This window comes from Gopherus evgoodei, chromosome 23 (genome assembly GCF_007399415.2).
Source record: "Gopherus evgoodei ecotype Sinaloan lineage chromosome 23, rGopEvg1_v1.p, whole genome shotgun sequence".
In the NCBI taxonomy this organism is placed as follows: domain Eukaryota; kingdom Metazoa; phylum Chordata; order Testudines; family Testudinidae; genus Gopherus; species Gopherus evgoodei.
The window spans coordinates 8,615,917-9,623,339 of record NC_044344.1 but is presented as its reverse complement, the minus strand read 5'-3'; the positions used below and the strand labels follow the sequence as shown (position 1 = coordinate 9,623,339).

Genomic DNA, 1,007,423 nt, shown 5'->3' with positions numbered 1-1,007,423 from the left:
TCCTGAGTGTGATGGATGCACTTGCTTTTGATCTGCATAGCTCTTGGAAGTCTGGAACCATTGGAGAAAGATAAAGTCTCGGGTCCAGTTCAGAATTGAGTCTGATTCTGTATTTCGTTTTCAGATGTGCATATGAGGAAAATACTTTCTCGCATAAGTATGTTGTTGAAAACCGTAACAACTATAGTAGCTTTTTCTGCCAGCAGGGGATACTCGTTTTCTAAACTCATCCAAAAGTTGATCAATGACAGACTGCTGAAACTCCTTTTCAGTTCATAATCACAGGAGATCTCAATCAATTTCTTTTTCCTCAGTGCTCAATATCTGCGTTGAGAAAGTAGTATGAAAGGGGTTGCGAATCCATTCATCATCGCCTGACATAGCTGGAAAGTATTGCCTAAATGTAGTGCAAAGTCCTTTTTAGGTGTCCACATGTATTGGTTTTAGTGTACTGATCCAACAGAAGTTTATGTTCTGCCGGGAATTTATGGTCACAGGGCTTGGGCTGCTGGCCCCCGCACCCAAGGTCCCTAGGGATGGCTCTGTCCACCATTACAGAATTTTTTTCTGAGAACCCCTTGATACATTTCATGAACCCCAGTTTGGAAACCACTGGCTTAAACAGATGGCAGGCAAAGAAAAAGATGCAGAACTGTTTGCAGGCACTCTTCCTACAAGAGGCCTTGTCAGCTGAGTTCTTGTGTTCCATCCAGGACCCAAAGAGGCCATCTTTCACTTATTTCCAACCCATCTTTAGTTCCTAAAAATCCTAGCCAAGTGCCTAAATTGACACTGGTTTCTGGATCCAGGGCCAAAATGAATAAGATCCATACCTCTGTTAGAACAGAGGATCCATTCAACTCCTCTTCCACTGGTTTTGAATGATCTTCATACATCTAAGGGTCCACTCCTAAGACTCTTAGAAGGAGAAGCAGGATGAAGCTCCAGCTGTGATGGATCCATTGTATTACTTGGGTAAGCAGGGCCAACCAGCTCTTAAGCATCCTTCTGGAGCCCTGAAATGCCAAGGTCAGTTTCTACTGGAACTGTTTTCTCCTCAGGTACACTGAGGTTTAATAAGTTTGTTTATGGAAGGGATCTGCAACCTTTCAGAAGTGCTGTGCCGAATCTTCATTTATTCACTCTAATTTAAGGTTTCACATGGCAGTAATACATTTTAACATTTTTAGAAGGTCTCTTTCTATAAGTCTATAATATAACTAAACTATTGTTGTATGTAAAGTAAATAAGGGTTTTAAAATGTTTTAAGAGGCTTCATTTAAAATTAAATTAAAATCCAGAGGGCCCCTCCCACCACCCAGACTGGTGGCCAGGCCCCGGGCAGTGTGAGTGCCACTGAAAATCAGTTTGCATGCCATCTTTGGCATGTGTGCCATAGGTTGCCTACCCCTGGTTTATGGTGTAACTTTTGCCTATGCTAGTGGGGTTTTTTTTTTCTTGTCCCTGGTTTTCATTGACATCAAGACCTGTGTCCTCTGGCAGCGTGAAAGAGCCTTAAAATGTTTGTAGATTATATTTATGCTAGCACTCACTTAAAGGGCTTTTCACAGTGCTGGAGCAGCATAGAGGGATCTCATTGTAAATGAGAATTGGGCCTAGTTTAGGTTTATATGACCATCTGTGCATGTTATCTCATCTTGCTGTCATTTGTGAAGTGCATTTGCTGACCTGGAATCTGGGCAATGCAGTGTTGCCAACTCTTGTGACTTTATTATGAATCTTGTCATATTTGATATTTTACTTAAAGCCTCAACTCCTGGAGAGGTGAGAATCTCAGCTTTCTTTTATTTATTTTAAGCATGCTTCTAGCTGCCCATGATTACAGAGAAAAGCTTAAAAATAACAGAAGTACTTGTGGCACCTTAGAGATTAACAAATTTATTTGAGCATAAGCTTTCTTGGTCTACAACCCACTTCATCGGGTGCATAGAATGGAACATATAGGGTATGGCTACATTTGGAATTTGGCAGCGCTTTGAAGTGTGAGTGTAGTCGGAGTGGCAGCGCTGGGAGAGAGCTCTCCCAGAGCTGCATGTAAACCACATCCTTTACGGGTGTGGCGTGCAGCGCTGCTGCCCTGATTACACTGACGCTTTACAGCGCTGTATCTTGCAGCGCTCAAGGGGGTGTTTTTTCACACCCCAGTTGCAGCGCTGTAAAGTGTGAGTGTAGCCAAGGCCATAGTAAGGATAGAGAGAGAGAGAGACACACACACACACACACAGCTACAGAGAACATGAAAAGTTGGGAGTTGCTCTACCAACTCTAAGAGGCTAATTAAGAGAGAACTTTTGTAGTGATAATCAAGATGGTCCATTTCTGACAGTTTGACAATAAGGTTTGAGGATACTTAACATGGAGGAAATAGATTCAATGTGTGTAATGGCTCAGCCGTTCCCAGTCTCTCTTCAAGCCTAAATTGATGGTATCTAGTTTGCATATTAATTCAAGTTCAGCAGTTTGTTGAAGTCTGTTTTTTCAAGCTTTTCTGTTGCAAAATTGCCACCTTTCAGTCTGTTACTGAGTGACCAGAGAGGTTGAAATGTTCTCCTACTGGTTTTTGAATGTTATGATTCCTGATGTCAGATTTGTGTCCGTTCAATGTGTGTTTGAATCTATTTCCCCATGTTAAGTATCCTCACACCTTTTTGTCAAACTGTCTCAAATGGCCTATCTTGATTATCACTAAAGTTATTTGTTCTCCTGCTGATAATAGCTCATCTTAATTAATTAGCCTCTTAGAGTGGGCAACTCCCAGCTTTTCATGTTCTCTGTATGTGTATATCTATCTCCTCACTACATGTTCCAGTATATGCATCCGATGAAGTGGGCTGTAGCCAATGAAAGCTTATGCTCAAATAAATGTTCTTTTTGCAGATACAGACTAACACGGCTGCTACTCTGAAGCTTGAAAATGTGACTGGAGTGTACCTTGAACACTCAAAAAAAAGAATTCAGTTAACCAAAGCCCAAAGCAATACCTTTTAAAAACAAAAAAAAACCCACGATGTTTAAGCCAATCATCACTTTTGAGAGGTCTCAATCTATAACTCTTGAACATTTGGGGACTGCTGTAATGTCACTGATTCTGAAAGGCTCCATTAGTCTCTGAACCCAGAGGTGTGTTTCTCAGTAGTGTGAATGTGCTTGACTTACGGGTAAGTAACCTTCATTTGTCTGTTAAATTTCATTAAGTGCTAATAACTTAATCAAAATCACTGACTTAATTGCAACTGTTGGATCAAGGCATCAAAGGGGGTAGGTGGTTTTTTTGTTTTTTTGTTAAACTAAAGCCAAAAATGTGTGTGTTTAGTGTAAATGCATGACAATTAGCAGGAATGCACGGTGCATCTGGAGGAACACCAGGACTCTGACTCCTAGAGATGGACTAGTAATTATCTCCTGTCTGTAACTCTCTTTCTAAGCAAAGCATGTAATTTTACAAAGTTTGCTGTAAACTATATTTTACACTGAAAACCACAACAGTGCATTACACTTTCAGAAACATGGTGTTTTACTGAGGTCCTTTTTATGGGTGGTTGTTTTTTTTTTTTATAGCCTTTGTTCTTTCTGGGTTCTGCTATGCAGGTTGTTTGCTTTGTGAGGGTTAAATCGTGGCCTTGCCACAATCCCCAAGCAAGGGGCAGCACTCTGTTGTGCTGACATTGTGATCAATTCCTGCTCTGCTACAATCTGCTGCTTGGTCTTTTGCCAGCTACAAAGGGGAAATACCTGTCCCAGGCCTATATGGGTAGCTATGTGGGGGGTTGGGATGCTGAATCTTGACTCACTTCCTTCTACTAACCTGCACTGACAGGAGAAATGTAGTGGCCCTGCCGTGCCTGGCTGAGATGATTTAGTTGGGGTTGGTCCTGCTTTGAGCAGTGGGTTGGACTAGATGACCTCCTGAGGTCTCTTCCAACCCTGAGATCTATGAGTTTATGCCTGCACCACTACCTGTGGCACATGTAATAAGGCAGTCCAGGATTTGAGCCTAATGGAAGGTCATATTAATGTCAATGTAGTAATCTAAAGGCTTAGTTGTGGTTTTTTAATGCTAAAGTTTGTGTATCATCATGTACCTTTTTAATAGCTGCCCTTGTTGCTATATTCTGATTGCTGGTAGATGCAGTATAACAAATGGATGTTGCTTTAAGATTAAAAGTCCCTCAGTCCAAATACATTGAGGACAAGCAAGTATCAACTTTACTGCTTTTCAGGATGATGGCTTGGTCCTCTGAAATCCCTGTGAGGAATGAAAGGTTCTGGCTATCAGTAAACGTTGTTTGGTGTTTTATACTGGAGACAAATATTTTCTGTGGGAGGGTTACATGAGCAGTCTTGACTCTGGACCTTGTATATTAACTGCTTGTTAATGGGCAGTATTATTTTTTTACCCTCATGTATTATAAATGTGCATCAGTCAGTGAGTGGAAAAAGGTGTGTAAAAACAAGTAAGCAGGATACTCCATAGTTGTTCTAGGTGTGACATTTTGTCCAAATCAATTCTTCTCCAATTTAGGCCAGCAGTAAACATTGCATTATCTTCCTTATGAGCAGGAATTGGCATTACTGTTTGGTTCCGCGCCCCCCCCCCCATTAAATACTGAGGTGAGTTTGTTTGTTTTTCCACTGATGTCCTCCATGTCACAAGTACCTAGTGAGGAGGACTGCACACACCTCTGTCTGTAGCCTATACACAAAGTTCCTTCAGTGGCTGCGGAAAGGGATGTCACTAGGGTGACCAGATTAGATGAAGAAAATATTGGGACACATAGAGGTCTGCCGACAAAGCAAAAACAAACCCCAGTGCTGCTGGTGGAGCGAAATATCAGGACAAATTATGTCCTGACCGAAGATCAGTTGGGATGCAGGACAACCACCCAAATATCAGGATGGTCCCGATTTTATCGGGATGTCTGGTCACCCTAGTCACTAAAGACACATGCCAATTCCATAATGCACTGAGCAAAATCCTTCTACCACCACCTCACTTTAGAACATCCTGGGAAACTAGAGATCTTGTATGGTACCCGCACAGACTTCCAGCGTTGCACTGTAGCAAAACCACTGGAGTTGGTTGGTTTTATATGTGGACAGTGCATGATTACTAATTAATTTAATTAGTATACTTTTATTGAATGAATTGCCAACCAGTGACACAGAGCTTAGCAACTGAAGTATTTGTTTTAGAGTGTGTATTTGTTTTAGAGTGAGGACGTATTGAAATCTGGTTGCTGCAATTATTAGACTGATAGTGGAAGGAGCTGCCTCATCTGAAGATTCTGACCCTGACTATGACAAAGTAAAATAGTCACAACTTTGTAACCCACTCGCACGTCGGTAAAATAGTATGCTTAGGGGGTGCGCATACTTAATTTAAGTGACTTACCTTGCATACCTAATTTTTGGGGGGGGCAGGGAGGAGGGGGATGGTGATGGTATCTTTAAAGACCAGGCAAACACATCTTATCCATTTGATCAGATTTAGTTAGTAATTATTCTGTGTTGCCTCCTGCTTCTCCCTCTTGCCCCCCCCCCCCGAACAATTCAGTAAGAAAATTGCTGGAACATCACTAAGATGGGGGCTTATCTTACCCTTGCTGCAGACAATACAATTTACCATGTACTTCAATGGGAGTAGGATTGGATGCTCAGTATTTTTGGTATATATATTAGTATCTCAGGAAAGGTTCTAGGTAGGGGCAACATGAGTACAAACACAATCTGGGGATATAAAGAAGTTTGAGTTTACTTTCTAGACCATGTTAAAGGAGTCTGAAATTCTTCCCTCTCCCCCAAAAAAAATGTGCAGGCTCACTCATTTCCATGCACAGAAACCTGCAAATAGACCATTATGTGCATCTGTCCCCAAAGAACACATGTATTTACCCCCATGTGTGGGGCTACAGAGGAGCAGGGAGTGTGTGTGTGTGTGTGTGTGTGTCCCCCAGACGCCACATTTGTCTTTCCCATTGCTCTCCTTTGGCTGCCCATTCTCTTCCTTCTCTCCGGTCATGAACCCCAGATGCATAGAGGATACTGTGCAGGGTCTGGCAGAGGGGAGATGGAGGTTGAACCTCTCTTCTACTTTCCATTCATGGTGGCTCGCTACCTAGGTTGGCTGTCAACCGAGCTTCACTGAAGCAATGTACTCCTCCTGGCAGCTCATCAAACACCATTCTGGCTGAGTACAACTGAGGGACTTCACAGTGAAAACTGGAGGGTGGTGGGGAGACGATTGATACTCTAACATGGAAAGGAGGCTTCAGCCCTGCAGATGCAGGGACCTCTGTATTGAGGAATGGGCCTTCTGTGCCTGTAGGCCCTGCTCTTCTCTCTGCCAGCACAGCAGTGGGTTGCCAGTGGATGCTACCTCTTAACCTTTGCTCTGCTCTCTTTCCTGGAGGAGGAGGAGGAGAACAGAGGTTTGCAACCGGATCCTGTTTCTATCAGCATTAAATTCCATCTCAGAGCCAGTGTTAATTCTGCAAACTGGTAATCCTAGGGCATGTGCATAGGGCAGGCTGGGAAGCACCGTATGCAAGCTGCGCAACCTCATCACCACAGGCTCCTAGGAAAAAAAGGAGCATGCCACTGGGGCATCATTTCTTCCACTTGCCCTGTGTCTTGCTGCTGGGCATTTGTCCCATTATTTATTTTTATTTGTCCCTCTCTGGAGTACATGGTGTAAGTCAGCTCTTCTCAAACTGTGGGTAGGGATCCCATTTTGATGGGGTCACCAGGGCTAGCTTAGACTTGCTGGGGTTCAGGGCCCAAGCTAAAGTCTGAGGGATTCAGCCCTGGGCAAGGTTCAGGTTACAGGCCCCCTGGCTGGGGCTGAAGTCCTTGGGCTTTGGTTTTGACCCCTTCCCCACCTGGGTTGGTGGGGTTTTGGCTTTGGCCTCCCCACGCGGGGTGATGGGACTCAGGCGGGCTCAGGCTTTGGTCCTCCCTCCTGGGGTCGTGTAGTAATTTGTGTTGTCAAAGGGGGTTGCAGTGTAATGAAGTTTGAAAACCCCTGGTGTAAGTACTAATTGCCTGGGACACATTGTAATGTGTATTAATTTTGTAGTATGTAATCACCACAAACTTTGTTGTGGAGCACGTAGAGTTGCTACACACAAACCACTGAACACCACATGCTGTCTACTCCTCCACTTGAAAGCACGTTTTACTGTGACCACAGCTATGGTACAATACACATAGCAACCCCACCTCTACCCCCTTTTTGCCCTTCTGCATATGCCCCTTTACCAGATTATATTTCCCCCCAACACAAGTCATGGATACTTGGTGCAGTGGTTAACTGTGTTGAGAAACTGAAGTTTACAAAAGGGTTGTGCACAGAAATGTAGTTCTTCAAGTGATAGCTCCATCTTTTGCAGTCACAACAGAGTTGTAAAACGTCCACTCTCCTTTACCAGTCTACCTGATATTGCTGACATAACTATGCCTTTTCTTCAGCTTCCTGTTTGCTTACGATCTTCCCTAATGGCATGAGTACTGGAAGCAAGTCAGCTGTGTCCACAAAAATCTTATTTTACCTAGGGTCTCAAGTAATTGTACTCTTTTTAAACTTCTCCTTCTCATCCAGTGGATGCTACCTTTAGCTTGATAACTAAAAGTATGCACAATTTAACTCAACTGCTGTCAGTCTTTCCTGTGTGAAAGTGAGAGTTGGACATTTAAATGACACAAGAGTTGATCATATGTAGCACTTCAGCACCATAGGGCAGATGTGCAGTTTCAGCTTTTGACAACACCCAAATGTTTGGAAATTGATCCTTTTTTTGCAACCTGTATCCTTTTCTTCATCACATCTGTCTGATGCTATTGTCCTCCCTAAATAGGGGAACCTGTTCACTTGTTCCACCACTTGAGGGTCAAGGTATAAGTAGTGCCTACTTTGACTGTCACTGTGTTGACTTTTGTCTTCCTAATGTTGATTGTCATTCCATATTTCTTGCTGATGTTGTCCACAGCAACAAGCCTGGTCTGAAGTTCTTCCCTAGTCAATGTGATGTAAACTAGGTCATTGGCATATGTTATGTTCTTGATATGTATGCCCTGACTGGTGTCTTTAAACCCTCCTTTATTATACTTTTTACATATATATTAAATAGTTGCAGAGAGAGAATGCAATCTTGATGTACACCTTTCTTGATGCTGCAATACTCATACTTCACACTGCTGCTTTTGTCCCTAGTCCAGTCTTATGGTATATCTTGAGTCAATATTACATATTCTCGAAGAATGTATTGTTGTGTTAGATTTTTTTTTCATAACTTACAAAGCACACACAGAATTCTCTTTCCACTTGTATCACATGCTTACATAAGATCCTCAGGGTAAAGATTTCCTCCCTCATGCCTACTTCTGGGTGGAAACCAAGCTGACTTCAGCTAAATCTTGTCTCAAGATGTTGATGTATCTGAGTGCCAACAATTTTCAACAAAACTTTGTGTGGGGCTTATTAGGCTTATAGTTTTGATGTCATTCACATTCTCTAGCAATAATATTTTTTACTCTACAAAAGGTTAACATTCTGTGTGTGTGTGTGTGTATTCAATTAAAACGTTTTAGCTAATAAATGGTGTGTGTTTTGGTTTTTTTTTAATTGTCATTCAGGAGTTAGAGGCAGGGCTCATAATTCAAGGGGTACGTCTACACTACGAAATTAGGTTGATTTAATAGAAGTCTATTCATTTTTTTTTTAGAAATCAATTTGATAGTTGATTTGTGTGTCCCTGCTAAACGCATTAAATCAGCAGTGTGCATCCACAGTACTGAGGCTAGCGTCGACTTTCGGAGCACTGCACTGTGGTAGCTATCCCACAGTTCCCGCAGTTTCTGCTGCCCACTGGAATTCTGGGTTGAGCTCCTAATGCCTGATGGGGCAAAAACATTGTCACGGGTGATTCTGGGTACATGTCGTCAGGCCCCCCTCCCTCCTTGAAACAACGGCAAAAAATCGTTTCTCACCTCTTTTCCTGGGTTACCCGTGCAGAGGACATACCACAGCAAGCATGGAGCCCGCTCAGCTCACTGTCACTGTGTCTCCTGGGTGCTGCTGGCAGACGCGGTACTGCAGTGCTACACAGCAGCATCCCCTTGTCTTGCCTTGTGGACGGCAGATGATGCAATAAGACTGCTAGCCGTCGTCGTCGTCCCATGGGTGCTCCTGGTCGACCTCGGTTAGGTTGGCTGGAGGCGCGTGGGCACACATGGGTGCTCCTGGCTGACCTCGGTGACGTCAGTCGGGAGTGCCTGGACAAAAATGGGAATGACTCCAGGTCATTCTCTTCTTTAAGTTTTCTCTAATTGAGATTCAGTCCTGCCTGGAATATCATGCCAGCTGGAGGCTTCTGCTCTCCCAGTCAGCAGCACCAGCAGTTGCACCTACCCCTTGCTCCCATGGCTCATGAAGCCTGGACAGCAGTTCAACTATAGGCTGAGCAACTGCATAATGGTGGTAGAATGTGCCTTTGGACATTTTAAAAGGTTGGTGGCGCAGTTTACTGACTCAGTTAGACCTCAGCGAAACCAATATTCCCATTGTTATTACTGCTTGCTGTGTGCTCCACACTACCTGTGAGAGTAAGAGGAAGACATTTATGGTGGGATGGGAGGTTGAGGCAAATTGCCTGGCCGATGATTAGGCGCAGCCAGACACCAGGGCGGTTAGAAGAGCACAGCAGGGCGTGCTGTGCATCAGAGAAGCTTTGAAAACCAGTTTCATGAACGGCCAGGCTACAGTGTGAAAGTTCTGTTTTGTTTCTCCTTGATGAAAACCCACCCCCTTGGTTCACTCTACTTCGGCTGGCTTACAGGGCTCTCCCCTCCCCTCCCCCCTTTATCTCTGCTTGCAGAGGCAATAAAGTCATTGTTTCAAATTCATGCATTCTTCATTAATTCATCACACAAATGGGGAGATGGTAGCCCCGGAGGGGTGGGGGAGAAGGGAAGCCCAGGGGTGGGTTAGTTGTAGGCGCACCCCCTAGAATGGCATGCAGCTCACCATAGAAGCAGCATGTCTGGGACTCTGACCCGGAGCGGCCGTTTGCCTCTCTGGTTCTTTGGTAGGCTTCATGCAGCACTGCTGCAGGTCCCTGTTATAACCTCTGTCCTTCATGCCCTTGGAGATTTTTTTTTTCCAAATATTCCAACACTTCATCTTTTGGAATGGAGTTTGGATAGCACAGATTCATCTCCCTATACAGTGATCAGATGCACTACCTCTCATTTGGTCCATGCCGGAGTTCTTTTGCGATTCTTGGTCTCCATGGTCACCTCTGCTGATCAGCGTGCTACACTGACCAAACAGAAAATTAAATTCAAAAGTTCGCGGTGCTTTTCCTGTCTACCTGGCCAGTGCATCTGAGTTGAGAGTACTGTCCAGAGCAGTCACAATGGAGCACTCTGGGATAGCTCCTGGAGGCCAATACTGTCAAATTTCATCCACACTGCCCCAAATTCGACCCAGCAGGGTCTATTTCAGCGCTAATCTCCTCATCAGGGAGGAGTACAGAAATCTATTTTAAGAGCCCTTTAAGTTGACAAAAATGGCTTTGTTGTATGGACGGGCACAGGGTTAAATAGATCTAATGCTGCTAAATTTGACCTAAGCTCATAGTTTTGACCAGGGCAAAGTTAGCATCTCTAGGGCCTCTAGTTAAGGCTGCTGTTAAGGTCCTCACTGCTGTAGGATAACATGATGAAAAGCATAGCTCCTGACAGAAGATTTTGTGTGTGCACAGCCTGCATCCATCATGCTTGCTTAAGCCCAGCCTGCATCAATTATACCATCAATCAGGTTTGTATGCATAGCACATAAACTTCTATTCTAATGTGAATCACAGCTAAAAATGACCCCAAAGCCTGTATGTCTGCCTGTCAATCTCTTTATTTATAATAATACCAACCTACCTGTTGCAACAGGCCTAGTCAGGTCCCTCTTTTTCTATTCAGTGTTGTGTAAAGAAACAATCCTTTCTGTAAAACATTGGTCAACAATGGAAAAGGAGGACTGCCAAAGACAAACTTCAGCCAGAATGCAAGTACAACCTTTCAAAAACTTTATGAAAAAGGCAGGGAGGGACCCACACAGAAAATTCAAAGAGTGTGATAGCTAACCGTGTGTGAAATTTCACACTGGCCACCTACTTTTGAGAAATAAAATGGACATAACATTGCTGGTAAGCATAAGACTACAACACTAACTATGGAGTGACTGATAGACCCCTCCGTAATATGGTTTAAAAAGCAAAACAAGTCTACCAGCCATATGTTAACTTTGGCGCAATATGTACTGTGATTAAAATACATCACAGTGCTGTATGTATCAAGTTCAAGTTCCTCATTCCAGCCTTCAAGGCTCTACACAACTCCACCCTCTACATATCTTCCCCAACTCCCTAAACTTAGCTCAGTTCTTTGTACTGACACCTTCCTTTCTCTCCTTGGGCCACCATGGTTTTGTGCTTGCTTTTATGCTGTCCCATATGCTTGGAAATAGCCTTCCAAGTAGAGTTCACAAAGGCTTCGCCTCTCCTTTTTTAAAAAATGGATGCATTCCAGCCAGAAACACCACACCCTGCTCCATGTGTGCTCTATATTGCACCCCCCTGGTGCCATTAGTCAGATCTTTGGAGCAGGCTTATTTGTTCAGCACACTTTCCCCTTATACACTGCTCTGTACACCTAAACCACTATATAAACAATGGAAATAAACAGGGTACAAGCCCTAGTGGAGAGAGTCATTTCATGAAGGTCTGCTTTTGAGCTCTTGCTTTGCGGGGTGTGCGTGTGTGTATGTATATAATATAGTCCATTGTGCAAGTGTTTGATTATACCATTTCTCATCTGAGTTTCGGCCTTGGGACTCTTCTAGCTTACACCAAGAGCAGGGCAGAGCTCTGTGCGGTGCCAGAATACAGTAGAACCTCAGTTATGAACACCTTGGGAATGGTGATTTGTTCGTAACTCTGAACAAAATACTATGTCCGTTTTATCAAAAGCTTACAACTGAACATTGCCTTAATACGGTGTTGAAACTTTACTATGCAGAAGAAAAATGCTGCTTTCTTTTTTTCTTCAGTAGTTTACATTTTAATACAATACAGTATTGTGTTCGCTTTTTAATTTTTTTGTGTCTCTGCTGCCATAGACGCCAACTCCTGTGGGTGCTCCAGGGCTGGAGCACCCACGGGGGAAAAATTGGTGGATGCTTTGCACCCACCGGCAGCTCCCTGCCCTGCCTTGCCACCCCAGCTCGCCTCCGCCTCCTCCCCTGAGCATGCCACTGCATCCTGCTTCTCTCTCCTCCCTCCCAGCACTTGCACTGCTAAACAGCTGTTTCACATGGCAAGCCGGGGAGGGGAGGAATGTGGCACGCTTGAGGGAGGAGGTGGGGCCGGGGTGGGGATTTGGGGGGGGGGGATCCAATAGGGGCAGAGTTGGGGCCGGGGGGGGGGTGCCTGAGTACCCACTGGCACAAAAAAAAGAAGTTAGTGCCCGTGTCTGCTGCTGTTTGTGTACTTTTGGTTCCAAATGAGATGTCAGTTTGTAATGCTGATGTTCTACTGTATGTCCAATGCAAAGGCTGCATAAAGTCTATTTTCCTCTTTGTCCCCATCTCTGCAGAAATGGCATAACTGAAAATCAAGCTCAGAGAATGAGTGGTACTGGGCCAACAACATACTCGGTGTGATGGGTGTAGCTGGTCTTATACACCCTCTCTCTCCTCCTCCCTCCCCTCCAGGAAAAGAGCAGTGAAGGTGGGTCCTCCAGGGCTGCCTAGAAAGCTGCACAGAAGTAGCCAATCGGAGCCCAGCAGGATCAGATAAAAGGAGCTGCAGGGCCTTAGCATGTCAGGTCCTTGGTGGGACCAGAGAGGTGAGGAAGAGAGCTTCATTCTGGCCAAAGGAGCTTGATGGGTGTCATTTACTGGATCTAGGGGAGACAGGACCTGAAACTCTAAGTGTGGTCTAGTGAGTACAGCAGGTTTTGTGATCCATCTGATCCAGAGAGGCTGAAATAGCACTTTGCCATCTTTTATAATGCAATCTACAAAGAATCATCCCACTCCCTACTAATCAGCACAGGACAGGCAGTGAGTGCAGAAGGCAGTGGGTGGAAGCAGTGGGAGAATGGGCCTAAGATCACAAAATAGAGATGTCTTGGGTCTCTCCATGGTAACCCAGGGAGTTTGCCATGCAATAAATAAGTATTGCTCTGTGTTTTTATTTTGCATTATATTTTAATAATACCCCAAGGCAATGCAGAGCATACTGATATAACCACGTTTTAGATGAGGGAACCCAGGCAGAGAATATACTTAGCACGCTGTGTGGTGAGGGAAAACAGTCAAAATTCCATTCATGGTAAGAATACCCTTATCATGATGTCTGTATTTTTCCTGTGTGTGTCACAGAAAGAAGACAATGGAATGTACCATCATAAAGTCCTCAGATGAATCCTGACCCACTGAAATCAATGAAAGCTTTTGCCATTGACTTCACTGGGGCCAAGATTTCACCCCTGGCAATTTCTTTTATAAGTTATTTGCAACATGCAGTGGCTGACTCTAAACACAGACAATGCCTTGTGAAAACTCGGGATTCCCAGTTGTCAGGGCATGTGACCAGGACCGGCGCCAGCCATTTCGCCACCCCCCGCGCTGATCCCGCAGCTCCGGTGGAGCTGCTGCAGTCATTCCTGCGGAGGGACCATTGGTCCATGGCTCTGGTGGAGCTGCTGCAGGCATGCCTGCGGGCGGTCCACCGGAGCTGCGTGAGCAGCCAACCCTCCGCAGGCATGACTGCGGCAGCTCCACCGGAGACGCGGACCCTCCGCAGGCATGCCTACAGCAGGTCAACCGGAGCCGCCTGCCCCCCCCCCGGCAAAATGCCGCCCCCCCCGAATAATCCTGGCGCCGTAGGTGATTGCCTAGGCTGCCTAAATGGTAGCGCCCGCCCTGCATGTGACAGAGGAGTAAAGAGATGGTTGGAAGCCCAAACTAGGTTGAGCCAAGTCATTCTGCTGCAGACCCTCAAGGCTGAAGTCTCAGTCAATATGTATGTCTGATGGCTGACACTGGGGATTGAATAGAGGATTTCTAATGCTAAACGCATGAGTTTCTACAGCTGAAGCTAAACCTCCAGGCTTTGTAGCTGGGTCCTGCAACAGACTCAGTCTGTGAATTGGGCACAGAAGGGAATATGTGAAATGCCATGCGTTACATATATTCACATTGACTGATTGGTAACCAGGGAGGCAACTTATACAAGCTCCAAAATGGCTTAAACAGCACCATGCTAATACACCTGCAAAGTGTGTAGCAGAGAGTGCTACACTCTACTTTATCACCATTCAGGCATTTCTGTTTACACAGATGCATTCCCCCTGTTCCTGGACTGCTCTCCTGAGCAGTTCACAGAGCAATCCACCTCCCTTTCCTCTGCAAGGGCTGGGGTAGCCAGGCTGCAAGTAGATGAGTGTTTCCCTAACTCTATAAGACGGTACTTTTTTCCTGTTTTGTGCAGGACTTGAGGTGTCCTGGTCCCCGCTTCTATCCCCATCTCTGCCATTGGCTTGATCTATGAACTTCTCTGTTGCTCTGTGTCATGGAGGTGGCAGTATTTCACAGGCTCATGTTATAAAGAATCTTGAGCGCCTCCAATAGAAGGCACTAAAAGTGTGAAGTATTATTCATCTATACTTTAGCAGAGCAGGTTTTGCATACACACTTTTTGAGGGGGAGCAGGGGAGGTTGTGGTTCTCTAATTCTAAGAAGATCCTTGTTTTAATTCAGTGTAGTCCCTCACACACAAGACCCTGATGGTTGCCCCTGCCCTTCCAGCTGAGGCTTGAATGAGACTAGCAAACCTGTTAATGCCACTCCTGACTCAGCAGGATAAATGACTGGAGGCAGTACTGTATTTATGCTGACTACACAGAATTTTCTGCTTCTGGGGTTGAATTCCTTTTTTCATTATCCAGTGACATCGTATTGTTATACAATTATAGGAACTACGCCCAATCCTACCTGCATCTGCTATTATTGTCTGGTCTTTTAGCTACATGTTAACAATCACTTTGGGTGACCAGATGTCCCAATTTTATAGGGACAGTCCCAATATTTGGGGCTTTGTCTTATGTAAACACCTATTATCCCCCACCCCGTCCCAATTTTTCACACTTGCTGTCTGGTCACCCGGCAATCACTTCTCCTGTAGCAGGGAAGGAAAAAATGGTGGTGCTCAAATGTGGAATTTACTGTTTGGCTCCTGCTAGTTATGGTGCAAATCCCCACAGCTTTAATCCTTACTTGTTCCAGAAGGATCTGGTCTAGCTCACTCCTCGCTCTAAGCAGAAACATATTAACTTCACAAGGTGACTATGATGTGAAACATTGTGCTAAGGCCACCAATTAGTGTAGAGAACAGATGGGATTCATCTGTATGTTCAGATATGACATACTAAGCCAGAGGTTCTCAAACTAGGGGTTGGGACCCCTCAGGGAGTTGCAAGATTATTACACAGGGGGTCATGAGCTGTCAGCCTCCACCCCAAAGCCCGCTTTGCCTCCAGCATTTATAATGGTGTTAAATATATTTAAAAGTGTTTTTAATTTATAAGGGGGGTCGTGCTCAGAGGCTTGCTGTGTGAAAGGGGTCATCAGTACAAAAGTTTAAGAACTACTGTACTAAGCCCTACAGATTTGTTTTGGCACTTTTATAGCTCTTTTCTGAACTGAAAAAAGTGAGTATTTTTAATTAAGGAATAAAGTGGATACTGTCCTGATAAGACATAGCTAGGGAAGGTCATTTAATATAGAACAATAATGGATACTTTGCAAGAATTACTTCTTATTAGAGACTTTTGAAAGACAAGAATTAAATTAATAGTTGTGTGTCACTTTCATTAGTGCTTTTGACAGTTGGTATTCTTTTTCTTTCAGGGCAACATGGTTGCTAGGGCTTTTATAGTGAATAACTCTTTTTGTGTTCAGTTCAAGGCTGAGTATAATTACTTTATAATTTTCGTTCATGAGGCCTTTTTAGACAGTTCTTCCAGGGGGGAAAAAAGAGCTCATCAGCTGCAAACTACTCTCATTCAGCTGCCCTTCAGAGGGATGTCACTGCAAAGGGTGCTCTTTGTTTTTCCTCATCACTCGCACATGGTGTATTTTTCAGGATCCAGCTACTGTCCAGCACAGTGAATGGATGTGGGCTTGACGTCGTTAAAAGCTGGCATTCATTGGTTCTGACAAGTGAAGTCCCCAGTCAAGGTACATGTCTCGTTTAACAGCATAATAATCCATGTAATAATAATCATGGAAAGAAAGACCCTGGGCATACTGTGCAGTTGTTAAAGCTGATACCCCCAGACCCCCATGAATCATAAGGATGATCAAACAAACTTACTCCCGCATGTCAACATAGTTACTCTTGCATGTCATTCCAGTAAACTTCCTCAAATTAATTACTTCACCTTTCTATGGCACCTGTGATCTAAGGAGCTCAAAACATTTTAAAAACACTAAGCCCTACAGTCTGGGAGATATACAAGTACAATTGTACCCAAATAGTTTTATGCCTACACAGTTGTGTAATTTGAGGCACAGAGAGGTTAAGTGACTTGCCTGTGGTGTCTCAGTGGGTTAGTACCAGAGCCAACAATAACATCCAGGAGGCGGACTCTGTCTTGCACTAATCAGTAGGCCAAATTGTCTCACCAAATGTCTTCTGATTTTTGCTTCTTTTTTTTTTTTCCCCTTAGGCTATTTTTATATGATAGTTAAATCCTACCTCTGTCTATCTGGCACATTCCACTCTCCTTACTATTTAACTCCTTCCAGGAATACAGTTAAATATGTCCTGTGCACCTTGCTTTGTTGCTTGACTGCTGGTTTCAATTTGATACTGCAGACATTTGTCCTTACTAATTATATATGTGTGCAAAGTGTCAGAAAATCTGAACATTTAAAAAAAGCTGGTTTTGTGGAAGCTCTGAGAGTGTACCCTTGAAATGTGATTGCTGACTAACTGGTTATGATCAGTATCTTTATCTGTTTAAAAGCTGGCTCTTAGAATTCCAGGCTTCCTTTATTTCAGGTCTAGAAAGTGTTTCTCTCTTGTTTAACAATGTTGTTTAAGCTGTGCCTCTAACCTGGGATGCATCACTTATGTATGGTCTCCATGGCAACTATGCATTGGTATGGGAATTCCTTTTATGGCTGATTTCCGAATCCAGGATGGCCGGAACTGGAGACTGCAGACTGTTACCTAGCAACCTGTTTCTATGCTGTGGTAACTAGGAAATGCAGCCAATGCAAAGTGTTTTTTAATAGAGCCTCTCATCATGGTCATATGTTCCATTCTGTCAACTTTGTCTTTTTTAGTATTAAATAATTAGTATGTGATAACACTGCAGAAAGCCTGCTGTTTGGCTTTTATTGTCTCTGCCTCTTCTCACGATCGTTTGGTGCAGTGAGGAAAGGAAAGCAGATACAACAGTCCATATATTTAAAAAAAATGAGAATGTTCTATTCACCCTGTGATGCCTACCCATAATTAAAATGATGCCATCTGCAGAGTGTGAAAAGAAACTCAGGTTTGCAGCTGATCACACTTGGTGTTTCAGGGTAAGCCTTCTGAGATGCAGGTGTCCATGCCCATTTAACTGACTTGCCTAATTCCTGCTCTGGTCCTGACTCCCTCTGTGGTCTTATTCTCCCTCAAGTATCAGAGGGGTAGTCGTGTTAGTCTGGATCTGTAAAAGCAGCAGCGAGTCCTGTGGCACCTTATAGACTGACAGACATATTGGAGCATGAGCTTTCGTGGGTGAATACCCACTTCGTTGGATTCATTCTCCCTCAGTTTACTCACCTTTACAGCAGAAATTAGTTTAACCTTTCCTACAAAGTGGGGGACATGCATTAATACTAGTAAACAATTTTGAAGGCATATGCTGGAATAAAAACATTGTTTTTACTAAATTTTTATACTACAGTCATGTCATCATAATAAGTGCTGTACAAATACATACAAAGATGTAGTCCATCTCCCTGAGAGCTTACAATCCATGACCTTGATTCAGGGAAACAATATCTACTCAGGAATTTGGGATTAATTTTAAGCAAACGAGTACTCCACTGAAGCTCACAGTGCTTAACATTAACTTTGCTGCATCAGACCCTTGTAGGTAGAAGCCAGTGAGTTGAGGCAACAGGATGTAGTTGGGGGCAATTCATGCAGATATCTCTAGTATATCCCCTGAAGTCTGTGGGTTAAGGAGGTAGAAGCTCAGCTACTTTGGAGTGTGGAGAAGTGTCGTACACAACATACTGTCATACATAGAGGCATAAGCAGGACATTTTGAGTAGGAACTTGTCAGACTGACTCTGCTTGAAAATTTTTAATGAATTTTCTCATCCTTTTAGAGAGTCTGAAATCAACAGTAGAAGAGGTAGCAGCCTGCCAGCCTCTCGTCTTGAGCCAAGCCCAAACATCAGCAAGAGAGCTGACTGCATGCTGTGCTTATCCTCCTTTCTACATGGAATAATATGTTCCTTCTCATTACGTGCACCCCCGACACAACACGAGAGAGAAGGACCAATAAATGTTTTGTGACTCAGTATGTCACAGGAGTGAGAAAACAGATGCTTAGCAGGAAGTGGGTTTTTTTTTGTTTGTTTTGTTTTTTTGAAAGAGAACCTATAAAACAAAACATAAGGGGAGAGGGCTCAGTTAGGCTCCTTGCAAGGCTGAGCCACACTGGAGAGCTGAAAAGGACTCTCTGTTCCAGAGTATCACTAGAGGCATTGCGCCTTTCAAAGGCATAATGCCTTGTGGCTCATGAGAGGAGCAAGTTGGCAAGCTGTCATTTCTACGTCTGTGTACAAACTGTATCTAGCATTCTCCCAGATGTAGAGGGAGAAAGGGGGACCCAGGCCTCTAACTTCCTCTGGATTTGCCCCTTTCTGGGGCTGTTAGCACTATTCGTAGCCAGCCCCACCCCTATCGTGCATTCCAATATCTGTCTCCAGCACTGGTGTGCAGGAAAGAGCACCTGGCATTCACCCCCAGTACATGTGTGAAGAGGCAGGAACACAGTTTATTTCAAGCCATTTGAGGAGACTCAATATTTATTCAGTTGAGTCATTAAGCATGGTGTGCTGTCACAAGGTCCCCTTGCTGTGGTTGGCGCCTCCTCCTGGCTGCTCTTGGGAATAGTTCTCTTCCAGGTCTGATTCTCCCCTGTTGTCCTCTCTTGCTCTAGGAGCTGCAGCTTTCTTTTCGTCATTCAGCTCTCTCACCAAGTTCTTATGTGGTTTCATCTTCTGAGATATGGAGTCTCAATGGACCTGCTGTCCGGGCAGTGCCATTCTGTCAATGGCTGGTAGGGGAACCCAGGCCTGGTCATAACTCCAGGTTCCAACCCAGAGACCTCACAAGTCACAAAGTCTACTCAGTCCCCAGCCTTGCTGCTCTCTCCCTGGGCTGCTTTCTACTCTGTCTCCCACAGACATTCTTCTCCATCCTTCACTCTTCTGGGTACGCCCTTCCCTGAGGGACTAGGTCTCTGGGATCATTCCTTCCTTCCCTCTCTAATGCACAGATGGTGGCTGTAGATGTCCTTACCGCAGCCATTTCTGTTGCCAACTTCCTGGCTTTATTTTTTTTCCAGTGGCCCTCAGCAAATTCACTTGCCCATTCACATTTTAAAACAAGCTATGGCTGTGACAAATCTGAGCGCTTATTAGGTCTGACCTCTGCTTCAGGAGGGGCAGGAGCCTTTCTCCTGTGGCCCTCTGAAGCACATCAGGCAGTAGAGAGGTAGCCATTCTTTCCCTAGCTCTCTATGGACTGCTAGAGAGCAGGATAAATATTCTGGCTAGTAACAGGTTAGAGGCTTTGTCAAGAGTTGCTCTTTACATCACTAATACCTTTTGCCTAAGTATCTGAGAGCACACTACACACAACTAATTAAGCTTTAGCTCTTCCCTTCCCTGTGAGGCAGGTATTATGCCCATTTTCCCAATGAAGAAAACGAGGCATAGAAAAGTCCAGTGATGCACACAGTCAGTGACAGATCCAGAAATAGAACCCAGAATTCCTAACTTCCTGTCTGCCTCCCTCTAATGTATTTTCCTATGTTGATTTCCAAAATGCACGGGAAACATATTGAGCATGGTGATAAAAATTTGGGATAGACAAGATGTTTGCTATGAGTCAACAACTCTCATTTTCAAAGAAACATAGGATTTGCTATTGGGGTCATCTATCCTGGTATACTGTAGAATAAGATTGGGGGACAAAAACATGCATCTGCTCTGTTGTATAATGTACATGGATAAAATTCTTCCTGACCCTCTCAGTAATAATCTTGTATTTATAAAGCAGAGATTCATTTATACACGTTGGGCTGAACAGCTACAAATACTTTTGGTCATGAGGTTTTCTGTTCCCTTTTGAAATCAAGAGTGTTTGGTTTTGGTTTTGGGTTTTTTTTTTCCCCTGTAAGAGTCCAGTTCGCAGACAGCAATACTGTGAACTGGAGAGTTTTGTTAAGAGCTTGTCCCATATCCAGCTTTCCAAAACACAGGAGGTGAATTCCTGGCCTCTGCCATTGACTTCAGTGGGAACAGGAGGGATTTTGCTCATAAATCTTACCTTGGTACTGAAGCCTGAGGATTCATTTGGATACATAATCACCAATGGTGTAACTTGACAGCTCTCTAGACTTCAGTGGGGGTACACTGGTTTATACCAGCTGAGAATCTGACCCTTCATGTCTTACACTATTTTTTTTTTTTTTAAAGAACATGTCACATCGGTCCACAGTGATATTTAGCAATACCAATCCTTGTAGAAATAACAAACTTTACATCAACACTAATTTTACTTCACATAGTTGTATGTCATCATTAGCATAAGATGACATTAACAAATGGCCCATATGCTTTTGTTTAATATTTTCTGTGATGTCGTGCTATGAATATGCAATGTCCTTTGGGAATGCTTATTGTCAACTTCTGTTGTGAAAATACTTCTATTTAGTGATTTTTTTAAGTTGTGAAAATGGATCTTGTTCTTCATTACTATGCAGACTTCATTGCCTTAGAAATAACTGACCATAGTTATCTTCACTGGGTGTCTATATCCCAACCTTAATTGAAGCAAACATGATTCTACAGATCTCCTCATGGAGGCCTTCATACAATTTCAGCCCAGTAAATATGCTGTCAACTGTAACTTGTTCTTTTAGTCTTTTGGAGTGGTTGTTAGGTGAGGGGCTAACATTTCAGAAGATAACAATTTTCTGTTTATCCACAGTCCAGATACTGGCTCAGTGGATATTTACTGCTCATGAATGACCATTCCTGTCAGACCAACCTAAAGTCTATCCTTTTCTGTACTTTCAGGAGGATTCTGCCTATATTACGTTTTAAAGATGTTTTAAAAAAAAATAGTGTGGCAGTGAATTAAAGGATAAATTCACATTCTTAGGTTGCATTTTAAATATGTGATCACAGTAAGCTAGGGATTCAGCCTTCAAGTACTAACATGACAGATGGCTACATCTTGATTATGCTATCCTGCCATCTATTTTAGTCCTATTGGATCAGATGAAAAACAGTGAGACTAACATTTGTCTTTACATTCTTCAAGAAGATTGTCACTACATAAATTGCATTTTCATGCCTAAATATCCAGCATTGGTTGGATTCTAGGAACAGGAAACAAGACAGCAGATGACAGAAAGTGACTGGGAGACAGACTGACACCGCTTTGCTGGTAAAAGTCCATAGTAACTGGGATGAAGCATAAACTGAAGCAATGGACCATTCAGAATGGTGCCATCTGGTTTAATGGTGTGATGAGATATGAAGACCATGCCTGTGCAGTAAGCGTTATCCAATTTAAAAGCAGACACCCTCTTTGTGTGTGATCTGAAGCACTGTCATAGGATGAGATGGAACAAGGTGAATTTGATTCCCAAACTGTGACAACCTTTTGTTACAGCCTAGTTGCAATCTTGTGGCCTGCTGCAATATGCGGAGTGCACTCAACTGCCACTCACAGGATCAGACCCCTGGTATTTTATCGCCATATCTGCTCTAATTCCTGCATGTGTATGAACAGACAAAGCTTACGTATTCAAACAAATTCTGCGTTGCAATGATCCTCTGGATGTTAGATGCAATGTTATTTATGATTCTCGCTATGTTTACTATATGAGTTTAATGCTAGGTGAATGAGGCCTAGCATCATTGTATTTACACATCAATTAGTGAAAGAATCCTCAGAGACAAGATTCTGTCCCTCATGCACATGGAGTAGTAAGAGCCAGATTTTCAGAAGCCCTAAGCGCACACAATCGGGGCCAGATATCAGAGCTCAGCACATCAGGTGCACATTGGGGATTGAGTTATTCTGAAAAACTGTCCCTACATATCACACTATGAGCTGCTTGGGTGCTGAGCACCTTTGGAAAAATCTGACCTGAATTTACTATGCAAATCATCCCATTCGTTTAAATAGATCTGTGTGCACAATAAGGTGCTCCTCTGTATGAGGAGGGCTGGATTATACCATCCTTGAATTTTGGGAGAAGTCACTCATTTGACTAAGCTAGGTTTACAATCCCTACTCCCTTTGTGTGATTGTCATCCCCCTTTGGGTAAATCTGAATGTAATCCAACATATGTAGGAATCTCTACTTGGAGGAATGCTGATTTAATGAATATTGAGTGAGAGAAACGTGGCAACGCTACATTAAAGGCCAAGACGTATAGGGAGTAAGTGACTGAAAATTAGAGCCCTTCATCTAAGAAAACCAGGACAAATATTTGTGGTGGTTTCATAGAAGATTTCTTTTCTCTGTGGTTTAGACAGGCTTTCCTCAGACATGAACAAATCACAGGAAGATAAAAATACTCCTAGCTACTCTTCATGTTAGCCCATATTTATACACTGAATGTCAGGCACAGAAAAGATTTATGATCCATTGTTTTTCAAGGATGCTACTTTCTCTACAGATGTTTACAGGTTGTTTTTGGAAAGATTCTCAGTTTACAAACTGCCCACTGAATTTCCTTTTTTTCTTTAATTCCAGGTTACTCAGTTCACAAATATTACACAAAACTAGGGTTAGTGGCCTGTGTTAGAGAACCCGGTGCTTGAACATCTACATGGATTCTGAATCCTAGGTTAAGAACTGTCTAACCTGGGCTCAGATCTGGGGGTCTGGCATCCACACTGCAGCACAAAGACCTGAGTCAAACCAACCATATCTCAGATTCCCTAGCACCCTCCTGAAATGTGATTTGCTTTAGCCCTTTGCCCATGGTGCACTGTGGGAAAACTTTACTGCCCACCCTGCATGTTACAGGAAGTTTGAACAGCCGGCCAATATAGCCTGCCGAACAACAAGGAACTAATATGGCCATCAGCATGTTTAGGCTCAAAATTAAGTGAAGGTTTCTAACCATCAGAGGAGTGAAGTTCTGAAACAGCATTCCAAGGGAAGCAGCAGGGGCAAGAAACCTAACTGACTTCAAGACTGAGCTTAATAAGGTTATGGAGGGGATGGTATGACGGGCTGCCTACGATGGCCTGTGGCCCATCGGCAACTGCCAGTAACAAAAATACCTAATGGAGACAGGTCACTAGGCGGGTAGGTATCTGAGTTACTACTGAGATTTCTTTCCCAGGTATCTGCCTGGTGGGTCTTGTCCACATGCTCAGGTTCTAATTTATCGCCATATTTGGGGTTGGGAAGGAATTTTCCCCCTAGGTCAGATTAGAAGAGACCCTCGGGGTTGAGGGGGGGCGCCTTCCTCTGCAGCATAGGGCATGGGTCACTTGCAAGTTTAAAGTGTAAATGGTTGATTCTCTGTAACTTGAAATCTTTAAACCATGATTTCAGGACTTCAGTAACTCACCCAGAGGTTAGGGAGTGGGTGGGTGAGATTGTGTGGCCTGCAATGTTCAGGAGGTCAGACTAGATGATCATGATGGTCCCTTCTGACCTTTAAAGTCTATTAGTCTTCTGACTGTCACTTGTGCTTCTGCATGTACTTAATGCACAATTAAGCAAGAAAAGAATTGCCTCATTTAAATTTTGTTGTTGTGTTGTTTATTTCCATTTCTGAAGAGAGTTCACAGTTTGAATGATAGCAATCTGAATATTTGTAATAAGATAATTAAGGCACTCTATTGTGAAGCCCTTTACTCACCTTAGGCTACTGATGTAAGTATGGCTGTACGACTGGACCATTATAGTGGTAGTGGTAGCAACCTCTAAATTAAGTTGCTTAAGGCTGTTATAAAAATGCCCAACTCTTTTTATTTGAAGAATTCTAGAGACTCCATTCTTTGGAGCAGGAGCCTGAAATTCAGCAGTGAAATAGTCCTGAGCCCAGTGAAAATCCAGTCAGATTTGTTAAATTATAATTTATTATGAAAATAAAAATCTTTAAAAATTGCCATTTCCCATCTGTTTTGCTCAGCAGTGCTATTGCTGCTAAAATCCCTCATCAGCATTGCACATGCACAGCCGAACCTCTGGACATCCTCATGGCAAATCCCAAAGAGGGATGTGGCCTCTTTGCAAATCGAGTTCCACACAGCTCGAGCTCTACCAAGGAGCTTAAGGTGGTCTGACTGTATAGTCAATTTATGTCCATCACTGGCAATCTTTTTGTGCCACCTGGCTTTTGGTGCCCACGTGATCAACGGCTCCATAGTGGCTTTCCCCTAGTACAGATGCTTTGGAATTTGTTGTCTTCCATTCTTATACTATGTCCGTACCAGGAAAGCCACTGAAAACAAAACCAGTGCTGACGGAAGTGGCGGCTGGATTCGGCTCTGAATATCCTTATTTTTGATCTTATCCTGGCACCTGACATGGAACTGCTGACAGAGACAACAAGAATCAAAAATATCAATGCATTGATCTTCAGTCTTCTCCAGTGTCCACATTTCTTCTATGCAACACAGTTGGTAGAACTGTGGTTCTATAGATCTGCAGCTTCGTAGCAAGCTTGAAATCATGATGTCCCCATAGAAGTCGCTGAAGGACCCGAAACATGGTGGCAGCTGCTGCTGTACATGCATCCACATCTTTTGAGCATCCTCCAGCAATGTCTATGACAACACACTCCAAATATTTGACAGCTGCCACTTGCTCAGTGTCTGGACAGGACAGGTTAATACTGAGCTGATTGTAATCTGGAGCTGGAATCTGTTTGCTTGTTCGGTAATGGCCAGGGACTTAGTTTTATGTGGATTAATAGCTGAACCTCTGTACAGGACACAGGCAAAATATCCTTCTACCCCTCTTGCTTAGGGAAAGAGTACTGGGCTGAAAAGCAGGAGACCATGAGTTCTAGGCTTCTTCTACTGAATGCTATTAATAATTCTGTGCCCATCACAGCTCTTGAAATTAAGCAAGGCCTCAGACCCTACTGAGAAGTTACACAAGCTAGGAATAGAATACAAACTTCTAATATGGCAGACCCACATCTGTTAGCCACACTGCCTCTTGAAAAGCACCTACAAAATCTTTGTTTGATCCTGTTGTCTGTAAAATGCATATACTATCTACTGGTACTCATCCTCCTCAGTTAGCTGGCACACAGAGTAGAACAACCTACTCCTGAGACCTGTTGTTTTTAGTCCTTTCACTCAAGTGGCAGGGGATTGTGCTGAATGTCCATGGTTCAGTCTAGAGTTGGTCAGAAAATGGGATTATTTTTTCTCTGTGGAAGCTTCCCCTAGAAAAATCCTTTTGATCTTTTCAATTGATCTTTTTTACTATTTTTCATAAATTTTTAAACCAAATTTTTTATTTTGATTTTACTTCAAACATCAGTTGTTGGTTTGTTTTTTTTAATCATCTTCTCTTCCTCCCCCCACTGAAGACAACTGAAAGTAGTATTTTCAGGCTAAGTGTGTGGGGTTGTTTTTTTTTCCTCCTCCAAAAATGAAATTGTTCCTTTCTCTCTGAAAGTGTTCCAAAGCTTGCAGTGTTCTAAACTTGTAGTGTTTTCCAAATGGCAAAAGTTAGAAAATGGTAAGAAAGGGGAAGTTTTTAAAAAAACAATAAAAAAACCATTTTTCAAATAAAATTTTGAAAAAAAATTGAAAGGTTGAAAAGTTTCCTTGATTTTTACCATTTTCCCATGAAAAATGTCAGTTTAAACAAAACCTTCTTAGTTTCTAGCCACATATATAAAATCAGCAAAATTTTTCTTATCCAGCTCTAGTTCAGACTCTGAAGCATGAGACGAATAAGGTGTAAAATTGTAACTTTTTTTTTAAATACACCCTAGGAAATTATATATTTTAAAGGGGAAAATATTTATTAAAGCTGCAAAATTAAGCACTTGAAATCAAGAAATGACAGAATTAAGGTTGCCCATGTAATTGTATTCCCCATATCTGCACACACCCTCTTTTTCTTGGACCTAATTCTCTCTTGCTTGGTATCTTCTGTAGTTATTAACTCTGCTGTAAATGAGTGCAAAATGGTACTGTTCTAAACTGGGAACATTTTACTCAGTCTGCAATAATGCAAATAACGAAGGTGCAGCGGGAACAGAGAACTGGGACCCATGTGTTCTGATTAACACATTTGCCTGCCATTTGTCTGTTTACACGGTTCTGTCAGAGACTCTAGCAGTAGAGCTAAGTTGCGTTCAGTGAAGCCATAGCAGACATGGCTAAATTACTGGTGTTAAGAACCTTTGGCATTTTTACAATAGTGAATGTATTTGTCATGAACACTTAATAAAAATAGCAGCTGGAAGGCCATTTGGAAGCAAGGAGGAAGAGGGACATTAATTACATTTGAATAAAATTGTTAGCTACAAGGCAAAAATTATATTAGACTGGCAACTCCTACCCTTGAAACTGTCCCAATAACTCCGTCACACTCATCTGTTTGGCTCTTTGTTCCAGAAACTACTGATTTTAATACTGATACTTTCCTGATGGAGTCAATACAGGGCTCAGGATAATGAACAGTGAGCTGTTGGCTGATCCCCCAGTAGGCTTATCCTTTATTCTCTGAACAGAGAGTGAAAGCAAAGGGGAGAATACTCATAAAACGATTCATTTTATTATAAACAAACAAACAGTCACAGGAGCTGTTGGTGGCTTTGACAGCTAATTTCAGATTCAAAGGCAAGTTAATTTCCTCCACCTTCACCTCTAGGTGTCACTGCAGTGGATTAAATTAATTGTAGAAAGAACATAATGGTAAACCAAACAACTGCTGAATAAACGAGCTCTGTTGAAACCATGCTGGCTCAATAAATACCTATTTAATGGCACCCACAGGAAAATAGTCTTGTCAATACTAGTTATTCTCCAGTATTGTAAATAAGATTTGTCTAACAGTATACTATCAGCATCCATCAGATTTTTCTGTAGCTTGTGGATTTTCCTTTTAATAGGAAAGGAACATAATGAGGAAAAAACTGCAAGAGTTGTTTTAAAAAATCTTCATGGTTTTATGCCTGTTAACATGCATAAGTTTTTTTGCAATTTAGGGAAAGTGGCCCTAAATTCTAAAGCTTGCTTGTGGAGGGGGGGAGGGAACCTAGCTTATAAATAGGTTACATATCACAGAACACCTACACACTGTACAACAGCTGTATTAAAAGCTAATTAACTATTTAGAACAAATCTACAGCCAGATATTCAAGAAATCTGGCACAGATGGAAACAGCAACGACAGTCAAACTACTCCATTAAGGGCTTGTATTCACTACTAGGGTAAGTTGACCTAAGGGTACATCTTCACTACCCGCCGTATCGGCAGGTAGCAATCGATTGCTCGGGGATTGAGATATCGCGTCTCATCTAGACGCGATATATCGATCCCTGAACACGCTTATATCGATTCCGTAACTCCAACCCGAATGGAGTTGCGGAATCGACAGGGGGAGCTGCGGACATCGATCCCACGCCGTGAGGACGGTGAGTAATTTGATCTTGGATACTTCAACTTCAGCTACGTTATTCACATAGCTGAAGTTGCGTATCTAAGATCGATTTTCCCCCATAGTGTAGACCCCCCTAAGTTACGCTCCTCCAGCTATGTGAATAAGGTAGCTGGAGTCGACTTAGCTTAGGTCAATTTACCCTGGTGTCTTCACTGCACTGCATCACCAGAAGACGCTCTCTGGTCGGCTTGCCTTACTCTTCTCGGGGAGCTGGAGTACTGGAGAACACTCTAGTGTTGATTTAGCAGGTTTTCACTAGACCTGCTAAATTGACATCCGCTGCATTAATTGCAGCAGCGTTGATCTCCCTGGTGGTGGTGAAGACAAGCTATATGTCAAAAAGGACAGTTCCTCACATGATTCTTAGGGCATGTCTATGCTGCCCTGCAGCTTGGATTATGTTAATGTGAACTAAGAACCTGTTAGTTCACACCCACAGTTTCTACATGGGGGAGTTACAGCAAAGCCCTCTGGTGCACACTGCTGTTCGCGCCCTTGTAGATCAAACTGCAGGGCAGTGTAGATATGCCCTGTGATTCATAACTTGAAATCCTGACCCTGCTGAAATCAACAGGTGTTTTCCCCATTTATTTCAGTGGGGCCAAGATTTCATACATTTTTTTTTCAATAGAGCCAGAATAAATTTGAGGATTATCTCTAGCATGTCATGTGACCTCCTGCAAAACACAGGCTATATATATTTCATCTGTGAGACAGACACATAGGGAGAAAAAGATGCAAAAGCAACAGGGAAAAGAGGGTTCAGATGGACTCCCATTTCAGTGGTTACCCAACTTATTTTAACTTTTTCCTATGCTGAGGACAAAGAGATGGTTATAGTATGCCAGTCTAATTTGGCCAGAGCTGTAAAAGTTCAGAAAAAAGTTAATTTAAAAATAAAAATAAGGATTTGGATGTTATCACTCTGTTCTTTGCTATAATATAAATTATTTTCAAAACTCAGAAGTATATTTTGTTATGACTTTTACAATGCTTAGCAGTTTTTATTGGCCCACAAACAAGGGAACAGTGTAAAGGGATGGGATTGTATACGTGCGCGTGCAACCTCCCTCTCTCTGTGGCAAATCTTGTGGCTGCGTATTCCTTGTCCAATGCTCAACCTTAAGATTTTTTTCCAACTATAGCTTGTTGCTGTAGTTTCTCTTCCTAGATGAGATAATTTTAAAGTTTTTTTCAGTATTAGTGTGTTAATTAGTATTTCTCTATTAGAATGTGGGATGGAATGGTAGAACTTTTACATTTATGCCCTTGTCTATTTATTATAATACTACTTTATTTGTGGACTCCCAAAGAGTGTTTAGAGAATGAGTTACCCAGATATATTTGTTAATGTTTATTTTCTTTGTCATGTATTTATGAAGTTAAATAAATATAAAGGTAGATACTGGTAAGATTTTTTTTTTAAGCTTTACAGAAAAACTTTGTCGGCCTTGCAACATTTTGTTGTTGGATGTCCAATGGTTGTCAATCCAAAACACTGGATTATTTTCCTTGAGCTAGGCTTAAACCTTCCTACACAAGAGATTTTCAGGTCAAATATTTTTTCTTCAGCCTCTTGTAATCTTCAGGAGAGAGAGAGAACTTTTGTGCTTCATTTAGAGAAGAGACAGAATCTTACAATTTTTTTTGCTGTAACAATTGTTAAGTCCACACTCCACTGACAGCTTGCTTTAGATCAAGCATGCCTGTCTTCTTGCCTGGACTATTGGCAGTGGTGGTAGCTCCAGGTCTAGGTGCTATTCTAATAAATATAATAGATAATAGCTGAAGGGGCCTCTCCAGTATGAGTCCTAGGTGGTATTTTTAGTTTCCTAGGCACTTACCTCTCTTTCCTAATGGAGATTTAATTACTGTCTTTTTTTGTGTCCCATAGTAGAAGGCCACTAAGTTCTACCCCGGAACCTCACTCCATCTGTATTCTCCCAAGAACTCATTGTCACCTTCAATTTGATAACCAGTCCCCCACTAATTCACTTTTTCTGATCTTCCTTTTTATGATACCATATCTTACTGCTACTGAACCCTTTGAAGTTGGTGGTCCCTCTTTGCTAAAATTTCTCACCTTTGGTTGCACTGTCATTCTTCTTCACCCGGACCCTTGTCAAGAGCAGAAATGTTGCAGCTATTATTCTTAACTTACACCACAAACATACTTTTTTGTTCTCCAATATCTCCCTTGCTCTGCAAATTTATCACCACAAGCTCTGGAACACTGTCAGAGTGAACCAATCATTTGCCAATCAAAAAAACTCTTCCTGCTGAAATCCTTTTTCCTCGGGTAAGTAGAACTGGACAAAGAGTCTGCTAGGAAGGTACTTAAAACATGACCCCAAATCTTACAGTGGGGTGGTGCAACAAGATCACCTAGTTGTCTTCACTTTGTTCCACAGAAGAATGCAAATGATCCCCATCTTGTACAAGAGGGTATACAGCAACATCCCGTTCACAGAAGGTGATGCTTGCCATAGGAAAGTGTTCTTCCCTGACACCAGAGGTGCGTTGAACTGCTTTTTTTAATGCTTGAAAACAGATGGTATCATCAGGTTCCAGCCTTCTGCTGAACCATCTATTTTCTTTAACATGCATGAAAGCAGTCATTTTTATTCCCCCAACACTTATGTTATTGCTCTGTATTCTATTGGACAAACACCAGCTCCTCCTACTCTCCACCTCCATCGATTTTGGAGTATCAATATTGAGTTGCCTAACAGGGTAGCAGTTACTAACCAGCATACAGACTTCTCTCAGTTAACTGAACAAGCAGTTACCTGACCTCTCACAACTATAGACACCTTTTTGGTTTATAATTATGCTGTAAATTGTTCCAAAGTGTGTTCCGGACTCATGTCATTCCCATAACAACTATAATGCAATCTTTAAGCGAGATCAGAGCAGTACTAGCAGCACACCAGATTTTAAAAGCAGGCTTCTGAAGCTGATAGTTTCATCTTAATTTTAACATTTGCACTATTTTGAACTGCTTTGATTGCTGTAATTTACTTGGATCATCAGGACAATTCTCTGTTGGGCATAAGTGTCTAGAATAAAGATGTGTGGAGCTGCTTGAAAACAATTTGAATACTGGGTACAGTATATTTGGGCACTTTGGCATCTCCCCAGCACTGAAGATATTTTAGCACTTGCTTATTTTTTAGTCTGTGTTCAGATATATTTTTCCTAAAAAAGCTTTACCATTAAAATGTGTTATGGAAAAAAACATAAGGGAAGAACTAGGATGGACAAAGGTATTTGCACGAGCCATCAGGCTCAAGTGATGAGATTGAGCCCAGGACTTTAATCTACTGTGGAACACTGAGGCAGTGAATACATAAACTGAGAACAAAACAGTGAAAACTCTATATCAGATTACCCACTCCCAGAGGAAAGACTCACAAGGCCAAGACAACTCAGCAAAGCACCACTTGTGGAGTTTGCTTGGAAGCATCCCCTCTGGTAAGGCGTGGGAGGGCCTTGTGGGAGTTTGCAGGTGGTGAGGTTTCTCTAATGTAGGGGATCGCTGGCTGGAGTAGCTGTTGTGCAAGGACAAAGGACTCTCTCCAATATGGAACAGAGAGTCCTGTGGCACCTTTAAGACTAACAGATGTATTGGAGCATAAGCTTTCATGGGTGAATGCCCACTTCATCAGGGTATTCACTCATGAAAGCTTATGCTCCAATACATCTGTTAGTCTTAAAGGTGCCACAGGACTCGGATTTTATAGATCCAGACTAACATGGTTATCCCTCTGATACTCTCTAATATGGGACAGCATACACATGATGGAAGAGCTATACTGCCATTGCCTGAGGACCACTGTAGCTGCTCTGAAGCAGCTATGGAGGGGACTGTGCAGGAAATAAGGAAGCTCCCAAAGTGCAGAGGTTTGAGCATTGGCCTACTAAACCTAGGGTTGTGAGTTAAATCCTTGAGGGGGCCATTTAGGGATCTGGGGCAAAAATCTGTCTGGGGATTGGTCCTGCTTTCAGCAGGAGGTTGGACTAGATGATCTCCTGAGGTCCCTTCCAACCCTGATATTCTGTGATTCAGGAGGAATGCAAAAGAACAGCATGTATTAGTCAAATGAGGTTTTTGGTCAAGACATCCCTAATCTTGCAAAAATTGCCATGAAGTTTGTAGTAGTCCCAATTAGTCAAGACCAATTTTTGTGGTTTTCAGTTTCCACAAAAATGTCGCACCTTTAACTGCGTAAGAACAATATCTGAAGCCTCATAAAGGTGTTTTTTTTTTTTCTGACTAAAAAGGAAGACTGCTATCTAATGAATTATCCATGTTTCCTCCAGCCCCAAAACTTTCCCTGAAAAGCTCCCAATAATTGATCAAGTACTAGTCTAGCCTGACCCTATTTAGTTTGCGAGAGCTCTTGGGATCATAGCACAGGCAGAATGGCTGCAGACCTGTAAGTGTACAAGCATGGTGGTTAATATTCAATGACTGTACTGGGTATTAATGTGTGCATTTTGTAGATTCAGTGCCAAACCATCCTGTGGTGTGGTGCTGTCAAATGACAACTGTATTAATGGCAACAGTAAGCACTGAATAAGAACAGTATTGATGACACTGCCTTTGGATAGAACTGAGAAATAAATACAATTTAAATTCAAACATTTTGATAATAGGCAAAGACCACTCCCTCTTTTGTAATAAGAAAATCTTTAGCATATAGCTGATTTTGCAAGCCATGGTGTTATACAAGAGTACAAGTACACACCTATTTAACAGTACCAGTTGGGTTAATTAGGAAAAAGATACACTTTAGTTCAATGCCTTTTAAAAATGGAATAAACAACATTCTTTATTCCCTTGGCGGGGGTGGGGAGAATAAAGTGCAGATCCTGCCAGCTGGTCTGTAATATGAGTGTTTTACACGGTGTATTTTCACAGCTGTCTTATCAGTTTCCTAAAATGAATCAGGGTGGAGTGCATAGTTTAGGAATGCCATGAAAAGTGGATTGGGAGATTTGCTGTGGCTTAATGATGATGTCTTCCTGGCATAGTGTAGCCAAGCAAGGAGATCTTTGGGAGAGAGGAACAGTGCCTTTGAAACATTCTCACACAAAACTGGGTAACAGATTTAAAGTCTGGATTGAAGTATGCATCTAATCACATGGAAAAATTATTGTGGATTCTTCTATGAAATTTTACTCTTAACAGTGGTTTCCAAAAACAATGTACTTCCTTCTACCCTGCTGCAAGGTTCAGTTCTGCGAGGTGCCATGTGTCTCTCATTCTCATTGATTTCAATGGGAATTGAGGGATTACAAGACTTTGCAGGTGGTGCGCAGCAATTTGTGAGTTTGGCCACGTAATATGTTTTGTTATTTTTAAGCCTTGCTTATTTAGAACATAATTTAAAGGCCAGACCTGTGGCAAAACTCCCATTGACTTCAGTGGGTTCGAGATTAGTCTCCAAAATATGGATACAGGGAAAATAGCCTTTCAGTACTGTTGTTTGCAGTAAGAGTGATTGTGCTGTTTCTGCTTCCGACAAGACTCCACAATTTGCCTGGGGAGTGCTGCTGCTCAGTTAATGAAGATAATTATTCAGACGACTGTCCTTGTCTTGTGCTTTGGATTTTGATTCAGGCAAGAAATAAAGAAAATCTGTATTGATTTTATTATAGGATTTGAAGGAGAGACATACTCTGTTGGTAAAGAGTTTGACATGTTCTCTTCACACTTATAGTTCATGAAATATACAGGGCTATTTCAACAGTTGCACTAAACACCATTTATTCCATCATAGCTAGGAGTTATACTGTATTTGGCAGAAATAAATTGAAAGAAGTAGTAGTAGTAGTACAATATTGGTTGTAAGGTTATTCTTACCATTAAACAACTGTATGCTAAGGTCAGCGTGCAGTTCTCATCAATGGCACAATAGGAGAGTGGTTTCACACCACGGTTGGAGTCCGGCAAGGCTGCCTTCTTTCGCCCACACTGTCCAACATCTACTTGGAGCACATAATGACTGACGCCCTAGAAGATCACAGATGCACAGTCAGCATTGGGGGGGTGAACAATCTCAAATCATCGGTTCGCTGATGACATAGATGGTCTGGCAGACAGCGAAGATGAACTTGCCAACCTTGTGAAACAATTGGATAAAACCTCTACAAAATATGATATGGAAATCGGTGCAGAGAAAACCAAGCTGACGACAGACACGTGATGAGATCAGCTCACATATCACTGTCAGTGGACAAGAGCTGGAGACAGTGAAACAGTTCAGGTATTTGGGGCAATCATCACTGATGAAGGATCCAAGGCAGAAATTTGAGCAAGAACTGCAGAAACAGCAGTGGCAAAGCTAAAGCGAATTTGGAGGAATAAGAACATCTCTCTAGAATCCAAACTGAAACTGCTGCATGCATTGGTCATCTCCATTTTTCTGAATGCATGTGAGAATGGACCCTTATGGCAGGACATGAATGGAAAATACAGGTAGTAGAGATGAGATACTTCTATAAGATCCTGAGTATCTCCTACTTTGACCATGTCACGAATGAAGAGGTCTGCAACATCATCACCCAATGCACTGAGTCATATGAATACCTTCTGATGACTGTGAAGAAGCACAAGCTGAAGTAGTACAGCCATGTAACGAGATCTGACCTATCCAAGATCATCCTCCAAGGGACAGTACAGGGGAAGAGAAGAAAAGGTAGACAGAAGAAGAGGTGGATGGACAACATAAAAGAATGGACTTTGCAGAGACTTTGCAGAGACTCAAGCACTAACACACACGTGTTGGGGTGGAGACAATTGGTTGGTTGCTCATCAATGAGGTTGCCCCAAAGACCAATGTGGTTATGGAGGGTGGGGAGGGTGGTGGTGGTGGTGATGAAAATGCTTTGGTTCATTCAATATCATATCATCCTTTTGTGAAAATGGCTTCAACCAGCCACACTTCTAAAATACAGTTTTATAAGACAGACTTTCGTCTTATTAAACTTTTGAACAGTGAACTTTAAATGTCTTGTCTTCCCTTTATTAGGTATTGAAATGGTCCTAGTTACTATGGTATCTGATGCCTCACAAGCTTTAATGTATTTAGCTTCAACATTTTCATAAGGTAGGGAAATGCTGTTATCCACATTTTACAGATTTGGAACTGAGGAACAAAGAGAACAAGGTCACGTGGGAAGCCTATGATGGAACAGGGAGTTAAACGTGGGCATCTGAGTCCATAGCTAAAACCCTAAACTCTTACTTAATTATTCGCCATCTTTATTTCATTAATTTGTAAAATGTGTATAGTCTTAAGAATTCATGGTACAGGATGATCGTAAAACATTTGTTATATTTAGATATTACTAGATCATAAAAATCTTGCACCTTGTTTGCTTATTTGTGCTCAGAGTGGATTCTGATTTGGTAGTCTCTTACACTCATTTTGTACAGGGATAAGTTATTACGTTAGGTACAGAGCACTGGAGAATCAGGCCCATTGTGTCTTTTGATATTTCAGAATTTTGTATTCTGTAGAGGCCTCCTATTCAGCTACTAGCCAGGCCCTTACTGGTTTAGCTTCTGAGAGGACATCAGATCACAATCCAAGAAATTTGGTTGCAGTTGGTAGAAAGATTTGTGTTTATTTGGGGAGGAGAGAGCCTGGCTTTACATAGTGTACATAGATATGATGTAGCTATTGATATGACCTGTTCAACAGCGACCTTACCAATTTCTGGTTTAGAAATTACTTTGTTTCTGAATAAACATAAAGGTTTACTAAGACTACCCAAAGCTGCATATTTGTATGTATTAAATGGACAAATGTATCTTTTGCAACTTAGATCACCATATTTGAGAAGAATCTAGGTGCTGTAGAAAGTGATGTTGGTAACTCAGCAGATGTAGTGATTACCAGTAAAATCTCTTTAGTGGCCATCTGCAGTAATTAAACACGGTATCTATACCAAGTACAAAGAATATTGTGACTAGGTCCATAACACTAATAAAGCAAAAGGCACAATTATAAAGAAGTTTGTGATCCCTTTATGTAATCCTCTTCCATCTCTGTTAGTGCTGAAAGAATACCCCAGTGTGATGCTGGAGGTGCCTTATTTCAGATGAGATGATGTTATCTTGATCACGTGTAATCATTAAACTCCCATGGTACCTTTTTCAAGAGTAAAGGTATTAAACCTGGTGTTCCTGCCAAATTTTGATCTTCATAAATACATTCTATCGCTCTAAATTCCCCTGCCTCTTAATTAGATACATTCTTCTTCCTTTTTTTAACTTATTCAATAATGGGAGCTTTGTTAAAGGACTATGAAATTTCACCCTGGGGCTAATACATATCTCTGTTTTTTCTATCTAATCTATCCATAAAGAGAGAACATCAGAGAGAGTTATGCACCACTTTGAGGTGGGGAGTAAGGGTTAAATAGCTGTGGGATATAATTATCCTACATAAAAATATTATCTGTCTCCTGCTACCAAAACAAACATTAGATTACATTACATGATATCCTTTATCATACCCAGTCATTCATTGCACTATTATTCTTGCTGGCAATCCTTTGAGAACCAAAGTGGGACCTTTTTTCTGGAGGACCTCTTGCTGTGGAATTCAGACCCTATGGAGGGTGCCCAGAGCCTCAGATTACTGACCTCCAGAGTGCAGTGCAAGGACAATCTTTTGACCAAATATTTGCTTTAACTTGGGTTAAAACTGGTGGTGGTGGTGGTGTTTTCTCTCCATCTACTGGGCAATGGAAATGGGAGTAGCTACAATATCCGCACGAGGAAATAAGGAAACAGATCAACAGAGCCAGACGTGTACCTAGAAGCCTCCTACTGCAAGACAAACCCAAGAAAGAAACCAACAGGACTCCACTGGCCATCACATACAGTCCCCAGCTAAAACCCCTCCAACGCATCATCAGGGATCTACAACCCATCCTGGACAACGATCCCACACTTTCACAGGCCTTGGGTGGCAGGCCAGTCCTCACCCACAGGCAACCTGCCAACCTGAAACATATTCTCACCAGTAACTGCACACCGCACCATAGTAACTCTAACTCAGGAACCAATCCATGCAACAAACCTCGATGCCAACTCTGCCCACATATCTACACCAGCAACACCATCACAGGACCTAACCAGATCAGCTATACCATCACCGGTTCATTCACCTGCACGTCCACCAATGTAATATATGCCAGCAATGCCCCTCTGCTATGTACATCGGCCAAACTGGACAGTCGCTACAGAAAAGGATAAACGGACACAAATCAGATATTAGGAATGGCAATATTCAAAAACCTGTAGGAGAGCACTTCAACCTCCCTGGCCACACTATAGCAGACCTTAAGGTGGCCATCCTACAGCAAAAAAACTTCAGGACCAGACTTCAAAGAGAAACTGTTGACCTTCAGTTCATCTGCAAATTTGACACCATCAGCTCAGGATTAAACAAAGAGTGTGAATGGCTTGCCAACTACAAAACCAGTTTCTCCTCCCTTGGTTTTCACACCTCAACTGCTAGGACAGGGCCTCATCCTCCCTGATTGAACCTACCTCATTATCTCTAGCTTGCCTGCATATATATACCTGCTCCTGGAAATTTCCACTACATGCATCTGACGAAGTAGGTATTCACCCACGAAAGCTCATGCTCCAAAATGTCTGTTAGTCTGTAAGGTGCTACAGGATTCTTTGCTGCTTTTACAGATCCAGACTAACACAGCTACCCCTCTGATACTTGCTTTATATTGTGGACATGATTGCTTGATGTTGAATATATTGATAGGGTAGCACTGTTGCACATAATCTCCCAAATTCTTTTTCTTAGTGTGCAAATAAGTTTTTAGTCTCTGGTTATACAAGGATTTGGGGAGATAAAGCTGTGGAAGCAGAAGTTTGCTCTCTTCTCAGAGTAGAATCAATTCTTGAAGCAGAGTTGCTGTCTGGGAACCAGATTACCAGATATTAGTGCTGGGCTGAGATTCCTGAAGGAAGGTATTGCTTTGTATGCTAGCTGATCATCTTGTTCCAGAACTGGTGAATGTGTTAAATCTAGTTACACTGAGAATTTACCTAGCTTCCATGTCGCTGATTTCTCCTCCAGTGGAAAGATAACGTGCAAGGCCCCAGCATCTGCTCCCGCTTAGCAGAGGGGCAATCCTGTTGTCAGAGAGTGCTGTTGGAATAAGGGACACACTATGCCAGTTTATTTGCATAATTAATCTTGAAATTATTTGCATTATTTATTTAGATATATACAAAAATAAAGAGGCACCTGTCCAAGGCTCCAGGATAATTAAACAGCTTGCAGAATAAAAATCCCGCCCCCTTTACAAATATAATTCCAGCTATTGTCCTTTGTCTTGTACATTAGACTGCAAGCTTTGGGACAGGGATTGTCGTCTTATCCTGGGGTAGTATAGGACCTGGCACAATGGGGTCCTGGTCTGTGACTGAGACTTCTGGGTGCTATGATAATACAAATAATTAATAATAATAATTTCTCTAAAAACCCACTTCCACAGCAGTCTCCACAAATAGATGCACCTTGCAGGTCATCAGACCTGGGCCATTTTGAACTGGTGGAGGTGGGAGGGAAGTTCATATCCTGGTATTTAAGAATACATTGTTAAATAATATTAGAATTGATCTGAAATTTTCTTCCTTAAATGTTTACTAGGACTGGACTGTATCTTTCTTAACTGGGTAGATATGGGAGGTAAAATCTATATATTTTCTTACATGTTTCAACTACTCACACTTCCTAGAGTCAAATATGGAGGGATGTTCCTATGGCATACGTCAAAAAAACCCCCACACATTATTCTTTGTATCTTGATGTAAGGATTTCAGATTTCTAAGAAACAACATCCTTCCTCCCTCTTCTATCAGAATGAGATAGAGAATGATGCTGCAGATCCCCAGTTCCGTCCCCCTTGTCCTGTCACTCTTTATCCAGAATGGAATAGCTTCAACAGCAGAGGCTGACTGAACCCCACAGCAGATCCCCTAGCTCAGTGCAGAGGAGACATGTTGTGGGGCATGCGCATCCCTCCCTGATTTGCTGCTTGGCTTGTACTGAGCATGGTCACACAGACTGAACTGCCTCAATAACACTGCTGAAGCCAGCTGCCCTCACTCTGCTCCCCCCACACTATCGGCAGGCATGGCTCATCTCCGGCTGAGTGGTTAGAATACTTTTTGGAGAGGTAGGACTTGAACAAGAGTCTCTGTTTTCCCCCCATTTGCAGCGATAAGGGAATTGAACCCGAGTCTCTAAAGTTACAAGGTGGACAACACCACCTCCTCCAATTACATTTTGAATGGGGGACTGGATCCAATAAGTAGACCTTGCATATGACTTAAGTGGCTGAACTTCTATTTTTCCCCTCATTAGTGGATCATTCTGGAGCTCAGGCAGTAGATAGGCATTTGAACACATAAAGGGAGGCAGCAGTGTGCATGCCCAAGGGCTGAAACACAGGTGCCTAGGGAAATTTTTCTTTGAAAAGTTAGGCATTGAGTGAATTTAGGCTCCTACAGAATTCCGTAGGAGTTTTGTGGATTGCAGTGGAGCCAAAATTGGGACTTAGATGCAGAAGTCTTGGGTTATGTGCCTAGGTCTGAAATTTAGGTGCCTATAGAGATGTCTACGATTCATAGATTCATAGACTCTAGGACTGGAAGGGACCTTGAGAGGTCATCGAGCCCAGTCCCTTGCCCTCATGGCAGGACCAAATACTGTCTAGACCATCCCTGATAGACATTTATCTAACCTACTCTTAAATAGCTCCAGAGATGGAGATTCCACAACCTCCCTAGGCAATTTATTCTAGTGTTTAATTACCCTGACAGGAACTTTTTCCTAATGTCCAACCTAAATCTCCCTTGCTGCAGTTTAAGCCCATTGCTTCTTGTTCTATCATTAGAGGCTAAGGTGAACAAGTTTTCTCCCTCCTCCTGATGACACCCTTTTAGATACCTGAAAACTGCTATCATGTCCCCTCTCAGTCTTCTCTTTTCCAGACTAAATAAACCCAATTCTTTCAGCCTTCCTTCATAGGTCACGTTCTCAAGACCTTTAATCATTCTTGTTGCTCTTCTCTGGACCCTCTCCAATTTCTTCACATCTTTCTTGAAATGCGGTGCCCAGAACTGGACACACTACTCTAGTTGAGGCCTAACCAGCACAGAGTAGAGCGAAAGAATGACTTCTCGAGTCTTATTTACAACACATCTGTTAATGCATCCCAGAATCACGTTTGCTTTCCCCCCCCCCCCCAGCGGTATCACACTGACTCACATTTAGCTTGTGGTCCAGTATGACTCCTAGATCTCTTTCTGACATACTCCTTCCTAGACAGTCTCTTCCCATTCTGTATGTGTGAAACTGATTGTTCCTTCCTAAGTGGAGTACTTTGCATTTCTCTTTATTGAACTTCATCTGGTTTACCTCAGACCATTTCTCCAATTTGTCCAGATCATTTTTAATTTTGACCCTGTCCTCCAAAGCAGTTGCAATCCTTCCCCATTTTGGTATCATCCGCAAACTTAATAAGCATACTTTCTATGCCAACATCTAAGTTGTTGATGAAGACATTGAACAGAGCCGGTCCCAAAACAGACCCCTGCGGAACCCCCCTTGTTATACCTTTCTGGCAGGACTGGGAGCCATTAATAACTACTCTTTGAGTACGGTTATCCAGCCAGTTATGCACCCACCTTATAGTTACCCAATCTAAATTGTATTTGCCTAGTTTATCGATAAGGATATCATGCGAGACCGTATCAAATGCCTTACTAAAGTCTAGGTATACCACATCCACTGCTTCTCCCTTATCCCCAAGGCTCGTTATCCTATCAAAGAAAGCTATCAGATTGGTTTGACATGATTTATTTTTTACAAATCCATGCTGGCTATTCCCTGTCACCTTACCACCTTCAAGTGTTTGCAGACGATTTCTTTAATTACTTGCTCCATTATCTTCCCTGGCACAGAAGTTAAACTAACTGGTCTGTAGTTTCCTGGGTTGTTTTTATTTCCCTTTTTATAGATGGGCACTATATTTGCCCTTTTCCAGTCTTCTGGAATCTCTCCCATTGCCCATGACTTTCCAAAGATAATAGCTAGAGGCTCAGATACCTCCTCTATTAACTCCTTGAGTATTCTAGGATGCATTTCATCAGGCCCTGGTGACTTGCAGGCATCTAACTTTTCTAAGTGATTTTTAACTTGCTCTTTTTAAATTTTATCTTCTAAACCTACCCCCTTCCCGTAAGCATTCACTATGTTAGACATTCCTTCAGACTTCTCAGTGAAGACCGAAACAAAGAAGTCATTAAGCATCTCTGCCATTTCCAAGTTTCCTGTTACTGTTTCTCCCTTCTCACTGAGCAGTGGGCCTACCCTGTCCTTGGTCTTCCTCTTGCTTCTAATGTATTGATAAAAAGTATTCTTGCTTCCCTTTATTCCCATAGCTAGTTTGAGCTCATTTTGTGCCTTTGCCTTTCTAATACAGTAGACTAATTACAGCAGTATCAACAGAAGGGGTTTTCCTGTCCTGTAGGTAATCCCCTCTTTGAGAGATGGTAGTTACATTGATGGAAGAAGTCTTCTGTTGACCTAGCTGTGTTTACAATAGGCACTGGTGTAGTCCTAAACTGCAGCCTCTCCCTGCCAGCCTGTTGTCCTAACCTTGTCCCCTATGCTGTGTGTGTAGGGGGGTGGGGGAGGCGGCGCACAGTAGCGAACTAGAACTGGAATGCTTAGGTCGGACTACCTATGGTGCTCAGGGTGCAATTTTTTTCATTGCTCTGAGTAATGTAGCTAGGTTGAGCTAATTTTTAAGAGCAAACCTGCCGGTCTCTTTCTGGATCCCACTCAATGCCCTTACTGTCATCCCTGCCCCATGTTCCAGCTCTGCAGTGGGAGTAGGAGCTGGCCTGAAGCAACAGGGCCTCCCTTTCTTACGCAATATCGATGTCTCAAAACATGCTTTACTTTTTTTCAGAAAAAATATGGGTAGCTGTCTAAAGCAATTAACACCACATCTGAGAATATTTTCTTGTAGGTGGAAGTTTTATTACTCCTAAACACTATAACTGCAATAGTATGCAAAGTGTGTGTTTGCCATGCAAGTATACCTTATAAGGGAAAAAGGGAATAATTCTGGTTACTTATTCACTTTTAATATATGTGAACTCAAAAGACTAATGTGACATGAGAGACAATTATATAGAAATAATTACAGAATGCACTTTTGCTGTAGAATTAAACAAAAGGATTTTTGGAAGATTTCCCTTATGTTTTTAAAAAGTGCTGCTGCTGTGTTGTTTTAAATTATTATTATTAGTCAATGAAAGAAATCACCCAGTCAGGAGGCAAAATCCAGGGACTTGAATGCATGTGCGCCCAATCTGATAGCTCCTTTTCCAGAAATAGGAGGAGGTGAGCTCTAATGCTACCAGCCAGAAGTTCTCATGTACTAAATAATAAAACTGGTGTAGCTAAACTTTGTTTTTCCCAGTTTCAAACTAACTGGGATTGCTTCTACTGTAATTATCTTTTGTGCAAATAATTCAGCTTAGAATTGCAGTTCACCCTGTTGCTTAATTTATTTGGTCATTAACTTGGCACCAGAAACAGATGTGATGTGACGCTCTTAACCTTTCTGCAGTCAGATGGAGGCAAGTAATCTGCACCTAGAAGCTTTGACAAGACATCCCAAGAGAGTGTAGTACACTTACAATTAATTTAATTAAGGGGAACACGTTTTATGCTGGGACTAGAAAGAAGGCTTTACTGATAAATAAGATTAAACTTTTTTGATTAATTATTTTTAGAGAGTCCTGGTCAGATGAAAAATCCAATAAAACTGTTCTTTCTTCAGTTAATATATTAGTATTATACCCTAGAGAACTTTTAGAAATCTATAAAAGCAGCAAAGAGTCCTGTGGCACCTTATAGACTAGCAGATGTATTGGAGCATGAGCTTTCCTGGGTGAATACCCACTTCACCGGATGCATGTAGACTTTTTAAAACGTAGTTTACTTTTCACTAGTTATACTCCTTTAGCAGTTGCAGTTCACTCAGCTTGGCCAATAAAATAATGCAAATTAACTCTTTGGATTTTATGATATGGCTTATTCTTTGCAGCATTTTGGTTACAATATTTTGCTAAGTGTTTTAATTAGACCTTGAAAATAATTTGATGTCATTGCTTTGTTATAGCTTGTTTTACAAAACCTAAACCTAGGGACAGCTGTGAACAGTGAGCATCCCTCCTACATTTTAAAGAATGGAAGTTATTGGATAAAGTCTTTAATAAAAATAACAGGCACCAGATAAAATGTGATGTCTTCACAATAGGATAGTTGTCTTATATAAAACAAGTAGCATCCTATATATGGTAAACAGAAGGTTCTACTTACAGTGAGCTGTACATAATTAATTGAAGTTATAGCTGTATTTCCCCTGCCTAACTGTACCACCACTGAAAAATTCCTTCGTTCGTTCCTAGTTTTTTTTAAAAATCAGCGTTTAAACTGAAAAAAAGCTTTAACGCTTTCTGTCCTCTTGGAGGAGCTGAAGGACATAGAAGCTTTTTGGAGCTCTAGCCCCAGAACCAGAATTCACCCAAAAACTCTTGTGTGCAGGTCCTGCCTCTATAAAATCCCTCTCCTCTGCTGGAGCCGGAGTCTTCCCCCTCAGTCACATCCTTCCCTTTTGTTGGTTCAATAGCAGTTATTTTTTGACAGTAGCATTTGCAGCTCTGAACAATGCATGGTAGGAAAAATGCATCAGATACATCCTAAATGCATTCCCTACAACACACGCTGCGTAGTCCCCCCACCTTGCAGACAACACGTTCTACGTGCGTAACGCATTACACACACACACACAAATTATAAATCCTTTGGCGAGAGAAAGGAGTAAAAATGCAATGCAGTAACACAGGCAAACGTGGGTTTCATGCTAGAGAAGTCTAGTACCCCAAATTCTTCATAAAAGAAAATCTCCCACGTGGGAACTGTCTCCAACGATCTACCCCCTCCTTGCTGGAAGTTTTCCTGCCGATTTAACATGAACATCACAAACATTGCAGGGCTACGACCAGACGGACTTCAGATGAGAGGAGTACACAGAGCGGGCAGCGAGCTCCCCTCTTGCATGTCTTCTGGGCTTCTTCAACCCAGCCCCCAACTCAGAGACACAGACCGTGGTACTTGCAGTAATTACAGGGGTAATTAATATATAATAAGTAATTAAAAATTCGCTCCCTCCCCGTGATGAATACAGGACAGAGATAGAAACCAGGCGCAAAGGCAACGCACGGGGGGAGGTGGAGGACGACCTGTTTTGCATAACCCCGCCCTTCGTGAAGAATTACTCGTCCCCCCTGCCCGCTATGCGGGGTGCCAGGGAGGAGCATCGATTTGCATAGACCCTCCCCGGGTGAATAATTAACCAGACCCCTCCTGGTCGGCGCGCGGCTCACCTCCAGTGCATTACACACAGACAGAGGCCGGGAGAGCGCGTGCGCCCCCGCTCGCGCAAGGGCGGGAGGGAGGCGTAGCTTGAGTTTCTTTCCTCACTCCCCCCGAGACTCCCCCTCCCCAAGCCGAGTGCGCGAGCCCAGAAGGGAGACGGCGCTCGCTCGCGCGCGACTTGGGAGCGACTTGGCTGCGCGGACGCGCGCCGGGCGGGCGCGAGGCCAGAGGCGCGAGGCGCACAGGGGCTGCTGCTCCCTCCCTTGGGACACCCCGCGCGCGCGCGCCCGCCCGTCCCCTCGCGCTCCGCGGGGAGCAGATCCGGAGGAGGGGGGAGCCTTGGGGTGTTTTATAATTTTTTTTGGGGGGGAGGGGGGCTGAGGTAACCGCCGCGGTGGCGCGCGAGAGCCGCTGAGGGGGCAAGAACAGCCACCCTGTCCCCGCCCCGGCAGGGAAGGCTCCCGGGGGCCAGAGGGGATGTGGTGAGAGGGAGGCGCCCGGATTCGGAGGGCAGCTTCGCATCGGAGCCCGCGCTCCGCCGCCCCAGGTAAGGGCAGCGACTCCTGAGGGGGAGGCGCTGGGGCCAGGCGGGAGGAGGGGGTGTGTGGGGGGATTAGGCGGTGTGTGTCGATGGGAGGGGGGGGGAGAGGTGTGCGGGGATGGGCGCTGGCGTGTGGGAGGCGGGAGGGGTGCGGGGATTTGGCGGCGTAGCCATGTGGGGGGTGTCGCGATATTTCGTGACATATCGGGGTCTGTGTGGCGATAGTGGTATCGATTGGAAATCGCGTCAGTCACCCCCTCCCCCATGGATGGGTGGGAGGTTGGCGGGGCGCCCAGCGTATCTGAGGGGGACCGGCTCAGCAGCGCAGAGATCCCCGGACTGAGCCTGGGCCAGTCGGGCCGGGGGTGCATTGATAATTGGGGTGAAATTATGTTGACAAGGGCCGCATTGTTCGCACCTATGGGAGTGACGCTACTGGCGACCAGATCCATCCGTGAGCCGCGTTCATGGGGGTGGGTAAATGGTACACACACACACACGGAGTTGTAGTAATAGGGACTGGTTCAAAAATACCTTAATAGTGTGGTATTGACAGCGAATTGATCACATGAGGGCTAGGATCCCTTCTGCCAATATAAAGAGGGACTGTCAATTGCATAGATATTGCACCTCTTGTATGGAGACTGGCTCAATATAATGTAAGGACCAGTAGTGTCAGTAGTGTCAAATAGATGGCTACTGGATCAGTGATATCAATTTGTAATACGGTGACCAGATGTCCGGGTTTTATAGGGACAGTCCTGATTTTGGGTCTTTTTCTTATATAGGCACCTATTAAGCCCAATTTTTCACATTTGCTGTCTGGTCACCCTAATTTGCAATAAATAATTTGAAGCTCACAGTAATAATTTGTGGTTATTTATATATTTAAGTACTGTAATAAATGCTAGGCTAATAAGATTAATTTACTAAAATGATATCAATAAAAACCATGTTTTTCAATTAAAAGATCAAGTAAATGTCCTTAAAACAACAGATTGAATGGGTATAAGGTAGGTCTTAAATGATATAGTATACTTTTATATGTATAATAATAAGATAGATCTTAAATGAGATATTTTTATATATATAATATTTTATATTTTAAAAGCTAATAGGTTTAACTATAATGATGCAATGAGACAAACCTCCCCTTAAGCAGTGTGGAAAAATAAAGACAAAGGGGAAAAAAGTGGCTGTCAGAACATGATGTATTTTATTTCCAGAGACTTTGCTGCTGCAGAGAGAATTCACATGAAAGAAACACACACAAAAAAGCTGTTACTTGTGTGCTATGCAAGGAAAACAAGGGTTAAATATCTTCCCTTCCTACCCTTCCCATAGTGTGAATAAAGATAAAAAATATGGAGCAAATTGAAAAATACAGCAGAATTTTATTTATTACAGGTGTTCTTGGGTTGATTGTTGGAGGCTAAAATGTAAAAAGAAATGAGATATGAGACAGACAGTTTCTATTACATGTATGTTTTACCAGGGAAAGAGAGGGTCTCACACCCATTTCTGAGTGGAAGTTCAGGAAGAAATGTAATATGGTAAACCAGCTGTGAGGGAACTGTATGTTTGTGTCTTTTTAAAAAAGTGAAAATAACTAATATAAGGAAAATGAAACAAAATATGCTGACCAAATATTTTTGATCTGGTGGAATTCAGTAATAGGAGCTGAAATGGTTAATTAATACTCTTTGGGAATCGGAACATAGATTTGTGTCTGTTAAGTGTATTGTAGCAAGGATGAAATTGGGTGAGGGGGAGAACAACAACATGGAAAGATGTCCATAGAATCCTGCTTGCAGCATTTCCCAGGTGGAGCTTGGAACGATGGATCTGAAGCACTAGCGTTTAGATGAAAAATGAAAGGAAAACCATAAACCTTCACAAAAAAAAAAACTCCTAATGTGAAAATGTAAAGACAAGCGAATAAAGTGTGTGCGTTTTGCCAAGAACATCTGTTTTTAAGAAAATTGCTAGTTTATATTCACACTTGAATTTCTTAATGGAGTGACAAAGACTGTGTGTGTGTATAAAATGAAATGTAAGATTTATAAGCAAGTCAATTATAAAGCTATTTTATATTGGTTGTTGTGGTTTGGCGTAATCAGGATCCCATTATATGTCAAATTTTGGGCTTGTGACTGAGGGTTTCTGGAAAGAATGGAGTCGTAATGCCTGAGTAAAGGGTCCTTGAGCTATCTTATTTGCTGTAGATAGGGTATCTTGGGGAGTGGTGACTAGCACACTATGCAGTAGTCTACTCTTTATTGCTTCTCCTAAAAGAGCCTCAGTAAATAGTACTGCATTTGCTTCTCTTACTACCAGACACCAAAGGCAACATATACACAAGAAGCTATACACACTCCCAAAACTTGCCATCCACGCCCCACGTAGAGCTCAGAGGAGTGCTGTATGTAGCCTGCTCTGATTTAGTGTATGTGCAAGGAAGGCTAGAATTTTGCCTGTAAAAATTTAATTTATTATTACTACTTGCCTGTACAGTGCTATATATGAAAGTGAAGTTGAATTAATATAGTGCCTAGAAAATAAATTTAATATCTTTAGTGATTGCTTGGCTTTCCCTCTATAGCCATTCCTATCTGCCTTTTTGCCTTCCATATTTTGCATTTGCTACCACTAGAACTCATGACATAGTCTTTTGAAGTGATTGGTGTACTGTGAATCAGGTTACCATGGATCTCATACTTCTGTAAATGATTATTAAACACATCCAATTAGAGTCTTTTAAAGTTTCAGATTACTAGGAAATAAGTGTGATTAGCTTTTGAATAATGAGCTATACACATTACTATGGCTAACGGTCCATCAATGTGTCCACTATATTCAATGAAGTTTTTCTAAAGTAAGGTCTCTAGTCTACAAAAACTTACAAACATACTTCATGTTGTGCATGCTAGTATGTCCACTGAAGTCAATGGGGCAACTTGTGTGTTTAAAGCAGCAGTTTTCCACCTTTGGCGTGGACCCCTGGGGGTCTGCAGACTATGTCTAAGTTTTCCAAAGGGGTCTGCACATGCATCTGAAATTTTTTTAGGGGTCTGCAAATGAAAAAAAGTTGAAAACCACTGGTTTAAAGTTGCAAAGAGTCCTGTGGCACCTTATAGACTAACAGACGTCTTGGAGCACGAGCTTTCGTGGGTGAATACCCACTTCGTCAGATGCATGTAGTGGAAATTTCCAGGGGCAGGTATATATATGCAGGCAAGCTAGAGATAATGAGGTAGTTCAATCAGGGAGGATGAGGCCCTGTTCTAGCAGTTGAGGTGTGAAAACCAAGGGAGGAGAAACTGGTTCTGTAATTGGCAAGCCATTCACAGTCTTTGTTTAATCCTGAGCTGATGGCGTCAAATATACCTGCCCTGGAAATTTCCACTACATGCATGTGACGAAGTGGGTATTCACCCACGAAAGCTCATGCTCCAAAACATCTGTTAGTCTATAAGGTGCCACAGGACTCTTTGCTGCTTTTACAGATCCAGACTAACACGGCTACCCCTCTGATACTTGATTTAAAGTTAAGCTTGTGCATGCAGGTTTGGATCCTAAGTGAACAATAAAAACATGCTCCATGTGGAATATTGTTGTGCTTGCCATCAGTCTACTTCAGCAGCTAACTTTTTAGTTTTAAACAACTTTGGGTCTTCTGCAGAGTTCTGTGTCTTCAGATCCTTCTTTGTGTGCCTATTATTTTAATAGTTTTGTTTAATTTGTGTAGATTTAATAATTTTTTAAATTTCAGAGTATTTTCTATATTGGTGGCAATAATAGCATTTTCATGTAATTTAAAATAGAAACAATGGGAAAAATCCCTTTCATATGACCTGCAATAAAAGAATAATATTTCTGCCTTCTTTTATTTCTTTATACAGTATAATGAAAGCCTGATTTTTTTTAAAGTTGTCTATATTCCTGCTTATGTTTTTTATTAGAAAAATTAGGTCTTGAATTCCCTGTTTTGCTTTCTTGAGGAACAGGAGAACTAATGGTTAGTTCATGAGTAAGTAAGCTTCCTATCTAGTCTAGTTTTTTTTTTTTTAAATCAGCCACCTGCTTTTAAATCCCTCCAATGTACCTTTTCTGTTTTTTGTTAAACATCATAACAATGCAGAAAAGGATGTAAATGTTTTTTTTTCTTTTGCAAAACAGGTTTTAGGTTTAAATTTTCAGAGTAATACAGGTGGCGTTAGCTCTGTGACTTCTGATAACATCAATGATAGCTGTGTGGTGAAATCCATTTCTAAAGCTTTGAAAATGTATCCTACAGTATCTCCTTAATGTATGCGGTAACTGCCTTTCCATAAGTGTGTATTGCTTATGCTCAGCGCAGTATCCGGAATGCTCAAACTCCACAGTGTTACTGATACAATGGTTTATAACCATATGATAAAATTTATCATTATTCCTGAGATTATGTCCCACCATCTTTTGATGTTTTTATTTAAAAAAAAAAAAAAGGAATGTACAAAAACCTTCTTTATAAGTGCTATTTAAGGGTCTAAGACAGGAGTCGGCAACCTTTCAGAAGTGGTGTGCCGAGTCTTCGTTTATTCACTCTAATTTAAGGTTTTGTGTGCCAGTGATACATTTTAACCTTTTTAGAAGGTCTCTTTCTAGAAGCCTATAATATATAACTAAACTATTGTTGAATGTAAAGTAAATAAGGTTTCAAAATGTTTGTTGGATTGGGGCTTTAAAAAATAGATTGTGAAGCTGTAGCATATTATGAACTTGTTAGAGCTTGTTGTAAAAAGTTTGTAAAATAATCACATCATATGGAGCTGTCCTGGTCTTTTTCCTTTTGTGATCTTCTAATAAAATTTGTTTTTTTTTTTTTTTGTTAAAAAAATCAGCCACTTTAAATATTAAATATACATTAGATTCATTAGAAGGAAGTGGGAGAAATGAGAGGACCCAGGTGCTTGTGCAGAAGCCGATTGAATTCAGTGGGGCTCCATGTGTGTGCATTCTTACACAGTGATCTGATTTTAAGACCAGGATCGTATGTCTCGATTTTGTTGATTACTTTTGGGGGGTCTTCTATGCCCCCAAAAAAAAAAAATTCTGTGCACAGTATTTTAAAATACTGCATATTTTATTTGTCAAAATAACACAACATACCAATGCAAGATTCAATTATTTTGGTAATGTATTTCAAAATACCTATCAGCAAGTATGTCTGTAACAATAGAAACAACAAAAAAATTCAGGAAATGTTTTTTGACAAACAGATGCCTTACTAGTCATATTACTACAGAACCTTGAGTAATAATTCATTTAAACTACAATACAGAAATGTATTTCCTGCACTCCCCAGAAGCAGTGCAAAGGCTTGGGCGGGATCAGGTATAATGGAGAAGCTGCGGAAAAGGGAAGTAATTGCTGTGAAGGAGCCTGGATGTGATCTTGGTGGGTTACTGGGTGTAGGTGGCAGAAGTATGGAAGAGGTTTTTTGGGGGTGGGAGGGATTGTTTTGGAGTCTCCCCCATGCAGACCTTGGCTGACCCCTAGCCTCTCCCCCTTTCAGTCAGTTGGGCACATCTGCCCCTTTTCCCTATGTGTCCTTGCATCTCCACTCAACCACCTCTTCCCCTGTCCTCATTGGTCGCTGTACCCCTACTCAGCCACACCTCCTCCTCTGTCCGCCCCCCACTAGCCCTTTTGAACCCCAGTCTATGACCCCCAGCAGCCTCATGTGCCCTACATTGGCCCTCCATCTGTATCCCATGTCACATCCTCTGGCCTCCTGGCAGGGTGCTGTGAGGAACGCAGCCTCTTCTCTTCCCTATCCACAGCTGGGACTACTTCCACCCAGGAATGGTGGCTCTCTATTTTGGTGCCACAGCAGCCCCTGGTGAGTAAAAGGGGTATAACTGCAGCATTTCTCTAGCTGAATGTATTTTCTGCGGAGAAAAAAACATTTCTGTACGGGACATGAACTCTGTGCATGTGCAGTAGTACAGAATTCTCCCAGGAGTAATTGGTTCATAAGCCAGAGGAGACTCCAACTTGCTCTTCTAGAGCTATATTAGACATATAATTCTACTGGAAGAACAAAGCTGGTTTCACTGGGTTTTGTGACAAATTTCTGTGTTAAAGTGATACTCTGAAGTTTTTTTTTTTTTAAATGAAGAGATCTTCAGTTTTTTAAAACTCTTGCTTGCACTAGAAGACTTAAAGTTTAAAATACTTCTCTAGCTACTTTGGCTTTCTATTTGGCCAGCATTTATTATTGCATGTTTCCAGTACAACTTGAAATAAACATGTTTCTTTTTATGCTGGTAGACAAACAAGCACATAATCTGAGTACAGTGTGTTTTTAAAATCAAATTTTAATTTATAAGTCTTTAAGAAAACAGACTGCATAGTCTTGCACACTCTCATCAATAATGGTATAAAAATAAAATAAATATGTCTAACTTGGAAGCCTCTTGATTTTTGTGCCACGTTTGAGAGAGTGCATAATTTCAGTGGAATCAATATTCCACTCATAGGAATATATTTGACTACTATAGATTGAGCTACTATAGTATTTGTTAGTTTATGCTGTACATAAAGCAAGCCTTTATTTAAAATCTGCCACCACAGTAAGACATTTGATATAAAAAAAAGATATTTTGGCTCTTGAAGAGAGAGGGATTTCCTGCCAGATAGGCTGTATTTTGGCCCTTAAACATTTGACAATGCTTCCCCTCCTTCTTCTCTTTCCCTGCTGTTTGTTAGCAAGGCTCTGAAAATTCAGAGCCATCATTTACCAAATAAGCAGCAACCGCAAGCAGTGATTTGTAGGTCCTGGTCTTGCCTAGATGTACACATCTATGTAAGTTTTAAGCACATGAGTAATCCTGTTGAGTTCAGTGGGACTACTCGTGTGCATTTTGGGACCTTAGTTCTGAATAGGAATGGTATTGTATGAGCTAGTGGCTGGGGGAATTATGTAAGTAGTATACTTTCTCAAATTGATAGAAGTAATGCAAAAATATGAAATGAATCATGCTTGTTGACGTTCTTGTTATTACTGTCCAGTAGTTGTCACTTAGTCACTGTTTATAGGGCGAACACATTTTTGGCTGAAAGATTGTGGTTTAGAGTAGACTAGTGTTATTGTGGTGTCAGTCTGAAGTTAAAATTGAGAGTCAATGTTGAATTGAAAGGGCGTTTTATAGTACAATCCTATATTCATAATTTCTAAGATTCGGAGTAATTTGTTACACACTGCTATTCTGTTAATATGTAATAAGGAATAATTAGATAAGATGGCAGAAATCCAAAATGAGGGTCCAATCCTGCAAGCCCTGATTTATGTGAATAATCCTTATTTTGCACCACAACTAGTCCCATTGTTGTAAACTAATTTCACAGAAACTATCAAAGAACCATTTGATTAGGATTTTTGATTACACTGTGGTGGGCCATTAAAACTAGCTCTATTAGCGCTTTCTGTTGATGCCACTTTATAACTGCAGGAGCAAACAAACAATGTGTATCTTCTATTGGAATTGTCCTCCAAGTGAGTGGAAGAATGGAGACAAACTCCCTTCCTACTCTAACTTCAAGTTCTTTAGATCTGAAAGGAGGAATAGGAATGGCATCCAAAGTCTGTGGACTCTGCCCCAGTGGAAGACAGATTTATGAAAACTCTGTGATCTGAACTTTATGGAGTATTTCTTCCTCCCAGATTGCCTTCCCCAAATGTTTCTGTGAAAGGAGGCAGTATGGTCCTCAGTCATTAGTGAGAATTTGTGAGTTTTGGTTGTACACTAGCACTTCTGCAACTTCAGCATTTGCTATGAAGTTTTTATGTTGAGGTATGTAGCTTACCCAAAGCATTCTGGTGAATGGTTGGTCAAAAGAATCTGTCATGTTTATCCGTAGAAGAAGAGAGTCCCAGGCTTCTGCTGCAGTGTGGGTGAACTGCACAGATACTCCAGCCTGTAGAGGTCTAGGGACCTGGAACAGGACAGGACAAAAGGAGTTTTCTCCAATAGCTCAGTTCAGGATCACAGAAAAAATCCTTGTGGAATTTCAAGGACGAAAAGTGTTACTTTTTAAAACTGAACTTCAGTATATCGCGAGAGGGATGCTTCAGACCACAGAAACACCCTGTACATAGCCGGGTTAATTGCAGTGAAAGAAGTACAAAGACAATGGTAAGTTAAAAATCACAGCTGTTTCTCTGCTTCCCCCCTCCCTCCCAGTTGTGGAACAACTTGGGTTGCCAGTTCAATGTTTTCAGGCAGCCTTTTACATTATTGAGTGGGTTCAGAGTGGTGTAGTTACAGGGATGGCATTGTAAGATGATTATTTTTTAATAAACAGGAATGCCTGAGCAAAAATGTGCACTTTTCCAGTAAAAATTCACTTTTAAATCCCCTTTTTACTGTTTGCATTTCCCAGTCTCTATTTTCAGTTCCACATGGGGGAGGGTGTGGGGATGCCAAGGTGCTGGCATGCATCTGCCATTGGTGGAAACTTGTTGCTACCCAGGGCTTGTAATAACTTTTTGCATTGGTTCATAGAACAGAAGTCCTTCCCACTCCTATATTAATAAACATTACATTGGAGCCAGAAACTTATCAGACTCTGGAGTGGCTTCTGCCTTTTCCATTTTTGCTGCTATTTCCACAGTGAGCCATTCCTCAGGGGTGTCATCCAAAAGCTCCTCAGAGTACAGCCTCAGGACATGCTGCAGTTGCTTCTCTGCGACCCAAGTCATAGAATTATCATCATGCCAAACCAGCTTGATTTCCTTCTTTGACAAGATAGCTGATTTGGTGGATGGGGGAATGTGGTGGATACCTGAACTTCAGCAATGCTTTTGACACAGTTCTACATGACATTCCGGAGAAATGCAGGCTTGACAGAACTATCATTAAGTGAATACACAATTGGTTAAACAACTGAAAACAAAGAGTAACTATACTTCTACCTTGATATAACTCTGTCCTTGGGAGCCAAAAAATCTTATTGTGTTATAGGTGAAACCGTGGTATATGGAACTTGCTTTGATCCACCGGAGTGTGCAACCGTGCCCCCCTGGAGCACTCTTTACCACATTATATCCAAATTTGTGTAATATCGGGTTGCATTATATCAAGGTAGAGGTGTATTACTGGAATGATGTTGGATTGGAGGGAGGTCTCAAGAGGGGTTCCACAGGGATCTGTTCTCAGTGTGGGGGTGGTTAACATAGAATCACAGAACTGGAAGGGATGTTGAGAGGTCATCTAGTCCAGTCCTCTACACTCATGGCAGGACTAATTATCTAGACCATTCCTTACAGGTGTTTGTCTAACCTGCTCTTAAAAGTCTCTAATGATGGAGATTCCACAACTTCGCTAGACAATTTATTCCAGTGCTTAACCACCCTGACAGGAAGTTTTTCCTAATGTCCAACCTGAACCTTCCTGGCTGCATTTTAAGCCCATTGCTTCTTGTCCTATCAGAGGTTAAGAAAAACAATTTTTCTTCCTCCTCCTTGTTACAACCTTTTACATACTAGAAAACTGTTATCATGTTACCCCTAAGTCTTCTCTTTTCCAGACTAAAGAAATCCAATTTTTTCAATCTTTCCTCATAGGTCATGTTTTCTAGACCTTTAGTCATTTTTGTTGCTCTTCTCTGGACTCTCTCCAATTTGTTCACCTCTTTCCTGAAAGTGCCGCCTGGAACTGGACACAATACTCCAGTTGAGGCCTAATCAGCGCAGAGTAGAATGGAAGAATTACTTCTCGTGTCTTCCTTACAACACTCCTACCAAGACATCTCAGAATGATGTTTGCTTTTTTTCCAACAGTATTACACTACTGACTCATATTTAGCTTGTAGTCCACTATGACCCCTAGATCTCTTTTCGCAGTACTCCTTCCTAGGCAGTCATTTTGTATGTGTGCAACTGATTGTTCCTTCCTAAGTGGAGTACTTTGCATTTGTCCTTATTGAATTTCAGCCTATTTACGTCAGAGCATTTCTCCAGCTTGTCCAGATCATTTTGAATTTTAATCCTATCCTCCAAAGCACTTGCAACCCCTTCCAGCTTAGTATCATCCGCAAACTTTATAAGTGTATTCTGTATGCCATTCTCTGACTCACTGATGGAGATATTGAACAGAACTGGACCCAGAACTGATCCCTGCGGGACCCCACTCATTATGCCCTTCCAGCATGACTGTGAACCACTGATAACTGCTCTCTGGGAGTGGTTTTCCGACCAGTTTTGCACCCACCTTATAGTAACTCTATCTAGGTTGAATTTCCCTTGTTTATTTATGAGAAGGTCATACAAGACAGTATCAAAAGCTTTACTAAAGTCAAGATATACCATGTCTACTGCTTTCCCCCTGTCCATGTGCTTGTAACCCTGTCAAAGAAAGCTATCAGGTTGGTTTGACATGATTTGTTTTTTGACAAATCCATGCTGACTGTTACATATCACCTTATATCTTCCAGATCAGTGGTTCCCAAACTTGTTTCGCTGCTTGTGCAGGGAAAGCCCCTGGTGGACCAGGCCGGTTTGTTTACCTGCCGCGTCCACAGGTTTGGATGATCGCGGCTCCCAGTAGCCTCAGTTCACTGCTCAAGGCCAATGGGAGCTTCTGGAAGTGGCGGCCAATACGTCCCTCAGCTCACGTGCTTCCAGCAGCTCCCACTGGTCTGGAGCAGTGAACCGCCGCCACTGGGAGCCACAATCAGCTGAACCTGCGGACGTGGCAGGTAAACAAACCAGCCTGGCCCACCAGGGCTTTCCCTGCCCAAGCAGTGGAACAAGTTTGGGAACTACCATTCTAGATGTTTGCAGATTGATTGCTTAATTATTTGCCCCATTATCTTTCAGGGTACACAAGCTGAGCTGACTGGTCTGTAATTCCCTGGGTTGTTCTTATTTCCCTTTTTATAGGTGGGCACTAAATTTGCCCTTTTCCAGTCTTCTGGAATCTCTCCATTCTTCCTTGACTTCTCAAAGATAGTAGCTAATGCTCAGATATCTCCTCAGTCAGCTCCTTGAGTATTCTAGGATGCATTTCATCAGGCCCTGGTGACTTGAAGACATCTAATTTTCCAAAGAATTTTTAATTTGTTCTTTCCCTTTTTTAACCTCTTCTGAGCCTACCTCATTTTCACTGGCATTCACTATGTTAGATGTCCAACCTTCTTGGTGAAAACCGAAATGAAGTAATTAAGCACTTTTGCCATTTCCACATTTTCTGTTATTCCCTCCTCCTCTCTGCCCCCCCCCATTGAGTAATGAGCCTAACCTGTCCTCGGTTTTCCTCTTGCTTCTAAGAATGTTGTTACCCTTTGTCTCTAGCTAGTTTGATCTTGCTTTGTGCCTTGGCCTTTCTAATTTTGTCCCTACATACTTGTGTTATTTGTTTTTATTCATCCTTTGTAATTTGACCTAGTTTCCACTCTTTGTGGGACTTTTTTTTGATTTTTAGATAATTGAAGATCTCCTGATTAAGCCAGGGTGGTCTCTTGCCATACTTCCTGTCTTTCCTACGGAGTGGGATAGTTTCCTCTTGTGCCCTTAATGATGTCTCCTTGAAAAACTGCCAACTGTCTTCTGTTGTTTTTCCCCTTAGACTTTCTTCCCATGGGATCTTACCTACTAGCTCCGAGTTTACTAAAATCTGTCGCCTTGAAATCCATTGTCTTTATTTTGCTGTTCTCCCTCCTGCCATTCCTTAGAATCATGAACTCCTATAATTTCATGATCACTTTCACCCAAGCTGCCTTCCACTTTAAATTCTTAGCCAGTTCCTTCCTATTTGTCAATATCAAATCTAAAACAGCCTCTCCCCTGGTAGTTTTTGCCACCTTCTGAAATAAAAAATTGTCTCCAATACATTCCAAGAATATGTTGGATAATCTGTGCTCTGCTGTGTTATTTTCCCAACAGATGTCTAGGTAGCTGAAGTTCCCCATCACCATTGTTTGGATGATTTTGTTAGCTGTTTAAAAAAAGCCTCATCCATCTCTTCTTCCTGGTTAGGTGTTCTGTAGTAGACCCCTACCATGACATCACCCTTGTTTTTTACCCCTTTTATCCTTACCCAGAGACTTTCAACAAGTCTGTCTCCTATTTCCTCTCAATCAAAGTCCAAGTGTATACATTTTTATTATATAAAGCAACACTTCCTCCCTTTTTTCCCTGCCGGTCCTTCCTGAGCAAGCTGTGCCCTTCTATACTAACATTCCAGTCGTGTATTATCCAATCAGGTCTCTGTGATGCCAGCTACGTCATAATTATGTTTATTTACTAGCATTTTGAGTTCTTCCTGCTTATTCCCCCTAATTCTTGCATTACTATACAGACATCTAAGATACTGATTTGATTTCCCCACCCCCTAGTTCTGTCTTGTCACCCTTTTATCCCTGCTATAACAGCCCATGCTCCTCCCAAATTCCAAACCTTCTCCCAGGTCTCCATGTTCTTGACTTGCATGTGGGCTTTGGTCACCTGCCCCCTTTGAAACTAGTTTAAAGCGCTCCTCACTAGATTAGTCAGTCTGTATCCAAATATGCTCTTTCACCTTCCTTGATAGGTGGACCCTATCTCTGCTTATCAGTCCTTCTTCCTGGAACAGCATCTCATGGTCAAGGAAGCTGAAGCCCTCCTGGCGACACCATTGTTGCAGCCAGGCATTCACCTCTAGGAATTGCTTAAATGACTTAGATATGTTTTCTATATCTACATCCATCAAGTTTTCAGATGGCCCCAAGCTTTGGGACGGGGGGAGAGGTTGCCAATACTTTGGAGGGTAGAGCTAAAATTCAGAGGAATCTTGATAAATTGGAGAGCTGCAGTTTTAGGTTGCATTAACAGAGGCATAGCATGCAAGTCACGGGAGGTGGTAGAACTGCTCTAGTCAGTGCTAGTTAGGCCTCAGCTGGAGTACTGTGTCCAGGTTTTGTCACCAGTGTATAGAAAGGATGAAGAAAAACTGGAAAGGATCCAGAGGCGAGCAACAAAGATGATCAAAGGGATGGAATGCAAGCCATATGAGCAAAGGCTGAAGGAAATGGGTATGTTTAGTTTGGAAAAGAGGAGAGTAAGGAGAGATATGATAGCGGTCTTCAGATACTTAAAAGGCTGCCATAAAAAAGATAGAAAAAAGATGTTCTCTTTTGCCACAGAGGGCAGGACAAGAAATAGTGGGTTCAAACTCCAGCATAGCAGATTTAGATTAAATCTCAGGAAAAACTTCCTAACTGTCAGAACAGTAGGACAGTGGAACATAGGTAGTTGTGGAAACTTCTTCACTGGAGGTTTTCAAAAGGAGTCTGGATAGCCATCTATCTTGGCCGGTTTGGACACAATAGATCCTGCATCTTGGCAGGAGGTTAGACTAGATGACCCTTGCAGTCCCTTCTAACGTTATGTTTCTGTGAAAAATGAACAGCTGCCATATGAGGAGAGATTCAAAAGACTCGGTCTGTTCAGCTTGGAAAAGAGACAACTAAGAGGGATATGATAGAGGTCTACAAAATCATGACAGGTGTGGAGAAGTGAATAAGGATGTGTTATTTACCCCTTCATGTAACACAAGAATTGGGGTCATCTCATGAAATTAATAGGCAGCACGTTTAAAATGAACAAAAAGTACTTCACACAATGCCTCATCTGCCTGTGGAACTTGTTGTCAGAGGATGCTGTGAAGGCCAAAAGTATAACTGGGTTAAAAAAAGATCATGGAGGATAGGTGTGTCAGTGTCTGTTAGCCAAGACGGTCAGGGATGCAACCCCATGCTCTGGTTGTCCCTTAGCCTCAGAGTGCTAGATGCTAGGGCTGGACAAGGTGGGATGGATCACTTAATAACTGCCCTGTTCTGTTCCTGCCCTTGGAAGCATCTGGCATTGGCTATTGTCCGAAAACAGAATCCTGGGCTAGATGGACCATTGGTCTCACCAAATGTGGCCATTCTTGTGTTCTTACGCTTTCCCTAAATCAGCAGGTGGTAAATTCTGTCCCACTTATGTGGTGTAGCAGACCCTTGTGCTTCTGACTGCCAGTACCTTTTCTGTGTAGCTGTTGCAGAAGAAATGGTTCTCCAAGAGGGGTTTAAATGAGAAGATGATACAGGTCTGTTGCATCTTACGTGCATTTAACATGCTTGATTTCAGCTTTGCACGGTCTGGAGAAAGAAGGAAAAAAAAAAGGGCGATTCCACTAGCATGAGACGTGAATCTGCTGTTCCCAGTAAAATATTTTTTTCGGGGGACTTGAGAGCAACAGCATGTCTTTAGGTCTGTGATAAGGTTCTCCCTTATAATAACCCTGGAGGATTGGCCAAAAAAAAAAGTTTAAATAGTGTGTCTCCCCCAGAGTGAGTGTGAGATGGGAGAAGCGAATCTGCTGTTCCCACTACAATACTCAGTCTCCCTGTGCCTCTCATACTGTGCGCATCTCGCCGCGCTGAGTGAGACTCTACTGTGCCTGTACTGTTTAAAGAGACAGTATATATTTTTTGTACTGTATAACATGGCCCCTAAACGCAAGGCACCTCCTTCATCTGGTGCTCAACCGAAGAAACAGCGACGTGTTCCAACGCTGGAGGAAAAACTGGCTGTGTTGGACTTATTGAGAGATGGTATGTCCATCACCAACGTGGTGCGTAAATACTGCCGCAACGAATCTAGCATCAAGATTCGAGAGATACAAATTTGTCAAGCCATGGCATCAAGTGTTCCATAACTGCTAAGGTGGTGAGCCAAGTGTGTAATAAGATTTTAGTGAAGACTGGAAAGACATTAAACTTATGGCTGGAAGACATGAACCGTAAACATATGCCTATCAATTGCAACATGTTGCGAGAAAAGGCTCTTAGCACCTATGCTCTGCTCAAACCTCCTGCCAAAGAGGGACAGCCTTCTGATAAGAAGGAATTCAAAGCCAGCCAAGGTTGGTGTAATAGTTTTAGGAACCTCTTCAACCTCAAAAATGTGCAGACTGCTGGTGAAGCTGCATCTGCCAATGAGGACACAGCAAAAGCCTACCCAGAACAATTAAAAAATCATAGAGGAAACGGGCAATCTTCCAGAACAAGTTTCTAATGATGACGAGACTGGGCTCTTCTGGAAAAAAATGCCCACCCACACTTACATTTCGAAATCATAAAGACAAGTCCCTGGCTTCAAAGCATCTAAAGGCTGTGTTGCTTTGTGGCAATGCGGCTGGACGTTTAATAAAGCTGGGCTTTCTCTACAGGGCTGCAAATCCCCGTGCCCTAAAAGGCAAGAACAAAAATCTCCTGCCTGAGTTCTGGCAATCAAATAAAAAGGCTTGGGTGATGGCAGCATTATTTCTGGATTGGTTCCACAAGTGTTTCATTCTGGAGGTCAAGCAGTACCTTAGAGTCAAGTCCTTTTTCTTCAAAGTGTTGCTGATCGTAGACAATGCTCTTGGCCAGCCTGCGGCACTCTGGTTTGGGCATAACAACTCTGAAGTAGTCTTTCTCCCTCCCAATACCACCTCCAACCTCTCGACCAAGGCGTCATTAGCTGTTTCAAGGCCACGTACACGAGGCTTACATTCTCACAGATCCTTACCACTATGGATGCTGATCCCAATGTTAATGTGATGGAGTGTTGGAAGTCCTTCAACATTGCTGATTGCATCACTTATATTAAACAGGCAATGGATGCAATCAAGCCTGAAACAATCAATGCATGTTGGTGAAACCTATAGGAAGACTCTGTGAGTGATTTTAAGGGTTTCCTGACCATTTATAAAGAAGTGCATCTCATTGTTCAGGTGGCCAGGCAAGTCGGTGATGATGGCTTCGTCGACATCCTCAAGGAAGAAATTGAGGAATTAATTGAGGGCCATAGAGAAACATTGACTAACGAAGAGTTAGAGGAACTGATAAAATTGTCTACAGAAGCCGAAGATGATGTTGAATCGGAAGAGCCAGCAACTTGGAATCTTCATAAATTTTCTGAAGTGTTCCAAGCAGCGAAACACTTGAATGATTTAATTTATGAATATCGTCCCTCTATGGAACGAAGCTTCAAAATCACACGTAGTATTATGGATGATTTGAGACCATACCAAGAAATGTTTGAGGAGCTTAAGAGAAAACAGCGACAGTTGCCAATCACTATGTTTTTAAGGAAAAAACAACCAGCAGCAGCAGAGCCTACACAGTCAGCTTCTCGAGCTGAACCAGAACCAACCACTTTGTCTACGACTCGCTCTCTGTCACCCAAGCCTGGCCCATCATCTCCTGGATAGACATCAAGCCCTGACAACTCAATAATTGTGTTGTCAGGGGAAGAGGAAGACTAATCATTGGAGTGTGAACAGTACAAGACTAGCAAGAATATCCAGGATGACTGGTGACTGTTTGGGTTTACAGTACTGTACTGTACTGTACTGTTTTCATTTTTATTCTTCAGTCTCTCTGTTATGTTATTAAAAATACTGTAAAATTATATTTTGCATATGTAGTCTTTATTATATACTGTACTGTATACAATACATAGTACTGTACAGGGTTGTATAAATAAAATTGTACTTTATGGGTGATTTAAGGGATTTTCAAGGGTCATTTTGACTATACACGGTTTTCGCTTTATGCGCTGATCGCGGAACATAACCCCAGCGTAAGATGCGACAGACCTGTAGTGGATTTGTGGACCAGCTGAGGAACAGCTTTCCATTTCAGGAAATAATATTGGGACTAAAGCATGGCGATGGCATGAGAGGAATAGATAGGACATCAAATCTTCTGGCATTTGTGGGGGCATGTCATGATTAGAGTCAAGCATGGGGAAGTGGGGCGGGGCAGACTTACAATGAGAGTTCATGACTGTAGCTGGAAGCTTGAACTTGATTTGTTAGAGAAGGGACAGGCAGTGGAGGGAGGGTGGGGTGAGATGTGATCATCTTCCTTGTCAGTCATTCTGATCTTAGTGATTGCATTTTGAATGGACTGGATGGGTATTAGGGATACAAGCGAGCAGAAGGTTACAGTAATCAAGATGGGAAATTTAGTTGTGTGGACAGAGAAATTGTTAAAAATCTTTATGTAACAAGAAACAATAAGAAGTGGATCTGATATGGATGTATGAGGCAAAGGAGGTATCGTTAACTCCAGCACCAGAAGCCTGAGTTACAGCGAGGATGGTGGCTGTGTTGACATTGGCAGCGAACGTGAGAAACATTTGGGAGGAAAATAAAGTGTTCGGTTTTTACCACGTTGAATTCAAATAGTGAAATTTCCAAAAGGATATGTTGGAGATGCAGCCTGAGATATGGAATTGGATGGAGGGAGACAGCTCCAGAACAGGGAGAGTTCATGTTTTTGTTGTGGCAGTATCCTTTATTGAAAACAAGGTGAAGAGTTTTTATTGCTTGTGTTCTGGATTCACTTAAAACAGAGGAGACCTGGTCATTGCAACCACATGTATAAAACGTTTGCTACTAAAAGCAGGGCATGAGTTTTTATTTTTATATATATTTGCTTCTTTGTATTTAATATATGGGTAGACTTACAGTAGTAATGATTTTGCATCAATGGAAATTCTTGTTCTTTAAGTACCACACATGTATTGGAATTTCCAGCCAGTTCTCTTCAGAGAATTATTTTAATTTAGGGTATTTGGAATTGCATCAAACTTTAAGCTCATTCTGTTAGTTGATGCTATTTATGGTAGCTACTTCTCAAAGCATCCTCCTTATTTTTGTTGTCCAGAATGTATTGGGTTGTGGTTTGTTATTTGTGCAGCAAGTCTCAACATCTGAAAAATCATTTTTGAATTCTTTGTTCTGCAAGCTTGGTAAAAGTAGTTGGGATGCTCCTTATTTTTCCAGTATCAGAGGGGTAGCTGTGTTAGTCTGGATCTGTAAAAGCAGCAAAGAATCCTGTGGCACCTTATAGACAAACAGACATTTTGGAGCATGAGCTTTCGTGGGGTGAATACCCACTTCGTCAGATGCATTCACCCACGAAAGCTCATGCTCCAAAATGTCTGTTAGTCTATAAGGTGCCACAGGATTCTTTGCTGCTCTTATTTTTCCAGTTTATAGTCTAACTGATAGATAATTAAATTGTTAATTCGCCGCATATTTATTGTAGGACACCATTCTCTTGAAAGTGATATAATTATCAAAATGTGCATTAATCTTTATTAACTCACAACTTTTAGTTCCATTGCAGTAGGCTATAAGCCTTGTGGTATGCCTTTCCTGTTCATATTTCCAATTTATTAAATTGAGGTCTAATGCAATTTTTAATATCTTTCATTTAGAATATTCTTATGATCAGAGAGGAATAGTAATATTAGAAAATTGGGAGGCCTTCTCTCCATAGTTCTGATTTAATAGAGTATACGTTTATTTATTTTTTTCTCCTGTTCAGTGAGGCAGACATGCCCCCTCCTAATATAAGTCTTTCATTAAGATGTCCAAGTCTACTATCTTAGTTTTCAAAACATGGTCTGGTTTGAGAAACCTAGCTTCAAATAGTTATTAGTCTAAAGGTATGTTTACATTAAAAATGCTACTGCCACAGCACTGTAGTATAGACACTTAATAGATATTCTTCCATTGCTGTAGTAAATACACCTCTGCAAGAGAGGTTACGTATTACAAGAATTCGTCTGTCAACCTAGCAGTGTCCAGCCAGGGTTTAGATTGGCTTAATTAAGTTGCATAGAATTTGAAATTTTTCTCAGCCCATAGCAATGTAGTTATGATGACCTAACTTTGTATTGTAGACCAGCTCTGAGATATGTAGTCTCACCTTTGGAGTACTAGAGAGTGATGGAGCTTTTTTGTCTTCAGGAGTGGGAATTTATTACAACTGATGCCCTTAGAGTAGGGAAAATTACTTGGCTGTAATTGTTGTTCTTTGAAGGTTTAAGTTGTAATAGTCACACTTGCCCAGCCACTTCCTCTGCAGAGATGGGGATAAATGTTTGCTTTTGTTAATGCTATATATCTTGTGTTTGAGAGGAAAAAGAACACACCATGCTGATAGCAGTTAGCGGAGATAGACTATGCCATCTGCCTATGTGTGGGTAGTAATTGCCCCTAAAACTCTAATGCTGTAGGAGTTTTTATCAGTTGTATGTTGGGATCACAATGATGATCAACGTACAATTGCAGAGAACAAGAACCCAGGTAAGTAGTTTTCTCAACTCTTGAATATTTTTAGGAACACCAGGACATATGGTTAATAATATGAAAAATAAAGGACATTTTAAAGTGAATGTGAGTGAAAGAGACTGGAGGATAAACGAAGCAAGTTTTCACTTATCCAAGATGCCTGCTGGAACTGTTTCTAAAATATTTTATGAACTTTGGCAATAGTTTTCTAATGCAAATCTTATTTATTTCACACAACATCGAAATTGAGGAAGTATTGCAAGGAAGACAAAAATGGTTATTTCTACTTTTATATACTTATATTTGGAAAGATATTTAACTGTTCTAAATTACAGAGACTATTATATCTTGGATAACAAGAAGTATGTTTATTAAGGGTTCAGTGTGACACTTTAATTTAAATCCAAGCAAGGGGCAGCTCACTGTTACAGGTTACAATCTCCTTTCTGGTCCCCTATGACTCCAGGGAGGGCATATGCTGTAATAAGTTTATACCCCAGTTCAGGGTATGCTTAGCAATGCACTGGCATAGCTAAGGATCCACCCCTCCCCACCTACCTAGCTGAGTATGAGGAAGAATATAGGAGCCCTGTGAAGCCTGGAAACATCTTCCCCCACATCCACTGTATGCTTGTACAGCGTGCAGGATGGGCCACAACATGTCCCTAAATAAGTATAATTAAAATTATACTATTAACTTAAACTCACGTAAAAATGAAAAATTGGATGTTAAAAAATTCACAAATTGGCAAGAGGAACTTCAGGGCAATTACAGAGCTTGACACTACTTGAAATGTAGTCAATTTTAAAAATGAGTTAAAAATAATGTCAGCACTATACGTGCCCTGTAGTTCCCCTTGCCAATTTTTTTTGTTTTGTTTCAGTCACATTTTCTGTTTTTATTTAAATAGGTTAAAAATAACAGGTGGGAAGTATGAACTTCTGCCTCTTGCTGCCTGTTACCAATCTTTGAATTATGTAATTACGTTTTACATTTTAAATAATATTTTCCCTCCACTGTTACTATGTGAAAGAACTGTTAAATGGAACAGTCTCCAAAGTGCTGTTATAGGGACTATTATATCTTGGATAACAAGAAGTTATAAACAAAGCAAACAAACTGAAAAAATAAAGAACTGGTTTTGTTTCTCTAGTCTTTCAATTACAGGAATGTTAGGTGTTATTTGTAACAAAAGTAGGTAAACAGAATTTCAGACAAAAGTTTCATTATTAAATTAAATTGACAGTGCCCTTTTAAAAACATTTACCAATTTTTTTAGATATTCCAGTGATCTGTGATGATGTATCTTCATAATCGTGCATAATACTAGTGTCCTTCAGAGAGAGATTTCATCTTTCTTGATTCTTCTCAGTAAGGATGTCTAATCTGGTATAATTTGAGACTCAAGGTGCAAAGTATGAAGCATGATCCTTCTTTGGCAGTGCATATGCAATCAGTAGATTACCAGATTGACCATCTCTTTCGTTACTTCAAATCACAAAAAAAATTGACAACAACAAAAAAAGTAAATGTTGACTTCATAGGTTGACATTGGCAATAATCTTGTTTAATTAAAATAGCCTTTACTTTCCTGAATCTCTTGAGAACACTTTTGTTTTCTCATTAGTAACGTTTAAAAAGAGAATGTAGCTGTAGAATTGAAAGTACATTGATGGTGTATTATAAGAGTTTGATGGCAAGCAGGGATTAGAAAGTATTTCTGTATATCTGATTAATGTTTTTTTTTCAGATAATTAATGCTTTTGAATAGCTAACTTTAAAATATTGTTCATAATGAACATTTGAAAGAAGATGGGGGGGTCTTGTGTTGAAATCTAAGCATCTACTAATTATTTGCTATAAAGATTACACTGGTCTACAATTTTTGAGAAGTCATCTGCTTCAGAGATAAAATGTGCTATTTATTATGTATTTTGATGTGCTGAATTCAAATATGACAATTAAAACAACTGATTGGCTACTGTTTCTAAGATATTTTAGTTTTTACATTTTATGTCTATGTATATTGTGTAGATAGTAGAGTTTTAATCATAAATTGTAAACCTAGGTCGTTTCATGTGTTTATGGTTGCTTTACATGATAATATTTCACCTGTCCTGTTTATGTAACACTTTAAAAATCAGCAAAAGGGTTATATAAATAAAATTTATTATGAAACAAAAGGCAAAAAACTATTATGTACATAGTTTAGTCCTATTCAGTGTCTACTTGGCACTTCTTAGCTTGTCTCTTGTATTCATTAAATGGAGCGTCTCTTGTCACTGTCCAGCAATAGTCTGCAAGCATTGATGGGCTCCATTTGCCCTGATAGCCTGCCAGGAGATTCCACTGCTGTAGTCTGGAGCCCAGCAGCTCTGCCTTACTCTTGGGTAGTTCCAAATCCCTGACAAAGTCATTCAGTTCACCTTGTGTTATGAGGTGTGGTTCAGAGGAGGAGGATGGGAGAAAATGTGGGTCCTGTGACACTGATGGTTCAGGACCAGAAGTTTCATCCTCTTCCTCGTCCTCATCTGACTCAAGTGAGAATGATTCTGGTGCATCAGGAACCGACAGTCCTTCTCCGTGGGGTACTGGGCGTATAGCTGATGGAATGTTTGGATAATGCACGGTTCACTTTTTCTTCTTTGACACACCTTTCCCAACTGGAGGCACCATGCAGAAGTAACAATTGCTGGTATGATCTGTTGGCTCTCTCCAAATCATTGGCACTGCAAAAGGCATAGATTTTCTTTTCCTGTTCAACCACTGGCGAAGATTTGTTGCACAAGTGTTGCAGCATATGTGTGAGGCCCACCTCTTGTCCTGATCTCCAATTTTGCAGCCAAAATAAAGGTGATAAGCTTTCTTAACCATAGTGGTTATACTGCGCTTTTGTGATGCAAAGGTCACTTCACCACAAACATAGCAGAAGTTATCTGCACTGTTCACACAAGTACGAGGCATCTCTGCTCACTTTGGCTAAACAGAAATGTGTCCCTTTGCAAAATCAAACACTGACAAATAAGACAGCACGACACTGTATGATTTCTAGAGCTGATATAGGGCAATTTGTTCAGCAGAGTGATGTAAGCTTCGTTATGATTGCATCATCCATGACTTCTAGGAATAACATGATGCAATTCATATCATGTATGAAGCAATACCAGCTTCAGATTGCATCATTCATTGTTTTGCCTAAAAAGCAAGTACTGTCCAAACCCAGTCATAGATTTATTCATAGATCCAGTCAAAGATGTATTTTAGTCATTTCTGGTTTAAATTGAGATCCCTTCCCTTTTTAACTCACTTATCCTCCGCCATTCCCAAGTCAAGGGTCGTATATACTGACCCAATAGCATATCTTGAAAACTAGGGCCAATCAACAATTTTAAGCATCATTTTCATTCTCAGTGACCCAGAATTAGTAAAGTTGGACTACATTTATTTCAGAAGCATTTTGGCTGTAGAGCAGTGTTATTGTGAACAGGGGAGAAATTGTAACAGTTGTATGATTTTGCTGCATACACACTTGGATGCTTCGACTCATTGAGAAAATTTATATTTATGACACTCTAGGCGCAGATTTAGTGTCCTGCTCTTTTGCTACTAGAGTTAGTGGGAAAAGCTCTAAGGACTTCATGCCCATTCTCACTTTTGCTGTAAACTAAAGACTTGATCCTGGAAATGCTTATGCACTTACTTATCAGGTAGCAACTAACAGCAGAGTTTCTATTGGAGTTTATAGGTGCAAGTTTGAGGATGAGTTTTATCCTTTCTTTTTCTCTAGGAGTAGAAACTAGAGGGAGAAGATGATGACTGTAGAGGGAGTGCTAGAAATGACCTGAACAAGAAAGTAGATGAAGATGGTCTGATTTGGAAGTTGCAAAAATGTTAATGGAATATGTAAAAGTTGTTACTTTCAAGATTTTTTTTTCTCATCTCACTTTTTTGAAATATCTCTAGCAAAAAAGAAATGATGCAGATTGTTGCTATTCCTAGATATATTACTAATGAAACTGAGATTCCAGGAATACCCTTTTAAATTAAGTCTTTGCCATAAGTTGGATTAAAATTTACTTTTAACTCAACTGCAATTATGTGTACCATTTTCAAGATGATGGATTGATTTATGTCTGATTATATTTAATGTTTTAAATTGTTGTAGTATTATACTTCATTTTTCTTTCTGACAACTTGTCTTCCCTCCCTTCCACTGCCCCAAGTCTTGCTGTGTTCCAAGGAACCCCTGTCCTAGACTCATTCTTCCTCCCATTGCCTTTAGCCTTCTAAGCACCAAGTCCTCAGAGCTCCTGCTCCTCAGCACATTCTGTTGACCCTACTGCTCAGCCCTTCTGTGACCCCAGCTCTCCACAACATATGCTCTCCAGATTCGTTTCTTGAGATTGCTTCCCTTCCCTACCCCATCTCCCCACTCCCGGCTTGCTCTGTGGCATCTCCCATCCCCTCCCTTACAATGGTGACTTCAGACCCTGTTGTATCAGCAGATTGGCACATCTGACTCTTTGGATTTCTATGCATTCTTCCTTAATATTGCTAAGATCACTGCTAAAGTTTTGCTCGAGTGTGTTTGAAGTTGGGGTGCAAATTACTTTTTTGTATCTGTTAGAGGTGTAAGTGAAATCCTTATGGAGTGTTTTAGTGTATTATTGATTATGTTTATAGGCAATGTGAAAATGGCAAGGAATGCAGGAAATTTTCCTTCTTGAATTGTGTTTTGAAGGTTTAAGGTTTTTTTTTTTTTGGGGGGGGGAGTGTTTTGATGCAACCTTAATTTGTTAATTACAGTGCACAATACAAAGTATACAGTGCTCTTTTGCGGCCCTCAACCTCTTTGGTTCTAGCGCAGAGAATGTTGCCAGCACTGCCATTAGTAACAGTTAAGGGAGAATCTGACTGCCTTGTCTCCAGTGCCGGGGTACACTCTTCATCGGTGCTTAGACGTTCTTTGACATTGGTTCCAACTGCACCTTCTACTTTGGCTTTGGTACCGGGGCCTTTCTCATTCCAGGTGTCGATGCTGGGCTATGTATTTCCTCATGAGGAGCCTACTTTGATACTGGATTTAGAATTGAGACCTTCTCTTTCTCGAGAGACATTTACAATACCACCACTGGTAACCACCTTAATTCTGTCCTGGTAGGAGATGGGCAGACTGGTCTGTCCAGTAACCCCACCTGACTGGTCGCCTCCTATGCCAACTGATTATTCGGAGGGCTCCTCTGGGTCTCAGTCAGGCTTGCTTAGCTCCTCTCCGTCCCTACTGAGTCACACAAAGTCCAGCAAATCATTCAGACCACCTTGAGAAGGGGACCTTTGGTACTGGTCACATAGCAAGGAGAAGTCATGGTGGCCTAAGACATTTTGGCCTCTGATGCCCTAATGACCTATGTGGAACCCGTGTGGGGGCTTATAGGAGAAGGTCACCAGAACTGTCCATATCAAAGCCTTGTGTACTGGACAAGCAACTAGAAAGCTTTCCCTACGAATAACCAGCCTATGATGAGCCATTGTTGGAGGAATGAGCTCTGTCTCAGGAGACTGCTTCATTGCCAGTCGTTTTATCCTCCCTCTCCCCAGAAGACTCAGTGGTCCCAGGAAGATTTTTATATCCTATCAGGATTTGCTTATCCTCACCAGTCCCAGGAAGATTTTATATCCTGTCAGGATTTGCTTAGAAGAATAGTCTCTGTGGTCGCTATACAAGCAGAGTTTTTATAGAAGAATACCCAAAAGCTGTTGTATGCAGTGTTGTTGTAGTCGTATTGGACTAACTTCTGTTGGTGAGAGAGACAAGCGTGTGTCTCTCACCAACAGAAGTTAGTCTAATAGAAGATATTACCTCAGTCACCTTGTCTTACAAGCTTTTGGACATTCTTCAAGGTGCAATCTTGGGAAAGACAGCCCTCCCAAATGAGGCACTTTCATTGCCAGCGAAAACCTTATGGAATACACTGGCTTTGTTGGCTGTCATTGCCAAATGCACTGAAAAACTCTGCCATGTGCCTTCTCAGGGATTCAAGTGTTTTTATTCTCATCTGATGCCAAATTCCCTGATAGTGATGGCTACCAATGAGAGGTTAAGGCAAAGGAGTTTTAAGTCAGCCCCCAAAGAAACAATGGAAAAACTGGACTTGTGGGTGGAAAGATTTATTCTACCTCATTTCTCCAAATAGCTGATCAGCAGGCACAGTTAGCTAGGTTTGATTTTCTTCACTGTTAGGCTTTGTCAAAATTTACAGAAACTCCCTAAGGACTCTGGGGAAGAATTCAGAGCCTTTTTGGTGAAGGGTTCTCTGGTTATGATGTCTGTTCACTCTGCTTGGGTGTTGCAGATGGTTCCTCTAGGAATATGGCCTTTGCAGTCATAATGAGAAGAGAATCATGGCTACATAATTCTGGAATGGTCCCTGACGTACAAAAGACTATAGGAGATTTTTCCTTTGATGTGCATTTTCTAATTTCGGATAAAACTGACAAAACATTGCATTCATTTAAAGACTCCCGAGCTGCCCCCTGCTCATTAGGAATTTATGCCCCAGTGTCCAAAAGAAGACACAGCTCTGCATACCCAGTACTCTAAGAAGTACTATACACATCCTTTCTACCCACCCGGACAAGTTCATATGTCGAAAAGGAGGTATAGACCTCCGAGAAGAAGATCCTCTAGCTCGGACTCTAATCAGCAAGCACGTTTTCAGAAATCTGCAGGAAAATCTGCAAGGGCAGAAACCTGGACAAGTGGCTCCTCAGTATTCCTCCTTCCCTGCTGCTTTTCAGGAACCCATCTCTTGAGCTTCTGCTAGTTTAGTTCAAGAGATCCAGATGATATACTCCCTAGAGGGTGTGGAAGAAGGTCCTTTACAGTTTCTCCAATACTACGTTCCCCCTACTGTTACTTACACCTTCTTGTCAACTGTCTGAAATAGGCCACTTTCATTACCACTTTAAAAGTATTTTTCCTCCCTTGGTATCCTACTGTTAATTGACTGACCTCACACTTGGTAAGGCAGTTCACATCTTTTCATGTATTTATACCTGCACCTGTATTTTCCACTCCATGCATCTGATGGAAGTGGGTTCCAGCCCATGAAAGCTTATGCCCAAATAAATTTGTTAGTCTGTAAGGTGCCACAAGGACTCCTTGTTGTTTTTGCAGCCCCAGCAGTTGACTTCCCCACTCCAAATTGGTTTGCAACCAACCGGTAGCAGTCTGGAGTTGCCAGCTTCCACACAGCTATTGCCACATGCTTCTCTACTGAGAAGGCAGCTCTCATTCTGGTGTCCTTGTGCTGCAGGGCTGAGGCGAGCTCCGCACACAGTTTCAGGGAGGTAGCTTTCCGCATCCAAAAGTTCTGTAGCTAGTGTTGAGGCATGGGAAGGGGTCAGGGGTGCAGAGTCTGGGCGGTGCTTACCTCAAGCAGCTCCCAGAAGCAGCGGCATGTCCCCCCTCCATCTTCTGAATGGAGACAGACTCTTATAAAGGGGTGGCATGTCTGGGTCTTTGGGAATTCAGCAGTGGGTTCCTCAGTTCCTCTCTTCCTCTTTGAGCTGCCACCAAAGAGGAAGAGAGGGAGTGAAGGACCCACCACTGAACTGCTGCCGAAGAATGGAGCGATGCGATTGAGCTGCCACTGAAGTGTCGCCGATTGGCTTCCCTCCCCCCACCTCGCTGCTTGGGGCAGCAGAAAACCTGGAGCTGGCCCTGCCATTAATGAGGAGTCTTTTCAACATCTTTCCTTAAAGACAATATTTCTTATTGCCGTTACCTCAGCAAAGAGGGTTAGTGAGCTGGAGGCTTTGATGGTCAGTCCACTAAAGACAGTGGTCTACGGATCTAAACTGGTGATCAGAACCCACTCTAGCTTTATTCCAAAATGTAGTATTTGACTTCTGCTTTTCAGAGAGAATTTCTCTCCTTATGCTCTTTCCTTGACCCTGTTCCCATCCTTCACTTTAAGAGAGCCCTGTGCTTTTAATCTAGAAAAGGAAACCTTTTAGAAAAATAAAACAGTCTAGTTTATGGAGAAAGATGCCAGGGAGAACCTCAAGCCAGAGACTTTCTGAGTGGATTAAGAACTGAATAAAACTGTTACAAAGTAATTAGTGGCAGTGTTTACAGGGTTAAAAGCCAAATCCACTAGAACCAGTGGTGTCTCCATGGCTTGTTTTAAGCACATCCCAATAGTGGAGATCTGTAGTGTAGCAACTTGAAGTTGTATGCATACCTTCACCAAGTATTCTTCTTTGGGTTTAGTGTCACTCTCCGTTGCCTAATTTTGGAGAGTGGTGGTGCAGTCCATGTTTTGCTAAGATCTCTTCGTCCACTGTCCATTTGTGGGGGTGCATTTCTTACCACTGTATTTGCTAACAAGTAGGAATATATACAGGCCCTCTAAGAAGAAAAAGAGGTTCTTTGAGAGTTGCCTCCATGCACTCCTTCACTCTTAGCTTCCTGTCCACTTTGAAGTCCTACATGTCCTCCTCAGCAGGTTCAGAAAAGTAAGCTGAGGCAATTGGTTAAATGCACACCCTTTATATAGACTAGGCCAGGGGTTCTTGGGACAAATTTTTTGGTGGCCTTAGAATGCGGCCACCAGCAAGAATTGGTGGCTGCTCTCACACTTTTTCCTAAAATACTTAATTAGCTTTAGGAAAACCAAATAAATATGCAACTCTTCAGACTAACTATCAGCCTCAGAAAGACAGAAGTTCTTCATCAACCTGCACCTGGATCAAATGCTTCTGTCCCGAGTATCTCCATTGATGGCACTCATCTTAAAGTAGTGGAGAACTTTAAATACCTGGGTAGTGTCATAGCCAATGATGGATCACTGGATAATGAGATCAACGCACAAATATCCAAAACAAGCCAGGCACTTGGCTGTCTGCTTGTCTAAGTTTTAAACCACCACATCATCTGGATGTCAACAAAACTGCTTGTGTACAGAGCTGTTGTTCTCTCATCTCTTTTGTACAGGTGCGAAACATGGACACTATATAGGTGTCATATCCAAGCAGCTTGAAGCATTCCACATACGCTGCCTCCGCAACTTCATGAAGATCCACTGGCGAGACAAAGTGCTCAATCTCGAGGTCCTCAAGAGAGCCCAGATGACAAGCATCGAAATGATGATCATGAAGTCACAGCTACGTTGGACTGGTCATGTCAGCCGCATGGATGCCAACAGAATCCCCCGCCAGCTTCTGTATGGTGAGTTCTCTCAGGGCATCCGGCATATAGGTCGTCCATGGAAACGTTACAAGGACACCATCAAAGCCAATCTGCAGTACAGCAGTATCAAACCTAGAGACCTTAAAGACCCTGCCGGCGACAGAACACAGTGGCGTGCAGCAGTTAGAAATACCTGCATCGCCTTTGAGGAAGGCCGCTGCTGGTGTCTACAAGGGGCACGCGAACGACGTCACAGCATCAGCAGCGCACAATCCACTGACCGCGAACTTCCCATGCACCATCTGCAGCAAAATGTGCACCTCTAGAATTGGCTTGTACAGTCATCAGAGGGCACACCATGAGACCAACAACAGATGATCTGCACAGATTTGTCATCATTGGATCAATGGACTACCAAGGAGATACATGTCCAAATCATTGTAATTTATTTATTGATAGCTAGTAAGTCTGTTGTGAAAAGTGATATTAACAAACATACAAGTATCACTTTTTGCAGCAGACTTACTCAGTTTGGCAAGCTTGGGGACAAATTAAGCCCTGGATGGAGGGTCGGGGGAGGCAGTGGAGGCCAGGGGAGATGGGAGTTAGGAGAGGTAGCAGGGGGCAGGGGCCTGAAGTTGCCAGAGCCTGAAGCTTCACGGCTGGAGGATGGGGTCCAGGGACGGAGTCCGAAGCCATGTGTCCAGAATCTAGGGCCTGCTGTTGTACAGCCATAGTCTGGGCCTGGAGCTCAAAGCGCCATGTCCAGAGCCTGTCGCCCCATTACTCCAGGGCTGAAGCCCAAAGCCTGAGCCCCACTGCCCCTGGGAAGACAAGGAGCTCATAGGTTGCCTACTCCTACAGCATTGTGCCCTAGGTGACTCCAGAGGGGGGCAGGGCTCAATCCCTGCTGGTAGCCCCAGCAACCAAAGCAGTGCATCCAGGAACAACAGGGAGGAGGAGGAGGCACTACTTTGCTCTCCCCCCCATCACAGCCCATGGCCACACGAAAAGCCCCTGATGGCTGCATGCGGCCACAGTGGCAGCATTTCAGAAATGCTAGACTAGGCTGTCTGACATAATACACTGTGTAAGGGTACTCATGCACTCCGCCTATGGACATGACTTTGAAAGAGGGTTCCACATGTCCACTGGTAGGAGGTTCTATTCTGCAAGTGTGACTGGACATGGGTGACTCTTGAAGTACAGTTTTTGTTAGGTAATCTCTCTTCTTAATATATTAACAAAGTTATTGTAGACTTTTTTTTTTTGTAATAAACAAGGGTCAACATTTTCAAAAGTAGGAGCTGAAATTTAGGATCCTGAGTCCATATTTAGGCACTTAAAGGAGGCAGGGTTTTCAAAAGTGACTAAATATTTTAGGAATACAAGTCCCACTGATTTCAAACTATAAACTCTGACAGAATAGCAGGCCATAGACTAGACCAAACAGTATTCTTAACTTTTCCCCTGATTTGTCCTGGTATGGTCATGGAATGCCCACTTATAGGACTTACCTCTCAACCTGCTCCGGAACTGCAGCTTCTGCAGGCCTGGTCTTGGGAGCTTTCTTGCCTTCCCTTCTTGCATCTTCCTCATCATCTGATGAGGCCCTGGTGCCAGAAGCATCTTCTTTGGTACTGGATGGCTTTAATGTGTGACTATCATGCCAAGTAGCACCTGCAGTCATTGCTCAGATCAGTGCATTCACCACCTGGACAAATTTGTATGCCTTCTGGATGGAGTGTTACCTCAACTCATCCACCAACCCAGAGATTACAGTGTGTGAAGGGGATTTTGACACACCAAAGCCAAGGTTCATGGTTTCAAGTTCAGCATGCTTAAACGTGAGAGACACCATCCCAAGAAAGCCATACTCCAGTTACCCTTTCCTAAGGAACACAAAACATGGCTAGCCTTAAGCAAAAACAGTTGGAGGAGCAATGTGTTGTTAAAGGCAGCCAGCCAGTCCCCAGCTCAACCCTCCCATGCTATCCATAGCACTCTACTGGGGTAACATCCAAAAGCAATGCATCACTGATGAATTTAGCTTCACAAAACTTTTTTGGCTAAAATTTGAATTGCTTCAGGTTTGTACATACCTAGTATCTATCCTTCTTCGAGAGTTTTCTAAACCAGGAGATGCATGCTGTGCTGGCCATTTATTTACTATTTTAAATAAAGCATGGAACACCTATGTTGTAGTTTTCTGCCTTATTTTATAAATTAAATACCCAATATTTAATAGGAAGTAGAACACATTAAAAGATATCATTTCAAGCCCTGAGAACAAAAAAGGAGCATAAAAAACATAATCAGTTTTAAAATTACATTAATAAAACAGAATTTGAGGTGTGAAATCTATTAAAGCCAGGTAATTTGGTTTAAAGTTCCCGTGGCAACTTTAATTCTTTCATCTTGTACATACTATGTACATGTTATGATGAGATTTTTGTGTTCACAAGACTGGGAAAAAATGCCATACTCTTCAACAAAAATTTATTTTACAGAGCAGTACTGTTAAAATAGCTAGGCAAAAGATAAATCTAATTACTTGAGTAATCGAAGCGCACGTACTGTGTTTAAGAGTGGTGTTGCCTCCAAGAGTAAGAAAGGCAATTTGCTATTTATTTATTGCTTTCCCAATATAGCAGAAAAGCAGGGGCAGGATCAGTTTTCTTATTAGTTATCAGGATCTTATTTGAAGATCAGAATTGCAATATTTACATGTCTACCTCAAATCCTGAAACAATTTAAGTCAGGATTGTCACAATGAGGACTCTGAGGCCTGGTCTACACTACAAAGTTAGGTTGACATAAGCTGAGTTAAGTTAATTTAATAATGTATATGTCTACGCTACCGAGTCCCTTCTGCCGACCTAAAGGGTCTGTAAAGTCGACTTCTGCACTGCACCTCTGCGAGAAGTGTAGCGCTTGATTTGACAACCACTGGTTGACATAGGGATAGTGTAGATGCTGCGTTGTGTAATTCAGATGAATTGGCTTCCAGGAGGTGTCTCACAGTGCTCTGCTGTGACTGCTCTGGAGAGCACTTTCAACTCCAAGGCATGTCAGCCAGGTACACAGGAAACAGCTGTCCCCTGTTAAAGCCCTGGGAATTTTTGAGTTTTTATTTCTTGTTTGATCAGAGTGGAGAGCTCTTTAGCACAGCTGATCATGGATGCTCAAGACTGCAAATGTGCTCCAGCATGGAATACACAGGAGGTGCTGGATCTTATTGCTTTATGGGTAGATGAGTCTGTGCAGGCAGAGCTTCAATTCAGCAGAAGAAATGCTAACATCTGTGCCAAAGTTGCGTGGGGCATGGGGAAGAAGGGCTACACCAGGGACACACAGCAGTGCCGCGTGAAAATAAAGGAACTTTGGCAAGCATACCAGAAGACAAGGGAAACGAACAGTTGCTCTGGTTCTGAGCCACAGACATGCTGCTTCTATGAGGACCTGCGTGCGATTCTTAGTGGTGACCCCACCATTATCCCAAAATACTCTGTGGATAGCTCCCAGGAGCCCCAGGCAACCTCGAGCAACAACAAGGAGGACATTGTTAATGATGATGAGGAGAATGTGAGGCAGGCAAGTGGAAGATCTGTTTTCCCCAACAGCCAAGAACTTTTTTCAACTCTGGAGGCCATCCTCTCACAGGACCAATTGTTGGCAGAGTATGATGCTGGGGAAGGCACCTGTGTTGAGTACACATTTCCAATCAAATTGTAGGGGTTACATGCTGTTATTTTTAATGTTGAATCTGAACAAAAAAAAAAGTATAGTGGTTATTGGTTGCTACTTCAGCTACGCAGAGGGTGCTCTCCAAAAAAGACTGTTTATGTGCATGGGAATAGCTCTGGAATCCTCCATGGAGATCTCAAGGAAGCCTCCATGGAGGTACTTGGCAATACTTTGCAGAAGGCTTCTGGGAAGGGCTGCCTTATTTCATCCACCATGGTAGGACGCTGTTCTGCGCCACTCCAGTATTAACTCTTCTGGCATCATTGCAGCACACAACATTGTCACATAAGGGCCAGGTCTTCACCCACATGCTTACAACATCTGCTCCCTTTCCACCTCAGGAGACTGATATTGCATATGGTCACCTAGGGGAAACGGGTGAACTTTTAAATGCTAGTCCTTAAACTGTAAGCAATTCGACAAGCAATCTGCCCCGTTTGATGAATTCTGGGTCACAGAACCACTCTTTCCTGAGCATGCCCTGGTTGGAAGGGATCACTGCGTATTGCAACCAACCTGTTTGTCTCCCTTTCCCCCCAACCCAGTGCTGCTTTTGTAACAATCAAACTATGTGCGGGGATTTAAACTGATGCCTGTCCTCAAGCATTATCTGGGTTGCTTGGGGGAGGGTGGCTTTTCTGAGGTTGGAACCACTGATCAGAAGGATGTTTTCACAAAAGCTGTAGCAGAAGACCTCTTGCCCATGCCTCATGGCCTTGCTCACCGTGGCTGGAGCAGCAAACTGACTTTTGCAGTAGCCAGCGGTTGTGATTACGTTGTGGCTTGCAGGGAAGTGCATTGAGGGGTGGTTCTTTTATAAAAAGAATTAACCTTGCTCTGGAAACAATGTATGTGCACTGTCAATGCTACCTTTGTGCTTTGTATTATTTGCAGCTGAAACTTTGTCTGCTGGCACATCCTCCACACCAGGACAGTCCTCCATGCCAGAACAGACACTTTCCCAGATTAGACGATGGAAAAAGAAGACTTGGGAGGACATGTTCAGTGAGTTAATGCGTGCCTTCTAGAGTGACAGGACAGAGCTCAGAGCATGGAGGATTGCACTGTCTGACAGCCTGAACAAGGACAGCGAGGAGAGGAGAGCATGCAGGGAACATGAACGTGACACGCAGGACAAGATGGTGCAGATTATGAGGGAGCAAACAGACATGTTGAGGTGTCTGGTTGAAGTTCAAGAAAGGCAGCTGGATGCTAGAGTCCCTCTGAAGCCTATGCTGAACCTGCTGCCATCGTCACCAAGTTCCACATCCTTCTCCTCCGCCAGATGTCTTAGGATGAGGGCAGTGGGGGGAGTCCGTCTCTCTTGCACTAAACTCCAGGGAAAGGTACAAGGACCAGAAGGTGCCCATTCCCACACCTTTGATCATAATTGCAATGCAATTGTAAGCATGCTGTCCTGGTTTCCTTCCCCCCCCCCCGTTTTAACCTGGGACAAAAGGGCTGATATCTTACTTTTGTTTGTTGTCTCTATGTGTTTGTAAGCATAATAAAACTTAATGGATTGAGTAGAAAAGGCTCTTTATTCATTCAGCACACTGTGGGTATTTGGGGTAGAGTTTACAGGGGGGAAAATGCAATGAAGGGGACCGCTTGGTAAGGAACAACACACATAAGTGTAACATTACTGTTGGTAATTACTCATGGAGACATAGAGCCCCTCAGTGTGCTCTTCTTATTGCCCTGGTGATCTGGCTGCTCAACATTGGCTGCCAGGCGGTCTGCCTCAACCCCACACCCCGCCGAAAACTTTTCTCCCTCTGTTTCACATATATTATGGAGCACACAGCATGCAGCAAGAACAATGCTTTCACAATTGCTTTCACTGAGGTCTAACCTAGTAAGCAAACAACTCCAGCGGCCTTTAAACGTCCAAAGGCACATTCCACCACCATTCTGCACTTGCTCAGCCTATGGTTGAACTGCTGTCCAGGCTGCCTGTGTATGGCTTCATGAGCCATGGGAGCAAGGTTTGGCTGGGTCTCCCAGGATCATGACTGGCATTTCAACATCACCAATGTGTTTTTGCAGTCTGGAAAGAAAGTCCCTGCTTGCAGCTTTCTGAACAAACCGGAGTTTCTAAAGGTGCACGCATTATGCACCTTTCCCCCCCATTCCATGTTGATGTTGGTGAAATAGCCCTTGTGATCCACCAGCATTTGCATCACCATTGAGAAGTACTTCTTTCTGTTTATGTACTCTTTAGCAAGGTGCTCTGGTGCCAAGATAGGGATATGCGTTCCCCCTCTATTGCCCCACTGCAGTTAGGGAACCCCATCGTGGCAAAACCATCCACTATGTCCTGCACGTTGCCCAAAGTCACTATCCTTCTTAGCAGAAGTCTAATGATTGTCCTGGCAACTTGGATCACAATAGATCCCATGGTAGATGTACCCTTTTTCTGAATTTATTCTCCACTGTCTGGTAACTGTCTGGCGTTGTAAGGTTCCACAGAGCTATCACCACTCCCTTCTCAACTGTCAGAGCAGCTCTCATTTTACTATAGCTGCACATCAGGGCTGGGGAAAGCTCTTCACACCGTTCCATGAAAGTGGCTGTATGCATCTGAAAGTTCTGCAGTCACCGCTCATCATCCCATAGCCGCATAACTATGTGGTCCCACCAATCGCTGTTTGTTTCCTGGGCCCAGAAGCGGTGTTCCACCATGTCAAAGTGATGTGTGACTCTGGCCAGCATCTGTGAATTGCTCTAGTTCATGGCTTCCATCAGGGCTGCTTGTGGAGCATCACATTGTTCCGTGCAGCGTCTCCTGCTTTGGCTGAGTAAATACTGCAGGATAAGGCATGAGATGTTTGTAATGCTCATAACAACATTGTGCAGCTGAGCGGGGTCCGTGCCTGCCATGCTGTGGTGTCTGCACGAGTAACCCAGGCTTAGGAAAAAAAGTGCTTAGGTGCGAAAAAGGCTTGGTTTCTTAGCCTCTCATGATTCACTTACCTCCCTTCCTCCCTGAAATCAATGGCAAACATCATGTTCCCAAAACCACCTGCGCAAATGCTTTGGTCTCACGAGGCATTGCAAGCCCAACCCAAAATTCCACTCTGCTGCAAGCACTGTGGGATATCTACCTTCAAAAAAATGTTAACTGTCATACTTTATGAGTGGTAACCTGTGAAGTGTCACATTTGTATAGTAGTATATGGCCTTATATTGTCTAGACTGCAGCCACTAGAGGGTGATGTGATTTCATGAGCTTGAGTAGGTCTGACTTTCCACAGAGTAGGGGGCAACATAGCTATACAGAGAAGAGGCATACAACTATGTTGTTATATTGATGTTAATGTCATTTTATTTATTTATTGTACACAGATATGAAATTCAATACAATCTTATTGATACTAAGATAAGATTACCTGTGGAGATTCTGTAAATTATAAGATTTCTTATTTTCTCTGGTAGTCTCAAAATAAATAAGTTCTCAAAATGTTTGACATGATAACTAGCAGTGACAGATTGCACATGCTGAGGTATAACACCTTTTTAATCCCAAATCTGGTATGATAGAAGTTAACTGGAGGTAAAATATTGGATTCCACTTAACATTTCAAGGATGTTTTTGTTTTGTTTGTCAGCTAAATATCTAATATAAATGGGAAATGTACAGAGTAATTAAGAATGTGAGGTAGAATACAATAGACTTATTTTTTAAAAATTCCGTAATGAGTGAGTACATAAATATTTTGCAGAAAGAGTTTTCTAACTAATTTTCGAATTGTTGATATTGTTTAGATGGAAACATTTGTTTTAAAATATACTTAAGATGTTTTAGTTGACTTCCATACAAGCAGAATTTGGGCTTTCCAGTCATAACACTATAAATGTCAGAGAGTTTATTCCTATAGATGATTAAATCATTAAGCTTATTTTATCACTTTCTAATTGGATATGCTGCAGTTAGACTGTAAATCAAATGACTGACTATTTATGGTAAATTGGGAAGCTTATTTAGTTGCTGTTTAGAACCACTAATAGAACAATGTGTATTTTATATTATTAAAGTTCTGGCAGCAGTATGGGGAATACCATGAGTCTTTCTGTGCCTTCAAGCAAACTGTTAATCAGTACACCAAGATGCAAAATTAGAAGAAAAAAGGAACTGTATCTCAAGTTCCTCCCTTCTACCTTGATCTTTTAAATTTTTGGAGAATAATTTAAATGTTAACACTAGATCCAGATGAAGCATGGGTAGGTGCTATATAAGTTACCCAAACAGTACTGCATATACCCTTCAGTCCTCATTTGCAACAGGCTTCACTATCCAGAACTGAGATTTTTCAAACTGTTCTGTTAGTTATTCTGAATTGCTTTGTGTGGCTTTTTAAAAATGACACAATCACTAGAGGTGCATTTGGTCCACCAAACCTATTTTGCTAGTGAGTTAAGCAATAATTTGTGAAATAATTTGATCACACGTCCCCAGATGCTAGAGGGTAACACATCAACTTGACTGCATCATGTAACCAATTAGGAGTCTTAATTCTGCTTTTGTAGCTGAATAACAAGACGTCCCAGGAGCTTGCATTTGAGTTCTAGTTCTCACGAAGGTATTGCATTGCTTGCTTTTTTCTGTTTAAGTGTTTTTCTAGTATCTTCAAGAAGATAACTTCTATCTGGCCTTGATTTTCACTCCCCACCTCCAGAAAAAGTGGTTCTTCAAGTGGTTGCAGTTACTCATTCCACTGTAGCTGTGCTCATGTGCCTTGTGTAAAATTGTCAGAGATTTTTTTCCTGCAGCAGTACCAGTCGGGGAGACATGAGTGCCCTCTGCTCCCTCATGCCAAATGCACGTAGGTATAAAGGATGGAACTGTCATCAATCCCTCTCAGTTCCTCCTGATCATGATGGTTGTAGGAGCTGCTATCCTTGCATTTACAAGTCCTACCCTTTTTTGTTCTGTTAGTTTTAGGCTAGTTTAGAGTTTTTGTACATAGTTTAACTATAAAAGTAAGTTTAGATAAGTGTTTAGGAGTCTGGATTTGCCAGTTCCTGTTTGGGTACCAGTACCAGACTCATGCCTCATTCTCCTGGCTTCAAGTCCTATCACTCATGTAACAAATCTATGCCAGTGAGTGACCTGTGCTCCAATTGCTGTAGGTGTCGGGAAACTCATGTGAGTGACAAACGTCACATTGTAGAGGGTTCAAACTCCATTCAAAGAAAGATAGTTACCCCTGGGGGGAATTCTGTGCCAAAAAATTAAAAATCCTCTGCACAATATTTTACAATTCTGAATATTTTGTCAAAATAACACTATAAAATCATGCCATTTTCAATTATTTTGGTAGTTTATTTCAAAATACCTGTCAGCAGATATGTCTGTATCAGTAAATACAACAAAAAAGATTCAGGAAATGTGTTTTGACAAATAGATTCCTTACAGGGCATATTAATACAGAACTTTGAGTAATAATTAATTTAACTACAATATGAAATGTATTTCCTGCACCCCTCAGAAGCAGTGCAAAAGCTTGGAGGAGTCAGGCATAATGGAAGAGCTAAGGGAAAGGGAAGTAATTGCTGTGAAGGAGCCTGGATGTGAACTTGGAGAGTTGTTGAGGGTGTGTGGGAGAAGTATGGAACGGGTTTTTTTGGGGTTAGGGAGGGATAGTTAGGGAGCCTCCCCCATGCAGACCTTGGCTGACCCCCTAGCCTCTCTCATTCAGTCAGGTACAACTGTCTCTGTCCCAATGTGTTCCTGCACCCTGTCCCCACGTGTCTGTGTACCCCCACTCAGCCACACCCTCCCTCTCTTCCATGTGTCCCTGCACTCCCTCCCCCAACCCCATGTGTCCCTGCAGTCCCACTCAGCCACCTCTCCTCCCTCCATCCCCATGTGTCCCTGCACCCCCACTCCCATTCAACCCGTGCCCCAGTCTGTCTCCTCCTACTGGCCGTTCTGAACCCCGGTCTGTGACTTCCACAGCAATTCTATTTGCCCTATGCTGTTCATCTCCCTATATCCTGTGCCTCCTAACCTGTCCCCATGGGTAGGGCACAGTGAGGAATGCAGCCTCTTCTCTTCCCTATCCATAGCTGGGGCTGCTCCCGCCCAGGAGCGGCAGCTCTGTGTTCTGGTGCCACAGCAGACCCTGATGGGCGCAAGGCATAACTGCAGCACTTCAATGCCAAAATATATTTTCTGTGGAGAAAAAAAATTATGTACAGGACATGAATTTTGCATATGTGCAGTGGTGTAGACAGTGCAGCCAGACTCAAGAATCTGCACATGGAATATATCCTTTTCCTATCATTGGAGCCTTGCTGCTTGGAATAGGTACCAAGTAGACCCATAGCTGTTAGAAGGGCTCCCCTTGATCTGACTGAGAGGCAAATCTTCATTGCCTGTACTGAAGAAAAGGCAACATATGTCTTGTAAAGACTCAATACCGGTCTTTGAAATCTTCCTTGAGAACACAGAGTGGAGGCAAGGACATGGAGGAGCTCTCAAAAAGGCTCTCACAGGCACAATCCTTAAGTTAAGAGGGATCGCTGACTTGAGCTTTGGATGGGCCTGTTGGGACTGATTCTTGAAGAGCTGACACAGCTTTTGGTACCTCAGAGGCAAGAGCCTTTTTCAGTGCCATCTATGCCTGAATCTTATGAGGCAGTTCAGAAATTGTTAAACCTGTTGGTACCAGTTTCCCCAGCTATTTAGGACTCCCAGTACTGGGGTATAGTGTACACAGTTCTGGCTCCAGCTCTGACACACTGTTAAGTTCTAGTGGCAGCTATAGTTAGTGCACCTCTCAAAAGGGTTCCATGTAGAGGGAAGCCAGCAACCGTTTTCAGGCTCTGTACACAGGTACTATGGTGGAGAATGGTTTAGAAGAGTCATCTGAGGTAATGGATCAGAAGGATACCCAATCAAACAGAAGTCATTGGTTGCATTGTCCTAGGGATGGGGGTTCCATGACCATCATTCCCAAGAGGAGGAGACTTATTGTGGGCATAGGAACAAACCATCCCGATGCACAGAAAGAATAGTAAATATGGCAGGCGACAAACCTGGCTTAACAGAGAAATCTTCGGTGAGCTTAAACACAAAAAGGAAGCTTATAAGAAGTGGAAACTTGGACAGATGACTAGGGAGGAATATAAAAATATTGCTCGGGCATGCAGGGATGTAATCAGGAAGGCCAAAGCACAATTGGAATTGCAGCTAGCAAGGGATGTGAAGGGTAACGAGAAGGGTTTCTACAGCTATGTTAGCAACAAGAAGGTGGTCAGGAAAAGTGTGGGACCTTACTGAATGGGGGAAGCATCCTAGTGACATGATGTGGAAAAAGCTGAAGTACTCAATGCTTTTTTTGCCTCGGTTTTCATAGCCATGGTCAGCTCCCAGACTGCTGCACTGGACAGCACAGTATGGGAAGGAGGTAACCAGTCCTCAGTGGTGAAGGAACCTGGTTAAGAACTGTTTAGAAAAGCTAGACATGCACAAGTCCATGTGGCTGGATGCAGTGCTACTGAGGGTGCTGAGAGAGTTGGATGATGTGATTGCAGAACCATTGGCCATTATTTTTGAAAACTCGTGGGGATTGTGGGAGGTCCTGGATGATTGGAAAAAGGGAAATATAGTGCCCATCTTTAAAAAAGTGAAGAAGGAGAATCTGGGGAACTACAGACCCGTCAGTCTCACCTCAGTCCCTGGACAAATCCTGGAGCAGGTCCTCAAGGAATCCATTTTGAAGCACTTGGAGGAGAGGAAAGTGATCAGGAACAGTCAATATGGATTCACCAAGGGCAAGTCATGCCTTACCAACCAGATTGCCTTCTGTGATGGCTCTGTGGATGAGGGGAAAGCAGTGGATGTGTTATTCCTTGACGTTAGCAAAGCTTTTGATATGATCTCCCACGGTACTCTTGCCAGCAAGTTATAGTAGTATGGGCTGGATGAATGGACTATAAGGTGGATAGGAAACTTGCTAGATTGTCGGGCTCAACGGGTAGTGATCAATGGCTCCATGTCTTGTTGGCAGCCCGTATCAAGTTGAGTGCCCCAGGGGTCGGTCCTGGGGCCGGTTTTGTTCAACACCTTCATTAATGATCTGGTTGATGAGATGGATTGCACACTCAGCAAATTCATGGATGACACTAAGATGTGGGGAGAGGTAGGAACACTGAGGGTAGGAATTAGGGTCCAGAGTGACCTAGACAAATTGGAGGATTGGGCCCAAAGAAATCTGATGAGATTCAACAAGGACAAGTGTAGAGTCCTGCACTTAGGATGGAAGAATCCCATGCCCTGTTTCAGGCTGGGGCCTGACTGGCTAAGCGGCAGTTCTGCAGAAAAGGACCTGGAGATTACAGTGGATAAGAAGCTGGATATGAGTCAACAGTGTGCCCTTGTTGCCAGGAAGGCTAACGGCATATTGGGCTTCATTAAAAGGAGAATTGCCAGTGGATCGAGGGAAGTGATTATTCCCCTCTATTTGGCACTGGTGAGGTCACATTGGAGTACTGCGTCCAGTTTTGGGCCCCCCGCTGCAGAAAGGATGTGGACAAATTGGAGAGAGCCCAGCGGAGGGCAACGAAAATGATTAGGGGACTGTGGCACATGTCTTAGGAGGAGAGGGAGAGGAGGAGGGAAATGGGCTTGTTTAGTCTGCAGAAAAGAAGAGTGAAGGGGGATTTGATAGCAGGGGGATTCCAGAGAGGATGGAGCTAGGTTCTCAATGGTGGCAGATGATAGAACAAGGAGCAATGGTATCAAATTGCAAAGGGGGAGGTCTAAGTTGGATATTAGGAAAAACTATTTCACTAGGAGGGTGGTGAAGTCCTGGAATGGGTTACCTCAGGAGGTGTTGGAATCTCCATCCTTAGAGGTTTTTAAGGCCCGACTTGACAAAGCCCTGGCTGGGATGATTTTGTTGGGAATTTGGTCCTGCTTTGAACAGGGGGTTGGACTAGACTTCCTGAGGTCTCTTCTAACTCTAATCTTCTATGATTCTATGAATGATCTTGCTAGTACCTCCATCTCTAAGCTCAGAACCAATGTCTGTGGTACCCATAGTGTCAGTTCCCCTTTGCTCAGGTGAAATAGAGTCTTCATCAGAATGTGAGGTCAACTGTTATGCATCTGGGAATGGGTAGGTTCAGCAGGTCTTATGGAGTGCTTGCCCACTGTGGTATCAGCCACAACTTCAGCATTCCAGGAACCAATGGCCTGGACATAACTGGGTTCCTTCTACATATCAGTGACCCTTTGGGAATCCTTGGGGCTTCCCTTTACAGCCTAGAGCATCTCTGCTCCCTTCCTGTGATTCTACTACAGTTAGGTGGCAGGAGCACGTACTACAGGGTCACCGTCTGCACACCTTGGTACCAGAACTGGTACTATGCATAGGGAACTTCTTTGTCACCTGATAAGAGTCTGCTTCTTCCCCTCCTGATGATTATAGAGCTGCTCATGACTTGTTGAAGAGGGTGGCTGCATCTGTGGATATCCAACCAAAAGAAATATAGGAAAAGTCACAAAACATGGACGTTTTAGCCTTGGTGGGAACCTCTAGAGTAGCTTTTCCTATTAATGTGACTATCCTGCAGTCTGTCAGGGTACCATGGGAGACCCTGTCTTCCCTGTCTCCTACTGCATAAAGAGTATAGAGAAGATATTATGTCTCTTTGCAGGGATTCCAATGTTTTTTATGGCCACACTTCTCCTATCTTCCTAGTAGTCTCTCCTGTTAATGAAAAAGAGGGGTAGGGACAACGGGCCTCAACACTGAAGGGAAAGAAAGCTAATGAAGTGGACCTCTTGTGAAGGAAGCTTTATTCCACAGTGTGTCTACAGCTTAGAATTACAAACAAGAAGGCTCTCCTGTGTTGGTACATTTTAGACTGAGAGAGAAAGTCTTGACATTCAAGTACAGGCTTCTGGACAAGGGAAAGCAGAAGTTCACTGCTATGGTTGAGGAAACCAAGTTCGTTGTCAGAACAGCCTTGCAGGCAAGTCAGGATGTGGCAGACTCTACAGCTTGAGCTATGGCTTTTGCTATCAATATGTGGCATTTCTCTTGGATGCAGTTGGTCAGGTCTTCCCCCAAAGGTTCAACAAATTATCCAAGACCTCCCATTTGAAGGCCACTCACTCTTTTCTGAAAAGACCGATGGGAGGCTACATAGTCTTAAGGATTCAAGGGTGACCTTAAGTTTCTGGGATTTTAAATACCATCAACAAAAAGAAAGCTGTTCCACCTAAAGAAGTCTCAACGGTTTCTGCCTTTCATGCCTCATATCCAGGACCTAGCCTGAAAGAGGGGCAGACGTCACAAGAGGTGTTGTCCTCCTCTTCTGCAGTTGTCAGTCCATTTAGGCAAACTGGGTCCTCTGAACAAATATTTTGACCCATTAGTTGAGAGTAGAGTACTATAATTCTCCACCCCACTATTTACCAGCTGCCTGTCCCACATTCTAAGGGCTTGGTCTTGCATCACATCACATGGATCAGTAGGTCCTAAGCATGGTGGAACACCTTTCAGTTAGTTTCTATCTTTCCTTCCCACCCCCTTACCCATCCCTCTTCAGGGACCAGTCTGACAAGAACACGCTCTTTCAGGAGGTCCAGTCTCTTCATAGAGGATGCTCTCGTGTTGCTCAGGAGAAGGGATTTTATGCCTGATATTTCCTAATTCTGAAAATGAAGGAAGGTCCCAGGCCTATTTTAGTTCTAAGACAGCTAAACAAGTTCCTAAAGAAAACAAAATTCTGGATGGTCCCTGTAGCTTCTGTTATCCCTTCCTAGATCTCGGGGCCTGTTATGCTGCCCTTGTCTTAAAGGATGCTTATTTTCACATGGCAGTTCACAAGAGACACTGAAAATTCGTCAGGATCATGGTCAATGGATCCAACTACCAATTCACAGTGCTGCCCTTTGGCCTGTCAGCAGCTCCTTGCATGTTCACAAAGTGCACGGCTGTGGTAGCGGGATTCCTGCGAAAGTCAAGAGTCCATGTAGTCCCTTACCTAGATGAATCGCTAGTAAGAGGTTGGTCCAGGTCTCAGGTACTGTCCAGAATGGTCACTATACAGTCCATCTTCGACGTGTTGGGGCGCCTAATCAGTATGGAGTAATCTACTCTGACTCCAGTACAGAGAATATAATTTATTGGAGCAGTCCTGGACTCTGCAGAGGCCAAGATTTTCCTGCTGGGGTTGAAATTCCAAACATTATGAGTCATTGCTCTAGATCTAAAAGCACATGCTCTACAAAACTCCCTCAGGCTTCTAGGGCACATGACGGCGTGCATTTATGTGGTGCAGCATACCAGGCTGCACTTCAGGCACCTACAAGGTTGGCTAACCTTGGTGTATTCACCAGCCTGTCGTCATATGAACATAGTGGTTCAGGTACCTACCCATGTCTTGTCCTCCCAAACTTGGTGGATAAAGCCCTCTGATCTTTGCATGGGAGTCCCCTTTGCTCCTCCACAACAGATACTCACCCTAGTCACAGATGCATCGGGTCTAGGATGGGGAAGTCACTTAAGTCCCTTTCAGACACAACATTTTGATCTATCCAAGATCTAAAGCTCCATATAAATGTCAGCACTCTGGGCCATCTGTTTGGCTTGCATGGCGTTCCTTCTGCATATCAGTGGGGCAGAATTTGTTGATGCTCACAGAAAACGCAGCAGCTATGTTCTATGTAAACAAAGAAGGGGGGAGCCCAGTCAACAAAGTTATGCTAAGAAGCGATTCTGCTTTGGAATTTCTGCATCACCAGTTCCATCAATCTGAAAGCTGCTTACCTTTCAGGGATTGAGAATGTTCTGGCAGAGCACCGAAGAAGGTCATTTACAAGTCACCACAAGTGGCCTCTTCGTCTAGATGTGTCTGAGTCCATTTTGCAGTTGTGGGGAACATACCAAGTGGATCTGTTTGCAACAAGAGCAGTCAAAAACGTCATTTTTTTGTTTATTTTGTTCCCCAGTGGGCCACAGCCTGGGTTCACAGCCATTAACAAATGCATTCCTATCTGTATGACTTCCCTCCAATTCTGCTTTTGCCCATAGTCTTGTCCAAAGTCAAACAAGATTGTCAGTGTTGGTTCTCAACATTACTAGCCCACTTTGTCAGATCTCCACTATCACTCCTGTGGGATGCAGATATAATCTCCCAGGATCCCAACTGTCTCCTTCCTCTAAACCTCCATCTGACAGTGTGGAGCTTCCGGTCTGACATCCTTTGAAGGAGGTTGTGCTACGGGAGTGCAGAAAGTTCTTTTAAATAGTAGAAAGCCTTCAAGTAGGACTACTTACCTTGTTAATTGGAAGAGATTCTTCATTTGGTCCAGAGAGGAAGGTATTTCCCCAGCTTAAGCTCCTATTTGGCATATGTTGGACTATCTCTTGTTTCTGAAACAACAGGGGTTAGCTGTCGGTACTGTCAGAGTCCATCTAGTCACAATCTCAGGTTTCCACCGTCCCATGGATAATTGCTTGCTTTTTCCAATCCTATGTTCGTTAGATTTCTGAAGGGTTTTAACAGATTATATCTTTAGGTACACAGCTTGGTTCCCGTGTGGAACTTAAATTTAGTTCTAGTGAAGTTGAGGAGTCCCCCTTTTGAGCCACTGGCAACCTGTTCTCTGTTGAATCTTTCTATGAAGGTGGCTTTTTTGATTACTATTACCTCAGCTAGGAGAGTAGGGGAACTGTAAGCCTTAGTATCACAATCTCCTAATACGATCTTCTTTAGAGACATGGTTTACCTTTGACCTCACCTGAAGTTCCTGACTACAGTTGCAACTGTTCGTTGTGGTTTTGGACAGAATGACAGGCCATCCGATGGCTACCCAAAGGATCTCTGCCTGGATTTCCAGATGTATACTACCGTTAGGCTGATATCGCACCTCTAGTTAGAGTGTTGACACATTCAACTGGATTTCAGGGCGCTTCCGAGGCCTTTCTGGTACACGTACCCAACTTGGACATTTGCAAGGCAGCAACCAGGTCATCAATCCAGACGTCTCTCATCCATCTAGAGATTATGCCAGTTTTGCACGTGTGGTCCTACAGTCCCTGTTCAAGTAAGCTCCAAGCCAGGCTCCAGTTTGAAATGCTTGTGAGTCACCTTCATTGGACTGGATATGTGCAATCACTTGAAGAATAAGAAATGGTTACTAACTTGTTTCTGTAACTATTGTTCTTCAAGATCTGTTGCATGTGTCCATTCTAGGAGCCTGCTTCCTCCCCCTCGCTGTAGTAGCCTTTGTGATAGAAGGAACTGAGGAGAGCTGGTGGCAGCTCTGCCCTTTACATCTGCCTGCAGTAGTGTGAGGCAGGAAAGGAAATAGCTATGGAAAAGAATGAAGGTTAACTATTTAAAAATAAAACAAAACCAAAACACCTGCTTAGTAGTTTTGTATTTCTCATAAGCCTCATCAAGCACATCTCTTACATAGCTTTGGCCTGTGGGGCTTAAAGGCCTTTCACAATTTAGGGCGTCTCTACACTACAGGGATAAGTCGACCTAAATTACGCTACTCCATCTACGTGAATAACGTAGCTGGAGTCGACGTAACTTAGGTTAACTTACCCTGGTGTCATCACTATGCTGCGTCTATGGGAGATGCTCTCCAGTTGACTTCTCTTACTCTTTTCTGACAGCTGGAGTACCGGGGTTGACCGGAGAGTGCTCTGCTATTACTTTAGCAGGTCTTCGCTAGACTCGCTAAATCAATTACTGCTGCATTGATTGCAGCAGCGTTGATCTCCCAGTAGTGGAGACCAGTCCTTAACCTTGCCCTACCGGCTTGATTTTGTAATTTACAGTGAATGCTGACTGCCATATTTGTTCCACTAACAATTCCATCCTTTCCCATTCATCAGTCAATTTACACTTTCTCCTATGTAGCACTTTATACAGTGATTTAATTAGACTTATAATGACATAATAGTGACTATCAAGCAGCATAAACATAGTCTTATATATGTAACATGTTCATCATTAATTCAAACGTGCCTGCCAGTTGTATGTCGTCTGTAAGGTGAAAATTTTGTCATGTTATTTTTAGTAAAAGTCATGGGCAGGTTATGGGCAATAAACACAAATTCATGGAAGACCATGACCTCTCTGTGACTTTTATTAAAAATAATGGTAGGGGGTGGGCTGTGTGGAAGTACAGAGGGATGACTGGAACTCAGGCGGGGGTGTGGTGGTGGAAGAGAGCCCGAACCCCCAGCCGCAGCCCAAATGGCTTGGAACTCCAGGGTCCTCCAATTGCCCAAGGCGGCTGACAGCTGGGGGGGTCCCCCCCTGCTTGCTGCAGCTTGGCGCTCCGCGCCTCCCCCCCCCGGTAGTGGCCTGGAGCCCCACCTCCTCACAGCGGCTGATGGCTCTGGGGGCTGCCCACTGCAGCTGATGGCTCTAGGGGCTGCCCTCTGCGGCTAATGGCTCTGGCCTTGTTACCCTGTGACTGAAGCGGAAAATGTCATGGAAATCTCTGAAAGTCATAGAATCAGTGATTTCTGTGACATAATCTTATCCTTAGTCATCTGGATAAACTAAAGAGCTTAACTCTAGATCACTCGATGTTACGCCCTCCAACTTATCTACCATTCTGAATGTCCAGTTTAAGAAAAAGATGAAAAGCAATGGTGATTTCATGCCCTCTTGTCCTACACCAAACTTTGGCTTGGTCCTCTTACTTAATTTTCCACCAAGTCTTAGAGCACTTCAGGAGTCTTCGTGCATAACTTTTATAATAGCATTTATTGTATCTGGAACTCCGTATGATTTTACTACTCCCCATAATGCTTCCCTCCAAACCAAATTAAATGCCTTCATGAAGTCGATGAAAACACCAAAAGGTTGTATCTTGGAGGAAGTATGATAGATAAAGTGTTGAAATGCTGCTGCAGTAAAGTCATAGAAAAAGTAAAATTTTGTGTACATAGGTCAGTGCTGATGGTCCCATCAAGGATGAGGTTTAAAAGGATATATGCTTTAGCTACAAGTGCTGCACAGCAGTTGATGAAATTATGGACTGATAACATTACGTTTGCTACCAAAATGAAAACTTATCAAACAAGTATATTAACTGTATTATTACTCTATGATCTGCCAGCAGCTGCATTGAATAAAACAAGCATCAGAAAGTTGGAGGCAGTAGAGATGAGAGTTCTTTGGAAGATGGTGGGTGTAAAGTGGATTCATTTAAAGACAAATGAAGATGTTAAGAGAGTAGGATATGAAATCAGGATATGGGATTGGCTGAAATCTAAAAGATTACGATTGTGAGGACGCTGTAAAAGACAGATGATAGAATACTAAAGAAAAGCAAATTCAAACCTAGATGCTGACCACTGACTTGATTGTGGGACATTTTACACAGGGACATGAACAGGCTGGGCTTAGTGGCAGAAGCAGCTAGGGACAGAAGTGAATAGTGACATGGTAACTGCTTCCTAGGTCTATAGAGATGCTTTGGGATGAGGAGAAGAACATATATTAACTCAACCAACTATGGATCACAGTAGTAGAAAAAAACACTTTTGTGCTGTTTAGATTATTAGCCCTACAGGGGGAAGACTGTGTTTGAATGGCACCCAGGACAATGTGGTCCCAGTCCTGTTTGTGACATTTGGGAGCTTATGGAATATTAATGATTAATAATTTTGGTTAACTGTTTTTGCAACCTCACCTTCTCCCAGCACACATCCTCATCACTTAGTTCCAGTTATCCGGGCAGCTAATGAAGCCTTACAGAGCCCTTTGGGGATTTAAAAATACCTTTTGGCGTTGAGAGGTGTAGCAAAAGTGGCAACTATGAAAGTAAATGATTACGTTTTAAGATACCATTTACAATTGGAGTCCTAAAATGTCTGTTTTCAAAATAATTTGATGTAAAGTTGTTACTTATCGGGGTGGGTTTGTCTATTAGTGAATACAGAGACATCATTTTGAATGTTTGCTGCACTTCACAGATGAGAGAGATCTAATCGCGTACTCTGCAGGTACTGGAAAATAATCTTTTACAATAAGTCTCTAAGAGTATTGTCAGCTTTGGTCACATTCTTCCCCAATTCAGACTGTCAATGATGGATTTAATTTAAAGTAGCATTAGTTACGAGCATCTGTTACTTGCAGAACATATTATACACTCTGATACATAGGTGTAAGATTTTAGCACCTACAAGAATATTTTTGTCTGGTGTTCCCTGTTTCATATTTCATATTTCATAATATTCCTGTTTCAAAAGGAGACTAATGCCCACCACCTCACAGAATAAAGACTTTAACACTGCAGTTGTAGGCAACTAATGAAAGAAGGTACAAGATTAGAATTAAATCATACCTGGATTAATGAATATTTCTACCGCAGCAACTGCCCTGAATTTCTAAATCTAGATGCAGCTTAATATATTTTTATTGATTTAATTAAATGTAAACCACAAAATTTACAGGATATGCAACATGGCTGAGTTAACAGTAGCTTAGAATCCTCAAAGCATTGGTCTGCTCTGAAGGGCAGTTCTGAAGATTGGAGATTGTGTTCTTTTTTTAACTTGTCGAATTGCTAGATCTGGAAACTCAACCTTGGAACTGGAAGTAAAGTGAGGTCCGTTCCTTCTTGCACATTACCGAGAATAAAGGTTTTGCAGGACAGATTATGTCCTTGGTTTATAGCTGTACAACCTCATTGTCTTCCATGGCATTTCAGAGGTGTAACTAGTTTGTCTTGATATTAGAAAGTATTAAACGGTTTCTGTTGATTTGAGTCCAGCTTTTACACTCTTACTTATGTCTTACTTATGTCGGCTTTGCAGAAATAACAAGAATAAATGGCTCTGTGCACTGTTATTGTAGCTGTGTTGGTCCCAGGATATTAGAGAGACAAGGTGGGTGAGGTATTATTATCTTGTATTGGACCAACTTCTGTTACTGAAAGAGGCAAGCTTACACAGAGGTCTTCTTCAGGTCTTCAGAAAAGCTCTGTGTAAGACTGAAAGCTTGTCTCTCTCAGTAACAGAAGTTGGTTCAATACAATATATTACCTCACCCACCTTGTCTCAAGAATAAATAGTAGTAAGAACTTACTTTAGTCAGCAGCTCATCATATTTATTCTTAGTACTATGGGAGCTGGTACCCAAAGACCTCTGTCACCCCCCATGCCGTATGAAGAACTTTACAAATTAAGACAAGATCCAACATGTGGGTGTAGCAGATGGTGAAGAGGCTGAGGCAGGGGAAAAGGAGGGAACAATAAAGGAATAAAAGTTTACGTTGATAAACTGTGCAAAGTTTGCAGATGACATTTAAAAACAGCACTAACTAATCAGTCAAAACCTTACTTAGGAAATCTTTTCTTTGTTTGCCTTTGAGTCCTATTTGGTTTATAATACTGACAAAACCAAGTTTTAGATCTGGCCAACACTGAAAAGCTAATAGAGCTGTGGGAGAGCAAGCTGAATTCTGTTCTACTTCCCACATTAACAGAATTATTAGATATATTCAGTTTGCAGAACCTTTATTCGCAGAGAGAATCCGCCTTGGCTTTAAAAACCCAGGTAGTATTTGCAGAACTGGCAATTTGAAAAAACATCATTTGAATTTGTAAACTTTGAAAATGTGTTCTAGGGTGACTGAAGAAGAAGCCTGGAACAATGATGTCATTTTTATGAATAGCCTTGCACTTGAAAATAACTTTTTTCATGTCCCTGATTCAGCTCCATCAGTTAATTGTTGAACATACCAAGAACTGCAAGCAACTGGGACGTGGGTGTATATGATTCAGTAGAGAAACATAACCATTTGGAAAGCTGCAGAAAGTAATTATAGTCTTGGAAGGGACTAATTAAAAATAGCAGTTTGTTTTGTTCATGTATTTCCCCCTATATACCACTGTGCAGAACTTCACCTTCCTATTGCGTGATCAATAACACTGATATATTAGTTTCTGAATTTGTATTGGTGAGGATATATGAAGAAGGATACAGTCTGGGTTTTTAGTTATGAGATTGAGCATGCAGCACTGGCAGTCAGAAGAATCTTAATTTTGTAGGTCAGATAAGCATAATTATTTTGAAAGTTATTGATGGAAAATACACTTGGAGTATAAGATATTCTTTCTGCAGCGATTTTTATTACCCTAAACACATACCAAAACCATATTTACTGATAGTTGTAAAATGTGAATTATTTTTCTGCTTAGAGTTATTTTGTTCTTTTGAGGAAATATTACATAGGACTAAATTTATCTGCAGAACATTTTCAAGGTTTATTACTTATGTAGCTAAATATACAAACAGATGTACTTTGTATGCTTGCTGTTTACTCGTTTTTAACTCTTCAAGATGTTATGGTCTGTTATATGATTTTCCTTTTAGTGTACTTGTGTGATAACCTAATTGTTACTGTTAGTTTTATTTTACACTTTGATTTTGATTTTAAAATATTACATGCTAGATCTATAATGATTATAGTATAACCCATCAATATTTAGTTTTAAAAAATCAAGTCTGTTTATAGAAGCATACGAAAGCACACAATTTTGCGTATTTCCCTCCATGTATTTTTATCTTCAAGTCTATTGCTGCCAAAATATGTGGAAAGAAGAATTAGAATCCAAGTATTAAAGTGACCAAATAGATTGTTTGATGTGTTAAAACATATTTTTATTTTTGCGGAGGTTATATCTACTAAGTTTCCACCTAGAAAAAAATATTACTCCTGTCCCTCGCCAAGCCCCCATGGAGTTCCCCTGATTTTTCCTTTTACAGCTCCTACCATCATGTCATGCTCTTCAAAGGACTGAGGTAAACTTATTTGATGACACGATTTTTTTTACTTTATGAAGCACTTTCTTCCTTTGTCCTATAAACAAATGAGAAGGCGATTCACTCGCCAGTAAAAGGCATACAACGTATGAGTGAGTTTAGTATATGTATATATGCTCAGCTAAGAGGTAAACAGATTTGTTCATATTAGTAATCAGGAAAATGTCATTTGATATCATTTTGTCAATATGGAATGCAATTTTAATATTACTTGGTTTTCATAAACTGTTAGCATTGCAATACCCCAGTTACAACTGTGAAAACAAATGTTAGGATTAGAGATAGGTAACTATATAGATAAAAGATATTACCTCACCCACCTTGTTTGTTCACTCCCTCACTTCTGTCATGTCTAAGTTCTAGATTGTAAATTCTTTGGGGAACGGAACCTTGTCTTACTAGTTCTGGGAGTCATCTAAGGGCTTATCTGTGCCGGGATGTTACTATGCCACAAGCAAGTGTATTAATTTTCTGCTCACTAACTTCTCCACATTGACTCCCCCTTTGTGAAAGGAAGAGGAAATCAGATTTTAATTTTCCATTGTTGTACAGATCTGTACCTGATCATGGAAAGTGAGTTACAAGTCAGAGTATCAGGATACAGCTTAATGGGACAGACCCTCAAATGGTGTAAATCAGCATAGCTCCATTGATGCTAGGCTAATGGACACCAGATGAGGATTTGTCCCCAAATCCCCTATGTACTAGTCTGTCTTTAAGAGCTGAGTTAGGAACTTTTGGTTTCTCTTTTTTTTTCTAACTTAAAACAATAGTGCTTAGGGTAACTGCAGTGTGCGCTTTAGGCAGCCCTAGTAAAACAGTCCTTTGTTATTTATTGTATTGATTGTTTATGATGACCCAGGAAGAACTAGAGCCGGAATAGTCCAGTGTTTGGAGCTCCTGCTACACTTGTTGTGCATCCATCACACTGCTAGACTATCTAGAAGCTGGTTTTCCACAGCAATCAGTGTGACTCCCGTCAGTGGGGTTGTCACTAGTACCAGGTTTACAGTGATGCCACTGTCGATGTGTCAGCATTCAGAAGGGGCCTCGATGCCTGGACTGCCCTGCCCCAGGGCCCTGGCCCCATTTGGTCTCTTCCTCCTGAAGTCCCTCCCCTTGCTTCCTCCTCTCAGCCCCCTCCCTCCTGTGCGAGCGGCAGCAGGGGCCTCAGGAGGAAGAGGCTGTGTGGGGGTGTGGGGCCTCAGGGGAAGAGGCTAAGCGGGGGTGGGGCCACTGTCCCACAAAAGATTAATCCAGCTCTGGTGGTCACACTATTTTAAGTTGACCAGTGCTTCTGATTTGGTCTCCACCAATGCACTGAAAAGGGCCTTTGTCACTGAAAATGCAGATGATGTATATTAAATTTTGTATGAAAGCTGTTTCTCCTTGAAAATGTGGCTTCAAAAGGGGAAAGGAAATAAGTATTTATGTGAAAAAATGTGACTATCAAACTTGCATTTGTATATTTGTGGTTTTTGTTTTCATACTGACATTCAAAAAATTCCAGCTGGAAACTGAATTCTTAATCCATGGCTAAATGTGTTGAATGGCCATCTTCATTTGCTTAAATGGTTTTTAACAGCTAAACAGGCAACTAAAATCTTTCTAATCAAGTTCAGCAAAATGCTGTGCTTTTCAGTATCAGTGTTAGCTTGAGCCAGAACCAGCCGGAGCTTTCCTATTCAGATACTATATGCAATTTTTGTCCTAGCATTGAATTGATTTCTAATTTCATGAGAGTATTAGTAGAGCTTCCATATTGATGGAAGATTTCTTTTAAACATGCCATGTTCACCAGATCTCCTGTCTTTGTTTCTTGAGCTTTTAACATGAGACAGGTGGGACCCCCTGCGGGTTTTTTGGACCTTTTCTGCTACAGGTAGGTGCATTAACAAACATCCCAACTGGTTGTTATATAGTCCATCAGAAAAACATCCTGCCTTGTTCTTACTCTTGGTACGTTTGACAGTCTGCCAGCTTCAGTCCTGACACCTTATATACTTTATTCCTCTTCTTTTGGCTCTTCCCTACTAAAATATAATTTGTCACTTAAGTTTATTTCCATTGATGCACCAAATTATGTTATCTGGGCCTTTAATAATGTGTAATACACACAGTTTTTTCTGTAGCTTGTAGTGTTTCTGAGAAAATCCGTGCCTTCTCAGTGCAGCCAGTGTTCTGACCTTTAATGGAATCCCTTCTAGCTGCATATAGGGCACTGTTTCCAAAAAAGTGACACTGTTCTGTGCTTCATTCAATGATATTGCATTGATGAATTTTGCCAGTCTTTTGAAACTATTGTGTTGTGTTTCCTAATTACTTGTAAAGCATTATGATGTCTTGCTATATGTGGATCTAACCTTTTATGTGTCCAGCTTTTAACTAAAAGGTAGCAAATGCTGCCTAAACAGTTCTTAATAGTTAAATCTCAAAGATTTGTATGTGGCAGTAACTAGTATGAAACAATTAAATATTAAATATCAAGCTGGAAGGGCATATTAAGTGGGGTCCTGCCTGTCTCTATTCTGGGTCCAGTTCTGTTCAGTATCTTCATCAATGAATTAGATAATGGCATAGAGAGTACACTTATAAAGTTTGTGGACGATACCAAGTGGGGAGGGGTTGCCAGTATTTTGGAGGATAGGATTAAAATTCAAAATGATCTGGACAAACTGGGGAAATGGTCTCAAGTAAATAGGATGAAATTCAATAAAGACAAATGCAAAGTACTCCACTCAGGAAAGAACAATCAGTTGCACGTATACAAAATAGGAAATGACTGCCTAGGAAGGAGACAGTAGTATCTCAGAGTTACAAACACCTCTGGAGTGGAGGTTGTTCGTAACTCTGAAATGTTCGTAGTTCCGAACAAAATGTTATGGTTGTTCTTTCAAAAGTTTACAACTGAACATTGACTTAGTACAGCTTTGAAACTTTACTATGCAGAAAAAAAACGCTGCTTGTAACCATCTTAATTTAAATGAAACAAGCACAGAAACAGTTTCCTTGCTCTGTCAAATCTTTTTTTAAACTTTCTCCATTTTTTTAATAGTTTATATTTAATACAGTACTGTGCTGTATAGTATTTGCTTTTTTTTTTTTTGGTCATCTCTGCTGCCTGATAGTGTATTTCCAGTTCTCTGGTATTTGTATCTCTGAGGTTCTACTGTACTGTAGAAAGGGATCTGGGGGTCATAGTGGATCACAAGCTGAGTATGAGTCAACAGTGTAACACTGTTGCAAAAAAAGCAAACCTCTTTCTGGAGTGTATTAGCAGGAATGTTGTAAGCAATACATGAGAAGTAATTCTGCTCTACTCTGTGCCGGTTAGGCCCTAGCTGGAGTATTGTGTGCAATTCTGAGCGTCACATTTCCAGAAAGATATGGACAAATTGAAGAAAGTCCAGAGAAGTGCAACAAAAATGATTTAACGGTCTAGAAAATATGACCTATGAGAGATGATTGAAAAAATTGGGTATGTTTAATCTGGAAAAGAGAAGACTGAGAGGGCACATGAAAAATGTTTTCAAGTACATAAAAGGTTATTACAAGCAGGAGGGAGAAAAATTGTTCTCGTTAACCTCTGAGGATAGGACAAGAAACAATGGGCTTAAATTGCACCAAGAGCGATGTAGGTTGGACATTAGGAAAAACTTTGTATCATGGTAGTTAAGCACTGGAATAAAGTACCTAGGAAGGTTGTGGAATCTCCATCATTGGAGATTTTTAAGAGCAGGTTAGACAAACACCTGTCAGGGATAGTCTAGATAATACTTAGGCTATGTCTGCACTGGCAACTGAACAACAAAACTTTTGTCTTTCAGAGGAGTTAAAAAAAAATACGCTCCTCCCCCGAAAGACAAAAGATTTGCTTGCAACGAGCACTGGTGTGAACGGCGCTTTGTCAGCATGAGAGCCGACAAACAGCAGCTACACTGCATGCCTTTTAGCTAAAAGCTTAATAGTGTAGACATAGCCTGAGTTCTGCCATGAGTGCAAGGACTGGACTAGATTACCTCTCAATTTCCCTTCCAGTCCTGTGGTTCTATGATTGCCATCTGTTAATTATTAAAATGAGAAAGCATGGACCCAGTACTAAACTTGCTACCAATAAAGGTAATCATTTGAGTACTTTCATATATAAAATGAACTTGAAATTGAGCAAATTTTTTATACCACTCTGGTCATATATTATATTTGCTGGCAACAGAAAATGCCTTAAATGAAGTCCTGTAAGAGGGGACTTAGCGGAAAGTTTAATGTAAAATTGTCCCTCACTGCAATGTGCTCAGTACTGTTTTGCCTATGCCTCTTCTCTTTTCAGTGTTATATGAAGTCAGTTTATGAAGTCATACAGTATAGTTTTGATTGTGCACATAGAGTGACTTAGTTCATAACTCCTTGCAGTTTGTTTGGTCGTTGAATGCCAGAATGCCATATGTTTAACGTATTTCTGACCATCATGTAGATACTTCACTAGGAGTGACCTAATGAATGGCCTTAAATACAGGGAGATGTTCCTGCTGATAGAGTTCTTGTTTGGAATAAACCTTTAACAGAAAGGTCTCTACTTTTTCCAAGTCTCTGCTGGAATAGGAACGTTTCTTTTAAAAGTTTATTCCAAACAAGAACTCTTATCAGCAAGAACATCTCCCTGTATTTAAGCCCATTCATTAGGTCACTGCCGCTATGATAATGTGCATCTGCCTTGCATGTAAAGAAATGCTGTTACAATGTAAACGTGGAGAGGGTGGTCATGGAGAAGTGGAAAAGTAAGGATGTGTAAGAAGAATGAATTAATTTGACATGCACTGTTAGTTGTACAGTGCAAATAGCAACAAAGAGTTCTGTGGCACATTATAGACTAACAGAAGTATTGGAGCATAAGTTTTCATGGGTGAATACCACTTCATCAGAGGCATGGGTATTCACCCACAAAAGCTTATGCTCCAATACTTCTGTTAGTCTATAAGGTGCCACAGGACACTCTGTCGCTTTTTACAGACCCAGACTAACATGGCTACCACTCTGATACAGTGCAAATAATGATCACTGCAGCAGTGTAAGTGTAGACATGCCCTCCTGGTGTTTGGGCTACTGTTCTCCTTGTCCTCTTTGATTTGCCCTTTGCCAGATCCTCTCAGGCTGGAAACAAACTGTCACAGACACAACTCAGTGGTTTCTCTCTCTGGTTGTCAAAAACAAGCACAAAATCTTTAAACTTATATTAAACTGGGCCCAGCTCAGGCCCTTCTTTTTGAGGGGTCTATTCTCTTCTGATTCAGCTACCACTCCTAGGCTTTACTGGCTGGAGAACTCCGCTTTCTGCCTCTGGCTTCCAAACTCCTCTGCTCTGAGTCTGTTCTACAGGAGGCTTTCTCACTCACTGCAGTTTCCTGAGCTTCCTGTTGCCCTTTCTAGGGAAGCACATCATTTAACCCAGGTGTGCGTCTTTACTAATCAGGGTTGACTTGTCCCAGGCCTTCCAGCTGCCACCCAGGGAGGTTGCTGTAAAATAAATTTCTTCTACTACTAAAGCATATATTTTGCTTGCAATGGTGATTGGTAGCCAGCTTAGCAGATCAAAAATGAAGGGAAATGACATAAAATGTCACTTAAATCCCTTTCTTCAGTAATACTATGATTTCAACTCTAAAAGATTATCTGTGTTGTCATTAGCCGTGCTAATGAAAACCATAGTCTAGTGAAGTGGAGAGCTGATAATTTCTTTGAAGTCTGGATAGTGTTTGTTAATTTCTACCTCTTCCTCTTTTCTCCTCCAGTTTACTCAAAGAACCTATTCTTTGGCACATTAAAATCTGAAAATTATTCATATGCTGGGGGTCAAGAGTTGCTTGAAACCCAATGTGAATACAGAACACATCTGAGGGTTTGGGTATCTATGGGGATACACATCTTTAAACCAGCTTGTCCATTGGATTGTTGCTGTGGTTCCAAGCAAATACAGAGAACTGTCCTCTGTATAATCAAATAAATTCAAGAGAATTGTTTATGCTACTTCTGTGTGGTTGATTTAAAAAAAAAATCCTCTTTTTTTATCACTGTTTTTTCAGCATCTATGTTGCTGCAATCTTTGGTGTCATGTCACTTGTTTCTATGCTTACCACACATTAGGTTATAGACATTTTATTAGTGCAGTCATGTTCATAAAATATAGTGAAAGCAGTCATCATGTTCCTTTTCTCTGTAGCCTTGAGTACTAAATTGCAGAGCTGTAACTAGGTCATCTGGAGACACTAGAAAGGAGTCTGTTAGGTATAATGCAGTAGAAATAGGACTTGAAAAAAATAACGTGCTACAACCAGCATAAATACTTCTGTTTTAATACAGAGTCCTTCTGTTGCAGGTTTGTTCCTAGCTCTCTTCCCCTCATCCTATTCCTGCACATCACTTGCTTTTGTTGTCTCTCTCTAACTCTGTTCTTTTTTTTTCTCTTTCTCCCTCACAGTTCCTTCTTCCTTTATCGGGATTCCTCCCTTCTCTTCTTCCCTGTGTTCTTTCTCCCTTCCCTACCAGTTTCTCCCCTTGGTTTGCTCTCTCCAATTTCCTATCGGTAACTTCCCACCTGAATGCATAAACATCTGCCAGCATGGGACATTTGGTAGGATCCACTGGCACCTCTGTGCAGCCTGTGTGTTCCTGAGGGAGCAGAGAAGAGACACTCCGGAGGGATAGTGAAGAAAGCATGAAAAGAAACTGAGAGGGTGGTTTAGAAGCAGTCTGTCTCTTCCCCCCAGCTCAGTACCTGGTTTGGAAGCATTTCTTCACTAAGGGGTGAATGAGCGTCTCCCCTCACTCTGTGCTCTTCCCCTTTCTTTTTGCCATCCTTTCATTCCGCTTTGCTCACCTTTGTCCTGAAGTTCAATCTGAAACAGTTCTTAGATTCTCTTAGGTTTTTCACCACCAGTACCGTAAAACAGGTGGTGCCGAGGTTGGTAATCTCCACTGCACCACAAGCTGAGAATCTTAGATTTCATGGTATTTCATTTGCTTATTCTATAATATGTTTGCTGTAATCATAATAATTAGTTTCATGACTCAGTATGTGGTCTGAAAGTTTCATATGCATTCCTGCAGAAATCCAGAATAATGTCACTTTGGTTTTCTTTGCCCCAACCTACATTTTAAAAAAGTAGATACAGAGGAGTAAGCATAAAATGATTGTAGAATATTACATTATATTACTGTTATGATTTTCATATAGTGCTTTCCTTCTGAGCAGGCAGAGTACTTGCTTCACTCAAGCGTGGAACACATACTTTCTGAGGTAGTGTCATCCATTGCCTTTATTCCTGTGGTTGTTCTTTTAATGGCATTTGGAAATAACAATGACCTAGAGCTCAGTTTAAGTTTGCTCTCCCAAACTAGTCAGTTCCTAGGATTTTCTTCTAATCTCTTTCCCGGAGCCTAATTTCATAACGGCAACATAAAGGTTTTACAGACAAAATCGCAAAATTAAAGAAATACAGCTGCATTTAGATGCCAACTGCAATTTAATCTGACTGCATTGCCTGTCATTATTTTAAGGGGTGCGTGTGTGTATATATATATATCTAAAACAACAAACAGTATTTCAAACTATATGAGTAGTCAATAAAAGAGGAATTGAAGATGCTACATACGTGCAGTGCAGCTGAGTTAAGTTTCCAACAGAAATGTTAAATTTTGTATTTCCTGACCTTGTTATTAACTTACTTAACTTTGCATTTTTTTTTCTTAAGAATGGGGATGAGTGGGTGTAAATTCTGTGTTTAGTAGTCCCAGCTAGCCCTTCCAGTTCACAGCTCATTGACGGGAATGTGATGGGGTTGCAGTGAATTTTGCTAATGACTTCAGGACTTGGCCATTTGTTGACTGGAAGACTTTCTCTGCAGGACTAGGTTAAGTAAGTAATAGAATGTCTGTTTACATTGTGACTTCTATATATTTGCATACAAGGAAAAAGAAGACACTTAATTTTTAAAATGTAAAGCTTAGACTCTGTGGTATGTTGAGTTAAGCCCCAGAATCATAGCGAACACTTTAAACTATAGAATCCTAACTTTATTTTCATGATCTGATTTTCTCCTGTTTTTTATATTAGTTACATTGACAACTTAAAAATATCCAGCTTCTGTCTGAATTTTTTTTACCCAAGATAGAGAAAAATATTTTTTCTCCACTATTTTCAGTTTATTTTATGTTTGACAGTAGTTTCTATAATCATTTTTGCTGTTTCTCGTACATAGTCAAATTCAGTGAGGGTCTGTCTTTTACATAGTAACAGGCTGAGGAGGGGATAGCATAGTTTTAAAATCCCCAAGGGGCAGTTGTAGTACCTGAAACTATTTAAAAAATGTTTTAAATTAAATTCCAATTGATGTTCCATATTTCTGAGATAGTTATAATTTGTTTTTGCTTTATCACAATAAACATATACTATTACGTACATTGTTTGATCAAAGATTAACGAAGTTAGATCTGGTGTGGTTCAGCATGACACACTATAGACTCCAAAAGGAATATTAATGTTTTTATCAATTATAAATTAATAGCTCTGAGTATGTCATCACTGTTCTACAGACAGGTTTTTATGCTGCTCATCAAATATATTTTTGAATAGTTTTTTAAACTCTTTTTTAACTACATTAAGTGTCTTGGTAAGAAGATTCTTTTCTTCTTTGAGTGCTGTGTATTCCTCTGTGGGTACACGTGTGCTCCATGTGCCTGAGACTGGAGAAGTTTTGTGTGTGTCTGTTGGTCTGCTCCTGTACTCCTGCTCTCCTTGTGCTCTGCATGGAGGGGATAAGGGGCAAGGTGGACTGACTACCTCTTCAGTTACTTCTTACCAGCACATAGCCTGAGTTAGAACCTCCAGGATCTGCAGCTTCTCCTTTTTGTTCGGCTTCCTTGTTTTAAAACCTGTAAAACCAGAGTTTGTCAGCTTCTATTCTTAGTGCAGTTAGTGTTTATACTTTCATTAGTATAGTTAGATGTTAATTAGATCAGGGAAACCCCTTTGGCTTCCAGTGCAGGAATTAGATTATGCCCAGAATACTGGGCTTTAAAAACTGTGTTTCCTGTCCCCACTTCTTCTCTGTCAGACACAACCACCAGCACTGTCTATATTTCCTTAGGTAAGCACGTATCTCTGCCAGATGCAGTATCTATTACGCCTTCCCTAGCCAGATCTGTCAGGTGTGGGAATTCTGACTCAAAACCCACCTAATGGAAAAGACCAGGCTGGGGGACCTCTCTTGTACATCAGTCAGAGTCATCAAGGAGCACACCTCCTAATATGAGTCCTGACTCAGGAGTGAGGGAGCTTATGCCTATGTATCATCTGTCAGGGTGTTGTCAGGACAGCAGGGAATGCTCTAAGCACAAGAGCGGATCCCCCTCTAAATCTATTCCAAAGAGGACGGATCCTTCTTTGACTTCATCCAAGTTGAGCAAGTCTTCATGCTCAGCCCCTAAAGATTTATGATGACCTAAATGTGAGTGCCATGGTAGGACCAACATACACATAGGACCAGTGCTTCACTGGTACTGCCCTGTGCACTGGTAACAGTAAAAACAATGAGGAGTCCTTGTGGCACCTTAGAGACTAACACATTTGTTTGGGCATAAGCTTTTGTGGGCTAGAACCCACTTCATCTGTGAGAGTGAGGGATTGTCCTTCAGGATAGGTTGTAGATCCTTGATGATGACTTCTTGATACCCTTCGGGCTCTGTCAGTCTGTTTCTTCACTTCAAAAGCGCCGATCCTTCAGACAGAGACAAACACCTACAGAATTTCTATCAGGCGTTCTTAAAACTGTGGTACCCACCTGGTGAAGTGAAGAAACAGCTTAACAGAGCCAGAATGGTACCGAGAAGTCACCTACTACAAGACAGGCCCAACAAAGAAAGTAACAGAACGCCACTAGCTGTCACCTACAGCCCCCAACTAATACCTCTCCAGCGCATCATCAAGGATCTACAGCCTGTACTGAAGGATGATCCCTCATTCTCACAGACCTTGGGAGACAGACCAGTCCTTGCCTACAGACTGCCCCCCAACCTGAAGCAAATACTCACCAGCAACTACACACTGCACAACAAAAACATCAACCCAGGAACCAAACACTTCTACAAACCTCGGTGCCAACTCTGTCCACATATCTATTCTAAGGGACACCATCATAGGACCTAACCACATCAGCCACACCATCAGGGGCTCGTTCACCTGCACATCTACCAACGTGATATATGCCATCATGTGCCAGCAGTGCCGCTCTGCCATGTACATTGGCCAAACCGGATAGTCTCTATGCAAAAGAAGAAATGGACACAAATCTGACATCAGGAATCATAAAATTCAAAAACCAGTAGAAGAACACTTTAATCTCTCTGGTCACTCAATAACAGACCTAAAAGTAACAATTCTTCAACAAAAAAATTTCAATAACAGGATCCAACTGTGAAGCTGCAGAATTGGAATTAATTTGCAAACCGGATACCATCAGATTAGGCCTGAATAAAGACTGGGAGTGGTTGGATTATTACAAAACCTAAATGTAATTTCTCCAGTACTAATTTCTCCCTACTGTTACTCACACCTTCTTGTCAACTGTTTGAAATGGGCCACTCTCTTACCACTTCGAAAGTTATTTTTCCTCCCTTGGTATCCTGCTGTTAATTGATTTATCTCATTAGACTGACTTCACACTTGATAAAGCAACCCCCATCCTTTCATGTATTTATACCTGCTCCTCTATTTTTCACTTCATGCATCCGATGAAGTGGGTTATAGCCCACGAAAGCTTATGCCCAAATAGATTTGTTAGTCTCTAAGGTGCCACAAGGACTCCTTGTTGTTTTTGGTGATACAGACTAACATGGATACCACTCTGAAACTCTCCCAGTGTTATTGAACAGGTGGAGAGATCGAGAACAGCTAGTATGGCCGAAGAGTACCTGTTGAAATCCTCAGCCGTTGGTGGTACCACCAGAACCCTGTACGCATCTCCCAAGGTCAAAGCCTTCCTACGTTGTCTCTGTTGGTACAGACAGATAGAAATCCATGCACTCCAGGAAGAGAGGAGAGCACCTTTTTGTTCTCCTGGATCCCCAGTCTGCCCTGATTTCAGGATCATCCCTCGCCAGGGAGATTTTGACCTCACCAAGAAAAACAGGTTATGGAAGAAGTGTACCCACTCCATCCTGTATATTAGCTGTTAATTTCGTTTGATGGAACTGATGGCATTGCCAACTGAGTTGGATCTAACTTTCTCATCATCGAAGGAATCAGATCTACCAGAGGAACTGTTATTGCTTCCTCTAAGGGAGATCATTCCAGACAGGAGATCAGGAGCTTTCTGGAACCAGGCATGCCCCTGCCCAGGATTGATGATACCTTATGCCTTGGGGACCTCTGCAGTCTGCCTTTCACCCTTCCTACTGGGGCCCATGGGACCCATATGCACAATGTACATGGTCTGTGAGTGATCTAATAGGTAGTCATACCACCCCACCCCTCCAAGGATGCCATGCAGGGGAAGAGGAAGTCCTGTCCTTCCCAGCCCAGCTGTGACTAGCGGCTGAGCCTGGCGCAGGGTAGGAACCATCAGCTTTGATATACGCTTTGATTTCAGTTACAACCCAGAATACAATATATATGAAAATGTAGAAGAACATCCAAATATTTAATACATTTCAGTTGGTATTCTATTGTTTAACAGTGTGATTAAAATTGTGATTTTTTTTTTAGTTAATCACGTGAGTTTACAGCAATTAATTGACAGCCCTTCTTTAATTTGTTCTTTGCTATCTTCTTATGAAGTAATAAACTGCAAAGATTATTTTATTTAGCTGTTTTTGCATATTTTTTAATAATAAGCTTTGGAGTAGTTTTGTTTGCACATTTTAATGAGGTGTAATGAGCCTATTCTTACTTCTGTAGTTAATAGATATGAGAAGCTTAACAGATGGGTTAAGTGCTGAAGTTGCCCTAAAACAATAATTAAGTTGTTTTTTCTGAGAACACCCAAATGCATAATGTTGCCAGAAGCCTGTGTGTGGTTAGTTTATTCTCCACAGGTGGTGGTAACATGTTAAGGGTAAAGACAAACAAAGCAAGAAGTTATTGAACACTTATTTGTAAACAGAAATGAAAACTTACAAGTGCTTGTAGGGTTTTCAGGTAAAGATATTGTTATGCAATATTTATGTGAAATTAAAGAAATAACCAAACAGACCTTTCCAAGATCAGAAAGTCATAAGAACGGCCATATTGGGTCAGGCCAAAGGTCCATCTAGCCCAGTATCCTGTCTTCTGACAGTGGCCAATTCTAGATGCCCCAGAGGGAATGAATGGAACAAGTAGTCATCAAGTGATCCATCCCCTTTTGCCCATACCCAGCTTCTGGCGAACAGAGGCTAGGGACACCATCCCTGCCCATCCTGGCTAATAGCCATGGATGGGCCTATCCTCCATGAACTTATCTAGTTCTTTTTTGAACCCTGTTATAGTCTTGGCCTTTACAACATTCTCTGGCAAGGTGTTCCACAGGTTGACTGTGTTGTGTGAAGAAATACTTCCTTGTGTTTGTTTTAAACCTGCTGCCTATTAATTTCATTTGGTGATCCCTTGTATGTGTGTTATGAGAAGGAGTAAATAACACGACCTTATTTACTTTCTCCACACCATCATGATTTTATAGACTTTTATCATATCTCCCTCTAGTTGTTTCTTTTCCAAGCTGAGAAGTCCCAATCTTATTAATTTCTCCTCATATGGAAGCTGTTCCATACCCCTTATAATTTTTGTTGCCCTTTTCTGAACCTTTTCCAATTCCAATATATATTTTTTTGAGATGGGATGACCACATCTGATTGCAGTATTCAAGATATGGGTGTACCATGGATTTATATAGAGGCAATATGATATTGTCAGTCTTATTATTTCTCCCTTTCTTAATGTTTCCTAATATTCTGTTTGCTTTTTTGACCGCTGCTGCCCATTGAGTGGATGTTTTCAGAGAACTGTCCACAATGACTCCAAGATCTCTTTCTTGAGTGGTAACAGCTAATTTAGACCCCATCATTTTATATGTATAGTTGGGATTATGCTTTCCAATGTGCATTACTTTGCATTTATCAACATTGAATTTCATCTGCCATTTTGTTGCCCAGTCACCTAGTTTTGAGAGTTCCTTTTGTAGCACTTCACAGTCTGCCTGGGACTTAACTATCTTGAGTAGTTTTGTATCATCTGCAGATTTTGCCACCTCACTGCTTACCCTTTTTTCCAGGCCATTTATGAATATGTTGAATAGTATTGGTCCCAATACAGGACCCTGAGGGACACCACTGTTTACCTCTCTCCATTCTGAAAACCGATTCTTTATTCCTACCCTTTGTTTCCTATCTTTTAACCAGTTACCAGTCCATAAGAGGAATTTCCCTGTTATCCCATGACAGCTTTCTTTGCTTAGTAGCTTTGGTAAGGGACCTTGTCGAAGGCTTTCTGAAAATCTAAGTACACTATATCCACTGAATCCCTTTGTCCACATGCTTGTTGACCCCCTCAAAGAATTCTAGTAGATTGGAGAAGCATGATTTTCCTTTACAAAAACCATGTTGACTATTCTCCAACAAATTATGTTCATCTATGTGTCTGACAATTTTGTTCTTTACTGTAATTTCAACCAGTTTGCCCGGTACTGAAGTCAGGCTTACCGGCCTGTGATTGCCAGGATCACCTCTGGAGCCCTTTTAAAAAATTGGTGTCACATTAGCTATCCTCTAGTGATTTGGTACAGAAGCTGATTTAAATGATCTTTGAATATACCATTTTTTTTGCATACAAATGTGAATATTGAAGGATGGTTAGATTTATCAAATTCTTAGAGCTGCACTTGGTCACATTGAGATTCCTCCTACTGACTGAATTTAAATGAAAATGCCACCTCAAAGATATTTAGATCTATTTTAAAAACTGCTGACTATCTATAATCCCAACAGAGATGTGATAATACTGAATTCTGTAGTATGCCAGGAGTCCACCTGATTGCGGTGTTACACAGTTCTTTCCTTCATTTCACTGGAATAATAAATCTGCAAGATATCTTTAGGTAAAAACAATTGATTCTGTTTCGTCATACTATTATGCTAAGTTATTTAAAAAAACCCATTTAAAAATAATAGAATTAAACCTAAGCCTGTACTGCTAAATATTTTTTGTTGAAAGTTACACTATTTTCTGTGAAACTGTTAACTTTAAACTTATGCATTGAATGGAGTTTTTCATTTGTTCTTTAAACTGTTTCCATTGTTCCTTTAAATAGAATGTTTATGCACTTTTTGAAGTTGATTTTTTTTAAGAGGCAGTGAAATTGTAAAAGCAGCAAAGAATCCTGTGGCACCTTATAGACTAACAGATGTTTTGGAGCATGAGCTTTCGTGGGTGAATACCCACTTCCTCAGATGCATGTAATGGAAATATCCAGGGGCAGGTATATATATGTGTGCTAGCAAGCAAGCTAGAGATAACGAGGTCAGTTCAATCAGGGAGGATGAGGCCCTGTTCTAGCAGTTGAGGTGTGAAAACCAAGAGAGGAGAAACTGGTTCTGTAATTGGCAAGCCATTCACAGTCTTTGTTCAATCCTGAGCTGATGGTGTCAAATTTGAAGATGAACTGGAGCTCAGCAGTTTCTCTTTGAAGTCTGGTCCTGAAGTTTTTTTGCTGCAGGATGGCCACCTTAAGGTCTGCTGTAGTGTGGCCAGGGAGGTTGAAGTGCTCTCCTACAGGTTTTTGTATATTGCCATTCCTAATGTCTGATTTGTGTCCATTTATCCTTTTCCGTAGAGACTGTCCAGTTTGGCCGATGTGAAATTGTAGTAATATATATATATAGATAGATAGATAATATGAAGGTTTTGTTATTAATTGAACTTTAATTGAACTTTATTTGAAAACTTATATAAATATATCACCTGCCAGGATTCTCACTTCTGGGTGCTAGCTATTTAGAGCAAGACTGGCTGACATCCCTCAGCTCTTAAAGAAATTTGAATCTTGAGGGTCGCTGTATTGAGCCAGGCTCTTGTACGGGTAGTTGAACTCTGTCTCCTTGAAGGTATAAATAGTTCCTTCTGAACACTTCAATCAGTTCCCTCTTTACTGTGTTTGCCAAAGGACCTTTCTCTTTGTTGCATTTCTATTTAAACTTCTGCTCTTCCATAAACTGTCTTATGAGTTAAAAGAGCTCTAGCGCCTATTGTTATCAAGCCTCTTGGTAGACTGTATACTGGCACCTGCTCTATATTATCTGTACAGGAAAGCTGTTTAAAAAAAATACACCTCATCCTCAATATAATGCTGTCCTCGGAAGCCAAAAAATCTTACCATGTTATAAGTGAAACCGCGTTATATCGAACTTGCTTTGATCCACCTGAGTGCGCAGCCCCCCGCCCCGAGCACTGCTTTACCATGTTATATACAAGTTCGTATTATATCGGGTCGCGTTATGTCGGGCTTGAGGTGTATCTATATATCACTACTGTGGCCTCGTCTGATGCCAAATACCATGCCTGTTATGGTGGAAAAAGACATTGCCTCTGCTGGAGAAGGTCTGGTCATACCTTTCCCCATTTGGTACAAAAGTTGCCCAAGACAGCTGACTTGGAATTAAATATTGTTAAATAATCTGCAAGAGCTTTGATTGAAAGGTACCTCAGCCAAGAATCCTCATCTAATTAAATTGACATGCCTTTGCCCTATTTTTCACCAACTGGGGAAGGTGTGGTAGAAGCTCACATAGATACACCCCAGTCTTGAAGGCAGTCAAGGAAAGGTATATCCTTTCAGGGAACTCCACAAGTTATATCTTCCATTTTACCTAGAAGATTTTGGTGGTAGAGATAGTTACAGTTAGAGCTACTGACACTCATCGGTCACACTCATTGTACTGTACTCCAGAATCTTGAGGTAGAGATTCATTCATATTATGAGTTTATCAGTTAACATCTGTGTACTGCCAGGCCTTCATGGAAAAGTCTCAAATAAAGCTTTGGCAGAAGATCCTCCATAATGGTTGATTCTCTTCCCCAAGAGAAATGAAAAGGATCTGCAGTAGCGTAGATGTAGGGTCGCATTAGAGACTGGTCAGATGATGGTGATGGCTGCAAACTCTGGCAGATGCTCATAGGTCTACTAGGCTGCAGACATCTGAGTTTCATGAAGAGGTCATTGAAAGCATGAGTATTTGCCTTATACTAGGAATACTTATGCCGGGAATAAGTGGAGGCTTCATTAGAGAAGGGAAAGGAGAAAAAGAACACTATATTCTTCTTCTCTACCTTGTTGCAAATAGACAAAGACAATCTATCACCCAACCCAGGATCCCTTTCCCTGAAAGGATAGCAATGCATAGACATAGTGTTTCTGAGAAGTTGGCTTGTATCCTTCTGACATCTTAGCAGGAGCACCTAAAATACCACAGGAGTCAAATTTGCAGTATGGTGAAGTCATGTTCCGTAAGCAACATTTCGTTTGTCCTGACTAAATGTGATTGACTATCTTGTTTACCTGGCTAAATTTAAATCCAATTTAAGATTAATTGCATAAAAGTGTGTTTGATAGCCATTGTGGTCTGTTATGATATAGTCAAAGGTAGATTACTATCTTTGTAGCCCCTTTTTGCCATGTTTGCGAGGGACGTGACACTTTGTAGACCTGCTTTTGTTCTTTGCTAGGATGTTCATAGATCCACACACTAGGTTTCTAGTCTGGCAACACTTAGGAGACCTGTCTGTCATGTGAAGAGGGATGGGACTGCCCCCTTAGGAGCCTGTTAGATCAGCTCAACCTCTTCAGGTAGAGGAAGGCTAAAACAGATTTTGTAAAAACAAAATGTTTTACCTAATCAGAAACTGTTTCCTTCCACCCCACAAATTTTTGGGTTTTGTTCTGACTCAAAATCCTTTGCAAACTATAATTTCTGTCCTTTGCACAGCTCTAGTCTTCAATATAGTTCGCTCTTGATACTCTGTGGAGTTCACAAATCCACCAAGAAACAGAAAAATGTATCCTTCTGTTTCCTCATCCAAGAAAGATCTGGAGGAGATAGAGATGTGTTTAATTTCAAACATCTGAGCAAATTTATCAGAAAAAAGTTCACAACGAAAACCTTGAAATCTATTTTGGCAGTTGTCTCCAAGGCAGAATTTCTTAATAGCCCTTAAATAAAGTTATCTGCATATACCAATTTGGCCGTCATATTGCTGATTTCTTTATTTCTGTTATAGGTCTTAGGGTTTCTAGTACTTTTTACTACCTTTTGGACTAGTTTCAGCCACAAGAATCTTTAAAAAGCGCTAGAAGCACTCAGACAGAGGGTTTTGTTTGTACCCTATTTTTGATGCCTTGCTGATATGAGCTATCTCAACGGACAACAGTACAGCTGATGTGCACCTCACCATTTAGATTCTTCAGTCCTTTGGGTTTGTTATCAACAGGGACAGAAGTCAGGGGATGCCAACACAGTCCATCATATACTTAAATAGTGTCTGGTATTGTTTTTTTACCAACACAAGGTGTTTTTTGTCTCCAGAGGGGCAAATCAGATTGAAAGAGGCACTATGCAGTGTTTTCAGAACCTACAGATAATCAGTCCAATCTCTTTCTGAGTTGTTAGGGCTGATGGTATACATTGCATGAGATCACTAGTGTTTCTTGGTGTTTCTTCAACAGAACATCTTACCCCATTTGTCCATTACCATCCAAAGTTATCAGGTCCTCTTGTTGGTGAATGGAGCTGGGCTGATTCTCAGAAGGTTCCCAATCTATGAGCTAGGAAGATCAGTGATGATGATAGATGTCAGCCTGGAAGGGATGAGGAGAAAGACAGCATCAGTTAACTAGAATTGAGAGCAAGTCATTTTGTCCTATGGGCCTATATCTCATCTCAGGGAAAGGAGAATATCCTTATAATTATAGACAATGCATCATTCACTACCTGTATCAGCAACCAGGTGACCATCAGATCATTATCCCTTCAGAAGGAAGTTGCCCTTCTAATCTTTTAGAAGTGTCTCATGACTGTATGCTCTATACATAAAAGGAAAGCACCACATAGCAGACTGGTTAAACAACTTTGTAATCGATAACACTGAATGGCTTCTTTATTCAGGAGTGTTGTAAGCAAAGTAATTCTTCCCATCTATTCTGTGCTGACTAGACCTCAACGGAAGTATTGTGTCCAGTTCTGGGTGCCACATTTCAGGTAAGATGTGGAGAAATTGGAGAAAGTCCAGAGAAGAGCAACCAAAATGATTAAAGGTCTAGAAAACATGACCTATGAGGGAAGATCAAAAAAATTGGGTTTGTTTAGTCTGGTGAAGACAAGACTGAGAGGGGATGTGATGACTGTTTTCAAGTATATGAAAAGTTGTTACTAGGAGGAGGGAGAAAACTTGTTCTCCTTAACCTGTGAGGATAGGATAAGAAGCAATGGGCTTAAATTGCAGTAAGGGTCGTTTAGGTTGGACAGTAGGAAAAACTTGCTAACTGTCAGGGTAGTTAAGCACTGGAATAAATTGCCTAGAGAGATTGTGGAATCTCCATCATTGGAGATTGAGAGCAGGTTAGGCAAACTCCTGCCAGGGATAGTCTAGATAATACTTAGTCCCACCGTGAATGCGGCGGATTGGATTAGAAGACCTCTTGAGGTCCCTTCCAGTTACTCGACTCTGTAATTCTGTAAAAACAAGGAGTCCGGTGGCACCTTAAAGACTAACAGATTTATTTGAGCATAAGCTTTCGTGGGTAAAAAACCTCACTTCTTCAGATGCAGCTACCCCCTGATACTTGTAATTCTATGCATCAGCAGCCCAGATACTAGAATCTCTTCAATGAACCTTTTTATGAGTTTCTCAGTAGTCACTCTCAAAGGTCAAGTAGCTGTGCTTTGCAGTATCCTTCACACCACATCAGAAGTAGTTTGATGTCTTATGCAGATATCAGTAGATTCTTTAGAGCAGATGCTTTATCAAACTCTGTCAAGACTGAGAAACATCAACCTTGGGAGCTCAGTCTTGTCCTAGATATATTCACCTCTCTTCTCCTTTTGAGTCATCTTTGAGAAATCAGTATTTTTCCGCACCATTAGAATAGTATGTCTGTAACTTGGTCTTCTGTTCATGCTTTCACAAAGTCTTGCAAGTGGATATTAGCAGACATGGCACAGATCCGTCCTCCCTGGGTTATATATTTTTTTCTTTTTTAAGTCCCTCTTTGTGTTTATACCCTAGAAGAGACAATTTTTCCTCTATATTGTTCTTTCTACATTTCGTTCCTTTTGGCCGAATAATGATTTGCTAGTATTCCATCTCCCTTGGCTATGAATAACATCTTGATAGGACCTTAATAGGATAGCCCCTCCTGTCTGCCTGTGATGAACATGTCTGGTTCTGCCTCTTAGTAACTGACATGGTGAAAACCTAGTGTGTGGTTCTGTGGACACCCCCCCAGAAGAAGGGATTTTTTCAGGTGAATATCTAGATGTTTTCCCATTTCAAACCCCCCCCCATTTTGTGGATATTAATGTGGTCCCGACAAAGCTGTTGAAAGCTTCTTTTTGATTGCACAGCTCCTGTGAGCTTGAGCTTCTTAAATGGAAGTTCATTTTCCTGGTGGCAGTGACTTTATCTTAAAGGGCTGGTCTACACTGGGGGGAGAGGGTATCGATTTAAGATACGCAACTTCAGCTACGTGAATAGCATAGTTGAAGTATCTTAGATCGATTTACCTAGGATCCTCACAGCGCGAGATCGACATCTGCGGCTCCCTGTGTCGACTTCACTACTGCTGCTCGCTCCGGTGGAGTTCCGAGTTGACGGGAGTGTGTTCAGGGATTGATATAGCGCGTCTAGATGAGACGCACTATATTGATCCCTGAAAAATCGATCGCTACCTGCCCATACGGCGGGTAATCTGGACATATCCAAAGAATGAGTGAACTTCAGGTTCTAAGGATAAGATGGTGTCAGATTCATTTGAAATTCTTCTCCAAGGTGGGACAGAGTTTCATCTCAGTGAACCCTACTGTTTCATGCATCCCAATAACTCCCTTCTTTATAGACTGGATGTCAGAAGTTGCTTTGTTTTCTGTTGGAATGGACTAAATGCTTAGCAAACCCACCCTTTTTTCCCCTTGTGACACCAATTCACTGAGCAGTACATTTTCCAATAGGATGAAGTGCCTTTCCTATTGTTGTGAACTAGCTGGCCTGAAACAGAGGATCTTGTCAAGGTACTGCACCTGCTCCTATTGAAGTCAATGACAAAACTCTCAGTGGCTTCAGTGGGATCATGGTTGGTCCCAAAGTGACAGATGTGACTATCATTTGTTTTTATAGTGTCATGATACTTGCTGTTTTTAGTTCTTTTCTAACCATTTGCTGATCCCATTAAGTGTAGGAGAATTACAGCATGTCTTCCAAGCATAATATGACGGGAGGGGAAATTATTGTTTTTCTCTGAACATATTTAACACATTCTACCACTAGATTGGTATATTTTGACATACAGCACATATTATGGTGAGTACATCACCCAAAACAACTGATTTGAAATCAGTTAAAGATAATTGAATGTGTATGCAGTGGGGAGGAACTGTACGTGTGGGTGTGCACACAGCAATGAAGTAGATTGTTTTCATAATGATAAAGTTTCTGAAATTCTCTGTATTTAATTAATTTGGTACATGGAGACTATGCAGTTCTTGTTTACAATGATCACCATTTGAAAAGTGAATGTTTAAACTCACAATACAGTGGAGCTGCTAGGTGCTTAGTGCTTTTGAAAATTGGCCTAAGTGCCTAAATATGACCTTAAGCGCCTTATGTTAGGCTTCTACTTCTGAAAACTCTCGATTTATAAATGTTATCATTGGAAGCTTTATATATTGGGTGGATAATGTTTTTAGAATGCTACTGTTGAACATTATATGTATAGTTCAAGTCTAAAGTCTGGTTAGTCAAAATGTAGAGCACTTGGCAAGTTCTCCTGTACTGTATCCAATGGGCAAAATAACATTTGTTCCCAGAAAGCATTCTGCTTTTTTCAGATTTATTCCTTTTATATGAGAGTTCTTACTACTTTGGGTTCAATTATATTTATATTGTGATTTGAGGAGTATCCTAATTCTTTTCCTGTTTTAGAGGTTCTTCTTCGAGTGCTTGCTCAAGTCCATTCCATGTGCTCATGACACATCACACTGTTGCCAGAGATTTTCCCGTCAGTGGTATCTGTCGGGCCAGTTCTTGCACTGGTATAAGGTGTACTGCCAGTCATGCATCCTCTCATTTCCTTCTTACCGCACATGTCGGTTGCTGGAATGACTCCTTGCTTCAGCAAGGGTCCTTCTCAGTATCTTTTTGGACTCTGTTCCATAGTTAAAGTATAGTTTTAGTGTCTAGATATTGTAGTTATCATTAGTGTAAATAGATAGTCCCTGTCATCAACGGACTGTCTTCACCCCAAGGGGTGGGCATGCCTTGGTCCACAGGCTTCAAACCTTGTGTCTCCTGTAGCAAACCTATGCCCATGAGCGACTTGCACACCAGCTGCTTGAAGTGCTTGGGAGAAACTCAGATGAGGGACAAATGTCAGATTTGTCGGGACTTTACACCCACACTGAAAAGGACAGAGGAATAAGACTGAAGGCTATTCTAATGGAAACCACTCTCAGACCAGCATCAGAGCCAAGCCACTTGGATTCTGCGCAGATCATTTCGGTGTTGGCATGAAGTTCTCCGTTGGCATCATGCTGTTCCCAGCACGGTTCACCATCTCTGATGCTACAGAAGAAACACAAAAAGCAGTGCACTGACAGAGGGCGCTGTCAGTGCAGAAAAAGGGACAAGCATGTGGAAAGCAGCATGGTGCGACCGGTACATGGCCACTCCTCCACACCTGGGCCCACAGTAGCACCGTCGACTCCACCCAGAGCATTGAGTCCGGTGCAGGAGCCTTTGCCGACACCCAAGAGCAACCACAGCACCAACGGTCTGTCACTTCAACCCCAGAGGCCTTTGCAGTGGGCTAGCGATTCACCATCACTTCTGGTTCCTCTGACTCCAATAGGGCAGCTGCCAGCTCCAGTGACTGGGAGCAGGAAGTAGTAGGGAGCATCGATCCCTTTCCTGGCACTGAGCTGCCCTGGCATCTTCTAAGGGTAAGTCGGTCCTGATTCCATCTTCGTGATCATCTCCAGTCCACTGCTGGTCCCCAAACCCCTGGCACTGTATGGAGACAAAGTGCGTACTGCTCCACTGTGGTCACTGAGGGAAGACTCTTCATCGGAGTCTGAAAGGGAACCTTCATGCAGCCTATGTGCCACTGAACCTCGGTGTGGGTTCCCCCATCCCCCCGCCAGCACCTGGCCAACAGGCCAGTGACCTATGCAGTGCCCATACTGGAATCCTTGGGAGTTTCCCCTGGTACCAAGGTCACCCTACCTCTGATCTTATTCAGTGGTTTTGGAGAGGTGGACTACTGCCTGTTTCTGCTTGGCACCAGACCCCAACTCCGGTACTGATGTTCAGGATGTGGCTCCCATGGATGTCACTGAGAAAGAGAAAGGAGCCCCTCCTCTGGTGCAGGCTACCTCCTCTTCCCCAGATGAAGCCATATTGGGTCCCAGTAGCTCATTTCCGCAGGACGACTTCAGGGCCCATCAGGACCTTCTGAAGCTAACCTGGGGCTGGAAATTGAGGAGTGTAAGGAAACATACCACAGCTTTATTGACATTCTTGCTTCAACAACTCCCTCCAAAGTGTCCTTACCTATTAATGAGTCTGTAATAGGTCTAGTCAAGGCCCTGTGGCAACTCCTTCTCTGCTCCCCACCTCAAAGTGAGCAGAAAAGAAATATGTGCCGCAAGTGGGTTTGAGTACCTATACTCTGACGTCCCCCTTCCCAGGGTTCTTGGTTGTGTTGGCAGCCAACAAGAGGGACAAGCAGGGGCCAGATGAGCGCGACCCCAAACAAAAAGACACACTCCCCAAACCTCTTGACCTGTTTGGGAAAAAGGTTTATTCAGTGGCTAGCTTTCAACTGCATACGTCTAACCAGCAAGTTTTGCTGGGGAGATATGATTACAGTCTGTGGGACTCAGTGGCCAAGTGTAAAGACGCTCTGCCTCACGATTCAAGGCAAGAATTCAGTGCTCTCTTGGAGGAGAGTAAGAATGTGGCCAGGACCTCTCTCCAGGCAGCTCTCGATGACAATGACCTCTGCTGTCACCAGGAGGTGTTGTACTTGGCTCCAGTCCTTGGGACTTCTTCATGAGGTCTAACAATCTCCTCACTGTTTTCGAAGCAGACAGACGTAATGGCCTGAAGGGCTCAATGGTCACTCTCAGGTCTTTGGGCCTCTACACTCCATTGGGTTCTAGAAAACACTTCAGGCCCCAGTAACCACCTTGTTTCTTAGTGCCACCTCTAAGACAGGGGCCTTATAAAAGGAAACAGAGAGGTTACAGGTGTCAGCTGCTCCCGTCCTCCTCAACTGCCCAACCTGGGACTCATAGGTACTCCCATGGGCCCAAGCAGGCTTTTAAAATGTGCTCTTGAAGGCACTATACCAGTTCCCCCTTATGATCTTGCCCCTCTTTAATTTTGGACCGTGTGTCCCACTTCATCCCACTGTGGTTCTGCATTACATCAAACCACTGGGTGCTAAGTACAGTGACAATTGGCTATACCCTTCAGTTTTTATCCACGCCACCCTCCCACTCCCCTTCCTTCTTCTGGGACCCTTCTCATGAGCAACTCCTCGCCCAGAAGGTGCAGTCCCTCCTATGAATGGAGGCTTTGGAGGTGGTTCTTCTTCAAGTACTTGCTCATGTTGATTTAGTTGTAGGTATGTGTGCGCACGTGTGCGCGGCCATCTGACACTTTTGCCTTAGCGGCACCTATAGGGCCAGCTGTGGCGCCGTCTGAAGTGCCGTGCTCATGGCGTGGTATATCAGATGCTGCCAGCCCTGCGCCCTCTCAGTTCCTTCTTACCACCCGTGGTGGTCAGTTGGAGTGCCTCTGTCTCTTGCTTCGCAAGCAGTAAGCGGTTTCTCGTCTAGCTTAGACTTGTGCTTTACCTGTAAATAGGTTGATCGTTGTTAGTTAGTTATTAAGTACTCGTTAAGTGTTGTTAGATAGTGTCCCAATGGGGACTTTGCCCCTGGCAGGGCATGTCCCTGTCTCCAGATGGCCTGGGAAATGGCCATTTCAGCTGTCTATCAGTGGTCATGTGGCGCAGTTCCTGGCTCCAGACCGCTGGCCTGTCCCAGAAGATGCAGGCCTCTATCTCGGACCTCCTGTTTGATGATGTCGGCCTGTTTTCTGACCAAACAGATACGCATCTGCATGGCCTGAGGGATACCTTGGCGACCTTCCACTCCCTGGGGATGCACACTCCTCAGACATCCAGGCAGCCGTTCCGGCCTCTTCCTCCACCTAGAGAGTGGCAGCCTGGACAGGGGCCTGCGAGAAAAAGGGACACCGGGTTTAACCACCGCCGCCATTCGTTGTCCCGATCTGCTGCATAACCTGGCCTGGCGAAACACTAGCGGGGCCAGAAGCACTCATTTTGAGGGTGCGCTCGGACGCGACGCAGCAGCCAACTGTCTGGATCCTTCCTGCCCTTTCCTCAACCACTTTTTCCCCTACCACTCAGCCTCGTCGCGGGTTTTGTCAGACTGTTGGGTCCTGGACGTAGTGGGTCGTGGCTACACTCTCAAATTTTTGGCCGTCCCTCCTTCTCGCCACCCTGCTTCTCCATCCTTTTTCAGGACCCTTCTCACGAGCAACTCCTCGTTCAGGAGATCGAGAATCTCCTAGGCCTGGGGGCTATGAAGGAAGTTCCTTGGGATATGCACAAAAGAGGATTCTACTCCTGCTACTTCATAATCTCAAAGGCAAACAGTCATTCTGGACCTGTGGGACCTCAACAAATCTCTCATGAAGTTGAAGTTCCACATGGTACCCCTGACCGCCATCATCCCTTCCCTGGATCCAGGGGACTGGATCACTCTCAACTTAAGACACTTACTTTCAAGTCTCCATATTCCCAGGACACAGACATTTCCTGTGTTTCATAATGGCGGGGTACCATTTCCGGTTTACAGCGTTACCCTTTGGCTTGTCCTCGGCCCCCAAGGTGTTCACAAAATGCATGACATTGGTGGCAGCTCATCTGAGGCATTGAGGGGTCCAGATCTTCCCTTATCTTGACTATTGGCTCATCGAGGGCAGGTCTCCGGAGCAGGTCCAGAGGAGCCTCGATCTGGTGCACTCCACCTGCAGCGATCTGGGTCTCCTGATAAACACAGAAGAATCCATGTTAACACTGGTTCAACGTATAGAGTTCATCAGAGTGGTTCTCGTCTCCACACGGGCCAGGACCTTCCTACTGGAAGCACGCTTTCAGGCTATGTCAGACTCGATCAGCCACATAACGAGTCAACCGCTCACCACGGCCCACATGTGCCTGCATCTGATGGGCCACATGCGCCTACTTGGTGAGTCGTGCCCAGCTTCATCTGAGGCCTCTGCAAATGTGGTTGGCCTCAGTTTACGTTCCAAGCAGGCACCCCCTGGGCTAAGTGGTCACAGTGCCGAGCCACGTCCTCTCATCTCTGGATTGGTGGTGGGATTCCAAGTCGGGGCTTCAGGGTGTCCCCTTCGCAACCAGTCATCCACTCTCTCCTTGCTTCTCAGACGTGTTGGTTCTGGGCTAGGGTGCCCATCTGGGCAAGCTCAACACCCAAGGCCATTGGCTACAACATGACCTAGCTCTTCATATCAGTATTAAGGAGTTCAGGGTGGTTTGCCTGGCATGCCAGGATTTCTTTCCTCACCTGGAGGATAAGGTGGTGCAGGTCCTGACGGACAATACTGCCTCAGTGTTCTACATCAAGAGGTTGGGTGGTGCCAGGTCTTAGGCCCTCTGTTGGGAAGCGCTCAGCCACTGGGACTTTTGTATGCGACATGCCATTCATTTGGTGGCCACCCACCTGCCTGGAGCCAAGAACATCCTGGCGGATCGCCTCAGCAGAACGTTCTCATCTCGCCACGAATTGTCGTTCCCTCCAGAGATGGTCACCTAGTTTTCCGCAGTTGGGTAACTCTCAAGGTGGACCTGTTCGCGTCCAGACAGAACGCCACGTGTTCTGTTCTCTGCTGGCCAGGGACAAGGGCTCCCTGTGGGATGCCTTCCTGATTCCATGGTTGGGAGCGCTGATGTACGTCTTCCTGCTGGTGCCGTTAATCCACAGAGTCCTGCTCAAGGTGAAGCAAGACAGAGCTACCGTCATGCTCTTAGTCCTGGCATGGCCCTGTCAGCACTGGTTTGCCATGCTCCTGAGTCTTTTGGCAGCCACACTGTTGCAGCTGCTTCTTCGGCCGGATCTGCTGTCCCAGAACCACAGGAATCTGGTGCATCTGAACTTTCGGCACTACACTTGACGGCCTGGTTTCTGCATGGCTGATCAGGGAAGAGTGGCAGTGTTCCACAGGTGTCCAGCAGGTTCTGCTAGGCAGCAGGAAACCCTCCACCAGGGCTACCTACATGGCTAAGTGGAAGCGGTTCATGTGTTGGGCCTTGGAGCGCTGCATCTGGGCGGAAGAGGCCCCCCCCCGCAAGACATCCTGGACTATTTGCTGCACCTTAAGCTCCAGGGCCTGTCGCAGTTCTCCGTCATGGTGCACCTGGTGGCCATTTCAGCTTTCTGTCCTCCATTTCACAGCAGGTTGGTCTTCACCCATCCCATGATGGGGCACAGTTTCTGAAAGGTCTAGAGCACCTTTTATCCGCATGTCCAGGACCCAGTCCCTCCTTGGGACCTGAACTTTTTGCTGCCCAGGGTGAGGCCCCCCCAACCCATTTGAGCCTCTGGCTTCCTGCTCCCTTCTGCTTCTCTCTTGGAAGGTCTCCTTTTTGGTCACTTTAAATTTGGCCTGTAGGGCAGGAGTGGCCAACCTGAGCCTGAGAAGGAGCCAGAATTTACCAATGTGCATTGCCAAGGAACCACAGTAACATGTCAGCAGCCCTCTGTCAGCTCCGCCATCCCCAGTGTCTCCCACCTGCCAGAAGCCCCACTGTTCAGCACCTAACCTTCCATCCCTGCACCTCCCACCTGCCGCGATTGGCTGTTTTGTGATGTGCAGAAGGCTTGCGGGGCTGGGGGAGGGAGGAGGAGCAAGGGTGCTGCAGGCTCAGGGGGAGAGGCGGGGCCTTGAGGGAAGGAGTAGAGTGGTGCCAGGGCCTGGGGCAGAGCCAGGAGTTGAACAGTGAGCACCCTGTAGCACATTGGAAAGTTGGCGCCTGTAGCTCCAGCCCTAGAATTGTAGCCTATGCAGGGAGCCACGTATTAACCTCTGAAGAGCTGCATGTGGCTCTGGAGCCACAGGTTGGCCGCTCCTGCTGTAGGGTGTCCGAGATCAGGGTGCTCATGTCAGAGTTGCCTTATACAATCTTCTACAAGTACAAGGTCCAGCTGAGTCTGCACCTGGCTTTTCTGCCCAAGGTTATCTCCCAGTTCCATACTGGTCAGGACATATATCTACCAATCTTGTGCCCAAAGCCTCATACTACAGATGAGGAATGCAAGCTGCATACTCTGGATGTCCAGCGGGCACTGGCCTTCTACATAGAGAGGACGAAGTCATTCCGTAGGTCTACACAACTGTTCCTTGCTGTCACGGACCAGATGAAGGGTTGCGCAGTGTCTACCTAGAGAATCTCATCCTGGATTATGGCCTGCATCTGCCACTGCTATGAGCTGGTGAAGGTGACCCCACCGGCGATTGTGACGGGTCACTCGATGGCAACCTTCCTAGCTCAGGTGCCTATCCAGGAAATCTGCCACGCTGTGACCTGGTCATCCGTCCACACATTTGCTTCACACTATGCACTGACCCAGCAAACTTGGGCTGATGCTGGTTTCAGCAGAGCAGTACTCCAATCTGCAAGACTGTGAACTCTGAGCACACCTCCAGGGATTCTGCTTGTGAATCACTTACAATGGAATTGAGATGAGCAAGCACTTGAAGAAAAAATGGTTACCTGTCTTTTGTAACTGTCGTTCTTCGAGATGTGTTGCTCATGTACATTCCATTGCCCACTCTTCTGCCCTCTGTCGGAGTTGTTGACAAGAAGGAACCGAGAGGGTGCAGAGCCAGCGGCACCTGATATACCGCGCCATGAACACAGTACTCCAGAGGGCACCACAGCTGGCCATTCGGGTACCACTAAGGCAAAAGTCTCCGACGGTCAGGCACGTGAGCACGCACACCTACAGTGGAATGGACATGAGCAACACATCTTGAAAAATAACAGTTATGAAAGGTAGGTAACCATTTTTTCCTCAAGATTTGAGAGGGAAGGAGTTTTACTCCTATTAATTCCTAATTCCAAAGGCTTAGAGGGGCCTCTGGCCCATTCTGGACCTTTGTTGCCTCAACTGATATCTCAAGAAACAGAGGTTTTGCATGGTCTCCCTGGCCTCCATCGTTCCCTCCCTGGATCCAGGGGACTGGTACACCACCCTCAACTTAAAGGATGCCTACTTTCGTATTTCTATCTTCCATGTCCACAGAAGATTTCTTAAATTTATTGTGATCCAATACCACTACTAATTCACCCCCCAGGTTTTCACAAAGTGCGTGGTGGTAGTAGTGGCCTTCCTCAGATAGCGAGGCATTCAGGTGTACTTGTACCTTGACAACTGGCTGATCAAGGGTCTGTTAGAGGCTTATGTACAGAACATCATCAGCATAGTCCAAGCCACCTTATGAGTGCTGGGCCTGTGGATAAACAAGCAAGACTCATCTTTTATTCCAGTTCAGAGAACAGAATTTATTGGGGCAGTGCTTGACTTGACCCAGACCAGAGCCTTCCTTCCGGAAACCCAATTCCAGACTATGCTGGACCTGATGTCCAAGGTCACGATCCACCCAATTACTACAACCCAAGTTTGCTCAAGCTACTGGGGCACATGACCGTGTGCGCTTACATGTTATGGCATGCAAGACTGCATCTCAGGCCCCTTCAGATGTAACTAGTGTCAGTGTACTCCCCGAACAGACACCACTTGGACTCGGTGCTCATTGTTCCATCCATGGCCCTCACCTCCCTGATCTGGTGGAAGGACCCAAGGTTGGTAATGATGGGAGTAATCTTTGTTGCCCCATACCTGTCAGTGTCTCTAGTCTCGGATGCATCAAACCTAGGTTGGGGAGCCCACCTCGACAGCCTCAGGACTTAGGACCTCTGGCAAGGTCTCAGGCAAGGTGGCGCAAGTCCCAGTAGACAGTATCGCAGCCATGATCTATATCAAGAAGCAGGGAGGAGCTCAATTCTCTGCCCTATCTCAGGAGGCCATCTGTCTGTGGGACTTTTGCGTGAAGCACTCTGTCCATCTCGAGGCATCACATCTTCCAGGAGTCCAGAATGCTCTGGTGGGTCACCTCAGCAGATCATTTTCCTCTCACCATGAGTGATCCCTTCACCCAGAGGTCACCAGCTTCATCTTCCAAAAGTGGGGTTCTCCCCAGGTAGACCTGTTTGTGACCAAACTGAACAGGAAGTGCTACTAGGTTTGCTTGTTGTGCGGGCACAGCCTGGGCTCCCTCTCCAGAGCTTTCCTGCTTCCATGACAGGATTCCTGCTCTACGCTTTCCCTCTCGTCCCTCTGGTTCACAAGATCCTCCTGAAAATCATGTAGGACAAGGCGAGAGTTGTTCTTATAGCCCTGGCATGGCCATGTCAAGATTGGTTTGTCATGCTGCTGGATCTTTCAGTAGCAACCCCACTCCTGCTTCCACTCTGTCCAGGCCTGATCTCATAAAAACCAAGGCTAGTTGCTACAACTGAACCTTGCCTCCCTTCACCTAACTGCTGAACCCAGAGCAACAGGCCTGTTCGGAGCAAGTTCAACATGTCTTGCTAGGTAGTAGGAAGCTGTCCACTAGTGCTACGTACCTGTCCAAATGGAAGCGCTTCTCAATATTGGTATCACATTGAGATCTGTCTTCAATTCAGTCTCCCTCCACACTATTTTGGACTACTTGCCCCATTTGAAGCATCATGGTCTGGCCCTGTATCTATCAAGGTGTATTTGGCAGAAGTCGTGCCTTTCCACCCGCCAGCGAAAGGCAGGTCTATGTTCTCTCACAAGATGACTTTCTGGTTCCTCAAAGGACAGGATAGACTCGATCTTCAGGTCTGCAAGCTGATCCCTCTATGGGAATTAAACCTGGTTCTGTCAAGGCTCATGGGCCCTCCCTTCGGACTGCTAACATCATGCCCCCTCTTTCTCCTCTCTTGGAAAGTCCCCTTCCTGGTGGTCATCACCTCAGTCAGAAAGGCTTCTGAAATCAGGGCCCTTATGCCAGAACAACCATACATGGTATTCTTCAAGGAGAAGGTCCAACTGCACTCTCATCCAGCTTTCCTGCCAAAAGTGGTTTCACAATTCCATAGCAACCAGGCTATTTTCCTTCCAGTCTTCTTCCTGAAGCCTTACAAGAACTCTGAGGAGCAGTGACTGCACTCACTGGATGTTAGGCATGCCCTTGCCTTCTATATAGAAGGGACTAAACACTTTTGCAAATCAACACAGCTCTTTGTAGCAGTAGTAGAAAAGATGAAAGGACTTCCAGTATCAACCCACTGGATCTCATCCTGGATAACCGCCTGTGTTCAGGCTTGCTGTGAGCAGGAGAATGTCACACCTCTGACCATGCTACCCACTCACTCTACAAGAGCCCAAGCATCTTCAGTGGCACTGCTTGCACAAGTCCCAATCCAAGACATCTTCAGGGCAACAACTTTGTCTTCGGTGCATATCTTTGCATCCCACTGTGCCATCACCCAACAGGCTTGACATGATGCTGGGTTCAGAAGAGCTGTATATCTGTGAACTCTGAGCCCACCTCCTGAGGTACTGCTTGTGAATCACCTAATGTGGAATGGACATGAGAAGCACTCAAAGATAAAATGGTTACTGACCTTCCGTTACTGTTGTTCTTTGAGATGCGTTGCTTCTGTCCATTCCATGACCCACTCTCCTACCTTTCTGTTGAACTTGACTGGCAAGAAGGAACTGAGAGGGTTTGTGGCCAGTGGCGCCCTTTATACGATGCATAAGTGTGCGGCACCAGAGGCGGGTGCTAGAGCTGTCCCGACAGATACCACTGAGGGAATAATCTCCGGCAACAGCACACACAGCATGCACACATCTAATGGGGAATGGACATGAGCAACACATCTCGAAGAACAACAGTTACGGAAGGTCAGTAACCATTTTTTATACAACAATCACTAAATAGCACATCCTATTTAAAAGGGAACTCATGAAATTTAGACTTGGAATTATGTCTGTAGTACTAGATTGTTTCCTACATAAATTTTCACAGAAGTTATAGTTGTGATTTTAATCTGATTTCAGAATGCCATCCAAACTTAAGCAAGTTGTCAGATGAGTATCAGCTGCTGTAAGTGACAGACAAAATTAGAAGATGAATCTCATTGTAAAAGGAAATTCCGTATACATGAGGCCACTTCAGACATTTCTCACCAGGGCAACTGGTTGAGTAGCCTGTTTAGTTCAGTGATGAAGTGGCATGGCTTTCAGAGACAGATGGTCATCATAATTAATGCCTTTGTACTTTATGTTCTCTTAATAGAAGAAAAAATAAGTTGTTGATCCCTCTGAGAAAATTTGGTCACACTGTAAAGATCATTGTACAATATACAATCTATACTAAATTTGTGTTGGAGATTTCAAACTAAGCAAATTAAATTAGTCTTGCAATATTGCCATGAAATTTCAATTTAAATACAAAATCTGTTTGGTTAGCTTTACCATCATAAGACATCACCTTAAGGGGAGTAGAATTATGGCGTTCTTATTAATTTAACCTTATCTGGCATCCTGATGACTTTAAATTATGCACAATATTGATGTCTGCTATGTTGTTGTAGCCGTGTTCATCCCAGGATATGACAGAGACAAGGTGGGTTGGGTAATATCTTTTATTGAACCAACTTCTGTTGGTGAAAGAGAGAAGTTTTTGAGCTTACACTCTTGTGAAGAAGAACTCTGTGTAAGCTCAAAAGCTTGTCTCGTTCACCAACAGAAATTGGTCTAATAAAATATATTTTATTATCCACTTTATATCTTGCACTATATTGCTGACCATCTACCTAGAAAAATAGAATAGATGGTACTTTATGAATCAACAGCTTGATTTTACAGCTGTGGTGAGTCCAAAAGCCACTGGGTTCACAGCACCTCTGAAAATCTGGTTTATGTTGTTTCTCTTCAGTCCATTTATTAAAACTCAACCAAGTGCTTCATCTGATGATGGTCAAGGAATAAGCAACTTGTAATATTCTCTGTGGAGCAACTTAGCACAAGCCTCTGCCATCATGTTACATGAACTTAAGAAAATTCCAAAGGCAACATTAGAGCTTGTTCTCAGCTCAAGAAGCTAAAGTAATTAAAAAAAAATAAAAAAATAAATAGCTGAAAATCTGAAATTAATGTGAGAAAGATTGGGCAACCAACCCATGGGCAATGAGGACCCCTAAAATCTGACATTTAGCAAGATGAAATATGTACTTATTTATCTTAATTTAATGAAATGGGTAGTGATCTGGGTTCCTATTGAATAAATTAAGATAGAATATTCTAAAAAGTTGTTCTCCATGACCACTAAAGGTAGGACAAGAAATAATAGGCTCAATCTGCATCAAGGGAAATTTAGGTTAGATAGCGGGGAAAAGTTTCTAATGGCAAGGAATGTTAAGCATTAGACTAGGTGTCTAGGGAAGGTTTTGAAATCCTCATCACTGGAGGCTTTTAAAAACAGGCTAGATAGCCTTAGCACAGAGGGCTTGACTAGATGACTAGAGTTCCCTTCCAGCCCTACATTTTTATGATTTTATATAGAATAAAATAATCACACAGCACAATATCATATTAATGGCTGGTCATCCAACCTTAAAACATAAATAAAATAGCTCTTAGCAAGTACAATAAGAAATCAATAACACACACAATAAATCCCACCAACCCTGAATCCAGCTCATCTCTAAAATCCTGGGATTTGAACTCTGGTGGCCTGGAATGGCTGAAAAGTGATAGAGGGGGAATGAATTCCAAAGTCAAAGACCAATCCCAAAGAATACAGGTGGCTTCCTGTCTTTTACATCAAGGGAGCTCTAGTTCAAGTGCCTCTGCTCATCTGAATTATGACACAATGGTTTGTGGAGAAAGGTGATATCTCTGGTAGCTGAGACCTAATCGTTAAAGGTTTTTATAGGTTTGAAAACACCTTGAGTTCTGTCTAGAAATCTGCTGACTGCCAGCACAGGTCATGGAGCACTGTTTTATAATTTCAAAGTATGATGCCATACACCGTTTCCCTTTTTAAAATAATGAAACAAGTGTGTTCCCATTAATTCATTTGACAGACCATACTGCTCTGTGATGTGAGTAGTCACGGAAATTTTATCTCTGAAATAAAAGGATTTGTTTTCTGGATATTATTCTGTCCAAAAGGTCTCATACACAGTAAAAAATCTTACAAATCATCAAAATATATACATAGGAATTAACGTATTGGATCTGACCTTGTGGTCCCTTTAGGACAGTATCTTACTTCAAAAGTGGCCAGCATGAGATACTTCATAGGAATGTACAACAAAATATGTAATAGGAGGTTTAGGGATAATCTGCTCCCCAGTAAAATCTCATTGTAATCCATAACAATTAGATTTTGGTTTAAACCCTAAAGCATGGAAGTTTTAGATCCCTTTCAGAATGTTTTTGTCAGCATTAGCTGTTATAACTCTAGATAGTTTTGTCATCCATATAAATATCCAATCCTTTGAACCTGTTAAATTCTCCCCTGCAAAATATCATGTGGCAATGAGTTCTGTCATCTAATTATACTTCTGGATATTTTTCAAGGGGCAACACTGGGAAAGTGGCCCTTCCAATTAATATCAGAGGGGTAGCTGTGTTAGTCTGGATCTGTAAAAGCAGCAAAGAATCCTGTGGCACCTTATAGACTAACAGATGTTTTGGAGCATGAGCTTTCATGGGTGAATAGCCACTTGGTCAGAAGCATGTAGTGGAAATTTCTAGGGGCAAGTATATATATGCAAGCAAGCTAGAGATAATGAGGTTAGTTCAATCAGGGAGGATGAGGCCCTGTTCTAGCAGTTGAGATGTGAAAACCAAGGGAGGAGAACCTGGTTTTGTAATTGGCAAGCCATTCACAGTCTTTGTTTAATCCTGAGCTGATGGTGTCAAATTGCAGATGAACTGAAGCTTAGCAATTCCTCTTTGAAGTCTGGTTCTGAAGTTTTTTTGCTGCAGGATGGCCACCTTAAGGTCTGCTATAGTGTGGCCAGGGAGATTGAAGTGTTCTCCTACAGGTTTTTGAATATTGCCATTCCTAATATCTGATTTGTGTCCATTTATCCTTTTCCGTAGCGACTGTCCAGTTTGGCCGATGTACATAGCAGAGGGGCATTGCTGGCATATGATGGCGTATATTACATTGGTGGACGTGCAGGTGAATGAACCGGTGATGGTGTGACTGATCTTGTTAGATCCTGTGATGGTGTCGCTGGTGTAGATATGTGAGCAGAGTTGGCATCGAGGTTTGTTGCATGGATTGGTTCCTGAGCTAGAGTTACTATGATGCAGTGTGCAGTTACTGGTGAGAATATGTTTCAGGGTGGCAGGTTACCTGTGGGTGAGGACTGGCCTGCCACCCAAGGCTTGTGAAAGTGTGGGATCATTGTCCAGGATGGGTTGTAGATCCCTGACGATGCGTTGGAGGGGTTTTAGCTGGGGACTGTATGTGATGGCCAGTGGAGTCCTGTTGTTTTTTTTCTTGGGTTTGTCTTGCAGTAGGAGGCTTCTGGGTACATGTCTGGCTCTGTTGATCTGTTTCCTTATTTCCTCGTACGAGTATTGTAGTTTTGAGAATTCTTGGTGGAGATTTTGTAGGTGTTGGTCTCTGTCTGAGGGGTTAGAGCAGATGCGGTTGTACCTCAGTGCTTGGCTGTAGACAATGGTTCGTGTGATGTGCCCGGGATGGAAGCTGGAGGCATGAAGGTAGGCATAGCGGTCGGTAGGTTTTCGGTATAGAGTGGTGTTAATATGCCCATCACTTATTTGCACCGTTGTGTCTAGGAAGTGGACCTCCCGTGTACATTGGTCCAGGCTGAGGTTGATGGTGGGATGGAAGCTGTTGAAATCGTGGTGGAATTTTTCCAGAGTCTCCTTCCCATGGGTCCAGATGATGAAGATGTCATCAATGTAGCGTAGGTAGAGAAAGGGCGTGAGTGGACGAGAGCTGAGGAAGCATTGTTCCAGGTCGGCCATAAAAATATTGGCATATTGTGGGGCCATGCGGGTGCCCATAGCGGTGCCACTGATCTAGAGATAAATTTGATGACAATATATGAAATAGTTGTGTGTGAGAATAAAGGCACAGAGCTCAGCAGCCAGTTGTGCTGTGGCATCATCAGGAATACTGTTCCTGACAGCTTGTATTCCATCTGTGTGGGATGTTTGTGTAGAGAGCCTCTACATCCATGGTGGCTAGGATGGTGTTTTCTGGAAGGTCACCAATGCATTGTAGTTTCCTCAGGAAATCAATGGTGTCACGGAGGTAGCTGGGAGTGCTGGTGGCATAGGGTCTGAGTAGAGAGTCCACATATCCAGACAGTCCTTCAGTGAGAGTGCCAATGCCCGAGATGATGGGGCATCCAGGATTTCCGGGTTTGTGGATCTTGGGTAGTAGATAGAATAACCCTGGTCGGGGCTCTAAGGGTATGTTGATTTGTTCTGGTGTTAGTGTAGGAAATGTCATGAGTAGATGGTGCAGTTTCTTAGTGTATTCCTCAGTGGGATCTGAGGGAAGTGACCTGTAGAATTTGGTATTGGAGAGTTGTCTGGCGGCCTCCTTTTGGTAGGTTTTCACACCTCAACTGCTAGAACAGGGCCTCATCTTCCCTGATTGAACTAACCTCATTATCTCAAGCTTGCTTGCATATATATACCTGCCCCTGGAAATTTCCACTACATGCATCTGATGAAGTGGCTATTCACCCATGAAAGCACATGCTCCAAAATGTCTGTTAGTCTATAAGGTGCCGCAGGATTCTTTGCTGCTTCCAATTAATGAGGCCCTTTTGGAACTAGTGAAGACCCTGTAGAATACTCCAGCTTTGTTGGCTCCCACAGCTCTGTGCGCAGACAAGCACTACTGTGTTTCTGCCCAGAGATTTGAGTGTTTTCATTCTTATGCAGCCATGAATTCTCTGGTGTTTATGACTGCGAATGAGAGAGTGAGGCAAGGGATATTCAACTCAGCCACCAGATAAAGAGGGATCAAAAGAAGTGACATGTTGGATAGAATGATTTAGTCCACTTCATCTGTTCAAATGTGTATAGCTAATCAGCAAGCACCATTTGTTAAGTATAATTTTTTTAATTGGGAGTCTGTCAAAATTTATGGATATGCTTCCTCGAGACACAAGGTAATAGTTTAAGGCTATTTTGGCAGAGGGCTGTTCGATAGCAAAAACATCTCATCAGTTGGTGTTGGATGTTGTAGAAGTTTCCTCTCGAGTTATTGCCTCTGTAATAATGAGAATAGCCTTGTGGCTGCATAATTCTGGTATTGTGCCCAGTATACAACAGGCTATAGAGGACCTTCCCTTTGATGGTCCTTTTCTATTATCAAATAAAACTGATGAGACGTTACATTTCTTCAGAGACCATGGATGGCTGTTCCTTAGAGGTCTCTGTATCCTAAGAGATGACAGCATAGACCTCCAAATCCTCAGTACTCCCAACTGTTCTGTAGACAGCCTGTCTATCCACTCAGGCAATTTGATTTTTGGAAAAAGAATAGACCTCAGAGAAGGAGGTCTAGCTCTGGCTCCAATCAGGAGGCTCGTACCCAGCTATCTGTGGGGAAACCTCCCTTTTGGCTGTTCCCATGAGGATAACAGTTCAGTCACTTGCAGTTTGGTGTCTATTTCCCCTATTTGGGAACAGACTATCCCACTCTTTAGATGCTTGGGAGGCCATAAAGGACAGGTAAGTCCTATGTGTACCGTGAGATGGAAATATTAAATTCTTCTCTACTCCCTCGCTTCCCACTCTCCTGCCTTCACCATTTTCAGGGACCTGTCTCGTGCTTATTGAAGAAATTTGGACTCTTCTCTCCTTAGGAGCTGTAAAAGGAGTTCCTGTGCAGTTTCAAGGAAGAGGTTTTTACATGAGGTATTTTCTAATTCCCAAATCCAAGGGCAGCCTGGATGCATTTTGGACACCTCAGAATTTCAACAAGTTCATCAAATATGTGAGATTCTGTATGGTTTCTCTGGCATCAATCCTTCCATCCCAGGATCATGACAACTGGCTTATTGCCCTTAAACTTCAGGACACTTCATGTCAGGGTGCTCCCAAACCACAAGAAGTTTCTCAGATTTGTGTTAGGGGACCATCATTATCAGTACACAGTACTTCCTTTTGGACTATCATCAGCACCTCACATATTCAAATCACAAAAATTCTAATTGACATGAATTGGCTTCTTCATTGGTGGCCAAAGTGAGAATGAGCATGGACACTGACACTACTCTCTTCTCCTAGAGATGATCTCTCAAGGTCATGGTTGATGCACATGGGTGAGCCAGTGATCTATTTTTTGGATGGTGAACTCTTGTCTCTAGGGCTACGCCATTTTTCATGAGCCATAATTTTCCACTTAAGATAAAAACCATGTGTATGTGTTTGTATTTATATAGAGACGAAAGTGCATTTTTCTGAAATTGCACATTTGAATGAACCATTGAAGTCCATTTTTCCCTCCTTTCATTGGAAATACTTCTTTATAATTTTATTTTATTTTATTTTTTAAAGAAAATTCTATGGGCTCTTGGAGGAATCACTCATCCTGACATTTTTTGCTAATGAGGGGGTTCACTAATTATTTTTTCTTGCAAGTCTACTTAAAATTAATATATTTTGTGAAGAAAAAGAAAGAGCTGAAGGGAATGATGATTTTAAGTTGTAATTTTAAAGTTCTTTTCTTTCCTTAATTTGGAGATGGGTTTTTTTGGTGTTTTTATTTAGTAGTAATACTTTGGGGAAGTGTGTGTCTTATTTCTTTTTTTCCTTTACTCAGCATAGTACAGTATGTGAAGAATATATTAGATTCTTTAAAGAAAATAATACCAAGATACTTGAATTACATTGCTGCATGGTGGCTATGCTTAGACTATTCTAAATGAGCTCTGGCCTCCACTAACAAAGGTGCCTGTGTGTGTATATCCACCTGATAGCACAGTTGGTTCCAAACTAAGGCCCCACTCCTGAAATTTTCTCCTTGTGGTCAGACTCTCTTTTTTTTCCATTCAGATCCTTGGGGCTCAAGGCCTTGCCTGCACTGGAATTTTGTTTGTTTGTTTAATATAAGCTAAGGCAGTGTTTCTCAAATGTGGCCACTGTGGCCGCATGTGGCCTCCAGGGGCTTTTCTTGTGGCCACAGCCGTCTAGGTGATGATTGTGGGCGGGAGCAGGGGGAGGAAGGACAGCAGCAATCCCTCCCTTGGGGCCTCCAACACGGTTTGAGCCTTGTGCCCTCTGCAGACACAAACACTGGAGGAGCAAGCAGCCAGTGAGTTCCCTACCTTCCCAGGAATGGTGGAGTCAGGCTTCAGCCCTGTGGTGGCAGCCGGCAGGCTCCATCTCCAGGCACTGGGGTCTGTCTCCGGGCTTTGGGCTCTGTTCCCTGCTGCACAGTGGTGGGCTTCAGCCCCTGTCCATGTGGCAGTGGGCTCTGGCCCTGGGCTCATCCGTAGAGCATTGCCCCAGCCCCCACTGCTTCCCCCAGGCCCCCATTCATTACCCCCTATCACCGTGTCCCTGCCCGCCTCACCATTCAGGGCTTAATTTGGATCCTGGCATGCCAAGGCTGAGCAAGTCTGCTGTGAAAAGTGATATTTGTATGTTTGTTAGCCTTAGTCTGCTGTGAAAAGTGATGTTATGTCTACACTAGCATTTTTGTTGAACGGGATGTGAACAAAACACCCCCGACAGACAAAAGTTTCACAGAAGCGCTGATGTGGGCAGCAGTATGTTGGCGGGAGACACTCTCCTGCCAACAAAGCTGCTGCCGCTCATTGGCGGTGGTTTAATTATGCCAGCAGGAGAGCTTCTCCCGCCGGCATAGAGCAGCTACACAGGAGACCTTACTGCGGCACAGCTGCAGTGGTACAACTCTGCTGTTGTAAGGTCTGTAGTGTAGACATAGCCTTAGTAGCTAGCTGGGAGGCTGTGAAAAGTAATATTAACATACAAATACTACTTTTTTCACAGCAGCAGACTTACTAGCCAGCAAGTCTTTATTTAAAATAAAATAAAATAAAATAAAAAGGGAGAGGGGGCAACCAAAAAAGCAAAAGAAAAAACAACAAAGACAAGCAGGTATAAAGCACCTTATTTGTGTTTCTAGTCTGTTTAGGTCCAGTAAAAAATAGAAACAACTGTACATAATTTTTATTATTGCAAAAAACCCTACATAAATAAATTACAATGATTTGGAAATGTAAATGTGCATATTTATTCATTTTTCCTAAAATTAAGTAAGTATTTTAGGAAAAATTGTCAGAGCGGCCATCAGCAAGAGTTGGTGACCACACTCTGAGGCCACCAAAAAATTTGTTATGAGACCCCTGGAGCTAAGATGTGAATTTAAAGAATGTCGCCAGGAAGTTATACAGAAATAATTATATGGATATAACTGGTAAAAATTTTCCATGTAGACAAGGTTTAAGTTTGCTTCCTCTTTTGAAGAAACAATATATTGGTGTAAGGGACTGATATCTGGACCAGCTGATGAAAGAGGTGAGAAGGTGAAACTTCTCCCTGGAGCAGGATTTCCCTGTGAAGAATCTCAGAGCAGCTCCAGTGAGACCGTATGATTACTACGAGACGGGTAAACACAGAGGCTGAGTACAGCGCCGCCTGCAGCTCAGCACCTGACACTGACACAATGGGAAATTCACGTTGAGGCCCCCACCCCTGCTGGGCAGCCCCCTCCCCTCCTGTCCCGAGAGCCCCTTGCTGGCAGCCGACACCTGAGGATCGGGGGGGCACGGACAAGCCTCATCTCAGCTGCTGCTCTTCCCAGAACCAGCTGCACAATCCCTCTTAGCACCTTCTTCAGCCAACGCCTCCCTGTTCGCTCTGGAAACATCCCATCTGCTCTCCCATCTCTCAGCCTCCGGACCAGCCACGTGATCCCAGCTGTCTGTCACGCGCGGGGACCGATGGCTGCAGTGGGGACTCCTGGGGTTTGCTGCCCATCCTGCCTGGAGCAGCAGGTTCAGTGTAAAACAAAATAATAAAACCCCACCTCTTTGTTTAAAAAAAACGAAACAAAACTGGTTTTACTAACTGATCTCATATGGGTATGCAGGTTTTTTCAGTGATAGCTTAAATGTAAATAACCATATTTAATGGATAGTGTGGAGTAAGTATGAGAATACATTTTCACCTTCTGATGATTAGGCATTGTAAATATAACAATAACTATATTACAGATTTAAGTAGAAGTCAAAAACTGGCAGAAAGGGGAACAACTTGTCAGATGATAGTGAGTAAAGAGAAGAGCTGAAATTTAAAAGTAGGAGATCCATGGAAATATCCTGGCAGATAAAATTGGAAATGTGCAATAATGGAACGAAGAGGGAGATGGGCAGAGTTTTAGTGTTCATGTTAGACTAACGTGAATAGAGAATTTAAGATGAGATTGGAAAGTGGCATGGTACCACAAAAGAAAAAGTAGAAACTTGGCACAGATGGGCCTTTGAGTGACTCCTAACTGAGATAAGAAAGGCTAAGGCTGGAGGAGCAGAGTGAGAAGGTAGATAGAAGATCAGTGAAAGATGGCAGAGTAAACGTATGTAGAACTCTGAAAACAAGAGTTGGGTTGTTGTTTTTTTAAATTGGATTTGGAGACTTATGGGGAGCCGTTTTAAGCAGTCAAAGAATTTGGGCTGCTGTCTTCTACCTAACTAGACTAAGAAGATTTCTTGGAAAAACGGAACCAGAAATGGGGCCTGACTTTTGTTCAGTGACCAGAAAATGTCTTGATATGCTATGAATTGGAAAAACACGCAGGCTTTAGGATATTAGCATGTATTTGAATCATGCCTTGTAACTTGGTAGCATGGTTCAGATTGTAAAACAGCGTGACTGATTTTTTAAAAAATCGAGAAGAAGGGGTAGAGAGGGAATTTGTTTGTTTGTTTGTTTAATATTCTGTCAGCAAACTTGTTGAGATCTAAATTATGAAATGTTATAAGTCTCATACCATTAATTAAAGTGCAGAATCTACAAGTGTAATTAGAGTATTATAGACATTTAAGGAATAAAAAGCATTTTAGCAATGTGCAGATTTTATTGACAGCTCACTAAGAGCTGCTGCATTCACATAAAGATTTGTAATGTAATTTTGAGTGGATGGAAGTTCACTGTTTAGACACTCACTGCAGAGAACATTCATGAACTACACTCTGAATACAGATGAAATATCGTCAAGCAAATTATGGGTAGTCAACACATTTATGTCTGAAGTATAAACTATAGATAAACTAGTACTGTAAAGTACAAAATAGAAAATGTATTATTACATTATGCGATATTAAGCAGACCAATGACAGTAAGCTGCTGAAATATTTTAAAAGAAATATATCTTTAGTTATCCAAAAAATAGTACAAATTGTTAAGCTTTTCAGTTATCAAGTTGTGAAGCATCCACCACCTTAAAGAAGAAATCTGTCTTTCCTCTATCTTATAGCTATTTTTTAAGGTACCACCTATTACCTTACTGTCTAAGTGGTGACGAACAGTTATGAAGAAGACATAAAGAGGCTTAAAGGTGCTTTCTTTTTGGGACTGTGTGGATTTTTTATGGAGGTGATTGATAAGGAAAGCCTTTCTTGGTCTAAACCTGGTTAGATTTGGGTGCAGTCTGGTCTCCTTCAATTTTAGATGTTTGTTACAAATGCTTTGAGCACAGCATTTGAAAGTCTTAACCTGGATTTCTCCAGTTGTATCATTCCTGTGGAGAGCAAATGTCTTGGAGGGTCGTGAATGACCAGACAATTCTGGAGATACTTCAAGAAAAATACTATTGTATGTTGCTGTTTTAGCTATAGTATGTAAATTCTCTTAAATTGTTTTGGAAATATATATTGTTACTTTAACATTTAATTACAATAACAAAATACTGTATTTTAAAATGGCAAACTATTTCATATAATTTATATACAAACATTTCCCCCCAGTATTATTGGTGATCATTTATTTTTAAAAAATCAATGAGCAGTCCGGTGGCACCTTAAAGACTAACAAATTTATTTGGGCATAAGCTTTCATGGGTAAAAACTCTGCTTCCGTGGCCAGAAGTGGGTTTTTTACCCACGAAAGCTTATGCCCAAATTTGTTAGTATTTAAGATGCCACCGGACTCCTCATTGATTTTGTGGCTACCCTTCTGATTTATTTTTAAGTTATAGAATCTGTCTCCTAGTAATCATAAAAGTCAGGAACTAGAAGCACTGGCTGGAGACAAGCAGAGTATGGTTTGAAACTATACAAAGTTTCTCCCATAACTCTTTTTACGAACCTGACTGCATACTGATCTCAAGTACTTATTATTATTATAGCCCTCTGTTTAACACTGCCAAACTGTAGGTTTTGAGATGCAGATAAAACTAAGAAAATAAGATGACACTATCAAACTCAATTTCTCTGTTATTTGCTGCCAGTCATCAATATATTTTTCATGAAGTGCAACTTTCTCTATATTGCCTGGAAGTTACTCAAACCTTCCAGCCAAATAAAGTTCAGCAAAGAATTAGAGCTTGTTGATTTTCTGTATTCTTTACTTGTAGTCATGCAGACTAATAATATCCTATTATGAATATATGTTGCAGGTGTTTTTTTGGTTTTGGTTTTTGTTTTAAATCAACCATCTAATAGAATAAAATATGTCACATAAGGGGTTTGCTGTAAAATAAAGGTAACCAAATGTAGTCAGTTTTTCTTTATGAAAAGCTGATTTGAGAACCTCTTCTCTTCTTTCCCTGAAAATTAGAGAGAACTGTTGTTAGAATTAAATTGATTCTGCATCTAATGTTTTAGTTCAGACTAAGTGTGCCAAGAGAAGCAAACCCCACATACTGTTTCTGTTTCCCTGAGTTAAGAGATCCCTGGATCATATCAGCATGAATTATACATTAAAATTACTACAAATATTGCTACTTTTTATGACATTCAGTAATACATAGCAGTGTCTAAGAAGATGATATAGCACAGTATGTGGTTTTTTCCAGAGTATTACCAATTTTCTTTTAAAATTATTTCTGGTGAAAGGTTTTAGATTGGAAAGATTTGACTGCTGTTTGTGTGTATATGTGTCCACAAAATAGTGTAACCTTAACTCTGAATTTCCTGGATTTTTCAGGTGCTAGGTTTTGGGCTAACTACAACATTGCTGCAATGTTTATTCCTTCTGAAGTTACTGAAATGTATTGTCATCTTTAATTCCATTTTAACATAGTTTTTAAAAAAGATTAAAAAATTTATCTATGAACACTAAACAAGAAACTAAAAGAGATGGCTGTCGTGATATTTCTAAAGATTTGAATATATTATCAACCTTAAATAATTTTTAAAAATGTAAAGGAAGAATCATGGTTACATCAAAGCCAGAGTATATCAGCTAATTGCGCTCGCCTTAGAGCTGTTTTGCATCACAAAGAAAATCAAAGCCAATGAGATGTACTGGTCAATCTGGCCGTTAATTTGCAATAGTTTTAGGCTTGGTTTACTTTGTCAGTTTATGTCACTATAACTAAGTCATTCAGGGATGTGGAAAATCCACACCTCTGAGCGATACATTTATCCCAACCCAGGGAGGTGGAATACCTATGCCAACAGAAGGTGGTCTCCCATCAGAATAGGTAGTGTCTTTACTAAGTGCTGTAGCACTGTAAGTGTAGACAACCCCTTAGTTCAGTGGTTCTCAAACTTTTTTTTTCTGCAGACCCCTTGAAAATTGCTGAGGGTCTCAGCAGACTACTTAATGATCTTTCCAAATGTAGTTTGTACCGTTAGCTAACTATTGTAAAGCCGTTTGGATAAAGCACTATATAAAAAAACCTTAATAATAGTAAAAGTTTTTTTGTTCTACGAATAAAAGCACACAACTCATATTTTAATATCAGTAGTCTTACCTTTCTAATGCAATGGATGTGCCCTCTCTCCCCCGCCACAGCAGTCCTGGACCTGGGGATGAGGGGAGTCTCTCCTCCGTCCCCCACCGCGGCAGCCCCTGAGCTGCGGCTGGGAAGGAGCGGGGGATCTCTCCCCCACCACAGCAGCCACACAGTTGAAGGTGGGCTGGAGGGCCATATTTCCCCAGCAACCAAAGCCCTGGAGCTGTGGAAAGTTGCCTTTTTCTCTGGCCACCGCAGCCATGCACATCTGAAATTCCACCCACCCCCTCTTTTCACTCTATTGCCTCCTCCCACCTACCCCTCTATTCCCCCCAAGGCCATCACCTCATCTTACATGTGCGTCTTCTCCAGGGTCCAGGCACATAATTAATGGAGCCACACCTACGTGGCTCCACTAATTGGGTGGCCTTTCATTCAGTTGTGTGCGTTGCCCAGGCTAGCATCTTAGAGGGAACTATCAGTGGACTACCTGAATGGAGCTTGCGGACAACTGGTGGTCCATGGACCACAGTTTGAGAACCTCTGCCTTAGGGTTTGTCATCACTGATACAAAGGTGGGTTTTTTACAGTGAGATAATTAACATGCAATAATTTTCTCACTTGGAAATCCTAAGTGGAGAGAAGGCACTTGTAGGTTTTACTGTGAGGGTAGTGAGGTGAGGTCAGCATTCTATCTTCTGTGCATGACTGACCCCACTTAGTTGTCTTGCTGGAAATGTAATGTGCCTTGTCTCTACTGTTTTTGCAGAGAGACATCTAATGAGCAGTAAATATGCAGCTTTTTTTAATCAGTGAAGATGTAGCTGTACTGGTTTAGAGGACAGTGTTAATGAGGCTGGTGGTATGTGAAGGGGGCAGGGAGGACTCAGGCTCTGAGTCCCAGTGTGTCTGTGCTTTGAGCTCCCTCAGCACTACTGCCTCAGTTCCCCTAGTAGTGTTTCCTCAATGCACAGTGAACCAGGGCAGCAGTGACTTGGCAAGCCTTTCAAGTGCTGATGCACAAGCTGGCATGTAGCCATAGGCTATTTAATGAGTAATGACAGTGGAGACGGCTAATCTATCAGTGAGAATACTTGACATACGCCCAGTTTCCCTCATACTGCTGAGTAATTTCAACCAATAGAATTGTTGCATGAAAATTAGCTTTAGAGAAAGGACGGAGTTTGGTTGAGTAACTCTGATGTCACAATAGCCCCTCTTAATTTACCTTTACTTGCGACCAAAGCCTGACTGTTCCTGATATAAGCATAAATTAGATACAATTTTAATACTTAGTTTAACTATAACTTAATTTCTTCAAACATTGCATATGCACAAGATTTCAGTTAATTTTATTTTCATTGAAAGTTTGAAGTGTCTGCATTATTCCATTATTGAGATAATTCAGGATAAATAATAGATGGACACAGAAGGCTAATTTCTTAAAGGACATAGTTTTATTTAATTTTAATGCATAAATTGATCAAAGGATTTACTTGTAAAGCCTCAGAAAATGTGTTCTGTATTCTGAGATAAGTGCTGCTAATTAGGAGAGGATGTGCTGTATTTTTTATAGTGTTAGTTCCTTCTTCCCCTGGGGAAAGGCTAGGGACCCTGAGTGGCGGGGTGGATGCAGACGAAAGTAAGTTCTGGGTTTGATGGGTTGGAACTGGAGTTGGAGAAATCAGGCACAAGGCGATCACTTATAGGATGAAGAACAAATTAGCTTTTAATGATTGCAGCTGTCTGGGGCCTCTGAACGAGTCCTGGAACTAGCTTCAAAACAAAAGGAAAGGGGCTACTCACCCACAATTACAACTGTCGCCTTACTCCATTAAATGTAATCAAGCTTTCCGAGATCTTGTTATCCTGCAGCCTTTCTCTCATGGTTACCACCACTAACGGTCATAGCTGCCTTTCTACCCTTCTGGCCGCATAGAGCTAGCAATTAAAAAGCCCTTTCATTTGGCCAATCAAGGCCAAGGCCCATGGAGGTGGAAACATCTATGACTCTGACTGCCATTAAGTCTGCCATTCCTTGTGTCTGCTGTGGGCCTTTCTATGTACAAGCTAGATGACTTCCTGCAGACTTTGTCTCCTTTCCCCAGGGGTCAGGCTTATTATTGTATAGAGGAAAGAGATTGTATCCCTGCTCTAAGTCCAAAACTCTTTGATTTCTGATACGCACTGAGACATCTTGTAGTAGTCATAGTTGCATTAGTTTGAATGCGATACAAGGAGTCTTCGGACTTACGACGCAATTCGTTCCTCTGAATTGCGTTGTAAGTCGAAATGTTGTAAGTCAAAACCTCTTTTCCCATAGGAATCAATGATATGAAGGGAGGATAGGTTCCTGAACCAAGACTTGATACACTATTTTCACCACAATAACCCAGATTTTTATACTAAATTAATTATAGATGACTAATGTTGCAATATCAATGTATTTACTGTACACTGTATTTTGTAAACAGCGTTCAAGTAAACACACAAACTCACATATGCTGCTCAGAATGCTGGAAACACAGGCTCAGAAAGCCAGGGAGAATGGCACACAAGCTAAGCCTCAGTCAATCACTGTTCAAGCTTTCTGATTGGCTGGATCCGGAAGCCAATTAAAAATAAGCAGCAACTCTACCCGGCAAAAAGCTACCCTGGTCCCTCGAAGCCAATCAGAAGCGACTCCTTCCAGCTCTATACCAGTATAATGCAACCAGGAAGTGATTTCAAGCAAACTTTATGCATGTCAAGTGTCGTAAGAACGAAACAAGCGTTGCAGGGGCAAAACAGGTAGTCGGTTGAAAAGTGTTTTAAGTAGCATCTGATGACTCCCTGTATATAGTTGAGAGTCACTGGCATATTGTTGGCAGGTGAGCCCATGGTAGCTCTGTGTCTCTCCTAGTGGTCTCAGGTAGATACTGAGGAGAAGAGGGGATAGTATAGAGCATTATGGGATACCACAGGTGAGGATCTTTATAGAGGAGGAATAGTTACCCATAAGCACTATGGGTTTTGCTGAAGAGGAATGATAGGAACAGCTTCGGTGCTGGGCCATCAGTTTCTGGTGTGTCATGTAGGCAGGTTAGCAGTATCTAGTGGTCTAATGTGTCAAAAGGTGCAGAGCGGTCCAGCACCATAATCGTGGAGATCCTGTCATTGGCTATAAGAAGTGGTTATCTTTTGATGCACCTGTAGCTCTCTCTGTTCTGTGCCCTGGTTTGAACTCTGACTGTGAGGTATCCAGGAAGTTGGCTGCTGTCACATGTTGGAGTTTAGTGGTTATGACTTGCTCAGTTATTTTACCCAAGAATAGGAGGTTGGAGATGGGAAGGTGCTTGGTAACTTCAGAAGTGTTAAGGCAGAATAACTCTCCAAATGTATGGAATGTATGACTGTCAGATGTGCCAAAATTTTGGTGCAAGAGCATCTGAGAGATTCCTGTTAAGGTTTTGCACTGAAGTGTGAGTTTGATGAAGCTGGGGTATGTATTGCTTCTCGATATCTGTTGGAGGTGGAAATGAAAGCCTTATGTAGTGTTGGAATGTGTTATTGCCAGTGTTGTAGGTATTGTGACAGTGGCAAGGAATGCAGGAGACTTGTCCCTTAACTTCTTTCCACGCTTTTCAGTTTTTGAGTTGGTGAATGTGTCCTGATACAACCCTGTCACTTAATTAATTTTAGTTTGTTTATACCTTTCGTCTTCCTTTCAACTTTTTTGTTCTAAACAGCAGCAGGTATATCAATGAAGCCTTCTGCGATAATGTCCCAGTAGATGCCAAGAAGCAGGATTCTGCACACATCACAGTACAAATATATGTGATAAAACATCTTTCCATAGACTTTATACTATTCTTCGAAATACAGTACAGTATTTATAAGTGACCTTTTCAAAGATACCAGGTGATGTGGACTGATGAACTAATTAAACAGCTACTGTACATACTTGATACAGGAACCAAAACTAAATCCTGAAATTTTGACTCTGTTTTAACTCCGCCTTCAGTGAGAGTTGTGCTTGAATAAAAACTAAGTAAAGCCTTCAGGACTTAACCCAAAAAGCTTAGTAGTGCACAGAAAAAAAAATACGAGTAGTTGCAAAAAATGGTATAAAGTGCTTTCTTTTTAAATATTACACCGTAGTGTATATATTGAAAGAAACACTACATTATACTTTTTCGTAGTTCTTCACATGAAAATCATTGAGGGTGAAAAAAGTTCTCCAAGTGGCCAAAATTAATTTTGATCAGTTAAAGATTTACAGCTATGGAATTTTAATGGTGAGGAGAACTAAGAGGTGATAGCTGATATATTAATACCCTGTAGAAAGCTGTCAGCTGTTCATGTGGTGATATTATTGTGACTTTATATACCCTTTCTTCAGTGGGGTTTAATTTTGAATTCCAAAAATGTGAGATGTAATTGGCCAGATAATTAAATGGAATGTTTTGAGGGTCTTAGTACTAAATGTTGTTGTTTTTGTGTCTTGCAGGATTTTTGGCACATGGAGGAAGGCGATCATCACTTAGAAATTTAACTCAATTTCACATTTCAAGGTAGGAGGTCCCCCACTTCCCCCTTCTTATTTATTAAATCAGTGAGACTGTTCCTTCAAGTAAAATGGAAATCCTGTATTTTTTTCATGTTCATGTCTGTACTATTCTTTTATTAATCAAGAGGTGTAATACAGTAGTTGATACATTCTTCCTTTATCAGTGTTATAGTTCTTCTGACCTGATGGATTTGGAAAAGTGGCATGAAACAATCTTCCTTATTAATGTTTGAGTTTTATTTGTGTTATTTCTTAGAGATAAGTGACATAAAATTTGAGTTAAATAAAAATATAATCATGCAGAGTTCTAAACTCTTCCTCTGGTTTTAAATATCAACATGCTTGTTTTTAGTTACTGATTAATATAATGTAAGATTAATTTTACGATAAAAGTTGCACAGAAGTGGTATAATACTTTACTATCTATACTAAAAGCTTCATCCAGTTTGTGCTGCCTCCATAGCAGCAGGCAGCCCAGACACATCTCCCTGTTGCAGAGCTTTTCTGAGAAAAATTCCAAACCTTATTACAGAATACTAGACTAATAGCTTGGTTTAAAAATTCGTTAATTCCCAGCCGTGTCTCCGGGCTGCATTTGATGTTTTGGAGAGAGTTTCCTCTCAGTTCTGCTTTCTTTTCTGAGGTGTTTTCAGTGACTGATCCCCCTGAAGGCTTCAGAGAGACATAGGATGAGAAAAGTCAAGAGGCAAAATGGAAGATCTGGGTTCAGTGGGGATCTCAGCTGACTGTGTATGGGGGAAAAGGACTCTTTCACAACCCAGTCCGGGTGGGATTACATCAACCCACCCTTCCCAGGGTAGGAAAAAAGCCTGTCAGGATGGAGAGACCATCTGGACAGTGCAAGAAGAAGGTTTGGCAGTATGTAAGGGGCCTTCAGATATAGCTCCTTTCCCCTGTTGCCACCTCTATAAAAGGCCTGCTCACCCCCGCCCCCGCCCCAGATCCGTTCTTGTATCCTGGGCTGAGACCAAAGTATAGCACGATCAAAAGGAACCCTGACAATGTTATTGGTCCATTAGAAGGTGGAAATGGTAGAATCATGAATAATAATTCAGAAGAGGAAGAAGCGTTTAATAAATATTTGTGTTCAGTATTTATGACAAAGCCAGATGATGTATTCAAATCATGTGGTGGTGGTGATGATGATGATGATGAAATATTCCCCACTTTTCAAACAGTGACATATATTAGATAGCAGCTATTAAATCAGAAGGTCTGGATAATTTGCATTCAAAAGTTTTAAAAGATCTGGTCAAACTGCTCTCTGGATTGTTAATGTTGATTTTTAATACCTCTGAGTAAGTTCCAGAGTACTGGAAGAAAGTTAATGTCGTGCCAGTATTTGAAAAGGGTAAATGGGATGATCCAAATACTTATAGGCCTATTCAACCTGACATTGATCCTGGGCAAAATAATGGAACAGCTGATACAGGACTCAATTAATAAAGAATTAAAGGAGGGTGATATAATTAATACTGTTCAACATGGGTTTTGGAAAATAGGTCTTGTCAAAATAACTTGGTATCATTTGGATGAGACTATGGGTTTGGATGAGAAGGTAAGAGTGTTAGTGTAATATACTTAGAATTCTGCAAGGCAGTTAACTTAGTACCACATGACATTTTCATTAAATATCTAGTATCAAAATCAACTTGGCACATATTAAGTGGTTTAAAAATGTCTAACTAATAAGTCTCAAAATGTAATTAATTGAGAATCCTAATTGAGTGGATGTGTTTCTCATGGTGCCTCACAAGGATCTGTTCCTTATGCTATTTAATATTTTTATCCATGACCTGGAAGAAAACATAAAATCATTATTGCTGAAGTTTGCAGGTGACACAAATATTGGGGAAGTGGTAAATAATGAAGCGTACAGGTAATTGATAGAGTAATCTGGATTGCTTAGTGAACTGGGCATCGTCCAACAATATTTCAGTATGGTCAAATGTACATGTATAAATCTAGGAACAAAGAATGTAGGGTATGTTTACAGGATGAGAGACTATCCTGGGAAGCAGAGAGTCTGAAAAAGACTTGGACTTTCTGGTGAATAATCTGCTGAACATGAATTCCCAAAGCAATGCTGTAGCTAAATAGGCTAATGCTATCCTCAGGTGTTTAAATGGGAGAATATTCAGTAGGAGGAGAGAGGTTGTATTTGGCACTGGTACGACCACTACTGGAATACTGTGTCCAGTTCTGGTGTCCCTACTTCATAGAGGATGTTGATAAATTGGAGAGTTTCAGAGAAAAGGTTTGGGAAATGTGCCTTATAGTGGTAGATTCAAGGAGCTCAATCTTTTAAGCTTATTAGAGAAGAAGATTAAGTGGTGGCTTGGTCTTTAAGTACCTACGTGGGGAACAGAAATTACATAATATTATTAATTATTTGAATTATGGTACCACTTAGGAGCCCTAGTCATGGACTGGGACCACATTGTCATAGGCACTGTACAAACACAAAACAAGATGATGGTTCCTTCCCTGCCCTAACAAACTTACAGTAACAAGATGGCTGAAAGTTGAAGCTAGACAAATTCACGTTAGAAAGAAGACACAGATTTTAAACACTGAGGGTAATTAATTATTGGAACAACTTACTAAGAGGTATGGGAAATTCTTCATCATTAGAAAACTTTATGCTTTTCTAAAATATGTTCTCTATTTCAATCTTTGCGGTTGGACTTGGAGCAGGAATTAATTCAGAAAAGTCCTATACAGAAGGATAGACTAGATGATCACAGTGGTCCTTCTGTCCTTAAAATGTATAACTCCTGTGCATCTCTGCGGAAACAGACCCATCTGTCCCATGTGGATACGATGCAATAGAGAAGGTTATAGCTTCTGGGCAGCCTGTTGGGACAGTCTGTACCCCTGTGCTCACCCCTTGTACAAAATCTATCAATCTTGTAAAAAGTGCAGTGTGAGGTATCATTTGAAAACTCATAATTTGCTAAGCATTATTGTCCTGGTAAAATATATGTGGCAACATTGTATGTAAAGTTAAGATTCTACTGTATGATATTACTAAGACATGTTCCAAATCTGGAGAGTGCTCACAAATGACAAAAGGCTAGCTGACGCCTCAGTCAGATGTCAACAAAATCAAATGGACCATTATCCAGTAAGTGACTGTTCTTTGGCAGGAAGGAAGATGTGGGTGAAAAATCTACATCTTGACAAAGAAACAGCTTGGGGTTCCCATCCACACAGACTTTGAATTCTGATCCTCAGCTGGAGATGATTTTCAAAGAAGGGAAAGAACTATAAGAAGGGAGAGCAGATGCCACAAATTATCTCTCCCTTTCTCTCTACTTCTGGCATCGATGACACTTGAAGAACAAAGGAAGCAGCACTGGACTGGGGGAGGGCCCCACGGCATCCCGGGTTTGGTGGGACTGCAGCTGGGGCCAGATGCCCCAGCCTTGTGGCGTCCCGGGCTTGGTGGGGCTGCCCTGCAGTGTCCTGGGGTTGGCAGGGTCCACTTTCCCCAGCCCTGCGGTATCCCGGGCTTGGCGGGGCCCGCACGCCTTAGCCTTGTGGCTTTCACCGGAGGCTGCATCTGGGGCTGCGTGCCCCCCTTGCGGCTTCCCAGGACCATGTCCTTCCCCTTCCCAGGGCTGTGCACCCTTGTCTCACAGTTGGGCCTGCTCTGCAGCCAGGGCTGTGTCCCCCTTGTGACTGCGACCCCCACAACAGCCGCTGGAGTTGGGGCTGTGTCCCCACCCCCCATGTAATGGACAAGTAATGGGCTCCTTGGTTTTTTGTTTATTGCCAGTGACCTGTTTGTGACTTTTACTACAAATAACCGTGAAAAAATCTTAGCCTTATTCATGTTTACCAATTGCTGGTGCATGCAGTTTTCCCTGTCATATCTGGAATTAAACATACCCCACAAGTCCATCCCATCCTTCAATCAGCATCATGTCCCTACTTAAAATAATCTAGGAAATTAACATACAGAAGTTTTCATTGTGAAGCAGAGTCACTACAAACAGAACATACCTGTCTTAAACCCAGAAAAATAAGGGAATTAAATATGCTCTAAGGGGATCAGTCTTCCATCAACCCCTTTACCAAACTTTTCTCAGCACAAAATACTATTATACCAAAAGTCCACAAATAGTAATGTTAGTAGAAGGTAGTTTGGTAAAGGGCTATGTGGAGAAGAGAAGGTTCTTCGAGTAGATTTAAGGTTGAAGTGCATGATCTGTGGTGCATAGTAACTGTGTTAATGGTAAGGTATATGTCTGTGGGTAAGGAGAAAAGGTTGCTTAACTTGTCATTTGCTTCCTCTTGTGAGCTTGGGTCAGGTATGTTATATTTCTAGCAACCCTAATTGCTTCACAAAGAAGTTTGTGTATCTGAAGTAGGTTGTGTTAAGGGGAGAGTATTTTAATGCAGGCTACATTGATATTAATATGAGATTTTTAGGAAAAAACATTTAACCATTCCACAGTGCAATGTGTAGTATGTGTCTAAATGTGAATGTACAGTTCATTTCTATGGAATAGTTTTTCTTCATATGTAATTGGATAAATTGCAATTTAATAATTTATCAGTTAGGGAGACTATATCCAAGTGGATGTATCCCTGGCTTGGAGTGCTGGCCTCATTCCAGTACCAACACCTGCTATTTTTCATGCATACGTTGTTGTCAATTGAACACTTTAACAGACCAATTGCTGTCCAAGTTATGATGTCATACTTTTTTTTTTACAGAAGTTAAGTGGTGAAAGAAACTGCATACCCTTTGCCCATTCATGCCGTAGGGAGATAAATGTGGAATAAATAAGCAGATTCATTGGTATGCTAAGGTAAATGGACTTTAATTCTTGGGCTGAGAGAAGCAAAACGTATTGTGAAGGCACAGGACATTCTTCCAGAAAGTGTTAGAGAGTCTGACAGTATTAGGAATTTAAAATCCTTTACTAGCTAGTATGCTCCATTGTTGACCCAAACAGCAACTATTGACCTTCTCACCAAAACAGTGCTATAGAATGAAACATGATATTTCTTATTTTCATGTTTTTAGCTATTATTTAGGACAATGAAATATAGTGAGCCTATATTTAAACTGTCAGAAGACAAATGGATGAAATTGATGACATTACATATTTCTGGCTTTTCTTACTTCTTATTTTTATCATTGATTCTAACAAAGGGAAAATACTTGATGCTCTATGTGGAGATCAAAAGTGCCCCTTATAAATTCACCAAGTCACTAATCTGGAAATGGAAACCAGGTTGTGCAGAACAGTAAACCCTTGTTTAAAATTAAATACTCTTAATTTCTAGATCAATATATTTTCTCTCATTTAAAAAATGATTAGAGCTCTGATTTTTGACCCTCTTCTAGTCCATGATTACCTTCTCCCATCGCTGCCTCTGCTCTAGTACAGCATCTTAACATTAGTTTACAGTGTATTTTTTGCTAATGTAAGCCCCAACATCTCGGTAACAAATAATTTAAATGACTGGAGAGGAAAACTCTTTTCAGAATGACACTTTCATACTAAGTAACATAAAGGCCATATAGGAGTTTATACTCAGCAGCAGGTAAACTTGTGTGAGTGTGGTGGTAGAGATGGATGTGTGTTTGGGAATATGTGTGACCATTAAGTTTCAGTATAAAGGAAAAGCAGCTTTCTACTTATCAATCCAAATTGGTGGATGTGATATGGTGAATATGCTTCTGTCACTTCAGTGGGTATTTCCTAATCTCTATTCTGCTGCACACACGCATGGCTATACCACAGTCTTTGGAATGTAATGAATCATAGAATCATAGAATATCAAGGTTGGAATGGACCTCAAGAGGTCATCTAGTCCAACCCCCTGCTCAGAGCAGGACCAATTCCCAACTAAATCATCCTAGCCAGAGCTTTGTCAAGCCTGACCTTAAAAACCTCTAAGGAAGGAGATTCTACCACCTCTCTAGGTAACCAATTCCAGTGCTTCACCACGCTCTGAGTGAAAAAGTTTTTCCTAATATCCAACCTAGACCTCCCCCACTGTAATGTGAGACCATTACTCCTTATTCTGTCATCGGGTACCACCGAGAGCAGTCTAGATCCATCCTCTTTGGAACCCCCTTTCAGGTAGTTGAAAGCAGCTATCAAATCCCCCCTCATCCTTCTCTTCTGCAGACTAAACAATCCCAGTTCCCTCAGCCTCTCCTAATAAGTCATGTGTTCCAGCCCCCTAATCATTTTTGTTGTCCTCCTCTGGACTCTTTCCAATTTTTCCCCATCCTTCGTGCAGCGTGGGGCCCAAAACTGGACACAGTACTCCAGATGAGGCCTCACCAATGTTGAATAGAGGAGAGTGATCACATCCCTCGATCTGCTGGCAATGTCCCTACTTATACAGCCCAAAATGCCATTAGCCTTCTTGGCAACAAGGGCACACCGTTGACTCATATCAAGCTTCTTGTCCACTGTAACCCCTAGGTCCTTTTCTGCAGAACTGCTTCCTAGCCATTCGGTCTCTAGTCTGTAACAGTGCATGGGATTCTTCTGTCCTAAGTGCAGGACTCTGCACTTGTCCTTGTTGAACCTCATCAGGTTTCTTTTGGCCCAGTCCTCTAATTTGTCTAGGACCCTCTGTATCCTATCCCTACCCTCCAGCGTATCTACCACTCCTCCAAGTTTAGTGTCATCTGCAAACTTGCTGAGAGTGCAGTCCAGCCATCCTCCAGATCATTAATGAAGATATTGAACAAAACCGGCCCCAGGACCAACCCTTGGGTCACCCCACTTGAAACCGGCTGCCAACTAGACATGGAGCCGTTGATCACTACCCGTTGAGCCTGACTATCTAGCCAGCTTTCTATCCACCTCATAGTCCAATCATCCAGCCCATACTTCTTTAACTTGCTGGCAAGAATACTGTGGGAGACCGTGTCAAAAGCTTTGCTAAAGTCAAGGAATAACACATCCACTGCTTTCTCCTCATCCACAGAGCCAGTTATCTCCTCATAGAAGGCAATTAGGTTAGTCAGGCATGACTTGCCCTTGGTGAATCCATGCTGACTGTTCCTGGTCACTTTCCTCTAAGTGCTTCAGAATTGATTCCTTGAGGACCTGCTCCATGATTTTTCCGGGGACTGAGGTGAGGCTGACTGGCCTGTAGTTCCCCGGATCCTCCTTCCTTTTTTTAAAGATGGGCACTACATTAGCCTTTTTCCAGTCATCCGGGACCTCCCCCATTCACCATGAGTTTTCAGAGATAATGGCCAATGGCTCTGCAATCACATCCGCCAACTCCTTTAGCACCCTCGGATGCAGCGCATCTGGCCCCATGGACTTATGCTCGTCAAGCACTGAGTACATTAGCTTTTTCCACATCCTCTGTCACTAGGTTGCCTCCCTCATTCAGTAAGGGGCCCACACTTTCCTTGACTTCCTTCTTGTTGCTAACATACCTGAAGAAACCCTTCTTGTTACTCTTAACATCTCTTGCTAGCTGCCACTCCAAGTGTGATTTGGCCTTCCTGATTTCAGTCTTGCATGCCTGAGCAATATTTTTATACTCCTCTCTGGTCATTTGTCCAAGCTTCCACTTCTTGTAAGCTTCTTTTTTATGTTTAAGATCAGCAAGGATTACACTGTTAAGCCAAGCTGGTCGCCTGCCATATTTGCTATTCTTCCTACACATCGGGATGTTTTTTTCCTGCAACCTCAGTAAGGATTCTTTAAAATACAGCCAGCTCTCCTGGACTCCCTTCCCCCTCATGTTATTTTCCCGGGGGATCCTGCCCATCAGCTCCCTGAGGGAGTCAGAGTCTGCTTTTCTGAAGTCCAGGGTCTGTATTCTGCTGCTCTCCTTTCTTCCTTGTGTCAAGATCCTGAACTTAACCATCTCATGGTCACTGCCTCCCAGGTTCTCATCCACTTTTGCTTCACCTACTAACTCTTCTCTGTTTGTGAGCAGCAGGTCAAGAAGAGCCCTGCCCCTAGTTGGTTCCTCCAGCACTTGGACCAGGAAATTGTCCCCTACACTTTCCAAAAACTTCCTGGATGAAGTAGAAGCCGTTCTGTTTTTCTGGAGACTTTGTGTGTGATTGTTGTTAAGGGAGTTTTTTTGCCTTCAATATGATGTCCACCTTGCCTATACTCACCAGCCAGTAGCCTGCCTGCATTATTGGAGTTCAGTACATTCGCTCATCAAGAAGTTGTATACACCATAGAAGAGTCTCGACCAAAGACTTGTGAATCCGACTCATACCATTCCTGGCTTGTGAAAGAGAGTCGTGAGTGACTGGTGCCATGCATGATGAAACAGCCAACGTTCATTCAGGGAAGGAATCTTCCCTTCACTTTTCCGACATGCAATAGTCCGCCCAGTGCTTAAGAAACCCATTCCGAATATATCCGTCTAGCCAACTACTGTCCAGTTCCTAGGAAGCTCATAGAGAAGCTAGCCAAGACCAACTTCATATAATTGAAGTTTATATTCTACACCTGACACAATCTGGATTTAGGCCAGGACTTGGAACTGAACCTGCTTTAGTAGCAATGATGGAAGATCTCCTGCTGTCACTGGATAGAGGCGAACGTCCATGTTAATCACCCTAGATCACTCTGCAGCATTCAACACCTATTGATCACAAAATATTGCTGTCTTGCTTAAGAGATTTAGCAGGGATCCAGGGTTATGTGCTATAATGGTTTGAGTGCTTCCTGAGGGACACAACCAACAAGTCATTTTGGGAAACTGTTCCTCCATTACTAGGCCCCTTGTGGAGTCCCACAAGGATCATTTCTCTCTCTCTGGTCCTGTTGAATATCTACATGTGGTCATAGCTGGACTGGTCAGGGACTTCAGATGACAGGGACTCCTGTGCCAGCAATATGCGGATGACAGGATAGTTCTACCTGTCATTCACTACATATGACTATACCACTGCCACCAAGGTGGCCTAGTTCTTGGACAAGATCAACTCATAGAAGAACAACATCTGATGGAAGATGAACCCAAGCAAGACTGATTATATGAGGGGAGGGGCACCAGAAAGGATTCTGAAGAGTTTGAAGTCATATTTCAGTCTCATTTGATTGAAGGTATGGTCCCACAATTGTTAGTTCAGTTTGCAGCTTAATTAACTTTCATCTGTGCCCTAATCTCTCCCCAAAGCAGGTTCCAAGTATTCAGCAGCATTCACTGTATCAGGCAAAATAGAGGGTTTACATCATATTGAAGTAGCTGCAGCGCACACCTCCTTACTAAACATCTTAAAGGCACCTTATCTATTTTGAACATTAGGAGAGACAAGGTGTGAACTTTGTGGAATTCCACAACAGTGCCCTTAGTGAAGAAAGCAACTGCTCCACACCACCCTCTAGGAGCACTATGCAAGGAGAGAACAGAGCTACCCATGAGAACTGTAGGTATCAGTGAGTAATTATAAGATCCAGGAAACTCTTAGATTAGTATAGAGAAATGAAGGAGGTGTCTCAAGAAATTTTTTGATGGCCTCAGAGTACGGCCACCAACTCTTGCTAGTGGCTGCTCTGACAATTTTTCCTAAAACATTCAATTCACTTTAGGAAAAACAAATACATATATACATATACATGTCCAAGTCAATGTAATTTATTTATGTAGGTTTTTATTGCAGGCTCGAAAATAAAAATAATGTGCAGTTGTCTCTATTCTTTAATGGAGCTAAACAGAAAAGAAACAAATAATGTGCTTTGCATGTTCATGTCTTTTTTGTTATTGTTTCTTTGGGGGTTTTTTTGTTGCTTTTTTGAAACACTTGCTAGCTAGTAAGCTTCTGTGAAAAGTGATATTTGCATATTTGTTAACACTGCTTTGCGCCCCCTAATTACCACCAAGGAGGCTGTGGCTGCATGAAAAGCCCCTAGTGGCCACATGTGGCCATGGTGGCTGCATTTGAGAAACTCTTGTTAAAGCATAGACCATTCTTGTTAGCCCAGAGCCCAACCAACCTGTAGTGAACCCTGTTGTTCTGACTCTGTGTCCCTCTCAGTCTGTCCTCCTTGATCACTTGCCAGGTGAGAGCTCCAGACTCCTTCCAGCAGCCAACTCCAATCCCCCCCATCTTACAGCTTCCCAGTTCTTTGTTCTCGAGATGGGGTCTTTGCTCAACTTCCCTGCTGATAGGTGGGGAAATCCATCTCCCTCTGAGTTGTTGGTTATTAGTATTGTTGGTGATTGTATTTTCCATTGTCTTTTCAGATTTTCTATTGATATGCGTTGACCTTGATCATTCCTTTTTAATGACTCATTCAGTCTCAGACAGCTAGGCATCATTCATACCTGGATATCTTAGCCTGCCTTGAGAGCAAACAAGTCTCTCTCCTCCTCCTCCCCCACCCAGTAACAATGCAACACAGAGGGGAAACTGAGACCCGTGTAAGGGGCCACAAAACTATTAAAGAAAATTACCACTCTGTTGCAGTGTTGAAGAAGCCCACGACTTGTACAGTACTCACGAGGAAGTAGATATAAGGATGCATCTGCATCCTGTATGTGCCAGTATGATATCAAAGGAACCATAGTAATTAGGTCACCTGGTACAGATGATATGGTCCTTGCTATTCGCTCCTGGCCAGAAATGGAGCACATAATGTGGATTGAAACAGGAAGTATTGCCAACTTAACTGACAAACATCGCTTCATACATGGGAGTGCAGTTTGTGCCACATTCACACCTGACTTCTGCAACATGCTTTCTGCTGTATGTGCTTTAACAGGATGTGACTCTGTCATCTCTAACTGGTATTGGGGAAATAAAAATTGCTGTTTAATGCCGCAGAACACTTACTGCTTACGTGATCATGACAAACTGGGAGAGTGTGATGGACAAACTGCAATTTTTGTAGCAAGGAAGTTGGTAGCAGTGCTGTATGATCAGAATGAGAAAGAAAAGGAGACCCACAGAGCTCTGAACTGCTTGCACCACAATCTAACCATCCAAACGGACAAGCCACTGCCCAACTGCAATCTTGTGAGGACAGTTTTGAAAAACATTATCAGAAGAGCATCTTGGCAAGGAAAGATTTGGATGTCTTCACGCATAGGTAAACCTGTTGGATCACCATTGCAGCATGGATTGAAAAATGTGGATGATGAACTACTTTCTGTATTCTTCAAGGGCCAAATGGCATCTGAGCCTCTACAAGATCATATTTGTGCTTGTACCAGTAGAGGTCACTGCACAATCAACTATTATATAGTCAAAACCATGTCTCTTGCACAAAGTGTGTACATGCCAAGACAATGAAGACTCTGGTAACCCACACACTCTAGACGGAGATCATAATGATTAACAAGATGATGATGATGTTGATTAGAAAGATCACCATTATTGTTACATTTCAGTGGTACCTGTATAAATGTATTACTAGATTTTGTTTTACCCTTTAGATTGTTGATATTGTGCTTTTGAGGTCACAAAGAAATCCAATATTAGGTCTTGAAATAATACAGAGTCATTAGACTATATGAATGCAGCTATTTCAAGGTGGTCATTGTAATGTGTTGATGGTGTCATTGTTTCTCCCCATTTCTAATGGCACCACTTGACAGCTCCATATCATATCTAATTTTAAAATAGACATAATAAACTTTCAAATGGTGTGTGTGTGTGAAGAGGGTATATTAAGTCTACCACATTGGTGCTGTCGGCTATAAGGCTTGAGTTTCTGTAGAAGGGCAGCCATGGAGGTAACTGTGGGCTATACTGAACTTTAAAAGTAAGTATTTGAGAAAGTGGTCATTTAAAAAGTAAACAGGAATGTCAGGAAATCTGTATGTCAGAGTAGTGAACATCTGGAAGAAAGCCAGTGGCACAAAATATAAAAGATTTTAAGAGACAACTTCATTTTTTTTGGAAAAAGAGAGGCGATTTAAGGCTGCAGAGATAAAGCAAAGAGAAAAGCTGAAAAAAATTAAAAGCGATAAGCTTTGGTGGACCATTTGGCCTTTTGTTGTGATCAAGCTGTGTGTCATGTTTTAAAAAATATGTATATGGTGGCATTGGGTAGGGCTTATCATAGGATATCTCATGAACATTTCAGTTTAGGATGTAGTACTCCAAAGTAAGATGAGGCTTACACACTGAATGAGATTGCTGATAAGAAGAGGTATCTTGAAGGCAACATAAATTGTTTGTTCAAATACTGAAATGTGTCACACTACATATTTAGAGTTGGAGCCTGTAGGTTGAGAGGTGGTTGGAGGGAAGGGAAGGGGAAGGAAGGACTAAGACAAGTTGGCTATCCTTTGGTTTCAGGAAGTCAGCATTTTCCATCTTTTCCTTCAGTTGCTCACCCCAAGAGCTATGTTTTATTCTCAGAGAAGGATTACTTTGTCACTTCATTTTGTTAAAGCTAAAAATATTTTCTTAACACTTATGTGTCTAGAATGGATCATTCTAAGAGCAGTTAACAACAGTTATGCAGCATTAAGCAAAATTTATTGAATAGGGATGTTCAGCCAGTGTAATAACCACTGATCTGGCTGATCATCTTCATGAGTACTTTTGTACTGTCTTTTACCTGGTAGATTTTATTTCTCCAGAAATTAGATTTAAAATAAATGTTTTAAATACAGAAAGCTACATGGTGTGTTAAGCCTCCCTCCCCCTTTATATCAGTGTATTTACGTAATTTGATAAAGTACTTAAATTTCATAATGTGTTTATTTGATTAATATCAGTTTTCTCAGAAAATTTGTTTTACAAAGAGATGTATGTAAATAGTATATGTTGATTTCAGAGTGATTTAAAATACATAATTTTCCTGCATACCTTTCACCTTTGGTTTAAAGATATGGGCCAAATCCCTGGCTGGTGTAAATCAATGTATCTCCATTGAAGACATTGTAGTTATGTCCCAAGATCAGGGGGAGGGGGTCAGAAAGATGCCAATAACCCACCTTTGCTCCCCCTTGGCTCCTGCACTAAGATGGACTTGACCAGACCTCGAGGATCAGAGCCCAGACATGCAGAAATATTTTAAACACCAAAACATGCAGAACATTGTAGTTATACAAATTGGGACTATACCAGCTGAGGGTCTGACCCATTGTTTCATTATGGGTTGGATTACAGTATGTACTCATCTCGCGACCTTCTTTTTCTTGTGTTTTAAAAATGAGTGAATGATGTTTAACTAGTTCAGTTGGCATAGGATGTATTGTAATGACTTAAAGTGAGAAAGTAAACATACATCTCTACCTCGATATAATGCTGTCCTCGGGAGCCAAAAAATCTTACCGCGTTATATCGAACTTGATTTGACCCACCTGGAGCGATGCTTTACCGCGTTATATCCGAATTCGTGTTATAATGGGTGGTGTTATAAATGGTAGAGGTATACAATGGTCTGTAGATCCCAAAACATGGAACTTGATTTCAATCTCAGTTAATGTACACTGTTCTAAATTAGGAGTAACTCCACTGGATTTATACCAGTGAACAGTAACTGAAATAAGAATCTGGTTTAGGCCTCCTACAGCAATTATAATCAGCCCTTTTGTACATCTGTAGTAGTTTACTTTACTGTCCTGTTCAATGTATCGCTGTGTATATATGTTTGAGATAGTAAGACTGTTGTGAGAATCATGACTAAATTTCCTGTTGTTGACATATTTAAAATGTCAATGCTAACATTGAATTTATGTACAGTTTTGGCATGGAATTTCACTTACTAAAAATAAAGTTCATCCAAAGAACATTCAAAATTTGCAACTCATAGAACCCAGCAGAGAGGTTGCCAGCGTACTCCAGTGAAACACCTTCATACTTTTCAAATTCAACTGAGGTGCTTGGCAACTTGAATTGCTCTGAAGGCAATGGAAATAGTTTGTGTGTCACACTAGTTAGCCTGTTCATTATGATTATACACACTTGTTGCACCTTTCATCAAAGAATCTGGAAGACTGTGGTTAAGACTGTGGTTAAGACAGCAGACGGGGATTCAGAAAACCTGGGTTAAATTCCTGCTTCTTCCAAGATTTTCTTTCTGACCTTGGGCAAATCGTCTGAACTTTCTACCTCAGCTCACATACGTAAAATTGGGTTAATGCTCCCTTTCCTCCCACCTTGTATCTGTTATATACATTAAGGTCTCAATATTGCAATGCGTTGTGCATGGGTGGGTCTCTGTACCTGTTATTTCAGTGGATCTCTGGCTGCACATAAGAGATTGTAGGATCAGGATCTTGGATTGTCAGGTCTTCTGAGAAGAACTATTTCTTACTATATGTTTGTACATTTCCTAAAACAATGGATCCATATTTCATTTGGAGACTATAGGTGCTACTGCAATGTAAGTAATTATTAAAATTTTAAAAAGTACTTACAAACATTAATGAATTAAGCCTCACAAGATTCCTTTCAAGCAAGTAAGTACTGTTAAGATACCATAATTCCCTTTTTGTTTTGAGCTCATAGTGTGTTTCATATTAACACCTAGCAGTACCATAGTCCAGGTAATTTTGTCTTTGACCACAGAGAGGAGCACACCTCTTTATAGGAGAATGTGCATTTTTGCTCAGGTCCAGCTCTTGGCCTGTTCTTTTGATGTTTGTGTCCAAAGCCATATTCTAATGCATTTTAGGGAGTTTCTAGATTATAGCAGGGCTACAAGATATGACTTCTTATACGATAAGCTTCTTAAAAAATTATATACTTTTAAAATATTTTAAAGATGTGATTCCTACTTTTAGATCTTTAATCCTCCTGTATTTTTTTTCAAGCTATAATAAAAAGTTCTTGGCTCCCCCCATGTCCTGCATTGCACACAATCAACACAACTTGCTTTTTCCATTCTCAGAGTTCCTGAATGTTTCACCTCTAAATTCTATTTTATTTTGTTGCACTGCATGGATTAGTGAGAGTTTCGACTATATCCTTTAGACTTTCAAGTTGTTCCAATCTCATGTTGTAGGCAAAAGGGGTTGCAGTATGCAAGACAAAACATTTAATTCCAAGAGGCTACTGTTACCATAAAATTTATGAAGCTTCAGAGATGTGCATTCTAACCTGATACTGCCAGTACGGTAAACCAACCTCATCGTGGTTACTCTGCCATTGTTTAAATTTGTTACGTTGGTCAAAGTATCAAGTATAGGAAGAGTGCTCAAAAAAGGTGGTAGTGAACATATTTTGTAGCGATAAGCTACTAGGCCTCATGTAATTAGGTAGTCTCCCTTAACGTTTGCTTGGTTTTGAACGCAGTTTTAAACATAAAAGAGTGTAGGCTAAATTTTTGAATAATTTATATGAGCATGGAAAGTTTCAATCTGGCAGCTGTTGAAAGCACGTTCTATATACTTGTATACATTATAGATGGCATTCATAAATGCTTGAATACACTTGGTTTAAACTATTCATGGGCTGTATTTTTCCTTTTCTTTCACTGTTGAGTTTGTATGTTATATTTTGGGATAATTAGAATGATAAATCCATAATTTATTTAAAAAGGTTTTGTTACTTGTTTATCATTGCCATTGCTGTGCTCTTTTAAAACAGTCTGCTAATTGTGTTTGGCTAGATTGCCTGTTAATTACAAAATTTAGTTAAATATTTATATCTGAATACTACCTCAAAACTAGCAGACAAATACATGCCGTACTAGAATACATGTTAAAATTTCTGATGATTGTGGCTGAGGTGGAAAATGTTATTTCCTCCAAAATAAGCTAACATCTGGTCTAATAATTTATTTTTTTTTAACTTTCAGGCTTATTTGTTTTGAAATTCAAATGTCTACTATGTTTCCTTTCCCCTCCTGGAAATGTTATGTCTAGTGTTTACTTATAAATAGTGTCTCCTTTACAAAATGAGAATTTGTGCACTCAGTGTCACCATGAGTTATTCAGAACAAATATAATAAAGAGGGAAGTTTGATTAAAAATCCAAACTAAAGGTGGCTTTTAAGAGTTACCTATGGTGAAAAAAAAATCATATTAAACCAGTAGCCTTCCAAAACTCTGCTTTTGGTTGCCTATTAACAGCTTATGATAACTGGTCTACTTACCTAATGAAGCAAATAATAATTTGACTTATAGCATTCAGTTCCGTGAGTTGTCCTGTGGTTTCACTAGTGTAAACTATATATCTGAGCCACCTGTAACCTTATCTAAGTACATTCTAGACTTAAAATAAGTCATATGTTCTTCTTTGAGTGCTTGCTCATATCCATTCCAGTTTGGTGTGCGCGCGCTGCGTGCATGTTCGTTGGAAGATTTTTACCCTAGCAACACTCGGTGGGTCGGCTGGGCGCCCCCTGGAGTGGCACTGCCATGGCGCCGGATATATACTCCTGCCAACCCAACTGCCTCTCAGTTCCTTCTTACCGCCCATGTCGGTCGTTGGAACAATGGAGTGCGGTTTTACTGACCTCCACCTCCCCAGCTACTCGTAGTTCTCTAGTTATTTTGTTGTGTATATAGTTCAAAGTTATATAGTTATAGTTAATTTTTATTGTTAATAGTTAGAGTATTTTTAAGAGGGGTTTGGGGATTAGTCCCTTCCCCGCACCTGGTGCCTGGGCCCTTGCCCGGTTCACTGGGTTTCAAACCTGGCATCATAAACCGATGCCGACAGGAGATCCACATGACTCTTGCCTTAAGTGCCTCGGGGAATCTCACCTGACAGATAAGTGTCACATTTGCTAGGCTTTTAAGCCGAGAACAAAAAAGGAGCGAGACTTTTGGCTAAAGTAGCACCTCATGGAGGCGGCTCTTACCCCTCCGCCTTGGGCACGGAGCGCTGGTCAATTGGTGGGCAGAAGCGCCTCCTCGGCACCAGACTGCACCGGTACTGCCAAGGCCTCTCGGCACTGGCCATCGCGGACACCGAAGTCGACTCGGCACCGCTCCCTCTCCCCGAGGTAGAGAAAGCCTAAGACTCCTGCTGCTTCCGTGCCACCTGCACCACAGCCAGAGAGCTCGTCTAAGTCGGATCGCCCGGCACTGACGATGTCGGCACCATTGATTCCAGTTCCACAAGGGCCATCGAGTCCGGTGCCTGTCAGCTCCCCAGCATGAGTTGTGGTTGAGCTTACTCTTTCATTTACGCCGGAGACATTCTCAATGGCGAGGGATCTGATTGCTATGACAGAGTCGACGCTGCCTCAACCCCCGGCACCGCCAGAGCGGGTAATACAGTCTATAGGCAAGCCTTTGTCGGCACAGCAGAGTGGCACCGTTCATGATCACAGTCTCGCAGGCGTTCCAGGTCCCGTTGGCGCTCCCTCTCCCGACGCCACTCGCAGTCCCGGTGCCGTTCTTCTCCTCGGTACTGGTCGCACTCGCGGCACCGGTCGGTATCCCGTTCGCCGGCCTGCTACTCTCGGCACCGTTCCAGCTCCCGGCACTGCTCCAGGCACCGTGACTCCCGTAGCTGCTCCCGACGTCGAGCCTCAAAATCTCGGTCGACCTCCTGGCACCACTCCGGTCGCAGGTCCCGATCTCGTTCCCGGTACCAGTATGCCTCCCGGTACCAGTCCCTGGTGCCAAGTAGAACAAGGTCTGCTAGAGATAGAGACTCTGCCTAGGGCTTTTCAGCACCTCCATGGCCATCCAGACACGCATCAGTGTCGTCCCACGCAGACAGCTCTTATGCTCAGGACCGCGATTCTGATGTGCCCACCAGAGTCTTCCAAGAGACCAGGACCAAGGACCCCATCAGTGATCTTTCTGGGCACCTTGGGCATACCACCAGGCCCAAGTGTACCAGTAGTTCCATCCTGCTCTGTCTCATCAGAGCACCGAGTGCCAGAGGTGACGGTTAGCCATCCCCCTCCGACTGCTGCGGAGAAAGCCCCAGTTCACCCACCGGACTCCCAGGTTCCACTGGAGCAGGAGGTCACCCAAGAGCAACAAGCCACACAGGACCCGCTCGTCGCTGGCCTCTCCTCTTCCTCTTCTCCAGATGAGGCAGTGGCAGGAACATCCTCCTCGGGCCCTCCTCCAATTGACCTGAGAGCCCATCAGGACCTCCTAAGGAGGGTAGCACTCAATATGAACCTCCAGGCAGAGGAGGTCCCGGAGGTAGCGGACCCGGTAGTGGACATTCTATCGATGGATGCCCGCACTAGAGTGGCCCTGCCATTTATTCGGACCATCCAGGCAAATGCTGATACTATATGGCAGTCTCCAGCCTCTATCCCTCCTGCGGCCAAGGGAGTCGAGCGTAAATATATGATGCCCTCTAAAGGGTACGAGTACTTGTATATGCCCATCCTCCTCCCTGCTCACTAGTCATCCAGTCCGTTAATGAGAGGGAACGCCATGGCCAGCAGGCACCAGCCCCGAAATCGAAGGAGGCTAGGCGAATGGACCTACTCGGCCGCAAGGTGTACTCGGCAGGGGCCATACAGCTCCGGGTGGCAAATCAACAAGCCTTGCTTAGCCGCTATAATTATAACACCTGGGTGGCGGTGGGTAAGTTTACGGAGCTTCTCCCTCAAGACTCCTGCCAAGAGTTCGCTGCCCTCTTGGAGGAAGGGAAAAAGGTGGCCAGAAGTTCCCTCCAGGCCTCGTTGGATGCAGCAGACTCAGCAGCCAGGACTCTGGCTCAGGTGTTGCCATGAGGCGCATCTTATGGCTTCAGGTGTCAGACCTCCCACCGGAGCTGCAGTATACCATTCAGGACTTGCCATTTGATGGTAAAGGCCTCTTCTCGGAAAAGACTGACCCCAGGCTGCAAATCCTGAAGGACAACAGGGTCATAATGTGCTCTCTCGGCATGCATACACCGGTGACCCAACGCAGGCCTTTCCGTCCCCAGCCTCACCGCCCATATTCTCTGCCTAGACAAAGACAGGACTTTGGCAGGCAGCATGGCCGAGGTGTTCGCAGACGACCATCAGGACCCCAAGGGGGCCAAAATCAAGGTCTCTCGAAACCACCACCGGGATCAAAGACGAACTTTTGAAGGTGCGCCCGAGGGCGGCATACCAATTACAGGCCAGGATCCCTCTCCTCTCTCCTCCAACCATCTCTCCTACTTCCTCCCGGCGTGGTCCCAGTTAACTTCAGATCGCTAGGTCCTACGCACGGTGGAGTATGGGTACCACCTCCAATTTATTTTAGCCCCACCCTCCAACCCTGTCCCTCTTCAGGGACCCCTCTCATGAGCAATTCCTCTTACAAGAGGTGCAGACGCTCCTCACCATAGGAGCTATAGAGGAGGTACCGATGGATGAAAGGGGCAAGGGGTTTTACTCCCGTTATTTCCTAATCCCCAAGTCGAAGGGAGGTCTCGGACCTATTCTAGACCTGCGAGGACTCAACCAGTTTATGATGAAGTTGAAGTTCCGCATGGTATCCCTGGGGACCATTATCCCGTCCTTGGATCCTGGAGACTGGTATGCCGCCCTCGATGTGATGGACATGTACTTTCACATCACCATCTTTCCTCCGCACAGGAGATACCTGCGCTTTGTAGCTAACTGTCAGCAATTCCAGTTTACGGTCCTGCCGTTTGGCCTTTCTGCAGCCCCAGGAGTATTTACAAAGTGTATGGCCGTAGTTGCCGCCTACCTCCGCCGACATCGGATACACGTTTTTCTGTATCTGGACGATTGGCTCATCTGAGGGACCTCTGAGACACAAGTCACTCAGCATGTGGGCATTGTCAAGGACCTGTTCACATGCTTAGGCCTGATGATCAATATAGAAAAATCCACTCTGGTTCCCACGTAGAGGTTAGACTTCATTGGAGCTATCCTGGACTCCAATCTAGCCAGAGCCTGCTTACCACAGCCACGGTTTCAGGCGATGGCAGTAATCATCTGAGGTCTACAGAATTTCCCGACGACCTCGGCTTGCTCTTGTCTCAGTCTCGTGGGTCACATGGCTGCCTGCACATTTGTAACCAAACATGCCAGGCTCCGCCTCAGTCCTCTCCAAGTTTGGCTCAACTCGGTATACCACCCGGGCAGGGATCCAATAGACACGATAGTCACCATTTGCCTGAGCACCCTAGGCTCCCTAGAATGGTGGCTAACTCCCTCCCTGGTGTGTGCAGGGATGCCGTTCCATCCGCCCCAACCCTCAATGTCCCTGACGACAGATGCATCATCTCTCGGCTGGGGTGCTCACCTCGGTCACCTTCGTATTCAAGGCCTTTGGTCATCTCAAAAGCTGGCATTACACATAAATGTCCGAGAACTGAGAGCAGTCCGCCTGGCGTGCCAGGCGTTCCAGCAACAGTTGCGAGGCCGTTGTGTCTCAGTGTTTACAGACAACACAACGGCTATGTACTACATAAACAAACAGGGAGGGACACGGTCCTCCCCCCTTTGTCAGGAGGCCATCCAACTCTGGGACTTTTGCATAGCCCACTCGATAGATCTGGTAGCGTCCTTTCTCCCAGGTGTTCGGAACACTCTGGGGGATCAACTCAGCAGGTCTTTCCTGTCTCACGAGTGGTCGATCTGCCCGGACGTTATTCATTCTGTTTTCCAGAAGTGGGGATTTCCCCACATAGACCTGTTCGCTTCCCGCGAGAACAGGAAATGCCAGATGTTCTGCTCCTTCCAAGGTCTCTCCCCGGGTTCGATCTCGGACGCTTTCCTGCTGCCGTGGAAGAGCCAGCTCCTTTATGCCTTTCCACCGTTCCCTCTGGTTCACAAGGTCCTGCTGAAGCTCCGCAGGGACAGAGCGCGCATCATCATGATCGCTCCAGTGTGGCCCAGGCAGCACTGGTACACCACGTTGTTCGACCTGTCGATAGCCAACCCAATTGCCCTGCCACTCCACCCAGACCTCATAACTCAGAAGCATGGCAGGCTTCGCCACCCGGACCAGCAGGCTCTTCACCTCATGGCGTGGCTGTTGCGTGGCTAAACCAGTCAGAGTTACGTTGCTCTGAATTAGTACGACAAGTTCTCCTGGGTAGCAGGAAGCCTTCCACCCGGTCAACGTATCTGGCCAAGTGGAAGCGTTTCTCCCGCTGGTGCAAAACGCTTAATCTTACTCCCACAGAGGTCTCGATCCCCTCTATTTTGGATTACCTCTGGTCTCTCAAACAGCAGGGCCTAGCAGTATCATCACTGAGGGTACACTTGGCAGCCATCTCTACTTTCCACCCAGGCGAAGGTGGTCATTCCGTGTTCTCACACCCTATGGTTTCGAGGCTCCTTAAGGGCTTGGAGCGCTTATACCCTCAAGTGCGCCGCCCAGCCCCGACCTGGGACCTCAACCTGGTTTTAACCAGACTTATGTCTCCACCATTCGAGCCGTTAGCAACCTGCTTGCTACTATATCTGTCTTGGAAGACAGCTTTCCTCGTAGCCATTACATTGGCCAGATGAGTCTCCGACCTTAGGGCTCTTATGGTGGATCCGCCGTATGCTGTGTTCCACAAGGACAAGGTGCAGTTGTGACCACATCCTGCATTCCTTCCTAAGGTGGTTTTGGCCTTTCATGTTAACCAGGACATCTTTCTCCCAGTCTTCTTCCCGAAGCCACACTCAACGTGACGGGAGCAACAATTGCTTTCCCTGGACGTCCATAGAGTGCTCGCATTTTATATTGAGCGGACAAAACCATTTTGTAAAATGCCCCAACTCTTTGTCACGGTAGCAGACTGAATGAAAGGCCTACCTGTTTCCTCTCAGAGGATCTCATCTTGGGTGTCGACGTGCATCTGCACTTGTTATGATTTGGCTCATATTTCCCCAAGCCACATCACGCGCATTCTACCAGAGCTCAGGCTTCATCTGCCGCCTTCCTGGCTTGTATACCTGTCTAGGATATATGTCGCGCAGCTACCTGGTCCTCGGTCCACACCTTTGCTCCGCATTATGCTCTGGTTCAACAGTCTAGAGATGATGCAGCCTTTGGCTCAGCAGTTTTGCATTCTGCCACATCTGACTCCCACCCCACCGCCTAGGTAAGGGTTGGGAATCACCTAACTGGAATGGATATGAGCAATCACTCGAAGAAGAAAAGACAGTTACTCACCTTTGTAATTATTGTTCTTTGAGATGTGTTGCTCATATCTATTCCAAACCCGCCCTCCTTCCCCACTGTCGGAGTAGCCGGCAAGAAGGAACTGAGGGGCAGTTGGGTCGGCAGGGGTATATATCCGGCGCCATGGCGACGCCACTCCAGGGGGCACCCAGCCGACCCACCAAGTGTTGCTAGGGTAAAAATCTTCCCACGAACGTGCACGCGCAAACCTAACTGGAATGGATATGAGCAACACATCTTGAAGAACAACAGTTACAAAGGGGAATACCCGTCTTTCATCATAGGTATAATAGAAAATGTTACTGTTTTACTATTTCAAAAATACTGTTTGTTGATGTTGGGAAAGAGAAAATGGACACTTGTAAGCAGTTTTATTGCTGAGTATAACCAACAAGCTGCTAGTGGTTGTAAGGCTGGGAGGTCTAAAATAAGTGAGTCCTTTTTATTTTGAGAACATAATGCACAACTGCTAACTGATGGTGTCTTAGTTAGGTCTGGAACAAAGTTAGAGTTCTGCACTAACTTGTGGGAGAACGAAGTTTAATTCAGGCACGGTTATTTTGTTGGAGCAGTTTACTTTGCATATTGCTGAGTCACTCCAGGGCAGGTCTCAGTGATCAAAATATTCAATTAAAAAAAAATTTTTTTTCCAGTATAAAGGATCAATAACTTTTCTACCAGCTCTTTAAAGAACAAAACCAAAAAAATCTATTAATTGTTTTTAATTAAATGTATAGGCCCAGTAAAAAGCTTGAGAAAACAAATAGATCTATCTTATGCTGTGTGATAAAGCATACGAAATTCAAAATAAATCCAAACCTTTGGAGACTGCTGCATCTTGTGAATCACCCGAATTTGGTATGCTTTATCACACAGCGTAAGACAGACCTATTTGTTTGCTCAAGCTTTTTACTGGGCCTATATATTTAATTAAAAACAATTAATAGATTTTTTTGGTTTTGTTCTTTAAAAAGCTGGTAGAAAAGTTATTGATCTTTTAAATTAAAAAAAGTTTACAATTTAAATTTAATTTATAAAAACATGCTGCCACAACCTGAGGAGAGTATAACCCCAGGAACGAGCAGCAAGAATTACATAAAGGACATATAATTTATGATGAGAGTGGGAGTGAGCACAAACTAGATCACAAAATTGATAAGCAAATAGCTTGTGCTGTATTTACAGCTAGCACAACCATCTTATATATTGAACTTTTACAAGTTAAGAAAGCTGAAATGCTTCCATCAGACTGTACTGTTCTATCAAGGATCACAGTTTGAAATCAGTTACATTAGACATAGATCTCATATAGAAGATGCTTTTTCAAATATCTCTCCATACCTCTAGATGCTTCCTTCAATCTGCCGTCTTGCTTTGCATCTTATCAGGATTGAGCCTAAGCAACTTTTTACACATTTGCTTCCTTATGTCTCTCAGGTATTGAAGAGCATGCAGAACACAAAACCTGGATTAGACTAAACAGAGATGTAGACCTAAGCGCCATCTGTCCATGTACGAGTGATGCTGCAGGCCAAAATATTACCCCAGACCTCATATTGTTGTCCCAGTTATGGGGAAAACTGCGTCTCTGAACTCTTTCTGGTTTCTGTTGAGTATAATCCGTTAAGTCGCAGGCCGCAGGCCTCTACCTTTGCTGGGCTGACATCACATTATACTCTCACTTTAGACTGGGTTCTTTGTATCAGCCGTACCCAGTGGCGAATACAGGAACCAGACAGCTTTCTTAAACCAAAGTATTGTTTAATCTTAATAGCAAGAATAAAGCAAAACATTAGAGAAAAATATTTTCAAACAACAAAAGGTCTACACAGATGTCTGTCTTACACAGAAGTTTATCATCCCTAAGCAAGCCTCCCTTATTTAGTCACCCAAAGTAGTTACATTGTCTCTCTCAAGTGTGTCTTTCCCCTGCTTGACAGAGTGCCCTTTTAAATCAGCCCTTTTAAATCCCTGTATTCATAAACTTGGACCCTGCTGTTCAAAACCAGTTGGGTGAGCTCCACATGGAGTCAGAGGTAGAACATCAAAGAGAATGGCTTTTGCACTGTCTCTCAAATGTTGGCAGATGGGTGGGAATCTCGAGCCATTGGCCTGTTTCCAGCTTTTTTCCATGGCTATCTATTAAGTTTAACCAACATATTTATATTATCTTCAAAGTATACAGAAAATTCTTTACTGTGAGAGAAATGTTTTTCTTAATAATGTTACTCATCCTAACCCCCATGGATGTCATCTCCCTATACATCAACATTCCTCACAGTGGTGGCATCTCTGCCTGCTTCAAATATCTGAGACAATGGACAACATTCAGATATCCACCCCATATATATTGCCCAACTCATCCATTTCATCCTTCCCCCATAAAAATTATACATTAAACAATAAACATTTCGTCCAAAGCATGGGAACAGCCATGGATTCTAGGATGGTTCCCCAATATGCTAGCCTCTTTTGGGGCCACCTTGAGGAAGTACTTTGGGACAAATGCACCACAAAACCAATGATATAAATGAGATACATCAATGATATTTTCATCCTCTGGCCACATCATGATACATGATACATCAATGATATTTTCATCCTCTAGCTTTCTACTACAACTTCAATATCCATCACCGACCCATCAAACCTTTTCTAGAACACTCCCACACCAGCATTAACTTCCTGGACACCACAGTCCACTTCAGCAACAGAGCCCTACAGGCAGAACTATATACAAGAAACTCACAGACCATCACACTTACCTTCACAACTCCAGTGACCAACCCAAATACACCAAGAAATCTGTTCTCTACAAGCAGGCATTCACATACCACAGAATATGCTCTGAGAAGAAAGTCTGGGATTCTCACATTAACACATTTAAAACTGCCTGCACCAAACAAGGACACTCCGCCTTTGCATCATGGAATGGGCTTCCCAAATACCCCAAGAGAACTTGCTTCAATGTGGGGGAAAATCCTCCAACTGTACACCCCTACTACTCCACACTGGAACCCATATGGGATATCATCAAACAATTCCATCCTATACTCAATGGGGACCACATTCTGAAATAAATCTTTCCCAGATACCCTCTCTTGGCCTTCAAACAACCCCTCAACCTCACTAAGCTCATCATCAGAAGCAATGTCCCCACAGATCAGGACATACCAACTCAAAGCAGCACCAGACTCTGCCATGATAACAGATGCAAAACCTGCAGACATATATCCATTGCTACCAGGGGTCGGCACCACCATGTTGCATGACAGTTGACAAAATTACCGTACTTAGTGACGGACACTGGGGGGCGGGTTATGTCATTCAGTCATTCAGTTTTTTGAAAAATTACCATGGACCTCAAAATTTTTATCACGGACACGTTTCTGACCCTCTGATTGCTGCAATGATCAATACCTCCCAAAACATATCTTTTGAGATCCATGGATCCTACATATGCCAATCACAACATGTGGTGTACCTCATCCGATACACCTGAATGCCCCAATAACAACTGTGTGGGTGAAACCAGAGAATCACTATGCTCTGAAATGCACTCTCACAGAGAAATGATAAAAGACAAAACCCTATGTCACCTGTGGGCGAATACTTTATTCACAAAACAATCACTCCATATCTGACCTCTTAGTCTTAGTCATCAAAGGAAGCCTGCACAACACTTTCAGAAGACGAGCCTGGGAGCTCTGGATTTATGGCTTTTTACAACAATATGTATCCCACTAACTCCCCTTTCTGTCCTCTGACTACAGAGATATTAACAGGCCACTTCACCTCGAATGTGTTAACTACTTATGCAAAACAATCTGTATACTTTGTATTTAGCTGTGACACTCTTGAATACCTTTCCCAGATCTGAAGAAGAGCTCTGTGTAACTTAAAAACATGTTTCTTTCCTGACCTGAAGTTGGTTCATTAAAAGACTTACTTTCACTCTCCTTGTCACTCTTATTAAGGTATGTCAAGTCAATGAATTCCTCGCCACTGTAAGTAGTTCTGCTGGACAACACTTATCTGATTCTACTAAACAGGAAAAGGATAAGTTCTCTGCCACAGTACAAGAACATAAAAAATTATCAATAGTCTAATTGATTGATTGACTTAGCATGAGCTTTCTGCCATCAGCATTCTAGTAGCCGTCTTTGTCATTTCATCAGTCACTATCCCTTTGTAAGGGATAAGCAGCAAAGCGTCCTGTGGCACCTTATAGACTAACAGACGTATTGGAGCATGAGCTTTTGTGGGTGAATATTCATGCTCCTGTGCATCTGTTAGTCTATAAGGTGCCACAGGACTCTTTGCTGCTTTTACAGATCCAGACTAACACGGCTACCCTTCTGATACTTTGTAAGGCATAGTAATAGATCATGCTGCTGCTGTGAGAGGTTCATGCCAGTTTCAATGTTTTTGTATTATAAATTGTCATAATATTCTTCTAAGTCATTGGCTGAATGGTTCAGTAGCAAAAGCAGCATAATCTTTAAGCCATCTTGAATCAAGTCAGGTTAATAAGTTTCCAGCACTGTGGACAGATCTTTCACCTGAACTGGAATGAGGATTGGCCCTGAACTTAATCTAGAGAAAATGATTATATAGTTATAATTAGGGTGTTATTTCACATGTCCAGATTCCATCCTCTTGCCAAAGATAAACTCTAAATGTTATGACTGTTACAAAGAATGCCTCTCTTTGCTCAGTGGCGGCCTGAACTGAATAGTTCTGAAGAAAACTTCTCTTTTGCCTGGAAGAACAATAGCTGTGACATGGGGTCACAATCATTGAAGGCAGTAAAACAAAGGAAATGACAGTGAACTTGTGACAGCTTTAAGGATATGAAGGACACTGGGGGATAAAGGAATGGGCTAAGAGTAAAATGATAGCTTTTACTGCTTTATACCATGAAAAATGCTGAGTCAAGCAATAGTGTAAGTTAGAAGTAAGATACATACATAGGAACAAAAATCTAACAGGTTAGCCATAGTTCTGTGTGATCTTACATAATGATTTTATAATGTAAGTTTTTAATGTTTTGGTAGCTTTTCTAGCTATAAATATTTGTTTGGAAAGGTGAGAAGTGAATAGAAAGAACACCTGAGATAGAACTTGAATAGTATAATATATGGAGATACACCTATCTCATAGAGCTGAAATGGACCCTGAAAGGTCATTGAGTCCAGCCCCTTGACCTCACTAACAGAACCAAATACTGATTTTGCCCCAGATCCCTAAGTGGCCCCCTCAAGGATTGAGTTAACAACCCTGGGTTTCGCAGGCCAGTGCTCAAGCCAGTAAGCGATCCCTACCCCCCGTATTTGAATAAAGTGGAACCAATCACTTACTGCATCATAGTTCATGTAGGAATTTTGAACGTGCCCACTGAGATGAATAATTTTCTTTTCAGAAACTTCTTGTGGCACAGACATAGGGATAAAACTGCTTCATAGAAAAATGCTCCTACTTCAGTATAAATTATCATTTGAAGGAGCAATTTCTGAGAATTTGAAGTATCTATTAAGTTCTTTAAAATAAAAATGAAATGTTTGAACCAATTAAAATAATACAAAACAAAAACTCTAATCCTGACTACAGAATTACTCTCTCTCAATGTGAGATTAATTGGCAAATGTCTCTATTGTAGCTGAACTGATTGGTACAATTAGTTGATTAATTAGTATAACACAGATTTTAGTGGACGCATACAAAAATAATGTACAGCACTGACTAGCTACCTTGAAGGTTTCAGAAGTGATAATTACTCCTTATTTAAGGGGAGGAGAGGAAATAACAGTCGTTGAACAAAGCTCTGTTGCTAGAGTAATTTAGCTTCCCAATGACTTAATTGCAGAACGAGTTTCATTTATATATTATGAAAATTTAGGAAAGCTTTCATTTCAGATACATGTAAAAAATGTAATTGTTGGAGCGGTGGTCTTTAATCTTTGCAGGCTATAAGCCACACTTTTTATTTTCTGTCAATGTGTCTGTGAGAAAGATGCATAATTTAAGCAGTATTGCTATAATGTGTGTAATACATTCTGATGATTCATTGACTTAATATTTGTTTTTAAGTTATAGGAAAGAATAAGCAAAGCACCAAATGTATTTTTTATGTAATAAAGTATTTTTCATCTATGTGAATGTCTCCTTGCTCTCCCCACTCCACTTCAGCATCAGATGCAACATAGGCACAGCAGAAATTATTCTAGTGTTGCTATTTGATGGTGGGTTTTGAGCTACAAGAATTTGTTCGAGAGAACCACAAGTTGTAGCTTTCTAAATTGGTATTTAATGATGGAATTACTCTTGACCCATACTCTGTTGTTTTTCTGAAGATCTAAAATTAAACAAATAGTTGGGGGAATGACTTTAGCATGAACAGCAAGAGGAAAAAAACATTTAAAAAGGTATCTGCACAGCTGTGATTGGGATAATGTTGATACCAATTTTAGTTGTATGAGGTGTGGTAACTTAGCTGTCAAGTTAAGTCTGATTTTCTAACTACAGCCTTTGGTAACCTAATGCTATATACTACTCATCCCAGTTTCCTAGTAATCAGACATCTTTCACTGGATTTGATAGCTAGTATAAATTGTAAAAGTAATGTTTTTACTTATAAGACCAGTTTCCTTCAGCAGTCAAATATTTATTTAAAAAAAATTGGAAATATTTGGTTTCTTAAGATTTAAAAATTAATTTACTCATTGCTAATACAGTTAGTTGTTGGGGGATTACAGTAACAGTAATTTAGGAGAGAAAGCATAGATCTGTGATCTCTACTACACTAGCCTAATTTATGGTGCATTCTAGATAATTGTTGTGATATTAGCTCAGATCTCAACAGATGATAGCCCTCATTCAATAGATGAACACAGTGTGTACAACTCAATATAGTTGACAGACTTCATCAAGGAGCAGTTGAGACTATTGTATCAGGAATATTAGATTATTTCCTACTTATAAATTGAGTAGTCTATGTAGGCAAGGAATATGTGGGAATTTAATCTTTATTAGTTCAGAAATGTTCCTGTTCTATTGATAAATAAGAACTTAATTTTCCTATACTCCTTTCAAGAGAGTAATAAGTGTTTTCCCTTTTCAAGAAAGAGGTTAGGGGACTAAGATCAGTTTTAATTTCTTTAAATGCCAAATGTTAATGTGTTCCTTCCAAAATTTCACTTTGTCTGATTCTCTCCCTCCCCAAGTGTGCACACAAGTTCTTACCCCTGCATCTCATACTTGCAACCTCTCCCCAAGTTTTCACCTGCCTCCTGAACTCTGTCATGTTCTCTGACACACACATATCCTAGTTTCTTCTTCAAGTGGCTTTGCGTATTCCCACTTATAGGTAATGTGCCAACTAGTGCTGTCTAATGGTAGAACCTTCTCCAAGTATCAGAGGGGTAGCCTTGTTAGTCTGGATCTGTAAAAGCAGCAAAGAATCCTGTGGCACCTTATAGACTAACAGAGGTTTTGGAGCATGTGCTTTCATGGGTGAATACTGACTTCGTCGGATGCATGTAGTGGAAATTTCCAGGGGCAGGTATATATATATATATGCAAGCAAGAAGCAAGCTAGAGATAATGAGATTAGTTCACTTCTCCAGGTAGTGTCTGTTGGAGAGCATGGGCACGCCTTCCCCTCAGCATTCACAGACATTCTGAGGGCTAGGCTATTTAAGGGGGCACTGCACTCTTTACTGTCTCAGTTCCTTCCAACTGCAAATACCAAACAGAAGTGAACCACTCCAGTCCTTCAGATCCGGAGTTTTCTCCTACCCCTTAGTTTAGGATAGTATGTTGTTCTTAGCTTTAAGTGTTAGTATTGTTAGTGTGTTGAGTAGTTTATAACAAGTTAACATAGATTTTGGATTAGGTGCTATGAGATGATGGAACCAAAGAAGAAGAAAGTGGGCTTCAGGAGACATGCTTCCTGCCCAGTGATCTTCTGCATCATATGACCACGTGAGGTGTCTTAAGTGCCTTGAAGAGGATCACTCCTTCTGGGTGTTCCATCTGTTGGACCTTCCAATCCAAAGCATATAAAAGGAGACAGAACAGGCTGCTGGTGCATCTGCTTAAGGAAGCTCTTGTTGCTAGACTTTTTGGTTCCAGGAGGTCTTAGTGTGCAGATCCAAAAAGGCCTGTTTCTGCTTCGATTGCACCATTGATTGAGGCTAAGGTGCATAAGATAGCCCAGTGGCTCACAGCCCAGGATTCCCACTGGTGCTGCACAGCGGGAGAGGGTAGGCAGGCAGCGGCGCGTGGCCCAGGACCCTCGCTGGTGCTGGGGGGAGGGCAGTGGTGCACGGTCTGAGACCCCTACTGGTTCTGGGTGGGGAAGAGGTTGGTGGGGATGGCAGGCTCCCTACCCGGCTCTGGGTGTCCCTGCAGCGCCTAGGTGACAGAGGGGCCAGGGGACTCCGTGCGCTGCTCCAACCACTAGCATCAGCTGTGCAGCTCCCATTGGCTGGGAACGGCAGACAATGGGAGCCGTTGGGGTGGGGCCTGTGGGCCTGGGCAGTGCGTGGAGCCTGCTGGCCCCTCCCACACACCAAACTGCTGCTGCTGGCTGTTGCAGAAGTCACGGAGGTCACGGAAAGTCACAGAATCAGTGACTTCCATGACCTCTGTGACAGACTCTCAACCTTACCAATCAATAATGTCCTGCTATCAGTTTCATCTTTGGAAAAAGATGGGCACATTACCCTTTATGTCTCTAGTTTGATCTCATTTTGTGCCTTGGCCTTTCTGATTTTGTCCCTACATACTTATGTTGTTTGTTTATATTCATCCTTTGTAATTTGACCTAGTTTCCACTTTTTGTAGGACTCTCTTCTTTTGATTTTTAGATCATTGAAGATCTCCTGCTTAAGCCAGGGTGGTCTCTTGCCATACTTCCTATCTTTCCTACGCCATGCAATAGTTTGCTCTTGTGCCCTTAATAATGTCTCTTTGAAACACTGCCAACCATCTTCAATTGTTTTTTCCCTTAGACTTGCTTCCCATGGGATCTTACCTACCAGCTCCCTGAGTCTGCTAAAGTCTGCCTTGAAATCCATTGTCTTTATTTTGCTGTTCTCCCTCCTACCATTCCTTAGAATTATGAACTCTATCATTTCATGATCACTTTCACCCAAGCTGCCTTCCATTTTCAGATTCTCAACCAGTTCTTCCCTATTTGCCAAAATTAAATCTAGACCAGCCTCTCCCCTAATAGCTTTCTCCACCTTCTGAAATAAAAAATTGAATTCAATACATTTCAAGAACTTGTTGGATAATCTATGTCCTGCTATGTTGTTTCCTAACAGATGTCTGTTAATAGAAATAATAGAAAAGGGTTATGCAACACAGTTTGAAACACTACCTACTTTCAATTCCCGTATCCTTTCCTTTTCAGGGAACCATATCATAAAGTTGTTCTGCCAGAAGTTCAGAAGTTGCTTCTGAAATTTCCAAAGATCTGTGGGTTCAAGGCTTTTATTCAAGTTATTTCCTGGTGCAGATTAAAAAGGTTGAACACATTCATCTGAAAGTTCCATTTTTGAATGTTAACCCTAGCCTCCCTCATTCCCTGGATGGGTTTGAAACTCTCAAGTTAAAAGATGCATATTTATATTCAACCAAATCACTGGCGGTCCCTCCATTTTATGGTGGGACAAAAATATTTTCAGTACAAGGTCCTGCTGTTTGGCCTTTGTACAATACCATGATTCGTTACAAAGTGCCTTTCTGCAATAGTGGCGCATCTTGGAAAATGGTATGTTGGTTTACCCGTAATTAGATAACTGGCTGCTAATGTCACCTCTGTGCAAGGATCTGCTGACATATTGAGTTTATAGCTTCCCTTCTTAAAGATTTAGGAATGCTTCTAAATGTTAGAAAGTCATTTCTCTGTCCAACCAAGCAAATGCTCTTTATAGACTATACAGGACTCGGTGACAGGAAGGACTTTTCTTCTAGAGGAAAGATTTCTAAAGATAGATTTCTAAAATGATTCCAAGTTTGTTGTCATTCTAAACACATAGACCCAACCTCATCTTCCCTTCCTTTGATTTTACACTTCATTTTGGACCTCAAGAGGACAAAACTCTCACTCAGCTCCCTTAAGGTACATCTTGTGGCAGAAATGGCTTTTCACTGTCAGGTAGACAGATACTCGGTGTTTGCTCACCCGCTGACGCATAGATTCCTTTAGGGCATTGGAATCTCTTCCTGCATGTGAGACCACCAGCTCCAGCCTGGGATCTTAATCTAGTTCTCTGGGCTTTGACTAGACCTCCCTTTGAGTCCATGGCAACTTGCTGTCTCTTACACCTGTCCATGAAGACAGCATTTCTAATTGCCATCACCTCAGCTAGGCTCATAGGAGAAATAGTGGCCCTGATTGCACACCCACCATTCATGGTCTTTTTTAAAGACAAAGTAACTCTAAGGCCATATCTTAAGCTTCTCCCTGTTTTCTCTGCGCTTTCTATATGAATCAGCAGATCCAGCTCCCTGTTTTTTTCCCAAAACCACATTGTGACAGCAGGGAGACGATTCTGCATATGATAGTTGGTAGAAAAACACTAGCATTCTGCTTGGACAGGACTAAGCACTTTAGGAAATCTCCTAAGCTCTTCCTTTTGTTCACAGAAAGATCCAGGGGCTCTGTGATTTTGGCTCAAGGACTATCCAAATGGGTCTCCAGTTGCATTAATCACTGTTATCAAGAGCGCAACCTGCTGCCTCCATCCAGAGACCATGTGCACTCCACACAGTCAATTTCTACCTCAGTCACACTCCTTCTCGCTATCTCAGAAATCTGTAGGGCAGCGACTTGGGCCTCTGCCCACACTTTTACAGAACATTATGCAATCACTGGCAATTCAGCCTCCGACGCCATCTTTGACTCCAGAGTGGAGTCTGTTACTACAGAGAATACTATGAAGTCCCAGCCTCCCATGGTGGGTACTGCTCAGGAGTCACCTACAGTGGAGCACCCATAGGGACACTACTCAAAGAAGAGGAAGTTACTCACCTTGTGCAGTATTGATGATTCTTTGAAATGTGTGTCCCTATGGGTGCTCCACAACCAGTCCTCCTCCCGCTCTACTTTGGAGTTCTCCATAGGGCTCTGTAGCAGAGAAGGCACTGGGGCAGGATGGGGAGGTTCGCCAGTGTAGTGCTAGATAGCCTCGAGGCAGACCATGAGAGGGAGAGCACATGTCTGGTCTCAACGGACGCTGCTACCAAAAATCTCTGATTAGAGGCACGGGGCTCACATACACTTCCAGTGGAGCACCAATAAGGAAACACATCTCGAAGATCCATCTTACTGCACAAGGTGAGTAACTTCCTCTTTTTATTCAGCTCTGCTGTGTGCCAAAGCAATTGGTTCATGAGATTGGTGCATACTACGTAACAGCTATCTGGTCGCTCTGCATTTAGTAGGGGAGTAGCGTGCGGCAGAACAACTCAGCAGGGACAGTTCTTAGATACTGTGTGATGCAAGAGACCCTATCCTATTGGGGTCAGCCTGTTGTGTACCTGTTTGCAACCAGTTCAGCAAAAAGTGTCGTTTCCCCCCCCCCCCCCCCCCAAGAATGGACAGTCAGACCATTTTAGCTGCTTTCTTAATGCATGCAGGAGAAGGCCATCTATATGCCTTTTGCTTTTTCTATTAATTCAGAAGTTGGTGAAGAAGATAAGACAGGAGAAAGCACAGTTGATTCTGAATATATGGACTTTTGTATGGACCCATTTCAGCTATTGGAAGGAGTCTATAAACTACTCCCCTTGTCTGTGGACCTTTGTGCCTTGTGAGCTGTGTGGTGTGGTGACCGCCCAAGAGTGATTGAAATGCCACACAGTTGATTAGCAGAGCCATTTACATCCAGCTGACAGCGTGTATTCAGTTGCCTCTCCCCCCACTGCTTTGCAGCCATGTTGCTCTTCTCCTCTGCCTTGGAGCCCCTGCTGCTCCTGGGGTCCTCCTGCTGGCTGGGCAGTGCTGGGAGAAGGAGGGGTGCTGATCTCAGGGTTTTCCCCTTCCCCTGCACCCCATCAGGGGAGATGGGACAGCCTTGCTAAGGACTCTGAGCAGGAGAAGGTCTGAGGTCTGAACTCATGGTCTTAGAGACTTCCCTAGCACACACAATTTCTCTCTCTCACACACACACACACACACACACACACACAGAGTCTGTGTGTGGTTCTGAACTCTCACACAGAGTCTGTGTGTGGTTCTAGACGCTCGCACACGCGCACACACACACACACACAGACACACACAGCCTGTGTAGTTCGAGATTCACACACACAGTCTGTGTGGTATCTTTTAAAAAATATATATTATAAGGTTTTTTGTTTTTACTGGTGACGCGTATCCGCACATACCTCGGTGCACATAACAAAATGTATTCCATACATGGATAGAGAAAATTAGAGGGAACATTGCTCTGGACCTGTTGTTAGAGCAGCATTGCACAAGTCTTCATCTAGATCTCCAGTTTCTCCATGTGATGGTCTGGGTTATTGGAATCTGACAGTGTATCCCAAGTCTGATGGGGTTATGTAATTTCTCTCCAAGAGTTAATTTAAAAGCTCTGTTTGCTTATGTCATAATTGATGATAGATTGTTACTTGTGCATGGTACAATTAAAAGGTTTCCAAAGGGTTTATCTAGCATTTATCCTGTTGTAAAAGACCTGGTTTGAGCATGTGATCTTAATTTGGTTTTATCTGTGCTTATGAAGCTGCCTTTTGAACCCTTGGCAGAGTTCTCGTTATTTTATTTATCTATTATGACTGTGTTTGTTGTTGCTATAACATTGGCGAGAAGAGTGAGCAAATTGCATGCATTTGATGGCACACCCACCGTTTACTGTTTTTCATAAAGATAAGGTGGTTGTTAGACCTAATCCCAGGTTTTTATAGAAAAGAATATCTGAGTTTCACATCAATCCCACAGTAAATTTGCCACTGATTTTTCCAAAGCCACATACTAATAAAGGGGAATCTAAGAGTACGTCCAGACTACCCGCCAGTTCGATAAGTAGCGATCAATTTATCGTGATATCATCTAGATGCGATATATCGATCCCCGAACACGCTCCCCGTTGACTCCGGAACTCCACCACAGTGAGCGGCGGTAGCGGAGTCGACGGGGGAGCCGCAGCAAAGATCTTGCGCTGTGAGGACGGGACGTAAATTGAAATAAGATATGTCAACTTCAGCTATGGTATTCTTGTAGCTGAAGTGTTCCCCTGCCCCGCCTCCCATGTAGACCAGGCCTAGATCATGTACTTTAGATGTTGTAAGGGTTTTAGCTTATTATTGAAATAGAACTGCAGATTTTAAGATGTCTTCTAGGTTATTTGTTTCTTATTCTAGAAATCCAATGGGTTATGATATATCTTCTCCAGATGCATAAAACAATGAATCCTTGAGTGTTACATCCTGTGCCTACTGCTCATTCTGCTGGGAGAATGGCAGCATATTTTGCTTGTCTTAAACATGTTTCTGTTGGGGAAATCTGTAAGGTTGCTTGGAAGTTAGTGGCTACATTTATGCTTTGGATTTGACTTCTAGACTGAATGCTCCTTTTGGTAGAGCTGCAGTTCAATCATTATTTAATTAGCACTCTTCCTACCTTTTGTGTTTCCAGCACTGCTTAACAAACTTACCCATAAGAAGGAATATGCAGAGATACTCAAAATAAAAATTGTTTGTTTACTTATGCTGGAATTCTTTGAGATGACCCTGCATATTCTTGTTTATGGGTAGTTTCTCAAGCTTACCGCCTACCTTCCCCTCTTTCTCAATGTGCTATCTTCATTTCTCTGGGTCAGCAATGAAAGGAACTGAGGTGCAGCATCCCCCTTTATACAACCTTGCTCCTAGAACATTCATGAATGCTGAGGAGAGAGGTATGAGGGGGTGCATGTGTGGCCCAACAGACACTGCTTGGAAAACATTCCATCTTAGGCTGCACTGGTCAGCACCTACCTGTAGGTGTGAATATGGAGAGTCATCTCAAAGGTCTTGCTTCAAGGTTGTAACCTTCATTTAATCTTCACTGATGTGTACATTTGGTGCTGAGGATAATTTTTGTAAATAAATATTTAGGATCAATGGTAACTTTTGCTATTTTTTTCATGACTGAAAGTTTATTTACTGGCAGATACTGAAGAATTGTAGAACTGGAAGGGACCTAAAGAGGTCATCTAGTCAGTCCCCTGCCCTCATGGCAGAACTAAGTATTATCTAGACCATTCCTGACACGTAATTATCTAACCTGCTCTTAAAAATCTCTAATGATGGAGATTCCACAGTCTCCCTAAGCAGTATTTGACCACCCTGACAGGACGTTTTTCCTAATCAACCTAAACCGCCCTGGCTGCAACTTAAGCCCATTGTTTCTTGTCCTATCCTCAGAGGTTAAGAGAACAATTTTTCTCCCTCCTCCTTGTAACAACCTTTTATTTACTTGAAAACATTTATCGCGTCCCCTCTCAGTCTTCTCTTCCCCAGACTAAACAAACCCAGTTTTTTCAATCTTCCCTCATTGGTCATGTTTTCTAAACCTTTTTTATTTTTGTTGTCTTTTTCTGGACTTTCTCCAGTCTGTCCACATCTTTCCTTAAATGTGACACCCAGAACTGGACACAATACTCCAGTTGAGGCCTAATCAGTGCAGAGTAGAGCGGAAGTATTACTTCTCATGTCTTGCTTACAACACTCCTGTTAATACATCCCAGAATGATGTTCACTTTTTTTGGAACAGTGTTGTAGTGTTAACTCATTTAGCTTGTGATCCACTATGACCTTCAGGTCCCTTTCTGTAGTACTCCTTCCTAGGCAGTCATTTCCCATTTTGTATGTGCACAACTGATTATTTCTTTCTAAGTGGAGTACTTTGCATCTGTCCTTATTGAATTTCATCCTGTTTACTTCAGACCATTTCTCCAGTTTGTCCAGATCATTTTGAATTTTAATCCTATCTTCCAAAGCCCTTGCCACCCCTCCCAGCTTGGCATTGTCCATGAATTTTATAAGTGCATTCTCTATGCTGTTATCCAAATCGTTGATGAAGATCTTGAACAGAACCAGAGCCACAACCGATCCCTGCAGGACGCTACTCAGTATGCCCTTCCAGCTTGACTGTGATTGACTGGATAAATGTGACAGCTTCTGGGAATAAATTTTGTCTTGGTAGGTAAGGTACAATAGAAACTACTTCTGCCTAAAAAGGACGAGTTAATAAAACTCTTCAAATTGTATCTTACATGTGTATATAATACATAGAATGAAAACATTTTGCTTAAGAATTTTTTCATATCTATAGTTCTGTTTTCTTATGTTTACACACTGAAGACTACAGTGACTCAAAAGAATACGTTAAAATGCTGTTCTGCTCTGGAAAAAGTACCATGTAAAAGCAGTACCTTCTTACTCAACATTCACTGCCCGTGTTTAGTGAGGGTCAAATCTACTTACTGTAGTGACCAAAATATATGTTTACTACTACTTACTGCTATAAACCGTACACAGCCAACACAGTTTTGGGAAAGGGAGAGCTGGATTCTAATTGAGCTTGCACAGCTGCAAGAGAATTCTTAGGTAGCTTTGAAATGAAGAGCCAGATTCTTTCCTCCTTTACACCAATGAAATCCTATTGAAACCTTTAGGGTTGTACTTCCGTAAATGAGGACAGAATTTGGCTTGCAGTATCTTATTGGTTATGGTATCTGAGGCAAAAAGAACTCAAGTTGACTTTTAAGATCCTTGTCTGAATTTGCCAGGCAGGCAGTTAGAAAAAAAACTCTTTTCCTTTCTTCGGTATTAGAGGCCATGCTGGATGCCTCAGTATAGTTTCCCCTAACAGCAGATGGAGATGAACTATTGAGCTTTCTTGATGATGTCAACCCTTGCATATAAGTGACTCCTTGACCTTAGTTTCTGCCTTTAGCAGATGCAACATCTGTAACTGCCTGAGGAGAGAGACCTGAACAAGGAGAGATTTATAATAGGCCCTCAGTGGTCTATAGTGATTTCTAGCTCCATGTACTGTGCGCTAGCCTTTGCAGCACGACAGATTGCAATGACAGTCTGCAAACTCTCAGTGCAGAAGGAACAATGAAATAGGCCTGAGAGATACGGGAGGATTCAGGGCCGGTGCAACCATTTAGGCGAACTAGGCGGTTGCCTAGGGCGCCAAAAAGCGGCGCCCTCAAAAAAATTTTTAAATGGTTGCAGCCGCTGCTGCTGGAGAGGCAGTCTGAGCTGCCCGCGGCAGCAGCTACCTACAGCAGGCAGCCCAGGGCACCCCCGGGGTAAGCGCGCAGCCACGGCAGCCCGGCAGCCCAGGACGCCCTCCGGGGTCAGGGCGCCGGCTCGGCAGCCCGGGGTGCCCCCGGGGTCAGGGTGGCAGTCTGGCAGCCCAGGGCGCCCCCTGGATCAGCGTGCCGCCGAGGCAGCCCGGCACGCCTCTGGGATCAGTGCGCCGCCGCGGCAGGCCGGCAGCCCAGGGCGCCCCCGTCAGGGAGCTGCCGCGACAGCCCGGGACACCCCCGGGGTTAGCGCGCCGCCCCGGGGCGCCCACGGGGTCAGGATGCAGCCGCGGCAGCCCAGGGCGCCCCCAGGGTCAAGGTGGCGGCGCGGCAGCCCAGGGTGCCCCCCGGGGTCAGGGTGGCAGCCCGGCAGCCCAGGGTGCCCCCCGGGTCAGGGAGCCACTGCGGCAGCCCGGCAGCGCAGGACGCCCCCGGGGTCAGGACGCAGCCACGGCAGCCCGGGGCGCCCCCGGAGTCAGGATGCAGCTGCGGCAGCCCAGGGCGCCCCTGGGGTCAGGGAGCCACTGGCAGCCCAGCAGCCCAGGGCGCCCCCGGGGTCAGGGAGCTGCTGTGGCAGCCCGGCAGCCCAGGGCGCCCCCAGGGTCAGGGCGCCGGCACGGCAGCCCAGGGCGCCCCCGGGGTCAGGGCGCCGGCGCGGCAGCCCAGCAGCCCAGGGCGCCCCCAGGGTCAGCGTGCCGCGGCGGCAGCACAGAGGTTCGGGCTGACGGTGGCTGTGCTGACCCAGGGGAATCCCTGAGCTGCAGGCAGAGACTCAGAATCCCTCTCCCTCCCAGAGCAGGGGCTCCAGCCTCTGCAATTTTTCTTGTTGCCCGGCGGGGGCTGGCCAGAGCTGCGCAGCTCTGCTTAGGGCACGTGGCAGGGGCCCTGCGACAGCGACGCAACACCAGGGCTTCGCTTCTGGAGGAAAGCCGCAGCTGCCCCCTGGCTCAGCCTCCACGTCAGCCCCAGCGAGGGGCACAGAGAAGAAAAGAGCCTCAGCAGTGGTCTGGTGGAGCGAAGGAAGAAAGAGGACCCTAGCGCTCATGCATTGGGCAAAGTAAGCAAGTGCCTCCCCATGGGTCAGCCTCACATGCCTGTGCTCCTGCCCCCTTGGTCCTTAGCTGGTCCCTGCTCCTGCTCCCCTTGTGCCTGGACAGCTGGAGAGAACAGCAGCCTGCAGAGCTGAGCTGCCCCAGTGCTCCCAGGCACCCCCTGACCCCATCCCCCCCATAGCCCTGACCCCCAGCTTCGAGCCTAGTCCTTCTGAGCTGGAAACCCCCTTGACCTCATCCCCCCACAGCCCTTACCCCTAGCTCCGAGCCCAGTCCCTCTGAGCTGGAAACCGCCTGACCCCATCACCCCAACAGCCCTGACCCCCAGCTCTGAGCCCAGCCCCTCTGAGCTGGACACTCCCCTGACCCTATCTCCACACATCCCTGAGCCCAGCCCCTGTGAGCTAGGCACCCCTGAACCCAGAGCTCAGCTCCCCACCCAGCCGTGGGCAACAACAGCACCACCCCCAGGCAACAACAGCCCATTCGTACCAACTATCACAATCACCCAGCAACTGCCCATTATGTAATTGCAAATGTATACATACCATTACAGCTTTTAATGTTTTTAAATAATGTATTTAGTTTATTTTCAAATTATTACAAATTAATTTTTGAATGTATTTCACTAGTTATTTTTTACATTTCCTAATACATGTTACTATAGTATTGCAAATGTTTTATGGAAGGGGCCCCCGATTTTGCTTTGCCCAAGCCCCCCTGAGTCCTCTGGGCGGCCCTGTCTGAGTTTTAAGCCCTGCTGTTGTGTTTTGCCTGCAACAGGCACGCCTAAGCCTGTGAGTGACCCCCATAGCAGCTGCCTGAAGAAGTGCTTGGGGGAATCATGCAGAAGGAGCGTGATATTTGTTTGAGTTCTCTCCTCATGGAGGCTGTGCTCCACTTGGTGCAGGACAACAGTCTCAGCAGGACTCTAGGCCCAGCACCTTGCCTCAGTTTGTAGATTTGTAGTGCACCCATCACCGGGCTCAGTCTGGCACCGCTACCCCTCACCAGTGCCCAAGAAGCAGTCAAAAAAGTTGGATGGACTGGTTAGGTTAGTTGTCATGCTGTTGCTTGGCCAGTGTAGAGACCACTGAATGCATAGTATTCCTCTATGATATTCTGTCCTGAGCAAAATTGGCATGTTATGAGGTAGTTGCCTGTGAGGGACAGGTGTCTGTTTATGTATCCAGCCATCATGTCTTAGGTCTTCTGCGGGGGGAGCTTCTCCATCCTACTTTCATTGGTGACATCTGTGATGCTCTGGTATACATCTATGAAGACAATACTCTGACAGGATCATCTGGCAATACATCACGAGTTGATGCAAAGGCTCTTACAAAAGCCATTTCTAGTTTCAAGTTTCTTGTTTCTCTTGTTTTGTGGTATGACATATTGTTTGAGATCAACATAACTAGCAAACAACTTCAGGCAAAAGAATTTGATATATGTGATGCCATTAATCAACTTGGAGAAACCAAGAAGTTTCTTGTGGGCCGCAGAAGTGACGTAGCCTTTGAGAAAACATTGGTAGATGCAGGTGAACCAGATCCAATCCGTATTAGAAAGAAGAGGAAGCAGTTCACATATGAAGCAGATGACGAACCTATTTATGATCCGAAAGAAAAATTCAAAGTGAACTTTTACTTTGCAGTCATTGACACAGCAATACATTCGGTTGAAGAAAGATTCACATTGATGCAGCAAATTAGTTCAGTATTTGGCTTCATATATGATGTTTAGAGTTTGCAGAATAAAACACCAAAGCAAATTATGGAACATTGCTTGAATCTGGAGAAAGCTTTGCAACATGGTGAATCCAAGGATATTGATGCCTTTGACTTGTGCAGTGAATTGCAAGCTATTGCAAGACGAGTCCAAAGGAGTTCATCACCCCAAGATGTATTGAACTTCATATGGGAAAATAAGCTGACAGATAGTGTACCTAACACAGTTATTGCTCTTCGCATCCTCTTGACTCTCCCAGTTTCTGTGGCCAGTGGTGAGCAAAGCTTCTTGAAGCTCAAGTTGATAAAAACATATATGCGAACATCAATGTTGCAACAAAGACTTGTTGGGCTATCTGCCTTGTCAATAGAACATGACATTTCTCACAACATTAACTTGGAGGAACTTGTTTCTAAATTTGCTAAACTTAAAGCGCGGAAACATAAATTCTAAATTATAACATGTTACTCTGTGACCGTGTATTGTGTATAATGTATGTGATTTGGGGGGGGGGAGGGGCGCAAGATGGAATTTTCGCCTAGGGCACAAAATATCCTTGCACCGGCCCTGGGAGGATTGTTATACACTCAGCATTGTGCAGCAGAATTACCTAGCCTCCAGCATTTGGTGTGGTTTTTGGTACCTAATCTGCTTCCTTGGTTTCTCTAACCTTATCTGGACAGCTGCCATTATGTATTGGGCTGATGCCTGAAACTTCCTGCCAACCAATCAGCACTTTCCCTCTCCTCAGTTGCTCTTCATTCAGAGGGTGAGGGGAAGGAACTGAATAACTGGCAGTGGAAGAAAGGGAATTTGCAGCAATTGCTTCAGCAGCAGTAGCATGCTTGCAGCCAGACTAAGTGAGGAGAAGAGGTTTCAGGGTCTGGGTGTGGGGAAGGAAGAAAAGCTGAATTGGGAAGGCAGCTGAATAGTTCATGTATGCAGGGTGAGTTGTGACAATTTGGGGAATGTCTGTATGGCATATGAATTCTATGTGACTTTATGAACTCTCCATTTGTATCTGTACCAAGCTGCAAACTCCATTTTGAACATGCAGCCTTTTCTCTGTTGTTTTTTCACCACCATGTTGGATCAAAATTCAAACAGTGGCAAAGACCTAACAGAGAGTTGTTAAATCTTGATGGTTCTCCATCCGGAAAGGAAGCATCCTAGATAAAAGGCTGGCTTCTACCTTGGAGAGCTGGTTTGTCAGGAGAAAAGTCACCTGCCAGTGAAGTCACTTGGTAGTGGAAGGTTATAAGGGATAGGAATGGCTTTACTTGGGTGTCTCTGGCCATTGTTTACCAGTTTAAAATGAGGGGAGCAGTTGCAGGAACCAGATGAGGTGTGGATGGATGGAGACTGCTTACCTGAATATAGATGGTTCCCCAGGGACTCCAAAAGGATAGGCATGATAGAGTGAAGTCTGTGAAGAGGGGAAGATTCAGCATGTTTGTTGTTTTCTAAATTAACTGTGTGTATATGTGTATCATGTGTTAGATTTCTGGTCAAAGTATATCTGTTATATGCTGCATCTACCACACTGCATAAACCAGAAGGCTCATACCTTTGGGTGGAGTTAGAAGAGAAGATATTTTTAAAATATTGTGGAATCTGAAGAGTCAGCACTGGTTCCAGGTGCTAGGCAGCTGGGCCACTTGGTCGCAGCTCTCAGAACTGGTTGCTGGACAGGGAGTACACACTCTGAGAGTGTGCGTAGGCACTCCACGACTGGAACAGTGTTTGGATTGTAGTCAAACTCCTGACTCTTAAAGCACGGGGATCCAGAGGCTGAATTCCCTTCATGGTAATATGGTGAGTGGCCAATTGGGGATGTTCGACCCGATCTGTGACAATATATTCCTGGACTGGGGAGGGAAATATGCTGGATAGGGACACTGACAGATGTTTGAATATGTCATATACGTTTTCCCCCCCCTCAGGAGGAGAAGGGGGCCTGGAGAAGGTGCACTGGAGGAGAAGGGATTTGGAGTAGGGTATGGTAGTGGTTGCTGCAAGAGGTCAAGAAATGGAAATGGGAACAAGCGTAATAGCATAGTAGCAGTGTGGAGTTAGGAGGTAAGGATACAAATGTAAGAGGAAGCACATATTAGCACACGTAGCAGTCCTAGTGCAAGCCTAGAGAGTGGAGCTGGAGGGGAAGAGGTTACAGTGGGGTAACAGAGGGATAAATGTGGGGGTGTAATAGCTGGAAGGTAAATATGTTCATGGGGTCTCAGAGATGGGAGCAGAAGGGAAGAATTAGGAGAGGATCAGCCTTCAGGGAAGAGAGTGAGGAACACCTGAATGTGCCGGAAAGTGAATGGACCTGTTGCCTGCCTCCAAAGATCTGTAAATGAAAAATATTCATTTATCTTTAGACTGCATATGCAAATTATGGTCTTTCTTTCAAGTTCTATGAATATTATTACCTTGGCTTTTTTATGTCCTTTTTGTGGTCGATCTCGTGTACTACTTCAAGTAATTGTCCCTATGAATGTGCCACACCAGGGATGTGTGCGTGCCTGTGCATTTTTGATCAGAGGTTTTTGTCATTAGTGCCCTTGGGTCTATGCTTATGCCATACAATCCCTCATGCTCCTGTACAAGAGCATATAGGGAGGGCATGCCGCTGCTCCAGTTCCTTTTCAACTACTTGTGGCTTGAAACAGAGTGTTATGGGTCTGTTAGCTAGCTAAGTAGCTTTTAAATTATTTTACTCTTTATTTTATCATATTAAATATTTATTTTTGTTTGGCATTGGCTTGTGCCTTCAGGGAGTTCCCCCTCCCACTTTTTACAATTAGGACCACTGTCACCCTTGGCCCCTGTCTGTTTTCAGCCTTTCCTACCCTAGGCTTCAAACCCTGTGTCATAAACAGATAGTTAAGGGTTAATGTCTCTTTTACCTGTAAAGGGTTAACAAACAGTGACCTGCAACACCTGACCTGAGGACCAATCAGGAGACAAAATACTTTCAAATCTCGGTCGAGGGAAGCCTTTGTTTGTGTTTTTTGGGTTTTGCTTAGTTCTCTCTGGACTCTGAGAGTGACCATGCGTACCTACAGGCTCTCTAATCTTCTATTCCAATGTTGTAAGTATAAAGGTAGAAAGGCGGTATAGTCTTTTTATTTGTTTTCCTTTATGTGCAAATGTGTATTTGGCTGGAAGTATTTTAAATTGTATTTCTATTGGAGGAGGCTATTTCTCCAATTTCTTAAGCTGACAGACCCTGTAACTTTTTACCATCTAAATTGCAGAGATAGGCCTTTTACTTTTTTCTTTCTTTTCATTAAAAGTTTTGCTTTTAAGACCTGTCTGATTTTTTTCCCTTGTGGAGGCTCAAGGGAATTGAGTCTGTACTTAACAGGGAAGGAGAAGGGAGGGGAAGGGTGGAATCCCTTTGTTTTAGATTCACGAAGCATGAGTCTGTCTCTCTCTCCAGGAGACCTAATTTCTCTGTGTTGTGATTCAAGGGGTTTGGATCACAGTAATCTTCCAGGGTAACCCAGGGAGGGGATGGCTGACAAAGGCAATGGTGAGGAAAGGGGTTTACTTTCCTTGTGTTAAGTTCCAGGGGGTCTGGGTCTTGGGGGTACCCAGGGAAGGTTTTGGGGGGATCAGAGTGTATCAGGCACTCGAATTCCTGATTGGTGGCAGCTTATCAGATCTAAGCAGGTAATTAAGCTTAGGGGAATTCATGCTAGTACCCATATTTTGGACGCTAAGGTTCAGAATTGGGAAAGATACTATGACACCCTGCCAGATGTGTCACAGGTCCTTTCCCATCAGTGGTGGACACTCCTGCTGCCTCGGAGAGTCTCCTTTCCTGTTCACATGTAGTATCTGCTCTGGCTTCAAGAGTATATCCAGGAAACTAAGGAGAAGAGAAGCTGAAACTGTTCCTTATGGATCACTCCTTGAGGCCTGCAGGGTCCAATTCTCTCCCTTGTGCATTGGCCTCTGTTGCTCAGAATGCTCCAGTGACTTCTTCAGCTCTGGGGTGATTCGTCAGCCCAGGCAGGTGAGTCATAGCCTGACCAAGAATTCCAAAAGCTACAAAATATGTTTTGCATATTCTTTTTTATTTAACTGATAAATATATACATATTTAAAGACAAATTGTGATTTAATGTAAATCTCACAACTTTCTCTCTCCAGTAGCAAAATGCAATGCCAGAAAGTTCTAAGAATGTAGAACTTGGTATAACTTACCACTCCCAGGATTCACTGTATAAGGGTGTTCCTGTGGTAAACACTGCTTGGTGAGGCCATGGTAGGATTGTAGCAGTTGAGCCTGGGGTGCAGGAGGCTTTCATGGGGCAGGGATGGTGCCTGCATGCCCTCTCCCCTGATTTCCTCATCCCTGGGGCAGGCCTCATGTGTGTGTGCAAGCTCCAGCTTTCTGGTCTACCTGCTTCATCTTCCTTATAAATAAAGTAAGCTTTTAATAGCTATTAAATTATACATTGTGTGGGAATGGAAGTAACTATTTTGAGATTTGTGCCTTCCTGTCAAAGAAAATCACCATCCACCATTGCTCCAGTAAGTGAAGAGCCTGGGTCACCTTTGGACTCTTCAAAGTCCTCTAAGACAAAAAGACTTCATTCCTCTGAGAAATCCCAGAAGAAGGGGAATGTCACTCTTAATACCAGGGAGTAATGAGATCTCGCATCTTTTTATGGATATTGCTAAGGCTTCTACCTCTATTGGTACTGAGTTGCTGGTACCATCAAAAAAGACTCCAAGTACACTGTGTACTGAGAAGTCTCTCTGCAACCAGCTGTGTCTGGCACCATCAGTTGATACCCAGATTGTAGGCCTCCAAACACAAGGGTTCCTTGAAGAAATTGTCCTGGGCCCCTACTACGGTACCATGTTTCTCAGCTCATGGCCACAAAGAGTGTACAGTGTGTTCATCTGTATCGTCTCTGTTATGGATCAATGTACTTCATACTGAGGAACAGTGCCCAGGTTCACGAGGATCTCCAAGTCATGGAAGAGCTTGAATTCCTTTTGCTGAGGGGTACCAAGAAGGATTACCTGCTGGTGCTGACATATCCTCTGAAGTTGGCATAGCTTTGGAACAACTACATCTGCATGCACGGGCTTGACCTTCAGTACTGACACAGCCTCTGGAACTGATATCTAGCACTCCTTCTCTGGATATGGAAGATGACTTTCTTGGATGCACAAATCTCTGTCTGGGATTCCACCATCTTCCCATTCCAACCTTCTTCACTTGAAGTATTTCCCAAAGATGAAACCTCAGGAACTAGTTAGCAACTGCCCCTTCAGCCTTGGCAGGAACACCCTGGTGTTCCACTCCTTTATGCCCCACCACAGTGGGCTTTTTGGAACCCTTGAGCCCCTTATAGTGATGAATTCTGCAGAATGCCCTCATGGAAAGAGGACCCGCCAAGATCAACATCCACCAGCACCTTGAGATCTTCTTCCCCATAAGGACCCTCCAGAAAAACAGAAGTTAAGCGTAGTGGTGGAAGCTCTAACATCTAACAAATCCTCCTCACCAGAGAAGGTACTTATGCCTCTCCATCATCCCACATGGGTGACTTTAAGGCCTTTCAAGACATAATGAAAAGAATAGGAGAGGCCTTGCAGATCCCTTTGGCAGAAAACAAGAACATCATGACTCCCTAGTGAATGTTTTACATACCACTCCTCAATACAAGATTTCCTTGCCCATTAATGATGTTTTACTAGCACCGGCCTGTATGAATGGCCAATATCAGTGACCATCCCACCCAAATGCAAAATAACTGATTAAAAAAAAATTTACACCAGCTAAGGGGTCAACAGACCTTTTCTCCCATCTCCCCTAACTCTTTGGTTGTCAGTGCTGTCAACAAAAGAAATAGGCAGTATCAATCCAGATTGACCTCCTGCCCTCTGCGGCAAGCACCTGGACCTCTTTGGCTGCAAGAGCTATTAGTTGCAACCCTGAATTGTAGAGAGAGCAAAGATCAGTCCTTGATGGCAAAAATGACGTTACAAATTACAGCAATTTTGTACATGTTATTGATCATTTGCCTCATGACCAGAAGTAGTTTCAAGCTCTCATTACAGAAGGCCATATGGTTGCAAAGGCTTCCCTTCAGGCTTTCCTCGATGAGGTGGACACAGCTTCATGTTCTGTAGCAAGTAGTGCTAAAGTAATGCATTGAGCCTCATGGCTGAATCCTCTGGCCTTCCCAGGAAGGTACAAATTTCCTTTGAAGGGCCTAAGCTCTTCATTGTTGAAGGAGAATCCCTGCACTCACTCAGTGACTATAGGATGACTGTGATGTTTCAACATATACATGCCTATGACAAAAAGAAAATACAGCAAACTGCAGACAGCATAACTGTCTTGCCCATTTGAGTACCAAACCTCCCTGAGATTAACAGAACCACCTAGAAAGATGTTCAGATTCCACAAAAAGGCACTGTCATATAGAGTGACCTCTCAGTTGACAACCTCTTCCAAGTGACTATTTTTTGACATATTGGTTGAAGGTCACAAATCACCCCTTATTATGGATCTTATGCTGCATCAGTCCACTCTCCATCTGCCATATAGAGACCACCTGGAGCTCATCCCTCAGACTGATGGATCTTAGAAGTTGTCTTGATGGGCCATTCCATCCAGTTCAGGGCCATCCCCCTTCCCCATCCCTATTCAGTGATCCTTCTCATGAGGGGCTCCTAAGGCAGGAAGTACAATCTCTCCTGCTCCTGGAGATGATCAAACCCATTTCCTTGAATCTCATCGGGAAAGAGTTCTGTTCCAAGTATTTCCTTCCCCCCCCGGCAAAAAAAAAAAAAAAAGGATGATGGAGACCAATTCTGAATCTCAGGGCTCTGAACAATTTTATTTTTACACAGTGATTCAGGATGGTAATCTGAATCACTGTGTAAGAATAAAGCAGCAGTAATTTTATCCGTAGATCCTGGGGACTGGTTTGTTGTCCTTGACCTCCAGAATGCATACTTTCATATAGCCATGCACTCATCTTACAGGTGCTTCCTATGATTCATCGTGTGCAAGGACCACTGCCAACATTTTTTTCTACTCTTTGGCCTCTTAACTGACCCAAGAGTCTTCACAAAGGTCCTTTCCATCATCCAGTCCCATTTTCGTCAGGCGGAATAATCATCTTTTCCTGACTGGACTGGTCATTTCTTCCTCAAGGTCCGGTTGGTAACTAACAAGGCCCTAATCTCTTCCTCTTCTTTAGGCCTTCATCTCAGTGCAGAAAAGTATACTTTAACACCTGTGGAATACATAGACTTCATTGGAGCCACTCTAGGCTCCACAACTGCCAGCACATACCTGTCTGCAGAGAGGTTCACCACAATTTCCAGCCTCATTTCCACACTACAGTACAGCGCACAAGCCACAACAAAGGCTTGTAGCTATACCTCAAAGTATCCTTGACTCCCACAACTGGTGGAAGGAACCTGAAAAGGTTTTGTGTGGGAATTCCATTCTTGTCCCTGCCTTCCCTCCCAATGTCATCATCACAGACACCTCCCTAGTAGGTTGAGTGATCCATCTCCAGGGCTTCACAATTGAAGGCAAATGGACTCCTGAGGAGTCGTCACTCCATGTCATCATTCTTAAAACTTCATTCAATTCAATAGGTTTGCTATCACTTCCTACCCAACATCAGAGGTCTTTCAGTCAGAGTAATCATCAACAGAGCAACGGTGTATTCTGTTTACCCCCAAAGAGGATCAAGATGCAAACCCTTAGGCACAGAGTTGGTAATGCTATGGAATTGTGCATATTCCACCATATAGACATTGTCTACCATGGCTGCAAAATGTTATAGCAGGCTTCCTGAGCAGACATTTCTATCAGGACTAGGAATGTGAGCTGAGTGGTTCAGTCTTTCAGGAGATCTGTTTCATCTGGAGTTCACTGGAGATAGATCTGTTTGCGATGCTGTCCAGCACAAAGTACTGGTGAGACTGTGCCCTCTCCTCAAGTAGAAGTAACTGACTGGGAAACATCCTCCTGACTCCTTGACCTTGTGTCCTGCAATTCAGTTATCTTCCTACGCTGTTGCTCCTCAAGGATCTGTACAAGCTGAAATAAGATAGAGCTGTGACCATTTTAGAGCGACATCATGAGCAAGGTAGATATTGTTCCCAGACCTGATTCTCCCCTCTCTATGTCTGCCTCTTAGCCTTCCTCTGACAGCAGGAATTCTTTGAGGATTGGGCATCATAGCCTAACCCCCAACCTCTCATCACTGCATCTCAAGGCCTGGGTCCTCGATAGGTCTTGGGCATAGAGCAAGTTTGTTCAGATAGTGCTGCTGAATAGAATCATAGATTATTCGGGTTGGAAGGGACCTCAGGAGATCATCTAGTCCAACCCCCTGCTCAAAGCAGGACCAATCCCCAAATGGCCCCCTCAAGGATTGAACTTACAACCCTGGGTTTAGCAGGCCAATGCTCAAACCACTGAGCTAGTAGGAAACTCTCCAGAAGTGGAAAAGTGGAAGTGTTTCCAAGCCTGGTGTACCCATATTGCCTTCTGAGTGTGTTCACACACTGTTGAATATTTATTATATTTAAACACGCGAGTTTGTCTCTGAGCTCTGTTAAGGTTCACCTAGCTTCCATTACAACCTTTTACTCAGCACTTGAAGGATTTTCAGTTTCATCTACCCTATAACTGTGTGATTCATTAATGGTTTGTCTAATTTGTTCCTCATGGAAGAGAGCCTGCTCTGCCTTGGGACTTTAGTTTGGTTCTCCATGCCTTGAGAAAACCCCCATTCTCATCCATGGGGAACTGTTTGTTTCTTCATTTATCCTTCAAAACCTTGTTCACTACAGCCATCACATCACCCAGATGGGTAGGGGAACCAGGAGCACCGATGACTGATCCGTCAGACATGGTGCTCTATAGCAGTAAGATGACTTTACATCCTGATCCTCAATTCCTGCCTAAAGTGTTGTTGGATTTTCATATCAATGAGAACATTCAGTTGACAATGTTTTACCCCAGGCCTCGCTCTTATGAGAGAGGAAGTCAATCTTCATACTCTGATTGGAAGAAGAGCTCTTGCCTTCTACCTCAGTAGGACCAAACCCTTCACTGTTTCCTCCAGTCTCTTTGTCTCTTAAATGGAGAGAATGAAGGGACACCCAATTTCCACTCAAAGCCTGTTGAAGTGGGTTTCAGGATGCATGTTGGCATGTCTGTAAAGCTTCTGGAAATACATCTGCCACGGGTGAGTGCCCGTTCCACTAGAGCTAAGTCCTCTCTTATAGCCATCCACCTCTATTGCCCTACTTAAAAACTTACCCATCACAGACATTTGCAGGGCATCCGGTCATCAATGCACACATTTTCCCAGTATTATGCTATATTGCATGCTTTGAGAGTAAATATGACCTTTTGTAAAGCTGGTATCTGATCTGTACAGAACTCATCTGCTCTGTAATTGAGGGACTGCTTAGAAATTTCCTGACATGGAGCACCCATAGGGAAAATAACTTGAAGGAGAAGTTACTTACCTGTACAGTAACTGGAGTTACTGAGAAGTTTTGTACCTCTGGGTGCTCCGCTACCTGTCCTTCTCCTCTTCTGCTCCAGAGTTATTGCCTCTGAGCTTCATGGTTGAAAGGAACTGGACCAGCGATGGGTCCTGTTCTCCCTGTGTGCCCTTGAACTGGAGCATGAGGGCATGTAGGGCACAGATGCAGATCCATGGGCGCTGCTGACAAAAATCTCTGATCAAAAGTGCACGGGTGTATGCAGTTTCCCATCGGAGGGACAAAATTTCTTGAACTCCAGTTACTGTACAGGTTAGTACCTATCCTTCAGCTGCTTCACCAGCCCCATGGAAATTCAGCTAGCTTTTGAGCTCACATTCAATGAGTCAAGAGTGCAACATAAATTGCTCCTGTGGAAACTCCAGCACCATGTTGCTAGGCTTTTATTTACATTCAAAATAGGCACCTACACATGGTTCCTCCATCTGTAGAGACCACAGAGGGGAAAGATTTACTTAAAAAAAAAAAAAGGATAGAGAACTTCTGTTACCTGTCTCCTGCTGCCACTCTTGTCTTTTCCTTTAGTCCAGTTGAGCAGTTGAGACTCGAAAATTGCGGTAAGATGTTACTTTGGTATAAATGAACTATGTATAAAAGACTGCTGCCTATTTTAAGAATCACCTAGATCAAAACACTTTGAGACTTTTTTAAAGCTGAACCATTAAGACTTTTTATTGGGGGAGGAGGGGAGATTTTTCTGCTCCCATACATGATACAAAAGAAAAAGGAGATGTAATTAATAGTGCTTCCTGTTATAAAGTCAATGAATTCCCTCTTTCCAACCTCTGGTCATTCAAGAGGGATAAGGCATGTGTAGGCATTGTCACTGCTCTCCACTAGGGAGGAGCAGATTGTACAATGTAATGAATACAAGAAAAATGGTACGGTAACATTTTTTATTAAAGTACATGACGAAGATTCTCAGCTCAGTATCTAATTATTTTTATTTTTAATGAAGGCAGTCGATAATTTCTGTAATAGAGAGAGCCAGAAATAGATTTCCTTAATCCAATGTGCAGCTGTCTTCACAAGTCCCCCTTATTCCTCCCTAGCAATGAGCTCTCATATATATCATGAGTTGTTAAAATGGTCTCCCTTTTTTCCTGCTGGCGCTAACAAGTGGCATCAAATTAATTATGTACTCAGTTAAGCCTCTATATCATAAAAATAAATGGTGGATGGGTATTTATGCAAGATTTAACTTTAAAGCAAACCTCATTAATTTCATTACATGTTTTCAATATTATCAGACAAGTATAGCTGATAGGGGAAAAAAGGAAATAAGAATAGTACATGTTATTCACAGTTGGCATTTTAGTTAGTCTCCAATATTTGTCTTAAATTGTAATAAGTTGTATTTTGTGTGACTATTAAGCCATTGATCTTAAATACAACACGAGTTAAAAATTTTGCATTACTTTTTAGTAATAATTGTGTCTGTGATCATTTATAAGTAAATGAGAGATTGTGGCAGAGCAGAAACTTCAGGATAACTCACTGGTTTGACTTCTAAACCAATGCACTCCCATGAACTTGAAACCTTGTTTGTTGGTGAGTCACTGTGGATTAGGTGGTTGAGGACTCAAGTTACTGTGTCTTCAGTGGAGACCTACATTTCTTGTCCATTCGCACTGCCTTGGTCCCTGGTTATGGAATACCAGCTCAGTGTTGGCCCAGGTTGCTTGGCCTTCTATTTTCAATTATATGGGAATACCGGTACAGAGAATTGGGAAAGAAAGGGATTGAAGAAGGGTGCAAATGTTGGTTCAGTAAGAGAAAGTATTGATGAAAATCCTACAATCCTTGTATCAACTTGCTAAATTGATATATTGGCATTGGTAAATGCTGAATTGATAGTTGTATATATTGTAATTAAGAAAGCAGAAATTGAACAATCTACTTATTCCAAAAATGTCTGATCAACAAGTCGGAGTTTAGATACTACAGTGATGGGGCTCTACAAATCTGATTTTACAGTTTACATGATATACTATATCCTTTTAATGTGTAACACACAAAACTGAGGAACTTCTCAGTTGATGATGGAGTGGCTTAATGAACTGAGTACAGGACTGGGACCCATGAAATTCGGTCAAATCTTGGTGATCAGTTGGCAAGTCTGTTCTTTTGATTATTAATTCTGAGTAATTTTATTTAAATGAATCGAATTACTTTAGATTAACATGAGTATAAATCAGAGCAGAATTTTGGCCTGTTTCATCACCTGCAAATTGCAGATAAAACTTAAATGTCTCAGGTTATGAGGATTAATGGTTGGATAATGCTTTGAAAATATAAGGGGCTATGTGAAGTAAGTGCTGAGTATTACTATTAACTAGATATGATCAGAAAAAAGAATCCAAATCACATGAAGACTTGTCTACTCCTACTGCATTATTCAAAATCTACTTTTTGTAATGTACCATACTTCTGTAGATTGTTATAAAATCATCAATTTTTTCCTTGGGCACTGCTGAGGTAGGCGCATATACTTGTACTATTGTAACTGTACCGACTTTGATTCTGAATCTCACTTTCAATTTATGAGGAAATAATGGGTTAAATGCCATTAGAGTGTTTCGCCTTTGGCTTTAGCACCAATGCAGTTCCATCCTGGTGTCTACCGTTTTCTCTTTCTAATGTCAATATCCTATATTCATCATGGTAGAATTCTTCTTTGCCTTCCCATATTGTTTCCCATAGATTGATGATTTGCCACTCACATCTTTCAGTTTGTGCATCATTACCACAAGTGCTCCAGCCTAGTATAAAGTTCTTGTGTTCCATGTTCCAATATAATCATACCTTTTGAGTTTATCACATGATTTCCTGTTCTATGTGTTGCTTGTTCCATTCACACATTTTTCATTCACACCGTGGTTTCTAGCATATAATGTGGTCCTTGTTTATCCAGATGAAGACCAACCTGGCATACTTTTCTTTCTCTTTGCATTCTTCATTCAGTTTTTATGATCCAATATTTGCCAAGTGTTCAACAATGATTCCCTGACTTTGTGGTTGAACAGTAAATTGTAGTCTGTCTGCAGCACCGGTCTAAGGTCTCCACTATCTTGCTACAGCACTGTTTCTACTAGTTTTGTACTTCAAATGTTGTTTTTGTTGGTTTTGCCCTAGGACACTGTGCAGTTGGAGAAGCAGACCTGTCCTTTCCCAAACAGTTATCATTGCTAGCAAGAAGCTGACCTAATGGTTTAGGACAGTTGTAAGAGTGAGACAAGGATGCGCATTAGCAACAGACTTGTTCAAATTGTACTAGAAGTAGTAATGACCAGGAATCTACTTTTCCATGATAAAAAACAAACAATATTCTCTGATTAAAAAAAACATAAAAATCTGCATTTTTCCATGATTAAAGTAAAACCCTGAAGTTTAGTTTCCTTAGCCAGAATATATATATGTATCAGTTGAACACAGCATTTTATTGTTAAACAGTAGAACCCAGTTTATCTGAGCCTCCATTATCCAGCTATCTTTATTAACAAAATGGGAGCTGACAACCTGAGCCCTGGGCCAGAAAAGTGGGGTTCTACTGTATGTTTTTATTTAAGAGAACAAAACAAAACCAGCAACCCTAAAGATTCTCTCTAAAAAGGGAAATTCTGCATTTTTCCATGATGGATTTCTAGGATCCTTGGTAATGACTGTACCACTGAGAAGAAACTGGAGGAGTCATGTTATGTGGTAGGACAGCGCATGACCTCAGATTCTCAGATGATATTGACATCACAGCATTCACCAAAGTGGATTTACAGAGAATGACTGACAAGATAGTTTGGTGAAGCAGAACATTTGGATTGAGGATAAGCACAGAGGAGACAAAAATTATGGGAATTGGAAGACAAGAAAAGTAAAGATTATACTCTGACAACCAGAACAAGCTGAAAAATGTGTGTACCTTGGAGGCCTAGATTGAAGAATGGGGATTGTGAAGATGACCTAAAAAGAAGAATTGACTAGCAGTTACTTCATTTGGAAAATGTTGCAAGACAGGAATGTTAAAGACATTTTGATAAAAATAAAAATCAGCATATCTGAGACAACTGTCACGCTTATGCTACTGTATAGGTCAGAATGCTGGAAGGGAATACTGGCTGAGGGGAATATTGAAAATTTCAAGACAGCAGAAAATAAAAAAATGAAAAGATAAGAAAATGGCTAGGACGTGAAATAATGCTGTTACAGAAGATTCAAGAAAGACTACAGTGATGGTTTGAACATGAGTCAAGAATGGCCCTGGAAAGGATACCATACATGATGATACATATTAGAATTTAAGGAACTACAAATAGAGAGAGACTGAGGATATGTTGGATAGATATGGTGAAGAATGACATGGAACAAAAATATTTACAGATGAAAAAGTTGTGAAGCTGGTGAAAGACAGAAAGTAGCAGAAAGACTTCATTTGGCCCCATCATTGCTCTTGAGTTAATGGTCAAGACTCAAAGGAGAAGAAGACCGTATTTCTTAGTCCAACATATGAGTGTTAGCCATTGAATAACCTGTGATTGATTAGAGGAGAAACGCTGATAACAAAAGCTGCAGAAGAACAGTTCATATTGAAATTGACGTGGTTTTGGAAAAGCTTCATAATAATTGCACTGAACATAGACAGTGGTTAAATCTAAAACATTGTTGACCCCTTAGTGATGTCTAGACAAAAAATAAAATAGAGCTATGAAGCAGTGATCTTCAGTTTTTCCAAATGGAAAAACACAGGGAATATGTAGATGAGGGGAAAATCCACTACCATTAATTGGTATTTGCAGTTTGATTCACATTATGCCTGATATGGTATAAATAGATTTTTAATTTGAAACTTGCAGAAAAGGCATTCAAATTCTGTTTCAGAGAAGATGTATAGAGGAAAGCAAGGGGATACAGGCAGGAAATCCATTCAGACAAATACCTGTCTGTCCATCTAATATCTAATAGAATGAACTGCAACAGATAGATCAAGAATTATACAAAATAAACCTTGAAAAATTGTTGTCGCCCGCCACACTTTTCTGAAAACATGAATGTGCTATTGGCCACAAAAAGATTGGGGACCACTGGTTTAGGGGTTGTCTAAGTGCTATGTATCATTAAAAGAAACATCTATGTTTTAGTAGACTGTCATTTGAATTCAGGTACTGATAAAAATGTGTCATATGAAAACTTGAAAAAACATAATACATTTAAGTTTTTTTTAACAAGCTTCATAAAGAAAAGTTTCGCAGTGTAAAGAAAGTATATGTGGAAAGTATACGTTCTTATATTCAGCATCATATACTTATTTTCATGCTAGCACAGTATTTTGCTCTGGAGAGTTGTATGACAGTTGTAAAATTAATTTACTCAACTGACCTTTTAAAAGGATTGTTAATTATAGTGTTTATGGGCCTAATATTCACTTGGCGTAAATTGGCATCACTCATTGAGTTAACTGGAAATATGGTGATTTACACTAGATAAATATCTGGGTTCAGATGTTCAAATGTACCTTTTAAAGACAAAACTTTTATCTTTATTTTCAACTTGAGATTTCCCTTCAGTTGAGATTCTTGGTACAGTGTATAGTTTGTTTTTTTTAAAGGGAAGAGAAAACAGTCTGCTCTGTTAAACATATGTGTTCTATGAAAAATTTAGGCTGAAAACCTCCACTCACCAGCACAAGAGATAATTATGAACAAAAGGACAAATCAGCATCATACCTCCTTACTCATGTTCAAAACTTTGTGTGCCCAGGATATTTGTGTTGAAGAAGGATAGATCAAAAGAGAAAGCTACATGGATTCTTGTTATGTGTAAGATTAACATTCAGTGTACAAGTAAATAAAAATGCAACCTAGCTTGGTAAGAAACATGCATTGTTGTCTTGAAATAAATTAGCTTGTGGTTTTCATTGGAAGGAGGGAGCTTTTAGTCTACTAAGACTATCAGTGTGCTGATGATGTCATTGCATTCATTTATTATCCAGCTGTTCAGAGCTTGTCTTGTATCTGCATTGTCAGAAAGATTAGCTAACTTACTGGCAGATAAGTCTATTTGAACTAACAAAAAGACCATCCTCCTCATAGTAATTCTTCCTTTAGCATATAATAATTGCATTTCTTTAAAATTACCACTGTGTATCACAACTAGATTGGAAATTAAGCCATGAGTCAGCATTTACATTATTTTAGTCATTTAACTGAGTGACTATTTCTGCTGTATCTCATACTGATATGTTTTCTGAAGCTCTTCTCTAGCTTTCAGGCTTACTGATGAGTCCTAATTCATGGATTTTTGAGTCTCTGCTGCTTAGATGTCCTCTACGCCTTTTCTGCTCTGTGCAGGCAGTGTTTCTTTCCTCCACAGAAGTATTTCAGACTTTGCTTCTCAACAGCATATGAGCCAACATTATAGTTAAGGTTCAAAAACACTGTGTCTGTTTTAGGAGCAATATGAACTTAAATCTTTTCATAAGACAATTGTTCATCTATGTTACTACAACACCTCAGATTTGTAAAGAGAGGTGGCAGAAGTTTGTGATTCATTGGGTTCTTTCTCCCTGCGTCAGGCTCAGTCATGTGGATTAAAAGATTTTGCTTACAGAAGTGTATTTCTAGCCAGTCAAGAGGGGATAACGCCAGCAACTAAGCAGGAACAGACTTCAGCATCTCTTCAGACTTCAATTCATGTTGCTGAAGATTCAGCAGCAGCCATCCAGATGACTGTAGAAACTGAGATAAATACAAAATAATTATTAGTAAAGTTTGCAGGGGTCTCAGATCCAGTTGGGCACTCCCTGCTGGCCACCCATCAGATTGCTTCAAAGGGAACCTAAGCCTCTGGACTTCTGGGTCTCCACATTGTTTAAGCCTCCCTTGGTTTCAGCAGGCTGCAGCACTGTTTCTTCATTTGTCCTCTCCCAGACACTTACTCTGTCTGCTACCCCTTCATGGAAATAGAGCTCCTCAGCCCACCAGCAATGTCCCCCGAGGTACCCTGATTAGTTAAACACATAGAATCAGAGGACTGGAAGGGACCTTGAGATGTCATCTAGTCCGGTTCCCTGCTTCATGGCAGGACTAAGTGTTATCTAGACCATTCTTGACAGGTGCTTGTCTAACCTGCTCTGAAAAATCTCCAATGATGGAGATTCCACAGCCTCCCTAGGCAATTTATTCCAGTGCTTAACCACCCTGACAGTTACAAGTTTTTCCTAATGTCCAACCTAAACCTCCCTTGCTGCAATTTAAGCCCATTGCTTCTTGTCCTATCCTCAGAAGTTAAGAACAATTTTTCTCTGTCCTCCTTGTAACAACCTTTTATGTACTTGAAAACTTATTATCATATTCCGTCTCAGTCACCTCTTTTCCAGAGTAAACAAACCCAGTTTTTTCAGTCTTCCCTCATAGGTCATGTTTTCTAGACCTTTAATCATTGTTGTTGCTCTTCTCTGGACTCTCTCCAGTTTGTCCACATCTTTCCTGAAATGTGGCGGCCGGAACTGGACACAGTACTCCAGTTGAAGCCTAATCAGCACAGAGTAGAATGGAAATATTACTTGTCATGTCTTGATTAGAACACTCCTGCTAATACATCCCAGAATGATGTTGGCTTTTTTTTTTTTTGCAACAGTGTTATACTATTGACTCATATTTAGCTTGTGGTCCTCTATGACCCTCAGATCCCTTTCCGCAGTACTCCTTTCTAGGCAGTCATTTCCCATTTTGTATTTGCGCAACTGATTGTTATTCCTAAATGGAGTACTTTACACTTGTCCTTACTGAATTTCACCCTGTACACATCCTTTCCCTGAATCCCACTGAAAGATGTGAGTCTTCTGGTTGGCAGTTTAACTCTGTCCCAAAGCTTGTGGTAATTTTGCACAGAGAAATACTTACTTTGTCATATAGAGTACAGGAGAGTACAGATCATACAAAATAATAAAATCTACACCTATTTCCCTACCTTCACTCCAGGACATTATTTGGGCAGAAGTCAGGGTCCAATCTGGGGTTGTCCAGGTCCTTCTGGCTCCAATGTACGACTTGTGGACCGAAACACAGAGCCATCTTCTCCCAGGGCAGCTTACTTCCTTTGCCCTTAACCAGACTGACCTCTTTCTTCCTTTTGCCCAAGGCTTTCCTTTCCCTATGTGACTCTTTATTTAAATCATTCCCTGATTACCTGGCTTTCTTTGTTCTGTCTTTTGGTAACATTCCACTGCTTCACAAAAACCACTCTCTTCAGATGGAGAAGGAAGTATCTTTTCCTCTGTGAAAAGTAACTCTTTTGCCTAACTTTTGTGTGGTCAAAGCATCGTTATTAACTTGAAGTGTTCCCCATTGTACACCTTCTGGAGTGTACCTGCTGTGGGTCCTGTCCACAATGGTGGATATACAGATATAGGCTTTCCATGATGTACCATTTTTATGATTACTTCAGAATAACTTTGCAATAGCAATCAGAATTCATAAGTTATATAGACAGAGCCCCCAAATTATCACATCCTGTGACACAAAAATTGAAGTGCCAAACCTCGATGCCTACTCTGCCCACTTATCTACACCAGCAACACCATTGGACCTAACCAGATCAGCCACACCATCACCGGTTCATTCACCTGCATGTCCACCAATGTAATATATGCCAGCAATGCCCCTCTGCTATGTACATCGGTCAAACTGGACAGTCCCTACAGAAAAGGATAAATGGACACATAAGATATTAGGAATGGCAATATACAAAAACCTGTAGGAGAACACTTCAACCTCACTGGATACATAATAGAAGATTTAAAGGTAGCCATCCTGCAGCAAAAAAACTTCAGGACTAGACTTCAAAGAGAAACTGCTGAGCTCCAGTTCATCTGCAAATTTGACACCATCAGCTCAGGATTAAACAAAGACTGTGAATGGCTAGCCAACTACAAAAGCAGTTTCTCCTCCCTTGGTTTTCACAGCTCAGCTACTAGAAGAGGGCCTCATTCTCCCTGATTGAACTAACCTCGTTATCTCTAGCCTGCTTTTTGCTTGCATATATATACCTGCCCCTGGAAATTTCCACTACATGCATCCGGCGAAGTGGGTATTCACCCACGTAAGCTCATGCTCCAATACCAATACATCTGTTAGTCTATAAGGTGCCCAGGACTCTTTGTGCAAAAATTGAAGTGGTAGATAATGACAAGGTTACATGAACTCTACAGAGTGATCTAGATTGGTTGGTAGACTGGGATGTCTTTGGCAAAACGTCAGTTTTAATACATCCAAATGAAGCAGGACTAGGAACAAAGAACAAGAAACATTAGGATGGGGACTGTGTACGAGAAAGCAGTAACTCTGAAAAGGACTTAAGGGCCATGGTGGATAACCAGCTGAACATGAATTCACCAGTGCGGTGCTAGGACTAAGAAGGCAAGTGATCCGTGCATGTAAATACAGGGAAATATTGAATAGGAGTAGGGAACTGGTGGTATATCTACATATAGTATTGTGACCATTACTGGAATGCTATGTCCAATTTTGGTGGACAGAACATTACAGTGTGAATCCATCTTTTTAAAGGGATGAATTGGAAACAGTACAGGAAAAAACAGCATGAATGAATCAAAGAAAATCTGCATTGCAGTGAAAAAGTAAAGTAGCTCAATCTGTTTAGCTTATTAAAGAGAAGGGGCAAGAGGTGACTTGATCATGATGTACTATTGCCTTGATATCTAATACAAGGCATAATGCATAAGAAGATCCAATGGCTAGAAGCTGAAACGAGGAAAAGTCAAACTGGAAATAAGGCACATATTTTTAATGATAATGGTAATTAGCCATTGGGACAACTTAACAAGTGATGTGCTGAATTTTCCTTTTAAATTAAGACTGAATTTCTTTCTAAAAGTTATGCTTTAGCTCAGCCATAATTTATTACCTTGATGCAGGGATTGCTGTATGGCTTGTGTTACACAGGAGCTTGGGGTTAGACTATAATATCGATGAATCTGTGAGGTGAGCAGTTAAACTGAGCCAGTGTTTTGCTTTACATTGGTTCAGTCTCATCTTTTCTTAGGAAAGACACACACACAGATTGAGGCTATGTCTACACTAGCACTTACGTTGACAAAACTTTTGTCGCTCGGGTGTGGGAAAAAACAGCCCTCGAGCGACATAAATTTTGCTGGTATAAGTGCTCATATGCACGGCGCTATGTCAGTGCGAGACGCTTTCCCACCTACATAGCTACTGCCGCTTATTGAGCTGGTTTTATTATGTTGACAGCAGAACTCTCTCCTCTCGGCATAACGCAGCTATACGTGTGATCTTATGGTGACACAGCTCTATTGGTACAGCTGTGCTGCTGTAAGCTTGTAACTGTAGACATGCCTGCAAGTTAAAGAAAGATGGACTGGATGAATGAACTATAAAGTGGATAGAAAGTTGGCTAGATTGGGGGCTCAACGGGTAGTGATCAATGGCTCGATGTCTGGCTGGCAGCCAGTATCAAGCGGAGTGCCCCAGGGGTCGGTCCTGGGGCCGGTTTTGTTCAACACCTTTATTAATGATTTGGATGATGGGATTAATTGCACCCTCAGCAAGTTCGCAGATGACACTAAACTGCGGGGAGAGGTAGATATGCTGGAGGGTAGGGATAGGGTCCAGAGTGACCTAGACAAATTAGAGGATTGGGCCAAAAGGAATCTGATGAGATTCAACAAGGATAAGTGTAGAGTCCTGCACTTAGGACAGAAGAATCCCATGCACTGCTACAGGCTGTGGACTGACTGGCTAAGCAGCAGTTCTGCAGAAAAGGACCTGGGAATTACAGTGGATGAGAAGCTGGGTATGAGTCAGCAGTGTGCCATTGTTGCCAAGAAGGCCAACGGTATATTATATATAGGTGCATTGCCAGCAGATCGAGGGAAGTGGTTATTCCCCTCTATTCGGCACTGGTGAAGCCACACCTGGAGTATTGCGTCCAGTTTTGGTCTCCCCCGCTACAGAAAGGATGTGGAGAAATTGGAGAGAGTCCAGCGGAGGGCAACTAAAATGATTAGGTGGCACATGAGTGCACATGACTTACGAGGAGAAGCCGAGGGAACTGGGGTTATTTAGTCTGCAGAAGAGAAGAGTGAGAGGGGATTTCATAGCAGTCTTCAACTTCCTGAAGTGGGGGTTCCAAAGAGGATGGAACTGGGCTGTTCTCAGTGGTGGCAGATGACAGAACAAGGAGCAATGGTCTCAAGTTGCAGTGGGGGAGGTCTAGGTTGGATATTAAGAAACACTATTTCACTAGGAGGGTGGTGAAGCACTGGAATGGGTACCCTAGGGAGGTGGTGGACTCTCCATCCTTAGAGGTTTTTAAGGCCTAGCTTGACAAAGCCCTGGCTGGGATGATTTAGTTGGGGTTGGTCCTGCTTTGAGTAGGGGATCGACCTAGATGACCTCCTGAGGTCTCTTCCAACCCTAATATTCTATGATTCTATGGTCTAATTGTTTGTATAGACAAGCCCTCCATGCCTGTTTCCCATTTACACAAAGGCCCAGTGTAAAGAGGCCTTGGCGTGGACATAAATTATCTTTGCTCCCACTTTAAGTCTCATTTATGGCGCTGCTAGCACGTTGTAGAGGGCTCTCCATATAAATGAGAATCAGACTCCAGTGTTGTTCTTCGCGTGATTGCACATTACATTTCAGGTGTGTGAGTGCACAGTGCACTGTTGTTGGGAATTTTCCCCTCACTGATATCTGTTGGGATGGTGCATGTCCCCTCTGCTACCTAGCACTGCTATGTGATACTATAAAGGCCAGAGCAGCCCCCTCAGTTCCTTTTTACTGCCTAATATGGTTGTTGGAGGATCTATCTTGCTGCAGCAGGTTTTACTTGTTTTACATTTGTGTATAGTGTCTGGAGAGTTTAGTAGTGAGTTTCCTTTATTGGGGGTCTTTTTTGTGCTCTGCTGTCCCTGCCATTTGGGTTCCAGTACCTAGTGCCAGGGCATGCCTTGGTCCCCAGGCTTCAAGCCCTGGAATGCCTGCAAGAAGTCAATGCCAGTTAGTGACCCACACTCCAGGCGCCTGAAGTGTCTAGGAAAGGCTCTTGTCAAAGACAGGAGCCAAATTGCACAGTTCTGTGTACAAGGGGAGCAGGTGGGAAAGAGGGGGAGAGCAAAGCATCTACTGGCTGGAATACTATGATTCATTGAGGTTCAGAGCTCCATTCCTTTCATGTATAACAGACTTGTTCTGTTTTTGGCAGACATATCTGATGAGGTTTTCATAAATAAATTAGGAAAAAAACAGTCAGCCCTACTTCAGAGAGAATCAGCTTCTCTTTTTTTGGATAGATCAAAGTTTCCTGTATGCACTGCCCATCAAGGGAGAGATGAACACCAAGGTTTACATGGCAGAAATTGGATTAAACAGAATGGAACCTAAATCCAGAAGTGGCTTCATTCATTGTAAGTCAGTTTGCTGGACCGGTGGTTGATAGCTTTGGATCTGGAAAGAGCAGTAAAGAACCTTGGAGGTCTCCAGGTATCTGGATCTTAAATGCAAGGTGATGAGTATGGTCTCTTGAAGAGTTGGGCTAGATCTCTGTTGTATGAGTTTCCACTTCTACACAAGACCGTGCAATGATAGGAAAAAAGAGCAGTACATACGGAGGACTCCTAAGCTCTCTATGGTAATACAAATAACTAATAGTAATAGAAGAGCGTTAGTGATACTGTTTATGCCATTGTGTCTGAGGAGACTATGGTTCTAAGGCTGATTAACCTTGCACTGGACTCTCCAATATCCCTTCCTCATACAGAAGGATAGCAATTGGAAAAAAAAAAATTCCTCCATCCAAGACTAGATAGTTTCAGAATAGATATTTGGATGATGTGCTTATCACGCTCATGGACTCTAGAAAGAAGGCAACAAATAAAATTTATTTTACTGTCTGATTTGAAGTCCATAGTTAAACTATTATGTTAAAAAGGTGAAACATGGTCTTGAGTTTCTCCATAGGGACTTAATTCGGTGTATAAGAGTGTTTAAGTAAAAAAGTTGTCTGTATTATAATGTTCTAAGCATATTTAAGGAAAGATGATTTTGTACAAATTGTAACACTGAATGCTGTCTCAGGACAACTTATCCTGATTCCAGACTCATAAGATCATAAAGCACAACCTTGGAATCTTATTCTGGTTGTTACAACATTGCCTCAATTGAACCCCTGTGACACACGTAATTATACTTCAGTCTATTAAAGTAGACTTCCCAATAGCTGCTATCTCCAGAGAGATTTTTGAATTTGAGAGCTTTTGCTCTGTAAAGTGATGAGTCATTCCTGAACTAGAGCCTGATTAAGCCACATGTGCTGGTGAGTCATTCCTGTGCTAGTTCCAGCCAATCCACAAGCCAGGAGCTGGTCTGGTGATACTCATGTCAGGTATAAAGCCTCATAGGAGAAACAGCAGCATAGCCTGCTCAGTGTTACTTCATGGTTTGGAACTCTCCCCTTCCTGATAGTAGTAATAGACTCCACAAGCCTTAGCCTTGCTCTTTCTCTGGCCTTGTTCCAACCCCACTCTGGACTCCTGATTCCAGCTCTGACCCCTGGCTCTGTGCACTAGGCCCAACTGCTATGGCTCCAACCACTTGGCCAGACCGTCCCCATCATGGTTTATGACACTCTCAAACTCAGTATTGTATTTTTAACTCAAACAGGAAGTCCTATCAATTGTCGTAGCATTCATCCCTAAAGTAAATTGAAGAAATATTCTTTTTTCTGTCATCCATCAAACCCTAGCCTTTAGGAGTTCTGACAATCTCAGGGCAGAGGAGTTAGTTCTCTTGTGATCATAGAAATGTGAGGCTGGAAAGGACCTCAAGAGGTCATCTAGTCCATTTCCCTGCTCTGGCCAACTTTACCAACAGCATCTCTAACAGGTGTTTGTCTAGCTTGTACTTAAAAATTTCCAAGTATGGGGATTCCACAGCCTCCCTTGGTGTAACATACTCCAGTATCTTAACTATTATTATAGTTAAAAAGTATATCCTCATATCTAACCTAAATCTCCCTTGCTGCAGATTAAATAGATTATTTCTTGCCCTACTTTTAGTGGTCATGGAGAACAGTTGATTACTGTGCTCTTTATAACAGCTCTTAACATATTTGAAGAGTGTTATCAGGTGCCTTATAGTCGTTGTTTCTCCAGAGTAAACGTGCCGAGTTTCTTTAACCTTTCTTCATAGATCACGTTCTCTCCCTGCCCCACCTTTATTTTTATTGCTTTTCTTTAGGTTCTCTCCAATTTGTCCACATCTTTCTTAAAGTGTGACTTCCCAAACTGGTCACACATCTCTGGCTGAGGCCTAACCAATGGCGGTCAATTACCTCCTGTGTTTTCTATATAACACTCCTGCCAATACATCCCAGAATGACATTAGCCTGTTTTGCAACTGCATCACATTGCTGGCTCATATTCAGCTTGTGATCCACTATAATCCCCAGATCCTTTTCTAAAGTACTACTGCCTAGCTAGTTATTCCTGCAGGCACCGCCCACCCTCCCCCTGCATGGTTCCTGGCCAATGGGAACTGTGAAGCCAACACTCTGGGTGGAGGCAGCCCACAGAGCTGCCTGGCCACGCCTCCGCCTAGCAGTTGAACGAGGGGGATGTCGCTGCTTCCGGGGAGTGCCCCAGGTAAGCACTTCCCAGAGCCCACCTCACCCTATCCCATGCCCCTGCCCCCTCCCACACCCAAACTCTGGTGCTGCTTGGTGAGGGGAAGCACAGGAATGCAGGGGACCGAGACTGCCCCAGCAGCAGCCAGAGTGCCTGGCGCAGGGGCTGCCTGAGTTGCCCTTGAGCCAGGTGCACCAGTCGCTGCAGAAGTCACGGAGGCCATGGAAAGTAACGGAATCTGTGACCTCCGTGACAAACTCGCAGCCTTATCCATAATTAAAAGATGATCCTGCTTTCTTTCCTGAAAATACACTGCTATGAAAATCCCATTGTAACAGATCTAGCACACAGAAAAATAACAGGAAAATTTATCCAATCTTTCCTGAAATTTCCATTCTTTGAGTAATAAGACCCACAGATTTTGCCAACCCTGGGGACAAATGGATCATCCAGACTGATGATGGAATTTGATATCCAAAGATTTGGAATTATTTCATTAAGGGAAAATTATCTCATTGCTCTGCAGTAGTAGAAATTGTGTGCTTTTTCTTCAAAGTATAGTTAACAGAAACTCTAATTTAGGAGAGTAGGATGGAATTATCCTTGTGGAAGTTATCTGAATTTAAGAGAATTTGATTTGGTGGACCATTCACCTGCTGTCCGTGATTGACAGTTTAGTTCTGCCCCCAAAGTGCAAGGCGACCGAAGTAACACTGTAATGGTTCTGTGGACTTTGTTACTCAAAGAAAATAAATGTTCAGGAAAGCATGGATAAATATTACTGTTCCTGTCTTTTGATGAGAATTTGTGTTGAAGAGATTGATTTCTCCCACTTCCAGCAGACAAAAATAAAATTTGACTCATTTGCTGCTTAACTGCTCTGTGACACTTCAACTTTATTAGAACTTGAAGTGCTGCTCCATGCTTATCCTAAATGACTTCAAATATGTGTATTATCTAAGAAAGTTCAGCCAAGAATTCCATGTCAATACAATTGTTTTAGTCACTGCCACAGTGTAACTCTTAGGAAGTCTTTCTTGGAAAGCTGAATCTAAAAAGATGTGTTCTCTGTCCTTTTTCTCCTACCATAGACAGAATCTTTATAAAAACTGCCCAGAATGTTGTTTAATTTGACATCAAGCCCAGAGGTCTGCTTGTATCCAAAACAAATTGTATGTCAAAGTTGTTTTCTTCTTACATTTTCTGTTTTCATTGTAATTTGAGAGTCAAATTAGAGCTCAAGCAATTTGACTTGTATCAGCGAAGAGTGGCAAGCCTCAAGTCACTTCTACCTGTTGAGATTAGTGAAACCGCCACTAAAAATCCATTAAATACATGTACAAAACATTTTTCTGACTTCACGTTGTAGTATGAAAAAAGAGTTGTGAAAAGTTTGTCATCTTTCTATCTTTTATCAAGGATACCACTGTCTCTGATTGTTGATGTGTTATTGCTATTATCAGTAATATACTTTGTTACTATAAATGTTTTTTGATATAGGATTGCAACATGTACACACTTCTTATCTAAGTTAAGCATTCCTTTTCTTTTATTAACACATCTCTCCAGCACTCTAATCTCTACTCCACATATGAGAATATTTATCTTTAGAGGAATTGAAGTTTTCTACCTGTAACTGATGTTAACTGAAGGTGACAGCCATAACTCTTTGATTAATTTCATCTGAACAGCTGGGTAGTATGACATTTTTAAAGCATTGTATTTAAAAAGTAATTGATAGATGGAGGCTTTGATGCAGTGACCTTGTACTCAGAATGTGTCATCATTTGTAAAAGTAAATTTTGTAAATTGCTTCTCTGGAACAATTTTTTTTTAAATTTTTTGTTATTACAGTAGTGCCAAGGGGCCAACCAAGAATGAGGTCCCATTGTACAGTAACTCCTTGCTTAACGTTGTAGTTATGTTCCTGAAAAATGTGACTTCAAGCAAAACAATGTTAACCGAATCCAATTTCCCCATAAGAATTAATGTAAATAGGCGGGGCTAGGTTCCAGGGAAATCTTTTTCACCAGACAAAAGACTACATATATTGCGCCTTTAAGTATGCTGACCCCACTCTAAATACACTGCCTTTTTAATCAGATCAGCAAGTTGAGACAGCAGCTCCTGCCAGCAAGCTCCCTCGGTCCTGCAGGGCCGCCCAAAGGCGGGGGGAGGGCAAGAGAGGCAATTTGCCTTGGGCCCCACAGGGGCCCCCACGAGAGTTTTTTGGGGCCCCTGGAGCCAGGGCACTTCACTCAATTCGGGGGTCCCGGAAAACTCTCGCGGGGCCCAGGCCCCTGGAACTTCTTCCACTCCGGGTGTTCGGCGGTGGGGGGGTCCTTCTGTCCCGGGGCAGAAGGACCCCCCCACTGCCAAATTACTGCCAAAGCGGGACCTGCTGCCGAAGTAACGAGTCTTCGGCGGTAATTCAGCGGCGGAGGGGCCCCGCCGTATGTTTTTGGCGCACTTTGGCTGCGGGTCCCGGAGAGGAAGGACCCTCTGCCACCGAATTACGCCGAAGCAGGGGCTCCCCACTGCCGAAGACCCCAGGTCCCCTGAATCCTCTGGGCGGCCCTGCCGTCCAGAGCCCTGTCGTGTCCCCCTCTGCTCTTTGGAAATGGGGTACCCTGACATTAGCCTCCCCCCACACACAGCAAGCAGGGGGTTCCGGAGAGCAGTTCCAAGGCAGAGGACAGGAGCAGCATATGGCAGTGGGGAGAGGGACAGCTGAACTGCCAGCAATTGATAGCCCGCTGGGCGGCTGCAGCACAGGGAACTTAGGGGAGTGGGGAACTGATAGAGGGGCTGCCAGTCCACCTTGGTTCCAAGCCCCCACCAGCTAGCTCCAACAGCTACTCTTCCTGCGATCAATGGACAAAGCAAGCGGCTGTCAAACGACGTTATAAGGGAGCATTGCACAACTTTAAACGAGCATGTTCTCTAATTGATCAGCAACGTAACAACTAAACATTAACCGGGACAACTTTAAGTGAGAGGTTACTGTACTGGGTACTGCACAAATATAAAATGAGAGAGTCCTACCCCAAAGTGCTTACCGTCTAAATAGACTAGGTAGATAAAGGCTATGGAGAAAAGGCTATAACGCAGAAAAAACAGGATGGTTTTAAAATACGTTAGTGCTACTATTTCTTTTTTAAATGTTCTGAATGTGGTTTAGTGAGGAGTGGATTAGCTCGGCGGAAAAAACAAGGAAGAGTGAGAGGACATAGCAGGAATATGCTAATGAGAAGGAGGAAAGGAAGGAGTGAGGCTGAGGTGAAGAGACTGAGGGAAAAGGGCAGACTGGAAACTATAGGAAACAGTCTTGTGACATAGTCAGCATCTGATAGTTAGTCCCTGCTTACGTGCAGATGATCTGCTGGCTTCATTCTCTGGCTGTCTTCACACTTCAGTTTTTTTCCCCTTGGCCAGGTGTCACAAGGATCTTAGTGGCCTCAAAGGGGTTTATGCATCTCCCTTGCACAGTTCTGGGTCCAAAGGGAGCTGGTGGGGAAGGGGAAGCCTTGGCTCTCCTCCTACCCCCAGTGCTGCAGTACTTGGTTTAAACTGTTTCTGCTTCTAATTAGTACACTAATTAAATACTTGGAAGAAATTAAACTGCTTCTGCTTCTAATTAGTATATTAATTGAATACTCCGAAGGATAGTTACTCTCTATTCCTACCCCCTGGTTCCATAGTGCTGTTCGGAGACACAGACAAGGCATTCCCTCCTCCAAAATAAAAGCCTTGAAAGTGAGTGAATGCAGAAAGATGGAAATCTTCCACCTTTGTTTTTGGATGTCAGTTTATGTGGACGTGGACATTCTAAACAGTGGACCAATGAACTTAGTCTGAAATATGTTATGAGGTGGTGATATATAATTATATTTTACAAATATTTAACTAACCAAGGTTAAAACTCTACTGAATGAATATATATATATATATATATATATATATATATATATATATATATATATATATATATATATATATATATATATATATATATATATATATATATATAAAAACGTAATGGTTTTACTGGGATAACTGTTAGAGGAAAAATCTGCAGATTTCACTGAGTATAGAAATTCTGTATATATACTGCTCCACTGTGAATTATTGTACCCACGTTTGTGTGCTCTCATCACAACAAAAATAATGATGGGGTGGAGAGGAAATTGGTCTAACATGGATTCTTCTTTTTGTGATATGTGGAAGTCTTTGGAACTTGATTTTCAGAAGTGTTCAGCATCTGCAGTTCTCATTCACTTCCTAGTGTTCACAAAAAGAACAGGAGTACTTGTGGCACCTTAGAGACTAACAAATTCATTTCAGCATGAGCTTTCGTGAGCTACAGCTCACTTCTTCGGATGCATAGAATGGAACACACAGACAGGAGATATTTATACATACAGAGAACATGGTGGAAGTATGCATACCAACAGGAAGAGTCTAATCAATTGAGATGAGCTATTATCAGCAGGAGAAAAAAAAACTTTTGAAGTGATAATTAAGATGACCCATAGAAGGCGTGAGGAGAACTTAACATGGGGAAATAGATTCAATTAGTGTAATGACCCAACCATTCCCAGTCTCTGTTTAAGCCTGAGTTAATTGTATCTAATTTGCATATTAATTCGAGTTCAGCAGTCTCTCTTTGGAGTCTGTTTTTGAAGCTTTTTGTTGCAGAAGTGCCACCTTCAAGTCTGGTTCCTAGTGTTCAGTATCTCTGAAAATGGGGCCCTGAGTTTTTAGAAAGAGATGTACAATGCTCCAGTACATGTGGAGTCTAAAACTGAAGAGGCAAAGTGGACAATGGTTACAGCAGGGGTCTGGGAGTAATAACTTGGCTTTTATTCTTGGCTGTGTAGTTAGTCATTCTAAGCAGTTTCGTCATTGTCAAACTTGTGCCTCAGTTTACCCATCTGTACAACAGGAATAACACTTCCCAACTTCTCTGGGATGTTGCGATGCTTAATAAAAATGTGTAAACCATCTTTTATAATGCAGATTTTTTTTTAAACTATTTCAGTATTGGAGAATCTGAGAATTGCGTATTTTTCTCTGTGATTCTGTTATTTTGGTGTATATGAGAACCAAATTATTTATTCCTCTTCAAGTGCTTGCTCATGTCGATTCCATGTTTGGTGTGTACGCGCCCATATACACAGCTACCGTACATTTCCCTCCCTAGAGAGTTCCTTTGAGGGGATCAACAAGTATGTGGACCAAGGGGATCCAGTGGATATAGTGTACTTAGATTTTCAGAAAGCCTTTGACATAGTCCTTCATCAAAGGCTCTTAAACAAAATAAGCTGCCACAGGATAAGAGGGAAGGTGCTCTCATGGATTGGTAACTGGTTAAAAGATAGGAAAGAAAGGGTAGGTATAAATAGTCAGTTTTCAGAATGGAGAGAGGTAAATAGTGGTGTCCCCCCGGGGTCTGTTCTGGGACCAATACTATTCAACATATTCATAAATGATCTGGAAAAAGGGGTAAACAGTGAGGTGGCAAAAATTGCAGGTAATATAAAACTACTCAAGATAGTTAAGGCCCAAGCAGGCTGCAAATGCTACAAAAGGACCTCTCAAAACTGGGTGACTGGGTGACAAAATGGCAGATGAAATTTAATGTTGATAAATGCAAAGTAATGCACATTGGAAAGCATAATCACAACTATACATATAAAACGATGGGGTTTAAATTAGCTGTTACCACTCAAGAAAGAGATCTTGGAGTCATTGTGGATAGTTCTGAAAACATACAATCAGTGTGCAGCGGCAGTCAAAAAGACGAACAGAATGCTGCGAATAATTTAGAAAAGGACAGATAATAGGACAGAAAATATCATGTTGCCTCTATATAAATCCATGGTACACCCACACCTTGTACTGTGTGCAGATGTGGTTGCCTCATCCCAAAAAAGATATGTTTGAATTGAAAAAGGTTCAGAAAAGGGCAACCAAAATGATCAGGGGTATGGAACAGCTTCTGTATGAGGAGAGATTAATAAGACTGGGACTTTTCAGCTTGGAAAAGAGATGGCTAAGGGGAGATATGATTGAGGTCTATAAAATCATGATGAAAGTAGATAAGGAAGTGTTTACTACTATTCATAACAAGAACTAGGGGTCACCAAATGAAATTAATAGGCAGCTGGTTTAAAACAAATAAAAGGAAGTATTTCCTCACACAGCACACAGTCAAACTGTGGAACTCCTGGCCAGAGGATGTGAAGGTGAAGACTATAACAGGGTTCACAAAAAACTAGATAAATTCATGGAGGATAGGTCCATCAATGGCTATTAGCCAGGATGGGCAGGAATGCTGTCCCTAGCCTCTTGTTTGCCAGAAGCTGGGAATGAGCGACAGGGGATGGATCATTTGGTTATCTGTTCTGTTCATTCTCTCGGGCACTGGCCACTGTCAGAAGACAGGTTACTGGGCTAGATGGACCCTTGGTCTGACTCAGTAGGACCATTCTTGCGTTCTTTTGTTCCTCTCACAGAACCAGGGCCATGTGCTTCCCCCGAACCTAGCGTCCCTTCATCTGACAGCATGGCTTCTGTGTGGCTGAATGCTGAGGAACATCCCTGCTTGGCACAAGTCTAGCACATCCTGCTGGGTAACAGGAAGCCCTCTACCAATCGGCCTACTTGGCCAAGTGGAAACGCTCAGATCAGGAGGTTTTCTGCTCCAGGTCCTTGCTTCAATCCATCTTGGACTACCTGCTTCACATCAAACTCCAAGGCTTGGCCCTTTTTTCAGTTAAGATGCATTTGGTAGCTATCTCGGCCCTTCATCCTCTGATCCAGGGCATCCTCTGATCTGATCTTCTCTCAGGAAATGACACTCGGGTTCCTGAAAGGCTTGGAGAAGCTCTACCGTCAGGTCCGTGACCCAGTCCCTAGTTAAATCTGGTTCTCCCTTGGCTCATGGATCCCTGCTTCGAGCCATTGGCATCCTTCTCCCTGCTGTTCCTCTCATGGAAGGTCACCTTCTTGGTAGCAATCCCTTCAGCCCGATGAATCTCCAAGATCAGAACATTGAAGTCAGAATGCCCTTACCTGGTTTTATGTAAGGATAAGGTCCTGCTGTGCCCCCATCTGGCCTTCTTACCAAAGGTGGCGTCACAATTCCACTATAATCAGGACATCTTCCTCCTGGTCTTCTTTCCGAAGCCCCACAAGTCTAATGAGGAATGCGGGCTGCACTTTTTAGATGTTAGATGGACCTTAGCTTTCTACATTGAAAGGATTAAACTCTTCCATAAGTTGACTCAGCTCTTCATTGTGCTAGAAGACAGGATGAAGGGCTTACTGTTTTTCTCTCAGAGGATCTCCTCGTGGATATTGGCCTGCATCAAATTCTGCTATGAGCAAGTATGAGTGTCAGCTCTTACTATCATGACTGCCTATTCCACCAGAACATAGGCTTCTTCAGCAGCCTTTCTCGCATATGTACTGATTCAAGATATCTGCAGAGCTGCCACCTGGACTTCAGTTTATACCTTTGCGTCCCACTATGCCATCACCCAGCAGGCCCGGGACAATGCCAGCTTCGTCAAAGCAGTGTTGCAAGCAGTACGACCATGACCTCTGAGCTCAACCCTATTGCTTGTGAGTCACCTAACATGGAATCGACATGAGCAAGAACTTGAGGAAGAAAAAACAGTTACTTATCTTTCATAACTGTTGTTTTTTGAGATGTGTTGCTCATGTCCATTCCATGACCTGTCCTCCTTCCCTGCTGCCAGAGTTGATGGCAAGTGGGAACTCAGAGAGTGCTGGGCTAGCGTCACATCATATACTGACTCGCGAGCATGGGGCTCCAGAGGGTGCCAGAGTCAGCCCTATGGATACCACTGGGGGAAAAATGTCAGGCAGCCCTGCATGTGGGCGCGCAAACACCTAATATGGAATGGACATGAGCAACATATCTTGAAGAACAACAGTTAAGAAAGGTAAGTATCCATTTTATCTCAATGCTTAATCCAAAGTAGGGTCACATGGATGGTGCTTTTGCTATTCAGCCAAAGGAGAAAAAGGAATGAGAACTTTCTTCATTCTCTCATCAAGGTTGCATATAAAAGCACAATGACAAACGCTATTCTGTGTTTAGTTAGGCAACTCCTTGTCAAAATTGTTTATTGATATATTTCTATCTTTATAGCTATATCTATGGATATGTGTTAAACTGGATATCTTGCTTTCTTTTGTTGTACAGCATAATGAACAGAAATATTGTTTACATCTTGCCTGTGTTTGTAGTCTTCTGTATTAACTTATTAATAAAATTAGATCTGTTTTTCTGAGGGTAGAAGTGATTGGCTAACAGACAGAGCTGTTCAAGCCAATACTATTAGGCCATGGCAGCACATAAAACAGTAAAAATATTTAAGTCTCTTCTAGTCCACAATTTTATGGATAACCTGCCCCAGCAATTGGAACAAAATCTTGTTGGATCCTGGTGTAGCATGGGAGCTGCTAGAGTGGGCCTCGCAACTGCTTGACTGGATGAGACTCCATTCTTCCTCAGCATACTCCCCTGAAGACTTGCTCTCTATCAGATGGAGATTAAGCTGGTGGGACAGGGAGATGGCAGTAACTATTGAGGGAAAAAGTCCTCAGCAGGCTTGTCTGATGTACAAAATGTTGTGTTCAAACATAGTTGTGAAGTTATCTTAACTGACATCATGCTAATGATGACCGAGTGCTCAGTGTAAAGCAGTGCAAATCACATGCAGCATCATGTCAGATAATAGTGATTAAACCTTGGTTCCTGCAGGTTTTGCCTGCTATTAGCGTGCACAGTGTTCCATGTGACATTTCTTGGTCTGCACTGATCCGAGTGTCCGGGCACCATAGTGTCAGGTAATTCAACTCTTCATAATCATATTTAAAAACAATAACATTTTATAACATAGACAAGCCCAGAGGGAGCTACTGAGAAAACATTTGCCTCTGAGCATAAAGGCAAAAGACTAGAGCAATGTTAGTGGAGTTCACAAGGTGTCTATAGTCTACTGACTGAGACACTGCACTAGTCAAAAAAGAGGAGTCTCTTTCCTGCCTCAGAAGCTTGAGAAAAGCATTTTCTAAGCCTGATACTGCAGTGGATTCCAGTGATAGGAAAATCAGTAATGGTCTGAATATGTATTTCAGGAAGCATGGCTCTTTTGTTATTAGAAGGTGGTTGGAGCTGCCCATTGCTTTGTGCTGAGCTACCTGCTTGGTTTTATATATGAAGTGTCTAATAATACTAAAGGATGTCTTTGGTGCATAAAGTTCTTACATTTGTTTTATCTCCTTGACATTTACTTGAAGTTGCCTTGATGTATTTGCTGAATTGTTTGAGCTTCTGTCTGCTGTAGAACTTGTTTTGGTCTTTGTGCTTCATACTTGTTTCAGTTGAGGTATGGCTACCAGGCCATTGCTTTGCAAAAAGAGGATCTAAATGTAATCATGGGTAATATTTTTATATATATATAAAAATGAAACCAGTGATATGGTTGAGCCAAGTAAGCTGGAACTGGTTACAAAAAAGAAACTCACAAATGCAGCATAGTTAAATATTTAAAATAGAGCCTGATTCTAGTATCGCTCCACTGACTTCAGAGAAGATACTCCTGATCTACATTAGTATAAATGAGGGGCGAATCGTATGCAAAAGGTTGCAAATGGATATCTCATTGCCTGACTCGCTGGAAATTACAAACTTCGAAGATACAATAGAACCTCGGAGTTACGAACTGACCAGTCAACCACAACTGAAATGGGAAGTATGCAATCAGGCAGCAGCAGAGACCAAAAAAAAAGAAAAAAGAAAAGGCAAATACAGTACACAACTATGTTAAACATAAACTACAGTACTAAAAAATTAAAGGGAAAACAGCATTTTTGTTCTGCATAGTAAAATTTCAAAGCTGCATTAATTCAACGTTCAGTTGCAAACTTTTGAAAGAACAACCGTAATGTTTTGTTCAGAGTTATGAACATCCTCCATTTCTGAGGTGTTCATAACTCAGAGGTACTACTGTAACATATATAGGAATACCTTAGAATTCTTGTCCCATCTGACTTATTCATAGCAGACTATCTAGCATCCATTGTGGCATGTTATTAACTCTGATGACTGGCAGAACTGATTCTTTCTCTTCTTCATTCTAGATTAATCCTTCTGTGCTCTGTGACATCAACTTTTATTTATATTGGCTTCTCACTGACTAATTTCTTCCTTGTGATAAAGTGATGCTGAATCATTGTGGGCTTTGACATTCTTCACAAACAGGTTGGGGAGGTGGGGTGGTCAAAAATTACTGCATTAGTGCTGAGCAAATTGTTTTGATTAAAATGAGAACCAACTTGAAACGTCATTCTACAGCTGAACTGACCAAATGAATGTTTTGTGTGCCAACAATGTGGTCAGCGCTGTACAAGACTCAAAGGAAGAAACAGACTTCCCTAAGGATTTAGTAATCTAAATTGATAAAAAACACAAAATGGACTGGCAGATCCAGGGGATGGCTTTATCTTGGGGTTGTGGGAGTTTTCTTGTTTTGTTTAGGTTTTTTAAAAAGCTTAGATGAGAACTCCCTCAGCATCTAATCTCATTACAGTGTCTTGTTTCTCTTCTTGCTTTCCTATCCAGATTGGCATAGTCTCAACTATTCTCATGGGATGTAAAATATTTAATTTTAGTGAAGTGCTTCCGTTTTAGTTAGTAATTGGTGACCAAGCTTTGTGGTTTAGTAGTTAGAGTAAAAGATAGGGAGTCTTGAGGATTCTACTCTAGGTTCTTAATGCAGTTTACCTATTTATTTAGTCTGACCTTGATCATCTCACTTCACTTCATTCTGCCTCATTTAAAACTAGCTTGAAAATGGGATAGAAAAGCACTTTGCTGAGAAAAAGGTGAGGTATTTGCACATTCCTTGATAAATAAATTACACACAATAATCATCTCCAGTATAACTGGTATATTGCCCACTGCTGCCTCTTTCTCAAGAGGTAGAGAGGTCCAATTGGGATCTGCCTGCCCTCAAATACTACTTGTTACTTGCTTTGCAATCACACTGCAGAAAGATGCCACCATGGGTAGCATGACTGTGTGAACCTCTCACTAATCTGCCAGTGGTACCCTTAGAGGGAGGCAAGGAGATGTCTTAGAAATTTCATATTTTTGGAGCCATAAAATAATTGGGTTCCTGGTAGTACAGTATTAGTGCAAACATATTCCCTCATAAATGTTATATTTAAAAGATGTTCTTTTAGTATAAGAGTTTAAGAAAAAACAGTAATATCAAAATCGATGAATAATCTTATCTCAAAAAATACTGTTATATCTGCTTGATGGAATAATCTGTTAAGTCTTCCTATAACACATCCCTTTTTACAATATCTTTTTTCAGCAGGCGAGCATTTATATAGCAGGTTGGCCTCTTTAGCTGCAAATCTGTACAAAAGCAGTTGAAGAGTTAATATTAATTTCAGATACAACGAAGTCTCAGTTGGTGGTGTAAACACGCAATCAGTGGACGGAGAAATTTATTGCCTTCTAGTTTTCTGGCACAAAGCCCAGATAAGTATATTTGGATTAGTGGACCAAGAAACCTTTTTGCTAGTGACCTCTATGAGACACTCTTTCAGCTGCACTGTGTGCATAATGATACAGCATTACATGTTTTATCAGCCTAAATCTTTTGACTAGTACTTCATTTCTGCGTGATTAATCTATTTGGGATTATTACTCCTATAATATGCTCAAGTATCACCTTGATTTCTTCTGCCTTCTGTTTACCTGTAGTTTAGACTTGTAAATTATTTTTTACTCTTCCTAATACTTCGGAGATTGTGTATGTGAGTATCTTGTAATGAAATGTACTATTTATTAAAAGGAACAGTCTTATTGATACCATATTGAAATCAGAGGAAGACTGTGCAAAGCCCAGAGCTTTGCTTTTTGTATAGTAAACTAGAGCAGGGGTTCTCAACGTTTTTCTTTCTGAGGCCCCCTCAACATGCTATAAAAACTCCATAGCCCACCTGTGCCACAACAGTACAGCCTCGGCCCCGTTTCCAGCCCCAGACCTGCCCCCAGGTGTGACCCAGCCTTAGGCCTCTTACCCTTGTCCATGCCCCCATCGTCCCCACCGGTTTATCTTCATATAAAAGCCAGGACCAGCTTTAGGGGGTAGCAAGCTGGAGACCGCCTAGGGCCCCATGAAGCTACATTGCTTCAGCCCCGGGTGGCAGGGCTCAGGACCCCAGGCTTCAGCCCCATGCAGTGGGGATTTGGCTTTCTGCATTGGTCCCCAGCAAGTCTAATGCCGGTCCTGCTTGGTGGACTCCCTGAAACCTGCTCGCAGCTTCCAAGGAGGCCCCAGACCCCTGATTGAGAACCACTGAACTAGAGCATGACAACAGTCTATAGAAAATAACACAGAACTCTTATTTAGGACTGTTGTGTATGTGGCCAAGCTGGTAAGTTTAAGATCTTAAATTTTCTTGCCAAATAAGAAGCTTTGAATAATGAATGATTGTCTGAAAACTTGTTCTTAAATGGTGTATTATTTATTTTGGGGTTAGAGGGGAAGCCTAAACAAAGCTTTTTTCAGTTCTAATGTAGTTATATAGGATATCAGAAATAATGTAGTATGACGTTAATGACCCTCAAACACATAGCAAGTGCATATACTGTACTCTGTTTAAAACCAAAATAAAAAAATATTCCTATGGTCATATGGGGAAGGTACTTAAAAGTCAGGAAATGCTAAAGTTATGGTCACCCACACAAGTTTAACTCCCTTGTGAGTATGTATTTTTATTGTTGTCTCTAATTAAATGATAATATTTCTCCAGTAATAGAATAGAGCATATTACAATGACTTTTGACAACTTTAGATGCACCTATATAGCATTTTGAATTCTGTATACTGCTCTGCATGTATTTGAAAAAAGTTAGTCACTTTATGATCACATAACTGGGGGAAGAGATAGCTCAGTGGTTTGAGCATTGGCCTGCTAAACTCAGGGTTGTGAGGTCAACCCATGAGGGGACCATTTAGGGAACAGGGTTTTTTGTTTTTTTTTAATTTTATTTATTAACTGTCTGGGGATTTGTTCTCATTTGAGCCGGGGGTTGAACTAGATGATGTCCTGAGGTCCCTTCCACCCCTGATATTTTATGAACCGAAGACTATATTAATGTATATTCCCAGAATGGATCAAGTTAAGTTGCAAGTATATCCATAATTTTGATATTTCCTGACCTTTGAGTTGTTTACTATTATTTTAATCTAGTTTTTAAAATGAATTGCCTACTCTGAAGCACCTTATGAAGTCCGGAAAAGGGAGCTGTGCGGTTTTTCCATACAAGACACATAGACCAGTGGTCCCCAAGCATCTCACAGTCACACCCACACACACCCTTACCCCTGTCTGTGCCCCCTCCCGGTAGCTGGTGAGAGGGAGGGGGGCGTGGACAGGGGTAAGAGGACCATGGCTGGGACACACCTGGGGGGCAGGTTTGGGGCTGGGAATGGGACTGAGGCTTGCTGGGGGCAGAAGAGGAGCTGCAGATGGGGGCTGAGGCTGAGGACATGGCTGGGGCTGGGAGTGAAGCTGCAGCTGGGGGCCAAGTGTGTGGATGAGGCTGGGGCTGAGATGGGAGTGGAGCCAAGGTTGGGAGGGTAAGTCTGGGGTTGGGGCTAGGAGTAGAGCTGGGGGCAGAGCGGGGCTGGGTGACACTCCCTCCCTGCCCCCTGTTTGGGCTGGCCCTGGTCCCACCATGCCCCCCCCCCAAACATTTGGGGCATTCCCCACAGTTTGAGGACCTTTGACATAAACGGAGGAAAAGATACTGATTACTGTATTAACATTAGCTAAATTAATGTTTTCTGAGTTTGGAGTCTTCTGTTTTTTCTTTTATACATTTAACGACTATGTCAACTTACCGAAATATATGATATTTAACTGCCCCTGAAGCTAAAGACATTACCTTGTAGTTTGTAGGTCAGTGTCAGCAAGACTGACAGATCTTCTGAGCAGTGCCATGGTCCCTGGAAGGTTCAGCCTCAGTAGTACTGTCAGCTGGAGACTTGTCATACTCTTCCCAACCCATAGAAACAGAGCTGGATAATAATTCGGCTTAACTATTCAACATGGGCACTGGTAGTGAACAGTGTTGAAGAAATTCTGTATTCTACTGAAAATAGTCAGTCTGAATGAATAAAGGTATTTGAAATGTTAGATTTTATGTTTAGCAATTTATATTTTATGGGAATATAGAAAGTCTTAATGTTTTATGTTCCATTTTTTTGCTGTCAGCGTAGTTTCTGAAGTTTTTATCTTTAGCTCCTCTTACTGTTTTTCCAAAATGTTTTTAGGTTGACAAATCAAAACATATATTCATATGCCAAACCATACCTTTCTTTTGTTTTACACAGATTTTGGGGTGCACAGAGCAGAATAGTGCAGCCATGTTTCGCAACAGTCTCAAGATGCTTCTGACAGGTGGGAAATCAAACCGCAAAAACAGGTCCAGTGGTAAGTAAATGAAGACTCCTCCTCATACAGTAACTCCTCACTTAAAGTCGTCCTGGTTAAAGTTGTTTCATTGTTATGTTGCTGATCAGTTAGGGAACATGCTCGTTTAAAGTTGTGCAATGCTCCCTAGTAACATCGTTCGGCAGCCGCCTGCTTTGTCCATTGATTGCAGGAAGAGCAGCCCATTGGAGCTAGCTGGTGGGGGCTTGGAACCAGGGTGTACCGTCAGCCCCCCATCAGCTCCCCGCTCTCCTAAGTTCCCTGTGCAGCATCCGCCCGGCAGTTCAGCTGTCCATTCCCCCACTGCCATGTGCTGCTCCTGTCCTCTGCCTTGGAACTGCTCTCTGGAGCCTCCTGCTTGCTGTGCGGGGTGGGAGATGTGGGTTAATGTCAGGATGTCCCCCGCCCCCCGCTCCTGCACCCCACCTACTTCAGCACCATGGGGGTGGGGTCACGACAGGGCTCAGGATGGAGGGAGCTTCCTGGCAGCAGCAGCTGCTGTCACAACTTGCTGATCTGATTAAAAAGGCAATGCACTTAGAGTGGGATCAGCCTACTTAAAGGAGTAATGTGCTTCTCTCTCTCACACGCGCGCGCACACACGCGCACACACTCTGTGTGTCTCTGCCTCTATCTCCCATGCTGTCTCCCCTCCCTCCATTCATGCTGCCTTGTAGAGTGTGAGGCTACATTAAAATCAATGGTTTAACCCTTGAGGGCTCAGCCAATTGCTAGTTCGTCATTTAGCAGTAAGGCATTCCCTGGGAAATATCCCACCCTCTGACTTCACCACCTCAACCGAGCTTTACAATCATCATAGCTGTGTACAGTATTAAATTGTTTGTTTAAAACTTATACTTGCTCGCACTCTTTCTCAAAACTTGTCTGCTGAAAAAAGAGTTCCCTGGAATCTAACCCCCCTATTTACATTAATTTTTATTGGGAAATTGGATTAGCTTAATATTGTTTCACTTAAAGTTGCATTTTTCAGGAACATAACTACAACGTTAAGTGAGGAGTTACTGTACATACCTTTTTATCTATATCTTTGATTAAAAGTTACGCTGAATTTTAAGTCCTATTAAATTTTGCTCTTAATGATTATTTTTACTGCCATATGTGTACTGTATGTGTGTTTTTAATTGAAGTATGACCCAACATGGTCTTCTAGACTCAACATCATTATAGATTATTAAAGTGCTTCTTTTTCTTACTTTATTGTGAGCAAGACTATGATTCATTTTAGAAAAAGGCATAAGCACCATATAGACACAAAAATAGTTATTAAATTGGAAAATAAGACAGAGAAAAGCAAGTCATTATATGTAAAAAGAATCCAGACTCCTATGCTAATCTAACATTAAAATTCAAGTTTCAGATTTTAATCATGTAAATTAAGTACATTTAGAGTTAAGTTTTTCCCAAGAAAAATGAATTTGTGACACCGCTTTACAATGAGATCTTTTGTGTATGAACGTGCTTACATAAAACATGTGCAATAATATATAACGCCACTCATGCTTATGGAAAAAACTGAAGTGTGATTATGTAATGAAAGGCAATGTTGCAGAAGAGCAGCTAGAACTGGAAGATGTGCCTACTCATTCTGATGCACACAAGATATGTGTATTCTATAAAGTCTTCTTTTGGGAGGGACTTCTATTCAAGTGTTTACCAGACTTGACTTTGCCTACCTTTAGAAATCTAATTAGATATCTGCTCGTGTCAGTATGTCTACTTGATAATGAGTGGTGGTGATCTGTTTATTGAAGCTTCAGGAAATGAGATGATAGTGGCAGAAGTCAAACCCAGGTCTCATTGTAAAACATAGCAGAACCTTACTTCTACAGCTGACAAATATATATAAAATATGGCAATATACATATCACATCTCAGAAAAGCGTAAAATCTTGAACACCAGTGAGCTTCAGATAGTCATCAGTTTAAATTCTAAATATTTCCAAACCTATTTTATTTTTAAAATTAGAGAAGATCAGGCTATTAAGATTATGTTACGGTGGAATGATAGTGACACCATATTTGAGGCTGCAACAGAATTTTAATTTGGACGGGAGCTCCCTTTATTTCTGAGAAATGTTGTAAAAGTGGTGAAAATAAAAAAAAAAATTTAGACTGTATATTTGAATTTTTCATGTTGGATTGGTGCAGATTTGGTTCATACACACAGAACACTGTATTTTCTACAATGCTGTTGATTGACTTTCATTTCCATCTTCAACTGATATTGAAGAGCACTGTGTTGTACAATTTTATCAAACTCACATTAACAAAATCCTTAACAGCTGTCTCATTCTATTTAATCTACTGATCAGCACATCTGTCAGTCTCTTTGCATTTGGGAAGTTATTTAGCCGTAATGTTGCTGAGGTTGCTGTTAAAGTTTTGTATTAAAATGTGAGTTTGATGCAGTTAGGGTATGTGTTGCTCTTTAATATCTGTTGGAGATGGAAATGAAAGTGTTACAGAATTTTGAAGTATGTTATTGACAGTATTGTAGGCAATAGGAATGTGGCAGGGATTTAAGGATATTTTTTTCTTTAACATTTTATTTCCATGTGTTAAGTTTTTGGTGAATGAAATATAGCCTTCTGTCACCTTAACTGTCATTAAACAAAGTTTGTGCTTGTTAATAACTACTTACAAGTAATGTTACCTTGAGAAATATTGGTATCTTATGTACTGTACTGCAGCACACTCGTTTGTTTGTCTCTGTGTAACTTGATCAATATGATAAATGGAATTGATATCTGGAGGTATTCAGTAATTAAATGGAGAAAAATGTAAATGTTTCCTGTTTACATTGTACTCTATATGCGGTTAATATTTATAATCTTCAGAAAGAAAGACAGGATCCCCCAGATATTAAATCTTGGTTTATAATGTATTTGTTGGGTGAAATTACCATTAATCCTTAGTTTGACATGTGTTCAGCTCCAGTAGTGAACAGTGTAATTGAGAATTTACTCAAAAATCAATGTGGAAAGGACTAAGGTGTATAGACTGGTTTCTTAACAGAGAAAACAGAGTTTTAAAATTAAAATTTACACCCTGATTCCTTGCAATGAGTAAGCCATCAAAGTCTCTGCTTTTTACACTGCAGTCTTTCCACCACCTCCTACGGATGTGTTTACAGTAAATATTAACCCACACTTTTTGGCTAGGTTTGATCTATGAGAGATGTTGTGCGTGTCTTTTCTATCTGTGAAGAAGAAATTTGGAAAATATTACTATACATTTTTATTATAGTCTACTGAACTTTTATAGCTTACCAATTTAAATATAGATTTTCATTTTATAGAGAGAGACACTATGTGTATTTGCAGGAAGACCATAGCAAGTGGTAGAGGAATGGGATGGGCACTCAGTAAGGTGAAGAAATAAGGGGGAACATGCACTTTTAAGGATCAAGGAGCCTTTAACTGTCATGTTCCTTTTTTGTCTCTTTGAGACGAGAGTACATTGATGATGCTGTTTGGTGCTGTCCAAGTCAGAGCAGCTGACTTGTGAAGCTCTTCCACTTCATCCAGGCTCAGGCTTAGCACCTAGCTACAATCTATACACTAAAATAATTTGGAATTTCCCCTTTGTAGTGGAGGAGGAGGACAGGCAGACTAGATAGACAAGAAATTTACTAGAAGTTAAGAGAGTAACCAGTTTTCTCAATAAACTAATTTCTGCAGCCCTGAAAAGCCTTTGTAAGCCAAAAGGGTAAATTCATCTGCCAATTCTATGGCTCTTAAATTGTAGAATCCATGGTGCCTTACCCATATTTCTGAAATCAGCATCTGAGATTGTACATGATAGCAAATCTTGTGGGCTGAAACATGACCCGTATCTTGCAAGTCTTTGTTGAAACCTCTTTCATAGCTACTTTCAGCAACTTTCTTCTATATTTCTTTCTGGTATTTTTTTGTTGCTGTAACTTTTGAATAGATGGATTGTGGAGCTGTTAAACCATCATGAAGGAACTCTTTATGCACTTCTAGACAGACAGAGCAGACTTGAATTCCAGTGTTACTTAATCAACATTAAACTCCTGATTTTGATTGCAGTCAGGACTTCTTTTTAGCATTTACTGTTCATTATCCTCATCTATAGAAAAGAAACACATTAATTGTCAGAAATGCTTTGAATTTCATATAATGACTAACACATTCAGAAGATATGATAGCCCAGGCATGTCAAGCTCATTCAGTGAAAAGGGGTCTCTTCTATTTTGAAGTTTATTCAGCCGGGCATACCTCCCTCACTCCATAGCCAAACTCCGAATAATTTCACATGGAGGTTTGCAAAAATAATATAATATGCCTGTATAATATCGAAACTTTTAGTTATTAATTTAGTACCTTGTTGTTCCATTTAATATCACTCGGTAAGGGGGAAAAAGCTCACCTTTAGGAGCATGGCTAGTTCTGTTTTTGTTTCTCTTCCTTCCCCATTTTCCATTCACTATTTGCAGTGGTTGCCGGTACCCTACTTCCCACATGCTTAACTCCCAATTTCTTTTCCATTCATCTGCTCAAATCATCCAGAACTAAATAACTAGTGTCGTCATTGGGCATTAAAGTTGACACTAGATGCGTCTACCCTGCATGCTTCTTTCAGTGCCATAAAGTGTACATACCCACGTAGCTCTCCAACACAGGTATAAATAGCAGTGTAGACACTAAGGCATGGCTTAGGTGAGTAAAGTAAAGATACGTCTGAAAATGTCTTTCTACTCACCCAAGCCTTGCCTACCTGTCTTACCCTGCTATTTTTAGCAGTGCAGTGTCCCACTACCTCCTTCTGCTGAGTCGTTTCCCCACCACATGAAGACTCTGGCAGCAGGAAAAGGCTCTGGCAGGGAGGAGGCAGCAGGAAAAGTTTCTGAAAGCTCTCTGCTGCTGGAGTCCTTCTCCTACCGCAGTGAACAACTCTGGGTGCAGGGAAAGGCTTTGCCAAACCCCTACTGCTGGAGACCTTCCTCCTCAGCGGGGAGGTGCTGAAGCCTTTTCCTGCTGCCCTCCCTCCCCCAAACACACCAGAGCCTTTAATTGACAAGTATAGCAACACACCAAAGTGTGACCGTCGTCAGAGATATGTAGTGTAGACATACCCTCAGAGTCATCAGTCTGCTGACTCAGGAAGACAGCACAGTTTATGCTCTGTTCACTTGCAATGGTGAGGGCTAGAAATGTACTTTATAAAAATGAAATACAATCTGAGTATGTAGTATGGGCCACATGTTTAATACTCCTGAGATAAGAGAGACAAGGTGGGAGAGGTAATTTTTTTTTTAATTATTATTGTTGTCTGGCATTGTTGTGAGTTTAAGCTCCTAGGCTCGTCTTTTGAAAATGTTGTGCAGTGTCCTTTGAGGACAAGGGCTGAGCGGTCAGATATGGAATGGTCGTACTGTTAGAAGTGTTTGCCCAGAAGTGATATGGTGTTTTTGTCTTTTATCAGTTTTCTGTGTGACTTCATTTGAGAGGATAGAGATTGTTTAGTTTCACCCACGTAGTTGTTCAAAACTATCACTCCATGTCTGCCCTCTCAGTCCTCATCCTCAAAGAAAGCCTGCACTACATCTTCAAAAAGATGAGCCTGGGATCTTAAAATTCATACCTCTGCTAGACACCAAAAATCCTGGACTCAGTAGAGATGCTGGATTTATGTATCAATTCAGTAATCTGTAACCTACTGTCTTTCCTTTGTCCAGTGACTGCAGAGCTGTTAATGCCCTACTTCATTTTCAGTGGTGCCTTGCAATATATTTTAATTCCTTACGCTTAGGCTGACCATATTTCCCAAATGGAAAATGGGAGACTGCATGGGGCTAGTCACAGCCCTTCCCCTGTGCCTGGCTGACCCAAGCCCTCCTCCCCACCTGGGGCTGGTGTCGCTGTTCCCTTGAGCCCTGCCTGCCCGAGCTCTGCCTTCCCCACCTGCACAGGGCCAGTGTCACCGCACACCCCCTATCCTGCACATTCTTCCACACCCCACTTTTTGACAAAAGTGAACATTTGTCCCAATTGCTCTTGCCAACTGATCAAATTGACAAGAGCAAATGCCCACTTTTGCCAAAAAAAGACAGGTCTGTCAGGACGGGGCTTAAAAAAGGGACTGTCTGGCCAAGATGGGACATGTGGTCACCCTACTTATGCTTAACAATCTTGTATTTAGCTATGACACTCTGATTATCTTTCTCAGACCTGAGGAGAAATTCTGTGGAGCTTGAAAGCTGGTCTCTTTCACCAACAGAATTTGATCCAATAAAAGACATCACCTCACCCACTTTGTGTCTCTTATATCCTGGAACCAAAGGCTACAACAACATTGCAAACTCTTGAAATAGTCAGTTTATATATAAGGATATGAGACCAAAAGAAACCAAGGAGAAAAGATGCTGAACAATGCTGTTCCGTTTCCTATTTGTGTGAAGGAAAAGAATGTTTGTTGCAAGTTGTATAAATACTACAGAATGGAAGAGGAACATTACACTTCCTACAGAAGCTTTGGAACGATATACGGTATTATTGCGCACACAGTCTTTTCCCTGGGGAGAGGATAAGAGAACAAATGTGACAGATGTTAGTCACATTGCTTAGTGCACTACTGGAAGTTGTTCTGATACTGCAGTGATGAGCATGGTATATGAATCCATATAGAATCGAATGGATCTCTCTCTTTCTCTATCTCTATTTTTTTTTTTTTTAGTTGAAATAATATTTGGATAGTTTAGTTTCTCTCACATAAAGAGATAAAAAATAGCTTCTCCCCTCCCCTTATTGTCTTTGTTTATGCTGTTTGTTTTTTAATGATGACGGCTTGCTACATCCTTAAGACAGTTGACCACATTGTCAGGCAAATTTTCTTCCAGGTCAATTTTTAGACATCAGCAATTCATTTAGAACCTTGTTTATGGCCAATGTACCAATTTGCTTTGGTAGTTTCCAAAGTGAGTGTCCTGTTGTTGACGTTACTATATTAATTCTTAAATTTCATATGTATACTGCAGTGAGGTATTTATACTGTACTACTGTGGTGAATGGCTCTTGCTTAATGGTATCCAGTGTACCTGGAACCTGAGAGGTTGATTGTCATTCAGAGTTTTATGACATTAAAGTTCTTTGTCAAGATACTTTGCAGTCTGTTGTTGCAGGAATGGATTATATGGGCACCTGTCCATATTAATATATGTGTAGACTTTGAGGCAGTTTCATAAAATGAAGTAATGTGGAGTATTAAATGTATTTTTAGAGGCCCATGGAACTATATATCCCTTTGCATTCATGTTCCTGGTCCTCCTGAAAATTGAATAGTAGACAAGTAAACATGTATTGTGCTTTTCACATCAAGGCCAGGTCTTGATTGATTTGATATTGATCTCTAATGTTAAAATATTCCCTTTCATTCATCTTTTCAATCTTGTAGTGTGGATGTATAACCTTCCAAATATGGACATTTTTTAATTTTACAAAATGCGAATGAGAGGTTACAGTTCTGAAGTATTTCAGAGTAGCAGCCGTGTTAGTCTGTATCCGCAAAAAGAAAGGAGTACTTGTGACACCTTAGAGACTAACACATTTATTTGAGCATAAGCTTTCGTGGGCTACAGCCCACTTCTTCGGATGTAAAATTTTTTTATTTGGCTTGTTTTTTCCAGGCAGATGGGGACTGACAAGAGAAGGAAAATATCTTGCTCATTAAATATACGACCAGATTTATGAATAGGTGTAATTTGTAATAGTACACATCAGCTGTACTATATTGATTTAATACTACATGTTTCAAATCTGCCTCTGATGAAATAAGTTTCATTGGAAACTACTGATTGGCTGCTTGGAGAAGGATGAAAACAAGAGACTGTGAAGAGGATCAGTGTCCTAATGTAAAGTGTAACTACACTGGAAAATAAAATATATTTCAAATGCTGAACGTTGGCCTATCAAACTGTCACATGATATATGAATTCATCGCTGATTCTGTATCTTAATAAATATATTTAATTCTGATTCTTTGCCATGCAAGTAAGAAAAAAAAATCAATAAATCTTTCAAGCTGTTTTCTTTGTAAAGAATAATTTAGGAGCTTGGTATTGGGTTATTTACTAACTTTTAATTTCTGGTGAAATTAAATATGATGGGCTAAATCAATAAAGAAAGTAGTTTGGTTTCAGTCTAATGTAATACGAAAAGGAATTTGTCACCCTGTCAGATTACTAGATAGTTAACCATAATCCCTTGATGATGAAAACTGAAAGTAAAAATCCCAAAAAGTAACCAGCCACAAAGTATTTTCCCCAGAAGTACAATAAATATTCAAAGAATGTTACTTTCATGACATTGTCATATTGCTTGTTTCTGTTTTGGTGGAGGTATACTGTCCAAACAAAATCTGTTGTCCGAGTCGACCAACATTAATTCTTGACAGAATTCTGCAGAGATGAGGTTATTTGCCTGCACAAACATCTGTTATAAAAAACAACAGATTCTTATTTAAATTACCTCATATTAAAATTATTTGAAATTGTTTGTTAAATATGCAGTTATTACAACTAATAAACTATGATGCTTCATTATTTAGACATCACAGCTGTATGCGGATTGTAAGAGTATTTCTTTACTAATTTAGCTCAACATTTTAAAATTTAACAGGAATATGATGTTCGTTGACTTCTTGCTTGTACTGTAATATTTGTCATTTCTAAAACAAACTTCTCAGTTTCATTTCAACATTTATTGTACAACTCTTAATTTGGGCATGAACTTATCTTCCATTAATATTGTTTCTTCATTAAAAAATGAACTAATAATTTGACATTATCGTGGATTTCTGTTCAAGAACCCAGAGCTCTACAATGGCATACTAGTTGGAAATGAAGAAAAAGGAATTTAACAGAATTGTGTAGGTGTGAAACTTGAATAGGGTTTGCCCTCGCTGGTGTAATCAAGCCCTCATTTGCTTGAATGCTAAAACTAATGAAAGTTTTGAAGGGACAATATTTGGAATATAAAAATAAAGTGTTTAAGGTAGTATTATGTCTCCCCAAATATTATTTTGCTGTTAATCTCATTCTAGTTGAATGTTGTTATAGTTTAAAGAGGGCAGCTTCAAGAACATTAAAAACTGGAGTAATATATTAGGAAGAATTGGGCTGTGTTACAGGACTTGAAACTGGTAGTGAGGATCTGATAGTTTAGCAATGAAAGAACAGTCCTTCAATCAGCAAGTTTTTCTACTCTATTTAATTTTTGTGGTTTTTGAGTGTTTTTGTTATAATGAGGAGAGCAAAAATAAGAAAAAATAGAACAGCCCCGCCGCCCACCATCTGGATTTCAGGCTTTCATTTCTCAGCGGCCTTCACTATTATTAAGTAGAAGTTTTATGGTCTCCTGTATCCTCTAGCTTTTATATTACACCCCCCTGTAAACTTGAGTGAAGCCTAAACAGGAGTCCATGATGGCTGTGGAATCCTTTAAGGAAGAGGAGAGCAGGAGGAGACCTGTGGGAAAGACTCACCAGAGAGGCCAGTGGCTGCAATGTGATTGGCAGAGCACCTTGAGTCAGGGGGAAGTGGAAACCTGGACCCTTAAAACACAAGTGAATTGGAGGCCCCAAGAGGGACAGGTTTGATCCTGAATGGTCAAAGGAGATTGCTTCATAAATCGATATAACATGACCTGAGATAGCACGAATTTGGATATAATGCGGTAAAGCAGCGCTCCAGGGGGACGGGGCTCCACTTTCTGATGGATCAGAGCAAGTTCGATATAACGCGGTTTCACCTATAACGCGGTAACATTTTTTGGCTCCCGAGGACAGTGTTATATCAGGGTAGAGGTGTACTCCATTGATTAGATCCCAAGAAGGGGGAATGTTTCTTTGAGTACTTTAGGCTGTAGCTTAGTTATTGGGAGATTAAGGAGGGAACTGAGGGCAGGGTACCTGCAGGTCAATACCATGCCACAAGGAGGCATTTTCCGGAATGGCGCCCTGCAACAACAGCCCATAATATTTTTGACAAAGATGCATAATGTATTTTGGATTTCTTGAATACAAATCCTTCTGTATGTAAGTTAAAGAGTAAGCATTTCAAACGTGGTTAAAAGTATTGTGGCTTTTTTCATGTGGGATCTCAATGAACACATTGGCCTTTGAAATGATAATTCTTTGCAGTCTCCCTTATATGAAGTAACTATAGTCAGCAAACTAGGTCAGTAAAGTCAAGCTAAAAATGTCTATGTGTTGTGATGTGGTCTTGGTAATTCTGGCTGATTAGAAATACACTAGTAGTTGTAGCATTATAGCCTTCTCATTATTCCTCTCTTCCAAAAAGGGCTGAGCAATAATTTTAAAGAAATGTGGTTTCAATTTGTTTTGACTCAGCTTTTGTTGTTTTTTTCTGTTATGTTTTATGGTACTGTGGTTCACAAACACATATAATTCAGAATATTTCTAAAAAAGGAACATCAGTTGCATAAATATGTATTTATAGTTATATACAATGCCATTGCTTAAAAAGTTAAGTACTATTGCAACACTGAACACTGGATTTTGCTGGTTCCTGTGGTTATCTTTTGATTGGTGCTTTCAAAACAGTGTTGGTGAGATTTTAGCAGTGGTTTGTATACAATAAAATTATGTGTGTGTGTGTGTCTGTTGGTGTTTAATATTTCTTTTCCTGTCTTGTGGGTCACAGAAGTTCTTGTGCAGTAGAAACAATGCTGTCAACATCTTTTATAGCTATACCTGGTAAGGTATTTTATAGCTTCCACAATATTTTAGTTTGGACATATTTTTTCTGCAGTAAACTGTTCTTCCACTATGACTAACAATCTTCTAATCTTTAAATATGGAATGTGACTCTGTTATTGGCTTTGAGTATAGTTAGAGTTGTAAGCAGATGGTAAAGAACAAAGTATTCTTTTTATTTTAAAAAACACAAGAAAAATGAGTTACAAAGTTATTTCTGAGACAGTCTAAGGAATGTTAATGTAAACTCCTCATATTTGGTTCCATTTTATGTCAGATTCATATCTATATTTTACTATATCCTCTTTGAAACCTGGCAGTACTTTCTCCCCCCCACCCTTTTTAAAATGGGTTGGATATACAACTTAGTGAGCACTTTTAAAATACATTTTTATTCTTCCTTTTCTCTTCTTTGGAGATAAAATTAAAACCAGATGTGTAATTCAAATAATTATGGATTAAACAGCCAGAGTAACTCAGATCTCAAAGAATCTACATATCTGCTTAAACAACTGCACAAGTAGCATGGTGATTGATAGTGATATAAGTGTATCACAATATCTTTTGTGAGGAGTAGAAGTACTATATGCAGTTGAATCTTGGATACAGTCTGTAGTTTTGATGGACAGCCATTTTTTTTTACCATATCCAATTCACCAGTCCTGGAACTGCTGGGGATTCCAGTCCACAGCTGATATGACAGAGGCAGGTCATTAGATACTTGTATCTTGTACAGTCAGATTTCTAGCCTATAGAGGCAAGGGACACCTCAGCTTACTTCCAGTTCACTACTTCTACAGCTTTGCTGCTGCAGCAGTGCATGCCACTTCTCTCTCTTTCTGTCTCAGGCCTTTTGCCAGGCCCCTTTTCTTCTCCCATTTCTGGACCCATGATGATTTGTACTTCTCTAACTGCCCTCATACTGTTTCCTTACCTGACTGTTCTGCAGAGTGCTGATCTTTGAGTATAAAAGTGTGTCTTCCTGGCACTTATAGCACTTACTTTTTGTACATAGAACAAATTTTCTGTGAATTTACAAGTAAATCCATTAATTAGCTTATGAGTTAAAATGAATTTTATAATGGATCCTTCAAGAAATCTTCAAAAAATTTCACATCTGGCATCAGAACTGTTTTGGTCCTTGATGATCTTAATAACAGACTTTTCAAACTTACCTTCTAGTTAGAGTGCACAGAGATTTTATTCAAAGGATAAATTTCTCTCTGTATTTATTTATTTTAGAATTAATAGTCATTTTTTGCCTTTTAATCTTAACTGAAAGTTTCTGCAGCAGAGGTGGAAGAATAATGTTCTGCCACAGAGAATACTGTTATGGGTTAGAAATAACTGCCACCTAATATCAAGGATAAATATAAAGAAGACACTGCAAAGAAGTGTCTGAAACAATAACAGTAGCACCCAAAGCACAAGCATGTGAAAAAGCTTGAGTAAAAGCCATATACCCTTTAGAACAAATGGTTTCAAATGCAGGGGCTAGAGCTTGGATTGGTGGAACTGGGTTTGTCTGTGTGTATATGAGAAAAGGAGTAGAAAGAGGCAGAAGGTGCAGAAAATCGAATATGATTTTAACAATCAGTTAAATCCAGTCTTGGGCCGGAACACCTTAATAGTAACCCTGGGGTTACTGTATTTTATAACAGACTTAGTTAGAGGATCTAATTGTGTATGTATATGAAATTTGTCTCAAATATCAAAGGTCAATATGGAATTCCAAGTATTTTAACTCCCCAGTATTATTGTAATTGTATCTATAGAGTGCTCATATATTACAGAAACACTCTATAAAGATTGTCTCCATTGGATGACAGGTTGTATTTAATATTCTGAACCTTCAGAATAGTTGTGCAAAGACTTTGCCTCATTGAAAATAGTCGTCTTGGCTCATAAACCTGTACTTTTAGGTGGGATATTTTTATGAAACTGTTCTGAGTTTTAATGTTTCAGATTGGCTTGGAGATCCCTCAGTATGCACTGTTATCTCTGAACAGTCAAATCACAATACCAATCATTTTCTTTCCCTGACTGTAGTATAACATTTTTCATATAAAGTGTTACAAGGTACATCTATGCTGCAATAAAACACTCATGGATGGCCCATGTCCCCTGCCTCATGCTCATGGGACTCAGGCTATGGGACTATAAAATCTCAGTGTAACTGTCCGTGCTCAAGCTGGAAGTGGGGAAGGTCACTAACACGGGCCAGACATGGGTGTTTTATTGCAGTGTAGACCCACAATGGCTGAAAGGAACAGCTGACTAGAGCACGTAGAACTCGTGTCTATAGTTTGATTTCATGTGGTAATGAGCATTAAGAGAAAACGAGGGGTAATTAATGATATGTTTACAGGTCTCTGTGTAAATAACTGTAAGCATTCACAGGAATTGTTACTTAATTGAGAAGAATGGAAGGTAGCATATTTGGGAGATAAGCAAGAGTTGGAATGAGCTAGATGATTTGTGGTGAATCAGTACAGATTTTCATTCATTTTACTCTGCAAACAGACACCATATATCTATGAAAATTTTATAGGAACTAATTTGCTGTACCCAATGTGTAAATTTTACTGATGAATCCTTTAATTTCCACTCAGATCTTTGTGTGTGGTTCACTGAGCCCCTTTTGCAAACCAAACAATTGAATATACTGGAGGCCTGATCTTGAGAAATTTTGAAGTACCCTTAATTCTTGATTAACGTAGTTTAGTTCTTCTAGAAGTACACACGTTTTTGTTAGTGCAGGGGTAGCTGCCAATAAGACGCTAAGAGGGAACACTGGGCCTTGTGATGCACGTGAGCCTTGTATTGTTTGTTACAGCTATTTAAAACTGGGAGCTTTAGTAGCAGGTTGTGCATTTGTTCCTAATTATGGAGCCTACAGGAAACCACATATAGGGCTTCCTTTCTCTTTGGGTACGTCTACATTGAAGTGTAAACTCAGGGTTCAAACTCGGGCTCAAGCATAACTCCCAATTCCATCTACACACAAATGGTGCTTACCCAGGGTTTGGTCCCAGGGACCTCATGGAAGTGGAGGGTGGGAGTCTGAGTCCAGTCAGGACCCGGGATTCAAGCCCTATTGCTTTGCAGCATAGAGGCAGCGTAGAGACAGCCCCAATGGATTCATGCTCTGGGAGTCTGCTATAAGCATTCCACAGTCCACTTTGTACCGAGAATAAAGGGTTAGAGTGACCATATTTTGGGAGCGTGCTAGGAAGTCTGGGATATAGGTGGTTGGACTCGTGCCTACATAATGTAATGTAGGTTCTGGAGCCTCAGTTTGTGTTCCAGTGTCCAACAGTTCCTAACCTGGGGTTACAAATGAGTGTATATACTCAAGCCCTAAGTTAACAAACCCAGGGTCTGCTAACGTGAGTTCTCCTGGGATGACATTGCAGTGTAGACATACCCTTAGGCACAGCAGCAAATAGGAGAGATGCAGGATAAAGGGAGAGTTTGAGAGGGGCCTCTCTGTACCACCAGGTAGAAAACCTGAGAGGGTGACTCATGTAAGGAGCAGGAACCAGCTGGGAGGAAGCGTCAGCTGGGGAGTCCTTTGATGCTCTGGAAGGAAGACTGTAAGGAATGTGACTAGTGGTCATGAAGGCTACTAAAGGGGAAAGGTTTGTCCTCTGCCCACCTACTTGGTGGAAGCTAGGAAAGCCTCAGGTGATTAGTATTTTGAGTTTATTGGATCCTGGCTTTCATCTTCTGTTGTTTCAATAAAACCAACCCTGTAAATAAGAGTCTTTGGGAGTTTAATTCTGTCTTCCCACTAGAATTGAGCATTCCCAATTACTTTCTCCCTCCTTGTTTCTTTCAAACAGACAAAAACCAAGTACCAATGGAAATGGAAGGACTGAATGAGGGGAGGATCCAGACCTCTCAAACGTACTGGATTTTGTAGGTACTTCTGCATTTTGCGTGAATGAGGCATCCGAAGAAGTGGGCTGTAGCCCATGAAAGCTTATGCTCAAATAAATGTGTTAGTCTCTAAGGTGCCACAAGTACTCCTGTTCTTTTTGCGGATAAAGACTAACACGGCTGCTACTCTGAAACTGGACAGGTAGGCAGTGTAATGCACACAATATTATAGGCAGAGCTGGCAGCACAGCCTCTTGTTAAGGTTGTGTAACACTTCCCATTATACAACCCTGTTTTTAGTTGCTTATCACTGTGCAAACTTTACCTTTGGGCTGAAATTTTCCATGCTGTACGTCCCTTAAAGGATGAATTTCTTTGGAAAACTGTACTGCTATTTCTGACAAAGCTAGGGAAAAAACACATTCTTTTGCACATATTAAAAAAAAAAAGGTTACGTTTTCTTTGAAAAGCTCTAGTGGCTTTGGAACAGGGGCTTGAAATTTGGCAGCAATGGCGTTTGTGTCAAGCATATGCCCTTTGCCATATCCATGAAACTCTGCCCAAATTTAGTCAAGCTATAAGCCTTTGAAAAATCACAGAGCACACATGCTAAATAGATTGTAGCAGGTAAATTCCCTGAAGATTCCTTTTGTACTTGGGCATGCTCTAGCCTGGGGCTGAGCAGTATTTTTCCTGCAGTTGGAGCTCTGGGCTGCTGCACGCTGTGCTGGGTCCAGCCATCTAAACTGAAAGCAGGGAGCCTTCCTTTCCTGTGCTTGCAATGACTCCCCTGCTTCTCTCAAGCATCATGGAGGAGGAGGCTGCCTGATTTGAATGTAGAGGGGACAAGACTTGGACCTGTGAGTGGGGTGGGGATTAGCGTGGGATAAGTAGAATAGAAGGGAATGGGGATGTGGAAACTGGGATTTAGAGGCTGGCAGGTGAGGAGAGAAGGAAACTAGGATTGGAAATTATAGTTAGGGTTGGTGGAGCCTGAGACAGGGTGGGCAAAGAAATTGGGAGAGGAGATTGGGACTTGGAGCAGGGGAGGGAAATAGGGTGAGGGAGGCTGGCGGCCAGTAGGTTGGAGAAAAACTGAGAATGGTTGTAGAGACTGGGACTGGCGGGACAAAGAGCCTGGGACTGAGCAGCAGTGTGGTGAGTGGAAGGAAAGGTGAGGGGGCAGGGAGACAGATCCATTGAGGAGCCAGGTGCAGGGGAGAACTTGGGTGGGGAGTACTAAAATTGCCCAAGAGATTGGGAACGGGCAGTGGTTACAGGGGAGGGCATAGGCACTGACTTCCCCTCTTTCCCCGGGCACTTGACCCCCAGCTCCGCCCCCATTCCACCCCTTCCCTGAGGCCCCGCCTCTTCGCACCCTTTCCCTGCCCTCATTCCAACCCCTTCCCCAAAGTCCCCGCTCCAACTGCGCCCCCTCACTGCCAATATTCCAACTTCCCAAAATCCCAGCCCTGCCTCTTCCCCGCCTCCTCCCAGAGCATGCTGATGCTATTGTTTGGCGGTGGCCGGGTGGGAAATACTGGGAGGTAGGTGGAGGCGCGGGGACACGGCACACTTGGGAGGAGATGGGGCAGGGGGTGAGTGGAGCTTGGCTGCCAGTGGGTGCAGCCCCAGAGTACCCACAGAGTCGGCACCTATGGGGGAGGTGAGAAAAGGATGTGGAGGAAGGGAGACAGATCTGATGAGGAGGCAAGAGGAGGGGAGCTGGGACTAACTGTGCAAGGACACTGTTACTGGAAGTGGAGGACAGGAGACTGCCACTGAGATTAGAAGTCTGAGAATATGGAGATCAGGACAGGCTATGTGGGAAAAATCTGCCAATCTGACTTGGAGGAAAATTCCTTTCCAATCTAAATGTCTGTTGGTTAGACCCTGAGCATGTTGGTAAGACCCACCAGCCAAATACTTGGGAAAGAATTCCCTGTAGTAACTCAGAGCACTCTCCTTCTAGTATTCTATCTCTAACCATTGGAGAAATTTGCTAATAGCAGTCATGGATTGGCCATATTTCACGAAAAGCAATTTTATCATACCATCACCTCTATAGACTTATCACGCTCAGTGATGAAATAGGTTAGGTTTTTTGCCCCCACTGCTCCGCTTGGAAGGCTGTTCCAGAACATCAGTCCTCCGATGGTTAGAAACTAGGGCTGTCAATTAATCGCAGTTAACTCACGCGATTAACAAAAAAAAATCATGATTAAAAAATTAATCATGATTAATCGCTGCTTTAATCACACTGTTACACAATAGAATACTAATTGAAATTTATTAAATAAAATATTTTGGATGTTTTTCTACTTTTTCAAATATATTGATTTCAATTACAACATAGAACACAAAGTGTACAATGCTCACTTTATCTTAGTATTTTTAGTATACATATTTGCACTGTAAAATGTTATATGAAAGAAATAGTATTTTTCAGTTCACCTCATATGAGTACTATAATGCGTTCTCTTTATCCTGAAAGTGCAACTTACAAATGTAGTTTTTTTGTTATATAACTGTACTCAAAACCAAAACAATGTAAAACTTTAGAGCCTACAAGTCCACTCAGTCCTACTTCTTGTTCAGCAAGTCATTAAGACAAACAAGTTTGTTTACATTTATGGGAGATAATACTGGCCATTTCTTATTTACAATGTCACCTGAAAGTGAGAACTGGTATTTGCATGATACTTTTGTAGATGGCATTGCAAGGTATTTATGTGCCAGATATGCTAGACATTCATATGCCTCTTCATGCTTTGGCCACAATTCGAGAGGACATGCTTCCATGCCGATGACACTCGTTAAAAAAATATGTTAATTAAGTTGGTGACTGAACTCCTTGGGGGAGAATTGTATGTCTCCTGCTCTATTTTACCCGCATTCTGCCATACATTTCATATTATAGCAATCTCAGATGATGACTCAGCACATGTTCTTTGTTTTAAGAACACTTTCACTGCAGATTTGACAAGCACAAAGTTACTAAGGTGAAATTTCTAAAGATAGCTAAAGCACTTGGCCCAAGGTTTAAGAATCTGAGATGTCTTCCAAAATCTGAGAGGGATGTGGTGTGGAGCATGCTTTCAGAAGTCTTAAAAGAGCAACACTCTACAGAACCCAAACCACCAAAAAAGAAAATTAACCTTTTGGCTGGTGGCATATGACTCAGATGATGAAAATGAACATGCGTCAGTCCATACTGCTTTAGATCGTTATTGAGCAGAACCCGTCATCAGCATGGACACGTCCTCTGGAATGATGGTTTAAGCCTGAAGGGACATATGAATATTTAGCACATCTATCACGTAAATATTTTGTGGTGCTGGCTACAACAATGCCACATGAATGCCTGTTCTGACTTTCAGGTGACATTGTAAACAAAAAGCAGGCAGCATTATTTCCCGCAAATGTGAACACATTTGTTTGTCCCAGTGATTGGCTGAACATGAAGTAGGACTGAAGTGCTAAAGTTTTACAGTGTTTTTGTTTTTGAATGCAGTTATTTTTGTATATGAACTTACAAATTAGCTTTAGAATTAAAGTAGAATTAACTTTCATGATAAAGAGATTGCATTACAGTACTTGTAATGGGGGAATTAAAAAATACTATTTCTTTTATCATTTTTGCAGTGCAAATATTTGTAATAAAAAATAAATATAAAGTGAGCACTGTACAGTATGTATTCTGTGTTGTAATTGAAATAATATATTTGAAAACATTAAAAATAATTAAATAAATGGCATTGTATTGCACGATTAATCTAGATTGATTTTTTTAATTGTGTGATTGTGATTGTTTTAACAGCTCTATTAGAAACCTTTGTCTAATTTCAAGCCTAAACTAATCGGTGGCCAGTTTATATTTATTTGTTCTGGTGCCAACTTTGGCCCTTAACTTAAATAACTCCTCTGCTTCCCTGGTGTTGATCCCCCTGTTGTATCAGTAGACAGTAATCATATCTCCCCTTAGCCTTTATTTTGTTAGGTTAAACAAGCCAATCTCCTTAAATCTTCTCTTGTAAAGTAGGTTTTCTATTCCTTTGATCATCCTAGCAGCCCTTCTCTGCAGTGTTGAATTCATCTTTCTTAAGCATGAGAGACCAGAATTGCATACAGTAGTCCAGATGAGGTCTCACCATTGTCTTGTATTATGGTACTAACGCTTCCCTATCTCTACTGGCAATACCTTGCCTGATGCATCATAGGATGGCATTAGCCTTTTTTCATGACCACATCACTTTAGGGCTTGTAGATCTTGGTGTATTGGTTTATCCTCCTCTGTTGCTTCCAACTATATGTCCCCAGCTTATACCAAAATTCTTGTTGTTTGTCCTTAAGTGCATGGCCTTGCACTTTGCACTGTAAAATTTCATCCCATTTCTACTACTCCAGATTTCTTGGTAATCCAGATCTTGTATGATATTTCAGTCCTCCTCCATATTAGCAATACTTCCTAATTTTGTGTCATCTACAAAATTTATTAGTCCCACTTTTTGTGCTAAAATCATTAATGAAAATGTTAATTAAATAAGATTGGTCCCAGGACTGATCATTGAGAAACTCTAGCAGTAACATCTTTACAGCCAGTTTACCTTTCAGCATGACCTGTTATAGTCTTCCCTTTAACCAGTTCCTTACCCCCTTTGAATTGTCATGTCAATCCCCATCTTCTCCAATTTAACTAATTTCCCATATAGAACTGTATGAGATCCTTCACTGAAATCATGATCGATTAGACCTACTGCATTTACTTTGTCTAGAAAAATGGTTATCTTCTCAGGTTGGTCAGGCATGATCCACCTTTTGTAAAATCATGTTACACCATTTAACTCCTTAAGTACTCTTTCTTTCAAAATTTGTTCTAAGACATTGCATACAACTGAGGTCAAATTAATGGGCCTCTAGTTTCCCAGACCACTTCCTCTCCCTCCTCCCTTTCTTAAATATTGGTACCATATTTGCAATTCTCCAGATATAGGTTATGACTCCAAGTTTATGGATTTATTAAAAAATCCTTGCTACTGGGATTGTGATTTCAGGTGAGCACTGTTTGTCCTATTATTGAATGATATAGGGATAGCGTGGAAAACTAATATATATGGTCAGACTAAAATTAAAATTAAAAACTGTATCATAATGCATATGCACAAATGAACTAAAGTTAATTCTTGCTTTTCCTAAATTTTGAGTGCTTGACTTTACAACTTGAATAATGGTCTTTTAGTATAGTTTTTTATTTTTATATGTTCTACAAACATGTATAAAATGTTTGTAGAAACTAATTATATTTTATGTTTTACTATGAAGAACCAGTAGAGGGAGTACAAGTTTCCTAACACTCAAGTACTTGGGGTCATGCTAATATTGGTGATGCTGGTATGCAAAGGAGAAGGTAAAGTGACATTTTTGCTTTGTATGATCACTTCTTATTCCTAAAATGTGTTGTTAATCTGATGTGCCACAAGAAATGCAGAGGAAAATAAATACGTTTCCTTGAAAACAGGCTATTACAAACAATTGAGGGGATTTAATAAGAGCAACTATGTTCCCTTTCAGATCATATCAAGGAGACTTAGTGCTTCTTTTAACCCATTCATAAAACATTTGTTTTTAAAAGTGAAAATTTGTCAGTTGAGAGAGGTTTATATCTCTGATTTTACCGATGAAGCAGCTGAATACAATCAATAAAAGCACAAATTACACAATGGCTGATGTTTAGCTTTATTTTTTGGCATAATCTTGGTTTTTATTCTTGTGTAATAAACAAACTTTGATTTTTTAATCTGAAACCATGTTTTCAAGAAAATGATGTCTATCATAATCCATGCTGTTAAAATGGTTAATCATTCTTTTGTCAGAGCTACTGAGTAAACATTGTTGTTTATAGCTGTAGAACTTGTAATTAAGGAGTAAAACTAAATGACAGTGTCTGTCTGAATAAATAAATACGATTATTATCCTATTTTTAAATTAAAGTATAACTATTGAGCCTTTTTCCAGTTTTTTAACTGAATTTGCTTAACGTGTAATGCAAGGCATATTTTCTTCTGAGCTTGATATGCAGCAGAAGCAAGGCTTGCTTTAAAATATCTGTAGATTAATTCAAATACTGCATTAGGCTTTGTACTTATGTGAGTTTTGAATGCTGAAACTGTTAGGCTGCATCCAACTTCTGCCTACAAGGAACATATATTGATAGATGCCAGTCACAGAAAGCCTGGGGTAATTTCCCTTAGTAATTAGTTAACTTGTGAACTTTCATATCACATGGCTTAGCATCATGTCAGTTAGGTTTTCCAAACAATGAATGAAATTGACAGATATGAAGTGGTTCTAGATTTAACAAATGTACATCTAAGTTTTGTTCTTATCTTATTTCTTTTATGTGGGAGTACAGCATTGCTGTGTACTTGAGAAGGATCTATGAACTCACCTCCTTAAATTTGCTGTTTTTCACAAGTCTCAGTGGTGTTTCCAGGTTTCTTACTGAGTATATGATAGTATAAAGAAATCTGTAGTACCAGAAGAGACTCACAAAGAAGGTTTATACTTCACAGCCTTATTCTGAAAAAGCCTCTCAATTGCATATGTGAAAAAAACTTTTTGGTGTTAATTTTTTCCTGTAATTCAAGCCTTTGGCCTCTCTAGCTTTCACATGCATTAAATATGTCCTTCCAGAACCAATAATTAGGAGAGATCCCATTAAATGTTATTACACAAACTATATTCAGTAGCTTATCATAGATACGTTCATACTAACTAAAATATAGATGCTTTTAGTACGTTATTATTTTCTTGAAGAAATAGCCAGGGGAGTAATTAGAGACCATAAATCATTTAGTGCCTTGTGGAGGATGTAGGACTAATCTGTAATTTGAGTGCTGTGTGTGACCTGCTTTTTGGGATAGTTACTGTATGGCTTTATTGGTTTATTGGAATGTTCACTGTATGTATATGTTGGTTTAGTTTAATAGCAGGGCTGTTAGGAAACTAGAAAGAAGGCACTATAATAGCTTCAGATAAGTAACCTCCTGGTAACCGTGGGTGAGTATCATTAAGAGGCAATGCCTGGGCTATTAGCTGGGGAGAAGCTTGTTCCAGGTTCCAGCCAGAGTTTCAAGACTTGTTCATCCAAGGCTGGGAGCCAAAAGAGCAAAAGAACACTGAGGCTGTGTCTACACTACCGTGGTAAATCGACGTAGCACATGTAGTCGACATACCTTAGGTATAATTACCGTGGGGTCTACGCAGTGGGGGGTCGATGGGAGAAAATTTCCCTTCGACTTACCTTACTCTTCTCATCAGGGGTAGAGTACAGGGGCTGACTGGAGAACGACCTGCCGTAAATTTGGCGGGTCTTTATTAGACCCGCTAAATTGACTGCCAGTGGATCGATCTCAGAGCGTCAATCTCTGCTGTAGTGTAGATCTGCCCTAGCGTTTAAAAAGTTGCTCTTTAGAGATTGGGGAGGTTGTTATCAAGATACTGAGACTGACCAAGCGAGAGGCTCTGCTAGAAGCAAAACTAAGCTGGCCCACTAACACAGGATGGTAGGGCCTAGGGTAAGTAGAAATGCATATAGCCCTTTAATTGTTTTAAAACCCTTTTTCTCTTATGGTATGCATTGTTCCTGCTGGTAAGATCAAACAGTAGGAAGGTTTGAGAGAGCTGTCTGGTCACCGGTATTATCCACTGGTCACAAGCTTCTGGAGGGACGTTTGCAGGTGCTGAACAGCTAGCTAGGCCTGCTGAGTAGTTACAGTTAGTGGATAGAATACTGCACCCCAGGGCCTGGTTTAAGAGTGGGAGAATCACAGGATTACACCCCGGGATAGGTGAAGAGAAGAGGTCCAGTGGTGCATTCACTGAAACTTGGAAGAGGGGACAGAGATGCAGCTAGCCTTGTAATTCAGACATTCTGCTTGGTAGATCATGTTTTACTTTTTCCTATAATCTGAATTTAAAATCTAGGCTCTGTAAATAAAAACACAACCACCCTCTCCCCCCAAATCCTTCTAATGAAAAACTATTTTTCCCATTAAAGTCGTTTTGTCTCTTTCCTATAACTTAAGCCTGCCTTTACTGCTCATGGCCGAATAGTAAGTAAGGCTTCTGGTACATCCACAACTACCTTTCCCTATATTCCTTCACTGTCCCTTCTCCTTTTTCTTCCCTGTGGATAGAAACTTATCTTGTCTGATAGAATTAAAAGAGCATTTTTTTCAACGTATTGCTGTTCCATTTGTGAACTAATAAGGGGAATACTTAGTCCATACTTAGCCCAATTATGGGCTTTCTTGACAAGCTGCCGGGAACACAACTGCTGCTTCTATTTACCATAAAATGGAGTTCTCTTTCCTCCTCTACCCAGATGAGCAGCCTATTTTCTCTTGGCCAGTGGGAAATTTTTTGTTTTTTACTCAAGTCTAGGAGAGTTATATACTCCCACGAGTTGGAGGTTAGCGCTCAGTCTGCCCTGAACCCCAAAATGGCATTTTTACATTCAGGCTGTCCCTTTAGCAGAAGACTGGAGGGAGGCAGTAAGAAGGAGTTACCCAAGACAGTCCTGGGAGAAGGACAAATCCCAGGCAGACTACCTGAAGGTAGACTGAGAATAAGGATCCAGTCCATAGAGAACCACATGCGGGTCAGCAGCTCAGGTAGAAGCTCGTCCTCCAGGAAGAGTTAGGAGGATTAGCACTCTGTGGTAGAGTAGGGTGGAAGGGTGGCCTAGGAGAGGGTGGATGGACCTATTATGTTTCTTTTGGAACTGTTTAAGTTTAACTGCCTGGAAGTGCCAAGAAAAGGAGAGGCACAAGGAGGTGCTGAAGAAGCCAACCCTGTTACAGGCCAGTAGGACCGCTACGAAAAGGAAGTGCACAGCTCTCCTGTCTAAATGGAGACTTATGTGTTTTTCTCAGCAGAAAAGGAGGGGCATTAGTTCAAAGTTCGGAGTTTACATTCTTAGTAGTAGCAGCTTCCCAACCTGTAGCAGCAGCTACAGTAGATGTTGCTGCCGATGACTTTAAAAGCCTCATGAGTACCAAAGAAAGAGGATTCCATAGCTGGCTGCTCAGTGGGCAAGTCCCACAAGCACCTCTTCAAATAGCTCCAGCATTGTCAGGAACCTCTGGTCCTGCATTTAGTGGTACTGGAATGTTGGTTGCATCAGAAAGTGCTTTGCTGTATCTAGGAGGTGTCATATCTCCAGGAATTGTGACCACTTTGTTAGCTGATATTCGTAACATGGACTGTCTCTCCCCAGAATGTCTTTATTTGCAGCAGTATTCAATATCTTACATAACAAAGAGAACATGAAGAATGTAAGACAAAAGCAGTCCATGGCTAAACAAGTATTAAAAATCTTGCAGTGAAATAAAAGTAGTTTTATCTGGAACATTTTGGTTTTTTTTATAATTTTCATTATAAAAGCTGTGCAAACTAAAATGGAGATTAAATGCTGCCCTTTCAGTTTTCTGACAAGTTGTCACTGCTGACCTACTGGCCTCAGAGTTGTATATTTGTAAATATGTTTTGCAGTTTGTGCCTGATGAGAAGTGCTTCTAGTCATGTGAACTTTCAGACTGGGGTGCTGTCAAAATGTGTCCTTTTTCATCCCTTCAAACACGTGGCCTGATCCTGAGAGGTGCTGAGCACCTGCAGTTTGTGTTTAACTGAATTACACGTACTCAAGATCTCCCCAGCTCATTCCCACAGTTTGCATTTTTATAGACTTTTAATAAACAAAGCAAAACAAAAGGAACAACACAACTTCCTCTTTGGCCGTATCAGATGAGAGTGTGTTCTTCCCTTTCTGTGTACCTCTGAATGTCATGAAATTAGGCAGATGGAAGGATCACTAATTATTGGATAAGATATGGTAGAAGTACTGCGAAGTTATTCTTTATTCCCAGTTCTATTGTTAGGCCTTAAAAATGCAACATAAGTCCTCTCATCTGATTATTTCATCTTGTTTTCATATTTAAGCTTCTAAACTTAGTGGTAAAACTCTTAGATGACACCTCCCAGAGCTGCAGCTGCACAGGAGAGAAGTTGAGTAGATTGTGACTTTATTAAATTCAGTTTCAATATATTTGACTTTTTAACTTTCCAGTCACTTCATTTTCACTGTCCATCTCTAGACCTTTGTCTGTTTCTTTTCAACAGTCTTTAAGGGATGACTACAACTGAACATATTCAAGAGGAGGGCATATCATTGATTTATATTAAGGGCATAATATTTGTTGTAATATTGTTTGCAGATATAAGGTAGAATATGAAAAACTGACTTCAGACAACACAATCATACCAAATTTAGCTTCCCTGTGCTCTCACTATGTCCAGCTCCATCCTCAGATGTATTATGCTAATCACTGTCTGTCTTGAAAATACCTGATTGTGGTTACATGTGTATATATATATATGGTGAGGGAAGGGTCAGTGGTAGTGACTTTGTTCTGCAGTTTTCCCATCTGTTGTAGATGATTCTGGCAGATGTCTGTAGACCTGTTTTTATAACTACTATATTCTGGAGTTTTATACAGAATAATATCAAACAAATGTGTATTTCATTTAGTAGTTGCTTCAAGAAGTTCTGAAAGCTGAACTTTTGAAGGCATGTGCTTTCCCTACCCGTGCTGAACTAATATACACAAGTTATGATGAATCTGAACCAAGGCAAATTCTATTAAAATTTAGAGAAATTAACTAAAATAAGACAATTATTAAAGCAGATTCCTGTAGCACACTCTATAATTAAGCCTTGGAATGGACATGGAGTCTTCATTAAGGATTCATAGTTTTGCTGGGTTTGGGAAGGAAGTTAAACATTTTGAAGCAGTTAAAAATCATTTCTGAGCGGCTTAGTGGCATTTAATGAGATTTTTTGCAGAGTTCGGTTTTGCCTGGTGACATTACTGATTATAAATGTCTCTAAAACACATACAGTATAAATCTAAGAAAAAGTTGCTTTAGCATCAGGAATAGGGAACTACAAACACAGAAGTATTTGGACACTGTAATTTTGGTTCTCTGTTACTTTGGCTGTATCCTGCAATCTCTTAAATATTCGTTCATTCTGTTTCTATCTGTGCTTTTAATAGAAATAAATACTAGGGCTGTCAAGCGATTAAAAAAATTAATCGCTTTGTTAAACAATGATAGAATACAATTTATTTTAAATATTTTTGGATGTTTACTACATTTTCAAATATATTCATTTCCTTTACAACACAGAATACAAAGTGTGCAGTGCTCACTTTATATTTATTTTTTATTACAAATATTTATACTGTAAAAAACAAAAAAAGTATTTTTCAATTCATCTCATACAACTACTATAGTGCAATCTCTTTTATCATATAAGTTGAACTTACAAATGTAGAATTGTGTACAAAAAGACCTGCATTCAAAAATAAAACAATGGAAAACTTTAGAACCTAGAAGTCCACTCAGTCCTTCTTCTTGATCAGCCAATCACTCAGACAAACAAGGTTGGTTACAATTTGCAGGAGATAATGCTGCCTGCTTCTTGTTTACAATGTCACCTGAAAGTGAGAACAGGCATTCACATGGCACTCTTGTAGCTGACACTTACGTAAGATATTTACGTGCCAGATATGCAAAAAATTCATATGTCCCTTTATGCTTCAGCCACCATTCCAGAGGATGTACTTCCATGCTGATGATGGGTTCTGCTTAAAACCATCCAAAGCAGTGTGAACTGATGCATGTTCATTTTCATCATCTGAGTCAGATGCCACCAGCAGAAGGTTCAATTTCTGTTTCGGTGGTTTGGGATCTGTAGTTTCCGCATCAGAGTGTTGTTCTTTTAAGACTCTAAAAGTGTGATCCACACCTCGCCTCTCTCAGATTTTGAACGGCACTTCAGATTCGTAAAACTTTGGTCAAGTGCTGTAGCTATTTTTAGAAATCTCACATTGGTACTGAGACAAATCTCTGTCCTTGTCTCTGTGGGTCCCACGTTTCCTAGCAGATTTTGCTGGCCTCAGAGGCTCACTTTGACCCTCCATGTAGCCTTTCTCTCTCTAGAGGCAAGAGTCACAGCCTACTGAGCCATTTTCATCATAAGCCAGCAACTATCCCCCCTTGCACAGTCTCTGTTGTTTCCCAGTCTCAGTGATTAGTTGCGGGGGGGGGGGGGAGGGGCAGGAAGGAGGAGCACAGGCCCACCCTCTACTCCAGCCCAGGGACCCTAATACTATCAGCTGTGGTAGCTGACCTTTTAGAAACAGGACACATACAATTCCCTGGGCTACTTTCCCACAGCAGCCCCCACTTCCTCAAGCTCCACTTCACCCTTACGTCAAGGCCTCTTTCCTTGTACTTGATATAGTGTGTATTCCTCAGTCTCTCCAACAGCACAACTTCTTTCCACAACTCCTGACATGCATGCCCACCTGACTAACTGGGAGATTTTTAACTAGTTTCAGCCAGTCCGATTGGCTTCAGGTATCCCAATCAACCTAGCTGTCTCCACTGCTTTCTGGAAGTATCTTAATTGGCCTCAGGTGTCTTGATTAACCTAGAGCAACCGCCATTTGGTTACCATGGTAACAGGGATTTGTTTAGCCTGGGACTAATATGCCTGTTTCTCACTAATTTCCTATAGCCATCTGGCCTTGCCCTGTCACAGTACCTTCTTTACGTTTTGTCAAATCTGCTGTGAAAGTGTTCTTAAAATGAACAAGTGCTGGGTCACCATCTGAGACTGCTATAACATGAAATATATGCAAAATGCGGGTAAAACAGAGCAGGAGACAAACAATTCTCTTCCTCAAGGAGTACAGTCACAAATTTAATTGACACTTTTTTTAACGAGCATCATCAGCAAGGAAGCATGTCCTCTGGTGGCTGAAGTATGGAAGGGGCATACTAATGTTTAGTATTTGGTATGTAAATATCTTGCAACACCGGCTACAAAAGTGCCATGTGAACACCTGTTCTTGCTTTCAGGTAACATTGTAAATAAGAAGCAGGCAGCAGCATGTCCCATAAATGTAAACAAATTTGTTTGATTTAGCGATTGCCAGAATAAGATGTAGGACTGAGTGGACTTGTAGGCTCTAAAGTTCTACATGGTTTTGTTTTTGAGTGCAGTCATGTAACCAAAAAAAAAATCTGCATTTATAAGTTACACTTTCACGATAAAGAGATTGCACTTTAGTACTTATATGAGGTGAATTTATTTATCATTTTTACAGTGCAAATATTTGTAATAAATAATATAAAGTGAGCACTATCACTTTGTATTCTGTGTTGTAATTGAAATCAATATTGAAAATGTAGAAAAACATCCCAAAATAGTTAATAAATTTCAGTTGGTATTCTATTCTTATAAGTGCAATTAATCACGATTACATTTTTTAAATCACGATTAATTTTTTTGAGTTAATCGTGTGAGTTAACTGTGAGTAATTGACAGCCCTAATAAATACATTACAGGGGAAGCGTTACTCTTCAGTATCTAAAGGTGAGACATATGGTTCTCCTTTAAGTGATTATGCACATATAGCTTCCACTGCTGTCATATGTATGCTCAATACACTCCAATCAGAGACTTTTGCCAGCAGTACCACTAGGTGGTGCATACACCCTATATCTCCTGATTATCTCAGTTGATGGCGTAAAAAGGGTGTGTCTATCACCTCCCTTTCAGTACCTTCTCACTGCTGGACAAGAGTTGGAGCTCCCGGTAGCATTTGCTCCAGTTAGCCAATGTTTCACAATTCCTATACTGTACATAGTTATAGATAGTATTTAGTTTAGTATAGTTAATGTAGTTATACTATTTAGAATAGGCATCTGGTGTTTTTATTATGAAAAAGTCTCCAGGATTCAAGCAGTGTACAATGTGATTTTCTCCGTTATGGATAGGCACAAGAGCTGCTTGATTTGCCTTGGTGAAGGCAGAGGGAGCGGGGCCTATGGAAGGGACAAATGCACTATTTTTACCTCTTCCCTGCCAGGACCAACCCCCTACCCCAGAGATTTCCACTTCAAAGTTCACCTTATGAAAGAGCTGCCATGTTCCATGTTGGAACCAAGCCCCAAACATAAGGTAGCAGATTCATAGGTGACAAGGATCACCCCTCTGGCTGCCTTTTAAAGTCTAGTGAGAAATGTCACCCTTTACCCTCACAATCAGCCTCTTCAAGGTGTGCTAAGTATTTCATTGCTGACAAGTGCTCAGAGGCTTGGTCTTTTGCTTAAAAGACTTCCAGTAAATCTGGTACCAGTTCATGACACCACAAATCTAGACACCCACTGGCTCTGTCTGAGGCTGCTCTGTCACATCAAGACCAGCGTCTTAACCCTTACTGTGTCCCTCCTCATCATTCCAGCCAGTTGGATCTATCTTGGCACTGATAAACTGAATGCTTCATTATTTTGGTGCCCTCTACTCCACAGGCCTGCATGTCAGCAAGGGGTCTTCTATCTCTTCCCCTACCAGACTCTCCTTTGCTACAACCAGCTCTGCTTAAGGCAACTCTGGTGTTATCGGCTGAAGAAACCTACGTTTCTTCTTTGGACTATGAAAGGGAGGAACCTGTATCACTTTTGAAGACTTTTAAATTGCCTTATAGACCTCCTACTAGGGTTAGGGACCAGGACTGGTTTTCTTATAAAGAGGCTCCAGCATGGTGTACCCCACTGTGGATAACTTCAGACAATGCAATATTCTCCATGAGTGCTCTTGGGGTGCTCCAAGGCATTCTAGATCTCCATCACAGTCACATTCTAGGAGGAAGTCTTTTTTCCCCCATTGCAAGAAAACTCTACCAGGGTTCCTGCAACCATCCCTATATCCACTGGACTGGGCCCTATGGAGGAAGGTAAAATAATGGCAGAAACCCCTGGATGTTCCCATCCACATTTCATCATCATCATCTCCATATGAAGCTGTCATTCTGAAGATGTTGGCTTTTCCTTCGCAGAGGACTTCAAGGTCTTCCAGGACCTCACAAAGAGGGCGTTGCTTCTCTAGGAGTGCAGGTGGAACTTACGCAAGAAAAACCAACAGCCTTCTTGATATTTTACAGATTGCTGTTCTGGGTTGCTCTTCCTATCAGTGAAGCCTTACTGGAGCTGGGGAAAACCTTCTTGTGGATCCTGGCTTCTATACAATATACAGCCAAATATGTGGGCAGATAATATCAACTCCCTCAGCGTGATTTTGATTATTTTTTTACTCACTCCGTTCCCTATTCCTTGGTGGTCATGGCAGCTAATGAGTGTGCCTGTCATTCCATCCTAAAGCCAGTCCCAAAGACAAGGAACTTAAGAGACGGGATTTATATGGCCGAAAGGCTTGTTCCACTGCTACTCTTCAAATGAGAATGCCTCACTATCAGGCTCCCTTGTCTGACTGTCTTTTTCCTCAACCCATTTTTTGTGTTTATGAGGTGTGTGTGTGTGTGTGTGTGTGTGTGTGTGTGTGTGTGTGTGTGTGTGTGTGAGAAAGTTAGCTGAGTTGAGCAACAAAATAAATAGAAAACTAGAGAAAAATATATTGGCTAATTTTCAAACTGTCAAATAGAAGAGATGGACAGACAATAACCTGAATCTAGTTCTTACAGCTGTTACTTCACCTAGCTAAAAAAAAAAAAGTTGAAATAAGAAGAGAAATCACTTATGTTATTCTCTACTAGAATGTCCAGTTAATATTAAACTGAAAAGTAATGTTTTATCCGGTAACTGATTGGTTAACTGCCCAAATAAAACTAACAGTGCCTCTAGAGGCTTTTGTATTATTTAGTATGAGAATGAAAGCCGGTTTTTGAAATTGATAACTTCAATGTTATTTGCCCCCAAACAAATATTAAAATTCATTTTTCTTGTACAATATATGTATTGTTTTCCATTTGAAAACAGTTATTTTTTCTTCGAGTGATTGCTCATATCCATTCCAGGTAGGTGTGCGCGCCGTGCGTGCACGTTTGTCGGAAACTTTTTTACCCTAGCAACTCCAGTGGGCCGGCAGGTTGCCCCCTAGAGTGGCGCCACTATAGCACTTGATATATACCCCTGCCGGCCCGCCTGCTCCTCAGTTCCTTCTTACCGCCGTGTCGGTTGCTGGAACTGTGGAGTGCGGCTTGCTGTCCTCCATGTCCCTAGCTCTCCTTTGTATTAGCAGTTCTAGTTGTAAATTGTTTCATAAAGAACCTTAAAGACAATAGGGTCATCATACGGTCTTTGGAAATGCATACACCTGCGACGCAGCGCAGGCCCTTCCGACAGCAGAACCAACAGCAGCAGCGTCAGCCGTATCCTCAGTTCCGCCCGTGGCAGGACCTTAATAGGCGCCACGGCAGGAACAGTAGGCGCAGACAGTCGGGTGGCCAAGCGGGGCAAAACCAAGGCTCCACCAAGGCCCCACCCGGACCCAAGCCTTCATTTTGAAGGTGTGCCCGAGGGCGCAGTACCAGTTTCCCCTTCGGATCCTTCCCCGCAGTTTTCCAACAGTCTTTCGTTTTTCCTCCAGGCGTGGACCCAAATAACATCGGACCGTTGGGTTTTGCGCACTGTACAGGCCGGTTACCGCCTGCAGTTTTCATCGCCCCCCCCCCACCCCCACCCTCGTCCCTCTTCAGAGACCCCTCTCACGAGCAATTCCTTCATCAGGAGGTGCAGACGCTCCTCGACAAGGGAGCCATAGAGGAGGTTCCAGAGAGCGAGAAGGGCAAGGGGTTTTATTCCTGCTACTTTCTAATCCCCAAGTCCAAGGGGGGCCTCAGGCCTATCCTCGACCTGCGGGAACTCAACAAGTATATGGTGAAGTTGAAGTTCCGTATGGTATCCCTTGGGACCATCATCCCATCCCTGGATCCTGGAGACTGGTACGCCGCACTCGACATGCAGGATGCTTATTTCCATATCGCCATATTTCCACAGCACAGGCGTTTCCTTCGCTTTGTGGTCGACCGCCAGCATTATCAATTTGCGGTCCTCCAGTTTGGCCTCTCTACGGCCCCGAGGATGTTCACGAAATGCATGGCAGTCGTCATCGCATATCTTCGGCGTGATTGCATTCACGTGTTCCCCTACCTCGACGACTGGCTGGTCTGGGGCACATCGGAGCTGCAGGTCTGCGACCATGTCCGCAGGATCAGCAGCCTCTTTGCTGCAGTAGGGCTCGTGATCAACGTGGACAAGTCTACTCTGCTCCCCACGCAGAGGATAGAGTTCATCGGGGCTGTTCTGGACTCTACCCTGGCCAGGGCCTTGCTACCCTTGCCCAGGTTCCAGTCGTTATTGGCCATCATTCTGCGCTTGCAGGCGGCCCCGCTGACTTCTGTAAGAACATGTCTGGCCCTCCTGGGCCATATGGCGGCCTGTACGTTCGTGACAGCGTATGCTCGACTCCGCATGAGGCCTCTTCAATCTTGGCTCATTGCGCAGTATCGGCCGGCCAGACATTCGTTGGACACAGTTGTCACCATCCCCCAACGGGTTCTGGACTCCCTTCGGTGGTGGCTGAATCAGTCCGTAGTCTGTGCAGGGCTCCCGTTCCATCCACCCCAACCCTCGGCATCCCTGACGATGGACGCCTCAGATCTGGGCTGGGGGGCGCACAGCGGCGCTCGGAGGACTCGGGGCCTGTGATTCGCTCAGGAGCTGGACCTCCACATCAACATATGGGAGTTGAGAGCGGTCCGTCTTGCTTGTCAAGCGTTCGTCCATTACCTTCAAGGTCCTTGTGTCGCGGTGTTTACCGACAACACGACGACCATGTTCTATATCAACAAGCAGGGCGGCACCAGGTCCTTTCCCCTATGTCACGAGGCGATGCGGCTCTGGGAATTTTGTATAGCCCATGCCATTCACCTTTTGGCCTCCTATCTCCCGGGAGTACGAAACACTCTAGCAGATCGACTGAGCAGGTCCTTCTGCTCACACGAGTGGTCCCTCCGCCCGGATGTTGCCCTCTCACTCTTCCAGAGGTGGAGTCGTCCCCGGATGGACCTCTTCGCATCCAGGGAGAACAGGAAATGTCAGACATTCTGCTCCTTTCAGGGTCGGGAGCCCGGGTCAGTAGCGGATGCCTTCCTTATCCCATGGGCGACCCATCTGTTTTACGCGTTCCCGCCCTTTCCACTGGTGCACAGGGTCCTCCTCAAGGTGCGCAGGGACAGAGCTCGCGTGATTCTGATAGCTCCAGCGTGGGCCAGGCGACATTGGTACCCCATGTTGCTGGACCTCTCAGTAGCCAAACCAGTTGCCCTGCCCCTTCATCTGGACCTGATCACCCAGGACCACGGCAGGCTCTGTCACCCGGACCTTCGGTCTCTGCACCTTACGGCATGGCTCCTGCGTGGTTGACCGGCTCCGAGTTACGCTGCTCTACCCCGGTTCGGGAGGTTCTCCTGGGCAGTAGGAAGCCTTCCTCCAGGGCTACTTACTCAGCTAAGTGGAAGCGTTTCTCCTGTTGGTGTTCGGAAAAGGGTCTTCTCCCTACGGAGGTTCCCATCGCCATGATTCTGGACTACATCTGGTCCCTCAAGGCCCAGGGTCTGGCGATATCGTCCCTTCGTGTTCACCTAGCAGCTATCTCCACGTTTCATCCCGGGGGGGACGGCCGTTCCGTCTTCTCACACCCTATGGTGGCGAGGTTCCTGAAGGGGCTGGAACGTCTCTATCCACAGATCCGCCCTCCTGCCCCTTCATGGGATCTCAACCTGGTTCTGACTTGGCTCATGGGCCCTCCATTTGAGCCGTTAGCGACTTGCTCCCTGCTCTACCTCTCCTGGAAGACCGCCTTCCTAGTGGCCATCACCTCAGCTAGGCGGGTGTCGGAACTCCGGGCCCTCACAGTAGATCCCCCGTATACGGTCTTCCATAAAGACAAGGTGCAGCTGAGACCACACCCTGCCTTTCTACCCAAGGTGGTCTCAGCTTTTCATATTAACCAGGAGATCTTCTTCCCCGTCTTTTTCCCAAAGCCCCATTCGTCCCGCAGGGAGCAACAACTCCACTCGCTAGATGTCCATCGGGCGCTAGCGTTTTATGTGGACAGGACCAAACCGTTCCGCAAATCCCCCCAGCTCTTCGTGGCTGTAGCAGACCGGGTCAAGGGACTTCCGATTTCCTCGCAGAGGATATCTTCCTGGGTAACCTCCTGTATCAGGACCTGTTATGACCTGGCCCACGTTCCTGCGGGCCGTGTGACTGCACACCCTACCAGGGCACAGGCGTCATCGCTGGCTTTCCTTGCCTGCGTGCCGATCCAAGACATTTGTAGGGCGGCGACTTGGTCATCGGTCCACACATTCGCTTCCCATTACGCCCTGGTCCAGCAGTCCAGAGATGATGCGGCCTTTGGCTCTGCAGTGCTCCATGCCGCGACTTCTCACTCCGACCCCACCGCCTAGGTAAGGCTTGGGATTCACCTACCTGGAATGGATATGAGCAATCACTCGAAGAAGAAAAGATGGTTACTCACCTTTGTAACTGTTGTTCTTCGAGATGTGTTGCTCATATCCATTCCACACCCGCTCTCCTTCCCCACTGTCGGAGTAGCCGGCAAGAAGGAACTGAGGAGCGGGCGGGCCGGCAGGGGTATATATTAAGTGCCATAGTGGCGCCACTCTAGGGGGCGACCTGCCGGCCCACTGGAGTTGCTAGGGTAAAAAAGTTTCCGGCAAACGTGCACGCACAGCGCGCACACCTACCTGGAATGGATATGAGCAACACAGCTCGAAGAACTACAGTTACAAAGGTGAGTAACCGTCTTTTAGTGACAGATCAAAGTGCAGGAAAAGCAAAACACTTAGTTACAAAGAGCAAACAGAAGAGATGGATGTATTGGGTAACGTTTTCTGAAACATCTCTTCTCCTGTTGCTCCCCACCCTTACCTGTCATGCTCTGCAGTGACTACACAACGTCTGTCCTCTCCCATTATTTCTCACCTGGGTCCCTGAACACTGCCCATTCTTCTTGGCTTGTAACGCCATTTATCGCCTTCTCCTGTGTTTGCCTTCAGTACTTATTTTCACACTGCTCCCTACACCTGGAATGATATCCCTCTTCTTGTGAGTCGAGTATCCTCACTTCCTTCTGAACTGAACTAACAACCTTCTTTTTGCCTTGCTTTCCACCACAAATTTCTACTTTTCTACCATTTACCCCTCCCCTCATGAGCTACCCCCATTTGTTTAAAAAGTACCAGGGTTTATGATTTGCTTGATGACTTAGATTGCTTTATTTTGTTTATTTTTATTCATTCCTTCCCTACTTGCTTTGCTTCCTCTAATGCACTAGAGTGCATCAGAGTTAGCTTGCAAATTCTTTAAGTCAGGGATTATGTAATTATTAAAATTTCTAGCACACACAATGAAAAACTATGGTATAAATATTTAATTTTTTTTCAGCTATACCACTTTTAAATTTCATTTGATAGGAAGCTAGCTTGTGTATTTTATTACACAAGAATTGTTTCAATATTTATAAACAAACTGTATCTCAACATATAGATGTGAAGTCGTTAGTGATCAATGGCTCGATGTCTATTTGGCAGCCGGTATCAAGCAGAGTGCCTCTTGTAGGTGCTTGTATCAGATACCACCCTATACCAGAAACCTACTAAGTGCTGTACTTACCTGCATGCCTCCATCTTCCATCCAGGACACACCACACGATCCATTGTCTACAGCCAATCTCTAAGATACAACTGCATTTGCTCCAATCCCTTAGACAGAGACAAGCACCTACAAGATCTCTATCAAGCATTCTTAAAACTGCAATACCCACCTGCTGAAGTGAAAAAACAGATTAACAGAGCCAGAAGAGTACCCAGAAGTCACCTACTACAGGACAGGGCCAACAAAGAAAATAACAGAACACCAATAGCTGTCACCTTAAGCCCCCAACTAAAACCTCTTCAGCGCATCATCAAACATCTGCAACCTACCCTGAAAGATGATCCCTCACTCTCACAGATCTTGGGAGACAGATCTGTCCTCGCTTACAGACAGCCCCCCAACCTGAAGCAAATACTCACCAGCAACCACACACCACAGAACAAAAACACTAACCCAGGAACCTATCCTTGCAACGAAGCCCGATGCCAACTCTGTCTAAATATCTAATCAAGTGACATCATCATAGGACCTAATCACATCCGCCATGCCATCCCGGGCTTGTTCACCTGCGCATCTACCAATGTGCTATATGCCATCGTGTGCCAGCAATGCCCCTCTGTCGTGTACATTGGCCAAACCAGACAGTCTCTATGCAAAAGAATAAATGGACACAAATCTGACATCAGGAATCATAACATTCAAAAACCAGTAGGAGAACACTTCAACCTCTCTGGTCACTCAGTAAGAGACTTAAAGGTGGCAATCTTGCAACAGAAAAGCTTCAGAAACAGACTCCAACAAGAAATTGCTGAACTTGAATTAATATGCAAACCAGATACCATCAATTTAGGCTTGACTAGAGATTGGGAATGGCTGAGCACACACATTGAATCTATTTCCCCATATTAAGTATCCTCACGCCTTCTTGTCAGGGAGAAGGATAGCTCAGTGCTTTAAGCATTGGCCTTCTAAATCCAGGATTGTGAGTTTAATCCTTGAGGGGGCCATTTAGGGATCTCAGGGAAAAATCTGTCTGGGGATTGGTTCTGCTTTGGCAGGGGGTTGGTCTAGATGATCTCCTGAGGGCCCTTCCAACCCTCACATTCTGTGATTATCACTACAGAAGTTTTTTTTCTCCTGCTGATAATTTCTTATCTTAATTAATTAGTCACTTAGAGTTGGTAGGTCAACTCCCACTTTTTCATGTTCTGTGTCTGTGTATATATATCTCCTTACTATACGTTCCATTCTATGCATCCAATGAAGTGAGCTGTAGCGCACGAAATCTTATTCTCAAATAAATTTGTTAGTCTCTAAAGTGCCACACGTACTCCTGTTCTTTTTGATTTTACAGGGACAGGCCTGATTTTTGGTTCTTTTTCTTAAATAGGATCCTATTACCCCCCCGCCCCGTCCCAATTTTTCACGTTGACTGTCTGGTGACCCTAACCGCTACAGGCTGGGGACCAACTGGCTGAGCAGCAGTTCTGCAGAAAAGGGCCTGGGGATTACAGTGGATGAGAAGCTGTATATTAGTCAGCAGTGTGCCCTTGTTGCCAAGAAGGCTAATGGCATATTGGGCTGTATTAGTAGGAGCATTGCCAGCAGATCGAGGGAAGTGATTATTCACCTCTATTTGGCACTGGTGAGGCCACACCTGGAGTATTGCGTCCAGTTATGGTCCCCCGACTACAGAAGGTATGTGGATAAATTGGAGAGAGTCCAGCAGAGGGCAACGGAAATGATTAGGGGGCTGGGGCACACGACTTACGAGGAGAGGCTAAGGGAACTGGAGTTATTTAGTCTGCAGAAGAGAAGAGTGAGGGGGGATTTGATAGCAGCCTTCAACTACCTGAAAGGGGGTTCCAAAGAGGACACAGCTAGGCTGTTCCCAGAGGTGGCAGATGACAGAACAAGAAGCAATGGTCTCAAGTTTCAGTGGGGGAGGTCTAGGTTGGATATTAGGAAACACTGTTTCACTAGGAGGGTGGTGAAGCACTGGAATGGGTTCCCTAGGGAGATGGTGGAATCTCCCTCCTTAGAGGTTTTTAAGTCCCAGCTTGACAAAGCCCTGGCTGGGGTGATTTAATTGGGGTTGGTCCTGCTTTGAGCAGGGGATTGGACTAGAAGACCTCCTGAGGTCTCTTCCAACCCTACTATTCAATGATTCTGTTATTAGAATGTCACAATTTTCCACATTTACGAAGTTTGTAATAACCACAGTTAAAAGGTAAAACTGATTTAAAAAGTAACTTTTCATGTTATTCGTTAATCAAGTGGGCACAATCAGTTGTGACAAATAAACATTGAGGACTCAGGGACAGATCTGGAAAGGTGTTTAGGCACTTAAAGACGCAGATAAGTGCCTAGTGAAATTTCCAAAAGTGCTTAAGCACCAAATGGGACTCAGACACCTAACCTGCTTAGGCACTTTTGAAAATCCCACTAAGTGCTTATCTGCATCTTTAGATGGCTAAATATCTTTGAAAATCTGGTTCTTGTTCTAGCTCACATTAAAGTCAGTGGCTGTCTTTCTGTTGACTTTGAGAGTTAGATCAGGCCCTGATGATAATAGAAAATAGAAGGGGCATCTTATTCTCTTCTAGATGAAGAATGACAGCTATTGATACCCTCATAGACTAATAAATCCATATCTATTCTACAAAATGTTCACAGTTGGTTTTTGACAGAAAGTTTTACAAAGAATAGCAGTTTAGAAATGGTTAATATGAGCTTTTAATTTAAAAACAGAGACTGTGTCTGTTAGTATTTTGTAGCAACAGTTGGCAACAGTAATGATTTATCACAGTTTTTATTCCAAATGTCTCTTTATTGGATACTGTGCATGACAGAAATCCAAGCTGCTGGACTTTATCCAACTTTTACAACAGAGAGGATGAATAACGTAATAGCTCAGGGTCTGAGAGCCCTATTAATCTCCTGTGAATGGAAGCTCTTTAGAGCTTTGAAAAGGAGAAACCAGAAAGGGGAAAGAGACTAGTTTAAGGACTCTGTTTGGCTAGGTACTAGCCATCTTTCTGGCTCATGCTGCTGCTGATGCTGTTGTATTTACATTGGCATGTGCTGTGAATAACATTATGTAACAAGAGAAAGGGAGGCCCGAGCAGCAGTGTTAGTCAAGGAAACAACAGAATAACATAAGAAGATCAAGAAAGTGCCCCTGCATTTTACTTGTTTGATGATAAAAAAAACTTTATGGATGAATTCCATGTGCAAGAGGTAAAGTACTGATTCTCTCAGAGATTTCTGTAAAACATTAATGTGTGTTTCATCGAGGACTTGTTTAAGGATTTGATTATCAAACTCTGCTTCTTTGTATTTATGTTTTAATTTAGGGTACGTCTACACTACGGGATTAGTCCGATTTTACATAAACCGGTTTTGTAAAACAGATTGTATAAAGTCGAGTACACGCGGGCACACTAAGCACATTAATTCGGCAGTGTGCGTCCATGGTCCAAGGCTAGCGTCGATTTCTGGAGTGTTGCACTGTCGGTAGCTATTCTGTAGCTATCCCATAGTTCCCACAGTTCCCCCCCCCTGGAATTCTGGGTTTAGATCCCAGTCCCTGTCATTTCTTCCTCTGGGAAAACAACGGCAGACAATCATTTCGCGCCCTTTTTCCCTGGATTGCCCTGGTAGATGCCATAGCACGGCAACCATGGAGCCCGTTCAGCTTTTTTTTTTACTGTCACCATATGTGTACTGGATGCCACTGACAGAGGCATTATTGCAGCGCTACACAGCAGCATTCGTTCACTTTTGCATGATAGCAGAGACGGTTATTAGTCGTTCTGTACTGCCTGGTGCCATTGTAAATTGGCAATAAGATGATGGTTATCTGTCATTCTGTACTGTCTGCTGCTATCATGGGTGCCCCTGGCTGAGGTCGGCCGGGCGCTCAAAGGCAAAACTGGGAATGACTCCCTGAGTCAATCCCTTCTTTATGGTTTCTAAAAATAGTCAGTCCTGCCTAGAATATGGGGCAAGTGTACTAGAGAACCAGTGTATCAGAGAGCACAGCTGCTCCATGTCAGATCCTGCAGAAATGACGAGCTGCATGCCATTCACGGGGATTGTGCCTGCAACAACCCCACCCGTTGCTTCCCTCCTCCCCAACCTTCCTGGGCTACCGTGGCAGTGTCCCCCACATTTGTGTCATGAAATTATAAAGAATGCAGGAATAAGAAACAGTGGCTTGTTAGTGAGATAAAATGAGGGGGAGGCAGCCTCCCGCTGCTATGACAGTCCAGGCAGAACATTAAGCGGTGCAGGGGAGAGGAGCCCAGCATCCCGCTGCTATGATAGTCCAGGCAGTACAGAATCTTTTCTTTACACATGAAAGGGAGGGGGCTGATGGAGCTCAGCCCCCAGTTGCTATGATGAGGACGGTTACCAGCCGTTCTGTCCCATCTACTGGGAATGACCAGGAATCATTCCTATTTCTGCCCAGGCGCCCCCAGCCAGCCTCACCTGGGGCCAGCCAGGAGCACTCACGGGCTGATGGTGACGACAGCTAGCAATCATATTGTACCGTCTGCCACCGGGGAGGAGAGAAGAGCGGATACTGCTCTTCACTGCTGCAGTATCGCGTCTACCACCAGCATTCAGTAGTTTAGTAATGACTATTTTAGATTTTGTGTCATATGAGCTATAACTGAGAAGACATATTCATGGAAATATGTGAATCTATTCTACCATTCATGTGAATGAGTCACTCCTGCTAGGACTAAGCATGTAAATTTAATGATTGATTGAATGCACCAAATACCAGGAGAGGTATGGGCTACTCAATACATTATTAACTTAAGATTTACCACTTTTTCTTTTTTAATACAATATACACAACTGACATGGATCACTGGTGCCTAATATTTTTGCGATCTTGATGTGGTCACAATCAGGATTCTTTGTTGTTAATATTGAACAGTTTTCCAAAGTTTGGTTTCAAATAAATTCTCATAGATAATGTGCCTGGGATAGCAAACATTTATTAAACCTTTTAGAAACCAATAGAATGTATTTTAAATACAAAGAAAAAATGAAAGTCCCATCTGTGACAGATATGACAATATCCTGTAATATCTTAGTTAAACCTTGGTGAATTAAGTATTTTAGGAGTTCATTGTATTAAAAGTGAAAATGTTTTGTGTTATTATGGGATTGTATATAACTTCTATAAGGAGAAGGCATGGCTAATGTAAATCCTATGATGTGTTATGCACTTCAAAAAACTTGTTGAAACATTGTGCTCGATAAAGTAGGGGGATTCCCAGGAAACACTTGGAAGGAGGAGAACGCAAATGACCCACTTCTGGATCCATCCCTTGAAGCTATGGCTTGGGCAGAAACCCACTGTATGGTTGTTTCCTATTCATGGTGGCTTCAAAGATTCAGATAGGTTAAAAGAGTGACTCTAAGGCCATGGCTACACTGGCGCTTTACAGCGCTGCAACTTTCTCACTCAGGGGTGTGAAAAAAACACCCCCCTGAGCGTTGCAAGATACAGCGCTGTAAAGCTAAACCCCATGAGGATGTGGAGTACGTGCAGCGCTGGGAGAGCTCTCTCCCAGCGCTGGTGCTGCAACTACAATCACACTTCAAAGTGCTGCCGTGGCAGCGCTCCTGCGGCAGCGCTTTGAAGTTTCGAGTGTAGCCATACCCTCAGAGCCATGAATCTGCCGAGCTGAAACTCCATTGAGCTTGTGACCATAGGAAAAATCCCTGCACAAGGTTTGAAGGACTTATCACCAACTACAGCCCTTGTTGGAGTCAAGGGGTGATCTCTGGTAAGCTTATTAGCATGTATGTAAGTTCTTTCACTGTTTTTAATACATTTTCTCTGTAATACTCTTCTTACATTAAGAATAAAAGTGCTGGCTTCGAAAGAATTCTGGTTAATTTTAACTGTATGCAATTAAACTGTCTACTGTCTCTGAGTAGAGAAGTAAAGCAGACCTGTTTAGGCTGTCTGTCTTTTGCTTGGGATGTCACAGTATAGTCTTGAAATACTGCAGTCAGGAAAGAGAGAGAAACATGTGTTTCCATCCAAGAGAGGCAATGATTGAGGAGTCCGAAGCCTTGCTTGACCATAGTGGGGGAATACAGGTGCAGTTGTCCTGAACTATGACACTGTATTATCTGTATATTCCAAACTCATGCAAGTACATCAGCATAGCATGTGTTAGAGCATGGCATGGAGCAAGAGCTAGTGATGGTTTCGGAACAAGTCACTTATTAATGAGGTGATTTTGGAAATAATAGTACAACATTTTGTTTTAAAGTAAGTCTCATTCTAAATTTTTATATGTCATTTAGCAATACTAGAAGTAAGTCACATTTAATTTAGTCACATTTATTTCCATTCTCGCATGCATGTTCTCTGTATGTGTAGTATAAATGTTAAAAATCACAAATGACGTTCCTTGGGAAGGCACTGTCTCTCAGCCTGTATTTGTAAAGCTCTTTGCACGATGAAGTCCTGATTTTGATAGGAGCTTCTGGAAGGTAATACAGTTTAAATGTAAAACAATTATAAACATGTGAAAGCACATGAAACATCCAGTACGCTAAAAAAGTATTCCCAACCCAGACAGACTAAACTCCACCAAAGCCCGCTGAAAATAAACTCAACCCTATCATCCCACACAACTTCCAGATAACCCCTCCTCTTCAGAAAAAAGCTTGGGAGAACAGATGAAGTTTACATAGTGGCCTCAAGGTCCCCAAGTTGCAGCCCTGAAGGACCAAAGAGGGAAGTGAATTCCAAAGCCAGATACCTCTTGTTGAAAATACTCTGCTGCCAGCTTCTTCCCATTCAAAGACCCCCTCCAATTTGATATACCATAATATGGAAACTGCAGCAATATGAGGAAACAAAAAGTTACGGTTATATTAAAATAATATTTTTAAATAGTAATGAATGTTCCTTGTCTTCATCAGCAAACCCATAATCCAATAGGACATTTTTCTGTTGAATTTTGAAAATGTACTGTTAAATGTTAAAAATGTGTAAAGAACTACAGAAATAATTTTCTCAGTGTTTAAAGTCAGAAAATAAAGCTAATTCTTGGTCTCTGATCAAGAATGTGTGTAGTAGAGGAGAGTTTGTGGACACCATTAAAGACTGCTTCTTGGAGCAGCTTGTCCTGGAACAACCAAGTGGAGAGCCAATTCTTGGCTTAGTTCTGGCCCAAGAGATGAATATATCTGAACCTCTCAGTAACAGCAACCATAATGTGATTAATTTTAACATCCTTATGGGGGAACATTCCAAAGAAGTCCATCACAGTAGCACTAAACTTCAACAAGGGGAACTACACAAAAATGAGGAGGCTAGTTAAATGGAAATTAAAAGGCATCCTTTAGAAACTGGCAGTCAAATCCTACTGAGGAAAATAGAAAGGAGCATAAACTCTGATAAGTCAAGTGTAAAAATATATTTAGACAGGCCACAAAAAGAATCTGAAGAGCAATTAGCAAAAGATACAAAAATGAATAGCAATTTTTTTAAAAGTTCATCACAGGCAGGAAGCAGGGCCACTGGACAATCGAGGTGCTAAAGAAGCACATAAGAGAGATAAGGCGTTTGCGGAGAAGCTAAATGAATTCTTTGCATCAGTCTTCACTGCAGAGGATGTGAGGGAGATTCCCATACCTGAGCCCATCTTTTAGGTGACAAATCTGAGGCACTGTCCCAGATTGATGTGTCAGTAGAGGAGGTTTTGGAAAGCACTGATAAATTATACAGTAATAAATCACTAGGACCAGATGGTTTCACCCAAGAATTCTGAATGAACTCAAACAAGAAATTGCAGAACAGTGGTATGTAACCTATTGCTTACATCAGCCTCTGTATCAGATGACTTGAGGATAGTTAATGTAATGCTGATTTTTTAAAAAAGGCTCCAGAGGTGATCCTGTAAGCCTAACTTCATACAGACAAACTGGTTGTAAAATATAGAATAGTGAAGAACAGAATTATTACATACATAGATGAACACAGTGTGTTGGGGAAGAGTCAACATGGCTTTTGTAAATGGAAATTATGCCCCACCAATCTCTTAGAATTCTTTAGAGGATGTCAAAAAGGATGTGGACAAGGATGATCCAGTTGATACAGTGTACTTGGACTTTCAAAAGGCCTTTGAAAACGTCCTTCATCAAAGGCTGTTAAGGAAACTAAGCAGTCATCGGATAAAAGGGAAGCTCTTCTCGTAGGTCAGTAATTTCCTGGTTAAAAGATAGGAAACAAAGGATAGGAATAAATAGTTTTCACAGAGAGGTAAATAGTGGGGTCCGCCAAGGATCTGTAGTGAGACCAGTTCTGTTCAAAGTACTCATAAATAATCTGGAAAAGGGGGTAAACAGTGAGGTGACAAAGTTGGCAGATGATAAAAAATTAGTCAAGATAGTTAAGCACAAAATTGGCTTGGAAGAGTTACAAAGAGATCTCACTAAACTGGGTGACTGGGCAAGAAAATGGCAGATGAGATTCCGTGTTGATAAATGCAGAATAGCACACATGGGAAAATATAGTCACTCGTATACATACAAAATGATGGTGACTAAATTAACTGTAACCACTCAAGAAAGAGATTTTTGGAGGCATCCTTGACAGTTCTATGAAAACGTCTGCTTAGTGTGCAATGGCAGTCGATAAACTTAACAGAAAGTTATAAACCATTAGGAAGGGGATTGAAAACAAGACAGAAAATATAAAGCCACTGTATAAATCCACAGTATGCCCACACCTTGAATACTGCATGGAGTTCTGGTTGCCCCATCTCAAAAAAGATACGTTTGAATTGAAGAAAGTGCAGAGAAGGCAATAAAAATGATGGAGGTTATGGAACAGCTTCGATGTGAGGAGAGATTGAAAAGACTGGGACTGTGCAGCTTAGGAAAGAGACGACTAAGAGGGTTTGTGATAGAGGTTTAAAAATTATGAATGTGTGGAGAAAGTGAATTGGGAAGTGTTATTTATCCCTCCACATAACACAAGAACTAGGGTTCACCCAATGAAATTAATAGGCAACAGGTTTAAAACAAACATAAAGAGTACTATTTCACACAATGCACTATCAACCTGTGGAACTTGTTGCCAGGAGACATTGTGAAGGCCAAAAGTATAACTGGGTTCAAAAAAAGAATTGGATGAGTTCATGGCGGATAGGCCCATCAATGGCTATTAACCAAGATGGTCAGGGCCTCAAACCCCATGCTGTGGGTATCCCTAAATCTCTGACTGCTAGAAGCCCTGTTCTGTTCATTCCCTCTGTAAAATCTGGCACTTGCCACTGTCCAAAGGCAGGATACTGGGCTAGCTGGATGATTGGTTTGACCCAGTACGGCCATTCTTATGCTTGTATTGGCTGACTTTCTTGGAAGCAACACACTAAAAAGGAGTCTTGAGTAGATGGGTAGTGTTTTGTGAATTAGTTTGGAAAGGATGTTCCATGAAAAGGGGACAAGATGGAAGAAATCACATATATTTCCATGGGAGAAACAAAGTGTGCTGTGAAGCTTAATATTTATTATTCCAAACTTTTTGCTTAGTGGCCTCCCACCATGACTTTTTACTCTTTTGCGTGTGATTCTGAATAGTGCCGCAAAGGATTTTGTATGCCAAGTTTCAAGCATATTCCTCCTATTGTTTAATTCCTTTTGACTTTCTGTTAAAGGGACACTGTCTAGAATGGTTAAACCAAAAATCTTCTCTACAAGAGTATCGTGGATTACGTGTTCCTGCATAGTATGTTAGTTTTTTCCCCCTCTTTCTGTCTAATTATTTGAATACTGCGAATAGGTAATATTATAAAGCTTAAAGGTTAACTGCTGTTACAGAATGTGTTGGACCTTTAGAGGCACGCTTATGGCTTGGCACAACCTTAGTCAAGCAAACAGGTGTTCTGGGGCTCACAGGTCCCAGGAATCATGTGATTATAGACGATAAGAGGAACCTGCTGGCAAGCAGAAAACGGTATATTGAAAGCACATCCTCTTCCCCAGTGTGGAGAGGGACCTGGTTGAGGAGCCTGTGTTTCAGCATCTTCTTTGGGAGTCTTACCAGTGACCCCATGTGTAAGTAAGAGGATGGTAATGCTATCCCATCAGAGGAGAAGGCAGGGAAGGATCCTAAGAGGGGTTGTGGCAAGAATCGTGTGAGAGAACCACAAAGCAAGCTTTAGAGGTAGGAGATTAAGAAACTCTGAGGCAAGGGTAAAATTTTGGCTGACTATTTGTAGGTCCTGGCCTAAGTGTGTGTGGCTACTCATGTTCTTGAAGTTAAGTACATGCTGAAATGCTTTGCTTGATTAAGACCAGAGTGCTTAGTTCTTTGCAGAATCAAGCCCATATAGCCTGATCCAAATCCCTCTGAAATAAATGGAAATGTTCCCATTGACTTCAATAGGCTTTGGATCAGGCCCATAGTTCCACATGAGTGAAATGAAATATGTATAATGAAACTCATCCTCAGGTTTGGTGAGAAACAAAGTCGGGGTCAATATTTTCTGTGATCAGTAAAAAGAGAAGCCCTTATTATGAAATTATTTTTAATGGAGGTTTAACATCAAAGGTATTGCACACTTTCATTAGCATTAGAACCAGCATTTTTGCAAATGCCCTTCAGAGTTAGAAATCACAGTATACTCGTTAGGTGAAAATGATGAATCAGAACCACGTTGAGGTTTAGCTCTAAATTTCTAATAGTGTGAAAAATAGCACACAGCACATGGGACTTAGGAGAGAAATAATTGAGGATGCTTTAAGAGTATATTGGGATATCTACCTTTGAAGGGGCATGTTTATATCAGACAAATCTTTGTAATAGAAGGTTTAACTAGGCTCTAATGAAGCATTAGGGGTGGGAGGACGGGGAAAACGTATGTGAGAGGAGAAAGCACTTCCTGGTAAAGTGGTTAGTTGGTCAAATAAATGTATTAAGTAGAGCTAATGTTATACCAATTATTCAAGGTCTTTGAAAGGATAAAATGATCGAGCTGCCCCACTTTGAGTAACGTCGTAACAATACCACTATCATTGTAGGCTTTATTCCAGGTATCTAAAAGCTCCATGGCTAAACAGTTAAACGCCAAGATATGCAAATAGAACTTGGGGCTAACATTGTCTACCAAGGGAACTATATAAAAAAGCCCAGTTCTTCTTCGAGTGATTGCTCATATCCATTCCAGGTAGGTGTACACGCCGTGCGTGCACGTCTGCCGGAAACTTTTTACCCTAGCAACTCCAGTGGGCCAGCAGGTCGCCCCCTAGAGTGGCGCCAGTATGGCACCAGATATATACCCCTGCCGGCCCGCCCGCTCCTCAGTTCCTTCTTACCGCCGTGTCAGTTGCTGGAACTTTGGAGTGCGGCTTGCTGACCTCCACATCCCTAGCTCTCCTGTTCATCGTTTGACTTGTAAATAATTCTTAGTTAAGTAGTAGATAGTCTTTTAGTATAGAAATAGTTAGTTAGAATCTTGTAAATAGTTATCGAACGTTGCCTGCGGGTGGGCCGTTGCCCTCCCTGGCACCCGGCACCGGGCCCATGCCTGGCTCGCCGGGTTTCAAGCAGTGCTTGGCGTGCAAGAAGCCGATGCCCACGAGCGATCCTCACGACGCGTGCCTTAAGTGCCTAGGGGAATCGCACATTAGCGACAAGTGCTGCATTTGCAAGGCGTTTAAGCCTCGCACTAAAAAGGAGAGAGACCAAAGACTCTGCGCTCTCCTTATGGAAGCGGCTCTGTCTCCGGCACCGGCGGCGCAGGCAGCCAGTTCTACTCCGGCACCGGACCATGCCGGCACCGGCAAGACTCGCCGGCACCGACCATCTCCGGCACCGGGAGCAGATCTACGTCCCTCGGCGTCTGCGACACCATCAAGGCAGGCCCGAGTAGACCGCCTGGCACCTACCTTAGCCGCGGTACCGCCTGCAGGACTGCTGTCGACTCTGGGCCCGGAAGGTCCGTCAAGTCCAGCCCCACCTAACTCCCCTATAAGATCAGAGGTCGAACTAAGGGTCCCGTCGACGCCGGAGACTTTGCCTCGGCTCAGGACTTAATTGCACTAACGGCATCTCAGCCTCAGCCGGCACCCCCGGGACGCATAACTTCCAGGGGCAAGCCAATGCTTCGAGCGCTGTCTCCCGAGTCCTGGCACCGATCACCCTGGAGGCGCGAACACTCACGCTCGGGGAGCCGCTCGGAGTCTCGGCACCGGTCGCCCAGACGGTACCGGTCGTACTCGCGGCACCAATCATCACCCGCACGGTCCCGGTCGGGCTCATCTCGCCGCCAGCACCAAGACTCCAGGAGCCGTTCACCTCGGCATTCGGCCCCACGGTTGACCTCCCGGCACCGAACCGGTGGCAGGTCCCAAACCCGGTCGACCTCCCGGCACCGCGCTGGTGGTAGGTCCCGGTCTCCGCTGCCGTCCCGGCACCGTGTTCTCAGAAGGTCGCGGTCCCGCTCCCGGCACCGACATCGCTCCCGATCCCGGTAGGATTCTCGGCACAGATCATCACGCCGTTCTCGGTCCCGATCCCGGTACCGATGTGGGTCGCGGCACTGAGCCTCGGCACCGAGGGGAGCGTCAGTCACGGCGCATAGAGCTGCATACCAACCAAGCTCAGCGCCCCCCTGGCCTTCTAGGGAGCCGTCAGTCTCCTCCCACACTGACAGTGCCTATGCCATGGCACAGGACAGGCACGCGGCCTTGTTCCAAGACCCTCCACCACAAGAACGAGGGCCTCCACAGTGGGGGTTTTGGACCCCATGGGCATACTCTCAGGCCCAGGGTCCGCAACACATTACCCCCCACCCTGTGGCGGAGCGCAGACCACCGGAGGCGACGGTGTCTAGACCCCCTCACTCCCCGGAAACAGACGGTACTCACCGGGACCCAGAGCTCCCTCCAGAAACGGAGGTGCAGCCCCTCACGGAACCCCCCGTGGACACTTTGTTGCCGGGGGTCTCCTCGTCCTCGTCTCCGGATGACGCAGTGGCGGGTACCTCGTCCTCCAGTCCCCCCCCCACTGGATTTGAGGGCACACCAAGACCTCCTCCGCCGAGTGGCACAGAACCTGAACTTGCAGGCGGAGGAGGTGTCGGAAATTGAGGACCCGGTGGTGAGCATCCTTTCAGCCGATGCGCCCACCAGAGTGGCCCTACCCTTCATAAAAATGATCCAGACTAATGCCACTAACATCTGGCAGTCACCGGCCTCCATTCCTCTGACCGCTCGAGGGGTGGAGCGAAAGTACATGGCCCCCTCAAAGGGCTATGAATGCTTATATGTTCACCCGACCCCCTGCTCGTTGGTGGTCCAGTCAGTGAACGATAGGGAGCGCCACGGGCAAGAGGCCCCAGCGCCCAAGTGGAAGGAGGCGAGGCGGATGGACCTCCTGGGCCGCAAGGTCTATTCGGCGGGGGCGCTGGAGCTCCGGGTATCAAACCAACAGGCCCTCCTCAGCCGCTACTCCTTCAATTCCTGGGTAGCGGCGGGGAAGTTTGCGGAGCTCTTGCCCCAGGATGCACGCCAGGAATTTTCCACCATCCTGGACGAGGGTAAGAAAGTAGCAAGAACATCGCTACAGGCCTCCCTTGATGCTGCCGACTCGGCCGCTCGGACCCTAGCTTCGGGGCTCACGATGCGCCGGATCTGTTGGCTGCAGGTCTCTGGCCTTCCGCCGGAGCTCCAGCACACAATCCAGGACCTCCCCTTCGAAGGCCAGGGCCTGTTTTCTGATAAAACAGACCCTAGACTGAAAGATCTTAAAGATAACAGTGTCATAATAAGGTCGCTGGGCATGCATATGCCGGCGACACAACGCAGGCCATTCTGGCAGCAAAACCAGCAGCAGCGGCGGCCATACCCTCAGTTCCGCCCGCGGCAGGACCCTTCGAGGCGCCGAGGCAGGAACAACCGCCGCAGGCAGTCTGGTGGGCAAACGGGGCAGAACCAAGGCTCCACCAAGGCCCCTCCAGGGCCTAAGCCTTCATTTTGAAGGTGCGCCCGAGGGCGCAGTACCAGTTTCCCCTCCGGATCCTTCCCCGCAGTTTTCCAACCGCCTTTCCTTTTTCCTCCCGGCGTGGACCCAAATAACGTCGGACCGTTGGGTCTTGCGTACGGTGCAGGCCGGTTATCGCCTGCAGTTTTCTTCACCCCCACCCTCCCACCCACCATCCCTGTCCCTCTTCAGGGACCCCTCTCACGAGCAATTCCTCCGTCAGGAAGTGCACGCGCTCCTTGCCAAGGGAGCCATAGAGGCGGTTCTGGAAAACGAGAAGGGCAAGGGGTTTTATTCCCGTTACTTTCTAATCCCCAAATCCAAGGGCGGCCTCAGGCCCATCCTCGACCTGCGGGAACTCAACAAGTATATCGTGAAGTTGAAGTTCCGCATGGTATCCCTTGGAACCATCATCCCATCCCTGGATCCCGGAGACTGGTACGCCGCCCTCGATATGCAGGACGCCTACTTTCACATCTCTATTGCCCCCCAACACAGGCGTTTCCTCCGCTTTGTGGCCGACCGCCAACATTACCAATTTGCGGTCCTTCCGTTTGGCCTCTCTACGGCCCCGAGAGTGTTTACAAAATGCATTGGAGTCGTCGTCGCACACCTTCGACGTTGCCGCATCCACGTCTTCCCCTACTTGGACGACTGGCTGATCCGAGGCACGTCGGAACTGCAGGTCCGCGACCATGTCGCCAGGATCAGCACCCTCTTTGCGGCCTTGGGCCTCGTAATCAATGTGGACAAGTCTACTCTACTCCCCACGCAGCGGATAGAGTTTATTGGGGCCGTTCTAGACTCTGCCCTGGCCAGGGCCTTGTTACGCTTGCCCAGGTTCCAGTCATTGTCGGACATCATTCTACGGTTGCGAGCGGCCCCGCTGACCTCAATACGAACATGTCTGGCCTTTCTAGGCCACATGGCAGCCTGCACGTTTGTAACGGCATATGCCCGACTCCGCATGAGACCTCTTCAATCATGGCTCATTGCGCAGTATCGGCTGGCCAGACAGTCGTTGGACACGGTCATCACCGTCCCTCAGAGGGTGCTGGACTCTCTTCACTGGTGGCTGGACCAATCCGTAGTCTGTGCGGGGCTCCCGTTCCATCCGCTCCAACCTTTGGCATCCCTGACCACGGACGCCTCCGATCTGGCCTGGGGGGCTCACTGCGGCACCCAGAGAACTCAGGGCTTGTGGACACCACAAGAGATCAACCTCCATATCAACGTATGAGAGTTGAGAGCGGTCCGCCTTGCTTGTCAAGCGTTTGTCCATCTCCTTCAAGGTCATTGTGTCGCAGTGTTCACCGACAACACGACGACCATGTTTTACATCAACAAGCAGGGCGGCACCAGGTCCTCTCCCCTCTGTCTCGAGGCTATATGTCTCTGGGAGTTTTGCATAGCCCATTCGATTCACCTTTCCGCCTCCTATCTCCCGGGAGTGCGGAACACCCTAGCAGATCGGCTGAGCAGATCCTTCCGTTCGCACGAGTGGTCCCTCCGTCCGGACGTCGCCCTCTCACTCTTCCAGAGGTGGGGTCGTCCCCGCATGGACCTCTTCGCGTCCAGGGTGAACAGGAAGTGTCGAACATTCTGTTCCTTCCAGGGTCGGGAGCCAGGGTCTCTAGCGGATGCATTCCTGATCCCATGGACAGCCCACCTATGTTATGCTTTCCCGCCCATTCCGCTGATTCACAGAGTTCTCATCAAGGTGCGCAGAGACAGAGCCCAGGTGATTCTCATAGCTCCAGCATGGGCCAGACAGCACTGGTACCCCATGTTGCTGGACCTCTCAGTAGCCAACCCAGTGACCCTGCCCCTTCATCGGGACCTGATCAGTCAGGACTACGGCAGGCTCTGTCACCTGGACCTTCCGTCTCTACACCTTACGGCATGGCTCCTGCGTGGTTGACAGACTCCGAGTTGCGATGTTCCACCCCGGTTCGCAAGGTTCTCATGGGCAGCAGAAAGCCTTCCACCAGAGCGACTTACACAGCTAAGTGGAAGCGTTTCTCCTGCTGGTGTTCAGAGAAAGCTCTTTGCCCTATGGAGACTCCCGTCACCACTCTTTTGGACTACATCTGGTTCCTTAAGACCCAAGGTCTGGCATTGTCGTCCCTCCGAGTCCACCTAGCCGCCATCTCCGAGTTTCATCCTGGAATGGATGGATGTTCTGTCTTCTCTCACCCTATGGTGGCGAGATTCCTGAAGGGGCTGGAGCGGCTTTAACCACAAATTCGCCCTCCGGCCCCTTCATGGGACCTCAACCTGGTCCAGACTCGGCTCATGGGCCCTCCATTCGAGCCATTAGCTACTTGCTCCCTGCTCTACCTCTCATGGAAGACCGCCTTCCTTGTGGCCATTGCCTCAGCTAGACGAGTGTCAGAGCTGAGGGCCCTCACGGTGGACCCACCGTATACCGTCTTCCATAGAGACAAGGTACAGCTGAGGCCTCACCCTGCCTTTCTTCCCAAGGTGGTCTCAGCTTTCCATGTAAACCAAGAGATTTTCCTCCCAGTCTTCTTCCCCAAGCCCCATTCGTCCCGCAGGGAGCAGCAGCTCCACTCGCTAGATGTCCGACGGGCACTGGCATTTTATGTGGACAGGACCAAACCCTTCCGCAAGTCCCCTCAGTTATTTGTGGCAGTAGCGGACCGGGTCAAGGGGCTGCCGATTTCCTCCCAAAGGTTATCTTCATGGGTTATCTCCTGCATCAGGACCTGCTACGACCTGGCCCAAGTTCCGACGGGCCGTGTGACTGCTCACTCCACCAGAGCACAGGCATCATCGCTGGCTTTCCTCGCCCGCGTGCCAATACAAGAGATCTGTAGGGCGGCGACCTGGTCATCGGTCCATACATTCGCTTCCCATTACGCCCTGGTCCAGCAGTCCAGAGATGATGCGGCCTTTGGTTCTGCAGTGCTCCAGGCTGCAACTTCTCACTCTGACCCCACCGCCTAGGTAAGGCTTGGGAATCACCTACCTGGAATGGATATGAGCAATCACTCGAAGAAGAAAAGACGGTTACTCACCTTTGTAACTGTTGTTCTTCGAGATGTGTTGCTCATATCCATTCCACACCCGCCCTCCTTCCCCACTGTCGGAGTAGCCGGCAAGAAGGAACTGAGGAGCGGGCGGGCCGGCAGGGGTATATATCTGGTGCCATACTGGCGCCACTCTAGGGGGCGACCTGCCGGCCCACTGGAGTTGCTAGGGTAAAAAGTTTCTGGCAGACGTGCACGCGCGGTGCGCACACCTAACTGGAATGGATATGAGCAACACAGCTCGAAGAACAACAGTTACAAAGGTGAGTAACCGTCTTTTCTTTGGCATAGTCTACCTTCAGTCACCTCATCAACATTTAATAGAAATACATCATATATTTTAAAAGAGGCAAATAAACCTTAGTCCTACAGAATAGAGGAAGGGGAGAGAGAGAGAGAGAGATGGTGTTGCATTCAGCTTATTAAATTTGTATGGCACTAAGACACCAAGGTAATCAGGGCCGCTGAGAGCAGGTTCGGGCTTCAGTGAAAAAGTTTTTTTGGGTCCCCCAGCAAGGGCGGACCAGCTAAACAGAGCTGGGGAAGCCAGGCCTCAGGCTTCCTTCCGGACCACCAGGCCCTGATAATTTGTACTGGCTCCCACCCCCCCCCCCATCGGCCCTGAAGGTAATGGATGCATTATAAGAACCTAACAATAGAACTCTTAGCTGAACTCCAGTTTTTACACCTGCAAATGTTATTCCTTGGAAGCTTTTGAATAATTTTAGTTAACGTTATCTAGCCAATTTTGAGTTCTCAAAAATGCAAGCTTTACTTTTACTTTAGAAGGATTCAGAACTGCAACTGTAGTTTGATCTCTGAATGCTCTTCTCCTACCTAGCAAGTCTCTGCTGTGGGAGTGTTAGTGTGGGCTAAAATCCAGGACATTTCTCTTAAATTTTGTTTCTCTTTCCCTACCTGCTGCTAAAATTCTGTTTCCCCTATCTGCTGTTGTAGCAATAATTGTATTTCCTGTTTTGTTTGAGAGATGTCCCATTGGCAGGAGTTTGAGGGGTAAAATTTTCAAAAGCATCTAAGTGGGTTAGGCTCATAAATCCTGTTGACTTTAAATGGCATTTAGGTTTCTAAGTAACTTGGGCATTTTTGAAAATGTTACCTGTAATATTTAACATCTCATCTTGAATTTCAAAATTTTATATGGGGCGACTCTGTTGCTTTAAGGCCGTTGAAGAATTTTTCATTGCAGTAACCATCCCATGGGTATTGGTATAGACTTGTATTTTCTATCATTTCTATCTATTTCTCTGAACCTGCAGTATATTTAGCAAATACTGATTGAAATCCCTTCTACTCACTGCAAATGCTTTGCTACTCCTTTAGGTTGCTGCCACACCTTGGTTTCATGACCATTCAGGGTTTTATTTTTGTGTAGATGGTCTCAAGTGTACCTTCCAAATTAGACATTTTTAGCTGAAGTCCTTTTGTTTTCCTATGTAGTCACTGTGAGAGTGATGCAGTGGTGGAAAAGAGCAAGAACTGGATTACTGAGATTTAGGCATGTTTTTTGGATTCCCTTTGATTTTGGCTGACCTTTGGTAGGATTTCTTGGCACTGGGACCCAGGCATAATATACATAGTTGCTGCTGAGCTTCGAAACTTGTTCTTACTTAGGTTACTGGGTCTTGGTTTTGCAACAAAGCCATCCTCATTACTGCTCTGATAGGCAAGATGAAGAGAAATCAGTATCCAGGATTTTCTGTCTCCTTTGCTCCTGCCTTTAGATTCCTGCCTCGCTCAACAACATGCAGGAAAATGGCCCTTGTGGCTCTGGCTGGCACCATTTGTCTCTTGACCAGAGGAAGCTAATGAAAAAGAAAAAAGAGAAAAAGAAACAGAAACCACCACCTGAATTGTACCTTGCACAGTAATACTTTTCCATGGGGCCTGTAGGGTTTTCTTCGGTTCTCACTGACAGAAACCTCCACTAACTCACTGTAGCAAAGCAGTGGCTGAAGCTCTTTCAGAATCTGTGATATACAAAACCTTTAAGTGGGAGAGAAGCCCTCCTGCAAGGGCAGAGTCTTTTGCAAAGCAGCAGCTAAACACTGCATCTCTTAGGGAGGCATTCAAGACTGAGGTGATTATTACTGGGGGTGCAAAAGACAAAACCAGCATGTTTCCCCTACCCAAAGTAGAGCAAAGCTCACCCATATTAAAGGAGGTTCTCCACAAAATAGCCTGGCTCTCAGAGGAAGAGATACTTCAAGAATTCCATGAGGTAAAGATTCTTAACTATCAACCCCATACCCTTTTTCCCATGATGCTTCAGTGGATCAGTAAGTTCATCCTGCCTGCTAACTCTTACCAGGAGACTTCCTCTGTTTCCAGACATCTGTTTGGAGTGAATACAAATCTTCCTCTTAGTAAAAAGACCTTTCAGTCACTGCTTCTACCCTTGCCCTCTTGAGTTTTTGTGACCTGTCTGATGGTCTACAGCTCAGAAGAGGGAGATATGTCCCGTGACTCTGAATCTGAGAGGCACCCTATGCACGCCCGCCAGGCTGTCTCAAGTGAATTAGGAATACTTCCTGGGGTAAGGGTTTTTTTGTGGTATTCCCTCCAAGTGCATCCCCCACCTTCTAACAATCAATGAGACCGTCTCTCCTGAGGTTATTTTTGTGTGTTGTTTTTTGTCTTTGTTTTCCCCTAAATCTGCTCAGGGACAATATATGCTCCCACAAGACTTTAGGAGCAAGTGACTCTTCTCCCCTGGAGTGGATTCCATGGTTACGGCTTCCTCAAAAAAAGACAAGCATTACTGTGGATTCTAACATCAGCTTACAGGTTCCCTAAGTGTGAAAAAGGGAGTTGTTCATCTTTCTTCAAAGTTAATTATTTGCTGGCTGGGTGAGCTGCAAGAGTTACAATTAAAGACCATGGCATGTCTATTTTCCTTTCATCTGTGAGAGTTTACTAGGACTTTCTATTATGCCTTTAGCACAACTATTTTTTAACCATCAGCTAGGGCTCTACAAATATGACACTTTATATATAAAATGACATAATATGCTTTGAAAAGTCATATTATGATCAGTAAATGGCTTGCATATACATAGAATGTGATCATGTAATTTAAAGACTCACAAAATGCACGCTCACAAGTGGGCTGAATGAATCATAGAATGTCAGGGTTGGAGGGGACCTCAGGAGGTCATCTAGTCCAACCTGCTGCTTGAAGCAAGATCAGTCCCCAGACAGATTTTTGTCCTAGATCCCTAAATGGCCCCCTCAAGGATTGAACTTACAGCTCTGAGTTTAGCAGGCCAATGCTCAAACCACTGATCTATCTGTCCCCCCCAACCGGTGCCCCCGGAAGACAGGGAATCCTGATACCTCTCCCTTTAATACAGGGGGCACCTGAAAGACAGGGAATCCTGCCCCCACCATCACTGATACCTCTCCCAAGACTTCCCCTTTAATACATTTACCCCTCTAAGGGAATCACTGGGCCTGCCCCAGCCCCCCAGGCAGCATGAGGTTGGTGCAGGACTCGAATCAGGCTCTCCCAAGCCCCCCAGGCTCATGCTCTAACTACAGGGCCATTCTAGCGCTCTTCCTGCACAATTCCTGGCAATTCCTAATGTTTGATTGACTCACTTTGTAACCTTTTAACATAGTAATTATTTTAACATAGGTTTTTTTTAATGGAATTTTCTAGGGTTTTTTTAAAAAGCAGATTGGAAAAACACTTCTATTATGTGGAACAGTGTTGCCCCTCACATGGTTCGTTAACATATTAGGATCTTGAGATGCGCAGCACAGACCTCTACCACTTGAGGTGTGTAACTGCTAGGTGTAGTAGGCTGCTAAGCCTTGTGTGGACCAGACACTAGAAAGGGATGAGACACACACTTTGCCAGTGGACTTCGTAGCTATTTGCTAGGCAGCAGAGGCGTGTTAAGACTTGAAAATTCTGGGTTCTATTCCAAGATATGAAGAGGAGTGTGAGCTCATGGTTACCAGCCTTACTGCCTTGTCACCCAGCTCCTGTCCAGTTTTCTCCACAGCACTCTATTCCCTACTCTGCTGCTGGCCTCTTCTCTTCTCTTTGGCTTCTGGCCATCTTTCCCTTTCACTAGCTCCTAGAATGGTTTCCTGCATTTCAGCTTCACTTTCTCTCTAACTTTTGTTTTAGAGTCTTTTCATCAAAATTAGAATGTGATGGATTGAACTACATCTCTTAGATCTCTTTCCATTCCCCTTCCAACTGACCTTAAAAATTACAGATATGTTGAAGGAAATCAGTCTACTTTGTTAATGCTTGAGAGACAAGGTGGGTGAGGTAATACCTTTAATTGGATTTAATGCTTGGTAATTTTACCACCTTTCACTTTTCCTAGTGGAGATCAAATCTGTCTGTCTGAAGGGATTTTTAGATACAAAATGTGGATTCATGTTGTTTTAATGATTATAAAACCAGTATGAAAAAGGATGGAAATTAATTTAATCTCTTAAAATGGGCTCCTATAATTCCGTTAGCATAAATCACTATTTTAAACTTAAAAACAATGAGGAGTCCTTGTGGCATCTTAGAGACTAACACATTTATTTGGGTACAAGCTAATAATGGAATTGACCTCATTAGCACTGATCTCCTACTTGGTAAGGCAACTCCCATCTTTTCACGTGCTGTATATTTATACCTGCTTACTGTATTTTCCACTCCATGCATCTGATGAAGTGGGTTATATCCCACGAAAGCTTATACCCAAATAAATGTGTTAGTCTCTAAGTTGCCACAAGGACTCCTCATTGTTTTCACTGATACAGGCTAACACAGCTACCCCTCTGAAACCTGTTTTAAACTTGATGACCACTGCAGTTGTAAAGGCATAATGCCAGTTTTAGTTAAACACAGAGGTCAGTAAGTTTCCTGGTGGTCAAGGTTTTTCTGAATTTAAGATTTGAAGAGTTCTAGGTGATTAAAATAAACTGAGTTCAAGAGCGTATCAGAAAAATTCACAGATAAATGAGGAAGGTAGCCCAATTAGGACATGCCATAGCCTTCAACTGTAACTCTTTAACTTAAGTAGTCAGAATATCCTCTAGAACTCAGGAATCAGGTTATACATAACCAGAAAAGGGATACTTATGTGTATGATATGTCAGGTACATTATATGTTTAGAATTTTGTGACCAGGATATGCCTTGTCATGGCCTCAATTCTTTCTTTCCTTATCGATAAACTAGGCAAATACAATTTAGATGGGGCTACTATAAGGTGGGTGCATAACTGGCTGGATAACGTACTCAGAGAGTAGTTATTAATGGCTCCAATCCTGCTGGAAAGGTATAACAAGGGTTCTGCAGGCGTCTGTTTTGAGACCGGCTCTGTTCAATATCTTCATCAATGACGTAGATATTGGCATAGAAGTACGCTTATTAAGTTTGCAGACGATACCAAACAGGGAGGGACTGCAGCTGCTTTGGAGGACAGGGTCAAAATTCAAAATGATCTGGACAAATTGGAGAAATGGTCTGAGGTAAACTGGATGAAGTTCAATAAAGACAAATGCAAAGTGCTCCACTTAGGAAGGAACAATCAGTTTCACACATACAGAATGGGAAGAGACTGTCTAGGAAGGAGTATGGCAGAAAGAGATCTAGGGATCATAGTGGACCACAAGCTAAATATGAATCAACAGTGTGATACGTTGCAAAAAAAGCAACATGATTCTGAGATGCATTAACAAGTGTGTTGTAAACAAGACACGAGAAGTCATTCTTCCGCTCTACTCTGCGCTGGTTAGGCCTCAACTGGAGTAGTGTGTCCAGTTCTGGGCACTGCATTTCAAGAAAGATGTGGAGAAATTGGAGAGGGTCCAGAGAAGAGCAACAAGAATGATTAAAGGTCTTGAGAACATGACCTATGAGGAAGGCTGAAAGAATTGGGTTTATTAGTTGGAAAAGAGAAGACTGAGAGGGGACATGAAAGCAGTTTTCAGGTATCTAAAAGGGTGTCATCAGGAGGAGGGAGAAAACTTGTTCACCTTAGCCTCTAATGATAGAACAAGAAGCAATGGGTTTAAACTACAGCAAGGGAGATTTAGGTTGCACATTAGGAAAAAGTTCCTAACTGTCAGAGTAGTTAAACACTGGAATAAATTGCCTAGGGAGGTTGTGGAATCTCCATCTCTGGAGATAAAAATTTAAGAGTAGGTTAGATAAATGTCTATCAGGGATGGTTTAGACAGTATTTGGTCCTGCCATGAGGGCAGGGGACTGGACTCGATGACCTCTCGAGGTCTCTTCCAGTCCTAGAGTCTATGAATCTAAAAAAGACTTTTCAGAGGTTAGAAAAGACCGAATCAGATGCAACCATTTTTTCATGGGGTTTGCATGTGTAGTGAATGCTTGTACTTTTAGAAGATTTCATTTGTTACCCATTCCACTTGGCTGTCACCACTTAACTTTTATACATATAATTCTGTATGTTTTAATGAATATATTTTTACTAGAAAAATGATGTAAGGTGGCATAATATTGATTAATTAAATTGGTTAATGGCTGGGTATGATTCTTTTGTTTGGGTATTTTTCAACAAATGTTTGAGTGCAAGGTACTAAATGCTTCTAGAGAGAGATGGTCAATTGTAATTTTTTGACGCTATGTACAGTTTTTGTTTGGATGGGTATTTGCTGTAGGCAATATTTCTGTAACTAAGAAATGTTTCCAGTTAGAGAGACTTAAGCATTGAGCAGACTTAACTGGATATGCAGAAAAAGAAAAATGGCATCACTACTAACAGTATTTTTCAGGATATAACTATGTATGTTAGTTTTACACGTTCTGTTTAAACAATCTGTGAGAGTGCCATCTGGTGCCAACAACAAATTTATCGAAGAAAAAGTAAATGTAAATTTTACAATTGCTGTGGACTAGAAATTTCCTAACTACATATTTCAGAAAATTGCCATTTAATTTCAAACCACATTAAATATGAACTTAATAACAAATGTTTTATACGTGCAGTCTCAGATCGCTTTATGCTATGGCCAGCATGAGTAACATGTCTGTGTTTGTGCATGCTGGTTTCTCTTTGGATTCTTTTGGTCTGACCCAGGTGGTGTGAGCTTTCGTGGTAAACAAAACTGACTTATTGGCTGGAAATAGAACTTCATGAGTTGTAAGCACGACCATATGGATGAAAATTTACCTCCTGCAATTTTAGCAAATTTCTGTGAATACATCTAAACATTCCTCTGTTCCACCTGTACAAGATAATATTTCAGAGTGTTGTAACTTGTCTTTAAATAGTATTAGGCTACCACTGACCATCCTGATTTTGCATATCCACTCTCTTTTCTTAGAGAAAAGGTACCGTGTTTATGTAATGTCTGGATTGGTGGACTGGTTTAGCCTTAAGCTTTTCCTGCACTGATGATTTTGGGTTTAGCTGCTGATGTTTGAAAAGGAAAATGAAACACTACAATGATTCAGCAGTGGAGGTGATCCTATGCTATCATTTGCTGTAATACTATGCTCCCAAGTGGCAAGGTATGAATGTCAATCTCTCTGCAATCTGCTTGGATTTTACTAATAGGAATTTTAAGTCTATACTCTTTTTTTTTTCTTTTTTTCTTTTTTGCCCATTTGATTTTAGATTACAGGACTCGATGTCATGAAGCAAAATCGTAGCTCTGTGCAGATTTTACTGGGGACTATTGCCTGACACAATCTCTTCAGATATTCTGTGTTGGGCAGAGTCCTTTATGCTTAGCAGTAGGTTTCAAAGTTTGTGTTTCTCAGTCTCTGTAGCTCAAAATAATGGGAAAAATTCTAAGCCGTGCCTCCTGAATGGCACTGCACAGCAGATGCAGGACAGGGTCGAAAGTAAAGGTAGCCATCTTTTTTTTGCCTGGATTCTGTTGCAGGGGCCAAGACATCTCCCTGGCATAAATTAAAGCAACCCTGGGAGGGGCTCATCGTTTCCTCCTGGCTGCCTGTGGGCTGCACTGTAACCCAGAATCACTATGGCACTGAACACTCTGAGCATGCCCACTCCAGCTCCTGCCCGTGACATGTCCAGTATGTTGTGACCTGCAAAGAGGAGGCAGCATAGGTATATTCAGGCCATGTCTACACTTACCAGAGATCGAAGCTGCTGTGATCGATGTAGCAGGGGTCGATCTAATGGGTCTGGTGAAGATCCGCTAAATCGACGGCAAAGCACTCTCCGGTTGACTCTAGTATTCCATTGGAACGAGAAGAGTAAGGTAAATTGATGGGAGAGTGTTTCCCATTGATGCAGCGCAGTGGACACCGCAGTAAGTCGACCTAAGCTACGTTGACTCCAGTAACGTTGTTCACATAGCTGGAGTAATGTAACTTAGGTTGACTTACCATGGTAGTGTAGACAAGTCCTTACATTAGTCCAGTGCTGCTTCTGTGTCAGTGGAATCCTCCCTCCCCCTCCCCAGCCGATTATGGCTTTTTTTTTGTTTAGCTCTTATACAACTCACTATATAGGGGTGAGATGAAGGGAAAGAATCAGCCCCAGCAAGTGAAGTACATAATTTTAATTATCCAGTGTTTTGCTCTGGGTGAGACATGAAGGATCATGAGCTTACAGTTTGATATTAGATGCTGTGAGGAAACTGGATTTTACAGAGCCTTTTCTTCAAGGCAGCTGCAAATCTCTGCCTCTACAGTTACATTTCTGTGTTCCCATGAATCCTGAATTAATACTCTGTGTTATTTCAGGCCTTGGTGATCATGTTATCGCAGGTTTCTCGCATTAAAATCAGATCATCCCTAACTGGTATTTCCTTGTGGAAATGACCAGTATTCTGTGCCATATAGCAGATGCAGTTTTTTTCCCAAACGATCAATGATAATTTCCATCAATGTGACTTGCTAGGGATCTTAGCTGAATCTATTAGTTCTGTCATTTTCTTGTCTGTCACAGGTAAACAGGACATGAATAAATGAACTTTTACTTCACGTGTCTTCACTCCCCCTCCAGACATGATGTGTTTGAGCTGTCAGTGGGTATTACACTCTTTCCTGACTTGGATTTAAACACTGTATTGTAATTTGTGGAGTTGCAGTTTCATTCATAGTAACTTTGGTAGTTTTAATTTTCCTTATGCTTGCCTCCAAAAGACATACAGCAATGTGGCTTGGCTACCATATGCATAGTGATGAAGTAATTGAGTACTCTGATTATTTTTATTGCTGTAAGGGGTCTTTTAGCGGTACAAATTTAACAAAGTAAGCAAACATCTTTATATTTTTTCTAGCTCATCAGGATTCTCTGGTAGCTGAAAATCAGTAATTAAGGTTACTTTTGTAGAGTTCAGCTTGATACCTTCAATTAAGAGAATGTGACCACAATTCGGTTACTCTGATAATGCAATTTTGGATTTAATTTTGGAGCTCCTTTTACCTAGATTTCTGGAGCATGGAACATAGGGTGGCCTGTTCTTATATTGTAGATCTAGACATCAGTGTGTCATCTACAATGGCTGTGCAATGTCTTAAAGCCTGGCAAAAGTTTTGTTTACTTTCTTTTCAAACACTTATTGTTGTGAATGAGTACATGTGAATCTCTGTCGTATTAAACATGGCTACCAGTGAACTTTCTTTGTCTAATTTGATCTGCGAGTTTTCAGTCTGGCAACCTGTCCATTGAAAAACTGGTCATCAGCTGATTTGCTTGCTAAATTATCAGTCTATTGTTACACTGTAGCAGTCATGAGCAGTCTATTATATTGGATCATTATGTGCTTAAAACACATAATAGGTGCCTGTTAATGGAACAATAGTTTTTATAAATTAATATGAATAAATGTAAGAATCAGCTAATGCTTTCTCATTTGTCTTGTTCAAATCTTGTAGATCAAAGCATAGTTTACTCCTGCGGGAATTCTGCGTCACTGTGCATGCACAGACTTCATGTCCCCTGCAGTTTTCTTTGCTTTCCCACAGAAAAATTACTTCTGACGGGGAAGCAAAGGGAAGCCTCAAGAGTGGTCACACACCCTTCCCTGGCAGCTCAAGTCGGTCGGTCTGGGCATCTGGAACAGCCAGTAGAGATGTAAATCACCATGGGGGGTGTGGGTGGGCTGGGTGGTCGTGCGTGTGAGAGAGAGAGACATTCTGTCCCTCTTGCCTGTTGTTGCAGCATGCTCAGCATGGAGGGGCAGGGCTTTGGGGTGTTTCTGAGCAGGTAGGCGTGGGGCAACCTCTGTTCCCTCAGGCAGAGCAGAACGTAGCAGTCTGCCTCCATAGTGATTGTTACCATTGTCTTTGTGAATCCCCCAGGAGAATCATCCCCCCACCCCCAGTGTAGACCAGGCCTTATTATAAGGACAGTCTAACTTATAAATGCTTATGGTGCTTTAGTGATTAGAACTGATCTAAATATTTGGACTGAAAACATTTCCTATCAAAATATGCTCCATGAACTGTTTGCTACTGACCTGTCTGGAGATGGTCAGTAGCCAGTATAAATTGTGAGTTTGATTCACCAGCCTTCACTTGCTCTTCAGTTGCCTATGATGTAACACTGAGCATATGGCTGCATATATTTGTTGACTAATAACTAGAAATAAAGGGTCAAACCTAGCTACATTATATCCTTTAGACAAAGGAGGTTTGGGGAAGTCCTCTAATGCTTCCCACTCTCATTCTCCATCCATTGCATTGTAGTTTAAATAAATTACCAAAATGATTGAAACCAGCTTGATTATATTGTGTTATTTTGGCAAATAAAATGTGCAGAATTTTGCAGAATTTTAAAATACTGTGCATAAAATTTTTAATTTATTGGAGCAGAATTTTTGGTGCAGAATTCCTCCAGGAATAATAGGTGCACTGTTTTGTTAGCAATAGCTTTGTGTCTGTGAAACTTGTTTCAACATTGGACAGGGTTTTTTGCATCAATTGCATGTTAGAATTTAACTAAGCTTTTTGCTTTGCATTTCAAGTTTTGCATTGGGTTAGTGAATGGTAATTACATGATATTATTTTTGGTTCTTTGGCTGAGTCTCATCTCCTGTGCTCAGAAATGTTAAAACAAAGTCGCGTGACTCAGTTTCTCTAGAAGCATAGATTGCAGTATGTTTTCTACTCTCCCTGTGTCCTATTAACTATGAATACAAATAAATCAACGTTCATCAACCGAGTCTGTCAGATTCTGGCAGGCAGTGGTTTAGTACGTTTTATGTTCTTATCATTGTCCCAGTTTGTAGAAATTGTACTATTATTGGATATTTCTCCCCATACTGTATTGGACTGTTGCTTTATTAGAAAATCAATAGGTCTGTATTTCTGGCACAAGCTTGCATTGCCTTAAGCTAGTAGACTACCTTCTGGAATTCTGCAAGTTATATTATTTCCAGGGAATTCATTCCGTTTTTTATCTGAGCCTCACATTATAAAGAGCAGGGTCCCTTCCATGAGAGAGACCTGTTAATGGAACCTAGGCATCTGGGTGCTGACATTAGGGACAACTATTCATTGATGATATGGAGCTATAGCCAGACTTCTGTGTTCTCCGGGCCCCAAGGCCACATTTAATTTCTAAGCAAATAGGTATGTTTGTTTGTCCCTGTGCCTAAGGGGTAAAGTAATCCCAAAATGTTATACATTAAACTTTCTACTCTACCATAAAATAGTGAGCCATATCCACAGACTTCTGCCCCATCTTCTCTGATCCTTCACCTTTAACCACAATATGAAATTTGTTTCTGTAAAGGGTGTGTAAATATTTTTTGTTCCCCTTACACTCTTCTGTTGGATTACAATCTCCAAAAGAACATTTGAAAAGATTGTTGATATCTTATTTCTCCTTGAAGTGAAAATGAAATAGAAAATGACATGTTGAAGCCCTTTCAAATGCATTCCTCCCTCCCTGTTAGCTACTGCTTGCATAATTTCTGTTAAAATAACAAAAAATGATTCAAATATCAATGACTTTGAAAAGATGTGGTCAGTTCCTGTGAGAAATTTCTTACAAATATTGTGAACCAAAATGGAAGAATCTGACACTGACTCCTCCTGTGGTTTTGGGCAAGTCCCTTAATCTTTTTGTGCCTCAGTTTCCTGTGCTATGAAATTAGGATAATACTTCCCATCATGGAAATACAGAATCAGAGGTTTAGAAGGGAGCGCAAGAGTCATTTAGTGTCTGTCCCCTGCCATGATTCAGGATTTGTTGTGTCTAAACCACTCAGGACAGATAGCTATCGTCACAGAGATGTTTTGAGGATTAATTAACAAACATTTATGAAATATTTTGAAGATTAATATTGCTACATGAGTGCAAAATATTTTTGTCTGAGCTATCTCCTTCCCTGTGGCCACTACCTAATGCCATCTTGTACGTTTGTAGTCCCCCGAAGTTATTTGATAGTGCTTTAAATTGTGGCAATCTTGTATTCTGTGTGTGAGGTATCTATATGTGTCATCCCAATATACCAGTGACCCAGCATAGGCACTAATTTGGTTCTTCAGTATTTTTTTAATTTTTTTTGGTAAGGGAGCTATTGTGAAATAAATAACTACATTTTCTATTGCAGGTTAAACTCTCGTATCAAGGTAAATTGCAATCTAATGGATTGAGTACTGGGTTGGGCATGAAGGGACCTAACGTCTGTTCTCATTTCCGTGGCTTTTCCCCTGTCTGATGTTGGAAGTCATTATTTATTGTTATTTGTGTTACCATAGTGCTTATGAGCCCTAGTTGTAGACTGGAAGCCCACTGTGCTTGGCACGGTACAAACAGAACAAAAAGTACAGTCTCTTCCCCCAAGGAGCTTACAGTCTAATTGTAGGGCAAGAGACAACAGATGGAGAGAGACAGGTTGGGGAGTACAAATAAACAATGAGACAGCATTTGTGAGCTTGACAGGCAGTGGTCTGTGCATATGCCAGCCTAATGATTGTCAAGTTTTTTGTAGGCATCACAGCACAGGAGAGTTTTGAGAATGGATTGAGAGAAGGACCATGAGGTAGCTTTCCTGATGTTTATGAGAAGAGCCTCACAAAAATGTGGGGCAGCGTTGGAGAAAGCACAGAAGTGCTTGTTTGAAAAATTAGCTTCTGCTGCCTTAGTTTCCTCATCTGTGGGAGTGTGTCTGTGTGTGTTTTGGGGATAACACATTTGTAAAATGCTTTCAGATTCATGAATAAAAAGTGCTATATACATGTTAATATAATTTTTCACTCTAGATCCTCCATTCTTCATTTCATTCCATCTTCTCCCTCCACAAAAAAACAAACAAACAAAGCACCCCAATAAGACTTATTTTATAAATAAAGCATGTAATTATGTTTGGAAAAAAAATTGTGTAAGCATATACATAAACCACTTACACAAACACACACATGCGTGCAAAACGCTTGTATATGTAACATGTACCAGTGGTATTTTTTCTTGAAAGATTGGGGCCTAGACTATGATCTCTTTGAATAAGGTATTTTTTCTTACTATGTACAGTGCCGAGCACAAAGAGGCTCTGATCTCAGTTGGGGCTTCTTCATGCTGCCATAATAGAAATAATAAATGATCACAAATATACCTAAGTGGGGACAAATGACTTTTTTTTCTGGTAATGTTTATTCTCCCTGCATTCATTCATTTGCCACTGTTTGCTTTTCTTGTTCATTGTGTCTTGTTGGAAATATAAATTATAAGCTTTTAGGGACAGAGACCTTATTCTTTTTAACTGAACACTAAGTCACCTACCTGCACACTTCTGAATATTGTAAATGATGATAAACAATAATACTGTCTTATCCAGGATTTCCTCTATTCAGCCCAAGTCGTATTAAATTTTGGGGTAAGTCCGTAAGATAGAAATACTATTTTTCTTAGCTATAGCAGGTGTCAGATTTTACATTTTTTGAGATGTAATGTGGTCCTGTACATACATCTGCATGCAAAATGAATTGTGTTACCTTTATCTCAGCCACACTAGAACTTTGTATTGAAAAAATCAGAATTCTACTTAATTTATTTTCCTAGCAGGACTTTAATTGTTGAAATATATCCATAAGACAAGTTAATTACAGTAAGTTACTAATGAGTATATTTTAGTGAATAGATGAGAAGTAGTAGTAGTCTAGCGGAAAAGAAACAATATGGGACTTCTTAAAAGGTGGCAAGAGGCACTAAGTGTGGCAGTTACTGAGCTGACAATATTTAGATTAATTTGTAAGTTAACTTTCTCCTGCAATTTAAAAAAAAACAGCAAAAGAACCTCCTTGATTCTCTGCTAACAGCTTGAGTGACCTTCCTTTGCTAAAGGTATGATAAATGGGTGGATTTAGGTTTGTTTATAATTGGCTGCTGTCATGTATGCCAAATTCCTGTTTTTTCCTTCACTAATTAGAATGTCTGCATATTGCAAACAGTGGTGCCTTCTCTCCTAGGCAGATGGCTTGCTCTATAGGGAACTTTAGTATAGAGAACATGCAAAAGTACCAAATAACTGTTCAGTCACCTGATTCAGATTATTACTTATACTGCACGTGTGTGTGTGTATATATATGAAATATTAAAAATATTAAATATGGAAAAACTGTTTAAAATTTGTTTTTTTTAAATGCTAGTAATTAAGACCAGCAAAGTGAGAGAGAATAATGTTAATATGCCATAGAATTATTTGCATGGTAGGATTTATTCTGTTTGAAATTCTCATTTTCCATTTGAGTCTAGCCTTCCTAATGTACTTGGATTTAAGCAATTGGAGTTTATATTAAGCTGCTTAATATGAAAGTTGTCCCTAAGTCAAGATTCTTGCATGAACATTTTGAGCAGGCCATAGGTTAATGAAAAGTGAAAGTAGAGCACAGACATGCTGCTGAGGAAGCATTAAGTTGCTCTCTGCAGCTGAAGTGTTTTACGTAGGCACCTGTGGGCTTCATTGCATTCAATATACAGACTGCAGTATGAGGCAGGCACTGACTCTGCTGACTCCAGTACACTCCTTCGCTGTTGTTCTGCCTGTTTCTTGCTGTCCAGAAGACAGACAAAATGGTGCAGTGTGTTCTGGGTTTAGAAAAAAATAATCTTCAACATGATCCAGAGGTGAGTTTGTAACATTGAGTGGGAGAGGAGATTATGTTAGCAAGATTAAGGGAGTGGATGGAAATCAGGATGTATTATGTTTTCCTGTATGTTTCAGAATGCATTTGTAGGCATTTGTATAGTGATATGTAATGTATGGATACATACAGATTGTGTGTGGAGATTTAAAAATATACAGTATATATACAGTATATATATGTGTGTGTGTCCATGTGCCTCCATGTTTATGTTAAAATATTTATAACATTTTTAAAGAAACATTTAGTTTTATTTTAATACTAAGGATGTGTAATCTGAATAATTTGTAAGCAAATGTATGTTTTTTCTTTTTTTAACTGTCACAACTTCTCCCAGTTTCTCTTTTTGTTATTGTTTTATGATATTATAGAGCTTTAGTAGAGGATTCTGAGCTGACTTCAAAAATCAGAGGAATGAACACTGGAGTTGACACTTCATCTTTTATTGATGACTGTAAAACACTGTTAAGTTCGCATTGCAAATAACTAGACTTTAAATTATTACCTTTTTTAAAAAGTCAAATGTTTGTAACAATCGGCCATATTGCACACAATGAGGGAGAGGATAAGGAATTGGGACAAGAGTCATAAAGAAACCAAGGACACAAATGCGAACATTTAAAAAAAAATGTCTCTTACATTATGATCTTCATTTATATCTTTCTTATTTTTAAGCCTGTATAAAAGCATAGACAGTTAAGTCAATCAGAATAATGTTAATGAGAAAAACATAATTGCAACAAAAATTGTAGTTTCAATACAATCTGATCAGAGTAGATCTTATATTATACATTATAATCTCATTATTGTTATGTTGCTGGAGATTTATCACTTTTCAGTTTTTAAAAATATATCTAGATTTCTCTTTAGTTTTTGATGTCTGAAATACATGTGTTAACATACTGCTGATTCACAAGGTTTGGTCATGGGATGCTGCTGATTTTAGAGTGTAGAGAAGGGGCTGGATTCACCAGCCACAGCTGGGTGTGCATTTGACAGTTTGGGCTGAAATACATTAATAGTGTAGTTCCCCCTCCCGCTCCCCTCAGAAAAATCATTCACAGAGTAACATTTTCAGCAGTGGTGCATTATCATGGGGGAGGGAGGATAGAGGGCAAGAGGACATGTTAGTGTTTAAAATTAGGGAGCCCCTTGTCTTCAAATTAAGGGAGAATACCATGCTTGTACACTTCAACAAATAGAAAAAGCTAAGCATGTAAATAAAGTACACAGACATCTGTGTTGTTATTGCTTAGCTCTTTGGGCATGTTTGTGCTTGTATGTTTTTAGAAATTCAATTATGATATGACTTTGTAATGAAAATTCTGTTTTTGTTGGGTGAGAAAATAGTATCTAACCAGGCAGTTGAAATACTGTATTTTAAGGGATAAAATTATGTTTGTTTATTTTATTTTCAGGCATTTTAACATTTTACTTCCATTTTTCTGTTTGTTTCATTTGTTTATTAATGCACTCTTCTGTTTTGTGCTTTTATAGTACATGCACAATCCCCACCCCCTCTTTATTATACCAGAAAAACGTAGCTCAAGGCACAAGGAACATCAGTCTTGATGTAATAGTACTGTGTACTTCATACTTGATATGTTTTGTAACATTTTCTGGGAAGAAGGTGCACATCCCCATTTTCCTCTTATGCCTAAATCACCTCGTATTGCTCTTCACAGATGCCACTCTCTCATAACTGACATGAAATTCAGAACAATGTATAAGACCTATAGATGCCAAAAAAGAGTAACAGAATGCTTCAGTATATACTCTAGGGAGTACAAAAGGGATCTACTATACCATATTCTACCTCTTCATGTCTCTGGAATGTTACATAACTCTGACGGAGCTTTGCAGATGAAACAAAGGAATCTGACTGGCTTTTTTACAAGGTACAGCACTAGTGAGACTCATTCAACCTATGTGCTCCCACATCAGCGTGGAGAAATGATAAGAGTAGAAACATTCTGAAGTGAATATTTTTGTTACATTAATGGCGGCTGTTAGATATTTCCTTTGGATTGTTATTTCTTCCAGCCAGTCGTTATTCTGTAACCGATAAGTGATCTGTAATTTGCTTGTTAATGCGTAACTGCAACTTACCACAACATTCTAACCGGTGCTTACTTTGTGCCAGGGCTGAGCTATGGCATGTCTGGGTTTGGCAGTTAATAGCCCAGGCACCTCTGGGCTTCGTGCGTCAGCTATGAAAGTAAAAAAATAGTTTGAGCCCCGGCGTCTCTTTCCTTATAAATTAAGCATTGATGCTAACATACTTTACGGTGGCTGATTATACTAGATAAATGATTTCTTCTTACAGATATGTTTAAAACAAAGGTAAAGGTTTTTAAATCTCCCTTAAGAGGAAAAGTTTACATTTTGTTTAATGAAAATAAAGAGAATCACAGCTTCTTCAGATTTTGGAAATATGACATGGTGAAGAGCTTTACATTGAGGACAGAAGATTACTTGAAAAAAGCATTGGCCACCAGCCTCAAAAGTATCTTAATTTAACTGTAGAAGCATGTCATGTTGGACTTAGGGACACTTTCTATGAGAAAACATAATTGGCATTCAAACAGCAGGGTGTTGCAGTCAAAACAGGTGGAGAATTGTTTTCTGTCTAATGCTTATTAGGGACACCCTCCAGAAAGGAGAATAATGCATGCTCGCCTTTACATATTTATTATTCATGGATAGCTGCTCTAGTGAAATACAGTTATAATTACTTAACCAAATGTATGCCTTCTTCCCTTTTAATTTAAAATATTGAAAAGGTTAGCTATACTCTGAAACTATGTACTGAGTGCATTCTTCTGTTTGAAACCACAGTAGTTCAACCTTTGTTCTATTGCAGTTGAGAGGCTACAGTGAATATGTGAAAATATTGTAGGTATATTAGTGGTGAAGATTTAAAAAGAAAACATAAGAAATCTTGCTGAGTCAAGGCTGGTAAAGCAGAACCAGAAAAAAAAACGGAAAAATCAGGTAGCAGCGGCATATGTACAGATATATTCCCCATGATAAAAATCAGCCATGACTGGTACAGTCTGCTTCTGAGCTGATTTTTCTAAATTATCTGATATGCTAATAGAGAGGCTGGGGGGAGACAGCTGGTTGCTAGTGTTACATGCTGAAAACAAAATGGCTGGTGGATATTAGTGCTGCAAATTGCAGATGAGGAGCTGGCTGCAGTTAAGATTTTTTTTAATTGAAAGGGAATTAAACTAAATACAATTATTTGGCTAGCTGTTGGGCCAGATGTTATTGAGATAGCAGAAAGGAAAACAATTTTTATTAAAGAAAATATACAAACAAATCTTCAATTGCTCCTTAAAAACAAAGTTTTTTTTATTAAGAATTAAATGCTAGATAAATGTTCAGCTATGCAGCTAGGGACTGCTATTAGTGTTTCTTGAGGGAATTTTGTTAAAAATAGTTGACCCAGACTTTATCGGTACTGCTCTCTTTGCAAATGTACAGCATGTAGTATGTAATTCTTTAAAGCAAATACTTCAGTGCTTTTTAAAAAAAAAACAAGTTGATGCACACAAAAGCCCTGTCAATCACAAAGTGTTTTATGTGTTGCAAGAAAAGCTGTTTGGATCAGGAGATAGATTTCAGTTTCAAGCTTCCCAATGATTTCATTTGTTAAGGAGGAAGGGAGGGCTCTAGGAAATAGATAGGGTATTTTTAGTTATAGGTCAGGTTGTGTCTATGGGCTTGCACACATTGGTTTGTCTTCCTCCTGAACAGTGCTCCAATGAAAGGAAAGTTTCTGTGACATTTGGAATATCTGTTTTCACTTTGGAGAATTTACCTTTCTGCCACTGTGAACCAGATAATTAAAAAAGTTTGACTGTGACCGAAAGTGATTTCCATTTGATAGCTATTTAATGGCCTGCTGTATTGGAACTGAATTGATAATCTTCATCTAGATTCTAATGGAGAATTTCAGCCTCACAGAAATACCACTGCAGTTGGTACTAACTGGCCCCTTTCTTGAAGCTCTCTCTTATTGGTAGAAGTGTTCCTTCTATGTCAAGTAAGGTATGCTGTTTGGCAATTTGCAGTGCTGCTACCTATGGTATGCAGTGGCTGTTCTATGAATACGTAAAAGATGTTGGTCTTCATGTCTATTACTCTTGTGCCTTCACAAATGCTAAATTCACTACAAAAGGATTTAAGTGCTGCAGTATTTGCACATATTGCATTTTCTTGTCCCCTTCCCTTTCAAGAAAAATAAGTATAACGTTCCCTAAGAAAAAACAAGATTGGCAGAGAATCATAAATGAGTTTGCAAAAGATCTGATATCCCACTCTTAAATCTTTACCGGCCATGGAATTGTAATTTTAAGGCTGACTTGGTCATCTGTTCCATTGCTTTCAGAACATAAACTGAGGTGAAATATTTTCATTTAAATTTATTTTGTCAAGCTATAGCATCTTTGATGTTATAAAGTAGGTGGCAGTCTGTTCAGGTAAATGTTACACCATTTCATAGCATGAGTTCTATTGCACATAATGTGACTTGTTTGGATGGTGCTGCAGACATTAGTCCTGTTAATTCAGCAGGAAACATATTTACATCAAAATTGTCTATGCACATATACAAATTCTTCATTTGTAAATATTAATTTCATTAGGATAAAATAAGAGGCATATGTGTTAAACAAGAGGCAGAGCTTGGGCCAAGATTTCTGAAACTGGGCCTATTAGTTTTAATGGAGCAACAAGATGAGCCATATCACTGCCCTATCACAGGCTGTACACTGAGCATGCTAAGGCCCTAATGCTGCAAAACAGTACTCATGAGAGTAATCCTTACTGACATTATCAGTTCCTCTGACCTCAGTGCAACTACTTGCATGAGTAAGGATTACTTGCATGAGCAAGGTTTTGAAGAACTTGGACGAAGCTGTGGGCCTGATTTCTTCATAGTTATTCCACTGTCGTCAATGCAGTATGCTAAAGGGGTATGCTAAATTTGTTGATGCTAAAGGATTCAGTGGACTTAATTTCAATTGGTTTATGAGAGTTGTGGTTTTGTTTGGGGAAATAAAAGTTACAGATCATAGCTTACTATTTAAATTGATATGATGTTTTAGACAGAGTACTACTAGAACAATAATTATGACCTTAGAATTCACTTAGACCAGTTGATTTCCTTATTTGCACTGATCAAAAATCATTGTTCCTTGTTGGTATATACAACATTCCTCAAACTTTATTTAAATATTAACTAGACATTTTTAACTTGAAACACACTATGAAAACTTTTAACATCTATATTAACAATCTAAAGGATACTGATTTATGGTTTAAAATTCATTAATATTTATAAAGCTGTTACTTTAGATTAACTTTGTTTCCCTATGATGACATATATGCATCCACGCTCTTGGCAGATGCCTTTTACAGTCAAATAATAGGTTTAATTATAACAGGTTATTTAATCAGAGAGTTATTGCTGAAATAGGGTGCCTCTTGTTCCAAGTGCTGTTAGGTCAGATAAGTAGATTCTAAGATTATAATGATTTCACATGCTGTGTAAGAGTAAATCAAGCATAAATCATCTTTAAAATAATTGCAGCCAATTATTAAGAGATCTTGCAAGTTTATTGCTGCTTTGGTTATGCTGCAGGTGGTTATGCAATAATTGATCAGAAAATGTCAGGACAAGGGACCTGCACAGTAGATACCCTGCATTTTCAAATTATATTAGATATTATTCTGAAAGAATGTATTGATGGGAAGACTTATATCTGTCAATGCTTTCTGCATTAAAGACCAAATATATATAATCTTACTGCAGAGATGCAAAGATTATCTCAGATTAACACAGAAAGCTTGTGGGACCATTTCAAAATAATGAAATCAGTTTTGTCTTGAAGCTTGATAACAGTACTCAGTTTAGTGGCTTCTCTAATACTTATTTAGTGTGTGATATGATGGTGACAGCACATAGTGCTGTCTGTATGAAATGAAAAAAATAGCTGCACAATGTCAATATAAAGTGACAAAGAGTCCTTTGGCATCTTATAGACTAACAGACGTATTGGAGCATAAGCTTTCGTGGGTGAATACCCATTTTGTCAGGCTTTATTTATAAAGTATTAAAATGTCATAAAATAGTTAACTTTTTATGTGAGCAATGTTATCACTTTTTTCTTTGATGCAGATAAATTTGATGCAGGTTGACCCTCTATAAAGTTACACCTTCCTAATGTAGGTTTTACCACTGAGAATTGGCCCTGTAGTTCCCCCCCTTTTCAGATGGGTTTGGGATGTGCCACATCCTCAAAAGCATCGACAAAGCAGTGTCCTCTGATACTCTGCACATTTGTTCATGTGAACCCACATTTGGTGCAAGAATATTTTATATAAAGGACTGTCCCGCTGCCACCCTCACTTCTGTTCCTGCTACCATAGGTTGCATTTTGCTGAACCATCACTGCGTACTACTCTTTTCTGTTTTTATAGTTTGTAGATTGTGTGTGGTTTCAGGGGACAAATAAGTAATTTAGTTTCAATAGTTAATCTTTAGAATAGGTAGGTCTGTGCTATTGAATGATTCCATGCTAGCTGTAGTTAGAGTGACCAGATGTCCTGATTTTATAGGGACAGTACCGATATTTCGGAGCTTTTTTTTAATATGGGCTCCTATTACCCCCCACCCCTGTCCCAATATTTCACACTTGCTATCTGGTCACCCTAGCTGTAGTCTGTGTCACTGCCTGATTCCAAGCTGTTCCTTGTCCATTCCATTCTCTGTTATAAAGCCAATTTTCCTCATTGTAGTCCTGCATTAAAAAAAAAATCAAGATTAAAATAATGTGCAGTTTGTCGCAATAAAATGTCCCCAGTGGATGAACACACCTGAAGCTTTAAGTAGGTAGGAGAAGGGTGCCTGTTATATCGCATGGACCAGAGTATTGGAAGAAGGGGTGATTGCGTTTTGGATTCTTTGATCTAATCCTAGATGTAAGTGCAAATTTATGTTTCCTTGGATCCCATATGTTGTCTCGATTCCAGTTTGGGAAACAGTGACCAGTGCTTTACTCTTTACCCTGAGTTCTTACTTAGTATCTTCAGGTTCTAGGAGAGTAGGATTACCTCTAAACTGTCCTGCCTCCAGTCTACAAGCTCGGATTTAAGAGTATCCAGAGTCAGCCTTTGTGCCATTTGGGCTGGAATTAGAGGTTCATCTATCTGGTTGGCTTTTGAATCCATGTCTCCTGTGATAGAGCCAGGCCAGTTGGGAACAACAGAGTAGTAGAAGGGAGATATACTGGCCACTGGATAAGCAGTTTTCTGTTCTCTGAGTGACCAGAGCAGGGGCTGCTCCAGGCTAATGAGAACACCTGACCCCAATTAACCTCCTAAGAGTCAGGTGAGGCTGTTAAGCACCTGACCCTCTGATGCTGTAAAAGGGCTCACTCCAGTTAGGCCAAAGACAGCCAGAGAGCCAGAGGAGAGGAAGTGCGTGCGTGCAAGCAAGGAACTGGGAGCAAGAGGCGTGCAAGAAGCTGAGAGTGAGTAGGCATACTGCTGGAGGACTGAGAGGTGCAAGCGTTATCAGACATCAGGATGAAGGTCTGATGGTGAGGACAAAGAAGGTGTTGGGAGGAGGTCATGGGGAAGTATTGTTGCGCAACTGTACCAGGAGGCACTTTAGACAGCTGCAGTCCACAGGGCCCTGGGATGGAACCTGGAGTAGAGGGTGGGCCCAGGTTCCTCCCAAACCTTCGAACTCCTGATCAAACACAGGAGGAATTGACCTGGACTGTGGCTTCTACCAGAGGGGAAGGTCTCTAGGCTGTTTCCCAACCCACGGGGTGAATCTGTGAGGTGGGCAAATCTGCCAATAAGCGCAGGACCCACCATGGTAGAGGAGGAACTTTGTCACACTCCCCTCAAGGCTTCTGGGGCTCGTGGCCTCCTGCATATATGTGATTGCATTTAACATATCTGCAGTCTTGGTAAATAGCAATTACAATACATACGTGATTATGCATCACTAAGTTCAAGAATCCCTCTCCTGATGGATTGTATTTTCCCATGTCCTCAAGGGAGTCATGTTTTCCAGTCTCTGTCTGCAGTGGTAGGAATGGATGTTGCACACCTGGCCTGGGCAGCATCTCTGGATAATCTTTAGAGTAATGTTATGTTATGGTAGCTCCAGCAGTCATTGCTTTCTAGTTTGTTACCAGACTGATGGCATTAACAATTGTGCTCAAAAGAATGTGAAGGTAATGAAGAAAATACAGTTGGAAAAGTCAAGTGTAGGTGATTATCTTCCTTTCTTATCATTTCACTTAGTTGTGGGAGAAGCAACTAAACTATCCAGCATAGTTGTAAGGCAGTGTTATCAGTTTATCATAAGTACAAAGAGTGCTTAGGCATGGCAGGGTAAGGAATATGAACGAACTGCACATTTTCAGAATAGAAATGTTGTGCATAGCTATTATAACTTTTTCTTTTATGATGGGGGAAAAAAGGAGAGGGAAGGATGGCTTAAAATGTTTCCGTTGTAGAAGTGCTTTAGTGGCTCATAAAATACTACTTTTTCATTGTCTCAATTGCTGTTTAATGACCTAAATATCTGCATTGCCAAACTGGGTTATTTAAAATGTGTTGATTTGTATAGTTTTCTCAAGAGGATGTGCAAGATGAGCAGTGACTCAGCATGTGTACTCAACAGAGATGTTACATGATCAGAATATGCTACTGCGGTATGGTGGAAAAATGAATATAGTTTATTTTATGTCATGCACTGCTGTTGTCCATTTTGCCTTGATACGTTTATTTACCTTTTTTTAAAAGTTGTTTGTGAATAGTGTGTTTTGGAACTGTACAGACACAAGAAAAGGCATTGTCCATGCCCCCAAAGAACTCATCATCTAAATTAAATTACTAGTTCAGACAGGTAATACACAGTTTTAAGGTTGTTTGAGTTCTGCATATTTTGCAGTTAAAGTGTGATTGAGGAAGGATTAAGAGGAGGAAAGGGAGGCCATTTGATGCAAAGGGAACAAGAGGCAGTTCCAGGTGTAAGGAAAAGCATGGAAGATGGCGTGACAATTGCAGTGGGCAAAGAATGTAAAGTGGCTGGTTAGGAAGGAGGTGCATACTGTAGGCAGTGAGAAGGATAGTAGGAGGAAATAAGCACAAAGATGTAGGCAGAGACACAGTTTTATGCAGGGCCTTTAAGAGTCTTCTTTAGATTAATAAGAAAGCAGTGAAATTATGAAAAATCTTTTCCCAGGCACTCAGTGGGATCTGCATACATACCTCCAGCTCAACATTATCTGCATCAGTTCAAATATAACTTTTTTCTAAAGCTTGGAAAGTGGTAAAACAGCTTTCTTCCCTCTAAACTTGAAGTGATTCTAAAATTTTAATACATTTAAAAATCATAGAATCATAGACTCATGGGACTGGAGGGGACCTTGAGAAGTCATTTAGTCCAGTCCCTTGAACTCAAGGCAGGACTAAGTATTATCTAGACCATCCCCGGCAGGTGTTTATCTAACCTGCTCCATAAGACGGCCGCTGCTGGCACCCACCGCCCCAGTACTGAGGTGAATGTCTCGAAGTTGCCGGCCTCCACCACGGCACTACCAGTGCCTCTGATGGAGACGGCACCGGTGACTGCTTTTGCCTTGGCACCACTTCTGAAGACCTCTGGAACCACAGTGCCAGCACCAGTGACATCAGCACCCATGCAGCCCTCTGCACCGACGGCGCAAATAACACCGCTTCCCACAGCACTCACACCATCAGTGCTGTGTCTTTTCCTGCACCATAGGGATTTGTTTGTCTCATCCACTCCACAAGTCTCTTCTCTTTGGTACTGATGTTTCCCCGAGACTATTGGTTCCACATCAGCATCTGTCTCCAATTCCATTGTGATTTTCCAGTGATGAGAACGATTACGCTGAAGAGATATTCTCCCCTCGCCACTCTTCCACGATCAGAACACCCATGACCACTTCGTCACCCAGGTCTCGATCATCCTATGACCATAACATCCCTCCCTGGTATGGACACCCATGGCTGGGACCTCCCATGTCCTATCCAGGCCAGTGGCCTTATTGGAGACTTGGGGGTCATATAGAAGACGCCAACGCCAAAGCAGACACCCTAGTCTTCATAGGGAAGCATCAGAATCCCCACCTCCACCCTCACATAGAATGGAGGAGGACATACAGGAAGACCCTGTGGCAGAGCAGGCAGTAGATACTGCCCCAGACACCTTGCCACCCATGAATTCCTCCCTTTGTCCTGATGAGGCTATAATGTCTCCACCACTGACAATAGGGGGGGATTTTTCCCAGTTTCAGGACCTGTTTAAAAGAGTGGCCGATGAACTTAAGATTGCCCTTGAGGAGGTGTCAGAAACTCAGAATTAGTTAACCGACATCTTACATACTTCCTCCTCCTCTAAGATAACATTGCTCATCAACGCTGCTATCATGAACCTGGCAAAAACAGCTTTGCAAACACCAGCCACAATTCCACTTACCTGTAAAAGGGCTGATTGAAAATACTACATCTCCCCTAAGGGATCCGAATTCTTATTTACACATCGAGCTCCTAATTTGCTGGTGGTAGAGGCAGCCAACCAAAAGGGCAAGCAACAACATTTCAGATCCACTCCTTTGGACAAGGAAAGCAAGAGGTTAGACCCCTTTGGACGAAAAGTCTATGCTTCCTCTGCACTCCAACTCAGAGTGTCCAATTATTTGGCTCTACTGGCTAAGTATGACCACAAAAACTACGCTAAGTTTAACAATTTTGTTGACATTCCAGAAGCAAAGAGACAGTTCAAATTATTAGTCTCCGAAGGCCATACCATCGCCTACATGATGCTGCAAGCTTGACTAGATGCTGCCGACTCTGCAGCCAGATCCACTGCCACAGTCGTAGTCAACGCTCCCGCCCTGTCCGTCTTCAGGGACCCCTCTCACAAACTTTGTTGTGCCAAGAAGTAGAACATCTCCTCCAATTGGGTGCAGTGGTGTTGGTCCCCGAACAACACAGGAAAAGCGGTTTTACTCCCACTACTTTTTAAAACAGAAGAAAAGCGGGGTGGTGGTTACCCATCCTCAACCTCAGGTGACTAAACAAGTTCGAAAAGATGCAACGGTCACTCTAATAACTATCATACCAACGCTGGAACAGGGGAACTGGTTTTCAATCCTTGACCTCCAAGATGCTTATTTTCATGTGATGATATACTCCACTCACAGGCGGTTTCTCAGATTTACGTTAGGCACAGACCACTGTCAATACAAGGTGCTACCCTTCAGCATGTCAACAGCACCTCTTATCTTTTCCAAGATCCTTGCAGTGGCAACGGTTCATCTGAGGAAGCAAGGAGTTATTATATTCCCTTACCTGGACGATTGTCTCCTCAAGGCTCATACTCAATTCGAAGCCATTCACTCTCCGCAAATGCCAGTAAACTGCTTCCATAGCCTCAGCCTATAAATAAGCACAAGGAAATCAACAATAAAACCTACCCAACAGCTGGTATTCATCAGCGCCTATCTTGACTCCATGACAACGAAGGCATCCCTCCCATGGGACAGATTTGACTTCATACAAACAATCATGGCCACAGTGTGCAGCAGCCCATGAACCACGGCCCATGAATACCTACAACTTCTGGGCCACATGGCGGCATAGGAATCAGTAGGAAGCTATCACATGCTCCATTTATATAGACAAGAGGAAGAGATTCACGATATGGTGCACCACAAAACAAGCATACACTGCTTTTGCTCTTCTCCCAATGATACAAGACTATCTCCTATAACTCAGAGTAGTTGGGCCTTTCTGTCAGCTCACTGAAGGTCCACCTAGTGGCAATCACTGCCTTCCATCAAAAGACTGATGACACCGCCATCTTCGCTCACCCTGTCACCAAATGATTCCTAAAAGGCATCCAAGCCCTCTATCCAGAAGTGAGGCCACCTACTATTCCTTGAGACTTAAATCTTGTGTTCACTCTCCTAATTTGTCAACCATTTGAACCTTGGCAACTTGCTCCTTCTTACACCTGTCCATGAAAGTATCCTTTCTCATTGCCATCACATCTACGAGACGTGTAGGGGAGATGGGGCACTTATGTCTGAACCCCCGTATACCATCTTTCTTAAGGACAAAGTTACAGTGGCACCTGTCCCAAATTCTTTTCCAAGTGGCACTCATCCTTCCACATTAGCAAACCACTGCAGCTCCCAACTTTCTTCCCCAAGCCACATGCGAACTTGTTTGAGGCGACCATGCACATGCTGGATATTAGAAGAGCTTCGCATTTTATCAGGACAGAACAAAACCATTTCAGGCTACTTCTAAACTCTTTGTATCCATAGCAGAACGATCCAAGGGAGTGCCCATATCCACACATTCTCTAAATGGATATGTGGCTGTATTCTACTATGCTATCATCTAAGGGTCGTTCAGCCTCCAACAGCCATCAGAGCGCATTCTACAAGGTCCATCTCCACTTCCACAGCATTACTAAACAATGTCCCATTGACAGACATTTGCAAGGTTGTTACCTGGGCATCTGAACACACTTTTGCCAAACTTTACACCATCACGCAAGGCCCTAAAACAGATACTCAACTTGGCTGAGCGATACTTTCCGCTACTTTATTTTCTACTCCGAAGCCTCAACCATCTTAAAAGGCACTGCTTTACAGTCACCTGAAGTGGAGCACTCACAGGGACATCTCTTGAAGAAGAAGAGAAGGTTACTCACCTTATGCAGTAACTGAAGTTCTTCAAGATAGTTACAAACAATAATTATAAGCAAGTCTTAGTATACAACATTTAGTGATGCACAAAAAGTTCTCCATATATACAATTATATCAATGTAACAGTTACCACATTTGTATTTTAGAGATTTTTAAGTAAAACAATGAGAAATATGCAGAAGAACAGATTAATTGTTCATTGCAAGATCCAGGTTTACAATCTCCATTCCTGTATGTGTGCCACTAATATTAATTTTGGAGCTCAAAGGTTATGTAGTTATTAAGATGCTGACCTGGTCGTTACTGCATAGTTAAAATTGAATTTTGTTCTGCACTTCAAACAAGGATTCAATCTCTGTTTTCTGTGAAAAATACAATATATCTTCCCCAAAATTTCAGCACTCTCTTTTCAAAGAATGAATATTATGAGAATTCACAAGTAAATCCTTTAATTAGAGCAAAAAATAAATTAAAAGCTGGATTCTTAAAAACTTTGCATCTGGATTGGACATTTCTTTGTACTGAATCATCTTAACAATAGACTAATACAGAAATGTCAAACTTTCCATACTGTAAATATTAATTTAAATCTTGTGCATTGGTTATGTTTGAAGAAATGTTGCGGATTAGATTTGCCAATATGCTTTGGTTGCTTTGTGCTGTTTTGGCAAAGAAAAACATTTGTAAACCCAACTTAAATGGCTGGTGTCTTTGGCTGCTTTGATGTATTGGTTAATTTGACCATAATTTTTTTTAAATATGATTTAAGTTTGATAGTACATAGCTTCAGTTAGAAATATCACATGGTAGCATTCTCTTTGCATTTCTTGTTTAGTGCTCATGTATGAAATTGAGGGCTGTCAAGCAAATAAAAAATTAATCATGATTAATCTTGAGATAAAAAGTAATCACAGTTAAGCACAAGATTAAAAAAAATTAATCACAGTTTTAATCACAGTGTTAAACAGTGATTAAGCTCCTTTTACTGAGCTAGGTAAGCTCCCTTCAGCTGCATGAGCCCTTGTTTGCAAGGGAGGGTGGATTTTACATTAGGCACTCCACATGTGCGTTAATGTTATTTTCAGTTAATTGCAGGCATTAACTGAGATTAATGTATAGCCTTAATAAAATTCTTTAAAATTATAGAAATTCCCAGGCAAAAATTATATTAAGAGGGAGTGAAAGTTGAGTGTTTGTGTCAGTGATTTAAGGGTAAGAGGAAGAAAGAGATGATATAATTATCGCAGAACCATTATTAGCTGAGGAAATTCAGAGTTAAGGTTAAACTGAAAAAAAAAATCAAAATACATTACATAAGAAATGCACAGTTAAGCCACTCAAATAGCCTTAACTCTGCCCTGTAATGATTTCATAAAGGGGGATATGCAAAAAATCCCGCCAGGCTAATATGCCTTAAGAATCAAATTAATCTGATCTGACATCACAGACACTGAAATGCGTTAATCATAATAATGTTGTTACTGCAGTACTACAGGGCAGAGTTAAGTTGTTTTAGGAGCCTGAACTGTGCATTTCTCACCTCAACTTGTTTTGCTTTTTTTTCAGAAGTGTAATCTCAACTTAATTTTTGGTTTTGGGATAAATACAACATGTCAGTAATGTGTTTTACCCTAAATTACTGATACTCTCAAGCTTAACTCCATTTTAACACAGTTTTTATCTGCAAATTAAAAAGGGTACTGGTTAGAGTACTACAGTAATTGAGGTTAAGGGTTTACCAAGACTGTCAGACATCAATATTTGATGCATTTCAATATTTAAACGCCTGGGTAAGATAATTTAAGAACCATTGGAGGTTATAAAATTATTTCTAGACAGTTTATAGTGTATCATATCCAACCAGTGTGAATTATAATGTTTTTGAATAAATGTGTTGTCGAGATATGTTCTGTATTCATTCTTTGTTTAAAACATCACAATGATTACACACTAGACATCGATAGCCAGAAGTTTATATTTTAATATTAATGGATTTAACATTTAACTGTTTAATTGCCAAATATATTTAATATTTTTTAATATACATGTGTTGTTATCAAGTTACTTTTTAAACTTGCTTTCTACCCTATAGACAAATGTATGCTATACTTGTGTGCTATACATTGTCCATAAGAAAGATCATCTTTTTTATGCTTGCCCACACAAATGTATATTAAAGGAACATTAAGGTTGCAAACTCAAGTGTTCAAAAGGTAGCAAATTCCAAAATTAGGGGAGTTTTGTCCATTCTTCATATACCTCCCCTTGGGCATATGAGTTATGATACCATCTTTAATTACATGATCACATACTATTTTTTCCACAGGATCCTGGTCTCATTCAGTGCAAGGATGGACAGTACTCACTGAAGAAGTAGCTATTTAAAAATTTGTTTTCTCTTCATTGTGCAATATGTGGCCCTAGACCATATTAACTGTACATTATCCAAATACTGCACTTAATTTCCTAATAGGGTTTTCTGAGTCTCTCATCATTATAGTAACTGAGCGCTTCACAAACTTTAATTATTTTCAGAACCACCTGTGAGGCAAGATAGTATGTATCCTCAGCTGTAAAATGGGGATAAATGAATTAGGACAGAAGTGTCCACTAATTTTGGATGTCCAATTTGAGACCTGATTTTTTCAGAGTACTAACATTATATGTTCAAAGAAATCTCCTGTTGACTTCAGTTGTAGTTGTGAGTGCTCAGCACTCCTGTAAATTAGACCCCAGGGTCTCAAGTTGGGCAGCCAGAAATTGAGGAACACATTGTTAGTGACCACCTTGAAAAATATTGCTTAAGTGACTTCCCTAGTACCACACAGAAACTTTTTGGGAGAGGTTAATTAAACACTGTATCATAACTTATATGCCCAAGAGGGTCCAGCGAAGGTTGCAAGGAAACCTTAAATACTGGCATTTCCTAATGTTTGATTGCTTGACTTTGCAACTGTAATATTTTAACAGTTTTGTTGTATAATTTCCTAGTTTTTAGAAAAACAAACTTGAAAAAAAGAAATTTAATCTTGTGGCATCATATTGACGCCCACATGGTTCATCAGCAGGTTTGAAATCCTTTAAATCGCTGGACAACCTGCGGGCCGCATGTGGCCCATCAGGGTAATCTACTGGCAGGCCATCAGACCGTTTGTTTACATTTGCACAGCCACCCTCAGCTCCCAGTGATGCTGGTTCACCGTTCGGAACTGATAGAACTAGTATGTTAGCCTCCAGCATTTGCAGAGATGGTCTGGCAGAGCTTTGGTAGACCTGAGCTGGAGTATGCACAGTTGTCCTATGGAGATGACACCTGCATAATCCAGTTGCGTGTCAGAGTTGTGAGAGGCTACAACAATCTGAATGAGGACAGAATCTGCTGAGTTTTCAAGTATATAGTTCTAACAGTTTTTTTCAAAGACTTATAAATATGACCAAATTTGGGTGGATTTTCATAGAAAGTGAAAAAGGCAAGTCCCTGACACAAAGTAACCCCATTGCCAAATTTCAGTTCCCAGCTGCAAAGCATGGAGGCACTGACTAAAGCTTCTCAACTAAAAGTTTCTGAGAATTTAACATAGGTAAACCATCCTATTTTTCATGAAGCTTGTTTTTTAAAAAAACCTCTGCTGAAACACTTTTGCTGAAACTGTCCAAAAACATGAGCCTGAGGCAGACCCCTGGCAGGGAAAATTTCAGCCCAAGCAGCTTAAGTATGGCAAAGTTAAAAGCAACTGAAAACAGGATCTTATAAAGGGGAAATATCAGGAAACTTTAACTATGGGCTGTACTACCAGCTCTACCTATAATAATAGACAAATAAAAGTGAAATTGAAACTTGGTCTGGCAGAACTTTGTTTCTTTAATTACCTGTGAATGGATTTATTGAAATACTATGTATGAAAGATTAAGTGATTTTAAAGTTTTGGTTCTGTCTACTGGACACAGTTCAACTGCAAGAATGGACAAAAATAAACTATCATGGCCATTTCTGTAAACATAGTTAAACATTTAATTTTGATAACTATATAAAATACAGAAACTACTCCATTGGAGAATTGTTTATAAGGAAATTAGTATTTTTAACAGATAGAATGTTTACATGCTTTTGAAATCATTTCCCCTATATATAAAATGTTTGTCAAAACACTCTTACATTTAGAAATAGGAATTCAAAATGCATTTTCCAAAAAGCGAGAAATTTCACTCAAAACCTGCATCAGTTAGGAGTTAATGTTGCTGAACTCCATTATTAAGAACAAGCATTCAAATATCGAAATCTTGTTCTAAAATTCTTTCTCAAAGACTGAAACAAGAAGAACTACTGATTGCTGACAAGGGGTGTCAGCAATAGTTTCAGCGGAAGAAAGTTGCAGTTTAAACCAGGTCAGAAGCGTAACTCCCTGCTGGCAGTGTTTTTCACTATAAATGCCTTGATTTTACAATTAACTTGCATACAGGCACACCACTTCACCCATTCAGAGTCCTGTTTTCTTCAGTAAATAGGATGATTTTTTTTTTTTTTTAGTCAGACCACTAAGGCATCTCCTTGCAGGATTAAGGCCTCATTACTAAGGAAACAGATTATTCGCTTATCATTCAGATTATTATATTCTTATACTTGAAAAAAAGGTTTGTAGATTTTTCTTTATATATTGCTCTTTAAAACTTTGAAAAGTTTTTTTGCCTTTTGGAGATGGATGTAAAATGTAACCATTAAATGTGATCAGTTAAAAACAAATTGTACAATCTTCTCTTTTACAGAGGTACAATGTGTTGATCTGATTCAGTGTGGGGCTTGACACTTCGCTTATCCCTTTTTAAAAGCTGCATTATCACCTTTTTAATTTAGGTCTGACTACTGATGCTTGCTACATTTGCAATTAACGAGTAACTTGCCGGAATTCCTGCTATTAGTCATTAGCAGTGACACATAGTTACACCATGGGAACCAAAACATTTCTTGTGAAGCAAAGGTTTTGTTAGAATATAGATAACTTTGTATCTGTGGAATGAATTTTGGTTGCCTAAGGCTAATACAGATTATAACCTCACCATATGACAGTTTATTTTCCTGTTTCTGTTTTGTATATGTCTGTTTTTGTGAAAACCTGCAGATTTCCATCTGCTTTACAATCCTACCTTTGTAAGACATTTCCTTATTGGCTTGATTCTAAAAGAGATAAGAGGTAGTGGTAGATGGCCAAGAAATTGAATACATTTTTGTGGTGTTGCAATTTGTGGTTGCAAACTTAAACTTAATAAGAAAGAGAAATGGGCTCCCAGTAGGGACACTGGACCTTGGAGTATATTTAACAATAGAACGATTTCCATTTGACAGCTCAAAGGAAAATAATCTTTTTATACTTTTTATCAAGACAGTTCAGTGTTAACATTATAATGAATACAAAGCTTTTTTCCTTAAGTTCCTAGGTTGAAGATAACACTATACTACTAAGTGTATTCTGCCTTTATAGTTTCTTCTTCAAAGCTTTTTGTGCAGCTCAAAATTATAAAAACGGTAGGAGAAAATTAGGTTGGTAGACTCAGAATTTGATCTACTGGGTTTTTTGTTATTTTGTTTTGTTTTTGTTTGTTTTCTCCTTTTGGTTTGCAGAGTTAGTGTAATTTCTTTAATTCCTTTGGAGGGTGTTTTTTTCTTCCAGGAAATGCTTCAGTGCTCTCTTTTTCTGGAAAGGGGAAATTCCAGTAGATCTTCATTCATGAGTAACCTTATAATAGCAAGCCAGTAATAATAATTGTAATAAATCTAAGAAAATGCATTTTAATTTTAAACAGCTGGATTTTTATCAATATTCAAAATATCTTGGTGGTGGTTGAAAATAACATATCATCTGAATGATCAGGAGATGATTAAAACTACTAGTGTTCCAGTGGCTGCTGGGCCAGTAAATGAGCAAAATAAAAACCATACAAGTATCTGAATATACATTAGAATTCTGTAGAAAAGTGGTTGGTAAACTATGTTCTGTTTTATATTCCCTTTCCAACACTGTTTTTCTCCCTTTTGTGGTAGGATTGAATCAGAGCCTAGAATTTGTCAGTAGACTACCAGTCTAGACGCTACAACTTCAGTTTTCCCAAGAGATATAAAGGTGACTTTGCTTCACCTTTAATTTCAAAACACTCTAATGAATGGTGTGGGATTTTTGTCAAGCTATTTTTCCCACTTTGAACTTTAGCGTCCAAAAAGTGGGGACCTGCATGTACTCTTCTAAGCTTAATTCCTAGCTTAGATCTGATAGTGCCGCCACCAGCCAAAATATAGTGTTTGGCACACTTTCTGTTCCCCCAAAAATCTTCCCTGGGAAACCCAAGACCCAAACCCCTTGGGTCTTAAAACAAGGAGAAATAAACCATCCCCCCATATTTCTCCCTCCCAGACTTTCCCCTCCCTGGGCTACCCTGAGAGACTACACTGATCCAAACTCCTTGGATCTTAAAACAGAGAGGAATTAACCTTCCCCCCTCCTTTCCCCCCACCAATCCCTGGTGAGTTCAGACCCAATCCCCTTGGGTCTTAAACAAGGGGAAAAAATCAATCAGGTTCTTAAAAAAGAAAGCTTTTAATTAAAGAAAGAAAAAAGTAAAAATTGTCTCTATAAAGTTAGGATGGAAAATGTTTACAGGGTATTCAGCTCATATAGACTAGAGGGACTTCCCCCCCCTTAGCCTGAAATTCAAGTTACAGCAAACAGAGGTAAAAATACTTCCAGCAAAATACACATTCACAAGTTAATAAAACAAATATAAGACTAATCCACCTTTTCTAGCTAATACTTACTATTTTGAACATGAGAGACTGTTTCAGAAAGATTGGGGAAACCTGGGGTGCACGTCTTGTCCCTCTTAGCCCCAAGAGCAAACAACGAACAAAACAAACAGCACAAACAAAGACTTCCCTCCACAAAGATCTGAAAGTATCTTGTCCCCCCATTGGTCCTCTGGTCAGATATCAGCCAGGTTCACTGAGCTTCTTAACCCTTTGCAGGTAAAAGAGACATTAACCCGTAACCATCTGTTTATGACAGTCATATTTTGTTCTGCTTGCTCTGAGAAGGAAACATTAGCTTGCATAAAGCCTCAGCAGCTTGTTGCCTTTGGATAGGCTGGTAATATATAAACCAAGGTTGTGGTGTTGACATCCGTATTCAGAAAGCTACTTAGTCACTTGCTCTTGGTGTTTTTGGCTCTCTTTCACTGCGGACCCCGCCGGTACTGCTAAGGCCTTTCGGCACCGGTCATCGCCGGCATCGAAGTCGACTCGGCACCGCTCCCTCCCTCCGAGGTCGAGAGAGCCTACAATTCCTGCTGGTGCCTGATGGCTCCCCGGCACGCGCCGTGGTTGAGCCCCCTGCTCCTGCTGCTTCTGTGCCACCTGCATCGCAGCCAGAGAGCTCGTCTAAGTCGGATCGTCCGGCACCGACACCTGCTGAGGCACCAACGACGTCGGCACCGTCGATTCCAGTCCCACAAGGGTCGTCGAATCCGATGCCTGACGGCTCCCCGGCACACGCCGGGGTTGAACTTACTGCTCCTGCTGCTTCCATGCCAATGGCACCGCAGCCAGAGAGCTCGTCTAAGTCGGATCGCCCGGCACCGGCACCTGCTGAGGCACCGACGACGTCGGCACCGTCGATCCTGGTCCCACAAGGGCCGTCGAATCCTGTGCCTGACGGCTCCCCGGCACGCGCCGTGGTTGAGCTTACTGCTCCTGCTGCTTCCGTGCCAACTGCACCGCAGCCAGAGAGCTCATCTAAGTTGGATCGCTCGGCACCAACACCTGCTGAGGCACCGATGATCCCGGTCCCACAAGGGCCGTTGAGTCCGGTGCCTGACGGCTCCCTGGCACGCGCCGTGGTTGAGCTTACTGCTCCTGCTGCTTCCGTGCCAACTGCACCGCAGCCAGAGAGCTCGTCTAAGTTGGATCGCCCGGCACTGACACCTACCGAGGCTCTGACGACCTCGGTACCGTCGATCCCGGTACCACGAGGGCCGTCGAATCCGGTGCCTGACAGCTCCTCAGTATGCACTGTGGTCGAGCCTGCTGTTCCCTCCACGCCAGAGACATTACCAACGGCGAGGGATCTCATTGCCATGACAGAGTCGGTGCTGCCTGACCCCGGCACCGCCGGTGCAGGTAATACAGTCTCTTGCCAAGCCTCCCTTCATATGACCGTCCTCTGTCGGCACAGCAGAGCGGCACCGTTCTTGGTCACGGTCCCACAGACGCTCCAGGTCCCGTCGGCACACCCGACACCACTTGCAGTCCCGGTGCTGTTTTCCTCCTCGGTACTGGTCGCACTCGCTGAAACGGTCGGTATCCTGTTCACCGACCCGCTACTGTCGGCACCGTTCCGCCTCCCGGCACCGCGACAGGTACCGTGACTCCTGTCGCCTCTCCCGACCTCGAGCCTTGAGATCTCGGTTGACCTCCCGGCACCGTTCTGGTTGCAGGTCTGGATCTCGTTCCAGGTACCGGTACGCCTCCCGGTACCGGTCCCCGGTGCCGAGTTGGGCAAGGTCCGATAGAGTCAGAGACTCTGCCCATGCCTTTTTTTTTAGTACCTCCATGGCCATCCAGACACGCATCCGTGTCATCCCACGTGCGCAGATCTTATGCTCAGGACCATGATTCTGATACACCCTCCGACAACCTGAGGTGGAGGAGGGTCCGGAGGTAGAGGACCCGGTATGGTGCCCTCTAAAGGGTTACGACTACTCGTCTGTCCATCCTCCTCTCTGCTCACTAGTCGTTCAGTCCATTAAGGAGAGGGAATGGCATGGCCAGCAGGCGCCAGCCCCGAAATCGAAGGAGGCTCAGCGAATGAACCTACTTGGCCGCCAGGTGTACTCTGCAGAGGCCCTGCAGCTCTGGGTGGCAAAGCAACAAGCCTTGCTTAGCTGCTATAATTATAGCACCTGGGTGATGGTAGTTTAGTTTATGGAGTTTCTCCCTCAAAACTCCCGCCAAGAGTTCTCTGCCATCTTGGAGGATGGGGAAAAAGGTACCCAGAGTGTCCCTCTAGGCCTTGTTGGACTCAGCAGACTCAGCAGCCAGGACTCTGGCCTTGGGCGTTGCCATGAGGTGCATCTCATGGCTTCAGGTTTCAAACCTCCGGCCGGAGCTGCAGTATGCCATTCAGGACTTACCCTTTGTTGGCAAAGGCCTCTTCGCGGCAAAGAGCCCCAGACTGCGAAGCCTGATGGACAACAGGTTCTAATGCACTCTCTCAGCATGCATATGCCAGCGACCAAACGCAGGCCATACTCTGTGCCTAGCCAGAGACAGGACTTTGGCAAACAGCGAGGCCAAGGTGGTCGCAGACAAACGTCAGGACCCCTAAAAAGCCAAGGTCAGGGTCCCTCGCAATTACCACTGGGACCAAAGATGAACCTTCCAAGGTGCGCCTGAGGGCGGTGTACCAGTCACAGGCCGGGATCCCAATTCCGCTTTCTCCTGGCATGGCCCCAGTTAATTTCATATCGCTGGGTCCTGCGCACGGTGGAGCATGGATACCACCTCTAATTTGTTCCAACCCTGTCCCCCTTCAGGGACCCCTCTCACGAGCATTTCCTTGTACAAGAGGTGCAGATGCCGACGGACGAAAGGGGCAAGGGGTTTTACTCCCGTTATGCCCTAGTCCCCCACTCGAACGGAGGTCTCAGACCTTCCTAGTCCTGCGCGGTCTCAATCAGTTTAGGATAAAGTTGGAGTTCCGCATGGTATCCCTGGGAACCATTATCCCATCCTTGCCTCCTGGGGACTGCTATGCCGCGCTCGATATGAAGGACGCGTACTTTCACATCGCCATCTTCCCTCCGCACAGGAGATACCTCCGCTTTCTAGCCAACCGTCAGTACTTCTGGTTTACGGTCCTGCTGTTTGGCCTTTCTACAGCCCCACGGGTATTGTCCAAGTGTATGGCCATAGTCGCCGACCATCGCTGATGTCAGATATGCGTTTTTCCATATCTGGACAATTCGCTTATCCAAGGAGACTCCGAGACACAAACCACTCAGCACGTGGTCGTCGTCACGGTCTTATTCACAGGTCTAGGCCTGATGATTACTATAGAGCAATCCACTCTGGTTCCCACGCAGAGGTTGGACTTCCTAGGGGCTATCCTGGTCTCCGATCTAGCCGGAGCCTGCTTACCACAGCCGCGGTTTTAGGCGATGGCAACAATCATCCGAGGTCTGCAGACTTTCCCAACGACCTCGGCTCTCACTTGTCTCAGTCTCCTGGGTCCATGGCTGCCCGCAAGTTTGTAACCAAACACGCCAAGCTCCACCTCCGTCCTCTCCAAGTCCGGCTCACCTCGGCATACCGCCCAGACAGGGAGCCAATGGTCATGGTAGTCACCGTTCCCTCGAGCACCTTAGGCTCCCTAGAGTGGTGGCTATCTCCCTCCCTGGTGTGGGCAGGGATGCGGTTCCATCCGCCCCAGCCCTCACTGCCCCTGACGACAGACGCGTCATCTCTCTGCTCAAGTGCTCATGGTCACCTCCGAGCTTAAGGCCTTTGGTCTTCTCGGGAGCTGGCATTCCACATCAATGCCCCAAAAATGAGAGTAGTCCGTCTGGCATGCCAGGGGTTCCAGCAGCAGCTGCAAGGCCATGGTATCTCAGTGTTTACAGCCAACACAACGGCCATGTGCTTCATAAATAACCAGGGAGGGACATGGTCCTCCCCCTTTTGTCAGGAGGCCATCCATCTCTGGGACTTTTGCATGGCCCAATCGATGGAGCTGGTGGCGTCCTTTCTTCCAGGCGTTCGGAACGCCTTGGCGCTTTGACTCAGCAGGTCTTTCCTGTCTTACGAATGGTCACTCTGCCCCATGTGAGGCATTCTGTTTTCCAGAAGTGGAGATTTTTCCTCACATAGACCTGTTCTCTCACCGCGAGAGCAGAAAATGCCAGATGTTCTGCTCCTTCCAAGGTCTCTCCTCGAGATCGATCTTGGACGCATTCCTGATGCCGTGGAAAGGCCAACTCCTTTATGCCTTCCCACTGTTCCCGCTGGTTCATTAGGTCCTGCTCAAACTCCGCAGGGGCAGAGCGCACATCATCATGATCACTCCAGCGTGGTCCAGGCAGCACTGATACAACACGTTGCTCGACCTGTCAATAACCAACCCAATTACCCTGCCACCCCACCCAGACCTCATCACTCAGGGCCACGACAGGCTTCGTCACCCAGACCTGCAGCCTCTTCGCCTCATGGTGTGGCTGCTGCATAACTGAGCCGGGGTGGCAGGAAGCCTTCCACCTGGTCAACGTACCTGGCTGAGTGGAAGCGTTTCTTCTACAGGTGCGATACGCTCGATCTTGCTCCTACTGAGGTCTCGATCCTCTCTATTTGGCCTGCCTCTGGCCTTCAGCGGCAGGACCTGGCGGTGTTATCGCTGAGGGTACACTTGGCAGCCATCTCTACCTTCCAGCCAGGCTAAGGTGGACGTTCCGTGTTCTCACACTCTATGGGTTCGAGGTCCCTCAAGGGCTTGGAGCGCTTGCACCCTCGGGTACGCCGCCCAGCCCCAACCTGGGACCTCAACCTAGTTTTAACCAGACTTATGTCTCCCCCATTCGAGCCGTTCGCGACCGGCCCTCTGCTATACCTGTCTTGGACAACAACTTTCCTCGTAGCTGTTACATCGGCCAGACGAGTCTCCAAGCTCAGAGCTCTTACAGTGGTTCTGCCGTACACTAGGTTTCACAAAGACAAGGTGCAGTTACGACCACACCCGGCTTTCCTCCCTAAGGTGGTTTCGGCCTTTCGTGTTACCCACAGCTCAACGCAATGGGCGCAACAATTGCGCTCCCTGGACGTCTGTAGAGCACTCGCATTTATATTGCACTGACAGAACCATTTCATAAGGTGCCCCAGCTCTGTCACGGTAGCGGACCAAAGGGAAGGCTTGCTTGTTTTCCTCTCAGAGGATCTCATCTTGGATGATGGCGTACATCCACACTTGTTATGATTTGGCTCATATTTCCCCAAGCCACATCACCATGCATTCTACCAGGGCTCAGGCTTCATCTGCTGCCTTCCTGGCTCATGTACCAATCCAGGAAATATGTCGCGCAGCTACCTGGTCCTCGGTCCACACCTTTGCTTCGCATTATGCTCTGGTTCAACAGTCTAGAGATGATGCAGCCTTTGGCTCAGCAGTTTTGCATTTTGCCACATCTCACTCCGACCCCACCGCCTAGGTAAGGGTTGGGAATCACCTAACTGGAATGGATATGAGCAATCACTCGAAGAAGAAAAGACGGTTACTCACCTTTGTAACTGTTGTTCTTCAAGATGTGTTGCTCATATCCATTCCAAACCCGCCCTCCTTCCCCACTGTCGGAGTAGCCGGCAAGAAGGAACTGAGGGGCGGTTGGGTCGGCAGGGGTATATATTCGGCGCCACTCCAGGGGGCGCCCAGCCGATCCACCGAGTGTTGCTAGGGTAAAAATCTTCCGACGAACGTGCACGCGGTGCGCGCACACCTAACTGGAATGGATATGAGCAACACATCTCGAAGAACAACAGTTACAAAGGTGAGTAACTGTCTTTTCATAGAGACAGGCAGCGTCTTCCAAGAGTTCATTCTGATGGGCGGTTAAAGAGCAATCTGCCAGTTCTGACCGTGCAATCTTTTTCTTCTCCAGTTTTTGCAAACCATCTGTCCCTCTTCCATTGTTCTTGGACCCAGATCACAACAGATTGGTGGGCTCTAAGCACAGTGGATGTGGGATACATGCTCCAATTTGTTTCTCTTTCACCCCATCCCATTCCTTTTCCCTGTGTCTCTCCAGGGACCTCTCTCATAAGACAATGTTACTGCAAGAGATGCAATCACTTCTTGTAGGAGCTGTAGAAGAGGTCCCTCCTTTGTTCAGGGGAAAAGGCTTTTACTCCCAACACTTCCTGATCCTCAAAACAAAAGGAGTTCTCAGGCCTATTTTAAATCTAAGGGATTTAAACAAGTTCCTGAAAAAAATAAAAATTCTGCATGGTAATTTTAGCTACCATTATTTCTTCCTTGGAGCCAGGGGACTGGTGTGCTGCTCTCAATTTAAAGGATGCTTATTTTCATGTGGCAATTCATCAGAGCCACAAAATATTTTTGCGATTCACTGTCAGTGGTCACCATCATCAGTCACAGTGCTCCCCTTTGGTCTTGGCTGTCCCATTTATTTATAAAGTATGTGGTGGTGGTAGAAGCATTCCTCCAGAAGTCAGAGATCTATGTTTTTTACTTACCTGGACAACTGGCTGATAAGAGATTGATCCAGATTTCAGGTGTTGTCCTACATAAACATAATCCGATCCAGCTTCAGTGTGCCTGGCCTGCTGATTAACACAGACATGTCAGTCCTGTCTGCAGTACAGGAAATAGTATGTTTTGGAATGGTTCTGGACTTGACAATGGCTGGGGCTTTACTATCTCAGGCAAGGTTTCATGCAGTGCAAAATCTCATTCTAGACTTAAAGGCTTATCCCATCACCACGGAGGGAGACGTTTTAGGCTGCTAGCGCGTGTGGCAGCATCCATGTATGTAATCCAGTATACCAGGTTGCATTTCATACTCTTTTAAGGTTGGTTGGCCGAGGTTTATTCATCAAGATGGTACCGTATATACATGTTAGGGCATGTACCAAATTTTCCTTTCCTCCCTAGATTGGCGGACAGACCTGACCAATGTCTGCAAAGAGTTCCTTCACTCCACCTTTTCAATCTCTTACTTTTGACATGGACATTTTGGACATGGTGTAGGGCTCACCTGGGACCCCTGCAGACCCGAGGTCTCTGGTCTACCCAATATCGCAATCTACACATAAAAATCAGGGAAATGAGAGCTACCTGATTAGTTTGCATCCCATTCCTGCCTCACATTAGTTTCAGGTGTATGTTGGAGCTCACCGACAATGATGGTCATGTTTTATGTAATCAAACAGAGGATCCCAGTCCGCACTACTCTGCCAGGAAGCAATTCTGCTCTGAGACTTCTGCATCAGCAGCTCTATACTTCAGAAAGTGGTCTACCACCCAGGGTCTCAGAATACACTGGCAGATCACCTGAGCAGGTTATCAGTCACCACTACTGACAAAGCAAGGTCCATTTTCCAGCTCTGGGGAACACCCCAAATGGATCTGTTTGCAACAGATGACAACAGAAAATGTCACCAGTTTTGCTACTGGGCGGGCCAAAGTCTGAATTAATTAATAGATGCTTTTCTTCTGTTGTGTTTAGAGGTTCTGCTGTATGCTTTCCTCCAAACTCCCTTCTGCCTAGAGTTCTATGCAAAGTCAAGCAGGACAAGGCCCACCTCATGCTAGTTGCTCTGCATGGCACTATCAGCATTGTTTTTCACAACTCTTGGACCTCTCAATCTGTCCCCCACTGTCACTCCTACTTCATGTAGACTTGATTTTACAGAATTGTGGCTGTCTCCTTCACCCGACAGCCTGGAGGCTTCACGGTTAATATCAATGGAGGAATCCTGCTCTAAAGAAGCTCAGGATGTGCTGCGGAATAGTAGAAAACTATCAACTAGAACTATTTGCCTGGCTAAATGGAAGAGATTTTCCATCTGTGCAGACTGAAAGAGGTTTCCCCTGTTCTTGTCAGCATATACTGGACTGTCTTCTGGTCCTGAAACATCAAGGATTGGTGATTAGCTCAATCAGAGTACACTTAGCCTACTGGTTATATGGGCATTTCATCCGTCTGTCAAAAACAACTCTCTCTTTTCCACCTGATGACGGTAAAAAATTTTTTAATGGTTTGGACAGACTGTTTCTGCAGTACAGAATGTCATACCACCATGGAGTCTGAATCTAGTCTTAACAAAGCTAATGGGGCTCTCCTTTGAGCCGCTAGTGACATGTCCTCAATTATCTGTTCTCAATGAACCTTTTAGTGAAAGTAGTATTTTTACATTGGCCAGGAGAGTGGGGGGGTTGAGGACTCTAGTATCGATCCTACATATAGTTTTCTGTGTGGACAAAGTCTATCTTCATCTTCATGCAAAGTTACTTACAAAAGTAGTCTCCACTTTTCATACTAACCAAGCAGTTTTCTTCCTGACCTTCCTCCCAAAGCTTCATGGTCATAAGGAGAGGAGAGACTGCACAGTCTGGACATTGGAAGAGCTTTAGCGTTTTATCTGGAATGGACTAAACTTTTCAGATCTTTGTCTCAATTGTTTATTGGATTTGTGGACAGAAGGAAGAGCAGTCCTGTTTCCATGTAAAGAATATTGTCATGGATATCCAGTTGTATTCACCCATGTCACCACTTGAATAATGTGAAGCCGCCGGATAGCGTATTGGGTTATTTAACTAAATTCCAAGCAACCTCTGTGGGTTTTCTGGCTAACATTTCCATATTGGACATTTGCAAAGTGGCAACAGGGTCATTATGTCATATGTTTGCTTCTCACTACATTATCTCTTAGCAATATAGAGACAATGCTAAATTTGGACATGTCCTCCAATCCCTGTTCAGATAGACCCCAAACCTACCTCCTGTTGGGAGTGCTTGTGAGTCATCTACAGTGGAATGGACACATGCAACCGCTCAAAGTAATGGTTACTAACTTTTCCTTAGCTGTTATTCTTCATGATGTGTTGCACATGTTGATTCCATGACTCATGCTCCTTTCCCTCTTTATCAGTGTCTTTTGGTAGGAAGGAACTGAGGGGAGTCGGGGACAGGTCCTCCCTTTATGCCTGCACATTGTGTGTGAGGCACCAGAGAGCACTTGTGCCGCTCCAGTGGGTACCATTAGGAGAAGAACTCTCTAACAACTTTGCACTGGAGCACATGCATAGCTACAGTGGAATGGACTTTTGCAACACATCTCGAAGAGCAACAGTTACAGATAGGTTAGTAAACATTTCTTTTGCGGTCTCCAGGGGACACCTGTTTGAATGTTTGTCAGATTGCTTTGTTACACGCTGAAAGCCCTGCTGCTTTCAGTTCACACAGTCTAGCAACGTTTGATCAATTTAAGTTCAGATGATAATACAGCCACATGGTGTTCTCTACGCGTGTTAATGAAACGTCACTTGAAGTCGTCTACAAGATGAAAACAAAGATTTGGTTTACTGGTGTTTCATAACCTGTTTCCAGATTAATGATTTGACTAGCAGAAATAATTGTACTGGTTTAGTTAAAATGATATAGCTATACAACTGTAAAGCACTGTATGGACAATCTTATTTGGTATAAGAGGGCCTGGTTTTGGTTTAGCTTAATCCCTTTCCCAAGCGATATAAACTAAACTGAAAAAAGGCCCTCTTATAGCGGAATAAGATAGTCTGCACAGGAGATTATAGCAGTATAACTATATCAATTTAAATTCACCCATTAGTTTAGAGTAGTGTCACTTTCCCTTATTGAAAGCCCACCTTCCCTTCCGTTCCCTTCCATTCCCTTTCCCCTCCCCTCAGAGCTTCCTTTCTATCTCAGAGACTAACTAACAAATGTGTTAGTCTCTAAGGTACCACAAGTACTCCTCCGTCTTTTTGCTGATACAGACTAACACGGCTACTAATCTGAAACTTTTCTATCTCAAAATGCCAGGAACTCACTCTCTCTTTTTCAAATATTTCTTCAAAACTCATCAAAAAATAGTGGCACCCATTATCAAATTTTCTTTTAAGTGTTCTAAGACAGAGAGTACGTTGTAAATGGTACCAAAAGAGAAACGGAAAAAAAGGAAGTATAAAAAATGGTATTGTAGGGTCCTGAGTTCTTTCCTTCTTGTACGTTATCAATAGTAGTAATGTTTTGCAGGCCAAGTAACGCTCTCAGTGGCAAAAATACAGTCTCATTGCTCTGGTGTTGTACAGGTCTAATTATTGTCCTGGTATTTCTGTTGATGCAGAAGAAGGGATTGAATCTAGTTCTGACACTGAAGTAAGCATCTGAGACTGAATAATTCAAGGAGTAGATTTCAGAATCAGAAGATGCTGTTTTTACAAAATCACTGTTCAGAGTAGAAATGCAATTCAGCAAATGATATTATTTTCTATTCACGTTTTTTGAGAGAGATCTTAGCCATGGCACAATATACTGTATATGATATTTAAGTTGATGCCAGGGATTCTATAGCTATGACCAGGTGATTGCTTTCTTTAGAAATCAAAATAAATGTAATTTTGAATTGTATGTTCCCTTTACAGTATCAGGCTTCAGTCTATAAGAATGAGGGTGCACTGGAAAACAAAGAATTATTTACTTGTAAATAATGTTATCTTGAGATTTATAACTGTAAGAGATCCCTCTTCCATTCACTTCTTCTCAGAGCTGAGGTTTCTCTAAGCTTTTTGTCACATATTTTCAAATCTGTATTTCCACTCAGAAGGCTGGCAGTACTAGGAGGCAGTCCACTGGAAAGGTATTATGCAGCGCCCCCTGCAGGAGTTAATTGCTCAGAAATGTAAGTTACTTCAGTTCCTCTTCCATGCCTGGTAATCAAGAGCAGTCCTAAAACTAGTGATTTCTTGTTGCAACTATGTGCCCCTTCAGAGAACAATTATTGCAGGTAATTACATATTTTTAAGGGAAGTACAAAAACAGATTTCTACACAAAAATGAAACAGATTTTAAATAGCCAGAGAAAAGTCTAATTCATGTATATTGAATATGAAATCTGGGACTTAATGTTTACTTGGTTTTATTTTTCTCTCTATGTGTATTAATTGTTTGCTCAAGCTTCTATTGTGCTGTATGTTGTTTCAAAAAGGAGTCAAGTACTGTATGTGAGGGAGACTTCCCTATATTTCTGTTCATTTATGCATTGTACAGTGGTTTAAGCATAATGAGGTCAGTTGTAACTTGGCATGGTTATAATTAAAGGTGTTATGCTATAACTAGTCTGTTACATTTAAATCCTGGAATCTCGAGTTCTGGCAGGAAGTAGTTCATTCACATACTGGCAAGTGGCAATTGAGAGGAGAAGCCAAGGTCACCTCTCTCTCTCTCTCTCTCTGATTCTCATACCTGCCATATCACTTGCTTTCATCAGTATAGTTATAGTTTAATGTAATTTTTTTTTAAAAAACCCTAAAGGCTAGAGACCATTTTGCATGTACTCCTCTAGCTGCAGTTTCCTGAAGGACAAACAATAATGAATACAGCCTAGGTATACATTCTACACCCTAAAGCGAATGAGGTAATCACTCTTATGCAAATAGCTTAAGTTGCCTGACAGCAGAACATCTTCTGTTTTGTCCATAAATGTAGATGTAGGGATTAAGTGTGGGAGGTCTTATCTGTACAGAACTGAATTGTCTCTCAGGCAAGCAGTTAGACCACGTCACTACAGTAATGCAATTGGATTACTGAACATGTACACTTTATAAGCCATTTAACTCCATTAAAGAGAGTTGGGTTTTTTCTCTCATTTTTTAGGATAGCAGCAACTTTATCATTATTTGAGCTTATACCACTATTACTCTATTTACCTGAGGTTTTGCCCAAATTCTTGTTATGAATGTCTGCAAAGGTGACAAAATGGGTAAGTTTTACATTTTAAGGGCAAGAAAGGTGATGCATTTAAGTACTATATTTTACTATATGAGATATTTTAGTTTTGATTGCTTAACTTTTACTCCAATTCAGTGGGGCACAGCCAGTGAACTATTAACAGGCAGAATTGGGGGTTTTTGTGAACTTCTTTTATTTAAAAGAAAAGCATATCAAAGATTGTACAGTGACAAAAGAAACGAAACAGTAGAGAGATACCGGGTTCTTTGAAGAGCGAATATTCTAAAAGTAAAGCATATGCCATAACATTAGAAATAATATTACCTCAGCAACACAGTAGCTAGCTCTTTTTTGCAGTTGCTATTAACTGGCCAACTGAAATTTTTTCCATTGGGTCTTAGTTGTCTGTCTTTATTTACTCTGAACATTGTTTGCATTTGTTTCAGTCTCATGAGGGATTACACAGGATGGCCTGCCTCATGGGTGGGTAGATAGCATTGCATGTTACTATGCAGGAAAGCATCGTTCAGCTATGCAGGAATCATTCTCTTTTGTTGGTTTGGAGGAGAGGTGGTTTGCGGAAATATTTTTGGGGCACAAAGTATTCTGTCCTCAACTATTAATTGCTCCTTGTAAATGATAGTTCACAAAGGGCCTTCAATCCAGAAGGAGCTGAAGCATGATTTTACATCCATACTGTCTTGCTCATGTGTGCCATGCATATATATGTATATATTATAAAATATATGCTAATTATAATATGACTTTACTGGTCACTGAAATGAAACACTCACAGGCTTTCTTTTCCTCCCTCAACCATCCGAGCCCATTTGTTTTGTTTTGTCTTATTGCCATATTATATTTAAGTGCCTAATGGTGGAACTTTATGATCTGGGGAGTTCAGAGATGTAACAGCTGAGCTGAGGTGCTCCAAGGTATCCTATCTGCACAGGGCTTGCAGAACTCCATGTGATCATGTAATGTAATGAGCTCCTAAGGTCCACTTAGGTCAGGTTTTTCTCTGTGTTCTCATTTAGAACCTGTTCAGGACATCATACTGTTAATAATGGCTGTGAACTTTCAGTAAGGTCTCCAATGGTGAATTAATATTTATAAAATTTGCAACCCATTTGGAGAGCAGTAGTATTGTTGGAAAGTATGAGTGGCTAATTTATGAGTAGTTACTTTGTTTTTCTGTAGAGAATGTAAGCTTTCAAATGTTTGTGGTCTTCTGGTCTCATTCAAATTTGATGTTTGAATCAAAATCAAGATAACTGCAAGGTCCTGAAAAAAAAATTCAGTTTTTCCAACTCAGTTGTAATGTAACAGCTATAGTAACTGAAATAACAGATTATTTTTAAACATACATATATAATATCTGGGGGTGCTTTGAGTTTTTCAAATCTTTTTGGTCATATTTTTGGGTTGCAAAACCAAAATCAGGGTGTTCAAATATAGGTTTCACTGGAGAGGGGAATGAGATTTAGATAAATGTTCCCATTTTTGCCCATCTTTACTTTAAGAAGGTAACAAAGTAGACTAATACAGCAGAGGGGTAAAAATACTGAGAAATAGACATGTTTAGTTTCCTGTTTTCTACCTCTGGCTTTTTGATGATTTACCGAGAGAAAATCATTTGCATATATTAAGATATATTTTGCCTGTATTTCATTTTGTTAAATTTTGGGTCAAATTTGGTGCTTATGAAAGTGAAATATTAATTGGAATTTTTCATAATCAAGCATAATGTGTGCAAATGCTGTGAAAATTTTCCCACACAGTTCTTCCATTGTACCTCAAACCTTCTCTGCAGCACCCTGGGTATTCCAGTCTTATGAAACATCTCTTGAACAGAAGCAGACAATCATGCAAAAACCATCACAAACTTTGTCAATGTGAGGAAATAAGAAATAAGATTTGTTTTCACTTGTGACCTACTCTGAATATGAACTCTAATTTCCAAAGGCTACCTCCCACCTGCTACCTATAACGGTTTTTATGTGCCGTCTCGGATGTTCATATATTAACTAATTGTTTAAATTTACCAATAAGCCAGTTAGCTCAAATTTGATTAGTGTTAAATGTTTTGTTGTCTGTAACTTATACCATAGTTTAATTTCTGCAAAATATTTACTATTTAAAAAGGATGCATATGTGAGGAAGATTTCAGAAACATCTTGCCCCTGGGTCTCTGAAAAAGGTAATATAAAGTTGATTTAGGACTTCTGATAGCCAACAAAAATTAATATTTGCTGAGTTCTGGTGTAACGTCTGCTGCTTGTAGAATATGCCGTGCCCATGTGTGTTTCATGATTTTTATGTAATTAGTATCTGTGTGTCTCTATGCTTTTCAATAGCTGTCTCTACAAGAGAACTAAAGTGAGAACTTAGTCATAATACGTTCAATCAACACAACAGGTGTTTCATTGTAGACTTCTATTACCAAACTAAGTGCAAGTCTTTATAAATAGAATTATTTTAAAACTAATAGGTTTCTCCATAATTATAATTGTAGCAATAATTATTAAAGGGTAATTACTTTATATAATCTTATGCAAAATTTGGTCTCATTAAGTTAAATGCTGAACAGTCTACATATTAAACTGCCAAATAAAATAAAGATAAGTGTAAACAAAAATTTCAGCACATAGCTCACACCTAATTAAATTGGAAGACAAGCATGAGAGTAAATGTGATGGTCAGTTATGGAGTGACAAAGGCAGAAGAAAGAGATGAAAAGTTCCTGTGATGTCTGGTCCGTGCTCATAATTTTACCAGTTTAATTAAAGGTTACACTAGTTTAACTAAAGGTGTGATTTAAAACCAGCTTAGTTAAACTGCTGAAGCTTTCTGTGTGGATACTCTTAATTTATATTGATTTAATAGATTCCAAGGGCAGAAGGGACCACACTGATCATCTAGTGCAGTGGTTCTCAAACTTTTGTACTGGTGACCCCCCTAATAAATTAAAGAACTATTTTTTGTATATTTAACACAACTATAAATGCTGGAGGCAAAGTGTGGCTTGGGGTGGAGGCTAATAGCTCGTGACCCCCCATGTAATAACCTTGGCAACCCTCTGAGGAGTCCTGACCCCTAGTTTGAGAACCCCTGATCTCGTCTTACCTCTTAATAACACAGGCTATAGAGTTTCTCCAAAATCATTGGTGTCTGAACTAGAGCGTGTCTTTTTAAAAAAAAAATCCAAATTTGATTTAAAAATTTCCAGTGATGGAGAATCAACCACAAAACTTGATAAATTCTTCCAGTGATTAATTACCCTAACTGTTGAAAATTTGTGTCTATTTCTCCATCTCAATTTGTCCATTTTCAACTTCCAACCATTGGATCTTGTTATACTTTTATCCGCTAGAGTGTAGCACCCCTTATTAAAGTCACCCCTTAACCTTCTATTCCATTTAATAGATTGAGCTTCTTGAATTTCTGAATATAAATCATGGTTTCTAATCCTTCAATATTTTTGTGGCTCTTCTCTCTAATTTATCAACATCATTTTGAATTGTGGGCACCAGAGCAAGAAACAGTATTCCAGTAGTGGTTGCAACAGTATCAAATACAGAGGTAATTTAAATGTGGTTTATATTGGTTTTGCTAGTTGGTAAATTTCCTGGTGCAAGATAAACTGATAGTTTTATCTTTGCAGTGTTGTTGTAGCCGCATTGGTCCCAGAATATTAGAGCAACAAGGTGGGTGAGGCAATATCTTTTATTGGACCAACTTTTCTTGGTGAAAGATACAAGATTTTGAGCTCCATGTAGGGGCTAAACTATTCTGGTATAAAACACCTTTAATCTGGTTTAACTGTGTCTGTGCTAGAGTTGTACTGGTATAATTATTTCAGTGAAAAATCACACCCATAACTGAAATAGTTTTACCAGTACAAATGTCATGACCCATTGGCCTCAAACCTGGGTTTACCAGAACAGCCGTGCTTCAACCCTCCACTTGGCAGCCTGCTGATAACTACTGACCCAGGAACTGTGATGCCCAGCCCCAGTTTGAGGCTTTGCCCCTAGTGTCTTATTGGTGGAGTCCCAGAGCAGCCAACTGGCCCTACTTAAAACAGGAACAGGAAGCTGTGCGAACAACTGGGATCCACACTGCTCTGGACTGTGGTTTCTGTTCCTGATCTCCTGGCTTGAGTTCCTGGTGTCCCGATCTGGCTTGGCGCCTGACCTCTGAGTTGTGGTTCTGATATCCAGTTTCTTTCCTGCCTCTGCCCTCTGGTATCCTGACCTAGCTGACTGTCAATTCCTGAGGATGGGCTCCAGCTCTGACCATTGGGTATGGTTGCCCAGGACCACTAGCTAAGTGCTAGGCACTAGAGTTTGTTGAAATGCTAGATCTTCAGCAGTAGCCTCTTCTCCAGGGCAGAGAGAATATTTTTTTCATTTTCAATTTATTTGACTAGTTCAGTAACTAGTTCATTCAAAGTTACGAAACCAAATGGGAGTTGAAAAGGCAGGAAAGCTTGTGTTCACATTCCAATCTGTGGAATCTAAAAATTAGATGTGAAAGAGTGATATCCACCAGTTCTAAAATCTTGAAGGACAGGAGGACATGAGGAGTAAGATGGTGCCACGGAGACAACTCAGCCCCTCCTTCCACAAGGAAGAGGAGATACTCTGTGTGGCATGTCTGCAGAGGATTGTCCTGAGCCAAGTTGTGCTTCCGTAGCTCGCCGGGTATGTCTTCTCTGCCAGTTAACCTCAGTTCTTACCTGGGTTTTAGCCTGTCTCTCTCATCCACACAGAAAAACCTCTGACCTAGGTTTGGATGCCTGGGCTATCTTACTCAACTGAGGGGTTGGGTAGAATCTGAGCTCTGCTTTCACTCTTGCTGGAATCCACACACTTTGCAGTGAGGACACAGGCAAAATCACTCAAGTTCCGATAGTCCTCCATTGCCCTTCCCACAGTTCCTCCCAAAGGCAGACAAGTTCTCCCCCAATTTACTGGGCCAGAATTCTAGAGCATCTCAGCACAAAAAAACATGGATCATGTCTCCAGACACGTACAGGTGAGTGCAGAAACAGTGAGGATACAGTAATGAGTGTATGACTTTCTGGCTATGGCACAGTATGGATACTCTTCTACCTATAATAGGCTAATCTAGGTGCTAATCACCCAAATTAGCTGTGCAGTGAAGATACAATCTCAGGCCACATCTACACAGGAAAGTTCAGTTGACACAAATTATGTCAATATACGCCTGCCAACTTTTATATATCACATGCATATTTGAATGCTTGTCTTGGCGCTGCACTTACTGACCATGAGTTCTTGTGTCAATGTAAAACATGGCGCACTTAGAAATAGGATCACGGAGCAGATCTACACAGTGGATCGTCACATCTGGGCCCGAGATTGGACTGATTGGTGGGATTGCAATATAATGCATGTTTGGGATGACAGGCAGTGACTGCAACACTTTCAGATATTAAAGGCAAGGTTCCTGGTTCTGTGTGCTGAGCTTGCTCCAGACCTCTAGCACAAGAACAGCAAAATGAGAGGTGCATTGACAATAGGGAAATGGGTGGTGATCACACCCTGGAAGCTTGCAATATCAGACCTCTTTTCGTCAGAGGGCAATCTGTTTGCAATTGGAAATTTGACAGCATAGACTGTTATCACCCAAGTGTGTAAGGCATGTAAGTAGTTCCTGCTACACAGGATTGTTAGTCTGGGTAATGTACAGGAAATAGCAGATGGATTTGCAATAGTGGGGTTCCCAAACTGTGGTGGTGTGATTGATGGAGCCCATATCCCTATTCTGCCACTAACTCACCTTGCCACCGAGTACATCAACAGAAAGGGATACTTTTCCGTAGTTATGTGAGCACTGATGAATCGTGAGGGCGCTTCCTTGTTGCTAATGTGGGCTAGTCAGGAAAGGTGAATGACAAAAATGTAATGTAGAAATGCCAATAGTGATTCTGAGGGATACACCTTACCCTTTGCTCCCCTGGCTCATGATGCTGTATACCGGCCAGTTGGACAGCACCAAAGAAAAAATCACTTACCAGCTCAGAAGATGCAGAATTGGCTGTTGAATGTGCTTTTGGTAGATTGAAGGGACAGTGGCAGTGTTTACTCACCATATTGGATGTCAGTGAGGCAAACATCACATTGGCTATAGCATAATATCTGAGAGGCAAAGGGGGGAAAGCTACCGCCAGAGTGGAGGGGCAAGATGGATAGGCTGTCTGCTGAACAGCCAGATACGAGGGCTATTAAAAGAGGCAACTAAGGAGTTATACAGCTGAGGGAGGCCTTACAAGACCATTTTAACAGTCAGCCACAGTAGTGCTGTCTGATGCTTTTATGAAATAGTGTCTCGTGTGTACAGAGATTAAATATGGGTGGGTTATTGCTTCCCACTATGAATTCTGTAATGCTTGGTGTAAACTAATAAAAATACTCTGAGTTATCAGAAATAGAACTTTATTGTGTGCAAAGAAAACAGCAACAAAATTAAAGTGTAAACAGACACAAGTTTAAAAACCTTTCATCAACACTGCAACAGGGTGAATGCCCAGGCTTATGGAGAAGAAGAGAAGGTCGAGCACTCCCTTCCGGTACCTACTGTCCACCCCATAATGTTCTCCTTTTTTCAGAGGGAGAAGTAAAAACTTTTAACCCAGGACAATTGCTTGCATCAACAGAATCTAGAAGGCGTCCCTGCTGTCATCTTTGAAGGCCCAAGCCACTATTGCACCAAGAATCTGCCTAAGCAAATCGTTTGTGGGTCCTACTTCCCTCTCTGTGATCGGCAGGGCTCTTTCACTAGGAGATTTCAAAAAGTCATTTCCTTCCTCTCCTTCCTCCTGTAAGCAGATGCCTTTTAGGTGAGGGAATATGATTCTGAGATAGATTGTGTTGCACCCTGCCATTCTCTCTTCAGAAGCACCCATATATGATTTCCCCCCCCCACCCCTTCCCCTCTAGGAGTGGCTGTATGTCTCCTATGACCTAAACTCAAAGATTTTCCTTGTGGAATCTCAAGTGGAGGAAGATGAGATGGGGATACCCATTTTCTTAAAGGTGAGGAGATAGGCCTTTGGACAAGTCCCTCCCTTCTAAAAGTTATGTTGGGATGTGCTCCTCCAGATGCAGCCTTTTAATCTCTTAGTGAGAATTCTCCTAAAAATGTTACAAGCTAGACTTCAAAATTCTAGGATCTCTGGACATGTTGATCTAAATCTGCAGTGGCTTCTTAGTTAAAATCCTTGGACCGCCCATTCAACATCCATGTCTCTCTGTGGGATCCCCTGAACTGCAAGGTGAAAGCCATAGCAATCTTTGCCTGCTACATTTTCGAGCCACACATCCGAGTGTTTTTCTTCGATTCAGGCTGGTAAGGCGGTATGTAAAACTTTCCCAAATTGGCCATCCACAAGTCTTTCGTCTATTCTGTTGCCGTAAATATTCATTCTGATACGACCTATCATGCCTTTCACTTAGAAGGCTGCACCATCAGTCTCTCTGTTGTGGGACAAAGGATCCATCCATCAGGAATCAGGACATTTGTTTGATTCCTTACCTAGTCTTGCACAAAGCAGGTCTCAGAGACACAGTAGTAAAAATGCAAGTGGCTTGTCTGTGCTAGATGACAATGAGGTTGCATTTGTGGTACTGCAAAAATTGAGTAACTTCTCAAAAATGCTTATGAAGAAACGGTTGAAGTGCTCCAGTATCTGAGACATGTCCACTCTCTTCCAGAAGGTAATGATCTTGTCAAAAATGTTGTTGTTAGAATTGGGCCTGAAAAATTGTATTGCCATAGCTACATCAGTCAAGGATGTGAAAATATCACACTCCTTGCTGGCTTAGCTATAAGCTGACAAAACCCCCAGGGTAGATGCAGCTATGCTGACAGAAGAGGTCTTTGTCTAAGGCTATGGGGCTGTGCTCACATAATCCAGCTGTGCTGTTACAGTCTCTATAGTCTAGACCAGAGATCGGCAACCTTTGGCACGTGGCTTGCCAGGGTAAGCATCCTGATGGGCCAGGCTGGTTTGTTTACCTGCTGCACCAGCAGGTTCGGCCAATCGTGGCTCCCACTGGCCGCAGTTCGCTGCTCCAGGCCAGTGGGGGCATCAGAAACTGGTGTGGGCCGAGGGATGTGCTAGCTGCCGCTTCCCAAAGTCCCCATTGGCCTGGGATGGCGAACTGCAGCCAGTGGGAGCTGTGATCGGCCGAACCTGCGGATGCGGCAGGTAAACAAACTGGCCCGGCCTGCCAGGGTGCTTACCCTGGCAGGCCACGTGCCAAAGATTGCCAACCCCTGGACTTAGACATACCCTGAGTTTGGTCATTTTAAAGAGATAAGGTTGTCTGTCTGGAGAGGAAACAAATATGGCAAGTATTTCAAATGACTGATAGCCCTGCATTGTCTGGGTGCATCTCTTAATTCTAATTCTTGCTTCAGACATGGAAGGTCATCCTATCTTTTAGAATGTTTAATGTGTTTTTTCTCTTGTTGCTTATATTTTTCAGGTAATTTTTCTTAACACTTTTTACAGCACACAGAGTTTGTTCATGGTTCATTAACTCTTTTACCTGCATTCAAACCACGTGATCTCTTCTACTGTTGCTTCCTTGTGAAGCTTTCTGACATTGTAAGATTTCATCTGACCTTGCTACATCATTTCTTGTTTTGAATTTTGCGCCATCTTCCTGCTGTTAGCCTTCAAGCACATGCCTCTGTAACAGTCCATTCAAGGTAAGCATAAGGAATTGAGAGATAAAACAAGGCATTAGATCGGTTTTGCTGGTTTTTAAAGAAAGAAATATTTGCAGGATTTTTAACAGTGCAAACTGTTGTATTTTCCTCATTAAAAATAATTTTCTATTAGATTTTTATAAAGAAAGGAATATGGGTGTGTACTTTTTGAGCGATCTTGTCTGCATGATAGTGCTGCTGCTTCAATATTGTGCAGTAATCTAACATTCTGATTTTCTGAGCCTGATTTGACTGCCTGTTTGATGGTAGATGAGCCAAATAGAAAACATGTGGTCTTGTGAAATGTTTCAGAAATTATTAAATTATCTACCCTTAGCAAAGGTAGTTTTTACGTTGTCTGCAGAATAATAGAGACATATAACTTAACATTGTTGTATATATTAGTAGCATTGTCTGGTCACAGGTAAACCTGTGTTTTCTTTAGATGCCAGACTGGTTATGTTGATCCATGTTACGTCACTTATTTGCTTTAGTATAATGCCTTATCACTATTTGAATAAAATTCAGTGAAGAAACATCTTATTTTAAGATATTCTGGGTCAGGCATATTAGGAGGTTTTCACTGAATGTCTTTACTATGCAGAGCTTTCTTTTGCATGGTTAGCTTTATGTAGCAGAAATCTATTGGAGTGGTGATTAGTGAAAAGTAATATGTTCTTTTTTTAAACAAATTTTAGAAAAAAAATGTTTAGGTTAAAAAGAATTAATTCCAGCAGTTTTTCTTCTCTCTCTCTTTTATTTTTTATTCTCTTTTTTGGGGTGCATGTTTCTCTTTCCTCACAATCATAATGGAGAGGGGCATCTGCTTTTACCTTCCCTTGCCACTGATTTGATTCATAGTCCCATCTTAAGTGGCAAAAATGTTTTAAGCTATCATGTGTAATACAGTGGTACTAGATTAATGGCATCTCCTTGCTGATACAGTGGGAATCTGTACAGACCAGAGTCTCAGTAATTGTATACATTGAAAAGATTTATCTACAGTCTCTGTCTAGTAGTTTGTGATGTGATATATGAAAACCAAAAGGTAAACTAAATTGATTGGGTTACACAGTGACAAATCATTGGGTTGTTCTGTTGCCCAGGTATTGAGTGGCCTCACCTACTGCACTCTTCTGTGGCATTGGTGCACTTTTGATCATAGTGAAGAGAGTAATGACCTATTAATATATTACTATCCCTCGCTAATGTTTCACATTCAGACCCCTTTTTTATCCAACTTCTAACAGAGGTGGTGGGGAGTGGTATTGTACAAACACTAATAGACATTCTCTTCACCAAAGTTTACAATCTGCTGCAGAGCACCGTGATGAGTTTGCAACATGGAAGCTGGAACTGGGACCTGCCAAACTCATCTCATATGGGGCTGCCAAAAGTCCAGTAGTCATTTCCATCTATTTGTGAGTGAGTAGGGAATGTTTGGGTATTAAGATCCCTGGTTTCTATTCTTAGCTCTGGGAGAAGAGTATGGTCTAGTGGTTATTCCATTTATCTTTGTGGCAGCTGTTCTCACACTTTAGCAATCCAAGGACACCTAATTTGATTTAAAATATTTTGGGGACCCCCAACTGCCTGCTCAGCCCCAGGCCCTGCCCCCATGCCACCCCTTCACCAAGGCCACCCCGTCCCTCCATCCCCCCCCTCCATCACTCACTCTCCCCCACCCTTACTCACTGTCACCAGGCTGGGGCAGGGGGTTGGGTGCAGGAGGGAGTGCGGGCCTTGGGCGGGAGTTTGGGTACAGGAGTGGGTGTGGGGTGCGGGCTCTAGGAGGGAGTTTGGGTGCAGGGTGCGGCCTCTGGGCTGGGGCGTGGGAGCAGGTGCAGGCTCCAGTGGGGCAGCGCTTATCTTGGGCAGCTCCTGAAAGCAACCAGCACATCTCTCTGGCAGCAGCCCCTTGGCTGGGGATAGCATGGGGAAGGAGGTCTCCACGTGCTGCCCCTGCCCTCAGGCACTGCCCCTGAAGCTCCCATTGGCCACAGATCCTGGCCAAGGCAAGAGCAGTGTGCGGAGATCCCCGTCCCCAGCAGGGGCCACAGGGACATGCTGGCTGCTTTCAGGAGTGGTGCAAAGCCAGGGAACCTGCCTTAGCCTTGCTGTGCCACCAGACTTTTAGCTCCTAAAATCTCACGGTTTGGCTTCAGTAGCCACCAGGAGATAGCGGGAGGGAGAGGAGTTGATCAGTGGGTGTCGCAGACCCTCTGGAGTACCTTTGTAGACCTCCAGGGGTCTGTAAACCAAAGTTTGAGAAACACTACTTTATGACATAGCCAAGTGTAACTGTGCCCTGGTTAGGTCATCCGTTGGGATTGAACATGAGACTTCTGGATTTAGAAGTATGAACCTTTACCACTTGAGCTAAAGAACTAGATCTCTCTGCAGGAAGACAGTAGAACACTTATAAACCTCTATATGTGATCTGAATGATAGTCATCTCCCATGAGGTAGCAGTTAGGTCTGGCTTGTTAATAATAAGTAGCAGCAAATGAAAGCGCTGAGACTGACATTCATCATCTCTTAAGCTAGAGCCCATTGTTTGGGTGGGACTTGCTCTCTCACAACTCACATGAAAGCAGGAGCTTTTTTTTTGCTAGAGCTCCTGTAGTAATGGCCAAAATTGCATTGCTTATGATAAATTTCTCAACGTTAGCAACACTGATAAAGAACAAAGGCAGCCAACCAGGATGCAGGAGAAAATAGGAGGCAAATGAGGTCTTGTGCCCAGGGGAGATCAACAATGGGAAGAGCAATGCAGGGATCTTGCAAGGTTTTAGAAGGAGTTGCAGAGACTGATTTATAGGGAGCAAAATTAATTTATTTTTCAGAGGAGGAATGGCTTGGACAGAGCCCCCATCCCTTGAGATCTCCCTTCCCTCCACAAATCCACAGCACAGGATTCTTAGTGGAGGTCCCTCTACTGTGGAATTTGCTGTCCTTCTGTGGTCCAACAAAGCCTTATCATTTAGCCGGCAGGGCAGAGGATAAGATTAGCTCAGACTTTTACTTGAGGGAATAAGTGTGGGATTAAATTTATTTGAGGTGTGGGAACTTTTTGCTGACATCAATAAATATAATATTTTTCAGGCCTCTAGAGAGTAATTGTGAATTTATATAATGTTTTCATTATAAGTAAATTTTAAAAATCATTATCCACGCGTTATCGTAATCATGAAGAACAATGGAAGTTCAGTTAAGAGATCATTTTAAATTATTTATTATGAAAATTAGATGTCAGGGTATGTCATCAGCTCCAGGGAGAAGAGCTCCTTAGTCTCCGACACAGCAAGGTGAAGGCATGTCACAGGGTCATAATTATTTTGTTTGAAATATACCGTAAGTATTCTTTTAACCAAATGAGTAGGATACTTATTTCTCTTTGTGGTAACAGGAGTTACTTTACTAAAAAAGGAGCTTTTCTCACATGACCACTGACTCAAGGAACCAGCAGGCAGAGAGGGAGTATTTTTGCACCTGTGTCTCTAAAGCAGTCACACCACAAGTTTCAGTTACCATTTCATTTAAATTTCTTTTTCTGTCAAGAAAGCTGGCTTAAACTTTTTAAAGATCCTGGGGAGTAAAAACTCTATGATTTTATGATATCATCTCTTCAGTACACACATTCATTAAACTAATGTTAAAGTATACTTGCTTTGCTAGCGGGAGGATAATCTCTGTGATAAGATTTGCTATAGGTGAGTTAAAAATCCTAATGTTTTTACATTGTAGTTTGTAAAAATTTCCCAAGGTGTTTGCATTGTTTTCCTTTGAGAGAGTGATATAAAATGTCAGTTAATGATTTAAGTAAAACCAAATTAAAATCTTCCAGATAACATCAAAGAACAGTCCACAGTGGTATAACTTGGGACCTATCAGTATTGCCAAGCTTGAGATAAAAAATCCTGATGATTGGCCCAAAAATCAGAGGCTTGCAAGGCCTCTGCATTCTGAAGTCCAGAAAGAGAAGTCTTTGCTGTCTCACAGTGAACTTGCTGGTTATTACCTTGAAATTGATTATTTGTAATCTCTCTCTCTTCTCATTAAAAATAAATCAGTTTGGGACTTCTATCCTCCACAGCATAAATTACCTCTTCTTCTTCGAGTGATTGCTCATATCCATTCCAGTTAGGTGTACGCGCCGCGCGTGCACATTCGTCGGAAAACTTTTACCCTAGCCACTCAGTGGGCCGGCAGGTCGCCCCCTAGAGTGGCGCCACCATGGCGCTCCATACATACTCCTGCCGGCCCACCCGCTCCTCAGTTCCTTCTTACCGCCCGTGTCGGTCGTTGGAACAGTGGAGCGCGGCTTAGCTGACCTCCACTTCCCTAGCTACTCGTTTTCTCGTATATAATTATGCAGTTATAACACTTTTATATATATATATTTGTATGGTTATACGTTTTTCCTTTGCTAACATGGTTAGTTTAGTTAGCGGGGTTCAGGAAGTAGCCCTTCCATGAGCCCAGTGCCGGAGCCATGCATGGCTCACCAGATTTTCAAAAGGGGCCCGGCTTACCAGAAGCCGCGGCCGAAGAGAGATCTACATGACTCCTGTTTGAAGAATCACACTTGACAGATAAGTGCCCCATTTGCAAGGCTTTTAAGCCGAGAACAAAAAGGTGCGGGACTTTCACTTGCCCCTCCACCTTGGGCGCGGAGCGATGTTCAAGCGGCGGGCAGAAGCGCCTCCTCGGCACCGGACCCCGCCGGTACCACCAAGGCCTTCCGGCACCGACCGTCGCCGGCACCGATGTCGACTCGGCACCGTTCCCTTCTTCCGAGGTCGAGAGAGTCTACGATTCCTGCTGGTGCCTGGCGGCTCCCCGGCACGCGCCGTGGTTGAGCCCCCTGCTCCCGCTACTTCCGTGCCACCTGCATCGCAGCCAGAGAGCTCGCCTCAGTTGCGTTATCCGGCCTGCAGAGGCACCGATGACTTCGGCTCCGTCGATTCCAGTCCCCCAGGACCAGGGAATCCGGTGCCTGGCAGCTCCCCGGCTCGCGCCGTGATAGAGCTTACTGCTCCTGCTGCTTCTGTGTCAGCTGCACCACAGCTAGACAGCTCGTCTAAGATGGCTCGCCCGGCGCCGACGACGTCGGCACCGTCGATCCCGGTCCCACGAGGGCCGTAGAATCCGGTGCCTGACGGCTCCCCGGCACGCGCCGTGGTTGAGCGTATTGCTCCTGCTGCTTCCGTGCCAGCGGCACCGCAGCCAGAGAGCTCGTCTAAGATGGCTCGCCCGGCGCCGACGACGTCGGCACCGTCGATCCCGGTCCCACGAGGGCCGTAGAATCCGGTGCCTGACGGCTCCCCGGCACGCGCCGTGGTTGAGCGTATTGCTCCTGCTGCTTCCGTGCCAGCGGCACCGCAGCCAGAGAGCTCGTCTAGTCGGATCGCCATGCGCTGACACCTACTACGGCACCGATGACGTCGTCACCGTCGATCCCGGTCCCATAAGGGCCGTAGAATCCGGTGCCTGACGGCTCCCCGGCACGCGCCGTGGTTGAGCGTATTGCTCCTGCTGCTTCCGTGCCAGCGGCACCGCAGCCAGAGAGCTCGTCTAGTCGGATCGCCCGGCGCCGACGCCTGCTACGGCACCGATGACGTCGTCACCGTCGATCCCGGTCCCACAAGGGCCGTGGAATCCGGTGCCTGACGGCTCCCCGGCACGCGCCGTGGTTGAGCGTTTGCTCCGGCTGCTTCCGTGCCAACGGCACCGCAGCCTGAGGGCTCGTCTACGTCGGATCGCCCGGCACCGACACCTGCTGCGGCACCGATGGCGTCGGCACCGTCGATCCCGGTCCCACACGGGCCGTAGAATCCGGTGCCTGACGGCTCCCCGGCACGCGCCGTGGTTGAGCGTATTGCTCCGGCTGCTTCCGTGCCAACGGCACCGCAGCCAGAGCTCGTCTACGTTGGATCGCCCGGCACCGACACCTGCTGCGGCACCGATGACGTCGGCACCGTCGATCCCGGTCCCGCAAGGGCCATAGTATCCGGTGCCTGACGGCTCCCCGGCACGCGCCGTGGTTGAGCGTATTGCTCCGGCTGCTTCCGTGCCAACGGCACCGCAGCCAGAGCTCGTCTACGTCGGATCGCCCGGCACCGACACCTGCTGCGGCACCGATGACGTCGGCACCGTCGATCCCGGTCCCGCAAGGGCCATAGTATCCGGTGCCTGACAGCTCCCCGGCGCGCGCCGTGGTCGAGCTACTTCTCCGGCTGCTTCCGTGCCCACGGCACCGCGGCCAGAGGGCTAGTCTAAGTCGGATCGCCCGGCACCGACACCTGCTTCGGCACCGTCGATCCCGGTCCCGCAAGGGCCGTAGAATCCGGTGTCCGACGGCTCCCCGGCACGCGCCGTGGTTGAGCGTATTACTCCCGCTGCTTCAGTGCTGACGGCACCCCAGCCAGATGGCTTATCTAACTCGGTTCTCCCGGCACCGGCACCTACCGAAGCTCTGATGACCTCGGTACCATGGATCCCGGCCCCACGAGGGCCGTCGAATCCGGTGCCTGACAGCTCCCCAGTACGCACTGTGGTTGAGCCTGCTGTTCCCTGCGCGCCGGAGATGTTACCAACGGCGAGGGCTCTCAGTGCCATGACGGAGTCAGTGCTGCCTGACCCGGGCACCGCCGGTACGGGTAATACAGTCTCTTCAAGGGACTGTCCCCTGTCAGTACAGCAGAGCGGCACCGTCTATGATCACGGTCCCGCAGACGCGCCAAGTCCTGTCGGCACACCGGACACCACTGGCAGTCCCGGTACTGTTTTCCTCGGTACGGGTCACACTCACTGCACCGGTCGGTATCCCGTTCGCCGACCCGCTATCGGCACCGTTCCGACATCTGGCACCGGGGCAGGTACCTTGACTCCTGTAGCTCTTCTCCGAGCCTCGAGATCTCGGTCGACCTCCCGACACCGTTCTGGTTGCGGGTCTGGATCTCGTTCCAGGTACCGATACGCCTCCCGATGCCGGTCCCCGGTGCCAAGTTGGGCACGGTCCGAGTGAGTCAGGGACTCGGCCCGTGCCCTCTTTTAGTACCTCCATGGCCGTCCGGACACGCATCCGTGTCACCCCATATGCGCGGATTTTATGCTCAGGACCACGATCCTGATATCATGGCCAGCGGGCGCCAGCCCCGAAGCGGAAAGAGCCTTGGCGAATGCAAGGTGTACTCTGCAGGGGCCCTGCACCTCTGGGGTGCGAAGCAACAAGCCTTGCTTAGCTGCGATACTTATAGCACCTGGGTGGAGGAGTTTCTCCCTCGAACCTCCCACCTAGAGTTCGCTGCCGTCTTGGAGGACGGGGGAAAGGATTTACCCTTTGTTGGTAAAGGCATCTTCGCGGCAGAGACAGCCCCAGACTGCGAAGCCTGCTGGACAATAGGGTCCTAATGCGTCTCAGCATGTATACGCCTGCGACCAAACGCAGGCCTTTATGGCCCCAGCCGCCATACTCTGTGCCTAGCCAGAGGCAGAACTCTGGAAAACGGCAAGGCCAAGGTGGTCGCAGACAAACGTCAGGCCCCCTAAAAAGCCAAAGTCGAGGTCCCTCGCAATTACCACTGGGACCAAAGACGGACCTTCCAAGGTTCACCGGAGGGCGGTGTACCAGTCGCAGGACGGGATCCTGATCCCGCTTTCTCCTGGCATGGCCCCAGTTACTTTTAGGTCGCTGGGTCCTGCGCACGATGGAGCATAGGTACCACCTTAAAATTGCTCCAGCCCTGTCCCCCTTCAGCGGACAAAAGGGGCTAGCGGTTTTACTCCCGTTATGCCCTAGTCCCCCACTCGACCACAGGTCAGACCTTCCTGGTCCTGCATGGACTCAACCGGTTTGGGATAAGGTTGAAGTTCTGCATGGTATCCCTGGGAACCATTATTCCATCCTTGCCTCCGGGGGGCTACTATGCCGCCCTGGATAGGAAGGACGCGTACTTTTGCAATGCCATCTTCCCTCCGCATGGGAGATGCCTCCGCTTTATAGCCAGCGGTGAATACTCCCGGTTTACGGCCATAGTCGCCGCCTACCGTAGCTATGTCGGATATGCGTTTTTCCGTATTGGGACGATTCGCTTATCCGAGGAGACTCTGACACACAACCCACTCAGCCGTGGGCATCGTCACGGTCTTATTCACAGATCAAGGCCTGATGATTACTATAGAGCAATCCACTCTGGTTCCCACGCAGAGGTTGGGCTTCCTAGGGGCTATCTTGGTCTCCTACCTAGCCGGAGCCTGCTTATCGCAACTGCGGTTTTAGGCGATGGCATCAATCATCTGAGGTCTGAAGGCTTTCCCAACGACCTCAGCTCGTTCTTGTCTCAGTCTCCTGGGTCCATGGTTGCCCGCAAGTTTGTAACCAAACACGCCAAGCTCCGCCTCCGTCCTCTCCAAGTCTGGCCCACCTCGGCGTACCGCTTGGACAGGGAGCCAATGGTCATGGTAGTCACCGTTCCCTCGAACGCCTTAGGCTCCCTAGAGTGGTGGCTAACCCCCTCCTTGGTGTGGACAGGATGCGGTTTCATCCGCCCCAGCCCTCACTGCCCCTGACGGCGGACGCATCATCTCTCTGCTCGAGTGCTCATGGTCACCTCCGAGCTTAAGGCCTTCGGTCTTCTAGAGAGCTGGCATTCCTCATTAATGCCCCAAAAATCAGAGTAGTCCGCCTGGCGTGCCAGGGGTTCCAGCGGCAGCTGCGAGGCCGTTGTATCTCGGTGTTTACAGCCAACACAATGGCCAGGTGCTTCATAAGCATTCAGGGGGGACATAGTCCTCCCCCCTTTTTTGTCAGGAGGCCATCCATTTCCGGGTCTTTTGCATGGCCCGCTCGATGGAGCTGGCGACGTCCTTTCTCCCAGGCGTTCGGAACGTCTTATCTCTTTGACTCAGCAGGTCTTTCCTGTCTTACGAGTCATCACTCTGCCCCATGTGAGGCGTCCCGCTTTCCGGAAGTGGAAATGGTTCCTCACACAGACCTGTTCGCTCACCGCGAGTGCAGGAAATGCCAGGTGTCCTGCTCCTTCCAAGGTCTCTCCTCGGAATCGATCTTGGACGCATTCCTGATACCGTGGAACGGCCAACTGCATTATGCCTTCCCGCTGTTCCCACTGGTTCGTTACGTCCTGCTCAAATTCCGCAGGGGCGGAGCGTGCGTCATCATGATCACTCCAGAGTGGTCCAGGCAGCACTGACATACCACGTTGCTCGGCCTGTCAGCCCAGACCTCATCACTCAGGGCAATGACAGGCTTCGTCACTCGGACCTGCAGCCTCTTCGCCTCACGGTGGCTCCTGCGTACCTGAGTTGGGGTGACAGGCAGCCTTCCACCTGGTCAACGTACCGAGCCAGGTGGAAGCGTTTCCTTTACAGCTGCAGTACGCTCGATCTTGCTCCTGCTGAGGTCTCGATCCCCTCTTTCTGGCCTGCCTCTGGCCTTTAGCGGCAGGATCTGGCGGTATCATCGCTGAGGATACGCTCAGCAGCCGTCCCTACCTTCCAGCAGGCTAAGATGGACGTTCAGTGTCCCACGCTCTATGGGTTCGAGGTCCCTCAAGGGCTTGGAGCGCTTGCACCCTCGGGTGCGCCGCCCAGCCCCGCCCTGGGGCCTCAACCTAGTCTTGGCCAGACGGGTCTCTGAGGTCAGAGCTCTTACGAAGGTTCCACAAAGACAAGGTGCAGTTGTGACCGCACCCGGCTTTCCTCCCTAAGGTGTTTTGGCCTTTCATGTTACCCACAGCTCAACGCAATGGGCATAACCTTTGCACTCCTTGGACATCTGTGGAGTGCTCGCATTATCTTGTGCTGACAGAATCATTTCCTAAGGTGCCCCAGCTCTGCCCCGGTAGCGGGCCAAAGGGAGGGCTTGCTTGTTTTCCTCTCAGAGGATCTCATCTTGGGTGATGGCGGACATCCCCACTTGTTCTGATTTGGCTCATATTTCACCAAGCCACATCACCGTGCATTCTACCAGGGCTCAGGCTTCATCTGCCGCCTTGCTGGCTCGTGTTTCTACCCACGAGACCTGTCGCGAAGCTCCATTGGTCCTCGGTCCTTACCTTTGCTTCGCAGTATGCCCTGGTTCAGCAGTCAAGGGAGGCTGTAGCCTCTGGCTCGGCAGTTTTATTCTGCCATATTTCACTCCGACCCCACCGCCTTTGTAAGGCTTGGGATTCACCTAACTGGAATGGATATGAGCAATCACTCGAAGAAGAAAAGACGGTTACTCACCTTTGTAACTGTTGTTCTTCGAGATGTGTTGCTCATATCCATTCCGCACCCGCCCTCCTTCCCCACTGTCGGAGTAGCCGGCAAGAAGGAACTGAGGAGCGGGTGGGCCGGCAGGAGTATGTATGGAGCGCCATGGTGGCGCCACTCTAGGGGGCGACCTGCCGGCCCACTGAGTGGCTAGGGTAAAAGTTTTCCGACGAATGTGCACGCGCGGCGCGTACACCTAACTGGAATGGATATGAGCAACACATCTCGAAGAACAACAGTTACAAAGGTGAGTAACCGTCTTTTTCCATCACAAATATTATTTGATATATTTTCATAACTGAATCTATTCAAATTGATTCTATTGATGTTGGCTTCCATTTAGCCTACATTTGAGATATAGTGAAGATGATTAGTGGGTGAAATTTGAATAGGGTAGAACATTCCATTTTTTGAGTTAACAGGGGTCCCAAAAATCTGAAAACGGGTCTAAATTTCAAAAAGGAAGTATTTCTGAAGTGTATGTAATTTCACTGCAGAAATTACATACACTTTTAAATAAAAAATAATTCTAGAAAATTAATTCCCTTTTGAAGGATGATTCTGCCAAATTTGGAGATGGAATTCACTACTAGGTTAGATATTAGAAAACTCGCTATTTCACTAGGAGGGTGGTTACCTAGGGAGGTGGTGGAATCTCCATCCTTAGAGGTTTTTAAGGTCTGGCTTGACAAAGCCCCAGCTGGGATGATTTAGTTGGTGTTGGTCCTGCTTTGAGTAGGGGGTTGGACTAGATGACCTCCTGAGGTCTCTTCCAACCCTAATGTTCTATAATTCTATGATTCTATGACTACAGTGTAAAACAGCAGCTTTTAATTCTGCTTTAAATGGAAATTGCAACACAATCTTAACTCTGGAGATGCTACCATAATATAATGCAAACTGAAATATAATGCAAGCTGGAATTCTTGTACAAGTTTATGTATAGGAAGTAATATATATATGTATTCCAAGGTTGCATCAAGTTTGCCCAGAAAAGTTTGACTAAAAACTAATGAATCAATATTCTTCATTCTGTCACATACTCCCTCTGTCCCCATGTGCTTATGTTTTTCTCCATCCTCTCTTTCAAATGCCCCTTCTTTAAGTTCAACTGGGGTATAATACTGTCTAAAGGAGTGGTTCTAAACCACGGTACACCTATCTTTGGGGGTATGCAGAGGTCTCCTGGGAGGTACATCAACTCATCTAGATATTTGCCCGGTTTTACAACAGACTACATAAAACGCACTAGCGAAGTCACTAAGAACTAAAATTTCAAGCAATAACTTGCTTATACTGCTCTATATACTAAACAGTGAAATGTAAGTACAATATTAATATTCCAATTGATTTATTTTATAATTATATGGTAAAAATGAGAAAGTAAGCAATTTTTCAGTAATAGTGTGCTGGGACACTTTTGTATTTTTATGTCTGATTTTATAAGCAAGTAGTTTTTCAGTGAGGTGAAACTTGGGGATACACAAGGCAAATCAGACTCCTGAAATGGGTACAGAAATCTGGAAAGGTTGAGAGCCACTGTTCTAAAGGCATAGTACTCAGGCATTCTTCAGCTTTATAAAATGGGTAACAGTTAAAAGAGGCAACTGATTGGTTGACAGAGGTTTTGCCGCTTCTGGTTGATTTGTGCTGTTTCAGATAATGCCCCTGTAATAGCAGGCAAATCTTTTACAGAGATAGTGTACTTTGCTACAGACTTTAGGAGACTGTTAGATCCTAAAGTCATCTAGTACTGTTTAAAAAAGGAGACTTGCAGTATTGTTCTAAAAAGAATATAATACTATTAATTTAAATAAGACATATGCTGTGCCCTGAAGAATCTATGAATAAGACAAGACAGACAAATAAAAGACAACACAGGTGAACTGTTCAAGAGATATTTTAACAGCTGATTAAGTTCAAACATCTCTGCTGTTAGCATTTTTTCTCCTGCTCCTGTTTCCTTTTGAACAGTTATTGAATTGGTAAAAATGAGGCAACGCCTTCAAAATAATCACTTTCCAAAAATACAAATCTACAATTATTTTAAAGTTGACCTACAAAGGAAAACAAATTGTTTATATCCTTTTTGTGTTGCTCTGTGATTTATTAAGAAGGCCTGAAAGTCTTCTTTTAAAAAACAAAACCCAGATTGTTTCTGTTTGTTTCTTATCACAGTAGCATCAGGAATAATGAGATTTTTCTTCCCTGTTTTTGTTGGAAGTCTCCTCGAAGGACTAAAGATCTGGTGATGGGGCTTTCTTAGCTTTCAGTTAAAGGAACAGGAGATGTTGAACCTTACACAATGAGAGTATTTGTCCCAATCATGTAATTAATTTTGTGTATCATGGCACAATGATAACTACATACTCTTAGATTGCACAGTATTGTACCGTGTTATTAACGTTGACTATACAATTCGTGTCCTGTGAGTTGTCATCTCTATGGATTTTTGTTCTAGATATAGTATATCCTGCTAGTCTGGAGTCACACATTATAGCAAGAAGTAAATAAAGGCAGGTATATCATTAAAGTTAGCTTGGACATGCGTACAGCTGGCATGCAAGATAATAAAAATGCACAGTGTATATATATGTATGTATCACTTTTCCTTTGCAGTATCATTCTGTTGGAGAGAATTTCTTATATGGTTAATTCTTGGTTTTAAATCCTGGCCTGATTCCTGTTTGTAAGGGTTTTTATTGACCATTAATTTTTGAGTGGCGGAGTAGTACTTTGTAATTGAATCTTCAAAGTTATTTATTCATTTTTCCCAGTTACACTAAACCTGTTTTTATTTTTTACTACATAACTGCTTTTAACAATTTGACATATTTTGACAGTCAAAGGCCACTGAAAATCTCATAAAGTATAGCTATATTAATCTGTTGGCAAATTTCCATTATTGTTTAGAACCTCAAGGGTTATAACAGAGATAGCTCTGAGTGATACAATTGTAATCTGGTACAAACGATTTATTTCCAAGTTTCTTCCAATTTTGATGGCATAGTAGGTTTCTTAATGTGCTAGAGAAAATATTTCCATCTTCCACTGCAGACTTCAAACCAAGTGTGTGAAATAAGGATGTTTGTATTTTAAGTGCCTTGAGCAACACCTAGCAATTTTGGAATATATTTGTTACTGAGTACTTGTGAAAAACAGTACTGCCCACCCCAAAACTGATGCAATTTCCAATTAATTAAATTTGTCCAGGATTTGAGTGCTAACACTATAATAATCTAAAATAAATGTTTAATTTTTGTATATTTTTTTACTTTCAGGAAAGTTATTACTGAATCTGGTGAATTGAGAGCATGGTTCGAAACCACCAGCAATGATTACTCATCCTTGAACAATGGTAGATAAAAATTCTAGCTCCCACTTTCTTGGCAAATTGAGTCCCCTTATATTTACTGAAGTTGCTGGCTTTGTTTTTTGTTCTCCTCCTCTGTGGAAGATCTTCAGTTTCTAGAACTTCAGTGGCTTGTACTGGATGATCCTGTATTTCCTCAAAACAGCTTGAAATCTACACTCATATAAATAATTGTAAATTGATGCACTTGGATTACAGCAAATTAGTACCTTTCTAATTTAGTGACAGTAAACATTATTTTCAGCTAATTACTTCCCACACTGCCCCATTAACTTTATGTAGTTTCCAGAAAGACCAATATTACATTTATTTAAGTGATTGAGATAATAAGCTATTATTTTAGGGTATCTTCTAGCCTTGTCCATAATTCCGCATGAAGATCGTTCATCAAAAGATGTTTCAAAAACAAATATTGGTATTATGGAAATTATGAATATTGCATAAGAGTTTCTTCCAGTGTATTGTGAAATCGTGTGTGATGGCTAAAAAAAAATTCAAAACACCTAACTGATTTAGGAACTGTTATCCCATTGGAAGTCCATGGAACTCAGGCTTCTTATTCATTTAGGTGTGTTGGAAAATTTGCTCTATAGCCCTATTCAGATGTTCTGTATCATTGACTTTACCTATTTTCATTCATCATCTTTTTATTTGTAAATGGATTTGTTCTTTTTGATAGGCAGAATCAATGTTAGTAGAACAGACTTCCTTTTTACCCATTCACCCACAACTCATAGTCCATGCAGCGGTAGAGTGGGCCCACAGCGGTAGAGTGGACCCACAGCACTCGCAGAAATACACTCTCCCAAACAGAGCAGCAAAGAGGATGGACCTGCTAGGCAAGGAAGTTTACTCCTCAGCAGGGCTCCAGTTCTGCATTGCCAGTTATCAGGCTCTGCTAGCTAAACATGACTTCAACAATTACAGTAAACTAACAGAATTCAGAGACAAGCTGGCACTGGACCAACAGTAGCAGTTCATGGCACTGTTGGATGAGGGACGGCTGTTAGCCACAGTGGGACCCCAGGCCATCTCTCCCTCCTTGGGCATATGGCAGCCTTTACCTTGGTGACACTGCATGCATTGCCTACAGCTGTGGCCTCTCTCTGTCTATAGACCACACAAGAATCATTTGGACACCAGAGTCCTGGTGCCCTGGACAGTTCTGACCTCCTTCACGTGGTGGACTGACCCTTCCAAGGTCATGGTTGGTGCCCCCTTTGCCCCTCCTAGTCTGCAAGTAACCATCATAATGGATCCCTCCCTCATGGGTTGGGGAGCACACTTGGAATGTCACACAGCGCAAGGTGTTTGGATGTCATGAGACACTAGGATGCATATAAACGTCCTGAAATTGCAGGCAGTCCATTTTGCGTGCCAAGTGTTTCTCCCTCTCATTCAGTGAAGACACATTCATGTGCTCTCTAACAACATCACAGCTGTAATTTATATCAACAAGCAGGGTGGCGCCAAGTCTCCCTTCCTCTGCTCTGAGTTCATCTACTTTTGAAACTGGTGCATCAAACACCAAGTGATATTCCAAACCACGTACCTCCCAGGCACCCAAAATTCCCTGGTCAACGTGCTCAGCAGGACTCTAGGTGAACCGCAAGTGGGAACTACACGATGCCATGCTCCAGTGGTTCTTCCACAAATGGGCCACACTGTGCTGTGATCTCTTCGCCACTCACGAGAACTGCAACCTGCCCCTTTATTGTTCCAGGAGAGCTATATGGGATGACTTGCAGGGTGATGCTCTTCTCCTCTCCAGGACGAGTGGTCTCTGCTACACCTTTTCCCCCATTTCCCTCCTCCCACAAGTGCTATGCAAGATTGTCGGGATTTGTTTGTAACCCCATTCTGGCTCTGTTAGTTTTGGTTAATGGACCATCTCAAATTCTCCACCTGCACACCACGCCACCTCCAAACACTCATAGATCTCCTCACACACAGTCAGGGCAGACTCCAGCATCTCATTTGCGTCCTCTTCACTTCACAGCTTGGTTTTTGGATGGGACTCAAGGGTAGACAGAGCATGTTCCAGTCTAGTGGAACACATCCTTACTCAAAGGAAGAGAGCATATACCAGGGTCTGCTACTGAGTGAAATGAAAGCACTTCACCTCATGAGCTCATTGCCATCAGCAACCCCTGACTGTGATATCCATACCTGTTGTGCTAGACTATCTTCTCGAGTTCAGAACATCAGGCTTTACTCACATCTCTGTCCAGGTCCACTTGGCAGTGCTCATTGCCTTTCTTCCCCTAGTGGACGGAACCTCACTGTTCACACATCCTATCACCATTACTTTCCTGAAGGACCTGCTCAATGCATTCCCGCCAGTCCTCAAGCCCACATCCTCATGGGACCTTATTCTCGTTCTTTCCAATCTCATGAAAACACCCTTTGAGCCACTGGCAACGTGCTCCCTCAGCCATCTCTCTGTAAAAGTGATCTTCTTAGTAGGCATTAACTTGACTGGACAGGTCAGTGAGCTGGCAGCCATGATGGTTGACCCCTCTTACGCCATCTTCCACAAAGATAACATTTCCTTGCGGCTACACCTGAAATTCCTCCCTAGGGAGGAAAACATCCATCTTCCTGTCTTCTGTCCCAAATCTCACACCTCCCACTCAGACAGAGTCCTGCACTCCCTCTGCTTCCACTGTGCCCTAAGTGTTCTGCTTCCCCAAAATCCGTACCTTTTGTGCTTCACCAAGACTCTATAACCAATGCCGGCTGGTACAAGGGACAAGCCCTCTCCTTGCTACGCATGTCTAAATGGGTCTCTGGGTTCATTTCATGTGCACCAACATACCATCACCAGATGGATGAAAGCACATTCTATGTGAGTGCACACAGCCACGTTGACCTGCCTCACAGACATCTCATTATAGAACATCTGTCATGCAGCGATGTTGCACTCCATACACACCTTCCCGTCCTACTATGCCATCAGCCAGGTGGCGGCTGCAGACGCAGTTGTAAGCCAGACTGTAGTAGAGACTGTACTTCCACGCTGTTCCCTGCTCGCTGCTCACCCATGTTTGGAATCCATATAGAGACTGTCACTCGAAGAAGAGGAGGTTACTTACCTGTAACTGGAGGTTCTTTGAGATGTGTGGTCCCTATTTGGATTCCAGTACCCCTTCTCCATCCCCTCTGTTGCAGACTCGATTACTCAGTGGTAGGAGAGACACTGGAGAGGTGTTGAACCACACAGCCTATTATACCCTCAGCTGCGAACATGAGGGGATGCATGATGCACATGTGTCTCAATGGACACTGCTAAGAAAACCTTCTGTCACATGGTGTGCATACACACCGACATTTGGAATCCAAATAGGACCACACATCTTGAAGAACCTCCAGTTACAGGTAAGTAATCTCATCTTGTCAATAAGGGCACATCCATTAATTAAACGAAATGTTCTGAATACATATGTATAGAACCCAGTGATACCCTTCAACAAATATAACTGGATTTCCGTTGTTATTTACAGTCCTCTTAGCATTCACAGTCAAGCGCACAGAGTCTTGAGACTAGCATCTGGATTGACTGTCTTCTGGAGGCATCTTCGTTAGTAATTTGGATATTCTTAGTCTCTGTTGTATCTCTGGATTAGCCTTCCATGCAACATGTTTCTGCTTGCACTGATCAGTGCATACTTTTACTGCATATTGTATTCTCTCCACCAGCTAATCTCCCAGCAGTAAAACAGTGCTGATAGTCGAGATGAGGTGTAGCTTCTTTTTAGAAACTTTGGAAATAGTATTTTTATTAATATAGGTTTAAAGTTGAAAGTATACAGTAATAATAATACGTAGCTCTTATATAGCACTTTTCAGCAATTGATCTTGAGGCACTTTACAAAGGAGATAAATATAATTAACTTTACTGAACATGGAATCAGATTCCACTTCTGAAATGAAAATGAATAGTGACTCTACAGGTGTTAGTCATGTCTCAATGAATGGAGAGCAAGTCACTCAACCTATCTTACTATGCCAAACTTTACATAACTGTAAAGTGAATACTTACTTTGATGTGCACCAAAATATGAAACGTGTATATCTCTCTCTATAAAATTAAAATATGCAATATGAATAGAGATACTTAACAGAGTTAGCCACTCTGAGTCTGTAGGTATATATTAATCAGTGTTAATAATACATCATATTGGACTGCATCTTTTCTTATTATAACCATGATTCCAGAAAGAATTTCTTGTTTGTGATGCTGCGGCTTTTATGATATAGAAAATTATCTCCAGAACCTGGGTACAATAAGTACCACACTTCAATGAAATTATCTTCCTCTCTCTCGCTGCTCATACATCCGATGTGTCTATATTTAAAACTATAATAAGGAGAAAACACTATCCATATTAACTAAGTATGAACTCTCTGCTTTTCTAAACTCATTTCAAATATGAGATCAAGCAGTACCTAGATCGATTATATTTTCTTAATTATTAGCGTCTTTGGGTTGAAAATATGCCTTGACTCTCTGACTGTTGGAGACCAATATATTAGCAATTACCAAATGTAATAGCACGTCTATGAAAACATTGCTATGATTTATAACTCCCCATTACTTTGCATAATAAACTTGCCACAGTTGGAAAGCTGTTATTGGATTGCTTTTCATGTTAAAGCAATGGTATTATAGTTGGGATGTTGATATTCCTATTTTGCATTCTGAGCTTTCGCACTCCATTGACTTAATACTGTAAAGTTTGTTGCAGCTTTGTGTTCTAGTTGTGAGTCTAGTCATCCAGCTGTTATATAAAAGTATAAATTAATGTATCTAAAACAAAATAAAAATACTTTCTAAAATTACATTTATAGGTAAGAGTGATGGTGGATGGAAATAAGAAAGCCATTAAGGAAAAATATTTTCTGTTTAAATAGTGAAAGTAATGTTCATAAATGAATCAGGGTACTGGCAGTAATAAAGGTTGAAATTCTCTGTATATGGGCTGGCCCTTTATAAGGTGGATTCTGTCACAAACGCACACAGTTCCAGAGCAGCAACCCCTGCATGGAGGGATTGAATTGTGTTAGATGATATTGCAGGGGTGGGCAAACTTTTTTGGCCCGAGGACTACATCTGGGTATAGTAATTATAGTGGGCCATGGATGCTCACGAAATTGGGATGGGATGTGGGAGAGAGAGGGCTCTGGGGTCGGGCCAGAAATGAGGAGTTCAGGGTACAGCAGGGGGCTCCGCACTGGGACATGAGGGTGCGGGGCAGAGATGGCTCTGGCTGGGGGTGTGGACTTTGGGGTGGGGCTGGGGATGAGGGGTTTGGGGTGTAGGAGGGTACTCCAGGCTGGGACCGAGGGGTTTGGACGGTGGGAAGGAGATCAGGGCCAGTGGGTTCCTAGCCCTGTGATATTGTCTCCTTTTTTATTAAATCCCTTTTTTGAGTGATTTCAACAGCAATGTTCGTTTGTTAGAAAATAAAATTATTTTGTAATGAACATGTTTACTGAAGAGAAGAAGTGTTGTTAAATTGTATGTAAATCTTGTTATTATGAAGAAATTTTGGCTACATTGTACTATCTCTTTTTATTAATGCATTTGTGCTATTCTGGGTCCCTCGTTCCTTATCTCTGTTTTATTGGCCAGGTACAATTTTACCCCTTTTTAGGGATAAATCTCCTGTAGACAAATACTAAATAGCTGCATTTAGAGCATGTCATTACTTAGCCTGACCTGAATCCACTGGGATGCTCAACCTCCATGGTGCTTGCAAGCCCCTGATAAGACAGAGACATATACACAGTCTGGAAAGGGAACTGAGCTGATCATTCACATGGCAACAGTGCCCTAAGGGCATGGGATTGATTCTGCTACAGTCCCGTGTTGTAATCAGCATGCTTTGATCAGATTTGGTCATTTGACTTTCCGTGTGTGTTTCAGAATCCTGATGGCAATTGTGAGCCTTTTGAGCCACATTGTATTAGATATAGTGTGCATGAAGCACTCCTTTTCTTTGGGTGGGATGACAGACTGGGCTGGAATCAAATCACTTTCTAACTAGTGGCTGGTTTATTGTGGGTGTCCTGTATTTTACAAACAGTCTTTATACAGTGTAGTGCATTTTATAGTTCAGACTTTTACAAATATTGACTCAAGCTATTATGCTGGAGTGCTCTTTGTTAACAGTTCCATAGAGCACTGGCATATCTAATGCAGTCTGTTCTTGCAGCAGATTTCCCAGCATGCACTGAGAAACCTGACCCACCCTTGTGCTTGCCTGCTGCTAATGATTGCTTTGTCAGATAAAAAGGAGATAAAGAACTTTAAAAAAAGAAATAGGCACCCTCTGTGCTTTAAGGACAGTGACAATTAAATAAAGGAGTAGCAGTGTCAGGCTGATGTCACTTTATTGCTGTTTTTATTACCTGGTCTCTTTGCCTTTAACATAAACATGAATACCTGGGGATGAGGGGAGCTGGAGGCAGCATATTATTGCTGACATGAGATCAAAGTGACTGCAGATGCAACTTGCTTGTATTCAAAGGCTGGTCTGGTAATTACTATGCAGGGGTTTCTTCACTGGATTATTTTTTTAGGGTTGTTGAAACCTCTTGTGGGTTCCCTCTTTCCTGGGGGCAGTCACTTGAAAAAATGCATTTGTCTTGTGCTTGTGGGGGATTTGTTGTGGCATGGTTTTTAAAGGAATAATTGGTAGGAGAAGAAAAACAAGGAACTAGAAACAGAAGGCACGGGTAGCATAGCCCCATTTGTAACCTGTGCTGAATGTTACTGTACATGATTGTTATGGTTTCTTATTCTCTGTGTAACGGACAAAAGGAATGTAACAGTAATTGTCTATCTATTATAGACCACATTCACCCAGTTTCCTGAGATCCCTTTGTTCTTAATTCTCTTGAGTAATTTTATATTGTCTGCAAACTTTGCCACCTCACTGTTTACCCCATTTTTTCCAGATTATTTATGAACATGTTAAACACAACTGGTTCCAATACATATCCTTGGGGGATCCTGCTATTCACCTCTCTCAGCTGTGAAAACTTACCATTTATTCCTACCTGTTCTCTCCTGACTTTTAACCAGTTATTGATTCATGACAGGACCTTCCCTCTTATTCTATGAGTGCTTAGTTTGCTGAAGAGTCTTTGGTGATGGACCTTGTCAAATGCTTTTTGAAAGTCCAAGCACGCTGTGTCAGCTGGATCACCTTTGTCCACATGCTTGTTCATATCCTCCAAGAATTCTGATAGATTGTTGAGCCATGATTTCCATTTAAAAAAGCCATGCTGACCCTTCCTCGATATATTCTGTTCATCTGTGTCTGTGTCTGTTCTTCACTATAGTTTCAACCAGTTTATCTGGTAGTGAAGTTAGGCTTAGCAGCCTGTAATTGCCAGGATCACCGCTGGAGTCTTTTTAAAAACATCTGTGTTACATTAGCTATCCTACCGTCATCTGATACAGAGGATACTGTGAGGATGCTCTGCAGTTTCATGACCTGGTGGATCGCATGGTGTTTATATTGCACTTACCCTTCAGTAGCCATGGAGGAAACGTTCCATCCAGTGTTCAACATTGTTGACGCTATCTCAAATAGTAGGTTATCATTACTAATTCTCAGTGGTCTGCTGGATCCTAAGACTGTTTGGTCCATGCCTGCCTCTTTCCAGCCTGTTTCCAAGAAGGCAAACAAATTACATCAGATACCCTTGGAGCAGTTGTCATATTTTCACACATGTTGTGTACATAGTTCACTATCGGTGGTTACTGCCAGAAGCAGATTGAGGTCTGAACAATCACATTCCAATCCTGCTGATAGAGAAGGGAAAGAATATTGATTCCCTTAGTATTAGGGTAGCAAATTATTAAGCAATTATGGCTCGCTATGAATTCTGCCTTTGGGAAAATACAATATTGTTTGTGCAGGATTTGTTGGATGATAACAGGAGATTAGTAAATGCGATCCTAATGAAAGGTCAGAATGTGGCAAAGCATGCTCTCAGAGCTTTGTTTGATGCCTCAGGCTCTTCTGCCAGAGGATTGGCTTCTTCAGTTACTTTGAAGAAACATACTTGGCTTTGTTGTTTTTTTCTGGCTTTGGATACTGGAATTAAGGTGAAGGATCTCCCTTTTGAAGGTGATGGGCTTTTCAGTGAAAAGGTGACTGGGAAAGCTCAAGGAAACAAGCTCAATGGCCCCAATTTTTTTAGCTTGTTTTCTTCTACTAGGAGACGACCTTCAACTCCTTTCCATTATGAGAGAGAGTATTATCCACAGTCTTCCTCATTTTATTTCTCATCAAATCAAAGGTATGAGCTACAACACCAGAACCCTACATCTTTCCAGAGCCAACACAAGAAGAGATCTTTCAGACTGAGTCCTAAATCTAAACAATATGCTTCTTCCATGTCATCTTTGTTGAACAGCAGTCCTCAGATTTGATGTGAGAGCCGATTAGCAAGGATTCTTCCTTTCCTCTATTTGGAGACGTTAGCCCATTTTATCAGCAAATAGAAGCTTATTGCATTGACCAGTCCACAGCAACAAGAGTATTTACAAAGTGCCTCTCTGTGATAGCAGCTCATTTGAGAAGGCAGAGTATTTTAGTTCATCAATTTTGGATGATTGGCTGTTGAAGGATGCTGTTTGTGCAGATCTATTGTCACATCACTTATATAACCACCCTTTTTTCCAGCCTTGGTGCTACTTCTAAATGTCAAAAAGTCTACTCTCTGTCCAACTCAGATAATTTTATATATATAGGCTCTGTATGGACTCAGTATCAAGGAAAGCCTTTCTACCTGTGGGCAGATTTTAAAAAATGGTGCAATATATTTTAAACATTCAAATATGTCATTCATAAAGCTACTTTCTTTCTGGTCTCATGGCAGTTATTACTTATGTAACTCCATTGGCAAGTCTGAAAAAAAGGCCAATGCAGCATGGGATTTCTCAAATCTGCAGGACAGATCTGGACAGTATTCAAATGTTGACCTACCTCAAAACATTTTGAACTCATTGGCATGGTGCTCAGTCATTGCAAATATCCTCAGAGGCATCTCGTTCAAGCCACCTTCACCATCAGCGATAACTTCAGATCCATTATTTACACTCACAAAACCACCTTGCGAACCCTTGACTGAGTGTTCTTTGTGTTATTTATCTCTTATGGTGGCACTTGTTATTGCCATAGCATCAACCAGATGTGTGAGTGAATTATGGTAAATACCTTGATGGCTGATCCATCATTTATGGTTTTTCATAAAGATAACATAATCCCAAATTTTTGCCAAAAGTGGTTTCTGAATTTCTCATCGATCAGACAATTAATTTAACAGTAGTTTTTCCAAGACTATTTACTATTAAGTGAGCCTCTGTTTTACATACTTTGGGTGCAGGAAGAGCTCTTCCATATTATTGAAATAGAACTAAAAGTTTTCATAAACCCATATGTATTATTCATGTTTTATGCTAAAAATCACCTGGGTCATATTGCATCTTCCCAAACTATTTTTAGATGGATTCAACAATTTATTGTTGAATGTTACATGTTAGCAGAAATTCCTGTACAATTGCTTTCCTGCAGAGTTGTGGCAGGATCTTTTGCTTGCCTGAAGTAAGTCCCTGTTACTGATATTTGCAGGGCTGGAACCTGGAGTCCTGTATATATCATTTTGAACTGTTGTGTCACAAAGTGGGTATTCTGAAATATTGCAATAAATACCCTGGGAGAATTGTTAGGGTTATTGAGTGGGTTCAAGCATTCTTTGTTGTCTGGGCAATTAGACCTTTCTGGCTTCTTTTGTATTGCAGAGTAATTGCACAAAAGGAGAGTCCTGCTTTTTCCAGACCATAAGGTTGGAGAGGACCCTTTGAATAGGGATTTCTCAGGAGTGTAACACAGGGGCTTATTATAGAGAGTTTCAAGCAGTTGGGTATGTGTGAGTCCTGGAGAGAGACAAACACAGACCCTTTCTAAGATGGGGCAGCAGCCCTTGAAGTTTCTTCAAGAGGAAAAGTTGCCTGTGTGCAGTTATACCACCTCTGTTCGAGCAGATGGTACATTTCGTAAATAAACAAAACCCACAAAGTTGATACCTGACTCTGTGTCACATAAATCTCCTCCTGGCCTCAAAACTTCTTCCCCTGGGCAAAGGGCAACAATATATTTATTTTAAAAGAAAAAGAATATGGTATCTATGGTATTTCAGGTATCTAAAAGGGTGTCATCAGGAGGAGGGAGAAAACTTGTTCTCCTTAGCCTCCAATGATAGAACAAGAAGCAATGGGCTTAAACTGCAGCAAGGGAGATTTAGGTTGGACATTAGGAAAAAGTTCCTAACTGTCAGGGTAGTTAAACACTGGAATAGATTGCCTAGGGAAGTTGTGGAATCTCCATCGCTGGAGATATTTAAGAGTAGGTTAGATAAATGTCTATCAGGGATGGTCTAGACAGTATTTGGTCCTGCCATGAGGGCAGGGGACTGGACTCGATGACCTCTCGAGGTCCCTTCCAGTCCTAAAGTCTATGAGTCTATGAAACCATCTCAGTTCTACAGTTTGGGGGTGATGTTGAAAAGTGGATGAAAATGTGGTAGCCAGAAAAGGATACTGATTGATTAAGGCTTCAGACTTCCAACCGGCAGGTTATGTTTACTGTCTTACTAAAGGAGATATAGTGAGCTATAGTATTACTGCTTCATTCTGTTTGATGGAAAATTATTGTTGCCTTTGTTAAAATGAAAAATGGAAACAGTTTGGGATTAATATGATCCCATTGTAATCAGATGCAGATTGGCTGTTTGGCTTCCTTCCTCCCACTCTTGAAGTCTATCACGCTTCCTGTCCAAAGAGACACGTCATTACATGTTGTCTTTTGACTGCTAGTGCTACCTCTCATCACAGAGCGACTGCAGCAATTATGGGTCTACAGCAATGACATGTTAGTTTTTTTAACCCTTTGAGAGCACTGGAGGATACAGTGTTAAATACAACAAACTGGGACTTAACTGATACTAGTGACTACCACTATACAGTACAAAATTATGTCCAAAGGAAAACAGGAACTTTTTCAAAAAGTACAGTAGGGCATATAAGAAGATGTAGGAAGCATGTTAAGGATCTCAAGACAATAAAATAGAACAAATGAGGTAAATGAGTTCTCAGAATTGTAGCACTTCATAACTTTGGGAGGAGTCCATCTTAGATACAGTACATGATGTGTCGAAGTTTTAAACGTTGAGCCTCTTCATCTTTTCCTCTCTGTCATCCTCTGTTGTTTGCTTTAATAAGGCAAAGATGCATAGGATGTTTCTTTGTCTCGGTATACATTCAATAAATCCTGTGTTAGTGGAGATTTCTGTTGGTTTTTGAAGGCACTGCTTAAAGGGAAATTGGAGAGCCAGAGAATTCTGAAACCAGTATTGGTAACTGGTTGCTTTATTGATAGTAATTTCATTGGGTACTTATCTGGTAGTTAAAGCATCTCTGTCTCCTAAATTCTAATTACATTGTTTTTATAAAGGGCATTAATAAATTGTGGCTGGCCCTGCTCAAATGTGCAAAAAGGAAGGGTTGAGGTGAGCGTGGCATCATGGTACACCAGCTATCTCCCTTCCTTCTCTGCTAAACTTCACACCAGAGTGCACACTGCATGTGTGTGCTGCTTCTGCAGGACAGTCCTCCCTCAGAACAATGTGTGGCCTTTAAGAACAATTTAGCCCTTATATGTGGAATTAGATTAGATTTTAGATTAATTAGATTTTCAGTATCTTTTAAACTACTATGTTTTTCAGGCATACACTAGGTACTTAGGGAATATGGAGTTCTTTATGCTTCTAAAATATTGTGAAAGGTATTTTAAAGATAATGTATGATGTTTTTCTATGCTAGCCAGTGAAAATGTATACTTAACACAGCTCATTTGAGCTTACTTTGTTGTTTAAAAGTGTTTAATTCAAGTATAATCAAACTGACTAGTTTCACTCTTATCTAAATGGTTGTGGAGAGGCAGTATATAAAGAGGTTCTATCTGATATTTCAAGTAACTTTACTACTTAAAAACCAATTTCATGGCAACAAATATTTCACCTATTTCTTTTAATCTAGTTTTTTAAATAATTCTAATAAGATTTTTAAGTCTTATTTGATTGCTCTCTGTGATAGATCATAAAAGTAAAAAAAAGTGTGCACTTTTTGATGTTTTAATAATGCATGCCCTTTCTCACAGATATAGATTTTTCTCTGTTTTTTTTGCATCTACTGTGATATTTCTTTAGAACCCTTTATAAAAAATTCAGTTAACCAAGTCATCATCTTGAATTGTGTTTTCATACTCTGAATGAAAGCACTCATTTGAAACTTCCATGACTTAGAGGTTGTCAATCTGGGCTTGTAGCCGGGGGGCTGTGGGTGATTTTCATTCTGTTTTCATGCACAATAATTTTCAAAAACCAAGGGAAGGAATTTTTCAATAAGAATTTTATACTATAACTAATCATGTAGGTATATCCACTCCGTCCTCAGTTGTATTAGTTCTGCTTTGTGCCTCTCCAATGGCACGAAGCAGCTCTAAACTTAGCGCAGTGAACCCCAGGAAGATAACCCCGTGTAGTGGGATTCTTGAACGTTGTAGAGCTGCTAGAATATTTCCGGTGACATCTTTTCCTTGACACTACACCCAGGTGGTGTGTTGGTTACACAGCCAGAATAGAAACATGACCAGGGAAAGTGACATGGCTGGAGTTCACCTGCACCCTGGTGCCAGAAGCAGCTCACATGAGTTACAAGGGCTGCCAAGCTGCTGTAAATTGCTTTGGGAAACTGGCCCTTGTGGACAGCTGTCCTAGGATGATTGCTCTTCCTAGCCAAGAAACAAAGCTTTGGGTTTTAGACATCCTCATGCTAATTTTATTGATATGCCCCAGTTGAAGTATAGGGTCTCTCTCAAACCAGAGCCGGCAGGATCATTCAAAAGAAAGAAGTATTTTTTGCATACAATCACTGAGCAGCTTATGACAAAGTTCAGTTGATTCATCTATAAAAATATTATATATATTTTAATATAATAGTATACTTTTATTTCAATCATAAGTTTTACCTTTCTGTACGCTCAAAGCTATTGGCCCAGTCCTGAGGTTCTTACTGATGTAAACCTCCTATTTAAGAAGTTTTATCACTTTAAAACACTCCTTAAAGACATTAGAAGTTTTGCCTGTGTAAGGATTAATGGCTTTTGGATTGTACCATGTACTTGCTATATTTGTATATGTTGTTATGGTCTTTAACACTCTGTACAGCCAGACTAAAGTAACTCTGAGTATGATGCATTTAATTCCTAGTTCCTTGTTTCTGCATTCAGCTTGTGTTTGCTACACGTCCTGAAACATCTCTATTGATCTGCTCATCTATCGTTACTAATCTGGTCAGTTGATCAATGAAGAGTGGCATGTAATTAATTGTAAAATATTTACATGTTCCTTCCAGTATCTGTCTGGCAAGATTTACTTGTTACTGTTTACTGCTGCAGCTTTACTAAACAGTTTCAGGAGGAGATAACAAGAAACATTTTAATTTTTTTTTGCTGGTTTGTTCAAAGAGTTATTTTCAAAGGGAAGCAGTATTTAACACAGTATTCCAATTTACTGCTGACTGTGAACTTGTTTCACATACGTTAAAAATTTAGTATTTTTACAAAACTGTTCAAGACAAAGGAATTAACTGACTCATGGAAAAAGCACAAGTGTTATTCTGATTTTATTAAGAAGTCTGAGATTAGCAGAAGAAAATTAAAGGCAGATCTTTTTTTTTTTTTGTCTATGCATCTGCAAGGACCTCATGCATTGTGGCTATAGTGAGCTATGCAGAAATAAAAAAATACCGTACAGGATATAGGCAACTGTTCTTTCCTCCTTTTTAATTTTGTCACTCCCACAACAAGATTGAACTGTTTTTCGTCTGTTCCTAGAAGATACGTGATGGTATTTGAGGAAAAGTTGCGTCTTCCTGACCTATCTGCTATGTTGGTATACTTATGCTGTTTTGGTTCTCATGCAGATGGAGGGAGCGAGGAACCACCAGACCGAAGACAGGCAAGTGTAGACTCCCGCCAGGGCCGATCTGGGCAAGGTAATGCTTGTATCATTTTCCTTTGAGGGCTTACTTCTCTTATGTTAGCACTTTGTGCAGTTTTTCTGTTTTGGTAAGATACCCAGTTCTTCTGGTTTATTGTAGCTTTTATTGTAATTTAGATATACACCAATTTAATAACGATCAGAAAGGTACAAAATTATCCATTTTAAGGGTTGAAATTAAGCTGGAGAGTAATGTATGGTGCACAATATTCATGTGGGAGCCTTTCAAACAAATGCTTTAGTATCTATTAATTTATGTATCTGGGCTTCACATCCTCAGTTCCTCAGGCTGTGAACTAGGGATCTTCTTGGGAGCTGGGGATGAAGCAGTTCTTCTTACTATTCCACAGAGCAGTGGCAGAGGCACTCCACAGGCATCTATCTTCTGCACCCACTTCTGGAGAGGGGTGCATGGGTGGTAGCATGGAGAGAGTGCAGCATCTAGTTTGGGCTCTGGAAATCCTCTCTTTCACTGCAATACAGCAGAAGGACACCATTTCCTTTGGGCAAGTTTCTCCATCCTCCAACACTGAGGTGGGAGGTCCATGTTGTATTTATGGAGAGCAATAATACAGTAGGCGTAGAAAAGAGAATTTGGATCTGTTAAATACTGTTGTAGGTCATTCTCTGGGGCTGTGAAAGTCCTGGTGTTTGGAGCCTTAAATGCAGCTCACCAGCCTACTAAGAAGGCATTCCACAGTTAACATGCCTCTCCTGGGTGATAGGTTTTGCTCATTCACATTGTGGTTTTCTGCACCAGATTCCAGGAGCAATTCTGTTTCACTTTTCTTTTCCTTCCCCAAATCTGTTGCTGCTGTAGAGTCCAAATAGTTTATTGAAGTGACATTGACTTCAGAACAATAGTCCTGTTCTTTGGCTGTGTCCAGTGTTGCCAGCAGAATATTGTATTGGCAAAAGTATTCTGAGTGATTGAAGCCTGCAGACAAATTTAGGGGTATGGGTATTTGGAACTAAAACTATTGAACCGTGTGAAACGGCAACTGTTGATAGAGATTTGTTGTCTCTACTAGTTTTTTTTTAATTTGGAATTTTATATCTTTAATTATAAGAATTGAGGCTAGATTAGAAAGAAACAATGAATTCTAATGACTGTACACACTCCCAGAGCCACATTGCATTAAGAACCAGGTTGCTTTCCTGGAGTTTTGTTAGGGAATAAAAGATTAATAACAGTAAATTATAACCTGTTCTTTTCAATCCTCCCTCTATTTAATATACAAAGCTATTATTGGTAATATTAATTGTAAAGGGAGTATCTAGCCCATTTTCTCTGATTGTGCTCTCTGATGTGGTTTAATTTGTTTAGATTTAAAATATGTACATACATACATATATGTGGGTTTAACTTAAGTGCTGATTTCAGAATGTTCTGATTGTGTTTGATGGACATAACAGTCAGGTACTTTGATGGTCTGAGGTACTATATTCTTCCAAAGCACATTGCTGAATACTTGCTAGACATACCTGTTGTTCACTGGAAAAGATCTTTTCATGCTATAGGAAAAATGCAAATCTGTGGGCTGCTGGTTTGTTGTTTGCTAGTATGTACTTGATCGAGAACATTATGTACACACACAAAATCATATTAAAAGATCATTATTAAGGTTTCCAAGTCAAGCACTCAAACATTGGGAAATGCCAGGACTAAGGTGTTTGAATTTACATGAGCAAAACAATGTATTTTTTACTAGCCTCATTCTTGGAAACAAATAAATTGTTTGGGCTGATATTTTCCACTAAACTTCAGCCTGAGGCAGACCCTTAGCATAGAAGATTTCAGCCCAGATGGTTAAAGTTTGGCAAAGATAGAAGCAATTGAAAACAAGATCATGTAATGACACAGTTTTAATAGTAGGCAATGTTGCCAGCTCTGTCTGTAATAAAATGACGAGGGGCGGGGGGGAAGGTGACTTGTATAAAGGTAAATTACAGCATATATAAAAAAATATGTATTTAGAAATGGTTTAATAATTGAAATGGTCAAGTTAAAGAAGATAAAATTTAGGCTTTATCTCTTTCTTTCTGTCCAACACATGGACAGATACATTATTCATAAACTTTCATTTAGGAGTTCTGGAGAAGGCCAGCTTTGTCCAAATAGCATCTTGTTAACCTGGTGATTAAAGTGACCGACCTGTTTCTTATTTGGTACAATTTATGCATTCTTTAATACATTGATTTTTTAAAATTATTGTTAGTCATTTCCTGTCAAACTAGTTTAATCATTTATCTATGTAAATGTATATGGTCTTTCACAAACCTATATTGAGACATTAGATATCATCTATTTGTTATTTATAAAACAATTGTATTGATAGTAAACCCTGTTTTGTATGCTCATTGTTTGCTGCACACAGGTATAACATGTGTATGTGAAAATGTGAGCCTTTATTCCCTGGACTCTACACAATGATTGTTGTGTAATTCTAACCATCAGAGAAAGCACATGAAGTCCGCTGGATGGATCAAAAATGAGATGAAAATTTAAAAATATCCAGTTATTTAAGGGCTTATTCCCTGTTTCTTCTCCATTCACCTGAAACCACTCAAAGGTTGTGGTTGGAGGAGACAAACCTCTTTTATAAACTGGAATCCCTTCCTTCCTCACTTCACTTTCATGCTTCCATTGTTCCTCCCCTCACTTTCACCCCTCACCCTATGGGACCCAGCCTCTTTATTCCCCTCCTCTCATGAACTTCCCATCTATTGTACTTTCTGCTGCCTCTATAAGAGGCTCCCTCATTCCAAATCCAGATAGTATCTCTTCATTCCACCTTTCAATACTTTTCAGCCTGCTGAGGCCCATAGTGCAATTCAATGTGTGACGAAGTCCCACACAAATTATTTATGTTGTAAACTTAAGATGCCATTAGTGTAAATGGCTCTTACTTATCTACCCACAGTTTCATGATTCTGTTTCTGAAGTAAATAATTTTCAAACCACACATACGAAGGGGACACCAAATTTGTGTGGAAACGAAGATAGCTTTGAGCCTAAAAGAAGTGATGTCCTTTGAAATGAACAATTGAGAGGTATAGTATTGCCAACCTCAGGAGATCAAAAACCATGAATTAGATCCCCAATAAAAGTGAAATTTGGCTCCAAAATAATGAAATTTATTTTTAAAGAAATATTACATTGTGTTTTTGGTCTGTCTTTTGATTTTTGAATTCCTCTGCCCGTTCCCAGTGTGTGTTGGTGACAATGAGTGTTGCCCACTCTCAAATGTATTGAAAAGGTGGATTTAAACCCCAGGCAGGAGCTGAGACACCCAACACCCAAAGCAGTCCTGTCATCCTAATTTGTTGTGACTCGCTGGTCTCGAGCCCAGGTCCACAGAGTTCATGGGAATGGCCATGCTGCAACCCTCCAGCTGATCTGGGACCCATGAAGTCAAGCCACAGTGTGAGGCTCTGCCCTGAGGTCCTGTTGGTGCCTTCCCCGGGTAGTTGATTGACCAGCTGGCCCTACTTAAGCCAGCAGTAGGAACAGGAAGCTGTGTGAACAGCTGGGCCCCATGTGTGCCTCGTGCTATTGCTCATACTTTTGCAGCTTGATTTCCTGGCATCTGACTCGTAGTTCTGATCTCCAGTTTGTCTCCTGCCTCTGACCCAACTTGATTCTAGTTCCTGATGTGTTTCTGATCTCCAGTTTGCCTCTTCTGGTATCCTGACCCAGCTGACTCTGGACTCCTGTCTCCGGACTGTGGACTCTGGCTTTTATTACTAGGTCTGGCCACCCATGACCTGGCCGTGACACAGTTCCCACATCAATGTTGACACCACATTCTGCCTCTCCCACAGCTCCCACATCTGTTCTGTCCACACACCAGTGCTGCAGTCCACCCCCATATCAGTGCCAGTTCCAATCTTTATCCCTCCTATCAGTGCTGCCCTCAGCCTCTCATCCGCCCAGCCATCCTAATCTCTCCATCAGTTCTGCTCCTCCAACCTCACCTCTAGTCCTCTTACTTCTGGGGTTCTTCACTCCACTCCGTCCTTGGGTAGGGGGCTGCAGTGGTGCCCTTATCCCCCTTCCCTATTCCCAAACTGGTTGTTGCATAGAGGGGAAGGGCGAGGAGCAGACTCCATTGCTCATTGGAATGGAGGAAAGAGCAGAGGCCTACTGAGCTGATGGGCACTTTGTTTCCTCCTTCCCCCTCCCCTCCTGTGAAAACAGTGAGCAGTGGTGGAGTGAATCTACCTGCATCGTTGAACTTCATTACAGGGCTGGAGCTTTCATGTCATCGCAAGACAAGTTCTGCCCTGTCTGAAACCCCATCACTAATGAAAAAATTATGAGAGTTGGCAATACTGGAGACTTGCTACTGCTCCACATCCCTTGTCTTATTCCATGCCACCTGTTTATACCCTCTAAGACTCATGCCCCTCCTCTCTTTCGCTAGGTTCCTATCCCCATGTAACCCACCATCTGACTCAACCTAGCAGTAGCTGAAAAACACAGCATGGAGCCAGCACCAGTTCAGTTTTCTGTTCGTAAACATTCAAAAATTGGTATTTTTTCTCTTTATACACTTGAAATGAGCTTTGTATGAGTGTGTCCCTTGAAATAGTCACAATTAACAGGAAAGGGAAAGAAAATAAAGGAAAAAAGTAACAAAATACCACTTTACCCTAACTTTTAGCTTGCATGAGCACAACCTAAGATATGGCTGCAGGCCAAATGTGTGGACTAGTTCAAACAGGAGAAGCGTCATCATGTTGGCATTGAGTTCTGAAGATGAAAATAGATTGATTCAGAGCTGTCCAGGAGAGGAGACAGTATGACTTCTTCGTGGGGAAAAATGAAGGGTGTTTAAGCTTCATGTGATTATTATTAACTGTAACCTACGTTTATTCCATATGCTAACATACTATACATACTACACCACAGGGGCTTAGAGATTTTGGTATGCATAGTATTTAAATGAGACCATCAGACTCTTGCAACAAAAATCAAAATTCAGTTTGGAATATCACAAAAAATGTATCTATTAAGTCTATCACATTTTATCATATTGAAATAATTCAGAAGACAATTTAATAGTTAGTATATGCACTGTACAGGAAATGTCTTGGGTAAGTATATGTTGTAGCAATACTGCTAAAGTTGTGTGTCAGTCACTGTAAATCCTTTGTTTCCGTGATTTATAAATCAGTAGAAAGATATTCTGTTTGACAGAAACAAATTTCAGAATAATCTGTTCAAATCCTTTTGAATTTTGCAATTGTGAAAAAATGAGAATTTTATTTTCTCCCTTTTTTTCACCTCAAAGATATTCCTTTGCTTTTACTGAATTCAGAATCACTTTTTTGTTACAATTAAAATCTGGTAGGTAATCCATAAATAAAACATTTTTAATTTAAGTTTTATTAATGATTTAAAAAGAAAAAGAGAGTGCTCCAGTGTTTTGAGCAAGAGACTGAAATTCAGTGATTCTGGATTCTCTTTCCAGCTCTGCCAGTTTCTTGCTCTGTGTGACTTTAAGCAAGTCAATTAATTTTTTGTGCCCCAAATTCTATATCTGTAAAATGAAGATAACATCCACCAGACAAGGATTTTATGAGGGTTAGTACATTAAAGTTTGCAAAGCATTTTGAGAATTTAGATGGCAGGTGCTATCAATTTGTATAGATATTTGTTCATGTTATTGCTTTATTTATTGTTCATTTTGTTTAGAAATACATTGGACTCAGTTTCCCTCAGCTTTAGGCAAGTGCCAGATATTATGGCCACAGATTCTGTTGCAGACCTGTACTATAATGGAGCAGATGCAGAGCATGCAAACCTTATACATCTCTTCCAAAAAAACCCACATGCAGTAAACTGTGGTTCTTACTAAAACTGTCTCAGAATGCTGGAATTTGAACCTGTGCATAGCACCCCTCCAAGGGGATTATCCTGCAAACTGCTGAGCACTCTGACCTCAATCCAGCAAAGCATTTAGGCATGTTCTAACAGTATGAAGTGAAAAGAGCAGACCAAAGCGTCCAGCTCAAAGTATTTTCAGCAATCATGGAAAAATCGTTCTCCATTATGAATTAATTTGAAATTTGCATATCAAAGAAACTGAAGTAAAATGACTTTGAGGTAATTAAAGTCTTAAAAGCAAAAAAAAAATCAGTTAAGGATTAAATCTTCAATACATGGGCAAAGTAAAACAACATCTGTCGTCAGAAGGATGTTGAGTCCTACATGGAGGCATGCAGTACTGCATTTGAGCATGCATGTGCAATAATAGTTAATTTTTGTTTTGTTTTTCATTGTAGAAGGGTACAGCTGTGTTGTAAAGTATTCCTTGACTTTGAGATTGGTTATGAGTCCTTATATTTTAGCTGTAAAATGTATAACTTTTTATCAGTTTTCTGATAAGGAGTTGTCTAAGATCTTCAGAATTATTTAAATCTGTTTTCTGCTATGTGAATGAATAATGTATTCCTTTGACTATTTTACACTGTTGATATAGCCTTTTTGGACAGCTACAATAAACTCAGGCTGTTGTCTCTTCTGAGTTATAATGTATTGAAGGCATTTATCTTTTCTGCCCTATCCATGTGTGACAATTCAGCTCTGTTATCCACCTCTGTGAATTAGTTTTTATAAACCTATATTTAAAATCACACAAAGCTATCCAGAATCAAGTAATTTTGTTTTCAGAGAGGAAAATTATAACACAGGAACAAAGGTGAGAAGAACCCATGGCTAAAATCTATCAGATTTTTTGTAAAATCAAAGAAATGATATAACCTAAGAGAAATTTAGATGCACCTCTCATAATTCTCTGCTCAGTATAGTATAGTTTATGCATCAGATATCAAGTAATGTATATTTGCAGTAAAATATAAAGGATAACTGTTGTAAATTGGGAGGCAAGTTATCACAGAACTCTACGGTACTCCACTGTATTAGCGTGATGCCTCTGGAAACAGAAGGTCCCTAAGTAATTCTTTTCATATATTAGAACTGGTTTGTTGCAAGTGATATGTGAACATCTGGATCAGTTTTTATTTTTAAGAAATCAGTTAATCCATTCCTGATCACAGAACTGACCTCAGGAAACAGGGCCGGCTCCAGGCCCCAGCGCACCAAGCGCGTGCTTGGAGCGGCATGCCACTGGGGGCGCTCTGCCAGTTGCTGGGAGGGCAGCAGGCAGCTCCAGTGGACCTCACACAGGCATGCCTGTGGAGGGTCTGCTGGTCCCGCGGCTCCAATGGAGCTTCCGCAGGCACGCCTGCGGGAGGTCCACTGCAGCCGTGGGACCAGCAGACCCTCCGCAGGGAAGCCTGTGGGACGTCCACTGGAGCCGCGGGATCAGCAAGTGGTAGAGCACCCCCCCTTGGCGTGCCGCCATGCTTGGGGCAGCGAAATGTCTAGAGCCGGCCCTGTGAGGAAAAAAAATGTGAAGATAATGATCCAAATTATGCCCTAAATTACACCTTTTCAACCCCACTCTTTTGTAGAAGAGCAGCAAGTCAATGAATGGTACTTTTGTTTAATTTTGCACCAAGGCATGTTGAGCTTCCTTTCCAAGCCAGTAATTTAAGAAACTGAACTATATGAAGCCCCAAAATACCATTCTAGTCCTCTGAGCACATGTTTCCAAACAATTGGCTTAGGAACAGTTCTCAGATGTCGTCATTACTTGGGAGAGAGAGAATGTGGCATTTAATATGTGGCAGTTTATTGCTATGAAATTAAAGATTGATGCAGATCATTCCTTTTACCACTTTTGTGTAGCAGAGACTAGCGTAGATTTTGACACATTTCTTTTTGTGGCCCCAAATGCTGATAATTAAGAGGAGTAGCACAGAACTTGTAGCCCAAGACAAACAAGGTGGCTTCAAGTCACCTTCATGCCGTCCCAATTCTGGGCTGCTCTGGGGACCAGAGTAGCCAGTGTTGGAATTTTAACCGCCCTGCTCAAAATCACAGCATGCTGGCTATGGGTAGCTGTGCTTCTCAGAATCTCTGCAGTGTTGTGGGCTGTGCTATGCTCCTCCTGCCCCAAGCACACTCCCTGTGCTAGGGTTTGTGAAGAAGTCCTGCAGTAATCTTCCTCGGTTCCGATACTAGGGGAAATTCTCCCCCAGCTGGATTCCGGGCTTCTCAAGACCCTTTGTGCCTCTCCAGCACTTGTAACAGGCATAAGGGGACAAGAAAGGGGTGACAATCTCATGCATCATTTCCAATTATCCCTCTTCTATTTAAGGAAGAGCTTGACCATCAGTTAGCAAAACTAAGGGAGTCTTAATGGATAAATCATAATTTTCCATATTACTTATTCAGTGTCCATATTTATTTTGCTTCTCTACATACAGTATGGCAAATATACATATCTATAATATAATTCAAATGTCTCTGTACAATTGTTACCAGTTTGTCCCAATTTATTGAATATTCAGAATACTTGCTTAAAAATTTTGGTAAAGTTAGTAACTGGAGAAGCAGCATCAAATAACCTGAATCACAAGCAAAGATCTGCTTATTCCATACGTTGCAGGGAGAAATTAATTCTGCCTCCCAATGCTTTCTACAGAAATGAGTGGCAGTGAGTTACAGAATAAACTTTGAACTTGAAAAAAGAACAAGAACAAATAAAATGAACCATTTGATTGCACTGTTCGTTGAGGAGCTTCAAGTAGGCCTGGTCTACACTGGGGGGGGATTGATCTAAATTATGCAACTTCAGCTACATGAATAACCTTAGACCTACCTCACTGCGGTGAGTTGACTGTCGACTCCGCCTGTGCCTCTTGCAGCAGTGAAGTACAGGAGTCGATGGGAGAGCACTTGGGAATTGATTTATGGTATCTAGACTAGACACAATAAACTGACCCCCGCTGGATCGATCGCTGCCGGCAGATCCGGCGAGTAGTGTAGACATACATTTAGATTCTAAAATTATCACCTGAATTCAAACAAGGCAACGATTCAATTCGGTAAAGGTATTTTACTTAGTCCAAAGGCTCTTTAGTGCCTAGTGATAAGACTGCAGAAAATTTAGAGCTCTCTATCTAAACAAAGTGTTTAAGAATCAGAGAAACATGAGCCAAATTATCAGATGTTGTAAATTAGCATAGCTCCACTCTGCTGATTTACACCAGTTGAGACTCTGACCTAGTATCTGCTCTGAGTAAATGTAGTCTGTCCGTTAGCAGGTAACCTTTTAAGAATGACTTCTCATCTGTAAGGCAGCAATTTAGCTCAGTTTTGCTGTTCTATAAGAATGTTAATCAAAGAAATAATAAGGTAACAGACTCTATCTTTCACAGCTCCTCTGTCATTCTAATAAATGAGAATGGAGAAGTGAAAAGAGCAATGGATAACATCACTGGACAAATAGAAATCTAAGGGATCTGTTTCTGTGTGATCCTATAGAATTGCATGAAATACACATTAAGGTCTGTTAATTCTATAGTTTTTAAAGCCTAAAGATTTCTGACTAGTCTGAGATTCTAGAAGTTTAGATGTGAGCACCAGACAGGAATCATTGCGGTGGGGTGGGGTGGGAGGAAATCTATTTGGGATTATAAATCATAAGAAACAATGCATTTGAAAATCTTTATGAACAGACTCCTTGCACTATATTTTAAAATAGATCTATTTTATATCATTTAATGTAAGAATTTCTGTATATCTATCGACAAATATCCTTCTATAAATAAAACAAAACTCTGAACTATGTCAAACAAAATTTTTATTTTTATTTTAGGAATATTTGTATTTAGGAATGTAAATATCTTTTATACATTTATAAATACATTATTTTATTTAAAAGAAATATAAGTATTTAATTATTTAAAGCAGCAATGAAATTGAAAAATAGAATACAATATACATTTATAGCCAGCATGACAGAGTACAAAAACTGACACGTGAGTGCAAACCTGTGAATCATCATTTATTAGTGTATTTTTGTAAGATTATCAAGAACACTTGGAGTTTTAGGTGGTGCTCTTTTATTGCAGAGTAGTAAAAATTCAAATTAATAAATAAATCATATTATAAAGTGAAGAAGCAGGTAAAATAAAGATGGTAAATATTGATGCACTGTGTAATCCAGGCAGAGAGAAGATCTGAGGCTATATCTTCTATCTCTCAGTCTAAAGTCATTCTCACACTCTTTCTTACTCTTTTGCCCAATTTATATTTAAGTATTTATAGAAAGTTGAACAGCTTCAATAAGAAAGATTGACTGCAGAATAACCTATAGCCCAGTGGTAAGGGTAATTACCTGGTAGACCGGAGACCTGAATTCAAATCCCTGCTCCAATGAGTATTTAAATATTTGTGCAATGTGGAACAGCTTCAAAAGGAGACATTGAGAGTAACCAACCCCTGAATAGCCTGTAAACCTGGTGATTAGGATGCTCACCTGACAGGAGATAGATCTGAGTTCAAGTCCTTGCTCCAGAGTGGGGACTCAAACCTGGACCTCCCATCTCCAAGGCAAGTGGCCTACTAACCACTGGGCTAAAGGTTATAAGAGGGACATGTGTGTGCACACACAGTTTTTTGAAGCTGAGTGGACTTTTCCAATTTGCTGACAAATTCCAACAATTTTCAGAACAAAAATGAATATTTGTTCAGATTTTTTGGTTTGTTGGCTGAAAAAAAATCAATTATTCGCCCAGGGTAGTAATTACATTAAAACTGATCACTCTAGAATACTTAATAAAGTAAAATGATAAAACTTAAAATCTAACTAATTACGTTGTTCGTTACTCTATATCAGACATTCACCTATTTGCTATTGTATAAATGTAGTTTCTTCATGAGAAGCATAAACATTTTGTAAGATGAACATGAGAAGAAGCAGTCCAATACTATAAAGTTTGTGTGATTTTGTGAGAAATAGTATGGAAATATTAGAAAGTGTCTAGCCAGCCTAAGCCAGCAAATTCCTGAGTCTAGGAATTGATAAAAACAGTAGGCTGCGTTTTATTACAAATTGTTCTGTTTTATTTTTACATTCCTATCAGGCACCTCCACAGAGAACGACTGTGCTTTTGAACCAGACTACGCTATTCCAGCACTCCCAGTGACCGAAGGTATGCAGCACATTCGGATTATGGAGGGCATGTCTCGCTCTCTTCCATCCTCCCCCTTACTCACACATCAGTCTATCAGTGTTCGGCTCCAACCTGTGAAGAAATTAACTGGTAAGGACTTTAAATAAGTTCAGTGGGGCTTTTAAAATCGGTCAGTGCAAAATTTTAGATAAAGCTCACCAAACAAGTTTCTTTGCACAAATCTTCATTAGTTAACTACATGGCCTGCTATACACCCATATTTGCAATATTAAATTACTGTAGGAAAATGGATTGGATCTCAGTTTAACAGCATGATCTATCTAGTCTTTAAATAATCAACTGGTTTGCACACATTCTAGTTTTGCAGGGATGTTGTAAGTAGTACCAGAATTTACTTAATTCCAGTCTCCTCATGAGTCAGTTTGCTCAAGTCAGGCCAACAGATGGAGACATTTCAGCAGTTTAAGTAACATTATGTTAAATTTTTGCATGCTGAGAGAGAGAGACTTCAGCAAACTGTACATTATTTGTTGCAGCACATTGTGACATTTCATGTATGTTTTAAAACAAGTTTGTTTTAAGTAATTTATTTGGTTTCTGTGGACCAGATTTGTAAAGGTATTTAGGTGCTTAAAGATGCAGTTAGGCACCTAATGGGATTTTCAAAAGTGCCTCAGGGCTCAACTCCCCCACTAGGCGCTCAGGCTGGTCATCGTAGGGATGCTGCAGCTGCGATTGACAGGGAAAGTGCAGGGTCTGAAGCCATCGGGAGCCTGGAGCAGAGTAGCAGGAGAGGAGCAGGATGGAGCCGCTGATGCCCGACAGGCCAAACAGAAGGCCCTTTTAGGCCGGATCTGGCTTGTAGGCTGTTAATTGAAGCACACTGGTCTATAAGTACCTACGTGAAAAACAAATATTTAATAATGGACTCTTCAGTCTAGCAGAGAAAGTTATAACATGGTCCAATGGCTGGAAGTTGAAGCTAGACAAATTCAAACTGAAAGTGAGGTATAAATGATTAACAATTAGAATATTTATCCATTGGAACAACTTACCAAGGGTCGTGGAGACACTTTTTAAATCAAGAGTGGGTGTTTTTCTAAAAGATCTGCACTAGGAATTATTTTAGGGGAATTCAATGGCCTGTGTGCGGCTGGATGATCACAATGATCCTCTCTGGCCTTGGAATCTATTAACTCTTCCAACTTTTATCTTGTCTATTTAGATTGTAAATTCTACAGGGCAAAGATTGACTCTTACTATGGTTGTATAAAGTCTATTACAATGACACTCTAATCCTGGTTGGGGTCTTTAAGCACTGTTGTAATATAAATACAAATTAATAATAATGCAATGGTAGGTGTAGTATGTGTTTCTGTAATATCAGTATTGACTTGATCCATTGGAACTGTGGGTTCAGTTTAGTTGTAAGCTCTGATAAGCAGCATTCAGTGCTCCATTGTCTTCACCGCGGATAGCTATCTTTGTGTTGTGACATAGCATGTATGCTTAATTAGTTGTGAGTGCAAAACTGGAGACTGCTTCTCTAAGTTAGGCTTTGTGTGCTTTCCCACTAATAGCTCTGCCCCTTGTGGCCAACAGAAGAATGAAGCAAATTGGAACTCATTCCATCCTTCAGTTTGAGTTCCAGCCTCCCGTTTCCATTCTACTATACAATTCTTTAAAAATCCTCGCTGTCACAATGATAGAATGTGACACAATGACACATGCAAGAAAAAAGAAAGATGACTCACCTGTTACTAGAGCACTGGGTGTATCTTGCCTTTGCAGAGTTCCACATGTGTCATCAGGGCTCTATGAATCAAAACATTTAGTGTGAAGTTATGTAAGGGCCCATCTCCCCACTGGCCTTCGTTCTTTTGCAACAATTGAGAATATCAAATGAGGACTCCAGAGAAGAAGGGAACTAGGATGAGTGAGCCTGGGTCTTCCCAGGCAATATACTTTGAGAACTTCGGGCTACGGATGAGTAACTTTCCTTTCTGCATCAATGATTGACAGTACAGATCAACTAACACAAACTGTGGAGTAGGGCTGAGAATAAAAACAAAATATTTTTCCATGTGATTGTATTTCTTTAGTTAACAATTGTTAGAAAACACCTACAAAATATAAAAAATGTGTTATAAGAATTACATATTTTTTGGACTTCCCCTGCAAAATGTTTAACCATATGGAAGGGCTGAAGAGTTGTTTCTAACATTCGATGTTTCTTTCAGTGACTTTACATGTCTAAGAATGGAAGTGCCTCTTTTGTTAACAATAGGTTCATCATTGTTTGCACAAGAGTGAAAACAAATAATTGCTTAAAATGATTATTTTTGTTGTTGCTGGTGAATATTTAAATTATTACAATAAAGGAAATGCTCTTCCTTGGACTATTGATCCACATATAGGCCATTAGTCCCAGGAGATCCTTAATCTCCATGGAATGCCCTGCAATGAAGACATTATTGCTATTATAAATGAATAGCTCAGAGATAATTTAAAAATGGTTTTCATGTAGAATGCATTCACGTGATCCCCCAAATGATGGTATTGGTGTGATGGTCAGGTTGCATCTTTGGCTGTACTGGACATTTCTAGAGAATTAATGACTGGTATATTGGTTACATGCCAGTCCTTTGCTAGATTTCCATGTAGTTTATAATATTAGCTATATATAGGTACATCTTTGATTTTGTTAGAAGTTTGTGAATTCTTTCAATCAGAAGCAGGGAAGGTGAGATTTTCCTCTGAAATACTAGTTTAAAATGAGTAGCACATCATATTTCCATGCAAAAAGGCTTTTTTGCTGTTTACTTGTTGCTTTGAAATTGAGGACAGAACATTTTTACTAGGCACTTAAGTTTGAAGAAATATATTTTATTTAACTTAAGTTTTAAAATGAATGCTTCAGAGAAAATGTTTGTAGTATTCGCCAATTCAGAGCTGGAAAAAATATTTTTAGATTTTGTTTTAGAAAATGTGTCTTTTTCCTATTTCACATGTCAAATCTTGACGAAGATACTTGGACCAGGAGCTCTACAAAGTGAAAGTATCTCCTTTTGGGTGAAATCATGGCTGCATTAATGTCAGTGACAAAACTTTTCGACTTAGGTTGGGCCTGAATTTCTCTTCCTTATTCACCTTAAAGCTAGAGGATTCAGTAAGAGCCTCCATATGAACCATTTTAAACAGGGTTCAAGGTTTTTAGGTCATTGAGCAATAACCATAAGGACTCAAAATCTCACATCATCAGTATAAAATATGCTTTCTCCTTTATATCCCAAATAATTTTGACAATCTTCAACAATAGTTTCCTTTCCATATGACCACATTTTGAAACAAGACAGATGCAGAGTTACAGACCAACTTAGAGATGCCAAACTTAAGGTGGACTGGCGGGGTTAGATGTCCTATTATCGCCCATTCATGTTGCTTTTAAGAGGCTCTTCTTCATGGGACTAAAAGCAACATCTCCAAGTATTTTCAACATTACTGACACAAGCAGAGATAAATTTGGGGTTAAACTAGGTCTAATTTATGGCAGCACAAGAAACAGCAAGTTAGAGTATTGGGTGGATATGGATGAATATGCTGTTGATTTCAATTTTCAAATCAGTCTGTATGCCTGTATAATAAGCTTTTTGGGGACAGGTAATATATTTTACCCTGAAAATCTCTGTAAATTTGCGGCCCTATATAAATGACCTTTAATAGTAATAATAGTGAAGGTCCAGTTGAAAATAGAAAAGCATGTAATGAGTAAAATGATAAAATAAGAGAGCAACAAGAATTAGTTTTTAATATCTAATTATCAGGAACTCGGGCTATGGAATTCCACACTTTTGCAGTACATTGTTAACAAATAACTTTATTTTTTTCCCCTCTAACACCAGTCTGCATGATTTTAACACTCCATCACATGCTTTCAATGTCTGATGCATTTTAAAGATACTCTTACTATAAGGAATCAAGTTACCCTGAAAGCATACATCATGGATCACAGCATTCTTCTCTGACTTTTTTTTTCTCTCACTGGGTGATGTTGCTCTTCTGGTGCTTTATAGTTCTTGGAATTCTAGGTAGGCATATACTCCTATGCTTTGCTTTTTGTTCTTATGCACTGATACTTGATCAGTGTTGTCTGATCTGTTCTCTGAGCTTCCCTACCTCTCTGCTTTGAAGAATAAACAAAAGGAAAATGGGAGGAGAGATTTATTTGCCATGTTAAAGACCTTTGTCCCTAGCAAAGCTCCCACATCCTCAGGTAATAACCCACTTTTTACCACCCAGAAGTATTTTCTGTGGTGGAATGAATTCAAGGAGTGTAAGATGGTGTTCCCAAAACAGAGAGAAAATTAAGGACCAAACTAAGGGTGCTCTGTCTGTCCCAACTCCCTCAAATGTCTTGCACACCGCCATACCCTTCTCACACAGTCACTTCCCTGCTCCCCACAGTGGTCCTTGCTGGTGTTGGGGGAACTGCGGATGGCTAGTGGGGTAGGTAGATGGACATGGGCTGAGGAGAACTGTGTGTAGGGAAGGGGGATTGTGTTAGGGAGACGTGGTATGCAGAAGGGGCTCTGGGCGTGGGAATGCGAGAGAGGAGATCAGTGTGTTGATGTATCTGGGTTGTTTTTTTTTTGTGGACTCCTGCTCCTCACCTCAGCTTCTTCCATGGCGCTGCCTTGATGTACAGGGGAGCTGAGATAGCAGCGCCACAAGGAGCCTTTCAGGCATTAATGCCTTGGCATACAGAGACTGAACTCCCCATCCCAGGCCCATGGCCAGTCTGCTACTCTGGTTTCATCATCACAGGAACTCCCCGCACATGGCTGTCTTCTCTCCCAGATACCATGGACATCTATGGCTTCCCAACATTTTCCTGCCTTCACCATATACCTGCTTACCCACCTGACCCCCTCTTTGAATTCTCTTGCACTCTTCCACTCATTAACACAACTCACCCACCCCACCCAGCCCTGCTCTCACCCACCTCATGCACATTTTAATGTTTTTTAGAACATGCTAGCTGGTCACGGTCAGCCCCTGGGGAGTCAAAAGTTGACCATTTGACATCTTTTTATGTGTGTTAAATCCGATCTACATTAATGTTTTTAAAAAAGAGGTTAGTTAATGTGCATTAGCTAACATTTTTAAACAACATCTATTTTTCTACTCTAGACATGGCCCAAGGCTGTTGACCTTTAGAGTGTGCTGCAAGGTTGATCAATTCACTCTGGGTGAAACAGGTTGCACCGTTCACAAAGCTGGAATAATTCACTGGTGTTTGTGTGCAGCTCCATGGAGACGGAAGGACAGAATTCACCATCACGAATTACATCAGGCCTTTAGGGTGCATGGCCTCTGTTCTTGCCTGTGGGCTGAAGTAACTGGAGACTGCCTTTCCAAGTCCTTTAAATAAGATGTTTGTAATAGTCCCTCCTACAGTGATTTAATTGAGGCCAGCTAAAAGCCTCCTCCCTCTGTAACAAAACTGTGAAGTTGCCCCTTAGTGGCTGCACTGCCTGCCACCCTCCCCCATGGAAAATGCAAGTGGGATTCGGCACAGGACCTCCATACTTGGAAATGGATTTCACCCACAGGGTTTTGAATTTATAAGAATATGATTCCTTTTTGGTAGACTCCATATAGTTCTTGGTCTGTCTATTTGCTAATCTGTGTACATTCAGGTAGTCTTTTAGTAAAGCACATTGTAATACCTTGATAGATAAATATAATTGTTTTCCCAAACATTTATCCCCTGCTTCTCAGAGTGAGTATACTCTGGTTACCAAGACAGTTTCTCAGTATATAGATGAACTTCAGTATTATCTAAATTTGAGATTTTGGGCAGCCAAGTCCAGGGACATTAGCTGAAATAAGAAGTATCAGAGGGGTAGCCGTGTTAGTCTGGATCTGTAAAAGCAGCAAAGAATCCTATGGCACCTTATAGACTAACAGACGTTTTGGAGCATGAGCTTTCGCGGGTGAATACCCACTTCTTCAGATGCATGCATCTGAAGAAGTGGGTATTCACCCGCGAAAGCTCATGCTCCAAAACGTCTGTTAGTCTATAAGGTGCCACAGGATTCTTTGCTGCTGAAATAAGAAGGTTACATTCAGTAACATTTTCTTTAGATAATTGTGAAGCTTGCTTTGTACTAGGTCATCTTCAGAGGTATATAATAAAAATTAGCCCTTTTAAAAACAGACACTGTAGCTTATTCAAAGCTTTTGTTGGCAGTGTTCCCCAAAACACTCTTAATATTTGCATTAAATCCAGATTTTGTCACGGGAAAGGAAAGGACAAATTCCTATAGAGGACTTTGTACTAAATATTGGCACTTACCATCATATTGACAAATAGCCTGTGAAAGATACATACTGTAATGGCTGCAGTATTTTCATTTTCTAAATATTGATACTATGCCACTGCTGGTTTCAAACTTCATATTTTATTTATTGGAAAGTACTGCTAAATCGGTAACTACACAGTGCAGGAATTCACTGATCTCTTTCAGCTCTTGCTGTTAGTTAGGAATTACTGAGCTACCACACATGAATGACTTTAGAATTTGTTAGAATATCTGATATATAATAAAAAAAAAAAGCTTGAGTCAATTTCTGATCCATATTGATTGCCCTCCACTTCCACTGAAGGGAGTGAAGAGTGCTCAGCACCTAACATAGCCAAATGTAAAATTTTTAAGGCTATGTTGCACGTAATTCTGTTCCCTCCAAAAATTCAAAATATACCAAATGTTCATTTTTCATAGCTAATTATTATTTCAATGTACAGTGTTTTTACTTTATTTAAGGCTACTCTTAGGAGACCTGTATTTTACAAGTTATATATAACATCATCCATGTGATAAATAGGGAGTTTATTATGATCCACATTAGAACTAAGAGTCAGATTACAAGTGGCCTTACGTTAAGGAAAATCATATTAGAAAGAGGTATATAATTATAATAAGGAAGCCTTGTAATTCTTTACCTGAAAGCTAATCTACCTGTATTGTTTTCGTGAGAATGAATATAGAATAATCCCAAAAGAGCATTTCTAATGACTCAAGGAATGATGGTAATGGAATTATTAGTCTTTCTAGTCTGCTTTGGAGAATGAGATTATAAAGACAAATATGCTTTTTAGGTTCCAAACAGGAGTTAACATATGATTCCCGAGCTCTTTTTATAGGGCCTTGATAAAAGTTTTAAAGGAGTTTTTCACATATTTCCATTTTCTTTTAAAAGCAAAGTCCTGCATCATGTACAATGGGGCATAGTAGTTGCTTTGTAAATTGCATAGGCCAACAGAAGGTTGTGAGCTTAAAGCAATTTTGTGATCTGACATGTCTGCTGAAATAAGGAAAAGTTTGGATTAAATGAATTACTACCTTTTCCTTAATGTTATAGGTGATAATACTTGATATATAAGATTCTTCAGCTGTATGTATGCTGTTTTCTGATTTCAAATAGAATCAGTAATATTGATGAGAATCTGCTGGGGTTGGCCCTGCTTTGAGCAGTGGGTTGGACTAGATGACCTCCTGAGGTCTCCTCCAACTCTAATCTTCTGTGATTCTATGAATATTGAACTAGCTAAAGTTGTGTTAGAATTTCCATTGAAAATTCTAGTTTCCAGTGTTTACTATCTCTGCTCGTTGAAGATTAAACAACCTGAAAATTGATGTACAAGCTGTAAATCCCAGTTGCAAAGATTTGTTTTTAATGACCAAAATATATATTTTAATGGGCATCTCTTCATTTATGATGTATGAACCTGGCTTCACATACCTTTTTTTTTTCTGGCTACGTAGCTTCCAATAGGTGTAGAAAGGTTCCAGACAATTGCTTCTTAGTGTGGAGTAGATTTTGAACTGAGAGTAATAGAGTTAAATGCTTGAACCGCAGTTTGAGAACATGATGTAGGTGTAGGTCATATTTAGATCATCCTATGTATGATGTTACAGGCAAAAGAAAGACCTTCATTAGTATTTGATTTCTTAATTGAAAGTATACCACGGGCAACAGTAAATAAAATTCCGAGTTCAGACCATCCCAAATTTTAATTCATACTTAAAGTGTGCTGTGAGGATATTATAACACATATGGGGGCTAATTCTCTTGTCAGTTACACTGACATACATTCAGAGTCACTTCATATTTTCGCTAGTGTAAATGAGAGCAGAATACGGTTCATGATCTTCTATAAAATATTCTGAACCAAGTGATAAGCTTTTGCTAATGACTTGTGTACAGGAATATATGGGCCTAGTGAGGTCAGTTAAGGAAACTGATATCTTCGAAGTAATTTGAGTTCATGGTTTTTCTCATTAACCAAAATATATTTGTAAAAGAACATATTAGGCAAAATTTGACCTGCAGTCCAGCCTTCCATTCCCAATTATTAAATCTATCTAATTTTTTATTGGGGGGAGGAGGAGGACATGCTGTGCGGAGGAAGGTTTCCTCAGAACAAATACCTCCATGCTTTTTTGTTCCTTTGCAGAAAATATCAACAGGGCCAGCCACTTATGAGAAACCTTAAAATCATAAAGTTATGTTGGGCACATCATAAAGAAAATTTAGTTCAGGAACAGATTTCCATTTCAAATGGTCCTATCTCATAGAACTGAAAAGTCATTGACTCCAGCCCCCTGCCTTCACTAGCAGGACCAAGTACTGATTTTGCCCCAGATTCCTAAGTGGCCCCCTCAAGGATTGAACTCACAACCCTGCTTAAACCACTGAGCTATTTCTCCCCCCCCCCCACAAGCATGGAGAGGGAAATGGACTAGGATAATAAGATCTACAGAAATATAGCTTGAGGCTCCTTCTCCCTTTCTTGCCCCAAATGTATCCTCTGGTTCACAACTCTTAGCTTTTGTGGCAGAAGTGACTTTTGCAAAGGGATTTGAAAGTGTTGAGGGAGGTGGCTTGGTGAATATGTTCAACGTGGAAGTTACACTCATAAAGAAGCATGGTTTTGAGATTTAGCCAGGAAGAGGTCATTCAGGACTTTGGCAAGAGCAGTTTCTGTGGAGCAGAGAGCATTGACACTGATAACAATTGATTCCAGTAGTAAGTTTTAAGCTGAGGAGGTAAACATCATGGTTGTAGGCATCTCAATCAGCGAGTATTGAGTTGAAGGAGAGAAGAGTGATTGGACTGTAATTGAAGAGACCAACAAGCAATAGCAAGATTTTAACGCATGGAAAGGACTGTAGTCTAGCTTTATTATCCTACTGTCTTTAATGTGAATTCTGCATGAATAAAGACTATTGGACTGGACCAAAAGTTCACATTAAATATGTGAAATATTTTGGGCTCTGAAAAGCAACTTTCAGCTTAGCAACAAAGAAGCAGGAGACAAAAGATATAATTCTTTCTGAAAAAGAAAGCATTGGAGCACTGACAAATTCAGCCTTTTGGAAGAATCTTCAAGCTGCCTCATGTTAAGAAAAGTTAACTGTCATGTGTGTGTTTTTCTGGAAAACAGATTAAGTGAAGCTCGGGCTTTACCTAAAAGGAATTGTTTTCCATTCCTCCTGGAAATACTGTTTTATTTTTAAAAATATCCTGCACTGTAGTCCAAAAACCTAGAGTCTGCTGGGATGCTTAGAACTATTTTTACTTTATGCTGTAGTCCTTTCCTTTTCTATAATGAAAAGTCTAAGAATGCAGATATGTTTTTCTTCAGAAGAGTGACATAGTAAAAATAAGGTTATTTTAAAATATTAGTTATTCATTTTAGAGCCAAGAAATGTCCTAGAAAATATTACAAAACAGGCTTAGAATGGTATCTAGTTTCATATTAGCTTAGTCTGTTTTAATGCTTTGTTATAATTTCATTTCCAGTTATCAGTGCCTTCTTTATATGTACATAAATGATATGCTCATTACTACCTTAAATAATCTGGTAACATTGTGTTTGTAATGAATTAGTTATTATTTATATAGTGCAAGACACTCTGCTGACAGGTATGAAGGCACGGTCCCTGCCCCAAAGAGCTTAGAATATGAAAAATCCTAAGAATTAAGTACAATGTTCCTCTGAAAAGTACCACATTAAGGCCAAGATATTTTTTTGAACGCTCACATGCATTTTTACTTTTATTTAAGAGAAGCTTTTTAAATTGTTTCTGCCTTTTTGATTCTGCCAGGTACTTTCCATTCTTGTCATGTGTGTCAGTGATTCCACAATGTGCAGAGGTGGTGGGCTCAGTATCCCCAGTCTGTGCCGAGATGCAGTAGTTACCCAGCTCTGCAGGCATGTTCACGCTATCCTCTGAAGTAACTTCTCACCTTCTCATGGAACTTCCAGAGTTTCACTGATCCACATAGTTCTGTGGGACTTGAGGAAGAACAAGTATAGATCAGTCTGGTTGTCCATGACTGGCTTTGCCAATCCTGCCATGCAGATCTGAATAGCGTGCTTGGTACCCCTACGACATTTAAGGCTTCATAGTCTTTTTATTATTGCTCAGATCTTAATCAAGTTTAAGGCCTGCACTTACTGAGATTTTCTTATTTGTGGATTAAGTGCAGTTCCCCATTTCTTTTGTGAATGACTTTCAGTGGGTTACCCATGCTCAGCTTGCAGCTCCTCTACATTGATAGGCCAGAATAATGGTTAATCTTTTGATGACTCCGCCACAGTTCTTGGACCTCCAATCTCCAGGCTTTTACAGATTCCCAAATCTTTACACTCTTTCTCCAAAGGCCTCCCTTTCTGAAATGGACTGTTTAGGTCAGAGGTAGGCAACCTATGGCACACGTGCAAAACATGGCATGCGAGCTGATTTTCAGTGGCACTCACACTGCCTGGGTCCTGGCCACCGATCCGGGGGGCACTGCATTTTAATTTAATTTTAAATGAAGCCACTTAAACATTTTAAAAACCTTATTTACTTTACATACAGCAATAGTTTAGTTATATATAATAGACTTATAGAAAGAGACCTTCTAAAAACATTAAAATGTATCACTGGCACATGAAACCTTAAATCAGAGTGAATAAATGAAGACTCAGCACACCACTTCTGAAAGGTTGCCGACCCCTGGTTTAGGTACTCTAGGCCTGACCTGCAAATTCATCAATATTTTTTCAAGAACCATATGAGGGGACTTCTTTAAATATCAAGATGAACCTGTATTTTGACAGCTTGCTAAAGCTGTTGACCATTTTTCATCCTGCTGTGAAGCTAGGGGTTAAGATTCAGTTAAAGAAGCCTCCCTTTTTGCTACTTCGTTGTGTTTCTCTGGAGTTTCAACTTTGTTTTATCCTGTTGTTCTTTTTCTGCTGTAGTCAGTTTGAATCCATAACATCTAGTTTTTACATTTCCGGACTTCAACGACGTATGGTCCATGTCTTTCTCTTTTCCCATACTACGACAGAGGATTAAAGGACAGAAGGTCATTTTGTGCCACCAGCAGGGGAAAGAAAGGCCGAGTGCTGAAACACTGCCCCAGATTATATAAACTTCATCTAGTTTTCTCCTTACGGTTTTATTTTCTTCTCATCTTGGAAGCATGGAGGCTATGCGTCCCCCTCTCCCGGTCAGGGACACAAAATAGGAAAGAAGAGATAGGGGAAACGAGTAAAAACACTGTAAGAAGCCTGATAATGCTTTTCTTTGAGTGATTTCATATGTGCATTCCACTCTTGGCATCTGCCCACTGTTGGGTGGCTCCAGCTCCCTCTGGTGCCACATGCCATTGTCATGAAGAGCTGCCCTAGCCCCTCTCAGTTCCTTCTTACTGCCCTTGATGGTCATTAGAACCCATGCTCAATACCCGAACAGTTCTATATAATATAGTTGGTCTAGTAGTTAGTAAGTTTTAGTTTTTTGGACTTGTTTCTCCTCTTTTCAGGGTTTCTGCTGATAGCACCAAGGTATGCCCCAATTGCTGGGCTTCAAGCTGTGTGCTTCTTGCTCGAGGCGTATGCCAGTGAGTGACCCACACAATGGTTGCCTAAAGTGCCTAGGTGAAGCACACATGAAAGACTGGTGCCAGATTTGCAGGGAATTCAAACCTGGAAAAAAGGACAGGGAGGCTAGGCTGAAATTTGTACTAGTGGAGGTAATACTGAGGCCACTGTCGGAGCCATCCTAGTCTGACTCAGTGCTGAATGCTGCAGCTTCAGTGAAAAGTGCACCTCCAGCATTATCAGAATCCCAGCACTGAGCTCCCTCATCTAAGCCAAGAAAGATATAGAAGACTTTCAAAGAGGCCTCAGCCGAGGGAAGAGCTCCACCCTCCAAGTCTGGTAAGACGGGCGAGAAGGAATCAGATAGAATGCACCTTAAATCTAAACACTTTTCCTCCTCCAAATCAGTGCCTAAGTTGGTATAGTTGGCTCCTGCACAGCCAAAGGTTCCATCGAGCCTGGTGCTGCCAATGTAACTGGCAGCTTAACAAGATACACCACTACCTCGTTATAACGCTGACCTTGGGAGCCAAAAATTCTTACTGCGTTATACATGAAACCCCATTATCTCGAACTTGCTTTGATCCACCGGAATGTGCACCCCCCCCCCCCGGAGCACTGCTTTACTGCATTATATCTGAATTTGTGTTATATTGGGTCGCGTTATATCGAGGTAGAGATGTACCTTCTCACAGGAAGAACCTCTGATTTCCAGTGCATCAAAATCATTACCAGTTCACCGTACTACCATTTGGCATGTCAGCTGCTCCCAGTGTCTTTACAAAAGTTATGTCAGTAATAACTATATTCCTACAAAAATCGGGATTTCAAGTTTACCCTACCTGGACAACTGGCTTGTCAAGGGCCGATCCAGACTGCAAGTACAGACTAGTGTGGTCCTGATCTGGTCAGTGACGTGGGACTGATAATCAATGCTGAGAAGTCTTTCCTCTTCCCAGTCCAGAGGATAGAGTTTACAGCAGCTGTACTGGACTTGTCTCAGACCAGGACTTTTCTTCTGGACTTCACATTCCTGGCAATCTAATCATTTGTTATAGATATGAAGGCTTACCCTATCACAACAGCACAAAACTGTTTGCTGTTTCTGGGACATATGACCTGCACCTTGGTCATTCAATATGCCAGACTATGCCTCACACTTCTGCAGGCCTGGCTGGCATCAGTCCATTTGCTGAGCCGCCATCAGCTGGACTCAGTGATGAGAGAGCCCTCTTATGTCCTCACCTCCCTAGATTGGTGGGCAAATCCAGCCAATGTATATGTAAGCATTCCATTTGCCTGCCCACAGGTGGCGCTCTTGCTAGTGACAGACATGTCTACTCTGGGACAGGGGTCCAGTTTGGCTCTCTACCGACTCACAGTCTATGGTCTTCAAAAGACTTAGCTTTACACATGAGTGTCAGACTGGTATGCCAAGTATTTTCATAGCAGAACAGGTGAAGCCACATGTTAATGCCTCACAGTGGCAATGTTATTTTCCAGTCTGTCAAGAGGGGACTCTGCTCTGGGAGTTCTGTGTTGCCAATTCAATAGATCTGGAAGTCTCTGACCTGCTGGGGATCCAAAATGACCGAGCAGACCACTTGAGCAGATCATGTGAGTAACCACAAGAGGTCTCTTTGTCCAGATGTAGCCAGATACATCTTCCAGAAGAGAGTTTCCACTAGTATACCTATTTGCAACAAGGACCAATAGAAAGTGTCAGCAGTTCTATTCCCTATGGGGTCAGAGCCCGACTTCCCTGACAGATGTATTTTTACTGCCATGGTGAGACAGGCTCTTCTATGCTTTCCCACCAATTCTGCTTACTGACAGGGCATTACTAAAGATAAGAGTCATACTCATAGTCCCTGCATGGACCTATCAGCATTGTTTCTCCACTCTACTGGTGCTGACAGTGAAATGTCCAATCTCACTTCCACTAGACTTAGACCTGATCTCCCAAGATCAAGGTTGCCTACTCCACCTAAGTCTTCAGTCCCTCCACCTTAACTACATGGATGCTCTATGACTAGATAGACATGTCCATAAGGTTTATATTCTCAAGTGCAAAGAGCCTGCCTGTCCTCTCTGGGGATCTAAACTTAGGTATGATCAAGAACTAGCTCTGTGGCCTAGCACGTTCTTAAGAGAGGCTGGCCTTTCAGTTCTCATGTGGGGTTCTCATGTGGGGCTGGCCTTTCAGTTAGACATCATGATCCCACATTGCAGGGTTATGCTGGGATGGCTAGGTCTTTATTCCTCCTCTGAAGAGAGAGAGGGATACCTGCAAGGGTTATAGTATGTCAGGACCTAACTTTGCTCTTGATCTTAAATTTTGCCATTGGTTGCTAGATTACGTTTTTAGCACAGTTTGACAGTGAGGAATTATAAACAAAGATTGCAGGAGGATATTGTTACATATAGGATGTCACAGATGGTAATTTAAAGAAGCTGATCTATAGAGTGTCAGGAGGATGATTTTCACAGCACCCAAGGGATTAAGGAGCATAAATCCAATTTGTACTTCTAAATCTCTAGTGCCTTTGAAAACTCTATCCTAAATCCTCAGCTGCAGTAAATAGGCATAGCTCCATTAGCTAGCAATGGGTTTGACTAACCAGGCCATTACTTCAGTGGAACTGCACCAGTTTACACTAGCTAAGTATCTGGCCCATCATTTTTACCTCTGTCTGTTTCTATACAGAAATTCAGTTTTGTAGCATCTGTTAGAATTTCTTGTGAATTTTGCCAGATGTAGGTGACTTCTACATCAGACACTCCCTAGAACAGTAATGTTGGTCTTCTTTATTCACCACCATACTGTGAAATTGTGCATAGAATTCATGGAGCAAAAGAAGCCCTCATCTGAGAAAAGAGGTGGCTGTTGAATGACAAGCCATTTATTATATTAATAAATAAAGAGATTGTCCTGTGGGGTGCATTATGCGTGGTCATGTGTGGAGGTCCTCATCCTTCTTGCTCATTATTCTGTGAAATGTGTTGTCTCATTAAAGAAAAGATAAATGTTATTTATTACATGTTGGGTTAGCCTTAAATTCAGGAGGAAGAGTTCACAGTGTTGCATATTTTCTTTTCTTAACATACTGTGTATACATGCAAATTTATCCCAATTCTATAGATATCTTTTCAATGCATTTGTATAGTTGTGCACATATAGCAGCATTGATAAATAACGTTTCAAAATCTCTCAATGATTGGCAAGCTTGCAGCTTGATGCCAATAATTTCACAGTGAATTCAGGGGGACATACTGGGATTCTGGTAACTGCAAAAAAAAAATTTCCATCAAGCCTTCCTGGCAGTGATTTTCAGTTTGTCTTTTTGCTTTTGTCTAATTTTTACTTCCAGTTGTTAATACCACACAATAAAAGCTTGATTCTTTTGGAAAAGGGGATGGGGGGTTATTTCTGGGAAACCAAGTATTACAAAGAGAGGCTCTTGTCCAGCTGACAGTTGCCACACGGATTTTTCAATGTGACCTTCAGAGCAGAGAAAATTGTTAAGAAATGATCCAGTTGTAGGATGCTATTTCATGCTCCTGAGTTCCTTTGTACATTTGTAGGAGGCTAGCCCATTCATGCAGTGATTTCCATATTTGTGCAGTTACCGGATAGCAGTAGTGGTACCACTTACTTACATAATTGCCTTGGTTCCTTTGAAAAGGCTGTTTTCCTAAAGATTTAGTTTATTAAGACTGCTGTCAGGAAAATATAAGTGTATCCAACAGAAGATTGATTTTTGAAAGTATTCTTCGGTGAGGAAAATTCAAGTATGAAAGGACTTTCAGTCTCTTAATGACATAATTATTTTTAGGTTACAAGCAATGCTTTGCTTAAGTAACTTGGAATGTTCTGGAACTTGTATAGGTGAGTAACAGTGTAGTTAGTAATGTAGGATTGGAGGTATCTTTGGCTACTTGGTTTAATGAGGGAGAATCTTGTCTGTTTTACTGTATGAGCCTAGAGGGTACTTAAATGATGGATCCCCTTTCCTCCACACAGACGAGAAAAGAAAGAGGGGAGAAGCTGCAAACCAACAACCAGAGGCCAGCTAGAAATAACTGGAGAGAAGTATGCTCCAGCCACTCCCCCTCCTCTCCACTTTCAAACATAATTTTAACAGAAGCCCTGTTTATACAAGGAAAGCATTCTGATGAAGTAAAAGAAGTAAATTAATCATGTTTTAATTAAATTTTACATGCATGGATATTGTGCTATGAACTAAGAAACATGATTAGATTGAATTATAAAGCCCTTATTTACTTTCTTGGAACAATATAGATTCTTCTGGTGATGTTATAAATTATCAGGACATTTTCATGTATAGTAACTAAATAATTTTTAACCTAAAGGTTGTTGTACTGGATTGACTGTGGAATTGGTAATGAGCTATAGATAGGTTTGGAAGTATTCAGTTTTAATCTGTGAAAGTCAGCAATCATATATTTCTCCTTCTACACAAAAGCTAATGAAAAAAATCTGTTTACTAGTCACAATTTGGAGCAAAGTTAATACATATGTTGCACTTCTAGACAACTGTTGCATTTTTTGTCATCAGTTCTATCCTCCCCTGAGTTAATAATAAATTAATGCTGTCAAATATGGTGTTATTTCTGAATCTGTTGTGACCATTGGCTTTCACAGTCAGAACAATTTGTATAATAAGGAGTACCTCTATGTTTTTTAAGATTTTCTGCTTGTGCAAAAGTTCAAGTTGCTAAAAAAAGAAAAATTATGTGGAAAAACACTGATATTCATTGCAGTTAACAAAAAAATAAAATAAAAATCCTTCCAAGCATAGTTAAAAAGAGCCTCTCATCTCTAGGCCATCAGTATTGGAGGAGAAGATTTTAATACTCAAGGCAGAGGATAACCAGTGAATGGCCAAGAATTTCAGCCATTAAGACAGAAAAGAAGGGTTGGATTCTAATCCCTTATCTGCTGTAAAATAATCCAGAGCTTCATGGGTAAAACTGTCACATACAATGGTAACAACATTTAAGCAAATGGCAAAGGAAATGATGGAGGGAAATAAATAAGGAGACAATAAAAGAGAGGGGTAAATTCACTCATATTCCCAAATGCTTTCTCTTATGTGAACTATCCAAGTAACATGAAATTTAATATTTTGGGGTGAGAAAATCATTTGCAGAAGAATATAATAAATTCATAAACTTCTCCCTCTACCTTTCGCAGGATTTTGTACTGCTGCCAATCACCACAGTATCTAAGTGCCTTCCACGGAAAATCAATAACAGTACCAAAGTCCTTAATGGACTTCTTAGAGTCTCTGGCACTTCTTTCTTCTTGAAGTAAAATGTCTGGTTTTTTTTTTTTTTGTAGATTTTAATAAAAAAATCCCCTTTTGTGGAGGGGTTTAGGAGTAAAAGGGGGTGTCAGTGGTGTGAATGTCAGTTCTTCTAGTATACAGATCTTTTCAAACTTGTATGCCTTCTTAGAGTATAACTGTATATATGAGAAGAATTGTAAGATTCAATGCCTGTTGAACCCATTCCACATCTCTTATAAATATCTGACTGAGCTGCTATCCCCAAAAGTTGAATTAGCATCCAGTTTCCCCATCACACACTTCAAAGTTCATATATACTAAGTTACAAGATTCTGGAATGTTGGGTGCATAAAACCCAGTTGGTTGCAGTGCTTGGGGTGGCCAATGGAAAGGGGCGGCACATTCGGGTCTTCGGCGGCAATTCGGCGGTGGGTCCTCGGTCCCTCTTGAATTGCCACCGAAGAATTAAGCTGCACGGTAGAGCTGCAGCTGAAGTGCTGCTGATCGAGGCTGTGTCTTTTTATTGTTATTTTTTTTCTTCACCACTTGGGGCAGCAAAAAAGCTGGAGCAGGCCCTGGTTGCAGTGCTTCCAATATCTGCCAGAAAAAGGAATTGTCATCTTGTTCATTTTGGCCAGTGTCCAGCTCCATTGTGTTATGATCTTACATTGAGATGCTAACTAATTTATTAAAACAGCACAAACACGCTTAACAGACATGGAACTTCCGGCTCAAGAGCCTGTGGCAGCTCTCATCCCCATTTAACTTTTTCTTCAAGAGGCAAGGAAGTCACAGAATTGCTGTGCATGGTGTTCCCTGTAACAGTCTGAGCTTCGAAACGTAAAAAAAAGTGACTTGCTCAAAAAGAAAAAGCTCTCTAGTACTGGAAACTTTTACCTCAAGATGAATAAGAACACACCTTGTCTGAAAATACAGAAAAAAAGGAAAGTCTGAGATGTTGAATTTGTGTCTAAGCTCTGTAAGGAATTTATTTCCATTGGAAAAATAAACCCCTCTGAAGTATTCCAATTAATTAAAATCCATTCTCTTTTTGAAGCCATCTAACTTAGCAGGGGAAAGTGATTCTTAGATCACATGAGTGTAAAGGAGGATAAATTACATACAATTTGGCACATGCCATTCCCTGTGAGGCACATGTCCTTGCTGCTGTTCAAGCAAAGTGTGATACAGGTCTATGCAAGTTGGTCCATAAAAGTTGTAAGACATTTTCCACACCTAGCAAACCAGATTCTTCTTCGAGTGATTGCTCACATCCATTCCAGTTAGGTGTGCGCGCCGTGCGTGCACGTTCGTCGGAAACTTTTTACCCTAGCAACTCCAGTGGGCCGGCAGGTCGCCCCCTGGAGTGGCGCCGCCATGGCGCCCAATATATATCCCTGCCGGCCCGCCCGCTCCTCAGTTCCTTCTTACCGCCGTGTCGGTCGTTGGAACTGTGGAGCGCGGCATAGCTGTCCTCCACGTCCCTAGCTCTCCTAGTTATCTATCGTTTATCTATCGTTCATCTCCAGTTCCATTATAGTTGTTAATTAGTTTGTTAAGTAGATAGTTAAGTTAAATAGTTGTTAAGTAGTTCTTCGCCGGGGGCTTAGCCCTTCCCGGCACCCGGCGCCAGGCTCATGCCTGTTTCGCCAGGCTTCAAGCAGTGTGTGGCCTGCAAGAAGCCCATGCCTACCAGCGATCCCCACGAAGCGTGCCTGAAGTGCCTCGGGGAATCGCACAGATCCGACAAGTGCCGCATCTGTAAGGCTTTTAAGCCAAGGACAAAGAAGGAGAGGGATCAAAGGCTCCGGACTCTCCTTATGGAGGCGGCACTTGACCCGACGGCTTCGCAGGCCGTGGTATCGGCACCGGCACCGGATCGCACCGGCACCGAGAAGACTCCCCGGCACCGACCCTCTCCGGCACTGGAGTCAGAGCCAAGGCCGTCGAAGTCCGATACTCCGGCCAGGCAGACCCGGCTAGAGCGCCCGGCCTCGACATCGGCCGCGGCGCCGCCAGCACCGTCGACTCCGGGCCCGGCGGGTCCGTCGAGTCCGGTGCCGCCGAGCTCCCCCATGAGATCTGGGGTTGAGATAGTGGTCCCATCCACACCGGAGACCTTCGCCTCGGCTCGGGACCTCATTGCCCTGACTGAGCCCACTCGGCTGCCACCCCCGGTACCTCCGGTGCGGGTCGTGTCCAGAGGCAAGCCCATGATGTCGGCACCGCCCAGAGACACTCGTTCACGTTCCAGGTCCCGACGTCTTGGGCGCTCCAGATCCCGACGCCGCTCGCAGTCCCGGCACCGCTCCCCTCAGCGGTACCGGTCGCACTCGCGGCACCGGTCGACATCGAGACGGTCGCGGTCAGGCTCCAGTCGTCGAAACCGGCACCGCGATTCCAGGAGCAGGTCCCGACACTACTCGCCGCACCGGTCGACCTCCCCGCACCGGTCGACCTCCCGGCACCGAGCTGGTGGCAGGTCCCGGTCGACCTCCCGGCACCGAGCTGGTGGCAGGTCCCGGTCGACCTCCCGGCACCGAGCTGGTGGCAGGTCCCGGCACCGAAGCAGCGCCCGGTACCGGTCAGGATCCCGGCACCGTGACAGAACTCGGTCCCGATCCCGATCCCGGCACCGTTATGATTCCCGGCACCGGTCCCCGGCACCGAGACGATCCTCCGTGCCGACCCGCGCAGATACTTACCATCCAGGGTCGGCCCCTCCGTGGCCCTCTAGACAGCCGTCCGTATCCTCCCAGACGGACAGCGGGTATGCGCTGGGCACCGACCGGCAGGCGGCGCTGTTCGGTGATCCGCCGCTGCAGGACCAAGGCCCACAACAGTGGGGATTCTGGACACCCTGGGCATACCATCAGGCCCAGGGCCCCCAGCAGCTCCCTGCTAGGCCGGCGACTGCGGAGCGTAGGGCCCCTGAAGCCTCGTTGTCTCGCCCCCCTCCCTCCCCGGAAGGGGAGGAAGGGTCCAAGCAGCAGGACTCCGCTGTGGCTCCGGAGGCAGAGGCGAGGGCTGAGGAAGACCCTCAGTTAGACACTCTCGTGCCTGGGGTCTCATCATCCTCCTCCCCGGATGAGGCGGTGGCGGGTACCTCCTCCAACAGTCCCCCCCCGCTGGATCTCAGGGCGCACCAAGACCTCCTCAGGCGCTTGGCTCAAAATCTGAGTCTGCAGGCAGAGGAGGTCTCAGAGATAGAGGATCCAATTGTAACCATCCTCTCTTCTGATGCTCCCACCAGGGTCGCCCTGCCCTTCATACGGACCATCCAGGCCAACGCCAATACCATCTGGCAGTCCCCGGCCTCCATCCCTCCGACAGCGAAAGGGGTCGAGAGGAAGTACATGGCCCCTTCTAGGGGATACGAATATCTCCATGTACACCCGACTCCGGGTTCACTGGTGGTGCAATCAGTGAACGATAGGGAGCGTCACGGCCAGGAGGCTCCAGCCCCCAAATCCAGAGAAGCCAGGCGGATGGACCTCCTTGGCCGTAAGGTGTATTCGGCTGGGGCGCTGCAGCTCAGGGTCTCCAACCAGCAGGCCCTGCTGAGCAGATATGCCTTTAATTCCTGGGTGGCAGTGGACAAATTTAAGGAGCTGCTGCCACAGGATGCTCGCCAAGAGTTTACGGCCATCTTGGACGAAGGCAAGAAGGTCGCACGCACGGCCTTACAAGCCTCCTTGGACGCTGCGGACTCGGCTGCCCGTACCCTCGCATCAGGAGTTACGATGCGTCGCATCTCCTGGCTGCAGGTTTCCGGCCTTCCGCCGGAGCTCCAGCATACTATACAGGACCTTCCTTTCGAAGGCCAGGGCCTGTTTTCTGACAAGACAGACCCCAGACTCAAGAGTCTAAAAGACAACCGGGTCATTATGCGGTCCCTCGGGATGCACACCCCCGTGACGCAGCGTAGACCCTTTAGGTCGCAACAACAGCAACAACGCAGGCCGTTTTCCCAGTTCCGCCAGCGGCAGGACCTTTACAGGCGCCGCGGCAGGAACGGAAGGCGCAGGCAGTCGGGGAACCAAGGGGGGCAGAACCAAGGCTCCTCAAAACCCCCGCCTGGTCCTAAGCCTTCATTTTGAAGGTGCGCCCGAGGGCGCAGTAACAGTTTCCCCTATGGATCCTTCCCCCCCGTTTTCCAACCGCCTTTCGTTTTTCCTCCCGGCGTGGTCCCAAATAACATCGGACCGCTGGGTCTTAAGCATGGTGCAGACGGGATACCGCCTGCAGTTTGTTTCATTTCCTCCTTCCCGCCCTCCTTCCTCGTCCCTCTTCAGGGACCCCTCTCACGAGCAATTCCTTCGGCAGGAGGTGCAGACGCTCCTCAGCAAAGGAGCTATAGAGGCGGTTCCGGAAAACGAGAAAGGCAAGGGGTTTTATTCCCGCTACTTTCTGATCCCCAAGGCCAAGGGGGGCCTCAGGCCTATCCTCGACCTGCGAGAGCTCAACAAATACCTCGTGAAGTTGAAGTTCCGCATGGTATCCCTGGGGACCATTATTCCATCCCTGGATCCGGGAGACTGGTACGCCGCCCTCGACATGCAGGACGCGTATTTCCACATTGCCATTTGGCCGCGCCACAGACGCTTTCTCTGCTTCATTGTGGGGGCTCTTCATTATCAATTTGCAGTCCTCCCATTCGGCCTGTCCACGGCCCCGAGGGTGTTTACAAAATGCATGGCAGTTGTCGTGGCGCATCTTCGGCGCAACCGTGTCCACGTGTTCCCTTATCTGGACGACTGGTTGATTCGGGGCATGTCGGAACAGCAAGTCAACAGCCATGTCCGCGTGATCACCGGCATGTTTGCAAGTCTGGGCCTCTTGATAAACACAGACAAGTCCACACTGAGGCCCACTCAGAAGGTGGAATTTATCGGGGCCGTCCTGGACGCCACTGTGGGCAGGGCCTCGCTGCCTCTGCAACGGTTCCAGACCATGGCGGCGATCGTTCAACGTTTGCGGTCAGCCCCATTGACGTCAGTGAGGACATGTCTAACCCTGTTAGGCCACATGGCGGCGTGCACCTTTGTGACCGACTACGCTCGGCTCCGCATGAGGCCTCTCCAGCTGTGGCTTATCAGTCATTACAGGCCGGCAAGACAACCGTTAGACATGTTAGTCACAATCCCCCAGAAGGTCTTAGATTCTCTCGGCTGGTGGTTAGACCAGTCCGTATTATGTGCGGGTCTTCCCTTCCACCCCTCTCAGCCCTCGGTATCCCTGACAACGGATGCCTCAGATCTAGGCTGGGGGGCCCACCTAGGGACCCTGCGGACACAGGGCCTGTGGTCCCAGGAGGAGGTGGGGCTACACATCAACATGCGGGAGTTGAGAGCGGTCCGCCTTGCTTGTCAAGCGTTCTGTCATCAGCTTCAGGGTCGTTGTGTCGCCGTGTTCACGGACAACACGACGACCATGTACTATATCAACAAGCAGGGCGGCACCAGGTCCTCCTCCCTGTGCCTCGAGGCGATACGACTCTGGGACTTTTGCGTAGCCCACTCCATTCACCTCAGGGCTTCCTTCCTCCCTGGAGTACGGAACACACTGGCGGATCGATTGAGCAGATCCTTCCTGTCACACGAGTGGTCCCTTCGCCCGGACGTCGCTCTCTCCATTTTCCGGAGGTGGGGTTATCCCCGGGTGGACCTCTTCGCGTCCAAGGGGAACAGGAAGTGCCAAGCGTTCTGCTCCTTTCAGGGCAGGGAGCCGGGGTCGATAGCGGATGCCTTCCTCATCCAGTGGTCGACCCACCTTTACTATGCGTTTCCCCCGTTCCCTCTGGTCCACAAGGTCCTCCTGAAGGTGCGCAGAGACAGGGCTCTCGTGATCATGGTGGCCCTGGCATGGCCCAGGCAGCACTGGTACACCATGCTGCTGGACTTGGCCATTGCCGACCCAGTTCCCCTGCCCCTTCATCCGGACCTGATTACCCAGGACCACGGGACCCTCTGTCACCCAGACCTGCAGTCGCTGCACCTAGCGGCGTGGCTGACTGGTTCCGAGCTGCGCTGCTCCACGCCTGAGAGAGAGGTGCTCTTGAGCAGCAGGAAACCGTCCACAAGAGCCACATATTCGGCGAAATGGAAACGCTTCTCCTGTTGGTGCGTAGAGAGAAATCTCCGCCCTATGGAAGTTTCGGTATCCGAAATCTTAGACTATGTTTGGTCCCTCAAAGGGCAAGGCCTGGCCTTATCGTCGTTGCGAGTCCACCTAGCAGCTATCTCCACCTTTCACCCGGGTGCGGACGGTCGCTCCGTTTTTTCTCACCCGACGGTGTCGAGATTCCTTAAAGGGCTGGAACGTTTATTCCCTAACGTCCGTCCCCCTGCTCCGACCTGGGATCTTAACCTGGTGTTGTCCCGGCTCATGGGGCCCCCCTTTGAGCCGTTAGCTACTTGCTCCCTGCTCTACCTCTCTTGGAAAACTGCCTTTCTAGTGGCTATCACCTCAGCTAGACGGGTGTCGGAGCTCCGAGCTCTTGTGGTAGACCCCCCATATACGGTCTTCCACAAGGACAAGGTGCAGCTGAGACCACACCCTGCTTTTCTGCCCAAGGTGGTCTCAGCCTTCCTCGTCAACCAAGAGATTTTCCTTCCGGTTTTTTTCCCAAAACCTCACTCCTCAGGCAGGGAGCAGCAGCTCCACTCGCTGGATGTCCATAGGGCTCTCGCGTTCTACATAGAGAGGACCAAACCCTTCCGCAAATCCCCCCAGCTTTTCGTGGCAGTAGCGGACCGTATGAAAGGGCTTCCTATCTCCTCCCAGAGGTTATCCTCTTGGGTTACGTCCTGTATCAGGACCTGTTATGACTTGGCCCATGTCCCTACGGGCCGTGTGACTGCGCATTCTACCAGGGCGCAGGCGTCGTCGCTGGCTTTCCTCGCCCGTGTGCCCATCCAGGAAATCTGTCGGGCAGCGACCTGGTCATCGGTCCACACCTTTGCTTCCCACTACGCCCTGGTCCAGCAGTCGAGAGAGGATGCGGCCTTCGGAACTGCAGTGCTCCGTGCCGCGACTTCTCACTCCGACCCCACCGCCTAGGTATGGCTTGGGATTCACCTAACTGGAATGGATGTGAGCAATCACTCGAAGAAGAAAAGACGGTTACTCACCTTTGTAACTGTTGTTCTTCGAGATGTGTTGCTCACATCCATTCCAAACCCGCCCTCCTTCCCCACTGTCGGAGTAGCCGGCAAGAAGGAACTGAGGAGCGGGCGGGCCGGCAGGGATTTATATTGGGCGCCATGGCGGCGCCACTCCATGGGGCGACCTGCCGGCCCACTGGAGTTGCTAGGGTAGAAAGTTTCCGACGAACGTGCACGCGCGGCGCGCACACCTAACTGGAATGGATGTGAGCAACACATCTCGAAGAACAACAGTTACAAAGGTGAGTAACCGTCTTTTCCATTTCTTCCCAATGACTGGATGTAAAACCCAATTTTCAAGCAAGTATCACCTTAATGTGGGCAGTATTGATAGTACGCCTTTATATCCCGCAAAGAGAGTCCACCATGAGAGAGAGATTTATACAGCAGTTTTAGCTGGCTCTTTCCCCACCCAGATAAAATTAGTGATGAGTATATTAAGCAAAACAAACCACTGTGCAAAGACAGCAATGGAAAGCATCCAAAATACATACAATACCCGGGATAGTCAGTTAATTTCAGCCTCATTGATATGGCTGACCCAGATAATTGGAAGCAGTCCTCAGACATCTGTCTTCCTAGGGAGATTGTGTGAGCAAATCTGGGAAATCAGCCTTATATGTGGAACACATGTCTTTGCATACCATAATGTCAGCTGTTTCAGAAAACAAAATACAAAACAAAACTCAAAACTTTGGGAACTGCATTAACAGAATGAAGGAATACTGGAGCTCTTTTGCAGTCTGTTCACATTAAAACTATCACTGCTAGGGTGGTGGGGCTCTGAAATAGCCACGATCAGATGATGGTCATGCTATGTACTAGTGGGATTTGGCTGACCAATGATGTGATTTCACATCCGTGGATCTGGACAGAATCTCTGGGCCTGTGCTTCCCTGTCTCCTTTTGTCCAGTACAGTAACTCCTCACTTAACATTGTAGTTATGTTCTTGAAAAATGCAACTTTAAGTGAAACGATGTTAAGAGAATCCAATTTCCCCATAAGAATTAATGTAAATGGGGGGGTTAGGTTCCAGGAATTTTTTTTTTGCCAGACAAAAGGCATTATATACATTTTAAACAATTTTAAACAAGCAGTTTAATACAGGTATAAGTTTTAAACAATTGTAAAGAAACAATTTAATAGTACAATCATCACTGCTGAGTATGAAGCTTGGGTGAGGTGGTGGAGTCAGAGAGGAACAGGATGGATTGTTCAGCTGCTCCTCTTGCTGTTCTTGCAAGCACAGGCACTGACTTCACGGGAGGAAGGGGCTCAACCCTCCACCCATCCACTCTACTCCTTCCCCCAAGCCCCCACTCTTGACCCGCCTCTTCTTCCCCCCCTTCTCCCTCTTTACTTCGCACACTGCGTCCTCGCTCCTCCCCACTCCCTTCTGAACGCTGCTAGCCAGCTGATTGCTGGGGGGGGGCCACACCAAGTCCTCACTCCTCCCTCCTCCTGCCCAGGGCAATCAGCTGTCTTGCGGCATTTAGGAGGCAGGAGGGAGGAGCGAGGACTTGGCGTGCAAGCTCCCCCTCCCTCCCCTGCCTCCTAAATGCTGCAAGCCAGCAGATTGCCACCGGCAGGAGGCAGGGCAGGGAGCAGGGAGGCACGCCGAGTCCTTGCTCCTCCCACCCAGGACAATCAACTGGCTTACGGCATCTAGGAGGGAGGAGCGAGGACTTGGCGTGCAGGCTCCCCCTCCCTCCTAAACGCCGCAAGCCAGCTGATTGCCATGGGCAGGAGGTGGAGGGAAGAGGGGGAAGGTGCTGGTCCGTGAGGTCTGCCAGCGGGCGGGAGGTGCTGTGGGGATGGGGTCAAGGCGTAGGGAGGCTGCCAGCTGTGGAGAAAGCAGGCAGCCAAACAATGTAAGAGTGGAGCATTTCACAACTTTAAATGAGCATGTTCCCTAATTGATCAGCAACGTAATGACGAAACAACGTTAACAGGGACGACTTTAAGTGAGGAGTTACGGTACCATGTTTTTCACTATTCCTATTTGTTATAATGTGATTTTGATTGTAATGTTTTGCTTAGTTGTTTAGTTGACAGTACCTTAAAAGTTTTTAAGTACCTTGAGGTTTTAACTTTTGAAACAGGCTGTGGCTATGGTGGATTTGCCTTTTGATTGAGAGAGAAAACTCAAGCAGTCATCTGGCAAAAGACCTCTTGGCTGGATTTTTTGTATTTTGTGGAGGAAGAAGCAGAAAGTACATGGCCAGGCCTGGATGTGTGGTAGGGAAAAGGTGAAAAAAGAGTCAAAGCTAAGTGAGGCTACAAATCTGAGTGCTGGGAGAGGATGATGAGAGTCTGCAGTGAGTTGCCTTAATGTAGTTTTTTGTATGAAATTTGATAACGTTTCAGGAAAGACTTTTTTAAAATGCAGAAAGGCTTGGCTGGCTACCACAGTGGATTGAATGCTCACATTTCACCTCTTGGATCAAAGCATTGCAGCAGAGGCATCATTTCAGAAAAGTTCAACGTTGGGGAGGGGTTGTATCAGCATGTAGAACATTATATGGTGGGAGTGGAAGATACAAGTCTGGGGGGCAAACCAAGATCTGGGCTAGGGGAGAACTTCCCCCCTGGCACCATAGCAAATGATGCCCCTGCATTGCAGTCATGCAGTGCAATGTTTGATAACCTCAGTATTCTTCAACTCCAGAACATAGAGCACAATGTGCACAGTTTTGCCAATCTTTGTTTATGTGAATTTCAGGAAGAGGCTAATACAGAGATTAAAATATCTCTGATCCCTAGAGAGTGGGCTGCCTACAGGTTAGACTTCAGCTTATTGCTGAGGCAGCGTGAAGAATCTGGCACTGCAGCTTGCCAGACCCTATGTGGTCTATTCTAAAGATTTCTGTTTTCGTCGCTATCCATCTCTTCAGTGTTCACAGAGAAAAATATTAACTAAAGGAAAATGAAATGAACAGCATTGTTCAGAAAGTATGAAGAGAGTGGCACAAATGGAATAGCCTTACCTGCGCATTTATCAATGGATTTGTTACTCCGTATTTTACTGACTAAGCCTTGTTTCTCTGTGCTGGTATGTATTTTTCAGGTTGCATCAGACTTCCTAAACATTGGACTGCAATTCTCACTGGAATCACCCTGTTGCGATTCCAGTTTTGGGCTCTTACTAAATAGAGTGGTGTCTGTGACAAAATGTACATTTAGTGTGATCTGTATTTATGCCTAGTGTGGTTAGGAATGAGACCACCACATTTATTTTCACTTCTAAAGCAGGATTTATAACCCAGGTTGCTATAAGTGAAAAAGCAGTGTTTTAGCCCAATATCCCACCTAGTCCTTAAATTACTTTACATTTTATATTTACATATTTTGTAATGGGTAGATTAGAAGGTTAGCAGGTTAACACTAACATATTTACACTGGAGATGGACTGAAGACTTTTACTTATTGGTAAAGAAGAGTCCTCAAAGTTCAAAACTGTCCTTAAGAAAAGCACTTCAGTGTGTTTTTGCTGTTTCTGTAAAAAAAATGGATTGTAGCCAATTCCTTTGCTGAGCAGTTCAGAGTTGCAAAAGATTGGTGAGGGTGGGAGAAGAGGGAGATGTAAATCACAAAAATAGTCTGCTGTGGGTGGAGTACGGATAGGTAAGCAGTATTCATATAAGGAGAATGTTTTATGAAGGCGGTTGTGAGAAAAAGGCTGTACCGTGGGATGAATATACAGGAATAACTGTTAATACTTACCTCTCTATGTGCACCTTGACTGTACCTTTAATTCTTTTGCCTTATCTATAAAGGGAATATATTAAAATACATTTAACAGGCAGAGGGCAACTGCCGTAGAAACATACATGCAATGTTGTTGTAGCCGTGTCAGTCCCAGGATATTAGAGAGGCAAAGTGGGTGAGGTAATGTCTTTCATTGGACCAACCTCTGCTGGTGAGAGACAAGCTTTTGAGTTATACAGAGCTCTTCTTCAGGTCTGAGAAAGGTAATAAGGGCACGTCTACACGGGCACTTTACAGTGCTGCAACTTCCTCGGTCAGGGGTGTGAAAAAACACCCCCCCCCCCCGAGCACTGCAAGTTTCAGCGCTGTAAAGTGCCAGTGTAGACAGTGCACCAGTGCCAGGAGCCATGCCCCTCCTGGAGGTGGTTTTTTACATAAGCCACATGGCAGCGCTTTAACGTTGCCAGTGTAGGCGTGCCCTAAGAGTGTCACAGCTAAATACAAGACCAGAAAGATAGTTTAGCATAAAGAGTTAGTGCGCATATGCTAAGGGACCCTACAAGGTGAATGGACAGGCACTAGAAAGTGCCATAGGAATGTGAGGTTAGGAATAACACAACTGCTGTAGTACAGAGAGGGATAGCAGTGTGGGGAAAATATTTTGTAAGAAACTTGATAAAATCTGATACTTATCTTGATTCATTATACTAACCTTTAGCTACATCTAGACACAAACAAGATTATGTAATTCCGAACAGTTCGGAGACATGAAAAAAATCAGTCTTTTTATCTATGTACTGTATTTTTAAGTACTATTAAAAAGAAAGTTGTTTGACATTTTAAATTACAGGAGAAAATTTTATGCTAGCTGTTGGTAAGTACACTAAGTATTGTGTAGTTACAAAATAGGCTGTACGCAGTTACTGGACTATATGTATTAACTTTATAGCTGTTGTATTGCAAATTATTTAAGTTGTGTCTCTGGAATCTGAAACACTATTTCCCATCATGGAAGCACAGAGCTTTCCAATTTAACAGTATTTAAGTTACTGTTTTAATGGGAATACATTCAGTTATATTGTAGAAGCTACATAGGTTGCATCGTAATTAGTGCTGGATGAGACCTCAAAAGTTACCTGTGTTAATTAGTTTGTTCTCATATAATTCTCCATTAGGGCCTGACCCAAACCCCACTGAACTCAAATTGAAAGACTCCAGCTAAGCCTTGGAAAGGGGTAAATTCTTTGTATGTATTATGTTGGCGATTGAAATTAAGTAACAATATTAGTGTCGACAATTTCCAATCCATCCATCTGAAGCCTCATGACTGTGGTCTCTGTGCCTGCTTGTGGATCAAAAATTCTCTCTCCAGGGGTTTTGCAGATGTGAGACAGCTGACAGAATCCATCTGAATTTTTGTATGTAGTTCCCTTTAGGTTTCCCACCCAAGGACATAATGTAGTAAACATTCAGAGCTTATGTTGGGGAGCTTCTGAGGGATTGGAGGGAGCAGGTGATGTGATGGCTCTCAGGCTCAACACTAACTCCTCCCATCCCAAATTAATCTGTGCAGGGTTTTCCCCTTGTTTCATTCCTTTCATGGCAAAATTCAAAAGGGATTGTTTGTCCTTTAATATCTAATCTATCTAGATTCTTATACTGCACTCATCAGTGTGGTTTTTCTGAACTTTGATTATGCAGGCTGACGATTGCATAAGAATGTACATGAAATGGATTTTGTTTAGGAAAGATCTTGAGACATCTTCAGTAAATACAACTGCTGTTGTTTTTATTGTGTATACTGCATAGCTGTGCTTTGAATACATAAGAGTTAGTGCAGTTGTTGGGCAAGTAAATCCTGAAATTGCTAAAAAAGCTGTAGTGTGTCTGTGATGAAAAGAAAACAATGACTTTATTATGTTTTGCGTACAACAGTACAGCATTAAGAATGTTTAGTTCATTTCCAGGAAGTCCTTCAGAAGTGCATGTCTAAAAGAAGTCTGTGTAGAAGACCTGACTATTTTGTAAAAACGGATTTACAGAATGGTAGTTGAATTTTTAAGCATCTATAACTGTCATACAATTTTACATCTTTTTGAAACTGTATATGGAAAAATAATTAGGAATTATTTATTCTTAAAAACAATAATTTGTTGTTCCAAAAATGGTGTGTAAGAGACCTTTCATACAAGTATCTCGAATAGTTTTACTTGAATGATTTAATTAAGCCTTACAGCCACTGTGTGAAGTTGATGTGGTTCCTATTTTAGGGATAGGTAAACTGAGTCAGAATTTGTGCCTTGCCCAAGTTGTTGCAGCAAACCATAACCAGAAATAGAGATTAGGAGTTCTGACTCCTGATCCTCTGCTCTAACCCCCGGTAAACACACTCTGCCTTGATTATATACCTATTTTTAGAAGATCTTACAATCTGGAGTCCGAAGATGCACTTTTATTTCTAATCTATTTTGCCCTATCTATAATTTTAAAAAATTCACTATATAGGTGAGACTAGATCAGATGAGGGGGAAAGTTCATCTTTGGACTCTGAAAGATGAGGTCAGGTTTTCGAGATGGAACCTCTGTTAAGGTAGATCACTTTTAGTCTTAACTGTCTCGACTCTCTATTTTGAAATGCATGCTTCAAGGAATAAATATGAGACTGGAGACTGTGCTATTACATGTAATATAGGGACAGTACCTAGTCTGACAGAGAGAATATCTCAAGTGGCTTAGTAGGTCTTTTCCAACTCTGATTTCTAAAGTTCTTTGACTCCTTTGAGAAAACACGAGACAAATAGCCTTGTAAATGTGGTTGAACATTAGCTGCTAGAATCTGCGTAACGAATATAGGGCAGCTGTTAAATTTTTGTTATTTTAATATTTTAATTCAATTCAGAGACTACAAACTTATAAATCAGTTTGTTGAAAGTATATAGGTAAAATTTTCAGAAATATCCAAGTGACTTAGGAGTTAAGTCTCTTTTCCAAAAGTGACATAAGCACTTTGACTTTCAGTCAGACAATATTCTATGTGCTTTTGAAATTTTTACTGAGTTTTGGGAATATATGTATTCAGGGCTGGCTCCAGGCACCAGCTGACCAAGTACGTGCTCGGGGCAACGCCTTGGGGTGGGGCAGCGCTTAGGGTTGGTTTTTTTTTTTGGTTTGTTGGAGCAGCACTGGAGGGTTTTGGGTTTTTTTGTTTCAACGGCGTAGCGCTCGGGAGGGCGAGGCTTTGGGTGGTGCGGCGCTACAGGGGGAGGGGGATTGGCGCAGCGTGGCGCGGCGTGGGGGCAGGGGTGGGGGCGGTGGGGGTACGGCGGAGCGGCACTCTTCTTTTTTGCTTGGGGTGGCAAAAAAGTTAGAACCGGCCCTGTATGCATTGTCTCTATAGATGTATTTCACAAGGACTCGTAAAAAACACAACCATTTAAATTTACACTTTCAAGGTTCTGGCATTTTTGTTTGTCATAAGAAGCATTAACGTATAGGCAATTAGTAATGCACCCTGTTTCTAAAGAGTGTTATATTTTCTAATCAGACATAGATAAAAGTACTGAAATGAATGACAGGAGGCTGTCCTATGAAACTGAGACAGTACTGATGGGAATATCTGTTATGTTCTGAAAAGAGCTTTTTCCATAGGGTAATTATATATTTTCCTGTATGGATGATGGAGAATATGGGAGTATAAAGAAATCATAATTGTAAGAACAAGGCTTGAAACATGGAGTTGGTTGGTTTGACCTGTCTAGTGTCACATGTCACTGAAGCCATTTGCAGTCTACTTCTTTCATTTGTACATTGTCCATTCATTCTTCTATTACAGACGACATTAGTGCTTTCTATAGAATTCAATTTTCCATTCTCTTGTTTTTTGAATGATGGTTTGTGTAGCTATTCTTATCTAGCACTATGTGACAAAAGCTGTTGACATTTATTTATTTTTATATAGACATTTGCTATGATGTGATTTGCCCTATTCAGCCATACTTTCAACAGTGAAAAAGAAAACGTTTTAAAAAATGGCTAATTGGCCAGACTGTGAGCTTCAGGCTAGAATTGTTAACATTTGATATTTACCTTATAGTGAGGCTGAGTCTTTTAGAAAAAACAGTATGCAGTTGTATACTTAAAGACTGATAATGTATGTGCAATCGGAGATAGAACTGAGCTTACCCAGGCTAGCTTAATTCTAGTATTTCCTAACTTGAGATTGCTTCACTTTACAGCCTTAATCATGTTTTTATAGACTTTTTGTAGTTTGCATGTGTTTACATATATGTCTAAATATACATACAATATATCATGACATGTTTTAACTCTCCTGACCGTAAACCTTTGTTTGGTGGTAAAAGCTGCAAAAGTTTAGGCTATGTCTACCCTACCGAGGGTACGTCTACACTGGAAACTTCAAAGCGCTGCCACTGGAACGTTTCCACGGCAGCACTTTGAAGTGCGAATGTGGTCACGCGCGAGCACTGGGAGAGAGCTCTCTCAGCACTGCTGGTAATCCACCTTCACAAGGAGATTAGCGCTGGGAGTGCGGCTCCTAGTGCTTGGAGCCTGTCTACACTAGCACTTTACAGCGCTCAGACTTGCTGTGCTCAGGGGGGTGATTTTTCACCCCTCTGAGCAGGTAAATTAGAGCACTATAAAATGTAAGTGTAGACAAGCCCGGAGTTTTATCGACTAAAGTTATCCTGCTTTAACTAAATCACTTTAATTAAACCACTGTTGTATGTCCACACTATGCTTCTTGTGTCAGTAGAGTGCATCCACACTAGCAGCTCTTGCAATGACACAGAGAGCAGTGCAATGTGAGCAGCTATCCCACTGTGCAACTGGCTGCAGGGTGCTTTGGGAAAGGTTTGCAATGCCTCATGGGTAGGACCCTACCAAATTCACAGTCCATTTTGGTAAATTTCATGGTCATAGGATTTTAAAAATCTGAAATTTCACGGTTTCAGATATTTAAATCTGAAATTTCATGGTATTGTAACTGTAGGGGTCCCGACCCAAAAGGGAGCTCTGGGTGCGTTGCAAGGCTATTATAGGCAGTTGCAATATTGCAACTCTTACTTCTGTGCTGCCTTCAGAGCTGGATGTCTGGGGGCTCTTACCATGCACCAGGCGTCAGCTGCTACTCCTGGATGGGCTGGGGAGGGATGGGACTTCCTCTTCCCAGCACAGGTTGCTCTCAGAGTCAGATTAGACCAACCTCAGTGAACCTCTCCCAGCTGCAGGAAGCTCTGCGGCTGCTGGCTGGGAGCCCAGCTCTGAAGGCATCGCTGCCGCCAGCAGCAGCACAGAAGTAAGGGTGACAATATCGCAACCCTCCTACAATAGCCACTTTTCAGAGGGAAGACCAGATTTCACGGGTGAGACTAGATTTCACAGCCCATGCCACGTTTTTCACAGCTGTTAATTTGGTAGGACCTTACTCATGGGGCAGGTACAGATACGATGCAGGTTTCTCAATCTCATCATTCCATGGGCATCCTACTAGATTATCAGATGCTTTTCAACTGGTGTGGGGATGGAAGGGGGGAGAGTGTGTGACAGGGAGTGTATGTGTATAGGGTGGAGAGACAGAGACTAGTGTGTATTGGGGAGTGTATGAGAGAGTGTGGGGGAGTGTGTATGTGAGAGAGACTGTGTGTTGGGGGAGAGAGTGTGTTGGCGCGCTGTCTCTTTAAGTTCAGACAGCGGCTGGAAGCAACCAGTCCTGAGGCAGGGGGAGGCCTCCCCCCACCATCAGCCACCACCTCCATTCCTGGCTTTGCACAGCACAGCACTTCCCTCTCCCATCCCCACTCCCCACAGCAGCAGCCTGCCTGCCATTGTGTTCCTAGAGCGGGGGAAGAGTAGGATTCTGAGTTAATGATTTTCTCTTTGCTGCTGGAGCAGAGCACCATGCTCAGCTGTCAGAACTTCCCTGAGCTTTGAAAGGGGAGGGTTCATGCCTGCATAGCTGTATGCAGTGCAGCCGAGTTCAAAAGATGAGCAGAGTGGTCACAGTGGGCATTATGGGATACTGGGGGAGGCCAGTTATGGTGACATAATTCTACACTGAGTCTTTGTAGCTTTACCTTTGCCACAAAAAGCTTTATGCTTCTCGTCGAGATGGTTTTATTTTGTTTGCAAAACTGGAGAGTTTTCCCAACAAAAGTACCATTGTAGTGTGTACATCTCCGCTGTTTTGTTGGCAGAAGCTGCTTTTTGCTGACAAAACTGTTTTGGAAGCTGTTCTAAAGAAAGGTGAGGCTAACAAGCTAAAAACTGCCTTTCACAAAACGAATGAGGGTACCATGTAATAATATAACTGAGTTTGGTTTAAAAATAGTTTGGATAAAAATAGTTAAACTGACATAGGTATGATTGGACCACGAAAAAAGTCAGGTACTTGACTTGGGTACTTAGGGTTAGGGTTACGGTTAGTTGAGAGTATTTGAAAAAAACTAAGTATATTGGATAATGGTCAAAATTGGTGAATAATGGTACTTGACAGAGACAGATTATATAAAATATTTCAGACAAAGAAGGATTGCCATATTTTTATTTTTAAAAAATAATTGGCATGGGTCTGTAGTTAGTCATCGGCCCTTAGTGCATTTTGTGTCCCATTTGTATTGATAGTTAATTTTAAATAATAAGCTACTTGTGGAGGAGGCCATTTCTTGGTCCATGTTTTGTTCAACAGCAACAATATTGATGGCACTCAGCACGTAACAGTGATACTAATATTCTTCTTGAGGTAACAGGAGCAGTTTGAATGGATGTTAAGGGCAAGACAGGTGATCAGATGTATCCCACTTGTTGCTGTTAATATATATGAACTATAACAGAGCCAGACAGCTGGAGTTTGATCCTTTAAGACACTTTGTTGATTGGGAATAACATGTATACAAAAAATAAGGAGGGGAACATGTTTCTAAAGAGTAGTGCCAGGTCTAAAGAGTAGTATACAATTACATACTATTTTCTTATGCATTTTTTAGAATATGGACCCGTACAGAAATTATTTTGTATTTAATCCTAGGGAGAGTCAAGATAGATACATAAAGTAAGACTGAAACTGCTAATTATATACTCTGACAAGATGTAGTCATCACACACTGTATTTGAGGTACCCCATAGAAAGTATTTAAAAGTACAGTTATTGAGGAAACAATACAAAACTGAGGAAATGAAAAATGCGTTAAGTAATTTGAATATTATTATGTATGGAGGAAATTATTGCAGGAAAACCAAAAATATCTTAGAAATTACTGAATATAGTACCATAAAAGTTCAGAGAAAACCATGAGAGGAACAAGTGTGACCAATGTCAGGATGTAAAGAGTAATATAATTTAAAAAAAAAAGACTTAAATATGTACATAACTAGTCTGGTACAAAGGAATATTTGGAAGATTATAAAACAGGCAAATTGAAACGATAATTAGATCTGCAAAAAAAAGAAATACTGATTTCATAGAATAAAGGGATCTTCAAAGAACGCAAGTCAAATTTTCTTCCCTTGGTACCAGGAGCTCCACAAAGTCTTTTGCCCTTCATGGGGCACAGTCCTCTCTCCAGTTACTCTCTGTGACCGTGAACTTTCATCTTTGCATTAATGATTCACTCTTCTTGCTTTCCAGGATCTATTCACAAATAGCTCTTTGCCCCTTGGTTGAAGGAGTTGCAGCACACCACCTCAAGGTGACATTGCCGAGACATAGTGAAGTCTGTGCTCTCACTTGCCCATCCGCTTCAGCCTGGATTTCAGGCCCTTGATTGTGAAGCTGCTACCCACTCCGGCCTCACACATTCTCTTCACCATTTCCTCAGTGCTGCTTCCCAGACTGGTTTACCCCTAAGGCCTCCACTCCAGCCCTTCTTCAGCACAGCCCCTTTCAGTCTCCTTCGCTAGCTGTTTCTGAGTTGGAAACTTCCCAAAGATCATGCCCAAACTTTGGTCACTGCAGAGGCACATCGGTAGTAGGTTTTCTCTCCACTTACTGAGAAAAGTAGCTTGCCTTTATACAGCTTTGTTTCCCAGAAGGTGCCTAACTACAGGTTCCACAATTCCATTGATCTGATAGAAAACCAGTCACAGGCCAAAACTGGGAGTTGAATCCCGATAAAAGCCAAGCTCATCCTGTGACAGTCTATTAGAATATTTCCAGGTTTTAATATTTGTTTACTATATGTTTGAAGAACAAACATGAACAATTTTGTTTTTCAGTAGAGAACACTTCCAAATGAACCAATGAAACAAACAAAAAAAGTCCTCTACTTGCACTCTACTTGCAGCTGAGCCTGGCATAGTGTAGGAGCCACTGGCTGGGACATCCCTAGCAACCCCCACCACTGGTCATTTATCTGTCCTCCAGCAGTTCCGGGCTCCCAAAATGACGTGCCCACACTGCTGGGGTGGGGCGCATGATTGCTTTTGCAGCTTCCCCATCAGAAAGTCATTTTTCTGTGAGGAGGCAAAGAAATCTACAGGGCGCATGAATTCTGCATTTGCTTGAGGCTTCTCTGATCCAGAATTAGTGCTCTCTTCCTTTGTTGCTCCCTTATCCTCCCCTGCATGAGTATTTGTAGATTTTTTTTCTAGAGATGATGATTCTGGTACCTGGGACCACCCTCAGAGCTCATTTTCTCTTAGAGCTCCAAATTTTCTCCATACTAGTAGGCCAGAATCCCTTCTGTGCTTCCTAAGGATCATGGGTCCCCCTCAGAGCATAGGAAAGGAGGAAGATTGTTCCTCCAAAGTGGTGCAGATCTTTCCCAGTTTGGAATATTTTGTCCTTTCTTCTCCAGGTTCTGGACCTTCAAACAAAGCACAATGGGAATTTTTGCCGGTATGGTATTTTTGGATTATTTGCAGCAAGGTCCTTTACCAAGATGCCTGGTGAGATTGCGCTTTGGTCAGGGATTCTTCTCCCTTCATACTTCATTATAATAGGAGGAGCTTCGGGAATAGCGGGTCTGTGGCTTTTCATGGCATTCCTGTGATACATGTCATTTTTTAGCATCTGATCCAAGTTCAGATCTGTTTCACCTAGTTCTGCTTATTCGAGCTATTGAGAGGCAAATGAGCCCTCTTCTAAAACAGAGACAGAATTAAACAGTTCAGCCAATCAATCACAAACCATCAATAGATGCTGACTGTTTACTAAGGGTATGTCTGCACTACAGGATTATTCTGATTTTACATAAACTGGTTTTGTAAAACAGATTGTATAAAGGCGAGTGCACGCGGCCACACAAAGCACAATAATTTGGCGGTGTGCGTCCATATACTGAGGCTAGCGTCGATTTCTGGAGCATTGCACTGTGGGTAGCTACCCCGTAGCTATCCCATAGTTCCCGCAGTCTCCCCCGCCGATTGGAATTCTGGGTTGAGATCCCAATGCATGATGGTGCAAAAACAGTGTTGTGGGTGAATCTGGGTAAATGTTGTCACTCAATCCTTCCTCCGTGAAAGCAACGACAAACAATCATTTCGCACCCTTTTTCTCTGGATTGCCCTGGCAGACGCCATAGCATGGCAACCATGGAGCCTGTTTTGCCTTTTGTCACTGTCACCGTATGTGTACTGGATGCTGCTGACAGAGGCGGTACTGCAGTGCTACACAGCAGCATTCATTTGCCTTTGCAAGGTAGCAGAGATGGTTACCATCCCTATTGCACTGTCTGCCATTGTAATTTGGCGGTGAGATGACGGTTTTCAATCATTTTGTACCGTTTGCCATTGGGAATTGGTGATGATGGCTATCAAGCATTTTGTACTGTCTGCTGCTGTTATGGGTGCTCCTGGCTGGCCTCGCTGAGGTCGGCCGGGGGCGCATGGACGAAAATGGGAATGACTCCCCGGCTCATTCCCTTCTTTATGTTTTGTCTAAAAATAGAGTCAGTCCTGCTTAGAATATGGGGCAAGTCTACTAGAGAGCACAGCCGCTCGAGGTCAGAGCCCCAGAGATCCCACAGAAATGATGAGCTGCATGCCATTCTAAGGGGTGCCCCTGCAACAACCCTACCCATTGCTTCCCTCATCCCACACCCCTCCTGGGCTACCGTGGCAGTGTCCCCCCATTTGTATGATGAAGTAATAAAGAATGCAGGAATAAGAAACACTGACTTTTTAGCGAGATAAAGTGAGGAGGAGGCAGCCTCCAGCTGCTATGATAGTCCAGGCAGGACATTAAAGAGTGGTGCGGGGGGAGGGGGAAGAACGCAGCCTCTCACTGCTATGATAGTCCAGGGAGTACAGAATCTTTTCTTTAGACACGAAGGGGGGGGGGGGGGCTGATGGAGCTCAGGCTCCAGCTGCTGTGATGAGGACGGTTACCCAGCATTTTGTACCATCTGCTAGGAATGACAGGGAGTCACCGAGGTCAGCCAGGACCACTCACGGGATGATGACGAGGACGGCTATCAGTCATTTTGTACTGTACCGTCTGCCACCGGGGAAGAGAGGGGAGAGGATGCTGCTGTTCAGCGCTGCAGCACCCCATCTACCAACAGCATCCAGTAGACATACGGTGACATTGAAAAGTGGCGAGGAACAATTTTTTTCCTTTTTCTTTGAGCGGGAGAGGGGGGATAAATTGACGACATATTCCCTGAACTACTGGCGACAATATTTTTGACCCTTCAGCCATTGGGAGCTCAGCCAAGAATGCAAATGCTTTTCGGAGGCTGCAGGAACTGTGGGATAGCTCGAATCCTCAGTCCCCCCTCCCTTCCTCCATGAGCGTCCATTTGATTCTTTGGCTTTCCGTTAACGCTTGTCACACAGCACTGTGCTGTGGACTCTATATCATAGCCTGGAGATTTTTTCAAATGCTTTGTCATTTTGTCTTCTGTAGCGGAGCTCTGATAGAACTGATTTGTCTCCCCATACAGCGATCAGATCCAGTATCTCCCGTACGGCCCATGCTGGAGCTCTTTTTGGATTTGGGACTGCATTGCCGCCCGTGCTGATCAGAGCTCCACGCTGGGCAAACAGGATATGAAATTCAAAAGTTTGCGGGGCTTTTCCTGTCTACCTGGCCAGTGCATCCGAGTTCGGATTGCTGTCTAGAGCAGTCACAGTGGTGCACTGTGGGATACTGCCCGGAGACCAATACCGTCGATTTGCGGCCACACTAACCCTAATCTGACATGGCAATACCGATTTCAGCGCTACTTCTCTCGTTGGAGAGGAGTACAGAAACCGGTTTAAAGAGCCCTTTATATCGATATAAAGGGCCTCATTGTGTGGATGGGTGCAGGGTTAAATCGGTTTAACACTGCTAAATTAGGTTTAAACGCGTAGTGTAGACCAGGCCTAAAACAGATATTACAAAGAATTCAAACTACCTCCATCCACAAAGTATTTTTTCCCTTTCTTCATCTTATCAGATCCAAGAAAAAACAAGGAGTTAATGGCAGCTCTGCAGCACCTGTGATATATTCCAACATTAAAGCCACTCCCTGATATAGAAAAACACCAAAATACCAGTCTTCCATCCTGTAAAGATCAGGAGAATGTCCAAATGACTGAAGGCTTTCATAGCCTGCACGGAATTAAAGTAGGAAATCGTAAGAATTTCATAGCAGTGGGGAAAGCAGATGGCTTTCTCATGAGTGTTGATGTTAAAGATGAGATGGAACTCTGCAAATACCTTTAGAGAAGACATAACTGAACTTCTTACTGGAACCAAATTATGACCGTTACTCATCTTTGCCCTGATGTCTTTTGTTGGTGCTTTGAGTCATCTTCAAAGTTCTTATAATGGCAGTTGTTGCTTTTTGCTAGTGACATACTTTTGTAGGTAACCTGGCTAAGTGGATGTAAAGAGGCATATCTTGCTGCAGGATTTCTGTGTCCCTTAGGGACCAGAGCTCAGTTAGCCTGATGCTTGGCAATTTCTTGGCTGAGATAAGATCAGTTTCAGGGTTGTAAATCTTCCAGGTAGCCACAGATTTACAGATAAGGAACTACATTTCATTTATGGAGGAATTCAACACACAAATAATTCCATATATTTACCACTTCGAATGAAATAGCTCTATCTGAATTCTCTCAAATTGTGACCGAGAATTTCCCACGACCTTAAAGTGGCTGTTGAAGGGGGAGGGTTTGCAGAGTTGTCTTGTGTTTGGAGGTTGGGTTTGCAGTGGGCTTGCCTTGTGTGGGGGGTGGACGCCAGTCGTTTTGCATTTCAAAGGTGATAACCCAGCAGACAAATAATGTTCTTGTATGCAGAATTTCATGAAGACCTACCCTATTTCAAAATGGCTGACATCTCCCAGTGGGAGTGAGGCCATGGGCTGTCCTTAGCTATTCCATGCAATATTCCTCTTCAATTCCTGGCAATATAGGCATCTTTCCTGAGGACAGTTTGACTTCAGTCTCTGTTAGAGTTGCCAATTTTGGTTGGACATATTTCTGGAGGTTTCATCACGTGACACAATCTTTAATTAAAGATTAATCTTGAATTCCTGGAGACTCCAGGGAAATCCTGGAGGGCTGGCAACTCTAATCTCTCTGGAACAGTTAGGCCATTTTGAAAGAGGGCACTTTAACTAAGGGCTACATGTAGCCTCAGTCTTTTTGAGAACAATAGGAGATGGTGGCCATTATTTCTCTGATTAAGATTTTATGCACCAGCCACTGCTAACAGGTAAATGTTCAGTTATGAAAAATAACTGAAAAAATGACCATTAATCTAAACTCAGTTTAACTGTTCATTATGTTTTGTATTATGCTACTCTGGAAAAGAACAAAGTAGCCAAAGCGTACTGGCAAATCTGGTCGTCTGAGTTATAATATCAATCTTAAGTAATTTGTAAAATTTTCTCTTAAAATCATTAGAAATATTATACAGTATTATTCTCTGAGTTTCTTGTTTAGTGTTCATATGTAGAATGTTTCTAATTAAAGAAAAAAGAATTCTCAGGTACAAACTACATTAAGATGGAGTTAACAATGAGTATGTATCATATTTTGAATAAAGTGTTTAAGAGGTAGATTATAATTATTCCAAAACCAAGCATTAACTTTGCTTTGTAGTGACACCATGAAGGAGAAAAATAAAAAAAAGTCTAAACTGGGACCTTAAACACTCTTGAGTTTGATGTTGGGAAAAAAAATCCTGATAATTCCTCTGGATATTAGGTGGAGTTGGGGTGGAGGGATAGTGAGAGGGTGTGTTTGGTGGGGAACAAAGAAGCAGAAATTCCCCTAACATACTAGAAGAATTTTAAGCTGCTGTTTTTTTCTAAATTTGAGATGTAGGCCTAAACTACTTAGTAAAGACTATCAATAATGCTGACTCCTGATAGGCTTGTCTCTCATCTCAAGCCATACTGTGAAAGAATGTGAACTCACAAATTAGTGCCCAATAAGGTACAACAGGATTAATAATAGAAACACTTGAAGATTTTTTAATGATAGAGGCACTGTTCCACCCACTCCTCCCACCCACGCACAAGCAGAATAGTGCTTAAAGATGTACAATTTTAATAATTATTTCCTTTGTGGTTATGGTATTTACATATTTGGAGACATGTACAAGTGCGAAAGACATTTTCTTACATTATCAGTGTTTGAGAAATTCCCACCCCCCACCCCCCAACCCCGATTGTGGCAATGTGGAATGTAACTCTTTTTCTGGTGTACAGTTTATTATGCAACTATACATATGGGTTGGGTTTTGCTGCAGTGTCAGTGTCTTATTGGAACCTGGATGCTCTACAGTGCTGCCAGCCTTCACTGCACAACAGTGACTGATTTACAGGTTGTCCTGAGGATCTTTTCTGCCTATGGAGGTACTGGCTGTATCTCTAACCATTGCCACTGTTGCTCTGTCAGTCAGCCAGCTGATGGTGCTGCAGTTTGGTTAATGCAGTGCCTGCTTTCATAAAGGCTACCTGCATGAAGCTATGTAGCATCTGAGGTCTCCTTCTTTTCTGCAGTTCTTGACTGACAGGTTGCCCAGGTTATAGCCAAACATGTTGTCACTCTTTTTGTTTAACCATTCCAAGTGAAGTCTTTGAAATAAGAGCAAAAGCACATTCACTTATGTTGTGTTTTGGTGCAGTATTCCCAATACAAATGTTTCCTCAGGTGATGTGATTGCGTATGTGACTATTTGTTATGACTGCTCAAATCTAAACAATGAAAACTGTACACAAGCCTCTGTGAGAGGATGCTGCAGCTTTAAAGCATTGAAGGCTTATAGCGTTTTAGTAGAAATTGTTCCCGGAATCCATGTCACAACTCCTTATATGGTGCTGCTTTTTTCCTTTTCGTTGCCATGACAACAGCAGCACTGCACCATTCATCAGCTCTGGACCTGGGCTGCATTGCTAGCCTTTCGTGTTACTCCTGAATGTTAAGGAGAACATCAGTGAATCATTCACTCTGATATACTGCGCCATTATTTACCTGTTCCTTCAGCAATGTGCTGTAACAAAAAGGCAAATTTAACTGCGCCATAGAGAGAGATTTTTTAAAAATACTTCATTTTTCCCCAAAGGAGGCATATGGTCTACATATGCTGCGGCATTCTGGAAAGAAAAGCTGTTTAATGCTGAGAGACTTAATGAAGAGACAGCTCAGTGTCTGTGTAAGCTTTTCTGAAATCATCCTTGAATTGGCTCCTTTGGGGACCCAGAAGATGCAAAAGTGATGTTTGTTAGGGACAGCAAGTGCCTTAGGGAGGTTGCTGTTGTGCTTTTGCGACCAAGCTTGACATCAGCTGCAGGAGATGTCACCTGTAACATCACACTGACGCTCTGAGTAGCAGTGTGGCGTTAGCTCCAGGGAAAGTGCGAGGTGTGGACCAGAGGAGGATTTTTACTGAAGTGCTGCTCTCATGACAACATTACCTATGAATTAACAGGCATTTTGACTTAATGGTGCAAAGATTGCATGCTACCGACTGATGGGGAGGAAAAACAAAACCCTGTGAGTATGAGCAGTGGACAATTTTGTGTCTTGCATGGTCTCTGATTTAAAATTATATAAGCCTTTTTAGGCCTAATTTAAACTCTATAGAAAAACCAATGCAGAGTAAGGGATTCTGACACTTGTAGTATACAAGGAAGCCTTTAGGAGACTGCTCTCACATAAATCAGATGTTCTGCTTTAATTATTATTCCTTTGGTTACCTGTTACAAAACTTACATAATGTGTTTTCTTTTTCCTTGCAAAAATGTGCAGTATTTCTTACATAATATGTATTGCAATGAAAGAAATCCAGTGTTGTATTATGTATCTTTATTATGTAGAGAAGTTATAAGTAACTGTGTTTTTAAAAAAAAAAAAAAAGTACGACCATTGAAGGTCATAGCACTTAATCGTAGTCAGACCAAGATTTCAAAATCCTTCGAAATCAGATGTTCTTTATGAGTGGATTAGGGAATCTTCAACCATATATATATTGTCTTTTTACTCAAATATATGCTCCTAACAAGTAAAATGGGAATTTTATGTCAGTGCCACTGGCAAAAATAGGAGCATTTACATAATATGTTTAAAAGATAAAAATACAAAGAAATGTCATTTTGGGACATGATATCCATGTGACATACGATTTATGGGGGGGGTCTTGGTTAAAATCTGTAATGTCATTTTAGACATTTGTCCCACTCAAATATTGTTTGTAATGTGGATGCTATAAATAACATTTTGAATTGTTTTTCTTTTTTAAATCATTATTTAAATGCTCCCATTCTTGCCAGTGACATTGACTTAAAATTTAAATTTTTATACGGGAGTAGAGATAGGATTAGAAGCCTACTCTCTCTTGAGTTTCTAAACTACACAGCAATTATAAGGATTGAATTTTCTGAAAAGTATCTCATTAGATTTAATTTTTATAAAAATACATATTTTCCGTTTAATTTTTCTGTTAGGTTGTAAGCCATATTACAAACTTGAGACTTGAACTATGATCTCCCTTAAAAAAAAAAAAATCATTTTGTCTGGGCTTTGACATCAGCATTTTACCAGTAGCCTCTATTCCTGAGTTGAACTGCTGTTGTTTAATTTCATATTATTTCCAAGAATTCAGGCTGCTGAAATAGAGCGTAATCTTTCATTTACATAATTCTGCTGGAATTTTTTTTCTTGTGCAATTTTTTACTGTGTGATTTCTGATGTTTCATCCATTTTTATGTATCCCCTGATTTGATTTGCCAAATGCGTAAATCAACAGATAGACACTGAGAGTTTTTAAAAATATAGCAGATATAAGTGTGTGTATACACACACGCTTTTGTTGTAGCATGCTTGCATTCTTCTCCATTTTGAAGGGGTTCATAAATTACTTGTCTAAATTTTCAGCATTCTGAAATTGGCCACACCATTTTTAAAGGCAGCTTAAATCAACTCAATTTTTCTTTAATTAAAGATGTACCAAATCTGTAACATTTCAGATTACTTTAAAAGTAATGTTTTATACAGGAAGCCAGTAAACCACAATGTGAATGAAGCTTTATAAATAAAACAAGGAAAAATGGAAATGGCAAATTCGTGATTTGAAATATTTAACATTTTTTAATACATGTTATTCCGAGGTGCTGTTTACAAACTAAAGACTCAACTCTTCTCAATATGTGGGCATCATTTTTAACTCATAGCTACTTAGCATATTGACAGAATAGGGCCCCATAATAGAGATTAGTACAAAATCCCTCATGATTTCTATGGGCGTTTGCACAGTAAGATTAACTGCCTGTCAGGCCCTTTAGAGCCTTCACAGAATCAACTCTTTGCCAGGATTTTGCTTATATACTGTGTAGCTGTTCAAAATCCCAGCAAATGGAATAACATGTCACTACCTACACAATCCCTGGAAAAGGCTGATACCAGATTTTGTTTTCACTTTTCTTTTTTTAAAACAGTATTAACAGGAGGAAAAATCCCAAAGATACTAAATCTGTAATTCAGGTAACAAGTATATATTTGAATTCCTTAGTTTTCAGTGGTTTAAGACTGAAAATCTGCCTTTATTTACTCTGTTGTACCTAGGTATTGATGCATAATATGGAACATTATGTAGATTACCACTTGTGTTTTGAGACTATTATAATTCCTAGACACAATTGAAGTAATTTCTCAAATATAAGAAAGTTGAGGTGGGAGCGTTAACGTGGAATGTTGTTGTACCAGGCCATCAGTTCTCTCCTCTGATACATCACTCCTCCTCATTCTCCTGAAGTGACCTCTGAAAAATATTCCATGCCCTTCATTGCTCTATTCCTTACCGAGTGGAGGAGGATTTCATAATACAGCTATGTGTTTTTAAATGCTTGTTCAATTCAAACTACTTCAGTTGCTTTCTTCATCTCCTCTTCCTCCATATTAGAGACTGTCCCTGGTTTTAGTCCTTTGCTCCTGATTTTTCTTGTCTATCTATATCAAAATACTGGGAGTTATATTTTCCCCATGACTGACAACTATCATTGCCACTATGTGTTTAATTTCCACTGTGATTAATATCCATTTGCCTCAAGTCACTTAGGAAACTTTGGTCTCACATATTACAACTCATGATATTGCCACCATTTATAGAATATGCAACATGCTAAATGTTCTTGTAATAGCACTGATGTGGTTTTTCCGCACCTTATTCCATATGCTTGTATTTCAGAGTCATTCCAATGCATATCCTTCAAGGACACACATTGCTGAGGTGGCTGGAAATGTCTCACCATATCCTTATGTGCAGCATGGCACCCACAGGACTATAATTGCTTTTTTTACAGATGTCTGATGTACTGTAGGGCCAAGGACACTAAAAGGGATAATATACCTTGGTTTGTGTCTGGTTCATACAAAACGTTAACAGGCATTCTCTCCCTCCCCCCACATCCCCTTTTGGGGCTAAAAACTTACCAGTTTCAGGGATGTGTTCACCCTTTTCCTGTTCGATAATATAAAAATTATAGTGGCAAATGGTAGCAACTTAGAATCATAGAAATGTAGGGCTGATAGGGACCTCGAGAAGCCATCAAGTGGAGCCCCCTGCTCTGTGGCAGGACCAAGTAAACTTAAACCATCAAGACAGGTGTTTGTTCAACTTGTTTTTAAACACTTCCAATGAGGAGGAGTCTGATCTCCCTTGGAAGCCTATTCCAGAGCTTCACTAACCCTTATAATTGAAAGTTTTTCCCAAATCTCCCTTGCTGCAGGTTAAGCCCATTACTTCTTGTCCTACGTTCAGTGGACATGGAGAAGAGTTGATCACCATCCTCTTTATAATAGCCCTTAACATATTGTACTCCTGAAGGAATTCTGTGCCATTGCGCACATGCAGAATTCATGTATCCCGCAGATTTCTTTGCTTCCCCTCAGAAAAATGACTTTCTGACGAGGAAGCAAAGGGAAGCTGCAAGAACAGCCACATGCACCTCCGCAGAAGCACGGGTGCATTGTTTCGCGCACCCAGAGCAGCTGGCGGAGAGCAGATCACTGCGAGGAGCCAGGGATGGGACACCTCAGCTGGTGTCGGATCAGTCCAAGCCTCATGCATCCATAGCCAGACTCCCCCCATGACCAGACCCCCACCACCTGAACCCCCATCCTTCTGAGCCTCACCCTTTGCATTTGGAGCCCCTCCCCTGAACCCTAACTCCAGGCACCCGGCTCTCCCCAGTGCCACTCGGGGCTAGGGACACCCTGACTGGTGGCTCCTACCCTGCACTGGGCTCAGCTGCTAGTCCAAGCTGGTGTGGGGAAGGAGCACATTTCCCCTACATGGAGCAGCTGGGGCCAGATGAGACCCATCTCCATCCGGCACCGCACTGTCCCCCTCCCCCAGCTTCCTTCCTGCATTGTTCCTCAGCTACAGGGGAAGGGGTCACTGTACAAGGAGCTTGTCCCCTGGCCACCCAGCCTGTGTATATCCAGATCCTCCCCATACCCAGAACCCGCCACAGCCGAACCCCCACCCCGCTGAGCCACACCTCCCCCTGCATCTGACCCCTCCCCCGCCGAGTCCCATCCTCCTACATCTGGATGCCCCTGCTGAGCCCCGCCCCTTGCACCGAGACTACCCCTGCTCCACAACACAAACCTCCACCTTGACAAACCCCTCCCCCCCGCACCCATACCCACTGAGTCCCAACCAGCTGCATCCAGCCCCCCCACCCCACCAAGTCCTACTCCCCCAGCACCCAGACCCTCCTACTAAGTCCCCCACACCCAGCCCCCCTTACTGAGCCCAACCACCTTCCCCTGGACCCTCATGCAGAGTCCCATTATCGCTGCATCCTGAACCCCCCAATGAGCCCCTGTGCATCCAGATCCCCCCGGCATCTGGACCCCCCACTGAGCCGCTCACACCCAGATTGCCCACACAGGACCCTCTCACCCCACACCTGGATCCCCCCACATTGATCTCCTCCACACTTGGATCCTGCTGGGCTGAGCCTGCCCGCTCACTCCTGGTGCACCTGGCCTGGAAGGGCAGGGCGCCGGGGTGTTTCTGGGGCAAGCCTGGACTTTGCACTGTGTCAGGGTCAGGTGCATCCTCACTGCCAAGTCCCTGTCCTGGAAGGGGTTGGGGGCTGCAGTGTGATCTCCAACCTCTGTGCAGCCAGTGGCCTGTGCTCCTGACTGTCATTCTGGAGCACCCACATGTATTTATTGACAAATAAAATTTGTAGAATTTTAAAATATTTTGCGCAGAATTTTTATTTTTTTTGGCAAATAATTCCCTAAGGAGTAAATAATGTTGGAGGACTGTTATCGGGTCCTCCCTCAGTCTTCTTCTTTCAAGGCAAAACATGCTTAGTTTTTTCAACCTTTCTTCATTGGTGAGGTTTTCTAAACCTTTCATCATTTTTGTTGCTATCCTCTGGACCCGTGGTTCTCAATCCATGATCTGTGGGCTGCTTGCAGTCCAATCAGCACAGAGCTGCGGCCCATGTGACATCCTCCCGGCCAGACAGGTAGTATTAAATGCAGCCCACAATGGTAAATAGATTGAGAACCATTGCAGCTCTTTCCAGTTTGTCCCCATCTTTCCGGAATTGTGGTGCCCAGAACTGGATACAGTACTTCTGGGGCTCACTAGGGCTGAGTAAAGTGGGGCAATTGCCTTCTGTATCTTACATACAAGACTCCTGTTAATACACCCCATAATCATATTAGCCTATTTGCGGCTGCATTGTATTGATGACTCAATTTCAGTTTGTGATCAACTATAATCCCCCGGATCCTTTTCAGCACTATTGCCACCTAGACAATTATTCCTCGTTTTGTAGTTGTGCGTTTGATTTTTGTATTATTTAAAGGTTGTGTAGCACTTTCCATTATAAAAGATTTTTGTGCCTTTTTCTGAGAAGCTGTAATACGTCTGTTGTTTGCAATAGGCCTTTGAAATTTGGGAGAAGAAAATCCTAGGGTAGGGGTAGTCCATAGGCAGACCGCGGGCCAAATCCAGACTTCCAGATGTTTTTGAACAGACCCTGAAATCTTTTTATTTACTTACTATCGTTGTTGTTTTTGTTGTTTTTTAATTGGAGTTTGGACCTTGACTAAGAAATTGGGACCTTGCCAAGAAATAATTGACTATCCCTTTCTTAGGGCTACAGAAGTGCCTTTTCTTTGTCCCATGTAAGTCTGCTAGGGTTAAGCTGAGTGATAAACTGCTAGAACCGGTCATTTTCCTCTTGTAGTTTGTATTCTTCAGGAAAATGTTGACAGCATGCCAAAATAACTGCATACAAACATTCTAAAGAGCGAGCAGGGTTTACACCACTACTACCAGAGCCCCTGCAGACTCTGTACTGGAAATGTCTAAGAGCTACCAGGGCCAGCTCTAGAGTCAGGGAGTGAGGAGAGAGCCCGGCTGGGCTTTCCCCAATGACATGCTGCCAGCGTTCCACTCCTCTCTCCCGCCCCCCCCAGGAAAACTACATGTGGGAAGAACGCCACACTTCCCATGTGGGGGGAATCCAGCCAAGACAGGCTTCCCACAAAACACAGCTCCTGGACTCAGCAGACTTCCTCTGGGATAGCGTTCTTCTCCTGCTAATGGCTAATGTAGATGGTCCTGTAGCTCAAATTGTAGAAGTCTGTACTACTGTGCTGAACATTCAGAATTTAAAACTCAGACGAAGATGCATGTTTTGGAGGTGGGGGGAGTTAGTCTGACACACTAGAATTTCCTTTTCCTTTTAGAAAAATCTCTTGGAAAATTAAATTTAAGACATTGCATTAAAAGAATGTTACGGTTCCAAAGTCAAGCTCTCAGAAGTTAGGAAATGGCAGGTTTACTGTTCCTTGTGCAACTTCAGCCCTTTGTGCTAATCTGTCATGATATAGTTTTAAATCACATGTTGTTTTCATAGGACTCCTACCTCATTCAGTGCCTAGGATGGACACACCAGGGGGTAGAATAAAGTTTGCTCTCTGGCAACCATTATTCTACCATTTCCTATCTTTTGAGTGCTTGGCTTTGCAACCTACATAACTTTCTTTGAACATCTATTTTTTCTTTTTCTTTTTTCTTTTCATACAGTGGGTCAGATTGAATCCTGATGTAATCACACTCATATGAATGGGATTATATCAAAGATATATTTGGCCCAGAATATGACTTGTTTACATGCATGCACACACATGTTGTCATAACATTTTCAGCATTAACATTAATGGTTTAATAAACTGGATATTTACAGGTGCATTATTGTGGAAATACTGTTATTTCTTATCATCTTAAAATATTAATATCCACATATACTGCATTTTGCATTTCTGTGAGTCAGCACCGAATGGACATCACACAACTGGATGAAATGAGAGAGTAAAGAGCAAAACCTTTCCTGTCTCCAAGTAAAGATATTTTATTGAGTAATAATAAGTATGTAATCCCAGCTAATTCTTAAAAAAATCAAAATATTTATATAAATTAGCATTCCCCCAACACCAGCATTATGTCCTGGATCCAGCGTAACAGAGTATTTGCCACTTTACATCTTATTTTGTGAAGTAATTTGTTATTAAAAACAGCAGCTAATCAGAGTCATGAAACATTTCAGAAAGATGAAATGTGACACAGCATAAGGAATGCCCCTTATAACAATATGCAATATTCTCCTTGTAAGCTCCTTCATTGCTTCTGATGTGATTTGTGGACACTGGTTCCTGTCAATCGCCATGTGAGATTGGCAGGAGCTTGTGATGTCTGCCTGAGTGCCATTTTACATACTGTATGTAGCATTTTGTGGTTTACAGAAACGGATCATCTGATTAGATGTGGACAGCAATCTAGCTCAACATTGTCAAATGAATGTCTTTCTAACGACTTCCTAATTTCACAAGGCATTTTGAAGTGGACGCTCAGTTTCCTAACAGTTTTTACCTGTGTATAGCAGCTGTTGCAGGTTGCACAAAGTTCTCTGCAAAGGACCTCTACTGCTTTGTTCTCGCTTTTTTATTCCATTTTTGTTCATGAGTTTGATCGTCATGTAGCAGATTAGATACTTTGGGTATGTCTGCACTGCATAGTGTAGACCCACGGCTGACCTGTGAATTGGTCTTGTAGGGCTCGGGTTGTGGGACTGTTTCTGATTATCAAATATGCTACCCGTCTTTGAAATGAGAATCATGTGAATAGTGTCCTTGTAATGCATTGGTAAACTGTAGATTAAAATTCCCGCTTCATACTCCTTAGATTAAAAGAATGTTTATTTAAAACATTACAGTTGACTCTTAATATGTACTGATTTAAGTGTTTCTGCACTATAGGTCTTTAGTTCATCAGATGATATTAATGACGCTTTATAACGTTGTTTTACCTGTGGGTTATTTTTTTTATTTTGCCATTTATATTGCTTTACTGTCATATCTCATGAAATTAAGCAGGGGAAATGTATACTTTTGCTGAGCTGGGATGGCATATAGTAATTTAAACTTAACCTTATTCTTTTCTTGTATGTCAACCTTTCACCTCTCAAGAAAACCGAGACTTGTTTATGTACCTCCCATTTTGGTTTCATATATTACAAGTATCATGTTAGTTTGGACAGTGGTGGAAGATCTGGAATGTTTGTTCTTCTACATCTTTTGCCTTTTTTATCTCTTTTGTGATTATTGTCAAACAAAATCAGTAGATGTTATTTTACACAGAATTCTGCCCCTTTTTTAACTGGATCAGTTTTTTAATGCTAGGATCCCTAAGCTTATTTTGTGTGTGTGTGTGTGTGTGTGAGAGAGAGAGAGAGAACTAGTGTGGCTCCCTGTTTCAGAGCGACCAAGTGGGTGAGGTAATATCTTTTATTGAACCAACTTCTGTTGATGAGTGGGCTCTGGTTTAGGTGAGGCCAAGCATTTCTCAGCTTAAATTCTTGCTAATTTTAAACATACACATCAGTTATGACTTTCTCTTGCCCTTTTACGGCAAGGTCCCATTTTTAAATTTCTCTGATGGGTAGTAGTGATGGAGTCTTTCAGGGCTTCTCTGCCCCCTGCTGCAAGTGCCAGCGCCCTGACACCCCCCGGTTCAGGAAACCCCCTTCAGACCAGGCTACCTACCAATAAAACTTAGTCCTCTAGCTGCTTAGAAGGGCCAGGAGACGACGCTGACCAATTGGGAGCCAGCAGGCTAGTTAAGAAGGCTTGTCTGAGCGGTGAGACTGGGACAGAGGAGGAACTTCTCAGTGCTAGCTAAGAACCCCAGGCCCAAGTCAGGGCCTTTCCTTCGGTCGCTGGATTTGAGATTTCTTTGTTTGTTTAAAGGCACAGACAGTCAGATTTTGGGTTTTGTTATCTTTGGTTAATTGTTTAGAGACTGAAACCAAGCTCACAGCACAAGCCGCTCTGTTCTGAGCAGGAGGCCACAGCTTGTGGACTAAGGGTGGCCAATTTTGGTTGGACATATTCCTGGAGGTTTCATCACATGACATAATCTTTTATGAAAGATTAATCTTTATTTCCGGGAGAGCCCAGGAGAATCCTGGAGGGTTGGCAACCCTGGCTAAGGCAGAGAGCACTTGCAGCACCATTCTTGAACCTCCAGTGGCTGCTATGGAGCAGCCCTATCTGTGACAGTAGGAAAATTAGTTTGCAGGATAGAGGAGCATGAACTCTTTGCCATTCCAGTCAGTTGCCCCTTAGTTGTCAAAACTATGCTGTGCATGGCTCCTACAGTAACTACCCGACCCTTTGAAAAATGATTTGGCTTAAAGGAACTTGATACTTATTTCAGGCACATAAGTGGCACAGATAACTGTGTGTTTTGTAAAATCAGCCAGCCTGCATGCATTTTTAAACACAAGAACTGATTCTGTAACCCAGAAAGAGAGAGGTCCCTGTATATCTGAAATCAAAATTGGGGCCCTAAGCTTCCTGCTTTTGCAGAGTGTGGAAGACTGAAATGGTGCATGAAAGATTTTATGAAATTTAACAGGGTTTACAGCAGAGTTGTCTTTTGGAAAGTTTAGGCTTAGGAGAGGTTGGTTTCCCCCACACTTTATTTTAAATCCTCCCTCCTCTCTTCCCTCTCTCCCCCCTCCCCCCACCCCATGATTGCTAATTGCTATACAGCAGGAGTACACATTTCTTTAAGGGTATATCTGTAGGTACAGCACTGCAGCGGCGCAGCCAATACAGCTGCGCTGCTGCAGCATATCTGGTGAAGACTATGCCGATGGGAGAGAGCTCTCCTGTCAGCATAAAAAACAGCTCCTGCTGACAGGGCCGGCTCTAGCAATTTCGCCTCCCCAAGCACGGCGGCACGCCGCGGGGTGCTCTCTGCCGCTCGCCGGTCCCGCAGCTCCGGTGGACCTCGCCTGCGGGGGATCCGCTGGTCCGCTCCACCGAAGCCGCGGGACCAGCGGACCCACCACAGGAAAGCCTGCGGGGGTCCACCGGAGCCGCCTGCCACCCTCCTGGCAACTGGCAGAGCGCCCCCCGCAGCATGCCGCCCCAAGCCCCCCTTGGCGCGCTGTGGCCTGGAGCCGGCCCTGCCTGCTGATGACGGGGGTTATGTCAGCAAGAGAAGCTCTCCCACTGACATAGCACTGTATACACAAGCACTTATGTCACTCAAAGGGGTGGAATAGTCACACCCCTGAGCGACATAAGTTCTGCTGACATACAGTATAGACATAGCCTAAGGAAAGAGGCCGACGGGCCAGTTTCTTCTATAAAAGAATGACTTTCCCAGTGTCTGCCATTAATGCCACAATAATGATGGCTTTTTCTCACCTGAGAAATACCAGTGATTTTGCTACAAGAGTGAATTTTCCAGAGCAGAGAACTCCTGCTTAGTAGAAATTGCTCAGGTGTTTGTCTAATTAGTAACAAAGTGCTAATGTCCTCTTTTACAGGAAAAACAAAAATATTTTGATACTGCTTAGAAATGATGTTGTAAAGTACCATATGCATACTGTGCATATTTAAGTAATATGCCTCTACCTTGATATAACGTGACCTGATATAACACAAATTAGGATATAATGTGGTAAAGTAGTGCTCCGGGGGAGCAGGGCTGCACATTCCAGTGGATCAAAGCAAGTTCGATATAAGGCGGTTTCACCTATAACGCGGTAAGATTTTTTGGCCCTTGAAGACAGCGTTATATCAGGGTAGAGGTGTATTTAATATATTTTATTGTAAAAATAAAATTAGTTTTTTAAAAAGCAGGAGAATAAATGGATGTATGTGTGGTATTGACCCATTTTAAAATTATTTCAGTCATATTTACTAATCGACTGCTTGCACAAAAATGTATATCTATGTATGTTTAACAAAAGTAATAGAACTACAAAGTCCTCTGTTATGGAGGTGTCAGCCATGGCTCTTTAGATAAGGTTGACCTGAGTTTTACTCATAAACAGGAATTCACCCTCTTTGTTATGTATGAAGAACAGAGTGTATTCTCCCTCAAATTAGAGTGCTTATTCTTGGAGTATTGAATGGAATCTTGATGCTTGAATGAGTCCCTAGATGCTGTCATGATATAAAGAAAGAATTTTCATAATTTTACTGCATTTTAACATGTGCTCCCAGATTAGATTAGATTACACTGATTTTTAAAGATGCATTAGGGGCTTTTAAAGTACTTTTCCATTATGGTGTCACTATAGGGCCGAGTTAAGGTTGTTTGAGAGCTTTAACTCTGCATTTCCATATACAGATGTATTATAAAACACATATTGGATAAGCAGTTTTAATTAACTATTTGTCTATGCCAGTTTTCCCACAGTTCTTTTTATTCTTAATTTCTTTGCTAAAGTATAGACTGGAGAACTATTCTGAATATATAAATTGATCAACTAAAATAGAATTTTAAAAGCAGGTAGTAAATTAAAGAGAGTAAAATAAAGATGATTACATTGTAGCATTTACATTTACACTTAAAGATGAAAAAATGATATCAATATGGAATGTTACAATTTATTAAGAGATATCAAATTGAGTCCTATACAGTCAGTCTTATTATGTAGGCAAACAATCCTAATTCTGTACTATTCAGGGCAGGTGATCTGTACCAACACAGAAGTAGGCATCCTTAAATAGAGTTCTTTATCAATGAGCCAATTCTACTTGCATGCCAAATGAATGCTAAAACTGCCTTTCTCAATTCAGCCAAACAACTCTGAGGTTAGAATCTAGAAATTTAAACAAGTTTTGTGATTATCAAAAATGTCAATTCAATTCAAATTTACCTTGCCCAGGTGAAATTCCTAGACAAGCTTTTTTTCCCCTTTACACATGTGATATCATCACACATAACCCCCAAACATATTCTGCAGATTAATCATTTTAAAGCTATTCTAATTGTTTTGGGGTTTCATTATTTCTGTAGGCTCTTGGAACACTTTAACCAAATATTTAACAGTGACAGAAATCCTTAGCTTACAAATCAGTTCTAACTTCTCTTTCTTTCTCATTTGAGGAGTTGTCAGTTTCTTGTGACTGAAAAAGACCCTACACTTCTTTAACTGATTGCTTTAAAGTGCTCGCATGCTCCATGTTCTGAGAGGTACCCTTGCTGAAAGTGGGCGTTTCCTGTTACAAATAATACTAGGCTTAGTGTGACGAGTTCTTTCAATCTCAGCGCTCTTAGATTTTCTTGTAAATTGTCACAAATTAATGGTGGTAGGTACTATGCACACACTTAACAAAATTCCCCAAACAGTTTGTCCTTATTGCATAGCATCACTAAATTGTTCCTGGCTTTGTAATGCTTGTTTCTGAGATAATGACATCCTAAATTACTCATATGTATTCTCACTATAACTCCACTGTCACTTAGGTTTTGTCTGGGAATAAATACATAGTAGCTTGTGTATTGTACATTCTCCGTGGGATTTTCTAAAGCATTCAACATTGGCCTAACTCTGCTTCTGGTGAAGTCAGTGGTTAAATTCCCATTCACTTCAGTGGGAGCAGATTAGACAGCTTGGAAGGAAATTACCATAACAAGAATTCACACAGGTACAACCTATTGTTTTTTTTCACGGACGACTGAACAGTCCTGTGACCGTTTATTTTGCAACATAATAATGCAGAGTGAGTCCTGTCTTAATCTCTTTGCCTGTACAAATTTTGCTTTCAGTCTGCAGGACAGTTTACTTGATCAGGTGCCACCGTACTGATGAATATATTTCCCTGAAACTGTGAGACAATCTAATAGCAAGAGAAATGCAATTAGTGCTGCATCAGAGTGCAGGCTGAATTAACAATCAAAAGGGAGACTTGTATTTCAGAAATACAGGCTGAATAGCAATGTAGGTGCATGTAATGTTCTGGTTGTAGAGACATTATCCAGTCTGTTTAGGAGATAGGACCAAGGTCAGAGTTGGTTGCTAGACTCATTATTTATTGTTTGCACTTCTCAGTTTGCTGGGTAGCTGCTCTGCATGATCCAAGCTAAATATATTTGAGGGGGGTACCTCTTCATTATTGAAAATAATATGCTCCACGTTTTTCCCTTGGCAATGCTCTTCCTGGCCATTTGGTTCCCGATAAGAAGAGAGAGCGTGATACCACCACTGGTTTTGCCCACATCTGTCTGACTGCATTTTTTGCTGTCCCTATCAGTAGTTAGTTATTGTTTCTGAATTTTTATCGTTGTTTGACCATAAATAAATACTTTGTGGAGACGTCTAGACCAGGGGTTCTCAACTTTTTTCTTTCTGATGCCTCCCCAACACGCTATAAAAACTCCACAGCCCACCAGTGCCACAGCAACTGGTTTCTGCATATAAAAGCCAGGGCCAGTGTTACGGGTAGCAAACAAGGCAATTACCTGGGGCCCCATGCACAAGAGCCTCTGCAAAGCGAAGGTGTTTAGGCTTCAGCTTCAGCCCTGGGTGACAGGCTCATGGCCCCAGGAATCAACCCCATGCAGTGGGGCTTTGGCTTTCTGCCATGGGTCCCAGGTAATCTAACACTGGTCATGCTTGGTGGACCCCCATGAAACCTGCTCACGGACCCCCCAGGGGGCCCTGAACCCCTGGTTGAGAAGCCACTTGTTTAGGCTACTGAATGACGTGTTTTATGTTTAAGGTTTCTTCTTACTTAATAGCACTTAGGCTAATGTTGATGAACCTGTCACCTCAAAGGCATAGCGTGCCTTCTTAGAGACATTCTTAGCTAAGAGACTAAACAGATTTTAGGTTTTCTTCAGTGCAAAAAAAAATAGTGAAACACTATTAGAGCAAGAGCCCTTTTAGCTAGTAATGAACACTGTAAACTGGACACTAACTGTTGAAGTGTTTGGGGCATTTTGTTTTATCTTGCTTGTTTTTAATTCTGGAAGATGATGAGAAGGGATATATGTGCTTGTGCTACTACCTCTTCAAATAATAAATGTTTCACTTGAGAAAGTCCATGTGCTATAGGATTTAGAGGATAATGATATATGAGTATCCCTTTTTGGATAGTATCTGGTTGCACTTCTAATATGAAACATAGGGAACTCTTCTCACTTTGGCATTAAAGCTAATGCATAACTGAAAGACTAGGATATGAAGGCTAGTCCTGACCTGTGGACAGAGTAGTCAGTCCTCATCAGCTATTTATGCTAATTTATCCTCTATTTAATCTCAGAGACATAATTTATGTTTAAATTATACGTGACTTGTTCTCTTCACCTCTTTGCTAGTTACATTCCTTTGTTCTCTTCCCTCTGTACTTTCAAACTCGTTGTACTTTTTGGCTTGCCACCCAAGTATTTGCATTCTAGTACATTCTTAGATTGAAAAGTCCTCTGGATTCTGTTTTTTTAATGATTTAAAACTAGTGCTTCAGTGGGCTATATATTCAAGAGGATACCATTGGGTATTCTAATGCTGTTTACCCTCTTGAGAATTATAACCAATCCTGGAGCTTTGTAGGGTACCCGAAACAGACAATATTGTTTTATTTCACTGATGATATAAGATGGAAGTAGCTGACAACTCACCAAAAACTGACAGTACAGACTAACAGTTTGGAGAAACGGGGCGGGGGGTTTCACCCAAGAATGGATAACAGTATTTCTACCCATTAGGTGATACCCGAGGCCCTGAAAACAAATTATAACAAGGGGAGGTCCCCATGACATGTTCTAGAATATCGGCAAGAGTGACACGATAGAAAGTTTGATTGCTCAAAATGTGAAGATAAGTAGTTAGGTAAACAAATTCGTAGCCTAAACTATATTTTTCCCCAACAGTCCTATACAACTATATCTTCCGCTGTGAAATGGACTTGGCCTTTCTTTGAGACAATCAGCCCATTAAGCTAGGGTGGAAGACTCGGTTTCTCCTCTCTTGTGTGCGCATGTGTCTATGTGTATAAATATACTTCATCTGCCTGGTTTAGGTTTGGACTTTGGAATGTTCAGCAGTTATTTTACTGCTTAGTTTGGGCCTTTTAAATTGTTACATTTTTTAGGTATGGAATTTAGGGACTATACTGAAAATAGATTAGGGCTCTATTTCTGTGGAATTTGGCACTCCCACAGTTCTCTTCTTTCTCTTGCTGTGGATTCAGCCCATGGAAATCCAAAGTCCAGCTCAGACCATACCTAGGAGTTTTGGTTTGCTGTGGGATGTTTAATTAGTACACACAGTAACAGCATGCTATACTTGAATTTCTCCTCTCAGGGCCAAGTCTTACACTATAAACTTTCATCGGTATAACTGCATCGCTCAGGGTGTTGAAAAATCACATCCCAGAGCCATGCAGCTATACCAGCCCCCTGCTGTAGACAGCTCTGTGTTAAGGGGAGAGCTTCTCCTGTTGACATAGCTACTGCCTTTTGGGGCTGTGGACTAACTTCACCGATGGGAGAAGCTCTCCCGTTGGCATAATAGCATCATCACTGAAGCTCTACAGTAGCATTTTAAGTGTAGACTATCCTCAGATTCCTGCAAGACTAGGATTGTACCGTTACAGTTGTTTGTTTATTTGTGTTACGGTAGCACCTGGGAGCTCTTGTCATGGACCAAGACCCCATTGTGCTAGGTGCTGTACAAACACACAACAAAAAGGTAGTCCTTGTCCAAAATACTTAGTTTAATACCCGAGAGAGCAGACGAACACAGGCAGATGGGGTAGTACCAGGAAACAATGAGCCAATATTGATCAGCATGTTAGGCCGTGATCTCAGCACACATGAAGCAATGATAGCACCCTACATTCCTTGTCTTCTAAATTAGCCCACCCTGTGTTGCTAGAGATAGGATAAAGTATTCCTGGCAGGGGAGCGGAAAAACAGTGGCTCAATCTTTTTCTGATTTATACAGTTGTATCTGTGCTTCAGATATTATTAACAATCAAATCTCAGTGTAAGTCACAAGTGGAGATATATGCACTGCAGAAATGTAAAAAAAAGTTTTATATTGCACTTATTGATTTCTTTTATGGAAATAGATTTATTTAATAGTTCTACTTCCTCTTCATTGATTCAGGTAAATTAAGCTGCCTTAAAAATTCTGAAAGAGTACTAATTCTGGCTTGCCTAAGGTATGTTGTTTTCTTTGTAAGACGAAATATGTATTTTTTAAAAAGCAGATAGAGTCTCCAGATTTACCAGAATTGCTATTCATAGTAGCAATTTGTTGTCAAGGGGGGGTTTTTAAGCAACCAAGTCAAAGCAAATAATTTTGGGGCTCCTCATATAAAAATATTGTGACATGGTGCAACTGACTGCCGGTTCTCTCTCATAAGGTGTCTGAAGAAGCGTATGTACCCCGAATATTGGGAACTTTAACGTAGGCAACCCTTCTTGGGAAGACTTTGTGGGAGTCAACTTGTGTGAAATTAACTTGCTCCAGAAAACCTGCTTTTAGTGGTGCCATATAAAAAGTGTGGTTACTATCCGTGTCTCATTGAGTAATTAAACACCTCAGCAGTGATACGTTAAATCTAATCTTGGCTGACTTTCTTTTGCAAATTATGTCTCTCTGCAGACTATCTGAAAACCTTAGACAAAGTATTATTTAATAAGAATTTTAACTTTATGGCGCCAATCCTCAGTGAGCTCCATGTGTGGACATGTGCAAAGAAAGAAAGCCCAATTGAAATTGTCATGAGTCTGCCTGCATGGAACTTCTTGCAGACTCAGGGTCTATATAGCAGGATCGGATAAAGAAATTGGACCAATGTCTAGTAACGGTAAGGAGTTGTTATAAAGTTCTATCAGTAAAATGTAAAGAGTTGGAGAATAAGTAGAAATGAGGTATGAAGAAGTATCATTCTTTTTGGTTGGTTTGGTTTGTTTGTTTGTTTGTTGTTTGTTTGTTTGTTTGTTTGTTTGGTTTAAGTGACAACCAAGAGAGCCAAATTAAGCTCATTTATATGTTTGTTTATGTTTTAGACCAGGAAGCATATTGGGTTTGGCATTGTATGTCTTGTCTTAGGTAACTTGAGAACACAATTTAAATCACCCACATAAGCAGAGTAAGTCCGATGAGCAAAAAGAATATTATGAAAAATGTTATCGAAGAAAGCACAACAATATCATAGCAAGCATCGGCTTTCACAGTTGTAATGTCCCGCCCCATCTGTTTGTCCTGAGATCAGTAAGAACCTGCTATCTTTAACAATGAAAAAAGGTAGAAATGAAACATTACAGATAATATACAACCAGCTGCTGTTAGTAAAGCATAAATCAAATTCTGTAACACTAATAATTTAATAATTAAACATAATAAAAATGTAATACAAAATAGAATATAATGTTTTAATTATATAGGATATTTTTTAAAAACTAAACTGGTAAGCAAACATAATGGGGCAAATTCCTAACATAATCCCATTATCATCTCAATTATCATAAAATCAAAGGACTTTTTTCTTACTTTATCAATAAAAAAAAAACAAGGAGTAATCTCATACATTAACTTAGAAGCACATGAACCCAATTCTACAATATAACAAATACAGAAATGAACTTCGCTTCCAGAATTTTTCGGAATTTTTGAGTGAGCTTTGGAAAGGGAATGTTGGAGCTGCGATTGTGGTACGCTTCAAGAAATTCCTCAAGATCCTGTCAGATATTAGAGAAGCAGCATTTTCCTTCAGAAAGAAAGATGAACTTTTCTAGGTAACAGATGGCTGAATAAATATTCCTTTTGGCAAGGGATCTTGAACTCGATCTTATGGTCATCATCTTCTAAGAGTTTCTACATATAGATCAGGGTAGAAGAAAATTGGGTTTGCTTTGGTTTTCCATTTGTTGAGTGTCTCAAAATAAATGTTTTATTTTGGTGTCTTGGTTTAGCAGTTTGATGATTAATGCTTGCTCAGATTTGTTCTCTTTTAGAGTCAGGTTTCAGAGTATGATTGGCTGGTTTCAATTTCAAAGGTTTACTTAAATTTAATTAAGGTGGCCAAGACACTCTCTTTGCTTCTCTTTTTAGAATAATTATAATGTAAAGTATGTTCTAATCTTCCATGCAGATTTTCTGGTCATTTTCAGTGTCCATGCAGGATTGTAACTCCTTGAACTGCTGAAAAAGGGCTTTTTGGATAGTGGGAAATGGAGCTCTGGAGCAAGATACCTCCTGCTCAGCACTCACATCATGTGACATCTTCTTCTCATCCAATTTAAATTTAACATCAAATGGAGTAATGCCAGTGAAATTGTTGGGAGAAGGGAAGTGGAAGTGTTCCCCACCTCAGCACTGGCCTCTGGTGTTAGGAGGGTGCCCTTCCATTTTAAGAGAGTTTTGCATAAAATTTGATGGTACAATATACCCTGTGTGACACAGGTCCTCATTCAGCAGAGCCTATAGTATGTGCAAACTCGGAAGCTTTAAAAGCAGTCTGACAAAGGGACAAATTTCTGAAAAATATCAACCCATGAATTACTTTTTTTCAAAATTAAACAGCTGAAAAGACATTTTTTTATTGATATCTTTTCTCTCTTCCCACCTTCTGTCCTCCCCACACACAATTCCTTGTAGGATGAAACCAAATATGAGAAATGTCTGCCAAAACAGGTGATTTTTGAAAAGTTTTATAAGAAATTAGAAACATTTTATAATGGAATGGTGTTGGAAATCTCTACTACTGTGACTTCTTATTCTGAAGAATTTTCACCATACATACCTATAGGCAGTCAAGAGTTAAAAGAAACATAGTAATTTTGAAGGGAAGATCAAAGCAGCATATCTTCACCTGCATGCATTTATTTTAATTAGTTTCACCTTCCAAAATCTGTTTCATCAAGCAGGTATACTGGAAACTTTCTGGCAGTTCACATTAAAAATGAACTTGTGTGCCGAGAAACCAGGAGCTTTTCCTGGAGCCCTTGTTAGAGAACCCTTTTTCTCAAGTTTTGCCAGAGTAATCTTGACAACAGCTGTTCATGCTGGGATTCCCAATCTGGTATGATCTATATTAAAGGCAGTTATCTTGACCAAGAGGAGGATCAGTTTTCTGCCTTTTGTTTCTGGTAGTAGTAATTATGCATCAAACTTGTCATTTAATTTGCTATAATTAACTGTAAATAGCATTATAGTTGTAAGCAAAGTTGGAATTGAGCTATTATTCCTTTTGGAAGTACAAGAAGAAGGTACAGATTTGTTTCTTTACGAAGAGTCCCTTTTCTTCCTGAACACACATTTAATATAAATAATTTTTGAGAAAGGTTGAAATAATCATTATTAAACACTTGTTTTACATGTGTTCTGTATGGATTTTGCTGTACTTAGTTAACTTCTTTCTTGTTTAGTTAGCTGTTATTCATATAAACCTCTTTAGCTTGGCTGAGTGATTTTCTACTTTGGAAATTAATTAGTGCTGCCTGTTTATACAGAAAGAAAATTTGATCGGTTTGTTTGTTATGATTTGAAGGAGATTGTAATCATGTCTCTAAGTGGGATGATTATGATTTGATTTACTAAAATGCTTTTCTAGGAGACACATTGCTTTTTCTTTTCTCTGTCATTCAGCATCTTTATATATATGTCACTGTTGTGGCTTATTATATTTTGTGCCTCCCTTTCGGTGTTTGTGTAGGGGATTTCTTAGAGGTGCAGTGGTTGAAGAGAGTGAGTTACAGCCAGAGACACCCAATAATATTGTCGTTCTTTGTGTATGAACTAGTATGGTACTAGAATGAGCAACGTTGGAAGTATTAATTTCTTCTGTAATATTGCTATCTGTACCTTAAGGCATATCATTTTGGGTTAAGGTCAAAATGACATGCAAAGATTTTGACTTGTCAGAATTGAGAATGTGATGACATTGTGATACCTGTTTATGAAAGGAGACAGGTTCACTTAATAATCTTTAGGTACCCATTGACATTTTGAATTTACAAACATAACTGAAGAAAGCTTTCACATTCATTAGTAACAATCCATTGCTGTTGCATAAGATAATCTTTCTTAAAAAGAAGCATTGGCATGTCTCTTTGTTATAATAGGTGCTCTAATAAAAAAAAATCCTAGTATTCTAGCAGTTTTTAATATTTATTTACCTTTACAAATATTTTTGTCCATTTTAATCTTGGTTTTAATCTCATGCAAAAATACCCTTTCTATAAATATTTCACATATTAGTGCCATGCAAGACACAACCATGTGTTCTATATTCTAGTATTTATATGGCTCTGGCTTCAGCAGAGCCAAGATTCATTTGGGCCTGAGAGGACTGAAGGCTATAGCCATAGCTTTAGTGGGTGTGGTCCAACTACTTTGAAACTGATAGTTATTAGTTTCAGGACTTCTGTGGATCAATAACACTGCAGCACTTAAAACATTTTACCATCAGGGAGACTTCAATAAAGACTGCTCTCAGCAGCATTATATAGTCATTGTGCAGCTTCCAGCCCATGAATGAGCCTCTAGCAGGGCCACTTCCATTGTTAACTTAAAGACGGGGAATATATGATGTGCAAAAAGCCAACACAGAATTGCCACTGTTGCTATCTTTAAAAAGTTGATTTACCAGGTTTTAAATTTTTTAATTCGTACTCTGGCTTTTCCCATTTCAGTCTTATCATTAGCACTTTTGCAGTATAGCTCAAGCACATCTGAGAGATATATGTAAAAAGTTAGTAGGAAATTCAAAACAGATAGCTATTGAGGGATATATCCAGCATGTACAGTGGTACTATTTCACTCTGATGGAAATAACAATACCTTTACGTCATTCAGAAAGATACAGATTTTATGTTCCAGTTCTGCCTTTTGTGACTGTGGAAGGGCCAAAACTCAGTGGAAATTAGCAGTTCTTTTATACAGATGCAGCCAGAAAGTGGACAGACCACTCAAGGGCACTTTGAGCTAAGCTTTCTTGGGGGCTGTTAATGGGTTAGTAGGTCAAAGGGAATTCAAGTGTGTGGCCAATGGTTATATGAACTGTGTGCATCTGTGTAATGGATTTCTAGGATGGCTCGTGGTGGCTCGTGTCTTTTTTTGCTGGTAGGTTGGTTATGAGGATTCCAACTCTCATGCTAACTCATATATTCAGACTTTGTGAGGAGGAATGGAAATGCTCCTATTCTGTTGTTTTTTAATTCCAGTGGAAACAAAAAACATTTTTAAGCAGACTTGATCTCCTGAAACCTAAGTATTGTTTATTCTTCTGGTCAGGAGAGCATCTAAGTGAAATTGACTAGCACTGACTGCATATGAAGATGAAGCATAATAGTTTATTTTATTTTCCAGTCTGAAATAATAGATAATTGATGCAAAGAGATGGATTGTCAAATTTCCCAAATTATCTATTTTATCAATACATTCTTTATAGCCTGGAAATAAATTCAGGTTTCAGAGTGGGTAACTGTGATAGTCTGTATCAGCAAAAGAACAAGGAGTACTTCTGGCACGTTAGAGACTAGCACATTTATTTGGGCATAAGCTTCGTGGCTAAAACCCAACGAAAGCTTATGCCCAAATAAATGTGTTAGTCTCTAAGGTGCCACAAGTACTCCTCATTCTTTTTTAAATGAATTCAGTATTCTTCCAGCATTTTCCCTTGTCTTCAGATGCATTTTTGTCTCTCTCTATGGGTATGTATGTACATACACATACATACCAAATACGTAGAATAAGTTCATATAAATGGGAAGCAATGACACCAAACACCTTGCACAAAACGCCATAAGAAGGTAATTCAGCTTTAATTCTCCTTTTAGCCAAAACTAAACATTTAGTTAGAGAGCAAAACTGAATTTCTGAGAGGTAAGTCGTTCACTAGTCCGTTAGATTGTCCTTTTATCACTGCCTTTGCTTGTTAATCTGAAGAAAACTTTCCTAATTAAAACACTAGCTCAGTCATAAACTGCGTAACAGAGAAATAATGACATAAATAGAAAATCCAGTGGAATTAGTGAGCTGCACAGATGTTAAGTACCTCATGCTAAGCCACCAATAAATGCTACTAAATAGGACAGAGGGAAAATGTGATAGTTCTAAAAGAATAGATAATTTATGTTTTTTGTTCAAATTTTATTTTATATTAGATTGTAATTGTGGAATTAAGCACTAACAAATAAAATTGATCATAATATTCAGTCCACAAAAATAAAGGATGAACCCTCAGTAGCTACTCAATTTCTAAATGTTTTCTATGCCTGATTGGAATGTGTTGATAGCACAGCAGTGAAAGTGAATGGGTAGCTGTCGCAGACCATACCATTCCATTCATTCCATCCTTGTCTTTGTGAGTCAGTGAGCAGATCTTCAGAAATAGCTAACATGCTTAAAGAACAGAGATTCCCCAGTCTATGCCTTAGAAAAATACTATACATTTGGGCTGACAGGTTCTAATCCTCAGATGGGTTTTCGTTTGCAATACCGTGGATCTTTATGTTCTTACAGAGTTCTAGCAATTACACTGCCTTATTTTTTGCAAGTTCTAAAATATTTTTCCTACTGTTTGTTTTATAGTATTTTATTAAATGTGTATACATAAACTCTAACCAAGTTTTTAAGATTAAGAATACAGGCAATTTCTAATTCACACCCACCTAACACATTAAGTGATAAAGTTACTCTTTCCTCCTTCAACATAGAGACGCATATTTAGTTTGGGGTGGGAACTGTGTGCACCGCCAGCTAATCAACCCTTCGGACACCACTGATAGCAGTCAGTGCATCACTTTTCTCTCTGAAATTCTTGCTAATGGAAGGGTATCTCTGTGTGGATCATGCCAATGGGAGAGAGACCAAAGGATTACCAGTAAATTGTTAGGAGACAGTTCTGGAATGAAGACACATTTGTCCTCTTTGGAAAGTATTCTCCATGCTCACAAATATATTTAGACTAAAGTAAACATTAAAGGTCCCTTCTAAGCTAATCCACAGTGACACATTCATAATGGTTATAAACATTGGGCATCACTTGCCCTAGTGACCAATTAAAGTTCTGTACTGATAGTGTCCTTGAGGATGTAAAGAAGAATCAGAGTATTAAAACTGAGAATCAGAAAGACAGGCTTTTTGCCCCACTGAAAAGAAAACATCCACTGCAGAAATTATTATTATAAATTAATCGTGCCAATTAAACTTTTTGAATATATATGTTACTAAGCAGTTTGCATTGTGTTATTAGTTCCTATCACTGGATGAATCTTCTAGCCCTTACTCATGCAAAATTCCCATCAAAGTCACATGGGAGTTCTATTTGCAGCTGTGCAAGAATTTCCAGTTTTGGTCCATTGACTTCAATAGGACATCAGTGAGAGTTAAGTCTTAGTAAGGACTGAAGGATTGGGTATGTAGTACTTACAATATGTGTTTTGGGATAATTTTTTAACCTATCTTAATATAACTTCCTACATTTGGAGTATAATTCTGCTGCAATGGAAGTCAATAGGATGTTTGCAATTGTCTAACTTTCTGGGAATAGGGTTGGACCTTAAAGTGCACACACAAAGAGGGCTCACGACAGAAATTCAGAAGGAGTAGCAAATGAAAATACCTTTTGGCCTTACTAACCCCAATTATGGCTCTTTTGACTCTATAATATTTATTGTAATTGATGCATTTCTCTGAATAAGATCTGTATTTGCAATTCCAAAAAGAGACCCGTATTAATTATTGACCTCTTGACTTACAGTCTGCCACATTGCTGTAATTGGTTACTGCAAACATCTGCTTTTTAGGCCAAAATTTACACAATTTTAAGGAATGTACTAGTACGGATGAAAAATTACTGCCTGTTCAAAAAATTGTGAGAGCTGTGTAAATAGGAAAAGCTCTTTTAATGTTTATAGTTTTGCAGAGTTAATGCTTATGGAGAAACAGCCCATTTCATACAGAAAGGCAAAAAGTTAAATGTAAAGGATACTTGTGAACAATTAAGGGAGAATAATGGCAAAGGCACAATGCATTTTTATTGTTGTTTTATTTTGTCAACTTTATGCTGTACACTGAATCCTTATCCTATTGCTTTTACCATAAGAAGTTCACCACACTTGCGACAGACAGCATGTGCAGCACATTTTCAGACTCTGTTGTGCAGGAAGTCTTTACTGGGAAGGAACCTATGCCACTTTTCAAAATTCAGAACGATTATTATAATAAGAGGAAAAGATGAAACAAATCCCTGAATCTGTGTTCTGTTTGTTGGTATTTTGGTTTTGTTTTATTTTTCACCAGAGAATGAGTGCCTGAATGAGATCTGATAAGAATAACCTTGTGCACTGATGACATAAGAGAGCTTAATATTTTTAAGCAAAACCCCTGTTTTAGTATGATCAGATTGGTATGAATTTTTTATTTTATTTTACATTTTAGGGCCCTCAGAAACCAAAGAAGTGATCATTCCGTTCCTTTAACTGCAGTTATTGCTAGAGATTGTGTTAATTTTAAAAGAAATGGTTGGGTTTTGAGTCATATTATTTGAGAACTGTTTGTTTAATGATAGTGGGAATCCTCAAGACTCACATGATGTTTTTAGATGGGGAAAGCCACTGTGTGAAATTCAAATATGTTAGCTGAATCTTAGGTCAGGAAGAAATTGATTATGTTGATAATTGATCATCTAGAGGTTCCTCTGATCCTGGAAAGAGGATGCATGAGCCTGTTGAACTAATTCTTCACTTAATTGTGCCTGTTTTCATTGGTATGTTGATTGATTGCAGGCAGCAGAAATTAGTGTAGAGGATGTCAGGAGATGTGGTTAATCTTGTCAACCAGCTGCAGTCTGAGGGAATATGGTCAGATGGATTAGTACAAATAAACCCCAAACTGAAACAGTAGCTCAGTTTAGTGTACACTCATTGTGGGTCCACCAAAGTCACTCAGTGTGTATGGGAACTGATCTGTTGGATGGTAGTACAAGGCCACAGGTGATATAATTTCTAAAAAAGAAAAGTGACAACTTCTATTAAATTGTTATTTAGAGACCACAGAACACTTTGATAAATGAGTGTCTGATAAAACAATATTTTAAAACAGCTATTTTTTAAAATCATGTGACATTAGACAATACATACTTTAGCTTGTCTTCAATATAGAGATATCTTTTCTTTCTCTTTCACTGTTGCCGCTGATACTTGTGTATACAAGCGCTGTTTCTTCTCCAGACTCAGCAGAGACAATTTTGTTCTTCACTATAGTTTCGACCAGTTTGTCCAGTACTGAAGTCAGGCTTACTGGCCTGTAATTGCCAGGGTCACCTCTGGAGCCCTTTTTAAAAATTGGTGTCACATTAGCTATCCTCCAGTCATTTGGTACAGAACTGATTTAGATGATAGATTACAGAGGACAATTAGTAGTCCTGCAATTTCACATTTGAGTTCCTTCAGACTCTCTGATCCTGGTGACTTAGTACTGTTTAGTTTATCAATTTGTTCCAAAACCTCCTCTAATGACACCTCAATCTGAGACAGTTCCTCAGATTTGTCATCTAAAAAGAATGGCTCAGATTTGGGAATGTTCCTCACATCCTCAACCATGAAGATGGATGCAAAGAATTCATTTAGTTTCTCCACAATAGCCTTATTGTCCTTGAGTGCTCCTTTAGCATCTTGATTGTCCAGTGGCCCCACTGGTTGTTTAGCAGGATTGCTGCTTCTAATGTACTTCAAAAAAAATTGCTATTACTTTTTGAGTCTTTGGCTAACTGTTCTTCAAATTCTTTTTTGGCCTTCCTAATTATATTTTTACACTTCATTTGCCAGAGTTTAGAAGCTCAGCCACATGGACAGAGCAACCCATGGTTTAATAAATTCCATTTGTTCAGCTTAAACTGTATTGAGCTTCACTATTTGTGAAGTGGATTGCAGAGTTATCCCTGTGAATTTATGTTGCCTAAAATTTAGGCGCTGCAAAATTGAGCATCGCAGCACTGAGCATCGCAGCGCAGAGTCTGGGCCTTTATGCCTGGTTTTGGTTTCATTGCGGTCCCCAGCCTCCCACAAGTCAAGTGAGTCTGGCATTGAATATCAGCATGAAAGAGGATCTCACTGCTGATCCAAACCCGCTCCCATTGAAGTCAGTAGGAGTTTTGCCATTGCCTTTAGTGTGAGCCACCTTGAATTAAGGAGTTTGGAGAGAAGTATCAGATTCTACATTGCCAGTAGCTTGCATTGGTATAACAAACACAAATTAATCACCATCACTTATATATATATGTGGCCTAGGTACCATATTGGTAGGGAGATCATAAATGACAAACAAATATTTTCATTCTTCTGTTCAGATCCTCATTGTCCTTCTCTTTTCCAATTTTTCTTTGAAAAGTGTCCCTGATTTTTCCATCTTAAAGAATTGTTTCCCATTGTATTGTATTTACAGTTTTGTCTAATACAGGCTGCCGTGTCACTGTTTAGTCCATATATTTTTTAAACATAAATATTGATTCATTTAATAGGTATGTCGCTGGTCTTAGTAAAGAAGAATTAAAAACAAGAAAGAGAATAAAGAGATGGTTTTACAGATGCTAATAATATGTATTCAGTTCAATAATGCAAACTATATCACACTTATAAGATAGGCAAAAAACCCAGAACCATTAGCCAGGAAACACCCCTGCCTCCTCAGAAATGTTAACTTCAGAAATCTGCCTCCCCCCCAGCTACGTTTTTTTTTTATGTTAACGAGTGCTGTGCCATGATCAGATCATTCTAAAGATGTAGGGCCACAAAATGAATCTGAACAGATCTGCTTTGATAGCTAAACTTGGACTTACACGTCCTCTGATGTCAATAAAGATGAGCCTTGGCGCAATTGTTTAGTGTATTTAACTGATTTAGCAAACAAATCATATAATTTCAAATTAAAACACGAGCAGAAATCTTTCTTTGCATAATTGCACTGTAGCAGCCCATTATTATGGAAATCATTTCAAAGGGTGAGGCACCGTCTATTGAAACATCAGAGAGCTAGACAGGCTAAGACATATTATTTCACTGAATACCTTTTGTAAGCTGATGACTGCTCCCATTGAAGTTATTGGCAAAACCTTCCATTTGTTTATGGGGAAGCAAGAACTGGCCATAAGAGACCCACTCAAAACATTAGATTAGAGCTTACTGAACAGTGGTTAGTCATAAACTAAGTATGGAAGAGGAACATTGTGGGTAAAAGGTTCTTTGAGTAGCCAAACAAAATCCTTGAAGCAACAAGTTGTTAAAAATGTTTTGATTTCCAAGTTAGTACTAAAGGAAATGAGAGTTTTAGGTCTTCAAATCCAATTCTTCTCTTTCATGTAGATCGTCCAATTTGGATGCACGTGTACTGGGAAAATGTTAAGCTTGGCAAAGCTATTGCCTGGACTGTTAAAGCATTTAGAGACAAGTTGTTTCAAGAGGGCACTAAGTTTATATTTCCATTTCTTCACACTGAAAATTTTATATGAAGCCCCTTTCCTCGTAGTGCTTAATTTAAACATTGGATTTTCACGAACTAAAGGTGCGTAATATAACTCTGGTTTTATTCAGCTCCTTAATAGTAATCACAGAATTGTGAATCTGAAACTACTTCATTGCTGTTTGTTTGTACAAAAGGTGTTTTATCTGTTTTGATATCAGAAACAGTCTTGGAATTATTTCTGCTTTCCTGCTATTCCTGATAGAGTTAATGGGATGATCCCAGAGATTCTGAACCAGAACCTAAAACATGTCTCATAAGGCCCTGTACATTTATAAGAAAGTGGGATATTTCATCTTTGTAATGTCAGAATTAAGTCACTGTATCGCTTTGATTCCTGACCAAAGGTGTCAAAAGCTGGCAGTAACTAACATGTGGCACAAATGATTGTGGTAGGCAGCAAGTAATACTATCAATAGACATGATTTAAAAACCACATTCAGTGTTTGATGGAGTAGTTATGCAGAGTACATCTTTCAAATAAACAAATTATATTGTTTTAATAGAGCTTAAGTAATGATAAGGTTCTCTAGAAAAACCCAGCAAAAGTCTAGGGATTACTGTTTTCATGTTGTCCTCAACACATGGTTCTTTGGTAGATTTTTTTTTTTTTAAACAGTATTTTTGTGGTTTGGTTCAACTGGTCAAACATCAAAACCTCATGGAGTTCATTTAAGGATATTGACATACTTCTGCTGTGACTTTATACATAACAATATTGTGGATGAGTCTCAACAGTTAATATACATAAAAACTAACAATACAGACAAAACAAAAAAAACCCAGTAACAGCTACTACTGCTTGTTCGTAGGTTTTTGCTTACGACTGGTTACTTACTCATTTTAGTAGATGTCACAGGCTGTAATTGATAACAGGTTTTAAAGCGAAATTTTCGGCAACTGTCATATAAACACTGGCTGCACTGTATCCACGATAGTAACTGGCTCTTCAAAGAATTAATTTTGTGTATGATTGCTCAGATTTGCAGCTGTGTTAAGATTGTTCTCTGATTTGTTAGTGCTACAGTGGTAGGAATTTACAATAGCAAATGCTTCCTTCTCTTTGTGACCAAATTGTTCTTTTGTTGTGTTCTGCTTTCCTTACTGGGTTTAATGTTTAATCTGGAATATTTGTGTGCTTTCTAAAGCAATTATGAATATGTACTTCAGGTTTTTATTGACACTTTTTAAGCAGAAGTGCTCAGTTCAGATTTCATTGAAGATTTGATGATCTCTCTAAGTATTTGAAATCTTTTATTTTTACCATTTGTACACATTTTATTTCTTAATCTGAAATCATAGGCAGACATCAGAGAATTGCTTTATGATTATCTGATATAGAACCTTTCAGCAATTTTGTGTGGTCACTGACATAAAAAGTGTTACATTTAATCCATGCTATATTAACAATAGACTAAACCAGTGTTTCCCAAATTTGAGACGCCGCTTGTTTAGGGAAATCCCCTGTCAGGCCGGGCAAGTTTGTTTACCTGCCGTGTCCGCAGGTCCGGCCGATCGTGGCTGCCACTGGCCGCGGTTCTCTGCTCCAGGCCAATGGGAGCTGCTGGAAGTGGTGGCCAGTACATCCCTCGGCCCACACCGTTCCAACAGTTCCCATTGGCATGCAGCAGCGAACCACGGTCAGTGGGAGCCACGATGGGCCGGACCTGTGGACGCGGCAGATAAACAAACCAGCCCGGCCCGCCAGGGACTTTCTCTACCCAAGAGGCATCCCAAGTTTGGGAAACACTGGACTAAACAATAGATATTATTTTAATTGGTGATATTGCATTTTTCTTTTGCCCAACATATTACAATACACACTAATAACAGATCTCAAATCATAAATATAATATGGATGGAAAAGAAAAGAAATCAGTGTCATAAGGGTATAAAATTATTTAAGAAAGGAAAGCAGTAGAGCAAAAGAGGAAGACATGTAGATTGAACACTGTGACTGTTTTAGAGAAAAGAATTCCTTGTAATGTTCCTGAGAGCTGAATTAATTTAGCAAGGCTTGTCTAGACTAGGACATATCTTTCAGAAGTGATTTTTCAAACTTGGGTAAGTCATTAAAAGTTATTAAAGAAATCTCTTTACAGTTGGCTACTTCATTTTGGGCAGTGGTTTTTAAAACATCTATCAGTGTCTTTACAGCTGTAGCTATATCTGCATAAAGGGCACTAACCTTTCCAATAAAAGGTGGCAAACACATCTCTGTTAAGTTGTAGATGAAGCAACATACCTGTGACCAAAGCCTCAGCTTAACAGATTTTGAAACTAAACTATGAATAATATAGAAGCACTTAGGCCATGGCACAGTAACTAGGGTTCAGAACAGGCACACCTCTACCCCGATATAACGCTGTCCTCGGGAGCCAAAAAATCTTACCACGTTATAGGTGAAACTGCTTTATATCGAACTTGCTTTAATCCGCCAGTGTGTGTACACCCTCCCCGCCCCCGGAGCGCTGCTTTATTGCGTTATATCCGAATTTGTGTTATATCGAGGTAGAGGTGTACTTGATCAAACTCTTCTGTCCCAGTTCAAGCTATGTTGTCTGAATGTCAGAGAGAATTCTACCGTAATCCCTCTGGGGATCCCTTGCTCAAGTTTGGTCTGTTAAGTATTTTATATTTTTGTAGTGAAAGAGAAATCTCCCATCTGTGACAACCTTTCATCCTCCCAGGTCACCTCCTTTTCCTTTTTCTTTTTCTTTTCCTCTGTTCACTGTAAACAAAAGTGAGTTCTGCATACTGAGGGATAGGCAGGGATGAGCAGTTACATGTGGTTTTACAATCAAAAAAGTTATAAGATGTTTAGCTGAAGAAATTGAAACCCATTTTATGGCTGCAGGACTTTCATATTTATCTGGCTGACTATGGCTGCCCTGTCCATACATGGTACAGTCTCTCTGTCTCAAAATTATAGTTGAGGTGAACATTATACAATAGTTATGACTAATGTTTTCTTCCCTACAAAAAGTGAATCACAGAGAACAACTGGTTCTTCTTCGAGATGTGTTGCTCATATCCATTCCAATTAGGTGTGCGCGCGCCGCGTGCACGTTCGTCGGAGACTTTTTACCCTAGCAACACTCGGTGGGCCAGCAGGTCGCCCCCTGGAGTGGCGCCGGTATGGCGCCTGATATATACCCCTGCTGGCCCGCCCCCTCCTCAGTTCCTTCTTACCGCCCGTGTCGGTCGTTGGAACTGTGGAGCACGGCTAGCCGTTCTCCACCTCCCAAGCATTTCACTCTTCTAAAGTATAGTGTATATAGTTCTGTAATTATAGTAATAGTTGTAGTTATAAAGTTAGTAAATAGTTATACAGAGGATCGGGGGTTCGCCCCCTTTTCCTCCTCGCGGTGCCGGGGCCCATGCCCGGTTCACCCGGGTTTAAGCCTTGTGCGGCCTGTCATCGGCCGATGCCCACAGGAGATCCGCAAGACTCCTGCCTGAGGTGCCTTGGCGAGTCCCACCTTGCGGACAAGTGCCGGATCTGCAAGGCATTCAAGCCCCGAACAAAGGAGGAGTGGGACAGTCGCCTGAAGCAGATCCTGATGGAGGCAGCGCTGACTCCCCCACCATCGGCACCGACTCCAGCACCGGGACCAAGTGTCGCCTCCGCTCCGGACCGCCCGGCACCGGCAAAGGTTTCAACTTCCCGCTCGACACCGGCCCGGCACCCTAGCCAGCACGCACCGCTCCCTCTCCCTGAGGAGCAAGAAGCACAGGGCTCCTGCGGTACCTACATCTGCACCTCAGTCAGAGAGTGCCTCCAAACCTGACCGCCCGGCACCGTCATCCGCCGCGGCACCGAGCGTCGTCGCACCGTCGACTCCGGCTCCTCAGGGGCCGTTGAGTCCAGTGCCTCTCAGCTCCCCAGTGAGAACAGCGGTTGAGCTTGTCGCGCCCTCCACGCCGGAGACCTTCTCCATTGCACGTGACCTCATCTTTCTGACAGAGCCCGAGCTGCCCCAACCCCCGGCACCGCCGGTGCGGGTTCTTCAATCGATGGGCAAGCCCGCCATGGTACAGCCGCATTCGCCAGGCACTACTGGGCATCAGTCCCTTTCCAAATCGAGGGACCACTCTCAGCATCGCCGCTCGAGATCCAGACGCCGCTCGCAGTCCCGGGACCGCTACCTGCGGCACCAGTCGTACTCGCGGCACCGATCAAGATCCCGGTCGCCGTCGTGTTACTCTCAGCACCGGTCTAGATCGCGGCACCGACTTTCCTACCGCAGCAGATCCCGGCACGGCAGCGTACGGCACTGGTCGACCTCCCGGCACCGAGCTGGTAGCAGGTCCCGGTCCAGATCGAGGTACCGCCATGACTCCCGGTACCACTCGCCGGCACCGCACGGAGACGACATCGGGATGCGCAGAGGCCTGCGCAGTCATCGACGGCTCCTCCATGGCTTTCACGGCACTCGTCCACTTCTTCCCTTATGGACAACGCCTCTTACGGGGGTTTGGATGTTCAGGTCCACCCGGACCAGGGACCACCACAATTGTCCTTTTGGATGCCCTGGGCATACCACCAAGCCCAGGGCGAACCTTCGGGCCCAGCTCGCTCCAGCCAATCGGAGCATTGTGCACCAGAGGCCACAGTCAGCTGGCCTCCCCCCTCAGGTATGGAGGAAGACCCTGCGGATCCCCTGGCGCAGCAGGATGCCCGGGAAGTGGAGGTCCCTCTGGACGAGGCTTCCATTCAGGAACCACTCCTACCTGGGGTGTCTTCTTCCTCGTCCCCAGATGAGGCGGTAGCGGGCACATCTTCATCAGGGCCCCCGCCAATTGATCTCCGGGCACATCAGGACCTTCTGAGGCGAGTTGCCCAGAACATAAACCTTCCTGTAGAGGAAGTCCCGGAAGTAGAGGACCCAGTGGTAAGCATCCTTTCTGTGGAGGCACTGACCAGGGTAGCCCTCCCCTTCATCAAGTCGATCGAGGCGAAGGCGGACACCATATGGCAGTCTCCGGCCTCCATTCCACCCACTGCCCGCGGAGTGGAAAGGAAATATATGGTACCATCCAAAGGGTATGAGTACCTCTATGTACACCCTGCTCCTTGGTGGTACAATCAGTCAATGAGCGGGAACATCACGGCCAACAAGCTCCTGCGCCAAAATCCAGGGAAGCCAGGCGCATGGACTTGCTGGGCCGCAAGATTTTTCTGCGAGAGGCCTTCAGCTCTGTGTGGCGAACCAGCAAGCCCTCCTGAGCCGTTACAGCCACAACACCTGGGAGGCTGTAGGCAAATTTACAGAGCTGCTTCCCCAGGACTCACGCCAGGAATTTTCATCTCTCCTGGAAGAGGGCAGGAGGGTCGCCAGGACCTCCCTACAAGCGTCCTTAGATGCCGCAGATTCGGCAGCAAGAACACTGGCGTCGGGCGTAGCCATGCGCCGTATATCGTGGCTGCAGTCTTCCGGAGTACTGCCGGAGCTACAGTACATGATCCAGGACCTGCCATTCGACGGGCAGGGCCTCTTCTCCGAAAAGACGGATCACAGGCTACAGAGCCTGAAGGATAACCGGGTCATCATGCATTCGCTGGGAATGCACACGCCCTAGACTCAGAGAAGGCCATTCCGCCCCTACCATCAGCACACTTACCCCTCGCCTCGCCCCAGACAAGATTTTAACCGGAGGCGAGGCCAGCCGAACCGTAGATGTCAGTCAGGTCCTCAAAGGGGTAACACTTCTGGGTCCGACAAGCCACTGCAGGGACCCAAGGCGAACTTTTGAAGGTGCGCCCGAGAGCAGCTTACCAATCCCTTCCCTGGATCCACTTCATTTCCTCAACCGCCTCCGCCCCTTCCTGCCATCATGGTCCCAGCTAACTTCGGATCGTTGGGTCCTGCACACGGTGGAGTTTGGTTACCATCTTCAGTTTATTTCTCCACCCCCCTCCCATCCTCCCTCCTCGTCCCTCTTCAGGGACCCCTCTCACGAGCAACTTATCATCCAGGAGGTTCGCAAGCTCCTGCTCATAGGAGCTATAGAGGAGGTGCAAAGGGAGCTGAGGGGCAAGGGGTTTTATTCCTGGTACTTCTTAATCCCCAAGTCAAAAGGGGGCCTTCGACCCATCCTGGACCTGCGAGGCCTGAACAAATTCATCAAAAAGTTCAAGTTCCGCATGGTAACCTTAGGAACCATCATTCCTTCCCTGGATCCCGGAGATTGGTACGCCACTCTCGACATGAAGGACGCTTACTTCCAAATTCCGATCTTTCCCCCGCACAGGCGGTATCTTCACTTTGTGGTATATCAGGACCACTACCAATTCACGGTCCTCCCCTTTGGGCTCTCCTCGGCCCCCCGGGTATTCACCAAGTGTATGGCGGTCGTCGCCGCTGCCCTGCGCCGTCGTCGTATCCGTGTCTTCCCTTACCTCGATGACTGGCTCATTCGAGGCACATCGGAGGCGCAGGTGACCGGGCACATCACTATCATCATGGAGCTGTTTGCGAGTCTAGGCTTGACCATCAACCCGGACAAGTCCACTCTGGTGCCTACGCAGAGCATAGAGTTCATCGGGGCAATGCTGGACTCCAACCTCGCGACGGCCAGCCTCCCCCGGCACCGATTCCAAGCCATAGTGTCCATGGTCACAAGCCTACAGGCCTTCCCGACCACCTCTGCTCGAACGTGCGTCGCTCTCCTGGGGCACATGGCTGCATGCACCTTCGTCACCAAGCATGCAAGACTCCGCATGCACCCGCTGCAGGCCTGGCTCACGTCGGTCTATCAATCGGGTAGGGACGCCATAGACACAATTGTAACAATTCCACCAAAGATTCTAGGTTCCCTAGGCTAGTGGACAACGCCCTCCCAAGTGTGTGCGGGCCTACCGTTTCACGCCCCTCAGCCCTCAGTGTCCCTGACAACAGACGCGTCATCGCTGGGCTGGGGTGCGCACCTGGGGGCCCTGCGTACACAGGGTCTATGGTCACAGAGAGAGTTGACTCTTCACATCAATGTGCGGGAGCTGCGGGCAGTTCGCCTAGCATGCCAGACATTCCAACTCCATTTGCATGGCCGTTGTGTCGCGGTATTCACGGACAACACAACGGCCATGTATTACATCAACAAGCAGGGCGGGACCCGGTCCTCCCCGCTGTGTCAGGAAGCAATACGTCTGTGGGACTTTTGTATAGCCCACTCTATTCATCTAGTGGCCTCCTTTCTCCCGGGAGTGCGGAACACCCTTGCAGATCACCTGAGCAGATCCTTTCTGTCCCACGAATGGTCCATCCGTCCGGACATCCTCTATTCCGTTTTCCGGAGGTGGGGGTTTCCCCAGATAGATCTGTTCACCTCCAGATCGAACAGGAAATGTCAGGTGTTCTGCTCTCTACAGGGTCGCTCCCCGGGCTCCCTGTCGGACTCGTTCCTCATTCCGTGGACGGGACGTCTTTGCTACGCCTTTCCACCCTTCCCTCTCGTCCACCGAGTCCTGATCAAGGTCCGGAGAGACAAGGCCCGCCTCATCCTGATCGCTCCAGCTTGGCCGTGGCAGCCTTGGTACACCATGCTGCTCGATCTGTCCCTGGCGAATCCAATTGCCCTACCTCCTTGGCCGGATCTGATCACACAGGACTTCGGCAGGATGCGCTATCCGGATCTACAGTCCCTCCACCTGTCTGGCTTCTGGCTGGTTAAGCCAGTCCGAGTTGCGCTGTTCTGACGCAGTACAACAAGTGTTGTTGGGCAGCAGGAAGCCTTCCACGTGTTCAGCCTACCTAGCGAAATGGAAACACTTCTGCTGCTGGTGCAACCAGCACAGCTACGACTCACTCTCCATGCTAGTCCCCACCATTTTGGACTACGTGTGGTCTCTCAAGCAGCAGGGCTTGGCAATCTCCTCTCTGCGCGTCCATCTCGCGGCTATATCCACCTTCCATCCAGGCGAGGCTGGCAAGTCCGTGTTTTCCCACCCTATGGTGTCAAGATTAATCAAGGGCCTGGAGCAATTATACCCTCAGGTCAAACGGCCTACCCCTACTTGGGACCTGAACCTTGTCTTGACCAGGCTCATGGCGCCCCCCTTCGAACCCTTAGCCACATGCTCGCTGCTGTACCTGTCCCGGAAAGTGGCCTTCCTAGTCGCTATCACGTCGGCTCGGCGAGTCTCGGAGCTTCGGGCTCTGACCGTGGACCCTCCGTATACGGTGTTCCATAAGGACAAGGTATAGCTGCAACCACACCTGGCGTTCCTCCCTAAGGTCGTCTCCGCCTTCCATATTAACCAAGATGTCTTCCTGCCAGTCTTTTACCCAAAGCCGCATTCATCCCGAAGAGAGCAACAGCTCCATTCCTTGGATGTCCGAAGGGCTCTCGCGTTCTACATTGAGAGAACTAAACCCTTCCGATGTTCACCACAATTGTTTGTGGCAGTAGCGGAACGCGTGAGAGGCATGGCAATCTCCTCCCAGCATATTGCATCCTGGGTCACGTCCTGCATCAGGACATGTTACGACTTGGCCCGCGTGCCAACGGGGCCCTTACCGCCCATTCTACCAGGGCTCAGGCTTCGTCGGCCGCGTTTTTGGCTCATGTCCCCATACAGGAAATCTGCCGTGCGGCCACCTGGTCTTCTGTGCACACCTTCGCATCACACTATGCACTGATCCAGCAAGCTAGAGACGATGCCGCTTTCGGCACAGCGGTTTTACACTCCGCAACGTCTTGCTCCGACCTCACCGACTAGGTAAGGCTTGGGAATCACCTAATTGGAATGGATATGAGCAAGCACTCGAAGAAGAAAAGACGGTTACTCACCTTTGTAACTGTTGTTCTTCGAGATGTGTTGCTCATATCCATTCCACACCCGCCCTCCTTCCCCACTGTCGGAGTAGCCGGCAAGAAGGAACTGGCGGGCGGGCCAGCAGGGGTATATATCAGGCGCCATACCGGCACCACTCCAGGGGGCGACCTGCTGGCCCACCGAGTGTTGCTAGGGTAAAAAGTCTCCGACGAAGGTGCACGCGGCGTGCGCACACCTAATTGGAATGGATATGAGCAACACATCTCGAAGAACAACAGTTACAAAAGTGAGTAACCGTCTTTTCTGTGGAACTGGGAATGCGGTACAAAACCTTTTGTTTCTTGTCACACAATCAAATCCACTCCAGGGATAGATAGCTCAGTCGTTTGAGCATTGGCTTGCTTAACCCAGGGTTGTGAGTTCAAGCCTTGAGGAGGCCATTTAGGGATCTGGGGCAAAAATTTGTCTGGGGATGGGTCCTGCTTTGAGCAGGGGGTTGGACTAGGTGATCTCCTGAGGTCCTTTCCAACCCTGGTATTTTATCATCTGACAGCACTTCATGTTCTCAGTCTATTTTCTGACTGAGATCCATATCCATAAAATCAGCATAGAGACAGTATTACTCTTTGGCCTCCATTAGTAGTATCTTCAGGACAAAGTTGAGGTACAGTGACAGAGTGATCCTGAGTTGGGAAGGGGAGAAGCATGCAGTGCTGCTGTACGCTTTTTTTGCAGAAGAATAGAGGACTTCAGGCTGCCTTGTTTTCAGTCCAGCACTTTTCACCAAGTTCATTTCAATATAAGCAGGAGAGATGTAGTCATTATGATGATTCGCTTTTACCCCTTTGTTGGCTTAAAGATTTATATCTATTCCATGGTATGCAAGCCTTTGCTGTTAGCAATATAGGGAGTTGTACTCAGTGAAATAAAGATATGACATGAAGAAAAGGACGAAATACAAACAGTTTTATATGTTGTATGAAACATATTTTAAAATGTACTTCGCTGGGCCCTGATTCAAGAAGGCATCCCTGTTCATAACACCACGTAAGTACATGCTTCAATCCCATTGAAGTCAATGGGACATAATCCTTGCATAAGTGTTGTTCAGAACAGGAATGGATTCATACATATACTTATATGTTTTATATGAGTTGGCCCTAAATGAGGAAGTGGGGAAGATGAAAAGTTGAAAAGCAGCAGAGTGTCAGAGTTGTGGAGAAGGGCAAAATTTAAAAAAATATATAAAAATATTTTTAAATGCATGTCATGGTCATCACACACTTTATATGTGCATCTGTTTTTGTGGAATTTATCTAAGACTGAACTCTAAACAAATATATTAATAAAAGAAAAAGAGACCTCCTGAGATATAGAAAGCAGCTGTAAGGAGGGTAAGGGACACACAATGAATGATGGAGAAGAATGCATTTGATTTGTGTGTTTTATTTCTGCTCCCCACAAGTGTACAATAATTAAATAAGTGATTCCATCTTGTGGTCCTTATGACACAAAGTTACCACGTAAGCCTCAATCTTATGATTTATGATGCTACCTGAATTCCTTGATGAATGTGCAGTTGGGGTACATCATTTCGTTTCATATGAGGTTGCTATATGTGCTGTACTGCCATAACTCCTTTTGATTTAATGTCATGTAAATGTAGCTTTATATAACTCCTGGCTCTAAAATTGGTTAGCCAGAAATTATTATGAAGAGAGAAACAAGCTATTACCTCTTTTTAACCTGTATTAAAATCCTTCCAGTGTTTACTTAAACAGTGTCAAAATGAAGCTTGTTGTCTTTATTTCATGTAAGGGTGTGTTGTATGCCCTACAAAATCTTAATAAATAGGAAGAATAATGTTACTGGACTCTCCTCAGTAGGATGAAACCTACATTTCAGTACATGCCTTTGTGAAAGTACAATTATAGCTGCAATATTAGTAAAATGATCTGTGTGGGATGATTATCTGGGTTGGTTCTAAATGTTACAATAGTATTCTCCTTATAGTTACCTGTTTTAATCAAAAGCTCCTCTTCTATCACCATATCAGAATTCTGGGAACATTTTTTGTGTTGCTGGCTGTTTTCTCAAACTCTCAGCTGATGCAATTTTTATCATTTCCATACTAATAACTTGGAATTTTAAACTTATCATATTGCATGGTGTGGGCTGTGTTGCACAGCATACCCTAGAAGCCCAGAGTGACTGTAGTACATATACTCAGTATCACCTAATGTGTGGTTATATTCAGAAAAGTGACAGTATAGAAATGGCACCTTCTTAGTCATCAGCTCAACTCTCCTGGAACACATTCTGTTCTCAGTTACACCAGTGTAAATTCTGAGTAATTGTACTCAAGTCATTGGAGTTGCTCAGCATTTATAGCAATGTAACAGAGAGCAGAATTTGGTCTCCTGCACGTATTCTGTCTCATAGCTCTTTGCTTTTGTGATTGATGTAAATGTTTCCCCTTTTTATTTCTGTTAGTACTGTAGAAACAATGCAGTTAGAGAAAGTGAGCTGGATTGTATTCCTTCTTTTGCATCAGCAGAACCATTAACTAATTTCCAATCATGTAGCAAGTCAGTTAACCCTGCAGTTACATGTATTAGCAACAATGGGATTCATAGCTACCATTAAGGATATTATTTGACGTGTAGAGCCTTTATTACACATGATACATAGTACCTGAGAAGGAAAGAACCCAGCTTGACTTTAAGTTCCCATATTTAAAACTTGCAGGATTGGCAGGCATAAAAGAATCTTTTTAATTGTAAATTGAGGATATTTGAGTTGCTGAGAGACATTAAACCATTAAACTCATGATATTATTTCTAAGTAACTTTTCAGATTACACTCGGGCTTTAGTGGATATGTGAGAGTTCCATTCAGGTGTAATTTTCATAACAGTTCCATTTTGAATGTTTATATAACTTTATCCAATCTTTTCTGCATATATTAACTATTTTCCTAGATTTGTTTCTAATGGCTGGCAATATTTTTTGTTTAAAATCTCAGCATTGAAAGTGTTTTTATAAATTGCATTTCATTACACACAAACATCCTAAAGCCTAATGCCAATGCTCGCAGCTCAAATTTGTTGCTAAAATCACATTGCTGTAGAAGTCAGTTTTTCCTTACTATATCAGCTTGGGCAACATCTGAGTCAAAATTTTTTTTTCTTTTTTCTTTTGCTTCTTTCTGTTAACTCTCTTGGGCCTCCTGGGCTTGCAAGGCGAAGCGAGGTGATCAATTTCCTTCTTAAGCTGTGTAGTCAGATAACTCATATTTAATACTGAATTTTCTAGAGCAGAAGATATTGAGTGCCACTGATATTTTGAAGCTAAAGTTTCTGTTCAAAGGAAGCATTTTAATTATCTAGCCATTCTTGTTCAAAATACCTTAAAACTTAGCAGGCTCTGTTTTCTTTTCTATGATCTTAGCCTTTCTGTAGTTGTTGAATCCAGGTTCATTTGTTCCTCATAAAAGATTAATTTTAGAGAGGGGAGGGGGAAAAAGCCAGTGTTTAGACAACCAAGAACTGTGCTTCAGTGGTTGCACGCTTTAAAGTAAGACTTTGCAGTTTGCTGTAGCTTTACAACAAGCCCATCTCCTTTGTGAAGAATGCAGATCATTTTTTTTCTGGCACACAAAAAAAAGGGTAACTTAATATGAGTCTGACACAGTGTGTCATTTAGTTAAGTGCTTCCATCTGTTGCCTGCTGTTTCCCTTACTCTTGACCTCTCTTTCTTTCTTCCCCCTCCTTCTCCTTAGCCCCCCTGAGGAAGGCAAAGTTTGTTGAGAGCCCTCGAATCCCAGAGTCTGAGCTTGGCTCACCAACGCTCACTTCAGCACAGAAACTGGACGTTGATGCATACTGCCCTGGTAAGCATGCATGCAAAGCCTCTAGGATGGGCCCTTCCAGCACAGCACAGTTTCGTATGCATTGTGCCTCGTTTTTCTAAATATTGGCTGGCCCTTCTCCCAACCTAGTTTTATGGACTTACCCACTTGGCTGGGTGGCAGTCTCTAACTGATATCTGTACTTTATTTGTCACTTGTGGTTGTGTGTTCATGCGACACATTCCCTTCTAAAATATGAAGAAGCTACTATAGAGCTGATTTTAAGTGAATAAAAGCTGATCAAACAGCCATACTCTCTTAAGGCTGATTTTTATTACTGACATATCTCCAGAAATACTGGAATAAAACACATACTTCTGGTGTATTCCATCATTAAATCATTTCATACATAATCATACCTTCTTGTATATTTGCTATTAAGCACATCACATTTATTTCAGAGGTAGCCATTAATTTATGTACCCCCTGAAGAATTTAGGAACTTTAAAAGCGTATGCATCTTGTTGGAGACCTCTATCCTAATCTGGTTAAAAACATAGTTGGAACTGAAGTATTTTATTTCCCTGAGTTAATCTTATATTTTTCTGACTTTTTGATCAGTTCATTTGGTAAATATTTTCAAGCACTGGACAGGCTGCATACAGATGTGTGAATTCCATTACATCTTTATATAGCTGTATCTTGCTGAGGACTCAGTATCATTTCCCAGATTCTTCTGAACTTGTACGAGTTGCTTGGCAACCTCATTAAGGTTGAGAAGATAGTTTATGGAGCTGTGTCAGAGATGTTACAGTTACAGTTGGCTGCAGATCAGGGCATAAAGGAGCAGGAAATGTTCATTTTCAGATCTTCGCTGAATTCTGTAATTTTCTCTTCTGGATGATCAGTTAGTGTATAAGCTACCGGAACACATGATCAACATATTCCTGTGACACAGTAAAATGGTAACAGTTGCTTCCAAATAGTATGTGACCACATGGAATCTTGCCTTTAGAATCATGTCCAGGTAGAGAAGGTGCCAGTACCTGTCAGTGTCAAAGTACAATATCTCTTTTGTCAGAGGTGTGTTTAAAGAAAATGAATGATTTGATGAAAAGCCATATATTGCATAGATATTGAGAGAGAACAGCTTTCTTTAATGAAATATGTTTGAAACAGAATAAAATTCTTATGGGAAAGTTGTTGATACTGGATCCCTATACTCAGAGAATACTTTCTTTGAGACTAAATTTACTGTAAAAAGTGCTTATTCTTTCTAAATGAATCAGTGTTACAAACAGAATTTTACAGATATAACTTTTGCCCCTTCTGTGTAACTAAATACCTTCTACTGTGATAATCACAATTGGAAAAAAAAAATACTGTCATGGCTGTATTAATAAAGAACTCTAATTGAATTGCATAACTTGCTTAAAAGGAATTAAGAACTAAGCTCTCTCTCAAATTTAATATGACACAACTTTTGGAGGATGCAGATACTCACAGAGGCCTAGCAGGCAACAGTAAAGAAACGCTACTTTGACAGTGGAGTCTTGAATTTTGCCCTTTGTTCTGCTTCTATAGCTCTTGATAGTGTGGATGAACATGTTAAAAATGTGTGAAGATTCTCCGCACCTCAACACCGTAAAGTGTACTTAACAAAAAAAAAATAAAAGGCATGCCTTTGTGGATGTCAAGGAGAAGCGCTGGACTGGAGTAAAGACAGAGCAAGTAGATTATGGGAGGCCCAGAGGACTTTTTTGTGTGTAGATCCACACGTCAAGATATCTGTCAGGGGGCGCCTGACCCCCTGCTGCCTGGTTGCACATTTGGCATCCAGCAGCTCTTTTAGTAGGAGAACTGCAGTTTATTGGATCCCAGAGAATGCAGAGTCTGAATGGCTATGCAGACTTGAAATGTGTACTTATTTATGTTTATTTGCAATCAATATGAGAAGTTCTGCTGAATAGGAATAGAACAATCTATTGAGGAAGGACTTCTGAAACTGAGGCAGCCATTCACACAGAAAAGGGAGTTTATATAGTGTGCGATTCGCTGTTTTCTTCCTCTTTCCCCCCTCATGCCTTGGAACCTTAAAATGAGGTATGTACATGCAAGCAGTACTTCATGGGTATTTACTCTTTTCTTTTGTGGTAGAATTGGGTTATGCTTTAACTATCTGGATCCAGAGTTCCTGCTGTGAAAACAGTGCTAACCTGAAGGCTGGAGCTCTTGCTTTCTCCTAGTAAATTTTAAGAAATCCTTAGTCCTCTGTGAGTTTCTGCTTGATAGCATACAACCCTTGCTTACCCGGAGATGTTGTAACTATCCCACTTCATTAAATGTCTAATAAATACTGTTGGGGGCACTGAAAAGGCTTCTAAAGCATTTGACTGTAAACATTTTGATTCTGTTCTGTCCCATGATCTAGTGAAATTGTGTGCTGGGAGTGTGGGAATTCAGGGTGGAAAACCTCACGTACAGACTGTTAGAAAATATCTGTATTAAAGTAGATATTAGTTTGCAGTTCCTGTAAAATGCACAGAACTTGGCATTGCCATCTTGGTATGCATATGTGATAACAGGATGGGTTGGTGTGTTTTATTTTGTCTCTTACATTTATACAAAGTAAAAAGAGCACAATTCCTTCATTCTAGGTGTCCTTGATAGAACTTAAAATATCTAAAAGTCCTGTCACTATGACTTGGCTTTGGTGATTCCATTCAGTGTCACTCCCAAACAGCAATTTACAGGCAAATTAAATATTGAAACACTTCCTCTTTTCTGCCACTAAAAGTCTCCACCTTCACAAATGCTGGGAGGAAAAGATGAGCTTTGGGCACAGGCCCTGAAGATCATAACATTTAGACTACTTTAAATAGGGCTGAGAAACACCAGAAGTTGAAATGTCCTTACAGAGAACACCATGCCAGCAGCTCACCCACTATATACTACAAGGGCTCCAGCTCAGGCTTTGCAAGCGCAGAGTGGTTGTCCCACAGGTATGAAGATCAATAGGCATGTAGAGATTTAGAAATCAGAAACACCTTTTTAAGTTTCACCTGAACACCATTAAGCAACTAGTGCAGATCTTGGAATACGTATACTAGACTCACTGCATGATACTCCCATATAAGAAACAGACACCTGAACCCTGCACCAGGTTCAGTTTCAGGTGGTTACAAGATGCTGCTGTACATCAAGCACATTATAGCAATGTAATCTTGAGCTGTCAAAGGTATGGAAGACAGTCACAATATCTGCTGTTATAAGAAACAGTCACAGCCTCCTGATAGTGCATAAATGATAAAAAGTCATCCTGAATATGGTTGTAACCTGATCTTCTAACTAGGTTCCATATACACCTCTACCCAGATATAACGCTGTCCTCAGGAGCCAAAAAATCTTACCGCATTATAGGTGAAACCATATTATATTGAACTTGCTTTGATCCGCCGGAGTTCACAGTCCTCCCCTCCCCCCCAGAGCTTTGCTTTACCTTGTTATATCCAAATTCGTGTTATAGTGGGTTGTGTTATATCAGGGTAGAAGTGTAGTTCAAACCTGTATAACAAGAGATGGACAAACACCTCAAGTTAAGGGACATTTGTTATCCTCATGCCTTTGTCAACCAGGATCACCTCAGTTCTTGTGAGGACTGAGCTTCAACTAGCTAAACCTCATCCTGCTCCCATCTCAGGCAGACACTGGATAGGGTTAGTGTTGGGTATTTTATTCCTCCTTATTAGCTCTGCCCCTCATAAAACCACAGGAGGATCCTTGGACCTGTAAGTCAGCGTTCTGGGCCCTTTAAGGCAAGCCTATGGCTCAGTTCAACTCTTACTTTGTTGAAGCAGCAAGACATTCTGGGGGTGCATTTCTGGGGAAGCTCTGAGATTAAAGGCTGTAGCAAGGAATACTGGGAAAGAAGGCAGTTAATCTCACCGTACTCATAAGAGAGAGAGAGATCAGGAAGGGAGCAGGACCTTCATTAATTCTGGAAAAGGCTTGGCTGAGGTAGTGTGTCCAGGAGAAAAACCTTGAGAAGGAGCTTCCTAAAACTCATAAGAGGAAGGGTAAGGAGCTCTAGAGAGGTGGAAGTCTACACAAAGACAGACAGGGCTGGGAGCTGGTCACAGAGAGACCTGCCCCTGATGTACAAGCATGAGAAGGGTTGGCGTGTACTCTGAAGTCCATAGGCAGTTTGAAAACTGTTGAGAGTCTTGCTCAACATCGTATGGGACTTTTCTGTCATGATGCATATACACAAGAACGCCAAATTCAGATAGCCATGGCAACCTTAATTTTGGCATGTCCTCACTTTTGAGATATGAATTTTGCAATCTGAATGCAGTTTAAACACAGGTTTTTGTATTAATATGACTAAACAGACCAAACTTGGTGCATCATCTCAAGGATGGTTAGAATATATAGAGAAGATGATAGATCCTAGCCTGAATTATATGGGGTGGTACAGAAAGGCATATTAAAGAGAGAGATCAGTCCCCTAAGAATACAAGCAGTTTTTATGCACCAAATATTTTGAAAGGAATTTGAAATAATTTCTTTAATATTTGACCTGTTTTAACCCTCTTCTAAAATGCCTGAAGGACTTTATCAAATACTGTCAAAACATAGGTATCCCTGAAGGGGTAAAGTTAAAGAAAAGAAGGAAAAACACGAGGATAAAGATAAATTTGAGTAGGGGTAGCAATAATTTGTAATGTGATCTGTGACAGGTAATCTAATTAGTAATATATTTAAAGGCTGTTTAAAACAGTAAATAGTGGTGAGAGGTGAACATTACCTACTCTGCACGTAGAAATACTCATCTCCGTTTGTGGTGCCTAGAGATGGAATTTTGCTCAGTGCTAAAATGTTTATTTTGAAATGTCAGGCACGTTTCAGCGCATGACTAGGAGGTGGTTTCTGGTGTAACTGTTGTCCTGTGGTTTGAATTTGTGCTTGTAATATGCAGTATTTCTTGTGATATGTTGTATTGTGGATCGTTGTCGAATGTTACATTTTGGGGAGGGGCAAGAGGGGAGTAAGAGATTCCTGAGAGAAGGTTTATTTCTGTTAGTAGGGAAGGAATTGGGCTATTGTAGCAAAAATGTTCACTCTCTATTTAAATATTTTTATAATCTGAGCATTCTGTCCAGTATGCTGACCAATATTCTGTCCAGTATGCTTACCTGCACAATGAAGAATATGAATTAAATTCTTTAAGAAGGAGCAAACGAAGTTGACATAAGTGAGAGCAGAATTTGATCCAGTTGTATAAAGTGTTATCACAATATTTCAAAATGATCCAATCAGAGATGACAATGAATAAGTTGTTTAGAATTTTTGGAAAGCAATTATTCCTCTGAGCTGTAGGGCCGGGTTTAATTTGGTAATAATGATGGTTATTCATTTTGAGCTAAATCTTGCTCTTTTTTGGTTTGGAGTGCATTGTTTGAAGAAAGAGGATTCGACATTACCTTTTTGCCAGCACCTCCATGGGCAGGATACACTTAGTGCTATCTTGAAGGAGTGTAACAAGTCCTCCACCCTCCCTTATGCTGCACTCACCATTTGATAGATGGCTTTATGTGCTAATCTCAGTCAAAGCAGCAGTGAACTAGAAAGTGTGTTGCCTCAGCCTTCCTAAGCCATTGTATGTTGCACTGGCAGGATCACTAAGGGACCCAGAGCACAGCCAGCATTTCTCCTCTTCCCCACCTTGCATGGCCACAGCATGGAAAAGCAAGATTTTACCATTAGGTCTGTGTTGTTGAACTGTGAATTATTTTGGTATTGACTTTGGCATTTGTGATTTAGTATCTAATGATAGCCAATAGAATTTAGTTATTTTGATTGTGTCTCCCTCATGCTGACATTGAGAAGTAGCTTTGTTTATATGATGTGTGGTGGACTGGTCACTTTGTTCCCCCTGGTGTTTTGCTCTATGGACTTTAGTCTCTAGATTACGTTTTGTTTTGAACTTTGCATCTAAAGCATACCCACATTTTTATTTATAAATGCTCAGGAAACCTGTTGGACGTGTCGGAGATGGATAGTGCTTTCACGTAATTGCCTTTTGTGTTAGATCAGTGTTTTCAGTTGCCATTTTGCATGATTTATTACCTTGTCGTTGCATTTCAAAGGCTAACCATGTGATAGCATTATCTTTTAATTTGATTGAATTCTTCTTCAGCAATTTTGGGACACAAATCTTAATGCTTGGTCAGTGGATATTTTGCTTGCCTCACAGTAAGATCAAAGTAATCTGTTCTGATTAATAACTGAATTAGCTATCCCAATGGGTATCTCTTCCATTAACAGTGAAAGGCAGTTCACCACCACAGTTTTGTTTGTTTAAGCTACTATTAGATACATTTTTCTTCTCTCTTTGATTTAAAGAAACATTAGGACTGAGATTTCTGCCTGCTCAACCTCTTAATTTTCAGTGTATAAAGTCCATATAATTCTTCATATCTGGATCTTGGTTTAGGTTTTCAAAACAAACTCTGCACTTTTTCTTAAAAAATAAAATAAAATAAATGCAAGCAACACAGCTCTCACAAGAAACCCAACAGTAACCAATACGTGTGATGAAAGAAAATAATTTTAGTGAAGAAATATGTTTCTGTTCTGCCTTTGTGAAGTGGTGGTATAAACAGTGAGTGAAAAGAAAAATACTTTAAACATTTCAAAAATATTGTGGATTTGTCCTGTGTCTTAATGATGGAATCTCTGCCAGTACCTGCAAGACAACTGGAGAACTAAGAATAACAGAGAATGGGAAAAGGCAAAATGTAGTGCCGCCAAAAGATTTGACTGTTTGACCTTTTGGTTGTCCCCGTGTTACCTAACTTACTGACTTGGCAGTAATGTGAAATCAGAGGGATCTGCCCTAATTGCAAAAAGGAGTTATGGCAATGTAATGTGTTGGTTCCCCTGGAAACCTTTGCCACTTTTGAGGATTCCGGACAATGCGGTTTTCTTTCATTGTATCTTGAGGTAATAATAGCTAGATCAAAAATTGTAGGTATTAATAATTGAAAAAAAAACCCTGAAAGCTAGTGTAGAAAGCTGAAATAATTGACTGTGATAGGACTACTGCCATATTTGATGAGTTTCAAAATTGTGGCTCAGTTTAGTCTGATCACTAGACCAGCTGCCATTTTGTAAATCTAGCCTCTAACCTGATGCAACTTGAGCATAGAGAGGACTTAGAAAGCTGCATTTATGAGTGCATGAAGTGGATAAACAACTCAGACTAGTCTATAGAGCCTTCTTATCTAAAGGGGAAAGGCTCTGGACAAGCATTTCTGGAAATAACATTGTATGTGCAGTTTATTGTTCATGTACTATCTTTAGCTCTAGAACTGTCACACCCTGCTGTTACACATTGTACTTATTAAATGGATTCTTAAACAGCTTCAAATAATTCTGGTGTTCTTCCAGCTTCATCTTATGATCTAATAATAGCCAATGCCCTGTGTAACTTGGGACTTGGTGTCACCAACATAACTCTACAGAAACTGCTTTCTTTATACATACAGATTCAGAACCATTTTAAATAACTAAAAAATTATCACGGCCTAGATGTTCTAAGAAGCCTGGATTGGAATGATATGTGTAAGCTCTTTTAGCAACATAATTTCCTTCAATGTTACATCCTTACCTGCCATTCTGGATAGATTCCAGACAGCTCAGCAACAGTTTTCTGCTTCAACATGTAGGGATATTTGTTCCCAGCACCTGTTTTGGGAAGTGGTAGCCTTCTGAGACTGGTGTTTGGCTGACCGGATACTTCCTGTGGTCTTCTAACTTGCCACTAAACAAATATATAGACAGATAAATTGTTACAGACCACAAAATCAGTGCAAGTGGTTTTTGAGGGTGTCCATGGTAGACCTGTCTTCTCGTAGGTCTCTTTGCCACAAGCTGCAATGGAAACTCTCCTTGTTTTTGCTTCACAGCAGAGACGAATAGGAACTCAGTAACAAATGCGATTTTGTTGGTGTGGAGCAGACATCTGTATCTCTTTTCACTCTTCTTTTCATTGGTGGTAAGAAAGATTAGGCAAGGCAAGGCAAGACCAGAGTCATTCAGATGGCTCCACCTTGGGCCAGGCAATGCTGGTATACAGATCTCTAGGATCTTCTATTATTTGTAGCGTTAGTAAAAACAATAAAAATGGGGTATCTAAATGCCCTTAGTGTAAATTATGAAAACAGAATTAAATCAGCTTCATAACAACAAAATTTCCCTGTCCCTCAACATCTAGTTTCTCCCAAAGACCTATCTTCGCAGCAGCCTGTGTAATTAGAAATCTGGTGCAGTGTGCTCTGAAGGGACCATGGCTATTTCATTCAAGAGGTGAAAGCTTTTTCCAGAGCTGAGGGCTCCTTATACAGAATGCTCTAATTCCAGCTCCCTCTCTTAAATTGAGGGGAACCAACTTGAATGGCCTCTAAAGCAGCAAGGTCCCAGCTAATTTAGGTCTTTGTAGATCAAAGTCAGCACCTTACATTGCCACCTCAATCTGGATGGGGCACATTTTTTGAAAGAGCTGGAGCGTCTCTACCCACACGTCCGGGATCCCCCCCCAGGACCTGAATCTCATGCTGTCGAGGCTCATGGGGCCTGCATTTGAGCCCCAAGCTTCCTGCTCTCTCCTGCTTCTCTCCTGGAAGATTTTGTTCCTGGTTGTGATGTTGATCCACTGGGTATCAGAGATCAGGGCGCTTACTTCAGAGCTGCCCTATACTGTCTTCTACCAGGATACGGTCGAGCTGCGACCGCATCCAGCATTTCTGGCCAAGGTTGTTTCCTGCTTTCATGGCCAGGACATATACTTACCTTCTTCTTTCCAAAGCGTTGTGTGTCAGATGGGGAGTACAGGCTACACACCCTGGACATCAGGAGGACGCTGACCTTCTGTGTAGATAGAACAAAGCCATTCCATAAGTCAACACAGTTGTTTGTTGTGGTGGCAGACAGAACGAAAAGTTGCCCAGTGTCTGCTCAGAAAATTTTGTCCAGGATCACAGCCTGCATCCGCTACTGCTATGAGCTGGCAAAGGTGCCTCCACCGGTGATCGTGACAGCACACTCAACTAGGGCACAAGCATTGTCAGTGGCCTTCCTGGCACAGATACCAATCCAAGAGATCTGTAAGGCTGCTACCTGGTCATCTGTCCACATATTTGCGTCTCATTATGCACTTACCCAGAAAGCTTGAGAAAAGCAGGCTTTGGCAGAGCAGTGCTGCAATCTGCAAGACCATGAACTCCTAGCCCACCTCCATTGATACTGCTTGTGACTCACCTAGAATGGAATTGACATGAGCAAGCACTCGAAGAAGAAAAAACGGTTACCTACCTTCTGTAACTGTTGTTCTTCGGGATATGTTGCTCATGTCGATTCCATTACCCGCCCTCCTACCCCTTTGTTGAAGTTGCCGTCAAGAAGGAACTGATAGGGCATATGGCCAGTGGTGCCTGATATAACAATGCATGAAAGTGGCACTCAAGGAGCGCCATAGGTGGCCCTACGGATCCTGCTAAAGCAAAAATCTCTGACCGCGCATGTGGGCGCACGCGCACCTAGAATTGAATGGACATGAGCAACACATCTCAAAGAACAACAGTTACGAAAAGTATATAACCGTTTTTTCTTTTCCAAAAAATTCTTGAATTTTGGTCGTGCCAAAGAGTGCATCCCAAATTGAGAATATGCAAAAGGAATACTCAAAGAACAACCATTACTTTCTGCTGCTGATAGTTTTTTTTCTCTCCTACCATCTCCCTTGACTTTAGGGCGTTGTGGACCAAGCATTAGGGGATTAGACTAGATGACTCTTGCGGTCCCTTCTAACCTATGATTCTATCTCTGATTCTCTCCTAGAGTTAATTTAGTTCCCTTCTTCCATAATTTTGCTACTCGTTCTTTGATGGCTCTTCTACGCTAAGACCCTCTCCTCTATAGAGTATCAAAAGATTTGATTCTCAACATTCTCTTCTTTTCTGTCTATTTCCTTCCTCTTCGTCAACTTAACAACAACTTTTACACTGAAAGAGCTTAATTGTATATGTCTTTTGACACTTCTTTAATTACTCCTCTGCTTCTTCCTGATTCCTCTTAGTGCTTGTTCTATCCAAATGAATTTGACTGTATCTACATATCTTCGGTTAAATGTCTTGAATATAAATATTATATCTGTTACATAGTACTTTTCATTGAGAGATCTCAAAGTGCTTCACCCACACTGTGTAATAATTCCCATTTTACAGGTGGGGAAACTGAGGGACAGATAGGGGACATAACTTGGCTCAACAGCATACAATAGGTCAGTAGCAGAGGAATTGAACTGAGGTCTCTTGGCTTCCAGCCTCATACCTTAGTCATCCAGTCACATTGCTTTCCTACTAATAATAAATACTTAGCTCTTATTATAGCACTGTTCATTCTTAGATCTAAAAGTGTGTTCTTGGGCAAGGGGAGAATACTCTGGCACAACTTTCTCTTTAGTTCAGGTCTTCTGTTTGCTTCCTCTGTACATCAGGTGGGTGTCACTCCCAAATTTTCCTTCTCCCACATACCTTTCTGTAAACTGTCACCACTTTCAGAACATTATCAATCTGCCCACTGCATCAACATGATATACTTCTAGTATCCTTTTTGTGACAGTATTCACTCACCTCTCGTGAGCATCTCCTGTCAGTTGGACGCAAACCTGTACACTCTCTGCTTGCAGTGCCCCCTGTCGGCTGCTGTCCTTATCAGGAGGGTATTCAGCAGCTCAGCCCTCTGGCTACGTCACACAGTCCAACACATGAACGAACGAACCTCTTCTGGGGTAAAGGGTCCAACAGGGTTTGTCCCTATGCCCTTGGTAATGTCTGCAGCCCTGTTGCCGGGCTCAGTTCTCAGCACTTCCTGGGCTAGCTTTAAGTCCATTCCTGCCCTGTTATACAGCAGTGCCCTCAGGGCTTCCTCCCTAAATCCTGCCCTTCACTTGGGCTTCTAGATGAAACTTGTCCCCTTCTCAGCGCTGTGGCCACTCATTTAATCCCAAGAACAAGTCTTCAAACTTCAAAATACAGCTACCCACACATTCTTACTTGTATTAAACAAGTGGCGTGTACTGAATATCAAATTTTTGGGATGGTGAAATATCAGAAAAGTTAAATAGAAATTAGTCAAAGTCACGCGTAACATATCTGATAATTTATTGCAAGAATATATTAGTAATCAAAAACAAGTTAGACTCATAATCTCACAAAGCATGTGATTAATTAGATACCACCTTCCCTATTTTGTTTTGTTAATATCTTACTTATGTCATCACCATATATGGTGGCAGATTCCCACGGAGAGACCATCTACGTTTTATTAAGCAGATGTCCTGAAATTTCAATACCAAGATCCTACTAATAATTAAAGGTTATTCTCCCACTTTCTATAAAGATATATTGGCAATTAAATCTGTTCTGAAAAAGATGACATGTTTTAAAGTACAGTGCAGACTAAGCACTCTGGAAAGCATAAAGACCTTTGCACTTAATGATCTTTTGCGAAACTATTGAGCTAGAAGGTTATGGCTATAATTAAATCTAGATGAATAGATTTGTCTCTGCGTCTCTTAAGCAAACCTTGTTGTTAATGACAAAATACTAGTTTAAAACACTGCAGAAGTGAGTGAGGAATGAGGCCAGCAGCTTTCCTGTGAGAAAAAAAGACAGCTCAGACCTGCAGCTTGCCTGATCAGACTTAGCCACAAGGCAGAGGTGGCCAGTATCACCGAGAGGGTTAGGAAGGGAACAGAACCTCATCATAATCACTCCCTCTGCCTTTAAACTACACTGAGCTACTATCAAAATTGGCCATCAGAATGGGGGCGATGAAGCAGCCAAGCTTAGCCATGTTACAGGGAAAAGGAGGTATGTATCCTCCTACCAAGTCAGCTTTGAAGAATAGCCTTTTGAAAAATAATTCCTCTGAAGCCAAATACCAGAATTTTAGCTGAGTACCTGTTTCAGCCTGCAAGGAAGTATGACTATATCACCCTATCTTCAAAACCCTCCATTGCCTCCTTATTAGTTTCAGGGTCCAGTTTCAAAATTGCCCTGTTCTTATAACACTCAATGGGCTTGTGTCAAATTGCCACACAAATACTTCCCCTTCTCTCTCTCTGCTTTTTTCTCTACTCTCTTCACTCACTTGGCCCCTGACCTTTTATCCATCCTCACAATCCCATCCTGGTAGTGCAGCAGTTCTCTCCTCTGCAGCTGTTGGTGTCTGGAACAGCTTTCCTGTATCTCTCTCTATTTTGTTGACTGTCATCTTTGCAGATCCAGTCTGAAGACATGTATTGTGTATTTTTTTGTGTATTCCCACTGCATTCTCTTCTTGGCAAACATTTTGCTCCCTGATGAGGAGAAGTGACAATATGTATGATTACCTACCTAGCCATCACCTGTGCACTTCCCTGACAAGTCAGCATGGAGTTTTCAAGCAGCTGTCTCTCTCTTTCAAATACTAAGTATAGTACATTATGTCTGCTATGTGGTTGACGTTTGGCAACCTAGAGCTTTTTAGACTAAATCTTACTTGAAAGCAAGATTCTTCCCCAGTGAAAGTCATACAATTTCAATTTTTTAACAAGACTAGGTTTCAGGGATTGTTAGTATTTTTTTCCATCTTAATTCCCATTTTTTCCATTTATATTCCTTTTTAAAATATCTGTGGACCTAGATAATAAGTATTAAAATTGTGTAATCTGTAATCACCAGACAGTACAATACAATTTCAAATTAACCTCAGGTGATTTCATCTCATTATTTTACAATATCAGTTTCTGAGATGGACTTAAGATTCTGAGCTGGAGAAGGATGAGTTTATCACAAATGCTCAGCATTAGCTACCGATCATGTGGGTAACACACAAATAGTTAACATTTATCTCAAAGGAAGCTCCTTGGCTGACTTTGTGACAGGAAGAACAAGGTGAAAGAGAAGTAGATGTCTTGGGCCTGGTCTACGCTGGGGGGCGCGGGGGGAAGAATCGATCTAAGATACACAATGAAAATTACGTAGCTGAAGTTGACGTGTCTTAGATTGACTTACCTCCCATCCTTACAGCGCAAGATCGACGGCCGCGGCTCCCTGGCCGCGGCTCCCCTGTCGACTCTGCCTCTCGCCCTGGTGAAGTTCTGGAGTCGACGGGGAGTGTGTTCGGGGATCGATTTATCACGTCTAGACAAGACGTGATAAATCGATTCCCGATCGATCACTACCCGCCAATCTGATACTATGAAACTATGAAAAGTTTTGATATTATTACATTGTCTGTCAGGTCAAAAGAAAGCATCATGATATACTGCATTCAAAATTGACTTTATAGTGGTAGACTTGACCCTATCAAAGGAATATTGGTGGACTTCATGCTACTATACTTCCACCTTAAGTATACTCTTGAGACTGCAGATTATAAACTGTGCACCCTTGGACCTTAAGAAAAATATGCTGGAGTCAGATTGGTTTTATTTGAATGATGTTAAATTCTTGTGAATAGGGTTTGCATTTTGAAAAAAATATATATGAATTAAGTAATTCTCTTTTGTCAGAGCAGACAGCACATCATACATGTGCAATCCGTACTTCTCTGATTATTGGTAAAAACACTCCCTTAAAGCATTTAGGGGACACTACTTAGCTATGGCCTCAAACGTTGAGTCTGATTAAAAATCTGGGAGATTGGTGGTTGAGATGAAATATTTTCAATACTATGATAATTAAAAGTTTGTGGGGTGCTCTTACAGAAGTCTTATACATTTCAGTATCTGGAGCATAGTTGCAGGCTTTCCTTGCACAGGAATTTGCTTCTCACACAGATCTCAGAGCCTGAATCTGTGGACCTTCAGGATATGTGGTAGGGTCCGTCTGTCTAATGAGGCTTTCACCTGAGAAGAGTATGGTTGGTGGCTCATTTATGGTGGCATGGTTCACTGAATTATACATTTTAAAGTTATTGAATACATGGTCAGATACTACATGATGGGCATGTTTTGTCAGTCTACAGATATATCCTTAAAGTTGTAGTAATCTAAATTGTTAATAAATTACAGCCTTCAGTGACTCTTAAAATTACCTCTAAGAAGTAATGAAATGCGGTGAAAGCATGAGTTATTCACATAGCTATGGTAAAATATTGCCATATTCTGTAGCAACTGTGTAATAATTACACAGCAGCTCCACGGAAAACCATTGTAAGTACATGGTAAATCACATATTCACTTCAGTTAGACACACAGTCTATTTCCCCAGTTAAGGAAAGCATCCCTATTCAGGAAAGGTATGCTTCAGCTTGTACTTAAAGTTCAGATAAAGTCCCAATGAATGCTGTAATGTATGTGCATACTATTAAGTGTATGGCTGTGTATTTATTCCTTCACGTTTGCTGAAGTAGTAGGAAGAAAGTGTTTGGGAGACATAGGCAATATTAGAAAAAAAGTTGAGAATTTAAAGAGCACCATATTGAGCTATTACAATATGTCTGCAGTGTTCCACTTCTTTTGAAGTGTGATGCTTGTGATAAAATGAATCTGGCATTATTGAATAAAAATCTGAATGACTTTACGACGGAGGCACCGCTTGCATCATTACACTTCAGGCTGTGTATAGACCATATTTTCAACATTAAAAATAGTGATTTGCTGGTTTCAGGAGCTCTACTTTGTTACATTCTTGTACATCAGATGCTTTTAGTGTTTTAAAATGAAATTTTGTGATAGTTCATCTAGACCAATAGTTTTAGACAGTGACCTAGACTAGATGCTTTAAAGCAGGGTGTAAGCACCTAGACTCACCGCCACGGTGCCTCCTGCTGGTGATTTGCTCATTCCAGCTCTGGAGTGCCCTCTGCAGGCTGGTGATCTGCCTTACCTGTGGCCCCGTGTCCCTCCCAGGACCCCACTGCCCCATTTACCTGCGGTGCTGCCTCCCTGGCAGTAACCCCTCAGAGCCTCAGAGTCTCCCCCTCCCAGGGGAACCCCCACGCACTATCCCCACTTCGCCTCAGTGTTCGGCTACTGCCCGTCCCCATCTAGCCCCTGCTCACTGGTGCGGACTGCAATGTAAGCCACTCATCATAGGCAAGGGGGGTTCGGACCTGCTGCCTCTGCCTACCCATGGACTGCCCCCTGCAACCCAGTGCCTAATGGGCCTTACCAGGCCTTCAGCCTGGGGCTTTCCTAGGCCTGAGCTCCCCGGCTCCCTAGGCCTTCCCCCAGCCCCTGCTCCACTCTAGGTTCCCTTCTTGGCACCTTGCAGCCAGGCCCTTCTCCCTCTACAGGCAGAGAGAGACTGCCTGAGCCTCTGGCTCACAGCCTCTTATAGGGGCCAGCTGGGCCTGACTGGGGAATGGCTCCAGCTGAGCCTACTTTCCCCCAATCAGCCCAGGCTTCTTGCCCCAGCCACAGCCCTCTCCTAGGCTGTTTCTAGCCCCGCAGAGCAGGAGTGGGTAACCACCCCGCTACACAGGGGCTCTCAAACTGGGGGTCAGGGGGTCATAAGGTTATTACATGGAGGGGGCTGCGAGCTGTCAGCCTCCACCCCAAACCCTGCTTGCCTCCACCATTTATAATGGTGTTAAATATCAGTGAAACACTTTTTAATATAAGGGAAGTCCACACTCAGAGGCTTGCTATATGAAAGGGGTCACCAGTACAAAAGCTTGAGAACCACTGTTTTAACGGAAGGCAAAATAACCCATCATGCACCTGGACAATTGTGCAGAACTATTCCATGGAAGATTTTTTTTTCTTGACTCCAATCTTATGGTCTAAAACATGAAGAATAACAACTCTTATAATAGATATTCTAGCAAGTGTAACTATAGGTTGTGATGATATTCATATATGTATATACTTGGTTTTGTCTCTTACTAACTTAGGTTTAAACAGAGACTGGAAATGGTTGGGTCATTACACTAATTGAATCCATTTCCCCATGTTAAGTTCTCCTCACACCTTCTATGGGTCATCTCAATTATCACTTCAAAAGTTTTTTTTCTCCTGCTGATGATAGCTCATCTCAATTGATTAGACTCTTCCTGTTGGTATGGCACCATCCACCTTTTCGTGTTCTCTGTATGTATAAATATCTCCTGTCTGTGTGTGTTCCATTCTATGCATCTGAAGAAGTGAGCTATAGCCCACAAAAGCTTACACTGAAATAAATTTGTTAGTCTCTAAAGTGCCACAAGTACTCCTGATCTCTTACTAAAGTGTGTATTTCAATAGCAGCAAGTTTTAAGGGTTGATTATCCAAGGTGTAAATATTTCTGTATTAGGAATCTATTCTGTTTGTTGATTTGTAATTTCACTAGATCTGTAGACTTGTCTATGTATTATCAGGTGGAGAAAAAATTCAGCCTATTTGTCTTTTCTATGTAATTCAATGCCTTGCATAATTAACTCACATAACTGTGTGGGCCATACCCACAGCTGATGTAAAGTGACACAGTTCCATTTTTATCACAGGAGTTATGCCTGTTGTTAACTAGCTGAGGATTTGGCACAACATGTCTGCTCTTGCTTCCACTTGGTCATTCTCCCTTAGGAGTGTCTGTCGTCTTTGGCTGCACAATCATTTGCTGCATCTTTCGCTTAAAGAGTTCACACACTAGGATTTTGGCTGACTGCTGCATAGATGTACAAGGAGGAAGGATTCCCTGTAGCGTCTCTGCAACCTCTTGCGCCAAGTCAGGGCTGTGTAAAATCTGGCCTTTAACTGTTAACGGTCTAAAAGTGTATATACATACTAATAGATAGTCTGAACTGAATACAAGGTTGATTCATTCATGGATTTGTGTTGCCAATGATCAAAGAAGGCTCGTGAACAGAGACCTGCACCAACCTTTGTTCACCTGTGTAGGGGCACAGAGTGTGGCTGGGAAGTGCAGATAATCTGATGGGGTAACCTGATGAAGAGAGTTTGGTTTCCCATTGGGAAGAAGATGAAGGCAGGGAGGGTCATGACTAGCCCATTCTTCCAACCCTATGCACACCTTGTCGCCAGCAGGGAGTGCATTCTGCAGCTGGCAAAAGAATGCAAAATTCCTCCTGCAATTTGAGGTCCCCCAAAGCTGCAGGTGGAAATCTGGCTAAGTTACCCAAGACTTAGGCCATGGCTACACTAGAGAGTTGCAGCGCTGGTGAGGGGGTTACAGAGCTGCAACTTAGGATGTGGCCACACTTGCAAAGCACGGCCAGCGCTGCAACTCCCTGGTTGCAGCGCTGGCTGTGAACCCGGTCGAGCCTCGAGTGTAGCGATTCCAGCGCTGGTCAGCAAGTGTGGACCCCACCAGCGCTTTTATTGACCTCCGGGGTATAAGGAGGTATCCCAGGATTCCTGTCCACAACAAACCGGAAGAAAGGGGAAGCTCGGAGTTCAGCCAAACTGCTTATTTAAAAAACAAACACAGCTCCTGTTTGCTGAGCAAGCGGAGGCAGGCAGGGGAATTACTTTGGAATGTTCACAGCTGTTTGCTTGAAGAGAGAAACAACACTCTCACACGGCAGAGGGGGAGGGGGAAGTCCATGTTGAGCAGTTGCTTATCTGGTCTGACGGGTATTTAGGAGTACATAATTTGCATTTAGTGAATGAGAGAGGAGTGGGGGAAGGGAGTCACAACTTTTAAAATGATTGAAGGTAGGCACTGTGTGTCTTCCAGTCCTTAGAACTTGTAAGGCAGGGAGCTGAGAACAGCGTCAACTCCAAAAATCCATTCTGTCTGTCTCCTCCACGCTCCCTGTCACATTCCACCCCACCCCCCTCTTTTGAAAAGCACGTTGCAGCCACTTGAATGCTGGGATAGCTGCCCACAATGCACCACTCCCAACAGCGCTGCAAATGCTGCAAATGTGGCCACACTGCAGCGCTGGTAGCTGTCAGTGTGGCCACACTGCAGCGCTGGACCTGCACAGCTGTACAAACACAGCTGTAACTCCCAGCGCTGCAGAACTGTAAGTGTAGCCATGGCCTTAGGGTATGGCTGCACTTACAGTTGTACAGCGCTGGGAGTTACAGCTGTCTTCGTACAGCTGTGTAGGGAAAGCGCTGCAGTGTGGCCACACTGACAGCTACCAGCGCTGCAGTGTGGCCACATTTGCAGCATTTGCAGCGCTGTTGGGAGTGGTGCATTGTGGGCAGCTATCCCAGCGTTCAAGTGACTGCAACGTACTTTTCAAAAGAGGGGGGCGAAGGGGAACGTGGGGGAGAGAGAGAGAGTGGATTTTTGGATCTGTCAGCTCCCTGCCTTGCAAGTTCTAAGGACTGGAACATATACATCACCAATCTGCAATCAATTTAAAAGTTTCGAGCCCTTCTCCCACCCCTCTCTTATTCACTAAATGCAAATTATGCACTCCTAAATAGCCTTCAGACCACATGAGCAGCTGCTCAGCACGGACTCCCCCTCCCCCTCTGCTGTGTGACTTCTCTCTGCAAGCAAACAGCTGTGAATCTTCCAAAGCAATTCCCCTGCCTGCCTCCGCTCGATCGAGCAAACAGGAGCTGTGTTTGTTTTTTAGATAAGCAGCTCGGGGGAGCTCGGAGTTCAGCCATTCTTCCGGTTTGTTGTGAGCAGGCATTCTGGGATACCTCCTAATACCCTGGAGGCCAATAACAGCGCTTTTGGTGGTCACACTTGATGAGCAGTGCTGCATCACCAGCGCTGCAATTGTTACACCCCAAGCAGACCAGGTGTACAGCCAGCGCTGCAGCCAGTGTGTTGCAGCACTGGATGTGCCTTGGAGGTGTGGACAGTTACTACGTTGCAGCGCTGTAAACCCACCACCAGCGCTGCAACTCTCCAGTGTAGCCAAGCCCTTAGGCTGAAACAAAAAGAATTTCTCCAAACCAGTGCTGAAGTTGTATTACAGGCCAAGACAACTTCTCTCTCCGTCTCCATAGAAGCCATTGAATCATGCCCTAAGGAACTGTTGTGTGTGGTATTCCATGTCATCAATGCTGACTGATTACAGTCCACAACAGAACCCAACACCAGACATAGTGAACGATCTTTTTCCTTCAATGAAAAGATCATCTGCATTTAGGAAGGATACTCAAGCTGTATGGATTTGATCTCATGCCAACAAACCATCAGCCTGCCATCATTCCTTGAATTTAGCCCATTCACATCCTTAACAGAACTCAATGCCAAATTTGTGACTCTGATCCCTGCTCTTTCTGGTTATTAAAGAGAGTCAGGAGCAGCTGGTGCCTATCTTGTGAAGAAATCTTCTCTTTCCCTTTTTAACATGCAGCAGTCCAGCCACTAGAAAGCAAACTCATCCTAAGGCAACAGACCTAATTATCACCTACTCTCAAACCTTCCATACCCACACAAGTTCATAGAGAAGCTAGCCAAGGTCACCTTCAAGCTCAACTAGCCAAAGCATAGATCTCAAAGTTCTTTGCAAAGTAGGGTAAGAATCATTATACATGTGGAAAAATGAGGTACAGAGGTAGTTATTTGCCCATAGTCTCACACAGTAGGTCAGTTGCAGAGCTGAAAGTAGAACCAGGTCTGGCTCAGGTTCCTATCCCCCAGACCGCGTTACCCCAGCTGTTTAAGATGCCCTTTTACACGCTTCTATTTGATCTGGGTTCCGTTAAGCTATAGTTTTGCTAAGCCCTACATGACATATTAAGAAGTATACAAAGTGAAGAATCCATTATTTTCAAATGTTTTAGTTGAAAATGTAGGGTCTAATAATGTGTTGTACATATTTTCAGTATACCTAGCATACTGATCCCCTCCCAATTCTACATCCAGCTGACTTTCCTCTATCTTTATTTCTATTTCATATGGCAGAGTGCACTATAAAAGTTTAATTTGGTCAACAGCTGTAACTTCCCACTAGAGCTGCTAGAGCACTGAGATAAATCAAGTATTACTGGGTTTATTTTGTTCCCAGTTCTCAGTAATACTGATGCATAACTGAGCTGTAAAATATGCAATCGTGAGACTTACATCAGATTCCTGACATGTGAGAAACTTTAAAGAGGAGGGAGTGGGAGAGATTTTGCAGAACAATTGTTGAAATTTAAAAAAAAAATGTTTGGAATGGATTACGTGAGACAAGACTAATATAGCACAATTAATATATGAAACACTGTTTAAGATCATCTTATTGCTTGGGTTTTAGCAAACAGATTAATTTTAAAGGAAGGGTTCTTTCTTTGATTGGGAGTCTTATAAAGCACTCATTGTTGAAAGCAATTTAATATAACATCCTCCAACCTGTCTCACATGATATATGGTCAGTTTTTCCATCAACCTGAGTGTGTAACTCTGATTAACATTGATGGGAGGTTGTGTGTTCAAAGATGGGTGAAAAAACCCATATTTAATCTTCAGTGTGATCATTTGAAAACAACAGGCCCCACAATTTTAGTTGGTATTAATTACTGTAGCTCTGATTTACATCAGCTAAAAGACTATCCCAGTAGGTCCTTTTGCTTCCTCCACATCTGCCTTCCAGCAAAATGTAGAAGATTTTCCAAAGAATTCAGCTTCCGTTTTAGGAACTTCAGTAAAGGACCGGTTTTTCAAAAGTGCACAGGACCCAGCAGCTCCCATTTGTGATACTTGGTGCCTAATTGCTAGCTAATTTTTCTTGATAATCTAAGATAAAAAATGAGTCCAGAGCTTTTTGAAAATTTTGAATACAGAGCATATTTGATTTTTGTGATAGCATCTAAATTATGTTAATTTGTTTTCAGTTTAAATGCAGTGTCTTTTAAAAATGTCTTTCTGTGGGTAGAGGGGAGCATCAGCCTAATGGCATCTGGAAGAAGTGGAATTGTTGTAATTTTATATGTGGTGGTGGTCATAGTCCTTAATTTTATTTTATAACGAGTGTCTGTGGAATTCATGTAAGAAAATGTCATAATGGTTTGGAATTAATGATGAGGCTGACTGCAATGGAAGAGAAGCCAATGTGTTGGGGAAATGGTTGAGTGGTTTAGTAGACAGTATTGTCACTTGTGAGACCAGAGCTTCATTCCAGCAAGCAGCAATATACAGAATTTGAAGACTGGGAGTTGGAAGTTAGTCACTTTTGTGTTTGTTAGCTAGCTATATAGCTTAGTGAAGCTCAAAGTCAGAACACAGCACAGAAATGTCTTTATTATTACGGGGGGTTGCCTATTCCAGTTAAGATTTAGGTCATCTGTCTTTTCTTTGTGGTCTTTTGTTTTTTGCAGTGTTGTTGTAGCCATGTTGGTCCTTGGATGTGAGAGAGTGAGGTAATATTTATCATTAGACTAACTTCTGTATGGTCTTGTAGTGCATACAAGCGCACAACTAGAAAGGACACTGATTGCAGTGGAATTGGTATGTATACTGTATGGGATTTGGGGTTGGAAAGTAGGGCAGGGTGCCAGGACCCCATCAGCCCTACCATAGAGGGGCTTTAGGTGAGGGGCAGAGAGGGTAGGGCCAGCGAATCCGCTGGCTAGTCTCCCATTGAGATCGGCATGTTTTGAGACATGGGTAGCAAAGCAGTTTAAGTTACCAAGTAGTTCCATGTCCTGTAAGGCAGAATTCCTTCCCTTCTGCTCTATAGAACTTCCTACAGATACTCTGCTTCTTGAACTAAGTGCTAGAATCAGGGTTTGTGCCTTCATGCTTTTAAATCATTCACCGAAGTTGCAAACGGGCATTATGTCCTCTTGCCAGTTGTAGAACTCTCCCATAACCCATACCAAAAGTCAGTCTCCAAGATAATCAGATATATAGTTGGCTTATCTTCAGAGCATTGATATTGGTAAGCTCTAGAAATGCACTTGGTCTGTTTGTGTAAAATTATGTAAAATTTAGGTTAGTGGGTATGATTCCCCATTGCCCTGTATCATGTGTAGACTCTTAAAGCATTTCACACACAATTTACACTAGTGTGAGGTTGATACAGCATTTTCATAGGAATAGTAAACAACCAACGAACATATTCCAGAGAGCAGGACTGGAAACAGAATTGGATGTTGTTTGATGTAATATCTCAAATACATGCAGAATAGTGCAAAGCAGATTTATTTATTAACAATGCAGGGCATATCTACACTTGCCATTTAAAGCACAAAAAGTCCCTTTTTTTCTTCCAGAATCATGGGAGCATCTACGCTTGCCAATGACTTTTTGCAGTGAAACTCAGAAGTTTCACCACAAACAGAAAACCACCTCCACGAGAGGCGCACAGTTCTTACCAGTGACCCTTTTGTGGTGACGTGCAAGTGGAGACATGTTCTTCCTGTGTAAGCAGCTTTTAGCCTCCGGACAATATCTCACAGTGCCTAGGGTGATCACTCCAGCCAGCAGCAATGCTCTGATGTCAGGTAAACAGATGTCCACCCCTCCCCCTGTAAAGGCCCGGGAACTTTGAAACTCCTTTTCCTGTTTTGTTTGCAAGTGCTCCTCTGGCCAAGTGACCATGGCTGCTCCACAGAGCAAACGATCCCGTGTTTGGACCCTGCGCTCACCCCCCACTTCTTCCCGTAACACCTATAGTTAAAATGGAGAGAGCTGCACTGTGGGATAGCTGCCCTCAGTACACTGCTCTCCTCCACGATGGAAATGCTGCAAATGTAAACACTATCTGACACCTCAGAGGTGAGTGAGTGCACAAACCAACATTTTTCTTGCACCGGCGCGCTATCACTGTTGAAACTAACAGTGCAAAAACTTTGCAAGTGTAGACATGGCCACAGGTTCATGCCACCCAGTGGGAGAATATTCTTGGGGCAGCAAGCCAGCAAATAACATAATCTGAAATCAAAACTACTGACAATGTAATTTTCAGATTTATTTCTGTCATTTTGCGTGTGTTCACTCTTAGGAAATACCTATTTTGGCTTTTCCGCATAACCAGAATTTTCCCATTTAAAGTTATTCAATTAAATGTTCAGTGTTTTAAAAGTAAAATGTATGATGAGTTTCATTACATGAACCAATATCCTAATTCATCAAGGTTAGACCTTAATTTCAGATTTAACTTAAGTAATATTAGGAGTCATTCTTCAGAAGCAAAAGACTGACCATTAAAGGAATAATAATCACTCTCTGGTATAAGGTTGCACCGTGAGCATTACTTTTCTTTTAGCCATTATTATGCATCTAAAAATGATACAATGATTGTAGCCTTCACACTAAGTCATAAAACTCAATAAGAAATTATTATCCTCATTTGGTTTTAAAGCAAATGCTGCTGTAATATGTGGGGCAAATTTCAATAGAGGAGTTCACAAGGCTAAGAGAAATGATTTTTTTAGACTGTACTATGTGTAAGAAACACTGCTCATTTTATGTGCTTTTTTTGTAAAGAGAAACTTTATAAATGTGTATTATTTAGGGAATACCGTGGAGTTACTCATGTCATTTGAGGGGATCAGGATTGCTTTATTTGATTTCATGTATGGTACCACAGTAGAAAGTCTTAAAACAGATGAAACCAGGTAGTTCATTATATTCAGTCAGTCAATAATGTAAATGGCTTTAAGGAATTTTTAGCTGAGGCTGAAACACCGATTCTGTATTTACTTAAGAGCACAGCATGGGCTACAACCTCAACATTCTGCATGTTGCTTGTAGCATTTTACTTAGTGAATGTTTTGGATTTTGTACATTTGTTGAATGTTAGTTCTTGGGAGGGTTCTGCTGATGGCTCAATTCTGCCTAAGTGTGAGGTATCTTGGAGCAGTGCTATAAAATGTAAGCCATTTCAAATGAGGGTAGTTTTTGTGAAAGATACTCCTAACATATGTGGCTTACATAGAATATTCATTGCTTCTGATGAGAATTCTTGCATCTTCCCAAAATAGAATCTCCTTCATCTGTAGAGGTACTCCGGCATCACAAATGAAGGTATGATTTCAGCATGGGTAAACGTATCTGTGATGGCTTTAATCTAGCTGATGTTGGTAACTGTGGTAGTGAGAACATGGCAGCGTGGGCTAGCTTAGCCAGTACAAACCCCACAGAAACTCTTGGTATATCTTTTGGTTGCTGCCTGTGTCATGGTTGATGTTGCTGTGTCATACTTCTGTTGCAACCTGTGGTAACTAAATTAAAGATAGTACTGCTATGCCTGCCCATGCTGCAGTCACATTTTCATTTACGGTGTAGACCAGCCATCTCAAAGTCCCAGCCCGTGGGCCATCTGCGGCCTGAGAACCTCCCCGCTGCGGCCCATGGAAACTTTTTAAATAGTTATTTCATCCAGCCCTCGTGGTTGCTGGCCCGGGCGGGGAGGTGGGGAGCGGACAGGAGAGATTCACATGCCCCTCCCCCCCGGAGGAGAGACCCACGCAGCCCCACTGCTGGCTCTGTCTGTTGCAGGGGTGCCCCCCCAAATGCAGCTCCCATTGGCTGGGGGGGAAGGACAGAGATACCATCACTAGTTCTCGGGCAGAGGCAGCCGTGGGGGCAGCATCACTAGTTGCTGGGCAGAGGCAGCCGGGGTGGCATGAGGCCATGAGAGCAAGGTGACATTATTGGCCCGCTGGAAGGATTTGAGGACTGGTACTGGCCCTAAGGTAAATTGAGTTTGAGACCCCTGGTGTAGACATACCCTAATGAAAATATTTGGATGGCAGGTATACTAACTGCACACCCTTCCATCCCCAAATATTTGTCTTTTCCTTTTCCTGGTTTGTGGTGGTTCTTAGTGTTGTTAAAATGTTGTATCTTCAGTTAGTGGAGTATTCCTCCTCTGGGATTAGCAGAGCTGGCTGAAAGATGAATGAAACCCTATTTTCTTTTTTTAGAAGTGCACTTTTTAAAGAACATGCATTCTATGATTTTTTTTAATGGTTATAATTTTTTTCACTTATGAAAAACTATGTTCTGATAAACAAAGAAAAAAATCAATGTTTTCAATAAAAGTATTAAAAAATACTTGATTTTTTTATGATAAACAATTAATTTAAAAAATGTGAACTTTTTTACAGAAAAAAATGTTATTTGGAAAAGGCCGTTTTCCAACCAAAACCTATTCATAACAAAAATTTCAACCAGTTCTAACTCATCGTTAGTTTGCAGCGACAATATTGGGCTGGATACACTTTCATTAGCAAATGGTTGTGTTGTAAATAATGAATTCGTCAGAGCTGTATGTAACATACATTAAATTATGAAATGGGATGAATAGATAGTTCATCTTGAAAGAAAGAAAAAATATAGTTGTCAAGACTGTTTCCTCTAATTGTCCTAGAATTGGCCCTGATGAAAGTCAAAGTCAAAGTTCATTGTAATAAAGTCAAGCATGTGCATAAGGGTTATAGGACTGGGGCCACAGTCTCTTTTGGGGGAAAAAAAGATTTTTTCTAAATACTAGTGTATTTATTTTCATATTCTAAGAGTTTCTTGGGAAATATCAGTGAATTCAGTGCCAGTATAGATTGATGTTTGACAGAAGACCTAGAAACGTGTTTTTAAAAGTCAAATATCTGAGCCTACCTTCTAAATTAATGTATCTAATATCCTAAGTGAATTAATTGCAAACAATGAATTGATAGTATAGTTGATGAGGCAAAGGACCCTGGCATATTATCTAGTTTGGTGGGATTCTTTTCATGCTTTTTGTTTTCCTATCTACATAAAACCCATGGGCTTCAAGAGAAAGCTACTAAGTTAGATTGTTCTTGACCGAGTTTCTTCTCCTGGACAAACCTCCCCCCTCACACCAAACCAAACTTAATAGAACATTGTAATTTTGGCTCCTGGATATTGAGGCTGATTTTTTACAGTTCATCACCTTATCCCTCCTGTTAACAGAAGTGTCTAAAGCTGTATCCAGGGCTGGCTCTACCATTTTTGCTCCCTAAAGCACACAAAAACAAAACAAAAAAAAGCTGCCCGAACTGCTGAAGCAAAAACAAAAACAAAAAAAGCCACCCCGAGAATGGATGGAATGCCGCCCCTTAGCATGTGCCGCACCAGGCCCGTGCTTCCTCCACTGGTGCCTGGAGCCGGCCCTGACTGTATCATCTTGTTGTTAAAATGAAGTTGTATTTATGTACCACTTATCGCATTAATCTGAGAGTCCTTTAATACTATATGATGGAAGAGGTCAATGTGTGTACCTGGCTTTGACTTGCCATGCCACTCAATGGCCCTTGCATAGACCATTCATGCCTCCCCATACTGGGATGGCACCAGCTAAAGGGGAGTACATGTGACCTCCCCATGTGTCTCCTCCCTGCCCCCAGGCTGGGGCCCCTGCACTCTCCCCGCTCTACGGTACCTGCAGGGGGGTAAGGACTCTGTCCTCCTGCTGCAGTGGCTTTGCCCGACATATTGAGCTGTTCTCCCTGGCAGCCAGGCCTGGGCAGGGAGCAGGACAGAGCCACTCCTGGTCGCTGTTCTGTGCAGCGTAGCCAGCTGCGTGGGAGAGAGCCTAGCTGGAGCAGGGTTTCCTGCCCAGACTCAGCTTCTGGGGGGAGGGAGGTTGGGGAGGTTGGTCTCTGCCGCCGCCAGGCGCGTTACCAGGCAGCGTCCCAGCATGGTCAGAAGAGGTTCTGGCCTCGCCCCTTCAACTCCAGCTCTGGCCCTACCCCTTCCACTCCCCACCCAGGCCGGCTGCTGGGGGGGGCCTTTGTGAATTGATTTTGATTGGGCCAGGATCTATATGCAGCCAGCCTTCACACCTGAGACTAATGAGAGGATCCCACATGCAGCTGTGGCCAAAGACAGCCAGTATCACACGTCACTTAACAACTGCCCTTTGACCAGATTTGATGATGGTCTGAGGTTTCTGCACTTCACTGATGAGGCTTCTGCAAATTGGCGTGGCAAGGTCCGCATCTGATAACAAGAGGGCCTACAAAACTGGTTGGTCCAACTCATTCCCCCTTACTCCCCAGTCTCCTCTGCTTCCTCATGTTACTGGTAGTACCTTGACTCCTGCTCCCAATCCAAGGTTTGCCAGACTTCGTAAAGTCTGCCTGAGCTTTTGTGGACCTTGATAAGTCACTAGGATCCCTGTGTTCACTCTGTATCTGCTAACCTGCTACGGTTGACAGCAAGTCTTGTGGACTTTAAAGATCTGTAGTGAGACAAAGCTGATAGGAATAGAAATCAAGGTACGGAATTGAAGGGGTTCTCAAATTTCATTGCACCGCAATCCCCTTCTGATAACAGTTACTACATGATCCTGGGTGGGGTGGAGCCCAAGCCCCACTGCCCCAGGTGGGTGGACAGGGAGCCAGAACCTAAGCCCCACTGCCCCAGGTGGGGGTGGAGCTTAGGCTTCAGCTTCTGCTAGGAGTCCCAGCAAGTCTAATGCTGGCCCTGGCAACCTCATTTGGCGACCCACTTCGGAGTCCTGACCCGCAGTTTGAGAACCACTGGAATAGAGGAAGGTGACCAAGAATCTTGTTGAGCTGCTCCAGAGGGCTTTCTGTGCGTTGGATCCTAGTATATCTTAAATAAAAGCAGTATGTGATCACGTAATTAAAGACACTGTCATAATGTACATCCATAAGAAGGCTGATGTAAGTTTTCACAAGCATCCTTATTTCTGTCATTTTCAAATTTCTGAGTGCTTGCAACCATCCAGCATACTGAAGCCTTTACAGAATGTAGCGTCCCCTGCTGAGTAAAGTAGAGTATCTTGCCACATTCATAATCAGCCAGTATTCCATGATCCCCACTGACCTGTGGGTTTCTGGATAAAAAGTGTGGTTTTGAAGTGTCCTAAGACCTGCCTCCCTGAGAGATCGCCTCTCCACCTGTGTCATACTACCACAGTTGAAACCAGCAAAGGCACTTAATCTGAAGTCGTACCATTACAAACACACAAGGGCTGCAGGCACGACATCTTCCATGTGGTCCGTGTGCTGTGAAATTCACTTTAAAACAGCCTGAATCTGGTGACCTTCAGGACACGCTGCTAAGCTCATCTTTTTTCCCCAGACACTTTAAATAGGATGAATTGCTGGAAGGGGAGGGAGAGGGGGATCTGAGCTTTCAAGTTGCTTGGCTTGCTGATGATGAGTTATAATGGATTATACTGCTGCACTTTAGTATGTGGTGTTTGTTCTGTATTTTAAAGAAATGGGAAAATTGGTGAGTGTGTAAGGATAATTACCCATTTTTGTATGAATCCAAAGGGTAAAATCTTCAAAAGCACCTACATTTCTAAGGAGCCTAACCCGTTTTCATGGGTGACCTAGGCTCCTAAGTGAGTGGGACTTTTACTCCTAAGTGTCTGTCTTTTTTGAAAATGGGACTTGGTTTCCTAAATTGCTTATGTGCTTTTGAAATGTTTGTCCTAAATAAATAAACACTTTTCCCCTCTTCCCCATACTTCATCTGCTCCCTTCTCCTCCCCTCCTCCTGGCCTGCCTCCCCCAGAGTCTATCCTATGTAACCTTGCTGCCCAATTGCTATTCAATCCATCTGCCTCATAGGTACCCCCAATCAATAAATGGCTTCTCTAAACCCAGCAGTTCATCCTCTGTTGCAATATCCATCCCATCCAATTGACCTTTTCCTCACACAGGCAACACAGACCCTCCCCAGCTAATTGACTTTCAGGTTTTCCAGATGCCTGAGCCAATTAACCTTCTCTTACTCCCTGGACAACTGATCCATTTCTTGTCCTCTGCCTTCACTCCTACCCCAGCAGGCCTCCTAGTTAGCAGACTTTTTGCCAAGTTTCCAGGAGTTCCTTTCCTTCTCCTTCCAGATTAATGGCCAGACGGGGAGGAGACTGGGTCACCTTTTCTCCACTGCTATGAGGGCTAGAATCTTTTTTTTTCTGATGAAAGCTGAGGTTCCCACATAATTACTTGACTTCAGGATCAGGGGCTTTGAGAAATGCCCCAAATATCATGAGGCTCTCAGTAAAATCTAGAGGTTTGGCAACGCATAGGCTCTTTGAAGCTTTCAGAACCAGCCAGAGTATTGCACTCTCCTCTTTATCAACAATCCAGTGTTGTGGATCTTGTTTGTCAGGTGGCTAGCAGGGGCACTGCCGTGCTGCCTAACAAGGTAGGGAGAGCAACCAGCTGCAGAGGCTTGTGGAGGCAGGTTTGTTTTTAATTCAAGAGGTTTCTTGGGTGCTATTGTGCCCTCAGTTGCAGCTGTGCAACCTCAAAGACTTCATTGAGTTTGCGGAAGAGTAGCTGCAAGGTAAAATTTGACACTTGTGAATACAGAAGTCTGAGGAGCTAGTACTGCTTGGCTGTGCTTTCCCAGGGCTCTCACTCAGGCCTTCACTTTTAAAATTTCCATGCTAGAAAACTGGATGTTGGTACCATGCTGGTTTCAGAAATTACTTTATTTTTTCTGCTCCTGAATTCCATCTGTGGATTCAGCAAAGTTAAGACTTCAATGCTCTGATTTACTCCTTCCAAGATTCTTCTGACCTGGCCAGTAAAACACCAGATAGTGTAAATATGAGTGGTATTTTAATCTACAGAGGGACAACCTGTTTCACATCTGTGTAAAAGCTGTTATTTATTTCTCTTACATAAAGCAGTGTGAGTCATACAGAGCACAGCTACCTGTCACTTCTGGAGATTCAGGACAAAAGCCAGAAACTATTAGTGTGTCTTTCCTGTTCATCAATCGTGTAAGAGTTGGATTAAGTTTCTTTTGTAACTTCTTGAATATTGTTGGTCTTATCTCATTTAATTAAAACATTGTGGTAATAATGGAATGTTCAGTATCAAAGAATCCCAAAGGTTGTCAAGTTCTTACAGTGCAAAAACAGGGATAATAGTTTTCATTTTTGTACTTTAAAAAAATGAAGTATAGTGGTTAGTACAATTTTCTTCTCTCTCTCACCCCAGTCCTCCCTTTTGACGGATGGATTGCGAGTTGGTAAGGACTCTTAATGACTCTTACTGATGTCAGTGAGAGATGGGGCCCTCAGCAACTCAGGCTTCATATGTTTAGTCTCTCACCTTCATCTATAACAAAGCCTTTGGGCTGGCAGCAAACACATAAATACTAGTCTCTCAGTTCTGACCCCATATCCACTAGCTGAAAGACTCCAAGTCTGAGTCATTTTAATTTTTGAAATTAAAAAGTAAAAAATTAAAAATGGATAAAGGGAAAGGTGTTTTATGCCATTTTTAGTTAATCTGTGCACACCATTAGTACAAGATATTTTGAAGACAAATAATTTAATAACATTTTGAAAAGAATAGATTCGTGTGTGAATAAGAATAGAAAGTGCAGCAATGTAAGCTAGGACAACACTAGCAGGATACCAGCCCCCCTACGTCAGAGCTAACGACTAGCTGAAATAAGAAAAGTCATCCCGGAGCTCAATAAGCATTGCAAAGTAAGAGACATTATGTAAACATGAAAAGAACAGGAGTATTGTGGCAGAGACTTAGAGACTTACAAAATTATCTGAGCATAAGCTTTCGTGGGCTCCGGCCCACTTCATCAGATGCATAAACTGGAACATACAGCAGGAAGATATTTATACATACAGAGAACATGAAAAGGTAGAAGTAGCCGTACTAACAGGAAGAATCCAATCAATTGAGATGAGCTATCATCAGCAGAAGAAAAAAAACTTTTGAAGTGATAATCAAGATGACCCATAGAAAGTGTGAGGATACTTAACATGGGGAAATAGATTCAATTAGTGTAATGACCCAATCATTCCCAGTCTCTGTTCAAACCTAAGTTAATTGTATATAATTTGCATATTAATTCGAGTTCAGCAGTTTCTCTTTGGAGTCTGTTTTTGAAGTTTTTTGTTGCAAAATTGCCACCTTCAAGTCTGTCACTGAGTGGTTAGAGAGGTTGAAGTGTTCTCCCACTGGTTTTTGAATGTTATCATTCCTGATGTCAGATTTGTGTCCATTTATTCTTTTGCATAGAGACTGTCCGGTTTGGCCAATGTACATGGCAGAGGGGCATTGCTGGCACATGATGGCATATATCACGTCGGTAGATGTACAGGTGAACGAGCCCCTGATGTCGTGGCTGATGTGATTAGGTCCTGTGGTGGTGTCACTTGAATAGATATGTGGACAGAGCTGACATCGGGCTTTGTTGCAAGGATAGGTCCCTGGGTTAGTGTTTATGTTGTATGGTGTGCAGTTGCTGGTGAGTGTTTGCTTCAGGTTGGGGGGCTGTCTGTAAGTGAGGATAGGTCTGTCCCCCAAGATCTGTGAGAGGGAGGGATCATCCTTCAGGACAGGTTGTAGATCTTTAATGATGCACTGGAGAGGATTTATTTGGGGGCTGAAGGTGACGGCTATTGGTGTTCTGTTGTTTTCTTTGTTGGGCCTGTCCTGTAGTAGGTGACTTCTGGGTACCCTTCTGGCTCTGTCAGTCTGTTTTTTCACTTCAGCAGGTGGGTATTGTAGGTTTAAGAATGCTTGATAGAGATCTTGTAAGTGTTTGTCTCTTTCTGAGGGATTGGAGCAAATACGGTTGTATGTTAGAGCTTGGCTGTAGACAATGGATCGTGTGGTGTGTTCTGGATGGAAGCTGGAGACATATAGATAGTACAGTGGTCAGTAGGTTTCTGGTATAGGGTGGTGTTTATGTGACCATCGCTTATTAGCACAGTAGTATCTAGGAAATGAATCACTTGTGTGGATTGGTCTAGGCTGAGGTTGATGGTGGGATGGAAATTGTTAAAATCTTGGTGGAATTCTTCGAGGGCTTCTTTTCCACGAGTCCATATGATGAAGATGTCATCAGTGTAGCGCATGTAGAGTAGGGGCATTAGGGGACGAGAGCTGAGGAAGCGTTGTTCTAAATCAGCCATAAAAATGTTGGCATACTGTGGAACACTCCTTTATTTGAAGCATTTACAATTGGCTCTTTTCAGAGGTGGGGTAGTAGACTAGATGAATCTTTTGTCTCTTTGGGTATGGGAATTCCCAAGCTCTTATGCTGTTACTCAAACCTCAACCTTTTTACCTTTGTTTCAGTTCGTGACTTCCTAAGGGAGAAGAAAATATGTTCTTCCACTTCTATATAGATGCAGAAACTTTCTATCTAAGAAACTTATATGGGGAATTGAGGCATAGAGAAGCTAAATGATTTGCCCAATGCCACACAAGAAGATTTCAGGCGAGGTCTCTGGGTCCAGGGTTTGAACCCTAACCACTCAGTAAACCTGCTGCTTATCATAACTATCATGTTTCAGGGTAAAATCTCCTTCCATAGTAGAAAAATAGCTTCAAATTCACTGTGTGGATACTACACTATACATAGAATCATAGGACTGGAAGGGACCTTGAGAGGTCAACTTGCACTCATGGCAGGACTCAGTATTATCTAGCCCATTCCTGACAGGTGTTCGTCTAACCTGCTCTTAAAATTCCCAATGATGGAGATTCCACAACCTCCCTACGCAATTTATTCAGGTACTTAACCACCCTGACGGTTAGAGGAAGTTTTTCCTAATGTCCAACCTAAACCTCCATTGCTGCAATTTTAGGCCCATTGCTTCTTGTCCTATCCTCAGAAGTTAAGAACAACAATTTTTCACCCTCTTCCTGTAACAATTTTTACATACTTGAAAAGTTTTATCATGTCCCTTCTCAGTCTTCTCTTTTTCTAGACTAAACAAACCCTTTTTTTTTCCATCTTCCCTCGTAGGTCATGTTTTCTAGACCTTTAATCATTTTTGTTGCTAATCTCTGGACTCTCAAATTTGTCCACATCTTTCATGTAATATGGTGCCCAGAACTGGACACAATACTCCAGTTGAGGCCTAATCACTGCAGAGTAGAGTGGAAGAATGACTTCTCATCAGAGGTGAAAGTAAGCTGGTCCGATCCGGTACGGTGTACCGGCAAGAGCCAGTAGTACGCTGTGCTGGACTGCACTGGCTTCCACGGCTGGGATTGAAAGGGCTCAGAGCTTCCCGCGGCTGCGGGCAGCCCAGAGCCCTTTGAATCCCGGCCGCGGCTCTGGCGGCTGGGCTGGAGCTGGGATGTAAAGGGCTCAGAGCTCCCCCCCGCTGCGGGCAGCCCAGAGCCCTTGAATCCTGGCTGTGGCGGGGATTTTTATGGGCTCAGAGCTCCCCGCAGCTGCGGGCAGCCCAGAGCCCTTTGAATCCCGGCCATGGCTCTGGCGGCCAGGCTGGGGCCAAGATCTAAAGGGATCGGGGCTCTCCTCAGCAGCAGGAGCTCTGGGCCCTTTAAATCCCTGCCCCAGCCCCACAAAGCTCCAGGTTCCCCCCTGCTGCCGGAGCCCCAGGCTTTTTAATTTGTCCCTGCGGGCTCCCAGTCACCTCTTCACTGGGAGCCCCTGGTTGATTTAAAGGCTCTGGGTCTCCCAGCCACAGCTGGTGCCCCAGGGCCTTTAAATCTTGAGAAGCCACGCCTCTTCCGGATGAGGCCATGCCCCCTCAGGACTCCAGCAGTACTAGTAAGTCCTGTAAGTTACTTTCACCCCTGCTTCTCATGTCTTGCTTACAACACTCCTGCTAATGCATCCAAGAAGGATGTTTGCTTTTTTTGCAACAGTGTTAAACTGTTGACTCCTAGGTAGCTTGTGGTCCACTATGACCCCCAGATTCCTCTCTGCAGTACTCCTTCCTAGGCAGTCATTTCCCTTTCTGTATGTGTGTAACTGATTGTTCGTTCCTAAATGGAGTACTTTGCATTTGTCATTATTGAATTTCATCCTGTTTACTTCAGCCCATTTCTTCAGTTTGTCCAAATCATTTTGAATTTTAATCCCATCCTCCAAAGTACTTGCAACCCCTCCCAGCTTGATATTGTCTGCAAACTTTATAAGTGTACTCTCTCTACCGTTATCCAACTCATTGATGAAAATATTGAACAGATACAGACCCAAAACTGATCCCTGCGGGACCCCACTCATTATGTCCTTCCACCATGACTGTGAACCACTGATAACTACTCTCTGGGAACGGTTTTGCACTCATCTTTTAGCAGTTTCATCTAGGTATCAAAAACTTTACTGAAGTCAAAATATAAAAACAAGGAAAGGGGGCACCTGGATTTGAAACAAAGACCTCTTGATCTGCAGTCAAATGCTCTGCCTGGGAGCTATACCTCCACCATACATGAACACTACAGTATAAGTCCCAGTGGTGGTGTTGGAGACATTCTTCAAAAGCTCAAATTCTTTTAAAGCTAGATATATAATTTTAAACACAGTACTGTATTAAAGGATTAGCTAATCTTGCTTTTAAAAAATAGAAATGGCAGATGGCATTTTTCGTCACTTTGTGAACAACCACCATTCTAAAGCTGGAGAATATATATATATGTGTGTGTTTATTTTTGTGCTTGTACCATATATAATTTTCCCATTGTTTTGAGATAAATGCTCTTTATGCCTGAAAGATAATGTTTTGGTTATATTTTTTATATATTAAATAGTAGCTGCTTTCCTCAGAACTGGCAGTTGAGCACAAAATGTTTTAGCTATTTTTGAATTATTGAATCATAACTCTATCACAACCCAGTTTTGCCTTTTTTCTTTCAGTGAGGGAAACAATAAATTCAGTTATTTTTATCATCACAGTAGAAAGGTTTTGTGAAATCAATACATTTGTTATAGCTGCACCTCAGTTAAGAATGTGGACAAGTATAACAAAGGTACTTTATCTTTTCTTGTTATGTGATGTGATAGAGCAGCAGTTCTCAGCCGGGGGCCCATGGCAGCAAACAAAAATAAATATATTTTTTCACACAATGCACAGTCAACCTGTGGAACTCCTTGCTAGGGGATGTTGTGAAGGCCCAGATTATCACAGGGTTCAAAAAAGAACTAGATAAGTTCCTGGAGGATAGGTCCATCAATGGCTATTAGCCAGGATGGGCAGGGATGGTGTCCCTAGCCTCTGTTTGCCAGAAGCTGGGAATGGGCAACGGGGGATGGATCACTTGATGATTACCTGTTCTGTTCAGTCCCTCTGGCACACCTGGCATTGGCCACTGTCAGAAGACAGGATACTGGGCAAGGTGGACCTTTGGGTGTTTTTATGAGCCCATGGGCAGAGATGGGGGGCACAAGGGGCCAGTGCCAGAACAGTGCAGTCCCGGGGGGCAGCTCCACACCACCTCCCTCCACCCACCCCGAGGCTCCACCTCCCTGGCCAGATCGGAGGCAGGAAGTTGGAGCCACACAGCTTAGAGTGGCGGCTGCTCTGGCTGATGCAGTGCCATGGAGCAGGCAGTCACGGCGCTCCGCTGTCTCCTCCTCCTCCTCCTGCTGCTGGTGCCCAGGACTATGGTGGCTTCTCAGCTCCCAGCCCCTTTTGACTGCTCATGTAGCCAGTGGGTGGGTGGACCCAGCTCTGGGGCTAGCAGAGCCCTCGGGGAGCATCAACCGCAATCTTCCTGGCACACAGTCCCTAACTGTCCCTCACTCTGCACCCTGAGCTACCCCATGCCCACACACTGCCCCTAACTACACCTCTCGCTGCACCCTGAGCTACTACCCTAGCTGCAGACTGTCCCTGGCTACCCCCTCCCTGCACCCTGAACTGCACCCTGCCTGCACACAGCCCTAAGTTCCTCCTGTCTGCACCCTGAGCGGTTTTCAAACTTTGTGAGCTGAGCCTCCCCCTCTGAGTTCTAATTTTTGGTTGTGCCCCTGACCCTCATCCCAACCCAGACAGGTGGGGTGGCCTGCTGAGATGAGTTGGGGGTAGATGTGATGCTCCCTCCCTGGGCCCTGGTGTGCAGAGCTGGCCCAAGCCCTTCCAGGCCCTGCCCCCCTCTCACCCCCCCCACCAAAAATAGAAGTCAAACTATGCCTATGCCCCAGGCACATCTCTCCCTCACTTCCTCTGGCCAGCAGGTGAAGCCCTGGTGCTCCACAGGGCTAAAGCCCCAATGTTGTGCTCCCCGCCCCCATCCCAGCAGCTGAAGTCAGGAGCCCTTTACTGCCCCCCCCTCCACTGGTCCCTAGAATTTTTATAGCATGTTGAGGGAGCCTCAGAAAGAAAAAGGTTGAGAATTCCTGTGGTAGACCTCAGCAACCAAACTCCATTATTACTATGGACAGTGATCATGACTGCAAGAGAATGTGTCACTTCAATATGCATTGTTAAGTTGACCAACCTTTCAGGTTAATGTTGCATATAAATAAGATCCTTGGGGCAGGGACTGTAATTGCATTTGTAACTTGTACAGCACCAAGCACATTATTGGTACATAATAAATCACATTTTCAGGGAGTTCTATCTCGTATTGATTCCATGACTACTTTAACTCGGGAATTATAACTAAGGGCCTCCTAGTCCAAAAACCAGGCCCTATCACTTAAGCTAAGGGAAATCTCTGTTAGCTGTAGCAGAATGACAGGTTGTATAGTCCGTTGCCTCCAAGTAACCAGAGAATGACATCAGCCCTGATCCAGCAGAGCATTTAAGCACACATGTAATTTGAGTCCTGCTAGGTCAATGGGACTACACACTTGCTGAATGTTATGCACATGTTGAAGTTTTTGCTGGATCGGGGCCATTGTCACAAACACCAGAGCAGATCTAACATTCCATTCAGAGCCATGGTGGTCAAACAGTGATCGCCATTTAAAACTGACTCTTTACCATTAACTGAAGTTAACTCTGCCATGAGCTCTGCAGTATTTGGATGTAGGAAATCTTGCAGATATCTTGAAAAAGGTAAATACTGTATTGGTATAAAAATAATGGCATATATGATGCACACTAACCAATATATTTACAAACTCTGCCCTGAATATTCACTCTGAGATTGATATTCTGCATACAACTCCCTGCCCGAAAATCTGTACATCACTTGTAAATAATTTACGTGGCATGTAACTTAACATTGTGTTCTGCTGCGCTGTAATTTACTTTTTAGACAAATTTCATAAGGGTTTTTGTAACAAATACAGTATGCATTTGGAGTGTGCACCCTATTTATACAAAAGACTCTAACAGATCAGATATGTCAGGGTGGGACCCCCATACAGTACCATGGAAATTCTGGGCAGAAAGGCTCCGGTGATGGGCTGTCAAAATGGAAGTAATCCTCAGGGCTCTACCTCAGTTATTTCATGGGTCTCTCTCACTTCTGGGACAGCCCAGGATTTGAGGGGCTGCAAAAGTGGCTTATAATCACCATAGCTCTGCCTTTCCCTAGGCTGTGTGTTTTGTGGTGTTGTGAATCTAAGAATTTCATCCATAGCTCTCAAGGGAAAAAATGGACTTCCTGTCTTCTGCGAGTCATCTCACCATCCTGAATTCCTGCCAGAGAATCAGGGATATACCTCTAGAATACAATCGCAGATAAACAACGGAATGATGATGGACCAATAGCTCACCACTGAAGTCCAGTACAAGCAGCCAGGCTACAACTTTGTTTAAGGGTGTGGGGTGGACACCAGGAGTCTTGGGAAGGTTAGGGGTGGACAGAAGGTTTCAGAAGGTGATGAAGATAAAAGGAGGCAAGGGGACTAAAAAACATCTCCTCTCTTTAGCCTTCCTGGAACAGTATAGGGGAGGTAAAGAAAGGGCCCAATCCTATCTTCTCGTTCATCCCTCTTTATGTAAATGCCTTTTCACTTCCAGAGTATGTATACAATTCAACATCCAGTCACTTTCCACCAGTTTCAGTGCCCGGGCACAGACATAAATATAATGTAACATTTTCAGTGCCAGGTCATAGCTAATGGTTAATTTTTGCAATTGGATTTACTGCACTTTTTGGAGGCTGCGTCACCAAGAAACAAACTTTGAAGAAGAAAAAAAAACATACACAAAATCCCTTGTTAAAATACGCAGAATGCTCTGCTGCTCTAAAACTGATTGATTAGCAATATGTAAAGGGCAGAGTTGGTGTTGGGGAGAGATTGTGACTGATCAAATGTATTTCTTTGTGTGTTGCATTTGGGAAAAAATTACGTTTACCTTTTAGTGTGGTGCCTTTGAAAATACAGTAGTGGCATAATTTAAACCCCCTTCTAATCACACAGTGAGATGGAAATCTCTTTCTAACTTGCCTCTTTGTGAAGACATAATGCATAGCATGTTAGACATAAAATGACAGGCTCCTAGCGCGCCCCCCCCCCCACAACTCCCTTCTAATGGATTGAGTTGCAGAGAGATATTTTGGCTTTGTCTCTAGTATTACTGTATTACTGTAATGCTTATGTAGAAATGTGCAAGTTGATACGACACACAACCAGAACTTCAGCCTAGGGGCCAAATTCTGATCTCTCACACACAGAGTCCCATTGACTTCAGTGGCCTTGCATGCATGTAGAAGAGCTTAGAATTGGATGCTATCATTGATATATTGGATATTACTTACAAAATTTGGTCCATGGTATTCAAGGGATAGATTAAATAGTGATGGAGGATAAAATGGTTATGCCCTTTCAGTGAACTCAATGAGTGGGCATTATACTTTACCATCATCTATGAAAGGGAGGTAACAGGTTCTTTTTGCATTACCCTTGCATCCATGTCTAGGAGTTGGTTTGTCTCTTAATTAAATGTTTCAAACTTAAAAAAAAAAACATGGCAGAATAATCCAGTATTACGCTACCTTGCTTGAGTTCCAAGTTTTTTATACTTTGAAAGTTATAATAAAATAACACTTGGTGACTCTGTGGTAAATTTGACACGCTCGGGGCTTGGCTGGCATTTATAAATTGTTTGAATTGTGCTTTTTCGTGTTTTGTGACATCCGCAGAATTTTTCAAGTGAATTATACTTGTAATCACTGTGCAGACATCTGTTATCCTCCATATAATGAGACTACATCAAGCCATTTCAAGGTGATTTGACTTAGAATATCAGAGGGGTAGCCGTGTTAGTCTGGATCTCTAAAAGCAGCAAAGAGACCTGTGGCACCTTATAGACTAACAGAAGTTTTGGAGCATGAGCTTTCGTGGGTGAATACCCACTTCGTGGGATGCATGACTTGGAATAAGCTCATCAGTTTGTTTATTTGAGAGGTAAATGACAGTTTTATACCACTTGCAGGCTTCTTAAGGTTAATATAGAACAGAAGAATGTATGCAAGTTTAAACCTACAGACTCAAATGATCAAGGTCTGAATGTTTAGAGAGCAGTTTCTACTTTGAGACAATGAAACCAGCTGTTCTGCCACAAACTCTAGAAAGTACCCAGTGTACTCTGGAAGTACTGCTGAAACTAACTAATCATAATAATGCATTTCAGCCTGATGTATTTCAATCCTGTTTCATTCAGATAGTCCAGAATGCAGCAATCTGCTTGGCTAGAGGAATGGACTGGTATGAAAACATTACACCTGTGCTCAGCAAACTGCATTGGGTTCCCCTCTGCTTTCAAGTGTAATTCAAGGCACTGGTTTGATCTATGTAGAGCTTTATAGTTTGGACCTGGCTACTGAAGAAACTTCTTTCTCCATGCACCACTGCAATGCATGAAATTAATTGAGGTTGTTATGCAGTCTGTCCCTTCGTTTGCACTTTTAGACCCAAAACCAGTCTCCAGTACAGCACATAGTCCGGTGACTTGTCCTCACTGCTAAAAAAAGGTGCATTTTATACCTCGGGTAACTAACATGCATGACCTGTCTGAGGTCTACTCTACCTTTCCTAATGAACAATAGATCAGTTTTTAAACAAGTCCCTTCATGTTATGAAATAATGAATTTCAGCTGCTTAAAACTGTGAACCTACTGGTATGAATGCCACTTGAGTGCATTGCTAACAGAATATCAAACAATTCACATACAGTCATGAGTGCTCTACAAATGGTGACATAGAGGTGACTCATTTGGTTGTGTATGTGAGAGAGGAGAATGGTTTCAGGATTGCATTTTAGCAAAGTCCCATCTCTTGGTGGAGCCTAGAGGGCTTTGTCATGAACTTCGGGGAAAGGGATGACTGTCTGCATCTTGCCTAAAGTGACATGTTGAGAATAAGCAGAGAGAGAAGGAATAAAGGGTAGTATTAAAAGAAATTCATGGTGACAATTTAAACCAATGAATGTCCAGCAAATAATGTTGAGTGAGACAGAGAAGATATGTGTGTGACCTGAAAACCTGTATAGTGGAGTGCTGTGGCCATTAAAACAGTGGGTGAACAATAGTAAAGTTAAACAGTTTCCATCATAAATTATGTTTTTCTTGTTGTTCAGGTGACACTGAGCAGGAGCTGGGACCCCCTCCATCCGTAGATGAGGCAGCAAACACACTCATGACTCGCCTGGGCTTCCTCCTTGGAGAGAAAGTCACAGAGGTGCAGCCGGGGCCACAGTACAGCATGGAGGTGCAGGATGAGAATCAGGTATGAGATCTCCTTCGGCATTACAAATGTACAGCAATGATTGGTTGGTTGTGATGTAGCACATGAGTTTTTGTAATTATCGCATGGTGTGTGTGTGGTAGAGATGGAATGATTTTCACAAAAGGGAAAAGATGATAATACCGTATTATTAAACCGTGGGTCATAATTACACAGTAGCAATACTGTGGGATCAGCTGATGCCATTTGTGATAGTTTCTGTCATTTTCCTGTTTGAGCTGCAAGTTTGCTAAGGGACAATAACTTCTCTTACCATATTAGATAATAGTGATCAAAATAATTCATATTCTATGCACCTTTCCTGTGAGGCCTTGAAGTACTTTAGAAACATTAAATAAGCCTTGTAAATCCCCTGGTAGTGCAGGTAAGTAGTAGTATCCTAATTTTATAGCTGCTAACATGACTTGCTGATATTCACATATTGAAATGGCTCAAAGCTGAAAATACATACAAATGCCAAATTTATTCTTGTCAAATACTCATTGAACTTAGCTCAACTTTCTGGATGTCTCAAGAACAGAGAAGCAGCCGGGCGCTGGGTGAACACTAAATTCAATGGGAGTTTTGCCTGATTAAGGACTTTGGATCCCAGTTCTGTAGTAATCGCGCCTAGTCTTCTGCTCTGGACAGTAGACTCACTCCCCACACAGGGAAGTGAATAAGCTAAGGACATTTCGACCAAACTGAGATGTGATGGGGTAAGAGTGAAAACCGGAAAAAAAGAGAGTCTGTTAATTGAAGATAGCCTGGGACTCAGGAGATCCAAGGTTAATTTCCTGCTTTAACACAGACATACTGTGTGACCTTGGACAAGTCACTTAGTCTCTATGTGCCTCAGCTCCTTGTGTGAAAATTGGGGCTATTGTGAAAAATAAGTAATTAAAGACCTTGAGGTGCTCAGATATGGTGGTAAAAAAGGCCATGCTAGTACCACAGAGAGAAGTATGTATTGTTGTTTAAAGGCTTATTTTTCTTTCTTGTTACATCTTCTTTGGTAGGCTGACAAAGCAATGACTGTCTAGCTTGTCTTTGTGATAAAATAAAAGCTCTCATGTAGTTTTTGTTTCCTCTTTGGACTGACTTGATACTGGAATAATAAATTTGTCTGCATCTCTGAAGTGTGATTGGCCATTTTTTATTTTTCCGGTGATTCAGGAAAGCTCCTTTTCTTCAGACTGAAGTTTTCTGCACCCTTCTTTGCTCTTTGATTTTACACTGCCACTGAACAGAATTTTTAAAAATAAATTCTATCCTTTTTAGCGGTGCATATCACTATCGAATTTACTCCCTCTTGAATTTTTTAAGAAGTAAAGGGAGGCTATTACTTGCAGATAGGTGAGTAGTGCCGGTGCCAGAGCAAGAGAGTAGGCTGGATCAGGTAGGTGAAAAAGCTGGAGCAGTGGGAGGAGGTAAGTAGATGGGGTAGAGTTAGTAGCCAAGTTATGGATGTCCAAAGAAGAGTGGCAGCTGTAGATCAACTAACCTAGAGGGGAAGGAAGCTGTATTCCTTCAGCATCAGGGAGTGAAGAGGTTGGCCTGCAGGGGGAATGGAGAATTTGGTGGGGGAAGAAGGGGCTGGCTCTGTGTTGTCATAGATTTCCATGAGTGTTTTTGAGCAGTCCGTGACACAAGTGGGACAAAGGGTTAACATGCTTGTCTCTTTGGAGCAGAGAAGATGGATTTTAGTAAAATGTTTATTCTTTAACACATTAATTAAGTTTTTCATGATTTCACGTAGTTTTTTGTGTACGTTTTGTTGGCTCTCTTTGAAATGCACTGTATAATACATTGTGTTAGAAAGTGTATTTTTAACAGGCACTTATTTGAATTGAATACTTCAAAGCAGAATAGAGATTTCTACTATAAATGGTTCCTTTTGTTGGCTTTTTTTTTTTAATTAAAAGCCCATCTTTTCTGAAAATACGCCTTTAAGAATAAGTAAAAGAAAATATCTTTACAGAGACAGCAGTGACAGTTGCACTCTGAAGTAGATTGATATCTTGGGCTCTGCACCAATTTTTGCATGAAAAAGTTTTCGAGGCTCTTTGAACACAATCATGTGCTTAGTGAAGATAGAGAAAAGCCAAGTTCTTAATTTACCATGTTAAATTTTTTGTGGGGTTTTTGTTTTTGTGAGCAGTGCCTCCTCTGTCAGTGCTGCATATTTCCCTAAAGTCCACATCTAAGCTGCTGATGACCAGTCTAAATGGAGTCCTGGGGAACTGAATTTCTCTCCCCCCTATTCTGAAGGTGTGATTGCAGCAATCCTCTTCCGGACAGGAGGACTGTCAAACAGCCTTGTCCAAGTTTAATGTCAGTCTTACTGTATGAATCCACTGGCATTTGTGTGACTTGCATTTGTGAGTCTCTTACCTCTAACCACATCCCTCTGAAGGCAGGTCTACACTTAAAACACTGCATTGGTGCAGCTGCACCGTTCTCGTGTTCAGACAAGACGCTCCTATGCCAATGGAAGAGCTTCTCCTATTGGCATAGTTAATCCATCTCTCCCAGAGCCAGTAGCTATGTCACCAGGAGAAGTTCTCCCACTGATCTAGGGGGAAAGCGGGGGAGCTGCGGCACTTGTACTCACCTGGCAGCGGTCTGGGTCTTCAGCGGCATTTCAGCAGCGGCGGGCCCTTCAGTTGCTCCGCGTCTTTGGCAGTCCTGAAGGGCCCCTCGCTGCCGAAATGCCACCGAAGACCCGACCACTGCCAAGCCAGGGCTCGTGGGGCCCCTGCAGGGCCTGGGGCAAATTGCGCCACTTGCCCCCTCTGGGCAGCCCTGGATATAGTGCTGTCTAAACCAGGGCTTAGTTGGTATGATTGCATTGTGCATGGGGTGTGGATATTTCACAACCACGAGCGACATAGTTGTACCGATATAAATGTGTAGTGTGGACCTGGCCTAAGAGTGGGAATCTTCCTAAGTATTTCCCAAAGTAAAGACCCTTCTGTGCTGCAGCACGTCACAGCTCTGCTGCCATCCCACTAAACTAGCCCTCCGAGAGTTAATTCTTCAGCATAAATCATGATGCAGTGATGTTGCTGGGGTTTGCAAAGATAAATTTGAAAAGATGCTGACATCTGATTAAAACTTTGGCTACCATTATGCACTTGAATTTTCAGAAAGAAAAGCCCTTTCTAGATTTTAATTCATTAGTTTATGTGGCTTGAGCAGTGAAAGCATCCTCTGTGTAAAAAGCTAGAACTAGACGACTGCTTGCTATTCTGACCATGCTCTGCCCTCTGAAACGAGAATATAATTATTTGCAATCTCTCCAATGTTGAGGTGAAATGAAGATAAGGAATAAAGCTGTTTTTAGCTAAAACTGTCCCAATTTATAATTCCAACACATTGCATTTCCACTCGAGTGCGTTATTTTGATTATAGCAAGGGACACATTTTCTTATCCACATTGCTAAGAAGTTGCAGCTTTTTATATACTGTTTCTTACTTGAGCATGTTTTCCTTACGGCTGGTCTACACTAGGGGGCTGAAAATCGATCTAAGATACGCAACTTCAGCTATGTGAATAGCGTAGCTGAAGTCGAAGTATCTTAGATCGAGTTACCTACCGTCCTCATGGCGCGGGATCGATGTCCGCGGCTCCCCCGTCGACTCTGCTACCACCGTTCGCGTTGGTGGAGTTCCAGAGTCGACAGGAGCTCGTTCGGGGATCGATATATCGCGTCTAGATGAGATGCGATGTATCGATCCCTGAGAAATCGATTGCTACCTGCCGATACGGCTGGTAGTGAAGACGTACCTTTAATGAGAGATCACAAATGTCAAAGAGTAAAACCTTTTTCTCCTATTCTTAACAAACTTTAGGAATATGAGAGCAGTATAGTAAAGTTTACTTTTTCAAATGCTTTAGTTGAAAAATAACAGTAAATGATGCAACAATGTTGAAAATACAGAATTGTCTTATAAATGGAAATGTATATTTAAATTTTATGGATGACACAGTATTATTTAGGCTAGTTAGGGACAGAGAAAACCATTTGGAACTTTGAAAGGCCCTAAAGAACTATGCACTTGAGAAACATGCAATTCATGTACTGTAGGTATTACACATTGGAAGGAACCATTTATATTGCTCGTATCTATTGATGGATTCTAAGTAATTATAGCAACTCGGGAAAAAGACCTTTGGCATCCAGGACAGCTCAAAGAAAATATCTGCGTGACATGCAACAGTGATCCAAAAAGTGAGCTAGATGTTAGGTTGCACTGGGAAGGGGATAGAAATGTTATAGTCTTACTATATAAAAACATTGGAATACTCTCACCTTGAATACTGGCATATAGCTACTGTGTTGCTTGGGGCAATAGATGTATCTAAGTAGCTCAGATTACTTAGTTCTGTTCATTCATCTCAAAAAGGGTTTAACAGAAACAAAAAAGATCCTGAGAAGAGCAATGATAATATTTTGAGGCCTGGAAATATTTCCTTTTGAGAAAAGGTTAAAAAGATAGAAATGTAAAATTTATAGCAGACAAATAAGAGGTGAGAAACCCTACCTCATCCAGCGCTCTAAATGCCCCAATAACAATTAGTGGGTGAAACCAGACAATCGCTATGCTCTTGAGTGAACTCATACAGGAAAATGATAAAAGACAAAAACACGATATCACCTGTGGGTGAACACCTTTCACAAAGTGATCACTCTGTATCCGACCTCTCAGTCCTCGTGATTAAAGGAAACCTATAGAGGGCTTTCAAAAAATGAACCTGGGAGCTTCAATTCATAACTTTTCTAGACACTAATAATCATGGACTGAATAGAGAAACTGGATTTATGGTTTATTTCAGCAATCTATAACCCAATAACACACCCTCCCATCTCCCTTCCCCTCCCCTCCTCTCCCTCTATGACTGGAGGGCTGTTAACCAGCCACTTCACGTTGAATGGTCCCTTGAAATATGTGTTAACTACTTATGCTAAACAATCTGTTCCACCTTATATTTAGCTGTGACACTGAATATGTTTTCCAGACCTGAAGAAGAGCTCTGTGTAAGCTTGAAAGCTTGTTTTTTCAACAACAGAAGTTGGTCCAATAAAAGATATTACAAGAAAATATGTTTCTTCACAATGTATAATTTAACATGTGGCACTCATTGTCAGAAGATATTATTAAGGCAAAGAAATCCGTAGATCTCAAAGAAGATTTAACATTTATATGAATAATAAGAATATCTACAGTTAAACTTACTAGGATTTTTAAAAAAGGAATAAAAGTCATTGTGCTCAGCCACTAGCTGTATCAGTTAGGAAAAAAAATTCTCTTTGTGAGCATGTTGTTACACAATTGTCCATTAAGGTGATTTTACACCTTCCTTAGAAGCATCTTTTTACTGATCGCTGTCAGAGATTGGTTGTTAGTTTAAATCGATTACTGGTAATGCCTGTCTTCTTATAACCACCTAAAATAAATAGATTTCATTTTTTAAAATGTAATCCAGAAGGAACCAAAACAGGAAACTATGGTATGAAGTGTATGTGCTTATTAAGAGCTAAGTCAACCTTGCTGAGATTTAAATCTGTAGTTTCTAGGAGACTAAATATTTCAAGAGCAGTGCTCTTAGAGGTAGGGAAAATTGACACATTAGTCGAGTACTGTTATTTCTAGAGTGTGAAGTATTTAGTTTGCAACATTTGTAGTGTTATATTCATCCATTACTCGTATTGCTGTGTGCGTGTGCCTTTTGCAGGGAGAGGAGGGGAACCATGTTGGTTTGTTCCTAATGCTTCAAAAGATGATCTCATGGCAGCCACCTAAAAAGATAAAGGAATAAAAAGAGTGCAGAAATTTAGCAAATGTTCATACACGACTACTTTTATAAGGAATCAGATCATAAGGGGAATTATAACTAGAGCTGTATGGGAGATGGCTTTCCCCTTCTGCAAAACTTTTCAAGATTTCAAAAATGTTCCTGTTTCGCACTGGGATGAAACCAAATTCTTTTGAAGTTTTTCATGAAAATGTACCAAGAAATACAACAGGATATCCAATAGCCTGGTGGTTAGGGCAGTCACCTATGATATGGGAGACCCCAGTTCATATCTCTGTGCTGCCATGTCCCAGGTGAGTGTCCTCCTGACCAGGCTATTGGCTTTTCTAGGGTAGAGAGTCTCTGTGGTTTTGAGCAGCAATGTCATTCTGGACCTGAGAAACTTTTTCTGATGAAAGTTTAATCAAAACTGGTATGTTGCCATGAAAAGTTTCTGTTTTGATGAATCAACATTTTCTAAGAAAAATCCTCCCTATCATCTCTAAATATAAGCTGGTTGGAAGTGCCTGGATGTCCTCCTTTCCAGTATATAGCAGTCTCTAGGAATTATTATAAAAGCATGTTCATGGTGGTCTGTCTGGATGAACATCACATACCTGCAGGACCAGCGCCAGGGTTTCTCACGCCCTAGGCACACAGCCATTTCTCTACCCCCTGGTGGAGCTGCCGCAGGCATTCCTGTGGAGGGTCCGTTGGTCCATGGCTCCGGGGGAGCTGCCGCAGGCATGCCTGTGTGAGGTCCACTGGAGCCGCAGGAGCAGCCAACCGTCCGCAGGCATGACTGCGGCAGCTCCACCGGAGCCGCGGCAGGTCAACCAGAGCCGCCTGCCACCCCCCTGGCAAAATGCCGCCCCCTCAATAATCCTGGCGCCCTAGGCAATTGCCTAGGCTGCCTAAATGGTAGTGCCGGCCCTGCATACCTGGTTCACCATGTGTTACTCCAGTTCTGTGATGGTATATGGTTATGATTAAATAGTGGAGTTACACTAGCATGAAATTAGAGTAATACAGTGGTGAATCAGTCCTTGTGTTTTTTAGAGTTATGTAATCCCACCTGTTGTGCACGATGCTCTATTTTCCCTCAAATGTCTGGTGATTGCCATCTGAGTAAGCGAGCATTTTCACAAGCCACAGTGGGATTTCTGTGACAAATTGGATAGCTCCCCTCTAGCTACACATGGGATCTGCCTTCTAATTTAGAAGACAATGAATCTTTCACATGTCCTACTTATAAAAGTCACTCTCAATCATTTTTCAAGCTTGAAAAGAAAAAGTTAGACTTCAAAGGCCTTCTGTAGTTTGCAAGCACTGTGCTTCAGTGTTCAGTTTTGCCCAGCGAGTCCAGGATCAAATGATATTTTTAAAAAGTTAGGTACATTTTCTATAACTATTATAAAAGTATCCCTTGTAAAGTAAGCAAGTGTTCATTAAAGTTAATGCCTATTGAGATTTCCTCCACCTCAATAGCATTTTACCAAGAAGCAAGACATTACTGTACAAGGGGACTAAATGTTTCAATCGGAAAGCAGAGACAGTTGCAAAGAGAAGTAACCACGTACTGCAGTGCTTAGTAAGCTGTTAGGAAATGAAGTCACTTGCCCTTATTATAGTGACATGGTTGGAGAGAATCCGTCTGTTCAGAGGCTATCAATGGTGCTGAGCTACTGAGTGCAACTGGTGTATTTGAGCTGGAACTAAATGTTCTTTTGTGTCTAGAAGCTAAATGAGAGCGCAGGGACTTAGTGGATAAAATACAGGAACTTTACCTTGAGGACTGTGATGTAAGGCTAATCTACAACCCAAATGACATGAGTTTGCTGCTGTCGTCCCTGGTGACCAACAAATTTGAACAGGCAAGTTTTATAGAGACAGTAAATAGAAGTTTATGGCTGAAAATCTAACCATTGGTACACACACAATTCACAGCGAGGTTGATGGGAGATATGTGTGTGAGTCTGAGGGCAGAATTTGGTCCTGTAACAGATATTCTAGCCTCCCCGTAACTCCTGCAGTGCCTATGAGCACCACTAGCACTTGAAATATGAAGCCTTCCTTTAGTGATGCTAAAAGCATATCAAGTTTGTTTCTGGTGCAAGGGATTCAGCATCTTATCAAAATCAAGAGTTGGAGAGATTTTAAAGCTGGGTTTTTAATTTATTTGTGAAAAATATGCTACCTCCAGTTATGTTTGTTTCAAGAAACCACAAAGTTGTATGTGCATGGCCTGATGTAGGCACTCTTTAGTGTTTAATAAGTCATTAGGTTTGGTGGATGAGACCACATTCACTTGTTTATGGTTAGTGAGCCTTATCTGAAACCTGCTGTACTCAGTAATTCACCACAGTATGTCTTATTTATGTACAGGTATTCTAGGATAGGGTGAAACTGAGTAAATTTTTATCTTGAGAAAAGAGATCTTTCTTTCTCAGGGAAGCATGCAGATCACTTTTGAACATGTAGCCTGATACAGAGAATTTCAGCTTCATCACTACTAGTCTTTAAATGCAATGTATACAGATTTTATCTCTTCTAATAGATGATCTCTGTATATAGTATTAAATATATTAACTCTAGTGGGATTCATTTGCACAATTTCTTATCGATTCTTTCAGAAATAACTTTTAAAATGCAATCTTTTTCATGCTGCTATATTTTTGCCTTGTTTTGCCTTGCAGAGTCAGTATTTCACTACTGTAAAGTATGAGAAGTCAGCCTCTGGTGTTGAAAGCATTTCTTCTGGGGAAAGAATTTCTTTCATTTAGATGTGGAACTTGGCACTTCCTCTTTCAGTGTTAAAGCATTGTTATTTTTCTTAAATGGAAGAAACATTCACAAAACAAAAATTGCAAGCCAACTGAGATTTCTGACCAGATGGAAATGGCACAGATTTCCTGTTTGTGTTATTTCTTGCCATAAGCATTAAGTACAGGTCAGATCATGCACTATAATTGTCACTAGAAGTTTCTTTGCTTGTGTGGAAAGCAAAAGTTTTACCTCATCATTCCTTCCAGGTAATATTATTTTGTTTTGTTTTTATCGCAGCTTAATACTAACAGGGAAATTTAACAGCTAAAATTTCCTGACAAACATTGACATAAGCAGTAAAATTACTATATGGTAAATCTCAGTTTGTGCAAACTTCACCAGGTTTCCTGTTGAATTCAGAACTGAGGATCTTTCATTTTTGCAGTGCATAAAAGAAATTAAAACCAAATTGTCAATATTTTTGCTTTTTTCGTAGAGGCTGAGCATCGTGGTATTTTCATTTTTAGCCATAAAACATATCTTATTCTTTATTGTAGAGGGTAAATTCTCTAGTGTGAGCTACAGATGCATTTTTTTCACAGTAATTGATCGTGGTGAGTGATGTGTTCCTGGTTTCAATTTTTCAGACCTCAGCAGTAACCCAGCGGATAAGTCCCTGCTCTACGCTGACCAGCAGCACTGCCTCGCCACCAGCCAGTAGTCCCTGCTCCACCCTCCCTCCAGTCAGTACAAATGTTACAGCCAAGGATTGCAACTATGGGGCTGTTACCAGCCCTACATCCACTCTGGAAAGCAGAGATAGTGGTATCATAGGTGAGTAGTGTTCTCTCTCTCTCTCTCGCTCGCTCTCTTTCCCCCCATCCTACCCCCAAATACTAACCTAGGCAATGATTCTGAATGATTCTGTGTATTTGTTTAGCAGGCACTGCATGAGAGTAAGTTTTTGGGTCTGTCTTCCTGCTATTAAACAGGACATGTTAGCGTGATTCAGATTTATACCATTTAAGTGGGTGGGAAGGATTGTTTCTTTTCGAGTGCTGGTCCCTATTTGTATTCCACACGTAGGTATGCATGCACCGAAGAGTGGAAAATCTTGCAAGTAGTGTCCATTGTTCTGTGCCTGCGCCCTGGATCTCCTTGTGTTCAGCACCACTGCTGTATGGGGATGTACAGATTGACCGATTCTCCAGTTCCTTCTTACCACGAAATGGCCTGAGTCAGAATTTTCTGAAGCTAGCCTTGCATTGTCTTCATCTCTGTCAATATAACTGTATATAGCTTATTGATGTTGTATAGTGTTTTATAATATTTTATTCATTAGTGTAGCTTAGTTTTCCCCACCCTGGGGACCCATCCCCCCTTTGGGAATAGGACTGTGTCCAGAATTCCAGGATTTAAAAACTGCATCTGTTGTCCTCACTCCTTCTCAATTAGTGACATCACCAGCACTGCCTTGGCAAGACACATATCTCCACCAAGTGCTGCATGTGTCACTCTTTCCCACTCCAGACCTGAGAGGGATGAAAGCTCTGACAGAGGAAGCACCTCACAGAGAAAGCCTTGAGACTTTCTTCATCTCATGTCTTGGCATTTGGATTGGTGTCAGACCTAGAGTGTTCATGTTTGGAGACCTAATAGTTCATAATCACAGCAGGAAAGATTCTACCAGAAAATGTTTAGAGCCCAGCACAGATACAAAAATGTGACTCTGCATCCTCCGGAATCAACCCGCGATCCAGCTTGTAATCTGCTAGCCATCTTTTACCTGTATCTGCATCCACACCCACAGCAGCAAGCCGTCTCACAAGGGCTAGCAACGGGATGTGGGGGGCAGGGTCTTGCAGTGTGAGGGTGGGGACTGGGGGTAAGAGGCATTGTGGGGATGGGGGTCTCGAGGGGAGGGCAGAGAGAAGGGATGTCACATTGCGTGCTGCTCCTGGAGGCTCACGAGCAATGGCAGATGGCAGCGGCAGTGTGTGATGCATCACAGTGGGATGGAGGGGTGGGGCACTGGGGCCCTGCCTGCTTCAATCCCCGTGGCTGGGCCCTCCTGCCCAGGAGCTGGTGTGCCGGGAGCCAACGGGCTGGGAGTGCTGCTGGGCCAGGCCATGGTGGGAGTGCTGATGCTGCCCAAGGGGCCCGAGCTGCTGGACAGGGAGCAGCATGGTGAGCAGGTACTGGCCAGCCCTGACTCTCACCTACCCCCAGCTGCTGGCCACTGGCCCTGAGTGCGTTGTGCCCCCTGGGATGCCTCCACTAGTGAGTAAAGTCCTGTGCAGTTGTATCTGCATCCGATCCACAATCAGCAAAAATGGTCTGTGAATATCTGCAGATTTGCAGGGCTCTAAAAACGTTATCTAGCCAAATGGAAGCAGTTCTCTGTCTGGGCACAACAGAACCAGTGTCATCAAGAAGGATGTTGGTCAATTGTAGAGAGAGACCCAAAGAGCTCAATCTATTTAACTTAACAAAGAGGAGGATAAGGAGTGACTTGATTATAATCTATATCTACATGGGGAACAAATATTTAATAATGAGGTCTTCAGTGTAGCAGAGAAAGATATAACATGATCCAACGGTTGGAAATTGAAGCTAGACAAATTGAGACTGGAAAGAAGATGTACATTTTTGACAGGGTAATTAATCATTAGAACACTTTACCAAAGATTGTCGTGGATTCTCTGTCACTGACAATTTTTAAAATCAAGATTTAATATTTTTCTAAAAGATCTGTTCTTGGAATTATTTTGAGGAAGTTCTGTGGCCTGTGTTATGATTACAATGGTCCATTCTGCCCTTGGAATCTACTTCCTCATTTTCAAGACATTGGGTCTTTCTCTTAGCTTGCTGTGGGTCTGCCTATCAGCAATTAGTGCACTCTAGTCTCAATAATTAGCTATTCTATATTTCATAAAGAGAAAGTATTGCTATCTGTTGCTATAGCAGAGTGAGCAGGGGACAAGTGATAACTTCTCAGAGTCTTTCTAACTCTATCCTGCTTTCCAATCAGTTGGGGTATTTCCCTTCCCCAGATGGGGTGAGGACCTATTCCACTAGAGCACAGGTGAGCTCAGAAGCATCTCTTTGAGTTGTGCCTATGCTGGACATTTGTAAGGCAGCAACCTAGAATTCCATCCACACTTTCGTGAAGCATTTTGCTTTGGTCCAAGCCTCTAATGCTGTCACAGCCCTTGGAATTGTAGTATTACAGACATCTATACCATCTGAATCCTCGTACGTGCCTCCTATTTCAGTACTGCTTGCCTGTCGTCCGTATGTGTAATACACACAGAGATAAGCACTTGAAGATCCAAGGAGCAGGCATAGATAAGCGAACACTACTTGTAAGATTTTTCCAGTGTCTGTCACACACAACGCGTGTGAGTTATTGTGCTAATTTGGTAGCATAGCTGGCTTGGGGGTCCAGTAAGGATGTGAACAAGGTAAAGATGGTAGATCTTGGTGCTAGACAGTAGCCTCTCACGTAGGAGAGAGGCCCATGTCCTCCTAGTTAACGTAAGTAAGTTTAGATAAGTGAACAAAAAACAAATCCTGTTTTTCTGCCCCTTTCTTCCCTCACTGGCAGTTGATCTATGGCCATCATTACAAGCGAACTGTCAGTGTCCTAGGACCCCAAGCACATTTTCAAGGTGCAGATCTTCTGTTTGTCATCCCCTCCTCAGAGGTTCAGCCACCTGCCCATTCCTTAGAATTAGTGCTGACTCCTCAGACACCCACCCCCTGTCTATCCCACAGCTTAAACGCACCATCTCCCAGAACTCCAGTTTTGCCTATTTTGAGCCCACAGTTTGTCTTCTCAAGGGACATATGAATAGTGTAATACATATAACACAAAGACAGACTTTGCACAGGATTCTAAAACCACTGCTATTTACTTAGTTGCAAAAGAAAGACACAGACTGACACAAAAATAATAAACCCTGCATGCATTTCCTTGCCTCCATTTCCTTATCACTCCAGAGCACTCTTTGGGCTGGGGTCAGAGTTATCTGGGACTGTCCCAAGTCTTGCTGTAGCGCATCACTTATGTTCTGAAACATGGTACCTTCTCTGGTTGTGACCAGTCTGCAGTTAAACAGGATACTCACCTCTGTCCCACTATGAAAGTAAACCGTCTGGGAGCCTCTCTAGTTATATCTCTCACCACCAATACCTTTGTCTCTTTGTCCTACTGGTAACTTTCCACTCTCTACTTCCCCCTTCCTGGAGATAAGTAGGAGGAAGTATCTGCTCCTAGGCAGCAGCCTATCCATTGTCATTTAGATGTTTCCACCTGAATAGACAGTGGTTGAGTTCTAAGGACCCACCATTGTCCCTCGTACTAAATGCTTAAAGGTTTCTCAGCAATAGTGAACACAGAGACAGACATTTGTGACTCAGCAATTGCCATAGTAACAACTGCATAATAACTTCATAATATCAACCAGAATCCATATATTGTACAAAGCTTCCTCCAATCATCACAGTTGCATTAACCTTCCTAGCCTAGCAGTGTTGTGTCTCATATTTTAGAGTAATTATGAGAATTGCCTTGGGGCAGAGGTGTTCTGGTTTCATAAGCCCATGTCTTTTCCTCCCAACAACAGCCTGAGCCTTCCCATGAGACAACTGCTTCTCTCACCTTAAATACTCTTTCTGTTTTAGAAGGAAATAGTTTCTATTCAGTGTATCCAGCCCCAGTGTTTGGCCACCGCAAGGACAGTATTAGCAAGGGGACAGTCCCTTGGACTGCGGAGTTTGCATGCCCCATGGCTGATTCTCTGTATCCCATACCTGTGACTTTTCTGAACCTTTAGGAGAGCAGGCTTCCACTTGTGCTCCCAAAAGTCTATCTAGTTTTCTTTAGCTCAACCACTGGCAAGACTTGCCTCAATGAAGAACCAGGATGACTTTAACACAGAATTGCATGGTTGCGTCCCTTGCATGTATCTGTCTAGCAGATTTTTAGTGACTGTTTCATTAGTGCCCTCTGCATATTGCAATACATGTTTATGTGGGAGAACTTCGAATGCAAATGTGTATATTTTATTTCAACTCAACACCTGCAAAGACGCAGTTGGAGGAAAAACAATTTCTATGTAAAATCAGATGGGATGTTTCTAGCTCAGTAGCTCTTTGTCATGTTTCAAATATTGTATATTCTTCCTGCTAAGGGAATTCTTTTCCCTTTCAACCATCTATATATTAAAAAACAGGTTCTAATTTAAGAAAGTTAGTTTTCCTAATCATTGGTGTTTTGCATGGTTGGTCAGGAAACCTGAGTTTAATTTCAGCTCTTCCACTTCCCAGAACCATTGTTTGTATTACTTTTGCTTGCACATTCTTGTAATGAAAATTTAAAAAGTACTCTGAGTGATGTATCACTGTGGGTTACTGAACTTTAGATGGAGTTACTGCACAATCACATGTCGTTATCTATTCCCAGTGCTTGATAGTCAGAATCTCAGTCTGTCCAATTGCAACATCCCTGTGAAGTATTGTTGTGCTGGAGTCTCACGGAGTGTCCTAGTCCATTATCAGACCTGTCAGTTAGGACCAATTTGAGCACTCAAGGAATTAGAAAGCAGTGGAGCTTGCAAAGCACCAGTGTGGTGTGTTTTCATCAGTCTTTGTGGCAACCGATGTGTGCTTCTATGTGCTATGTCATTTTCATTCTCTGTAGTGGTTCCATCCATCCCCAGATGAGAGTGAGTTGCAAAATCCAACGTGAAGGTGATGAAATTGCACATTGCCACAGGTGGAGATGTTCATCTCAGAGGAATAGGTGAAGTCTCTTGGTCAAGTGGAGGTGTTTCTCACCACTGTGGCAATCTGTATGTAGATGAGTAGAGCAGTGAGGCATCTAAAATGATCCTAATATGCCACATCACCTTGATGATCTGTGAGTTGATGCCCTTAGTCATTGATGAGGCTAATAGGTTGGAGAGTTTAGCAAAGTTTTTTCCATCGCCTACCAACAAGGCTTCAGTTTTTCATAGGTTGACTTTGAGTCAACTGTTTTTCATAGAGCAGGCTGCAATAATGGGATTTTTCCCCCACACAAAAAAGTTGCAGGAAAAATCCCTTTAAGAAATTTTCTGGCAGGAAATTCCAGTTTTCCCATGGAAAATTTTGACAATTGTGGGAAAGCAGTAAAAAAGTGGAAGGGGAACACCTTAAAAAGTGAAGGTGTCACTTTCTCTCTTCAAGTAACACTTTCAACGCTTTCTTACTATTTTCTCTCCAACAAAATTTGTACAAAATGTAAGGAAATGGGTTTTTCCCTACTTTTTCATATTTTCCAAATAATAATTATTAAATATTTAGCAGGAAATTTTGAACAAGGTCTAATTTTTCCATATATCTGCTATTTTCTCCCAGGCAAAGGACATTTTGGGAATTGATATTTTTTCATTAGCATATTGGTGAGACCTGTGTCCGTGATGTCTCATAATCACTCTGAGAGGCATAGTCTACATGAGTAACAGTGCTCTGGAATTATCTTTAGTACAGAATGTAACGGATAGAATGCTCTGCAGACAGGAATCAATCCCCTCCTCACCCAGATCAATCTGTTCACTGATGCAGAGATACCCCCAAGTCAAAAGGTTCCACATACTACTTCAAGAGTGTAAATCTGGAGAGCTAATGTATTGAGAGAATTCTTTTTACAATTTAATCATATCCTTCTTCGCCCTTATTCATGACTGGAAAAGACCTACATATTTCCCTAGAGGTCACGCATTTCTCGAGTTTTAGACTCGCCTCTGATTCCTAAATTGGTGAATAGATCTATTATCTCATTTCTGCCCCACCTCAGGCCGATATATTACTTTTATAATATTTACGGAAGACTGTAGATTATTTCCTTGTTATCACATTATCATATATGATTCTTGTAAAATCTCTTCATCTCAATGCCTTGATGTGTTAATTTCAAATGAAACAAGGCGATACAGTCATGAGGACATTATTGGCAGTCCATTACTTCTTAATAATGCCACTGACATGCATTACCATTGTATCTCGTACTTACACAAAATACAGTGGTTCCTAAATGATGTTCCAGAGAGTGGCTGGTCACATGTTACTTGTTTCCAGCTGCTAAGTCACATTAAAGACATCTAACCATAGAATCAATTCTTGCCTAATATTACTTTTTCACATAAACAGACGATGTAGATGCCTTCGGGAGGTTCTCTTTGTGATCACAAATTGGAGGATGAGCAATTGACAGGATAATATGTATCTCTATTAAGATATGGTCCACACTATGTCAAAGGTCATTACTGAGGGTCTGCCTTAAGCCAACAAAGCACAAGAAATACACCTCTACCCTGATACAACGCTGTCCTTGGGGGCCAAAAAATCTTAACACGTTCTAGGTGAAACCTCATTATATTGAACTTGCTTTGATCTGCCGGAGCACACAGCCCTGCCCCCCGGAGCGCTGCTTTACCCATGATCTATCCGAATTTGTGTTATATCGGGTCACATTATATCGGGATAGAGGTGTAGATAATCTTGTTATAGTTAGAATGGTAACACCCATTCTTTCATGCCTTCTGTGTATATATATCTTCCTACTGTATTTTCCACTTCATCCATCCAATGAAGTGGGTTTTAGCCCACGAAAGCTTATGCTCAAATAAATTAGTTAGTCTCTAAGGTACCACAAGTACTCCTCGTTCTTTTTAATCAAGGCTGCAACTTTTTGTTGTGCTTAGCTATTATTATATGGTGTAAGGAAATCTGTATGTTCTTATACTTTCTCTCACCATAAAATGTCTAGGCATCTTTTAAAAGGCATGTTATCCATGTGCTTTGATTATCTCTGCGGCCCCAGTTGTCAAACTTAAAGTGACACATTTTCTTTTTATGCACCTAAATATCTGATTTTAGGAACTTATATAAGGAGCCTAAGTAGGCACTCAGGTGCCTAAATCAGCAATTCAGTGCATAAAATGGAACTTAGGCACCTAAGGAGGGATGTAAATGCCTAGTTTTAAGTACTTATGTTTATCAGTTGGGCCACATGTAACTGTTTGTTCCACCTGTGCTCTTTAAGTTCAGTCCTGTCTGCTTTCCTTGTTTACTCCTTATTTCTGCATTTTTTAGATTGTGCTCCTCAGGTTTTACATGTCTAATGGGTGTGAATAAATGACCATCTCGTGCTTACTGAGCCCCTGAATAAATTATATTGCTTGTATTAGAGTAGGTTACTTTGAAGTCTTATATTCTCCAGAAAATACAAGGTTCAGTCTGTTTAGCCTTTCAATATAGTGAATGTTCTTTAAACGCAGAATCCTCCCAGTTCCAGCCCTCTGCACCTTTTTCAGGACTTTTCTGTTCATCTGTTCCTCTGAATATCTGTTTTGAAAATGGAAATCCCTAATCTTTTCATGTAGATGAGTATTGGTGACGAGCCTTGTATGGTAATAATATCACACTTACTGGGAAAGGGTCCAGTCCCACACTTCATATGAAGGGAAACAGCCTATTGATTTTCAACCCACCTCCTCCCATTCAGTGGCCAGTTTATCTAAGTAAGAGATGTAGGTTGACATAGCAGAACCTCAGAGTTCTGCACTCCTTGGGAATGGAGGTTGTTTGTAACCCTGAACAAAATGTTATGGTGTTTGTTTCAAATGTTTACAACTGAACATTGATTTAATACAGCTGTGAAACTTTACTGGGCACAAGCAAAATGCTGATTTTAACTATCTTAATTTAAATGAAACAAGGACAGAAACCATTTCCTTTCCTTGTCAAATCTTTTTTTTTTACTTTATATTTTTTAGGACTTTACATTTAACACAATACTGTATTTGCGGGGAGTGGGGGTTGGTTTGTTTTTGTTTTTGGTCTCTGTTGCTGCTTGATTTCATATTTCCAGTTCCAAATGAGGCGTGTAGTTGAATGGTCAGTTCGTAACTCTGGTTTTCGTAACTCTGAGGTTCTGCTGTACCTCAAAATTGTATTATGTCCTTTATTGCTATATCCCAGCTTAGATTTTTACTACAACTATTAATTAGGATGGTGGCATAAAAAACTTTTAATTAGCTAAAATATTGAGCACATCTGGTAAAGACAAAATTTCAATCTTAATTTTGAATTTTCTTGGCTTTTGTCAGTTTAAACTAGCTCATTAATGTTTGTACATAGTTATTTTCTGGACCTGTTTTTTCTTTGTTTCAGAGTTGTTATAGTTTCTTATATGAATGGATATTTGGAGTCTCTGAAAAAACGCCAACAGATTTAGATGCTGATAGACCATAACAATTATATGCATATGTCTTTCATAGCGGCTAAGCCCATGTACTGAACTTACAAAAGTACAACCTATGATGTAACCATTTTTCTAAATAGCAACTTGATTCTTTTCTTCTAAAAGTCTCAGTGTCACTAGTCCATATTGCATGTTAATGACTTTCAGAATTTTTATTTAAAAAATACCTTGAGTGTGTTTTATGATGGACAGTGTTGTTGTAGTTGTGCTGGTCCCAGGATATTAGGGAGATGAGATGGATGAGGTACCATGTTATTGGACCGACTTCTGTTGGTGATTGAGCGCAAAAAAGCTTGTCTCTTTCGCCATCATTAAGTACAGCCACAACTGAGGGAAAGAACTGCATCCTGCAGTTGTAGGAAAAATGTCAGAGAAAGATTTATTTTTTCTGCTATCATAGGATGCCCAATTTTATTTCAGTTGCTTTTCTTATAGTAGCACCAAAACCCCAATAAACACAAAAATTAAGTTGTAAAGGAAAGGGGGAGACTAGGGGTGGGAGAGAGGGAGAGAGAATGCCAAAACCAGAGAGAGGAGCAGGTAATCTTTTTCTCTTGTGACCACTAACCCTTTTCATGAAGCGACAGAGTAGCTGGTGAAAATGTTGACCTGATTTTAACCCCTGACTAGTTTCCTGGGTTTTTTTTTTCGCTTGTTTGTTTTGTTTTTGCTCTCACAATATAAAAGCAGCCAACTGTTAATGTTCAAAGACTGCTGCTGATGAAAATCTGGTAACAGAATCATGTGCTTTTGAATTTCAAAATTTGAAATCTTGTACATCACATTCCAACAAGAAACAGACTTTTAAGGCTCAGCTACTAACACCTTAACTATGATAAAACACAGAGGGATTTCCCAACTATCTTATGCAAGACTACAAAATAAAATATAATTCTTCTCCAATGGAATCCAAAGTGTATCAAATTGGTAGCAGTCTGCTAGGGACATAGCATGCTTCAAGTCAGTGTTTCCCCAAATATTTTTCAAAACTACCGTTTTGTGTTTTGTCTCTTTCTGGGAAAAGTGACATTTGTGGCTGTGCTGCCTAAACAATCAGCTGTTGTGTGTGTGTTTCTTCCTTTAAGTAAGGCTCTGTGGTGATCTACAGTTTATTTCCTGTTTAGTTATTCAGTTTTCTTGAGTGAGATTTTGGTAAATCAGGTAGAAGAAATGCATATGACACTGAAATAGCTTGAAAAAAAGCCCATGAGCTGTGCACATCCTCTTGCAGTGCTGCAGCAATAGGGTGGATCTGTCTAATACCACGTAGGCAGTTGTCTCCTCTTAAATTTTGCAAGATTTTAAATGAAGAGCTCGAACACTAAGCAAAGGGCCCTCATTCCAAAAGTTATTCTGGTGTAGCAGCTTTCATGCTTGCTGTTCTTTATTTTGTCCTCTAGAATTCTTTATATCTAGTTGCATGTTGCTGCGGATAAAAATAGCTTTGATAATGAATTCATCTAGAGTGTGTGGGAAACAGGAGAGATTATACTGACAAGCTGGGTCTGTTTGGGAACAACTAAATATCTTAAGGACTAAAGAGACACTAAAACGACACTTCAGCATAAAGCCAGATTAAATATTTGTGTTGTCTTAGACCAAAAAAACCTTGAATAATTCTACTTTGAGATCAGTGTTTGTTTATGATCAATAAATTTCCTAGAACTGCACAATTAAATCCTTTTGAGCACCTCCGTAAAGGACCTCCATAAAGGAAACAGGTAGATATAAAGGATCTAATTTTGAAGATTGCTGAGCTTATGTACATTACTGCATCTGAATTTTGAAAGTGATGGCAGTGGTAGTTGTTATATAAAAAGAACAGTATCTATCAGGTATCTAATCAGACGTGAGGGGGAAAGAATCAGTGGGGTCATGGATTTGCTATCAAGTTAAATACAACACATATCACTAGAGAATACTGACTCATTTCTTTCAATACTAAATTTAAAAGCACAGCTTTAGTGGAAAGAAAACTGCATTTAATTTGTGTGTATTTATGGCATCATTTGTGGGAACTGTCAGGGTTGAGAGGTCTAAACAATCTACCATAAAACAAAAATGATTATTAACAAAATGTGTATAGTACTGTACAGTTACAAAATGTTTTCCAACCATAGATTAAGACACCATTCCTCCTACGAAGAGGTTGTTAGTCCAAGCGCTAGTTTTTGCATCTTCCTAACACTGAGTAATACCCTACTCCATGTGTAGTCCCATTGAAGTCAGTGGGGCTGCTTATGGAGTGAGGTATTACTCAACATGAGTAAGGATGGCAGAATCTGGTCCTTTAATAAAACAAATAGGTCAATAGATGAGAATAGAGAAATTGAGTGAGGGGATTATTAATAAGGAGAAGGGGAAAAGGAACGCTTGAAGGGCAGGGCTAGCAGGAGAGAGGAAGGGCATGTGGCATATGAGGATGGGGAGATTGTTCCAGGCGTCCAGCAGGATAGAAGGAACAAAGATGAGTGGGAAGAGAATCTGAATGAAGCAGTAAATTGAGTGGACTGGGCAGAAAGTTGCAAGAGGAAGAAGCAGTGATGCCAGCCCATGATTTTATCCTGAATATTGCAATGTTTGATGTTTTCCTTAAAGTCCCAGCTGTTGGGGACGTGTTTAGATGAGAAACTCAGCTTTCATTTTATAAAGGGCAATTTCTAGCCTTCCTGGTTGCAGATAAACACTTGATATCATGACCCAAGTTGTACTCTAAAAACCCCATAACCAAAGGGCAAATAAAAACCAGTCACATTTATTTTTGAAAATCTTGTGGTTTTTTAGACAATCTCATTATTTTTGTTGACATGACTCATGATTTTGGAGTTGACATTTCTGAAGGAGGAAGAAATTAGCAGAATTTTTGATGGTACAGGGACAAGTAATGCCTTTGATGCAGAGACTAAATCAGGAGAGTGATGCAGTTAAATCACAGAGAGAAAATTATATTTGTCTAAGTGACACCAGTAGCTGGGGTCATCCTTCTAAAATCCAAAATTCTCAGCCTCCCGTAATAAACGTAGGGTGTGGAGTCAGGTAGAGAGAGTAGAAAAATAGCACATGGGACTTATACACCTCTACAAATGCAACAACCTCTGTGTCCTGGATAATTTGATGGTGAATCACTGTACTGATGATTTTAACTCTGAAACAGCCCTTGGATTAGATTTTTTTTTTATTAAGGACATGTTTAAATAATATTTTATAGGATATTTAACTTTTCTTGATTGATCTTGTAAGAGGGGGTGCATCTTTGCTGCTGTCTTCTTGCCCTGCAGAAATTGTGCAGACTCCCCTAGATGTGCATTCACGTGCCTTTTAGTTGGGTTCCTGCCTCCGATACCACCTCAGTCCCTTGAAACAGTCTATTTACAATATATTCTGTGTTTTTGACCCGCTCATCAGGACCTGAGGGGAACAGAGGTCTCCCTTCTCTGAGGCCTTTGTGGGGATGGACTCAACTAGTCCTGTTCCCCCCTCCCTCCTGGCACTTCCTTCCTCTTCATCAGATTTGGGCTGATGGGCTAATTTACTCTGTATTCCATTCAGCCCACGAGCTGATTATCTGGTTATCTCAGTCAGCTTTCTCTGGGGGACTAATTGGTGTCAGAGTGCAGGCTCACCTGTTCACTCCCTGCACTCTGTCACAGATCCCCTTTAATTGCCCACAGAATTACTGACTCCTGCTTGAGGTTTGGGTTCTTGGTGCTAGATTTGTTTAGAATATATAATAATAGACATGACAAAATATGCTTAAACTATATATTTGCTTCTGCATGTGATAAACTTGAATAGAAAGTAAGGACTGTTTTATCTCATTGCCATGGTATTTGCAGCAAGTAATCAATGTTATGAGTATAAGTGTGTCTTTCAGTGCGGTGGTGCTATGCTATTATATCAGACCTTACATTTCCAGTCTCAGTCTCAAGCGTGAATCCCTGCTGTCTTTGATGTATTAAATTCATTCTGCTCCTCTGCTGATTCATTAGGGAATTAAAAATGTAGAGCAAAAAGGGTCAGGATGATGCCACTATCAAGGTATTTTTCATAATATTTCAAAACCCTTTGTATACTTGCTGCCATTTATAATATTGCCTAGAGGCTTGAAACTGAAATTGGTTTACTTGTTTCATATTTCTCTCTCACACACAGACTTTCTCTCTCTCTCAGTACAGGATTGCTTATTTGTTTTAGCCCACAAACCTTTGATTTCACTTTAACAACATGAGCATTACATCACTTGTTTTAGGGGAAATTAAGCACACAGAGAATTTTATGAACTTTTTACTCCCTCCCTTGACTAGTGTTGGTTTAAAGGCTCTGTTCTGCAGAAAGAAGCCTTTGCGTTTCCTATCCTGTGACAGCTCTACAAGGTTGTGTGCTGCATTGCTGTGGAGGCCATGACTGTTCTGAGGGGTACTTTCTCTGGCTGCAGCATGCTGCTTCCCAGCACTGCCACTGTCCCATGGGGAAAGTCACAGACTCTGTCTACCCAATTTCTGCATGTGGCAGCCTCGCTCACAAGAATGATGTGAGTGACACTGATGCCCTTAGATGGATTCTTTTGTGGCTGGTTCACTGAAGGCTTGCCTAAACTCAGATAAAAAAATTATTTTAAAATGTGTAAACTAACATGTTTTAAAATTATAGCATGACACGGGGTAAGTTATATGTTATCATACTTACCAGGTGACATGTTAAAATAGGCTTGGTCCTAGGCTTTATGGTTTTAGCATCAAATGTAAATGTGGCTTATGGGGTTAGGTACTTCGAGATAGCTCACTCTTTTTTTTTTTTTTTTTTCAAAAAACAGCAACAGTTTTTCATAATCTAGACGTATCCTAAGTCTGTATGTGTTTGACTATTATCTCCGGTGCTGGTAATACCCACCATAATATTAGAAAACCATGTTCCATTTTAAGCCTCTATTTCCATATGCTCAAAACTTTTGAAGCCACCTTCAGGCTGAAATCTTCTAGGCATGCTCTTGGCCCAGGGAAGAACTGGCAAGTTTGTGTAATTGTTGATTGTTTCCAGTGGGACTGACACCATAGGCTGCTAACTAAAAACCATTATATTCCTCAACCTTCAAACCTGTCAGTGGGTCACACACAATCAAAATGTATGATGAGTGCACAAAGTATGGAATGGGTTTGTTGCATGTCAGGTTATAAGGGCCAGATTTTAATGGCTTTTAATTTATTGTGTGAATTGAATAAACCAGTGGGTTTTTTTTAAAAAGAAAACCTGAAGAATAGAAATGATATCACCTGCAGCCCTAAGGACTCACCACATGGGTCAGACCTTTATTAGTTGAGCTCTAGGCATAACTGTTGTCTGCTACGTGGAGCAGCCACTAGAAGCAAATTACATCTCTACCTCGATATAACGCTGTCCTCAGGAGCCAAGAAATCTTAACCATGTTGTAGTGAAACTGCGTTACATCGAACTTGATTTGATCCTCTGGAGTGCGCAGCCCTGCCTCCCCGGAGCACTGCTTTACTGCGTTATATCCGAATTCGTGTTATATTGAGGTAGAGTTGTACTACATATTTTGTCAATGGTTCACATAACTGTATGCCAGACAGCAGTAGAATGCTAGAACTGAGCAATCCTGAGTTTTATTCCTAGCTCTTGAAGGGAAGTGTCATCTAGTGACTAGAGCAGTGGTTACAGGCAGCGTAGCAAAGCACATAGATTCGGCAGATAGCAACAGTGTGCTTGACACTTTACAGACATTTCTGAATACAAGATTCCTGTCCTAAAGAGTTTACAGTGTAAATAATCTGGTTATATTTGTGAAATTCACTGCTCCTCGGTTGTCTCATTGCACAATTTGTTTCAACTAATGCGCTGTAGGTGAAATGGTCCTAGAACACATGCGAGTTCCTGCAGCCATCACATGATTAACACAGTTGAGCAATTTAATATAAAAATGTGTCCCTCTTGGAAGCAGATTCCTCATTATTAGGACTTCCTTTTCATTGGCTATAGCAGCTGTGAAAGTTATAGAATCACAGTTAAGAACTACACAGCAAATAAATCTCTGGGGATTACACTAAATACTTTGTTTATGATTTCTTTAATCTAACCCAAGTAGTGTTATCAGGGGAAATTGTTTGCGTAATTTGGAGGGTCATTTTAACTATAATCTTATGTTTTGATTATAGGAGTTGGCTCTCTCTCTGCATATATAATTATATATAAAATATCTGACAGAAAGATAGTTATCTACTATGATGTCATTCTGGCATTCCGTGTTTGCTGTAATACAGTTCCTCTTGAAACTGTTTCCAGAGATGTCTTCTCCCCAAAAGGGGAAAATAAATACCTTGGGCCAAATTCAGGCCCAGTGTTTTTAACATGGACATGTTTGCACTTTAATGATGCAAAGGCAGTCCTGTTGTGGACCTGCATTATGTCTATCCCAAGAGTGCATACCCAATCTCCATGCAACTGCATGTGGAGATTACTCCTGCAAAGCACAATTAATCCACAGCAGGGTGAGTGTAAGAGATCATGGGGATACGTGCTTAAACACACTCATCATCTGAACCAAGAACCTGTCCTGGCACGCACTAGCTGCAGCCCTGTCCATAGGAGAGTTTAGACTGTGAATTCAGCAGTTTTGGGGGAAGAATTGCTTCACATGCGTCTCTTTTTGGTTGCAGGTATTCCACTACTGCCTAAACATACCCGGAATCCTAAATAGCTTCCTATATATACAAGTCTTATTAACTTTTCTCCATGTAGTATTACATTGAGACAGACTCATTTGATGTAGACAGTGTGACTTGTCTGAAATAGAACTATGTTCTCTACAATAGTGATTGAGAAGTGGTAATTTCATAGCTCTGATTGCCTGTGGCAGGCACAGCCCATTCGCCATTACTTATGTTTTAGTTCTCCTCAGAGACCTGCACTGCGTACTAATTCAGGATGCTGAGTTTTACCAGATTTTTTTTGTCCTTTTAAATAAAATTAAAACAATTTTGGTTTAAAATAGCTCACAGAACAGATTAAAGCCATAGAGCAATTGATTCTAGCCATCATAGTAGTACTTAGATCATCTAAGACCATTCAGAAGGTAAATTAACCCACAGGGAACAACCCCAAATACCTGAGTCAGTGAAGAATTTTCACATAAAAACAGCTTGATTTTAAACCAGTGAAAACTACATTTCAAGTAAACATAAATTAGCAGTTAGGACGGGGACCTTCAGGGTTTATTCGTCATTTTCTGTTGCTGGCTCATTTAAAGCGAGATTATTGCTAAAGTTCCTATCTGTTTTCCACAATTTGTGCTATTTAGAGATTATTTCCTTCAGTTGACGATATGTTTCTGCAAAGATTGATTGGAAATATGTGGATATATGTCTTTGGCACAAATTAATTTTTACATAAATACATAGTACAGTGTGTCTCAGCAACACAAACTGAGACTATGAATTAGAGATTTCAGAAAAGGCATCTGAAAACATATTTCCCAATAATTAAACAGTGTTTGGGGGAGGGATCTGCTAACAACATCTGTTTCTTGTTTTATCTCATTTTCCCATTTTAACACATAAAATTGTTTTCCTGACAGAAAATATATATTTAAATGCCAGCGAGAATATATCAAATATTTTGCATTCCTGTAGTTGTTTTTAACTTAAAAACGCTTTACAAACATTAACTAATCTTTGCAGCACCTCTGAGATAAGGAAATATTACCCCATTTTACAGAGGGGAAAACTAAGGTACAGAGTGGTAAAGTGATTTGCCCAAGATCCCCAGTGAAGTTAGAGTCAGACCTGTGCTTAGAACTCAGCTGTTTCTGACTCTATCCTGTGCTTAAATCACTTGGCCACACCTTGTTAGAGGTTCCATTTTCTTTTTGAAATAAGCCCATGAATCCAGCCAGGCATTTTTCTTTGATTTTTTTTTACACTCATTTTACAGTGTGTACTTTTCTAAAAGAACTTCAATCCATTCTTGTTAAAGGAAAGATCATCTGTTCTGTCTTTTTTTCTGAACAGTTCAAAGACAAGTGGAATCTGCAGAATGGTGACGTTTCACTATGTCATGGTGCACTGAACTGCCCTTTGCACTTGTAGGAGTATTAGATGGTCTCCTTGCAAGTTCTCTTTTGGTTTTTAAACACTTGAAACTCTCAAATGTCGGAGAAATTAAGTGACAAGTAGCGCTTGTGACACTAACAGGCACAGTAACTTCTGGGATGGCATCTCTTTTGTCTTGTTCAGAGTACAATAGCTTCACTGTTAATTCCTTCAGTTATCTTTTTTCCCCTTGTTATGGTGCTTTGACTTTATTTATAAATATTTAGACCTGATTATCATTATATTATCTCACTACAAATATTAGATGTCATTATCAGACACAATGGGCCAGATTAATCCCTGGTACTTCCACTGAAGCTAGTGGATGTTCAAAATGCTATTATTTGGGATGCTATAGTTCAAATTGTGTAAGAAAATCCATTAAAATCCTATTTTGTGAGATGAAACTGTTCTCTTTACAAAGTTTGCTTTAATTTGGAACTTGGCATAGAAGGAGCTTAAGCCTGAAAGCATATGCTTCTTTGGAGTAATTTTGTGTTTGTTTTTACCAATATAAAAGAAATTAAACCACTCTGGTAGTTGTTATTGAGACCACACAGATACAAACCATTATGGCTTTACATATCTTTTGCTTCAGAAATGGTTTTTTGTGTGAATGCAAGGAGAAAAGCATCTTTCAGAAGACAGGGCATTATAGAATATTTGGGAAAACATAAGTGTGATCTTTGTACTGTAAAGAGAAAGTGCTTAATTCATGTTGTGTTGTCCAGGGACCTGTGGCAATAGTTTGTTGCATTTTAGACACATTAACATAGACTTTAGGTTGGAGAAGTAATTAACAGTGGTTAAATGGAAATGGAAGTATTAGAGTTTCAATGGAGGAATGGTTTAGAAAGTTATATTAGTTATATTTAAAGACATGTGAAGCATAGGGAAGTTCAAGATCTAGTTGGACATCTGGTTTCCTGACAGCACAGGAGGGGTGCAGGGTGATGAGTTTAGGTTGAGAATTTTCTGCCTATCAATTAGTAGGGTAGCCGTTTGGATCCCTGGGGCCAGTTAAGACCTGGTATAGTCAGATGCCTCCCTCTCCGTTGATTTAAGTGGAGTAGTATGCACTTAGGTCAGATCTGAATTTGTCCCATTCACCTGAAAGATATTGAGCAAAGTTTAAAAAAAAAAAAAAAAAAAAAGGCTTTTGCTTTGTCAATATCATAGTGGAAGTAATACCTAAAGTTGAAGTCAAAAAGAAAAAAAAGGAGGCGACCATGAAATAAACCCCAGCAACGTAGCACCAACAGTGTAATCCACACAGTAGAAAGGTGAATTTATGGATTACCTTTGAAGCTTCATAAACTCAGATGTGACCTTAGGGTTAACATTTATATCAAGTTGATTTTTCTAAAACAAATATGCTACTGTCCTTTATTATACTCTGCAATTGGTTATCACAAGCATGTTTATAAACTTTAAACTGATACAGTTTGACTCACTGTATATTAGAAGAAAATGGAGACAATGAGCAAAACTGACTTTGTATTTGTTCTTAATCGCCTTTATTATAAGTCTGTGGGATTGTGTGTTTGAAAAAATACAGTTATATGTGGCATTTTAATACTCGTGATAACTGCAAATGCCTTTTAGTAATGTCAAACAAAACTTTTCAAAGCAGTAAGTGGGACAGCTTCACAAGTTTCCGTAATCTCTGATTTATGTGAGAATGCTGGAAAATATGATCAGCTTTATTTTTGTTATTTTCATTGCACATATCATCTTATATTGTTACGTATGCAGCTACTCTTTCTTTATTATTCACATCTTTTTTTATTTGTTCCTTTAAGCTACTTTGACAAGCTATTCTGAAAACATGGAGCGCACTAAATATGGAGGGGAGAGCAGCAAAGAACTAGGATCTGGAGGAAACCTGAAACCTTGGCAGTCTCAGAAATCCAGCATGGACTCCTGTTTATATCGCGTAGATGAAAATATGACCGCCTCCACCTACAGTTTAAACAAGATCCCAGAAAGGAACCTAGAGTCGGTTTTATCCCAATCTGTGCAGTCTATTCCACTTTACCTTATGCCACGGCCAAATTCGGTAGCAGGTAAGAAATAATTTATTTACTGTTAGATCCAATCAAAACAAGCCATCAACACAGTCTTCTCATTTCCTGTTTTCATACAATGTCTTTATGCAAAAGAGAAGTCTCATCTCCGCAGGAAACTGCCATTGGGTGTGAGAACAGTCCATTTCTGTCTAAAATATCATTTATAAAGTGAAAACCACCGAAGGAGGAGTACATTTTCCACCCAGTTAGTTCAGCAATCTAGGCTGCCAAAATCTGATCTTTTAAAAAGTTCATGGCCATCAGATCATTTGAGCGTGATCTCAAAATCTGCTTTAAAAAAAGCTTAGTTATTATTTTTGATTAAATGCCATCCCAATACTAACCCCAGCCTCAGTTTTAAAATAATGCATAATTTCCAGGCATCAAATTTTCAACTCCAAATTAATCAGCAGTAATAATATCAAGAGCTTTTTCTGCAGTTCATAATTAAAACTTAGGAGGATGCGGAAAGATATGTGCTGGCATTTAAAAAGCAAAGCATCACAATATAAGAATACATTTTAGAAAACTTCAGTCTCTCTTCCATATTGGCTACAGTGGGAGGGAACATACAGCAAGATTTCTTTCACAGATTTCAATAAAACAAAATACATAAGCATCCATTAGAAACTAGAATTATGGTGAAGATTGCATGTATTCATAGTTTTTTTATAGACTTCAGAGCTAAAGGGACAACTACACCTCTACCCTGATGTAACGCTGTCCTTGGGAGCCAAAAAATCTTACCATGTTATAGGTGAAACCGTATTATATAGAACTTGCTTTGATCCACCGGAGTGCACAGTCGTCGTCCCCCCCGCCCCCCGAGCAGAGCTTTACTGCGTTATATCCAAATTTGTGTTATATCAGGTGGCGTTATATCGAGGTAGCAGTGTATTGTCATCTAGTCTGACCTCTCCTGTACAACACAGTCCATAGTGATTTTTCCCTACCACATAAGTGAATTCCATCAAGTCTAATAACTTCTGGTTGAACAGAACATGACTTTTGAGAAAACATCCAACTGCAGCTTGACATCTCCAAGTGATGGTGAATTTACCACATTACTTATCAAGCTGCCTTAGTGGTTAATTGCCTCAGTAAAAACAAGAAAAAGTTGCCTTTTATTTTTCTAATTTCAGCTTTCATAACTTTATGCATTTAATAAACATGTGAATTATAGTCCTATTTTGGGAAACAAACATTTTTTCATAAGGGTTTCCATCTACAAATAGCTATACTTGGCTTCCTAGCTTTCCTGGTGGGATTTTTCCCTGAATATGTTTTTTTTTTATATATATATATATATATATATATATATATATATATATATATATATATATATATATATATATATATAAAAAAAATAGTCACTGGGCAAAATGCTATGAACTGTGTTGTGCAGGAGAGGTCAGATTAGATGAAGATGATGGTCCCCTTAGCCTTAAAATCTATGAAACACTGTTAAACAATACATAGATATTTATTTTGTCTGTTAATGTTTCCTGTAGGTGCTGCTGAAGCATGTTTGAGCCTTAATTATGAAAATTAGAGGCCAAAATCATCTCTATTTCCTTGAAGTTCTGGTGTTTGAAAGATTCCTAAATGATGTTGCAATATCTTGTAATAGCATTTAACAACCTCTCAGCCCCTTCCTTAGAATTCTCCTCATTGGCAAACATGAAGGAAAGAAAGGAGAAGATTTAAAATATATTAACCTAATTTAAAAGCTTTTTATAAGTATTTCTCCTCGCTTGCTGTCCTCCTCTGCTCTTTCTTCTGGATTTTGTCCCATATCCTAGTGTAAGGATGGTGGGTGAATATCTGCCATCATCTGTAATGTTGGAGTTGGAAGCCCATCTGCAATTCAATAAATACAGGTTAAATTTTGTGTTGAACTGGCAAACATATATATTTTGTCAGTCCTAGTCCCTGCAGGATTCTTTAGCTAGCTTGCGAAATATCAGTGATGGACTCATGCAGTGCAAAGAACCTAGGATACTGGGCATCGAAACAGCATGTCTTGCCAGTGTAGGCTGTACTGTACAACTGAATAATATTTATGGCCTAACACTCCTTCATAGTGGACTAAAAGCAGCTGTAGAGATAAGAACTTACACCTGGAGGCACTGACTATTGTGGTACCACCTCGAACCATTTACTTACAGCTAAAAGAACCTGCTACCCAGTTGGGAATCAGAGTAAGTCAGAGTGGCAAGAACATGACTAGAGACTCTGGTTGAACAACCAATTTTCTTGTGGAGAAGTTTAATCTCTCACATGTGAAACTTCACCTTTGTTGTTCTCCCGTTGTGTCCTTGAGTTCCTCCTTCATGCAGTCATTGTGTGTACGTGCAGTGCCTAGCAAAATGGGGCCTTGAGCCATGATTGGTTCCACAACACTACAGCTAATAGTTGCGCAGAATGCTGGCCATCCAGTACTTTGTGTAATTATTATAAATAATGTACTGTAAAATTATAGTAAAGTTTTCAGGCAACAAATCTGACCAAATATTTTTTCCAGGTTGACTGACCTGCTTATTTTTATGTATTTTGGTGGTACCAGAGGTTAGCTCGGCTGGGTCTAATACACTATTTCAGTGCTAATCTTCTGAAATAACTAAAGCAGATAAGTTTTGTCTTCATTAAACAAGCTTTGGATTTACTTTGTAAGCAAGCACTTTACTATAGTTCTGGGAACTAATATGTGGCAGTGCTTGTCCCAGAAGGTGTTACAATATCTTTTCAAAAAAGTTCCTTTGCATGTCTACACAAATCTGCATGAAAGCATTCTCTAATTTCACCCATCTACAAGCAGCATTTGTTACTATTTAATGAATACCTCATGCTACCAGAAAAACACAAAATGAAGAGGAATAACTAAGCAAAGCAAAGTAATTCTCTTAATAAAACATCATCCTGGTCTTTCAGTACTTTGTATGCTATATCTTTGTATTTGGTCAGAAATGATACTTTTTCACAAACATTATTGAAGGGAAACTTTAATAATAAATAGTCTCCTGGACCGTTGAAGGGTCATGTGCATGATAATTTACTGCACCAAATGTTATATTTAGTGGAGTTGTACATTCAGTGTTTTAGCAGATCACTCAAATTAATGGGTTACGGTACATGTGATAAAAAATTTTTTTTCAAAGGTCCAGTTGTGGGAATACGTAGAAGGCTGCTTTCACATGAGCTCACTAGGTGCACATATGGTGACCAGTTATTGGTGACTCACTCCATGGAGTATAAAAATTGATAAGCAATTTTATGGTACTAAGGCAGAACCAGCTGTGAAGGGCAGTGCTGCTTTGCTACGCAGTAACCACTAAGAAATAATTAACAGGCAGAACAAGAGAGATTGAGCAGCGAAAGGAGAGGAAGAAATGTTTGTCATCTCACTGGGCCAAGGAGCCTAAAGTTGTTGGGGTTCGATTTAATTTATGGACAAAAATTGTTACTTCATCTGCTGTTGGTTAAAATACTACGAATAAGAATAACATCCCTAATCCAAATGGAAATAGCTTTAAAGTTAAGTGACAGTGTTTACTTAAGAAGGGAAGATAAGCAAATAAAAAAAAAGGAAAGATAAACAAGAAATAACTGAAACCAGAATGCATTGGAGAGCATCTGGGAGTATGTCTACACTGCAAAATAACAGGCATGGCAGCAAGCATCAGAGTGTGGGTCTAAAGACTCGAGTTTATGGAGCTCATGCTACGGTGCTAAAAATAGTAGTGTGGACATTCCTGCTACAGCTGGAGCTTGGACCCTGACCTGGCAAAGGAAGTGGGGCTTCAGCCTGAGTGGAGTACCAGCGCTGTTTTTAGCACCATACCATGAATCTGTGTCTGTAGACCTGGGCTCTGAGACTTGTTGCTGTAGGGTTTTTTGGGTTGTTTTTTTTCCCCCAGTATTGAGGTGCCCTGGAATGTCCTATAGGGAAATTTTGATATTGATTTTATTATTGTTGCTCTGTGATCCTTCAGTGCCATTCCAGTGACTGATATGTGCCGTTGTCTTCCCTTCCTTAGGATAGTTTTTCCAAGTTTGAAAAAGGTGAATGTAGTATTTGTATATTAACGCTTTGCTTTAAAAAAGGTAGAATATCCAAATTTTGCCACCAGATTAGCTGAATTTTTCTTCTTAAAAACAGCATTGAACATTTACAATGACAGTTAGAGTATGCTTCAGATCTAATGTCCTTTGAGGTGAATTAGAGCAATTCATCATGCTGGCTAGTCAAACCATTCCAGCTCTGAATTTCTGAAACACTAATGTCTCAGTATTGTCCTTCTCTTTTTGATATGAGAGAAGATATTTCTGATCCCCAAACTTCTTCAGGTAAGCTTTTTGAGACGTCCTTGTTAAGTTATTAGCCTTTGTTGCCTCGTCCAATTTCTTTCTTGCAAGTTGGTGGCACTAAACATCCTTTCACCTTTTTTGACTCATGATGACAGGCTCCTCTTCCCTCTGCAGAACTCCCGGTTTCTTTATAGTTTTCTGAAGCCTTTTAGATATTTTTCAGTTTTCCCAATCCTGCTGTTACACTTAAAAAAATCTCTAAAAGGCCCTTACAGTGATTTCTAGCAGATTTCCTCTGATGCGGTGGCTGATTTGGGGTACTTCTGTTGCTTCAAAAATGTTGGTAGGTCTCTAGATGTATTTCTTTAATCTTCTGAGAGAATGTTTAAATGTATGATAAATGATGTGAAATCCAGTATTTCATTAACTAAGCTACTTTATAAATAGAGAGCTAAGTTTAGAAGAGGTCTCAGTATAGGTCTTTCTCCAGAAACGAAAATAAATCTCAAACCCAATCACATTTTGGCTGATAAAGAGCAGTGGGCCTCCTTGGATAATCTCTTCTGTTTCTCTTATTCCCTGAGCAGGACTTGGAATGAAACTGGCCCAGTAGCTCCTCTTTGGATAAACAGATGCATTACAGATGTCTGTTGTAAGAATGGATTTTAGTGTCCATGGAACATTTGTTTGCCTCTCTTGTTATAGTTGTTTTTATTCGACCAGGGCTGTCAAGCGATTGAATAAATTAATCACACTGTTAAACAATAATAGAACACCATTTATTTAAATATTTTTTGATGTTTTTACATTTTCAAATATATTGATTTCAATTACAACACAGAATACAAAGAGTACAGTGCTCACTTTATTTTTATTACAAATATTTACACTGTAAAAAACCAAAAGAAATAGTAGTTTCAGTTCACCTAATATAAGTACTGTAGAGCAATCTCTTTATCATGAAAGTTGAACTTACAAATGTTGAATTACATACAGAAAAATTACTGCATTCAAAAGTAAAACAATGTAAAACTTTAGAGCCTACAAGTGCACTCAGTCCTACTTCAGCCAGTCACACAGACAAACCAGTTTGGTTACATTTCAGGAGATAAAAAGTTCCTAACTGTCAGGGTAGTTAAACACTGGAATAGATTGCCTAGGGAAGTTGTGGAATCTCCATCTCTGGAGATATTTAAGAGCAGGTTAGATAAATGTCTATTAGGGATGGTCTAGACAGTATTTGGTCCTGCCATGAGGGCAGGGGACTGGACTCGATGACCTATCGAGGTCCCTTCCAGTCCTAGAGTCTATGAGTCTATGAGTCTATAATGCTGCCTAGTTCTTGTTTACAATGTCACCTGAAAGAGAGAACAGGCATTCACATGACCCTGTTGTAACCAGCGTCACAAGATATTTATGTGCCAGATGCACTAAAGATTCATATGTCCCTTCATGCTTCAACCACCATTCCAGGGGACATATGCCCATGCTGATGATGGGTTCTGTTCGATAATGATCCAAAGCAGAGCAGACCGATGCATGTTCATTTTCATCATCTGAGTCAGATGCCACCAGCAGAAGGTTGATTTTCTTTTTTGGTGGTTCAGGTTCTGTAGTTTCCACATCTGAGTGTTGCTCTTTTAAGAATTCTGGAAGCATGCTCCACACCTTGTCCCTCTCAGATTTTGGATGGCACTTCAGATTCTTAAACCTTGGGTTGAGTGCTGTAGCTATTTTGAGAAATCGCACGTTGGTACCTTCTTTGCATTTTGTCAAATCTGCACTGACAGTGTTAGTAAATCAAATAGCATGTTCTGGGTCATCATCTGAGACTGCTATAACATGAAATATATGGCAGAATGCGAGTGAAATAGAGCAGGGGACATACAGTTCTCCCCCAAGGAGTTTGATTGCAAATTTAATTAACACACTATTTTTTAATGAACATCAGCAGCATGGAAGCATGTCCTCCAGAATGGTGGCTGAACATGAAGGGGCATACGAATATATAGCATATCTGGCACGTAAATACTTTGCAATGCCAGCTACAAAAGTGCCATGCCATGTTAAAAGTTGTTTTTTCTTCTGTTTATCTAATGCTGTATGGTATGTTTGCATTATGTAAACTGAATTAATTTAAACAAGAAAACAGAGTTCTCCCACTTTCAATCAAGAAGTATCCCTCCCATGTAGATAATCATAGAGATAACCCGCTCAATCAAGGTAAGGAGTATTTGCAGGTATACATCAACTCTCGGGGATCTGGCCTTTGCTGCATGAGGAAATATCACTTCACTTTTCTAAAACTAATAGAAGTCTCTCTCACTGTGCAGTCTTCACAGAAAGGCATTCAGCAATCTCTGCTTCTAATCAGAATCCACAACCTGGAATCTTTAGGACTTACCTAGATGGTGCGCCAACATGCAGTACAGGGAAATGATTTCTGGAGCCCTCTAACATGTTGTACCATAACTGGTCCATGTCGACCAGGGGTCAGCAACCTTTCAGAAGTGGTGTGCCGAATCTTCATTTATTCACTCTAATTTAAGGTTTCAGATGCCATTAATACATTTAACATGTTTAGAGGGTCTATAATATATAACTAAACTATTGTTGTATGTAAATTAAATAAGTTTTTTAAAATGTTTAAGAAGCTTCATTTAAAATTAAATTAACATGCAGAGACCCCCGGACCAGTGGCCAGGACCCGGTGTGAGTGCCACTGAAAATCAGCTCACGTGCTGCCTTTGGCACACGTGCCGTAGGTTGCCTACCCCGGTGTAGACCCTACTGGTGCACACTCAAAATTCCGTACAGCGTTTTTTGCTAACATAGTATTGTTTCAAACAGCATGATGTTAAAACACACTAGGGAACGTTTTGTGTGCACCAACAGGGTCTGCGTAGACAGAGCGCATTAGAAATCACACCTCCATAGTGCACATTGCCAGATTGCAGAGAAAAGCCCTTTTATTTAAATAAACAAGTAAGAGGGGGAAAAGAAGAAAGTGGAATGGGACAGTCAGTGTATAGAACCAGTACTTTTTGTGGTCTATGAAATACTATCCACATTACAGGAAAATAAAACAAAATGACAGCCAGCGTGTTATCAGTTACATGCTGTGTATAACAACAAGCAGCTGTTTGGGAAGTGAGTGAATGCAGTGTGTGAATGATCAATATGCTAATCAGAAAGGACACTCTTTTTATGTATTTATTTAGATTTATATCAAAAGGGAAAAAATTATATCCTGGCCTTTTGTTGATTTTGATATAATTTTAAAATACAGGGATATGAGCAAACAGCTTCCCCGCAGGCAGAAAATAACCAACCATAGCTGTGAACCCAGCATCCTGCAAAAAACATGCCACATCCACAAAGCGCATCTGTTTTCATGCTCCTTACTGTGTGCCTCTCTTTATTTTCAAAGGATCCCGCCTCTGTTAAACAACATAAGGCCTTGTCTGCACATAAATTGTACTGCTGTAACTAGGATTGCCAAGTGTCTGGTTTTAGACTGAAATGCCAGGTCGAAAAGGGACCTTGACAGCTTCAATCAGCACCGCTGACTGGGCTGTTAAAAGTCTGTTTGGCGGCACAGCAGGGCTAAGGCAGGCTCCCAGAAGCAGCCAGCATATCCCTGTGGCCCCTGCATGTAGGAATGATCAGGGAAGCTCCACACACTGCCCCCACCCTAGGTGCTGGCTCCACAGCTCTCATTGACCGGGAACCTCGGCCAATGGGAGCTGTGGGGACAGCGCCTGTGTGCATGGGCAGCGTGTGTTGGGCAGAACTGCCTGTCCGCCCCTGTGCCTAGGAGCCGTACATGCCAACCATTTCCGGGAGCCATGTGGAGCCAGGATAGGCAGGGAGACTTCCTTCGCCCCACTGGGCTGTGGACTGGGAGCCGCCTGAGGTAAGTGTCGCCCAGCCGGAGCCCGCACCACAACCCTCTGCCCTTGGTTGGAATCCCCTCCTGGAGCCCACACCCCATCGTGCACCCCAACCCTCTGTCCTGAGACCTATCCCACCCCCCAAATTCCCTCCCATAGCCTGCGCCCCCCTCCTGCATGCCAAACCAGCCCTGAGACTCCTTCCACACCCCAAACCCTTCCTCCCCACCCCAGAGCCCACACCCCCAGCCAGAGCCTGCACCCCCCTCCAGCACCCTGCCACATTCCTCAGCCCTCTTCCACTGTCCGAACCCCTTGATTCCAGCCCAGAGCCCCCTCCTGCACCCTAAACCACTCACCCCCAGCACCACCCAGAGCCCACACTCCCAGCCAGAGCCCTCACCCCCTTTTGCATCTCAGGCCCCAGCCCGGAGCCCCCTCCCGCACCTTGAACTCCTCATTTCTGGCCCCATCCTGGAGTCCTCACCCCTTTCTGCACCTCAACCCCCTGCTCCAGCCCACTGAAAGTGAGTGAGGATGGGGGAGAGAGAGTGATGGGCGGGGGCAGAGCATCGGAGAAAGTGGGGGGCATGGCCTCAGGGAAGGGACAGGGCAGGGGGCAGGGCAAGGGTGTTCAGTTTTGTGTGGTTTAGAAAGTTAGCAATACTAAGTGTAGCTATGTCTGTACAGTTAGAACAATACAACCCCACTAGTGTGGACGCAATTATACTACTATAAATATGTTTATACTGGTAGAGCTTGTTTCCATATGGGAAGGGGAATAAGCTATAACTGTGTCCTTATTAGGGGTTGTACCAGTATAACTATATCGGTAGTGTCATAGGGTATACAGACCCCATCCTACCATGGCCACCAAGGCACAAACATGTGGGCCACCTACATCCTCAGCTGGGGCTAATTGCTGGGCCAGCAATACCTGAGGGATAAGAAATTGTGGATCAGAGGAGAGGGGTGACTGCCAGACAAACTGAGGGATTGCCCAGAGGATACGGCTGCAGCAGCAGGCTGGCCGGAAGCTGCCCAGGAGATGAGACTTCCAGTGAGGGAGAATCAGAGAACATGAATCTGGAAAAGACCTACAAGAGAGGTGAGGTAGGAAGCAGCAAGGGATTGTGAGGAGCTGCTTAACACAGGGTCTCTGGGCTGGAATCCAGGAGAGTGGGTGGGCTTAGGTTCTTCTGCCATCCCCAGCAAAAGGAATAGTAAAACCCCTTGGTGGAAAGGGATCAGGACTCTGGGGGGGCCTTCGCTTATTGATCCTTCTCTAGGGTCACTGGACTCCTGCTCTGTCAGACTTTGTATTGGCGTGAAAGGGGAGGTAAATGACCCAGCTGGAATCATAAGAGGAAGCCATTTGGTACAGGCCAAATGATTGTTAGCAGAATGAGAGAAATTGAGGCAGATTCATCATGACATCATGCATAGCCAGGAAATGGTGCTGGCTGACAGAGGCACCCTCTGGATAAGTTAAAAAAAATCACACCCCAAGTTATACTGGTGTAAAATCTGTGTGTGGACCAGACCTAATCCTCTGATATAGTATAGGAGGCCTTGATGACCAAGATGTTTGAGGAGGTCACAAAGCTAATCCAGGAGTCCTTTATGACTATGGCACTTAATAAAATGCCAGTAGCAAGCAAGCAGGTGGCTTACTGTAGTTTCCATTTTTGTTCTACTTACCTGTCCCCAGGCAGTCAAATTACAGTTTGGGAGGACTGCTAAAAGCATGCCACCTTTCTTCCCTCTCCATGCAGACCATTTCCGCTGTTTGGAAAGAGTATGCGAGTTCCATTGCATTGTACTAAATGAAAGGGCTTGCAATTTGTGACCGAAGAAAAGGTTACGATCCAAGAGCAATCACTGTTAAAATTATCCCTCAGCCTCTGAAAAATCTTTTGCACTTAGATTTACAATTCAGAACCCTATAAATCCATTTGGTTTGCTATTTTATTGTTCCAAAGAATTGAAAACTCTGCATTCAAGTATGTTTTCTTCCTATTCCATCCCCTCCAGTTATGCACATAATCCCCTTATTTTATATTCTGTACTACTTTCCATGCTAGTCGCCTCAGGTACCTTGCTTTGGCGTTGGAAAAAAATCTGACAACTGATGTTTTCTCCTCCATATCTCTGCCATGCATGAGATGACATACTAGATCTTGCATTATTTTGGCCCCATCATAGATAAATAATAAAAATAAAAACACCCATACAAATACTTGACCCCACCCATTCTTCTCCTTTGGAAAGGATGAAATAAGCACAAATGAAAATCTTTGAAAGTGTTAATTCTGAATTCCTTACACAGTAAAAAATGCATTTTCAAAGATGAGGCCAGTGTTGCATAAACACATACAAATGGCTTTTTTGTGGGCACAGTGAGTGCAGATGCAGTTTGAAGGATCAGCCTTTGCCTTTTACTTTGGCAATGTGAAATCAAAGGGCTAAGTTTTGCCATCTAGACACTACCCTGACTAGGGTGCAGTTCAAGCTCCTTGGTGCTGGGAAGAGTCAAAGAATCGTAGAATGTAAAGCCAGAAGGGAGCACCAGGTCATCTAGTCTGACCTCATGTATGTTGTAAGTCACCAGCATCACCTGGTTACCCGCACACTAAACCCAGCAACTGAAATTAGCAAGATATTACTGCCCTCAGGAGGCTAAAGAAAAGAGTACAGACTGCACCAACCCTTGCCTTGCCTCCTATCATCCGCTTTGTGGTGATGTACACCAAGAAAGAAGTACGGTGGGAACAGTTCCTCTGCTCTCCCAAGCCCAAAGATTGCCAGTGTTCCTTGCCTAAGTTTGGTTAGGCTCCTTGCACCTTCTTCTGCCTCCAAACAAGGTCAAAGTGATCTGGCTCTGAGTCAAAGGTTTTAAAACATGATTTAAAATCTGGGATTTTTAAAAATACGAACGCTTATGCCGCCCTCTGACAGTGAAAGATCGGCAACATAAAGAGCTAAAAGGAGACGTTTTACTGGGTGACTGAGCCCTGGAAAATGCCTTTCAGAGTAAAAGCAATTTGCTGATAGATTTGGTATTTAATTGGTCACCAATAAAGTGGTTTCTTGAAGTGGGAATGTGTTCACATTCTTTTTTTCTCGCGTACTCTCCTCAAAGGAACCCAGCAGCCATGTTCTGAACTAGGGGTGAGGGATAGATCAGTGATTTGAGCATTGGCCTGCTAAACCCAGGGTTGTGAGTTCAATCCTTGAGGGGGCCATTTAGGGAACTGGGGTAAAAATCTATTTTGGGATTGGTCCTGCTATGAGCAGGGAGTTGGACTAGATGATCTCCTGAGGTCACTTCCAACCCTGGTATTCTGTGATCACACATGGCAACAAAGAATGATCTAGTCTTGCAGAAACAATCTTGAGATTAAGCTGAGACAGAAGTGAGCACATCAGAAGCTTTGAAGACTTTTCAGACTTCATTTCAGTTATCACTAGAAGAAGAAAAATAATATACAGATTAGAAAGAGAGAAATATAAAGTTAAATGAAACACACTTTGAGAGGGAGGGTCCAATCAGGTTTCTTATACAGGGTTTACTTCTGTTGTTCATTTCCATATAGCCCCTGTGCTCTGCATCCAGACTTAGGGCTGCACTGCAGCATTACAAGAATCTGCCTACTTTTTATATTTTTTACTTTCAGAATTGGGTACAGTTCAGCTCCAAATTATCTATAACTGCACAGCAGTCATAGGCGGAAGATAGATGAAACCATGAGGGGGTTTAGGCTTAAGAGTTAGAATTTCAGTGTTTTTATGGTTGAGTCTGAGAGACAGTCCTCACACACAAGACCAGATATCTGGTAGATAGTGATGCCACAATATCTGTAGCATATTTATCAGCAAAGTTGTAAGAAAATTGAATTTGGGGTACACAGAAGATACCTAAGTTTACATAATGATATGTGTTTGCCTGAAATAACATTAAGGATCTGAAGAAAGATCAAGGGAACTGTGAGATAAGAAGGCCCCTCCATCCCTCAGCAACCTCCTCCCTTGTTGCCTGAGGAAAAAGGTAAACCTTGCAGCAGTTATGTAAGAAAACTCAGGCTCTGGCAGACAAGTTCCAGAATTGAGGGAACTTTCCTGAAAAGCAACCTACCAGCAGCTCCATCTGTTTATAAAGAAGGAGCTCCACAAAGGACTACTCTGCTGCACTTAATACCCAGGTCACCTTCTCTCTTCGTTATTCCTCATGCTAATATTGTAATATTTATTTTATTCACGAAAGCCAGTGAGAGATATATGTGTGTGAAAATTAATGTTTTAAACTTTAAATAGTAGTCATACACGAGTTGAAACTACAAAAAGGTAGACACGTTAATTTCAGACATCCTACTGCTTTATTAATTCTTTTAAAGGGATCTGTAGAAAAGGTCAGGCAGCCCATTTTTCCAGCTTGTTCTTTTAGAACTCTCAGAACTAAGCTCACGTTGGCCATTTTTACTTCAGAGCCAGGCTAGAAGATTCTAGCACTTTACAACAAAGTGCAATTACCATTTCAGTTTAATCCTGTAATTCAAAATGCACAAACTTGAGGAGACTTATCACCCCTGCTAAAACGAACATTTTGGCATACTCTCAATTTATGGTGGCCAGGCAACCACTTCTGGCATGAGTGCAGGCATTCAAATCTATGTGCTCATCCACGTGGGAATTAGTGAGTTTGTACATGAACACCCATATACACTTTTGTAACACCTAACACCCCCTCCCAGTGGCAAAATAATAATAGTCATAATAATAAAGTTTGCAGATGTGGACTGAAATAAAATCTGGATTAGGCAAACAAGTTCACAAATAATCCTGCTTTACTATTCACCCATCTTGGCTCATCAAACTGTGTTGGATTTTAAAAGCCGGTATTTTGACAGTATTCCCTGTTAACCTCTTCCAATCTTACTCATTCTAGAAGATGACCTGAGAATAAGTGCCTAAATATCTTCCCATCATATCTACAGCATTCATTAGTCACTTAATCTGCATATTTTATGATACATTGTCCAAAACATACCGTGAATAATTATGAACAGCATTATTGCGGTAGTTAATAGAAAAATGAGTTTATGGAACAAGCCAGAGTAGTATGCTCAAAGATGAAACCCCTACAACAGAATAACATTCAGCACAGTTTGGGAATAAGGTTCCTAGAGGAGGGATTCACTCTTGTTACCATCACTGGAAACAGATACGGTTATAGCAATAAAGTATAATTGTTTTGATTAGTGAACACTGCATTCACAGATTTGACAAGTAACAAAGAACACACATTTCATATGTTACTGCTTTGAGACACATTGGCAGCTTATCTTGGTGTTCTGGCTTTTATTACAACAGACCCATAAACAAAATTAACCAGCCACTTGAATCATTTAGGAATGACAAAACAATGAAGCAAGGACCTTTCCAAAGACTTGTTTTTAAGTACTGTACGCTGAAGAGGGCTTTGGAAGTAATGGAGTAACACAGCTAGGAACTGGGCACTGTTTTAAATCTCAAGCATGTTAATATCCAGTTATACATCGTAAAAACGTTCTCTTCAGCCTTCCCCTGATACCACCTTCTTCCCAAACTACCTGTAGAGAGATGTTTTAAGTGGATACACTGTGCATCAAACAATAGTAATTTATTAATCCATTTGTGTCACAGTTACATCTTAACTCATCACCCCACAGTGAAGTTCATATGAGTATTAAATTGATCTCTCATAGAAAACAGTTTTTTTTTGGAGGTGCAGTTGTTTACAGTAGGCTACATTTTTAGAATATTTTTTTCCTGATCGTACATTGACTGTTTGCTATTTTTCATCCATTAATGGGCAGTTTAGATTAATAACAAAAAGAGACCTAGCACTGGAAAGAGGGGAAAAAAATCATGGAAGAAAAAAAGGCACAGTGTGTCACTACAAATATCTGAGAAGCCAGGAACAGCAAGGGATCCTAAAGGACCCTAAATGTACAGATGTCTTTGATAAACAATGGATGGATCCCCCGATGGAATGAACATTGACATCTCTCTGTCCCTTAGCCAGGTCTTCCAGTTATTTTCCTGTGTCAACCAGCATCTTATTAGTAGTAATACAGCACTACCTTAGATTTATGCATAACAGCCTCTTGGCCATGTAAGTGGCATGTTTTGCTTTAACATAACATGTGCTTGATTTAAATTTACATTTCTGTTTTGTGCAAAATTGGATTAAATTCAAACAAAATATGATGTTTATCCATTTTGAAAAAATGGTTTTGGATTGTAAATCAGTTTGAAAGGAAGGAGCTGTTTGTACAGGTGGGATGCTCGAATGAAAACAGTTGCATATATTATTTGGGTTCAGCTGTACTTTAATGAAATATGTATACGTAAGAATTTTTCTAAGCATACTCAGTTGAAAAGAGTTTGAGAGACTTATATGCTTCTTCCCCTCCACCCATATCCTATGCAATTTTAATGCCCCTTTTGTATTTCCTGTTCTTTGTTGATTTGAATGATAAGGAGAATGTAGGCTATGGATGGTTGGTGATGGGGGCTGTTCAAACATTACATTGAAACTGAAGTGCCCTCCATCCTTTATCTGCAATTTCCGAGCAAGGATAATGTGTGCCATATGCAGATATTACTATTATCGGGAAGGGATTTTGTAGCGTTAGTTCTATTTCACAGTCACTGGATCCTGTTGGGTGGAGTAAGGTTTGCAGTTGGAAAAGGATGCTTTCTACAGTTTAATACGGTATATGTTAAAACTGATTTTGAATAGTTTCTTAAGAACTGGAACACATTTCCAATATAAAACACCTGTCGTTTCTTTGTCCTTAGATATGTTTTATCTTTCTGATTTAGAAATGAAGAATAATTGGCTCCGCTCATTGGTGTATAATGGGGAAAGTGTAATTTTATTGACGTAGGCAAAATAATCCACTGGGGCATGTGAGATAGAGATGTCATTTGCGTGCTGGGTTCAGTGTATTGCTAGTGTAGCTGTGTGCTAAATCCATGTCGAGAGGGCTTTTGAGGGAAGCGCAGATGGAAAAGAGCCTGCTTTAAGCAGATGAGGCATGCCCACCCTTTCTGGTAACTATGCGTAGGGAGATATCGGGTGAGGGTGACTAACTTCAGTGTCTGAATCAAAGTAGCCCCCAGTTTAACCACCATAGTGCTGCTTTCTGGACACCGTTCAGGGACTGTCCCCACTCAGAAAGCCAGATCTGCAGTGGGTTTGTTGTAACACTGGTCTCTCAATAGCCATCACAGAAGCATGGTACAGTATAAAATACTGATTCTTAAAGCGATTTGGCAACACAGTGATGATTGCCACATGAGGCACATCAAGGGGCTACATGAGGAACCCAGTGGTCCATGGCAGTGACCAGCAGAATACGTGTGTCTTTTGCTTCATCGGCTCTGTTCAGTCCGTGTTATCAGCACACTAAGGGTATGTTTATACTGCAACTAAAAACCCAAGGATGGCCTGTACCAGTTGACTGAGACTCGTGCCGTAGATATTCAGGCCTGGGCTCTAGGACCCTGTGTAAACAGTACCTTAGCTGGAGCCTGAGTCATAGTAAATTACTAAATATGATGCCTTATATGATCCCTTTTTCTAAGAGCCGCCAGTACTGGAGGAGTGTGAATAGTGTCTCTCAGACTTCATACATGTCCTTTAAGCGAAACCCACAACTTACAGTTCATCTTTCAGGATTAGGGCTATTTTAAAAGGTTTTCAGTAGCTACATTTAAGAAGTTTCTTCCCATAACACAGGTCATCATGAACTGGCAAAATTACATGAGCTGTAATAGTTTCCAAGAATCCACCTTGGAAAACATCTCAGCAGCTAGCAACCATTGTAGTGTTGGACAGAGCTTAAAGGCCATTGTGCAAGATGTCCTCTCAGAATTATGCATTGCTCTTTCCTGAGTGACAAACAACAGTTTGTTACTTGGGCATGTGAATTTAGCTTCCTCCTAAAAGTCCTTCCCATTCATTGTAATTTGTGAGTTTTGGTTAAGAGGTGGGTGTGAAGTGGCTGAGACATTCTCCTGTATCTGGTAACTATGGCCCTTATATAAGAGATCACGTAAAACGTCACTCTGGTCCATTGGAAATTAATCTAAAAAAGATTATTGTAGATCAGTGGTTCTCAAACTTTTGTACTGGTGACCCCTTTCACACAGCAAACCTGTGAGTGCGACCCCCTTATAAATTAAAAACACTTTTAAATATATTTAACACCATTATAAATGCTGGAGGCAAAGCAGGGATTGGGGTGGAGGCTGACAGCTCGCGACCGCCCATGTCAATAACCTCCCGACCCCCAGTTTGAGAACCCCTGTTGTAAAATGACAAAATTTTTCCTCCCTTTAGAGGAAAAAGGGAAACAGTTCTAAATATTAAGACACAATTAATGAAGAAGTGTTTTCAACCACCATTTTAAAGAAATGTTTCCACCCTTTCACACTGACTGCCACTCACTGGTAAAACCATTTTAACCATAAAACCTGAACTGTTGACAAAAACAAATCGAGAAAACTGTTTCTAGATCTGGCAGAAATTGTGAACAGGGCCTGAGAGATCCAAGTTATGCATGGCATGTGAAAAATGAGCCTCTTAATAATACCAGTTTAATACCTAAAATCCCATATAATTGATAACAATATACTTAATAAAATAAAACCTTAAAAAAATAAAATTGTTAATCCTCAGGGATTGCATGGCCAAACAGTCAGGCATGCAACAAGTTTACGCTGCAGTAATTCATTGTCCCTAGTGTGTAGATTGCAAGTTTGGCTTGTAGAAGCATATTTTCCCTTAGACTGCAGGAAAAAGAGATTTTGCTGATGTCTATTTGAACACTAATACGAGATTTTTTTCCAATTGGTTTTGGTTGATGAGTCATCTAAAGAAACTTATTCAGTTTTGTTTTTTAACTGAGAATACATAAAACTGAAAAGAAACTCCTGTCAATTTACAGTAGCAGCGAAAGAGTTATATAAACAAATTAAATTGCCAAGGAGACTAATGTTTGTGGTCATCCTTGATGGCTACTTGTGTGCTTGAAAGAATTAAAATGAGCTTTGTGCCGAGTTAGGCAGGGAGATTGGATGCAGGAAATGTTTGCCGTGCAGCCGCTGTTGTCAGTCAGATATGTGTGAGAGGATCAGCGTTCTAGCAATGAAGCACATGAAGAACTCTACTATAATATGGGTCTCCACTTCTGCTTGTATAATGTTCAGGGCTGCCCATTTTCTTAAGAAACAGGAGCTGCTTAAATCAGGTAACGAAAAGATGAGTGTGCTAAAGGATTTAACAGAATTCAGCAAGAAATCTGCTATGATGTCACAAAAACAGTAGTTCTTTTAGCTAACAAGTTTGTGTACTGTATTTTTTGAAGCCTTCAGTGCAACAGAACTGCTGAGCTGTTTGTGTAATACATTAATAGCTCACTTTCAAGTACAAGATATGCCTGGAAAGGATGGTCATCCTTATCCTAATTTTGTGATCTGCATAAATTACAGTACTGAAGTGTAATTTACAAATCTTAAAGGGAGAAAGTGTTCAGACTTTGAAATAACCAACCTCCTTTGCTTGAATATTTCCTTATTAAACTTTCTAAAGAGTGCTGAACGATAAGTTTCTGGTTTGGTTGTATAGCATGTTTTAAAGACTAGTAAGTTTTGTCTATTGTTTCTCTTGCAGAGCAAACAAATTGAAAAAATATTTTATTTGTAAATTAAGGGCCTGTTCTCATTTGTACTGAGGCCCTTTTTTAGTACTCAGGCTCATTTACATTGCCATAAAGAGAGTAATAAATTACATGTATACTCACTTGTAAAGGCCAGTTTGCACTAGCAGAGTGAAGTAAAGTGGCCGTGGGGTAAATGAAAATCAGCCCGCAAGTCTCTAAGTTTGCAGTAGTTTTTAATGTGAGGAATTAATAATTTTCAGCTATTGTAAATCCAATTCTTTCTAATCGCAGTATCTCAACAATAGTTACTCTCCTTCCTTGCAGGGAAGGTTTGGTTTTGGCCAACTCTGTAAGAGGAGAGGAGCATGAAGGGTGAAGAGCGTATTTCAGAACATAAGAAAAACTTTTTCAAAACCTCCTGTTTCTCACCCCACTTTATCGGGGTGTCTAAATTTTGCAATGGTCACGAAAACAATAGTTAATGTTGTCTAACATTTTCCATTAGAAGGTCCCTTTCTTTGAGTTGCTTATAACTTTGTCAAATTCTAATCATTCAGACGGAAAGTTTACATGCTAGTTCTCTGCCTCAAGCTGAAATGTTTTGGAAAGTGTCAATGAAAATGATTCAGCCGCTTCCAAGAATGAGGTTAAAGAAAAATAGGTAAGTTTGTTAGTGTTCATTTCTCCTCCCCAATTGTTTATTTGAAGAAGAGCTCTCGCATAGGAGCATCTAGCATGGTCCATCTAACCAAATTCCTGTCTCTGACACTTGCCATCACCAGATGTGTCGGGGAAAGATGCAAGAAACACCACAATAGGCAGTTATAGAATAATCTGCTCCCCATGAAAGTCTTATCCTTATGCCTAATAATTAAGAGATGAGTTTAAGCCCCAAAGCATGAGGTTTGACACCCGGTTCAACATTTTTGTCATAATTAGCTATAGCATCATGTCTTTGAACTCTGCTAAATTCTTGATTACAATGACATCCTGTGGCAGTGAGTTCCACATTCTAACTATGCATTGTATGAAAAGGTATTTCTGCATCAATTTAGCATTTGCTGCCTTTCAATTTAATTGATTGTCCCTTTTTTGTGTTCTGACATGAGGAAAAAGCATGTTCTCCTATGTTCAAGGCACTGGACTTGGACTTCAGAGAGCTGGGCGCAAGTACTTCCCCACAGAAATAACTTGCTCAAGCCCATACAGGAACTCTGGAGGAGACATTTACTTACTTAATTAAATTTAAAATAGTAATTTTATTTGCTTAATATTAAGTAATTGAATAAAATATTCTCAACTGTAATAATTTCGTTTATCATCTACTTCTCCAGCTGAGACCATCATGATGCTAAACAATTAAAATAATAATGAACACATTAAATGTCAAACAAAATATTCAAAATCCTGAATAGCAAGCAGTGTGATTTCCATTCCTGTGTAATTAATAGGAAGTATGGAAATGATTATCTGAACAAGAGTAGAGTCAACAGGATGATTATGGTCCAGGTGAGAGAGGATTTTGTCCCTGTATAAAGCAGTGAGACAAAAAACTTTTTGGGTTAGAGAGCCACCTTAGTGCTGTGCTTGGGAGGTTATGCCAACACATCTGAAGTAGCATCTGAGGTAGGGTGACCTGATGAGAAACATGAAATATCAGGACATGGGTGGGGGCGGGGGATGGGCCACAGCGGAGGGGGAAAAAAATAAGAGCTACTGGAGCATAAGAAAAATTGGTGGGGGCTGAGCACCTACTGGTAGCACCTCGCTGCGCCCCCCACCACATCAGCTCACCTCTGCCTCCTCTGAGCGGGCTGCCGCGTCCCGCTTCTCCCTCCCTCCCTCCCAGCGCTTGCACCGCCATATAGCTGATTTGCGCAAGCCTGGGAGGGAGGGTTCAGGAGGAGGAACGTGGCGTGCTTGGGGAAGAGGTGGGGCCAGGGCGGGGATTTGGGGAGGGATCCAGTGGGGCAGGGAGGGGGCGGAGTTGGGGCAGGGCCAGGGCTGAGTTGAGGGCACGAGCCCCTTCTGCCTGTGCACTGGAGTGCAAAATATCAGGGCAATTCACGTCCCGACCCACCAGTGGTCGGGACGTGGGACAAACAAGTAAATATCCCGACAGTCCTGATAAAATCGGGACATCTGATCACCCTAATCTGAGGCCACGTCTGCACTACAAAGTTTTGCTCATACAGGCATGCTGGTTAGGAGTGTAAACCCCCTGCGTAGAGGGAGCTTATAGCAGCAAAAGAGCCTTTTGTCAGTGTAGGTGGTGATGTTCAGGGAGGTATTTTAACTATACCAGCAAAAGAACTGATTTGTGCTGCATCTCCAGTAGGGGGCTCTGCTGATGTCGCTTTACCACCAAAGCCTTTATAGTGCAGACTAGCCCTAAGTGGTTCAAACTAGGGTTGCCAATCCTCCAAGATTGTCCTGGAGTTTCAGGAATTAAAGATTCATCTTTAATTAAAAGATTATGTCATGTGATGAAACCTCTAGGAATACGTCCAACCAAAATTGGCAACCCTATTCAAAACTGACTCTCTAGTTTGGAATCCACATGATGGATGATCTCACACAGCTCCTCTTCTTGCTGAAATGCCACCCATGTGCTTCAGCTGTCTTAAAGTCTGTGATGATACCAAGGAACTGCCGAATAATACCATTTAAGTGAGAGTCTGTAATCCTTTGGATTGGTCTCCAGGATTTTCTTCAAGTAAACATTCGGCAAAAGGCATCAATTCCACCATCATCTTCCCTTAATATAGCATCTCTGTGTGAAAAGCCGGGAAACGACTCTGGGAAAAAAACCATGTTGAGTGTTTGAATGCTGTACGGGTCACATGATAAAAAACGAGAGCTCTTTTTCCTGGATGTCATCCCACAATTGTTTTTCTGAGAAGCCTTGTTTCAAACAGCTCCTAGCTTTTCACTATGCAAAACAACGACTCTTGGTTTTGTTTATATAAAAATGAGTTTCATATCATACTCATTGGTTAACAATGAAAAACAAATGAAATCTGCAACAAACAGGATTATTTGTAAATGTAATCCATTCCCGTACTTTTCTTGGTAATCATAAAACAGGAGTGCCATGGTTTCTGTTGTCATCAGAACAGAATCATTTGCGGGTCTGGTATTTTCCAGGAAAATTCGGTGGTGCTCCATTTATTCAATGGTCAGACGAAATGTATTGTATGTGTTTTCAGTGTCTTGTAATCACATCAAGCTTTGAATGGCCCTGCTTTACTGGTTGCCAGGCAAAATGTGCTAATTTCATCATAGCAGTGTGATCCAGTCTGATTGGTTGTTGCATACATTGTTCTATGTGTCCTACTTTTCAGTTGGTTTGCAGGTAACCATATCTGCAGAAAGTGCTTCATCTTAAACAGTAATGAGTAAATTACATTAAAAAACTGAACTGAAACACTGATAAATACTGCATTTGAAAGAACCGTGCTCACAGTACAATGGAAAAGCCAATGCGTGTTGAAGTTACCATAGATACATTGCTCTGCCCAGTGCAAGAAATAAGACACCGTGTGTATATGATTAAAAACTATATTCATTCTAACATAACCAGAACAGAGCTACAGCATAGTCCCCATTCTGCCAGAAGGGCAAGCCCAGCATGTTACATTATCAAATTGCCATGGAAACAGGGTCTAATCGTAAGGAAGAGGCTAGCTCACTCTGTCAAATCAAGCAGACATCAACCCCCAGAATCCCTAGACTCTTCCTTGGGTGGGGGATGTGGGTCTAGATGAGAACTTCCACTTTCTGGGCTGGATACTGAAGCCTGCTCCTTGTTGTGCAATGCAGAGCACTGACTGCAGCCAGAGGCCACTGAGCCAATGCAACGGTGAAGGCGTTCCGGCACCCTTACCTCACTTAACCTGCTGTAAACATCTACAGAAACTTGTGACAATTGAAGTATAAACGGATTCCTTCCTTAAACCAGACCTTCTATGTGCTCTGATGATATTTACTTAGTGCCAATTTTGTGATGAGAGGAAAGTCCTTGTCCTGAAAAGATTGCTGGTTGAACCTCCAGCAAAACAGGAAGTCCTGCAGCAAACAGCATGTGGCAGCTAACTAAAAAAAACCCAGGAGAGGTGAGGGAAGAATGGGTAATGCGCTCAGAAAGGAAATGTCTGCGTGGTCTCATGCCTGAGAGGAATCTTCGAAGGCCATACCCACAATGGATCAGGGAGATTGGCCAGTGGGAGGTCCTGCAACATTCAGAATGGTCCATCAGGTGAAAAGGGGGAACGCAGGGCAAGCATGGTCAATTCCTACCTACCCACAAGGCATTTTGGTTTTGTAAATTAATACAATTGACAGGGCCATTCGGAGCCTGTGTGTGGGCACCATTTATTTATTCTAAATTAGAAGAAAAGAAAACAAAAATAAGTGCGGTAAATCTCTTAATGGCTCATTGTACTTGGATTCTAGTCTCACATGAGATCATAGCTTCAGGTTACAGTGCCTAGAGAGACAGTATCTGCAATAGCGGGGCAATGGGAGTCAGGACTAGTACAAATGGCTAACTCAGTGTGAGACCCTGAGTGAATCACATAACTGATCTGTATCTGAGCTTTCTAGCCCTAGAAGGAAGCGGGAAGGCTTTTAAAATTATTGTTTGTCATGTGCTTTGAGCTACTTGGATGGAAGGTGTTACAAAAAAGCAAAGGAATATTAAGATGTGATCTGAATACCTGATGATTGGTAAGCCAGTTCTTATACATCCTTTTCCTAAGATGTTATAGTATATTAACAACCTCTCTTTTCCCCCAGTCTTCCCATTGTCAGCTCTCCTTGTACAAACAAATACTCTTTCATTTCCTGATTTATGCAGTCTTGCTAAGAATGATAAGTCTGGTTGTTTCCCTTCAGTGAAAACTGGGAGTTGTTTATTCCAAATGTATAATATGTGTGAATGGTTACTGATGGGACTGCCTACTGGTTCTCCTTCCTCTCTGGTTTCCTGACCTTCCCCCCACTCTCCTTCTTGGGTGCTCTGTTGATTATAAATACAAAATCTCAGTCAAGTTTATATTTTTTAAGTATATTGGATGGTGTCTCTCCTTCCTGAACTGCTCTTATCTCTTGGCTAAGCAAATCACTCATCTCCCTTTGCAAATGTTGCATTGTGTTGCTCATTTACAGTCCAGTGTGAGTGGAAGCCTGTGTCTCTTCTTTGATAACAAAACTCCTGTTTATAAAGCTTTTCAACCAGAGGGTGTCTTCATTAAAAAAAATGGACACTTAACTGACCATTGAAATAACCATTGTAAATGTCACAATTTTGATTTAAAAAAATGCCAACTATAAGCATGGTAGTACTGGAGGCCATCTTATCTAAATATTTTCACATCAGGATGAAAGTACTCTTTAATCAGTTTACTGCTTCAGTGTGTTTAATGTGATGCCTCATGGAAGTTTTGCTTGTATCTAAGTCCTTGCAGAAGTAGCTCAGGTGTATTGCCCAGGTGTATTCCCAGCTGGTGTTGTGTTAGTCTGTTTTTAGTTCTTAATTTAAGATTAAAAAAAATAAAATGATCTGCGCTGTGTTATCTGACACTTTCCACAAAGTAAGGGATACATTTTCTAGCAGCTGTCATTTTTGCATCCACATATAGACGCACAGTGGAGTTGCCTTAACTGAGTGCAATAAATTACTCCTATTTAATCTATTGTTATAAGGCAAATGAAGTTCTACCATGAACAAAGAGTGTTGGTATAGTGAAGTTGTCTTCTTTAGAACTGAGACTTTCTTCTCTTTATCATCTGTGCAAGTCCCTTTTCGCTTGGAGGTTTAAATTTTCTATCAGCGATTCTAACAGTCTGAATAGATGGATGTTAATGTCCAAATTAAGCAAATCTAAAATAATTGAAGAAGAGATTTGTTGACATTCACTTAAAATGCATTATTAAATTGCCAGTTATATAGCTAGAGTCTTTGACTTTATCTGTTAAACTTTTTGCACAAGCAATTAAATAATCGTTTCAATAGGAAAGTCTTGGCAGCTATAAGCATCTCCATTTCTATTTGTCTTGTCATTTCTGAGCATCAGCAGGAAACCAAACCAGTACAAATATCTTGGGGGCATGAGAGAAGTGGTACCAAAACACCTCATCATTCCCTAGCTGTGTGAAATTACTGTGCCCTGTGTTTTCCAAATTTTTATTTCATGCATGATCTATGCAAATTTCTAGTAATTTCTACCTTTAAGAAACCAAAGACCTGGAAGGAAACATACATTGTTCTTATAGGCCTATGCAATATGTATACAACTTCTCAATTAATATTTTACATTTGCATTTTTGTCCACCATAGGATTATGACCCTTCAGGGTCAAAAGTCGTAATCTATAATATCACATGCAGACTTACTTCATCTCAGTTGTACTGATTTAATATAGTTACAAATGTATGAGTGTTTAGTGTGAAAAAGAATACCAGGACTTGGAGCCAGGTCTGATAGCTGTTTGCTTTCCCTTGGCAGCCACCAGCTCAGCCCACTTAGAGGATCTAGCTTACCTGGATGAGCAGAGACACACTCCCCTACGTACATCCCTCCGAATGCCTCGGCAGAGCATGGCAGGTGCCCGCATACAACAAGACCTAAGAGGTAAGGACCAGCTGAAGGACTTTTGCGTGGCCACTTGCCATAGGTGGTAGCCACAAGGATAGCACTTTATATGGTGCTTCCTGCAGTTGTCTATTATTTTGGTGGAAACATCAGATTCATCTAAAGTTTCCCATATTACCATATATGCTTGTTCATAAGCTGACATTTTTTAGTAAAAAACGGAAGCACCAGAGAAGGGGGTCGGCTTATGAACGGATATAGAGAGGGAGAGGTGGGACATAGTCCCTTCCCCCCCACAGAAGGAGCAAGGAGAGGCAGCACAACCAGCAGAGCCAGAAAGGAAGAGGAGGAGCCAGAGTCTCCTTTTCTGGGCAGGCTGCAGCCACACCGGAGCAGGCTGCAGCCAGGCCAGAGAAATCCTCCCTTGCCCCCCCCCCAGGAAAGGTGGAAAGGGATGGGATGGGGAGACTGGGGGGGTCCCTGGCTGGGGGTGGGGAAGGGTTACATGGGGTGGGGTCATGTGCGGGGTGGTCTCAGGGGTTACTCTCCAGACCCTCAGCTTCTCCCCTCCAAAAAAATTTACTCACCAGTTGCTGTCCTGGCAAGCTGCTGACAGGCCGGGACATTTTGTTTGTTTAGGTTTACCTCTGTGCTTGTGGCCTCTCGAGGTAAACGAACCATTTCGGCCTGCCAGCAGTTTATCCTGATGGGCTGGGAGCCAAAGTTTGCCGATCCCTGAATTATAGGGTCAGCTTATGAATGGGTCATAAAAATTTGCCATTTTTACTTACCCATATGGGGGGTCAGCTTGTAAACGAACCGGCTTATTATTGAGTATATACATGAAGTGCTGCCTCACTACTGAGAGATGAGATGGCCTCTTGTCTTACAGTGTGTTTCTTCCTAGCATTGTCAAATAAGGGAAAGAAAACTTGAGAGATGGTGTAGCAATAGACTCAAGTACTGATCTCTTTAGATGATGGTAGTTTGCCAGTGGCTGGGCCATGTTTCTGTGAGGAACAGTGCAAAGGGAGCTACATGGAGTGTTGTTAAAGTACCCTTTCTGGGTTGCTCTTGCTGTGATGTTTGCCTAGAAAGCACATGCGTCAAACTTCGATGTCTATTTAGTTTGCTCTATACAGAATTGTGTGCTGGCAGCTTATATGTACTTGTCAACATTGCAGCCTGTTGCACCCTATTTTTTCCTTTGGTTTGTTTGCATTTCAGCTGTTACTGCTTGCAAAAGCTGCATCATGGTTAAAGGTTTGGGTTTGGAGGAGTTTTCGGTTTTGATTTTTGGTGCCCTCGGACATACTGTAACTACAGTATTGGAATGAGCATACACTGAAAAGATGCTGGAGTCTTGAGCTGTGTTTCAGCTGTGTGAGACAGCTTCCTGCTGTTGGTTTGCCACAGGGCCATCCTATGTTTGCGTGTCTGCAAGTCGTGCAGTGCTTGTTAAGAGTCCATAAAGCTCTCCTCTTCTCCTCCGGGTGATGTGTTTATTTTTACCTTGAGGAGCTGACCTACTGTCTCAAGTAAGGCAGTTTGGAATGTGCCCATCAGTCCATGCTAGACTGGTTTCTAATGTAGCAATCCAATGGCACTGCAGGGTTGGCCAGTTTTAATTCTGATGGGAATTTGTACAAAATACACAACCTTTGACTGAAAGAGAAAAGTGATTTTGTGTCGTCTTGGATCACGGTTTGTAATGAAATCATATTGGCTGGTGATACAGTTATAAAAATGTATTGGCAGGCAGTAAGCGAAGAAAGCAAACTTTGACAGACAGAATTTCCATATGTTCTAACTGAGCAGCTTGCCAAGCCTTCATAATTTGCAGTGATTGCATCCAAAACATTAAACTTTATTGTAGGAACAGAATCAAATTGTTTTCCAGACACACTTTTAAAAAAACATGCAGCACCACATATTTTCTTTTCTTTTTCGGTTAAGCCAGCATGTGAATAGCAGCAGTGTTTCATATTTGATGTCTGTTTCTGGTTTTTGTTGTAGTGACACGCTATCTTAACAAAGGGGAGGGAGGGAGGGAAAGCACTATAGATAATACCACTATTTGGAAGTCTCTTCTTTTCACAGGATATGGGATTTTTTTCTGAGTGTTCAAAAGTTCCAAATGTTTCCTTGAAACTGTGTCAAACTGGCCTGTTCTAGTGACCAAGTCTTTGAGCTGTTGTGCCAACTGGAAATCCTAAACTTGGGCTCAGTCTTAGTATGTCACGTCTTGGGGATTTGCTGAGATGGTTCTCAGACTTTAGTGGAGCAAGAAGTGGCTTCCAATCTGAGAGCCAAAGATTATGACTATTGTTTAACCTACCAATGCCTCTCGTGCCTAAATTTTAATTTTCATAGAGAGGTTCAATGGGTAGACATTAAACAGGTGTCTCTTTCCTTCTGTCTATTTTGTCTGTTAAACCAACCTGTTTGAGAAGGGGAATTGCATTCCTTCCCCAGCTTGATACTGAAGACTCAGAGCAGGAAAAATATTTTGTACAAGTGGAAGGTTATAAACCGAATACTGAGTGCACTTTTCATTTGACTGTCATGAGCCAGGGGAATTTAAGGCTAGTTTAGGTTAATATAGCTTAACCTGCAAGATAATAGTTGCAAGGTACCCTGAAGTAAAAGTGTATTGTAGAACTAAGTACTGGGTATTAAAACATTCGCCAGTGTTGTCGTCATGTTCCCATCCCAGAAAAGGGAAAGTCAGTGGTAATTTACTATGTAGAACATTCTTCTTGTCCTCTATAGGAAATATTATGGGGACAGAGGATTGGATGGAGAATTCCTGAGTGCTACAACTCTTGCCTTAACGTACTAAAGTACTGCTACTATTATTAATATAGGCAGTGCAGTAGTGCCCAACACTTTCCATTATAATCTATAAAATCGCCTAACACTTTCCATTATAGTCCCCTGTTTTCACTTGCTTGTAACTGTTGTACACTTTAGCCTTTTGGGCTGAAGTTTTCCATGCTTCATTGATTTTTCTGAAAACTTGATCAAAATAGTTCAGCCATCTCCAAGGAGGTGTTCAATAAAAAATAGATATTTATATACTGCTAAATGTATGTGAGATTCTTTACAGAAAAATAGGATTCTCTGAAGAGCTTGCAATCTAAATGGAATAAAAGGAAGATAGGATCAAGATTCTCAATCACAGTGTGTTCCTCAGATCTACATTTCAATTCTAATAAGTATAAAGTCACTCATGTCCCGGCGTTGCTCTCTAGATATTTGCAGTACTCTTGATATGTGGCTTAGTACTGTATGGGCTTTGTATTGGACAGCAAGATATCTATGTGTTCCAGCTCCTAAAATGGAAACTGGCAAGTCCACCACACAGCTTAATACTAATGAACTGTGGATGCTTACTGCCAGCGTAGCTCAGAAAGAGTTCTTATTCTCTTTGAAGAGAAAGGAGTCTGCAAGCCAAATAATTTTCTAACAGGCACTTTAACAAAATCAAATTACAACTAAGAATTCAGTTTGTATAAGAGAGAGTGATCTAGATGGTACACAAGCGTGTCTCCTGAAGGCCTGGGTTTAAATCTGAAGGTTAGGAGCAGAAATGAAATAAATGATTGGATCTCAGCTGTGCGGATTTTGTGCATTTGTTCATATTAGTCAATCAGCCTTACTTTGGTATGATTGGCATTTTCTGCTATGGCGGGACCCAGGACTGGAATAGAAGGTGTGTTTCAAATCAGGATTGAAATGTGTGTTTAAGGCTCTACTGGAGAGGTTTGCAAAGCTTATGTGTTGTCAGTCTCTCATTTAGCACTAAAAATACACTCTCTGCCTGCCCCCCTAATTCTTTCCAAAGAAATACAGATTTAATTTACTCCAACAAGTTATCTCAAGTTCAGGATATTACCATGGGACTCTAGCCTCGATTCTGTAAAATTCTTCATTAAAAGTGAGTAGAAAACCCAGCGAAGGGTTGACAGATTGTCAGATATAAAAATGCATGTTGTTAATTTATTTTGTGGTTGTAACAAATACTAAAGCCAAGCAAGTAACCAGGATCTTACAGTTTGTGCACACACACCCTAGCCTGCTCATTAGTCACATTTTTGTCCCTCTCCTTCTGAGCCCTTTCCAATCATCTGTCCTCCAGTGAATTAGTCTGTAAAATGTAAGGGCTGTGATACTGTTTACCTGTTCTCTATGTCTTCTCTCGCCCTAATTCGTTTTTATCTACTTTCTCATTCTCCATTTTTCTCCTTTGTTACTAAATAGGCTTTGAAGATGGAGGATCATTGTCCTCTTATAAAAGTTGGAATGCAAAGGTTGTGGTTGGGAATTCATTAGGGTCCCATAGTTAATTACCCTTCTATGGTGTCGCTAGAGACACAGCTGTATGGGGCTTTATTATGGGTCTGACTCTTGGTAGCTCCCATAGTTCTGTGACTTGCTTTGGGGAGTGCTGTCTGCTGAGGATTATTAAATAAATGTTAACAGGGGCTCTTGATATGTTCATCAGACAATATCAGGAATCGATGAGGTTAAATAAGTATCTGGCATGTATCATGTGACTAATCAGTGACACATGAAAATTATTTTTATATGTTTTAGAAAACCCAGTTAGCAAAATCTCAGTGCTCTTTTCTTCTCTAAAGATATGCAGCCGTGGCTTGATGGTGTAGATTAAAATAGGTATTGGCCAGGCATCAGTTTAACAGAATGGACAAATCAGTGATGAGGAATGGTGTGAGTACACTGCAGGATTCAATTTAGTCAGCATAATAAAATGAAATATTTGGAGCCTTTTCCTATGGACCATGTGGAATTAATATTCTAGCATTTGGTACAAATATAACTTTGGTGGCTAGTGAAATACGGAACATATCCTCAGCACTGATGTCCAAATGGTTGTGGCACTAAACATTTTCTTTCTGGCAGGGTACTTACCAACGTTGCATACTTTAAATGGAGCACTGAGACTACAGCCAATTACAGGGGGAAAGTTTCATGTAGTTTGTTCTTCTCTTAGTACGTGTCTGACAGGCATCGAGTTCATAAAGAGGTCTCAGGTACAAGCTTCCTACTAGGTCCTGGGGAGGGATTTGGGGCAAAACTTTGGAATTCAGGTCCGATTAGTAAAAAAGCTGGAAGGGGAAGGAAAGAAAACCTTCCCAAAATGTGGGCGTGGGATGGGGAAATAGCAGACTGTTCAGTTAAGAAAATAAAACTCTAAATAAAAAACAGTTTTAATTTAAAAAATTAACTAAAAATCAGAAGCAGATAGTGTTTAGTCTTGTGGATGGTTCTCAGTTGTCAGCTCCTTGAATCAGATTTCTCCTTTCTTGTTTCTTAATGTTATTTTTTGAAAGCCATAATTACTAGGTGCGAGCCCCACTCCTTATTGGTCTCTGGTGTGAACAGAGGTATTCACAGCAGAGACCACCTGTGGTTATCAGCATTGACTATGTATCATTCCTGACAATTGGAAAGTGAGAGTATAGTCTTGAATGGAAGGCAATATATGGCATTAATGCAATTCTGGCTTATCCATCAGAATTAGGCATTGGAGGGCAGGTCTTCACTACAGCCCAGATCGACGCTCTGAGATCAACCCACCAGCGGTCGATTTAGTGGGTCTAGTGAAGACCTGCCAAATTGACAACAGATCGCTCATAGACTTTAAGGTCAGAAGGGACCAATGTGATCATCTAGTCTGACCTCCTGCACAAAGCAGGCCACAGAACCCTACCCATCCGCTTCTATAACAAACCCTTAACCTATGTCCGAGTTATTGAAGTCCTCAAATTGTGGTTTGAAGATCTCAAGCTGCAGAGAATCCACCAGATATAAATATAAAAAATACACTAGATCTTTAAGGATCTGCTAGTATCCCTTCCAAACAAAGTAATGCATGAGATAAATTAAAACAATAATGTAATAGTTTCATACTCAAAATGAAAATTTATTTACTTATGTAGAAAGATCTGTATTCTGTATGCGTTTGAGACATAAATCTGCCCATCCATCTCTTTCCCAAAGACCACAGCTTTCATGTGGCTTATAAATGTGATCTGTGAGCACTACCATATTGCTATGTGTATAGTAATGCAGACAGAAGAGTTTGGGGCATGTGTCAAGGTTAGCCGTTGTGTGTAAATTTATCATCACTTCACAGAAGAAAAAAGTCTTTATTTTTAGATTTAGTATGTGAGTGCCGGAAAGTTGTATCATTATGACCAGATGTTGCTGCTTTAATTAGCTGTATTTGGACTGTTAAATTTCCTAGGGGGCATCTGAGCATTCAAATTTACATCAACAAACAAGTAACAGTGAGATACATACATTTTAATGCTGGAACCTTCTACATTAGAATTCAGTGCTTGGTTATTGTATTTTCAATGGGAGTTGAGATGTCTTTGTTTAGCATTGTTTATCTTCTGCTCATCCATGGGTGGCAGGTGGAGCCCCCCTTTGGTAATGCTAGCCCCTGGCTCTTTCCCTTCTGCACCCCCCCTTCACCTGGGGGAGCTCCGGGCTGGCCAGAGCCTGACCACACACACCTCCCCGCAGCCAGAGGTGCTCCAACTCCCCCGCCCCCCACCAGCCTGGAGGAGCCCTGAGCCAGCTGCACCACAACTCCCCAGACCCCAAGCCACTGTGAAGAAAAGCGGCTTGGATTCTCCTCCAGAAGAAGCTTTCGCTGTGCCTAGGGCAAAGGTTCTCAGGACAAATTTTTCAGTGGCCTCAGAGTGTGGCCACCAACTCTTGCTGGTGGCCGCTCTCACACCTTTTTTAAAAAATAGGTAATTAGCTTTAGGAAAAACAAATAAATAAGCACATAGACACATCCAAATCATAATTTATTTATTGCTCTCTGGTAAGTCTGTTGTGAAAAGTGATATTAACAAATGTAAAGTATCACTTTTCACAGAGGATTACTCAGCCTGGCAAGCCTGTGAACAAATGAAACCCTGTACTGGGGGTCGGGGTAGGCAATAGGGGCCAGGGGTGATGGAGTTGTGGGGGCTGGAGGAGACAGTGGGGATCCAGAGCCCGAAATCCCATAGTCGGAGCCCAAAGCCCTGTGGCCGGGGGATGGGGATGGAGCCTGAAGCCGTGCAGCCGGAGCCCAAAGCCCTAGGGATGGAACCTGCCACCCCACTACCCCGGGGGTGAAGCCCAAAACCTGCACCCCACCACCCCTGGGAAGATGGGGAACTCACCAGCTGCCGGCTCCTCCAGCATTATGCCCCAGCTGTCTCCAAATGAGGGTCTCCAAACGAGAGTGGGGCCCAACCCCTGCTTGCAGTCCTAGCAGACAACACCAAGGAGCAACAGGGAGGGGGAGAGGCCACTGCTTTGCCCGCCTCCCCCCAATCACAGCCCAGGAGGCTGTTTAAGCAAGAAAAGCCACTGGTGGCTGCTTGCGGCCATGATGGCCACATTTAAGAAACACTGGCCTAGGGCACTACCAAATTCAGAGTGATCAGGGGGTTTGCAAAGCTGTTTTAGAGAGGGAGTCCGAAGATTGCCTGCCATCCTCACTTCTGTGCTGACATCAGGGCTGCGCTAGAGGAGGTTCCTGGAGATGAAGGTGAGTGGGTGCTGGAGGTTCTTAGCTGCTAGTCCAGGCCAGTGGCAAATTAAAGCAGGGGCCCCTCGTCAATTTGTGGGCCCCTGAGAAAAATGGGTGCCCCATTCCCAGAAGAAGCCCCAGGGGCAGTAGCCCCTACCCAGTCACCCTGAGTCCTGTCAGGAGCCGTGGGTGAAGAAGCCCCAAGCCCAGGCTCACTGAGCCCAGCTGCAGCCGCAGGGGCAGACTTTAGCAGACTCAGGGAGGTGGTAGGTAAGATCCCATGGGAAGCAAGTCTAAGGGGAAAACCAGAGTTGGCAGTTTTTCAGAGAAATTATTAGGGCAGAAGAGCAAACTATCCTTCTGCGTAGGAAAGATAGGAAGTTAGGCAAGAGACCACCTTGGTGTAACCAGGAGATCTTCAATGATCTGAAACTCAAAGAAGGGTCCTACAAAAATTGGAAATTAAGTCAAGTTACAAATAATGAATATAAACAAATAACATAAGTATGTAGGGACAAAATTAGAAAGGCCAAGTCACAAAATGAGATTAAACTAGATAGAGGCGTAAAAGGTAAGAAAAAAACATTCTACAAATACATTAGAAGCAAGAGTAAGACCAAGGACAGGGTGGGCCCGTTACTCAATGAGCGAGGAAAGATAATAACAGAAAATGTAGAAATGGGAGATGTGATGATGTTTTTGTTTTGGTTTTTACCAAAAAGTTTAGTAGTGATTGGATGTGTAACATAGTGAACGCCGGTGAAAATGAGGTAGGATCTGAGGCTCAAATAGAGAAAAAACAAGTTAAAAAATTACATAAGCAAGTTAGATGTCTTCAGGTTGCCAGAGTCTGATGAAATACATCCTAGAGTACTCAAGGTGATGATTGAGGAGATATCAGTGCTATTAGCAATTATCTTCAAAAACTGATGGAAGATGGGAGAATTCCAGAGGACTGGAATAGGGCAGCCATAGTGCCAATCTATAAAAAAGAGAGTAAAGACAACCCAGTGAATAACAAAACAATCAGCTTAACTTCAGTACCTGGAAAGATAATGGAGCAAATAATCAAGCCATTAATTTGCAAACACCTTGAAGATAAGATGATAAACAACAGTCAGCATGGATTTGTCAAGAATAAGTCACGGCAAACCAATCTAAGAGCTTTCTTTAGCAGGGTAACAAGTCTTGTGGATGGGGCGAAGCAGTAGATGTGGTATACCTTGACTTTAGTAAGGCTTTTGATATTGTCTCATAAACAAACTAGGGAAATACAACTTAGATGGAGCTACTATAAGGTGAGTGCATAACTGGTTGGAAAACTATTCCCAGTGAATAGTTATCAGTGGTTCACAGTCAAGCTGGAAGGGCATAGTGAGTGGGGTCCCCAGCACAGGCGCTGGCTTCTAGTTTTCCCTGGGAGTGCTCAACCCCTCAGCCCAGGCTCCACCCCTACTCCACCCCCAACTGCACCCCCACTCCACCCCTACACCCAGACACTTCCCTGCCTCTTCCCATCCCGCTCTACCTTGACCCCGCCTCTTCCCTCTTCATCCCCCGAGCACACCCCATCCCCACTCCTCCCCCTCCCTCCAAGCGCCTCCTGCGCATTGCAGAACAGCTGTTCTGCAGTGTGCAAAAGGCACTGAGAGGGAGGGGGAGGAGTTGATCTATGGGGGCTGCTGGCAGGCGCAAGTGGGGAGGAGAGAGGGGAGCTTCACTGCCAATGGTTGCTAAGCACCCACTCATTTTTCTCCAGGGGTGCTGCAGCTTGCGCCTTCCCAGTTCTGTTCAATGTCTTCATAAATGATTTAGATGATGGCATAAGAGAGTTTGTGGATGATAGCAAGGTTGGAAGGGGTGCATTGCTTTGGAGGATAAGATTAAAATTCAAAATGCTCTGGACAAACTGGAGAAATGGTCTGAAATAAATAGGATGAAATTCAATAAGGATAAATGCACAGTACTCCACTTAGAAAGAACAATCAGTTGCGCACATATACAGTGGGAAATGACTGTCTTGGAAAGGGTACTGTGGAAAGGGATCTGAGGGTTATAATTGACCACAAGTTACATATCAGTCAACACTGTAACACTGATGCAAAAAAGGCAAACATCATTCTGGGATGTATTAGCAGGGGTGTTGTAAGCAAGACATGAGAAGTAATTCTGCTCTACTCTGTGCTAATTAGGCCTCAACTGGAGTATTATGTCCAGTTCCGGGTGCCACGTTTCTGGAAAGATGTGGACAAATTGGAGAAAATCCAGAGAAGAGCAACAAAAATTATTCAAGGTCTCGAAAACATGATCTATGAGGAAAGACTGAAAAAATTGGGTTTCTTTAGTCTGGAGAAGACTGAGAGTGGACCTGATAGCTTTCAAGTACATAAAAGGTTGTTACAAGGAGGAGAGTAAAAAATTGTTCTTATTAATCTCTGAGGATAGGACAAGAAGCAATGGGCTTAAATTGCAGCAAGAGAGGTTTAGGCTGGACATTAGGAAAAACTTTGTGAGTGTCAGGGCGGTTAAGCACTGGAATAAATTGCCTAGGGAGATTGTGGAATCTCTGTCATTGGCAATTTTTAAGAACAGGTTAGACAGACACATGTCAGGAATGATCTAGTGGTTATGTCATCCTGCCTTCAGTGCAGAGGATTAGACGATTTGACCTCTTGAGATCCCTTCCAGTCCTACATTTCTGTGATTCTATGACCAACAGCATGTGAAAGATGGGGAAGAGGAAAGTAACAAAAATGTGTACCTTTTTATATACATTATAAGCCTTTGGATTTTTTTTGTTTATTAAATATATATCAACTATACTTCCCCTTCCACAGTGCTGTTTCCAATTTCTTGTTGATATAACAGAAGGATACAAAGAAGGTATTGATTGGCCTTATGGATCTGTTCAGGGACAGTTCTCCATGAAGACATGATGATATGGAAGTGGCACCAAGTGGAAGCAGAAATAAGCTAATATCATTGGTGAAGTGCTGGGACAAGGGTGATGCAATACTAGACAAGAACAGATAAATAGAGCATGCCTGAGGCCTTAACGCTATGGAAATGAAGCAAAAAAGGAGTCAGTGGAGAGATTCAGAGAAAGTAAACAAAAGTGAAACATCTTTGTCCTGTGTGGTTTTGTCTTTGTAACTGCGGCAGACATTCATCCCACAGTCTGGGAAAGGATCAAATACTAAACAGTAAAACCTGAAACAACTTGTTGGTGAATGTGTAAGATACGGCGTGGAATCTTACGGATGGTAGCATAACCCTAAAAACGTTTAATGTGATTAAATTCAGTGCTGTGGTAATTTGATGTACTAGTTAAAGTTATTTAACTTCATTTCCAAGGAGAAAGTATTGTTCATAACGTTATCATTGCCATGCATCACCCTCAAGACCTAACGCTAAGTCTGCGTGGGGGCTGAATTGCCTATTACTCTTTCCAGATAGGAGGGTAAGCAGTTGGGGAAGCATCTGGAGAAATACAACATAGAACTTTTTTCCGATGGACCTTAGCTGTTGTTCAGTTATTTATTTGTGCATTTTGTGTAATGGCTATTGCTGAGGCATCTGGGAGCCATAATCCGTCAAACAAGCAAAATGATCTCAACTGGAGACACTTAGTTTAAATGAATGAGGTATAGATTCTGTCTGTATGTCATTCTCCGGAGTTCCACCTAAATCTGCTTCCCTGTACAGTCCTCCTTTACAACTCTTCATGGGTTTCCTTAAAATATGCAATACAGGCATCGAAGGTTCATGTGGCCATTTTCATTTACATCTTGACATACCAATTATCAAACTGAGTACAATTTTAAATTCCTAAGCCATAGCTCAAATCTTTTACAGTTTTCTGTTTGACTTAATTATACATAAGGCTTCTATTTGTCAGGGTTTATTAATTATCATTTTTTTCAGGATTTATTTTTAGCAATGTTTACGTTTCATGTAGAAGTAAAAAAATCAAGGTTTTTCAGATTTTTTTTCTTTGTATATATTCCAATTAGTAATAAATAAAAGAGAAATTCTCCCGTCATTCATAGTGTAAGTGCTAACATGGGAGTTAGGTGGGTGTACACAAAGTGTTCCATAAAATAGTACAGTTCTTTTGAATACAGACCTGCTTAAATAATGGTCATGATTTTTTATACAATTTTAGCACAATGTGGTTTCCATGGAATCAGTTTCCACTGTAAATTTAAAAATACTGTAATTGAACTTGGAAAGAGAATGTAAATGTTTGATAGAGTAATAAAGTAGTGATATCCCTGTCCAGGAGTAGCCTCTGATGGAACTACTCAAATTATTGGAGAAGAAAGCAGAGGGGCCTTGCTATTACTGCTATAATAATACATGCTGAATTAAGTAATAATATAATTCCCTTTGGCTAATAATATTATTCATTACTAAGTGATAATAGTAGTAGTAGTAATAATAATAATAATAATAATAATAATAATAATAAAGTGATAATATCCTTCCCCTAAAGGTCAGAAAAGCATTTTCCAAGGAAGCAAGATTTTGTGTCTGACAGAGGAAGTTTCCAGCAACATCCAGAAAACTGATGTCACACTACTTGTTTTACTGTAGGTACACTGAATTTGAGGCCTGTTCCCCTGTATTCTGATTGGACCAGAGTGTCCATTTGCATCGTTTTATTGAATATTTTAGGATCTGATGAGAAACTAAAAAAAAAAAAAGCCTGATTCAATTACATCATGTCATGGCAGACAGCTAAAAAGTGACAAGTTTTTAAAGTGCTTATATACCAATGCTAGAAGTCTAAATAATAAGCTGGGTGAACTAGAGTGCCTTGTATTAAATGAGGCTATTGATATAATAGGCATCGCAGAAACTTGGTGGAATGAGGATAATCAATGGGACACAGTAATATCAGGGTACAAAATATATCAGAAGGACAGAATTGGTCGTGCTGATGGGGTAGTGGCACTATATGTGAAAGAAAGCATAGAATCAAATGAAGTAAAAATCTTAAATGAATCAAGCTGTACCGTCGAATCTCTAAGGATAATAATTCCATTCTTGAATGATGAGAATATAATAGTAGGGATATTTTACAGGCCACCTGACCAGGATGGTGGTAGTGACTATGAAATGCTCAGGGAGATTAGAGAAGCTATTAAAATAAAAAAACTCAATGATAATGGAGGATTTCAGCTATCCCCATATTGACTGGGTACATGTCACCTCAGGAAGGGATGCAGAGATAAAGTTTCTTGACACCTTAAATTACTGCTTCTTGGAACAGCTGATCTTGGAACCCACAAGAGGAGAGGCAATTCTTGATTTAGTCCTAAGTGGAGCACAGGATGAGGTCCAAGAGGTGACTATAGCTGGACTGCTTGGTAATTGAAAGCTCACGGAAACTTTTTAAAGATACCATAATAGAGGCTCAGCTTAAGTGTATACCCCAAATTAAAAAACATAATAAGAGAACTAAAAAAGAGCCACCATGGCTAAACAACAAAGTAAAAGAAGCAGTGAGAGGCAAAAAGGCATCCATTAAAAAGTGGAAATTAAATCCTAATGAGGAAAATAGAAAGGAGGATAAACTCTGGCAAATGAAGTGTAAAAATGTAATTAGGAAGGCCAAAAAAGAATTTGAAGAACAGCTAGCCAAAGAGTCAAAAAGTAATAGCAAAGAAAATTTGAAGTACACCAGAAACAGGAAGTCTGCTAACCAACCAGTGGGGCTACTGGATGATCGAGATGCTAAAGGAGCACTCAAGGACAATAAGGCCATTGTGGAGAAACTAAATGAATTCTTTGCATCACTCTTCACTTTTGAGGATATGAGGGATATTCCCAAACCTGAGCCATTCTTTTTAGGTGACAGATCTGAGGAACTGTCTCAGATTGAAGTGTATTAGAGGAGGTTTTGGAACAAACAGATAAACTAAACAGTAATAAATCACCAGGACCAGGTGGTATTCACCCAAGAGTTCTGAAGGAACTCAGATGTGAAATTGCAGGACTACTAACTGTCCTCTGTAACCTGTTATTTAAATCAGCTCCTGTACAAAATGACTGGAGGATAGCTAATGTGACATCAATTTTTTAAAAGGGCTCGAGAGGAGACCCCGGAAATTACAGGCCTGTAAACCTGACTTCAGTACCAGGCAAACTGGCTGAAACTACAGTAAAGAACAAAATTGTCAGACACATAGATGAACATAATTTGTTGGGGAATAGTCAATATTTTTTTTTTATAAAGGGAAATCATGCCTCACCAATCAACTAGAATTCTTGGATGGGGGTTAACAAGCATGTGGACAAGGGGGATCCAGTGGATATAGTGTATTTAGATTTTCAGAAATCATTTGACAAGATCACTCACCAAAGGCTCTTAAGCAAAGTAAGATGTCATGGGATAAGAGGGAGGGTTCTCTCATGAATTGGTAACTGGTTAAAAGATAGGAAACAAAGGGTAGGAATAAACGGTCAGTTTTCAGAATGGAGAGAAGTAAATAGTGGTGTCCCCCAGGGACTGGGCCCAGTCCTATTTAACATATTCATAAATGATCTGGAAAAGGGGTAAAAAGGGAGGTGGCAAAATTTGCAGATGATATAAGCAGCAAAGAATCCTGTGGCACCTTATAGACTAACAGACGTTTTGGAGTATGAGTTTTCGTGGGTGAATACCCACTTCATCAGATGGAACTGACGAAGTGGGGATTCACCCACGAAAGCTCATGCTCCAATACGTCTGTTAGTCTATAAGGTGCCACAGGATTCTTTGCTGCTTTTACAGATCCAGACTAACATGGCTACCCCTCTGACAGATGATATAAAACTACTAAAGATAGTTAAGTCCCAGGCAGACAGTGAAGAGCTACAAACGGATCTCTCAAAACTGGGTGACTGGGCAACAAAATGGCAAAGGAAATTCAGTGTTGATAAATGCAAAGTAATGCACATTGGAAAACATAATCCCAACTATACACATAAAATGATGGGTCTAAATTAGCTGTTACCGCTCAAGAAAGATCTCGGAGTCACTGTGGATAGTTTTCTGAAAACATCCACTCAAGGTACAGTGGCAGTCAAAAACGCGAACAGAATGTTGGGAATCTTTTAAAAAGGGATAGATAATAAGACTGAAAATATCATATTGCCTCTATATAAATTCATGATATGCCCACATCTTGAAGACTGCTTGCAGATGTGGTGACCCCATCTCAAAAAAAGATATATTGGGTTCAGAAAAGAGCAACAAAAATTTTTAGGGATATGGAGCAGCTGCCATATGAGGAGAGATTAGTAAGACTGGGACTTTTCAGCTTGGAAAAGAGACAACTAAGGGAGGATATGATTGAGATCTATAAAATCATGACTGGTATGTATAAAGTAAATAAGGAAGTGTTATTTACTCCTCTTCATAACACAGGAACTAGGGGCCACCAAATGAAATTAATAGGCAGCAGATTTAAAACAAACAAAAGGAAAGTTTTTTTCACATAATGCACAGTCAGCCTGTGAAATTCCTTGCCAGGTGATGTTGTGAAGGCCCAGACTATCACAGGGTTCAAAAAAGAACCAGATTGGAGGATAGGTCCATCAATGGCTGTTAGCCAGGATGGGCAGGGATGGTGTCTCTAGCCTCTGTTTGCCAGAAGCTGGGAATAGGTGACAGGGAATGGATCACTTGATTATTACCTGTTCTGTTCATTCCCTCTGGGGCACCTGACATTGGCCATTGTCAGAAAACAGGATACTGGGCTAGATGGACCTTTGATCTGACCCAGTATGGCTGTTCTTATGTAGTGGTGGTTTAAAGAGGTATTGTTGGGGATCAAGAACAACAAGGAGTCCGATGGCACCTTAAAGGCTTACAGATTTATTTGATTATAAGCTTTCGTGGATAAAAAACCCACTTCTTCAGATGCAAAGAGATCAAGGTGTCATTAACCTAATACAATATCACTGGGGAAATTTTTAGTGGGAGAGTCTAATTTGCTGATTTTGTCATCATTAAGTGTCCTGTGAGTGGCATTACAGCATCAAGGGAAGATTTAAGTGTTTGTTTTAAATTGATACCAAAATTTAACAAGCAAAGTTAAATCAGTTTTAAATATCTGTTAATAAATACACTGTCTATGATGTAATAGAGGCAGTCTCAACTCTTGAATGTTATAGAACATTTGAATCATCTTAAATAGTTATAAAGTTTTTATGCTGCTTTAGTTTAACACACATGGGGATATTTTCAAAGACACAAATCGTGGATAGGCATCTAAGTCCCATTCACTTTCAGTGGGAGTTAGATGCTTATCATATATATCTTTAAAAACCTCCCCCATTGTAGATATAATTCCGTAGTGTGAAGATGAAGATTACAGCAGCGTGAGTCACACTGCATGACTAACCTCTCTGTGTGGGGGAATCACCTGCTGCCTTTTTTGGCCACATTATGAAATGTTTTAATTAAAAGATCATTTTAGCAATAAACTCTGAGGATGCAGGTAAGGTCAGTGCCAGTGTATGCTTCGATCTAAATTTATGCAGGATTATTTGAAGCATTCCAAACTACAGATCTTGTGTACATGGTATAAACTACACTGGTTGAATTTTATTTAAATTAAGTCTGAATACAATTATTGTGCATTCTAGGTCTGTGCTTCCTACATACAAATTTGGATTATGCCTCTAAACATTCTGGAAACAAGTACCAGGTTTGGTTTATATCTTGGTTTATAGGTTTGAATAAAATGTAAATATGAGCTGAATCCAGACATGGGAGGCAATGTCTGAGAGGAGAGTGATTCTAGACAAAACCAGAACCTCCCAGGCACTGATCAGCATAGAGCAAAGTGCACAGCAAATGCTGATCACCATGCAGACCAGCCTATAGAGGGGATTTAGCAGATGTCAATCTCCGTACCTATGCACACTGCAGAGGTTTCAGCAGAAACCTGTGGAGACAATTTAACTAACTATTGCTCCATTTCACAGCGTAAAATTATAAATCTTGTTGTTTGTCTTAAAGCAAAGCTCCTAAATATTCTGAGGAATTCTGAGTATAAATGAGTAGGGGGGGAATCTATTTAGAAAGATGATGTTTCTACATATTATAAGTGGATTTTCTTCTTTGAGTGGCCTCTGCATTTTCCCACTTTTGGGTGCACTGACTCCTGCTTAGACTAGTGGAATCCTCTTTGTAGCAGCGTCCATTGGAGCCCTCTTGCGCCCCCTTCCCCTCTCCTCCAGACTCTAAATGTTCAGGGGGCGAGGCTATACAGTGGAGGTATGGCATGACTTGCCAACCCACTCTGTACCTTTCATTGCCTCCCCGAATCTGTAATTAATTAGGGCTCAGAGGAAGAGAGAGAGGTGGGCGTGATGTGTGTGCAGAGGTCATTTTGAAGGACCCCAATTACAGGAGCGTAACCTTCATTTCTTGAGTGAATTAGATCAGACGTTGTATTCCTTTTTCTCCTACCTGCAGTCGCTCAGCAGTGAGCTACTTACCTTTAGTTCCATCAGTTTGCTATTACAGTCTGCTGAGGTTTGTGTAAAAGTGAACCATAAATCTTATTGACTGGCTGGATTCAGTTTTATTCTGTGTGTTGTGTGCTCTTTGAAAGGACTGTGTTTGTTGTTTAATCTTCTGCCTTTCTACGGCATTATTCTAAATCTAATCCTACACCAGGCTTAGACTATGTCCATGGCTGCAAAAATACACTCTAAAATGTTAGCGGCACAAAGCACATAGAGTTTAGGATTTTTATGCTGAGTGTCAGGCAGGGGAATCAGCTGGTAGTTCTGAATTTTTAAGATTTTTTGCCAAGAATGGAAAAAATAATATCTCTATGCTTTTCTGTTAATAGAAAGGACATAATACATGAGGTATAGCATTTTATGTTTTATTGTATCCATTTATTAAAGCCGTGTATTTACACTGTACTGTGGATAGTGACATTTCTGTATTCGTTGCTTGCACTGTATTGTGGATATTCACATTTCTGTATTCATTGCTTGCACTGATGTGAAGCAATAAAACAAAAACAATGGCCAGCAGATTCTTGGTGTTTAAAGACTGGCTGCCATCTCTCCACCCTTGGCCAAGAATGCTCTCCACAGAAGTGCAGAAAGAGCCCCTTGGATAGGGGGTCTTCAAGCTGCATCAGATCCTTTGCATCAGTTAAGGTGCATTCCAGGCCTTCCAATCCAGCAGCAAGATTTGCAGCATAGATAATGTATTTTCAAGGGCAGCAGGGCTTGGCTGAAAGGAGGATCTCTCTCAGATCATTAAGGTAATAGTTAGTAAATGGGAAAACTGTCAAGGCAAATTAATTGTAAAGCCTAATGATTTTGATGTTAGCCCTTTAGAATGAGGAAAAGCACCCTTGGCCCTTTGTCTGGGCTAAAGTGCTTTAATTTTTTTCCCTGGAGAGCTGAATTGAGCATCTTGTGCTTTTAAAAGCAACCTGTGATAAATGATTCCCTTTGTGAAAAAATCGGCGTTCACAATCCTGCTGTAACATTGGACTGCAGCAAGGGAGTTATACAGTAAATCTGCAGATAATGGTTCATGCTGCTCCTTCCCCCATAAGCCTTTATGAAATATTGCCGACAAGCAAACATTTAAATGCTCAGAAATAAATGAATGAGCAAACATTCCTTGGCATCTCTCTGAATGGAGGAGGGGTAGTTGGTTTTTTAAAAAACGAGGAAGTCCTTCTGTGATGGCCGCTCTAGCCAGGGGCTAGCAATTTATCCTGTAGCACAGCTGGGAGCATTCTGAACCGTGACTGTGAAGCGCTAGGGTGAAAACACTGTTGCTGATGACCTGGGTTAGGGGGATGTCAGGTTTGATGTAGTTTTCACAGTAAGAAGGTATCTTTAAAACTGGTCTTGTACTTGAAAAACTACGACAATCTAAATCATAGTATGAATCATCAGATAACCGGTATTGGATGAAATATCAATTTGTCACTTGTTTTGCTTTGCTGAAGTTACGTATTGGCCGGTTTGAAGGTGAAGAGGTAGGTTTCGCACAGGCAGGGACAGGGGACCCAGAGGAAAGGAGAACACAGTAAACAGAGCTGCTGCCAGACTGCTGCTGCTCCTTGCTGTCTCCATTTTCAGAAGCCCCTGAGAGGCTGGTGTGTGTTTCAGGAAATGAGAGACAACACAGAGTCCTTCTTGGAGATTATCTCCAGCTGACAGGTTTTGTGGTTAATGCAAAATATGGTGGTTTGCTGTTTGACTACTTACTTTCAGTAACCTTTAAATGGAGATGAAATGTTATAGACCTAAAAAACGTAATGAATTTGCAACCTCTCATTGTCTTCAGAAAAGTTGACACAGTCAGGAGTGGCTTCAGCAGCACTGTTTCTCCCTCTGATTGCTAGGCACATGCACTTCCACTTCTCCTTGTCTCTCCTCCCTAAACATGGGGACCTATACTGAGGAACACCAACCCTGGAGAAAAACTAGGACATTAACACAAACGCGTACTAGGTTTCATGACAGAGAAGGTCACATCACAACCCGCCTTGTCTACTTAAATCAGAAGTTAAGGCAGGGGTTCTCAAACTGGGGGTTGGGACCCCTCAGGGGGCCGTGATGTCATTACATGAGGGGAGTCATGAGCTGTCAACCTCCACCCCAAACCCGACTTGCCTCCAGCATATATAATGGTATTAAATATATTAAACAGTGTGTTTAATTTATTAGAGGGTCCCACTCAGAGGCTTGTGATGTGAAAGGGGTTGCCAGTAAAAAAGTTTGAGACTCACTGAGTTAAGGGAAATGTCTCCGGCATTCCTTGCCGCTTTATACTGCATCCAACAGTGCCAGTGACATGCTCCAGTATTCCATAAGACTTTCACTTCCATCTCCAAAATAGCAAAAAATATGTGTCCAACTTCATCAAACCTGTCCTCAGATAAAACCTTAGCAGCAACCTCGGCAATGTTAGAGCAGATTAATTTCCCAAATACTGGGCACGTGTGACAGTCAGATGTACTGATCTGTTGATTGATATAAGGGTGTAGAAGGTTACTATTAAGAGAGAGCAAGCGAGAGCTGATATTTACTCTTTTCTGTTAATGTAAAACATTAGGATTTATGCCTCGTACTTCATGGATTATTTGATATAAAAATAGCAACTTTCTGAGATATAAAAACATTATTTTGTGGTTTCTTGGTTATAATTTTCTCCTCCAAAAATTGTTGTAAAGATTGCCTAGCTGTAAAGAAGGATGGTTAAAAATGCTAAATGTTATCAAAATAATTCTTCTGTTGTAAGATGTGCCACATGCAAAATACAGGAAGAATGCTGTGGGAGAATGGCTTTGTTGGCATTCACTAGCAATGAACCGCTTTACTCACTTTTGACTTCACCATTAAGAAGTATTGCAGCCATTCCAAATGCCTGCTGATAACACCTTTATACTGAAGCTGATCAAAACATTTTCACAAGGGAAAATGCAGTTCGTTGAATTAACATTTTCTGCATGAAAAGATGGATTTCAGCAGACTTTTCCTTCATGGTTTGGTCTGGCCATTTGAAATGGCTCAAACAATGTAGTTTAGCTCGGTTAAACCCCCGTTTGCTCTCCGTGTGAACACAGTTTAACAGCTTTGAGATAGTTTTGTTTTGGTTGCGCTATACACGAGGACAAGCTCAGGTTATCTGGCTAGGTCTGCATGGGGGTTAAGGGCGTTTTCAATGGAGTTCAGTGGAGCTCAGCGAACAATTGAAAAACACACCTTTTTGCTCTTGTTCACACGGCCTTTATTTGTAATAAGTCTCTGAAATATAAATGCAAGCCCAATGGTCAAGTAAAATCTCTCTTTCCTGAGTGAGCACTCTAGCCTTCTGACTCATTATAAGTGATGTCATACCCACAGCTGTATTGCCATCTAACCCTAAACGGTATTTTCTTTCCCTGTGTTTCTTTTTTACAGTACGCTTTGCACCTTATAGACCCCCGGACATCTCCCTGAAACCACTGCTCTTTGAGGTGCCAAGCATCACCACAGAGTCTGTATTTGTCGGACGAGACTGGGTGTTCCATGAGATAGATGCACAATTGCAGAGTGCCAATGCCAGTGTGAACAGAGGTGTGGTGATTGTTGGGAACATTGGGTATGGTAAAACTGCCATTATCTCCAGACTGGTTGCTCTCAGCTGCCATGGCACACGAATGAGACAGATTGCCTCTGATAGCCCACATGCCTCCCCAAAACGTAAGTACAGCTATACAGAGAGAGGTCTGAAATGCGTGAATCTCATACGCTTATGTGTTTAGCACCTTTCACCCACAAGGATCCCATTACCACTTCTTCCCACCACCCAATAGACCAGTTCAGAGATTGTTGCCAAACCTGCCATAATGGGGCCCCCTGGCATGGTTTACTGTTCATGGGCCAGACCTGGACAATGTGGAGCGATGTCATGGGGTGAGGACTCACCCCTGCGGCGCCTCCTACTGGTCGTCCAGGGAATTAGTGTTTCCAGCTCCTGAGTGCCCTCTGCAGGCCAGTGTCCTGCTTGCTGCTGGGCCCAAGTCCCTCCTGGAACCTGGTGCCCCTTTCAGGCTGGGTTTCTGCCCCTGGCAGTACCCCCACAAATTTGGGTCTCCCCTCCCCGGGGAACCCCCACCCTCTGTCCCTGCCTCGCCTCAGTCTATGGCCACTGCCATTCGTCACCTAGCCCCTGTTCCCTGGGGCAGACTGCAGTGTGAGTGCCACTCATCACCGGCAAGGGGGGTTTGGACCTGCTACCTTTGCCCACCCCTGTGCTGCCCTCTGCAACCCCAGTACCTTTCTTGGCCTTTAACAAGGCCTGCAGCCTAGGGGATTTCCAGGCCGGAGCTCCCCAGCTCCTCTGGCCTTCCCCCAGCCATGCTCCACTCTAGGTACCTTTGTCAGCTCCCAGGCAGCCAGGGCCTTCTCCCTCAAGAGCTAGAGGGAGAGTGTGCCCTGCTCCTGGCCCACTGCCTTCTTATATTGGCCAGCTGGGCCCTGATTGGGGTGTGGCCCCAGATGAGGCTGCTTCCCCAATCAGCCTTTCCCCAGCCACAGCCCTCTCCGGGGCTGCTTTTAAGCTCTCCGGGCTGGAGCAGGGTGACCACCCCACTACAAGCATGAACTGATTTATGCCAACTGAGGCCCCCTGAGGAATCAGGCTGTCTTTTCTTCTATTGCCCCCTGGCTTGGGCACATCATTGGCTTGCTTAATGGGAACCCTCCATCTGTTATTCCCCTAACTTGTTACCGCAACACACTTTATGCTGGACACATTACCTATTCCTTCTTGTACAATTGATCTATCCCCATCTATTCTGGTATAGGAGCTTGGGATGGGTCACACACTGCATCTTGAGCTTGGCAACTGTTTTTCCTCCTGCACACCAACGTAAATCACTTCAGCCTCCACTGAAATGCAGCCACCTTGCAGGTGGAAGGCAACAATAGCTTAATATCACACACACGACACTTAGAAGGGTAAAACAGGAATGAAGAGATACTCTGTCCTACTGAAACTATAGTTAAACCGCTTATTAGCCAGATGCTGTTTGCTAGAATGAAATATTCTAAGCCACATATAAGCATCTGAAACAACACCAAATGTTGGTTTTCTGAAATACTGAATGTCACCTTCCAGAGCTAAATGGACGTGTAATGAAAGGCAGGGTTTGTTTATGTATTTTAACTAAAAGCCTGCAACGCACCTGCTGGATGTTTCTCTCAGTCTATTTAGAGAGATTGTGAGGGAGATTAAAGAAGCTACAGTTTAAGTGTTTTCAAACTAAATACCATACACACAGTAGAGACCTGGAGGCTTTGAATAGGAAAATATTCTACAGTTCTCACATGCAAAGCACAGAAAAGAGATCCTTGTACAAACCAAACACACACAGGCTTTCAGTTCTTACTCCAGCACTTCCTTGAAGTAGCAGTAAATCGGAGAGATCCCCAGCTCTAAATTCTGGGAAATAAGTGAATCAAAAATTATGGCTGGGGTTGTTTGCTTAATATGGAGGTCTAAGCTCCTCAGAACAAGAAAGAAGACATTTATTCTGAAAAAAAGGCATATAAAGAATCATAGAAGATTAGGGTTGGAAGAGACCTCAGGAGGTCATCTAGTCCAACCCCCTGCTCAAAGCAGGATTAACCTCAACTGTATGCCATGAGCCTTCTTGGCAACAAGGGCACACTGGTGACTCATATCCAGGTTCTTGTCAACTGTAATCCCCACGTCCTTTTCTGCCGAACTGCTGCTTAGCCAGTTGGTCCCCAGCCTGTAGCAATTAATGGGATTCTTCCATTCTAAGTGCAGGACTCTGCACTTGTCCTTGTTGAACCTCATCAGATTTCTTTTGACTCAATCCTCCAGTTTGTCGAGGTCACTCTGGACCTATCCCTACCCTTCAGCAGCTTAGTGTCATCCGCAAACTTGCTGAGGGTGCAATCCATCCCATCATCCAGATCATTAATGAAGATGTTGAACAAAACCGGCCCCGGGACCAACCCTTGGGGCACTCCGCTTGATACCGGTTGCCAACAAGACATCGAGCCATTGAACAGTACCCGTTGAGCCTGACGATCTAGCCAGCTTTCTATCTACAATATTGTCCACACATCCAATCCATACTACTTCAACTTGCTGGCAAGAATACTGTGGCAGACCATATCAGAAACTTTGCTGAAGTCAAGGTATATCACGTTCACCACTTTCCCCATATCCACAGAGCCAGTTATCTCATCATAGAAGGCAATCAGGTTGGTCAGGCATGACTTGCCCTTGGTGAATCCATGTTGACTGTTCCTGATCACCTTCCTCTCCTTCAAGTGCTTCAAAATGGATTCCTTGAGGGCCTGTTCCATGATTTTTCTGGGGTCAGAGGTGAGGCTGACCAGTCTGTAGTTCCCCAGATTCTCCTTCCCTTTTTAAAAGATGGGCACTATATTTGCCTTTTCCAATCATGCGGGACCTCCCCTGATCATCACGAGTTTTCAAGGGTAATGGCCAATGGCTCTGCAATCACATCAGCCAACTTCCTTTAGCACCGTCGGATGCAGAAGATCCGGCCCCATGGACTTGTGCACATCCAGCTTTTCTAACCTGTTCTTTCACCACTGAGGGCTGCTCACTTCCTCCCCATACTGTGCTGTACAGTGCAGCAGTCCGGGAGCTGCCCTTATCTGGGAAGACTGAAGCAAAAAAACCATCGAGTACTTCAGCTTTTTCCACATCATCTGTCACTGTGTTCCCTCCCCCATTCAGTAAGGGTCCCACACTTTCCCTGACCACCTTCTTGTTGCTAACATACCTGTAGAAACCATTCTCGTTACCCTTCACATCCCTTACTAGCTGCAACCCCAATTGTGCTTTGGCCTTCGTGATTATACCTCCGCATGTTCATGCAATATTTTTATACTCCTCCCTAGTCATCTGTCCAAGTTTTCACTTCTTGTAAACTTGTAAGCTTAGTTTTTGTGTTTAAGCTCATCGAAGGTTCTCTGTTAAGCCAAGCTGATCGCCTGCCATATTTGCTTTTCTTTCTGCACATCAGGATGGTTTGTTCCTGAACCCTCAATAAGGCTTCTTTAAAATACAGCCGGCTCTCCTGGACTCCTTTCCTCCTCATATTAGCCTCCCAAGGGATCCTGCATCAGTTCCCTGAGGGAGTCCAAGTCTGCTTTTCTGAAGTCCAGGGTCCGTATTCTGCTGCTCTCCTTTCTTTCTTTTGTCAGGATCCTGAACTCAGCCGCCTCATGGTCACTGCTGCCCAGGTTGCCACCCACTTCTACTTCCCCTGCCAATTCCTCCCTGTTTGTGAGCAGCAGGTTAAGAGGAGCATGTCCACTAGTTGGTTCCTCCAGCACTTGCACAGGAAGTTGTCCCCAACACTCTCCAAAAACTTCCTGGATTGTCTGTGCACTGCTGTATTGCTCTCCCAGCAGATGTATCTATCTTCATTTACACACATTCAAAAAATAAAGCCTGTTAATATGTTTAATAACTTAAGTATTGATCAGGTGACCCAAAAGTCCTATAAGAAATATATTATTGGTGTTAGTGAGCTGGAAATAAACAAAATCCCACTACAGTTTCTTCATAACTCAAGCAGATAGAGGTGCTGCTGTGTTCACATGTGCAAAAAATGAATTTGTTAATTAAACATATGCATTAAGTATTTAGACAGTGGATACCACCCTTATTGTTTCTCCCAGCAGATAAATGGATCGTAGTTTAAATTATGATTTCAGGCCAAAGTCAAGGGTACATTGTAGCATTCAGGAAAATTCTGTGCTAGTAGGATCTATGTTTGAAGAGACTGTTGCTATTAGAATACTCTTAAAACATTGAAATCAATGGTCACGCATTGTTAAGTAAAAAAATTTTAATAAAAAAATTGTGAAATCAATAACTTCCGGTTGCAAAATAATGTAATTTGAAGGAGTTCACAATAAAAACATGCCATTTATACTGACGTTTACAGAGGGCTTCTAGTTTGTGCCGCATCACTCTACCCACTCTATGCTTTAGAGATGATTCCATCCATCCCAACATCCTAATGCACCTCTGGGTATCATCTGGTACTTCTCTCTTTCTGGTTACTTTACTTGGTTGTGAATTGGGATGTTAGTGCCCGGGTTAAATGGTCCCCATTTATACATGTGCTCAAGAAGGGCTCGGGACTAAATTAAAAGAAGCATTTAGATGAGGGGCCTATGGGCAGAAGTAGTAGAACAGTGCCCAACAATATACCTGACTCTAAGGAGAGGGGCCACATTATCAGTAGTATTAAATTCACTAAGTACTGTATGTATTTAATGACTAACGTTAACATGAAGAAAATGAGTAAGATGAGGTTAATCCTTTATCTCTGCTGTTCTTCCTCTGTTAGTTCTGGCAGAAATTTGTTCAGGAGAGTTTCCCCTAGGTGCACCCTTATACTACTCAGAGACTTAGACTGCTTACAGAAACTATATTAACCGCTTGAATGGATTGTTAAGATACCTTATCGTGTACTTTGTAATAGTCTCCATCATGGCTGGCCTGTAGTAATCTGTTACCCTCTTTGTTTGGCACAGACGTGGACACAAATAGAGAGCTACCCCTAACTCAGCCACCTTCTGCTCACTCGTCAATCACGAGTGGAAGCTGCCCTGGAACGCCTGAAATGCGCAGACGCCAAGAAGAGGCCATGCGGAGACTCGCCGCGCAGGTATTGAAAGAGTTCCATGATGACCTTTTCTGGGAACGTGTCCTGTTTAATTACTGAAATTGTCTTAGTATACGTCACACAATGTGGATATTGACAGAAGACAGTGAGTATGCAAATGCTTACGAGTAAGGGTATGGGGAAGACCTTCCAGAGCAGTTTTATAACCCCAGAAAATCTATTTCTCTTTACAATGAAATTCCCGAAACATCAAGAGTTCACCTCGTCCTCTGAGAGTTAATCTTTCACAGCCACCAGACAGCAGACTGAAGGCTGTAAAGCATGTCATAATACAACAGGGTTACCATAGTAATTATTCCTCTTTCTTGATGAATGGAGTGAATTCCAGATGAAATTGCTGAGTGTCCAGTACTTGCTTTTGTAAGAGATAATTACTTGGGTTGCATGACCTCTTGGATGAAGATGGTAGAATGTGAATTGTTCTGCTTTGTGGGATACTTGTGCCTTTTTGGGTGACGTCCACGTAAATGGATCAGAACTCTTTAATAAGTGATTTACACATCAGTTGCTCTGTTGGTTGGAAAGGATTATACGTCATGTTACCATAGGTTGACCTTTACATCCTGGGTTATATGGTACCTGTAAGATACAGCCGTGCTTTGCTGATGGTGTGAAAGGGGCAAGATACTGCTAAGAACTCTGGAGAGCTTGCTTCTGCTACACGTTTTTAAAGGGTACATGCAGTTTGTGCTTTCCTATTCCCTGCTCTTGCACTGAGGAGGAAAATGTCCAGCAAACTCTTAGTGCTAAATCAGGGGCGGGCAAACTTTTTGGCCTGTGGGCCGCATTGGGTTTCTGAAATTGTATGGAGTGCCAGTTAGGGTTGACTGTGCCTCCCCAAACAGCCAGGCATGGCCCAGGCCCCCCCTTCCCTGCTTTTTGCCTCTTGATGGCCCCCCTTGGGACCCCTGCCCCATACAATGACCCCTTCTCCCTGACCGCCCCCGGACACCCCGCCCCTAACTTCCGCCCACTGCCCCATCCAACCCTTCCTCTCATTCCTGACTGCCCCCCGGGGACTCCTGCCCCCATTCAACCCCCCTGTTCTCCACCCTCTGACCACCCCAGCCCCTATCCACACCCCTGCCCCCGACCACCACCTGAACTCCCCTGCCATCTATCCAACACACACACACGCCCCGCATCCCACTCCATGCCCCCCGACCGTGCTGCCTGGAGCACTGGTGGCTGGCGGCGAGGTTGGACCAGGACAGGCAGTGGCATTGCCTGGCTGCAACCAGCCACACACCACACAGCACAGAGCACTGGGTCAGGCCCCAGCTCTGCAGCTGCACTGCCCTGGGAGCTCACTGAGACTGCAGGGGAGGGGGAACAGCGGGGGAGAGGCCAGGGGCTAGCCTCCTCAGGATAGGAGCTCAGGGGCCGGACAGGACGGTCCCACGAGCTGTAGTTTGCCCACCTCTGTGCTAAATGATTGCCAACGCTTGCTTTGCTTGGTGTTTGAACCAGGTATAATCTTGCCCGCTGTTTGTTTTACATAGCACCCAGATGGCAAGGCAAAGAGTGTGTGGTGAATGTCTATATAAATAAATAATAGAACTTTCACAAGTGTTCTCCTCTTCCACATATGGCTCTTGGAAAGGATTGCAACTGCCAGCTCTGCATTGTTCGGCACACATTAGTCATTAAGTTCCTTGTACATTGCACAAGCCGCACGCCGTCAGAACGGCCAGTCAGAGAGTGTTCTCTCTCCTAAAATATCTCATTTTTTGAAAGTTTTTTTCCACTGAATTCTCAAATAATCCTGCTGGATATGTAACTGACAAATGGATATATTTTTAGCTCCAGTCTGCTTCTTTCTTTAAAAAGAACATAACTTCACAAAGCCAACGCGTGTGACTTAGGCTAGTCTACGCTGGCAACGTTAAAGCGCTGCTGTGGCAGAGCACTCTCCCAGCCCTCTAAAAAACCCATCTCCACGAGGGGCGCACCTCCCGGCACTGGTGCACTGTCTACACTGGCGCTTTGCTGCACTCGGGGGGAGGAGGTGTTCACACCCCTGAGCTAGAAAGTTGCAGTGCTGGAAAGTGCCAGTGTAGACAGGCCCTTTGTTTCAACCAGTGTGGCACATCCCACTTCACATCCAAAGACTGTGGCTTTTCTTTTGGCATTTTGGATCAACTAGGGAGAAAAGAGAAACAAGTCATGGTTTTTAGGCCAAAAAAATCTGACCTGTAGTATCTTGGCTATGACCCCATTTGGAAGGACTTTTAACGCCCAATCCATCCGCCACTGAAAATTTAACCAAAAAAAAAAGAAAAGCTGATGTGCTATTTGCCATCAGACTAACTAAAAGGCAAGAGACATACACGACCTCCTATTCCAGCAGCTTTGCATCTGTTAGTTTGTTCAGTTGTTACTCTGACAGTAAATCTTATTTTGACTATTGTAAACATGGACTGATTCCAGAACTAACGGTCACTGGATTCTAAAGCATACTGTGTCCTCTTGAGGTGACCAGTGCTTAGGTTGATTAGTTGACCTGTACGTCTTTGGCAGCATCCATTAAAAAAAAAATAGCTGATACTTCATGGAAAATGAAACAATTCTCGTGACATGTCAGAGATTTAATTTCTTTCTGTCATTAGGCCCTAATTCAGAAAAATCTTCTTTTTAGTACATTACAATAACTTCCACAGCTGGTCACGGAGAACGTCACTGAGATCAGCGGTATGATAATCTGCAGGCCTTATCAAAAAACAAGCTCTAATAATAGATTGAAGTTAGTAGGAGCTGCTTATTTGGAGTATGAGGGCAACCACCATCCAGATAGCCTGTGTGCGTGTCACTGTCCTGAGTAATTTTTAAAGAAATACAGAAAAGAGATGAGACATTCAATGGCCCTAAGTACTGATATTCCAGCTCTTTGCTGGTGTCAAGGATATTGTCAGTACACACTGTACCAACACAATGGAGAAAAATGACCTGCCTATTATGGAAGTCCATGAATAAAAGAGTAAAGGTCTGAGTAATTGTTGACATAGGCTACAGAAATCGGGGGTGAAAACATGACATCAGCATCAACTCGTCCAAATCCCTCCTTCAAATTAACTTCTCCCCTGGAGCTTATAGGCTGTGAGTTTATAACAGATTCATAGATTGATAGACTCTAGGACTGGAAGGGCCCTCGAGAGGTCATCGAGTCCAGTCCCCTGCCCTCATGGCAGAACCAAATACTGTCTAGACCATCCCTGATAGACATTTATCTAACCTACTCTTAAATATCTCCAGAGATGGAGATTCCACAACCTCCATACGCAGCTTATTCCAATGTTTAACCACCGTGACAGTTAGGAAGTTTTTTGTAATGTCCAACCTAAACTTCCCTTGCTGCAGTTTAAGCCCATTGCTTCTTGTTCTATCCTTAGAGGCTAAGATGAACAAGTTTTCTCCCACCTCCTTATGACACCCTTTTATAATAGAAGCAAAAAGCCTATGATTCCTTCCTCTGGATTTTCCAGTGTGTCCTGTCTTCTCTATGGCTGTTTTCAGACTGTGAGCTCTTTGGGGCTGGAGCTTGCTTTATCTTTGATTCTGTACCAATTTTGATCACATTGATGGCATTAAATTAATAATAAAAAGTATCAGAGAGAGCTCCAGGTGAGCTTATCATTTATTTTAAGTTTCTTTGCCATACTATTAGGGAGCAGCTTTTCACTGTACTCTGAGGGAGCGGTTTGAAGTCTTTCATGATTAATAGTCCTGTAGTCATCAGGGAGAAGAAAAATCCTTAGAAATAAGCCAATTTAGACAACTAGCAAGCAGATCTATTATTTCCCATGGAAAACTACAGAAGAAAATGAGTTACTGGGTTCTGAAAGCACTTCCTTCCCCTCAGCACTTTTACTGAAGTTATCTGAAATTAACTCCCCCAAAAAAACAAAGCTGTTATCAAAAGCAAAAATTATCTGAAACAATGGGCATCATCCTGTTCTCATTGAGCTCTGGCAGGACTCCCACTGAGGTCTCTGATTCATCAGTCCTGTACTTCAATCATAAAATTGAGACTTTGGCACAGGAATAACTACCATGGAGGAAAAGGTTGCTCCTCTTTGGGGATTTCAGTGATTCCCTGAAGTAATTAAGGAAAACAAAAATCTTAAACCAAATTTAAAGTGTATTAGAAATACCAAACTATCAAGCTATTTGTTTGGCTCTAAAAACCCTGAATTGCTGTGATCTTTTTTGGAATTTTTCTCTGAAACAGGCTCACTGAATCCATCTAAGCCTTTGCAAGAGGAAACAGTGAGATTACCACTCTATAAGGTTCATGGACAAAAATATTGAAAATGTAATTCCATTGTGTATCAGTGTTACACCCTCACAAGGCGCATTGCATTCTGTTACCTTCCACACTTCATTAGTTATGGATGTTTCTGGTTGGAAGGTGATATTGTAGTAAAGGGAGTACTGGAAGGCTGACATCTCTTGCACAATGGTTAAGATTGGAGTGTGTGGTCTGTGTTGTTAGTCATTTTGGAAATGGTAAGACATCTCCCTGCGGCTGGAGAAGTACAGGGTTAAATGGGTTAACTATTCATTACCTTGCTTTTGTGGTTTAGTGAAGCTTGTTATGTGTATAGCAATCTCAATTTTCCCAACAAAGATTATTGTGAATTAATTTCCCAGTTTTCTTTAAATGTATCATTAAATGGCTCACTTACATGGAAATCAGAACAATCCCTACTTCTCTTCCACCTCCCCTCCCCCAGCTTCCCCAGCCTAGGAATAACAGCCAATGGCATTAGCAGTCTCAGGCCAGTGGACTTCCCATAATTCTTTGCAGAGGGGTTTTCCCGAGATGAACCATGAGAAGTTTGTTGGATCCCCGAGGCCTGGCTGAGTAATGAAGCTCAGAGCATTGCTTGTCAGGGGAGATTGCCTGCCTCATTCCTCCACCCCCCTGCAGTTTTTAAGTGTTGAGATATGGGGAGAAGAGACAGGTGAGGATTGCAGAGAAAGAGAGCAAGGGAAGCTGTATTGCCAAATACAGGCATTCAAAAACCCTGGACCAGACTGCTCAGAATCATGAGACTGGCTTGGAAAAAGCATAACCTTTTAAAGAGACATATGTGTCTTCATCTGCCTTCTGATTTTTGAGCGTTTGGGTGGATGCCACCCACTCCCAATATGTACATGTTTGTTTCAGGCTCAAAATTCAACCTTGCGCGCACAACAAAAATGGGAGCCTCCCCAGTGGCTACCTGGTGAAGGATTCCACTTATTTGTCCCAAGCCCTTGGGAGGACAACGGAGCTGCCCTTCTATCCATCGCTATCCCCTGCACCTCTCATTGTCTTGTTCCTTTCTGATCCTCGTTTCCCCACCCTGTCTTCTGGGCCAGTCCTATTCCTCGTTGTGCTCCTCCATAGCATCTTGTCTTCCATGTGTCCTCCACCTCATCTATCCTTTTCTCATCACATTCTTCCTTCCATCTGTCCGCTTCCTCCTCAGTCTCCATCCTGCCCTCAGTGAACCTGAACCCACACCCCCATGCTGCCTTCTGACAGGGGAGAAGGCTCCTCCTTCCATGGTAAATTATGTGGGTTTGGGTTTTTATAATATATATTTATTGTGAAAATAATTTTTTAACAAAGCAAATTTCCTAGTTATTTAAGGTTCTGCCGACTGAAGATGAGCAGTCTGCCAGCATGTCCACAATGTTGAGGTTATATATGTTGAGTGGGCCAGATCTTCAGTTGGTTGAAGTTGACAGCAGGTTACACCAGCTGAGGAGCTAGCCCAATATATGTGAAAATCTAGTGGCATGTACCCATTGAATCTGTCTACTGAAGGTTATATAATACCTCCCCCTATACTATCTAAGGGCTTGTCTACATGGTGCAGCTATGCCATTGCAGCGATGGGATTTCTAAACTCCACTAACGTGCTGCACGCTAATTGTTCTCTAGTGTGCTTTAACATAGTACTGTCTCAAAGCGTTTCAAATGTTTAATGTGCACCAGGGAACTTTTATTGCACACCTGTAGCGTCTACATGGACCAATTAATGCACAACACATGGATGTGCTTTAGAAATATCACCTATGTGGTATGCAGTACCGCACTGTGTGTTTGAGCCTAGGTGACACACTGTAGTTACAGCCTGGGAGATAGGGGCTGTGAACTCAGGGGAAAAGAGTAGCAAGGAAGAGCAGAAAGTCCTGGAGTCCATTATAAAAATAAAAATAAGGGTCTTTAATCTAACATCCCATAAAAAGCACACTCATGTGACTTATGTTTAGCATGAATTTCTTCATGAAGTTCCAGTTTTAACAGTTAGATGAAATAGTGACCCTTCATCAAATCTACTATTAAGAGCATGAAGACATCTGTCCAACACCCTCAAGTTGTCGTCTAACCAGCCCTAAATCCTGTCTGTGTTTGGAATCCAGGCTTATAGTCCTTTGTCTGCACCATTTATTGGTCTTGGACAATTTTTTTCTTCTTTTCCCCTTGCTTTGTGTGTGTATTTCTTTCTCCATTAAAACATTTTTCTGCCTAACTTCCTCTGGCCAGGAGGAGCCTCCACCAACTATCACCCAGAAACCAAACCATCGAACTAATATTTAGCTGTTTTCCAAATTTCAATGAGAACTTGCAGTGTTGCTTTCCGAGCACCAGATGGTGCTATGTAAAGGTATCAATAGGATTTGCATGCCCTATGGCAGTGGTTTTCAACCTGTAGTCCGCGGACCCCTGCGACTCCCCCAGACTATGTGTAAGCGGCTAGTGAAATGTGACTGAAAATAAAGTTTAAGATCCCAGAAAAGGCATTCCGTTTTTCTAATCAATCAGAAGTATGTGAATACCCCACCTACAGGTCAAAATCCAGAACTGTTGTCATTACTATAGAAGTCCACAGTTTGGCACCCTTTCTCATGTTGCATCAAATGCAGGGCCGAGCACATGCAACATCTATAGCTGAATTCTGTTCAGTCAGTTTTCTGTGTAAGACTTTTATGGTAGGGGTCTGCAGAGCACAGCTTGAATTTCCAAAGGAGACCACACCACCATTCGAAAATGAAAAAAAGTTTGAAAACCACTGCCCTATGCTGATGTTACTGTAACTTTTGAAAGTTGGTCTCCTAGCTCAGGAAAATGAAACCAATCATGACCCCCTTGCAAAGGCCAACCCATCTTCTGTATACATCTTCTGCACCCCTGCATGCTAACCCTTCACATCACCCCAAGGGGCACCATACATAACTGTAGTGTAGTAGCTCCTTGCCCCATAGTGTTAATACACTTGACCTACAGCATTACTGCTGACTTGAAATGTCCTTCGCCACACTCTCCTAGCCAAAAGAAAGAATCATTTATGATTGCTGGGGCGCCTGAAAAGAGTGGGTATACTGTCATCTGATGCAGAGGTGGAAGAAGAAACAAAATTCACTGCTGCTGAGACCTGATGCCTTGTAACTCTAATGTGTTTGAGCAGGCATGTACTAACATCCTCAGCTGTGTAGAAATAATGAAAGAACCTTCTCTATAAACAGGATCCCCACATATATGCACAGTCACGAAATACTAAAATACAGTGATGCTGATTTCATTAAAACTAAAATATTACTTAGTGAATGGCCTTTTAGCAGGTAAATGGATTACACTGTATTTACTTCCAAACCATTTTGTATGATTGAAAAAAGAGAGAAATCCTGTTAAATACTAAAATTTATTAAAACATAAGTTTGTAGCCTTGTACTAAAAGCAGGGATGCACTGTAAGGATTTGAACATTTTTCTAAGTGTGTCAGAGGTGTCAGGCCCTCAATATTGAGATACTTTGGCTGTATAAGAAGACCTAAGACAGAACAGACTTCTCATGTCAATGATGGCATGTTATAAAATTAAACAGACACATCATGTCTATAGGCATGATGTCAAAGGAATGCTATCTTGAGTGGAAGATGTTACATGTCACATGAAGTGCCCAAGAACTGTTTAAAATGGCCCATCCTATTAACTAAAATATCTTTCAAATATGACATTTCCTAATGCTTCCTTTCTCCCTTTCGTACTCCTTTGCCTTTGAGGTTTGTTGTGTTTAGCCCTTTCTTCTTTTACTCTTACTGGCGATTATCTACTGCCACTCCTAACTCCCCATCCTCCTTTTTCACTTGTCTTCACTTCCCAGGTGCTACATAATCTTTCCTTACATACATCACTGATCTCATTTTTCCTGCTCCTTATTTGCCTGCCAGACCTTTCTCTCCTTACTGCTGCATTCATCTTTTTCCTCTCTCAGCTTTATTCCTTTACTGAGGTTGCCCCATATTCTTGGAAACATCTTCCCATTTTTATCAACCAACCACCCTCTCTCTCCTTCAAATGCCTCCTTAAATCCCACCTATACCAGGAAATCTTCCTTCCTCCTTCTAATCTCCTGTAATCCCTCCACCATTTCTAATCTGAACCAAAACTCAATTCAAGTCAAGTAAAATTTAATTATTGTATTGTGCTGCACAGGTCAGATCTAATCAATGGCTTGACCTTGAAGGTATAGCACAAATAACATACATACACAGAGCGTGAATAACTCATTCTTCACCAGGCGAAATGCAGATCTGAGTGTCTTCTCTAGTGATCAGGACTGAATGTTCCTGCTGAGCGCCACATCCAGAAAAGGGCAACTGAAGAGGGAACAGAATGGAGTGATGAAAGAGAGAAGAGTGAAGGTGATGGTTGTTTGAGGCTGAATGGAAAAAGAGACTGGTGAAGGTTGGGCCACAATGGAGAGAGTGGTGGCGGAGGGAGAGGGAGGGAAGCAGCAGAGAGATTGGAGAGGCAAGAATAGAAAAAATGAGCAGAGGAAGATCTCAATTTTTGTGACACTTACTAGCCAAGAGCAATGTGACTAGTCCGGGTAAGATTCAATGACAGTATCATAGTAGGAGGCCCAAACCGTGCACTCTTGGTAGCCAGGAGGATGATGCACAAAGCATTTGTCACTAACTGAGAAATTAATTGCTCCTTCACCCCACTTCAGGAGTGACAGCACCTTTCCTATTGGCATTTGTCTACTAGAGTCAGTTTTCTAGCTTCTACATATCGGGTTGTTGTTTTTTTAAGCCCTGAAATGTGTAAAAAAATGGCAACAAAAATTGTGATAATCATATTTCTTTGTTATACAACCAACCTGGAGATCCAGGTGGTTCTAGGAAATTAACTTCCCAAAATGTACTACTCTGCGTTATTTTATCTCTTTTCAAGGGGTGTGCAAGCTAAGTTGCCAAGGAATTGTTTTAGTACTATGAGAGGTAGAAACAAAGGATCAGAGTTCATACTTGTACTTCTGACTCGCTGAGAGAGAGAGAGATGTCTCTGCCTTCAGGGCCACAACATTTTGAACTGAGTCACTTGGAAGTGTTTTCTATTTTTTTCAAGTTTCAAAACAGAAACTTGTAAATTGCTAAAGAGCACTAACTCCACTGTATGCAGAAGCTGTGCAGATGGCATACCATGGCTGATTGGTTTCATGATCCCATGCACCAGCATGTGGAATCACTTGAGGTAAAATATGCATAAAACAAGTTTAAATTACTTTGAAGCTGTCTTTAAAAAGAAAATATACAAGTGTGACCATGGACATTTGCTGTTTAATATAAAGAGTATAATGTCTTGACTCCTTAATACTTGACATGGAATGGCTTGACTTGCACTGACAACAGATCACATTGTTATTACTTGCTCAATCCTCAGGAAAATAATGGAAGTATACATTTTAAATGTAATCTTTTATTCTCAGTTCACTTCCATTGCCTGCTTATTGTTTTCTTCAGTATAATCTATAGTCAGAGATTTAGCACAATGTGTGAAAGGTGCTGGATAGAAAGCATTTGAGACTGGTTAAATTGAACTTTATCAATACTTCAGCAAAGAACTCTCAGTACTGCTTTCAGCTTTGGTGGTGACATTTATCGAAAACAAAAATGAGAGTAAAGTGAAAAGTCTCTTTTAATATTTATAGCTGCCTTTGCACTCTGTGATACCCAGGCTTAAAATGCAGTTAGGATGAGAAAAATGATGCCTTACAAAGTCATATCTGCTTAGTTCAGATGAAAATAAATGTTCACTCCGACAACATCTCAGAACGAGCACATCTTTGGATGTCCTACAGGCTGTTGCCAACCAAGGGTTCATTATGGCAGTTCAGAGACATTAAAGCCCAAGTCATGCCACCCTACACAAGCAGCCATGAGCAATGTTGAGTGTCAACTCATAGGATCCATCTGTATGGCTCCTCAAGGGACTGTATCATGTCTTTCAGACAAAATGGACCCCCAGATACATTGCAGAACAAAATAAATAGAGTTAAAATGAAGAACTATAGAAAAATGATATTGTCAAATGAGATTTAAAGAGAGGTGGAAAGTGGATGGGGAAGTGTGCTATGGAAAGACTGACCAAGTTGGCCGAAACTGGAAGGAAGAGGAAACTTGCCTCCAAGTGGCCAGGTGTGGTGGAGAAAGAGAGAGCAGTGGAGGGAACAGAGAGGGTTGTCCTCTGCAGACTGTGACCTGGAGTGCCTAGGGCAACTCTCAGTGAAAAAGTGAAGATCAGGGCAGGCTGCAAAAAGGAGAGCAGATTCTCCCCACACTGGTGGCTAACACTTAAGTTACACTCACCAACCAGTCATGAACTGTGCTCCTGATCCCCCACACTGGTTACCAAGAAGCTGAAAAATGAAATCACCCAGCCCCCATTCCAGTTCTCAGCCTCCCAATTAGAACATAGGTCCAGTAAAGTGAGAAGTTCTGTTCACTTATACAAAATGTTCTTCTGATCCCAAAGGGCCAGCCAACCTCACCAGGTCAGTATCAGTCTGGATCTCGTCCAAAATACCACACTGCCAGACAGTCCTTTAGCATCTAAAACTTAAGGTTTATTATAAAAGAAAAGAACAAGAAGAGAGTTGTTAAATGATAAAGCAGTCAGATACATACAGAGACTTCAAAGTCCGTATATCTGGTTCTTAGCAATATTGGGGAGTTGTTGGCTTGAAATTCCCTCTCGAACACATCGAAAGCTTGGATAGGTCATTCAGTCATTTGTTCAGAGCTTCGGTTTGTAGAAAAGTTGCTCCAGAGGTAAGAAGGATTGAAGATAAATGAAGATGATTCGGCTGCCCTTTATATTCCTTTTGCCATGTGGCGTGTATTTCCTGTGTCTCAAACACAAGCTTCACAGCACATGGCATGGAAAAGCCTTAGAGTTCTCTGTCCATCAGCCTGCCTGTACATGCCTTGCTGAGTCATAAGGTACATCCCCGGCTCCTTTCAATGGGTTCATTGTACAGCTGATGACCCTTGATGGGCCATCGAACAGGCTAGGCAGTGCTGATGCCAATCTGTCTGGGAGTGTCACCCAGAAAAACAGCACAAGTTTGGAAATACAGATATACAATACTTATCTATAACTCACAATACAAAGGTGATATAAACATATAAACAAGATTACCATACTTGGCAAATCATAACATTCACTGACATCTTACACAGCATGTCTGGCACAATTCATTGCAATTTTATAGTATTGGTATTAATAATAATATAAAGTGTCTCACAATTCCATACAGCGTCACACAGTCCATGGAGGGAGGAGTTTTTATCCGTTCCTGGAAGAATGGAGAACCAGTGGAAAGATGGAAAGGGGAAGGCGGATCTGGTTGCACTTCTGTTTATTTGAGAAGGTGGCAGCAGTGAGACCAAAGAGCTGGGACTTAGGGGCACCATGGGGAAGGGGAGGTTTTTCTTTAGTTAGTTTGCTGCAGGAAGACCTTTGTGAGAGAGGGTATGGAATGTAGGGTAAGTCTGGCAACCCCTTTGTTCATGAGAATCTGTAATTTGCAGGTTTTGCAGTGCTCTTTTTAACGTATTGCTGTATTCCATACATCCGTTTCCAGTCTTAGCATGGTATTTTAAAAACACCAAATAAAATTTAAGTTTAAAAACCAATCACAGCTTATTACTGACATGGAGATCTGAAACAGTGGAGCACAAGTCTATCATGCAGTACACAAAGCAGTTCTTCAGATAGATCCGTTAGTAGTTGTCACTGTCTACTTTTGTGAATGACTGAACTTTAATTCAGTTTAATTTAATGGTCGATATATTTTTGTTGTTTTCCCTTTGGTAGGTTGTCGCTTATCATTACTGCCAGGCCGACAATGCCTACACCTGTCTTGTGCCAGAGTTTGTACACAACGTGGCAGCACTGCTCTGCCGCTCACCACAATTTGTTGCCTACAGGGAGCAGCTACTGCGAGAACCACATTTACAGAGTATGCTCAGCTTGAGATCCTGTGTTCAGGATCCCATGGCCTCCTTCCGGAGGGGAGTCCTAGAGCCCTTGGAAAATCTTCATAACGGTACTGTGATTGAGACTGTTTTTAACTCTTATCAGCCTGAGCATTTTTAACTTAGCTTTTCTTTGGGTGTGGGCCTCCAAACCAAGGAACACATGGATTCCAGATGTGAACCCCTAGTGTGCCAGGAAAATTCAAGAGTTGTAGAAGAGAAGGCAAGACTTACGGAGGCTGAGAATACACCAAAAGACTCTTGTTATGGTTGTAACTCCTCTTCCAACCTAGTCCTTGCGTTGTTTTTTCCAAGGCCATGGAGGTGGTGCTATAGTTAGTGAGCTCTTGACTTTGAGCACATTTGGTTTCATTCACATCCAAAATTTGGATTAAAAGATCTGAAAATGAATGCTGACAACATTTGCCTTGCACAGCTGTGCTTAGAATAGCATGTTTGCATTCATTTGTTAGGTCACTAACTTTTGTCTCCACTCAATTACCCCTCAGAAATTCATTATTTAATCAGCTCTTGGGAATTCTCAGCCTCCAAACAGAAATGCTGACAATATACAAGTCCGTAGATAACTTACGTAAAGCTGCTTTGGGCAACTGGGTAACAGACCGTATCCTAATTACTGACTCCAGAGATGTAACAAAAACCCTTCAGGACGTTTCCATTTTCCCACATGCAGTGTCAGCTGTACCTGCTCCTCTTTCTTTTGTATACAAGAAAGATGCAGTTAGTTTTTCTTAATAGAGTGACTAACTGTAAAACCTTTGACCTTCATAGCCATGGACACTAGTCAAGTGTGGGTAGAGTTCAGAACTCTATCCCTCTCAAAACCATGTTTATACAAATACTGCATTGTGTAATATTGGCTGTGGAAATTGTTCAACACGATTGTATGTTTCACCCCAATGCGGTAGATGGATCACAGTGATCTAAACACCACTTCAGTCATATTTAGCAGCTTTGTTGTTCAAATGAAGTCGCTACTTTGAAGCTGAGTGTCTAGATTCTAAATACTGACTTCAGTACAGGCGCAAAGAGACTATAAAGCCGGCTCAACTGTCCAGCTGTGGATTCCCCTGGCTTGGGGAAATCTCTGAGTGGCATCAGGTCAGCATTCTCTCCACCCTTTGCAACCACCCCTGGCATAAGGGGTATGTTGGAGATGTGGCTGGCAGAAAGAGACATAATCTACAGCTGTTATAATGATACCTGGGGGAGCCATTCCAGATGACGCAATTTAGAACCGTTCTGAGGATGCTTTAAATTACACTGGCAGCCAAACTGATCCCCATCTGGCACCTAAGATCAGGGAAAGTCAAAATTTATGTGAAGCCAAGTTTTCCCTCTTGTGCTTTTCCCCAAGCACAGCTCAGCTGGATCCAGGGATCAAGACCCCAATCTTTCAGTGTTGCTGATTAAGATTGTTAGCAAACTAATTTGTACCAAGTGTTTTGTAACAAAATGAACATCATATGGAAATTGGTTTAAGAAAATATATAATATACAAGAATTTGTAAATACAGCAACAGATCCTTATACAAGGTGCTGTTGAAGCTTTAAACAGTAATTTCATTGTTATTAAAGCTGAATGTTGCTGACAAATTGAGATTCACATGTTTTCAAATGTATTTGAGTTTCAAGTAATATAAACAACTTGTCGGGGAACAATGACCTTATTTCCTTCTCCTCCCCATCCCCATATAAGCTTTATGAGAAACATGAGATGTGGATGTAAAAATCAGGCTTCCATCGTATTTTCTCCAAGGTGAGAGAGTCGTAAGGACTATTTCCTAGTGTGCCCTGTAATCCTGCTTAAAAGTTAAGTGAAAAAACATATGTAATGATTTTAATGCAAAATAAACACCTTTTCTGTACAGACATTAACAGTAAATGGAGAAATAGAAGAAACTTGGGGTGCAGAGATAATAATAGGATGATGAGATTTAATGTGTAGCTACTCTGAAAGTATAATTTGTACTAATTTCTTTATTCCCTGAAACACCATAGGGGCAACTCTTTTCACCACTGTACCTTTTATTTTAAATTGAATTAAATATTTCCTTAAGTGAATAAAGAGGAAAAGAAAAAGTGAACCTGCTAACTATAGTGCCTAACTTTCATAGCACAGTCCATCTGTAGTGCTTCCCAAAGGAAGGTTAACACTGTACCCGTGGGGATCATGCGTGTATTGCAAATATAATCAACAGCACTCCTCAGGAATAGAACCAGGTCTCCTAACTCCCAGTCCAAAGCCGCAGTCACTAAGCAGCACTGACTTCCAGAAAGGTGCAGCTTGCACCACACCCTAAAGGTGGCTAGACAAAGGCTCTGATGGACTTGCCAGAAGAAACAAATTCAAGATATCAAGTATGGCTACATTGCAATAAAAGACCTGTAACACCAAGTCTCAAACCTAGGGTCAGTTGACTTGAGCTCAAGCTGTGGGGCTATAAAGTTGCAGACTGGAGCCTGAGTTCTGGGACCTTTCCCTGTCATCAGCCTTCTCAAATGTCTACACTGCAATTTTATAGCCTCTCAACTCAAGCCCCACGAGCCCGAGTCAGCTGACATGGGCCAGCCGTGGCCGTGCCATGGGTCTTTTATTGCAGACTTTCCCATGAGGACCATTTGCTGAGAAGGCCCTGCTCTTTGCCCTGGGGACACACAGCAAGAGCATTGTAGCCCCTTGTAGCTGCCATGACAGAGCATCTATGGAGCTCCTTCTGAAATAAACAGGTCTTTGGCTGTTTAGTTTTAACTGCCATAACACAATCTTCAGATGGGTGATCAGGTGTTAAAAATAGCAAATAATCTAATTAAAAGAAGCAATATTTTTTAAACTGCTCATTAAATATAAAATATGATTTAATTTACTGCAAAGAGAAAAGAGGGTAATTTATAGGGAGCTGATGCAAGGAAAATCTCAACTATATTAGAAATTAAATGTTTCCTTTCTTTTGTGTGGTACAAGAGGGTCCATTCCCTTTGGGAGGAGAAAAAATTAAGGTGTCTTTCCATTTTCCAAGCTGATACATGAGACGTCTCGTTCAAGTGGTCCCCACACAGAACTGATTCATGTTCATGACCCATACTCTGTTTATAGCTCCTGTAATAGCCACCGGAGTCAGTGGATACTGTCATGTGACATGGATATTAACCTTTTGTAGCTCTGAACCAGTTAGAAAACGGGGGCCAAGAAATACACCTGCTCCTTGTGTCCCACCTCCATTATACCGTCTGTGCCTGCCTGTTTCTTGTCTACAGATTTCAGCTGTGGCAAGATGATCACAAAAATTGGTTGTCTTTAATGCAACACAGTACAAAAAGTAACCTGAGCAGTTAAAATTCTGCCCTTGTTAGCTGATATGCTAATGGCTTGAAAATGTCTTGTCCTGCTGCCAGAGTCTACTTTTGAAAAAAGAATGCAACTGTCTTTTGTACGTGTACAGTGGTGCACTAAATATGTCCCTGGCTAGAATTTTTTAAATATATTACTAGACAATACTATACAGTGAAACTTGTCTTAAGCAGCCACCAAAGGGAACATCAGCAGTTGACTTTCTCTTAAAAGAGGTCTTTGGTGCTAGGAAGGTTGTGTTGACCCCTGTGAACATCGCAGACAGTGGGAGTAAACAAAAATTGTGTAATTCATAGATGTGACATCCCCACTAAAAAGCGCTGAGGGATATAGTCCTTCATGGGTCAGGAATGGAGGGATAACTATGAGGCCATGTCTACATTATGGGCACTACGGTAGTGCTGAAGTATAGACACTTTGTACTGCAGCGGAAGGAGTTTTTCCATCATTGCAGGTAGTCCACCACCATGACCGGCAGTAGCTAGGTCAATGGAAGCATTCTTCTCTTGACCTACCCGTGTCTACAGCAGAGGTTACCTTGACTTAGCTATGGGGCACAGGGCTGTGAGTTCGCACCCCTGAGCACTATAGCTATGTCAGTCTAAATTTTAAGTGTAGACAAGGCCTAAGTCTCCAACTTCTGATTCCATAAATCACCTTGGCTGGTACAGAGAACCAGTTGACACAGAAATCCCCTTGTGATGCTGAACCAGCATGGAACCAGATTAAGGAGCTGCTCTGGGCTGCAGTGGACTCTCCCTTTCAGACCAGGCCTGGACTGGAGGAGGAGTTAAAAAGAGGAAACTCTGTTCAGCTAGGGGCAACCCGGGAAAGGGAACTGGCTGTTGTGCTTTCCAGCTCCCAGACAATCAACAGAACCTCTGCCAGTGCAGGAGGAGGACATGGATCCCTTGAGCTAAGAAGGGAATGAGGCTGAGGTAAGAGAGGACAACGCCCTGGCCAAAGCTGCAGATAGGTTTTCCTTTCTTCCTCTTTCTTCATACTTTGATTTAACCTTGTCTGCTGACTGTGGACAATTTGATTTGCTTCACATGGGACCCTAAGAGGGGAAGAAACAGAAAGGAGGTCTCGGCCGGAGGGTTGAGGGACACATCCCTGCAGCGCCGACTGGGAAGGGGGAAATTCGACACACACACTTGTACCCCCAAAAACTCCTAAAAGGGGGTTCCACCACGGACAGATTTGTGACACCCCTATTTTTATTTAATGGACTGCGGTATCAGTGAGACTTAGGGTACGTCTTCACTACCCACCGTATCGGTGGGTAGCAATCAATTGCTCGGGGATCTATATATTGCGTCTCATCTAGACGCGATATATCGATCCCTGAACGCGCTTATATCGATTCCGTAACTCCACCAACATGAATGAAGTTGCAGAATCGACAGGGGAAGCCACAGACATCGATCCCTCGCTGTGAGGACGGTGAGTAATTCGATCTTAGATACTTCGACTTCAGCTACGTTATTCACGTAGCTGAAATTGTGTATCTAAGATCGATTTTCCCCCGTAGTGTAGACCAGCCCAAAGTTCCTCTTATTGGCATCTATTAATGATAGACTTAAAGTTCAGCCTTCAGAATTTGCTCGAGAAATGTTAACTTTATTGCATAAAAACCCCACTGTTTTTCCTCAGTATTTACATTGTTAGTAGCATGAAAATTGTGTAGGGTCCTACATTTAAAAATGTCCAGGTACAGCTGTCAGCAAACGTAATCATCTTAATGGCCTGAGCCATAGAATTCAGATCCAAACTTCCCTGAAGTTCATGAGGCGGGGGTTTGTCCTGGACCCATCTTTCCTGAACAGAGGGCAGAATTTTGAAGAGTTCATCTGACCAGCTCCTGTGCGTGCAAACTGATTTGTGCTCCAAGACCTGTATTGCCCGTGAACCGTGGTTTGCACATGTTTATTAGTATTTCCATGCACGTTTGAAAATCTAGCCCAGCATGAGCATTATTTGGTTAAAAAGTCTACCGTGTGCCTGTACAACATCCCAACCTAGATTATGTAAAGGTGCTAGAGGCATATACTTCTGTGCATACGTATACATAGCAACTGGAAATGTTGCAACAGGTTTACATCAAGGTGCTGTTGATGTTTAATGTCACCAGTGAAAGTACATGTAATAAAGTTCATGTCGAAATTTGCTAAGAGATGTTGATTCACATTTCTCAAATATATTTGAGTTTGGGGAGAAAGTAACTTGTTTAATAGCTTAAACATTTTAAGTGTTGTCACAATTGTATAGATGTTGTAAATTAAATACATGTTTTATTCAACCTGAGATATGTACAGTTATTTTATCTCTTTTCATCTATAGCAATATCTGATTTTATCTTCCATTTAAAACAATGTGGTGAGTACTCATTGTAGCCATGCTGCTAGCCGATGGACTGAAGCCTTTTCTCTTCCTTGTAATCTCAGAGAGGAAGATTCCAGATGAAGATTACATCATATTAATTGATGGTTTAAATGAAGCTGAATTTCACAAGCCAGATTATGGGGACACCATAGTATCATTCTTGAGCAAAATGATTGGAAAATTCCCATCCTGGCTGAAGTTGATAGTGACGGTCAGGACAAGTCTACAGGTATATTAAGACCATATTTCTTATTAAACACACGAACACTGGATTTTTGTCATAGTGGGTTTTCTTATTGAAAATCTTAACCAGTGTCATATAGATTTAATTATTGATCTTTTTGAAGTTATCTCATTTAAGTCTTTTTGTAATGAATTCAGATTGCTTTATGTCCTCCAGACTCTTTCACTGGATACTGTTACAGAGCAAGAGTCTGATCCTGCACCCTTTACTCATGTCAATCATCCTTGCTCAGCAAGTAGTTCCATTAATTTCAGTAGACCATTCACATGAGAGAGGACTACTCGCTATCAGAGTGTTTGCAAGACCAGACCCAAAATCCGTGAGACTGTACTATTATGAACGGGAGTTTAGCCATGTATTCTCTCTTAAATGGGACAAAGTTTGGAGATGTCTATTAATAACCTTCTATTTAATCAACTGCAGTATGATGCTGAAGACTACTGCACTCAGCACTCTTTGAGATGTGCTAAGCTATCTGTGTCAATGAGAGGCCTAGAGTCCTGGACCCCACCAGCTCTGGCTGTCCACAGGTGATGCCCTAACCTGGACATCTTCATGACACAGTAGGGAGCTGATGGCATATCCAATAGCTGGTTGGGATGGGACTATAATAGGGCACTGCTCTTTATGAATTCTCCAACCCCTTTCTTTGACAAGTGTGTTAGGAAAAACTTTCATCAGTTTTATTTCAGCCACCTAGTTTCACAAAGAAACCGGTTACAGCGCTTTTTAGATTGTAAGGTCTGTGGGGCATGGACCATGTCATCTTAGGTATTTGCCCAACACCTCTCTAGGTGCTGATGAAATACAGATGTTTATCTTTATTAATAATAAGCACTTCCAACATGAATAATTTCTTTTCTTTTCTTCCAGGAAATAATTAAGTTGTTGCCCTTCCATAGGATTTTTTTGGATAGACTGGAAGAGAACGAAGCCATAGATCAGGACCTCCAGGCATATATCCTTCATCGAATACACAGCAGCTCTGAGATCCAGAACAACATCTCCCTTAATGGCAAAATGGACAACACTACATTTGGCAAACTCAGTTCTCACCTCAAGACCTTGAGCCAAGGGTCCTATCTATACCTGAAGCTCACTTTTGATCTCATAGAGAAGGGCTACCTCGTACTAAAGAGCTCCAGCTACAAAGTAGTCCCAGTCTCCCTCTCAGAGGTTTACCTATTGCAGTGCAATATGAAGTTCCCAACACAGTCTTCCTTTGATCGGGTTATGCCTCTCTTGAATGTGGCAGTGGCATCTCTGCATCCATTAACAGATGAACATATTTTTCAGGCCATTAATGCTGGTAGCATTGAGGGCACACTGGAATGGGATGACTTTCAGCAGAGGATGGAGAACCTCTCCATGTTTCTTATCAAGCGTAGAGACATGACACGAATGTTTGTTCATCCGTCTTTTCGAGAATGGCTTATCTGGAGAGAGGAAGGAGAAAAGACCAAGTTTCTTTGTGACCCTCGGTAAGTAATTGACGTAAAAATGTCTGCAGTGTTTCACTCTCACTCATCCTAATAATCTTGTCTCATGAGATTGAATATGGATAAATACAGTACAGACTAAATGAAAGACTCTAGTCCATCATGTCTGCAAAGGCATATAATCTGTCTGGGATAGATGATAAAGAGATGAAAATCAAACAGCATATACACATCTATAAACAATGAGCCCGATTCAAAAGCCATTCTGTTCATGGAACTCCAACTGAATGACTTCTGAATACAAAATGAGGCCTCACTTTGTTTTTGGAGTGTGAATTCGTGTTTAGAGGGCACAATGACCATCTGATAAATTATTCTTGTGTTCCTGGCATAGCTATTGTGAACATACGTTATATAAAAACACTGTTAGACTTTATAGTCTGTTTAAATGCACCGATAGCATGAGAATACTACTACACTATTAAAAATGTATCTTCTATCTTTCAACCTCAGATTGGGTACAGGTGTTGTCATCATCATTTTAGTTGTCCATCCCAACAGTTCTAGTTTCACTTATATTAGCCCATTCCCTGAAAGAGATATATAAAAATCATATTCTGATTCATATTCTGAGCCCTTGCAATGCATCTCCTTGAACCTGCAGTCAGTACATAGCGATAGTATCTGCTGAAACTGAATATTCAGCCAAGGTGACAGCCACTCACCTCATTAAAGCAAGTTGTTGCTGTTATTAGTGTCAGGGTAAAGAATATATTTACCACCTCAGGTATGGAGCTTCTTGGTAAACAGGATTTAGTAGAAAAAATAACATACAGCTGCTCCGAGTGGGAATCCTGGCTGCTTTAGTAGATTTCTGCACAGCTCTCCTATTACTTAGCCTTTGCAATGCATCTTCCACCTCTCTGCAGTTATCTTTATATGAGTGTTAATTATTTACATGTTATATCTTTCCTCATAGTCATTAGATACTTCTTAACATGCAATGCTTTTCCCACTATGGCTTTCACCATAGTTGTCTACTATTTGCAAGGCCATTTAAATGCATGTCTCTCATGTATTTTTAATTCTAGCCTGCTCTACTGGAAACATTTTTCCTAATATCCACTTGTGTTTAGCCCAGCTGCTTTCTGACCATAGTAATTTTTGATTGGATGTACACAGTTTCATCAACTAAGATGTGAATCTCTAATGCACTAGCTACTAATTACTTTACTGTTTTATGACAGATGGGACAAACTGGGGGGGTTAGATTCAAGCTTTGATACTTGCTGTTGATAACTAGTCACAACATACATTTTGCATGAAAATAAAAACCATTTTCTTCCTTCTCTACCCAAATAAAGTAAAGTTAACCAGAGCACATCTGATGGATTAGGCATCAATTTTTTTTACACTGTGTATGTGCCGTAGTAATTAGGCACCTTTGTAAAGCTGGGTAAATGTGAGCAGTTTTGATTCTCAGGATCCCAAGAACATCCTTCTCCTTAGTTTTGGTCCACATGGGTTTATGCCTTCTGAATGTCCCTTTGAGCTCCACGTTTGAATTAACTCTCAAACTCAAAGCAAAACTCAATTCAAACTGCTGTTTCACCAGGCTGTGCACTGAAACCATGCACAGCCAGAAATTTCACATGGTTTTAGCATGAAATCATAAATCAGCCATGGTACACGCTGAAGGTAAGAAACAGTTTGGGCTGAGGTTCAGGTTTCATGCAGTTTCCTAACCATTATGCACAGTGTGAATGTTTTGCACAGGCTTCACAACTAACACACATCATCTGGAGCTTTGAATCCCTATACTGTAATGATGATGATCATCTCAGTTATTGGACCTTCCCTGACCTTGAGTACAGGTGCCTGACAGGTGCGGTGTCATGAAGTTAATTCTTACTCGTATAGTGAGGGGAAACCAATTCCTACATTGTTCCAACCTTCCCACATCACAGAACTTGCCATTCAGAGCTCAGACAACCTGTAATACTGAGAGATTCATTTCTGTGGGCTTTCAGGCATCAGTTTAGTCCCGAATTTACCATCTTAAACAGATGAAGCCATAAATCACTGTAATGGGGGAGGAAAAAACCTTTTGCAAATATGAAATCCTAGACCAGAGCTAGCCAGGCTTCTCTCGCTTACAGTAATTTTTGCCAGAGGCAAAGATGAAGCACTCTGATGGACTGAAACAGAAACAATAAGTAATACTGGTTCCTGTGCCTAGAGGGTAAGTCCATACCTACTGAAGGACTATTAAAAACCTTTAATGCATCATGTGTGCTAATTGTATCATATCCTGATAGAGAGAGAACATGAGTGAGGTAATATGTTTCATTGGACCCACTTGTGTTGGTGAAACAGACAAGCTTTTGGGCTACACCGCGCTCTTCTTCAGGTCTGAGAAAGGTACTTGTATTCATGCCAGATAACAAAATACGGTACATCACAGTCATCAGTAGATAGAGCCCCGGAGAGTTAGCTGTTGTGTGATGTATGTCTTCCTGTCTCGCTCTTGGGGTAGAGCTGATGTTGAATGTTAAGCTCAGAGCTAGGTAAGCCCTCATCAACAATTAAGATGAAAAATCGCCATGTATTTTCACTACCTTAATGGGCGCACAGCTTGCCACTGATTTGACTAATAATAGGACAAGTATGTGAAAACTTGCTTGCATTTTGTTTGCTCACGGTGAGCTTGATTTTTTCCCCAGTAAAATGGGAATTGAAAAGGTGTGGAAGCTGTGTGAAGCACCGTTTAGTTCCCTTGTGCTGAATTTCAGAAACAAGCAGCTGAACCTAGGCTTGTTGACTTTGCAGAGAGCTACTGTAGAGATAGTGGTTGCTGAGGTGATTCTCTCAGGAGAATAGCTTTGAAACTGAAGTGTGACCATGTGAAACAGCTCTTAATTGACTTTCCCTGACAGAAGTGAACAGATTTGGAGGATGTTATGGAGGAAATTGAGATAATGGGACCTGGGTCAGCAGCACTGCAGCTGGGATGGTCTTTTTCCTTCCATTAATAAGACTGGAACATCCATTGTCCCATCCTCTCAGCAGCACAGAAAAGGAAAAACAAACAAAAAGGCTAAGTATTGTACTCAAATTTAACACATGCTCTTCTAGCTACATACAGTCAAGCAACAAACCGCCTGCCCTCCAGATTTTTCTTTTTGCCTGTTGTGCTGCTAGCACCTTCTCCCTGAATGCTCAGCGTGAGTTTTCTAACCAAAGCAAAGGCTAATTGGCATTGAAGGGAAACACTATCATTCTAGATTCTCCCACAAGGGAGCCCCTCAGCGCTGACTGTTTAATAATAGGACACAAGAAAAGCTCTTGCCTGATATTTTAACCAGCATTGGAACCAGTAATGACTTCTGCAGAGTGTCTGTGTAGCACTGTTAGCCAGTTGTATTATTTGACAGATAATATAAAACTATATACGGGGAGACCATTTTTAAAGGTTTATGCACAAAAGGGGCAAACTTATCATTGTGCATTTGTCGTTACCTCTGCACTTCTGGACCTAAACATTGCTCTAATACCAGGGCATTTTTTGCATAGACTTTTATTTTAGAACCTTTCCTGCAATGATTTCAAAGCATTTCCCAACATTAGGAAGGAAAGTGCTGTTACCTCTGTTATAGATGGGGGGGAAATTGAGGCTCAGAGGGTTGAAGTCAGCAAAGCACTGGGAGTCAAATGTAGACCCCCAGGTCTCCTTACTCCTTGTCTGCCTGTTAAGCCACATCAAACATGTTCAGAGTCTTTCAACTAGAGTCTCCTTTTTTCTTTGCCTATGTTGATCTCAGCAAAGGTAAGGAAGGGACAAGGTAGGCTGGTAGCTTCCTTTGCATCCCCTTAATTCTGGCTCTGGCCCTTGGGGCTGCACTGAATTGCCCAACCTTTAATCTCTCTCTATGGGTCATTGCTCCAGTGTAGAATAGCTGGCGACATTCCCTTTTTCTCCTGACAACCCCCAAGCCTGGGCGGATACTGACCTAGGGTCATCATTCCAGCTCTGTGCTGGTCCGAGAACGCTCCCCCATACACAGTTATCCCACTGGAGCTGTGTAAAGAGGTGTTTAGGGTAAGGGAGTATTTGGGCCTTCACCTAAGGCTGGATTAACCCATGACTGGGCCCTAAGCAAACAGATACTTCTGGGCCCCTACTTTCAACTATGAATAACAACAGACAGCTGATACATGGAGAGAAGGGGGAAAATACACTTCAGTGATGTTCCCTCTCATACACGCCATGGCAGTAAATTCCCATCCCAGCCTGTTCACTTTCTGCTGTTAGAGAAGGAAGTGGTTTCTTTAACCAGTGACACCCTCTCCCCTTGGCTCCATTGGGAATGGCAAAGAGAGCTTCAGCTGTGTGTGAAGACTGTCTCTCCCACTCATCCGCTGATGTGGGAAACTTGCTTCACCTGAGTGAGCAGTGTTGCAACCTAGCACATGGGGTTGCAACACCAAACAAATTTGGCCCAGCTGTGGCCCGCTCCCCCCGCCATGACATGTTCCAGTCACAATGCCACTTACTCACGTGAGTGAAGCTCTTTCAGTTCATGAATCAGTTAAAATAAAACAAAACCCACCGTCCCCCATCCCACACACATATTTAGGCCCTTCATACATGCCTAGTTTGTGTATGCATCAGCCTGGTTCTGCTTTCATCTCATAATAAAATGCTGTCACAGTGTATCTCTTCAGATTAAAAATAGTGAAAATTACAGAGGTCACAGTTTTGCTCCTGTACAGTGAGAACCCCAGAAGGGAATGATGGAAAGTGTTACCTCCTTCCAGTAATTACTATGTTGTATAGGCAAAGCAGAGTTAGGAAATCTCAGCTGCATTTGTATTCATTAAGCTTGGCCCATGAATACGTGCAATGAGAAATGCTCCGTATCTACAGAAGTGAGGCAATGTCACTTTTTCTCCCTCCCTGCGTCAAGAAAAGTTTATCCCACATGGAGTTATTTTTAGCAATGCAAGTTTCTGTTTTAAAAATTGAAAATTTTAAATGTGTGGTGTGTCTTTTAGGGGGACAGTCACTCTCCTTTCACCCTCCTAAATAAGTGCAGGAGAGAGGTACTAATCTGAGGGAGCAGAATGTCATTCATTAAAAATGTCTTAGGAAAAATGGCCTGCTGTGCACTGTATCAGAGGGGTAGCCGTGTTAGTCTGGATCTGTAAAAGCAGCAAAGAGTCCTGTGGCACCTTATAGACTAACAGACGTTTTGGAGCATGAGCTTTCCTGGGTGAATACCACCCACAGTGCTGTGCACTGTGCATTTTTACTAAATGAGGATGCAGTTCTATTCTCCTAAGGCCCTCAGACTTACGGCTTTATCGCAGAGTTCTTGGACATCTGCAGTCATATTCTCAGAGGTGCTGAGCACTTGAAGATAAAAGGAGCTGCAGGCACTGAGTATCTTTGAAAATCAGGCCACTGGAGTCTTGTTTAGAACACAATGCGGAGGAATAAATCTTTTGCAGTAAATTTCCCTTCAGTACACAGAGAATTAGGCATACAGCTATTACCCATTAATATTAATAGGAGACTTCTGGCTAATAGCCCAGGATAGCTCTATCAAAATTAATGAGAGATACTAGTCCTCTTTGTTTCACCTTTGCAGAATCAAGTCAGTTCATATCAGCCTTCAAAACTCTAAGTAAAGGTAGCTTGGTAATAACATCTTGTAGGAATTAGTGTTCAGTAGCAATCTAAACCGAATGTGTGAAGCTATAAAACAGTATCTCAAGTTGCCATGGTTTCCAGTGGAATTACCTTATAATATCATACAGTCTAGGTATTTTACATTCCTTTTTCTCTCTCTACGTCTCCACAGAACCATGCTGCAGATGGAGCTCTTAACTAGTCACGGTTCAAGAAGCTACTGTTTCTATATATTACCCAGCAAACTTCTTGTATACAAATTCATTTACACCTCAATACTGCAGACAATTTAAAATGCTGCTGCTTTCTTGTGTCACACACTGGCTTTTTTTAATTGTCTAAATTTCGCTTCAAATTGCAGATCTTGGTTTGTCGTTATGGAGATGCGTTTAATTGTTGAATGCATTTATTCTTCTATTTTCAGTAACCTGAGAGTCCCTGAAGTCTCTGAGCAATACGTTCTTCTTTATAATTGGCTGATGTGGTACAGGGGACAAACCGTAGGGTGGTTTTGTTTGTGTGTTTGATTGATTTTAGTCAGGGAGGTGAAAATGCCTCTTCAGTTTGATGAAGAGAAAAATTACAGTTTTAACAAGAATTTTTTAAATCCCTTGTGCACATGCCTGTATGTGTATAAAAAACGCGCCTTCATGCATGTATGTGTATAAAAAAACACACCTTGTGTGTATACTGAGCATATATACACTTATACACACTCTCTCTCTCTCTCTCTCTCTCTTTCTCTCTCTCCATCTTTTTCTCAGGTCCAGATTTCAAAAAATGCTCACTCCCAACAGCTCTCATTTCGGTACTGAAATGAAGTGGCCGTTTCAGAAGCAGCCATTGTTTCCAAAGGGAGCTGCTGGGTGCTGAGCACCACTTCTTTAGGAGCCTAAATGGGAGCTGGGCTCTTCTGAAAATCAGGCCCTTACTGGACTTCAGTATTGTGCAGGCTTCTGTTTTCATCTATGAAACTGTATCTCTTTCCTGCATAGCTCAATACTCCTATGTCTGTTTTCTACCCCAATTAATCTGTTTGCTAGTAAGAAAATTCATTCTCCCATACAGTACCTCTCTCCATGCTATATATCCCATTCTGTTTGAAACCCCAATTATTTTTTGATCAGTACAGATAAAACATACCACTGCCTGTCATTATGATTCTTTTTATGTTTTAGTGGCTGCAGACCTGTTTGTTAAGGCACATTCACGCAAGAAATCAAATACATTAATAACAGACTTAGTTCAAGAAATGAAATGTCTTGGTTCTGTCTTAGTTTAGCCAACACTTGCAGCACTAGTGTGCTCTGTGTGCTCCCCAATTACGTATGTACACCAAGGCACTCAGCTCACTGGGACACAGACACCAGGGATATGATATTGTGGTTAGTTATTTTACAGTGCCTAAAGGAGTGTTGGGTGCCGTACACCGCAGATAAAAAGATATGAGGTCAGATTCTCCCCCAGCTAGCACTCTGTGGTTCCAAGATAATTTGAGAGTCAGATTTCTTTGATCCTGTCTGTGTCCTTGACCTAGATTTTAGCCTCCATGTGGATACATCTGTGGTGGTTTTATTGGTAACTGTTCATCTCCTAGTAAGAGACAAGGGTCAAATGACCTTGCTGATTTTATTACATCCATCAGAAACCTTTGATCACAAAATGTTGTTGATTTGACTACAGACCCTTGCAGGGTAGACCAGTCTGTGTCAGAATGATTCCATTCCTGCCTTTTAAAGAAGTCCCAGAGTATGGCATTGGGCAATTACCCCTTGGGCTCTCTTCTATGGGATTCCACAGTTTTCTGTTTTGCCATTTATCCTGATCAGTATACATGTCAAGCCACTGGGTGATAGTGAAACAGACTGGGCTATGATAGCACCAATATACAGATCCTATGTACAATCCTGTGTCTTGTATTCATCAAAAATTATATCTGTTTGGCTGAGATAGGGTCTTTGTTAAGGCTTTCAGTTAAGATTGGATGTCTTTCTAAAAGATGTTCTCCAGTTAAACCACAAATTAAACTTGATACAGAAATCACTGGGTGAAATTCTCTGGCCTGTGTTATGCAGATGATCAGTCAAGATGATCATAATGGTCCCATCTATCCTTAGTCTCAGGGACTGACTTTTGTTTGTGTGTTTAGTACCTAGCACAATGTGGTCCTGGCCTACAATTGAAATCGCTTGACTCTACTGCAACACAACAAAATTATTGTAATAATAATGATATAAATGACAGTCTAGATAAGGTGATTTGATTTTAGTTGGCTGAGGAAAGCAACCAAAGGACATGACAGGGTAGGTATCTTGCCCCAGAATTAGGGAATGCGCCTGCCCTTTCCCAAAGAAATTTGCAATCTTGTCACACTTCTTCTGGATCTTCAATTACTTTTAGATTTCTAAGTGACTTCTGTGGTTGAGGGCACCTTTGTTCATTTCTGCATGGCGTAATCGATGAAACCATTCTTTGCTGCAGATTTTACTGCTCCAAGGTATTATTGAATCAACTAGCTTTGAAAGAGACTGAGTCCAAAAATTGTGGGATATTCATACAAATAAGAATAGCACCTGTAGTGACATAAAATTACAAAGATTTTGAATTCTCCTGCTTTGCAACCTAAGCTGATTAGTGTTTTATTCCATAGGGTGTAATATTGCACATATAGGTGCATTTCCTATTTTGCCTGTGTTATTTCTTGCATAAATTTTAATGAACTCTATATTAGTTCACAGTTAATCTCTATAATAAAATTTCAGGATTGTCGTTCTGAAGCATAGAATGTGTGTTGAGTCAGTGTGAAGTGATGGAGACAGCTACAGGCATAGTTGAAAGCTCTTTTGATTCAGAATATCACCAGGTTGAATCATCACAGGGTTTGTGACCTGTTGCTATACAATTTTTAAATTCTCAGCCATTTTAATTACACCCAGGCAGTGTACAGTAACAGTAAGGCATGTTCCTGTGCCAGGCTAAAAGTCCTACATCATTATAACGTCCGAGTAACTCAGTCAGTCCGCACTCTTATTCTGCAGCTAATTTACATGCAACAATGTCATTGATTATATGAGGGAGACTGCACAGATGGTGAATTATTTGGCCCAGCTGCCACAGTTCTTCAAAACCACCCACACCGTAACACAACCAGCACACACAATATCCCCAAACACACACAGTGCCTCACCGCAGCATCCACCTGTCATTCGCCACCTGCAGGAATCAGCACAAATCTCCCAGCACAGAATAACCCCCACACAAATCAACACAACTCTCCCAGCCCTACACACACATTTGCCCACCTTCCTTCATACTATCTGCGAGAACCAGATGGAGTGTTGGAGTCCAAAGGTTCTGTGGTAGTTGGAATGTGACAGCTGATCAGAAGGTGGGAATAACAGCTGTGCAGGGTAACAAAGAGGTGGTTGTGCCTCCAGCCAGGGGGACAGCCCTCTGTACAAACTGTGGGGAACATGGACTTTTAAGTTCTTAGCCATTTTGACTTTATAAATTACACAACACAGAATCCCAAAGCACAACCTCTCCAAACACAAGTCAACACAACCACCCTTTGTTCTCCACCAACACAACTCGATAGCCCAACCTCCTAGACACAACAACACAACCAGAACACACAATAACCCCAAACACAGACAGCTCCTTACCACAGCAAACATCCCTTATTTGCCACACACACAAATCAATACAAAATCTCCCAGCACTAGACGCATACTCACCCACCCTCACTCAAATTTACCGTAAACTGGAGCATCCCTGACTGGTACATGTAGTAAATCATTGGTGCAAAATTCAATCAGTTAAGTTCAATTATCAAATGATCCTTCAAAAATGTCCACTGTGAGTGGTGAACCTTTGTGCTCTGTGTGTGTGCTGGGCAGGACATTGGCTTAGAGCACTTTTTTTTTCAGGAGACATTTTCTCAAATTGTCTTAGCAGACTTTCTTTTAAGAGAGACTTTCCAGAGCTGTCTAGCAGAAAAGGAGACACTTGTCTTTGCTGGGACAGGAAGCACTGTGTGCTCTGCAGTTCTAATAGAAGCACACTGTGGAGCTCTGAATAAAATATGAACATGAGTCTCCTGGAAAAGCAGATTCACTGGGCCCAGTGTCAACTGTCTGTATTTTGGAAGGTTTTCATCCAGTTAGCTGCAAGAAAGGCAACTTGGATGTAAATCAGGGAGCTTGGAATTTACAGAGCACAAAGAAAATCTCTTGTTTCTGATGCACACTTACACTGCCAGAGTTGTGTAAAGGGGCCTTAGTGTAACCGTGTCTTAAAGTGGGAGTTAGTATAATTTACACCTATTTTAAATCTCCTTTACTTGGCCTGAGTGATAGAAAGGTGTCTTCATGTAAAAGAGAATCCAGCCATTAGCTCTTTATCTTCATCATCCATTGTAATCTTTGGGCACATTGAGAATTATTTTAAAATCACAAAACTGGAATTTTAAATGTGAGGAAATGTCTGTGGGCAAAGAGTGTAGTAGGCAGAAGATACCTACTCAAGCAGGAAGGAAGAGATGGAGGAATAGCTTTAGGGATAATATGGCTTTCCTTAATCTAGTGATGTTCAGTGTTAGAAGAAAGCAGTTCTTCCTGTAATTCTTTTGTATTGCTATGTGATGTAATGAAGTCGACAAATCAACTGAAAAAAAAAGTGTTCCCCCAACTCACAAGAGAGACTCATTCCCTCCAAGACAAGGTGCTCAGGAAATAGCTGAATAAACTGGGTTTGCTGCATGCCTCAAAAAAGTGAAAACAAAAAACAACCCCTCGCCCAAATCCTAGGCTTTTTTGGACCAGCAGACAAAGTGAGTTCCTCCCTCATCCTGAAAACACTGTGACCAGCCTGGCAGCGTTCAGAGTGTTAACTGGAATTGCTAGTTGATTTTAACTGCTGGGAAAGTGAATAACAGAAGTGGATCTCTGTAAGGAAGCCAGGGCACAACCCATGCAGGGCTTGGTAGGTCAAAATTAACACTTTAGTTTGCTTTTTGTTTGTGCTGTGGATAATGAATGATGGACTGTAGGGATATGCTTGAATATCAACTAATAGCAAGTGAATTGTGATATTCAGTTCTCTGACAGTCAGTGCCCTTGTGTTTCACTTTTGGGCCTCACCCGGGGTGAATTATGTGAGGCTTTTGTGATTTGAATCCATGTTCACTAGGGACTAGGGATAGAACCACCCAGTTCATGTTCATTGGTGCCCTCAATCTGCATGTGAACCCTGGTCTCCAATGGTGAAAGCCCAGAGAAGAAACCTAGCCCAAGCTGATTTGTTTATGCAGGGATGTAGTTTTCTCTTATGGTGAAACATTGTAATGGAAGCCCAAGATTTTTTTCTCCTTAAAATGGAACTGTGAAGAGAGAGGTTTGACACAGTCACAGCTCACCCCTATCAGATGGCGCTGATACGACAGCATGGTGTGGGGCAGTCCTAATACTGATTTGTAAAATCTTCAAACACAAGAACATAAGAATGGCCCTACTGGGTCAGATCAAAGATCCATCCAGCCCACTATCCTGTCTTCCAACAGTGGACAGTGCTGGGTGCCCAGAGGTAATGAACAGAACAGGTAATCCTCAAGTGATCCATCTCCTGTCACCCATTCCCAGCTTCTGGCAAACAGAGGCTAGAAACACCATTCCTGCCCATCCTGGCTAATAGCCATTGATGGACCTGTCCTCCATGAATGTATCTAGTTCTTTTTTGAACCCTGTTATGCTGTTGGCCTTCACAACATCCTCTGGCAAGGAGTTCCACAGATTGACTGTGCGTTGTGTGAAGAAATACTTCCTTTTGTTTGTTTTAAACCTGCTGCCTATTAATTTCATTTGGTGACCCCTAGTTCTTGTGTTATGAGAAGTAGTAAACAACACGTCCTTATCTACTTTCTCTACACCAGTCATGATTTTATAGACCTCAATCATATCTCCCCTTAGCCGACTCTGAAAAGTCCCAATCTTATTAATCACTCCTCATACGGAAGCCATTCCATACCCGTAATCATTTTTGTTGCCCTTTTCTGAACCTTTTCCAATTCCAATATATCTTTTTTGAGATGGGGGGACCATATCTGCACACACTATTCAAGATGTGGGCCTACCATCGATTTAGCATCAAAGCACCAAACAAGATCAGTTACCCATTTAGGCCCAGTAATTTTTGTATGGTTGATCCTTATTAATTTTTTTTAATTAATATTTGTATGTGTGTTTATTTTAGCATTTCTAGAGGAATTTAATTCTATCTTTCCCCTTAAATAACGTTCTTCTCTGTGTATACAAACTGTGGACCTCATTCTCATTTAAACTAAGGCCCTTTACGCTGCCCTGGCAATTTCTGTAATTTCTCCAGCTCTGTGCACTGATATAACAATGAAATAATTTCCCTTTCCACTTCTGCTGATATTGTTTCTTCTTAGCCAGCAGGTGTCACTGTTAAACAGATTCAATAATTCTAAGGCATGCAGAAATTCCAGTGTGTGTGAACTCTTCAGGGCCAGCTTAACCTACTGCTGAAAATAGAAGATGAGATGTGAAACAAAAGGATGGAATGTGATTAGTTTGTAGTAGCATTCCCGTACTGAAGTCCTGCCGTACCTTATGCAGCATTGATATAATATCAAGAATTCAAAGGAGACATATCAGAAAGACAGATATACATGGGGATTCAAATGTGTATATATAGAAATAATATCCCAGGTACATTGGGCAAAATACATCACACGTGTTACTCCGAGTATAAGGTAATGAGTTTTCATTGTGATTGAAGTGGACCATCAGAGCATCAATCAAGTGCCATCAAGGGGGCCATAAGCAGAGTGATTTAGAAGACTTATTCCAACAATTTGGTTTAATTTTGTTTCCTTTCTTTGGGCCAAATGATTCACTCCTGCACTTGCCAGTATCTGTTTTATCTGTCTCTGGTCTACTTTTCTTTCTCCTTTGCCACTTCCTATCCCCCCAACCCTGGGAGCACTATGTTTACTCTCCCCCTGATCAGACATTGAGCCATGCTGTCCTGAGAGAGTTAGGTGCTCTCTGCATAAAAGCAGTCTTGCACTTTTCACACATACAGAGTTTGATCCTGTCCAGAGCAGGTGTGGAGTGTTGTACAAAGTAAAAAATTGTGAGCAGGATGGGGTCTGGGGAAACCCCATCCTGATTTAATAAGAATGTTTCTAAACAACCACCAAGTCACTCCTGCTTTCTGGCAGGAGGGAGGCTTGACAGGGGAGCATGTCGTTAAGAACATTAATTGCCTGAAGAGCAGATCCCTATCTAAGTCCACTCCAAAGAGGACAGATTCCTCCCCAACTCTGTCTTCCAAGCAGACAAATCTTCGTGCCCGCTTAGGCACATCCTAAGCCCAAGGACCATGATAAAGAACATACACAGGAGCAAGACTCTGCACCAGCAGCAACGCTGTCTGCGGCACCATCCAGGTCAAGGGACTGAGAACCACCGGTATCAATGAAGAGCACCCAATGGGAGCTTCATTCACCAGCAATATCCCCACGGACCCCAGATGGATTCACCAGCAAAGAGCCTTTCCACTTCAACTCTGACGGGAGAGGCAGATAGGCACCCTGGGAAGAATGGAGATGTACACACCTGTGGAGGACATCTTTGTTCTCCTGGATCTGCAATCTTCCTTTTTGTCAGAACCAGTCCTCACCAGGGATATTTTGACCTTGTCAGGAGTCACAGTGTATGGAAAAAGAAGTCTATCCCGTGTCCCATCTACTAACTGTGGTTTTTCTTCAGCAGAACTGATAGCACCATCAACTGACCCAGGTCCAACTTTCTCATCATTGGGGTGTCAGAAGTACCAGAGGAACAGTCATCACCTCCACTCAGAGAGATCAATCCAAACTGGACATTGCGAGCTGCCTGGAACCAATTTTGTCCACCCAAATCTGGACACCCACCCTAGGACCCGTGGTACCCTGTGCTTTGGGAACCTCTAGAACTCACCTTTAACTCCTTATGACAGCACTGTTCGGGCCCTAGGGCCTGTGCATATAACTCCCAGGGTCTTTACAATTTAATAGGGAGTCATATTACCTTTCCCCTCCAAGAGAGCAATCAGAATTTCCTCCTGATTTGAAGAGGGGGAATACAAGCCAGATCCATTGTTACCGACAGAGATATTTTCCTCCTCTCCCAATGAGGCCGTTGCTCCAGATTCACCATCTCCTTTGGACAACCACAGCCAATTCCAGGAGCTGCTATGGAGAGTGGCAGAAGAGCTCTAGATCTCCAGGACACATGACATAAGCTCCTGGACAACCCACAACCCAAGGGATCAAGCTGGATAGCACTCCCTGTGAATGAAGCCATAGTGAAACTGGCAAGGACAGTATAGCGTACATTGGCAGGAAATGCAAGACATACTGCTCCAATGGAGCTCAAGGCCAGCACTCCAGAAGCGATGCTCTCCTACTCCCTGGGATAGGCCACTTGAACTGTGCCTTTCCTCCCATCCTGCAGCTATCCTGGGATTATTTGGAAAATTTAACAAGGCAGAGCGCAAGCCATCGTTGCACCCAAATGGCCCAGATAGTTCCCAAGTCTTTCATGAACGTCAACCCCGCTGCCTATCAGCATTCAATCCTTGTCAGATCTCTTGGCTCAAGAGAACGGCAAGCTCAGTCATCCCAGTCTAAATGCTCTTCATATCACAGCTTGAATGGTCATCACAGCCAGAACATTCCTGTCCCTGAGCTGTGCAAGCCGTTATTAATGACAGCAGCAAGGACTCCACCAGATAACATTATCTTGCCAAGTGGAAGTGTAACACCAACAGACCCCAGTTGTCAGTGGGCAAGATCGAACTTGGGACCTCTGAAGTTTAGTGCGTCAGCCTCTACTGCATGAGCAAAAGACCACTTGACTCTTAGCTAAGCCTATAGCAGACTTATTAATCTCTGGATGAGCTGAGTACAACTAGAGGGGGGACAGAGTACCACACTAAGCAAGCATACGTTAGAGAAGCATTTCTCTATCTGGGACCGGCAGTCATATGTCTCCAGAGATACCAAGTAGTCCTGGTATCTTCGATAACCTCCTTACCCTCAAGATGATGTGTCTTTCCCTTAGCTTTCTGCGGATCCACTTGACAACAGTCCGTACATGTCACTCACCAAAGGACAGCTACTCTGTCTTTATTCACCCAGTAACTACTAGGTTCCTGAAAGGTTTAATCAGAACTTTTCCAAATATATCAGAGCCAACCCATCACTGGGACCTTGATTTAGATCTTTTAATCCCCACTAAGCCACCCTTTCAACTCCTAGGTACATGTTTGACGTCTCACTTGTCAATGAAGGATGCCTTCCTCGTTGCCATTTCCTTGACCAGAAGGGTAGGTTAACTTGCGGCCCTAATGGCATACCCACCATACACAATATTCCATAAAGAGAAGGTCTCTCTACAACTGCACCCAAAATTCATCCCTAAGGTAGTTTCAAAATTTCACAAAAATTAGATAATCCACATGCCTGCGTTCTTCCCAAAGCTCCATGCTTCCAGGGAGGAGCGGAGGCTTCATGCCCACGATGTGTGATGAGCAGTGTGCCCGTGACATGTGATAAGTGTTGATATTTTACATGAAGAGAACAAAACAGATCAGAAAGTCAGGTAGATTGTTTGTTGCCATAGCGGAGTGAGCCTGAGGACAAGCTATTTCCTCCCAGAAACTCACCAAGTGGATTTCTGGCTATATCCTACTTTGTTTCACATCTGCTCTCCACCACAGAGTACAGGATCGCACTACAAGACCACAAGGAGCCTCAGTAACCTGACTGCACAAGGTGTCCCTGCTTCTTATTTGCAAGGGAGCAACATGGAGCTCCATCCACAAATCCACAAGACGTTACACCTTGGTCCAAGTCTCCTCTGCTGACACATCTTTTGGGATAGAGGTTCTACAAGCAGCCATACCCTCCTCTCGTCACAGTACTCTTGTCAGTCACCCACAGTGGAATACACATAGGGACCAGCACTCAAAGAAGAAAGGGAAGTTACTTACCTTATTGTCCCTCGAGTTCAAGATGTGTGGTTCCTATCTGTGTTCAGCTACGCATTCCCTTTCCCCTCTGCTTCGATCATGTCTGGATTAACAGTAGAGAAGACACTGGAGAGGCGGTCGGTCCACACCACCCCTTATAGGATCATAGAAGATTAGGGTTGGAAGAGACCTCAGGAGGTCATTTAGTCCAACCCCCTGTTCAAAGCATATACCTTCAGAGTGGTGCATGAGGAGTGCAGGGTGTAGACGCAGACTGACAGACACCAATTGCAAAAATTCTTGGGTCTCAGTCACTTGGAGCCCATGCATACCTGCAGTGGAATACAGATTTTCTGACTATTTCTAAAAGAAATCCAGTTACAGTAAGGGAAGTAACTTCCCTTTTTCTGCCTGTGCTCCGGCCCTTTCATATCCTGCATTCTGGTTAGTTGGGGAGCAGGCACACAGGGGCTACCCTGATCAGTCTGGAGAGCTATGCTTCATATTCAACTTTTCCAGTGTCCACATGTAACCCTCCTTTGTATTAGCCCTCACAGCAACAGTCTTGTGCATATCTTACATTGTGCCAGAACTTGCAGGATCAAGACCCATTGTCTCTGGAGTATGTATATGTTGGTATGGGAATATTCAGTGATGAACTGTGCAGCGTTAGCATGCGGCGACACGTACCACGTAGGAGAGTGAACAAAAGCTTTGATAACAGAGCTGGCAGCACTATTAATTTTTCACACAGAAAAACTTACATTAAAAATAGAAACCCACTGAGGATAAACCTTTGCTGTGGTGAAATTCGAAGCAAATCATTTCACTGGGCTCCTTGATGTAGAAATCATTCTGTGTTGTGTTTTTTAAAAAGACACTGCTGTTAGAATCAGTTTTTGTGTGCAGTTATCATTGACAGAACAAGTGACTGCAAATATTTATCAGCAAGCCCAAAGCCACTGCTTTTAGGTATAAGAAATATTGGAGAGGTAACATGTTGCTCGTGAATGCTAGCCTTTATTCTGAAATAGTTGGTGCATGCCTTATTCATAAGAACAGCCCAAACCATGCACACAGATATATTATACATACACACATATTCTACCAGCTGCAGCTGGAAAGCAATTAGGAACTACCTGCTGCCTTGGGCTGCATGGGTTAAGAATTGCACCTTATCTTCTGGTACACGGACCCAGCCACATTATTGGTGCCTGGATATGCCATTAATACCTACCGTTAATATAAAGAGCTTTGTGTTCAAAGCTCTTTCCAAACATTTTCTGACTATTCTTCAATCACCTCTGTGCAGTAGGCAAGTGTGAGCGTTATTAGCTTTGTTTCACAGATGGGAAAATTGAGGCTGACAGGCCCATGTATGGAAACAGAATCAGAGCCTAGTGTAAAGCTTCGGAGCTCCTTATTTCCATTCCAGTGCATAAGACCAGACATAAGGCCCAGAGCTGAGTTCTCTGAGTAGACTCAAATCACCATCCTTTTGGTTGAGGTAAATGTACGGGACATTGCCCGACAGATAAGCGGTGTAATCAGGTAAGTCATTAGATGTACTTGGTTTATTAAACTAACAGTAATGATGAGTTTTGCTGTACTGCTTGAGTTGCAGCTGCATCCTACAAAACTCAAGCAGTACATCACAGTGTCTGTTTCCTTATGATCCATTTTCTTTCCTCTGTCTCTTTATGAGCACTACTGAAGGCTGATCATCGGTAACGATCCTCCTTTTACAGTTTTGATCAGTGTATTTCGGAAGCCCGCCACTACTGTGAATATTACATTTGCGAGATTATCTTCTTTAAAGGGACACCACTGACTGAAAATCTAGTCAATTCAAAAAAAAAAAAAAGAAGAAGAAGAAGAATCCTAAAGTGGCTTCAGGTGCTACAACCTCTTCAAACTCCCCCTGCTGTTTTTCATGGTTTTCCAGTCACGTTCCCAATCCCATTTTGTGCATGGTTTTCTGTCCATCTCTGCTGTGTGGAAGACTCACACAAACAGGGAAGTTACTGATTAAAATACACACTTACACATGGACAGCAGTGAAACTGACTATATGCAAAATGCTGCCAAATAAACAAAATACATAAACTGAATAAACAGAAATAAATATATTTTCTCTGGAATCCTTTTCAGTTCTAGTCATCTTGAGCGTTCCTTGTAACAATAGTGGGTACAAAAATTTCAGATAGCAGAGTGATATTTAAGTTGATGTTATACCTTTACATTCATTGCATTTTGGGGGGAGGTACAATAGAATTATGTGTAAGTTTAATGCTCTGGCCTTTGACTCATGGAGAAAAGGGTTTAAATTTTGCCTTTTAAGGAAAACGGTTGAAAATGTGTTTTGTTGTTCATCCAGTTCTGCTAATGGATTGGTGCTGGTGCTGGGGGCTGCCGCACCCCTAACTTGAAGCGGTTTCCATCATATACAGGCTTTACAGTTTGGTTCAGTGACTCTCAGTCTGTCTCCCCCCACACACACACACACAAAATTGTTCTTGCACCCCTCTGCTAATGGTCATGTCTCCATATTTTAAAACCATCCTACAATCTGGCAAATAATCATCAGTCTCTCTATTACCTGTCAGAATTAAGGTACTGGCAGGGCTGTGTGAGAGAAGCTTGCCCTGGTTTACAGGTCCTTCACTTTCGTGCTACACTTAAACAAAACAACAGGTTATGGTTTCCCTTTTAGAAAGTGCTGTGTCTAAGGATTATCATTCTTTGGATTTAGACATGCTGATAAGCCCTAGCATTGTGGAAACATTGATCCTCTAGTCTAGATTACTCAGTTGCATTTAGATCATTCTAAGCACTGGCATATTAGTTTTTCCATTTGATAAGGTACTAATGGGATAGTAGCATGCTCTGTCCTTAAAAACCCTATTAAAGTGACAAGTCACATCATGTTAGCTTGGGGGAGGGGAGATTGTTGTTTTTTTAAATGCACAGCTGCATTGGTTCCAGAAAAGAAATTGGTTTAAAAAGTCCCTGAGGCTTCCGAGGTCTTAGAAAAGCAAAATAATGCAATACACATGCCTTTGTTCCTTATCTGCGGTGTCAAGGGGAAATTACAGACAATTCTCTCTCTTCTCACATGTATTTTTCACTGTGAGTACAACAAAGAGGACAGTTCCAACAGTGTGTGTTTATTTTTCTGATATAGTTGAACGATGGAGAAGTTTGCCAAGCTGGCACTCAAAAAGCCTGGAAGGTCACTGTATCTGGGCTGCTTATACATTTAATCCTGGCACTGCTTTTTGTAACTCTGCTTCTCAAACTGTTCCTTCACGTGAATCTGTTTGTTGTTGTTGTTATTTTTTTTTCCTTTTAAAAATACAGTATATTTAAATGTAAAATGAGAAAGGGGTGTTGCTGTTAGGAGAAGCACTTCTTACAAAAACAAGAAATTCTTTTACCAGGAGACACTGTTCTCAGGCCACACACGTTCAAGTATGGAACATTCTCTGGGGCCTGATCCTTCTCTGCTTTACATCTTGTGCTGTCACTTTCACCAGTGCAAAGTGGATGTAGAATTCTGTCATTCTGATCTGGTTATGTTTTAGACCTGCTTTGCACTGGAGTTAAATGACTATAGAGAACTCACAGCAGAAGAGAATCAGGTCCTTAATCTTTAAAGGGTCATTGTCAATTTGAAATATCAAAATTTTCAGCTGGAAATGTGTGTGTGTATTCTGGTTACAAATTACACCTGAGATCGCTAGAACCAAAAGAAGTTAATGAAATACATTTTCCTCTCTTTTTTCCAGTTTACTTTATGTATTTGACAGCACTCCATATATATAGTCTACTTTCCTGTCAATTAATTAGCTTCTTCCTTGCTGAAACCATCTTTGTAAATATCAACAGGAAAGTTTAACAACCCTTGTAATATTGTTGTACATCAGAGTGGAATTACAGCAGTGTTAGGAAGATATAACAGAAAGAAGAATCTGGCCGATTCTTTAAAAAGAATTTTCTTAAACTGGATTTTATTAAAATGTTTCACTTTCAAAAAGTCAAGCTGATGGTGTCCCTTCAATCAGTTTTTCTCTGTAAAGTGATTATAAAATGGCACCATAAGGTTCTATAATTGCTGTATCTCACCGATTATAGTTCATACCTGTTCACATTACAAGTAAAAACTGTATTTTCTAACCTTCAATCCTGGTAATTCCCCCAGAATCTGTAAATCAAACATAGTTCTTAAGTCCTACATGCTCACCAGTAATAAAAGCCCTGCGATTAGTTTATGCCATGGTATACAAATCAGAATTAGTCCAGTTCATTCTCCCAAGCTGGGTTGGCTCTGCAAGGCTAACAGGAGTAAAAAAGTACTGTTGTAAAATATTACTTTGTCCATGAAGCCAGCAGATATGACTCAGAAAACACACGCACCTAGGAGATCTGCAGAATAAGGGCTTGTCTATTTTAGGTAGGGTGTGAATAGCAATTCTGGTTGATTTCTCCATGTAGACAAGCCCTGAGCAGGTACTGTTTATATGTAGTCACTTTTCTAACCATCCCTACAATTTAAAATGAGTTGACAGAGACCCAGAAGGAGAGAGAGAAAACACCAGATGCTGTATCTGCAGAAGAAACTTGAAATGAGATCCATGTCTCTCTTCTTTAACAGAAACGTTTTTCTAGCCTCAGCTTCATGACCCAACAATTCTTATGTCAAGGAATTAAAGTAAGAAATCATCAAGCAATTGGGTCTAAAATAAGTGAGGTCCTTTATAGTGGGGTACCATTGAGAAATATGCAGAGATACATCTTCATTAGAGGGACTCAGCCAAATGTCCAGGCTCTGTTACAGCAGTTGTTTGGTCAGAATTTACAACCAGTTAAGTGCATATTCTTCAGCTTGCACCCTACAGGCATGTGGATCTGAGAAGTCATTCGCTGGGGAAGTAGTTTGAGTGAGACTGATAGCCTAAGTCTTCCGTAAGGCAGCACGTAAGATTGGTGATGCTGAATGACATCAACCCCAAGGAAGATTTAAAAATGAAATGGGATTCTTCGAATACTAACTTTTTTTTATTCTTGTTCCTAGGAGTGGCCACACACTGCTTGCTTTCTGGTTTTCTCGTCAGGAGGGGAAACTAAACCGACAACAGACTATTGAGCTGGGACATCACATTCTCAAAGCACACATTTTTAAGGTAACAGGAATACAAGGAAAAGCTCACACCATCCTCTTCCCTGACACACACAGTCTGTCAATACCCACTATCAGAGAGACATGGTGGGTGAGGTGGTATCTTTTATTGGCCCAACTTCTGTTGGTGAGAGAGACAAGCTTTCCTGGGACCAACACAGCTACAATCACACTGCAATACCCACTATATAAGGTCTGTTCTTGTTGCAGTGTGACTGTAAGAAGTGTCATTGCTTCAGGCTTCCAAAACACGTGAAGAAAGTTAGTGTTTGAGAACTGGTGAGGACATGAGGAATTCTAAAGGGCCAGAAAGTTGGGAAAATCTGCCTTGATTCTAAGGGGGGGGGGGGAGGCGGATATAAAATCTGACAACGTCTTGTTTTGTCAAACTACCGCACACTGAACAGCAGATTAAAATGCTCCTTGCCAAGTACTTCTGCACCTGACTTAAATAAATGGCACTACAATTTTGACTGGGCGTAACATTTTGCCAGAGACAAAGGTTGGAATTCTGTTCACAGTATGCAATGCCGTCCTTGTTACCCAGGTTTTCATTTTGTGCTCCCACAGCTCTTCTGAAACATTCTTAATGTTAAAAGTGACAGAACTATAAGTGGAGAGGGCACTAGACAGTGTGTCAGGAGACTTGGATTTTATTCCTGCCTCTGCCGCTGCCCTTGGTCAAATTTCTTCTTCTGTCTGATTCAGTCTCCTTATGTGTAATATAGGATGAGTTCCCTCCTTTGTAAAATGCTTTGTTCTTAATCTGGACATCTCAATGTATGAGTCAGGTATAGTTTGTTTATGATCTACCAGTGAGTGCATGTTTCTGCAGAGCTGAGCATATTAAAAAATGTCTAGTTACTGTCCTTAATGGTCCATTTTTACCCACCATACAAAGAGTGACCCAGGGGTCACTAGTTACGATTCAAATTTGATCCACAACTGGAGTCATATCTTCAGGCCCAAAGAATGTTCACCAATCAGCATAGGAATTGGTTAGGTAACTGTAACTACAACAGAGAGAATAAATCATTTCTTAAAATTAATGGGAGCTGTCGGTACTCAGCACATCAGAAAATCAGGGCACTCATTCAGGTGCTTAAACTTCAGCACCAACTTTGCCAATATTTTTTAGAGCAACAGGATAGTTTTGGTATCTCACCAGGCTTTATTAACATTCTGATAGATCTCTTTATTTAATTCCACTGGCTATATTAATGATCATGTGTAATGGCAGGTCTGCCGCATTTTGAGATTAATGGGAAGTTTGAGGTAAAGTGAAGAATCCCAATCAGTGTATAATTTTCAGATTTTAACATACATAAGTAGCTCCAGATTCAGCCCTGACATTAATGGGGTCAGTTCCTATTAACGTCAGTGCCAAAGCTGAATTTGGAGCCTAGTCCTTTATCATTTTACACTTTATAATGGAGAAAATGGCAGGATTTCAAAATCTAAACAAACCTCACGTTTCATTAAGTGAATGAGTTGGCAATAGAGTCCAACTTGAACTGAAAAATATTTACCATCCTGGAAGGTGTCTGTTAACATACGAAAGATGTCAGTGTAGCTTTCTGTTTCTAATTACTTGGCAAAATCCTTCGTGTATGATTTTAGGAAGAATAATTTGCCTCGGTGATAGCTGAGGGTAACATCAGGTTGTACAGAAGTACTACAGAGTTTTGAAAGGGGTTTGGGTTAGATGGTTTTACATGGGAAAAGCACAGTAAAGATTAGCCTTTGGTGTTTCTTAAACAGATCTATTTTTATTCCTTAATGTACAGTAGTTGTTTGTTTACAAGGATCTGCTTGTATTTTTTACCAAATCGAACCATAGCAGCACTGTTTCTTGAAAGAGACACTTTCATACTGGAACCTTTCCAGGGGAAATATAAGTATCTTGTGTCCACACTCCCATTTCTGTTATTGCAGATACTTTCTGTTTATGAGGAAGTGATTTCTCCTTCACAGCATCTCATTCTGCCAGGTCGTCTAGTAAAATCAGTATCTTGTAGCTGTGATGTGAGCCTTCTGCCAAGTGAGATGCATGTCAGGTCATAAAGTCAGCTTACATTTTTTCTGTGGTATTGTGTTGGAAGAGCAGCCTTATCTAAATGCAAAGGCCTTGATTCTAAATGGTCACTGGTTTTATACCAGCATAGCCCCATTGGTGTTACCTTGTACACTGCTGTGAAAGGAGAATCAGAAGTTAAACCATGGTCTGCTGGTGAAGCTTCCTCTTGGAGAGGCTAGCCCCTGCCCCGCCTCTTCCAGCTGAAGCCTGGCCTCTTCTGGTTGAGTCCACGCCCCCCGCTCACTTCTCTCAGCCTTCTCCATGGCCCCAGCCAGGGCGGGGTTGGGGGCTGAGAGCTCAGCCCAACCACAGCGGGACTCTTGACCCTTGCCAGACCTCTGAGCACAGAGCCCATTTCCTGTTCCACCCCCGGCTGCGCTCATGACCCCACCCCCTTCCACCCCTTCCTCCATGGCCCGTCCCCCATTCTGCCTCTTCCCCATAGCCCCGTCCCCACTCTGTATCTTCCCCCCAGATCCCATCCCGTGCTCACTCTGTCCCCCCTCTTTCCCGCTATGGACCCGAGACCAGAAAAGCAGCCCCAGGGCCATAGCTGGGGGAGGTTTTTCTGCGGGCTCCAAATTGGCCAGGGCCCCATGGGCTCTTGTGGTAATCTGCCAATGCCCCCTCCCTCTCTCATCCCCACCCCACCCCCGGGGGCATGAGATTTGGGGAGACTTAGCCTCCATTACGCGCCACCCATGTGTAAAACATTTGGTAGGACTGGGTGGAGTTATGGGATATACACAGATTATATTTTGGCTAATAAAATAAAATTTTAAAACAGTGTTTATCCTAAAACCAATTCCTGTCACATCCCAAAAGGATCATGTCATTTGAGTCTGTTCAGGACAGACCTGGGTCTGGAATTTCAGTGTGTGATAAATCAGTGATACTCAAAATCACTGAATAACAATCACAAAGAGGTGTTTTGATAGATCTGCGTAGGGAAACTTGCACGCTGCCTGTTGGCACTAGGGCTCAAGCAAGTGCCTTTTAGCCCCCTCACCTTTATGAGTGTAAATATTTTCAGGTTGTTTTTTAAAAAATAACAAAGTATAAATGTCTTTGGTCACTGATTTAAAAGATTAAGAAGGGATCTCAACCAATGGGAACCAGATTGAAAGCCGCAGCATGCAATGAAAGGCCATCAAGAGAAACTTACAAAAATTATACCAGCAAATCTAAACTTCGAGGTAACATTGTTTTAAACATCAAGCAATGAGAAGTCCTTCGTTTCAGTCATAACTGTCCTGCCTAAAATGTTAGTGATCCAGAACTTCCCTTGTCCCTCGATTAAGAGACTGATTAAAATTACAGGCACTGAAAAGAGGCTAATGGAATGAAAAGTTGTCTAATATTCCTTGAAACAGTATTGCAAAAGATCATTACATTGAATTTAGCTGACAAATTGTCTTAAAGCAGAGGCCCTTCACTATTGTCTTTCAGTTATAATCTTTTCACAGCTCGCAAACAAAAATTAATTTGGTGCACATCTAGTCCCTGGCTGATATTTTTCTGCATCACAAAATCACCATACAATCTAGTATGATTCGGACAAAAGTTTTTAAATAGCCTGGAGATGTAAGAGGTTAGGACTGAGATGCTTTGACAAAGTACTGGGAAGATCCTGGATTGAAACAGCTAGGGTTATAGTAGGTGAGGTCTCAGGTACATTGACAGAGCTGCTTTGGAAGGATTTAGAACTGAAATAGCACAGGAGTCTGTATACCAGAATTGCAGTTCATTGGCACTGGAAACCTGCACAAAGTCAGTCTTTACTAGTCTCCTGTTCCTGTGTATGAACATATTAATGAGATTAAACCCGTTCCTCTTATTCCAGCAATTTAATCTTGTATTAAAGTAGGATTCGTTGTTGCTGACAGATACAGTCTGACTTTATAACTCAGGACTTAACAAGGAAAGGGAAGAATCAGACACTAACTATGAATTGAGGAGAAATAAAAATTGGTTTCTACAGCTGAACTCTTTCTGTGTTGGACATATTTATTTCATAGAAAACAAGTGCCCCCTTCTGTTGATCAGAGTGTCTTGCATACTCCAAGTATATTTCTTTCAGTACAGTTTGCTAACCACGTTTTTTGCTTCAGTATTTTATCTTCAGATGGCCATTTTGAAAGGTGCAGATATGCTTTCTCGTGTCATAGAAGCTTATTTGTTAATATAATAATACACTAATCATGTTTAGTATTTCTTTTAAATTGCTGCCTCTAATGTGTCCAAATTATATAGTGCTCACTTAAGTAACTGAAATAAATCTTAATATGTTCTTGTTTTATAGTGTGTGATCTAAAAAGCAGGGACTAATAATTGCCAGAATTCTTGAGGTCTTTGATTCCTACCTCCAAATACACACAAACTTTTCCTCTACAAGCATAGAGTCAAATGAAGTAAAAATCTTAAATGAATCAAACTGTATCATAGAATTTCTATGGATAGAAATTCCATGCTTGAATAATAAGAGTATAGCAATAGGAATATACTACCGATCACCTGACCAGGGCGGTGGTTGTGAAATGCTCAGGGACATTAGCGAGGCTACAAAAACAGAAACCTCAATAGTAATAGGGAATTTCAAATTGCCCCATATTGACATGATACACATCACCTCAGCTTGTCCTGGAACCCACAAGGGGAGAGACAAGTCTTGATTTAGTCCTAAGTGGAGTACAACATCTGGTCCAGGAGGTGAATGTAGCTGAACTGCTTAGTAATAGTGACAATAATGCAATTAAATTTAACATCCTTATGGGGAAAAAGCACCAAAACAATCCAACGCCGTAGGATATAACTTCAAAAGGGGAAGGAACTACACAATAATGATGAAGCTAGTTAAATGGAAGTTAGAAAGGTCACAAGGGTGAAATGCCTATAAACTGCATGGAGACTATTTAAAAATGCATAATAGATGCTCAAATTAAATATGTTCCCCAAAATAAAAAAAACGGTAAGAGGGCCAGAAAAATCATGGAGCAGGTCCTCAAGGAGTCTATTTCAAACCATTTGGAGGAGAGGAAGGTGATCAGTCAACATGAATTCACCAAGGACAAGTCATGCCTGACCAACCTGATCGCTTTCTATGATGAGATAACTGGCTCTGTGGATATGGGGAAAGTGGTGGACGTGATATATCTCAGCAAAGCTTTTGATACAATCTTCCACAGTATTCTTGCCAGCAAGTTAAAGAAGTATGGATTGGATGAATGGATAGTAATGTGAATAGAAAGCTGGCTAGATCCTCAGGCTCAATAGGTACTGATCAAAAGTTTGATGTCTAGTTGGCAGCCGAAATCAAGTGGAGTGCCCCAGAGGTTGGACCTGGGGCCAGTTTTGTTCAACATCTTCATTAATGATCTGGATGATGGGATGGATTGCACCCTCAGCAAATTTGCAGATGACACTTAGCTGAGAGGAAAGGTAGATACACTGAAGGGTAGGGATAGAGTCTAGAGTGATCTAGACAAATTGGAGGACTGGGTCAAAAGAAATCTGATGAGGTTCAACAAGGACAAGTGCAGAGTCCTGCACTTAGGATGGAAGAATCCCATGCACTTCTACGGGCTGGGAACCGACTGACTAAGTGACAGTTCTACAGAAAAGGACATGGGGATTACAGTTGACAAGACACTGGATATGAGTCAACAGTGTGCCCATGTTGCCAAGAAGGCTAATGGTATATTGGTCTGCATTAATAAGAGCATTGCCAGCAGATTGAGGGAAGTGATTGTTCCCCTCTATTTGGCACATTCCAACACCTCCCTAGGTAACCCATTCCAGTGCTTCACCACCCTCCTAATGAAAAAGTATTTCCTAATATCCAACCTAGACCTCCCCCACTGCAACTTGAGACCATTGCTCCTTGTTCTGTCATCTGCCACCACTGAGAACAGCCGAGCTCCATCCTCTTTGGAACCCCACTTCAGGTAGTTGAAGGCTGCTATCAAATCCCGCCCCTTCTTTTCTGCAGACTAAGCCCAGTTCCCTCAGCCTATCCTCAGAAGTCAAGTGTCCCAGCCCCCTAATCATTTTAGTTGCCCTCCACTGGACTCTCTCTGATTTGTCCACATCCTTTCTGTAGTGGGAGCCACAAAACTGGATGCAATACTCCAGATGTGGCCTCAGCACCATCCTTAGAGGTTTCTAAGGCCCAGATTGACAAAGCCCTGGCTGGGATGATTTAGTTGGGGTTGATCCTGCTTTGAGCAGGGGGTTGGATTTCCTGAGGTCTTTTCTAACCCTGATCTTCTATGATTCTGTTAAATGCTGTCACGGCTAAACAGCAGAGTAAATGAGACGGTTGGAAACAGAAAGGCATCCTTTAAAAATTGGAAGTCTGATCTTACTGATGATGATAGAAAGGAGCATAAACTCTGGCAAGTCAACTGTAAAACTATAATAAGTCAGGCCAGGTAAGAATTTGAAGAGCAGCTAGCCAAGAACAGAAAAACTAACAGAAAAAAAATTAAGAACATGAGAAAGCAGGAAGTCTGTCAAACAATTATAAGTGCCACTGCACGATTGAGGTGCTAAAGGAGCCCTCGAAGACAAGGCCATTGCAGAGAAGCTAAAGTAATTCTTTGCTTCAGTCTTCACTGCAGAGGACATGTGGGAGATCCCCACACCCAAGCCATTCTTTTAGGCTAGAAGTCTGAGGAACTGTCCCAGATTGAGGTGTCAGTAAAGGAGGTTTGGAGAGAAACTGACCAGTTAAACACTGATAAGTCACCAGAGCCAGATGGTATTCACTAAAGAGTTCTGAAGGAACTCAAATATGAAATGGAAGAACTATTCACTGTGTAGGTAACTTATTGCTTAAATCAGCCTCTGTACCAGATGACTGGAGGGTAGTTAATATAATACCTGTTTTTAAAAAAGGCTCCAAAAGTGATCCTGCCAATTACAGGCTGGTAAACCTAACTTCAGTATGAGGCAAATTGGTTGAAACTATAATAAAGAACAAAATTATCAGACACATATATAAACATGATATTTTGAGAAAGAGTTAACATAGCTTTTGTAAAGGAAAATCATGCATTACTAGTCTATTTGAATTTTTTGAGGGAGTCAGCAAGCATGTGGACGAGGGTGATCCAATGGATATAGTGAACTTGGACGTTCAGAAACCCTTTGACAAGGTCCCCCACCAAAAGCTCTTAAGAAAAGTAAGCAGTCATGGGATAAGAGGAAAGGTCATCTGTTAGGATAAGTCATGAGATGGAAAGTTCATGAGATGACCTGTAACCAGTTAGAAGACAGGAGGCAGGGTAAGAATAAATGATCAGTTTTCACAATGGAGAGAGGTAAATAGCAGAGTCCCCTAAAGATCTCTGCTGTGACCGATGCTGTTCAATATATTCATAAATCATCCGAAAAAGGGGAAAAACAGGCAGCAAAATTTGCAGATGATACAAAATTACTAAAATAGTTAAATACAAAACTGACTGAAGCATTGCAAAGGGATCTCACAAAAGTGGGCAATAAGGCAACAAAATGGCATATGAAATTCACTCTTGATAAATGCAAAGTAACACACATCGGAAAAAAATAATCCCAATATTACATGCAAAATTAGCAGATACCACTGCAGAAAGAGATCATGGAGTCATTGTGGATAGTTCTCTGAAAATATCTGCTCAATGTGCATGGCAGACAAAAAAGCTAACAAAATGCTAGGAGCTATTGGGAGAGGGATAGTTAATAAAATGGAAAATATCTTAATGCCACTATCAAAATCCCCGGTACACTCATGCCTTAAATACACACTTGAACACCATCTCAGGAAAGATAAATTAGAATTGGAAAAGGTACAGGGAAAGGCAGTTAAAATGATTAAGGGTATGGAACAGCCTCCTTACAAGGGGAGAGTAAGAAAGACTGGGACTGTTCCTCTTGGAAAAGAGATGACTAAGGGGATATATGAGAGAAGTCTATAAAATCATGAAGGGTATGGAAAAAGTGAATAGGGAAGTATTTAGTTACCCCTTCACATAACGCAAGAACTAGGGATCACCCCATGAGATTAAAAGGTTTAAAACAAACATAAGGAAGGACGACTTCACACAATTCACAGACAGCCTGTGGAGCTTGCTACCATGGGATGTTGTAATGGCCAAATATGTCACTGGGTTCAAAAAAGAATTAGATAAGTTCATGGAAGATAGGTCCATCAATGGCTGTTAGCCAAGATAGTCAGGGATGCAACTCCATGCTCCTGGTGTCCCTAAGTCTCCAACTGCCAGAAGCATCTAGCACTGGCCGTTTGAAGACAGGATACTGCGCTAGATGAACCACTGGTCTGACTCAGTATGGCTTTTCTTATGGTCTTTATTTGACAAATGTTTAGCTAAAAGCTACAGGACTTTGAAAATAATAATTGTGGAAAACTGTTAGTTCTTCGTGACGACGGCCATCTTTTATTGTTTTTCTAAAATAAAATGGTTTTCAATGGCAAGTATATTTAACTGAAAAAATGCTTTTAAATATTCACAGTAGTTACTTCTTATTACGTAGGCAGTACAGTCCAGCCACTTGACTGACATGCGCTATAATGGTCTCTAGATTAAAAAAATGTTCGTCTGTGGTATCATGATGTTAGGACAAAAGGCTACTAATGCAAGTGTATAGAAGAACATGTCAGATTACAATGGCAAAACTGTCATTGCTGTTTAATACCAATAAATTATGATGGTCAAACAATGGCAGTAAAAATCTGTAGAGACTTTATGCATAATTTTTTCATTGTCCTAGGCCCAGTATGGTTGTTTACATTATTGCAGAGTTGGTGTAAATCACTACCAACTTGAACTGGTAGCTGTTACACCCACTTTACACAAGTCTAAATGAGCACACAAGGTTCAAGGCAGTGAAAATCAGGCCTTACATGTCAAAATAGTAGCCAAAGACATCTGTACAGTTCCATGGAGACTCCAGTAGAAATAATGTTAAAGCGCTATAGAAGAAAAGCTATCCTTTTAAAACCCCATCCAAAAATAGGCTCCCCTTTTATTCCGCCTATCATCAGGCCACTGATTAACATCTGTTTGTTATGAAGAAATGATCATTCTTATAACAGGAAAGCAAGCTCGCTTGACTATTTATTACATAACCTGTAATTTAGTGCTGTTCAAAAAGACGTTAGTACTTAGTATCTAGTAAGCATAAAATAACTATGTTAGCCAAATAAGAAGGTTGGAGATAATCTAACGTTAGATATGAAAATGTCTACTCTCTCTTTTGGTAAAACTTCCTTAATTTATCTTGCTATGACGGAGAATGTAGTACAAGTTGAGTTAGCTCTGTGAATAATAAGAATATTTCGTGAATCTGTTTCTGCCACGATAGTAGGTACTTTATAAACAAAACAAAAAAAGAATCTGCCACCTTACCCCATGTAATGGGATTCTCTGAAAGAGAGCTCAGGAGGCCCATGTAACCTCCTCATGACAGGGCTGTCTTAAGGATATCGTGTCGATACTAGCTTGGGGGCTGTTCCTTGGGGCTGCAAGTTTCTTACTTCACAGCAGGGATCTAACGTGATAAATGGCTTCTATGGCAACCTTAGTCTGTAGAGACTGTTCTTAACTGGCAGGGAAGAGTATTTTGGTTACATTCTCCTTCTCCATTAAAGAAAGATGCAGTGGGAGGGAATATGAGCCTTTAACAGTAAACCACAACTGCATGTTTCTATGTCGTCAGCAGCTCGTTACTGTGACATTTTACGTCAGCGGAGGATCTGCCCCAGCACGTCTAGTATTGCCAGCACTTTGTTGATAAATGGTGAATTTTAAGTGAGTGTGGCTATGATAAATGCTTAACGTTATTTTCAGCTAGCTGACTTTTTATTGCTAGCTGGAATCTAATTCTCCGGCCTCACATCTGTAAAATCCTTTTGTTAATTATTTGTATTACATGGAGTAATTCCTTCTGCATAATATAATGCAAATATGTTGGGTACTAGAACTAACTGGGTCACTCTCTCTCTTTAGGGGCTGAGTAAAAAAGTAGGAGTGTCCTCGTCTATCCTGCAAGGGCTTTGGATTTCCTACAGCACAGAAGGTCTTTCAATGGCATTGGCATCTCTGCGAAACCTCTACACCCCTAACATAAAGGTACTGTACAGAACAGACAGTTGACGAGCTGGTTCAGTGCTTACAGCCTCCAGTAGTCCAAGTACGAAAGATTCTCCAAGGCTCCAGTTCAGCAAGGCCCTTAGCGCGTGTGTATTGTTAAGCATGTGAGTAATCTCATTGAAGTCCATGGGACTCCTCACAAACTTAGTTACACCGATATGTAAGCAACTTGTTCAACCAGGACCTCGTTTTTTAAGTGTCCAGTTAAGGTTTGATACCAATGAGTAGCGACTCCCCAACTTGTCTATGTTCAGCAGGGATTTTCTGTGAATTCCTATAAAAAAGCAGTGTCATATCTGTTCCTGCCGACCATCCTTCATTTCCACCGATTTCTCCCAAATATACAGAAGGCTCCCTTGGGTGTTGTAAACCTGACAGTGCCTTGGGGGTTTGTCTGCTCTAGCGTTCTTTTCATCTCAGGGCGTTTTTGCAGCTATGGAAAGGAGTATAATGTGCATAGTTTGTTCCTCCATTAAGCCCAGCCTGGTCATGTTCCTGCGTATGATATCACATCATCTAGTCGGTGGCTGGACTTACCTTGGTTGTATTTGCAGGGATAAAACAGTGTAGAGCTGCATCCCCCAGATGGTAAGGGGAGATAGCCCATCTTGGGGAAACCCCAAAGCGTTGCACTTGCCGTGAACCGAGTATATTTAGATGAAGGAAAACTCTTGATTTAAGACCTGGGCAGACAGAGTTCACTTAGACTCTTCAGGCAAGTCTGTCTGTTTAAAAGGAAAACTCTGATCATAAATCTGAGCAGGCCAAGCTAGCATGGAACCACTGGTACCTATTGCTAGCAGGCTATGAGACTTGGCATTCCCATGAGCTGGATAGGGTGGATTAGCCTAAGAAGCCATAGCATCCTAAATTCACTTGTAGAAACAGAGTTCTTTAACTTGAGTTAATTGCCAATTAAGTTGAGTTAGCTGACACATTTGTGCATGCTAGCGAAGACATTCTACAAACATTTGTGAAGTGTCCAGATTAGCATGTATGAATATGTTAGCTAGAGTGAAAAAAAATCTAATGCAGAGAACCTTCTGGGCTTGCATACCTCTCCCCACACGAGGGTGGGGCCAGCCTGAGAGATCCTCCTCATATGGAGAGGGGGCCCATCGTCATCCTCTCTATCCTTTCCCTATCAGGAGCCCTCTCTCTCATCTCAGCGTCATGAGCTGTCTCTTTCGCTCTACAGCCCAGTGCAGAGAGAGCAGAGCCAGGAAGGCAGCAGGAGGGGAAGCAGCAATTGGGTGACCAGTAAGCATCACAAGGCCACTGTTGGATGGACGATCAAGCAGTTACAAAACCATCCACTATCTTTCTCTGTGTGAGGCTCCCTGTGGCTCTATGTCTGGCAGTATGGCTAAGGCCAGCCTGCCCCAACACCACGCAAATTACAGAATCAAGTCCATGCTAGCGATTAGACAGCGCTCCCTCTACCTAAAATAAAGCTGTGGTTTGGGCTTGTCTTTTTGTTGCACATTGTGGTGATGTGTTTCTTTTCTGTCCTTCAGGTCAGTCGATTGCTAATTTTGGGAGGTGCAAATGTTAACTACCGGACCGAAGTTCTGAACAATGCCCCAATTTTATGTGTCCAGTCTCACCTTGGTTACACAGAGATGGTGGCTTTGTTGTTGGAGTTTGGGGCCAACGTAGATGCCTCTTCTGAAAGTGGCCTGACTCCTCTTGGATATGCTGCTGCGGCTGGATATCTGAGCATTGTTATGCTACTGTGCAAGAAACGGGCCCAGGTAATGAGACTGTATTTATCTGATGACACTCTGACTTCCCAGGAATTCCACATTGACATGGAGGAGAAAGCAAGTAGTATGTGGAGTACATATCAGACCTCAGAAAAGAAATTGAGCCACTATTCGCTTTTTCCTTTGCCATGTAACATTTTTTAACAATACTCTTTCCTCTGGTTTTTGCACCTGAACATAGGCTAAATGATTTAAACAGACTGTCTACTCTGTTGAAACATTTTCTATGTGGTCTAAATCAAACCCCTACAGTTTCCACATGCGTCGTCTTCAGAAGTCTCAGCATCCTACCCTCTTGCTTACAAAGAAGTGTTACCCTTCATTATTAAATGCTCAATCCTGCAAGGGGCTGGACATCTCGTGAGTTTGCTAGACCACACTTAGTACTGGGCATTTGTCGTGTCATGGTGACGATTCTCCTCCTTCAGGAGGGACCGGTTATTGCCTTAATATGGGTAGCCCCAATGATCTGATCTGGTATGGCAAAGCCTATGTTCTTATAAGCCCCAAGTGCAGCATCAGCAATTAAAAAATATCTGACCAGATCCCAACTCTGCTCTCTTGTGTTTCTGTCCAGACGGAGTATTTCAAAGGCACAAGAAGGCAGTCAGGTTTTCAACTCCATTGGAAGTTGATGGGAGGAAGGCACCTAACTGCCATTTGCACCTATGAAGATTCCGCCCCTGCCAACACACAGTTACTAGCCACCTAACGTCTATCTTACCTGTCTAGTTAGGCTGAGATTTTCAAGAGTGTAAGAGAGTTAGGTGCCCAGATTCCATTGAATTCAATGGCATTTGGGGCTTTGCCTTAATCTCTGTCTAACCAGTCTCTTTGTATCTAAGGCACCTACTCCCATGGTATCCAAGCATCGTACTAAAAATAGCACTGTGTGCGCCCTACTTGGCAGGTGTCACATTTTCCATTGTTCCTGGGGTGCATGTGTGAGTGAGGGGTTTTTATTATTATTGCAGTTTTTTGTTTCGGTGATAGAACAGATTAGAATCCTGTTTGTAGTTGCTCCACAATGCCGGCCAGGTTTGCGTTTCTGTGAGAATGTGCTGCTTTGAAACATGTCGTTGGCACAGAAGGCATAGCAGGTTTGCGGGGTCTGTAATTAGCGTTTGGGATTTCAGGCCTGATACTGAAACTGTGGACTCTTGCCTTGCTAATGGCTTGGTGAAGTCATTTCTCTACAAGTCCTTGACCCTCCGCGGTGTTAAAAAGCAGCATTGTTTTGCAGCATCCAATACACCAGGGGTTCTCAAACTGGAGGGTGTGACCCCTGAGGGGTATTATGTGGGGGGTCGCGAGCCATCAGCCTCTACCCCCAAACCCCACTTCACCTCCAGCATTTATAATAGTGTTAAATATAAGAAAATGTGTTTTAATGTATGGGGGGGGTCATACTCAGAGGCTTGCTGTGTGAAAGGGGTCACCAGTACAAAAGTTTGAGAACCATTGCAATACCCCATTTGGAAATATTCTCTTCTTGGCCAGTAAACTTGACCAGTAAGAATACTCTTCGTTCAGTTTGTGGTGAGCGTTTCAAGGGTTAATTGTGTATAATGTATAAAGTTTCAAACATTCTGTTGAACAGACAAATTTTGCTCCGAACTGAAATGGGAGCCTCCTGGAAACAATTTGTGGTTTCTGTAAATGTTTTGCCTCGGTTCTGGAAGCAAACTAAAGGCTTGTGTGGTTTTAATACAAATGTCAGGATGACTAAGGGACCCTTTTACGTCTTGCTGAGTTGTCAGGACAATGTAAAGGAAAAAATAGACTTTAAAAAAAAAGATAAGCTGGGTGACTCCCTAGCACTGATTGAGAAGCGGTATTAATAAACTTCCAGTGGAGTCCCATTATATCCTCTGTCAGGGGAAATGGAAGGGAAACCCAGGGCACAGAATGTGATTTAAAAAATCCCCATCCCAAATGGAAAAAAAGAAGCTAGCTTCTGTGAGTGTCCCCCTTCAGTACTGAGAGAATATACACAGTAGCAGCCATTTTTGGTTCAAAGATGTTGGGTTGTATCGTGAATAAATTAAACAACAGTGGCCATGTGCATTTCCTGAACAAACAGATACGTTGTTCAGCAGTGAAGTGGTTAATGAGTAGAAAGAAGGTAGTTGAAATGTTTTGCTGGGATACTAATATTATTTGTATTATGGTAAGACCTAAAAGCCAAAGGTAACATTGTGGACAACCACACAGAAAACAGTCCTCAAGTTCCTAGTAGGATATCAGATTATAATACCACCACCTGAAATTTCTGTTTTAATTAATGTTTCTCTGCTGCCCCCTTCTAGTGAGGCTGACTAAGGTGCAGCTGAATAAAACAGGCTGACTAATCATTCTAACACTGGACTCAGGATGAGGTATTTTTGCTCATTTTGAAGAATTGTGAAATGGCGGGTTTAGAACATTCTCCTTCGACTCAGTGGCTCTTTGTATCCTGAGGCAGACAAAGTCACTGGGTAGAATTTCAGTGCCAAAGGAACTACAGTTGGCGTACTTGAGAACGCAGCGGAAATGTGCTTTTGCAGGAATAAAGCCAGTATACTTTTAGTGTGACGAAAACTGAAGCTGTAAAGTGGTGACCTACCCAAAGAAAGCGGTTGTGGCCAAGAGGATGTCTGTCCTCAGGGCAGTGATTCTTTGGGAATGAACTTTGCCTGGTTATGGATGGGATGGTTAACTAGAAGAATGCAGAGAATGTTCATCCTGCCCATGTGGCATTATTACAAAACCAGGACTGGAGACGCTGAGAAAGCCATGGCTTTTCAAACATGAGTCAGGTTTAATTTTGTTTTGTTTTTCTGTTCCCCCGAAAGGTGGATCACTTGGACAAAAATGGTCAGTGTGCCCTGGTTCATGCAGCTCTCAGAGGTCACCTGGAGGTAGTGAAATTCTTGATTCAGTGTGACTGGACAATGGCTGGGCAACAGCAGGGGGTATTTAAGAAGAGCCATGCGATACAACAGGCGCTGATTGCAGCAGCCAGCATGGGCTACACTGAGGTAAGACATAACTACACTGTTCTGGATCTCTGTGGGATACAGAAATAAGAGGTTAGCTGCGTTCCCTGGTCACAAGGCTGAGCACAGAGGGTCTAGGTGGTGGAGTCAGTAACTTCCTCCCACCCCACAAGTCAGTGGGATCCTCTGATTTCTTGGCAACCTTGGTGGCCTGGGCAAAATCTTTGAAAGCTTCCATCCAGAGGGAGAGTAAAAAGCCCCTAATGTATTTGAATATACCTTTAAGTAGGCAAAGGTAAAACCATGTACTACTTACCCCACTTCCCCAGTGAGCGTAGGGATGATATGTAAAATACTGTTTATTTTCCCATTGGGAAGCAATATTTGGCTGAAAAATTGTTTCTGTTTAAATAAAACCCCTCTCATTAATTTCATTAATCATGAAACTTCAATCCATGAAAACATAAGTAACGTGATCAGATCAAAGGAGTTAATCAAAGGGAGCTGGGTAAATCACACCATGCAAGTGAACACAAGTCGAATTGCTTAGGAACAGATGTGCCTTTGAAGCAACAGAGCTTCTCTGCAACCTGGTCACATGATTCCTAACAGCACACGGGATTATTCTAATGGGAAACTCCCCCAGAAGTTTACTGATACATTTGTAATTTTTTTTAAAAAGTGGTTTCAGAATTATTTGCAGTGTATGCAGCGCTATAAATGGACATGGCACTTTACAGACAAATAAAGATGTGTAGTCCATGCTCTGAAATGCTGACCGTCAAGGGAGGTGGAAAGCCAGGGGAAGTAGTGTTATAATTAGTAATTATATAATATAATAATCATACTAGAATTAAAATGTCTATAATTTATAATTATAAGAAAGTTAAGGTGGAATGTTACTTCCACTGATTAACAGTTTGCTGACATAGCAAGCATTACCATTTTTCTTCTAGCAGTTAAGCACATATGAAAGCTGATTGAAAACTGGTTTAGTCTGTGACTTCAGGCTCCCCAGGGCCTGTGTTGTACATGCTGTTGCTTTTCAGTAATGGATAGCCCCAGCAGGCAGCTTAGAAATGACAATTGTAACTGAAAACCTTTCTTTTCAAAGCCCCCTTGCATGTTATGTTCATGAGAGATGCTTCCTGCCCTTGTCTGCTGTCAGGTTGCTATGCTGAGTACAACAGGCATAGTTGCCCCACTCTTGCCTTTAGTGTGGTTCTTGGTAGGTGTGCCCCTTCTTGAATGAGAAAAATGTACCTTTGTCCTTCAATAAACACTGTTCTCTCCTTAATCTCTTGCTTTCTCCTATCATCTTACCAAGCACTAAGGAGATTTTAGCCAATTTCAAAAATTTACCCTCGGAGGAGATTAATTCAGTCTTTGAATCCCAGTCTACACTGGCCAGGGAAACCATGTTGGTACGTTTCTAGCGATCTGCCTGAATGTCATTCATGCCAGGAAGGAGCTAATTGTTTCGAAAGACAGCCCAATCTAGTATTCACCCACCTCTTTTAAGCACTTCAGGATCCAAAGATGAAAGTCACTAAAGCACTATTTCTTCACTGGTCACTGTGGGTAACCTAGGAACTATGGAGCATTCACTGCATGCACAGGATAATCTGTGTACAAAACATACACAGCTTCTGAGTTGTTAGGTAGCACCACTATAAAGGCTCGTCATGTGCAGTTGTCTCAAGAGACTTGTTGTTTCCCTTGTTCAGGGCAGCTGGCTCAGTTACTGATCTCGGGAAGAATATTTACCTACGCTGAGGTGCCAGGCAGAGCCTTTGTTCATTTTTGTTTGTTTATTCAGAATGGCTTATGTTAAGATGTCAGCAGTTTATATATAACATGCTGAAGTTCCTGAGCTGACACGTCTCTTTGTTTTAGATTGTCTCCTACCTGCTCGATCTTCCAGAAAAAGATGAAGAGGAGGTGGAACGAGCACAGATCAACAGCTTTGACAGCCTGTGGGGAGAGACAGGTAATTTCTGTAGATGCTGCAGTTTCTATCTTTCATGTTTGTGGATTCCACTAATATCAAATATACATTTTAGACCTGCGTGTGTCACGACTTACTGAGGGGACATCAGTTTCTTCGATTTGAACTTCCTTGCAGATGCTCTGTAACCTGCTTTATTATTTTTCCAAAAAGTGCCTGGCCTGATTTTTGGAGTTACTGAGTACCTGGAAGATTCAGGTATGCAGGACCTCTAAAGATCAGGCCAGCAATCTTTTCTGGGACATCTTCCACTGTATTGAGCTAGATGAGCACAGAACTCTTTTTTTTTCCTTTGATATTTGGCACAGCTATAAAAGGAATGTTTGCCAACACCAAAATAACCTGCAACACCTGCAGCTTAAACTCCTGAATGTTAAATTAGCATTTGGTTTTCTGCGAGCTTGTAATTGCTTTATTGTAACATTGAAAATATACCTGGCAATTAAACAAATGCATGTTAATGGAGGATAGTCCATCTGATAATCCTGTATGCCAGTCTAGATGTGTCACCTTCCCAGTGTCTACTAGAAAAAAGTCAGCATTGCAATCCACGTCCTTTACACGTACAGCTTGTGCTCAGCCAAATAGAGATCTGCAAAATGGAGCCATTGGCTTTTAACTTGGATGAGCTAGTTAAATGTTAGCGACAGGGTTTGTACTCTACTCACTAATTAGTTTAAACCACTGGTATTGCCACAGTGATATTCCTGTCTGGGTAACCACATAATGATTTTGATCCTGCCAGCGTTAGTCAGAAATGACCTGAACCAAGGATGCAAACACTGGGTGATGTGTAATTTTGTGTGTGGTTAAATTGTTTTTGATAAACAGAACACACACTGGGGTACATCTTGAATTGGTTCAGACTTTGTAGTTTGAAAAATATACTCATGTAACCAAACCTCTGAATGTTTTCATGTTCATGGCAACACCAAAATTTGAGCCTACCAGGAAGAACCTCCTCTGGGTAAATTGAGCTCGTAAAGGACAAAATTGTAGATGAGAATTGACACAGTAGGCAGCCTGAACAAAACTAAGATTGTTGTGGGCTAGCAGCAGGAATGTGTGAAAGGATGAAGCCCCCAGAATCACCAGAGGAGACCTAAATACAGACTAAATATGTCATGATAATATTAACTGAATTTTTTTTTTTTTTTTTACAAATAAATGTTACTTTAGAGAGTCATAGAAGGAGAAGGGAAAGGAATAGAGGTATAGTTATCTAGATATGATCCCTGAACACTGAATAAGTATTCATTACAATTGTATAATGATGACAACATTTTTACAGATGAGTTGTTGATTCAATATGTTGACCAGCGCAGAGGTAGTGTTATCTAAAATATATTCTCTTTTACTTTAAAAATAAGGCCAAAATATCAAGTGATGCTATTAACTGGAAAAACAGACTCTGGAATTGAGGATGGGAATCCAAAATATTTGTAAGGTTTGGTCAAAAAACCACTAAAATGTCCCTCTGTTGTATTTACTTTGGTAAGCAGCATCAGATACTGCAGATGCGGTTTTCTTCAACAATTTCATTAATGAACTGGATGATGGGATGAATTGCACCCGCGCAAATTTGCAGATGACACTTAGCTGGGAGGAAAGGTAGATACGCTGAAGGGTAGGGATAGGATCCAGAGTGACCTAGAGAAATTGGAGGGTTGGGCCAAAATAAATCTGTTGAGGTTCAACAAGGACAAGTGGAGAATCCTGCACTAAGGATGGAAGAATCCCATGCACTTCTACAGGCTGGGGACCAACTGACTAAACGTCAGTTCTGCAGAAAAAGACCTGGGATTACAGTTGATGAGACACTAGATATGAGTCAACGGTGTGCCCTTGTTGTCAAGAAGGCAAACGGCGTATTGGGCTTGTCACGGAGTCACCAGGCGATGCTCTGGAACTGCTCCTCACCAAGCCAGTCAGGACTTTGGGGAGCCTCCTCTCCCTTGGAGCAGACTTGTTCAGGGCAAGAAGCTCACACGTCTTCATCTCCTGGGTCTCTCCTTGGAGCATTCAGCATCCTCTGCCCCTCCATGCGCTTCCCACAGCGACCTTGCCTCAGCGGAGTCATGGGGAAGCCACAGGGTCCTGCACCCCCACTTCGTAGTCAGATGTGACTCTCGGCGAGCCAGTAAAACAGAGGTTTATTTGATGACAGGAACAGGTTCTAAAACATAGCTTGTAGATACAGCGAACCGGACCCCTTGGCCGGGTCCATTCTGGGGGGCAGTGAACCAGACCCCCCACGCCTGCACTTCACTCCTCGACCCCAGCCAGCTCCAGACTAACAGCGCCCCCCAGCCCCTCCTCTCTGCTCAGCTCCTTTCCCGGGACACGAGGTCACCTGATCTCTTTGTCTCCAACATCTGTCATATTAGGAAAAACTTTTTCACTAAGAGGGTGATGAAGCACTGGAATGGGGTTACCTAGGGAGGTGGAATCTCCATCCTTATAGGTTTTTAAGGCCCAGCTTTACAAAGCCCTGGCTAGGATGATTTAGTTGGTGTTGATCCTGCTTTGAGCAGGGGGTTGGACTAGATGACCTCCTGAGGTCCCTTCCAACCCTCATCTTCTATGATTCTATGATATCATTGGACATGAGTTAAGATAGCCAATGACTCTAGTTAAACTTGACATAGTCTGATATTAAGCCACACAGATTTTCTGGACTAGTTTCTAACTCTCTCTCCATTTGCAATGCAGTCTCCCTTCACATCCAGACAGCTCTCCCACATCCCTGACTCTGTATAGACTTCTGCCTGGAGGCTGCTCATCCATGCACCTCTGCTTGATGAGTTCCAGCAGCTTCCTGTTCTGCTCAGACATCTCCCATTTCCATACATCCCAGGCCACTTTCCTTGCCTGACTGTTCCCTGAAGAACACATCCAGCATTTGCCTTGTTCCCTCTGTGTGTTACTACCCCTGGCAAAGAGCTCCCTTTAATGGAAAAGCTTTTGTGTGGCCATGACTATTAGATATTTCTGTCTGTTTGTGAAGAGCTCTTGGAGTCCATCTGGTTACCTTGGAGTAGTGTTGATTCACGTGCTAAGAGTCATTGCAAAGGAATGCCCAATATGAAATGCCCTTGTGAAAGATGGAAAATAAGCAGCCAGCAGTCAGGACCACCCATTGGATTCAGGGGGCCTGGGGCAGCGCTTGTACTCACCCGGTGGTGATCCGGGTCTTTGGCAGCATTTCAGAGGCGGGGAGCCCCTCAGTCGCTTCACGTCTTCAGCGGCACTGGAGGGCTCCCCGCTGCCGAAATGCCGCCGAAGACCCGGAGCGACTGAGGGGCACCCTGCTGCTGAAATGCCACCGAAGACCCAGACCGCCATGGGGCCTGGGGCATAGGGAAAATTGCCCCCCCAAACTGGAAATTGTCAAAACCTCAATCTCTAGTTTTTACACATATTGCATAAGTAACGTGAGCGTCCTGTGGCTCATGAGACTCCATTTTATTTTGTTTTGGTTTTATTTTCCAAAAAGTACTTAACAATTCTAGATAAAAATAAAGAGAAATGCAGCAGAAAGTGTTGCCTCAACCTAAAATCAACTCTGAAAATCCGTATTGGTTCCTGTTCTGTTTCGATACCTGTTGCTTGTCTCTCTAACCTTGTCTGGAGTAGAATTGACTGCCTGGCTTCATGATATTATCCTACTGTCATCTGAATTGCAGTGCCAAATTACATCATAACCTGGGCACTGCTGACAGCACAAAAAAGTCAGTTCCAGATGGAATATTTACCTCTGAATCAAGACTAATATTAAAAGCCAGCAGAAAGTGTCTGTGTCAACAGTAATAATACAGTCAGAGATGGAGGTGCAAATACAATGGCGATAAATGCATCAAAATGTGTCCTCCTGCTACTGAGTATGAAATAGATGATTGTAAAACACAGGAGACTGAAAGCACATTAAAAAGGTGGTTCTTTTTCCCAGTAGAGAAGTTGACTTTTTCCTTACAAACAGCTCAATTGCATTTCAAAGTACATTGTTACTGAGCCCACTAGGAATGTAGAATAAATGCACATTACATAATTGACAGTCACACCATTGTCCATAATAATACTTTGTGTGAGGGTACGGCCAGACTACCCACCGTATTGGCGGGTAGCTATCGATTTTTCGGGGATCGATATATCGCGTCTCATCTTTTTTCACGTAGTTGAAGTTGAGAATCTTAGATCGATACCCCCCCCCACCAGTGTAGACCAGCCCTTAGAGACATTACACAATGAATCAATGGCAAAACCCAGGAATAGAACCCAGAAGCCTTGATTCCTCCCTTGCTTGTGACCACTAGACACAGTCCCTGTCTTCTACATTTGTAGCTTACATTCAAAGCCACATGGATACGATTACGGGTCTCATAGTCACTTCTGTTTGCAGCATTTAGAGGTTTTTCGTTTTTAACTCTTGATGTCCCCCAAACCCAAGAGAAGAAAATAAACTACAGATTGGAACAGAGAGAAGTTGAATATATCACCCACAAGTAACAGGGTTGCAGCTGGAAACCCATCAACACCTCTAAATCAGCCATCCCACAGAAATGAACTTCAAAGAAAAAGAAACATGCCCCATCAGTTAGAAATAGACTCCCAGCTTCTGCTCAGACGCCTACTAAAAGGAGCAAAACACGGAGCCAGAGGAGCTGGGCTGAAATACACATGAAGCTGAGGAGGAGAGGGAGGAGCTGAAAAGTCTCAAATTAATACTGAAGACAAGTAAAAGACAAGTCCTACACTTAGATCTATTTTCAGATTCAATTTCTAACCCAGCCATGTTGTCAGAGTTTACAATGTACATTTTTCCAGGGAGCGGAACTTTCATGTTACCAGGTCACTTGAAATATTGAAAATTAAAGATAATTTTGGCTTTGCATAAAAAGGCATTTGCAGGTGGGATCTGTCCTGGCCCAGAAACAAAGGGCAGAATTAGCTTTTAAATTGAAGAATGCTTGTTCATATGCATTGTGTTCCAATTGTTTCCCTGATGGGGTTTCAAAACCTTACACCCTAAAATGAGATAGTAAAAAACAAAAATCTTCCATTTGAATAGCACGGCTCTGCACTAATTCTGAAAAAGAAAACCACAAACTCTACTAACTTCCAGCTGGCTGGCAATAATCTTTCAATAACTCCATCTCTCTCTCTCTCTCTGCCTTCCTTCAAGAAACCCATGTAGTCAGGTTCCCTAGTGAAACTAGACAAATACAACTTACATTTTGTGGAAGGGCTTTAAAGTGTATGTGAAGAAAGCATGTACCCAGAGGTTTGTGTGTTCTATTGAAATCATTCCCATGTAGTGACGTACTTGGTTTTAGAATCTCTGGATTGTATGCTGTACTGTGCCACAGAAAAGCTGCAGGAGGCACAAGGGGAAATGTTTAAGGTTTCAGATGACACTGCCTTGAACTTCATAGTTGCACATGCCAGTATTATCATAGCTGGGGTTTTTTTCCTGGTCCATTGCAACTTGGGGAAAAGGAAAATGGTCTTTCTCATACAGTACTCTTTTTCCAGGCTCTTATGAGGTCTCTTTCCAGAAAGAACTAACCTTTGATAATAAAATATAAATGATTAGTGAAAATTACAGCTAGCAAAGTATCATAGTCTCTCTGTCTATCCATTATGTGTCTTTTTTTTATCCTACCTATGAGAGTAGTATCTAGGCCCTGAATATAATAATTGTAACCTTCAGGGTGGAGGGAATGCAGATGTTTGGAAGAAAGAGAGATTTGAGATTACTGGCAGGAATTACAGCCCTCGTGAAAGTTACTCACAAATTGCCATGAATGAGCAGAACAGGCTTTCTTTCTCTGGTATAAATTTTTTGGTGAATTAGGCTTTTTTATTACTGTTTTTTCATTTGTTTTCATTGATTTTTTTTATTATTATTTAGTTCACTGTAATGCTGAAGTACAAGCAAGCTTAGTCACTCCTTTTGCTTGTTGAAATTGAAAGAAAATTTGTTTAACATAAAGCATATTATATTTTCTGATCACTGAAGGGAGCAAAGGAGACATTTTTCTTACTGCTGGAAATATGCAGTTCTAAAAGACCTTCTCTCTCCCTCTCCCCTCCTCCCCCTTTCAGCTCTGACAGCTGCTGCAGGACGGGGTAAGCTGGAAGTATGTCGTCTGCTTCTGGAGCAAGGAGCAGCAGTGGCCCAGCCAAATCGACGTGGGGTAGTGCCATTATTCAGCGCAGTGAGACAAGGCCACTGGCAGGTAAATGAGGTCACTGCAGCATCCACCAAAAGTTATTTCTCATTTCACTAGGGTGCATGTCGTTGGTAATAATAGAGTTATGGGTTTAGATAATCCCTTATACTAGTATTCCATGCAGGAAATGTTCAGCCACTAAAGTCATCAGGCTTCTGACTTGCCCAACTAAATGCTTTGGCCTAAACGTTCCACAATGTTTCATTTGGAGAGGGCATATAAAATGAGGCCCCTTTAAGGTGTCTTAGTTCAGACCTCAGAAAATCACCGGTCACGTTAGAAGATGTAGGTCTTTACTTGTAGTGCTATGTGAGTAGTTTCTCCTAAATATGATACTCTTATTATTATAGAATCATAGACTATCAGGGTTGGAATGGACCTCAGGAGGTCATCTAGTCCCACCGCCTGCTCAAAGCAGGACCAATTCCCAACTAAATCATCCCAGCCAGGGCTTTGTCAAGCTGGACCTTAAAAACCTCTAAGGAAGGCAATTCCACCACCTCCCTAGGTAACCCATTATGGTTAAATAGAAAAGGCTTTAAGCCTTGAAATGTAACCAGAGTTAGAATTAATGGCTCTCTTAAAAGAACCAGTGACTGTCCTGGTGCCTTCTCCATTAACTACCTAAAAGACAGAAAGTGCTGGTGTAAATGGAGCTATTATTATTAGGATTCTTGTGGTTGTTGTTATTATTACAGCCTTTGTAATGCAGCCAGGACCATGCTATTTTGGAGCACTTTAGTTTGTTTAGATTAAAAACAATATTTTCTCAGTGATCTAATCCCCTACAAACCCCCTGCCTCACCTCACTTTAAAAAACAGTGGCACATAAAGCCTGGGCAACAGGTTAGGTGCCAGGCACTCCAAAGTCTGCAGTTAGCTAGGGGGGAAATATGGATAAAGAAATAATTTCTTTCTTTGTGTCTGAGGTTTGGGTGAGGTTTCGAGGCAGGGGGACTGGTAGGCTGTATCTCAGCTCTCGTTTCATCCCAGCAGAACCTCTTTGTTTCAACTGTATCCTTGTTTTACGTGTTTCCAGATTGTAGATCTCTTACTCACCCACGGCGCTGATGTAAACATGGCAGACAAGCAGGGTCGGACTCCTTTGATGATGGCTGCTTCTGAGGGACATCTAGGCACCGTGGAATTCTTACTTGCACAAGGTTAGATCTTAGGCAAGGCTGAGTTGAAGCACAGCACTGTACTACTCATGTTAGAAACAGGCCCGGGTAAACCAAAAGATCAAATCACTGACATCATTGGGACCACTGCCACTCTGTTGTCTGGGGATGAAGGTTAGATCACATGTAAGTGCATTACATGATTTGGCACTCTCAAGCCCCTCGATACTTTGAACAATTTTCTCCTCCTGACTTGTGGACATTGTTGTTACTAACAGTTCACACACACACCCTCTTTGGTTGCAATCGTTGGAGAGCTAATGGAGAATGGCTGCTGGAATTTTACCCACCATGTCATCTAACCCTGCTGAAGGCAAGGCTGCATGACACTGGTGGCTGCTGCCACTTTGTCTACACTAGGGCTCCCAAAGTTGCTACCACCAGTGAATTTTCATTGTTGGAAGCGATGGTTTGTCATTTTAGAAAATAAGACTGGAGTAGTCATGGCCTTAGTCTTGGCTGTTCATTTGTTTTCTGTCTTGGGTGTGTATGTGCTCATTTGAGAGCTTCGTTGCATAACACACGGTGAAAGCTTCAGCCATCAAGTTTTCCAGAGAAAATGTATTAAAAACAATAAAAGAACCACACGTGTGCTAAAAGAATTACCAAAGGTCATCTCAGCTCCAACCTGGAGCTCTCGCAGGTATCAGTCCTTCAAAACCTACAACTGGGTTTTCCCCATGATAATAAGTTTATATCTGTCTCGCATTCAAAACCGGAACCACCAGCTGGTTTCTTTACACAGCTTGGGCCTTTGATCTCCAGTCTCTGGGAATGGGTAATCAGCAGACAAATACCCTCTCCTCAGGGTGTAGCTTCAAAAGATAGGGTATTTGCATTAGCCTCTCCCTAGGGCATTCCCCAAGAAATCCGCTTAACACTCTTGTTTGGCACATTTTCAATATAGTCCTCTGAACTCCCAGGCCTCACATCACATCTCCCGCCTAGAGATATTACATACAACCCCAACCCACAATAATACATAAACTTTGCATTTAATACAATGGACCCCAAAGATACTTAAACTTAATTAAATAAGGTTTTTCAATGATATTGCAAGATATTGCCATATCTGTTGCAATGCCCCTTAACCACATCAAAACTAGGAAACGTACTTCTTGGTCATAATGAGTGTCGTGATGGAAACCATTTAAATGCATGTGTTGACAGGACCAAATCTCAAGGCTCAACCATGGCTTAATGAAACAGTACTGAGCACCGTTTGGGACACAATTTAACACTTGTAATTGGACCATTTTCAGCTGTTTTAGCTGCTCCCACTGCTGACATCAGTGTAAAATCCCTAGTGTGGACAAGGATTTAGACCTTGTCTACGCTTGTCTATCCTTGCGGTGACATCTAGGGTAGGCATAGCCATAAGCCACAGTGAAATGCAGGCTGCGTCCCCACTCATTGCGGTGTGTAGCTACACCCAGCAGTGAAAATCTCCAGCAGAGGGGAAAGGCCCCGGGAGCTTCCCTTTCTTTTCATATTTTGCTCCAGTTTGTCCTCATATTTTCTTTTCAGATATGCTCTCTAAACGAAAACCCATTTGGGGAGGGATATTTCCCTTGTCATAAGTAGCTGGGTCTACCTAGTATTCCTGCTGGCTAAAATCTCTTGCACAGAATTATTTACGTAGCCCTTTAAAATATGATTTTGCATTGAAGGGCTTCCAGACTTTTGAGTGCAAGATACCCATTCCTCACCTGGCCATTCTGGGAGTGTGTGCCACAGCGATCCCCACTCTTTAGTGCTGTGACTTGGACAGTGAGATGGGCCGGCTCTGGAGATCTTTTCACATTAATCACCCTTTTTCTTTTTGTTCCTATTAAAATTCTGACCTTCATATCTCTCCATCTATCTTAAAATAAGTATTATTTAACAGACACGAGAGAGAGGCACGCTGTTTAAACTTGGGTGAGCACTGGATGGAAAACTTTACATAGCAGGGCAAACATGAAAGAGCAGAATCAGCTAATCTGGTCCTGGATGTAAAATGGTCAGAAAAGTCCAGTTCGTGTATAATCGGCCCCTGGGCTTCATGACCCTGGAGAGATAGAGAGGTCAAGAATATGAAAATCACCTTTCATAAGAGATGCTCTGTAATACAATAGCTTACTTAGCATCCACTAGCATAAACATACAGCTGAAAACTTAAACCAAACCCAGGTAGAATACAGCACTACATGGTGTGTTTTAATTACACTGGCTTTGACAGTCCTGTTCGGCGTTTCATTAAAATCAAAGTGTGAATCAGAAAGCGTAAGTGTAATTAGTATGTTGCAACGCAGATCTTATTTAACTGTACTTGATTAGCAGAGGAAGCATTTGTAAACACTAAACACTTCTTATTAACAGAGTTATTATCATCAATCAATTTGAAATTCACATTTGCAGAATTACCTGCTGTTCTTGGTCGTATCCAGAATTGGTGGGCATGTGGACATTACATTGGCATTCTCTGGCCACAGCTGGATGGAATTCTGTCGTGTGTTGAGCTGGAACTGCAGTACACAGAGGCCTGAGAACGCTGCATGAGCATTCAGTTTTGAGATCTCTTTGGTTTTAGATCATATCCGAAACACTGGCTATAGATTATGCTTTTCAGCAGACAGAGCGCATCTTGCCTCATACAGTCACCAATCTTATACTACTTGGTGCAAAAGACAGCTAGGGGGAAGGAAGAGGTCAGTGGTTTGGGGTGGTTTTGGGTGTATCACATCATCAGCAGACGTTTGCTTTCAGTGATTCAGGTGGTGATATCCATCATCCTTCCAGAATATTCCTATACTACTGGCAATCTCTGCTTTCCAGCAGCAGTAAAGTGAAGGACCTTTAGCATGGAAATGAAGAAGCTTTCTGTATATACAAAACAGCTGTTTGAACAGACTCAGCAGGCTCAAGAGAGCCGTAAATACTGTGTCTTCCTGGTCCAGACACTGGATCATCAATGCATCTTTCGCTTGTAGACCAACTTTTGCTTTCCCATCTCTTCAGGGGAGCAGTGAAGTTTCAGGATGGTATGGACAGTTACCAGCCAACAGAATAAACTTTCTCCCTCAATCCATCAGTTCTGAAGTGCTGGCAGATCCAGCTGTGAATAATCTTGGCTTTGATCCATATGTCCCACTGGTGCCAACTTTTAGAGGCAAAGCCTTTGAGTTCACTTGGTAAACGACAGCTTGGATTAGTGTGGAGAGGTTGTGCGTTCCAGTTTAACTTGTAAACCAGGCAATGGCATGATCTCTCTGGCTGGCAATGCGGAGACAGTTGTTATATCACACACCAGGAGGGACTAGTTTAAAAGCTGTTTGCAAAAATCTATCCCTCAGAACAACTGAAAATATATTTGTTTTTCCAAGGGTACAAGTTTTATTTGTTCCTCCATCTCTAGCTTGTGTGCCTCTGCTTCATAGCACTGAGTTCTAAGCTATTGAAATCACCCACTTCTCCTTCCCCAGCGGAGGCACACTCCTACCTGGGCATTTGGGTCTGTAGCTGCCCTTGGATTCCTTTCTCTGCCCAGATAGGATCTGCACCTTCCATCATCTCTTGCTGCGTGTCACTCTGCCAGGCCTGGTGATCCTAGAGCAGATCCTTTTGCCCTTTTGACTGAGAGTTGAATGGAACCCCTCTTACAATCTCATTCACTCTCTTATTTTTAAATATAAATGTAAAAGGTTCTCTAGTGTGTTGAGGCTTCAGTGCATCACTTGTGTGGGTTTGATGCAATTTGTTTTTCTCTTGTCTGTGTCTCTGCCAGGTAAATATTTTACAGTTTGATTGCTGACTTTGAATTTTGTCTTTAGCCTGATTTGTTTTCGGATAAGGAGACGCAGCCCAGCAGTTTTACGTGCTCTGGGTGCACTCACACAAAGGGCCTTTCCTGGTGCAGCAGGAATCACAACTCATCTATATATGGGCGCAGTTCTAGGGGGTCACCCTAACCTGACAAAGTTGAGGGCTAGAGGCTTGTGTCATGTTTGGCTTCCCCCAGTGTTAAGTGGGTCTGAAGGACCTTAAGGAAAGACACTCTTCACGGTGAGCAGAGTCCAATGTAGATCCTGCTGAGAGCAGTGAGTGCATCATGGATTTGGCACTTGTGTAGAGGCCAGGCATGACAGGCCTAGGAGCAGCATTTTGACATCCTTGAAGCAGTCTGAATTGTGCACTTAAAGCTGCACTGGTGCATCAGTACCCTGGGGTCTTTATGTGTCACCCTAGAATAGGGCATGTCGTGATCTCCGGAAAGGGAAAAGGATTAAAAAGGCTGGTGGTTGTTGTGGCTTTCTAGCCTTTCCCAATTCTTGTAGGAGTTTTACTTACCTGTGCAGGAAGATTCAGGAAGAAAACAGATTGGAAACCTTTGGCTGCTTGATCCCCAGAGTGCAGCTAGGAAAAGAGAATGAGTCCTCTGTAACCACTTCCATGAGCACGCTGCCCTCTGATTGGCTGACTACAGGCTAGCTGACCCTTTCATGAAGCTTTAAAAGCTGTTCAGGACAGAGTGAGGGGCAGTGTAGGAGGAGGCTGTCAGATGAAGAGGAGCTCCTATTGGTAGCAGTTAAAACTGGGCTTACATGTGTATATCCAAGCTGTGTTTGCTATATGCCTCTTAGTGAAGCAATATGCCATCTGTTTCTGAACGAGAGGTCTGGCCACACATTCTTTTGCTGTTCTGCACTCAAATTTGGAGGTTGTTAGGGTGACCAGACAGCAAGTGTGAAAAATTGGGAAAGGGTGGGAAGTAATAGGCACTTGTATAAAACAAAGCCCCAAATATCAGGACTGTCCCTATAAAATCGGGACATCTGGTCACCTTAGAGGTTGTGCCCCAGCATGGTGCCATGAATGTGTTTAGAGCTCTCGTTGGAGACTTTTTTGGTTGTATCCCAAGTGAACTTGCCTGTGTCAGTATGTTAGGCTCTTGCTCCTCTCCACAGGGAAATCTGAAGCCAAGATGCAAGGAATAAGGCTGCAGATATCTGAGGTGTGTTGTCTGGATAATCTAAATGGATTTGTTGTCTATCCAGTGAACACATTGACCTAGATGGATGAAGAGGGTTGGAAAATACACTCTTCTGGCTCCCTGCTTTTGCTAAGAGGATGGCTGTGGTCATCCTTTTGCATTTGGAACCAGTCAAGAACCCACAGTGGATGTGATAGAATTTGCTGGAGACTGTCATTTTACCTAGTGGAGAAGAAGAACTCAATACCACGGTGTTTCAACCTATTGGTAATAGAGTCACAAGCGTGAGTGGTGGAAAAGCACTTTCTTCAGTGGGATGCAGCTGATTTAGGTCCCTTCGTCGCACTTTTGAATGAAAACGTTGCCATTGCTCGAGCAACAGAACACTTCCCTTTCCATGAAGAGCCGTGTTCAAGTACTTTAGTTATTTATGTTCTCTCACATTCCTCCCTCATGCCAAAGATTCTAACCAAGATCATGAGAGAAAGAACTTGGATGATCCTTAAGTAGTCCCAATTGTCCAAGAAAACTTCGGGTCTCTCTCCTGTTGGCTCTCAGTTGACAGTGTCTGATCCCATAAGGAATCCCATCAAGTTAGCTCAGTTGAATTAATTTAACTTGATAACTACAACACCACCAGCTCAAATGATCTCAAAGGTGTTAAACTGGGACTGCATGAGTGCTATGGAGGATGAGAGGTGGGGTTGAAAAATTAAGCTAACAACTGAAAAAGCACCTTTTTTTCCTGTGTAGACAGAGCCACTATGGCTGATTACTCCAGGATGCCTTTGCATTTCTTTCCAGACTCTCTGTCCATATAAGCATGGTTCTTGAGAGAGAAGAGTGGGCTTCTTGATGTCTCTGGGGAGGGATCTAAGATCCGACTAGCTATTCAGAAGGAGTTTGGCAGAAAAGCCTACAGATCTAAGTGAGGACAAAGTGCATTTTGGTGTGAACCAACTCCAGTTAGTCGCAGTCTCTCTGGTAGATTTCAGTTGCCATGACCTTCTACTAGGATTTAAGCTGCTGTAAATGCTTGGTGAGTCTAGCCCCACGTCACTAGAAGATCACAGTAGAGCGGGAGCTGTATTTATCCAGCTTCAAGGTACCATTAATCCTCTGACTGATTTAGATTTTGAACTTCTTAGAGGCAGGGACTGTGTCCACTGTGTGTACAGCACTGCTGGTGCTCAGTGAGTAACAACTGTGCCGATGTGGTGGTGTTCTCATGTTAGAGTCTGGCTTTTAGTTCACTTTTTAGTGATGAGTTCAGGGTTCATTACCTCCCTGCAGCACCTGGTGAGAGAGCAGGTAACTGCATTCCCTGGATTCTACTTCAGTTACTAGTATTGTTTTCTCCTGCAGCTGTGGAAATGCAAAACCCCTGAGCTCAGCTCGTACCAGGTCAGGAAAACAGGATCTGATTGGCCGGTATTTTGTTTTAAAAGCTGTTTATGTGCCGTTTTTGAGGTTTGCACACATATTCTCTTTGCGACACAGCCGGGGCCTTAGTAGCAGAACTGCTGCAGAGGTTGCATGAGAGCCTGCAGAGGCTACTGCAACTGTGGTGCTGAAGCAGCTTCCAGTGAGCAGCTTTCCAGCTGCTCTGCATCCTCAGGAACTGATTCACTCCCATCCTTCCATGCACACATTTGCCCAATGCTCAATCCAGCTACTCAGCATTTGGTCCATAATGACTTGGGATCTCATGAAGTCTGATGTTGTTCATTTCTTTAATAAGCCTGGGTGGTGACTGTGCTGACAATGCCATTAGGTTTCCCTTTAATTATACTTACAGAAACATAAATCAACAGAAACCAGGTTGATTCATTGATCATCATAGTCTAGTGATTAAAGGAAGAACTTTCCTGAGTTCTTATCCTGATTTTGTAACTGTCTGTTTATGTGGCCTTGAGCAAGTCAATTAACAGCTCCATCAGAACAACAGGGATAGTCAGACTGGGAAAACGGGGAAAGTAGTTAACACTTGTACATCACTCTGCAAACAAAAAGTGCTACTGGGTAGCAGTGCTAAGCGTGATTACTGTTATGTAATAGTACCAAACCCTATACAAGAGAGAGCTCTTACGTGGACTTGCACTTGCTCTTTCAGGTGGCTCCATATCCCTAATGGACAAAGAAGGCCTAACTGCCCTTAGCTGGGCTTGTCTGAAGGGCCACCTTTCCGTGGTGCGTTCCCTGGTGGAGAGTGGAGCTGCCACAGACCACGCTGACAAAAATGGACGCACTCCCCTGGACCTGGCAGCTTTTTATGGTGATGCAGAGGTGGTAAGTGCTGTGTTACTAATTGCAGAACAAGGAAGAAAGCAGCAGAAATACCATAAAATATTAGTGCTCAGATGTCTCACCCATCTTACTGCATTCATGTAGCACCCAGACCTGCAGACTAGAGTGACACAAGAGTAACTTTATCTCAGATACTATAGTGATGGGCCCTGGATGAGACCCAGAGTGGAACAGAACGGAGCTCCATACACATGGCATGGAGTTGTGCCAGGCTGGTCTTGCATAGGGCAGTGGTGACTGTGGCATTCATCGTTGCAGGTTCAGTTTCTGGTGGACCACGGTGCCATGATCGAGCATGTTGACTACAGCGGGATGCGCCCACTCGACAGGGCTGTGGGGTGCCGCAACACTTCCGTCGTGGTCACTCTTCTGAAGAAAGGAGCGAAGATAGGTAGGGCGAAGGGGGGAACCCCTCTTTCAACTGTTTACTAAAGCAGGACGTCCGGGGAGTGGGTCTGGCTTCCTGCAGTGCAAATGTTAAAGCGGAGCTGCTGCTTCCTACCCAGAGTGCAGCACATGAGTTCTGACTGTTGTGTTCTGTGTGTTAAACTGTGATTTTTGCTGCCATACTACTTAGCAAACGTAACCCATAAGCTGCTGTTTCTTTGGCGAGGCCTTTCCTATGGTAATGCTTTTCTGCCTTTACTAGTCCTGGTCTATAAACAGTACTGTATTCATGCATTGCTGTGAGCTGCTGCTTTCACTTGCTCTGTATATGCTTTCAGATCCTAGCGTTAACTGCGCTGCTCCACACAGCCGCTCACGTTACCTTGCCCTTGGAGGGGATTTTGCTGGTGCATTGGCTTCTTTGCTGCCTGCCTCTCACTGCTGCTTTTTCCTTTCTTTGTTTTTGTTTTTTTTCACTTTCATCCATTTTCCCCCCCTCCTACAACTTTTTGTTTTCTCCTTTCTTTGAAGGTTGTCAGACGTTACCGAGTCGCCCTCGAGGTATATTTCATCGCTGTCAGCATCAGGCTTGATCTGATGGCTTTGTCAGCTTTGCTTTCTCCCGTTTGATTTAGCCTGCATGCATTCCCCTCGACCTCTAATCTTTTAATTTACCTCACCTTAAAATATTTTGTTAATGCCTGTTGCAGAGAATAACTTGAACTCAAAAACTAATCCTGAAAAACACATTGGCTCCACTTTTTAAAATATGGGTGACTCATTCTTCACCCAGACTAATGAACTCTGCTAAATTGTTTACCACTGCTCCCTAGCTGTATTAGGGCTTGACCCATCAATTGACTCTGTCTGGGTGGATGCCTGCACTTGCTGAGGTCAGTGAGACCCTGCATTGGTGCAGCTCTCCACCTCTGGGGAGTCAATTGTGGGAACAAGACCTTAGAATAACCTGCTTCAGCGTGGGCTCTGACTGAAAGATTTTGTTGTTATATTCTCCAGCTTATTGAATTTTCCATTCTTTAGTATTTCACATCATATGAAGTTTTAAATCAAAACCTAGTCCTAATATCTAGGCGGCTGAATTATTGATTATCTCTGTTAAATTTATATCTATATTTACTTAACTTGCTTTTTTATGTAACCACTTTGATTTCCTCTTTAAACGTATTTTTTAAACCCAACCGTTTCCCCCAAAGCTTATTCTACAACATGTGCTGCCCTCTTGTGATCATTTAAAACAGAGCCAAGTCTTTGAACGAATACAAAGGAAAGACATTGTGTGGAAGATGGTGTTAATTTAAGAAATGCAAGATGAACTGCCAGCTCTTTAATTTGGAGCAGTCTGCTCCTTGATCGCACCAAGTTGTTCTCTCCAGCAGAAATTCCCACCCCAGGATATTTTTTCCACCTAGCTTCCTACCACCCTTGCATTGTATGAGTTTTTTACCCATCATGCATCCTGTACACTACAGGTCCAGCAACCTGGGCGATGGCCACCTCCAAGCCAGACATCATGATCATCCTGTTGAGCAAGCTGATGGAGGAGGGGGACATGTTCTATAAGGTGAGAGGGAGAGCAGAGATTTTTCCAAGGGATGACCGTGAGAGAGCCACAGTTACTTGGTGTGCTGTTTTGTTCTCCAGGTGTCAGTTTGCTAGGTAACACTTGCCCCCTTAATCCAAGCCAAGAGAGAGCTACATCTCTATCAGAAAGAACACTCACTGGATTTCTTGCATTGCAGAGGAGTTTTACCTTCTAATTGCTAAATTTAAACAGGGCTGAAATGACGCAAAATATGTCTGCATTGTGTGGATTCGAGGTGAGACGTCATTGGTTGTCCACCTTGAAAACTCCAGAACCAAAGAGCTTACAGGGATTTGGTAGCACTGATGTTGTTGCTTGGCAGTGTCATTGTTACGTAGCAGAGTTGTTGCCATACAAAAAGGAGATAACTCAATACGAGTGTCTCAGGCAAACATAGTGAAAAAATGTCCATGTAATGAAAGCAAATTCTCAGGACATGGCTTTTTTAGCCGGTCATTACCATTAGGCTGACATTTCACAATGACAGCAATAGAGCCCATTGGCTCTGTATTTATTTTTAGCTGGTCTTCAATACCTGGAGATTTGCGCACACACAAGAAGCTGTAAGTCCAACGATGATGCAGAGTGAGTCTGAGAGGGAAGTAGAAAATATGCAGAGCTGGCACCATAACTGAACTCATCTGCCAGGGATATATGACACAACTGAGGAACTTGAGTCTAAAAGATTTTAAAGCTTTGCAGCTGCAAAATTAATGCCTGGATAGTCATAAATTGCATGTGTCCTAATTCCCATTTTTCCCCTCCCTCTTTTTCCCCCCCATTGCTACCCATGTGTCAAACTTGTGCATTTAAAAAAAAATGAAGATACAATAATACGACCAGGTTTATCCTCCCCCTCAGAGAGACCTCCCCTTCACTCCCATGTCTAAGCCCTAAGGATTCCACCAGACTCAAATCCTCCACCTGGAACAAAGGCAGTAGCTACCATCCTTCAAGCTGAGGAGGTCTGCCAGTGGGTCTCATTAATCTTTGGGCTGCTGCTGAGTAACACCAAGCACTCATTCATAGGGATTGAATGTCTCCTTCCATGCCACACTCAGCCTCTGCCTGCCCATGGGGGCTAGCTCAGGGTGAAAGAAAGGGGCATGCAAGAACCTTCCCTCTTCCATGTCTGTTCATGGGCCTCCCAATGGAGCAATCCTTGGGCTGCTCAGTCTGTAGGGAATGCAAAGACTACTTGTTCCTCCTCAAGAGAGTCAGGGTGCCTAAGAGCAGCTGGGAATGAGGTGGGATCGTGGCTTTGTCCCCCTCATACACTGGCCAATGAGAGCAAGCTGCTCCTGCCTAATGGGTGAAACAGATTGTGCTCCCCAGTTGCCCAGAAGACATTGGACCTGCCAGAGACACTGTGTCTCTAGTGCTGCTCCTGAGGCAGGGCAGCTCCACCCCACCTCCAACGCACGGCAGAGACCCAGATGTCGCAGTCTTGCCTGGAGCGAGAGGAAATGCGTCTGAGTCACCTGTGAGCCAGCACACTCAAAGGGCACCTCTTTGGCTTTGCTTCATTTCCATGAGGTCACATAGTAAGCATCCTCACATAGATGTTCCCTGCACAATCCAGCCCTGGACTAGCTTTCAGTACTGCCATTTGACCAGGGAGAAGTCACTACACATAATTGTTCAGTCCAGCTTGAGTGCCTGGCATAGCCTGCAGGGCAGGGAACATACCCAGTATAGAACAGATTTTACCGGATCCTTCTGAAGAACGATACTGTTTTTATATGCTGTGCGCTCTTCCATCCATGTGAGAAGAAAGGGCAACCTTCAGTCTGATTATCTACAACTTTCAGCCTTCTAGCCCTGCAGCATATGGAATTTACTCTAAAAATCTTTAGCTTCATCAAAGTGCTTGTTATTAGGCTTGTGGTATTAATCGTTGGTTATATCAGTGTTGGAAATTACAGTACCAGTATATGACATCTAGAAAGTGGGCACCTTCTGGTCCCCTGGCACAACAGTTATGTAATATTGTTGCCATGTTACACGCCAGACGTAGCTGCATTACAGTAGTGGGTGAAGGATTTCTAGCTGATCTCTCTGTGATATTTCGAAAGCACATACCACCTCTCCAGGGATGGGTTAATGCATAAGCGAACTAAGCACGTGCCTAGGGCCCAATTTTGGGGGGAAAAACCAAGATAGACCTCCTCCACAGGTGGATTCACAGCGCCATGTGGGTTTGGCCCAACTGTCCTTTTGTCACGCCGGAGGGATGGCCAGCCCAAACCCGAGTGGTGCAGGCGCTGTAACCCTGTGGGAACCTTAACTTATTTCTGCATCCCCTGCCATTTAAGTTGAATTATGTCAACGTACTGTGGTGTGAATGTAGCATGGTCAGTGTGTTGTTTCTGGTGTTAGAAGGTCAGGCCCCAGAGGTGTATGTTTGCCTAGAGGCCAGTGATGGGTTAATCTGGCCCTGCATCTCCCACAAGGAGCACAGCACTTCACCTACAAAATATGCCTCAATTCCAACAGTTCCAGGGAGTTTTTAAAAAAGGGAATCTGTTTATTTATCCCAAGAAATCCAGAAATAGATACAATTGCCATCCAGATAAAAGGTGGGACCAAGGAGGGCGTTGAGAAGTTTGCTCTAAAGCCAATTTCTAGCAGTGAAGAAAGAGAATTTTTAAAGAAACTGTCCAAAGTGCTTTCGTAAAGTAGTGTCATTAATGTTTCTGTATTGTGCTGCAGGACTGGAGGAGAGCGCCCAAGACAGGGCGGTGGCAGCCAAACTCAAAGAAACAAATTTGGCTGTCAAATATATACCAAGTTCCTGCTCTGTTTCCTACTGTAGCTTTAGAGCGATGTGCACGGGGGGAGCAGCTCTTGCAGAATGCATCTCCATTTTAGAAACTGTTCCCTTGAGCACATGTTCTGGTTGTTCTTTCTGAAAAGGAGATCAGCACCTAAGCAGTGTTACTTGTCCATACGGTCACTGCAGCTGATTAATGGGCTGCTTGTCAGCAATTAACAAGCTGCTGCCACTCTTAAATCAACCAAGCGGTGTATTTTGACATCTCACCCTTCTATTAGAAAGGTAAAGTGAAGGAAGCGGCACAGCGCTACCAATACGCCTTGAAGAAATTCCCCAGAGAAGGGTTTGGAGAAGACCTGAAAACCTTCCGTGAGCTGAAGGTGTCACTCCTCCTCAACCTCTCCCGATGTCGAAGGAAAATGAACGTAAGTTCCACACACTCTTCAAGTCCCTTTAGAGCAAGCTGCCAGCTTCCTGCCTGCGCGTAACAGAGTGTGTCTCTCCCATGGTTCTGCTATGGCCTCTGAAATCTCTCCTCTCTGTAACCTGGTTGTCCTTCACAGAGCACTGATATTTACAATTCGGAAGAAGTAAAGTCGTGATTTAATATTCATTTCAAACGATTAAAAATTCATTTCCATGTTTAGAGCTTTCTGAATTTTTTATTACTCCTTTCTGATGACAATATGAACTTGAGGGTGGAGAGGTTAGTATTTCTCTGATTTCCAGGGCAGTGGTGAGGGGTGGAGTCAGGAGATGTGATCATTTGAATACCAATGAATTTGAAATCAGGGAACTTAGAGAGCTGTCACTTCCCCAGGGCAATGACTCATCCAGAAACACTCTCCCTCCCTCCTCCCAGAACACCATGTCCCTCTTCTTCCCCCTGCTCTAATTTAGCTGCACATAGGGATAATCTTCTGGAGTCTCTCTGTTCCTCCAAAAGAGACACATGACACCTCTCCCCTTCTCTAGATTCTGAGAGCATCACATCTCCACAACCTGACCAGTCTCCATAGATTTGAGAAGTGAAAGTCGTCTTCAGACCCAAGTGCTGGCCAGGATTATGTTGCAAGGGAGGGGACTTTGTGATGCCTTCATTTCTTTAAGCTGTTGAAGGGGACAGATGAAAGTGATGTGTGTAGTGATCTTAATGCTGGCTAGCAAACAACACAACAATCAGAGAACACTACAGAGACGTTAAACTCATCTTTAAACAAGCCAACTTTCTGCTAAGCCTGCACTTTCAGGGCCAAATGTTCAGCCAAGTCTGAAAACTTGCTCTTCTTTTCTTTTTTGGCACAAAATTGCAGGGGGCATATCATTGCACCCATCATTTAGCTTATATGGACATCCAAACCATAGATTGCATCTTCAGATAAGTGACTTAGATAACTGAGTGACTGGAATTGCAGATGTAAACTAAAATCAGTCCCTGCAGACCCACTCTTACCATTTTTTGTGTATTTTGAGTGCAGAAATTTGTTTAATAAGAAACAGCTAATCAATTTTAAACCAAACAGGAAAGATAATTGATTAAAAGGCAAGTGTCTGGAAATAGAACTGAAATTAAGTGAGCTTCCCTCAGTGGGTTTCTGTTCTGAAGCCATGGCTTGCTTAAGCTACAAATGACGTGTTTGAATGATTGCTTGGTGCATTATGATTAGCAATTTCATGAACCAAATAAAGTCAAAATCAAAGTCATATTGCCAGTGCATCCTTGCCTCGGAACATTGTGTTAACTTGCAAGGTAGCGCGCAGCTGCGGTTCACAGAAGTCCTTTTCAGTATATGAGATGCCAAAAACTTTTCCAGGTTACATTTGTTAGTGAGTGCAGCCAGTGTGCACTGATAAACTCCATTTGTAGCCTAGCGGAGTTTGCCTTGCTTATTTTTTAAGCAAACAGGAACTGTATTAGACACCAGATCCTAGAACTGCTGACTGTGACAGCCCAAAGCCATTGCTAGACATGATGGGCCAGCGGGTGCTGTACCAAAGCCACCCCACTAGGAAGTGGGCACCCTACTGAGTGCTCACGAGCTCTGTGGCGAGGCACATGGGCACTAGGGAAGACAAGGTCAAGGGACGGGTAATCAGGAAGAATTATACCTTAGCCGATAATGTCCCATTCATGGCAAGGCCACATTCGAGCCTTTTAACCAAGCTACATTCTGTTCCACCACCTTCCCCTTCACCCCTAACTCAGTGTTTTCTAAGTAGCCCCTAAAGGAGAGAACAGAGGGAAGTGAGAGGGAGTGCACTGTGAATGGGTCTTGTACGTTGCTGCACATAGCTATATAGGCACCAATATCCCTTTCCATCCGGAGAAGTGTTATTCACGATCCCTAGTATTAGTGTGTGTGACAGAGACAGTCACCAGGGGCAGTCGGGGAGGAGAGGAGGGGAAGGGTTTCCTAATGGTTTCAACAGTGGAAAATCCTTCCTGAGATGACCTTCCAGTCTCTGTGAGAGCAGATGCTTACTGGAGGATGTAGGTCACTGGACAGGGACTGCATGTACTTGATTGAGATCCAAGAAGCAGAGAAAGGAGCACTTCACCTTAGGTTAGTGTGGGTACCGGACAGTGTCTAACATTATGGAATGGGTTTGCCTCTTCTGGACACAGTTGTAGCTCTCTTGCTATCAATGCTGTCTGATCCATGTGAAAAGTACCATCAGGTTTTCCAACTCTACATGCAAAATCTTTGTCCATATAATTTTGTTTTGTTCCCAAGTTGTATATATTTTTTTATTTATATATATATCTATATATATATTCAATTACTTATCTACACACCTATTGTAATGACAGGATTTTGGAATGGCGGAGGAATTTGCCACTAAAGCACTGGAGCTGAAACCGAAATCTTATGAAGCTTACTATGCAAGAGCAAGGGCCAAACGCAGCAGCAGGTGAGGCGAGAGAGAGAGAGAAGTGAGAGGGGCTGTTCTCTGCAAGTCTGGGCACAGCGGTGTAGGAATTGACCATGCAAAACTACATGAGTATCCCCGTGAGAACAAATTGCAAAGGAACATTGATTAGGGTGGCTGTAAAAGACCCCAAAATCAACATCTTCCCTTGTTTAGTAATCGCTGTGGAGCATGTTCATGTGAACTGTTGAGAAGCTCATTGTAGTTGAGTTTGTTGGAATATACTCAGCACCTTACATCGCTGAAAGCTTCAAATCACAACTGAAAAGATACACTCTAGTTCAACTGCAGCTATTGGACTTGAAGCAAGGATTCATTCATAGAATTGCTATGGCCAGGAGGTTCAACTGAACGGTCACAATGGTCCCTTCTGGCCTAGGAATCTATGAATCTGTCTATCCTAAAGCGTTCTTCTTCTTGGCTACTAGTAGTGCAGTGACTTTGTGGGTAAATGCCAGCCACTGTGCTTTCAGTGCTCCATACCGGGCGCTAGAACGATGCGATATTGGGCTCTCACTACATTTCAGATGCAGCTGGGAGGATTCCCTCATTAAATCTCCCTGAGGGCCCAGGGAGATGAGATCCCTGCAGAACCTGTCAAGGTTTGAGTCTCTCCCTCCGGCTGAGCACACTGTCACTGCACAGCTGCTAGTCTCTGCTCAGTCAGTGGCATGAGACCCCAGTGTTCCCTGCATGGCAGTGCAGAGCCTCCCCGCTAGCCAGAGGATATTTACTGTCTGTCTGTGTAAACATCAGAGCTGAGTAGAAGACACCTCAATTTAGCCTCTCATCCCAACGACAACCCTTCTAACTGTGCGTCTCCCCTAGCTATCACTGCAGGGAACTCAAGTCATACGTGGGAGCGAACCCATGACCTTCTCTTCCAGAGACAAGCCCGGCTAGTTGAACCAGACTGACTTTTTGTAGTTTTCCTTGAATGTTTTCCTCCTCCACTGGTTGCACAACATTTACAGACGTTTAAGCCTCAAATGCCTTTTCCAGATGATTTAGCCCTATCCTACATACAAGCAGCATTATTTCCCCGTCTCTCTAATGAAACAGGCTCAGCATGACTCTTTTTGGTTACTTCCTTGTTTGTGCGCCAGCATCACCATTGAGATCAGTGTAGGTCTGGGGAATTCAGTTACCTGACCTGCTCTCCCCTGACTGGGAGTGGGTCTTACCAAAGTGCTGGCAGGCATTTGGGGGTTTTCTTTCTCTATGAGGGAGCAGTGAACGAGAGCATTTTATAAAAAGACACATGTTGAATCTGGAGGCTGTTCGCCCCCAGGTCACAATCGTGTTCAAATAGATTCAATTTTGTTCAAAAGCTAACAGTGTCCCTGTAAATGACAACCCACCTCCCCTGAATACCCCATCCCCTTACTCCTCACAGGCTAGCCTTTACAGTTTCAGTCCCCAAAAGCAGCTTCCACGGGGGCCTTGCGAGCTTGAAACTGTTGGAACCTCTCCCTGCCTTGTTCCCTTCATCCTGAGGAGACAAACCCAGTGCCAAGCAAAGTCTGAGAGGCAGCCTGGTCTTATGCATTGACTGGGGGAACCCCTGAGTTCTAGAGCCACCCCTGCCATTCTGTGGCCTTGGGCAAGTCAGAAGAAGCTAAATAGGCCACAGGCATGAGCAGCTGCAGCTCCGTCGAAGTGGACAGAGTTGCTCTTGCTTACTCCAGTGGTGGGCTTGGCACTACATCTGTGCTTCATTTTCCCGTTCCGTAAAGTGGGGACAATCTGCTGACAATGCTCACGGGGTGCTTTGAGGAGTAATTAATCTGTAAAGCTCTCTCCAAGTGAAAGGATAATTACCGGGCTGGGTTGTGCTGTCCCAGTAATGTGTCTCCCTCCTCCCCAGAATGACTAACAATGCTTTTCTTTGGTTGGTGTAAAGTAACCAAATGGAGACCCATAAGGCAAGCTCGAGAAAGCCGCTGTAGAGATCACAGCCTCTCCCTAAGTAAAGACAAGCTGCTTAAGCTCAGTAGAATCCCCCCAAGGCTTCATTCAAATCTAGAGTAACTTCAATTCTCATATCTGTCCCCTTGTCAAGCAGGCAGTTTTCAGCAGCCCTGGAGGATCTGAACGAGGCCATCAAGCTGTGTCCGAACAATCGTGAGATCCAGCGGCTGCTGATGAGAGTGGAGGAAGAATGTAGACAGATGCAGCAGCAGCAGCAGCAGCAGCAACCCCCAGTGGAGCCAGAACCCGAAGCACAGCATGAAGAACTGTACTCTGTGCAAGATCTCTTTGAAGAGGAGTATCTTGAGCAGGACGTAGAAAATGTTTCCATTGGCTTACAAACAGAGTCGAGGCCCAGCCAAGGGCTTCCCATCATCCAGAGCCCACCCCCTTCCCCTGCTCACCGGGATTCAGCCTATATTTCAGGCTCGCCTCTTGGGTCACATCAAGTTTTTGACTTCAGATCCAATAGTTCTGTGGGTTCACCAACAAGACAAGGGTACCAGTCCACCTCTCCTGCTCTGTCTCCAACACACCAGAACAATCATTACAGACCTAGTCCGCCACATACTTCCCCTGCTCACCAAGGTTCCTCTTACCGCTTCAGTCCACCTCCAGTTGCAGGTCAAGGGAAAGAATATCAAAGTCCACCACCTTCACCCCTCCGTAGAGGTCCTCAGTATCGAGCCAGCCCTCCTGCAGAAAGTATAAGTGTCTATAGGTCCCAGTCTGGCTCCCCAGTACGTTACCAGCAAGAACCTAGTGTTAGCCAACTCCCTGGTAGACCAAAGTCTCCGTTATCCAAAATGACACAGAGGTCCTTCCAGATTCCCCAGCTTCCTGTTGCAGTCCCACAGCAAGGGCACAGGCTGCAGCCAGCCAAGGCACAGATTGTAAGAAGTAACCAGCCGAGCTCTGCCGTGCATTCTAGTACTGTGATTCCAACTGGTGCTTACAGCCAAGTTGCCCATTCTATGGCCAGCAAATACCAGTCTGCATCAGGGGAAATGGGAGTTGGTCAGAGTAGGTTGGTCTACCAAGGTTCAATTAGTGGAATAGTAGGTGATGGTAGACCATTGCAACATGTTCAAGCCAGTCTTAGTGCAGGAGCTATCTGCCAGCATGGAGGGCTAACTAAAGAAGATCTTCCACAGAGGCCTTCCTCAGCATACAGGGGTGGAATGAGATACAGTCAGACCCCTCAGATTGGGCGCAGTCAGTCTGCTTCCTATTATCCAGTCTGTCATTCAAAGCTTGATCTGGAACGTTCTTCCCTTCCCTCCAGCCAACTTGGTTCTCCTGATGTGTCTCACCTAATCAGAAGGCCCATTACTATCAATCCCAACGAAATAAAGCCTCATCCACCAACTCCAAGACCATTGCTTCATTCCCAAAGTGTTGGCCTCAGATTCTCCCCTTCTAGCAATAGCATTTCATCCACCTCCAACCTGACTCCTACCTTCCGCCCTTCTGCTTCTATTCAGCAAATGGAGATCCCTCTCAAGCCAGCCTATGACAGATCATGTGATGAACTTTCTCCAGTCTCTCCACCTCAGGGGAGTTACCCCAGTGAACCAGCCCGTTCCAGGACCACGCCGTTCATGGGAATTATAGATAAAACTGCTCGGACTCAGCAGTACCCTCATCTCCACCAACAGACCCGGACCTGGGCTGTGTCTTCAGTGGATACTGTTATTAGTCCGACATCTCCTGGAAACCTCCCCCAGCCAGAATCGTTTAGCCCACCTTCTTCAATCAGCAACATTGCCTTTTATAACAAAACAAACAATGCACAGAATGGCCATTTGCTAGAGGAAGACTATTACAGCCCCCATGGGATGCTAGCCAATGGGTCCCGGGGAGACCTCCTGGAGAGAGTCAGCCAAGCCTCCTCATATCCAGATGTTAAGGTGGCTAGGACACTGCCCGTTGCACAGGCCTACCAGGACAACCTGTACAGGCAGCTCTCCAGGGACTCTAGACAAGGGCAGACATCCCCTATCAAACCAAAGAGACCGTTTGTGGAGTCTAATGTGTAAAAGACACTTGTTGGAGTGAGACCCTTATGTTTTCAGCACACGTTTCCTGGCTTGATTCTCACCTATATTTTTATCATTACTATTATTTCTATTTGGTAGCTACATGAGCAAGTTTCTCCAGTAATTTCTGTGTGGTGATCAGACAGCCATGCACGCGCTCAGAATCCTTTGGTATCCAGCTGACGGTGAAACCAACAGCAAACAAGCCAGTATTGTTTGCCCAATTCAGACTGAGTTCTCTCCCAGGTTTCAGCTGTCAATCAGGATATGTTAGTACCCATGGAGTGGGTTAACCCAGCTAGGTCCCCTATGGGAGGTAACCAGCTGTTTGCAAGAGTTCATGTTGGAATCAAATTGGTTTCTTTGGTTTAAGGTGCTCTCATGTAAAATGCTTATGAAAATTCCTAGTGGAAACTGGCTGAGAATTGGCAATGTTTTCAAAATTTACATTATCAGGTATTCCCCTAGACAACCAGAGCCTTCCTCTTCCCACTTGTCTCTTGCCCCAAAGAGCTCATTATCTGCACCAAATGGGGCTTAATTTGCTTTTAATACCGAGTAGCTATGCATAATAACCGACCTGCTTGAGCAGGTTTTATAGCATTTTAATCTGAATTGGATTGTTTGTTGTTTTTAATGACGTGGCCTGTCGCAATGAGTGGGGACCATACTTTGACAGCTGCGTTCCAAATGCCACAGTATTGATTTACTCTGAGGCATTTTAAAAATAATCAAACTCTGCCCCTTTTGTGAATTTTAGTCGGCCAAAGGAGTTGGCTAGAAACCTCTTGTGCATTTTGTAAGCAAGATTAACCACAATCTTTTCTTCACACCTCCAGCAGATGATTGCATCTCACACACCCCACCATGTTTTCACCAGGACAGTTTAACGGGTTTTCATTTTGCTCACAAGGAAAATGTGAATAGGAAAACCTTAATGGAGGAAGACATCTTAAATCTTTTTTTTATCATGCTGCATAACGTGACATGGAGGTTTCCAAGCCAGAAAGTGTCCAAGGAGTCACTTTAGTAAAGTCCTTCTCAACACACAGCCTTGCCTTGCCATTTCCTTTGTGTTTGCACCTACTCTTTGGAAGCTGCGTGCGGTAGGAAGGGGTTGCACTCCTCCAAGGGATTAATGAGTAAAATGTGTGTTTCTTAGAGCTGCAAGATTTGTTCCTGGAATTTTGGAAGGCGGTTGCTGTGTTCCATACCTGTAAATGTTAGAGACAATGTTTGGCTCTTTAAGGACCTGTAGTTAAGAGAGAGATATTTATAATTAATTTATGTGATCGATTTCAGAAAAATGTTTTTGTTTTGGTCTGGTTTCTTTCTTTTTTTCTTTTCAATCAGATGCTACTAATGTTGAGTCAGTGTGAAAAGCAGGGGACATTTCCGAAAACCATTTTTACAGAACTTTCCAAGCAGTTTCTGGAGTTGTGTTTGCGTAGAGGGAGCTTTCTTTGCATAGGTTTGATTGATTGTTGGTTACGTTTTTAAGCTGCCTTTTCAGTAACTGAGGCCAGACAGCCAGGTGGATGGGAAGAGCAGTAATAGTGTAGCTTGTTTTAAAGCAAACCAGTGCCTGTTGCCTAGTATTGCATCTCATAGCAATTCTTAAAAAGGGAATTGGTCCTTAGACAGAGTTAACGCTGTTTGTTTCCAAAGGGCTACGTGAATCTAGTCGTACAAGGAAACATGCATTGAACCAAATTAAGGGCAGATCCTCAGCTAGTGTAAATTGGCGTCACTCCGTTGTGACCGCAACACAGCTATGATATTTTAAACCAGTTGAGGCTCCAGCTCTAAAACTCTTAGCAAACCCTGGCTTTGATTAGCTTTTCACTTGTGTGGAGCTGGAAATTGATCAGCACCGTTTGTTGTAATTTCACTACCTAGACTAAACTGAGTGGCGCCGCCCTTGGGACAGGTCAGGCGTGTGTCTGACAGATGGAAAGTACTCTTGATTTTGCCTCTGTTTTCTTTGGGGATTACGTTTCTTCCTTTTATGTGTCTCCAAGACAGTCTTTGTATTGGAGGTTTGGTTTTTTTCCCCCAAGGGGCAAGAAGGTGCAGCTCAGAATTTTCTCCCTTTGCTTTATGACAGGGATCTCTAAGCAGGTGATAAAAGTGGGAGCCTTCCCAGTTACCTGTGCCTGCTTCCCAACACATTTAGGCTGGGCCCCAAGGAAAGGAAGCTGCATGCACTATTTCTGTCATTGAAAAGGATACTGACCAGTAGTGTTTCTCTCTTTTTTTAAGTAAGTGTGTTCTACCTTATAAGGAGCAACTGATGGTTTGACTCTCCCTACAGTGCACCAACCTAGCTAGAGTGTGTCCATTGATTTTTTTTTTAATAGCATCTTGTTTTTGTTCAAAGCCCCGTCTTTCCTGAACAAACGAGTGGCTTTTTGTTTAGTTTCTTCTGAAAGGAAAAATTTGACCCCGTCCCTTTTTTTATATACAGTTAAGTGAGACATGCTGCTGCCATAAACCAGTAATCTCTAATCTTATTGTTAAGAGAATCCAAACTGAATGATCCTTGTCGAAGATAACGCCATTGTAATCTCTCTGACTGTGCTTTGCTTTGCTATTCACTGCCATGTGATTCCAGTACTGTACTTTAGAAATGTCCCCTAAAAGCACTTAAATGTACAACTTCGGGTTTATGAAGATGTTTTAAGGAGAAAAAAAAAACAGCTCACACATTAACACTAATACAAAAATGAAACAACGCTTAAATACTGTAGCGTGCAGGGTTTTTCCCCACAGTATCGTGTTACATTTTCACAGGATTCTTGCACTAATGGTTTACCATCTGTTCTCTCTGTAAATGGGTGCACTTTACTGTTTGAATTTGTTACTATGATAAATACTGGATATTTAAGCGTGAGTAGTGTCTTCATTAGAAAATAGCATAACAGCTCTTGTCTCAGTGTATTTTTCAAAAAAGAAGTGAAGCAATGAATCAGAACATTTATAGCACAAGAACTAACTGTTGTATATAAGCATCACAAGATGGAGTAATTTTTAAATACAAAACCATTTGCAGTGATTTTTAAAGCGCTTCCCCAGCAATTTTCTTAGGACACCTGAGGGATATTTGTTTCTTTAGTTACTGGATCGGTAAGGAACACGTGTCTCAATAAGTATTTATTTAAACAATCGTTTGTATCTTCGAATAAGTCATAATCAGTAGCTGGCCTGGCCATTAGTTTGTATTTGCTGTCATACTTTGTCTCAGTTGTAGAATACACTAGCTAAAGGCAACGCAATAGAGCACAAGACTGACGTTTCACTTGCTGCCCTTCACTCCATCAAGTTAGCTGCATATCTTTTAAGCTTGTCTGCTGAGGAAGGTAGGACAGTACTAGACTGTACCCCCCGGCTGGTGTCAGATTTCCAGGCAGGCTGTACTTAGATCCTGTACATTTCTCCTGTTGGACTAATGAAGCCTGCCAGCATGGCCCCCCCCCCAACCGGCACCCCACCAGGAGTCCTTGGAAGTCCTTGGAAGTAGGATTCTTCAGGTGCACCAGGTAAAACAGTTTCTTGATGCCTATGTCAAGACCCCAAGAATGTTTTCCTTTGAATGTAGTCAAATATAGTTACTTGCTGTAACCAAACTAGCCACTAGATGGCACTGTGACTCCGCCCAGAGTCACCTTGAGAGGGCACTGGGTATTGAACTGTCTATCCCAGCTGTGAGGATCGGGATTCACAAGCTGGAAAGGCTACACTCAACCCCAGGAGAGAGGGCACCAGCTTTGTGTGGCTCCACGGTGATCACTACAAGCCAGCTTAGGAATGGTACTGGAGGGTCTGAAGATGGTGCTTAGAGGAGGGAAGTGTTCAAGGAGTGAGGCCCTTGGACCCGTCTCAGAGGGAGAATAGAGCTGGACAGCCTGAGCTGTACCCCCTTCTTCCTTACATTATGGGGTGCAGAGAAATGCTGTTGTGTAGGTGAGGACTGTGCCAGTTGCTGGCTGACCTGGACTGTTGGAATCACATGCATGGTAGCTTAGGGGAGTTTCAGTTGAAGACTGGACCTCGAATTTTCTTTCTTTAGACATTTTTGTGCACATACATAAACCATCATTTGGATTAAGTAAGTCCCGGCGAGGGTGGCTGCTAAGTACCAGTGACTCCGTGCCCTAGTACAAAGATTATTATATATTCAGGGCTACCCAGAAGAAGTCTAGCTAAAACCGAAGTGCCAGCTACGCCTTACACAGAGCACCAAGCGCGCCTGCTAGTTTTTTACCTTCATTGCTAAGGTGGGTCCTTGCAGATCTGTTGCAAGGTTGTTGTCGTCATTTTTCCTTTGGACGTTCCAGACAATTCATCTACTGATCTTTAAACAAGGGCTTAGGCTAAGAGCTACTGTATCTACTGTGCAGTGTCACAGAGACCTCCACAGCAAAATGCCTTTACTCACTTCTGGTTGCTCAAAGGAAAATTTGGTGGGGATGCATGTGGACAGAAGCACAATGGTGAAGGTGGATCTGCTTTTTCAGAATTACTTGAATAATTGATGAACTTTATTCAATCAAACTCTTTTTCTAATACAAACCACTAAGGGCTGAATTATTTAGCAAGATTCATTTGTGTGCAACGCCTCACAACAGCTGAATCACACTGGAACCTTTTACTGATGTATACACAACACCCAGGAGAAAACAAAACGAACACAGGCAGTGCTATTAAAGGGAACGGACACCAGATCAGTACACGGTTTCCTTTATATCCTACCAGCCGTTCGGTTGCGCTCATGTCACTTAGCAGTAACAACCTGAACTGGAGCTTGGCCCGGCCCTTTTACACTCACTGCTCACTTACTTACGAAGGAGCTGGGGATTGGCCACTGCTAGAACACAGTCTTGGTACGGGTTGGTGGGAAAGCCTCAAGGCCAGAGTGGTAGGTCACTTTAGCTGCAGTTTGCCTTGGTGGGCCCTGACATACCAGACAAATGAGGGGAGTGACTCTGTGTTTAGGTCCATTTTGCCAATACATCAATAACCTAGAGATTCCAATGTGGTCGCTTCCAGCGGCGACGGTGTCATGTCCGTCCAGCATTTTATTGTCCGTAGTATTACAGCATTTTGGTCTCTGTTCCGTCTGCTCCACCTTCAAGAGGATTTGAATTAGTACAAAGATGTACAGTACATACACCTTGGATGATTTGTACTAAATCAATCGTACTGTTTGCCATCCTTCAAGACACTTGCTGGGAAGATCTTTAAGACACTTCATTTTCCTTTAGCTTTTCTATAATTCTGATGTAAAGGACTTTCTCTGTACAGTATATTACTCAATGCATGTTCTGTTCTCTCTACGGATATATTGAACACGACACAGTTGTGATGTAGTGCAGGGGAAAGCAACTCCTGCGCTCAGCTGAGGCCCTCAGCCTCTAATGTATAAGGAAAGAAAAACTATTTTTTCCTTTGCTGTATTTGCTTGAGCAGAGTTTTCTTGTCTGTACATGTGAGCTGTGAGATAGATGTGAAAAGTTCAACCGAATGCATTTGCCCCCATGTATACAGATTGTAATCTGTACAATGACCTGTACGTATGAAAAAAATGTACTTATTTATAAATGGTTAACACTTGGAGAGAGAGTCTGGCCTGGTGTTTTCCTCATTGCTACAGCCTGAAATTAAGAGCATTCGATTGTGTCTTAGCACAGCCCTAAACAGCATGCTGTGCTCTACTGATGGAGTCTGTGTGCACCCAGTTATTGTATGGGGAGGGAGTGTGCCCCCTCTTGTCGTCCCCGCTGGATGCAGGAGAATGGACCAGTCTCTTCCGAAGTATGCCACTGCCCTGAACCTCCTACTGCCTGGTAGACGAGATTTCTCCCCAGCTGCCGCCATCTCCTTGTACCAGTTCCACCACTCCCCCAAGAGGAAAAGGCTCAGTCCAGCACCCTAAGCTGTTGATAACTAACATGACCTTGACTAACAGAATGGTGTTGCTGGGGAATTTCGCTGAGCACTGAACCCGAGGAGCCTCAGCTACCACACCCACTCCTCGTGAGTGGCAGCTGAACAGATTTTTGTTGGACTAGCCAGCTTCCGGCAAACTGAGCACGATGCCAGTGGGAACGATGCCAGAACTGCTGCCTCAAGGGCTATAGAACCTCAGGGCCCCTGCTGTGCTGCAGCCCTACTGGCTCTGGGGCTGGCTGCTCGCGGGGACGCATCGAGTGACTGCAAAGAGAGCAGTTACAGCCCCTTGCCCTGCTGGTACCTGCACCAGGCTGCATGTTGCTCACATCCCACAGCATGGGAGGAGCTCTCCAGCTAGCTGGGCAGGAGAGGTATTTTCCCCTCTCACTTGAGCCAAACTGCCTCTGGCCCCCTTAAAGACAAGGGTGGTACCTGCAGTCACAGGCACTCAGGGCCGGATCCTGTGGTGATGTTGGGCACAAGTTATATGGGGCCAGATTATTAAACGGCAGGTGGGTTTATATGCATGTTTATGTCTAGATGCCTTTACAAGTCTGGCCTTTAAACCAAGGCTACAGCTGCTCAGCAGTGACACGATACATCCTCTGTTGGCCGCATGCAATGAACGTGACGTAAGCAGACTGCTCACTCTGTTAGCTCTGGCTCCACGCTGGCCGAGGAGTTGTGCTTACCTTGGCCAGCTAGAAAGCATATAAACAGTGGCCCATGCTAGCTACCAGGATTTATTGACTTAGGTGCAGTACAATACAGGCAAACAGACTGTTTAGCTCAGCATTTCATTAACGTGGTTTTTCCTTACTAGCATTTATGAGGCACCAACACAGTGCACTGACTGCGGCTCCTTTGACACGGCTTTAAAGCGCATTTTGTTTTAAAACAAAACCCATAAACTATTCTCCCACGTAACCATTAGCTGCACCATTTGGGGTCAGTTCAGAGGAAAGGTTTCTGCAGTACGAGACTCTGCTGCAGATAATCATTGCTGGCAGGCATCTTTTTCAGGGGACTTTACACCCTCTGTTTGATACAAGCTTTTTTTTTTTTTGGGCTGTTAGAGATGAGTGCACTGCAGGGAAGGGAAACACAGCTCTAGCAGGGTGTTACTTTTCTGAGCCAACCTTATGGAGTTGGCCAGTTGTTTTTTGGACTAAAGGAACTTGCATTGGTTCTCCTGAGAGACAAGATCAGTGGGTGAAATCCTGGCTCCATTGAAGTCAGGGGAGAGCAAATTTCAAACACTGGCTATAGTAGTTTTTAATAATAATAATTGGAGATTTTCCTAGACCAGGAAGGGACCATGAAAGGTCATTGAGTCCAGCCCCCCATGCCTTCACTAGCAGAACCAAGTACTGGTTTTTGCCCCAGATCCCTAATTATTGGCCCTCTCACAACCCTGGATTTAGCAGGCCAATGCTCAAACCACTGAGCTATCCCTCCCCCTTTTCTTCCCTCGTTTGGGACAAGGGATGACTGCGGTAGAACAAGCCTTTCCAAAACCAGGCAGGTGTCCTGGCCGTGTTAGGAAATGCGCTAGCCAGAGCTCTTCCACTACAGCATGTAACATGGCAGCAGGGCCCAGTGATTGTTGGGCACCCAGCTTGAGTGCTGAGTTAAACAGAGCCAGCCGCACTCCAGAGGCCCAGCCAGTCTCTGCTCAGCTGAGGGAGTTTGAAAAGGAGGCAGTGGTGGGACAAACCCCCAGCTCAAGCTTTATCAGGCTCAGGTCACTTTAGGGGAATGAGTCAGAAAATTAGAATCTGTACTGAACAGAGGCTGGGGAAATATTTATAAAGAGACTCAGCAGCCACGTGATGAAGTTTTTCTAGGTTTACAAACAGGATCTGCTAATTAACAGCTCAGGCCCAGCTGTCAAGTCTCCTCCCTGCAGCAGTGATCTGCTAGAGCCCACCTGTGCCACAACTGTTTGTTTTTCTGCATATAAAAGCCAGAGCTCTGCCCCATCCCTTTCATTCCTGTGGGGACAACTCTGGCTTTCTGCTTAGGGCTCTAATGCCGATGCTGCTTGGCAGACCCCCTGAAACAGGAGCCATTTTCAGCCTGTGCTCTGTGGTCACCTGGGGGGTTACCCAATGGCTAAGGGGGCCATGTCTCCCTTTGAACACCCATGTTGTATAATGAAGAGATGGGATTACAAACAAGTTGGCCAGGGTACAGCTGTTACCACACAACAGCATCCTAGACCACCTGGGACACAGATGTGCTCTATTACCCATCAGCATGGGGGGAGGGGGGTGCTTAACCACCCTTTGAGGAAAGCATGGCTAGAAGGCTCTCAAGCAGCCCCATGGAAACAGGGTTAGTCTGCTAACCTAGCCCCCATGCACAGTTCAACCAGGGGCAGCAGAGCCTGCCTTGCTCTGCATACAAAGCTGCACTGGGAGGGGGGCAGGCTAGTCCCTGATCAGTCATGCATGAAGGGAATATTTAATAGGTGATCAATGCAAAAGTCTTTGCTGCAGTATCACTAGGCACCAGCAATGCCTGGCAACACCTGCAGTCCTGCATCTCATTACAGAGAAGAGCAAACAAAAGGGGTAGATGGGAAAGTTTTGATGTAAAGAAAAGCCCCTGGCAGCTGTCATGGGTCACTCGTGCAGACAGGGACTGTGCCCCCTGCACTGAGAGCTGGGGGAAACTAGGCCTTTAATGTAAAAAAAAAATTCACTGCCCACCCCATCACTAGACCTTACCAACCTGCATTTCTACTCTGCTCACTGTCAGCTGGCTGGAGCATCACCTGTGAGCAGAATGGAGCTGCTAGCAAGAGCCCACAGGGCAGCCCCTGTCAGGAACGAGAGGTACCAGGGCTGAGGAGTTGTAAGGACACTGGTGTTTAAGGGCCAGGGCAGGTTATCTTACCTCCAGCAGCACATGTACACACACCCACCCACTGACTGATCAGAGATAGGTGCTGCTGTCATTAAAAATACCCTAGCCCAAGACACACACAAAGCTTTGCATGCAAGTGAGGGAGGGTTTAAAACAAGGCTCCTAGAGAACGGGGTTTGGCTGCCATGGAGCATGGTGTTCAACACACCGCTTGGCAGCCTGCATGAACTCCAGGAGGGAGAAATCTGCAGGCAGCCCAAGGAGTGAGCCAGGCCCTGACCTTCATTCGCACTTGAGTTAGTGGGCCTCATGCTAACTAGCCAGGCAGGCTGGGAAATGGAAATGCGGCCATCCTGTTGCTTGAGGGGTGAGGGATCCAAATCTCCCCCCTGCACAGCAGCTCAGCCAACTGGGAATGGCCCTGCGCCTGCCACATACAAAGCCCATCCCCCATGATTTGGGTGGCAGGGGAGTGGCCACGGCTGGTATAAGGGCTCAGTGGGAGAACGTGACTCGTCCCAGAGCAACATGATGCCTATTACCAGGATGGGGCTCGGAGCCGCTGCCTTGGCACACAGCTCCCCTGCAGACAAGGGGTTAAAGCAGAGCCCCCCCCCCTTCACACCAGCTGTACATGTAACAACCAGCACATGGCAGAGAGATCACAGCAACACCAACACACCAGCAACAGACACCAGAGGGGCTAGTACATGCAGGGTGAGCAGCGACCATGAAGTCTACTCCAGCCCTGCCTCTGGGGGGAGCCCCACAGCGCAGGGAGCCATCACTGGCTGCTGCTGGGGCTCTCCCCCTTAGTGAGGGTTTTAAAATCCATGGACAGGGCCAGCTCCTCAGCCAGGGGCGGCCGCTTCCACTCGTCCCGTGTCAGGATGTAGCCGATCACCAGCCCAAAGCCGATCAGCAGCAGGCCCAGGACGTTGGCCAGGATCCCTTCCGGCACGAACGAGCTGTAGGTAGCCCTGCAGGAGCAGAGAGGGGCTGGGCTGAGAACAGGGAACACCCGAAGGAGGAAAATGTCTGCGTGGCTCCCTGGAGTCCAGCCCAGACCAGGGTACCATGCTCCTCCCAGCCACGGCCCAGGAAATGACACCCAACCCTCCTGAGCCTGCCGTGGGCAGCCCACAGCCCCCCGTGGCCCTGCGAGTGTTTCCTCTCCTCCGAGGCATGGCCAGAGGCAAGAACACATGCTAATGGTCTGACTGTAGTGTTTGCCATCTCCAGCCCCAAGAAATGCTCTCCAGCTACTTTGCTGCCTGTTCTAACATTGGGGAGGGGGGGGTGGAGGAGGGTGTCACGCTCCCCATCACAGCAGCAGCAGCAGCATGGGTGAGTGATCTGCAGAGCCACATGGAGCCAAATCTGCAGCAGGTTTTCCCTACAGCTGCATTAGAGCTGCTGGGAGGGAAAGGAGGGACACAGTCTTGCCTGCCCTGGGAAGGGCTCTGAAGTGCTCTTGCCTCTCCCAGCCATTTGGGGCCTGGGGTTAGCTGACAGCTGACACCGCCTCGCCTGCGCACGCTCCAGGGATCAGTCCAAGAAGGGGGTTGTGTAATTTACACTAGCCCTGGAGAAAGGACACCTGCGTCAATTCTCCCCTTCAGAAACAATCCTGGAAAACATTTCAGTCTATGTTTTCTACTGGAAAACGTTGCAGGTGAAAGATTTCCAGCAGCTCCAGTCATTAGGGTCACTCCCTGGAGGGGCAGCGCCCCCAGCTTGCCAGGGAAGGCTTTGCTAGCACTGGCCAGGGATTCCGCTGTCTGTTTTTGCCACAGAGGCCGTTGCCTTTGAGAAAAAGCAGATTTGCCCACTGAGGGCCTGAACTAGCCCCACGTTTAGGAGAGGTGAGAGTCCTCACACTGAGGGAGATTCAGTGATAGGACTGAAATCTGGGTCCAGACGACCCAATCACTCCATTTCCCTGCGAGGTGCCAGCCTGTGGCAAGGGTGTCTTGTTTCTAAACTCCCGGGGGACGCTGGGAATTGCAGCCCAGATGCTTGTGTCACTTACTGGATACTGAAGAGGAGCAGCTCCTTGATGCCCAGCAGGCACGTGGCGATGGAGAGAACGAGGAGGAAGACGCCGAAGAAGACGTGCTGTGGTTTGTATCTGCTGCGGAGTGAGAAGGATGCTCCAGGAAACAGGAAGAAGCTGAAGCCCATGAGCCACTGGAGGGGAAGAAGGAAGTGCAAAGGGGCTTAAGGGCTCTTTCCATGCACAGCCCAGGCTTCCGCTGGAAGTTGATGTTATTACAACAGGCTTCAGAAATCGGAGCAAATTAGCTCCTGGCCCGGCTAACCCAGGATTGGTGATGGTGGGCTAATCCAGCCAGGCCCTCCTCAGACACTGGCACAGGAACGAGCTCCTGCCTGCAGCCAAGGAACAGAGACTGGAGATCCAAGACAAATCCACCAGAGCTGGGATAGAACCCAGCAGTCCTGCCCCTGCTCTAACCACTGGAGGACTCTGCCTGCCTGCCTCCTGAAGGGGACCCTCCTCCTCCTCACCTGGATGAAGTAGAGGCTGAAGGCTGCTATTCCACACCAGCTGTGCAGGCTGTACATGTCTGCAAAGCCTTTCTTCCTGTGGTAATCGAACACGGCTATCACACCTGCAGGGATGGCAGGAGGCAGTCGGTTAGGGCTGGGGCCCTTTCGTTAGCCCGTTCACACACACAGCCCACTCAGGGATCCAGCCTGGACCCGCTCCCCAACCCGGCCTGGGGAGCAGAGCCTCAAACCGCAGGTGCTGAGCCTGGGGAGCAAGGGCTCTGCTCTGGGAGCCTTCCTGGGATGATCTTTTCGTTGTAACAGAAGAGGATGGATTTAAAAGCCTCCCTGGGCAGGATGCCACTGACCCAATACAGCGGCCTTAGGGGCAGGCAGACTGCCACACGGGTCCTTCTGGGTCACCTTTCCGCTGTGGCGTCCAAGACTCACCCACAAGGGCGATGACCAGCGCAAAGGCGTGGAGGAGCCCGTGGAGGATTTTGACCGAGCGTTTGGTCTCGTTCCTGAAGACCCGGTAAACCAGGAGAGCTGGGAGAGAGAAACATGCGTGAGAGGCAGTGGGGGTGGGCAGGGAACAGCCTCCTCAGCTCTGCAGCCCAGAGCAAAGGGAACCGTCCCCAGGCCAAGTGGGCTAAGCGCATCAAACAAAGCCTGGGAGAGGTGGGGTCCCAGGGCCCCGAGGAGGGGGAGAATCGGCACTAACAAACGAACGCGTCAGAGCCGCTGAAGGGAGGCAGAGGGTGACTCATGCTGGAGCATTAAGCACTTGCTTGTTCTCCCAACTGCCTTTTCCAAATTTAATTTGCTACAATTAATCTTTTCTTTAAGCCTCAGGGACTGTCTGGGGGCATCTGTTGATGCACTTTCCCCATCACAGCTCTGTACAGCCACAACCGGCTCTCTGCCCAAGTGGCCGTCTGGGAGATGATTACTGCCCCCGGCTCCACACAATTACATTAGTGTGAAACGGAGGAGGGCATAACGCCAAGCTCCCTGCTAAGTGCTCTGCCTGCCATGGGTTTGGGCCACGTCAGCTCCGCGGAGAGCGGGAATCTCACCACCCGCAGGAGGCTGCTGTTCACTGCACTGTCACCAGAGACTTGGGGTAGGGGGGATCTGGTAGCATCCTACTCCGGCACTCAGGCAGAACAGTAAGTACCTCGTACTGCAGCAACCCCGTGCAGACAGGGTCAGTGCACCTGTTACTCCAGCTCTAGTCCCCATTGCTAACACCAGGAGACAGCTTTGTCTTTGGCCAGGTTGGCTATCTGGACCGAGTTACCTTCTTAGCATCAAAGCCCTAACACTGCTGAACCGCAGCAGAGCAATGGAAGGCATTACGGTCATGATTCCAAGCCAATTACTCATATGGAAATCAGGAGTCACTCCATTTTTAAGGCTGCAGCAGACATACCTAGACCTTCCAGCAAAGAGCTGGAGGTATCTGTGTGTTCGTGGCAGTAAAGGGATCAGAGCCTGGCTGAGAGGTAGGTAGCATTTTGAATGCTCTTAGCCCTTCAGCAATTCTCCATCAGGATCCCAGCTTACCATCCCCTTGGAGGAAGACCATGCCAATGACCATGCAGAGAGGGTGGACATTGAACTGCAGCGCGCTTTCCCAAGCAATACCGCCCCGGTACTGGCCCATCCAGGCTCCGGTCATGGCAATCACAGTCAAACCTAACAGCTGAGAAACTGCCATGTAACAGGAGAGCCCTGCTGGGCTCGAAGGCCTTGTGAGACTGTCCTCCATGCCAGGCGAGGCCAGGGACACTCCTGGGACAAAATCTCAGGCTGCAAGAACAAGGAGAAAAGTGATCAGCATGGCAACCTGACAGCATGCTGGGAGCACTGGGCTGCCCATAGGGACCAGGGCTGTGAACTCTGCTCAGCTTCCACTGAGATCAAATCTCCACTTGGATCCCATTCTAACTTCAGTGGGGATTAGAAACCAGCTATCAAGACCTATCCCTAGTTTTCAGCCCATCCTGACTCAGAACCAAGTCTCCCCAGAGCTGCTTGCTACTCAGCTTCAGACAGGGCCTCTGAATCCTAATCCAGACCCACTCCCAGCTCTAACAGTGCCTATGCAGCTGGCCGGCCCAAAGCACCTTGCTCTATTCCTCACACTGATCTCTGTAAAACCAGCCCAGGTATTATGTGCTGACCTAGAGAAGTGCAGCCCTCACACTGCATGGTTGGCATGCAGACAGGCAGCACTTGGCTGTGGGATTTAATTGCCTTATTCGATATTTATCTGGAGGGAGACACACCCAGAGGGAAGCAGGCTGGGTACCGCATCTACACTGCGAAGACAAACCCAGAACACAGATCAGTTGACTCCAGCTCACGCGGCTTGGGCTGTCGGGCTAAAAATAGCAGTGAAGCTCAAACCGGAACATCTGCACTACTACTTTTAGCCCCACAGCCCCATCCTCACAAGCCTGAGTCCATTGTTCCAGGCTCAGTGACTCAGGGCCGTGGGGCTTGATTGCAGCGCAGACCTAGGCCTGGGCCAGGATTCCCCTGGGGGTGGATTTCCTTTTAAAGAACTGGAAGGGAGAGGAAAGGAGAGGGCCAGAAACAGCTCTGCCAGACTGGCCAGTCAAGTCGTTTTCACTGAGCTTAGTGGCAGCTTTCAGTGTCTCCCCTCATTGGCCAACACTGCTCCAGCCTGGACCTGCCTAGATACAGACAGAAGCTTCCTGGTTTGCCTAGAACCAGACAGGGGATAATCACAAGACAGTGTTAGCTTGGGGTGTTATAATGCTCTCTCAAATGCTCATCTGGCGCAACAGGTTTGGCTGGATAACTTAGCCAAGGCAGTGGCGACAGTCAGGGCTAAGAATTAATCAGACGAACAGACTTCCCTTTCCTCACTCACCACAGGGTCTTTCCCAGAGCCTTCCCTTTAAAAAAAAAAAAGTCTCTGGTTTATCCTCCCTGGGAACACTTAGACCTTCTCTCTCCAGCTGATGCCCCAGGTGTGAGATTTATCTTATAAATTCTTTGGGGTCAGGAAACCGCTTATTTTTGTTCTGTGCAGCTGGCACAAAGTGGTTCTGACCCATGACTGGGCTCTTCTGTACTACAGCAGTGAAAGATGTTAACGTGCCTCTGGGTTTGTAGAGCATTGGGTCTGACGGGCAGCCAGCTCTTGAGATTTTATCACCAGTCTTGCAATTTGGTGATTTTCTTAAAGACCAGCTCCTGGAGTCGAGTGTGAGAGAATCGCCGCTTTCTTTTACAAAGCCAGTTTGCAGCACACATCATTGCAGAGAAAACCCTGAAACCCTGAATCCTAAAGGCTCAAAAACCAGATAGCAGATAAAGCAAACTTTAAAATAAAAAAACGTAAAATGAGATTTAAGCCAATCCAGGGGGGATAAAAAGCAATAAATTTTGGGGAGGAAAAAAAATTGGATTTAAATTGTTTTTTTATTGTTATTTAAATGATAATAAATTTCTCTACTTTTAAAAATAAACCCGTTTAAAACTAAATCTGAGTTTAAATACAAAATATGTTCAGGCCTAAACTTCTTATAATCTCTCAGAACATTTAAATAAAAAATGAAAATGCTGAATCCAAGAACCTCTATCAAAAACTTTGAGGCAAAGGCGGCTTTTCTAGATAAACAAAGAACTGGGGGGAAAACATCTAATTTTTTAGGTCAAGCTTTATGAATATGGTACAATAGGTCATGTACTGTATTAAGGGCTTGCTCCTGTGGGGGACCCAGAGTGCGAGACTGAAAAAGTCATCACAGGTGTTGGGACCTGGCCTCTGACTCCAGGAGACACCATCATGTATCTCTTCAAGTTCAACTTCCTATTTTACAGCTTCCCCCTACCTGAGCTCTGCTTAGCTCAGTTCTCAAATTATGACAGCTCCATTCACCCTGGAAACACTCAGCTCAGGGAAAATCACTGATGGGCGCGGTATTTCGGCGGCGACGCCTCTGGAAGACGCAGCTTGTCAGCGACATTGCTCATCTGCCGGCCAGTATGCGGGCACACTTAGATGCCATGGCACCAGCAGGCACTGCGTTGGGGACCCCTGCATGATATACTGATGTGCTATTTTCTAACATACTAAAAATGTACAGTTACGAATCTGAAAATATTAATCTATGTAATTGTTTAAATAAAAGTACCCAGTCACAGTGTACCCTCCTAGGTAGCAACAAGGTGTACCAATTCTAGTGTAAAGCCTTCATTTAGCTTTAAAATCAACATGCTTTAATGGTTACTCAACCAGCGAGAATGCACTTCTCTTCAGGATAGAACAGAAAAATTGATTAAAGTCACTGATTTAATCGAACCCACGCTGAGCCACCTGCATGATTTTGGAAGTTGGACTCATGATTTTGGAACACTAGGAGTTGGCCATTCAGGGACAGAGCGAGTCAGCATTAAACAGCAAAACCTTTGCTCACAGGATGCTCTGCTGAAGGGATAGCTCCCAGAAGGAGCCCACAATCTTGACTGTTTTGCTCTCTGCATGGAGCAGATGGTCTTTTTCCAGCACTGGCTCCTCCGTGAAACCCCCAATGCCTAGTCTCCACTGGTATTCATGATGGCATGCCTGGGTCTGCATTAAAGAGGCAACACCTTCCAATTGGGAAGCAAGAAAACCAAGCAGGCAGGGTTTTAAGATCTGCTTAGAATAAGTGAGCGAGATGAACTGGACATACAGGTGCTCTGGGGACAAAATGTAACCCTAGACAGGATTCCTGGGACCAACGTCAGATAGAACAGAGCTGTCAACTGCTTAGCATCTGGAGTGGTGGGAGCTGTTGGGGGGAAAGATTCTCACTCTCTCTCCACCAAAGGAGGAAAAATGGGTGGAGATTACCACAGCATAGCTACACCTGCACAGCCCCTAGTGTAGACGCAGCCTACGCCAAACAATAGCAGCGAGGTCAATGGAAGCAGTCTTCTGTCAGCCGAACTGTATCTAACCTTGAGCGTTTGTTGACATAGCGATGTCAGTAGGGGTGCTGTGCAGATGTAACTTTTCAGCGTAGACCAAGCCTCATGATTGCTAATAAACAAAAGTCTGACATGCCGCAGCCTTTCTTGGGAGCAGGGCTGCCTGGGGGGGCAAGTGGGGCAATTTGCCCTGGGCACCGTAGAGGCCCTGCGAGCTGCTCCGGGTTTTCGGCGGCAGGCCCTTCACTTGCTCTAGGTCTTTGGTGGCAGGTCCTTCAGTGCAGCGGAAGACTCAGAGCAAGTGAAGGACCCATTGCTGAAGTGCTGCCAAAGCCTCGGAGCACTGCCCAGTGACAGCAAGCACCAGAAAGGGGAAAAAGGGGGAAAAAAAAAAAAAAAAGCTGCAATCAGTGGCATTTAAGCCGATCCTGCCTCAGGCCCCCTGAATCCTCTGGGCAGCCCTGCTTGGGAAGTAATAGAAACAGGGACAGAGAAAGTGGAGAAACCCAAGGCTTGAACAGCGATAGGTCCGGGGAGAGCGTGAATACTCATGGTACATGGAATTCTTTACCCTAAGGCTAGTAAGCACATATCTGTATTGACAGGGCCTTCGTTTATGAAGCAGGATATTCAAAGGCTCTCGTGTCTGCCTTCCTCATCCCCAGCCATCCGCCACAGGAGAGGAGGCCAACTCCCTCTGATGCTCTCATCCTCCACACCACACAATTTGGCATGAGCTGTGGCTATTCAAGAGGGCTGGCAGAGCAGAGATGTTGCACAAAAGGAATGAAGCACTTTGGCAGAACCAGGCAACCTGGCCCCAGAGCTCAGGCCAAGCCAGGCAATGCCCTCCCTTCCATGTTTATCCAGCAATTGGAAAGCAGTTTTGATTTTCAATTCTGCTCAGACACCAGAGCAAAGAAAACAAACTGCCCACCTGGCACACGATCTATTCCCTAAGTCAGCATTAGGGCTACAAATTAACTTCTCTTAGGAGGTGGAAAGTGCTAGATAGAGTTGCAACACCATTTCTGTTGCATACATAAGATCAGCTGGGAAACTGGTATGTCAGTTCAGAGTCCAGGGCAGAGCGAGTGGTGCAAACTGGGAGTCCTTTGGTCAAGTGGTTCCTGAAACAGCAGCATTCCCCACACACACACACACACACCCCCGCAACCCAAATTTAAATTTTCAACCTTTTTTGGGGTAAGGAGGCACAGAAATAGGGAGAAGAGCCCACTGGCAGTATCCATATGGATCTTATAGCACTGGAATAGCTCCGTTAGATGCTTACTCCACCACCACCTATCCTGAGCCCTGGGGGAAGGAGCAGTGGGTTGGGAGCAAGGAGACCATGACTTCAGTCTTCCCCCAGCTGTTATTAATGTTTCTGGGTACTTTACACCAATGCTGATTGACCCAGCCTGGCCTCAGGGACTGGTAGCTATCAATCCCCCTGTGTTACAGATAAGATAATGGAGACTGCACAAGGTCACTTTAATTAGACTCCAATATTGCCGACCCAAGCCTCATTGCTAAAGTCTAAGCAAATGAATGGACAAGTGTGTGAAGTCAACATGTTTGCCTCTGTAACAGCAGCTTTACCCCATCTCTTTGCTGAAACCAGGAATCCTATTTACTGTGCAAACCACTTGCTAAGTGTCTTGATCCCCATTCACCCCAGCTGCTGACTCACGTGAGGAGCATTACGCTTCCCCCAATGGAATTTCTCTTCCACCGGCACAGCTAGTTGTTCACTCCCCTCTAAAATTCATTTGACAAGAAATCAAACAAGGCTGAAAAGACAGATAAGGGAGAGGCCTGGCAGAGGTTCTACATGTCATGTCTGGGACAGTCAAGAGGAGAACCAACCTGAGCCTGCCACGCTGCCTCTCCACCAGGCACTGTGCACCATCAGGGCCTTCATTCCCCATAGCCTGCTCAGAGGTGGGACTTCAAACCATACGTACTGTCTCACTGTTTCCTTGTGCTCCCCTGTCTCTCTATATCCATCTGTTGTGTCTTGTCTTATATCTAGATTGTAAAATCTTTGGGGCAGGAACCAGCTTTTCATGCTGTGTTTGTACAGCACCTAGAACAATGGAGTCCTGCATGTGACGGGGGTCATAGGCGCTCCCATAATACAGATAATACCCCCACCCCCACAAAAAGCCCCAAACAATTAAATGTTACAAGGGAAAAAACCAAAAGACCACAACACAAACTTACATACAGCAGGAAGTGCAGTAAGGGTGCTGCTGCACACACAGTTCTAACTCTGCCATGGCAAGGGTGCCAACAGAACATCATGGTACCTTACTCCTCCCCAGCACCCAAAAAGCTACTTTCTACGTGCTCACCACAATTCCAGGTCAGGACCCCTACTCACACAGTCCAACAGGACCCTCAGCATGGTCTGAGCAGCAGCACTGACCTGGCTGGGGGAGAGGGGAGTTGCTGATGGCGGATAGATCATGCCCTGGCTTTTCCTTTGTGTGGCCAGTTTCACAAGCACAATGCAAGAGCTAACGATGCACTAAGGAATTTTCTCCTTGCAGGTTAGGGAAGTATCTCCCACCACTGAAATAGGACAGGACAAGGTGTTGGTGTCTCGGCATTAGTGGTCTCTCTTTTCATGTTACACAAGTGTTCTTTTGGAGAAAAGGTAACTATGCGCTAGCTCCCAGCGCTGGGCTGCAGGGATTTCGAAGTCTCTCGATCTGGAAGGGTCCAGGAGCAGAAGGCAGTATCGTTAATTCCACCTTGAAGTTTCTGCGTAAGTGACAGAGGCAGATTAAAGATGCCAGTTGAAACGGGAGATTTATTAAGAACACGCTCACTTCACTCAGCCAGAGCTGCAGGCTTTATTGGATCAAACCTGATAAGTGGATTAAGACAACTGGCTTATTCTATTAGATTGCACTGAAAATGCCAGCTGTGTGCACGTGGCACTTGCAGCCTGAGGGCAGAAGAGGCTCTGGAAGGGACATTAGGAATCAAAAAGCAGAGGAGTCTCATGGCAAGCAGCAGGCGCTGTCCCTTTGGGAATATTAAGGGACTGGGTCATAGGGCTCCTCTCTCTCAGCCAAAGGCAGGCACCTCTATTCCCACATATCTCCAGGGGCAGGGGGAACATGACACTTGCAAGCCAGCTAACAGCACTTTCCTTGTGGACGTGGAATGGGGACATCAATGGACCCACCAATGCTGGGATGAGAGCTCTTCGCCAAGGGAAATCCTGCCCCTTGCCAAGAGGGAAGGGGGAGGAGAAAGAAGAGATGCAGCTCCCTCCTCCAACCCCATAACCTCAGAGGCAGCCCCAAAATTCCTAGCCCTAAATTAAGCCACCTGTGGACAAATTGCCATTTGTCCATCCACAGTACAAGACGGCTGGGGGTTAGTCAGCCCCCATTGTCCTATAAGGAGAAACAAAGAGCCTTGGAAAGCTGGGGGGAGGTACAGCTCAGTGGTTTGAGCATCGATCTGCTAACCCCAGGGTTGTGAGTTCAATCCTTGAGGTAGCCATTTAGGGATCTGGGGCAATAATCTGTCCGGGGATTGGCCCTGCTTTGAGCAAGGGGTTGGATTAGATACCTCCTGAGATCCCTTCCAACCTTGATATTCTGTAGAAATGCCACTTCCAGTTTTCCAGTCCCCACACCATACAAGGCAGTCTGCTGCACCAGGATGGAGTCAGAACCTGACAATCAGACACCAGAACAACTGGCATCACCAGCTGTTTTTAGGGCACAGAATCCAGGTGCCTCCTGCAGAGCTCACTTTTCGTCCCAGGTACCATGGGAGTTCACCACAAGGGTTGTTACCAAGCTGGGAAAGAGCAGGACATAGTTGTGGTGGCAGGAGAAATTCCTACCACCATGACAGAACTTAGATGACCCTGGCAGTGCATGTGGCTGTAACAAGCCTTCCTCTCCCAGGGGCTGGGCACCAAACCATAGAAAGGTTCACGGCAGGCAAAAAAAGATGGATATAGACAGAAAAAGGCACTAGGACATATTACGGGCAGCAAAGCACACCACATGGGGCCTGAGACATTAACCCCTTACAGGTACGAGGGGGAATAATTGTACTAGAACTTTGCATTGCTATAATTGTAAAATGTCCTTCAGAAGCCTCACGTGAGGCTGGCTTAGGAGCTATTCATATGGCAATGCTGTTAACATGAGCCAGCCTGGAGGTGGATCCAGCTATAACTAACTGTTTTGACTTGATATTCTGTGTTCTGTCCCTTAACAACCAGATTTTCCAAAGACCTATCTAGGTACCATTACAAGCGTCCAGATTCACAGGATTGCTCAGCATGCTGGCTGCAGGGCAAACAGGCCAATGGTGTCAATGGGGGCTGAGCCCTTTTAAGAACATGGCCCTAGTTGTGGGTGCTGTGACTTTGAAATCTGGCCCTTACCAGCTAAGGGATTCCTGGTCTTCAGAGAAGAACTGAACACACAATAGCTGGACAGACTGATACAGAAGAAGGAAACATCATCGGCTCTGATGTAGATGTTGCTTTTGTTCTCTAAGTCTAAAGTAAAGGTCACTCTGACTTAACTGCCTGGCTGCTCTTTGTGCCTGGAGAAACATAACCTGCTTTAAGGCCAGGGCATCAGAACAGCTACCCTGAAATAGAGCTAGGTCCAGACAAAGCCTAACCTGATAGCATGAGGGGAGAACAGAGACCAGTTCTCTTCTGTTCAGGGTCCCCTCGAACCAGTACCACAGGGGACATTTTCTATATTGCAGAGGTTACAATTTTGTCAACATTATTTTTAGTAAAAGTCACAGACAATAAACAAAAATTCATGGAAGCCCATGACCTGTCTGTGACTTTTACAAAAATTATGGGGGGGAGGGGGACACTGATGGGGGGAGGAACTGAAGCCCAAACTCCGTGGAGTGGGGGAGGAGCACAAGCCCCACTGCAGGCAGCTGAGGGCCCTGGGGCCACTGCCGGCTGACCACTCTAGCCCTGCCACCTTGGGGCAGAAGCAGAAAATGTCACGGAGGTCTCTGAAAGTCTCTGTGACTTTGTGACAATCTTATCCTTAATTGATGCCATAAGCAATAAGATAATCTCTCTCCATCCCCACCCACCGAACCAGCAATGGAAACACCCAGTGCAGGACAGACCCTCTGTCACTGCAGCACTAAGGATTTAAACGCCAGCTCTCCTCACCCCTCTTTGCCAGCTGTGCAGTCCAAGCCAGGGCCCCCTCACCCCAGTCCCCCCATCCCTTCTATCACTCAGCTGCCACTTGCTTCCACTGAACATCTCAAGAAGCTCTCAATGGGACGCACAAGGCACCAGGTGAGGATGGAAACTAGGAGGGGACCATGACTTAAAAGAAAACCAAGACATGCATCTGGAGCGGCTACCTCCCCCCCCCAAGTCTAATGTATGGATGTACTCCACCCCAAATAAATACACTTCTGCTGGAAAATACAGACATCAGTCTCAAGTCACTAAAGCTCAGTATCAAAATCCCATACAGTTAGCCCTGCTACTAGGGCTGGTCAGTGCTGCTGGGCAGAGCCTCACCTCACACTCCCAACATTAAAGCCTACCTAGTCAGTGCTAAACTAGTCAGAATCAGACTCACATAGACTCCTAGACAGGCAGTCCACACCACACTTCAGTCTCCAACAGCAGCGAGAACAGCCTCTCTGCGTTTCAGCGTCATCTGCCAAATGACAGCTGCTCGCCCAATGCTCTCAGCTGTGCCTGATGTTTCAGGCTAGGTTAATCACCTCCTGACAATCAGCCTCAGCTAAACTGGTAACATCTGAAGCAAGATCCCCAATTAAGCTATGCATGCTGGGAAACAGATGCCCAGAAGCAGTTAACCCATTCCGCTTCACAAGGCAGTTGCCTTGACACTGCAAACAGGAGCACAGCACATTGGGAGCAGAGAATTGGCACTAATCATTTAGCCACTGAAGCGATCCCCCCATGGGCACAGGAAACAAGTGAGACACACATCCTGTCCCTAGTGGAGCCTTGAAATAAAGCATCTGGCAAAATACCAATGCAACCGCCCTAAAAAGAGTTTTTACAGCTGGTGATTTAACAGAATCAGAAAGTTTGAGGTAGAATAACCCTATCTGACTGTCCAGCCTATCTGCAGGAGTCAGTGCAGGATTGGTCTCTCCGGGGCATCTTCTAATCCCTTATCCAATCCAATTTACCCAATAATGGGGCTTCATCCTTTTCAGTTGAAGACTGTTGTACAGTCAAATACAGCTCATGCACGAGAGCTTGTTATATCCCAATATTCAGTCTACACTTTTCCTTGATTTCATCTTATTACTTCTAGCTAAACCTCAGGTTACTACACAAAGCATTTCCCTCCCTCCTTGGCCTTAACAGACTGCAAATATTTGCAGAGTGTTATATCCTTCCTTAGTCATCACTAACCAAGCTATACAACACCCAGCTGGAATTTTTACAGCTAGATTTTCACAAGAGCTCATACATCAGATGCACACTGGGTGCTGAGTCGTGAAAACCTCCTAGCCCTATGTGGCACAGGGGCTGCTGGGCGCTGGGCACTTTCACAGATCTGACAAGCAAGCAAGCAAATGTGGGACCAGCTCTTTTGGAAATTCAGTCCTGACTGTGGATGCTGAGCCCTGGGAACTCTAGCTCCTGGCTTCAAATTTCCTTATAAATCAAACCCTCCAGGTCAGGTCAGTTGCTGTTCTCTGAAAGCCCTCCAGTGTCAATACTGTTCTGGTAACTCAGTGCCCAAAGCGGAATGCAATATTCTAGGTGGGGGTGCACCTTGCAGAGAAGAACTCTGACCTCCCTGCTCTGTGAATGCAATGTCTCTTTTAGGAATTTATCACCCCCCTTACCACAGCATATGAGTGCCTACAATCTTTAATGCAGTTAATCCTCACAAATCCCTAGGCGGTAGGGAAGTGCTCCTACCCTCCGCTTACAGATGGGGAACTGAGGCACCGAGGCACTAAATGGCATGCCCAAGGTCACACCAGAAGTATGTGACAGAGCAGGATCCTGGGTAGTGCCCTAACCACTGTGCCATCCTTCCTATCTGCAGTCCAGGATTACACATCTCATTGCAAACACCTAATGTACTGCCCACTCTTGCTCCTAGATCTAGTTCTTCATTACAGCTGCCTGGGTATTTCTCTCACATTGAACACCCGTATTTCAGATCATTCTCCAAGTTGGACCTCATTTGGTTTGATCTGATAGAACCCTGTGAGTAGTGGCTGATGGAAAAGTCCAGTTACTTGAGGCACACCCACCAGGAAGTGAGGTGTGCCTAGCACATTTTATGGAAATAAGAAATCTATATCGGAATGTGAATCTTTTCAAGAACCAAGTGTCAATAAACTCCCCAACCAAACCCAAGAGAAGGGAAAGGAGGTTAAGAGAAAAGAAGGCTATTTAAAAGTTTGCTAAATAAACAGTTTTGGGGCAATTGTTACAGCCTTGTAGAAACTATGCAAAAAAGAAAAACAATCCAGTCCTCCTGAGGAAACATTCTCCACTCTTCCATTTCCTCAAGTGCTTGTGATGCAACAATGAAATTACTGCCAACAAATGGAAGCATAAGGCAGCTGGATAAGAGAATACAAAAGACAAGGTGGGTGGCACCTGGCTTAAGGTCCTGTCTGAAGGTCCCTGCCCTCTTGTCCCATCATATGATTAAATGCATCTCTCAGACATCTCACAGCTTCAGCACTGACTGACAAAAGGGTCCATCTGCTGACCAGGAAACGAAGCAGAGAGAAAAGGCCTGTCATCAGTTAACTGAGGGACCAATCCTGTTCTGCTAGCAGGTGCAAAACACTCGGTTTTTTTGGCACAGGATCGGCGCTTATAAAGCCAGACACATTCAGGAGGGAGTGAGCAGGTTACAGGACAGCACCACACCTTGAGAAAGGCATGAGAGGCACTGGATCCTCTCTGCTAAAACACTGTCTGTGCCTTTCCCCTCCTTCCCCCAGACAGGCTTGTTCAAACCCAAACCAGAACAAGAGGTGCACTGCAAACCCACAGGAATCAAGGCACAGAGCCCAGCTTCACTGGAACGACCACAAAAGGCCAAGTCTCACACAGCTCCTACCAGTCCACTGTTCAGACAGACTAAACATGGAGGTGTACCGTGGCTTCTGAAAGCGGGGCACTGAACTGCGCCCCACTGGTGCCATTGGCCTTAACGCAGCTGCCGAATGCACTCCTCCCACTAATGCATTCATGGGGTCAGGACTAGCTATGCTCCTCTTCTGGGTGCGGAGCATCTCTGGCCATGCCAGCCTGAATCCCCTGGCCCATTAAAAGTCTAAGCACTGGTATGCCAGCTACCCCCTTACACAGGAGCCCCCATCCTGTGCCCAATTACACGCAGCATGCTGGGGCCTCCAGACCCTACCCCGAAGTCTTGCCACTGTTAAGCATCGCTTTCCCCCACGCTTAGTGCTATGAGTTCAAAACCTCCGAGGGTCAAACAAATGATCCAGGCATTTGCTCTTCCCGGAGCCAAGCTGCCCCTCACCCTGGCTGGCTGGGGATGGTGCCCGCCACGGACAGTTTATGTTGGTCAATCAGGGGTTAGTGTAGGAGATGCTGGACCCTTGAGAGCTCTGTATGGTCCCAGCCTCCCCCACGCCTGCTAAATCCAGGGCTGCGAGTTCAATCCTTGAGGGGGCCATTTGGGGATTTAGCTGGGGATTGGCCCTGCTTTGAGCAGATACCTCCAGAGGTCCCTTCCAACCCAGATATTCTGTGACACCCCTGAGCACCAGGCCACCCCCAGCCTGGCCCAAGAGACAGGGGCCTGAGCAGCCAGAATCCTGCCTGGGGCATAGTTCTTGGGACTGGAGCCGCAGCCGTTAACGCCCTGAGAGCTCGGCTAGGGACGCAGAGACATTGGGGGGCGGGGGGGAGAATCGGGGGCTCAAAGGCACCAACCCCGGGGCTGGGGGGAGGGAATCACTCAGCCCTTGGGGCTCAAAAACACCAACCCCAGGGCGGGGGGGACCCCACTCCCCTCACGCCCAGACGCTACGGCGAAGGGCGCAGCTCCTACCTGTGGCGTCGGGCTCAGGCCGCGGCCCGGCGGGCGAGGAGCCGCTCACCCGTGTCAGCGCGGCCGGACGGGGCCGGGCCGGAGCTTCCTGCTCGCCGGGAGCGGGCCGCGGCGTTGCCAGGGCAACGGGCACATGGGCGGTGGCTGCTGGCGCCCCGGGCGGGGCGGGGCGGGGGGAGTGTGCACCTGTAGGGGGAGGGGCTGGAGTGGACACGTGTGTAACGGGGGAGGGGGCAGAGCTCCCGGGCGCGGCTGTTTCCTCCCCACCCACCCCCCAAGCGCTAACAGCCGGGGGCGGGCTACCAGCCCCCTCCCCCCGTGCTCGCAGCCTCCTGTCTGCCCCCACTCAGCTCCCCCATCGTGTCCCCCCCGTGCCCCCAGCCTCCTGTCTGCCCCCACTCAGCTACCCCCATCGTGTCCCCCCCGTACCCCCAGCCTCCTGTCTGCCCCCACTCAGCTACCCCCATTGTGTCCCCCCCGTACCCCCAGCCTCCTGTCTGCCCCCACTCAGCTACCCCCATTGTGTCCCCCCCGTACCCCCAGCCTCCTGTCTCCCCCACTCAGCTACCCCCATTGTGTCCTCCCCGTTCCCCCAGCCTCCTGTCTGCCCCCACTCAGCTACCCCCATTGTGTCCCCCCCGTTCCCCCAGCCTCCTGTCTGCCCCCACTCAGCTACCCCCATTGTGTCCCCCCCGTTCCCCCAGCCTCCTGTCTGCCCCCACTCAGCTACCCCCATTGTGTCCTCCCCGTTCCCCCAGCCTCCTGTCTGCCCCCACTCAGCTACCCCCATTGTGTCCCCCCCGTTCCACCAGCCTCCTGTCTCCCCCACTCAGCTAGCCCCATTGTGACCCCCCGTGCCCCCAGCCTCCTGTCTGCCCCCACTCAGCTACCCCCATTGTGTCCCCCCCCGTTCCCCCAGCCTCCTGTCTGCCCCCACTCAGCTAGCCCCATTGTGTCCTCTGTTCCCCCAGCCTCCTGTCTGCCCCCACTCAGCTAGCCCCATTGTGTCCCCCCCGTTCCCCCAGCCTCCTGTCTGCCCCCACTCAGCTACCCCCATTGTGTCCTCCCCGGAACCCCCAGCCTCCTGTCTGCCCCCACTCAGCTACCCCCATTGTGTCCCCCCGTGCCCCCAGCCTCCTGTCTGCCCCCACTCAGCTACCCCCATTGTGTCCCCCCCGTACCCCCAGCCTCCTGTCTGCCCCCACTCAGCTACCCCCATTGTGTCCTCCGTTCCCCCAGCCTCCTGTCTGCCCCCACTCAGCTACCCCCATTGTGTCCCCCCGTACCCCCAGCCTCCTGTCTGCCCCCACTCAGCTACCCCCATTGTGTCCTCCCCGTACCCCCAGCCTCCTGTCTGCCCCCACTCAGCTAGCCCCATTGTGTCCTCCCCGTACCCCCAGCCTCCTGTCTGCCCCCCCTCAGCTACCCCCATTGTGTCCCCCCCTTTCCCCCAGCCTCCTGTCTGCCCCCACTCAGCTACCCCCATTGTCTCCTCCCCGTACCCCCAGCCTCCTGTCTGCCCCCACTCAGCTACCCCCATTGTGTCCTCCCTGTACCCCCAGCCTCCTGTCTGCCCCCACTCAGCTACCCCCATTGTGTCCTCCCCGTACCCCCAGCCTCCTGTCTGCCCCCACTCAGCTACCCCCATTGTGTCCCCCCCTTTCCCCCAGCCTCCTGTCTGCCCCCACTCAGCTACCCCCATTGTGTCCTCCCTGTACCCCCAGCCTCCTGTCTGCCCCCACTCAGCTACCCCCATTGTCTCCTCCCCTTTTCCCCAGCCGCCTGTCTGCCCCCACTCAGCTACCCCCATTGTGTCCCCCCCGTTCCCCCAGCCTCCTGTCTGCCCCCACTCAGCTACCCCGATTGTGTCCCCCCCGTGCCCCCAGCCTCCTGTCTGCCCCCACTCAGCTACCCCCATTGTCTCCTCCCCGTACCCCCAGCCTCCTGTCTGCCCCCACTCAGCTACCCCCATTGTGTCCCCCCGTACCCCCAGCCTCCTGTCTGCCCCCACTCAGCTACCCCCATTGTGTCCTCCCTGTACCCCCAGCCTCCTGTCTGCCCCCACTCAGCTACCCCCATTGTGTCCCCCCCTTTCCCCCAGCCTCCTGTCTGCCCCCACTCAGCTACCCCCATTGTCTCCTCCCCTTTCCCCCAGCCTCCTGTCTGCCCCCACTCAGCTACCCCCATTGTGTCCCCCCCGTGCCCCCAGCCTCCTGTCTGCCCCCACTCAGCTACCCCCATTGTGTCCCCCCCGTGCCCCCAGCCTCCTGTCTGCCCCCACTCAGCTACCCCCATTGTGTCCCCCCCGTGCCCCCAGCCTCCTGTCTGCCCCCACTCAGCTACCCCCATTGTATCCTCCCCGTACCCCCAGCCTCCTGTCTGCCCCCACTCAGCTACCCCCATTGTCTCCTCCCCGTACCCCCAGCCTCCTGTCTGCCCCCACTCAGCTACCCCCATTGTCCCCCCCCGTTCCCCCAGCCTCCTGTCTGCCCCCACTCAGCTACCCCCATTGTCTCCTCCCCGTACCCCCAGCCTCCTGTCTGCCCCCACTCAGCTACCCCCATTGTGTCCCCCCGTACCCCCAGCCTCCTGTCTGCCCCCACTCAGCTACCCCCATTGTCTCCTCCCCGTTCCCCCAGCCTCCTGTCTGCCCCCACTCAGCTACCCCCATTGTGTCCCCCCCCGTTCCCCCAGCCTCCTGTCTGCCCCCACTCAGCTACCCCCATTGTGTCCCCCCGTACCCCCAGCCTCCTGTCTGCCCCCACTCAGCTACCCCCATTGTGTCCTCCCTGTACCCCCAGCCTCCTGTCTGCCCCCACTCAGCTACCCCCATTGTGTCCCCCCCGTTCCCCCAGCCTCCTGTCTGCCCCCACTCAGCTACCCCCATTGTCTCCTCCCCTTTCCCCCAGCCTCCTGTCTGCCCCCACTCAGCTACCCCCATTGTGTCCCCCCCGTGCCCCCAGCCTCCTGTCTGCCCCCACTCAGCTACCCCCATTGTGTCCCCCCCGTGCCCCCAGCCTCCTGTCTGCCCCCACTCAGCTACCCCCATTGTGTCCCCCCCGTGCCCCCAGCCTCCTGTCTGCCCCCACTCAGCTACCCCCATTGTCTCCTCCCCGTACCCCCAGCCTCCTGTCTGCCCCCACTCAGCTACCCCCATTGTCCCCCCCCGTTCCCCCAGCCTCCTGTCTGCCCCCACTCAGCTACCCCCATTGTCTCCTCCCCGTACCCCCAGCCTCCTGTCTGCCCCCACTCAGCTACCCCCATTGTGTCCCCCCGTACCCCCAGCCTCCTGTCTGCCCCCACTCAGCTACCCCCATTGTCTCCTCCCCGTTCCCCCAGCCTCCTGTCTGCCCCCACTCAGCTACCCCCATTGTGTCCCCCCCCGTTCCCCCAGCCTCCTGTCTGCCCCCACTCAGCTACCCCCATTGTGTCCCCCCCCGTTCCCCCAGCCTCCTGTCTGCCCCCACTCAGCTACCCCCATTGTGTCCCCCCCCGTTCCCCCAGCCTCCTGTCTGCCCCCACTCAGCTACCCCCATTGTGTCCTCCCCGTTCCCCCAGCCTCCTGTCTGCCCCCACTCAGCTACCCCCATTGTGTCCCCCCCGGAACCCCCAGCCTCCTGTCTGCCCCCACTCAGCTACCCCCATTGTGTCCCCCCCGGAACCCCCAGCCTCCTGTCTGCCCCCACTCAGCTACCCCCATTGTGTCCCCCCCCGTTCCCCCAGCCTCCTGTCTGCCCCCACTCAGCTACCCCCATTGTGTCCCCCCCGTACCCCCAGCCTCCTGTCTGCCCCCACTCAGCTAGCCCCATTGTGTCCTCCCCGTACCCCCAGCCTCCTGTCTGCCCCCACTCAGCTAGCCCCATTGTGTCCTCCCCGTACCCCCAGCCTCCTGTCTGCCCCCACTCAGCTACCCCCATTGTGTCCCCCCCGTTCCCCCAGCCTCCTGTCTGCCCCCACTCAGCTACCCCCATTGTGTCACCCCGTTCCCCCAGCCTCCTGTCTCCCCCACTCAGCTACCCCCATTGTGTCCCCCCCGTACCCCCAACCTCCTGTCTGCCCCCACTCAGCTACCCCCATTGTCTCCTCCCCTTTCCCCCAGCCTCCTGTCTGCCCCCACTCAGCTACCCCCATTGTCTCCTCCCCGTACCCCCAGCCTCCTGTCTGCCCCCACTCAGCTACCCCCATTGTCTCCTCCCCTTTCCCCCAGCCTCCTGTCTGCCCCCACTCAGCTACCCCCATTGTCTCCTCCCCGTAACCCCAGCCTCCTGTCTGCCCCCACTCAGCTACCCCCATTGTCTCCCCCCCGTACCCCCAGCCTCCTGTCTGCCCCCACTCAGCTACCCCCATTGTCTCCTCCCCTTTCCCCCAGCCTCCTGTCTGACCCCACTCAGCTACCCCCATTGTCTCCTCCCCGTACCCCCAGCCTCCTGTCTGCCCCCACTCAGCTACCCCCATTGTGTCCCCCCCGTACCCCCAGCCTCCTGTCTGCCCCCACTCAGCTACCCCCATTGTGTCCCCCCCGTTCCCCCAGCCTCCTGTCTGCCCCCACTCAGCTACCCCCATTGTGTCCCCCCCGTTCCCCCAGCCTCCTGTCTCCCCCACTCAGCTACCCCCATTGTGTCCCCCCCGTTCCCCCAGCCTCCTGTCTGCTCCCACTCAGCTACCCCCATTGTGTCCTCCCCGTACCCCCAGCCTCCTGTCTGCCCCCACTCAGATACCCCCATTGTGTCCCCCCCGTTCCCCCAGCCTCCTGTCTGCCCCCACTCAGCTACCCCCATTGTGTCCCCCCCGTTCCCCCAGCCTCCTGTCTCCCCCACTCAGCTACCCCCATTGTGTCCCCCCCGTACCCCCAGCCTCCTGTCTGCCCCCACTCAGCTACCCCCATTGTCTCCTCCCCTTTCCCCCAGCCTCCTGTCTGCCCCCACTCAGCTACCCCCATTGTCTCCTCCCCGTACCCCCAGCCTCCTGTCTGCCCCCACTCAGCTACCCCCATTGTCTCCTCCCCTTTCCCCCAGCCTCCTGTCTGCCCCCACTCAGCTACCCCCATTGTCTCCTCCTCGTACCCCCAGCCTCCTGTCTGCCCCCACTCAGCTACCCCCATTGTCTCCCCCCCGTACCCCCAGCCTCCTGTCTGCCCCCACTCAGCTACCCCCATTGTCTCCTCCCCTTTCCCCCAGCCTCCTGTCTGCCCCCACTCAGCTACCCCCATTGTCTCCTCCCCTGTACCCCCAGCCTCCTGTCTGCCCCCCCTCAGCTACCCCCATTGTGTCCCCCCCGTTCCCCCAGCCTCCTGTCTGCTCCCACTCAGCTACCCCCATTGTGTCCCCCCCGTTCCCCCAGCCTCCTGTCTGCCCCCCCTCAGCTACCCCCATTGTGTCCCCCCCGTACCCCCAGCCTCCTGTCTGCTCCCACTCAGCTACCCCCATTGTGTCCTCCCCGTTCCCCCAGCCTCCTGTCTGCCCCCACTCAGCTACCCCCATTGTGTCCCCCCCCGTTCCCCCAGCCTCCTGTCTGCTCCCACTCAGCTACCCCCATTGTGTCCTCCCCGTTCCCCCAGCCTCCTGTCTGCCCCCACTCAGCTACCCCCATTGTGTCCCCCCCGGAACCCCCAGCCTCCTATCTGCCCCCACTCAGCTACCCCCATTGTGTCCCCCCCGGAACCCCCAGCCTCCTGTCTGCCCCCACTCAGCTACCCCCATTGTGTCCCCCCGTTCCCCCAGCCTCCTGTCTGCCCCCACTCAGCTACCCCCATTGTGTCCCCCCGTACCCCCAGCCTCCTGTCTGCCCCCACTCAGCTACCCCCATTGTGTCCTCCCTGTACCCCCAGCCTCCTGTCTGCCCCCACTCAGCTACCCCCATTGTGTCCCCCCCTTTCCCCCAGCCTCCTGTCTGCCCCCCCTCAGCTACCCCCATTGTCTCCTCCCCTTTCCCCCAGCCTCCTGTCTGCCCCCCCTCAGCTACCCCCATTGTCTCCCCCCCGTACTCCCAGCCTCCTGTCTGCCCCCACTCAGCTACCCCCATTGTCTCCTCCCCGTACCCCCAGCCTCCTGTCTGCCCCCACTCAGCTACCCCCATTGTCTCCTCCCCGTACCCCCAGCCTCCTGTCTGCCCCCACTCAGCTACCCCCATTGTCTCCTCCCCTTTCCCCCAGCCTCCTGTCTGCCCCCACTCAGCTACCCCCATTGTGTCCCCCCCGTTCCCCCAGCCTCCTGTCTGCTCCCACTCAGCTACCCCCATTGTCTCCCCCCCGTACTCCCAGCCTCCTGTCTGCCCCCACTCAGCTACCCCCATTGTCTCCTCCCCGTACCCCCAGCCTCCTGTCTGCCCCCACTCAGCTACCCCCATTGTGTCCCCCCCGTTCCCCCAGCCTCCTGTCTGCTCCCACTCAGCTACCCCCATTGTGTCCTCCCCGTTCCCCCAGCCTCCTGTCTGCCCCCACTCAGCTACCCCCATTGTGTCCCCCCCCGTTCCCCCAGCCTCCTGTCTGCCCCCACTCTGCTACCCCCATTGTGTCCCCCCCGGAACCCCCAGCCTCCTGTCTGCCCCCACTCAGCTACCCCCATTGTGTCCCCCCGTACCCCCAGCCTCCTGTCTGCCCCCACTCAGCTAGCCCCATTGTGTCCTCCCCGTACCCCCAGCCTCCTGTCTGCCCCCACTCAGCTAGCCCCATTGTGTCCTCCCCGTACCCCCAGCCTCCTGTCTGCCCCCACTCAGCTACCCCCATTGTCTCCTCCCCGTACCCCCAGCCTCCTTTCTTCCCCCACTCAGCTACCCCCATTGTCTCCTCCCCTTTCCCCCAGCCTCCTGTCTGCCCCCACTCAGCTACCCCCATTGTGTCCCCCCCGTTCCCCCAGCCTCCTGTCTGCTCCCACTCAGCTACCCCCATTGTCTCCCCCCCGTACTCCCAGCCTCCTGTCTGCCCCCACTCAGCTACCCCCATTGTCTCCTCCCCGTACCCCCAGCCTCCTGTCTGCCCCCACTCAGCTACCCCCATTGTGTCCCCCCCGTTCCCCCAGCCTCCTATCTGCCCCCACTCAGCTACCCCCATTGTGTCCTCCCCGTTCCCCCAGCCTCCTGTCTGCCCCCACTCAGCTACCCCCATTGTGTCCCCCCCGGAACCCCCAGCCTCCTGTCTGCCCCCACTCAGCTACCCCCATTGTGTCCCCCCGTACCCCCAGCCTCCTGTCTGCCCCCACTCAGCTAGCCCCATTGTGTCCTCCCCGTACCCCCAGCCTCCTGTCTGCCCCCACTCAGCTACCCCCATTGTGTCCCCCCCGTACCCCCAGCCTCCTGTCTGCCCCCACTCAGCTACCCCCATTGTGTCCCCCCGTACCCCCAGCCTCCTGTCTGCCCCCACTCAGCTACCCCCATTGTGTCCCCCCCTTTCTCCCAGCCTCCTGTCTGCCCCCCCTCAGCTACCCCCATTGTCTCCTCCCCTTTCCCCCAGCCTCCTGTCTGCCCCCACTCAGCTACCCCCATTGTCTCCTCCCCGTACCCCTAGCCTCCTGTCTGCCCCCACTCAGCTACCCCCATTGTGTCCCCCCATACCCTCAGCCTCCTGTCTGCCCCCACTCAGCTACCCCCATTGTGTCCTCCGTTCCCCCAGCCTCCTGTCTGCCCACACTCAGCTACCCCCATTGTGTCCCCCCGTACCCCCAGCCTCCTGTCTGCCCCCACTCAGCTACCCCCATTGTGTCCCCCCCTTTCCCCCAGCCTCCTGTCTGCCCCCCCTCAGCTACCCCCATTGTCTCCTCCCCTTTCCCCCAGCCTCCTGTCTGCCCCCACTCAGCTACCCCCATTGTCTCCTCCCCGTACCCCTAGCCTCCTGTCTGCCCCCACTCAGCTACCCCCATTGTGTCCCCCCATACCCTCAGCCTCCTGTCTGCCCCCACTCAGCTACCCCCATTGTGTCCTCCGTTCCCCCAGCCTCCTGTCTGCCCACACTCAGCTACCCCCATTGTGTCCTCCCGTGCCCCCAGCCTCCTGTCTGTCCCCACTCAACTACCCCCATTGTGTCCTCCCCGTACCCCCAGCCTCCTGTCTGCCCCCACTCAACTACCCCCATTGTGTCCTCCCGTGCCCACAGCCTCCTGTCTGCCTCCACTCCGCTACCCCCATTGTGTCCCCCCATACCCCCAGCCTCCTGTCTGCTCCCACTCAGCTACCCCCATTGTGTCCTCCCCGTTCCCCCAGCCTCCTGTCTGCCCCCACTCAACTACCCCCATTGTGTCCCCCCGTTCCCCCAGCCTCCTCTCTGCCTCCACTCAACTACCCCCATTGTGCCCATCGTGCCCCCAGCCTCCTCTCTGCCTCCCTTCAGCTACCCCCATTGTGTCCCCCCCGTGCCCGCAGTCTCCTGTCTGCCCCCCCTCAGCTACCCCTCGGTGCCCCCCCGTGCCCCCAGCCTCCTGTCTGCCCTCCCCAGCTACCCCCATTGTGTCCCCCCCGTGCCCCCAGCCTCCTGTGTGCCCCCCCTCAGTTACCCCCATTGTGTCCCCCTCTGTTCCCCCAGCCTCCTGTCTACTTCCACTCAGCTACCCCACAATGTCCCCAACCTCCTTTCTGCCCCCCATTATACCCCCTGCCTTTTGTCTGCCCCCACTGCAGCCCCCAGCCCTCACTCAGCTCCCCCTGCCCTCCTCGCCCTCCCTCCACCCTGTCTCCACTTCCTGTGCTCCCAGTCCTCCATCCAGACCCCGCTGTGGCCAGTTTTATGCAGCTCCACGGGTGATGTCATGCAAATTATGTTTCGCTAATCTGCATACTTGTAAATAACCACAAACTCTAGTGCCTGGTCAACACACCCTGCTCCAAACATTGGCGAACGGGTGCTAAATTGGAATGGCTGGGTGAGAAGCTGGAGGCTGTTTTATGGAGATGTCTATGTGGAAAACGGTGTGGGTGGCATGCCGGGGGGTGTAGATGGTGCTAGAGAGGAGTGGCTGGGGACACTAGTCCCCCCTCCACACCTTGCCCCAGCTGCTACCACCACTACCTCCGGCTGTTCTTTCCATGTTCCTATGCAGGAGGAGGATTGGAGGAAGGCAGGCAGAGGGGCTGCCCACAGCTCCCAGAAGCTGGGAGGAGCCATTGCAGGCCCGGAGAGGAAGCATGGTTTAATGGTCAAGGTATTGGGCTGGGACACCCTCCTTCCATCATGGAGCAAGCTTGGGAGAGGCAGCACACTTGGAGGGAGGAAGGAATAAAGCCACCTTCAGGTTCCTCTCCTGGTTCCCCTGAGGACTGAACATCCTTCCTCACAGCTATTAGGCTGCTCTCAGGAGGAACTTTTAAAGCACTGCTGGCTTTCAGCCAGGCCAGGAGCACTGAGGATGGGAGCCATGACAATACTTAGGCACCTAAAACAAGGATTTAGCGCCTAAGTCCCAGTTTTGTCTCCACTGCAATCCACAAAAACAGTCATATCTGAGACACACTTGCCCTGAAGATGGGCCTGGAATGTCTGGCAAGCCAGGCAAACTGCTCTCAGCTCCCTGACGTTGATAGGCAGCGATAGTTCTGGTTGTGACCACAGGCCTTCAGTTTTCATACTACCCAGGTACGCTCCCCGGCCCGTCTCCGATGCGTCAGTGACCAGGGCCAGTGAGGGCTGAGGCTTGGCAAAGGGCACTCCCACACAGATCACCTGAGGTTGTAGCCGCCAGCTGAGAGACTTGAGAATTGGGGGTGGGAGGGTAACCAGTCAGTCCAGAGAGTCTCGGCTGGGTCTGTATACCTTCACCAACCAAGGCTGGAGGAGGTAAAGGCGCAATCTGACATGTTGTACTACATACGTGCAGGCTGCCATATGCCCCCGAAGCCTCATGGCCGTGGTGGTTGGGAACCGGTGGAGGTTCTCGATGATGCTACTGATGCTTTGGAACTGGAATTTGGGCAGGGAAGCTCTGGCTTGAGTGGAGTCCAGGAGAGCCCCAATAAATTCTATTTTTTGGGTTGGGACTAGGGTAGACTTGGGCATGTTCAGAATGAGCCCCAGCCTGCTGAAAGTGACACAAGCCAACGCCACGTCCTCTTGCACTTGCACTCAAGAATCACCCTTGATGATCCAGTCATCCAGGTACGGGAAGACCTGTACCTGGCGTTTGCGGAGGAAGGCTGCCACAACTGCCATGCACTTTGTGAACAAGCAAGGGGCTGAAACAGGAGTACAATGAACTGGTAGTGTCAGCTGCTGACTGTGAATCTCAGGAATCATCTGTGCACCAGAATAATTGATATATGAAAGTACTTATCCTTCAGGTCAGGGGCAGCATACCAGTCCCCCAGATCCAGGGAAGGAAGGATGGTGGCCAGAGAAACTATACGATACTTCAGCTTTCTTATAAACGTGTTGAGGTTTTGCAGATCCAGGATAGGCCTGAGCCCACCTTTGGCCTTGGGGATGAGGAAATATTGGGAATAGAATCCCTTGCCCCTGAAATCCTGAGGAACCTCCTCTATTGCCCCTAGAGCGAGGAGCGATTGCACCTCCTATAGAAGGAGTTGCTCGCGAGAAGGGTCCCTGAAGAGGGATGGGGAAAGTGGGCGGGAGGGTACTGAATTGGATAGAATATCCCACCCATATCGTGCTCAGGACCCAGCGATCTGACGTAATCTCAGCCCAGGGACGGTACGATCCACAAAGGGAGGGAAAGGATCCGAGACTTGGGCTGGTGCCTCCGTCCTCGGGCGCACTTTCAAAAGTTCAGCTTCGATCCAGGGAGTTGCTCGGAGGAGCCCTGGCTGGAGGAGGACTGTGGAGGACACCTCCTGTTTCTGCCCCTCTCTCGATTATAGTCCTGCCTCCGGGGCCCTGGATAGAAGCATGAGAGGGGCTGGGGTTTGAAGGGTTTTCTCTGCGATGCTAGCGTGTGAATTCCCAGAGACTTGAGAGTTGCTCATGAGTTGTTGAGACTGTGCAGTCTCCAGGGCCAGCTCCAGCTTTTTTGCCACACCAAGTGGAGAAGCCAAAAAAATAAATAAATAAATAAAGCCAGTCGGAGGCACTTCAGTGGTAACTCAATCATGCTGCTCCATTCTTCGGCAGCAAATTTGGCAGCGAGTCCTTCTCTCCCTCTCTTCCTCTTCAGCAGCACTTCAGCGGCAGCTCAAAGTGGAAGAGAGAACTGAGAGACCCGACGCTGAATTGCCGCCAAAGACCCAGACGTGCCACCCCCTTTCCATTGGCCGCCCCAAGCACCTGCTTTCTTCGCTGTAGGGTAGGTGGGGTAGGGAGCTCTTTGGAGTGTTCTATCATCCCCTCCTAAAACAGTGTCCCCCCCACTCCCATCTGTGGTGATCTATGCAGGCTGACCCCCATGGAGCCCCAGTGAGTTCACTAGGAGGATTTCACACAGGGAGAATTAGAAAAACCTCACTACAACCAAATCAACTCCAAATCTCACTGTGAGTGACAGCTGGTGCTTCTGCCCCAAAGAAACAGAGAGAAGAGACAGGAAAGTGTTTTTGGATTGATTTCCTTAGTCAGAACCTACTCATCTTGGCAACCATACTCCTGAGTCCAGTATTAGAGGAATAGATCAACTGCTGTGTGCGCCCACAGATAGGGCACTGGACTATGACTCGGGAGACTTGGTTCCTGCTTTGCTACTAACCTGCTGCGTGACCTTGCTCAAATCCCTTCACCTCTCTTCCCCTCCCACCCTTTGCTCGTTTAGACTGTAAGCGCTTTGGGGAAAGGACCGTCTCTGTGTCCTGATCGCTGTTGGGGCCTTCTACGAACGACCATAATGCAATGAATAGCTCTGCAATGAATAGCTCTACTGGGCCCTGTCCAGCCCTGGTGGGACCAGTGAAGCTGCACCCATTTACATCAGGGCTGGGCTGGCTAATCACGAGCCTCACTTTTTGATACACAAGTTCACTTGGTGGTTTCTGTTTTCGCTAGAAGTTGAGGCTCATGACCTAAGGGCAGGACCAGCTGCTATTTCACCACCAGGGAGGTTCTGAAGAACCGTGTGCCCCCTCGTGACCAAAATGGACAACTGCATCTATCAATTCTGACACTCTACTGTCCTCGGAGTATAACTAATAAAAGCCAAAACATTCCATCCTGTTGTGAAGACCTCCCTGCTGCTGGAATCTAAGATTCCCTTTGAAGAAGCCATCCCTTGGACCCATACCAGAGCTGGGAGATTTTGTACTGAAATCTCAAAACACATGTCCAAAAAGTGGGCCTGGTTTGTAGATAGGGTAACAACAATTCAGGCTATACTAGGAGTATAGTAGTTTGAAATGGATCTGTGCAGCTTTATGGCTGAAATGGTTGTTATTTGCAGTAGTATCTCCGGCTGCCGGTACCACGGGGAAGAGGGATTGTGAGAGCGGGTGTGTATTTGGGATTACAGCAACGAAGAGCCAGGGAAAAGAGGGGAGATAGTAGGAAATTGGAGGCGTGGAAGATAAACTAGGACATCAGTCAGCCCGGGTAAGTGGTTTTGGGTGCTCACGCAGCAAGGCAGTGGCAGGAACAAATCCAGGTCTGAATTCCAGTCCACTACACTATCCTTCAAGAAAACTAGAATGAAATCACTGCAACATTTACCAAAGTCTCCAGGTATCCGAAGATAACCTGGGAGGTCAGGCATGCAGAGCTCCAAATCTTTCTGCAACAACACACGGCAAAGGGCCTTTCCCTGAATGCCAAGGTACAAAACACCTGCACGCTGAGCAAACTCCAAATTTCACCTCTCTGTGAAGGTACAGTGGGAGAGACTCCCCCTTCCCCAGCTCCTTTAAACCTCTGCTTTGGTGCCCGGAATGGCAGAGATATCACAGTGGCCCGAGATAGCACCCCCTGCAGCACAAGAGCAGTATAGAATTGGGCCAGGCATTGTTGAACTCTTAGAAATCTGCCCCTTATCCATTGGGGCCAGATTTTCACAGGAGTTCAGCCCCCGAAATCCACGCAAAATGCTGGGCTGTTGTGCAATATCCAGCCACTCACTTTGGTGCCTACTATTAATTTCCTCTCTGAAAAATACCACGTTCAGGTGTCTTTAGGGCTGCAGGCCACGAGGTGGCAGAAAGAACCCAGAAATCCTGTGTTGAACCAGCAGGCTGTATTCACTCCAGGATCCATAAGAGAAAGGGATGAAAAGCAAGAGCTAGATTCACCCTTACTGTCACGGGGAGATGCCAGAAACTTTGGCTTTCTAGATTCCCTGCCATTCAAGGTGACCACAGCACTGAACACTGTAGGAAGCACTGTCAGGGTCTGTAATGTGTAACAGAGGTACGGTCGACGGGGCGAGGAGACCTGCCTTCTAGCCTCCATTCTTACTCGCTGCGGCCTGTTCTGTGCGTTAACGTCTCCATCTCTAACATGGGAATCGTAACTCACAGCAAGCTGTGGGGCTTGATCGGTGAGTATCTGTAAAGTGCTTTAAAGGGGCTGTTGGAAGGGTGCAGCGTGACTACCCTTCATTTACAGACCTGTTAAGCTCAGGAATACCCCCCCAGCTGCCTTGATGTCCAGTGTCCTGCTCAATCTACCAGCCAATTTCATGTGCATATGACAGGCATTTAAATCCCCTATAACACACAGGAATGTGCTACACAGGGGATGGGCTCCAAGAGAGAATGCCAGTGCTTTGCATCTAAACTTACCTCATAGGACTAGCTCCCCTAAGTAGTTTGGGTGGGGTAGGGAGCTCTTTTGAGTGTTCTGTCATCCCCTCCTAAAACAGGGTCCCCCCACTCCCATCTGTGGTGATCTATGCAGGCTGACCCCCATGGAGCCCCAGTGAGTTCAGAGGGATTTCACACAGGGGCAGGCAGCCACCCACGCGCATGGATCACCGAGCAGGATCAGGGTCCAAAAACCTGCATCCCCACGCACTTCAATCTGATACAGGGGTGATCTTCACTTCCTGTCCTAAACTGTTGTGAAATGCCCACTTTCCAAAACAGGACCCTCCCCTCTCCCTGCTGCACAACAGACATTAAGATTAGCGCCGGGCAAAAGGAACAAACCCTTTTTTCCCCCTCCCCCTTCCCCGCCCCTCCCCCTGGAGCATCACTTTTTATAAACTTTCAAAAAGGCAGGAAGGGCGGCCAGCATATCCCTCGGCCCGCACCGCTTCCTGCAGCCCCCATTGGCCTGGAGTGGTGAACCGCGGCCAGTGGGAGCCACGATCGGCCGAACCTGTGGACGTGGCAGGTAAATAAACCAGCCCAGCCCACCAGGGGCTTTCCCTGAACAAGCAGCAGACCGGCTTTGAGAACCACTGCTTTAAACAATCTGGAATCACATTCAAAATGACAACTCTTGGTTTTTACACTTTTCAAGCCTTGTTACAAAGTTTTCCAAGACAGCTCCCAGTGAGTCAGCCAACACTACAGAGACAGAAACCAGTTCAGGACCCCATTCTCCACTGCCATGCACCATGTATGGACATTTACACTAGTGAAAACTGAGTGCTACATGGATGTAAGATGCAGTGGGAACTGTTTTACGGCAACTCTGCCCTATGCACATGACTGACGGGCAAGGTGCAGGACAATAATCTGCCCAAGATTACTGTGGTGGTTTTTTTTTTTACATAATTGCTGATCCAAATAATAGCAAAGTTCACTTGGTGATATTTTAACCAGTGGTGTGAGAAAACGGGGCACTAAATTCTTTTTTCCTAAGCAAATGGGTGGCATGTTTTTTTGGGGGGAGGGGGTCTGCTCTATACAGTTTTTGTATCTTTATAACTATATAGTTTAAGCAATACAGACCCCGAGTGCAGAGCCTTGCACCGATACAAAATTTGTATCCGCATCCAATCTGCAAACATGGTCCACAGCTATAAAGCAGATACGTGCAGATCTGCAGGGCTTTACCCGAGTGTTACATTCATTGTGATAAGCTGTACCGCTATAAGCACCTTTATTCAGATATAAATACGTCCACACTAGAGGGTTGCATCACTTTAACTATACCTGTCGCTAAACCAATCTCACTGTAGCGGGACCAACCTTATAAGCAGACAAACCCTGGTTGAAAATTGCCACCAACTGCACTTTATCAGTAGGCAGGAGTCAGAGTTTATTCTGTTATCATGAATTTCAGTGCCCTAAGAAGTCTGACAACCAGTAAATCATGCTAATCCCTCTTTCCCCTAGATTCTCATTAAAAACACCTATAGCATGATTGCAGTTAAGGTCCAGAGTATAACCTGCCATCAGCCCACATCTCATGATGGGGATTTGTTAATAGGTTATTGGGAATCATTTTATTAGTACTAATCAGCAAGATAAAAGCCACCATAAACTGTAAACAAGTGATTGGGGCAGAAAGCAACTGCATGTTGCTAACCAAACATCTATCCAGGTTCAAAGGGTACAGATGGTTTAATGGACTGGGGTCTGGCGGGAGGAAGGTTTTCGAGGAGGCTGAGCTGTATCCCAGGGTAATGAACCAGCGCTCAGACCTGGAACATTGTGTTCTACAGAAGAGAGAGGGTCACATTTCCTCCCCAGCCTGAGCCCATAGCTACTCAGTTATCACTCCATTTTGTGTCTTTGCTGATTTATCTCCTCTCCTTGAGTGCAGGACTTTACAGTCAATAGGGTCCAATCTCCCCTGACTTCCTGCACCATCAGCCCCGCTCTGACGCAGCTCAGCCTGCCTAGTCTGTAGTGTCTGGAATTAGACGGGGCCAGCTGAACATGTTTGGAGAGATGGCTCCGTACCGGTTTGCTGCATTGATCGTCTACAATGAAATAAAAATGATCAAAGAAATGGAAAATAGCTAGTAGATGCATCCCCACTTGGGTCAATGTAGGCCTGTCCCCTATGGTGCTATCCCCCGGTACTTTGCTTAAGTCTAGTCTTCCAACCCTTTCCCCTGTTCCACAGCCCAAGAGATCTCACAGACTGGAAGCTTTTGCTAATACTGACCCTACATTTCCCTTTGAGTTTCACTCCCTTGCCCGTACTTTTACCCCCTTGCCTATAGTAAATTCTTCTCTTTTCTTGGTATTTACACACTGGCAAATCAGTACATGTATACCAGGAAAGAACGGTCTCCTGCACTTTGGGCACTGCGCTTACCTGGTGGTGGAGGGGGGTCAGTCACTGCATTTTGAATGGCACTGCTAGACATCAGATTGTCAAATGCAAGACGACTGACAGCAGTAAACATCTGTACCTTGTTTATGCCAGTAATGTTTGGTCACAAGATACCAGCCTAAGGAGCGCTATGTTCAGACAGATTTCAGAGTAGCAGCCGTGTTAGTCTGTATCAGCAAAAAGAATAGGAGTACTTGTGGCACCTTAGAGACTAACAAATTTATTTCAGCATAAGCTTTTGTGGGCTATAGCTCACTTCTTCAGATGCATAGAATGGAACACACAGACAGGAGATATTTATACATACAGAGAACACGAAAAGGTGGATGGTGCCATACCAACAGGAAGAGTCCAATCAATTGAGATGAGCTATCATCAGCAGGAGAAAAAAAACTTTTGAAGTGATAATTGAGATGACCCATAGAAGGTGTGAGGAGAACTTAACATAGGGAACTAGATTCAATTAGTATAATGACCCAACCATTCCCAGTCTCTGTTTAAACCTAAGTTAATTGTATCTAATTTGCATATTAATTCGAGTTCAGCAGTCTCTCTTTGGAGTCTGTTTTTGAAGTTTTTTTGTTGCAAAATTGCCACCTTCAAGTCTGTCACTGAGTGGTTAGAGAGGTTGAAGTGTTCTCCCGCTGGTTTTTGAATGTTATCATTCCTGATGTCAGATTTGTGTCCATTTATTCTTTTGCACAGAGACTGTCCGGTTTGGCCAATGTACATGGCAGAGAGGCATTGCTGGCACATGATGACATATATCACGTTGGTAGATGTGCAGGTGAACGAGCCCCTGATGGCGTGGCTGATGTGATTAGGTCCTATGATGATGCCACTTGAATAGATATGTGGACAGAGCTGGCATCGGGCTTTGTTGCAAGGATAGGTCCCTGGGTTAGTGTTTATGTTGTATGGTGTGCAGTTGCTGGTGAGTATTTGCTTCAGGTTGGGGGGCTGTCTGTAAGTGAGGATAGGTCTGTCTCCCAAGATCTGTGAGAGGGAGGGATCATCTTTCAGGATAGGTTGTAGATCTTTGATGATGCGCTGGAGAGGCTTTAGTTGGGGGCTGAAGGTGATGGCTAGTGGCGTTCTGTTACTTTCTTTGTTGGGCCTGTCCTGTAGTAGGTGATTTCTGGGTACTCTTCTGTCTCTGTCAATCTGTTTTTTCACTTCAACAGGTGGGTATTGCAGTTTTAAGAATGCTTGATAGAGATCTTGTAGGTGTTTATCTCTGTCTGAGGGATTGGAGCAAATACGGTTGTATCTTAGAGCTTGGTTGTAGACAATGGATCATGTGGTGTGGTCTGGATGGAAGCTGGAGGCACATAGGTAAGTATAGCGGTCAGTGGGTTTCCGGTATAGGATGGTGTTTATGTGACCATCGCTTATTAGCACAGTAGTGTCAAGGAAATGGACTGCTAGTGTGGATTGGTCTAGGCTGAGGTTGATGGTGGGATAGAAATTGTTAAAATCACGGTGGAATTCCTCGAGGGCTTCTTTTCTATGGGTCCAGATGATGAAGATGTCATCAATGGAGCGCAAGTAGAGTAGGGGCGTTAGCTCTCGTCTCTTACTCAGACACTGCTTCTGCCTCTCAGCATTTGCCATCTGTTGCTGCTGATAGATCACCAGAAACATGACAAAGCCCTGGCTGGGATGATTTAGTTGGGGATTGGGCCTGCTCTGAGCAGGGGGTTGGACTAGATGACTTCCTGAGGTCCCTTCCAAACCTGATAGTCTATGATTTCAGAAGCAGCTCACACTCACTGGGAAGCGACTAGTTAACTCAAGTGCAATGCAAACCTGTGGGAGATCCAGCTTTGTAAGAAGGGTGAGGCCTTTTTGGCTTGGGTAATGGGATGAGGAGAGGTTAGCTTGGCTGGTTCAAATAAGAGATGGGCCAGAATTGCACAACAATAATTCTGGCTCTGTGACCAAAGCCTCCTCCTTGGGGTGCTTGGCTCAAATTCAGGTTCTTAGAAAGCTAGAGCCATTGCTTGGTTGTTCTGGGCTGAATGAGCTGCTGGTTTTCGTCCTGTCCAGAAGATGTGTTACTGTTATGACAAACCCCGATCCTCTGGTGTCAGTCCAAGCAGAAGGAGGGTCCAGGGCAGGGCTGAGGCCTTTTCACTGCTGCTGCTCCGATTGCTAGTGTATCTGCTGGTTGGACTTCAGTGTGAAGGGATGTCAATCTAGTGTCTTTGGAGAGGCAGGGCAGTCTAGTGGGCAGGGGCTGGACTGGTTCTCTGGAGACCTGCCTTCTATTCCTGGCTGTGCAATTGCTGAAACTAGGGAAAATCACTTTGCCTCTTTCCCTGCCAACCATTTATCTGTCTTGTCAATTTTGATTATAAGCGCTTTGGGGTAGGGACCAGCTCTTACCACATGTTCGTTCAGCATCCAACATACAGGGGCTCTGATCTTGTTTGGACCCTCAACACAATACCGCAATATAAATAATAACCACCTTTCCCAAATCCCAACCCTAAATTATACACACAGCAGCAAGAGAAAAGCCGTGGGGCTCGATAATCAAAGAGAGAACGCGCCTTTATGCAGGCATGGGAATATAAATTACTGAAACCGACACAAGTTAATTTATCTCAGCATGTGCAGGATGTGTTTCCTGCCATCTGCCTGGATTTGGCAGACAACACAGGCTGCATCCATATTTCATTGAGAGAAATGAATTCGCTGTATGGCATCCGTTGCCATTTGAAAGCATTTGATGGTGTCTGTTTCATCGTATCTTCTTCCAACTACGCAAGGCACAAAATCTCGACTGAGAAACCAAGAGCACTTCCTCACTCACTGGTCTGTTTCTTGGCAGGTGGAAGGCTGAACACAAAGCCAGTGGAATTAGCCACATAGAAAAGCACCAGCAGGAGAGATTTTAATTCAAAGCTTGACATATTTTGTCCATGCGCCAAGAACTCCAACACGACCCTTACGATTTTCTGCAACATTTCAAAACAATAGGAAAGAAACACAAAGTCACCTTTGAGCAGCCGGGTTAAGTAGGAGAAGAGGAAGGCTGGTGTAGACACTCGACCTGGAGATCTAAATTGAGTTCCTGGCTCCGCCATGCACTCCTTGTGTGTTTCAGGACAAGTCACGTCATTCTTCCATGCCCCAGTTTTTCCAATCTGCAAAATGGCAAAATTAATACCTCCTGGTGTATTCAGCTGAGAAGCTGTTTGGCCCAGGGGCTGACTCTCACTGCAGATTTTTCAAAGCAGAGCAGTTCCCATTTAGGCATGAAAATAAGTCGATGGACTTTCCAAAGACTTGCGCACATTGGGTACTGAGCACTTTTCAAAATCTGGCTTGTATTTGGGAACCTAAGTGGGAACTGAGCCTTTAAAAAATCTGGCTTCACATGTAAGCAAAGTATCTAACACAGTGTGGTCCTGCTTTCCACTGGGGACTCTGGCCATTACTTTAAGACAAATAATAATAATAATAAAATGGAACAATTAAAAAAAAAGTTACATGCTCTCGACAATGTGTTTTTAGGGCCAGTCCTTGGAGTCGTGTTTGTATCTGAGGGCAGAATTTGGCAGTACCAGTGTTTGCAGGACCGGAGCCCTAAAACGATACATTGCTTACCTATACCTTGATGGCTCAATCTAACTCAGAATTGTTACTCGTTAGTAACAGATCCTGCAGCCCGGTTCATCTTGTCTAGCAATCTCTTCATAACGAGGAATAAAGAGTGGTTGCAAATAGCTCTTTCACTAAAGTGGCTGCCGTTGGCATAATGATTTTATTAAATCTGCCTTGGCTTTTGATGAATCGTCACCAGGCAATAATGAAATTCTCCCTGCACGTCCTCCGACTGGTGATGAGTCAATTCAGAGTAAGATCTCGCTTCCCACTAGTCAGTCTTCAAAAATTGTCAACATCACCTGATCTGAAGCTCATGCTGGGTGCAGCTGGGCGGGAGGATAAATCAGAAAGCAGTGGGGGCTGAAACAAGGTCAGGACCCTGGCTGCTGAGCATTCCAAACTGAACCTCTCACATTGAGAGGGCACCCTCATGCTGGGGAAGGAGATGCTTTAGGTTGTTCTACTGCTGTAGCTGGGCTGATCCCGTTTGAGAAGTTTAAACTGGGTGGAGGAAGAAGGGGAAAACCCCTCATCTTGAACGGGGCCCAGTAAATGGTAGCAGAAAGTTCATGAAAACTCAAGCACAGCTGGGGTCCAATTCACTGCAACGCTGTCCCAGGCAAACCATCATCCAGAACATCAGCCGGTCAGGGGCCTTCAGAAGGGAAAAGCAGGAGCAAGGTCAGAGGAGATCCAGTATACTGGAGCAGGACCTTGCTGAGGCAGTGCAGTTCAGGAGACCGAGCTCTGGCGTGGGACTTAGGAGACTAGGGTACATCTACACTGCAATAAAAAAAACCATGGCACCAAGTCTCAGCTGACTCCAGGTTCCAGCCTGAGCTTGATCGTCTACATTGCAATTTTATAGCCACGCAGCGCAGCGGCGACTCCAGGCACCAGCGCACCAAGCATGTGCCTGGGGCAGCAAGCCGTGGAGGGGGGGAGGCTGTCAGTCACCATGAGGGCAACAGTCAGGCAGCCTTCGGTGGCATGCCTGCAGGAGGTCCGCTGGTCCCGTGGCTTCGGCGGCAATGTGGTAGTGGGTATGCCGAAGGCATGGGACCAGCAGACCTCCTGCAGGCATGCTACCAAAAGCCGCCTGACTGCCGTGCTTGGGGCGGCAAAATACATAGAGTAGCCCCTGCTGCAGCCTGAGCCTAAGTCAACTGACGTGGCCATGCCAGGCGTCTTTTATTGCAGTGTGGACATACCCCTAGGTTCTACTCCTGGCTCTAGCACTGACTCAATGATTCACCTTGGGCAAGTCACTTGATTGCTCTGTTGCTCCATTTGTGAAATAGGGGTAATCACGGCAGTTTGGGGGATAGTCTGGGTCAAATCATGAATTCCATTTTGTTCTGGGAATGCTGTCTATGGTTGTAACCTTCGCTGGGGATCAGAGGATCTGTTTTGCAGGAAAGACTTGATACCTAGTGGACAGACTACAGGTATGTCTACACTACAATGTAAGCCTAGAGTCAGTGGGACTTGAATCCACAGACCCTGGGTTTGAAATCCCAGTGGTTGAGCGTCCACACTGCACATTGACCCTAGGCTCCACACCATGGCTCCAGCATTCACCCTGCAGTATGCAGACCTGAGTCCAAGCATCCGTATCTCAGATTTCTTAAGAGTCTTCCCAAAACATGGGTTTTCAAATGAGGTTTCAAAAGGGATGGGGCAAAGAGATACAGGCTGATGCAGATGGCAGGAGATGCAGAGAAGAAGGCTTTCATGCCAAACAATGGGCAAGTTGTGTAAGGGCAGGAGAGAAGGCTGGGGTACAATCAATGTTTTGAGCTATTCACCAAATGCCTTTGCTTTATAGCTAGATGGGAGGGGACTGTTAAAGCTTATGGGACGGGGAGTCTGTCACATTTTTCTGTCACAACATGGGGTCACAGTAAGGAGGCAGTGGAGCAGCACTGAGCTAGACAACCCATCAGAAGGGGTTAGAAAGGGAAGGGAGAAGCAGATTTCAAGAAATCCTGAAGTAGCAGGGGAGGAGTTGCTGGAGAATGGGGCAGGGGGTGAAACTGCAGTAGTCGCCTTGTGCAAAGCTCTATAATTACATGTAACTTCTCAGCAGTGACCCATTAATCACTCTGCGGAAGATTAACAGGCATGTAGGACAGGAATAATCCTCCACACGGAAGTACTCTTGGGATTGTGGCCTGAAAAGCAGGGAGAGATATCAGCGATTCTCCATCCCACTTGGCTATCCGACCTGGGTGGGGGAAGAACCGTTGGCCTGGCCCCAGGCTGCCTTGTGGTGCAGTTGGGCACAGTAGCCCAAAGTAGCTTCAAACTCAGCAGCAAGAAGTGCTGGAATTGTGCTAACAATGTTGCACGTTCACTAACCGTGCGACTGGCCGAAGGTGGGTATATTCCAGCCAGACTCGTCTGCAGAGCATACAGACAGGAGCAAGGCTAGTGGTGGGAAGAAAGCTGCTGATGGGGAAAGGTGAAAGGTGCCACAGCCCGCTCAGACCGGGACTGACTTCTCTTTTACTCAGGGCAGCTGCTTCTCTCTGGACTGCTCCGGCCCTGGAGCCTGGCTAAGGTGCTGTGAGAGCTCCCTGCGGGCAGCTGGCCAGAGCCAGACTTTCAGAGGGCCAGAGCCAGACTTTCAGATGACCGCATGACTCTGGACCCCTAGAACAGCCTCTCCAAGCATGTTAGATTCTCTGCAGCTCCTGCTATGAACTTGTGGCTGTCCCTCCTCGAGCAGGAAACCTCAGTGGCCAACTGCATAGCTCTCCTCCTGAGCGGCTCACCAAGTTCTTCGGGATATTCTGAGGCAGGGCCAGCCTGCACGGCTTTCAGCCTAAGCATTCACCCATCCCCTCAGTCCGTGTATCGCACCATCTTACACTCACAGCGGCACATGGTCCCTTAAGGCCAAATTTCCCATCGAGCTCAGCCCCCAGAGTCATGGCTCAGCTCCCGCTTAGCCCCTGTTGAGGTGGCTAGATGTTCCCCAGGGCTCTGCCCACAACATGTGCTGAAAACCAGGCCACTTATTTTGGTGTCTAACAGGGAGCTTTGGAAAACTGTGCTCTATAGCAGTCTGGTTCCGTAGCCCAGTGGGCAGCTTACCTGCCTTCCTACTGCCTGGGGATGTGGGCTACCCTTGCTTCTGGCCCTGCACTGTGTGGTGCTGAGCTGCCTCTGAAATCAACAGATGTGGAGCCTGGAACAGGCTTTCTATCGTAAGAAAATCCCTCATCAAACCCCACGTTTATTGCCAGGTTATAAACCATCCGTCTAGACCCTCTGCTCCTGCTCACTTGGGAACGAGGCTGAAAGCATCAGCACCCATGTCTGCAAGAGACAGATGTGCCAGCCAGCCCGAGAGCTGATGGTCAGCCAGCCCTGGCAGCAGGCACCGAGAGTGGCGGAGGTGCTGCAGAGCCGACGCAATGCCCGTCAGCTCTTTGGATGGCTACGGAGCGGCACGTGCCAAGACAGGACTGATGCCATTAAACACGCGGGCCCAGATCCTCAAATGGCTTGAGGAAATTAGGAAACGAAATACCTTTGAGGAGCTTGGCCTCGGAGTCTGAGTCCTAACTCAAACCACGTGGCAATGAGAGCCTGTAGGACGCTGGGTCTTGGCTCCGCATTTCCCCACCAGCCATGGGGACTACATCCGAATGCACCCCTTTGCAGAACTGGCCCCTCCCTGCAACGCCTGCCACGGTGCAGAAGCAGCATGTGCCCCTGATTTCACACAACAGGGCAGGAATATTCAGTGTTTGCCACAGAAGTCAGAGTCCGCCGGTGTCAGAAATCCAGCCTGAACACAGAAACCCACGTCCCCTCATAAGACAGCCAGCACTCACTAGTCTTGCCCTCTGGTGGGCTGGCCCTACTGGTTATATTCTTCTACGGATGGGCAGGAGGGACGGTCAATGGTTGTGGGCCCAGCGGTGGGACTGAGGTTTCCCCCACATGCTCTCAGGCAGAGCAAATTCGAAAGTCTGTATTTTTCTAGAAATCCATGACTGTACAGAGGTGGCATGATGCAAACAGGCCCCGCAGAGGTGGCTGGACATGGCCCAGTCTGGTTAACGATCTGTGCCTCCCCTGTTCTAGTGGAAGGAAGGAGATGTGGCCCAGGTTATAGGATACAGGGCTGGAGCTCAGGAGACTTGGATTCTAGTCCTGACTCTGCTGCTGCGGTGATCCTGGACCTCTCTGTGTCTCTGTCTGTCAAATAGGGATACTGATACCAGAGCGCTTTGGGACCGAAGGAAGAACTGCGTGTTTGTGTTTCTGTGCAATCAGGCAAATATAAGGCAAGTGCAGTGATTAGGAGCCGTGTAGCATGAGAATGGCCGTAGTGGGCCAGACTAAAGGTTCATCTAGCCCAGTATTCTGTCTTCTGACAGTAGAAAAAGCCTTGCCCATTTCTGACTAGTAGAACACCCCAGAGGCTGCAGCCTAGGATCCACCAATGCTTTATAGACAACAATGAAGCCTCTCAAATCTCCCAGCAGGTATTTCCTCCTTATTTCACAGAAAGGAGAAGTGACGCCACCAAGGTCATGCAGGGAGTAGGTGGCAGAGCCATTAATAGGAACCAGGAGTCCTGAGTCCTAAAGCTGGGACTTCATCCCTAGCGTGTGCTCCCTCTCGTGGTTAGATTGGCCCACAATAGATGTCATCTGGGTACCCTTGGGGACATGTTGAATTAATCTCCCCTCCACCGGGGCCTGTCAACCCTAACTTGGCAGGGGAATGCAGCTCGCCTCATTCAGAACACAACTGCCCTGCCAGTACTACTGTATAACCATGGTCTAATCTCACGTATCTGCAAACACTTGGAAGGTGGTAAGGTGATAGGGAACAGCCAGCATGGATTTGTAAAGAACAAATCGTGTCAAACTAATCTGATAGCATTCTTTGATAGGATAACGAGCCTTGTGGATAAGGGAGAAGCGGTGGATGTGATATACCTAGACTTTAGTAAGGCATTTGATACGGTCTCGCATGATATTCTTATAGATAAACTAGGAAAGTACAATTTAGATGGGGCTACTATAAGGTGGGTGCATAACTGGCTGGATAACCGTACCAGAGAGTAGTTATTAATGGCTCCCAATCCTGCTGGAAAGGTATAACAAGTGGGGTTCCGCAGGGGTCTGTTTTGGGACCGGCTCTGTTCAATATCTTTATCAATGATTTAGACGTTAGCATAGAAAGTACGCTTATTAAGTTTGTGGACGATACCAAACTAGGAGGGATTGCAACTACTTTGGAGGACAGGGTCAAAATTCAAAATGATCTGGACAAGTTGGAGAAATGGTCTGAGGTAAACAGGATGAAGTTCAATAAAGATAAATGCAAAGTGCTCCACTTAGGAAGGAACAATCAGTTTCACACATACAGAATGGGAAGAGACTGTCTAGGAAGGAGTATGGCAGAAAGAGATCTAGGGGTCATAGTAGACCACAAGCTTAATATGAGTCAACAGTGTGATACTGTTGCAAAAAAAGCAAACGTGATTCTGGGATGCATTAACAGGTGTGTTGTAAACAAGACACGAGAAGTCATTCTTCCGCTTTACTCTGCGCTGGTTAGGCCTCAACTGGAGTATTGTGTCCAGTTCTGGGCACCACATTTCAAGAAAGATGTGGAGAAATTGGAGAGGGTCCAGAGAAGAGCAACAAGAATGATTAAAGGTCTTGAGAACATGACCTATGAAGGAAGGCTGAAGGAATTGGGTTTGTTTAGTTTGGAAAAAAGAGAAGACTGAGAGGGGACATGATAGCAGTTTTCAGGTATTTAAAAGGGTGTCATCAGGAGAAGGGAGAAAACTTGTTCACCTTAGCCTCCAATGATAGAACAAGAAGCAATGGGCTTAAACTGCAGCAAGGGAGATTTAGGTTGGACATTAGGAAAAAGTTCCTAACTGTCAGGGGAGTTAAACACTGGAATAGATTGCCTAGGGAAGTTGTGGAATCTCCATCGCTGGAGATATTTAAGAGTAGGTTAGATAAATGTCTATCAGGGATGATCTAGACAGTATTTGGTCCTGCCATGAGAGCAGGGGACTGGACTCGACCTCTCGAGGTCCCTTCCAGTCCTAGAGTCTATGAGTATACGTAAAGGGAACTGGGGAAACCAAAGAAATTCTCCGCTTTGTCCAGGAGGCTGCGTTTAAATGACTAGAAAGTATTTGTTAATATTGTTGGCAATTATCAAGTCCAGCATTTGTCTTAGCTGGGAACACAAACTCCCTGGGCAGGTTCAGAGATAGATGAAATATGTGCAATAGCTGCATGTCTCTTTTCTCAAAACAGGACCAAAGTACCATTCGTGGAGGTTTTAACCGCTACGCGGATAAACAACCACCCTGGCGTGCAAGGGGTTTCAAGCAGATGGTTATTGCTTTGGCAGCAGTCACGCTTATTAGCATCAGGGGTGGTTATGGTTTTAAAAAATAAAATACATCATAATGAACTTTGTTACATTTTATAGGCTCATAAAGCTGATAGCTTTGGGGAAAGCTCCACAGACTACCCCCACCTCACTCAACTTTGCCTGAACTTTTCCACTGGCTAAGCTTTCTTTAGCCATGAGAGAAGTTTGCCAGCACTGCAGGGTTCAGAGAGGCAGCGGGTAGAACACTGGATTAGGATGCAGGAGCTCCAGAGCCCTATTGCGGTTACCAGTCATTGGTTAATCACTTTGCCTCTCAAGAACTCTGCTTCCTTTCCCACCCGTTCTCTATTTAGAGAGTTAGGTGCATAAATATCTTTGAGTGTCTGGGCCTTAGCAGTTGGAGGCAGGGCTGCCCGGGAGTGGGGGGGGGGGGGGTGGGGCAATTTGGCGGCGGGGTGGCCCTTCAGTGCTGCCACTTTAATTACAATCGAAAGCAAAGAAAACCCCACTCTCTCACTCCCCGCACACCCTGACGCTTGGAGGTCAAGTCTTCTCAGTCAACCTCGTGAAACACACATGCAGAGATCTGCTAATATTGGCTCGGCGCTGTTGGCATTGATACGTTGTTTTACTCGTGTCGTTTATGAGAGGCGATTGCGAATATTTTTGACTTTGAATAAGGGGGGGGTCACCCACGTAACCCTGGCCGAGGCGATCTAGGTCATCTGGAGAGAGCAGAGTTCCCCTTGAGAAGGCCCATGCCAGGGCGTAAGCAAAGATGTATCCCCAGCTGCTGCGTAGTACAGGTGGTGTGGCACCAGGCCGGCCGGATGAGTGCAGCATCAGCAGAGCTCAAAAAAAGTCAGGTTTCAAGACAAGTAAAGGTGGGAGCCATGCAATGGAAACAAACTCAATCAGAATGTGTTGTGCAGCTGGGTCTGTTTTGCTGCTACCCGGAATCCCAGCCATGTGCAGCTGGCCAAGCAGGTGGCTGGATTGCATTGGCCTTCTGACCTGAAACATGCCCTGCAGATTTGCAATTTTTCTGCTCGCTCCCCCGGGCCTGCTCCTCCACAGGTTAATTAAAGTCAAGGGCTAAGGCAATCGTATGGGAGTCGAGTAGCCAGCGTGCGGATTTTGCACTGTGCTGGGAGTTCAGCTGAGTGTTCGTTGACATGGGTCCGTTGAGTGGGGTGATGGTTTAGTGCATAGGGGGTCTGCACATGGGAGCGGCGAATTCCAGGCAGAGTCTCCGCTCAATACAAAACCATCAATGGTTAGAGGGAGCAGAAGGGGTCTGCTGAGACTGGAGAGACGCAGAGGGCCGAGTGCAGATCTTGGATACATCACTATTGGCCTGGAATAACAAGGAGCAAAACTTGCGGGCCCCCCAATGCAGCTCCAGCAGCGCTAGTGGTAATGGGAGCGGCAGAGGATGGAAAGTGCAGGAGTTTTTACCACTGTGTCATCACAGGGTGCGTCTACACTGGAGCTGGCAGGTGTCGTTCCCGACTGAAGCAGCCATACCGGCATTAACTGCGATCGTGGTAGCGTGCTAAAATCACAGTGCAACCCTCGCTAAGTACTTGCTGCTCTTTGTAGCATGCGAGCTCTCCCAGAGCAACTCAAGCTGGGACTTACCCCTCCAGTTCCAGTGTGAACAAACCCTAAGGCACCTCCATCCTGACAACATTACAGCTCCCATCTCAGCACTACACCCGGGGTGAGTCACGGCTGCCAGTTTGCCAGCAGAGACAAGGCCACAGCCTGCTTTCCGCAGCCAGGAATAAAATCCTGGGCAGCGAGTCCCTGGAATCCTTCTCCCTCCACTAACTTCAGCTAAAAATAGGGTGACCAGATGTCCCAATTTTATAGAGACAGTCTTGATATTTGGCTTGCCCTGGATCAAAGGACTCGACCTCTCTGCTTGGAATGCACAGCACCTGCTCACAGGCGGGTCAGGGGCGCACTGAGACACAAGAGGGGACCGGACCAGACTGGGCCCTGAATTTTGCAACTTGAGTACCTTCATGATCAGCAGCTCACAAGCTGGGGTAGGAAGCTGCCCATGGCTTGGGCTGAGTGCCTTCCCCAAGCCTCAGAGGGCACTGGCATCGTATTCCTTGGTACCTAACAGAATGGGGTTCACAGGAAATCTCCCAGACCCCAGCATCTTGAAGCAAAGCAACAACAGGTCTGTCTACACTGTAGTTAAACACTCACAGCTGGCCCGGGTCAGCTGACTCAGGCTCGGGATACAGGGCTGTTTAGAAGTTCAGGTTCTGGGACCCTGGGAGGGTTCTAGAGACCTGACTCCAGCCTGAGCATCTACATCACAATTAAACAGCCCCATAACCCAAGTCAGCTGACATGGGCCAGCCACGGGCATTTCACTGCAGTGTAGACACACCCAAAGGGACTTCACTGTTCCTAGTGATTTGTCCATAGCAGGTGCTCAGGTACCACAGTGATGGGTGGCAGGAAAAAAACAAAAAGAGAGAGAGAGAACAAGTTAAATACTGACAGCTCAGAGACTCCATGGGCAAACCCAGCAACCATTGCACCCAGCCACTGCCTTTGGGCTTGGATTCAGGTGTCTGACATTCAGCTTTTTGTGTGCGGCTTACGCTTGGCCAGTACCTATAAAAAATGGATCTGGAGGGTTTGTAAGGCCCCAAATCCTGTCTCCTTAATGGTGTGGCATCTGGATCTATTTATACGTATCCACGCTCGGCCATCAGTGCCTGCAGCCTTGGAGAGGAGGTATAGATTTATGAAGAACACGGCACCATCCACTGCCGTTTTCAGAAGACAGCCACAGATTCACAAAAAGATGCTCTGGTACACAACAGGATAGGAGATCTGGGTGCGGTTCCTACACTGTGTATCCACAAGGTTACTTAATGCTCTGGGTTGATTCTCTCCTGCCTGACACCTTGTGTCATCACTTACACTTGTGCAAAACGCAGGGCGTAAAATGCTACCCTCAATAGAACTGAGTGGAGGATTCTGCCTTGATCGTGTTTTACACAGGGTATAAATGAAGACACAAGTTGCAGGGTGAAATCAGGCTCCTGAGTCTCCATTTCCACATTAAGCCCAAATGGGGTTAATTCTCTTTACCCCTGCTTGGGAGGCGTGTTCGCTCTGAGACGCTGGAGGAATGCAAAGGGGTATTTCTGGCACCCAGCATGGCCCATCAAAGCTGGTAAAAAAGACCCCAGAAAGACATTTCGTAAGAAGCATGGCATTCTCACGACAGAGTGCAATACAGGACGTGAATGCGAGGGCAAGGCGCACTGTTCAGAGCACCGCAATCTCGCTATCAGGATCTGGACTCACCCTCTGCTTCCCCTGGACAATGGATCCTCCAGTGAGAGTTAGGAAAACAGCTGCCTTCTGACAAGTCCTTATACAAAGGAGCTGCCAGGAGAGGAAAAAATAACTAAGATAAGGAGCATTTCTGCTGCGTTCAGCCCACAGCAACAGCTGAGTGTGCAGTTCAGATGATAAGTCAGCAATTACTGTTATTAATTGGGAGCCTATTCGCATGATGAGACAATTCACAGATCAGATCTGCTGCTTGTTTCTCGCAGGCACGACCCTGACCGCAGAACTCACCAGCCACTGTTTATGATGTACCGTGCACTTTTGTAATCCCTGCATGTGTAAAACCGGCCTGCACTGGAAAAGCACAGACTGAGTGTCTACCACGAATCCGATGGCTAGTGCTCTCCTTGCTGGATCAACCAACTCTCACCCTAGCTACAGCTCAGAAACTCTCCTGCGCAGCACTATGAGACCTCCCCTCTCTTCCCCACATGCCTCCAGGACACCTGCTACTAGGGTGACCAGATGTCTCGATTTTATAGGAACAGTCCCGATTTTTGGGTCTTTTTCTTATATAGGCTCCTATAACCCCCCACCCCGTCCCGATTTTTCACACTTGCTGTTTGGTCTAAGTGAGAGCCATGAGAGGGGCGGGGCAGGGCCATGGATGTCAATCCTATGCTGTGTCTGCTCTGGGGGGATTTTACCCTGGCTGGCTGGGGTGCCCATGTACATCACCAAAGTGACATGTAGGGGGCAGGGTCGGCTCCCAGAAGGAAAGAGTCAGTCAGTCTCAGCGTGTCCTTGGGGTGCATGAGTGTTTTTTAAGGCCACGGTTTCATGCACGGCTCGCTGTATCGACTGTCTCTACAAAGCCCTAGGAAAGCCACTCCGGCTTCTTCGCTGTTAAAAACGGGGCCTTCTGTTGCCAACAGACAGAGCAAAAGCCATCTGCAAGTTTGCTGCAACACAACGACGAGATGCCAAAACACACAGCGCTGCCCCCGCCTGCTGCTCATCCACTCACAGAGCCAGCCAAATGAGCAGCAGGCACAGGAAAACCCGACTGGTGCTGAGCCACTGTTTGGCAGCCACGCCAGACTGCTACTTCTACCTCCCCGACTGCTCCCACCACCTGTTGAGCCCTGGGATTCCCAGGGGGACCAGAGAACGCAGGGGATTGTTCAGAGTTTCCCTGTCACAGGGAAATCTCCCTTGTGTAAAGGGACCACTCAGTGCAAGGAAAAATTAATTTACTCACAGAACTGCAGGCTGGGAACTCAATGCTTTCTCGAAGTGTGTCACAGCAGGGGGAGGCGGAGGAACACCCATTCACAAAACCAGAAGTATGGAAGTTGTGGAGCGTGGATCCAAAGCTTAATACTCGGAGTAACCCAGTTAACCCCGGATGACCCCTATATGCCCCCCCCCGAAGATAAGGTCATTTGGGAGACAGGGTGGGATTTCTTGCCACCATTCGTGTTATAACCAACTAGTAGCTCAAAGCTCCTACTGGAACATGCGTAACTTTTGTAAAGTCATGTAAAAATGCCGAAAATGGACAGCAGCAGATTGCAAAATCCCAACAACGACAGAGCCTGGCGATGACCCACGGCGGGGGTTTTATGCTGAGTATGAGCAAAGGTGGGTGAACGTGTGTGTAGGGCTGGGAGAGCAGTTGTGCTGATTTGCACAGGGGTTCTTTTGTCCAGGGAGAATGGTGTTGATTAGTGCGGGTGGTGAATGAGGGGTGCGTGCTGCCATGAGGAGCACTGCGGGTTTGGGTTTCGAGTGTGCGCTGGGTGTTGTGTAGATTTGTGTCGAGAGGCTGTTATGCTAGGAGAGTTGTGTTGGTTTATGTGGGTGGCAGCTGAGCTGAGTAACACATACAACCAATGAGTTTGTTGCATGCAAATTAGCAGCACATTAAGGGTGACAATCCATTGAATTTCCTCCGATAACGCAATAGCCCGGGACTCCTGGCATGGCCTAGACCCATGTCTTACTGCAGCTGTGCACCACATGGGTGTAGTTCATAAAGTCAGAATGGCTGCGAATTTACACCCTGGCTGGTAACAAACCGCAAGAGCCCGTGATGGTTCAACCTGGTGGTATTCTAACCTGAAAGGATTCCCAACCATGCTTACAGCTACTTCCCTCTCGTTCCACTGACAGACGTTTTATGCTTCAGAGTGACACACAGAATGAGACTCCCGGAATCTTCTTAGAGAGCTGGACTATCGCTCCTGAATGCGATGGAGCAGTTCCCCTAGGCCCAGTGGCGAATGCAGCCTGCATCTGTTAGGACTTGGGCTCGGAGTACTGTACCTTTAAAAGGAGGAGTCTGCCTCTCAGCTGCTATGTGGCATTCCGAGGCATGCAGCATGTTGCAGAGGAGACACGCTGGGTGGCTGTTCTCGTCATCAAATGCAACGGTTTCTCTGTCTGGGACTGTGCAGTTGCTCTCTGTGTAGGGAAGGACATGCTACACGTGGCATGTTGTATCCAGACTAACGAACAGCTGAGGCAGAAGGGGCAGTAGATGCTCAGCTGGCTGGAGGTGGGCGGTCTAGTGTGAATACTTGCCCTGGGGCAGGGACAGAGCCTCAGAACCGGCCTAGGCCCCCAGATTTGAATGGCTTCATTTCATAATGTTATGATTCTCAGCTCTTCTCGAGGCCCCTCGTCCAGGGCTAGCTCCATGTTTTTTGACCCCAGAAGCAAAAAAAAATTCTTGTGCCTCCCCCGGCCCTGCCCAACTCTGCCTCTTCCCCACCCCATTCCAACCCCTTCCCCAAATCTCCGGCCCTGCCTCCTCCCCTGGGTGCACTGCATTTCCCCTCCTGAGGGGGGAGAAGCGGACGAGTGGCAAGCTCGGGGGAGGAGGTGGAGGTGAGCTGCGGGGGAGCAGTTCCTCTCCCCCCCAGCTTACTTCCTGCGGCCCTACTCACGCCCCTCCACCACCGCAGCTCGCCTCCGCTCTGCCTGCTCCCCTGAGCGCACAGCTGCCGCTCCGCTTCTCCCCCCGCCCCCAGGCTAGCCGTTGTGCGGCACACCTGGGAGGGAGGGGGGAGAAGCGGAGCGGCGGCGCGCTCAGGGGAGCAAGCAGCAGTGGAGCGGAGGTGAGGTGGGGAGGAGAGGTTCCTCTGCCCCACCCTGGGTTCCTTCCTGCGGCCCTCCTCACGTCCCCCACTGCCGCAGCTCACGTCCGCTCAGGGCCGGTTCCCGGCTTTTTGCACCCCAAGCAAATAAATAAATAAATAAATAAAAGGAGCTGGCGTGCCACCCCTTGGAAAGTGCCGCCCCACGCACACTGGTGCCTAGAGCTGGCCCTGCCCTCGTCACAGCCAAGTGGGAGTCACAGATTCTGAAGCGGCTTGGACCACGGCTCAGCCTTGCCCCTCCTTGCTGCAGGGCCAGGCTGAGCTGCACCCGTCGTCAGCGGAGGGGCTACCAAGGCTGAGCTGGGAAAACACATTCCCACCTTCCAGACTTGGGCTCAGACCTTGCTCTTGGGCTCACATATCTCAGGTACAGGGGCTGGAAGTAACACAAGAGGCCAGGGGAGAACTCACAGCAGAACCCCGCTCACCCCAAGTGGCACCTTCCACTCACCCTGCAGTCCAGAATCTTAACCCTTAAACTGCCCATTTCCCTGGAAGATCCTGGGAGACTGGAGTCTGCAGATGGGGGTGGCCTAACATTCCTGTTTGAAATCGTGGGCACCGAGAGAGCCCCACTAATGGGAAGAGACAGTCTCAACCCCCTGCTTCTAATACCTCCCGAGCCCCTGTGGCAGAGGCTGAACACCGGAGCAGATGCGAAATGCAGAGTCTCTCTTCTCCAGACTGCTCCAAGCTGGCTGGGCCAGAAGAGGCTGGAGGAGGAAGTATCCTCGCAGACAGAGCCACAGCAGTGGCATGGGCAGAGGTGGGGAAGTTTAATCACCTCCCCCGCTGGAGGTGGCTGCAGCTCATTACTGTGAGGTCTCCCCTTGGGAAGGGAGTAGCCCGGGGCAGCAATACGCAGAACTTTGGTAATCTCCGACTCAGCGGAAAGGCCTCTCTCTCCACTCCTCCCCCAGCAAGAGGTTCCTCCTGCCAGTTCGCTGCTTGGCAGCATGTCCACCTCCTCAACTCTCTGCGCTGGGAAGGCACATGGGCTTTAGAGGAAAGAGACAGAGACATTCATAGACTATCAGGGTTGGAAGGGACCTCAGGAGGTCATCGAGTCCAACCCCCTGCTCAAAGCAGGGCCCATCCCCAGTTAATTCATCCCAGCCAGGGCTTTGTCAAGCCGGACATTCTGTTACCATGGCCTCTCGCTGCAATTCAGAACCCACTGCTGCCCTGTGTCAGCTGACTTGGGCTCCCAGGGCTCGGGCTGCTCAACTGCATCTAGGACCCTGCAAGGTGGGTGGGTCCCAGAGCTTGGGGTGCAGTCCCACGCCAAAGGTCTACAGAGCAGTTAAACAGTCCCTGCAGTCTGAGAGTCTGAGATAGCTGGCATGGACCGGTGGGGGGGTTAATTGCAGTGTAGACGTACCCTAAGATCTGGGGGCCTGCAGATCACTCAGCAGTCAGCCAGATCTTGGGGCTCCCCAGGGACTGTAACACACACACATGCAGAGGTGGGTGTGTAAACCAGTGAGCACTGTATTGAGACTGCCTTGACTGGCAGGCAGGAGGTTGGTTAGTGCAGGGGACTGGGTGTCAGGACACCTGGGTTCTATTGCTAGCTCTGGCACTGGCCCCCGGGGACTTTGGGGATAGCATTGATTTACCACACTATGGACAATGATATATGGAAAAGCAAAGGGTAATACACAGCCTGCATAGGGCAGACTGACCTCCATGCAGCATGTTATCCCCTGTGCCTGCCTGACAATGCTTGCTGTCCCAAATCACCCCTCCCTTCCCACCCACACCCGCTCCTCCCCTCAGCCAATTACCAACACCTCCCTCACTGCACGCAGGCTCCAGAAACAGCCAGGAGTGGGTAGAATAAGGCCAAATGGGACTGAATCCATCAGCATTTCAGGGTCTCCGAGGCAGGCTCGGGCTCTTTGTGATTTGAGGGCCGGATACCCCACTGCCAAGCACATCGGAATGGCAGCATTTTGCACCGGTGTAAATAACACAAGATGCCATGCAGACCATCCAAGTCCAGGACCTTCCTCCCCAGCTAGGGCACAATCAGATGTGCATGCACCAGCATTTGCTGCTCTGCCTCCGACTCACAGCCGCCTCTGGCTTGAGCGTACCTGAAAGGCAAGGACCCTGCTCGGCAGGTGGCTTTGTCACTAGCTTTCCTGGAATGGTGCTTTGGCAGCCACTAGAGCGGGACTGAACCAGGGATCGCAGAGCCAGAGTAATGAGCTACATGCCAGTCTCACAGCCTCCACAGATCGAGCCCAGAGGGAAACCCAAAACACGCCCGGACCCAGGGGGGCTACAGGGATATCTGCCCAAAGCCATATGAGGGACGGTAGAATGACTCACCTTCCTCCCTCTGAGCAAAGCCATCATGCACACACGCAGACTCCAGCTGTATGCACAGCCCTGCCATGGACTGCAGCCTCTCATAGTCACAAGTAAAACTGCACCAGCGTCTGGCCAGCACCAAAGTCCCAGCTGGCCCAAGCTCAGGTGCAAGGCAAGGGCAGCAACAATTGCAGGGCTGCAGCTGGGTGAATAGATTATGGAAGGTGAGGAGTTAAAGGAAGGGCCAATGACTGGTCTGAAGCAGGGAGGGGAGTGATCACAGCTCAGCTCAGGTGGGAAGAGCACAGCTGATTTGACTGTTTGGGTCAGAAGCAGAGTCGTGGTTTTCCCCTGTCCTCTCTAATGGGGGATACTCTCACGTGCCCTGTTTACTTTATACATCACTACTGTGAGGGGCCCCCCTGCAGAGCTCTGAGACTGCAAAACACTCAGGGGTGCCGAGGCCTTTCCAGCCCCTGGAAAGCTGGCAGAGGTTCTCAGTGGGACTGGAGTGAGGGGGACTCAAGGGGCAGCATGGCTCAATGCACCTTCCCTTGATTGAGCACTGGCCTGCTAACCCCAGGGTTGTGAGCTCAATCCTTAAGGGGTCCACTTAAGGATCTGGGACAAAATCAGTACTTGGTCCTGCTAGTGAAGGCAGGGGGCTGGACTCAATGACCCTTCAGGGTACCATCCAGTTTGATGAGATGAGTAGATCTCTATTTATTTATTTTTATTTTTAATCCTCCGGCTGGTTACCAAACAGAACTCTGTGCATGCATCTGCTTGCTGCTGAACAGCCGCAGAATTAACACCTAGCACTAAGGACATGCAGCCCCGTCTGTGCCCAGCTCATGTTCCTCTTCCCCATGGCAGAAGGTTTACCTGGGCGGAGACTGGGGCGGGGTGCCCACGTGGCAGATGCAGCAGAAGAACTTGAGTAGAACAGAACAGAATCAAGACAAGCCACGTGTCAGTTCTGGGGCACTGAGGCCGAGAGCCCTTCCTCACACAAGGCACAGACCCCTCAGCCTGTCTAAGAGGAGACCTCTTTAGACAGGAGTTCACGCCACCAGTGAAATAGGTCTGCTCCTACACCTACTAACAGCCCAGCTGGAGCCCACTGTGTCCTATTGAGCTACAGACAGCACCCAGGAAGCAGCTGTCTGCTTTGGTCTGTAGCTTTTAAAGAAGGAATTCAATCTCTGTTTGAATGAGATTTTATTTCTCTCCTGGTGGAGAGAAGCTGGCACCAAATTACCTTCACGGCTATTTTTGGAAAGCCGCATAAAGCCAGTTTAACTATCCCTGGGCCTTCCTGAGACCCTGGCGCGTGGAACAGGTTTGCTGTTTCGAGTTAGGATTCGTCGACCCTGCTGTGCGGCACTCCTGCCAGCACATTGTCAGGGGCTATTGAAAACCCAATGACAGATCAAGAGATGGTGACCAGACCAGGTAGGGGATAGGAACCAGGAAGCCCCTGGAACTAGATTCCTGGTTTTCCAGCTGGGGCAACACAGCCAAAGGGGCTAGCTGGCCATAGATCTGTTACAAGTGTCCTGCCCCCGGGGCCACGTAATAGCACAAGCTTCAGCCAAGAGGCTCTAGGGGGTTGTTGCCTTCCCTGTGGGGATCCTTGTTACTGGTAGATGCTCAGTGAAAGTCACGAAGGGCTGGGTGGTGACTTCCCCTTCCTGTTGCTTGGGGTGCAGGATTGTTTCCGTGCGGGTCTCACATGCCCAAGCGGGCTGTAGTGCAGACGTTCTGCCGCGAGGCTGCTCTGACCCGTTGCCAGTCGGTGCTGGGAGTGGACACAGAGCAGAGCTGGCCAGAAGCCAGTGAAAGCTTGAGGCCAGCCCTGCATGGCTCAGAGCTACAGGATAAGGACCAGCCCCAGAAGAACGGCCGATGAGCTATATATGGTACTGGCCTCACGCCAGCCGACATCGCCGCCTGGCACTCAGTGAGAGCTGATGCCACCCATTGACCCCAAATATTTCCTGTGTACTGTATAGGATACTAGGACCACATGCCAGAGCAGGAAGGACTAAGAATATACCCAGCTCTGTGTCACAGATTTTTCCTCCAATGGGAATCCAACCCACGTGGTCCCAGCATCTGCTACCTTTGGGCAGAGGGGCAACACTGTTGTTATTTGTATTATGGTAGCATCCAAAGAGGAAAGGTTCTTGTGCAAGTATATTGTAGGGAATGTGTGTGTCTATATATGTTACTGCCCTCTCCTGGCTGGAATCAGAATTGTTCACCTATGCACCACAAGCCCTATACTGCTGAAAGTTAAGGGAGATTCTCTTCTAGCTCACGTGCTGAGACCAGTGCCTTTGGAGCAGTGGGATTAGAGTTCTCTTCTACCTGTTGCAATGCTGAGTGGCTGTGGCCTGTCCCATGGGGTCTGCTAGGAAGCTGCTAGGTTGCCATCCAATGTTTTTCCATGAGCTTCATCCCCAATACCTGTAAAAATGAATCTGGGCACTTACAAAGCTTTGCTTCACCAGCTCTATTTCTAGCCCAAGTGCCTTTTGGCCTCTTAGGGTACGTCCACATGGAGATTAAAAAAACCCACAGCTGGCCTGGGTCAGCTGATTTGGGCTTGCGGGATTGAGCTCCAGGGATTGCTGTGTAAACGTCCAGGCTCAGGCTGAAGGACAAGCTCTGGGACACTACAAGGGTGGAAAGTCCCAGAGCTCGGGCTCCAGCCTGAACTTGAATGTCTACACAGCAGTTTTTAGCCCCGCAGCCCAAGCCCCACGAACTCGAGTGAGCTGACCCAGCCCTGCTGTGGCCAGGCCAGGGGGCTCTTATCCCCATGTAGGCGTACTTAGAGTTTCCTGAGGTCATTGTCACACTCACGCCTCTCAAGAAGTCATGTTGGAGCTGTAAAAGCAGAGAGGCAGAGGAAGGAAGAGCTTTGAACACTGCACTCACGTGGCCCTCGAAAGATAGCACAGCAGTGGCTGGATTTTATGTTTGTTTTTTCATTCTAAGCTTTGGCCATAATGCTCAAATTAATTTAGTTTAATTTATTGATGTTGCTTGCTTTGGACACAGTTCTTCAGCCTAATGTTCCATAATTATTTTAGTAATCCCAGGCCTAAAATCAACAGCAAAAAAGGGTTGTTGTTTTTTAAAAGGATCACGAACGAGCTGTTTTTATGAAAAATTAGGAATAGAGACATTTTTTCCCCCTCTCAACAACATCCCAGCATCTGGGAAAGCAGCTTAGCGCATTAGGTGGCATGATAATTGATTGCATTCATAAGTAAACCGAGATCATTTAAAACCAGGGTCTGGAGAGAGGAAAATTCTCCTGGCTGTAGTGGTTTTACCAGTTCCTGAGGGGGGCATTGTGACCACAGGATAGTGAAACCCTTGCTGTCAGGAGGATTTACACTATGGAGCTTGTGTCCCTGAAAAGGATCTGAGTCAGTGGGAACAAGGCCAGGTAAAATAAAATCTCTTACCTGGGTCACTACTAGCAGATTAGTTGTTAAAACAGTGAAGCGTGTAGGTTGGGCTGTGTACAGCTCGCTGGGGATTTGAACACCTGCTTCCTATTAAAATGACTGGGAATTGGGCATTTCAATGAGATAACAGCAGCCCCCAGGGTTGATCTAGTGTTTTCCCACCCATCCCACTCAAAGGTCTCTTTAAAGGAGGTCTGGATCATCTCCCCATTTTACAGGTGGGGAAAACAGAGGCACTGAGGAGGAAGTGACTCAGCCCCGGGCTCAGCGTCAATGTGCTGTTCCAGGGGCTTGTGCACCTGGGCACTTTGGTTTACACGAAGCCCGTTCTATCACAGGCACTAATGTGGGTCCCTGTCCCCACAGGAGCTGAACGCCATCTGTTCCAACACCCCCGTGAAGCAGGGAAGTGCCATTAGCCCCATTTACCGAGGCCTAGGCCTCTCACTTCCATTGATTTCAATGTCCATTAAAACTAGTGGAAGGTAGGAACCTTGTGACGTTTGAGGATCCAGGTCAGAGAGCCTAAGGGGCAGATTGTTAAAGGTATTTAGGCACCAAGAGATCTAGATAGGCACCTAGTGGGATTTTCAAAGGTGCTTGGGCACCTAACTCCCATTGCGGGGGTTAGGCAGGTGTCTGGCTTAGGCACTTTTGAAAATACTACTAGGCACTTACATACTGTGAAAGATCTGCCATGAAGTGACATGCCCAAGGTCACAGAGGCAGCCTGTGGCAGAGCAAAGAACTGAACGTGGGTCTCCTCAATCCCTCACTAGCAATCCAACCCCCAGGCTACCCTTCTGCAGACACACCCCTCCATGCCCATGCAGCCATTCGCTACTGTGGGGACAATTCCTCTCCAGAAACAGGTTTTCTTCTCCTTGGCTAATTGCTCAGTGGCCCTGGAGCTGCTGGAGGGTCCCAGAGCAGAACCCTGGACCCTGAATGCTCTTCATCCACAGCACAAGTACCGCATGGGATAGTGGCAAGGCTGGCTTTGCCCTGGCTGGCCATGGCCTGGCTTGCCCCCAGGAGGACGAGGGGAGTTCAGTCTGCGTGGCCCACCCGGTCTTCAGCCACTGCACTAAGTGTGCCAAGGAGTGGGGGGCAGTGGGGGTCTTTGTGACCGGACATCACCTTGGACCTCTTGCAATTGTAACATTCCAAGCCAGGCTACCAGAGGTGCAGGTCAGAGACTGCATGTGGTGGCACAGCCTGCCCCTTGAGACACCTCCCTGCCCAGTGCTCAGCCAGCCCCGAGCTCTCCCCCCACTCCCCCGGTGTTCTTGCCTCACTAGGGGCAAGTCGATAAGAGGCACCAACTCAATTCCTTCCGACATGCTCTCTCCCGCCTGCCCCCGGCCCCTTTCGTCTAATCCTCCTTTTGCAGGGGCTCTCCATGGTGAGGGGGATGGACCCACTGGCAGCGCGGCCACCTGCTCTGCTTAGCCCTGTCTGTCTGGTGATGGAAGGAGACTGGGCAGCTTCCTGGCCTTGTGTGGAGCAGCTCTTACTTGTCCTCTGTTTTCTGGTCGCTGAACCCAATTAACATCTTGTCAAGGAGCTGCAGATACTGGGACATTCCCATGAGGTACCTTTGCAGGGAAAGGAGAGCAAAGCAGGGGAGAGCTGGTGCCGTGAGTCCCGACTGGAGCAGGGAGGCAGGTGAGTGTAAACTCAGGGGGTGTAAACTCGCGGGGGAGGGAGGGGCTGCTTCTCCATTCTCCTGTAGCCGGTATCTTCACTTACACTGGTGCAAAGTCAGCCTGCTCGTGTTTTACGCTCACTTTGCCTGAGGTTACACAAAGGCGTGGCACAGGGCAGTGGAGAATCCAGCCCAGGGAGTTCTTTGCAAAACAATGAATGCAAAGTGCAAGAGGGAAGTGAGAGGATGTGACGCATGGCTAGGAAAGGTTAAACATCCTGCAAAATAAATAACCCCCATAAGGCATGTGGGGAGATCACGTTTGTGGTTTTGTGTATTTACATATGTATGAATAGGGTCAACCGATGTAATCAACAGTCTCTGTCTATGTTGTATTCTGATAATTCAGAGGTCAAAAGAACATCCTAGCATTTAAATGAATTGTAAACATGGGATATGGTATTCGTCTCTCTTTGAAATGTACTGTGAATGATGGAGGAACAAGCAAATGGCCTTATATTAATTCGTATAGCTACGTACCTCCTTCTAAGTCATCCTAATTACCCTTTCGTTCCCTGAGGAAATCCCAACTTGACAAAAGACATGAAACTGTATAAAAGATCCTTGGGTCCTGATTCTGTCATCTCAGATCTGCTTAGACTTCATCAGGGGAAGTTTGAGTCGCAAGACTGAGGTCCCAGTTATGCTAATATGCCCTGAATATGAGATTTGGACATTGGACTATAACCTATGAAAGAACTCTTTGCAGCTACATAGTTCACCATCTCTGCTATGAATGTGGACCTCAATGAATTGAACTCTATGTCTGTGGGTACATTGATCTTTTAACCATAGTCTCTCTCTTTTGTTTTTTAATACATTTTAGTTTAGTTAATAAGAATTGGCTGTAACGTGTATTTGGGTAAGATCGGAAACATTCATTAACCTGGGAGGTGACGTGTCCGATCCTTTGGGATTGGTAGAACCTTTTCTTTTATATGGTGAAATAAGATTTGCAGAAATTCTCATCGTATTTGTCATGGGTACCTGGATGGAGGCCTGAGGCTGGATCACTTCACAGGAACAGTGTTGTTTGAACTTCTGCCCCATTCTTTGCAGTTCACCCTAATTGAGCGACCACAGTTGGCTCCCCACTAGGACCCTGGTCACAGAGGAACAAAAGGCTGACTGGAGCCCAGAATGCATATGGCAAATTTCTGCTGTGCCAATGTACCTCCCTCTTCAACTGTAGCTTGCTTTCTGTTCCAAGCCTACCTTTTTTCTCATCAGCTCTACCAATGCATCTCACTGCACCCCATGCGATTCCAACCTTAGCATCATCGACTGTCTCAGACCTGTCACAGCGCTGTCTGACACCTCAAAGCCACCTACTGTCTTGAAGCTGCCTCGGTGCTGCATCTTCAGAAAGGGATCCGTGATAGGGACCTGCCTCAGAATCCTTACTACCAGAAAGGAACTCACAGCAATAAAACAGAAGTGCTTTCCTTTCTCCTTTAGTGTGCTCCAGGCTCCCTTACACAATTGTGCTTGACTGTGAGCTTGGTCAGGATGACCTCCCTGCCCCAAGCACATTTGGTGCGGTTCCCTTGTCCTTTCATTTCCCACCAGGGATAACAGAATTTTACTGCTCCCCAACTCAAAACCTAACTGTATTTTAACCAGAATGACTCAAACTGTCACATACCTGAAATGTAAATGAGGCCTGGCCCATTCAGTCACTTCCCCATGTTCACCAACAGATGCCAGCAGAAAGCGCCCTCCCCTATGCAGCTCCTGTCCATCTGGAGTTCTCCAGCAGCTCTGGGCTGCTCTTCTTCCTAATCACCAACAGGTGTCAATAGTGAGGTCCCTGGGGCTTCAGGGCTTACATTTATACTGGTAATTGTGACATAGGTAACCGAAAAGAGATGGGGGGAAGGGCATCATTCTGGTTTTTTATTGTTTGTTTTTTTGTGTGTTGTGTTCCTTTAAATGCAGGGGATATTCCCCATCTGCTGCATTTGTGTTTCCACTGGGGTGCAGAATGTTCCAGAACGGGACATTCTCTCTCGCACACACACCTCTCCCCACCATGGACTTCATATTCGTTCTTTCTTTGTTGTTCATAGCTGGTGAAGGTTGTGTAACTGTGTGTGAGATTTTATGGCAGTTAGTTAATGGACTGATTTGCATATTTGCAAATTATTTGCATCTAACCAAAAACTTCATCATAAAGAAATCATAAAGAAACCACCCAAGTGCCCCCTTGTGCCCCAGAGTGCATAGGCACTGATTCCGTGGGTGCTTCCCAGGCTTGGGAGGTGGGGCTGCAGCATGGTTCCCTCCCCTTCTTCCCAGGCCAGGTGTCGCATGGAGGGAAGGAAAAGGGTGAGCAAAAAGAAGCCACTCCAGTGTTCACATCACAGGGGAGGGTGGAGCAGAGCCCCGCTGAGCAGCAGGGCCCTTTCTTCTCTCCCCTCCCACAAAAACGGTGCCAGCTCCTGACGGGAGGGGAGACAGCCCTGCCGGCTTCTGGCAGCAGCTGTGATTGGCAGCTGTTCCCTGGGGATGGGCAAGCTAGTGGGGAAAGTAGCCGATCAGAGAGGGCTGTCCCCCTGGCGGTACTAAAAACATGCCCCGTCAATGACTCAGCTGGCGGTTCGGAAGTTGTATTCCCCAGCTTGGTGACCTGGCACACGTTCAGCCCCGTGATGCATGTTCCACGCCAGGTCTGGTTGTTTTCCAGTCCCCTTCCTGGTCACCAGATTCTTCACAGACACAAAAAGCAATAATGGATTTCCCAGTCTCAGTGACTATTGCTTCAGCTTATGGGAACGGGGGTGGAGGGGGGGTGAAATCCTGGCCTTATTGGTGTTAATGGCCTAACTCCCCATCACTTTGCTAGGCCCAAGGATTTCAAGTTGGAGAGAGCGTGAAATGTTCTTCCGTTGAAAAAGAGCTGGCAGCCTCCTCCCCACTCCCACACAAACCATCCCCTCTGGAAAACAATGGGCCTCAGGGTGTGCAGAGCGTCACGTTTCCCGAGGTTGCTGTAGTAATTCCCTGGCAGAACACACACACACACACACACCCCTTTTTTCCAGGGCCTGGTGTTTGACTGAGGCTTGTTGTGAGCTAAACCCAGGTTAATGTAAACAACACCCAAGTTCCCATGATCTGGGGCTAGGAGCCACCAAGTCTCCTCGACGGACACCCTGGTACGTGAGCCTTCTCCACACTCCAGCTTTGGCGCATCTCAAACACGGCAACAGCCACCTGTGGTTTGTGTCCACGCCTGATGTCCCGTGGATTCAGGATCGTGGCTATGAGCAGGGAGGGACTGTGCCCTAGGCACACCAGGACACAAACCCCATGGTCCTGCCCCAGGACTCGCCCCCTCCCCTCCCACAGAGGCTGTGGATGTGTCAGCCCACCCTCCTTTGGGGCAGATACCATCTGGTATGCCATGTTTATATTGCGCCTGTCACATGCAGTCACTCTGTGCTTAACTGGCTTTTAGACGCTACCGTAATAAACATGATTAATGACCAACTGGGTAATATTTAAAAACTGGACACTCCAGCAGGAGTACCGGAACCTCCCCTGCCTTGTCTCTTCCCCCAAGGCCCCACCCCTGCTATTCCCCCAGAGGCCTGCCCCTGCCCCGCCTCTTCCCCCGAGGCCCCACCCCTGCGATTCCCCCAAAGGTCTGCCCCTGCCCCGCCTCTTTCCCCAAGGTCCTGCTCCCATCCACTCCTCTTCCCTCCTCCCCCTCATCGTTCACTGCTTTTCCCCTCCCACTCCCTATTCCCACCTGGGTCAGGAGGGACACAGAGCTGGAGCTGTGATCTTCAGCCTTCCAACACAGGTAGGAGGCCGGTAGGGTTAGTGACCCTGCACCTCCAGGCCTCCCCCGCCCGCAGTAACTGGACATTGGGTGTCCGGTCAGTAGATCTGTCCAGTCCCCTTTTTGCCCGGACTTTCCGGTTGAAAACCAGGCACCTGGCCACCCTAGATGATGATGATGAACAGCTCAGAGGCCAGGCATGATCTGGGCCTAGGCTGTTTGTGTGTTTCAAGAGAAGGTCTCGGAATGAGTGTGTGTGTTTGTGTGTGTGTGTGAGAGAGAGGGAAGGTATATGTGTGTGTGAGGATGTGTGTGTTATTCCTTGATGTTTCCCATTATGTTTGGGAGTGAGAGATCTTATCCCTCTCCCCAGGTGGCCAGGCTAAATTGGTTGCACCAGGGATGCGTTTTTATATTAATCAAAAGCAAAATAATAATAATGGAGTGAAATCATGTATTCCTGCTCCGCCACAGCACGGCAGCAAGCTGCAGAATGCTGCTTGACCCCGTCAATGGCTACAGCAGCCAGCAAATGTGCCGCAAACTGTGCTGAGTGCGTGTGAAATCTGGGCGTGTGAGCTGAGTTCAGGGCTGCGTGGTCATGTGTCAGTGGAGGGGTTGGAGTGTGAAGTTGCGTGTGTCGCACACCTGTGTATGTAGACGTGTGTCTATATGCACACAGGTGAACTGGTGTGTGGGTGTGTACTTGCACATCTGTGTAAACCTGTGTGTGTGGCTGCATGCGGATCGGTTTGCACGTGTGTGAAGCTCTGCATGTACCATGTGACCGCGTGTGTGGAGTGTAAGCACGCCTGTGTGTGGGTGCACAGACTGACCTTGGAGCTCCCTCGCTCTGCCTTGCTCACTGGCTCTCTCACACTCTCCAAGGGGTGGCTTAGCATTCATCTCCGTGGCAACACATTTTTCACATCCTTTAATACCTCCAGCCACTCTTATCTGTTTTGTCTGGAGTCCCAATTAAGCAGAACACAGGCCGCCTCAGGCCTGCAGCTCCGGCTGGTGTGGGAGATGACACGCTTAGCCCGGAGGAGAGTGGGTGCTTGCCCCACCCACAACCCTCTCTGGTGGCAGGGGCCAGGCAGCTGGAGTGAGGCTTCCTGGCTGGGGTTTCCGGTAGCAGCGAAGAGCAAAAGGAGAGGAAAATACAGTTTCAATAGCCCCCTTCTGGATAAACTGCTCTGAACAGGTCCTTGCAAGGAACTGTCTGTGAAGCTACTGAGCCTGCCATTAGGGGGAGCCCATGTATGTTCTTTAACCTAATATTGAAGAGAGTGGTGCCTAGTGGTTAGAGTGTGGCACTAGGGGTCAGGACTCCTGGATTCTATTTCTTCCTCTGCAACCGACACATGGCGTGACTCGGGGCAACTCCCTTCCCCTGGCTGTGTTCACCTCCTCATTTAGCATAATGGGGGACACTGAGGGTATAAATACCCTTAAAAATCTGGCCCTGCACTGACATCACCTGTGCATTTATCTCAATAGGTCTTAATCTGATGTTCCCTTCTTTGTGTCTTTTTGCAGCAGCAGTTCAATGCCTCTCTTACAGGGAAGGGATTAATTTAGTGATCCAACAGATCTGGACCATCTCTAACCCCGGCATCCTAAATCAATCACCATTACATCCAAACATGCCTAGCGGTCATCCTGGGAATTCTCTTTCATTAGAGCCTGACATTTCTTTAGTGGAACAGGGTTTTTTAGGTCATGAAATGAGACGTTCAGAGAACGCTGCAATTTATCTCGGACAGCTTAGTGGGAAGCAGAGATCAAAAGCACTGATATGGCCCCTATTATCACAGCATCTGACAATCTTTACTGCATTTATCTTCACGATACAGGCAAGTGAAGTCTGGCTGTCTCCGTTTTGCAGGTGGAGAACTGAAGCACAGATGCTAAGGGTTTGTCTGCACAGAGGGGAGGTGTAATTCCCAGGGCGGGCAGACACACATGCAAGACACCTAGAAATAGCAGTACAGCTGGGGCTCAGGCTAGCTGCCAGTGGCTGCTCCAGGCACCAGCGCTCCAAGTATGTGCCTGCAATGGCAAGCCATGGGAGGCGCCCTGCCGATCCCTGTGAGGATGGCAGTCAGGCAGCCTTCGGCGATATACCTGCGGGAGGTCTGCCAGTCTTGCGGATTCGGTGGCAATTCGATGGTGGGTATACTGAAGCCGCGGGACAGGTGGACCTCCTGCAGGCAAGCTGCCGAAACTGCAGGACTGGGGACCTCCTGCAGGCAAGCCGCCAAATCTGCGGGACCGGGGACCTCCCGCAGGCAAGCCGCCCAAGGCTGCCTGACTGCCGTGCTTGGGGCTGCAAAAAAGCTAGAGCCACCCCTGTACAATCCCACCTTGACCTTCGGATCTGTACTCGGCCAGTCAGCTAGAGCTGGCGTGGCCACATGGCTGTTTTTAGGTGTCAGAGCAAGGCGAGCTAGCGTCGATATGTCAACCCACACTGGGGCTTAACCTTCCAGCTGCTGTGTAGCTATGCCCGGAGCATCTGTCTACACTGTACAAGAAGCTCAGACTCTGACTCAGGTGTGATCCCAAGGCCCTGTTCCAGCCATACACAAATCAGTCTGACTCAGGTTAGCAAGCACCCAGCTCCTAGGACCCTGCTAGTGGGGTGGGTCAGAGTTCTGAGTTCCGCCGTGGCTTATGTTCACCCCAGGTCATTTTGCAGTGTGGACGCAGGTCCAGCTGCAGACTTGAGTCAGAAGGTCTGCGTGGTGCAGTTACAGGTGCGTTCGCGCAGCTGTGGAACTCGGGTCCGGCAGTTGTCAGCCCAGGTTTACAAGGCAGTGTGGAAGCTAAGCACAGGCTTGGAACCATCGAGTCCACAAGCACCGGGTCCACAGGCCTGGACTTTACAGTGCAGTGTAGATGCACCTTAAGGGACTCACTACAGGAAGCTTATAACAGAAGAAGGAATTGAACTAGGCTCTCCTAAGCCTCTGCCTCACGTCCTAACCACTGGACCATCCTTTGCTCTCTGGTAGAGCTCAGATAACACCAGTCAGAATCCAGCCCTTCACACAGGCCCTCTTGCATGACATTTCCCCGGGTCTTGGAATTGCTGAACATCAGATACATCCCACCCAGTCATGTGACTGTTTTCGGCCAGTCACAAACCAGGTTAGTCTTCTGTTGAGGAGTAAGTCATTAGTGTCTCTGCAAAGCGCTTTGAGAATCTCAGATGGAAGGGGAGAGGCAGCCGAGTTGCCAACTCTCCAGGATTGTCTTGGAGTCTCCAGGAATTAAAGATTAATACTTAATTAAAGATTATGTCATGTGATGAAACCTCCAGGAGTACGTCCAACCTAAATTGACAACCAGGTCAGCTTGGGAGCAGTGGCATTCCAGAACAGAGCCTCACCTTCTTCTCTCCATGGGATCTGTTCAGCACGGGCATAAGAACCAGCCAATCTATTATTATCTCCTGGCTTTGCGTGAATGAATAAGTAATTCCTGATTTCCCAGCTGGCAACAGAACACAGAAGATCTGTTACCAGTGCTGCTAAGGTGTAGCTCCCTTCAGCTCCTGTGCTCCTGCTGCTTAGAACTCTTCAGACAGCACTTCAAGCCCTAGTATCCCAGCTGTGTAAATGATTTGTATCTAGTCTGTTGTCTGCCCCATGTGGATTCATTATACTTTGACGTGTGTCACACTCCCTACCTGGCTTTGCTTTTCCATGCTGCATAAATCGACATTTCAAGAGAGCAACAAGCAATAAAAATAAGCCCAGAGACCTTCAGTGTCAGTCTGAGCATTAAGACCAGCGACAGGCAAGTCTTAGACTGTTCAGGGGGGTGGATAAATATCTGCATCCTTGTAAGTTTCTCCAAATGTATCTCTGCTGTCTTAAGAACACAAGAACGGCCAGACTGGGTCAGACCAAAGGTCCATCTAGACCAGTATCCTGTCTTCCAGCAGTGGCCAATGCCAGGTGCCCCAGAAGGAATGAACAGAACAGGGAATCATCACGTGATCCATCCCCTGTCGCCCATTCCCAGCTTCTGGCAAACAGGAGTCTAGGAAAGCTTCAGACTTGGTTTTGTATCCCTGCCCATCCTGGCTAATAGTCACTGATGGACCTATTCTCCTCTTTTAGTTGGGCTGGAAGCCTCATGAGAACTAGCTTCCTCCAGAGATTTCACCTGCTCCTTGTTTCTGACTAGGGTGGGAACCCAACATTTTTTCATGGCATTTTGGTGTGTCTCTTTCTGATCCCAGCTGGAGCTGTGGAAAGCAGAGTGGTCCCCACCCCCAAAATCTCCATGCTGACTGGCCCCTTGCTAGAAGAGAGACCACTGTGGTTCAGATTGTCTTTTCACCCCTGGAAGTGGCTCTGTCAATTCATTGGCAATGCATTGTGGGAAAGCTATTGTTGTATTGAATGAGAGAGGGCTTTGGGCCCAGATCCTCACAGGGGTGTAGGTGTCTAACTCCCATCGATTTCGCCAGGGGCTATACTGGACTCTCAGCCCACAAGAAATTTAACCATCCATGGATGTATTCAGACCACGCTCATCTGGAATATCATCACTGGGGTCCATGGAATTACTCTGTGTTTATCCCAGTATAGCTGAGAACGGAAGCTGAATTCAGGCCTGTCCTTCCATCTTTCCACAGCCTGACATGGATGGAAACAATGATTTGTGTGACTCATCAATCAGCTGGCCCTTCTCAAGCCGGCTTTCAAGGCCCCAAGGCTTCCTAAGTGAATTCTTCTTCCATAACACTCCTAAGCTCTCCCGGATCCTACCTCATTAATTACAGCTTCCAAAGGCATCTCCTGCCTCTCCCACCATTGAACCCGTTTGGGAACAGAATTTCTCTGAGAGCTTCCGCTTTCCCAACTGTTTACAGTGTCCCAGCTGGGATTTCGGAGCCTGCTCTCAGTGTTGCAATCCGCTGGGCATGGCAGGGTCTCGAAGCTTGATTCCTAATAGCAAATCTACAGACTCTCTAAACCCAGACAGTGATTTATGAAGCTCCCTTCCCTTTCTGCCTTCTGCCTCCACTGGCACCACAGTCACAACTGTGGCTCCGGAGGAAAGGATTTCGCATCCTTCCTTAAGATTTTAATGAACCTCATACATTTCTTGAGCATATTTCAGGTCCCATGTTCTCCAAATATATGGCTGCAACCACTGCTGCAATGCAACTGCCTCTGGGATAGAACCTGGCCACTTCTTAACAGCGCACAGCAACCCTTCACAACAATTTAGGAATGGCAGCATAGAATATTCCTCCCCCCACCCCCCTAGGTGAAACTGCAGGGGGAGTTCAGGGAGGCAGAGTATAACTGCCTGGGATAGAATTTGGCTAGGACACCACAGTTAACACTTCCACTCTCAGGAACAGCTTCACAGGAACTTTATTGCCCACAAATGGTCTGGACTTCAGTTGCAAGTCTCATGCCAAAGGTGGCATCTCTGGAAGCACAGCATCGACACGGGTTTTGTACTGACTCCGAAGGAAGAGCACCCTCTACTGAATTGCTGGCTCTGCTTTCTGCTGCCATCTCCTCTAGCACCATCCTGGGGCTGAGACAACACCTTCAGCCCCTCCAAAACACGGGTGCACTTTGCATGACTATGTCATCTCTGCCAGCCAGCCTACGAGCAGCACCCACAGGTCTGAAGGGAGCCTGGGGCAGTGAGGAGAAGCTGATCAGATGTGACAGCCTTGCAGGGAAGATTCCCCCTGACCCCAATTTAACTGAATGGACCAGCTGTGTGACGCAGAGCAGGACTTCAGAGCTGCCCCAGGGATCTGCCTGGTTCCTTCCCCAGGAGCGCCAGCAATGTCGAACATGAGTAAGTACTAATGCCATCCAGAGACTGCAGCGGGAGCTGCACTAAACGTCTTTAGCACCAGTTATTCGAGGAGTTCAAGGCACTTTACAAACGTTACCCCATGTCATTCACAATAATCCCCATGAGGCAGAGGAAAGACAGTCCCCATTTCACAGAGGCCCAGCATGGTTCAGCGTCCAGTCTTAGCCAAGGTCCCTCTCTCCGATTCTAACTACATCAGCACACGCTCTCCCAAGCCAAGTCCTCGGTTTCTGCCAAGACGGGCAGCCCCATAGATAAACGATAACCCCCTGCTGAGTGACAAGGTAAGCACAAGTCCCTGTGCAAGCTGAAGGCCTGACTCTAGGGATGTGAAGCTACAGAGGGGCCTGGTAGATTCTCCATCACTTGCAGTCTTTAGGTCCAAGAGCTTAACGAGAAGTTACAGGCTTGGTGCAGGAAGCACTGGGTGATGTTCTCTGGCCTATGCTATGCAGGAGGTGAACTCCGTCACGTGGGAGCAAGCAGCAGGAGGTTTTTCACGGCTGGCATGCCGCATCGCAGAGGAGGTCTCGGCGGCTCTGCAAGCTGCCCACTAGACTGGCCGAGACTGAGGCAACTGGTCAGATTTGATTGATTAAGGCTTCCAACTTGCACTGAAAATCTGCAGGCGGTGGGCACCTAACTCCCTCCGCAAACCCCAGGCCTCCCCTCTGCTTAGTGCCCCATCAGCCACGGAGAGCCACTATCCTGGGAGCGGCTCCCATCATTCCTTCCTACCGTTACTTACCCACTCCCAGAGCTCAGTCTGCCACTGAAGGTCTTTTAAGAGCTCTGTGGATTCCCACATAACACTACGCAGCCTGCCTGAGTGTGAGCCACAGGGGGAACTGGGAGCTTTCCTCAGGGAAAGCGATTTAATCAAGAGGAAATAGCAAGTCCAGGTCAGGTTAATCCTTTAATAGCCATCTTGGGAGAGCAAGCTAGAACTGGTCATTCTGTTAGCCCAGTTGACAGATGATCAGCTAAAAGTTAGGGCCTGAGTACAGAGCTTGGGAAACCTGGGTTCCATTCCTGCTATTGCTTGTGTGACCTCAGGCAGGTCATTTAATCTCTTTCTACATCAGTCTTCCTCTGTCAAACAGGAATAACTGCGCTGCCCTTCTTTACAGGGGATAAATGTTTTCAAGTTTGTGAGGCACTTGGATATCTTGCCAATAGGAGCCCTCTAAGATCGCTAGAGCTGCACTGCCACACGTTTCAAACAGCTGGCTCAATGTGGTTTTTCCTTTATCAATGTGAATTCTCTGCACAGGGCAATAATCTGCAAATCTGCCCCCAGAACTGACCCTCTCTCCCACCCCATTATCAGAGATGTCAGACCTAAGGAACGGAGTCAGATTCCACATGCCTGATGCGTCCCAGTATCCGTGTATTTACTAGTCTGCCAGGAATGACAGGGATCCCAGCACGAAGCCAGTTCTCCGCAGGACGGAAAGGATCCTGTGATGAGTTGCTACTAACTTGCTAATGTGCAAAATTCACTTGTTTGCAACTACCTCCTGTTCTCCATGCCGCCCCTCACTGCAGTCTGTAGGACTGGACGAGTGTTGCTGGGAGGCAGGACGGGGCCCCTATTGTGTTATGGACTGATTCTGTCTCCAGCCCTGGCCCCTGTATGCTGCTCGGCAGGGAACAGGAGCTGGAGCTGTGCGGCAAGGGGCTAGGAAAGAATCATTCAGTAAGCACAGCATACAGCCACCAGTTGTGCCCCTACATAGCAAGGCTGGGCCCAGGGGCCATTTGGGGGGATGCCAGGGTCAGGTGGGCTTGAGTCAGAGTGGGAGAGGTTGTCTCCTTAGTGTATGCGGCTTCAGGTATTCTGGAATGCAGAGAAACCCAGAGGCAGCACTTGGGAGGCTGCAGTAAATTAGAGCACCCTTGGGGCTGCTCTAATTTACAGCAGGTGCTATTCTGCCCCTATAGCAGATCTGAATTCAGAGGCTTCACCTTTGAGCCCCTCCCTCAGCCACCTTTTCCCTACTCCTCCTTCCAACCAGACTGTATATTCTGTCCTGGGCTTCCTGGAGGCGCAGCCCTGAATCTCAGCCTGGGGCTGGGAAACATTTCCCTTTGGATCAAAGGGGCTGTGGGGCTCATCTTCCAAGGGGTCAATCACCCCACATCTCCAGCTGATGCCAATGGACGCTGAGGGTGCTCATTGGTGCAGGAACACCAGGCACTATACCAGTACATCGAAGGGAAGAGAATGGATTTATGACAGCTGTCCTCCAGGGGAAGGACTCAGGGTTGTGTTCAGGGCCGGGGTCTCCTGTCTAATTTGGTTACAAGATTTAGACCATCCTCGTGTTGCTAAAGGGTGGGGTTTTTCACAGCTTGCCTGCTCAGGGCTCAGTTGTGCCTCTTGGGCGCAAGCCCATGTTGCAGGTGGCAGAAGGGATTGGATTTCAGGAGACACACGCCCCTCCTTGAGAATCCAGGCAAGTCTGCTGTGCCCAGCTCCTGCTGCCCTTACATGTTTAGTCAGTGCGGATGTCCAAGGCCCTGGCTCCTCTGAGCTGGTTTGAGCCCCCTGGGGTGCTAGGAGGGCACAACCGCTGTGCTCAGGGGCACCCCAAGGCTGGGTCAGCATCCCAGTGAGGGAGGAGAGCAAGCTGCATCATGGTGCATCTTGTCCCTTCTCCCCCTGCACCCTGGGGAGTGTGCTGCTCGAGCTACTATTGGAGCAGTGGGGCTCCACCCCACCGCCTCCCCGTGGCTACATTCCCTACGGCAAGCACAAGTCGAACTTCCAATGAAAATTAGTGGGAGCTGCAGGTGCTCGGCTGTCTGCAGATCAGGCCCCACGGGTTGGGTTTTGGGATCTCTGCCAGAGCCGCACAGAATTTCAGCAAGAACATCCGGGCGCAGCCCTTTGAAGGCAGGCGGCCTGCAGCTGTGGGGCTTTGCTGCTCTCAGCAAGGCGGCTGAGAGCGCAGATCCCCTGCACGTAGAGCAGATGAGAATTAGCCAGCTTTAACCCACAGTTAGTCTGACTTTTACTTGTATTGCAGAAGTGTCTTGCAGCCCCTGTCCTGGAGCAGGACCCCCTTGTGCAAGGCCCTGTACAAACAGCACAGACAGTCCCCACCCTGAGGAGCTGACAATCTAAATGTCCAAGGATTGTTGTTTTCACAGGACATCTTCCAATCAGATGATGTTTCTTACGGGTGCAAGGGAGAGGTGTCTTTTAATTAGATGCTCTGTTATGGAGTCCTCCCTAACCCGATGGTTTATTTCGCAGGGGGACCCAGGGACATTGGATTCTCTTTACAAAGATCCTTCTATCCAGAAGGTTTTCTTTGCAGGAGCCCTTAATAGTAATTCTTAGTCCTCGTGCTTTTCTTCCCTAGATCTTTACAAAGGCAGGGCAGCATTATGACCTCCATTTGTCCAATGGGGAAACTGAAGCAGGGAACAGGGAAGTGGGCTGCTGGGGTCACTCAGTGAAACAGTGGCAGAGCCAGGAATAAAACCCACGTCTCCTGGCTCCCAGCCCTGTGCTCTGACAGGCTCTTTATACAGCAGATCCTCTGCTACATGCTGCTGACCAGCCCTCAGAGGGGTGGCCTCTCTTCTTTACATCAGCTCAGCAGGAAGCCCCTTGCTGCCTGGATTCTTCCTCTTTTCACAGGCAGCCAGGGATACAGATGTGGTTTTATTTGGCTTTCTTGTCCTGGGAGAGTCCTCCCAGGCCCCGCAGGGAGACATTCCCTGGGAGGCAGGGACAGCTGACGTCAGTGCTAGGGCTGCTGGGCGGGGAAACCCCAACAAAACAAAATGAATAGAAAGTGATGGGACCCCATGGGAGGTGGGGGAGGACAGCACTATACAGGGGCACTGAGTGTCCCCTCCAGGAATGGGGTGGCTCTGAAGCATCTCTGCCACAGTTTCCTCTCCCCCTACCCCCCCGAGCTTCTCCACAGGGTACAGCATTGCTGATGCAGAGTGACCACTCGGACTCATCACTAAACAAATTCACCCCTTGCACGACAACAAAAGTCCAAGCCAACCAAGCTGCTTCTGCCCCTCCTGAGCTACTCTTCTGCCCACCTCCCAGCTCAGATCTCAGCTGCTTCCGGGCTACCTTTAAGTCCTTTCCAGATCTGTTAGGAGGTGCTGACTCCCAGGCTCCGGGTTGGATTGATCTTTCGTGAGCCCCCATGTAGTCGTCATTGGCTCCTTCCGAGTGTGGGCCTGGTGCCACTGGTGCCATTGTAAACCTGATACTACCCAGGCTGCTTTCCCCAGAATCCTTCTCCTGGTCTGCTCTGGGACTCTCTTTCAGCTCAGCACTGCTGCCCCTTCTAGGGATCTCCCTGCAGACCCTACTTTGGGGCCTCGCACAGGTTTGCCTAACCTGCTCCCTGGAAGTCCTCCCTAACTGAGTTCTGGCCCAGCTTGTCATCAGGCTAACATCTGACCCCCTGAGTGCCATGATGACCTTCTTCATCTTCCCCCTCTGAGAGGTGAGCTAATTGTGCTGGGGGTGGGGAAGGAAGCTGGGCCCTCTCCTATTAAAGGGGCCAGCCACCCTGTGCAGGTACCTCCCATTTCAGGACGGAAGGAGGTGGCTGTGTAGATGGGTGCTGGCTGTATCCCATGCCGCTGCAGCAAGACAGGGTGAGCTGGCTACATGCCTGCTCCTGGGTGGGTAGGTATGTGCGCGTTGTCCCAAGCTTTACAGCCGTGGTTCCATGGAGGACGGAAAGTGACGACTTTGGGACGTGAGATGTGACTGGTGGTCAGTAGCCCAGCGCGAGCCATGGCCAAGGTGACCTCGGCCAGCTGCCAACTCATGGAGCTCTAGAACAAAGGAGCTGCCAGAGTGGAACGGCGCGGCGATTTGTCTACGCTGAAGTGAGCGCTGCAGGAGAAAGGAACTGGCTCAGCAACTGATAGAAACTGCCCCTCTCCTGCCCGTGAGCCCCACCCTGCCAGCACCACCCCCGCCTTGCCTGGCTTGTGAAACTCATGCAAGCCCTGATTGCCACCTGACCGGATACAGAATAGACCAGTGCTTCTCACTCTTTTCCATATTCCCCCGGATTCTCCTCACATCTCGGTGGGATCCAGCCAGGACCCGCCTCCCATTTAGCGCTAGGAGAAGGGAAAGGGGGTTAGTGACCCCCTCGAGGATGCTATCCACAGGAAAAGGGCAGACAAGTCCACCCAGCCCTGGCCTGGTGGGATCAAGGGGTCAGCGAAGGCTCTTCCTGGGGCCTGTTACTCCCCTTGCTCCCAGCAGTGGAATTCCACGGACCCTGGTTTGCATCTCTCCAAGTGCCAGCGGGCTCTGGGCGCAGCCTGCAGCCGGGGACTCCCGAAAGCCACCCTGAGGGTCTGCTGAGCTCAGCTGGGAGACTAGGGGAGGGGAAGCGAGAGCGGCTGGGACGGGAAAGAAATGCCAAAGTGAGGATGAACCTATGCCAGCTCAGCCTAGGCTGGCATGGCTCCCCGCCATTCAACCGCATCCCTCTAGCTCAGCACAGCCCAGGCCTTGGTGCACCCTCAGCTGGTGTATGGTGCAGGGGAGAAGCTGGAGTCTGGGTGGGCAGGGGGCTGCATGGGGAGGCAACTGGCTTCCCAGAGGGGGAGGGCCTGGCATTCCCCTGGCAATGGAGTTGGAGAGCAAGGGGCCCAGTGCCCAGGGGAGCAGGGATCCTACTTTCATGAAGCTGTAAGGAGCCAGATCACAGAGCCCCCTCGTCTTTCCCTCTCCCTCCTTCTGCTCTTTTCCTTCCCACCTGGTCCTTCCTCTCTCCAGCTTCCTCCTTCCCCTGTCCCGTCTGCCTCCCTTTTCTCTCTCTCTCCTCCATCTTCCTTCCGCCTCTCTCCCCTCCTGTCCCCCCTTCTCTTTTCTCTCCCTCCTCCTTCTCTATCTTTCTTCCCCCTCTCTCCTCCTTCCCCTTTCTTTCTCTCTTTCTCCTCCTCCTCTATCTTCCTTCCCCCTTCTCCCTCTCTCTCCCCTTCCCCCTTCCTTCTCTTCCTCCCCATTCCCCCCTCCCCAATTCCCTCTCCCCTCCCCTCCCTGTGCTGCATGGAAGGACTTTGGCACCGCGAGTGGCTCGTTCATCGGGCTCCTGCTCCGAGCCGCCGAAAGGAGAGTAAAATGTTCCCGCTTATCTGCTGGGAGAGGCCGGCTCGGTGGGCAGGGTCTGGGCAGAGCTTATAAGCCGCCGGCCGCCGCGGGAGGCTCCCTGGCCAGGCGCTCCGGGTCCGGGCAGACGCGGGTGCCAGGATGCCCCCAGCTCTGCGGCTGCTGCTGCTCTGGCTCGGCGGGGCGGTTGCCCTGGAAGCCGGGCTCCTGCCCCCCAACACCGACGCCAGCGAGCCCGGGGCTGCCCTCTTCGCGCAGGGCTACAACAGCTCCGCCGAGGTGGTCCTGTTCCGGAGCGTGTCCGCCAGCTGGGACTACAACACCAACCTCACCGAGCCCAACTCCCAGCGCCAGGTAGGAGCCCCGGGCGGGGTCCCTGGGGGGGGGTCTTTGGGGCCACGCCGCGGGCTGGCGGGGTGCAGCCCAGAGCAGCCCCACCTGGGCGGCCCAGCCCCTCCCGGGGGAGCAGGTGCCGCTCAGGGTCGGTGCCGCCCCCTCGCCCCTGCCTAGGGGGATCGGGCACTGGAGAAAGCAGAGCCAGCCCCCCCATCCTCCCTCCCGGCTCCGGCTGACTCTGTGCCGCTCCTGCCTGGGGCTGGCACGGGGAGGGCTGAGCAGCTGACTCGGACCGGCTGGGAGCTGCGGGGAGCGGACGCGGTCATCGCTCGGGACCCTGCAAACTAGAGGGGGCGAGCGGCTGGCCGGGAAGCCGCGGGGATGGGCGGGGATGCTGGAGAGCGGCTCCGGTTCAGCCCTTTCCCCGGGGGCGGCAGCGAGGCTGGTGCCCGGAGCTCCCTGCCCGTGTCCCCGCAGCGCTGGGATGCCGCGAGCCGGTGCCCTGGCTGCCGGCTGGGGATGCTGGGGCGGACGCGTGGCTCCGCTCTGGAGACTTGTCCTAGCTCCGGTCTTCTCCTTCCTGCAGTGGGATCCCGGCTCCCTCTGCCTGCCCATGCTGGGGAGAGGAGGGAGGGTGGATGGGGTCCCCTGGCCTGGGGATTCCCGGCTGCCATAACAGCTCTGGGAGCTATGGGGTACAGTAGCCACAGGCTGCTCTAGCCTGAGCCGGGGGCAACGGACTGAATGGATACTGCCCCTGGCACCTGCCTTCGGACCCAGGCCCTGAACTAAAGTTTCATTCCTGTGCCAGTGCCCCCTGTGTGCCAAGACCCTCGCTGTGCCAGAGGGCAGCCCCTTGCCCAGAGCTGCCAGGATCGGGGCAGGGTTGTGTTGGGCAGCTGAAGATCTGGACCATAAGTGATTTTGCGTAGTGTGCATGTGCCTACATGTGTACCGAGGACCTGGCTGAACTGTTTGTGTGTCAGGACATATCTGTATGTGTCCAACTTTGGTCTAGGTGGATGAGGCCAACCCTTCGATCACCCCACTGACTCCTGTTGGGATGTACCAGGCATGTCAGTGAAGCAGCTAACATTAGATGTGTTTGTAAGTGGGTGTGTGTGTGTGTGTGTGTGTGTCATAAATGTCTATATACATATGTGTGTGCAAATATGCATGTATATGTGGAAGTGTGTGTACAGTGTATAGATCTGACCACAGGGGAGTGGCTCGACCTGTATATATACATTACTCTGTTACTCTGTCCAAGAATATACACTTTGTATATTCTTGGACAAGATAACAAGTCTTGCAGATGGTGGGAAGCGGTAGACATGGTATATCTTGACTTTTGATACTACCTCGCAAGACCTTCTCATAAGCAAACTAGGGAAATGCAGCCTAGACAGAGCTACTATAAGGTGGGTGCAAAACTGGTTGGAAAACTGTTCCTAGACAGTAGTTATCAGTGGTTCACAGTCATGCTGGAAGGGCTTAAGGAGTGTGGTTCTGCAGGGATGTTCTGGGTCCGGTTCTGTTCATTATTGTCATCAATGATTTAGATAATGGCATAGAGCAGGGGTTCTCAAATTGGGAGTTGGGACCCCTCAGGGAGTCGCGAGGTCATTACATGGGGGGTTGTGAGCTGTCAGCCTCCACCCCAAACCCTGCTTGCCTCCAGGATTTATAATAGTTTTAAATATATTTTAAAGTATGTTTAATTTATTAGGGGGGTCGCACTCAGAGAGGCTTGCAATGTGAAAGGGGTCACCAGTAAAAAAGTTTGAGACCCACTGGCATAGAGAGTACACTTATAAAGTTTGCGGATGATACCAAGCTGGGAGGGGTTGCAAGTTCTTTGGCGGATAGGATTAAAATTCAAAATGCTCTGGACAAACTGGAGAAATGGTCTGAAGTAAATAAGATGAAATTCAATGAGGACAAATGCAAAGTACCCCACTTAGGAAGGAACAATCAGCTGCACACATACAAAATGGGAAATCACTGCCTAGGAAGGAGTAGTGCAGAAAGGAATCTGGGGGTCATAGTGGACCACAAGCTCAATATGAGTCAACAGTGTAACACTGTTGCAAAAAAAGCAACCGTAATTCTGGGCTGTATTATCAGATGTGTTGTAGCCAAGACACGAGAAGTCATTCTTCTGCTCTACTCTGCGCTGATTAGCCCTCAGCTGGAGTTTTGTGTCCAGTTCTGGGTGCTACATTTCAGGAAAGATGTGGACAAATTGGAGAAAGTCCAGAGAAGAGCAACAAAAATGATTATGGGTCTAGAAAACATGAGGTATGAGGGAAGATTGAAAAAACTGGGTTTGTTTAGTCTGGAGAAGAGAAGACTGAATGGGGACGTGATAACAGTTTTCAATACATAAAAGGTTGTTACAAGGTTGAGGGAGAAAAATTATTTAACCTCTGAGGATACGACAAGTAGCAATGGGGTTAAACCATCCTTGCTGCAACTTAGGTTGGACATTAGGAAAAACTTCCTAACTGTCAGGGTGGTTAAGCACTGGAATGAATTGCCTAGGGAGGATATGGAATCTCCATCATTGGAGATTTTTAAGAGCAAGTTGGACAAACACCTGTTAGGGATGGTTAGACTTAAGTTCCCTCTAAGCTGTGTGGCTGTGCAGCAGGCTGTCAAGGGCCAAGCAGATGCACAGCCACAGGGGCCTGGACTGGAGAGGAGAGAGGTGCCTCTTCCCCAGCCCCAGCCCCGGAGCTGCCACAGCCAGGAAGAGGCATCTGAGGGAATCCTCTTTCCCCGCCGCAGCCCCAGGGCAGCATGCACCCCAAACCCCTCATCCTCAGTCCAACCCCAGAACCTGCACCCCCAGCCAGATCCCTTACCCCCCACACCTCAACCCTCTGCCTGAGCCCTGAGCCCCCTCCCACACTCCAAACCCCTCGGCCCCATCCATGCCACACATCATGTCCATATTGGTGCACATAACAAAATTCATTCCGCACATGGATGTAAAAAATTAGAGGGAACATTGGTCTAGATAATATTTAGTCCTGCCATGAGTGCAGGGGACTGGACTAGATACCTCTCGAGGTCCCTTCCAGTCCTATGATTCTATGACTGGGGGGGGAGGGTGTGTGTGTATGTGCACATGCAAGATTCAGATCTAAAACCAAGACCCAGGAGGCCCTTATCCAACACTTCCCCTTTGCTGATGACACAGCAGTGACAACCCACACAGAAGCTTATCTTCAAAACCTAATGGACACTTTTTCCAAAGCCTGCCAAGACTTCAGGCTTACTATAAGCCTAGAAAAGGTAAACATGAGCCAAGGAGTTGAGGAAGCATCATCTATCAAGCTCAACAAGCATGACCATGAAGGGCAGGGATAGCTCAGTGGTTTGTGTATTGGCCTGCTAGACCCAGGGTTGTGAGCTCAATCCCTGAGGGGGCAAAATCAGTACTTGGGAAGGCAGAGGGCTGGACTCCATGACCTTCGGGGATCCCTTCTAGTTCTTTGAGATAGGTATGTCTCCATATATTTATTTTATTTTTATTTAAGTGGTGAACAAGTTCACATACCTTGGGTCCACTATCGCAGTCAACCTTTCACTTGAAATGGAACTCAACATCCGCATTGGAAAAGCTGCCACAAAACTTTCTAAACTGAACAAGAGGGTCTGGCAAAACAACAACCAGACAGAACACACACACATCTGGGTGCATCATGCATGTGTTCTCAGCTCACCTTAGTATGGGAGCGAGTGTGGCCCACCCACCTGCTGGGTGGGGTGTTCTGCCCCATCTAGTAGCACTGAGGCCACTTAGAGAGAGAGATTAATGAGTTTGCTCTACACAGTCGTAGCTAACAAGGAGTTGCCTTTTAGCTCATGTGGTAGAGGCTCAAGGTCCCAGGTTCAATCCTGGCTGCTGATGACCGGGGTCTGTTGGCGTTACACAAGACATGGACCTTGTACTCTCACCAGGAAAAGAGGCTCCACAGCTTTCTATACGCGTTGCCTTTGTCAAATCTTTGGACCCTCCTGGAGGGATGGAGTCACCAACACTGAGGTGCTCAAACAGGGCAGCATACTCAGCATGCAAACATGCCTCTGCAGGCTTGAGCATGTGTGCCAAAGGAATGATCGGTGGATCCTGAAGTTCATCCTCTGTGGTGAACTAGTATCTGGAAAAAGACCCTAAGGATGCCCAACATTGCGTTTCAAGGATGTGTGCAAGCAAGACCTCAAAGAAATGGACGTGGGCAACTGGGAAAGTCACACTCAAGATGGCAGCCTTTGGAAACAAGCTTAACAAAGGTCTCTGGAGTTCTGAGAGGAAGCTGCCCAGCTTTGCAGAGGAGAAAGGATCTCGCAGATGGCAGAGCCCAAAGGGTCAAAACATCACCTTTAAATGTGACAGATGCGGCAGCGAATGTCTCTCTCAAATGGGTCTCTTCAGCCAGGTTTGCGGCTGCCATAAAACCAACGGAGTAAATTCTTAGCCCCTCAAGAGTGTGCATACCCAGGGTCTCTCAAGACTGAAGGATGCCTACTATGACATGCATATTCATATGTGTCTGCATTTATAAGAATGTGTGTGTGATATGTGCATTTGAAATATGTGTGTGTGTATGTGTGCGCTAAGTGTCCGTCTCCAATGTGTGGTCAATGTCTCCTCCCCGTGCATGGAGGAGTCTCCACAATGGCCCCTCACGCATGTCTGGAGGGCCAGCAGTCTCTTTTTCAGAAGGGATTGTCCAGAGTCAGCTCATTCAACAGAGCAGCCCCCTGAAGGGGGGGTTGCGTGGCCATTCACAGCCCTGCCAGGGCAATCAAGAAATCACAGGGAGTGCTTCACTCAGAGGCATCTGCACTCTGTTTGCATTCTCCTAGTCTGGCAGGGCTGGGGACATTACAAGGGCAACATCCTGCTGCTTGATGACTGAAAAGCGGCAGCTGTGAAATGATCTCACTTCAGTGCTTGCAATAAGATCCCCATTGCAGCTATGGCACCTGTAATGGCAGGCTCACAAACAACTCCGCCCCCTGGATTAAGTCTCCCCCTGCCCAACGAGAGTCTTGTACCCCTTTTAATGGCACAGGAAAAGGGAAAGTGAACTTACACAAGAGCAAGTGGTAGGGAACCCCAGGCCCCTGCTCTAGCCACTGGGCGCCACCGCTTCTGCAGGCAAAATATCATGCTCACCAATGTTAGTGGAGAAATCAAGCTGACAAAAAGGAACCATGGTCAGAAACCTTGGGTCCAGCCAAATCATGCCCAGCCTGGACCAGCTGGGAGGTCAAAGGTGGCCCTACGTTATCTTTATCTCTCCCTCACTCCTGGGGGAAGCTGAGCACTTATTATGCCCCCCCCCCATATATTAGAACAGCCTCGGGGCTGCTCTAACCTACTCCAGTTGCAACAGTCCCTAGGGCTGTCCTGGTGGCTAATGCTCCCTGGAATGCAAGGCCCTTTTGGAGTCTATGGCACAAGGGGACAAGACTCAAAGCCGAGACGCTGGCCCAAGATTTCAGGGTGATCTCATGCACCGTGGGTTAGAACTTCAGCAGCCTGGGCTCTGCCGATCCACCTCAGCGTGCGAGCTGAGACTTTGTTTTGTAATAGACGTTTAACAACAGACACCACATGACTTTGGAGGCTCTGACATTTTAAAAGGAAAACAGGAACAGGGACAGCAAACAGGAACTGTGCTACCAATGTCACAGTCGGCTTAGGAAGGGAGTGTGGGCTAGTGGTTAGCATGAGGGATTGGCAGTCGGCACGGTGGGGAAGGGTGACAGCTTTCTCATAGCATAGGTGGGGCTCCTCCTCAAAGCCCTTGTTTTGGGAGCAGAGCCCTGAAGCAAGGCTGTCTAGCAGGCCTCCTCGAGTGACTTTTCTTATCAGCCAAGCCAGGCAGAAGGGAGGGGTGAATCGAGTGGGGCTCTCTCCAGCCTGCCCGAGCTGGAGGCGCTTTGAGTGTCCCTTCCAGGGGGTCTGAATTGCTTAGCTGGCGGGAAAGCGCCAGAATGACACGTCTCTTCCATTATCCCAGCCCGCAGCCAGCGGCGTTTGCACCAGCCCATCGGGTTTCCTCATGACCGGCGCTTGCCTACAGCTCAACAGGAATAAAGAGAACAGGCCGGGTCCTTCGCCGTATAAATTGCTGGAGCTTCATTAACTTCAGTGGAGCTGTTGATTTATACCAACCGGGGATCAGGTCTGGTAAACTTTAGCTTGTCAAAGCTTCAGCAGAGAGTGTCCTGGGCAAACCCCTTCCTGTCCCCAGCGGATGATGCTCCAAAGGTCCAGAGGAGACTGATTTTGTCCTCAGATCTACCCCTGCAAGCGGGGAGCCCCTGAGACTGGAAGGGCCCTGGGATTGCGGGGGGGAGGAGACACACCTAATATAGCCTAAAATGTGGGCTGCTATGTGGGCAGGTCTCCTGAGGCACCTGGTCTCCTTTCTGTTTGGTGACTGGCCATCTGGTAGGAGAAGAGCAAATCTGGGCTCCCCTGTGTGAAGGTTTCTTCGAATGGCTGCGTGATCAAAACTTGATTTGTGCGACCGCAAAGGGGGTCAAAGCAAAGAGCCGTTCCACACCCCCAGGTGGGGTGACCAGCTGTCCCTCTTTTATAGGGACAGTCCTCATATTGGGGATTTTGTCTTATATAGGCGCTTATTACCTCCCATCCCCTGTCCTGATTTTTTACACTTGCTGTCTGGTCACCATACACCCAGGCACGGCCGCATGCACCATTTAGCTGTATCCACCCACACCTGCTACCCAGGAAATGAGGCCTAAGTAATGAAGAGGAGAATGAAATGAAACAATCCAGCCTACTTGGAGACTTGGCTGAAAAGGCTTAAATAGCAGCTAATGAGCTATCCAATAAACACCAAGAGACTGCCCCAAGAATACACACTTAGCATGTTTTCCTTCCCCTGCCGCTATGTTGTCAGATTTGCATCAGGCCCATCTTGTAAAGTCGGCATTTCCGCCAACAAAATCTTCACACACACTACAGGCGAGAACAGCTACCAGAAAGCCTTTCGACCCTGCAGATTGACAGCCGGTCCCCGTGGCCACATGCCTTCTGCTCCTCTGCGTTTGTGGGTGAAGTTCATCAGGCTTGGACTGAGTCAAACCCTGGGCTCCTTACTCAGACAAAACTCTCATTGAAGTCAATGGATCAGGCCCTGAGGCCTTCACCCAGACCCTGTGTAACGATGGGGCTTGCTGGAGTTGATGGTGAATTCCGAGCAATTACCCACTGGAAGAATTGAACCCGGGTCACGGCGGATTCTCCATCTCTGGCCATTTTAAAATCGAGACTGGGTGTTCTTTAAAAGATCTGCTCGAGTTCAAACATGAATTCTTAGGGGGCAGTTCTAGGCCAGTGTTGTACAGGAGGCCCGACGAGACGATCGCAGTGGTCCCTTCAGGTCTTGGAATCGATGAAGAAAAATAAGTCATCCCAAATTCTCCATCCATTTTTAAACAACTCCCAAGAACCCCTTTGTTGAGTGGCTGGGCTCCAGGAGAAGTTTTATGAGTCTATTACAGGCTTTGCATCAGCCAGCCCAGGATTTTTAGAGTATGAGGTGCCAGGTTCAGTCCCTACAAACGACCCTGCGTCCTTGCAGTTTGTTTTTGAGACCTTGTTTTTTTTTTTGCAGCGAACTCTCCAGGTTGCATCCGTTCCCAGAGTTGCTGAGCAGCTCAAGCCTGCGGGTAACACAGCCTTGGTTGTTCTCCACAGCGTACCTTCCCTATGACAATGGCCAGCATCCGGTCACTGGGAGAAGAGGAGGAATCTTGCCAAGAAATAAGATTGCCTCCCTGCCTGCAGCCACAGTGCACACAGGAGAGGCCTTTGCGAATGACTGAGCAGCGTGATGCGATCAGAACGGGGCTCTCCCCAGAAACGAAAGCACTAACAGGGCGAGCTGCCCATCCCTGGCTCACCTCCTCTATCCTGGGGTGGATGAAGTCTGTCTCCGAGGCCAAGCCATCCCCTGAGATTGCCCACACAGGGCCCACCTAATGCCAGGTGTGACAGCAGTACGTGGGAGGTGGACACCTACCTGCCGGTGCCTGAGGCCACCAAACAGCTGATGGAGATGTGGCTATAGCTCTCTGTCACTAGGGCTAATGCCATTGGCTGGATGTGCTCTGTGGTCCCCAAGGCGCCCGGGGCCCAGAACTACTCCATGCTTTTCAGGGCTTGGGTCCTTTAGGATGGCATTCATCTCTCCCTGCCGAAACTCTGCCTAGGGGGGCTTTGTGCAGGGATGGGGAAGGCTGAAATGAACCATGACTAGCGTTCCTAGAAGAAGAAGAAATGAGCCCTTGACGGGAAGGCCAGTACTGGCTGCAAACCAGCCCCTCCATATGTCCTATGTGAGGGTGTCCCTGTTTGGCTGGCCCTTTAAGGGGAGTCAGGCTTAGCCTTATGTCTGACAGATCGGTCTATCCCCCCTGTAGTGGGGTGGCTCCCCCACTCCAGCGGAAAAGGGGTTAAAGTCAGCCCTGGGGGGAGGCTGTGGCTGAGAGCTGCTAAGCTGGGCTGATTGGGGAAGTGGCTGCAGCTGGGCCACGCCCCAATCAGGCCCCAGCTGGCCTGTATAAAAAGGCTGGGAGCCAGGTACCTAGAACTGTCTCTCCAGGTTGGGAGAGAGCAGAGCCTGGCTGCCTTGCAGAAAGGGGACTGGGTGTGCAGCAGCGTTGGGGAAGGGCCAGCTGAGCAGGGGGGGATCCAGGCTGTCAACTCCCTAGGCTACAGGGCCTGGTCCTAGGCCCACAGAGGTACTGGGAGTCAGGCAAAGGCAGCAGGTCTGAACCCCCTTGCCTATGATGTGTGGCTTTTACACTGCAGTCTGCCCCAGGGAGTGGGAGCTTAGTGATGGCTGGCAGTAGCCCGGACTGAGGCAAGGTGGGGATTAGAGGGTTGGGTCTTCCTGGGTGGGGGGGGGAGACTGGTGGGGTATTGCCAAGGGGCAGCCCCAGGGTAAAGGGGCACTGGGGTCTGGGAGGGACATGTCAGCTACAAGCAGGACACCAGCCTGCAGAGGGTACCCAGGCTGGAAAAGAGCTAATTCCCTGAGATGACCAGCAGGAGGTGCTGTAGGGGTGAGTCTGGGTGCATTACACCCTGCCTCACACACGCACCCAGGTGATCCTGGTCACTAGGAATTGGATGGCTTCAGTCAGTTGTCAGCTGTAGCTGGGAAAGAGACAGGTGGCTTCCATAAAGGCCTGGGAGAGCCCAGTGAGGGAGCAGAGCTGCTGAAGGAAAGTTCTCTCCTGTGATGGGCTGAGAGGGGAGAAAGAGGCTCCTGGGGCAGGCTTGTGGGGGAAGGCCAAACCTGTGGCCTGTAGGTAGACTGGGAACAAGGATCCCAGCCTGTGGGAAGGACTCTGGGGAGCAGTGGAGTTAGAACAATTTGTAGAGTGAGGGAGGGGGGTGCTGAGAGCCACTGAACCAAATCACAAATATTTATGATGGAAATCGCTTCAAGCCGGGGGGAAGCTCTGAGGTAGAAGCTGGAGCTCCAGGGTGAGAGTCGGGAAGGTCAGCAGTGTACGAGCGAGCAGGATGAAGGGGGAGTCCAGGGGGTGGAGGGCATGTTAAGGTTTATTTTGGGGGCTTCCTGGTGGTGAACCAGAGGGTCTGTCCCACTTCCTGGCTGAGCTGGGTCTCAGGCCCAACCAGCAGTGGGGGTGGAGCCAGCAGGTGCAGAGCGGGTCTGGCAGGAAGCCCTGATACAAGGTGCCGATCCCCAGAGCAGAGTTTTGCCTCCAGGGGAACTGAGGTAGGGTGAGTAGTGCCATAGCAGGCCAAAAGGGGGCATTGTGGAGACCAACCCTGCCACAGGGGGTTGTGGACTGACGGCTCCATCTACGCTTGAATTCTCCCTCCATGCCACAGAGGAGGTCTCCTTTGTGGCATGGAGGGGTGTGACCTCCCTGTGTGCCTGCCTTTCCTGCCCCTCACGGCTAGGCTTGGTTGGCAGGAGGAGCCTGGTGTGACCCCTCTGTGCCAGGTGGAGTGTGAGAAACAGAAAGGATGTGGAGCTGCCCCTGAACTTGCTGGAGTGTAAACAAGAATGTGGAGTGGGCAGCGGCTGATGGAGAGTTTCCAGGCTCATCATCATATCTGCCCACCAGATGCTCCAAAGCAAAAGAGTCAACTCATCCCTTTCCCTGGGCTCTCTAGGGTGGGAATCAGTCCATTCCAGAGCCACCTTTCCATCCCCCACCCCTGCAAACTGGGTGTTTAACATTGCTCTGTATTGTCACCTGACAGCTACTCAGGTGACAGCTGTAGGTGCACACAGCCCACCAAGCAACAAGGGGAGGGGCTGGTTGCTGCCTTGCTTGGCATGTGGGTTTGATGAAGCCAGGCTCCTGAAGGCTAACAGTCCCGTTTTGCTCATTGGAGGGAGCCCTGTGTCTGTATAAAATGAACACATCAGTCGCATTTACAGGAATCGCAAATACTCCCGGGTCATTCAGATTTTTTTCAGGGCATGAAGCTAGATCTATGGGTCTCTTTCCAATTCAAAGCCAGCTACCCTGAGGCCGTTGCCACCTGAGAGGGGCTATGTGACATCAGATTGTGGGACTGCCTAGCAGCCTGGTGCCCACATCACTAAATAACCCCCCAGACCCCTCACTTGTTAGTAATGTTATAATTAATACTTAGCTCTTAGTTAGCCCTTACCGAGGAGGCCAGTGTCATTGTTCCTGTTTTACAGGTGGGGAAACTGAGGCACAAGATGGCAAAGAGACTTGCCAAAGGCCCTCTAGCAGGTCAGCCGTAGAGATGAGACTAGAACCTAGGTCTCCCAGGCCCATGTGCTAGTCACAAGACCATGCTGGCTCCTGAATGCAAATGGGAGTTGGTTGACTGGAATGTGTGCTCACAACACACACACACTAACATTGAATTCATCTCTACATTCAGCTATCTCTTTATATGCAATAGATTTTTGTCTGATACATCTAGATGCTGCTGGTGCCTAGACTTGAGTGAGGGGCATGTTAGAAATACTTTGGGTAGACAAATGGCTAGAGTGATGGGTATCTAACTATGAAATGTTGCTCCTTTTTGTTTTCAATGCACTGTGCCTTTAAACTTCCCAGAATTCTGCCCATGCATGTAGAGACATTTGCTGCAGCCTGTTCCCAAGTGAAATGCACACACTGCACTCTTTCCACTGGAGACTGTTTTTTGTTGGTTGGTTTGTTTCCTTAGTTTAAAGTAAAAGTCTCCATATTGGCAATTTCAGCCATTCCAAAGTCAGGCTACAAAAATCATGAGATTGGGTTAAAAAGCAAGAATTTTTAAAAATGTAGGGTTCTTTTTTCGTTTCTTTGCCTTGTATTGTCTTTAGTTTTTCAGGTTCGCTTGCCTTATGTTTTCAAGGTTTTCTCTGCAACCACGAGAGCTAGAAACTTGTTTTTTAAAAAAAAAATTAAATGGAAACCAAGATTCTATCATCACATGACTCCAGGAGTTGGTTCTTTAAGAAAAATTCCAAAGATTGCAAGATTTGTGATTGGATCATGAGAGTGAGCAACGCTGAGCTATCTTTGAACCAAAGATGGGATTTTTCCAAAGTGCTCAACCTTGGCTCCTGTCAGGGTCGAGGGGAACAGGGCTGAGACTCTGCGCTTTGGAAGATCCCTCCTGGAAGGTGCATGGCATGTCCTTGTGGTTAGCAGAGCAGGACAAACAGATTATGTAAGGAATAGGTTGGTTCCACTTTCTCCTAAGGTTCCATGTATAAAAGGTTTAAGCACATTGCAGACATGAGCTGTATGTGTCCCGATGATTTTAAGCACATGCGTAGAAGCTGCCAGAGATAGCTATCAGCAAATGATTGACTTGTTGGACTCTCTAACTGTGTAGGAAAATATCTCAATTTCCTGTTAATCATTTATGGCCCACTTATAAATGGAGCAGGTTTTTCCCCTGCAAACAGTGCGGTTTATTCAACTTTGCCTGTTGCAGGTGCCAGCAGGGCTGCAAAAGATGCACATTTATCCACAAGACACTTATAGTGCACCTGCTGCCCCTGTTCAGTTCAAAAGTGGGACCTCACATGACTCCCTTTCTGTAGCTTGTGTGCCAGCTGGAGAAGCTCCAGGCAGGGAGTGGAACTTGGAGCGATTTCTACATTAGCTGGAAACCGGCGTCTCCTCTTAGAAATGTCAGAGATCAGTGCAACCCTGTGTCTCACCTGATTATTTCCCCCTTCCTAGTCAGATCTCCTGCAAAGCGCAGTCCTTACACGGTGACTTCCTCGTGAGCCGCTGAGCCACAGGGCTGGCAAGGTTTTCATCTGCACAGCTGCAGTGCTAGGGTTGCCCAGCATGTCTGGGCAATGAGCCATTGGTGTCGGTTGCCAGAAGCGAGTGGAGGGCAGCAAGTGAATGAACGGGGCAAGCTGCAGGAACCCAGCGTAATGAGGGAGGTTGTTTCAACAGCTGGGGGAATTGCTGCTGATGGGGATCAAAGCAATCATGACTGAAAGGAGTCCTGCCATCTGACGGGCCAATGGCCTTGCTGGGCATGAATGGTTACACCCATCATCTGAACAAACCCTGGATCTTAATACCGGGGGAAAGTTATTTACTTGTTCCTATAATATAAGAACTAGGAGCAACCAAATGAAATTAATGGGCAGCAGGTTTAAAACAAATAAAAGGAAGTTCTTCTTCACACAGCGCACAGTCAACCTGCGGAACTCCTTGCCTGAGGAGGTTGTGAAGGCTGGGACTATGCCAGGGTTTAAAAGAGAACTAGATAAATTCATGGAGGTTAAGTCCATTAATGGCGATTAGCCAGGATGGATAAGGAATGTCCCTAGCCTCTGTTTGTCAAAGGATGGGGATGGATGGCAGGAGAGAGATCACTGGATCATTACCTGTTAAGTTCACTCTCTCTGGGACACCTGGCATTGGCCACTGTTGGTAGACAGGATACTGGGCTGGATGGACCTGTGGTCTGACCCAGCACAGCTGTTCTTATGCATTAGTTGTACAAACCCTGGGGGTTGGCCATGCCCGTACTCCTGCAGCTAGCCTGAGCTGCTGTGGCCACACTGCTATTTTTAGCAAGTAGAGCATAGGCGCTGACTTCCCCTCTGCCCAGTGGGTGCTCGACCCCCCCGCCCCTGCCCTCATTCCACCTCTTCCCCAAAGGCCCTGCCCCATCCTGCCTTTTCCCACCCTAGCCCTGCCCCTATTCCACACCCTTCCCCGCTCTTCCTTCTCCCTCCTGGAAAGTCCTAAGCACCACCGAACAGCTGTTAAGTGGCAGGGAGGGTGCAGGAAGCACTGGGAAAGGAGCAGGGATGCGGCATGCTCAGGAAATGGAGAAATAGGCGAAGAGGGGGGAGCTTGGCTGCCAGTGGGTGCGGAGCCCCTGCTAATTTTTCCCTGTGAGTGCTCCAGCCCTGGAGCACCCACGGAGTTGGTGCCTATGAGCTAGAGCACCTGTCTACCCCTGCTGGAAAGCTCCCTTTCAGCCACAGTATAGACACACCCCTTGTGAGTGCCGGTCGCTGCCCGTCTCTCTAGACAAAACTCAGTAGAGGAAACAGACAGTGGCAAGTGAAGTAGCATCCTGGAGGTCACACAGCAGGTGGGTGGAAGGAACAGAACCTGTATCTCCTGAGTCCCAGCCTGGTGCCCTATCCACCAGACCATGCCTCTGTTACAAAGGTGGTTCTCATTGTCTCCATTGTACAGGTGTGGCAGCGAGGCAGGGAGCCATTATGTGCCTCCCTCTTTGCTGGGGTTGTTGTCCCTGCTGGTTGGAGTTGCGTAGGTCTGCCAGTCTGTGGCCCACGCTGGGGCTCGTTCCCGCTCCCTAGAGCCCCACACTGAGTGGGTCACACGCGCTGCAGGGCAGACGGTCCCTGGGAGTGATGGCTAAATGGTTTTCCCAGGGAAGGGGAATATCTGTCACAGAAGAGTCTTTCCTCCTGCCTTCCAGATCTTGGCCTCCCTGGAGGAGCAGAACTTCACAGAGGCCTGGGGGAAGAAGGCGAAGGAACTCTATGGCTCCATCTGGAAGAATTTCACAGACACTCAGCTGAAGAGTATCATTGGCTCCCTCCAGACCCTGGGGCCTTCCAACCTGCCCCTGGACAAGCGTCAGCAGGTAGGCGTCTTGCTCTGGTCTCAAAGAACGGGTGGGGAAGCGACAGCCAGTGAAGCTAAGGGCATGTCTACACTGCAGTTAGACACCTGTGGCTGGCCCGTGCCAGCTGACTTGGGCTTGAGCAATGGTTTTTTTTTTTAATTGCAGTGTAGATGGTTGAGCTGGAGCCTGGGCTCTAGGGCCCTGTGAGATGGGAGGGTCCCAGAGCTTGAAGTCTACACTGCAATTTAACAGCCCCGCAGCCTGAGCCCCGCGAGCTCAAGTCAGGTGGTATGGGCCAGCCATGGGTGTCTAACTGCATGTAGACTTACCCCCAAGTCACTGAGGGGTTGGGGAGAGAGAGCAAGAGAATGATCAGGGTGGTGTGTGTGTGTGTGTGTGTGCGCGCGCGCACACGCATGGACAGGGTGGAGTCTTCAGGGCTCAGCTGGGTCTTGGGTAGGCACTTGAGTGGGTCTCGGGTAGGTTTTGCAGGGGTCTCAGGTAGGAGCTTCAGACATAGGAGGTCATCAGAAAATCCATCTTTTGGTTTGTGAATGGAGCCCCGTTGATGGGGAGTCACCAGCTCCATCTAAAATATGGAGCTCTGCAGCTAGGATTTTCCCAGCTGCTTTTCTGCCTCCAAAGGCCCATTGGCCCCACTGCAGGCCTGCTGTGAGCGGGTGCAGCTCCACCCGCTTGGACGACGGGCCACCTGCCTGAGCCTGCCTTCAGGAGGCGAGAATCTCCATTCACTCCAGCATGAACAGGCAGGGCGAAACCTGGCAAAGAGCGAAGCAGCGGCAGTAGCAGAGTCCAGCGACTGCAGGCGAAAGGTGGGAAACACCAACCCAGACATGCTGGGCCTGCTTCCCACTGTCTCCCCCTCTTCCCCCCGATAATAACTCCGTGCAACAGGGGCCCTGCTGTGCAGAGATCCAGGTCTGCCAGATCCTGGCTGCCTGCACAAGCGCTCCCGGTGCCGGGCATGTTCCAGGGCAAAGCTGTGGTGGAAGGAGGCATGGCTGTGCTGGACTTGTGCTCCAGTGATTCTGCATCCCCCCATGGCCCCATAGGCACAGATCAGCCAGGCAGTGGCAGATAGGAGAGCCAGGTCTCCGATTCCGTGCCTGACTGTTCGTACCACGGCAGTTTGCGTGCTCTGACTAGGTCTCTTATCCAGCTATCAGCTTCAGCGCATGGCCTATGTCAGGGGTTCTCAAACTGGGGGTCGTGAGGTTATTACATGGGGGGTCGCGAGCTGTCAGGCTCCACCCCAAACCCCGCTTTGCCTCCAGCATTGATAATGGTGTTAAATATATATATAAGTGTTTTTAATGTATAAGGAAGGGTTGCACTCAGAGGCTTGCTGTGTGAAAGGCGTCCCCAGTACAAAAGTCTGAGAACCCCCTGGCCCTACATGGATTTAGTAAATATAGAGTCACGATTTATAACCAGCAGTAGGGCTGTTTCCCCAGCCCAGGAAGGATTAAATACTATGCCCAGGTCACTGGCAGACCCTTTCCTCAGTATATGGTTTGTTCATTCCAAGAACTAACTAGCAAAGTGACCCAGAACAAAGCTGATCCCCTGGTCACCAAAGGCTGCCGGGGTCAGAGGTCTTTCTCTCTGCTCCAGGACCAGGCCCAGGAGTCCGCCAACTTCCCTCTTGCAGCTCCCGTTCCAGCTGGGTGTGATAATCAAACAGGACTGGCTGGCCCGGTCAGGCCCCTGACCCTTATAAGAGCAGACTCCCTCTTAGTTAGTCACCATGGTTGTCCTTTAAAGGTAAGTCAGTGCATGCCAGTGCTGCCCCAGGGGGGAGCAAGTAGGGCAATTTGCCCCAGACCCCGGGCCCCACAGGGGCCCCCATGAGAATTTTTCGGATCCTTCACTCGCTCCGGGGGCCCCAGAAAACTCTCGCGGGGTTGGAGCCCCTGGAGCTGCTTCTGCTCCGGGTCTTCGGCAGCATGGGGTCTTTCCGCTCCAGTGTGGAAGGACCTCCACCGCCGAATTACCACCGAAGACCTGGCCCTTCGGCAGCAGGTCCCACTTCGGTGGTAATTCAGCTGTGGGGGGCCCCCACTGCGGGTCTTCAGGGCACTTTGGCAGTGGGTCCGGGAGTGGAAGAACCCCCCCGCCACCGAAGACCCCAGGCCCCCTGAATTCTCTGGACGGCCCTGGTGCATGCTCATGTACTGTGGACGCCACGAGGAACCCTCATGCAATTAGAATAAGGCCAACGCAGATGTGGAGGGAAGAGCGGAAAGCCATCAGGGTCATCATATAGGAGCATGAGGTAGCAGGCAGCGTGTTCACATCGGCCCAAGGGAGACTGACGTTGAAACGGATGGGAACCCTCCAACTCTCGGGCCAGGAGAGGTGCGAGCGGGCCAGCGAAGGCAGAGAGCAGAAGGAGACGATGCTGTGTTGGGCAGCGTGTCGAGTGCCTAAGGAACCACAGGGGAGGGTGTGTGACAGGGAAGTGGATTCTCTTGGAAGACGTAAACACTGCGAGCGAATTGAAACCCAGCGGGTGCTGAGGTGCTTCCCGTGGGAAGGAGAAGAACCAGGGAGCCAGAAATAAATCGACGGGCCCCAGTCCTGCGGAGGCGTGAGACACTGTAGGGAGACCAGAGGGAGGCTGGGCGCCAGGGCCTGTGTTTTTCAAAGCCCTTAGTGATTCTGGGGGCCCAAGCTGAGATTGGTCTGAAGGGGGCCTGGTTTGCAGAGGGCAGATGCTTGGCAGAATCAGGCCCCTTAAAGGCCTCCCAAATTGAGCACCCTCCCCCACAAAAAAATCACTCGTCACTTTGGTACATGTAGCCCCAGTGGTGGAGGGGCCCTGCCCCAGGCTTCAGATTGAGGAGAAGAAAGGGGAACGGTTCCTAGCAGCTTGATTTAGAGTCTGAAATTCTGCGCCTCCAGGAGGTGCAGGCCCAACCTCCCGGCCCACGGCGCTGGAGGGCAAAGGCAGCTTTCGGTCACCTTCTCACCCTGGGCTGTCACAGAGGTCAGCGTGGGCCCTGCTCTAAAATCAGCTCAGCCAGCAGCCTCATTCATGACACCCGCCCAGGGCGGCCTGTTGGGCCAGAGAGTCGATGGTGCGGAGAGGCATGGAGATGCCACTCCATCCTGAGAACCGGTCCCAAGCCCTCCTGCAAAGGAAGGCTGGGCCCCCGGCTGTCTACGTAGGTACTTCTCTGCCTCCCATCCCCATAGCATCTGAGCCACTCACAGTGGTTAGTGAGTGCAGCCTCCCAACATGCCTGGGAGGCAGGGCAGGGATCTTCTCTCATTGTACAGGTGGGGAACTGAGGCCCAGAGAGGTTAAGTGACTTGCCTGAGGTCACCCAGGGCTGTGGCAGAATAGGGGCTGTCAGGACCATCCTGCCTCTCTTACAAGGTTGCTGTGTCAGGACTATAGTTTGCTATGGGGCAAGGAGGCCAATTCCACCCTCTCAGACTTTTCATGTGCACTCCCTTTGGCCCCTGCCAAATTTTTAAATTTGCAGGGTATCAGACATTCACACCTAATGGTCTAGTCTAGATGCTGCTACAACTCCCCTCAACCCCCAAGATTTTTTCTGAAATGACGCCCCTGCTGCCTACCACGAGTTTCGCCTTTTCTGATTCCCAGGGCATCAATGTTTCCAAGCCTCAGGGCTTCGATCGAAATTACTTTTTCTGTACCTTGCTGGCCAGGTGTATGGCCAGCAATGGGTGGGAGCCCCCGCCGGAATGGCTGCAACCGCCGCTTTGTTTCATCAGTGGCTACTGCTCTTGCCTGGCAAGAACGCCAGCCTGAGCCAATTTGTCCTGCAGCTTGGGCAATGCGTTTGCACGAACGCTTCAGTCCGCAGCGGTAAAAGGCTGCAGTGCTGATCTGATCGCACTTTGCATTGGTGTAAACAACTCCGTGAGGCAATGGGGAATCAGGCCCTCAGGACGGAGCAGTGAGGGTACAAAGGGCAGCCATCTTGGAGGCACAGACTGGTATCACATCTGCTACACCATGCCAAGGGGCACTCAAGGGTAGCTGGGGACAAGCACTGGGGTAGTGGCCTCAAATGAACGGGTCAGAGAAGCAAAGACCGCACGTTTTTATTTTGATCTGGGGAGGAAACATCATTGAGATATGAAGGGAACAGGGAGGGCAGGAGTTGCAGCCAGGCCAGTTTACACACTGTCAATAAAATGAACAATGGAGCGGGACAGGGTGCTAAAGAAAATACAGGCAGGAAAGGGGAGAGAGCAGAAATGAAAACAGCAGCAGCTTTGGCAGGAAATCACTGCCCAGGCTAGAATTTTTCCAGGCCGTTCCTGTGGTCAGGAGAAGCCCCACGGGATGGTCATGGTTGTTACCCACTCCAGAAGTTAGCAAGCTGAGGGGAAGGGGGAGCAATTAGTCAGGCATGAGTCAGCGGGAAGAGCACCACCTCGTGACTGACTGGCCGCAGCTCGTGGGCGCTCCAGGGCTGCCTCCCATCCATGTGCAGACCCTGCCCAGATCTGAAGAGCCCACGGGGTTAGCGGTGCTGGGAATGTGGGCAGCGGGTTGCTCCGGGGAATGCTGGAGACTGGGCAAGTTACTGCTCTCCGCAGAAACCCTTTTGCCTGGCTCCCTGGCGGGCAAGTGGAGTCTGATTTAAAAGCAAGGGGTGACTCCAGAGACCCTGAGCTTTGCTAAGCCAACCCTACTCCTAACCCTGAGCAAGTCTAACCAGACTCATTCTGCCTGTGCCCACCAGCACCCTTTCCTCCCAGCAAAGCAAACCTCACCGTGGCGCATAGCCTGGCCCTGTGCTGGCGCCAGCAAAGCTCCATGCAGCTGAATAGGAGGCAGACAGGGAAGGCACAGGGGGCTTGTCAGGTAGGAATTGCAAGGGTCCAGGCCGCCTTCTGCCCAACAGCTTATGTTGTCATTTAATCAGGTGCAAAGTGCTACCAAAGCCGAAGTCTGCACCCACTGGGACTGGTGAGAGTGTTACACACTCGCTCTGTGCATAGTGAAATCATTTGCACTGGTGAGAGTATTTCACACCTGCAAAATGTAGCAGTAGAGGGAAAGGACAATATAAATAGCTGTGCTCCTGGCCACCTGAAGAGCTACTGCTTCTTTTAAAAGGACTTTCAGTTAGGGTATTCCCCCAGAGTGGGCCTTTCCTCCCAAAGGGCTTTCACAGCTGTATCAGTGAGAATCATTTTACCCACCACTGCAATGCAGCCCCCTCTGGGGGGCAATGTGGCAGCTGTTCAAAACATGACGCCACACGGCAATTTAGGACAAGACGCGCTAATGACCGTTCCATTGAAAGCTTAAGGGGAAGTTTAGGGAGCAGGATGTGATTTCCCGAACTGGAATTCGGCCGGAACAATGGGGCTAACCATTCTACTTATCTGAAACCCACCGTGGGATCTTTAGTGGTCACGAGTGGTCAGGGCCTCAGGCCTCCTTCTCATCATCTAAGCCACACTTTCAGCAGCATCAAGAATGCCCCCATAGCTTCACGAGAAGAGCACCAGCAGAGCCTAGAGGCCTCCACCGGGATCAGGGTCCCATCCTCGTGCTGGGGGCTGCACACCCGCAGAGTGAGAGTCCCTGCTGCAAAGACCCAACCACCTAAATAGACAGGAAGGGAAACAACTTCAGGCAGCCCGTGGCAGAACCAGGAATAGAGACCAATTCTCCTAACTCAGCATCCTATCCACCCGGCCCCCCTGCTTGCTGAATACAATTCCAGCAGCACTTCTCTGGCTTCCTGGTCAATCCAAGGAACTGTATTCCCTGCAGATCTGAGTGCTGCCGCAGTCAGTCCCATGGGGTAGGTGGGTCCACAGCCCAGCGTTCACTGGCAGCTGGCTAACCTGGGCTATATTAGGACGCTCCCCGCCTACAGAATGGTTCCCTGATCAGAAAGGGTCATAGACCATCGATGAGGCAGCTTTTCCTGGCATAAGGGGAGGTGGCCACGCTGGGATGTAGGTGCCTTGGCAGAGCAGGGGGAGGGCAGGGGTGGATTGGCAGGGTGGTGCAGATCAGGCTGGTAAAGATGGGGAGTGGGTGTGAAAACTGGCAGAGGAGAGGTTGTTGCAGAGGACTCGGGTGCCTTAGCGAAGAGCTGTGGGTGGGGGGCAGTGGAGCAGGACTGGAATAGCGGTGGGGGCTGCAGGTTGAGCTGGGGGTGTACTGGCAGAGTGGTGAATAGCAGGGTCGCTCTAGGTCAAGATTGAGTTGTGTTGGTAGATTATGGGGCAGGGAAGGGATCCTTTGCACAGCATCTGTCCACCCTCTGTCCGCCACAGTATTCATCTGGCCCTCGGGATGGGTGTCCCTCATTTTCGATGAATCCCACATAAGCTTGACATGGTCTCACTAAGGCTGGAGGCAGGAGGGCTGACTCAGGAACTCAGGGTCACTGACACTGTTCGTTACACCCCATCACCACTCCTCATTGTGGGCCGCTGAGCTGTCTCGGCCTGGGGCAGGTTGGGAGATGCATGGCCTGGCTCCTCCTAACCAGTCAGATCGGCTCCCCATTTTTAATGAGCACTAACAAAGCACACCCACAGAACCGCACACTCCACCTTCATGCATGCACAGCCGCCCTTCTACCAAATCACTCCTCGCATACAGCCCCCCAACCACACACATGCCCAGCCTCCTTCTTCCACACATTAAATGACACCAGGCAAACTGCACACACAGCCACCCCCTACCTGCATTCCCATTCACCCTCACAAACTCACACACAAAAGTACCCCCACAAAACTACATGCACGTACAATTTTTTTCCACCACAACATACTTCTGCATGCAGGTGTGCACCCCTCCCGTCTACACATGCACCAAACTACAGGCATTCACAACCTCCCTGGAAAAACGACATGCACAGAGAACCACGTACCAAAGTGAAAGGAGCCTCAGAGGCGCTGTCAATACGTAGGCGGGGTATCCCCCTGCCTGAACTCAGACTGTATTATCCATGTGTTGAAGGAACCCCTGATTCCATGTCCTTTGACCCCTAACACCTGCTTTTCCCTCCTCCCCCAGTACAACACCATCCTGAGCGAGATGGACAATATCTATTCCACTGCCAAGGTGTGTCCTCCAAACCAGACCTCCAGCTGCTGGGCTCTGGAGCCAGGTATGGTGCCTTCCCATCCCAGCTGGGTAGGAGCCCTCGGCCCAATGACCCATATTATGTCGCTTTCTGAATGTCGAAGCTCCTTGCTCAGGGGATGGGCCTGAGCCTGCAAGGTGCTGAGTGCCCTCAGCCTCTGCCAGAGCCAATGGGAGCAGAGTGTGATCAGCACCTTCCAGATTTGGGTCCCTTCTCGAGGAAGCAAGAAAGCAGCGCAAAGCCTCCTGCTTGCTCAGTGGCCCCAATGCTCCTGGTCTGTGGGAGTTTGATCACTGACTTCAGTGGAATTTGGAAGCTCGAAGCCAAGGTTGGTAGTTGAAGGGAAGGAAATCAGACTCCTCAGTTCAGCTGGGTACGCGATGGGCCCTTAGACACTTTCTCTGAAGTCTCAGGCACTGGCTGCTCACCACAGGCAGGTGACAGGGTCCAACAGCATGGGATCTCCTACGCTAGACAATCCTCCCTGCCCCAAACTCAGGAGTGCTCCTGCTCAGAGGGGACTGGAAGGCTGCCACTGAACTGGAGATGGGGGGAGGGGAGGAGAAAGGGGGTGTCGGGCTGCTCCTGGTGGACGTTAGAGTCAACAAGCCTTCCTGCATCACAATCTCTGCTCCATATCAGAGGGGTAGTCGTGTTAGTCTGGATCTGTAAAAGCAGCAAAGAATCCTGTGGCACTTTATAGACTAACAGACGTTTTGGAGCATGAGCTTTCGTGGGTGAATACCCACTTCGTCAGTTGCATCTGAGGAAGTGGGTATTCACCCAGGAAAGCTCATGCTCCAAAACGTCTGTTAGTCTATAAGGTGCCACAGGATTCTTTGCTGCTTTTACAACCTCTGCTCCCTCCACAGCCGCAGGATCCTGCTCCAGTTTCAGATGTCCAGTGCCCCAGGTGGGGGGGGGGTGGGGCAGCTTGGATCTGGGGTGTTTGTTCAGCATGTTACAGGCACAGGAGCCATTGGGGTTTGGTCTGCAGATACCCCACCATTCCCAGAGCTCTGGCCCACTGTGAAGCCAGAGGACTGTCTGGCACCCCGATGTTTGTGAGTGTTTGGGTCCCAGCTCAGGCCCGTCTCCTCTTGATCCACATGCCCTAGAGAACCTGACAGGGGTTCACACCCCTCCCTCTGCCCTAGCCTGTGTCCATGCAGCTGGGGGTCTGTGCAGCCCTGGGAAGTTGGGGAGACCTATTGTGAGTGGAAAGAAACTCCCCCCGCGCGCCACGAAAGCTGGCGTGACTCTCTGTCGTCTTTGTCTCTTTTGTGCCTCAGAGATAACCGACATCATGGCCAACTCCCGTAGCTACAAGAAGTTGCTCTACGCCTGGGAGGGCTGGCACAGCTCAGCTGGAAACCCCCTGAGGTCCAAGTATGAGGAGTTTGTGACGCTGAGCAACGAGGCCTACAGTATGGACGGTGAGAGGGACTTAGGACATCTGCTGTTGCAGGCATCTCTGTCACCAAGCAGAGGGTGGGGGAGCCTCACAAACCAGCCCCCAAATTCAGAAACACCTGGTGGAGGACAATCGCTCCTCCTAGGGTCAGGAGGCACCTCTCCTCCCTAAGTCGCCCCATGTCCACAGCACGGCATTGCATGAGGAGTGCATTCGAGGCATCAGAGTCGCGTCTTGCCTGCGTGTAAACCAGGGAACCCCGCTGGTGGAAGTGAGGGGAGAGTCAAGCCTGGGACGTTCTGCATCGTCTCATGCCACATCTGACACTGGGCAACGCAGGATGCCTGCCTCGATGGCTGGGGGTCCATTTCAGCATGGCAGCCCCTGTAGACTGGGGCAGTAGCCGGGGCTCAGTTTCCGCATTGCTGGTGCATTCTTGCTCAGCTACACATCAGTAGGGTTTCCCCAGTGAAATGTAAGTGAGATCAGACTCTGGCCCACTGTGCGAGATCTCTGGGTCTGGCCAAGCTCTGGTCTGCAGCAAAGGGAACCTCGGGGCTGCTCTAGCCTGGGCATAGCAGAGTTCTGGTCACGCCCCCTTTCATCTGACCACACCCCTTTTCCTCTGGCCATGCCCCTGATGAGTAAAGCCTGGAAAATGAGCAGGGATGTACCAGCTGGGGATTCCCCTCTATCCCCCACTGGCAGCTCATCTGGAGGGGCAGGTGTCCCTACCCACTGGCACAGGGCCTCCCTCTGCCTTTCGTGCATCCTTCCAGCAGGCATCCTTGCTCCCCCAGGGATGATTTTGTGCAGAAAGGCAAGGAGGGGCGGTCCCCGAAATGCCGTCCCTTGGCAGGATGCTGAAGTTCATTGCTGTCGGCCCCGTGCTCTCCGTTGCCAGGTTTCAAGGATACCGGTGCTTACTGGCGCTCCTGGTATGACTCGTCCACGTTTGAGGATGATCTGGAGGAACTCTACCACCAGCTGGAGCCCCTCTACCTGAACCTCCACGCCTTCGTCAGGAGGAAGCTGTATGAACGCTACGGCCCCACGTACATCAACCTCCAGGGCCCCATCCCTGCTCATTTACTGGGTAAGTGGGCACAAGGCAGGTGCTGAGGCCACTGGGGAGGGACGCTCGCCTCTCCCACACTAGAGTGTGAAGGCAGTAGCTGCCTGAGGAGGATGGGGGTGTGCCCATGCAGATCTGGGCTGGGCTGGGCTGGGGGCAGTGCAGGCTGACGTTGTGATAAGGGTATTGGGAGGAGGGTGGACATGAGGTCAGCAACAGGGATGGGGAACTGTGGAGTGTTTGGGTAGCAGTGGGAGGTGGGATTCGGGGAAGGCAGCTGCAGACCTCCGTGCCCAGCTCTGGATATTACATGTACATTGTACCCTGTGGGGAGTTGTTGGCAGCCAGGATCGAGCCCAAGGCCTCTGGATCTAAAGGCATGAGCCTCCCCTGCCTGAGCTAAAAGATCCAGCGCTGCCTGTATCCCAGCTACCCCCAGAGCAGGACAGAGCACCCTGCCGAGTGGGTTCCATACCCGCCCTGCTCTTGTTCCTCTGCTCCTTCCCTCCACCAGCACAGCTCGGGGGCCACTGGGCGTAGCAGGTGCTGCTCTGCACTCAGCTCCCACAGCAACGCTGAATGAGGCCCAAGGGCTCCTGTGGCGTTGATGGGCCCCCATCACATGGGGTGGCTGTGGGAGATCCTACACACTGAGGTTCTGCCTTGGCATTAAAGATCTCCAGGGCACTTTCTCTCAGAGAGGAGATTTCCCAGCACCTGCCACTTCTGCATGCTCTGGGGCGACCCCCCTAACTCCAGTGGTGGCTGCGTTTCAACAGTGCTGCCTACCCAGAGTTTGCAGAGTGCTTTGAGCTGTAACATAGTCCCAGATCAGCCAATCACTGTGTGACGCTCACGCATGCTGGTGGCCCCCGACAATCAGGCCATGTGAGCGGCACAGCTGCTCGAGCTGGGAGCATATTGGAGCTGTTCTCAGTTTATCAGCCCAGAGCAGCTGCTCAAGGCAGTTCCAGATCTCCCCAAAGAGAGGAAAACAGCAGAGGGAAGAACCCAAACACAGCCCAGCGCCAGGTCTGACCAGGAATTCCCAGATATTTAGCACTGGAACAGATTCCTCCACCCACCCGTGCACGCTAATTACATGGCTTTGCAGTTGAATTTATGCCAGGCGATTGGGCGGCGGGGGTAGGGGGGAGCACGAGGGAATGGGAAGTGCTTGGAGACAAGCTCTGTGCATGAGGTCGCATAGACTGTCGGGAACCACCCTGCATGCAGTAGTTATGGCAGGGCACCACAGCGCCTTCCCAAGAGCTGGGGCAGGGTTAGGAAATCAGACAATTGCAGAGATCCCGGCAGAGGGCATATGATCCCGCTCCGCCGCCATTACCCCATCTCCTCCCTCACCTGCTGGCATCAGCAACCCGCTCTTCCATAGTGCCCGTCATCCGAAGAGCTTCCCGCACTTTTCCCAGCATCCTCCCTGTTGTCCAAAGGTGTGAAACAGAGTCACGGATTTGCCTGGGAATCACCCAATGAGTCAATGGCAGGGCAGGCAACAGAGCCTGGGAGGCCCTGTGCTATGCTCTGACCATTGGACCGCGCTTCCTCTTATTGCAGCTAGAGACAAGGAAAGGAAACCTCTCCTTCTGCAGCTCCAAAAGGTGCTGAAACAAGGGAGGAAAGTGAAGGAGCCATCATATGCCTTCTCCCAGACGAGCTCCTGCTGCTTTCCAAAGCCCCCTTTCTCCAGGGATGCTCCAGTAGGCGGCAGTCTGTTCTGTTCAGTTGCCTGCAGCCAGGCCAAGCTCTCTCCCTGGAGGAAAGGGTGCCGATGGGCCTGGAGCTCTCTGCCCCGTCTGGAGGCAGCCAGCGTTGGTTCATAGGAACAGCTGCCTGCTGGAGCAAACCCCTGAGCTGTGCTGTTCTCTCTCCAGGCAACATGTGGGCCCAGCAATGGAACAACATCTATGATATGATGGTCCCCTTCCCGGATAAACCCAACCTGGATGTCACCAGCACCATGGTGCAGCAAGTAAGAACCTGGCGGCCATTCGCTGTCCTTGTTTAGCCTCTTGCCCCGAAGTCTGACATGGGGCTTGAGAGCGGGGATTGTGGGTAGAGGCAGGTAAATCACCCTGCAAGAGATGAGGACACCCGGGAGGTTTGCCCCCTGCATAGCACAGGCCAGAGGACTTCCCTGCATTGATTCCTGGTTGAATGAGAGCAGACCTTTTAGTAAAACATCGGGTTTGGATATGCAAATTCCCAGTGATGGAGAATGCAGTGCCACAGTGCAGGGCTCATGGGGGTGATCGTAGCACCACCAGCCCAAGGCCAACAGCAGAGGGAGAAAGAGAGGGGGGCTTCCCTTTTCTGGTCACTGCCCCCAGGGGAAACTCACCACAAAGAGCCATTTTCAGTGGCAACCGCCTCCAGGTCTGAGCCCCAGGGCGAATCTAATTTTCTGGTGAAGGGCTGATAAAAAGGGTGCCAACTTGGACAAATCTGCTTTGGCCGCCCTCCCAGATTCTCTTAGGCAAGATCCAGGCGAAGGAATGTTACTCGGTGTGCGCAGCGTGGGAATAGAATGGGGCCAATTCCTCCTGGGTGCAGCAGCTGTATTGCAGGCAAGGGGACTGGACCCAGGGTGGAATTTGGCCCAAGAAAGAGAAAAAAGCGAGAGAAAGGCTGAGAGGAAATAGAGAAGGAAGGGAAGAGGGCGGAAGATAAGCAGCAGGGTGTGAGTGAGAGATTTCTTCTTGGGCAGACAGAGAGACTCCAGGCAGCTGGACCCAGTGAGCCAAAGGAAAGCTCCAGGGTCCCCAGCTTGCATCACCGTGGGCCACTCACATGCTCTTAGCACAGTTAATGGGCGATTCCTCGGCACAGCTTGTGTCTCCCGGCTCTCTGGCTTGGGAGCAGGGCTGGGAAGAGGCTCTCGGTGGGCTGGGCAGGAGACGAGCAAGGGAGGACCCGCCAGCTGATTGAGTGGTAACAGAGCCTGGGCCCTGCCCTCTGAGCATCGTGATGCGGGGAGCGGGTAGAGGGTTAACGATCCAACCCAGCGGGCCTGATTTGTCAGGGCCCTGCACGTCATGTCATCATCTGCACCAGTGTGTGTGTGTGGGAACCACCAGTCTGGTTTGCGCTAATGCAAATGGCTGCGCGAGGTTCTGGGCTGCAGGAGAGGAGCTTGACTTGTTTAGTGTCCTGCTGCTGACATCCTCTTAGCTACCAGCGTTTCTCGGGCTGCCCTGCCTTGGTGTATCTCAGCAGCCTTATGCAGGTACCGTGCTTCCCATAGGAGCCATTTCTTGAAGTGGGGGAGCTGCCCCACTGTATCTATCCTGGGGATCAGCAGAGAGCCCTGTTCTCCAGGGCTGTGAACCCGGCCCCCTTGGAAAAGACGTGACCCTCCCACTGCTGAGGCTTGCACTGCCTGGCTGGCGCGGGAGCGTCCCAGCCCCAGGCAGCCTTCTGGCTTGTGTAACGATGGCTTCCCCCGGCTCTGCTTGCCCAGAACTGGAACGCGACGCACATGTTCCGGGTCGCCGAGGAGTTCTTCACCTCGCTGGGCCTGCTGGGGATGCCGCCGGAGTTCTGGGAGAAGTCCATGCTGGAGAAGCCGGTGGACGGGCGGGAGGTGGTGTGTCACGCTTCCGCCTGGGACTTCTACAACCGCAGGGACTTCAGGTGTGTGGGGGCAGGAGGCCAGGCCCGACTGGAGAGAGTGGCTGGGGAGCTGCTTGACTCCTGGGAAGGGTGGGCTGGGGAAGGGGACAAGGAATCTGGTGGGTGGGAGGGAGCTGAGTGCAGCAGCTGCCAGGGAACACGTCCGGTTGCCTCAGTAGCCCAGCCAGCCGCACTTCTGCTTTCTTCCTAGCAGCTCCTGAGATAGGAGTTAGGCCTGGTCAACATGTACTGTCATAGCTATGTTGGTCAGGAGTGTGACAGCCACCCCCCACCCCCCGAAACGATGCCGGCAACCGGAGGGTGATCCCCCCCACATCTCCTAGCCACATAATCATGCCGGCAACCTCCAGTGTGACCCCTCCCGCACCTCCTAGCCACATAACCATGCCAGCAACCCCAGGGTGATTCCCCCCCCCCATCTTCTAGCCACATAACCGTGCCGGCAACCTCCAGTGTGACCCCTCCCGCACCTCCTAGCCACATAATCATGCCAGCAACCCAAGGGTGACCCCCCCCAATCTCCTAGCCACATACCAATGCCAGCAAGCCAAGGGTGATTTCCCACCCCCCATCTCCTAGCCACATAACCATGCCAGCAACCCGAGGGTGACCCCCCCCATCTCCTAGTCACATAACCATACCGGCAACCCGAGGGTGACCCCCCCCATCTCCTAGTCACATAATCATACCAGCAACCCGAGGGTGACCTCCCGGCACATCTCCTAGTCACATAACCATGCTAACAAACCCTCAGGGTGACCCCCCTCACCTCCTAGTGACATAACCATGCCAGCAAAGCTCTGAGGGTGAACCCCCCCCGCACCTCCTAGCCATGTAACCATGCCAGCAACCCCCCCAGCAGAGATGCAGCTATTGGGGGTTTCTGCCTGCATAGCTAACATGTTCCCATCCCAGCAGAACTCCTCCTCCCATCGGCGTACGCTGTGTCCACGCTCGGGGGCTGTAGTGTAGCCATTGCCTTAGCTGCAGCTGGGAATGAAGGTGACGTTCCCATCCGGCTTAGCAGCCCGTGTTCTCCCCTCTCCACTGACACCAACTGCCGGAGTCCCGCTTTCCATTGACCCTCCCCAGCACCCTAGGGTCCCTTCTGTGCTGCTGTGAGCATCCGTTACTGGGGGGGAGCTAGTATGTTGCTTCCCACCTGCTAGGGACTACCAGGCTCCCTCCCGGGACTGAGTGTATCCCAGCAGGGGGGAGCAGGTGGCTTAAAGGGCGCGTGTGGCCAAGACTCTGCCTCTCGCCCTGCAGGATCAAGCAGTGCACCACCGTCACCATGGAGCAGCTGTTCACGGTGCACCACGAGATGGGCCACGTCGAGTACTACCTGCAGTACAAGGACCAGCCAGTCACCTTCCGCAGCGGGGCCAACCCTGGCTTCCACGAGGCCATTGGAGACGTCATGAGCCTGTCGGTCTCCACCCCCGGCCATCTCAAGAAGATCGGGCTCCTCAGCCAAGTCACCCAGGATGCAGGTACCAGCGGGGATGTGCCCCCAAGGCACCAGGAACCAGATACCTCCTCTGAACGGGAGGCAGGGAGAGGGCAGGGTGGGTAGGGGGCTGCAGCATGAGCTGAGATCTGTGGGGAGGAAAAATGCCCTATAGAGCCAGGGCCCTGGCTATGGCTGCTCTGAGCCCGGGCACCTTCCACACACTCTCCCCTGCCTCTGGCGTGCAAGTTGCTAACTCTGCCGTTCATGCCCAAGCGTGTCTTTAGGCTGGAGGGGTTTGGGCTCCCAGCTGTCATCACAGCCCCAGCTGCCCTGTCCCTCCAGCTCTTGTGTCGCATGTTGGCTGGTGCGGGAGAGTGAGTCCATCTGAATCCAGAGTGAGCTCTGAGGGGATTTTCTGAGTGCTTCTAGCTGTGGTTGTGCCTTGCCTGGGGACTGCTGTCCGCCCTGGTGCAGCTCATATGTCCCAGGCTGGTGCATTTATTTTCACTCACACCTAGCACTTGTGTGGCATTCTTAAATCGAGAGATCTCAGAGCACTTCCCAAAGTGCGTGAATATCGTTATCGCTGTTTGACAAAGGGAGAAACTAAGGGACAGAGAGGTTAAGGCATGTGACCAGGGTTATATGGCACTTCCGTGGCAGAGTTAGGACAAGACCCTGGCAGTTATTAGCATGAGGGGCCTGTAAGCCACAATTAGCCCATGCTGCCTCCCACAGCAGCACCTGAAAGTAATGGCCTAGATTCTCAGCTGGCGTAAATTGGCCTAACTCCACTGACTTCAATGGAGCTACACCAGCTTACACCAGATGAGGATCTGGACCCGGATGTCCAGAGACATGGGCAGCGGAGAGGGCAGCATGAGTCTAAGGAATCCAGCTAGCATCCTCCTGACCAACAGCAGGACAGTTGTTCACTTCCCTTTCCAAGGAATGAACCTTCCCCCCTCCCTCAATCCTGCTCCGGCCAAAGACCTGTTTGGGCTGAGATTCGGGGCTCGCCTGGTTCTGAAGCCCTGGGCACTTGCCCGCCCTGCTGCCCTCGGTACTGCTCGTTGAGGGGCAGGAAGGAGAAACAGCTCATTTAAATAACCCAGCCAAAGGCTAACCTGGCAGGTCCAGGCTTTTCCGTGAAGTGAGCATCTTTGCGAGGAGAAGGAGGAGCACGCGAGCAAGTGTGATGATGGGAAGGCTCAGCAAAGGTCACTGGCAATTCGCTGCTTCTGATGAGAGCGGTTGATTTGCCGCTCGGGGGGAGGGCAGCCGGGGCTTTACTGGTGGCTGTTGTGCCCAATCCAATTGCTGATCGCCAAGACAGCGAGGTTAGCAGCCACCCTGCGTGCGCTGGGTCAGCACGGGGAGCAAAGGCTGGGACCCAGGCAGCTCTTCCTCAGGGAAAACTGTCCCTGGGCCTGAGCTCGCCAGCTCCCTGGGGTGCTCAGCACCTCTCTGGTTCAGGCCCATGAACGTCAATGGACATTTTGCCTGAGCAAAAACAGCACAAGGACTTGTGGATTATTTGTCCTTAAGATTTGAATGACCATGGGTCCGAGTCTAGTCTCGCTTATCCGGATGCAAAGCAAGAGTCATCCCGCGGCCGGAAGAGCCTTGGGAGTCTCCAACCAGCGCAAGTGCAGAGTCAGGTCCCAGGTTTTGAAAGGGGCCTCCAGCTTTGGAGTGTGATTGCAGGAGTGGGCTGATACCCGGACACTGAGATGCCATTGTCTGCACCCCTGAAGGACTCCCACAGTAACACCTCTGGGTGCTAAATCGCAGGCCGGCTTGGGAACTGGGGCTCTGTGCCTCGTTTGCTTTGAAGCAAACCTTTCTCCCTGCCAACAGAACAGAACTCTCCTGGCACTAGTGTTCCTGGTTTCTTCCTGGAATCTGGACGGAAAGCTCCTTGCAGCCAAGCAAGCCTATTTCCAAGGAGAAGTCAGCTCTCTGGGCTGGGTTTCATGATCTGTGAATTCTGAAAAGACATCCATCTTAGGCCTGGGCCAGCTGTCTGAGTGAAAACGACTAGTTCCTGCTGGAGAAAGGCGAGGCTGGAAAGGATCTGTCCTGGAGCTGGGCTTTAACTGGGCCACATGTTGAGCCAGAAGGCACCAGGTCGAGCCAAATGCATTTTGCAAACTGCTGCTGCAAGCTAGCGGTGGCTTTGCAGGGGAAGGAACGTTCTTGGGATCGTATTTATGCTGATGATTATGATTCCGGCCTGGAGGTCTGCCAGTGCACCTCCATCCTGGCCTGCACAGCTGGAGAGTGCCTTGGGAGCAGCCAAGAACGGGGTCCTATCGGGCTAGGCACTGAACAGAGAGTAGCAGAGAGCCACTGCTTGGAAGCGCTAACAACCCAAATGGGCCAGGCAGACCCGGAGGGGAAGGGGTAGGACATGCCAGCAGAGAGGACTGTGGGATGGCAGCAACTGGCATGATTTCTGTACTTATTGGGTGGGCTTAGGTAGGAGGGGATCAGCTAACTGGAAAGGAGAGGAGTTGGGGAGGGAGATAAGGCAGGGATCAGAGGCTAGGGGTGGAGTGAAAAGACTGAGGAGGATGAGGGGGAGGGTTGGAGCAAACAGCCAATTGCAGGGCTGAGAGAGTCCAATCAAAACAGTAGAAAGTTCTCCAGAAGTCCCCAGCTCCCTGCTTTGGCTGCTTCTGCACCAACCAGCCCAAGACTCTGGCCTGGTGTACACCAGAAACTCAGGTTGGTCTAGCTACCCTGCTCAGGGATGTGCCAACTTCATGCCCCTGAGCGCCAGAGTGAAGCCGACCTGTGCCCTGGTGTAGACACCGCTAGGCTGACAGAAGGATTCTTCTGTCCACCACGCTACTGCATCTCGAGGGGATGGATTTACTAAAGCGATTGGAAGGGTGGAGGGGAGGTACCACCTGGGTCCTGGTGCCACCAGAGTGGGGTTGGAAAGCTGCCTACTCACCACCCAGAGGGGAAAAGTGATCTCTCCGGGGGCTTGTACAGCAGTGACCTGTGCTGACTTCCAGGTGGTTTCCTCTCTAGTTTGTTCCCATTGAACCCATGGGAGTCATGCCAGTGGCTTCACTAGGAGCAGCACCAACCACTGTGGAAACACACAAGAGACCTGCAATATGCACATGGGATCTGGTTCCCTTTGGCCCTGCACCGTGTGCAGTCGGTTCCCGCTGTGCTCAGCGGGTGTGAAATGCTCCCATGTCAGAACGCACCAATTCACACTCGCTTCGCACTGGCCACAGCACCAGAGGCCTGCTCCCCGTTACACCACCCAGACAACGGGGGAGTCAAATTACAGATACACTCGCCTCTGGGCCCATTTACACTGCCAGAGTGGGGCCGTAGTGGGAGTGAGAGGCGGGCCCAAGGTGCAGAGCAGTGGAGAGCTGGACCTGGGACTTTTCTCGTCCTTGTTAGTGAAAAGATGATTCTCATCCTGAACGCAGGTTAGAGACGGAAGAGCTCCTTGTGGTCCCATCCAGCCCAAAACCTGGCCCTGAGTGTGGATGCTGAGCCCTTGGAAATCCTTCCCCATGGGGACGAACACCAGCTGCCTTTCCGCTGCCACAGCGGCTCTCCGAGAGCCAGCTCCGGCGTCCAGCTGTGGGAGAACCGATTTTACGGTTCAGTGGCCGACCTGAAACATCGGGACAAAAATGGTTTTGGGTCGAACAAACCTTGCTTTTGAAGGGGTTTCGGAAAAGAATCCAATCAAATGGACGTAAAATTTGAAACCAAAAGTCGTTTTGAAAGGGAAAAGCACCTTCTTTCGATTTTCTCTTTTTCCGGCTGAAACAATTTGGCGAATTTGGCGTGAATCTCCACGATGCTCTGGGGGAGCCAAAGGTGCAGGGGTGGTTTTTTTGGTAGGGAAAAAATAAAAGTTTTGTCAAAAAAATGTCCCCTCGTTCTAGTCAGGAGAGCCAGGGAGGAGCGTCTAGCGATGCCATTGCTGAAAGAAAGGGACACGTTGAGTCCTGCGCCTGTGTCATGATGCCGTTTCAGCTCCCCCCTGCTAACCTTCCTGCTTCTCTGGCCACCTAAGGAAGCTGCCTTTGCACAACTCCCACCTGCAGGGATCTGGGGGCTTTTTCCAGGAAGCCTGGGCCAACGTCTGCATCCCCCCAGGTCCTTTCTCTGCTTCACTTCGGCTCTGTTTCTTACAGAGAGTGACATCAACTACCTGCTGAAAATGGCCTTGGAGAAGATTGCCTTTCTCCCCTTCGGTTACCTCATTGACCAGTGGCGCTGGAATGTCTTCAGTGGCCGCACCCCCCCTAGTCGCTACAACTACGACTGGTGGTATCTGAGGTGAAGGGCATGTTGGTGTGAATGCACATATGTGTGTGGTTGATGAGCATACATGTGCATGCGTGTTTCTTCTTGCACAGGTGTGGGTGGGTGTGTGCACGTGTGTATGTGAACATGCATGTGTGAAGCATGAATAGTTTTGTGTTATTTCTGGCTTGAAAGATGCACCAGGCAAACAGATGGTGATTGCTTGTGAGGTGCCCGGATTACTTCACCCTCAGCCCCAGAGTGGGCTGAAATGAATAGAAACAGTGTAGTTGGCATTTGACCCTGAAGAATGGGCTGGGACAAATGTGGCTGGAGAAAAGAAGAAACTGACCCAAACGTCAGACCCGAACCTTTCAATGAGGTGGGCAGGTCAGATACCTTTGGGCAGCCATTGTGGCCACCTCTGTGCTTGTGTATCCTGGTTGAGATCAGAAGGGGAGGAACCTTGTGACCAAGGCCGCGCCTGTAATATTTCTGGGAATGGGGAATCCCAGAAATCTGTCAAGAGAGCATGTCCTTAGCTTTGGGAACAGGCCAGTGCTTTGATAGATGAATGGATGGATGAGTGGGTGTATATGTGGATAGTTAGATGGGTACGTTTGTGCGAAGATAGATGGATGGGTATGTGGGTGGGTGGGTGGATGGATGGATCAGTGGTGTATATGTGGATAGAGGAATGGGTATGTTTGTGCAAAGATAGAAGCATGGATATGTGGATGGATGGGTGGGTATATGTGGATAGATGGATGGGTGGGTGGGTGGGTGGGTCGGTGTATATGTGGATGGATGGGTGGGTGGATATGTGGGTGGATGGAGGGGTGGGGAATGTATATGTGGATGGATGGGTGGGTATGTGGGTGGATATGTGGGTGAGTGATGGGTGAGTGGGTCGGTGGATATGTGGATAGATGGATGGGTGGGTATATGGGTGGGTGGATGGATGAGTGGGGGGTGTATATGTGGATAGATGGATGGGTGGGTATATGCATGGGTGGGTGGGTCGGTGTATATGTGGATAGATGGGTGGGTGGATATGTGGGTATATGGGTAGGTGGATGGATGAGTGGGGGAGTGTATATGTGGATGGATGGGTGGGTATGTGGGTGGATATGTGGGTGGGTTGGTGTATATGTGAATAGATGGATGGGTGGGTATGTGGGTGGGTGGGTGGATATGTGTGTATGGGTGGGTGAGGGGATATGGGGATAGATGGATGGGTATGTTTGGTGGGTGGATGGATAGAAATATCTGAAATTAAGCCCCTAACACATTCAGGTTGTTCATCACTAGCTTCCCCTCTTCCTCCTCCTTGTTTCTTGTTTACTCCTCACACCCCGAGGGGTAGCTCATCTGTCTGATTCTTTCAGGCCCCTGCCAATGCTGTTCATTTTGTTGTCTCCCCCCACTCCTTTGTTTTACAGAACTAAATATCAGGGCATCTGTCCTCCAATTGCAAGGAATGAAACCAACTTCGACCCTGGTGCAAAGTATCACATCCCCGGCAATACCCCCTACATCAGGTACTGGAGCTGCATGTGACTTGCTTCTCGGACCACTTGCGTAGTGGGGGGGCACTGGGCCAATCCACCGTCCTGAATCTGATAAGCCTCCACTCTAGTCCTTTGGGGCACGTTTATCTGTATCGCAAAATCCACAGGAAGTGGCTGCAGCTTGCTGTCCGGATCAGGCAGATCTGCAGCGAGGGGCACCCGCAGAGCTCGCGGCTGTACCTATCTATCTCTCCAGCGGGGAGTTCTGCAGGCCAGGAGGCAAAGCTGCGTGGGGCCCTGCACTGGAGTAATAAGGGGTGAACTATGCCGTGTACTAGCTAAGTTGCTATAATGTGCCTGGGCCTCAGTGAGCCTTAAAATTAGCGACAGCTCCGAGAGACTCTCCTATGGGGCCTGGGTAACCTAAAGGGATGCTATCACCCCGATACTCACATTTGTCATGGCACAACACAGAATCACCATTGGCAGAGCTGTGTAGGGAGCCCAGGTCTGCAATGATGGAGTACTGTGGGTCAGGATTGGGGTACAGCACAGTGTGGGGAGCCCAGCTCTGCAATGATGGGGTGTTGTGGGTCAGGATTGGGGTACAGCACAGTGTGGGGAGCCCAGCTGTGCAATGATGGGGTGCTGTGGATCAGAATTGGGGTACAGCACAGTATGGGGAGCCCAGCTGTGCAATGATGGGGTGCTATGGGTCAGGATTGGGGTACAGCACAGTGTGGGGAGCCCAGCTCTGCAATGACAGGGGGTGCTGTGGGTCAGGTTTGGGGTACAGCACAGTGTGGGGAGCCCAGCTGTGCAATGATGGGGTGCTATGGGTCAGGACTGGGGTATAGCACAGTACAGTGTGGGGAGGCCAGCTGTGCAATGATGGGGAGCTGTGGGTCAGGATTGGGGTTCAGCACAGCACAGCGTAGGGAGTCCAGTTCTGCAATGATGGGGTGCTGTTGGTCAGGATTGGGGTACAGTACAGTGTGGGGAGCCCAGGTCTGCAATGATGGGGTGCTGTGGGTAAGGACTGGGGTATAGCACAGTACAGTGTGGGGAGCCCAGCTGTGCAATGATGGGGTGCTGTGGGTAAGGATTGGGGTACAGCACAGTATGGGGAGCCCAGCTGTGCAATGATGGGGTGCTATGGGTCAGGATTGGGGTATAGCACAGCATGGGGAGCCCAGGTCTGCAATGATGGGGTGCTGTGGGTAAGGATTGGGGTACAGCACAGTGTGGGGAGCCCAGCTCTGCAGCATCAGGAGACCAGAGTACAGGGCAGAGGCAGTGAAATGTACCCAGTGCTTCTGTCTGATCCCAGCGCTCTCTCATCTCCTCCCCTTTGTCAGCACAAAAACCCCTGGTCGGATTCTGAAACAGCCTAATCGCACCAGTCACCATCTGGGCACTTCCTTGCTCAGGCCTAGAATGATTCCAAAGATGTGAAGAATGTAAATGGCAGGACGGTGGGTGGGTGTATAGATGGACGGGTACCAGGGTGGAGGACCTCCTCCCTGCAGCAGAGATCAGCTGGTCTCTCCCCTGTTCCCATTGCTCAGCCCTGAGGACTCTGCTGTGGCACCAAATGAAATTAATGGGCAGCAGGTTTTAAACAAACACAAGGAAGTACTTCTTCACACAGCACAGTCGACCTGTGGAACTCCTCGCCAGAGGACGTTGAGAAGGCCACAACTATAACAGGGTTCCAAAAAGAACTAGATAAATTCATGGAGGGTAGGTCCATCAATGGCTATTAGCCAGGATGGGCAGGGACAGTGTCCCTAGCCTCTGTTTGCCAGAGCAACAGGAGATGGATCACTTGATGATGACCTGTTCTGTTCATTCCCTCTGGGGCACCTGGCACTGGCCGCTGTCAGAGGACAGGATACTGGGCCAGATGGACCTTTGGTCTGACCCAGCATGGCCGTTCTCATGTTCTCATGGCACATGCTTTCTTCACAGGTACTTTGTGAGCTTTATCCTGCAGTTCCAGTTCCACAAGGCCCTGTGCCAAGCTGCCAATCACACCGGCCCCCTGCACACCTGTGACATCTACATGTCCAAAGAGGCGGGAGCGAAACTCAGGTGAGAGCCAAGGGGGGATTTGGGAAAGAAGGGGGTGAGCTGCTCAGCCTGGAGCCCCAGCCCTAGCAGGGCGGTTAGAAAGGACCACAAGGGATCACAAAAGGCAGGGGGGTGGGGGTCTTTATTCCCCACTAGCCTCTCTCTCATTCGTTCCCTCTGAAGCATCGGGCATTGGCCACTGTTAGAAGACCTGAGATTGGGCTAGAGGGGCTGTTGGTCTCAGCCAGTATGGCCGTTTGTATGGGATCAGTGCATTGGTTCATGTGGGGGATATGTGATGGCCTTGCTCCCTACAGGCCAGAGGTCCGGGAGGCTGTCAGTCTCTGCACTAGGTCTAGCTGAAGTTTACCCTTTAGCTCAAGTGGTGGTGTGGCTGTTTTAAATGCCTGAATCCCTGTACAAGTCCCAGCTAAGGACAGGTTCCCCATACAGGGATGGGCGGGGCGATGTGCATAAAGACTGTTTTCTGCAAATCTATAGAACCTCAGGGTTGGAAGAGACCTCAGGAGAGCATCTAGTCCAACCCCTGCTCAAAGCAGGACCCATCCCCTGTCATATTTTTGCCCCAGTTCCCTAAATGGCCCCCTCAGGGATTGAACTCATAACCCCGAGTTTAGCAGGCCAATGCTCAAACCACTGACCGATCCCTCCCCCTAGCACTAGTATAAGTTGGTGCAACTCCAGGCCAGAGCGAAGCCCAAAAACAGAAAGTCCAGCTGTCACATTTTTTAAGACACCTAAGTGATTTAGGGGCCTGGGTGTCATTTTCCCAAGTGACCTAAGCGCATGGTGAGAAGAGCTGCTCCCCTGAGCCTGGGGCGGCCAGCTGATTCCCTGAAGCCTGGGAATCGATTGCCCATAACGCCAGCTGCAGTGACTCGGGGCAGACTGTTAGGAAGCAGGGCACAAGCCCCAAACTGACTGTGAATTTCACACTTCAAGTTCATCAACCAATTAGCGAGTGTGAACTCCTCAGGCCCTATAACAGCCTATGCATGGAGGCTCCTTGGATACCTCCATCTACGCCACCACCCAGGTGAAGGTACTTTTGTGACAAGAATCACAGTAATATTCAGGTTAGTCCCAGTCTCAAAGGACCAGTCACTGACCCCAGGTCACCCCAAAGCTCTCACACCAAAGCCAACACTTGTGGCCAGTGTTATCATAAACTATATAAAAATTGATTACGTTGGCAAAGGAAATTAGAGTTATTTCCAGGGTTAAAGCAGATCAATATAGCTACACAAACCAATTACAATCAAGTTTCAAAAGGTAATAGAAGTTCTATAATCAGCCAGCTGTATGTGTCCTTTAGGGCTAGCCCAGGGTAAGCAGCGGGAGATCTCTTGCTTATATCTAGAACACCCTGGGCCCCCAGCATCCAAGCAGCATAGAGATACCAGGTTCCTTTTGCTTGGGGTTTTTATTCCCTTCCTGCCATGTTCTCTGAGCTGCAAACTCAGCTGATCAGAGAAAGCAGCAAAGAATCCTGTGGCACCTTATAGACTAACAGACGTTTTGGAGCATGAGCTTTCGTGGGTGAATACCCACTTCCTCAGATGCATGTGAGGACATGCATCTGAGGAAGTGGGTATTCACCCACGAAAGCTCATGCTCCAAAACGTCTGTTAGTCTATAAGGTGCCACAGGATTCTTTGCTGCTTTTACAGATCCAGACTAACACGGCTACCCTCTGATAGCTGATCAGAGGAATCCACTTACATGATTCATCTTCATATAAGGGCAGAACAACAAAGTCTTTTATCCTCTTTAACAGGGCTTTTCCTGTGGAGGGAGGGGGGAGGTTCCCAGGCCTCCGTGGGGGAGTGGGGGCTGCACCCAAGGTCTGTGTGCAGCAAGAGCAGATTTGGGGGATGGGGGGAACCACCCCCCAGCACAAGCCGGTGGAGTGGTTTGGGGCCGGGTCACTCCACTTCCTGTTGACCTGTGATTGCAGGGTGGGCCTGATCCTGCACTCACAGGGCAGCAGGAAGTGGAGTGCCCCGGTCCCAGCCTGCTCCACTCTGCTCCCCTGGCTCTCAGCCTTGGGACTTGGGGGACAGGGGGAACCTCCCCCCAACATTCACCGGTGGGGGAGCTGGGAACCAGCAGAGCGGAGCGGGCTGGGGCCGGGTTGCTCCACTTCCTGCCGCCCGGTGAATGTGGGACACTCCTGACCCCTGCTGCAGTCCCCCAGGACGTAGTTCAGGGGAAGGGCTGGGGCTGGGGTGTAGCTGGGGTGGGAAGAGGGAGGGCAGGGGTGGGGCAGGGGTTTTGGGGAAGAGGTGGAATGCGGGTGGGGCTGGGGTGGAGCAGGGGTAGGAAGAGGCGGGGCAGGACCAGAGCAGTGGCAGGGACAGTTTTCTGGCCAGGGGATCGGGCTGGTCGCTGGAGCAGCACACAGCTGCGTAGGGCACCAGGAAATCTGAAGCAATTTGGTGCCCTGTGTAGTTTGCCTATGGGTAAGGACGACCCTGCTCTTTAACATCCCAGAATAGTCTGTGTGGTGTCGATGGACCTTTCCTGTTGGGGAGGACATAACACATTCTGTTGATGATTAGCACTTAGTAGTAATTAACATCTCTCTCCTGTCTGGAGAGTCACAGAGGGTCACAATACAACTGCTTAAATATTACACTATGGGGCACAGATGCTAACAGTGAGAGTAATGCAGGCAGCCACTCACAAGCATTCAGTAAAGTCTAGACACATTTTTATCATTCTAATACCTGTTTTAATAATACTAACACACAGGGGAGCCAGACTGATTCCAGCTGTGTGTGTGTCAGTGTTCAATGGGGACTTTGGCATGAGCTGGCACCTGCTCTGCCAGCATCACACTCGTATCTTGATGTGCAAAACCACACATGCTGTGCTTGGGGCTGTCCATCTCATTGTCTCTTGCTGGCCTTTGCTTTCCCGGTTCTCTGCAGTGAGGTGTTGAAAGCTGGCTCTTCCAAGCCGTGGCAAGAGATTCTCTTCAATCTCACTGGCACGGAGAAGATGGACGCTGGGGCCTTACTGGAGTACTTCAGCCCTGTGACAGAGTGGCTTCAGCAACAGAACACCAAAAAGAATGAAACACTGGGCTGGCCAGACTTCGAGTGGCGCCCGCCTGTCCCTGATGGCTACCCTGATGGCATCGGTAAAACCTCAGCACTGTCCCTTTGCCCCAGAGCTGGTTCATGGAATCACAGGGTTGGAAGGGACCTCAAGAGATCATTTAGTCCAACCCTCTGCTCAAAGCAGGACCAATCCGCAGATTTTTACCCTCGTTCCCTAAATGACCCCCTCAAGGATTGAGCTCACAACCCTGGGTTTAGTAGGCCAAAGCTCAAACCACTGAATTACCCCTTCCTTGAAGGTCCAGGGGAGTTGGGAGGTGTCCCCAGATGGACACAGCATGGCATTGCTCAGAATAGACATGGAAGGTGGGCGATGTCTCTGCTAGAGCGCAGTGAGATGGGCTAGTCAGAAATAGCACCGTTCTCCCGCGGGGCTCTGGAGAGCATCACAGTCATGTGCTTTGTGGGGCACTGCACCTTCCTTTGAAACATGTGCCGTTAGCTGGACACCTGATCCACAACTTGATGGACCAATGGTCTCCTTTGTTATAGTAATTCCTGCTCTCGTGATGTGACAGATAATCCATGAGGTAGCATTCTGTGCTGCATTCTGGTTGGCTGACTGATACAGTCTAGAATGCCGGGCTCAGCCGGGCTACTCCTGTCCAGATGGACAAAGGCAGATGCTCCACTAGCGTCAACCTGCCACTCATCTGTTGGCTTCTCCTGTCATGTCCCTCTAAGGGGGCCCTGGGACAGGAAGTGGAGCCCACTCAGGTGCGTGGAGAGCCTGTGGCACTGGTGAGAGCTCAGTCATGGATTCTCCAAGGAGTTTCTGCTCACAGAAGGGGAAGAGCTCATTTGGCAGCTTTATCCAGTGGGTTTTCCCCCTTATAGATAAAATAGCGGATGAAGCCCAAGCCCAAGCCTTCTTGGAGGAGTACAACAGCACGGCCGAAGTGGTGTGGAACGCCTACAGCGAGGCGTCCTGGGCGTACAACACCAACATCACGGACTACAACAAGCAGATCATGGTATGAGACTGGGCTGCGGGCCACACAGTGTGATGCTGACAGCAAAGTCAGGCAAAAAGCGACAAAAAGTCCCGTAGCACTTTATAGACTAACAGACGTATTGGAGCATGAGCTTTCGTGGGTGAATACCCACTTCATCAGACGCAACGAAGTCAGGCAGGTTGTACCCAAAGTCCACTGCAGACAAGCACGGAAAACCAGGGCGGCTCCTGCTGCTCCCAGGGGGTGGGCATCCACATACTGATAGCCAGAGAGTAGCATTCATATGCTGGGAGGTGCCTTTCTCCCAGCATCCCTAAATGAGTTGGGCCTCATTTCCTAGACCTCGGTCTCTGGGCAGCCCGCGGGGAGAGCATGCCATAGCTGCCGATCCCACGCACCAGTATTCTTAGCGGGGGCTGTGTCTGATCACCCCAACCGGGTGATTCCTTTCCTGTCCCCCCCTTGGCCCTGCAGCTGGAGAAGAACCTGGAGATGTCAGCCCACACCCTGGAGCACGGCATGCAGGCCCGGAAGTTCGACTACTCTGACTTCCAGGACCAGGGCATCAAGCGCATCCTGAAGAAACTGAGTGACATTGAGAGAGCCGCCCTGCCTGAGCTGGAGCTGAAGGAGGTGAGATGAGGGGGAGGCAGGGTGTTCTGTGACAGCACCCAGAAGGCCCTGCTTAACGTGGAGCGGATTGTGGCCTCCCACGTCTTCCACGTGGCGCTGAGACAGCACGCTGGGAGCTTCCCAAGTAGAGGAGGCACAATCCCTGCCCCACGGGGTTCACCAACCAAAGACTGTGTCCCAGCATGCAGTGTGGCTTGGCTCTTGAAATGCAGCTGGAGAGTTGCATGCTGGGGCCTGTAATCTTCTATGAAAGGGGTGTGCAGCTGTGGGCTGCTTTGCATAATTATCTGTGTTACCGTTGGCTGGAGGGCTGTACCTGGGCTAGCACTGATCCTGGAAATAGGGTGACCAGATAGGGGCAGTCCCGATATTTGGGGCTTTTTGTTCTATAGGCGCCTATTACCCGTACCCACAACATCACACTGGGATGGGATGGTGGGTTCCCAGCAGGGTTGGGCAGGAGGCACAACGTCCCCATTAAAACACCGATTATTCCCAGTCACAATAAAGAGACTTTTCTGAGCAGGTCATTTCGCCCCTAGAGAAATGCTTCTCTCGACTCCCAGATACTCCAGTGTGACAGGCCCATTTTAAAAGAGGCCCTTTGTGTTCTGTGCTATTGGGGCAGACCAAGGGGTGTGTGTGTGTGTGTGTGTGTGTGTGTGTGTCTCTCTCTCTCTCTCTCTCTCTCTCTCTCTCTCCCACCCTCCCTCCCCTAGGTAGGACACTGATTAAACCCCCTCCCGATACCCGACAAATGAAATCAGTGTTTCTCCCATAAACACTGGCAATTGTTACTTGTATCGAGGGGCGTGTCTACACAGAGCTGTAATGCACACCATGGGGGGCAGGGGTGAATTCTAAAGCACACTAATGTGTTGTACGTTGATTGGGCCATGTAGACCCTTGGTCACCAACCGGTCAATTGCGATCTACTCGTCAAACCTGGCGACTCTCCCAATCGATCTCCATCTCGGGTAGCATAGCGGGGCTGCCACAAGGCAAGTTCCCTGCCTGCCCCGGCCCCACACCGCTTCCAGAAGTGGCCCCCCATGGTGGGGAGCAGGGGTCTCCGCATGCTGCTTCTGCCTATGAGCACCGCCCCCACAGCTCCCATTGGCCGGGAACAGGGAACTGTGGCCAATAGGTGCTGAGGGGGCAGTGCCAGCAGAGAGGGGCAGCGTGCGGAGCCTTCCAGGAGTGGCGAAGGGCCAGGGCAGGCAGGAAAGCTACCTCCCAGAGCCAGAACCCCAAGCCCCCACCTGCACCTCAAACCTTCTCCTGAACCCCAAGCCCCTGCCACAGACCTGAGCCCCCTCCCAAAGCCAGCACCCCAACCCCCATCCTGCACCCCAAGCCCCAGCCCTGACCCCCCTCCCAGAGCCAGCACCCTTATACCCCCTCCTGCACCCCAAACCCTATCCTGAACCCCAAGCCCCTGCCTCAGGCCTGAGCCCCCTCCCAGAGCCAGCACCCCAACCCCCCCACCCCAGCCCTGACTCCCCTCTCAGACCCAGCACCCCATACCCCCTCCTGCACCCAAGCCCTGACCCCCCCACAGCCAGCACCCCAAACGCCCTCCTGCACTCCAAACCCCCTCCTGTACCCCAAGCCCCAGTCCTGAGCCCCCTCCCAGAGCCAGCACCCAAGCACCCTCCTGCACCCCAACCTCTGCCCCAGCCCTGCCCCCCTTTTCAGAGCCAGCACCCTCTACCCCCTCCTGCACCCCTGCCCCAGCCTTGACCCCACTCCAAGAGCCAACACCCCATACCCCTCCTACACCCCAACCCCCTGCACCAGGCTCATCCTGGAGCCCCCTCCCACACTGTGAACCCCTCATCCCCAGCCCAGAGCCCACACCCCCTCCCGAACCACAACCCCCTGCCCCAGCCCGGTGAAAGTGAGTGAGGGTGGGGGAGAGCAAGCGGGGAGGGGGGAGTGAGTGGGGCAGGGCCTTGGGGAAGGGGCGGGGTAGATCCTGGGTTGCCGTTAAATTCAAAAAGTGATCTTGGGCGTAAAAAAGTTGGAGACCCCGATGTAGACCCTGCTAGGGTGCCCCGAAGGTTCCTTAGTGCCCTTTCACACTGTGCTGTTTGAAAAAACATGATGTTAGAGCACACGAGGGAACATTACAAAGAGAGATGCTGGAATGAGTCATGTAGATTGTAATTCGTCCCAGTACATACAAAGAGAAAGGCCTGGAACTCCCCTGAGTTTTGGATATCTGCATAAAGCTCAAAAATTGCTAAAAATAGCGCCCCCCCAATAAACCCAGAAGTGCTTGTCATGGGCCCTGCTCCTCCTAACACCTCCTGGAGATTCTCCTTTAGTTCCACATGGTGGCGTCTGATTTCTTTTCTCCAAAACCTGAATGCCTGAAAGTCAACATATGTCAATCTGGACATGCAGCCATGGTGCCGTTGGTGTTGGATTTCCACACGCCCACGTTCTCTTGTATTGTTTAGGTTCCCCAATTGGACTCAATGTCCCATGATGCACTGCCTGCCATCCCCCAAAGGGGAGATTCTGGTGCATCATGGGAGTTGTAATCTGACGCCGTAGCTCTGCCTGTCCAGAGAACTGGGGCATGAGGCAACTGATGTATGGCTCATTTTCAATGGCTCCATTAGTACAGTTATGCCAGGTCTGGGCTGCCACCATTAAACCACTTGGTTTCCCATGTTCGCTCTCTCTTGTTGAAAGAGACTTGGGGGGGGGGGAGCAGGGAGGAGCATCGGCTACTGCCCAGAGCACCATAGCGGGACTCAGGATTCCCAGGCTCCAGCCTCCCTTACAGGATAGACAGAACTCCCACGGAGTAAATGAGGGAGATTTGCATCCTTTGTGTTGGAGATTCGGGTCCCTGGGGCTGCCACTGGCTCACAGATTGAGCTTGGGCAGGTATTGTCTCTCTGTGCCTCCACTTCCCCCATCATACGCACACACCCTGTGAAATGGGGATGTTCGTTCCCTACCTTCCCAGCAATGGTGAGGCTTAATTCATTCATGTCTGTAAAGTGCTTTGAGATCTCTGGATGGAAGGGCCAGAGAAGGGTGGCTGGAGACAGGCTATGCTGTTGGATTGGGAAGTGGTCCTGCTTTGAGCAGGGGGTTAGACTAGATGATCTCCTGAGGTCCCTTCCAAGCCTGATATTCTATGATTGTCTCCGAGCGCAGAGCAATAAGCAGGCATTTAAGTGGATACCATTTCTTTTCCAGTACAACAACATCCTCTCGGAAATGGAGACCACATACAGCATAGCCAAGGTCTGCAAGGGACAGGACAAGTGCTATCCATTGGATCCTGGTAAGATGTAGCAAGGCCTCCAGGGAATGGTAGTTGCCCACCTCCACCACCCAGCACCTGAAGTTCTCTGAAGATGCCCCAGAAATTAAGGCTGGTATCTCCATATGTGTGTGCAGCAAACTAGGAGGAAAGAGTTTGACAGTTCCCAAATGCCTGGGTAATTCCAATCTCATTTGATCTCAGCGTCAGGGCTGCAAGCCAATGGAGCCTAATATCAAATCTGGTCTAGTATCAGTGTGTTAGCCAACCCTACTTGATTGCTCTGGAGCAACTCGGATCTCCCCAGCAGAATGAGGTTCCACTACAGAGAACGTGAAATATAGAGGATGGGTTACATTCACATGGACAATAGGGAAAACTCTGATCTACAAGGAGGGCTTTGGGAGAGGGTGACTTAGAGGGAAAAGCAGAGTCAGAACGATGGCAGGGAGCAGCGGTCCCATGGGGTGAGCTAGCGGGGAGTGGGAGGCGTCCTGCCAGGTGAGCTCATGGGGATGTTTGCAGTAGAGCCCTAGGAGGAGAGCCTGGGCAGGTGAAGGAGGACTGGGCGATGGGGAACCGACCTGGGGTGGCTGATCTATGGGTAGAAGAGGCTGTGGCTGGGGACGTGGGTTCAGCAGGGAACTCCAGGGGTGCCCAGGTCCCGGCACGTTACGCGGCGCAGCAGGGAGTCTATGGTCGTTTCCTCCCTTTGTAGACCTCACCGACATCCTAGCCAAGTCGCGGGATTACGACGAGCTCCTCTTCTCCTGGAAGGGCTGGCGGGACGCCTCCGGGAAGGAAATCAAAAGCAAATACAAGAGATATGTGGAGCTGAGCAACAAGGCAGCCAGGCTCAATGGTGAGCTATGGAGCTGCCTTCCCAAAAGGGAGAGGGCTCACCGCTGCCTAAAGACACAGCCTGCCCGCTGGCAGACCCTCTCCCAGATGTGCTCCTGTCCCCTCCCCTATCCCCGCCCACTGTGCTCCTGTCCCCTCCCCACTGTGCCCCCGTCCCCTCCCCACTGTGCTCCCGTCCCCTCCCCTTTCCCTGCCCCACTGTGCTCCTGTCGCTGCCCCATTGTGCTCGTGTCCCCTCTCCTATCCCCATCCCACTGTGCTCCTATCCCTGCCCCATTGTGCTCCTGTCCCCTCCCCTATCCCGCCCCACTGTGCTCCCACCCTGCCCCACTCCACTCCCATCCATGCCCCACTGTGCTCTCGTCCCACCACACTCCTATCCCTGCTCCCAGTGCACCCCCATCCCTGCCCCACTCCGCTCCCATCCCTACCCCACTGCAGAAGATTCATCGTAGGCCTCCAGCTCCCTGCGCCCAACCCTGAGCTCCTCAATCCTCCTTTTCCTCAGTGCCCAGTTCCCACCGAGCCGCTTCGTTCCTTAGGCTCCTGTGACAATCTCATACAGCCCCAGGCGAACGCCTCGCGGGGCTTCACAGGCTTGGCTGAAGGGAATTTAAGTGAAAAGCAGCAGCCCCGAGCAAGGTCCTGGCTGTGGCCTGGAAAGGGGTGAGGGGTCTCTGAGAGCCCAGCGTGATGGGAGCTAGATGAGGGAGATGGGGAAGGTCACCTGGAGCCACCCACAATGGCTCAGTCAGCCACCCTCGCCCCACACTTCCAGCCCTGGAGTGAGGGGGCAGGGCCGTCCCTGGGGCAGGGCTGGTGCAGGTCGTGGAGATCAGCGGCAGGGCTCACGATTCCTGCTCTCCTCCTCTATCTGGGCAGGTCACACGGACAACGGGGCCTTCTGGAGATCCCTCTACGAAACGCCCACCTTCGAAGCCGACCTGGAGCAGCTCTACCAGCAGCTGCAGTCCCTGTACCTCAACCTCCATGCCTATGTTCGCCGCGCCCTCTACAAGAAATACGGGGGGGAGCGCATCAACCTGAAGGGCCCCATCCCAGCTCACCTTCTCGGTAAGGCCCCCCGGGCATGGCTGGGGCCATCTCTTGGGACTTTATTGCCTGGGTGCTGGAATGGCCTGGGGCCATTGATGGCTGAGATGGGCCACCTTCTCCTTTGCCTCCCACCCCGGAGACCTAACACCCCATCATCCCAGCTGGCTTCAGTGGCCAGTTTTCCATGGGGCTGCGAATCAGGGGTGATGGTGTTAGTGGGTAAGGGCCCCTTTGAACGCAAAGGCCCCCGTCCTTTGAAAAGCAGGGCCCCTCATTAGGGACCGGACTTCCCTGCAGGCCCGGGACCGGTGAGGCCTGGTTTTTCAAAAAGCCCAGCACATTGGGTGCTGCACATGTTGAAATCGCCCAGAGCTCTTTGCAAAGTCCGGCCCCGGTTACCAAACTCTGGGCATCCAACCATGTGAACTGTCTGATATACCCCGAGTCCCAGCGAGCCGGCTGCCAAGGCAGGAGTTCTGCTTTGCAGTCTGCTGCTCTGCATACTGGGTGATGTTTTCCCCCCTCTCTGGGCTCTTGGCCCCAAGCTGAAGCTGGATATCCAAGCCAGGGCAGCTCCATTTCTGTCTCTCTGGCCCCATCACTGCACTCCCTGAGCACCTCACAAGCTTATATGTGAGGGAAGGGCAGGGCATTATCCCCATTGTACAGATGGGAAACTGAGGCCCAGAGTGGCTAAGGCCCAGATCCTCAAAGGTATGACAATTCCTAACTTCCACAGAACTCAAGAGAAGGCAGGAGCCTGAGTACCTGTGAGGACCTGAGCCTAAGAGACTTGCCCAAGGTCACCCGGGAGATCTGTGGCAAAACAGAGAACTGAACCCAGGTCTGCTGAATCCTAGTCTCGTGCTCTAACCATGGGACTGTCCTGCCTCTCATTGATGGCAGTGACGTTTCACTGGCTTTCGCCAGGTCTTAGCCAGGACCTTCCCATACAGGGACTCATGGAGTCGTGTGCTACCCCGAGAACAGGAGTGAACTTGAGGACAGGAGGAGGATTTCTGTCTGGGAGGAGGACGGGAGGGGCAGGGAGGCTGAGTGGCATGACTGGCTCCCTTCCCCTCTTTGGAAACCAGGGCTGAGGCTTTCAGAGCCACCTCTGGGATTCCCTTTCCAGGCATCCAAAGCCCTTTGGCATCTTTGAAAATAGCCTAAGGTAGTGCTGTCCCTTCTGGCTCCAGGGCTGGGAGTAACTTTGCCTTTGTTCTTTTCTTCCTTTCTTCTCCCCTTCCTGCCCCCAAACTCCCTTGCGGGTCTCTAGGGAATATGTGGGCCCAGTCGTGGTCCAACATTTTTGACCTGGTGATGCCCTACCCTAGTGCCACTAAAGTGGATGCCACCCCGGCCATGCAAACACAGGTCAGTGCGCTCAAACCCTTTGAGACTGCTCTTGGGAACTCCTTTTCCTCTCTAGGTGATGCTGACTTCCCTGCCCCCGGGAAAGCATCCAGGTCTCAGAATAACCAGCAGCCACTGGGCCTGATTCTCCTCCCACTTACACAGCTCAGAAGCCAGTGGGATACTCTGCTGTAAAACAGGAGAGAATCAAGATAGCACCTTGCAGAAAAAATCAGAGTTCTGCTGCTGGCTCCACCTGGTAACCAGACCAGGTGGGTCCTATTAGCTCAACCCGGGGTTGAAAAGGGGGGAAGCTCCTTTGCCTTGCACCTTGTTCCATCATTCCCAGCTGTGCTAAGTGGGTGAAAATCACTCCCAGCTCAGAATGTCAGCACCCGCCACCCTTGCACAGGTTTAAAATAACTATAGAAGGTGCAGTGCAACAAAATCAGGGCACAAGCACAGAGGGGTCCTGCGGGGACCAGCCAAGCTCAGGAATAAACAGACTGAGGTTTATATTTCGTGTTGCTTACTGCAGGGGGGGGGGCTGTATGGGCCAGGGACTCAGTGTTAAGTATCATCTGGGCTTTTTACCCACAAAAGCTTATGCCTAAATAAATCTGTTAGTCTTTAAGGTGCCACCGCTCCTTGTTGTTTTAGTGCTGTGTTAGGCGCCACTGGAGATGCTCCTTAGAGCTGTCCCAGAGCCTCCTGTTACTGAGCACTTCCCACACTGCAGTCCCCCGCCCCAGGAGATAATCCCTGAATCTTCGGCCTAGGACTGTCTACACTGGGGGTTCGACCAGCTCAACTAAATCGCTTGGAGAGGGGTGTGTGTGGATTTTCACCCCTCTGAGCGACGTAGCTCTGCTGGTTCCCAGTATGGGCCCACCCTGAGTCCCTCCTTCCCCATGGCCTGTGTGTGTCCGTCGTCGCTCTGTCAGGGACAGTGTCAGAGCCAGCCCAGGCTCTGCAGGAATCCTCCTTCCCCCCCTCTGCTAAATACTCCAAGGCCCTGCTCCTGCTCCCACTGCAACCAATGAGAATTTGGTCCCTGACCCTGATGGGAGCGGGCTCAGGCCCTGAGTTTCAGAGGCGAGAAGTGCTGCTGTGTTACCGTCCCCGGCTTCCTGCCCATCTGTCCTGGAGCAATCCTGCCTCCGGCTCCCATGTGCTCTCTCTGCTGGCTGCACAGGGCTGGACCCCGGAGAGGATGTTTCAAGAGTCGGATAAGTTCTTTACCTCCCTGGGCCTGATCCCCATGCCGCCGGAGTTCTGGGCCAAGTCCATGATTGAGAAGCCAGACGGCCGGGAGGTGGTGTGCCATGCCTCTGCCTGGGACTTCTACAACCGCAAGGACTTCAGGTGCCTCCAGGGACAGGGCTGGGCAGTGCCCCAGGCTGGCACTGGGACAGAGCAGAGGGGTCTTAGCAGAGCAATAGCCAGTCCTGGCTGCTCCCTGGCCCCTGGGACGCCCTGCCTGACAGGCCCCAGGCTGCTCCCTGGTCCCTGGGACGCCCTGCCTGATGGGCCCAGGCTGCTCCCTGGCCCCCAGGACGCCAGGCCCGACGGGCCCCAGGATGCTCCTTGGCCCCCGGGACATCCTGCCCACAGCTTTGATGTCTTGTCTGTTTGCCAAACCCAGTGTCAGGACAGGCTGTTCATGGCCCTAGCTGGAGCAGGATTTTGAGCCCTGGTCCAGGGCAGCAGGCAGATTGACTCTGTCAGTGGCTGGGTATAACAACACAGAGCCACACTCTATATCAAGGTGTCTGTCCAGCACCACTTCAGGCCTGCATCCCTGCAGGGAGCCTGCTCCAGCCCCGGGAACTGCATGTGGGTGGGTACATCTGTCCAGCTAGAACAGCCCACTGCAGGGAGCCTCGGAGCCCAGATCCAGGGACTTGCGCTGGGGGGCTGAAAATAGCAGTTGAGGCTCCAAGACCCTCCTGCCTTGCCAGGTTTCAGAGCCCAGGCTCCAGCCCAAGCCCCAATGTCTACACTGCTGTTTTCAGCCTGGCAGTGCGAGCCTGCATCAGTTGACCAGGGCTCTGAGACTCGCTCGTTGTCTAGGTGCGTATCTGGGTCTGTCTATCTGGGTGTGTGTTTGGGTCTGTCTATCTGTCTGGGTGCGTGACTGGGTCGGTCTGTCTGAGTGTGTGTCTCTGTCTGTCTGAGTGCATCAGGTATTTCTATAGGTGCCATCATAATAGTTGCTTGCTTGCTTTCTCCCCTTCTCTCTCGCTGCCCCACCCCCCAGCAACCTGTGTGTGCTCTCTCTATCTTCTCCCCCATGTTTCAGGATTAAGCAGTGCACGGTGGTGAACATGGATGACCTGATCACCGTCCACCATGAGATGGGGCATGTCCAGTACTTCCTGCAGTACAAGGACCAGCCCATCTCCTTCCGCGACGGGGCCAACCCCGGCTTCCACGAGGCCATCGGCGACGTCATGGCCCTGTCGGTCTCCACGCCCAAGCACCTGCACAGCATCAGTCTGCTGGATCAAGTGGAGGATAACAACGGTGAGCTGGCTGGGGCCCGGGGGCCACTCACCAGGGCTCCCTGGGAGTTAGCACGCCTGGGAGGGGGCTGGGGGCAGGTTGTCAGCTGTTGGTACTGAGTTCCAAGGCCCAGCAGAGGCTGCTGCTGATGTCGATGGGCTGCTGGCCAGTGGGGGTGGCGATGGATCTGCTGGGGGTTAGATCACCTCCCGAATGCTCCCCCTTCCTTTGCAGAGAGTGACATTAACTACCTGATGAGTATTGCCCTGGATAAGATCGCCTTCCTGCCCTTCGGGTACCTGATGGACCAGTGGCGCTGGAAGGTGTTTGATGGGCGCATTCAGGAGCACGAATATAACCAACAGTGGTGGAACCTCAGGTCAGTCGGAGGCTTCCGCCTGACACTGGGGACACGTCGGATCCACCCCTGGGCAGCACAGGGCTCAGAGCAGTTCTCTGCCATGTGAGGTCCGATCTGGGGAATCTACCCCTCTCTTTTCAGTGGAGGATGTGCCTCTTGCAGGTCCCATCGAGTTCCACAGCTTCCTCCTGTCTCCCTCCTCGCCAATCTTGACGAGGTCTCTGGTCATCGCTGCTCTCACGAGTCCCTCTCTGGTTGTGTGCCCCCTTCCCTGCTCACAGGGCGTCCCCCTCCCATCCTGTGGAGCTGTGCTGGCTGGAGGTCCGTAACCACCGCTTTCTCCTCATGCCCTCTGCAGGTTGAAGTACCAGGGGTTGTGCCCACCTGTGCCCAGGTCGGAGGATGACTTTGATCCTGGTGCGAAGTTTCACATCCCGGCCAACGTTCCCTATGTCAGGTACGCAGACCGGGCCAGGGTTACACGCCTGTGCCCTGGCCCTCCCCTACCGACTCCTTTCGCCTTGCTTGGCAACGAGCCCAGCTCAGCCCGTAGCTACTCATCTGACCTGGGCGGAAGGGCTGCAACGAGAGGAGGAACTGACGGGGTGGGCAATGGATGGGCATGGGTGGTCCAGTCTGTAGATACTAGACCTGTCCAGAAATGACAAGAACTACAGCCCGGGGGTTATCTGTCTGTCAGCCATGTGCACAGGGAGTGGGTGCACCTGTGCCAGGGTGTCCATAGTCACTGCCTGGGTGTGAGCCTGGAAAGGCTGGGGGGGCTGTGGGAAGCAGGGGTGATGCAAGCAGTGCTGTCATTCATGGTGGAGCTAAGCTGCCGTCGTGAGCTCTTTGAATGATTAAAGGGCCCGTGTTGCTTTTTGTCAGACTGAGGGGTGCTAACCCTGATGTTCCAGGCCAATCCCAGCTGGAGCTGTTGCAGTCCTGGGTCCTAAGCTCCCCCTTCAGTCGGCTGGGAATATAGCAGCACCTCTGACTATTCACATCGGTACATCATAGATTATTAGTGTTGGAAGGGACCTCAGGAGATCATCTAGTCCAACCCCCTGCTCAAAGCAGGGGCACATCCGAACAAGCACTTGAATGTGGCCTTGTGTAGGGTGACCACATGTCCCTGACTGGGCAGAACAGTCCCTAAATGTACATTTCAAGCCCTGGTTCTGGGCTGAATGACTCCAGGACAGCATTTGTCCCGGATTCCCTGCGGCACCGCTCTGTGCCTGCCCGAGGCTTGGGTGTGCCAGCCTCTTCTTGGTGGGATGGGGGAGCTGAGGTGGGCCTTGGTCCCACCTTGCCATGGGGTCCCCCCTGCTGCTCCTCTTCCCACCCCCCTGCCTGAGGCCCCAACCCTGGCTAGGCTGGAAGCTGGAGCTGGGCAGTGGGAAAAGTCGCCCAGGGAGCCTGGACCGCTGTGAGGAGCCCCAGACCCTCCATCTGCCCTGGGAGGCATGCCCTGGGGAGTGGGGACGCGGGCCAGGGGCTGCCCCGGGCACCTCGGCCCCACACTCAGGGCTGGTGAAGGCTCCGGGGTTCCCCACAAGCTCGGGTGACCAGATGTCCCAATGTTATAGGGACAGTCCTGATATTTGGGGCTTTTTCATATACAGGTGCCTATTACCCCCCACCCCCATCCTGATTTTTCACACTTGCTGTTTGGTCACCCTACCTACAGCAGCCCAGGCTCCAGCCTGGCCAGGGGGTGGAGCCTCTGGGAGAAGAGGTGGAGCATGGGGCAAGGTCAGGGAGTGGGGCGGGGCTCCTGCATGTGTCCCGTTTTTTGCATTTGGAAAAGTTGGTCACCCTGGCTCCATGCTGTATAGCGCAGGGCTGGCCCTGAGGCCTGCTGCTCCACGGACTCTCAGACAAAGCACATGCGTGTCCAGGTTCCACCTGGCCTGGAAATACTTGACGTGGCCTGCCGAGGCCCCAGAGCTGCTGCTCACACTCGCTCCAATCCCCCAATCCAGGTACTTTGTCAGTTTTGTGATCCAGTTCCAGTTCCACCAAGCCCTCTGCAAAGCCGCCGGTGACACAGGGCCCCTGCACAAATGTGACATCTACCAGTCCAAGGAAGCCGGAACCCTGCTGGCGTGAGTATGGCAGCGGGGAGAGACCTAGGGAGTCCTCCAAAGCCTGTGTGTCGGGAGTGAGAATGCCCCCTCAGGCTTCTCCTGATGGCCTTTTCCGGTTCCTGGGCCCCCGTTTTAAATCCCCCCCTTTAATCCCGGGGACATGCGCCTCTGTGATGGGAGAGAACGGGTAGGGCAAGTGACTGAGGGCCAGGACTCCTGGGTTCTCTTCCCAGCTCTCCAGCTGACTCAACAGGAAAGTCACTTAAGCCTCCTATTCCCCATCTGCTGCCCCACCAGCTTCCCAGAGGGCTGCAGTAGTGACTGTTTGTCAGGTGCTTTGGGATCCTTGTGCCAGTCTCCGGTACCGTTGCATTCGCCTCCACCCCACCCTGCCGGTGGCATGGCCAGCTCAAGGTGGTGGAGGTGGAAGGAGCAGCTGAATTCCCCAGGTTATCTCAGTGGATGCGGCTGAGCCAGTCAGTCTCAGCCGCTGTTTGAAAGGGGTTGGCCGCATTTGTGGGAATGAACTTGTCTTTCGCTAGGGCAGAGGGCCCCAAACTGTGGGACGCACCCTGCTGTGAGGGGCTGGGTTGGAGGAATGTTCAGGGTGTGTTTGGCAGAGCCTGGGCCAGCCCCCATGGGGAGGCCAGGGAGGGAGCCCCAGTCTGCCCCCAGTTCCGCTCAGCCCCTGGTTTTCAGCCCTGGCCATGGCTTGGGCCCTGGCTGCACCTCAGCCCCCAGCTCCCATTCTGGCTTCCAACTGCAGCCCCTGCTCCCAGCCCTGGCCTGGCTCCCGGGGGGGTGGATAGATTCCATTATTGGTGGGGGGGGGGGTCTGACAGAAAAAGTTGGGGGACCACGGCACTAGGGAGAGATGGTGCAATATTAGAAGCCACCACTAGGTGGCGTCTTGGTTCCTGCAAGGATTAAGGCTGGTTTTAGGGAAGATCCCCCCCAGAAAAGCAATACCAGACTTAACCCTTTCACTGCTGCATGGATCTGCAGCGAGACTGCTCTACGCCGGAGCAGTGGGCCTTCCTCTGAGCTACGGTGCCCTGTGTCAGCATGGCCTAGTCCTGCCGGTTAAATGGCCTCCCTCTCCACATCCTCCAGCGCACCTGCCTCGCGCCCCATTAAAGCCCATGGCTCAGCCTCCGCCCTCTGCATTGGTAACGTGCTGGCCTTGCCTGCATGCGATCGTGGCGTCCCCTAGAGGAGGCCTTTGGCACAACCCACAGGCGCTGCCTAAGGGTCTGGCTTCCCAGCGGTCGGAGGCATGCAGTGACACGCCCGAGCTAGCTTCGCTCTCGCTGGCTTGCACACGGACAGCAGAGCCCCTGAAGTACGTACTTGGGCAGCTCATGCATGACACCGCGGCTTTGCTGCTTTTGGTAGCCATGCCAGCTAGCCGGGCTGTGCCTCTGCAGTCATCCACCTGACCAGGGGCGCCCAGAGGATTCAGGGGGCCTGGGGTCTTCCCACCACCGAATTGCTGCCGAAGACCCGGCACTTCGGTGGTGGGTCCTGGGGTGGAAGGACCCCTGCCGTGGGTTTTCAGGGCACTTCGGTGTGGGATCCCAGAACGGAAGGACACCCCCCCACCCGCTGCCGAATTGCCTCCGAAGACCCGGCACTTTGGTGGTGGGTCCTGGGGTGGAAGGACCCCCACCATGGGTCTTTGGGGCACTTCGGTGGGTGGTCCCAGAACAGAAGGACCCCCCGCTGCCGAATTACTGCCGAAGACCCAGAGTGGAAGAAGCTCCAGGGGCCCGGGCCCCGCAAGAGTGAAGGACCCTGCTCCAGGGGCCCCGAAAAACTCTTGTGGGGACCCCTGCGGGGCCCAGGGCCTGGGGCAAATTGTCCCACTTGCGCCCCCCCCCCAGGCAGCCTGTGCCTGACCGCCTAAGCGGGCCAAGGCCGGGGCTGTTTACTAGGGTCCCCGCGTCAGCTGCAGCAGCACCTAAAGGAGCTCGCTCTCGTCCGCAGGAATGCCATGAAGCTGGGCTACAGCAAGCCCTGGCCGGAGGCCATGCAGCTCATCACGGGGCAGCCCAACATGTCGGCCGACGCCCTGATGACCTACTTCAAGCCGCTGACGGACTGGCTGATCCAGGAGAACACCAGGAACGGGGAGACCCTGGGCTGGCCCGAGTACAACTGGACGCCGTACGCGGGTTCTTCCAACTCCAGCGGAGGGGGTGAGAGTTCTGCCCTGCTGGAAACATGGCGCGTTACGTGGGAGGCCTGGCTTGGCGTGCTGAGTCCCACCGACACTGTCGTTTCCAGCCAGCCCTGCTTGCTGGCAGGCTCTGGGGAGAGACCATGGAGTGAAGGGGTCACTGACACAGGACTCCTCCCTCTCCCCCCTCCAGCATGCAGCGGGGAGGGGCTGCAAGGGTTGGGGTAGGAGCTTTCGCTGCTGCTCTGTGGGATTCAGCCTCCAGGGCTGTCAGTCGTCGCTGGCATGAGGTTCACACTCGCGGACCAGGTCCATTCACGGGTGGGGTTGGAAGGGATTGAAATGAGGCTGCTGTGTTTGGGAAGTGGGAGGGCTGGAGTGGGGGAGTGCAGGCAGCTTCCTGTCACAGTCGCACCCCCCACAATGCATCACGAGGCGCTTAGCTCACTCGCTGACAAGACAGCCTGGTGCTTAGGCTCCTTCACCCGTACACCCAGCCCTAGCAAACCAGTAGCAACAGACGCTTCTCCACGAGCCAGGGGCCTGTTTTCAAACGCTCGCTGGGCAGGGACCCACCCGCGAGTCTGGGGCGTTTGTCTGCCGACAATCCCCTGGGGCTACGTGGCTCCACTTGCGCAGAGGAATGGGGCCTTCGCAGATCCACCCATTTGCCGTGTGCCCACCCAGCAAATCGCTCCAACCCCCCCTTTTCTTCTTACTTCTCAATCAGGTCAAGCACAGTCTAAAGTCAGTTTCCTGGGGATGTCACTGGATAGCAAGCAAGCCGCGGCGGGCCAGTGGGTCCTGCTTGTCCTCGGACTCCTCCTGCTCATTGCCACCATCGGCCTGGGAGTCAAATTCCGCTCCTCAAGGAGGAGGGCTCACAAATCCAGCTCAGAAATGGAACTGAAGTAATGCCGAACCTCACTCCTTTCCTTTGCCATGTGCGCCCACATGGGCCTAGTGTGTGTGTGTGTGTGTGTGTGTGTGTGTGTGTGCGCGCGTGTGCGCGTGCGTGTGTGTGTGTGTGTGTGCGCGTGCATGGGCTGTGTTTGTGTTTGCGCGCGCATGGGGTGTGTGTGTGTGTGTGTGTGTGCATGCACACATATGGGCCTGTGTGTGTCAGGGGCGTGTGTGCGAGCCTCATGTGGCGCTGAGGCAGGAGTGCAATCAGATGCATAGGACTCTTCCTTCCAATCAGGTCAAAACTTTTGGACTATGCAAGAGCCAAAGCAGAAGAGAATTATTTATTTGTCAATGTTTGGATTCCCGGAAAAAAGAACCCCAAGACGAGGAGTGGGGTCATGTGGCTTGTTTCTTATGCCCCCTGGGGCTGATGGGCCAGTTTGAATCAACGTTGCATTGATGAATTCCCTAGTGATTGGAAATGGTTTTATTAATTGAGCAGGGGGGTCGGTTTGTGCCTGGAAGTCATTTCCGCAGCTCCGCTGTGCGGTTGGCTCATGTTCGCAGTGGGAAGCGTTTTGCAGGAAAAGGGCTGTTTGCTTCCCAACAGAGTCGCTCCCTCAGGCGTGCCCACCTACCAGGCTGTTTACATGCATGGATGAAAAATAAAACGTCATGTTTTTCCCCCTGTAAAATGTCCCTGTTGTTTATTCAAGGAGTGGCAAGAGGCAGCCTTCTGTTACACTCACAGCACGTACACATACAGATAACAACAGAAATCCTCTTGCTGGAAGGTTGCAAAGTAACAGCTTTATTTCTTAGAATCCAGAACCCTAACACGCAACAACCAAAACCAGAGCGAGACAAAGCAGGCTGCTCCTGAAAGCAGAGAGGCACAACTTACCCTACCTTACTCTGGGCTGGCTTGCTGCAAGCTGCCTCTGATCACATGCTTCCCGACAAAGCCCCCTAGCCTGTGACCAGGACCAGGAAACCCCTGAGCATGGTAAGCAAGTGATAGCTTACAGTTTTAATACAGTTTTCCATACACCACACCCTCTGTCTCTAGACCCTCCAGGGCCAAAAAGCTGGTTAGAAAAGAGGAATGAGGAAACAAAGTCAACCACCCCTTCCCCACCAAACAATCCCCTTTTCCCTGTGGACCAAGCTCACTTCTGGGAGATGCTACATCAGACCTCCCCTGTGATGATATTTTTGCTGCCACACTGCCTCAGAAATGAAATATGTCTGCATTTTGGTGTGGATGGATTCAGCAGTGTGCTTAATTTTACATGAGTAGTTCCCACTGAAGTCAGTGAGATACCTCATGAATAAAGCATGTGCCTTCATAGAATGTCAGGGTTGGAAGGGACCTCAGGAGGTCATCTAGTCCAACCCCCTGATCAAAGCAGGACCAATCCCCTGACAGATTTTTACCCCAGATCCCTAAATGGCCCTCTCAAGGCTTGAGCTTACAACTCTGGGTTTAGCAGGCCAATGCTCAAACCACTGAGCTACTCCCATGCTTTGCTCAATTGGAGCCTTGGATTCTTGCTTGCTTGTGCTCCAGACCTGTGCCTTCAGACCATGTAGCTTCTCCCAAGCATACACGTGTGTCCGATTCTCCATACTTAAACACCACAGCTCTGGACTCAGAGCCCTGGGGGCTGCACAGTCACACGCCCGACTCCGTTGTCTGAGAGCAACACCTTGGAAATTCCAGAAACAAAACAAAAAACCTTCTTTGAATTGTGTGTTACAATTGCTAAGTGGCTTGAGATGGGCTGGCTGGACAGCTGCATAACCTGGGTATGTGGCCCCAGAATCTGCTTCCATCCCTATGGTTCACACGGCTTACTGGGTATTTATAAACCACGGCGCTTTACAGAGCATGGAAAAGACCTGGGCCCAATTCCTCCCCCGTCCCCCCCGTGTTGGCCCTTGGGAGGGGGTGCAGAAGGCTTCCACCAAATGTAAATAAGGGAAAATTCTGCTTTGCTAGTGTTCTGCTTACACAGAATGACTAAAGCCCCATTCCCACTGCCCTGGACAGTCACAGGCGTCCTTACACCCATTTTGTGCTGATGTCAGTGACCCCCCAAGTTATTAGGCAATGGTGTATCGGGCCTGTTGAACCTGCCCTGAAGAGGTCCTGGGCCAATACAGCAGGAGACTGAAAAGGCAGCACGATCAGCCTAGCGGTGATGTTTCAAAGAGCCCGTTTGACGTCCATCACCTCTGGGACACTCGCTAGATAGACGTTGGCTTGCTGCTGCAGGTGGAACTTAGCACCTCAGCTGCTCTTTAGGTACAAGCTGGCCAGGAAATGGGATTTCCAGTCGGGGAAATTCTGACCCTTTGAAATTTGATTTTATTCTGGATTTGGATGAGACGTAGACATTTCCGACTGCTTTGGACTTTCCACTCGGTGGGAAATTTTGTGGCTTCGTTTTGATTTGGAACAAAGCCAAAGGTCAAACTGTCGGAATTTACCGCAGAATAGAAATGCCAGAAAAGGTCAGTTTGCAACCGTTGCAACGTTTCATTTTGATAATGTCGGAACCTTACAATAGAATATAAAACGTTGAATCGATGCAGGGCTTCTGTTCTGGGGGGTTATTTTGTGGGGGTTATTTTTAGCAATTTTTCAGTTCTATGTAGATAGCCAAGAATTGGGGGGGGGAGGGGTGTTTTGGGAATTTCTTGCTTTCTATTATAATCAATCTCTCTTTGTACTGTTTCCTGGAGTGCGCTAACATAGTTCTGTTTCAAACCACACTGCATTAAACTTTAGTGCACACCAGCAGGGTCTACACAGACCAATGAGTGTGCAACACCCGCATGTGCTTTAGAAATCACAACCCCATATTGCGCACTGCTGCTCAGTGCAAACAAGCCCTTAGATACAAGTAACCAGTTCTGGTGCTTAGCCAATAAACGCTTTTTATTTTAGTTTAGTTGTATCTGGAGTGTTTTATTGGTGTTTATTGGTTAAAACCTAATATCAGAAGCCCTAAGTATATATAATATTAAATGGATAATATAATAATCCAGTGGTTTTCAACTTTTTCATTTGCGGACTCTTAAAAAAAAATTTCAAATGAAGTTGCGGACCCCTTTGGAAATCTTAGATGTATTCTGCGGACCCCCAGGGGCCTGTGGACCACAGATTGAAAACTGCTGTTCTATGGTAACAACCTTTTGATATTAGGAATGACAATATACAAAAACCTGTAGGAGAACACTTCAATCTCCCTGGACACACAATAGCAGATTTAAAGGTAACCATCATACAGCAAAAAAAATTCAGGACCAGACTTCAAAGAGAAACTGCTGAGCTTCAGTTCATCTGCAAATTTGACACCATCAGCTCAGGATTAAACAAAGACTGTGAATGGCTTGCCAACTACAAAAGCAGTTTCTCTTCCCTTGGTTTTCACACCTCAACTGCTAGAAGAGGGCCTCCTCCTCCCTGATTGAACTAACCTCATTATTTCTAGACTACTTCTTGCTTGCATATATATACCTGCCTCTGGAAATTTCCACTACATGCATCCGACGAAGTGTGTATTCACCCACAAAAGCTCATGCTCCAATACGTTTGCTGGTCTATAAGGTACCACAGGACTCTCTGCTGCTTTAACAACCTTTTGTGGCCCCCTTAGAAATAGTCTGCAGCCCCCCAGGGACCACAGGTTGAAGACCACTGTAATAATATAGAATGTTGATTTCACTGACGTTTGCTTCAGAAAAGTGTCCAAACGATTTTCTTGTCTTGATAAGGAAAAATGTTTCCTTGTTTTATCTGGTTTTGAATAATTCAAAGAGACTAGATACAAGTCTAAAACCAAAGAAAGCAATAGAACATTTTTCCTTTATCAAGGCAAGAAAATCAGTGTGATTCGTTTGGACACTTCTCTGAAGAAAATGTCAGAGAAACTGATACGTTCTTGCAAAATGGTTCAACTTCAACTCACCGGGATTTGCCCGATGGACATCTGCTCTGTCAGAAATGGCCTGACCAGCTCTAGTTATGGGGGGATGGGCTGCAATGGGGGCCTGGGCTTATTAGTCAGATGATGAAGCCAGTGGAAAATTCCACTTGCCAGGCTTGGGGGAGTGGTACCCCAGTTAGCTGATCAGTGCCCTGCGCTCCCCCTGAGGTTCGCAGCAGCCCAGCTGCCATGTGTTTATGTAAGAGCAGGGAGGGCACTGGAGTCAGCAATCAGCTGCATGCCTCCTGATCTCTCTGCCTCCCCCATTATCTCTGCATCAGGCACACTGGGACTCCCCCCACCCCCCACCTTTCTTCTCCTGAGTCTGTAAACAAGACCAGTATTTACTCTGCGCTGATTAGGCACAAAACTAATCCCAGGCCAGGGATTTATTGCAGCCTTAAACAGCCAAGAGCTCAAACAGCCCCCAGTGTCAGGGGCTGGAGAGCTGAGAGTTTCCATACCATCGTCCTTCTGAGGATCTCCAAGCCCCTTCCAGAGGGGAAACTGAGGCACAGACATGCCACAACAAGTCTCTGGCAGAGTTGGGAATAGAACCAAGGAATCCCCACTCCCAAACGTGCATTGAATCCTGCCTCTTTGCTAGATGCAGCGCTATACATCGCATACTTTATGTGACACTGCTAGCTCTGTGATAGGACGTGGGACGGCGTGTCTGACAAACTGCTTTTATCATGCACTCCACTGCACTCTGCCCACTGATCTGCTCCACTGGAACGACTTCTGACATCCCACCCCACTGCCACCAGGAATGTTCCTCCCCCAGTCCCCCAAGTGAAGTGCAGGATGATGCCATTTCACCTTAGGCGGAGGACAAGTTTAAGGGCTGGAACCCTTAAGTGCTAGAAGCATTTGCTTCCTCCTGTGGCTGAGTTTGGAATTTTCCCCATCCCAAGAGGCGCAGCTCTTGTTGGTAGCATGGGGAGTTCATGAGATCTCAGCCCTTAAGTGACGGGATTTAAAGGGAACTGAGTTTGGATCATTTATTTTCCAGGTGTTCAAGTAGGATTCATTATTTGCCCCCTTCTGAGGCCTGTGCCATTGGAATCCTGGCACCCAGACGGCCTGGCTTTTCAGGCAGAGGACTGCAAATGCTCAGCTGTCTCTGACAGGTTTGGATAAAACATGTGGCATTAGCCAAGGCAAGAGCAACCCATTGTATGGAAATCAAAACATGCATAAGTGCCCTTTGCTCCCCTTCTAGGATTTCTTTCTTCTATTTCTTACAAAAATAGGAAACCCAAAGGAAAAACTGTTATGATGGGATATCACAGTGGGGTCTAAACAGCTTGCTGGGTCACTGTAGCTGGGTATAAAATGATCTGTCATCGTTAGGGTTCAGAGTTAACAAACCAACTTACCAAGAAGGGGTTAAAGAGCTCCTTTGCTCACATTTAGCCCAAGCCTGCCACACCTGTGAGGCTTGTCAAGCCTGGGGAGGGTGGCCCTTTAAAAGGGAAGATCTCAGCTCAGTGAGAGGTGGCCCTCTGAAGCAAGCAGGATTGGAATGCAGGGCTTCCTCATTCCCCTTACTTCCTGGGGAGAGTGCTTTGGCCTTGGAAGCCCTGTCAGTAAGGGGAGTGGCTGGCTTTGGAGCCCTGGAACCCTGGTTATTTGGATGCCCAGGGGGTAGGCATTTGGCTCTCCTCCCAGGAGCTGCTTCTTCCTCACACTCTGTGGGCCTGCAGGGACCCCGCCTCTTGTGGATTATAGAAGTATTTTGCTTTCTTAATGATTCATTTTGACTGCTGTGAAGGGGAAAAACTCCCTAAGAGACACAGCTGGAGGGCCATGCCCTGGACTCTGAAACACCGGGATAAGAGAGGTGCCCATCCTTGCCAGAGAAATGGTATGAGGCTTATAAGCGTTTGCTTTTCATTGGTTACTGTTGGGGAAACATCAATTTCGCTGCACAGGCTCGAACAGGTGGGGAAAATATTTCCACTGACCATCAGAATTTACAGCAAGACAAAGGAAGAGAAGTGCTGCTCGCAAATCAGTTAGTTTGCGCTAAGGGTGTTGACTCTGTATTTTAACATGTGATGTTGACAACTTCTTTTAACAGCTATAAAACTAACTCTTTGAATCTCAGCCTTTACCGTCATTACATTGTTAGTGTCTCATGCACACACACACCCCTCCATCATTTCCTGCCACTGTGGCAATTTAAGTCGATAGAAGTTGAAGGGGGGGCTGGGAGGGAGCTTTAGAAATGAACCCATTGCACCAATGAAACAAGCCAGGGCAGCTGGCCCTGCTCACAGCTCAGCCTTGAGCAGATGTCACTGCATCGGTTACACTCCAGTCACATGCTGAAGGTTTTATGTGTAAGGGAAGGGAGGGCTAGCTTTGCTTCATGAAAGCTCTGAGGCACAAGATGTAGCCAGATATTGGTGTTCCTAGCTGCTGTGCGCTGGCCCAGTTTGACCTATGGTTTTCAGAAATTTGATCTGTGCCGGGGCTTTCTGTACAATCACTGCTGTAGCTCTCTCTGCAACCCTGGAGGACTAGAAAATCTTAATTTTTTTTTTAATGCTCAGTTTCTCCCATAATCACAGGACTCCAGGAGCTGGGACTTTAAGAAGGCCCAAATAAGACTTGTAATAAAATCATGAGAACTGGCAATGTTGCAGAGTGGTCTGCATGATCTTGTTCTGTCCTTCCCCTGTATTTAGCTTGTGAGCAGGATGCTTGCTGAATGGCAAACTCCAAACATAGAATCATAGATTATTAGGGCTGGAAGAGACCTCAAGAGATCATCTAGTCCAACCCCCTGCTCAAAGCAGGACCAATCCCTAAATCCCTAAATGGCCCCCTCAATGATTGAACTCAGCCCTGGGTTTAGCAGGCCAATGCTCAAACCACTGAGCTATTACAAGTTTGGTTTAAAAATCAGGAATTGAAGAATAAATTATGGGTTCTTTTTATTTGCTTTCTGGCCTTTGAGCACTTGGGTCACATTTGCGAGCTTTTCTTGGCAACCAGGCGGGCTGGAATCCCGTCCTCTCTTATTTTAAATGAAAGCTGAGCTTTTCAGGAAATCACAGGACTCCAGGCACTGGGGCTTTAGGGAAAACACCAAATAGAAGAAGATTCAAGATGAAATCACAAGAGTTGGCAACTGGAGAAGGTGGATTTTGGACAAAAATATATATATTTTTTTTGCTAAAAAAAAATTGGTTTCACTGAATTGCTCATGTCAAACCCTCTGCTTCTCCCTCTACCCCGAAAAAAAAATAAAATCTCTAAGGCTAAATACTTTGAGGTGTAGGGTGTGTGTTTGTTTTTTTTTTAAGCCTGAAATCAAAACAAACCACTTTGTTTGACCTACAATGATTGTTTGTTTGATTTGCTAAAAATTTAGTTTTTGGTTCAACCCCAACCAATTATATTTTTTTGTAAAGTGCCAGTGAACCAAAAAGCCATTATTAATCACACAGCTGGATTGAAGACATTGCTCTTGTAAATTTCAGCACTCTGCCTGATCTCCATCAGGAGACAGGCCCTGGCCCACAATCTCAGGGGGGAAATGGAAGCAGAGAAGCTGACAACAGGGATGTCGGTAATTTCCTGCCTTGCTGTGTGCCATCCATCCAGATTACTGCACCCCAACAACGCCTAGCCTTTTCTGAGGGGGACATGGCCCAGTCCTCCAGGCCGCTGTGTCTCGTCTCTTGTAAGAAAGTGAGTCTGATGACCGGGCTGCTGAAATCGCTAGGAAGCCTGGGGATTAAGCAGACAACTATTTTCAGGAGTCTGCTGATTAACAGTGCCACAGGGGTGCCACCATATGGCCATTTTAATGCAAGACTGATGAGTGCAGCACAGTGGTGGCCTCAGTGTTACATCACAGGACAGCATTCCAGTGCAAAGTCACAGGCCGTGCAATGCACCACGTGCAAAGGTACAATGGTGTAGTGCGATACCACCGTGCAACACAATGTGAGAACACCGTGCACATAGCAATGCCACACTGCATGCCCTGCAGCTTCTCCAGCATGTCCCGTGCAATGCCGCTTTGGGGGCATGCAGGCTGCCCAGAGCTGCATTTTTCATTTTATTGCCAGCTGAACGACAGCTGGGATGCGGTGGGTTTGCTGCTGGCAGGCGGGGGAGGCGCCTGTGGAGCTGAAGCAGATTTATTGGGAAGGATGGCGACACTCCACAGCCGGCTAAATCCACCTCTCACCTGGGGAGGGCAGCATCCATCTCCGCGAGGATGGATCTCGTGGCTGCCAAGTTGCACACATCAGCAGTATGTCTGGTATCGACGCAAGCCTGGGGGTGGAGGTGGCAGATCACAAGTGAGAGGGGGCCGGTGGAGGAACGGTGCCTGAGAAGCTTGTGGCGTCGGTCAGCTCTGTGCAGCAGCTACGTTCCCTCCTGAAATCCACAATCTCTGGGAGGACACGGCCAGCTGCCTGGATAAAGAGGATGCAGCCAGCAGCCTGAATCCCTGCAGAGGGGGCAGGGAAAGCAGTGGTGTCCACCATTAGACTTAGGGTGACCAGACAGCAGGTGTGAAAAATCAGGACAGGGGGCTGGGGGGTAATAGGAGACTGTATAAGAAAAAGACCCAAAAATCAGGACTGTCCCTATAAAATTGGGACAACTGGTCACCCTAACTAGACTTGCAGAGCACTCAGCTTGGAAAAGGGCTTTGATGCAGAAGGCCTCGGATCTACCTGAGCTGTGCTTGAAGCACGGGCTGGATCAATGGGGGTGCTGGCTCTGGGACAGCCTGAAATGATGCCCCTAAGGGATCATGGGTGTGGCTCACTTCTCCTTCTCTGTTGGCTGTGTGTGTGTGTGTGTGTGTGATTTCTCCTCTCCCTAATATCCTCTGGGATGTTATCTTTAGGGGGATGGAATTCGGTGGCAGGATTAAAGGAAGAAGGGGTAGGAAAGGCTGGGTGTTTACGAGGCACCCTGATGTTGCCTCCCAAGAGCAGGGCCCATCAAGTGGCACCCATGGCCCTGTTGTTATGGCTGGCTTAGGGTGGACTCCAACTGGCTGCAAAGAGACTTCAGAGGATCTGCGGGCCTCCACTGAGCCCAGCCCTCTTCACCCAGGCAATGACCGGAGCCTGGTGCCATCACCAGGTTCTGGGGAGGTTTCAGTGAGAAAAGCCACTATTCCAAGCCCTCGGGCTGCAAAGCCACTTCACAGGCACCTCCCGTCCTCGCTCCATGGGGGTGAGGAGGGATCTGTACTACTCGATCCCAGTGTGACGGCTCCTTCGGAAAGCCCAAGAGGAAGATCAATACAGACAAGTGCAAAGTCCTTCACTTAGGAAGGAAAAATCAAAGGCATAACTCTGACATGGGGACTCATCAGCGAGGAGGTCGTGCTGCTGAAAAGGATCCAGGGGTTATAGTGGATTGCAAATTGAATATGAGTTAACACTGTGGTGCAGGTGCAAAAAAGGTTAATCTCGTTCTGGCCTGGACAGGCATGGTGGATGTAAGACACGGGAGGTCATTGTCCGGCTCTGCTGGAGCACTGGGTCCAGTTCTGGGCACTGTGCGTTAGCAAAGATGTGGACAAATTAGACAGAGGCCGGAAGAGAGCAACAAAAATGATCAAAGTTTTAGAGAACCTGACCTCTGGAGAAAAGATTGGGGGAGTGTGGGGCAGATAACAGTCTGCAGATCTGTTAAGGGCTGTTAGAGAAGGGACTGTAATCAATTAATCTCCATGTCCACTGAAAGTAATGGGCTTAATCTCCAGCAAGGGAGATTTCAGTTAGATATTCATAGATTATTTGGGTTGGAAGGGACCTCAGAAGATCATCTAGTCCAACCCCCTGCTCAAAGCAGGACCAATCCCCAAATGGCCCCCTGAAGGATTGAACTCACAACCCTGGATTTAGCAGACCAATGCTCAAACCACTGAGCTATTCTTCCCCTATGCCCATATTAGGAAAAGCTTTCTAACTGTCTGGAATGGGCTTCCCAGGGAGGTCGTGGGGTCCCCAGCCTTGGAGGATTTTAAAGATCTGGGTGGACAAATGCCCCATAGGGATGGTCTAGGTTTACTGGGTCCTGCCTCAGTGCAGGGGCCGGGACTAGGATGACTCCTTGAAGTCCCTTCCAGATCCACGTTTCTCTGATTTCTATTACTTTGGCCTCTGCACCCAGAAGAGGACACAGTGCAGAAGCTCGAATGCTGCAGGGGAGATTCCCCTTCTCCCATGTTCCTGGGGCTGGCCATGGCCACAGGCCACCATGGTGCAGCCACTGGCTACTGAGGAAAAGGTTTAGGCTGTGGGGGGGCTACACAAATCCCTCCCACAGACCTGCTACCCCTAATCCAGGCCCATCTTCCCTCCACATGAGCAAAGGCCCTGCTAAGTCCATTGCCCTCCCCTATCCCAGGGGCCAGCCAGGGCCTGGTCTATTGCCCCGGTTTGGAGGTTCTATTATTAGGCTGCGGCGAGATGCTGGCCCAGGCCTCCCGGCTAAGGCAGGAATGGGAGGGGGCACAGGGATAAGTGGTGCCACATTCCTCACATTCTCTCACCCACAGGGACAAGGAGCACATGGAAAATTACTGCTGGCATGGGCAGAAACAGTTGCTCTTCAGAGTTAGTCACACAGGGACCCAGGAGGGGCGACTGCCTCTTGGGAGGAGCCCAGCGGCTCTCAACAGAGAGGAGGGGGAGGCTGCTTCTCAGACTAGCATAGCCCCAGTGCGGGTCGCCTGGCACCCCAGGCATCACCCCATGCCGGGAGCCAGGAGTGGGAAGCACAGGGCTCTGAGAAGGACTATTCTCTGGGGGGTCTTTCAACCCCTTGTGAGGTCCCTTTCTGTCTCAGAGCCCCGAAGAGGGATGGGACCTGCTCCAGGGGAATTACGCTCCTGGCCAACCGCTGGAGCGAGAGGAGATTTGGGTCCCAGTGCTGGGGCCATGTGCTGTGTCAGAAGCAGGATCCACCCCCATGGCGCCTTTGCCACAGGGAAAGCTCAGGTATGTGGTGACAGGGGAGGGAGTACAGGGCTCCTTGCTGTTTGGGAGCGGTCAGGTGTGCTATGGTGTGTAACTCTCTGCATGGCCAGCAGATGTCCCCATTCATCTCTTCCAGGGGCCTGGGCTGTGTTTGCCTGGAATGCTTGGACCCAGGGCATCATGGAGCTGGCTGGAGGCTGGGACCGGGGACCCCCGATTTTATTTAGCAGAGGAACAGAAGGGAAGCTGGGGTCTAAGCCAAGCACCATCAGTGTTACATCATAGAGCAGTATTTCCGTGCAAAGTTACGTGCAATGCAACTCTGCATGACATGCAATGCTGCAACAGTATAGTGCAAAACAATTGTGCAACACAATGCGGCATGAAATGCGACGACACAGTGCACAGAGAAATGCCACACTGCATGCCCTGCAGCTTCTCCAGGCAACCCCTTAGCTGCGCTGAGTGGCTGCTTCATGTCCTTTCTCGTCAGCCCTTTCCCTGGTGTAAGTTCGTCTGTGATCAAATTCCTGATCGACGCTGATATCCTGACCCGACAGCAAACACAGGAGGCCGGAAGCCAAGTGCAAAGCGAACCGGAGAGCTCAGAGCCGTGGGGGCAGATTTGATCCTAATGACTTTAGAATCCTGCACCCAGCAAGAGGAGCTAAACAGGCCAGGTAGCAAAGGTCCCTAGTGCATTGCTGTCAGGCTGGCTTCTTGTTATTGACTGTCATGTGACCAAATGCTGGGGTTGCCATGTGGAAGTTGTGGAGAAGTGTGTGTGTGTGTGTGTGTGTGTGTGTGTGTGTGTGTGTGTGTGTGTGTGTGTGTGTGTGTGAACAGCCAGATTCTGATCTCGGTTCCACCCGTGTAAATCCAGAGGACATTCATTATTAACAACATGAATTCACACTGACACCACATGAGGTCAGAAACTGGGCTATTGTGCTTGCTACAAACACACCATCCGGGGGCATTGAAGATGCTGGAGTCTGCTCGGGATTCAGGAGCCAGTAGTCAGCTAAATATTCATCTGGCCTTGACCCTGCCTCTCTCACACAACACAGCATAATATGGGACCGTCTGATGAGATGGCTAGGGAAGAGGTTTGCAGTCACAGCGTAGCAATCGGCACGTGGATCCTCGAACTCCAGCACGCTGCATTCTCATTTGTACTGATAAGAGCTTTCTGCTCCATGGCCTTGTAAGGGGCAGTGGAAGAAAGAAAATTGCTTTGGATTCAAAAGCAATTCGGTTTTTACTGCTTGACAATGGAGCGTATAGTGGAAGCACTTGATGCTACATCTCCCCAGCCCTGCGCAGCATGGGAGATTGGGTTTCACCCAGGGTTAAATTGTGGATGGTGTGGGATGCCCCCCAACATACAAACTCCCCCCTCCCACGCTGTCACCTGGAAAGGACCCTCCCTGTCAGAGTCAGAATGACAATGACCTGCTTGGCCTCTAGGCATTACTGCAGTATCGATGGGCAGTAACAACCCCATGGCTAATTAAAGACAATAATGATGCTTGTGTTTTATTCAACAGAATGGATCGTTTTGTGGGATTTTGCAGGAAGATGGTTAGCGCAGGAGGCAGGACTTGTGGCCTCTATTCCCAGCCCTGACACAGAGTCGCTGTGTGACCTGGGGATGCCATAGCACTTAGCTGTGCCTCGGTTTCTTCACCAGCAAAATGGGGACAATTATGCTTCACAGGGGTGTTGGGCAGCTTAATTCATGGGTGATTGTAAATGCTTTGAAGCCTGAGAGCCTCTAATGGAAGAAGCCAGAGGATTCAAGGACTGAGATATTTGTGACTCGCGCCGCGGGGAACTGGGCCAGGTGATGGGGTTTATGAGGGGGCCTCTGACTCATGCAAAATGAAAAGATCAGTGTTTTCTTGCTCTCATCTTCAGCACTCCAGTCCAATGTCATCCCCACCCCCACAGCTCCCCTCTGATGAATGGGCTCCTGTCTTGGAAGGATGAGTTAATCTTCTGGGAGACTATTCCGGGGAGATGACATCCTCCATCATGCAGCCTGACAGGCTGTTCCGAGTGCCACTGACAGGCCAGAGACACCAATAAGTCACCAGGCAGAGATAGTCGCCCGCCTGTGCTGTCACTGGACTCATGAGAGCCTGCTTCAGCCATGGAAGAGACTCAAGCAGAAATAGATGCAAACAAGTGAGGGGCTTGCCTAAATCTCTGCCTTCTCTTTAATCCCCCATGCCCCTGTTCTACCAGTTTGACTCTATTGACTTCGATGGAGTTACTCTTGCCTGGCACGGGTGTAAGTGACAGGAGAATCAGGCTGAGAGTGCAATCCACTGGGTTTAGGCTCCCGAGTCATTTAAAAGCACCCCAGCAAAATTAGAGAGTTCATTTAAAGACAACTCGGAAAGAAAGAAAGAAAGAAACTTGTGCCTTTTTTCATGTCTCTAGGATGGAGACAGAAGCCCTGAGAAGGGAGTGGTTTGTTTTTTTTTTTAAAGTTTTTCTTTCCTGCTAATTTTTTACATTAGCAATTTGAGGTTTTATCTGCCCTGGAAAATTCTATAGTGACTGGAGAGCTAATGAAACAAGGATCTCGTAAGAGTCAAGAGCGTGAAAGTTGAGCAATAGAGACGAAAAGGAGAAGGGTGGTGGCTTTTGTTTGTTCATTTGTTAATTTTGGGGCTGGCTGGACTTGGTTTAACTCCAGGCTCTGCCACAGGCTTTCTTAGTGACCTTAGGCAAGTCACTTGGCCTCTCTGTGCCTCAGTTTCCCCACCCGTAAAACAAGGATAATTATACTGGCCTCTTTGTAAAGTGATTTGAGATCTATTAATAGAAAGCTCTGTATGAGAGTAGGCATTCATTGTTATTGGGTTTTTGCCAGTGAAAAGGGAGGAGAAAAGGGGACAAAGTAATAAAAAAAGTATTTTTGTTTCATATCAAATTGAAATGAATGTTTTTTCTCATTTCACTTTGATAAAAAATATAGAAAATATAAAAAATTTGTATTGTTAAAAAACAAGAACAATTTTTCAGCCCAAAAAGCCTGTGACAGAAAAATCACAGAATATCAGGACTGGAAGGGACCTCAGCTAGTCCACACACCCCTGCTCAAAGCAGGACCAATCCCCAGACAGATTTTTGCCTCAGATCCTTAAATGCCCCCTTCAAGGATTGAACTCATAACTGGGGGTTGAGTAAGAGAATGCTCAAACCACTGAGCTATCCCTCCAGCCATCCCTGTTTAACTGCTACACCACCTGTTTTGGAGAAAAGGTATCTGTTGAAAGCTCAGCACCAGCTGAGAGCAAGTGCCTATCATAAACATCTGTGAGACCTCCCACCAGTACTCCAGCAAAGTCAGGGGGAGACGGTGTTAATATGCCTGATGTTTTAAAGCTAAGAGGAAAAAAAAAACCCTCTTTAAAACAAAAACGCATCAACTGTCACAACTTTGTCATAAAGGGGACTTTTTTTTGAAAGGGGCAAGGACCCAATTTTTAAAAAGCTCTTTGAAGGCAAAATTCTCTTTGGTCTGAGAAAGCTGAATTTCCTTACCAGCATGAAGAAAAGAAAATGCCATTTCAAGCCTAGATCTAGGTGAGCGATGACCAAAAGCCACAGCCTTCTGGCAGCCGGTTGGTGGTTAAAGTGAAACAAGCGAGTAGGTCTCAACCTACCTCTTAGTAGACTTCAAAAGCACCGGAGAATGTAACAAGGCAGTTTGTACTTGCTGAGCTGCAGGCAGCCCTGTTCTGGGGAACAGCCTGGCAGACAGGTGCTGGGGATCATTGGCCACAGCTGAATGGCATCAAGTGAGGAGTCACAGGAGAGTGGTATAAATGGGGGCTGGGCGAGCCTGGGATTCTATTCACCTGGTGTTGGAGCAAGGGGGGAGGGATAGCTCAGTGGTTTGAGCATTGGCCTGCTAAACCCATCTATTGGGTATCTGGGAAGTGGGCAGGCAAAGCCCGCCCACTGCTAAAGGGGCCTGCTAAACCCAGGGTTGTGAGCTTAATCCTTGAGGGGGCCATTTGGGGATGGGCCCTGCTTTGAGCAGGGGGTTGGACTAGATGATCTCCTGAGGTCCATTCTAACCCTGATAATCTATGATTCTATGACTGTCAGAGGGCAAGCAGGCTCTAGACTGAGGAATGGCTGAGCAGTCAAAAGCACTTCACTAAGTGTCCAGTTCCTGCTGACTCCCAATGGGAATTGGTTGCCTTCCTCCATCAGGTGCTTGTGACTATTGTGTAGGTTCACAGCCCAAGTAACCCCAGGCGTGTTACTGACAGTGCCCTCATGAGAGGCCAGTGATTGGCTGGGCCCTGGAACCTGAACTTGCTTCTCCAGCACAGGAGTGAGGTCTGTTGGCTAGAGGCAGTGTGGGGAACTGTGATGGAAAACTACACGGGCAGAGCATGTTCTGGGGGAGGTGTGGGGCCTGTCAATCCACAGCTGAATTCATATGCACCTGGTTTACAAAATACAGCGGATGGTGGGGAAAGGCTTGAAGAGCCAGGTGAGCATCCAAACTCAACTCTAATGCAGAGATGGCTGATTTGTTTAAAAAAAAACTAGAAGGGGATGTTTTTTCCTGCTGACTGCCTCTGTGGAGCTGCGTTCATATCAAAGGCCCCAGCCTGCTGGAGCAACACCCACACTGGAAACTTGTCAGCTCCAAGACTGGGGGAGGTGAGGGTGTGAAATTGGAGTTGGCATCAACCCCTTGACTGATTCCCTCAGGTGTGTGCTGAGCGATACTGGAAAGAGCATGTCCCAGATCCTGGAGAGAGTTTCGGGGAGGGGAAACCTAGTTCCCGTTGGATCAGCATGTACATCTCAAAGCACTTATACTGGTTATACTGGGAAGGTTAATAGGCTATACTAGTTCAAGGCCCCTTTATACCAGTATAGCTATATCCACCCTTGTGGTTGTACCTTTATAACTATGTCAGTAAAAAAATCATACCCCAAACAACATAATTTTCCTGGGTGTGACCCAGCCTTAGTGGCCAAGAGTTAAAAGGAACAGAGGTTCAGACCCTTAAAGGTATCCAGGCTCCAAACAGCTATTGAAACGGAGGGGAGTTGGGTGCCTAAATCCCTTCGAGGATCTGAGCCATAGCGAATACATTGTCATGTCACTTTTGAAAGAGGGTCTTAGGCTCCTAAATCAATCAGCTGCTGCAAGGCTGAGCAGAGCAACACCTCAATGCCTTTAAAAATCTAGGTCTTATTATTTAAATACATGTAATCACAGCTAAATACGCCTCCCCCACATTTCCTTGTTCCGTATCTCAGCTACCGTAAATATGGCAACGCGTGTTCCATATTCAGTATGGACGATCACTCCTTGCAATAGGCAAATATTTTACATCCTGCCTGTACTATTTGGAATCCTCTGACCCTCTTTGTTATCTTCCCTCCCAAACTAAACAATGCTTGGCTTGCACTGGCTTTCACAGCCCCACGCATGGCTCTTTAGCCATTTACTTTAGTGAGATAGGAAGAGATCTCTGATAAGCTGGAGGATTTCGTTTACACCGGAAATCAGACTGGTTCCTACTTATGCTTTCCCTCTCCAGAAAGATGTGGAGAAGGGAGAGGAGGAGGCAGGAAGAGAAGAAAGAAGCGAGAGAGAAAGAAAGAGAACAGATACCAGGGAAAGGAGATGCAGAAAAAAAGTCTGATCCTGCACAATTAAAGTTAATGGGATTTTTTCCATTGACGTGAATGGGAGCAAGACCAAGCCTTTTAGCCCCAGTCCAAGAAAGCATCTCTATTTTGGACAATTCTTAAGCACCAGTTTAATTTTACATACATGCTTAAGTCCCTGGAACTTATTTAAGCACGTGTTTGTGAGCTGTCCTGACTAGGGATGGAATTAAACATGCGTTTGATTGCTTTCCTGAATCAAAGCCTTAGGTGGCTAGCTCTTTGGGACAGGGACTATTTCATTCATTTAACGTGTGTACGTTTCCTAGTGTTTGTGACTGGTCCAGTTCTGGTGTTCACACCTCAGGAAGGATGTTGGAGAACTGGAGAGGGCTCAGAGAAGAGCCACAAGAATGATGAGAGGATTGGCAAACCTGCCTTACCATGAGAGGCTCAAGGAGCTCAACCTTTAGCTTATCACAGAGAAAGTTAAGGGGGGACTCGGTCTGTCTGGAAGTACCTACATGGGGAACATAAATGTGAGAGAGGGCTTTTTAGTTTAGCGGAGGCAGAACAAGAGAAAATGGCTGCAAGATGAAGGTAGACAACTTCAGATTCGAAATAAGGCATGCATTCTGAATGCAAAGGGTCATTAACAATGGAACAATTTTCCAGAGCTGTGGTGGATTCTCCATCCCTGGAAATCTTTAAATCGTGGCTGGAAGTTTTTCTAAAAGATCCATTCTTGTTCAACCACAAACTATTTGACTTGACGCAGAAATTAACTAAGGGAAATCCTCTGGCTTGTGTTATACAGGCAGTTAGACTAGGGTAGGGGTAGGCAACCTATGGCACTGGTGTCAAAAAGCAGCATGCGAGGTGATTATCAGTGGCACTCACAGTGCCCGGGTCCTGGTCACTGGTCCACAGGGCCGGCTTTAAGCTGATTCCCCCGATTCCCTGGAATTGGGCCCCATGCTCCAGAGGGACCTCTTAATTTTTAATTTTTTTTTTACTTGCCTGGCTGTGTGTGGGGAGGTCAGCTCTGAGGCTTCAGTGACATTTCAGCAGCAGTGGGGGGCAGTGTCTGCTCCAGGCTTTGGCAGCATTTTGGTGGTGGGGGGTCCTTCGGTGCTGAGGAAGACCCGGAGTGGACCCCCACCGCCGAAGTGCCGCCGAAGCCCCGGACCACCGCCAGGTATTCAAATTGGGCTCCGCCATTCATAAAGCCGGCCCTACTGGTCTGGGGGGCTCTGCATTTTAATTTAATGTTAAACGAAGCTTCCTAAACATTTTAAAAACCTTATTTACTTTACATACAGCAACAGTTTAGTTATATATTATAGACTTATAGAAAGAGACCACTTAAAAATGTTAACATGTATGACTGGCACGTGAAACCTTACATTAGAGTGAATAAATGAAGACTTGGCACACCACTGCTGAAAGGTTGCCGACCCCTGGACTAGGGGATCACAGTGGTTCCTTCTGGCATTGGAATCTAAGAATCTAATGGGGCCCTGACTGATTGTGGCCACTAGGTGCTAACATAATAATTTTATTATTATTTATTATTATAAATAAATGTGTCAATTGTGTTCATTTTTCAAACATCCGGTATTGGCTTGCAAAAAAAGAAGAAAAATCTGGGAGACAACAAACTCAGTCTGTGTTCATTCTATTGTCTAAGGACCCTGTTAATACATCATAACACTTCGCCTTCTCATACAGCACCTTGCATCCAAGAATCTCAATGTGCCTTTGAAAACCGTGGTGAGTATTATCCCTATTTTACAGATGGGGAAGCTGAGGCACAGAGAAATTTCCCCTAAATTCTCTCAGCCCATCAGTGAGAAAACAGACCCTCCAGAAGCCCTGACTCCCAGTCCCCCCTCCTCAATTCTGCCCAGACTATGAAGCTGCAGCCCTGTGATACAGAACAATGTCTCCTCAATAAATCACAGTGAATTATGACCCAGACGGCTGTGGAAATAGGACTGGAGAAAATGAGTTTTCAACAGTGGAACAAGTTTTCTCTGCGGGGCCACAGATAAAAGCAGCAGCCACACTCTGCAATGGGCTTTGAAATCTCCTTCCTTTCCTCTGGTTCAGGTTCCCACGGTACAATAAGCAGGCCCGGGTCCCTGCTCGCTGCTTTGTATCACCAGCTGTCATCCGAGGCTGGCAATTGTGTGTTTCCCTGTGATGGGAGTATTGGCGAGGCGCTGCCGGAATACTCTGTGGAACTCCCCTGCTAAACGCCAGCCTGCAATCCTCTTCCACCAATTTCATGCATGGAAAGTGGTGCATAATTCAAATCAAAATCCCCTCCGTGGCCACGGTCCTCTGATCATGGGGGAGGGGGCGGTTGATCATAGTCCAGGGGGGCGCTCCGGGAAGGTCACCGTGAAGGAGATCAGTGATTAAGACTATGGGCTGCTCCAGGAACCTGGGAGCCCTGAGTTACTTGGAAACCCGTGGGGGTGGGGGATATTTCTGTGCTGAGACTGGCTGATCTGCAGGGAAAGCAGCCACCCCTTCCCCTGGTGGGGAGCAGGGACTGGAATGATGGGGGAGGGCAGGTAAAGAGGGTCACAGCTGGATGGTGCCTAGCACAGTGGTTTTCCGCCTTTCCCATATAGGGCCCCCTTTTCCCTGCCAGGATCCAACCAGCCCTCCAGGGACCCATCTAGGCAGGCCCCTCTCCCATTTAGCAGTGGGGGAAGGGCGAGGTGGTCACCACCCACCCCCCGACTTCTCTCCCTGTAACCTCCCGCTTAAGCAGCCAGGGCCTGGCACCGGGGCTCCTAGATCGGGGGCTACTGCCCTAGAAGTAAATGAGCGCCCTCAAGTACTGTCTATAGGGGAGGGGGCGCCCAGTGGGAGGGACACTGACCCCCAGCCGCAGGGCACGGGGCAGAGGTGCTGGGGGAGAAGAGAAATGGGAGGGGGCTGGGGGCGAGCTCAGTCCCACTGAGACACTGGTGGGAGCGGACAGTGGGTTGGGGGGATCCGGCGCTGTATATTACTTACACCCCACAAGCAGCCCCGCTCCCGGGCACAGGGAAAGGGGGGGACAGGGCAGGAGCCCCCACATTGGATGGTCCGGGGCTCCCTCCTCCCATCCCCCGCCGGGGTCCGGCGCCCTCTGGCTTCTTCCGCCCCCGGATTAGCGGCGAGCCCTGGGTGGCGTTTCAGCACCACGGCCGGGGGACAGCTCCGCAGCCCTCCGGGGCACACCCCCCCCCCCGCCCCCGCGGCCGGGGCGCCGGAGCAGCCGGGGAAAGGCGGTGGCTGGGCCAGGAGGGGGGGAAGCCCGCCCCTGCGATCCGCTCCCCACCCAGCAGCATCCGGCGGCTGCCGCCCCCCCGCAGAGCCGCTCCGGGAGGGGCTCGGGCTGGGACCGGCTCCCGGGGCCGGGCTGGCAGGGAGGCGGCTGGAGACTGTCAGGTTCGCAGCTCTCGGTGCTGACAGCTCCGGCCCCGAGCGCTGCCGGGGCCGCGGTGACTAAGCACATCGAGACTCCCCGGGGCTTTTCTCTCCGCCTTTCCACCCGGGCCTCCCCAGCCCAGAGACCCGCCCCCGCGCCGGCTCGCACTGCCCACCCAGCCGGGGAGCCGAGCGGAGGGCGGGGAAGGGGCTGCCCCGTGCGGGCTGGCGGAGCGTGGGCGGCCCTGGGAAGCCGCAACGAGCCTTCGGGGCGGCCCGGGGCTAAGCCCCGGAGCGACCGGCGGCTCCCCCGGAGAGCGGGGCGCAACTCCCCGGCGGCGGGCAGGCTCGGCCGGGCTCCAGCATGCCCGTGCGGAGGGGCCACGTGGCCCCGCAGAACACCTACCTGGACACCATCATCCGCAAGTTCGAGGGGCAGAGTGAGTACGGGGGGTCGGGGCCCTTCCGCGCCGGGCACCGCGCCCGGGCAGGGGCCGCTCGGGGGACTTGCCAAACTTCCTGCCTAGTCCTCAGCCTCGCTGAGACCCAGCCATGGCCAGTCCCAGAGACAGGCGGCTAGATCGAGGGATAGACGGGGTGGGTGGGAGAGATAGTCTGGTGCTAGATGGAGTGTATGGGGGTAGAGATAGATTGTTAGATAGGTGGGTGTGTATGCGGATAGATAGATAGAGTTATGGGGATAGAGAGAGATTGATTAGATAGGTGGGTGTGTATGGGGATATAATGATACATAGATAGGGGATATATGGGATAGATAGATATTGGGGGTGTATGGGAATAGATAGGTAGGTAGGTAGAGTGTATGAGAATAGCGATAAATAAATATATTGATTAGATAGGTGGGTGTGTATGGGGATATAATGATAGACAGATGGGGGGTATATGGGATAGATAGATATTGGGGGTGTATGGGAATAGATAGGTAGGTAGGTAGAGTGTATGGAAATAGCGATAGATATATTGATTAGATAGGTGGGTGTGTAAGGGGATAGCTAGATTAATAGCTAGATCGGGGGTATGTGGGATAGATATTGGGGGTGTGTGGGGATAGATAGGTAGGTGGAGTGTATGGTGATAGAGATAGATAGATTGATTGCTTAGATAGGTGGGTGTGTACGGGGATAGATAGATTAGATTTGCCAGATGCCATCAACGGAGACTGAGTGGGGTGGACTCTGGTCTTAGTTACACCAGTGTAACTCTGGAGTAATTCCACTAAAGTCAACAGAGTAACCCTGGATTTACTAACATATCTGAGATCAGGAGCTGATTAAAATGTAACGGGGGGAGGGGAAGGGGGAAGAGAGGATAAAATCTTTTTTATCTAGAGGGCAGAATGTTCAGCTAGAAAATGGCCAGGTAGAAGTGCTTATTTTAGTGCCAAATGGGCTGTCTGGCCATTTGCCTTAAATTATAGGATGCTCCCAGGCAGCCTCCCCTGACAAAATGCTGCCATTTGCTGTTGCTAGAAATAATCCCTTTAAATGAATTTTAGCTGGGTTTCTTTTTTTCACCTCTAACACAATGAATGGGCTGTGGAGATCTCTGCTTTTACAGCGTTTGTCATAGTTTGGGGGAGGGCAGTTCTCCGGAGGTAGCCGATTCAAGGGGAACTGTCTTTTTTAGACTTGTGAGGTCTGATACCCCTGTGGGGTAACTTACCCCAATGCCAAGTGAGTGCCCAGTGGGTGCCTAGTGCTACCAGAGCAGAATATACAGAGATCACTTTACTCACCAGCTGCAAGGCACCAGAGAATTAGGACATCTGGGTCCCTCTAGCAGCGTAAATCACCCTGTCTCCCATTGCAGAGTTTTCTGGGGAGACAAACTTGCTGTCTTTCCTCGCGACATAATTGATCTGTAGTTGCCAAAAGAAGAGAAGGGCCCTTGTGGTGAGGGATGTGATCCTGTGAATGGGAACTTCATGTAACTTGCCTTGTTTATCCATCTAAATTGGCAAGGTGCATCCCTCGTGCCAGCCCAGTGGTGGGGAGGGGAGCACTAGCTCATCAACAAGCAGACAAGCCTCCCTCACCCCCTGCCAACTCCCAATGTTGTGACCAGGAGGGACTGAACTTGATAACTTGCTGCTGCAAAACTGCCTGCTGCCACTCTTGAAACAGTGCCCCATAGTCTTCAGCTGGGTCTACCTCTTAAAGGGACAGCTGCACAAAAAATAAAGGCCTGGTCACTCGCTCTGTCACATACACACACACACGGCTCCTTCCAGCGGTAGGAGCCCATCCCTGATCCCCATTTTGGAGGCAGGATTTCAGCTCATTCTCACCAGGATCCCCCTGAGGTAGCGCAGTGTGACGGATTGAGCAGAGCACGGGGCTGAGAGCCGGGAGCTGCTGGGCAATAATGCCTCGCTCTGCAATGCCTTGGGCATGTGGTTTAACCTGTAACCCAGGCAGGTTACATCTCACGCATCCCAGTTTGATGCCAGCTGCCCCTGATAACTGCCCGGGTGAGTGAAAGGAGGAGCAGGCCTGAAAACTACCAGCTAATAACATCCCCCGTCTTCTCCCTAGCTGAGGTCTCCTCTGTGGATTCGGCCCCCCTACACACACACACACTGTACCAGAGTCTCCTTTAGTGAAGGCCAGTTGCGTGCCCCTCTGATCCGGCTTGTATTTGCCCATCTGCCTGCTGTGACTCAATGAAACAATCCAGGAGTTTAATTCCATTTCCCGGTAAGCTGAGTTGCGCTGCCTAGTTAAAATCAACAGCCTCTTTTCCCTCTGCCCACCCACCTGGCTGCTCACTCCCCTCCCAAGCTCTGCTCTAAGCCCCGACTCACTGAAACTAATCCTCTCCCAGTGCCAGAGCGTGGCAGGCTGGCGCACTGGGCGATACGGAGTGATGGCATCCACTGAGCAAGCGTCTAGCTCCATCTGCCAGTGGGGACGGAGTCATTTAGTGAGTGGAGCAGGAAACACCACCTGGATCCTGGGTTCTGTGTCTGGCTTTGCTGCTCACTTGCTTCTTCATGCCACTTCTCCTCAGTTTAGCCAGCTTTAAAATGGGTCACAATAGTAACACTTCACCAGCTCACTGAGGATGCTGGAGCGCCATTCAGGAATGTTTGCAAAGCGCTTTCTCATCCTCTGCTGAAAGGCACTAGGGGAGTGAGAACGGCTCTTCCCCAGCTCTCTGCCACGGCAGGACTGCGAACAGGGGCCCGGGGGTTGCTTCTGGGTCCCTTGAGGATTGCAGGAGGCTTCTCCAGATCTGTAGTGAGTGTGGCCCTTAGCCAACGCACATTCCCTGGGTCAGGTGGGAAAGGAGGCAAACAGCAGAACTGGAATAAACATGCTGCAGATGCCACTCCTGTGTAATCAGCGAGATTAATTAGGGAGTGCACTAATAGCTAGCCCCCAAATGCGCCTTCCATGTTTAAGAGCTGGCTCTGGCTCCAGCCAGAAGAGATGCCAACGCTCGGGAGAGCCATGTCCTCACACACCTGCTAAGGGCACATCCCACTTGGGTATACCCCGGCCCCTAGGTCTCCACTGATTTCAGGGGGGTGGAATTTGGCCATGAACTTCCCGCTTGCTGCTGGTCTGAGCAGCTGTGGCCTCTACCTCGCTAGATTACATGAAGGACAGGAGATGAGATGTGTGCTCTAATCCTCTCCTATCGTCGGCCTGAGCTTTTCAGGACAGCCTCCCAAGAGAGCGAAAGAATGGCAACAGACAGAGGAACCTTCACTGATGGAGCAGGCCAACCCCTTCCCTTACCCGTTGCCTTCTGTGGAGTCATTCAAAGGCTTCCCTGAGCCCATGACTTCCAGGTCTGTTGTCTCGATGGCAGGGGAGTTGTGGAACAAATTGCCTAGAGACGCTGTGGAATCTCCATCGTTGGAGGTTTTTAAGGACAAACACTGGTCAGGGGCAGCCTAGCTCAGTGGTTTTCAAACTGTGAGTCAGGACCCAGTACTGGGTAGTGGAATGTAAGGCATTGGGGAGCAGTGGCTAACTGCTGACTGGGCCGTTAAAAGTCCTGTTGGTGGTGCTGTCTGCCTAAAGCAGGCTAGTCCCTACCTGTTCTGACACCAAGCTGTGCCCCAAAGTGGCCATCAGCAGGTCCGGCTCCTAGGCTGGGGGGCCATGGGGCCACATGCGCTGCCCCAGCCCCGAGCACTGGCTCCAGACTCCCATTGACCGGTTTCTGGCTAATGGGAGCTGGGGGGGCGGTGCCTGCGGGCAAAAGCTGCATGGAGCCACATGCGCACCTCCGCCTAGGAGCTGGATGTGCTGCTGGCCACTTCCAGGGTGCAGCACAGTCCACGGTGCCAGGACAGGCAGGAAGCCTGCCTCTGCACCCCTCCTGCACCGCTGACCGGGGGCTGCCCGAGGTAAGCCTGTGCCCCAATCCCCTGCACCAGCCCTGAGCCCCCCGAAACCCAGAGCCCCTTCCAGCACCGCAAACCCCTCTTCCCCAGCCCCACCCCAAAGCCTGCACTGCCAGCCAAGAGCCCTGACCCCCTCCTACACCCCAACCCCCTGCCCCAGCCCAGAGCCCCCTCCCACACCCTGAACCCCTCATTCCCAGTCCCACCCCACAGCCCTCACCCACACACTCCAATCCTCTGCCCCAACCCTGAGCCCCTCCCATACCCCAACCCCCTCCTCCCCAGCTCCACTGGGCCATGGGCATCAACAGTTTTCTTCAACTGGGTCACCAGGAAAAAGGTTTGAAAACCACTGGTCTAGCTTAGGGTTTGGCAACCTTTGGCACGTGGCCCATCAGGGAAATCCACTGGTGGGTCGAGATGATTTGTTTACCTGCAGCGTCCGCGGGTTCGGCTGATCGCATCTCCCACTGGCCGGGGTTCATCATTCCAGGCCAATGGGGGCTGCGGGAAGCAGCGGCCAGCACATCCCTCGGCCTGCGCCGCTTCCCCTGAGTCCTTCCCCTGGCAAATGCCAGATTATTCCCTGCTGTATGTGTGCTTGTGTTTGGTCCCGTCTAACTTCAAAGGTCACAGCTGATGGGGCTTCTGCTGCTCCCCCAGGAAACAATCCCACGGGTGAGCCGATCTCACGGCCAGGAAGCACCTGCTGCTTCTCCACCAAAATCTCCTCTTAGACTGAACGTCAGGAGCAGCTCCCTGGCGCCGACAACTCTTAGACAGTGGAAAAATCTCCCAAGGGGAAGGGCTGGGACCCACATCACACAGAACATGTAAAGTGGGCAACATGCCAGACAATGGGCTGTAGGCAACAATCCTAGGAGACAGTGTGGTCTAGTGGTGAGGGCCCTTAGCTGGCAGTCTGCGCCCAGCTATGCCACTGACCTGCTGTATGACCTTGAGCAAATTACGTCACCCCTCCAGGTACCAGTTTCCCCTCCCATACTTTGTCTTGTCCATTTGGACTGTAAAAGCTGGACAAACTCTTACTATATATTCGTACAGCACCTTGCACTGGGGCCCTGATCCTGGTTGGGGCCTCTAGGCACTATTCAATAAATAATATGGTCATGAATAGATAACCTGAGGGTTTGTCTCATTTTTTTTAATTGCTTCATTTTATTATTATTATTATTATTATTTGTCTTAAAGTAATGGCCAGACTCCCCAGTGGAAAGTAGCGGATGCATTCTGTCTCCCTGTCTGCACCAGCAAGGAAAGGAGAAAGCGCCTGTCACAGGGCTGGCGCATCCCATCGCAGCACCCCTGTGCTCACAGCTGTCTCGCTCATCTGCAATGATGGGGAGGGAAATACAGAGAAAGCAGGAGGCAGTTTGGAATATTGCTAGTGGTGGCAGTGGCACAGTGGACTGGGAGTCAGGCTGTTTTGGCTTCTAGTCCCAGTCCTGCTGCTGCTACACTGGGCAAGTCGCCGGGCCTGTCAGTGCCTCAGTTTCCCCTTCTATAAAATGGAGATCATATACATAGGTATTCTGCCATGTTTAATATCTGTCAAGTGCTTTGACATCACCCAGATGGGTGATGGTTTTACAAAGCCCCTTGAAGCCCTGTTTCAGCTAAAGAAATATCCCATGTGGTGCTGGGGAAACCCAATGGTTTATATTCTGATAGCACCCATAGGCACCAGCTGAGATCAGGGTCCCACAGTACTGGTGCTATACAAACAAGTAGGGAGAGATGGTCTCTGCCTCAAGGAGCTTACAATCTAAACATCTTGCCCTCAGACACCCTATTTGCATGAAGACTACAAGGCTGGTGTCCAGGTAAATCTTTGCACCCAGCTCTGCAGGTGGAGAAGCTATTGTCACTCCCACCTGCACGTCCTCCGCTAGGAAGTTCACTTGGGGGCAGTCACCTTCATTTGAACCCTTTGCTTCCCATGCATCTTTGCAGACCGCAAGTTCCTCATCGCCAATGCCCAGATGGAGAATTGCGCCATCATCTACTGCAACGATGGCTTCTGCGAGATGTTCGGCTACTCCCGGGTGGAGGTCATGCAGCGCCCCTGCACCTGCGACTTCCTCACCGGGCCTGAGACCACCAAAAACTCCATCGCGCAGCTGACTCAGGCCTTGCTGGGATCCGAGGAGTGCAAGCTAGAGATCCTCTACTACAGGAAAGACAGTAAGAGCTCCTCATTGAAATAGCCACGTGGGCGATCCCTGGATTACTGGGCCTTGTGTGTAGCCAGGTGGGGGGGTGTATTCAGGGGTAGCCATCCTAAGAGTTGTTTGCTAGGGGGAGATGATTGCTATTTGTGCAGCACTGTGGACTGGTCTCCCTCTGTACAGACGAGCCTGATTCTCCTCTCCTACTGATGTACTTCTACGGATTTCCCCTAAGCTACTCCTGATTTACCCTAGAGTGAACAATAGCAGAATCAGCCCCCAGGACCCTGCCTTGAGAGGCTTAAAATGAGGAGGGCTACCTTCTACCCTCACCAACGGGGTGTCGAGGAGCAAACTTTCACAGAGTGTGGGGGGAGACAAGGCCCTGCTCCCCCGGCTTCTTGCGATTCACTGTGACTCTCAGCCAGCCAGTAAAACAGAAGGTTTATTTAGACGACAGGAACAGAGTCCAAAACAGGTCTTGCCGGTACAGACAACAGGACCCCCTTTAGTTAGGTCCATCTGGGAAGGCCACAGCCCTGTTGGTCGGGGCGCCCCTCTCCATTTCCCAGCCAGCTCCAAATGAAACTCCCTCCAGCCTCTCACTCAGCCTCCCCCCGGCTCCTCCCCCAGCTTTTGTGTCCTTTGTCCAGTTTCCCAGGCAGAGGTGTTACCTGGCCTCCAACCCCCGTCCTGGGTTCTCAGGTTACATACTCAGGTATCCTCCCTTCCCCAAGGCAGCACAACTCCCCACTCAGCATTTAAATAACACATCAAGAACATTCCCACTTCGTCACACAAGCCGCACAGGATCTGGCCTTGAACTGGACTGAAAACACGGTAGAACTGCTTGCAGATCCCAGGACTGGGGGTGGTGGAGGGGAGCAGTACGGGGGGCGGGGTATGACAGCCACTGTCATGGGGATCACAGAGAACATCGTTATGGGGCTCCTTTGCTCAGTCCTGATTTTTCCCGTTCATTGCGATAAGGGCCCTGTCTTCTGCTTTCTCCAAAAGTGACACCTTGTAACCAACCAGCCCCAGTTCTGCCTTCATGGCAGCTTGGGTTTCAGAGCAGATGCACAGATCTGAGAGCAGCCCAAGCTTGCAGGGGAGGGGAGGGGGATTTCTGTGATCAGGTTCCACCCATTCTGAGCATCCAGAACACACAATCAAATCCAATGGGCCTGGTCCTCCATCACCCTGCGCCTTGTGGTGTTATTTACGCCGATGCAAAGCACGTGTCACCATTCCAATTTGTAGCATTTCCCCCTCCGGCAGGATCAGTCCCATACTGCACAAGTGGCAGGATCAGACCCAATGGGCCCATTTTAAAGAGGCCTCCCCAACTGAGTCTGTGAATGGGATCCTTAGTCTGGCTGCCCCACATGAGTCTGGGCTGGGGAAAGGTTCCCTGAAGTGTTGTCTATTTCTAAAGCGACAGAAGGTCTTGAGCAGTCTTCTGGACTGAACTCACCTTGTGCTTGGGATCCCAGGTTCTGACCCAGAGCCTTTCGCCAATGATTCACACCTCAAAGTCCAGTCCTGGAACTTCCCAACCTATCTCCCTTTCTGGACCCCGTCCCATAGTATCTGAGCACCTCACAGTCACAGCTGCCTTTATCCTCATAACTCTCCAGGAGGCAGGGCAGAGCAATTACTGCCATGTTGCAGGGACGGGAGCTGAGGTGCTGTGATGGGGTGTATGCCTCACCCTGGCTCTGAAAGGGTTAAGGGGAGCTGGGGAGCTTAATTAGTGGTGGCACCTGGTGGGTGGGCCAGGCCCAATTAAAGATGAGTGCTAGCTGGGGAAGGAGCCAGGTGGTTAGTACAAAAAGAGGGGGCCCACCTTGAAGTAGGGAATGCTGCATCCTCTCTGGGTAGCAGACAGTGGACTAAGTTGAAGAGGATGTGGGAAATCTGGAGTTGAGACTTTTCTCTCAAGGGGGCCAGGAAATGGAGCAAAGCTGCTAAGCTAGTGGCTTGTTCTAGCAGCATTTAGACCTCCAAAGAGGCAGCCCAGGGAGGTGTTTGAGTGAGGAGTGACACAAAGGGGCACCTGAGAGGGATAAAAGCTGGAGCCTAAGGAGACCAGAAGTGGCTGAAGTCTGTATTCTCATGGGGGACTTGTTGGAGGACTCCAAGGGTGAGCCCTGCAAACCCAGCTCTGAAAGAACCTAGAGAGGCCGTGGGGCCTGAGAAGAGTGAGACATCCTGGCACCTGAGGAGAATGCAAGTACATGGTGGGCCCAGGAAGGGGCTATGGGAAAGGCTGGCTGACAGGCTGAGGGTGGTTGCAGGGATGGCTTTGACTAGACAGACCTTGCCTGCTCACTATGGGGTCTCTGGGCTGGAACCCAGAGGAGAGAGAGGGATGGGGTTACCCCACCAGCCCATGGGGCAAGTGGTGCAAAGCCCCCTGACAGAAGAGGATAAGAACTTCTCAAACCCTGAGGGTTGAAGGCCCATGGGGCCCAGCATCAGGGGCTGAAACCTGAGGTAAAGGACACTGGACTCTTGTGGGTTGGACTTGGTTACCCCAGAAGGGGTGGGGCTAAAAGCCAGCTGGCCTTGTCCCAAGGAGACCACTACAGGGCCAGAGCGGTTGTCAGCCCTAGATGAGGGGCATCTGCTACACCACATCCTGCCTCGAGGGCATGAGCTGAAGGGACATCTGCTCGTCCACAGGCACAGAGATACCGAGGTCACCCACTGGAGGTCTGGAGAAGAGCAGGGAGTGGAAGCTGGGTCATAGACTTGCACCCTAACCACTGCACCATCCTTCCTCCCTTAGAATACACCCATGGGTGCAGTGCCCAAAGTTGGGCTCCTTGGGGTCAGGGAGGGCTCTGACTGTATCCTGCTGCCCCTGGAGTAGCTGACTCCTCTGGTCAGGGAGATGGGGCTCAGATTTGCTGCACTGCCAGTCTTCTGACGCCAGCTGTGGCAAACAAGGCTTCCTCCTTCCACCCAAGCAGCTGGGGAGAGAGGGGGCTTTTTAAAGCAAAAACAAGACTTTCGATGCACATTACAGGATGGGCCATGGCTCTGCCCTGTAATCTGATTGGTTAGGGTATAAATGTAACGCTGACAGACCCTGGTTGTCAGCAGGCAGGATTGAACCTGGGGCCTCGGGTCTGAGCAGCTACAGCATGAGCTGAAATCCAGCTGGTTGTTAGCTAGGGCTGTAGAGCAGATTCATTTGATCTCTCTCTCTCTGTCTGTCGGTCTCGGTGCCACCAGATGAGACAGAACATCACACCCAGCAGGTGTGTGCGTTACATAAGCAGGAGAACGTGATATTATTTGGACTTCCTCCTGATGCAAAGCCCCTGGAAATCAATGGGCCGACACCCACTGACGTCTGTGGGCTTTGGATCAAGCCCTGCGAGCACTGACTGAGCAGAAACTCGACTGTTAATTCACGGCTCCGCTTCCCCTCGGCCAGCGCGGTCCCGCTATACCCAGGCAGCCTTCTGCCAGCGGGTTCCAAGCTCTGCTTCCCCCCAGCAGAAGGTGGCTTGTGTGAGCGCAGATGGAATTACATTAAGATGAAAACGAAGCTTTGCTGGGAAATGCTGGTGATTAATTCTAATGCTGCAGGGAGTTAGTTAAACATTGAGGGCTTGATGCTGCAAAGAGGCAGCATACAGAGCCCCAGCCACAGCCGATAGGTGCTCCCCTGGGAGAGGGCTTAGAACATTAGGTACTCGCTAGATATGCAAATCTTGTTTTGTAAACAGCCCAAGGTACCTTATTCGTTTTTTCTCCTTGAAACCCCAGTGGAGATATAGGGGTGGGGAATATTGTTCTAGGTATGAACACCAGGCCAGAGACAGCCTCTGCCCTGAAGATAGGGTGACCTGACCAGACAGCAAGTGTGAAAAATCAGGACAGGGGGTGGGGGGTAATAGGAGCCTATATAAGAAAAAGACCCAAAAATCAGGACCATACCTATAAAATCGGGACATCTGGTCACCCTACCTGAAGACCTTACAACTAGACAGATGGAGGGTGAGGAGGACGGGGGGGGTGGTGATGGTGGTGGAGGAAAACAGACCTTAAGTGACTTGCTCAAGGTCATGCAGCAGGGAAGCTCAGAATAGACAGGAAGGGCATTGGCCTGTGTGACATCGAGCAAGACATTCCGCCTCTGTGCCTTGGTTCCCCGTCTGTCAAATGGGGATAATCGCACGGCCCTGCCTCCCCGGAGTGTGTGAAGCTAAAGGCCTTAAAGACAGAAGTGAGGGGGACACGTATAAGTGCTTTAGATACCTAGACTAGGACCCAGGTGTCCTGCCTGCCATCCCAATGCCCTATCTGCTGGCCACAGCACCTCTCATCTCACCTGTCTCTGTTTCACTGTCTGGGTGACCCGGCATGGCACTGCTGTAGGTCAGCAAGAGCTGCCGTGCGCCAGGAGGCTGATGGCCCAGATTAGCACGCAGTGAATGCTGTCCCCATTTGAATGAGGGTGACTTTCACCACTTTCCTACCAAGGGGAAATAACACTTCCCTTCCTGCAGCTCTGGATTCTGCTCCCCCTGCATTCCTGGAGGCCTCCCATTACCAATGACTTGCTGCACGCATCAGTAACACAGACCTCATCAGAGTTTCTCTTCTAGCAGGGTTCTTAATTGCTCTTATTCCAGTTTAAAATCTGGTGTTTGGTGATTTGCCCATCTCGCTAAGCAGCTTTAGTGACCAGGGTAGCGTCTATTGCCCTGCACTTTCCCTTTAAGAGCCAGGGAACTGGGGCACAGGGGTCTTGTCTTCTCAGAAGGATCTACTGTGTCCTTCTGCCCTAGGGGTGGGGGTTTCTTCCCATTAAAGAGACAGTGCATACTGACTATGAGGAGCCAAGCATAGGTGTGTCTTAAGGGCCTGATCCTGCAAGGTGCAGAGCTCCTTCAGCATCTCCGCTAGACAGGCCCTGGGGAGACAGCCTGTGCAAGCACAGTGCGATCAAGTGGCAGCAGGAGGAGAGCCAGAGCACTGACGTTACAGGATGGGTGGCCGGAGTTGCTCAGAGGCTGTAGATAGAGATTTTTCCTCCTGCCTTCGGTGTTTGCCAGGGCTCCTTAAAGAGGGAAAGGTCTCTCTGCCAGCCCTGCCCAGAGACTGATGGTTGCAGCCACCGGGGGAGAGAGAATCCTGAGGTGCCTATTGAACTGACAAACCACAGCTACAGTGACGTTCCGACTACAGGCAGCCCAGATAGATGGGCGAGGCCGGACTGGTGCAGTATGCCCGACCGAGCCACTGCATTGTCTGGGCCTCAGGGCTTGAGTTGTAATGGAGACTTGACCCCATTTCTATAGGCACAGCTGGGTGCTCGGATGTCTAGGCAGTCAGATTTGCATCCCCAGTTAAGTTGGAGTGGGGTGACTCAAAGAGTCCAGCACTGAAACTCTGGCCCCTGATGTTCCTGGGTCCCAGCATGCCCCTCCCTCCTGTGCTTTATACTGGGGGAAGATGCCAGATTGACAGCCCTGGTGAATGGTGCCCTCTGTTTATCCAGATAGAAGCTCCTCCTATTCTGCACCGTGTTGTCCGGCTGATCCTGAGCTCTGCCTCCATGGGCTGTTCAGTCCTTGTGGCATCTGTTGAGTTGCACTAACTGGCTCCTTGGCTTGGGTCAGTCTGGCTGGTTCTGGGCAATAGGGACCCCTGTCCACTAGGAAGTGGCTGGGAACCCTCTGGGCTGACTCACTTCACAGAGGCACCACCAAAGCTCTCTCAGAAGAGGTGAGTCTTCAGCAACCACCTGCATGGACCCTGCGAGCTAGAAGCAAAGAGGGCCAGGGCTCCCTGGTGTTACCACTGTATGAGAATGTTGGAAATTCTCCCCAGTGGTTTTCCCCACCCCAGGGTGCCCTGAGCCAGCCTTAACCTCCCCCTTCTTCTCTGTGCGGTGTTCTGCTGGCCACAAGAAAAGCTCAACAGCTCAGCACTTAACCTGGGAGAGCGGCTGCCGCTTTTTGAAATGCCTCGAAGAAAGCATGTCTATTTTTAAACCCTGCCCCACTGGCACTAGGCTTTTCGAGGGGAGCATTGTCTCCCCGCAGCGCTCCGCCTGTGAGCGTTCAGCCCATTATAGATGGGGCTTATCGGCAAAGAAAGGGGCCTGCGTTCGAGGGACCTGCCGCTTAATTACACAGCAGAGGCTCCAAATCCAATAATCCTCTTTTTTTTTTTTTTTTTTTCCTTTTTCATAACGTCGCCACAAATCTCCTGGCTTTGCTGTTTCTGACTGCAGTGCAGCCGGCCCGGCAGCTTGCCTGCTCGTTGCATTGCTTTTTACGGCCTGCCGGAGCCACGGTGATACCTAGTGGAGACACAGCCGCTCCTCTGACTAGAAAGGAGCCACTGCTGCATGCTATGCTGCTTGCTGGCATTTACCCACCGAGAAAACTGCGATGAGCATCAGAACTGTGAGGGAGGGGTGTGGTATTTGCACTGGATCCAGAAGCAAAAAGTGTGTGTGTGCCCATTGACATGTGTGACTCAGCTGTCCCTTGGACAGGGTGGATCAGTACAGGGTAATGGCCCATCAGAGGAAGGATGCCACAAGACAGAGGCTGGTTGCTTACCCATCTCAGGGACATGTAATCTAATAGATCTTTCCAGCTCTATTGGTTCACTCAGTGGAACTTCCTGAAAGGGTGAGAAATCCCCCTTCCAACACTGGCTGCATCAGAGGAATGCAGGGGCAGGTCTAAACAGCACCCCTGATCCCCACCATCTCGGAGTTGGTGAATTCAGTTCCACACATGGGCTTTGTGATGGGGCAAGGGCTGCTTGGGCTCAGAACTTCTCATCCAAGTCTGTTGCTTCTATCTGACTCAGTAACGCCTCCTGCCATGTAGTATTGCATTGCATCCTCTGTACAGACAAAAATGATCCCTTGTCGCAAGTTCTGCTTCCTCCCACTTGCACTCCTTATGGCTGGCTCCAGACCCGTGCTGTTCTGCAAGAGAGGGGAGCTGATTAGGACAGGTGTGGCAAGAAAAGCCACCTCACCTGCTCCCCGGTGCTCTGAAAAGCAGGGCTCTTCATCCTGGAGCGGTTCTCCGGCTAAGAGCTCCAGGGCTGACAGCTTCCCCTGCCAAGAACGGGAAGGCAGACCCACCAAATTCATCTCCCCTCTGGATCCTTCCCATGACTCCTATTCTGGGCTCTACCACTGCAGGATGCTGACTGATATTGGCAGCTGTCATTGTTCCCATTCCACTGGGACTTCCACCTGCCAACATCCTTCTCAATTGTGTTTACTGAGTTCTCATAGGTGGCACCATCTCTTTGTAAGTCGGTGGATCATGAATTCTTAAAGGCGCAGGTCTGCTCTGCACCGCAAAGATAGCAGGGCCTCCTTCTTACCTTAAAGTGGATTAGTTAAACTATATTAAACCCCTGTGTGGATGCTCACATTTGGAATTAAATTCACACCTTTAGTTAATTTGGATTCATTTTCCTGAGTGGCCCTGTGTAGACAAGCCTTTGGACTACAGGGTTCTATTCCCAGCTTCACCACTGACCTGCTGTGTCACAATTTCCTCCTCCTCCTCCTGCCCTTCATCACATCACTGGCGGGGGGGTTGCTTCAGGATTGGTTGCTGGGAAAAGCCTTTTGATGTCCTCAGATGAAAGGTGCTATCGGAGGGCAAGGTGGAGAGACGATGCTTATAACCTTGTCCCTCTGCATTCTCACTTTGAGAGGACTTGACATTGCTGACTTTAGCATCTGTCACTTTGGCTCTTGTAACGGATCTGCCGTTCCATGGTCAAAGCGCTGTAGAATCCTAGTGGTTACATGCATCCCTTACTACTGGTACCTAGAGACCTACCCAAGATACAAGCTTTGCTGCTCGAGAGGCAGTGTGGTCCAGTGGGTAAAGGCATTGGTGCATGAGCTGTGGGTCTATTTCCCCACCCTGCAGGTGCCTCTGGACAAGATGCTTCACCTTTCCCTCTGCTTGTCTACTTAGAGTGTAAATTCTTCAGGGCAAGGACTCTCTCTCTGACTGTCCAGCCCCTAGCACCACAGGGCCTGGAACTGGGGCATTTAGGATGCTACTACAATACTGATTCTAGTGTCTGTTAGTGGAGATGCTCCTCTAGATGGAATGGCAGAGGGTTGCTGAATGGGTCAGCAGTGAAATAAATGAGGGGTGTTGGCAAGTCCATTAGGCTTGGGAGTCAACACCCTACTGGGATGGGTAGGGGTGGGGGAGTCCACGCTGCTCTCGAGGCTGTTTAGTTTCATCTGCAAACTCGCTAGGGTGGCTTGAATGGCTTTCCTCAGACCCAGGGGTGGCTCCAGGCACTGGCAAGCCACGGGGTGTGCTCTGTCGGTCACCGCGAGGGCAGCAGGCAGGTTGTCTTCGGTGGCATGCCTGCGGCGGGTCCGCTAGTCCCATGGCTTTGGCAGACCTCCCACAGGCGTGCCGCTGAATCCGTGGGACCAGGGACCTCCCGCAGGCAAGCCGACGAAGGCAGCCTGCCTGCCGTGCTTGGGACGGCAAAATACCTAGAGCCGCCCCTGCTCAGACCTGAGTTTCATGTGTGCCTGGTGCTTTAAAAGGGATCTCCCAGGAGCCAGTGAGCTCATGTTGAGCGGTCACAATAGCCAGTGGGTGGAGGGGGGATGCGGCAGCCAGAGGCGTGAGCTGGTTAGTGTTACCCTCAGAGTCCCTTGTCAGGCAGCACCTATTGGGGTAAAAGGAGAAGTGTGAGTATGTGGGGGACGGGTCCTTCCCAATCTGCCCCGCACCAGGTCCTGCGGCCACTGGAAAGCAGCTGAAGCCTGGACGTGGCTGGTTCAGCATCCCTGATTCATCCTGTTCAAAGCCAAGCGATCGGTGCAAAGTTAATCTCCTTACAAGATGCCTGACAGTGACCAAGCAGGAAAGCCAGGAGGTTAATTACAAGATCATTTGCTTCAGGCAGCTCCCATGGCAGGGAGGGAGCCGCCAAGGGTGACAGGCCCATCCATCCCTGCTCACACTGTGTTTCCTGGCCTCTTCCTTTCCTGGACCACGGGGAGTAGCTCTGCTCTAATGTGCCCCCACCAGGCGAGAGATGGAGGCAGCCTGAGAGATTGCTTTCCTGCAAATAGGAGGAGCAGCTGTTGCTACAGTTCATGCTCTTGACTGGCATTTGCTTTCCCTCCTGCACCTCAGAGGGCCCCAAACTCTGCCACTGCCCAGGCCTAAACCCCTCTTGAGGCAGCCCTCATGCTGGGCTTCCAGAAAAGCATCACGGGGCTGTGCTGAGCGACGATGCTGCGCTGCTGGCTTTGGTCTGCAAGCTGGTGGGAGGGAATCAGAGGGGTTGTGAGAGGGGAATCCCCCAGACCCTGGTGGCAGTGTCTGCTGAGGGGCACTCTCTAATTCAGATGCAGCTCTAGGCTATGTGGGCTGGCTCTGCATGGACGAAACAGGGCCTGGTTTTCCATTGCCCTGAACGTTGCATTGTCTCTTGTAGCTGTGCAAAGTGGGTGGAAATCAGCACTGGGTGCCCAGCTCACACTCAGTTTGCACGGATGCAAATACTGCCCAAGGGCTGGGCCAATGGAGAATCAGGCCCAAAGGCAGGGGATGGGGAGGCCCCTGAATAAGAATATTTTTCCCTTTGCTGATGAGGGATGCCAGACATGGGTGAAATATTGCCATAGCCCAGGGAGCAGCAGCTGGCAGCCTCTATTAGCGTGGAGTGGTTTTCTTTGTAATCTGCAGGCATCTGATGCTTATGAATATGAAACTGGTGACACCAGCTAAAGCCACTGGCAGCTGGTGTGTCAGCCTCCTTCATGCAGTTATAATTTGCAGCACAGCCAGCTATTCCGGTCCTGGCCCTTCACCCTACCCCAGCTTGGTGGATGTTCCTCCACCTTGACCTTCTGTTATCCCAGGTCTAGTCCTCACTGGTCAGAGACAGTCAGTGGTAGGGCCAAATGGGGCTGTGAATTAGGGATTGCAGTGGTCTCAGCAAACTCACTTCATTTGGGACTCCCTCCCCTCCTGAGACAGGTTGGGGAGGGGAGAAAATGAGTGGTGGGAACTCCACAGCATCTCTTCTCTGCGATTGGGCCTCCCGCAGGGAAGCATCTGCCTTGCTCTGCTGCTTTTCCAAGCTCTGTGTTGGCTTCTCAAATGATGCTGGAGTCGAACAGCGAGGCCTGAATTCTCAAAGGTATTTAAGTGCCGAGTTAGGCATCTAACTGCTTTGGATGCACTAGGGCCTGATTCTCTGTCTTGCACCTTGTACAATCATCTGTATTAGTGCAAACCACGTGCAAAATGCTACCCTGCCACACTGCTGCAGTAGGGGCCGGAAGGTTGCCTTGCACCCTTGTGTTGTAACTTGCCCCAGAGCAAAATCCCACCTACCCAGTGCATCCAGTGGGTGGCAGTATTTCACACCCACTTCGCACTGGGGTAACCCACAGCACAAGACCACAGCAAGGAGCTCTCCCACCCAGGTTGCTTACACTGAGCCCAGAGATGGGATGTACAGAGAGAAATCCTTCCTGCTGGCAATGCTCTCACGGCTATCCCCTGGTGAAGCTGTCCTGGTGGTTTCCCTGTTGAATAAACACCTTTTCAACATGTTGCTAGAGCCCCTGAGCAGCCAGGAGACATTGGATTCCAGCAGGGGGGATTGAATTTACTCTGGGAGAGAAAATAGACCTGAGTCTCCATTGCCCAGCACTCTGGGCAGCAGTTTTTATCTGCACCAGGTGACTGGTTTGGTTGTATTTTACAGCTGGTCGGCACAGGTGTAAATGACCATATGAGAGTTCAGTGGAGATCCAGGCAGAACCAGTGAAGGGAGACCGATGTGATGCTTGATCTAAGGCTCCTGGTGTTTACAATGTGTCTTTGAAGCGGGGCATTAGGCCCTTAAAGCTGAGCACATCCGACCACTCCTGGAAGCAGCTGTACCTGGGTACTCAGCCCGAATGCTTCCACCTCTAACTCCTCCCCGGGGCCTGCGTCTCCTCTGCCTGGCACCATGTGTTGTCATTGACACCATTCAAAGTGAGCTAAAATTCAGCCTTCCCCGGTCACTCCCACCACTAGGGAGCATTTCACAGCCACCTGGCACCAATGTAAGTGACAGCACAGGGTCCAAGGCAGGGCCAATTCAAGCACCTTGGCCGCATCTCTTCTACAAAGCTTCGTAGAGGTTGCCGGCGTGGGTGCATTACTCCAAGCAAGTTCTAGGGTGAGCTGCTGTGCCCACAGAGCTCGGATATCTCCATGTTGCCAGCTGAATACTCTCAATTTTATTACAAGTTTGTGATATTGGGAGCTTTCCTTAAAGCCCCAGTGCCTGGAGTCATGTGAATATGAGAGCATCTCCGCTTTCATTTTAAAAAGTAACATTTCTAGCTGCAGAGAAAGTGGAAAACTTGGCCTGAGTACAACCTCAGAAGGCAAATAAAAAGAACCCAGCATTTACTGGGCAGTTTTTTGTTTGGCTTAACAATCCTGAGATTTACAATCTTGTGGTGTTTTTTTTGGGGTGGTCTGACTCATCTCTTAAGGCTTGGGAATACTATAGGCTGTGAGCTCTCTGGGGAAGGCAGGTCTCTTTGTGCTGTGTTTTGTACAGCACCAAGCACAGTGAGGTCCTGGTCTGTGACTGGGTCTCCAAGGTGCCACTGCAATCTAAATAATTGTAGCCGGTTGATCACATTGCTCCCAATCACTCTAGGGTGGAACAGGGGCGGTGGTAATTGTAGCTACTACTTTGCTAACTCCGAGACAGCCTTTCTGTTAGCTCCCTTCTCCAATATATAAACCCTGTGGACACTACGGCTCAGGCCATGGCCAAGCCATGATGCACGCTGAAGCTTGGCATCTGAGAATTGCTTCTCTCCTGGGAGCCTGCACTCTGCTTGTATGCTGAGTGCAGCTGGTGCACTGCCTTTTTTGTGGCCCTTGGTTGAGCAAAATTTGGGAGGCCCTGGCATTGCCAGGGGCCTGTGTAAAGGGACCCCATGCTATTTCTGTTTCCCTGCCTGGCAGGATAGTCATTAAGTAGAGAGAGGGCTCTGACCTTTTTTTGGCATGGGAACAGTCCCCGCATTGACCCGTCCATCAACATGGGATGAATTCCACACTCGACATCTTTATCCTTTTAACGCTTCTGCAGGCAGATTCTGTCACGGAGAAACACTCACTTATGTCCCTGGGGCTGGTCCCCACCTGAAGTGACCTCACTCGGGGCTGTGGCTGCCTTCATCTCTCTTCCCATGCTGCACGTACGCAGTTACTGATGCAGTGTCTGACTCCAGCATCTGACGCCAAACAGGACTCAAAGAATGACACGTTCCTGCTGCTGGGAGCAGAATCTGTCCATCGTTCCTGCTGAGTAACAAACCCCCTCAGCTCCAGCCTTATGGGGCTCGGTTAATGCAATATAAATGCTGTGAAATTCCTCTTTCCTTATTAACGGGAGAGGCAGGTGAGCTGTGAGATATGGATCAGGTCTAGCAGTGCTGGGAGAGCAGGGTTCTGTTCTTGGCACTGTCACTGACTCTCACCTTGGCGTGGCACCATGTCCCCGCTCTGCCTCAGTTTCCCTTTTGTGAAACAAGGATCAGGTTACCAAAACCATTATAAGGCTATCGAGCAGTGATATTTGTTGCTGTGCTACACACAGTGGCCACTAGGAACTTCCCTGGGAGAGAACTCTGCTCCCTGGCTCCTATCACTTGAACTAAAGGAGAATATCTATTCACTGTTAGCAGTGTAGGGTGTCTGACACATAGGTGAGCTGTTCCAATACAGTCCTGCAGAGGGCACTGCACATATACAATAGCTGGTTCATTACAGTACTAATCTGCCTCACAGACTTTTGGCAGCAGTATTTCAGCCTGAAGTCTGCTGTGCTGGGTGACCTCGGGTGAGTCATTTTTCCCTCTATCTCAGTTTGCTGCTGTAACATGGGGATTGTGGCACTTGCCTGCTTTGGACCTAGGGGTGGAAAGCGCTGGAAGATGGTGCAGTCTTTTCCCATCTCTAGTCTCTGCAGGACACATCCTGGGGCCTCACTCCATTTCCCCTGATCCTGACTGGGGCAGAGCGCCCCCAAATGCTTGCAAAAATCTGTGGGAGCTTTGGCTGAGAGGATCCCCGGATTTGGCCCAAAGAGCCTCTGTTTCATGAAACCAGCTCGGCACCCAGCCCCGCCCCAAATCACTTGCTGACTCAAGGCTTCTCAGGGGTGCTTGGCCCTGGGAATTCCCAGCTTGGGGCCCCCAAGCTCTGTGCGAGGGCATGTGAAGCTGGCCATGTGGTGTGCACACTAAGGCTATTTCCAATGAAAGGACCCCTGTCCCCTTTGGGGCACAGGAGAGCGGTGCGTAGGCTATGCCCGGCTGGGCTCTCAGGAGTGCCATGGCGTCACGACACTCGGTTTAATTGCTGCCAATTTCAGTGCCCAGCTTCCAGCTAAGCTGCATTAATGCCTGAGGGCTGCAGAGGTTTAGCACAGAAAGGCCAAAAGGCCCCATGTTATCCAGCATCATTCACTGCCTTGGAGCCTCACATTAGGCTGCCTTTTGCCAGCCCCTCTGGTCTGGCTGGAAGTTGACTGGGATCCCAGGGGTTGATGGGGTGGGATTGGTTCCCTCGCCCTTCTCCCTGTGGCCAAAGCCACTCGAGTGCCCCATCGGCAATATGCAGCATCGAAGGGACCTGAGCAGCCTCAGAGGGATACGAATGCCAGGCTGCGGGGGGCCCTGCCATTAAGGTTGAAGTGTGAGGGCAATGGGAAGGAAGCAGGACCATAGCCATTTGCGGGGGGTGGGATGAGGAAAACTCCCAGACTAGATTACCAAGGCCTGGGTACCCAAAAGCAGCAGGTGTTGTGATGCTGACCAGCACCATGCCAGATGGTTAGGTGCCTTAGAAATCACTGTTAGGTGCTGATTCTCCTCTACCATGAATGTGGAGAGAGAGAGAGAGGTGCTGTTGGGTGTGGCTGCACGGTAGCTGGGAACATGACTTCCTGGGCAGGTGGGCAGACTCTTGTTAGCAGGGTGCAAGTCTTTGGAGCAGAGAGACTAGATCCTGGGCATCCTGGGTAAGTGCTCTAACCACTAGTCATTGTCCTGCTTGTGCTCTCTGTCTCTTCCCCTCCCCTCAATTCTTCTCCCTCGGAGTCATCTGGGTTAGAGAAGCAGGAGAATGACCCTTCAGCCTAGCGGTTACAGCACCTGCCACTAATGTGGGAAACCCAGGCGCCCACATTAGGAGCCAGTCCTCTGCTCTAATGACTTTTTAATTGGTTAGCCAGAGTGTAACAGCTTCAAGAGGAGAGAATGGGGGAAGCCCATGTCAGAATACCCCGGTGTGCAATAGTTAGAGGACTCGCCTGAGAGGTGGCAGATCCCTGTTAGAACACAAGAACGGCCGCACTGGGTCAGACCAATGGTCCGTCTGGCCCAGTATCCTGTCTTCCAGCAGTGGCCAATGCCAGGTGCCCCAGAGGGAATGAACAGAGCAGGCAACCATGGAGTGATCCATCCCATCATCCACTCCCAGCTTCTGGCAATCATTGGTATGGACACCCAGAGCATGAGGTTGCTCCCTGACCATCTTGGCTAATAGCCATTGATGGAGCTATCATCCAGGAACTTGCCTATTTGAACCTGTTATACTTTTGGCCTTCACAACTTCCCTTGGCAATGAGTTCCACAGGTTAACTGTGCATTGTGTGAGGAAGTACTGTACTTCCTTTTTTGTTTTTAAAGCTGCTGCCTATTAATTTCACTGGGTGACCTGGTTCTAGTGTTATGTGAAGGAGTAAATAACCCTCCCTTATTCACTTTCTCCACACCGGTCATGATAGTATAGACCTCTCTGAGACAGAATACGAGTCTTCTCTTCTCCAAGCTGAATAGTCCTAGTCTTTTTAATCTCTCCTCATAGGAAAGCTGTTCCATGCCCTTAATCATTTTCGCAGTTCTCTGTACCTTTTCCTATTCCCATTTCTCTTTTGAGATGGGGAGCGCAGAACTTCATGCAGTACTCAAGGTGTGGGTGTTCCTTGGATTTATGTAGTGTCATTATGATATATTTTCTGTCTTATCGGTCTCTTTCCTAGTGGTTCCTAACATTCTCTTCACTTTTTGGACTGTCACAGCACAGTGAGCTGATGTTTCCAGAGAACTATAAATAATGACTCCAAGATCTGTCTTGAGTGGTACCAGCTAATTTAGACCCCATCATTTTATATGTATGGCTGGCCTTGTTTTCCCAAGGTGCATTACTTTGCATTTATCAACACTGAATTCCATCTGCCACGTTGTTGCCCAGTCACGCAGCTCCGTGAAATCTCTTTGCAGCCTGCCTTGGACTTAACTGATTGCACAGATCCCTTATCCTTAGTGGGAGGGGGGGCTGCACTGAGGCACTCGAACCCAGGGTCTCCCATCCCCGGTAAGTACCATAACCACTGGGGTGAAAGTTATGAGGGATTTTCTCTTCCTCTTCTGCTCCCCTGGCTCTTTTGTGTGAACTCACTTGAAGGGTCCAACCTGGTAGGTGGCCTCTGAGCAAACCTACTGGATCAAGCCCTGTATGTGACTTAGGCAGCTGTGCATCTATCTTCCCTGGTTTGTGATTTGTGCTGGGGCTTAGCTGGGAGGTGAGTGTTGCCCACCTGGGGGGGGGGGCAGCTGTGCACATGCTCAGAGGCAGAAAAATCGGAATCTAGGGAATTTTTCCTGCAAAAACTTGTGTAGAGTGAGTTTTTAGGCAACTACCAGATTCATTTTGTGTGTTTCAGTGGAGCCTAAAACAGAGATGTAGGCACCTAATTTCTTTTGTCCATCCAGGCCCTAGTCCTCCTGCTCCCGCTACCTGGCCAACACAGACCTGTCCCCTAGGGATTCCTCAGTAGTATGGAGAAGCCTGATCTCAAATGACTTCCACTCCCAATAGATCTCTGGCACTTCCAGATTCCAGCCACTGCCGCCAGATATTTCCTTGATTGGGTCAGTTTTCCTCTGCTTAGTTTCATCCCATTGCCCGTGCTCCTTTGAGTCACTCTAGGCAAAACATCCAGTGGAAAGGTGTCACACAAACATTTCCATGGGGGGGCGTGGGAGGGAGAGTGTGTGTGTGTGTGTGTGTGTGTGTGTGTGTGTGTGAGCTTCCTCCCTCACCCTTTAAGTTCCCCCACCCCCCCGAGTCCACGTGACGTCCATCTCACTGCGAGGAAAATCTGTGCTCCAGCCCAGGTTACTGCTGCTGCCACGCTTTTGGTGAGCAGTAGGTGTGGGATCTGATGGGGCATCTGTGCTGAGCAGGGGGAGAACGGTCCCGGCTTTCTCGCTGGTTTCATGTTACTGGGATATTTTTAAATGGTGTGAAGCTGTAATGGCACCTGTGCGCCAGAAGCCTGATGCTCATTACCCAGAGCTGTGTAAAACCGCCAGGCTCTCACGTCCAAAGCCAGCTGACTGCGCTGCTGTCTCAGGAGAGAAAGGCAAGAGGAGGCTTGAAAGTGTTTCAAATGGCTCCCAGCTTTACCTGCTGGCAGATGCTCCGGTGGGCAAGAGTGGTGCTGGTACCCACGACTTGTTCTTGGGCTGGTCAAACATTTTGTGACTGAAGAGTTTTTTCCACCGGAATGTGATTGGATGAAATTGAAATGTTTCATGGGAATGTATTGATTTCTGCCACCATTTCAATGGGAAAGTACCCCAGTGTTTCATGTCAACTTGATTGCTTCAACTTTTATGTTTCAGCTTTTATTAATGAGATGATCTATCAATCAAGTTGAAATGAAGCCTTTTGGTGTTTCTGAAACAAACTTTTCAGAATTCTCATGAGGCAGGAAATGTCAAAATTTTGACTTTTTGCTCCAATTCGGGATGTGAAAGGCAGCTATGGGAATGTTGGACGATCCTATGGAATGGAGGTTCAGTCACCTGTACCCTGTTCCTGGATAGGGACCTGGGGAGAACGAGACACACACCCATTTCTAGTAGAGGGAGCTGTTAGTCCGGGTCAGAGTTCATAAGCAGATGCAGATCTAGGCAAACTTATTCACCCTCTTACCCATGCCCCCATCACACACAATATCAGGGAGTGGGATAGATGTCAGGGATTGGGCAGTCTTGCCTAGTGGTTAGAGCAGGACCCAGAAGGCAAGCAAAGAGTGGGAGCAGAGCTGGAATGGGACAGGAGCTGGGCTAGGAACAAGGCTGGCACAGGAGAGACCGGTGTAAGCGTTGAGCAGCCAGTGACCTATTGCTGAGCTTAAATGCAAACCTGTTGGCTCCTTGCAGCCGTTTGGGCGGTTCTGCTGCAGCCCGGCTGGGCTCATTAACCAGCCTGAGGGCTGCACTGGCTGCGCCCTCCAGCACAGCGGAGCTGACCATGGAGGGGAGGAAGATGAGGAAGTGGATAGTTGGCTTTGCCACCTCTTGTGACTTCTTTCACTCTGGCGGAGCTGGAGCCTGTTTCATCGTGATGAAGAAACTCCAGCTCCCTAGTGAATCTGAGCCCTTGATTGGCTGCCCACCCCACGCGCCCGTCTCCTGGGGCAGAGCAACCAATCAAAGCTGCTACAGGACACAGGCAGATTCCCCCCCCCCCCCAACCTGAAGCTATTTTCACAGGAGGGGGGGAAGAACCCTGCAGCTCAGGGCAGCTCTGCTCCATCCCCCTCCCCTAATGTGAGCAGCAAGGACAGGAGGGAGCATCTGCTCCTCCCTTCTCCGCAAGGCCTGGCCTGGGACGGGGGAGAGGGGTGAGGAGCCCTGAGAGCTACAGGAGGCACGGGGGGGGGGGGGGTGGGGTGGCTGGACTGAGGAAGGGCCAGAGTGGCAGAATTGATGTGGAGGCAAAGGCTGAGGGTGGGGTAGAATTGATTTTGGGGGAGGGGAAGGGGGACAGGACGGATTTGGTGGGGACTGGGTGGCAGAATTAATTACTGGGCAGAGGGATGGCAGATGTGAGGGTTGAGACCCTCCCTGCTGCTTTTTTCAAACCGCTTTAAGAACTATGTGTCGGGGAAACTGTGTATGTACACACTGCACACAGCCGCTGAGGGAAGGCTGTTTCTACCTTCACCCTTTCTGAGCCCCTCCCTCGTGTTGCCAAACTGAGGGAGGGTCACTCAGTCTCTGCCCACCTCTCTTTTCTCTCCTGATCTCTATCCCCTGCTGCTCCACTGTGCTATTTGTGGGGCAGACCCCTGACAAGCGAGCTGGGTGCGATCACGGGGAGGGGGCAACCTCTGGGGAGAGATGCTTGTGTTGCCTCAGGAACCCCAGACTCAGGTGCACCCTGGAGAACCGCTTATGACTGAGCCATGAGAACCCCAGCCCCATTCTCGTGCCTCAGTCATAAGCAGTTCTCCAGGGTGCACCTGAGTCTGGGGTTCCTGAGGTAACATGGGGGGTTGAGAATCCGAATTCCTCTCGTCCTGCCCCAGCCCATACCAGGGGCAGTTTGTATAGGGTTGTTGGCCAGGGTTCTTTACGGTGCCATCTGCCCATGGTGCTGTGCGTGCTGAGGTTTATTGATTAGATGAATCCCACTTGCCTTGCAAGAAATAGGTCTCTTCATCTCCATGGTGTAACGGAGGGCGTTTGAACGTACAGGCAGGCCCATCCAAACTCCTCTGAGCCTGTTAGGACTCTGAGGCTGTGCCATGTGTCCGCGGAAAGGTCATTGCCCCTAGAATCACATTAAAGTCTCAGCTTTGGCCCTTGATGTGTGCTCACGAATGGTTGCCACTGAATGCATCCTAGACTGTTAGGAGTCAAAGATTACTCCCTAGGCTGTTCAGACATATGGACTGAGTGAACAGGGTCCCAGCCTGGGAATCCGGATTCCTGTCTCCGATAGTGACCAGCTAGGTGAGCTTGGCTAACGCACTTCTCTGTCCCTTTCTTTCCACATCTGTACCAAGGAGACAACGACACCTACATTGGGAAAGCGCTTTGAGATCTGTGGATCCATATGTGCAGAATAGATAATTATGTACTGTGTGGTGCACTGATAGCATGGGCCTGCTTTATTACCTCTGTGGCTGTTTATGCTTATTCTATGAGAGATTGGTGGCCACTAATGGTTATTTATCTCCATCGGGGAGTAAGCATATGAACCATCGTTTCTGTAAAATTCCTAGAAGGCTACTTAGGTGCTAAGCTAAACTCAGCTTATAGATCTCGTTCATTTCTCAGTCTGAACACGTTTACCCTGAAGATACCTGATCATCGGCCAGGGAGCTCAGCTGGCATTTAACATTGTGAATGCCCATTAGTTGCCCCGATGAGATGGAAAATCAAGGAGGCAAAAAAAAACAGTGAAAGACTCAACCCATCCAGTCCAGCCTTCGCCATTTGCAAATGCTCTCTCATTGGGAGAGGCCTCGGAGCGGGCCCACTGCAGTGGCACACAAGGGCACTGAAATGGGAGGCCTGATTTTTTTTTTTTTTTTTTCAGATGCTCTCAGCATGGCAGGTGCTAGGCGGTTGGGAAAACCTAGCCCTGCTGGTGGGCGCTGAGCACTAGAATGACTGGTCCTGAATCTTTCTCCCAGTTTGGTCCCACGGTGGAGGTTGGGATCTTTCACCTCCATGCCCTTGCCATCTCCTGGGCTCTGTTATATAACCCCGATGTAGATTTAGCTACTCTGCCATGAGACCCTGCGGATTAAAACTAGGCCGGGGAGGGGGGACTCAGTGATAACTCCCAGGGGCAGATTAATAGCTTGCTTGTTTTTAACATTCATAACAATGTCGCTTTTGTCTCCAACTCCTGGTAAACCCTGTGTCCTGTTGATTAGTTTAATGCTGATGATACAGCCAAATACATTAACCACTCTAGCTGCTGCAGGGGATAAGCTATTGGGTGGGTGGGTGGGAGGAGAACAGCTTCTATTATGATGATGGTTTTTATGTTATTAAATGTTTGCCTTTATCAAGGTCAAGGGACAGGAGGGGCTGGGAAACTCAAGCCCCCTATTTATCTACAGTAGCAGGCAAGGACAGGCTTCTGGCTGGCGGGGGGTGGGGTTAACTGATCTGGGGGCCTTTGGCCCTAGGTCAGTGGTTCAAAGCCTGCCCAGGGCAATAGCAACTGAAAGGGGCTCTCACAGAGGCCACCGATTGGCTGAGAGGTAAAAGGAGCTGGTGGATCTCTGTGCAGTTCCTAATGGATGGGAGACCACATCCAAGCCCTTCCCGTGGCAATGAGGCCTCTGTCCTGGGCTAGAGACTCACTGAGCCATGAGGATTGAACTCCTCCCATGGCCTGGTGTGGCCCCATCAGGTTGGGGCCGAGGCGGGTTAGGAAGGGACACTGCCTGTGGGGGAGCTTGTGCTGCTGCTGTGCCCATCCTGTAGATAAAATCAGGGCTCTGGTCTCCGGGGCAGTTGAGCCAGAGCCTTTCACAGCCTCCTTTGTGATCACAACCTCAGAGAAATGAATGTTAAATAAACAGCACGGCGGCAGCCGAGGGCAAGACCACCCACCAGCCGTGACCCGGCCTGAGGAGGGAGAAGGTTCTCTGTGGTGGTTTTGACGATGGAGTTGAGGTGGCTGAACCTGCTGTGCGCAGCTTTCCTCCTGCTCCCATGGGCCGCGCTCTTTGTCCGTGGCAGATGGGCCACACTCCTGCCAGCTTTCACCCACTTCTCACGCCCCTCCTGCCAACCCAGCGCTGCTGTGGAAATACCCTGCCACTGACTGCACAGCAGCAGGTTGGCTTCTCTTTAGCTGAGAGAAGTGGAGCACAGAGAGAGGCCCCCTGCACCTGTTTGCCCTTGAATTATGGTGCTGTGTTTCCAAGAGGTGGACACTGGGATCTAATCAAATGTCTTTCGTTTGCTATGGCAGAAACGCTCCTGGAAGAGAAACGTGTCTTCCTGTAGGGTTGGCACAATCCAACCCAGTCCATGAGTCCATGGAAAAGTTTTTATGGGCTTCGTAAAGGCTCATTGTGTAGGATGCCCTCTAGTGGTCATTAAAATTACAGTATTTCTTAGTACGGGAAATGCCCGTTGGACTATACGGCTTAGAGGCATTTCCACACTGGAAAAAGTCCAGATGTTTTTAGAGCAGGCCTGCACAACTCCTAAAGCGGTGAGGGCCACATTACTCCAAAGAAAACAGCTGAGGGCCGAAACACCCCTTCCCTCGGCTCAGCGGAAACACTCTGCCCCAGCACCGCCCAGCCCTGCAGAAACAAACCCTCCTTTCCCAGTGCTGCCCCACCAAAACAGCTGTGGGCCAAAAAGGAAGGCTGGGGATGAGGAGGTGATACTTGATTTTAAATCAACCAGGGGCTCCCAGCTGAAGAGCTAGCTGGGAGCCCTCAGGGTCAAATTAAAGGGCCCGGGGCTCCGGCAGCTGCGGGAACCCGGAGCTTTGTAGGTCTGGGGCAGGGATTTAAAGGGCCCAGAGCTCCTGCTGCTGAGGGGAGCCCAAGCCCTTTAAATCTCAACCCCAGCGCATCCGCTGGAGCCGCCGCCGGGATTCAAAGGGCTCTGGGCTGCCCATGGCAGCGGGGAGCCCTGAGCCCTTTAAATCTCAGCCACGGCCGAGAATCTCTGCGGGCAGCTCAGAGCCCTTTGAATCCCTGCTGCGGCTGAGATTTAAAGGCTCTGGGCTCCCCGCTGCTGCGGGCAGCGCAGAGCCTTTTGAATCCCTGCCGTGGCTGAGATTTAAAGGGCTCTGGGCTCCCCGCCGCTGCGGGCAGTTCAGAGCCTTTTGAATCCCGCCGTGGGCCGCACAGTGAGCCTTTGGGGGCCACATGCGACCCGCAGGCTGTATGTTGTGCAGGCCTGTTTTAGAGGAAGGTGCGAGAATCCATGTAATAGACAACAATGGTGTAACCGGCTTATAGAGGATGTTGCAGGTGGAGGTTGCATTATGCCTGAAGCAGGAGTGGGACTCTGGATCTGTGTGGAGAGGGAATGATAAAACATGACGAATTGTTTGCAGCCAACACCAAAGCCTCTGGGGCTGATTCTGACTCACCCAGTCTGGTATAAATCTGGAGTAACCCCCTCCTAAGTGTGAGAGCAGAATAGGCCTTTGTTTTGCAATTTCCTGTGTGTGTCTGTCAGGCCCACATTATAATTCTATGTTGTAGCTGCTCACGCTTCTCAGTGATCAAAACAGGAAGGAAAAGTCACAATCAAGGAGAAATTTAACACCTTTACACACCCCATATGTGTTAGACAGCAGGGTGGGTGTTGCATGGGAAGCTGTGATTACATTCCTGTTAGAAAAGCTGTGGAAATGCATTTACAACATGTGCAAGCAGGAGCAAATCTGCTTTCTGATGGGCTTTATCCTAGGAATGAGCCAACTTGTTTGGGATGGAAAACAAGGACTGATCCAAACCACCTCCTAGAACTTGCATCCTTTCTTCTCTGAGAAGAAGCTGGGTGGATGCATAGATTCAAAGGCCTGAAAGGACCACTGTGGTCATCTGTGTTGTTCAGGAGGTCAGACTAGATCATAGACTCTAGGAATTATTTTGGGGAAGTTTGATCTTTCAGGAAAGCAGCCAATCTTGATTTTAAAAATCGTCAGTGATGGAGAACTCACCACAACCTTTGGTAAATTGTTCCAGTGGTTAATTACTTTCATCGTTAAATATTTACACCTTTATTTCCAGGCTGAATTTGTCTAGCGTCAACTTCCAGCCATTGGATCATGTTCTACCTTTCTCTGCTAGATGGAGCCCGTTATTAAATATTTGTTCCCCATATAGATACTTAAACTGTAATCAAGTCATCCCTTAACCTTCTCTTTGTTAAGCTAAGTAGATGGAGCTCCTTCACTCTGTCACTCTAAGGCAGGTTTTCTAATCCTTCAATCATTCTTGTGGCTCTTTTTTTCAGCCCTTTCTAATTTATCAACATCCTTTTTGAGTTGTAGACACCAGAAATGGACAGTTTTCTTGCAGTGGTCGTACTAGAGCCAATACTGAAATAAAATAACCGAATTTCCTACTCAAGATTTCGCTGTTCACGCATCCCAGGATTGCATTAGCTCTTGGCCACTGTGTCGCACTGGGAGGTCATGTTCAGTTGTGATTATCCACCCAGACCCTCCAATCTCTTTCGGAGCCCCTGCTTCCCAGGATAGAGTGCTCCATCGTAAAAGTATGGCCTACATTCTTTGCTCCTGGATGTATGCAGTTACATTTAGCCAAATTAAAATACATTTTTTTTTTGCTTGTGCCCTGTTTACCAAGCAATCCAGATCACTCTGAATTAATGACCTGTCCCCTTCCCTATTTACCATCCCCCAATTTTTGTGTCATCTGCAAACTTTATTAGTTTTTGTTTTCTTCCAGGTCATTGAGTAAAAATGTTAATGGCATAGGGCCAGTACCAATCCTTGCAGGACCCCACTGGAAGCATACCCGCTGGAGGATGATTCTCCATATACAATTAGTTTTTTGAGACCTATTAGTTAGCCAGTTTTTATTCCATTTAAAGTGTGCTGTGTTAATTTTAGATCATTGCTGTGTTTTAATCAAGAAGTGATGTGGTACCAAGTCAAACACCTTAGAGAAGGCTATGTATATTGGGTCAACCAAATAACTAATCTCATTTAAAAAAAAATCTAGTTTGACAGGATCTATTTTCCATGAATCCATGTTGATATGCATTAATTACATTACCTCCTTTAATCCTTATTTTTAATTGAATCCTGTGTCAGCAGCTTCATTATCTTGCCTGGGATCGATGTCAGGCTGGCATGGATATAATTATCCATGTGTGTTTCATATTCCCACTGCCTCCTATACATCCTGCTTTCCATTGGGACAGGAAATGGAAGAACTGAAGCACTGTGGTGTTTCTAACGTGACCTGAATCAGGAAGCACTTGGGGCTCTCCTGAGAATGGCATGTTTGCAGCCTAGTTTCTAAATCATAGGGTTAAGCTTAAGGGAAATATCAGCTGCTTTAACCCAATGGAACAGAAACATTGCACCTCTCACTGCTACTCATGCTTTCCCTAGTTTGTTTCTGGTTCATATCCTTTTCATCTCTGTGCTGAATTGCCACCGCCAAAGAATGAGTGAAGCAGTGGTGGCAATTCGGCAGCAGGTCCTTCTCTCCATCAGGGACTCGGGGACCTGCCGCCAAAGAAGCGGCAGTGGTAGAGCTGCCACTGAAGTGTCACCGATCGTGGTAAAGTTGCACCCCTCCACTTTGCCTCTGATCCTAGTTAGGCACCTAAATAAGGACCAGTTAGAGGCAGCTCATAAATGCTTAGACCAAGTAGATTGGCTGGACAGAGATTGGGTGGATAGAGAAGATATAGCTGGATAGACAGACAATAAAGGGTTAGGTGAAAGGAGAGCGCTGGTTGGCGGATAAAGACAGAACTTGCTGATGGTTCCCTTCATTAGTCAGTCTTTTGTCACCCACAGCGCCCCAGCAGGTCCCCAAACACAGGCTCTCTAGAGCACCAGAGGTGAAGGAGATGCTAACTGCAGCTGGTGGAGATTGCTCTGAAGTGCTAATGAGACATTACATCAAGCAGACGGAGCCCAGCAGGAGATGGGCAGACGTAGCAGGGGAACAGAGTCAGACTTGGTGGAGGATGAAAGTTAAAATAAGAGTTGAGCAACTTATTCCAAGAATTTGGGGCGGGGGAGCGGGGGACTGTATGTATGTGGAGCAAGGAGTCTGGCCTCATGCCATGGCTCTCCAGGGACTCTCCCCTTCCAAGCGGGAAGGGACCACCACTTCCTTGTTCTTTTTCCATCCCACACAAACCAGTAGCGCCTGTAGCCCTCTGTCCCCAGAACAGGTAGAGAAGGGGCAGTGCTGGTACAGGTTTTCTCGCACACGCTGCTCCACCAACCTGGTGAAGAAGGGAAGCCAGGCTAGGGATGAAAAGAAAATTCAGTCTCCAGGACCCGATCAGTCCTTGGCAGCTCCACCAAGCCTGCTACCAGTGCTGCCGTTCATGCATGGTGGTTTGTAACCTAGGAAGTGGACTTGGACCCACCTCCCGGAAGAGCCAGCGCCTAGGAAAGACTCTTGGTTCATCCCAGCCTGGACTGGATTTAAGCCAGTGATCTCAAGCCGAAGGCCTCTGTCCCCATAACCACGAGCTTGGTATCAGCTCACTTTCCAAAGTGTGTGATGTTAGTCATAGGAAACCCTCTCCCTAGTCAAGGAGCAGAACCCTGTGGTCTCTGTGGCAGCATCCCTGGCTGGGGATGGGAGTGTGGGTTCAGAGAACAAGAGCTGGGCTCCAACTGCCAGAGCAGATGTCAAATACCTCAGGGGGTGTCTTCTCTTGTGGTGTTTCAAGGCCAGGGGAAGCAGGAGGTGTCAGATTCTGTGGCTGCCTGAATACCCAGGTCCCTGGGCTCACAGACCCCTTCGGTAATATGGTTTGGATCAGATTTGAACAAACTTGCAAACATGGGGCTGTTGCCCTATTTTTTTCACTGATCCTTCTCCTTTTCAAAAGCCAGCGCTGTGCTTTCCCTCTCCTCACTGCTGATTCATTTTCCCCCTTCAGCCCATCCCCCATCTCTCCTCCATTACCCCTTTCTGTTTCATTCCCCTGCACCCAGTCTCCTGCCCTCCTCATTTCCTTCTCCCTCCTTGCCTTTCTCCCCCCAGCCCCTGCCCAGAGTTAACTCTCCCCTGACTGGAAATCTCTCTGTGCCTCTCCTCTCTCTGCACCCTGCTCCATTAAGTCTCCAAGAGCTGAATTCTTAAACACACAGATTAATCTCCAGGACATCTGCCTGTACCACCATAAATCACCTGCAGGCACCCCCCTCTGGCACTGATTATGCCGCTCTACCTAGAGTTGCGCCAATCCAGGCCCAGATACAGAGTCATTGGCATTCTGTAGATGTGATAGTGGATTTTTCCATTCAGCGTATTCCCACAGAAGCTCAGCACCTGCTCCCCATGCTGCCGGCCAGACGGCACTTGTGCTAGCTTAGGAGCAGTGCTCCCGGGGTCTCCATATAGGCCCTTCCTTGCTGCAGTACAGGGGATACTCTTGTGACAGCTGCTATCTTGGCAGACACAAAAGGGTGTGACTTGGATCCTGCTAGGTCCGTAACAGACTCTGATCTTCTGCAGGGCGGGCCTGGATCACCCGCTCTCCAGGGGGTTATACAGTGCTGCATGCCTCCACCCTGAGCTGATCTCAGCCAGCAGCGTCCCAACTGCAGAATTGCCTGCGGGCCTCTCCACCTGTCGGGTGCAGAGCCAGCGTTTGGGCTGGCCACAACTTAAAAATGGTGCAACCAACTCAGCTGCAAAGACCAGAAGGCTGATTCTCAGGATGACAACTGAGGGAGCGAGGCTGATTTACATACCAGCTAGCCTGAGGATTCTCTCAGCCCAAGCACGCCTTGGGGAAACGAGGCCCCAGAGGCAGAGTGAAAGGGGCTGGCCTTAGCTAGCCTCTCCTCTGACAATGCCACACCTCACTAGAACTATTCCTTAGGCCTAAATCCTGGGATATGACTTGATGGGGGAGGAGATCTCCCACCCCAGCTGCTACCACCAAGGCAGCAGAGCCACCCTGGCCAAAACATAGCCATGAGGAAAGCCACAAGCGGCTAGCTAGTTATTAATGGATCAAACTGTAGCCTGGTGGGGTTGGCCTGGTGTGACGAAGTGGGACTGTTCTTAATGTTTCCTCTGAATACTGTGTGGGTGCCTCAGTTTCTGGCCGACACTCTGTCTCCTTGCAACTAATGACCTGGGCCCTTCCCCCCTGCAAGGGATGCTAAAGGTGTGGGAGAACAAAGAGGTCAGGTCACCTCCTGACCCGGGAAAAGAACTCGGCAGAGAAGGAGGGGGGTGGAGAGGGTTTCAGTTTGGAGCTGGCTGGGGATGGGAAGTGATGGCAGACGGGGTTATCTGGCTTACTGGGCCCCAGAATGGACCTGTTCTCTGTACCTACAAGCTCTGTTTTAGACCGTGTTCCTGTCGTCTAATAAACCTCTGTTTTACTGGCTGGCTAAGAGTCACGTCGGACTGCAAAGTGGGAGTGTGCACAGGACCCTCTGGCTTCCCCAGGACCCTGCCTGGCCGGACTCACTGTGGGAAGCGCACGAAGGGGCATATGCTGAATGCTCCAAGGTCAGACCCAGGAAGGTGAAGCCGTGTGAGCTTCTTGCCCTGCAGACAGTCTGCTCCGAGGGAGAGGAGGCTCCCCAAAGTCCTGACTGGCTTTGTGGGGAGCAGTTCCAAAGCATCGCCTGAGGACTTGTGACACCTGGCTCCAGAGCAGGCAGTCCCAGAGCTTCGGTGGCGGAGATTCTTCTTGCCTGTGTTTAGGGAAAGGAATGTGATCTAGTAATTAAACGTGACGCTGGGTGTCAGGACTCCTGAGTACCCTTTTTAGCTCTGGGTGGCTGTGGTGTTGGGTGCTTTGAGCTGGAGCCTGGGACTCCTGTGTTCTAGTCTTGTATATTCTCTGGTTGCCTCTATTTCTCCATCTGTAAAGCGCGGCTGATACTCGCCTGTCTGCCAGAGTGGAGGGACAGCATGAGCTGCGAGGGGCTTTGTGATCCCTGACCGAACGCAGGGCAAAGTATAATTGTCCCCGCCAGCGGTGATGTTGGAAAGGCCAGCAGAAGCACAAGGCGTCCCGTTCCAGCACTGTGCATTCTGGGAGCTAGGGACCCTTGCCATCTCCCCTCAAGCCCATCTAGGGTGGGTAATGGCTGGGCGAGCTTCCACAGCGCCTGCTGCTGATTTGGGATGGACACACGAGAGGGAGATCCCAGACCATTTATGCACTGCCAGATTCGAGAGCTTGGTTCCCTGTGCGACCCCCTCCGGCACACCCACTGGTGCCTGAGCAGGTGTGCCCTGCTCAGCCTGGGGCAGCTGCTTTCAGCAGGGTGCTGCTTCCACTCCTGGGATTGCAGGGCGGACAAGCACACCTGCCCATGCTGGTGTGGGGTGTTTCCCAGTCTGCTCGTGCTTGGGTATAGTAGCACAGGCTCTGGCCTGGGCCAGGTCTCTTCCTGCTGTGACTCCACCGCAGGCAGAGAGGAACTGGGCACGTCCAAGCTTCCGGCCGCAGTTCTCTGCCAAAGCCCATTAGTATCTTATTGTGCTGTGTGACTTGAGTCTCAGTCGGGCTCAAAGCCGGCTCCTGATATTTCAGGCAAAGCTTTTGGAAAATTCCCGTTTGCCTTTCCCCTCCCCCTTTTCCTGCCGGGCATGGAGAGCAGCAAAAGGCTGGTCAGCTGCACCGGTCCCCTACCGGCTGGGAAATTCAGAACCACCCCCAACCATGCCGGCACCCTCCTGGCAGTGGGGGCGAGGCACAGACATGGCTCAGTGTTTGCAGCCAGCTTGCATTTTTGTGAGGTTGGCACAGCTGCGACATTTTGGGGGCGGGAAAAATGGCTGGCCGTCTTCGGGTTTTTTCCTGCCGTCCATCACCGGGGTCTCAGAGCACCTTCCATGTCAAATCACCAACAAGAACACAGTCCCTAAGGCGTTTCATGGAATCTCTGGCCTCTTCTCCCTTTTCAAGGGTCAAAATGCTGCTTAGGATGGAGGGATTTCTTGGGGGGGGGAGTTTGTTGGTAGGCGTTTGGCACAAAGGTCCCTGATCCCAACCCTGGTAATGCTGGGGAAAGAGCATACAGCAAACATGGGGGTCCAGAAAAGGAATCTGCTCATTTAAAATGGGCCCGGAAGTGAGCGTGACCTTTGAAAGCCTGTATTGATTATTCTGTTACAGGTCCCTTGGCTTCCTGCAGCCCTGTAAAGCCCTCCCCCCGCCCCTTCTGCAGATCTGCAGTTTGCCTGCACTTCTGATCCACGGGTCTCCAAGCTCTTCATAAATATCCATGAGGCTCACAAGGGGGAGAGCGGGACGAGAATAATCTGTTTTACAGGCAGGGAAACTGAGGCACAGGCAGAGATTAAGAGCCTGGTTTTCAGTGGTCGGTGTCCCACTGACATCAAGGAGCTCTGTGCACTCAGCTCCACTGGGGCACTCAGGCCAACTTTCCAAGTGCTCCAGCCCCGCTGTGTTCAGCCCCCAAGCGACTGGTTTTTCCCCAGAGCCCAGTACGGAGGTGCAATATTAGGTGCTTTGCAAAATCTGGCCCCGGCTACCAAACCAAGCCCCACTGTGAGTGCTGAGAAGAGAGCCCAGCAGCCCTGCCATCCCCTGCAGAGAGCGTTATATTCCTGGCTCTGGAACAGTGGCTGATGGGGGGGAGGTCTGAGATGAGGTCTGGCCCAGGCAGCTGCTTCTCAGCCGAAGTAAAGCTGGGACCCTGGGAGAGGAGGGTCCTCCTTGGGTGTTCTCGCTGGGTGTGGACGGCCCTGCCGGGAGGGATTGTTCTGTGTCTATGAGAATATTCAGCGGCCAAGCAGCATCTCTGCTCACGCAGATGGTTCCCCTCCGGCGGGCTGCTTGTGAGATTGAGAACATCCCGGGAAACCACTGTGCACTGCTCTGTGCCCTGCCTGGGAAAGGGGACACTGGGCCAACGGCTGCTGAAGTCAGTGGTGGTACGGCAGGGATGAATTTTAGCCCAATGCCCAGATCTGAGCTGTTACACCAAATTCAGGCTTGATGTGAGCAGATGCAACTCCCACTGCTTTACCGCAGGGCTGGCTTGACTCTAAGGGTCTCTGCATTTTGCAAGGACTAGCTGAGGCCTGTAACCAGGGGGATATTGCAGCTACCCTCTGACCAAGTGTGACACATCCTGTCCCCAGGCCTCTAATCTTTGATCTGGGCTGGGGCATCAGGAGGGGTTGAAATCATCCGCTGCCCAGGTGGTTGCATCTAGCCCAGAAACCAGCAGACTTGCTCCCTGGGAATGGTCCACATGAATCCTCAAACCCACTGTGATGGGGGCAGCCCCGAAGTGAGCAAAGGGTTAACTACAGCGAGCCTCCTCCTCCTCCTGATGTGCAGCAGGGTAACAGGGCAGCAGCTTGCCTCACCTGGGGGGCCTGGTCCAACCCGTGCACAGTGATCTCCACACAGGCGGGAGGATTGGGATTGGGACAGGCACTGAAGAGGGTGGACTGGATGGATTCAGAATTCTCCCCTGGATCTCATAGGCTGCACCAGCTGCATATAGGGGCCGTAATGGGCTACAGCGACCTGGGGGAGGATTTCCCCAGCGTGGAAACTGTGTCGTGCTGGTATAAGCGGCTCTGTGCTACCATCCACACAGACCCTAATATAGGAGGAGAGCCGGGACATGGTGTGTCAAAAGGGCGGGTGGGACTTGGCTCCCCAGGAATTCCAGCTGGCGCAGCAGCCTGGAGGTAGCTGGCGGGAGTCTGACCTAACTTACCCTGGCCCCCAGCACAAGCAGAATCTGGGCAGCATGAAGGTGGCTTGCAGCATCCCTGCCCAACCAGCCCTCTGGGCTGGGAGGAGCAGGCAAGTCCTGGCTCCAAGGGCTGAGTGCTGCCTCCCCCACTTTGTCATCTCCTCAGTCATTTCCCTTCCCCCTTGCTGCTGGGAGCCGAGAGAGACTTTCTCAGGAAGTCCCTGCCAGCCTGGGGCCCAGATGGCGCAGTGCGAGCTTGTCTGGCAGGGAGAACCTGGGAGGAGCAGCCAGCGCCTACCATGTGCAGCTGTGGCATCTGGCTCTTAACCAGTGAACGCCCAGAGTCAGAGGTGATGGGGATGGGGACAATCGGGCAACTCACTGGAGAGCCGGGTGCCCCTGGGCAAGGGGGGGTGGGATCAGCTGAGCGTCACGGGAGGGGACAGAGACTGTAGTGTTTGCAGAAAACACAGCCCTCTGTGGTCTGGTCTGTCCAGCCCACGGGGCCCAGACTGTGGCCTGCTTCACCAAGGTAAATCCTGGAGGAGCAAAGACCCCCAGGGCTAGTGTCCAAGCTGGGACTTTCAAAGCTGCCTAAGAAAATCTGGCATGGAGAGTTAGGTGCCTAAATACTTCTGAGGATCTAGGCCTTGGATTAATGAAGGTGCATATCTAGGTGCCTTTAGAAAGCTCCGCCCTGCTCTAAATGGCTTGTTACAGAGAGAGGGGGGAGAAAAAGAGAGAAGGAGAAACAAAGGGACTCTGCATTTCTCCCTGCTCAGCAGTTTCCCCTGAAAGCTGCTTTCCTCTCACTGGTCTGTTCTTCTCTCTTCTCCTGAGATCCCAGAGTCACTTCCAGGGGCAGCATCCAACTCCCCACTGGACACCCAGCAAACAGTGGGTCCATCTCCGTCTGAAAGGACATGCACCCTCCCTCTTGGCTCAGCTCAGTCTGGCATCCTCTGCAAAGGTGCTGCAACCCAGGCACCAGACTCAGAGGGGGCTGGCATGGAGGGGAGGAGGGAGGCATTGCTTCAACTCCATAAGGCAGAGGAGTCCCCTGCCCGCCTCTCGTCCTCACCTAATCAGGCAGAAGCCTAGTGTGAGGTCCCTGGTACCATGGGGTGCAGCTAGATTCCAGGGCATCATTTATAGGAGGTAGCATAGTCTGGCCTAAATTACACCATCACTTACAAAACTCTGCACAGGGGACTGGGAGTCAGGACTCCTGGGTTCTGTTCCCAGCTTGGGGAGAGTGTAGCCTAGTGATCAAAGTGGAGGGAGGAGACGGGATCGGGTCTCCTGGGTTCTGTGCCTGACTCTGCCCTTAATTCTCTTGTGACCACGGACCCCGTCTCACTCTCTTGATGGGGATACTAATAATTCCCTCACTTTGTAAAGTGCATCAAGCCCCCCGGGCAAAAGATGCTGTTTGATTGCAGAGTATTATTGTCCCCGCTGGTTGATGTTTTTTGGAGAAATAATCTTCATTATGGGTGATACCTGATCCCAGTTCTCTTGGTCAGTGTTCGTTGTTCATTAGCATTCACCACGGGCTGGTCGTTTTCACACACCGGGCATTCGTGGACACGGTTGGTTTTTCATGGCATGTGATTAGCGTCTCTGTCAGGTGGCTTTGGTTCTCATTGGATGGCTAGAAACATTTTAAAAGAACTAAGGTAGCTAATGAATCTGGTCCTTTCTGGGTTGGAATCTTCCCATGCATCTCCATTCAGGCAGATCTTCGAGATTTCACAGACGTTACCATGCATACCTGGCAGCTGTACTCCTGCTCTTAAACCACTTCAGCACTGTAGTGCTTCAGTGTAGACATACTACAGCGATGGAAGAGGGGGTTTTCTCATCCTTGTATTTAATCCACTTCCCCGAGAGGTGGTAACTAAGGGCTTGTCTATGCTGGGAACTTGCATTGGCATAGCTACCTCTCTCAAGGGTGTGAAACAGATATACTAACTGTAGACAGCGCTAGATCGACAGGAGAATTCCTCTGTTGATGTAGGTACCGGCACCGCCACTTAGGGAGGTGGATTACCTTCGCTGACAGGAGAACCCCTAGCGCTGTCTACACTGGGGGTTAGGTCGGCTTAGCTATGTTGCTCAGGGGTGTAGATTTTTTTCACACCTCGGAACATTGTAGCTGGGTCAATTTAACTTTTGAGTGTGATTTGACAGCCCAGCAAGCCCAGCGCTGCTTTTTAATTCATAAAAATATTGGCAAATTAGGGTGGATGGTTTGGGATTTTTTTATTGACTATTTCATCAGCTCTGATTCTTACGTGACCAGCCCGTCCCTCGAAGTGGATTTTGCTCTTGCTCTAGCCCTGTCTCCCCGCCCACCTCACTCTCTAAATGGATTTAACTGATATCTATTGAAGAAAAGAATCCCCACTGTCTGGCCCTTTAAAGGGATTTAACTGTGTCCATTGCTTTCCCGTTCTTTTGTGTGTGTGTGTAACTGACGTCAGGGCAGATTTGAAAGTTCTGAGATGCCGGCCATCTGCTCCTGATTACAGAAGCCTGAGCTCTTTAAAATTGCATGCAGAGAGGAGATTGTTCCCTCCCCTTTCCCCCAATGGCTGGGAGAAAGGGCTAGGGGGATGTTGGCTATGCCAGGGAATGAAGCTGCCGATAGGAACATCAGCGCGACACGGTGCCTGTTGATGTGCTAATCCCCCTTGCTTGTGAACTGCTCGCCTGTTAATCGCAGAGCAGAATGAGGGAGATAAGGAACCAGTGCTGTACAAAACAGAAACTAATTGCCACTGAGAGAGGCTTGGCTGTTTTCTGCAGAGCCCTGCCTGGGCGAGGGTTTGAAGAACAGGAGCATATTCTCTCTCTCTCTCTCTCACATGCCCACCTCCACCGTCCTATCTCAAGCACAGGGAGAGATTGCCGCAGATTTTCTCAGACTCCACTAGCAAGTGCAAGAGCTTAAAATCCCCAGGCAATCCACGGAGGAAAGCCGTCCCATCAGGGCTAGTGTGCCGATGGGGTTTCCTGTTGCCCAAATGTGCCCAGGGACATGAAGATGGATGATACCAGCGCCGTGCTGCATTGTGTTGGTGCATTCCCCTCTCAGGATAATACTAGCATACGCTAACACTGCAGCTTTCATCCCAAAGGATCCCAAGGCATCTTGTGGATTGCACACCTCCAGAGCACACCTAGAAATGCAGCTGTTCCTAGGGCAGGGCAGCTGTTTAACACCGCAGCTATAGGACACCCAGGAAGTGAAGCAGAACTGAGCCCCGTCTCCCAACATTTCCTTCCAGGCTGGGAATCTTCCGAGAAATCCTGTTCTCGCCCATTGCCAAACAAAATATGAAGCCTTTCAAAAGTCACCCAGCACCAGGCATGATTGCATACCACTCTAGGAGGGGGCTGCCATAAGATATTTACTGTAGACTCTCATCTAGGTCAATTGCAATTAGCCTTGTAGAGTATAATCGGCAGGAGAACTGTCATTGCTGTGCCATTTCATAGTGGCCCAGCATGGAATTGTAGTGGGCATTCGTGATGCCCTGGCATGGAATCACAATGTAGTTTCATGGTGTCTTAGCGTGTTATTACGATGATCCTGTTGGGATCCAGGAAGTGGCATGTTATTGCAATGATGGTTAGCAGGTCTATACAACGCAGCTTTATGATGTCTTGGCATGTTATTACAAGGGTGTTAAAGCATCAAAGAGAATGGCAAGCAATGACCGTGCCACTTCATGGGGCCTTAGCATGGGATTGGTATGTATTTTAATGGGAAAGTAGGAAGTAACTAGGATGGTTTCGAACACGATACTCGGCGTGTATGGCTTAGGGTGACCAGACAGCAAGTGTGAAAAATCAGGACAGGGGTTGGGGGGTTATAGGAGCCTATATAAGAAAAAGCCCCAAATATCCAGACTGTCCCTATAAAATTGGGACATCTGGTCACCCTAGTATGGCTTTCCTAGCTCATTATTCTCCTGTTGTCTCTCTCTCTATCATGGATGGCATACTTGCATCTTCATGCTGTGATACCAAAATCCTTTCCAGTGCATTTTTGTGAGGCTGCCTGCTGCTTAGAAGTGGAGTTAATGACCTGACCTGACTCCAGGCCCTACTTCCATCTGTGATCGGGGACGGCTGGCTAAATAGCAGACCGCGGAGAATGGTATGCTGAAATCATACAGATCTGGGTCACCTCGTTACACGGATGATGTTTGACTCCAGCATTCCATTTGTGTGCGTTCTGCTCTCCCAAGACGTAGTTATCCAGTCTCCGTGCCAGATGAATACAGCTCGTCAAATGCCGTTGTTATTAAAGCCGTACATCTTGCCTCACTGAAGGAAACTTCTCTCCCCGGAGCCACTGGCTTATTAAATGCGGACAAGGCAGCCCCCGCTTGGTTAGACAAAGAGGGAGCCAGGTGCACTGCATGGATCTTTATTAGCCTGTGTTTGAAAAGCTGCCTGCTGAGTTACAGATTCAAATATTTGTGACCCTTCAGGATAAAAGTGTTTAAATGCTCATTAAACTCAGATGCAGGAGAACAGTTATTAGTCTTATCTAGTGGCTCAAGCCAGGCTCTGACACAGAGTCTCTTGAGACATTGAGTGAGTCAAGGCTCTGTGCCGCCGTTTGCAATGTGGTAGTGCAATGAACTGGCAAATGCATGTATGCCCCGCTCCCGGGTGGGGTCTGAACAACTCACAGGCTGACAACTGGACAGCAGGCGAGGCCCCGGGCTTCAGGAGCAGGAGGATCCGAGTGCTAATCTATCCCTGCTTCTGTTCTGACGTTCCTCATTGGTGGGGGGACGCTGTGTCATTGCACTGCCCCAGCAGAGGACCAGGAACCAAACTGAGCCTCGAGAATCACTGTTTGGTCCCCGCTGGCTCCAGGCGGGAAGAAGGCTGCGCCAGCCAGCCCTGTACCTGGCACATCTCATTTCCCTTTCTGCTCTGGTTTAGCTGCATGGCCACTGTGTTAGAGGGGGTGGAGCCAGGCTGTGCCCACTCCTCTCCCATCGGCACACCCAGACTGGCGATGTGGGTTCCCCAGGCTGAGTGGGACATTTCTCCCACCCCACCCCACCCTCCACTGCCCTGCACAGGTGTGAGAGGCAGCTCACAACTAAGCCCTGGGAGAGGAGCGAACAAGTAGACAAATGATGCACAAGGCTTGTTTTTAATTAAGCCGTTTAATTTAAACCGATACTTAGAGTTGCCACTGTTCTTGCATGGCAATTAGCTATTTATTGATTATGAACCGCAAATCTCAGGAGGCTAAATGATTATCGATGAGCTTATATTTTGTTCTGAATTTTTAATTACCAATGCTTAAAGTGCCAATTAAAAACTAAGAAACATAAACAAGTGTCCTGGAAACAACCCGTATACGTCAAATCCGCATTGGCTAAGACACTCCACGTAGGCCCACATTTTTAAAAGAACTCAGGGCCAGAGCCCCAAGTCCTCAGCACCAACAGCTGGAGCCAGATATTCAAGAGCTCAGTTCCCAGTGTGCACTCAGCACTTTGAACTCCTTAGAAAACACATTTTTCCTCCCAGATGACTGATAAAAATAGCCAGAAGCTGAGAATTGATCTCTGTGGGATCCTACTAGACACGTCCCCATTTGATGATGATTCCCCATGAACGATTACATTTCAAGATCCATCAGTTAGCCAGTTTTTAATCTATTTAATGGACACCGTTTTGATTTTGTATAGGGCTAACTTTTGAAACTGAATGTCGGGCAGGACTATCTCAAACTCCTGCCAGAAGTCTAAATTTATTACATCAGCGCAATTACTTTTATCAACCCAGCTTGTAATCTCATAGTACAATACCCAATTTGCTGGCTAGGCCCCGTTGTCCATGAATCCCTGTTGATTTGGTATGGATTAGTTTCCCATCCTTTAACTCTTTATTGATAGCCTGACATGATATGGGCCTCTAACTGAGAGAGAGTTGGAGGAAGAGAATTGTGCAGACAGATAGAGACCAAGAAAGGACCACATCAGTGTAAATCAGTGGTTCTCAAACTATTGTACTGGTGACCCCTTTCACACAGCAAGCCTCTGAGTGCAACCCTCCCCCCCCCCCGCAAATTAAAAACATTTGTTTATATATTTAACACCATTATAAATGCTGGAGGCAAAGCAGGATTTGGGGTGGAGGCTGACAGCTTGCAACCCCCCATGTAATAACCTCACCACCTCCTGAGCCACTGTTTGAGAACCCATGCTGTAAATCGGCAGATGGCCTCACTCCGTATATCTGCACACTGTCCTCATCAGATCAGCAAGAACACACGGGCCTTTCCCCAAAATCTTTTCCTTTCTCATCCCTGATTTCACTGTCCTGAATCATCAGGGAGCATTGCTGCATGCTGTTAAATAACTGCCACGTTCCACCCCAGAGGTGGCTGCATTTTGATAGGGGGTGACGCGTATCTGGTCCGTAAAGAGCTGTGAGATCCCTCCCACAGGAGATCTGGTGCTTGTGGAAATGCTTGATACTTTCATTTCTCCTGCATGTCTCAGCCCAGCTCCCCCTGTCCTAGTGGCTGATCCTGCTCATGGCAGAGTGCCTTGAAAAATGAGCTCTGTGGCTTGCACACGGCTGGAGGGCTGCAGCTGGTGTTGTACTGAGGCAGGACTAAATCCTGTCCTTGTTACCTCTCCTCATCCCACTTCCTCCAGCCCAGCTGGGGTAGCTGCTGTGTCTTGGTCCTCCAAGAGGGTGTGTTATTCCCCCTGCCCCCATTGGACAGCAGTGCCATTCCTGGGCTAGGAAAATAGCTGCGTCTATCTGCTTGGCCTCTAGCAATAACTGTCACGTGGCTAGCCCCTGATGTGGGCTATACCAGCCATGGCGGGGTGCAGGGGCTCTAGATGGGGCGGGGGAGGACTGGAGGCTGCTGCATAGTGGGGAGTGGTAAGGGCCTGGCTGGGGAAAAAGGGGTTTGGTCTTGGGTTATCTTGATTCCTGGTTTTCATTGGCTGACGGGCAGCAAAGGGGATGGATAATGAGTGGGAAGAGGGGAAGGTGCTGGGGGACCTTTGGGGAAGTGGAGGTTGATATGGGATGGGGTGAGAAGGCGAGGTGCATAGGAGGGTGGTCTCTGGATGGAGCTGGGGAGCCTGCTGAGAGGGCAGGAGGGGATAGTGTAGGAGGCATGGGGGGAGGAAGCTACGGGTGGCAGCTGATCCTAATTAACCTAATCACCTTGCGTCCTGCATGCACGTCCCCTGACCCTTCATGCCCAGCTGCATTGGGCTCCAGTTGGTTTGGGCGCTGGTGTTCCCAGCAGCCGCCTTGCTGAGCAGGCATGGCTCTGTGGGAGCCCTGTGAGGAGGGGAGAGCCCATGGGAGGAGAGCACGGTCTCCTTGGAGGCAGTCCCACCTCAGTCTCACCTGGTCTGAGCCTCTTCCCATCTGGGCATAAAGAGATAAAGCTCAGGGATGAAGAGCCTGATCTCCTTGGGCCTTGTGAAGAATCCACCGCCCCAGGGGAAGTTATGCCTCTACCGAGCGGGTCACTCAACCTCAGCCAGTGAGTGCTGCACACAGCAGCTGCTCATGCCGTGTCCTTAGAACAGGAGGGAAGGGACATGGATACCAAAAGAAATCACCGCCCAGGGGAGCAGGTGACCCATGGGCGATTGTGCATTGCTGGTCCCCCTCCATGTCCGTTCCACAGAGGGTATGAGGTTCTTAGAGCCCTGGCCAGGGAGCCATGCATGACCAGACAGCAAGTGTGAAAAATCAGGATGGGGGTGGAGGGTAATAGGAGTCTATATAAGACAGCCCCAAATTTCAGGACTGTCCCTATAAAATCGGGACATCTGGTCACCTAGCTGTCTGCCAAGATGGTGGCCATCACAAGCAGAGTTACTGCACTGGCAAATGCATCTAGCAGCCCCCACCCTCCTGTCCTGCTATTTATCTGACCCAGCCACTGCTCTGCCACGGAGCTTCCTGCTGCATCCCCAGAGAATCTGCTGCCCCTTCCAGCTGCTCGGAAGGCACGGTGGGTCAGCATTAGGCTGGCACCTGCAGCAGCCTGCGGGGAGGTGAGTTTGGCTTGTTGCAGGCTGAGAGCGCGCTGCCCGCAGGGGGCTCTGGGAATATGTCTGAGCTCAGCTCGCTGGGCTTAGCCATCAAATGGGAATGCCCAGCTGTAGCATGGGGCCACCCTGTTAATACCCAGAGGGGACCCCGCCCTGGTGTTCTCTCCTCCCAGGTTTTAGGGCATGAGCTGTACTCGATGGGGGGTGGGTTGCAGTGGTGGTGGATGCTCTAGATTCCCCTCCCCCTGCTCCGATCTGACCCCTGCTCCCTGTCCCATGGCAGCATCGTGCCTCCGGTGCCTGGTGGACGTGGTCCCGGTGAAGAACGAGGAAGCAGCCGTCATCATGTTCATCCTGAACTTCGAGGACCTGGCCGAGCTCATTGCCAAGAGTGCCAGCCGGAGTCTCCACCAGCGACTGTCCCAGGGCTGGCGCCAAGGTGAGTGAGAGCTGGGGTCCCCAGGTGGGGATCATGGGAAGGGCAGGGGATTGTGTAGGGTCCACTTGGTGAATCCGACCCTGGAATTTTCTCTGGAACTCAGAGGTGCCTGAGCCATGGGGTTGGTGACCTAGTTCGGGGTCTGAACTCCTGACCAAGCGGTGGCCTCGTTGCCCATTGGCTCTGGGAGGCGGCATGTTGCCAAAGGAAGATCTTGAAGACTTTGGAGCCGTGGAGAGCGACTCCCCAGCAGTGATACAGGAAGACAAGGAAGCAGCTCTGCAAAGAGGTGTGTTTGGAGCCTAATCTCGCTGGCCAAGAGGAAGCTGAGTCTTGGGGATTCTGAGGCAGATCCATCGCCTGGAGGAAGCCCTCCCTTCAGACCTCCCTGTCCCTTTGCATTTGCCTCCGCCCGTGTGTGCACACGGTTACACCTCGCCTAGATGTGTCCTAATGCCCCAGCTTCCCTCGGAGGGAACTGGACCTCCCCACACAGTACCTGTACCCCACCTTGCCTGTCACCCAACCCTCCCCGACAGCTCATCCGCCCCCACCTAACCAAACTGGGCCTGTACTGCCAGGCCTCTCCTGTACCCCCATCCCTCCCATCCATTGCCTGTGCCCATATAGCAGCACATCTGTAACTGCCTCCCATACAGCCACACCTCCTCTCTAGCTAGCTTTCTGTAGAACTTGCCCATACGTTGCTTATAGCTGTATTTTCCTATCTATACACCTCACCGTCCTCTGCCTCTGTACATACCCGCAGCTACCCCTGTGTCCTAGATACACTCTGTACATACTCTGCTTCTAGCGAGGTACCGCTATTAAAATACAGTATCTATGCTTTACCTGTACCACCAGCCCCCTGTCCTCTTGCCCTCCATGGATTGCCCTTTTCTTCTGGCACACTGCCTGGAGACAGCCTCCTGACCGGGATCACCATTGCTCTTCCACCAACTGGCACATCTGCTGCCGGCCCTGTGTTCATACACGGGGCTCAGAAGCTTGGAAGGAGGTCCCACCGAGGTCAGGATTCCCAGTGAAAGCTGAGTCAGTGCCCTCCCCAACTGGCAAGGCCATCGTCCTAACGTTCTCTTGGGTTTAATATTGTCTGTTGGTTTGGAGAGATGCACCACGGCATGCCAGCCTCAGTCTCAGGAGACAGACACTACCATCAATTACCTGTAATGACACTAGTCTTGATGCTATCCCGGGGCAGGCCCTTTAAATATGTTTTTGGACTGAAGGTATTTCACTATATCGTGTGTGTGTTAAACTTCCAGCCAGTTCTGCAGGCGGGTTTGCTGGGTGGTTGCATATGCTCACATGTACGTGGAATCACTGTGAATCCGTATGGCAGCAGGTGGGGAACGGGGTTCTGGATTTGTTTTCCTCTCAATAGGATCAGCTTAAGCGAGTCTCTAAAACACACCCTTGGAAGGTGCGGAGCTAGAAACATTTTTGTCCAATACAGATGTAATACAGGGCTACCCCGGCAGGTGGAGGTCATATGCGCAGCTTCTGTAATTTCGTGGGGACAGTGTAATGGAATCTTGGACCCACAGCATGAGAGATCAGGGATGCGCCACAAACTCCGTTTGGCTGGCTCCTGGCTAGACACTAATGCTGCTCTCACCAGCACAGCCATCGTCCCCTGTACTCCAGAGCTCATGTGCCACAGCTGCCCTTTGGAAGGCCAAGATCAGGGATCGGTTTTCAGAGCATGTTAGTTTCCTAAGAAACTGACAGCCCAGCACATTTTGCATGTATCTCCCCCTTCCCTCGCATAAACAGTCCATCTCTTTCTAGTGCAGCCCTGCCGTGCTGCATGGCAATCACGCCTGTCTCACAACTAAACACGTTCTTTAAATAGGGAGCTGGAAGCCAGGCAAGAGGGGGTAGAGAAAGCTTCTAGACCAGTAATTCTTAACCAACAGTATGTGCACCCCTGGGGGTATGCAGAGGTCTTTCAGGGGGTACATTAACTCAGCTAGATATTTGCCTTGCTTTGCAACAGGCTACATAAAAAGCACTAGTAAGTCAGTACAAACTAAAATTTCATCCAGACAATGACTTGTTTATACTGCTCTATAGATTCTACACTGAAATATAAGGACAATATTTATATTCCAATTGATTTATTTTATAATTATATGGTAACAATGAAAAAGTCAGCAATTGTTCCGTAACAGTGCGCTGTGACATTTGTATTTTTATGTCTAATTTTATAAGGAAATAGTTATTAAGTGAGGTGAAACTTGGGGGTACACAAGACAAATCAGACTCCTGAAAGAGGTACAGTAATCTGAAAAGGTTCAGAGCCAGCAGTCTTGACAGAAGCTCTCCAGTAAAGTTCCTTGTTCAGTGTTGGAAGAAAGCGACTCTTTTCCCGAGATTCTTTCCCATTGTCACATGACTGTATCGACACATCTCAGTTTGACTTATTAGGAGCAGTGAAGTCACGAGTTTTGCAGGTTGTCACAATACCATCGTCCGCCCTGGACGTACTGCAGAGGTGACAGAGTAATCAAGTTTGAGATGCACGTAATCAGAAGGGATTTTTCAGTCTCATCTGACGATTATCATCCTGGTCTCAGACATTCTCTAGCGTGATTGTTATCTGCACGGCAAGATTCAGACTCCTTCTGTGTCGGAATTGTTTGTGGTGTGGGGAAATATTATTTTTTACAGGTAGAAAAGTTTGGTTTTGGGTGTCTCTTCTCATCATTCAGATTTTGACTGATCAGATTCTCCTCCAAGTTAGCATTACAGATTCACCATTTCTTTTCAGACCAAAAATGGAAAGTTTGGCCCCTAAAAAAGAATGTGCCAGAAAGTTACAGAGCAGCAAGGGGAGGGATAGCTCAGTGGTTTGAGCATTGGCCTGCTAAACCCAGGGTTGTGAGTTCAATCATGGAGGGGACCATTTAGGGATCTAGGGCAAAAATCTGTCTGGGGATTAGTCCTGCTTTGAGCAGGGGGTTGGACTTAATGACCTCCTGAGGTCCCTTCCAACCCTGATATTGTATGATAGGGTGGGGAAGAGGTTATAAATGAAACTGCTTTGCTACTGTAACTAGTTCATCTTGGCTGGTCAATGGTTAGCTCAGGTCAGCTAACACAGTTTGGTTAGCCCAGGACTTTTGGCCTGAGCAGTTAGCCAAAATTCTGGGCCTTGCATGGTTGTTTACATTTGGATGAAAAATCTCAGAGGTGAGTCAGGTCTATTCTTGGAGTAAACTTGTTAATTTGCAAAGAAATGCCCACAAAGTCCTGTTCCCCTGAACACAGTGGAAACAGGCAGTTTCCTTGCTCAGAAATTCCCATGTCTGCCACTCCAGCGAGCTCTGTGCCCAAGGAGCTCCGTCTCTCTGCTTCTTTTCAGGGTCATACTCACAACTGTTTTTTTTTCTGCTGGTTTGGTTCCTCATACCACCCTGCAACTGATATCTTAGCCACTGTGTTTGCAATGAGGGAAAACCCTGTTAATCTACCTGGCTTACCTTTGACTTGTTTTGCAGCCTAGTCTTTGGGTGGTAGCCCCCATTGTGGGCAGCTGCCGTTACTACATAAAGGGGTTTGATTGTTTCTGTTGAGCCTAAAAAAAGAGTATTTGGCACCCCTGTTGGCTTAAGGAGGTCTGTGATAGTCTTTGGGTTCAAGACCATCCCTGGGAGCCATTGTTTGTTCAGAACGGGCCAGCCTGAACTCTGGCATTTGGCAAAAGCCCAAAAAAGAACCGCAGGCAAGGTCTCGTGTACTAGATTCTTTCTCTGTGCAAGCTTCTCCACTGCCCCTCCTCCACAACCTCCATCTAGCATTCTCCAGCATATAATGCATCTGGCTCTCCCCAGCCTTACAGCAGAGACATCCATAACAATCCATGGCCACCTGGCAACCTCATGGTTGTCACTATGCTGTCACAGCAGCCACTTGGAACTTGATGGCAGCGGAGTAGGCTTTGGAACCTCCTGATTTGGAATGTGTGCTTAGGCCCTGTGGCTTAGCTTAAGGAGGAATCTCTGTTAGCAGTATAAGTCCTATGACACATGGCTGAGCAGTTCTGATTCCATGCAGCAGAGAGCAGAGGTGCCACCTGCACACTGGACCAGATCCCTGCAGTCTTGTCAATGGACGTGATAGGCAGAGTCACTGTCAAAGGCTTACCTCGCATTTCCTAATCCCCCGGGGGCTGTGAGTTTGAGTATGATATATATCCATACTTGTACATATGTATTTGCATGTGTGAGTATGACTTATTTAAAATATAGTGACCCAACCATAGGTTTTAAATGACATGCAATTCAACCACCCTGGTAATTTTTATGACACACTTACTATCTGTGCTTTAACACAAGTTTTAAATGTACTAATAATAATTGTTCATAATTATACACAAAAACTATCCATATACATATGTTGATACATGTATAAATGGTAATCTGTCATTTCTATTGAATAATTAATAATTGTTTAGATTTATATAAATATTCTACACGTGTAGAACATATTACTAGTTTATATATGAAGTAATGTAGATGTATATATGTGTATACATAGTTTTGTGTATAAATATACAAAATTATTAATAGTACATTTAATACTTATGGTAAAACATAGATAGTAAGTATATTGTAAATATAGCAGTGAATTGTACAATATTTTAAGTACAGTCGAACCTCAGAGTTACAACACCAGATTTACGAATGGACCAGTCAACCACACACGTCGTTTGGAACCGGAAGTACGCAATCAGGCAGCAGCAGAGATTAAAAAAAAAAAATACAGTACAGCACAGTGCTGTGTTAACCATAAACTACTAATAAAATAAATGGAAAACAGCATGTTTCTTTTGCATAGTAAAATTTCAAAGCTGCATTCAGTCAGTGTGCAGTTTAAACCTTTGAAAGTACAAGCATAACGTTTTGTTCAGCGTTACGAACATTTCAGAGTTACGAACAACCTCCGTTCCTGAGGTGTTAGTAACTCCAAGGTACTGCTGTATGTATTGATCTATTACTTGTACACTATTTAAAATACTCTACTACATCTGTATGGTACATATATGCTTTATATATATATGATTGTGCACCTGTTGTATTGTATTACACACACAAACTATGATAAAAGAATGATTGAGGTGGCAAAGTCAAGCACTCAAAGGTTAGGAAATGCCAGAATTAAGGCTGTTTTTACAACCTTAATTCACGCCCCAGGTGTGTATGCATTATGTTACAGTCTTTAATGACAAGTATCAGAGAGGTAGCCACGTTAGTCTGGATCTGTATCCACATGCATCCGACGAAGTGGGTATTCACTCACGAAAGCTCATGCTCCAATACGTCTGTTAGTCTATAAGGTGCCACAGGGGTGGTCTTTAACGACATACTCACACGTTATTTTTTTCCACAGGACCCCTGCCTCATTCAGAGAGAGCAGCTATTCAATGTTTTCTTTTCTTCCCTGTTCAGTGTGTGGCCCTGGGCCTTATGTCCTGCACACTGTTCAAAGCCGGCTTTGAATACAGACATATTCATTTCCTCTTTGGCTTTTCTGTGGCGCGTAACACAATACTGTGAGGCCTAGATCATCCAAGCTATTTAGGCATTTAACTCCCATTTAAGTCTAGGCCTGAATGCTTCACAAACATTAGTCAATGGATTTTCACAACACCCCTGTGCGGAGAAGCAACATTAGCTCCATTTTACAGAAAGGAACTGAGAAACAGAGAGAGTGAAGTCAAAACTGCCACTGATTTTGGGTGCTCACGTTGAGGTATGTGGGACCTTAACATTATATAGCACCTTTACATGTTCAAAGCACAGCTCCCATTGCCTTCACATGCAGCTGGGAGTGCTCGACACTTCGGTGAATCCAGAGTCTCAAGTCAGATAGCCAGGAAATGAGGAACCACCTGAGAAAAGTTTGGTTTATGTGACTTGCCTAGCATCGTACAGGAACTTTGTGACCTGGGCAGAGGTAGACTCCAGGTCTCCAGACCACCATTCAGTTGCCTTAATCATGAAGCCATCTTTTCCATGCCTGCAATCCCCTATCCTCTCCACCCCACCTTCCAACTTCAGCAGCAAATGAGGCAAAGGTCCTACAGACAACTGCCTCCTTTATTACACAACCCTGATTCATCTCCTGAGCAGGGCTATACTGTGCGTTGAATGAGGCAAGGGTCCACTGGAAGAAATAGTATGTGATCATGTAATTAGAGGCTGTATCGTAATGTATGTGCACAATGGGGCTGAATTAAGATTACACAGACAACCTTAACTCTGGCATTTCTTAACTTTTGAAGGCTTTGCAACCATAATAAAGCTCTATTAACATAATTTTTGTGTGTCATTTCCCAGGTTTTTTAAAGAGCAAACTTCAAAAAACAGAAATTCCATCCTGTGACATCATACTGGCACCGACATGGGTCATCAGCAGGGCTGGAACCTCTAGATTCACTGCACAGACCTCTGTCATATGAGTTTAGGAAGTAACAGGTAGCAACAGTACGTTCTCCTCCTCTGTGTGGGCAGCTCTAGAGGAGGATGGGGGACTTTGCCAGTGAGTTCAGTTCCAGGCTCTAGAGGGGAGTGGGCTCTGGTGGCTTCAGCCTTCTGCGTCTTCTCTGCAAGCTTGACCCCTTCTACCCTCTCCCAACCTATCCCAGTCCAGTCTCTTCCCCCACCCTGGGATCTTTATCCCCACCCCATTCTTATCTGGCCAGGCCTAGATTCCCGCTCCAGATTCCCAGGCCCCTCTTCCCCTCCTGCTAGCCAGTCCCATTTTCCCTCTCCCAGCTCCTCATCTGAGCTATTTCTCTCTCTCTCTGCTGGCCTCTAATCACTCTCTCCTCCCTCTACCCACATCCCCCAGCCCTACTGGCTCCCAGTTGCCTTCCCTGAGCTCCTCCAATCTCAGTGTCCTCCCCCCAGGTCCTTCCCCCAATCTCTTTGCCCAGCCAATCCCAGTTTACACCCATCCCAACTCCTAGTCCCAGTTTCCATCTCCCCACTGCCAGTCCTCCCACCTTCCCACACCCTTTGTCCCAATCTACCCCCACTGCTCCTTTCCCAAGTACGGCTTGTATCTCTTCTGCACTCAGATCCAGCAGCTTCCTCCTCCTCTTCCTTGCCTGGGCATTAATAGTGGGGAGCGCAGGCGTGGGCACAGGCAACCCTAACTCTAGCAATCCCCAGCTTTGGAGCGCTTGGCTGCGCAACCCGATTTGATGTTCTTCTAACATCATTTTGGTGCAGGGTAGATTGAGGCTGATTTCCAAAGCACACCTGGGAGATTTAGATGCTCAGCTCCCATTCTGTCCAAATCCCTTAGATGGCTTTGGAAATCTCAGCTGTATATTTCCCAACTCGGGCAGCACAGATAAATCAGGGCAAGTGCTAGCATTTCCCTGGGGGAGAGAATCCCCACCAGGATTCTCCTCTCATGGGCAGGGGTTGGGAGAAGGTCCCATGAGCTAATGACATCTGACTGCACCAGGAGAAAGGATGGCTTAATGTGTCCACCCCGCTAAGGAGAGGCATTTGGGCTTATAAACTGGACACAGAGGTGGGATGGAGCCAGTGCTCAGAGCTCTGGGTCCTGTCCCCAGTGAAATTCTCCATGTGGCCTTGCATGGCACTAGGAAACTTGGATTTCACTGTGCAATCCCAGCTGTCCAGGAGCTGGTCTCTGTAGCATAGTGTAGGGACTGTGTCCATGCTTAATTTGTAACAAAAGAGGCATTGAGACTCAAGCAATGATTTACTTTCATAACTGATGCAGCAGGTGCCGGGGGCTATGAACCGCCACCAGAGGTGCCAGGGCTAAACCCTGGCACAAATTAAGCACTGGACTGGATGACGGCTGGGTCCAGGCAGCCAGGGGGCTGGGATACAGAACCGTTCCTCTCTAGGACACCCATCCCAGGCAGTCCTGGACTGATAGTGACCTAATGTTACCATTGGCGGGCCCTGGGCCGGCCCAGCCTCGCCGCCTGTTGGTTCTGCCCCTGCCAGCCAGATTCTAGAACCGACAGCAGAATCCAGAGCAGCTGAATGTTCATCGCAGCCATTGGCAGCCAGCCGATCCGGCCACCTGCATGGGTGCCTCCCCGTGGCTGGGCACAGGTCAGCTGTGTCCCTGGCCCTGGCCCCCCTGTGTCCCCCCTCGCTTTGCCCAGGGCACCTGGCTTCAGCTGCAGCTGAGCTGTCCCTGGCCCTGTCCCCCCTGTGTCCCCCACTCGCTTTGTCCAGGGCACCTGGCTTCACCTGCAGCTAGGTTACATTTGTGTCTCTTGTGTTCTGTTTGTGTTTTTCTTTTTAACAAGGTCAAGGTAAGAGGTTGAAGTTTAGTCTCCCGTCCCTGCGGCGACTCAAAATCCAGCGGAAATCTCTGCCCACCAGTGAGTTTGATGGAGTAGCCATTGACTATGGAAAGGTAACCGTAGACTTTGTACGATATAAGCTGATACGTTAGGTCAGGACCCAGTGCTCTTCCTTGGCTCTCCCCACCCTTTCCCCTTCAGTAGCTGCTGTGGCAGTGTCTGAATTTAGTGTCTCTTTCTCTTAATGGTTAAACTCTGAGCCAAAGCCGTGGCTAGGTAGGGACTTTGTGGTTGTTGCCTTTGTTGCTCAGAACTTCAGTGGGGACAGACCCTAGAACCTCCTGCATTAAGAGCTCCAGCCCTTACCACTAGAACTAAAGGAGCATCTCCATTAGCTGCTGGCAGTACGTAGCCTGTGGTGCATAGCTGAACAGCTCTGTTTCCAACCAGGAGGAGGAAGTGGCACATATATACATACAACTACATATGTGCGTTCACGCATAGGCCTTCATACCACTGCTATCAGGTGGCAGCACGGTTTAGTGAAGCGATGAGGAATGCCTTTTGGAACCCCCAGGGGGTTGGATTGGGGTTAGGGGTGAGGTCATTAGTACTTCCTTTGCTGAAGCATTAGCAGATTCTAGAACCATTTGAGCGGGAAGGGAGCCTGGAAAGATTGCTAAATACACTGCTCTTGAGAAAGGACATAGCGCTGGTTTGAGATGGTGGCACTGGAAGCTGCATGGATCTGGTAGAAATCAACGGGCAAAACTTCAAAATTTTGCTGCAAATATTCCCTGAAATTACACATTTCTTAAAATTGCCTTGCTAATCCTTATGTCACTCCCATGCGTTATCATAAACCCTGGATTTCAAATACATTCTAATGAGTCATCTTGTCCAGTCTTCCTCACTATTGTACAAGCAAAGTTACATTGTCCCTATGCGTTAGGGCCAGCAACAGTCAAGACTGCATCAACCTAATAGGCTAGGGAAAAGATTCTTGGCCTGTTAGTATGAGAACTTTTTAAGAGGTTGCTGTTCTCATTATCCTCTTGGCTACTGCAAATGTTCCAGGTATGTACAAGTAGTAAGCACATGCTGTGCGGCCAAACGTTCTAGATACATCTAGGTAGAAGGCACCTGCTGTGCTACCAAATGTTCTAGACACATCCAGGCACAAGACACTTGCTGTGCCTTTGAATGTTCTAGGTATGTCCAGACACAAGGTAATCATTGTGCGGCCAAGCATTAAGTATGGCCAGGTAGAAGGCATCTGCTGTGTTGCCAAATATTTTACGTACGCTCAGGTACAAGGTGCTTGGTGTGCTGTCAAGTGTACTTGGTACGTCAAGAGAGAATACAGCTGCTGTGCTGCCTGACGTTGTAGGTACATTTTGAGTAAAAGGCACCAGTTGGGCTGTCAAAGGCTCTAAATATGTCCACATAGAAGACATCTGGAGTGTTGCCAAATGCCTCTGGGACAAGCTGACTTTCTATTGCCTTGAGTGGAGTCTTCCCTGAGTGATAGCTGCTTAGCAAGAGCAAAGGGGCCATCAGCAAAAGAGTTGGAGGTAATAAAAGTCAGATCTCCATGATCCATTTTGCTTAGCCAGAAAAGGCTGCGAGCCTCAGAATAAAAGCACAGCTCCATCAGAAACTCAGCGAAGGTTTTTGAGGAACAGCATGGTGACAGAGGCCAGCAGCCTGGAGAATGGCCTGGCGAGGGCTGTGCAGAATCTCAGCGGACAAAGCAGAGTTGAGCTAGTGCCAGTACTTTGGCAGGGTGTTTGGGGTGATGTGGGGTTGGGTTGGTTTCCCTCAGAAGAGTCATGGACAGCACCGTATTTCTGGTAGCCAACCCTACGAGAGCCTGAAATGTGCAGTTTGGGCTTTTTACCCTGGCTGATAGCGGGGAAACTCCTTAAATCCTCGGTGCCTGGTCTCTGTTGGGCCCAAAGGCAGAAACGTGACACTTCTGGGGTGCCGAGATTTCATGCAGCATGCGTTCCGGGCTAGGGGTTGGTTGTTTTTCAGGCTTGCCATTATACAAGTCTCTCAAGTCAGGAGACTCGCCTCAGTCTCCAAAAAACTGAGTGTGGCAGGCACTGAGGAGAGGGTTGGAGAGGAAAACCTGTGAATAACTGAATCTGCACGTCTGGCAGTTTCCCCAGTGGCATGGTCCTGCTCTCTGGTGTGGATTAGGCAGCATCTGTCAACCGCAAGTGAAGGGCTTAGTACATTGGTTCTTTTAACTCCCTCAGCAGGCAGTGGGGAGAGGAAAGGACATGTTCAGCTTTTCACTCTCATGCCTTAGGAACACTGTGAATAGAAGCCACTTCGTGCCAGGTAAATCCACTTCTAGGGTTTCCTCTTTTCCTCCTGTTCCAGCCTATTTACTCTCTGCTAGTGGCTCAGCAATACCTCGCAAGCTACCCTATGCTCAGCCAGGCTTACTGGAACGGGACGTTGTTGGTGGATCCCACAGTCATACATGGAGTTGGGGCTCGCAGGCTCTTGAGGCTGGTGGGATTCCATTAGGCGTGTAACTAGGTGTGCTTGGTTCTGGTCCCAGCCCTCTGTCATGACAGCACTACCCAGCCCTCTGTCTTTCCTCTGTCCTGACCCTTCTCCCCTCCTGCCTCAGCATTCCAGGACTCCTCCTAACCAAACGCTTTCTCCTGGCTGTCTTCAAGCCCAGGGGCAACTCCCTGATTCTGAGGGACTTGAAGACTCCTCCCAAGGAGAACTGTGTCCAGTCAGAGACCGAGTCCCTCCTGGAAAAGGAGAGGAGGCCGAGCCTGGAGGCCATCCCCACCGTGCATCACTCGTCCCCGAAACGAGAGCCTCCCTTCCTGGGCCCACCGGGGTCCGACGCTGCTTGGGGCTTGGTTCAGCCTCTACCAGGGGGCAGCCTCCGCAGGGTCTCCTCCCTGGACAACTTTGAGGTCACCAGGTCTGAGTTCCAGAGAAAATTCAGGGAGAGGAGGGCAAACTCAGGTAGGGGAAAAGCACAAGCAGATGTGTCGCTACCAATGGGGAGGTGGTGCAGAGCTCTTCCAGCAGATGGGCCCTCCTCTCATCTGCTCTGAGAGTCCCTGGGGGCGTTTTTCACCCTACATTGCCTTAAAGAAGCAGTAATAAAGGGTGTGTCTCCCAGAGCATAAACTGATTCCAGTATGTTTCCCAGTATGGGACTCTCTGGATGTGTCTTGGCCTGTAGATCCAGCTGTGTCTCTACGGCCCAGTTCCTGAAATAAATTTAGGTGCCTAACTCCCACTGACACCAATGGGAGTTGAAATCATTGAAACCAATTGGAGTTAGGCACCGGTGTGCCTTTGATCTGGGTCTGTGTATAAAAGTCTCTGAGTGAACCCATCTGCACTGTAAATCCGCCATGTCCAAACCCCTCCAGGGTCTTTCCTGACTCCAGTCCCCCTGCTCCCAACGGTGGAGGGGTGAATTTAGATGAGTGAATATGGTAGATGTAATACATATCATCTTCATGTTCTGAGGATGAGGGCCCAAGTATTTCATCCAGAAACCCCATCCCCGTGGTCATGGCGTGACATTAACCTTTGCAGAGGATACTGAATTGGGAAGCATTGGAGATTTCATGAACAATGTCAAGGTTTTGAAATGTATTTTGTTCTGCATTGGAACCAAACATGAGAGAGAGCCAGGCCGGCAGAGCCAATAGCTCAGAGGTTCGGGCACTCACCTGGCAGATGATTCGGGGCAGGGTGTCGTGGTCTCTCAGATTGTGCCCACTCTTGGCCCCATGTGGTCTGTGGAGGGTGCCCCTTTCAGTGAGAGAGCCCTTTTCCTCGGGGTCCACTCGCTCCTGGGGCTGGCCCCTTCACCTCCTGGAGCCACACCTCTCTGAGCCTTAGCACATTTGTTTCTCGCCATGGGCCCCCTCAGGGAGTCCACTTGCGCTGACCCTCAGGGCCTCCACCCCCCGAAGGGGATGATGCCCCCTGTTCTCTAGACTGGAGTGACTCTCAGTCAGTGTAAAACAGGAGGGTTTATTGAGTGTTGAACACAGCACAGGAAACTCTCTGACCCTCAGGCCTTGCCTCCCTCAGCACAGCACCTTCCCTGTCTTCCCTGCATCCAGATCAGCCCTGCCTGCCTCCTCTCTCCAGCCCTGAGCCCCCTTGCTTCTCATCTGGGCATCTGATATCACAGACCCCCGCCTCTGTCCATTGTCTTCTTTCCAGGTAAACAGGGTCCTCTGGGTCTCCTCTCCTCTTCACCCTCCTCTGGCTGGAACCGGCTGGTTAGGTCATGGAGTCCTCTCTTCACAGCCCATTGTCCTCCCACTGGCCAGAACTGGCTGCGACTCCTCAGCTGGGTCTCCGGGTCATCAGGTCACCAGTCATTGGGGTGTCCCTCCTCCAGGCCATTGGCTGGGGTCCCAAGTTCCCTCTCCAGTCCCTTGTAACAACAAACTCCCTCTCCCCTCACCTCGTTAAACCAGTAACACCCAGGGACATTGAGTCCCACTGCTTCTGCATGCATCCCACTGGAAAACCACGAAAAAATCCCCCACTTCATCACACAGGGCCTTGACATTAGATCCCCCACCTGCCAGGCGTGTGCCCTGACCACTGCTATGCGTCTCTCTCTATCGCACCAGAAATGCATCCTGCACCAAAATGTCATTGCAGCTGGCAATTTTCTGCAGTGAGTTTTGGGTTTGGCAAATCGGCATTTTCTGACTTGAAAAAAAAAAGACGTTTAACTGAAAAATGTCCAACCGGCTCCACTGCAGACATGCAGAGAGGACAGAGAAGTAATCCAGAGAGACCTAGAAATGTCGATTTCAGAGCAGCAGCCATGTTAATCTGTACGGTGAAAGAGACTGATTCGGGAGGGGGGGAAAATGCAAAGTGAATACACTGGGGAGGAAATAATTGATCATACAGTCCCACGATGGGAGAGCGAGAGCTGAGGAGCAGTAAAGCTGAGAAAGGCCTCAGGCCTACATTTTCAATAGCGCAGAGATGCATTTTCAAGTGCTCAGCACCCACAATTGGAGCTGGATTTTCTGAAGAGTCTTAAGTTGGGCACCCAAGATCACGAGTGGCTTTGGAGAATTTTGGCCTTTGTGTTTGGGTACCAATGCAAAATGGGCCTGTCGCAATAGCGTTATGTCTCCAGATAGGTTCTCTCAGATGGCTTATCCTGGCTCCCTTGTCCACAGAGACTAGGACGCTGATGGTTAATCGTTGTTTTTGTTGCCCTCCTGAGTGTTTCTCTCCTTCCTGGGTTTGCTCCAGAGGCATCTCAAGTCAAGCCCAACCCCCAGAACTCCACCTCGGACTCAGACCTCACGAGGTACCGTACCATCAGCCAGATCCCGCAGTTCACCCTCAACTTTGTGGAGTTCAACCTGGAGAAGCACCGCTCGGGCTCCACCACTGAGATTGAGATCATCGCGCCCCACAAGGTGACGGAGCGCACACAGAATGTCACCGAGAAAGTCACACAGGTATGGGGCGGGAGTTCTCCCCAGGCCAGGGCACTCATGGGAGGTGGAGGGAATGATCATGCTAATTCATGCAGCAGGCATGGGGCAGGGTGGGGTTATGCTTGGTAATTTGTGGAGTAGATTTGGAGGGGAGGGGCAGATCAGATTAGTTTGGGGAGCTGAGTGAAAATTGGAATTTCTGTCCCACAAGAAATTGCAATATTTTGACAACTTTTTTTTTTTTTTGGTGGGTCAAACTGATGAAATCTTGAGATTTTTCATGGAATGAAAAGTTCTGAAAAGTGTTGAGTTGGAAATGGCCAAATGTCACGTTGGGGCCAAGTCAACGTTAAACGGCATTTCCCTACAGGGATCGCACTGAGGCTCAGGCCCTCATTCTGCATTGTGGGCTGGCCTCCCTGGCCAGACTACGTCTAAGTCGGGATCCTGGGGGCTGAGTGAGGCCATTCCCCATCAGCCATAGCATGATGGGGACCCTTGCAATCGTTCGTGGAACAGCCTCAAGGCAGGGGGAGATTCTCACATTTCATGGAGCAGCTGAGCAGGGACAAGGAAGGGTCCCTGCGTGCTTGGTATTCAGTTCCACGTCTCCTCTCCGGCATGGCCGGGGCTGGGGACGGATACACCTACCTGGCAGTGTTTCACTCTTTCTGTCCACGCTTATCTCTTCGCACCTGGGCTTCCCCCTGGCCACCCCACTGAAAGCTGTTCCCAGCATTCGTGTGGGCTCAGTGTATGCGTGTGACTCTCCAGAGGGCTTCCCTCGCTCATGGCAGAGAAAGAGATTGTGGCCAAGATGGGCTCCAGACCTGTTCTGACATGTTTTTAACCCTAGAAAACTAGCATCTACAGAATGCTGGCCATGACGCTGTCTGTCTGTCCAACCCAGGGAGGGTGCTCTAGGGCAAACCCCACAGTGACTAGAAAGCACGTGCGGGGGAGGTCACACTGGGGGGTTGCTGTCACTGTTTGGAGATACAGTCACTAGGGCTTGCATAGGGCTGGATTGTCATTGCCCTTCTCAGCCATGCAGGGGAATCGCCGGGAGGTCGATTCTCCCTTACTCCTCTGCTCGGATTATGGCTACTACTTGCCTTTCACCCTCTGCTACAAACCTCTGAGGGGTGGGGCAGTAGGGCAGAGAGGGGCGGGGACTAGGAGGAGCCCAGGCCCATGGCTCCACCCCCTTATTTATTAGCCAGGCAGGAGCTGCTTGAGCAAAGAGTTGAAATAATTCCTCCTCCCTCAGAGCAAGGGGGGAGCAGGGATACAATGGGGCAGATGGCACAGTTATGATCTAGCCCATAATAATCACCATCTCCCCCCCTCCTCCCTGTTTCTCATCTGCTCGGTTACTTGCTGGGAGATGTTTGGGCTCAGGCCAGGTACAGATCAGCTCAGCCCGAGCCTGTGGGCCCTGCCCTCCACTGGTGATCAGTGGCGCTTTGGCGAAGGGAGTGGACCAGATCCTCAGCTGGCGTAAAGTGGCATCGCTCTGTGGAAACCTTTGCCGATTGATGCCAGCTGCGAGGCTCTCCCGTGCTGTTGGCTGGCATGACACCGTCGCTCTTTCCTGGCACCAACAAGCTGTTCATCTTGGCAGCAAACCTCCATGACAAGTGTCATTTTTCCTGGGTGAAAACTCTTGTTTGTGTCTCAGTAGCAATGGGAGCGGGCAGGGAGACCTGCATGCTGGGTGGGTGAGAAATCTGCATCTTCATTCATGCACCCCTGAAATAAGTCAGATTGACTTTTTTTCCTTACTCGTGAAAGGCCACGGGCCTGGCATGTTTTTCAGCCCAGCTGCGGGGGGAAGGGGATGTACCTGCCTTTGGCGTGGCTGTTCCTGGCCCCCCGCCACTCTTGAAGAGATCCCTCCCCCACCCCCACCCCCAGCCAACCACATGGCTGGGCCATCTTTGCGTGTGCTGTGGAGGTCTCCTTTCTGTGCTTTGAGTGCAGGAAGTGGTGGAGGGGACACCTGCGAGCAGAGCTGCTGATGGTTCCTCTGGCAGCCGCCTGGTGGCAGTGTCCCTTCACCATATGGGATGCTGCGCAAGGTGATGGGATTTCCATTTCCCAGGCTCCTTGGAAGAGGGAAGGGGATGCAGGAGGTTCCATTAACTGGGAAACACCCAGCTGCCTCCTGCCCGCCTACGGGTAGGTCAGCAGAGAGCCCGGTTCCAGGGGGCCTCTAATGCATAGACTGAGACTCCACATCCCTGGTGGTATCCATGGCCTTACACGCCCAACCGCAGGGATTCCCACTTCCACCCGCAGGAGTGAATGGCTCAGCAATGGCCCCTTGAGCTCAGGGAGTGAGACCTGCAGAGAGGCACAAGTAGAAGAGCAGGAGGTCTTCAGAATGGAGAGAGATAAAGAATGGTGTCCCTCGGGGGTCTGTACTGGGCCCAGTGCTGTTCAACATATTCATAAATGATCTGGGAAAAGAGGTAAACAGTGAGGTGGCAACATTTGCAGATGATACAAAACTACTCAAGATAGTTAAGTCCCAGGCAGCCTGCAAAGAGCTACAAAAGGATCTCTCAAAACTTGGTGACTGGGCAACAAAATGGCAGATGAAATTCAGTGTAGATAAATGCAAAGTAATGCACATTGGAAAACATAATCCCAACTTTACATATAAAATGATGGGGTCTAAATTAGCTGTTACCACTCAAGAAAGAGATCTTGGAGTCATTGTGACTAGTTCTCTGAAAACATCCACTCAGTGTGCAGCGGCAGTCAAAAAAGTGAACAGAATGTTGGGACTCATTAAGAAAGGAATAGATAATAAGACAGAAAATATCATATTGCCTCTATATAAACCCATGGTACACCCACATCTTGAATACTGCGTGCAGATGCAGTCACCCCATCTCAAAAAAAGATATATTGGACTTGGAAAAGGTACACAAATGGGCAACGACAATGATTAGGGGTATGGAACGGCTGTCGTATGAGGAGAGATTAATAAGACTTGGACTTTTCAGCTTGGAAAAGAGACGACGGAGGGGGGGCTATGACTGAGGTCTATAAAATCATGACTGGTGTGGAGAAAGTAAATAAGGAAGTGTTATTTACTCCTTCTCGTAACGCACAAGCCAGGGGGCATCAAATGAAATTAATAGGCAGCAGGTTTAAAAGAAACAAAAGGAAGTATTTTTTCACACAACACAGTCAACCTGTGGAACTCTTTGCCAGAGGATATTGTGAAGGCCAAGACTATAACAGGGTTCAAAAAAGAACTAGATATATTCATGGAGGACAGGTCCATCAATGACTATTAGCCAGGATGGGCAAGAATGGTGGCCCTAGCTTCTCTTTGCGAGAAGCTGGGAATGGGCAATAGGGGATGGATCACGTAATGATTCCCTGCTCTGTTCATTCCCTCTGAGGCACTTGGCATTGGCCATTGTCAGAAGACAGGATACTGGGCTAGATGGACCTTTGGTCTAGCACAGTGTGGTTGTTCTTATGTTCCTGGATGGCTTGGGAGGGATGGGCCCAGGCGCAGTGCCACCTCATGGCAGAACACACAAAGGAAGCTGCATCTCTGGGTGTGTGGAACTCCTGGGCTTCAGTCAGAGTCCCTGAATGTTGCTGTAGGTCCCATGTGTGCTCTGCTCATGCAGAGGGGCTCCCTGCATCCTTTCCCCAACCCCCTGTTCACCTGTGTGAAGCAAGTTAGGATTTTGCCCCAAATTTTTTATTCTGGGAAGGTCTTTGGGTCACCTGTGGAACACTCTGCTGCAGGATGTGATTGAAGCTAATAGCTCAGTAGGTGCCAAGAAGGGATTAGACACTGAGGAATAACCATTGCAGAATCACTAACTAGCGTGCAAATTATACAAGGGCTTTCAATCCCCAGGATCTGGGACCTCCCCCCCAAGAGAGACAGGAAGGAGGTGGGGGGGGTGAGTGCAGGACTGGCTGCTAGGCTGGGTTCCACCTCATCAGCAAATAAAAGACAATGGTTTTAAAGAATCACACAGGATATTATTCAGGTTTAACTGAACGAACTAAAAGTCATTAAGACTTGCTCTGATGTGGAGTGCAGACAGGACCGTGAGAGTGAAAGCAGATCTTACCCAGGGGGCAGTGTGGGAGTAATTATTATTATTAATAACCGTGTAGCAGCAGTACCGTTTGTTATCCTTTGCACCTAGAGAGCACATTTCATCCAAGGCACTTGCAAGGCTCCTGTGAGCTCCTTGGGTTAGGGCCTGTCTCTTCTTGAGAGTCTGGAAGGTGCTCCCAAGGGGTCAGTCTCTTTATCTCCCTTTTACAGATGGGGAAACTGAGGCACAGGGAGCACAAGTGACTTGTCCAAAAGTAATGCAGGACATCTCAGGCGGAGCCAGGAATAACATCCAGGAATCTTGGCTCCATGGCCCAATGCTCCATCTACTCTGCCAACCTGCCTCCGAGACCTAGAAAAGGACACGAGCAGTCAAGGCCCCCAGATTGCCTGCTTTAACCACTAGACAGCATTCTCTCCCCAAGCTGGGAAAGGAATCCAGACTTGCAGACTCCTGCGTTAACCACTCGATCCCATTCCCACTCCCAGAAGCAGGAACGTAGCTCAGGAGTCCTTCCTTCTAGTCCCATGTTGCAACTATTAGACCCCACTCCTCTCCCGAAGTTGGGTAAAACAAAACCAGTGTCCTGATTTCCAGCCTGGTGTTCAATCCACTAGGCCCCAGAGGGGTTGGTAACATGCTCTTAAACTAGCTGGCAAATGCTGGCACTCAGAAGAGAAGCCTCATCCAGCACCCACTTCCCCCGCCAAGCCCCTAGGAATGTCTCAATGGGCCCAATTCTACCCTCTCCTGCTTCCCCCTAAAAGCCTCCATCCTGAGTGGCACATTGACTTTGGATGCCATGTGCACCAGGGCCGGAGGGCTCAGCGAGCTGCGATGCACAGGGACCCGCTGCTAAGCGACGGGGCTGATGCTGGCTCAGCCACACCAGCCTATCGATACTGGGTCATTAGGCGGCTGGGAGGTGACGGGATTGAAGCTGACAGGTCCCTGCTGCGGGCGGGAGGGCCAGCATCGAGCCTGTGTGCTCCCCACCGGCCCTGGCACGAATCCACAGCGACTGGTCTGGGAAATGTCCGTTTCCCCCTCCCCTTAAATCTCCGTTCCAGCTGGGTTCTAGGTGGTCTCTGCTGGATCTCGACCCCCTGCGCACCGCATTTAATCACTAGATGCCGTTCCCCCCAGAGCTGGGCAAGGAACCCAGGAATCCTGTCTCCCAGCCCCTGCTGCAACTTCGAAATCCCACTTTCCTCCCAGAAGGCAGAACAGAATGCCGGAGTCCTGACTTCCAGCCCCCCGTTCTAACCACTAGGCCTGAGGTGGGCAAACTGCCCATCCTGCCCGGCCCCCAAGCTCCTGGCCTGGGAGGCTTGCCCCCGGCCCCTCCCCTGCTGTCCGACTTCTCCTGCAGCCTCAGCTTGCTGGCTCCGCCGCTGGCACAATGCTCTGGGCAGCGGGGCTGTGAGCTCCTGGTGGAGCGCAGCTGCAGAGCCCGGCCTGACGCGGTGCTCTGTGCTGCATGGTGGCGGCAGGGTGGCCTGGCTCCAGCCGGGCGGCGCAGCTGTAGTGCTGCCAGCCACCGGTACTCCAGGCAGCACGGCAGGGGGCAGAAAGCAGGGGGGTTGGATAGAGGGCAGGGGAGTTTGGGGTGGTGGTCGAGGATGGGAGTGTGCATAGGGGTCAGAGGGAAATGGGGTTGAATGGGGGGGCAGTCAGGAAGGAAGGGGAGTTGGATGGGGAGGCAGGGGGCAGTCAGGGGAAGGGGTTCCAGGGGCTGTCAGGGGACAGGGAGAAGGGGTGGTTGGATGGCACAGGGGTCCCGGGGGGGGGAGGAGCTTCAGGAATGACAGGAGGGGTTGGATGGGGTGGTGAGTGGCGGGGACAGTCAAGGGACAGGGAGCAGGGGGGGTGGATGGGGTGGGGATCCCAGAGGGGCTGTCAGAGAATGGGGGGTTGGATGGGGCAGGAGTCCTGGGGGAGGGGGAGGCAGATAGGAGGTGGGAACCAGGCCATGACCACCTCCCCTAAACAACCCTCCGTACAATTTACAAAACCCGATGCAGCGCTCAGGCCAAAAAGTTTTTCTGCCCCTGAACTAGGATGTACTCATGCCCTGCTAGCGTCAGCAGCACGCACCCAGCATCCATGGGGCTAACGGCTAAGCGTCCCCCCCGCCCCACTCTTTCTAGTGCGAGCCTGGATCCCAGGTGAGATGAGCCTCTCCCCTCTCAGCCTGGGTCCCATCAGGGCGTGTATTCGCATCAAGGAGCTGTCATCTAATCAGGCACGGGGGCAAGGTTCATGGGGGCTTCCTGGGGCTGGAATAATGGGGGATGGAAGAGGGGAGTAGAGGGACAGTGGCAGAGCTGGCTGGAGGGAGCTCAGGGAAGCAGCTGGTCAGCATTGAGGGGGCTCAGCAGAGCTTGGGGGACCTTGTCCCTACTGAAGTGCTGCCCTTTCTCCGTCCCATTTCACAGGGGTCAGGCCCAGGTAGACCAGGGGCTGTCACTCCCCATGTCCAGCCTGGCACTGCGGGCCCCTGGCCCAGGTGAGAGGCTGTGGGAGGCCTGGTTACCAGCTCCTGTTTTCTCTGGAGCGGCTCTTCACGCCCCTTTGGCTTGTAGGCGCTGAAATGTCAGCCCCACTCCTGCAGCCCCGGCTGGGTCAGCGCAAAGAGTGATAGTCATAAGGGAGTCTGGGTGCCCGGATCCTGCCTGCCAGGGGATGGAGGGGTGAGAAAGAGCTGGGGGTGGGTTCCAGGGGGCGGGGGAGAGATTGACTGGCCAGGAGAAGGAAAGTGAGGGGGTAAGAGGGAAGGCAGAGGTCAAGTAGGAAAATGAGCTCAGAGCGATACAAAGGGAGCAGAGCTGGGCCATCCAGGGCTAACCCCCTGCCCAGCCTGGGCTGGAGTCCGGGGTAGTTTTGGTGGCAGCTCCTTTGGAAGATGCGGGCGGGGTCTCGCGGGAGCCCTCAGAGCCACCAGACCCTGCTCCCACGAGCCCTGCTGTAACACCTGCTGCTGGCTGGCTCCATGGGCCCTGCCACTGGATCAGGCCCCAGAGTGTCCCCTAGACCTGGGCCCAGACCCACATACATTCGCAGCAGCTGCTCTCCAGCAAGTGTGCTGAGGGCGTCCCAGCGCGTTGTCTTGTCCCTCACCCCCCATGCAAAGGGAGCACAAAGTGCTGCTAAATCACAACTGTGGCAATGTCCCGCCGCGTGGCACTGCTGTGAGTGACGACGCTGAGTGCAAGGCAAGAGGGAACTGGGCCTCGTGTGCCTCCCATGGGCCCACCTGGGGTCCGAGCATCTGCTCAGGACCAAGAGAGATGCCCCTGGCCGAGTCCCTGCTCGTCGCTTACGGCCGATAAATAATTCACAGGCAAGGCAAAGCTGGTGGTGAAATCCCATTAGTGCTCCGTGTAAGTAACGACTCAGCAACTGGGAGAACCAGAGGCCGACTCTGGCAGTGTGTGATTGACAGCCGCGGCCTCAGCTTGTCTGGGGTCACTGCTTGCTTTGGCTTCAAGTGAACGGAGCAGAATGGCCTCATGCCATGGTCTCTCCTGTGGCCTGGGACAGCAGGAGCCATTCATCTGTACTGACGCCAGTACTGGGGTCCTTACACAGCTGATCCCCCAAACTGCCCCCAACCAAACCAGTCCCCCCGGGCCCAGCCTGGCAGCAGCAGGAGACTGGCAGGGTGGCAATGGGCAGCCCCAGGGAAGGGAGCTGCAGGAGTCAAGGTGAGAGGCTGAAGGCAGGGAAGTGGCAGGATGATGTGGCAGAGGCAGTGATGGGAGCGCAGAAGGGGGAGGTGGACGCGGGAGCTGTGCTGGAGGAGGTTCCTCCTGGGAGACATTGGCTGAGATGAAGCCACAAAGTCCCCTGGCCAAGGCAGGCAGGGAGGAGTTGTTACAGGCAGTGGAGGAGCTGGTCCTCATCCGGCCCTGTGTATAGTAGAGGCCCCAGTCAGGATCAGCGTCCATCCTGCTGGGTGCTGTACGGACACCTGGGGTAAGAAAAGCCCCCGTCCCGCAGAACCCAGTCTCAGGAGAGCCGGGTGCCCAGGGGCCACGCTCTAGGACTGTGAGCTGAAGCATCTAGCACCAGCCACTGTCAGAAGACCGGATCCTGAGCTAGACGGACCGCTGGTCTGACCCAGTATGGCCGTTCCTGTGAGCTGTGGTGGCTTGTGGGCCCCCTTCTAGGTCTCTGAGGAGCCTCCAGGCTGTGCAAGCAGGGGCCAGAGGGAGCGCAGCCCTGTCTGGAGAAGAGGCAGGCGCAGAAGGGCTGCCCCTTGCAGCAGGGAGAGGATGCAGTGGCTTGGGGCCAGATCTTCAAAGGCATTTAGGCTCCTAACTCCTGAGTATCATGGGCCTTGGAGTGCAGAGTGACAGAGCTCAGACTGGGGCCCCACTTCCACCGAGATCTGGCCAGCACCAGCTCATGTGCAGGCCGAGAGCATTACGGCATCGTCAGTCCCCTGGGGCATGTTGTGTGCCCCAAATGCCTCTTCCTCACACAAGGTGCAAGGCGGGTTATCGGTGCCCTGGTCTGGCCTTCAGCACGGGAGACCTCAGTCCAAAGACTGGCTCACTGAACAGGGAGACAGGAATTCTGGGCACCCTCACCCTAGCTTTCAGCGAACACTGATCCCCATCACCAAGCCACCACCAAGTCAGGGCTGAGGTGCAGCGGCAGAGCTGGGTGTGGGGAGCCCGGGGCTGGGATAGCTGGGGGCTATGGGTCAGGATTGAGGGGCACCAGCAGAGCTGGGTGTGGGGAGCCCAGGGCTGGACTAGCAGGGGGCTATGGGTCAGGACTGAGGGGCACCAGCAGAGCTGGGTGTGGGGAGCCCTGGGCTGGACTAGCAGGGGGCTGCAGGTTGGGAGTGAGGGGCACCAGCAGAGCTGGGTGTGGGGAGCCCAGGGCTGGGATAGCAGGGGGCTGTGGGGCAGGATTGGTGGGCACCAGAAAAGCTGGGTGTGGGGAGCCTGGAAGGTCAGGGTTGAGGTGCATCGTCAGGTGTTGGTATCCACACTGCCTGCTCCCCAATCCTGGGCTAGCTGGGGGTGGGGGTGCTGCCAGCCAAGCCTGAGGACCGTCAGCTAAACTGTGTGGGGCTCTGAGTGGCACCGCAGCATGTCAGTTCCACCCGCTCCCTTTCAGCGCACTAAGCATGGTAGACAGGAGTCTGCCCCAATGGGGCCGGAGGGAGACCCTGGCAGTGTTGACAGGGGAGGGTCTGAGTTCCCTCGCAGAGGCGCCAGGCACGGTGGTAAGTGCCCTGTCTAGCAAGTTGAAGCCGCACTGTCTGGCAGGCAGCAGACACTGGTAGTGGGGCCGGGGTGGGGCGGAGGCTGGGTCTCGTGTGATCACAGCTCTGCCCTGGGGCGTGATGTAAGCACCAGAGGTCTGTGCTGGGGAACACGGATCCTCTCCCCGCCTGTGCCTCGCTCCCTGCTCACACACAGCCTTACTCCCACCACACCATGAGTCTGAAGCTGAAGCTGAAGCCGGTAAGCAGTGAGACAAATGGACGGGATGGGAGTACGGGCAAGGCTGAGACGGGGGGCGTTGTTAATTGAGTCCCTGCTATTGCCATGGGGAGAGCGGCTCCAGGGGGGCATTTGTCCCTAGAATGAATTAAACCCCAAGGGGGAGCCAGGACACATTGGCTCTTTTCTTTTTTAGGGGGGGAGCCGGCCTTTCCCCAGGAAACAACTCCCTCTTGACCTAGCTAGCCCTGCTCTCTGGGGAGGCAGAAACTTTCTCTGCAAGCGGGGCCGGTGGTGGGAGGGTAGGGAGCTGGCGTGGAGCACCCTATACTCCCTTGTGCCCTGGACTTTTAAAGCCACAGAGGGGTCGGCCGCACACGTCTCTGATGAACATACAAATCTCTGGCTGGGAACGAGCCTTGAAGCCCCTTACTGAAGCATCAGTGTCAGCATCCCCTCCTGCACTGGGTGCATCAGGCTAGTCAGAGACCTGCTGGGGGGGAGAATGAGCTGGGTTTGGGTTGATGCAGTGAGCCAGGATTGAAGGGGGCAAGGGGAAAGACATGATCTTTCTCTCCTCCTGTTCTGCAGCCAGACGTCCTGTGGGTTCTAGGAGTTTGGGTCTCACAGCTACTTAAAGCAAACACACACACACCCGGCAAACAGGAGACACTGGCTAAATCTTGCTCTTGGTTACTCCAGAGTGAATCTGGAGTGAGCCTGCTAAGGTCAGAGAAGTTACTCCAGATTTACAAGTCATACCCAGTGGTTCTTGGATACGAAGGCAGCAGATGCCTTAGAAATCCCATAGAGGAATGGCAAGGGTGAATGGGTGCGTCGGCTTCGCAGATGACTGGAGATGGTAGATGCAGGATTCCTTCCCTAGATGGATGCATTGACTGGGGAGGATAGCTGGAGAGGCTGGACAGATACACAGACTAGCTGGAACTTGGGCCTTGGCTCTGGGTTGTAATTCTGGGGGATGTTTTTTCTCTCTCATGTTTTGTTCTGAGTTCAAAGGGTCCCCAAATTCCTCCGCTTGGGGCAGGGTCAGCCACGCGAGAAGCCTTTTTAATTCCACAAGCCAACCCCCCTTTCTCCTTCCCCGGTTCCGCCGATTAGTATTGAAACGGTTCGAAACCAAAAGGCTGGAGCTCGAGCAGGTGGTGTGTGCCGGAAGCCAGCAGAGAAAGATAATACAGGACTTGGCACATCAGCAGCTTATGTGCAGCTCTCAGATCAGGGCAGGGGAACTCAGTGTTAGCCACCCCCCAAAGGCTAGACCCACGGAGGGGCTGAGGCCACCTAACTCCTACTGCCATGAGGAGTCGCTCATGATCAGGCCCCTGTTGGGATGTATCATATGGGCTTCCTGCTCTGCTCTGATTGTTACTCAGGGTCTGATCCAAAGCCTAGTACAATCCGCTGGAGTTCTTCCTGTTGGCTCCAAAGGACTTTGGATCATGCCCTGGCATTTCTGCCAGGCTTAAAGCCAGCTTGATCCTGCCCCCTGCCCCCTTTGCATTGCTCGGGGGGTCTCAGTTCCCCTCCCCTTGCCCCGATTTGCTCCTGTTGGGATGAGGAGGTCAGTTCCCTGACCCTGCCAGTGCTGCCTCTGTACATCCCCCTTTGGAACAATTGGATTTCGGTCACTTTTTCCACTCCCTCTCCCTCCCTTGCCAGCCACGTCTTTGGCTTTCCCAGCTCTTAATTGGTGGCTTCCTCCCCACCCGGGGCCTGGCCATTGATTGATTTTGATTAATCTGCAGCAGGCTCCTGAATGCCCTTTGCCGGGGTGTGCACATGTGGGTCTGGGCATGCATGTACCCGTGTGTGTGAGAGATGCCATCTTGCTGTGGGGGGAGCGGGGCCTGGATGTGGGGAATCCGAATCATGCCATGGTCCAGCAGCTATTAAGTTTCAGGGTGGGACGTGGACAGGCAGGATTTACCCTAACGGTGGGGCAGCGGTCAAGGGACTGGCAGTCGAGAGGCATTGGGTGGGGGAGGCGGATGCAGGGCAGAAGGACCGTTGGTCAATGGAGAGTCCCTGATTTGCAGGGCTGGCTAGTGGATGGCAGGGTGGGGCTGAGACACATATGGTGGTTGGGGGGGGTCAATCTGCATGGGGAATCGCTGATCTGGGTTTGTCCCAGACAGCTGGGTTTGTTAATGCTGGGGCTGATGAGGGGCAAGCACACGGAGGGGACTGTGGACAGTATCTAGAGGGACACCCACACTACGGGCAGTGGGGCAAGGAGCGGCCAGCCAGGTCGAAGGAAACTCAGGGAGGCCAGTGGATGCTCTGGTAAAGTTCACCCCCAGAAGTATGTGGTGGGGGGGAGTAGGAGGATCAAGAGGCAAAGGGACAGCTGGGATTCCTGTGACGCCCCTAGGACCAGGCCGCCTGCTGCCCTCACATCACCAGTGACCCCAGGGCCAAACGAGTGTGAAACACGCCCATCCTGCCCTGGCAGCGCGTTACCCCCCTTGGCAATGGAGCATCAGGCCCAAAGCGCTGGAGGGATTAAGAGCCTTGTCCTCATTGCTCACTGGCACAAATCAGGAGTGACTCCCTGGACACCAGTGGTGTAAACCTGGTGTCAGGGGGAGGAAAACTGGGCCCTGTGGGAGTTTCCATAGTGGCTGTCACCGTGGTGTCTAAGCATTATGGGTTGGCGGCTCAGAGGGCAGTGAATCCCAAACGCACAGCAATGGCAGGGGAAGCCTAGGGAGGGGAAGAGGAAAAGGAAGGCCCCCTCAGGCGCCTCTCTCTGGGCTACGGGCCCTTTAACTTCCAGCCAACGAGTCAGCAAGGAGCCGGCACCAACCAGGCCGGGGCCTTACGCTCCACCCTGGATGGGGGGCAACCTCCTGGCTTAGCCACGGGCATAGGCAAATGGACGCGCTGTGTTATTCATGGGATGCCAGGCCAGGGCTCTCGCTGTGCAGCGTGGCGCAGCTCTGCGTGTGAGCAAGGGCCGCCCTGCTGGGCTGGCTCTCCTCCACGGGACTTTTGGGTGGCTCCCTCCTCCCACCATCCTGCTGGGGCGCGGTGCAGGAGATACTGGAGCAGAGCAGGCGTCTGGCCTCTCCTCAGGGCCCAGGACGTCTAGAGCTGCTGGTTCGCCTAGTGTTTGGGACCCTGAGGGCTGGACATCCCTCCCCTGCCCTCCGGGCAGCAGGGGCCAACCAGATGGGTTCCGGCTCCCCTTGGATTTGGACAGACCCATCTGTTTTGTGGTGATGAACTCCCTCCTGGGCAGAGCATTGCATTAATCACTCCGTTACTGTCTGTGCGGGTTTCACCTTCCTCTGAAGAGCAGTCTGCATTGGCCACTGCTGGGACCAGGGCCCTGTGATCTGATCCAGGCTGGCAAATCCTATGGGACCTCCCAGCTGCCTCCCACTGCAATGCAGAACTTGACAGCAACAAGGGCAGAATTCAGATCCTTCTGCTCCTACAGCTGAGGCCACTGTCATATCAACCAGCTTCGGGCCTGGGGCACCCACAGGAGAAAAATGATGGGTGTTGAGAACCCATGGGCAGCCCCCCTATCAGCCCCCTCTCCCTTCCCTGCAGCACCTACTGCCCACTGGTGGGCCCCACAGATCAGCGCCTCCGCCTTCCTCCCCACGCCTGCTACCTGCCGCGGACCAGCTGTTTTGAGGCATCAGGATGTGCTGGGAGGGAGGGGGAAGAAGCAAGGGCACAGCGTGTTCGGAGGTGGGGGCGGAACTGGACATGGAAGAGGTGAGGTGGGGGCAGGAAGAGGAGGGGTGGGGTGAGGGATTAGGGGAAGAGATGGAGTGAGGCGGGGTCAGGGCAGAGCCAGGGTGAGTACCCCCTGGCAGATTAAAAACTCAGTGCCAATGAGTCAACTAAAGGAGAATCGCTTTAGCTGTTAGCAGTAGATGGTCTATGACATGCCACTGATGGCATCCAATGGGATGCTCCTACATTGGCCAGTTTGTTACATTGTGGCTGAGATTTTGAAAAAATGGGGGTCCACTGTTAGACTCCTAAATCCAGGGTTAGGCATCTAAACAAATCTGACCTGAATTCCATTAAGCGCCTACTGCAGTTGCTCTGAAATTCAGGCCAGATTTATAGCTTCTCTTTAGGCGCCAGTCATTGCTTCCTGCCTTGAAATGGGGACGAGGAACTCTTGGATAAATGGAGTGACAGTCTGTTTCGTAATGTCCCATCTTGCCCCACCGTTGAATGGTGACCAGTGTCCCTAGGCCTGTTACAAACAACAGCACACTGGAGGCAGGAGAGCGAGCTCACCTTATTTTGGGGGCGGTGACATTGGAAGAACACCTGCGGGGGAGGGCAGAGCAGTTGGGAGGGTTGATTGGGGAAGAGATGTTGAGGACACTTGGTGCCATCAGGCAAAGTTTGGCTCCAGGACCTTCTAAACCCACCTTCCCCCTGGTTCTTGCATCCCCTGTGCCCCTCCCATGCTCATCTCCCTGGCAGGTCCTGTCTCTTGGCGCAGATGTCCTCCCAGAGTACAAGCTGCAGGCGCCGCGGATCCACCGATGGACAATCCTGCACTACAGCCCCTTCAAGGCGGTGTGGGACTGGCTGATCCTGCTGCTGGTCATCTACACGGCCGTCTTCACGCCCTACTCGGCTGCCTTCCTGCTCAATGAGGAGCAGGAGGAGAAGCGCTGGAACTGCGGCTACTCCTGCAACCCGCTCAATATCATCGATCTCATCGTGGACATCATGTTCATTGTGGACATCATCATCAACTTCCGCACCACCTACGTCAACATCAATGACGAGGTGGTGAGCCACCCTGGCAAGATCGCCATCCATTACTTCAAGGGCTGGTTCCTTATCGACATGGTGGCTGCCATCCCCTTTGACCTGCTCATCTTCCGCTCTGGCTCCGATGAGGTGAGCAGTGGTACGATGCAGAACCCAGAGACCTGGGCTGAGCCCTTCGAGGGTAGAGTAGAGACCAGTCTGCCTGGGGTTTCTGGTGCCCAAACACCATGTTGACAATGAAATTACAGATGGGGGAGGGAGTAGGGTGACCAGACAGCAAGTGTGAAAAATCGGGATGGGAGTGGCGGGTAATAACAGCCTACATAAGAAAAAGACCCAAAAATTGGGACTGTTCCTATAAAATCGGGACATCTGGTCACCTTAGGAGGGAGAGACATGGCTAGATGGACAGTGGGGTGGATGGATGAATAGATAGATCTATCTACCTGGAGGCACCCTGACAATCTCCTGCGTAGGAGAAACTCACTTAGGGCAAGGTACCAACAAGATTTAGTCCTCCAAGGGCCTAGAAGGGCTGGGAAGAGACAACAACCAATCAGGAGCCAGCAGATGAGTTAAGAAGGCTTGCCTGTGCCATCTCTTGGGGAGTGTTGTGTGAAGCTGGGATAGGAGAGGAGTACTTCTGGGAGGTGGTGTGGCCAAGAGGTTACTTTGTTTTGGGTTTGTCTGCAACTTTAAAATAGCAGATAACCAAAGTCGGAGTCCAGCCTTAGAGGACTGGCATGGAGACACTGCAGGAGTTGCTCTGAGCGGGCTGTCCTAGATGGACAGACAGGGAGAAAAGGGTGTATATAGGAAGAGATGGCTAGGGAGAGAGGAGGGAAGAGATCAAAAGAGAGGGAGAAAATTGATAAAAGGGCAGCAGAGAAATGCCTTTTTCTTGGTATACACCAAGCAGCTGTGAGCTGAGATGTCATTGGGTTATTTGCCAACAGCAAATATAGCCAGAGGGGTGCAGCCTAGTGCTTCTGACTGACCCCCCAGTAACAAGCCACTGTCCACACAGCGTGGTTCGGCTGTGGGGGCTTCCCCATCGAGGAGTGGCCCCTGCCCCCGGAGGAGGAAGGAGACTGGAGTAGACGGACCAGAGATTGTGATTTACTATGGCAGGATGCTGGGTTAGAGTACTGATCTGCCCCAGATATCGAGGAGCTGCTGGACTAGCTGGCTCTGCTGTGGCCATTCTAAGCCTAGAAAGATGTTTTCGGGAACGCCTGGGGATGATTTTACTGTTATTTACTTGTGTTTGGATAGCACCCAGAGGCGCTAACAGAGATCAGGGCTCAGCGCTGTACGGACACATAGCAAGAGACATTCCCTGTCCCGGTTGAAACTGACAGTGGGCAGGAGGGGAAGTGATTTGCTCTAGGTCAGCGTTCCTCAAACTTTAGCAACCTGAGGCCCCCCGTTTTGATTTAAAAAATGTTGAGGACCCCCAAGCCTCTCGCTCATCTCCAGGCCCTGCCCCCACACTACCCGTTTCCCCAAGGCCCCAGCCCTGCCCCACTTCTTCCCACCCCTCCTCTTCCCCAATTCTTTCCACCCCGTCCCCCAGTGCCTCCAGCACGCTGGGGAGTCAGGGTACTCCAGGGGGTCCTCCCCCACCCTCCCTCCCTCCCTCAACTCTTCCCCCTCCCTCCCAGTGCCACCCACACACCGGGAAACAGCTGTTCGGTGGAGTGCAGGAGCCACTGGGAGGGAGGGGAAGGAGTTGATCAGTGGGGCCAGCGGCCCCAGACATGATTCCATCCCCTCCCCCAAGTGCGCCCCATCTCTGCTCCTCCCCCTCCCTCCCAGCTCCTCCTGCACACTGCTGAACAGCTGTTCCCTGGCGTGCAGGCAGCACTGGGGGGAGGGGGAAGAGTTGATCTGTGGGGCTGGTGGGCCCCCTGGAGTACTCTCACAGACCCCCAGGTGTTCGTGGACCCCAGTTTGAGAAATGCTGCTCTACGTCATACAGCAGGCCAGAGATAGTGCCAGATATAGCAGCTCCTGAGGGCCAGGATGGCTTACTGTCGGGGGGGCCTGATAAGTCAGTCTCCAGTCTCAGGTGTTTGGGGGGTTCCCTAAGCCTCTCGATGGGCTGGCATTGTCCCCTGGCCCTGCTGCCGAATCCTGGTGTCACCTCAGCCAAGTCCCTGCCCCCTCTGCCTCCATTTCCCCACGTGTAGGCTTGGGTGAAAGGTGCAGAGGATGGTACGGGCCGCGTGGTTGTGCCTCTGTTATTCTAACTGAAATTTTGTAGCTTGCTAGTTACGGTGGCCTCTGTGGCCAGGAGCCTTGTTACTCTGGCCTGTCGCCTGCCCCATCGGCCAGGGAGAAGCTCAGCAGGAATTGATTGGTGTTTGGGTTCACAGTTGGGGGGATTGGCCTTTTTTAATCAGCAACACCAGGTCTTGATATTTCGCACATTGTTAGCCCCAAGGATCTCAAAAGCAAGTTACAAACACTCATTAGTTATGCTTCTCTCCATCAGGGTTATTACCCCCTTTTAACTGAGCACAGAGAGATTAGGGACTTGGCCAAATGAGTGGCAAGGCTGGGAACGGACCCAGGAGTCCTGACGCCCAATCGTCTGCTCTCGCTAATAGAGACCTCTCTTCTCAGAGCCAGGACTACATCCGAAGAGTCTTGGCTTCTTTCCTAAACCACTAAATGGTCCTTCCTGTCCAGAGGACCCAGGAATCCTGACTCCCAGTCCTCTGTTCTAATCACTAGACCACACTGTATCCCAGAGGCACAAATGGAACCCAAGAGTCCTGGTGCCTTGTCCTCAGTTCTAATTGTCGCCTCCACTGAGGACTCCATTTGGTTGCTGGCTGATTTCCCTTCCCCACTTGTCCTATCTGCAGACCACCACGCTGATCGGGCTGCTGAAGACAGCCCGGCTGCTACGCCTGGTGCGTGTGGCCCGCAAGCTGGACCGCTACTCCGAGTATGGGGCGGCCGTGCTCTTCCTGCTCATGTGCACCTTCGCCCTCATCGCCCACTGGCTGGCCTGTATCTGGTACGCCATTGGCAACGTGGAGCGGCCCTACATGGAGCACAAGATCGGCTGGCTGGACAACCTGGGCGACCAGATCGGCAAGCGCTACAACGACAGTGACCTCTCGTCCGGCCCCTCCATCAAGGACAAGTACGTCACCGCACTTTACTTCACCTTCAGCAGCCTCACCAGCGTGGGCTTTGGCAACGTCTCCCCCAACACCAACTCCGAGAAGATCTTCTCCATCTGTGTCATGCTGATTGGCTGTGAGTACCTGGCCAGGCCGCCCAGCCTGGTTCCGACTCGCCCTCCTGGGCCAGCTGGGGGACCTCCCATCTGCTGCCCACTCCCCACTCGCTCTCCTGGGCCATGACCTTCAGCTGGGAGACCTCCCCACTCCTGCCTGTTCCCACGCGCCCTCCTGGGATGCAGTGGTGGCCAGAGGCCACGGGCTGCTCTGGGAAGAGGGGTGGGTTAGCTCATATTGAGAAAGGTGGGGAGAACTTGCCCGGCCCAGCACCTGGGTGCAGACAGCTGCCTGTACCAGGTATTCTCTGCACTGAGAACCCCGCTTGGTTTGGGGAGGCTCCTGAGAGTCAAGTGTAGGAAACTGGCAAGCTCCCATCCATGACAACCAGAGACTGCCTGTACTAAGCATTTGAAGGGATCAGGCAGGGGGCACTAGACCAGAGAGAGAAACGGTTTCTGGCCACGAAGAAACAGGGTAAGGGACTTTTGCATGGATTGATTCCCACCCCCCAGCCTGACCCAAGAGACAACTCCAATCCCCAGTGTGCTTTGGCCCTACAGCCCCCCATCCTGCTTCCAGACATGCTCCCGATTCCCAGCATGAGTCTCCCTAGCCATCCATAACCCCCCGTGGCTGGGAACCTGCAATGGCACACATCCACCTGGATCAGCAAGGGAAGCAGCATGACACATGGGGGCGGCAGGAAGGGATCAGGTGTCTTGGTGAGAAGGCAGCCAGGAGGGGGTTGGAGCTGCTGTCTGTGGGGGCAAGCGTCCAGGAGCAGTTCCAATCCTAGCTGCACCAAAAGTCAATCCCTTCTGCAGGATCCATGACCCCAGCCCTCTCCTTGCAGCTCTGATGTACGCCAGCATCTTCGGCAATGTCTCTGCCATCATCCAGCGCCTGTACTCGGGCACGGCCCGCTACCACACCCAGATGCTGAGGGTGAAGGAGTTCATCCGCTTCCACCAGATCCCCAACCCGCTGCGCCAGCGCCTGGAGGAGTACTTCCAGCACGCCTGGTCCTACACCAACGGTATCGATATGAACGCGGTGAGTGCCTGGCTGATGAGAGGGGAACCGCCTCCTCCACAGGTCTGAGCTGCTGCCAGGCAGGGATCTGGGTCCCGGGTCCTGCAGAGCCGCTGTCAGTAACCCTGAGGCATCCGTGGGGAGGGAAATGGGAAGGGAACTTACGGTGCTGCTTGCCTTGGGAAGGCTCCTAGCCCCGTGGTGGGCACCCTGCAGAATCCTGAGCCCACCTCCACTCCCCTCTATCCCACAACCAGTGCTTTTAGTTCAGGCTGGAAGAAAGCAGAGCAAGATGAGATCACGTTAGTATCGCTTGGGAGCCATGTGTGAATGAGCAGTGGGACCAGGCAGACCCATTAGTTAGCTAGCTAGATACTCACTACTTAGCTTGGTGGCTGGGGAGGTCAGGAGAAGGGAGGAGGCTAGGGTGCACTCTCCTAGGCTTTCCCTGGCTGGATGGCAGGCTGCGTGCTGAGCTGCCTGTGGTTTGGAGCTGAACTGAAAGCCCACTGCTATGCTCCAGCGTCAGTTTCCGTTGAGTGCTGGGGAAAGGCTCTGGAACTCGTATCCAGGACCAGAGCAAAGCAAGCACGTGCTTGGGGCAGCACATTTCCAGGGGTGGCATTCCAGCTGACGTCTTCAAAAATTCCAACATCAAGCCCCAGCTCTCCTTGGGCAACAAAGGGCCCACCAGCTGCCTGGATGTGGGGGGCAGCGGCCCTCCGGGCTACTGTGACAAAGTCTGCCTGACACCGGAGTCTGTCAAGAGCGACTTCATGTTCCTAAAGCCCGAGTCCCCCGAGGAACAACGAGAAAGCCACCAAGAACTTACACAAAACCCCGAGCAGCCAGTAACACCATCACTAACCCTGCGCTGCAGTACCGCCAGTGGGGCTCATCAGGAGAGAGTGCCATGAAATACCCCTTCAAGGGTTAGCCTGGCTTTCCCTCTTCTTCTCTCCCTTCCCTGCCCTCTTGGAAATGAATCTGAGCCAGGAGAAATCCTTTCATTCGGGCACAACTTTTTTAAGATAATGATCCAACCCTTTGACCAAGTGGCCGTGTCAGAATTAGCACCCGTCAGACAGCAGGCAATTCTCCAGCACGCTCCTTACCCATTTCAGTTAATGATTTGGAGAACGTCAGGCTCATTTTAAATTAGCGAAAGTAGCAGAAAGCGCTCAGAAGCAGCAGCAGCCCAGCCCCTATTAAGACTGAAATATGGAGCGTGCCCAGGAAAGCCAAGGGCTGTCTCCGATCGCGGGTGCACAACCCCGTAGCCTTCCTTCAAGAGACCCGGACGTGACACTGGGGCAGAAAAGCAAGTGGTGATTTAAGCCTCTTGAAATTTCCCTCTCTAGTCTGTATTTGCCCTCCGCACATATTACAGGTGGCACGAGTTACTCAGGCACTCCAGTGGACCAAGGGGCATTTCAGCGCCTCTGTCTCAATAAGAAATTCAGGTAGATACACCCGGCTCAAGCAGATTCAGATGCAGTCCTTGCCCAATGCTTCATCAGTATCGCACCCAGTAAAACAAAACAAAACAACATTGCAAAGTACAAACATATGTAAAAGCCAAAAAAAAAGGGGGGGCGGTGGTGTTTGCTTAGGCAGCAAAAAACCCAGAGCTGGCCCTGCTCGTATCGATCCAGCCTCCTCTCTGCGCTGCTGGTTGCTAAGCAAAGCAGGTTGTGCTTTGGGTGACAGGGAAAGGAAGGCATTTAAATAAACTTCAGTCCAGTTTAATTAGCATCTGGAAAGGCCGCAGTGAGGGAGAGAAGGGGATCAATGGGAGAGCAGCATTATGAGAGAAAGGCCTTTGCTCAGACCCCTTTGAGCCTTCGCCATCGGGAGAAGCCCTCCTCCTGAGACGTTAGCCATCCAGAACGGACTGCTGTGAACCCCAGAAGACAGGACAGTCAATTATAAAAAAGAGGCCATCTCACCTCTTGGGCGAGGAATGTATTCCCCTCGCTGGGGACATCATCGGGTCAGCTTGCAGCTTTTCACCCTGCTCCGTGTGCTTGACAAGCACCAGGTCAAGGCAAAATGGAAGCCAAGCAACACAATATGTAATTAACCTGCAGAACTCACAGCCACGTGATATTATTGTAGAAAATAGTTTAGATTAGACATTGATAATAATAATTAGGGATGGGCCCAAGCCAGAATGCTAGGTATGGACCCCCCACAGCTTTGGAAAAATTCAGATCCTGATTCAAAATTTGCTTCTGGTCCATTTGCATTATAATGAGCCAAACCAAACCCCAAGTCCAAGCACCCCAAACTTTGTGGCTGGGGTCTGTTTCTCATAGTAATCCTGAGTGCTTTATATTTTCAAGGTGCTATACAAATATAAACTAATGACTCACCCTGCTGCTCTGTGAGATAGGTCAGTATCCCTACTCCCATTTTAAACATGGGGAAACTCAGGCACAGAGCCAGGGGCAAGTGACCAGCCCAAGGCCACACAATGAGTTAGTGTCAAAGCCAAGACTAGAACCCAGGAGTTCCTGACTCCTAGCCTGGTGTTCAATCATTAGCCCAAGACCAGGGGACCCTCTGGACAGGTACTAGGGAGAGCGCCCTGAGTTGCACCATGCCCACTGGCTGAGAAGAAATGGGCGGAGTCCTAAAATTGCTAGGACTAGCTGGAGCTATGGGAGGGAAGGAGCTGTTTTCTTCCAGTCCCGCTTCCAAGCTCCAGCACCTAACCCAGTCTACCCCTACACCGGGCCCGGGAAGTGCTTTGGAGCCTGCTAAGGGACAGCAACGTACTCAGCTTCCACCTGGCGCACACGACCCACTCATTCGAGGGCAAAGACAAGACAAGCTAAGGCCGTGCTAACTCTCCCACTGCCCACATAATGCAAAACCCCATGTTTCTTATAGGCCATGGCTACATGGCCTGTGGCAGCCCAAGGCAGAGAGACTCGGGCTAGCAGGGCTCATGCTACAGCACTAACAAACAGGGCCGCCCAGAGGATTCAGGGGGTCTGGGGGTTTTGGCGGCGGGGGGCCCCAGCTTTGGCGGTAATTTGGCGGCGGGGGGTCCTTCTCATAGACTCATAGACTCTAGGACTGGAAGGGACCTCGAGAGGTCATCGAGTCCAGTCCCCTGCCCTCATGGCAGGACCAAATACTGTCTAGACCATCCCTGATAGACATTTATCTAACCTACTCTTAAATATCTCCAGAGATGGAGATTCCACAACTTCCCTAGGCAATCTATTCCAGTGTTTGACTACCCTGACAGTTAGGAACTTTTTCCTAATGTCCAACCTAAATCTCCCTTGCTGCAGTTTAAGCCCATTGCTTCTTGTTCTATCATTGGAGGCTAAGGTGAACAAGTTTTCTCCCTCCTCCTGATGACACCCTTTTAGATACCTGAAAACTGCTATCATGTCCCCTCTCAGTCTTCTCTTTTCCAAACTAAATAAACCCAATTCCTTCAGCCTTCCTTCATAGGTCATGTTCTCAAGACCTTTAATCATTCTTGTTGCTCTTCTCTGGACCCTCTCCAATTTCTCCACATCTTTCTTGAAATGCGGTGCCCAGAACTGGACACAATACTCCAGTTGAGGCCTAACCAGCGCAGAGTAAAGCGGAAGAATGACTTCTCGTGTCTTGTTTACAACACACCTGTTAATGCATCCCAGAATCACGTTTGCTTTTTTTGCAACAGTATCACACTGTTCACTCATATTAAGCTTGTGGTCCACTATGACCCCTAGATCTCTTTCTGCCATACTCCTTCCTAGACAGTCTCTTCCCATTCTGTATGTGTGAAACTGATTGTTCCTTCCTAAGTGGAGCACTTTGCATTTATCTTTATTGAACTTCATCCTGTTTACCTCAGACCATTTCTCCAATTTGTCCATATCATTTTGAATTTTGACCCTGTCCTCCAGAGCAGTTGCAATCCCTCCCAGTTTGGTATCATCCGCAAACTTAATAAGCGTACTTTCTATGCCAACATCTAAATCGTCTGCTCCAGGACCCGCAACCGAAGTGCCCCGAGGACCTGTGGTGGGGGACTCCTCGCTGCCAAATTGCTGCCGAAGACCCGGCACTTCAGCGGCGGGTCCCGCTTTGGCGGTAATTTGGCAGCGGGGGGTCCTTCTGCCCCAGAGTGGAAGGACCTCCCACCGCCGAAGACCCAGAGCGGAAGAAGCTCCAGGGGCCCGGGACCCACGAGAGTTTTCCAGGGCCCCTGGAGCGAGTGAAGGATCCTGCTCCAGGGACCCTAAAAAACTCTCGTGGGGGCCCTGCAGGGCCTGGGGCAAATTGCCCCACTTGCACCCCTCCCGGGCGGCCCTGCTAACAAAGCTGCGCAGGCAGCTCTCTGAAGTTGTGGTGTGGGCTGGAACCTGGGCTCTGAAGCCCTCTCCCTAGGTCGTTGCGGTGGGTGGCGTAGACACAGCCGCACAGTTCCATAGATGTGGGGCTAGCTCTGACCCAAGAGTTGCTGGGGGTGTGTTTTGTGTTACGGCTCTTTGTTATCCTGAGTCCAGTTCCTCTATATTTACTTGTAAGGAATACTGTTAATTGGGAAATCTTATCTGCTCTACTGATCCGTTGGCAGCTGACCATAATGGCAACCCCCTTGTCATTTAACATCTATGATAGTACAGAGTTTAATTAGGAGAGCGAGTCTCCTCACCAGCAGACGGCATCATTCAGTATAGATCTGGGGGCTGGCTTTTGGGGTGATGAATCTCGTCACTAATGTGCACCCCTGTTTTATTACTGCTTCATACTGCAGCAGCCGCGTGCAGCCCCCGTCATGAGCCATAACCCCGGGGCCCTGTGTGCCGTAGAAACACAGAATCAAAAGATGATTCCCTCCCCCAAAAGCTTTCAGTCGAAGCACGGGACAAGAGACCGCTGGTGGATGCAGCCAGACAGGAGCACAAGGGAAATCGTGAGGCCATACTGGTTGGCATGACTGGCACTGGTCTCACCACATCATTGTCAAGTTTTTTTTGGCCGGCATCCTGGCAAAGGAGAATTTAAAATGGCTTTTATTTTTCCCTGGGTTTGCTCCACCCCTGCTGTGCCTGAGGCCCCACCCCCACTCCATCCCTCCCCCAAGGCCTTGCCCTCGCTCTAACCCCTCCCCCAAAGCCCCTGCCCGCCACTTGCTGCTCTCTGCCCTCCCCCAAGCACCTCCCACATCCACCAAACAGCTGGTTGTGGTACCTCCCCAACAGCTGATTGTCAATGCCGCAGAACAACTGTGGCTGGTGGGTGCTGAGCACTCACTATTTTTTTCCCCATGGGTGCTTGAGCCCTGAAGCACCCACGGAGTCGGTGCCTGTAGCTGGGAGAGAGCTCGAGAAGTCATCAAGTCCAGTCCCCTGCCCGGAGGCAGGACCAAGTAAACCTAGACCACCCCTGCCAGAGGTTTGTCCAACAGCCCTCCGGAGATGGGGATTCCCCAGGCTCCCTTGGAAGCCTGTTGCAGAGCTTACCTACCAGTTCTAAAGCTTTCCCTAATGTCTAACCTAACTCTCCCTTGCAGCAGATCAAGCCCGTCACTTCTTGTCCTACCTTCTGTGGACAAGGAGAGCAATGGATCCCCGTCCTCTTTCTAACAGCTCGTAACATATTTGCAGACTGTTACCAGGTCCCCCTCAGTCTTCTTTTTTCCAGACCGAACATGCCCTATTTTTATATCGTTTCCTCGTAGGTCAGGTTTTCTAAACCTTTGATCATTTTTGTTGCTCTCCTCTGGACTCTCTCCAGTTTGTCCATATCTTTGCTAACGTGCGGAGCCCAGAACTGGACCCAGTGCTCCAGCTGAGGCCTCCTCAGTGCCAAGTTGACCGGGACAATGACCTCCCTCCCATGTCTTACATACGACCCTCCTGTTGCTACAGCCCAGAACGATCTTAGTCTTTTTCGCACCTGCATCACAGTGTTGACTCATCTTCGGTTGATGATCAATTATTGGTGACAAGAAGGGGTCTGTCATGTGGTTGGTGAGATTTCAGGTGTAAAGGAAGGAAGGGGTAACTGCAAGCAACCATCACTTTTATTTTATTGTTTTTTAAACAGTTTGGGGGTTGGAATTTCCCAAGTGTTTTTATTTGTTTTTGGGGAGTCAATGAGGAGGCAGCTTCTAAAATCAGGAAGGAACCAGCTGGATGAGTCACTAGATTATTATAAAGTGACCTCACCTAGAGCCAGGCCAGTTCCCTTTGTGCTGGTTTTACTGAAGGCACCATGCTGACTTGCTCCTAGAGGGCTGGATTCGCAATGCAGGGCCCAGCATGGGGACTGAAGGTGGGGCTTCTGCCCCCCCTTATCCTGGGGCTGCCACAGGCCATTCAGAGTTCTCCTGACCCACCTGCCCACCCCCGCACACACACACTCTCCACCTCTCTGGTTCCCACCTCCTTCCACAGCTGGGAACAGACTCCCAAGCCCTGACCTCTCAGCACATCCCATTGGAGCCTGCATCCAAGAGAGCTGAAGTCCCCCCAGTGCTTGAGGATTGTGCCATGAGCGGACGGGTTGGATTGTCCCATTACAGACAGAGCCCGTAGTCATTGGCCGTGTCCGGTGCAGAGGCTATGGCTTGGATCCCTTTCTCGATGTAACTGTGATACGGGAAGCCCAGGCTGTGCTTGCCTATAGAATGGCCGAGGGTGGGGGATGTGGGGTTCATCCTCTGGGCCTGCTGTGTGACTGGCTGCCCCCTCCTCCCCATGCAGGTGCTGAAAGGGTTCCCCGAATGCCTGCAGGCTGACATCTGTCTCCACCTGAACCGCACCCTGCTCCAGAACTGCAAGGCCTTCCGGGGGGCCAGCAAGGGCTGCCTCCGAGCCCTGGCCATGAAGTTCAAGACGACTCACGCGCCTCCTGGAGACACCCTGGTGCATTACGGGGATGTCCTCACCACCCTCTACTTCATCTCCCGCGGCTCCATCGAGATTCTCCGGGAGGACATTGTGGTGGCCATCCTAGGTGGAAGAGTCCTTCCTTCTGGCGTGTGAGGTGGGAGGGGGGGCAGGTGGGAGGTGGGGTAGAGAGAAGGGGCTCTGCCAGAAGAAAGCAGGGTACCGTCCCACTCCCCTGATAACTCCCTGCTTCAGGCAGCTGTGAGACCCCCCCCCAAAAGGTCACCCAGCCTGTGGACGGAGAGGAGGGAGCTGGTTCCCATTCCCCAACTCTAGGCTTCCACTAGCATCCAGTGCTGCCTCAGTTGTGAGAATGAGCCAAGGCCTGGGATCCTCTCTCTGCTGTAGTGAGGCTGGGAAGAAGCATCCACCAGGGCTGGGAGGCGGCAGGACGCTGGGAGAGTGTGTTTGGAAGATGCCAGCAGCCGGGTGGATCCGTGCTGAGTTTGGTCTCAATCCACCCCTGGCTCTGACTAGCAGTGGAGGAACCAACTCAGATCAAATCAGAATCAAAGCAAACCCAGCTCAGACCCCTGGACTCCGCCTGTTTCTAGGTTTGGGAAGAAACTGGTGGGTCCCAACTCCTCTACCCCACTACCCTGTTCGTTCCCAGAATGCTGCCCCCTGCAGGCTAGGGCCAGAAGCACTGCAATCCCACAGAAGACGGCTGATCTTGTGACATCTCTGGCGCAGCCTAAAGCAAGAAGCATCGGAGATCATGAAAGAGGAGGCCTGTTCTCCCAGCCCTCCAAACCCAAGAGGTTCTGAGAGTTGGGAGGAGCACTTACATCTGCCGATGTTTCATCCTGTCATGTCCCTGTGGGCAGGGGAAAGCCAAGACTCGGCTGTCACGAATTCCACGGGGATTTTTATTGACAGACCCTTTGGGTTCTCTCTAGCTCCCAGTCCATGTGGCCCCATGTCTCCACAGCAGGTCTACCCAGCATCCTGGCCTGGACTTAGCAGTTGCGGAAGGGAGTGCTGACTATGCTACAAAGCTGACTAGACTCTCACAGTTTTGTGAGGTTCGCATGTCGTGACCTCAGCGAGGGCTGGTGAATTTCAGCACTCCTGGCCTAATGGGGGACAGTCTTTTAATTCAGTGTTAGAGCCCTGGAGAGGCCCATACATGGCATGTTACAGAGCAGCTGAAGGGACAAGGCCCCGCCCTACAGAGCTTACAAAGATCAGCCACAGCACAAGTAGCAAAAGGATGGGCAGAGGAGGCTTTGGGGTGGGGTAGATCTGGAGAAGGGAGGCACGGCAGAAGGTGCAAAGCGGCGAGCAGGAGGAGTCTAGTGGGTTGGTCAGGGAGGACACAGAGGAAGGTGGGGAGCTGGAGGAGAGGAGTTCACAGACATCAACTGCTGAGTGAATCAAGACTTCAGCAGAGCAATCTCTCTAAAGCCTTAGAGTGCTGGGGACAGCTCCACCACCCATGCCCTCATGAGCCTCTCTCCACTGCACAGGGAAGAACGACATCTTTGGGGAGCCCATCAGCCTCTATGCCCGGCCTGGGAAATCCAACGCGGACGTCCGGGCACTGACCTACTGCGACTTGCATAAGATCCAGCGAGAGGACCTCCTGGAGGTCTTGGATATGTACCCGGCCTTTTCTGACAACTTCTGGAGCAACTTAGAGATAACCTTCAACCTGAGAGATGTGAGTCTCAGGCATAGGTGTGGAGAGTTAGGAGAACAGAGGCAGCTGCTGCAAATTGTCCCCATTCAAATTGCTGGGGAGGAATGGGGCCAAGGGATGCCAGAGGCAATGATGCTGGGGAGCATAGACTGATAAACGCTCTGTGCTTCTAGCTCAGGTCATTCACATGTTTTCTAGGCACCAAGGGCTATGTTTTCAAAGCCTTGTCTGAGCTTTTAATTGCTTTCAAGTCAATAAGAGCCAGGTTTTGAGAAAAGCTCAACACTCACTCTGGGGATTGTGAACATCGTGATTTTGGCCCTAAATTTTCACAAGAGCCCAGCCCATGAGGGCATGTTAGGTGGCTTGATTGTAGGTGCTGAGAGCTTGGAAATCTGGTCCTGAGCTCTTCTGGAAATTTGGATCCATGAGTCCTGCAGCTAAACTCCCTTCCCCCTAGTTTTGCAGGACCACAGCACTATTAAAATATCTCAAAGGTTATTTCAGGCTGACACAAGGTCATCGTGTTGCAATACTATGCCAACAAGATGTGTTGACGTTAGGTTGTGATGGGAGGGAGTATGGGAGATGTGACAGTGCACAGCACGGGGTCATACAGAGTCATCAAACGGTGACGTTTTGTTGTGACAAGACAGTGTTATGCCATGACAGAGTGGTGTTGTGACGGCTTGACGCAATGGGGCCACATGGCAACATGGTGGCATTGTGATGTATCGCATGACAATGTTTTGCTGTGACGTGTTGACACATGACGTGATGCCGTTGTCTTGTGTTTTGACATGATGCTGTTCTCACAACGTGAGGGCATTGTTTCACATTGTGATGTAACGTGAGGGCATTGTTTCAACATGAGGCCATGTCATTGTGTCACAATGTAACACTGATGTGACACAATGGTTTGAGTGAGGGCATGATTTCATTGTCATGATGCAGCATGTCATGTTATTGCAGTGTGCGGTGATGGTCTTGTCATGATGTGCTTCTCTGGTCTTGACATGATGTGATTTGGGTCATGTTGTTACAACACTGTGACTAAAGGCACTGTCCCATATAGATGGCATTTCCATGGTGAGGTCATTGCATACGGATGATGTCATGTGATGACATCACCATGTAAACATCATGACTTTGGCATCAATCCAGAAGAGTACTCTGAACCTTTACCCATATGCTTAAATCCAACTGACTTCAGGTATCAGACGGGGGGTCAGATTGCTAAGGGAAAAAACAGGAATTCCAAAGCCTTCAGCCAATCACAAATAAGCTTATTCAGAGACGTCCCCGCTTTTATGAACAATCAAGGCTGTGATTGGCTGAAGACTATGGAGTATTTTTTTCCCGTAAACATTATCGTTAAATCCTGCCCGGCAATCTGATTGGCTGCCACTGTTTGTTTGTTTTTTCCAGAGACACTGGCTGATGAGTGTGTGAGAGACCCCCTTAACTCCACTAATGTCCCGGGGCACCCCCCATCCACCCCCCATCACACTATACCATGCCCCCCAGGGCACCGAGCCTCGGGAGTCTCTCATCACACCTCAGGAGGGTCCAGTTCAGTATCTCCTGCCGGCGGGCTTGGGGAGAGGGGACCGGGAGCAGGGCCTGCAGAGAGGCACCCCAGGGTTTCCTTGCGTGCCACTAACAGTCCCCTCTCGCACTCGGTGCCCTCTTCCCTCTCAGGCAGACAGCATCCCCCGCTCGCCGCTCAGCGAGGACTACGACTGCTCCTATCGCCACGTGCGCCGGCGCAAGCATTCCCTCTGCCGGCCCCCCAAGACCGGTGAGTCGCAGCCGGCCGGGCTCGGTCTCCTCGAATCGGGTGGCAGCTGCTGGGCAGGACAGGGAGGGTGTGAACAGTCGTCTCTGCCCCCCCAGCACCTTCTCCATCTGCTTCTCTGCCGTCCCTCATCTCCCCAGCGCCCCCCGTCGCTGTGGTACCAGCACTACAGGAGGGACTGGTCTCAGCTATGCCAGAGCCGGTTCAAGCCAATCTGGGCCCCTGACTCCCCCCGCCACCCCAACTCCCCTGCCAGGGCCTGGGGCGGGTCTGTGCGCCATGGCGCAGGGTGGATCTGGGTGCTGGCGCTTGTGAAGGGCTGTGGGGAGGGGAGGTAGCTGGCCTGTGCCCTGCCAGGGCAGTGTCCTGACAGCTGAGCGCCCTGGGGCAGCCCGCCCTTCACCCCGGGCAGTGCTGCAGCAGGAGCACTGGTGGGAGGGCAAGGGTTTGAGAGCCTCGGCTGACCAGTGCCTTGGGGGGGCGGGAGGGGGGCTCTTACCAGCTTATCTGCTGCTGGCACAGCAGGGCCCAGGCCACTGTCCATGAGGCAGTGCAGGGCACTGACTGGATCACGTTGTGCCCGCCCTGAGACATAGTATTGTCTGGCCTGGCCCCCTCCGCGAGGCAGCACTGGGCACCAGCCGACCTCTCCTGTTCACTGTCTATTAGACAGCCTAGGCGCCATCCAGCCCTTTCCACCCCCTCATCCCCATGAAGCTGGGTAAGGCTCCCCATGGTTCTCTCGTGGGCTCCTGAAGCCCCTTGGCATCACAATGGGGACAGGGTCTGAAAGGGCTGCCCTGGCGTGTCTGTACTAACCTGTCTGCACCCCCCCACACACCCCGCCCCACAGATCCGGACGGGCTGGACACGGGCATCTCGGACGCCGAGCAGTATCACACCTACTCGGAGCTCACCAACCTCCAGGGCCCCCTCAGCAAGGACCAGTGGGACGACCTGTGCAGCAGCACCCCGCCTTGCTCGCAGACCAGCGACGAGGAGGCCAAGCCCCCCAGCCCCACCCAGGCCGAGCCCTCCTCTGACTCCGACAAGGACGACTTTGCCCCAGCCGTGCTCAGCCTGGTCACCCCCAATGTCAGGGACACCGATGGCGGCAAGCAGGTGGTGGACGACAGCCAGTCCTATGCAGGTAGCGGTGATTGTGTCTTGGGGCGCTGCCAGGAGCCATGGGGCCCAGCGCTGGCTATCAGCGAGGGGAGATGGGCTGAGTTCCTATTGGGCCCCATTAACCCTCATCCCTCCAGTTTCCAGGGTTTGAGTGTGACCACTGGGGGGCGCCGTGGGAGGGAGAAAGGAGAGTGTCCGGTTTTCGGGAGATGGAGGAAAGTCTGGACCCTTGGGAGGAGCAACCTGGCTCCACACAAAACCTGCATTCTCTGTGTGAGGCCACATGGGCCTGCCTAGGATCTAGCTCTGTGGGGAATCCAGACAGTGATGGTATCACGACACAAACCTCAGCCTAAGCCAGAGGTGGGCAAACTACGGCCCGCGGGACCGTCCTGCCCAGCCCTTGAGCTCTCCGCTGGGGAGGCTAGCCCCTGGCCCTCCCCCACTGTTCCCCCCCCTCACAGCCATGCCTCCGCGTGGGCAGCGCTCTGGGCGGCGGGGTTGTGTGCTTCTGCCAAGCAGTACGGTGGTGTGTCTGGCTCCAGCCAGGCGGCCCGGCTGCCAGACATGCTGCTCTGAGTGGCATGGTAAGGGGGCTGGAGCCAGGGAGGTTGGATAAGGAGTGGGGGGTCCTGGGGGGCAGTCAGGGGACAGGGAGCAGGGGGCGGTTGGATGGGGCAGAGGTTCTGGGGGGCAGATGGGGGACGGGGGGAAGGTTGGATAAGTGTGGGGTCCCAGGGGGCCTGTCAAGGGGCAGGGGTGTGGATAGGGGTCAGAGCAGTCGGGGGCTGGGAGCAGGGGGTTGGATAGAGGATGGGGTTCTGGGGGTGGTTAGGGGTGGGGGGGTCCCAGGAGGGGGCGGTTAGGGGACAAGGAACGAGGGGGTTGGATAGGGGATGGGGTTCTGCGGGTGGTTAGGGGTGGGGGGGTCCCAGAAGGGGGCGGTTAGGGGACAAGGAACGGGGGGGTTGGATGGGACGGGAGTTCTGAGGGGGGCAGTCAGGGGGCAGGAAGTGGAAGGGGGCAGATAGGGGGCAGGGACCAGGCTGTTTGGGGAGGCACAGCCTTCCTTACCCGGCCCTCCATACAGTTTTGCCTGGTGGCTCCTCGGGCCTCCTGCAGGACTGGACTGGCTCTAGCCCTGGTTCCCCCGGCCATGTCCTGGCGGAGTTAAACTGCCCCTGCCCCAGTGAGTCTGCAACTGTCTGTCTATCAGGAGTGGGGGTGGGTTAGGAGCCGAGCTCCGGTTCTTTGGAGTGGCAGGGGTCATGGAGCTGGTCTCCCCCTTACACTGGAGTAATTCACACCCCATCCTGGCAGTGGGCGCAGCTGTTCTGTCCCGCCTACACACAGGGCTTCGGCATTACCCCCCCTCTCTCCCCATAGCATGCCTGCCCCGACACCCTGCAGAGCGCAGGCAGCCTCTGGGGCTGGATTCTGTGTCTCACTGGGGCTGCAGGGAGCGCCTGGACCCTCCCCGGCCGCCCACGGTTGCAGTGCTGATGCAGATGATACAGCAGGGAGAGCTTGTTTGGGACCACGGGGTCGGGGTTTGCTGACCAGGAATTCCTGGTGCCGGGGTGGGGGGGTTATCTCGGATCTGCTCCAACAGCAGCTGTGAACTCTCCTCTTTGCAGCTACTCCCAGGGACGTTCCAAACATGTTCGCCTTCTGGGAGGACAGACGGCCAAATCTCCACCCAGAGCCCCTGCCACATGCGTCCTTGGTCCACAATCCCGGGGCCAGTCCTCTGCGCTTGGACTACGGGCAGGGTCAGATCGAATCCCGACTCGAGCTGCTGCAGGCTCAGCTCAGCAGGTGGGTGCAGCTCCTCCGAGGCTGGAGCCTGGATTCCTTCAGTGCTTGAGTGGCTCAGGGTGCTCCCCTTCTGGGCAAACCCAGTGAGTGGCATCTGCCGCCCCCCCATTAAAAGACCCACATGGAACAGGGCTATTTAACAAAGCTCTGTGATGTGACGTGGGCTCTCCTTGCTGGCTACTTTGGGTATTGCATGTCCATGGAGCATCCTGCCCTACCGTGATTAGTGGTGACATATGGAAGCAGCTGCTAAAGTATTTCCTCAGCAGGACCCAGCCTGGATTTAGTTGCAGTGGCTCCCACAGAATTCAGTCACGGGGTCAGAAACCCAAGGCTTTGCATTTACATTTGCCGTTGTTCACGTATATGAAGAGCGGCCGCCTTCCTCCTGCTCGACCATCTTGGGCAGGTGAATTGTTCGCAAAGCCAGTCACTGGCGACAGACGCTTGCCGTGTAAATAGTAAGGAAGGGGCCAGCATTCAAATGAGAAGGGAAAGGAGCCCAGATCGGTGAGACCTGCCACTTCAATAGTGCAGCTGGAATTTCCACCGCTGGGGACCGAAAGTTACCCCCATGTGGAAGCAACTCGATAAAGACGTGATTTTCAGTGGCTGCCTGCAGCCCCCGTTCAGTGCAGTGGGAGTTGTGTGTGCTCAGTGCCTCTAGGAATCAGGCCACTTTTATTTAGGTGCCTAAGTGGAGATTTCGGTGTCTCACTTTAGGCCCAAGAAGTATTTGCCCTGCGTCACTCAGCCGTTTTTTCACTGACTTCGTAAAAACTCCCATGAGCTATGCCGACTAGGTATGATACACCCCCTGGTGGCCATATACTGACAGCAGCAGGCTCCATGGAGATTGGAGAAAAGGCCCTAGCCTGCCTTTTAATTTTCATTTGCTCCTCTCAAAAAAAATGGTCCCTTTGGGTTGTGATGTAAACGTGGGACTATTCTCAGTCATTCTTCTCCAGAGAGGGGTCCCAGAACTCCACCCTGCCAGACCCACGTTGAGATAGGGACAGCCCCGAAATCCAGAGCCAAATCTGCAGCCAGCCTTCCCCAGCACTCCTGGGAGTTTGGCTTCTTGGTTTGGGCCTGGCTATTGAAGAGACAGCATGGCCCAGTGGATTAGGATCAGGAGACCTGGGCTGTCTTCCTTGAGGCAGTTACTTGACTTCCCTCATGCCTCTGTTTCCCCTTCCACCTTCTGTTATGTCTATTTAGATTGTAGCTTTTCGGGGCAGGGACAGTCTCTGATTCTGTGACTGCACAATGCCTAGCAGAATGGGGCCTGATAGCCACTCTAGTTGCCTCTAATTGCTACTGTCATATAAATAATAGTGTAAATCCACACACCATGGGACCTGCCAAACTGGATCCAATCAGCTCAGGGATCCATCTAGCCCAGCGTCCTGGCTCTGACAGTGGCCAGCAGCAGACACTTCAGAATGTGGAGGAAAACCTCCAATAGCCAGCTCATTTGCCCAGCCTGATCCCAGTAGCGATTGGTTTAAGATCTGAGTTTGTCTCTCTTCCAAGACCCTTGGTTAGCATTAGCCATCGTAACACTGGGTGTCCTTGTGATCCAGCTACACAACAAGAAGATACAAATGAGGCTCCGGGCTGGAAAACGCCTTGACCAGGCTGTTTGGGATAAGCCTTTTCTCCTGGGCTGGCTCTGGTGGGTGGTGACTGCAGCATCCTCTGTCTGTTGCTGGAGCTGGCTGTCTGACCATGTCCTCGCCAGCCTGAGCTAGGAGGATCGGCAGCAACACTGGAAAATCAAAAGGCAAGGATGGCGCTTTGACAAACCCCACCCCCCGTGTTCTGGCCACTCCCTGAATTCGCTGGTTCCCTTACTGGGGTTCCAGAAACTTTGCCAGCTCAATGCAGCCCAAACAAAGTCCACTGCCCAGGCAAAGCCCAGATGAAAGAGGGTGATCCTGGGAGGCACCGTGCTAACGCTGGTTGATTTGTCCCACAGGCTGGAGTCCAGGATGTCTTCAGATATTACTATAATCCTCCAGCTCCTGCAGCGCCAGCTGTCCCAAGTGCCACCCGCATACAGCCCCATCTCGCCGTCCTCCCACAGCCTGGCCATGTACACCATGGGCCCAAGGGGCATGGAGCCCGCTCCACCGTGCACACCGCTGCAGGAGGACCCGACTCCTCCCGGGCAGGTAACTGCCGACCTCATCCCGCTTCACAGCAAAGACCAGTACAAGCGCTGAGCCCAAATTGAGGCTGAGGGGGCTCTAGGGGAGATGTCTCTGTCTCTTCACAGCAGAGAGCAACTTCCTCCTCCAGAGGAGCAGGCTAAGGGGGTCCCCTGGCAAGTCATTCCGCGAGTGACCCTGAGGTGAAGGAAGGAGACTTGGCTCTCCAAGGCTGCCCCTGCCTTCCAAGTGCAGAGAGTGCTGGGCTGAGGGTCCAGGATAGGAGCTGCTCCCCTCCCACTTCTCCTCACAGTGTGGGGAAGGGTCTGGCCATGGAGGAGGCAGCTTCCTTTCACCAATGTGGGAGATGGAGAGACCCAGGAGATGTTGCCACCTCACCCACTGCTTCCCTCTGGGCGAGGTCCCCCTGCTCCTGCTTCTTCTCTCCCTCTCTGACTAACCCAGGGCCATTTCAAAACCCATCATACCCCAGGTCATCCCCTCTGGGCTAAGCCCTTGGGACTGGAGAGGGGATGAAGCCCAGCAGAGACCTGGAATGAGAACACCTAGTACCCCAAAGCCGTTCTTTTGGGGTGCTGGAGGTAAAGAGAGTAGAGTCCCCTTTCTGGCATGAATCAGCTGCTCCACCCTAGCTTGCTTGAAGTCACCACTGTCTCTTTGGGGGAGCTCAGGGGCTTGTCTACACTTCAGAGCTGCCCCACTGCAGCACTTCAGTGCAGCCACGACCTGCACCAGTGGGAGGGATTCTCCTGTCAACCTAGGTAACCCACCTCCCCGAGATGCAGTAGCCAAGTCAATGGTAGCTAACGCTGTCTACACAGGGACTCAGGTCAGCTTAACTACACTGCTCAAGCCAACTTAATTTTCTGGTGTAGGCCAGGCCTCTGAATCTGTGGAAACGTGGCTCCAGCACTGGGGGTTGCGCCATCACTAAGGCAGCAGGATTTGACCAGTGGGAGTGTGTGTGAGCTGTAAGGGGTTTCCCAGTGACGGGGTCGGGGCTTCTCTTTTCCAAGGTGTCCCCATGAAAAGGCAGGAAGCTCCCCCACTGTATGGGCTGGCACCACCTGCTCAATGGGCTTCTCTCTCAATGGGACGCTGTGGCCTCTTGGCCAGAAGACCCTAGTTGCTGAACTTTAATCTCATAACAACACACCCTCATTTCTCCTTTCCTTCTCCGCCAGAGCCCAAGCTACACAGAGATAGAAAAGTTCCAGCTGAAATCCAGGGACTCCTTGTCAAGCGGGCTACACCTGTTGGCGGCCTCAGAGAAAACCATGACCGTCTACTCCCAGCCAGAGCGCCATTCCCAGACCTTCCCCAACCCAGAGCCCCACCAGAGGGCAACAAACACACAGGGACTCTTCCGCGGCTCTCGTTTCCCTTCTCTCCCCGAGCATCTTGAAGCCTCTTCTGAGCACCTAGACATTCAGAGACATCTCTCCGACCCAGTGCTTCCCGGCAGTTAGAGACGCGCACGCGCCAAGCAAAGCCAAGAGGAACCGCAACTGAGAACTGGTTTCGCTGATTTCAGTTTTGAGTGTGGGGGCGAGACGGGGAGGACAAAGTTATTGGCTCAGGGGTACACTTTGTAGCTGTCCTCTGCCCCAGTGGCGGGGAGTGGAGAGTGGAGGGGGTTCAGAGATCATTGTTCTCCAAAGGCTTATGTAGAGTAGATTCAAATTGCACATTATAGAGTGCACCCAACGCGGCTTTTTTTGATGGCCACCAAGAAGCCAACTGGCTGGAGGAGCCAGATGGCACCAGCCTCCTCTTCCTCGCCAAGCCTTCCTCCCTGTGTTGGTGCCACCAAAATGGGCCACGACTGCAGGAGGAGAGTGAATGCATGGCTGGGAGGCCACCTTGCTGGCAGCTCTCTGGGGCAGGGACCACCTCGACATCTATGTTCATACTCCGCCTAGCACCACGGGACCTTTGCACACTACCATACTGGGGCTGTTCATCCTGGAGACGATGTTGTCTGGAGGAGGAGAGGGAAGGAGGGATAAATGGCATCGGATAGTGGGAGAATGAAGGAGCTAGAGGTGTAAAGTCCAGGGGATGGGCAGAGGAGAGGAGTCATCCCTGTCCTACCTGGCTGTCATTAAGAAATGAGGGTGGTGGTTTCCACCACTCTAGCACGCTTCAGCACAGGTCCCTGGCCAGCAGCTCCTAGAGCAAGGCTGACTCTAAGCTTCAGCCAGGCCTGAGAAGCTTTCCTCCAGCCCTCATCCAACTCTTGCAAAGCCCCCATAGCTTCCCAGACAAACTCAACTGTGACCCGGCGTGAGTGGAAAGCATAAAACTCATAAGCACAATCCTGGAAAGAGAAAAGCAAAACCAACCCCCAGACACATTGTTTTCAGCCCTCGCCCGGAGATCGTCTCTTTTGATAATGGTTTCATAGATGCTTCACACACACACACACACACGCACACACACACACCGAGGGACCCTGTTGCTCCCCTGCAGGAGAAAACCCGCCTAGCAATGCTGCCTTCCACTCGGTTAGATGCTGTAGAGGTAGTCTTGGCCGCCGGCTCACGCCATGTTGAGCTCCCTGTGAGAGTAGCAAGACTGTGAGCGTTTCTTAGTGTCCACTTTGCTAATAAATGTTTTTTGGCACCTAAAGTGGCTCAAGGCTGGGTTTTGTCGAGGAGCCGGGAGAGTGGCTGGAGTGAGCTCATGGCTGTGGAGCTCTGAGCGCTACCCTGACCCCGTCCAATACTGGAGCTGCTTCAGAGCCCTGGTCTTAATCTACAAAGATCTCCAGGATGCTCTCTGTCAGCTGCCCTTGTCGGGGACTCCAGGGCCAGTGGTGCTCAGAGCGCAGCTCTCGCAGATCCCAGACAGGGCCTTCGTCTGTGGAATTCCCCTTCAACAGAAATGAGAATACAGCTGGATCTCAGCACTTCGTCTGACCCAGCGCTTTGCAAAGGCCATTCTGTAAGGACAGCCTGGCCTGCCCCCGAAATAATCCAACACGCCCGCCACGCTCGCAGGCAAGCAGAAATCGGAGAGGGTGGGGATTTGAACAGCCACCTCTGACGATGCCAGAGGCACCTGATCTGCTTGTTCTCCCCTTTGTTCAGAGAGAAAATGAGCTTTGGGGGCACTCAGATAACTGATGTGGGGACCCCCTGCTTTCTCCTGTCGTGTGCCTCAGGCTTCCCACCCTGTCGCCACCGGGGAGCAGCCACATGGAAACTGTGCTGTGAACCCTCAGAAAGGCGTGAGGCACCAGGGCACAGTGCTTCCTTTATGCATGCACAGGGCAGGCTTTCTCCACCTCTGTAGCAGTGGACTCAGGAGATGTTGGCTCTGGATTCAGAACCGGCTTTATAGCTAGGACTCCCAGAAGGCCTAAGGGGATTAAGCACCCAACACCTCCTTTTGAAAATTCCCAGCTTCTATGCTCCATGCATTTAATTGGTCTTCTTTGCACTTTCGGCTGAATGTCCTAATGTGGGCCGTTTACCTGGCTGATCTGAACACTGATGGTCTCAACAACCATTTCAAGGATGGGCTACCTGGACGACACCCTCGGGAAGGACAGCTCATGGTAAAGCAATGAGTTTGATCCTTTCGTCTACGGCCCCGCGGTCTCTGATTAGAAGTGCAGCTGCATGAACTCTGCTGCCTCTTCAAGACCTCGGAGCTCATGGCTCCAGAGACTGCAGCGTTTAAAGGGTTGTAAAAATTAAGCATCCTACTAAATTGCCGGGGCTGAAAAACACCTGCGTTGGAAGCAGATGTGGCGGTGAGACTTTAAAATGCACAATGGCAATTTCCAGAGAGGCCAAAACAACGCACAGGTACAAAGGATTCGGACTGAAAGATGGTTTTCATTTCTTTCAGTAATGGGGTATAAAGGCAGGACATTTCCAAAGCAAATGCCTGTAATAGCTGCGCTCGCAGTGCACAGCTAAATGATCTGTACGTCAGCACTGCTATTGCTAGTGTGTGTGTGTGTGTGTGTGTGTGTGTGTGTGTGTGTGTGTGTGTGTGTGTGTGTGTGTGTGTGTGTGTGTGTGTGTGTGTGTGTGTGTGTGTGTGTGTGACGCATCCCAGCACAGGTAGCTGGGGCTTTGTCGCTCCATAGAGGCTGGATATCATACAGAGAAGAGTGAATTTGCTATTGCCTTTGTACCAAGATGTTTTCTCCTTTAGCTCACGCAAGAGAGACTCATGCTTTTAGATCTAAAGGTTCCCCAGGTCAAATTCGTGGACGAGCCAGCCATGGGTATCAGTAAGTAAAGGAAAATGTGTGTACGGTAACATGGTACAGTCCATGAGCTACCCAGAGGAACTAGGCAATGAGATATACCCCCTTTCATCCCAAAGCACTCTACACACTGCATATATGCACCAGAATTATTTCACCCACCAATGAAATGCAGCCACCACTTGGGTGGAACGTGGCAGCTGTTTAGCACTCCTCAAGAGTTTAGGACAGGAAGTGAAAAACCTCATCTCCAACTGAAATGGCAGGTTGAATTGTAGCTGGGCAGGATATTACTGGAATTGGCACCGTGGCGGGTCAGATATGATGGGGAGGAATGTGGTGTGAAAACACACTCTGATTCTCCCTTCTTGTGCCATTTGTTGGCATCCACACGTGTGCTGCCTGGGTGTCACGTGGTACCAGTCTGATTCTGCAGTGCTGCACGCACCTGTTTGTGCAGGCGTCAATGACCAGACCAGGCGCAGGGCAATGAAGAGACAGCTGCTGAGATGGGAATTAGGCCAGAAACACGAGCCGATCCGCCCTCATCTTACCCATGGCACCACTTTGGGTTCTGCAGCTTCTCCAGCAGCCCCATGCTGGGGCATTGGGTCAACACTGACTCCGTGCTGCCTGTTCATTCATAGCCACCATAGTCACTCAGGGCGGATAGAGTGTGCCAGTGAACTGCGAGCTGGAGCCAAGGCAGCTCTTGCATTAAAGGACGTGGTAGAGATCAGAGAAGAGAATTAGTTAAGCTGCAGCCAGGAGGAGTCTGGCCTGTGCCCTCACAACCAGCACCTCAATGACTGATGTCCTTGCTATACCTGAGCAACGTCGCTATGGAAACTGCGCTGCAGGATTCAGCAGGTGCCCAGGGCTCTCCCGTAGCAGAAGGCAGTGGGCAGCTGCAGCCGTGCGAAAGGGAAGGGGAGTTTGTGCATCATCCCCTGACCCCGGTCTGGTTTCTTCACAGCCGCTCGGCGGAGTGGGGGGAGAGCCCTTCTGACTGGGAAGCTCGCACTGCTGCTGCTTGAGCTGGGCTTGAGCTGTGAAGGGGATGGTGCCATCTCAACGCCATAAAACACTGTGGGGAGAAGGGGCTGGGCAGGGGGTATGTGCTGGGGGGGAGTGGACCTGGGAGGTTCTGTGGTCGAGGTGTGTGTACAGGGGAGGGTTCTGAGCTGGGCCACAGCGGGACAGAGGGATTTATAGGCTAGGCGTGTTTGAAGAAAGCAGTGAAGCTGCTGTGGCATGGATCCTGGCGCAGGGCAGCAACCCGAGTGGGGCAGGCTTGTGCTGGGGTGACTAGCCTGCACAGGAGCCCACGCTGCCACTTCCTCGCCACCACTGCCACCCGCACCAGCCAGATTAAAGCCAGTGGCGGGACGCCTGCCCACGCTGCAATCCCAGCTTCCTTTGCAGTGTGAACGTACCCTTCAACCTGCCAACCCTGGGCTGCACTCACTGAGCAGGCTTCTCCACCATGCTGCAGCACCTGTCGCTGTTGTGTCTTTCACCCCAGCCCTGTATCCTAGGCCCCTGCTGCGTGTGCACGCACACACAGACACACACACACTCTCCCTCTCTCTCTCTCCAACCACGCAGCTACTTCTATTTCAGGACAACTTTGGTTTCATCTTTCTACAGCTGCAGGGACATTCCAGCCGCAGGCATATTTTCTCCCACAAGGCTCCTACCTCTGCCTGGAGAGGCAAAAGGCTACTGAACTCCCATAGGATCTCTGGCACATGGCCGTGTCTTTCCTCCACACAGCAGCATTAACATCCTACCAGTCCTCCCCGCAGACAGCAAGCTAACCAACCACCAATGAGTTTAGGAAGAAACTGCCCCTATGGGCAGGTTCTCCCATAATGAGCCACTTCAGAGTTCCTTGCACCTTCCTGTGAAGCAGCTGGTTCGGGGCACTGTCAGGGACAGGATGCTGGATGAGATGGAGTTGACAATTCCTCTGTTCCCAAGTGTCTCTTCGAAGGGATGAGAAATGCCTACAACGGGGATGCTTGTATTTCAATGACCCTGATGTAGACACAGAAAATCCTGCTTTGTCCGTTCAGCACCTGTCCACGATAGATCTCACAACACTGAAGTGAATTTTAGTCCCAGGCCAGGAAAAGTGACCAAAGCCTGAGGAAGAGCTGTGCCTGCTCAGGACAGCACTGCACCAGAGGCACCTACTCCACGGATGATTATGGAATGCAGGCTACTAGATACAGCCTGTGGGTCCCGAAGCCCAATTCCTGTGGATTCGTAGTGCACGTAAATGGCTCCAACCTCTTGTCAAGCGACATGTCCACATCCTTCCTCCGTGTGCTGCTGCAGAAAACCACAGAGAAGTCACGTAGGTGGAATCAGGAATGCCAGCTCTGTCACAGGCCTGCTGCAAGATCTTCCCAGTCACTTACCTCGATCTGTGCCTTGGTTTCCTTATCTGCAAGATGAGGAAAATGGTGCTACCCCCACCTCATGGGCAGTTGTGAGAACTACAATAATGAGCAGTTTGTAAAGCACTTAGAACAGGAAAAGCCTTATGTAAGTGGCAAATACTTTAATTATTAATTAATTATTATTATTATGCACCTAGGAACCCCTGTCAAGACTCATGGCTGCTTTGTTCTTAGCACTGTACAGACAAGAAACAAAGATGTTCGCTGCCCCAGAGGCTCCACATGATAGACAGGACACCACTATCTTATTCCATGCTAAATTATCCCCATTTTACAGATGGGAAACTGAGGCACAGAATGGGGAAGTGACTTTCCCAGGGTCACACAGGGTCCGGTAGCAAAGTTGAGAGCAGAGCGCAGCCAACTCCCAGTCGTATTATTTAGAAAAGTCATGAGAATAAAGATTAACCTGGCACTTGAATGAAGGCAGCTGCGGAAGCCCGAGTCCCTTCTCTTGGATGTAACAAGAGAGAACGGGCTTGACCAGAACATGAGGGGCCATTTTAGCCACTTTTCAGAAGAACTTTGAAAGGGGCTTCTGTTTGTCGCCACTGCATATCGGCAGTGCCATTCTCCCTCCCTCACCCAAATTGCTCCTTTTTGGCTAACAAAGATCGCAACAAATCTCACGACTGATGTTGAATCATCCCCTCACCAGCTGGCCTATAACAACTATTCAGACCTCTCTCTTGGCCTTTGTGACACAGAGGGCAGTAGCTACCTTCCACACTACAACAGTGGGGGAATGAGAAATTTTGGCCAAGGACACAGAGATTATTTCCTATGCAAAAATCTAGCCACTGACATTGGTACCTGCCTAAACAAGTACTGCGATCTTCTGAGACTCTGGCCCCATACAAATTAGACTTTTCTCTGCTTCCCCTCCCATGCCTTAGGAGAGCTGTCAGTAACGGTGCAAAGCTTTTGAAAAATGTCCCTAGCATAAGGCAAGGCCTTTATGTGTTTCCATCCATGTGTGGGATACACTCATTGATACCCACAGCCCAGCAGTGACATTCTGCCTCACCCGCCCTTTGAATAAACCTACAAGGGTTGACCTTGGGCATGGCTTTCAAAATTGCTCAGCACATGGACTGCTTGGCCCAGCTGAAAATCTTGCCCTTCTATTACTGCTTAAATGGGAGCTGAGCTCCTTAGAGGAGCCTGATCTGTCCCAGGGTGGTTACAACCCCGCTAAGTGTCGGAGCTGGGATTCGAACCTATCTCACTGCAGGATACATCTCAATCGAAGCCTCAAACCGCTCTGCTGAGCCCCAAGCCCCGCCTGCTGCCCAGCAGCTCACCCCTGACTGACATTTTCGTCCAGCCAATAGGAGGCCAGGGAGCTAGACGGTCCCGCCTCATGAAGGGGCGAAGCCACTGCGACCCTTCGCAGCCAATGAGATGATGAGAAAGCGCATGCCATCCTTATAGGGCGGGAACGAGCGGAGTGGCAGGTGATTCTACTAACGCGGCGCGCGCCTGCTTAGAATGAGCGGTACAGTGGCCAGTAAGAGACAGGAACGCTTCTGACTGGCAGGTTTCCCACCCAACGGCTGTAAGGGATGTCCTGAGTGGCGGTCGCCTCAGCCAACAGACGCGCAGCGGGCGGGGTAGCCCGCGCGGTTTCCGCTCCTGTTGTGTGAGGGGCCGAATCCCAAACGGCCTCCGCCGCGGCTCGCAGCGCCTCCCGGTTTGGAAGCCGGGACTCGGGCCCAGGAGCCGGCGGCGCCCTCCACCCGCGTCCCCCGCTCGGCCCGGCTTCCGTAGGCCCCGCTCGGACCGAGACACGCCCCCCCGCCCCGCGCGCGCCTCCGCTGGGCCCTTGGCCCCTCCTCGGCTGCCCGTGGCCCCCGCCCGCGCCCCCCGGCCCCGCCATGTCGCTGCACGGGAAGCGGAAGGAGATCTACAAGTACGAGGCGCCCTGGACCGTGTACGCCATGAACTGGAGCGTCCGGCCCGACAAGCGCTTCCGCCTGGCGCTCGGCAGCTTCGTGGAGGAGTACAACAACAAGGTGCGTGAGGGCTGGGCCTGCCCCCGGGGCCGGCTGGGGGGCGCAGAAGGGCAGTGGGCTTGCGGGGGCAGAGTTAAGGGTAAGGTGGCTGGGCAGTGGGATTGCAGGGCTCGCGGGGGCAGAGTTAAGGGTAAGGTGGCCGGGCAGTGGGATTGCGAGGGCAGAGTTAAGAGTAAGGTGGCTGGGCAGTGGGCTCGCAGGGCTCGCGGGGGCAGAGTTAAGGGTAAGGTGGCTGGGCAGTGGGATCGTGGGGGCAGAGTTAAGGGTAGGGCGGCTGTCTTGCTCCGTCCCCGGCTGGCTGTCACTGTCTCATCGTGGAGTTTTTTGTGTGGCCTTTCCTAGGGTATTCGGTGGAAGCCCCTCTTTTTTCCCCAGCACTAGAAAGTTTGGTCTGCGGTCAGTTTTCAGTGGTATGGCATACTGATGGCTTCATGTTAAAAATGCTTGACCTGGCTTCTGAAGGCTTCATTGTTGTGGGAAAGGTTTTGCAGGACACAGGAAGGCTTTTCCTCATGCAAGCTCTTTCTCCGATGGCCCTCTAGGAGAGGAATCTCCCCTCTCTGTTCCTCACAAGGTGTGCTATTTCTTCTGTATGCTCTCTCCAGATTTAAATAAGAGACCTCATCTTCCAGGAGCAGCCCATGTAATCCCTCTTACAGGCAACGTACTTTATTACTAGCAGCAAGCTCATAAGTGCAATAACTTCAGCTGTTTTATATGAATGTCTCTTTTAGATAAGCCAGGCTGGGGGTCAGGATGCATAGTCCTTTTGTGGAGCTGTATAATGGGAAGCCTCCGAGCAGGGAAGAGTACAACAGAGTTGGTGTAGGGGAGTGGGATGGCTTACAACTTTCTGGAGAAATGTAACAAGGTGGGGGTAGTTTTGGAGCTGGGGTGGCATCGTCTACAATGGCTAAATTGTTGCCCACATAGCACTGTAGATGACCAGAGCACTATCCAAGTGTAATGTGTAGTTGTTTTAACCAGCAGCCTGCATGTGTGTCACCCTCAGTGAGTTATGTTGGGGCCATGGAAGCACAAATGGCACTGGGACTGTCAACTTGAAAACAATTCCTTTGTTAAAAAATTAGTTAAAAATACCTTATGGCACTATACTCTCCCTTGCATTCCCATGCCAACTTTTTCATTTTACAATTGCATTTTCCCATTTAAATCTCCCATTTCTGTGTGAAAGACCCATACAAACAGGAGGAAACTGACTATACAGTGGGCTGTTGAATGGACTGAAAAAAGTGTGTTTCAGTTACAATAATATTAGGTGCTGTAATAGCAGATGGTAAATTTGCAGAGAAATATGCAAGTTTCTCTTCTAAGAGTGTGGGGTGGCAGTAGGGAGGAAAATAAAGTTGTGTTGGGTTAATGCTCATTTTTGGGTCAAAAGAGATTTGGTCTTTGTCATAGTAGCAGATAATGAATTAATGTAATGACAATTGCCACTTCCTCCAAAAATTCTCTTGACCTGAAACTTTCCAGCTTGGTTTCAACCCAAAGATTTCTTATTTTTTTTTAAATGCTAATTAAATCCAGTTATCTGGTTTGAATTCTTTGGGAGGGAAAACACTAACACTCTTTGGAACCCCTTACAGTGGGTAATTTCAAAAGATCTGAAAGTTAAAGCATTATAGGACAAATGAGAAACACTCCCTGAATAATGCGATGACAGCTATTGTCAGCATTTGTCAACAATTTTTCAAAGTGTGGTATCTGAGATAACAGTGTTAGCCCTGTACTTTAGTATGTTTCTATGGTAATTTTGTATTTGTGGTTGGCAAAGGGTGAGTTTTCAATGGCTTCTGCTGTACGAGAACTGTCTCAATATGCTTATCTTCTGAGACTCTGTCAGTGATCTGACGCTACCCTGTCAATACCATCAAACTGACCAAAATCTGAGAGGCTAAAAGAACAATGGACTCATAATTAAATCCAAAGCATTTGATTAAGAAAGGCAGCTGCACTCTCTAGCTATATGCATGATGTCAGGTAACAATCTATTGTAAATATGATGCTCTAGCACTGTGTAGGCAAAGGACCTTAAGAAACTCAAATGGGGATTGGACTAGAAGTGGTAGGATTGATTAAAAGAGCATGGGCAAGGTTCTGTGCTATGACTCTTGACCGGTAACAGAAGGTTCAGCTTATGTGAAGGGGGTTGGGGATTAGAAGGCGTCTTTGCCATCTTTGCACTTCCCTAAGTCTGGGCTATTTCTAAAGCGGCTCTAACATTTCATAGCCTTACCTGTGTCCTGGGGATATTCCCAAGTGGACTCTTACGGCCCCGCATCTGTCCCATTGTTTTCCATTCCCTCTGAGTATTGGAAAGTGGGAGACTTGCATGTAGAATTGAAGATAGAGGGCATGATGGGTGGGGTGCAGATCTGTTTGCCTGATATTGCTTTAGAAATAAATGAAGATACATATTTTCTTCAGTCTTCTAAAAATTGAAACAAGATCTTCAAACTTCACATTTGGCTGTTCCTCAAAAGGGCTGTTGATCAAACACTGCCAGACTTGTTGACATCACGTATAGGTTTTCAGTTTCGTGGTGCTAACAAATATCAACAGTTGCCCATGTAAAAAGATACCTAATAGAGGCAGAGAGATTGCAGTCTTCATTAAATAAAATTGTAGCTATTGCTTAGAGTATTGGCAGTGCTATTGCTTAGAGTAATGGTAGTGTCTCCTGTACTTTGTCTTTGCTTTGCATGGTCTCTGACACCTCCTCATTCTTGATTGCAAACAAAACCTACAAGCACTGGGATGTGATGGTTGTTACCCTACTGAGACTCTTGTGGTAATGATGTAATCCAGTTTGCTGAATGTTGCAAGGAAACATTTAGGAAAATGGAGGGAAGTTTGTCCTCCAGTGGTGCAGATGCCAGCTAATTATATTGGGGTCATGCTAGGTGAAAAGTGGCTCTTTCAGATCTAGTCCATATCTATTCATGGACTATTCAGGGATCATGAAAGAACTTATTTAAGTTTTCAGTTAAATGGAGCTTTGTAATATGGGGCTGTCATGTACATGACAGTTCTTGGATTGATAACTGATTAGTTTCAGGGACAGGAGGAGGATAGCTTTATAAGGCAGGTCTGAAAACTGTCATCCTACATGTGCCTTATCTCAGCTGGCAAACTTACATGGCAATCACATAAGGGAGCCTAATGACCTAAAAACAATTGGGTACAGTCAGCAGCATTAAAGGAAAAATTAAAACTAACACGACTTTTCATATTCATAAACTTTAAAGCTTCAAAACAATTTTTCTTAAGTATTTTATTCCTCTTGACTTCTCTGCTTCTCCTATGTTTCTAATGCATTACAAATCAACATTGTAATGCATATCATCCCTTTTGTTGCTATTTTTAGGAAGGTAGATTTCCTAAAAGCAGGCCAATATTACTATCTCTTCCTTATTTACAAGAAAAATACATCTGGTGCTTTTAAAGAGATTCAATCCTCCTCACATTCACTTCAGGAGAACTGCCTACTGTGAGGGAAGAAGTGTAGTGGATGAAAGCAGGACAGATTCTTATCTGATTTGTATTGTTTTGGATTTCTTCTAAAAGGGCATTCCGTGATGCAAGATACAAAATGAATAATACAACAGCAGTTTACCCCCCAACCTTGACAGACAAAATATAACCCCCTATAAAATCTATTTCATAATTTCCCTACCTGGGGCGGTTCAGGCCGCACCATCTGTAGCAGTCCATAGGAATAGGTGCGTTTCTTGCAGCATGCCGGGAAGGCCAACAGACATGAGCTATTTTGGATCCAGGGAGCTTAGCTGATTGTAACATTCAAAATCATTTAGGGCTTTGTAGGAGAACAACTCAGGTTCAGACTGGAAACCAATAGGAAGCAGTGGTGTGAGCTGTCACTTGGTGTTACTCATCAGTGGTGTTCCTCCACTCCGGTAGACTGCCACGTTCTGCACTCAATACATTTATGAATGCATTTCAGGCACTGTTTACAAGTGAGTGGCATGACTGATTAGCCAGGGGTGCAGATAGGACTCTTAATTGTTTTCAACAGTCTCAGCTTTTCACTTTTTTAAAAAAGCAAGATTTTTAGCTGTCAAAGTTGTAAAGAGACACTTCAATCACACTTTCAGGGTTAACTGTTGTCCTAGTCATCTGAGTTTGCAGAGGGTTTGATACAATAATCAAGTTGTGAATTGCCCCATTTGTTTCAGTGGGTACAAACTCAGATGCAAATGTCACCACTGTAAACTTTCATTACTCATCAAAGCATATAATACCTAAATTTTAGAGAACTTTTCATTGGTAGATCTCAAAGCAGTTTATCATAATTCCCATTTTACAGATGGGGGAACTTAGGCATAGGAGAAGTGGCTTTCCCAAGGTCACCCAGCAGGCCAGTGGCTGAGCCAGGAAGAGAACTCCAGCCTCCTGAGTTAGAGTCTAGTGTTCTAGCCACTAGACAGCACTGCTTATAATGGCACAGTCGTATCTCCACTCATCTGAGGCTAAGCTTTTAACAACACTTGGCAGGGTTAAAGAGGGATGGATTGTTTTCATTTTCTTGAAGAGGAGGCTCAGTTTTAAAGTCTAAGAAATGCTGATTTGAAGCAGTAGATTCTCCCCCAGCTGCAGGAAGCTCTGCAAACTCCCCCGTGCCCCCACTTCCTGCACCCATCGCTCTCAGCTGCAGGGGGAGGGATTACTGTACAGGGAGCTGCTCCCCCATCTGTCATCCATCTAGACCCCCTCATACCCAGGACCCTCTTGCAGAGCCTCATCCACCCACCTACCCCCCTGCATCCAGAACCCCCCTGACAAGCCCCATTCACCCTGCATCACCCCAATGAGCCACCCACACCTGGATCCCCACCCCACTGTGCCCCAACCATCTGCACCTGGATTGCCACACCACTGAGTTCTCCCCTGGCATCCTATCCGACCGCCAAGCTCTATCCTCCCTCCCCACCCTCCGCTGAACCCCAACTACCTTCACCTGGAACCCCCTGCAGTGTCCCATTAGCATTGCATCCAGAACCCCCTAACAAGCCCCTTTGCATCCAGATCTCCCCTGCACCCAGATCCCCCGCTGAGCCGCCCACACCCAGATGGTCCCACACAGAACCACACACACACCTGGATCCTCTCCCGCCCCTCCACACTTGGATCCTGCCGAGCTGAGCCTGCCTGCCTGCCCACACCTGATGCACTTAACATGGAGGGGCAGGCCTGGTCCTTGCGCTGTGTCAGGGTTGGATGCTGAGTCCATGTCCTGGGGGAAGCTGTAGAGTGATCTCCCACCTCTGTGCAGCCAGTGGCCCGTGCTTCCCTATGCCATGCTGGAGCCTCCACATTTATTTGACAAATAAAATTTGCAGAATTTTAAAATATTGTGTGCAGAATCTTTTTTTTGGCACAGAAATTTTACTTTCTTGGTGCAAAATGCCTTTAGGAGTAAAGTATTGCTTAGAAAAGTTATTGTAATAAGCCTTCTCTCTGCCTGAGTGCTGGAAGAAAGTGGGAAAGAACTTAGAGGAACTGAAGGGGCATGTTCCTGTTTGAGCGCCTGTTTGTGGCTGAGTATGGTGTTTCAGTTCTCTCGCCCCTGATGCCTCCAGCAGATTGCTGACTGACCTTGGTGGATCTTTTGTGGCTTGACACTCCAGTCAAGCCACAAAGTCCAAATGAACCTGCAACGGAGTGTGACTCACCACTGCGGCACTTCCTGCTGGATGTCCCGGGGATCAGATATGCAGTGCACCGTCTTCTGGTGGTGTCTCACCCACTGTCACCTCTGCTCCTGGACCCATGTCATCACAATGACCGCAGCATCCTCTTCAGGACACAGCCCTCCGGCTGTGTCACACTCGGTTCTTCTCCCTTCCAGAGGAATGGCAGTCCAGCCACTTCCTCAGTGGTGATTGGCATAAGAGGAGGACCCAGGCCTATCCACTACTCTGGGTCTTGGCTCAGGGACCCTGTAGATGGCAGCCACATGCTGCGTCCCCTCCAACTCCTCAGTCAACTTCCCTGGGCCACTTTCCCACAGCCCCAGCATCTTCTCCACCCTTGTCTCAGGGTCTCAGCATGCCAGCAGTCAGCCAGGACCTCACTCTTGCTCCCCTAATCCTGCCCAGCACTGCTCTGTCCAAGGTGCTATCTGCCCTCTGCCTGTAAGGCAGACTGTCCTCCAAGCTCCAGGAAGTGACTGACCTGCTCTGCCCTGCTGCTTTCCTTGCAGCCCCTCTCCAATTAGCTATCTCCTGCACAGCCTCCCTAGGGTTCTATTAACCCTTTATGGGCTAGTGTAGGCGAGATGCCCCATCACAAACCTCTTTTGGGGTATTAGAATGCAATAAACAGCCTGTTTGCCCTCAGAGGGTCTTCAGTCCTGGCTCTGCGGCCTTTAAATTCGGCCCTTTGTTCAGGCTCCCAAATAAGCTCCATCGCTTCTTGGGGTTTATACCACTTTACATGTGGCCGGTAGGGGAACTTGGGCCCACTCACTACTCCAGGTTCCAGCTGATGGACCCTATAAACAGCCATATATGGCTGACTCTTCCTTGGGCCTCTTGCTACCTGGCCCCTTTAGGTTCACCCTAATCTCAGGGTTAAGGTTCTTGGATTCTCTCTCTGCAAACTGAGCTGTGCAAAGTGCAGCCAGAAAACAAACTCTGGATATACCCTCAAGTTTCTTTTTCCAGAGAGCAGCACCCTTCCTTTTCCCCCTCTGATCCTAACCAGGAACTGAATGGCTGAGGCCAGGCAGCTCCTTTTATCTAAGCCAGCAGGGCCCTGATTAGCTGTAGCATTCACCTCTAGCCCATGGAGGACAAGGCCTGAGCAGAGACTTTCATTGAGCAGGCCACAAAAATACCTAAGGTTTTGTCTACCCTGGCACTTCCGTTGTTAAAGGTTTTGTTGCTCAGGGGTGTGAAAAAACACCACCACCGCCCCCTTCCCCCCACCGCCAAAACAAAAGTTCTAACAACAAAAAGCGCTGGTGTGGAGAGCACTTCAGCAGGAGCCACCTCCTGGTGACGAAGCTGCTGCCCCCATTGGAGGTGATTTTATTTTGTTGCCAGGAGAGAGCTTTCCCGGCAATAGAACGGTTACATTGTGCACTTCACAACAGCACAGCTGCAAGGTGTGCAGTGTAGACATAGTTCAGTTTAGAATGCAGTGAAGTGTTTGAGAAGTTCAAATTATTCCCCACTTTGTGCCTTAATTTGTGCTTGTCAATACTAAATTTCATATACCACCATGCTAAAAATCTTTGATACAAAGGAGCAGAAAAATTTAAAGTTTGATTTCTTCTTCCAGGTCTTGGACTATTTGTAATACTGTCACTCTGACTTCGTCACTTGTGTTGTACCGCCTGCTATGATTTTTAAGCACTTTGCTGTTGGAGACCTGGGGTGAATCTTTTGACTTGGAAACTGATTTAAAGTCATTTAAAGAGAATAAATATGGCACCCTAGCATGTCACTTTCTTTCACTTACCTTGCTATAACCATATGCTTGGAAAAGAGGCTTCTGTAATGCATATGCATCTATTGAAACCATGAAGTGCTCTGTGAGGTTTATATGTGGGAAGACTGGGCATGTTTCCTTTTTTAAAGTTGATACAAATTTTTTTGTCAATCTGAAAGCAGCATAGGTGGAAGAGAAGAAATAGCTTTCATCATTTGGGGGACAGATCTGTGTTCTGGTTACGACTTTGCAACTCACTTCACCTCTCAGTGCTCCAGTTTCTCCTTCTATAAAATGAAATTACTTAATACTTTTGTACCTCAGAAGGAGCTGAGTGGTTTGGTTTTGTTATCTCAAAATGCTTTTAGAGGGGTTGCTTAGTTGGCAAGTACTAGAGAAGTGCAAAATATAATGGTAGTGGTAGATCAATGACTTGTATTTAGCAGTAGATCTGTCCTACCACAGACTGTATTCCTTAAATTTGAGAAAGTGGAAGAGAGGGAGGTATATCTTTCCGCTTGTCAAGATGAACACTGGCGTTTGTTTTGGCATATCATTAATAGACTCTTAACTGCTAATATAGCATTTAAAATGCAACACTTGATACACATCTTAATACTGTTATATACATGGTTATTTTGCTAAGCAGAAAAGTGAGTTTTTAATTGATAGACATTTTCTTACAGGTTCAGCTTGTTGGTTTAGATGAGGAGAGCTCAGAGTTCATTTGCAGGAACACCTTTGATCACCCATATCCTACTACAAAGCTCATGTGGATTCCTGACACCAAGGGAGTATATCCAGACCTGTTGGCAACCAGCGGTGATTACCTGCGTGTGTGGAGAGTAAGTAAATAGCCTCTTGAAAAGGACCATGTATGTGCCATTAACTGCATTGCATTTTGATCCCCTTCTCTCCCAGTCCCATTTCTTTTGAGGCACCTTATCTCTAGCATTATGCTCACCAATATTGCTGGGGTTTGGGGAAGAGAGGGGAAGGACCCATAATTAAAAGCCAACATAGTGGATAATTTGTTCTTTTACCTACATTTTCAAAGTAATATAGAACCCTCTCTGAATAACAATACAATGGCTGTGGGGTAGCTTGAGAATTCTAGCAGTGTCGGAATTATGAAAGTAGCTTATTAAATGTGATCACAAGGCTCAATAGCTGCATTTGGAACAGAAACTTGTTAGGGAGAGCATATGTACCTTTCTCGGTTTTACTTCAAACAGTCTGAAAGCTCTTCACAATGGATAGATATTTATGAAAGAAACTAATGTCAAACACAGTTAAGACCTGAAGTTCTGAAGCCTGTGCTCTATGGGGCACCTCTTGGATTTTGCAGCCAGGCCATTCAATAAGGCAGTCATTGTGTATTTAACTTCTTTCTGAAGGTGGGTGAAACTGAGACCCGACTGGAGTGCTTGCTGAACAATAATAAGAACTCTGACTTTTGTGCCCCGTTAACATCATTTGATTGGAATGAAGTGGATCCTTATCTTCTCGGTAAGACTGACACATTAAATACTCAATATAAAAGTGACCATTTTGAATCTAGACCAGGTGAGTAGTGACTGGAACTTACTACGAGCTCATGGGCGTTCAGTGGCCAGGTTTCTACATCACAAAAAACCTACTCCCTTAAATGTCACAAAAGAGCAGCCTACGGAGACTGAACCCCACTCCCTCCCCCCGAGGCATCTCCAGTTCAGGGTTGTGCATGTGGGTTGGGGATGTTCCCTGCTGCTTGTGCTCAACCTATATGTTGAATAGAGGGTTTCAGTCTTCAGGCCTGTCAGATTGGCACCTTTTGTTAAGGTTAAATTTATACACAGACTGTTCTGGCTCAGTTCAGCTATTTGATTGTAGCTGAAGATGTTGGACAGAATATTGCCCCACAGGTACCATTGCACCATGTTTGTTACAATGAAATGCCTCTGCAGCAGCAGGAGTTAAACCAGGTGTCTCACTCATTTGGAGCAGAGAGCTAAACTCATTATTTAATTATAATCTGTGGGGTGGGATATGAATCCAGGATGGTGTGTACTCCCCTTGATCCATAGTCAAGACCTCCTATAGCATCAGGGGGAAGCTTGAACAGAGATCAAGGGGGCAATACATCCTTTCTGTAGTAACATTTCATCTTTTGCAGCATTTCCCACCCCTGAAGGGTTTCACTACCACCTTATTGGGCTCTAGAGCTGATGGTCCAGTCAGTTTTGTATAGGGCGGTGGAGTTCGCCCCACTGAGTCATTATCTTGGGCTGTCTGTCTGTACATTCAGGCAGACATGATATCGCTTTATGATTGGTTCATCTTTGTAAGGCTTTCTTACAGCTGTGAGGGCTAGAGACTTGACTTAAAAATGTCTGCACAACCTGAGTCATGTGGACCACACATGTTGTGCAGGCCAGATCCAGCCTGTGATACATGGTTTAATTCAGGCATGTCAAACATTTTAATCGTAATACTTTGCTCATGCAGAGTTCTCTTCACCCAGAGATCTCAAAGCACATCCTGAGACTAATCCCATAAGTGATAAGATTACATTTCTGCAGATCTATGTTAGTACCACCATTAACAGACAGTTTTTGTTTCAGGTACCTCTAGTATTGACACAACCTGTACTATCTGGGGTCTGGAGACTGGGCAGGTATTGGGAAGAGTAAATCTGGTATCGGGCCATGTCAAGACCCAGCTTATTGCACATGACAAAGAGGTGATGATATTACTCTTCCTTTTTCTCATTCATATAGCTGTCTGCATTGCACCTGTTAAAGGTCTACAGAATGAACGTAGCTCCCATTTTTCTCCAGAAGAATCTGAGGATTTAGAAAAAAGACTTGGAGTCTACATTACATAGCTGTCTAAAATTAAGTTGCTTGTAGCCTGAGAATTCTACATACTCGCTTTTACTCATTTTAGATGGTGGACCTGCAGAATATGCTTGCTGTTTTGTTCTAATTTGTATTAAATTTATAAAATTTTGCCAGACAAAACTTAACTCCAGTTGAAAGTTGAGAGCTATATTTGTAACTTAAGGGTGGTAAAACTTTTCAATGTTTTCTTCATTTATAATCTCACTTTAGGTTTCTTTTAACTTTAATGTTTTGTAAAAAACGGGGGGGAGGGCGACAAAAAATGGAAACATACAGTTAAGGCACCCAAATCACCCTGTAGTGACAGCAGCCTTTACACTTTCCTTCTTTGTTCCTTTTATACTTAGGACATTTATATCAGACCCTCACATGCAATTAAGGGTTTGTAGGATCAGGCCTATATAGTATAAGCATTTTTCTAAGGCTTATTCTAACTGCCTGTGGTGTTTTTTTTGTTAGTTTTTTTTTGTTTTTTAAATGTGTTTGCTCCCTGGCTCCATTTATGAGGGAGTGGAGCAGGGGTTCTTTGCTGCCTATGCCTTTCTGAGGAAGCCTCTGAGCATTTTGATGGGGTGGGGAGAAAGGAAAGGGTTCTTCATTCCCTGGGACTTTCTGCCCCTTTTACTTCAGGGAGCGTTAAGAGTCTTTAGTAGTTTTATTTAGACTTGAGCCTATGTTCCCCAACACAGTTCCTACCAACCTCTTCTCTCTCCCGCCCTCAACTGTCTACCCCAAGGGTTCCCAAAAACTGAATGACATGTCATTCCATAACACACATTGTTTTTTATATAAAATAAGCGTGTTGTAAAAGTCATCTCGGCATGAATTTGGGATGCAGGTCATTCTAGACAAAAACCTGTACAACCCTTTGCCCTATAATAGACCTTTTGTTTCTGCCACACTTCCCAAAAAAGCTAATTTTAGTAGTAAAACTTTCTCTTCTCTCCCACTGTTTAAAGCTAAGTAGCATTAGTATCTGGACTCCTACTGCAAAGGCCTCCAAGGATAGAACCAGAACTGATACATTCTTAAAGTCCTCTCTAAAAAATTATGTACATCTAAATTGTCATTTCTCAGGGGAACTATATTCTGAGCTAGGGAATAGGCTATATCTCTTCTCTCTCTAACTGCTTCATTTGCCAGTAGGTGCCATTTTATATTCTGCACCACGGGTCTCATACATGCAGCCTGCAGAGTTATTTGCTGCGGCCCCTCAAGCGCCCTGTGCTGCCGTCCCCCCTGTCCCCCCCCGGAGTTATTTCCTGCAGCCACCAATCTCTCCTCACCTGCTGCCTTTTCTTCCCCCCCCCCAGTGTGCAGCATCCCCACTCCTCTGCCTACCTCCAGGTGCTTCCCATTTGGTGGTGCTTAGCGCTTTCCAGGAGGGAGGGGGAAGGAGTGGGAAGCAGTACGCTATGGGGAGGAGGCAGAGAAGAGGCGGGGCAGGGATTTCGGGAAGGGATTGGAACAGGGACAGGGAGGGGCAGAGTTGGGGTGAGGACTTTGGGGAAGAGGTGGGAAGAGGCGGTGCAGGGACAGGGCCTCATGGAAGGAGTGGGGGGGGGGCTTTTGTACCTTTTTTATGAAAAGGTGTCAGTGATGCGGCCCTTGGGCCAATGTACTACTCCTCATGTGGCCCTCATGGTGATTTGAGTTTGAGATCCCTGTTGTACACCAAGATACCTGTAGTATTTGCTATAATTCATTGCAATTCCCTGGTAAAATCAAATGCCTGACATAGTAAATAGTGATGACACACTCTTTAGATGGAATAGCCCTCTTAGTGCATTCCCGAGACAGAGATCATATCTGGGAATAAACTGGTGCCACACTGGAGCTTAAGACTTCTGTATTTTTGCCTGTGAGTAAGTATATGTACCACATGCAGTCCAGCTATGTAATGATGATATTTGTATTGGAGAGGAAAAGGCCCAGATGTAGATAATGAAGACCCTGCCACAGCTGCTACAGCTGTGTGGTTAGCACTCCCAGCATGCTCCCATCTCAAACTGCCTAGAAAGCAGTGCTGTCACTACTTTGGCGTGGCTGTGTGCTGTTCTTGTGTTTGCAAACACTAACTGGTAGGAGAAGGAGGAAGAATTAATAGGGCATATTCCTTGAAAATGGAGAAGTGAGAGCCAAAATGAATGTTAAAATAATGCCATTTTCTTATCTCCCCTATCACTGAGCAGGTATATGACATTGCATTTAGCCGCGCGGGTGGCGGGAGAGACATGTTTGCGTCAGTTGGCGCAGATGGCTCGGTACGGATGTTTGACCTTCGTCATCTGGAGCACAGCACCATTATCTATGAGGATCCACAGCACCATCCGTTGCTGCGTCTGTGCTGGAACAAGCAGGATCCCAACTATCTTGCAACAATGGCCATGGATGGTATGGAGGTAAGGCACTGACCATTTGCCCTATAGGCTTCAGCAGATGGACTTTTTAGATGGGCTTACTGATTAGTCAATGTTTGTAAAGCACGTTGAAGGAGAAGAGCACTACATAAGGGCTTAATATTGGGTGTCTGGGACAGGGCTGTAGATATGGATTGCAAGAAGCCCGGCTTCTGAGAAAAGTATTGTAATGTGTTGTTCTATGGAGTTGTTCACTGCATTGTACATTGCTCACTTTCCAAATGTACTGAAGTTCTCATACTTGTGGAATTTCAATATTAACACTTTTAAAATAAAAGCTGACTTGATTTCATATGTCTGCATACTTATTTACAACTGGTAATATGCAACTATAGGTCTTGGGATGCTACAAGCTTGAGGAGTTCAAAGGCCCCTTTAACCTGTAGCTGATTTTGAAGCTGGTCCTTATGCCTCTGAGCTGATACTCCTATGTTCCATTTTGCTCCAGGGACTCCAAAAGGCACTGTAGATTTTTCTTTAGTTTGACATCACCAGTACCCCTCCATGGAGTTGTAACTTCATAATTCACTCTCCCTGTGTTACGTATTACACAAGGTGTATAGAGTGATTCTCTAGCTGCTTTCAGAAGTCCTTGGCAAGCAGATATTATTTTAAAACAGCTTTTGGTCAGTTGTGTGTGTCTTTAGAGAAAGTGCTGTATGTATAACGTTCTGCCAAAATGTTTTTGTTTTCTTTTGTTTTTGTTTTTCTTCAGGAAACAAATGAATAAACATTTTTACTTTTGCTTCTGAAGGTTGTGATTCTAGATGTCAGAGTTCCCTGCACACCCGTTGCCAGGTTAAACAACCACAGAGCATGTGTGAATGGCATTGCCTGGGCACCTCACTCTTCCTGCCATATCTGTACAGCAGGTGAGCATGGGGAGAGATCTTTTCTCCTTTTTTGCTCTTCCCTCTTTGGTCCTGTTCCCCAGGAACTTTATGAATGTATGAACTGCTATCCTGGGACCCCTGCAATCATTTCCATTATCTCGAATCTCTCCAGCTCTTTGAGCAAAAAAATAAGACTAGGGCCCTAGATATATATCCAGGTGTCATAGGTACTCATTGTATTACTCCTGCCATTTCCCAGTATTCTCCAGGGAAACCAAGAGGCTGTTGCCTCTTAAGCAGTTTGGGCATTGGGCTGTCTCACCTTGAAAATGAAGGACTGTGTCCCAGTGTCTGAACTGCGAAGGAGGCAACACCTTTCTTAAGTCATGAATGTTGGAGTAGTTCATTAGCTGTTAGGGAATGCACCTAAAGCTAACCACCTTATTCAAAGGGCTGTTTTCTCTCCTTGTCATAAAGCTATAGTTGCTAACAGTGCTCAAATTCTGCATTTTTAATTTGTGATGAATTTAGTGTTGCTTCTGGCTGAATATTTTGCGGAGGGCCCTTTTCTTGCTGAAGGTGTCATATTTCTGCACACACAGAGAGAGGTTCACTATAAGGCTTCTTAACATCCATTAGACCATACTTTTGGTTTTGGCTAAGTGTGTGGGCTCCCATTTAAGTCACTGGGAGCTGTGCACCCATGTCTGTAGTCAGAAAACAGTATTAATTTTCTAAGAAAATTAGGCAGATGTCCTTGAACACAAAGCTGAAAACCATGTAAGGTAAAGACAGGAAAGGTCTTTTAGGTTCCATCTAGTCCATCCCCTTGGCCGACGCAAGATTGTTCCTGCCAGTGTGTATTCAGTGCATTCTCCAGGTGCAGGTTCTTAAATGTGCCTATCGATGGTGCTGCCACCATTTCCCCTGAGACTGTATCGCAGATGTGTAGTGATCTAAAGATCTATACAAGCAGGGTTATGGTGGAGTGAAGTTGTTTCATTTTATGTGATCTTCATTTCTCCATATTTGAGGAATTGCCCAGCTTTCCATTATTTTTTTCATTTGGACATCTCACTCTGTATTTTAGCTTGCTTTTGAGACTATATCCCTCCAACTAGCCATGTAAATATGCCTGTACCTACTTCTGAGATGATTGATTCAAATTCTTTCTTACCGGTTTGTAGCGGATGACCATCAGGCTCTCATCTGGGATATCCAGCAAATGCCTCGTGCCATTGAGGACCCAATCTTGGCCTACACAGCAGAAGGGGAAATCAACAATGTACAGTGGGCATCGACTCAGCCGGACTGGATAGCTATCTGCTACAACAACTGTCTGGAGATCTTGAGAGTGTAACACTATTGGTCTGTGCCAAACTGAGGCAGGGCTTTATAACTTCCCCTCCCCTCTAAAGTAAGAACAAACATGTTTCAAGTGGCCAGTATCTTTTGTTGCTTTGCATCTACTGTTCCAAGAAACTGTTACAGGAGTTAATGGCAGGTGTCGGCTATCCCTACAAGACTCAGAAAATGAAGGGACGCACCCAGCCTCTTGGACCTTCTGGGTTTTGATTTTAATACTTTTCTCAATTAAAAAGTTCTGTATATCTGTTTGTTGACTGTGTTAATGAGCATTACAGGCTTTAAATGACTGTTTTAAGTTGCGGCATATATCCATGTGTTTGTCAGCCAGCTGAGGCAGCACATTCAATTAGTTTGATAGATGTAAGTGCAAAACTAGGTGGAAAGAAAAGACATTAATATTAACCACCGCCTTTGCAGGAATTTTTAATCATTCCTGTTACTGTCCCTAAATCGTTTGAACGTTTGTATGTTTTTATATATTGGACTAAGTTTCTATTAAGTAGGCTCTTCACCCCAGTTCTTATTTTTGATATGTGATCCACATCCATAAGCCCCAAGCAGGATCTGTTGATGATGATGGGTCATAAGCATCATTGTAGGCTTCCTAGCAGTAAAACAGTTGCTGTAGCTGTTGCCTTGGCTATATGCCCCTGACCACACCTGGTGCTGTGAAGTACCATGACTTGTCATACTGTTCTTTCATTTTAACTGACGCTAGAGGCAGTTGTTACTATGGTGGGCCTTATGTTAGATCATAACTGAATTATTGAGTCTCCCACAGCTGTATTACTTAACTGAATGGTGACAAGATTCACAAGGAGAAGATGCTAGCATGACTAGAGCTATTTTTGAAAACATTTAATAAAAAATGCGACTTGTAATGCATTTTGGATAGACACTTCCAATCAAATGATTCTTCTAGAAAGCTTCCTATCTGAACTAAACTAAAATGGTTTCACACTTTCTAGCTTACTTGATTGGCAACTGTAATTCTAAGCAAAATTTGTATCTAACCTATACCTTGGAGGTTTTTTTGCATTTGGCTCATCTTCCTGGGAGTTCTAGAAGGTGAACATGTGAAGAGCTAGCTTTCCTTCCTAAGAGCAAGGAGAGAAGCATTAGCATTGTACTGTCAGATCTTGTTGGATGAATGTGATCGAAGCAGTTAGAACAGGTGGTCTGCTGTCCAAAGGCAAGTTATGCCCCTGTAAAGGAAAGTTTCCTAAAGTACCATACAGGGTTGGGTCTAAATTAAAAGAAGTTGCCCAACGTGTGTCTCAAATGGAGACCTTGTTTTGGCTCTAGCTGTCATTCTTACATACTGCAACTCTTGTAAGAGGAGCAGGATAGGTATGGTGTGATGGGAGCCTTCTGTTTTCATCCAAGTTCCCTTTCTGAAGTGGAAAGGAAAAGGAGAGCGAAGCCGTCCCTCTGTCACCATGATGCTTTATGCGGAGGGATAGCAAAATTCTTTGTCATTTGAACATGGCAGGTAGTTTGAATGTTGTCATTTTTCTTGTTTTGATCAGCTAACTGCAATACCCTTCAAATGAGAAGGTGACAAACTGAACACCGCACTGTGGTGAGGTCTAACCATCACCTTGTTCTGTAACAATAGACTGAGCTGATGAGGTCAAGATCCAGATCAGCTGACCCTGACTCCTTACCTGGAGAGACAATCTTGATATTGACTGAAAACCAAAGGCAGCATTATACATAAAAAGGCAACATTTAATTAATTTTTCTAAGAACATTAGGCTTCCAGTTTGAAGTAGCTTCAGTTGTATACACCGTCTCTGCCATGTCCCTAGTCAACTCTCTTGCAACCACAAGTTTCTATTTTAAATGCTCTATCCATCTTGTTCTGAGACATTTGCTCCAGAAATTATTGATACACAAGTGTGGAGCCACACGTTAAACTTGGTCCCTCTTCAAAGTAGAGCTGTGCCTTTAAAGTTAAACTTAAATATGCAAGCATATTAAAAAATGAAAGTTGTGTTTCTCATAGCAACATTCATTTATATTGTGTAGGCTGCTTTCATTTAGATATACTTGTAAAAATATTACACGAAAAATTCTTGCATGTGTATCTAAATACAAGTACTAGATACAGAGTAAACAAGCTAATGTCAGTGAGAGAAGCATAAACCTTTTGCTTCCTGAACTCTGCAAACTAAATGTGTTTATATAACATTGCAATAAGTTTTGCATTTCATGTTTTGGGGAAGTAGGGTTTTGGGGGAGGACTACTTTCATAATAATATTTGAATAGTCCCAGTTAAGCTTTGAAGTCTTATTCTGTTGATGATGTAAATTGTGTGGGTAAAGGTTGAGTTGCTGCTGCTTGGCTGCAGACAGATTTCTGCAAGGCTGAGTTAACAGCGTAGCTGTACATCTGTTTCTAGCTGCGGTCTTCAGAAGGCAAAAGTGATAGCAACATAATGTTTAAGCTGAAAGCTTAGTTTTTGCAGAACTACAAAGAATGCATCAAAAACGGTGGATCCTATGATCTTAATAACTTGTCCACCGTTTTCTCCAGTCTCTGATCCTGACAGGTTCATGTTTTAATGAGAAACTTAGTTTCCTGCAAACTGTTTGCGGTCAGGTCAGATACTGAGCTTATGTGGTTTCTCTGCCCACTACAGGCTGTATTAGGCAGAATGGTATTGAACATGCTCATTGACTCTTCTCTGTAGATTCTTGTACTATGTGCATTACTGTGGTATCTGAACAACTTTAAATCACACTCTTCCTCCCACTCAGCTGAGTGATGGTCATGGAGAACAATTCACTTGGAGAAGTTTTAGTTGATACGGTGAGAGCTCTTTTGTGTTAAGGAAAGTGAATAAACATCCAGTTGAAAAGGGATTTTCCTCAAACTTTCCAAAAATATTATCCCACCCTGACTAAGAACAGAGTTTAGAGAGTGAGAATTGAGCATGTGAAAATGAGACTAAATTAGTACACATAACTTCATAGCTTCCATTACCAGCAGAAGTGGTTCTGTTATGTACACTGAGGAGACTTCATCTTGGGGCCTTCCTCCATAAGATTTCTTGCAGAACATTTGTGGCTTTGTCTATAGAGATTAGGCTCCTGATCCAAAGTTCCTTGAATGCAATGGAAGCACCTGCTCACTTGGCCAGTTGGACTGCTTTTGGCTTTGTTACTTCCTTTGGGTCATGTCCTGCTGTCATTCCATGGGTGGAACCCCAGGGAAGCCAGGGGACATTGTATGGCACAGACACCACTTGTTTTCAGAAGTCATTTGGTAGCTTAATGAGCATTGCCTGAATATTACCCCAAATCTTTCTAGAGAAGGAGTTTAGTAATACAAATGGCATGTCCGTATAGGTAAGGAAATGAGGCTTCAATGCCCTCACCTTCCTACTCTCACACAAGGGGCAATGAGGGAGGAGTTGAACTATCCATCAGTTCATTTATTTGCATGGCAAATTAACCCCCCTTCCCCGAGATGTATATGGTGCTGAGGGTTAATGACCAAAAAACTACTCAGCAGCAGATTCCACCTGCTGAATAGTCCAATTAGATGTGGAAATCTTGCACAGTTCCTTTGTGCTGATGAATTCAAATACCTCAGCCCACCTTACATTTACCACTTGCCAAGTCTCCATAAGCATTATTTCTTCCAGAGTTAGTGGAAATAACTGGTTCAGTGACTCATTTTGGTGGTGGCTCTTTAAATGATTGTGAGACTATACAGAGAAACTGCCTTTAAAGAATTTTGCATTGAGGTGGGAGAATAGAAATGGAGACCTTAGACCAGTGGTTCTCAACCTGCGGACCGCTTGTGGCCCAATCAGCACACAGCTGTGGCCCCTGTGACATCCTCAGGACCATACACGTAGCATATATATTGTGTGGGTGCAGACCACACAAAACAGAGGACTGCATGTGTGGCCCACAATGGTAAATAGGTTGAGAACCACTGCCTTAGACCTTTACCTAAGCATCAGTGAGCTTGGCACAGAAGTGAATTTCGTAATGGGACTGAAAGTGCCATTTCTCCTCCAACTTCACTAGTTTTTGTATCTTTTCTCTGGCTGGCTAATTCCAGCCATTGAGCTGCATTTGAAAAACCCAACTGCCCAGGATAATCAACTATAACTATGGGCAGTTAATATGTCTTGGCTCTCAGCCCAAAGATGAGGTGAGACTCTAAAAGCTAGTTGGAGAATGAGCCAGTGCATTAGTATGTTAAATCTGTATATCACTGAATTAAATCTGTCTGTGGTAGGTTGCTGCAACTAAACTTGCCCTGCCATGTGCTAGGATTTAATAGTCAAAGTTGCTTTGACAATCTCTTTGAGTAAGAAATTCAGTGGTCTCAAAGTATAGAAAGAGAAGAGTTTGACACTGCAGGTTGTTCCTTACTTTAAGGCCCCCTGGGTACTTTCTTGCTTCCCATAAGAGTCAAAATTCATGATCCCTTCAAAATTTACTTGTGATCACACATCTGCATTGCTTCTGATTAGTTTTTTTGAACAGTGGCTAATAAAGGTCAGCAGCCAGAATAGATTCATCGATGAGATGCTAAATCCACAGCTGTGAGATCTGTAGATTGCTCCTTAACTGGGATTCGATTGGAGAAATGTATGTCTGTGCTAATGTATTGGCTCATACATACATTTTTTTGGACTCTTGTTTTAAAATATAAGTTCAGGAAGCTGAGCACGCCGGTTTACGTGCTCTAGATGGAACTTTAGCAGGTATATTTTTGTTAGGGTTAGGAATGGAATAACCTTCCTACCTCAGTACTTTAAGGCTGGCGTTTGACTCTGAACCCTGTGTCTGAGTAATAAAATCTTAAATACAGCGTGAGAGTTTCCTGAATGTTGCAGTTCCAAACTGGCTCTGGCAGGCAGCACATGGTGACCTCTTTCACGCCAAAACCACCTGAAAAGCAACACCAAAAATGTGAGCACTTGAAAATGCTGTTAACGCTACAAACAGTGAGGCTTTATATTCAGATGACAGCATGATCCAGAAGGGATCTCTCAAGCACTTGACTTTGCCTCTTGCCCAAACAACTTTTTTTTGCTTCATTTGGGTACTTTTATTATTGCCTAGTTGTGTTTGGGGGACCCTGGAATTAGGTGCCCTTTCAAACATATGGCAGTAATGACAGGTGGTTTGGGTAGATAGTTATCTTGGGATGTAGGTGAATTCTGCAGTCTTTGTCAATTCCCTAATGTCAGGAAAATTGATGTAGCTTTCTGTGACTTAAGATGCAGAATTCAAAGATCTTTGACTTGTCAAAATTCCTTGGTGCTGACTACCTTAACCCTTTCAGTATATGCAGCACAGGCAGAAATGGATAAATCACAAGGCCCAGCTCCGTGCACAGTAGGGCTGTACAATTGTTTATACCTCCCTCAAGGTATTGAAAGGGTTTGTTATCCCACTACTGCCACACAGAATGGTTCTGCCACTTCAGACTCAAAGGAAGCATTATCCAGTCAGTGGGCAGTTAAGGTATCTCTGAATGACCAGTTGCTTTTCACTCCAAGGTCACTGGTTCAAATCCCAGTCTAGGCATTGTTTTGATCCGTGGTCTGTATGAAATGAGCTGGTTTCCAGATCTGATTCCTAATGGGCAGGGGCTCTAGATGGGCCCCCTTCTTAATGTCTGCAGAGAAGCCTACGGATTTAATGGTAGGTGACACTTAAACAGCACTTTTTCCATGCTTGCTTGGCAACCAAATTTCCCTAGGGAAGGTCGCTCTAAGTCATAGATGAGGTACATTGACAAAGGTATGGTGAGTGAAGTAACTTGCACTGCCCATGCTGTAGCCAGAGGATCTCTCTCTCTCTAAGGTTTTTGATCCAGCACCTTTCACCAGCACTGAAATAGTAACAAAGGTGACTAGACACCAGCTACCGAGGTGCTTGTCTGGCAACTGGAGACGGAACAGAGAGGCAAGAGCAGGTCTAACAGGAAGTTACGCACTATTGTATTAGACTTCTGGACAGCCTTTAGTCTGCCTAGTATCGCAAACTCTCTCTTCTGGTGTACAGATACCATCAGTCTAGAATTTCCTTGCTAGTGAGGAAAGTGACCTGCTTGGCATCATTTTCAGATAAGCTAATAAAGGACAATGCTGAGGGGTTTCTTTTAATTCTTGCAAGGTTCTGCGGCCACAACAAACTACAGGCCCTGGTTCCATCTCTCGTCATACATGCAAGTCAGCGTCTCTTAGAATGTCTGTTTTCCTGTTTGTAAAATGTGCAAGTTTCCTTCTACGTGAGAGAGGATACAGGCGAGTTTCATCTTATGCTGGGGTTATGTTCCGCTGTCAGCGCGTAAAGCAAAAAACACACATGGTCAAAATTACGTTGAGTGTAATGGTGGGCGAATTGCCCGTGCTACAGAAACGGTATTTAAATTATTTTTCTCTCATTTTTTTTTTCGTCTTTGCTGACTGCAAAGCTGAATTCTTGCATGTTAAATGTGCATAAGATGAGACTCGCCTGTAATTGGTCAGGCAAATCTGAATGAAGGCATAGAGAACTTGCTAAACAAAGGAGGAAGGACTCTGGCAGTAAATAGTACTGCTGTAAGCAATGTGGTATTTTGACAACCTGGTGTATAGGAATTTGTGGTACCTGCTATTTAAAAGGATCTTTTTTTTTACTTGGGTTGCCAGCAGTATGCAATATAATGAATAAATCTGTCGAGCCGAAACTTTTTTTTTACTACTAGTAATTAAGTAGAAGATGTTCATTTTGTTATGTGTATTCCCTTCTGCTGTTCCCATGTCAAGTCCCATTTTGATAACTTCCTGAAGGTGTGATCTTTGTAGCATGATTGTACAAACATACATATGAAATCCCAGATTTCTTGTTCTCACTAAAATATGTTAAAGCAATAGAGATTTTACTGCTGTCATGCATAGCCTAAGGTGTGTGCACACTTTTTTCCTCTTTCATATTGCTTGAGATTTGCAACTTTGCTACTATACTGTACTAGAGGAATCCTAGCATCCCATTATCGGGCAGACTCAGACACGTTGTTGCTATGAGTAACTGCAGTGTCCTGGTATTCCTTTTTTTAATTATTTTTATGGAGACACAATATCAAAGGTTTTGTTACAGTGGATTTTAACACCCGAACCCTGGAACCATATTATTGAAACTCTGTAAATTAAGTCAGTCTTTTATGAAACCGCTCGAAAGTGGAATGTTGCATTCTTTTATGCTATTTCCTGCTTCCTATGTAGTTTTATTCAATTTTTTAACCTTTTTCAGTTTCAGCCTCCTGTGTATTAGGTACAGTATTTTCTGCCTTTCATACTTTGTAATAAAAATTGAACATTTATAGATTGACTGCAGTTTGCTGTGTGGTGAGTTAAAACTGATTGCAGGTGAGCAGGAATACTGCTTAAAACATGATTTTGTTTTGTGTCTTGTTGCAGGTTCACTGATGTGCGGAGAAAGGGGTTATTGGTTTATATTTTCCATGGGCTTCTGAGGCTAATAAAATTCAATGATCATCTTTGTTCTCATGTATCAGAACTTTACCAGCTCAAAGTTAAGTTTGCTAGTAACACGTTACAAAAACTACATACAAACAGGTCAGTTCATAGAGCTCCATTTGAAAAGCTCTTAACTGATCAGTTAAAGTAACATACATAAAGGTTTATTACTTTTCAGGTAATTATTCTTCAAATAAATTTTTAAAAACCCCAAAACGCAAACACTTATTACCCTGGTTCTTTGGATTTTCTTTTCTTTCACAATTCTGGTCTTCATTAAATGGCACTTTCAATGCACAATAATAAATCACCAGTATCTGTCTATAATGATGAAAATAAAGGGTGGCAATTGGATTATTTTTTAGTTCAAATGACGACTTGATCCCTGAAGTTTTAATCAGTTGTAAATTTAGGACAAAATCATCCTACAATCTTAACTGTGGAAAGCACTGTTTATTAACTACTCAATCCCTCCAGTTTTATTGGCTTCTGAAGAGGCACCTTGCCTTCTCAGATGGAACCATTTGTTTTCTGTAATACTGAAGGAGAGGTCAATTGATCCCTGAATTGGAAGTGCCACTTTACTTCATAAGAGCCCGGTAAAATAGGTATGTACTGACATTAAACAGTTAACTCTCATATGCAAATGAATGTGATTGCATTGGCTGCAATTCCATAAGCTATCTATTGTCCATGAAAATAATCTTGTTTCTGGATCTCTATCTGCCTCTCGTTCTTAGAATTTTAGTTTCAAAATAAATGCTTACTAAACTTTATGGCCCCAAAGAAAGGAGTTACCTCTGAAGACACTTAGCATACTCGTAGCCCCAAAACAAAGACTTCTTGTTCTAGTAATCGAGGTTTAGAGGAAAATAGTGACATTGGCCTTTTGCTTCTCTTTGTCATAATATTCTGAAATGTGTTTTACCCTAGAAAAGTTTTTTCGATCCCCATGGAGCTGCTTCCAGGATCTAAACTTCACTGTTCTCCACGGAAACCTTTCCCAATTGCCATCCACTTAGTTATTGCTGTCTCCACTGACTTCTCCCTGCTGCTGTCTCTGGTGGGTGCTTTTCCAACAATTAGTCAGTACACCAGGGTGTAACAAGTAAGCCACTTCCCGCTTAGGACAAATACACTTGTCTGACACTTTAAACTCATCCTAACTTGCCTTGTATAGCTTCATGCTCTGGGATATGTGAAATCCAGTGAAGTCTGGAATAATGGCTGTTCTTAGAAGACTGGCTTGTGCATCCAGACACCTGGTGAGAGACACATTTGTCATCTCGATCCCCCTTCCTGTTCCCTGTGAGCCCCAACGTTACATTTCAGTGGGCATCGTTATGGGCCTATATCCACATTTGGTATCTGCACACAACTCACACTGCTGCCCTTGCTTACCATGGCAGAATTTACTACTTAACGCACACATACTCCAGTGCGTGGTGCTATAGAAATCTATCCAGATGAAACAGCATCCTTTTCTAATTCAAATTGATCTGTTGATTGGAAACTTTTTTAATATGATTTGCCTTCCTTCACCTTATTTAGGTCCATAGCCTGTTTGAACATGACAGAGAAGGTGCGTTGTCTAGCACACTGAATCCCAACTGTGGAGAGCTGGATGGTCGTGTTAGGCTAGATTCACAAAGGGACTTAGTCGTTGTGCCTAACTCTTAATCCTAGTGATATTCTAGGATCCTCACAAAACCTGTGTTTAGGTGCTCAGGCGCAGCACATGAGAATGGGATTCTTGAAATCCAGCATCCTGGGTGGGGAGCTGTCTAAGCTAGCCAATGGAAGATGCTGAAGAGAGGAGTGTGTCCGAAGTCCGATCCCAGAGTTTGGTGCTCTCGCTGTATGGGATTCTTGGCTGTGTACCCTCTAGTGGAGCCAGGTGTCTAAAGCAGTTCTTACAAGGGAAGAAAAGAGGACACCCCTCAGCCTTGTAGCCCACTGGCTCTGGGATGTGGAAGACCCCAGTTGAAATCCCCACCCTTTGCCTGAGGAGAAGGGATTTGAACGTGGATCTGCCACACCTTAGGTTTAAGCAACCACCAGTTTTCAGTTCAAAAATCAGTTTGTCTATCTGTCAAGATGAGGCCTGAGCCAGAATTCTGCGTTGGAGGTTTTCCTGCTAGCAGCATGAGACCTCCGCCATATAGCATCCCGACTGAAGTCCCCAGTGATCAGTTTATTATATTCTACACATAGATAAGTGTTCATCCTGTTCTTTAATGTGATTTGGTCATCTACAGCAGATCCAACTAGTACCCCATCTTGTACTATATCTATTAGGGGTGATCATAAACATTCTAGATCATTTGCTTCTGAGTGTCTCTGAAACAGGTAAGGCCATTTTTGACATTGCCATCCCTTTTGCCTACTTGATCCTTCCTAAAGAGGAGGGTACAGCTCCTAATTCTTTAAATAAACTGGCTAAGAGCCCCCTCTGCTGACCTGATAGAGATCTGCTAATCATGTTTGCAGATGATCCTTCTTTCACCCATTGAGCAGCTCTGGTATTTTTGATATTGGCCAAGATCATTACTGATAGGTGCCATCAGAGCAGAGCATGGCCCCATACAGAACCAGCAGAGAATGGGGCAGGTGTCCTAATGGCTCCCTGGGGAAGGAGGCAGCCCTGAGTGTGTCTCTAAGAGTGGGTGGATGGGTGTGGAGGTGATTCTCTTTTGCTTCAGAGGAATGTCTGGTGCCTTTAGGTAGGAATGAGGCCAGGCTACACCCATCCTGCCACACGAGACACTGCCCTGCAATTGGATTCTTAGCTATCGATCATTCCTGCATGGTCCTGCTGCCAGTTTTCAAGCAGTTTTATACCCATTTTATCTAGGTCTCCTTCACTTTTGGTTTAGGCCTAGGGATGGCACAAACAACTCTGATAGCTGATCTCATCCTGGAAAGAAGCTGGACAATTATTATTTGTAGTACCTGTAGGGCCCCAGGTGAGATCAGGGCTCCATTGTGCTAGGTGCTGTATGTACACATAGTAAGACAGACCCTTCCCTGAAGAGCTGACAGTCCAGGTAGGCAAGATAAATGAAGAGTAGCAGAAGAAATGCAGAGAAGTGACTTGACTCGTACTCTGTATCAGGTATCCATGTTGATACTTGGATTTCTCAAGTGCTTTTGCTGACGTTGACCATGAGATGATGGCACTTCCAGAACTTATGAGGAGTAGATCGTCTCTCTTAAGTAACTTCACTGCTTTTCTTTGAGAAATCCCAGCAGGAGAGTATCAGGTGAGTAAATAACTGCTGCAAGGGCTCAGGTGGGCTTCCACAGGATTCTACCTTGTCACGTCTCCTGTTCAATATGTGTGTATATGGGGCTGTTGAGAGGGCAACTGAGGAAGTTTTTAGCTCAATACAGGAGGCAGCATGGAGGCAACTAAGATCCACAAGAAGGATGCATGTCCTGAAACAAGGAAGCAGGAAGGAAAGAAAATAAACAGTATGTGTAATTGCAAGGATCAAGAGGTATTTGAGTCAAACAGGTATCCTTCAGAAAATGGAAATTCAGCCAAAATGCAGGGATGATGATGAAGACACTGGATTGGGACACAGGACCAGGGAATTGAACCCAGGTTGTCTGCCATAGACTTCCTGTGGGACCTTTGACAAGTCCCTTATTCTCTCTGTGCTTGGCTCCTAATCTGTGAATTGGGGATAACACTTCCCTCTTGATTTAGTACTGTATAACTGCCTAATTTAAAGAAATAAAACATTCAAAATCAGTGATAAATGACAAACAGGCTAACTGAGAGGTCTCTAAACAGAACTGTTGATGGAGAACCAGAGAGTCGAGGTATGTCAGTGTTCTTGTGTGGCTTGGTTCTGAGCCCCAATATTTTTATCAATCTGGAAGAAAATACCAAATTGGTGCCAGTAAAGTTTGCAGGTGACACAAAGATTGGTATTGTGGCAAACAACAATGAGGAGGGTCACTGATGCAGAGCAGTCTGAATCACCTGGTAAACTGGAGGTAAGCAAATGTGTTTTGATGTAGTTTGTTTCCTGGAAAACAGCAACTCTGAAAGGGGTTTGGGGGCCATGGTGGATAACCAACCACCTGAATGTGAGTTCTCATCTTCATGCTGTGGCAAAGAGAGCTGACTTGATCCTCTGGAGGTATAAATGGTGTGAAGAAGGAACTATGTTAACTTCAAATTATATGCTGAGATACATTGTGGGACGAAGACAAAAAAGAACATCTGTTGCTGGGTGCACAGGCACAAAGAGGCTTAGACTCCTGGATGGACACGCTACTCAGCCTGTCTGGTGGGAGCTTTGGGGGGTTGAATTTGGAGGCGCATCAGTTTGTTCCAGAGGGGAGAGGGAAAGATCACAGAGCAGGCCGGGAAGCTAGACTGTGATCAGGAAGGGCTGCTGCACTCAGTAAGATTAGGCTTGCCCTCTGGGAGTAAGTGGGAGAACAGCTACTGTTACATTTGCTAGATTTAATCTAGCTAAATAAAAGTACAGTGTTTTTTCAAACCTAGAATTTGGAGGCAGTGACAATCAGTGGGATTTTGAAGAGAGGTTGGGCCCTCGAAATAGAATTAGGAAAAGCAGCTAGAGTTGCACAATATCCACAGGCAAATGTTTCCAAGAGGAAGTTTGTGGGGGATAAAAGGGCTGTACTAGCAACCCAGAGACACCAGTGTTGGTGCCCAGAAGGGGGCAGGTCAAGACACAGGGTAATATTGAGTAAAAGTAGAGAGATGTTATTTCTATGTGCAGTGTCAGTCAGGGTACTACTGGAATACTGTGTCCAATTCTGGTGCCTTGTGGGGCAGAGTCCTGTACTCTTGAGCTGTCTAAGGTAACACAAATCCAGTTCTGACTTATATAAAATATCATAGAATATCAGGGTTGGAAGTGACCTCAGGAAGGCATCTAGTCCAACCCCCTGCTCAAAGCAGGGCCCATCCCCAGACAGATTTTTGCCTCAGTTCCCTAAATGGCTCCCTCAAGGATTGAGCTAACAGTCCTCGGTTTAGCAGGCCAATGCTCAAATCACTGAGCTATCCCTCCTCCCATAAACTTGAGTATTTGCACCAGACACCGAGTCATTTCATTTTTAGCATCAATCCTGGCCTTCAGCAGGACTCGAACTTGTGACCTTCAGAACCAAATGCGAGTTGCTACTTCTTGAGCTAAGGAGATAACTCAAAATGCAGACAAAGGTACAAAAGGGGAACAGATTGGATTAGTCCAAACAAGAAAAGGGTCCACAGGTACAGCTGAAGGACTATGCTGAGACCACGTCTGGAAAACAAGAGGAGAACGGAAATGGAAATTAATGGGCCAAAGTTGGTGTGTTGGAAGCTAGGCCTAATAGGTGAACAAAATAATGCGGGGATTGGCTATTCTGCTCATCACTGCCTTTTGGGGTCCTTAGAAGAGAGTTCAGCTGTGGGAGAAGAGATCAAAATGTCTGGGGACATGTGGACTGGAAGGAGCAAGCTTCATTGTCATGGCTGCCGCAGCCACCGTCTTCTGGACACCTGGACTCCACCATGGCACTGTTGGGCATTTGTTGTGCTAATCCTGAAAGGTGTCCTGACTAGACTAGACCAGGCCAGGGAAAGGAACCAATGACATCACTGCCTCCATGGACTTTGGTTAAATCCTAAATAACACCTGGGTTGTGAGACTGGGTTCCTGCCCTCCCTCCCTTGTGGTGTTTTACCTTTTCACCTTATTTCTTCTCATGATGGAGAAGCAACCATGCCAAATTGGAGTCAGTGGTGGTGCGATGTAACTCACGGCAGCACGGTGCCACGTGACCCCATCCGCCAGGTCACAACACTTGGAGTTGGGAGCTGGGCCCACGTGGGACAGGAGCCACCATTGTCCAGTGAGTGGAAGGGTGAGCTTGCTCTCCAGCCCTGTGTGAAATTCGTGTTAGACACCTCTCTTGGTCAATTTGATAAAATGCTTGAAAAGGCATCAAACGTACCTAAAGGCTGCCAGGTGGAGGTTACCCCTCCTGCTCACCCTATTAGTCCTGTCATTGCTAAGACCCTGTGCTGGGCCCACATTGCTTCAGCGGTGAAGTTGCAAGTGAAAGTCAGAACCAGCGACAGAAGCTGCATTTCTTATCTTTGCTGTTCTTTTCTGTTTTGTGTGTGTTTGTCCTACAGGAAGGGGACTCAGACTTTAAAAAAAATAACGGCAGCTTCAGTTCATCTCGACTAACTTTTTCTCTCTCTCTCTCCCAAAAATATCAGTCATCTTTCATGCCAGCTAAAAAACCATCAGAGGTATTCCCTTATAAAAACTCCCTACAGCTAAAGGGAATAACAGATATTGTTTAAAATGAAAGGTTTATTTTTGATACTTTGCATTTGAAATGCTTTAACTGTTTTTTCCCTTTTTCTGTATGTTTAATAAAAGGCTATAAAAGTGTTTAGAGGTGGTGATTGCCGTAAGTCTAAGCAGTCTGAGGTCTTCGTACTCAACTTTAGTGGCAGACAGTGACCGGTAACTTCTTTGACTCTCTGGGTCCATTTTTCCATCAAAATTAATACAACAGTCCGCACGTCACAGAGCATGTTGTAATAATTGGAGAGGATTCTAAAGAGCTACACGGATGACCTGAGGTGTAGAAAACACACTTTGCAATGAGAAATTTTAAGGAGCTCAATCTTTTTTAATTTATCGAAAATGGGGGCTTAGGGGTAACTTGGTTAAGTACCCAGGAAGAAGCTATTTGAACTGCTTTTAATCTTGAAAAGGCATAAAAAAGAATCCAATGGCTGGAGGTGGAAGTTAGAATAATGCAAACGGGAAATGAGGGTTAAATTTCTAACAATGAGGGTTGCGGGGATTCTATCCACCTGCAGTTTTTAAATCAAGAATAAATGTCTTTTTAAAAGATGCTCTAGCTCAATCACAGTTTATGGAGCTTGATCCCAGAATTATTGGGTGAAATTAAATGGCTTGTGGTATGCAGGAGGAGAGGCTTGATGACCATAATGGTCCTTTCTTGCCTTGAAATTTATGAAAAGCCTTCTGAAGCCGATAGGCGCATAATATACATAATGCAGGAGGGCTAAGGATTTTTCATTCTTTTGGCTAATTATTCTTCAAAAAGCAAGAAATTATTTCAGTATATCAGAAGCAGGAAGTCTTAGGTCTGCTGGTTAACTATAGGGGTCAAGAGTGCCAGAGATGGTAGGGACATTTCAGAAATACTAAATTATTTGTTTGTATTAGGCCTGGTCTACACTTAAAAATTAGACTGATCTGGCTTCGTTTCACAGGGCTGTGAAAAAATTTGCATCCTTAGCACTGCAGAGATATTGACAATCATCTCTAGAGGTGAAGGGAACCAGCAGCTACCTAGCTTGTGTAAAGGAAAATCCTGCCTCCGCTAGAATTCTCTGAGCATCTTAACAAAGTAGCGGATAAAAGGGAACAGGCTGACATAATTTATTTGGATTTTCAAAAGCATTTTAGAGTCTTTCACATGAAGTTGTTAAGGAAACACAGTCAGGAGGGGAGTGATAATGGGATGCCTGCCATTACCTAAGACTGAAACCACATCTGGAATAAATGGTCTATTTTGATTGTGGCAAAAAATTAACTGTAAGGTTGCTAACCCTTGGGGTGGTTCTTGAAGCCCCAATTCTTGGAGTCATGTGAGAATCTTAGTCTTCATTTATTGCATTTTTTTTAATGAAGTGTTTGTGGCCTTCCTGGTGGTTCAGAAAATGTGAATTCTAAGAGCTCAACAATACCCATACTAAAAAGCTGAGTTTGTCTCAAGATTTTTTTTTAAGCTACACCCACAACTGTTGGGGAACCTGACTGTCCTTGAAGGCAGGAGCCTGACAATCCTGTAACAGAGAGGTGCCCTAGGCCTAGCATTTAATGATCTAGCAACTGCAGATGACCCCCAATTCATAGAGGTTAGCTAAAGAAACTAACCCAAGTAGGTGCATGGCCTGCAGAGGGGCAGATGAAGCACAAGGATGACTGCAGCTGAATAGTGGAGGGAACTATCTGAATCCCTCCCTTGCCTCATTACTTTAATTACATTTAATTAAACAGCCCGGCCCATCACTGTTCCCATTGCAAACCTGGGCAAGGCCACAACGCAGGGCAAGGTGCAGGCTCCCACTTACCCAGCCTCAGCTGTACCCTCACCAGCTGGCTCTGCAACCTACGCCTAATAGTGTAGGGGGCGGGTCTCAACTACCAGACAGACATCCATCAAGGTGATTGGCAGGTTTAGGGGCGGGGCTGCGCTGATACCGCCCCGTGACGATGGAGGGGCGGGGTCATCCGTCTGATTGGCGGGAGGCGGTGCAGCAGCTCTTCGGTTGTGATTGGCATGGAACGATTCGGCCCCCGTGACTGAGAGGGAGGGGCGGGCTCGCTGCCCGTGATTGGCAGGCGGAAACGTCGGGTGGGTTGGCTCGGTCCCTGTGATTGGCAGACAAGCGACGGGTCGGCCCCTGTGATTGGCAGGCGGCGGCGCCGGCGGCGGGCGCGTGCGTGCGCGCGCGGCGGCCGCTGAGCGGTTTGTTTTGCTGACGGTCCGTGCGCCCCGCGGAGGCGGTGAAGGGGAGAGACCGGGCCCCCCCCCCTCGCCCCATCCCGGTCCCGCCGCGGGGAGGGGCCGCTGCAAGGAGACGTTGTCTGCGGCGGCCGGGGCCTGGGAATGCGGCGGCGGCGGCGGCTCTGAGCCCTGCCCCCTCCTGGCCGCCATGGAGCCGCGGCCGTGACAGCCTGGGGCCGGAGACAGCGCGCCGGAGAGCAGCTCAGCCCCCGCCCCGCCCCGCCTGGGAGCGGGCCCGGCCGCCGCCGCCGAGATGGGTAGGGGTCGGCGAGTCTGAGGCGGGACTGTGGGCTCCGGTGGGGGGGGGGGCTGGCTGCGGCCGTTGGCTCCCGGGGAGGGAGTGGGTGAACTGCGCGCGCCCGGGCCCTACTGTGAGGGGGACATGGGAGGATCTGGGAACCCCCCCCCCGGTCTGTGGGTTTCGGCTCCTGTTGATCTCCCCATTCAGGGCCCAACTGAGAGCGCCGCCCCGCCATCCAGGTTCACGTGCCTGCCCCCTGGGTTGCACGCTGGACTCCCCCCCCCCCTTCCTGCCACCCGCACCCTGGGGTGCCGTGCCGGCTGGGGCTCGCCTGGGCCGGATGCCCCGGCTGTGCTTTGCCCTGCGGGGTTCCGAGGGAGGCCCTAGCAGGGGAGACTCGCTTCTTCCATCGCATGAGCCTGCCGACACGCTGCATCCCGCGAGGCCTCTGCTGGGCACAGCCTGGTCTAAAGCCCTATCCACGGTGGTGTGCAGAGCCCCCCAGGGAGGTGTTTATTCCCGGCCAGTTACGGGCATAATTGCTATGCTGACTCCAACAACGAGGGAAGATGCAAAAACTCTGCCAGGGTCAGTTATGGAGTAACTGTGTGCCTACCCCCGATAAGTAATAGTTGTCTTCTACCCTTAAACGTGGGTTTGTATCCCTTATCTTTTTTCTTGTCTACTGTAACAATGGATGTTAGATTATTCCTAGAAGTGTCTAATGATTTCTTTGAATTCTACCAAGCTCTTTGTCTTGTGGCAGTGAGTTCCATTGGTTAATTAAGTGGTGGTGTGTGAAAAAGTATTTCCTCAGCTCCTTTTAATATTTTTTGACTTTGGGTTTCATTCTTGTATTATGAGAATGTAAACAGCACCTCTGGTATTTTTTATTATACTTTTGTCATGGGCCCTTTTTTACCTCATCTTGAAATTAAATCCTGCTTGAAAACTGTTCTTGAACCTGGCTGGAACTAATATAGTTTCTTGCTCCAGTGTCAAGGGTCTTATATTTTGAAGAAGTTATGGTGATTCTGTTATTGCCTGATGGTATTTGACAATTAGTGATATTTGAGGAATGTAAACATTGTGTGAATTTTTTAAAAACCAATATTTTTGATTGGTAATGTAAAATACATTTTCTATAATTTTGATCAGGAGCTTGGAGAGTATTTCGGTAAAATTCTAAAAATATACAGCAACATTTTCAAACACTGATGTTTAAAGTCAGACACTTTTGGAAGGTGAATGAGCATCCACAGCTCCTCTGACTTTGACTGAAGTTGTGGAAACTTAGCACTTCTAAGAATCAGGCCACATATTTTGAAATATGGATTTAGGTGCTTTGCTGTAGGAACCCAAATGTGAAAATTTTGGCCATAGCACTATTTGTGACTTGGAATTTTATCAGTCTTTAGTCTCCCATGTGAAGCTTCCATTCAATCCTCATTTGTTTTACTAAATTCAGACAATAGCATTTTTAGACAAGTAATGGAGCTGAAGAGCTGTTATCAGTTGCCACCATAGGCTGTCATAATTCAATCAGAACTGTTGGAGTTAATGTTTTAGGAAGATGTGAACTGTAGAGGGAAGTGCCTTACAAGGTTTTCTGAGTTTACCTGGTTTCTTGTTTAGTCCGAAATTAAGTCCATTGTAAACCAGGAGAAAAGTTTAATTTACGTAAACTAGAGCTTACACTTGAGACCATGTTTGTATACTGGCAAAGAAAGTACTTTTATTAACCTAACTGCAGAGTTGTGTAGTTGCACTGTTTTGGGAGTTGCAACTTGGATTTTTTTCTGAAGTTATCTGGTTTGCTAAACCTCTTCTATTTAGTCTCCTGCATATAATTAGTTCTTATGTTAAAATATAAATCCATGCAGCATCACTGACAATGCTTAAAACAAATGTACGTAATTTGGTTTAATTCTTATAAATTAAAATGCTGATGCATTTAGCTCCATGACTCGGTCATGCTTAGAAATGGAGGCAGAATAGTCTGGTGTTTTGCTCTGTAGAAACAGACATGAAGGTCTTTAAACACACAATACTTGAGAAAATGAAAGTCTGCCTTCCACTAAAATGCTTACTAATCACAATCATATAGCTAATATTTGTGTGTGCGCTCATGAGTTGCAAAATGAAAAGGGGTGACTTTACCGGCTGTTAAACTAATGAATGCCATCCAGCTTTGTACAATTGCTCTTAACTTATGAGCAGAAAAGCACTATTACTGTATAGCCATGATTATTTAGATGTCTTTGATGATATAAAAGAAGATTGGATAATTGATTCAGATAATGGAGGGAATTTTCAACATGATAGACATCAGGAGACAATGACTCAGTTTTGGATAGATGTTTGGATAGTCTAGGTTATACTGTATTATTCTTTACATTGTTCCATCTAGCTTTCTACTTTTCTTCATAAATTACCCTAAAAAACTTAGTTAATATACTGAGTAGTGAAAGGGATATTAGTTTTGCAATTTGACATAACTCCAACAGTGCTGAAGTGCATTAAAGTTGATTCTCTTGCACTTTATAAGAGGTTACCACTAAATTTAAATTCTGTGCAGAGCTTTTCAGCGGTGTCGGAGAAGCTGATACTGCTTTTGTTAAAGAGAAACATGTGCGTATATTTGAGAAGCAGTGGGGAGAGCTGTGTTGAGACTGAATGTCTTGTGCTAGACCTAGACTGAAATGCTCATTGCAGGCCCAGCTGCAGTTGAGTCTGTCCCTCAATCTGCTTTTTTCCTGCCTGTGTCATTTCCTTCCCTTGGCTCACACACTTACCCGTAAGCTTTTAGGCTTTACTGCATTGACAGCCACTGTTGCATTATGGGGGAGGGGGAAGGAATAAGCCTGCCATTAACAACCAGTTTTCAATTCTTAACTGTTTTGTTAAAATTTAAAATAGGGAGTCAGTTTTTTTCTATGCCTTTCAGTCACAGAGAGGAGCTTTGGCTTTTGACATTTGTAAGGCAAGTGAGTTGCAAATTTCTAAGACACTGTCAAAAGTGAAGACATAAGCCTCTGATAGTGAGATTAGCAAGTTACCATAGAATTTCTCTAATGCAGTGTTGTACTAATAGTAATTGTTTTACAATAGTGCCCAGAGGTCTGAATCAGGGGATTGAGGCCTTTTATGCTAGGTGCTGTACAGACATGTAATAAAAGCAGACCCTGAACATGTAGTGCAATTTTGTGTCATTAATACTTTACTTTTACAAAATACCCTAGGGTACACTGACCAATGTGCACTGAAGGACTATAAATTACACTTGTTCAGTGAAAACAAGCTTTAAGCTGTAGTTTGGTATTTCTAACTTGTAAAATTCATTGATTGCCATGAGCTTCCCAGTCATTGGATCAAACTAACCAGGTGCCTCTGTTAAGAAGTGTGCATCTTTCTTACAAGTAAACAGTGGACACTACGCTGTCACCATCCCTCCAATTTTCATACCATGCAAACTTGTTTATAGGGGTTTACAGGCTTCCTGTTTTTAACCAATGTGCAGATGCTTCTACTTTGTGATTTTGCTTTAAACTATTTCCATCCCTGCCATAGCAAATTCTCTGTCTTCGTTTATTACACAGATCTGAGTGAATTTTAAATGAAATAAATGCTTTACACAAGGAATAACTTTCCTTGTAAGTAGCAATTCCCCTTTATCAATGTTATAACATCCTGGCGTGTAGTTTTTAAAACATGAAAAGCATTTCCTGGACAACATCTTTCCTGCACAAAGCAGAACTGTGTTTCCCAGACCTGCTGGAGACATAGCAAAACAGGGTGTCTCAGTGCTCTTCAAAAGTTGTTTAAATTTCATTTGTAGTAACTTCTGCATTGTGCCATACAACTGATAGTGCTGCAAATACTTCACTTTTTTTAAAGCTGAGGGTGTAAAATCTTGATGTTAAAATGTCTGTTGACCTATATAAAATAAAGACTTTCAAATTTGTATTTCCATTGCCATACAGACCTTAACTGAAGTTACACTTTGATATAAAATGAGTTAAAATCAAATATTTGGTATTCAGTTTGCTTTAAAAATGGAGATTGGTGTCTGATCTTCATTTTCCCAGGTCACCAGAATGAACTTAAACAAACAAAGTCTATCATATGTTATAACACTAGGGAGCATTTAGCCAATCAAATTGCCTCCTTGGCCGGAAACATTCAGCCATCTTGCTTATTTGACTTTGGGGTCATCATGTGTCTGTGAAGGACATCAAAATAAACAGTCTACTGTTAAAACTGCAGTACAGCATTGTATCTGAACTTGAAGGGGCTCAGTGTCTTGACCTGTTTCAAATTTGCAGGATTGGACTCGAATGTGTCAGAATTAACTAGACCACATTTTACACTTTTGTTATAAAGGCAATGGACAAATCCAAGACATGAAATTTCCTTCCCCAGCCCAGTTCTCTAGTACTGTTTAAAAAGACCACCAGGTTGGAGACAATTTGAAACATACATCTTTTACATGGCTGTGTTTATGGACGATACCATGATACCCATAGTCAGTGTTGGTATAATAGTATTACTATGCGTGCATGCACAGCAAACTCTGATATTAGATCTTATATTAGATTTTAGATTTCTATCCCTGTGGTCCTCTATTGTGGGCCCTCGCCACTTCTGTGCTGTTGGCTATACTTTCAGGTAGTATCCCAGTCCCATAGGTTTTCTTGTGGTTTTACAATCACATTTTTCTAGTTTTAAACTTTCTCCTTTTTGTTGGGGTGTGAAACACCTGCGCTAACAGGAGTAAAATGATTGATTGTATAATGGAAGCAGTAAAATTAAGTGCTGTCAAATGCAAAATGTAAACAAATTTGATTACAGAGATCCTTATTTTTCAGTATGGAAGAAAGGAGATCTACTTACGTGGCCAGGAACAGTTAGTTTAATTTCATTATTTTTGAGTACTGGATTCTCAACTTTAAGGTTCCATTGATTTTAAATCTTAGGCTATATTGAGACACACCATGGGCTAGTCTACATGATGGTGGCTGGAGTAATGCACTCTGTGGGGGAACATAAGAGTAGCCATAGTGAGTCAGACCATTGGTCCATCTAGTCCAGTACCCTGTCATCCAACAGTGACTGGTGCCAGATGCTTCAGAGGGAGTAAATAGAACAGCAGCTTGAGTGATCCATCACCTGTTGTCCAGTTGGAGGTTTAGGGATACCCAGAGCATGGGGTTTTGTCCCAGACCATCTTGGCTAATAGCCATGGATACACCTATCCTCCGTGAACTTATCTAATTTTCTTTTGAACCCAGTTATACTTTTGGCCTTTACAACACCCCCGGCAATGAGTTCCGCGGTTTGACTATGCACTGTGTGAAGTACTTCCTTTAGTTTGTTTTAAACCTCCTGCTGCCTATTATTTTCATTGGTTGCCCTCTAAATCTCATGTTATATGAGGGGGTAAACTCTTCCCTGTTCACTTTCTCTATACCAGTCATGATTTTATAGACCTCTATTATATCCCCCTTTAGTCATCTCTTCTAAGCTCAACAGTCCCAGTCTTTTTAATCTCTCCTCCATACCCCTAATCATTTTTTGTTAACTCCTCTATACTTTTTCCAATTCTAATATCTTGTTTGGGATGGGGCTATCAGAATTGCACAGAGCATTCAAGGTGTGGGTGTACTATGGATTTATGTAGTGCCATGATGATATTTTCTCTTAGCTATCCCTTTCCCAGTGGCTCCTAACATTCTGTTGGGTTTTTTGACATTGGCTTAACTGTTCTTGTTGAAGTCTGTAGAAACTTTACCAGTACCATCAATTGGAACAGAGTTAGGTCAATGCTGAGTGCTGCTGGAAATCCCACAAAAGTCTCCAGGGCAGGAACTCTGTGTCTGCACAGAGCCTAGCAAAATAAGACTGACTCTGATTGGGGCTTTTGGGTGCTGTTTTGTTACAAATACATACGTTTCCCTCTTTTGCTTTGAGCTCATAATGGTTTACATTGCATTTTGGAAAAGTCTGATATATTCATCCCACATACACCTCCTTTGGGCATAATAATCTAACTTGTTCATTTGTTACTAGTAAGTCAATTACTGACCTGTCTTTTTATAAAAAAATAACCTAAATTCAGGAATAAATATTTGTAATCAAATGTGTAACATGAAATCAGGAATAAATATGCACCCTTTGCTTCATCAAATAAGAGTTTTTTTACAAATGCATATGTACAGGAGAAACATCTGTACTGCAATGTTCAGAAATGTCTCATGTTCCCATTGATTCTAAGACTGTTAGGCTTGTACTTATGTAAATCAATATCCTAGTGCAGAGGTAGGCAACCTATGGCATGTGTGCCAAAGGCGGCATGCAAGCTGACTTTCAATGGCATTCACATCACCCGGGTCCTGGCCACCGGTCTGGGGAGCTCTGCATTTGAATTTTAAATGAATCTTCTTAAACATTTTAAAAGCTTTATTTACTTTACATACAACAATAGTTTAGTTATATGTTATAGACTTATAGAAAGAGACCTTCTAAAAATGTTAATTTGGCATGCAAAATCTTAAATTAGAGTGAATAAATGAAGACTCGGCACACCACTTCTGAAAGGTTGCCGACCCCTGTCCTAGAGCAATAAGATGCATTCAGAGTGGATTTTTAAAAAAAATCAATGACTGTAACTGGGTTTTTTATTTTTAACTCGGGTTTTGTGAAAATTGTTCAAAAATTAGCCCTCGAGAGAGTTGGAAATTTCAGTTTAACCACACCATAAACTGATAGCTCTAAGTGCGTTGGGAAGGAGGGGAAATTGCATATCAAAGTCTGCATATCTAGGTAATTGTAATGTCAGGTTTATGACAGACCTTAAAATAGTACAGCCTAAAACTGGATAGAAAAGCTTTAACCTTGGCTATTGTGTTAGTATTTCTTACAACACCGCCAAACGTGAAACCTACATCAGTGGGTTTCTCTTCATCCAACTCTCTCCTGCTATCCCCACCCCAATTTTCTGCCCAAGACCAGCAAATTTCTGCAAGACTCCATAGAGGACAACACATTCTTTTCAGTTTGTTCAAAGTAGAGTTTATATTTGCGTCAGATTTTATAACCAGGTCACACTCCTTTTAGAGGAGATTTAACTGGATACAACATCTAAAGAAACAAACACCATAGAGTAAAACCATAGAGTTTTGATAAGCTTTACGTGCAGCAGTCCAAGAATATAGTATGTACACATGTGCCAATGACCAGATTGGCTAACTGATAACGTCCGATGCTTTGTTGCTCAGAATGCAAAGTGCTTCAAAAATGAAGCCAATAAGCCAGTAAGTAGTTTGAACAAAAATTCACGTGGCATGTACAACTCTCTCTACAGTATTTAGGTGATATTGAAAGCAAGGGACTAATTTCATTGAATGATTTGGCATAGGCTAAGCAGGTGTCTAGCTAACTCCTGCAGCACCTCCTGGTATTCTAGTTCTAGGCTTTCCACACAGCTCTGCCACTTCACCTCAGTCCTAAATTCAGACAGGCTCTGGAAGACTACACTGTATTGGTTACATGACAACTTTTAAACAAAAGGTCTTTTTTTTTTTTCCCTGACAGTTGGGTAATTATGTGAAAATGGAATATAGCTGATACAGTTTAGCAGCCTCACTATATCTTTGCTTGACTGTAACTGGGGGGAGGGTATTATAGTTTATAAACTCATCATAACTTTTTTTATGCTCATCTATGTTACAAATATGACCGAGTTAGGTGATAGGTTGTGAGCGCTGCAGTTAAAATTTGTAGTATCAGCAATGACTGTGTCCATGTAATTGGATTAAAACCTGGGACAATCCCAGGCATTAGCCTTGTTTAAGGGACATAGTAAGGTCTTGTGCACACCATCAGTTTAAACAAACTAACTAGGATAAGGAGACCCAGGACCTTTGACTGAGTTATATTTGTGGCATAGGCTAGGGAATTGCATTAATCAACACTTTCACAGTTCTAGCAAAGCAGAGGCCACTTGACTAGTACTGTCCTATAGTTAGCAGGCCACATGGGTGATGAAAAATTTGCTGAGGTGAGAACTGAAACTGACGTCAGCAGGTGGAGCAAATGTATTGTTTAGTTAGTGAGAAAAGGCAATGCAGGTCTTGCCATCTCACATCCACTTGAAGGCAGGGCCCCGGTAGTTGTGACAGGCAACACCTCAGAGTCCAGTTTATTCATAAGACTGACTATTGTGTCTAATAAAATGTCAGAGTTATTTATGTTGTTGCTACATCTACCTGCTCAGTTTTGGAAATAGATGCCACTGGTTTCTCATGATTAGCTCTTCAGGACAGAGACCATACCTGCCTCCTTTGTGTGGCACCTAGCGCACTGAACCCCAATCCTGATTAGAGCCTCAATGTACTTCTCTAGTATAAATAACATAATTAGTTGGTTTCACCCCAGTCATGGGTTCCTACCATGATCCTGAAGAGCTTGACCTGCATCTGCTAGCTCTACTCTGCAAGCAGTCAGTGCTCTTCTCATTGCTGACCTGTTCTGACTTGTGTTCTGAAGATGTTTTAGCTTCCTCAGGAGACAACCTTTGTTCTGTGAACCCTTGTTTTGGGGATATGGGGAGAAGTGCACTTGACAGCACAAATTTTTGAGACCTAGTAATAATTCAGAATAATTGATTGGCTGGTTCCTTTCTTGCTGTTATGCAGGCTAGCTCTATCATCAAGCAGTGAAGGCTCTCTGGGGTAGCAGAAAGTAAGGTTGGAAGGGGACAGATGTTAGCCAGTTTTCCTGTGGCAACAAAATGCCTACAACTAATCCTTCTAAGTGACCTAAATTACCCTGTAGCAAATTTTGCTAGGTGAACTGGACATGGTCCTGGGAGGCAGGAACTCCCATATTCGATTCTAGCTCTGACTGGACTTGGTTTGTGGCCTTAAACAACTCTCTACCCTTCCATTTACCTGCCTCTGAAATGAGGCTAATGTGTGTCTAACTCATACAGGTGTGATGGGGGTTAGTGGCTGTGAATGAAGATGTACTCTTGGCACTTGAAAAAAATCTTTGGTCTCTCAGCCAGAGGAACAAAAGTTTGAATTCCTGAAAGTTCCCCAATTGCTATTCACCAAAATAACTTCCCTCTTGTCAATTGCAGATGAGCAGGAGGCACTGAACTCCATCATGAAGGACTTGGTCGCACTCCAGATGGGCCGGCGTCACAGGCTGCCTGGCTTTGATACCATGAAGAATAAAGACGCTGCTCATTCCAACAAACAGGTAAAGGATTGTTTATTGGAGATTGAAAATTATGACCTGGCACAAGGGATTAGACTATAGTGGAAGTGGGTCCATTTGCTTCAAGTGCAGTAGGGCACCAGTGTTTAATGCAAGTCCTGGCATTGCAGAGGGATGTCTACTTAATGGGCTTTATACTCCCCTAATTTGGATTAGGTCATTGATTTAGGTTCACTTTGGGTTATTTTATTCCTTCTGTTGGACTAAAGCAGGCAATGTTTTGATTGTTCAGAGCAGCTCAATGATCTGCCTCACCCAGGTGTATGTAGAAAGACATTATCTGGGTAGATTGGCTGAAAATTCTACCACATGGCTTTCTTGTTTTAGCTTGCACAGTCCACCTTTTTTTATTTTTATAAACTAACATTAATATTTTTTCTTTTAAGAAAAAACACAATGCCAGCAGTCCAGCCCACCTGAGCAGCCCTACAATAACAAACCAGTGTGCCTGTGCAGTAGAAGAAAAAAAAATTCCGGTAAGAAAACTGGCTTCCATTTCAGTATTAGCAATTATAAATTAAGAGCACATTCATGCTCAGTGACCTTTACAGAGCTCATGCCTGTGTCTTGTAGCTGTAGAATATACCTTCCCCAGGGGAGTGCTGGAAGCCCCATTAGTTGAATTGTTTAAACTAATCTAGACAAAGCTCTGGAGATGGTTTTATAGGGAAGAATCCTGCACTGGCTTCTTAGCAGAAGGAGAGGAGGAGAAGATAAGATCTGTTTGGTTATCTGTCTCTGATAAGGTTGAATTCACTAGTCTTGAAGACCAAATTATCCTAGAAATTCCATCTGTACTGTATGCTATTTGTGTGCCATTTTAGTGCAAACTCCGCAATACCCCCAAGCCTTTTAATGTGCAAATATTTGTCCAGCACTTTCAGAGAATTCATTCAAGTCACTTGGGCTTAACGACAAATGGTCAAATGGCTTTAGAGGCATGGACCCAGTTTAAGCTTTGAGGCTGTTCCGTATATCAGGTTAAGTTCCTGCCTGCCCCTGACCTCTCAGTATTGAATGTATTGCCTCACTAATGTGGGGAAGGTCAACAGAGTTTAACACCCGTTATAGCAAAGTGTGGTTGACCCTGATGAAATGTGTAATCAGCCACGTTTACTACAGTTAGAGATGAACAATAGTCATGAGCCTCCCCAGTTAGCATTGAACTCTATTGCCCTGCTGGTTTGGGATCAGAGTTCAAAACCCATTATTTCTTAGATGGACACAGTCAGACTGGCTGTCATACTTGGGTCTCTGATCCATTCATCCATCAATTCATTGGTCTGTTTTTCCATGTAATTGTATTTCCCAAGCAAGGGATGCTCAGTCGGGTAAAAGTTAGTTCACTGTCATTTCAGGATCAAATTCTGGCGCATTCAGGAAGTGGGAATGAACCTGGTGTGGTTTCTTGATCTACACCCGATTTGTCCATCATACAAAATCTTCCCTCCATTGTGCACAATTAGCGCTCTGCTCAGAAGAGTTTTAGGATTGGGGATGTAAGTGTCGAGACTGTGCAGTGTCTTACTGAACTGTGCCCCTCTCAAGCTAGTGCTTAGTCCAGTGGCGTTCAACTTCTTGTCTGAGCCTCCCTTATGATAGATGGAGGGCCCCTTCCCAGAATCCCATTGTGCTTTGCCATATCACAGTGGTGACCAGGTCTTTCTTTTCTTTTCCTTTTTCCACTCCTTTGTTTCCGTTCTGTCTCCCTGTGCATGTTATCCTATTTTTGTTTTCTTTTTGTTTTTCCCTTTCCCCATTCCCTCACTCATCAGAATGTTACATGCAGCATAGCGTGGGGGAGTCTATAGAAAGCTCTTTGGAGCTGAGCTGTTTGTTGTGAGCATAGATGGTTTGAGCCAGCAAGTTGCTTCCTGAGCCTGTAGTCTTGTGTAACCCTATTCCCCTGTGGAATAGTCACTAGAACGGGGAGGATTGATTTCAAGAAACTACCCACTGCTTCACCCATAGCAGCGTGTTATTTGCGGAGAGTCAGACTAGATTTGGGGTCATGCTGCTTTACTCAACCTCATGGCTCTTCTCTCTGCTTGTGGCACACACCTCCCTCCCACAATTTAATCTAGGATCTGTGTGGAGGCCCACAGGTTGAAGAAACATTGGCTTGGTCCATTGCCCTCATGAGCAGTAGATACAAGTTTCTTAACTAAGCTATGTGTATTTCTCCGTGAATGTTGTCTTGGACAATGAGTCTATTGGTTTTCTGCCTTGTACCCTAACTCTGCCTGAGTATCCAGAAATCTGCTGTGCTTGGGCTCATATTGCCAAGGATCGTAGGTAACTGCCAGGAATCCAGCTCTCTCTCCCAGTATTTCCTGTACTGTCACTGATTGTCCATGGATCTATATATAGATCCTAAGTTTAGCTTCTAACAGACTTTCAGCCCCATGTAGTTCTACTGAAACACAGATAAATTCCGAGAACTTCATCCCAACCTTAGACTTCTCCTCACATGCTTGACTCCTCATTGAGTCTCCCACAGTGCTCAAGAAGGCATTGAAGGGATGATATTGACATGCTGACAAAGGATTAGTTCAGCCTGTGTGTCTGAGGAATGCTTAAAAGGGAAGCGAGTAAAGCAATCCAATTCTTAAACTCCCTTTAGAGGTGTTCTTTACTTTCATGCACTCTTGTGCAGTGTTACTGTTGACTGTCTATACAGCTACCACCCTTTCACCCCAGGGAGGCTACTTTCAGTCACCAGATAATATTATCCCTGCCCTGGGTCATTAGTGGGGATAAAAACCTAGGACCTTTAGTGCTTGTAAAAGCCTATCCTTTAGGTTCTCAAACTGTGGGTTGAGACTCCATTTTAATGAGGTCGCCAAGGCTGGTGTTGGCCCTGGCCCCAGCAAGTCTCAAGCTCAAGCCCAAGCCCAAGCCCCACTGCCCAGGGCTGAAGTTACATGCCCACCCTCATTTTGTCGTCATTCTATTGTTACCCCAGTGTCTTACCTGTGTACTGGATTCTTATTTGTTATCCCTCTGTACATTATGCCATTAAGCTCTTGTAAGACACACATTATGTGTTCTCACCTAGTCAGCTGGAAAACATCTTTAATAACCTTTCATTCCTTCACTCTCTGCCCTCCTTTTTCTGGATTAGACAGCTGAACTGGAGTAAATACACAAAGTTCCCCTTTTGATGTCTCTGCATAAAATTCACCCTTCCCTGTCATGGGTTGGTCTGCTTACTGTTGGATGGCACTGCCTCCTGGCAGTTCTGGGGATTAGATTACTCAGGCCTAAGCTCCTTCCAGTGGTTACACCCAGTCAGTTTCTCCTCTGTAGCCACTCTTTCACTCTCAGGAGCCACAGGTGTCCTCTTCCTGACTCAGCCCTCTGGCCAGGTCACTATTGTGATTTCCCTTGGGGGGAGGAGGGGGAGTTTATCAAGGTTCCTGCTCTCCAACAGTCTCAGACAGTCTTCTGCTACAGTGCTATTCCCACAATGGCTGGCTGGTGAACCTGGACCCACCATCTGCTCTGGGTTCCAGCTCAGGGATCTTCTACACAGCAGCCAAGGTCTGTTCCCTGCACCTTGCTGCCTTTCCCTGAGCCGCTTCCATATCTCCTATAGCCCTCGCTACTCCTCTGAGTTTGCCAGTCTCCATTCCCTTCTCCAGAGAGTAGCTTTAGGCAGCTCATCTCTGCAACCTCCAAACATTCCTCCTTGTTCCCAGGGAGTGACTGCAGCCTTTCCTAGCCACCCCCTCTATCCTGTCTCTTGTAGAAGCCCCACCTGTCCTTCCCAGGTGAGCTTCTCTCTAATTAGTTGCCTCCACCCTAAAGCTCCTCAGTTTGCAGTCTAGTTAGCTGATTGGGCTCATCTGGCCCAATTCAGCTCTTGTAGGGCCAGTGTGGGGAGCACACCCCTTGCACTCCCCCAATTCCTGAGTAAACTTTAGGAAAGTTTTATGTAAATTACTTTGGCTGAAGATCATTGTTCTTCTGGTCAGGACGCCCATTTGTCATGAACAATTACGCACCTACAGGACTTCTGCAAGAATACTGTGTACTGGCAGTGAATGTATGGGTCCCTTTGAACTGCCTTCTTGACCACTGGGTCTGCCAGATATTTCCTCTACCTTAAAGAGCATTTCCTACCCACTTTTCTTTTTTTTAAGTTCCTAGATATATGATTGCCTATTGTCTTTAAGGCTTTCACAGCTGGCTTCATCCACTCTAATCGCTTAGGGTTGTGCAGGAGAAATGATAATACCTTATGAGAGCAGATTTTTTTCCTTTTTGGTTTTTATCTTTGATCTAAATTGGAACTTGAACTTTATTCTCTAGTGGTTAAATGTGCTATACTTTCACTCCCTGTGCTGTCTAGCATCCTCTGAGTTTACAGTTTAGTGCACAGGTACCACATTGGGCACTTTAATGAAACCTTGGATAAGATGAAGGGCAAACCTTCTGCACTTTAAATGACATACAAGTTACTTGTATTATGAAAGTATTGGTTGTGACTTCCTCATAGGCTATGTTTATCTTAAAGCAGGGATTTAATGTCTTTTTATAAATAAAATGGCAAATCCTCCCTCATCTTTATAGCATTTATTATGAGGTATCAGACAGGACATCTACATTGCAGAAGAAAACCCTGCAACAGCAAGTCTCAAAGCCTGTGTCAACTGACTTGGGCTTGTGCTATGAGACTAAAAATAACAATGTAGACATTCCCTCTCAGGATCTAATTATAACTGTAGACTCTAGACAGGGCCAGTTCAGTAGCACCCAACTCTCTAAGTACTATAGTGCCATGAGAAGTAATTCAACCAGTCATGATCTCTTCTTCCCAGCTAATTTGCATGCTGAAGTTCTGTTATTTGAAATGAATTGGAGGAGAGCAATGCTATACTAATGTAAGGAATTCTCATGGTTTGGTTACTTGCCTCCTACATCTGTTGCTGCTCTTTGAAAGTTCCACGGCCTCCTTGCATCATCAATGAGTAACTGGACAAAATGAGCACACGCACTCTTGCTCGTGCTCCCCTTCTGGTGCATGGGGCCAGGGATGGCCCCTTTCTCTGTTCCTTCACTTCCCATAGTCCCCCGCCCCTTCACATTCTTTGTCACCATCTCATGCTGCTTCCCCATGCTCCCCTTAGCACCTGATGGTGCAGCATTCTCCTGTCTTTCCCCCCACACACACACACTTTTCCCACATTCCTGTTCATATTACATATGTGAAGTCCTCCTCTTATCTGCCCAGCGTTCCTGTGAGTCTTGATAGAAGAGGAAATAATAGAATACCTGATAACTATGCCTGTCACATATCAGTTTTGTGTCCTAGAAGTTTACTTGGTAAATTTACCTAGATATTTAAAAAAGAAAAAAATTACCCTTTGTCCCAGATAACCAAGCTAATATGTCAGTTGCAAATTTGAGACAGATATGTTCCTGACTACTTTATGTTGCTGTGGTGATACAAAATAGCGTCGAATCCATTTTAACTGGCTTGTATGCACCAGATACACATCTCATTTTACATAACCGTGAGATAGTAAATTTGAGATGTAACAAGATTAATGCTGCTTATAAATTCCTAGTCTGCAGGGGGGTGATACTGGGAGAAAGATACTAGTTGAAAAATGCTTCTGCTTGGGTGGAATGAGTTGGGAGGAAGGGACCAACAAAAATGATGCTTCAATGACCACACCTATTGTGGAGCAGAATAGATGGAGAATCTGGTGGTTTCTGATGAATGCTTCCAGAAGCCAGGCTTCATTATTTGACATCAAATAGGTGAGAACTTATGGTATAAGAAACAGCCTGAGTACTGGAAAATTAAGGCTTTTTCTGGGACTAAAGTAGGGAGAAGGTTGAAATTGCAACTTATTTTAAAAGTGAGTGAGAACAGAGAACAAATTAATATTTTGTCACACGGGTCCTCATTGTATGCTTTGTTATAACTTATGAAATATGCCAAAGAATTTGATAATGGACTAATCTTCTGTTTTGTCTCTCTTGGGCAGAATGATGTAAGGATAAAGTTTGAACATAATGGGGAAAGACGGTAAGTTTTTGTGTTCACTGTTCTCATATACAGTGTTTCTGATAAAGTACACTAGTCAGACTAAATGGATGTGGGCTTCACAGGAATTCCACATGGTGCATGCCATTATATCTTTGAGCTTATGGTGGGTTTCTGTCTAAAATGGCTTACTCTGACCTAAAGAGAATGCTTTACCCAGGGTGGGGCAAAGGGTAGTTCCTGTTGAGATTCTCGAGTTCTCCCTTTCTCTCCTCAGTGCTCCTCCAACCTTCTATTTTTTTTCCACTTTCACCTCCTTGTGGTCCTCTTCTTGCAGCCACAGTCCTAGTACCTTCTGGTTCTGTCAATAGTGTTTATCTTGCTCAGAGGGGCTCCTTTGGAAGAAGGTATGGAGATCCTCTCTGCCTCTCAACACACATTTGTAGCTCAGGGAAAGAGGGAGAGGAAGCTTAAATTAGAAATCTCTAGGTTGATGGTTGCCTCTGCAAACCAGAGTCAGAATATACAGTGTTGCAAATGTTCCATGTTTTGGGAGAGCAGCTGTAATACTCTTGCAGTACCTCCACGTTGGCATCATTGGTTGGGAAAAGGGACCCACTGATGCACAATGTTGGCAAATCCTACAGTAGATGATATGGGTGAAAATAGAGTTCCAGTTGCCCTAGTTGAAGTTGTCGGTGTATATTCTAGATTCACCCTCTCCTAGTTTTGTTTCGGTCATAATTGAATTAACCTTTAAACATGTTTTTCAATCTCTGAATCCTGCATAAAAACTTGTTAATAAAATCTTAAGGTGGATACTTCACTGAGGTGCTGCTGGGCATCCCTGTGCTGAGACTAACAAGCTGGGTTATACAGTGATTTAGCTTTAAAAATGGAGAGGAACTCTCCTCTCCTACGCTCTGATTCAGTAAGATACTTAAGTACATGCATAGTCCCACTGACACCAATAGGATTATTTATGCCCTTAGTTACACATGTTTTGAAGTACCTAGCTGAATTGGGCCCTTGTGATGTGCTGTGATTTATATAACTGCTGTTAAAAGAAAATGGAGATTGCATGCATCACCCTTGTCAGTAACCCCCAGCACTCTTACTTTGCTGAAGTGGCTTGCCTTTGGAAATAATAAAGAAGCAAAGGAATTCCACAAAAGTGACTTTCTTCAGTCATGGTCTTGCAACCTTTATTCATGTAAGTAGGTTGGTCTCATGAACTTCAGTGGGGCCTTTGAGTCAGTAAAGATGACTTAAGTAAAGGTTGGAGGACTGAGTTCTTTGTATGTAGCAGTATTTTGGAGGAGAACTCTCAAGCCTCCTTCAGGATTCTGATTAAGAAAGTTAGGTTTCATGGGGATGTCATTACTCCCATTATTGGACCCTGTAGATTTCTCTAGAAAAATCATTCTTATGATGTCGAGTTAAAAAGTTATTGCACTATAGTAAAACTAAAAACTTAATCTGATGTATCCTTTAAATATATATTTGAACTTCTTTTTAAAAATTGGCTAGTTGTTTAGAGTAGTTTCAGGTTTCATACCTGCCCGGAGTTTCCCTGCCGAATTTTATGGCTGCGCAGTTATTTTTCTATTTTTAAAACATTTTCTCTTCCTTGTTGCTGCATGAAAGACTCACACAAAAAGAAACGGACTATGCAGGACAAACAGTGAAATTGACTATACCCAAATTACTGTCCATTGCACAAAAGAAACTTAAAATAGAACTTTTTCTCTATTCTTTTAGTTCTAGTCAATTTACATATTAATTATAGTAACAAGAAAAAAATAAGTCGTTCTAGCCTGAAGTGACTTCCAGTTGGCAGTCTCTTTATTTTTCATTTGTTTGTGTTACCACTTAGTTTCACTACCCTAAGTAAAACAACTTGGTCAATTTCGTTTTTTTTCAGTGCTTCACTTTCTAATGTCCTTGCATTATCACTGCATAGCAGTTTGAGAGTGGTAGACACTGTAGGGGAAAGACTCTTCACTTATAAGTATTCTGCTGTTTTCTACTCGCTTCTGACGTGTGAGCCCTGCTTCTACAGGTCTTGCGATATTAGGCTAAGACTTGACAGAACAGTTGCTCTGTCTCTGACACTTAAATGGTTGCACTTAAACCGTCTCTTTCTTTCCCTGCCTCCACAAACCATTGGGTCATATCACAAAATTCACTGTCTGTAGGAATTCAGGCACACAACACATTAATTTTTTTGGTACACCAAGAGAAAATCCAAAAGTAGTCATAGTCATGATCTACTGCATTCCTAATAGAGCGCTGACATGAGTTGGCTTCGAATGTCACATAGGAATGCTGTGGAGTACAACAGAGCCACTGTCCAACATGCCACAATATTTTGCGATATACAGCTTTGTGACAAGGTAACTTCGGAAGTGGAATCTCCTCAACAGTGCTGTTGTCTCTCGCATCTCCTTCCCAAGTGCTTGTATTTAAGGTGGCACAGCGCTCAGGGAAGTAGAAAGTGGATTTTTTTAAGTAACATTGAAATGAAAAGCTTGATTGTGTTAGTCTAATTATGCAGTTACGCTTGCCCTAATTCCCCATTCCCAAAGTGGCATGCAGTTACAGACAGCAGGCTTGCACTGAGAATGTAAGTGTGTGTGTTTCGTTTCAGGGAAGCTGCCAGATCTAACCACAAATATTTAAGGTGGTCAGGCAGGAATGGACTCCTTAAACCCCGAACTCCATGATTTTGTGTTAGTTTAAAAACGGTGCATTTCTCTAATAGAGCTGTTTTCGGGTGCCACAAATCTTGTGTGTTTTTTCGTGCAGTGCGTGTAGAATAGAAGCCTTCATAAAGGGCTTCACTGCAGCTGGGAGCCAAGTTACGTTTTGCCCAGTGCCAAAGTACTATAATTTCCATGGATTGGTTTCTTGGTAATATGCAGAAAATGTTATTGTGGGCTGCCTTTTTTAACAAGGACTATTTCTAAATAGCTGAATGTTGTAGATCTAGTAGCAAGAGGCTGAGGAAGCAGACTGAAGTTAGGAATTATTAAAACAAAACCTCTGTATACTTAAAGGGTATCTAGTAGTGGTGAAATCTGATGGATTAACAGTGTTGGAGACCAGTATCATAGTGCGAGTAAGCACAAGCAGTGCACTCTGGAACTTCCCAAGCAACATATCTCTACCCTCATCTGAAGGGATTGCCTCTGGGGATAGGACAGGAGCTGAGTGGCCTATTCAGTACTCTCCCTTGAAGACTGACAGCAGGGTTGCCAATTAGTGCTAATAGTTGTGGTTGTTGTGATGTGGACTTCCCTCCACTAGGAGCTACACTACTTTGCTTCATGTAGCAGCAGGAAGCCAAAGCAGCCATCAGATTTGTATTAGAGTAGCTCTCAGAACATGCTGGGTGCTGTCCAGACACGTAAGAGTTCTTGCACGTAGGAGCAAACCATCTAAACAAAGGGTAGGGGAAAGGGGTACATATAAGCCAAGCGCTAAGGGCCTGGCTTTAGCTCTGTTTGTTTATGGAGGAGGACCCTAGTGGGTTTGGGACAGTGGTTCTCAGTCTGCGGCCTGTTGGCCACTTGTGGCCCATCAGCACAGAGCCGATCAGCTGACATCCTCAGGGCCAGACAGGTAGTATTGGATGCAGCCCACGATGGTAAATAGGTTGGGAACCACTGGTCTGGGGAAACAAAGGAGTGTGGAGAGTGATGAATGGAAGGAAAGTGAATAAAAAAGCTGGAGAGGAGTCTGGTGGGAGGGGGTAGCAAGGCCCAGAAGCAGACGTAAGTGGAGAGGCAGGGGCAAACATACGGCCTGGCCCATGTGGAATGGAGAGGGCAGGTTGCTGGGGATCCAGCATCCCTGATGGATTCTCCATGGACTGGTTGGGTAGAGAGAAGGGCTGGTTAATTTGTACTCTTGCCAGTTGAGCTCTCCAGTTCATTCCCCACCACAGGTATGTCTTTAGCCCTTCTTGTGCTGAATGACTCCTAAGTTATGTCTGGGAAACACATTTTCCTGATGTGTCTTAACATTCCATTCAAATGGGTTGATGATCTGTTGACACATGAATGTCCTGAGTGTGCCAGTGAAGGGGTTAAATGTTTTAAGGTAGCTGAGAGTTGTTCTTTAGTTGTAGCTGAGAGTTGTTCTTCACTTCATAGGCACAGTTGCTTAGTGTTGATATAAATAGGGCTAGAGTTCTGATGTAGCACAGAGCTTCATAACACTGATCCTTCCACTGGATAGAGGAAAAATAGTCCCCTAATGTAGTGTTGTCGGGATATATGACTTGCTGAGTACTTGACAACTTTCAACAGCAAGAACATTCCAACAAAATAAACAGTTATAAGAATCAGTACTGAAGTTACCTATTACTTTGCTGCCTGAAACCTTTCTAGTTCCTATTCAAAGCAAGTGAAACAGTAATAAATACTCAATAAGGAAAGCTGTCTTGCAGTCCTTGGAAGCATGACTATGCCACAGGGTCATGCACTGTCCCCCACAAATAGCCACACCATTCATGGTTTTGGATTGCTTCTGGCTGTTTACCTAGTTTTTGGTTTTAAAATTCCTTTTCACTTGAGACTGAGGGGGAAATGGCTAAATGGTGTAACTAGGATCTCGGTATGGCAGGAGGGTTGTATTTAGGGAAAACTAAGCAGATTATCATTGTTTCAGGAATGGCTGTATTTTGATGAATACCCATTGTGATGGGGTATCTGCCCCTCACTGGCAGAATAGGGGTTAAAAGCAGGCCTTGGGAGGCTGTGCTGGAGGCAGCCAATTAGAAAGGGGCTGAGAGGAGTAGCCAATCATGGACAGCAGGTTCATATAAGAAGGGCTGCAAGGAAGAGCAGAATTCAGTAATTGACTGGAGCTCAAGGGGAGAAAACTAGACTCCTAGTAGGAGGAAGGCACACCAGCACCTGGGGTAGAGCAGGTGCTGGCGTGCCTTGTAATTTGTGTAGGTTACTGACAGGCAAAAACTAGTTTGGTACTGGCCTCTTAATGTCCATGTTGATAGAGCAGTCCAAAGGCATGTTACCTATAGGTACACAAGGAAAGTGGTGGTGGTGGTGCTCCTTTTAAATATTTCTTTTTATATTGACTCTTGGGAGATTTGAGAGGGTGTTTGCAATGCATGGAGTATGAGTCTCTCATATCTTTTACAGTATTTTGTTTGGAACATAGGAGTATAAAACTTCCCATGCCAGTTCAGAGGTAACTGAACAAAATCCCGCCATGTACCTGGCCAGTTGTGTAATATTTGACACTGTGAAATGAGGGGTGTCCTTCCTATCCAGTGTGGTTGGCCACCTTTAAGCTTTGAAGTATCAGGCTTGTTTAGCACAAAACTGCAAATGTTTTGTTCTTTCTATACAGCTCCCAGCACAATCCTGGTCCATGATAAGGGCTCCTAGGCACTACAACAATACTAATAATAATGGTCAATATTGTCCAAGCTCAGTTAAATCCAGCTATATTCATTGACAAAAACTTTGAGTATTGCGAGTGTTTGAATAGCAGCAGCAGACTGCACAGCAGTTGCTGGTGCTGCAATTCAAGATCTTGGGACTTGGATGCTCAAGGATCGCCAAAGCAGGGTGAACACTGCAAAATAATTTCTGTGTATCTGGGTTTTTCACTTGAATCAAGTGTGCTTGTGCCCATCTCTGTTAGAGGCAAGAAAACATTTCTAGGAAACAAGTTCACTTGTGGGAATGTTTGTGGAAATGGCTAATTTTAAGCAAATATTGGAAAATATTATCAGGAAGTAGGTCTTAAATTCATAAACGTTGAGTATTTGCACCAGACACTGAGTCATTTCACTTTTAGCCTCAATCTTGGCCTCCAGCAGGACTTGAACTTGTGACCTTCAGAACCAAATGTGAGTCTCTACTTCTTGAGCTAAGGAGATAACTCATTTAGCTGACAGCTTTAGTAGACTCATCCTCTTATGTGGAACCAGCCTGCAGAGGGAGATACCTCACCAGTATAAGTTACATATTTATCTAATCAGGGAACAGAAACATGCTGTGTCCTGTCAAACAGCTCTAACTTGTAATATGTACTCTGAATGAACTGCTTGCAAGCGAGCTATGAGCCAAGAATCCCTTGTAAAAACACTTACTTGAATTTAACACATTTGAGAAAATCACTCCCTGTTAAGGATAATTTGTGACAGAAAAGTGCAACATTTGAATGAATTAATGTTTTGGAATCGTTCACTCGGTTCTGACCATATCAGTTAGCCAGTGAATCTTTTCCGCTTGGACAATCAGCGACTGTCTTTTTTGCCCTCCAGAATTATTCCGTTTGTCCGACCTGTACGATATGAAGATGTACAGCAGAAAGTGAAAACAGCCTTTGGCCAGCCGCTGGATCTCCACTACATGAACAATGAGGTACAGACACTTTCCAGGCAGTGTGAAAAGTACACAGGGGCTTTTCTAGAGACTCAGTTTGAATTTAATGTCCCAAATGTCATCTGAAATTAGCAGTTACTGCACAAGTTAGCTCTGGGGGGGAAATGGCACTATTAGCAAAAATCACACTAATTTCTAACTGTTTGCTTTGGAAACATTAACATCTTACTTTCTTTTTGCAGTTATCTATTCCCTTGAAAAATCAAGATGATCTGGATAAAGCGGTAGATATCTTGGACCGAAGCTCAAATGTGAAAAGCCTTAGAATATTACTGCTGTCCCAGGACAGAAACCATGTAGGTAACCAATTTTGTGACACTGCAACTAAGTGAAATGCTTGAGATTTTTCACCTTGAGATCCTTATGTCCCCTAGTTAAAGAGCCTTGCACTGCAGTGGTACTCCAGTAAGAGAAGCAGTAAAAAGTAGTAAGACTGCTATGCTTCACATTCAAATAACTTCTTTGCTTGGACTTTACTAGTAAGTATCGGCTTAATTTTCTTCCTGGTTCAGCGGACTTTTAAGCGTTTAAATTAGTATAAATAGCGCCTCAGACGCATCCCCTGGTAAACTAGACCAGATGATCTTAGTGGATTTGGTTCACAGAGAGTTGATTTTGATTAGATAGCACATACTGTGTGAATTTTATAACTTAATATTTGTTTGGCTGGGTTTTTGACAGTATTTTGATTAGAGTAGGTGGTGTCCCTATAACAAGGAGGTGGGGCACTTGCTAGTAGAGTGTTTGGAGGAAACCAAGTACAACATATGGGACACTTTGCCTGCGTGCCCAGAGAGCAGAAGGCCCTGCCCTTGTAAACTCCTTAAAGGTCAGAACTTGATTTTACCTCGCCATTCCAGAAAGCAAGCCTTATCTTTGAAGGTATAATATTAGCACTTCTTGGGGGAGTGGATGCCTCATGATGTTGCCTAATGAGCTACAGAGCCTTTCAGCTTGTAGGTCGCTAGTTTGAATCCAATCTAATTCATCAGGAAGCTGCTCCCATCTGATGGATGTTTACTTCTGCCTGTATTAGATGAGCTTGAAGGGTCTCAATTCCAGCTCCCACATCAGAAACTTGCTGTGCTTTGCACTGAGACACCATGAAAACCAGTGTTCCATTGGGAGAGTTTTCCCCCAAAGCGCTCCATGTTAGGGCTAAGCCATACTGGCAGGAGGGAGGCTTGTGCTGCTTGCTGCTATAGGAAAACAGAGGATACAGTCAGTCAACAGCCCTAGTGAATTATTTCCATCAGCATTAGATCCGCACAACTTTTTTAAAGCTAAAGTTTATGGTTAAATGCAGATAGCTAATAACGTGCAGAGAATGGTACATGGAGCTGCACAAAAAGTTACTCTAAATATAGCTGCTATCAAATCCTAAAAGTTCATTTCTATTAAATTCTTTAGGACTTCTCCATAGCGATGAGTGCTCAGCACACCTGTAATTCTTGGAGAGGTCAGATTTAAGGACTTAAAGGTACTTCAGCATCTCTCAAACATCACCGTCCATGTTAGATAAAAATACAGTAACCTTCAGATATGGTTTAACATCACCACTGTGCGATCAGGAAATATCCTGTAAAAGAGAGCCTTACGTTTTTGGTATTGGAGAAGAAACAACCATGTTTTTACTGCCCTCTGTTAACTTGAATGTTTTCAGGCTACTGCTAGGTGTAAGAGATTATCCAAACTTTACACAAGCCACCAGTGACCACCTGCAATAAAGAATGAATTCTCCTCCCCTCACCAACCATTAGTCAGTGCTATGATGATGTCCTCTATTAGTTGTTTTTTCCTCTTCTGCTGGAAGCAGAAGCAGATTGTTGCACAGCAAGGGCTTCAGCAAGTGCCACTACTTCCCCTCTCCTCTGACTTCCTCTTCAGCTCCAAGCTGCTTGACAAGAGAGCCCTGCATGTGATAAAGCAAAAGCCCATGAGCCCGAAGGAGGCTTCTGGGCTGCATGATCTCATCTGAGCGAGGCAGCTGGAAGCATTTTTTCCTGAAGTACAGGATGCAGATTTTGTTTTGGTTGGGCTTTTTTTGGGGGGGGGGAAGGGGGGAGAGGAGGGGGGAATGGAAAGGTGCTGCAGTGACTTTGGCACAAATATATGTGTAAAACTAACCTAGATTTACTGCACTAGCTGTGACTTTACTGGTGAGAGACTGAGTTTACGACAGTACTTGTATTCATTTAATATTGTGCCTCTTGCCAGGGCAGCTATGCACCTTATCCTTTTAAAAATAAACTCTGCCTTTGATCCTTTCTACCAGTACAGATGCTGAGGGCAGGAACTGCTATAGCCAATCACCTGAGCTTGTAGAGAAGATTTAGTCGGGCTAGATCCTCGTTGGATTTTGGTGTAACACCGTTGACCTCAGTGGAGTTACAATATAGAATAGCTGAGGATCTGGTCCATAGAAAACAATCTCAGAAAATTGAGAGATAAAGAGAACTTGAGACACTAACAGCTACCCCTACTTCAATCCCTGGCTCAAAAGTGTTGTGCCTTGGTAGAAAAAAATGAACTTAACTAGTCTTTCATTGTACCCTGCTGTTCACCAAGCTCTGGCTTTGGTATGCCACCAGGGAATCCAGCTCTACAGGTGAGGGCTCTCAACAGAAAATGTCCTACAGAGTGGTTAGGCCAGCCTTACTAAATCTCAGCTGCTGTTGCAGCTATCGGTGGGAAGGCAGTGTCTGAGAGAATTTGACTTGTATCTTGCCAGCGATTAGTGATTTGCGGTCTCTTGTCTGCTGCAGGGAGGGGCAGGGTGAAGAGGAGAGCTGTTGGGTGTTTAAATAAAAGATATCCACCCAATTTGTTGTAAACATCTGTCTTAGAAAGTCCTGTGGTAGGCTGAAGGACTAGATCCTTATCTACAGGATTAGATGAACAATATCCCAAACCTTCATTAAAATACAGAGCCTCCCTTTGTCACTGGAAGAATTAGTGTTGGTAATTTATCTCTAGTTGCCTAGGCACCTTTATGAAGCAGTCAGAGGACAGTGGATTACGGCATCAGCATTAGCTTAACTGCAACCACAACTAGCATCTGTTTACTGCTTTAGCCTCCCTTCCGTAGAAAACACCTTCACAAGATCTGAGAGAACTGGCTTTGTCTGTATCTAACTACAGTCATGTGTGTTGATGGCATTCTCAGTAGGGCTATTTGTTCCTGTTGAAGATTCATCCATGCCCTTCTGCCCCCAAAGACAGTGCTCTCCATGTTCCTTTAATAGCTGGGTAGATACATGGTGGAATGGGCCTAACTCTGCTCCCATTGAAATAATGTGTTTTACCATTATTTCAATGGGAGCAGAGTTAGGCCAACACTGAGTGCTTTTGGAAATCCTATTCATGGTGTCTAGCAGGGCTCTGTATCACCTCAGTTCTCCTGCATATGTCCTTCAGACCCTGTGAGGCTCTGTTCAGCTGCACCACCTTAGGATCTGAAAGAAACTGATTTGGGGGTAAGCTTAGTTCCCGCTTTCTTTTTTTTCCCCTTAAAATCAAGCCATTGATTTTTAATATTTTGCATGCTGTGTGTAGTAATATAAGGTGCAGTGGTTGGGTAGTTAAGGCACTTGACTACAATCCTGAAGGTCATGGGTTCCGGTGTCACACTGACCTCCCCTTCACCCAGCTGCAAAATGGGTATGTGATCTGTTGAGTTAGGGTGGTCAAAGGTGGTCAGATGTGATGTCGGCCTCATCACCCTTTGTGTACCATTGGCTGTGAAACAGACATGCCTTAACCCTGTCAGCCCAATAAGCCATTGGCTCAGGGACTTTGATTTTGTATATTGTCAGATTTTATCTACCAGTTACACACTGCAACATTCATAGTCTTCTAATGTAAAATGAAGCACTCAAAAGGTTGCCTGTGAAAATGTAATTCAGCTCCCTTGTGCATATGCAGTACAAAACTGTCTTTAATTACATGGTCACAAACTGTTTTTTCCCTGCTTCATTCAGATGTTAGAAGGTAGTTCATAGGACCCCTTCCTCATTTGTTGCAGAATTTGGAATGTTTATATGAGGCAGGGGATTGCAGGAAGAGAAAGAATGGTCTTAGGTTTAAGAAATTTGAATGTTACCTTGGAGAACTGGATTCAATCCCTGCCTCTCCAGAAAAATTCCTGTGTGATGCTAAGCAAGGCATTTTAACCCAGCTTCTCCTAGGTGGTCATTTTCTGGTTGCCCAACTTCGGACCTTGGGATCTAATCACCAGAAGTACTAATCATACTCAGCTGCAGCCAAAGGCAATAGACATATAAATTACTATGTAATGCTAAATACTCTGAAAAATCAGGTCCTAAGTGTGTCAAAATGAGCATCCAAAATTAGCGAACAATTTTTACCTTAATTTTTCTGTGCCTTGGTTTCCCATTTCTAAAACATGAATAATCCTCTAACTTCACATTGGTGATGTGAAAATAAGATATTTTTGAAGCACTCAGATACTATAGTGTTAAACACCATAGAAAAGACCACAAGGAAGTTAAAATTCTGCCCTCAGAGCATCATCTGAATAGTGTGCTATAATAAGGCTTGGAGTGACACCACTGAACAGTGAGGTTAAAACAAAATATTGAATAGTTACTCCATCTATTCCTTGACTCACTTAGAGATCCTGAGGAAATATGATCATGTAATTAAAGACTATCATAGTTCATACGTGCAGGGGGGATGGATTAAGGTTGTCCAGGCAATCTTAATTCTGAGATTTTCTAATTTGTGTGTTTGACTGTGTAATTTTAATGTAGATTGTGTGCAATTTCCTAGCTTGTTAAAAAACAGAAAAAACAAATTCCATCATGTGGAATCACATTGACACCCATGTGGCTTGTGAGCAGGATTGGAACCTTTAAATCCATAACTCGATCTCTGGCACTTGAGTTGATGGAGTAAACTGATACCAGTAGTAGGTTATCATCCTCTGTAGTTACTGGAGGAGGACAAAACATAGTTTAAGGGATCTCCAGGTCATCCAGTCTCACCTGTATATCACAGCCCACTAAACCCCACCCAGCCACCCCCACACCAAGCTCATCAACCAGAACTAGATCAACATACACTTTGCCAGTGGGTTTCAGACACCTGATGACACCGAAGGAATGGTGAGCCTTAGGTTCCATTCCAGATTGTGAAGAGGAGTGTTCTCTAGTGGTCAGAACCTTCTCCACCTGTTTCGTCCTGTGTTCGGGAACCTTGCCCTGCTGCTACCTCTATTGTTCCTGCTCTCTGCATGAAAAGGACTTCAGTCTTCAGGACTGTCATTCATATACCTTCTTGTTAGCAGTAAAATTCATATTTTGGAAAATGCGTCTGGGCTGCTCAATTTCTGCTTTCTCTCCTCTCCCAGCAGACTAGTTCTTCACCACATTCGGGGCTGCCAAAACAAGTCAGGATCAAAACTTCCCAATCTGTGGGGGATGTGAACACAGCCTACCAGCCACCAGAGCCCAGAAGTAGGCTCCTGTCTGTCAGTGAGTATTTCTCACCACTTGCCAACCATCTTTGTATTCTTAGCCATGTATATCCATTAGGCATTAATGTTCATGCTGTCAGAGGAGACAGTTCTGAGAAATCTATTGACTGACTGAAGGAATATTCCTAGGACAAAAATATCAGAGGGGTAGCCATGTTAGTCTGGATCTGTAAAAGCAGCAGAGAGTCCTGTGACACCTTATAGACTAACAGACGTATTGGAGCATCAGCTTTCGTGGGTGTATATTCCCACGAAAACTCATGCTCCAATATGTCTGTTAGTCTATAAGATGCCACAGGGCTTTTGCTGCTCCTAGGGCAAAATAATTCCTTATCAAAAGCCCTTTATACATTTGTGATAGAATAGTAAGGAATATTGATATAATCTTTTGAACAGCTAAAGAGTTACTAAGTGGGATGTCCCAGAAATTCATTGAGATTAGAGGTTTGGAAAGGCCATATTTAGTCCATTAAACTTTTTTTATTTAGACTGGCATTTAAGTCCACAAAACTACAAACGAATTAAATCTTGGGTTCTGGCATCCATCAGCCACCTTGATTAAAGCTTTACTAGGAATACAGAAGTTGCCATAGCAGATCAGACCAGAGTCCTGCATATTCTGATATCTCTGATAGTGGCTAGTATCAGATGATCAAACAAAGGGTGAATACAGTAGGTAGCTGGGGTAAAATCAGAGTAAATAAATGTACCTTCCTTTCATTTCTTGAGCTATTCACTGCTGCTATTCTAATTAATTCATGTTCCAGTTGAAAGATCGTTTCAGGGCTGCTGACTGTAGCAGGCATGCACTTTTCAGTAATGAGTTCCAAAGCAGCTGCGTTTCATTCAGCAGTAGGGCAGCCACAACAGAGCACTGAAGGTCACTTCCATAATGAAACCCTAATTCTTGTGAGCTGCTGAGTATCAACTCCCATTCATTTCATTTGAAGTTCTGGGTGCTGAGTACTTCCCAGGAAGCTCTTGCTGTGCCAGGTCCTTAGCTGCACACACATTCATTAAGACAAGTTATAGTGCACTTTAATTTCTTGACCTAAAGCTACCATGAATGCATACTTTTATCCTTGACCCCTGCTTGCAGTGGCTTTGACTAGTTTGAGCCGCTTATCTGTAACATTCCCTTGCATAATTATAAAGTATTTTTGAGATCTGTGGGTGAGAAGTGCTAAGAGCTGTTACTGTTGTTAAAGGCTGTAAACTTTTAATGTGAAAAAGGAAAAAACAGACTCTGAGACACCCCTTGAAAGCTGTTTGGACAGAAATGCCATCCGCAAATGTGACTTATAAATAAGCTTCTTTTGTATGTGAAATCTTGATGTGTAATTATAAAATCATAAAAATGTAGGGCTAGAAGCAACCTTGAGGTTATTTTAGTCCCTCACACAGTACTGAGGCAGGGGTTCTCGCAACAAATTTTTTGGTGGCCTCAAAGTGCGGCCACCAACTCTTGCTGGTGGCCGGTATGACAATTTTTCTGAAAAACTGTTTTCCTAAAGCTAATTAATATGCACATATACCTGTCCAAATCATTGTAATTTATTTATGATAGGTTTTTTGCAGACTCAATAACAGTGTACAGTTGTGTCTATTCTTTACTGGACCTAAACAGAATAGAAACATAAATAAGGTGTTTTGCATGTTCTTGTCTTTTTGTTGTTGTTCCTTTTGCTTTTTTGGTTTGTTTGTTTTTTAATAGAATTGCTAGCTAGTAAGTCTGTGTCTGTGAAAAGTGATATTAACAAACATATGAATATCACTTTTCACAGATCCAAACTACTTAGCTAGCTGGGAGACAGTGCAAAGTGATATCAACAAACACACACGTCACTTTTTACAGCGGACTTACTCAGCCCTGGCAAGCCATGGGACAAATTAGGTGGCAGGCAGGCACCTCATTTGTAGCCCCAAAAATAAACCTTGAGAAGCCTCCATTCCTGTCACTGATATGGTTGTACTCTAGCCTATAGAAGGTGACTCCTCTTTCTCCCCTCCACCCCCGTTTTAATTTGGGATGAGGAATGTAACCCAGTTTCCTGGAGGATTTCAAGCTCTGCTTTTATGCCAGAAGTAGATGGGAGGCTAATAGAGAGCAGTGTTCTGTTGTGATGGTTTAGATGTGCAGAATACACCTGTGTGGATACCCATCATATAAAGCAGGCAGTCTGCCTGCTATGCAGTTGAGGTTTCTGAAGTAAAGATAAGTTTTATCAAAACAAAAAACAAAACTGAAAATGGTAAGCGCTGTCTGGCAGCACTTGTGTTTTTTCCCACTCACTTCCCTTGATATACATTGATTTAGAACCAACTTCCTTTTCCTGCCCAGTGACGGTGACCTTTCCACAATAGTGGCTGGCCTGAAGCCAGTGGAACTTGGGCTCCCTTCATCAAGCCATGGCATTGTATCAGAAAAAGTGAAAGTGTGCTCTCCTGACTCCGCCCAGCTCTACTGCGTGCTCTCCTATTTATCTTGGTTCTGATTGGTTGCCAGTGTCATGTGACCCCATAGGCTTTCTTAGAAGATCAGGCAGTGATTTTTTTAAAAAGCAGATGTAAATTATTTCACGTGTTTGGGCGCCCAATGCATTCCAAATTATCTCAGTGTGCACGTTGCCCTGATTTTAGTTTACTATCGCAAGTGTAATAAACTGGGAGTAGGTGGTGGGGGGAGATTAGTAATAGCTGTATGAAATATTGTCATTAGGAAAGCACTTGCCAATTTTCATGTGCCTGTTGTAGCAGCTGGGCCTAGTGCATAGGTTAAAGACAGCATCATATAAGCGCACAAGTCTGGGAGTCGTGTCTTCCCAGTTCTGCTGCTGACTCACTCTGCCACCTTGGGCAAGTCACCTTGGTCCTGATCTTTTTTTCTCAAGGTCATGAACACTCACACCTTCAGTCAGATGGAGCTGTAAGTGCTTAGCCTAGCCCTTCTGGTAATCAGGCTCTTACCTTAGCTTTGCCTGTCCCTTCCCCTTCTCCGTGAAGTGTCAGTATCCTTATCCCTTTATGAAGCACTCTGAGAAGCACAGAAAGAAAAATGCTGGGGATTAGGCTACCCTGAGTAAACAGCGTACGCTCTGCGCTCACACACATACACACTCCAGTCAAGCAGATGCTTGACCATAAACCTCTTAAAGTAAGTACCACAGTGCCCTGAGTTCAAGTAAAATGTGATGTGCTCTTGATTTTTCCCTAGAAATCGTTCTCCTGTCCTCTAGTCATTGACTCATTCAGGTTGGTTGAGACTGAAGCATTAATATGTGCAGTGCAGTCTTCAAGCTATTTATGCAGTACCAATCTCACGTGGCAAGGAAGAGATTGCTGGGTGTGCTTACTAATGCAACCCAGCACGGCTGCAGGTCTCCCATAATGTATATTTAATGAAACACTAAATGTTGGAATGGCTAGCGCATGTGATGCTAGTTAGGTGTCGGTGATGCTGCTGCTCAAAGTAGATGGTGCTGTATTTTCCATGTAGTAATTAATGGCTGTCGTGACAGGAGCATTTTGTGTAGGCAGAAGCTGATCAGGCTACAAGGGGATAATGCTTCCATTATGTGGTCAGGGTAGCAAGGAGGCCCTCTGCCTTTGAGTGCTCATCACTCTCCTTCCAGCACTGAGATATTGGAGGCAGCACCTGGAGTGTCATGAGGTCTGTTTCAAAAAGAAGAGGGCAGGATAGATAGCTGTGATCTGTTGGGGCTCAGGGGCTTCACAGGTGACCCTTGTGTGGTATTTTAAACAGCAGACCTTTTGTTTGTTGAATTATTCACTTGCTAGCAATGCAGCCATTGTAGTGAGTAGCACCTATGAGCAAAGTCTCTGCACATACCTATTATGATAGCTCCAGAGTTGCTCTCATCATCGTGAATGTTTGAGAGCTCCAGAATTCAGGCTGTTCTTGAATTCTGTTTCATTAAGCATCTGGGTAATAAACCTCCCTCTGTGTCTGTGGTCCAGGTTCTCAGAACACAGGCCGAAGTTCACCTCCCCCTGGGTATGTTCCAGAGAGGCAACAACGAATTGCTCGCCAGGGGTCTTACACCAGCATAAACAGTGAAGGCGAGTTCATCCCAGAGACCAATGAACAGTGTGTGAGTATAAATGTGTGGGTGGTGGGGAATAAATCCAGTAAGCACCAACACTGCTGGCAGTCTTCCCTGTGCCTGCCTTCATCCTAGAATATTCACCAGCAAACAGCTGCTGCTTGCTTGTTCAGTTAAACTATGCACCTATAAATGTTGTGTATGTACCACTCTGGTGCAGCCCTTGAAACCCTCTGCTGTACTGCCAGGAGCAATCCCCAGGCATAGCCAGTGCAGGCTCGCAACCTATCAGTGAGCTCCTCCAGGTGTACCCTTGACACACATGCCCAGGGTTACCACCCCCTGGCTCTGTGATCTTTTCCTGTCTGAGCAGAGGCTGCAGAGACTCAAACACACCAGGAAGCAGGGCCACAGTGCATCTTGTGAGTGGAGAGGTCAGTTAGGGAACGGAATCTCTGCTGCTGCTGGAGTCAAATGGGGCCCACAGATGGGAACTGGGAGGTGACACTCACATTGGCAAGGCTGGGGGCGTGGAACAGCTCTATACATTGTGAAGGCTGACTGGTCTCCAGTATGATGTATATTTCCTTCCTTAAATATATAAACACAGACTGTATGGCTCTAACCATATCGTGCGTGTCAGGGCTCTCCATTATCTAAAATAACATGGTGACTCCAAACTGCTGCAACCGTAATCCCAGCAAGTCCTCCATGGGGTGAAGATGGGGTGTACTTTCTAAATAGTTCCCCTCCCTTTCTGGACTTACCCCAGTTGCTCACTCTGGCAATGGCGACCACTGCATCCTTCTCTGCAGCATCTTATGTGGTAACATCAACTCAGCCTACTATTGCAGGTTTATTGCCTTGTTTTACAGATGTTGGACCCTCTAAGCAGTGCTGAAAATTCCATATCAGGAAGTTGTCAGTCCTTGGACAGATCAGCAGACAGGTACAGACCGACTTGGATGGGTGGGGTTCTGTGGCCTGCCTTGTGCAGGAGGTCAGACTAGATGATCAGATTGGTCCCTTCTGACCTATTAGTCTATGAGTCTATGAGGTCTTATGTGATCAAATTGTGATGAGGTTGTGTAAAGGTCAGTTTATTTTGCACTTTAAATCATTTTACTTAGAGACAATAGGATCATAGTCCTACATAATTTCCCAATATACTTCCTAGAGAGAATTAACTGCATTTTAAGATTTTGGTTTTGCCAGAAAATAAAATGAATCAAATGGGGTTTAAATGCCTTGTTTGTTTAAAATACAGCCTTTCAGTGTATGCAGATTGTGGGGTTAGACTGTCGGAGAACATCTGGCTACAGGGTACTGAAATTTGACAAGATACTACTTAAAAAAAAAAAAACCCACAAATTGTGGTGTTACGGGACATATCATTACACTAGATCTGTATGGTTTATAAAATGATGTAGCATTTATTCCAAAGGGAAATGAGGGATTTCTCTTCCTTCTCCCGGAGGAGTTCAGCTTCTTCCCCTCTCTGCATGTTGCTAAATTCTGTCTCCCTGGCAATAGGGGGCTTGGCTGCTGCCTGCGGGGGTTGGCCAGGATCTAGGAAGGCTAAGAAAGAAATCTTATTAGGGAATCTGAAAGGTGGGTCAGCCTCACTCCTTCTAAACCAATTTAGGAGAAATGGATGTGAGAAGCCTGGCTTTGCAGCCAAGACTATATTTGTGTAACCACCCACCTTAACCTCTTGGGAGGCCTTGACAAAGTTTCCGCCACTGCTGTCAGCGAAGGGACTATTCTTCAGCATGGTCACAGAATGCCATGTGTTGGGGAGGAGCAGGAGAGAGAGACTCAAAAGATGCTGCTCACCATGTTTGTATTGTGGCAAGGTGGCTGCTTTTGGTCTCATATAGAGAAAAGTGTATGTTGACCTGTATAGTAAGGGAAACTGTCAAACCAGTAACAGACTTTCTGTCCCAGAGAGCAAACAGTCTAGGCGCACAAGCTGGACCAGCAGGGGAGATTGAACCTATCTAACGGGTTTAGCCGGGCTTTAACTTGTAACTTTCATAGCATAAAAGCAGGAAATAAATTACTGCAGCATCAGTCGTGTTGCTGGGTAGCTTCTTGGCTTTCTGTTGCTTCTGGACCAGAGGTTTTGAGACCTGCACTTATCCATCTGGAGCTGAATTAACTTGCAGTGTTCACTGCTGTAAATATCTGTCTGAAATGGCTTGTGATTTTTTTTTAAATAGCCCTTCTTTTCGGAAATCACGGATGTCCAGAGCACAAAGCTACCCCGACAACAGACAGGAATTCTCAGGTATATCAGCACCTTGTATAACAAGCATCCGTTATAGGTATCAATATAGGTTCTGACTTTAGTGTAGCTAATTTGTTATATGCAGATATTAGTCTCTCTCCTTACATTTTCTGTTTTTTGGTGATTATCCCTCCTTGTTTGCTGGATACATCTAGAGAAGTTTTCAATGAAAAGCTGTGAATTTACTGCCTTTTCCTATGAAGCCCGCTGATAGCGGAATGTGCTGCCTTTAGAACTTGTTTACATTGCATAAGGAGTCTCACTCTCTGCTCCTTCTTACCTGTTACCAGATCGTGAGAATCAAATCTATGACAAAGCAGGGAAAGGAGGGACGTACCCTCGGCGCTACCATGTCTCCATGCAACACAAAGATTACAGTGACGGTGAGTATGTTGCAGCCCTTCACCTCTTGGGTTGAAATTGGAGGGGAAGTGGGCAGCAGCTCCAAAGGTGAGCCAGCACATTTGGGTGGCTGTGGGAAACTTAACAACTAGGGCACAAACATAACTTCTCTATTTGGAGAGCCTCTCCACACACAGCTTTCTTGTGTGCACAACTGGTGCCATGCATGGTGTTGGTAGCTCAAGATGCATGCTGTCATGTGTGATACCAGGTTTCCCTACTGATGCAGGCTTGCCATCCTTTGCTCCCTCTGTGCCTTCCCTCTCTGAGGGCATCCCTGCTGAACAGTGCCTTACCTGGGATGACGAATAAGCACCTTGGCCACAGGCTGGAGACCGTAACATAAAGAGGCTTCTTCCTTGGGGGTCTCCTCTGCTATTTTTATCCTGCGTGGATCTTTGGCACCAGCTATACCTCATCTGGCTCACTTTAAAGAGTCTTTAAAGCTTCCTTTTAGTAAGACACTGATGGATTTAAAGAAATAAGTCTGTTAGATGACCTGCTGGCTGCTTGGGTAATTGTAGAGATTAAGTTAGTCTTAGCCTGCGCACCCTAGTTAACTACCCGTTGTGCTGTGTTGTTTGTAAGCCTGGGGTGTTATCTGGCAAGCCAGTCTCTCAATCCTCTTACTGCAGCCTGTGTGGCCATTAGCATGCCTCGGAGCTTGCATGGCAGCCTGCCCACTAAGGCTCCTCAAACCTTGCTTTAATTTAAGAGTAAGTTCCTGTTTGGAGCTTGGTGAGGCTGCAGAGGAGGTATGCCTCAAAATGAGGGCAGTGAAGTGACTCCCCCTCCTGTCTCTCTTGGTTATGATCAAGGGTAAGTTATCCTGCGCTCAGGCAGCATACTCTGAATGTGCATGTTTCAGTGTGTGACCTGCACGGTGGTGGATTTCATGTCTGGTTTCCCTTTCCCCCAGGACTCAGGCTCTGGCCATGCTTTCCTGTTTGTGCCTAAGCTATTTGGCAACACTTAACATTCTCCTCCTCTCCCTCTTCCCCGTTGTTAATATCTTCAGGCCGGAGGACATTCCCCCGGATACGGCGGCACCAAGGAAACCTATTCACGCTAGTGCCATCAAGCCGCTCCTTGAGCACCAATGGGGAGAATTTGGGCCTGGCATTGCAATACCTGGATCCCCGTGGGCGCTTGCGGAGTGCTGACAGTGAGAATTCCCTTACCGTGCAGGAAAGGAACATCCCAACCAAATGTAAGTGTCAGATTCCAAAGCAGCCAATCTGGGACAATAGGTGCTGAGGGAAGGCAGCATGGATGACAGGAGAAGGCTCTTAATTTAATGAACCTGGAGCTGGTGTCCATCTGTCCAAGAGCTTCACTAGGACAAACTGCCCCAAAGCCATGCAGCCTCAGGTTGCATTTGAACATGGCCATCTACTCTGGCTCCTCTGGTAGATGGGTCCTGATGCATAGAAACGAATTGTCTCAGAGCTTGGTGCTCCTTCTGCTGGATAGACTTTAGCTCCCCCCTGTGGTGGGAGAAGCCAGTGAGAGTCCAGCTAGGAAAGCATTTCCAGACTTAGAATATCAGGCTTGTTTTCTGCTTCCCAGTCAGTGTCCTGGTCACACTGTTCAGCAATTCTCATTTTGATACATCATGATCTGACTGTGTACGAGAAATTCCAGTAACTGGTGATGCCTGAAATAGCTCTAGTGTCACTAAATGAGAACATATAGATATAAAAATACTTTGACAGCAGTCCCTAAAATACCCAACACCGTGTCCCTCTCTGTGAGCCATACCAGCAGTGGTCTGTTTGCTGCAAGCTCACGCTGAAAGAATTAGCTTTCTTATTAAAAAGCATTGGCAATTCTGCTACAAGGTAAAATCTGAAATCAGCTGAATCCAGGTGATGTCCAGGGTTTTTGAGCAATTCTTAAAGAGCTGTTTATTTCATTGGTACTGTTTATCTTGTGTAGAATGAGACTTGCAGGCTACAGTATGTTACTAATTAAGAATTATTTTTGCAATTCCTAGTAGTAAGATATACTTCCATGTTAATGAAACCCTGGACTTGTTTGGGAATGTTTCAGTTTGTAAAGAATAAAAATATCCAAGCTATTTCCTCATAAAAATAGGTACGAAAGGACAAAGTGTTAGAATGTGGAGAGCATCAAAGATTTTGTGCAGTAACTTTGAAAGTTAAGTTTAGCGACAAATGTAGGGGTTAACTGTTTAAAGCAAATTAACTAGATCAAATTCACCTCTTTAAAACATTGACTCCCAATAGCAAAGTCAATTCTTTTTGCCTCTTTGCATCCTCAAATTGGCTGCTGGCTGCTTGTTTTTTATAATGAAAATGCTTTGTTTACAAACTTTTCTTCGTAATTAGAGGCAAAGTGGGGATCAAACACTACCTCCCTGATTTGGTGTTACTCCTGTTTCTCTCTGTGCTGGTGTAAATGATTGCAAAATATGTTGTTTAGTGGAAAACTGAGCTTCATTATTAGAATCTGACACTAGAGTTTCCTATTTATATAGAACAAAGGTTTTGTCCCCTCAAAACTCTCCTCTGGCCACAATTGTGATAAGACCCCTGGAAATGGTGTCAAAACATCTCATTCTTATTGTCATTTCCAGCAGGAAAGAACTGATCTTGGGGCTTGTCTACACTGGCACTTCACAATGCTGCAACTTTCTCACTCGGGTGTGAAAAAACACCCCCAGCGCAGCAAGTTGCAGTGTTGTAAAGCATTAGTGTAGACAGTGCACCAGCGCTGTGCACCTCCTGGAGGTGGTTTTGTAGAGTGCTGGGAGAGCTCTCTCCTAGTGCTCTGCCGTGACTACACAAGCCATGTTAAAGCACTGCCATCGCAGCGCTTTAGCATTGCCAGTGTAAACTAGCCCTTAGCAGGACACCCATCTCCTTTTTATTCCCTGCAAGGAGCAACTGTGGCAAGATTAGGGGTTTAATATTTGCTTCCCTCCCCCTGAGGTAATAGCTACTTCTGAGTGGATGCTGAGGGGAGGAAATACTGCATTCCAAAGCGATAGACCACTTACCTGGCCAGATATGATGGCTGCATTCCAATGGATTTATCTCAGAGGAGCCCCAGATTCATAGACTCTAGGACTGGAAGGGACCTCGAGAGGTCATCGAGTCCAGTCCCCTGCCCTCATGGCAGGACCAAATATTGTCTAGACCATCCCTAATAGACATTTATCTAACCTGCTCTTAAATATCTCCAGAGATGGAGATTCCACAACTTTCCTAGGCAATCTATTCCAGTGTTTAACTTCCCTGACAGTTAGGAACTTTTTTCTAATGTCCAACCTAAATCTCCCTTGCTGCAGTTTAAGCCCATTGCTTCTTGTTCTATCATTGGAGGCTAAGGTGAACAAGTTTTCTCCCTCCTCCTGATGACACCCTTTTAGATACCTGAAAACTGCTATCAGGTCCCCTCTCAGTCTTCTCTTCTCCAAACTAAACAAACCCAATTCCTTCAGCCTTCCTTCATAGGTCATGTTCTCAAGACCTTTAATCATTCTTGTTGCTCTTCTCTGGACCTACTCCAATTCTCCACATCTTTCTTGAAATGCGGTGCCCAGAACTGGACACACTACTCCAGCTGAGGCCTGACCAGTGCAGAGTAAAGCGGAAGAATGACTTCTCGTGTCTTGTTACAACACACCTGTTAATGCATCCCAGAATCATGTTTGCTTTTTTTGTAATGGTGGAGTGAAGCATCACTAAGTTCAGTGAAACAACTTGGGACATACGCTCCAAGTGGAACTTGACAACAGCATTTCGTTATGTTGTTCCATGTGTTCGTTTTAGCATGAGTGTGATTCAGTGATTAGAGCAGGGGTCTAGGAGTGCATGTTGGAGCCCTGAATTTGTCAGGGTTCTGCCACTGACTCACCGACCTCAGGAGAGTCACTTCCCAGCTGTAAAATGGATATTGAAATCACTTCATAATAGGGATTGATGTTTGTACAAAACCTCGTGATCCTCAACTAGCACTGTAACTGGGCAAATTATTATTGTGTTTGCAGCTCCAAGTGCCCCAATAAACTGGCGACGAGGGAAGCTTCTGGGACAGGGTGCCTTTGGTCGTGTGTACTTGTGCTACGACGTGGACACTGGCAGAGAGCTTGCAGCTAAACAGGTCCAGTTTGACCCAGACAGTCCTGAAACAAGCAAGGTATTTGAAAGAACTCCTTAAAGGTGCCACACCTAAGCATGCAGACTGAGATTTTGTAATGTGCCTGTGTCTGTCTCTCTGGAAGCTAACATCTTCCGCTGCCTGTGCTAGGGCTCCAGGCTGCAAGGAGTCATTTAAAAATCACTCTTCTGTTACCGCTGAGAATAGCTTAAGCTTGAAACTGAAATCTATTTCCTTCATCCCCCTACTGGCTTGTTGCCAAGTTCCTTATGGGTGCTGAGTGGTTGCCATTGGCCTTGTTAGACAAAGTGCAAGAGAAAAACTAACGCTGAGACATTTGGGGGTTTGACACAATTTTGTGTTTGCAAAGCCCCCTTAAGGGTAAAAAATGGTAAATCTCGTGTTGACCCATTACAGGAAGTTTCTAAGGATTTATTATTCTCTAAACAAACTGAACTTGAATATCTAACTTCTTGGCCAAAAGGAAGCCTGTACATCCAGGCTGAGAACTTGGCACTTACCAATTTTAACTGGCATTCCAGTTGAAATGGGAGCAGGGGGCCATTGGGTGCATGGCCTGCAAGAGTACTGGAGTAACTTGCTGATGCCTGCACGGTGACTCTAGTGTGCATTGCCATCAGGGGCCTCCTTGCCAGTTTAACATGCCAGCTTCCTAGCATCTAGTGAGTTCGCTGTGAGGCGGGAGAATTGATCCATGAGGCTTTAATTGTTCTAACTGAGCAGTGGGGATTATGATCCCAATTTAAGTGAGGCCCTGACCATAGTGGGCCCTCATTTACACAATATCTCTGCTGTAAATCAGACAATGATGCTGGGCCAAGGAAGAACAGGCTGGAATGTGTTTTGGAGGTGCTGACACCCCAAACTTGGTTTCATTTATCTGTGTAGTGGCTAGTTCCTTCCTCTTGAAAAGGTGCAGCCTCTCCACAAATGAAAGGAATCTGGCCTATGGCAGAGAAGACTGTTGCAGGGTGTGGAGGACTGAATCAGTGGGAATGCTTGGGGGGAACCATGCTGCTGTTCTACAAACCAGTTGTGCTCTGATACCTTTAATGGTCAGCGTGTTCATTCTCTGGAAGAATCTGATGTGCTTCCTGTGTAGTCAGGATCTCTGATTCAGCCTGAAATTGTTGGATAGCCCTTCTGCCATTGTACTATAGAACCCTGATGCATCTGTGACAAGGATAAAGGAGAGAATCTTCATGTGTGTGGTTGCTTTAGATCCTACAAGATCAGCATCCCTTCCTAAGCTTGAATTTGAGTAAAACTCACTAGCATAAATCTGGACAGGAAACCAGTGATTGAAATTCTTAGGTTAAGGGCGTCTAAGAAATACCTTGGTATTTAAAGGGCTGAGGATACTACACACTCACTCCTAGCACATCTGCAGGGCTTTATATTCAGTTGCTGTTTTAAAAAATAAACAAACAAAAACCTCACAACCCTCCAGTCTGGGAGGAAGGGACTATTCCCATGTTACAGCTGACAAAATAATTTATTTTTTGAATCACTTGACCAAAGCCATGCAGTAAGACATTGGTAGTCAAGACTAGAAGCCAGGAGTTCCTGGTACTCAGCCCACTGGACAGCACTGCCTGTCTGCTAGACCTTATTACATGTGAAGCACCTGCAATCATACGTACAAACTTTTTACACAATAAACATTAACCTGGTAGTCGCTAGAACATTAGCTTTTTCCAGGGTCTGCCTTAGCTAATGCCATCCAGGGGATAGATTTACACTGAGCCCACAGACACAAGGGGTCAGATTAGTAGCATTGTGGAAGTGTCATAGGCAAGGGTTGTTGAAATGTGGTGGTCCTTAGGCACTGTACCTAACCTGTTCTCTCAACATCTGTAGGAAGTGAGCGCTCTGGAGTGTGAGATCCAGCTGCTAAAGAATCTCCAGCATGACCGCATTGTTCAGTATTATGGCTGCCTCCGGGACCGAGCAGAGAAGACCTTGACCATTTTCATGGAGTATATGCCTGGGGTAAGAGAGCAAACACATTCTCTAGAATTGTTGTCCTTGCCTGTTACCCTGACCAGGTCACCCCACGCTTCAAACCTTCTCAACTTACTCCTCCTTCTGAACATTTGAAGTTCAACCTTGATGGCCTGTCACACCTCTGCCCCTCCCTACTTCTCTTCATTTTTCTTATGGAAGTATCCCAGTCTCAACCACCCACTTGTCCATTTCTCCCACACTTTCTTCATGTATTCTGTGCATGGAACAGTCTCCCTGAACTTCTCTCTAAAACCACGCTTCTCTCTTCCTTTGAATGTCTCCTCCTACAAAACCCTCAAGAAATTAGACAACCAATAAACAAACAGTTGGGGCAAACTGAGGATTTATTATACAATAAAAATGTGATAGTGTATTTTTAAATCTTTCCCTGCCCTCCTACTCTGCATCTGATTGGAAGCTCACCAGGGCAGAGATTGTGTCTTCCTGTGTGTTTGGACAGCACATACTGTGTTGTGAGTGCCTCCAGAATACAAATAAGTTCACTAGTTGGAAAACATGCTGGGGCATGGGATGGCCCCTGTAGTTTCAGTGTTGAAACAATAGCTTCTAGCTACTAAAGTCAGAAACAGGCACATTATGTGGTGTTTAAAGGAGGCTATTTTGGAGGATCTGGGACATTATCAGATCAGAGACTGTCGAAACTTGGGGGGCCCAATTTTATATGCCTTGATCTTTATCTGTGAGATGGTGTTTTGAGAAACTGGCATTCTCAAGTGTTCGTCTCTGTACAGGTGGATCCCGTTCTTGGTGAGCATGCACCCCATGCACAGGAGATTGGAATCTCTTAACCAGCATTGGCTGATGGGATCATGCATGTGCTCTGCATGTTCATACTCCCTCTCCCAAGTGACCGCAGCCTCCACTCAGTTCCTTATCACTAAGGCTACAATTTAGTCATGGCATTTTTAGTTAAAAAAAAAAAAAAATCATGGACAGGTCACGAGCAGTAAACAAAAAATCATGGGCTTGTGACCTGTCAATGACTTTCTACTAAAAATACCCCTGACTAAAACTTGGTGGGGGGAAGAAGGGGAAGCCACTGCTGGGGGGGGGGGGGGGAGAGAGAAGGGAGGGGACCAGAGAGCTGCTGGTGGTGGGGGGTCGGTGCCAGAGGTACCAGCTGCGGGGGGCTGCCCAAGGCCCGCTGCTGGGGGTGGCCAAGCAGTGGTTGCTCTGCCGACCCCTGGGGCCGCTGCTCGGGTGGTCCCTGGGGCCACTCCAGCAGCAGCTCGTGCGGCTGGCTGCAGATCCACTCCAGCACTGGCCAGTGTGGCTGTCCCAAAGGCCACCTAAGCAGCTGACCCTGGAGCCATGACTTCTGCAAGCTTTGTGATTGGCACAGATCCCTACTTATCACTGCCTGGGGCAGCGAGATGGAACCTGTGTCCTACTGGAGTCTCTCCTGTTCCATAGTTGTTTAGTGTAGTTCCTGTTCTTAGATGTTGCTTTTTTTTTTTCATATTCTGTTGTCAAAAAAAGGTTTGTTAGCTGGTAGTCCCGCACTGATCTGTGCAATATCCAAGCAGATACCAGATATTGGGTCCCCTTGAAGGGATTAGAGTATTTTTATATTCCATCCTACTCTGGGATAATTATTTGTGACAGCTGCCAAGGAAAAGTCAAGACAGTCTGATCCCTCTACCCCAGAGGACAAGAAGCTAAAGCGATTAGATCTTTTTGGTAGAAAAAATTATTTTTCAGCTAGTTTGCAGTTCAGAATAGCTAACCATGCTGTGAGCACAAACTCTTGGGTAATGAATGGATTCTGCGGATCCTGTGGCTTGTCATTTCTGAGCGAATCTTTTCCATTTGCTTTTTGGTATAGGGTTCAGTGAAAGACCAGCTGAAGGCCTATGGTGCACTGACGGAAAATGTGACCCGGAAGTACACCCGCCAGATTCTTGAGGGTGTCTCCTACCTTCACAGCAACATGATCGTGCACAGGGACATAAAGGGTGAGAGCATCAGACCGATCTCGGGCATGTATGCACCAACACAGGAAGCTGTGAAGATGGGGCCTGAGCGTTTAGGAGGCTGCATGTCATGTTTGGGGTTTGTTAAAAACTAAACACACTCTTGGAAGCCTCCAGCTTGAGCCATCGGTGTAACGTCTCTTTTATGATGGCCTTCTCAGGGCCCACGGTACATGTTAAGGGCCTTTATCAGCAACCTATAGAAAGAGGAGAGCTGTATGCACTTGTGACGGGTTGGGTCACAGAAACCCACTTGGAAATGCCACCTGATGTGCGTACGCTACTTCTGAGGCTGTTTTCCCTGCCAGTTTGGGACTTCAGTCCCTTGCCTGGTTTGAGCCAGACACACTTGCCTGCTGCAAACACAGATCCAAGTCTGAACCATGTCCCCCACAAGTTGCAGGCTGAACTGAAAACAGCTGAAGAAGTGTTCCTGTCTCCAGCACTCAGATTCCCAGCTCCCAATGGGGTCCAAACTCCAAATAAATCCGTTTTACCCTGTATAAAGCTTATACAGGGTAAACTCGTAAATTGTTCACCCTCTATAACACTGTTAGAGAGAGATGCACAGCTGTTTGCTCCCCCTCCCCCCAGTGTTAATACATACTTTGGGTTAATTAATAATTAAAAAGTGATTTTATTAAATACAAAAAGTAGGATTTAAGTGGTTCCAAGTAATAGAGAGAACAGGGTAAATTACCAAGTAAAATAAAAGATGCATGTCTAAGCATAATACAGTAAGAAGCTGAATACAGATAAAATATTACCCTCAGAAATGTTTCAATAAACTTTTTCACAGATTGGATGCTTTCCTAGTCTGGGCCCAATCCTTTCCCCGGTACAGTCCTTGTTTCAGCTCAGGTGGTAGCTGGGATTTCCTCATGACTGCAGCCCCCTTTGTTCTGTTCCACCCCTTTTATATATCTTCTGCACAAGGCGGGAATCCTTTGTCCCTCTCTGGGTTCCCACTCCTCCTCCTAAATGGAAAAGCACCAGATTAAAGATGGATTCCAGTTCAGGTGACATGGTCACATGTCACTTCATTACCCACTTGCCAGCACATATGTATACAGGAAGACTTACAAGTAAACAGAGCCATTTACAGTCAATTATCCTAGTTGATGGGAGCCATCTAGATTCTAAACCACCATTAATGGCCCACACTTTGCATAATTACAATAGGACCTCAGAGTTATATTTCATGTCTATTTTCAGATACAAGAGTGGTACATTTATACAAATAGGATAACCACACTCAGTAAATTATAAACTTTGTAACGATACCTTACAAGAGACCTTTTGCATGAAGCATATTCCAGTTACATTATATTCACACTTATTAGCATATTTTCATAAAATCATGTAGCGTGCAACGTCACAGCTCTGTTCTCCGCTTTGCAGCTTCTGGAGGAGCTGACCTTTGGGGGTTCTAATAAGGATGGTTTTATGGGGAGCTGTAATCTTTAAAATCCCTCATCTGCAGTTGAGCCCTTTCTCCCACATCCCAACAAAGCGAGGTTTTGTTTCTGGCTGATTCCCTCGCTTCCCACCTGCTGTCACCTACTTTGCTTCTTTTTTGATTCCCTCCTAGATTAGCCTGTGCCTGGCCAAACTGCTACCTCCTCATTGGTGGACAGGCAGGATGCCTTAAGAACACCATGTCCAGATCCAGCGACAGCTTCTGACACAGGGTTTCCTTCAGGCTGCTGTCCCAAACTATCTTACCTCCTCCTTGCAGAAAATCTTCTGTGGCCTCCTGCACTAATGTCCTGTGTGACCCACAAAACCCTTAAACTGCCAGTTCCTAGTATTATCTTCTTAGGAGCCAGCCAGTCTCCTAAGGGTTAACAATCGTTGTCAGCACAGTTTTCTGTTATCCAGTGGAGGACCAGGGGGAGCATTCTGGTGAAGGTGGAGTATCCTATACAGGCCTGTAGGTCCTCATCACATCATTACCAGGCTGATAAAGATGAGGAAGCCGTTGGTGCTAAAACAGCATCTTCCTGCTGGGTCTTGTACATTCACCTTAAAGCTAGTCACATGAGCATTGTGCTCCCTGGCAGGTTACTCATTGGTACATCCCCATCCTCAATGCCAGATCTACACACTTGCCTCCAGGGACCTGCATGGACCCCTATAATACTCTGCACAGGGCCCTGCGAAACTAAGTACGTAAGGTTTATCAGTCAGCAATAGTGAGGGGCTCCAGATCCCATTGCGAGCCTGAGAAGTGAAAAAGGCCCTTCTTAGGCTCTAGCATACATCTGTATAGCAAGCCACCATCTGCCAGTTCCCTTTGGCCAGGGTAAACAGAACCTCCAAGCAGATAACAGGGGCTAACTTGCTCATTGCAGGAGTTCAAAGTCATCTAATTAGTTCCATCTGCTAATCTTTGCTTTCTGGCAAGCAGAATATACACTAAACCTGCCCTCAGACAAGACCCCTCTCAGCAGAGCTAGGTACAGTCTCAGCCATTGACCAGAGGGGCCCTTTATAGGTTGCCAGACCTGTTTGCAGGCACTGCAACAATGAGAACACTGACTCAGCACTTCCCCCCTTCACTTCCTTGTGTTTTTCCCTAAAGTGGCAGTTGTTGACAAATGGCTTGATTGCAGCCTGGAGAACAAAGATGGTGGCATGGCAGGTCACCAGAGGCTTAATTGGGAAATAGCCTATCATGGACCTAGGCACATCTGGATCAGATATAAACTCTACAGGTTGCAAATCTGAGAGCAGGATTGTACAACAGCTGCCTGAATTCTTTTCCCTCCAGGAGCCAATATTCTCCGTGACTCTGCTGGGAATGTGAAGCTTGGGGACTTTGGGGCCAGCAAACGGCTGCAGACCATCTGTATGTCTGGAACAGGTATCCGCTCTGTCACCGGCACGCCATACTGGATGAGTCCAGAGGTGATCAGCGGAGAGGGTTATGGAAGGAAAGCGGATGTATGGTGAGGAATTGCTCAGAGTTTTATTTATATTCCACAGAGAGAGTCACAGCTTTTCCTGAGTCCTAGGTGATGTGGTCAGTTGTCAATGAATCGGCCCTGCCTCTGTAGGTTTGGATTCAAATTTAGCCGAATCGAAAATGAAAATGATTTTGACACAATGTGGGATAGTTGATCACAGCATGAGACCCTGGGCTGCTGCGGACCATATTGTGCAATTTCATCTTCAAAAATCCATTCGGCAAGGCTGTGGTCCCTCTAACTATTACATTGTGACAGAGGCAGGAGGGAAGAAACTATCAAGATGTCTGTGTTCAAGACTATCTTTTACTGTACTTCCATCCTTCCTATATCCCTTAACTGTGTCACATCTAGGTTAGACAGAAAGCCACTTGGGATAGAGTCCTGTTTTCAGTTTGTCTTCAGTGCCGTAAAAATGTACAGCACATTATAGACAAAGGTTAGGATTTTGGTGCATTGACAGAACTGTGGGGAGGGAATGCCTCAGACTGGGATAACAGGGGAGCTGTAGGTCAGGACTGAGGTGAATTGGCAGACAGACAGATGGAAATTGTATACATGCTATGATTAGCACAAGTCAGGAAACAGTACTCGCACAATAGAGGAATTAACAGCCCCAAATCCTTAAAGTATTAGTTTCTAGAGACAGTGGGCTGGCCAGGGCTATAGTTAGGTTGTGCAGCTTTAATAAGAGTTACCAGTAAAAGCAGTGCTTATGTCTCCTTAATTAAATGACTGCATTATTTTTCATACAACTACTTAACAGAATTGTAACTGAAAAATTTTCCCAGTATACAGTGGTCTCTCCCAATTAGGAATCTCTGGGAAAGAGTGGAGCACATGTGCATCCCCTTGGGATTGATGCAGTTGTAAATTTCCTTTTGATACTAACAGTGGTCCATTCCCATCAGAGGCACTGCTGTTGACTGAGCTCCAGGCTTTACAGTCCTGATGGTTATTTTGGGGTCAGACTTTTCCAATTCCATGTTAGTCTCTGAGTAGATGTGTACGGAGGAGAGACAGAAACGTAACTGATTCTGCCACCTGGCGCTCAGCCACCACTGCAGGCCTCTCCAGTTTTTTTCTTAAATAGCAAAATATGTGAGTTATTTGTTATTGCTGGAAAAACTTAACATGAAAAACCTTCCTGTTTGCTGAATATCTTAAAGAAACTGGATCTGCTTAAATGTTATAAATCAGTTTAAACAGTAAAATATCCCTGCTTGATCTTGAGCAAACCCCAGCACATCAGCACACATGGTTTGCATTTTCTGTACTCTTACTAAGTCTTAGACTGTGGGGAAACCAGTGTTAACCTTTTTTGTTGGGTTTAAACCTTGTTAAGAAACTGGTACTTGTGTCTGCATCAGATTTAATTCCTTTCCTCCCCTGCTTTGGTGAGTGATGGGAATCTGCCTTTGAAACATCTGATTCTTTGTGGCGCAGATAAGAAGAGTTTTGTTTTAAAGATGAATGGGGAGTTTTTCCCTATTTAATAGCAAGCAGGAAGTGTGATCTGGAAGCCAGGAACTGCTCAGCTTTGTCAGTGATTCCCTCTTGGCCTTGAGCAGGTCACTTAATTCTTCTTGAGCAAAATTCACTGCCATCATACGCAAGCACATTTCCATTCGAGTCACCGGAGCTACACATGCTTCAAATCACTGCTGAATTTGGCTCTCTGTAAAATGCGGGATAATACGAGCTTTCCTTCCACACAAGGATAACAAGGCTGTTAGTGTCTTTCTACTCTGAAAAGTGATTTTGTCAAAATGGCCTGGTGAGATTACACATCTTTGATTTACTCAATTTACGGGTACAAGGAGATCTTTTCTATCTTGCAGCCCTGCAGACCTCCCCATGGGATCTGAGAGTTCAGCTGGGTGCTATCCTACTTCTGCACCAGCACCTGTGATACGAGTTCAGAAGGTCAAATGATGCTGTTAGTGGCATCTGTGTGGACCTGTTGCCTTCAGTGGGTAGGACAGGTGTTAACTGAGGACAGAGTTTGAGGACATAGGGCTGCACAGTTGTAACTTAAAAAATTGTTGATGCTGTGTGAGCCACAATGGAACCCAGCGCCCTCTCCCAGAGCTGCCGACTCTCAGCACACTAGTAAAAAGTAGTGACGTCAGTTGTCAGCAGATCTGGCTCAGAATCCATGCAGGGAATAGATCTGAGTATGAGGCCATTTTTATAGTCCCTTTTCAGGGCAGAGCTGTACCTGACCACCTGCTGCTAGGAATTCCTCTGTAAATGCTAAGCATTATTGTATGAAGCTCTGTCTCATATATTTTTTTTTCCTGTCTGCTTCTCCAGGAGTCTCGGCTGCACTGTCGTTGAGATGCTGACCGAGAAACCACCCTGGGCAGAATATGAAGCCATGGCGGCCATTTTCAAAATTGCCACCCAGCCAACCAACCCCCAGCTCCCTTCTCACATATCGGAACATTGCCGGGACTTTCTAAAGCGAATCTTTGTGGAAGCCCGGCAGAGACCTTCAGCCGAAGAGCTGCTCAGACATCACTTTGCACAGCTCCTGTACTGAATTACCTCCCATGCCAGCAGTTCGCTTTGGGCTTTCAATGCCCGTCTGGTGAAACCATGCAAATGACCGTTGTGGAGCTGCGTCTTCAAAATGCTGTCTCAGCTGTCCTAGTCCTCTGGGCAAGTGATGCTGAGGAACCTGTGGTCTGGCCTTGTGTCCTGGTATGTTTTGCTGGATTGATGCTCATTCTACCAATGGCTGTGCAACACAGAACTGCATTTTGTCCTTGTTATCTTGAGGTGCATGTTTTCTGCAGGCACAAGCAGAGGGATCTAGGAAGCTTCTTGTTGAATGTACATAAGCAACAGAAATCTGGATCAAAGTGGGAACTGGAGGAGTTATGTTCAGAGTAGAAATGTACGGCAGCCTCCCAAACCAGCTCTCCACAGGGGGCTTTACGGTGTGGATCGCTCTGTTTTCCAGACTGCTAAGTCTTTCCAGACTTCTACAGTACAAGAATCCAGCAAAGCCATGTGTCATTGAGCACGCGCTCTATATATAATTATATATTTTTCTTCTTAAGTATTCAGCATCTGAAGGTGTTCAGAAAATATTGATTCAGAAAATATGTGAATAGTATTATTTTATAATGAAACCTAGGGTTCGGGGTGGGAGAGGGAGTTGTTTTGCTGCCCAAATGTCAGGATAATTAGAAAGGAGGTTCCAGCAGAACACATGCTCTATAGGGTCTATGGTAAAGGGCTCTCCCAGTGAGGTTAGGGAGTCCGTACTTGACTTTGAAGGCCAAAGTTATCCTAGTGTCAGGACAGGATGTCCTCACTGTACCTCCCTAAGACTTCTTGTTCCAAACAAACCTCTTCTGAAAGGGAGAGTTTGCAGGATGGCTTTCCGCTGCACCTGTCTTATCAAGTGATAAACTATTTATACCAATCCCTTAAACCAAAGATGATTTCAATGCTGCCAGAGAACTTACTTCAGGAAAAGGTTAAATACTTGCATTAGGCCAGACTGGCAAAGCTACATGAAGAAAATGGTTTGCCCTTCCGTGCATAGGGCGGAGTTTGCTGGACATTAGTTCACTGGGCGTTCTAGGCTGAAACCAAAGGTGATCTTTCCCTGCATGTTTCAGTATATGTGGAAATTTTCGTTTTAGGTTTCTATGATCTTTTTTTTTAAAAAAAAGGTTAGAGAAGCTTTTGTAACTGAGACATGTGAGTCAGTGAGGTAAAGGTAAAGAGCGTTTGTTATGCCTGTCTGAAAACGACTGGAGAAATGGGATTGGTCCCCAAGAGAGAGAGGCATAACATACACAGACCATTTTGCTCTATTGCAGTGATTCTCAAACTGTGGGTCGGGATCCCAAAGTGGGTCATGACCCTGTTTTAATATGGTCACTAGGGTTGGCTTCCTACTTGCTGGGGCCCAAGCCCAAGCCAGAGTCCTGGGCAGCATGGCTCAGGCTTCAGCTTCAGCCCTGGGTGGTGGGGCTCAGGTTACAGGGCTGAAGTCCTTGGTCTTCAGCTCCCCTACCTGCCCTCACCCTGCCCAGGGCGTCAGGGCCTGGTTGAGCTCTAGCTTCAGCTCCTCCCCCTCCTGGGGTCGTGTAGTAATTTTTGTTGTCAGAAGGGGCTCGCGGTGCAATGAAGTTTGAGAACCCCTGCTCTATTGTATCTTGCCATGGATTGTACCAAGCTTCTGATATCTGCCACTGGTGACTTGCTAGTCTCAAATGCTGCATTTTGGTTGGTACACTAGTCCTGGTCTTAGTGACACAGAGGACTGAAGGTAATGAGACCTCATTTAAAGGCACACTTGTGGCAGATTAAGTCATGTTTTTATTAAACCGTCTCCTCACCTAGGAGTAAATAACACCTCGGGTTAATAAAACTGAAAAGGTGTAATCTAAAATGGCTTTCCTGGACCAAACTGAGACATGTTTAAGCAATGAAGGCAGGCTAGTGATTGTAATCACTTTCAGGCTCTCAGCCACTAACACAGGGATGCAGTGTTTGGGTATAAGCATCTTTCCAGAAATTATTTAATTCCTATGGAAACACATCTGTTGATTTTTACAAAAACCTGGATTTTGAGCCAATGTTTCTAGCGGGTGTCCCTTTTAAAAACATACAGCCTCACTCTTAGTTGCCCTATGCATTGTCCTCACTTGCCCCAGTGTAAAGGGAGGGTATAACACTACCACTCTGTTTTGGGAGCATTTTACACACATACTTTGCACTGGTGCAGATGACGACATAAGGCGCAGGGCAATGGGAAATTGGAGTTGTTCACAGTAGAGGTAGGACTGAGTAGTCCTTCCGTTGAGCCAGTGGCAGCGTTATTCAAGCCTGTGGTTTTATCACTCGCAGCCAGCTCTTACCTTTTGAAATGTACCAAAGATCAGAGCCTTTTCCTGCTACAGTATTTAACTTGTAGGTGTAGAGCAGCCATGAAGACCAGCGCAGCATTCCTGTCTGCTTTGGCCTCTCTTTACCCAGCTTGTCCTCACAGAACTGACCAAGGCCAGCTTCTGTGGTCTTTGCTTATTACCCAGCACATCACTGTTTGGGAGAATAGAATAGGGGGCTGAGGAAATGGTGCAACTTGTTTAACGTTTCAAAGCAACTAAATCCTCAGGATCTGTTGTGGCTTTTACCTCATACATATCCCTGGAATGCTGTTCTGGAGCAGAGCCAATAGCATCCTGGACTGACGTGCCAAGTCCTTTACCCTGCCAGAGCTGCTGATCCTATCCAGAGCTCTGGAACTCCCCATCTATGCTGAAATGTGCCTACTCTGCGTATACTCTTGTGTTCCAGTTTTTATTAATGGAAGAGTAAATTGCAATTGTACAGTGACAGAAGACGTCCGTCTTTGAGAACACGGTAAGCCAGCTCGGACTTCTTGTATTCCAGCACCTGACCCAATGCCACCCGTTCGGCACAAGTACAAGCCAAAGCATTACTTGTATGTTTGGAGATGCACTTTTATGAATGTAGTTTATATCGCTCCTTTTTAGCTCTTTTTACATCAAGTAAACATTGATGCCTCATACTTTTATTTATATCGTAAAAGATCATATTTGGTGATTTTTATATATATCGACTCGACTGTTACGGGGGGAAATAAATTTGACACCTTTATGAATTTAAAAAGGGGGAAAAAAAGCAGCTGGTTTTGCAGAGAATTTGCTGATGGTTTATAACGAGTAGTGCCAACCCAAAATGCCGCCTTTGGTTCCTCACTGGGCCTGTCAGGCACTCACCCCCATTCATGCAAACTGAAAATCTTCAATCTGTCCCAAGTGGAGCAACCTTGAGAACTTACTCTCATTTACGCTAAACCCTGTCAGCATAAAGGGGCTTTAGAGTGGGCATAAATTGCATTTGTATCCACTCTTTTAAGGCCTCTTGGCATTGCCAGAGTTGTGTAAATGACAATAGAGCCCATTTGAGGGGTTTGTCTGCCTAAAACTAAGCAGTTGTGACTCTCGCAAATCTCATTTTACATCATCAGCTGCTCCTCCCGGGAAGGGAGGGAGACTTGGTGCTTGTTATGAGCTCTAGGATCCTCAAGTGAAAGGTCCTGCAGTAATGAAGAGAATTAGAATCTCTGAAGGATAACCCTGTAGCAAACCATTGCTCCTGGGACAGTTAAGACCTCAAATCATTAAGATGAAATAGCTGCAAAATCCCCATTAGAAAGGAGATTGCTGAATGCCTCACCTGCACGTTCCATGCAATCAACTTAGCACTGGAACAAACCAAGCGTGGCGGGGATTTAATTCCTGTTGAGCTTGTGAGGAAACACAAAATTGGCATTTTGGTCTTGGTGTGACGATTCTGTGCATTCCAGGTTATCTACTTGCTCTCCAGTAGCTCTGACTTCTCTCCCAGTCACTGTAAATTGCAGCAGTTTGCTTCTGTGCATTAAAAAAAAAGATTCCAAAGGGTTTCAGTGAAGCTGTAGATCACAAAAGCAGTTCCCTTATTTTGCTGTTAATAAGCAAAACAAACTGATCCATAGGGGAATTGGTGCCTATTTCTGAGGTGCCAGCAGGGCCTGTAGAACTTCTTGGTGCCTCAGGAAATTGTATCCCCGCTGTATAACCGTTGCCTGGTATGCAAGGGCCAGGTGTCCAGCACCATACAGCAGATAGGACGAGTGCCCAGTGATTGGTGCTTAGTCACTGTGGCTGCTGGGGGGATTAAGTGTCTGAATGTGAACTGAAACCTGTGTCCAGCACCCAGGCACTGTCCCTGCAATTGGGAATTAGCTGATTTTTTTTTTTTCAGAGGCCTAAGGGAGCTGAGTGCCCCGTGGGATTTGGGCACCAACTCCCAGAGGCTCCTGTGACTATCCCAGGCAACATTAGGAGCTGATCACACTGAATTGGGTTTGAATTTCCCAGCTGGGAGGGAGACGTGCCTGGGAAGCAGTTTAGAAGATTCTGGAGTCTGTAACCACGTTTGACACGACCTATGGGTAGCAGGAAGATATTACTGTCTTAACCTGGATTGTGCAGAAGACCTTGAATCAGTAGTTTATCTGATTATGTATACCGACCGGGGGCTTGCAGTGCAAAGCCAGGCCAATGTATCGTTTATTTACAATAAAATTATCATTTATATGAAAGTTGGCTTCTCAGATAGTGTAAATGCTCGTGTGCCTTACAGACGGAAGAGAGAAGGACCAACTTCTGCTGGTGGAAGTGGCAAGTTGTCGAGCTTCATAGAGCTCTTTGAAGCTCAGCTTGTCCTTTCCACCAATAGAAGTTGTCCCAATAAAAGGCATTGCCTCATCCACCTTGTGTCTCGTATTTTAGGCCCAGCGTGGTTACAACAACGCTACAAACGGCTCCATTGCCAGTGGTTTCTTGGGTAACTGGGCTGACATACTTTCATCCACAAGACCGAGCTTGGTCTGAGGAAGTTTTTTTGCCCCAGTGACTCGCCTGGGGGATAGAGGGAGAGAGATCCTAACTGTGAAGCATTGAATGAGGATCCAGTCCTGGGGCCAGGTTGGTATGTCCCCTCTGGCCAAGTCCCTGCCACCGGAAGGGGTGGGAAGCATCTGCCCTTCCTGTCATCTTGTTTCTGCAACTCCAAGGGAGGTGACAGAAGGGAACAGAAGAGAGTCTGTGCCTCTCTAAGTACTTTTGTGGCCCCCATCACACTGGTATGAGTGCCATCCGAGTATCGAAAATAGAAATGCCATTCTCTTCCTCTCCAGCTTGCAGGAAACAGCTTGGTTAGTTTATCAGGCATTTGTCTGATTGAGAGAAAGCAAAGTTAGATGACGGACTCTGCATTTAGCTCTGAAGGGGGTGATCCCCATGCTCCCATCCCCTGTGGCAGAGTTCCGTAGTCTAGGCCTGGCTCCTGTGAGAGCTGTCTCCTGCACTATTTAATAGTGGTATGGCTGTGAGAGGTGGTCATAGTCGGGAAGGGAGAGAGGGTCTCTTAGAGCTTAGGTCAATTCCATGGAAGGCTCTGAATATCGGAACAGACACTGAGCTGGACTCTGATCCATGATGAGACCATGCGGAGACCTGGGGTGATATGCTTATGGCACCCTGTGGTGTTTAATTGGCTGCTGTTTTTGGTCCCAGCTGGAGCTCTCAGGGGAAGTAACCTAGTAACATAGAGCTTCTAGGGCAGTTCTCACCTACAGTCGGATGCTGCCAGCTGTGTGCATGACCTAAATAGCCACAACCAATGGCAATCTCCAGAATTGCTTTCCCTTGAAGGTTGCTAGTTGGTCCTTCCGGGAAACAAACAGTGAGTCGGAGAAACCAGCTCGTTGTGCCTGGGGTAAGTAGCCAGACTAGAGAGCACATACAACAGGGACTTTGGGCTCGAAAGGGAGGAGGAATCCATTGGTCTCATTGGAGCTTGCTAGCAATTGGAGCCAGACTTTCAAAGCTGCCTATGGGATTTAGATGCCAACTCCCACTGTCGTCAATGTGTCTAAATGTCTTCAGGTCTGACTTTCATTTACAGTACCTCAGGAGAAAGCAGAACCCTTAATCCCCGGGAAACTTATGGCTCAAATTGTCACTGGCTTTTTCTGATGCCTTTTCAATCTGTTCATCGTGTTCTGCTCTGGTGCCAGGACCTGAGTCCCCCTGGCTTCCCTGAACAGGACCCAAATGCCTCCAGGATTGCTTTTCTCCCAGCTGGGAGTAGCTATTTACCATCTCATTCAAATATTTAAAAGTTGGTTATTGTAAAGTGTGGTGGGATCTGAGTAAAGGGGGGTTAACAATCTGATGCAATATCAACCCCAAGGGTGAAATGACTGAGTTGTTGTGTTTTTTTTTTAAAAAGCCATCCAGTCCCAAAGCCTTTGAGAACCAGACACCAGGGGCTGTCCCAGGCCAGAACTCTCATGCAGGGCTAGAAATCACCCTCCATCTCCTAACTCTGTTGTGTCTCTCATTGCAGGGTGTCTGTCTTCAGTGTGGCCAAATAACATCTTTGTACCATTCCACCAATACTGTTCTGGGGCTAACTTGGATCCTTAAATTCGTGGTCTTGCAGAATGAAGAACCCAGCATCTCTAGGGATGTCACTAAAATCAGACACCCTCTTCTCTTTCCTCTTACCTTGTTTTAGGACAATAAGACACTTTCTGTCTCTCTCATGACACTGGTAGCTTCATTCTACTTGGTGTCCAGTAAACATTACTGATAGCTTTTGGGGGTACAGTATTAATGCACACTTCACAACTACGGTTCCTGAGTCATCTGATTCTTCTGCCAATGTGTAGGTGGCCTTATCATTGTCCTATTTCTTAAATATTTGCCCCTTTCCTGCTACCATGTGTGGAAGTGAAGATAGAGCAGAAAATAACTGACGGGGGGGAGATGACCATGAAAGTGACTAGACTTCGTGCTGATCGATTCATACATGAAATAACTTCTCTGCCTTTTGTTTCTTGTAATGGGTAAGTATTATGAGTAACCATGATACAACTATGCAAATGAGGTGACTTTAAAGATTTATAATATTTGCCTTAATCTCAGAGTGATTGAATGCTGCATTTAAAGGGAGAGTCACCTTAAAGTGCGACATTGTATACACCCTAATGATTGTTTCTAGTGGGACTATAACTCCTGAATTGGGAATGCTTGTTTTCTGGCTTTAATATTGTTTGTGTGTATATATGCAGGCCCACTGACAGCAATTCCAGGCCCCATGAGACAACAATCAATGGGCTTCCCAGAAAGGGATGGCTGAGGCTGATGACGCTGCTTTTTATCCTATTGAGAACATTAGAAGAACCCAATACATGTATTTGTGGCTTTGCTTGATGTAGTTACAGCACCAGTATTAAACAAATTGTGAGCCTAAATAGAAGATGTAGAATTTGTTATTTTGAATGAGATTTAAATTAAATAAATACATTATGGAATGAAATTGGAGAGAGCTCAGCGGAGGACAACGAAAATGATTAGGGGGTGAGGCACATGACTTACGAGGAGAGGTTTATTTAGTCTGTAGAAGAGATGAGCAAGGGGGGTGGGATTTGACAGCAGCCTTCAACTACCTGGTATGAAATTAATTCTTTATAGGACATGAAGGGTCGCATACAGTACATATGCTATGGAAGAGGAAGTTGAAATAAAACATTCTACACATTTTCATTACTAGGAAAAGTAGTGGACTTTGTCTAATCTTGACAGGAAAAGTCCTGTGTTCGCATGTGCTGAATGGGGGGCTTTGTATCTTTGGAGAGAGACCAATCTTATCAATAGTGATCTACTGAACTGCCTGAAAACATCACAGCCAAAGATTCCTTCCTGAAAATTGATAGGTATTTTTTTAAGATACAAATATGTGAACTGACAATGGCATTAACTGAATTGTGTGCGCGTGCACGCAGTGCTGTCTGCGCGCTGGCCGGTGCCGGCTGCACCACTGTTCTCTCATGTTGCTGTGATCTTCTCCAGGTGCCTGTCTCTTGTAATGACTCGGGTTACAGCTTGACAGTATAAATGTTCAGTGGATTTTTATTATTTTTTCCCCCTGAACCCTACATGGCTGAGAACTGGAACACTTTCATGTTTCTATCCAGAGTGTCTCATGGCTTGGCTTGGCTTCAGATCTGTCAAAGTCCCTCTGCTGGGCAAAAACCAAGGCATGGAAAGAGGAGGGGAAGGATGAGGCTTGCGCTGAGTTGCAACAAAAAGACCCTGTGCATGAAATGAGCTGCCACAAAAAGGTTAGTGTGTTGCTTGCAGAGTTGGTCAGTTGTGTTGGATCCCATGACAGACACAGAAGGCACAGCCCAGGAGCAATGGAGGCCAAGGTTGTTATATGCCACCTTTCTGCCTCGCAGATTCTGGGCCACTTTGGGTGCTGCAACAGCCCCAGGTGTAAGTTAGAGCAGCCCCAGGGCTGCTCATACAGCAGCCATAGGCAAGCTCCATAGGTGCTGTTCTGGAGCCCCAAATTCTGGAGCTCATGGTGCCCTGGCTCCCTTCCTGGCAAGTATCTATGCTGGGGGCTGTGCAGAAATGTAGCATAGGTCACTGCTGAATTGGGGACATTCCTGTAGGTGCCCTTGCAGCCCCCTTCACTGTTGGGCTGGAGCCTTGGGGCTGGAATGTGGCTCTAGATGCTCCCCTTGAAATAACCTTTGCAACACTATCTAGACTCTCTGCAACTGCCTTGAGTCAGGAGCCAGGGCAGCCTTTCTCTTCCCCTGGCTCGTTCTACTTGGCAAAGGGTGCCGGTGGCTTTCCTCGCTGTGGATCTGAAATGAGCGTGGATTGAACAGTTTCTCTAGCCCAGCCCAGCACCGGGAATCCCCTTAGTGCAGAGTGGCTGCAGCTCCACGGGGGGAGCATAAAACTTACTTTTTCTGTGCGTCCTGGATATCCTGGCTGGCTTCCAGCTGAGCAATGGGAATGAAAAGCCAAGCGAGGCATTGCAGCCTTCAGCAGTAATCCCTGCTGAGACGCTGTCCTCCTGAGCAGCAGGATCACTTTCCATGATAGATCTTGGCCCTTTACAGGTTGGCCAAATTTGGGGACCCAAAGAATCCTGATCACACTCCTTGCTTCCAGGCTTTGGCCAGCACCAATTATAAGCAGCCACCTAGTGCCACGTTACAAGCCTGTGGCAGCCCAGGGAGGGTAGGAGGAATTCATGCCTCAACATAGGGGCTCAGAGCCAATGTCCAGCACTGGGGTATGACTATGGTTTGAGCATTGGCCTGCTGAACCCAGGCTTGAGAGTTCAATCCTTGAGGGGGCCATTTAGGGAGCTGGGACAAAAATTTGGCTGGGGATTGGTCCTGCCCTGAGCAGGGGGTTGGACTAGATGACCTCCTGAGATCCCTTCCAACCCTGATAGTCTATGATTTGAAATAGAACACACTCCCAGCTCTGCAGAGCCTCTAATGGCATTAGCTGTTAATGTGGCAGATAGAAGATGTGAGTTGAGCCAAAGCAAGGAGGGATCTCAAAGGTGGCTCTTACTTTAAGCTGACAGCTTGCTTCTCCCAGCTGCAAGTGATGGTGCGGTTCAAAATCCAACTGTAGCTCAAAGCATTGGCACTGTCTTCCACATCCGGCCATGGAGAAGACGTCTGCTCTTCACAGCTCTGCAAGCTCTACTAGCGTAGTGCCCATTTTACAGACTGGGCGACTGAGCCCGAAGGAGGTGCCAGTGATGGAGCCAGGGACTGAGGTCAGGCCTCCTTGTGCTCCACTAGCCAGAGGAACAGAGCAGCAGGATAACAGCCTGCTCTCCCCGGAGTCAATGGTATCTCTGGGCCTGTCTGCGTTGCCAGCTCTTGTGATGTTATCACAAGTCTCATAATATTCAGGGCTTCTCGTAAAGCCCCTGCTCCTGGAGTCGCCTTTCATTCAGTATAGAATAAACTAAGTTTCTACCCTCATGGAGAAAAGAACTTGAAAATGTGACTCAAGGGTGACCTAAAGTCTCCCCGACCAGAAAGCAGATTAAACACAACCCCAATTCATTACTGTGCTGAAAGGTGACAATGGCTGCCTGAGAGAGAGGGTGGTCTTGGATCCAAAAACCATCACAGGCCTCATTCAACCTATCTAATAAGAGTAGGGAGGTTGAGAAATTGGAGAGGGTTCAGAGAGGAGCCATGAGAATGATTAAAGGATTGGAAAACCTGCCTGCGCGTGGTAGACTCCAGGAGCTGTCGATTCAGCCTAGCATAGAGTAGGTTAAGGGGTGACTTGACCATGGTCTAGTCTGAAATTAAATCAGAGGGTTCTTCCATGGAGCAGCTAAAGGTCTAACAAGATGCAACAGCTGGAAGTTGAAGCTAGACAAATTCAGATTAGGAGCAAGGTGCGAGTGTTTGAGAGTGTGGATCCATAGCCACTGGAACAATGCACCAGGGCTGCGGGCTGGATTCTGCATAAACTCTGCCCAGGAGGGAATGCAGGGCAGTCCTATGGCCTGCGCTACAGGACGTCAGCACAGATCATCATAATGGGCCCTTCTGCCTTTAGAATGGATGGAAACCATGGGGTGGGCCAGCCCCTCTTTCAGGCTCAGCAGAAGGAGCAATCGATCCCCTTTAGGTAGTTAAAACTGCTGGGCCCCACGGGGCTACTGCCTGAGCCAGGGGCACTGGGGGGTTTCCCTGCTTGCCGAGGGGCTAGCCACTGGGGTGCAGGTGCAGTGTGTGGAGGCAGAAAGTCAGGAGGAGGAGGGGGAGGGCAGCCCCGAGATGGCTGGAGGAGCAGAGGTGGCGATTTCTGAGCCAGGGAACGGCCGGCTCTCTGTTTCTGCCCAGCGAAACAAGCCTTCATTTACAAAACCATGTATGCAAACCTGTTTACACGGAGCCCAGAGCTGACTCCTACCACTGACTTCTCCCCCTCATGCACACAGCCCTGCAGGAGCCTGAATTCTGGCCCTGGGCCAAACGGGAACCATTGGTTTAAGTCTCTGTTTGAAAAACACCCTCCCGAGGTGTGATGGGTGATGTTGGCAGGTTTGGGGCTGGCCCTGGTGATTCCTCGGTCCCTGGCTCCTGCTGAGCCTCTAAAGTAAAGTTTGTTTCTGTGTCTCCCCAGGTTACAAATGCAGCGGGGGAGATGACGCAAGTGGTGGGGCCGAAGTTACCCGCTTCCCCGTCACCAACATATGCGATGGTGTCTACCCTGGGCCTGAGGGGCAGGGCCTGGGGGGGTTTCAAACTCTCCCCTGCATAAGGCTTCCACTCATCACGTAGCTGTCCTCTCCTTCCATCCTGGGGTCTGGGGCTGATCGCTGGATTCCGCTCCCACCCCAACCTCGGGCTGAGGAGCTCGTGCTCATGGAAGCAGGGACAGGGCAGGCGATCAAAGCCCTGCCTTGGCCTCTGCTCTCCTATTTCTCATCTGGACCTGTACACGTGCTGCTCGTCCCCCAGTGCCCCGGGAGAGTTCCTGGCCCACGCTCAAGTGGACAGACCCCGCACAGGGGGGCAGGATTAAGGGAGAGCGAGGTTTGCTGCTGCCTTCGTTGAAGGAGGGAGGAAAAGTCATTATCCCTGCTCTCAATTTGCGAGGGGGTTAACTTAAGGCCCCAATTTCTGCAATGCTTTTTCTCCTTCCCTCAGCCGCCTGCCCACCCACCCCACCTCTCCCAGGAGCTGTTACAAAATCTAAAATGACTCGGGAGTGTTTCAGAATGGCAACACACTCGCTCTCTCAAATGAGAACCTGACCACCAGCGTCCTGTGTGTGCCAAGTGGGAGGAAGTGAAACGGGCTTTTGAAACTGCCTCGTCTGCTTTCATCAGCCAACCCAAGAAAAGCTAAACGAGCTCCACGGAAAGTGAAAAGCAAATGTAAAACCTTCCCCCTCTCCTGCTGCCCCTATGTATTCATTTAAGGTGGGGTCACGGGCACCTGGGGCATTTTTTAAGTATTTCTTCCGGACACAGACATTCCATGAGAGCTGAACCTTTTGTCCACTTGGCTTTGTCAGCATTTATTTGCAGTTGGGTTGTGGTAGCAGGTATCTGTTCCAGCTGAGTCCATGGCCCCACTTGCC

At 45.3% G+C, this 1,007,423-nt stretch overlaps 6 protein-coding genes and 1 long non-coding RNA gene across 21 annotated transcripts; 5 read left to right on the top strand and 2 right to left on the bottom strand.

Annotated features, from left to right (window-relative positions):
• The first annotated feature begins 44,947 nt into the window (after nt 1-44,947).
• On the top strand, nt 44,948-662,426 carry TANC2 (tetratricopeptide repeat, ankyrin repeat and coiled-coil containing 2). Of its 12 annotated transcripts, none has more exons than XM_030541298.1 (29): nt 44,948-45,100; nt 144,866-144,929; nt 224,718-224,817; nt 359,985-360,056; nt 371,066-371,134; nt 454,077-454,187; nt 494,269-494,417; nt 503,628-503,814; nt 522,195-522,458; nt 546,881-547,006; nt 567,474-567,755; nt 572,613-572,746; nt 584,921-585,152; nt 590,902-591,068; nt 591,957-592,564; nt 613,327-613,435; nt 623,515-623,637; nt 625,176-625,412; nt 628,259-628,444; nt 630,299-630,392; nt 636,516-636,649; nt 637,683-637,806; nt 644,910-645,085; nt 645,362-645,494; nt 646,022-646,051; nt 646,981-647,072; nt 650,148-650,294; nt 652,682-652,782; nt 654,863-662,426. In XM_030541298.1, the coding sequence occupies exons 3-29, from the start codon at nt 224,751-224,753 to the stop codon at nt 656,808-656,810; spliced, it is 6,102 nt and encodes a 2,033-aa protein (XP_030397158.1). In that variant the 5' UTR covers nt 44,948-45,100; nt 144,866-144,929; nt 224,718-224,750; the 3' UTR covers nt 656,811-662,426. The 12 variants fall into 12 exon arrangements, with proteins under 12 accessions (XP_030397158.1, XP_030397154.1, XP_030397152.1 ...); XM_030541294.1 differs by having other exon boundaries at nt 371,066-371,245; nt 654,866-662,426; XM_030541292.1 differs by having other exon boundaries at nt 371,066-371,245.
• On the bottom strand, nt 244,400-251,747 carry LOC115639029. The gene is made up of 3 exons (XR_003997577.1): nt 251,672-251,747; nt 248,601-248,608; nt 244,400-244,410 (listed from the first exon to the last, which is right to left on the bottom strand). It is a non-coding gene; the product is annotated as an uncharacterized LOC115639029 (long non-coding RNA).
• Nucleotides 662,427-664,159: 1,733 nt separating the features above from the next.
• LOC115639162 (cytochrome b561) lies at nt 664,160-682,250 on the bottom strand. Of its 2 annotated transcripts, none has more exons than XM_030541590.1 (6): nt 682,175-682,250; nt 669,714-669,959; nt 668,595-668,693; nt 668,163-668,266; nt 667,666-667,823; nt 664,160-666,613 (listed from the first exon to the last, which is right to left on the bottom strand). In XM_030541590.1, exons 2-6 carry the CDS (start codon nt 669,916-669,918, stop codon nt 666,418-666,420), a joined length of 762 nt encoding a protein of 253 aa, XP_030397450.1. In that variant the 5' UTR covers nt 669,919-669,959; nt 682,175-682,250; the 3' UTR covers nt 664,160-666,417. The 2 variants fall into 2 exon arrangements, with proteins under 2 accessions (XP_030397450.1, XP_030397451.1); XM_030541591.1 differs by lacking the exon at nt 682,175-682,250 and adding an exon at nt 678,716-678,815.
• Nucleotides 682,251-737,948: 55,698 nt separating this feature from the next.
• On the top strand, nt 737,949-795,140 carry ACE (angiotensin I converting enzyme). The gene is made up of 25 exons (XM_030541103.1): nt 737,949-738,390; nt 752,369-752,536; nt 759,570-759,663; nt 760,932-761,075; nt 761,958-762,149; nt 764,024-764,121; nt 765,610-765,782; nt 767,052-767,275; nt 771,417-771,561; nt 772,971-773,069; nt 775,011-775,133; nt 778,067-778,278; nt 779,096-779,232; nt 779,689-779,847; nt 783,067-783,154; nt 783,852-783,995; nt 784,877-785,068; nt 786,330-786,427; nt 787,602-787,771; nt 788,709-788,932; nt 789,146-789,290; nt 789,631-789,729; nt 791,261-791,383; nt 793,352-793,563; nt 794,275-795,140. The coding sequence occupies exons 1-25, from the start codon at nt 738,178-738,180 to the stop codon at nt 794,457-794,459; spliced, it is 3,861 nt and encodes a 1,286-aa protein (XP_030396963.1). The 5' UTR covers nt 737,949-738,177; the 3' UTR covers nt 794,460-795,140.
• A 19,727-nt stretch (nt 795,141-814,867) lies between these two features.
• KCNH6 (potassium voltage-gated channel subfamily H member 6) lies at nt 814,868-910,389 on the top strand. Its single transcript, XM_030541678.1, has 14 exons — nt 814,868-814,943; nt 820,856-821,086; nt 859,737-859,892; nt 873,508-873,719; nt 887,746-888,171; nt 890,916-891,315; nt 892,153-892,352; nt 899,054-899,306; nt 900,709-900,902; nt 902,583-902,682; nt 903,533-903,829; nt 905,445-905,625; nt 907,607-907,802; nt 908,984-910,389. Exons 1-14 carry the CDS (start codon nt 814,868-814,870, stop codon nt 909,266-909,268), a joined length of 3,207 nt encoding a protein of 1,068 aa, XP_030397538.1. The 3' UTR covers nt 909,269-910,389.
• A 5,935-nt stretch (nt 910,390-916,324) lies between these two features.
• Nucleotides 916,325-939,005, top strand: DCAF7 (DDB1 and CUL4 associated factor 7). 2 transcript variants are annotated; one of them, XR_003997547.1, is made up of 8 exons: nt 916,325-916,507; nt 924,670-924,828; nt 925,381-925,492; nt 926,587-926,705; nt 929,058-929,267; nt 930,040-930,157; nt 931,306-931,535; nt 938,923-939,005. XR_003997547.1 is itself a non-coding variant. In XM_030541091.1 (7 exons), exons 1-7 carry the CDS (start codon nt 916,370-916,372, stop codon nt 931,476-931,478), a joined length of 1,029 nt encoding a protein of 342 aa, XP_030396951.1. In that variant the 5' UTR covers nt 916,325-916,369; the 3' UTR covers nt 931,479-938,833. The 2 variants fall into 2 exon arrangements, 1 of the variants encoding a protein (XP_030396951.1); XM_030541091.1 differs by lacking the exon at nt 938,923-939,005 and having other exon boundaries at nt 931,306-938,833.
• An 8,727-nt stretch (nt 939,006-947,732) lies between these two features.
• MAP3K3 (mitogen-activated protein kinase kinase kinase 3) lies at nt 947,733-1,000,024 on the top strand. 2 transcript variants are annotated; one of them, XM_030541089.1, is made up of 17 exons: nt 947,733-947,831; nt 956,958-957,079; nt 957,484-957,573; nt 963,097-963,137; nt 969,397-969,496; nt 969,700-969,813; nt 974,889-975,012; nt 978,993-979,126; nt 979,954-980,027; nt 981,301-981,368; nt 981,659-981,751; nt 982,789-982,980; nt 985,786-985,934; nt 987,777-987,908; nt 989,770-989,899; nt 992,691-992,868; nt 995,203-1,000,024. In XM_030541089.1, the coding sequence occupies exons 1-17, from the start codon at nt 947,828-947,830 to the stop codon at nt 995,429-995,431; spliced, it is 1,974 nt and encodes a 657-aa protein (XP_030396949.1). In that variant the 5' UTR covers nt 947,733-947,827; the 3' UTR covers nt 995,432-1,000,024. The 2 variants fall into 2 exon arrangements, with proteins under 2 accessions (XP_030396949.1, XP_030396950.1); XM_030541090.1 differs by having other exon boundaries at nt 947,734-947,831; nt 974,892-975,012.
• The last annotated feature ends 7,399 nt before the right edge of the window (nt 1,000,025-1,007,423 follow it).

What these genes read in the sequence shown, in the direction of transcription:
- TANC2 (XM_030541292.1), top strand. Translation starts at nt 224,751, where the DNA reads ATGTTTCGCAACAGTCTCAAGATGCTTCTGACAGGTGGGAAATCAAAC. An exon ending in CATACAACAAGACCTAAGAG is followed by an intron (nt 547,007 to 567,473) that starts GTAAGGACCAGC and finishes TCTTTTTTACAG; the next exon opens with TACGCTTTGCACCTTATAGA. An exon ending in TTTATGGTGATGCAGAGGTG is followed by an intron (nt 645,086 to 645,361) that starts GTAAGTGCTGTG and finishes TCATCGTTGCAG; the next exon opens with GTTCAGTTTCTGGTGGACCA.
- LOC115639162 (XM_030541590.1), bottom strand. Translation starts at nt 669,918, where the DNA reads ATGGAGGACAGTCTCACAAGGCCTTCGAGCCCAGCAGGGCTCTCCTGT. An exon ending in GGTCTTCCTCCAAGGGGATG is followed by an intron (nt 668,694 to 669,713) that starts GTAAGCTGGGAT and finishes TCTCTCTCCCAG; the next exon opens with CTCTCCTGGTTTACCGGGTC. An exon ending in TCAGCCTCTACTTCATCCAG is followed by an intron (nt 667,824 to 668,162) that starts GTGAGGAGGAGG and finishes CTTCCCCTCCAG; the next exon opens with TGGCTCATGGGCTTCAGCTT.
- ACE (XM_030541103.1), top strand. Translation starts at nt 738,178, where the DNA reads ATGCCCCCAGCTCTGCGGCTGCTGCTGCTCTGGCTCGGCGGGGCGGTT. An exon ending in GAGGCGGGAGCGAAACTCAG is followed by an intron (nt 775,134 to 778,066) that starts GTGAGAGCCAAG and finishes GGTTCTCTGCAG; the next exon opens with TGAGGTGTTGAAAGCTGGCT. An exon ending in TGGCTACCCTGATGGCATCG is followed by an intron (nt 778,279 to 779,095) that starts GTAAAACCTCAG and finishes TCCCCCTTATAG; the next exon opens with ATAAAATAGCGGATGAAGCC.
- KCNH6 (XM_030541678.1), top strand. Translation starts at nt 814,868, where the DNA reads ATGCCCGTGCGGAGGGGCCACGTGGCCCCGCAGAACACCTACCTGGAC. An exon ending in TAACCTTCAACCTGAGAGAT is followed by an intron (nt 900,903 to 902,582) that starts GTGAGTCTCAGG and finishes CTTCCCTCTCAG; the next exon opens with GCAGACAGCATCCCCCGCTC. An exon ending in CTGCAGGCTCAGCTCAGCAG is followed by an intron (nt 905,626 to 907,606) that starts GTGGGTGCAGCT and finishes TTTGTCCCACAG; the next exon opens with GCTGGAGTCCAGGATGTCTT.
- DCAF7 (XM_030541091.1), top strand. Translation starts at nt 916,370, where the DNA reads ATGTCGCTGCACGGGAAGCGGAAGGAGATCTACAAGTACGAGGCGCCC. An exon ending in TGGAGGAGTACAACAACAAG is followed by an intron (nt 916,508 to 924,669) that starts GTGCGTGAGGGC and finishes ATTTTCTTACAG; the next exon opens with GTTCAGCTTGTTGGTTTAGA. An exon ending in ATTACCTGCGTGTGTGGAGA is followed by an intron (nt 924,829 to 925,380) that starts GTAAGTAAATAG and finishes TTCTTTCTGAAG; the next exon opens with GTGGGTGAAACTGAGACCCG.
- MAP3K3 (XM_030541089.1), top strand. An exon ending in TCCACTACATGAACAATGAG is followed by an intron (nt 969,497 to 969,699) that starts GTACAGACACTT and finishes TTCTTTTTGCAG; the next exon opens with TTATCTATTCCCTTGAAAAA. An exon ending in ACACAAAGATTACAGTGACG is followed by an intron (nt 981,752 to 982,788) that starts GTGAGTATGTTG and finishes TAATATCTTCAG; the next exon opens with GCCGGAGGACATTCCCCCGG.